At 49.1% G+C, this 1,061,303-nt stretch overlaps 359 protein-coding genes across 359 annotated transcripts; 185 read left to right on the plus strand and 174 right to left on the minus strand.

Moving 5' to 3' along the window:
* Positions 1 to 61,698: 61,698 nt before the first annotated feature.
* N7496_003460 (uncharacterized protein) lies at positions 61,699 to 62,202 on the minus strand (the record flags this gene model as incomplete). Its single annotated transcript, XM_056696391.1, has 1 exon — positions 61,699 to 62,202. One exon carries the CDS (start codon positions 62,200 to 62,202, stop codon positions 61,699 to 61,701), a length of 504 nt encoding a protein of 167 aa, XP_056558603.1.
* An 8,676-nt stretch (positions 62,203 to 70,878) lies between these two features.
* Positions 70,879 to 71,895, minus strand: N7496_003461 (ribonuclease III; the record flags this gene model as incomplete). Its single annotated transcript, XM_056696392.1, has 1 exon — positions 70,879 to 71,895. The coding sequence occupies one exon, from the start codon at positions 71,893 to 71,895 to the stop codon at positions 70,879 to 70,881; it is 1,017 nt and encodes a 338-aa protein (XP_056558604.1).
* A 330-nt stretch (positions 71,896 to 72,225) lies between these two features.
* Positions 72,226 to 72,723, plus strand: N7496_003462 (mitochondrial 37S ribosomal protein mS33; the record flags this gene model as incomplete). Its single annotated transcript, XM_056696393.1, has 3 exons — positions 72,226 to 72,333; positions 72,396 to 72,604; positions 72,660 to 72,723. 3 exons carry the CDS (start codon positions 72,226 to 72,228, stop codon positions 72,721 to 72,723), a joined length of 381 nt encoding a protein of 126 aa, XP_056558605.1.
* An 890-nt stretch (positions 72,724 to 73,613) lies between these two features.
* On the plus strand, positions 73,614 to 75,362 carry N7496_003463 (U2 snRNP complex subunit CUS1; the record flags this gene model as incomplete). Its single annotated transcript, XM_056696394.1, has 2 exons — positions 73,614 to 73,682; positions 73,731 to 75,362. 2 exons carry the CDS (start codon positions 73,614 to 73,616, stop codon positions 75,360 to 75,362), a joined length of 1,701 nt encoding a protein of 566 aa, XP_056558606.1.
* A 478-nt stretch (positions 75,363 to 75,840) lies between these two features.
* Positions 75,841 to 77,378, plus strand: N7496_003464 (uncharacterized protein; the record flags this gene model as incomplete). Its single annotated transcript, XM_056696395.1, has 2 exons — positions 75,841 to 76,224; positions 76,377 to 77,378. 2 exons carry the CDS (start codon positions 75,841 to 75,843, stop codon positions 77,376 to 77,378), a joined length of 1,386 nt encoding a protein of 461 aa, XP_056558607.1.
* Positions 77,379 to 77,901: 523 nt separating this feature from the next.
* Positions 77,902 to 78,903, plus strand: N7496_003465 (ER lumen protein-retaining receptor; the record flags this gene model as incomplete). Its single annotated transcript, XM_056696396.1, has 6 exons — positions 77,902 to 77,923; positions 77,987 to 78,045; positions 78,099 to 78,165; positions 78,247 to 78,452; positions 78,541 to 78,803; positions 78,867 to 78,903. The coding sequence occupies 6 exons, from the start codon at positions 77,902 to 77,904 to the stop codon at positions 78,901 to 78,903; spliced, it is 654 nt and encodes a 217-aa protein (XP_056558608.1).
* A 997-nt stretch (positions 78,904 to 79,900) lies between these two features.
* On the minus strand, positions 79,901 to 81,367 carry N7496_003466 (integrase zinc binding domain-containing protein; the record flags this gene model as incomplete). Its single annotated transcript, XM_056696397.1, has 5 exons — positions 79,901 to 80,327; positions 80,400 to 80,539; positions 80,593 to 80,647; positions 80,697 to 80,819; positions 80,895 to 81,367. The coding sequence occupies 5 exons, from the start codon at positions 81,365 to 81,367 to the stop codon at positions 79,901 to 79,903; spliced, it is 1,218 nt and encodes a 405-aa protein (XP_056558609.1).
* Positions 81,368 to 83,704: 2,337 nt separating this feature from the next.
* On the minus strand, positions 83,705 to 86,736 carry N7496_003467 (putative cytokinesis regulator (Byr4); the record flags this gene model as incomplete). The annotated part of the gene is made up of 3 exons (XM_056696398.1): positions 83,705 to 84,276; positions 84,335 to 85,993; positions 86,052 to 86,736. The coding sequence occupies 3 exons, from the start codon at positions 86,734 to 86,736 to the stop codon at positions 83,705 to 83,707; spliced, it is 2,916 nt and encodes a 971-aa protein (XP_056558610.1).
* Positions 86,737 to 88,079: 1,343 nt separating this feature from the next.
* N7496_003468 (uncharacterized protein) lies at positions 88,080 to 89,411 on the plus strand (the record flags this gene model as incomplete). The annotated part of the gene is made up of 4 exons (XM_056696399.1): positions 88,080 to 88,221; positions 88,281 to 88,495; positions 88,575 to 88,881; positions 88,951 to 89,411. 4 exons carry the CDS (start codon positions 88,080 to 88,082, stop codon positions 89,409 to 89,411), a joined length of 1,125 nt encoding a protein of 374 aa, XP_056558611.1.
* A 498-nt stretch (positions 89,412 to 89,909) lies between these two features.
* On the minus strand, positions 89,910 to 92,675 carry N7496_003469 (putative NADH-ubiquinone oxidoreductase, subunit G; the record flags this gene model as incomplete). The annotated part of the gene is made up of 8 exons (XM_056696400.1): positions 89,910 to 90,012; positions 90,077 to 91,958; positions 92,031 to 92,053; positions 92,120 to 92,134; positions 92,196 to 92,247; positions 92,300 to 92,323; positions 92,385 to 92,570; positions 92,651 to 92,675. The coding sequence occupies 8 exons, from the start codon at positions 92,673 to 92,675 to the stop codon at positions 89,910 to 89,912; spliced, it is 2,310 nt and encodes a 769-aa protein (XP_056558612.1).
* Positions 92,676 to 93,327: 652 nt separating this feature from the next.
* N7496_003470 (putative ER to Golgi transport protein (Sly41)) lies at positions 93,328 to 95,112 on the minus strand (the record flags this gene model as incomplete). Its single annotated transcript, XM_056696401.1, has 2 exons — positions 93,328 to 94,596; positions 94,708 to 95,112. The coding sequence occupies 2 exons, from the start codon at positions 95,110 to 95,112 to the stop codon at positions 93,328 to 93,330; spliced, it is 1,674 nt and encodes a 557-aa protein (XP_056558613.1).
* An 892-nt stretch (positions 95,113 to 96,004) lies between these two features.
* On the plus strand, positions 96,005 to 99,049 carry N7496_003471 (alpha/beta hydrolase family protein; the record flags this gene model as incomplete). Its single annotated transcript, XM_056696402.1, has 6 exons — positions 96,005 to 96,212; positions 96,279 to 96,946; positions 96,987 to 97,413; positions 97,479 to 97,604; positions 97,660 to 97,743; positions 97,800 to 99,049. 6 exons carry the CDS (start codon positions 96,005 to 96,007, stop codon positions 99,047 to 99,049), a joined length of 2,763 nt encoding a protein of 920 aa, XP_056558614.1.
* Positions 99,050 to 99,495: 446 nt separating this feature from the next.
* Positions 99,496 to 102,352, plus strand: N7496_003472 (uncharacterized protein; the record flags this gene model as incomplete). The annotated part of the gene is made up of 7 exons (XM_056696403.1): positions 99,496 to 99,609; positions 99,635 to 99,769; positions 99,831 to 100,901; positions 100,962 to 101,591; positions 101,647 to 101,926; positions 101,983 to 102,073; positions 102,133 to 102,352. The coding sequence occupies 7 exons, from the start codon at positions 99,496 to 99,498 to the stop codon at positions 102,350 to 102,352; spliced, it is 2,541 nt and encodes an 846-aa protein (XP_056558615.1).
* Positions 102,353 to 103,145: 793 nt separating this feature from the next.
* On the minus strand, positions 103,146 to 103,755 carry N7496_003473 (DUF5572 domain-containing protein; the record flags this gene model as incomplete). Its single annotated transcript, XM_056696404.1, has 2 exons — positions 103,146 to 103,509; positions 103,574 to 103,755. 2 exons carry the CDS (start codon positions 103,753 to 103,755, stop codon positions 103,146 to 103,148), a joined length of 546 nt encoding a protein of 181 aa, XP_056558616.1.
* Positions 103,756 to 104,084: 329 nt separating this feature from the next.
* On the minus strand, positions 104,085 to 105,536 carry N7496_003474 (TFIIH/NER complex subunit SSL1; the record flags this gene model as incomplete). Its single annotated transcript, XM_056696405.1, has 3 exons — positions 104,085 to 104,850; positions 104,924 to 105,259; positions 105,322 to 105,536. The coding sequence occupies 3 exons, from the start codon at positions 105,534 to 105,536 to the stop codon at positions 104,085 to 104,087; spliced, it is 1,317 nt and encodes a 438-aa protein (XP_056558617.1).
* A 496-nt stretch (positions 105,537 to 106,032) lies between these two features.
* N7496_003475 (M1 family metallopeptidase) lies at positions 106,033 to 109,474 on the plus strand (the record flags this gene model as incomplete). The annotated part of the gene is made up of 12 exons (XM_056696406.1): positions 106,033 to 106,070; positions 106,185 to 106,354; positions 106,435 to 106,859; positions 106,934 to 107,155; positions 107,217 to 107,334; positions 107,405 to 107,521; positions 107,584 to 107,609; positions 107,671 to 107,881; positions 107,938 to 108,008; positions 108,077 to 108,519; positions 108,587 to 108,799; positions 108,880 to 109,474. The coding sequence occupies 12 exons, from the start codon at positions 106,033 to 106,035 to the stop codon at positions 109,472 to 109,474; spliced, it is 2,649 nt and encodes an 882-aa protein (XP_056558618.1).
* Positions 109,475 to 110,305: 831 nt separating this feature from the next.
* Positions 110,306 to 111,280, plus strand: N7496_003476 (Rab family GTPase YPT1; the record flags this gene model as incomplete). Its single annotated transcript, XM_056696407.1, has 4 exons — positions 110,306 to 110,326; positions 110,411 to 110,515; positions 110,720 to 110,947; positions 111,086 to 111,280. The coding sequence occupies 4 exons, from the start codon at positions 110,306 to 110,308 to the stop codon at positions 111,278 to 111,280; spliced, it is 549 nt and encodes a 182-aa protein (XP_056558619.1).
* Positions 111,281 to 112,525: 1,245 nt separating this feature from the next.
* Positions 112,526 to 113,616, plus strand: pmp47 (putative peroxisomal membrane protein Pmp47; the record flags this gene model as incomplete). Its single annotated transcript, XM_056696408.1, has 3 exons — positions 112,526 to 112,641; positions 112,714 to 113,441; positions 113,501 to 113,616. The coding sequence occupies 3 exons, from the start codon at positions 112,526 to 112,528 to the stop codon at positions 113,614 to 113,616; spliced, it is 960 nt and encodes a 319-aa protein (XP_056558620.1).
* Positions 113,617 to 114,665: 1,049 nt separating this feature from the next.
* On the plus strand, positions 114,666 to 117,902 carry N7496_003478 (WD repeat protein; the record flags this gene model as incomplete). Its single annotated transcript, XM_056696409.1, has 1 exon — positions 114,666 to 117,902. One exon carries the CDS (start codon positions 114,666 to 114,668, stop codon positions 117,900 to 117,902), a length of 3,237 nt encoding a protein of 1,078 aa, XP_056558621.1.
* Positions 117,903 to 118,690: 788 nt separating this feature from the next.
* On the plus strand, positions 118,691 to 119,656 carry N7496_003479 (WW domain-containing protein; the record flags this gene model as incomplete). The annotated part of the gene is made up of 2 exons (XM_056696410.1): positions 118,691 to 118,779; positions 118,849 to 119,656. The coding sequence occupies 2 exons, from the start codon at positions 118,691 to 118,693 to the stop codon at positions 119,654 to 119,656; spliced, it is 897 nt and encodes a 298-aa protein (XP_056558622.1).
* A 351-nt stretch (positions 119,657 to 120,007) lies between these two features.
* Positions 120,008 to 120,983, minus strand: N7496_003480 (uncharacterized protein; the record flags this gene model as incomplete). The annotated part of the gene is made up of 3 exons (XM_056696411.1): positions 120,008 to 120,213; positions 120,322 to 120,414; positions 120,515 to 120,983. 3 exons carry the CDS (start codon positions 120,981 to 120,983, stop codon positions 120,008 to 120,010), a joined length of 768 nt encoding a protein of 255 aa, XP_056558623.1.
* Positions 120,984 to 122,500: 1,517 nt separating this feature from the next.
* Positions 122,501 to 124,838, plus strand: N7496_003481 (phosphate-sensing transcription factor PHO4; the record flags this gene model as incomplete). Its single annotated transcript, XM_056696412.1, has 3 exons — positions 122,501 to 123,055; positions 123,134 to 124,196; positions 124,294 to 124,838. The coding sequence occupies 3 exons, from the start codon at positions 122,501 to 122,503 to the stop codon at positions 124,836 to 124,838; spliced, it is 2,163 nt and encodes a 720-aa protein (XP_056558624.1).
* An 821-nt stretch (positions 124,839 to 125,659) lies between these two features.
* Positions 125,660 to 127,871, minus strand: N7496_003482 (uncharacterized protein; the record flags this gene model as incomplete). The annotated part of the gene is made up of 4 exons (XM_056696413.1): positions 125,660 to 126,676; positions 126,736 to 127,620; positions 127,747 to 127,803; positions 127,863 to 127,871. The coding sequence occupies 4 exons, from the start codon at positions 127,869 to 127,871 to the stop codon at positions 125,660 to 125,662; spliced, it is 1,968 nt and encodes a 655-aa protein (XP_056558625.1).
* A 567-nt stretch (positions 127,872 to 128,438) lies between these two features.
* Positions 128,439 to 130,111, plus strand: N7496_003483 (ubiquinol--cytochrome-c reductase subunit 2; the record flags this gene model as incomplete). The annotated part of the gene is made up of 4 exons (XM_056696414.1): positions 128,439 to 128,678; positions 128,783 to 128,957; positions 129,092 to 129,951; positions 130,016 to 130,111. 4 exons carry the CDS (start codon positions 128,439 to 128,441, stop codon positions 130,109 to 130,111), a joined length of 1,371 nt encoding a protein of 456 aa, XP_056558626.1.
* A 2,056-nt stretch (positions 130,112 to 132,167) lies between these two features.
* Positions 132,168 to 133,509, minus strand: N7496_003484 (putative mitochondrial DNA replication protein (Yhm2); the record flags this gene model as incomplete). The annotated part of the gene is made up of 4 exons (XM_056696415.1): positions 132,168 to 132,222; positions 132,283 to 132,955; positions 133,122 to 133,218; positions 133,390 to 133,509. The coding sequence occupies 4 exons, from the start codon at positions 133,507 to 133,509 to the stop codon at positions 132,168 to 132,170; spliced, it is 945 nt and encodes a 314-aa protein (XP_056558627.1).
* A 1,487-nt stretch (positions 133,510 to 134,996) lies between these two features.
* Positions 134,997 to 136,693, minus strand: cit1 (citrate (Si)-synthase CIT1; the record flags this gene model as incomplete). Its single annotated transcript, XM_056696416.1, has 5 exons — positions 134,997 to 136,103; positions 136,168 to 136,215; positions 136,300 to 136,384; positions 136,455 to 136,519; positions 136,583 to 136,693. 5 exons carry the CDS (start codon positions 136,691 to 136,693, stop codon positions 134,997 to 134,999), a joined length of 1,416 nt encoding a protein of 471 aa, XP_056558628.1.
* A 2,419-nt stretch (positions 136,694 to 139,112) lies between these two features.
* Positions 139,113 to 141,801, plus strand: N7496_003486 (Nrd1 complex RNA-binding subunit; the record flags this gene model as incomplete). The annotated part of the gene is made up of 4 exons (XM_056696417.1): positions 139,113 to 139,232; positions 139,334 to 139,579; positions 139,862 to 139,961; positions 140,036 to 141,801. 4 exons carry the CDS (start codon positions 139,113 to 139,115, stop codon positions 141,799 to 141,801), a joined length of 2,232 nt encoding a protein of 743 aa, XP_056558629.1.
* Positions 141,802 to 142,411: 610 nt separating this feature from the next.
* Positions 142,412 to 144,248, minus strand: N7496_003487 (F-box protein; the record flags this gene model as incomplete). The annotated part of the gene is made up of 4 exons (XM_056696418.1): positions 142,412 to 143,242; positions 143,315 to 144,112; positions 144,177 to 144,187; positions 144,245 to 144,248. The coding sequence occupies 4 exons, from the start codon at positions 144,246 to 144,248 to the stop codon at positions 142,412 to 142,414; spliced, it is 1,644 nt and encodes a 547-aa protein (XP_056558630.1).
* Positions 144,249 to 144,776: 528 nt separating this feature from the next.
* Positions 144,777 to 146,535, minus strand: N7496_003488 (uncharacterized protein; the record flags this gene model as incomplete). Its single annotated transcript, XM_056696419.1, has 3 exons — positions 144,777 to 144,864; positions 144,919 to 146,093; positions 146,152 to 146,535. The coding sequence occupies 3 exons, from the start codon at positions 146,533 to 146,535 to the stop codon at positions 144,777 to 144,779; spliced, it is 1,647 nt and encodes a 548-aa protein (XP_056558631.1).
* A 575-nt stretch (positions 146,536 to 147,110) lies between these two features.
* On the plus strand, positions 147,111 to 148,854 carry N7496_003489 (uncharacterized protein; the record flags this gene model as incomplete). Its single annotated transcript, XM_056696420.1, has 5 exons — positions 147,111 to 147,201; positions 147,254 to 147,562; positions 147,618 to 147,662; positions 147,715 to 148,070; positions 148,123 to 148,854. 5 exons carry the CDS (start codon positions 147,111 to 147,113, stop codon positions 148,852 to 148,854), a joined length of 1,533 nt encoding a protein of 510 aa, XP_056558632.1.
* Positions 148,855 to 149,594: 740 nt separating this feature from the next.
* Positions 149,595 to 150,669, plus strand: N7496_003490 (glucosamine-6-phosphate deaminase; the record flags this gene model as incomplete). Its single annotated transcript, XM_056696421.1, has 4 exons — positions 149,595 to 149,658; positions 149,709 to 150,403; positions 150,466 to 150,595; positions 150,665 to 150,669. The coding sequence occupies 4 exons, from the start codon at positions 149,595 to 149,597 to the stop codon at positions 150,667 to 150,669; spliced, it is 894 nt and encodes a 297-aa protein (XP_056558633.1).
* A 710-nt stretch (positions 150,670 to 151,379) lies between these two features.
* Positions 151,380 to 153,046, plus strand: N7496_003491 (putative glucokinase; the record flags this gene model as incomplete). Its single annotated transcript, XM_056696422.1, has 2 exons — positions 151,380 to 151,500; positions 151,563 to 153,046. The coding sequence occupies 2 exons, from the start codon at positions 151,380 to 151,382 to the stop codon at positions 153,044 to 153,046; spliced, it is 1,605 nt and encodes a 534-aa protein (XP_056558634.1).
* A 1,091-nt stretch (positions 153,047 to 154,137) lies between these two features.
* N7496_003492 (uncharacterized protein) lies at positions 154,138 to 154,435 on the plus strand (the record flags this gene model as incomplete). The annotated part of the gene is made up of 2 exons (XM_056696423.1): positions 154,138 to 154,155; positions 154,211 to 154,435. 2 exons carry the CDS (start codon positions 154,138 to 154,140, stop codon positions 154,433 to 154,435), a joined length of 243 nt encoding a protein of 80 aa, XP_056558635.1.
* Positions 154,436 to 154,779: 344 nt separating this feature from the next.
* On the minus strand, positions 154,780 to 156,300 carry N7496_003493 (O-acetylhomoserine aminocarboxypropyltransferase/cysteine synthase family protein; the record flags this gene model as incomplete). The annotated part of the gene is made up of 4 exons (XM_056696424.1): positions 154,780 to 154,981; positions 155,036 to 155,604; positions 155,688 to 156,186; positions 156,254 to 156,300. The coding sequence occupies 4 exons, from the start codon at positions 156,298 to 156,300 to the stop codon at positions 154,780 to 154,782; spliced, it is 1,317 nt and encodes a 438-aa protein (XP_056558636.1).
* Positions 156,301 to 158,479: 2,179 nt separating this feature from the next.
* On the plus strand, positions 158,480 to 160,144 carry N7496_003494 (MFS transporter; the record flags this gene model as incomplete). The annotated part of the gene is made up of 1 exon (XM_056696425.1): positions 158,480 to 160,144. The coding sequence occupies one exon, from the start codon at positions 158,480 to 158,482 to the stop codon at positions 160,142 to 160,144; it is 1,665 nt and encodes a 554-aa protein (XP_056558637.1).
* Positions 160,145 to 161,215: 1,071 nt separating this feature from the next.
* Positions 161,216 to 161,927, plus strand: N7496_003495 (MARVEL domain-containing protein; the record flags this gene model as incomplete). The annotated part of the gene is made up of 3 exons (XM_056696426.1): positions 161,216 to 161,294; positions 161,427 to 161,712; positions 161,819 to 161,927. The coding sequence occupies 3 exons, from the start codon at positions 161,216 to 161,218 to the stop codon at positions 161,925 to 161,927; spliced, it is 474 nt and encodes a 157-aa protein (XP_056558638.1).
* A 1,758-nt stretch (positions 161,928 to 163,685) lies between these two features.
* On the plus strand, positions 163,686 to 165,448 carry N7496_003496 (putative arginine transporter; the record flags this gene model as incomplete). The annotated part of the gene is made up of 2 exons (XM_056696427.1): positions 163,686 to 163,866; positions 163,953 to 165,448. 2 exons carry the CDS (start codon positions 163,686 to 163,688, stop codon positions 165,446 to 165,448), a joined length of 1,677 nt encoding a protein of 558 aa, XP_056558639.1.
* An 866-nt stretch (positions 165,449 to 166,314) lies between these two features.
* N7496_003497 (putative AMP-binding enzyme) lies at positions 166,315 to 168,663 on the plus strand (the record flags this gene model as incomplete). The annotated part of the gene is made up of 4 exons (XM_056696428.1): positions 166,315 to 166,485; positions 166,565 to 166,820; positions 166,892 to 168,482; positions 168,558 to 168,663. The coding sequence occupies 4 exons, from the start codon at positions 166,315 to 166,317 to the stop codon at positions 168,661 to 168,663; spliced, it is 2,124 nt and encodes a 707-aa protein (XP_056558640.1).
* Positions 168,664 to 170,618: 1,955 nt separating this feature from the next.
* N7496_003498 (uncharacterized protein) lies at positions 170,619 to 172,949 on the plus strand (the record flags this gene model as incomplete). Its single annotated transcript, XM_056696429.1, has 2 exons — positions 170,619 to 171,843; positions 171,898 to 172,949. 2 exons carry the CDS (start codon positions 170,619 to 170,621, stop codon positions 172,947 to 172,949), a joined length of 2,277 nt encoding a protein of 758 aa, XP_056558641.1.
* Positions 172,950 to 173,374: 425 nt separating this feature from the next.
* Positions 173,375 to 173,739, minus strand: N7496_003499 (putative quinol monooxygenase; the record flags this gene model as incomplete). The annotated part of the gene is made up of 2 exons (XM_056696430.1): positions 173,375 to 173,646; positions 173,718 to 173,739. The coding sequence occupies 2 exons, from the start codon at positions 173,737 to 173,739 to the stop codon at positions 173,375 to 173,377; spliced, it is 294 nt and encodes a 97-aa protein (XP_056558642.1).
* Positions 173,740 to 175,159: 1,420 nt separating this feature from the next.
* Positions 175,160 to 177,349, minus strand: hsp90 (chaperone Hsp90; the record flags this gene model as incomplete). The annotated part of the gene is made up of 2 exons (XM_056696431.1): positions 175,160 to 177,013; positions 177,092 to 177,349. The coding sequence occupies 2 exons, from the start codon at positions 177,347 to 177,349 to the stop codon at positions 175,160 to 175,162; spliced, it is 2,112 nt and encodes a 703-aa protein (XP_056558643.1).
* Positions 177,350 to 179,247: 1,898 nt separating this feature from the next.
* On the minus strand, positions 179,248 to 181,015 carry N7496_003501 (NTF2 and RRM domain protein; the record flags this gene model as incomplete). Its single annotated transcript, XM_056696432.1, has 3 exons — positions 179,248 to 179,535; positions 179,597 to 180,604; positions 180,689 to 181,015. 3 exons carry the CDS (start codon positions 181,013 to 181,015, stop codon positions 179,248 to 179,250), a joined length of 1,623 nt encoding a protein of 540 aa, XP_056558644.1.
* A 1,506-nt stretch (positions 181,016 to 182,521) lies between these two features.
* N7496_003502 (uncharacterized protein) lies at positions 182,522 to 183,010 on the minus strand (the record flags this gene model as incomplete). The annotated part of the gene is made up of 2 exons (XM_056696433.1): positions 182,522 to 182,842; positions 182,960 to 183,010. The coding sequence occupies 2 exons, from the start codon at positions 183,008 to 183,010 to the stop codon at positions 182,522 to 182,524; spliced, it is 372 nt and encodes a 123-aa protein (XP_056558645.1).
* Positions 183,011 to 184,377: 1,367 nt separating this feature from the next.
* On the plus strand, positions 184,378 to 186,119 carry N7496_003503 (uncharacterized protein; the record flags this gene model as incomplete). Its single annotated transcript, XM_056696434.1, has 4 exons — positions 184,378 to 184,440; positions 184,511 to 184,544; positions 184,606 to 184,747; positions 184,853 to 186,119. 4 exons carry the CDS (start codon positions 184,378 to 184,380, stop codon positions 186,117 to 186,119), a joined length of 1,506 nt encoding a protein of 501 aa, XP_056558646.1.
* Positions 186,120 to 186,174: 55 nt separating this feature from the next.
* Positions 186,175 to 186,911, minus strand: N7496_003504 (PMF1/NNF1 family protein; the record flags this gene model as incomplete). Its single annotated transcript, XM_056696435.1, has 2 exons — positions 186,175 to 186,469; positions 186,547 to 186,911. The coding sequence occupies 2 exons, from the start codon at positions 186,909 to 186,911 to the stop codon at positions 186,175 to 186,177; spliced, it is 660 nt and encodes a 219-aa protein (XP_056558647.1).
* Positions 186,912 to 187,413: 502 nt separating this feature from the next.
* N7496_003505 (putative cAMP receptor-like protein) lies at positions 187,414 to 188,613 on the minus strand (the record flags this gene model as incomplete). The annotated part of the gene is made up of 3 exons (XM_056696436.1): positions 187,414 to 188,037; positions 188,091 to 188,292; positions 188,357 to 188,613. 3 exons carry the CDS (start codon positions 188,611 to 188,613, stop codon positions 187,414 to 187,416), a joined length of 1,083 nt encoding a protein of 360 aa, XP_056558648.1.
* A 1,875-nt stretch (positions 188,614 to 190,488) lies between these two features.
* Positions 190,489 to 191,893, plus strand: N7496_003506 (FAD-dependent oxidoreductase; the record flags this gene model as incomplete). The annotated part of the gene is made up of 3 exons (XM_056696437.1): positions 190,489 to 190,600; positions 190,647 to 190,684; positions 190,751 to 191,893. The coding sequence occupies 3 exons, from the start codon at positions 190,489 to 190,491 to the stop codon at positions 191,891 to 191,893; spliced, it is 1,293 nt and encodes a 430-aa protein (XP_056558649.1).
* A 706-nt stretch (positions 191,894 to 192,599) lies between these two features.
* Positions 192,600 to 193,793, minus strand: N7496_003507 (cyclin-dependent serine/threonine-protein kinase phoA; the record flags this gene model as incomplete). Its single annotated transcript, XM_056696438.1, has 3 exons — positions 192,600 to 193,508; positions 193,648 to 193,671; positions 193,749 to 193,793. 3 exons carry the CDS (start codon positions 193,791 to 193,793, stop codon positions 192,600 to 192,602), a joined length of 978 nt encoding a protein of 325 aa, XP_056558650.1.
* A 349-nt stretch (positions 193,794 to 194,142) lies between these two features.
* N7496_003508 (putative SIR2 family histone deacetylase) lies at positions 194,143 to 195,300 on the minus strand (the record flags this gene model as incomplete). The annotated part of the gene is made up of 1 exon (XM_056696439.1): positions 194,143 to 195,300. One exon carries the CDS (start codon positions 195,298 to 195,300, stop codon positions 194,143 to 194,145), a length of 1,158 nt encoding a protein of 385 aa, XP_056558651.1.
* An 826-nt stretch (positions 195,301 to 196,126) lies between these two features.
* On the plus strand, positions 196,127 to 197,403 carry N7496_003509 (cation diffusion facilitator family transporter; the record flags this gene model as incomplete). The annotated part of the gene is made up of 2 exons (XM_056696440.1): positions 196,127 to 196,682; positions 196,775 to 197,403. 2 exons carry the CDS (start codon positions 196,127 to 196,129, stop codon positions 197,401 to 197,403), a joined length of 1,185 nt encoding a protein of 394 aa, XP_056558652.1.
* Positions 197,404 to 198,401: 998 nt separating this feature from the next.
* N7496_003510 (xylulokinase) lies at positions 198,402 to 200,183 on the plus strand (the record flags this gene model as incomplete). The annotated part of the gene is made up of 2 exons (XM_056696441.1): positions 198,402 to 198,902; positions 198,966 to 200,183. 2 exons carry the CDS (start codon positions 198,402 to 198,404, stop codon positions 200,181 to 200,183), a joined length of 1,719 nt encoding a protein of 572 aa, XP_056558653.1.
* A 1,004-nt stretch (positions 200,184 to 201,187) lies between these two features.
* Positions 201,188 to 201,379, plus strand: N7496_003511 (uncharacterized protein; the record flags this gene model as incomplete). Its single annotated transcript, XM_056696442.1, has 1 exon — positions 201,188 to 201,379. The coding sequence occupies one exon, from the start codon at positions 201,188 to 201,190 to the stop codon at positions 201,377 to 201,379; it is 192 nt and encodes a 63-aa protein (XP_056558654.1).
* A 259-nt stretch (positions 201,380 to 201,638) lies between these two features.
* Positions 201,639 to 203,381, minus strand: N7496_003512 (Zn(II)2Cys6 transcription factor; the record flags this gene model as incomplete). The annotated part of the gene is made up of 4 exons (XM_056696443.1): positions 201,639 to 202,454; positions 202,505 to 202,660; positions 202,718 to 203,266; positions 203,322 to 203,381. The coding sequence occupies 4 exons, from the start codon at positions 203,379 to 203,381 to the stop codon at positions 201,639 to 201,641; spliced, it is 1,581 nt and encodes a 526-aa protein (XP_056558655.1).
* A 603-nt stretch (positions 203,382 to 203,984) lies between these two features.
* N7496_003513 (uncharacterized protein) lies at positions 203,985 to 204,872 on the plus strand (the record flags this gene model as incomplete). Its single annotated transcript, XM_056696444.1, has 3 exons — positions 203,985 to 204,229; positions 204,291 to 204,561; positions 204,633 to 204,872. 3 exons carry the CDS (start codon positions 203,985 to 203,987, stop codon positions 204,870 to 204,872), a joined length of 756 nt encoding a protein of 251 aa, XP_056558656.1.
* A 1,129-nt stretch (positions 204,873 to 206,001) lies between these two features.
* N7496_003514 (Ran GTPase-binding protein LOS1) lies at positions 206,002 to 209,189 on the plus strand (the record flags this gene model as incomplete). The annotated part of the gene is made up of 3 exons (XM_056696445.1): positions 206,002 to 208,591; positions 208,646 to 209,100; positions 209,163 to 209,189. The coding sequence occupies 3 exons, from the start codon at positions 206,002 to 206,004 to the stop codon at positions 209,187 to 209,189; spliced, it is 3,072 nt and encodes a 1,023-aa protein (XP_056558657.1).
* Positions 209,190 to 210,176: 987 nt separating this feature from the next.
* On the minus strand, positions 210,177 to 211,309 carry N7496_003515 (S-formylglutathione hydrolase; the record flags this gene model as incomplete). Its single annotated transcript, XM_056696446.1, has 4 exons — positions 210,177 to 210,359; positions 210,435 to 210,629; positions 210,732 to 210,952; positions 211,042 to 211,309. The coding sequence occupies 4 exons, from the start codon at positions 211,307 to 211,309 to the stop codon at positions 210,177 to 210,179; spliced, it is 867 nt and encodes a 288-aa protein (XP_056558658.1).
* A 479-nt stretch (positions 211,310 to 211,788) lies between these two features.
* N7496_003516 (Separin) lies at positions 211,789 to 218,079 on the minus strand (the record flags this gene model as incomplete). Its single annotated transcript, XM_056696447.1, has 2 exons — positions 211,789 to 213,362; positions 213,420 to 218,079. 2 exons carry the CDS (start codon positions 218,077 to 218,079, stop codon positions 211,789 to 211,791), a joined length of 6,234 nt encoding a protein of 2,077 aa, XP_056558659.1.
* Positions 218,080 to 218,334: 255 nt separating this feature from the next.
* Positions 218,335 to 219,034, plus strand: N7496_003517 (DUF5321 domain-containing protein; the record flags this gene model as incomplete). The annotated part of the gene is made up of 2 exons (XM_056696448.1): positions 218,335 to 218,782; positions 218,859 to 219,034. 2 exons carry the CDS (start codon positions 218,335 to 218,337, stop codon positions 219,032 to 219,034), a joined length of 624 nt encoding a protein of 207 aa, XP_056558660.1.
* A 976-nt stretch (positions 219,035 to 220,010) lies between these two features.
* On the minus strand, positions 220,011 to 222,326 carry N7496_003518 (citrin; the record flags this gene model as incomplete). Its single annotated transcript, XM_056696449.1, has 4 exons — positions 220,011 to 220,561; positions 220,614 to 220,776; positions 220,845 to 222,026; positions 222,150 to 222,326. 4 exons carry the CDS (start codon positions 222,324 to 222,326, stop codon positions 220,011 to 220,013), a joined length of 2,073 nt encoding a protein of 690 aa, XP_056558661.1.
* A 1,636-nt stretch (positions 222,327 to 223,962) lies between these two features.
* Positions 223,963 to 225,059, minus strand: N7496_003519 (phosphatase PAP2 family protein; the record flags this gene model as incomplete). Its single annotated transcript, XM_056696450.1, has 3 exons — positions 223,963 to 224,673; positions 224,726 to 224,970; positions 225,026 to 225,059. Coding segments are annotated over 3 exons (990 nt in total), but the record flags the coding sequence as incomplete, so codon positions are not given.
* A 649-nt stretch (positions 225,060 to 225,708) lies between these two features.
* N7496_003520 (uncharacterized protein) lies at positions 225,709 to 226,554 on the plus strand (the record flags this gene model as incomplete). Its single annotated transcript, XM_056696451.1, has 1 exon — positions 225,709 to 226,554. The coding sequence occupies one exon, from the start codon at positions 225,709 to 225,711 to the stop codon at positions 226,552 to 226,554; it is 846 nt and encodes a 281-aa protein (XP_056558663.1).
* A 387-nt stretch (positions 226,555 to 226,941) lies between these two features.
* On the minus strand, positions 226,942 to 227,772 carry N7496_003521 (tetratricopeptide repeat domain-containing protein; the record flags this gene model as incomplete). Its single annotated transcript, XM_056696452.1, has 1 exon — positions 226,942 to 227,772. One exon carries the CDS (start codon positions 227,770 to 227,772, stop codon positions 226,942 to 226,944), a length of 831 nt encoding a protein of 276 aa, XP_056558664.1.
* A 2,302-nt stretch (positions 227,773 to 230,074) lies between these two features.
* Positions 230,075 to 230,434, plus strand: N7496_003522 (uncharacterized protein; the record flags this gene model as incomplete). The annotated part of the gene is made up of 1 exon (XM_056696453.1): positions 230,075 to 230,434. The coding sequence occupies one exon, from the start codon at positions 230,075 to 230,077 to the stop codon at positions 230,432 to 230,434; it is 360 nt and encodes a 119-aa protein (XP_056558665.1).
* Positions 230,435 to 232,133: 1,699 nt separating this feature from the next.
* Positions 232,134 to 233,570, plus strand: N7496_003523 (N(6)-L-threonylcarbamoyladenine synthase family protein; the record flags this gene model as incomplete). Its single annotated transcript, XM_056696454.1, has 3 exons — positions 232,134 to 232,246; positions 232,311 to 232,688; positions 232,730 to 233,570. 3 exons carry the CDS (start codon positions 232,134 to 232,136, stop codon positions 233,568 to 233,570), a joined length of 1,332 nt encoding a protein of 443 aa, XP_056558666.1.
* Positions 233,571 to 234,016: 446 nt separating this feature from the next.
* Positions 234,017 to 234,683, minus strand: N7496_003524 (uncharacterized protein; the record flags this gene model as incomplete). Its single annotated transcript, XM_056696455.1, has 5 exons — positions 234,017 to 234,108; positions 234,175 to 234,252; positions 234,300 to 234,329; positions 234,404 to 234,588; positions 234,661 to 234,683. The coding sequence occupies 5 exons, from the start codon at positions 234,681 to 234,683 to the stop codon at positions 234,017 to 234,019; spliced, it is 408 nt and encodes a 135-aa protein (XP_056558667.1).
* A 392-nt stretch (positions 234,684 to 235,075) lies between these two features.
* N7496_003525 (putative PHD finger domain protein) lies at positions 235,076 to 238,429 on the plus strand (the record flags this gene model as incomplete). The annotated part of the gene is made up of 2 exons (XM_056696456.1): positions 235,076 to 237,489; positions 237,544 to 238,429. The coding sequence occupies 2 exons, from the start codon at positions 235,076 to 235,078 to the stop codon at positions 238,427 to 238,429; spliced, it is 3,300 nt and encodes a 1,099-aa protein (XP_056558668.1).
* A 556-nt stretch (positions 238,430 to 238,985) lies between these two features.
* On the plus strand, positions 238,986 to 240,225 carry N7496_003526 (RNA recognition motif domain-containing protein; the record flags this gene model as incomplete). Its single annotated transcript, XM_056696457.1, has 4 exons — positions 238,986 to 239,043; positions 239,112 to 239,211; positions 239,272 to 239,630; positions 239,687 to 240,225. Exons 1-4 carry the CDS (start codon positions 239,007 to 239,009, stop codon positions 240,223 to 240,225), a joined length of 1,035 nt encoding a protein of 344 aa, XP_056558669.1. The 5' UTR covers positions 238,986 to 239,006.
* Positions 240,226 to 241,626: 1,401 nt separating this feature from the next.
* Positions 241,627 to 241,936, minus strand: N7496_003527 (DPY30/SDC1 family protein; the record flags this gene model as incomplete). The annotated part of the gene is made up of 2 exons (XM_056696458.1): positions 241,627 to 241,714; positions 241,779 to 241,936. 2 exons carry the CDS (start codon positions 241,934 to 241,936, stop codon positions 241,627 to 241,629), a joined length of 246 nt encoding a protein of 81 aa, XP_056558670.1.
* A 587-nt stretch (positions 241,937 to 242,523) lies between these two features.
* N7496_003528 (fanconi-associated nuclease 1) lies at positions 242,524 to 245,031 on the plus strand (the record flags this gene model as incomplete). Its single annotated transcript, XM_056696459.1, has 3 exons — positions 242,524 to 242,993; positions 243,063 to 244,446; positions 244,522 to 245,031. 3 exons carry the CDS (start codon positions 242,524 to 242,526, stop codon positions 245,029 to 245,031), a joined length of 2,364 nt encoding a protein of 787 aa, XP_056558671.1.
* Positions 245,032 to 245,322: 291 nt separating this feature from the next.
* On the minus strand, positions 245,323 to 246,217 carry N7496_003529 (40S ribosomal protein uS15; the record flags this gene model as incomplete). Its single annotated transcript, XM_056696460.1, has 4 exons — positions 245,323 to 245,521; positions 245,602 to 245,648; positions 245,884 to 245,916; positions 246,016 to 246,217. The coding sequence occupies 4 exons, from the start codon at positions 246,215 to 246,217 to the stop codon at positions 245,348 to 245,350; spliced, it is 456 nt and encodes a 151-aa protein (XP_056558672.1). The 3' UTR covers positions 245,323 to 245,347.
* A 727-nt stretch (positions 246,218 to 246,944) lies between these two features.
* Positions 246,945 to 248,381, minus strand: N7496_003530 (8-oxoguanine glycosylase OGG1; the record flags this gene model as incomplete). Its single annotated transcript, XM_056696461.1, has 3 exons — positions 246,945 to 247,366; positions 247,414 to 248,231; positions 248,290 to 248,381. The coding sequence occupies 3 exons, from the start codon at positions 248,379 to 248,381 to the stop codon at positions 246,945 to 246,947; spliced, it is 1,332 nt and encodes a 443-aa protein (XP_056558673.1).
* Positions 248,382 to 248,570: 189 nt separating this feature from the next.
* N7496_003531 (splicing factor u2af large subunit) lies at positions 248,571 to 250,460 on the plus strand (the record flags this gene model as incomplete). The annotated part of the gene is made up of 4 exons (XM_056696462.1): positions 248,571 to 248,598; positions 248,646 to 248,671; positions 248,724 to 249,905; positions 249,960 to 250,460. The coding sequence occupies 4 exons, from the start codon at positions 248,571 to 248,573 to the stop codon at positions 250,458 to 250,460; spliced, it is 1,737 nt and encodes a 578-aa protein (XP_056558674.1).
* A 943-nt stretch (positions 250,461 to 251,403) lies between these two features.
* Positions 251,404 to 253,112, minus strand: N7496_003532 (putative cellobiose dehydrogenase; the record flags this gene model as incomplete). Its single annotated transcript, XM_056696463.1, has 2 exons — positions 251,404 to 251,511; positions 251,586 to 253,112. The coding sequence occupies 2 exons, from the start codon at positions 253,110 to 253,112 to the stop codon at positions 251,404 to 251,406; spliced, it is 1,635 nt and encodes a 544-aa protein (XP_056558675.1).
* A 4,071-nt stretch (positions 253,113 to 257,183) lies between these two features.
* N7496_003533 (feruloyl esterase B-1) lies at positions 257,184 to 258,832 on the plus strand (the record flags this gene model as incomplete). The annotated part of the gene is made up of 2 exons (XM_056696464.1): positions 257,184 to 257,541; positions 257,598 to 258,832. The coding sequence occupies 2 exons, from the start codon at positions 257,184 to 257,186 to the stop codon at positions 258,830 to 258,832; spliced, it is 1,593 nt and encodes a 530-aa protein (XP_056558676.1).
* A 454-nt stretch (positions 258,833 to 259,286) lies between these two features.
* Positions 259,287 to 260,049, plus strand: N7496_003534 (uncharacterized protein; the record flags this gene model as incomplete). Its single annotated transcript, XM_056696465.1, has 2 exons — positions 259,287 to 259,510; positions 259,566 to 260,049. The coding sequence occupies 2 exons, from the start codon at positions 259,287 to 259,289 to the stop codon at positions 260,047 to 260,049; spliced, it is 708 nt and encodes a 235-aa protein (XP_056558677.1).
* A 412-nt stretch (positions 260,050 to 260,461) lies between these two features.
* Positions 260,462 to 261,688, plus strand: N7496_003535 (aminoglycoside phosphotransferase family protein; the record flags this gene model as incomplete). The annotated part of the gene is made up of 3 exons (XM_056696466.1): positions 260,462 to 260,686; positions 260,738 to 261,228; positions 261,292 to 261,688. The coding sequence occupies 3 exons, from the start codon at positions 260,462 to 260,464 to the stop codon at positions 261,686 to 261,688; spliced, it is 1,113 nt and encodes a 370-aa protein (XP_056558678.1).
* A 74-nt stretch (positions 261,689 to 261,762) lies between these two features.
* N7496_003536 (major facilitator superfamily domain-containing protein) lies at positions 261,763 to 263,594 on the minus strand (the record flags this gene model as incomplete). Its single annotated transcript, XM_056696467.1, has 6 exons — positions 261,763 to 261,890; positions 261,941 to 262,074; positions 262,135 to 263,089; positions 263,146 to 263,308; positions 263,368 to 263,430; positions 263,487 to 263,594. 6 exons carry the CDS (start codon positions 263,592 to 263,594, stop codon positions 261,763 to 261,765), a joined length of 1,551 nt encoding a protein of 516 aa, XP_056558679.1.
* Positions 263,595 to 264,980: 1,386 nt separating this feature from the next.
* Positions 264,981 to 267,568, plus strand: N7496_003537 (uncharacterized protein; the record flags this gene model as incomplete). The annotated part of the gene is made up of 4 exons (XM_056696468.1): positions 264,981 to 265,026; positions 265,195 to 265,404; positions 265,467 to 266,675; positions 266,739 to 267,568. The coding sequence occupies 4 exons, from the start codon at positions 264,981 to 264,983 to the stop codon at positions 267,566 to 267,568; spliced, it is 2,295 nt and encodes a 764-aa protein (XP_056558680.1).
* Positions 267,569 to 269,801: 2,233 nt separating this feature from the next.
* N7496_003538 (uncharacterized protein) lies at positions 269,802 to 270,256 on the plus strand (the record flags this gene model as incomplete). Its single annotated transcript, XM_056696469.1, has 3 exons — positions 269,802 to 270,012; positions 270,077 to 270,156; positions 270,236 to 270,256. The coding sequence occupies 3 exons, from the start codon at positions 269,802 to 269,804 to the stop codon at positions 270,254 to 270,256; spliced, it is 312 nt and encodes a 103-aa protein (XP_056558681.1).
* A 1,982-nt stretch (positions 270,257 to 272,238) lies between these two features.
* Positions 272,239 to 272,633, plus strand: N7496_003539 (uncharacterized protein; the record flags this gene model as incomplete). Its single annotated transcript, XM_056696470.1, has 2 exons — positions 272,239 to 272,353; positions 272,401 to 272,633. 2 exons carry the CDS (start codon positions 272,239 to 272,241, stop codon positions 272,631 to 272,633), a joined length of 348 nt encoding a protein of 115 aa, XP_056558682.1.
* Positions 272,634 to 273,334: 701 nt separating this feature from the next.
* On the minus strand, positions 273,335 to 273,693 carry N7496_003540 (uncharacterized protein; the record flags this gene model as incomplete). Its single annotated transcript, XM_056696471.1, has 2 exons — positions 273,335 to 273,563; positions 273,629 to 273,693. 2 exons carry the CDS (start codon positions 273,691 to 273,693, stop codon positions 273,335 to 273,337), a joined length of 294 nt encoding a protein of 97 aa, XP_056558683.1.
* Positions 273,694 to 275,405: 1,712 nt separating this feature from the next.
* Positions 275,406 to 276,689, plus strand: N7496_003541 (uncharacterized protein; the record flags this gene model as incomplete). The annotated part of the gene is made up of 1 exon (XM_056696472.1): positions 275,406 to 276,689. The coding sequence occupies one exon, from the start codon at positions 275,406 to 275,408 to the stop codon at positions 276,687 to 276,689; it is 1,284 nt and encodes a 427-aa protein (XP_056558684.1).
* An 867-nt stretch (positions 276,690 to 277,556) lies between these two features.
* On the minus strand, positions 277,557 to 278,803 carry N7496_003542 (uncharacterized protein; the record flags this gene model as incomplete). The annotated part of the gene is made up of 4 exons (XM_056696473.1): positions 277,557 to 277,776; positions 277,846 to 277,915; positions 278,033 to 278,728; positions 278,779 to 278,803. 4 exons carry the CDS (start codon positions 278,801 to 278,803, stop codon positions 277,557 to 277,559), a joined length of 1,011 nt encoding a protein of 336 aa, XP_056558685.1.
* A 238-nt stretch (positions 278,804 to 279,041) lies between these two features.
* On the minus strand, positions 279,042 to 280,378 carry N7496_003543 (uncharacterized protein; the record flags this gene model as incomplete). The annotated part of the gene is given in 3 exon segments (XM_056696474.1): positions 279,042 to 279,956; positions 280,072 to 280,316; positions 280,330 to 280,378. 3 exon segments carry the CDS (start codon positions 280,376 to 280,378, stop codon positions 279,042 to 279,044), a joined length of 1,209 nt encoding a protein of 402 aa, XP_056558686.1.
* Positions 280,379 to 283,156: 2,778 nt separating this feature from the next.
* On the minus strand, positions 283,157 to 283,462 carry N7496_003544 (uncharacterized protein; the record flags this gene model as incomplete). The annotated part of the gene is made up of 1 exon (XM_056696475.1): positions 283,157 to 283,462. The coding sequence occupies one exon, from the start codon at positions 283,460 to 283,462 to the stop codon at positions 283,157 to 283,159; it is 306 nt and encodes a 101-aa protein (XP_056558687.1).
* Positions 283,463 to 286,432: 2,970 nt separating this feature from the next.
* On the plus strand, positions 286,433 to 288,184 carry gprM (the record flags this gene model as incomplete). The annotated part of the gene is made up of 4 exons (XM_056696476.1): positions 286,433 to 286,502; positions 286,568 to 286,672; positions 286,729 to 286,883; positions 286,958 to 288,184. 4 exons carry the CDS (start codon positions 286,433 to 286,435, stop codon positions 288,182 to 288,184), a joined length of 1,557 nt encoding a protein of 518 aa, XP_056558688.1.
* A 4,098-nt stretch (positions 288,185 to 292,282) lies between these two features.
* N7496_003546 (uncharacterized protein) lies at positions 292,283 to 293,609 on the minus strand (the record flags this gene model as incomplete). Its single annotated transcript, XM_056696477.1, has 5 exons — positions 292,283 to 292,700; positions 292,787 to 293,160; positions 293,215 to 293,282; positions 293,338 to 293,374; positions 293,448 to 293,609. The coding sequence occupies 5 exons, from the start codon at positions 293,607 to 293,609 to the stop codon at positions 292,283 to 292,285; spliced, it is 1,059 nt and encodes a 352-aa protein (XP_056558689.1).
* Positions 293,610 to 294,575: 966 nt separating this feature from the next.
* N7496_003547 (alpha/beta hydrolase) lies at positions 294,576 to 295,433 on the plus strand (the record flags this gene model as incomplete). The annotated part of the gene is made up of 2 exons (XM_056696478.1): positions 294,576 to 294,995; positions 295,041 to 295,433. The coding sequence occupies 2 exons, from the start codon at positions 294,576 to 294,578 to the stop codon at positions 295,431 to 295,433; spliced, it is 813 nt and encodes a 270-aa protein (XP_056558690.1).
* Positions 295,434 to 296,202: 769 nt separating this feature from the next.
* On the minus strand, positions 296,203 to 298,356 carry N7496_003548 (putative galactose oxidase; the record flags this gene model as incomplete). The annotated part of the gene is made up of 1 exon (XM_056696479.1): positions 296,203 to 298,356. The coding sequence occupies one exon, from the start codon at positions 298,354 to 298,356 to the stop codon at positions 296,203 to 296,205; it is 2,154 nt and encodes a 717-aa protein (XP_056558691.1).
* Positions 298,357 to 299,827: 1,471 nt separating this feature from the next.
* On the plus strand, positions 299,828 to 301,724 carry N7496_003549 (Dyp-type peroxidase; the record flags this gene model as incomplete). The annotated part of the gene is made up of 7 exons (XM_056696480.1): positions 299,828 to 299,871; positions 299,929 to 300,169; positions 300,228 to 300,610; positions 300,671 to 300,763; positions 300,829 to 300,939; positions 300,997 to 301,094; positions 301,144 to 301,724. The coding sequence occupies 7 exons, from the start codon at positions 299,828 to 299,830 to the stop codon at positions 301,722 to 301,724; spliced, it is 1,551 nt and encodes a 516-aa protein (XP_056558692.1).
* Positions 301,725 to 303,106: 1,382 nt separating this feature from the next.
* On the plus strand, positions 303,107 to 304,648 carry N7496_003550 (PAN/Apple domain-containing protein; the record flags this gene model as incomplete). Its single annotated transcript, XM_056696481.1, has 1 exon — positions 303,107 to 304,648. One exon carries the CDS (start codon positions 303,107 to 303,109, stop codon positions 304,646 to 304,648), a length of 1,542 nt encoding a protein of 513 aa, XP_056558693.1.
* A 2,089-nt stretch (positions 304,649 to 306,737) lies between these two features.
* N7496_003551 (Dyp-type peroxidase) lies at positions 306,738 to 308,715 on the plus strand (the record flags this gene model as incomplete). Its single annotated transcript, XM_056696482.1, has 8 exons — positions 306,738 to 306,778; positions 306,839 to 307,061; positions 307,115 to 307,422; positions 307,480 to 307,578; positions 307,642 to 307,752; positions 307,810 to 307,916; positions 307,984 to 308,370; positions 308,423 to 308,715. 8 exons carry the CDS (start codon positions 306,738 to 306,740, stop codon positions 308,713 to 308,715), a joined length of 1,569 nt encoding a protein of 522 aa, XP_056558694.1.
* Positions 308,716 to 309,921: 1,206 nt separating this feature from the next.
* On the plus strand, positions 309,922 to 311,028 carry N7496_003552 (uncharacterized protein; the record flags this gene model as incomplete). Its single annotated transcript, XM_056696483.1, has 4 exons — positions 309,922 to 309,989; positions 310,064 to 310,081; positions 310,159 to 310,379; positions 310,469 to 311,028. The coding sequence occupies 4 exons, from the start codon at positions 309,922 to 309,924 to the stop codon at positions 311,026 to 311,028; spliced, it is 867 nt and encodes a 288-aa protein (XP_056558695.1).
* An 860-nt stretch (positions 311,029 to 311,888) lies between these two features.
* N7496_003553 (uncharacterized protein) lies at positions 311,889 to 312,718 on the plus strand (the record flags this gene model as incomplete). The annotated part of the gene is made up of 3 exons (XM_056696484.1): positions 311,889 to 312,109; positions 312,175 to 312,367; positions 312,452 to 312,718. The coding sequence occupies 3 exons, from the start codon at positions 311,889 to 311,891 to the stop codon at positions 312,716 to 312,718; spliced, it is 681 nt and encodes a 226-aa protein (XP_056558696.1).
* Positions 312,719 to 312,943: 225 nt separating this feature from the next.
* N7496_003554 (Zn(II)2Cys6 transcription factor) lies at positions 312,944 to 314,841 on the minus strand (the record flags this gene model as incomplete). The annotated part of the gene is made up of 2 exons (XM_056696485.1): positions 312,944 to 314,730; positions 314,784 to 314,841. The coding sequence occupies 2 exons, from the start codon at positions 314,839 to 314,841 to the stop codon at positions 312,944 to 312,946; spliced, it is 1,845 nt and encodes a 614-aa protein (XP_056558697.1).
* Positions 314,842 to 315,374: 533 nt separating this feature from the next.
* N7496_003555 (cytochrome P450) lies at positions 315,375 to 317,286 on the minus strand (the record flags this gene model as incomplete). The annotated part of the gene is made up of 6 exons (XM_056696486.1): positions 315,375 to 315,540; positions 315,600 to 316,033; positions 316,098 to 316,436; positions 316,519 to 316,625; positions 316,680 to 316,961; positions 317,061 to 317,286. 6 exons carry the CDS (start codon positions 317,284 to 317,286, stop codon positions 315,375 to 315,377), a joined length of 1,554 nt encoding a protein of 517 aa, XP_056558698.1.
* A 957-nt stretch (positions 317,287 to 318,243) lies between these two features.
* On the minus strand, positions 318,244 to 321,907 carry N7496_003556 (uncharacterized protein; the record flags this gene model as incomplete). Its single annotated transcript, XM_056696487.1, has 2 exons — positions 318,244 to 318,479; positions 318,535 to 321,907. 2 exons carry the CDS (start codon positions 321,905 to 321,907, stop codon positions 318,244 to 318,246), a joined length of 3,609 nt encoding a protein of 1,202 aa, XP_056558699.1.
* A 1,352-nt stretch (positions 321,908 to 323,259) lies between these two features.
* On the plus strand, positions 323,260 to 326,310 carry N7496_003557 (FACT complex subunit POB3; the record flags this gene model as incomplete). The annotated part of the gene is made up of 7 exons (XM_056696488.1): positions 323,260 to 323,274; positions 324,282 to 324,295; positions 324,360 to 324,582; positions 324,654 to 325,159; positions 325,221 to 325,460; positions 325,518 to 325,883; positions 325,944 to 326,310. The coding sequence occupies 7 exons, from the start codon at positions 323,260 to 323,262 to the stop codon at positions 326,308 to 326,310; spliced, it is 1,731 nt and encodes a 576-aa protein (XP_056558700.1).
* Positions 326,311 to 327,345: 1,035 nt separating this feature from the next.
* On the plus strand, positions 327,346 to 329,023 carry aspB (septin AspB; the record flags this gene model as incomplete). Its single annotated transcript, XM_056696489.1, has 4 exons — positions 327,346 to 327,349; positions 327,461 to 327,739; positions 327,830 to 328,296; positions 328,388 to 329,023. The coding sequence occupies 4 exons, from the start codon at positions 327,346 to 327,348 to the stop codon at positions 329,021 to 329,023; spliced, it is 1,386 nt and encodes a 461-aa protein (XP_056558701.1).
* Positions 329,024 to 330,619: 1,596 nt separating this feature from the next.
* On the minus strand, positions 330,620 to 335,124 carry N7496_003559 (ankyrin repeat-containing protein; the record flags this gene model as incomplete). The annotated part of the gene is made up of 8 exons (XM_056696490.1): positions 330,620 to 332,894; positions 332,957 to 333,211; positions 333,273 to 333,384; positions 333,443 to 334,030; positions 334,090 to 334,467; positions 334,530 to 334,722; positions 334,777 to 334,800; positions 334,864 to 335,124. The coding sequence occupies 8 exons, from the start codon at positions 335,122 to 335,124 to the stop codon at positions 330,620 to 330,622; spliced, it is 4,086 nt and encodes a 1,361-aa protein (XP_056558702.1).
* Positions 335,125 to 335,457: 333 nt separating this feature from the next.
* N7496_003560 (helicase) lies at positions 335,458 to 336,439 on the plus strand (the record flags this gene model as incomplete). Its single annotated transcript, XM_056696491.1, has 2 exons — positions 335,458 to 335,787; positions 335,834 to 336,439. The coding sequence occupies 2 exons, from the start codon at positions 335,458 to 335,460 to the stop codon at positions 336,437 to 336,439; spliced, it is 936 nt and encodes a 311-aa protein (XP_056558703.1).
* A 664-nt stretch (positions 336,440 to 337,103) lies between these two features.
* N7496_003561 (DEAD/DEAH box helicase) lies at positions 337,104 to 338,731 on the plus strand (the record flags this gene model as incomplete). Its single annotated transcript, XM_056696492.1, has 6 exons — positions 337,104 to 337,197; positions 337,249 to 338,014; positions 338,076 to 338,261; positions 338,330 to 338,444; positions 338,543 to 338,644; positions 338,699 to 338,731. The coding sequence occupies 6 exons, from the start codon at positions 337,104 to 337,106 to the stop codon at positions 338,729 to 338,731; spliced, it is 1,296 nt and encodes a 431-aa protein (XP_056558704.1).
* A 246-nt stretch (positions 338,732 to 338,977) lies between these two features.
* N7496_003562 (Cyanovirin-N) lies at positions 338,978 to 339,567 on the minus strand (the record flags this gene model as incomplete). The annotated part of the gene is made up of 3 exons (XM_056696493.1): positions 338,978 to 339,087; positions 339,148 to 339,257; positions 339,326 to 339,567. The coding sequence occupies 3 exons, from the start codon at positions 339,565 to 339,567 to the stop codon at positions 338,978 to 338,980; spliced, it is 462 nt and encodes a 153-aa protein (XP_056558705.1).
* A 953-nt stretch (positions 339,568 to 340,520) lies between these two features.
* Positions 340,521 to 341,837, minus strand: N7496_003563 (uncharacterized protein; the record flags this gene model as incomplete). The annotated part of the gene is made up of 4 exons (XM_056696494.1): positions 340,521 to 340,892; positions 340,973 to 341,353; positions 341,413 to 341,684; positions 341,792 to 341,837. 4 exons carry the CDS (start codon positions 341,835 to 341,837, stop codon positions 340,521 to 340,523), a joined length of 1,071 nt encoding a protein of 356 aa, XP_056558706.1.
* A 621-nt stretch (positions 341,838 to 342,458) lies between these two features.
* N7496_003564 (uncharacterized protein) lies at positions 342,459 to 344,705 on the minus strand (the record flags this gene model as incomplete). The annotated part of the gene is made up of 6 exons (XM_056696495.1): positions 342,459 to 343,324; positions 343,377 to 343,686; positions 344,179 to 344,208; positions 344,309 to 344,458; positions 344,608 to 344,617; positions 344,680 to 344,705. 6 exons carry the CDS (start codon positions 344,703 to 344,705, stop codon positions 342,459 to 342,461), a joined length of 1,392 nt encoding a protein of 463 aa, XP_056558707.1.
* Positions 344,706 to 345,328: 623 nt separating this feature from the next.
* N7496_003565 (uncharacterized protein) lies at positions 345,329 to 346,972 on the plus strand (the record flags this gene model as incomplete). The annotated part of the gene is made up of 2 exons (XM_056696496.1): positions 345,329 to 345,796; positions 345,851 to 346,972. The coding sequence occupies 2 exons, from the start codon at positions 345,329 to 345,331 to the stop codon at positions 346,970 to 346,972; spliced, it is 1,590 nt and encodes a 529-aa protein (XP_056558708.1).
* A 1,094-nt stretch (positions 346,973 to 348,066) lies between these two features.
* N7496_003566 (acyl-CoA dehydrogenase family protein) lies at positions 348,067 to 349,680 on the minus strand (the record flags this gene model as incomplete). The annotated part of the gene is made up of 7 exons (XM_056696497.1): positions 348,067 to 348,521; positions 348,584 to 348,673; positions 348,734 to 348,967; positions 349,043 to 349,205; positions 349,268 to 349,293; positions 349,345 to 349,450; positions 349,501 to 349,680. 7 exons carry the CDS (start codon positions 349,678 to 349,680, stop codon positions 348,067 to 348,069), a joined length of 1,254 nt encoding a protein of 417 aa, XP_056558709.1.
* Positions 349,681 to 349,990: 310 nt separating this feature from the next.
* On the plus strand, positions 349,991 to 351,038 carry N7496_003567 (SDR family NAD(P)-dependent oxidoreductase; the record flags this gene model as incomplete). The annotated part of the gene is made up of 4 exons (XM_056696498.1): positions 349,991 to 350,102; positions 350,166 to 350,390; positions 350,445 to 350,706; positions 350,765 to 351,038. 4 exons carry the CDS (start codon positions 349,991 to 349,993, stop codon positions 351,036 to 351,038), a joined length of 873 nt encoding a protein of 290 aa, XP_056558710.1.
* A 1,200-nt stretch (positions 351,039 to 352,238) lies between these two features.
* N7496_003568 (uncharacterized protein) lies at positions 352,239 to 354,081 on the plus strand (the record flags this gene model as incomplete). The annotated part of the gene is made up of 5 exons (XM_056696499.1): positions 352,239 to 353,135; positions 353,204 to 353,258; positions 353,317 to 353,500; positions 353,551 to 353,691; positions 353,742 to 354,081. 5 exons carry the CDS (start codon positions 352,239 to 352,241, stop codon positions 354,079 to 354,081), a joined length of 1,617 nt encoding a protein of 538 aa, XP_056558711.1.
* Positions 354,082 to 354,918: 837 nt separating this feature from the next.
* Positions 354,919 to 356,055, minus strand: N7496_003569 (fungal specific transcription factor domain-containing protein; the record flags this gene model as incomplete). Its single annotated transcript, XM_056696500.1, has 1 exon — positions 354,919 to 356,055. The coding sequence occupies one exon, from the start codon at positions 356,053 to 356,055 to the stop codon at positions 354,919 to 354,921; it is 1,137 nt and encodes a 378-aa protein (XP_056558712.1).
* A 2,279-nt stretch (positions 356,056 to 358,334) lies between these two features.
* Positions 358,335 to 360,102, plus strand: N7496_003570 (uncharacterized protein; the record flags this gene model as incomplete). Its single annotated transcript, XM_056696501.1, has 2 exons — positions 358,335 to 359,061; positions 359,234 to 360,102. The coding sequence occupies 2 exons, from the start codon at positions 358,335 to 358,337 to the stop codon at positions 360,100 to 360,102; spliced, it is 1,596 nt and encodes a 531-aa protein (XP_056558713.1).
* Positions 360,103 to 360,783: 681 nt separating this feature from the next.
* N7496_003571 (uncharacterized protein) lies at positions 360,784 to 361,181 on the plus strand (the record flags this gene model as incomplete). The annotated part of the gene is made up of 2 exons (XM_056696502.1): positions 360,784 to 360,942; positions 361,026 to 361,181. 2 exons carry the CDS (start codon positions 360,784 to 360,786, stop codon positions 361,179 to 361,181), a joined length of 315 nt encoding a protein of 104 aa, XP_056558714.1.
* Positions 361,182 to 361,758: 577 nt separating this feature from the next.
* N7496_003572 (putative mitochondrial carrier protein) lies at positions 361,759 to 363,083 on the plus strand (the record flags this gene model as incomplete). Its single annotated transcript, XM_056696503.1, has 2 exons — positions 361,759 to 361,944; positions 362,019 to 363,083. The coding sequence occupies 2 exons, from the start codon at positions 361,759 to 361,761 to the stop codon at positions 363,081 to 363,083; spliced, it is 1,251 nt and encodes a 416-aa protein (XP_056558715.1).
* Positions 363,084 to 363,702: 619 nt separating this feature from the next.
* On the plus strand, positions 363,703 to 364,945 carry N7496_003573 (uncharacterized protein; the record flags this gene model as incomplete). Its single annotated transcript, XM_056696504.1, has 3 exons — positions 363,703 to 363,782; positions 363,874 to 364,101; positions 364,192 to 364,945. 3 exons carry the CDS (start codon positions 363,703 to 363,705, stop codon positions 364,943 to 364,945), a joined length of 1,062 nt encoding a protein of 353 aa, XP_056558716.1.
* A 656-nt stretch (positions 364,946 to 365,601) lies between these two features.
* N7496_003574 (thiamine diphosphokinase) lies at positions 365,602 to 366,848 on the minus strand (the record flags this gene model as incomplete). Its single annotated transcript, XM_056696505.1, has 3 exons — positions 365,602 to 366,399; positions 366,535 to 366,614; positions 366,734 to 366,848. The coding sequence occupies 3 exons, from the start codon at positions 366,846 to 366,848 to the stop codon at positions 365,602 to 365,604; spliced, it is 993 nt and encodes a 330-aa protein (XP_056558717.1).
* Positions 366,849 to 367,156: 308 nt separating this feature from the next.
* On the plus strand, positions 367,157 to 368,134 carry N7496_003575 (coiled-coil-helix-coiled-coil-helix domain-containing protein; the record flags this gene model as incomplete). The annotated part of the gene is made up of 4 exons (XM_056696506.1): positions 367,157 to 367,355; positions 367,481 to 367,674; positions 367,704 to 367,864; positions 367,924 to 368,134. The coding sequence occupies 4 exons, from the start codon at positions 367,157 to 367,159 to the stop codon at positions 368,132 to 368,134; spliced, it is 765 nt and encodes a 254-aa protein (XP_056558718.1).
* Positions 368,135 to 369,660: 1,526 nt separating this feature from the next.
* Positions 369,661 to 370,805, plus strand: N7496_003576 (class II aldolase/adducin N-terminal; the record flags this gene model as incomplete). The annotated part of the gene is made up of 5 exons (XM_056696507.1): positions 369,661 to 369,922; positions 369,973 to 370,233; positions 370,298 to 370,430; positions 370,505 to 370,673; positions 370,731 to 370,805. The coding sequence occupies 5 exons, from the start codon at positions 369,661 to 369,663 to the stop codon at positions 370,803 to 370,805; spliced, it is 900 nt and encodes a 299-aa protein (XP_056558719.1).
* A 726-nt stretch (positions 370,806 to 371,531) lies between these two features.
* N7496_003577 (aldehyde dehydrogenase domain-containing protein) lies at positions 371,532 to 373,161 on the minus strand (the record flags this gene model as incomplete). Its single annotated transcript, XM_056696508.1, has 3 exons — positions 371,532 to 372,709; positions 372,764 to 372,963; positions 373,034 to 373,161. 3 exons carry the CDS (start codon positions 373,159 to 373,161, stop codon positions 371,532 to 371,534), a joined length of 1,506 nt encoding a protein of 501 aa, XP_056558720.1.
* A 588-nt stretch (positions 373,162 to 373,749) lies between these two features.
* On the plus strand, positions 373,750 to 374,643 carry N7496_003578 (dihydrodipicolinate synthase family protein; the record flags this gene model as incomplete). The annotated part of the gene is made up of 1 exon (XM_056696509.1): positions 373,750 to 374,643. The coding sequence occupies one exon, from the start codon at positions 373,750 to 373,752 to the stop codon at positions 374,641 to 374,643; it is 894 nt and encodes a 297-aa protein (XP_056558721.1).
* A 264-nt stretch (positions 374,644 to 374,907) lies between these two features.
* N7496_003579 (Zn(II)2Cys6 transcription factor) lies at positions 374,908 to 377,252 on the minus strand (the record flags this gene model as incomplete). Its single annotated transcript, XM_056696510.1, has 3 exons — positions 374,908 to 375,957; positions 376,016 to 376,926; positions 377,000 to 377,252. The coding sequence occupies 3 exons, from the start codon at positions 377,250 to 377,252 to the stop codon at positions 374,908 to 374,910; spliced, it is 2,214 nt and encodes a 737-aa protein (XP_056558722.1).
* A 2,591-nt stretch (positions 377,253 to 379,843) lies between these two features.
* N7496_003580 (ankyrin repeat domain-containing protein) lies at positions 379,844 to 382,523 on the minus strand (the record flags this gene model as incomplete). The annotated part of the gene is made up of 4 exons (XM_056696511.1): positions 379,844 to 380,996; positions 381,049 to 381,119; positions 381,187 to 381,934; positions 382,087 to 382,523. 4 exons carry the CDS (start codon positions 382,521 to 382,523, stop codon positions 379,844 to 379,846), a joined length of 2,409 nt encoding a protein of 802 aa, XP_056558723.1.
* Positions 382,524 to 383,278: 755 nt separating this feature from the next.
* On the plus strand, positions 383,279 to 386,896 carry N7496_003581 (uncharacterized protein; the record flags this gene model as incomplete). The annotated part of the gene is made up of 9 exons (XM_056696512.1): positions 383,279 to 383,312; positions 383,389 to 385,530; positions 385,579 to 385,637; positions 385,686 to 385,727; positions 385,776 to 385,779; positions 385,826 to 385,926; positions 385,981 to 386,245; positions 386,314 to 386,723; positions 386,813 to 386,896. 9 exons carry the CDS (start codon positions 383,279 to 383,281, stop codon positions 386,894 to 386,896), a joined length of 3,141 nt encoding a protein of 1,046 aa, XP_056558724.1.
* Positions 386,897 to 387,237: 341 nt separating this feature from the next.
* On the minus strand, positions 387,238 to 389,601 carry N7496_003582 (uncharacterized protein; the record flags this gene model as incomplete). Its single annotated transcript, XM_056696513.1, has 6 exons — positions 387,238 to 387,499; positions 387,567 to 388,121; positions 388,176 to 388,351; positions 388,404 to 389,274; positions 389,297 to 389,424; positions 389,467 to 389,601. The coding sequence occupies 6 exons, from the start codon at positions 389,599 to 389,601 to the stop codon at positions 387,238 to 387,240; spliced, it is 2,127 nt and encodes a 708-aa protein (XP_056558725.1).
* Positions 389,602 to 390,488: 887 nt separating this feature from the next.
* On the plus strand, positions 390,489 to 395,028 carry N7496_003583 (pleiotropic drug resistance family ABC transporter; the record flags this gene model as incomplete). Its single annotated transcript, XM_056696514.1, has 2 exons — positions 390,489 to 391,158; positions 391,223 to 395,028. The coding sequence occupies 2 exons, from the start codon at positions 390,489 to 390,491 to the stop codon at positions 395,026 to 395,028; spliced, it is 4,476 nt and encodes a 1,491-aa protein (XP_056558726.1).
* A 1,133-nt stretch (positions 395,029 to 396,161) lies between these two features.
* N7496_003584 (geranylgeranyl diphosphate synthase type III) lies at positions 396,162 to 396,370 on the plus strand (the record flags this gene model as incomplete). Its single annotated transcript, XM_056696515.1, has 2 exons — positions 396,162 to 396,266; positions 396,287 to 396,370. The coding sequence occupies 2 exons, from the start codon at positions 396,162 to 396,164 to the stop codon at positions 396,368 to 396,370; spliced, it is 189 nt and encodes a 62-aa protein (XP_056558727.1).
* Positions 396,371 to 396,468: 98 nt separating this feature from the next.
* N7496_003585 (terpenoid synthase) lies at positions 396,469 to 396,992 on the plus strand (the record flags this gene model as incomplete). The annotated part of the gene is made up of 2 exons (XM_056696516.1): positions 396,469 to 396,665; positions 396,713 to 396,992. 2 exons carry the CDS (start codon positions 396,469 to 396,471, stop codon positions 396,990 to 396,992), a joined length of 477 nt encoding a protein of 158 aa, XP_056558728.1.
* A 3,572-nt stretch (positions 396,993 to 400,564) lies between these two features.
* Positions 400,565 to 402,511, plus strand: N7496_003586 (DUF3176 domain-containing protein; the record flags this gene model as incomplete). The annotated part of the gene is made up of 3 exons (XM_056696517.1): positions 400,565 to 401,079; positions 401,135 to 401,307; positions 401,361 to 402,511. The coding sequence occupies 3 exons, from the start codon at positions 400,565 to 400,567 to the stop codon at positions 402,509 to 402,511; spliced, it is 1,839 nt and encodes a 612-aa protein (XP_056558729.1).
* A 2,884-nt stretch (positions 402,512 to 405,395) lies between these two features.
* On the minus strand, positions 405,396 to 405,792 carry N7496_003587 (uncharacterized protein; the record flags this gene model as incomplete). Its single annotated transcript, XM_056696518.1, has 2 exons — positions 405,396 to 405,699; positions 405,752 to 405,792. The coding sequence occupies 2 exons, from the start codon at positions 405,790 to 405,792 to the stop codon at positions 405,396 to 405,398; spliced, it is 345 nt and encodes a 114-aa protein (XP_056558730.1).
* A 1,565-nt stretch (positions 405,793 to 407,357) lies between these two features.
* N7496_003588 (uncharacterized protein) lies at positions 407,358 to 407,661 on the minus strand (the record flags this gene model as incomplete). Its single annotated transcript, XM_056696519.1, has 2 exons — positions 407,358 to 407,449; positions 407,538 to 407,661. 2 exons carry the CDS (start codon positions 407,659 to 407,661, stop codon positions 407,358 to 407,360), a joined length of 216 nt encoding a protein of 71 aa, XP_056558731.1.
* Positions 407,662 to 412,276: 4,615 nt separating this feature from the next.
* Positions 412,277 to 416,059, minus strand: N7496_003589 (regulator of nonsense transcripts 2; the record flags this gene model as incomplete). Its single annotated transcript, XM_056696520.1, has 6 exons — positions 412,277 to 412,380; positions 412,448 to 412,589; positions 412,649 to 412,963; positions 413,018 to 415,833; positions 415,931 to 415,975; positions 416,041 to 416,059. The coding sequence occupies 6 exons, from the start codon at positions 416,057 to 416,059 to the stop codon at positions 412,277 to 412,279; spliced, it is 3,441 nt and encodes a 1,146-aa protein (XP_056558732.1).
* Positions 416,060 to 416,602: 543 nt separating this feature from the next.
* On the minus strand, positions 416,603 to 416,881 carry N7496_003590 (uncharacterized protein; the record flags this gene model as incomplete). The annotated part of the gene is made up of 1 exon (XM_056696521.1): positions 416,603 to 416,881. The coding sequence occupies one exon, from the start codon at positions 416,879 to 416,881 to the stop codon at positions 416,603 to 416,605; it is 279 nt and encodes a 92-aa protein (XP_056558733.1).
* A 1,409-nt stretch (positions 416,882 to 418,290) lies between these two features.
* fhdA (putative transcription factor Tos4) lies at positions 418,291 to 419,847 on the minus strand (the record flags this gene model as incomplete). The annotated part of the gene is made up of 1 exon (XM_056696522.1): positions 418,291 to 419,847. One exon carries the CDS (start codon positions 419,845 to 419,847, stop codon positions 418,291 to 418,293), a length of 1,557 nt encoding a protein of 518 aa, XP_056558734.1.
* Positions 419,848 to 423,301: 3,454 nt separating this feature from the next.
* Positions 423,302 to 424,692, minus strand: sun1 (SUN family protein UTH1; the record flags this gene model as incomplete). The annotated part of the gene is made up of 2 exons (XM_056696523.1): positions 423,302 to 423,346; positions 423,418 to 424,692. 2 exons carry the CDS (start codon positions 424,690 to 424,692, stop codon positions 423,302 to 423,304), a joined length of 1,320 nt encoding a protein of 439 aa, XP_056558735.1.
* A 4,452-nt stretch (positions 424,693 to 429,144) lies between these two features.
* Positions 429,145 to 430,400, plus strand: N7496_003593 (uncharacterized protein; the record flags this gene model as incomplete). Its single annotated transcript, XM_056696524.1, has 2 exons — positions 429,145 to 429,213; positions 429,279 to 430,400. 2 exons carry the CDS (start codon positions 429,145 to 429,147, stop codon positions 430,398 to 430,400), a joined length of 1,191 nt encoding a protein of 396 aa, XP_056558736.1.
* Positions 430,401 to 430,812: 412 nt separating this feature from the next.
* On the plus strand, positions 430,813 to 432,008 carry N7496_003594 (electron transfer flavoprotein subunit alpha/FixB family protein; the record flags this gene model as incomplete). The annotated part of the gene is made up of 3 exons (XM_056696525.1): positions 430,813 to 431,118; positions 431,192 to 431,360; positions 431,431 to 432,008. The coding sequence occupies 3 exons, from the start codon at positions 430,813 to 430,815 to the stop codon at positions 432,006 to 432,008; spliced, it is 1,053 nt and encodes a 350-aa protein (XP_056558737.1).
* A 319-nt stretch (positions 432,009 to 432,327) lies between these two features.
* On the minus strand, positions 432,328 to 433,630 carry N7496_003595 (uncharacterized protein; the record flags this gene model as incomplete). The annotated part of the gene is made up of 6 exons (XM_056696526.1): positions 432,328 to 432,623; positions 432,721 to 432,915; positions 432,974 to 433,087; positions 433,135 to 433,275; positions 433,333 to 433,411; positions 433,472 to 433,630. The coding sequence occupies 6 exons, from the start codon at positions 433,628 to 433,630 to the stop codon at positions 432,328 to 432,330; spliced, it is 984 nt and encodes a 327-aa protein (XP_056558738.1).
* Positions 433,631 to 435,565: 1,935 nt separating this feature from the next.
* N7496_003596 (N-acyl homoserine lactonase family protein) lies at positions 435,566 to 436,482 on the plus strand (the record flags this gene model as incomplete). The annotated part of the gene is made up of 3 exons (XM_056696527.1): positions 435,566 to 435,609; positions 435,671 to 435,818; positions 435,874 to 436,482. 3 exons carry the CDS (start codon positions 435,566 to 435,568, stop codon positions 436,480 to 436,482), a joined length of 801 nt encoding a protein of 266 aa, XP_056558739.1.
* An 824-nt stretch (positions 436,483 to 437,306) lies between these two features.
* Positions 437,307 to 439,642, minus strand: N7496_003597 (uncharacterized protein; the record flags this gene model as incomplete). The annotated part of the gene is made up of 2 exons (XM_056696528.1): positions 437,307 to 438,461; positions 438,515 to 439,642. 2 exons carry the CDS (start codon positions 439,640 to 439,642, stop codon positions 437,307 to 437,309), a joined length of 2,283 nt encoding a protein of 760 aa, XP_056558740.1.
* Positions 439,643 to 440,953: 1,311 nt separating this feature from the next.
* Positions 440,954 to 441,184, plus strand: N7496_003598 (uncharacterized protein; the record flags this gene model as incomplete). Its single annotated transcript, XM_056696529.1, has 1 exon — positions 440,954 to 441,184. The coding sequence occupies one exon, from the start codon at positions 440,954 to 440,956 to the stop codon at positions 441,182 to 441,184; it is 231 nt and encodes a 76-aa protein (XP_056558741.1).
* A 287-nt stretch (positions 441,185 to 441,471) lies between these two features.
* On the minus strand, positions 441,472 to 442,721 carry N7496_003599 (putative NAD binding Rossmann fold oxidoreductase; the record flags this gene model as incomplete). The annotated part of the gene is made up of 4 exons (XM_056696530.1): positions 441,472 to 441,981; positions 442,037 to 442,098; positions 442,165 to 442,266; positions 442,322 to 442,721. 4 exons carry the CDS (start codon positions 442,719 to 442,721, stop codon positions 441,472 to 441,474), a joined length of 1,074 nt encoding a protein of 357 aa, XP_056558742.1.
* An 806-nt stretch (positions 442,722 to 443,527) lies between these two features.
* Positions 443,528 to 445,568, plus strand: N7496_003600 (flavin-containing monooxygenase; the record flags this gene model as incomplete). Its single annotated transcript, XM_056696531.1, has 3 exons — positions 443,528 to 443,819; positions 443,879 to 444,287; positions 444,347 to 445,568. 3 exons carry the CDS (start codon positions 443,528 to 443,530, stop codon positions 445,566 to 445,568), a joined length of 1,923 nt encoding a protein of 640 aa, XP_056558743.1.
* Positions 445,569 to 446,051: 483 nt separating this feature from the next.
* On the minus strand, positions 446,052 to 447,331 carry N7496_003601 (putative glycerol dehydrogenase (GCY1); the record flags this gene model as incomplete). The annotated part of the gene is made up of 7 exons (XM_056696532.1): positions 446,052 to 446,329; positions 446,403 to 446,700; positions 446,761 to 446,790; positions 446,861 to 447,018; positions 447,076 to 447,083; positions 447,135 to 447,219; positions 447,271 to 447,331. 7 exons carry the CDS (start codon positions 447,329 to 447,331, stop codon positions 446,052 to 446,054), a joined length of 918 nt encoding a protein of 305 aa, XP_056558744.1.
* Positions 447,332 to 448,585: 1,254 nt separating this feature from the next.
* N7496_003602 (putative sister chromatid cohesion factor (Chl12)) lies at positions 448,586 to 451,865 on the plus strand (the record flags this gene model as incomplete). The annotated part of the gene is made up of 3 exons (XM_056696533.1): positions 448,586 to 448,808; positions 448,866 to 451,392; positions 451,451 to 451,865. The coding sequence occupies 3 exons, from the start codon at positions 448,586 to 448,588 to the stop codon at positions 451,863 to 451,865; spliced, it is 3,165 nt and encodes a 1,054-aa protein (XP_056558745.1).
* Positions 451,866 to 452,420: 555 nt separating this feature from the next.
* Positions 452,421 to 452,657, minus strand: N7496_003603 (uncharacterized protein; the record flags this gene model as incomplete). The annotated part of the gene is made up of 1 exon (XM_056696534.1): positions 452,421 to 452,657. One exon carries the CDS (start codon positions 452,655 to 452,657, stop codon positions 452,421 to 452,423), a length of 237 nt encoding a protein of 78 aa, XP_056558746.1.
* Positions 452,658 to 455,548: 2,891 nt separating this feature from the next.
* Positions 455,549 to 456,688, plus strand: N7496_003604 (uncharacterized protein; the record flags this gene model as incomplete). The annotated part of the gene is made up of 1 exon (XM_056696535.1): positions 455,549 to 456,688. The coding sequence occupies one exon, from the start codon at positions 455,549 to 455,551 to the stop codon at positions 456,686 to 456,688; it is 1,140 nt and encodes a 379-aa protein (XP_056558747.1).
* A 107-nt stretch (positions 456,689 to 456,795) lies between these two features.
* Positions 456,796 to 458,150, minus strand: N7496_003605 (uncharacterized protein; the record flags this gene model as incomplete). Its single annotated transcript, XM_056696536.1, has 4 exons — positions 456,796 to 457,558; positions 457,612 to 457,738; positions 457,788 to 457,917; positions 457,980 to 458,150. 4 exons carry the CDS (start codon positions 458,148 to 458,150, stop codon positions 456,796 to 456,798), a joined length of 1,191 nt encoding a protein of 396 aa, XP_056558748.1.
* Positions 458,151 to 459,901: 1,751 nt separating this feature from the next.
* Positions 459,902 to 460,555, plus strand: N7496_003606 (glutathione S-transferase family protein; the record flags this gene model as incomplete). Its single annotated transcript, XM_056696537.1, has 1 exon — positions 459,902 to 460,555. One exon carries the CDS (start codon positions 459,902 to 459,904, stop codon positions 460,553 to 460,555), a length of 654 nt encoding a protein of 217 aa, XP_056558749.1.
* Positions 460,556 to 461,135: 580 nt separating this feature from the next.
* On the plus strand, positions 461,136 to 463,307 carry rscE (uncharacterized protein; the record flags this gene model as incomplete). Its single annotated transcript, XM_056696538.1, has 3 exons — positions 461,136 to 461,229; positions 461,299 to 461,879; positions 461,931 to 463,307. 3 exons carry the CDS (start codon positions 461,136 to 461,138, stop codon positions 463,305 to 463,307), a joined length of 2,052 nt encoding a protein of 683 aa, XP_056558750.1.
* Positions 463,308 to 463,782: 475 nt separating this feature from the next.
* N7496_003608 (uncharacterized protein) lies at positions 463,783 to 465,741 on the minus strand (the record flags this gene model as incomplete). The annotated part of the gene is made up of 1 exon (XM_056696539.1): positions 463,783 to 465,741. One exon carries the CDS (start codon positions 465,739 to 465,741, stop codon positions 463,783 to 463,785), a length of 1,959 nt encoding a protein of 652 aa, XP_056558751.1.
* Positions 465,742 to 465,975: 234 nt separating this feature from the next.
* On the plus strand, positions 465,976 to 467,967 carry N7496_003609 (DEAD/DEAH box helicase; the record flags this gene model as incomplete). The annotated part of the gene is made up of 2 exons (XM_056696540.1): positions 465,976 to 466,218; positions 466,267 to 467,967. 2 exons carry the CDS (start codon positions 465,976 to 465,978, stop codon positions 467,965 to 467,967), a joined length of 1,944 nt encoding a protein of 647 aa, XP_056558752.1.
* A 334-nt stretch (positions 467,968 to 468,301) lies between these two features.
* Positions 468,302 to 470,060, minus strand: N7496_003610 (class I SAM-dependent methyltransferase; the record flags this gene model as incomplete). The annotated part of the gene is made up of 9 exons (XM_056696541.1): positions 468,302 to 468,335; positions 468,388 to 468,849; positions 468,931 to 469,086; positions 469,149 to 469,256; positions 469,310 to 469,320; positions 469,374 to 469,413; positions 469,466 to 469,476; positions 469,543 to 469,650; positions 469,704 to 470,060. 9 exons carry the CDS (start codon positions 470,058 to 470,060, stop codon positions 468,302 to 468,304), a joined length of 1,287 nt encoding a protein of 428 aa, XP_056558753.1.
* Positions 470,061 to 471,965: 1,905 nt separating this feature from the next.
* N7496_003611 (uncharacterized protein) lies at positions 471,966 to 472,560 on the minus strand (the record flags this gene model as incomplete). The annotated part of the gene is given in 3 exon segments (XM_056696542.1): positions 471,966 to 471,971; positions 471,986 to 472,361; positions 472,433 to 472,560. The coding sequence occupies 3 exon segments, from the start codon at positions 472,558 to 472,560 to the stop codon at positions 471,966 to 471,968; spliced, it is 510 nt and encodes a 169-aa protein (XP_056558754.1).
* Positions 472,561 to 473,620: 1,060 nt separating this feature from the next.
* On the minus strand, positions 473,621 to 476,923 carry N7496_003612 (putative translation elongation factor eEF-3; the record flags this gene model as incomplete). Its single annotated transcript, XM_056696543.1, has 2 exons — positions 473,621 to 473,737; positions 473,803 to 476,923. The coding sequence occupies 2 exons, from the start codon at positions 476,921 to 476,923 to the stop codon at positions 473,652 to 473,654; spliced, it is 3,207 nt and encodes a 1,068-aa protein (XP_056558755.1). The 3' UTR covers positions 473,621 to 473,651.
* Positions 476,924 to 480,898: 3,975 nt separating this feature from the next.
* On the minus strand, positions 480,899 to 481,297 carry N7496_003613 (uncharacterized protein; the record flags this gene model as incomplete). Its single annotated transcript, XM_056696544.1, has 1 exon — positions 480,899 to 481,297. The coding sequence occupies one exon, from the start codon at positions 481,295 to 481,297 to the stop codon at positions 480,899 to 480,901; it is 399 nt and encodes a 132-aa protein (XP_056558756.1).
* Positions 481,298 to 483,318: 2,021 nt separating this feature from the next.
* N7496_003614 (GPI inositol-deacylase) lies at positions 483,319 to 486,857 on the minus strand (the record flags this gene model as incomplete). The annotated part of the gene is made up of 3 exons (XM_056696545.1): positions 483,319 to 483,771; positions 483,826 to 486,189; positions 486,279 to 486,857. The coding sequence occupies 3 exons, from the start codon at positions 486,855 to 486,857 to the stop codon at positions 483,319 to 483,321; spliced, it is 3,396 nt and encodes a 1,131-aa protein (XP_056558757.1).
* Positions 486,858 to 488,938: 2,081 nt separating this feature from the next.
* N7496_003615 (sugar transporter family protein) lies at positions 488,939 to 490,580 on the minus strand (the record flags this gene model as incomplete). The annotated part of the gene is made up of 3 exons (XM_056696546.1): positions 488,939 to 489,586; positions 489,654 to 490,328; positions 490,401 to 490,580. 3 exons carry the CDS (start codon positions 490,578 to 490,580, stop codon positions 488,939 to 488,941), a joined length of 1,503 nt encoding a protein of 500 aa, XP_056558758.1.
* A 2,916-nt stretch (positions 490,581 to 493,496) lies between these two features.
* N7496_003616 (YbjQ family protein) lies at positions 493,497 to 493,898 on the minus strand (the record flags this gene model as incomplete). Its single annotated transcript, XM_056696547.1, has 1 exon — positions 493,497 to 493,898. One exon carries the CDS (start codon positions 493,896 to 493,898, stop codon positions 493,497 to 493,499), a length of 402 nt encoding a protein of 133 aa, XP_056558759.1.
* Positions 493,899 to 495,038: 1,140 nt separating this feature from the next.
* Positions 495,039 to 495,903, plus strand: N7496_003617 (putative glutamine-serine rich protein MS8; the record flags this gene model as incomplete). Its single annotated transcript, XM_056696548.1, has 3 exons — positions 495,039 to 495,179; positions 495,283 to 495,716; positions 495,789 to 495,903. The coding sequence occupies 3 exons, from the start codon at positions 495,039 to 495,041 to the stop codon at positions 495,901 to 495,903; spliced, it is 690 nt and encodes a 229-aa protein (XP_056558760.1).
* A 523-nt stretch (positions 495,904 to 496,426) lies between these two features.
* N7496_003618 (uncharacterized protein) lies at positions 496,427 to 497,485 on the minus strand (the record flags this gene model as incomplete). Its single annotated transcript, XM_056696549.1, has 1 exon — positions 496,427 to 497,485. The coding sequence occupies one exon, from the start codon at positions 497,483 to 497,485 to the stop codon at positions 496,427 to 496,429; it is 1,059 nt and encodes a 352-aa protein (XP_056558761.1).
* A 408-nt stretch (positions 497,486 to 497,893) lies between these two features.
* Positions 497,894 to 500,594, plus strand: N7496_003619 (putative APSES transcription factor (MbpA); the record flags this gene model as incomplete). Its single annotated transcript, XM_056696550.1, has 3 exons — positions 497,894 to 498,136; positions 498,203 to 499,856; positions 499,915 to 500,594. 3 exons carry the CDS (start codon positions 497,894 to 497,896, stop codon positions 500,592 to 500,594), a joined length of 2,577 nt encoding a protein of 858 aa, XP_056558762.1.
* A 450-nt stretch (positions 500,595 to 501,044) lies between these two features.
* On the plus strand, positions 501,045 to 502,622 carry N7496_003620 (glycoside hydrolase family 5 protein; the record flags this gene model as incomplete). Its single annotated transcript, XM_056696551.1, has 4 exons — positions 501,045 to 501,142; positions 501,195 to 501,459; positions 501,520 to 501,900; positions 501,957 to 502,622. 4 exons carry the CDS (start codon positions 501,045 to 501,047, stop codon positions 502,620 to 502,622), a joined length of 1,410 nt encoding a protein of 469 aa, XP_056558763.1.
* Positions 502,623 to 502,903: 281 nt separating this feature from the next.
* Positions 502,904 to 505,702, plus strand: N7496_003621 (tetratricopeptide repeat protein; the record flags this gene model as incomplete). Its single annotated transcript, XM_056696552.1, has 1 exon — positions 502,904 to 505,702. The coding sequence occupies one exon, from the start codon at positions 502,904 to 502,906 to the stop codon at positions 505,700 to 505,702; it is 2,799 nt and encodes a 932-aa protein (XP_056558764.1).
* A 201-nt stretch (positions 505,703 to 505,903) lies between these two features.
* Positions 505,904 to 506,881, minus strand: N7496_003622 (uncharacterized protein; the record flags this gene model as incomplete). Its single annotated transcript, XM_056696553.1, has 1 exon — positions 505,904 to 506,881. One exon carries the CDS (start codon positions 506,879 to 506,881, stop codon positions 505,904 to 505,906), a length of 978 nt encoding a protein of 325 aa, XP_056558765.1.
* Positions 506,882 to 507,743: 862 nt separating this feature from the next.
* N7496_003623 (DUF890 domain protein) lies at positions 507,744 to 509,491 on the minus strand (the record flags this gene model as incomplete). The annotated part of the gene is made up of 9 exons (XM_056696554.1): positions 507,744 to 508,172; positions 508,234 to 508,588; positions 508,643 to 508,772; positions 508,826 to 508,899; positions 508,953 to 509,051; positions 509,094 to 509,119; positions 509,178 to 509,253; positions 509,308 to 509,355; positions 509,412 to 509,491. The coding sequence occupies 9 exons, from the start codon at positions 509,489 to 509,491 to the stop codon at positions 507,744 to 507,746; spliced, it is 1,317 nt and encodes a 438-aa protein (XP_056558766.1).
* A 1,049-nt stretch (positions 509,492 to 510,540) lies between these two features.
* Positions 510,541 to 512,027, plus strand: N7496_003624 (MFS transporter; the record flags this gene model as incomplete). The annotated part of the gene is made up of 3 exons (XM_056696555.1): positions 510,541 to 510,603; positions 510,658 to 510,777; positions 510,840 to 512,027. Coding segments are annotated over 3 exons (1,371 nt in total), but the record flags the coding sequence as incomplete, so codon positions are not given.
* A 180-nt stretch (positions 512,028 to 512,207) lies between these two features.
* Positions 512,208 to 512,694, plus strand: N7496_003625 (uncharacterized protein; the record flags this gene model as incomplete). Its single annotated transcript, XM_056696556.1, has 2 exons — positions 512,208 to 512,219; positions 512,461 to 512,694. 2 exons carry the CDS (start codon positions 512,208 to 512,210, stop codon positions 512,692 to 512,694), a joined length of 246 nt encoding a protein of 81 aa, XP_056558768.1.
* Positions 512,695 to 513,221: 527 nt separating this feature from the next.
* N7496_003626 (fungal specific transcription factor domain-containing protein) lies at positions 513,222 to 514,597 on the plus strand (the record flags this gene model as incomplete). The annotated part of the gene is made up of 2 exons (XM_056696557.1): positions 513,222 to 513,413; positions 513,464 to 514,597. The coding sequence occupies 2 exons, from the start codon at positions 513,222 to 513,224 to the stop codon at positions 514,595 to 514,597; spliced, it is 1,326 nt and encodes a 441-aa protein (XP_056558769.1).
* Positions 514,598 to 516,628: 2,031 nt separating this feature from the next.
* Positions 516,629 to 517,653, minus strand: N7496_003627 (P-loop containing nucleoside triphosphate hydrolase protein; the record flags this gene model as incomplete). Its single annotated transcript, XM_056696558.1, has 3 exons — positions 516,629 to 516,655; positions 516,722 to 517,161; positions 517,230 to 517,653. The coding sequence occupies 3 exons, from the start codon at positions 517,651 to 517,653 to the stop codon at positions 516,629 to 516,631; spliced, it is 891 nt and encodes a 296-aa protein (XP_056558770.1).
* Positions 517,654 to 518,550: 897 nt separating this feature from the next.
* N7496_003628 (LITAF-like zinc ribbon domain-containing protein) lies at positions 518,551 to 519,311 on the minus strand (the record flags this gene model as incomplete). The annotated part of the gene is made up of 3 exons (XM_056696559.1): positions 518,551 to 518,791; positions 518,858 to 519,100; positions 519,151 to 519,311. The coding sequence occupies 3 exons, from the start codon at positions 519,309 to 519,311 to the stop codon at positions 518,551 to 518,553; spliced, it is 645 nt and encodes a 214-aa protein (XP_056558771.1).
* Positions 519,312 to 520,732: 1,421 nt separating this feature from the next.
* N7496_003629 (uncharacterized protein) lies at positions 520,733 to 522,552 on the minus strand (the record flags this gene model as incomplete). The annotated part of the gene is made up of 5 exons (XM_056696560.1): positions 520,733 to 521,289; positions 521,346 to 521,792; positions 521,851 to 521,919; positions 521,970 to 522,210; positions 522,277 to 522,552. The coding sequence occupies 5 exons, from the start codon at positions 522,550 to 522,552 to the stop codon at positions 520,733 to 520,735; spliced, it is 1,590 nt and encodes a 529-aa protein (XP_056558772.1).
* A 5,180-nt stretch (positions 522,553 to 527,732) lies between these two features.
* On the plus strand, positions 527,733 to 528,202 carry N7496_003630 (RidA family protein; the record flags this gene model as incomplete). The annotated part of the gene is made up of 2 exons (XM_056696561.1): positions 527,733 to 527,844; positions 527,910 to 528,202. The coding sequence occupies 2 exons, from the start codon at positions 527,733 to 527,735 to the stop codon at positions 528,200 to 528,202; spliced, it is 405 nt and encodes a 134-aa protein (XP_056558773.1).
* Positions 528,203 to 528,343: 141 nt separating this feature from the next.
* On the minus strand, positions 528,344 to 529,308 carry N7496_003631 (uncharacterized protein; the record flags this gene model as incomplete). The annotated part of the gene is made up of 2 exons (XM_056696562.1): positions 528,344 to 528,904; positions 528,961 to 529,308. 2 exons carry the CDS (start codon positions 529,306 to 529,308, stop codon positions 528,344 to 528,346), a joined length of 909 nt encoding a protein of 302 aa, XP_056558774.1.
* A 102-nt stretch (positions 529,309 to 529,410) lies between these two features.
* On the plus strand, positions 529,411 to 530,506 carry N7496_003632 (1-(5-phosphoribosyl)-5- ((5-phosphoribosylamino)methylideneamino)imidazole-4-carboxamide isomerase HIS6; the record flags this gene model as incomplete). The annotated part of the gene is made up of 3 exons (XM_056696563.1): positions 529,411 to 529,803; positions 529,970 to 530,156; positions 530,223 to 530,506. The coding sequence occupies 3 exons, from the start codon at positions 529,411 to 529,413 to the stop codon at positions 530,504 to 530,506; spliced, it is 864 nt and encodes a 287-aa protein (XP_056558775.1).
* Positions 530,507 to 531,535: 1,029 nt separating this feature from the next.
* Positions 531,536 to 532,791, minus strand: axeA (putative acetyl xylan esterase; the record flags this gene model as incomplete). Its single annotated transcript, XM_056696564.1, has 3 exons — positions 531,536 to 532,189; positions 532,253 to 532,509; positions 532,575 to 532,791. 3 exons carry the CDS (start codon positions 532,789 to 532,791, stop codon positions 531,536 to 531,538), a joined length of 1,128 nt encoding a protein of 375 aa, XP_056558776.1.
* A 1,973-nt stretch (positions 532,792 to 534,764) lies between these two features.
* N7496_003634 (uncharacterized protein) lies at positions 534,765 to 536,597 on the plus strand (the record flags this gene model as incomplete). The annotated part of the gene is made up of 1 exon (XM_056696565.1): positions 534,765 to 536,597. The coding sequence occupies one exon, from the start codon at positions 534,765 to 534,767 to the stop codon at positions 536,595 to 536,597; it is 1,833 nt and encodes a 610-aa protein (XP_056558777.1).
* A 935-nt stretch (positions 536,598 to 537,532) lies between these two features.
* N7496_003635 (uncharacterized protein) lies at positions 537,533 to 540,359 on the plus strand (the record flags this gene model as incomplete). The annotated part of the gene is made up of 12 exons (XM_056696566.1): positions 537,533 to 537,604; positions 537,660 to 537,720; positions 537,786 to 538,089; positions 538,154 to 538,241; positions 538,309 to 538,453; positions 538,507 to 538,512; positions 538,576 to 538,711; positions 538,778 to 538,868; positions 538,955 to 539,352; positions 539,730 to 539,954; positions 540,033 to 540,090; positions 540,198 to 540,359. 12 exons carry the CDS (start codon positions 537,533 to 537,535, stop codon positions 540,357 to 540,359), a joined length of 1,746 nt encoding a protein of 581 aa, XP_056558778.1.
* Positions 540,360 to 541,058: 699 nt separating this feature from the next.
* On the minus strand, positions 541,059 to 542,841 carry N7496_003636 (Elongator subunit ELP3; the record flags this gene model as incomplete). Its single annotated transcript, XM_056696567.1, has 2 exons — positions 541,059 to 542,482; positions 542,538 to 542,841. 2 exons carry the CDS (start codon positions 542,839 to 542,841, stop codon positions 541,059 to 541,061), a joined length of 1,728 nt encoding a protein of 575 aa, XP_056558779.1.
* A 342-nt stretch (positions 542,842 to 543,183) lies between these two features.
* On the plus strand, positions 543,184 to 544,572 carry N7496_003637 (succinate--CoA ligase (GDP-forming) subunit alpha; the record flags this gene model as incomplete). The annotated part of the gene is made up of 7 exons (XM_056696568.1): positions 543,184 to 543,350; positions 543,417 to 543,445; positions 543,502 to 543,628; positions 543,691 to 543,753; positions 543,847 to 543,872; positions 543,929 to 544,011; positions 544,072 to 544,572. The coding sequence occupies 7 exons, from the start codon at positions 543,184 to 543,186 to the stop codon at positions 544,570 to 544,572; spliced, it is 996 nt and encodes a 331-aa protein (XP_056558780.1).
* Positions 544,573 to 545,156: 584 nt separating this feature from the next.
* N7496_003638 (putative isochorismatase family hydrolase) lies at positions 545,157 to 545,854 on the minus strand (the record flags this gene model as incomplete). The annotated part of the gene is given in 2 exon segments (XM_056696569.1): positions 545,157 to 545,667; positions 545,682 to 545,854. The coding sequence occupies 2 exon segments, from the start codon at positions 545,852 to 545,854 to the stop codon at positions 545,157 to 545,159; spliced, it is 684 nt and encodes a 227-aa protein (XP_056558781.1).
* An 878-nt stretch (positions 545,855 to 546,732) lies between these two features.
* N7496_003639 (DUF3632 domain-containing protein) lies at positions 546,733 to 547,696 on the plus strand (the record flags this gene model as incomplete). The annotated part of the gene is made up of 3 exons (XM_056696570.1): positions 546,733 to 547,071; positions 547,130 to 547,187; positions 547,242 to 547,696. The coding sequence occupies 3 exons, from the start codon at positions 546,733 to 546,735 to the stop codon at positions 547,694 to 547,696; spliced, it is 852 nt and encodes a 283-aa protein (XP_056558782.1).
* A 153-nt stretch (positions 547,697 to 547,849) lies between these two features.
* N7496_003640 (uncharacterized protein) lies at positions 547,850 to 549,244 on the minus strand (the record flags this gene model as incomplete). Its single annotated transcript, XM_056696571.1, has 1 exon — positions 547,850 to 549,244. The coding sequence occupies one exon, from the start codon at positions 549,242 to 549,244 to the stop codon at positions 547,850 to 547,852; it is 1,395 nt and encodes a 464-aa protein (XP_056558783.1).
* Positions 549,245 to 550,392: 1,148 nt separating this feature from the next.
* Positions 550,393 to 553,307, plus strand: N7496_003641 (uncharacterized protein; the record flags this gene model as incomplete). The annotated part of the gene is made up of 2 exons (XM_056696572.1): positions 550,393 to 550,823; positions 550,874 to 553,307. 2 exons carry the CDS (start codon positions 550,393 to 550,395, stop codon positions 553,305 to 553,307), a joined length of 2,865 nt encoding a protein of 954 aa, XP_056558784.1.
* A 213-nt stretch (positions 553,308 to 553,520) lies between these two features.
* N7496_003642 (fatty acid desaturase) lies at positions 553,521 to 554,889 on the minus strand (the record flags this gene model as incomplete). The annotated part of the gene is made up of 3 exons (XM_056696573.1): positions 553,521 to 553,829; positions 553,881 to 554,746; positions 554,802 to 554,889. 3 exons carry the CDS (start codon positions 554,887 to 554,889, stop codon positions 553,521 to 553,523), a joined length of 1,263 nt encoding a protein of 420 aa, XP_056558785.1.
* A 2,238-nt stretch (positions 554,890 to 557,127) lies between these two features.
* N7496_003643 (MFS transporter) lies at positions 557,128 to 558,765 on the plus strand (the record flags this gene model as incomplete). Its single annotated transcript, XM_056696574.1, has 2 exons — positions 557,128 to 558,302; positions 558,357 to 558,765. 2 exons carry the CDS (start codon positions 557,128 to 557,130, stop codon positions 558,763 to 558,765), a joined length of 1,584 nt encoding a protein of 527 aa, XP_056558786.1.
* A 2,575-nt stretch (positions 558,766 to 561,340) lies between these two features.
* On the plus strand, positions 561,341 to 562,024 carry N7496_003644 (uncharacterized protein; the record flags this gene model as incomplete). Its single annotated transcript, XM_056696575.1, has 3 exons — positions 561,341 to 561,626; positions 561,723 to 561,827; positions 561,912 to 562,024. 3 exons carry the CDS (start codon positions 561,341 to 561,343, stop codon positions 562,022 to 562,024), a joined length of 504 nt encoding a protein of 167 aa, XP_056558787.1.
* A 160-nt stretch (positions 562,025 to 562,184) lies between these two features.
* On the minus strand, positions 562,185 to 563,516 carry N7496_003645 (Rieske [2Fe-2S] domain protein; the record flags this gene model as incomplete). Its single annotated transcript, XM_056696576.1, has 1 exon — positions 562,185 to 563,516. One exon carries the CDS (start codon positions 563,514 to 563,516, stop codon positions 562,185 to 562,187), a length of 1,332 nt encoding a protein of 443 aa, XP_056558788.1.
* A 1,868-nt stretch (positions 563,517 to 565,384) lies between these two features.
* On the plus strand, positions 565,385 to 567,365 carry N7496_003646 (putative MFS transporter; the record flags this gene model as incomplete). The annotated part of the gene is made up of 8 exons (XM_056696577.1): positions 565,385 to 565,397; positions 565,490 to 565,694; positions 565,766 to 565,926; positions 565,994 to 566,116; positions 566,181 to 566,537; positions 566,593 to 566,646; positions 566,706 to 566,753; positions 566,812 to 567,365. 8 exons carry the CDS (start codon positions 565,385 to 565,387, stop codon positions 567,363 to 567,365), a joined length of 1,515 nt encoding a protein of 504 aa, XP_056558789.1.
* Positions 567,366 to 568,953: 1,588 nt separating this feature from the next.
* On the plus strand, positions 568,954 to 570,560 carry N7496_003647 (DNA-directed RNA polymerase I subunit RPA49; the record flags this gene model as incomplete). Its single annotated transcript, XM_056696578.1, has 3 exons — positions 568,954 to 569,095; positions 569,157 to 569,482; positions 569,544 to 570,560. 3 exons carry the CDS (start codon positions 568,954 to 568,956, stop codon positions 570,558 to 570,560), a joined length of 1,485 nt encoding a protein of 494 aa, XP_056558790.1.
* Positions 570,561 to 570,883: 323 nt separating this feature from the next.
* On the minus strand, positions 570,884 to 571,219 carry N7496_003648 (uncharacterized protein; the record flags this gene model as incomplete). The annotated part of the gene is made up of 1 exon (XM_056696579.1): positions 570,884 to 571,219. The coding sequence occupies one exon, from the start codon at positions 571,217 to 571,219 to the stop codon at positions 570,884 to 570,886; it is 336 nt and encodes a 111-aa protein (XP_056558791.1).
* A 607-nt stretch (positions 571,220 to 571,826) lies between these two features.
* Positions 571,827 to 573,071, minus strand: N7496_003649 (uncharacterized protein; the record flags this gene model as incomplete). Its single annotated transcript, XM_056696580.1, has 2 exons — positions 571,827 to 572,984; positions 573,039 to 573,071. 2 exons carry the CDS (start codon positions 573,069 to 573,071, stop codon positions 571,827 to 571,829), a joined length of 1,191 nt encoding a protein of 396 aa, XP_056558792.1.
* Positions 573,072 to 573,709: 638 nt separating this feature from the next.
* Positions 573,710 to 575,703, minus strand: hemA (5-aminolevulinic acid synthase HemA; the record flags this gene model as incomplete). Its single annotated transcript, XM_056696581.1, has 2 exons — positions 573,710 to 575,304; positions 575,370 to 575,703. 2 exons carry the CDS (start codon positions 575,701 to 575,703, stop codon positions 573,710 to 573,712), a joined length of 1,929 nt encoding a protein of 642 aa, XP_056558793.1.
* Positions 575,704 to 577,147: 1,444 nt separating this feature from the next.
* On the minus strand, positions 577,148 to 577,945 carry N7496_003651 (MBL fold metallo-hydrolase; the record flags this gene model as incomplete). The annotated part of the gene is made up of 1 exon (XM_056696582.1): positions 577,148 to 577,945. One exon carries the CDS (start codon positions 577,943 to 577,945, stop codon positions 577,148 to 577,150), a length of 798 nt encoding a protein of 265 aa, XP_056558794.1.
* A 1,021-nt stretch (positions 577,946 to 578,966) lies between these two features.
* N7496_003652 (MFS transporter) lies at positions 578,967 to 580,538 on the minus strand (the record flags this gene model as incomplete). The annotated part of the gene is made up of 2 exons (XM_056696583.1): positions 578,967 to 579,603; positions 579,673 to 580,538. 2 exons carry the CDS (start codon positions 580,536 to 580,538, stop codon positions 578,967 to 578,969), a joined length of 1,503 nt encoding a protein of 500 aa, XP_056558795.1.
* Positions 580,539 to 580,927: 389 nt separating this feature from the next.
* On the plus strand, positions 580,928 to 582,275 carry N7496_003653 (Zn(II)2Cys6 transcription factor; the record flags this gene model as incomplete). The annotated part of the gene is made up of 2 exons (XM_056696584.1): positions 580,928 to 581,617; positions 581,688 to 582,275. 2 exons carry the CDS (start codon positions 580,928 to 580,930, stop codon positions 582,273 to 582,275), a joined length of 1,278 nt encoding a protein of 425 aa, XP_056558796.1.
* Positions 582,276 to 582,827: 552 nt separating this feature from the next.
* ino80 (chromatin-remodeling ATPase INO80) lies at positions 582,828 to 588,078 on the minus strand (the record flags this gene model as incomplete). The annotated part of the gene is made up of 4 exons (XM_056696585.1): positions 582,828 to 583,036; positions 583,107 to 586,908; positions 586,968 to 587,450; positions 587,527 to 588,078. 4 exons carry the CDS (start codon positions 588,076 to 588,078, stop codon positions 582,828 to 582,830), a joined length of 5,046 nt encoding a protein of 1,681 aa, XP_056558797.1.
* Positions 588,079 to 596,018: 7,940 nt separating this feature from the next.
* N7496_003655 (Tetratricopeptide-like helical) lies at positions 596,019 to 597,889 on the minus strand (the record flags this gene model as incomplete). The annotated part of the gene is given in 5 exon segments (XM_056696586.1): positions 596,019 to 596,440; positions 596,452 to 597,067; positions 597,150 to 597,332; positions 597,431 to 597,735; positions 597,871 to 597,889. The coding sequence occupies 5 exon segments, from the start codon at positions 597,887 to 597,889 to the stop codon at positions 596,019 to 596,021; spliced, it is 1,545 nt and encodes a 514-aa protein (XP_056558798.1).
* An 8,765-nt stretch (positions 597,890 to 606,654) lies between these two features.
* N7496_003656 (zinc-dependent alcohol dehydrogenase) lies at positions 606,655 to 607,818 on the plus strand (the record flags this gene model as incomplete). Its single annotated transcript, XM_056696587.1, has 3 exons — positions 606,655 to 607,311; positions 607,361 to 607,715; positions 607,772 to 607,818. 3 exons carry the CDS (start codon positions 606,655 to 606,657, stop codon positions 607,816 to 607,818), a joined length of 1,059 nt encoding a protein of 352 aa, XP_056558799.1.
* A 3,108-nt stretch (positions 607,819 to 610,926) lies between these two features.
* On the minus strand, positions 610,927 to 612,995 carry N7496_003657 (putative GABA permease; the record flags this gene model as incomplete). Its single annotated transcript, XM_056696588.1, has 8 exons — positions 610,927 to 611,102; positions 611,159 to 611,552; positions 611,603 to 612,222; positions 612,283 to 612,430; positions 612,505 to 612,542; positions 612,586 to 612,604; positions 612,664 to 612,809; positions 612,896 to 612,995. 8 exons carry the CDS (start codon positions 612,993 to 612,995, stop codon positions 610,927 to 610,929), a joined length of 1,641 nt encoding a protein of 546 aa, XP_056558800.1.
* A 1,933-nt stretch (positions 612,996 to 614,928) lies between these two features.
* N7496_003658 (Fic family protein) lies at positions 614,929 to 616,025 on the plus strand (the record flags this gene model as incomplete). The annotated part of the gene is made up of 2 exons (XM_056696589.1): positions 614,929 to 615,162; positions 615,210 to 616,025. 2 exons carry the CDS (start codon positions 614,929 to 614,931, stop codon positions 616,023 to 616,025), a joined length of 1,050 nt encoding a protein of 349 aa, XP_056558801.1.
* Positions 616,026 to 616,561: 536 nt separating this feature from the next.
* On the minus strand, positions 616,562 to 619,016 carry N7496_003659 (bifunctional K:H/Na:H antiporter NHX1; the record flags this gene model as incomplete). Its single annotated transcript, XM_056696590.1, has 5 exons — positions 616,562 to 617,781; positions 617,848 to 618,507; positions 618,602 to 618,751; positions 618,850 to 618,879; positions 618,974 to 619,016. 5 exons carry the CDS (start codon positions 619,014 to 619,016, stop codon positions 616,562 to 616,564), a joined length of 2,103 nt encoding a protein of 700 aa, XP_056558802.1.
* A 720-nt stretch (positions 619,017 to 619,736) lies between these two features.
* Positions 619,737 to 621,878, minus strand: N7496_003660 (putative sucrose transporter; the record flags this gene model as incomplete). The annotated part of the gene is made up of 4 exons (XM_056696591.1): positions 619,737 to 621,085; positions 621,142 to 621,463; positions 621,583 to 621,622; positions 621,700 to 621,878. 4 exons carry the CDS (start codon positions 621,876 to 621,878, stop codon positions 619,737 to 619,739), a joined length of 1,890 nt encoding a protein of 629 aa, XP_056558803.1.
* Positions 621,879 to 623,108: 1,230 nt separating this feature from the next.
* Positions 623,109 to 625,505, minus strand: steA (sexual development transcription factor SteA; the record flags this gene model as incomplete). Its single annotated transcript, XM_056696592.1, has 5 exons — positions 623,109 to 623,367; positions 623,422 to 623,505; positions 623,616 to 625,151; positions 625,221 to 625,320; positions 625,382 to 625,505. The coding sequence occupies 5 exons, from the start codon at positions 625,503 to 625,505 to the stop codon at positions 623,109 to 623,111; spliced, it is 2,103 nt and encodes a 700-aa protein (XP_056558804.1).
* Positions 625,506 to 629,865: 4,360 nt separating this feature from the next.
* Positions 629,866 to 631,468, minus strand: N7496_003662 (uncharacterized protein; the record flags this gene model as incomplete). The annotated part of the gene is made up of 2 exons (XM_056696593.1): positions 629,866 to 631,346; positions 631,420 to 631,468. The coding sequence occupies 2 exons, from the start codon at positions 631,466 to 631,468 to the stop codon at positions 629,866 to 629,868; spliced, it is 1,530 nt and encodes a 509-aa protein (XP_056558805.1).
* A 931-nt stretch (positions 631,469 to 632,399) lies between these two features.
* On the minus strand, positions 632,400 to 633,911 carry N7496_003663 (uncharacterized protein; the record flags this gene model as incomplete). The annotated part of the gene is made up of 2 exons (XM_056696594.1): positions 632,400 to 633,802; positions 633,863 to 633,911. The coding sequence occupies 2 exons, from the start codon at positions 633,909 to 633,911 to the stop codon at positions 632,400 to 632,402; spliced, it is 1,452 nt and encodes a 483-aa protein (XP_056558806.1).
* Positions 633,912 to 634,633: 722 nt separating this feature from the next.
* Positions 634,634 to 635,329, plus strand: N7496_003664 (uncharacterized protein; the record flags this gene model as incomplete). Its single annotated transcript, XM_056696595.1, has 1 exon — positions 634,634 to 635,329. The coding sequence occupies one exon, from the start codon at positions 634,634 to 634,636 to the stop codon at positions 635,327 to 635,329; it is 696 nt and encodes a 231-aa protein (XP_056558807.1).
* Positions 635,330 to 635,789: 460 nt separating this feature from the next.
* N7496_003665 (alpha/beta hydrolase) lies at positions 635,790 to 636,876 on the plus strand (the record flags this gene model as incomplete). The annotated part of the gene is made up of 2 exons (XM_056696596.1): positions 635,790 to 635,849; positions 635,908 to 636,876. 2 exons carry the CDS (start codon positions 635,790 to 635,792, stop codon positions 636,874 to 636,876), a joined length of 1,029 nt encoding a protein of 342 aa, XP_056558808.1.
* A 676-nt stretch (positions 636,877 to 637,552) lies between these two features.
* N7496_003666 (uncharacterized protein) lies at positions 637,553 to 637,987 on the plus strand (the record flags this gene model as incomplete). Its single annotated transcript, XM_056696597.1, has 3 exons — positions 637,553 to 637,692; positions 637,757 to 637,857; positions 637,914 to 637,987. 3 exons carry the CDS (start codon positions 637,553 to 637,555, stop codon positions 637,985 to 637,987), a joined length of 315 nt encoding a protein of 104 aa, XP_056558809.1.
* A 471-nt stretch (positions 637,988 to 638,458) lies between these two features.
* N7496_003667 (amidohydrolase) lies at positions 638,459 to 640,063 on the minus strand (the record flags this gene model as incomplete). The annotated part of the gene is made up of 1 exon (XM_056696598.1): positions 638,459 to 640,063. The coding sequence occupies one exon, from the start codon at positions 640,061 to 640,063 to the stop codon at positions 638,459 to 638,461; it is 1,605 nt and encodes a 534-aa protein (XP_056558810.1).
* Positions 640,064 to 641,189: 1,126 nt separating this feature from the next.
* N7496_003668 (Major facilitator superfamily domain general substrate transporter) lies at positions 641,190 to 643,074 on the plus strand (the record flags this gene model as incomplete). Its single annotated transcript, XM_056696599.1, has 5 exons — positions 641,190 to 641,250; positions 641,316 to 641,389; positions 641,453 to 641,523; positions 641,594 to 642,779; positions 642,832 to 643,074. 5 exons carry the CDS (start codon positions 641,190 to 641,192, stop codon positions 643,072 to 643,074), a joined length of 1,635 nt encoding a protein of 544 aa, XP_056558811.1.
* A 536-nt stretch (positions 643,075 to 643,610) lies between these two features.
* On the plus strand, positions 643,611 to 644,539 carry N7496_003669 (carbon-nitrogen hydrolase family protein; the record flags this gene model as incomplete). Its single annotated transcript, XM_056696600.1, has 2 exons — positions 643,611 to 643,652; positions 643,724 to 644,539. The coding sequence occupies 2 exons, from the start codon at positions 643,611 to 643,613 to the stop codon at positions 644,537 to 644,539; spliced, it is 858 nt and encodes a 285-aa protein (XP_056558812.1).
* A 1,305-nt stretch (positions 644,540 to 645,844) lies between these two features.
* Positions 645,845 to 646,475, plus strand: N7496_003670 (uncharacterized protein; the record flags this gene model as incomplete). The annotated part of the gene is made up of 2 exons (XM_056696601.1): positions 645,845 to 646,145; positions 646,234 to 646,475. 2 exons carry the CDS (start codon positions 645,845 to 645,847, stop codon positions 646,473 to 646,475), a joined length of 543 nt encoding a protein of 180 aa, XP_056558813.1.
* Positions 646,476 to 648,550: 2,075 nt separating this feature from the next.
* N7496_003671 (uncharacterized protein) lies at positions 648,551 to 649,723 on the minus strand (the record flags this gene model as incomplete). Its single annotated transcript, XM_056696602.1, has 2 exons — positions 648,551 to 648,732; positions 648,793 to 649,723. The coding sequence occupies 2 exons, from the start codon at positions 649,721 to 649,723 to the stop codon at positions 648,551 to 648,553; spliced, it is 1,113 nt and encodes a 370-aa protein (XP_056558814.1).
* A 1,125-nt stretch (positions 649,724 to 650,848) lies between these two features.
* N7496_003672 (Monooxygenase FAD-binding) lies at positions 650,849 to 652,991 on the plus strand (the record flags this gene model as incomplete). Its single annotated transcript, XM_056696603.1, has 6 exons — positions 650,849 to 650,975; positions 651,071 to 651,312; positions 651,371 to 651,481; positions 651,556 to 652,013; positions 652,067 to 652,415; positions 652,482 to 652,991. 6 exons carry the CDS (start codon positions 650,849 to 650,851, stop codon positions 652,989 to 652,991), a joined length of 1,797 nt encoding a protein of 598 aa, XP_056558815.1.
* A 605-nt stretch (positions 652,992 to 653,596) lies between these two features.
* On the plus strand, positions 653,597 to 655,847 carry N7496_003673 (uncharacterized protein; the record flags this gene model as incomplete). The annotated part of the gene is made up of 15 exons (XM_056696604.1): positions 653,597 to 653,813; positions 653,879 to 653,972; positions 654,025 to 654,052; positions 654,105 to 654,151; positions 654,214 to 654,291; positions 654,359 to 654,424; positions 654,473 to 654,510; positions 654,564 to 654,733; positions 654,793 to 654,847; positions 654,903 to 654,956; positions 655,021 to 655,108; positions 655,162 to 655,301; positions 655,360 to 655,434; positions 655,491 to 655,610; positions 655,672 to 655,847. 15 exons carry the CDS (start codon positions 653,597 to 653,599, stop codon positions 655,845 to 655,847), a joined length of 1,446 nt encoding a protein of 481 aa, XP_056558816.1.
* Positions 655,848 to 656,042: 195 nt separating this feature from the next.
* N7496_003674 (glycosyl hydrolase family 79 C-terminal domain-containing protein) lies at positions 656,043 to 657,773 on the minus strand (the record flags this gene model as incomplete). The annotated part of the gene is made up of 3 exons (XM_056696605.1): positions 656,043 to 656,818; positions 656,873 to 657,006; positions 657,061 to 657,773. 3 exons carry the CDS (start codon positions 657,771 to 657,773, stop codon positions 656,043 to 656,045), a joined length of 1,623 nt encoding a protein of 540 aa, XP_056558817.1.
* A 1,631-nt stretch (positions 657,774 to 659,404) lies between these two features.
* Positions 659,405 to 660,388, minus strand: N7496_003675 (alpha/beta fold hydrolase; the record flags this gene model as incomplete). Its single annotated transcript, XM_056696606.1, has 1 exon — positions 659,405 to 660,388. The coding sequence occupies one exon, from the start codon at positions 660,386 to 660,388 to the stop codon at positions 659,405 to 659,407; it is 984 nt and encodes a 327-aa protein (XP_056558818.1).
* A 601-nt stretch (positions 660,389 to 660,989) lies between these two features.
* On the plus strand, positions 660,990 to 661,795 carry N7496_003676 (uncharacterized protein; the record flags this gene model as incomplete). The annotated part of the gene is made up of 2 exons (XM_056696607.1): positions 660,990 to 661,212; positions 661,269 to 661,795. The coding sequence occupies 2 exons, from the start codon at positions 660,990 to 660,992 to the stop codon at positions 661,793 to 661,795; spliced, it is 750 nt and encodes a 249-aa protein (XP_056558819.1).
* Positions 661,796 to 662,880: 1,085 nt separating this feature from the next.
* cp1 (putative carboxypeptidase S1) lies at positions 662,881 to 664,786 on the plus strand (the record flags this gene model as incomplete). Its single annotated transcript, XM_056696608.1, has 2 exons — positions 662,881 to 663,015; positions 663,095 to 664,786. 2 exons carry the CDS (start codon positions 662,881 to 662,883, stop codon positions 664,784 to 664,786), a joined length of 1,827 nt encoding a protein of 608 aa, XP_056558820.1.
* Positions 664,787 to 666,673: 1,887 nt separating this feature from the next.
* Positions 666,674 to 667,948, plus strand: N7496_003678 (putative DnaJ domain protein Psi; the record flags this gene model as incomplete). Its single annotated transcript, XM_056696609.1, has 3 exons — positions 666,674 to 666,821; positions 666,905 to 667,587; positions 667,652 to 667,948. 3 exons carry the CDS (start codon positions 666,674 to 666,676, stop codon positions 667,946 to 667,948), a joined length of 1,128 nt encoding a protein of 375 aa, XP_056558821.1.
* A 381-nt stretch (positions 667,949 to 668,329) lies between these two features.
* Positions 668,330 to 670,197, plus strand: N7496_003679 (uncharacterized protein; the record flags this gene model as incomplete). The annotated part of the gene is made up of 5 exons (XM_056696610.1): positions 668,330 to 668,479; positions 668,553 to 668,695; positions 668,760 to 668,841; positions 668,943 to 669,342; positions 669,413 to 670,197. The coding sequence occupies 5 exons, from the start codon at positions 668,330 to 668,332 to the stop codon at positions 670,195 to 670,197; spliced, it is 1,560 nt and encodes a 519-aa protein (XP_056558822.1).
* A 224-nt stretch (positions 670,198 to 670,421) lies between these two features.
* N7496_003680 (putative C6 transcription factor) lies at positions 670,422 to 672,371 on the minus strand (the record flags this gene model as incomplete). The annotated part of the gene is made up of 1 exon (XM_056696611.1): positions 670,422 to 672,371. The coding sequence occupies one exon, from the start codon at positions 672,369 to 672,371 to the stop codon at positions 670,422 to 670,424; it is 1,950 nt and encodes a 649-aa protein (XP_056558823.1).
* A 240-nt stretch (positions 672,372 to 672,611) lies between these two features.
* Positions 672,612 to 673,495, minus strand: N7496_003681 (uncharacterized protein; the record flags this gene model as incomplete). The annotated part of the gene is made up of 2 exons (XM_056696612.1): positions 672,612 to 672,859; positions 672,973 to 673,495. The coding sequence occupies 2 exons, from the start codon at positions 673,493 to 673,495 to the stop codon at positions 672,612 to 672,614; spliced, it is 771 nt and encodes a 256-aa protein (XP_056558824.1).
* Positions 673,496 to 674,524: 1,029 nt separating this feature from the next.
* Positions 674,525 to 675,874, plus strand: cpa1 (carbamoyl-phosphate synthase (glutamine-hydrolyzing) CPA1; the record flags this gene model as incomplete). Its single annotated transcript, XM_056696613.1, has 1 exon — positions 674,525 to 675,874. The coding sequence occupies one exon, from the start codon at positions 674,525 to 674,527 to the stop codon at positions 675,872 to 675,874; it is 1,350 nt and encodes a 449-aa protein (XP_056558825.1).
* A 221-nt stretch (positions 675,875 to 676,095) lies between these two features.
* Positions 676,096 to 677,732, minus strand: N7496_003683 (uncharacterized protein; the record flags this gene model as incomplete). The annotated part of the gene is made up of 8 exons (XM_056696614.1): positions 676,096 to 676,303; positions 676,359 to 676,523; positions 676,580 to 676,637; positions 676,704 to 676,849; positions 676,904 to 677,013; positions 677,076 to 677,397; positions 677,543 to 677,644; positions 677,704 to 677,732. The coding sequence occupies 8 exons, from the start codon at positions 677,730 to 677,732 to the stop codon at positions 676,096 to 676,098; spliced, it is 1,140 nt and encodes a 379-aa protein (XP_056558826.1).
* Positions 677,733 to 678,072: 340 nt separating this feature from the next.
* Positions 678,073 to 679,583, plus strand: cwc2 (active spliceosome conformation promoter CWC2; the record flags this gene model as incomplete). The annotated part of the gene is made up of 6 exons (XM_056696615.1): positions 678,073 to 678,536; positions 678,603 to 678,637; positions 678,733 to 678,782; positions 678,839 to 678,898; positions 678,959 to 679,012; positions 679,068 to 679,583. The coding sequence occupies 6 exons, from the start codon at positions 678,073 to 678,075 to the stop codon at positions 679,581 to 679,583; spliced, it is 1,179 nt and encodes a 392-aa protein (XP_056558827.1).
* Positions 679,584 to 680,084: 501 nt separating this feature from the next.
* cpcC (putative protein kinase (Gcn2)) lies at positions 680,085 to 685,126 on the minus strand (the record flags this gene model as incomplete). Its single annotated transcript, XM_056696616.1, has 6 exons — positions 680,085 to 680,392; positions 680,460 to 680,898; positions 680,961 to 682,388; positions 682,439 to 682,768; positions 682,820 to 684,868; positions 684,932 to 685,126. The coding sequence occupies 6 exons, from the start codon at positions 685,124 to 685,126 to the stop codon at positions 680,085 to 680,087; spliced, it is 4,749 nt and encodes a 1,582-aa protein (XP_056558828.1).
* Positions 685,127 to 685,652: 526 nt separating this feature from the next.
* On the minus strand, positions 685,653 to 686,066 carry N7496_003686 (DUF4267 domain-containing protein; the record flags this gene model as incomplete). Its single annotated transcript, XM_056696617.1, has 1 exon — positions 685,653 to 686,066. One exon carries the CDS (start codon positions 686,064 to 686,066, stop codon positions 685,653 to 685,655), a length of 414 nt encoding a protein of 137 aa, XP_056558829.1.
* A 415-nt stretch (positions 686,067 to 686,481) lies between these two features.
* On the plus strand, positions 686,482 to 688,756 carry N7496_003687 (uncharacterized protein; the record flags this gene model as incomplete). The annotated part of the gene is made up of 2 exons (XM_056696618.1): positions 686,482 to 686,521; positions 686,586 to 688,756. 2 exons carry the CDS (start codon positions 686,482 to 686,484, stop codon positions 688,754 to 688,756), a joined length of 2,211 nt encoding a protein of 736 aa, XP_056558830.1.
* A 444-nt stretch (positions 688,757 to 689,200) lies between these two features.
* On the minus strand, positions 689,201 to 690,926 carry N7496_003688 (damage-control phosphatase ARMT1 family protein; the record flags this gene model as incomplete). Its single annotated transcript, XM_056696619.1, has 6 exons — positions 689,201 to 689,431; positions 689,497 to 690,356; positions 690,425 to 690,537; positions 690,606 to 690,736; positions 690,785 to 690,855; positions 690,905 to 690,926. 6 exons carry the CDS (start codon positions 690,924 to 690,926, stop codon positions 689,201 to 689,203), a joined length of 1,428 nt encoding a protein of 475 aa, XP_056558831.1.
* A 736-nt stretch (positions 690,927 to 691,662) lies between these two features.
* Positions 691,663 to 693,410, minus strand: N7496_003689 (uncharacterized protein; the record flags this gene model as incomplete). Its single annotated transcript, XM_056696620.1, has 5 exons — positions 691,663 to 692,247; positions 692,321 to 692,410; positions 692,471 to 692,710; positions 692,782 to 693,188; positions 693,251 to 693,410. The coding sequence occupies 5 exons, from the start codon at positions 693,408 to 693,410 to the stop codon at positions 691,663 to 691,665; spliced, it is 1,482 nt and encodes a 493-aa protein (XP_056558832.1).
* A 328-nt stretch (positions 693,411 to 693,738) lies between these two features.
* Positions 693,739 to 694,056, minus strand: N7496_003690 (uncharacterized protein; the record flags this gene model as incomplete). The annotated part of the gene is made up of 1 exon (XM_056696621.1): positions 693,739 to 694,056. The coding sequence occupies one exon, from the start codon at positions 694,054 to 694,056 to the stop codon at positions 693,739 to 693,741; it is 318 nt and encodes a 105-aa protein (XP_056558833.1).
* A 647-nt stretch (positions 694,057 to 694,703) lies between these two features.
* Positions 694,704 to 695,648, minus strand: N7496_003691 (uncharacterized protein; the record flags this gene model as incomplete). Its single annotated transcript, XM_056696622.1, has 2 exons — positions 694,704 to 695,142; positions 695,221 to 695,648. 2 exons carry the CDS (start codon positions 695,646 to 695,648, stop codon positions 694,704 to 694,706), a joined length of 867 nt encoding a protein of 288 aa, XP_056558834.1.
* A 614-nt stretch (positions 695,649 to 696,262) lies between these two features.
* On the minus strand, positions 696,263 to 698,045 carry ppt1 (protein serine/threonine phosphatase PPT1; the record flags this gene model as incomplete). The annotated part of the gene is made up of 5 exons (XM_056696623.1): positions 696,263 to 696,298; positions 696,357 to 697,087; positions 697,142 to 697,508; positions 697,703 to 697,783; positions 697,896 to 698,045. The coding sequence occupies 5 exons, from the start codon at positions 698,043 to 698,045 to the stop codon at positions 696,263 to 696,265; spliced, it is 1,365 nt and encodes a 454-aa protein (XP_056558835.1).
* A 371-nt stretch (positions 698,046 to 698,416) lies between these two features.
* Positions 698,417 to 699,020, plus strand: spt4 (transcription elongation factor SPT4; the record flags this gene model as incomplete). Its single annotated transcript, XM_056696624.1, has 4 exons — positions 698,417 to 698,494; positions 698,585 to 698,782; positions 698,853 to 698,905; positions 698,987 to 699,020. The coding sequence occupies 4 exons, from the start codon at positions 698,417 to 698,419 to the stop codon at positions 699,018 to 699,020; spliced, it is 363 nt and encodes a 120-aa protein (XP_056558836.1).
* A 1,221-nt stretch (positions 699,021 to 700,241) lies between these two features.
* Positions 700,242 to 701,085, minus strand: N7496_003694 (uncharacterized protein; the record flags this gene model as incomplete). Its single annotated transcript, XM_056696625.1, has 3 exons — positions 700,242 to 700,363; positions 700,436 to 700,793; positions 700,879 to 701,085. The coding sequence occupies 3 exons, from the start codon at positions 701,083 to 701,085 to the stop codon at positions 700,242 to 700,244; spliced, it is 687 nt and encodes a 228-aa protein (XP_056558837.1).
* A 1,576-nt stretch (positions 701,086 to 702,661) lies between these two features.
* Positions 702,662 to 704,295, minus strand: gatA (4-aminobutyrate transaminase gatA; the record flags this gene model as incomplete). Its single annotated transcript, XM_056696626.1, has 3 exons — positions 702,662 to 703,871; positions 703,940 to 703,975; positions 704,045 to 704,295. The coding sequence occupies 3 exons, from the start codon at positions 704,293 to 704,295 to the stop codon at positions 702,662 to 702,664; spliced, it is 1,497 nt and encodes a 498-aa protein (XP_056558838.1).
* Positions 704,296 to 706,704: 2,409 nt separating this feature from the next.
* On the minus strand, positions 706,705 to 708,074 carry N7496_003696 (uncharacterized protein; the record flags this gene model as incomplete). Its single annotated transcript, XM_056696627.1, has 3 exons — positions 706,705 to 707,121; positions 707,194 to 707,518; positions 707,572 to 708,074. 3 exons carry the CDS (start codon positions 708,072 to 708,074, stop codon positions 706,705 to 706,707), a joined length of 1,245 nt encoding a protein of 414 aa, XP_056558839.1.
* Positions 708,075 to 713,104: 5,030 nt separating this feature from the next.
* N7496_003697 (guanylate kinase) lies at positions 713,105 to 713,746 on the minus strand (the record flags this gene model as incomplete). Its single annotated transcript, XM_056696628.1, has 2 exons — positions 713,105 to 713,673; positions 713,737 to 713,746. The coding sequence occupies 2 exons, from the start codon at positions 713,744 to 713,746 to the stop codon at positions 713,105 to 713,107; spliced, it is 579 nt and encodes a 192-aa protein (XP_056558840.1).
* Positions 713,747 to 715,020: 1,274 nt separating this feature from the next.
* On the plus strand, positions 715,021 to 716,746 carry N7496_003698 (MFS transporter; the record flags this gene model as incomplete). The annotated part of the gene is made up of 2 exons (XM_056696629.1): positions 715,021 to 715,476; positions 715,565 to 716,746. 2 exons carry the CDS (start codon positions 715,021 to 715,023, stop codon positions 716,744 to 716,746), a joined length of 1,638 nt encoding a protein of 545 aa, XP_056558841.1.
* Positions 716,747 to 717,649: 903 nt separating this feature from the next.
* N7496_003699 (uncharacterized protein) lies at positions 717,650 to 719,488 on the plus strand (the record flags this gene model as incomplete). Its single annotated transcript, XM_056696630.1, has 6 exons — positions 717,650 to 717,910; positions 717,989 to 718,136; positions 718,205 to 718,289; positions 718,357 to 718,482; positions 718,542 to 718,891; positions 718,929 to 719,488. The coding sequence occupies 6 exons, from the start codon at positions 717,650 to 717,652 to the stop codon at positions 719,486 to 719,488; spliced, it is 1,530 nt and encodes a 509-aa protein (XP_056558842.1).
* A 723-nt stretch (positions 719,489 to 720,211) lies between these two features.
* N7496_003700 (uncharacterized protein) lies at positions 720,212 to 720,761 on the minus strand (the record flags this gene model as incomplete). Its single annotated transcript, XM_056696631.1, has 2 exons — positions 720,212 to 720,554; positions 720,622 to 720,761. 2 exons carry the CDS (start codon positions 720,759 to 720,761, stop codon positions 720,212 to 720,214), a joined length of 483 nt encoding a protein of 160 aa, XP_056558843.1.
* A 953-nt stretch (positions 720,762 to 721,714) lies between these two features.
* N7496_003701 (sugar porter family MFS transporter) lies at positions 721,715 to 723,899 on the minus strand (the record flags this gene model as incomplete). Its single annotated transcript, XM_056696632.1, has 6 exons — positions 721,715 to 722,472; positions 722,532 to 723,181; positions 723,251 to 723,395; positions 723,449 to 723,729; positions 723,780 to 723,803; positions 723,865 to 723,899. 6 exons carry the CDS (start codon positions 723,897 to 723,899, stop codon positions 721,715 to 721,717), a joined length of 1,893 nt encoding a protein of 630 aa, XP_056558844.1.
* Positions 723,900 to 725,505: 1,606 nt separating this feature from the next.
* On the minus strand, positions 725,506 to 727,113 carry N7496_003702 (glutathione synthase; the record flags this gene model as incomplete). Its single annotated transcript, XM_056696633.1, has 2 exons — positions 725,506 to 726,748; positions 726,812 to 727,113. 2 exons carry the CDS (start codon positions 727,111 to 727,113, stop codon positions 725,506 to 725,508), a joined length of 1,545 nt encoding a protein of 514 aa, XP_056558845.1.
* A 536-nt stretch (positions 727,114 to 727,649) lies between these two features.
* N7496_003703 (putative SNF2 family helicase/ATPase) lies at positions 727,650 to 733,391 on the plus strand (the record flags this gene model as incomplete). The annotated part of the gene is made up of 3 exons (XM_056696634.1): positions 727,650 to 730,207; positions 730,296 to 730,640; positions 730,721 to 733,391. 3 exons carry the CDS (start codon positions 727,650 to 727,652, stop codon positions 733,389 to 733,391), a joined length of 5,574 nt encoding a protein of 1,857 aa, XP_056558846.1.
* An 805-nt stretch (positions 733,392 to 734,196) lies between these two features.
* N7496_003704 (fungal specific transcription factor domain-containing protein) lies at positions 734,197 to 735,689 on the plus strand (the record flags this gene model as incomplete). The annotated part of the gene is made up of 2 exons (XM_056696635.1): positions 734,197 to 735,441; positions 735,507 to 735,689. The coding sequence occupies 2 exons, from the start codon at positions 734,197 to 734,199 to the stop codon at positions 735,687 to 735,689; spliced, it is 1,428 nt and encodes a 475-aa protein (XP_056558847.1).
* A 147-nt stretch (positions 735,690 to 735,836) lies between these two features.
* On the minus strand, positions 735,837 to 737,135 carry N7496_003705 (NAD(P)/FAD-dependent oxidoreductase; the record flags this gene model as incomplete). Its single annotated transcript, XM_056696636.1, has 1 exon — positions 735,837 to 737,135. One exon carries the CDS (start codon positions 737,133 to 737,135, stop codon positions 735,837 to 735,839), a length of 1,299 nt encoding a protein of 432 aa, XP_056558848.1.
* Positions 737,136 to 737,700: 565 nt separating this feature from the next.
* On the minus strand, positions 737,701 to 739,329 carry N7496_003706 (Major facilitator superfamily domain general substrate transporter; the record flags this gene model as incomplete). Its single annotated transcript, XM_056696637.1, has 1 exon — positions 737,701 to 739,329. The coding sequence occupies one exon, from the start codon at positions 739,327 to 739,329 to the stop codon at positions 737,701 to 737,703; it is 1,629 nt and encodes a 542-aa protein (XP_056558849.1).
* A 310-nt stretch (positions 739,330 to 739,639) lies between these two features.
* Positions 739,640 to 743,962, plus strand: N7496_003707 (uncharacterized protein; the record flags this gene model as incomplete). The annotated part of the gene is made up of 7 exons (XM_056696638.1): positions 739,640 to 739,685; positions 739,769 to 740,624; positions 740,679 to 740,777; positions 740,832 to 742,261; positions 742,317 to 742,502; positions 742,558 to 743,764; positions 743,827 to 743,962. The coding sequence occupies 7 exons, from the start codon at positions 739,640 to 739,642 to the stop codon at positions 743,960 to 743,962; spliced, it is 3,960 nt and encodes a 1,319-aa protein (XP_056558850.1).
* A 621-nt stretch (positions 743,963 to 744,583) lies between these two features.
* On the plus strand, positions 744,584 to 745,892 carry N7496_003708 (sialidase family protein; the record flags this gene model as incomplete). The annotated part of the gene is made up of 4 exons (XM_056696639.1): positions 744,584 to 745,119; positions 745,171 to 745,287; positions 745,354 to 745,402; positions 745,461 to 745,892. The coding sequence occupies 4 exons, from the start codon at positions 744,584 to 744,586 to the stop codon at positions 745,890 to 745,892; spliced, it is 1,134 nt and encodes a 377-aa protein (XP_056558851.1).
* A 345-nt stretch (positions 745,893 to 746,237) lies between these two features.
* N7496_003709 (uncharacterized protein) lies at positions 746,238 to 747,044 on the plus strand (the record flags this gene model as incomplete). Its single annotated transcript, XM_056696640.1, has 1 exon — positions 746,238 to 747,044. The coding sequence occupies one exon, from the start codon at positions 746,238 to 746,240 to the stop codon at positions 747,042 to 747,044; it is 807 nt and encodes a 268-aa protein (XP_056558852.1).
* Positions 747,045 to 747,251: 207 nt separating this feature from the next.
* N7496_003710 (DEAD/DEAH box helicase) lies at positions 747,252 to 750,264 on the minus strand (the record flags this gene model as incomplete). The annotated part of the gene is made up of 4 exons (XM_056696641.1): positions 747,252 to 748,215; positions 748,271 to 749,625; positions 749,681 to 749,868; positions 749,946 to 750,264. The coding sequence occupies 4 exons, from the start codon at positions 750,262 to 750,264 to the stop codon at positions 747,252 to 747,254; spliced, it is 2,826 nt and encodes a 941-aa protein (XP_056558853.1).
* Positions 750,265 to 751,128: 864 nt separating this feature from the next.
* N7496_003711 (wax synthase family protein) lies at positions 751,129 to 752,766 on the plus strand (the record flags this gene model as incomplete). Its single annotated transcript, XM_056696642.1, has 1 exon — positions 751,129 to 752,766. The coding sequence occupies one exon, from the start codon at positions 751,129 to 751,131 to the stop codon at positions 752,764 to 752,766; it is 1,638 nt and encodes a 545-aa protein (XP_056558854.1).
* Positions 752,767 to 752,880: 114 nt separating this feature from the next.
* Positions 752,881 to 755,656, minus strand: N7496_003712 (RIX1/PELP1 family protein; the record flags this gene model as incomplete). The annotated part of the gene is made up of 3 exons (XM_056696643.1): positions 752,881 to 754,878; positions 754,963 to 755,393; positions 755,563 to 755,656. The coding sequence occupies 3 exons, from the start codon at positions 755,654 to 755,656 to the stop codon at positions 752,881 to 752,883; spliced, it is 2,523 nt and encodes an 840-aa protein (XP_056558855.1).
* N7496_003713 (uncharacterized protein) lies at positions 755,612 to 759,363 on the plus strand (the record flags this gene model as incomplete). The annotated part of the gene is made up of 5 exons (XM_056696644.1): positions 755,612 to 755,617; positions 755,714 to 755,837; positions 755,903 to 756,226; positions 756,282 to 756,895; positions 756,955 to 759,363. The coding sequence occupies 5 exons, from the start codon at positions 755,612 to 755,614 to the stop codon at positions 759,361 to 759,363; spliced, it is 3,477 nt and encodes a 1,158-aa protein (XP_056558856.1).
* A 393-nt stretch (positions 759,364 to 759,756) lies between these two features.
* N7496_003714 (complex I NDUFA12 subunit family protein) lies at positions 759,757 to 760,568 on the minus strand (the record flags this gene model as incomplete). The annotated part of the gene is made up of 7 exons (XM_056696645.1): positions 759,757 to 759,805; positions 759,857 to 759,994; positions 760,065 to 760,134; positions 760,204 to 760,284; positions 760,344 to 760,350; positions 760,439 to 760,459; positions 760,518 to 760,568. 7 exons carry the CDS (start codon positions 760,566 to 760,568, stop codon positions 759,757 to 759,759), a joined length of 417 nt encoding a protein of 138 aa, XP_056558857.1.
* Positions 760,569 to 760,709: 141 nt separating this feature from the next.
* N7496_003715 (CDP-diacylglycerol--glycerol-3-phosphate 3-phosphatidyltransferase) lies at positions 760,710 to 762,421 on the plus strand (the record flags this gene model as incomplete). Its single annotated transcript, XM_056696646.1, has 3 exons — positions 760,710 to 760,949; positions 761,012 to 761,364; positions 761,419 to 762,421. 3 exons carry the CDS (start codon positions 760,710 to 760,712, stop codon positions 762,419 to 762,421), a joined length of 1,596 nt encoding a protein of 531 aa, XP_056558858.1.
* Positions 762,422 to 762,585: 164 nt separating this feature from the next.
* N7496_003716 (uncharacterized protein) lies at positions 762,586 to 763,218 on the minus strand (the record flags this gene model as incomplete). Its single annotated transcript, XM_056696647.1, has 1 exon — positions 762,586 to 763,218. One exon carries the CDS (start codon positions 763,216 to 763,218, stop codon positions 762,586 to 762,588), a length of 633 nt encoding a protein of 210 aa, XP_056558859.1.
* An 887-nt stretch (positions 763,219 to 764,105) lies between these two features.
* On the plus strand, positions 764,106 to 764,837 carry N7496_003717 (HAD family hydrolase; the record flags this gene model as incomplete). Its single annotated transcript, XM_056696648.1, has 1 exon — positions 764,106 to 764,837. The coding sequence occupies one exon, from the start codon at positions 764,106 to 764,108 to the stop codon at positions 764,835 to 764,837; it is 732 nt and encodes a 243-aa protein (XP_056558860.1).
* Positions 764,838 to 766,944: 2,107 nt separating this feature from the next.
* N7496_003718 (ribosome biogenesis protein LTV1) lies at positions 766,945 to 768,469 on the minus strand (the record flags this gene model as incomplete). Its single annotated transcript, XM_056696649.1, has 2 exons — positions 766,945 to 768,394; positions 768,450 to 768,469. 2 exons carry the CDS (start codon positions 768,467 to 768,469, stop codon positions 766,945 to 766,947), a joined length of 1,470 nt encoding a protein of 489 aa, XP_056558861.1.
* A 399-nt stretch (positions 768,470 to 768,868) lies between these two features.
* On the plus strand, positions 768,869 to 770,881 carry N7496_003719 (ribosome biogenesis GTPase LSG1; the record flags this gene model as incomplete). The annotated part of the gene is made up of 1 exon (XM_056696650.1): positions 768,869 to 770,881. One exon carries the CDS (start codon positions 768,869 to 768,871, stop codon positions 770,879 to 770,881), a length of 2,013 nt encoding a protein of 670 aa, XP_056558862.1.
* A 442-nt stretch (positions 770,882 to 771,323) lies between these two features.
* N7496_003720 (uncharacterized protein) lies at positions 771,324 to 772,915 on the minus strand (the record flags this gene model as incomplete). Its single annotated transcript, XM_056696651.1, has 4 exons — positions 772,830 to 772,915; positions 772,488 to 772,733; positions 772,207 to 772,419; positions 771,324 to 772,130 (listed from the first exon to the last, which is right to left on the minus strand). Exons 1-4 carry the CDS (start codon positions 772,902 to 772,904, stop codon positions 771,324 to 771,326), a joined length of 1,341 nt encoding a protein of 446 aa, XP_056558863.1. The 5' UTR covers positions 772,905 to 772,915.
* Positions 772,916 to 773,791: 876 nt separating this feature from the next.
* Positions 773,792 to 774,343, minus strand: N7496_003721 (Spo12 family protein; the record flags this gene model as incomplete). Its single annotated transcript, XM_056696652.1, has 3 exons — positions 773,792 to 773,882; positions 773,989 to 774,078; positions 774,186 to 774,343. 3 exons carry the CDS (start codon positions 774,341 to 774,343, stop codon positions 773,792 to 773,794), a joined length of 339 nt encoding a protein of 112 aa, XP_056558864.1.
* Positions 774,344 to 775,089: 746 nt separating this feature from the next.
* N7496_003722 (Sad1/UNC domain protein) lies at positions 775,090 to 777,699 on the minus strand (the record flags this gene model as incomplete). The annotated part of the gene is made up of 1 exon (XM_056696653.1): positions 775,090 to 777,699. The coding sequence occupies one exon, from the start codon at positions 777,697 to 777,699 to the stop codon at positions 775,090 to 775,092; it is 2,610 nt and encodes an 869-aa protein (XP_056558865.1).
* Positions 777,700 to 779,276: 1,577 nt separating this feature from the next.
* On the minus strand, positions 779,277 to 781,235 carry N7496_003723 (putative serine/threonine protein kinase; the record flags this gene model as incomplete). The annotated part of the gene is made up of 1 exon (XM_056696654.1): positions 779,277 to 781,235. The coding sequence occupies one exon, from the start codon at positions 781,233 to 781,235 to the stop codon at positions 779,277 to 779,279; it is 1,959 nt and encodes a 652-aa protein (XP_056558866.1).
* A 9,448-nt stretch (positions 781,236 to 790,683) lies between these two features.
* N7496_003724 (vacuolar protein sorting protein DigA) lies at positions 790,684 to 793,717 on the minus strand (the record flags this gene model as incomplete). Its single annotated transcript, XM_056696655.1, has 3 exons — positions 790,684 to 790,768; positions 790,836 to 793,428; positions 793,504 to 793,717. The coding sequence occupies 3 exons, from the start codon at positions 793,715 to 793,717 to the stop codon at positions 790,684 to 790,686; spliced, it is 2,892 nt and encodes a 963-aa protein (XP_056558867.1).
* A 4,972-nt stretch (positions 793,718 to 798,689) lies between these two features.
* Positions 798,690 to 801,287, minus strand: N7496_003725 (ubiquitin C-terminal hydrolase family protein; the record flags this gene model as incomplete). Its single annotated transcript, XM_056696656.1, has 5 exons — positions 798,690 to 799,822; positions 799,885 to 800,533; positions 800,610 to 800,978; positions 801,042 to 801,128; positions 801,216 to 801,287. The coding sequence occupies 5 exons, from the start codon at positions 801,285 to 801,287 to the stop codon at positions 798,690 to 798,692; spliced, it is 2,310 nt and encodes a 769-aa protein (XP_056558868.1).
* An 877-nt stretch (positions 801,288 to 802,164) lies between these two features.
* N7496_003726 (mitochondrial 54S ribosomal protein uL5m) lies at positions 802,165 to 803,404 on the plus strand (the record flags this gene model as incomplete). The annotated part of the gene is made up of 3 exons (XM_056696657.1): positions 802,165 to 802,415; positions 802,526 to 803,218; positions 803,281 to 803,404. The coding sequence occupies 3 exons, from the start codon at positions 802,165 to 802,167 to the stop codon at positions 803,402 to 803,404; spliced, it is 1,068 nt and encodes a 355-aa protein (XP_056558869.1).
* A 508-nt stretch (positions 803,405 to 803,912) lies between these two features.
* N7496_003727 (STE11 family mitogen-activated protein kinase kinase kinase) lies at positions 803,913 to 806,764 on the minus strand (the record flags this gene model as incomplete). Its single annotated transcript, XM_056696658.1, has 4 exons — positions 803,913 to 806,180; positions 806,237 to 806,388; positions 806,445 to 806,518; positions 806,580 to 806,764. 4 exons carry the CDS (start codon positions 806,762 to 806,764, stop codon positions 803,913 to 803,915), a joined length of 2,679 nt encoding a protein of 892 aa, XP_056558870.1.
* A 1,773-nt stretch (positions 806,765 to 808,537) lies between these two features.
* Positions 808,538 to 810,162, plus strand: N7496_003728 (putative MFS multidrug transporter; the record flags this gene model as incomplete). The annotated part of the gene is made up of 2 exons (XM_056696659.1): positions 808,538 to 808,733; positions 808,787 to 810,162. 2 exons carry the CDS (start codon positions 808,538 to 808,540, stop codon positions 810,160 to 810,162), a joined length of 1,572 nt encoding a protein of 523 aa, XP_056558871.1.
* A 506-nt stretch (positions 810,163 to 810,668) lies between these two features.
* On the plus strand, positions 810,669 to 811,351 carry N7496_003729 (cysteine hydrolase family protein; the record flags this gene model as incomplete). Its single annotated transcript, XM_056696660.1, has 2 exons — positions 810,669 to 811,079; positions 811,139 to 811,351. The coding sequence occupies 2 exons, from the start codon at positions 810,669 to 810,671 to the stop codon at positions 811,349 to 811,351; spliced, it is 624 nt and encodes a 207-aa protein (XP_056558872.1).
* A 434-nt stretch (positions 811,352 to 811,785) lies between these two features.
* Positions 811,786 to 813,108, plus strand: N7496_003730 (Zn(II)2Cys6 transcription factor domain-containing protein; the record flags this gene model as incomplete). The annotated part of the gene is made up of 1 exon (XM_056696661.1): positions 811,786 to 813,108. One exon carries the CDS (start codon positions 811,786 to 811,788, stop codon positions 813,106 to 813,108), a length of 1,323 nt encoding a protein of 440 aa, XP_056558873.1.
* Positions 813,109 to 814,120: 1,012 nt separating this feature from the next.
* Positions 814,121 to 816,951, plus strand: N7496_003731 (uncharacterized protein; the record flags this gene model as incomplete). The annotated part of the gene is made up of 3 exons (XM_056696662.1): positions 814,121 to 814,244; positions 814,309 to 814,363; positions 814,479 to 816,951. The coding sequence occupies 3 exons, from the start codon at positions 814,121 to 814,123 to the stop codon at positions 816,949 to 816,951; spliced, it is 2,652 nt and encodes an 883-aa protein (XP_056558874.1).
* A 608-nt stretch (positions 816,952 to 817,559) lies between these two features.
* Positions 817,560 to 818,486, minus strand: N7496_003732 (uncharacterized protein; the record flags this gene model as incomplete). The annotated part of the gene is made up of 3 exons (XM_056696663.1): positions 817,560 to 817,859; positions 817,928 to 818,017; positions 818,109 to 818,486. The coding sequence occupies 3 exons, from the start codon at positions 818,484 to 818,486 to the stop codon at positions 817,560 to 817,562; spliced, it is 768 nt and encodes a 255-aa protein (XP_056558875.1).
* A 649-nt stretch (positions 818,487 to 819,135) lies between these two features.
* N7496_003733 (uncharacterized protein) lies at positions 819,136 to 822,106 on the plus strand (the record flags this gene model as incomplete). The annotated part of the gene is made up of 6 exons (XM_056696664.1): positions 819,136 to 819,164; positions 819,272 to 819,358; positions 819,454 to 819,580; positions 819,646 to 819,844; positions 819,897 to 821,044; positions 821,099 to 822,106. 6 exons carry the CDS (start codon positions 819,136 to 819,138, stop codon positions 822,104 to 822,106), a joined length of 2,598 nt encoding a protein of 865 aa, XP_056558876.1.
* A 1,235-nt stretch (positions 822,107 to 823,341) lies between these two features.
* N7496_003734 (adenosine kinase) lies at positions 823,342 to 824,773 on the minus strand (the record flags this gene model as incomplete). The annotated part of the gene is made up of 7 exons (XM_056696665.1): positions 823,342 to 823,392; positions 823,456 to 823,569; positions 823,628 to 823,965; positions 824,028 to 824,369; positions 824,429 to 824,579; positions 824,638 to 824,653; positions 824,722 to 824,773. 7 exons carry the CDS (start codon positions 824,771 to 824,773, stop codon positions 823,356 to 823,358), a joined length of 1,050 nt encoding a protein of 349 aa, XP_056558877.1. The 3' UTR covers positions 823,342 to 823,355.
* A 227-nt stretch (positions 824,774 to 825,000) lies between these two features.
* On the plus strand, positions 825,001 to 825,716 carry N7496_003735 (DUF1770 domain-containing protein; the record flags this gene model as incomplete). Its single annotated transcript, XM_056696666.1, has 3 exons — positions 825,001 to 825,309; positions 825,409 to 825,603; positions 825,666 to 825,716. The coding sequence occupies 3 exons, from the start codon at positions 825,001 to 825,003 to the stop codon at positions 825,714 to 825,716; spliced, it is 555 nt and encodes a 184-aa protein (XP_056558878.1).
* Positions 825,717 to 826,194: 478 nt separating this feature from the next.
* On the minus strand, positions 826,195 to 828,327 carry N7496_003736 (uncharacterized protein; the record flags this gene model as incomplete). The annotated part of the gene is made up of 5 exons (XM_056696667.1): positions 826,195 to 827,109; positions 827,174 to 827,542; positions 827,612 to 827,741; positions 827,858 to 828,027; positions 828,139 to 828,327. 5 exons carry the CDS (start codon positions 828,325 to 828,327, stop codon positions 826,195 to 826,197), a joined length of 1,773 nt encoding a protein of 590 aa, XP_056558879.1.
* Positions 828,328 to 829,036: 709 nt separating this feature from the next.
* On the plus strand, positions 829,037 to 830,461 carry N7496_003737 (60S ribosomal uL2 domain-containing protein; the record flags this gene model as incomplete). The annotated part of the gene is made up of 5 exons (XM_056696668.1): positions 829,037 to 829,045; positions 829,332 to 829,349; positions 829,439 to 829,496; positions 829,669 to 830,246; positions 830,324 to 830,461. The coding sequence occupies 5 exons, from the start codon at positions 829,037 to 829,039 to the stop codon at positions 830,459 to 830,461; spliced, it is 801 nt and encodes a 266-aa protein (XP_056558880.1).
* A 1,239-nt stretch (positions 830,462 to 831,700) lies between these two features.
* Positions 831,701 to 832,480, plus strand: mpt (putative DNA repair and transcription factor Ada; the record flags this gene model as incomplete). The annotated part of the gene is made up of 1 exon (XM_056696669.1): positions 831,701 to 832,480. One exon carries the CDS (start codon positions 831,701 to 831,703, stop codon positions 832,478 to 832,480), a length of 780 nt encoding a protein of 259 aa, XP_056558881.1.
* Positions 832,481 to 834,020: 1,540 nt separating this feature from the next.
* Positions 834,021 to 835,452, plus strand: N7496_003739 (uncharacterized protein; the record flags this gene model as incomplete). Its single annotated transcript, XM_056696670.1, has 3 exons — positions 834,021 to 834,147; positions 834,210 to 834,377; positions 834,443 to 835,452. 3 exons carry the CDS (start codon positions 834,021 to 834,023, stop codon positions 835,450 to 835,452), a joined length of 1,305 nt encoding a protein of 434 aa, XP_056558882.1.
* Positions 835,453 to 836,614: 1,162 nt separating this feature from the next.
* Positions 836,615 to 841,097, plus strand: N7496_003740 (putative RSC complex subunit (Sth1); the record flags this gene model as incomplete). The annotated part of the gene is made up of 4 exons (XM_056696671.1): positions 836,615 to 836,680; positions 836,791 to 837,001; positions 837,070 to 840,785; positions 840,852 to 841,097. The coding sequence occupies 4 exons, from the start codon at positions 836,615 to 836,617 to the stop codon at positions 841,095 to 841,097; spliced, it is 4,239 nt and encodes a 1,412-aa protein (XP_056558883.1).
* Positions 841,098 to 842,101: 1,004 nt separating this feature from the next.
* On the plus strand, positions 842,102 to 843,025 carry N7496_003741 (uncharacterized protein; the record flags this gene model as incomplete). Its single annotated transcript, XM_056696672.1, has 3 exons — positions 842,102 to 842,141; positions 842,213 to 842,619; positions 842,684 to 843,025. The coding sequence occupies 3 exons, from the start codon at positions 842,102 to 842,104 to the stop codon at positions 843,023 to 843,025; spliced, it is 789 nt and encodes a 262-aa protein (XP_056558884.1).
* A 2,366-nt stretch (positions 843,026 to 845,391) lies between these two features.
* Positions 845,392 to 846,991, minus strand: N7496_003742 (sterol esterase; the record flags this gene model as incomplete). Its single annotated transcript, XM_056696673.1, has 3 exons — positions 845,392 to 846,758; positions 846,816 to 846,895; positions 846,957 to 846,991. 3 exons carry the CDS (start codon positions 846,989 to 846,991, stop codon positions 845,392 to 845,394), a joined length of 1,482 nt encoding a protein of 493 aa, XP_056558885.1.
* A 287-nt stretch (positions 846,992 to 847,278) lies between these two features.
* Positions 847,279 to 847,844, plus strand: N7496_003743 (PET191 family protein; the record flags this gene model as incomplete). Its single annotated transcript, XM_056696674.1, has 3 exons — positions 847,279 to 847,303; positions 847,420 to 847,561; positions 847,658 to 847,844. The coding sequence occupies 3 exons, from the start codon at positions 847,279 to 847,281 to the stop codon at positions 847,842 to 847,844; spliced, it is 354 nt and encodes a 117-aa protein (XP_056558886.1).
* Positions 847,845 to 848,253: 409 nt separating this feature from the next.
* N7496_003744 (dolichyl-diphosphooligosaccharide-protein glycotransferase) lies at positions 848,254 to 849,790 on the minus strand (the record flags this gene model as incomplete). The annotated part of the gene is made up of 4 exons (XM_056696675.1): positions 848,254 to 848,673; positions 848,727 to 849,433; positions 849,487 to 849,597; positions 849,649 to 849,790. 4 exons carry the CDS (start codon positions 849,788 to 849,790, stop codon positions 848,254 to 848,256), a joined length of 1,380 nt encoding a protein of 459 aa, XP_056558887.1.
* Positions 849,791 to 850,192: 402 nt separating this feature from the next.
* Positions 850,193 to 850,517, plus strand: N7496_003745 (NADH:ubiquinone oxidoreductase subunit NDUFA3; the record flags this gene model as incomplete). The annotated part of the gene is made up of 2 exons (XM_056696676.1): positions 850,193 to 850,376; positions 850,474 to 850,517. The coding sequence occupies 2 exons, from the start codon at positions 850,193 to 850,195 to the stop codon at positions 850,515 to 850,517; spliced, it is 228 nt and encodes a 75-aa protein (XP_056558888.1).
* A 1,808-nt stretch (positions 850,518 to 852,325) lies between these two features.
* Positions 852,326 to 853,321, minus strand: N7496_003746 (putative transcription factor RfeG; the record flags this gene model as incomplete). Its single annotated transcript, XM_056696677.1, has 3 exons — positions 852,326 to 852,982; positions 853,084 to 853,128; positions 853,202 to 853,321. 3 exons carry the CDS (start codon positions 853,319 to 853,321, stop codon positions 852,326 to 852,328), a joined length of 822 nt encoding a protein of 273 aa, XP_056558889.1.
* A 2,304-nt stretch (positions 853,322 to 855,625) lies between these two features.
* N7496_003747 (DNA-directed DNA polymerase eta) lies at positions 855,626 to 857,608 on the plus strand (the record flags this gene model as incomplete). The annotated part of the gene is made up of 1 exon (XM_056696678.1): positions 855,626 to 857,608. The coding sequence occupies one exon, from the start codon at positions 855,626 to 855,628 to the stop codon at positions 857,606 to 857,608; it is 1,983 nt and encodes a 660-aa protein (XP_056558890.1).
* Positions 857,609 to 858,806: 1,198 nt separating this feature from the next.
* N7496_003748 (uncharacterized protein) lies at positions 858,807 to 860,969 on the plus strand (the record flags this gene model as incomplete). Its single annotated transcript, XM_056696679.1, has 4 exons — positions 858,807 to 859,908; positions 859,958 to 860,042; positions 860,094 to 860,706; positions 860,772 to 860,969. 4 exons carry the CDS (start codon positions 858,807 to 858,809, stop codon positions 860,967 to 860,969), a joined length of 1,998 nt encoding a protein of 665 aa, XP_056558891.1.
* Positions 860,970 to 865,379: 4,410 nt separating this feature from the next.
* N7496_003749 (uncharacterized protein) lies at positions 865,380 to 866,699 on the plus strand (the record flags this gene model as incomplete). The annotated part of the gene is made up of 5 exons (XM_056696680.1): positions 865,380 to 865,494; positions 865,578 to 865,852; positions 866,004 to 866,096; positions 866,125 to 866,622; positions 866,682 to 866,699. The coding sequence occupies 5 exons, from the start codon at positions 865,380 to 865,382 to the stop codon at positions 866,697 to 866,699; spliced, it is 999 nt and encodes a 332-aa protein (XP_056558892.1).
* A 1,293-nt stretch (positions 866,700 to 867,992) lies between these two features.
* Positions 867,993 to 869,259, minus strand: N7496_003750 (uncharacterized protein; the record flags this gene model as incomplete). The annotated part of the gene is made up of 2 exons (XM_056696681.1): positions 867,993 to 869,166; positions 869,246 to 869,259. 2 exons carry the CDS (start codon positions 869,257 to 869,259, stop codon positions 867,993 to 867,995), a joined length of 1,188 nt encoding a protein of 395 aa, XP_056558893.1.
* A 645-nt stretch (positions 869,260 to 869,904) lies between these two features.
* N7496_003751 (uncharacterized protein) lies at positions 869,905 to 870,486 on the plus strand (the record flags this gene model as incomplete). Its single annotated transcript, XM_056696682.1, has 2 exons — positions 869,905 to 870,102; positions 870,127 to 870,486. The coding sequence occupies 2 exons, from the start codon at positions 869,905 to 869,907 to the stop codon at positions 870,484 to 870,486; spliced, it is 558 nt and encodes a 185-aa protein (XP_056558894.1).
* Positions 870,487 to 873,028: 2,542 nt separating this feature from the next.
* N7496_003752 (uncharacterized protein) lies at positions 873,029 to 874,294 on the minus strand (the record flags this gene model as incomplete). Its single annotated transcript, XM_056696683.1, has 1 exon — positions 873,029 to 874,294. The coding sequence occupies one exon, from the start codon at positions 874,292 to 874,294 to the stop codon at positions 873,029 to 873,031; it is 1,266 nt and encodes a 421-aa protein (XP_056558895.1).
* Positions 874,295 to 878,355: 4,061 nt separating this feature from the next.
* Positions 878,356 to 880,157, plus strand: N7496_003753 (sugar porter family MFS transporter; the record flags this gene model as incomplete). The annotated part of the gene is made up of 2 exons (XM_056696684.1): positions 878,356 to 879,679; positions 879,748 to 880,157. 2 exons carry the CDS (start codon positions 878,356 to 878,358, stop codon positions 880,155 to 880,157), a joined length of 1,734 nt encoding a protein of 577 aa, XP_056558896.1.
* A 1,371-nt stretch (positions 880,158 to 881,528) lies between these two features.
* On the plus strand, positions 881,529 to 882,200 carry N7496_003754 (LysM peptidoglycan-binding domain-containing protein; the record flags this gene model as incomplete). Its single annotated transcript, XM_056696685.1, has 1 exon — positions 881,529 to 882,200. The coding sequence occupies one exon, from the start codon at positions 881,529 to 881,531 to the stop codon at positions 882,198 to 882,200; it is 672 nt and encodes a 223-aa protein (XP_056558897.1).
* A 114-nt stretch (positions 882,201 to 882,314) lies between these two features.
* Positions 882,315 to 883,234, minus strand: N7496_003755 (RTA1 domain-containing protein; the record flags this gene model as incomplete). Its single annotated transcript, XM_056696686.1, has 2 exons — positions 882,315 to 883,006; positions 883,063 to 883,234. 2 exons carry the CDS (start codon positions 883,232 to 883,234, stop codon positions 882,315 to 882,317), a joined length of 864 nt encoding a protein of 287 aa, XP_056558898.1.
* Positions 883,235 to 884,114: 880 nt separating this feature from the next.
* Positions 884,115 to 885,312, plus strand: N7496_003756 (Zn(II)2Cys6 transcription factor domain-containing protein; the record flags this gene model as incomplete). The annotated part of the gene is made up of 2 exons (XM_056696687.1): positions 884,115 to 884,180; positions 884,236 to 885,312. 2 exons carry the CDS (start codon positions 884,115 to 884,117, stop codon positions 885,310 to 885,312), a joined length of 1,143 nt encoding a protein of 380 aa, XP_056558899.1.
* Positions 885,313 to 886,634: 1,322 nt separating this feature from the next.
* N7496_003757 (heme-dependent oxidative N-demethylase family protein) lies at positions 886,635 to 888,244 on the plus strand (the record flags this gene model as incomplete). The annotated part of the gene is made up of 3 exons (XM_056696688.1): positions 886,635 to 887,163; positions 887,227 to 887,692; positions 887,764 to 888,244. 3 exons carry the CDS (start codon positions 886,635 to 886,637, stop codon positions 888,242 to 888,244), a joined length of 1,476 nt encoding a protein of 491 aa, XP_056558900.1.
* Positions 888,245 to 888,670: 426 nt separating this feature from the next.
* On the minus strand, positions 888,671 to 889,420 carry N7496_003758 (PRP38 family protein; the record flags this gene model as incomplete). Its single annotated transcript, XM_056696689.1, has 1 exon — positions 888,671 to 889,420. The coding sequence occupies one exon, from the start codon at positions 889,418 to 889,420 to the stop codon at positions 888,671 to 888,673; it is 750 nt and encodes a 249-aa protein (XP_056558901.1).
* A 294-nt stretch (positions 889,421 to 889,714) lies between these two features.
* N7496_003759 (uncharacterized protein) lies at positions 889,715 to 890,770 on the plus strand (the record flags this gene model as incomplete). The annotated part of the gene is made up of 1 exon (XM_056696690.1): positions 889,715 to 890,770. The coding sequence occupies one exon, from the start codon at positions 889,715 to 889,717 to the stop codon at positions 890,768 to 890,770; it is 1,056 nt and encodes a 351-aa protein (XP_056558902.1).
* Positions 890,771 to 891,064: 294 nt separating this feature from the next.
* N7496_003760 (WD40 repeat domain-containing protein) lies at positions 891,065 to 893,150 on the minus strand (the record flags this gene model as incomplete). Its single annotated transcript, XM_056696691.1, has 3 exons — positions 891,065 to 891,287; positions 891,339 to 893,031; positions 893,111 to 893,150. The coding sequence occupies 3 exons, from the start codon at positions 893,148 to 893,150 to the stop codon at positions 891,065 to 891,067; spliced, it is 1,956 nt and encodes a 651-aa protein (XP_056558903.1).
* An 828-nt stretch (positions 893,151 to 893,978) lies between these two features.
* Positions 893,979 to 897,730, plus strand: N7496_003761 (uncharacterized protein; the record flags this gene model as incomplete). The annotated part of the gene is made up of 5 exons (XM_056696692.1): positions 893,979 to 894,329; positions 894,387 to 894,745; positions 894,797 to 896,829; positions 897,070 to 897,168; positions 897,231 to 897,730. The coding sequence occupies 5 exons, from the start codon at positions 893,979 to 893,981 to the stop codon at positions 897,728 to 897,730; spliced, it is 3,342 nt and encodes a 1,113-aa protein (XP_056558904.1).
* Positions 897,731 to 898,034: 304 nt separating this feature from the next.
* N7496_003762 (C2H2-type zinc finger protein) lies at positions 898,035 to 900,821 on the minus strand (the record flags this gene model as incomplete). Its single annotated transcript, XM_056696693.1, has 6 exons — positions 898,035 to 898,255; positions 898,315 to 898,730; positions 898,791 to 899,784; positions 899,853 to 900,134; positions 900,188 to 900,610; positions 900,668 to 900,821. The coding sequence occupies 6 exons, from the start codon at positions 900,819 to 900,821 to the stop codon at positions 898,035 to 898,037; spliced, it is 2,490 nt and encodes an 829-aa protein (XP_056558905.1).
* Positions 900,822 to 901,053: 232 nt separating this feature from the next.
* N7496_003763 (SDR family NAD(P)-dependent oxidoreductase) lies at positions 901,054 to 901,986 on the plus strand (the record flags this gene model as incomplete). The annotated part of the gene is made up of 3 exons (XM_056696694.1): positions 901,054 to 901,111; positions 901,179 to 901,634; positions 901,691 to 901,986. 3 exons carry the CDS (start codon positions 901,054 to 901,056, stop codon positions 901,984 to 901,986), a joined length of 810 nt encoding a protein of 269 aa, XP_056558906.1.
* A 201-nt stretch (positions 901,987 to 902,187) lies between these two features.
* Positions 902,188 to 903,916, minus strand: N7496_003764 (putative amidase; the record flags this gene model as incomplete). The annotated part of the gene is made up of 3 exons (XM_056696695.1): positions 902,188 to 903,137; positions 903,197 to 903,819; positions 903,888 to 903,916. 3 exons carry the CDS (start codon positions 903,914 to 903,916, stop codon positions 902,188 to 902,190), a joined length of 1,602 nt encoding a protein of 533 aa, XP_056558907.1.
* A 517-nt stretch (positions 903,917 to 904,433) lies between these two features.
* On the plus strand, positions 904,434 to 905,461 carry N7496_003765 (polysaccharide deacetylase family protein; the record flags this gene model as incomplete). The annotated part of the gene is made up of 3 exons (XM_056696696.1): positions 904,434 to 904,539; positions 904,588 to 905,269; positions 905,323 to 905,461. 3 exons carry the CDS (start codon positions 904,434 to 904,436, stop codon positions 905,459 to 905,461), a joined length of 927 nt encoding a protein of 308 aa, XP_056558908.1.
* Positions 905,462 to 906,112: 651 nt separating this feature from the next.
* On the plus strand, positions 906,113 to 907,634 carry N7496_003766 (putative neutral amino acid permease; the record flags this gene model as incomplete). Its single annotated transcript, XM_056696697.1, has 3 exons — positions 906,113 to 906,287; positions 906,352 to 906,781; positions 906,839 to 907,634. The coding sequence occupies 3 exons, from the start codon at positions 906,113 to 906,115 to the stop codon at positions 907,632 to 907,634; spliced, it is 1,401 nt and encodes a 466-aa protein (XP_056558909.1).
* A 3,164-nt stretch (positions 907,635 to 910,798) lies between these two features.
* N7496_003767 (fungal specific transcription factor domain-containing protein) lies at positions 910,799 to 912,484 on the plus strand (the record flags this gene model as incomplete). Its single annotated transcript, XM_056696698.1, has 2 exons — positions 910,799 to 911,571; positions 911,629 to 912,484. 2 exons carry the CDS (start codon positions 910,799 to 910,801, stop codon positions 912,482 to 912,484), a joined length of 1,629 nt encoding a protein of 542 aa, XP_056558910.1.
* Positions 912,485 to 912,559: 75 nt separating this feature from the next.
* Positions 912,560 to 913,687, minus strand: N7496_003768 (carbon-nitrogen hydrolase family protein; the record flags this gene model as incomplete). The annotated part of the gene is made up of 3 exons (XM_056696699.1): positions 912,560 to 912,951; positions 913,011 to 913,450; positions 913,518 to 913,687. The coding sequence occupies 3 exons, from the start codon at positions 913,685 to 913,687 to the stop codon at positions 912,560 to 912,562; spliced, it is 1,002 nt and encodes a 333-aa protein (XP_056558911.1).
* Positions 913,688 to 914,310: 623 nt separating this feature from the next.
* On the plus strand, positions 914,311 to 915,357 carry N7496_003769 (phenylacetaldoxime dehydratase family protein; the record flags this gene model as incomplete). Its single annotated transcript, XM_056696700.1, has 1 exon — positions 914,311 to 915,357. One exon carries the CDS (start codon positions 914,311 to 914,313, stop codon positions 915,355 to 915,357), a length of 1,047 nt encoding a protein of 348 aa, XP_056558912.1.
* Positions 915,358 to 916,885: 1,528 nt separating this feature from the next.
* Positions 916,886 to 918,571, plus strand: N7496_003770 (fungal specific transcription factor domain-containing protein; the record flags this gene model as incomplete). Its single annotated transcript, XM_056696701.1, has 1 exon — positions 916,886 to 918,571. The coding sequence occupies one exon, from the start codon at positions 916,886 to 916,888 to the stop codon at positions 918,569 to 918,571; it is 1,686 nt and encodes a 561-aa protein (XP_056558913.1).
* A 1,699-nt stretch (positions 918,572 to 920,270) lies between these two features.
* N7496_003771 (uncharacterized protein) lies at positions 920,271 to 920,792 on the plus strand (the record flags this gene model as incomplete). The annotated part of the gene is made up of 1 exon (XM_056696702.1): positions 920,271 to 920,792. One exon carries the CDS (start codon positions 920,271 to 920,273, stop codon positions 920,790 to 920,792), a length of 522 nt encoding a protein of 173 aa, XP_056558914.1.
* A 746-nt stretch (positions 920,793 to 921,538) lies between these two features.
* Positions 921,539 to 922,057, plus strand: N7496_003772 (uncharacterized protein; the record flags this gene model as incomplete). The annotated part of the gene is made up of 1 exon (XM_056696703.1): positions 921,539 to 922,057. One exon carries the CDS (start codon positions 921,539 to 921,541, stop codon positions 922,055 to 922,057), a length of 519 nt encoding a protein of 172 aa, XP_056558915.1.
* Positions 922,058 to 923,107: 1,050 nt separating this feature from the next.
* Positions 923,108 to 924,487, minus strand: N7496_003773 (uncharacterized protein; the record flags this gene model as incomplete). The annotated part of the gene is made up of 1 exon (XM_056696704.1): positions 923,108 to 924,487. The coding sequence occupies one exon, from the start codon at positions 924,485 to 924,487 to the stop codon at positions 923,108 to 923,110; it is 1,380 nt and encodes a 459-aa protein (XP_056558916.1).
* Positions 924,488 to 925,717: 1,230 nt separating this feature from the next.
* Positions 925,718 to 930,843, minus strand: N7496_003774 (uncharacterized protein; the record flags this gene model as incomplete). The annotated part of the gene is made up of 2 exons (XM_056696705.1): positions 925,718 to 930,668; positions 930,779 to 930,843. 2 exons carry the CDS (start codon positions 930,841 to 930,843, stop codon positions 925,718 to 925,720), a joined length of 5,016 nt encoding a protein of 1,671 aa, XP_056558917.1.
* Positions 930,844 to 932,514: 1,671 nt separating this feature from the next.
* N7496_003775 (uncharacterized protein) lies at positions 932,515 to 933,386 on the plus strand (the record flags this gene model as incomplete). Its single annotated transcript, XM_056696706.1, has 3 exons — positions 932,515 to 932,580; positions 932,641 to 932,767; positions 932,887 to 933,386. The coding sequence occupies 3 exons, from the start codon at positions 932,515 to 932,517 to the stop codon at positions 933,384 to 933,386; spliced, it is 693 nt and encodes a 230-aa protein (XP_056558918.1).
* A 531-nt stretch (positions 933,387 to 933,917) lies between these two features.
* N7496_003776 (MmgE/PrpD family protein) lies at positions 933,918 to 935,359 on the plus strand (the record flags this gene model as incomplete). Its single annotated transcript, XM_056696707.1, has 2 exons — positions 933,918 to 934,375; positions 934,459 to 935,359. 2 exons carry the CDS (start codon positions 933,918 to 933,920, stop codon positions 935,357 to 935,359), a joined length of 1,359 nt encoding a protein of 452 aa, XP_056558919.1.
* A 2,405-nt stretch (positions 935,360 to 937,764) lies between these two features.
* On the plus strand, positions 937,765 to 939,571 carry N7496_003777 (Lactose permease; the record flags this gene model as incomplete). The annotated part of the gene is made up of 4 exons (XM_056696708.1): positions 937,765 to 937,937; positions 937,992 to 938,113; positions 938,189 to 938,701; positions 938,760 to 939,571. 4 exons carry the CDS (start codon positions 937,765 to 937,767, stop codon positions 939,569 to 939,571), a joined length of 1,620 nt encoding a protein of 539 aa, XP_056558920.1.
* A 329-nt stretch (positions 939,572 to 939,900) lies between these two features.
* N7496_003778 (2OG-Fe(II) oxygenase) lies at positions 939,901 to 941,781 on the minus strand (the record flags this gene model as incomplete). The annotated part of the gene is made up of 4 exons (XM_056696709.1): positions 939,901 to 940,113; positions 940,307 to 940,716; positions 940,770 to 941,151; positions 941,212 to 941,781. 4 exons carry the CDS (start codon positions 941,779 to 941,781, stop codon positions 939,901 to 939,903), a joined length of 1,575 nt encoding a protein of 524 aa, XP_056558921.1.
* Positions 941,782 to 942,343: 562 nt separating this feature from the next.
* On the minus strand, positions 942,344 to 944,050 carry N7496_003779 (2OG-Fe(II) oxygenase; the record flags this gene model as incomplete). Its single annotated transcript, XM_056696710.1, has 4 exons — positions 942,344 to 942,556; positions 942,741 to 943,036; positions 943,092 to 943,473; positions 943,535 to 944,050. The coding sequence occupies 4 exons, from the start codon at positions 944,048 to 944,050 to the stop codon at positions 942,344 to 942,346; spliced, it is 1,407 nt and encodes a 468-aa protein (XP_056558922.1).
* A 772-nt stretch (positions 944,051 to 944,822) lies between these two features.
* Positions 944,823 to 946,488, minus strand: N7496_003780 (S8 family peptidase; the record flags this gene model as incomplete). Its single annotated transcript, XM_056696711.1, has 3 exons — positions 944,823 to 945,029; positions 945,087 to 946,025; positions 946,123 to 946,488. 3 exons carry the CDS (start codon positions 946,486 to 946,488, stop codon positions 944,823 to 944,825), a joined length of 1,512 nt encoding a protein of 503 aa, XP_056558923.1.
* Positions 946,489 to 947,982: 1,494 nt separating this feature from the next.
* On the plus strand, positions 947,983 to 955,941 carry N7496_003781 (Beige/BEACH domain protein; the record flags this gene model as incomplete). Its single annotated transcript, XM_056696712.1, has 8 exons — positions 947,983 to 950,467; positions 950,547 to 950,911; positions 950,964 to 951,405; positions 951,473 to 954,838; positions 954,898 to 955,052; positions 955,110 to 955,415; positions 955,470 to 955,847; positions 955,912 to 955,941. 8 exons carry the CDS (start codon positions 947,983 to 947,985, stop codon positions 955,939 to 955,941), a joined length of 7,527 nt encoding a protein of 2,508 aa, XP_056558924.1.
* Positions 955,942 to 956,959: 1,018 nt separating this feature from the next.
* Positions 956,960 to 958,193, plus strand: N7496_003782 (sedoheptulose-7-phosphate:D-glyceraldehyde-3-phosphate transaldolase TAL1; the record flags this gene model as incomplete). The annotated part of the gene is made up of 4 exons (XM_056696713.1): positions 956,960 to 957,017; positions 957,086 to 957,097; positions 957,203 to 957,486; positions 957,573 to 958,193. The coding sequence occupies 4 exons, from the start codon at positions 956,960 to 956,962 to the stop codon at positions 958,191 to 958,193; spliced, it is 975 nt and encodes a 324-aa protein (XP_056558925.1).
* A 1,112-nt stretch (positions 958,194 to 959,305) lies between these two features.
* sod1 (superoxide dismutase SOD1) lies at positions 959,306 to 960,398 on the plus strand (the record flags this gene model as incomplete). The annotated part of the gene is made up of 5 exons (XM_056696714.1): positions 959,306 to 959,318; positions 959,743 to 959,922; positions 960,000 to 960,151; positions 960,209 to 960,305; positions 960,376 to 960,398. The coding sequence occupies 5 exons, from the start codon at positions 959,306 to 959,308 to the stop codon at positions 960,396 to 960,398; spliced, it is 465 nt and encodes a 154-aa protein (XP_056558926.1).
* Positions 960,399 to 960,848: 450 nt separating this feature from the next.
* N7496_003784 (putative transcription factor (Snd1/p100)) lies at positions 960,849 to 963,661 on the plus strand (the record flags this gene model as incomplete). Its single annotated transcript, XM_056696715.1, has 2 exons — positions 960,849 to 960,986; positions 961,148 to 963,661. 2 exons carry the CDS (start codon positions 960,849 to 960,851, stop codon positions 963,659 to 963,661), a joined length of 2,652 nt encoding a protein of 883 aa, XP_056558927.1.
* A 637-nt stretch (positions 963,662 to 964,298) lies between these two features.
* On the plus strand, positions 964,299 to 965,877 carry N7496_003785 (SEC14 family lipid-binding protein; the record flags this gene model as incomplete). Its single annotated transcript, XM_056696716.1, has 4 exons — positions 964,299 to 964,573; positions 964,643 to 964,784; positions 964,857 to 965,231; positions 965,296 to 965,877. The coding sequence occupies 4 exons, from the start codon at positions 964,299 to 964,301 to the stop codon at positions 965,875 to 965,877; spliced, it is 1,374 nt and encodes a 457-aa protein (XP_056558928.1).
* Positions 965,878 to 967,496: 1,619 nt separating this feature from the next.
* N7496_003786 (sterol desaturase family protein) lies at positions 967,497 to 968,543 on the plus strand (the record flags this gene model as incomplete). Its single annotated transcript, XM_056696717.1, has 1 exon — positions 967,497 to 968,543. One exon carries the CDS (start codon positions 967,497 to 967,499, stop codon positions 968,541 to 968,543), a length of 1,047 nt encoding a protein of 348 aa, XP_056558929.1.
* A 1,774-nt stretch (positions 968,544 to 970,317) lies between these two features.
* Positions 970,318 to 973,770, minus strand: N7496_003787 (uncharacterized protein; the record flags this gene model as incomplete). Its single annotated transcript, XM_056696718.1, has 14 exons — positions 970,318 to 970,664; positions 970,724 to 970,821; positions 970,879 to 970,996; positions 971,062 to 971,191; positions 971,347 to 971,405; positions 971,464 to 971,551; positions 971,626 to 971,992; positions 972,055 to 972,081; positions 972,136 to 972,308; positions 972,363 to 972,541; positions 972,594 to 972,649; positions 972,701 to 973,247; positions 973,303 to 973,389; positions 973,452 to 973,770. The coding sequence occupies 14 exons, from the start codon at positions 973,768 to 973,770 to the stop codon at positions 970,318 to 970,320; spliced, it is 2,595 nt and encodes an 864-aa protein (XP_056558930.1).
* A 900-nt stretch (positions 973,771 to 974,670) lies between these two features.
* N7496_003788 (uncharacterized protein) lies at positions 974,671 to 977,667 on the minus strand (the record flags this gene model as incomplete). Its single annotated transcript, XM_056696719.1, has 3 exons — positions 974,671 to 974,712; positions 974,786 to 977,072; positions 977,123 to 977,667. 3 exons carry the CDS (start codon positions 977,665 to 977,667, stop codon positions 974,671 to 974,673), a joined length of 2,874 nt encoding a protein of 957 aa, XP_056558931.1.
* Positions 977,668 to 978,020: 353 nt separating this feature from the next.
* On the minus strand, positions 978,021 to 978,470 carry N7496_003789 (YjgH family protein; the record flags this gene model as incomplete). Its single annotated transcript, XM_056696720.1, has 1 exon — positions 978,021 to 978,470. The coding sequence occupies one exon, from the start codon at positions 978,468 to 978,470 to the stop codon at positions 978,021 to 978,023; it is 450 nt and encodes a 149-aa protein (XP_056558932.1).
* Positions 978,471 to 979,003: 533 nt separating this feature from the next.
* Positions 979,004 to 982,094, minus strand: N7496_003790 (Chitin synthase C; the record flags this gene model as incomplete). Its single annotated transcript, XM_056696721.1, has 8 exons — positions 979,004 to 979,141; positions 979,188 to 979,824; positions 979,884 to 980,067; positions 980,117 to 980,963; positions 981,029 to 981,217; positions 981,283 to 981,455; positions 981,520 to 981,934; positions 982,005 to 982,094. 8 exons carry the CDS (start codon positions 982,092 to 982,094, stop codon positions 979,004 to 979,006), a joined length of 2,673 nt encoding a protein of 890 aa, XP_056558933.1.
* Positions 982,095 to 983,776: 1,682 nt separating this feature from the next.
* On the plus strand, positions 983,777 to 985,371 carry N7496_003791 (cytochrome P450; the record flags this gene model as incomplete). Its single annotated transcript, XM_056696722.1, has 2 exons — positions 983,777 to 984,076; positions 984,142 to 985,371. The coding sequence occupies 2 exons, from the start codon at positions 983,777 to 983,779 to the stop codon at positions 985,369 to 985,371; spliced, it is 1,530 nt and encodes a 509-aa protein (XP_056558934.1).
* Positions 985,372 to 985,546: 175 nt separating this feature from the next.
* On the minus strand, positions 985,547 to 987,049 carry N7496_003792 (DUF1479 domain-containing protein; the record flags this gene model as incomplete). The annotated part of the gene is made up of 2 exons (XM_056696723.1): positions 985,547 to 986,713; positions 986,783 to 987,049. The coding sequence occupies 2 exons, from the start codon at positions 987,047 to 987,049 to the stop codon at positions 985,547 to 985,549; spliced, it is 1,434 nt and encodes a 477-aa protein (XP_056558935.1).
* A 1,336-nt stretch (positions 987,050 to 988,385) lies between these two features.
* On the plus strand, positions 988,386 to 989,487 carry N7496_003793 (uncharacterized protein; the record flags this gene model as incomplete). Its single annotated transcript, XM_056696724.1, has 3 exons — positions 988,386 to 988,437; positions 988,496 to 988,737; positions 988,828 to 989,487. 3 exons carry the CDS (start codon positions 988,386 to 988,388, stop codon positions 989,485 to 989,487), a joined length of 954 nt encoding a protein of 317 aa, XP_056558936.1.
* Positions 989,488 to 989,838: 351 nt separating this feature from the next.
* N7496_003794 (uncharacterized protein) lies at positions 989,839 to 991,621 on the plus strand (the record flags this gene model as incomplete). Its single annotated transcript, XM_056696725.1, has 5 exons — positions 989,839 to 989,900; positions 989,974 to 990,056; positions 990,122 to 990,476; positions 990,535 to 990,763; positions 990,830 to 991,621. 5 exons carry the CDS (start codon positions 989,839 to 989,841, stop codon positions 991,619 to 991,621), a joined length of 1,521 nt encoding a protein of 506 aa, XP_056558937.1.
* A 424-nt stretch (positions 991,622 to 992,045) lies between these two features.
* N7496_003795 (intradiol ring-cleavage dioxygenase) lies at positions 992,046 to 993,155 on the minus strand (the record flags this gene model as incomplete). Its single annotated transcript, XM_056696726.1, has 1 exon — positions 992,046 to 993,155. One exon carries the CDS (start codon positions 993,153 to 993,155, stop codon positions 992,046 to 992,048), a length of 1,110 nt encoding a protein of 369 aa, XP_056558938.1.
* Positions 993,156 to 993,589: 434 nt separating this feature from the next.
* N7496_003796 (Bax inhibitor-1 family protein) lies at positions 993,590 to 994,545 on the plus strand (the record flags this gene model as incomplete). Its single annotated transcript, XM_056696727.1, has 3 exons — positions 993,590 to 993,736; positions 993,795 to 993,865; positions 993,951 to 994,545. The coding sequence occupies 3 exons, from the start codon at positions 993,590 to 993,592 to the stop codon at positions 994,543 to 994,545; spliced, it is 813 nt and encodes a 270-aa protein (XP_056558939.1).
* A 755-nt stretch (positions 994,546 to 995,300) lies between these two features.
* Positions 995,301 to 996,229, minus strand: N7496_003797 (peroxidase family protein; the record flags this gene model as incomplete). Its single annotated transcript, XM_056696728.1, has 4 exons — positions 995,301 to 995,419; positions 995,496 to 995,767; positions 995,826 to 996,066; positions 996,121 to 996,229. Coding segments are annotated over 4 exons (741 nt in total), but the record flags the coding sequence as incomplete, so codon positions are not given.
* Positions 996,230 to 997,059: 830 nt separating this feature from the next.
* Positions 997,060 to 1,000,383, minus strand: N7496_003798 (SPX and EXS domain-containing protein; the record flags this gene model as incomplete). The annotated part of the gene is made up of 6 exons (XM_056696729.1): positions 997,060 to 998,103; positions 998,151 to 998,243; positions 998,297 to 998,470; positions 998,523 to 998,666; positions 998,746 to 1,000,215; positions 1,000,276 to 1,000,383. The coding sequence occupies 6 exons, from the start codon at positions 1,000,381 to 1,000,383 to the stop codon at positions 997,060 to 997,062; spliced, it is 3,033 nt and encodes a 1,010-aa protein (XP_056558941.1).
* Positions 1,000,384 to 1,001,726: 1,343 nt separating this feature from the next.
* On the minus strand, positions 1,001,727 to 1,002,362 carry N7496_003799 (DUF3759 domain-containing protein; the record flags this gene model as incomplete). Its single annotated transcript, XM_056696730.1, has 3 exons — positions 1,001,727 to 1,001,968; positions 1,002,048 to 1,002,179; positions 1,002,347 to 1,002,362. The coding sequence occupies 3 exons, from the start codon at positions 1,002,360 to 1,002,362 to the stop codon at positions 1,001,727 to 1,001,729; spliced, it is 390 nt and encodes a 129-aa protein (XP_056558942.1).
* A 2,456-nt stretch (positions 1,002,363 to 1,004,818) lies between these two features.
* N7496_003800 (M3 family metallopeptidase) lies at positions 1,004,819 to 1,007,085 on the minus strand (the record flags this gene model as incomplete). The annotated part of the gene is made up of 3 exons (XM_056696731.1): positions 1,004,819 to 1,005,002; positions 1,005,075 to 1,005,781; positions 1,005,847 to 1,007,085. The coding sequence occupies 3 exons, from the start codon at positions 1,007,083 to 1,007,085 to the stop codon at positions 1,004,819 to 1,004,821; spliced, it is 2,130 nt and encodes a 709-aa protein (XP_056558943.1).
* A 1,150-nt stretch (positions 1,007,086 to 1,008,235) lies between these two features.
* N7496_003801 (uncharacterized protein) lies at positions 1,008,236 to 1,008,740 on the plus strand (the record flags this gene model as incomplete). The annotated part of the gene is made up of 3 exons (XM_056696732.1): positions 1,008,236 to 1,008,324; positions 1,008,356 to 1,008,530; positions 1,008,570 to 1,008,740. Coding segments are annotated over 3 exons (435 nt in total), but the record flags the coding sequence as incomplete, so codon positions are not given.
* Positions 1,008,741 to 1,010,156: 1,416 nt separating this feature from the next.
* On the plus strand, positions 1,010,157 to 1,012,206 carry N7496_003802 (Glucoamylase; the record flags this gene model as incomplete). Its single annotated transcript, XM_056696733.1, has 4 exons — positions 1,010,157 to 1,010,382; positions 1,010,437 to 1,010,723; positions 1,010,771 to 1,010,867; positions 1,010,924 to 1,012,206. 4 exons carry the CDS (start codon positions 1,010,157 to 1,010,159, stop codon positions 1,012,204 to 1,012,206), a joined length of 1,893 nt encoding a protein of 630 aa, XP_056558945.1.
* A 665-nt stretch (positions 1,012,207 to 1,012,871) lies between these two features.
* On the plus strand, positions 1,012,872 to 1,013,642 carry N7496_003803 (alpha/beta hydrolase; the record flags this gene model as incomplete). Its single annotated transcript, XM_056696734.1, has 1 exon — positions 1,012,872 to 1,013,642. The coding sequence occupies one exon, from the start codon at positions 1,012,872 to 1,012,874 to the stop codon at positions 1,013,640 to 1,013,642; it is 771 nt and encodes a 256-aa protein (XP_056558946.1).
* Positions 1,013,643 to 1,014,101: 459 nt separating this feature from the next.
* Positions 1,014,102 to 1,014,692, minus strand: N7496_003804 (uncharacterized protein; the record flags this gene model as incomplete). Its single annotated transcript, XM_056696735.1, has 1 exon — positions 1,014,102 to 1,014,692. The coding sequence occupies one exon, from the start codon at positions 1,014,690 to 1,014,692 to the stop codon at positions 1,014,102 to 1,014,104; it is 591 nt and encodes a 196-aa protein (XP_056558947.1).
* Positions 1,014,693 to 1,015,341: 649 nt separating this feature from the next.
* On the minus strand, positions 1,015,342 to 1,016,871 carry N7496_003805 (O-methyltransferase; the record flags this gene model as incomplete). The annotated part of the gene is made up of 5 exons (XM_056696736.1): positions 1,015,342 to 1,015,658; positions 1,015,717 to 1,016,165; positions 1,016,221 to 1,016,344; positions 1,016,409 to 1,016,535; positions 1,016,701 to 1,016,871. The coding sequence occupies 5 exons, from the start codon at positions 1,016,869 to 1,016,871 to the stop codon at positions 1,015,342 to 1,015,344; spliced, it is 1,188 nt and encodes a 395-aa protein (XP_056558948.1).
* Positions 1,016,872 to 1,017,250: 379 nt separating this feature from the next.
* Positions 1,017,251 to 1,019,200, minus strand: N7496_003806 (uncharacterized protein; the record flags this gene model as incomplete). Its single annotated transcript, XM_056696737.1, has 1 exon — positions 1,017,251 to 1,019,200. The coding sequence occupies one exon, from the start codon at positions 1,019,198 to 1,019,200 to the stop codon at positions 1,017,251 to 1,017,253; it is 1,950 nt and encodes a 649-aa protein (XP_056558949.1).
* A 415-nt stretch (positions 1,019,201 to 1,019,615) lies between these two features.
* Positions 1,019,616 to 1,020,568, plus strand: N7496_003807 (SNARE domain protein; the record flags this gene model as incomplete). Its single annotated transcript, XM_056696738.1, has 2 exons — positions 1,019,616 to 1,019,650; positions 1,019,728 to 1,020,568. 2 exons carry the CDS (start codon positions 1,019,616 to 1,019,618, stop codon positions 1,020,566 to 1,020,568), a joined length of 876 nt encoding a protein of 291 aa, XP_056558950.1.
* A 103-nt stretch (positions 1,020,569 to 1,020,671) lies between these two features.
* Positions 1,020,672 to 1,022,079, minus strand: N7496_003808 (histone chaperone napB; the record flags this gene model as incomplete). Its single annotated transcript, XM_056696739.1, has 3 exons — positions 1,020,672 to 1,020,799; positions 1,020,878 to 1,021,747; positions 1,021,962 to 1,022,079. The coding sequence occupies 3 exons, from the start codon at positions 1,022,077 to 1,022,079 to the stop codon at positions 1,020,672 to 1,020,674; spliced, it is 1,116 nt and encodes a 371-aa protein (XP_056558951.1).
* A 1,989-nt stretch (positions 1,022,080 to 1,024,068) lies between these two features.
* Positions 1,024,069 to 1,025,191, minus strand: N7496_003809 (NmrA family NAD(P)-binding protein; the record flags this gene model as incomplete). Its single annotated transcript, XM_056696740.1, has 2 exons — positions 1,024,069 to 1,024,483; positions 1,024,548 to 1,025,191. The coding sequence occupies 2 exons, from the start codon at positions 1,025,189 to 1,025,191 to the stop codon at positions 1,024,069 to 1,024,071; spliced, it is 1,059 nt and encodes a 352-aa protein (XP_056558952.1).
* Positions 1,025,192 to 1,028,537: 3,346 nt separating this feature from the next.
* Positions 1,028,538 to 1,030,401, minus strand: N7496_003810 (putative lysophospholipase; the record flags this gene model as incomplete). Its single annotated transcript, XM_056696741.1, has 3 exons — positions 1,028,538 to 1,028,864; positions 1,028,983 to 1,029,338; positions 1,029,417 to 1,030,401. 3 exons carry the CDS (start codon positions 1,030,399 to 1,030,401, stop codon positions 1,028,538 to 1,028,540), a joined length of 1,668 nt encoding a protein of 555 aa, XP_056558953.1.
* Positions 1,030,402 to 1,031,721: 1,320 nt separating this feature from the next.
* N7496_003811 (uncharacterized protein) lies at positions 1,031,722 to 1,034,665 on the minus strand (the record flags this gene model as incomplete). Its single annotated transcript, XM_056696742.1, has 7 exons — positions 1,031,722 to 1,032,265; positions 1,032,355 to 1,032,596; positions 1,032,659 to 1,033,090; positions 1,033,149 to 1,033,447; positions 1,033,500 to 1,034,047; positions 1,034,114 to 1,034,235; positions 1,034,444 to 1,034,665. 7 exons carry the CDS (start codon positions 1,034,663 to 1,034,665, stop codon positions 1,031,722 to 1,031,724), a joined length of 2,409 nt encoding a protein of 802 aa, XP_056558954.1.
* Positions 1,034,666 to 1,034,983: 318 nt separating this feature from the next.
* Positions 1,034,984 to 1,037,132, minus strand: N7496_003812 (LCCL domain-containing protein; the record flags this gene model as incomplete). Its single annotated transcript, XM_056696743.1, has 2 exons — positions 1,034,984 to 1,036,601; positions 1,036,669 to 1,037,132. The coding sequence occupies 2 exons, from the start codon at positions 1,037,130 to 1,037,132 to the stop codon at positions 1,034,984 to 1,034,986; spliced, it is 2,082 nt and encodes a 693-aa protein (XP_056558955.1).
* A 2,391-nt stretch (positions 1,037,133 to 1,039,523) lies between these two features.
* On the plus strand, positions 1,039,524 to 1,041,420 carry N7496_003813 (putative aromatic amino acid aminotransferase; the record flags this gene model as incomplete). The annotated part of the gene is made up of 3 exons (XM_056696744.1): positions 1,039,524 to 1,039,659; positions 1,039,728 to 1,040,286; positions 1,040,358 to 1,041,420. 3 exons carry the CDS (start codon positions 1,039,524 to 1,039,526, stop codon positions 1,041,418 to 1,041,420), a joined length of 1,758 nt encoding a protein of 585 aa, XP_056558956.1.
* A 398-nt stretch (positions 1,041,421 to 1,041,818) lies between these two features.
* N7496_003814 (IMPACT family protein) lies at positions 1,041,819 to 1,042,850 on the plus strand (the record flags this gene model as incomplete). The annotated part of the gene is made up of 1 exon (XM_056696745.1): positions 1,041,819 to 1,042,850. The coding sequence occupies one exon, from the start codon at positions 1,041,819 to 1,041,821 to the stop codon at positions 1,042,848 to 1,042,850; it is 1,032 nt and encodes a 343-aa protein (XP_056558957.1).
* A 2,033-nt stretch (positions 1,042,851 to 1,044,883) lies between these two features.
* N7496_003815 (uncharacterized protein) lies at positions 1,044,884 to 1,045,219 on the plus strand (the record flags this gene model as incomplete). Its single annotated transcript, XM_056696746.1, has 1 exon — positions 1,044,884 to 1,045,219. One exon carries the CDS (start codon positions 1,044,884 to 1,044,886, stop codon positions 1,045,217 to 1,045,219), a length of 336 nt encoding a protein of 111 aa, XP_056558958.1.
* A 1,520-nt stretch (positions 1,045,220 to 1,046,739) lies between these two features.
* N7496_003816 (lytic polysaccharide monooxygenase AA11 family protein) lies at positions 1,046,740 to 1,047,933 on the plus strand (the record flags this gene model as incomplete). Its single annotated transcript, XM_056696747.1, has 1 exon — positions 1,046,740 to 1,047,933. One exon carries the CDS (start codon positions 1,046,740 to 1,046,742, stop codon positions 1,047,931 to 1,047,933), a length of 1,194 nt encoding a protein of 397 aa, XP_056558959.1.
* A 633-nt stretch (positions 1,047,934 to 1,048,566) lies between these two features.
* Positions 1,048,567 to 1,052,130, minus strand: N7496_003817 (DUF3433 domain-containing protein; the record flags this gene model as incomplete). The annotated part of the gene is made up of 1 exon (XM_056696748.1): positions 1,048,567 to 1,052,130. One exon carries the CDS (start codon positions 1,052,128 to 1,052,130, stop codon positions 1,048,567 to 1,048,569), a length of 3,564 nt encoding a protein of 1,187 aa, XP_056558960.1.
* A 970-nt stretch (positions 1,052,131 to 1,053,100) lies between these two features.
* On the plus strand, positions 1,053,101 to 1,054,432 carry N7496_003818 (60S ribosomal protein uL4; the record flags this gene model as incomplete). The annotated part of the gene is made up of 3 exons (XM_056696749.1): positions 1,053,101 to 1,053,210; positions 1,053,284 to 1,053,378; positions 1,053,519 to 1,054,432. The coding sequence occupies 3 exons, from the start codon at positions 1,053,101 to 1,053,103 to the stop codon at positions 1,054,430 to 1,054,432; spliced, it is 1,119 nt and encodes a 372-aa protein (XP_056558961.1).
* Between the last annotated feature and the right edge of the window lie 6,871 nt (positions 1,054,433 to 1,061,303).

Below are 1,061,303 nucleotides of genomic sequence, written 5' to 3' on the forward strand. Positions count from 1 at the left end.
AAGAGAGACACCGATCAAAAGAGAAGATCATAAGGGATATCAAACTTGATAACAGTATCAAACTTAATTTAATTTAACTAGGAAACAGGGCGGTATTTATATCATAAGGTATATAGTAAAAGATCACATAAGAGTATCTCGGAGTGTTATATAGTCTCCTGCCTAGGTAGGTAATTCAATGCGAGATTATTAAAGATCTAGAAGTAATAAGGGATAGTAGGTATTCCGTTATATGACCCTATAGTATCTATATATTAATAAATACTTATCCTTAGAGATAGGTAGTGTGAAGGGGCTGAAGTAAGACTTGATTCAATCTGACTAGGCCAACATGCTGTTTACAAAAAGCTTAAGGAGAAGAAGTTTATCCCGTGCGTTCCCCACGTCAACATGCCAAGGTCTCGTGATACACGTGACCTATATCGGGCACTGGCCCGTGACACTACCTATCCTAGGACTAACCGAAATAAGGTAGTTACTAGGCGCTATAGTAATAATTAGCGGTCTTCTATAATTAATTAGTTAATAGTAATATACCGAGAAGCTACCGTAGTTCGAACCGCCGTTATAATAGTTAATAAATCGCCTATTAACTATCGGATAAATCGCTTAAGATATATATACGAGCTCTCTACCCTAGAGGATATAGTTTCGCCGAAGTAGAGGGTTAATTAGTTAGTATAATAGCGGAGGAAGCGTTACTTAGTGCTATTAGCGATCTACTAATTAGAGATATATTTAATCGCTTCTATAAAAGCCTAATAACTAAATTCCTCTTTAAAACTTTACTAGGTAGTCTCTATCTCTATAATTATTAGTATAAATATAACTTAATTAAAGAGCTTCTTTATAGAACTCTAGCGGGAGTTAATTTCGTTTCGGATATTACCGTCCTTCTTAAGAAGTAGATACTATATAATTATTAGTCGTAAGCGGCTCTTAATATTCTTCTATATATACTATATATATAGTAGAGAAATCGTAATAGGAAAGACGGTACTAAGGGCGGCTAGTAAGCTCCTTATATCGTTAGAAAAGATAGTGATAGGAAGAGGAATTAAACGCGAATATAGGAGATCTCGTAGGGTTTATAGGACCTATTAATAGGTATATTCCTTCTTATAAGAGACGAAAGCGTATATAATATAGAAGGTTTTACCGTTAGCTAACCTCCTAACGAGGTTAACTATAGGTATATTATAGCGATTTATCTTATATATAGCATTAATCTAAAGTAGCGAGGGAAATCTAGCTAGAAGGTCGAGGCTAGAATACGATATATAGAAGATATATTAGACCTAATAAGATCCCCTATCCTCCTTCTTCTAAAAGATATCCTAATCTTAGAGACCTATAAGTAGAGTAGACGTAGGTAAGCGGCCCTTAAGAAATAGCTCTCGGGCGCGGTAGCGAAGATTCCTAAGATCCTAAGCGTTAAGGTAGATCTAGGTCTTATATAGGTCCTCTACGTCCGTATTAGGCTTCTTATAAGCTCCCTTATTACGTAGAATATTAATAACTTCCTAATTTAAGTAACGAAGTAAGAATAGCTAAAGTATACGCTCTTTAAGATCGGCTAGTTAGCGGCGGCGGTGAATTAGATAAGTAGCTAGTTCTGACCTAATATAGCTACTATAGTAGGGATCCTTAACGGTAAAGAACCAGCCCCTAGAGACCCTCTTTAAATAGGCAGAAAATCGGTAGCTATACGCCCGAGAGGGCCTATCCCGAGAGGGCCCTTCGGCTTATTTTAGAGATCTCCGGGGCTACCCGCTACGATTATAGTATAGTTAGACTATATAAGAATTAGAGCTTTTAACGGTGATCGTATAGCCTTACTAGGTAGCGAATTCGTTAAGGATTACCCTAGCTTCCTAGCTAGTTTCGGCCGGGATTAGCTAGTTATTTTATAGTAGAAGAAGCGCCATATTAGATAGGTTTAAGTAGTTTAGATAGCCTAGAAAGAAGGGAAAGTTAGCTTATATTAGACTAAGGGGGTAGAAAGCGATATAGTATATAGGGATAGTATATAGGAGGAAGTTAGTATATAGCTTATTTATATAAACAGGAGTTCTAAGTCACATAATATTAATATCACATGATTAAGTAGCGGCAGACACTAAGGGCAACCGCGAGAAGCGCTTATGTATAGGAATATATATACATAGGGGCTTAGCAGGAATTATGAAACTATCGAAGGTTACTTTTTGGTGGCGTTACTAATTAGGCTTAGCGTGTAGTACGGTTATCATTTTTGTAGTGCGGTTAATAAATCCCTATTTATATCCTTAAGGATTTAATTAATCTCTTCGTCGTTAAGAGTATTAATCTATTAAGATAGATTAGTTTCCTTATAGATTTAGATACGTTAATTAGGTAGCGAAGTAATAACTCGACCCTATTAACCTCGACTACTCGGTCGTTTAGTTATACGTCCTCCCGTTTATACCTATATAGATTACTCTATAGGTTTAATGGTTCTTTCTAGGACCGGCGCTATTCTTTGTCTTATAGACCTATTTAGGTTTTTCTCTTCTTCCTTTCCTTCTTCTTCTCTAGATCTATCTTTATTATAGTCTAGATAGAGATATTAATTCAGATTCCCCTCCTTTTCTACTTCCTCTACGTAGGTATCGATAACACTATTAGGTTATCGAGCCCGTTCGATTTCTTCTTCTTTTTAACTAGGGTATTCTACCTTTAGTACTTTAGTAGCGGTCCTTCTAGGCCTACCTTCCTTCCTACCTTTAGAGATTTTCTATTAGTATCTTTTCTACTTTTAGAGATCTTCTACTAGTATCCTTTTACTAGGAAGATAGCGTAACGCTAAGATCCTATTTTCGCTAAGTCGATTACTACTTAGGTTAACTATAGTAACTATATTTCTAGTTCTTCTACTTAGGGTACTATCTACTAAGCGACTAATATACCTAAAGAGTACTAACTTAATCTACTTAATCCTCTTAAGGATACCACTAATTTCGATTCCTAGTTAGAGGATATATACCGGGTTCTTCGCTAGAAGGGTTTATAGCGGTTTATTAACTAAAATATCCCTCGCCCCTTAATCGATTTAATAGAGGTAGACTAATAGGTAAAGACCTCTTATAATATTTAAATTTAGTTATACTAATTAGTTCCTAAAGAGGTTAACTATATAATAGACTCTCGTAACTACTAGGTTAAATTTACTAATAAGTATATTAAAAATCTTAAGTACGTCCTTAATATTACTAGTTATAATATAATAAATAAAGATTATATTACTTAGTAGACCCTTCGCTATTCGTAATATACTTTAGGTATAGAATTCGTTAATACGTTTAGGGATATAATCACTAAAGTATCTAAAAGGATCGAAATTAATCCCCTTCTCCTTCGCTAGGTCCTCTTATATAAGATTCGAGAGGATAATCCTATAATAGTTACTTCTAGATACTCTTTATTCGATAAGAAGTACGCTACTAATAAAGACTTTAATATTAGTAAGTTCTATAAGCTTTATAGCGATCTTACTACCGAATTAGAAATAGTTTAAATACTTTATACTACTATAATAATCTTAAACGACTATAAAGGGAATAATACTAGTAATAATAATAATAACCTAGATTTCTAGCTATTAAAGAATAGACTACTAAGAGGTCCCTTAGGTATTATTAATAAGTAGATTACTAATTAGAGAAACGGTCTAAATTAAACTTCTCCCTAGGATTACTATACTTTTTATAGAAAACCTAGTTATAATATAAAGGATTATAACTATCTAAGCTACGAAATACGCCCTCCTAATTAGAAACCTATTAAAGGTCTTTAGTATACTTTTCCTTAGAGAAATAGGGATAACCTTAAAGGACCTAAGCTAGTAGATTAGAATTACGATAATTATATTCGTAAAGATAGTTCTTTATAACTACCGGAAATACTATCTATTCTAAATTATAATTTATAAAGTATACTACCTTCTACTCCTTCCTTATCTTTAAATTAGATTCCTATTAGTTCTTTAACTATAATTAAGTCCTATATAACTATTATAGGATAAGGACTATAACTAGTAATTACTTATATACCGAAACTATAAGAAAGAGTATTATCTACTATAATCTAAGATACTTCTTATTACTATCCTACTAGTTACGTAACTTTATTAATTAAGCCTCTTAATTCTAATTTCGATTTAGTAAGAGATTACTTTATAACTATAATAGTTAAAACTAACGAGTAGTTTACTAATCTATCCCCTATAGGGGATAACTACGATTTTAATAGTAGTAGAGTAGAATCTTCTATCTTATATATCTATAGAGTTAACCTAAGATTATCTATCCCTACTTCTCTTTCTATCGTTACGAGGCCTACTAGTAAATAGATAGTTAATCCTAGTATATCCCGTTCTATCTATATTAACGGCGATATAATTATCTATTTTAAACCTTATAAATCTAATAAAGGTTACTAATATTTACTAATACGCTATTTACTAAAACTTATTAAACTACTAATTATAGAAGAGATCTATAAACCTCGCGAATACTATTAATTAATAATTTAGAGAACTAAGCGCGACCTAGTTAAACGAAACTAAATTATATTAATTAATATTACTAGTAAAGATAATCCTATAGATATTTTAACGAAATCTAAGTGTTACGCGTAGCCGACCGGTCACTGTGAGTTAGAACGTTCACGGGTCTCACTTGCCTAGTTCTAACTACGGATTCCAAGAGTATCTCGCAACCGTACCGTTGCTATGCAAAGCCTTACGTCGGGTTCGGGTCCTGTTGAGTATCTTGCAGAACGTGCCAGAAGTGCGCGCCAAGTAAGTCAATCACTAAGTGTAATCACTGAGTGAATCCCCTACTTATAGGTTGGGTTGTCTTAAAGGTGAACTATAAAGTGTAAAGTACTAAAGGTAGTAACTAAGTAATAATGTATAATTGATCGCGAAGAACTAAATACATGATGCGAAATGAGTATCCTTATATATCTAGCTCTTCCTACTCCCGACCTACTCCCTAGGAGTAGATCTGGAGTCACCGTATACCCTATCGCCTACTCCTTAGAGTCACGCTAGGAGTATATCCTTAGCGTCACGCGTGGCCTTACTGGGTCCTTACACTTAGGGCGTAATCTAGGTGTTGGTAAAATGGCGGCCGTTTCCTGCGTCGCGCTAACCGTTAGATGAAGTAAGTGGGTATTAATTATAACGGTTAGCCGTAGGCCGTTTCTGGCTCCCGCCTAGAATATCTGCCTTAGGGCCCCGTCGGGGCTCTCCTAGGTATACCGAAACGTACGTAATAACGCTAATCCCTAGCGTCCGTAGGATGATTAGTCCTCCGTTACCCTTAAATAACTACGGCCCCCGCGCCTCTTAAGGTCCGTAATATTATCCCCTCCTTCCTTATCCTTTATCCCTAAAGGATTTAAACGTTAGTCTCCCCCCCCTTAGGTAAGTGCATATTTTTCTTCTTTTCTTATTTCTCCATCGGCTATGTCCCTCTTATAATATGCCTATTAATAATAAAACTTATAAACATAATAGGCTTATCTAATATTAGTCTATTCTGACTAACGGGTCTGTTTCCGAGTCGCCTTACGAGCATTGTTTTTCCTATAGTATTAATTATATAATAGACTCGAAGCACCGTAATTATGCCGAATATACCCGTCGCGGTCGTAAATATACGAAGAAGTTCTATAGCGAGTCCGAATAGCAGAAGGTCCTTCGTGAACAGAAGAAAGTTGATAATAAGCTCGCTTAAGCTAAGTAGCAATAAATAGAAATAATAATAAAAATTATTCGTCTCCGTAAGTAATAATAATTCTTACGGACTCGTAATGATCGGATATTAAGTCATGATACTAAGATAATAGAGTAGTTAGATACTAAGGATCCTCTTAGTACTAAGGATCTTACGGAGCTAGATCGTCTCGCCGATGCCGAGGATACTCGCGCTCTTACCGCTACGTTAGAGAATCCTACTCTGACCTAGATATTAGAGATAAATCCGATGTCGCCGTCGTTCTAGGGCGACCTAAACTTCTCCGTAGCTAGCGTTAGTGGTACTACCGAACTAGCTAGTAGTAGCCCGTTAGGTTCTCGATAGGTTCCTATATATTTTCCGAGGTATCGTATCTCTTCTATTTTACTAGGTAGTAAGGCTTTCCGCTAATCTTATTTATTTCTAGGATTCGTTCGATCTCGTACTCGTTTTCCGTTTCTTCTTCTATTTCTATATTAGTAGCGACTTCGGCGTTCTTAGGTACTTTTTCTAATAATAAGACATAAAACGTTATATAAATACGTCGTATACTATCTAGTAGCTTTAGACGGTAATTAAGTAGTCCTATTTTTTCTACAATTTTAAATAGTCCTAATTTAAGGTAGTCGAGTTTCGCGCTAGGTCGTCTAGTGCGAATATTACGTTATAAAAGGTAAACTTTCTCCTCTCTTTAGAAGTCTAGCGCCTCCTAGCGCGATTAGTCGTAGTAGAATTTTATACGTATATTTAGAAACTCGATATCTCGTGAAAGTTAAAGGTAAAGTTACTTTAGCCCGTTCGCTAGTAGTCTTAATAACTCTACGAGTGGTTATTTCCCTATCGGTTCTCTAATAATAGTGGGATTAAACCCGTAGTTTACGAAGAATAGTGTTTCTTTTATTACCGAGTGTATTATATTATTATATACAAATTATACTATTAGTAGTAGTCCTATCTAATCATTTTATTAGAAGTTCACGTAATATCGAAGATATTACTCTAAGGTCTAGTTAACCCTTTCTATTTATCCGTTAGTCTACGGGTAATACGCGGTGGAGAGTCTATACTTAATACCGAGTTAATCCGCTAGTGACTACTATATATTAGATATAAATAACTTATCTCTATCCGAGGTGATTTTGCTCGGTGTTCTATAATAAATAAATACTTATCGAAGTAGTATCTACGCTATTTACTACGCGTCGATGTTTTCCGTTGTCGGGATTATATATACGTATTTAGTTAGTCGGTCGACGACTACTATAATTATGTCGTTTCCTTCCGAAATAGGCAATTTCGTAATAAAGTCTATCGTGATCTATTCCTATAGTCGCTTTAGTACTTCTGCTAGTTCCATTTCCCCGTATAGTGCGTGTCGTGATACCTTGTTTCGTTAATATAAATCGTATTATTAAATATATTTTTTAACTTTTCTGTATAGCGCTAGGATATAGTAATTTCGTGTAATTTTCTCGATGGTTTTCTTAATTCCGTGGTGTCCTTATATTATTTTATCGTGATATAATTTAATAATTTCGTTTTAAAGGTTCCTAGGAACGTATACTAGGCTATAGATATAGACTAAGCTATCCCTAGTTAGTGTAGTGTTATTACTTAGGATCTTCTATATAGATTCGTTATTAGTAGTTACTTCTCGAATCCTTTCGATCTATTCGTCGTTTTGTAATTCGCTAGTTACTGCGAGTGTTTAATAGTTATAAACGATGTTTCCTTCTTGATCCGTGGTTAGGATCGCGGGTACTACCTCCTTAGTTCTAAGTTCGTAGTCCGGTCGTCGACTTAGCGCGTTCGCTACTACGTTCTTAGTTCCCTTATAGTGTTCGATCTTAAAATTATATTCGGCTAGTGTTTCTACGTATCTAGCTTATCGTCGAGTAAGTTTCTTCGTTATAGTAAAGTATATTAAGTTATAGTGGTCTATCCTGACCGTTATAGTGTGTTTTGCTCCTTCTAAGTATACCCTCTATGTTTAGAATACCGACACTATAGCTAGTAATTCCTTATCGTGGATATTATAGTTAAGTTCTGCTAGGATTATCTTACGAGACCAAAAAGCGATAGGTCTAAGCTTACCGTCCTTTCCTAGTTATATAAACTATGCTCCGAGCGCGAAGTCTAATACGTCGGTTTCGATGATAATCGGTGAATCGTAGTTAAATGTTATAATAATAGCTTATCCTACTAGCTTATTATATATTTCCTTAAGTGCGGTGAACGATTTTTCCGCTTCGTCGTCCTAGTTAAACGGTATTCCCTTTTTAGTAAATCGGTAGAGTCCGGCCGTATATTTCGAGTATTACGGTATTAATTTCCGATAGTAGTTAGCGAGTCTAAGAAAGCTTTATACGTCCTTAACGTATATTAGTGTTAGCTATTCGAGGATGCTCCTGACCTTATCTTCTTCTATTCCGAGTCCGTTAGGACTAATAGTATATCCGAGAAAACTAGTGTTCTAGACGTGGAATTCATATTTTTTAAGCTTAAGTATAACCTTTACCTCCCTTAACCGCTATAGCACCTTCTTGTTATATTAAATATACTCTTTCTCGGTTTTCGAGAATACGAGGATATTATTAAGGTACGCGATAACGAACTTATCGAGGTATCCGTTTAAAACGTAAAAGATAAATCGTTAAAACGATACTAGTATATTAGTAAGTCCGAATAGTATAACCTTATATTCGAAGTATCCGAACTTAGTCCTAAATACCGTTTTCTATTCGTCTCCCTTCTTAATTCTAAGTCGGTTATAGGCGTTAGTGATATCGTATTTACTAAAGTATTTCGCTCCTTAAATAATATCTTAGATTTCGTTAATTAACGGTAATAGATACCGGTCCTTAAGGGTGATATCGTTAAGTTATCGGTAGTTAACGTATATCCTAAGTTCTCCTCCCTTCTTAGGTATAAATAGGATTAGGTATCCTGCTAACGATTTCGAGTGTTAAATATTTCCCTTCTTAAGGTTATCCTCGATATATTCCTTTAGTGTCGCTAACTCTTTTTACGATAGTAGGTAAATTAGCATAAACTTTAGTTCCTAGTTATCCTTAATCTTGATTTTATAGTCGAACGGACTATACTCCGGTAGCTTACCGTCCGGTGGTAGCGTAAATATATCCTAGAATTCTATATATTCCTTAGGAATCTTATATTCTTCCTCTAGTGATCCTATTATATAGAGGGTCGTTATATCGTCGTAGACGAGAACGTATTCGTTTAGTTCCTCGTCGGTTATATCTAGTCGTTATTCCGTGGTAGCGATATCTCTAATATCGCTTATTCGTTTATTAGGCCTACCTCCTAGCCGAAAACTCCCCTTAAGTTTTCCTTCGTGGGGGTCCTTATAAGCACCTACTTCCCCCGAGCTAGGTCTCTTTAGCGTTACTCGCTTAATTCTTCCGGTCTATACCTCGCTAGTCTATCGACACGAGTAGCTATCGAAGACGATACTTTCTGTTCGCTAATTAATAGTTAGATTATATTTCCTTAACTATAGCACTCCGAGTACCACATTATATTCTCCGAGTAGTGTTATATCGAAGTTAATAACTTCAAAATAGTCACCGATAACCACTAGTAGTGTGCTACTTTCGTGCGTAATCCCTAGCCCTAGGCTCTCTCCGTTAAGTCTAATAATAGGTATAGGTCGCGGCTTCTCTACGCCTTAGATCTTATATTATTACTTATATCGTATACTTATAAAGTTTCCTGCTATACCTAAGTCGATTATCACTCTAGTTAGTCGAAACGCGATATTAGTAGTGATTTTTAAATATAAGCCCCACGCCGTAGCTATAAGGTATTATTCGTTATTTATCCTCCGGTTTCCGTACTAGAGTCCCGCGTATTCTAGTTTCTAATTAGGTTTCTTTTCCTATCGTAGCGGTTTTAGTTCTAGGCTCCTTTCAACTTTTCCTACTACGTGTATTATATATCCATCGTCGTAGCATACCGAGATAGTTCTTAGACTATACTCCGGGTATCGTACGTATCCTTTATATACATAACGCTATTCGTCGTATAGGTATTATCCTATGGTTAGTCGCCTATTAACGACGTCCCGGACCTTATCGAGTACCTTAATAAGTATAGCTAGCGATTTAACCGGTAGGTTACTATCCGTAATAATCTCTCGGATCTATCGCTCCACTTCTTATTATCTATTTTCGTGGGGTTCTTCTTAAGGCTATTTAGTAGTATCCGTTCCTAGGAGCGTAGGTAGAGTCTCTAGGACCTCTAGGGTTCCTAGCGTCTCGATTAGCGTCTTTAAAATCCCTACGCCCCACTCCTAGGAATCGTCGGATAGTTCCTAGGAGTCGGTAGTGTTCTAGGGACCGTACTAGGTCCACCCCTAACTCTTAATATTTTCCTAGTCGATTTCTAGAAATTCCGTCGCGTGCTCTACGCTATTTAGGCCGCGGTATTCGTTATTACTTTCGAAGGTATCCGTGGTTTTTCCCTTCGATCGTTATCGTAGCTTATCGATTTACTCTAGACTTAAAGTTATCTATTTAGCTAATAGTTCGTCGACTTCGTCTTAGATTAGTTGTTTAACCTTAGGTTCTTTCCTAACTAGTAGCTTCTTAGTAGCCTACTTAGTGACCTAGTCCTTTAGGTACTCGTACTTATCTAGAGTAGCCTTAGTAATAGCTTCCTTTAGGCGCTCCGCTCCGTCGTGAGTAGCCCTAAGTTATTAGGGTCGTATCTCGTCTCGAGTTACCCGTAGCTATTATAGCTTTGCGTTATTACGTCTATTACGCTTACGCGCCTATAGCTTTACGTTATTACGCCGATCGTGGTACTCACGCGCCCGATATCCTACTTTTCTATATTTAAAGTATAAGTTATTATCTTTTCGTCGTTTTTCCTCTTCGGTTAGGAGCCTCGCTACGTCGAGCTCTATTAGTCGTGGTCCATAGGGATCGCTATCCCTACTAGGTCTATTTAGTCGTTTATCGTAGCGATAGTGTGATAGCCGGCTAGTGCCTTAGCGCTATCCTTTAATTTCTCTTTTCTCTATTTGTCGGTTATATAGACGGTTGTTAATCCGTACCGCTATATCGATGAGTTTTTCTATGGTGTCGGGTCGGTCGATTCGTGTAAGTTTATCTTTAATATATAGCTTAAGTCCGTGGTCGTAGTACGGAATTAAAGCGTAGTCTTCCTATTACAGTATCGCTATAAGTTATATAAACTCGGCCGTATAAGTTAATGCTAACCCGGTTTGTCGAATACGTTTCAGCTTTCGTTTAGCTATTTTCTTCGCGTCGATATTACCGAAAGTTCGTTCTAGGTATTGTCTGAACGTAGTGTAGCTACTAAAGATAGCTTAAGTGGTGGTAGACTATTCGGTGTTAACCTTTTCGTAGTATTCCCTAATATAGGGTTTAAGCTAGTCCTATACCTACCCTCTAAGGTAGGCTAACACGAAGATAACTTTACTTCCTTCGGTAATAAGGCGTCCCTTATTAACGTCGATATAGATATCTATCTAAGTAAGGAACCCTCGTAGCTTACTTCGGGTACCGTTAAAGGTCTTAGCCTTTAGGAGCTTTAGTGCCCTAATAGCAGTCGCTAGTGCAGAAGCGACGACCTAGGTATAGAGTTACTCTATATAGTCCTTTATACTTACTATATATTCGTTATAGTTACCTCCTAGGGTATTCAGGTTACTTTTAAGTCTCTTAATAGTTTCCTAAAGTACCTAGATCTTTCTCTCCTGCTCGTCCTCTTAGTCGTCTTCTCGTGTCGCTAGAGGGCGAGGAGTCTTCCCTCGTGGGATACTGTCGTTACCTGCTATAATAACTTTACTTCACGGTTTAAAGATAGGGCGATCAATATATTACGCGTAGCCGACCGGTCACTATAAGTTAGAACGTTCACGGGTCTTACTTACCTAGTTCTAACTGCGGATTCTAAGAGTATCTCGTAACCGTACCGTTACTATGTAAAGCCTTACGTCGGGTTCGGGTCCTATTAAGTATCTTACAGAACGTGCTAGAAGTGCGCGCTAAGTAAGTTAATCACTAAGTATAATCACTAAGTAAATCCCCTACTTATAGGTTAGGTTGTCTTAAAGGTGAACTGTGAAGTGCAAAGTACTAAAGGTAGTAACTAAGTAATAATGTATGATTGATCGCGAAGAACTAAATACATAATGCGAAATGAGTGTCCTTATATATCTAGCTCTTCCTACTCCCGACCTACTCCCTAGGAGTAGATCTAGAGTTACCGTATACCCTATCGCCTACTCCTTGGAGTCACGCTGGGAGTATATCCTTAGCGTCACGCGTGGCCTTACTAGGTCCTTGCACTTGGGGCGTAATCTGGGTGTTGGTAAAATGGCGGCCGTTTCCTGCGTCGCGCTAACCGTTAGATGAAGTAAGCGAGTATTAATTATGACGGTTAGCCGTAGGCCGTTTCTAGCTCCCGCCCAGAGTATCTGCCTTAGGGCCCCGTCGGGGCTCTCCCAGGTATACCGAAACGCACGTGATAACGCTAATCCCTAGCGTCCGTAGGATGATTGGTCCTCCGTTACCCTTAAATAACTGCGGCCCCCGCGCCTCTTGAGGTCCGTAACACTAAGCCACGAGAGGTTTTCTAAGCCGACCGAAAAAGATTATTAATAATAAGAAGACCTCCGAGTTAATTTCTACTAGAAGTATATTTTATATTAAATTAAGAATATAGTGTATTTCCTTTTAATAAGATTAATAATTTTTATAACCTTATTTAAATATATTCTATTATTAATATATATAGAAAGATATATTTTTCTACGCTCTTTATACTTATATTATTATTATTTAATTATTACTAAAGACTGATTTTTCATAAGTATATTTATAGATTTTATAATCTCGCTAAATTACGATTTTAAAGTTAATATATCTAACTAAATTAATATTTTTAATAACCTTCCTATATTATTTCCTACTATTATTATATATTAAGAGATATAGTTCTTTATACTATTTTACTTTATATTATTATTACTAAGATTATATTTATAATTAGCTTATATAAGATTAATTTTGATATTTTTTATTAGCTTAGTCCTATAGGGGATATAATAACTCGACCCTATTAACCTCGACTACTCGGTCGTTTAGTTATACGTCCTCCCGTTTATACCTATATAGATTACTCTATAGGTTTAATGATTCTTTCTAGGACCGGCGCTATTCTTTGTCTTATAGACCTATTTAGGTCTTTCTCTTCTTCCTTTCCTTCTTCTTCTCTAGATCTATCTTTATTATAGTCTAGATAGAGATATTAATTTAGATTCCCCTCCTTTTCTGCTTCCTCTACGTAGGTATCGATGATACTATCACGAAGGATTATAGGATTCTTCCTTATTAAATTAGACGTCTCGTGCACGAATTATACGTCGTTTAGTAGGTATCTAGATACGCTAGATATTATAGGCTTTATAACCTACTAGATAGCTAATAGTAGTATATAGTACTAGCTTAGCTAATCTAGGTAGCTTAGTAATACGTATATAAGCTTTATATCTAAAGATTTAAATATTTAAGAGATCTAGCTTTACTAGTAGCTAATATAGTACGTTTTTACCGAGGTAGGTAGTAAGCGCTTTGTGTAGGGATTACTAATCTACTATATAGTAAGGTAGGTAGTTTTAAATATAGACGGTAGTTCTAGCTACTTTATACTAAAGATAGCTTAGTAGGCCTAAATCGATAGTTATCTACCTAGCTATCTTTAAAATTAATATACTATAACGCTTAGCGTAGCTATTTTAGTTAGGTTAGTAGGGCGGTATAGTTTCTAGATAGATACTACGTGATTATACTTCTTAATCGAAGAATTTAGATAGAGATCTTTCGTTATCTAAATAGATAGTAGTAACGGATAGATTAAATTAGTTCTTAATAAGATCGATTTAGTCGTAGAGAGATTATATCGAATCGGCCTTAGTAGATAGATCTTCCGCTAGTTAGTATTTAGTGACGGGGTCTATAGAGTAAGATAGGTAGATCGTTTTATCTAAGGATAGTTCGAATTGTATAAGATCCTAATATAGAGATTCGAAAGGGCGATTATACTATATAAGTTATCGAGAGATTTAACGATACGAATTAGCTAGTTTATATATCTTATAGTGGTTAATAGGCGAAGATATATCTTTAATAGTAATACCTAATAAGTATTCTAGTAGATAAGATAGGACGTCCTTACTAACGTATCCTAGTTATCTATACTATAGATTAATTATCCTATCTAGCTACTTCTTAGTATATAAAGAAGATAGGGTAATCTTACTAAATTACTTAGTGATAGGTATAACTTAATCGTGTAAGATAGAAGTAAGAGATAAGTAAGAGGTAGATAAAACGTAAGCGTAATTAGTAGTAGTTAGTCGGTTAGTAACCGAATCGTCCTATCGAATTAGGTAGATACCTAATTTCGCGTTAAGCTTATAGATAGATATTCTATCCTTCTCTTCTAGTAGGTAATCCTTACTATTTAGATAGATACCTACGCTAGTAGCTCTTTCTATAGAGATTAGGTTAATATAGAATCTAGGATAATAGGTAACTTATTTTAAAGGGAAAGTAGTTCTATTAAGAGATTCTAATAGTTTAACCGTTAGTTCGCTATAACTAAGAATAGTAGTTTCGGTATTTCTAACTATAATAGAGGATATAATAGGCTTATAGTTTAATAGTAGGTCCCTATTATTTATAATATAAATTAATACTCCGGTATTATAGCACTAAGTATCGTTCTTCTTAGTAGGAATCTAGATAGTACTTATTATAATACTATCTTCCTCTCGAAAGAGAGTCTCGATCTATTATTTTAGTATATAGGTAGAGAAAGCGTCTCTAGTAGTTAAATTAGTTAAATTAGTTAAATTAGTTAAATTAGTTAAATTAGTTAAATTAGTTAAATTAGTTAAATTAGTTAAATTAGTTAAATTAGTTAAATTAGTTAAATTAGTTAAATTAGTTAAATTAGTTAAATTAGTTAAATTAGTTAAATTAGTTAAATTAGTCGAATTAGTTAAATTAGTTAAATTAGTCGAATTAGTTAAATTAGTTAAATTAGTTAAATTAGTCGAATTAGTTAAATTAGTTAAATTAGTCGAATTAGTTAAATTAGTTAAATTAGTTAAATTAGTTAAATTAGTTAAATTAGTTAAATTAGTTAAATTAGTTAAATTAGTTAAATTAGTTAAATTAGTTAAATTAGCCGGTTAGTAACGTTAAATTATATATTAATAGGCTACCTTAAATCCTCTAGATTTATCGTATCGCTTTTTAAATCGCTCTTAGATCTCTAGATTAGGTTACTACTTCCTAGGTCTTACCTTAGGATTTATATAGTAATATATTTCAAAATCGTAATTACTAGAGTTAGATATATCCCTATAAGGGCACTTTCTTCTTCTAGTAGTTAATTATATAGGTCCTTCTTTATCTAATTTATTAGGTTAATATCCTTAGTAGATCGTGTAGGTAATAGGTCGTCTTCTACTACTACTAGTAGTAGTAGGCGGCTAGTATTAAGTAATAAATTAATTAACTAGTTTAGTTAAGGTAGATCTCTTTAGACCCTATAGGATCGTATTATATTAGAAGGTATAGAATCCTTAGTCGCTAGGTTAAATTATCTCTAGGAAATCGTATACTAGAGATAGATAGTCTTAGAAGTAGGTAATTATTACTTTCTCGCCTTCTAATTAGCTAATTAGCTACTTCTAACTCTATATAGATAGTTAAGATAATTTAGTTAGTGAAGCTTATCGTTTTAGCTTATCCTAATCGTGTAGGATTTAATAATTCTTCGATTAGTCGGATAGGACGAAGGTAGTACGTAGTTTTACTATAGCTTCGTATACTAATAGGCTATTAACGATTTAACGTCCTTTTAGTGTAAGCGAGGATCGGATATCTTACTTAAGAGATTTAATAGATCGAAGATATCGAAGGTAGTTAGATCTTAACGATTCGTATTCGCTTAGTAGTATCTTATAGATAGCTAGCTAGTTAGACGTAAGATCGATAAGCCTAAGTAGCTATTTAGGAAGATTAGATATATATATATTAGTAGGGTTTCTAATCATATTAGATATATGTATATTAGTAGGGTTTCTAATCATATTAGATATCTATAGTTTAATTAGTTCCTAAGGCGGGGTAGACGGAGTAGCTTAGTCCGGATTAGCGTATTTCTATAGATCGTATACGATTATATAGTCTTTAACCGTAGTAATCTAGGGAACCTAGTATACGTGAGATTTTAATAGGTAGTTAAGCTAGGTAGCTTATAGAGTAGTTAAATCTATTACTTCTATATAGGAAGTAAAGCGAAAGTGAGAGTAAAGTAAGAGAAGATTAAATTAAATTAGTTAAATAGTTAGAGTAGAGGCGTCGGGCTTATAACTATTAGACTTTAGGCGGTGACTATAATGTCGTGGTTATATATAAGATGATAGTGTATATATAGGTAAATACTTAATATAGTATCTAAATACACGGTTATAAGTCTATCGGTCGTACGTACTTCTAAGAAGGAGAAGTATCACGATTATAGAAGAGTAGTACCGATCTAGAAGAGAGATTATAAGGGATAATAAACTTAATTTAATTTAGTTAGGAAATATAGTAGTATTTATATCTTAGAAATATAGTAAAAGATCATATAAGAAAGTAAAGAGTGTTAGAGTGTTAGATAATCTCCTACCTAGGTAGGTAATTTAATGCGAGTATATAATTTAATATAAGATCGTTAAAGATTAATCTAATAGGTTTCACGTAGGAAAATAATAACGTGGTTTAGTTATCGGAAGAAAAAGGGCTTAGTAAGTAGTCATATAACTATATGTCGGACTCTAGGCAGTGACCATAAAGTCGTGGTTATACACACAAGACGATAGTGTGCATAAGGATTGGTAAATACTCAATATAGTGTCTGAATACACGGTTATGAGTCTATCGGTCGTGCGCACTTCTTATAAAGAAGAAGGAGTACCACGATTATGGAAGAGTACCACCGATCTAGAAAAGAGAGATCACAAAGGATGATAAACTTGATTCAATTTAGCTAGGAAACAGGGCGGTATTTATATCATAGAAACATGGTAAAAGATCACATGAGAAAGTAAAGAGTATTGGAGTGTTAGATAGTCTCCTGCCTAGGTAGGCAATTCAATGCAAGATCGTTGAGGGTCAATCTGATAGATCTTATAGAGAAGATCTAGATGTAGAGGGGCGTTATATGAGTGGGTCCTTCGTCATGTGACCCCACAACATCCATATGTTGACATATAGTAAGATAGATATCTAGTCTTAGCTAGAGATAGGGATTAATAGATTAGGTCCTAATAGATTAATTTAAAAGGCCGAGTAGATTCGGTAGGATAGCGAGAGATCTACTACTTAGCCTTAGAGATCTTATAAACTTCGTAGATATCTACTAATTTAGTAGTTACTATACCTAAATTAATTTTAATATTCGATAAATAATTAGCTAGATAATATAGGACCTCTCGATTTATATAACCTAGGCGTATATACTATAAGTTAATTAGTCCTCTTACTCGATTTAGTTTATAAGAAGATAACCTAAATTAGCTAAAATCGTTAGATAGATTGATATCTAATACGATAAGAATCTTAGAGATCTAATTAGCTAAATTAGTAGGAGACTTAATAGCTATTCCGTTAGATATTAAGAGATTCTACTTAATAAGATAGAGACTAGATTTACTATTTAATTAGTAAATAGGTCTACTATCCGAATCTTATAATAAGCTATCTTTTCCTTATAGATATAGACCTCTATTAGTAGCTTTTTCGGTAGATAGAAGATTTAGATAGAAACTAGGAGCGTAAGCTATATTAATTAGAGCGATTTTAGTCCTATCTAGGCTATCTATAGGCTAGAAGCTAGTTTTTCCGAAGCCTAGTATAGCTATTTCTATATTTCCTACTCTTATAGAGGAGGCTACTAGCTAATAATCGGTTAAAAGATCTAGGTTATTATAGATATATAAGGTTAACCTAGTATTAAAGCACTATATATTATTAGCTAGTTAATTAGTATAGATTAAATTAAATATATAATTTTTATAAAGAAGAGACGAAATCTTCTATTTTAGGATATATATACTAAACGTAGCTCTAGTAGATTCTTCTTTATCCGATTTAGCTACTAGCTAATTTAAATCGGTTAAATACTTAGTGATCGCGCGCTTATAAAAGTATATAAAACTACTACTTTTATATATATTCTTAAATTAATCTTCTACTACTAGATTAGGCCTCTAATTAGGTAGTCTAACCGATAGATTAATATATATATATATATTTATCGAATTTATAATGGCTATCGTTTAAGCTACTTTTATATAGGTAAGAGCGCTTCTAGCGACTAGATCGGCTAAATTAGCTAGGTCGGCTAGGATTAATAGACGAATTACTACTATTAGTACCTTCCGCTTCTATCCTATTAGGATTTCTATCCTAGAAGGTTATCCTATAGGTAAATATACCCTAGTGAATTAGTTAAGATAGCCGAATTAATCCCGAATAGAGGTTAATAAGGGTAGGGAACTCTAGTAATTTACTAATTAAATAGATACTACTTTACTTATAGACACGATTTATCTAAATCGTATAGAAGCTAGGCGATAGAGGCGCGATAGCCTCTAGGAATTTATAGATAATCCGTTTAGTATCTTCGAATTTAGATAGGCTAATTTCTTTAGCTTCTATATAGTAGACTAGCTACTTTTAAATCCACGAATCGTAATTAGATCTAGGGAGCGCTTACGTATGTTATGATACTCAATGAGGCCATCTCCATATTGATATTGGAGCCTTAGGCACCTACGTCCGAGGATTCTGCCAAGGCGGCGGCTAACCAGCGGTCAGCCGGTGACCCGGCGATAACGATTCGAAACAGTTACACTACATACAACCTCCGGCCACTGCATGGGCGATACGCTGGCTGTACGGTGGCCTATCGCCGAGGTTTCCCCCTAAATCGTGTTTGATTCTTGTTTGCATAAAGATGATGTATTTAAATCGATGCTTGAGGAAGTGGGATTTTCCTTCCTCAAGAAATAGTCTCTGTGACAATCTGACTTGGTGCTTCGCTCTCCTACCTAGTTGATAGGTTAACTACCCTATAAGTAGTTTATTGATAACAACGTACGTAGATTTACTTACGATAGGATTAATCGCTTATTATTAGTAGATACTAAATTACGAATACCCTACTTTAGACGATTAATCCCCTTCTAATAGTAGTAGAAGCGATTTAGCTAGCGATGGTATTCGCGAGAGATTAGATTATATCTTATGAGCGCTTCGCCTACTAGATTAGGAAGGTCCGCTAGGTTAATTTTAGGGTGATTAGGCTCTTTAGGGGGCTTCCGGAGGCTTTCGGCTAGTATTTTAGGATTAATATAGTCCTATAGTCCCTACGTAACTACTTAGTCCTTTACGGCTATATTATTAATATAGATAGAGATTACCATATAAGGACCGGTCTAAACAGAACTTCTAGAATACACATAAGATCTTCTAAGATCTTATAGAATCTGCTAGATACCTATGATATCAAGACTAGGTATCATCATATAATCAAACTTGACTATATAGAATCTAGTAGAACTAGATAAATCTGCTAGACTATCCCGCTTTTTGAATTATAAAAAGGACCATGAATCCCTATTAAATAGTTTTAAATAATAAGTCTTAATTTATTCTTTTAATCTGCCTACTACTTCACTTACCTATTTAAGTAACTATCTATTTTACCTATCTACTTATACCATCTACTACCTACCTACCCTACCTACCCTACCTACCTATCCTATCCTATATAGCTATATCATATAGCTATACACGAAGGTTAAATATACCTATAAGCTTCCTATACGCTAATCATACCGTGGCTTACTTATATATATACTATTAAATCTAGGGTAAAGATTATGGCACGAAGATATCGGGTTATAGCACGCGGTCCTATATACTACTAGTCCTAATTAGGTAACTATCCTATATCGCCTAAAATAATATATTCGATATCTATATAATACCTACTAAGCCCTTATATATATATTTCCCTATATATAAGCGCTTCTCGCGAATACTTAAATATCGTTAGTGACTATAGACGCTAATATTATATAATTACGTGATTATCTAAGGTTATTATTTATATTAATCCTTATATTCTAATTAGCTATAGTAATATATACCTCTTCCCTATTACCCTTTTCTATATATAAGTCTACCTAATCTACCTTTCGCTTACTAATCTCTCTTTACTAATTATAGGTCCTAAAAGCCTTTTAAATTACTTAAATCTATTAAATTTACTAAGATTTTAATCCTTCTATTTAAGATAGTCCTCCTACTTCCCTATAATAACTAGTTAATTAAGATCGAAACTAGTAAGAAAGCCTAAGAGATCCTTAATAATTTTACTACTTAATAGGGATATATTATTATTACTACTTATTTAAATAGCTAATTAGTTAATCTTTACTATAACTATAGTAACTAGTCTATATCTACTAACCCTAAGAGTATCCGCTAGGTCTTAGTCTCTTATTACTATAGTTATTACTTTAATTACTAAACTAGCTAAGGTTCTAGGGAGTTAGCTTTTTACTATCTAGAAGAGCTCTTATAATAGCTATATAGCCTTAGAGCTATCTATATATCCTATATACTATTATTATTAGCTAAAGGAGCTTAAGGAGAGGATAGAGAAGCTATTTATACTAAGATATATAAACTAAGAGATTATTAATATCCTATACTAAGATAGAGCCTTTACTAAGGGCCTAATTAATACTAAGGATCCTTATAAAGCCTATATTTATCTTAATATAAAAGACCTAAAGAATCTCTATTACTATATAAGGAACTAGTTATTTAAGGACTACTTATCTATAGTAGTCCTTCTTATAGGTTTAGAGGGCTAGGAAATCTTCTATAAAGAGATAGATAGAGATACTAATTAGGCTTAATATATTTTCTATATCTCTTAATCTAGTCTTAAGCTTCTTACCCGATTTCTCTCTTTACTCTAGATTAATACTATATATAAGATTAATTATTACTAGATATCTATAATTAATATTATAAGAAGATTAGTTCAATCAATCATCAATTAATCAATACTCTATTAACCTATTACAGCCTAACTAGTGGCGTAATGGCTATATAGGCGCTTCCTCCGGCGGAAGTAAGAGTGATCTAAACGCTAGCCCACGCGCATAAAATAGTAGATACATAGGAAAACGGCGTATTACTATATAAAATCAGCCCAAAAACAGTCCAAAACAGTACTAAAACGCCCGCGGTATACTTAGTCCCGTAATATATCTCTTATCCCGCCCTTATATTAGCCTACTACTTCCTCTATATCTCTATCCCTACCATCCTTCTCTAGCATTCGTACTATCCTCCTACTTCGTTCTCGATTAATAGCGTTCGTTATTAATATTAGATATAGTCGTCTACGACCTCTCGGTGGCCGTAGGTTTAGCGTTCCTCCTACCTAGCGTCTTCACTACCTATACCTACTAGTCTATCCTAGCTTATTATTTCGTCGCCTATTAATTCTGGTTTAATCTCGACGTGCCGGAACTATCCTAGAAGGCCTATTTATAGCATAAATTCGGCTACGTAGCGAGTAGCCTATAAGTACGATATAATTATATCGTAGTCCGTCGAATCTCTAAGATCGGTTATCCTAATCTTATCAAGGAAGGTCTTCCTTAGATTAGCGTATAACGGGTACTGTATTAAGATATATCTCGGTATTTAAGACCCCTCGCTATAGTAGCACTAATCTAATTCGACCGCCTTAATTTTATATAAGAAGTAGTTTAGTATAATACGTATCGAGCGTATCTAAATTAAAATCGACGTATACGGTTTTAATAGTAAGTCGAATAACTAAAGTACCTTCTTATCTAGAGCCTTTACTAAACGCTAGTTCGGCTTACTAGTTCGCTCCTTCGCCCACTCTTATACCTATCTCTCTTTAATACGCCGCCGTATATAACGTTTCACGGTCGCTACTAGAAGGACTCGACCGGCGGATATAGACCCTTCGGGATAGGGTTATTCCGCTCCGTTCTCTATATCTCCCGTTACCGCTAACTTTACTTTAATATTAGTAGTCTTATTACTAGGAACGCCTACGTGTACGGGGATCTAACGGATCTCGATAAGAATCTAATCGAACGTAGGCGTATACGATTAGAGGGCCCGGACGTGATTATAAATATATATAAGCACGTACTAGCCCGACGATCGCTTTAGGTTTTATACCGCCTAGATAGCGGCCTAGCAGTCGGAGAAAATAATAAGCTTTATAGGCCTATTATTAGTTTATTATTAGTTAACCTCTATAGGCCTATTACTAAATTATTATTAGTTAACGAATCTAGCGATCGCTATTTCAATACCGTTAAGCTCGGTAACGTACACTATTAACTCCTCGGTAGTTCTAAGGTATCGCCGTTAAAAGATACCCTTACGCGGGGTAACGGCTAAAGCGCTAACTTAGCCTTCGTAACTACTTCTATCCGTGAAGAAGAGGATCGTTCGATCCTACGAGACCGTCGGGGTTCGGTCTAGTATGGCTTATTAGATAATCTTATTATACGAGGCTCGCGTAACCTCTATATCTTAGTTAATAACGTATAGGATCCGTGCCTCCTATAGCGCTAGAACAAACGCTCTATATATCTCCTATACGCTTCCTTTTAGGTCTAAGATACTATCTTTCTTCTACCTAAGGACCTTAAGAGGGCTCTATCCCCCTTTCCTAATCTCCTAGGGTGATCGCGGTTACTATCGACGTAGACACTCTAGCTAGGCCTACACGATACCTATTTAGATTCGTATTACCGATTCCTAGATAAGCTATTCTATAAGAAGGTGTATTAGTGTTAGAAATAGCTCGATATTAAGAGCTACTACGCTAGTCGATTTAAATACGCTACTAATAAGGGTTACCGCGCGTCGTTAGATCTTAGTGAATTCGTTAATAGTACGTCGTAGTTCACCGGCCGGTATAGCCCTCGTAGTAGGGTAGTGCTAAGTAGATATCCCGTAGAGTATCTACGGTACTACTACTACCTAGTAGACTTTACGTATTACTATTAGTGAGGCACCCTATACCGATCCTATTATCGCCCGGAGGGCTTCGAGGCTACCGTTAGCCTTAGCGAGTAGCTTTTAACGGTATATATTAAAATCTAGGTATTTATCGAGCCACACGCCTAGGTATTTAGCGGACTATATTAGTTATATTAATAGTTTATCGTTAATTCTAATAGGCATCTAGTCGTTACCCTAAGGGTGTGCACTATCGAAGTCGTATATATCGATAGCGTTATTCTCCTAGTTACTCCCCTAGTCGTTATCTTAGTTATCGTGTTAATTAGTGATATCGCCTTAGTGAGGGTTATTAAAATAAATAAGTTCGAATTTATCGGGTACAAACTTTACTATATATTACCTAGCCTATTAATCGGCTTTCTTAAGTACCTATTCTATCGCCTAGACGTTTAAGTAGTATAATTCCGATTCTACTAGGATTACCACGTCGTCTACCTACCCGATACTATAGGATTTAGCCTCTCCTATCCTCCTATCGCTACTATATATAGATAGTAGTAGCGAGTTAAATAATAGGAATAGGATAGGCGAGATTAGTAAGCCCTATAAGATACCGGTAGGTATAGGGAAGCTATCTAAGAGATATCCCGGTAGTTTAATATAAGTATTCCTTTTACTAAGAAATAAAGTAATCTAAGGCACGAATTAGCCTAGCCGGAGTCGTTTAATATTACTTAATAGCCGTTTATAAGAGACGTTATTATAGGTACCCGCTACGTCGAGTAGTAGTATTAATACCTTCTTACCTCGCCCCTAAGCGCGGTACACGCGGTTAAGGATTAGCTAGATCGCGTAGTCTACTAATATCCCCTTTCGGCCGCCGAGGTAGATTTTTAGTAGTAGTCCGTACTTGTGAGTAGGCTATGAAATGATTAGCGTATAGGAAGCTTATAGGTATACTTAACCTTCGTGTATAGCTATATGATATAGCTATATAGGATAGGATAGGTAGGTAGGTAGGTAGTAGATAGTATAGGTAGATAGGTGAAATGGATAGTTGCCTAAATAGGCAAGTGAAGTGGTACACAGATTAAAAGAATAAATTAAGACTTAGGATTTAAAACTGTTTAATAGGAATTCACGGTCCTTTTTATAATTTAAAAAACGGGATAGTCTGGCAGATTTATCTGGTTCTACTAGATTCTTTATGACCTAGTTTGATCATATGATACCTAGTCTTGAGATCTTCTAGAAGTATATTAGGAGTTCTGTTTAGACCGGTCCTTATAGGGTAATCTCTATCTATATTAATAGTACTCTTTAATAGCCTATATAATACGCGTAACGATAATAGATTTAAGGATCTTACCGAGGGTATTTAGTAGAGCGATAGGTCTATAGGATTTCGGTAATTAGTAATCTCTAGGACCTCCTTTACGTAGCGTCACGGTGATTAACGCCTAGAAGTAATAAGGATTATAACCTATTCGTATATACGTATCGAAGATAGCTATTAGAATCGCTACGAAGTAGTTATTATCTACTAGTATCTTCTATATATAGTTCGGGATACCGTCCTTACTAGGTACCTTATCCGGCGGAGCCCGCTTTATCGTATTACGTACCTCCTACTAAGAGATCGCTAGGAAGGTAAGCTAATTCGGTTCGAGTTAATTTAGGTATAGGGTTAAATAGATATTAGAGAGATTAGCCTACGGGGGTTATAGGAAGAAGACCTAGCGAAGTAGATTAACCTTCTATTAATTAGTTTCTACTAGGCCTATTAGCGAGTATAGGGTAAGGATATTACTACTCGTTGACTAATCTCTTATTCGAGCCTATTTTAATACTTTCTATAGGCCGCGGGGGTCTTTATTAATCGTGTTATATACCTACTAGCGGAAGCCCTATTTTATAGCCTTCTTAATAGTCTTCCCTTTCACGTTCCTCGCTAATATATATTCCTTCTAGTCTTTATCGTTATATAAGCTAACGTATCGTCGGTAGAGATATCGAGTAGTCTTAATCGCTTCCGTACACTCGGTAGTTTACCCCTAGCGGGCCCACTCCGATAGGCGTACCTAGGGTATTAATATCTAGGCTACCCGCTAATTGATATTAAGAAGATAATCGACTGCGTAATCGATTTCTTACGGTATAGGTTCCTCTAGTAGCTAAACTATACTAAGGTTAGATATAACGAAGGTAAGGAACTTCTCTATATCTATCGCCTTCTAGTTTCGCTATTTAATAGGATCTACGGTTTCTAGCACGTCGATTTCGAGTAAGGTAAGTATTAGAAGGTGATCTAAATTAGCGTATACGCTATTATTAACCTCGCACGCTATTATTTACTCGCGTAGGGAGTATAATACTAGAACGAGGTCGATTATCGACTAAAAGCCTACTTAGTTACGTGTGATAGTGCCCGGCGTTAACTAGTTATCTAGGCCGGCCGTCTCTATAAGATCTAGGAGATCGTCTACCCTTATATCGCGTAGGGTATCGTCGCCGCCCTATACCGGGTAATATAGATTAAAATCCCCTACTATAAGGTATAAAAAGTCCTTCTACTCGCGAATAGGCGCTAACGTCTCCTATAATAGGCTAACGGATAAACTATACTACTAGTCGTTATATATATTCACGAAGTCCCCTAATACGTACCTGTCGGACTCTAGGCGGTGACCATAAAGTCGTGGTTATACACACAAGACGATAGTGTGTATAAGGGTAAATACTCAACGTGGTGTCTAAATACACGGTTATGAGTCTATCGGTCGTGCGCACTTCTAAGAAGGAGAAGTACCACGATTGTGGAAGAGTACCACTGATCTAGAAGAGAGATCACAAAGGATGATAAACTTGATTCAATTTAACTAGGTAACATAGCAGTATTTATATCACAAGAAACATAGTAAAAGATCACATGATAAATCAACAGAATCAGAGTGTTGAGAGTCTCTTGCTTAGGTAGGTAATCATATGCGAGATCGTTGAGGATCAATCTGTTAGATCTTTATAGAGGAAGATCTATATGTAGAGAGGGGTTATATGAGTGGGTCCTTCGTCATGTGACCCCACAACATCCACATGTTGACAGTACCTTATAGTAGTCTCGAGAGTACACTAGGTAAGTATATTTACCTAGTTTCTTTAAGATAAATATATACACCCTCGGTCTACTACCTATCTTACTCGCTACCGGATAGAGTAGCTCGTGTGTCTACTTTAGCGGGTAATAGGTATTATTTTAAAACGGATGTTCCTATAGCTCCTATATAGTGATAATATCGGCGCTAATAATATCCTCTTCGCGTAAGAACTATACTATTACTCTATCCTTCGATCTATTAATATTATATTAATATATTTTAAGCTCACGGCTTATCGGTTCTCTCGGTATATATTATTAATTATTATAAAGATTTATTAACGACGAGAGGAGGAAGATTTCCTACTATATAGTATCCTATATCTCTTAGCTTAGCGAATATTAAGAGATAGATCCTCGCTATAAGGCTACTTTCGCTTCCTACGCCCTTCTTATACCGGTAGTAATAATAGTTAATAGTCCTAATCGCTCTTATAAGCTTTAAGCTAACGTTCTAGATCTCTTATATTAATCTTATTAAGCTCTAAGCTAAGCTCCGAAAAGTCCTAGTTCGCTTCCTCCGCTAAACTTACTATATATATAGATTTCCTTATAATATCGGTATTATCGCTACTAGCCTTCCTCTTAGTAATCTTCCTCGCTCTAGCCTCCCTTACCTTTATAGTTCTTACCCTCGCTAGGTTAGCCCTAGACTAGGTACTACCTATACTTTCCTATAAGCTAGGTCCTCCTAGCTAGAAATTAACCTTATTAAGGGATAGCGCTATAAAGCTAGAGAATCGAAAGGTACTTAGTGCTATCGAAAATTAGAACGCCGGTTATTATTCGTTAGTTATCGGCTAGCTAATAATAATCGGCTACTCTTAGGATTAGCCCTCCGTTAGCCTAGTTTTATCCTCCCTAGTCTCTATTGGCTAGGACTAAGCCCTCCGAGCTTTCTGTGGTCTATCCCTTCCTCTACCTAATAATATCGCTATTACCGATTTAGCGCTATCCTTAGGTATATACTAACTAGCTTATAGACTAGTTCCTATTCGTGATATAGGGCCGGTACCCTTACCCCTATTACTAGGGCGTACGGCCGGTATAAGACCGTTACTCTTAACGCCACTAGTAAGCGGCTCGCTAGTAGACTCCTTACTCGATAATAATTCCCTCGGTATTCCCTATAAGCTAGCGGAGGAGGAATATAAGGTAGCTAGCGGTTAGTTAATACTATATAGAGCCGGGACGTAGTAATATCTCCCACGATACCTAGAGAGCTCTACTACTCGATTAACCTTACGCTAGCGAGCCTTATACTCCGTGCTCTACGTAGCGTATATACCCTTGTAGTTAGTATACTTATTCTCTAGTATATTACTATCTTTCTATAGATAATCCCGAGATTAATAGCCCTTAGCGTAGTATACGTATTTAACGGTATTAGTATAGGTAGATCCTATATAACTATATTATTAATAATTAAAATACTACCGTATATAAGCCGCCCTATTATATAGGACGGCCGTTAGATTATCGTAGTCCTAGAGGACCCCCTTATCGATCGCTATATTAGCTAGTATAGGAGAAATAAACTCGACGATAAGTAAGCCCGACTTTCTACTTAGTATACGTAGCTAGCTAATCTTAGTAATATCTACCTCTCCCTAGTTATATATATTACTCGTAAGTAGGTCCTTAATTACCTTATCTTATACGCCGGTAAGATCCTCTAACGCCTTATTAATACCGAGCGAGCGTACGTTAACATCGTGCACGATAACCCCCTAGGTCGGTATATAGATAAAGGCTATTTTATATAGGCCTTTCGCCTATTTCTCTCGATAGATCCGTATAATTTTAGCCTCCTTTGCGTTACGTATAGTAAAGCGGAGATTACCCGACTTTAGCTAGCGTGACGCGAGGATTATCACTAACACGAGGGGTATAGTATTCGACCTTACTACTTTCGCTTATGCTTAATTAGCCTTCTTCGTGAGCTCTACTAGCGTAAGACGGCGGAATACACTAGCTTACGAGCGGTCACCGAGATAGACTACTACTTCGCGGTTATATACTATCTCCGCTAGGCGCGTTAGTAAGCTCGAAGAGCTACTAGAGGAGAGATAGTGTACTAGTATAGGTATTATACGGACTATATCGGTAAATAACCGGACCGTCTACCTTATAGGCGGTTCGATAGTAGCTTTAAGGGCCTATATCTCCTTACGGAGGGCGCTAAGTTTATCCTACTAGTCGGTTAGGGGTATCGATAGGAGGTCCTTCGTTAGGTCTTCTACCTAGCGGAGGAAGTTAACGATCTTAGGGGCTAGTTTTATAGCATTCTACCCTCTTCCTAATTCCTTAAGAAGATCGTGTGTAACGTGGTTAGCGTTTAGTACGCGCTCTCTATTTAATAGCAGATTTTTTAATAAGCCTCCGGCAGCCCCTAACGGGACCGGCCTAACGCCCTTTAACGCGCGTAATATAGCAATACTAGTCGAGGAAGCTCGAGACCGGTATTAAATAATAGCGTAGGGAGTTAAATTAAGACTACCGTTTACTAGAAGTTGCTAACTAGCGTGGTTCCTAAGATATTTCAAAAATTCAATTCGGCGCTGAAGTTGTTGTTTTATAAGAAGATTAGTTACTAATAAGATCTTTTATATAATATATACTTTTATCTCTAATAAAAGAGAGGATTTATATTAATAAGTATTAAAGATCCTTCAAGATCTTCTATACTCCTATTTAATCCCTTCTCTTATTATTATATTTTCTAATAATATAATAAATATCTTAGCTATCCTAATAATAGTATTTCTTACTATATATAAGTATCCTTCTTTATATATAGTATATCTAGAAAAATATTAAGAAGAGATTAAGGTTAATAATTACTTAGTATATATTAGTATATCTTAAAAAAGAGAGAGATATCTAAGATAAAACGAAGAGATATTAATAAAATATAAAGAAGCTTTTTAATTAAGTTATCTTTATATTTATAATAGCTAAGATATAGACTGCTTAGGACAGTTTCTAAGAGGAATTTAAATACTAGATTTTTACTAAAATAATATAATATATCTCTAATTAATAGATAAAGAATAATATAAAGTAACGCTTTCTTTACTATTATATTAACTAAATCCTTTATTTTAGAGATATTTCTTCCTTATAAGTTAAAGAGACTTATATCTATCTTAAGATCTATATTAAATACTTAATTAGAGATCTTTTAATAATAATAAGCTAGGTTTAAATTATAATTAGTTCTTACTATATTATTATTAATTAGGTAATTAGGGAGAACTATTAAAAATTACTAAATAATCTTCTTATATTATTATTTTAGTCGATTCTTAGCTAGATTACTATATCTAGTCTTTAATAAGTTACTTATTAGTTAACTACTTACTAGAAGAAAGAGTTATAGTTAGTAGACTATACTTATTATTATCGATAATTACTAGGGCTATCTTATATTTACGAGATTATAGTAATAATCGAAAGTAAGTAGGCCCTTAGAAGGGACTAATTCTATTAGTAATAGTAGCTTCTAGCTTTAGTTAAAAACGATTACTAGCTACTTAATATAGAATCTATACTTCGAATTAAGGACTTAATTATTATAAAGGCTACTAGGTATCTCTATAGATAGGCTAATTATACTTAAAAAGATCCTAAGGTATAGGCTATAAAGAGGGCTATTAAGGCTAAGTAACTAACTACTAAGTAGCTAACTACTAAATAACTAACTACTAAATAACTAACTACTAAATAACTAACTACTAAATAACTAACTACTAAATAACTAACTACTAAATAACTAACTACTAAATAACTAACTACTAAATAACTAACTACTAAATAACTAACTACTAAATAACTAACTACTAAATAACTAACTACTAAATAACTAACTACTAAATAACTAACTACTAAATAACTAACTACTAAATAACTAACTACTAAATAACTGTCAATATATGGATGTTGTGGGGTCACATAACGAAGGACCCACTCACATAACCCCTCTCTACGTCTAGATCTTCTCTATAAAGATCTATCAGATTGATCCTCAACGATCTTACATTGAATTACATACTCGCACCGAATTGCCTACCTAGGCAGGAGACTATCTAACACTCTAATACTCTTTGCTTTCTCATGTGATCTTTTACCATGTTTCTAAGATATAAATACTGCTATGTTTCCTAACTAAATTAAATCAAGTTTATCATTCTTTATAATCTCTCTTCTAGATTAGTGGTACTCTTCCATAATCGTGGTACTTCTCCTTTATAGAAGTACGCACGACCGATAGACTCATAACCGTGTATTCAGACACTATATTAAGTATTTACTAATCCTTATACACACTATCGTCTTGTGTATATAACCACGACTTTATAGTCACCGCCTAGAGTCCGATAGTTATAAGCCCGACGCCTCTACTCTAACTATATAACTAATTCAATTCAATCTTCTCTTACTTTACTTTCACTCTTGCTTTACTTCTCATATAGAAGCGATAGATTCAACTACTCTATAAGCTACCTAGCTTAACTACCCATTAAAATCTCACGCATACTAGGTTCCCTAGATTACTACGGTTAAAGACTATGTAATCGCACACGATCTATAGAAATACGCTAATCCGGACTAAGCCACTCCGTCTACCCCGCCTTAGGAACTAATTAAACCATAGATATCTAATATAATCAGAAACCCTACTAATATATACACATCTAATCTTCCTAAATAGCCACTTAGGCTTATCGACCTTACGTCTAACTAATTAGCTATCTACAAGATACTACTAAGTGAATACGAATCGTTAAGATTAGACTACCTTCGATATCTTCGATCTATCGAATCTCTTAAGCAAGGTATCCGATCCTCGCTTACACCAGAAGGACGTTAAATCGTCAATGGCCTATCAGCACACGAAGCTATAGTGAAACTACGTACTACCTTTACCCTATCCGACTAATCGAAGAATCGTTAAATCCTACGCGATTAGGATAAGCTAAAACGATAAGCTCCACTAACTAAATTATCTTAACTACCTATATAGGGTCAGAAATAGCTAATTAGCTAATCGGAAGGCGAGAAAGTAGTAATTACCTACTTCTAAGACTATCTATCTCTAGTATACGATTTCCTAGAGACAATTTAACCTAGCGACTAAGGATTCTATACCTTCTAGTATAATACGATCCTATAGGGTCTAAAGAAACCTACCCTAACCGAACTAGTTAATTAATTCGTCGACTAGTACCGACTACCTACTACACTAATTAGCAGTAATAGAAGACGATCTATCGCCTATATAACCTACTAAGGACGTTAACCTAACGAATCAGACGAAGAAGGACCTATATAATTAACTAGAAGAAGGAAATACCCTTATAGGGGTATACCTAACTCTAGTAACCACGATTTTGAGACGTGTCGCTATATGAATCCTAAGGTAAGACCTAGGGGGTAGCAACCTAACCTAGAGGTCTAAGAGCGATTTAAAAAGCGATACGATGAATCTAGAGGATTTAAGATAGCCTATTAACGTGTAATTCGACGTTACTAACCGGCTAATTTAACTAATTCGACTAATTCGACTAATTCGACTAATTTAACTAATTTAACTAATTTAACTACTAGAGACGCTTTCTCTACCTATATACTAAAATAATAGGTCGAGACTCTCTTTCGAGAGGAAGATAGTGTTATAATAAGCACTATCCGGATTCCTACTAAGAAGAACGATACCTAGTGCTATAATACCGGAGTATTAATTCATATCACGAATAATAGGGACCTACTATCAAACTATAGGCCCGTTATATCCTCTATTATAGTTAGAAACACCGAAACCACTATCCTTAGTTATAGTGAACTGTCTGTTAAACTATCAGAATCTCTTAATAGAACCACTTTCCCTTTAAAATAAGTTGCCTATTATCCTAGATTTTATATTAACCTAATCTCTGTAGAAAGAGCTACTAGCGCAGGTATCTATCTAAATAGTAAGGATTACCTACTAGAAGAGAAGGACGGAAGACCTATCTATAAGCTTAACGCGAAATTAGGCATCTACCTAATTCGATAGGATAATTTAACCACTAACCGACCTACTACTAACCACGCTTATATTTCACCGACCTCTTACTTATCTCTTACTTCTGTCTTACACGATCAAGTTACACCTATCACTAAGTAATTCAGCAAGGTTACCCTATCTTCTTCACACACTAAGAAGTAGCTAGATAGGACAATCGACCTATAGCATAGACGACTAGGACACGTTAGCAAGGACGTCCTATCTCATCTACTAGAGCACTCATCAGGCATCACCATTAAAGATATATCTTCGCCTATTAACCACTACGAGATATACAAACTAGCTAATTCGTATCGTTAAGTCTCTCGACGACCTATACAGTACAATCGCCCTTTCGAATCTCTGTATTAGGATCTTATACACTTCGAACCATCCTTAGGCAAAACGACCTACCTATCTTACTCTGTCGATCCTATCACTAAATACTAACTAGCGGAAGATCTATCTACTAAGGCAGATTTAACACAATCTCTCTACGAATAGATCGATTTCATTAATAACTAATTTAACCTACGCGTGCTTACTATCTATTTAGATAACGAGAGATCTCTATCTGAATTCTTCGATTAAGAAGCATAATTACGTGGTATCAACTTAGAAACTACACCGCCCTACTAACCTAACTAAAACGGCTACGCTAAGCGTTATAGCGCATTAATTTTAAAGATAGCTAGGCAGATAATTATCGATTTAAACCTACTAAGCTATCTCTAGCATAAAGCAGCTAGAACTACCGTCTATATTCAAAACCGCCTACCTCACCGCACACTAAACTAGTAATCTCCACACAAAGCGCTTACTACCTATCTCGGTGAAAACGTACTATATTAGCTACTAGCAAAGCCAGATCTCTCACACATTCGAATCTTTAGATACAAAGCTTATGTACGCATTACTAAGCTACCTAGATTAGCTAAGCTAGTACCACGTACTACTATTAGCTATCTAGTAGGTTATAAAGCCTATAACATCTAGCGTATCTAGATACCTACCAAACGACGTGTAATTCGTGCACGAGACGTCTAATTCAACGAGGAAGAATCCTACAATCCTTCGCTACCTAATCAACGTATCTAAATCTATAAGGAGACTAATCTATCTCAGCAGATTAATACTCTTGACGACGAAGAGATCAATCAAATCCTCGAAGACATAGATATCCCATTCAACCAACCGGTATAGCAAGATCTCGGGGGTAGAAGTAGTAGTAGTCCTACTATCAACATCGATTATACCACACCTATACTAACAGACGAGATCCTAACAGACGAAATCCTCGGAGATCAACTAATCACACCACCGCTCGACCCAAAATTAGACGAATCGATAGGATCTAGCGAATCAGAACTAGAGGATATAGTCCCTTTCGTCTTAATTAACAACACAAACTTCGACCCTTCTAGATATAAACCTCTTTATATACTAACTAAACGCCCGCGTTCTAACTCTAACACCGATAACGAAAGTGAGAGAAAACGCCCTTACGTATCCCTCACAACCTATATCTAAGCTTTCTTATCCAATCAACATCAATAACTAAAGATTGCGATCTCATCAATTCCTCCGCCACTACCTAGCTACTATTAATTAGCTAGTCATCCTTTCGAAAGCTAATTCCGATAAGCTATACGAATCGAATTTAATAAGCTTCTAGATATATATATATTCGAACCTATTAATAAAGACCTTATTAGCTTTACACACTAATCGAATTATAAAGGTCTAAACTAATCGGATTACCTACGCCACTAGCTTATACTAATAAGATAGGTCTTTGCCTATAAATCTAACGAATCAGGATACCTCACACGCTTCAAAGCGCGTCTATACGTACGCGGAGATATATAGATACTAGACGAACTAGAAGACCTACGTACTAGTACGCTTACTACTAGGACCTTTCGCACGCTTATAGCAATCATCACGTATTTTAACCTAGAGACCTTTTAGATAGATACCGTCAACGCTTTCCTAAACAGTAATCTCAAAGAGGAAGTGTACTACCGATACCTACTAAGACTAGGACGAAAGTTAATAGTCCTACGCCTATATAAGGTAGTATATAGTCTTCGAATCGCTAGTAAGAGATAGGAAGACGACGTAAAAGAAATACTTCTCTCACTAGGCTTTAAAAGCTATCCTGAAGACCCTACGCTTTATACTAATAATCGTATAGTTATTATAGTGTTTATTAACGATTTCCTAGCCGCCTACCATCGAAGTGAGAGATTACACGCTCACTAGATAAAGCAACTTCTCTCACAACGCTTTAAGATAAAGGACTATAGTGAACTTACCTAATTCATCGGTATTCGAATTATACGCGACCGATAGCGACGAAAGACCTAGCTAAACTAATCAGCCTACATTAAAAAGATCGCTACTAAATTTAACCTCCTAGGCAGAAAACCGCCTAATATACTACTAGTCAGCAATCAACGTCTTAATCCGATCACTAGCTAAATTAACTAATTAACCGTTAAACTATACTAACAGAAGTGTGGTTCAACCCTTTTCCCTACCGTATAGACTAGACCAGACACCGCTTTCGCTAATTAGCTACTAGCTAAATCTCTCACACGCTACGATAAGAAGTACCTAGCTACTATTAACCACCTAATTTCCTACCTATACGGGACAAAAGACCTAGCTATCTATTTTAGTAGTAGCTAATCAGATTACTAGATCTTCACTACTTCGTCCGATATAAGCTTTACCGATTATCTTGATAGGAAGTTATCAGAAGGTTTTATCTTCTTATTATTTAGTGGTCTAATCGAGTGGAAATCTCGTAGGCAGAAGACGATAACTATATCTACCACAGAAGCTAAATTACTAGCTATCTTACACGTAGCTAAGTAGCTATACTAGGTTAAACGCCTATTCGAATTCATCGAATTCAACACTAAATAGCAAGAAGTATTAAATTACGATAATAAGCAAACCGTTAACCTATTAAATCGCGAGAAATCAGTATTTCAGACTAAACTTCGTCACGTGGATATCAACCGCCTATAGATTCGTCAAGAGGTATAGGCAAAGCGCCTATCTATCTAATAGGTCAAAACCACTAATATACCCGCAGACGGTCTCACTAAGTGCCTACCTAGGCAGAAGCACGACGATTTCATTAGATAACTAGGAATAGAGATACTACCTCCTATCTAGTTATTCTGTTTCTCTTTTCTATTATTCAGTACTCACTTTGCTCTTATTCTACTCTCATATCGAGAACTAAGGGGGTATATCAACATATAGATATTATGGGGTTATATAACGAAGGACCCACTCACATAACCCCTCTCTACGTCTAGATCTTCTCTATAAAGATCTATTAGATTAATCCTTAACGATCTTACATTGAATTATATACTCGTACCGAATTGCCTACCTAGGTAGGAGACTATCTAACACTCTAATACTCTTTACTTTCTTATATGATCTTTTACCATGTTTCTAAGATATAAATACTACTATGTTTCCTAACTAAATTAAATCAAGTTTATTATCCTTTGTGATCTCTCTTCTAGATTAGTGGTACTCTTCCATAATCGTGGTACTTCTCCTTCATAGAAGTGCGCACGACCGATAGACTTATAACCGTGTATTCAGACACTATATTAAGTATTTACTAATCCTTATGCACACTATCGTCTTATGTGTATAACCACGACTTTATGGTCACCGCCTAGAGTCCGACAATAACTAACTACTAAATAACTAACTACTAAATAACTAACCCGCTAATCTACTTAATTAGCCTAATCTACTAAGTAAGATCCCTCTAGATTTAAGATTATAAGGAAGGAGACTACCTATATAGGGTAGAAAGGATAATAAGAAGGATAATAAGTAGAGTAATAGGTAGATAGAAGGATAATCTAGATTAAAAGTGTCACGGGCCAGTGCCCGATATAGGTCACGTGTATCACGAGACCTTAGTATATTAACGTAGGTAACGCGCGAGATGAACTTCTTCTCCTTAAGCTTTTTGTAAATAGTATATTAGCCTAGTTAGATTAAATTAAGTCTTACTTTAGCCCTTTATATATATAAAAAGCTTCCTTCTATACCTAGAAGTATTATTAGTTATTAGAAAGTCCTAGGAAAACGACCTAGGTACTTATTAGAAATACCCCTAAATCCCTAGCGATTTAGCGACGAATATCTATTAGAACGGAATCCTCGCGTATAAACTCTTAGCGCTCGAGACGTATTAGAAAGCCCTAGAAGACCTTAATTCCTAGGTATATTAGATTATTATTATATTAGAAGCGGAAGCTAGACGAAAAGCGACCGAAGTATTACCGGTACGCTATATAATCTCTAGTAGCTATATAGCACTAGGAATCGACGAGCCCTCCTAGGTAGGCGTAAACGCTACTATAGTAGATAGTATAGACCTAGGCTATATAGAACGAAGAAAGGGAGCGACGTTACTAGTAAGACGCTACTTAAGAGGAACGAATACGCCACCTCGAAGTAATACTAGAACACTAATCTTTACTAGCCGCGACGACTATATTAATAAACGAAGGATAGGCGATACTAGTATAATCGACTACCGAATCGGTACCGATTCCCCTACGAATAGAGATTATTTACCGACCGAAGCCCTATCTCCTAGACCTAAAGTTATTTAGTAGAAACACGAGTAACTAGCTAACCTAGCGAATTTCGATTAAAAATAAGCTTAGTATAGATAGCGAAGCTATTAGTTCCCTTTAAGACTAATTTATATATATATTCTCTAGATTAGAAAAGCTCGTATAGAAGAATACCGGAGCCTTTATAAAACTCCGCTAAGATATTAGCGAACTATAGGCCTTACTTAACTACCTCGAGAATATCTACGGAGACCCGAATATTAAAGTACGCGCGGTAAGATAACTCTATTAGATCCGATAACTAGAGGATATAAGCTTTTCTAGATTGCTTCCTAGATTAGAGAAGGAATTCGCTAATACGGACGCCCTTAATTAGTATAACGAGGCTAAGCGATAGATTCTTCTTTGCGTACTTAATAAGATAATAACGAATTTACTAATAAATTAGGGTATCCCCGCTACCTTTTCGGACCTTATTTCTTAGCTTCACGAGATTAGCTCCGATATAGATACTCTTAATATTACGAGAGCGAAGCGAATACGTAGATCGCGTATACCTAGATAGAACGATAGCGAGATAGAATAGATACCTACGATATTAGTAAACCGAACCGAAACTTCTACGAAATACTACCGATCTAGGACCGGAGCGCCGAGGTAGGCCTAATAGGTTAGCTAGGACGTACTAGAGTAGCGACGGGCCGATAGAAAATACCTACGATATAGAAAAGTCGGCTATTTTATTAGAACGTATATACTACTATCCGTATAGCGGCTAGATAGTATATAAATCGCTACCGCTTTAAGTAAGAAGGGAAAGAGGCGCACAGTTAAAGTAAAGAAGTTAAAAGCTATAAGCGACTAGGACCCTATTATAACGACCTCTAACGATAAAAGTATATCTACTACGGATAATAATAATTCGGAAAAAGAGTAGCTCCTACTCTAAGTTATAAGTAGGAGCGAAAAGGGGTTAAGAAGCTACTAAAACGTAAGATACTACCGTTTATAGTCGATACTAGAGTAAATAGAATCTAATTTATATAAGCTCTCGTCGATAGCGGTTACTACTATTATATAATAGTAAACGAGTCCTTAGTCTAGTTACTCGATCTCCCGCGTATTAAGATATAGCCACGAATCCTTAACGGAGTCGTACCGAATTAGTATAGAATTACTTACGCTACCTACTTCGACCTCGACGTCTACGGCTATTAATAGGGCTATATATTCGCCTATATTATTAGACTATAAAGTGATAATATAATACTTAGAGACTTATAGTTACACGACGTAAACGGGCGATATTTAGTAAGAAAAGGATACCTAGATATTTTTATAAAGTCTAGGGAGTAGACGAGGTATTAGAATCGTATAGATTATACTATTAGGCCTATTAGGGTAAAGATACTACGTATAGCCTAAGTAGAAGCACTATCTATCCGATAACTTATACAGAGCGTATTAGATACGAATCGCTTACGAATCGGTAAGATTTCGTTAGACGATATAGAGAGTGTGAGTAGGCTATGAAATGATTAGCGTATAGGAAGCTTATAGGTATACTGAACCTTCGTGTATAGCTATATAATATAGCTATATAGGATAGTATAGGTAGGTAGGTGAAATAGATAGTTACCTAAATAGGTAAGTGAAGTGGTACACAGATTAAAAGAATAAATTAAGACTTAGGATTTAAAACTATTTAATAGGAATTCACGGTCCTTTTTATAATTTAAAAAACGGAATAGTCTAGCAGATTTATCTAATTCTACTAGATTCTATATAACCTAGTTTAATCATATAATACCTAGTCTTGAGATCTTCTAGAAGTATATTAGGAGTTCTGTTTAGACCGGTCCTTATAGGGTAATCTCTATCTATATTAATACTCCCCTATAATCTATATATAGTTAGATATATAGATTAGTAGGTAGTAGATAGATAGATTAGCTTTTCTTAGTAGGAGTATTAATCTCTACTAGATTAGCTAGTTTCATGAATTCTTCAAATAGGACTTTATTAACATTTTTTATTAATAGATTAGCCAGTTAATGTTTTGTATTTATATAGGTTAATTTAACCTTAGCTTCTTGAATAGCTTCTCGTATATAGTGATATTGGATATCAATATATTTAGATCTCTTATAGAATTCAGGGTTTTGACCTAGTTTGATAGCTGATTTATTATCTACTAATATAGTAGGTATATTAGGTATATAACCTAGGTCTAGGTTCTTATTTAGATAGTTTAATATATTAGATAGATAGATAGCTTCTTTAATAGCTTCTTTTATAGCCATATATTCAGCTTCGCAGCTACTTAGTGCTACTAACTTTTGAAGCATTGAATTCCATAAGATAGGGTTATTTAGACCTATATCATTAGATAGGCTAAATAGGTATCCGGTAGTAGATCTTCTACCGTCTAGATCACCTGCCCAATCAGCATCAGAATATCCTTTTATAGATAGGTTATCTCCCTAATAGTTATATAGTAGACCTATATTCGGTCTATATAGTAGATATCGCCATATCTTTAGTAGAGCGTTTATATAGTCTTGGCTAGGATTAGCCATATAACGTACACAGTAGTTAACAGGGAACACGATATCTATCCTAGTCTTTAAACTAGCGAATAGTAAAGAACCTATTTCTTGTTGGTATTTAGTCACTATCTCTTTATCAGATAGATTAGGGTTCTTTCTTAATCGGATACCTAGTTCCCCTAGTAGTTTAATAGGTATATATTCACCTATTATATTATATTTAGTTAATAGTTTATCTATATAGTCCTTTTAATCTATATAGATAGATTTAGATAGATAGTCTATCGATATAGAATTACCTAGGAAGGTTGATACCTCTCCTAGTTCTTCTAGTTTAATAGATTTACTAAATTACTTAGTAATCTCTTTTATATAGTGCTTATCCTTATATATAACTAGGATATCATCAACGTGTACTATTAATATAGCTTTAGATTATTTATTTAGATATACTCCTTCATCATAAGGTAGTATATAGAATCCTAGGCTATTAGCTATCTTAGTGAAGTATTAATACCATAGTCTAGGCGATTATTTTAGACTATATAGGGCCTTTTTTAGATAACAACATTTATCCTTATAGATAGGATTAGTATATAGACCCTTAGGTAGGATAGTATAGATATCGGTATCGATATCTACGTATACGAATACGTTTTTAACATCGTATTGCATAATATACTATCCTTTATTAACTGCCATAATTAATATAAGATACCAGGTTTCTGTCCTAGCGGTAGTAGAAAAGGTCTCTAGGAAATCTATACCTAGTTTCTGGTAAAATCCTTATATAACCCATCTAGCTTTATACCTAATAGTCTTATCACTATTAGTTATATAGTTAGGCTTAATAGATTGTAGGTTCTTAATAGGTTTCTTTTTAAATACCCACCTACCCTTAATAGGTATAGTATTAGGTGGTATATCTATAATTTTATAGGTATTTTGAGCTAATAGCTCGTTATTCTCGTCTAAACAAGCTTAGTACCATTGTTTATTTTTATTTAATTTCATAGCTTCTTCAAAAGTATTAGGTTCAGATAGTGTAGAAGTAGATAGTATATAATCTATCTTCTTATTATATAAATTTTTTAGTTAATTAGACATAGTAGTTTGATTAATAGTATATAGATAGTCTCTATCTATATTAGATAGATAGTCCTTATCTATATTAGATAGATAGGTCTTATCCTTATTAGCTATATTAGCTAATTTAATAGTAGTTATAGAGCTCTTTTGTATAGGAATCTAAACCTCTACCTTATGAGAAGGACATACATCAATTTGAATCTAAGATTTAGGGTTTGAATATAGGCTTATAGCCCTAGACCCTAGAGACCTAGACCCTAGAGACCTAGACCCTATAGACCTAGATCCTAGGTCTTTAGGTTTAGTAGTATCTAGAAATTTTCCTTCTAGTATTACTACATCTCTAGTCCAGATAGTCTTTCTTAATTTGATATCATATAGTTTGTAGTGCCTATAATCACTATAGCCTACTAGTATAGCTAGGTTCTTCCTAGGTTCTAGCTTAGTAATTTTCTGATTTATATAATAGTAGGCTATAGATCCCCATATTTTTATATGGTTTAATATAGGTAGTTTTCCCTTATAGAGTTCATAGGGTGTTTTATAATCTAGTGCGCTATATAGTGTACGATTATATATATAGGCAGTGGCTAGTAGGGCTTCGCCCCATAGGTTTTGACTAGCCTTAGAATATATTAATAAGCTTCTTAGCTTGTTTAATATTGTAAGGTTAATACGTTCAGCCAGACCGTTTAGCTCTTTAGTATAGGCAGGTGTATAGGCGTATATTATACCATACTTCTTTATATAGATATCAAATTGCCTATTAGTATATTCAGTACCATTATCGGTAAAGATTTCTTTAATAGTAGTATTAGTCTAATTTTCAGATAGATTCTTATATTCTTTAAAGAGATCTAAGACTTCTGTCTTTGATCTTATTAGATTAATAGATAGATATCTTGATTTCTTATCTATAAAGGTTATATAGTAGGTATAACCATTATAGGTCCTAGGGGTTATAGGTCCTCCTAGATCGGTATAGATTCTTTCGCCTACTTTATAATTAGTAGTAGTATAGGGTCTTTTATTGATAGACCTATTATATTTAGATAGTAGGCATACTTCATAGATATCTTCTATATAACTAGATATCTCTTCTTTAGATATAGATATATCTATCTGTTCTAGTATTTTATGTAATGAATTTAGGCCTAGGTAAGCTAGACGTTTATGCCATAGTTTAATAGTAGCTATCTTACTAATTTTGTTATCAGTTTATATAGATTATATAGCTAGGTGTCTTTCTAGACCCTTAGGGCAAAGAACGTCGACCTTAGTCTTATATAGACCATCTTACTTAGTAGCAGTAAATATAGTAGTCCTACTAGGTAGGTTAGATAGATTTAGATCTTTAGGTCTATATATACTAGGATTAGTATATATATCCTTAGTATATATATAGGCCTTATCTTTATAGAAGGTAGATACCATATTACCTAGGCGATAAGTGCTTAGGATATTAATACCTAGTTCTAGCATATATAGTATATTATTTAATATATAGATATAGCTAGTATTAGAACGTAGAACTATGATTCCTTCATAGTTTACTTCTATAGCTTTTGCTTTACCCCATATAACAGATTTCTTAGTAGGCCAATACTTATAGTAATATTCCAATTTATATATAGCACTAACAGTGGTAGCAGTATCGATTATAAAATCAGTAGATAGGATAGATTAATGAATAAGTAATTTATCAATCTTATCCTTTCTAATAGTTTTTGAAAGGTTTTGGTTATATATACTATCACAAGGATTAGTATAGTTAACTGCTTTTGCCAGTGGGGTATTAAATACCTTAGGTATTCCAAGGTCAATATCCATATCAAAATCATTAATAGATAGGTTATCTAGGTTATCTAGACTATCCTAGGTATCTAGCTAGTTAACTACCTGGCTAGACTGTTTAGATTGACTAGATAGACTAGATTAATCAACCTAATTAGATTAACTACTAGTATTAGATTCTAAATCTAATATAGTGGTAATCATAGCCTTCTGTTTCTTTTGTGCTTCAAGCGATAGTTCCGATTTTGGATAGGCTTATTTAGGTAAGGTTTTACCTAATTGATTAGGCTACCATTTAAATAGTCTCTTTTCTGGGTATAGGAACCAGCAATCAGCTATCCTATATATAGTTATCATACAATAACCACAGAAAGGACCATCGAAAGGTCTTCTTTTATAGGCCTTAGTAACCCTAGGTCTATCAGACCTAGTAGGCCTAGTAGGTCCTATAGACCTATTAAATCCTATAGATCTATTAAGTCGTACAGACCTATTAGACCTAATAGGTTTTCGTCGTTAATATATATTAAGATATATATCTTCATAGCCTAGGTAGTACCCTCTAGCCTCATCAATTAGGCTAGCGAATAGCGTATCCATAGTATAGCTATTAGGGTCTTTCCTAAGCGATTATGAGATAGTTTAGATAAAGCTATAATAGCTTTCATCTAAACTATTAAGTACCCAGGCTATCACTACCTATTCTGGTAGGGTTATACCCTTTACCGATAGGTCTTCCACTAGATATTTAACCCTATTAACATAGTCTTCTATAGTAGAGAACTCAGAAGACGTAGTATTAAATAGGTCTTTTAGGGTTAGGTATTCAGTAGTAAAACCCTTAGGGTTATATAGCCTTTCGAGGGTGTTCCATGCCTTATAGGCTATCTCTTCTGTTTTGATGAATAGTAATAGGCCTTTATCACAGTTTAGCTTTATATAAGCTATTACCTAACGATTATTATCGTCTTTAATAGGCTTCTGCGATAGAAGTGCATCAGATATACCATCTTTGGTACATAGGGCTTTGATTCGTAGGGCCCATTCGATGTAATTGATAGAACCCTTTAGGGGTTCTATATAGATCTTACTCATTGAAGAGCTCATAGATTCCTATAGATATCTATATATAGATAGGATATATATAGATAGATAGGTAGTATCTATATATAGGTAGTATATATAGATATATATAGTATAGGAATCCTCTTGAATATAGGATTTATATCAATAGGTATCAAAAAAGATAATTCGGATATACGGATATATAGTCCGGGTATACGGATATATCTTCGGTAATAACTCGGATATAACTCGGTAATAGTGACTTCCTAAATAGGAAGGTAGATCAGGGTCGTAGTAGATTGTCCGAGGTATATATAATATATATAAAGCACTCGGGCTCATAACCTGTGAGTAGGCTATGAAATGATTAGCGTATAGGAAGCTTATAGGTATACTGAACCTTCGTGTATAGCTATATGATATAGCTATATAGGATAGTATAGGTAGGTAGGTGAAATGGATAGTTGCCTAAATAGGTAAGTGAAGTAGTACACAGATTAAAAGAATAAATTAAGACTTAGGATTTAAAACTGTTTAATAGGAATTCACGGTCCTTTTTATAATTTAAAAAACGGAATAGTCTGGCAGATTTATCTGATTCTACTAGATTCTATATGACCTAGTTTAATCATATGATACCTAGTCTTGAGATCTTCTAGAAGTATATTAGGAGTTCTGTTTAGACCGGTCCTTATAGGGTAATCTCTATCTATATTAATAGAGAGAGTACTCTATCCTAAGAAGTATATCGATCCTAAGGAAAAGCTACTAAAATACTACTAGCGATAGATAGCAGCTTTTAGCTAGTAGCTTACTAATTAGCTATCACTATACCGGCTAAGGGTTAATTATAAGATCCCTTTAAAACGTGACCGAAACGGTATCGAGGAGCTACTACTATATAGTCCTCTATATAGTATAAATAAGGAAGAACTTCTTTACCTACGAAAAACGTTAACGGATCTACCTAGGAAAAACTTTATATATATAAGCTAATCGCCCGCGATAGTACCGATCCTACTAGTTAGAAAACTAGGTAGAGGCGTACGATTCTATATCGATTATCGAGGGTTAAACGAGCGAATAGTGAAAGATCGCTACCCTCTATCGCTAATTCGAGAGACGTTACGGAATATAGACTAAGCTTATTAGTTCACGAAGCTTAATATTATCGCGGCCTTCTATAAGATTCGTATTTACCCTAGAGAAGAATAGAAGATAGTATTTCGGACGCGATATAGGCTCTAGGAGTAGAACGTAACCCCCTTTAGGCTAACGGGTATATCGGTAACGTTCTAAAGGTATATTAATTAGACGCTATAAGAGTACCTTAATAACTTCGTATTAGTATATATTAATAATATAATAATCTATACTAACGGAACGCTCGCGGATTATCGCCGAAAAGTCGGCGACGTACTATAGAAGCTAATAGATACTAGTCTATAATATAATATTACGAAGTCGGAGTTTAAATAGGACTTAGTAAAATACCTCGGTTTTATCGTTAAAGCTAGAAAGGGGATCTATATTAATCTAAAGAAGGTAGAGGCTATTAGAGTATAGGAGAGACCGAAGTTAATACGGGATATATAGAGCTTTATTAGGTTCGTGAACTTCTACCGGCTATTTATACTATAATTCGCCGACCTTTCGGTACCGTTAATATAGCTAATAAAGAAAGACGCTATATTTAAATAGAACGACGATTATTAATAGGCCTTCGCGGAACTAAAAGAGCTATTTATAAACGTACTAATCTTAGTATATTTCGAAGAGGACCGCTAAATAGTCGTAGAAACTAATATCTCTAGCTAGGTAACTAGCGCGGTTCTATCGTAATATAGACCGGACGGGTAGCTATAGCTATATACCTATCTATCTTAGAAGCTATCTCTAGTAGAATCTAACTACGAGATCTATAATAAGGAGCTTCTAGCGATTATACGTACTCTACGCGAATAGAGACCCGAGCTAAAAATAGTACCTCGATTTATTATCGTGACGGGCTATAAGAACCTTCGATACTTTAGAAAAGTATAATATCTTAACGAACGGTAGATACGATAAGTAGATCTCTTAATAGAGTTTAACTTTAACCTCCGTTATCGCCTTAGTAAGCTTATAGTAAGACCGAATACACTATTACGACGGAGTTAAGATATACCTAAGAGTATTACTAACGAAAGGCTATCGAACCGCTTCTAAGTCTTACTTAAAAGGATTAAGATTAAAACGGGACGACTAGACCCTTAACTAGCCGAAGACTAATCTAGCGAGAAGATTAATTTTAAGAAGGATATATCCCTCTTTAAAGAAGAAGAGCTTTAGGTAGAATAGAAAAGGGTAAGGGCGTCCGACTTAATCTACTAATAAATCTCCTACGCTTTACTAATAGAGGAGCGCTAAATCGCTACCGAGATAAATATTAAGATAAGCCTATTAGAGTACTATTTAGACGATTAAGGAGTGCTTTATTTTAGATAACAGATCTAGATTCCTAATAATAAGATCTTACGTATAGGGATTATATAAAAGGTCCACGATTTATATATTACAGTATATCCTAGATAAGACGCTACCTATTTAATACTATCTTAATAGTTCTTCTAGCTAGGAGTAGCGAAGGATATATAACGCTTTCTACGTAATTATATAATCTATAGACGGAGCTTAGTATAGCGAGATACTAAGTATAGACTATTAAAGCTACTACTAATTCTATAGCGAATCTAGGCCGAGATATTAGTAGACTTTATTACTAGGCTACTACCCTCCGGCCCTATAGGAGTAATAAATTATATAGTTATAACTAACCGGTTAACGAAGAGCGTGGTTCTAATCGGAATAAAGAATATAATAGTAAAAGATATAACGGAGATATTCCTTATATACTTCTATATATATTATAGGGTACTACTAACGATTATAAGCGACTATAGCCCCTAATTTATAAGTTCTTTCTAGGAAAGGATATACGAAAGGCTATCGATTTAACGCTAATTATCCACCGCTTTTTATCCCTAGACCGACGGCGTAATAGAGCGTACTAATTAGGAGATCGAACGAATTCTACGTATATTCACGATATATATAGGGTTCAGCTCATGGCACTATAAAATCGCTCGTGACACTACATAACAAATCCATATTAGTCCTAATTAGGAATTAGATCTTCCCATCACCAAATGGTACATCCGATATCTACATAATATATACCAAGCTCTTATGTATGTATATTTCTATACATAAGCGCTTCTCGCGTATACCCTCGCTATCGCCGCCTACATATGATGAAATCACGTGACCGCTTTTGTTTACCTCTATACCCCTACATACCAACCACTATAACTATCTACCTACCTACCTACCACCCATCACCCTTTTCTACTAGTAAGTCCACTAATCTACCCTTCTCCCACTACCCTTTCTTCTATTCACGATAGCCCTCCTACCACTACCTAATAACTAGCTAATTAAGGTCGAATCTAGTAAGGAAGCCCGTAAGATCCTTAACGAATTTACCGCTAAGTAAGGGTACGCTATCACTACCGCCTATTCGAACGATTAGTTAGTTCGCCTACACTGTGACTATAGCGGGTAGCCTAGAAAGTATATAAATCGGAAGACTACCCGCCGGTCTCCGGTCTCTCGGTGTTATAGTTGCTACTTCTCTACCTACCTAGCTAGGCACCTAGAGGGCTAGCTTCTTACCGTTAACGAGGGATCTTATAGTAGGTACGTTACCTCTAAACTAGCTATATATCCTATCTACCGCTGCCGGTAGCTAAAGGATCTCGAAGAGAGGATAATTAGTATATTTATGCTAATATATACGAATACGGAGATTATTAATATTCTACGCTAAGAAGGAGCCTTCGGTGCGTAACCGGCTAACCTAGAGGACCCCTATAAGGCCCTAATACGACTAAATAGAAGAGATATTAAGAACCTTCGTTATCACGCGCGGTTACGATTACTAAAGGGCCGCTTACCTACTATAGTACTACTTATAGGCCTACTAGGTTAGGATATCTCGTGGAAGAAGGTAAGTATAGATTCGAACTAGGTCCTATATATCTTCTATACATCTTATTTAGGCCTTAAAATCCTTACCCGATTTCCCTCTTTACTCTAGATTAATGCCATATATAAAACCAATCTCTTTAAGATACTAATAGTTAATATAGTAGGTAAAGTAGCTACCGGATAGACCTTCTTCGTAGTATACGCCTTTATCTCTAATAAGAAGGAGGAGTCCTACTAATAGGTATTAGAGACCCTTCGGGATCTCCTATACTCCCGTTTAATCCCTCCTCCTATCACTATATTTTCGGATAATATAAAGAGTTATTACGCGGAGCCGACTGGTCACTGTGAGTTAGAATGTTCACGGGTTATACTTGCCTAATTCCAACTACGGATTCCAAGAGTATCTCGCAATCGTACCGTTGCCTCGTAAGGCCTTACTACGGGTTAGATCCTATTGAGTATCTTGCAGAACGTGCTAGAAGTGCGCGCTAAGTAAGTCAATTACTAAGTGTTACCACTGAGTGAATCCCCTACTTATAGGTTAGGTTATCTTAAAGGTAAACTATGAAGTGCAAAGTACTAAAGGTAGTAACTAAGTAATAATATATGATTAATCGCGAAGAACTAAATACATAATACGAAATGAGTGTCCTTATATATCTAGCTCTTCCTACTTTACCGTATACCCTCAGTGGTAGATCTAAGAGTAGATCTACTTTCTCGTATACTCTCGAGGGTCACGCCAAAAGTATATCCTTAGCGTTACGTATAGTTCTACCGGTCTCTAGCATTTACGGTGTAATCTGGGTATTAGTAAAATAGTAGCCGTTTCTTACGTCGCGCTAACCGTGAGATAAAGTAAGCGGGTATTAATTATAACGGTTAGCCGTAGGCCGTTTCTAGCTCCCGCCTAGAATATCTACCTTACGGCCTCGTCGGGGCTCGCCTAAGTATACCGAAACGCACGTGATAACGCTAGTCCCTAGCGTCCGTAGGATAATTAGCCCTCCGGTGTCTTTAAATAACTACGGCCCCCGCGCCTCTTAAGGTCCGTAATATTATCTCCTCCTTCTCTATCCTTTGTCCCTAAAGGATTTAAACGTTAGTCCCCCCCCTTAGGTAAGTGTATGTTTTTCTTCCTTTTTCCGATTTTCCTCGTCGGCTATATCCTTCTTACAATATATCTCTTGCTAATTCTATCCGTAAGTAGAATAGGTTAAAATAGTATAACACTATCCTATCGACTAGCTCCGTTATAGACGTCCCCTACTCCTTTTATTCTTCTCATAACCACGATTATATAATAGCGTCCAAAAACCGTAATTATACGGAGTATACTCGTCGCGGTCGTAAATATAAGCGTCGCCTTTATAGTATCAAAGAGTAGGACGAGTTAGAGAAGTCTCGATCGAAGGTAGATACAGATCTAGCTATAGCGTTAGCTACCTAAGCCTAGCTATCTACGAAAATTTCTCGTTTATTTAAATAGCAACAATTTCTTAAGGATCGTGGTAGTCGTATATTAAATCACGACTTAGATATAATAGCTTAGTTAGATAAGGAGGATCCTCTTAGTGCTAAGGATCTTACGGAGCTAGATCGTCTCGCTAATACCGAGGATACTCGCGCTCTTACCGCTACGTTAGAGAATCCTACTCTAACCTAGATATTAGAGATAAATCCGATATCGCTATCGTTCTAGGGCGACCTAAACTTCTCCGTGGCTAGCGTTAGTAGTACTACCGAACTAGCTAGTAGTAGCCCGTTAGGTTCTCGATAGGTTCCTATATATTTTCCGAGGTATCGTATCCCTTCTATTTTACTAGGTAGTAAGGTTTTCCGCTAATTTTACTTATTTCTAGGATTCGTTCAACCTCGTACTCGTTTTCCGTTTCTTCTTCTATTTCTATATTAGTAGCGATTTCGGCGTTCTTAGGTGCTTTTTCTAATAATAAGATATAAAATATTATATAGATACGTCGTATACTATCTAGTAGCTTTAGACGATAATTAAGCGGTCCTATTTTTTCTGCAATTTTAAATAGTCCTAATTTAAGATAGTCGAGTTTCGCGCTAGGTCGTCTAGTACGAATATTACGTTATAAAAGGTAAACTTTCTCCCCCCTTTAAAAGTCTAGCGCCTCCTAGCGCGATTAGTTATAGTAGAATTTTATACGTATATTTAGAAACTCGATATCTCGTGAAAGTTAAAGGTAAAGTTACTTTAACCCGTTCGCTAGTAGTCTTAATAACTCTGCGAGTAGTTATTTCCCTATTAATTCTCCGATAATAGTAGGATTAAACCCGTAGTTTACGAAGAATAGTGTTTCTTTTATTACCGAATATATTATATTATTATATATAAATTATACTATTAGTAGTAATCCTATCTAATTATTTTATTAGAAGTTTACGTAGTGTCGAAGGTATTACTCTAAGGTCTAGTTAACCCTTTCTATTTATCCGTTAGTCTACGGGTAATACGCGGTGGAGAGTCTATGCTTAATACCGAGTTAATCCGCTAATAATTACTATATATTAGATATAAATAACTTATCCCTATCCGAGGTAATTTTACTCGGTATTCTATAATAAGTGAATACTTATCGAAGTAGTATCTACGCTATTTACTACGCGTCGATATTTTCCGTTATCGGGATTATATATACGTATTTAGTTAGTCGGTCGACGACTACTATAATTATATCGTTCCCTTCCGAGATAGGTAATTTCGTGATAAAGTCTATCGTGATCTATTCCTATAGTCGCTTTAGTACTTCCGCTAGTTCTATTTCCCCGTATAGTGCGTATCGTGATACCTTATTTCGTTAACATAAATCGTATTATTAAATATATTTTTTAACTTTTCTGTATAGCGCTAGGATATAATAATTTCGTGTAATCTTCTCGATAGTTTTCTCAATTCCGTAGTGTCCTTATATTATTTCGTCGTGATATAATTTAATAATTTCGTTTTAAAGGTTCCTAGGAACGTACACTAGACTATAGATATAGACTAAGCCATCCCTAGTTAGTGCGGTACTATTGCCTAGGATCTTCTGTATAGATTCGTTATTAGTAGTTACTTCTCGAATCCTTTCGATCTATTCGTCGTTTTGTAATTCGCTAGTTACTACGAGTATTTAATAGTTATAAACGATGTTTCCTTCTTAATCCGTGGTTAGGATCGCGGGTACTACCTCCTTAGTTCTAAGTTCGTAGTCCGGTCGTCGACTTAGCGCGTCCGCTACTACATTCTTAGTTCCTTTATAGTGTACGATCTTAAAATCGTATTCGGCTAGTATTTCTACGTATCTAGCTTATCGTCGAGTAAGCTTCTTCGTTATAGTAAAGTATATTAAGTTATAGTAGTCTGTCCTAACCGTTATAGTGTACTTTACTCCTTCTAAGTATACCCTCTATATTTAGAATACTAACACTATAGCTAGTAGTTCCTTATCGTGGACATCGTAGTTAAGCTCTACTAGGATTATCTTACGAGACTAGAAGGCGATAGGTCTAAGCTTACCGTCCTTCCCTAGTTATATAAGCTATACTCCGAGCGCGAAGTCTAATACGTCGGTTTCGATAATAATCGGTGAGTCGTAGTTAAATATCGTAACGATTACCTATCCGGCTAGTTTATTATATATTTCTTTAAGTACGGTAAACGATTTCTCTGCTTCGTCGTCCTATTCGAACGGTATTCCCTTTTTAGTGAATCGGTAGAGTCCGGCCGTATATTTCGAGTATTACGGTATTAGCTTTCGATAGTAGTTAGCGAGTCTAAGAAAGCTTTACACGTCCTTAACGTATATTAGTATTAGCTATTTAAGGATACTTCTAACCTTATCTTCTTCCATTCCGAGTCTATCGGGACTAATAGTGTACCCGAGAAAACTAGTGTTCTAGACGTAGAATTCGTATTTCTTAAGCTTAAGTATAACCTTTATCTCTCTTAACCGCTATAGTACCTTTTTGTTATATTAAATATACTCTTCCTTAGTTTTCGAGAATACGAGGATATTATCGAGGTACGCGATAACGAACTTATCGAGGTATCTGTTTAAAACGTGAAAGATAAATCGTTAAAACGATGCTAGTGCGTTAGTGAGTCCGAATAGCATAATCTTATATTCGAAGTGTCTGAATTTAGTCCTAAATACCGTTTTCTATTCGTCTCCTTCCTTAATCCTAAGTCGGTTATAGGCGTTAGTGATATCGTACTTACTAAAGTATTTTGCTCCTTAAATAATATCTTAGATTTCGTTAATTAACGGTAATAGGTACCGATCCTTAATAGTAATATCGTTAAGTTATCGGTAGTTAACGTATATTCTAAGTTCTCCTCCCTTCTTAAGTACGAATAGGATTAGGTATCCTACTAACGATTTCGAGTGTTAAATATTCCTTTTCTTAAGGTTATCCTTAATATATTCCTTTAGTATCGCTAACTCTTTCTACGATAGTAGATAAATTAGTATAAACTTTAGTTCCTATTTATCCTTAATCTTGATTTTATAGTTAAACAGACTATACTCCGGTAGCTTACCGTCCGGTAGTAGCGTAAATATATCCTAGAATTCTATATATTCCTTAGGAATCTTATATTCTTCCTCTAGTGATCCTATTATATAGAGGGTTATCGCGTCGTCTTAGACGAGAATATATTCACTTAGTTCCTCGTCTATTATATCTAGTCGTTATTCCGTGGTAGCGATATCTCTAATATCGCTCGTTCGTTTATTAGGCCTACCTCCTAGCCGAAAACTCCCCTTAAGTTCTTCGTGAGGGTTCCTATAAGTACCTACTTCCCCGGAGCTAGGTCTCTTTAGCGTTACTTACTTAATTCTTCCGGTCTATACCTCGCTAGTCTATCGACACAAGTAGCTATTAAAGACGATACTTTCTATCCGCTAATTAATAGTTAGATTATACTTCCTTAACTATAGTACTCCGAGTACTACGTTATATTCTCCGAGTAGTATTATATCGAAGTTAATAACTTTAAAATAGTCGCCGATAATTACTAGTAGTATACTACTTTCGTGCGTGATCCCTAGCCCTAGGCTCTCTCCGTTAAGCCTAATAATAGGTATAGGTCGCGGCTTCTCTACGCCTTAGATCTTATATTATTACTTATATCGTGTGCCTATAAAGTTTCCTACCGTACCCGAGTCGATTATCACTCTAGTTAGTCGAAACGCGATATTAGTAGTAACCTTTAAATATAAGCCTTACGCTATAGCTATAAGGTATTATTCGTTATTTATCCTCCGGTCTCCGTACTAGAGTCCTATATATTCTAGGCTCTAATTAGGTTTCTTTTCCTATCGTAGTAGCTTAGGTTCTAGGCTTTTATTAATCTTTCCTTAATAGTATATTATATAGTTATTATCGTAATATCCGGTCGTAGATCTTAGTTAGTAATCCGGGTATCGGGCGTATCCTTAGTACGAATACTAAGTCTACTAATATAGGTAAAACCTATCCTTAATTTTAGGTTTTAGTTTATATAGTTCGTATAGTTAATCAGTAAGTTTAAGCGTTCGGTCGATCTTATTACCGATATCTCCCTTATAATTCCTAAATAAGCCATAGAGTTCGTTTTATATACGGTTAATATCTATAATTACTTCCGCCTTCTAGGGTTTCTTCTGAGGCTATATAGTAGTATCCGTTTCTAGGAGCTAGGGTAGAGTTTCTAGGATCTCCGGGGTTCCTAGCGTCTCGATTAGTGTCTTTAGGATCCCTACGCCCTACTCCTAGGAATCGTCGGATAGTTCCTAGGAGTCGGTAGTGTTCTAGGGACCGTACTAGGTCTACCCTTAACTCTTAATATTTTCCTAATTAATCTCGGGAAATTCCGTTACGTACTCTACGCTATCTAGGCCGCGGTATTCGTCGTTACTTTCGAAGATATCCGTGGTTTTTCCCTTCGATCGTTACCGTAGCTTATCGATTTGCTCTAGACTTAGAGTTATCTATTTAGTTAATAGTTTATTAACTTCGTCTTAATTTAGCTATTCGACCTTAGGTTCTTTCCTAACTAGTGGCTTCTCGGTAGCCTACTTAGTGACCTAGTCCTTTAGGTACTTATACTTATCTAGAGTAGCCCTAGTAATAGCTTCTTTTAGGCGCTCTGTCCTATCGTAGGTAGCCCTAAGTTATTAGGGTCGTATCTCGTCTTAAGTCGCCCGTAGCTATTATAGCTCTACGTTATTACGCCCGTTACGCTTACGCGCCTATAGCTTTACGTTATTACGCTAATTATAGTACTTACGCGCCCGATATCCTACTTTTCTATATTTAAAGCATAAGTTATTATCTTTTCGTCGTTTTTCTTCTTCGGCTAGGAGCCTCGCTACGTCGAGCTCTATTAGTCGTGGTCTATAGGGATCGCTATCCCTACTAGATCTATTTAGTCGTTTATCGTAGCGATAGTGTAATAGCCGGCTAGTGCCTCGGCGCTATCCTTTAATTTCTCTTTTTTCTATTTATCGATTATATAGACGGTTATTAATTCGTACCGCTATATCGATAAGTTTTTCTATAGTATCGGGTCGGTCGATTCGTGCGAGTTTATCCTTAATATAAGGCTTAAGTCCGTGGTCGTAATACGGAATTAAGGCGTAGTCTTCCTACTATAGTATTACTATAAGTTATATAAATTCGGCCGTATAGGTTAATACTAATCTAGTCTATCGGATACGCTTTAGCTTTCGTTTAGCTATTTTCTTAGCGTTAATGTTACCGAAAGTCCGTTCTAGGTATTATCTAAACGTGGTATAGCTACTAAAGATAGCTTAAGTAGTAGTAGACTATTCGGTGTTAACCTTTTCGTAGTATTCTCTAATATAGGGTTCGAGCTAATCCTATACCTACTCTCTAAGGTAGGCCGATATAAAGATAACTTTACTTTCTTCGGTAATAAGGCGTCCCTTATTAACGTCGATATAGATATCTATTTAAGTAAGGAACCCTCGTAGCTTATTTCGGGTACCGTTAAAGGTCTTAGCCTTTAGAAGTTTTAGTACTCTAATAGTAGTTACTAGTACAGAAGCAACGACCTAGGTATAGAGTTACTCTATATAGTCTTTTACGCTTACTATATATTCGTTATAGTTACCTCCTAGGGTGTTTAGGTTACTTTTAAGTCTCTTAATAGTTTCCTAAAGCGCCTAGATCTTCCTCTCCTGCTTATCCTCCTAGTCGTCCTCTCGTACCGCTAGAGAACGAGGAGTTTTTCCTCGTAGAATACTATTATTACCTACTATAATAACTTTACTTCACGGTTCAAAGATAGGGCGATTAATATATTACGCGTAGCTAACTAGTCACTATAAGTTAGAACGTTTACGGGTTATACTTACCTAATTCTAACTACGGATTCTAAGAGTATCTCGTAACCGTACCGTTACTATATAAAGCCTTACGTCGGGTTCGGGTCCTATTAAGTATCTTGTAGAACGTACTAGAAGTGCGCGCTAAGTAAGTTAATTACTAAGTGTTACCACTGAGTGAATCCCCTACTTATAGGTTAGGTTATCTTAAAGGTGAACTATGAAGTGTAAAGTACTAAAGGTAGTAACCAAGTAATAATGTATAATTAATCGCGAAGAACTAAATATATAATGCAAAATGAGTGTCCTTATATATCTAGCTCTTCCTATAGAGTAGATAACCCCTAGGGGGTATATCCTACCCCTTAGAGTATATCGACTCCCTGGAGTATATCCTACCCTATAGGCGGATCTACTCCCCTAGGTCACGTGTGTGCCTTTCCCGTGTCCTGGCATTTAGGGTGTAATCTAGGTGTTGGTAAAATGGCGGCCGTTTCCTGCGTCGCGCTGACCGTCAAATAAAGTAAGCGGGTATCGATTGTGACGGTTAGCCGTAGGCCGTTTCTGGCTCCCGCCCAGAGTATCTATCTTGGGGCCCCGTCGGGGCTCTCCTAAGTATACCGAAACGCACGTGACAACGCTAATCCCTAGCGTCCGTAGGATGATTGGCTCTCCGGTGTCCTCAAATAACTGCGGCCCCCGCGCCTCTTGAGGTTCGTAACACTAGTCTAGTATACTATTAATCATTCCTAACTATAGATTATTACATAGAGGACTAGATATATAAGGATATTTATTTTAGTATTATATATTTAGTTCTTCGCGATTAATTATACGTTATTACTTAGTTGCTACCTTTCGGACTCTAATTTAATACGGTTCACTTTAAAGATAACCTAACCTATAAGTAGGGGATTCACTTAGTAGTAATACTCTATAATTAACTTACTTAGCGCGCACTTCTAGCACGTTCTGTAAGATACTTAACAGGATTTACCCCGTAGTAAGGCCTTACGAGGTAACGGTACGATTGAGAGATACTCTTGGGATCCGCAGTCGGTAAACACGGGAGCCGTAATCGGCCGTTAGTAAAAGTGGATTATCCTCGTTTATTATAAGGTATTACCACTCCGCACTTATCTACTCCTAAGTGACTAGCAGGCACCGCGTAACACTAGGTAGCTTTAGCGATATTATCTATAGTATATAACTATCTACTATAGTCGCGCGTATATTCGCGTTTGTAAAGATAACTACTTGCAGGGTAGAAAACCTGTTGATCAGGTAAGGTTGGAAGCACCTAGTGAAATTCGTGGCAAGACTGTTTCTTGAGGAGTCTGAACCTACTCCTCAAGGTCCCAAATTTATATACAGTCTCTCATACAAAACAGGGAACTAGAAGAGGGGTAACCACGGTATGAGCGTGCATGAGCTGAAAGGTTGTGTAACCAGCCAACGTGGCCTACCGATAGGGTAGCCCTTTAGATACGCCACCGAGGAGCTGTCGACTGACCGCCGGGTCGGCACCCTCTTGGCAGAACGCCCGGGCCTCGTGCGGCCTGGGGCATCAGTCTGCGAATAACCTCAATATCAGGATATCATAACAATTATCCCCCCTCTAAGGGCTCGCTCGCCCACGAGCGACGGAAGATGTAAACAACACGTAGGGGTAACCAACCACGTAGCGGAGTAGCCAATCAGAGGTGGATAGGCAGAAAGGGTAACTAGTGGGATAGGGCAAACAAAGATATCGCGTTTCTTTGTTTACAAAGAGACCCCCTCTCCTTCTCGTTCCCCTTCCTCTTTCACACCTCTACCAACTTTCTCCCCCTTTCCAAGACCTCATAACCACGCGCCTTTTCGCCAACGAATACCCCTCGATTTGGTTTGGAAACCCCCACGATGCCTCGACGACCCCGCGCCGGGACTCGTCCCCTTGCGGACAACCCGGTCTACCTAATGATCCTCTGGTGTATGCACTATGTCCGCACCGCGATTATCGACTGGGATCCCCGTGAAGACTGGCCCTTTTCCATCGAATGTGTCCAGGACGCCAAGGCTTCGGTTACGTGTAGCCAGTGTTCCTCTCGCGCTTCGACGTGTATTCCTGTGGGTTTCGCCAAGTTTCCTTAAGGGTATAGGCTAATGATTCCACAGGCTGCAACCGCTATGTTGGGGGATTATCAGGATATGAGTACCGCGTTTGCATAGGCCCGGGACCTATTCTGGACATCGTAGATAGACCCGGACGACCCGGATAATTTCCTGGACTAGCCCTATCCCTCGGAGCTCCGCCGAAAGGTCGCCGAATTGATAAGGGATCTGGCGCATTGCTTCGACGTTTCGGAGCAGGCTCACCGCAAGCAGTACAAGTTAACCGGGACTAAGACCAATATCAAGGTAGGATCCATAGGTCGCGGGTTTCGGCGCGTTCTAACTAGTGTTTCGGTAGCAAACCCAAGACGAATACGATGCGCTTCTCGCGGTCCGTCGGACTGGGCTTCCTGTTGTCCTGCCCCCTAGTCCCTTTAATACTGCTAGGGAGAAGGCAGAGCGCTTCTCTAAGCGACTCCTTCGCCTACTTCCCGGCGACGAGGGATACATCACTTGGACAATCGGAAAACGGGCCTTTTTCGATGGCATTTCGGAGGCGGTTCGCGAGGCCCAGGATAACCTTGATTCGGATGCGGATGATAATGCCTCCATCGGCGGAGATAAGTTAGAGGAGCGGACAATGATTGATTTCCCTCTGTCCCTAGAGCGGATCTAGAGTTGCCTTTTGCCCTTCCTTTACCTAGCGAGGCTAGGTAGTTTCGTTATGGTTTCGCTGGTGGTTCGTTGCGTTCCTTAGTGGCGGCTTTGTTGCTGTGGGTGCTGATGTTTGACGCTCGCGTCTTGTTTCCGGTGGAACCCAGCTTCGTGGCTGACCTTACAGTTTCTTATTGCGAGGAAATCTTCTTGTTTTAGTCTGCGGTTCGAGGGGTTTTCGCTGGTTTCTTCCGGTATTGAATTCAGAGCGTTTCCCCTTTTGTCGCTTCCTATAGGATTATATTACTTCTGTAGCGTTCTCCATATCTTCGTGGGATACCCATTGGTTATATTCAGAGGGCCATCCTTTCCATTTCACGAGGAAGTGGGTTTCGTTAGAGATCTTTCGTTCATCGCGGACCTCCTCTACCTCGTATTCTTCGCTATCCTCGAGCTATGGTAACGGCATTGATTCGGTAGTAGTAATGTGGGTCTTCTGCCATGGTTCAAGAAGGGATATATGAAAGACGTTGTGGATTCGGCTGTATTGTTCGGGTAGACTTAGGCGGTAGGCCTACTGACCAATCGTCTCAATAACCCGGAAGGGCCCGATGAAGCGCGGGGTTAACTTCTTGCTTCCCTTTAGCTTCAAGTTCTTTGTTGAGAGGCCGACGAGCGATCCTTTCTTCAGTGTTAGGGGTTTGTGATTCTTATTATAGTGTTTCGCTATAGTTTCGACTGCATTTCGCCAGTGGGTCTTTAGCTTTATGCGGAGTTTTTCAAGCTTCTCTACTCGTGCGGATACCGCGGGTACCTCCCTCAATGCCGGATCGTCCTCGATTCGTTAACGGAAGTCTGGTGAGTAACCAAGAAGTGCTTGAAAGGGTAAGACACCGGTTGTGGCATTGACAGCGTTATTACACGTAAATTCGGCAGATTTGAGCAGCTTTGGCCAGCTAGGCTATTCGTCACCGATGAAACATCGTAGGTAGTGCTCAAGTGTTTAGTTAACGCGTTCCGTTTGGCCATCGGTTTAGGGGTGAAACGCCGTTGAAAGCCTTAGGCGCACTTGGGTAATGTAACATAGCTTTGACCAGAACTTGCTTATGAAAACTGATCCTCGATCGGAAACAATCCCGTCGGGAGGGCCGAAACGTAATTCGACCTCGTTATGGACTAGTTCTGCGAGTTCTCCCGCCGTGATCGTGGTAGATACGGGGAGGAATAGCGACCATTTCGTGAACCTATCGACGATAACAAGGATTACATCCACAGTCTTTTCGTTAAGGGTCACCGGTGGCAGGCCAGTCACAAAGTCCATTAAAATTTCCACGAAGGGTCTAGACGGGATAGGGAGTGGTTGTAATTCGCCGTAGGGCTTATGCCTTCGTGCTACTACTCCTTGACATACCTGGCAATTCTGCACGTATTCGACAACGTCTCGGTGCAGATTCGGCTAGTGATATTTACGTTTAACCAGTTCAAGGGTCCTGGTTCGGCCGAAATGGCCTGTAATAGGGTCGTCGTGGTAAATGCTCACTAACTCTTGCCGTAGGTTACTCCCCGCAGGGACATACACTCGGTCTTTATATCGGAGGAGCTTATCGTGTCCGATCTTCTAGCCCATGAAACCGCGTTTCGCCTGCTCTACGGCAGCTTTTCGGCGCTAGGTCTCGAGGTCTTCGTCTTGAAGACGCCCGATCAATTCCTTTAGGTCCTCACACGCTTCAGCGGAGTAGGCCTTCTCGGAAGCACAAGCGGTCTGCACTTGCGTAGGGAGGACTAACCGCGAACGGCCTAGCTCCTCCCAATCGATTCTTCCAATCGATTCATCACCCTACTCGTTTTCTTCGAAACAGGGGATACCCAAAGTGAGATCTCTCACAGTCAGCGACTAGACCCTGACAGAGCGGTGATCAGTCGCCTGCGATTCGCCGGCCATTCGTTAGCACAACGGCGTAATCAGGTCAACCTTGGGGGCTTTAGGCAGCTAACGCCTAGATGGTCCATCCGTAGGGTTGGTCTTCCTAGCGCGATGTTTGATAATAAAATCAAAAGGTGTAAGAGATAGGCACCATCTCGCCTGTCTACCATTTAGCTTTGGCTGCTTCATAAAGGATTAGAGGTTTGAGTGATCTGAAAAGACCTCGATTAGATGTGTACTTCCCTTAAGGTAGTGTCGCCAGTGTTTAAACGAGTATACGATAGCGAATAGCTCCTGATCCGGCGTTCCATAGTTGACCTCTGCCTCGGTGAATTTCCTCGACCAGAAGGCCACTAGGTGCCAGACTTCATTATCATCTGGTTGGGAGAGGATCCCAGCCATCGCACCGTTTGACGCATCGGTCTCGATCCGAATTTGCCTCGAAGGGTCGAAATAGCGAAGAAGGGGAGCTAACTGGAAGGCAGCGATTAGGCGGCGGAACGCTAGCTTTTCGCGAAGGTCTAGCTTCACACTCCCTAGTTTTCGGCCGTTCTTACTTCCCTTTAGCAAGGCCGTTAGGGGAAGTGCAATCTCGGAGTAGTTACGGATGAAGCGCCGGTAGAAGTTACAAAATCCTAGGAAGACCTGGATATCTCGGTATGTTCGTGGAAGCTCCCACGAAACGATATCGGATACCCGCTGAGGGTCCATCGAAACGCCTTGGGTAGAGATGATAAATCCAAGGAATTCGACCTCGTCCTAGTAGAAGAGGCACTTACTAGGTTTTGCATACAGTCCTGCCTTTTGGAGACGGGAGATAACCTGGTGTAGGTGTTCTGTATGGGATTGGCGGTCGGTCGAAAAGATAAGGACATCGTCAAGATACGCTACCGCAAAGATATCGAGAACGTCGTGAAGGGCGGTATAAATGTAATTTTGGAAAGTTACGGGTGCATTAGTTAGGCCGAAGGGCATAACGGTGTATTCGTAGTGGCCGTATCGGGTTCGGAAGGCAGTCTTCCACTCATCGCCCTCCTTTATGCGGATGCGGTAGTAAGCATCTTTGATATCGATCTTGCTGAAATATTTTGCACCCGAGAGACGGTCAAGGATCTCCGAAATCAAGGGTAAAGGGTACCGGTTCTTCACCGAAACCTTGTTGAGTCCCCGGTAGTCAACACAAAGGCGTAGACTTCCGTCCGATTTTGGAACGAAGAGGATTAGGGCTCCGGCGGGACTCTTTGATTCGCGGATACGACCATTCTTAAGGTTTTCGTCGAGGTAACGGCGTAGTTCAGTAAGTTCTTTCTGAGAAAGTGGGTAGATTGGTCCAAAGGGCACCTAGGTGTCGGAGAGTAGGTCGATGGCGTGGTCGTGTGCACTTGAAGGGGGTAGTGCTTGTGCGTTTTCAGAGGAGAAGAATTCGTGGAAGGGTTCTAGTTCGGGATATTATAGATAAGGTTTCGACGGAGGTTCGGTATCGTTTCCATCGACTGGCAGCCATATTTCCTCAGGCATTTTTACCACGGCGAAGACGTACGCATGCCTTTGTGCGGCCCTCGCGAAGCGTTTCGGTGTTAAAACTTCAAAGGATCCGTTCCCGAACCACCATCGCCTAAGGCGGCCCGCGAGATATATATCCTCGTCGTGTATTATCGTCATTGAGAGGAGTACTGGACTACCAGTAAGGCGGGGGTCGCGATCAATAGCGACACAAGGGCGTGTGAATCGGCGGGTAATCCCTCGAGAATCGGTAGCCTTCAGGGGGACTGACCACACACCATATATCGGAGTGTTTCGTCGGTTAATTGCGCGGATTATCGGTTCGGTAAGCTTTGCTGGCTAGAGCCTATACTTCCTGACGAATTCGAAGCTAACGAGGTCAACTTCAGCTCCACTGTCAAGATCCGCATAGGTTTCGAGAGTGTTTCGGATGGTAATCGGTATATAGAAACGAGTTCTGGTCCCCACGGTAGGCTTTTGAGACGAAGAATAGGGATCTACTCCGTCTCGCTGTCGTTTCCCGCGGTTATTGCTATCTGGACCTTTAGCTTTTCCTTAGGGTCCTTTCGGTCGGGGCAGTCAGGAGAGTAATGCGTATCGCTTCCGCAGATATAGCACACATTGCGTTTTCCATCCCTTCCGATAGGGTTTAGGTTGTTGTTCGTTAAGGACTCTTGACGTCTCCGATTGTTTTGACGGTTCTTGTAGGTTTTCTTTTCCGGTCCCTAGGGTTCATCCGGAGGAGCCTTACGCTTTCGGAGATGATTCGGCTTAGTTTCGTTTGTGTTTCCCCGGTCCGAATTTGTTTTCATGAGGTCCCAGTAATGGTTTGCCGTGTTAACAACTTCCTCACGTGTCTCGGGAAGTTCTCGTACATGGTCCTGGATTCGAAGCTGAAGGGAGTGTTATAGTTTAACGAAGAAGGATCGGGCCCTTTCTTTCTCACTCGCTCTCTCAAAGTACTGCTCAAGGGTATCGAGACGGGCGTGGAACTCTCTAGGGTCCTCGTCCTTTCTCTGGTGGATATTTTCCTTTTCCTTTGCGATAGCCATTATGAGACTAGACGCGTTTTTGATAAGGCTTAGGGTCCACTCCTGGAAGAAGAGCCAGTCATTGGTGACGTTTCGGCGTTCAACCTCCCTTTTTTCGGTACAGGTTCGGTACCACCTCTGCCTATAGGTTTGGCACATATGGCATACAGCGCCGATGATCTTTCTTTCGTCGCTATAGTATTTCTTTGGGGCTCCTGCGAACATCTGTTGTAGGTCGAGGAGCCACTCATGCCGCTTCTGAAGGTTGTATTCGAGTTCGAAGGTTGGCACGTTTTCGAATTTGATTTCCTTGTGCCAATTAGGAGATTCGCTTTGTCCTCGGTGGGTATCCGGCATAGATTCGCCGAGGGCTGACATGAGGTTCGTAGCTTACTCGTTAAGCTCCTTGATTTTTTGGAGCTTTCTAACGCGTTCCTGAATCGCCGCGAGCGCTGCGTCAACGTCCTCGTTAGAAGGGGTTCCCTCGATAACAGTCTGCGAATCTTCGATAGTCCGTGGGAGATTCGGCTCTGTTTCGCCGGCGGGCGTCGAACGAGTTCGAGGTGACATCCTTCCTTAGGTGATCAAAGAGGAAGAAACAGAATTGTAAAGATAACTACTTGCAGGGTAGAAAACCTGTTGATCAGGTAAGGTTGGAAGCACCTAGTGAAATTCGTGGCAAGACTGTTTCTTGAGGAGTCTGAACCTACTCCTCAAGGTCCCAAATTTATATACAGTCTCTCATACAAAACAGGGAACTAGAAGAGGGGTAACCACGGTATGAGCGTGCATGAGCTGAAAGGTTGTGTAACCAGCCAACGTGGCCTACCGACAGGGTAGCCCTTTAGATACGCCACCGAGGAGCTGTCGACTGACCGCCGGGTCGGCACCCTCTTGGCAGAACGCCCAGGCCTCGTGCGGCCTGGGGCATCAGTCTGCGAATAACCTCAATATCAGGATATCATAACAGCGTTCCCCTAGAAAGAGAGGTCTTAGCGTAGAATCTATACTATAGAACCCGCGATTCTAGGGTAATAAAATACTATTTAGGTTAACTACCACTACTATCACAGTCGTACCGGGTCAAAACCGGTATTAATCGATAGGGCGTAGGGTTAGATTAAATTTAAACGTACCGTTAGAGCTTTATAAGCCCTAGATCCGGAGATATCGTAAGAAATCGATTTCGCTAAGAGATAGTTATTTTGAGCTCTAGGGAGTATGCTATAAGTTTAGATATGCTATAGTAACTAAGCCTCCCTCTTCTTCACTGGCTAATATAGTCCTATTCGACTAAGGGCCTATCTTAAGAAAAGAGGGACTAAATCCCCGAAGAGGTCTTACGTGAAAAAAAATATACCTATAACGTGGACGTACTAGGTTCGAAAATTAAGTATGGTTCATTTTGAACAAAATTCAATCACATAAGACTCGCTGTGAAGGGGCTGAAGTAAGACTTGATTCAATCTGACTAGGCCAACATGCTGTTTACAAAAAGCTTAAGGAGAAGAAGTTTATCCCGTGCGTTCCCCACGTCAACATGCCAAGGTCTCGTGATACACGTGACCTATATCGGGCACTGGCCCGTGACAATACCCCCTCCTAGTCTTAGTCTCGTTAGGGGCACGACGATATGGGCTTCGGTGCCGATTTGCTGACGAATCACGTCCGAAACAGTGCCGTGCTGCTCCTCAAAGGTATCTAGGGCGCTGCAATCCCGCACTGAATCTAGTGTTTCCCACGTCTGCTCTGCCCATCCTCTCCACTTCACTAGTACTTCGTCACGATATCCTCGCCTAATCTTCCTCCGTCGGACAGCTAAGATCTGCTCAACCTCGTATTCCTCCTCTCCAGCAACCAGTAATGGCGGTGGCTGTAGATCGTCCACTAGCTGAGATGGGAATGGATCCGTCGCTGCCGGACGAACTAACTCAATATGGAACACTGGGTGTATACCAGTGGGCACATCTAGTCGGACTGTGAACGGTGACGGAACGTCTACTACTCGGTATCGAGCGTGCAGCCAATCTAACTTCTTTGACGGTCGTTGAGTGCGTACATTCCGAAGGTTTAACCAGACCCAGTCATCCTTCTTATAGACAGGCGCGGCCTGTCGGCGCCGGTTCGCTTGTTCTTCTTGAAGGGCCTGTGCAGAAGCCATGGCGGCCTGGGCCCAATCGGTGGCTTCCCGAAGGCGATTCACGAACGTTTCGCCTGCCTTTCGTGGTGGTGTTAGGGCGTCTTCTAGTTGCCCTGCTTCATCGATACCAATCGGGTCGACGTGATAGCCGTGGGTGAAGAAGAATGGCGAGATTCCGGTTGAAGCAGCGTCACGATTATTAATTGCCACAGCAACTATTGGCAGTAGATCCTTCCAGTTATCCTGTGCGTACGTCGTGAACACACGTAGAATTCGTTCGATCTCCTGATTAGCACGCTCTGTTGCGCCGTCGGTCTGGGGGTGAAAAGCGGTGGATAATCGGCGTTGAATCGATAGCCTTTCGCATACCCTTTCCCAGAAAGAACTCACAAATTGGGGGCCACGGTCGCTCACAATCGTTAGTGGCACCCCATGATGCATATAGAAGTGTGTGAGGAACACCTCCGCTACATCTTCTGCCGTCGTATTCTTCATTCCGATCAGAACCACGCTCTTCGTCAACCGGTCAGTTATAACCATACAATTCGTCGCTCCTGTAGGGCCGGAGGGTGGCAGCCCGGTGATAAAGTCCACTGATATCTCGGCCCAGATTCGCTGTGGAATCGGTAGTGGCTTTAATAGTCCATGCTTCGTGTCTCGCCATACTGAGCTCCGTCCGCAGATTGTGCAATTACGCAGAAAGCGTCGTACATCCTTTGCTGCTCCTGGCCAGAAGAACCGTCGAGACAGTATCGAATAGGTAGCGTCTCGCCCAGGATGCGCCGTGACGTGTGAATCGTGGACCTTCTGTATAATCCCCGTGCGTAAGACCTCATTATCGGGAATCCAGATCCGTTGTCTAAAATGGAGCACCCCCCGATCGTCTAAATGGCACTCCGATAGGCTTGTCTTGATGTTTGTCTCGGTAGCGATTCGGCGCTCCCCTGTTAGCAAAGCGTGGGAGATTCGTTGGTAGATCGAGTCGGACGCCCTCGCCCTTTTCCATTCTGCCTGAAGCTCTTCTTCTTCGAAGAGGGGTATATCCTTCTCGAAATCGACCTCCTCGCTAGGTCGATCTTCGGCTGGTTGAGGGTCTAGTCGTCCCGTTTTGATCTTGACCCTTTTGAGTAGGACTCGGAAGCGGTTCGATAGCCTTTCGTCAGTGATACTCTTAGGCATATCTTGACTCCGTCGTGATAGTGCATCCGGCCTCACCGCAAGCTTGCCAGGGCGATAACGGAGGTCAAAGTTAAACTCTGTTAAGAGATCTGCCCATCGCATCTGCCGTTCGTTAAGATGTTGTGCTTTTCCGAAGTATCGAAGGTTCTTATGGTCCGTCACGATAGTGAATCGAGGCACCATTTTCAGCTCGGGTCTCCATTCGCGTAGAGCACGTATAATCGCTAAAAGCTCCTTATCGTGGATCTCGTAGTTTGATTCTGCTGGAGATAGCTTCTGAGATAGATAGGCGCATGGCCATAGCTGCCCGTCCGGTCCATATTGCGATAGAACCGCGCCAGTTGCCCAGCCGGAGGCATCAGTTTCCACGACTGTTTGGCGATCCTCTTCGAAATGTGCCAAGATTGGTGCGTTTATGAATAGCTCTTTTAGTTCCGCGAAGGCCTGTTGGCAATCGTCGTTCCATTTGAATATAGCGTCTTTCTTCATTAGCCGTGTTAACGGTGCCGAAAGGTCGGCGAATCCTGGTATAAATGGCCGGTAGAAGTTCGCAAACCCAATAAAGCTTCGCACATCCCGTATAGACTTCGGTCTCTCCCATGCTCTGATAGCTTCCACCTTCTTTGGGTCAACGTGAATCCCCTTTCCAGCTTCGACGACGAAGCCAAGGTATTTCACTGAGTCCTGTTCGAACTCCGACTTCGCAATGTCACATTGTAGCCCAGCATCCATTAGCTTCTGTAGCACATCGCCGACTTTTCGGCGGTGATCCGCTAGCGTTCCGTTGGTGTAAATTATTATGTCGTCGACGTATGCTGACACAAAGTCGTCAAGGTACTCTCGTAGCGTCTGATTGATATACCTCTGGAACGTTGCTGGTGCGCCGGTTAACCCAAAGGGCGTCACGTTCCACTCGTAGAGCCCGTATCGCGTCCGAAATGCCGTCTTCCATTCTTCTCCAGGGTGAATACGAATCTTATGGAAGGCCGCGATAATGTCAAGCTTCGTGAACCAGCGGGCTTGGCCTATATTCCGCAATGTCTCTCGAATTAGTGGTAGAGGGTAGCGATCTTTCACTGTTCGCTCATTCAACCCTCGGTAATCAACACAGAAGCGTACGCCTCCACCTGGCTTTCTGACTAGCAAGATCGGTGCCGCCGCGGGCGATTGGCTCACACGTATAAAGTTCTTCCCGAGTAGGTCTGTTAACGTTTTCCGTAGGTAAAGGAGTTCTTCCTTGTTCATGCCATAAAGAGGACCATAAGGTGGTGGCTCTTCGACGCCGTTTCGGTCGCGTTTCAAAGGGATCTTGTGATCGACCCCAGGCCGGTGTGGTGGTAGCTGATCAGCAAGTTGTTGGCTAAAAACCGCTATCCACCGCCAGTAGTGTTTTGGTAGCTTGTCCTTTGGGTCGATATGCTTCTTAGGACGAAGTGCTCTCTCGATGTCGTCTAGCGAAACCCTACCGATTCGCAGGCGATTCATATCCGATACGCTCTGTATGAGTTGCCGGATAGATAGTGCCTCGGCTTGGGCAACACGTAGTGCCCTCACCCCAATAGGCCCAATAGTGCGATCTGTGCGATTCCAGCACCTCGTCCGCTCCCCAGACCTTGTGAAAATATCTAGGTATCCTCTTCTTGCTGAATATCGCCCGTTCACGTCGTGTAACCATGGGTCTCCTAGTATCATACTATCACTTTGTGGTCCGATAATATAGGCGAACACACGGCCTTGTTGATGGCCGTGGATATCAAGGTCGAAGTGGGTGGCGTGGGTGATTCGGTACTGATTCGGTATAACTCCGTCGAGGATTCGTGGCTGTATCTTGATGCGCGGGAGGTCGAATAACTGGACTAAGGACTCATTTACTGTTGCATAACAGCGGCAACCGCTATCGACGAGAGCTTGTGTAAATTGGATTCCATTCACTCTAGCATCGACTATGAACGGTAATGTCTCACGTTCCAGTAGCTTTTCGACCCCCCTTTTGCTCCTGCTCGCGGCTCAGAACAGGAGCTATTCTTTTCCCGATCCATCCTCAGTAGTCACATCTTCGTCGTCAGAGGCTGTTGTGACTGAATCTTGGTCGCTCACAGGCTTCGATTTCTTCACTTTGACCGTACGCTCCTTTCCCTTCTTGCTCGAAGCGGACGCAATCCGTGCACTACTAGGCCGTTGTGCTGGTAGTAGTGTGCACGTCCCGATAAAGTGGCCGACCTTTCCACATCGTAGGCACTTCCTATCGGCCCGCCGCTGCTCTAGTACGTCCTGGCTAACCCATTGAGCCTGCTTCGGCACTCCAGTCCTGGATCGGTGGTGTTTCGTGTAGGTTTCGGTTCGGTTTACCGACACAGTAGGCGTCCAATCCATTTCGTCGTCATTCTGTCCAGGCGTATGCGACTTGCGTGCTCGTTCCGTTCTTGTGATGTCAAGGGCATCCATATCGGAGCTAATCTCGTGAAGCCGAGAAATCAGGTCCGAAAAGGTAGCGGGGATACCCCGATTCATTAACGAATTCGTCATTGTCTTATTGAGTGCGCTAAGAAGAATCTGTCGCTTAGCCTCATTAGGCCAATCAAGAGCGTCTGCATCAGCGAATTCCTTTTCTAGCCGTGGCAGGAACCTAGAAAAGCTCATGTCTTCCGGTTGCCGAATCTGGTGGAGTCGCCTGGCTGCGCGTGCTTTGACATTCGGGTCTCCGTAGATATTCTCGAGGTAGTCGAGCAAGGCCTGTGGTTCGCCAGTGTCTCGGCGGAGTTTCACAAAGGTTCCGGTGTTCTTCCATGCAAGCTTCTCTAGTCTAGAGAAGACATATATGAATTGGTCCTGGGGAGAACCAATAGCTTCGCCGTCTACGCTAAGCTTGTTCTCAATCGAAATTCGCCAGGTTGGCCAATCGCTCGTGCTTCCCCCGAATAACTTTGGGTCTGGGAGACGGGGCTTCGGTCGGTGAATGATCTCTGTTCGTGGGGAGATCGGCACCGATTCGGTAGCCGATCGCGCTGGTGTCGCCTGTCCTTCGTTCGTCGCGGTTGTCTTTGTGGCCAGTGAGACTTGGCGCTCTAGCATTGCTTCCAGGCGACGCATCCGTTCTTCTTGAGCAGCTTCCTGTTGGTAGTGCCGCTCCCGTTCTTCGTTCTGCATAGCCTGGGTCTGTGCTATCTGTTGCAGTAGCGTTTGCGCCCACCCAGGAGGGCTCGTCGATTCCTGGTGCTGCATAGCTGCCAGGGGTTGTGTAGCGTGCCGGTAATGCTTCGGTCGCTTTTCGTCTACCTTCCGCTTCCAATGTGCCAATGATCTAATATGCCTAGGAATTGAGGTCTTCTAGGACTTTCCAATACGTCTCGAGCGCTAAGAGTTTATGCGCGAGGATTCCGTTCTAATAGGTGTTCGTCGCTGAATCGCTGGGGATTCAGGGGTATTTCCAATGAGTGCCTAGGTCGTTTTCCTAGGACTTTCCAATGACCAATGATACTTCTAGGTGTAGAAAGAAGCTTTTTGTATGTGAAGGGGCTGAAGTAAGACTTGATTCAATCTGACTAGGCCAACATGCTGTTTACAAAAAGCTTAAGGAGAAGAAGTTTATCCCGTGCGTTCCCCACGTCAACATGCCAAGGTCTCGTGATACACGTGACCTATATCGGGCACTGGCCCGTGACACTCGCTATTATCTCTAAGTGGAGCATGACTTCAAATATATTTGCACAGTGTTCCTCTGCACGGGTATACCCTGGACGCTATTGCGGAAACTAACGCAGGCTTTCGCCCGTTTTAAGCGTAATTATCTCCAGAACGGACAATCCTCTGAGCTCAAAGAACCGCTTTGCAACTTCTTGTGCTTTCTACTCTGTCAAAACTTACCTAAACTCATCCTCCATCGAATGATGATCTTTCGCATGAGCGATACCTACTCCGACATGAATGCAAAGTCGATGAAGATTTTTGAAGCCGTTTGCTATGACACTTACAATATAATCGGGCTAAACAGACAAAGATTAAAACTTCAGTAGCGGCAAGGATCCTGGTCACGAATTACCCATGTGCCATTCGGATCCAAATCAATTTCCAGGGTTGTAAGCTCGGGGCAATGCTGATCTAAGTGTTTTATCTGTTCCACGTCCAGAGTATCTCTTTTCCTATCAGGGGGTTTGATCGTATGTAAGCAAATATGCTTGAGATTGGACTGATGAATCACCGAAGTTAATGAAGGGATTGCTCCTTTGGCGGTCAGTCTTTCCAGGGTATCAAATGAGCACAAAAAGGCATTAAGTTCGGCAGACGAGTTCAAACAATTGTAGATAGTAATATGAAATTCTTTCAAATTAACCACCTTTCCCATGGCTAGCTCGAAAAGCTACAGGGTAAATAGTTGTAGCTGGACCCCAAGACTAAGGGAATGTAGTCTGTCCCAGGGGAACCTATCTCGCCAAAGAGCTACTTCATCTCCCTCGATAGGATAACCATTCAGTGAAAGGCTTTTAAGCGGTGGGAATGTTGTATCTTCGTATAGGACAAGCCCTAGTATCCTAGTGGGAGAGGGCAGGCCACCCATCGCACAGCCTCCTCGCAGCCAATTGACAGATACTGATAGTTCTTCAAGATTCGGAAAGGCACTGAAAAGCTCGTAAAGCCAATTTCTCCGGCTCCCACGCGTAACCCCCGGATCTGTCTGCCCGCGGGCGGTTTCTGGGAGCTCTAGCTCGGGTATCAACAGAAGTATGCAGTGTCTGCACAAAGGGCGTCTTGATGTTGACCCTGGTTCTGCCGTCTTCTCCTAGGAGGTGAAGCTTCGGTGATTTTTTATGACTGAGAAGGGCATTCACAAAGCTATCTTTCATTGGAAGCCTGTCCTGGAACCTATATTCGAATTTTAGCACCGGCCGATCAACCGTGTAGAGAAGTATTATAAAGGTCAGTTTCCAACCTACTGCATGGCCTCTAAATTGGGCAGTCCATTTACAAAGGTAGCGACAATATCGTTAGGCGGCTGTAGCTTTCGCCAAACACGATCTACTATTCCCATGTCGTGCATTTCATCAAAAATGATTTCACTTACAAACCCGCGTAATCAATCATTGCGGTTATCCAGAAGTCTATACAAGAGGCCAAATGAAAGATCATCGGCCGCATCTTGTGTAACCACTTCATCATTATCGGGAAACTTAGACCAGTGACTTCCATCGAAGGGCGAGTCACGGAAAATAAGTGACCGGTACAAGAAAGGGGTTGCAATTGAATCAAATGATCGGCACACACTGCACACATTTCTGAGATCATTCCTGGTGGTCAACTGTACGGCATTTCCAGGATAAGTTAGATTGTGGAGCATGCATCCGAAAAGAACCTAGTATGAAGCTTACAAATTGGAAGATCAGAGACCATATCTCTGGTATCATATCAGGCGCATTCATGGCTAGAGCGGAGTGAAGTTTCGTGTAAACGATAGAACGTGAGATCAAGGGGGTTTCTTGTGGGGTCAAGTAGTGGGGGCCATTAGGGGCCTCAGCGTAATTCAACCTCGACTTCAAGAAGGCAGCATGGACCGAGATTAGAAGAGATAGCGACGTTACAGTAGTACAGTAGTATGTGACTTTTCCAATATGTGACTTTTCCAAAACATGTCATGTATTTATGAATTCAAACCCAGGGTATCTTTAGAATCGCTAGCGCCTAACAAGAGTTCCTAAGAGACAAGGCCGACTCGTGAATGTAGAGCAAAGACTTTATCCCTCCTATGAGAGATGCTTCCGTTTCTGAGCGGTTATTTCTGTGATCAGGGATGTGTTAAGTAGAGCATTCCGTGCTGCTTCATCACCCGCTGCTACCTTGCTTGAACCCTGTCCTGATCCGAGGTGTCTCTTGGTCCATCCCCAACCCGTGAGATATACCCCAATGAAAAACGTTTGGGTACCAGTACCTTTTTTCTGAATCGATTGACGCTCCTCGAGGTACTCTAGCTTGACGTCCCTGGCCATAATTTGCTGTGCTAGAGCCTCCTTTGAGCGCAAGCTGGCTTTCTGATGGCCGAGACCGCTAAGCTTTGGCAGCCATAAGCTAGTCAGCCATTGTTCTGCAAGCTCATATCCACCACCCGCGGGACGAGAGAGGATGACCGCAGCTACGTAGGCCTCGAAGATATCGCCCTTGGTCTTGGTCCATCGTTTGGGCTGATCCGAGTAATTCGCGGGAACCAAGGCTTTACGATCAAAGCCATATGCCTCCGCAAAGCCTGCAAGCGTATCGTTCTTGACCAAAAGTTCACGAATTTGAGATATCCGACCCGCCGGTATGCCTGGGAACTTCTGCCAAACCAATCTCGTTGCGATTAATTCGATATAGGCATCACCCAGTATCTCCAGTCGGTCATAATTTGAGTTGCTATCGCCGTTACACGCAGAGTGCGTAAATACCGCCTTCTGCAGTTGATCATCGAGGATATGAGGTGGAGAAGGCAATGGAGGTTCGCTCTCCTTCGAGAACGGTGAGAGACCATTGGTTTTCTGTGTTCGAGAAGCCTCTACGCCGCTTGTGGGCGAATGTGAAAACGTTGGGAGAGATTGGAGTGTATCGTCTAGCCTTGAAAGGGCCTCCATGACCTCGGAATTAGCCGTCGCGACCTCAGCATCGGCCATGACCTCTCGAATTAAACATTTCAAAGAAGATAGACGGGAATTGGTGTCGGTTTTCCTCATTAAGGTCGGACAATTTGTAGCGGCCATATCCCTCGTTTGTGAATGGTCAATCTCCATCGAAGAGTCTGTTAGTTCAAGTTTCAATAGCAAGATATAACGTAGCACCAATGGGAAAGCAAGCAGAAAGATACCGCAAAAGTAATTGCATATCAACGAGAGACACACCTTGGTTCGTTTTGAAGACTGACTGGCAATATGGGTTGCCCCGGGACCCGTGTTTGATCGCTTAGTCCCCATTGCTTAGCTCTCGGTGATCTTTTGCCCCAGCACGAGCTGTGAACTCGAAGTCGCCGAAGCTGCAAAAGCGCGAAAGTCGGCGTGGAGGAACAAAGTGGGTCCTGCGAAGTCGTCGTGTACACGTGACCCGACCGCGAAGCCGCAACTTGGATGCTTCTTTCCGCAGTCCGCCAGATCTCATCGTCTATCTGCGAGCCAACAAAGGGACGTGACCGAGCCGCGGCGATGTCGCAATCCCGAATACTCGATCTGGTGAAGGTATCTCACCCTTCTTTTTCTCCACCCTGCCCGAAGGAAATCTGTACTGACCCAAGGACCAGACACAATGTCGCATCTTCTCCTTGAACTTCAATCCGCAACGACTCCGACTCGGCAATAAGATCTTGCGGCAACGTCTCCGTGGCCCAGCACTTGCAGCATGGTATCCGAAGAAGACGGTCTCCTTCCGAGATCTCCAGAATACCTACAAGCCCCTCGGCTTGACGACGTTTGACGAGGCAGAGGATGATCGAGAAGAGGCCATTCAAATGTCCGTGGACCCATACATTTTGATCTTACCACTTCATACTGATTGATCCGTGCAGTGCCAAATTACGAGGAAAGGGTCGACCTAAGAAGAAGAGGACCGCTGCTGGTAAGGCTCACTGATCTTTGGCGAACTAAACGGTTCCACGTTTCCGCTGACATTTTTTTCCCTTCCCCAGAATCGAGGTCTGCCAAGAAGAAGAAATAGATGTCTCTTTCTCCATCTATCACTGGATACTCTACAGAATGACCGGAAGAGGGAGACAACTGCCTACGTCTCATCTCAGGACTGGGGTAATAACCTCGTAACCCAGTGAACATGGTTCTCATATCTCGACGATAGTCACTAGGTCAGCCCTTGGTGATTTGACGATGGTTCATACCCCATGTACCACCCCAAAATGTATCATAGAATTACCCACTTTATTAGCATCGCAGTTGGTCTTTTTTTTGCCCCATCCGAATCCGTTTCTTGAGTTGATTGGGTTAATGCCACATTTCGAGGACTTGCCTAATATTAGTAAACATGGTTGGAAATAACCTCAATGCTACGCTCAAATCCCTTTCCACTTTGCATTATGTATCAGAGTTATCTCAAGCTAGTAGGGATAAAACCCTGCCAGGAATAACCTTTGTCTATTAAGCATCAATGTTGTGTTATCGGGGACCTGCTAGTGTGCTTGTCCCTTTAGTCATTGAAAAGACTTGATCCGAAAGCATGATATATGAGTCCCTAAAAAAGGGGTCAATTGATATTCAACAGAAGAGTATATCTTGTGAACTTGTGAATCCAAAGATAATCCAATAATTATGGGATCATAAGCTAGAGAATGCGCCAGGGCGGTCTGTCGCTGGAGCCAATCACCGCCTCGCCTTCGGCAGCTTGGCGATCCTTGATCATCTTCCCGCAACTTCTCCAGTCCGACGCCCGTCGCGCGACATCCGTATCGAACACACATTATCGGCTCAGGGACGCATCCTATTCTTTGAATCAAGGTCGCCCAGTCGTCGCAATGCCGTCTGCCACGAAGCCCAGCAAGAATCAGCTCCGGAGAGCTCGCAAAAAGGCCCTGAAGGCTGAGGTGAGTCGATCGCCTCTCACCATCCAGAAAGACGCTCACATTTTCCAGACTCCCAGTACAACCGTCGAGGAAAATGGAGAGGCTGATAAGCAGGCATCTCCTCCTACCGCTCCAACCCAGGATGTACCGGAGCCTTCAGCCATTCCCGTTGTTCCTGTGCCAGATGACCCTCTCTGGGAGATGTACAAAGGTCTCGCGAGCAGGTTTGACGAAGGGCCCGGGGAAAATGCTACAACCAAAGAGGTCGAGAAGCCAGAAGTCTACTTTGACGACGAGGACGAGATTCCCGACGAGGAGCAAGAGTTCGAGCCGAAACTGTCCAAGAAGAAGCGAAAGGAGCTGAACAAATTGTCTGTGGCTGAACTCAAGGCCCAGGTCTCCAAACCCGACATTGTGGAATGGACAGACACTTCGGCCACCGATCCACGGCTTTTGGTCCACATCAAAGCCCATCGCAATGTGGTTCCCGTTCCGACGCACTGGTCTCTCAAGCGTGAATATTTGTCGTCGAAACGAGGAGTGGAAAAAGCCCCCTTTGCTCTTCCCAAGTTCATCCAGGAGACGGGCATTGCTGAAATGCGCGATGCTGCATTGGAAAAGCAGGAACAATCCACCTTGAAACAGAAGCAGCGGGAGAGGGTTCAGCCTAAGATGGGCCGGTTAGACATCGACTACCAGAAACTCTACGAGGCCTTTTTCCGCTTCCAAACCAAGCCTGAGCTGACCCGATACGGCGAAATTTACTATGAAGGAAAGGAGCACGAGACCAACCTTAGACATTTACGCCCCGGCGAGCTAAGTGATGAACTAAAAGAGGCCCTCAACATGCCCCCCGGGGCGCCTCCCCCGTGGCTTATCAACCAGCAACGGTTCGGACCTCCTCCATCATATCCTGCTTTAAAAATCCCGGGCCTTAATGCACCTCCACCACCAGGTGCAATGTGGGGTTATCATCCCGGTGGCTATGGAAAACCGCCCGTCGACGAGCATAACCGGCCACTTTACGGAGGTGATATCTTTGGTGTGCTACAACCCCAGCAAAATGCGCAACAAGGAGAACCCGTCGAGAAGGATCTTTGGGGTGAACTACAGGCATCCGAAGGGGAAGAGGAAAGTGACGAGGAAGAAGAAGACGAGGAGGAGGGATCTGAGGAGGAGGATGCGGATGACGAGGAGCGAGAAACGGGTGTTCACTCTCCAAGCGGCTTAGACACTCCCAGTGGCATGGCTTCCGCGATGCCATCCGAATTCGGAGCCCCGGAAAGTGTATCTGGTGAATTTGACGTCCGCAAACATCACCGTGGAACCGAAACCGAGGAGTCCGTTCATCCTCGCAGTGCATACCAGGTGATCCCCGAGAAACAGACCAACGTCTCAGGATTCTTTGGCGGAGATCGAGCCTACGACCTCGCTTCGTCAGCCGGCACTCATCCCGTTCTAGGCGTGGATGACCAAAACCGGAAGCGAAAGAAGCCTGGCGATGTGGAGGTGTCGGTTGATTTGGACGCGCTCCAGTCTGGGGACGGGCTCAGCAAGGAACGTCTCCAGGATCTCTATGAGACACAACGGCAGCAGCAGAATCAGCCCCAGTGGGGATTCCAGGAGGATCTTAGCGACATGATTGCACAGGAGAGTCGAAAGAGATTACGCAAGGAAGAAGAGCGGCGAGGCAAACGTTGAGGCGACCTGTTTCCTTCTGGTTGCCCTTTGTACTTCTATGAAATCAATAATTCCATCCATCATCTATGCCTCTGCGGCAACTCCACTGACCTGGACATGCTTTTATCAGCCTTTCAACCTAAACATTAGAGGTAGATGTCTCCTGTCCTGCGAGGATCATTCCAAAAGGCAAGGTCGATAGTCCATATGTTCAACTCGTGAAAATCTCCAAAGATAAGAATAACTCATGGACATGATAGCTAGTAATCTAGTAGTAGTACAGTATGTTCTACAATACTGTAGAAGCACGGGACTCACCGCCTTCTCTTTTCCTTCCGGTGCGTTGTCTCCGTCCTCAAGCGGTTTAGCCTCCGCTGGCGCTCTCGCCGCGAATGGTCGCGTTACAATTTCTCTTTCGAATGCTTCTTTGATCGTCTTATCACGCAGTGATGGATTGGGATCGCAGGAGGTGAGTGACTAGCATCTCTACTATCATACCATGACGTTTTCTCATCACCGCATTATAGATTTGACGACCGCCGCGGGGGAGAAAGTTATCGACCGGCCGAACGGCCAGGCCGATCGCCCTCTCGAGGATACGAAGGCCGTCGACGCTCCCCACCACGAAATCGCTCACGTCCGCGGGCTGACACCTGGGTACCCTCAAATCGAGCATATGGACGTCCCCGCAGTCGCTCACCCGAGTATCGACGCCGCTCCCGAACGCCTCCATTCCAGGGTAGAGGGTATGGACCAGGGTCTTATGGTAGGCGGCGGTCTCCCCCACGACGCTTTTCGCCCCGAAGAGATGATCGACCCCGATCGCCTCCTCCTTCCTGGCGGTCTCGATCTCCTGCAGGCAGGCCGCGCGATCTATCTCGAGGTCGCGGCAGCCCACGACGGACCCGGGATCCTACTCCGGGGAGTCAAGATCTTCGACCCACTAGACACACATCTCCTCCTCTTCCCGACAACAACAGACCTGCACATGCTATCTCTACGGATGCCCAACCGACACTAGTATTCCGCTCACAGAGTTCCGCCGACGCCCCTCGCCGAGAACAGAATGCTGATAAGAGAGAGCGACCCTCGTCACGGTCCAGACAAGTATCACCGGCCCACATTGTGGCAGCACCCGAATCTAGCGCCACGTCTAGACGCTCTTCTCCCTCCGTACATCCCGACCGAACCGGTGCCACCTCTATTCGCAGTCGCAGCCGATCACCTATTCGGCAATCACCCTCTCTTCGACCACCACTAGGACCCCAGGGCCGATCCCCGTATCGAGATCCCCATCGTGAATCGGAGACCCTAGGTCCCCGAAAGCCGCAGGATGACTATACTCGTAATTTGGAAAAGGCACCCACGGATCAAGGTCAACTAAGCGGTGGTCGATCACCTGGCAACATCCCTACGCAACCAAGGAGCTCTGGGATCCATCAACCCCCGCCCTCGGGGCCCTCACAGGGGCCAAAGGTGGCCGCTCCTGGGCCTAATAGAGGCCCTCACAATATGTCTTTGTTGTCTGCGCCCACCCGGCCTCGTCGGGGGCCCGGTTCGAGAGACGGCCCATGGGGTGGGTCTTCTATGGCGCGCCGTGGACCGCCCGCCGCGCCAGCGGCCCATGGCGTGCCCTCTGGACCACGAGCCTCCTTTTCGTCGCCCGCAACAGGAGTTGGAGGAGGTCACTATCGACATGTAGGTGCTCGACAACACAGTGTGGCATCTGCCAATCCACCGGCAGGACCGAAGGGTCCGAGTCATCTTGCTGGGTTGAGCTCAATTACCCCTGGCGGGAGGGTCTTCCCGTCGACGCTGGATCCCGCAACGGAAAAGCGTCTTCTTCAGCTCGAAACCGATCGAGAAAAGCTCCTTGAACAGGTGATGGAGACTCAAAGATCTAAACGAGCCGGCTTGCGCGACTGGGATCGACTGGATCGAGAGAGTTCCATCTGTGCTCTCAAGAGCGAGTTGGCGGAGGGCCATCTACAACGCATGGCTGAGGAGAGCAGCATTGGGGGTGGCGTTTTATTCTGACCTTGCTTCTCCGATCTTGTTATTGTCCGTTTCTTCTTCAAATGGGTTTCATATGGGTGGAGTATATTATTGTTATTACCTGGGAAAGGGCTGGTGGGAATTATCATGGGGACATGGCATGGCATGGATATGTACAATATTGCAGTATTTCAATACTGAATTTATTTCTCTCGCTCTCTCTCTTATGATCACAATCGTATTTATTCTAATATTAAATTATTTCAAATGATCATAAAACGAGGTTGAAGTATATGAAACCCACCTTTCTGTACCAAAAAGTCTTGGCTCCCGTGATGATCGGCGGCCCGCTTGGCTTCTGGTTTTCGTGTCAACAACTCCCTCCCGATTCCGCGATTCGCGATCGAAACCCTTCTTTCACCCTCCCTTCCTCCCTTCCACAACTCCCCCCCCCCTCTCCCTCTTTCCTATTGTCTTTTTCCTCATCACAGTTCGGATTCAAATATCCAGCTTGTACAATCCCTCGTTTCTTTCTCTCTGAGCTACCGCTCCAACCTTCTTCACAATGAATATCTTCCGGCTACTAGGTGAGCCAAGCCAACCCACCAGCGCGACCACCGCGATGTTGGAGACATACTAAATTCAAGCAGCCGATTTCTCCCACCTGGCATCTATCTTCATTCTTCTCCAGAAGATGAAGTCATCCAGCGTATATCTTGCCCAAAGTCCGCGCTTTCGCGTTCATACCTAACGTCATCGCAGAGCTGTTCCGGATTGTCCTTCAAGTCGCAAGCGCTTTACTTCCTGGTCTTTGTCACACGCTATCTGGGTGAGTGTCCATATATACCAATTCTATTCCCTGTCTAGTCGATCAATTCTAACGCGTGGGAATCAATCCCTTGATCTCTAGATTTGTTCTGGACCTTTACCGATTCGCTGTACCTTACCACATTCAAGCTGCTTTTCATCGGCTCATCTGCCTACATCATCTATCTCATGCTGAACGATTACAAACCCACTCATGATCCAAATATCGATACCTTCAAGGTCCAGTACCTGCTTGGAATCAGCGTGATCCTGGCATTGCTGTTCCCCCACGACTATCGACTCTCCGAGGTTCGTGCCAATGCGCCAGTGTCAATTTTGCTGCCAAATTTTTGCGGGGATAGCACAAAACCCAGGAGATTCGACTAATGATATTTAGATTCTTTGGACTTTCTCGATTTGGTTGGAGTCGGTCGCAATTCTGCCCCAACTGTTCATGTTGCAGCGCACCGGAGAAGCGGACACGATCACCACACACTATCTGTTTGCCCTGGGCGTGTACCGCGCTCTTTATATTCCCAACTGGATCTACCGATACTTCACCGAGGCTTCCTTCCAGCGATCCTTCCAGCCAGTCCCCATCGTGGCCGGCATTGTTCAGACTCTGCTGTACTCGGACTTTTTCTATATCTACTACAACAAGTAAGCGGCTTAGAGTTTTCTATATTTGACTATGTGCTAGGCTTGCTAACTGACTTGAACCAGGGTTCTGAAGGGCAAGAAGTTCTCCCTTCCCGTCTAAAAAGGGTCTCACAAGCCTATGAGAAGAGCAGAAGACTCTCTGCCACCCCCGATGGGAGGGTACACGTGTCGGTGGATCTTTTTCACGTGGATTCGTTGTTCCTAGGTGTTTTTCGGACGCAGCTTGGAAGCTTCCCCGCCTCCCCAGATAATACACGATACGATCATGTCCCTAGCTCTATAAAGCACCGCTCCGGACAATCGATTCGGAGTCAGTCTATGAATTGATGACGCTTTCAGGCTACTTGGTGCCAGTCCCCCTTGTGGCCATGTTCCACACTCCCCTACGGGAGTATGACCTCGAGTTACTCAACTACCCGACGCCCCCATGGCACGGGGCAAGGGCCTATGTTAACGAGTTGGTTGGCATGGCACTGTTGGCCGTTTGATAATGACAGATCAGAGAGAATAAAGAGGAATAAGAGGAGAGGAGCAATGGATGTTTACATGACTGAGGATGCCGCCCGCAGGGAACTGCTTTCTAGAAACGTATTTAGGGGGCGATTTTGACACTATCTGGCTTGTTCCATTCATTCGTATTTGTAACCATCGTTGTCAATCTTTGCTCACCTGTTTATTTTCGAATGCCAGTCAGACCGCGGCTACATTCCAGCAAGGTTTTCCTGTCTATATCAATAGCGTAACTATTGTTAATTCGATTTGTCATTATTCAAGCCGTTAAGTTTCATTGATTGTAAAGTTTTGAATTATCTCCGTACTATACTATAATAACCATGTCTACTGCTTCATATCAGCTTTTGTCATAATCCCCTCTCTCCATCGACTTCTTGTCACCTATTTTTTTGGACCGAGCAGTATGAGTTTTTTTTGAGGGGCTGGTATTCACTCCTCAGGACATTGTAGAATAAACATATCGCTTTTGCAAGACCAGGCCGGCAAGTTTAGAACCAAGATGAACAAGATCAAAACACGGAACCAGAGCGTTTTATACTCGATCCTGGTAACCCTGTGAGTTACCATGGCTCCTGGGGTGATGATCAAAAGCCCCGTTGACTTGGGGTCCCGTGGGACGGGACATATTCCGTCGTATAACTCAGTTGAGATGGTGGCACCGACATATCAGCTGAAAATGGATCCATACCCCCGGATATTGAGTGGGAGAGGCCGTTCATCGGCCCAGGGAAGGATCGAACTCCGGAGTTCAAGGAAGAACGGCCCTGGAGACTCTGAGGGCTGTCTATCCACCCGTTGTGACCGTGGAACTGGTTAATGTATTCTGGCTGCGCCCCATATGATGATTCCCGTTTGACGATCGGAGGTGATGGGAGCTTAGGAGATCGGGGCACCATCTCAAGTCGGGGTGAGCCTCGACGGGAATTTGGCGGCGTCAGACGAGACCCCCCACGTCGGACCTGGCAAGTCGGACATATCTTGACGAATCGAGAGATCAATTCTTTGGGAACCCTGACAGAAAGGTTAGAATGTTCAGCCGCCATGCTTTAAAATGGTCATATGATGCTAGTGAGAGGCACTCACCATGAGTATATCCGTCGGACTTGTGCAGAAGTCTTGTCACGACCACCATGCTGGCATTGTTGATGCGCCTTGGTGAGAATCTTGAACAATTTCTCCCGAATTGCCACAGGCTTTCCTTCATGACAAATCATTTTTCGGCACTAGGATGTCTCGTTAGAGCTGTATTGGCAACCGGACTGGGGGGAAACCTTACATCTGCCGTTCCAATGCCGACTGCTTGAAGCTTGAACATTTTCTTGACCCAAAACCTGAATTCAATTAGTACTACTGATTGCACGTTCAAGAAGAAAAACCAACCGAAATTGAGCAGACTCGACTGCAGTATCCTTGGGATCAATCAACACAGTTTGAATGTTTCGCGCTCTTTTGGCGTGAATCAATGCCTTGTCCTGCTTCTTCACGGAGAGGTCGTCCACATAGCTGGCAAGGAATCAAATATTAGCACCATTGAAATAAAAAAAAAGCCCCGTGGGTGTAAATGTGGAATCCACAAACCTCTGCATGAGCTGATCGAATTCTTTCACATCTGGGAATCCATCGAGGGCAGGCACCACGGGCTCTGAGAGCATTGTGCCCTCGTTTCGGGACTCTTGGCTCTCGATATCCGTCTCACCAAGAGCGTCACGCGGCGGCAGGTATCTTGGAGATTGTAGATAGCGGGGCTGAGTAATGTACTGCGGGGGAGGATGGTGAAGTCTCATATCCTCCGTGGTAGACATCGAGGGGATAGTGTGCTCCGATGCATACTGTAGATGCTGCATTCCTGGGGAGAGATTCGACTGCTGCCCATACGGAGGGCTGAATTGATTTCCGTATGGATTGAAGGAATGCTGGGGAAAGTGATATGTGCCAGATCCTCCTCCACCATACTCATGGCTATCTGGGTGACTGTAAGTGCCGGGAACTGCCATTGATGGGTTCATGAGATAGTTGTCGTTTCCCTCGCTGCGCCTAGAGAAACCGCTCATGGTGTGTTATGCTCGATCTAGTTAAGCTACTCGCTTCTCACGTCCAGGTAGAAGCCAGGCCAGGATCTCCAAGAAGGATACAATTTAAAGGAATGGTGACCGCGACAAAGATGAGAGCAGAAGCAAAAAGGGCGTGCCTTCGGTCTCGACAGCGCAACTGCAGTAAGGGAAAGCCAATCGAGAGAGTTGAAAGACACGTCTTAGAAGAGGCCGAAAAGAATTCACAAAGCCATGGACGACATCAAAGGGCGCGACATTTGTATTATAAAGAATCCACCAAACCCCAGACGAAGCTTGCAGGACATGACAGATGCCCAAGGAAGCGCACGAGACCATGTCGAAGCAGAGTGGCTAGAAGCAACAGAGGTAATCCCTGGAAGACCAACAGCCAATATTCCACAAAAAAAAGGAAACAAAGGAGCCAGACAAGTCGAGCAGAGCTCTGTAAGGTACAGGCAGTAGGGTATGACCCAAGCTTGCAGGGAAGAGAGGTGGCATGGGTCCAAATTCCCACCCAAAATAAAGCGAGAGCCAAAAAAAAGAAAGGAAAGGCTAAAGCAAAGCAAAGCAAAACGACTAGGGTTCGTGGTCGAATTCTTTCCGACCCGCCGAGGCAATTGAAGGCCTACGACAGCACATACACAAGCAATGGTGATACGGATTCCTGCCTCGATGCCCGGCGCCACCATTTTTGCCTCATGGAGGAGCCACGTTGGGCTATTCGAGGCCACCTATAGGGAGGGGAGGTTGAGGATCGGCCTCTATGTCACCGACAAACACCGGGGGGACAATTGGGACCTCCCCGACTTGCGACCTCCGACTCGCGACTCGGAACTTGCGACTTGCGGCGGAACAACTCGATCCCGGGGGGCGTTTTGGAGAGGCGAGTTAGAGGACAATCTGTTTTTTTTTGGTCTTTCTCTTTTCGTGCAGGGCTTTGTTTCTGCAGGTTTGCTCTCCGTCAAACAAAGTCGGGCTGGAGATTGCTCCGGCAAAAGTCCAAACATGCACGTAACCGTTGCCGTAAGGAACATGGATTGGGGATTTGAGAAGTTTCCAGCGTCTTGGGGGCCCATTTCGCGACCTTGAGGAGCCTAGCGCGGGTGAAAGATGGGCATGAATGGGCTGAAGCAGAGACGAGCAGGGGGGCGTGGAATCGCGCGCGGGAGGGGGTTGCCAGTAAGCGCATTATCCTGGTCAGTACTGCTGTCCCACACGCCTCCTCTTCGCCTTTCCAGATCGTGAGCTGTCAGGGAGATCCGTGGCAGTTAGGCGTGACCTTGACGTGGCGTCGATGTCAGGGCCAAAGTGGATTGGACGTCGTTGGCGGGCAATCAATGCAGCATGCGGGATGGCAGGATTGCCTGCGTTTGGCTAGTCCGCGACAGGTGAGACACCGTGTTCGAAGGACTTGGCACCGGACCCTCGCAGCAATGACAGTGTCTGGCCCAGTCGTGAACCGGAAAGGGGGATGCTCGAAGCCTTTGCGCGTTAGACAATCTATCACCCGGTGTCACTCTGCTGCTTCCCGATCATGATCGCGAGCCGTGCATGTTTCCGAAGGGAAAGAAAGGGCGAACACCTTGCTCTAGAAAGAGAGGGGAAGCGCCCGAGTCCGAGGTGTTTTAGAACTGCCTAGGATGAGCTTGCTTGAAGAGAGGCGAAGTGATGACCGAAGAGGAAAGAAGAAAGGGAAAGACCAGAGGGACGGGGGGTTGAAACGAAAGTGTTTACCCCGAGAGGACTAGGAACCGACATGGATGTTCCCTGTTGATCGGATGCAAAAAGAAGCTGGCCATATGGAGGATTGGCCCAGTGAGAAATCAAAGAGGTGAGGCTAGAATGAGAGGAGATTAGAGGGGAGGAAGGGCGTAGAGACGGTACGACGGGCCATGGGAGGAGAGAGGAAAAGATCAAAAGAACGAAATGCGCTCATCATCATTAGGTGCAACTGCAGGTGGTATGTATAAAGTATGTACACTCGGAGATAAAATCCAGGAATGCGAGTGCGAGTAGCAGTAGAAATAGTAGTATAGTTACAGGATTTCACACAATGTCAAACACGTCAACGACAACACTTTTGTCCCTAAAAACAAAAGACATAGGGACAACTAAACCCGCCACCGCCACTGCCGTAAAAAGTCGTTTGGCCAATTTCATCACGGCCAATGAAGACAAGAATATTGCCTTCGCGTCATAAGTTCATGTGTATCCATGCCCAACCCCAAGAGAGTGCGCCTTGCCCTCGTTCATAAGAGGACAATGAATACTTTCAATGATGGTACATCGAGATCTCTTGGGCACATTAGATCGGGCCACTTTCTCTCCTCTTCCTCCCTATCCGAAAACATGGCCGGTATCTTCGGCCACCAGATCGCGAATGGCCCATCGCCAGTGATGCTCTCGATCACCGCGAGCAGGACCAACCCATTTAGCCACCTTGCGTCTCCACTTCTCCTCTTCGGCTCTCTGTCGTCGAATAAACTCTGGACCAACGTCAAACTCCTCCGTAATAGGGCAGTCGTCGGAAGACTCTCCCGCGCTGGCATCTTCCCCACCAGGGGCATGGGAAGACAAGTCATCCACAGGGCCCGAGTTTCGCCGCGTAGGCCCAGCAGTCTTATCGTCATCCAGGTCATCCAATCCAGCAAAGACATCCTCCTCATCCTCGGGTACCGCACCGCCGTGGACTCCAGACTCAAGGGCGGAGGCCTTGAGCCAACACATGCGCTGTGGATCAAAGACCATACCCCCAACGGCCTGGACATTGTGCAAAGGACCCACATTAGTGATTAGAGCTGGTGCAGGCTTCGGTGATTTGGGAGCAGTTGCAACATCGAAATCCTGGACTAAGTTTTCGTTTCCTTCCCATCGGAAAGTCGATGGGTTGTACCGCATACCTCGCACGGCTAGACAACAACGTTAGTTTACAATCTCGATTCTCAAGGGAGGATCTCGGGCTCTTACATTTGGCATCTTGCACACCGGACCCTAGAGGTTTGATCAGGTGGGGTTTGGATGAGGACTTGGTCACGGGTTTGGTCTTGCGGCTTCGTACAGGCGCCGCGCTGGGTGAGATGCGAGAAACAACCGGGTGGGGTTTCCAATTCGAGTTCACAGAGAGAGGGGGCGTGTCTCGGGTTCGAGAGTTCATGGACGCAATTCGCTGCTCTCGAGCATTGCGGGATGCATTAGTATCGCGAGCGAATCTCGGAGTAGGGTTCAACGGCTTGGAGACCGAGGGGGGCGTGGATTGAGTAGGTGAGTCAATAGGGGGAGTGATACGGCTCTGGCTGAGCCGAGAGCGTATAGATCGCGGGGCTCCTCGCCCGGCTGGGTTTTTCGTGAATTTACTCTCGGTCGACGCGGAGGTAGGTAGGTCGTCAAATGATTCTAGCTCGGTGCCATCCCCAAAATTACGTCGCTTGGTCGGTTTGGTCAGAGTCCGCTTGGTTGTCGACCCGGTGGTCTCGGTACCAGAGTCACCCAGACTCAATCGGAGACTCTCTGGGCGAGAGGGACGCGATAGCCGGGAAAATGTGCTCTGTGGACTCAAGAGATCACTAGAGCTGTCCGAATTGGTGCGTCGAGAGGACCGATACGTTTTCACCCCGGCATTTTGGGGCTTCCTTTCTGATGCACCGGAAAGGAATGGTGCCTGGGCTCTGCGAACCGAGGCTCGTCCGTCGAGTGCGGCCGTCCGTTCAACGGGCGTTTTAGGTCTATTGAGGGGGCCACGAATAGAGCCATCCGGATGGGTTGGTGTCCGTTGCGCAGCCAGCGTAGAAGTAGCCGAAGTCCCTCGGATGGATGGTAATGACCGTTTCGTTCGAAGTTGTCTGGAAGGGCCCTTACTCTCCGCGACACTGGAGCTTTCCTTAGTGGTTCGGGAACCTAGCATCCGCCGGGACGAAGTACTTGGGGTTGGCGATGGTGATTTGGTGCTGGTGGCGGGTAAACTTGAAACGGACGATTGCGATGAATGTCCAAGTCGGGACTGCGATCTTCGAAACTTGGAAAGCGGTGCGCCGCTTTCCGAGACGGTTTCCAGATGAGTTGAATGGGTTCGTTCATGGCCAGACAGACGAGGAATGCGAGTACGAGGGGAGCCTCCGGTTGCATTGGTGAATGTAAGTGTGGTAGCCGGTCGACGAGTTGGGCTTGTTGGCCATTCTGTCTTGCACTTGACGTTGGGATTAAGTGCCATTTTCCCGGAGACAAAGGCTCTACCTTGGTCAACCTCGAGACCCGAGAAAAAGTCATCAGCATCCGGTGACGCTGGTGCCTTTTGGATACCCTCATTCCTGATGGGGCTTTCTATCGCCTGGGCCTCTTGTCTCCGCTTGAGAGATGCCGTAAAATCCAAAGGACCCTCGGGAAACAAGACACCGTCCAAACCATCTTCCTCACTTTCTACGGTGAGACAACTTGACACACTCGGACTTGCGATTGATATAGAGGAGCTTGGAATTGATCGACCGTCTCGCGCCGTCCCACCAACTCGGACCCCAATGCTGCCTTCGGACCACTCGAGATCAAAGTCATCCATGATGGGACTAGAGACCTCGGCACGATCCTTTCGATGACTTAACTGGAGTGGTTGGTGGTCGGGAGGTAATTCGAGGTCTTCGTCAAAATCATCCATCTCCCGATTCTCTGCATGGCTGAATCCAGCCAAACCCACGGGGCTCTCTTTTGGGAGAACGGGGTGCAGGGGCTTTAATCGTAGGAACATCGTGGTTCATCGGGTAGTTGTTCTCATCCTGAAAGCGCTCTAGAGGCGAGAACGCTGCTTGAAGACGAGTCGAGATGTCGTCATTCCAGGAAGGGGAGGCGGTCGATTTCACGGGGCTTGTGGCTGCGGAACTAATTTGTCGTAATGTATCTGGGAACGCGTTGTCCTGTGGAGTCTTTAGCTCCAGGACCGCGCCGGGTCCAGGAAGCTCAACATCGTCTGACCAATCGTCCACAAACGTTCGCTTTGATTTCCGAGCAGAGAGGCGTTTAATGGCACCCCCAATGAGGGCCGAGCTGGGTATATCCGAGGGAATAGGGATGCCGGCATGTTTGGCGGAGGCAAGTGCCTCTTCCTTGGAGAATTCATCGTTGTCGTGTAAAAGGACTTGCCAGTCTTCATCGCCGGCATTTGAATCGAGGTCGGAGCGAGCGGATCGGCGAGAGGAAATAGAGTCGCGATGGCCAGAGGGACGGAATGAGGAATTGGCCACAGAGCCCGTGCTGGATGCGGCACGGAATTGGAGACCATCATTGAATTGTAGGTCATCGTCGTCATCCCAGCATTCAATTATTTCCTCCGTCCCATGCGGTCGTCCTTGAGCAGTCGGGAACTCCATGACAGAGCTGCGCATACAAAAAATCTTTGACAAAATGCGATAATAACTCCTACACGTCGTAGCAAGTACAGCAATGTCGGTGGATCAGGAAGTGAGACGCCGAGCTTCACGACACTGACATTGACACTTGGTGAGGACTAGGAACCATGGACATCATTCCGTGACGGGCCAAGATGTCCAGGTGACCGAAAAATTTAGTGGTTGCCTGTGTCGGAAGTATGGTGTAGTGTGAAACAAGGCTGGTGGGTAGTCGTAGGCTTGCGAGGGTTCGTCGCGTGCGAGGGGGTTAGGGGGGGCCGGGCCGGGCTGAGCGGTGCGGACACGAGAACAATATAGAGCGACGACGAGCGGGAAACAATATGGGAAGGATGTCGGAGAGGTTCGTGGAGATGCTGAAGGTGAGAGCAAAGCGAGGTATGTGAGGGTAGTCGTGGTAAAGGTGGTAGTGATGGTGATGGTGGAGGCTGGAATTTGAGGGGAGGGTTGGGGAGATTCCTCGTGGAGGAAGGGAACGTGCCGGGGGGCTGCCTGAGTGGCCTGAATTTCCTCAGACCTAGGCTAGGGCCAACTCAATAATTGTTCGAAATTATCTAACTAGCGGAAAAAATGGAGTCCTCGTTAAGTAATTTATGACTCTCTCTCTCTCTCTTAGTCTCTTACTCCTCATGGCTATTCTCACGACGAGAGGACTGCCTGACTATTGAAGGAACTAGAGCCACGGGAGCCACCCTATAGCCACACGACATCCACAATTCTCGGTCAGGGGGGTCGTGCGTTTAGTTTAGCCTGGAATACTCCATAGTCGTTTGTCCGCTCGCCGTTTGATGAGAGATAGATAGTACAGTGGTGTTGGGAATTTTCAGTAGTATATTTTGGAGCACGGAATAGTCTATATACCAAGGAGTAGGTATGTACTTTGGAGAGTATTTATGGTAGAGGTCTATCAAAGTATACTACTCTATATATACTCCACGGTCAGGTATTGAGGATCACTAGCAGCCCTACACATCTCTCAACGGTCAGGATGATGATCACTAGAACTAATTAGCTGGCTGTGGTAAAATATTGAATAATGGACCAACTACGGAGCACTATGGTCGGCTAGTAACTAGGAGTTAGTACTACTGGAGACAAGTTAGGACTTTACAGTTGCTCGGCGACGTATAGTAGTGTGTACCTTGGGTGGATCTCCGCCACGCCCTGCTGCCTTGGTGCAACGCGGCTCTTCGGGAACATTCACCATCAGCTATGAAACTACTTCCACAATATTAACGCCCTTGAGATTTCAGCACATCCTCGTTGAACTAAATCCATCTGAGACAATTTCAAGGACGATTCCTCCTCGTGTAATCCCTAACATGTCCGCCCCCCAGGTTCTCCGAATTCCTCGGTCGGACGAGCCGCATTCTTACGTACTGGTCCACGTCTCCCAGACTGGCCAGGCTCCTCTGGATCTATCGCTCACCGCAACGGAGGGCGAGAACCCTTATGCCACGTCTAGTACAGTCTTATATTACCCTCTTTGGACGATGAATGAAGAGCTAACGCCCTGGAAACAGTCCAACAATCTCGTCTCCAGGCCCTACGCGGCAAAAACTACCAAGGGTCCGATGACGAATGGGCCTACATCATTGCTCACGTCCTGAGGCAGCCAGTCTCTGCCGAGAACTCGTCCTGGTCTACCGGGATCGAAGCTTCCGCTAATATCTCAGGCGCGGGGGGCGATGATCAACAAATAGTCATCACCATTCGGAAAAGAGTCCAAGATATCACAGTACGAAACCACTCCCCCTCCCCTAACTGCCCCCGAGGGCCTTGAGCCGTCTATCTCTCATTATCTGATACCGTTACAGCAAAGGCTTGGGTCTCTAGTCCTAAAACATGATGAAGACCAAGAGATTGCACTCTTCGAGTGGACTAGTATCGCAACTGCCAGAGCCGATACTTTGCACAGCCAAGTGACGAGCCTCACGGACCGCTACCGAGAGGCCGAAGACACCATCACCAAACTGACGCAACAACTAGCAGACCTCATGCAGGCCAAGACCCAGCACGAGAACCAACTGGTGACCAACTTTGCACAGCTTCTGAATGAGAAGAAGCTTAAGATCCGGAATCAGCAGCGATTGCTAGCATCAGCAACCGCTGACCCCGCGAAAGGTAAACCCAATCACTACATACCCCCCAAAAAACGAAATGAGTGTTAACATTTTGTCCCAAACGACTCAGTCGCCGAGATCCAAGCAGCCAGCGGGAGACCCGGTGAAGCACCGGGAACTCATCCATCTGCAAAACGCCGTGCAGCAGAGACAGCGGATGACGAGGACGAATCAGACGATGGTTTCGAGCAGATGGACGTTGATCGTAAAGAAGCCGACGTTAAAGCACGATATGATCAAGAAACAGAAGACGAAGAAAGGGCCACACCGCAACCACTCGAGGATGAAGAGGGTAATACCACAACCGACGACGAGGATGAAGCCCCAGCTACTTCACAACGATCTGTACCACAGCGAGCTACCGTAAAGCCTTCGGAACGAGAGGCACTGCCGAAGGAGGCAGCACCTCCGCGTCGAGAGTTACCATTTACCCGACGAGGACCCTCGGCACAGGCGAAACCGGAGCCTCAGCCAGAGCTCAGTGCGGCGGGAGAAGAGACGGCGGGTGAAACGGACGATGATGAACTTTGAGCATCTGCTACTGTACTCTTTTGATGGACTGGGACGATTAAGCAAGCACTAGCAGATATCAATTATGCCGTCTCCCTAGTTGAATATATCCTCGCAAAAACCTACTCCAGAAGCACGCTTCTCCCAACAGGGTGGTGCACTTCCTCTTGTATATATCTGAAAATCCCTCTACAAACACGCTAGCTACAACTTAATATCATCATCTCCGTGAGGGGACTGAAATTTTGTAAGGGTCTCAAGCTTTTTATGTACAAGTCAACCCCAACCGATTTAATCCCAGGTTATGCCGGAGAGTGGCCGAGAAGACGTCAACCACGGAACCCGGACGAAGCGGCGTTCAAGATGATAGAGAAAACAGAAGGTGGAAAGGAAACGGTACATCAAAGGGAAGTTTAATGTGATACAAAATGACAACGCCTGCAACCATTAGAGAAAACACAAGAATTTCGATCGGCGGCTCATGGGGTTAAGTCAGAGGCAACGAGGTCCTGGCTACGTTTAGCCGTACAGGGCCTGGGGAGACATCTCTCCGGCGGCCATGAAGTTGGTCTCGGGGTTGCCGGTAGCCTTGGCGGCCGAGCAGCGGGCCATGGTAGGGGAGCTAGATAAATGTTAGTGGAATATGTACATAGACAACAAAGAGCAAAGCGATGAAAGAAACATACCTTCTGGAGATAGAGTCGGTGAAGTAGAAGTCCTCAATGACCTTCTGGAAAGGAGCTCCAGTGGCCGAGGAGCCCTTGTTCTGATCAGCCAGCTGGACCTTGCTCAAGGAGCTGACAGATGTGGGCTCAACGACGTCGTAGCGGCGCATCACAGGGCTGATCTCCTCCATGCGGTCACGGAGGGCCTCAATGTCGTCGTAGGGAAGGGGAACGCCAAGGAACTCGCTGGTAGCACGGATGATCTTCCAGTCGTCACGGGCAGCGCCGGGCAGGGACGTGGCGGCCCGAGTGACCTGCACGCGTCCCTCGGTGTTGATGTAAGTGGCGGACTTCTCGGTGTAAGCAGCACCGGGGAGAACGACATCGGCGAGCTGGGCACCGCGGTCACCGTGGTGGCCCTGGTAGACGACGAAGGCATCCTTAGGGATCTCGCTCTGCGCAACCTCATCGGCGCCGAGGAGCCAGACCATCTTGGGGGTGGTCTGCGCAACCTCGGGAGAGGGGGCAGTGAAGCCGACCTCGTAAGCACCGGCGCGAGAAGCAGCACGCTGCAGAACGTTGTAACCTTGCCACTCGGGGGTGTTGAAGTTGCTGGAGTGCTTCTCGACGAAGCCACCAACGGTCTCGAAGATGGCCTTCGCATCAGCGTGCTCAGCCGCGGCACTACCGACAATAATCATGGGGCGGCTAGCGCCAGCCAGCTTCTTGCCGAACTCGCCGGACAGGGCAGTCTTCAGGGCAGAAACATCGACACCCAGGTTCTGGTACTCAAAGGTGCTCTCGAACTCCTCGCCGACGAGACCGATCTCCAGGTCGGAGCGCAGGTACTGCTTGCGAATGCGGGCGTTGAGAACGGAAGCCTCGTGGCGGGGGTTGGTAGCAACCAGAAGAATGGCGTCGGCCTCCTCAATACCGTAAATCTTGGAGTTGAACAGGTAGTTGGAGCGAACATCGATACCGTGGGCGATAGGAGCGCTGCCGCCGGGCTGATCCAGGGCGAGGTTGTCGGAACCCAGCTTGTTAGCCATGTCCTTCATGGCAACGAGAGATTCGGTGTCAACCAGGTGACCGGCGACGGCCTTGAACTCATTGGGCTGGAGCTGCAGCTTCTGCTGGGCCTCGGCGATCTCTGCCAGAGCCTGCTCCCAGGTGGAGGGAACGAACTTGCCATCGCGACGGATCAAAGGGGTGGTGAGTCGCTGAGTCTTCAATCCATCACAGGCGAAGCGCGACTTGTCGTTGAGCCATTCCTCGTTGATGTCGTCGTTGAGTCGGGGGGTAACGCGCATCACTTCCAGACCACGGCTATCAATTCGGATGTTGGAGCCGAGGGCGTCAAGGACGTCGATGGATTCGGTGTGCTTGAGCTCCCAGGGACGGGCACGGAAAGCATAGGGCTTGGAGGTCAGGGCACCGACGGGGCAAAGGTCGATAACGTTTCCAGACAATTCCGAGTTGAGGTTCTGCTCCAGGTAGGTTCCGATCTGCATGTCGTTACCACGGCCAGAAGTTCCCAATTCGGGAGCGCCAGCCACATCGTTCATGAACCGCACGCAGCGAGTGCAGTGAATGCAACGGTTCATCGAGGTCTTAACCAGGGGGCCGATGTTCTTGTCCTCCACCGCACGCTTACCGCTGACCTCGTGGAACCGACCACGGTCAGCACCGTAACGCATTGACTGGTCCTGGAGATCACACTCTCCTCCCTGGTCACAGACAGGGCAGTCGAGGGGGTGGTTGGCCAAAAGGAACTCCATCACACCCTCTCTCGCTTTGTGGACCAGAGGCGAATTCGTCTTGACCACCATGCCGGGCTGAACGGGCCAGGCGCAAGAGGCAACGGGCTTGGGGGCGCGCTCAACTTCGACGAGACACATACGGCCTAGATAGATTCACTCCAATTAGCATGACTGATCAAGCTGGTCCGTAGTTGAATCAGACTGTGAACACGTACAGTTTCCTGCAATCAATAGTTTCCTTCACGTCTAATGTTAGCATTAACCGTAACCGGAGGATTCGGGCCGTAGGGAATTGGACACGTACTCGTGATAGCAGTATCTAGAAAAAATGTCAGTCACGATCACTAGCCAGCTTTGTCGGTGGATGGGAGCATTCGTACCTGGGGATAGTGGCACCTGCTTTCTCGCAAGCCTGGATGAGAGCCGAGCCGGCTTCGGAGGATGTGAGTAGCTGTCCAATGGATGGAAATTGAGCGGAGATTACCTTCAACAGACACCTTCTTGCCATCTACACGGTCTGGTCAGTATACAGCATCATCAATGCGTGATTGGAGGGATCTCGGACGTACCAATGGTCAATTCCACCTCGGCCGCGCGAGGGGCTGTCGTCGCGAAGGCACGGGCCCTGGGCACCCGGAGAGACCGGGCGGCCGCACGAAACAGCTGCGGCCGCATGATTGTGAGAGAGACGATGAAGGAGAGAGGGGAGGGAGGGGGAATTGCGATGGGGGTGGACGAGGGGGTTGAGGAAGGAGCTTGACGTTCAGAGTTCGGAATCTGCTGGGTTACATAATGCTGCTGACCATCCGGGAGCTGACTAAGATGTTGGCCTCACAAATCCCAAATGCGCCGGTAGCCATTGGCTCGGTTACGCGGATAAACCTCGTCTCCGGAATTTTCCCCTTAAAAAGCCGTCGACCGCGCCCCGACCTTACCGGAAATCATCTCATTCTGGGCATGATTTATTGTAGGAGTCCGGGCGCTCAGTCCCAGTTTCCTCTGCAACATAGTCCTATAGCAGACTTGCACCGAACTGGAGCAGTCAAGGGTTCTTCCCTATTATGACATGTTCTTTACCGACGGTAGCTACATACCGACCGACATGAATACGACGCGACACTGACGGTGGACCTTGGATAATTGAATACGATGCAAACGCAGATGCCGTGTTAGAAATTGGCTCGATTCTTTCATAATCACTAGTTTCATAGGTAGATTGAAATCATATACAACCTACATCACTCGGTTATCCTTCCTTCATTCCCTTCGCCCCGTCTATGTTGGCACCCAAACAGGAGATAAGATTCACTACACAAGTCGGCAGGGAATTCCAGCCAACCAGTGATCTATCTTCCCAGAGAGGGTAAAGCAAGAATCCACCTGAAACGCCTTGATATAATACACCAGTGTTGCCCAAAGCCCCCGTAAGGGGAAAAATACAAACATGGAAGCCAGAGGGGAAGAAAGAGAAAAACGAGAAATGAGATAAAAGAGACAGGTGCAGATGGCTATCTATGCGGCAGCGGTAGAATCGGCGGGCTGCCATGTTGACTCCTGCTTCGTCCCGGGTAGCCAGGTGCGATTCACGCTTGCTCCTCGAGGTCGAACGCGCCCAGGGCCATCATCCTGTTTCTTAGAGGAGTTGGTCGCATGGGAGGTGTTCCCGGTTGATGTCTCAAACGACCTCGCACCGGGGAATGCATAGCCATTCGAGTCCCACGGCTTGCTCGAGTGTCGGACATTCATGGGTAGAATGGCCTCGCGCGCACGGAAGTGATCCGCATTTGCGCGCTGGTCAGCCACGTCGTCGTGACTGTTGCGATCGTAGAGATAGAGACCGACAAAGGTGAGGCCAATTCCAACAGCTTGGATGGGTGTAGTTGAGCTGCCGAACCACACAATCGCAGCGACAATCACAAACACACGCTTCACCAAGGAGGCGACCGAGTACGAGACGGGTGACACCATGGAGAGAAGCACAAATGCCAGAATGTTCTGTGCAAAGTGCGAGACGCCGTTGAAGACGAACTCAATCACGAGGGCACCGTGGTCCAGCGACCCTTGTTTTTCAGACAGTGAAATAGAACCGTCATGGATGAAGTCGGAGATGAGAGGGTATCCTTCACTCACAAACCAGATGGGCAATGTGAGGAAAAAGGCCAGCCCGGAGCAATAGCAGAGCAGGTTAAGCTTGTCCAGCTTACGCCGGGCTGGATTGGCAGCCTCGGCCTCAACACGCTCGGCCTCGTTGAAGAGCTTCTTGGAGAAGATGTTCTGGGAGACAAACACCAGAGCAGCCAGAAGAGCACAGAGGATTCCGAAAAAGTTCGTAGAGATCCCAGTGGAGCATGCAAGCATGACACCAACGGTGAGAGGGACTAGTGAGAGGTAGGTTGCCCGGGCGTACCGAATGCGGAACAAGACTCGGTAAGCCAGAACCGTAAATAAGGGCGATAGGCCCTTAATTGTATGGACCAAGGAAACGGGGATCTGAGAGGTAGCCATGGAGCTCAGAATATGGCCAGCCAGTTGGAAGACAGCCAGAGGCAACGCGGTGGAAATCACGTCCCGAGAAGGATACCGAATGCCATGTTTGAGAACCGGCACACTTTGACGTAGCCACGGAATCACTGTCGAAAGATACACGAGCAATAGACACCAAAACGAAACGAACGCGAATTGAATGATCGTCAACGTGATGGGCATTGGCAGGGCATTCAGGATAGATTTTGAGGACGTATTCGTGAGCGCAGAGGTCAGGTACCAAATCAGACAGAGACCCTGAATTGGTTACCGAACATTAGCCAGAAAGTCTTTGGAGCGGGGGGTGGGACATGGCAGAACAGTCTGAGGAAACACCTATCCTGCTATTCTCCCTCCTGGTCAACGTACAATCAATCGATATGACACCGGAGCTTTGAGGGCTTCCGCGAGTTCCTGCGCATTCGCGCTCATACTGCCGTTGCGGTTACGAATGGTGGTAATGGCCTCGCTGATGCTCTTTCGGGGTCGGTGTTTGGGATTCCTCAAAGCTCCATTGGGGTGATCTCGCGAGTAAAATGCAGTTTTTCGTGGCTCCCAGTGTTCGTTTGGGGCATATTTCACGGAGGGGCTTCGATGCGGACGGGTTGCGGGTGCCGCTGACCCCACGGCGGCGTCCAAGGAATCTTCGTAGGGAGGGAACTTGTCGATGGGGCTACTCGTGTGTTGAGAGGACGAGGGTTTGTTCGGTACTTGCAATTCGGGTTGTCGCATAGAAGCCCGCCGCCCATGACCGGTGACTGTCGTTGTAGCCATTGTCGTCGCGGACTCGTCTAGGCTTTCGCTTGGGGGAGGCGTTAACTCCTTCACTTCCCCTCGGTTCTCTAGCATGGGGCTCTTTCGCGCGTCGGGGGCAACCATTGGACTTACCAAAGTATAGAGCAGACTACAAAGTCAAGTAGTCGAGTCGGACGGGGGGTTGGTTTCACCTACAGAGGGCGTCTGGCCAGAATGCAGGGAAGACGGTTTGGCGATGACGAATCTCTTCGGACGAATGAGCGTTGAGAACGGAGGACACACGCTGCCGGAAGCGAAACGGGGCCAAGCCTTGTAACGGCGTATAACAAGCACGGATAATTGCCCAGATGCCGAAGGCAATAATCCAGAAAAAGGGGCGGCCAGGTACGAACTGGGCAGATTGAAGGTTAGGGTAACTAAACTGGCCCCATCGGGAGAGTCCATGGAATCGAGGCCGACAGCGTGCGACCGCCACCGGCTGTGACCATACGCCGTATCCGTGTGATACTGTACCCTCGGAGTCCTCCGTTGTGCTTGTAGAACGGTAGCTAAAGGAAATAGAAAGCCGACTCCACACAGGAAATTGCATGTACAGAATGGCTATATCTGTACCTTCAACTCTGATCTTGTGAGATCTCTCTTGTTTGATCCTTCGAGATGTACGATTAAGACATTGAACACCAAATCACGTGACTCTTATACAATATGAATACTGTAACACTGACTGTACGGTACCATACCGCACTGACCACCGCCGGGTCTTTTCTCCACTGGCATCCCGCAATTCAGCAACGGAGGGACGGGCCGATAGTCCTCCGGACTACTCAGGGTCCAATGTTACAGTATCTGAAGATCTAACAATTTCTCATACTTCGATCTGGTCGGAGAGATTGGCGTATATGCGTCTAACATGCTTCCCAATTTCCTGCCAGTTGCCCTGGGACTGATCCTACTATCGCCCACGTTAGTTCCAGCATCTTGCGCCCAGCAAGCGGGGACTAGCTGGAAGCTTGTCTCAGACGGTGCTGTTAGCCAGAGTCCACTCAGACCCGCGCTGCCAGAGGTGGTGATATCGGAGACATGGGACATTCTAGGGCCATTTAGGCTCGGTACAAGAGGTCAGTAGGTCGCGACCAAAGAAATAGAGTAGGCGGATAGAGAAATAACAACCCTCCCTCGCGCAGAGGCCATCTGGGGAGCAGATCCCTTGGAGTATGACGGTGGATTCCACAATTTACCATATGACCCCAATTCCACCTTCAACAGTGCCCTTGGGACGAATGGTTCTGTTCAATGGAGCACCACGCATGCAAATATATCAAGATCCTCTGGCGGTCAAGTCCAGGCGGCGCTAAACGTGAGCTTTCCAGCCGTGAATTGGGCATTCATGCAATCGGTCTATGGCTGGTCAGCATTACAGTATCAAGCATGGGCTCGTGGGGTACTGGAGATCAAGGGATCTCAACCACAGACTATTGCCCTTTTCGGGGATGGTCTGTTGGAATTCTTGGTGGACGGCGAGTCGTATTTCGGTGGGGATATGTTTCGGTACCACCGGGCTCCCAGCTTGATCAAACTAACACCAGGCCATCATACATTGGAGTTGCGGCTGACACGCGATGTACGGGCCCTCGGGGGACTTAGAAATGCCGTCGAAGTCATTTTCCATGCCGAGCTGAGAGGCCAAGAGCCCATCACGTTGGACCAAGACAGCCTGCTGGTTTCCGAATTGGTTAACGGAAGAATTGGGAGCCCATGGGCTTCGATCAATGTACAGAACAACGAAGAGCAGTTGGTGGAAATCAAGTCCATCTGCGCATTGAAGGTTGGACTCTTCCATCATCTTACCATAGTATGCCTCGTAAGTCTGCTGACGCCACTCTTCGATCTAGACGGCACATCGTGTCTCTATGCAAGGCCCACTGCGGATTGCTGGGCACCAATCTCGGCCTCTGATTTTTACTGTCTTGGTCGAGGCAGGCCGTGAACCTCAATTCTCTGTAGAGGTAACATATCAGACCGCAGGCAAGAGTTCGCGTGTTATATGTTTCAACATTAATCTTGAACAACGACCGTTGTCAGACCCACTTCGTATGACTTACCTACACCCGGCAGGGATAGTTTCTTATGCTATTCTGCGAGCTCCACCTACAAAGTCTTGTAATATCTCGCTACCCGCTCCGGTGATTCTGGTTCTCCATGGGGCTGGACTTGAAGCAGATTCACCCCAAGCGCGAGGTATGCTAGATGCAACGTACGGGACCTGTGCTTGGATTCTGATCCCAAGCGGTGTCACTCCGTGGAGTGGAGATGACTGGCGTGAGTCTTTGCCTTGTCTGTGTTTCGAACTTAGTACCGGTGACTAAACCGATGGTTGGATTTAGACTATTGGGGTGCCGCTGACATCCAGGCTGCGATGTCCGCCATTGCGAACTGGGTGAAACGAACTGCTTGGGATGGCCCCCCTGCTGCTTTGGATAAACTGATTGTGGCCGGTCACTCCAACGGAGGTAGATCTACGTCTCATACGCTGAAAGATTGCCGTCGATTGCTGATGTTGAATAGGTCAGGGTGCATGGTACTTTTCCACCCATTTCCCAGACAACGTCTCTGCTGTAGCGCCTGTCTCCGGATATACATCGATCGAAAGTATGACTGGCAGTGACTCTCTTCCATGTTGTAAAGACCGAAACTAAGCTGTTCAGATTATGTTCCATATACGATGTGGCATGACTCAGAGCCCTCGCTTTCGTCGGTTCTCTCCAGATCGCGGTCAACCTATAAACATGAGTTGTTAGTGGGTAATCTGGCTGGTATTCCCGTCGCACAACAACACGGAGGAGACGACGATAATGTACCTGCATATCATGGACGCCTGATGCACGAGCTCTTAGGTCACACTCAGTGGCCCTCTGAGTACCAAGAGCTGCCGGGCAAGGGACACTGGTACGACGGCGTGATGACGACCGAGTACCTGAAAGATTTCTATCGAACTATGGTCAATCAGTCTAGCCTGGCGAGGGCATTGCCACAAACCTTCACCATTACGGTTCCAGCGTCCGGGGTATTGGGATCTAAAGCTGGGATCCAGGTCGACCAGCTCTACACACCGGACGTGAACGGTAAGTTTCGAGTCGCTCGCTCTCTAGACAGGAAGACATGGCACATTACCACTCGCAACATTCGTCGATTTCACTTGTTAGCGATTTATTCTCAGGCCGAGCTGCCTGAAGCAATCGTGCTTGACAAAATGAACGGGACCTTCCAGGTAGATCCCACTCAAAGTACGGAAAGCTGGTTCGTAAGAGATGCCGAAGGGCAGTGGAGTATCTCCCATGACTCAATTTGGAAGGCAGAATATCAAAGATATGGCCGCCAGCTTGGTGCACTCGATGGCATTGTCCGCACTCAAGGAAAGCTCGCCATTCGGAGATGTTCTCCTGGAGTGGAGCAAGTCGCTTTGCAAATCAGTCGCAATTTCTTCCAGTACTTTGCAGCAGATTCCGAGATTCTTGAGGATTGCTCAGGCACCAGTGCAGAGCATCAACCTGGCAATGTAATTACGCTTGCTATTGGCCAAGATTTGCCATCAACCGCGATGGAATCATACCCGATTCGCATTCACCAAGGTCGTCTTGTCATATCAACGAGCCGTTCTTCATCGGCGCTTCCTGGGTTTAAACAAGAATACTTCTATGGAGAGCCAGGCACAGGAGCGGTCTTCCTTCGACCCTTCCCGGAAGAACGACTGGAGCTGGTTGTTTGGGGCACTGACTTGGATGGATTGCGGCAAGCGGCTCGTTTGGTTCCAACCATCACCGGGTCAGGGCAGCCGGAGTATGTGGTTCTAGGAAATCGCTCTCGTTGGGAAAGCGTGGCTGGAGTCTACGCTGCCGGTCACTTTGACTGGTCTTGGCGGATATCGCCTGGCTCATACCAAGTTGATCCCATGTAGAGGTCTTGCCCTATGTTCAGAGCGGGCCATGGAAATATAGGCAAGCATGGATGGAACGATACAAGGGGCAAGGAGAGAGAGAGCAAAAACCAGGAAGGAGAAGAAAACCAAATTCCCTTTTGATTTCCCTTTTTGATCTGGAGCTATCACTATCGCATCCATTTTAGGCCAGGCCTTGTCGGAGGGTGTCGTAATCCGACGTGATCACGACGTACCTTCCTGTTCGGGAAATCTCCTTCCCTTTCTCTCTTCCTTGACAACCCTCCTCCCCACCTTTCTCTTCCCTCATCATTCCCTCCTCTTTCCCATCTCTTCATCTATCCTATGTTTCCTATCATCTGGTGAATATTCGTGCTATCCCATTTCATTTTACGCTCTTGGTTGCAAGTCTGTCTCGTGGTCTGATCTACACTTGATCCTTTCCCTTCATCACAGTGATCAGCATAATGGCCACCCTCGCTGGGCCTTCCGTGCTCTCTCGCATCACCAAAGAAGAAAGGTTTATTTCTCAGGATGGGGGCAGGGACTTGCGAAATTTTTCATTTGGACGTGATCTCTCTGTAAGTTTTGCCAGCCCTACAACAGCTGATCAGTATGTCTAACACTGAGGGCTACCAGCATTCGAGCAACCGCCACAGTCACTCTGATCTTGACGAAGTGCCGAAGTATGGACTCACACTCAAAGCACCTGGCGAAGATTCTGATATGCCGTCTATCAAGGTGAGTCTGAAACGATGTCCCAACGAGATCAAAGGGCCTGCGCACAGTCTGACAATCCTAGAAGCCAAAGTTGGGACACGTCAAAGTTGAATCTAGCGTTGGACAACCTTCACATTTGGAGAAGATCCTGGCAAAGATATCTCCTGAATCGGCCCGGGTATCCCACCCAGAGTCTGATCACTCTTCTTTCCGTTCATCTCAAATTCCCCAGTCCAGCGACACATTGCCAGCAGCGGGGTCGGCAGAAACAGTCAACAGTCTCACGCAGGATGACAAGTTGGCCGAGCTTCTTCGACTCAAGAAGGAACTGCTCGCGGCAAATTCCAAGATTGCTATGCAAGAGCAAGAACTTGCCCAGAACCGTGTGATCAAGCACACGTTGGACCAGGCTCTAGGCCCTCCATCCGAGGCAGACTTTGGCGGGCGTGATATTACTGAACAGACTATCAGCAACCTGCAGAATGCATTCAATGCCTCAAATCCCACAGTCGGCCAATTTCAAGACACATGGAACGCACAAGACGACTCTCAATCCGATATCTCCGATGCGTTGTCGGCTGGGGCGTACAATCGTGGCCGCGGGCTTTGGAACCAGAATGGGCAGTCGTCGTTCGGGATGAACACCCAAGACCACTCTCTTGACAAGACTTATGGAGAGGCTCTGCCAGGACCCTCCCCTCCGGTGAATCAGGACTCTGGTCGTTTTTGGGGTACTGCACCAATGTACCCTACTGGGTTCGGGGCTCCGCAAGGAGGCTTCCAGCCTCACAGAATTATTTCTGGTCCTTCAAACGGTGGATATGGCTTTTATCCCCGGCCCCCAGGTGAACAATCCCGATTCTTCCAAAACACAAATCCCGGACCTCGCCGTTCCCTCACCCAGGCAGGCCGAGCTGGCCCCATCTTTCCCGCTCAGAATACGCCCTGGGGAACCTTGGCCTCCGGGACTCCAAGTGATGCCACCCCCAAGTCTCCGGGATCGCCACCCACTGGATCACCCAGCGTCTTCCAACCGATTGGAATCTATCCGGTATCATCATATCCTGCCCGATCAGGTGCAACTACCCTCTCTCCAACCGCTTCTGAGTTCACAACTGGTAGCGTGAATAGTTCCCTGTGGACAAATACTTCAGTAAGATCCATCTCACCTCCCCAATGTACATGATGGAATATGTGCTAACCATTCTTCTAGAGCACTGGTGAAAGCTCCATGCACACCTACGTTTCTCCTCTCGAACCACTCAATTATAGACGCCTCCTCGACAAGAATGTCTCTTGTGACTGGAAATACATTGTGGACAAAATTGTATGCAACAATGACCAACAAGCATCCATTTTCCTACAACAAAAGTTGAAAGTGGGCACATCGGAGCAAAAGTTTGACATCATCGAGGCCATTGTCAGCCAGGCGTACCCTCTGATGGTCAACCGCTTTGGAAACTTCCTTGTTCAGCGATGCTTCGAGCACGGAACACCCGATCAAGTTGTCGCTATCGCGAATGCGATCAGAGGCAACACCCTCAGCCTGAGTATGGATTCCTTTGGTTGCCACGTCATTCAAAAGGCGTTTGATTGTGTCCCGGAGGATCACAAAACTGTCATGGTGCATGAACTTCTCCGCAGAATTCCGGAGACGGTCATTCATCGGTATGCCTGCCATGTTTGGCAGAAACTCTTCGAGCTTCGATGGAGTAGCGAGCCTCCCCAAATCATGGCCAAGGTGAATGAGGCGCTGGAGGGGATGTGGCACGAAGTTGCACTGGGTGAAACAGGGAGCCTGGTGGTGCAAAATATCTTCGAAAACTGCATCGAGGAAGAAAAGGTAAGAGATCATGGCTTCATGTCGAGAAAGACGAAAATGCTAAGGTCCTCAATAGCGGCCTGCGATTGAAGAAGTTCTGGAAAAAGTTGATCTACTTGCTCATGGTCAATTCGGCAACTGGTGCATCCAGCACATATGTGAGCATGGCGCTCCCCACGACAAAAGCCGTGCGGTTGAGCATGTACTCCACCACGCCGTGGATTACAGCATGAATCAGTTTGCGTCGAAAATCGTCGAGAAATGTCTGAAGATTGGTGGCGCGGAGTTCTTGGACCGCTATCTCTCCTGTGTATGCACTGGTCGTTCTGACCGACCCCGGATGCCGTTGATTGACAGTGAGTTAAAAGCGCTTGTTCTCTTCTGTGTCGGCTGTACTAAGCAGGACATCTAGTTGCGGGAGATCAGTACGGCAACTATCTGATTCAGTGGGTCCTGATGAATGCTGCAGCTCACCAGCGTGAGCTTGTGGCCAGTCACATTCGGTAATTTCTGAACGTGCCTCTCTTGTTGGTACGATACTGACAGCTTCGCATCGGAACAGGAAGCATATGGTTTCTCTCCGAGGCTCCAAATTCGGATCCCGAGTTGCGATGCTTTGTTGCAACCCTTCCCATACTACACGGCCTGGCCCTGGGACCGGCATGCAAGTTGGCCGCTTCAGTCATTTCAACGAAGAGAGATTCTCCACTACAAACTCGAACAACAATGGTCGATTCGGTCGGGGCAATCAATGGAGCCCAGGCTACTCTCCTTACCGTTGATCTGCCCAACAAGCTCTAAAGTTGAACGCGGTTGGCATTCTGCGTTCATCAAATGACCGTACCCAAGACGAGGAGAAGTTGCAACGACGAGCACTACAACAAACCAACGATCAACCCAAGAAAAAAAAAAACTCCAAAAGAATCGACAGCAATAGTATTACATGGATTATGCTTGTATGAATTACGTTCACATTCGCTCTCAGTCCCCGAGAGCAGCTGGCTGCCTTCTACCAGTCAGATGCTACCAGGCGACTTTGATGCATGGTCCCAACTTTTATTATTTCCGTGGCTTCAATCTCGACAGTTTATCCTGCCTGCTTATCTATCCATTTCACTTGTCCTTCTTCGGTGTCCAGGTGCCCAAGGACTTCGTTTTCGGCAAATGATGAATGCGGTCCAACAAAAAATAACACCACGCCCTTGGGCGTCGATCTGCCCATGATGATCTCATTCAAGTACGGACAAGTTGTTTGGTGGCGATGCTGCGCAAACCTTTTTGTTTTTCTGGTTCTGTTTCCTCTTTTATTTGAGTTCCCTATGCTTTTATCATGCGAAGTCCAAGATGGATCTATCATTCTCTTTCTTATCCCGACGGCCTTCATCTTTTACCGTTACCAACTCTGTTCAACATTGATATTGCTCAGCCACTTGGCCATTGCTGTGTGTATTCATCTTCTGAGGACAGTATCTCTATTATGCCAATCCCATATATTCTTTCTATCAAATCTTGAATCCTCCCGGGTATTCTGTAGTTCTCTCCAGACAATCGTAACAGCTCTGTAGTGCTGATCGGTCAAGCAGCGTTGCTGGCCATTTCACCCTGAAGGGATGTCGTTTCTTCGACATCCTTCTCCCAAGGCTTCCTTCGGCGCGGCCTTTCACTTGAGATGTCATGCCCCTCCAAGACTGTGTCCGGGATCTGCTGTATGCCGGGAACTGGTTTACCGGTCGTGATGAGTTCCACGATATGTGCAAACGAGGTTGGATAGGCAGGCTCTGGGAGGGCCGATGATTCAGTAGTCGCAACAGAAGCAGTTTCTGTAGAGGATTCGTTTGATTGTTCCGGTACAGCTGTCGCGGGGTTCGACTTAGACGATTCCGCAGCTAACCAAGCTTTGTAGGCTGTGAAATCGATGGGAGGCGTGATCTTTTCCTTTCTGCACGTCACGGACAGAATATCAGTCAATTGATCATAGTACGAAGGGTATTGGGAATCCATACCGCGAGAAAAAGAAGCATTTGGCCTGCAAGACGAGATCATCGTCTCGGCTCATCTCCATCTCCGAGGCTGGCGTGCCGGCGTGGCCCAGGATGATTGCGAGGCCATTCGCGAACTCTGGATCGGAGGTGAAAGGGTATGCCTTGAGCTTCTCGAATGAGCTGGGTGATTGTGATTCGGCCATTGTGAGAGAGTGAGGTTGTGTCGAGTACGAGGTGGGATGCAGTAAACATGCGACTGGTGAAGAACCGCCGATGCGGAGGCGGAGAAGACGTGGGGCCAAAGTGTCAGAGCTCTTTGTTCACATTTTAGCCGAGGCTCGAGAAGTATACTATGTAGTGAACAATATACATTGTCGTTATTTGTTACAGATCAAAGAAAATAGGTAGTCTGGTGAAAATTTCTTGATAGTCAAGTTGCTAAAATATGGTACACAAAAACTCCACTTCCATGCCTTATAAAATCCTTCAACGCCGATCCATGCGATGCAATCTTTTTTTTTTAAAAAAAAATTCAAGTAGTAGTATCCATCCCCTCGGAGACCGCCTGGACGCTGTGACTTTGGCATCCGGGGCAATTGTGAACGACCTCATGCGCAAAAAGATCACAGTCAATGCAGAAGTGGTTCTGGCATGCTGTGCACTGGTAGCGACTGCTGACACTCATGCCTTTAGCATGATTCTCCGTTACCGACCACTGATCCTCTGGTGGTACCGCTGGGAAGGGAAGTCCACAAGCAAAGCAGGCGGTGCTCGAGGCACGGCGCCAGGGTACCTCCACCCAGTTCATCAAAGGGAACAAGTGGTGGTAGGAGCGCGCAAGGTGGGTTGAAAGAATTAGCGTGAGGCCACAGGACGGACACTCGGCGGGCAGACTGCACACTTTGCTCCCGCAGCGCGAACACAGATAGCCACCTCGAGAGGGCCTCGAGTGGCATGCACATAGGGAAGGGGTGGGTTCCACGGTACGTGAGGGGAAGCCCATCATTAGGAGCGAGCTCGCCGATTGCTTCTGGGTTGCTAGTGGCGTCGTCACGTCCATCAGGAGCTCCCGGAAATGTTGCTCGTTGAGCGCGACTCCATATGCCGTTTCATCGCCTCGATTTGTCCGGCTGCATAGCTCTTGACAGATGGCGACTTGAGCGGCAAGACCGACGATCCGGACACGGACTTTGTCGGTGACCAGGGTGTTGATAGTTTGGTGGATATCGCCGGGGTCGGAGGAGAGAAGGGAGCCGAAGATGACGAGGACTTCCCTAGTACCATGGCTAGGTGTGTGGCTATACGAATATGCTGGTTAGCCTAGCTGGTAATTTTCACAAGAGATAAGGGTGTGAGTAAGATGAGACGTACAAGAGAGCACCGCGGGCCATTTCCAAGCCATTCTGTAGACTAGGGAGGCCCTTTGGATCCTGAGTCTTGAGCTCCTGGATCGCGGTCAAGTGTTCTGTTGGATTGCCACTGATATCGCTAACTCGAACCGCGAGTCCGTCTCGAAGTCCCAGAACACCAAGTTGCGAGATGGGGTTTTGCTCAAAGAATTCCCGCACAAATTCTTGGGCATATCGTAGAGTCAGGAGGTATCGTGTTGGCCGAAGGTCTTTTTCGGACATGGATTGTGAGAGGTCGAGGATAAGAATGAGATGTCGTATGATACCTCGTTGTAGAGGCGTAGTATCTTTGAGCAGCCTACCCGCCGTAAAAGAAAGTTAGTACCAAAGGAATCGGAACTCTTGCTGAACGAATCTGACCTCTTGCGCTTGCTCGCCTCGAGCAGTCCTTCAACTGTCGAGCTGATGGTTCCATCGGCGCCCTCAACCAGAGTCTCCCAAGTACGAGACAGCTCCCATTCCGCCGCTCCACGTTGCTTTCTCTTTCGTGGCTGAGTCTGGTCCGTCCGAGTCACCTGGAGATCATCTTCATCGTCGGTGACGCTCCCCACATATTCCTCATCCGAGTCGGCCATGGCGACGATTCGCAAAGGTCCAAAGAATGGAACTGAAAGTGGGTGGAGAGAAGAGAAAGATAGTGTCAAAGGCGCGGCACGAATTAGCCGCCAAAGAGGGTCCAAGCTCCGCCGGAGCTCCGTCTGTCGAAACCTCTTCGGACCGGCTCAACCAAGGGATGGTGAAGAAACGAAAGACCATTCACGTCGCATAATATCCCAGCCAACCCGAGTCCGACACTAGCCGTCGCTAAAGACGCCGATGTGGGGGAGAAGATCCATTGCGGCGTCAAAACGCGCAGGCGTTGCAATCCACGGCCGTCAAGTCACTCTCCGCCCCTCCCCCTCCTCTTTCTCTTTCGCTTCTGCTTCTTCCTCTTCTGCTTCCACATCCGCCTCTGTTTTCTCTTCAATATCATCCCATCAAACCCCTCGTTTACGCTCTCGACTTCCGATACCTGCCCCCAGAGTATCTTTCGGTTTATCGCCCATAAGACACTGTTCTGCTGAAGCTCGCATGATGGCGTCCACCGACAGAGAGACTCTTCCTGACGTGTGAGTGATGCCGACTGAGGGGGAAAGACACAAGCAGTCAACCATGACCTCCCCCAGGCATCCCAGTTTACTGTGTACCAAAATGCATTCAACCGTGCTAATCCGAAGCTATAGTGCCAAGCCTATCAACTATCATGTTTCCCTCTTCGATTTGCAGTTCAGTGGCTCGTGGGGCTACAAGGGTGTGGTGAAGGTCGACGCCAAAATCACTCGTGCTACAAAGGAGGTCGTCCTGAACTCGAAGGAAATCGATGTGCAGAGTGCTGAGGTGCTAGGCAAGGATGGTTAGACTATTCTTACCAACTATACAGTTGGCGAACAACTCGGATGGAACTGGGCTGACGACTTTTTTTTCTCGTCTTAGGAGCTTCAGTGGCCAAGACCACCGACATCAGCTACGATAAGAAGTCAGAGCGTGTGACTCTGAAGTTCGCCGAGGAACTAACTCCATCGGATGTTGTGCTGTCCATCAACTTCACCGGAACCATGAACAACGCCATGGCTGGTTTCTACCGCTCCAAGTACAAGCCTGTCGGTGAGCCCGCTGCCGATACTCCCAAGGAAGGAGATTTCTACTATATGCTTAGCACTCAGTTCGAGTCCTGCGATGCTCGCCGGGCCTTCCCTTGCTTCGACGAGCCGAACTTGAAGGCCACCTTCGACTTTGAGATTGAAATCCCCAAGGGCCAAACGGCGCTTAGCAACATGCCTGTTAAGTCCGAGCGGGAAGGTAGCAACTCCGGCCTCAAATTCGTCACCTTTGAGAAGACCCCCGTCATGAGCACTTACGTGAGTAGAACCCCCAGCCCTGCCAGGCCTTGAAAGGTGTGGTGCTGTTTGCTAACACACTATTCATCTCATAGCTCCTGGCGTGGGCCATTGGTGACTTCGAATATGTCGAGGCGATGACCGAGCGCAAGTACCAGGGAAAGAGCATTCCCGTGCGTGTCTACACTACTCGTGGTCTTAAGGACCAGGCCCGCTTTGCACTTGAATGTGCCCACCGGACCGTTGACTATTTCTCGGAGATCTTCGAGATTGAATACCCTCTGCCCAAGGCTGATCTCTTGGCAGTGCACGAGTTTGTAAGTTTCGAGACATTCACCAACTTGGATTAATAGCCGGCTGACTGAAGATTGATTCTAGGCCATGGGAGCCATGGAGAACTGGGGTCTCGTGACCTACCGGACGACTGCCGTTCTTTTCGATGAGGGCAAATCGGACAACCGGTATAAGAACCGTATTGCCTATGTCGTTGCGCACGGTAAGACTTCTCCGCCTGTGTGATGTTATCATAGTGAAGGTCATTGTTCTGACATAGCTTGATATTACAGAGTTGGCCCATCAGTGGTTCGGCAACCTCGTCACCATGGACTGGTGGAATGAGCTTTGGCTCAACGAGGGCTTCGCCACTTGGGTTGGTTGGTTGGCTGTCGACCACTTCTATCCTGGTGAGTCCAAGCGAACAATTGACAAAAAATTATGTGAGGCAGTAACTAACCAAGTCTTGCAGACTGGAACATCTGGTCTCAGTTCGTTGTACGTAGTAATCGAGGTAAACCCTTCTTTTCTCCAAAGACCACGATTGACATTGTCACAGGCTGAGGGTGTCCAACAAGCTTTCCACCTCGACTCGCTCCGTGCTTCTCACCCCATTGAGGTCCCCGTCCGAAATGCTCTCGAGGTGGACCAGATCTTTGATCACATCAGTTACCTGAAGGGTAGCTCTGTTATTCGCATGCTTAGTGTCCACCTTGGCCGCGAGACCTTCCTTCGCGGTGTGGCTGACTACCTCAAGTCTCACGCATATGGTAAGAATTTTGAGTTCAAAATTCGTTGAGGGGGCTTACAGCTGACTTTTCCTTAGGCAACGCCACTACTAACGATCTGTGGTCTGCTTTGAGCAAGGCTTCCGGTCAGGACGTGCACAAGTTCATGGTAAGTCAAATTAATGATCCGAATAACCATCCTTTATTCTATGCAAGCATGCTTAACTAGTACAAAAGGACCCCTGGATTCGCAAGATCGGGTTCCCCGTTGTGACCGTTGCCGAGGAGCCCGGTCAGGTCAGCGTCCGTCAAAGCCGATTCCTGTCCACTGGTGATGCCAAGCCTGAGGAGGATGAGACCACTTGGTGGATTCCTCTCGGTATCAAGTCCGGCGAGAACCTGGCTACCGTGGACACCCGGGCTCTCACTCAGAAATCTGACACCGTGGGAGACATCGGCGCCGACGGCTTCTACAAGATAAACAAGGATCTGGCTGGATTCTACCGCACCAACTACCCCCCTGCGCGTTTGGAAAAGCTGGGTCAGTCTCTTGATCTCCTAAGCACCGAGGACAAGATTGGTCTGCTTGGTGATGCGACTGCCCTTGCTGTCTCTGGCGATGGCAACACTCCCGCCTTGCTGTCTCTCCTCGAGGGTTTCAAGGGAGAGGAAAACTACCTGTAAGGAAACCAACCCTTCCCCGGTTTTACACCATGCCACTGCAGTTACTGATCATCAAATTCACAGGGTTTGGTCCCAGGTGTCTTCCTCCCTCGCCAACCTCCGCTCTGTCTTCTCGCAGAATGAGCAGGTTGCCGAGGGCCTCAAGAAGTTCACTCGGAGCCTGGCTGCCCCAGCGGCTGAGCGCATTGGCTGGGAGTTCCAGGCCAACGAGGACTATCTTATCATCCAGCTTCGTAAGCTTTTGATCGCCATGGCGGGTAACGCTGGCCACGAAAAGTAAGCCTTCTCTCTCTTTTGCCCTGCTTGGATGGAAACCCTGCCCCATCGTTCCTGCTTGCTTACAACTATTCTTTTAGCATCGTCGCCGAGGCCAAGCGCCGATTCGATCTCTGGGCAACCGGTCAAGATAAGACCGCCATCCACACCAACCTGCGCGCCGCGATCTTCAGCCTGAACGTGTCTGAGGGTGGTCGCAAGGAGTACGATGCCGTGAAGGAGGAGTACCTGCGGACGGACTCTGTGGACGGCAAGGAGATCTGCCTGGCCTCCATGGGCCGCACCAAGGACGCGGCCCTGGTCACGGACTACCTGGACTTTGTCTTCTCGGACAAGGTGGCCATTCAGGACCTCCACAGCGGTGCGGTGGCTCTGGCCGCCAACTCCAAGGTGCGCCACCTGCTGTGGGAGTACATCAAGACGAACTGGGCTTCGGTCTCTGCTCGCCTTTCCTCGAACAACGTTGTGTTCGAGCGGTTCATTCGTATGGGTCTGTCCAAGTTCGCTGACCACGCGATTGGCGATGACATTTCCGAGTTCTTCAAGGGCAAGGACACGGCCGCGTATGACCGTGCCCTCGTCATTGTCCAGGACAATATCCGGACGAACGCATCCTACAAGGAGCGAGATGAGGCTCTGGTTCTGGAGTGGCTGAAGGCCCACGGATACGCGTAAGGGAAGAACTGAATAGGACTGACTAATGATTCCCTGAGCCGCTGCATAAGACCCATAGTTGAGGAGGGTTGGTGGTGGTCATCGTATCATTTGGTTAGAAAAAAAATAAGAAAGAGATAATTGAGCTCAATGTGACAGTCATTTTCCAAGATCTCACCTTGGTAACGTGTGGCGGTCACCTGCCAGGAGTAACTCCCACGAGGCTACAGGAGGATCACGGGATCAGCCACATCGAGTGACGCACTCCGTCATAGTTTGTAGTATTACTTTGGCGAGTAGAGTTGAGCAGTAGAAATACAAGGAAGAGAAAGTATATTTGGATATTGGAATAGTCTCAAGTTCAAATGATATATATTGAAAATCAAATATTGTAGGCAAATCTAATGGTAGACTTAATCAAATTAACTATACTAGACGTTAATTACATGATTAACTGTAGCTGACTAGATCGGGCGGTGGTGGCGGTGACCGCTGAAACAAAGCTGCGCATCAGGTGCATCTGGCCTCCTGCACCTCCTATCATTTCAGGCGTTCATCATTCAGTCCCCTCCAAAGAACCCCCCCCCCCCCAACACCGACCCCGAACACCCTTCGATTCCATCTCTTGCTCGACTCTCGTCTGTGTTCGCCTCCGCTTCTCTTTGACTGCCTTCCCTCGTCCGTTCACTGCTAGCCCATCATGAACCCCGAGTGGTAAGTCTCCGCTCCCGTCCATTTGGTCTATTTTGGGGAAACCTCCTGCTCTGTCTCCATCGCCGATGGTCGCGGACTCGTCTCTGGCCATCCCCCGAGTACTAGTTGACTGGGGAACTTAACTGACGCTTCTTCACTATGCAGAGTCTTATCCGCAGCGTTGGCCGCTTCATCGCACCCAACGATCCCCCATCTCGCCGATCTGCATGACCTAACCAAAATAGATACGATTATCTCTTCAAGCTCCTCCTCATCGGAGACTCCGGTGTTGGAAAGTCTTGCTTGCTGCTCCGTTTCGCCGACGACACCTACACCGAAAGCTACATCTCGACTATTGGTGTCGACTTCGTATGTGGATCTATTGCTTTTTGCGGGGCTGTGTCGTGGTAACCGGGGGACTGTTGATGCTGACGGGTGGACAGAAAATCCGGACTATCGAGCTCGATGGCAAGACCGTGAAACTTCAGATTGTACGAAACCCTCTTCTAAACTCTTGAGCGCGTATGGCGCCTGGATGCACGCAAGCTAACCCGGCCTTCGCCTTTTTTCCAGTGGGACACTGCTGGCCAGGAACGCTTCCGTACCATCACCTCCTCTTACTATCGTGGTGCCCACGGTATTTGTGTCGTTTATGATGTGACCGACATGGACTCCTTCAACAACGTTAAGCAGTGGCTTCAGGAGATTGACCGATATGCTACCGAGGGTGTCAACAAGCTCCTTGTTGGCAACAAGAGCGATATGGAGGACAAGAAGGTCGTGGAGTACACCGTCGCGAAGGTAAGCTTTTCTCCATGGAGACCGATAGCCTTGGGTTGCTATTTTATTTGCTTGAGTAGAGGACGCTGGAGATGACCTGGTGACGTGTTGTGGTTTTGTCGGGCTCGTGACTGACAGTTTTTGTTTTCTCTTCCATAGGAGTTTGCCGACAGCCTTGGAATTCCCTTCCTCGAGACCTCCGCCAAGAACGCATCCAACGTCGAGCAGGCATTCTTGACGATGGCCCGACAGATCAAGGAGCGCATGGGAACGGCCACTGTCAACAACAAGCCCACCGTGCAGGTTGGTCAGGGCCAGGGCGTCCAGTCTGGATCCGCAGGCGGCTGCTGCTAGACGACCATGGAACCCAGTGTACAAGGCGGTACTTCCATCTGGCGCAATGTTACATTCATGGATGAGGGTTTCCAAGCGGCGTGATAATCTCATCGGCAGCCAGGCTTGTCTTTTTACCCACCCGCTCGACCGTTGACTGAAAGCTAGCCATCGAGTCCAGACAGCCCCGAGAAATTTGGGAAGGGGGAAGCTCGTCTCATTCGTCTTTTGCGAGTGCCAATCTGGGTGTTGCCCTTGACTCTTCCCTCCCTTTTCTTACCTGTGCTTTAGATGGCTCTGCGTTTTGTCATTCTTCGTTTTGCTTTGTGATTACCGCTGGTGTTTCTCTTTTTTCTTCTCCTTTGTTTCTTCTTATTCCTGGCCGCATCTATTTTCTTCTTGGCCCTTCATTCTCTCTTGTTCTTTCTTGTAGGTTGGATTCATCTCTTCAGAATGGATTAATGGCGAAAACCTCATTGGGTTTTTTATCTTTCTGTGTTTCATGTTTAAAGCCTCCTTGTATGACTCCATCCCTTGAGAATGTCTTGTTGTCCCTCTTTACTTGGCCTATTGATCTCCGTAGTTGTACTAGTAATTGTGGTTGGAGAGGTCTATGAACTGATGATCCCTATATAGGACCAAAGGAACATACCTTGCAAGTTTCGTAGCTCCTTATTTACTGCAAAAGCTTCTACTTAACTTTACTCTAATACCGTGTAAGTGAATAGTGTACTAATAGATCTTTATCCTTGTTATATCTAGGAGGCCAGGAAAGGGAGCAAGGGGATCACATGCCAAAGCACCTGCTAAAAAACCCCCCGGACTATCATGAAGATTTTAATTTCCAATAGCCCACCTAGCGTCCAATACACGCCCCGAGTTTCTCGGCGGACCAACCGAATTCGCTATGCTCCATGTGGAAAGGAGTCGAGTCGCATATCCGAGTCCCCATCATTTGTGTCGTCTTACTACCCTAGGCGGCTCGGAATAATCGACCCTTTGTGGAGTTGTGCAGGAGCCGAGGCACAGCACTCGGCAAAACGTCATGAACTCTCTCTCTCTCCCTCGCCCAAGCCGAATCATTATCGCGCTCTTCTCCTGGAAACCCTTTTCTTCAAACCGATCCGCTCCTTTTCCTGGGCTGTGACTATCTGCCTTTTTCTTTCCCTTCCCGTCTGTCTCTCTCTCTCTCGCCTCACCTTCGGGTCTTGACTCAACGATTCAACCACTTCCCGCCCTTCCGCAAACCGACCTCCACCCTTCACCATGTCTCAACCTCAGCAACAGCCCAAGCCCGCGCCTTCTGCGGTCGTGCAGCAGAGCGATAACATTGCTCATGCGCTGGCAGGTGCAGGAGGTGGTATTCTATCGATGGTCATGACGTACGATTGATAATACCCCGCGATTTCTACCCCATGGGTCATTCCTGTTTTGCTAAGATCCACCCTCGGCAGATACCCTCTGATCACGCTATCCACGAGAGCCCAGGTCGAATCCAAGCGCGCGCACTCCACAACCCTCGACGCGGTGCGTCGCATCGTTCAACGTGAGGGTATCTCCGGTCTCTACTCCGGCCTGGAGTCCGCCCTGTTCGGAATCAGTGTCACCAACTTCGTATACTATTACTGGTATGAGTGGACCCGTGCCGCCTTCGAGAAGGGCGCAATCCAGTCCGGCCGTGCCTCGAAGAAGCTCACGACCGTGGAGTCCATGATTGCTGGTGCCATCGCGGGCAGTGCTACCGTCATGTTGACCAACCCTATCTGGGTCATCAACACCCGCATGACAGCTCGCAAGTCTGAGTCTGATGAGAGCCTACCCGGCGCACCCAAGAAGGCCAAGGCCTCAACCTTCAGCACTTTGATGACTCTTCTGAAGGAGGAGGGCCCTAAGGCCCTGTTCGCCGGTGTCCTGCCGGCCTTGATCCTGGTGATCAACCCCATCCTTCAGTATACCATTTTCGAGCAACTGAAGAATATTGTCGAGCGCCGTCGGCGTATGACTCCTAAGGATGCTTTCTATCTGGGTGCGTTGGGCAAGATCCTGGCCACCAGCATCACATACCCTTATATCACCGTCAAGAGCCGCATGCACGTGGCCAGCAAGGATGGCCCTAAGGAGAGCCTGAATGGCAGCCTTAAGAAGATTATCCGGGAGGAGGGATACACCGGTCTGTACAAGGGTAAGTTTCCTTTCGGACTAATGAACCAATCAAGTAGATGCTAACATTGTAAACTTTAGGAATTGGTCCCAAGGTGACTCAGAGTGCCATCACCGCCGCCTTCCTCTTCGCCTTCAAGGATGTGCTCTACGACGCCATGGTGTCTGTGCGCAAGGGCCGCTCTATTCGCAAGTAAATGGCCGTGCCAATGCGATGCCTACCTACCTCGGTCTCGGTTTGAGGGAGAGACATATATTAGGCCTTTCCTCGAACGAACCTTAGAAACTAGCGATCATCGCTATACTCGCGTCTTGCAACTATACTACATAGTAAGAAGGGAGCTGCTTATGAGATGGTAATCTCTCCCTTTATTACGTTATTTGCGCCTAAGTGAGAGATAGGTGCCTCTCTCGATATCCCTCTACTCGACCAAGATCAGCCGTCGGGTACTCCCGACAGTTTCTGTACATATACAATGCCTTTCTTTTTTCGTCTGCAAAGAACCAATAATGAGATTGCAAAGTGATATTTAGATAGTTTTCTAATTCATTGCCCATGTATTTATTATCTCTTATACTCAGTCTGAATTTATTTACATCGATAATCAATGTTTATAGAGGGAGTCCACTATGTACCTCACTAGAGCGGGGATGCTCCACCCTCCCGTACATTTGGCCCTCACCGCCCGCAGTTGGCGTCTCCGCGTAGCGCGTTTTCGCGACTCGTTCTTTGTTCGCAAGCGTCGTCTTTCGAGGCCCGTACTGCGGAGGGGTTGTTTGGCACAGTATCCCAATGTATGTTTTGAAGTACTTATGTCGCAGTGTCTTGGTGTCTCTGCTAATAATCGCAAATGCAGTCTTGCCTCCCCTCACATCGGTCTCATCGCCTTCTCCCGCTTTCCGCTTCCCACGAAGTCGCCTCATTGCCAAATGCACCAGTCAACCTAGGGGACTCCGAGTCTCATCCTGTCCCGCTAGAGATCGGATTGCGATATCATTGCGACCTCTTCGACGTGTGAATCGTGACCTCTGCTGGGCGCTTGGCATAGCGCCACCATATCGATACCCTATTCAAACCACTTTGCGGATGGCATGTCTATCTCGCACTATCATCTCCCACCGATTTAAGCGCGCAATTCCTCCATCTCGTCCCGATATAGGTCAGAAAGAATGCCTTCTTTCTAGATACCTCGACCCCACGCTGTCCTGGAAGTTTTGGAAGTGAGACGGACGAACAACAGCTGCAATGTCGCACCTTTCACTCTATTTCACGCGAGGCACGCCTCGAAGTACAACTCCAGCCTTTACCTTGGACTTTTCGAAGGAACCTGGCCTCGAGTCTCTGGCGGAGCACCTTTACAAACAATATACCTATGGTCAGGCTGAACCATCCAATGGACTGCGGTCAGACCATGCGGTTAGCTTCGTGACGCATGGCCATACGACCTTCGGACAGACTGAATTGGGATGGGTTCCTCAAAGTGAGGTGGCGGAGGAGCAATATATTGCCACGCCGACTTTCGCGAAACCCAAACCGACTGATATCGCTTTATCAAATGGCTTCACTTCCCCCTCTTCTGCTCCGCCCGCTCCTCCAGCAACTCCTGCTCCAACGAGGAACACGGAACCCCTCAAGGAAATTCCCGCTCCGGTCAATACTATTGCGCCTCCTCAGGGATCTCCTACTTCTGTGAATGGCACCGTGCCGGCTCGGGAAACCCCTACTTTAGGGAATACCACTGGACCTCCTAAGAAGCTTCTTGCTCCTCGAGTCGCACCAAAAATAGCCCCTCCCATCTCTCGCGAGAAACCCACTAAGGCCCCAGTCCCAACCTCTACTCGACAAGGGGACTTGCGAAGAAGCGTGGCACTCTTGAACGCAAATCGAAGTCAGAGCGAGAAGACAGGGCCAGCCACCCAAGTCACTAAACAAGCGTCCAACAAACTCACCGAACCGGCCCCGCCACAGCCTTCAGACTCTCAGCCATCGATGTCCTCGTCTGAGTACAGACCGTCTTCACCATCATCTCAATCTTCAAGGTCTCCGACTCCAAAGCCTCTGGCTCAACCCATATCCCCATCTAGACGGCGATCTACTCGGTCTCGGGCAGAACCTGCGACCTACAATCTCAAGACGCTCTCCAGGCACCAAGCGGGTTCTCATGATTCTCCACATCAGTCTGAGAGAGAGGATACTCCTGCCGTCTCCGAGTCTCCACCACCTCCTGCCTCTCCACGTTCGTCCACGCAGCAACGTCAGTCCTCGCCAGGACGTCCATCATTACAGGACTTTCCTGTCGGTATCCAGGTCGAGGATGAACAGCGACGTAAAGCCAACCTTTCAAAACTCTTGTGGACTCGAGAACTACGAGGCGCGAGACCCGATCATGAGCTTCTGCGTGCGACAGTGAGCTCAAACCTGAAGCTCCGGAAGACGTGGAAGGGCGCTTCCAACGACGTGAGCACCCTGGTGTGGTCACCGGACGGTACGAAGTTTGCTACTGGGGCTACTGCACAGTCTGATGAGTACAACCGTAGCAATAACTTGCTGTTTGGTGACCTTGCACGGAATTGCCTGTATGAGCTGCCCGATCACCATATTCGCCGGGAATCAAATACAGCCACGGCAGACGAACGTCTTTTCCCAACCGTCTCCACTATTGAATGGGTCCATCGGCAGCTCTATACTGCAAGCTTCGACCATACGGTGAAGATATGGAACACGGATCCTCTCACTTCTCCCGATACCCCTACTTGCGTCAAAACACTGCGGCATGATTCCAATGTACAAGTCATGTCTGTTTCAAAATTCATGCCCCATCTAGTGGCTACGGGGACGACGCATTCATTTGGCTTGTGGAATTTGTTCGATAAAACTCCGACTCCCAAGCCTCTAGAAATTCACCGCGATCCTCGCCAGAAAGCGAACATCGTCCTTGAACCGACGACCTTGGCGTGGGGACAGAGTGAGGCGACGAAAAATTACCTAGTCGGGGGAATGGGCGAATACGTTAAAGATCAATACAAAGTCCCACTCCTTGGCCACCTCGGCATGTGGATGGTGACTGAATCTTCTATTGAGCGACGCAAGCTCAGTCCAGACTCGCAAAACATCTTTGATGTGAAATGGCATCCCTCCATGCGACGGTTCGCGATAGGAAGTGCCTACAGCCAGTCGATGAACCTTCCACTGCGATCCAAATCGGTGGTTCAACTCTATGACATTGAGTCCGGCGGCAAGGTGGTCGTCACTGGCAAGTGCGCCTGCTCGGCGGTAGACATGAACGAGGTGACGTTCTGCCCAATGGACTCAACATACATCACTGCAAGCTGCACGGACGGAAGCACATATGTTTGGGATTCTCGTAAAGATTCGAGACCTATTCATAAGCTTTCGCACGGTAACTCCCTAAATTCCCTCAATCCTCGATATTCTCGAGAATACACGGATTTCGGTGTGCGGGTGGCGCTCTGGGGCACAACGATCGACCAGTTCTACACCGGCGGCTCCGATGGGTATCTCAAACAATGGGATATTCGTCGCTCAACGCAAGATGCCCTAGTCGCGAATACGGTACACCTAAATGACGGTATTACGAGTGGAGCGTTCTCTGCGGACAAGTCACAGCTCCTTCTTGGAGACTATAGCGGTGGCGTTCATGTTCTATTTTGTGAACACACGGAAGATGAAGTCGTTAACTTCGACTTTAAGTATGCCCCGGAGCCGCCATGTACCGAATTGCTCGGGGTGCCTCTCGCTAAAGAGCTTATTGCCTCCGGCAAGTTGACCATGGATCCGATCTTTGGCCCAGTTCAGGGACCGAAGTATGATGGTCCCTATGCGCCTTGGGCTCGGGGTCTTCCTGAGACGACAACTCTGGATAAGCTCAAGCGGACCCCGTTGTCGACCGAGTACCAACTACGGCAGTTTGCTGGACCACCTGTTAATGAGCGACTCGGATTAGATGCAGGCTCACGCCGAGAACTCCAATGCCAGTTCAATCTTGCCCGCGCCCGTCACTCGCGCCGCTGGAGATCCGGAGCCTCTAGTCTACCAAATGGAGGGGATAACTTGCAAAAAAGAAAGCGGGATAACCGGATCGACTTTGGCGGTATTGACAAGGAGGGCCACGCTTCTAGTCCAGCTCGGAAGAAGAAAAAGAAGAAAGACAAGCTGAAGAAGCAAAGGAAGAATCCTCACGTTATCACGAGGCTTGAGGAATCGGTCATCGATCTGACCATGGATTCCGATTCTGAGCTGGTTACTACCAGTTCTGCTACTCCTGCGACTGCGTCCGTGACCGCGGCTACCGGCGACTCAACGATGGACTCCGACTGTGAGCTATTAGACCAGTCAATGCTTCGTCAGCTTTCTCTTTCGCCTTCTCCGATTCCGAAGGTCTTGGATGAAGAATCAGATGAGGATTATTGGTGGCCTGATAGCCGAGATGTCGATGCGAATCTGGAAGCCGATGACCTCTGATGGATCTGGGTGCTGTTTTTATTGCTGTATGGTTATTTTTGACTCGTTTTAGCGGATGGACTGGTTCCATGAGTTATGTAATACCACCTGTTAATCACAGTTTTATGAGAGTTGGTCTCTTTATCAAGTATTCGCTGGGTATATAAGCTCACGGGAGTTAAACTATATAGTCCCGGGATAGGTTAGGGATGGGATGAACATAGTGAGATCTTATCTCATCGAGGCTGGCGTGGAATTAATTAGCATATAAAAGTCTAGACTAGAGTAGCTGTCTAATGGGTAAATGATAGGGTCCTCTTGGAGTGGGGTTCAGAGTACTTTAGATATACACAGTTCCCTAGAATAAGGCTAGTGGAGATCAAGCCAAGAAGAGACTTTCACATTAGGAAGGATTCTAGAATAAGTAGATTCTAGAAGGGTATATAAGCATCGCTACCGTAGGTATCAATGCAGACCCCAAAAATAATCCTAATTCCAAATTGTATAAATGTGTTAGAATAGTGAATATGATGGTGCCTGCCAATGACGATGATATAACACTGCCACGGTGGCGCAGCCCCTCTATTGCGTAGTAGTGCCTCCCCGCGGCGCATTCGTTCCGGGCCCCGCTGAGGCCAGGGTCTCCGTATATAACACCTGCGTCGGAAGTTGGCCTCTTGGCTTTCTCTCTTCTAACCGAACCCCCCTTTGTAATCCCACCTATCCCGTCTTACAAACCTTGCTCATTCCTCTCTCAACTCTCTCTGCAAACTCAAACTCATCTCCATCCTCACATTCCTACTCGACTCATGTCCTCCTACGCCCCGCCTCCCGGCCCGCCCCCGCCGACAGTACCGGAGGGGTGGAAAGCCCAGTACGACGAGCGCTATCAGACATGGTGAGTACCAGTGCTTTTTCCAACTAGTCACAACACCCACAGAACTCTAACCCATCCTCCCCTGTCCAGGTTCTACATCAACATCGCCACGGGCAAATCACAATGGGAGCGCCCCGAAGCACCACCACCTTCTGGCCCCCCCGCGGGCCCCCCACCCATTGAACTGCCCGCCGAAGCCCTCCCAAGCGACAGAAAGCAACCTATGGCCTCGAACAATCCCTACAATCCCGTAAACAGCACCAAGGACAGCACCCCCTCCAACACCATCGACGAGGACGCCCGTCTAGCCGCCCAACTCCAAGCCGAAGAGGACTCCCGAGCCCGCGGCCAAAGTGGCGATCGCGGCGCAGCAACAGACTACTACAGCAACCCATCCTCTGGCCAAGGACAGCCCAGCTACGGCGGTCCCTCGCAAAGTCCCCTCCCCCAATCACAAAGTCCCATGCCAGAACAAAAGCGCAGCAAGGGCGGTTTCCTGAGTAAACTCATGGGCAAGAGCTCGAGCTCCTCACGGCCCCCGCCTCAGCAGCAATATGCCTCGTACCCGCAACAACAGGGACCCCCTCCCGGACAGTATTACGGGGGTGGTGGTTACCCGCCCCAGCAGGGGTATGGATATCCACAGGCCGGATATGGCGGTGGTTATGGAGGGGGATATCCCCAGCAGGGTGGGTATTACGCGCAACAGCCGCCGCGAAAGTCTGGGGGAATGGGGACTGCGGGGGCGGCGGCGTTGGGTGTCGGAGGTGGATTGTTAGGTGGGTTGTTGATTGCGGATGCGGTGGAGGATTTGGGGGATCATAATGATAACTATGATAATGGGGGTGGAGATTGGGGTGGTGGTGGTGGTGATGATTTTGGTGGAGGTGATTTCTAGTTATGATCCACCTGGGCGTTGTCTATGGGGGTTGTTTTCTTTTTTTTTGATGTTTTGATACGCTCCTTATCCCGGGATCCCCCTTATTTTACGTTTTTATGATGTACATGGATTTTGACTTTGAACGCCCGAGAAGGATTGGTTTTGCTTTTGCTTCTTTGCTTTTTGCTCTTTGGCATGGGTCTGTGACACGACGTACATAATGGATCATGTGTTTCCTCTGGGATAGTCTTATAGCTACGGGCAATGCTAGATCATCAGATATGCTAGATCATCTATCATTCAAATTCGAAGATCTGATTAAATTTTAATCTACAAGAACTTGACATATTAAACACCGATACAAGCTGGCTAACCACGCTTCCGCGCAGAGCCAGCGGCCTCTCGACCCGTCGCACCCTCGCGAGCCCCTTCAGCACTGGCCATGGGGCTGGGCGCGGTGCCGGCCATCCATCCGGCAAGATCAAAGCCACCGCCAGTCATGGCATTGGTGGTAGCACCAGTCAGAGGGGAGGCACGGGATTGCTGTTCGAATTCGGCGCGCATCTCGGGGTCCACTGTAAATGGGAGCGGGGATGGTTAGTTATAAGATAAAAGATATTCCGAACCCAGCATCTACCGTAGTGGTAGAGGCCCGGTCGAGAATTAAGGGTCGATGCACGTACTGTTCTCCATAAGCTTGGGCATTCCAAAGGTCATGGCGAGTGCCACGATAGCCATAAGAATCATCGGGTTCTTGACCAGGCTCAAGGGCGAGACTATATTCCAATCAAAGCATATTAGCCAATTGATCTCAAGAGAGATACTCTAACCCAATCTGGAGCTAAAATAGGCGGTATCAAGATTGATATCACTCACACTTAGCCCGCTCCTCGTAGAAACCCTTTCGTCCAAGAACTTTCGCCTCAACCACAACATCCGCCGCCTTCTTACCCGCAACATCAACGACATATTTCTCCGCGCCACGATTATCCCAGGGGTTACCACGGAATGTCTCCCAAACACCAAGCACCGAGCCGTCGGCCGCGATATCCACGCGGTACGGGGCAAACACGTACTCGCCGGCGCGAATGTCGAGCAGGTACGATTCGGGGTGACCGGCGGGGATGTCACGGAAGACCAGCGTAGAACCGCGAGTGAGGGAGGTGGTTAGGATGTGGGTGGGATCGCGGTCGCCGGCGCCGGCGGCGGGGAGGGTGGTGAGAGTTGCACGGGTTGTTGCGGGGAGGACATGGGGGTTTGGGAGGTGGGTGGATGGGGGGATGGAGATTGTTAGGGAGGCGGTGGCTAGGTGGCAGAGCCAGAGGAGGGCTAGGAGGACGGGCATTGTGTGTTTGCCGGTTGGGTATTTTGCCCGTGGGAGGATGAGCTTGAATTGGAGGGTTAGCTGGGTTAGTTAGTTCGTATCTTGAGGTCCAGTTGGTATTAGAGAGCTGTAGGTCAGCTGATTGTGGCCTGAGGCAGAAAATGTATGACTTGGGTATATTTTAGAGAAGACGCCGTATATGATTAGATAAGCCAACAGGATAGACGTGGAAGTAATCTGCCAAGCCGATCTCGGGATTATTTTTCTTCTGAGGTGGTCCCTGCGAGGTCTGCGAGTCTTTGGACGGGCTCCACTGTGGATGAATCTTGTCACGTTAATCTTATTCCTTTTGGGGAAGATCCAGGGCCGGGGAGGCAAAAAAAGACAGGTGGTAGAATATTCTACGGCGTCAATGCGATTATTCGTATTCTAGAATGGTTATTTCTACGAAGATCATATGAGATGGAACTGTAGAACGGGGCGTTCTTCTAGAGCGCCACCAACTCAAAAGATGACCAGCCCTGCATCGGCTAATCGACCGCCTCTAGCGCCAGAAAATGCGCAAGCAGGCTAGCAGGCTAACAGGCTAAGAGCAGGGCGGAAGTTGGAATGGCCCCCCGGCTGAAATGACCGGGGCATGGGTATACAGTAGTACACTTTAGTACAGTAGTACACTTAGTACTAGTAAGTCTGGTACGGACTGGGTACTTCGGGGGGACTTTTCTCGGGGGAATTCTCATTAAAAAAAAACTTAGCAGGCTACAATGTTACTGACTTTTGAGGTAACCAAGTGACTCTGGCTATTAACTAAGTGTGTTCGTCTCCCTCGGAAAGGTGTCCTAGTCTCCTAGGGTACGAGACTAACCCTTCACTAGGCGACAAGTCGAGTTAACGGCTCGCTACAACAAGCCGGAATGGCCCTAATAATGTTTCTAGTCTTCTAAAGTGTCTTCTAAGTACTTCCTAGGTACTTTCAAGTCTCATCCCAAAAGTCTATACGTTGTAGAGTTAAGAACAGAAGGACCATCTCGTCTTCTAGAGTCTAGAGAATAATACTAGAAAGTCCTGGACTGAATGAACGTACCGTCTCCGCCCGGCCTCATCTCAGTTTCCCAGTCTTCTCCGTACACTCCACCCTCTCGCCCACTTCCCACACTTTCACCTTCCTGTTCCTCTTCCCCCCCCCCCCCTCCTCCACCTCCTCCACCCTCTCACTCTCTCACTCTCACTTTCTCTTCCTTTCCTTCCCTTCAACTACGTCCTTCGTTATTTCCTGCTGATCTATTGAGAGATTGACGGTCGGAGAAGAGGATCACGGAGAACTACAGATAAGGGCGTAGTGTTCCTGCAACTTGAACCCCGCTCCACTCGCAATCATCCCAGCCAATCCGGCCAATCCAGTCTGTCGACTCAGTCCGGCCAACCACCAAGGAGAAAAAAGGACCCCCCCCCCCATCTCCGTCCTTCTCTTGATATCTCCCTTCTCGTGGCATTGGATTAAGGATAGACCAAAAGGTCTCTCTCTCTTTCCATCCACCATGGATCATCAACCGGCCATGACTTGGCCGGAGCAGATCCACGAGAATCAGCTTATCACGGCCCCCGGCGAAGATGAATTCTCCAACTTCCTCGAGTTCAATATGCAATTTACCGACCTCGACGGGCACGGACCAGCACAGCAGCAGTTGCAGGACCAGCAACATTCCATAGTGCCTCCTACTACGACAGGCCCCGACCAGTCCATGGCTTCAGATCCCCGGTCGCATCAGTTCACAAGCCCAATGGAAGGTCTCGCAATGGACTTTAACGGCCACGGCGCCATGCAGGCCTCTATGCAATCCCAGCCGGGTCCTATCCCGTACTCCACGCCCACCATGACTCCCGGTTTCTGCGCCCAGGACACATCGCATCAACAGCAGCACGCAATGTCGCAACAGGGTCCCTCGGCTCAACATTATCTGCAACAAGGCCAACAGATGATTCCTCCCACTCCCAACAGTATGGAGCTGCACGGCAATGCTCCCCGGTACCCGCAGCGCGTGGATGACCACTCTGATATGTACGATCGCTACTCGCGCATCAACGAGGAACAGGTATGTCTCTGCAAACCGTCAATTTTAGCCTAACCATGTAAACCCGAACTGACACCTGTTTCTTTTTCCCACGACCAGGCCTTGTACACTCCCCTGGTGTCCCCCGCCATGACTCCCTTGGAAAACCAATTCCGACTCCCTGAATACACCATCCCCGGCGAATACTTCACTCCTCTGACGTCGCCCGCGCTGGAAGCGCAAAATGCTCACACCTCTAGTAATGGCTACCAATTCCATGCGCGCCAGGTCTCGGATGTGGGCTTCGTCCCCACTACTGCGGAGGTCAACCCTCTTCCCGGAACATCTGCTCCACCTTCTCCCAGCATCATCCGCAAGACCCGCCGGCGACCTTCAGCTGCTTCCTCTCGACTTGCCGGGCGCGCGACTAAAGCCCGCCAGTCTCCTCATATCCGTGCACAGACGACGCAGACGCAGCGCACTCGGGGCAAACAACATGCACCCAGCTCGGAGGATCTCTACAATCGCATGGCCCAGGAGCTGAACAAACCGCCAAACCATGATGTGCGCTCCCTCCAGGAAAGTAGTAACGAGGGATCTGGTCAGGACTCCGTCTCCCCCGAACCCTTGCCCGACTCATTGATGCCACCACCCGCCGTTCCTCCACCTCGCAAGTCCCCCGCCATTCTCCCCCACCAGTCCTCTCAGCAATTGCCGGGCACGGCAGCCACGCCGGCTACGCTCATGCGCATTCAGCGATCTCAACATACGCAAGAGCCTTCGGATCAGTTAATGGGTCAGGCCCAGTTGGAGATTCCAGACGAGATGATGGAGGATATTTCTCTCCCAGAGGCAGCCCAGCCAGCTCTGCAGCCACGCCCTAAGATTAACCGGATCGATACGAGTGCACACAGCACTGCCAGCCCAGTCATCTCAGCCCATGGGACCCCATTGATCGAGCCCCGATCTACCCCGGCGGCCGACCGTACACCCATGTCGATTGCACCCAGTCCACGCACCATGGCGATGCCCTCACCGAGTGGGCCGGTGCCCAAGAGGTCTGATCCATCTCGGGCGTCGATATCTAGTCGGAAGCGACCTAGTGTCAGCTCCACACATGCCAGCCCGCTGTTGCGTCCGAAGATTAGTCCAAGCATTCAACCTTTGATGCGAGGTAGTGACAGTAAGTTGATTGCCTCCCTCATCATCTTCCATTCCCAAGGAAATCCCTTTATATCCTTTGAAATCCATTGCGGTACTAACAATATTTTCTCCGACAGGTTTGTCTCAAGACGCGCTCTACCTAGCTTCCAAGTCCAACTATCAGCACATTCTGGACGGCACTCTGCCCTCAGGAGTCTCCTACCCTGAGACACTCGCTGAGAATCTGAGCTCCAAGCGAACCAACCACAAGCTTGCAGAGCAGGGACGCCGGAATCGCATTAACAATGCTCTGAAGGAGATCGAGTCTCTCATTCCACCCGAGTTTATTCAGATTCGACAAGCTAAAGAGGCTGCTGCATCCGGTGCCAAGCCAGGCGACAAGGAGAAGGAGAAGCCGGCGAACCAGGCCATTAGCAAGGCCAGCGCTGTGGAGATGGCTATTGACTACATCAAGGCCTTGAAAAAGACCCTCGACGAGACTGCATCAAAATTGGCCGATGCCGAGGCCAAGCTTGCCGGTGTTAATCTCAACGACACGCCGACCAGCTCCTCACCTACAGGTGCGGTGGCCGACAAAACGTCACCCACGACCACCGACACTGCCACCACTATCACCACCAATGGCACGGGTCCAGACTCCTCAAACAAGAGTCCATCATGACCATGACCAAATTGTACACCAAAAGACCATGATTTTAGGGGCGGGATTGGGAAATTTTGTTTCATTTTATTCATTTCTTGTTCATTTTCTTTTTGTTTCTCCCTGCATACCTCGTTTTCTCTACTCAGGAAAGAAAGGTGAATCTGGGCCAGATCAACCAGGGTTTATTTGTGGCGGCTCTTTTTTTTCTTCTTCTTCTTGCAGATGTGTAATGATCTATATCTTTTTCGCTTTTGGGGGTATTTTTCGGTGGTTTGATAGCGTTGGTGTTGATTTGGTTTTTCTCGGGAGGCCGGTTTACTTTTGGAAGTATCTTTTTACTTTGGCATTTTTTCTGCCATCTTGTCGAGTCTTGTCTTGAAATATATTCAGATAGACGTGATATGTGATATATGTGTCTAAAGGTGATCGTTGTTCGTGTGAGATGTGTTTTCATATGATCATGTTGCCACATGTGCAGTTGTATTTATGATCTGGGCTCGGGCAATATAATCCATGATCGATTTGATATAAGATCTTGCAGTAGACTGCGTAGGGTTCCAACTAATATCAGGCGTTACTATTCTAGGATGCTACGTAGGCAATGCTTCAGAACGAGAATCCTCATAGCAGATCAAGACCCTACCAAGCATAGAATACAAGAAATAAGATGGCACAGAATGACACCCTCAAACATACGATGTCAGAATAATCACATATCTCGATACCCACCAATAAATCTCATCGCTCATGAAAAAAAACCGGTTACATATGCACAAGAAGAGATAGGAAAACGAACTCCCAAAGACACACAACTTTGCTTATTGTTTGCTTTGCCTGCCTCAAAAGTCCCGGAATACAGCAACCATATCATCCAAGCGAGAAACAACGCCTAACAGAATAGCCTCCATATCCCTCCACCGCTGCAACTGCTCCAATTCCCCCTCACTCAACCACTTCTCCTCATTACCCTTGACATCACTACGCTCCGTCTTATCCAAGAAATCCCGCCGAAGATTGCGCTCGAATTTAATCCGCTGCAGTGTGCGCGACATAGCCTTGTACGTGTCCTCGAGGACACTGCTGCACACACGATCCGGATCAAAGTACCAGAGGAAGATGGTCTTGGACGGCTGACGCTGCGCGTCTTTGGGGACTTCTTGGAGATCCACGAAGCCGCCCGTTTGCATGCTGGCGAGGGTTTGACGGAGGTCTTTGAAGGGGAGGAGAGATATTTCCTGGAGACGTTTTTCGTCGAGTTTGCCCTTTGCGTGGAGGACGCGGAGGACGCGGAGGGCGACGTCGCCGTAGCGCATTTCCACTAGTCGTTCTAGTTCGAGGTGTCGCAGTTTGCGGGCTAGACCGCGGAAGCCGACGCGCCATTTGATGCCGTCGGATAGTCTGACGTGGGAGGCGAGGTTGTGCGGGGCTTGTTCGAGGAGTTGGAGGTGTTGGTTTATCTCGTAGGCGCGGCTGATTTCGTTGTCGGCGTTGTCTTCTTCGTCGTCGTGGTGGTCGCCGTTTACTCCGTTCTCGAGGGGCCGCTTGCCCCGGCGGTTTAGAGGCTCCGAGGCTGGGTGTAAGGGGCCCATACAGGATGATAGATCTAGGGTGGGATCGACGTCGTTGACGATCTTGTATGTCTCGATTGGGAGGGAGAATTGTTCGCCTTCCTCGCCTTCGCGGGGGATCTCGGTGGTGTCGCGACAGCGTTTGGTGACGTATTCGATGCGACGGAGGAGAGTTTCGTAAACCTCTGCTGTGGCGGGGAGAGCGTTGTGCTCGGCCATTTCGACGAAGCGGGCGTTTCGTAGAGCCACGTCTAGCTTTTCGTAGTTGACTCGAAGGACCAGTCCAGGCTGGGAATGCCAGTTAGCTTTAGGATAGAGTGCCGTGGGGGAAAAAAGCGAATGCTCACCTCCATCGGGATATTGTCAAACCCATCTTCATCCTCGGACCAGTCGTTCTCCTCATCTTCGTCTGCATGGTTACCATTTGCGCCGTTCTGGTCCGTTTGAGGCCACTTGCTCGCGGACTCGGAGGTGCCATTGGCAAACTTTCTCTTCACACCGCGAGGCATGCCATTAACCATCCAAGCTTCTGAGAGATCGCCGTCTGTGCGTTCCCTAAGGATTTCTTCGGTCTTTAGAAGCAATTCCTCTGTCAGCCTCTTTCCCTTGAGAAGCTTGATATCGGATCGATTTGAAGCCGCCTTGTGAGCCTCGATGTAGTTGTCTTCGGGGCTTTGGAAGTGCGCATCTTTAACCCGTAGAATGTAACCATGCGACGCAAGTGCTTTTAGGGTGGAGTGCAGTGGTGCCGGTTTCTGGTGGACCTCTTCAGCATGGTTCCCATTGGTACCATTGGTTTCTTCTTCCGCTTGCTGGTCAAAGTCTTGAGCTTCTTCCTCCTGCTCTTCAACCTGTTGCTCCTCCTGCTCCTCATCCTTGACAACGCCATTTGTGGTCTCGGACTTCAGATATCGCAGATCGGGGAGCGTTTCGAGGTGTGTGATGGGCGCATGCCCCAGGTACAAGATGGTTTCCATAACTCGAGCTGCATATTCGCCGAGTCGACTCTCGACCAACTGAATGATCTTGCCGGAGCGCACGAGATAGTACGCAGCCTGCGGGTTCGCGGCATAGTAGGTGTTGCCGTCTTCGAGGGAGGTAAAGTGGTAGACGAGGTGGTGTTGGATCATAGCCACCAATCCATGGTGTAGCTGGCGATCGGTCAAGCGGGAGTAGAACTTGAGACGGGGCAGTGGCAGCCGCTCATAGCGCTGGAGGGTTGTGAAGATTCGCTGTGAAACGTTGAATCTCTCATCAGTTCTGGATCTTCATGAAACGGGTTGGTTTTCAATGCTGCTGTCCAGAATTTTGCTCCGCGCAGCTGAAAATCCATCATCGTAGAGCCGGATTTCACTCACCGCGAAAAGCTCGCCAAACTGGTCCTCGATAAGGAGCGCGCAGAGCTCCGCGGCGTACTATGCAACTTATGCGTCAGTGCTGATCGTATGAGGGGCTGAGCGGGGTAAACGCGAACCTGCGACATCGTCATGGCGCAGATGCAAATGTGGCCGTCCTCCAGTCCTCACGAGAGGCGATTGAGGTCACCGCAAAAGATTCATGGGGAGGAGGGGTGGAAGTGCTGTGCTGCTGTCGAAGTAACTTGACGAGCAACTTTTTGCTTATCAGTCACGTGATATGGGTCAGGTGACCAGGATGAACATCGGGGAATTAAGGATGAGAATATAATGAGAATATACAACGCCACAGAACGGATGAGAGGATTCAATGATCATAGCATTACAAAACTAGCTCAATTAGTTGATTCCAATCATTTGTTAATCTCTATATTCATAAATAGTTCTACCATCACCAAAATATCACCATATACAAGCAGGGCAGAAAAGATATTCCGGTTCCGTCCGACTCGTCACTTCAGCCAATCAGCAGCGGAGTAATCAACCCGCCCCGACATCTTGAAGCTTTTCGTAACCCGACTGCTTCCCTCTCCTCCCCCATCCGAGAACCCCCCTCCCTTCAATTGTCCTCCCCTCCTCAACCCTTCTGGGTTTCTATTTATCTTCTCTCCTCCTCCAATTGCTCCCGGTGCACAATGCTGTCGCGGTCCTCCCTCAGCCGAAATGCGCCGCGTGCGCTCTCCGCCGGCCGTCGGGCCATGGCCTCTGCTGCCAACCCGTCTTTCCAGTACGATGTCACCGAGGCCGCCGGCGTGAAGGTTGCCAACCGTGAGGTTGCTGGCCCTACCGGTACTCTGGCCCTTGTCGCCAAGGCTGGTTCTCGTTACCAGCCCTTCCCCGGCTTCGCCGATGCCCTCGAGAAGTTCGCTTTCAAGGTTCGTTGTGGTGGTATCAACCGCAAGCCGATCCCCGGACCCCCATCCCAATTCGATCATCTCCAGGGCTCTTCTCCCAATGCTAACGTTAACCAATTGAACAGACTACTCTCAAGCGTTCGGCACTGCGGATCACTCGTGAGGTTGAGCTGCTGGGCGGTGAGATCTCGTCGACACACTCGCGCGAAAACGTCGTTCTCCGTGCCAAGTTCCTGGCCAACGACCTCCCATACTTCACAGAGCTGTTGGCCGAGGTTGCCAGCCAACCCAAGTTCGCTGGTGAGTTGGATCCAGCCCCATTGGCGATGGCAATTGCGAAAACAGGATAAGAAGATATTGGCAGAATGGCAGCCGAAGTTATACTTGGGGAAACCTTTGATACTAACATGATTTTTTTTTTCTTTCTTGTCTAGACCACGAGCTGAGCGAGGTCGTCAGCTACCTCCTCAAGTACAACCAGCAGGCCGCTTTCGCCAACCCCGAGAACGTTGCTCTTGATGCCGCTCACGGTGTCGCTTTCCACCGTGGCCTGGGCTCCCCCGTCACCCCCTCTCCTTCTTCCCCCTACGAGAAGTACCTCTCTGCCGATGCCCTGGCTGAGTTCGCCAAGGACGCCTACGCCAAGTCCAACGTTGCTCTCGTTGCCACCGGCCCCAACTCCGCCGATGTCAACAAGTGGGTCGGTCAGTTCTTCAAGGACCTCCCCACCGGCACCACCGCCGGCCAGTACAAGGTTCAGCCCTCCGAGGCCAGCAAGTACTTCGGTGGTGAGCAGCGCATCGCCTCCAAGACCGGTAACGCCGTTGTGATCGCCTTCCCCGGCTCCAGCGCCTTCGGCACCGCCGGTTACAAGGCCGAGGCTTCCGTTCTCGCCGCTCTGCTCGGCGGCGAGTCCACCATCAAGTGGACTCCCGGTTTCTCTCTCCTGTCCCAGGCCACCAAGGGCTTCAACCAGCTCAACGTGTCCACCAAGAACCTCGCCTACTCTGACGCTGGTCTCTTCACCGTCACTCTCTCCGGCCAGGCTGAGCAGGTTGGTGCCGCCAGCAAGAACGTCGTCGATGCTCTCAAGAAGGCCGCCGCCGGCGAGGTCTCCAGCGAGGACATCAAGAAGGCCGCCGCTCTGGCCAAGTTCCGTGCTCTGGAGTCCGTCCAGACTCTCGAGACCGGCCTCGAGGCTACCGGCTCTGGTCTGATCCACGGTGCCAAGCCCTACCAGATTGGCGAGATTGCCCAGGCCATCGAGAAGGTCACTGAGCAGCAGGTCAAGGAGGTATGTCAATCCCGTTTATCCCGTTTATCACTTTTTTTCTTTCAATACTAACTCTTTCTTCCAGGTTGCCAAGTCCTTCCTCACCGGCAAGGCCACCCTCGTCAGCGTCGGTGACGTCTTCCAGCTTCCCTACGCTGAGGACCTCGGCCTGACCGTTTAAACCCCCTTGTATACCATACAGCCCTAGATCGAGGGAAAAGCGTGTTTTCCTCGTTTGGATTTGATGTGATCACCTGTGCCTAGATTCTTTGCCAATATCTCCTTTGTTGTTCAGGGTGTAGTTGACTGTAATACAAACAATTGTACCTTATTCAGTTTTATCTGACTCGTTTGCCTGTGGTATTGAGTGTAGGTGACGTGACTTGCTTCGTATATTTGTAAGATTAGTATGTTCACGTTGGCAGCTTCCTTTTCTAGCTGTTGCTTTTCTTATTGTACCACAGACTTTTAGAAGTTGATATCAACACATTCTTAAGCACTTTCTATATATCAACAAAGAAACTTATCTGTGGGCGTTATAAAGAGAGCAATGGCAGCCAATAAGCTCTTTTAGGCAAAAATCCCCAACCCTACACAAAAGTGTGGCTTGCCCAATGACAATCTTCAGTCTCGGGTTCAATAAACCGAGCCTGGTCCTTTCACCAATGATTAAATGCCTCTTTCGAGATTTACCTAAGAGGATGGGGCCTATAGTGCAGTCTCTACTGTGCCCCAGCCAGTCTTGGATTGCCCTAGACATCTTCTCCCTATACGGTTTTTCTTCATGATTCTGCAAGAGTATAGTACCTCCTAAAATAATCATTTAAGTGATATATTTCAGCCGCAAGCTTTGAAATACTAGTCTCACCAGAATAAGACTTTGGTGAGGTAGATGTATGGCAATCCACTCCATCAAGAATCTCAGGAGCATCCAGGACACCTACCTAATAAATACCACTCTATAACACTTCAATAATCATCCCAATATATGCTCAAACATCCCAGATAAAGCCAGGGAAATGGCCAGCAATCAACTAACCAGTCAAGCTTAATCACAAGCCAAATCCAATCTTCATATGAATATCCCCCAGCCACCAAACCACATGACGCAGTATATCACAAGATCATATGCCAAAAGAGAAAAACAATAGCACATGAAACCACCAAACACCAAGTCCTGACACTAAATAATACCAATACCACAAGCAGACACTATCCATATAAGCAAAATCATCAGCGGGCCGCCCTACCCACAAGATCCAACAGCAAAGTCACTGCATACAGTACTTCTGTATAGCCGAGGTCAAACGGAGCAACATGGCAGCGCCGCAACCGGGAAGGAATATTACAATACTAGCGCAACACGGATGAAAGGAGCGAACAGCGATTTCAAGCCTACAGTAGTCTATTATTCTTCAAGTAAATTAAACTAGGAAAGGAATTCCTCCGTAACACACCACTACATGTACTACTGTTTAGAGTGGTGATGCGGGAGCTTGTGAAAGAGCCGATAGCCGCACTGCTGGGTATCCCGAGATCGGATGTTTAGGGTGGGTTTGGATGGTCTTGGCTATTAAGGGTAAAATTCAAGGCTCAGGCTCAGGCTTAGGCTCGGGATAATTCCTTGCGAAGGCCGGGTTGTTCCTTTTTTTTTGCACGGGGTGGTTCCGAAGGGGGGGGGGGGGGGGCATATGGGGGAAGCTGGGTGGTTCTTGTTTGGTGGGGAATGCACAGTAAACTCGGAAGGGTGATTGACAGGGCTATGGGGAAGTAAGTACTGGAAGTGAAAGTAGGATAGATCTTAGTTGAAAGGAAAAGATATATTCAGATGGAATTTGAGATTGAATTGTTCAGTGGCGGGTGACCCTGTACCCGACTATTTCTAAGTCTATTCTCTTGCCGGACATAAGACAAGTAACAAAAGCAACAAGGCACGAGCTCAAAGAAAAAAGGACAAAAGAAGTTTAGAGTAAACTACAAAGACCAGCAAGTAACCAGAGGAATTTGAGATGCGGACGTAGAAAGGGGCGCGCTCTCGTTGAAGAGTATCACAGACACAATTGCAAATGAATTTCATGGGTATCGATCGAATCTGGTCCTTACCCCCAGTAAATAGAATAAGTGGGGAGGGGGAAAGGAGAGCAGACGAAATTATGGAATGTGGATGGAGCGACGTAGTCCGCATATTGTTTCTTTCTCCGGACTACTGCATAGTAGAAGGGTATTTCAAACCTCCTCTAGTGCTTCGCGGTGACGGTATCGCCAGTCAGCTTCTCAACAGCTTCCTTTGCCCTGTAGAAATTGAGTGGTTAGTCCGAGGTATCACATGAAAAGGGAGAGTCAAAAACTTACATGTCACCAAGAGCAACCATGCAGACAGTCTGCCAAATGCCCAGACCAATACGGGGCGCAACACCACGGTAAAGGCCCTTGATGCCATTGGAATCGTAAATGTACTTGAAAGTCTTGCCGACAGTCAGGTTCTTCGGGCGGTTGGGGTCAGGAGTCTTGCTCTGCATCTCAACCCGAATAACCTCAATAGGCTGGTTCCAAGCAGACAGACCACCACCGAGACTCGAAGCAAGAACCTTCTCCCAAGCAGACAGCTTCTGGCTGTCGTCCTTGCCGGCGACCTTGCGGATAGCGGACTCAGCCAGACGAGACAGACCGAAGCGGGAACCCCAGTTAGTAGTCTGACGAATGGCGACGGCGTTGACACCACGGTTGATACCGCGGATACCCTCCTTGCGGTAGATATCCATGAAAGTGGCAAAGGTGCTTTGGGGCTTAACACCGGCAGCGGCCATCTTGTGCTTGGTGATCTCCACGGTCTTCATGCAGGTACAGAAACCCATGGTGGCATAGGCCTGGGCGACACCACCGGTCATACCACCAGCGATACCACCGAAGAAGTCGTTCGCACCGAAGGAGCGGGCGTAGTACTCGGCTTCGGAGGCGACGAAGAGGAGAACGGCGCCCTTGGTGGAGGCCTCAATCCAGGCCCACGGAATGAGTCCCTGATAGTCTAGAGAAAGGAAGAAAAGGAGTTAGTCTCAATTGCTGATTCGCGACTGCATAGTGTATGCGCCACGATTGGATAGATTTCTTGGCTTGGGGAAATTCCCCCACACTAGTAATAGTGCGTGTATCGGAGGAAACTGGAGAGGGGGAGATGGAAAGGTGTCACGTACAACCGAGGATCCCGCCACGGCCCCAAATCCGACCCATAGCACCGGCGAAGCTGTCGCCCCGGTTGGCGGCCATGGTTGTCTTGATCACTTCCAGCGGCTAGAACGGAGAGAAGAGATTAATGTCAGCATGATTTGTTCTTGTAAAGGGTAGATTGTGCATGGCGGTAATGATCGCCGGGAGGGTGGTCGTTGTTTTTTGTTTTGACCGAGGCCAGTTCAGAGCAACACAGGTGAAACTCGGGGAAGTAGGAGGAGTGATTATATTTACCTGACCCAACGTAGTGACCTCGAACAGGTTCAGACCCGCACCAAGCAGCAGGTTGCTGAACTTGACGGGCTTCTTCTCGAGCTTAGGCGCGGCGGCCTTGTCGGGGGTAGCGGTAGACATCTTGTGAGAGAGGATGTGCTGAAAGGGGCCCTGACCAAGGGATGTAGGGGGCTTCGTCGCGAGAGAAAGAGAAAGGATGAAGAGGAGGGGAGGAAAGTTTGGAAAGTAGTTGTAGAAAGAAAGTTTCTGGGCGAGGGGGGGAAAGTGCCAAATAGTCTTATAGGAGAAGTCAGCACGGGGAATGCTGAAGTGTACCAAGTAGGCTCGGGTACTGCTGCGGAGGAAACACTCCAGACTCCGATCAACACAACTATTTACGGAGTATTTGAACATTACTACAATTATTATTTAACTGACTATTAGGTACTATTTACTCTTCTCATGACTTTTACTATAACTATTCTATTCTATATTCCATTCTATACTATAATTAATACCTATACTTGCCCTTCAGTCTGGACCGTACTGTGTACTTCCATCTGGCCCAGTCTCCGCTCAGACCATCGGGTACTGGGTACCTCCCATACCGATAGAATAATAACAACACTACTAACGATAATAACCTACGGAGCGCTCCGTAGTAGTGAACCTGTAGCAGCAGTACTATACTCGGCACTCAAATGATCGGCCTTGGCTACTACCAAATTCCAACCTCCAAATCGGAATATTCCTCCATCCGCTGGTCGGCGAATGAATCTACCAATTCTATTCCTCCGATCATACCAGCGAGAAAGAATATTCCGATTCTATACAATTCAAAATCCTACATTATACCTCCGATAAATTCATATTCTATTTCTCTCTTTTACATTTATCAATTGACTCTCCCTCCCTTCCTATTATTATTCTCAGTTATCATATTTTTTTTTCGGGTTGAGTGGGTCGGGTGAGAGACGGTTGAAGTCCCAATCAACCAGCTTCCCCCCCCAACAATTCGTGCTCGATTCTACCAGAGTAGCCGTCAGACCAAAACACTACTTTGTCTGATGATCCATCTAATCAACAAAGGAACCATATCTACTGTTGAATATGCATGCTTCCAATCATAGTGACTTATTGACTACATGTTCACTAACTATCGATCCGGTTATACATGACGATCCAGGCCCTATTCCTCCACTATCGTGCATCTGCAGGCTTGAGCTCGAGGCTCTCTTTCTCAACTATCTACAAAAGTACCCGATTCAATACACCCAACAACACATACCTTGGTAAACCTGGTTTTACGCATACTCGAAAATCATATACTTTCATACACGAAGACATCAAGGTAAAAAAGAGAAGAACTCATTGAACAATCCGGCGTGACCAAATTCCATGTTTTATTTTTGTTTTAGTGGAGGAAGTGCTGTTCCAAGGCCCGCTCGAACCGATCAAGTCCTATCATACAACATGAAGAATTAAAAATCACCATGACAAAAGAAATAATACATAGGGTCCCTTCCCTCGATTTCCCGAAAGATTTTCAGAATAAAAGAAAAAACAAAGTCAAGGTTCCCAAAAAAAATCAACCGATCAGTACAAGTTATAAAAGTGGAGTCTCCACTTTACAGCTTAGCACCAACCAGCTTGGCGTAGGCCTCGGTGCTGAACGACTTGGGGCGCTCAATGGGCATGCCAAGGGCACGGTCGATGATCAGCTGGGGCAGGACACCCAGAGCACGGGAGACACCGAACAGAACGGTGTAGTAGTTAGCCTCGGTCAGGCCGTAGTACTGCAGGAGAACACCGGAGTGGGCATCGACGTTGGGGTAGGGGTTCTTGGTCTTGCCGTGCTCGGTCAGGACACCGGGGGCGATCTTGTAGACCTGGCTGACCAGCTTGAACATGGGGTCATCGGGCAGCTTGCGGAGAGCAAACTCGCGCTGGGACATGTAACGGGGGTCAGTCTTGCGGAGAACGGCGTGGCCGTAACCGGGGACAACACGGCCGGCGTTCAGGGTGGACCACAGGTAGTCCTTGATGGACTGGTCGCTGATGTCGTTGCCGACGGCCTTCTTCATCTCGGTGAGCCAGAGGAGAACCTCCTGGTTGGCGAGACCGTGGAGAGGACCGGCCAGACCCTGGAGACCGGCAGAGAGGGAGAGCATGGGGGAGCTCAGGGCGGAGCCGACCAGGTGAGTGGTGTGGGCAGAGACGTTACCACCCTCGTGGTCGGAGTGGATGGTCAGGTACAGACGCATCAGCTCAACAAAGTCCTTGTTGTCGCCGAATCCGAGCTGGTTGGCCAAGTTGAAGGAGTAATCCTTGTCCTTCTGGATAGCGGCAACCTTGCCGTCCTTGAAGACGTTGCGGTAGATCTTGGAGGCGATGGTGGGGAGCTTGGCGATCAGGTCCATCGAGTCCTCGAAGGTGTACTGCCAGTACTCCTTCTTGTTGACACCCTTGGCGTAAGCCTTGGCGAAGGAGGACTCGTGCTCAAGAGCGGTCACGGCAAGAGAGAACTGAGCCATGGGGTGGAGGGTGCTGGGGCAGCGGTCGATGAGCTCCTCGACGAAGGCGGGGACATCGGAACGGGCAGCCCACTCGGCAGAGAGGGCGCGGACCTGAGCCTCGGAGGGGATCTCGCCAGTCAGGAGGAGCCAGAAGAGACCCTCGGGGAGGGGCTCCTCACCACCAGGAGCCTTGGGGAGGAGCTTCTGGAGGTCGGGGATCTATGAAGGGAGGGAGCGTTAGCTATAATGCGATAAAGCGTAATTGGATCGAGAAGTAGCTTACGGTGTGGCCACGGAAACGGATACCCTCCTCAGAGTCGAGGACGGAGCCCTAAATAGGGATTGTTAGTTTGCGATCTTTGATGTATGTGTACGCGCCAAAGGAGCCACCCCCTTTGGAACTTGGGAAACTCACCTCCCAAACAAGGGACTTGATGCCACGGGCACCACCGTAGGCCTGGTCGAGGGTAACCTCACCAATAACCTTGTTACCGAACTCCCTGTAATTATATCGTTAGACAAAACGTCCTGCGTTCGGAAGAAATATGACGAGGAGCGCGGTCGACATACTTGCGGAGCTTCTTGACCTTCTCGATCTCGGCGGGCAGACCGTCGGCGAAAGTCTCCTTCAAGGACTGTAACCAAGGTGTTAGCATGCCAATTGAGCTTCAATCAGACTCAAGTCGTCGACGACGTACCTTAACCTTGGCGGAGGAGTAGCAGCGAGCGCCGTTCAGAGCAGCAGTCTGAACGGGCTTGGCGATAGAAGACCGCAGAGCGGAAGTACCGATCCGAAGAGAGGTGGCCATGACGAAATGTGAATATCCAAAAAAGAAGGATATGGGGAAGATGAGAAGAAGGGGGAGAGTGGGAAGAAGAGGAAGAGGGAAACACGGGGGAAAGAAAGGGAAGAAGAAGAAATCAGACCCGAGCTCCCTAGGAATTTTCTGGTCTTTTTTTTTTCTCGGATTATTGCCAGGCTGGTAATACGGCCGGTATTGGTCACGGTCGGGAGCCCGTTTTCTCTGGGGGGGCACAAGGCGGGAGTGCGGGAAGAAGGGGAAAAGCGCTGGTAATTTTCCCCCAACAATACTGGACCGAGTCGTGTATCACCGAGTAACGGGGCCAAAGTTCGGGCTGCCGGCAGATCTACACTTTCAGTCTGCCCGTCCGAGAGCTTCCGTTATGGCGTGAAGTTGACCACCGTATCATGTATGGGAGAGTTTATGTAGAACAACCACTATTTTACCTTGAATTTCAGTATTTAATCGGGGTAGTTTCCACCATATACAGGTTATGCTAGTGTATTCTTTCAATTGAGTTCATAGACCCGTACCATATATACAGCCATCTGTCATGTCCATTGATGACCTCATTCTTGGTTGTATCATTCTTCCGAACACCTCGGCCATAGATTACTGTAATTATTGTTCCTATTGACTATATATTTTAAAGTCAGTTCTCTAAACTACCTGAGCATCGGGATCCGGTACTATAGAATGTACCCTGTGTACAAAGAAGTATACATCTCCTATACATACTGAATTGGTATTACCAACTGATGCTGGCAGTGACGTCGGCAAGTCGCCATCTTTTGTCCCGTGCCGCCATCCGGATCCCCGAAATGGATCCTCGGCATCGCGGGTTTATCTTAGTCCTAGGCGGATGTATCGTATGTAAGGTTATTACGTACATTCAGCTCTGCCACGGTACAGTTCGAGTAGTATGTTCCGACTCGATGAGTTTCTCCTCTTTCTTCGACCCCTTCGACCGGTGATTCTATCATCCGTCTGACACCGTCTGGAATACCTCCCTGAACCAGTCTCCACGAGCCTCTTTATGCATCCTTGTCTGTGGTGTGGGCTTCCCCGTATCTAGCCGTGAGATTGCTGAAATGGTTCACCGAGATCGGGAGCTCCACGGGCGGCATCAAGGGGCAGAACGGGTATCAAGAGACAACGTGCTCTCTTCTAAGTTCTAACGACTGTAACTTTTACTCCCGAAGCTAAGGGCTAAACAACCAAAACAGTAGTCCTCCAAGCCTCGGTCACCAACGGAAATTTCTCCGGCCCCATTCTCTACCGGAAGACGTATCCACTGTTCCTATCTAAAAAGTGTGATGGCCATGGCGGACTGAGCTGGATGCAGTGCTTAACGGAGAAAATAATAATAATCCACGGCTTTCGTTTTCAAGCTCCCCCAATGGCCCCCCTTTTGTAGTGGTAGCCGGGGGAACCAGACCTCAGCAACTCAAACATCGGATATCTAGAGATCCACTAGGGACATCCACTTCCAGTAGGTGGATCCTTGGAGCCACAGGCAAAATTGTTGTTCCATACAGTAGTACGCAGTGTCACTACCATACGATCAAGAACGTTTAGCATAGAGTCACATGACCATGGTCACCTGATATCACGTGTTTGACCAAGAGCTGGTCAAATCAACCACGTGATCCAGCCTGAGAAAAGGTTAGCGCCTAATGAACAAACCATGCAAACCCTGCAAAAAGTCTTTCAGGTGATCCCTTTCTTCCTTTCCCTTTCTCCTTTCATCATCATCACCTCCTCTCTCTCTTTTCTCGACCACCCCCATCATCATTTCCATCGCCTCTCATCTCACCAACATCCACGGATTACTCGTACTCTGTAAATCCGTCATTTCTCGGGACTTTTGGGGGGAAATTACTCTCATCACAGTACGCTTTAGGTTGTACCAGTACCTCGTACACTCTCGTACCGTACACTCACCAGGCTACCTGGAATCACTCTCCTTTCCCCTTCGCTTTAGGCTGTATCTCAGCTGTAGGCGGCAGTTCTCTGGTCCGACAGTGAATACGCTCGTGCTGTAGTGTGAAGAAAGAAAACAAACCTCGAGGGCAAGAAACCAAAACAAAGAAAAAATCCCAAAAGAAACACTGGGCTGCTTATAAGAAGAATAACGGGTGTGTCGAGAGAAGGCGGTTCCATTCACACTGAGATTTAATCTCCTTAGGAGCTTTTCAAAATTTCTCTTATTTTCAAACTTCTCTCTCTCTGACAACCTCCTGCTCTTCGAAGTAGCCAACCAGTACTGGCCTCTCGTTCGCTTTCCAGTCAGGCAAGTGCGTCCTGCATCTAGAGCCTTCCCCGAGGAATTCAGATCAAAACAAAGAGAAAGTCACGGGATACAACCGACTTTCAATCTTTCCAACAACCTCAACCACATTTCACCCGCCACATCCTCCTCGCCATGTCTACGGCTGTAGCGGAACTGGAGAGCTATCTCCAATCCATGCTGGCTCTCAAGCCTCCTGGAGTATCGGGCAGCAAGATTCAGGGCATCACCGCACTGTGCACCGCCAACGTCCAGGTACGAAAGATCCTCCTCCTTTGATATATGGCCCATTCCCAGATCCAACACACATGATGCGAAACGACAAATCGGAACTCTCCCGCTAACAGTGGTCACAGAATGAATCCGTCTTGATTCAAAAGATCTACACCCACTTCAAGAAGACACCGGGCACTCACAAGCTGGGAGTCCTGTACGTCGTAGACTCTGTAACCCGGCAATGGGTAGAAGCTGCACGCAAGGCTGGTCAACTTCCTGGCAACAATCCCTCCGATGGAACATTTGCTGCAGGAGTCAATCGAGTCACTGAACTGCTCCCCGTTCTGATGACCGACATCATAAACAATGCCCCCAATGATCAAAAGGTACGCTCTCAAATGCAAAAGATACTGCAGATACACCTGTGATTCTTGATCACAGTTATCCCCTAGGCCATCGTACTGTATACCTGGCACTAGACATGCAAGTCATGGACTTTTGGGCGGGGCTCCTCCGTTTGGGGGCCAAGTTCCCCCGCCGTATCCTGGTCTCTTTCTCTCCTCCCAGGAACCAACCACAGTCTCTTGGATGGGGCTTCCCTCCCCTGCATTGTATCTGCACTTTGCTTATTGGCTGGTTGACTCGTTTGCTCATACTTTTCTATGTAGGAGAAAATCAAGAAGCTCATCGACATTTGGGAGCGTGGTGGCACCTTTCCCACTGCCATGCTCGCCTCGTTCCGAGACAAGCTGAACGCCCCTCCACAGAGTAAGTCTTTCATTCACCGAGTACCTTCATACCGGTCCTCCTTGGCCTCACTTTCTAATCATTCTCTTGTGTAGATGTGGAATCCACCACTCCCGAGGGTTCTCCCGCCCCAGGTTTCATTCCCCTTGGAGGCCCACCTTCTCAGCCTCAACCTGCTACCAACGGAGCTGCAGCTGCCCCAGATACCTCTAGTATTCTGAAGGCTCTGGCAGATATGGCCAAGCAGAGCTCTGCAGCTCCCGCTGCCGCTGCCGCTGCCCCTGCAGCTCCTGTCAACCCTTTGGCTGCCCTCGCCGGTGCCATCCCCCCACCGGTCTCATCTGCCGACTCCTCCTCGGTTCCCCCAGCTGCGAACCCTTACGCTGCCGCTGGAATGGGTGCGAACCCTTATGCTGCTTTGGCTGGTATGGCCCAGAACTCAGCCATGCCTCCTCAACCCCACAGCCAGAACCACACTCCCAACCCCATGGCCGCCGCCCCGAACCCGTTGGCCGCCATGATGGCCCAGTCTAACGCTGCTCCGGCCATGCCTGATGGCAACGCTCTGTCGCAACAGCTTCAGCTGCTGCAGTTCCTTTCGACCCAGGGCATTCCTCAAGACCAGTGGGCGACCGCACTCCAGCTCCTCAACATGTCTAACCCTATGGGCGGTGCTAACCCTGCTGCTCCTATCCCCGGATTCCCCATGATGCCCGGACAAGCCCCTGCGGCTCCTGGTGGTTGGGGTCAGCACGATACCCAGAACCGCGACGACCGTGATCGCGATCGCGACCGTGACTATCCTCGCTCTCCAGGAGGCTATCGCCGGCGCTCTCGTTCTCCCGGTTGGGACCGTCGTCGCACCGCATCCCCGCCTCGTCGTCGCGACAGCCCCGTCTATGGTGAATACAACGGTGACTCCCCCGGCCGTCGGGGTGACCCTCGTGATGCCCGTGGAGGTCGTCGGGGTGGTCCCAGCGAATACCGCCAGCGCAGCCCACCCGGTGGTCGTCGCCGCCGGTCTCCCTCTCCCCAGCGCAAGGATCCCAACCTCCCTCCTCCCGGTCCCAAGCTCATCGAGTGGGACTACTCTATCGGCCAGGGTAACATCAAGGTTCTCAGCCGCACGCTGTTTGTTGGTGGTGTGACCTCTTCCGAGGCCCACCTGCGCTCCCTCTTTGGCCGATTCGGTGTTGTTCAAACCTGCATTGTCAACGTCGACAAGCGCCACGCCTTTATCAAGATGATCAGCCGTCCCGATGCGGTCGCTGCTCGCGATGGTATGGAGTCTTATCGCCAGGCTGAGATGCAACTGCGCACCCGCTGGGGTGTCGGCTTTGGTCCTCGTGACTGCAGCGACTATCAAACTGGTATCAGTGTGATCCCTATCGAGCGGCTGACCGAGGCTGATCGCAAGTGGATGCTGACTGCCGAGTATGGCGGTACTGGTGGAAAATCCATCGAGTCGGGCATGGTGGTCGAAGAGCCGGATATTGAGATTGGTGCAGGCGTTTCCTCCAAGGCCATTAGCCGACGCATCGCAACCGATACTGGCGGCAAGCGTGGACCTATCTCCTCCCGCGGCCAGGGCCCTGACCAGGGACCCCCTCAGCAGCGCTTCGGTGGTGGTGGCCGTGGCCGGTTCGACCGTGATGGCTTCGGTGGTCCTTCCCAGGGAGGACAGGGCCAGGACCAGCACGATATGTCGGGCGCACCCAACCCCGGCGTTCCTCCCGCAGTCCCTGCCTATGGCTTCAACTTCCCCGGCATGCCCGCTATGCCTTTCCTCCCACCGGGTTATATGATGGGCAATGCACAGGCACCCTCAACCCAGCCCCCACCCCCTGGACAGGGTAACTAGATGACGGAGAGCATCAAGTTCCATCACATTGACCATTTTCATCCGGTTCCTTTTTCTTTCTTCTTCTTCAATGTGTTCATTGCCATTCTATCATCATGTCTTCATTCCACACTCTTGCATCTGGCAGCTCTCGAATATAGCGGCATCCCGGGGACACGGATGGAGCTGGGAGAAAATCGGAGAGCAAGCCAGTCGGCGTTTTAGGGGAGGTTGGATTGGGTTTTTGGGGGTTTAGGGCGGGCTTTTTTTTACCTAAAAAATCTTCCCTGTATCCATTGTCCCTTTGACCCTCTATTGAGGTGTCTTGGGATCTTTTAGTTTTGCAGATTCAGTTTCACTTCTTTCATAGGTAGCGGTGACTGTACCTAGATAGGACAGGACAGTTTTAAGGAACCAGGGGTTCATTATTGTATTCAAGCTTGCTTATTTAGATGCTTTCTTTGGATCTTTTTGCTTCTAGTTTTTGTTCTTATTAGTCTTCTTTAGGATATGCCTCCCGTTTAATTGTTTACTACTGGCCAGATTTAATATAGTTAGTAGAAAATCCCATTCGGACTTTTGTTCTCCATATCGGAGCTATTATTCACTGTTAGTAATGAACGAGGTCTAACTACCCTGACATCTCCGTGTCATACTTCTCAATCCGATTGATAATCTCTTCCACATCTTCCCAAATCCGCCGTCGATTCCGCAGCCCTCTGAGATTGCTCCAATTTTGCTTGATCTGCGTGTAAACCGCGTGCCAATTTAGACTTCCTTCCTGTAGCTTCAGCTGGTTCGGTACCTTTCCTGGAAATGGAAGCAGAAAATCGACCGCGGTGCTATCCTTCAGTTGTGCTAAATAACGCTCTCGTTCTTCTTTGAACAACATCAGCTCGTTCGCCGTTACCGTAGTCCAGAGAGAAGGAACGTGGGCTTCCTCGCTGTCGTAGCAGGATTCCCATAGCCAGGGCATCTCCTCGCGGACAAGTTGCCGCCACACGCTATTTGGAAGACTGGCGAACGCCTTGGAAGCCACCCTTAGATTATGGAGGTCGCTGGCATCCAGGAAACGGACTACTAGCAGACGTATCTCGGGGGGCAGGGAAGCAAAAACGTCGTTGTAACCAGCCTGCAATAAAGTAGGTCTCTTTTTCGGAAGTTCGTATTCTTCCATTCGGTCTGCATTTTGCAAAATGTCCCGTAGGCCTGGCACGTAAAGCGGGTTGGCGGCTAGATATTCTTTGCCTGGGACGTGCTGCCAGAATTGCTCTTGGCCTTCGAGGACGTCTCCTGAGCGGGGGAACCCGTGAAAGGCCTCGTAGGAGAACTCGGCATCGCGCCACTTGATAAGGCCTGGGATATTGACGCAGTTGAATCGAGCTTTAGATTGACGGCAGAAGATATCGAAGCACCAGGGGTGGAACGGCATAGCCAGTTCTTTTGGAGTTGTCCATTCCGGCTACTAGCGGTTAGTCTCTTAAATAGACGGTTGAAAATCTTGAGACCTTGCTCTTGAGGAAAGACAACTCACATCGAAATTAATATTCTCCGCTCGTGGCTGGTCAACTCCACCCCGCGCAGGCCAGACGTATGGGTTATTACAATCGCGAGACGGCATTCCATCACACAACCCGGACAAAAGCCAATCTTCAGAAACCTCCCAGGGCTCAGAGAATTCGATTTGTGACGACGGTTCCCGGATTGCACTTTTGTGGATTAGACACTGGGCCGTGCGACACCCTCTCATCTCTTCGAGTGAGATTGCAAAGCCCGAGTATGCATTTGCCTCTGTGCAGGTCCGACTGGGAATATGCTCCAATTCCTCCGGGTCGTGCCCGTCTGATAAGGTTGTTGACTGGATTGGAAACACACGTTCGTCTCGACAGCGCTGGTTTGAATATCCAAATTTCCCAATGGGTTCTCCGGAGAATCTGGCGTGCGGATTCAGCGTTTTCGCCAACCAGTTTGAGTAACAATCGACTTCGGGATCACTAGTTTCCTCATTACTGTCTTGATCTGGGCCAATGTTCGCATCGTCCTCCTCAGATGTACTCGATTCATACTCTGAATCGTATTCACCAGGCTCGCCGTAGTCCCCGTCCTCCGGTCCAGGGACGTAGTCCGGATCATCGAGCATGTCGTGCTCATCATCCTTCGGATAACTAATCGCTGCAAAGCAGCCGTTCTGAGTACAGTTGTCCAGATCCACCTCGTCGACTCCTGGCTCGTCACATTGTTCGCCGGTGTAGTCCCAGCTAGCCAGATCCGGCTCTCCCGGTTTCCGGCGTCGCGCGATGTTGAAGCTGACACCGCAAATATGGCAGTAGATCTATTAGAACCCGTTAGAGAGGTGTTTTACTTTGCTTCGAGTCAAATGCATAAGCTAGATGTACCTCAGAGTAACCTGGAGACGGTTGTTAGTCGTGTCATTGTTTCTGTGTCGGAGATAGCTGGAACACACCCATTGTAAGAGCTGAGCCGAGGTGAATTTTTTATTGGTTTCAGCACAACTAGAAGCTTTCACGGGGCTCTCCCTCGAGGGGTCTCTGTAAGTTGACACTTTGTACGGGATGTAGAGAACGGGAGATGTATCATGTTGGTGCCTAGAAGTCACCAAAACACCTTTCGACGCGTGGGTTAGCGGCCAGGTGGGGGTGGCCTGGCAATACGAGACTGCCGAGTCTTGCGCCAAGCCTCATTGACAGGAAAGATCAAATGAAGTATCGGACTGTCTATTGTGTATTACTATTAACCAATTGCCTAATGAATGGGTGTCAGTTCTCTGTTTCTCTATGTTCCACCAATTCCTCCGCTGGCTTGTGTAGAATGCAGAATATATGAAGCAGACTATTACCAAGAGAATGACTCCCCCTGCAGTAGACTTCAATTACATCGTTTTATAGCTTTGGAGGAGAGTTAGGGAGGAGCTGAAATTGCCTAAATTGTCTTGTGTTCTTATATGACACGTAGTATTCTGTAGCATCCCTTCAAGTCTAAGGGAGAGTAAACTTGAACTGAACACTGGGGATATCAGAGCTATTCTCATCCATCGAGAAAGTGACATTCCAGAACTCAAAGTTACTGTTATCGTTAGCAAGGTTCGTACACCTATAAAGAAAGATGTTATCAACTTACTGAATAATATCGCAAGTCCCACCAAGAAGTCCGCAGAAAGAAATCTCAGGAACTGGGTTAACCGTTCCACCAACGACCTCAATCTGAAGACCATCGACATCTTTGAATCCGGAAATATCCCGCTTCGAGCCCAGCGGGTTGGCAGCCAGAACGAATGTAAAAGTGCTCGTGGAGTTACCCAGAGGATAAGTCAGGTTAAGAGCGTACGGGCTGACCTCCGCCTGCAAGGCAGTCTGGGTCGGATACAGATTAAAGTATCCGATAGAGCCACCGGGACGAATCCACTGCACGACCGAGGGCGAGAAAGAAGAAGAGTCCTTTGAAAAGCCACCGACATTGCTCTGGTTGAACGAGTCTGTGCCGATAGTCAGATTAGATGACAGCCAAGTAGTGATATTCCGCGGCTCATAGTCTGCCGGTGGAGCATAAGTGTGTCCGTGGTAGGTATGCTCGCCAGAGAAAGCAGTCAATCTGTTGAGTGCAGATTGCGGGATAAGCTTCTTATGGAAGTTCGACAAGACAGCGACGATAGGCGCAATCTCAAAGTCATCTGCGTGAGTCATGGTCCAAATTGGAGACTTGGATTGCCAGACATGCTCTTTGCCGACCAGGGACCAAATCCAGATCGACATGATAGCGACGTATTTATTCATATCGTAACCGTACGATCGGTCCCAGGGCCCGGCAAAGTTTCTCATATTCGGATTCCAGAGTTGCGATTCGTAGCCCCAGATTTCCTGGATGACTCGCTCGGCATTACGTCCGATAACGGATGTAGTCGAGGAAAGGTACTTCGCGGCAATGGTCAGCGCGTAGAGCGAGACACCTGCATAGGTGGGACCGTTGAATTCGGACAAGGTGCCATTGCGATCGAAGAGGTCGAGGAATTTCTGGGCATCGGTGTCTCCCGCAGATGTCATGTTGGCATTCTTCAGATGGTGGCCAGTCCAGGAGGTGGCCACTGTGCGCATCAGCCAGGCATTCGAATAAGCTGGGTAGAGGTTATCGTCATCGACGCCGCCGACGCGATAGCTATCGCCGATGGTGTTGTTGTAGAGACTCTCCATGACAAGATCTTTCACGTCTGCGGGTAAAAGATTGCCGAACTCCTCGTAAATGAGAATTAATGCGGTGCCGATGAAGCCTCGCCAGTTGGGATCCCATGAGTTATAGATCTATCCTGTATTAGTATGTGGGGTCACTGTGCGGAGTACGAGGGGGATGTAGACTTACCACTGGGGCATATGCAGGACTTGCAACCGTTGGCTGCTCGGGATACTTGGTATAATCACCGTACCACAGCACGGACTGGTTCTTCTCTTGATCACCAATCACATTCTTGATGATCTTAATTGCTTCATCGCGATCACTGCCCTGGTTACGTTGGAGCAGTCCAACGGAATACCAAACGCTCGATCGGGTCTCGTGTGAATCCGCAGCCAGGGGATAATAAAAATAATTCAAATAACCAGCATCGGAATCATAGATATCGTCCATCAGCGTCATTGACTGGTCAAAGAGTGTCTTGGATTGCTTGCTCAGCTCGGCAGAGTGCACCAGGCTGGCACCTAGCAGGCCAAGACTGGCGATTCGAGACCAATTGGCATTTACACGCATCTTGGGGTCGCAGGAAAGAATTAACACATGTGACGTGACATTCCATTGTTAATTCGATATTTATACCCTGGACAGTAGTCAAATTGACCATGTCTGGTGATTTCTGTTATCGTCGGGAACTTATTTCCCCACGGCTCGGCTGAATTGCGGAGAAAAGCCACCAAAGTCACTAAAAACCCAACTAAAGTTAACTAAACGAACGGAATCAGTTAGCCCACCAAATAAATATCCAATCGGCGCTCCGGCACCGGCCCGTCGCCGGGGAAATGACCGGACAAGTCGGTGTTTCCTATCAGCCAATAGCTTGAGTTATCTTGAAGAAAAATAACCCTCTTCCCCCATTTTCGATAAGCCTTATTCCTCCTGCTTTTACCGTTGATCTCCGCAAGTCGCGTAGAGAAAACAGTGGGGCCCGACTGGTCAAGTGATATGCAGGATTTCTATCGAGATACCCTGATAAATACATAAACACCCACTCGGGTGCCCTCGTATCTCCGGTGATTGTGTGATTATTACAAGGCTTACCCCTCAGCTAGATTATCACAGCTGGTTCAATCTTCAAGGGCATAAAAAAGATGGGCGAAATTATCAGCGAAAGCTCGCTTGTCGAGTCCAAAATGGACGGTTCACCTATGAATGCTGACGAGCTTCGTCTGGCGCAAATGGGTATGTCTTTACATCTCAAGATAAAAGTCCATCGCGTGCTAACGTCTATCAGGTCATACTCAAGAGTTGAAGCGTCATTTCAGTATCCTATCTCTGATCGGCCTTGCATCTACGACGACAATTTCCTGGACGGGTCTTGGATTGGGCATTGTCACTGAGATTAATGCCGGTGGTCCAGGTGCTATCATCTACGGGTTTATTCTCGTCACGATCATGCAATCCTTCCTCGGTGCCTCCTTGGCTGAATTCGTGTCGAGCTACCCAACCGAGGGTGGAATGTACCATTGGATCGCCGCTGTGGCGCCCAAGAAATACAGTGCTTTCTTGAGTTTCATTACTGGATGGTTGACCGTCTGTGGTTGTAAGTTGAGCTTTTCCGGTCAAAAATAGGGCCCTAGAACTAAATGATGGCTTAGGGATCTTCACCACTGCGTCTACGAATCTGATCTTTGCTGAAGTCGGTATGTCCATCATCATATCCGATCAAAGCAATCCCGATCTAACACAAACTAGTCCAAGCTCTATATGCACTTTACCACCCTGATATGACCATCAAGACCTGGGAGACTTTCGTCATCTACCAAATCCTGAATGTCCTCACGGCTGCCGTGGTTCTGTTTGGAAACAAGATCATCCCAGCACTCAACAAGTTCTCTCTTTTCTACCTCCAGATCGGTTGGCTGGTCGTTCTTGTCACGGTTGTTGCATGCGCACCCTCTTACCAGAACACGACCTTCGTTTTCAAGACCTGGATCAACAATACTGGCTGGAGTAACAACGGTATCTGTTTCATCACCGGCCTTGTCAATCCCCTGTATAGTCTGGGCGGCCTCGACGGTGTAACCCATATCACCGAGGAAATGCCAAACGTGAGTCACCCAATACCCATTATAAATTCATCATCATAACTAACAGGAACAGCCCTCTCGAAATGCCCCTCTGGCAATTGCCATCACTCTATCCATCGCCTTCATCACTGGCCTAACCTACTTGATCGGCCTCATGTTCAGCGTCCAGGATTACGCCGCCCTATCAACCACCAACACCGGCCTCCCACTAGCCGAACTATTCCACCAAGCAACCCAATCTGCCGGTGGCGCATTCGGTCTAACTTTCATCCTCTTCGTGGCCCTGGGACCCTGCGTCGTATCCTCCCAACTCTCCACCTCCCGTGTCCTCTGGGCCTTCGCCCGTGACAGCGCCATGCCATTCTCCAACGTCTGGGGCCGCGTCAGCAAGCGCTTCGGCATCCCCTTCAACGCCCAATTGCTGGTCGCCGCCGCCAACGCCGTCCTAGGCTGTCTGTATCTCGGCAGCAGCACCGCATTCAACAGTATGCTTGGTGCGGCCGTTACAATTAACAACGTGGCGTATCTCATCCCCATTTCTACGAATATGCTCACGGGCCGGTTGAACATGCACAAGGGTACTTTCCACATGGGCAAATGGGGCTGGCTCGTTAATGGTGTTACTGTTGGATGGCTGGTCTTTGCAATCGTCTTCTTCAGTTTCCCGTATAGTATGCCCCTGACTGCGCAGAATATGAATTATACCTGTGTTGTGGTGGGTGGTTTACCTATTTTGATTTTGATTTGGTGGTTTGTTGGAAGCAAGCAGTATAAGGAGAAGATTGCTAATGCGAAGGAGGAATGAGGATATTTCTGTTGACGGGTTTAAATGGGGGTTATGATTTGAATTGATCTTTGTGTTTGAGAGATCTATATGTTCTGATATGGATGATGTTTTGGGATTATGAATACAATCATGATAATATCGATATACAATATTTCTATATTCCAAGTGTACTGTTCAAGTTGACTTAAAATTGAGTATAGAAATTAAATGAAATGATAACGGGTGACTCTACTACACTGTATCTCCAAGTGGGATCTCAGCCCTCCGCCAAATTGCGAGGACTCACTTGCTCTGCATTTTACTTCGACGACATCCATCCTCCCATCAGATGATCTCAGTATCCAACTTAATATCTCTGAATCCGATCCGCTCCGAATAAATGGAGTCTGTGTGGAGACTATCTCATCTTCTTTGTGTTCGCCGTTGACAATTTCCGCTCTCTCCGGACTTTCAGTCACTTTACCGGTTTAACCGGATTCCCCGATATCACCGGACCCTATTTCAATCTTGAAGACCCAGGTGTTTCTAATGACGAAGGATAAGGAGTAAACGGTTGTATCGTAGCAGAATGATCACCCGTGGTTGTAGTCATGTTACTTCCAAGTTACTAATCTCATTGGTCGCAAGAAATTAGAGACATTAATTTGCCTTCTAGAAAACATTTACCTTTTCCCCTAACAATCCGCATTGCAATCTGACTTCAATTTTCCCCCAAGTTCAACTTTCTACCTCTATTTTTGCACAACCAACCTTAAATCATGCGTTTGATTGTCCGAGAGCGCCCTGAGCAGGCGGCGCAGTACATCGCCGCGTATATTGTCAGTAAGTGTTGACACAACACACTGTTCAACCTTCATGCTCATCTCTCATAGAACGAATCAATGCCTTTAGTCCCACAACAGAGCGGCCATTTGTCCTAGGACTACCGACAGGCAGCAGCCCTCTACCCATATACCAAGCGTTGATTGCCGCATATACTCGAGGCGAGATCTCATTTCAACATGTCGTAACATTCAACATGGATGAGTATGTCGGTCTGCCTCGCGATCACCCCGAGTCCTACCACTCCTTCATGTACAACAATTTCTTCCGACACATCAATATCGACGTGAAAAACGTCAACCTCCTCGACGGTAACGCCACAAGTTTAACAGAGGAGTGCATTGCGTACGAGGCCAAGATCAAAGCCGTTGGCGGAATTGAACTATTCCTTGGTGGTGTAGGCAGTGACGGTCATATCGCATTCAATGAGCCTGGATCAAGCCTGGCTAGTCGGACTCGAATCAAGTCCCTCGCCCATGAGACTATCATCGCTAATGCGCGGTTCTTCAATGGTGACATTGACGCTGTGCCGCGCATGGCGCTGACGGTAGGTGTTCAGACCATCATGGATGCTAGAGAGGTGGTTATTATCGCAACTGGGGTTTCAAAGGCGCTTGCTATCCAGCAGGCTGTTGAGGGTGGCATCAGCCACTTGTGCACATTGTCTGCGTTGCAACTACACTCATCCAGCATGGTTGTCGTTGACGAGGATGCTACGATGGAGTTGAAGATGAAAACTGTCAGGGTAAGATTCCTCTTCTTTACAAGATGTAGTCGACTACGATGCTAATAGTGACTGTTTGGCAGTATTTTACGGGCGTGGAACGCACCATTCTTTCAAAGGGAATGAGCAGCGAGACTCCGCCATCGCTTACACTGGCCACCTCGAACGATGGGACGTGGAGGGAGCCGGAGGATGGAGAGTTGACTCCGGATAGTATGTCATCGCGTATCGGACAGTTGAAGCCGTTGACCGTACGATCTGTGACTATGCCATTTTCACCAGTTTGAATTACTTTCGATCCTTAGTTATTCAATTTATTGTACATTTAGGCAGCAAATTTTCTCAACCAAACTTTCTCATTATACTGTTCATGTACTCTCATAATATGATTTTCCAAGTGCGGATTGTAGAGCCAAGGAACCAACATTCTCATCTTTCTCGAGTTATGCTAATCGTCAAACATGTTGTACTAGCAAGGTGATCATGCCCGAGTAGGGCGCTAGCCGTCGTAGACCGAGGGATATACTGGAAACCGAGTGGACATCTTTGATGCACAACACAAACTTTCAGCGAGTTTTCAGTTCCAAAGCTAACACATCCATCACCTCAGCTTCCGCAGACGGAATAGCGCCCTGACTAAATGCACGTTCTTCTGCATTCCCCTCAAACGGATTGTGGACCCTCGGCGAAACCGGCAAAGTCAAAAGATCACCGGAGGCGCGGGACGTGGACCGCGTAACTACTGCAAGACCTAAAGTTCACTAAGGGGACCGGGCCTTGGTCCCTAGAGCTGAACAGTCCGAATTAACCGGTCGTCTACCGGCAATTTGCCCGTCGAATGAATAATACCAACACAAATTCTGTAACGTCGGTCTTCAACTGCTCCACATCGTGAACGGGACAGCTATTCTCGATTCCTATTCTCGAATACTTCAGTCGCTCATTATGGATGGCTTGTGGATGTCTTTGGTTCTCTACTCTTCTATCCCTGTTGACCATGACGAAAGTGAACGGGGACCGGTTGGGCTTGATGGCTCAGGCCGAGCAGATTGCTAGCGAGTTCAGCCTCAGTTCTGAACATGTGCGGCGAGTGACGAAACATTTGGTTCGCCAGTTGAGTAAGGAAATAATATCAGGACTGAGCTATGAGAAACAAATTGCTGACGGTATCATCTACTAGAGGACGGTCTTGCAAATGAACGCCCGTGGCAGTTACCCGCCTATCTACAAAGCGTGCCAACTGGAGCTGAGAAGGGCCAGTTTCTGGCTGTTGATCTCGGTGGCAGCAACTGTAGGATATGCATGGCCGAATTACACGGAGATTCTACTTTCACCGTTCTCCAAAGTAAACACAAAGTTCCGTCCAGTGTCATGGTCAATCAAAGCTATCGGCCTCTGTTCGACTTTATTGCACGAAATATTTCAGAGTTTCTCAGTGCACATCTCGATCCCCACAGTCGATCAGCTTACAAGTTGGGCTTTACATTCAGTTTTACCTGCGAGCAGGAATCTCTCAATGGCGGTCGTCTCATACACTGGGACAAGGGCTGGGATATACCAGAAGCCGTGGGTCGTGATCCATGCGTCATGCTTCAAGAAGCCATTGATAGAATGGGATTGCCAGTTCTAGTGACGGTTCTGGCAAATGACAGCGTTGGTACGCTCTTGACAAGATCATACAGCTCGGGTCAAGGGATATCTACGCTAGGTGCAGTCATTTTTGGAACTGGGACAAATGCCGCCTACGTGGAAAAGCTGTCCAATGTGCGGAGACTCAAGAAGGTCAAAGCCAATGCAGAGGGCATTATGGTGATCAACAGTGAATGGGGTTCCCTGGATGACGAGATGAAAGTGTTGCCGCGAACGCCACTCGATGATGAACTAGACGCTGCATCCGTTGATCCCGGCTTTGGAATGCTGGAAAAGAGGGTATCTGGACTGTATCTCGGGGAGCTCCTCCGATTAGCAATTCTAAAGCTGTTGCGAGCGAGCGCTTTCGACATGACTATCGCCGAAGAGTCTTGCCTCTTTCGGCGCGACAGGATCGACAGTTCCCTCCTGTCTCATCTTGCGATTTCAAAGAACGACATCGACAACGCAGTTCGACTGCTCCAAGACACGCTATCAGCGAAGGATGTCAGTAGGACAGATGCAGAGGCTATCAAACTGATAGCCGAGGCCATTGCCAGACGAGCAGCACGCTTGTCTGGTGCATCCTTAGCAGCTGTGATCATCCAAAGCGGACGACTCGAAACTTCCTCGAGAAAATTCCTGAAACGAGTCCCTTCGCGAGCGACATCCATTTCACCATATAGCTTCAAAAACTTGTACAACTACGCGCCTCTTCTTCTACGCCACCTTTTGGATTTTGTGAGGTTGATTTGCAAGAGACCATCTTGGATGCCCCCGAAACATACACCGGATACCGATGGTACGCCACTACCTGGTGATATTATCGACATCGGAGCCGATGGCTCGGTTATAGAGTCATATCCGACATTTGAGGCTGAAATGCGCGGTGCAATGAGAGAAGTTCCTGAGATTGGACCCGCGGGTGAGCAGAGGGTTAGGATTACTCTTACCAAGGATGGGTCTGGGGTGGGTGCTGCATTGATGGCACATGCAGCAAGCTTGGCTGAAATTAATAGACCCGGTAATTCGTGATTGATAGATGATCATACATGTTAGAGGAGTGAGGTTAATGTACTAGAAATAGATCAGCAATGAGAATAGTAAGATGTTTGGGGACTACTACACTCTTCGAGGAACGACAAGGAAGTCTAGTATTCTCTACTCGTTTTATTCCTAGTCTTTGAATAGCCTAATCCCTCACAACAATGCCTTTCCCCAGCCTATATAATAATTTAGGTCTATTCATTGTGATTCTTTCTTTTAATGGCGTTTCTATATTCGAAATTTGCATGGCTAACAACCACCAAGTGTAGCTGTTGATTGCATCAAGAAGGCCCCTCTTTGTTGAAACTTCAGCGTGTTCTTTTTGCGAACGAGGACATTGATAATCTAATTTTGCACTATTGTCTCACTCTTAATATACCAACTTGGCCTTTGTACATAGTCACTAAATTTCCCTCCTTCGAGAAAAGTATATAAGAAGTTTAGAATCCTCTACCTCTATTTTCTTTCTAAGCACACCTGAGAATACTCTCAATAACGAAAGGCAACGTTTATCCAATCCCTACATACGCGTTTGTTCGCTCTACAGTTTTCCTAGCAGGAATGGTTTCAAATTTTGCAATGCCTTGCCATTGTTCGCTTCTAACATGCCTCTGTGGAGGCCAGTCTTCCTCAGACTCTGACGAGGGCAACCCATCAGTCTCGCTAACTAACTCGACGGATCTCGAATCTGATCCGCGAGATGTCGCCATGGATACTTCCTGGCTGCGCGATCGTGGATCCCAATTACTCCGATGGATCGATAACCCTACCGAGCCCGGATGCCCAGTCACGAAAAACACCCAAGCAAGCAACCTTCTCCGCCGAAATGGTATACAAGTGATGGAGGCCCGGCTCTCGGGAACCCTTTCCAATATCGAATAACAGCTAATCCTACCACCACTTAGTGAAATGCCTCGAGTCGCAGGGGACTACAAAAAATACACAATCTCCGTAAGACACTCTTCCTGGCATGGGTACATCTCGCCAAATATCATCGTCGCGACACTAATCACTCGAAAAGCAGGTTCTACAGACCCCCCACACTTCGGATATCGCGCTTGCTATGTTCACTCGACACCATGAGCGGGGGGCTTGAGGTATGTCTTTGCTGAGACTGTTACTAACAGGCAAACTAACGCTTATATTAAGCAGATTCTCTATCCTGGTGAGTCTTGGCCCCCAGCTGAGCCGCGGCATTGGGCACACGGAACCCGACAATATGATGAGATTATGGGTACTCGTATTGGACGGACTGTTGGGTATTTTGTTCTTGCGGGTTATAATAGAGGGACGACTCGTATTACTGGTATCCTTGCCTATAGCTTTAGCAATGCCGGCTCCTTGATGCTTCGCTTCGATATTGGGCGTAGACGTTGAGGAGTAAAGAGATATTTTCTACGCCCGCTTCATTACTTTAGGCTTTAGCATCTCCTGTTTTTCTTCTTTTTAGTCGGTTTTTTTTGCATCAAATATCTCCTTTTATCCAAACATAAATTTTCTAGCACTTTCTATAGCAACTCTCCCCACCTTGTAATTCAAGCACTTCATAAATTGATTCTCATCGTATCATTGATTGATTGGTAAATACGACGCATAAAAGACTTTCAGCTCTGGGATATAAGGGAAACCTCACAGGTCTCCTGCGTCAATACAATCGTAAATAACTAACTCCTTGTAAAAGCACGCCCAATCATAATCCTGGTGCCTATCGAACACCTCCCTTACGCAGTACGATCGGGCAAAGCAGCCTTCAATGCGTTGAACGACTGCTCAAAGTCGGCAATGATATCGTCGATGTGCTCAGTGCCGACTGAGATACGAATAGCATCCTCGGTCACACCCGAATCAAGCTTCTCCTGGTCAGTCAGCTGCTCGTGGGTAGTAGACCAGGGGTGAATGGCCAGAGTCTTGGAGTCGCCAACACTAGAAGAAAATCGTTAGGATATACCATCAAACACGCCTTGATGCATAACTTACTTGGCAAGATTAGAAATCAACTTGAAGCCATCAACAACCTGGCTTCCAGCCGCCGCACCACCCTTAATACCAACGGACAAGACACCACCAAATCCGCGAGTCAGATACTTCTTCGCCGTAGCGTGCGACGGGTGATCCTCAAGACCGGGATATGAAACCCAAGAGACATTCTCATTCTTCTGAAGCCACTTGGCTAGGGCAAGGGAATTAGTAGCATGGCGCTCGCAGCGCAGACTCAGCGTCTCCAGACCAAGAATCAACTGTTGGGCTGCGAAGGGGTTCAAGGCGGAGCCCAGGTCACGCAGAATCTCGACACGAACGCGGATAGCGAAGGCGATAGGGCCAAAGGTCTCCCAGAACTTGAGTCCGTGGTAGCCCTCGGAGGGTTCGACGAATTGAGGGAAGCGAGCGGCGTTCTTGCCCCAGTCGAACTTGCCGCTGTCGATGACTACACCGCCAATGGTAGTGCCGTGGCCGCCAATCCACTTGGTTGCGCTTTCGACGACAATGTCAGCGCCGTGGTCGATGGGGCGGGCGAAGTAGCCGCCGGCACCGAAGGTGTTGTCAACCTAGCCATGGACAGAAGCGTTAGTTACTTGTGGGGTATGATCAAGATTGGGTGATGATATGATATCAGTCTCTGAGAACTTACCACGAGAGGAACACCCTTTTCATGCGCAACCTTTGCAATGGCCTCGAAGTCGGGCACATTGTAGCGGGGGTTACCAATCGTCTCGACATACACAGCCTTAGTCCGATCATCAATGGCAGCAGCGATATCCTCGGGCTTATCGCCATTGACAAACTTAGTAGTAATTCCCAGACGCGGGAAAAGAACCTTGAACTGGTTGTAAGTGCCACCGTACAAGTTGCTTGTGGAGACAATGTTATCGCCAGCATGCGCCAACGCGGAAATAGCCATGAACTGGGCGGCTTGTCCGGAGGAAGCTGCAACAGCAGCAACACCACCCTCGAGAGCAGCAATACGCTTCTCGAAAACGTCGACGGTAGGGTTCATGATGCGGCTGTAAATGTTACCGAATTCCTTGAGGCCGAAGAGCCTCGCGCCGTGGGCGGAGTCATTGAAAGTGTAGGAAGATGTGGCGTAGATAGGGACTGCGCGGGAATTGGTGGACGAGTCAGGCTCATGACTGGAGAGGCGAATGTTAATCATACATCACTATAAAAAATTAATGGTAAATAGGAGGTTGTTCTTACCCAGCATGAAGCTGAAGGGTCTCGAAGTGGAGATTTTGATCAGCCATGGCTGAAATGCGGGGAAGCCGGTGATCGGAGCTTCAAAATTATCCGGGGAAAGGGTACAGCGAGGTCCAACGGAGGACGATAGCAACGAGATTGGTGTACGAGGAGATGATTAGATCAATTGTAAATAGATTGAAAGAGAGGAGAAAAATCAGGGGCAACAATGGCCTCATAAACAGGAGAAGAAGGAGGGGCACGAACTACGCTGGCGGGGGACTCGATGGCGTGATTGCGAAGGTTTACGGAAGAAGACGAGCTGGTTCGTCGAATACTGGCTCAATTCGGATAAAAAAGATAATTTGCTTTTTTCTTTCTTTCTCTCGGGCGACAGAATCCTAAATTTGCTGGATTTGGCTTGGCTTTTGTGCTATGGGCTGATTCGCTTCGTGTCTGGCCCGTCCAGTGGTTGCACCAGGCTGGCTGCCTCTCTACAGTCAGTACCTGTCAATACCCACATTGGAATTTCTTGTATTCAACATGCATATAAAAGTATACTTGATCTGGCCATAGTTAAACCTAACCTGTCTACTCGCTGCGGTAGTTTTGCCTTTTACGAGTAGTGGGGAGTGGGTCAGGAACAGAATCGATACGCCAAATGTGGGGGTGCAAGTTATGACACCGTGCGCCATGGGTACATAGCCGAAGACTTAGTGAGTCCTTCTCAGTATGACAATATTTTGCAAGAAACCGTGAGGACGAGATGGAGCTTCATAGTTTGTCTATTTTAAGCTAAAGAAGAGTCAACTATACTATCGAGCTACCAGCCGGTCTCTTTAGCATGGACAGACTAGTTCTGTTGGCTATTCAGCATATCTTCCTTATTAGATTCGACTTAGTTCTGCAGCCATGTTCTGCAATATTATTCATAGCTTTTACCCCAGTCACAATACTCCTCGGCGCGTCTTTGTCGCATGACTATTCACACCTTCGACTAGGAAAGGTTGAATTATCTAAGAGGAACTCCGAGATTTAAGGAGTTGGTTGACTTCCCAAAGGGAACTAGATGACCATACACTCGTTAACGTCAGACGAATCGTGGTCGTAGCAATTGATGTATGTTGCGAAAGATGGAATTCCCTAGTGTCAGACGAAACGGGGCTAGTGAGACTACTCCAACCAGTCTAATCAAGACCAATTTCAGCAGCATCATGCGTCTCATTTTACTTTATCACAATAGATACGGTTGATCTATGTCGATGATATTGAAGAGTGGTGGGGGGTTGAGAACTCTACAAAAATGTACAATGTATAACATAGACAATCTACGCGTCTAAAATGTCCAATCTATCGGAACTATGAGTGCCAGTCTCAACTATTTATAACTTTATTACCTCTGGGTCATGTTTTCCTCAACTTTTAAGGCACGAGGCTGGAAAATAGTGGTCATATCAACGAACACCTAGGAAGGCAGGATGGCTGACGGGGTAGGGCGAACGGGCATTATTTGCTCCAGTAAAAAGCGAGCATAATGAACAAAACCTACGATTGAACTCTTGAGCCCCTAGTAGTGGCAATAGAACCTCAATTAAATGTGAAGTGGTAACGGTTCAACAAGAGTAAGTACACTCGAGCAGGCAAATACATTCACCTTTATAGTGGATCACGGATAAACGCCACGTTCTATATAAAAAGCAAAACAGCTCTGGAGCAATTCTAAGCAAACTATTAGAACATCTGGATACATACAGTAAACCAATATTTGGCCTATCAATATGCATAATAATCAGAATGATCTCGGCCAGGTGCACAAGCCGATCGTCTCGGTTAGATCGGCCAGTCTCGCCCCACCGGCCGCTTCGATAACAGACGCTCTAAGCATTTTCCCGTTCGCTTCAAGCGCATTATTCTCACGCTAGGAAATGATTTGTGTCACAATTTTATTCTTATGATTGCTGACGAAATACTCCTGCAGTTTGCGTCTTAGTTATGTTTTTTTTCCCAACACATCTCAGTGTTTCTCTCTTGACACTCCCCACTCGCTCTCGCAGCCTCTTTTTCACGCCGAGCGCCTCGGCAGATCCTCGGCCTCCACATTACCCAAGCTTTTTTTCATTCCATATTCCTGGCTCTACAAGCTTGTTTCACGCTGGCTATATAGGACATTGACGAAGATTGAACCGTTTATTCAAAAATTATAATACATCCTCTTCCTTGGCTGGCAACTACTTCACCGAGGTAGATATGTCTGGGAGGAGTACAGGTCCCAATTTAACGGTCTATCCGAAACGAATCCCCTTCTGGCACCTACTCATCGATAAGGGAGCAATCACCCAGGATGTACTCGACTACGAGTATGCCGGGTCTGGAACGGAAGATAATCCTTTCGCGGTAGCGTGGATACCCAACGACAGCCGCAATCCGCAACTCTTCAGCGGCGCCCGCAAAATCTCAATTACCCTCACGGTTGCCTTTGCCAGCTTGATCGTCTCCCTGGCATCGTCTGCGTATAGCGGTAGTATCCACGAGATCATTGCTGATTTCCAAGTTAGCACGCCCGTTGCGACACTCGGTCTTTCCTTGTACGTGTTAGGCTTTGCGATCGGTCCATTGTTCTGGGCACCTGTTGGCGAAGTCTATGGTCGGCAGGTTTCATTCTTTATCAGTTTGCTCTTTATGGCCGCTTTTCTGGCTGGTTGTGCCGGAGCGCAGAATATTTGGACACTGTGTATCCTGCGTTTCTTCGCGGGATCATTTGGCTCTGCTCCATTGACCAATGGTGGTGGAACTATCTCGGATATTTTCTCAGCGAGACAACGGGGCCTTGGACTAAGCCTCTACGCTGCTGCGCCTTTCCTCGGGCCCTCTTTGGGCCCTATCATTGGTGGATTTCTTGGGATGAAGGCTGGTTGGCGCTGGGTGGAGGGTCTTCTCGCTGCGACTGCTGGATTCGTCTGGATAGTATCAACTTTGTTGACTCCAGAGACATATGCGCCGGTGCTCTTGCGAGAGCGTGCGAATCGACTCTCGCAAATTACGGGCAAGGTCTATCGCAGTAAAATCGAGCTGGAGAAGGGTCCAGTAACGACCGCTGAACTACTGAGGAAAACACTCTCCAGGCCTTGGGTTCTACTTTTCAAAGAACCTATTGTCTTGCTCTCGGCAGTCTACGTCGCACTGGTATACGGTACACTCTACATGTTCTTCGCGGCGTTCCCCATCGTTTTCGAGGAAGTACGAGGATGGAATCCCGGCGTAGGAGGCCTTTCCTTCCTGGGTATCATGGTTGGTATGATCATCGGGATCATCTGCACTATCCCCGCGAATTTGCATTATACCAAAGTACAAAGTCGATGTGGAGGATATGCGCCACCGGAGACTCGATTGATCATGTGTATGCCCGGGGCTATAGCCATCCCAATCAGCCAGTTCTGGTTTGCCTGGACAAACTATACTTCGATCCACTGGATTGTATGCATCATCGGGACGGCACCATTCGGCATGGGCGTTATCCTGATCTATATGGGGTGCATGAACTACCTGATCGACTCCTATACTATCTATGCGGCGTCCGTGCTCGCTGCGAACGCAGTGCTTCGGTCGATCTTTGGCGCGGTCTTGCCTATTGTGTCAACGTGGATGTACGACGGTGTCGGAATTCACTGGGCACCGTCTATTCCTGCATTTATCTCGCTCCTTTTCCTGCCGTTCCCATTCTTCTTCTACAAGTATGGTTCTACGGTGCGGGCAAAGTGTAAATACGCGGCCGAGTCTGATCAGTACATGAAGAAGCTGGCCGAGAATACGATCCAAGAAAAGAAACGGGGGGCATCGACAGCGGAACCAGAGGCACAGACGGATATTCCTACCATGGAGATGGAGCGCGTGGCTACCGTGCAATCGATCTAACGGTGATCATGATACCTTGTTTGGCTTTCCAAGGATGTCACGAGATGGTATCTAGGTTTGGGAAAGGCAGTGTAAATACCTTATAGACTTCTAGACTGTTATAGACCTTTTATAGTTTGTTTTTTAAGTGTGGAGAGTGTATTTTAGAGGGGTTCAATGTAGGGTCTCAGCCACGACGTCATCGATGGAACAACCAATGACACTGCAGTTGCCTCAACCTTCAGGCACAACAACCACAAACTCCAACCAAGTAAACAAAGAAGTATAGCCTCTTCGATTTCAGCCATGGTCTGATTGAGAATATCCATGGTTTTCTGCAAGTTTCCTTCCATAGCTACCAGTCGGCTTTTTACCCTGATCCACTCGATAGCTTCTAATCCTCGGCGACTTGCGACAAATCCGAGACCCTACGATCGGCGCGCGCCTAACCGAGTTTCACATGCTGGGCATTAGGCAGCGCAGCAAAACTTTCATTGACAGTGGCTGTGCCAGGGTCTGAAGAATGAGGAAATTATGCAGTATACCATGGACATAGGCAGCAAGAAAGATTAAAAATAAAACCAGCCGGGGGAATCCAGTCAGCTTTTGTTTTCTTTATAAGCTCTCAAATACCTTGGTAGTACTTCTCCCTGCTCACAATAATCTCTCGTCTTCCACAGCAAGTATCCCCAACAACGTCACTTCGCTTCCACCCGCCGATCAATTTAAATTAATAAAATAAGTTGCAACTCAAACAGTAAGGAACATCCCCAGTCCAACCAACTCTCACTGCACGGGCAGACTAGCAGCACAACCCACGTCAGCCCTACCAGTCAGGTGCAAAGCAGCACCTGATGGTCGTGCCAAGATGTCACCGATGACGCTGGCGCGACGCCGGTGGCTGCCCACTTTTTCGTGATGGTGGCTTTGGCCATTACCCTTGTTCTACATTCTCTTCTTCGTATTTGCGCTTCTTTTTTAGTAACACCCTACCCCCGACTTTAGGAGTGACTGTCGCCAAAAGATTCTTCGTGCCATTTTCCCCCAACTCTTCCATCTCCCCATCGCAAATACAACCACAGCTACTCAAAAATGGCTATGCCTTGGATCTACGCCGTGCGTCTTGTACAAATCGTCTTCGGCCTGATCGTGGTCGCTTTGACCGCCTATGGTACGTGCCTTGACTCCCCACTTGACCAGACTGTCTACACTCTACAGTAGTCCACTACACTTCAACCATTTTATACATACCCCCATTCAATATTCACATTCCATACTTTATACTAACTCCCCTCCAATACAGTAATCAGCACCTTCTCCTACTGGTGGAGTTTCTCCGACACAGTAAACTTCCTCCTCTTCCTGGGCTGCTGGACGACCTTCGTCGCAACTCCCTACCTCCTCGCCGCACCAATTTACTTCCCCCGCCTGGCGCATCGCTTCGTGATCCCCGCCGTGGAGGTTATTACCATGATCTTCTGGTTTGCGGGCTTTATTGCGATTGGTGCGCAGTTGCCGGCGCCGGCTTATTGCACTTGGGGTGGATGTCGGGCTTTGCAGGCTGTCACTGTTTTTGGTGCTTTTGAGTGGTAAGTCAATCTTTTTTGGGGTGTGAGATATCGCGTTGTCGTAACGCGATGGGAGTTCTATTCCATGATGGGGATATTGTGGCTAATGTGTTTTTTTTGTGTTTAGGGTCCTTTTCGTGGTGACTACTTACTTCGCCGTTATGGATCTCAAGGATCACCGACACAGTGGGGAGAGTGCGCAGAAGACTCAGCATAATGCCCATCTCGGTGTTTAAATTGACGGTCAGAGGCCGGTAGTTGAGCTATTGAGCTATCGCGATGAAGATATCCAAATTTACCTAGCTCGTTCTGTGGTGACCTCAATGGTCAAAGAATGACCTGTTATGCAGCGCAGTACTTTTTTTCTTTCTTTTTCCACGATACCCCTCGCGGCTGTTACTTTGTTTCATCTTCGATAATGATCACTTCAAGTCTTATGCTGGTATCGATATGCATGATGATAACCTTAATGCCTGTCAAATAAGTTTGTAATATTACTTCATAATTGAGTATTTGTTGCTTGTATCTATTGAAAAAGGTCATGATCATGGTCAAGTACCGTCGGATGAGAGGTGATCTAAATAGATTGGCCTTGGAGCCATGACCAACCCCTCCAGAGCTTAGAGATTGTCTTCTAGGATCGAATCTTATTGCCGCTAATTCAGTTCGTATGAACCAGGAATGTTTCTTGGTATAAGGATCCCTCGATCGCAACATCGCCAGTATGATCAAAGTAGTTGAGTATCGTACATACACTTGTAAGTCTCAGAGCGTGGAGGATCTCATACAATTAAACCTTCTTCCAACGATATCCTATGCTCATTCTCTTACAGTAGTATTGACCATGATTCAATAATCATACTGTAGTTAGGCTTTTTTATATCAACGGCTAACTACCGATCATAGATGATCTGTCATAGATATTAGTTATCCTACCGTTGATTGGTTTGTTTGCAAATGCAATAATGGGCCCATATTTAGCTTATCGTAGTCCGCTTACATACTTATCGGATGGGATGCATTGATTGGCCCGTCGAGTGGCTGCCGCTGAGTGGAACGGAACCGGCCAAGTTCCACGGTGGACAACCGGAAAAGTGATGCCAGTTGAGAAAAGAGTGAGTTTTCTTTATTCTATAAAGAGTGCAAGTTTTCATTAATATAGAGAGATATATATAAAATCATCTATATATACCAAGTAGAGTGCGGAATACCCGAGTTGAACATCTATCATCAAGTCAAAGCCGCGTGGCCGACAAGCTAAACCCTTCGGGACAGCCCCGATCGGCGGGTGGCGCCTTTCCTGCATGCAGAGTTGCACCGGACGGTCTTTAGTGTCCAAGTCTTTCCCGACCGCGGAGTACTACATTACAGTAGCAGGTCTTGAATGGCCTAGCCCGTATATATCTAGAGCGATAGGACAAGAATATTGACTTGGTCATAGCCAGTAGTCATAATCCTATAAGCCAGAAGGCCCAAGTCCCCCCAATACCCCCTAATAGTCGCCACCAAAAAAAAAGTTTTCGGCGCGGCCCACATGGCAGGGCAAAGGCAAAAAAAAAACTCAACGGGAGCATCGAAGTTTTTCGGGAAAAGGAAAATTTTTTCTGTTGAGGAATTATACAAAAAGAAAGCTTGAGGAACGGAGTCAGTATTGACTCTTGACTGTCTTGGACTTTCCATTCAATTCAGCCCTGGCCAAGGCTTATTTCCCCAAGATCTCTAACTACAGTTCCCATCACGGATTTCTTTTACCTAAGATCTTGCCGTCTTGGGTATCCGGAGAACGTCCTGTAGTAGGGCTTTGACGTCGCGTGTTACTCCACCAGCAAAAAAAGGCCAAGCCGGAGTCAGACACGTTCTTCACGGTGGAGATCGCGCCCGTCTTCTGACTCTTGACTCTTTTCTCCTCTTGACTTCTCCTTCTTACCTCTCACCTACCACCCTGCATTGCGTTCGAGTCTCTGCGATCTGCTTCTCCCCTCAAGCAGTCAGTGATGGCTTGGTCTGACAAGGGAAAGATGGAGTCGGAAGGCCCCATCATGCAGGTCCAGCCTCAGGATCCTGTCAACCAGTACGATGTCGACTATGAGAAGCACGGTGCTAGTCGCGAGTCCAACCCATTGCCCGATCTGAAGCGCAAGCTGAAGAGTCGTCACTTGCAGATGATTGCCATCGGTGAGTCAATACTATGCGCTTCAACAATCAGAGCCAATTTCGGAGCTCGCCGCAGAATTTTCCCCTAATTCTTATATCGCAATCAGGTGGTACTATCGGAACTGGTCTCTTCATCGGTAGCGGTACGGCCGTCGCCAATGCAGGCCCCGTCGGCGCCTTGATTGCGTATATCTTCGTCGGCACCATCGTCTACTCGGTCATGACCGCGCTGGGTGAAATCGCAACCTATATCCCCATCCCCGGAGCCTTTACCGCGTACGCTGCTCGCCTGATCGACCCCAGTTTGGGTTTCTCCATGGGTTGGATCTACTGGTTCTCGTGGGCATCGACATTTGCGCTGGAGCTCACGGCCACTGGTCTGATTATTCAATTCTGGGACGAAACGATTCCGATTGCGATTTTTATCGCCGTCTTCTGGGTCCTGATTATCATTTTCAATATGATGCCCGTCGGTTTCTATGGTGAAATGGAGTTTTGGTTCTCTAGCATCAAGGTTCTGACCGTGGTTGGCTTCATGATCTTCGCTATCTGCATGAACGCCGGCGTGGGTAAGGAGGGTTATATTGGATTCCGGTACTGGGTGCACCCCGGTCCCTTCGTTCCTTACCTGATTAAGGGCGACGATTCTCTCGCTAAGTTTGTCGGCTTCTGGTCTTGCCTGATTCAAGCAGGTTTCTCCTACCAGGGTACGGAGCTGGTCGGTATCGCCGCCGGTGAGACCGAGAACCCGCGCAAGACTGTCCCTTCCGCTATCCGCAAGACGTTCTTCCGTATCGTCTTCTTCTTTATCCTGACCATCTTCTTCATCGGTATCGTGGTCCCCTCGGACGACCCCGGCCTCGTGGAGAGCCAGGCCGGCGGTGCCAGCGCCAGTAACGCCAATGCTTCGCCATTCGTGGTTGCTGCCCGCCGTGCGGGTGTTAATGTCCTCCCGGATATTATCAATGCCGTTCTCCTGACCGTGGTGCTCTCGGCTGCCAACTCGAACGTGTACAGCGGTAGCCGTATCATCGTCGGTCTGGCCCAGGAAGGCTTTGCGCCTCGCTTCATGAAGCGCACCACCAAGGGCGGTGTCCCATACTACGCTGTCGGTTTCACCGCTCTGTTCGGTCTGCTCGGCTTCCTCAACGTGTCGAACTCGGGCTCGACCGTTTTCACCTGGTTGCTTCAGATCTCCGGTGTCGCCGGTTTCATCACCTGGGCCTCTCTGAACGGCTGCCACCTGGCCTTCCAGCGGGCGCTCAAGGCGCGCAACATTTCGCGCGATGTCCTGCCGTACAAGGCGATCATGCAGCCGTGGTTCTCGTGGTACGGCCTGTTCTTCAACTGCCTGATCATTCTCACCCAGGGCTTCACCTCGTTCATTGGCGGCTTCGACGTCCAGAGTTTCTTCATCAACTACCTGAGTCTGATTCTCTTCGTTGTGCTGTACTGCGGCCACAAGTTGATCTTCCGCCCGGCCTTTGTCAAGCCCATCGAGGCCGACTTGGACACGGGCCGAACATCGGCCGATAGCGAGAACTGGGAGACGGTTGAGCCGACTACCTGGTACGGCAAGGTGTGGTACTGGATCTGTGGTTGATTTTGTGTGAATATTGATTGAACCCTTTTTTTTGAGGGTTGAGGCACGTGCGTTTGACTATAACCTTTTTTTTATTGTTTATTATTATTCTTGGCTCTCTGTTTTCGTGGCATGTGGGCATTGGGCATGGCGTTGTTGGTTGTTTTTTTTGGCCTGTGTGTCTTGTACAGTACCACCTCGTCGGGCCTATCTTGCCGATAGAATTGGGCATTATTATTTATATATATGATATACACATCTCCACTAGATGGATTTCCCGCGTAAATTGTAAAGGGTGGAACGTGGTATGAATTAAACATGATAAAACTTTATAAACTACATATGGTCCTATCTATGTGGTTGTCACGAAAAAGTATCGAATTCCACGGGTCTGCGATTATTCATCCCATGTGAAATCGACATGTGAGGGCCGATGACATCGGGCTGCATGAACTCTGTTGAGGTTAGGGGGTTCAGCATCGGTACTTGTCTTAACTATGGGGCTGCCACTGTAACTACAGGTAACCCCATACAAATGTGCCGAGGTACTTTCCCACCTGATCCACTCTCCACTTGTCGCGATGGAAGTTTGACCGAAAAAGGTCGCCCTCTCCGGATTTCCTTTTCATCTTCTCCGTACTCCAGATCCTCGTCTCCATCCCCCCTTCTTTCTCTCCCCCCCCACACTTTTCGTCCCTTCTCTTCTAATCGCAGTGGACTCGTTCACTTTGGGGGATCAACTCTCTTATCTTTCCTTGTCTTGCTCCATTGCTTTCGTCCAAAACACCAGGTATGAATTACATTCCCCATGTTCCCCAGCTTTGCCGCCGCATCCGAGCATCTGCTAATACTTCATCTGCTTCTTACCTCGTCTAGATTGATTCATCATGTTTTTCTCACAACCCGCACACCTCGCCAAGGCGGAGGAGCTGAAGCAGGCCCCTCCTAAGGGGACGCCGTACTCCGTGGCCATCCCAGGAACTGAGCAACCTGGTCGCAGCCGGGTATACCGGGCCTGGAATGCGCAGAAAGAGCTGTTGGCCACGTTGGATCCTCAGGTATGTGGATTAGGTGGTCGCGATAAGCGAGGACTAGAGGAATGGAACATGCAGGGCTAATACGAGATTCCACGGATAGGTCGTCACCGCTCATGACATGTTCGAGTCTACCGCCAACCGCCAGCCCAAGAACCACTGCCTCGGCTGGCGTCCCTTCAACCCAGTCACCAAGACCTTCGATGGCTATCAGTGGCTCACATACGAGCAGGTCCAGAAGCGCCGCGCTGCATTCGGTGCTGGTCTGGTTGAGCTGCACAACAAGCACGAGTGCCACCGTCCGGGCCAGTACGGTATTGGTCTTTGGTGCCAGAACCGCCCAGAGTGGCAGATTACCGGTATGTAGGGGGGGGTTGAACTCTAGCGGAATTCTACGAGTCTTCTAGAAGCTAATACATTTGATTGTTAGATTTGGCCTGCATGTCTCAGGGCCTCTACTCAGTCTCGATCTACGATGTGCTTGCTCCCGACGCTACCGAGTATATCATTAACCACGCAGAGCTGAGCTGTGTCGTTACCTCTCTCCCTCACATTCCCACCCTCCTCAAGCTCAAGCATGCCCTGCCCAACCTCAAGATGATTGTCAGCCTGGACCCCCTCGATGGCGGTGACCAGGCTGGTCACTCCAAGCGTGCCCTGTTGGAGTCAATCGCCGCTGGCCAGGACGTGTCGATCTATACCATTGATCAGGTCGAGGCTTTGGGAGAGGCCTCCAAGCGTGGATACAACCCTCCTTCCCCCTCGGACATTGTCACCATCAACTACACCTCCGGTACTACCGGTCCCCCCAAGGGTGTTGTTCTGACCCACAAGAGCGCCGTGGCTGCCACCTCTGCCGGTCTGACTACCATCGGCCAGGCCCGGGGCGACACCATGTGCTCTTATCTTCCTCTGGCTCACATTTACGCTCGTCTCTCCGAGCACTGTGCCTTCTGGGGTGGCGCTCGGATTGGCTACTTCCACGGCAACATTGTCGAGCTGGTCGATGATCTGAAGCTGCTGAAGCCCACTGGCTTCATGTCCGTGCCCCGTCTATACAGTCGCTTCGGTACTGCGATCAAGGCCGCTACCGTCGAGGCTCCCGGCTTCAAGGGTGCTATGTCTCGTCACATCATTGCGGCTAAGACTGCCAACTTGAAGAACCCCGACCCCTCCAAGGCTACCATCAAGCATGCCCTTTACGACCGTATCTGGGCCAAGAAGGTCGCTGCTGCTCTCGGTCTCGAGCGTGCCCGCTACATGGTCTCCGGCTCGGCTCCTCTCGACCCGAGTCTGCACAACTTCCTGCGGATTGCCACCGGTACCGACATCGTCCAGGGCTACGGTCTGACCGAGTCCTATGCCTGTGGTACTGCACAGTCCACCGATGATCTCACTTCGGGTAACTGTGGTCGTCTCGCTCCCTGCACGGAAGCCTGCCTTCTTTCCCTGCCCGACATGGAGTACTCCGTCGAGGACAAGCCCTACCCCCGTGGTGAGCTGCTCCTGCGCGGTAACAACATGTTCAACGAGTACTTCAAGAACCCCGAAGAGACCTCCAAGGCCATGACCGAAGACGGATGGTTCCGCACCGGCGATGTCTGCCAGATCGACGAGATGGGCCGCATCATCATCATCGACCGACGCAAGAACGTGCTCAAACTGGCACAGGGTGAATACATTTCCCCCGAGCGTCTGGAGGGTGTGTTCATGTCCGAGCTGGGCTATCTGGCTCAGGCCTACGTCCACGGTGACAGCATGCAGACCTTCCTGGTTGGTATCTTTGGCGTTGCGCCCGACTTGTTCGCTCCCTTCGCTAGCAAGGTTCTCGGCCGTCCTATCGGCGCGACGGACCTCGATGCGATTAAGGAGGCTCTGGGAGATGAGAAGATTCGCCGTGCGGTGCTGCGTGATCTCGAGCGCGTTGCTAAGAAGCATCGTCTTGCTGGATATGAGCGTGTCCGCAACGTCTCTTTGAAGTTGGAGCCGTTCACCGTTGAGAACAACTTGTTGACCCCAACGTAAGTCACCCGATCCCGTGGATTATCTATATCTCCCTTTTTGTAGCCACTTTGCTAATATACTCACTCTTCCAGTCTTAAGCTCAAGCGCCCCCCGACCGTCAAGGTCTACCGCCAACTCCTGGACAAGCTGTACGAGCAAGCTCTGGAGGAGGAATCCGCGCCTCGCGCCAAGCTGTAGTTACTACCATCCCAAACATATCAACTTGCATCGCTGTGCACTGCACATCCTGTCTCTAGTCTCTTATTTTCCCCTTCTCGTCATGTTATTTTGCCCGATCGGTTTTTTGGACGTTGAGTAAGCTTTGTGCCTGGCTTTTTTGCGTTGGTTTGGGGATTTTTCTGTACATAGACTATCTGAGCCCGTCTGCATTGGGTCTGGACTGGAATCCGGAAGTTGTGGGATTCGTGTTTTTGTAGTATATTGAAGACAGGATTGAGCATTGATCGGATTTTATCTATTCTCTGATATTGTATTTCTTTGATTATAGTAGACCTCGACATCCAAAAATAGTACAGTGCTGTCTGTGCTTGATATTTAGAGTACATGGATTCAATCACCCTCCAATTTATACCCAGGTCGTAATCGCATAACCCACCCCCTGTGATTGGTCCCACCCAAAAAAAAACCAACCCACCGCCTTCCCGATTCCCCATCAGGTGCCGACGCCATCGCCACTCCACTACCCACAGAACCACAGCACACAAAAATGAAAAGGGAAAAAAATGTAAAAAGGAAAGAAGATATGATAAGAGTGAGATTCGAACTCACGCCCCGTAAACGAGATCAGGAATTTACGCTAAGGTGGACCTTAACCTGACGCCTTAGACCAACTCGGCCATCTTACCATTTGATGGAGGAATGGTGGGGAGTGTGCAATATCACGGGCTTGGTTGGGCTAATAGGTAGGTATAAGTTGTTGTTGGGTTTTGGTATTTTGGTGATCGGTGTAGATAGGGGTGGTTTAGTATTTAAGATGGTGCTTTACTGTGTATGTGGATGTGTGCTTTTCGTATGAATAGGGAAGATTTGGATGGTCAGTAACTGTGTGTGGGTTTGTGGGTTTGACGTTGTGGAAATATATTCACACCAACATAGGACGAATATACCTCGGTATGCTGAGTTACATCAGAGACAATGATAAATACATATGGATGGCCCAGAGCATAGAGCCCTCCCACTTGAAGCTCCATGGACATGGTAGAGTAATAAAAACTCAAATCACTAAACGACTAGCCGGCCAGAGTCTATATTACCATAGCACTCCGTGGAAGGCGTAGTTCTAGATCCCGACTCTTTCTAACGAGACACACGCTCCAGTCATTCCACGAAAATGAAACTATATGCCCGATACCGATATACTAGGTAGGCCTTAATAAGATCTCATTAACAAACCAAAAAGAATCCTGTAATAAGATCAACTTATCTAGCTCAAAAAGAGAAGAGACAAAAAGATAATGCTTTGACAAGAGTGGGATTCGAACCCACGCCCCTTTCGAGACACGGAATTGTGGATCAGGTAAACCTGAACCGTGCGCCATAGACCAACTCGGCCATCTTGCCTTACTTGATGGAAGAAGGCCGGAACTATGGATTCATGAAGCTTCTTAATATAATAATATGCTATCATCGAAATAAGTGAGTGGTAAGTGAGGCTAGGGTGAAGGATTATCGAGTATCGAGGATAGAAGGATGATTTGAACATCTCCAGCAATTTATAATAACTCTTTCGATGCCATATATGATTATTACCTTAATTTAGATCTACCTTAAGTCCATAGGCAGATTACACAGTATACTATCTATACTCATCCTCCCCACCCAAGGAATATGGTTGTGTATACAACAGCAATGCCCCTAGAGAGAGAAGCCATCACTGCTGAATAAACAGCTAGTTATATAAACATAAATTACTTACCAAGATAAACCCTACACCTATACTATGTACCCAATTTCATACTCGATTACACTTACACACTTAGGTCAGCTCTTGAACCCTGGTCACTGGTCAACCTTCCGCACCGCGTGATGTGATGGCTTACATACGCAACATAATATGAACCCCCCCGCGATAGCCCGCCGAAAGTATTACGATTCAACTTCATCCTCTTCAACTTCCCTCAAATGTCTCGACCATGCGACCAGTTCCCGACCTGTCAGCCTTCTCCCGTAAACCCTCCGCAGACCCTCCACCCTCGTGCTCGTCGTTAGATACCCGCACTGCCGCCCCCGCAACCTTCTTCCTATCTCGCAGCCCGCATGCCTCCGATACAGAACGCAGCCCCTCTCCAGATGCAGTCGGCGATCCCAAAGAAAGCATGTACGGCGTGCACAGTCTAGCAGAGACGCTATCTCGATCGGAGCTTAGAACCTCCTCGTCTCGGGAGTTCCACACAGATAGTAGTCAACGGACACGGAGCTCGTCGCGGGGATCTGACAGTATGGGAGAGTCACGTTGCTCACGACGCCGGTCTACAATCAGGCCCTTTTCGGAGGATACTCGAGAGTCATCCCTACAGCCACCTTCCTCGGACACGGTCTCCCGCCCGTTGACTCCATTTCACCCCGACGATCCATCGTCGCTGCCCAGCAGCCCAAAGTCTATCTCCAACCAGTCTCTCCGACCGCTGGATGATATCTCGATCACCGATGAAATTAACAGCCAAGCAATCGGGTCAGGTGATGAAGAAGAGAGACCTCGGCCTTCCCCTCGCTTGGGGTTCTCCGGAGCTTCGCAGTTTATTATGCCCAGCATCAAGATGCCAAGTCGACGGCCATTTACAGAGCGGGGAAAAGCGATGGGTAGATTCAAAGTGCTTGTAGCTGGAGCGCCAGGTGAGTTCTTTTTGGCTGGAAGCGAAGGTCCACTCCGGTTAACGCAGTATTTGAATCTCGCAGGAACTGGAAAAACCTCCTTGATAAAAGCCATTGTCCAAACATGCGAAGATATCGTTCACGTTGACTCTATCGACTCGCTCTCCATGACTGCACTAGAGCGGCGCCGTTCCTCGCGACCCCACTCCGGGCCCGTCCCCACTCGCGGGATGCCCACCGCTACAACCGAGATCTACGCTAGCACCAAGCCGTACCCTTCATGGTGGTCGGACCTGGAGGACTCGCGTGTGCTCCGACGGCGCAAAAGCATAGGTGAAATCGTGCTGGAGCGGAATCTGTGCTTTGTGGATACACCGGCTACCTCTTTGAGTCGTGCAGGACAGACCGATTCCGTTGTGCAGTATATGCGACAGCAACTGCAGAGGGCGACTGCCGCGGTTGCAGGATCAGGTGTAGATTTTCAAAATCTGCTCGCTGGAAACGGTGGTACCCAGGTAGATGCAATATTATATCTGATATCTCATGGTAAGTGCTCAAGATATCGATTTACTACATTGCTCGGACGCTGACATTTTACAGATACATTGCCAACGGACGTAGAATGTATTCGCAAGCTCTGCGAGCTAAGCAATGTCATCCCACTCGTCGCCAAAGCAGACACCCTCTCCCCCGAGAATATCACATCCCTCAAAGACCGATTCCATCAACAAGCGCAAGATGCCGGCATCAAGCCATTCATGTTCGGCGACTCGCTAGCCGGGATGCTAGATGACCAAAACCCGCAACCTCCGTACGCCGTGTCATCCGAGAAAACCACCGATCTGGAGGTCATGGATGCTAGCACCCTCATGAGTCCAGACTACGAACAGCCTCTCGTTCCATCAGAGCTGGACATACTCGTACAGAAACTATTCGACCGAGATAATCTCGCCTGGCTGCGGCATTCAGCTGCTAAAAAGCTCGTCCAACGGTGCGGTGATTTACCTGCTGTATCGTTGTCATCAACCCCAGCTCCCAATGCACTTTCTGGTGCTACCTCGCCAGGCGTAGGATGGAGAACTACATTGGGGGCATCCATGAACTCGTCCATCTCTTCTCTCGGTGAATCACCGCCTACCTATACCCTAGCTCGTCTCGCAGACTATACACGACATGAAGAGCGCATGGCCCAAGTACGACTCGCACAATGGGCGACAGACCTCCAACGAAGCCTCCAAAATGAGCGGGAGCGATACGCGGCACTGGCACGAGGTGATCGCGCCGTATGGCTAACGGAGCGACTCAGCGAGTGCGTGGTAGATGGCTCGTTAGTGCCTATCTCACAGACGCCCGGTTTCTGTGGGCTACACGTTCCAGCCAACGACAAGAATGGCAGTGGGTTGAACATGATGCGAGCTTGTGCAGGTCCTAGCAAGGAATACCGCGTCGCCAGCCTGAGTCCGCACGACCCACTAGGTGTTGTGGGATGGATCGACGATATCGGACGACGGGGCTGGATTATTGTCCAGATAGTGGGCAGCGTCGGGGTTGTTGGTGGTCTCGCATTGTGGGTAGCTCGGTCTTGGGGGCTTCCAACGCGAAGTCTTTCAGACATGCAGTTTGATCACTGGTACGGGACTCTTGAGCATTGAGTCTTCGTTCTCGACATGATAACGAGCCGGGGGGTGAGCATGGGGAAATGGCATGCACCGGCTTGGCTGATCGAGGACGGAGATGGAAGAAAAGTGTGCTGGCTGGCTGGCCTTCTTTATTCTTTCGAGTGATCACGCCTACATTTTTACCCGGACTGGCGTTTTACGGTGGTATTTCTTTTTCTGGTCGTTTGGAGTTTTTGGCGCTGGATTACACTTTGCTTTTTTAGTAGGGATTGATAAGGTTAGACCACATTGCGTAGTCACCACAATACAATATCTTTAAAAACATCCAAACGAATGTATAAACTCTCAATCACACAGTAAAAACAATAAGTATGTATTATCCAGCATTCCTAGCTAGTTACATCCCCGATATCCCCCTTCCATAGACACAATTCAATTCATTTCCCCTCAGCAGGAACCTACAACTCCTCAAACCTCCTCAAATCCATCTCCCTCTCTAGCAAAGGAATAACATAAGGATCAAACGTCTTCCAATAAGGATTACTCAAATGATACTCCTGCGACGACTCCTGCAGGTATCGCTCGACGATAGTGAAATCCTGCTTGTCGTGCACGGATTGCATGACGAACCAGGATAGGGTTTCTTTGTCCTTTGAGTAGACGGCGGATGCTTCGAGGAGTTTTGCGTGCAGTTTGGAGATGGATTCTTCGTCGGGTTTTGCGCGGAGGTCTGTGTTTAGGGCGAGGGGTGGGATTAGTATTGGAGGAGGTTTTTGGGGGGGGAGGTGGTTGTTCACGCACGAACGACGATCGTGTAGACCATTTTGACTGATTTCAATTGGTGATTCTTGAATTTAGGGAATTGGTAGGTCTTGAGGAGGTTGTTGAGACAAAGGTGGGAGGTTAAAACAGCTGGCTAGCTGCAAGTGAAAGTGGATATGTCGGTGTAGATGTACCTGTACCCCTGTACCCCTCCAATGGCGGGGTTACTGCACTTTGGAATCAGGGAAGATTGATAGCGATTACGGAGGCACGGACACAGACTCACAGTAATAGCACGTCCACATCTATGCCCACCCAAAGTTAGCAGTTTCCCTCCCGTTCAAACCCGAAAATATCTCGGTGAAGCCGATGTGGAGCTGGTAAATCGCCGAGAGTAGTCCCGAGGTGAAGCCGACAGTACGATTTGTGGATCTTATGGGGTGATGTCGTGGTGGGCCACTGGGAAAGAGGGGGGTTAGGTGTAATATGTATTATGGAGTGTGCTACAGTATCGTAGAGGCAGAGAGAATGTAGTATATGAAGTAGTTGTGGTACGTAGATCGGAACTAGTACCTAAGATCTTGTTGAGATACGTACAAAACTGGGGTAAACAGCTCGTCTTCATGGGATAGATATGACTATGAATAACTAGTGTAGAAAGTACAGTCTGACTATTGAATCTGTACTTAACGAATTCTTACAGGGAAAGGCAGTATCTCAAGTATAACTTCAATTACATAGCAAAGCCTTACTCGTGGCTCTATAGCCTAGAGCGTCTTTCCAGGTGAATTATTCTGCGAGATAAATATTAAAAGCCAAGGATTAGATTCTAGAGTCATCAGATACAGAGAGAAAACAGACGTGACGGGTACAAGAGTCAGATTTATCTAATATCAATTTGACTCGGGGATTGGTGATATTGAACTCGGGCTATGACAGCCTTCAAAGAAGGATATCATTAGTCTGTGAATGGAACTGGAAGCAACTGGTGGTCGATATTACTACTCCATTCCTCTAGAAAGACCCCAAAGTTTTACGTTGTACTCCGTGAAGTAGAACATGTCTACAATCTACAAGATCAGTCCAAAGCAGGTCTATCAAATTCAATCCAAACTACAGACAAAAGTCCAAGTCTAAAAAGAACAGAAAAGCCCAGAACTAAAACAGCCTCAAGAACTCTAATCTTAATCTAGAACCAACAAGGATGTAAAAGTCAAGCGTAAATCATTTATCTTGATTTAAGAACATAAGAAAAGAACATCAAGGGTCATAATCCCGTTTCCCATTTCCCGTAAGAACTTTGAAAAAAAATATCACGCGCATACAAGGGGGGGGGGGGGGGGGGCCAGCAAAATAAAAGGAACAGATTTTAGCAGGCAAAACCCGCATTCTTAGCTAAGTAAAGAAGAAAAAGCTTCAGAACAGGGTTCCCGGGAGCTGCTTGCTGGATAAAAATAAAAAAAGGAGAGAAGCGACTAAATTTAGTCAACCTCCTCCATGGCAGACTCGCCGGTGGCCTCGGCAGGAGCGGCAGCCTCGGTGGCCTTCTCATCGACAGTCTCGGCATCCTCGTCAATGTTCAGACCGAGGGAGACGAGCTTGTGGATGCGCTCAGCGAAGCTGGCGGGCTCCTCAATGGTGAAGCCGGAAACCAGCAGGGAGGTCTCGAAGAGGAGCTGGGTGATGGACTTGACGGTGCGGTCGTTCTCGCCATCGGCCTCAACCTTCTTCTTGAGCTCCTTGATGATGCTGGACTTGGGGGAGATCTCGAAGGTCTTCTTGGAGGACATGTAGGAGGACATGGAGGTGTCACGGAGAGCCTGGGCCTTCATGATACGCTCCATGTTGGCGGACCAACCGAACTGGCCGGTACGGATAGCGCAGGGGGCGCCCATGAGCTTGTGGGAGACAACAACCTTCTCGACCTTGTCGCCGAGGATGTTCTTGAGGGCCTTGGCAAGGTCCTCGTACTCCTTCTCCTCCTTCTCACGCTCGGCCTTCTCCTCGTCGGTCTCCTCGAGCTCGAAGTCCTTGGTGATGTCGACGAGCTTCTTGCCGTCGAACTCCTTCAGCTGGGTGAAGGCGTACTCATCAATGGGGTCAACCAGGAAGAGAACCTCAAAGTTCTTCTGCTTGAGGGTGTCCAGGAAGGGAGACTGGGAGACGGCCTTGATGGACTCGCCGGTGATGTAGTAGACGTTCTTCTGGTGCTCGGGCATGCGAGTAACGTAGTCGGTAAGGGAGGTGGACTCGTCACCAGACTTGGTGGACTGGTAGCGGAGGAGCTTGGCCAGAGCGGGGCGGTTCTGGGCGTCCTCGTGGATACCGAGCTTGATGTTCTTGCTGAAGGCAGAGTAGAACTTGTCGAACTGCTCACGGTCCTCGGCGATCTCCTGGAAGAGCTCGAGGGTCTTCTTGACAATGTTCTTCTTGATGACCTTCATGATCTTGTTCTGCTGGAGGGTCTCACGAGACAGGTTGAGGGGCAGGTCCTCGGAGTCGACGACACCCTTGACGAAGCTGAGCCACTCGGGGATGAGGTCGGTAGCATCGTCAGTGATGAAGACACGGCGAACGTAGAGCTTGATGTTGTTCTTGGTCTTCTTGGTCTCGAACAGGTCGAAGGGAGCACGCTTGGGGACGAAGAGGATGGCACGGAACTCGAGCTGACCCTCAACGGAGAAGTGCTTGACACCGAGGTGGTCCTCCCAGTCGTTGGAGAGCGACTTGTAGAAGGAGGCGTACTCCTCCTGGGTGATGTCGGCGGGGTTGCGAGTCCAGATGGGCTTGGTCTTGTTGAGCTCCTCCTCCTCGATCTTGGACTCCTTGATGGTCTTGGTCTTCTTCTCCTTCTTCTCCTCCTCCTCATCATCGACCTCCTCGACCTTGGGCTTCTTCTCGTCACCCTCCTCCTCCTCCTTGGTCTCCTCAGCATCCTCATCGGGGACCTCCTTCTCGGTCTCCTTCAGGACGTGGAGGTAGATGGGGTAGGAGATGAACTCAGAGTGCTTGCGAACAACCTCCTTGATGCGGGCCTCGTTGAGGTAGTCCATCTGCTCATCCTTCAGGTGGAGGACGATCTTGGAACCGCGGCCGAGCTGCTCGCCCTCGGTGTCCTGGGTCAGGGTGAAGGTACCGCCGGCGGCGGACTCCCAGATGTACTGCTCGTCATCGTTGTGCTTGGAGACGACGGTAACCTTGTCGGCAACCAGGTAGGCAGAGTAGAAACCGACACCGAACTGACCGATCATGGAGATGTCAGCACCGGCGGAGAGGGCCTCCATGAACTGCTTGGTGCCAGAGCGGGCAATTGTACCAAGGTTGTTGATCAAGTCCTGAATGAAAAGAGTAAAAATATTAGCCCTCCAATTCTGTAGAAAATAGTGACTCATCGAAGAGTGAAATCAACTTACAGCCTTGGTCATACCAATACCGGTATCACGGATGGTCAGAGTCTTGTTCTCCTTGTCGGGGATAATGTCAATGCGGAGATCCTTGTGGGAGTCCAGCTTGGAGGGGTCCGAGAGGGACTCATAGCGGATCTTGTCCAGCGCATCGGAGGCGTTGGAGATCAGCTCACGAAGGAAGATCTCCTTGTTAGAGTAGACAGTGTTGATGATCAGCGAGAGCAGCTGAGAGATCTCAGCCTGGAACTCGAAAGTCTCGGGCATGGTGGCGGTGGGTATTCTGTAAAAGAGGGGGGCGGAAGCGGTTAGAAATTGAGGAATGCGGATCGGTGGACGGTGGTGAAAAGAGAGAAAGATTCAATCGGTAGAGGAAAGAGGGTGGCGAGAAGTGAAGAGAATAGGGTTGATAGTGAGATTTTTTTCAAATCTTCAGGCAAAGGCTCCCAAGGTCGAAATGAGAGGGTCCTCGTCCAGAAGATGAGAAAAGGTGGGGAGTGGATAAGAGGAGATGAGGAGCAAAGGACAGAGTGAGAGAGCAAATGGTAGTGATGGGAAGAGGATTGTAGATGTGGAGAGTTGAAGAGCGGAGGGGGGATAAGTACGTACAGAGATATGGGGGGAGAGGTGAAGAAGAGAAAAGAAAGAACTGCTGAGACGGACGCAGATCTTATGGGGAGAAAGAGGCTGTGATTCCAAAAAATTCTGGTGGGTTCAGCGATTCGACGGGCGACGGTTCTACGGCGATCCAGAGACTTCCACCGGTCTCTTTCCCCAGCAACGACACCGCCTTGTTACAGCCTGCAGCCACTATCGCTCTACTGGGTAATCGTAGTGCTGATTCTTGACTGGTCTACTTTTCAACCAATCTCTGGAGCCTCATTTTCCCCCTCATTTCTTGCGAGAGACACTTTTATCATAAATAGTGCTCTACCACCTGATCAACTGTATGCCTAAATTCTCAGGCATCCAGCAGTCTAGAATCTTCGCTCCCCTCGGGGTTGCCCCGGAATCCAGGCACTCCATTGTTCCCCATGAAAGAGCATCATAGAGAAAATAGAATACATCCATTCAGAGCTGCCACTCCTTTATAATATACCTAAACACTGTCCTACCACTAACGCCTAGCCTACGACCCAGCAACCTCCTCAAATTAAGTCACACGGCGCAAGAGGGTCCTGTCAGGGGTTGGTACAACCATCTGATATTGCACGGATTTCAATAACTATGAAAGATACACAGAAAAACCCCCCTAAACCCTCCATCCATTGCCCATACCATTTACAAGGCCCATTTTCCTAGCAAAATACATATCCACCCATATCCCATCCACACGAGGAACGAGAAAGGGGGGCCAAAGAAGAATAGGAAAAAGATTGAAAAAGAAACAAGAAAAATAAAAGAGACCGGATGGTGTAACACCGCAAAACCCTCAACTTGCTATGCTAGATAAACGATGCGATATAGAGTCTTCGTGGTGGAACAGCGGCTCGTGAGATGGAAAAAACAAAGGCAAGTTATCAAAGCACAAGACTTGGAAATGAAAAAAAAGAATCATTGGAAGAATATAGGGCATAGAAATCGTGAAACTAGGGAAACACGAAAGCCAGACCACCACCAAAGAAAAAAAAGACAATATGGTTAAGACCGTAGAAGCCGGGAAGGCCCACGCATAAGACAAACATGGCAGGAAAACACAATAAATCGCAAAAAAAAGACAAAGTGCCCAGAGAGGGAAGGGAAAGAAAGACAGAACTTTTCCAGCCGACCCGGACCCAACCGCTAATATGCACTGTGACAGGAGACAGGAAGAAAAGGGGGTGGTGGAGGGGGGAAGTCACATAACACATGTCATTATGGGGGGAAAACAAGGGAGAAAGAACAAGAGGATAAAAGGTCGAGACGGGGTCGAGACCAAAAACGAGAAAGAATTATCAAAAATCCGGAGTAATACAAATTTCTGGAAGAGGCATCCATCGAAAGTGTACGTAGAGAGACGTGTCGAAGACGTATCGAGGTGCTCGAGAAGATATTCGAGCTGGGTGCCGGAAGCTGATGCTCGAAGTTCGAAGCTCGGACGAAACTTCACGTCATTATCCAAGCTCGGGCGTGGTTTTCACCGCCGCCACAGGAGCTAATTTAATTCTGAATGGGGCGAATAGAGCTTAAGCAGCAGGGGCACCGTTGCGGCCCTTGGCAGCAGCGTTTCCACCGCGGCCACCGCGGGGAGGGAAGCCACCACGGCCATCACGCTGGAAACCACCACGACCCTGGCTACCGCCACGGTCACCACGGCCACCGCGGCCACGACCAGCAGGGAAGCCGTTGCCGAAGGTGTTGGGGCGAGGGCGGCGCTCCTCGAGGATGATCTGCTCAGTGCCAATCTGGTGGGGGTTGGCAGCGACAGCGGCGGCATACGCGGAAGGCTCGGCAAACTCAACAAAGGCAGAGTTCTAAAAAGCAACATGTTAGATATGAATCCATGACGGAGCAGGGTTTTATTATAAGACGAACCTTGGGGCGGTTGACATCGAAATACTTCAGCTTGCCGAAGCGGGAAAGGGTCTGCTTCAGGAGACCAGCGTCAACCTTCTCGTTAACATTCTTCATATAACCCAGAACGACCTGGTCCTCGCCAGCGCGAGACTGGGTCTTCTTGTGATCAGCACCGGCGGTTTGCCAGCCAGCACCGTCGGCGGAGGCAGCATCCTTCTCAGTAGCAGGGGTAGGAGTAACAGCAGCACGAGGAGTGGTGGCGGCCGAATCAGTGGAGGGAGCAGCGGCAGCAGCCTTGGGGGCAGCAGCAGCGGGAGTAGGAGCGGGAGCCGCAGGAGCAGCAGCAGGGACAGCCGGGGCAGCAGCGGCAGCGGCAGCCTTGGCAGCACCGACCTTGGAGGCAATGTTGGCCCAGGTCTTGGGGACAGCCGGGATGGGGGCGGCGGGAGCGGCAACGGGAGCGGCCGGGGCAGCAGCAGTTTCCTTCTCAGCGGGGACCTCCTTCTGCTCAGGGGGGGGGGAAGGCTCGGGGGTCTGAGGCTTGTCTTCCTTCAGAGCCTCGGGCTCAACAACGGGGACGGGGGCTTCCTCAACCTCCTCGGCGGGGGCACCGTTGGTCTTGGGGGCGGCCTCCTCAGGCTGCTCAACCTCGCCATTGACCTCCTCCAGCTTCTCATCAACCTTGGAAGCGGCAGCCTCCTCGGTGACCTGGGCCTCCTCGGAGGTAGGCGCAGCCTCGGTGGGCTGGGGAACCTCAGGGATAGAGGGGGTAGGCTCCTCGGTCACAGCCTCATCCTCCTCAACTTCCTCAACAAGGTAGCGGAAGACATCGTTGAGAACGTAGTAGCCGTTGGGCTGCTCAGCCAGGACGAAAGTCTGGACGAACTTGCGAGAGGGCTCGGACTTGTTGGAGATCTCGCCGATGACGGAGACCAGGATGTTGTCGAAGGAGGCCTGGGAGTCGACGTTCAGGACGCGAACCTTGCAGTCCTGGAAGTCAAGAGCCTTGATCTTGTCGTTGATGGCCTATCACAGAAGGATTGGCGTCAGTATTGGAACATTGCATCTACATCGGGTGTAAATGTTGGGCTGAAAGTTGACTTGACTCACCTTGGTACCGACGGTAACGGGGACAGACTCGGCCTCGGTGCCAAAGACAAGCTGGGACCGCTTGGAGTAGAACAGGTGGAGCTTGTCCGGGTTGCGGCTCATAGTGGTATAGTACTGCTCCACGAAGAACCAGCCGACCTCATCCTTGGTGATCTCATTCTTCTGCTGCTGCTCGGTGCTGGGGGTGGCACTGGTAGGGGTGGAGGACTGCGCAGGCTGGAAGTTGGCCGCGGTGTTCATGGCAGCATGGGCGGGGTTGAAGGATTCGGGGAAGCCATGCTGAGCGGCGTAGTTGCCGTTGATGGGAACCTGGGTCATGTCGGCCATTTTGAGATGGGGTGGGAGAGAGATGAGGGTTGAGGCCGAGAGGAGAGGAGACGAGATCGAAAATTAAAGTAGCCGTGAGAAGGTGGGGATCGTGGATGGGAACAGCCGAGAAGAGCTATCTGAACGAAGCTTCTAACGAGATCGGAAGCTGTTAATAAGAGATCTAAATGAGATTCTTTTTTTCCTCCGCTCGCTCAACCTATGGATCGAGGTCAGTTTTTGATATCTCCGGAGCTCTGGGATTCGCATTTTGCATCACGATCCCGGCAGCCGATGGAAAGGCAAGGTGGAGAAGGCGTTGGCGGCGTACTTACAATGCGAAATGGACCGAGCACCAATGCAACCCAATTGAAAGGCACGAAAGGAAAGGAAGAAAGGAATAAGGTACGAGATCAAAGGGGCAAAAAAAACGGAGGACACTTTTCGATGACGCGGAGAGTGATGCGGGAAGTATAGGTTTGGGGGTGTGCGAGAGGAGGGAAAAATGACTCTTGTGCGGGATAGACCGGGAAGAGGGGAGAAGGGCAGCAGGGGATGAGATTGAGAGGGTAATGAGGATTGTGGTTGAGTATAAACCGGGATGAGAGGAGTAGAAGAGGGGGAGAAGAAGAAGAGACAGAAACGAAGCTGTTTGGGGGGGGAATTCGCCTTCGAGGAAAAAGCGACTGGCTTTCGACTGCGAAGACTCCGTGCGGGTTTCGCGTGGCCTTGGCACGGGACTCACCGCTCGGCAGAAAGGGAGATCAAAGGGAACGGATTCGATGAGATTGATGATGAACAGTGACGAGTGAAGTGAATTAAGAGATGAGAACTTACCAGGAAACGATTGACAAAGAACAGGTTTGTTCTTTGTGTGTCAGACTTCCTGAGATTGGGACTCGGGGAGTTGACGAGGAGAAGAAGGGAGGGAGGGAGGAGGGAAACTCATCAACGTCGATATCGCCCGATTCGGTCGTAGTCAACCATCGCAGACAAACGTGTTTGCCTGAGTCATCCAAACCGAGGCAACGCTGTCGGTGACTAGGTTTAGGCAAACATTGTACAGCATACAGCAGACAAAGCAGATACTTGCATCAAAAAGACTCTAATACGAGGTAGCATTCATGATATATGGAGAGAAGCCATTAAGAAACCCAACACACAAAGCAGCAGGATTCAGAAAAGATGAGATATACTAGACAGAACGAAAGCCCCAAAGGAGTCATGCAGATTTCATAACAAATTTAGAAAACGCCAGAGAAGAAGATCAGTGAAAGAAACGGGGTATGATGGATGAGATGGTATCGGACATGAGAGGGTTTGAGAGTCAATAGGAAAAGAAACAAGCGATCGTAGATAGTTCCCTCATATGGAACAGTTTCGCTGGGGGAGAATGGACAATATAAGGGCAAGGGTAATGAAGAAAACGACACCAGCGTTGACCGCCGCATTATATAGAATCACCAGAGTGCGCAAGCGCAAGCGCGAGAGCGAGAAGAAATGGCATATTCCTTAAGACTCAGTCGTCTACGAAGTAGTCGCAGCGGCTGCGGCCTTCTCGCTCAGGACTGGCTTGCGCATGACGGCATCCTGGCTGGTCATCCTTCGTCCCAGTGCGCGCTCCACCTTGGCCCCGAGAGCCAACTTGTTCAGATTGTCGGTCTTCTCTTCGGTGGGCACAAAGCGCTGCGCCTGCAGGGGCTTGTTCTCCAAGCGCTCCAGACCATCGCCGAGGTGGGTGATGTCGGCGACTCTGGGGTCTCCGCTGGGTAGACTGCCGATGGTGCGCTCGGAGTTGGCGAGCGAGGGGCTGCCGCTAATGGTGGAGAAGCGCTTAGAGGTGCGGTTCTAAAGTAAATACAGTCAGTTATTAAGGTCTATCCAGGTATAGTCATCTTGCGACGAAAGGGGGGCCAGGAATCAGACGATGTTGGAGAGGGGTAAAGGGGGAGAAGAAATGCGCACCGAGTTTGACATGATGGGTCGCTCGGAATCAAGAGACGGATGGCGGGCCATGTCTGCGGTAGGAGAGGGAGACCGCGTCTTTTTAAGGTGCTGTTGGTCTGGAGCCGAATCGATGGGGGTTGGGTGGTTTTTTCCCTGGAGGATGGGCAGATTAGCAGGGATCGCCTCCGGCTGGTCTGAGCCAAGGCCGCATTATCGGGTAGAAGGATCGTCACGTACAACGCTCGCGGTCAATCCTGTGGGTCGGGATAGCTCGCTATTGCAACAGACGGGCAGGAAGAAAGGGAGGGAGAGAGGAAAGCGAGAACGAGAAAGAGGAGACTGAAACACGATGTGCAGCCACGGACAAGTTGGTTTCTGGATGGAACTCAGACGACTCAGGAGGGCCGAAACGGCGGAAGTGGGTCGCGTTGGTAGTGGGGAAAGGAGGTTGGAGGAGAGAAGAAAAAGAAAAGACAGAGAAAAAAAAGAGGAGATTCGGAGGAAAGGGATCTGCTGCTAGGAGGGAGAACCAGAATGGAGACGACCTTCTGCAGGGAGCGGGGGGTGCTGGTTGGATAGTCGGTCTGGGAGAGTGTGAAAGAGTGATGGAGGTTGAAAGTTCGACATGATGATGAGAGGGGCAAAAGAAAAGAAACTTGATGCAGATGATCTATGGCATGATGTGATGTATATTTTGGATTCTTTCTACATATCTTATGCAAAGAGAAAAGGAAAATTTCAACCATCTACAATTTGTTTTGTTCTATCTTCTATTCCATCAATACCGATGTACATCCACTGGAGTATGAACCGAGGAAGTATGAAAGAGAGTCTTACAAGGTGGATTTTGCCACGTGGGATCAGCCAGGATGGATTTCCAGTCTATAGTCCGACCGGGGGAGTTTATTCGATCGGAGTTATTTCTATATGTACTGTACTTTGTATATTCGTAGTCTTGTAGCACTGCTGCTACTTTACAGAGGGATCATATTGGTAAATGGCTGACCACTTGCAGACGACAATCGATCAGTCTCGGAGATGAAAAGTATCGTCACTACGGAGTTTGTATGACCTATCGAAGCAGTCCTATACAAAAGTCGATTAATTCTCGCCACTCCTACTTTATGCCACCGGGGTTGATGATGTACCCCCAAACTTAACGTTCTCTCAAGCAGCTCCAGCCCGAGTCTTGGCAGAGAAAAATAGCTACCATCATCATCCGTGGAGCTGCACAATCCCAACACGCCCCTCTTATTCGCCATCTGCTCTGACGATCGAACTCTCCAGTCCGTTCTTTAACATCCCAAGCCAGCCAGCCAGCCTACCAACCTGACTAAGAACAAGCAAACTACACCCCTCTCTGAGGACCGCGAGTCAGCGCCAGTGACGCAAATCAAGATCCAGATCGTCTTGGGTTAACCACCCCACCAAACACCATGCCAAGACCCAAGGCTTTTCTCAAAGAATCCAAAGCTAAGAAGAAGGGTGCCGCGAAGCAGGTAACACATCTCACCAAATCACCCAACAAAACCTTACAACTGCATCCCGCAGGCTGACATCGCAACCTAGCAACTCCCGGTAACGGCCGATGACTATCTAGCAGGTAAGCAACTTACTTGCAAAGCTCTCTAGGTTCTCTAGCTAACCATCGAAACCAATTCCAGCGGGCGTCGAGCTAGAAGAAGCCGGCGAGAAATGGCGAGCTGGAGACGCAGCCAAGTCGATGCGCTTTTTCATGAAGGCCATTGCCAACTATGATGAAGGACTGCAGAAACATCCAGCTGCTTTTGACCTGGCCTACAACAAGTACGTTCACACATCACATAGAGATTGTGTTTCATTGGAAGCATATACTCTATTTTACCTCTTATCTATACACATTGCATTTCTTGTAGCTAACATGATGACCAGAGCTCGCATCCAATATGAAATCACTCAGCATCCTAAGCTGGCAGCTCAACTACCCGCTCCACAGGCCGAGATCCTGGAGGTAGCGCTGCAGTCGCACCGGGATGCACTGTATCTGGAGCAGGACAATGCTGATGCCCTGTTCAACAGCGGTCAGGTGCTGAACAGTCTTGCCGAGGCTCTGACGGATTCGAAGCACCCGAGTGAGGATCAGCTCGTGCAAGCGAGCACGTACCTGCAAGAAGCGGTGGAGCTGTTCCAACGGTGCCTAGCGCTGCAGGAGATGAAGTTCACCGAGATGGAGGAGCAGATTATGCAGATGGAGTCTGGGGAGATGGATTCTGAAGTACCCGAGCCAGAGCCCGTGGAACCGCAGACAGCCCCGGCCGAATCTGCTGAAAGCGAACCGCAGGAGCAGTGGGCTGCTATCGTTGAACCAGTGACGAAGAACACGCTGGTTGACTCTGCCGTAGCGCAGCTTGACACATTGACGGCTCTATGCAATCTGTTGACGTTCAATCCTGGTGCTGGCGGGGTGGGCTGGGTACAGGAGTACTCCTCCGAACTGGTTGAGACCCGGCTGCCGGCCTATGTCGAGGGATCGGATAGGCAATATGAAGCCGGGCTAGCACGGGCAAAGTTCATCAGCGCGCTCCACGACGTCCTCTACCGAGGCGGCCACACCGATGCCCAGACATACAAGCAGGAGGTCGGACGCGCATTTGGTCCTGAGGTTGACGTATCCACCGATCCTGAGGGATTGTGCAGCAAAGCCGAGGCACTGACTTCGCTGAACGGGGCATTCGCCGATGTACCACCGGCCGAGGATCCCGAGACTTTCAAGTTCTGCTGTAATGTACGATGGCAATCACTCTCGACTGCGCTGGACTCGTTGACAGCGGCCTCGAAGCTGCCCAACGCGGACAACTTGCCAAAGATTCATCTTGCACGCGGTGACGCAGAAATGCAGCGCTGGCGACTGGGTCGGGCACCCTGGAACCACGCCGTGGCGGCACAGCACGGGGCCACGCTCCTGCGTAATGCGCAAACGTACTACCGCGGAGCAGCGGCGCTAGCTCGTCGGGATAGAGAAACCGAGGCAGAACGAGATGGATCGTTCAAAGAGGCCATTGCTGCTGCGCTGGAGGGTCAGAGAACCAAGCTGGATCAGATCAAGACGACATCCTTTGAGCAGTTGATTGCAGTGGCCCAGGACATGGTCGAGGACGGGATGATAGACCCCACCGAGATGAGCGCCTTGATCTCATGAACGGACCGAGTAGATAAAACAGACAGAAAAGTAGAAAGGACAAATAACGGCCCTCTCATACACCCGGACGGGCGTGAACTTCCCGATCCATTTGAATCGCATCCTGACGAATATGATGCTCTTTGCTAAACTCCGTAGCCGCTGTAGCAGCGCCTTCAATATCCGTAACGACAGATTCAAGATGCGCCAAGAGCTTCTCAATCTCGCGCCTCTGCGCCTGCACCGTCTGCGCCAACTCTGCATTCTGCGCATGCGTCTCCTCGAGCTTGCCATTTAGCGTCGCCTGCGCTTCCTGTAGGTATGGCGTCAAATGAGCTTTATAAAGCTCCTCCGCGCCGAGTGTATGAGGCCTACAAAAAGACCTGGTCGTTAGCCATTTAACCACAGAAAGGTAACCCTGATCCAAGGAAGACGAAAGAAGACATACGCATTTTCACCCCCTCCCTCCCCATTTCCATTCTCCCTCCGCACTTTCGCATCCGCAACCAAGCGATCTAAATCATTTAAATGCCTCACAGCCTCCCTCTCCTCTAGAATCTCCTCAAACTCCGCCTTGGCACTCTCCTCCAACTTCGCATTCAACTGTCTCCACACACTCTCCAAACTAGCCGGGACATGTCGTGCCGGAGTCGGGAAACAGCCCGAGAAATTGGCGTATGAGTTTGCACGGAGTGTGCGCGCTAGAGCTTGGTCGAAGACTTGGTGTAGGCGTGAGGCGCGGAGACCGGGGGTTTGCGCGGGGGTTTCTGTTGTCGTTGCGGTGGGCGCAGGGTGGGAATTAGACCCTGCCATGGTGTTGTGCGCGTAGGATATGATGATCGGAGTGATTGTGTGTTGGGGCGCGGATTTGTATGGCGTGGCGAGAGTGTTGTGTTTATGTTTTTTGGTATTTGGGAATCTGGAGTCTTGGGATATCCTGATAGCACCGCGACGCGATTATCACGTGACATGGATAATGTATATGGACCCGCTTTTTAAACGGCCTGAGCTATGCATTTTACAAAAAGGAAGATGGCAGTTCTCATTATCATTCAAGTGTATAAATACTTGATCATTCAGTCATCAAGTAAACTTTTGTAACCCCTGCATCCTCAGTCGCATATCCCTCCAAAGCGTCCTTAACGCCGGCCAAGAAATCGATACATAAATCAAACTATTCCAAAACCCCTGCAAAGGAAGTACAAAACTCGATGTATAATTCAGTCCGAAGGAAAAGTCGTTGGGTCGAGCCAGGGCATACACCCTGTTCACGGTGGAGGGAACCTAACCACAAAACGCCATGTCAGACACTACACTAGCCCCGATAAAATTGAGCAGCGATTGCCCGAGGAAGATAACTTACCCACGTCACAAGCAGCGCGATAAAAAATAACATCGCATACTTGGTATAAGCCCACGCCGCTGAAGTAGCCTCCCTATTAATCCCGCGGCGCTGAGAGTACGTCTCCATACCGTCAGAACGAGACGTTTTCAGAGACATCGACAATCTCGGATCTTGCTTCGAGCTCGAAGCCTGAATAGATGAAAGCCGTTCTTCTGAGTTCTGATACATGCTAATCGGATCCACCATGCCACCCTCAATAGTGACAGAGTACGGAGAGAAATTAGAGGATGAGAAGCTACGGGCGGGAACTCGGATATCGACATTGGGAACTGCGACAGACCGGCGTTCTGGCTCAGAACATGCGATTTCACTGGTTACCTGGATACCGGCGAGATTGACTAATGGGGCATGGGTGCCTATCTCTGTATCGAGGGAGTCGAAATTATCCAGTGATCGTAGTTCCCGTCGTTTTTGGTATATCGCCGAGCCGGCGCGTAGATAGATGGCGAAGGTGAGTGAAATGACGAACCAGACCGGACCGTAGAAGGTTGCTAGTCGGAGGAAATCCCATGGACGAGCGACCCAGCACCATAGCTGCGACGGGGAATTAGCGAAAAATTATGTATTATGTATAAGTATAGTCTCACAATCGCCGAGCCGTATACCCGGCCACGCGCTGGGGTGTGGATAAAAAAGTATATAAAGGCCGGAATAAATGGTAAACCGTAACAGCCGATAATGTACTTCCACTCTAGCTGGCGTAGCTGATCCGAGTTATACTTGTGAAAGAAGGTCAAGTAGACGTTACAGGCCATTGCGAATGTCCACAGGGCGTCTGCCGGCATGAACCTATACGAGATATCAGAGAAGACCATCTAAAGGGAACGGTAAAAGACACCACCGAGATACTAACCATTGAATTAAAAAGGCTTGAAATTGACAAAGCGGACTACCCACGCCAGCATGGATACCCGACTGAGAAATCAACGTGGCTATATTAGCCATAATATTGCCCCAAGAGGCATAAAACACCAAGCGATTAATCGGCTTCCGAAACGATCGCGATCCGATAAACGTCGCGACAATCACGAAAGTGCCAACCAGCGAGACGGCCGAGCAGACACGTTCCGTGATGGAAATCGCAGATAGCTGTTCCGGCGAGGGCGGCATGGTGGGTTGGGCTACCTCGTATAACGTATCTCATGTCTTTTCGTTTGTAGATCTCATGTCCACTCATGCTATTTGCGATGATGCTATCATGCTGTTTGTAGATAGTTTGCGAAGTGAGCTGCATCAAGCTTGGTGGGGTTCCATCCTGAATGAGGGGTTTGATCGGGAGCGATGTGGTCGATGTAAAGTTTGAGGAGCGGATGGAGTCGGGAGGTTGCCACTTGGGGAGCTCGTGTCCAGTGATGACGAACCACCGTGTTTCTTCCTCGCTGATCCGGGGTTGGGTCGGTTCCGTTAATATTCCAAGAGTAGCTGGACCAATGAGCGGCGTTGTAGAGTATCTTCTCCGCAAGACCGGCTAGAATCGAATAGTACAGGGTCCTTCGTAGGGAAGATGCCAGTCAGGATTGCTGAAAGTGGAGGACGAGAACGAGGTCTCAGATTAAATCATTGCATATGTGCCTACTTCTAATGGCTATATTTGTGGGAATAGAAGAAGAGGGGAAAGAATACGGTCAGAAGCAAAACGATACGAGGCGCATCTAGCTTTGGCTATCTTTTAATCAAGACTCCTGTCTTCCATTCTGTATTCTCCGGATTCAATAAAGCAGTATGAAGCGCTATTAGCTAGACCCCTAGGCGATTCGGGAGGCATCGGTGCCATTAACTTCGGATGAAATTAGCAAGCCCTGCGCTAGATTCGCTATTCTAAGCCCAAAGCAGAGGATCTATGAGGTACTTCATCCAAAGACCGACCTCTCCCTCTTAGTTTAGCTAGTGACTGGAGGACCGGAATATAGTTATAGAAAGTGAGCCGCTTTGCGTTGATTATCATCCCATCACCGTTTGAATTCAGTAATTTCGCTCTTATTGGTATTCTTTATCGAAAGGGGTTTCAAGCCCTTTTACGAGGTTTTAGTATAATATGGATAGCACTATCTATAGGATGCTTGATAGTAAACGAACAAGTCTCGAGGGCAGATAGTGCGAGCCATTGATCTTGCATAATTTCCAAATGAGTATTCCCGCTGCGGCAATACACCTGCGATGTTGTGATCGATGACAGGTAAGGCATTCGGTAATCTAGTCACCTCTCGAGTACGGATTTAATTTGAAAGCTATAGTCGAGCGGGTGCCACAGCAAAAGTCACCACTGCCGCTGTTGCAAACCGTCGATCAGCCAGACTAAACAGGGACTCATCTAACCCCGCACATCGAAACGATAACATTCTGACCGCCATCACCTCTCAATCCTTTTTGTCGTCTATTTTCTCTACGAGGGGGCCTAAAGGTCAATATTTCAGTGCATCTATTTGTTGAAACATGGTCGTATATGTTATCTGCGAAAGTGTCACGGAACTGGGAGAGAACGCCTAACACCACGCGAGAACTTATTCGCACGTGTATCTAGAGAATGTACTGAAAGTATGTCTACTTCGTCTTATCTCGGGCTCATACGTAGTCAATACCCGTCTTAAACTAGTTCAGTTCCGAGCTACAGGGATGTGTGGCTCTGTACCGTCCATGAAGAACGAGCCCATTTTCCACCTCTGTCTGCTAGATTACTTGATTAGCGTTTAGTGATCTAATTCTGTCCAATGAGTTTTTAAATCAACTAGTGTTAGCAGATTAAGAATGATAGGCAAATGGGTGAGTCAGAGACTTTGTCTCGCTATCTGGAGAATAATTTGGCTGCCGTATGTGTTCTTAAACGGAACTAATAATACCACTTGTGAACTGCTAGTAATCCCGACTACTTCTTAGCGCCTAAATCTACCCCGCCTAGTATGGCCTGCATGATATAAGGAGTGGCCATTGACATTTCCTGTAAGCTAGAGACATCCACAGGTTTTACGCGTGTTATCATTTCAAAGGATGGAGCGTATGGACACTAACGGCGCGACCGATGGGTCAGTGAACCGAGGCTCGTTGGAGTTTCAAGACCGCAAACAAGTGTTGATCATTGGTACTGGCAAGTATTCACGATGTTCTAAAATATAGAGACAACAAAATTCTCATACTGGTTTCTGTAGGCGCAACTGGTCTGGCTTTAGCCCATGGGTTGAAGAAGGTACTTGATAACCCTCGACAGAGCACCCGAATCAAACCCCCATATAACTAACTGTTATTCCTCCAGGCGGGGATTCCATTCCTCATCTTCGAGAAGGAGGATAGCCCAATCCGCAAGCGCAGCTGGAGCGTTGGTTTACATTGGGGCTTCGAACCTCTCCAGCATCTCATACCGGCCGAACTTCTAGCTCAAGTGAAAACCGCCCAAGTCGATCCCAACGTCACAACCGAGAACAGCGACCGCGTGCCTCTTATCAACGGTAAAACAGGCGCCCTGTTGACCGAAATCAAGTCTGATAAATTCTACCGCCTCCGTCACGACAAATTCAGAGCACTATTGCTCCAGGGTCTGGACGTGCAATGGGGCAAGGCACTGGTGGACATGGAATACTCTTCTGCTGGCGATGTCTTGACCGTCAAATTTAGCGACGGCACTGAAGTTACTGGTAGCATACTCGTCGCTACGGACGGGCCCCATTCCACGGTGCGATCTCTACTTGTCGGCGAAGAAGCTGCGAAAGTGACACCCATCGATTTCGCCTCGACAATGTGTTATACTACGCACACCCGTGAGCACGCTCTGTTCCTCCGCGCGCAGCCGCATCATCCGATTTGCCAGGCTGGTCCTCATCCCGACGGGTATTGCGCTTGGTTGAGTCTGCACGATGGGGACGACGTCGAGCACCCGGAGAACTGGACGTTTTTCCATTACATATCGTTCCCCGAGGCGCGCGATCAGGTGAATACTCGGACTATGCGCGAGCATGTAGCCCACCAGAAGGAATTGGCGCGTCGGTTTGCGGATCCCTGGCGAAGTGTCTTTGAATGGATGCCTGATGACAGCGAAGTATGGTATTCGAAGCTACGCGACTGGGATCCCAGTCTACCTGAGCATCAGTGGGATAATCGTCAGGGGCGAGTCACGCTGGCAGGCGATGCGGCTCATCCGATGACGTTCCAGCGCAGTCAGGGTCTTAATCACTCATTGCAGGATGCATACAATGTATGCCAGGCAATTGAGTCCTTTTGGAACCATGGTCACTTTACCGTCGAACAGCGCGCTGTTGCTGTGGACGATTATGAGAAGGAAATGATCACTCGTACAGGAAAAGAAGTCCGGCTGAGCGAGCAAAGTACCGTAACAATGCATAATTGGTCGATGATTATGAATAGTCCCCTAATGGTGAAAGGCTTGGCTGTTGAAAAGTAGAGCCTTGGAAACTTGTTCTGGCTTCGTGGAAAAAGGTTCTTAGATAGATCGACATTAGTTTCCCTTATGCGTCATACATTTACGTCTGATTTTGCTCTACAGGTTCAAAGGGAACGAGAAGCTACGTCGTACAATCAATAGAAGTGAAAGTAGAGTCAACAAAAACGGAAGTATGTTATCGAACTCAAACCGATGGCAATCTTTTTGCGATTGGCTGTTGAAGTAAGAGTAAGAGACTGCTAAGTGGACTGTGGCCTATTCGCTGATACTCAGGATATTAAAACGGCCCGTGGATCATATCTTATAACAGTTTGGACTCGGTTCGACTCGTCAAGAAGACTTTGATATTTCTGCCATCAAGGCAAAGATAATGCACAGAAAGAGCCCACATAACTAATCTGTAACCGGACCAGCAACATACTCATTCCACCGTCTTGCAAATCATGACCCGAATATGTAAGTTGACAAGCAAATCAAACAATAGAGAAGAAGACAATGTAAAAGATAGATAACTTAAAAGTGAATATGCTAGAACTTCGAGAAGAAAATAATGAAGAAAAACGAAAAAAAAGAAACACCCATCATCGAGAAAGAACGCCGAACCCTCCCATTTCTCCAAATTTATCTAAATCGAGCTCATCATCTCGTTATGCGCAATTTTCAATAATCGCGGCTAACCAGCCCCCGGAATTGGGGAGACCCTCATCTAGTAAGCTGATTGAGGAGGGACCATACCTCCATATCCACCAGACATTTGCTGCTGTTGCTGTTGTTGCTGCAACTGAGCCTGGACCTGGGGCAGATCATGGAACCACGGGTGCTGGAGGGCGTCGCTTGCACTGATACGCATCTCCGGACGCAACTGGAGCATGCGGTTCAACAGATCCAGACCCAGGGGGTCAATCTGGGGCAGGAGGACGCCCAGATCCTGAGTAGCGTACACGTGGAAGGTGGGCTTGTAGTCGGGCAGCTGGGAGATTCCGGGCCAGGAGCGCTCGGATGGTGTTCCCATCAACCGGAAGATCTTGACGAGTTGGTCCTCGTTGGCGGTACCCGGGAACAGTGGGCGACCTGTGTACATCTCGGCCATGATGCAGCCGGCGGACCAGATGTCGATGCTGGTGTTGTAGGTGCGGGATCCGAGGAGGACGTCCGGGGCTCGGTACCAGAGGGTGACGACCTCGTTGGAGAAGGTGTTAACGGGGATACCGAAGGCGCGGGCCAGACCGAAATCACCCAGCTTGAGCTGTCCCTTCTTGTTGATCAGGAGGTTTTGAGGCTTGAGGTCACGGTGCAGCACACGGTTCTCGTGGCAGAAGGCAATACCCTTAAGCAGCTGGTGCATGAACGATTTGATGGTGGCTGGATCCAGTTGACCCCGGTCTCCGCGGGTATCCATGTACCGCTTCAGGTCGCGGTCCATGAACTCGAATACAAGCATAAGCTTGTTCTCAGTGTGGATCACGTCGTAGAGGGAGACGATGCTCTCGTGCTTGAGCTCCTTCATCAGAGAGATTTCGCGAATCGCGGTTGACGGAGTGCCTTCCTCGGAGTCCAGGTGGATCTCCTTCAGCGCAACCATCTCGCCCGTCTGGCGATTGCGCCCCTTGAAGACCTGTTATCATATCTTGTATCAGCGGTGAACCAACGGAGGCGGGGGTGGTCGGCGCAGAGCGGCCTAAAAAAGAGGGGAGTAGGATCGCCATGCTGGAGGGGAGGGAGCGAAACGGTCAAGAAGGCAGAGAGAAACGTACAGTGGCATAAGTGCCTTCTCCGAGCTAGAAAGTAGAAAGCAGATCTAATCAGTATCCTCACAGTACCACAGGGAGGGGGGGGTTCACAGGGCCGATCATACCTTTTCCAGCTGCTGGAACGAACTAGGCTGCTGGGATTTGTCCATATTGCGACGCTGAGGTGGACGGGAAACGGGCACCCCCGAGGGTTGAGCTGAATTGGGATTGAAGAGAAAGGAACCAGGGGAGACCAGCGAGGACTTTAAAGGGAGAGCTGCAGGATCCCTGAGACGCTCCATGCTGATGGAAGGAGGAGCCCCGCGCGTAAGGAAGTGGGCCGGGAAAAGTTACGGGCCATCCGCTTATGTACTGGAGAGGGAGTTTGGCGGCAAGCGTTTACAAGTGTATGTTTGGGTTGCTATTTTTATAGTTTGCAGCCCAATGAGAAAATGATTGTTACTCTCTATATATTCTTATATTCTCTTGCTAGGTTCATCTACCAGTCTACAGTGATTATCATTTCAGGTGATTCCTGGGTAGGCCCGAGACCACGGTCGGGAGGATGGCCTGGGCGGGATGGCTGCAGCGAACATGAGCACCAAACTCCTTCTCAAGGCCCGAGCCCAATTGGCCAAAGAGCATGGCTTCATTGCGCACGCCCCCTACATTGATAATCCCGATGGGCATGCCTCGTTTATATGCTCGTTCCACCAGACGCCAGGCCGAATAGGTGGCAAGACTGCTGCCCAGCACCAGCAAGCGCCCAGCATCATCAATGGCTTCTTCCGCCGCAGTCTTAACCGCCGGATCAATATTCTCACCAAACATGATCACCGCTGGCTTTAGAATGCCAGCAGTGGAAGTCGGTAACCATGCACCGTCGCTCTCGACCTCGACACGGGCTGGTGTACCGTCTTTCAATCTTGGAGGCTTTTCCAAACAGGTTGGACACGAGGGATATCGAAAAGTCGAATAAGGTGCCTCGGCCAGGTCGACATCACCGTCGGGATTGAGTTTCAATCCTTTCCTTCGTTGCTCCTCGGGGTTATCAGTATCAAGAGCACCGCCGGCGACCATGCGAGCAAGAAATTCCGCCCATGCCGGGTTCAACCTCTCCAATGATTCCTGGAACTCTTGTCGTGAGAACTGATTGCGACAGCTCGTACAGACCACGGACCGTAGATACCCATGTAATTCAAGCGTAGATAGTTCCGAGTGAGCTAGGGAATGGAACGAATCGACATTCTGCGTCACAACAGAGCTGATATACCCTTTGAGTCCGAGATCTCGAATCGCCCAATGAGTTGAATTAGGCTTCGCTTTCACGAGCCCCGGCCACCCGACGAAACTCCGAGCCCAGTATCGCTTGCGCGACTCATGGCGTGTCGCGAATTCGTGGAAATAGATAGGCCGGTAGGACTTGTTTCGACGATATGTACCCTGGTCCCCGCGGTAGTCGGACAGCCCTGATGCGACGGAGATACCAGCACCGGTTAGGAGGACGGTCTGAGTGTTTCTACCCACGTCGATGCCCCGGAGGTGCAGGGATGGTGACGCCGTGAAGAAGGCGCTCACGGCGTCGATCGCCCCCGCAATGGTCCTGGCGGATGGTGGGACGACGATGGCTGGAGGTAATGGGCCCGTGAAGGGGATTCGAATTGCAGGCGTCGTCATTGAGGACGCATCCTCGGGAGGGGAAGTTTGGGGAGGCTTGATGGAGGTGTGGCCTTCAAGGGACTTGGAGGCTTGGCAATGAGGAGCGGCGGAGACTCCGGTCCCCTCTTGGATGAATCTTGGTATCCTCGGTAATGCTTGGGGCCCTCTTTTTCGAGTGGGCGGATTGCGTAGCAACTGGTCTTGGCTGACTCGTTCCGGCGATGATGCTGCAGAAGGGGTTTAGATTCGTAATGAGCTTAAAACAAAGGGTATGAGTTAAATTAATATTTTATTTTCTCGTAATAAGAAATAAAATAAAGAATATAGTCAACATGTGCAGACGATATACAATCGTAACGTCGTCCTAGTAAGTCGAAGTGAGTAATCACCAACTCACGATTGGTAGTTTGGTTGAAGAACATCAGCGCATCTGGAATCTCCGGGCGGATTACATGATCGATCGAATGACATCCCACTCTACTTCTCCCACTATCTCAATTTCACCCAGTCTTTAGTTTTGTTTTTCTTATTCCCTAGTTTTGAGGGCCATGGACACATCCCGAAAAGAACACCTTGTCCACTCGTGTTCGTGCTCGCGTGCCTCAAATTACCTATAGTCCCAAACAAGGCCGTGATGCCGCTGACGCAGCCCCTGCGGTGCGGGCTTCGTCCTTCCCTCCACTCCTCCATCCGCGGAATTTCCTGTCGCTCCAATCGTCTCCCCAGTCTTCGAGGATCTACTCGTGTCCTGACCTCTTCCGCTCCTTTATTAAAAACCTGTCCCGTCGTTTGGCAGTCCCATGTTCAACTCCGTTCCTCCCGTCGCGCTCTCTTAACTCCCCCCATGACGCAAACCAGGGGTCACGGCCACCATGGCCACTCCCACCACCATCATCACCACGATAATGTATACCTTACTTCGACCAACAAGAACGATGCCGGTGTACGCATTACACGTATCGGTCTCCTTGCCAACCTTTGCATGGCCATTGGCAAGTTTATTGGTGGCTACGTCTTTCACTCGCAAGCTCTCATCGCCGACGCCTATCACGCGCTCACCGATTTGGTCTCCGACTTTTTGACCCTGGGTACTGTCGCATGGTCCCTGAAGCCTCCCAGCGAGCGCTTCCCGAACGGATACGGCAAGGTGGAAAGCATTGGCGCGCTGGGCGTGAGTGGCCTGCTGCTTTGCGGTGGTGTCTTTATGGGTCTCAATGCTGGCCAGGTCCTGTTGGCACAGTGTTACCCCGGCCTAGCTGAAACGCTGGCGCACGTGGGGATCTTTGGGCATGGACATGGACACTCGCATAGCCATGGTATCGAGGTGTTGGGCCCTAGCATCCACGCGGCCTGGTTGGCAGCTGGTTCGATCGTGATCAAGGAGTGGTTGTACCATGCAAGTACGTTGCTCCCCAGGACATTGTCGCATGGAAATTCCAGTTCCCAAGGCAATCCAAATTCTGGATTTCCCCCTTTACTAACAGCCAAATAGCAATGAAAGTTGCCAAAGAGCGCAAGTCGTCCGTCCTTGCATCCAACGCTGTTCACCACCGCGTCGATTCCCTCACAAGCATTGTCGCTCTGTTCACCATTGGCGGGAGCTACCTCTTCCAAGACGCCACCTGGCTGGACCCGGTGGGCGGTCTCTTGATTTCCCTCATGGTCATCAAGGCCGGCTGGGGAAATACCGTCACCTCGCTCTTGGAGCTGGCAGATACCACCGTGGACGACGATATCAAGCAATCCGTGCAAACTGCTGCCACCAAGGCTTTGAAGGCCCTTGAGGATGGCGAGCAGGTCATTGTCCGCGATGTCCAGGGTATGAAGTCGGGACAGAATTACCTCATGGATATTGAGATGGCCGTTCCCGGTGCGTGGGCCATTACTCGGTCCCGACTGGTGGAGGAGGCTGTTCGCAAGACCGTTGGCGAGAAGGTCCGCGGTGTGAAGCGCATCAAGATTCGCTTTATTCCTGTCGAGCAAGCCGAGCTTACTTTCTCCGAGGAATTTGTTTCCCAGGATACGGGAGCTAACCCTGAAGCCAATATGAATGGTAACGGTGTTGCCAATCATAATCACAATCACGACCATGAGGATCCAGTTTCTCGGAAGAAGCAATAGACTTCAGATCGGAGTGGCAGACGAGACGAAAAGAAAAAAAAAACAGATGGATACCTTTGGAAGCTCTTGATTGGCAGTTGTTGGTGCTGCAATGATACCCCCCACACATCTCGCCTCCAGGGCGATATTCAGCGAGCGGAGTTTCTGTACTGTGTATAGACCGACGCGTGGATATAGAAATATACCAGAAGTCAGGGATAAAGATGTCTGATGACATGTCTTTTCACTCTCATTACAATTGCATTGTATCGTATCTGGGTAATAGAATGAGCTGCAAGTATGACTATATTAGCTATTCTTATAGGGCTGTAGGGCTGTAGTAATCCTTAGCCATGTATACCTCATATCTCCTCCTATATCAATCGAGTCCTTGGCAACATCTGTTTGCAGATAACGTAGCCACATCTACTCCGTACCCCATGGTTCAGGCTCGAGTCAAGTGGGGCCGCAACCAAACTGAATTCTACCGAGTAATTTAGCAGACTTCCTCCAATTTACCCGGTCGCGTTCTAGACGAGCCACTAACGAACTATTCATGCATAGGAAATCCTTAAGCTAATGATCATCGAGACCCTAGTATCAGAGTCCCCGTCTCGTGACCACGAAAGGGACAGAGACAGTCTTTCTTAGTCTCTTTAGGTCTCGGTGTACGGAGCACATCCAGGTGACCAGAGAATACAGCCTGTTCCCTCCAGAGTAAGTGGGACCGCGCAGGGGCCCGGTTTACATCATTGCGGACTCATCCTTCCCTTTCACGTTGTTCTTGTCCGCCCTTCTTTTTTCCCGAGCTGGATAAATTCTGGGACTTCCTTTACTTTTTCTCTAGTTTCACCCCGCCTTAGTTATATTCTCGAAATAAAGTCCAGCTGACCCCCTGCTGGCATCGGACTCCAATTCTACCACTTGTTCGAGTCAATCCCCGAGTACAGAACCATCTTTGACTTACGAGCTTTAATTCTATTGCACTACCTCGCCAGGTTGCAGCAACATCCTCCGCAATGGCGTCGCAATCCCCCCTCTACATTGGGTTCGACCTGTCAACCCAACAGCTGAAAGGTCTAGTCGTCAACTCGGAGCTCAAAGTCGAATACATCGCCAAGTTCGACTTCGATGCCGACTCGACCGGCTTCTCCATTAAAAAGGGCGTTATGGTTAATGAAGCCGAGCACGAAGTGTTCGCCCCGGTCGCGTTGTGGCTGCAGGCCATGGATACCGTGCTGGAGAGTCTGCGCAAGCAAGGGCTGGACTTTAGCCGGGTGAAGGGTATTAGCGGGGCCGGACAGCAGCATGGTAGTGTCTATTGGAGTGCTGATGCGGAGGGTCTGCTGGAGAGGCTTGATGCGAAGAGGTCGCTTGAGGAGCAGTTGCCGGGTGCCTTTTCGCATCCGTATAGTCCCAATTGGCAGGATTCGAGTACGCAGAAGGAGTGTGATGAGTTTGATGTCCTTCTTGGGAGTCCCGAGCAGCTTGCTCAGGCGACGGGAAGCAAAGCACACCACGTAAGAGGCTCTTTTAGGGTTGAGTGGCGTTTTTCATGAAGCTAACAAGTGGTTTACTGGCAGAGATTCACGGGTCCTCAGATTCTTCGATTCACGAGGAAATATCCCGAGGTGTATCAGAAGACGGCCAGGATCTCGCTGGTCTCGTCGTTCATTGCCTCGCTTTTCCTCGGTCATGTTGCGCCCTTTGATATCTCGGACGTGTGTGGGATGAACCTGTGGAACATCAAGAAGGGCGCCTATGATGAAGAAATCCTCAATCTGTGCTCTGGCAAGTTCGATGTCGAGGATCTGAAGAAGAAGCTGGGCGTGGTTTACGAAGATGGAGGACTACATTTGGGACAAGTCCACCAGTACTACAGAGAGCGCTTCGGCTTCAGCGCAGACTGCACTGTCATTCCAGCTACGGGTGACAACCCTGCGACCATCCTCGCGCTGCCATTGCGCCCATCCGATGCCATGGTATCCCTGGGTACATCCACGACCTTCCTCATGTCCACCCCCAACTACATGCCCGATCCGGCCACTCACTTCTTCAACCACCCGACCACCGCCGGGCTATACATGTTTATGCTCTGCTACAAGAACGGCGGCCTAGCCCGCGAACACGTCCGTGACGCAATCAACGATAACCTAAAAGACACCCCTGCCCAACCCTGGGCTCACTTTGACGAAACAGCCCTCTCCACACCCCCAATGGGCCAGCAAAACCCCACCGACTCCATGAAACTAGGCCTCTTCTTCCCCCGGCCCGAAATCGTACCAAACCTCCACGCCGGCCAGTGGCGTTTCACATATAACCCAGCGAACGGCGACCTCACCGAAACAACCACCGGCTGGACAACCCCACAAGACGAAGCCCGCGCCATCATCGAAAGCCAAATGCTCTCCCTCCGCCTGCGCTCCCGGGGTCTCACCCAAAGCCCCGGCAACGGCCTCCCGCCTCAACCACGCCGCGTCTACCTCGTCGGCGGTGGATCCAAGAACAAAGCAATTGCCAAGATTGCGGGCGAAATCCTCGGCGGCGCCGAGGGCGTGTTTAAGCTTGATATTGGCGATAATGCGTGTGCGCTTGGTGCGGCTTATAAGGCTGTTTGGGGCATTGAGAGGGCGGAGGGCCAGACGTTCGAGAATCTTATTGGGCAGAGGTGGAGGGAGGAGGAGTTTGTGGAGAAGATTGCGGAGGGGTATCAGGAGGGGGTGTTTGAGTTGTATGGGAAGGCTGTTGAGGGATTTGAGGCTATGGAGAAGAAGGTTTTGGAGGGGGTTGCTCGGGGATAGAGGGGTGGTTGTATATAGACTTGGATTCGAATGTTAATATTGGTTTGAGAGTGAGTGGACTTTTTTAGATAGGCGCTGGTGTAGATCAGTTCATATTCGGCATGCTCGAATCCATCGGTGAGATGAAGAAGACGGACTAGATGATTTGGGTTATCTTTCCTTGCACGACGCAGGATATACTTCCAGGAAGTACACATTCTCCCCAACAAAACAGCCCCCACGTAATGGCAAAAGTAAAAGCCCAATAAACCAAAACATTAGACAAATAAATCCTATTTACATATCTGTTAATTACTCACAAAATTCACCTCGACGACGTAGTTGGCTCTCTAGCATGGTCGAAGCGCTTACGTCCGTAAGAAGAGTTCCCACTCGGAGATAAGCAACCAACACCCCAAGCCATGACGATCCCTCTAACCCCAAACAGTAAAATCTTCAACCGTACCGCCCCAAATCGCATGGAATACCTATTACGGACCGAACCTGGCTCGTTCAAGAATCCACCTCTGCGGCTGACACAAACGCCCACCGTAATAAGTGTCCATGTTTGGGGGCTACAGAAGTGGATCGTCCACTCCGAAATGATTACCCGTTTAGGTTTAGACTGGACTTTTCACCTAAATCGCATCTGTTGATTGGGTTCAGGAGTCATGGAGTGACGATGTTGTTAAGCATTTTGATGGAGGGCTAAGGCTGAGTCGAGTGGAAAAGGGGGCCTTAGATGCGATGTGATGCTTGTTTTATTTTAATTTTTAGTTTTTAGTTTTTTTTTTTTTTTTTTTTTTGCAGGGAGATGGTGGATATAAAAGGGTTGAAACTACCATTGAATTTTCAACATCAATTTACTACCTTCGAATCCATTCACTGGTTTTACTAGGCCTTTCAAATCTTTCTTTCTCAGAACTCGACTTCCATCCACGCCTTCCAATTCTAGAGCATACTAGCTCAACAATACATCCTTGGGACTAAACAACCCTTTCCACTCGAATCATACAATCGCCATAATGTGCCTCCTTCTCTTCCCCTACTTCATGAACAAGAAGAAGCAGTCGGATCGTGCAAAGGCTGCCGGTGCCTCTGGCTCTGAGACGGCTTATGCGCCGCGACCTGTTGCGGATGGATATGCGAATAACCCTTCTTCCCACGGGCAACATGGGATGGGACAGGCGAGGCCGATGGGGGTGTCTTCGGGATGAGGATAGAGGTATGATGACTGGCAGATCATGTGGCTTGTTTGGAGGTTTGCTAAATATATTGGTGCAGGGTATTATGGGGTTTAATTTTGTTAAGGGCTTGGTATTAATTGGACGGATGTTGGGGGCGTTTTAGCTATGGTTTTTTGTGGATATTTGATCTCGATGTTATTTCGTCTCTTTCTTGCTATGTTCAACTTTCTTATCCGATGAAGAATAACACGCTCACAAAATCGTAGTATTTAAACAATAAGCTTCATCCTCAATTACCACGAAGAATGACCCAAGACCTCGTTCTCCCCGCATTCCCAGGGATAAACGGGACTGCAAATCCCTGTTTCAAAAACCTTGACATTGCAAGAGCCTGTTGAGAACCAGTCATTTTCTCGATTTTCTCCAAAGTCTGCTGAAGCCAGTTCTTCTCCTCGGGCGTTGCGACTGCACAATCTGCCGCAACGAACAACGGCCATGTCAACCGCATCAATCCAGCAAGGCCCGTCTCGCCTGAAGTAAAATAATATGGTACACTGGCGCACATATCTTCTAGCATTTGTTTGCTGACTGCGATGGACTGTTCGAGAGTGTGGCGGCAGTTATGTGCGGTATCTTGCCATAGGAGTTTGTTGCAAGTCGCTTGGATGATTCCGTTTACGATGATGCGTGTTTGGTAAAAGTATGTCCACATCGAGGCGAGTGCCACGTTGTGGAAGGCGTGGTACCTGCGGCCGTAGTAGAGGGGGTAATGTTGAGGATCGTTTGTGTTGTTGACAACGGGTGCTTCGATACTTTTGCACCGCCAGATCGGATTTACGGATAGAGCCCATGACTCCAGGTCGGCGTCGAGATGCAGTGCTTCATTGATCAAGGAGACTGACTCAGCTGATGAATATTCCCCTGTGAAGACCTTGTCGCCTTCGATAGAGAGATCGGCTAATTGGGAGACGATGTTGTAGAAATCTTCCATTGACTGCGAGTCGGGATCGCGACGGGGTTTTCCTGTTCGGGATAGAGCTATGAGCTCAGGGGAGCTCCCTTCTCTGGTGAATATGTTGTTGAATGCCTGGAGTAGTTTTTTTTTCTGTAAGAATTGAGATTGCATAGTAAGATATTTGTAGTCAATATACTTACAATCTGCATACGAACGAGTCCGAACATGGCCTGGCCACTATGTGATTTCATTTGTTCGGTGCCTCGTAGTTCAAGGAGCTTGGTTGCCCCTCGGACATGGTTGGACCAGCTGCTCATGAAATTACTACCACTAGCTGCATTTTGGCAGGTGATCATCTATTTCCCGATTAGCCTGGGGCAAACCTCATAAACTAGCGACGGACAATATCGCACCTCATACGTGCTGAGTAGCACAACGGCTGCTAGTGTAGAATCCGATCTAGCCTCTGTGCTATCTTGCAATGCACGATTTGTCGCAATCAACGCCGTACTATACTCTACCCCAGCAGAATACATCATCTTCGGCAGCGAATGAACCCTCGACATGCCAGCCAGCCCTACGGCTTTGATCGTGGCCTGAAGCGCAGGAGAAGGATCATCGCTTAAAAGATTTGGTAAGTATGCGAGCAAGCCACGGCTTTGATTAGTGCCAACATAAAGCTTGAAAATGTAGGACATGGCCCACTCATCCATCGAAGCGGGGATAGCAGCGGGCATGGGCACTGAGAGTATCACTGATTGGACTGGCGAGGAGGGCTTTGGAGAGGTCTTGGGAGAGGTCCTGGGAGATGTCTTTGGAGATTTTCGGCGAGCCTGGGCCTGAGCCTTGGCAACAATTTCTTGACTTTGATCATGGATGCGGAGTGCTTGCAGGTCTTGGTATCCTGAGCACTCGCGATTCGCCCGGAGACATTGGGAACACGAGGGCCGGCCGCGATCGCACTGTGGACAGTCAGTGGTTCAGCCTCAGACTAGCAAGTTCTACCCATGTACCTACCAGTAGTCTTCGAGCCCTGCATACGGCGCAGCCAGGGCTGGGCTTGCCTCTGTAGACCATCGTACAGCAGGGGGGTGAGCCAGCACACGATGCCGAGAGCGGTAACCAGATCGGACGGGAAAGCTTGATTAATGGGAGGTGGGGGTGTTAATAACGGGTCGGACAGTCGGTGTACATTTGGAAATATAAGCAAATGGAGAAGAAATGCTTAGCTGCTGACGCGTCGGGGAGAAAGTGAAGAGGAAAATGGTATTGATTGGTTCAGGTCTTCTCGAAGTGATTCCCTTTCTGAGGAATTATTATTCCCCCCTTTGTCCCGCACTAAACCATCTTTGTAGACTTTAAGGCCGAGCTTTTTCAGCCCCCAATTAGGCCCCAATCTTCATCTTTAAATCTGGTGGTATTTAAATCTACCGCTGTGGCGCAGGTATATCCGTGCTGACTGCTGAGCGAGCAGTATGCCAAAATCGGAAATAAAGTTTTATAGATTGTTTGGGGAAGGGGAATTCTTCATGATGATGATGCTACAAATGGTGTTGTATGCCACCGAGAGATGGATACTATACTGGTCAATTCATTCAAATTTGACCGTTCTTTTAATTTCAACTGCTATCATTTATTTAATCTTCTAATATTTCAAGTCCACGATTGAATACGACCGAGATGAACGGAATTTTCCCTGCCGACCTCGCGGTCTATCTTTTATTAGCCCCAATCGTCGTCTACATCTTCTATACGCATCGATGGTCCGGTTTTCTTCCATGGTACTATCTCAGCGTCTTTTGCCTGGCAAGAATTATTGGAGGCATCCTCGGTGTCTACGATAGCGATGGACTGCCTGCCAACATCATTCAAAGTGTTGGAATCACACCTTTGATTCTCGCTGCCGATGGATTAGTTCACGAAGGGTATGTCTAATCTATGCCTATACTTTCAATCGATCCATAGACTTACAACTTTTGGTCACAGACGAGTCTACCGCAACCCAAATGCTAGTCGCCTGCTCGGCTGGTCTGTCGTTATCGCGACTACAAGTATTATGCTTGTTGCAGTCGCCCTCACGATAACGGGATCCTTGCATATCTACGAAGGAATCCCCCAGTCAGGAAGTTATACAGAGTGGAAGGTTGGCACTGTTTTGACAGCCGTGTGCTGGGCTTTTCAACTACTTTGGTCATTATTCTCTTTACTACCTAGCAGTGGTTTAAAGGGCGCTCCTGGGTATCATGGTGGTACCGCTGTAAGTCTCCCCGATTAGATATCGAGCTTTTCGTCTCTCTCGCGACTAATCACGTATTGACTTTTCTATAGCTTATCCAGGGTGCCTTTGTTGCTCTTATCTTCATCGCCGTGCGTGTTATCTACGGCCTTGTCTACGTTTTTACCGGGCGACGAGATCTCAGTCCCATTTATGGATCGCTTGCTGTTCGTATTCTTCTCATGTTTCTTCCTGAAGTCTTTGCCGCTGTTACGATGATCGTTGTAGGTGTTCGAACAAGACATATTCGGGAGACTAAGCATGTTCCTCGGTACCATGGAGTCGGGGCGTGATTCGAGCGGTGTTGAGTTTACATCCATAGTCCTGGAAGGATAGACTCTTCCGCAATAACAGGATGAGTGAAAGGACTCGGAAAGGGTTGATGCTCCCTAATGAAAAGGAATACCCATCTGTACTCCTCGAAGGATCTTGGTATATTTTTTGTTTAATGCATTAATGAGAAATTTGTATTTATGCTGCGTCTCGTATCGCTTAGCTGTTAGAGTTTACTGGGGAGACTGTATTATATCATTACATGATGTGGACACTTTCATGGATTAACAAACCAAGTCATGACAATTTGTTCGACTAGATTCAAATCGAAGATCAGTCTAGCTTCTGGTGAATCTATAGCCGGTCCTACTATGCACACCAAAACGTGGTCAGGATGTGAATGCCAGTTCCCGATTCTTTGCAGCTTCCAGTCCAAGTGGGTCCATTCTGGAAGCTATTCAGCCTATAGGAATCATACTGGGGAAGAATTGTGCTATTACGAGCTCAAAGCTATTAGAGATCATGTATATCTATTCTAGTGGATCACTTGAGAACAGTCACCATATCTATCCTAGGTAATCTGCCTATATCCACAGTTTATGAATATTGTTCCTGTGGCCAGCCCAAGTATGACGCTGTGGTTGGGTACCGATCGGAGAACACGCTGCCACTTACCCTATTAGGATACTTACAATCCTCCGAACCTGAGATTAAACATTCCCAAGTATTCATTCATTATTCACTTCTAATATCCCTTTGAATTCACCTCCTCGAATCTCCAATACTCGAGGAGTGTCGACGTTGTGCAAGCGAGGGCGGACCCAGGCACGGAAATTGGATTACGATACCATGGATGGTCTCTTCCTCCACTGAAAAACAATTTTGATCCAACACAACCTCTCCGTCGAACACTCCCCCCTCCCCTCCTTCTCCCTTCCCCCACGCTCTAGTAAAACGGAGCTCGGCTGGTCGAAGATGGAAGAACAGGTGAGTCTGCTATTTACAATTTGTTTTTCCAGCGATTTCCAGCTCTACCAAAATTCTCCATTCATGACCCCTCCAACCCCCCCCACCGTCCACCGTCACCGCATCCCGCCCCTCCTCTCCGAGGTCCTTGTTTTTTTCGCACCCCGAATGAAAGTATTGACAATGTCCGCTCTCCAGGTAGCAAATGCCATTGAGATCGCCTGGAATCCGTCCTCCGACCAAGCCCTAAAGTCACAAGCCTTTGACTACCTCAACCAACTCCGCTCCGATCCCTCCGGATGGCCCGTCTGCCTCAGCCTCTTCACCAAGTCCCCTCCACAGCCCGAGATCGTGCGACATGCGAGCTTGGAAATTGTCAATAGCGCTGCACAGACAGGGTTAATCGATCTGCCCTCGTTGGTCGTCGTGCGAGATGGATTGATGAACTACCTCCGCAATGTCTATGGCCCCGACGGCACCGCCCAGCCCGATGCACCTTACATTCAGAACAAAATTGCACAGACCATCACTTTTCTCTTTTCCGCACTCTACGCCAATGGCTGGGAGAGCTGTTTCGATGACCTTCTCAGCCTCACCTATAAGAGCTCCGCGAGCTCGTCCCGCGACAACGCACTCGGAATCGTCTTTTACTTGCGTGTGGTGAATTCGATCCACGAGGAGATCGGCGATGTTTTGGTCTCGAGATCGCGTGGAGAGCAGGACAAGGCGAACAGTCTGAAGGATTTGATCCGAGAACGGGACATGCAGAAGATTGCCAGCTCGTGGCAGGAGATTTTGTCGGCATGGCGGGATGCCGATGACACAGTGGTCGAGATGTGCTTGAAGGCCGTGGGCAGCTGGGTCAGCTGGATTGACATTGGGCTGGTCGTGAATCAGACAATGTTGGACCTTCTCTTCCAGCAGCTGGGCCGGGCGGAGAAGCAGGAATTGCGCGAGGGTGAGCAGCGGGTTCGGGATGCTGCCGTGGATGTCTTTACCGAGATCATTGGCAAGAAGATGAAGCCTGCCGACAAGATCGAAATGATCATCTTCCTCAACCTCGACTCGATCGTCACTCAGCTTTCTAACAGCCCCCCGTTACGCGAGAACCGATTTACCTTCAAGTACGATACCGATCTGGCCGAAACTGTCGCTAAGCTTGTGAATATTACCGTGATGGATATTGTGCGGGTCCTCGAGACCGACTCTGGCGCTGTGAAGGACAAGGCGAACGATCTTCTTCAGGTTTTCCTGCCTCACATTTTGCGATTCTTCTCCGATGAATACGACGAAGTCTGCTCGACTGTGATTCCCTGTGTCAACGACATGCTCACCTACATCCGAAAGGTTTCCAAGGCCGACCCTTCTTTGGAAGCTCGCAACAAGGCCATTCTCCTCCCAATCTTGAAGGCGATCGTTGCGAAAATGCGGTACGATGAAACCTCCAACTGGGGCGACGAGGATGAACAGACCGACGAGGCAGAGTTCCAGGAGTTGCGTAAGCGGCTGGGTGTTCTGCAGCAGATTATTGCCTCTGCCGACGAGCAGCTATACATTGATGCCATCTCGGAAGTGGTGGGAACGACATTCGAAAACTTGCGTGCCTCTGGCGGCCAGATTGATTGGCGTGACCTGGATCTGGCTCTTCATGAGATGTTCTTGTTTGGTGACCTGGCTGTCAAGGCTGGTGGTTTGTACGCAAAGGGCGCACCTACTGGCCCTGCTGCCATGCGCCTCATTGAGATGATGCTTGGAATGGTCGAGTCTGACATCCGATCATTCACCCACCCTGCCACACAACTCCAATACATGGAGATTTGCGTTCGTTACAGCTCGTTCTTCCAGCACCATGCACAGCTCATCCCCGGCGTTCTGGAAAGCTTCCTCCAGCTTGTCCACCATACGAACCGCAAAGTGAAGACTCGCTCATGGTACCTCTTCCAACGGTTAGTGAAGCAGCTACGGGGCTTCATTGGCAACGTGGCACAAACCGTTGTCGAGGCTTTGGGCGATCTCTTGGTCATCCAAGCCGAGCTTCCGTCTGAAGGCGAAGATGGCGATGAAATGTCGTCCGAGGATCATGAGGGCTCCGCAGATGCCGTTTTCAATAGCCAACTCTACCTCTTCGAGGCTGTCGGCGTCATCTGCTCGACCAACAGCGTGCCTGTGGATAAGCAGGTTCTCTACATTCAGTCGGTTGTGAACCCCATTTTCGCCGATATGGAGCGCAATCTTGCAGCTGCCAAGTCCAACGATGAACGGGCCTTGTTGCAGATCCACCACGATATCATGGCCTTGGGAACTCTTGCTCCTACCACCAACCCCCCAGGCAGTTTGCCTGCGCCCGAAGTCTCCGAGTGTTTCTGTCAAGTGGCAGAGGCAACCTTGGTCTCCCTGGAGTCTCTCAAAACCTCGTTCAATATCCGGACTGCCGCTCGCTTTGCCTTCTCCCGGCTGATCGGCGTTCTGGGTGCCCGCATCTTGCCCCAGCTTCCTCGTTGGATCGATGGCCTCCTGACCCAGACCTCTTCGCGAGATGAGATGGCCCTTTTCCTGCGTCTTTTGGACCAGGTCATCTTCGGATTCAAGAGCGAGATCTACAGCATTCTTGATACTCTTTTGACTCCCTTCCTGCAGCGCGTCTTTTCAAGCATCGCGGATCCTACTACGGGTACCGACGATGAGATTCAGCTTGCTGAACTCAAGCGTGAATACCTGAACTTCCTGCTCGCCGTGTTGAACAATGACCTTGGAGCTGTGATAATTAGCGAGAGTAAGTCATTCAATGATCTCCTGTCCAATCCAGTTTAAGCCTGACCTTTCATAGGAAACCAACCCATTTTCGAAACCGTCATTACCACCATCGAGCACTTTGCCAAGGACATTGACGACTTTACCACCGCCAAGATGGCCTTCTCCGTTCTTTCTAGGATGGGTAGCGCCTGGGGTGGTCCCGATATTGCTCCCGGAGCTACCAATGGTGCCGCATCCACTCAAACGGCACTTCCTGGATTCGGCGGATTCATGATCAGCCGTCTCTCGCCCCTGTGCTGGGCCCTCCCTACCACTCCATCCTTCAACTCTAAAGATGCTCTTGCTAAGCAAGTTCTTGCCGAAGCGGGTGCACTGCAGCGCACAATCTACCTTAAGACGGGTATGGAATATGTTCAATACTTGCGGACTCAGGAGCTGCCCGGCATGGGCATGGGCGGTGACCTGATTGAAGAATTCTTGACGGCACTCAGCCAGCTGGACATGAAGGGGTTCCGGCAATTCTTCCCAGTAAGGCGAACTCTAACATCTAAGCGAAGCATCTCTTATACTAACCTCGCTTCACTATCTAGTCATTCATCCAGCGATTGAGCGCATAATCCCCTCCTCTCCTCTCTCATCATCCACGACCATCGTCATTTTCCTTCTCTCCTGCTTTTTAGATTCCCCCATGCCATATCATATTTCTGTTTTGACGAGACCGAGTAACGAGGTGATGTCTGTCCTCGCACCGTCCAGATCTGACCCGACCTGACCTGAGGTACGACGAACGAGAAAAGTCCGTCACCGAGGCAGGCCAGGGCAGGCTGTCGAAATAAAAGCCCCCCCCCCATTCATGCCATCTATATTTTCATCTGTGCCCTCTTCTCATGGATACCATATTATTCTCATCCGACATGTCCCACTATCAACGAAAAAAAAAGAATTTCAAAAAGAAATGGATTGGAGTAGCAATCAAATTCAAGAACTCAACAAAAAGCGTACCCCCCTTCTACAATATCTTGAGTACATAGCGTGTCTGCGTTCTATTTTTTTTTCACACTGTGGCGCATTCGCATCGCATCATGGGTGTTTTCTTCTCTTCATGTTCGTCGTTCTCATGACCCCGTTGAAGATATAGCGGATATTGAAAGCCATAATCGTGGTATGGACTGGAGATCGGTAGTTAAATGGTTTAAGCTGGCTTAAGTAAATACGAATAAACGGGTTTCTCCCCAATCCACGGAGACAGATTACCCAGACACTTTCATAAGTAGCCATATAGGATAAACATAAGACATCAATTCATTCCTATCATCGCAAAGCCGATATCCCTCACATCTATCACCCCCAATTTTGCGTATCAGCCCCCTCAAATAACCGACTTGACAACGTGTTGGCGCCGACTTGAATCAAAATCAACAAGAATCAGAATCCGTTGTAGTGCCAGTCATGATCAAATTCGAGTTCAAATTCATGTTCACACCTATGAAATGCCGGGTATAGCAGCCCGTTCCATCCCAGGTATAAATATCCCATCTATACAACCCCCGAAATAACCATGACAAAATAAAGGAAAACGACGACAAGGAGGAGGAGGTCACACACTATTTGAGATACTTGGCCGCATGCTCGATGTGGTCATCCGCAAAAGTGGCCATAGTGTAATATGAGTGGTCGTAATCAGGCTGGTACCGAATGTTCACGCCCTTGAGACCTGCTGCGTCGGCGGCGGCTTGGAAGTTCTCCGGTAGGAGTTGGCCCTGCTTGTAGAAGTTGTCGCCGGTGCCCTGGAATCATGAACACGTTAGCTTGGTGTTAGGTCTTGGTGTTAAGAGAGGGGGGGGGGGGGGTTTCCTGCGTACCACGTCAATTAGAATATCCAGCTCGGGACCGTTCCATTTCTTCAGGAGTTCCGTGGCGTCGTGCTCCTTCCACTTCTCCTGTTGGTCCTCGCCGAAGTAGCCGTTGAAGGCCTTTTGGCCCCAGGGACAGTTGATGGGGTTGGTAATCGGGGCAAAGGCCGAGACGGATTTGTATTTGCCGGGGTTGCGGAGGAACTAGATGGGTTAATTAGAGGATAGCCAGGGAGGGAGTATGAGGGCAATGCTCTCAGAAATCGTAAAAAAAAAAAAAGAGAAAGAAGAAACAAGTATACTCACCAGAGTAAGAGCACCGTGACCACCCATACTGTGACCAGTAATGCTAACCCTGCTAGCATCCAACTGCGGGAACGCCTTGAAGACAACCTCGGGCAATTCCTCAGTGACATAGCTATACATATTGTAGCCCTGGTCATACGGAGCCTTGGTAGCATCAACGTAGAAACCGGCGCCAGAACCGAAATCATAAGCATCATTCTCGCCCTCAATGTTCAAACCGCCTATCAACGGATTAGCAACCGATCAAAAACGTCAGTTTCCCTCCAATCAGTACCACTAGGGACCAATAGGAGGCTAGGGGATCACATACGAGGGCTAGTATCCGGGTACAACACAGCAATACCCTTCTTACTGGCACCATGCTGGAAAAAGCCCTTCTCCGAGCAATTCTCCGCCGTACAAGTCAATCCAGACAAATAAATCAACACGGGGACCTTGGCCGCCGAACTTTCCGTAGCACCGGGCGGCAGGTACAAGTTGAAAGACATTTCGCAGCGAGTGGTGGTGGCATTGTGGCTGAGCTTGAGGAGCTTACCGCCGAAGGAGGCGATGCGAGCCTTTTCAGTGACACCGGACATGGTGGGTAGAATTGTGCAGAGAGGGGTATTTGATGGGAGAGATGGGATGGACGGGGGGTAAAGAAGAAGATAAATAGGAAGAAAGTGAACTGACGTTTTTTGCGCGGGGTTTTTTGTCCCGCATGAGGGGAAGCTCCACTCGACTTGTTGCCGGATTGTATTGCCGCTTTTAGCGGGTGAGGAGTTGGGTATAACTATCGACTTAGTTCCCGCATTTCTGGGAGAGTATTGTTATTGGAGTATTGTTATTGAAGATCCTTGGATTGGATATGGTGGATGGACAAGCTGTTTGGATACCTACGATGACTATCCAAGTAGAGATAGACTGGTTACCAGACACTCATCACAGAACAACGGTCAAAATGTATGAATATGGGTATGTATATGAGAACAAAAGATCAAATCCCAGCGCCCATATCTATGAAACAAGACAATCGAACAAAATAATGTACACAGAAAAACCAACTACCACCCTCCGATCAATCCAAAAACACCGGAACTCCATACACCACAGGTGCAGCTCCATTCAAATACTTCAACACACACGACGCTCTCGCCCCAGCAACCGCCGTATCCAAACCAGCATCACCATCACGACAAGTCTTCACCTTCTTCTCCACGAGACCCCACGTATCAAACGTAGACGTCGCAAACCGATCGATATCTTTATCAGTCACGTCCCACAACGTAGCGACCAGCGCCGGACTACCTGCCTGAAGGTAATTCATCGGCGTGCCGTAGGGTTCGTACTCGCCAGCTTCGGTAAGAGTACCACTGCTGCAACCCATCAAGAACGCGACAGCGCACTTGGTCAGCCGCTTGACGGTGCGACCACGAATATACTGCGCGCCACTACCGTGACCGAAGTACAGGAATAAATCCTTGGTCTCCAGGGAGGCGCGGAATTCATCTTCGGAGGGTTCGCGATTGACCATTCCAGTCCAGGACTCGAGTTTCGATAAATCCCCTTCAAAGGTTTCCTGTGTCGTGCGCAAATCACCCGTCGGATTGAGCAAGTAGGAACCTGAAGTACGCTTGATGACAGCGCCAGATTGGGAGTCACGGAAATTGAGGACTCGCTCGCGGAGACATTCGAGGGATGGGACTCTACAAACGGGGAAGCCTTGCAGGCAAGGAAGAGATTCCCACGGGAATAGATGCAGGGCTTTGTCGAGGACTAGCACTGTGTGACTAGGGGGGCGAGTAGCGAGTTCCTCGCGCGCGGCTTCATGGTAACCTCGCAATGCATCAAGAGTATCGACGACCATCATGTCAAAGTCGATCTCATCGTAGGCATTGCGTTCACCCTGGAATTGAAGAATGTCCACCACAAAATAAAGCAAATCCATCAGGATATCTTCAGGTTCCTCTTGGTCTTCCAGATCGCGGAGACCAATAAACAATTCCACGACATTCTGGTGCAGAGTAAGACGGGGCGAGGCAGCCTTACCTCCCTTCTGACGAGAGGGCAAATGCTTGTCAAGAATACCTTGGAAAGTATTCGCAAATCGAGCAAAGGCATCCCCATCCCGTGCGAGGGGCGAGAAAACCCCACGGAACCCACCAAACCAGACGTTCTCGATATTTTGAAGCAGACTCTCCATTCGACGATCAAGGGCTTCCCGGTTCTTCCACCATTCCTTCTTCATTTGCTTATTAGTCTGGGCTTTCGCAGCGTGCGCACTCTGATTGGCCAGTTGTATAAGCTCCTGCATTTCCTCTTTGCCGTCTTCAAAAGTGAACTGCTCTTCTTCATCATCGTCAGAGTTTCCTCTTCGCAGGGGAAGTCGAAGTAGGAATGGAGAGCGATTCTTTTGTAGCCGGGAGACGACAAATTCAGTGCGATCTGCGCTCAATGACAAGGAGAGAACGTTCCAATTCTCTGGCAGAATGTCGATATAATTCTCGGCAAAGTTGGTGCAAATATCTTCGTTCATTTCAATGGTCGTAGGCGAGGTAGTTGGCCACAGTAGTGGATCGGCAAAATCAGCCAGTTGCCGGTCAAAGTCGATAGCCATGCGTTCACGGGCAAATGCCCCAACACGACCGATTTCTACAACATATCAATTAGCATTTGATTCTCAAATAGTTCTTTCACATCTTGACTAACCATTCATGTTCGCAGGCGACTGCGCCCAAGTAGCAGGACCTCCCGGGGTAGTAGCATGCGAAAGCATAGAGATCCGACTCATAAGACGCGACGCAGCGTGACTCTCAAGAGTCGACCCAAGAACAGTAGCATCAGCAAAAACACTCCTGAGACAATCGCTCGCTTTAGAAAGCATAATGGAAAAGTCCTCGCTAGCCTTCTGCGCCTTGGCACGCGTCGTCTTGGCCGGAGCGCGGGTTCTCTTTGTAGCCGTAGGCTTTGCAGGTTGCGGTGCTGGCTCTTCTCCTCCCTTGACTGGGGACGTGAGCGACGGGAGGGAGATTGTAGATTCCGGGAGAACACAATATACGGCGTGGCTGGCGAAATGGCGGATTGCGTCCGCGAGGAGATGTTCGCTTTCGCCGATTTCGATGGAGACTTTGCTCTCGCGGGCAACTGCGCATTGTCGGGCTTCGGTGAGGGTTTGGGCAGAGCGGTCAAAGTCACGAAGTGCACGTAGGCAATCGGCTTGCTGCCGAAGGACGTCGCCCTTCAATCGGAGAAGGGAGTTGGATTGGACTTCAGGCATTGGTGTCTTGGCAGTAGAGGTCTTCTTCGAGGTTCGGGTTGTAGCAGCTGAGCTAGTCGCTCGAGTTCGACGCACAGGCGCAGCAGTAGCAGCAGAAGTAGTCGACGCTGTGCGTCTACTGCTGCGGACCTGCAGTTTTGCCATCTTCTCCTCGAGGACTGCAACACTCGGACCTTCAGAGATGCTCACTGTATCAGAAGAGGTAACAGACGCAATGGCTTTTTCCGCTTCTTGAAGCAGACGAAGCGCCTTCTCGTGCTGTCCTTGTACCCGGTACAGAGAAGCAAGAGCCATGTGGAGGGAAACAGTCTCAATGCTAGTTTGAAGCTGCTTGGACGAGTCAGAAGCCGCGACAAGAAGATCCTGTCCCTCGCTCAAATGACCACCAAGAATCCAGTAACAGCCAAGCTGAGTTTGAGCAGCAACGAGTCGCACATTAGCATCCAGTGTCCTGTCAATCTTCAAAGCCTGCTCTCCATAGTAGATAGCATCTTGAAACAAGCCATGATGAGCCGACAAAGTAGCCAGATTCAGCAAACAGGTATGATGAGACCCGAGATGCGGCCAGAACGGAGCTCCTTGAACATAGCTGGGAGATACATCAGGCGAAGACCCGTTCTGAGAAAGATCAAGCTTAGCCACACCCTCAGCGACAGCCTCGACATCCGAGGCTGCATTAGAAGGCTGTAATCGATCTTGCTTCTTCTGAGCTAGCTTTTCCACCTTTGCCCAGATTCGGCAATTCAACCTCACAGACAACTTGGCAAAGTACAAAGCGTGAGTCATTGAACCCTGAGCGGTAGATAGCCGAGACTGCACAAAGGCAGCATCTGCAATCAACCGTTCCCACGAAATCTTGGACAAGACGTTTAAATTGTTGAGCTCGTCCGAGCTCTGACCCTTTTGGTAAAGCATTCTGGCCGCGGTAAGAGTCGCCGCCGCTTTCTCAATTTCCCCCGTCTCAAGCAGATACTCAACCCGAGCGAGTTTGTAAGAAATAGTCGCCAGCAAGGAGACCTGATTCTTGGCGAGATACTGTTCGCCACGAGCGAGCAAGTCCCCAGCCTTTTGACAATGGCCAAGACGACAGTGTTGCAGCACTAGGCGAGCAAGGATGACAATTCCATCCGAGATGTCTCCCGATTGAAGAAGCTCTGCTGCGCGAAGAATCAACTCTAGAGCAGAGAGCTGAGCTTTCCAAAGGCCGTGTATCTCGGTGTAGTCAACCAAAGCCTTCAGCTGAAGAACCCAGTAATTGGTATCCGCGATGCAAAGAGACAGTGATTTCGAGTCGGGGCACTGGCGAACCATGGAGGACCAAGAGGAAAGTGTGTCGTCTAGTTCACCTGCATCCATCTTCCCTTGATGGAAGCCAATGATAACGCGTAGAGAGTTTGTGATATGTGTCGTGAATGGAGCCAAGTCTGTGTCATGACCGACTCCCTTGTCACATTTAAGAGCTTCCGTCCCTTCTTCCAAAATTCTTGCCATCAGATCGGCATTCATGGCATTGGGATGTTCAAGCAACAAACGGAGAGCAGAGATGATAACCCGGCCGTGTCGGATAGGGTGAAGTCCAGCGGAGTAAATGTCGAGAATACTGGAAACAACCGGGCTGAGAATTGACTGGAAGTCATCCTCACTCGGGCAATATCCATGGAGATCACAAAGAAGACCCATTTGCCATTCGAGGAGAATGCCTCTTCGCTCAGGGGCTAGCTCCTCGTCATCATAGACAGACAAAGACTTCAATCCCTTCTTTCGGAGTTTCATCTTCAAGAAAGCAGAAAGCACGCGACTGAGCATGAAACCAGGGCTCTGAGGGTCGTGATTAAGCATGCCGGGGCTAGCACCTGCATTGCCTTTGGAAATTTCCTCAAGAGTCCCCGCGTCGACGTATTCTGAGATAGAAGACTTGAATGCTTTCTCAGAGTCATCAAACCTGTTACCATCAAGGTACAGGTGAGCAGTCCTCTCGAACTTGAGAGCAGCGAATGCGGTCGTTCGATGATTGGCCGAGCAAGTAGAGAGTAGCTGAGTCGACTGCTTCAGGAGGGGTAAAAGCTCGCGATAGCCCTGGCCAGCTTCCTTCTCCTTGATGTATCGAGACCAATAAAGGTTGGAAAGTTTGACAAGTGCAGCACCAATGCTTTCCGTCAGGGATGTATCTAATCCATTTCCATCCGTAGCTTCGATGCTCGTGAGCAGCCGATGACAATCAGTCAGAATGGGCAGCATATCATCCCACGGCGGTCTCTGAGACATAATCGACAATCGTCCAATAGCAACAGCCGAATCCACGCCAGCGAGAATAATGCTCTTAGACATGGCGATGCGAGCCTTGAACATCTCAGCTTCCTTCTCGTCACAATCCTCCCCCGGTGTCCGCCCAACATATCGTCGAAGCAACCTCAAGAAAGCTTGGAGATATTCACGAATCTGAGAAGCAATCTCGTTCTTCGCGCTATCACTATCCGCAGATCTGGTAATCGTCTCACCAAACCAAGCCAGAGCAAGCTTCTTCAGCCTGGCAGATTCAACCAACAAATCGTCCAAATCGTTCACACTACCTCGTAGTTGCAACCCCAAAGCAACACTAGCGTCTGCGGTAGCCTTGAGAGCCCCATCAAGAAACTTCTTCGAGCCCTTCAGGCCCTGGAAGTGAACAGAAGCAATTTTGCACCGAACAGTAGCCAGAGCAAGGCTCTGAGAGTTGAAAAGTGGTATAATCGCTTGGTTGAAAAGCTTCAACGATTCATCAAGACACCCAGCATCTAAAGCAAGCTGCCCAAGAATGGTCATGATCTTGGCAGCCGAGTTCATATCCTTGGACTCCTGGCGCTGTTTCTTGACTTCCGTCATTGAAGCCTGAATCCGGGTGATCGTCTTGTAAATTGCCGCGAATTCAGCCTTGGCAATCTCCTTACTGCGATGAGAGAACGCGCCCAGATAGCGCAGGAGCGGGTCAATCATTTCCTTGTTTTCATCGCAGACATGGCCAGATGTTTTCCAGCCCAAGCAACGAATTTCGAGAGATAGAAGTTGTAAATTTAGGGATGTGATTGGTTTCAACGCGTCTTTGGGTGTCGATTCATCGGTGGAGGAAGACTTGCTGGCGCATAGAGACAGCACCGTATTCGAGAGGAGCTGTAGTTGAAGAGCGGCCTTGTCGCTGCTCAAATTCCCAGATTCCATAGCCGCAAGAATGATATATGCGGGACTGCTCTGATCAGAAAGCTGCAGGAAAGGAACGAGCCGTTCGTTAGTCGAGGGTTTCTTCTCCGCAACAAGAAGTCGCATCGCATTCGCATGGTACGAAACCAACAATCCATACAACGACTCCGCATTGGCGATATTCGAAAACGTAAGAAGATCAGACATCCGTTCCTTGCCAGCATCTTCATCCGCGCCATCCCTCGTAGACACAGCTTTTTTCCCAGCCTGTCTCGCATCCAGATGTTGTTGTATCCTCCTCTTCAAAGATCGAAGTTCCTTGCACGCCATCTCGGTTAATCCCAGCGAGATCAATTTCCCAGCTAACACGCACGCGCCCTGCTCGAGTTGCATATTCGGTAATTCGCTCGATGATTTCTGTTCGTTCTTTAAAGCTCGTAGAGTCGCGAGAGCTAGTCTCGCGCATTCAGCAGCCGAAACGACCCCCTTGTCCGCGGCCGACCCATTCGTCCTCCCAGACTTTATCGAGACGTTATCCGGTAGAGCAGCTTGACGTTTGTTAGTCGGCCCCTTCGACGCGTCGGTCAATGTCTTCAGCGTCCCATTGAACACCTCCGTAGCAAGCACGAGCTTCTCCTGAGGCGACAACGCGGGACCATCGTGGTCAACAAGTGACAACCCCGTCTCATTGCCAGTTCGCGTCTTAACCGTCCTAGATGTCTTCGCGCGACTTGTCGTTGGAGCGGGTTCTTTCGTAGTCTTCGTATTCCGTCGTACAGGCTTCTCGGGCGCCTTACTCGATCCGCGGAGCAATGTTTGGAGGGACAACACGGTTGCGTCGGAGCATGTGGATGTTGATCGTACGGCTTGTTTGACGGACTCGGATATCGAGCTGGGTGGTAGGACGGTAACCGCCATGGCGCGCGGGGGGGTTGTTCACAGTCGGACTGCGAATCTTGAAATTGGACTCTCAAAATGGAGCTGTGCTGATATCACCGGCTAGACTGCGTGGGAACCGCCAAACGGCCGTGTTGTCGCAGCAACAGTACACGCTATACCGAATCAGGGATATATGCCTTACAGCCTCAGGCACCAAAGCATCTTTCACTTTTGAACCCGCGTCTTTCCAGCGATATACAAGCAGCAAGACTCACTCACAATCCACACACAACAATGAGGCTACCACTCCGAATAAGGCCCTCAGGCCTAACGCGCAACCTCCTCTCCCACCCATCGCCGTCTCCCTACACAATCACGACCCCATGTCGCGCACCCCGCACCCGAACCTACGCTACATCCGAGCGTCTGCCCAAGATCGCAGATAGCTCTGTCTGGACAGCGATGGTACCACGGTTTATCCGGAACCGCAAGTCGCGCAAGCCCGGCGAATCGAAGGAGTGGAACCCTGCTACGTTTTACATTGTGATGTTTACGTTGATCGGGTCGCAGGCGATTCGACTGTTGACGCTGAAGAATGGGTATGCGGCGTACCGACGGTCTGCGGATGCCAAGATTGAGTTGTTGAAGGAGGTTATTGAGAGGGTGCAAAAGGGGGAGGAGGTTGATGTGGAGAAGTTGTTGGGGACCGGGGATGAGGGGAAGGAGTTGGAGTGGGAGGATGGTATGTTAATGATGGTTGTGGAGGTTTTGGTAGATGTGGATATGGATGTATACTGACTTTTTTTCGTGGCTTGCAGTTCTACGGCAGATTGAGCAGGAGGATGCCCAGTGGCATTCGCAACAAAAGGCTGCGAAGGAACAGGAGAAGGTTACGCCGGAGCCGGAAAAGAAGGACTCGAATGTCTCTGATACGGCGGGTGATAATGAGACTACGAAGAAGACGCAGTCGACACGCAAGGTGAACTTCTTCTAGGAAGAGGATATCACAAAATTATGTTTGAGCAACCAATTTCAGGAGTCGAGAGACTTCCTCGAGGTGCAATATGGGTGATCAGGAGCTCAACCTACGAGGCCTATACTAGTAATGCGTCGAGGATTATCGATCGTGAAGAGCTTCTCGAGGACACTCCTCTCAACCTACGAACTGGAGCTACGCATTGGCTTGCGAGCTTCCAATACCCTCTCGACATATCATCTCGACAACGGATCTTCAATCTCATGTATTATACTTGTATATACCAGTCCCAGACAGGGACTACCATCACAATTCCACCAAATGACCTCCTACGTACACTTTTATACATCTGCTACAGTCCCTCCAACCATCTCACATCTACAACAACAAGGGGAATAAACTTTGAACAGGAAAATCCGAATCTATCACTCTAGATCTAAGTACAACACAGAAACCCAAGTCCTACCAGGACCCAAGCGCTGCACACAACGATCCAAGAACCAAGACCAGGCATCACACATCTCCCACACAACCAGGGAACCAACCGACCAACCCCAAATCTATATATAGCCTTCACCATCCTTTTCTTCCCAGAATCTATCCTTTTTGATACAGTACAGTGCAACCCCCAGCCCACGCCGGGGATGAGAGAGATGAATCATGCAGTTGGGGTAGGCAGGATCTGAACCTGAGCCTGGAACAGGATCAAGAATATCCAAGCCAACACAAGCTCCCCGGATTCTTTTAGCACAGAAGAATTCAATGAGAAAAACGAAAATAAAGGGGAGCCATGCAAGACATGGAGAACCACCCCAAGATGAACAGGCCGTGAAAAAGACAAAAGAAAAACCGAGTAGGAACATGAAAAGAAACATTTGATGCTAAATGGATGGAGACGAGACACAAATGGTAAAAGAAACATCAAGGCACGCAACCCCGGAAAGTTTGAAAATCATATCGCTATGTAACCAAAGACAGGGACAGGGACACACAATCACTGCTTAGAAGCCTGCATGAATTTGGGCCAGTTCTCGGAGCGAGGGACCTGCACTCGGCCGATGTTCTGGTCCACATCCAGGATGAGCTTCAGCGCGTTCCTTGAGCGGAGGTAAGGCAGGGGAGCCTTGGCACCCTGGAGACCGACGCCGGGCTCGACCTGGCCGGTGGGGGAGACCTCGTGTTCGGCGCCGGGCAGGGGGAGCATCTTCTGGAGGACTTCGTAGGCGGCCAGGGTGAAACCGAACTGCGGTGAGGAACGCAGGATACGGGCTGGACCACCCTTGAAGAAGGCCTTGAGACCTTCCTCCTTCCACACCGTTGTGGCGCAGTGGCGCAGACCGGTGTATTTCGTCTCACCCTTGCGGGCTTCGACCTGCAGACGGGTCTTGATCACGTCGCAGGGGGTGGTCAGGTAGGCGGCGGGCATACCGGCGATGGCACCGGCAGTCAGGAGTTGAACGACGCCCAGCTTGTTGGTGGCGGTTTCGCCGAAGAAGTCGGACTTCAGGTGGGCGTATGTGGGGAAGTAGATGGCGGAGAAAGGCACTGTTGACTGTCAGATCCTTGTCAATACTCATTTATAGGTGATTGCTCTTACCATCACGAAGTAGACAGGCGCTGGCACCCTTGTATAGACCCACGAGACCGAGGTTCTTCACGATCCAGAGGGCAGAGCGGCGAGGAGCTCCCTCGACGTTCTTGGCAATCTCACCCTGGACCTGCAGACGAATCTTGACAATCTCCAGAGGATTGGTGAAAACCTGAAAAGAAAGAAATTGTTAACGTCAAAAACGATCAGCATTCATGGATATTTGTGTTCAAAACTCACCACTTGACAAGCACCGGCAGTACCACCAGCGAGAATCTCATGAGCATACCAGATCTTGCCAGTATCCTTGTCCGTGAAGGTGCCACGAACGAGATCGTTGACGGTCAGCTTGATAGCCTTCTCCGGGGCGACACCGATCAACTGCGGGATAACACCCGAGTACAGGCCAAGGAAACCCTCGTTCCGGATAACCTTCCTCGCGCAGTCGAGGGAGTTGTTGTAGAGGCGTTCACCGGGGAGACTGGACCGCTGGTTCTGCATACGGGTCTTGACCAGATCAATAGGGTACACCATAAAGGCACCGAAAGCACCGGCCAAACTACCCAGAGCAAAGTGGTGCGCCGACTCCAACAGACCGTGCAGGAAGCTCTTGGTCTTTGCGGCTGCCGCCTCTGCCGCCTGGCCCGCGACTGCGATAGGGATGCGCCATGAGGCGTCAATGACCTTAGCAAAGTCCTTTTGGGACAGACGGCCGGAGGGCGCATCCAGACCAGCAAAGTGGAAGAGAATGTCCGCCTCCAAGGGGGTGAACAGGGAGAAGCGGGTGACACGGGCGGCCTCGTTCAGGAAATCGGAGCGGGTGATCTTGCCGTCGCCGCTCTTGAGGGTGGCCTCACGGACGATCAGATCGATAATGTCCATCTCGCGCATAATGTTCTGGAAAGCGCGGACGATGGCGTAGGAGATCTTGTTGCTAGTCGAAATGTTGCACAGAGTAGGCAGGTTCTCGAGCAGGTGGTCGGAGAGCTTGTGCTGGGAGGTCTCCAGGATGATGCGCTGGAAGTCCTCGGGCTCAATGTAGCCATCGCCGTCTTTGTCGAAGATGTGGAAGGCCTGACGGATGCGCTCGCCCTGCAGGCCGCGCAGCATCTGGGAGAATTGGGGGTAGGTCATATCGTGGCGCGACTTGGTGCGGCCGGTATACAAAGAGGCCCATTCTGAGTTCCAGTCGAAGGGGATGCTGTCGGCACTCTTGGTCAAATTATACATTCCTTTGACGGTCTCCCATTTCACGGTACCGCTGCCGTCGAGGTCGAACAGGCGGAACGCAATCTCGTACTCTGCATCGGGCTTCGCAAGGAGGTTCTCGAAGGTAGCCCAGTCGGACAGGCTCAGCTTGCCGGATCTCCGTCGGTCTGCCACTCGGAAGAGGATGCCATATTGCTCGCGCTTGATTTTGTGCTGAATTGGTGAGGTGGGTTAGCCAGGTGTCAAGGTCTCGACGTGTTCGGACTTCGATGCGAGGGAACGAGAACGAGGCAATAGAGAGAGGGATTGAAAAGAAGATGCAACGGCGATACTCACATAGTCCTCCTGCTTAGGAGCAACGGCATTAATGAAATCATCCTCGGCCATGAACAACTCGCCATTTTCATCCTTCTGCGCGTGGCGCAAGAAGTTGGAGCGGGCCTGGTGTGACAGCTCGGGGGCCTCTGTGCTGCCGACCAGCGTTTCCTTAACGGTATCCTTGACGCTCGCCATTGTGTCACCGAACAGGATTGTAGGACCAAAAGGTGAAAGTAACAGGGAGCAACCCGAAAGCGAAAATCCACCACACAAACAACTGGGGGAAAGGGAGGGGGAGAAAGGGCGAAGATCGAAGGTGGAGAAACGGGGACCGGGTTGAGTCAAAAAGGAATGATGAACCCGCCGCTGATTATTTCGCGATAATAATAGAGAGAGGAACCCGAAACAAACGAAGATTTGACTTTTTTGGTTTCTTTTTTTTTCTGGTGATTAGACTAAGAATGAAAGAATTGTAAACTTGCGAGAGCAATTGTCAGATGACTTTCAATCTGATTGCCCAAGTGTACTTACAGTTGTTTTTTGGCCACGCGAGTATGAGTTTTTCACCGCCTCCCCCTGGGACCTGAAGGCCTTTTTCGGAGGCGATTTACCCGCGATCGGGCGGCCGACTCGAACACTACTCCGTACGTAAAACCCGTACTCCGCATTTCATAGAAGACTGAATTATAGCACTGGAATTCTTAGTTATATAGCTATACATCTTATATCTATAGAATTGATCAGATCAGCTCTACTATCCCAAGATAGTATCTCCTTAGATCCAGTGGCAGAAAAAAGGAATTTTACGGAGAAGCCTTCTTTGCCACCACGAGCCACGGTTAAAAAGAAATACTCCAGCCAATAATGGACCGAGCCCCTGGAACCAAAAGATACAGTCAGCATGAATGATCAAATAATAAGTATAGTAACTAAATATAATAATTAATTCAAACAATATCATCCTACAGTACATCGTCCTGGGGTAATATTAATATGGAGTATAATGTGTACTGTATATCTCCAACTATCGTGCTAATATCACTAGCGTACTAGCTATGGTCCAGGTGACCATCCGAGATCTTCGGAAGGGTGAAACCGGAGCCGGTCATATTTCACATGTCCTCGCAGTCCAGTATGAGAGAAAAAAAAAAAAAAAAACGCCCACGATAACTCTCGGGTGCCGCCGTGATCGGTGCGGAGCAACGGGTCCGCAAGTTCTGGAATTCTGGAATTCTGGACAGGCCACAAAAAAAGTTGGAGACAGTCTGGAGTCACTAGTACGATTGGACCAATTTCCCCTCTTTCACCCCGAGTCTCGGCTTAACTCCGCCGTTGGTCTCTCCGCAGCTCTCCTCACCGTGGCTGAAATGGGGAAAGATCCTTGGGGGGGGAGGGATCCTACGGAGTACATACTGTAGGTAATAATATAATAGGACTACGGTAGCTAGTTATGCATAAGGGTTCTAGATTTAGGCAATAGTATCGGTTGAATAGAGCTGTGCTCTTGGTCTTAATAATAATCAAATAACTAATACCATTCTACCCCCATAATTAACCCCCAGAGAATAATGCCCGAGGTTTAGACCGCATGCCTCTCCTCATACACCGACGCTTAAACCTGCCTATTGCGGTACACCAGATCTACCACGGCCTGCTCCGGTCTTCATAAAGCTGTCAATAGCATCAATCCACACAATTGGGATCTCTCCACGAGGTGACACTCCAATCCGACCGGAAATACCAATAACGAAACCCGACAAAGTACCCATCCCATAATCCCCAAGTCCGATAGACTAAACAAAAAGCACCTCGGTATACCTGCCTACTTACCAGATCCCTGCCGAGGCTTCTCCAATCTAATCAAACGAAACAACACCCTCTCAACCGGTAACAGCATCAACATCACCCAATTAAACCAATACGCACACCCAACAACCACAACGCCAACCACCATATCAAGAACGAAATGATTCGCGGTCGCAATCACCGTCCACCCCATCAAGACGGGCCACAACATCGCAACAACCCGAAGAAACACGTGCGGACTATACACACCCAGACAAAACGCGATAAACACCGAATTACCAAAATGCAACGACGGCATCGCGGCAATGGTTAATTGGAATTTATTCCTCGTCCACGCAGACCCGGAATCTCCTCTATGAAGTACGTCGATGAATCCGAAGTCTTCCGGGAGGAGTCGCGGAGGTGCGCATCGCCAGAGTGACAGGATTATGAAGGCGATGACGTTCATCAAGGCTAGGGTGCGTCGGATAGTCTGGTATCTGTTGGTTGGGAGGTAGGTGTAGGTGTAGACGTAGAATGCGACACCGAGAACGATGTGGGAGTAGTATATACCCCCGAGAATGTCCATTAGCCGGGGTGCTTTGGTGAGGATGAATCGCTGGACGGGGAGTTCAATGTCGATGTGTAGGTGGTGCTCGAAGGAGAGGATTTGGATAGCGAGGTTCTCGGCCTTGGAGAAGATGGCTTCGTTGTTGGCGATGACTCTTGCTGAGATCGCTCGAGCGCCTTGGTATATCTAGATCGTGTCAGATGCTGGACAGTATCATGGAATGTGGGTAGTTGCGCACCCAGTAAATGAGCAGCCAGTACCATATCTCCAGAAGGAATGGATATCGCGCCAGTGCGCGGGATTGAAGTGAGAGTCGAGGTTTGCGTCCGGATGTCTCGGTCACCGTGTCTTCTCCGGGCTCGCCATCCTGTTCTTGCTCAATGTCGGCTTCGTGCAAGAGTGGTGCGCAGATAGGGTCATTGACAAAACGACGATCATGGCGCCGGTTGATCCATGCCCCGAGGGTGAATATAGCCGCGATCGCTGTATTCATTTACATGAGCATCCTAAAGTTCATCGGTACTGGCGGCTGACTTACCACCGGGCTCGAGGACGTTTTTCAGGATACCCATGGCATGACGACGCTGACGGGGGGTAGGTAAGGAATAATTTGAAGAGCACGATGCTCTGATTCCAATCTCACAGATGTCAATCTTAGTATCTAGTTTAGGTTCCAGTTTGGGGAAGAATAGTGAACGGTACTCTGTGAGGAAAGAGCTGAAAGAGCCACTCGACATACCCCGGCTGTCTCGGGAGTGGCTGTCTGCAATCCACGTAGATCCCCGTCAGCTGCAGCGCTATTGGTTGATATCTCTAACAAATTCTACTAAGCTGTTGACTGATCGTGTGATCCGGATGTAGGCCTTGGATTTTTTGCATCTGACTTGTTCAACATGGAAATCGTGGCTTGGGGACGGCCTAAATATTGTACAAGCCTGGTTGGGCCTTGAGTCAGGTATAAGCATTTTTACTGAATCACACGATGGTGTCTTTTTCAGACTTATACTCGGTACACTTTAGAGGTTAGTTAGATATGGACCCTGAATCAGTTCAATCGATAAGAAAAGGGTCTAACGAAAAGTAGTGCCCGCTTAGCAACAGACCCCACCATAGCAAGCGATGCGGCTGATTATGTCTGTAGGCTCGCGCCAAAGACTTGTTATAATTCAGTTTCCTATCTTCTCATGAATCATAACCAACCTCCCTTCTCAAAAGCAAAAAATGGAACTACCCGCCAAACAACCAGCCTCGACACGAGCTCTCGCCCTGCCCGAGATCATCACATCAATAATGCACCAAATGGACATGCGCACACTAATCACCGCCCAACGCGTCTGCCAAACATGGAATAATCTCATCAAATCTTCACGATCACTACAACAAGCCCTCTTCTTCCTCCCAGATGATACTCTAGACCCCACCAAACCCCGAATCTACAACAACCTCCTCGCAGAAATATTCCCCTCATTCTTCCCCCACATCACCAGCACTTCAACCGAACAAACAACCCTCACATCCATAACATTCGTCTCCAACCACAAACCCCTCAAGAAATATCTCCAACCCGAAGCAAGTTGGCGACAAATGTTAACAACCAACCCGCCAATCCGCACAATCGGACACCTCTCCTACGCAACGGGAATGATGGGCTTAACCTGGACCCAACAAAAAGCCTTACCCCAGAAGCACGGCCTCCGCATGGGAACATTATTCGAAATGCTTATTAGCTTGGATCGATATGATTGGAACAATTCGTCTATATGGATTAGTTTCGGGGGTGAAAGGCCCGTGAATGCACCGTCGGAATTGTTTCAGACGGGTTATTCGTTGAATGCTGATAGGATTAATGAGGATTGGCAGCTCATGTTGCATGAGATGGATTTTGTGCTTGTAAGTGGTGGAAATACGGATTGTACTGATCCTACGGAAGTGGATGATCCGGAGTGGGTGAAGAGTGATGACGAGGTTGTTTGGGAGGGGGTTGTTGCTTGTTATGAGGAGTTGGGGGTGAAGATGTCTGGTTTACCGATGGAGACTTATAATGAAGGGTGGGCGATGTGGGAGTAGTATTCTTTTGGGATGAGGGGTTTTCTTTTGTGATTGTCGTCTTGCTCGTGGAGAGGTGGACTCGCTTGGGATATCCACGCTGATGGAGAACTTTCTGTCTGAAAATGTCTATATTCATGTCTCAAGGAACAGGGAGAAATAGAAGCTCCAACCATGCGGGGAGCGGATATCCTAAATGGTCAAATTGAATACAAGAACCCATTATCGTCCGGGCCAAAAATGCTTATGAAAGAAGATTCAACGCTGGAGCTACCATGTCCTGACTTCATCTCCGTCACAATCGTAAATGCATGTCATGTCACATAATCGAGGAGCGAGCCGGCTTATTGTTGGCTCGGTTCCAATCAGGAGTACACCTGGTCATTTCATGTCTTTTTTTTCGTCTGGTTAGATCCACATTCGACTGATATCAAAGGTGTAGACTCTTACCTGTGCTAAGCGGGCCATATCACGAGCAAACATATCCGCACACTCTCGAAGAGGGACGGATCTATGTTGAATCGACTCGGCAATTCGCGTGATATCTCCAGGCACACCTCCAGATAAGCTCGCTATCTTCATCAAGGCTTTCTGATCAGTCCGACTCAACCTTCCATCCGCCCCTAGTACCAGCCGTTGTAAAAGGGCAGTCGCTTCGCCCGTAGAAAGAGGATCCAAATCAATGCCCGGGCCATCCTCAAAGAAATAATCTCTCGCCGCATAACTCCGACTCGTAATCAAAATGGATCCATTCCCACCACGAGGAATATAATCCGCAATAACATCCAAATCATCGGCATTATCAAAGATTAATAACCACCGACAATTCACACCCCAATCCACGCTTTTCTTGGGATTATTCAACCAAGCTTTCGCAAGTTTCCTCCTTGATTCGGGCGTGGGATGGCTATATGTATTTGCAAGGCCTAAGTAGCCCGGGATTTGACAAAAGTCGGTCATCAATTCTGCCGCACTACCAGCATGCAGCCAAAACACAGCCCCGAATTGGCTTCGTCTTGAGTAGGCATATTCAATGGCTAAATCGGTTTTGCCCATCCCGCTTTCTCCACAGATGGCAAAACTGCGGATACTGTTCATATCTGCTGGGAGAGACGTTTCTTGAGGAAGTAGGTAGTCATCCATCGAATTCAAGATGTGATCTCGACCCACAAAGTTGCGGTTTCGTGATTGATCTGCGAGTGCGAAGCAGGGGAGATTCCAATTTCCAAGGCTCAACATGCGATTATTCAGTTGGTGGCTGAGGTAGTGCCCATAATCCGAGAGTGAAAGACTGGGTATACTGCATTCGCTGTGGTGACATGGCCCCGTACATGGCTGACGAGACATTGTAAAGGTACGCATGTTGCAAGAGAGAAGGATCCAAAGGACGCGAGAAAGAAGTTGTGTCTCTTTAAGCCTAGTCGGGACTTTTGTTTGTGATTATTTCATCGTACGTCCCTCTCAGTAGCGGACAGATGAAGTGGATTCGGAGGGATATGAAATCGCAAAGCAGGGAGGCAGGAGGAGCAGCTGAAATGAAATCTCCAACTCATATTCTTTGTTTCTGGTGGCCGACTAGTGATGCAGAAAAAATTGCCAAGTGTGGGAATACTCCTCTGACCAACGTCGAGTTCTTTTTCGTGATTCGCGCTGTAATATCGTTGCCACGTTTGAGATATTTCGTATGATCTTTTTTTTGGTTTCCAGAAGCAAGCGGAGAAGACTCCTTCCTGATTGGGATTAGTATTCCCGGTTTGAAAGCTTACGAAGCTCTTGCGTGGGGAAAAGTCCCCCCCACTTCGGAGCAGAACCCTCGCACTAACTGGCTTGATGGCTGTACTGGGCTTTAACGGCTGGAAGAGTCCTACCGGTGGTTTTGAAGGGTTGAAATTGTGGCCGATGTTAAAGAATGTAAATAGTTAGGGGAAGTATACTTCTTCATGAATGTAGAATGGTCATTTTTACAGCCATAGTCAAATATTAGCGTGCTATACTATATTCTACCTGGCGTAGAGCCATCTAATTGACATCGCCTTCTAAACTTAATCAATCGGGTCCACAACCACGCTAGTTTGATTTTGGAAAGAGGCTCTTCCGCCTGCTTCCTAACTCTGCGACATAACTAGTCATACTGTCATTAATGTTGCGGGAGAGAGCCTCGCCGTCCCGAAGATCTCCCTTTCGGGCAACAGTCTCGCTCGATTCCCCCTCGGTCTTCATTAAAAACGGGCGCTAGTCAAGATGCACCAACCTTTTTAATTCTGAGCATTATCTACCGACCACGAGGAGCCACTGTCTCTCCTTATCAATCAATTTACTAGAAATCTTCCCTTGTTCATAGATGACTTTTGCTATAGCCTTGGTCATACCGAATCTGCTTTTTCCCCCTCAGACCTCCTTCTCTAGTCGTCCAAGGTCCTCTTCGAATCAACGCAGACTGCCAAAGCATCGGTACTTTTGTTTCCGTATGTATAACTTGCTTCACGAGTCAGTACAAAGCATATCACAAAGTACGACTGAACACTATTTGTACAAAGTCTACATCTCAAAGAACCTAATTACTCCAGCCTTATTGCTTAAGTGGATATATGCTACCGGAGCCATGTGCCGAGGGACGTTTGACAATGGTCCCACATCATAAGACGCACTACGGAGTACTACAACAGTATATATACCAATCGGCAACCCTTATCCAATGTGACTTCAATCTGAAATCATACCGAGCGACCGAGGACTTTCCTCTGCCAGTCAGGTTCCCTCCTTGACCTGGTGGGAGTGACAACGCGGAGATAGTCACAGTAATGCAGGTGGCTCTCCCGGCCGTGTGTTCGGCATTTTGGACCGGCCGCAGGACACTTTCGAGGTGATGTCTACTCCTTCCTTATTCAAATTCATGACTTGGGACTGGTCGAAAGAGTTCTGCCTTCCAGCCACCGCTGTTGATGCCTGAGGGGTCTGCGAGAATGGGTGCGTGTGGCTGCAGGGCAGACCAGGCCATCACGGCTCATCACATCCTCTTGAGTCCGAGACTAGCCAGAATCAATGACTATTGGACACGGCAACTGGCTGGACATATCTAGCCAGCCTCGCAAGGTTGGGACTAATGCGTGATGAGGGGGTGATTGTGCGGTGTGTTGCATAGGCTGGGCGCGTAGACTGCGGGCGATGGTTGGCTGCCAGCTTTTCTTCCCCCGCCCGCGACTCAGTATATAGCCGCCCGCATCCACCTCAGGGACCAGTTCTTCTTCGTCGTTTCTGCATCGTTGTTTGAGATTTTCTATTTTCTTCTCTTTCTATTTTCGTCCGCGCTTCGTTCTGGCTGGTCCAAACGAGCTTTTTTTTTCGACTTGCCTATCCCCCACAGATTGTATCTTTCTAAGTCTACAACGTCAATAATCGTCTTTTCTCTCTCTCTCTTCATACTTCCATCTAGGTTTATTCTTCGTTGATCGAAGTTGAAAACCTGCGATAACAATCCTACATTTATCATCTTTATAACAAACAAATTCCAATCCTCCGTTCAGTCAATTTTTTATTCAAAATGCTTCGCTCCGCCGCCAAACCCAAGCTTTCCTTGAGCATCGCTACTGCCAATACCGCGCGACCCTCTCTATCATTGAAGTCACCAGTTGCCCCTCGTACTCCAATTTCGCCAGCGAGCCCTGCAACCAAGCGTTTCTCTACTTTGCAAGTTCCAAGTTACTCTTATGTCAACTCGTGCTCGTCAAAGAGCATCCTCAAGAAGAACTCGGCGGTTCGACCAAGTGCCGCAGACAAGCGCATTCAGTTCAGTGGCACCCCCACTGTCCACTGCGTGACCCCAATTGAGAACACCGATGAATACTACGGCAAGCATACCAAGATTTCCCGAGAAGAGCGACGATGGATGGTCCGCGAGTGAACTGTCTCTTGTGTTTCAGTGTGCCTGAACACCAATGAAACGACTCTCCAACCATCACGATAAATGCTTGACCTTGGGAATACCAACGAACCTCGAATTGATTCATGAAGACTTCATCGATTCTCCAAAATGGCACACCAGGCCTGCCGCAGACCAGCTTTGAGCCAGCTCAACCAATACCGATCCGGTGGTGTTGTGCCCGCTTCCTGACAGCTCAAGCTCCCTCCAAATGCAGCCTCGGTCTATTCCAGGGCCATGAAGATGATTTGTGTCTCAATGTGTTGAGCCGACGATTATACCTTACGACGTTGACGGGCCTCCGATTTATGATCTTTAGTGTAAGCAAATAGTTTAACCAATTCAGTCCTTACCTATCAAAGTTCTTGTGTTACTTAAATGGGTCTTATTGTAGCCCTGGATAAATCTAATGAGCGATTATCTTACTGAATATCTGGGGGATAGTCCCTGGACTTCCCTGGGGTAGAATGTGAGCTAATCGGCTTATCATATCGCTCCTTGGAGGGCCTTGGCTCCACTTTCTCCGATGTATCTAAGAAATTAAATATCATTGGCCATATCCGGCGGGGAAGTAGTCTTATCTTGCTAGTTCACAGTTTGAAATAAAAACGACACTCTCATTGACGTATCAAGAACAATACATCCCATTTCGACTTATGAGAGGAGTTTTCTATAACCGTCGACTGCGATCTGCCATGTCTAATAAGCAAGAATCCATGGACTCGAGCTTGGATACCTTTGAATATCTGATGTTCCAAATATCGGGGCAGAAGAAGGCACTTTTCACTGATAGCAGCGAGACAACATTGGTTTGATAGTTCACTAAGTCAGCATTAAAGACCATGGATCTGTATTTTTGCAAGTCAGAGGAGTTGGGCGACTCAAAATTATGTGGTCGTTATAAAGTTGTGCAGTTGGGTGGGATAGGACATATACGTTGTAGATAACTTGAACTCTCTCATACGTTCGACTCGCGTGGTCTTCATTGGTCAAAATGTGATGATACAGACATACAGCGAGAAAAATACAATATTAATCTTTTTACAGCAGTCCTTGGTAGAGGCTCTGGTATTATCGATCCAGCCCAAGCCTCGACATGAAGACGAATCCCGAGAACAAGAGATTCAAAGTGAAAACGTTGCTCAAAATGTATCCGCAAGAAGGGTTATCATCAGCTTCCTCCCCAAAATCAGCAACCCCCGCGTCTGGCCTAGCGGTCAAGGCCTGGAATTTGCCAGCCTGATTCGCGTAGTTCGAGGAAAAGAGTACTCGTAGGCCCGGCGTGGGGGTTTTTCTCCTTCCTTTTTATGACTGCGGAATTTTATATTACCACAACAGATCAACGTTCCATGCTTTTTTTGATTCGATTTTAATATAATTATAATCAGATTAATTAGGAGAATAATATGATATTTTGTAATAACTTTTCAATGCTGCTGGTGGGTAGAAATATGGGGGATTTATTGTATGAAACATTGTGACGAAGTCAATATTGGCCGCGGTTGAGTTTGTATGGTAAACAGAGTTCGAGGGTTCGATTCATGGGGGTGGAGATTCTTTTCTAATAAAAATGAGGCATTGCCGTATTCGAGCTTAGGGCATCCTTTCAGGGCTCATTTGGTCCGTGCATCTCCGATCTTTTCTCCCGGCGCGTCCGTCGACGATCGGGTCAAGCTCAGCAATGTTTTTATCAAGAGGCTCAGTTGCGACTCTACGCAAGTCGGCAACGAGCGCGTCACGCAGCCTTCTACGATGCCGACGGGGCTTACTTACTCTCGCGATCGAATCATCATGGTAAGTCCAACAAGCCTGAAGCCGTTCGTCGGTCGCATGCTCTAACCACAGCTCTTTACAACAGTGACGACACATCAGTCGCGATCGTTGAGAAGAAGAGCGATAAATCGACTGGAGACCAGGCGAAAATCCACTTCCTCGAAAATATCACCGCCGACTCTCGAGCTCACCGTGGCATTCACCCGATCCTCGCGCTCGAGTCCCATCAAGAGAACCTCGCCGATCTTATCAATAAGGCTCTCCAGAGTCTACCGGTTTCGAATGGCGATGTCAATTCAATAAGACTCGCTGATGGATCAAGCCGCCAGCGGCCGGACTTTATTTCTGCTACTAGAGGCCCCGGCATGCGTTCCAACTTGTCGGTCGGACTGGATACGGGGAAAGCCCTTTCTGTTGCGTGGCAGATTCCCATGGTTGGAGTCCACCATATGCAAGCGCATTTGTTAACTCCTCGACTGGTGTCATGTCTGGAACAATCTAAAGGCTCGAATTCACCAAACGTCACATCACCGCAATTCCCGTTCCTGTCCATCCTCGTTTCGGGGGTCATTCGATCATTGTTCACTCCAAGTCCCTCACGGACCACAAAATCATGGCATCTAGCGACGATATCGCCATGGGCGAGACACTGGATAAAGCAGCCCGAGAGATCATACCCCCGACTCTGCTTGAGCAGGCCAAAACGACCATGTACGGCAAGACCCTGGAGCAATTCGTTTTCCCCAATGGTCCGGCCGATTTTGCGGATTACAGACCCCCGATGACCCGCGGGGAGGAGGTGGTTAAACGCAAAAGCCAGTGGGGATGGAGTGTCACGACACCATTCGCGAACACCAGGGCATTGCAGCTCAGTTTCTCCTCTGTCGCAAGCATGGTTGGCAAAATTATCAAAGATAAGAATGGCTGCTTATCCGATGAAGAACGGGTCGATTTAGGCAGAGAAGCTATGCGTGTCTGCTTCGAGCATCTTTCGTCCCGCACGATCATCGCCCTCGAGGCTCTCCGTCTCAGACATCAAGATGAAGAGGAGATCAAGACTCTCGTCGTGAGTGGAGGTGTCGCAGCTAACAAGTTCCTTATGCACGTTCTGCGATCATTCCTGGATGTCCGTGGATTTGAACATATGAAGATTGTCGCTCCGCCTCCGTACTTGTGTACTGACAATGCGGCTATGATTGGATGGGCGGGCATCGAGATGTTTGAGGCTGGGTGGCGGACTAATTTGAGCTGTCGCGCTCTCCGCAAGTGGACTCTTGATCCGCAGGCCGAAGATGGTGGAGTCCTGGGGCCTAGTGGGTGGGTTCGAGATGGATCGTCCGTGTAAGATTATGTATACTCAGACTGTATATTAGCGATACCCCATATTGTATATTAAAGATAAATCATTCTACTCAGCGAATCGAATATTTCCAAGCTGAAGTCGTAGGGAAATCTCCTCATTTTTGCAGGGGTATCGTCCCCAAGAAGTATCTGTACGGCTATTGTAGAAGGTCTACTGTACACGAGAGCAGCAAGTCAAGCTTATGAATACATGACCAAATACGCCGATGCAATGTTTGAAACAGCCCTCATGATTATTACAGTGAGAGCAATGCAAGCTATCCTCCCATACAGGTCCTCCCATCATATCCATGAATCCTCCATAGTAGGGTATCGATGATGCGCCGTCCTAAACCATGCAAAAGAACCGAATCCATGGACCGGCTCACTGTGCAATAAGAAATTCTTTTTGGAGAAAGAAGAAAAGAAAGTCCTCCACTTGGAAGAAAATCAACCGCCGACGGGAGGACCTCCACGCTGGAGAGAGGCGACTTGCTTGCGGAGCTCGATGAAAAAGTCCTTTCCGTTTGCCATTGTGTTTGCTGTATTGATCAAGATTAGTGACTAGATCACCCGAGACGATTGGGGTATAGTCGCTGCAAACGTACATTTCGAGCCCCATGGGCCACCTGATCGCTGGTTGTTCGTGTCCTTGCCAGCGGGCTTGTAGAAGGGAGCTTTCGGTTCTGTAGCGAGGAGGTTAGACCGCTGTAAATAGATATCTCAATTATACCATCGGAAGGGTTGGGTATACCATTGGGTCCTATACAATTATCCGTAATGTCAGTCTTCATCCTCTTCTGCCTCTAACTGTAAACAGGGTCCGCTCGGGCTTACCTTTCTTCAGGACATTCTTGACTTCGGCAGCATTGAATCCCCGAACTGGTACATGCTGGTCCTGCGCTGGGCTATGAGAGCCCCAGGATGAATTGCCACCACGAGGACCACCTTGTCCTCCTGTTCTGTCACGGTTTCCATTGCCTGACTGGCGTTGTGATGACTGGCGAGCTGGCCCGCGCCATCTGGATCGAACGGACATGATTAGTTAGGTCTGGGAGGTGTGGGAGACCATCTGTTCGGTTGTTACAGCATACCTGTCTTCACCGGCACCACTCATCGTCGTTGTGGATAGCTGTAAGGATTGAGATTCGGGAACGTGATCAAAGGGGATCCCCAAGGAGCATGCGGGGAAGCTGTGGCCAATTCCGCGCAACTGGAAGAATTTCGGCGCCTGAGGCGTGCAACGTCTCCGCCTTGGACCAGATAACAAAACACTTGAATCAACTCCAACCACCAGAGCTTCACTGGTTCCGGCAGACCTTCGTTTTTTGTTCTTCGGCTTTCTTAATACCCGGTCGCCTGGGGCTTCCATCCTTCTACTTCTTTCAAGCGATTCTCCCCGGGCGTCTCGCCACCCCTGAACCTCGCGATCAGCGACCTGACGTGTCGACTGCCATTCCACCCGACGTCGATCAGCATCCAGAGAGCTTCCCAAGCTTGATGGGAACGATGGCGCCTATGTCTAGACATTCGCTTCCCGGACGTCCCTCAAGATCATCTCAGCCAAAGTCATCCTTGAAATCCTCGCGCAGCGCCGTAGACTCCCCAGAAGGCCCTCCTTTGAAGAAGCGCAAGTACGTGCCTGGAGGACCTGGAGGTGGTGGAAGATTTGTCGAGCTCGAAGCTGCGCAGCAGCAACAGCAACAGCAACAAGAGACGACACCAAAGAAGAAGTCTTCTGGTTCTCACCGACGTCATTCCACTAATTCACGAAGCCGGCCCGCGCGCGACGAACAGTCAACCCTCGCTCCGCCACCACCTCCCCCTGTGCCCATCACACCACCCTCCGTTACGCGTCCAAGGAGAGATAAGAGAGAGAACCGAGGTCGTTTCACCTCGTCAACAGCCGCAGCCCTGGCTCTGCAACAAGGCGATGGATACAAACCGCGCGAGGAGCGGGGTTGGGAGGAGTTCCACCCCGATCTAGACATCGATGGCAGGCTTGCCGTTTTCACCTCGGCGGAGGTAGACACGGTTGACCCTGCTGTCAATTCCCTGACCCTGGAATCTATTGCAGGTGCCAGTGTCCAGGATAACTCGGGGACTCCCATGATTCATTCCGCCGACTTGGCCTCGCCAATTCCTTTCAAGCGTAGACCTGGACGTCCGCCGCGTCGCCCTGAGGCTATCCTCAATGCACTGCTTGCGCAACAACAGAGGCCAAAGGTCATCCCTCCACCGGGTCCGAATCCTCGGGAGAAGTTGACTCTGCCGAAGCCGTCATTCCGCCAGAAGGATCCATTCACCTTTTATGAGAAGAAAGGCGTTGGTCAGCAGAACTATGTCGACCGAACTATGGCCAGTGTTGGTTATCAGGAGAGCGATCTGTTCATTCGCCACGATAGGCGTTTCATCCGTATGGCCGAGGGTGCGCAAGAGGACGACATGGATATCATCCAGCCTGCCGTTACCGAGGGTGACGTTAATGCGTCAATCGGGCGCGTCGAGTATGATATGGATGAGCAGGACGAGAAATGGCTGGACGAATTTAACGCCAAGCGTCGAGAAGATCAGCTGGAGCCGATCAAGCCTGCTATCTTCGAGATCACCATGACCAAGATCGAGAAAGAGTGGCATGCACTCGAGAAGCGGATCCCGAAGCCAAATCCCAAGCCGCCTCAGACGCAGCGGCCACGCTCCAGCTCTGCGGCTGCAGTGAATGGCGAAACTGCTGGCCCGGGTGAAGAACAGGACAGTAAATGCGCCATCTGCGATGATGGCGATTGTGAAAACTCGAACGCGATTGTCTTTTGCGATGGCTGTGACTTGGCCGTTCATCAGGAGTGTTATGGTGTTCCTTTCATCCCGGAGGGTCAATGGCTCTGCCGCAAGTGTCAGCTTCTGGGCCGCGGAACCACCAACTGCATATTCTGCCCAAACATCGAGGGTGCATTCAAACAGACCACTTCGTCGAAATGGGCTCACCTACTTTGTTCCATCTGGATCCCAGAGGTCTCCATCGGAAACCCTTCTTTGATGGAGCCAGTCACCGATGTTGAGAAAGTACCACGCAGTCGCTGGAAGCTGCTTTGCTACATCTGTAAGCAAAAGATGGGAGCTTCAATCCAGTGCAGTAACAAGAACTGCTTCGTTGCGTTCCACGTGTCATGCGCGCGACGTGCTCAGCTGTACCTCAAGATGAAGATAGGACATGGGCTCATGGACTCACATCTTCTTAAAGCCTTTTGTGACAAGCATGTACCTCCAGAGTGGCGGTTGGAGCATGGTACTGATGCTGCGACTGCCGATGCGATTGAGTACTACCGCAACACTATGCAGGGTAGACGGTGGGGTGATAGTCAAGCGGCGGCGTTGTCGTTGGGACCTTCACACGCAGAAGATGGGGAAGAAGATCGGACTCTTACCCCTCGCATCACTTTGACCGTCGGCGGCAACAAACGCAAACGTGTTCCCAAAACCATCTGGAAGTTGCCTTCTGGCGCCCCCGTCATCCCCCAGGTAGTTCTCGACTCTGTTGTTGCCGCTCTTGGACGATTCACTGTCCGCGGCCGCAAGCACTACGCGGAGGAGGCTTGCAAGTACTGGACCCTCAAGCGCGAGGCAAGACGAGGCGCCGCCCTTCTGAAGCGCCTTCAACTCCAGCTTGAAACCTTTTCCTCCATGGAGATGACACGCAGAGATTACGTGGCGATGGGCGTCACCGGCCACAAACGCCTGCAACGCCGCATCGAATTTGGCGACCTACTCTACAAAGACCTTGACCAACTTCGTACCCTATGTGCTATGGTGAAAGAGCGAGAGAGACAGAAGCTCAAGGATGCGGAGATGCTCCGCCACATCGTTGACACCGTCTACTTCCCCATTTTCCCACTTCTCTGGCCCATCTTTGAGAAAGCGCAAGTGTAAGTCACATCTTCCCTTACGTGAATCGCAAATTAACACTAACATGACTACAGTCTGGATGGCAAGGGCACCTTCGCAGCGGGCATGCAATCAATCCGCAAGCGGCTGGAGGAACGTTTCTACCCCTCCGTTGCTTCTTTCTCTGCAGACCTGGCTAGCCTGTTCACATCAGAGATCGGTGTCGCACCTGCTGGTGATACTGCCGCTCTGCAAGAACAGATCAGTGGACGTGCGCCCGAGCTCAGCCTGGAGCAACGCGAGAAGCGCAAGCTGGCCAAGCGAATCATCAAGTCTATCCAGCCAGCATTGGAGGATGCGATTCGAAAGGAGAGCGAGCTGAACCGCAAACCTTTCGAAAAGGAGCTTAAGGAGCTCGACGTGATCCTCGACCACAGTGTCATGTCCCGACGGGATTCTATTGAATTCGAGGGTGAGACCGAGATGGAGGCTGGCGAGCTTGATGCCAAACCCGAACCTATGGAGGGCGTTGAACACGCCGTATCCACGACGGAAACCGCAGCATCGGTGGAGTCTCGCCCAGCCGAGGACGACACCGCGACTGCTCAGGAACCCGCACCTGAGGACGCTGCCGTCGAGGAGGCTATCCCTCCTAACGAAACCAAACCCAACATCAACGCAACCTATCGCCGCCACCCAACTCCCGTGTTGACCGAAGAAGACCAGCAGCTGCCCCTGGCACAGGGCGGTATCCAGTGGTACATGCAGCCATTTGATCCCATTGGCACTACCATTCACGAGGAGCGCTGGACCGGACGGGATGTTATGCGTGGCATGAGCGAGGAACTCAGTGAATTGGACGAGGACGAACTCAAGGATCTGGTAGACGACGAACTTGAGCCGGGTTCCAGCAATGCGCCCGCCAATGCAGGCCAGTTGCAGAAGGATGTCCGTCGGACACGTCGCGGACGTTTCAAGTGATCCAAGTCATGAGGATAAATTAGTTTTACGAGCGACCATGAGGCGCAGGCAGGAGTTTTCGGAGATCTGATCTTTTCCCGGGTTTAGGTTTCCCTGCAAAGTAGTCTAATATGCAATCGAAATCCATTCATCAATTTTCTGATCTAGGGTAATTTTCTATCTAGCCTTTTAGTGTAAAGAAAATTATAAGATAGAACAACTATGACTAGCGATAGTCCAGGATGTATCAAGAGTATACTAAAACCGCCCAAGTCGCTTTGGTTACCGCAGCTGCAGATGAGCCTTGGCGCCTTGTTTGCTGTTCAACTTGCATCTCCCCCCTTGTGACAAACATTTCATTGCCACGTCCCTTTTCTTTTCTTCCTCTTTCTCTCCTCGCGGATACTCTATTCTCTCCTTTATCTCGTCGGCTCTTTTCTTTGTGGTTTCTGTGCTTCCCTCGTGTTTGTCTTACAGCTCTCGGGTGTGTTGTTCCTTTCCGGAAAGCCTAGCGCCCCCGTCAGCACTTCTTATCTTCGATTTCTCTTCCTTCCTTCTCCCCCTTCTCCCCATCCATCCTTGTTTCTCTGAACCCATCATGGCTGATTACGACAACGACAACGGCCGTTACGCTGGTAAGTCTCTTCATCTCTGTGAAACCTCTCCTCTCCTCTCTAACCAGCCGATTTGTTTTTCTCCACAGACGAGCCCCGGTACGACCGCGACCGTAGCGCCTCCCCTCGCGATGAGCCCCGGGGCGACCGTGCTCGCAGCCGTTCCCCCAACGGCCGAGCTGAGGACAGGTAAATACGCCTAGCAGCAAACCTTTTGTCGACTCATCGCTAATATAAACCCCCTTTCAGCCGTCCTGGCCCCCTTCGCAAGGCCCATCTCGTGGAGGAAGAAGAGGAGGAGGGCGCCCAGAACACCGGCTCCAACCTGTTCGTGACTGGTATCCACCCGCGTCTGACCGAGTCCGACATTTCGCGTCTCTTCGAGAAGTACGGCGATGTCGAGAACTGCTCCATCATGGTCGACCCTCACTCCAAGGAGTCGCGTGGTTTCGGTTTCGTCAACATGAGCACTGGTGAGCAGGCCGACGCTGCCAAGGAAGGCCTTCAGGGTGAGGTTATCGAGGGTCGCACTCTCAGCATCGAGAAGGCCCGTCGCAGCCGTCCCCGTACCCCTACCCCTGGCAAATACTTCGGTCCCCCCAAGCGTGGTAAGTCCTTATTCTTGATCGGTCCTTTGTCTTTGATAGATGCTGATCTTCTCTAGACGATGGCCGTGGCCCACCCCGTCGTGGAGACCGCTACGATGATCGCCGTGGCCCTATGGGTGGCGGCGGTGGTAACTGGCGTCGCCGTGATGATGATTACTATCGCTATGGCCGCTACGACTCTTACAACGACCGCCGCGATTACGGTCGCGACTATGGCCGTGGTGGAGAGGGTGGTGGTCGCGGTGGAGATGGTGGCTATCGCCGGGACTACGGTGGAGGTCGCGATTATCGCCGTGATTCTCGTGATGACCACGGCTACCGCGGTGGCGGTGGTGCTGGTGGCCCCGATCGCTATAGCGACCGTTACAGCCGCGATGATCGCCGTGGTGGTGATGACCGTCGTGGCGGTGGTGCTCCTAGTGCTGGTGCCGAAGGCGGTGCTGGTGGTGAGGGCCGTGGCTACTATGATCGCGATGCCAACCCTCCCAGCTACGACGCAGCCCCTCCTCGTGAGCCCCGTGAGCCCTACTCCGGTGGTGGCGGTGGTCGCTCCTACGAGGGCCGTGGTGGTGAGGAGCGTTACGGCAGCAGGTAATGTATTCCCTTGCAAAGTCAAAGCTTGGATGTCGGTCCTTGATATCTCTGCTTTATGATGGCTGAATGTTTCTTTATCACCCCCAATCTCTCCCCTATTCCTCTACTTCCCCTTATGTCCCATTGCTTCCCAATATGTTTCCTTTTCTCAAATTGTTTTAATGCGGGGTTTGAGCCGACGGGGCCACGGGCGTCGTTTCTCATTTTGTGTCCTTTTTTTGCTTTCCTTTTTTTTTCTTTCACGTCCTCGTCTCAGAACGATAAACGGAGCGCCATCGGCCCTACTGCGACCGACTCGGCAAAACTATTCTCTTCGGACGATCCCAGTCTTGTCGTCATCGCTTGATCGCAAAGATGATGTGGCTCTCTTTTTTATCTGTTCGCGACGCAACTCGGGAAAAACTCTAGCGGCAAGGAAGAAAAGAAAAAACAATTATCGCTGTAATTCGGCTATCTCTTGGGGTCAGCACCTTCGGTCAAAACTGTTCGCCTTATGCACAACACTCTTCAGCTTCAGCTTTTCCAGTAACGGCTCGGTCTGTATTCGACAAGTCTCTCTAAAAAACAATTGTGTCGCCCTATCATCACCTTTCATCATTTCATCCATCCACCTTCTACACCTTCACCCCGTTCTTCGTCTTTATTCTGTTCGCCAAGGCCGTCGTCTTCGCAATATGTAGTATCGCCGATATAATTACTACAGGCGATTTAAATATCCGGTAACCCGGAAGGCGACCCAGGCCAGGAACAAAGGTAAGATATTTTGAAGTGCTGACTTGGACATGCATGCTGTCTTTTAGTGGCATATCTCTAGGGGGAATTTGTCTTGTCCGAAATCTTTCAATATCCAATGGATTCCTGGATTCAGTCACTTGGTTCGATCCTAACTCCCTCCCTGGACTATACTCACTTTTCTTAGGAATCAGCGATCTTCGAATTGAATTGGTAAGTTGTATACTAGCCGGGCCTGGGCTCGATTTTAATTTCATCAAGGAAAAAGCAATTATTTGTACTATTGCAATTTGATTGGGATCTTTTAGAGCGTAGACTGTCTGTCGCGTGCTAGAAATATATATCTAGATATACTTCCAGCACATTAAACTTGCCGCATAAGCTAAGTAACTATTCATTCCAGATATACATGTCTTTATCTTACAAAGATCACATCAATTCACACGAGTCCACCCGTAAACACTAGTTAATCCTGAAAAATGGAATTGGGGGTATCAAACAAGCTTCGTGGAGCTGAAAAGCCCACATTTTCTACCAAAAACACAAATACACAACGGTGTCTTCTCCCATGAGGAATCCCGCCGAGCCATTCTCCTTTACAGCACTAAATCAATCCATGAAAGCGCCTTGGAACTCCTTAAAACCAGACACGAGCCTCCTTGAATAGCCTTCACTCCGACTCTTTCTTCGCATCACCCTCGACTTCCTTGCTCTTCTGAATCAAGAATTCCCCTAGGACCTGGAGCGGATTGGACGGCCTGCATTCAACTAGTCAGAATTCCCTGCCTTCCATCCAGTTATGGTCATTATGCGAACACTCACTGTTCCCTCGTAACGGTCTTCATCCCTTCCAGCAGGTACGGCACAATCTTCTCATTCAGGTATACCCGAGCCGGAGCACCGCCAGGTCGGACTTGCGTCGCTGCTGCACTGGAGAAGTCCATGGAAGGTGTATTCGGTCCGCCGTTTGTATCAGCCATGGCGCTTGTGGTTGGTTTGTGTAGCGGTAACGCGGGATGTGAAGGTGTGGTCGTGGATGTAGGGTGATTGGAGGATGGCACAGGGGCGGACTGGAGGTTTTAAACGGAAGAGATGGTTAGAGAGATGTTTCTGCGGGGTGACTGTAGTGTAATGCGCTTTTGAGGGGATTGGAGGCGTGTAGAAGGCTGGGTTTGGTTCTTCGGAACCAGGTTGTGCTGAGCCCGAGCTGTGGAGCTTCTGGAAGCTCGTCTTTCCCGCAGGAGCTGTGAGGGGGACGGTGAAGGGGGTGGGGACTTACTGGTATATCAGCCATGACGGGGGTTAAAGAGCGGAGCTATGAATTATATTCTCTTTCCCATTGCTTTATTCTGTTAATGTAAGTTCCCCTCACTCGTGGGCTGCTTGTTTCCTGTCACTTGGATTCAGTCACAATCACTCCAAACAGTGCAAACATCACCCAATCAAGGCATATTACACACGTGACCTCGTGTTATCTCGCGAGGCCCTCGACGCGACGGTCACTACGGCCTGTGAGATCTTAAATGAGACTGTGCTGCGAGGATATTATCCATGGCCTCTTCCCAGAATGTCTCTGCTGCATTACTGGGAGACTCAGCGCTCTGTGAAGCGCAGAAGGACGTCTGAGAAGGATACCGATCTCGAAACCAATCTCAGCGAGAAACGACCACCGAGTCCGAGTCCGAGTCCGTCCTCCGGTGTGGTGGACACGGCTACTCCTGTACCCGTTGCTGAAGAGCCGGATGCATATATCCCCAGCAGTCAGACGGAATTGGAGACTTCGTTGCCTGCGATTCAGACCGACGAGGACGCGATTAAGGCTTATGAGGCTAGTCAAGCTGAGAAGGATGAGGCTGAACCGGGGTTGCATGTGAGATTGCGGGATGGAGTGTGGCAGAAGGGGAAGAGTTCGATTTATGTGGATGCGTTTAATTTGGCATTGGAGACGGTGCTGGACGAGGAGTCGCACTTGTTTAATGAGGCGGAGATGGAGGTGTTTCAACAGTGGAAGGATTTGTCTTATGAGTCGCAGTATCTGTAAGTGTATACCCCATATGACCCATTGGCTATCTCCATATGAATTGAAATTGACAGTTTATTTTCTAGATATGTACGGCTTTTCCTTCGCAAAACCTCTGCCTGGCACCGTATCAATCGATTGGGCTATTACTCTGATATCTCGGACTTGTCTGCGGTAGCTACTGATCTCCAGCGAGATCGTATACTACCCAAGAACGAGGACCAAGAGACAAGGGATCTAGACTTTGGAAACTGTTTTCGATTCGCCGACGGTACACAGGAGATTACCACGCTGGAAGAAGCATCGTCTCTCCTGTTACTTGACGAACTGAAGGGTTTCGCGAAGGAAGTCAAGGCCCAAGGGAAGAACAAGAAAGAGCTGCTGGCAGCTCTATGCGAGACTAGTCAATCACAGACCGGACTCGGGTTCAAGGAGGAGCCGTGCAAGAACCAACCTGGTAATAGGGATGGTCACTTTCTTCAGAAGATCCTGGATTACACAGGGCAGTGCATTCGGCTCACGCCCGGACCACGAGCTCTCTTCGAGCGTGTGCATCTGGTATTCTACCGATCCACTGAGTGGACAGAAAAGTCCCTGACGACCATCATCCTGGCAAAGATATCACGGCGAAACTTCCCACAGTATATCGTGTGCCGATCGAATTCCATATTCTCGTCCCGAGCCGCACTGCTGGAATTCGAGTCTGCGATTCGAACGCAATTCGAGATTGACAATATCCTAGAATTCAACGGTCCTCCAGCTACGGAGTCACTACAGCGGATCATCGACTTGGCTGACAAGTTCCACCCGCGATGGCGGGCCCTCGTCGACGAAGAGCAGCGCAAGGAAGATTCCATCTATGAAAGCGGCGAGGGCGCGTATCTCCGTCGTTTCTCGCCAGCATGGGTATACACGAGGATCATCCATAAAAGCCTCCACCCACTCGGCCGGTTCAAAGAACACGAGCGCGAACACGACGTCCTCACCGAACTCCTCGCCCAGCGCCTCTTCCATGCCGCCCGCCGCGGCGCCTGGTACCAGCGCAAAGCCTTGCTAGAAGAACATTACATGTGGGCGCTAACGCCTACTGAGGCCCGGAATGAGGAGAACCAGCGTAAATTCTGGAAACGGGTTGCGCTGCGGACGTGCGAGGAGGGTCTTGAAGATCCTCTTTGCCATTTGATATATCATTATGATCTGCAGAAGCGGATTACGAAGCTTGAGAAGGCGTTGAGGGTGGTTAAGAGGGAGCAGCATGATTTCGGACATGTCATGTTGAGTAAGCCTGTTGAGCGGACTATCGAGGGGATTCGCATTGAGAGAGATGAGGGGCCGAAGAAGGGGAAGGCTACTGTTTGGATTGATGAGCGGGAGGGTGGGGAGTGTCGAGTTGAGAGTATGTGTTTGAGTTGGTATCGGGATCATGGGTGGAAGGGGTATCATTCCGAGGGGGGGATTGTGAGGACTTTGGTGCGTATACTCGAAGATATGGATGATATACTCCCCTATTCGATCTAGCATAATTGATTGCTGACCAGTCTACAGTTCGGCCTCCTCTTCTACGACATCCTCTTCACCTACGTTCCCAACGTTTTCCAAACCCCCTTCCAAACATGCCCCCTCGACCTGCACACAGACGTATTCTATCCATCCCGCGCGTCAGAAATCAACCACCGCCTCGTCGAAATCACCAACGGCGCCGCCGAGCGTCTCATCCGGGGAATCCACGACCGCGAAGCCGCCACCCAGCCCTGCGCTATCGGCATAGACTGGTCCTTCGAGCTAGACGATCTTCTCGAGATCGTGCGGTGTTTCCGTGGTGAAGCACTAGCTACTATATGCAAGGTTATGGCGCAGGAGTATCAGCAGCGTGGTGGTGGGATTCCAGATCTGTTTTTGTGGAACCCGGACAAGGAGAGTGTTTTGTTTGTGGAGGTTAAGTCGGAGAATGATCGGTTGAGTGATACGCAGCGGCTGTGGATTCATATTCTTCTTGGGGCTGGGGTGCAGGTTGAGCTTTGTAATGCCGTTGCGAGGGAGGTGAGGACTGATTGAAGCAATGGATGGGGATCATGGCGATGTTGTATTGTATAGATTCTGCATTTGTACATGAGGGTTTGGTTTAGATTGACGACGTACACGAGCAATATACCCTTGATTTTTACTACCCTATAACCGTCCACAATTTCTACAAATTCTTGCTTGGCGCAAATCAAGGAACAAAAAGACATGGGTATAACTCGTAATAGTTCTTTTTTTTGAATGGGCGGATCTAGCACATGTAGATGAAAAGTAACCTCGACATCGTATGCCAGAAACTGCTTTCCTTCACAACTCCATCCCCATTTACCACAATCAACCACGCCTTAACTTATGCGACAAGGGTGGAGGCGGTGGCGCTCTCGTAGCGCCAGGTGGGGGGAAGGACACCGACGGTCTTGTAGTAGCGGGACAGACGGTGGATGCGGGACTCGATCAGAATGAGGCGGAACTTGGAGTCCTTGTCCTTGCGGTTGCGCTCGAGGTGCTTGCGGACAGCGACGGCCTGTGAGGATTGGATGTTAGCGAGGATAGTTCAAGGGGGCGCATTCATGCAGCAGGGAAAAATCAAAAGCATGTGCTTACCTTCTTGATCAGGAAGTAAAGGTCCTCGGGGAGCTCGGGAGCGAGGCCTGTATATTCCAAAATCTCTCTGTCAGTCTTGTTCTAGGACCAAGCAGAGGCTTAGCTGCTGGTGCATTTCTGCAACCAGAGTATGTTTATATATGGAGAGGAAGTATCGAGACGATCTCAATGTGAAAATTTCCATCTCAGTTTCCAGAGATTTTTTTGCGAAACGTTCCCATGCGATTGTACTCGTCCTTCATCCGATTGAAGCGATGAGGGGAGTGGCGATTGGAGTCGTACCGTTGGACTTGAGGATACGGAGGATCTTGTTACCTATTCACAGACAAGACGTTAGTTCCCATTTTTTCTTCCAAATTCGCAAGTCCGTATTTCGCATTTCGCTTGCGCATTCAAGCCAGAGGAATTCCATACCGGTCACAATCTTGACCTGGGCAACACCGTGGGAGTCACGGAGGACAACACCGATCTGGGAAGGGGTGGCACCCTTCTTGGCCAGCTTGCAGATGTGGTCGACAACCTGGTCGGGGGTGGTCTTGAGCCACGCGGGGGCGGCGCGAGAGTAGGGGAGCGCAGAGGACGAAATGCCCTTGCCCTTGGAGTGAAGGCGACCCATTTTTGCTGTGAAGGTTGGTCCGGCGACGGAAAGCTGGTCGGAGGTTGTCGAGGTGGATGAGAAGTTTCAAGGTGGAGTTTGGGATTGAGGTGAAAGTGTGAAGGGGGGGAGTGTGGGTCACGTGGTGCGGCTTCGCTTATTTTTCCGCGAGATTTTCCTCGAGACCTCAAAACCGTTCCGCTTTCCGCTTTTGCTTTTCTTTTGATAAACAACGACAACTTGGATTTCTTCCCCGAGGTTGCAAGTTTGGATTGATGTTTCCTGCAGCTCCTTAAGGTTGATTCCGTTGTGTTGTTCTATTTACGCCACTCGATCATCCGGCTCAATCAATCGCCATCCATACGGTCAGTCTCTGCCTCTTTGCTTTCCTTCGCCTACCACCCCTTAATGATGAAAAACACACTTTTTACTTTTTTCTGGTACCTCTTATGTCAGAAGGCGTGTTTTCGGATGCGTCTTCGATGATCTAACTGGACTTCTGAATATGTCAAATGGCTTTCACATGCTTGTCATTTATATTAGAAAACTGTCTTGCTGACTTTGCTTCTAGGATACTGATAACTAGCATATTAAACTCGGTACAAATATAGAATAGCATCAATGAACTCCTTTCATTTACATCATATTTTCACTGGGCAGTATAGTCCATCTGGACACTTCTATTTTCAATTGTAATGTACATGGTTTGCCTCTGGCCAGAGAGTATGCCCGGGTATCAAGGAATCTTCTATCGACGGAGTCTCTTGGACACTCTCCTGGTCTCTGTCGTCTGAGATGCAAGCACGATACCCTCTGTCGAGTCCTTTCGTTTCTTGCCTCTGGTCTTCGTAGCAGGCTTGTCCTCCGAGTCCTCGACCTTAATATCCACCGTTTCTTCTTTAGGCGCTGTCAATGCCACTGCAGTTGTCACCTCGGTCTTGATCTTGATCTCCGAGTCCTCCTCTTTTACTGACACACCAACCTTTTTCGTTGCTGCAAGTCGATCTGCAAACGACCGTAGGTCTGCTGTGAAGAGCACACTATGTGCCCAGCCTGCTTCCTGGCCCCAAAGCTTTCGGAAGTGATTGGCCACAGCGTCATAAGTCGCTTTAGTGAGCGATTTATTGGAGCTTTTGCCAAATCGGTAGTCTCGCTGTGCGATTTGCCATACTGCTTGAGGTTAGACAGATACTCGACAAGGTCTCTAGGTGGCTTACCATGGGTGTCAACGGGTACTGATTCGCCCCATCCGAGGCCCATCAAGCACACGCAATCAGATACTTTTGGCCCGACACCTTGTAGCTCAAGGAGTTTCTCATGAGCATCACGGTAACCCTGCCGTCCCTCGGGCTTCATCCCATCACCGGGCTTTGCTTCCATTCCGAATGCCGGTGACTCGGGATTGCAAAGGCTATCTAACCACCCTGCCTCTCTCTCTTGAGAGACCATGACGGCTGTTTGGTAGATATACCTTGCCCGATATCCAAAGCCGAGACTGCGGAGATTGCTCTCCACGTCTTTGCACGCCAATGCCTCCGGAGTCGGGAAATCATGGTATGCGCGTTCGCCGACCTTGGCAATAAACGGGCCGTAATGGATACATAGCTTTTCCACCATTTGCGAGATTCGGGAAATATTGTTGTTGCTGCTGCATATGAACGATACGAGTGCTTCCCAGGCATCCTGGCGCAATATCCGGATTCCAGTGAATTGGGCTGCCTTTTTCTTGAAATTGGGATCCTGAGTGGACCATTGGGTGTAGAGATCGGTCAAGTTGAGGGATAGGTTGAGATAGTGTTTTATAATTCGGAGGACATGGTCGTCATGTGAATTGGCTGCATGCGCCTTGTTGTCGGTGGGTTCGGCATCGGATTGCGCTCGAGAGGGAATTTCTGAGATCGGAGGGGTTGGGAGAGAGGCCGAAGCGGGTGCTCGGTAATCTCGATAGTAGAGGACCGATGAGTCCTGTTTTAGAGATAGCAGCTTGCCGTAAAGCACACAACGCCATTCTTTGCTTTCGGGAATATGCTGCCATCTTACAAGGGGTTAGCCTATGCGACCAAAGGATTGTATGACAATTGAATGGGGATTACCTAAAAGATTGACCACAGCGCAACGTTGTATTGATGCAAATCTCATTCAGGCCTATTGGCAGTTTGCGCCACTCTGAAAATGCGCCCGCCATGCTTGTTGTTGAAAGGAAGTTTGCGATTGAAGGGCCTATCGAAAAGTGATACGACCGATAAGAAGCATTTCTGCCCGTACTGGTCGAATTGGTAGGCGGTAAGTGGCATACCGCCCCCCAGCAGGAGCTTCCAGTTTTCCCCTTCGATGAGCTACCACAAGATAGCTTCGTCACCCCCCCAAGCTCAACATGAACGGTGATACCTATTCCTCCAGAGGTTAGTAATCTTGGTCGCCTCTTTTTTAATTGTACTAACCTTTCTAGATTCGGGCCGTCCCCGCGATCACTTCGTAAGTGTCAATTTTGGCTATCATCTGATTGCGACTAACCAATCCATCCCAGCGCGACGAGCGACGTGATCGAGACCGAGGTGATAGAGGCGATCGGGCTGAGCGAGGAGGAGGAGAGAGACGGCGATCCCGTTCTCCTCACTTCGGTTCGCGTGGTGCGCGACGTGAACCAGAGGCCAATTCATACTCGTCAAGCCGCGACTATCGTGCCCGAGAGCGAGAGGACCGGTACTCTAGCCGCCGGGAAGACCGCGAATGGGACCGCGGTGACCGCGGCGAACGTGGTGAACGTGGAGAGCGCGGTGAGCGTGGAGAGCGAGGTGGAGACCGTGGTGATCGCCGCCGACGCGATTTCGATGACAGACCCCGACGAGACCTTTTCGACGAACGACCCCGACGTGGCGGCCGCGATGACCGCCGAGACCGTGGAGAACAAGATCGTGGTGGTGACAGACGAGGTGGGGGAGGAGGAGGTGGCGGTGTTGACCGCGGTGGACGGCGCAGCGCCTCACCACCACGTAGGAAAGAGCCTACCCCAGATCTGACGGACGTGCCGTCGATCTTGGAGCGCAAGCGTCGCCTGACGCAATGGGACATCAAGCCCCCTGGTTACGAGAATGTCACCGCCGAACAAGCGAAGCTTTCTGGCATGTTCCCTCTGCCCGGAGCTCCTCGACAGCAACCAATGGATCCCAGTCGTCTGCAGGCTTTCATGAACCAGCCTGCCGGTGGTTCTGCCGAGACCACAGCTCTCAAGCCATCCAACTCCCGTCAATCGAAGCGTCTCTTCGTCTACAATATCCCCGCCGGTGCTACCGGAGACAGCATCATGTCATTCTTCAACCTACAGCTCAACGGCCTGAATGTCATTCACAGCGTCGATCCTTGTATCTCTGCACAGGTGGCCGACGACCAGTCATTTGCCCTTTTGGAGTTCAAGTCGCCCAATGACGCGACTGTGGCTCTGGCGTTTGATGGTATCACTATGGCGGAAGGTACTGAAAAGGGTCTCGAGGTTCGCCGACCCAAGGATTACATTGTTCCCAATGGAAGCGCCGAGCAGGAGTACCAGGAGGGCGTGCTTCTCAATGAGGTGCCAGATTCACCCAACAAGATCTGCGTTTCCAACATCCCCGCGTACATTCCCGAGGAGCCTGTTACTATGCTGCTCAAGTCCTTTGGTGAACTCAAGTCTTTTGTCTTGGTCAAGGATGCTTCGACCGAGGAGTCACGGGTAAGTGTCGCCTTCCAAAAGATCATGTCCACGTTTTATTCTAACTCATTGTAGGGGATTGCATTCTGCGAGTACGCCGACCCCACAGCTACCACCATCGCTGTGGAGGGTCTCAACGGCATGGAGCTCGGTGACCGTCATCTGAAGGTCGTCCGCGCCAGTATTGGAACCACCCAGGCTGCTGGTCTCGACATGGGTGTCAATGCCATGTCCATGTTCGCCAAGACCACCTCCCAAGATATGGAGACGGGCCGTGTCCTTCAGCTTCTGAACATGGTAACAGTGGACGAACTTCTCGATAACGACGACTACGAAGAGATCATGGAAGATGTCCAGGAGGAGTGCGCCAAGTACGGCAAGGTCTTGAGTCTGAAGATCCCCCGCCCCTCCAGCGGCAACCGCCAGGCCGCGGGTGTTGGTAAGATCTACGTGAAATTCGAAGCCAACGAGTCTGCCTCTAGTGCCCTGAAGGCGCTTGCTGGTCGTAAGTTCTCGGATCGTACCGTTGTGGTTTCGTACTTTGGCGAGGAGAACTTTGACGTAGACGCCTGGTAAGCCCGGGACGGATGCTCTGGCATGTTGATTGTTTTTTATCGTCCTTTTATTTTGCTGGCAGCAGAAGGAAATTCAAATGTATCATAGCAGCTCGGCCCTACATTTCCCTGGCCATGATGCCTTTTGTGAAACTTGTCTTTTAAGATGTAATGCTTCGGCGTTTTTTGGTCGATGCTTCCTTGGTGAAAACATTCTCGTCGATGAGTAGTAGAGCTGAAATCGTCTATCAGCTTGTAGCTTGTAGAAAACTATTCAAAGGTCCTTCAGGACTGTCCAAGGAGTTGCGAGAGGTAGCGAGGGCTGATATTGGCGGTTGTATAAGCCACTGTTAATGTAGAGAAAATGAGGGTTATCACCAACTTCCAGGTCTTCCAGGTAATCTCCCCCCTCATATGGCCTAGTTGGTCAGCCAGGTTGGTCGCCACCTGGTTGGCCAAGGGTGTGCCCCTGTGAAGGAAAATTGAGGGGAAATATGGTTGACTGGTATCCGATGTCGAGCATCGCTCCACGGATGACCGGGCACACCCTAGGGGGAGAGTGGGCGAGCGGCTAAACCCCCCGCTCGCCGATTTCTTCTTTTATTTTTATTTTTTTTCTATTTAATAGATAGATCCCCTTTATATCTTCTATTCTAGATCTAAACTAAAATATTTTAAAGGTATTATAGTGGTGTAGAGGGAGATTGTTTAGGAGGTATGGTCCCGGAGAGTATGACCTTCGGCATCGTGGGATCGCGATGGAGCATTTTGCTGAAGTATATAAGGAACACGAAGGTCGGGGGTTCGATTCATGGGAGGTGAGGTCTTTTATTTTGAATTGCGTGGCACTTCAGAATCTTCATTTAACCAGTAAATTTTGGGGAAAAGTGGGATGAGTCCCTTCTATAAGCTTCTTTTGTACATTTCTCGAATCTCGGTCAACGAGATGCTCAAGATAGGATAATCTATTTCTGGGCAAGAATCCGGGCTGAAGCCGCCTCGGCAACGACCATGATAGTGGCCTGGATGTTACCAGTGGGAAGGTCGGGGTGAATACTGCCATCAACAATGAACTGGATGGTAGGATTCCTGTCAGTATGTATGATCCCATGAAGGAAATGTTGATTCGAGGATAGCATGCACTTACCAGGTTGTCCATTCCGTAGACCTTGGCGTTAGTGTCCACGACAGAGGTACCGTTCTTGCGGCCATCGTCAGTGCCCATCTTGGCAGAGGAGGCATAATGGTCACCAGCGGTGGGGGAGGCAAGGATAGACGAAGTGTTCAGGCCCTGGGTCAATTCAAAGCCGGACGACGGGGCGTTGATGTCGTTGACCAGCTGCTGGATGAAAGCACGCATGGCTTGACGATCACCTGCAGTCTGCATGTAGGGAGACTGCTCGATAACGGTGTTCTGCTCCGAGTCGAGACCGAGGACACCGGAAGAGGTAAGGCCGTGGGTCATGTAAACCTTGATCTGGACAACGGATCCTTCGGCTGGGGCACACGAGCCCTGGTAATACCGAGTCTGACCGTTCACCTCGTTGGAGCTGAAGAAGATCATGCGATGCTTGCCCTGGGTGAGGAGGCCACTGCCCTGCTTGTAGAGGTTGATATCGGCGGTGTCGCTGCCATTCACGATGCTGTCGTAGTCGGGAATGCCAAAGGTGCCGTTAGTCTGCACGGTGACGGTGAAGATCGGGTGGTCCTTGATTCCAAGGCCGACAGGAAGGTTGATCCAATCCTTCTCGGCGGGAACAGCGATGCCACTGTTCTTGGCAGTCTCGATCTGGCTCTTGGGGCCAATGCCAGAGTTGAAGAGCAGACGAGGAGTGGAGAGAGCACCAGCAGCGAGGACAACACGGCCGTTGTGGGCAAGGGTGATGATCTCGGTCTTGCCAGAGCTGGTCTGCACCTCAATACCAGTGACCCGGGAGCCCTCGCGCACGACGCGGAGCACCTTGATACCCAAGTGCAGGTCGAAGTTCTTGCTCCTCTGGGCAATGGGCAGATAAGTGCGAATTGGGCCAGCACGAACCAAGTCTTTGATATTCCACGAAGGATAACTGTAAACTTGGTGCTTCTCATTGGGCTGAGAGATCATATCAACCGACTTCCAGCCGAGCTTGTTGAAGAAATTGGAGAGAACAGTGTAGGAACCCTGATCATAGCGCTTGCCATCAGTCGAAGGCAAGATCGTGCCAGGGTTCCGCTTGTAGAGCCTCTCTGCAGCAGGCTTGATATCCTTCCACTTCCATCCCGCCGGCCAGTTATTGTTGTCGTCAAAGTCGTGCTCGGGAGGGTGCACGAAGACCATGTAGTTCACCGTCGTGCCACCGCCAAGAACGCAAGCAGCATAACCTCCAGTGTCAGAGCACATGTACTCGCTCCACTCGGGAAGGGCACCGAGATCAGCAGAAAGACCAGGAAGATCGATCGGCGTCAACTCGTTGCTCCAGGAAAGAGTATCATTGGCACCCGTTGCCACAGTTGGACCAGTCCCTCGCTCAAGGAGTAGGACCTTCTTGCCTGCCTCGACGAATCTTTCAGCACTGATGATACCGGAAGGCCCGCCTCCGACGACGATGTAGTCGTAGTATCCATTCTTGAAGCTGGATGCAGAAGCCAAGCTTCCTGCAGCAGCAATCAAAGCTGCCTCGCGAAGGAACCGCATTATTGTTCTCGAATGCGGGAAAAACGATCAAATGTGTGTATATGCCTCTATAGACTTCCGGATATAGGGCTTCGGAAGTATTTAATCTTCCTCCCTCCTCAATGTCCTCTCGGTGTGGCCTGTTTCGCACCCTCCTGGTTCCGGAACTTGGCCGTGTCCATATTGTGTCATAATTCCCTTGGTCAAGTGGCTACCTTCCTTGTCGGGCGTAGATGAGCCGCTGACGGAGCATTGGAAATCTTGAGCCAAGCGTCTAGAAGACTAGAACGCTGGTCGAGTGGAGCTTGGCGAGGGCTCTTTCGGAAGTGAAGAGCGGAGGATTTCTTCAGAGTTTCTTCAGAAGTGTTTGAGTAATGCTTCAGTAATCAAATCTTCTTGAAACAGGGACCACTTTGAGAATCGAAGAAGGCATAGCGCGGTTAGATCACTCGGCGATATGTCGATGCAAGACCCGCGACTCCACCATCAAGCCTTGGAATGGCTGTGCCGAAGTTCCACCGGCTTCCCGAGATGCCCGATACTTGAGTCCTATTCGCCGAGCCACACCAGAAATTCTCCTCTCGGGTCCGTGGACGTCCTGTAAAAGAGTAGTAAAGGGTGGAGATTTGATCAAAATGGTAAAGATCGTTGGCACTAAAATTCTCTAAACCGTTGGGCTGCATTATCTGATCAAGAATTTCAGGGAGTCAGGGACGGTTGAGATTTAGTGGCATTATAACCGGGTTTTCGATCACCCAGATACTACTGGAATTCATTACCCCATCTGATTAGATTACCTCACAATGCTAAGAGCCTTAGACTTAAGCATAATAGAGGGCTGCGGAAAAGGGATCATGCGGCTAAGAATATGTAAAACAGTTGGCAAGGATCGGCATTTGTTTCAGAGACCCATGTGGCTTGCCGTAGCCAAGACAATCAGGCATCAAAAGATTAAAGTTGGAGGGGTTTCAAGAATGCTGGAATCGATTCAAATTGTATGAGGTAAATACACTATGCCGATTTTGCTTGTTTGAAACGTGAGCCTGGACTCAATTCGGCTCCGTTGGGAACTCGTATGAGATTGTCCTCAGGTAAAGTATGCCCCTCGCATACAAAGAGGGTAGAACAGGGTAGCACATCAAGTCAGGAAAGAAAGCCTTTGGGTCTGAAAATCTTGCGTCATAGTTAGTCTCATCTAGGCTACGGGGCTCAGATGGCTAACAGACAATATGCCTGGCGCGTATTTTATCTACTTAGAGCACCCATAATCTTAAGATTCGGCTAGAGGCTACCGACGCGCGGATTTTTTTTCTCGAACGGGGGCATGTGGATATTCAGAAACAAGGCTGAGACGAATAGGCCCTTATGGTATAGGTTTTCGTTATTCCAAACCAGGATAGACAGTGTTTCCGGCTAGATCGCTTAAATCGTCGAAGTGGAATTTTCAACACGACAGCAACTTTTACAAGTCTGGAATTCGGCAGAATGCTACGGAGAATTTGAACTATAGCTACAATTTCATCTGAACCATGGCTCTACCTATTTGCCAAGTTATGTGAGTTTGAGCCACACACCATATGAAGGCCATCTGGTTCCAGATTGTCTTTTCGCCAGGTAGCCCTAGTTGGCTTGATCATAGGAACAATTATTATTAATTCACACCAAGGAAATAGCTTTGTATAGTATTTTATAGGCCATCGATGAAAACTGTTGCCAAGAGTTTGAGCCAGATACTCCTCTATCTGAACTAAAGCTTTTGTCTGTCCCCAATGGCATTGAGCGTAGGTTGTGATATGTGCACCTGACTTTTCTTCAACAGTAACGGTGATCCAGGCAAGCAGATGGGCCACCTCTTTCAAGTTATATACTGGGCTATCTCGATTATCAGCATAAATATCACCAGGCGTGATTTCCAGGCATTTACAAAGCAAATTCAATGGATCTCTTGTGGGCCTCAATCTGATCAGACCATCCGAGTTCCGTGAAAGTTCGACTAGCGCATCGGAGACAACCTGATCAAGCTCATTGCCCAGGGTAAAGTACATATACCTTTGGTACAATTTCCGCACTCGATTGGCGAAGGTCCTGATCAAAATTGAATGGGATGTATTTAGCAGTTTGTTGGGCAGCGTCTTCCAGATATCCAAGCAGGCGCCACAGCTTTTCGAGAAGGGAAAGACCTTCGCAAATGCCCGGACTGTCGAGAGGCCCTCAAATTGTCCAGTGGATTTTGACTCGGTCAACACATGACTTGCTCCGCGGCATATAGCTTGAGTCGCGATTTGCGCGAGTTAACGCAGTCGAAGCTAAGCTAGTTTTCTTCAGGCCACAATAGCTAGTTAGTGGATACTAGGTAATTCTCAATCTCGGAAAGACCTTTCGAGAATGAACCACCCACCGGTTTAGAGCTTCCTGATGGCCTCAAGCATGATCTGGAGAGTTGGCACTCCAGTTGACAATGACTTCAGCCACGGGACAAGGTAGAGTTTGATAGTCAAAGCTCCAGACTTGAAATTACATCCAAAGAGGCCATCCACGCTAATGACTCGAATACTTGCAGGACACCGTTTCTACGTACCGTTCCGCCACAAGGCGCCACAATCTGCGGGAATTTCTTACATGGCGGCTGTGACGTAGGCAAGTTTACCAAGATCACACTAAACGGCCCATCGTTCGATCAACCCTGTAGCTAACCATACCTCCAGGCTTCTGCATGTGGGCCCTTGAACGAAAAAAAGTCCGTCTTCAGCGAGGAAGTTGATGTCTTTCCACCAGAAAGATAGCTCACCGATCGGGATACCATTCAAGACTACGAAAAAGCGGATCTCACATTCCGTGCAGGTCTCACGACGTGTCTGGGAAAGTACAGCCCTTGACTCCTCCAACTATGACTTGAAATTACATGCTTATTGGAGCCCTTGTTATTCACAAGACGCTATTTGAAGTAAGTCTGTCTCTTTCAAAATTGTTTATGCGAGTCAAAAATATCCACACTTGCATGGGTGGACTCAGCTGTTCCGAAACTTTGATATTAACTTGGCGAATCCTCTCCGACCGCGCATCACCGACAACATCTTGACTTTTGTGGTTCATGATATTCTAGTCATTCTGACCCTACGAGAGGAAGCAGGGCAGGCCATGCAAGATTAGTAGTCACCACTGCCATATTACTAGCATCCTTGAGCAAGGGTTTAGTCTAGTATCGAGACGCCCAAGGAGGATGTCAGGTTTGAAATTAAAAAGAAAGTTAATCCGGGTATATAATGATGACGAGGTTTCTAGTTCGTCATAAAGCCTACCTTCAAAGCCATTGAGAGTAGGGAATGCCATCATTCTTAGGAACCGACTCACTCTGGGTTGACCAATCCAAAGAACAAATATAAAGACATGATCGTAGGCTGGAGAGAGCTTTCGACAACCTTCTTTTAAGTGTTTTGAATTTTTGAGCATATATTTCGTTAAAGTACAGTGGTAGTTCGAAAATCTAAAGTAAGATATCAGAGAAAAGACTAGCCAGATACACCTGCACTTCCTCTCTTTCTAAAGATCCTCCAAGAGTCTTTTGGATGATCTTCCCACATAGCACAAGCAGTACCTCTTGACTTATCCTTCAAAGCATGACTTATGAGATCATTTTGAAGTCGGGTCGAGGGTTCAAACTTATGAAACTCCACTGAGTTATTCCGCGGCGATATTCCACGAATGGACCATGCGTAATGATTTTATGGCCGCGAAACGCCAAAAATACACGGCAAGGATGCCGGCAACGAGGAAAGTCTAGTAAAATTAGCCTGAAAAGCCTCGGCTGAATTTATTCGGCACCAGTCCTCTTCATATCTGCCGATCACAATCGCCTAGAAGAGCGGGGAACCCCTGGCTAAGCATTGAAATGCGGGGCCCCGTGGAGTTTAACGACGCTAGTACGGTCACAAAATGTATTTCACTATCCTTGATTTGTTTGTGGCGCTGCGCGTATAGTCTTGTTGACCAGTAGCACAGTCTATAAGAGGCCTACGAAGGCCTTGCGATCGTGGTTTTCTCCAGCCAACCCAGTTCGTGCGATATCTTGAGAACAGCTATCCCTCGATTGACATGCGGTTGTCGCTGCTTCTTGCGGGGTACGCCGCCACGGCGAACGCTTACGCCCATGGTAATGTGGACAAGAGAAGCTCTTTTCAGGCAAAGTGCGAGTCTTTCGCACACCAGATCAAAGTCCAAGATGCCACTATTCACAGTGTGACCCACGTGCCGATTGGGACGAACATCTCCATGTCAAATGTCCCAGCTGTCTGCGCTTCAGACGCAGATGACACAAGTAGCACATTCGAATTCTGCCGGGTTGCACTCAATGTGACGACTTCATCAAAGAGTCAGATCTTCATGGAGGCGTGGCTACCTAGCAATTACTCTGGTCGATTCTTGAGTACCGGAAATGGAGGTCTCGGTGGCTGTATGTTTCTACCCATCTACTTTTGGAAATATTGGAACTCGAATCTAACTATATAGGCATTCAATATTCTGACATGGTCTACGCCGCTGGCTATGGATTCGCTACTGTCGCCACCAACAATGGTCACTTCGGCGATACTGGTGTCTACTTCTATCACAATACCGAGGTGCTTGAGGACTATGCTTACCGTGCTATTCACACCGGTGTCGTTGTTGGTAAAGAAATTACCAAGCAGTTTTATACCAAGGGTTTTGATAAGTCCTACTATATGGGTTGCTCGACCGGTGGTCGTGAGGGCTGGAAATCTATCCAAAAGTTCCCCGATGACTTTGATGGTGTGGTCGCTGGATCTCCTGCATTCAACTTGGTCAATCTTATCAACTGGGGTGCTAGATTCCTCCCGACGACTGGCAATTCCAGCGCAGCCACATTCGTGACGGATGCTCAGTGGATCACTATTCACGATGAGATTCTCCGACAATGCGATGATCTCGATGGTGCCGCAGATGGGATCATCGAGGATCCTGATCTCTGCCAACCCATCTTTGAGACACTGCTCTGCAATTCGACTGCAAGTGCTGGCTCAAGCTCATGTCTTACGGGCACGCAAGTAAAAACTGTCAATACTATATTCAGTCCTCTTTATGGAAACAACGACACCATCTTGTACCCTCGCATGCAGCCTGGATCCGAGCTGACTGCGGCCTATGTTTACTACAACGGCCAGCCATTCTCCTACGCAGAGGATTGGTTCCGCTATGTGGTTTACAGCAACCCTAGTTGGGACCCTGCATCATGGACTGTGAATGACGCTGTGATCGCGGATGCACAAGATCCGTACCAGGTCTCGACTTTCCAAGGCGACATCTCGGCATTCCAGAAGAAGGGCAAGGTCCTCCACTACCACGGAATGGAAGACCCAATCATCTCGTCTGATAGTTCGAAGATGTACTACAAGCATGTTGCTGACACCATGAATCTCAGCCCATCGCAGCTGGACGAATTCTACCGTTTCTTCACAATCAGTGGAATGGGACACTGCTCGACCGGTGATGGTGCCGGGTCTATTGGTCAAGGTGTAGGGACCTTTGCCGGGAATGACCCAGAGGACAATGTCCTCCTTGCAATGGTGCGATGGGTGGAAGAGGGCATCGCTCCAGACTTTGTGCGCGGTACCAAGTTTAACGGCACCGAGGTGGAATACCGTCGCAAGCACTGCAAGTACCCTAAGCGCAACAAGTATGTTGGTCCTGGTGCTTACGAGGATGAAAATGCTTGGAAATGTGTTTGATCTTGTACCTATCAATTGTCAGGGTAATACTGAGATAATAGACTTGAATTATGTTCTCCCGCTAATCGAGGGCTTTGATGGCCCATCGATTCATACGGGGTATCTTAATTGAAGTGAAGTTCATATAGCTGGTCTGGCATTCTTGCGGTCGTAGCGGGGATAAAAGACACAATTGTATTGCACTCTCCTTGAAAATCAAGGCAGAAACATTGTTGTAATAAATTTGCACCATAATCAAGTTATATTGCGTGGTGTCGAGTAGTCGATTGTTGCCTTGCTCAAGGCACCAGTAATGCGGGCTGTCAACTTAATTGAGAGGCCTAGACGCGAATTAACCTTTAAATAACAAATTCACCCCGCAGTAGACATTTCCAGTAACACAAAGATTCTTCCCACTTTTTGATAGGCTTGAAGTCTTTAAACCATAATAGTTGGGTCATAGGCAGTAATCAATATGACTGTCACCGAGGTCGGCTGCATGGGCGTTAAGCCTTCACTTGATGTCACAAACGACAGTACAGCAGAGGGCCAGATCCTGACCAAGCTATACAAATATGTTATTACTGCACCAGGAGGATCACTTCGGGTGTATTGGGGCCTCGAGGCTGAGAACCCGACCTATCTTTGGGCATTTTTTGACTGGAATTCAATCGAGGATCATGAGAAGTTCGCAAGAACGTAAGTATCAATGCACCGAATGCTTGAATCAGACTGTATAATAACAAGATCGTAGACTAGGTCGGGAAGCCGTAAAGGATATGCCGAAAATCCTCAACCGTGGCTTCTTTACGAAGCACATTACGGCCACTCCATCTTTATCAATAACTCTGCAATCTCCAGTGACAGAGATAATCCTGGCTTATTTCCCTTCAGATATTTCATCAACCCAGAGAGATTCGGCTCTGGGACGTCTCCAAAATTTCGAGCAGCAAGGCCTTAATAGCATCTTGGGCATCCAATCATTGAGCTACGGATGGGGTGTGGAGAACGACTTTCCCGTGAGAGGGGGATCGGATGATCAGAATGCATCTATTCTTACGTCTTTTGTTGGGCTTGATAGTATTGATGCAAAGGGAAAATTTAGGGAGTCTTTGGCATTTGAGAAGCTGCTGTGTTTGGTGCGGAGCATGGAGGGGAATATCAAACTGGAGTCTTTCTCTGTCAGTTTCCGATCCTTGACCAGGAACACCGAGACGGGGACTTTTGAGGATATCTAACTTCTCTGCTGAAATTGAAGGGCTCTATCATGGCTCTATGATGCAAGTTGTAATATCTTAATGCGTAGATTCTTTATTTTCGCATTTCTGGGCTCATTAGGCTCGCTTCCAAGCACTCAGGTTCGAATAGGAGGCCAAGGTCTTCATCGACCGGTTAAGCAATCGTGGTGATTCGAACTTAATTTTGGGAATCCATAGCAAAGAGAAGCAATGGGGTTTAAAATACCCACATTCCTGATCGGGACCCCGCCATCGCACCAGCCGCCTAATTGTTGTAGCGGCCTTGGCGGTTTGTGCACCATCTTCCTCTCCCTCCTCACCAGGTGAAAGTACACACTCGTTTGCTGGACCTGTTGCGAGCTTTGATCAGTCTGTTTGTATCGCTTCGACTTGACTGATAACTTACACCAATATGGCTGGGGATTCAGTTGAGCAAGATACAGTGCGCAATGAGGTTGAGCAAGAGCTCGCGCAAACCTCTTTCAGGTGCTCCTCGCTCAGCCGGTTATCTGGTGGCACCGCGAATTTCGTCTATCGAGGCATTCCTCTCTCTGGAAATCCACCATCTATCATCATCAAACATACCAAGAACTACTTGTCTTCCAATGCTAGCTTCAAGCTTGATGCGGAGAGATGTGTAAGTTTCCACCAGCCAAGAGAGAAAGACAAATACCTAATTCTCAAACAGCACTTTGAAGGGGCCATCCTCAAAGCACTTGATGGCTTCGAGGTCCGCGAGTTATCAGAGAAAATCAGAATTAAAACACCTCGGCTCTTCCACTTTGACAAAGAGACGAATACACAAATCCTCGAAGACCTGCCAGTCTCAGTCGATCTGAAGCAATATCTAATTTCGGAAGTGTCTCGCGATATGTCAAAGACTTCCGCACGAGCTCTGGGGCATAGCTTAGGATCATGGCTGCGATCTTTCCATAGCTGGGCGTCCAAGCCCGAACAGGCAGAAACCCGAGAGATTCTGAGCAAGAATCAAGCATTGAAAGACCTGAAGTTCTACATCAACTACACCTGGCTATTGGATACCATTGGAAATTTCCCAGCCATTCTGGAAGACAGTCGGGATGTTTTCGAGAAAGTTCGCGATTCGGCAGCAGAAGAGCTGAAGAGAACTGAGTACGATGATGAATACAATGTGGTCCATGGCGATTTCTGGACTGGAAAGTAAGTCTCACTCCATGCTACTTACTTAACCAATATACGATGGCATTTTCTAACATTTCAAAGCGTTCTCATGCCCAACAAGCCGCTGACCAGCGACTCACAAACAACACTTTTCGTTATTGATTGGGAAATGGCTCAGATCGGGAGCCGAGCGTTGGATCTGGGCCAGATGATTGCCGAGACATACGAAACCAAGCTCTTTAAAAATGCCGAACATGGAGTATGGGCCATCGAAGGCCTGATGGACGCATACGGACCTCTAACCGATAAGCTGGCGTTCCGAACTGCTATCCAGATCGGCGCTCACCTGGTCTGTTTCGGAAGTCGAGTCGCTGGATGGGGCAGTCCAGAGCAAGTTGAAGAGGTTGTGAGGGTTGGAAGAGACCTCATAGTACAGGCATGGAAGGAAAATAAGTCTTGGTTTGAGGGACACCCTCTGCAATGTTTGTTTCAATGGTAGAGTCACTCTATGAGAAAGCCAAAAGTATCATAACACATGATATTCGTTGCATTTGAAAATCCATACCGACCATGTCACAACACATAGCGGAAATCCTTGTTCTCAAACTCGGTTGTATCCCGCATTCCAGCCTCGTCGCTTTGCGCCTTGTCCGCAGGTCCATAATGGGAGTCGCGATATCGGTTCACCGTAAATAGGTACGCTAGCTCTGTCAGCAGACATAATGAGAAATGGGATAATGCTGGAAGATACCTAGTAAAGCTAAATGACATATGGTCTTTATCATATATCCAACAAGTAGTCCGATGGTAGCACCTTTGTATTCCGGTGCCTGTGACGGCTTGACCACAAATGGACCCGCAAAGTTACCCCAGCAATATGCAGTACTATCTTCTGTTAGAAATCCCTGAAAAATAGTGCATAACATCCATCAAAATGACACTCACAAGATCATCGCATTGGCCATTGCTCTGTGGGTATAACCAGCCATATTAGAAGAGACTGTCACCATTGAAACGGTGAACCCAACCGACTGCGCATTAGTGAGCCAAAAGCATACTAATCTCGACCATGTATGAGAGCGAGGCAAATATGCCATGCACCCTGCAGCAACGGCGCACAGAATATTGGCAGCAGTAGCGGTCAGCAGACGAGAGTTTGGAACATTCAGCGTTATTATGCCACCAATCATCAAAGCGACGATCAGAACGGCATCACCGACTGATTTGAGCTCGGTTGTCTTTGTCGTAGTAAATCCCATATCCTTGATGATGATAGTAGAAAATGAGTTGATGACACCGTTGGGAATGGCAGCAGCAAAGACTGAAATAAAAAGAAGAATAGACTTTGGATCGACAAGGGCCACCAAGCCCTGCTTCTTGTTGAAGGCCTTATTCTTGATACCCGTCTCGTTGGATGCAACACGCTTCACAGCCAGAATTCGTTCCTTTTTGGACAAGAAAAACGCACTAGAAGGTGAATCTGGCAGCGCAAAGAAAATCACAAAAGCCCAGAGACAAGTCGCAGAGCCAAGGATGTAGAAAATAAGCTCCCACCGCGCCGGAATGAAATCTGCTGGAAGCTTAGTGATTCCAAAAGTGATGTACGAGCCAATTATCCCACCCCATCCTAAGGAGGAATACCAAATACATTGGCGAAGGGGGATCTCTTGACGTGTATACCAGAATCCTGTCATTAAAGTAAGGCCCGGGGTAACAGTCGCCTCGAAGAGTCCCATAATGAAACGGACTGCAAGCGCACTGGAATATGTGCGGCACTGAGTGAGAATGATAACCATCAAACCCCAGAAGAAGCAGCTCACGCCGAGGACGCGCTGGGCTGGAAATCGCCCAATTAACCAGCCGCTGGGATACTGGCCGAAGAAGTAGCCAGCGTAGACCACTACAAATGGGTTGTTAGTGAACGCCTCTAAAGGAAGGAAAGAGGCTCTGGCTCACTCGCAGACAGGTAATTGAACTGGTCACCCTTCAGACCAAGAGTGGTCTGGTATCCCAGGAGATTTGCATAGTTCAGAGCGGTTTTATCCATGAATTGTAGGGCTTGAGTGATAAGAAAGATGGGGAGAACGACCAAGTCAATCTTCCATCGGATTTTCGAGTTCTAGTAAATCATCAGAATGTGCTAAGGGAAATCTCCGCTGATTGTCAAGCTTGACTTACTTCCTTTCGGGAAATCTCCAAATGAAGTCCTTCCTGGTATTCCTTGTATCCAACTGCATCGGCCTAGAGAAACACGGTCAGGAGTGGGAAGTCTCTTCGCGCTCGAAATGAAACCTTACACCGAAAATCGATTGCTCTTTTGCCTTTTCAATCTCGTCGACTTGTGGAGTACTTGAGTCATGTTTCGCCTCCTGAATAGGTGAGTCTTGTCTTTCTGTATCGGCCATAGTGGATGATGTCTGCGAATATACGATCTAGAAATAATCGGTTTCCAAGGGCAAAAGGACCTGGGCTGGAGAGCATAACCTGAGTCACAAAATTGCCGGCTTTGACCACAAATATAGCGCTGACGGTAAAGCATTTCCCCGGTGTTTAGCGAGATCAAATTGCCCATATAGTGCGGGGTGTGATCCTGCGCGAGGCTATAGGATTGTCGGGTATTGCGCCGACCCCACACAAAGATGTATCATCGGCAAGTGGCCGAGTGATCGGCCCCCGCATACTTGATCCAGTTGGGACCGCGGTATTGTTTGTCTGTCTATATCGCGAGAAATATAAGATTAGTGCGGTGAGATTTCGTAACTTTGGAATCCCTAGCTGGCTCCAGAAGCATACGACCTCGGGAGTCAATGAGTTGAATGATAAGCTAGGAGATGATACCCAACCCATCAAAAAACATTGCTTAGAAATCATTTAAGAAAACCTTTCAAAAACGAGTATGTTGCATATCTTGTCGGGCATTTCTTGGGCCTCTAGATTCAGATTTTTGAACTGCAACTGTAGATGCTGTCGTTGTCTTCTACTTTCGGGGCAACGTCGGAATCGGCCATGATATTGCCATCCTCTAAGCGTGATACGGGGTCGATGCACCTTTAGTTGAGTAAAATATAGAATAGGCTTCGAGAGAAGAAACGTATGATCCATCTCAAGCCTGGTATATCTGAAGGTACACAATCTGAGTATGATGGAAGGAGAAATTGTGCACGAATGCCGTCCCTGGAAGAGTTGAGATTCTTCGAAGCTTGCATATTTGGGTCCAAATAGGTGAACTGTTGCTCTAGATAGGGTCTCGAATGCCAGTGAGAGATGCCGAATGCTAGTTTTGATATGTGTTAAGACATGTACATACTTGCCTAAAGCGAACGGGCACAATCCCTGACAGATTAATGGCATGGCTATCAGACCCTGAGCCACTAAGAAGGCCAGTGGTTAAATCGTTCCAATCATACCAAGGCAAGATTGTGTCAGTGGCGGCTCCTCATCCTGGGGATTTCAGGGGCCGAAGCGCTGTTTTGTTGAGGACTGAGTACTGATTCGCGAACGGAGTAGACACCCGCAAAGAAGGCCGACCGGCCCGTCACGACCGACACGTTGACAGGTACAGATAAGGAAGATTCAATCCAGAGGACAACATAACAATGAGTCAATAATATTAAATTGCAAGTCAATTTGTAATGTAGACTAGAGTCCATGCGAGATGACCAAGTGGAGAGAGAAAGAGATTCTTGTGGGGGCGGACTCCAGAGTTCCTTCCCCGAGGTCACCTGCTCTCCCCGCAAGTCTCCAGGTTTCTTCTTTTTCCATTCCTTTCGGGTCTTCCACACCCCCCACCGATGTCGCGCCAACGCCTACGCCCGGCATGCGCTCCCGAACTGGCTGGTAAGTCGATGCAGCTTCCTTCTAACTGGAAAGCCAATACCATTCTTAGCTAACCAGGATCCTTGCCTCAGCTTGACATGTCGGACTCGCAAGCTCAAATGTACACAGCTCCCCCCGTCAACCCCTGCGACACGCGCCCACTCCCCCGGACTAACATAATTTAACCAGGTGACGAGCAGAAACCGGTTTGCGCACAATGTCGCAAAGGTGGTCGAGAATGTCGGCCCAGCGAGGGCATCGTCTTTCGCCATCAGCAGAATGCGTCGATGAACAATAGCGAGCAACAGACGCCAGAAGGCCGGGGGGATTTGAAGGGGTTTTACTCATATAAAAACACGTTTGACAAGGATAGTGTGTGGCTAGAGGTTCCGAAACACGGTATGCAGATTATCTGCATTCAGCTCAATCTCCGAGGCGCATGTGGGCTGATCACTTGACAGTTATATTCGTCGATAATTCCGACCCGTACGCTGAAGATCTCGAGATTGCAGAGTCTAGCGCCATCGCGCTGGCTCAGGCCCGCAATGCGCGATGGGGCAGTGGCTCCAGGGCTAGTGATGCAGACTCCCACAGCTTGGAGGCCTTGTCTGCAGTCGCAAGCCACGATCGCTTCCCTTATTCCCCCATGGCGCACTCCGTCTCCGACAGCGTCTCATATCCTTCTCCGAACCGGTCGCGAAGCAGTGCCATGCCTCCTCCCGCATCGCCATCCATTTCCATTTCCGCCAGTAGTAATAACACCAATATCAACTTTCTCCTAAACCCATCACACTCGCTATCGCCGCCCATCGACCCATCCATGACACCCGATCAAAGAAGCGCCTCGCTACCGTCACGCCCGGCCACGTTATCAAGATCTGTTGTAGAAAAGAATATGGATAGTCATGCCGAGACAGACTTTGAGGTTGCATTTCTGCTACGGCATTATACCGAAGGGCCAGGGTTATGGTACGGCGCAACCCAACTTCAACCCCTAGATCTCAAGTTAACAACGCTCCACAGGATGGACCTATTTGACCTCGGTACATATTTTGCATCCTGCGTCCCAGTGCGCGCGAGATCGAACCCCCTTCTCAAATACGCTGCATGCGCATATGCAGCAAAACAATTAGGTCGAGTCAAGGGCGCAAAGGCAAAGATGGGCGGCGTATGCTCTCGACAAGCCATCATGGAGGTATGGCACGACAAAGATACTGATTTTGCCTGGCTTGGGGCGAAGTATTATGAAAAAGCAATCCAGCTGTTGATGAAAGAGCTTCAACCCGATGCAGAGGCTCCGCCTCCACTAAGCACGCCAGAAGCCTTTGGACAGTGGCAGGCGAACGAGCTTTGCGATGACACAGAGAATCCGCGTAAACGACGGCGGCGGGTCTCCAACAGTAGACTATCGCGGGGAGTTCACTCGGATGAAATCTTGGCGGCGACGGCGATATTGTCGGTATATGAATTTCTCGACGCAACGGGTCCGGCATGGAATCGTCATTTGAGTGGAGTCAAGTCTCTCCTAGATGTCGCTGAGGTTGGAATAATGCCACTGGAGCACCATTCATCGGATGGAGACAGTCCGTATCAGTACCAGAAGTCTCGTCTCGCCAGAGCGCGCAAGGCGGCGTTTTGGAATTTTGCCCGACAGGATTATCTTGCTGCATGTGAGTTCACTATCCTTCCCGCCTAGTCATTCCTTGCACATTTTGCTAATGATAGTCATCAAGTCATCAATGAATGCCACACAAGGCTGAACACAGAAGACATCGTGCTGTGGACTGAAGCCGGGTTGCTGCTCGACCAAATGGGCTTTGTGCAGCCCAGCAACTTGGGTGAGGCAGGATACCCCGAGGGTAACGACGTAATGAAGGAAGACCAAATTTGCAATGCGCTGGTTTGGATCATGTCGAAGATTGTCAATCATATAAGCTCGGGTGACAACCTCAATACGAACGACACCCGGTCTGTAGATAGTGGACCCCTTGGTGTCTCCCAACAGGTCATGCTTGAACGATGGTACAGACTCGAGGCCGAGCTGGACACATGGTACAGCGGTCTACCGGACACATTCAAGCCTTGCGCGAGGATCGACCCGTCCCGCATCGCGCATTACCGCCCTGTCGAAGAAGCCAAGGACCTCACCACACTGCAAGAAATCTGGCACAGCATACCAATGTGCGCATCCAGCATGCAGCACTACCACATGGCTCGTATCCTGTTGTTAATCAACAAACCACACGAATCAACTTCCCGGCGGAGCACCATCACATTGCGGCTGCAGTCGTATCGGTCCATCGAGGCCGAGATCGGATTCCACAGTCGCGAGATCTTGGGAATTGGGCTGGCGCGGCCGGACGGTGCCGTCAGAATCAATTCCTTGCAGCCGCTGTTTGTCGCGGGCCAGTGCCTGACCGATCCGCGCGAGCGTCGCACGGCGATTCGATTGCTGCGTGCAATCGAGGCAGACCTGGGATGGGCGACCGAGTATCGGGTGCAACAGTTGCTGAAGGAATGGGGATGGGAAGAGAGTTTCCTGCACTCGGTAGCGGGGACTTGAGAGGTCATCTGTAGTGTATTGATATGTTCAAGACACAACATCTGCTGCCCGTAGAACCGGTATACGGTTCAAATGGCGCAGCCATTCTTCTTAGGCTGGCTCTCGATGCGTTCGGTCAGTCGACAGAAGGCATCCGACAACATTGAATGACAAGTTTATCATGACTCTTGCCCTTTATGGCATCACCTCCCGAACACATCTGAGCTGCACAGGCGAAATATAGATCTGGGCTCGACGTCACCAGGATCCCGGCAGGCAGCTTGATCATTCCAGATCAATTGAACAGCTCGAGCCCAATTTTCGCGCCATACACTGGCGAACATAACGAGCGACGAATTGTATCAATCATATCCTCCACGCTAGTCCACTAGGGGCTGGCTTTCTTTTGGGATGTGACTTCATAGTGTTAGTAATTAATAGAAGAGGAAGTGTATTGACGAGCGAGAACGCAAGCAGGAAGAAAGAACTCAAGAGGCAAGAAGAAATAGATTAATAACTTGGATGATAATTAGGCTTTTTACAACGTAAATAGATCACCCTAGAGACTGAAAAAAAAAGTCTGCAGTCCAAGGCCCGCACTTACATTTACCCCATAATTGAGCTTGTTTTTCCCTTGTACAGACTGTTGTCGCTCGGTTTAGTTTCCTCTAGTGGGACTGGAGTTGCATCATTCCCGAGCCCGTACCATGTGGAAACCAGTTTGGGTTGATTCATAGGACCTTGATCAGCGATTGGGGTCGCACGTTCTTCGAATTAGGTAGGTTTGTCTTAAGTAGTGGGGCTTCTTTATCTTGACTTTCTCACAGGAGGAGTAACTTGCGGAAAGTCGGGCCTATTCGGACACTTTTCGTCATGGTCGGGTTGGTTGCATCACCGTCCCTGGTGTGGAAACAAATGCCAAGCGCTTAATGGATACTGTTGATAAGAGAAAACGATGGATCATTGAATAGTTGCAAAGGGCTGTCGAAGCCTGGCTATCGAAGATGTTGAATTCAATACTTGAAGGTTGTACTGCATAGCAAACATACAGATAAAAGGCATGGGCTTTCCAGTCCCATATTTCAAATAAGGGCTTACGTAACAAAACACATGGGGGTTTGGCGCAGCGGTAAGATTTCACCACATCACGTTTCATCTCTCCAACACACACTAATAAATCCTTCAGGTAGCGCGTGTGATTCCAGTCCACAAGGTCGTCAGTTCAAATCTGGCAACCCTCACCATCTTTTTTTCTATTTTTTTATACTTTGATTCAATTACTTCCTACTCCTCGATAAGAATTCCTCAACTTGTTTGGTCTAATTTGTAGGCCGAGAAAAGAAGGCTAGATTTTTTGAGTGTATGAGTGTAAGTACTGTAGAATGTTGATGTTGGGGACTGCGGAAGAAGTCCGGTGTGATGCTTCGGGATACCTTCCGCTACGTGGGGAAAGCGCATATCAGTGGAGAGCGTAGGCATGGCGGTGACGATGTGGGAAAAATTGGCGAGGTTGGGCGATGGAAGATTACCGTGGGGAAATTAAGTGTAGCCACGAACGTGCGGGTGTGTCGCTCGCTATGCGGGATAGTATAACTGTAGGGACTCCTATACGAGAGACAGACAACATTCATAGCTGTACAGTATATCAAATTCTCCCGGTATATTAGAATCTCCCGCGTTTAGCAGACTTTGAATAGCTTCTTTGGAGGGTTCCAAAGAGGCCAGAGTGCTTCGAAAATATCCACAGAGGGGGGGGGGGGGGGGGGACAATTTTGAAAGCTATCTACCAATGTCGTGTACATACTTAACGTTACAGCGCACACAAGCTAGCGGACTATATACGACCTAATGTCGAGAAAAACTCTGAGGAACAAATGAAATCAAATGAAATCAAATCCAATCGAACCCTGAACCCTTCCACCTCCACGAGGAGCTAAGCTTACGATCATCTTTGACCGACCATCGATCCCTGATCGTTCTTCGGCGCGAAGATCAATCGCCGATCATAATTAGGGTTTACCGATATTTTATAGCTACAGTAGCTTCCCCGCCACAAGTTCGATAGTGTCATATGAGGCCATGTTTCACTGCATGCAGATTTTAACATTATTAATAGCGGCCAGCAACATATAACCATAGCACTTGAAGACGGAGGACATATGTGGCATCAAATTAACTAGAAGTATTCCAACGGGCTGTTTCCCTGCGTTCCGTCAAGAAACAGCCCAATTTTCTTATACTTTGCATCGTCAACATGAATCTTATTACTCTATTCCTGGCTATAGCTCCGGTTCTAGCTATGCCCTTAGAGGGTCCCGGAGTGATTCCTGGGCTCCCTGGTGACAATAATAACGGCAATGATGGAGGCTCAGCCGGTCCGTTATGCTTTGGCCCTACTGGAAACGTGAAAAATTACGAACCTCGATGTTGCAAGGCCGGCGTGGACCTTGGTTGCAAGGCCGCGTGTAAGTGAACAAACGAACTGCTGCTTTCCTTTCTGCCGAATTTCTAACCCTAGTTTTTGCTCAGCTGGATACTACACCAACTCTGAGTATTTCAAGGCTGCATGCACCTCTGTCGGCCTCACCGCTAAATGTTGCAACGTGGCTGTAAGTTTTCAACTCAAAACTGTCTCTCTCCAACCTGAATAAACTTTGCTAAAAAAAAATTAGACTCTTTTGACTTTAGAGTGTCAAGACATCTGATTAAAAATGAGACAAGTTGAGATCTAGGAAGCTCATGAGGACTGCGGGTACTAGCGGGATGAAGCTTGGGCCTGGCTAAAAAGGAGAGAAGCACGGCGGTGGTAGCTCTTGTAATAGTAATTTCGTGTAAAATATAATGCTGAAATGTTCCCTGACTGTATAGTATTTTTGTTTGTTCAACGTCTTCGGAAATCAGTGACGATTATATGAATAGATTCTTGGAAACAGGAGCCCAAGTCGAAGACTGATTCAACAACGAAGGGAGTCAGTCATATGATGAGCTTAATGTGGCCAAGATAATTCATTAGGGACCTATTAGAAAGCATTATTCTGGTCCATTTAATCGAAAATAGAATATTAGGTAGAAAAAAACGTAGAGGAAAGAAAGATGGGACATGCAAAAAATTTCTAAAAATTTCTAAAAAAATCTAAAAAGTTCATGAGGGCTGCCAGATTTGAACTGACGACCTTGTGGACTGGAATCACACGCGCTACCTGAAGGACTTATTAGTGTGTGTTGGAGAGACGAAATAGAGATGGTGGATCTTACCGCTGCGCCAAGCCCCCAATTTATGGAGAGAAGATCCTTGTAGTTCAATTGATTGCCAATAAATAGTCGGGACAACCCTCGTTTGGTCCGAATTCATGAAGTCTTCTTTCTCTTCGACCATTTTCTGGTAGTGGACCGCAACCTCACATAAAACCGCGATCGCAGTTCTTTCTGTAGTACTACCCTGCGGTTGGGACACTCCTTTCTTGACTGGGCCCCGCGGCCTCCAATTGCTGCCTACCTCAACTCTCTCCCTCGGGACAACTCGTACGTATATATATTTACGACCCTTTCGTTGATAGTGGTGGATTAAGGACCACCTAGAGCCTATCACACAACAATAGTAGCAAGCCCATCTATGAAAAATTTTCGTATATGATCAGGTCACCGTGCTCCCCTTTGCGTTTCCCTGTGGTAAAACCCGGGATTCCACGTTTCCTGCTTCATTCATTTTGTTGTCATTACGAGACGTCCGTTACTCACCCAGCCCCGCCCCGCTCTCGGGCTGCGGTTAGTGCACCGAACGCCACCTCGCAACCCCCCCTCCCTTACATCACGATTAACATCACGTTTCATTACGTTCGAATCTACTCTCCGATCGGTCTCGCGCCGCTCGTTACGTTTTTCCCCTATATAAAACGCTACGTCCCTCGCGGCGTTAGGTGTTTGCGCCTCCATTACCTTACTGTTTCCAACGGTAGGTAGGCTCGGATGAGTGCGGATACCCTAGGTACGCAACTCGCTACCTTCCTCGCACGGAATCCCGCGCCAAAACGCACGGATCCACGCCTCCTCCGATTCATTCGACAATTTCCAGTCGTCCTAGAGGATTCAGGCCGTACACGGTCTACATCACTCCAACAATCGCCCTACCCAGCCGATTGGGTCGTTGATATTCCCGCGTTACGCAAGGCACTGAAGCAATTCGCGCTTATAAACGCGAACTCTATTGCCCAGCTTGCTATCACGGAGAGTACTATAACCGAGTCCCTATAACTAATGTAACGAAAGGAGGGAGTACTAGCGGACACTCCACCACTAGAGATCTAGTAGCCCGAAACCCCTCGAGTACCCGGACCTCCTCGTACGGTGCTTCGCGAAATCCTATCTCGTCCTCTAGAGTTTCGCTCACGTCTACGTCTACCGACTCGTATACCCTACACGATGGAACCTTAGGCTTTAACGACTAGCATGGGCCAGCCCGCCGCGCGACTAATAGGGGACGTACCGCCGAGCAACGCTCTATCCTAACAGGATCTATATTAGGCACCGGAGCGCGGTACGCGACACGCTTTTAGTCGCCCCGCTGAACGGCTATTCGAACCCCCTCGGCGAGGGATGCGAGACCGCCACGCCGCGAGGACCTACGCCGCGACGAGCTCCTGTGGCACGTGGACACTACCACGCAAGCGCAACGTCTCTGCGTACCACGCATAATGACGAGAGACATTTTTGAAGAGTATCACGACTCGCTCCATCATCTCGGATTTGCACGAACCTATCATCAGATTCAGGAATCGTTCTACGTTCGTGACCTGGCGAAGCACCTTCGTAAATACCTTCGGTCATTTCGGTTAAGCACCTAGAGCCACATCCAGATGGTGTCGACGATTACGGGCGTGATATGCCCGCCGACTTGCCCGAGCCATCCGATGACACGCAATGGCCACTATTCGAGACGATCGTAACCACGAAAACCACTCACAATGGCCGACGTACCCAATACCTGCTTCGTCGTCGCGGCATAGGCCCGGCGTGGGACGAGTGGCACACGGAGGAGGACGTGCGTCTGCATCGTCCGGATATGATTGAGGCCTACGAGGCCTCCTAGGGGACCGGATTATGACTTACGTATTGTTATGACTTACGCGCGCGATTATGTAGTGGTATCGTAGGTTGCGCCTCATGTTTCCTAAAACTTATTTTCCCCTCACATCTGTTTTCCCCTCACCCTTTTCCCCTCACCCTTTTCCCATTTCCCCTCACCTTTCCTTCCTTCACCTCATGTACTTTCAGCCCCCCTCATCGTCTTCGTCGCCTACTCTGCCTCCATTCCACAGCAGCCTTCTTAACGCGTTTATCGCGAGCCTTTTCCTATCCCCGGAATACCTGAGTTCGGGAAACGAGGCCGACAACGAGGAAGCCGACGAGGAAACCGACGAGGAAATCGACGACTACGCAACCCACATGATGGCGGGAAAGCGCAAGCGCGCCAACCCGGACGAAGCAGATAAGGATAAAGCGTACGGGCTATGGGTGGACTTTTCGTCGCCTGAGAGCGTCAAGGCGGATCTCGAAGTCCTACAAAAGCGCACGCGCAATCATATTGTGAATGCTGACGACTCCGAGGCCGACGACGCAAAATGCGTGAGCGATCCGAAAGAGATCATGGGCACCACGCTGGCCGCCGCCCCGATCGACGACCTGACAGCATACGCGATCATGACCTGTTTCCCCCGGCGTGAATGGTACACGAACACCAAGGATTTTGAGAGCGCACGCGCTCTGCGCGGAACTCGACCACCGCGTGGCTTAGGGGTTGTTATCGAAGCGTTTGGGATTCGCTGGGTTCCACTCATGGCGGGCCGGACACTCTTGCTCGGCGCGGAGCTCGGGGATCACTTTCCCTTCCTCCTCCGCACAGAACGCATCTCGGGCGCGGCAACGGTCGAGATCGGTATTGTCACGATCCCGCCGGACTGGCAGGAAGGCTTGGATTACGTCGTCGTCGCGCGGCCCTCCAATGTTAACATGACTTCCGCTGCAGGCACGACCCTCACGGATAAATCTGAGGCCCCAGAAGACGCAACCAAAGACGCAGCCTACGCGAACATCGTGGCGAGGAACGGCGGGTGGCCAACGATGAGCATGGATCCAAAGAAGCTGGTCATTATTCCACATGGGGATAGAAAGAAACACCTCGTCCTGCCCCTTGAAGACGTTCCCGGTTTTCGCCCGACATGTTCAGACCCTGCGAGGACCGTCGATGTGAATACCGCGAAGGACCACATATTCGCAGGCTACGACGATCTGGCCGCGCTACCATGGACCGCGCACGATCCTACGACACGACGTCCGACGAAAGTTGCAAAGAACGTTGCTACGAACGATCCGCCGAAGGTTACAAAAGACGTTGCTACGAACGACCCGCCGAAGGTTACAAAAGACGTTGCTAAAAACGATCCGCAGACGCCGGTATCGACCCCGAAGAAGTCGACGAAGGTGGCGAGCGACGATCAAAACGGTTTAATCGGCGATATCTACGCATGCGTAGCTACGAAGATGGGTCTTCCACAAGTGGATCGCGCCGCCGAATGGGATTTGCCGACGCTTTCACCGGAAGACACCTTCGGTCTCAGACGCGAGAGCGCCGGATGCCTGACGGGCGACTACAACGTGCGTCTCAAAAACGTTGCCGAGGCTGCGGGACTGATCAACAAGCACTGCGCGAGCCAAGGATGGACAGAGAGTCAGGCGGTCGCGATGGCTCTACCAAGCACTACCTTCGGAGACATGGTAAAGAAATTTACCGACGCATCGCAGTCCTGCCATGACCTTCTGTCGTCGGAACGAGTCAAGAGCTGGCACACGGCCGCGCTCGCAAACTACGCGCTAGTTGCTCTGCAATACCCACGACTTGGTGCGAACCGCCAATTTCGGCGCCCAGCGATTGCGGACATGACTGCATTCCTAGCGATCAACCCACGCAATAAAAGACCCGAGCCAGAACCACGGCAAGACGAGGACGACGAGGACGACGAAAGCGACGAACTGCACTGAATTTCCCCTGCCCATTGCCTTACGTTGCCCACGTCTTCTTTTCCGTTTCCTAGGTTTTCTCTGGCGCATTCCATTACGTTTCCCATGATTCCCTTTGCGTTCCTATGTTTCGCGCATCGGCAACGAGGACGACGAGAGGACGAACTACACTGAATTTCCCCTGCCCATTGCCTTACGTTGCCCACGTCTTGTTTTCCGTTTCCTAGGTTTTCTCTGGCGCATTCCATTACGTTTCCCATGATTCCCTTTGCGTTCCTATGTTTCGCGCATCGGCAACGAGGACGACGAGAGGACGAACTACACTGAATTTCCCCTGCCCATTGCCTTACGTTGCCCACGTCTTCTTTTCCGTTTCCTAGGTTTTCTCTGGCGCATTCCATTACGTTTCCCATGATTCCCTTTGCGTTCCTATGTTTTGCGCATCGGCAACGAGGACGTTGTCTTTTTCCAAGCCGGCATTGTTACAGCACATCTTGTAGTTGCGGCCCTACAGCGCAACACACGTGCCGGCACACGTGATTAGTTATTTCTTATTCCACGTTAGCCAGCATAGCTTTAGAGGAATGAACACAATTCTGGCTCATCACACAACACCCTCGCTGACCTGTATTCACCTCTGGCGTGTACTGGCTCGCCGAGACCGCTGCGGCGTCGCCCGATTGGATCACGAACCCCACTTTTCGTTCGTTCCTGCCCCACACGGTACTATACTGCCGAAACTCGCGAGTCCTTGGGTTCAGCTTCGTCCGTGAATTGCTACGCAAGCGAATTCCTGGTGGCTACGCAGATTATTCACGTTCAGAACTCACCCTCGATTTTCACAATGTCCGAGGATTGGGCACACATCGTTTTTGTCGCCCGGCTTTCGAGTGGCGAGCGGGCGAAGGTCAACACCACCCTGCGCGACAGTCTCAACCACACCATGAACTGTTATGAGCTTGTTTACGGGCCAATTAGGTGCACGACAGATTTTTTGACATTTGCGCACATGTCGAATCTACCGCTCGCTATTCATGGCGAGGTTGATAGATTCTTCGCCCAGGCGATAAACGCAGCGAAGGCCACGGACGGCAAGCTTCTGGTCGTGATGAATGGCTGGGACGGACTGACTACGGATCCAGCCTCATTCATGGGGATGTTGCGAGCTAATGCTTCCCGTATTACAATCCGTGTGTTCGCTGAAGTACCGCGCTCCTTTTGGCAGGTCAACGTCGAGCAGGCAATCAAGGTCTTTGATGGGACCATTCGCATCAATCCTTACCTCGAGGGACTTATGTCTCACGACCCTTTCGACGCAGAGACACAAGAGCGATTTCGCATCGCAGAAGCCCAGCTTGAGCACTCAACCGCTCGATTCTGCCGCGAGCTTATTTGCTTACAGGCTATAAAAATGGACTATGCGAGCGTGAAGCAGGCACTACAGAAGCACAGCAAACAGCGAAACACGGACCCTGGTATGGCTCGCACTCTTGATAAGTGGAAATGCCCTGAACCAAACTGCGGTAAAGCGTTTCCCGAGTATACCACCTACTATGCTCACAGACGCATCCACGTTGGTGAACGCACTCAGTTCCATTGCGGCCACTGCGATCAGCCTTTCACGCGAAAGGATACCCGCGATCGCCATCAGAATAACACTTGCCCGAAGCGACCAGGTCAAGATATAATTCTACCTGCACCGAAAAAGCCCAAAGCAGCACGAGGGAGTCTGCCAGCTAAGATTCTCAAGGGCATGCCGCGAAACTCCGATGGTTCGACAGATTACTACGGGCTTCATGCGGAGCAAATCCAGGCACTACCTCGACTTGAACTCGATCATGACATCCTATCCTCACTCCCCCTGATCGATGAGAAGTGCGACGTGATTTATAAAGGTGAAATTTACTGTCGGTGGCCTGATTGCAAGACCGTCACCAAATACGCCAGCACCACCAAGCTCCGCGTTCACTACCTGAATTCCCACCGCCATGAGTTTCCTGACTTCACACCAGGCACGTTGGAAAAGCGCTCGCAGCAAAAGCATATAGAAGGTCTTTTGTGGCTTACCAAGGCTGCGTTGCATGGAGTGGAGAATGCTGGAGAGAAGCCCTATCCCGAGGCGCAGTAGAGGATCCGATTGTGGCCGCGAGACTGATTGCGCGATTGCGATTGCGAAACTCCCATTATGTATACCAGGTTATGTCTTCGTGTCTATCTCTACATTTTTATTCGCTATTGTTTTACAACTGGGCCTTGGGAGATTGGCCTCTGCGTTTGTTCTTCTCGACATGTATTAATTAGCAAGCGTCCGAACGCTCTGGTCCCGCAACATTGATATCATATTATAATTAAAACGCCCAAAAGCTTCAGACATTCCTTTTGTTACGCAAATGCGGCACGTGGTATTCGTAAACCCATCACTCATAGACCCTTCGATCTACGATCATCTATCACCATAGTGTTGGTTACCAAGCAGGCACGAAAGCAGGCAAAAGATATGACTTTTCGCATAAGATCGAAGCACAAATCTACGTTAGCCATTAGCCTATAGTCCCATATGATCTACACATCTAACTTCTAGGTGTCTTTGAGCCACCGCACTAATCGTCCCGAGCGTGATAGACCATAAATACGTGCTTAAAAGTGTCAAGGATAAACAGAGTACGACCAGGGTTCTGCGTGTATAATGGCTTCGCAGCGGCAAGTCAGCACCTTAAGCGTGGTAGAAAATCTGCACTTCTCATCGAATAGTATGTGCATCGCACGCTTGAGGCTCTTGCGTTGGTGACTCAGAGCGAGTGCTCCTATAAACAGCGCTATCTTCCGCAGCTAGAGGGGTTCCGCGTCTTTCGTATATCGTGAGATTTCATCGTGTAGGTAACACGTTCGACGTCGGGTCGTCTGGAGCGGCTGTCGGCAACCGCGAAAGACCGTCCGCCACCAAGTTGGACTTTCCGGGGCGATGGCGAATGTCTAGTTCAAACTGACTGAGGTATTACGACGCACGTATCAGGCGCTTGTTCAGCTTGTCCGTGGCCGACGATCCTAGGTGGGTGTGGTTCGCGATGCCCGATGTAGAGGTGTGGTCCGTGTAGATAATTACCGATGCCTCGGCGTTCTCGATCAAATGTCGGATTTTGCGTACAGCCCACACCAAACACGCGACCTCCTGCTCTGACGAATAGTATCGCGACTCCGCCGGGGAGGTAAGTTTGCTGAGGTAGAGCACGGGCTGTACGCGCGTACGTGGTGGCGGCAAGGGTAACGTCCATCTGTCGCCCTACAGATGGTAGACCATGACTCCGAAGGCGCGTGCGGATGCATCAAGGTCGACGTATAGATCGCGCTTCGGATCTGGATGGGTTAAAGATTCGCGGCGGCAAATAAGATCCTTCAGGGTGTTAAATGCGATACGCTCAGTGTCGGTCAGCGTGTACGCCGTACCTTGTGCGAAGTTCTTGCGTCGCTAACCGGCGTTCGGGGCGCCTTGCAAGAGTTCGGTCTTGCGTTGCTGTAACGGTTCGGCGATCTCGGCGTAACGAGGAATTTTATCGCGCAGATACCCTGTGATACCAAGGAAACGCTCGAGATCTACGAGCGAGTGAGGCTCCTTGATGTTGCGAATCGCCTGAACGCGTTCTTCTAGCGACGCAAGGCCTAAGCCGTCGACGAAATTGCCGAGTATTCGGACGCCAGGAAACCTAATGAACGTCTTGGCGGGGCTGATCGTGACGTTCGCCTTTTGCAACGTAGTCAGAAATTGATCGAGATGACGGAGATGATCCTTTGCCGACATCGAGCGAAGCACGAAGTCGTCCACGTACACACGCACGAAGTCAGCGATAGCGCGTATGATCCGGTCGGCCTGCCGCTGCGCATGCGGGGGACTATTACAGTACCCCATCGGGGCCACTGTGAAGAATTCCTGTCCGCGATGCAAATTGACAGCGAGTTTGTGCCAGTCGTCTGGATGTGCCGCCCACTGGTAGAAGAAGGCCAATGCATCGAACACCGATATATGAGTTGCGCCCTGCGTGAAGCTGATTATGTCTTCCTGTCGGGGTAGCGGGTACGAGTCACGTAGAGAGATACGATTCAGCCCACGAAAATCGACCACTACTCGTGGTTTCCTATCACCATTCTGCAGCGTGCACCACACGACGAATACTAGAAAGCCAAACTGGGTGCTCCTGTCGCTCTATTCCATCCGCCCTTACGCGTGGAGCATGTTGAAGCATTCATCAACGATAGCTCGATCTTTTGCGGAGAGCGGGTAGAGTTTTGTGGGAGACTTCTGCGATTACCAATTATCCTTGAGTGGCACACGCAGACGCCGCTCGGGTGGCACGTAGATAAGTCCGTTGTCCGTAAACACACCCTGGTGTCGTTCTAGAATGTCGATGACCTGCGTGACGAAGTCTTTATCGTCCGCATATATAGTAACGCCGTGCTAGTCCACGCATTGTGTGCGGTCAATGCTTTATGGTAAGCGCGAGCTTTCGGCGGGTGGATTCGGGTCGATATCACTATTAATATCATCGTCCGTGAAGGGGATCTGATCATCTGTTTCGACTTGGTCCGCATACGAAGCGAGTGCTTGTGTTGGGCTAACATCCACGCGATATATATCACGCTCGTCTAGCGGGTCCAGGAACCCGACGTACGTGTGACGTTGGAGGATGAAGTCCGTGTCGGAATCGTTATGAACCGCGATACGAAGTTCTGGCGCCCGTCCGACCTGGTCAATCGCGTGGGTGTAGAAGCTACCGACTTCTTGTAAGCGCTGTGTGGACTTGTTATATTGCGGAATATAGACCATCTCGCCAGCCGGTGCGGTGCCCATAACTTCGACCGGAATGACCGCAATGGAATGCGCTGCCACGACCTGCCGTTGCTTCGCGCGGACCCGCGGTGGCTTCGGTGTCTCAGGCGCTGATAGAGAGACTGGAACGACCATGTTCTCGTGGCATCCGAAGATTAGGTGCGACTTAGTGACATTGAGGCTAATCCGTTCCGGCGTTATGATGTCCATGCCAAGCAGAAGACCGGGCGCAAGGTTATCCACGACATGCATTTCGCGACGGAAGTGCACGGTGATGTCTTCGCCCTGTACAGTACTGTCGATGTAGCAGTCGGCGATAATGTACTCGGATGTTACGTGGCTTCTTGACCCGATGCCCTTGACTTTGATTGGGGCCGCGAGGGTGTGGATCTTCGCGCTAGTGATCTCGTTGGTGACAATTATGCGATCGATCAATGTCATGCCACAGCCGGTGTCGTAGATTATCGTAATCGGTTCGCGGTCCTGGGTTAAGCGTGCCTTAAGCGTGACCGTGTTCCACAATTTGTAGTCCCGGCCCGTCCCGGTTGCCACCGGTGCCGTCGAGTTCATGACCTACGCTGCGTATGCGTCCTCGATGTCTATGTCGTCGTCTGGAGGGGAGTCTGAGTCAGTAATACGTGATGAGTCCGTGTTGTCCTCGTCATTCCGTTCATGCGTACGCGCATACCATCGCCGCTGCTACTATCGCCCAGTGATGGTTCTCCGCGTGAACTGCGACGGTGTCATCGATCCCGACGGTCGTCGCTACGCGAACGTGACGGATGCCGATGGCGGCTGCGCGAGCGTGACGAATAGCGATAGCGACTTCGCGACCGAGAGGCGTTACGAGCCCGTGGCTACTACTAGCGTTCCGGCGCCCGTGTAGTATCAGCGGAATATGTGCTGCGAAGGCTGCGCTCGTCCCGGCGCGAGCTATCGGCTATACGAGCGATCATATCGCGAATCTCGGATATTTGAGCACGCAAGCCGTCCATCTCGTGGGCGTGCGCGGCCGGTAGCGGCTAGGTAGGTGCCGGTGGGTAGGCCTAGTATGCTACGCAAGGCTAGTAGCCTATATATGGCGGTTGTATATATATAAACTAAGGTGGCACGGATTAACTTAGTGGCGCCTAGGGCGCCTGATTAGCTACATAGAACGTTCGGGACTAGTACGCGTGAGAACTCGTGCTAATCGCCGAGCGTCGTGCCTAGGAATTGGGCCGCATCTCTGTATTAGCCCAAATTCGTTTCATGACCGGGTCCACTTGGTATCCGCGTCGCAACATGTCCGCGTAGGCGGGGTCTATCTCGTAGAACTGGCCGGTCAGATTGCGGTCTTCCTCGTCGAGCGTGAGAGGAAACGCATCGAGAACTTCATCTAACACGTAACACCGAGGAAGTATCAAGGCTAGCGAGGGTAATATGTTCGCTAATACCGCGTATCATTTACCCTGGCTCCTCGATTAACGCTAGTCCGAGACCATTAATGATAGGACCGAGAACCTGTACGCCGCAGAGCCCAGCGAGGAATTTCGTCGAGCTAATACTCACATGTATTTCGCAGAAAGTGGCGATGAAATAATTCGGATAAATTAGCTACCGCTGCGCCAAGCCCCCGTGAATGATATTTTAAGACCTAATAAAATTTATTTTCCCTAGATACATAAGCCTGAAATCCAGATTCAAAGTGTGCAAATATGCCCGACTAAAGTAACGTGACCTGCACACCGCCTACTCATATATCCATGAGTCACTCTCTTTTATGAAGAACGTATTAGGTTTCTTGTTTTGTTCCTAACTACTAGTTATGAGCCTTATAAGTGGATTTGTGCTTGTGAGCATCAAAAAGGCGATATATTTGTTACCGATGGAAATACTGGCAGAAAAGCCTAGAGGACCAGTTTGTAAGCTACTCACGACCTTCATAAGCACTACTTAATTATGCTATATAGTCCTAGGTTGTTCAATTTAGTTTAACAGAGGTCCCTGCATAGATGAATTTATTAGCTTATTTTTTTTAACAAATATTGATCCATTATGTACTATAGCAGTTTAAAAAGGGCTGAATCTCAGGATGAGAGCAATAGGCAGCCTATATAATCTTTATTCCTCGTCCATCGAACATGATGTCCGCTCTACTTGTTTATGGTAGTCCGTGACGCGATAGGACATGAAATTCAGTTACATTTAGTTTTTAAACCATTTGATATGTTTATCTAGCCTATACTGTGACAAGCTATGAACCATGTCAAAGTAACAAATCACCGTAGGCACTAAGAATGTGTGTGGCCCATGGAGCAGCTTGGTCGAACGGCCTTTATTGACCCTCATTATCTACTTAAATTACACCTGTTTGAAATCTCTTTTCGAAAACTGATTTATTGTTTTTTTTTCGGTGATCGAAATATCATCTACTGAGCTAGTGTTAATTTATGGCTGATAAGATGACGTTGAAGTTCTTGTCGGGGTTTCAACTCAATCCGTGGAACCCTAGTGTTTAATGTCCAAAACTCTATATAATTCCTGACTCTACGTTTCTGCGAGCTATCTATTATAAGCCATATTTTAAATAGGCGATTTAGATATCTCCTAGGTGTGATGTTGGGAGGTGTCCTACGTACGTAGATTCAATTATGTAGATAATAATTGTGTCGTGCGCCCCCACTTGAGAGAAATATATCATTAAGTCACTCAGACTATGAGCGCTCCACCTAACCTGGAGAATACATTTTTTTTATCTAGGCTAGTTATAGGGTTCTCCCTTGGGCCACATTCCCCCTTCTAGCATAGGTGTCCCCAGGATCGACTAGCTTAGGGTTTCCCTCGCTATGGCGAACCATCTGTTTTTCGTCCGTGGTCAGCTCCTACGAGTACTAGCGGAGGGCATCGCTCTCCGGATAACGGTGGATGTTCGCACACACAACCCCCTCGGATTTAAGAAGGATAAGATCTTTCATTCTATCTATAGAAGTGTAAACACCTGAATAATAACTTAAGTTCTTAATGGTCTACCTACGTCCTTGAGCTTCTTATAAGCCGAAATGACCATGCGTAGACACTATCGGGACTGGGTAATATTCTATGCTTACGGAGTTGGATCGGATAGATATGAAGCGCGAGCGTCCCTTAATCCATTGTGACGGCCCTATTGCTATTACTCTGATGATAGATGCTCCATATCTGGAGTAGGATCTTCCTGACCATTGAGAGTCTGAAATGAGAACTCGAAGGAGGACTGAAAAGAGGACTGGAAAGAGGACTGGAAAGAGGACTGGAAAGAGGACTGGAAAGAGGACTGGAAAGAGGACTGGAAAGAGGACTGGAAAGAGGACTGAAATGATTACTGTAAACAGGTCGATAAGCTCGCGCCTGGAGATATCTTATGTCTTCATGATCTAATCATTTCGAAATACCACGGGCAAGTAATGCCGTCTTCAAGTACACGGGACCCCCACGAGGAAGTAAGTGTCCCGAAACAGAAAGAGAATAGCAGTCCAGCTCCTAGAATGATTGGCCAGTACCCAGGACTGGGCATGGTAGGACTCCCCATTGCGTTTGATGTCGCGATTTGCGGCTCTCAAGATATGTCATCTCTCAAGATATGAGGTCCCTCAAATTCATCCAGGGTATACCAAGGACTGAGAAATGCCCTTCGCACGAGCCTGACTGGTCGCGATGCGCAAGATGGCTAGCTGGAATCGATAGAATCGGTGACCTGTGTGACGAGCGTGACACAGGCGAATAATCAATATGCCGCGAAACATCCTATGAAGTTAGTACTCGATAATCGATGATAGAAGCACATGACCAGCGCGCTTCCACACCCCATCTGATTCGATCCAATCTCGGATCACCGTTTCCGCAGCCCTGATCGCTGTGATCTGTACTATGTTTAGACATAGCCATAGCCAGTAAGTTGGAACGTCACACGATCCCAGGGTTAAAAGCGTGATGGGATAGGTCTGTGTGCGCAGCACGATGACGAGATGTCCTATCGCACCCAGCCCTGCGAGCGGGGATGATCCTTGCTGAATGGTAGAGAAGTCCAGAACGTCCAGAGTTGACTGATCAACTGTCATGTATACGATGGGCTGATTTGAACATCAGAAAAGGTCCGCGGTCGCTGTCATTGGTCGCGTGCGCAGCGAATACCGGGGGCGATCACAGTGAGAGGCGGGCTGACGGTGGTCATTGGACGATTTGGCGCGAGGATCCCCGCGCCGTACGACCGCACACTGGCCACTCTGCTGCTGTGCAGCGTTGTGGAACTTTGAAGGAAGCTGCAGAGCTTATGTGGGCTGATTACTGGACTGGGGATGCGAGGTTGACTGTAGTGGATGGTCGAATCAAAAGGTTAGTGCTAGTGAATCCCTGGGATAGCGGGAGTCGAGAGGCGATAAAGAGATCGCCGCGTTTTGTGCTTCCGTGTTGGATTGGTGATTGTTGGTTTTTGAATAGGACGAGAATCGTACTGTCACGACATCCCCATGCTGTACTCCATACGGTTTTTTAGTACGGAGTACGGAGTACGGAAATGTGTACTCTACAATATCCGCGGAGTACTCCGCAATTCACAAGATAATCATAATCACTCCAAGCTCGATTTAATGATGATATGCACGGATGATAATCAACATAATAACCGAAGAATTGCCATCGGCTATAAAATTTTCATCCCACTGAAATAATCCCTGTCCTACGTAGGCTTTTTCGCAATGGAATGAGTACCTGCAGCCTTCGAGAAACCCAGCAAACTAAACGAGACTCCTATTTGGTTAGATCAGCCAGGAGGTTTACCCAAAAAGGCTCTAAATCTCCGAGCCCCTTACAGTCACCAACGGCAGACCGGGGGCACTAGTTTGTTAGTGTGCCCCTCGAGGCTAGCGGTCCATCGCCATCGGGTTATGCCCCTCGAAGCCACCGGGTCCATCGCCATTGCCTCCTCTTTTCATCTCCACGAGGCTGAAAGTGGAGCACGGAGAACAGACGCAAAGACATCATGTTCGCTCTAGAGTTATCCACACGGGAACTGAATTAGAAACGGGACACACTTGGGTTTGGATCGAAGGAAGATCAAAATATAGACATTGAAATTGCGATTGCCATTGTCACTGTGATTATTGTTGTAATCATTGCCATTGTTAACGCTACCCTGGATACTGCCAACCAACGAAGGCATCGACATACTATACAACCCGTTCAATGTACATAAACTATTGTCCATAGCGCTTATTACTATGATGACTATTGTGGTCTGTGCCATAAGCCATTATTGCTCGCTTGTTAGTCTATACAAAGTTTCCCCTCCACTCTCTTCTTTCCTTGCCTGCGTCATGGCCGTTTCCCTACGGTTTCCCACGGTCGCATTGCGCGTCACTTTACAAGGCCGCACAGCCATCAAGCCAGGTTTCTGGGCGTCATCCTTGAATGTTCCACCACCGATATGACTTGCAGACTGAAATAGGGTAACTGTGGAAGTTCTACCAGGTTATGTTATACGGAAATTATACGACGATTCACATGGTCTTCGTCCTCCTTCCTCTCTGGCTGTGCCAGTGGTAACGGTGCCCTTGGTACAGTCCACACGGCACACAAATGTTGCCGAAGCCATCAGAACGTGGCCTAAACGTGGTTTAGCGATCCACGGGTCTAGTTTACTCGGCAGTCTTCCAGAACCATTTGCGACCGTGGGAACTTTACCGTTAGTGAAGTTTAAACGGTTAGCTAAAGCACTTTACGTAGCATTCGCGGTTCAATTCATTCGAATTGGGTATTTGGTTTGACTATTAGTTCAATTTGGTTGGGGGGCTGTGTCCACTACTGTCTGGTAACTCTGGTTCAACTGGAGCTACAACGGCTAATGATCCTGTCCCCAGCGCCGATCTATACTGTGATGGTTCAGAATCGTTCATCATTGCCCACTGGAGCTTTCGCTTCCAAAGTTTACGGAGCAATCAACCTAACCCTAACTACCATCTTATCATCTGATGAACTGCTATGGACGTACCATGGACCAAGAATGGCTAAGGTGTTGGGAAGTACTCCGTATACTCTGGTATTCAATATACCGCGTTACCGGCCTCTAGCTCAACAGTAATTACCATACACATGGCATACCGATGAAACCACGGCCTAGACGAGGCCGAGAGTCCAGACTTGATTCTGTTGTCTCCCCCTCCCGAACCAACGACAGTCCACCGTTTTCTTCGACCGACAGACCCCCAGATGCACTAATCCAGGGGGTAAGCATGGTGCTGGTCAGTCTTACCGGGCCTCTCCTAGTCGCTAAAAGTGTTGCCAACCTGCCAAGCACCGCCAGAATTGAGTTCATCGAGGGACCGTGTGTAAATTGCCCCTCCAATCGCCTCCCCGCCACCATCGCAGTCTATCCCGCTCGTCAGCTCGTGGGCTCCAGCGGGCTTGCACCGGAAATGGGCCTTGTCTTTTTCTGAGGGAGGCACAATAATCAGTTGGTTTATTATTGTGATTATTGTCGCCAAATGTCCGGGCCGGAGGGGTTTCTGCAGTTGGATTCGTCCCTGACAGTAGACCCACTGTAGCCAGAGTCTGACTGTTGCTCTTTACCCTTTACTGTACTCCGGATGGAGTACAAAGTTATGTACTACTGGACTGACTACTGCAGTATCCAATTGCATAGCAATGCTCAAGTACGGAGTACGGTACGCTAAAATACTCAAATACCAAGAACTACATCCCGTTCTCCGTACTGTACTTTTCATCTTTCTGCATGGGATCCACTTCTCTGTCTCTCTCCGTGCCTCGATTCTCCACAAGTTAGTTACTTGCCCCCTCTCCAATCGAAATCTGGACCTGGACTATGAGCCGAGTCAGTCATAATCCCAGAGTAGTATGTATATACCGGGGTGCCCACTTGGATCTCTTTTCCTTCTCCCTCCCCGCTTTCGACCTGCCCACCTAACATCTCGACATTCCTTTACGGGCTTGCGCGCTCGGTCTCGTCGCGCTGGCGCGTTAGATACCCTGCGTCACCTAGGAATATGCCGATCTGGCACGACCTCTAACCCATCATGGTGAACACGAACGGATACTGCCCTGGCCCGTTCCTCCAGGAGAGCCTTTTCCCAGTTAAAGGGGGATGTACGTTGAATACACTGCTTTCGAGGCATTGATCTATAGAGATGTGCTGACTAGGGTTCTATTAGTTACCGATGGACGATTCTGCGAACCTATTGCCGGAATAGGTCCCAATGGGACCACCGTATCATGCTGTATACCCTGTCCACTAGCCGACTGGCGATATGCCGATAGTCAGTGATCTATACCTCGTGAATCTTAAACTTTGAGATACTAACCGCATCTCCAGATACCGCAAATCGAGTCAGTATCGCTAGTTGGATCAGTGTCGCCATTCTCCCTCTTTGCGTCTTCCTCCTCGTCTCCTACGCCGTTCTCCCTGTCAAATGGACCAACCGTCACTACTTGAGTATCTGCTTTACACTGGGTATCTGCTGCATGGAGGTGAGTCGCAAATTAAAGCAGAGGGCGGGTATGGGAAAAGCAAAAACAAGCATAACTAACTTGCATCTCTATAGATCGCATTCATTATCCCCCTTGGAGCCAGACCCAAGCAATGCTATAATGCCATCACGCCTAATGATATGTACACCGACCTCTCTTGCGCCTTCTCCGGCGCTTTGCTCCTCTTCGGCGGATGGCTCGTCGTGATTTGGAGTTTCATTCGAACCCTCGCCTTCCACCTGCAAGTGTGTTGGGAGTTCGTGCTGGGCCCCAAGTTCATGTGGGGAGCATTCCTGGCCGGCTTTGGTATCCCCATAGTTGGAATGACTGTGATGCTGATTCTCACGGGCGTGTCTTTCCGCTTCGGTGAAATGTGCCATATCAACATCAAACATGGCTCCCAGGACTACTGGTACCCGCTCATCTCCTTTGCGGCTGCAGCCCTAGTACTTCAGCTGGCCACCATGGCCTACTGCATGCACATCTACCTGCGTTCACTATTCGACAAATCCGCCTCGACCACCGACAACTCCTCCGGTCTGCCCAGTTACACCAGCAGCGTGCGTACTGTCACCGCACGACAGGCCTACCGCCGTGTGCGCCGCGTCCTCCAACTCCAATGGCGCGGCGTCGCTCTCGTCCTCATTATTATCGGAAACGTCATCTTCTTCGCCGTCGTCTTCATCAACCTCGACAGAGACACCAACCCCACCGAGGCCAATCTGGCCAAAGCTTCCAAATGGCTGGCCTGCCTCGCCCTCGGCGGTGGCAAGCAAGATTGCAAAAAATACGCGTCAGCACTGGGGCCCAACGAAGCCACCCTCCTAGCAGTAGTCTATCTACTCTCTCTCGTGGGATTCTGGAACTTCATCCTCTTCGCACGACCATCCATGTTCGCCGGATGGCTCGATGTCTGTCGACGCGGATTCTCCTCACCTCGCGAGTTTGTCTCTGCAGACGCCCACCGCAACCTCGACAACAAGGGCTTCGAGATGCTCACTACTTCCGCTGGAGGAAAAACTCCCGAGCCCTATAACTACAACATGCGCTCGCCCAGCCCAAGCCGGATGATGCGTTCAGCTAGTCCACGCCAGATGATGCGCTCGCCCAGCCCAACAAATACCTTCAGCGGCCGCCGCAGCCCGATGGCTGCTAGCCCGACCTCTGACCGCAATGTGCACTTCGGACACCAGGAGGCGCGGTATACGCGTCCGTCGATGAGCTTCAGTGGGCCAAGACCGCCTACTTCGCCGGGGCATGACTGGGATCCGGCTGCAACCTTTGCACGGGGTCATGCATGATAGCCGTTGTGGTGGGACCGCGAGGCTGGCCCTGCCAGGCACCTGGTTCCCTACCCTTGCATGGGTAGGGTGAGGCGAGGCTAGGCTATGGGCGAAGCGAGTACCATATTAGAGTTTCCATCTTACTAAAACTGGTTAGGGGGCCGGACTCGGGGTACAGTGGCAGGCTTGGGGGGTCTTACGGAAGATCTCAAGCCTTGACGTGGAAGGCAAGAGGCTGCGACGACTCCTGCTGTTACTGCCCCTGCCATCGTCACTGTCTACAGTGCCAAGTCGTGCGTGCGTTTCTTGTCCAAGCTATCGGTGTTGCGGAAAATTGGTCCATGGCGTCTAGGGTCTGGAGACGGGTTTCTTTTCTGTCTCGTGTGGGCCAGGGTCTTGTTCATTTGCCTCGTTGTCGCCGCTTACTTTCTCTATTGGATACGGGACACAGTATCTACACACACTCTCTCGCTCCCTTGATGATCTCAGTGATCGTCTATCTTCTCACTCCCTCCCTCCAAACAAGCTGCGTTCTTGGTTTGACCAGGCTCACGAGGTTTAGGTTATAATGTCTGCTTCCTTATTTTTGAGTTCTTCACATGTTACCACTATTGTATTATCATGCATTATCTACGCGATACAAAGCCTAATATGAGAAGACAAAAAAAAGTCTTTTTTTCAGACCCTCTTCTTCCATTGATTGCGTATGTAGTTTGCTCGGCACTTGACTCTATCTACGTAGATGGAACACTCGGTGGAGATATGTGTTTCATATTGTGTGGTCCCTACGAAGTACCGAAATCTATCCAGACTCCATTATGGGCGGATACCCCCACCGACCAGTATCTCTCGATCGACCTTCTTCCATCCCAATGCATCGAATCCTGGCCCAGCTAGTCCATGACGATCACCCACCCCGACGGACACGGCAAGTTAGCCCGCAAGACGTAGGGGGGATTCAAAATCGGCCCAGCCTCAATAATATAGTCCCACTGAATATTACATGCGACCGTACAATATAACCCGCTAGTCTTTCGTATACTTCGTACTGCTCTGCGAATACGCACGACACTTATACTTGGAAGGCTGCAGGAACCAGGGTCGTAAGCACACTATGCACATACAATGCTTTAGCTTGCGCCCACATAATGAAAATATAGCAAATAATCAAAGAAACAAGAAACAAGAAGTGCGAACCAATTACAGAGCTTCAAACTCCCGATATTCACGCGATCCCCTGCCCACGGAGTAATTAGTTCTTACTACGAAGTCCGCCGACACTATCTTTGTCCAGAGTACTACAGTAGTATATGCTAGTACTTATCTCCAGCCCATCCCATCTAACCACTATACAGTTTGTATTATTCATTCCCCAGCCTTTCCCATTATTCACGTCCACAATCCACGCAATGTCATACATTCTCCAAGCCAAGCCTCCAAGCCACCCGGTCAGCAGCCCAACAAGGCGCTAGCGCAAAACCCAACCACACAATGGACCGTCCCAAAAAAGTGGTAAAACAATCTAGAACCCTTCCAAGCCCTGCCCCCCGCCCGACAGCCGATAGGCTCGCCTGCGCTGAAACACACGGTCTGGCAGCCTTGGGATGGGTTAATCCCCCAAGAGGCTAAGACTACCCCTAACAGGGTAAGTTGGCCGTTCCTGCATGAGTAGGCAGGTAGGGACCCGGAGACCCGTGTCAGCAGTAGCACGAGGGGATGGATGGTACTTTTTTTTCCTACTTGGTTGGGGGCGCTTTTTAAAATGACTGCAGAATATGTAATTCGTTCTTCATAGTTAACTAGGGATGGGGAGTTTGGAGGCGACGGAGAAATGAGCATACGCGGTGCGCTAAGCTAAATGGAATTTGGGCTTGGTGATGGGGCACATTTGACGGTTTGGTAAGGTGTGGTGTGCACTGGGATCTGGGATTTGCTGGGTGAGTGTGTCGGGGATCCACTGGCAAGCCGCTAGGTGAAGGGATGTTAGGGAACAGGTCCAGGGTCGGGGTTTGTGACAGTACAGAGCAGATTCAATGTAGATGCCAGATCGTAGATACTAGAGGGATTGTGACTCTCTGGTGGGGAATTTTGGGAAGTTGTTTCGGCTACTGTTGCTTGTTGGAGGGGGGTTGTTTGAGATTGTAGGACTTTAAGGGTGGCGTGAGACTGTATGCACTAGGCGTGCATACATCCTTGTTGTCGTATACTATGCTCTAACATAGAGGGTGAAAACTATCGAGTCAATATTGCTCTGCTCAAATCCTCATTATTGAGAAATCCACGAGAGAATTACGCCTGTGTTCCAATCTATCAGCTAAACCAACACTTTCTCCGGATAGGTCTCGCCACCCCCGCGATTACAATGTCATGTCTTTGGTCCATCCACCTAAACTCCAGCCATGAACCAGTTCTTGATCCGCATCGGCCGAAACTCCACAACCCTTGAAACTACAACCGATAAAAACCAGGAATTCACGAAGATCCCGGCCCAATCTCATAATCCATCCTCCATGATGCATGATCTATAAAGTATGATCCATGTCATGAGCCATTGACCAAATCCCGACCACCAATGCATACCCACCATTACTGTATATCCCGAGTCACCCCATGGGGAAGCGGATCAAGCCTCAAAATCTAGATGACCACCCCTCGGATGTGTAAACCTACCGGCCGAGGCCGACAAGGCGGGGGTGGATTAGAGATGACGATTCAGGGCTGATGGCACGAGTGCCGCGGATTCACGGGGCCGGAATTGTCAAGTCGACCCACGGCTGTTGTCTTACAAGGCTATACATTCCTATGAAATCAAGCTATGTGAAAGGAAACCTGCAAAGTAGATAGATACCAGTGACTGTACTCCCGCCGGATCCCATCGGCACATCGTGCCATGAACGATGATCATGAAAGTGATCATTGATTTAGTGAGGTATTTCCGGTAGATTGGCATGTGCTTTTCGCAAGTTTTGATCATCTACCTACCGGATTTGCGGGGTTTGAAAAGACCCTGTCGGCATAGCATGACACTGTTTGAATAGCCAGGATGGCCGTGCCATTGACTGGAGATGTTAGTTTGGAATGTACAGAACTATGCGATGTCAGACAATAACCTAGCTGATAGTTTTCGGGTGGATTCTTGAATTGCAATCCAATTATCATGTAGAGAGTGGATGGCCGGCGACCAATATGGCAAGGATCGCGGGGACTAACGGGTGCAGGTGCCAGGTAAACCTTATCCCCGCGCTACTCGCCGAGGTTCGCTGTGGTTTGTTATCCCCCATGTGATTAGAATCATTTTCGGTTGGGAAGGATTTTGCTTGATCGACTTCTTGCAGCATAAGTGCATTTTGCTTTTTTTGAGAAAGTTTTTCTGATTCGCTTGTTTAGTTCACGTTTGTATTATTCTGGGGTCAATAATTTGGGGTTTATGTATTTTGCGGGGTTCTATTGTTTTTGTTTTTCAATGGTTTTCTGGGAGTTTCGAGTGTTTTGATGGTGTATGGGGTTGGCTGTATTTGTGATGGAATTGTGGAGAGTCAAAAGGTACAACTCTTGGTTCAACAGTCCTGGTGGTTAGCCAGAGTGCTGAATGACGCCTCCAAGCTCCTCTTTGGTAATAGGTACAGATTCTTCTGTTTATGATGAATCAGCATTATTGAAGCTTATGTTACCTAGCTTGATCGCGCGATAGATTGAGATCGAGCTTCAAGTTGAACCGTGCAGCGAGACAAGGCAGGGTTCATCAGAGCTGCAGCTTAATTGTCAATCTGAAACCAGCTTCATTGTTTAAATTGGTCCTGAAGCGTCTCCTTCATTTAACATTGTCCTAGGGAAAGATATAACTAAGGTAGCTTCTCCCAAGGGTATTGTCCTGGTCTTGAAATTGACTCTACTCGTGGAGAATTGCTAATCACTTGCGACAATGCCATTGACATTAAAAGAAATATTGCCTGCTGGAGAGGAGCTTAACTTGCTGGAGAAATTTCACCGACTCGGTTGCGTAACGAGGTATCCCAGTTCACTCTATACAAAAGTCGATCAAGAAGCTTCCTTCCTTCATATATTCAACTAATATACATTACGACTGCAGATCAACAGATGCATGACAGGGCACTCTCAATTCCATCGTCGCGAAGAATCATAGCTTGTCTCCTGCCACGTCACGTCGCGCTGGACCCGAATGGTATTCAGGGGAACCTCATCCCCTGACGCATCATCCGGCTGGCTAACCTCCAACTGCACCTTTTGTTTGCCCAGAATCTCACCCGATGGACGCAAGGCCGAGCCACCCACGTCGTAACTCTTGAGGCCTGAGCCTTGTACCCCAGTTGTCCGTGTGCGGGTACTAATCGAGCTTGCGAACTTTGAGGAGAGCATGACGAACAAGGGGCGCAGGGTGGGCATGCAGGCCGATATTATGCCGCTGGAACACTCAATGAGACACCAAGTGCAGGCCTTGGCGAGAGTCCAGGGAGTGTCCGTGGGTTCGAATTCGAAGAGTGTGGAGAAGCGATAGGCACTAGTGAAGATGACACTGTGGAAAAGATGTGGTTGTTAGTATACCTCGCTGGTCAAGCTCTCTCGAGCCTGGTCAATATTCGAGGGAAGGAGGAAACGAACAAACTGCCCAGCAGAAATATGGCAATGACCGATAGCCGATGCGTCACGGTTGCATGCAGACCCCAGACAACGTGAACCGGAAGAGCCAAGATGGCGATATCCGTCAAAATATTCGGTACTGCGTTCCCGATAAACGAGCCCTTGAGATTGATGCAAGTACCCGGCAGCGCAGTATTCCAGGCCCGTGCGATCGGGTTACACTGAAACACACTCACGCAGATGATTGCGATGACCCACCCGACGACGATGCTACCCAGAATAATCGAGGCAATGCGGAAGCCTCTCGTGGGGAAGATGCGAGCATACATGAGCAGGATGGAGATCTTGATGATTCCTACTGTCGTACAGTATACGCATTCGAAAGACATGAGCAGCTAGCGAATGTCAGTCTGGGTTGGAGTGTATGTTTTGTCTCTATTCATTCGAACCTTGGCTATTATCACAATGTTTCCATCGGGTAATATGTCTGCGTGTCGACCCATGCCATAGTGAATCACTGGGATATGTCAGTCACTCGCGATACATCGACTATACCAAGGGAGCTGTCTTACTCGCCAAGTTAAGGGCGCAGGTCGCGAACAGGAATAACTAGAAACAATCAAAGGAGGTGCTCCGGTCAGTCCCAGGGCTTTCAGAAGAAACAATCAGGCGTTAGACTTACTAACGAAAGCAGAATCACATAATCATCAGCGCCAATCCTGAGGCCTTTCTTCCATCGAGCCAAAAAACGCAGAATGACAAAAACCACACCCAGAGCCGTCATGGAAATGGTTCCTGCCCGGTACTCCCCTTGACGACTCTCATAAATATTGGTGGTCACCATGCTACAGTCAGCTTATAGCCAAGGTCAATGAACAAGTCGAAATAAGCACTTTAACCTAGTGCATGCTCCCCTGCCGAAACATGCAGGGAAAGAAGAAAAACAATAAAGTGCAGAACTGTCTGGCCCACAAGCCCACACAATATATTGCAGTTCTTCAACACCGAAATTAATTCAAAAAGTTCATGAATCCTTTCAACGAGAATCCCCTTCCAGGCTCCTTCCCCCTGCAGCCACAAGAGAAACTGCCGATCAGGAAGCTGTTAGGGGCGCATTTTAACTCCTGTCAAAACCGGCAAGCTCCAGTGGAAAGGAGCTCATTCAGCAAATGAGCGCACGAGAATTCGAACAACCTTGTCGATTCGAGACCGAAATAAATTCGGCAGGCCTGCTTTTCTTGGCCTCGAGCTCCAAATCATTTCTTTCTGGGCGCCATGTGGAGCCGCTGTCTGCTACGCCGTTGGCCCCGGAGAACCTCCGGGTGGGACGGGATCAACGCTAGATCCTGGTGCTCTGTAGCTGCATATTTGGTGCGACAGATCGACACGTTTTTGATGCTTGATAGGAGCCTTGTTCATTGGCTTGCGGGTTCACGAGAGCTGTGGGAGAGCTAGACTTGCTCTATCTCCACTTGAACGTGGCACGAGGTGGGTTGGAGGATTGGCGACGTTGTTCTCCCCGGGGAGAGGCGTGATAGCCTCGTCTCGACTGGACTGGATAGCTCGATGCCTCAAACGGCTTGAATGAGTTGCCAGCTTGTCGGAGATTTGGTGGGGCGCCCTTGTCGCTGGTCTGCGTGAACTGCGGTTGACGTGCGAGCTTAAATGCCTCCTCCCCCTTTAAACTTGCCGCCATCACCGCTACTTGCTTGCGACTGCTGCTCCTGACTTGTCTGTGTGATTTGCAATTCTCTCTGCTCTCCCGAGTCATCACGACTAGTTAAAACTTACGTATAAACGTTGAGCGACAATGGCTGTCAGGAACTCCCCCGTCTATGTCTTCGTGCCGGGTGCATGGCACACTCCCGACACCTTCGATGGCATCCGTGCTCTTCTGAGCAAGCGCGGACATGACTCCGAAGCCATTGCGCTGCCCTCTGTTGGTGCAGCTGAGCCAACAAAGTCCGGCCTCCACGCCGACATCACCCATACCAACGGTGTGCTCCGGGCGTTGGCCGATCAGGGACGTCAAATCGTCGTGGTGACGCACTCGTATGGTGGCATGGTCGGCTCAGGAGCCGTCGAGGGTCTTGGGTACGCCCAACGGTCCCAGGCTGGCCAGACCGGTGGTGTGATTATGGTTGTGTGGTTGGCTGCTTTCGTGACGCCCAAGGGCAAGTCTGTTATTGATATGCTGGGAGGAAACTGGCTTCCATGGATGCTTCTGAGCGTATGTATTTCCACTATTCTCCTATCTGGTCTATTACAAAGACAGTATCCTCACGAAATCCCGTTTACTAAAAATCGCACCCAGGACCCCGATGATGGCTACTGCCGCTCTTCCCAGCAAGAAACAGTCTTCTACCACGACATGACCCCCGAGGCCCAAGCAACCGCTATCTCTAAGCTAAAGCCTCACGCCAAGCCCTCCTTCTTGGAGCCAGCTACCTTTGAGCCCTGGCATGAGATGCCGTCTATGTACCTCTTCTGCGACAAGGACGCTGCTCTGCCACTGTTTATCCAGGAGGGCTTTGCGCAGACATTGGGTAACCCGATAACTTTCCACGTTGATGCATCGCACTCGGGTTTCTTGAGTAAGCCCGAGGAGACGGCGGATGGCCTGGAGCTTGCATTGAAGGAGGGTTTGGAGCAGAGCGGGATTAATTAAGTATTAGGGTTATTATGAGTAAGGTTGTGTTTGATGTGTGATGATTTGTTGCATTGCAGTATTAGGGGTATTTGAAATTGAATACTTAAACTTATTGATTTCTGAGTGTTTATTGGTCGAGGTGATGAATTGAAAGTAGCGTACGAGTACGTAGTAATGGGAGATCTCTAATTGTTGATGCCATGCGACCTAACAGTAACAGCACCAACCACTCAACCAGTCAAAAGTCATAGAAGTAACTAGACACTGGACAAATATGGATTGCCAACCACTCTGTAGCTCTAGTAATTTAGAAGTATACTTCTTACATAGTACTGTCTTTAAGGTTCTTGTTCTGGCACAACGAAAAACCAGCTCACACAGGAAACCCAGCCTAATTATGATAGCTCCTGCTCTAGTCTCTATAACATTACCAGACTAAAATTCAGAGTGAGATTTTTGATTAAAATCGAAACAAAATAACTAGAGAAACAATTACAAAAGTATCTCGAGAGACCGTTCAAAGACGTTAGAAAGATCTTTCAAAACAGAGGCAGCTAAAGCGTATCTATCTAGACTAGTTCTCTGGTCGCTAAATTCATACTTTTAGACAGAGTGGAAACCAACCGAATTGGGCCTGCTTTGCCGTGCCAGTAACAGAATACTCTAACATGATTCGTTGCTCGGTATCAACGATAGTGTAGTCAGGAGTAACATTGAACTAACCATTCACCAAACAACCTTCTCTTATCTCATGCCCCGAAAAAGCGTCGGACCAACTCGAACCGCATTATCCCAGAAGGAGCTGCCAAGTCAGTGTTGGCTTCCAACTTTCCCAAAACATTCTAAGGAATCCTTGCTCACATTCATTCTCTTCAAGAGCCTTTTCAGAAGACGTGATTAAAATCGTCTTTGCAACACTAGGTGTTCCATCTGCATCCATGACGAACAGCATCCAATATCCAGGGATTACAATACCTGGATCATTGGGGATAGCGACCGACCACTTTCGGAGGAGTGTGTTGCGCTTGAGAGTAAGAGGAACACGACGCTGGTCAGTGTTGACAGTATGCGTGGCACTACCGAGACGGACTAGGGATGCAGACCGGATATCGCCGTTGGCAGAGAAGAAGACATTCTTTCCAACCAGGATAGCGCGAGGTAATCTTTCTGTGATTTCGGGTCGAGGACGAGGCTCACCCTTGTCAGTCAGGAGATACGGCGGCGTGAAGATCTGACCATCGTAGTGATTGGCAGAGCAGTTGCCGCAAAGTCCGCCACCGCCAGTGAGGACCCGGCCATCAGGGAGCAGAAGCGACACAGTATGGTAGACACGAACGATGTTGTTCTCGGTCAACTCAGTAAATTTGTTGGTTTCCGGATCGTACAGCTCTGGCGCAAACTGAACGTTCTCCTCGTTGAAAGCAACGCCAAAAGTCTGACCTCCCGCAATGAAGACCTTCCCGTCCGGAAGAACGACAGAGGTGTGGAAAACACGCTCTTTGTGCATAGTTCCCTCTTCACCAGCAGGCTTCACGTCCGGCTTAGTTCCTGGCTCGCCGAGGGTAATAACGTGCGCGTGGTTTGTGGCCCAGGACTTGTCGTAGTCCTCCGAGCCTCCAAAGGTAAGAATCTTACCGGCCACGGCGTCAAACATGACGGCGTTGCCAGACATAGAATCATCGTCATCCAAGCGGTTTCCAGCTCCCTTCACACTGCCATCCCCACTCATGAAGTACCAGTTCATTTGCTTGCTAGGACCAGCTTGGAAGACGCTCTGCTTCTTCCACCCGAAGAGCCAGCCATGGTTATCAGCTCTCCAAGGTCCCTCCATATCTTGCGTCAGCATGGGCTTGACTTTAGCACCGGGAAGAAGAGTCCAGTTTCTGGTGAGAGGGTCGTAGACTTCTCCATCCTTTGGAAAGTTTGAGCCACCGGCCCAAGAGCCGCCGATGACAAAAACGCGCCCATCAGAGAGGGTTGTAGATGCCTGATATCCACGTCGAAGCGCCATCGCGGGGCCTAGTACCCAAGCATCTTTGGCCTGATCGTAAAGGCTGGTCTGGGAGGCATCATTACCGCCGGTCACAACGATCATGCCAGTACCATCAATGGCAATGCCAGGGCAGAACATGTCATGCTGGGTATTGGAGACAGTGCGTTTGGAGACTTCATTGCTCAGCGGGTTCCACTGGGTCATGACTGTTTTACCACCTGGGGTGGAGTGGAATTGGTCATCATCCCAAGACGACCACAGCAAAATGTTACCGGAGGCCTCTTGGGCACCAGAAACAGGCACGATCGGGAAATTGAGGGTTGGACCCCAGACACCAAGTTTCGGATCTTGGGGAATAGTGTATTGCGTCGCATAAATGTTAAGCTCAGAGATTCCAATCCAGGATGACTCCGTGGCTTCAGAGCTAGTGTTGAGCTTTACATAACGGGCAGTAATGGGCTCAAAAGCAGCCAATCGCTGTCTGTTCGTTGTAGGCCACATTCCGTATGCGACCGGACCCTTCCAGTCTTTGTTGTTGGTGCTGACATAGATTTCATGCTGGGTGATCAACCCGTCGGTGTCTGTGTCAATTGGAGGCAAGACAACAAGGGCGCTGACGGTGAAGTGCCTTTTCAGGTCGACTATGATGTTATGTCCCTTTGGGTCGGGGTTGCTTCGCCAGGAACTGGTATTAGTCCCATCGATGATATTCTCGCAAGGGTAATTGTTCCTCGAGCTGCTGCAAGTCAAGCTCCAATCTGAGCGAGAAATGCGAAGACCCTGATACGGAGGCGATTCATCGTTGAAAGAAGGTTTCCACAATGGCTCATCAACTGGACCGTAACCAGAGACACGCTCTCCATACATCGCCTCCTGCATGAATGTGCTCACAGCATTCACACCTCCAATGGACGCCCCAAACAGAAGTTTAGCCCATTGCAACTTCATCTTGGTGGTGGGGTGAACACAAGAGGAAAGTGGAAAGGGGCAATGAGGTCCTTTCGGTATTAGAGTACTGGGAAGCCTGATGAACAGGGCGGAAAATGTCGCATATAAGTAGGCAAATTAGAGCATGCCTCGCAACATCAGTGCCCGAGTCCACAATGCCATCTCTTGAATGAATAATGCACAATTACATTGACAGTCTGGCTTTCAAACCTCCAGTGGAGTTGCATAGAATACAGTAGCTGCAAATACGGATGGAAGATTGGAACCATGGTGTCATCGAGGCAAGATCGGCTGTCATTGAACACGGAAACAAGTGTGTTTGCATTTTGCAGTGCCAGTTCCCGATTTATTCAAGACAAATTACATCTGAATTTTATTGATTGGTCGGAGGCTAGCGGGGTCCCACGCCTCTGGAACACGACCTGTCTTTCTGACCCTTGGGATAGGCGACAGACGTTACGCAATAGACTGGGCCCTTGCTAGTGCTAGGTGTAACCTACTATGCGTCGATTGACTTATGAGATCTGCGTTGCATATCTTGTGCAACGTTGAAGAAATTCTCATTGACCGGTAATTTGTAATTAAGAATTTGTGGCTAGCTGAGGCTTCTTCAACTTGCTAATCGGTGGGGCATGCGCATTCCTTGCTTTTTATCTGACCGGTGGTAGATAATGGAATACCCGTACGGCCTAGGACTTAGGAACTAATTGATGTAATTTATTCGAGAACTATCCAAAAATACTGATGGCTGGATAGGCTACTGTAGCATCGGCATGTTACGACACACAAGTGGGAGAGGACAAAAAATGCTTGTTTTGCTTTGACTTATGAATAGGCAAGATAATCAAAGGGACAGAAGATTAAGCTTCTCATTAGAAACCTACACAGTCAGGGATCCCGATTTAAGGTTGCGGATAGTGTGCGTGGCAGAATGAGCGCCAGAAGAGACTATCTCGAAGTCGGGTCGACGGCATGCAAGCACAACCAAAATTGTTGAGCTCCCCCATGACGTCTGTCTGATTACTACCCTTTTCTTATTGGAAGCTTCTTTCTTTTTTCTCTGATCCCGCAGAAGAAAGTACGCAAATTACAACGCGAGGTGATGTATGCAAGCCCCTGCATGCGAGCACCCAGCAGCATAGCGATGATCAATTCCTGTGCACCCTGACTGTCAAGGCGACGAGGTAACGAATGATATCACAGCAATACGATATCGTGTTGGCGGCATAAGCCCACCGTGAAGAGTTCAGTCGTTCTAGTCACCAGTGGATAGCTGGAATATGTATGGACCTCTGGGCTGTGTGGTCCCGCCAGCCCATGCCGTTTTCCTATACGATGATTGCGAAGGCGGTTGAGGAATCCTTAAAGTCGCAAGCAGCCCCGACCACAGCTGTTCACGTTAATTGGTCTGCTAAAGGTTCATGGTCTTTCCTCCAGTTGCTAGACATTGACAAAGTTACCCTCTGAAACAATGAGTTGGGTTGCTAGAAAGGCCAACATCCAGGGCGACATCTGGTGAGTCCCGCTGTTCAAGCAAGCATAACATTTTCGTGGGCTCATCCCTCTTCTCAGGCCCGGTCTACCCAAGAGATGTCAGACCTTCTTGTTCTTCAAGATTAAAAAGGGAGATGAATTCAAGACGCGGCTCAGGTCATTTGTGGAAGCGGGTGGTATAACAAGTGCGCAGGACGCACTTGATATGAAGAAGAGGATCCTCGATGCAAAAACTCAAGCTACCCAGCAGTGTCGGCCAACCAAAATTCAGTCGTTACCAGGAGTTAACATTGCCTTCAGCTCAACCGGATTAGGAGCAGTAGGCTAACACCGAACCCCCTACCGGGAACCGAATATTAGCTAACTGACTCCATCAGATGGGAAAGTTTGTCTTCGATGAGGCAGGCGTTAAAAAGGACAGATCCCTTTCCAAAATATTCAGAAATACCCAGCTGCGTGGTGGTCTATTTGCAAAGGGCATGTATTCCGATCTGGTTGGTGAGGGTTGGGATGATCCACAAGAGCTACGAAAGGAATACCATCCATTCGGTCCGAAGGGTCAGCGGCAAATTGATGGGGTGTTCCTTGTTACAGCAAGTCGTGAAGACGATCTTGCTCAAAAGGTTAATGGTATCAAGGAGCACTTCCTCAAGGAGCCAGGCTATGGAGATGCCAATACCTACCGTGTCAGCAATGACCCAGTTCTCGAATTTCCTCTGGTTAGACAGGGTCGTACTCGTCCAGACAAGGGCAAGGAACAGTAAGAATATCTCATCGTCTGATGATCATGGCTGGTCGGAATTGTGCTTATGAATATCAGCTTCGGTTTCGAGGATGGAATCAGCCAGCCGCTCCTCGAAGGCTTAGACGAGGTTCAAATCAAAGAAAAGGATCCTAAACCGACAAAGTCCGGGTCAGTATTATCTGATACTACCTACATTAACTCACCTAACTAACCTGGGATATTCTGGATTGCAGACTGATCTTTTCCAAACATGACGGTGATGATATGGGGCAACCGGACTGGGCCGAGGACGGTAGTTTCCTCGTTTTCCGAGACTTACAGCAACTTGTCCCTGAGTTTGAAAAGTACGTTGATACATACCTTTGTTCCACAACAATCTGTACTCACTAATCGAACTCAAGGTGGCTGGAGGACAACAAGCACAAAGCACCGTTTGCCGCGTCCTCTGATAACCCGAAAGAGAAACTTGCCGCATACTTGATGGGTAGATGGAGAAACGGTATGTGTCAGTCAGGCCCCAGATGATCCACGCTAACGAGTATTTCAAGGAACCCCGGTCGATGAAAATCCTCATGATGACAAAGATCCAAGCCTCTACAGATCCAACAACTTCGATTTCCATCCTGTCGACAAACACGACAAATGTCCATTTGCAGCCCACATCCGCAAGATGCGGCCTCGAGGAGACCTAGACCATGACCATGCAGTCATTATTCGTCGTGGCATTCCATATGGAGGTGAAGTGAGTCCCGAGGAGAAGGCTGCGCAGAGATCTGATGACGAGAACGAGCGTGGCCTCCTCTTTGTCTGCTATCAGAGTGATATCCGCAATGGATTCAACTTCTTGACTACTCGCTGGGCGAGCAATCACTACTTCCCCGACCGGAAGTCCAACTTCATCGATGACCACGGTCCTGGTATTGATGCCATTGTGGGTCAGAAGCTCGATCATCACCCGCCTCGGTCTATCGGTCTTCCCGATGGTAAGAATCCTACTGAGGCTCGCCTGGACCTCGATCGCTGGGTTATCCACAGGGGTGGCGAATATTTCTTCTCGCCATCAATCAAGGCGCTGAAGGGATATCTGACAGATGCCTCTGACTACCCACCAGCCTTTACAACTCCATGAGGATTTCACGGAAACACTTTAGCTTTCGGGTAGGTGCAGGACAAATTGAATAGTTGTTATGACGATTGAGAGTGTATTTGCCCGATGTAGGTCAGTCTAGATACATGCTACTATACGTTAGTGCTGTCAGGCATGCCCTCAGACAGTAGCCGCCCGCTTACTGGACGACTGCAGAGTATATGGTAAGGATCGCCATGCAAGGTTCTAATTGGCCGCTGGTGTGAAAAGCTTCAATATTCTTATATACACGTAACCGTACCACAATAAATGTAATTCCTATCAATGTTTGATTGGGGAGCCATTTCCGCCTCTTTTGGAGCCTTGTCCCCATTATAATTATGTATGTGCGCTACTTATATCGGTCCCGGTCATGTCAGAAAAAGAGTTCTGACATACTAGGTCTTTTGACCCATCCGGCTAGCGGGTCCGGGCACAGGTTGTACTACCTTCACGGTCACAACACAAGATCCCGCATGAAGGAGGGTGCTTAATACGCGTAAGTGCAGTGCAAAACCCACTGTATTTACTTTATTGAAGAGCACATAAGTAACAGCTCAAATTCTGCATAGCTATGCAAAACTAGGTCCGAGACAAGAAGGCGAGCCGGGGGGTTGGGAAGAACTAGGGGCAACGTGCGTTGGAAATTCCGTACTTTTTTCTGATGTTCACATATCTGCGTTCTGTCAAGTTACACAGATTTGAGGGCGATCAATCAATAGCATGCCCCACAATCCCATGAAACAGTCTCTCACTTGACTGGCTCCCACCTGAGAGCTACCAGCTGGCCCGATAGCTCCCCCGGAGGTAGCACAAATTTCGTGCGAATTAGATCAGGCAAATCAATTCATCATCAAAAACATGGAAATCCATAATATTGAGTAGTAAATGACGGCATCTTGTATTATTCTGCAACATCCAGCCAAGTGTAACCTTGGCTCGAGTATAGAGAACTGAGACATCAAATGCGGGTTCAGAACAGTGCAGTTTGCTGGACTGAATACTATTGAAACAGCGCCGGGACATTAATGATGCTTTGACCTGCAGCATGATGTAATGAGTTCAGTCTGCTATCTCAGCCTCCTACTTATAGTAGTCAAAGAAGAAATAGCCATGGCTGGCGAGTCCCTATCCAAGGATCATGACGGCCAGACCTCCTTCCTCTCACTGTGATCCTCACATCCAGATGCATGCAGCCAGCTGCCGATCATTGGGAACCTGCATAATACATACATTCAAAGAATGCAATAAAATAAGAGGTCTCCTTGTGACCCACTTCTTCAGTAGACGGGGGCTATAATACGGGGTAAGTTGAGCTTGCAAACACACGCTTCTTAACAACATATTCAATCATTTTCTTTCTCATTTTCTCTGGTAACTTAGCTATGAGAGTTCAATATCTTGTTCAAGCTCTGTGCCTCCTCAAGGCAGTTGAGGCACAGAGTCCCAAAGACGAATTCGATGCTATCTGCTCATCCGAGCCCTCTCAAGACGGAGATTTAAAAACCCTGGACAATGGATACAAATTCCAATATGTCTGCAAGCATACCGGAAACTCTGCCAACGCGATCGAACCTACCTTGACTGCGGAAACGATTGATGAGTGTGCCGAACATTGCGCCTCTCGGGACGACTGCAAAGGAAGCGCATGGGTTCACAACTTCCAATCCTGCCAGCTTTTCACCAGTGCAGAGGATCTCCAATCCCGCCGCACAGGAATCTTCCTGCGTCGTGACGTGCCAGTTCCAGATCCGGAACCTCTAAGCCCGAAAGCCCAATTTGAAGCCGTCTGTGATGATCATGATGGAGACTTCGTGACCCTCGACAACGGGGAGAAATTCAAGTATGTGTGCAGACAGGCTGGTGTTGCTGCCAACTTGATCGAGCCTGCCTTGGAGGCCGACACTATCGAAGAGTGTGCTGCTCTATGCGCCACTAATGAAAAGTGTAAAGGAAGCACTTGGATCCACTCATTTGGCTCATGCCAGCTGTACACCAATGGGGACGAATATCAACCCCGACGTGCTGCCGTGTTCCTGCGTCGTGAGGTTCAAAGCGCTGATTGCACCCACATCGAGTCCGATCTTAAGGACTGCGAGGCATCAGAGACCGCACTCAAGGAGTCAGAGACCGCGCTCAACGAGAAAGTAGATCTGCTACAGGAGGACATCCGATCATGTCTAGAGTACAAGGAGCAACTCGAGGACACCCGGGCAGACCTTGAGGAGAAACTCGAGAAATGCAATGACTGCGAGAAGGAAAAGGCCGATCTTCAACAACAGCTGATCCAGGCGCAAAAATGCGAAGCCGAGAATGGCTATATTACCGAGTTGAACCAGCAATTGGAGCAATTCCACAAGGATGCTGCCACTAGTGCTCAGCAGTTACAGCAGTGTAACAACAACGCGGCGACTGGCGCTCAGCAACTGCAGCAATGTCGGAGCGATGCTGTGACCAACACTCAACAGTTGCAGAAATGCAAGACTGATTCCACGACTACCAGTCAGCAGTTACAGCAGTGCCAGGATGATTCCACCAAGAGTGCTCAGCAGTTGCAGACATGCCAAACTCAGTTACAAAAATGCAAAACCGATGCTGCGACTAGCGCCCAGCTTCCCCAAGTCAAGGACTGCAGATATGGTGGCTCTGACCAGATTATCAAGATTGGGAACCGGACTTTCAAGCAGAAGTGCCCCGTGACTTTGGCCAAGAATCGGATGCCCCTCAGCAGAGTCGTGCGACCAGGCCTTACGAAGCCGGAGTGTCTCCTAATCTGCGCCCTTGATTCCACATGCGTGAGTGTTTACTATGTGGGTGGTACTGCCACCACTGGTGAATGCCAACTTCAGAGTCGAAACATTGAATCGATGCTGGCTAGGAGCAGCGCCGCTTACGGAGACCGTGACTGGGCTTTCGTCCCTGCGTGAGCCTTCGCGGGTTAGGATATGGAGCAAAGCCGAGTTTACCAGATGATGTCAATTCGAACCCAAATCCCTGAATTGACATGACACTCTTTCTCTCTGGCACACAATTACTGCTGATTTAATGAGGTGTTAGTTATTGTTTGGCAGGGTTGGTCGCATCTACTGGTTGAATTCCACAGGCAGTGCCAGTGTTTTTTTTTCTTTCGGAAGTTGAAGTTTCCTTTTTTTTTTTTTCTTTGGCAAAGCATGTTACGTAGGGGTTCAACCCATCATTCTCTTGTCGGGCTATGCTATCCACTCCTTTACTCCGTAAATTCATGTCAAACCATTTAAATAACATCAAATAAATCGATACTACTTATTTTCACTCAATATTGTCGCCAATAGCCCCAAGTATGCTGCCTTGTGGGGTACTCCCGTCTTCCAGTCCCTGCTGGGCGCTTAAGCCATATAAACCGACGGATCTCGATAATTGCTTTTTTATTCGTCATACTACGTCCACTGGAGCGGTAGATCTGTCAAAGCAAAACTATAGACCCGGTTAGTGGTGTGCTTGGTAAATCCACAATCTCACGTACATGGTAGAAGAACTTTGAAGTCCCTTAAGTCATCTTGCAATATCTTGCGAGGCACCCTAGGTAGTCACATTATTCCAATCCCTTCCATTTTACCCATTTTCAAGTAGCGGAATGTGGATGCAACGAGTTGAAGCTATTTCTGAACGGATTCGAGTCGGCTTTGCCGTAAACCAGCGTATAGCAGGGAATCCATGTCTGAACCCATAAATGCCTCAATCCATACATACTTAAGGAGTTGACAGCTCACAATTTATTAATAACACGTGAACAGATCCAGAAGTATGGTAATAGCGTAGTGGCTGCATAATCTATCGGTTGTACAGGATGATCTTATCGCAATTTAGGAGCTATAGGAGGATCTCTTAAGGACGACCCTCACCATGATGCAAAGTAGATGAATTTGTCTCATGACATAACTATAGAGAAAGCCTTTTTTGAGAAAGGCAGATTCAGATATGCAAATGCAACCGAATTAGGGTCATGACCCCCAAAGCATCCCTTTGACCATTCGTCGGCCTGCCTATGGAAGGTTGCTCCAGCGATGCACATTTACGCCACGATCGGCATCTTTTCTGACAAAAATTCTGCAAGTTTCGAATCCAGAGGTAGCCTAATATGTAGCAACCAAAGCGGTCTGAGCTGGCGCGGTCATGGATGTCGCGCTTCTTACTATTCAGGATACCCGTTAGATCCGAAGATTCGCTGTTCACCTCGTTCTACAGAGCTTCTAGATCTCTGAACTGATTTATATTATCTCTCATAGCCTTCATATTGTTAGCGCTAATAATACGATATATGGATGCTTCGATTCATAATTAATTACTCAAGAAAACGCGTCATGTGCAGCTCACAAGGATTTACTTTTCCTTTTATTTTTCGTCATTAGTTGGAAGTGGGCATATTAATCTCTCAATGACGATTCGTACACGATAGTAACTGCACTATGTGTAACTTGGGCATCTAGATAATGCATATGCACATCTTATGTGTAACCAAAGGAGCAAGACGAGGGGGAGGGGGGGGGGCAAGAGGCTGAGCGACTGCCTGCCACATTTATGGGCACGTAGACCACCTTGGAATGTGGATTCATAATTATCCTATCGCTGATTGGTCATTTTGTAGGTTAGTTCTCGATGGAGTCGATGCGCAGATAATTTGTGGGGCAGCAAAACATGCATATTGTAGGTAGCACAACATTACTTCTGCATCGTCCTTGCCTTTCGTGAGGTGACATGTCTTTTCAGCTAGTATTTTGCCTGCAACTCATGTAATTTTCCACTGCCCAACATGTTGGCCAACACCACCACGCTCTAAGATTGATCGATCGGTGTTCTTGCAGGTTACATTTGATCACACGAAAACGTGACAGGTGGATGACGTTGTCACCTGTCAGTTAGTAACTATATATTTTCCTAGATATTAAATACCTTCCCATGTAGCTTCTTCGACCTTTCTTTTCTAAGCTGTACCTTCCATCTGCAAACAGTTTAGCCAATTCTATTACTTGCTGCAAAATGACAACGCCCAACAAACAGAATATTCAAGGCGATATTTGGTATGTCAACATGAGCCATAACCATCACCGAAGACACTTAAGACTAATTACCCGATCTAGGCCCCGTCTTCCCAAAAAATGGGAAACCTTCCATTTCTTTCGCATCACCCGGCCTGCACTATTCAAAGAACATCTAGCTCTACTCGCTCCATTGCTCACCACAGCTCAGGATGCGCAGAGAATGAGAGAAGACATTTACAAGAAGAAGGAAGAGGGTACCCTGAAAGGTCTTGTTAAGCTATCGGGGATCAACATCTCGTTCTCTGCCAAGGGTCTGGCCAAGGTAAGCTTTTGGTCCCATTCTATAGAAGGATGTTCGGGTTTAACCTTATATAGCTCGGAGCCGAGGGCTTTACTGATGACCTTTTCAACAATGGCCAATGGCAAGACATGACCTACCCAGGCACTGGTGAAGATCCAGCGAAGCACCAAGGTCTCGATGATCAACAGGACTGGTACCATCAGTTTAAGCCACGAAATGGCTCTGTTGATGGCGTCTTCATTGTCGCTGGTGATAGCGAGGCGACTGTGAAGAAAACCATTGAATCATTGATTGAGAAAATTTTCAATGTTGGCGGGAAAGATCAAAGCCTTCAGAGAGTCTTCTCCCAGTCTGGTCACGTTCTACCTGATGACAGAGAACAGTTAGTTTCCTACTACTATTGGACCGCTTGTCAATTTTATTAACATTAATTATACAGCTTTGGGTGGGTTGATGGTATTTCCCAACCCAGTGTCATTGGCTTGGACGATCTTTCTAAGAACAAATCGCCTAATGGCTTGAAACCAATCCCCGCTGGGTGAGTCAAAATCTCTATTTTGATAAAACATCAACGTTACGTTGATTTCTGACTATGCTCTAGTACCATCCTTGTCGGATGTGACCAAGACAAGACCAAGACCCCAGGATGGGCCAAGGAAGGTAGCTTCATGGTTTACCGCGTTTACGAGCAGAGGACTCCTGAATTTGTCATGTAAGCGGCACCGTTTTCAACTACAGAAAGCTGAAGGGTCCTAATATTCTACTCCAGGTGGTGCGGCAGGAATACCCCATCTGTGACAACTGAGGGCTTTACAGAGAATGCAAAGAAAGAACTTCGCCTCTTCTCATCGCGTGTTATGGGGCGATGGCCTGATGGTAAGTTTAAAACAAATGATAGCACTATGCGGGAAATATAGGATAGAGCTAATATAACTGGCCACAGGTGCTCCTCTGGAACTTTACCCCGAAAAAGATCCTAGCCATATCCTGAGCGCTGATCCCCATGAGAACACTGAGCTTCTAAAGAAAGAATGGGGTGATGAGTATGAGAAGAAGTGGAAGGAGCAGGAGGCGATGAACCACACTGATAACTTCAACTACAATGCTGATAACCAAACCCGCTGTCCCTTCGCGTCGCATATCCGTAAATGCGGACCTCGAGACGATCACCCCTTCTACCAGAAGCATCTTATGCTCCGCCGAGGAATTCCTTACGGTCCCCTGACCAAGAACGAGGAAAAGGCCGGTGGTGTGTCGCAGACTGAACGCGGATTATTGTTCGTTTCGTACCAGAGCAGCATTAAGAATGGTTTCCACACCGTTCAGAAAGGTATGACTCCCGTTTTCCATACTAACAATGTCACACTAACATCAATAATCAGAATGGGCGAATACCGCCGAGGGCCCTGACGATAAAACCGACCAATGTGGAGGTAAAGCCGCTCAAGGAATTGACCCAATCATTGGCCAGGTTGCTCCTCACTCCCGTCATGATGAAGACCCCATCATATACAAGGAGCCCGTCCCTGCTGTGAATCTGCCAGACCCTCGACACCCTCCACCAGAGATTAACGAGCGGACTGTCCCTATTGAACGATGGGTGATTCCCCATGGCGGAGAGTACTTCTTCTCCCCGTCGATTTCGGGTATCCAGGACCACCTGTGTAAGGCATAGAAGGTCTTGAATGATGAATTCTCGGCTACATGAGCCGTGCTTCCTCCTGTAGGTAACCCCTGGCCAATTTCATTTTCGGGTCCGTCCACTTTGAGTTGCCTTCCACCATCTTCATTCTTTACTTCATTCTTACCTTTCTTGTAAGCAACTTGCAATACGAAAATTTTCAAAGGAACTATTTTTTTCCTATCTAAGGGCTATCATTTTGGCTTTAAGTAGTAGAGGTTGGTGACGCAAGATACCGCGGTCGGCATGCCTTTCTATACTAGACTATGGACGAGACCCTTATATGATCCATTCTTTATAAAAGAGGTAGTGCCAGCTACGGGATCGACGATGGATACCATTGTACGCTTTCCGTATTAACGAGTATTATTTTCGATGTGATTTGTTTGGCGTGTTATTCGACCTAGAATGGTTCTAGGCAAGTGTATGACGGACTCGGACCAGTAGGATTTGGATACGCGGGAATCCAGCCCAAGCTAACCTTATCAGACAGAGCACACTACTGAATCATAATAATCATGTGGGGAGAACAAATGTACTGTCCGATAAAGTGCAGAACTAGCGGTCAGACCTAACAATCTATCTAGTTTATTTCCCTCGCCCATCCAGCAGATGCCCGTCGAGTTTTGATGCGAGGACCCGAGGAGATCCGAATGCAAGAGCCGTTTACTTCTTAAACCTCGGCCAAAGAAGTGCGGAATTGTGGAAAAGTGGAAAAGTGGCTGATCTGCCGGTAGATAAGAATAGGGCCCTTGTTCTTTGATGTGCAGAGATAGACTGCGATAGTTGATACTCCAATGGTAGTTTATGCAGTTCAGTCTATTCACTTAAATTGTTTGCCTATGCTCTCCTATAGTCTATCTCATACGGATCTAGTTCTATTATAGTTCCACTATAGTTTCCCAAATAAACTCCTGCATTGCATCATCCGAAATGCCCGACGTCACCGCGTCCAAGGCGGAGAGAGACGACAGTTAGCTCCCGAAGCTGGAAAGCACAGGTAACACACAACTCCTCCATCCCCGCTTCCCAGCCACCCCTCGACTTGGTTTTTCCCTGACTCGACTGACAACCCTTGAGACTCGCCTCTCTCTGCTCTTTTGCTGTCCTGAATCACAGCTACCCCTTGACCCTTTACCTCCTCTTCTCTCCCGACCTCCTCCCTACTACCCGATCCTCGGCAAAAAAAAAGCAGTCTCGATGGCTCCTCCTCCTCCCGCGACCTTGCCTCTGGCCGAGAGGCTGAAGGCTCTGGCCCAGACCCTCCAGTATGTTGCCATTTCGCCCCTGTGCAATTGTATACAAGGCTTGAGATAGCAGTGCTAACCGAATACTACTACAGGTTTGCCTGGTTTGTTGGGTATGTCCATCCGACGGGAATCGCCGACGACCACTCTTCGCAGAACCTCGAGATAGCATTACTGACCTACAATCCAGCCACCTCACCCTGCTCCTCTCCGTCTTTCGCTATACCCTGTCCTTCATCTTCTTCAACTACTACTCTTCCGCGGCCCGAATCTCGTACCGCCTGGCCTTCATCTCTGCTGCCGTGACCTATGGAATTGTCGTTTACAAGGGCCACTTCGCCCGGGGTGTCTCGGGCAGTGTGCCTCAGATTGTGACCAAGCTCATCTCTGATGAGAACGTGCAGTACCTGGGTGAGTACTCCATGAAATTGGGGATAAGGCAATGTGGCAGCCTGCGCACGTGCAGGGAACTCTCAAGCTCATATACTTGTCACCTATAGGAATGGCTCTTGTCTGGCTGTACTCCCGCCAGCTCATTCTCGCTCTCCTCCCCTTCAGCGTCTACTCCGTCTTCCACGTTGCGACTTACACTCGCATGTACCTGATCCCGACCCTGCAGCCCCCAGCTCCCGGTGCCGCGAGCCCCGCTTCGCCCACCTCCGGCTCCAAGCCCGCCGGCAAGCAGAACCCCCTCGCCGAGACCATTGGCCGCTTCATCAAGCAGTACTACGATGCCAGCATGGGTGTCGTCGCCACTCTTGAGATCCTGCTCCTCCTCCGCCTCGTCCTGTCCGCTATCACCTTCTCCAAGGGTAGCTGGGTTCTGCTGATCGTCTACCTGTCGTTCTTCCGTGCCCGCTACGCCCAGAGCTCCTTCGTCCAGCAGGCTGTTCGCCAGCTGACCGCTCGCGCCGACGCCTCGATCTCCCACCAGAGCACTCCCCCTCAGGTTCGCCAGGGCTGGGAGGCATTCAAGGGTGTCGTGCGCCAGGCCTACGATGCGACCGACATTGGCCGCTACATTGCCGGCCCTGCCGCTGCCAACAAGAAGCCCCAGTAAATGCTTCAATTACAGCTTTGGATAGGCCTCTCCAGCAATTGGGCTTTTATCGGGGCGGCTCGGAAGAACCTGGTATTTGGATTGGTCCGCACGGTAAACGACAGTGTCAATGATTATCAGATGAAACCATAAGGTGGTGGTGTTATAATCCCATCGGAGGATATCCAAATTTGAGGAGTGAAAACGGGGTTCCTCTATGTGTGAGGTTGGACCCGTGGAAGAGGGGGTATCTGTAGAAAAGAGGCGGACGGGGAGAGAAATCGCCATCATGATGCTATACGCAACGCAACGCCCATGTTTTTTTTTGTTCGTTTCCTTCTTTCTTTCTTTCTTTCTTTCTTCCAGTTGCTTCGCTTCTGTTTCTGTTTCTGTTTCTAGAAATTCGCGATGCATTGTTTCTGTATCATTCTTCCTGCCAATATACCTGGACTTGGAGACTTGTTTTTTTAGGGAATATGACTTGTTGAGGATGACAATGATCTGATTTATTGTAGCAGGCTGCGGCGAGTTAGGTGTGTAGACCAGCTAGAGTTATTGAGAATGTGCTCCATATTCCAGAGTGAGTCGAGCAGCAGTAGCAGGTATAATTAGGAAATCATGGAGTGAACAATCGATTCTCTAGTTGTCATCAAGGCTGTCAGAACAACTACAAGACTTCTAATGCAGTGGAAATTATACTTATCGTCGGCGCATCTACTTCTCGAGCTTATTCGCGTCGGCCGAGTCGGCCGACGGAATGACGCCCCTTGCTACCGCATTTTAAAAGACCTCACTTCTTCTCTGATCAATCCGAGCATCTTGAACTTGCTCCCATTTTGTATTCAGCCTCTTTTAAGCCTTTCACGTACATCCAACTCGCAATGAAAGTCCTTCTAACAGGCGCAACGGGCACAATCGGTGGCGGCGCACTACGAGCATGCCTCGCCCATCCCCAAATCACCACAGTCGTCGCATTCGTGCGCCGCGCCCTCCCAGAAGACCTATCCTCAAATCCAAAACTCGAAACAGTCATCGTGAAAGATTTCTCGATATGGCCAGATGAGTTACTTGATCGGCATATGGACGCTGCGGCTATGATTTGGTATGTCATACTTTGACTATATCTGTTGGTGATGGTGTGAAGTGTATTGACGTCCTCTATCGCAGGGCCCTTGGCTCTCTGAGTCCTACGCAAAAAGTAGATGTGGAGTATCCACTTGCTTTTCAGGAGGCCTTTATCAAAAGGCGCAGTCTGCAGGAAACACCAGCGGGGTTCCGGTATGTTCATGTTAGTGGGAAATTCGTGGAACAGGATCCGGATAGGAAGTTGTATTTTCTGGATGCGCAGCGAAAGACAAAGGTATGTCTTTTACTTGTTTCCCTTATCGATCCTTTATTTTTGTGTTTTTTTTTTCCTATTGTCCCGGGGCTGATAGAGTCAAAGGGACTGCACGATACCAAAGCAGTCGCGTTAGCGGATCAAACCGATTCGTGGTGGAAGTTGACTATCGTTCGTCCTGGAGGTGTCTTGGCTGATGGGTTCGCGACGGGTGTACTGGCTGCTATCATGGGGAAGAACTGGGCTATTAATGTGGGTACACTGGGTGCTTATATTGCGTATGTTGCTGTGGGAGGGGAGGTTGATGCGACTATCGTTTTGAATGGGACTATTGTGGAGAAGGGGAGGGAGTTGCTTAAGGGTGTTTCTTAGGTTTGGGTTATGTTTGATTGTGGCTTTTTTGCTGGTATTGTGATAGTAGAGGATACTTAATATAGACTTCGCTGGGAAGGCGAAGATTAGAGATTGGGCCAGTTCATTCGTTGATGATCAATTGGAAATAATTCGAGACGATGGGCTCCAGATCAGGACAGGGTGGACATTGCCAACTTATTAACTTCTAAATCTCCGGACCGGATTGCTTGCATCTACATGAAGTTATATCGTGTCATCCATATCAAGAATATGCGTGGCTGACTGGGTTCCAAGAGCATTCTTCACAGAGGCAAGCAATAGCTGATGCAAGCCTACTTGCCTCCGGGTTGTAGGAAGGGGAACCGCAGATTCCACAGCTTTTCTCTTTTCACCCGGATGCGTTGAGATGGAATCTCCCACCCTGAGTTTTCTCAGTAAATTCGCAAGCAGCTCGGCGCTCTTCAGAGCCAAATTTTCTCGGCTGGAACTCCGACCGAGAGCCGCCAAAGAGTCAACAATTTGCTCCAACAGGACGACGTCGGAATTGAGGGGTTTAGATGGATCTGATATTTGAGCGTCGCCATCCTTGCTCAGACTGAGAATTAGAGCCACCGATGCGATAAAAGCGGCAATTTCAGCTGCTCTGCAGTGGAGTCGAGTGGTTCCCGCCTGACGAAGACCCAAATATCTGTATAGAGTCGTCTTTGATGCTTCAAGACAGTGATCGCGATACTGCTTTGCTTCGGGTGCCGGTACAAATAAAAATGCAACGTTGGCAAGAATTCGAAGTTGAAAGAACCACAGATGAGACAGGAGTCGATCGTATTCCTGAGCACAAGTCAAAGATTGTTCTTCACGAATATCAGGTCTTTGCCACCATGAGTCCGGCACGGATTTCTGCAGCCCATCAATGGCCGTGTTTATGGATTTTGCCTCTTCGAGATTATCTTGGAGTCCGAACAGGTTTCTTTGACTCAACTGGCCCGATACGATGCATAGGCGACGTTGGAAGTTGGCATTTTCATCTGCGAATGGATCATCCCAGGAGTAGTCCGGGCCGAATGGCTGTGTAGCTCCAGTCTCAAAGCCGAGTATCAAACTGCAGAAGCTATCTCCCATGACAGATGACAGCCATAATCGGCGTTGAAATGCCAGCTCTTGAGATTGACGTACGGAGGGCTCATAGCTCTTATGAAACCCCTGAAGTCGGGAGACGTCAAGGGCTCTCCTGAATTTCATCCATGCCTGCTTGAGGTCGCCTTCATTGATATGGATCATTCCCAAGAGCAAGAGGCACTCCAAGCCCTCGGGGGAACATGACATCTCTTCATGGGCTAGAACCAAGGTGCCCACGACTTGGGTATACCGCCGGACGTGATCATCAACATCATCTATCTGAAGTTGACTGGTCTGGAAATCAGGGGGTAGTTGCTGAATACTCAAAGCAAAAAATAAAATCGCTTTCGCTATGCCCATAGTACTGAATTGTGCCGCGGCAAGAACATCGCGAACCGGCGACTTGTCTCCAAGTTTCCACATTGCCCCGGGAGGGTCCGGAAGCTCCATCGCCCACGCTCCAGTATGACTTGTTATACTGATTGCATCTTCTTGTGATGGGAGAAGCTCAAGAAGGATCTGCTTGGCCGTCTCGTCTTTGTATTGAAGCAGTGGCAGCTGCACCGGATGGGGCTTAGTACATTGTTCCTGAAGCGTCGATAATCCCAATGGCGTGGGTATGCCAAATTGATCCGAAAATAAGTCTTGATTCAGAATGTCATCCCAATTCAATGGCTGCTGTAAATCATTTTCATTTTTGGGATGCAATTTGTTTGACTCTTGATTATCAATCAGAGTGCGTAGCATTTGCTCTATGCGCTCGAGGCGTCCGTCGTTATCAGACAAGGTTGTCGATGATGCATTTGATTCGGTCTCTGGTGCTTGGAGAGTACATTGGGCGCCAGTTCGAAGGCACTCAGAGCAAGTTGCCACGTCCTCGGAGGCCAATTGACATTTTACTTTGCGCCTTCTGCCTAGTGTGGGTTAGCGAGTCACGATTAGACAAATATGAGTGGCAGCCCCGTACATTCGTAGCACCTCTTGGTGTTGCGTCGTAGGCGCTTTGAAGGAAGATAATTCTCCATGGTGTCCAGGCGTTTCGCCTAGATAGTTGTACAGCTGAAGCTCCCTGGTAGCTTGCCAGATCAACTGGGTGGGGTTGATTACTGGACGTCCGAGCCTCCTTATTGGGCAGATCACTTAACAGGGCTCGATACGAGATGGACTTCTGCTGGTTGTGGAGCAACCAACTACAGCAACTATTGGAGATCACCACTAGCATCCCAGCCTATTGTGGAGGCTGAAGTCGTCTAAAAATATCAAATGAAGTTTTTATCGATTGGTCCAAAGCCGTTTTCTAACAAATAACCGTGGGAGTTTATGTTATTCAATCTTGCTCCCTAATCTCAAATTCTTACGTCGTTACTAGTCATTGAGAAAATACAAACTAAAAAACTTCGCCGAATATAGCAGAAGGCAGATCGACTAATTAAGTCTTGAGCCCAAAAAAAGTTGAAAGCAGCTCACCAATCTTGCTTTACCTTAGTCTTCTCGTTCACCACCAGTCCCTTCCAAGATCCACTGAACACCTCACCATCATTGATACGCGGTGAACCTATTATGAGACGATAGCTCTTACTCCCTTGCTAGCAGGCTTGGGCGCAGGTGCCAACAAGTCATGATCATACTTGATATCATCCACATCCGTCTCGTACAACTTTGTCCGTGGGAAAAGGCGCAGCGTGAGCGTTGCCAGCCCAACGTACATGTTGCAATACGCCAGACTGTCCCACCAGAATTCAATTAGCAAGAATAACAAATTTCGTGGTACTATTAAACTCACTTCATCCCAAGACATTGCCTACTCCCCTTTGAAAACGAAGTCAAACTATTCTCCAGCCGATGTCTCTCAGCCTCCTCAAGATCAAGCCATCTCTCGGGCTTGAATACGTGCGAGTCCGGGAATACATCTTCATTGTGGTGGTTGATGGCATTTGACATGCCCATAGGCGTACCCGGTGGAATGACATACTCGATCTCTCGTCCCTGGAACTCACCGCGGTAAAGGAGGTTCTCGTTCGGCGCGATACGGGGTATTCTTGACGAGACACCGTATGAAAGACGGAGACCCTCGGTTACGACTGCGTTTAGGTAGGGCAGTTTCTCTAGTGCGAACCAGGATAGATTGAGGGCGTCTGCGTCTTGGAGTTCTTTTGTTAGGCGGGCCAGGACTTCGGGTTGATTTAACAGGTATACTGTCAAAACAGAGAGTGTCCACTACATGAGTGCTAAGTTAGAGCTTCTCATCGAAAGGGCTTTCTCCGTTTATGGGAAGACTTACTGCAGTAGTCTCGGTTCCAGCGCCAATCATAGAAAATCCTTCACCACCCAACCGAAGGTCCGTCTTCTCTTGTTCCGGCAATGAGGAATCAAGAAGAGCAGTGAAGATACTCGGGGAATCTTCTTTCACACCAGCCGCATGCTCCTTTTGAGCCTTTCGTACACGACCAGGCATTTTCTCGTTGTTTTCTTTCAGCATCACAGCCATACCCTCGTTGACCCAGTTCGCGAATAGCGGTGCAATGTCAACGAAAATCTTCGACAATGGCAGGAATCGGAAAATGTAGGTTGCTTTGAGAGCACCATATAAAGGATTCCTGAAATTCGGCTGCCAGTTTTTCTGTTCGTGAAAATGATTAGAGACCATGATTCCAACTTTGCTAGAGCCTTTATTTCGTAGCTTGGATCATCCCGAATCTCACCTGTTGCAAAAACCCAAACGACTCCCCAAAACAATAACTAGATATCACATCCGCAGTAAAACAACTATAAGCCTCTGTAACATCAAACGGCTTCCCCGTGTTCGATTCTGTAATTATCAGCACAGAGCGTCCATAACTCCTACTCTAAGAGTCCCACATACCAAGCCGAATAATCTTATCGCACAACTCATTAGCAAGACCCTTAATCTTAGACTCAAGCTTCGCAATCTGCGCCCGGGAAAAGAACTTATTCACTGCGCTCCGTCGAATGCGATGAAGATCGTGTCCAGTCGTAGCAAACATCGACAACGTGACAGGCCCAGCCATAAACTCCACAAAGTGCACTTGCTTGTCGCGCCTGCGGCCTTTTCCGGCGTAAATTTCGTCGACGAATGCTATGTCGCTGAAATGGAGTTCTTCTGGGTTGATGCGTACAACGGGGCCTGCGGGGGTTTATCTCTTGGGTTTAGTTTGGGGGGTTCGGGGGAATACAAGCGCAGGTCGGTGCAGTATGCAGCGGGAAGCGGGAAATCCTATCTTACCGTATACATCGTGCATCCTTTTAATCTCGTTCGTATACCTTCCATTCAGGATGAGATCGAACCAGGCCTCGTAGAGCCATGTTGCAGCCGCGAGTTTCGGGCCGGGGATATGGCTGAGTGGGTGGAAGGGGGAGACATTATACAAGGCCCGGATGATATGGTATGCGATATAGACACCGATGAGACGGAGGACCGTAGATAATGCCAGAAGTCCTTCGACCGCCATGACGAAGGAATTGTTGATATTGATCCTTCAAATGGCAGTACTGACGGTAGATTGATGGGGAGAAAAGTGAGGGGGTTTGATCTGCACTTTTAACCGCTATCACGAGCTCGTCACAGTAGTCCATGCAACTTGTGGCGCTAATTGATAAGCGAAGAGCCTAGTGCTAGTGAAACCACTAATCGTTTTAGTGTCTGTTCATACAGCCTGGCGAATGTGCGTGAACGGGTTTTGACAAGGCTGTCTCAGAGGGGTTGAGATGCTGGCCAAGAGAGCGAAGTGGGGATATTCGTTTTTTCTTGACACGATCTGCAGGATTTTCGAATATGACAGGGCTCTACAGACGTTGGCACGAGCATAAAATCTCCTGTTCAGAAGGATACCGGATCCTATCATCTTCCATCTACTAGTATTCTGTCAAGTCTACCCAGGATGGTGGATGCTGGTCCCCACCGAGCGCCGCCAAACTTTAATCCACTAAGCTTTAAGCTTAGTGCCCAGTTGAACCAAACAAAGACCACCCTTATATGAATCTTGAAGAGAAAAGGAAGATATTGAATCAGACGAGGTAGATCATAGTATTATCCACATCCCCAGGACATATTCACTAAGTTACATACAGGTGTCACATGTACACATGTATCGCAGTATATGCAAAATGGGGAGAAACTCGAGGAGACAGATCAAGTCAAAACGGGTATAAATCCGCCACACACACAAAGTAGCACTCGCGAGGAGACAATGGCCATCGCGGAAATAAACACGAGGACGCGCTAGCAAAATAAAAAGAATTCAAGACATTAAGTGAGGGAAAGGTTGCAAGGGGTATAAGCAGACGTTGCTTCCAGAAGAAGGAAAAAAATGATGACCACAAACGGAACGCCTTTCTTGGGGATAAGAGGGCGGAGAGAAGAGAATTTTGTGCAAGCGGAAGAACGGGGGAGGGAGGGGGTGCATTCATTAGATAACTGGGGCGCCGGGGTTGGGCTGACGTAGAGAGTTGAAGAGGTACTCTGGCGGCACGCGCTGCATGTCGGTTGGCCGGTCTGTGCCGAAGGTCTGGGGTGCAGCGCTGTAGCCCTGGCGACGACGCTGGATCTTGTTTGCGATGACGCCAGCAGCGACGATGAGGAAGACGCAGCCCAAGGCGCAACAGAATGCAACCAAGACGACGATGCCATTGGAGTGGTGGGATGCTGGGATGGGTCAGTGATGATCAGATGAGAGAAGAAAAATGATGGAACGACTCACATTGGGTTGTGTACGGATTCTGGTTCTCCGTAAACAGTTGCGACATACTACCAGGCTCGCCATTATACTTGGATGAAAGGATGAACGGCGTGACAGCGGTTCCATTGTAGAGAGCCGCCGAGGCATTACCGAAATCGGGGATGACGAGTTCGCCCATGATCAACAGTGTCTGGTCATTCTTCAACAAAGAAACAGACGAATGATCCTGGTTGATGGGAAGGATCTCCAAGCCACGAATGGTCGTACCCTTGGAGAACAAGGAGCCCGCGGAGCGGAACTTCGATCCATCGTAGTTCAAGAGGAAGGCCGATCCGTTGGTGGAGGTGCCACCAAGCCAAAAGTTGGAGATGTCCTCGCTGGCAGGAGCGAAAGCAGTCACGGTTCCAGTAATATCAGAGGTAGAAGCGCCGGAGAAGGCGGTCCAAGCCGATGTCTTCTTGCTGAAAGTGGCGACAACGGTCTTGTTGTCACCAATCTCAATATTACCCACAGCATACAGAGTGTTCGAACTGGCCCAGCTAAGAGACATCACGGTACCACTGATGGAAGCACCAGGCCAGCTCCATGTGTTGACCGAGGTATCCAGAGCACAGACTGTCGTGCAAGGGAGCGAGCCAGCAGAATCAAAGCTGCCGCCAACGTAGAGCTCAGACGAACCGGGCCTCAGAGCCATAGAGTTGACACTGGAATTCTTGCCTGTTAGAGACCAAGGCTGGCTCTGCTTGAACGAGTTGCTTGACAAGTCATAAGCCACCATGCCGCTCACACTGGAGCTTGCAAGAGTTCCGGTGATGTTGCCGCCGACGAACAGAGTGTTGTTGTAGACAGCCATTGAGTAGACGGTAGAGTTGCTGTCCAAGCCCTGAGGCAAGCCGAAAATCTTCTCTTCGGTGCCATTCAGGAAGGCAACGTTGTGGATAGCGGATCCGTTGCTGCTCAACGCAGTGAACTGGCCACCGACAATGGTCAAGTTGCGGTTAGATTCGGTATCATAAACACCCGTGATGATTCCAACGGTGGAGGCGGTGTGGTTGGTGTTCATCGACAGGGGAACCAAGGTCAGGTCATTCGAGTTTTGCAACGAGACAGCGCCAGACGCAGTGATTCCATCGGTAGCGAGGCTGCCTGCAAGGAGCGTGGTATCATTGAAAGTGGCCACTGCAGAGAGTTGCCCAGCAAACTTCATTTGGGTATCGTTAAGGCTCTGTAGCCAGGCCTTCTTGGACGGCACCCAGATGGCAAAGCCGGCAACATAGACGGCCGGGTGGTCGCTGGTGGCGCGGATCTGGTTGAAGTTACCACTCACGGCAATGGTGGTTTCATTGATGGAAGTTGACACGTTCAGCTGGATTGGGTAGATGGAGTTGACCTGGCCGTTGAGGCCTTCGCCCAGGGCTGACCACTTCTTGGAAGAGAAGGAGTAGGAAGCCACATGGTAAAGACCGTCGGCACCTCCGTCAGAGGTATCGGTGAACTGACCTCCAACGTACAGGACATCATTGAGAGTAGTCATGGCCATGACCTCAGAGTTCAGACCGCCGCTAGGCATGGCGGTAGCATTTCCATCAGTGATAGACATGACATTGTGGATCTTCTTGGTGGAGAAGTTGCCCGCCACGTAGAAGATACCATCATTTTCAGCCAGGCTCATGATCACAGCATCCTTGTCGAGGGAGTTGCCAGCCACGTTGATGTCGGAACTATCAAGGCTGGCGGTCGTCGTGGAGGAAGGGTCAAAGTCGTACAGACCATTCAAACCACCGCTGGTCGTGTTGGAGAGGAGCTCGAAGCGGACTTTGGACGCCACAAGAGTGATGTCTCCCTGGCCAGAGATAGGCCGAAGGGTAACGCTGGGACGGAAAGAATCACTGCTCGCATCAACGTAGCCAGAGAACAGGGTATCGTACTTGTCGTAGTTGTTGGTCTGGTAGATGGTTGTTGGCGACGGCTGCGAGGCATCGGTGCCAGTCGCGACGGTGGCTGTAACATTTGCCATACCACGGGAGCTGCAGCTGTCGTCTTGCACACAGCCAGGGGTGTAAACAAGAATGGTGTAGTTGCCAGACTCCTTGATATCAGGATAGAAAACGACCGAGGTGCTGGTGTCGTTGGAGTCAGTCACCGAAGCTGACAGATAGCCGGCATCCTCGACAGTCCAAGAGCCAGTGCGAGTAGACTTGGAAGGGTAATCAAGGCCCGCGCAGCTAGGCTCGTTGAACGCATCAACGGCGTAGGACAAAATCTGGTCCTGGAAAACCTCAATGCCGTTCAATCCAGCGCCTTGGCCGTACCAATCCAGAACTTCGATCTGGAATCCCTTCATACCAACGGGGTTCACCAAGGTGAAATCACGGTACTTTTCGCTAGTGCTGTCGGAGAGTGGGCAGGATGAGTCGCAGTGAACGGTATTTCCTGAATCGTCCGTGTACGTCATGTTCATGATACCATCGTCGGGAAGGGCGCGGAACAGGAAGCTCTTGGTGCCGCGTCCATCCAAGTGGGTGTTGTAAAGGCGAACCTTTGTCGGGTTGAAGGTAAATCCAAAGTATGCTCGCCAGTATCCAGGGGCATAATCGTGAAGCAGCCAGGTCTTCCCCGCGCCTGCCACGCCACTAGTCGAACAGATCACATTGCGGGGGTCAATGTAGCCGGTCAGCGAGGATTCAGCGTCGGAGGTGATGGTCGCGTTCTGCAGGTTGAGAATTTGCTTGTTGTTAGACGAGCTGGTGGTGTTGCCAAGGCCATCGAAGGATCCTCCAAAGATAATATGGCCGTTGTCGCCCTTGATGATCGAGTTGACGGGGCCGTTCAGTCCATCGAATTCGAGTTCGGTCCAGCCATCGCTGGGGGACCATGCGATGGCATTGGATGTGTTCTTGTGTGTGAAGTCTCCACCAACGTAAACGCGGTTGGTGTCCTGGTCGCAGAGCACGGTCGAGACCGAGCCCGTCAAGCCTGGCAACGCCGTGATATCGCTGGAATTGGGATTGAACAGAGCCGCGCCGGGCGATTTGACTCCTCCGAGTTTTGTGAAGTTACCACCGACGAATATCCCCGCGAAAGTACCATCCTTTTTCGTGAAGGCGCACATGTCTCGGATCTGTGCGTCGGCGGAGGAGAGGTTCGTGAGAATGCCATTGGGAAGCGGGGTTAGAATGTACGAGCCCTGGCGCTGTGTGATTTCGGACTGGCCCTCATATTCGTAAAGGGATACACCGTCAAAGTCACCCGTGATGGTTACCCGGCCCAGCGAGGAGAGGTCGATTTCGGGGGTCGAGACCGCATTGAAGGTCAAGGCGTGTGCGGTCGGTAGAAGCGCAAATAAAGTCGAGATGCCAGCCGCCGCGGGCCCGTACAATGAAGAAACCCTCATTGTGTGGGGGGAGCGACGACAGGCAGCAGTGGGAAAGAGACTCCAGTCGGGTTGGGAAGAGGGGAGTCGAAGTGAAGCGAGCGTGTGGTGACGACCAAGGGAGTGTGTCGTTAAGAATTCAGGAGGCCGCAGGCCTTAACGCGTGGAACGAAAGGAACGTAATAAGGAATGTGGCATGGAAAAAACGAAGAAGAATCTAAGGAATGCAAAAGAATGTCGGATGCATGTCGAGACCGAAGTCTCTTACAGCAATAGAAATCAACGAATGACTGGGTGGTGGTGGTGGAGGGTGTGGAATTGGAGGCTTCTTGGGTCAAGAGGAGGAATCGAAGGGGGCAATGAAACCAGGCAAACAGAGCAAAACAGAGCCCACGATAGTTGTAACGCTAAAACGAGATAAAACCAAATAAACCCAACCAGAAAACCATAAAAACCATAAAAAACCATAAATTACGCCAGGCCCGACCCAAGCCACGCCGTTTCCCGACGCGAAAGGGGGGAGTGTACCCACCTGAATAACCAATCAACATCTTCAAATGGCCAGCCCTTCCGTCCCAAGTGATCCACCCCGACCGTGGGTGATGCGATCTCCAGTCATGCCGGTGGCAGGCCACGCTGATGCTATACTGAGGATCCAACAATGGATCGGGTGTCGTGTCGCGCAATGAATGCTAGATATTCTGTTCATTCCGTATGGCTCTCTATACTAAATGAACATCTATCTACTATCTAAGAAAAGCCTTTGCGACCTCAAATTACGTCGAGATGACGGTCGTACCTCTAGTTGAATGAGGATCGACATTAAAATTACCAAAATAACCAAATCTCCCGGCACTCAAACTCTAGACTTGCCTGTCCGTCTAGGACTGGTACGAAGTATACATCCTGCTGGAAATGGAACCATCTTGGACACTCGATCATATCTACATATTTCCTAAAGTCTTCATTTCTCCCCTCTTGTTTCTTGCAACTCACCCTATTCAAGGATAATAATAGCTTACCACTTTCTCACTAAAACGCCTTCATAACCCGTCCTCTAGCTTCGATACCAAGTGGGCCGAAACGACCTGTCGCAGAAACCAGATCCAGGCCCATGTCCAAGGCCGCGTAAATATAGAACTGAGGTCCACTGGTGATGCCGTAAATTGACCCAGTGTCTACGCACTCTGCTGGGCCACAGTCGACTATACAAGTTGTTATACCATAGCTTTGTGCTTAGATATCTTAAGCTATACCAAACACCACGAGGATAACGTGATACAAAATACTGCCCATGATCATAAGCAAGGGAAACTTGATATGCAGCCCATCGAAGCCACGGATACAACCCCGTAAACACGGCAAGTCTCACTATGGCACAGGTTAAGGTTCGTCTCATCTGCAACATCCAATTTATCGAGTGATTCGAGTCTCATAAACTTATTTGCGGTATCTGACCCCGGATGATCTGCCAAGGGGGAAGTTTCCAATATGATGTCTCAGCTATCGTCTGCAGTCTCCCTTGGAATCCCTTGCCCGCTGTCGGGTTCACGCTTTGATCGTTTGGACAGAAACTGGGAGTTAACCTACATTCATACCTGGGTGTTTGATAATTACGAGCTAGTAGTACCTTGATTTGTTTAGAATTTGGACTATCAATCTCATTTTATAATGGCTATAGACTTCTAGGCAATAGCTTAAGCTGAAATAAACTATGACTAGTTTTACGACACGGATGCCCGATGATTCGATGTTGTCCCTTCGAGGGCACTTCTGCCCCTATTATCGCATAGATCCCGCCATTGGGAAGCTTGTTCTTTCGAATGAGTTCAATCACTATTTTTAAATACCTATTTGTGATGCAGGTGTTCTCCATTTAGGTGAGAACTACCTCGTCCATCGATATACGTGTGGGAGCCCGGTGAGTAGGTATCGCCACTCGGCCCAAGGTGGAAGTCAAAAAGGAAGATATATAGTTGAGTTGCATCTGTGGGCCAAAATAATCAAACACCAATCCTCGCCAGCTATCTCAGTCCTTTTCCAAGGTTGACAAATGGAAGTCATCCTGAATATAATCTTAGATCCATTCAGCCCCAATTTTCTTCCAAGGTAATTTTCAAAGCAAGACCTTCTCTTGCTACAGCTCAATCTCACGTGTTTGATGGCGGCCCGTTCTACAAGGCATCACTCAGGCACCACGCTAAGCCTGATAAGGCGAAAGTGGCCTCCTCTCCTGCGGCGCGCCGCAACGCGACCTCCGAGAAATCTGAGAGCTCTCCAAACCCTCTCTCCTGCCATTCCTACCCAACCCCCGCTTTCATCTACTGTCATATCCGTCATAACCCTCCGAATCTCCTTTCTTTCAATTCCTGACCGACGACTCATTTCCCTTTAGAGCTTCTCCATCATGTAAGCTTTCTGGTCCCATCGAACCAGATACCTTTGAACACAGCTGACCGCGTTTGACATATAGGGAGAGCTTCGACAACATCTACCTGGACCTCTCGAAGCAGCCAGGAAAATGCAAGCTGGCTGAGAGCGGTCTGGGCTGGCGTCCCTCCGGCGGCGGCGACACTTTCACCCTCGACAGCAGCAACATCGGCCACGCCCAGTGGAGTCGCGCCGCTAAAGGATACGAGCTGAAGATCTTGTCGCGGAACTCAGGAGTCATTCAACTGGATGGGTTTGATCAAGAGGTACGCCGGATTTGCTTTGCTACGGACTCTGCGATGATCGCACAATCGTGCTAACAGTTTGCTGTTACTAGGACTTCGAGCGACTGAGCAAGGCTTTCAAGATCTGGTACGGCATCAACGTCGAGACCCGCGAACACGCCATCCGCGGATGGAACTGGGGTAAGGCCGAGTTCACCAAGGCCGAGCTTTCTTTCAGCGTCCAGAACCGACCCGCTTTCGAAGTCCCCTACTCCGAGATCTCCAACACCAACCTCGCAGGCAAGAATGAGGTGGCGGTTGAGTTTGCGCTTTCCGCAGACCAGGCGAATGGCAACGGACAGCCCGCTGGAAGCACTCAGAACCGCGGCCGCAAGGCTGCCGCGGGCCCCGATGAGCTGGTGGAGATGCGCTTCTACATTCCCGGTACGGCTGTGAAGAAGGAGAAGGGCGAGGGCGACGAGGAGGAGAACGAGGAAGAGGTGGAGGAGCAGAATGCGGCCAACCTCTTTTATGAGACTCTCATGGACAAGGCTGAGATTGGAGACGTGGCGGGTGATACTTTTGCGACCTTTTTGGATGTTTTGCACCTTACGCCCAGGTTTGTTATCTTCCCTCTATTGCCTGCTCTAGACTTTCATTGCTTACTATTTCTCATCCAGAGGTCGTTTCGATATCGATATGTACGAGTCGTCCTTCCGGCTCCGTGGCAAAACATACGACTACAAGATCCAATACTCTGCCATTAAAAAGTTCTTCTTGCTTCCGAAGAACGACGATACGCATACTCTCATCGTGCTTGGTCTCGATCCTCCTCTTCGCCAGGGCCAGACTCGCTACCCATTCTTGGTGATGCAGTTGAAGTTGGATGAGGAGATCAGCCTGGAGCTGAACATGACAGAGTGAGTTTAGGATGTAAACGGATTTGTGTCGAGTTCAGTTTGTTGACATCTTTGCAGGGAATTGTTGAAGAAGCAGTACGGAGATAAGCTTCAGGCACACTACGAAGAGCCTATTCACCAGGTCGTGACCAAGATCTTCCGTGGATTGTCTGGCAAGAAGGTTATCATGCCTTCCAAGGACTTTATCAGCCACCACGGGCACCATGGGGTTAAGTGCTCCATCAAGGCCAACGAGGGCTCTCTCTACTTCTTGGATAAAAGTCTTATGTTCGTGCCTAAGCCTGCCACTTACATCCAGCTCGAGAACGTTGCAGTGGTGACCATGTCGCGTGTCGGAGGCGCTGTCTCGGCTAGCCGAACCTTTGATATTACCGTCAGCCTCAAGGGAGGTCTGGGCGAGAACCAGTTCAGCAACATCAACCGGTAAGAGCGACATGACCTCTAGCTAATTTAGCCGTATGTTATACTAACGAGAGAAAATAGTGAGGAGCAACAACCACTGGAAGACTTCTTCAAGGCCAAGGGCATTCGCATTAAGAATGAGATGTCTGAAGAGTCCTCGACCCTTCTGAAGGCTGCACTCGACAACGATGACATGATGGAGTCGAGTGACGAGGAGGGCGCACGGGCAGATCGCGGCTCGGCAGACGAGGACGAGGAGTCTGTAGATGAGGACTTCAATGCCTCGTCCGACTCTGATGTGGCTGAGGAGTACGACTCGGCACACGAGAGCAGTGGTGACAGCGACGAGGAGATGGGTGATGCGGGAGATGATGATGAGGAGGCGGATGCTGGATCGGACCAGGAGGAGGCAACCCGGCCTAAGAAGAAGAGCAAGACCGGGAATTAAATGTGTATAGCTAGTTCTGTTTTGTTTTTCTTCACATGATCTGGGACTGGACTGTATTCTGGCGTTGATAAAAAATGATCCTTGACATTGATTTAGTTACTCGTATGTGGTTCGTCAACATCAACAGTTTACTTTGTAAAAAGGTGGACCCGGTGGAGCTCACGTGATGACACCCCGTAACCCCTGATCTTGGAGAGAGTCTTGTCTCGGACAATGAAGGATAGAAAGATAGATATAGAGATTACTATGAGACCACCTAACTATCAGGCAAATACTATTGGTGAATAAACTAGACTGGTCAATGACACCTTCGTGTACAAACTACCCAAGTGGATTTAGGCTTGCATGATGGAGAACATGACAACTGGCCGTATACTCCCAGAGTCTGGCCCGCATTCCCCGTATGGGGAGATCCAAAAAAACCCGAGGAATGTGTAGTGATCCAGTCATGAGAAGGAAACTTTGTCAGTTCAAGAAATCATAATTATACTGGTCACAGCCATTGGGCGGGAAAAAAAGATGATGTATCGTACTGCAGTAGTACTGTAGGTCACTTACAGTAGTTGGTGGTTGACGGGCCGATCCCACTCCAGAGGAGTAGCTCTGGCCCAAGATCACTGGACCCGACCGGAGAACCTCAACCCCCCTTTCTTTCCCAGACTGGCAGTGCTTCTTTCCTCCCCCCATCCTCCCTCCTCTCTTTCAATTCTCTTTTGTTGCTTCGAGCTTCCTCTGCTTGAGCTGCTTCTTGTCTCTCGCTTTGTGATTCCATCTTCTTCTTTTCCTCCTTCTTTCCCCCTCCCCCCCCCTTTTTTTTGGACCGAAGTTTCTCTAGGTATGAATCCCTGAACTTTCTCGATCTTCCTTTCAATCGTCTCCCTCCCCGGATACCTTTTTTTTCTTGTCCTGATCATGACGAGACCCCACTCTGGTGCAATTTGGTACTGATGATATGATTTGATTTATTAGGGAATCTTTTCGCGTTGCTGTCCCTATCCTCCGTCTAACGTTCTCCACTAAAACAAGGCCGTCGCCATGTGTAAGCAGCTTCTACACCCTTTCCCCCATCTCGGAGCCGATACCACGATCTCGATTCTTGAAAGAGAGTCCGGCTACAATCATCGGAACGACTCACTGATGGATTCTCTAGCTTCGCCGATTGCGAACGGTTCCCCCGTCGCGTCCCTCGACTCCCCCACGCCCAGCAGCGGCAAGGAGTCTCCTTTCGTGGAGCGCACCAACCCCATGGGCTCCGGTAATGCTCAGACTGTCAGCTCGCGCGACCCCAAGGCTGTCGCCGCCGCTGCCAACGACATGAAGAACGTGGTTCGCCGCAAGCTGACCGGCTACGTTGGTTTCGCCAACCTACCCAACCAGTGGCACCGCAAGAGTGTCCGTAAGGGATTCAACTTTAACGTCATGGTTGTCGGTATGTACATTGAGATACAAGCTTTGCCCCCGGCTTATCCCCCGCCAATTGGCTTGTATGAGTATATCTGACACTATTTTTCCTGGATAGGTGAATCCGGCCTCGGAAAGTCGACCCTCGTTAACACCCTGTTCAACACCTCCCTCTACCCCCCTAAGGAGCGTACCGGCCCCAACGCCGACATTATCCCCAAGACCGTGTCGATCCAGTCCACCAGCGCCGACATTGAGGAAAACGGTGTCCGTCTCCGCCTGAGCGTCATCGATACTCCTGGCTTCGGTGACTTTGTCAACAACGACGACTCCTGGCGCCCTATTGTCGAGAACATTGAGCAGCGCTTCGACACCTACCTGGAGGCCGAGAACAAGGTTAACCGCAGCAACATTGTCGACAACCGCATCCACGCCTGTGTCTACTTCATCCAGCCCACTGGTCACTCCCTCAAGCCTCTGGATATCGAGGTTATGCGCCGTCTCCACACCAAGGTCAACCTGATCCCCGTTATCGCCAAGGCCGATACCCTGACCGACGAGGAGGTTGCCCTGTTCAAGCAGAGAGTATGTCTTCTCCATATTCTACCAAATTATTTCCAACTGGTATTGGTTGATCAGATCGAGACTAACATTATGCTTTCACTCTACTTTCTAGATCCTTGCCGATATCCAGCACCACTCCATCCAGATCTTCGAGGGTCCCCGCTACGAGCTCGACGATGAGGAGACTATTGCCGAGAACCAGGAGATCATGTCCAAGGTTCCCTTCGCCGTTGTCGGTGCCAACTCCGAGGTCACTGCTGCCGATGGCCGCCGTGTCCGTGGCCGTAGCTACCCTTGGGGTGTCATCGAGGTCGACAACGAGGAGCACTGCGACTTTGTCAAGCTGCGCCAGATGCTGATCCGCACCCACATGGAGGAGCTCAAGGAGCACACCAACAACTTCCTGTACGAGAACTACCGCTCGGACAAGCTCACCCAGATGGGTGTTGCCCAGGACCCCAGCGTGTTCAAGGAGGTCAACCCTGCCGTCAAGCAGGAGGAGGAGCGCACTCTCCACGAGCAGAAGCTCGCCAAGATGGAGGCCGAGATGAAGATGGTCTTCCAGCAGAAGGTTTCCGAGAAGGAAAGCAAGCTCAAACAGAGCGAAGACGAACTCTATGCCCGACACCGCGAGATGAAGGACCAGCTAGACCGGCAGCGCCAGGAACTAGAGGAAAAGAAAGCCCGCTTGGAGAGCGGCCGCCCCATCGAAGAAAAGGGCAAGCGCAAGGGTTTCTCGCTTCGTTAAACCCTCCCAGCTCCTTCTTCTTCGTGCCGTTGACGGCCGCTGCTGAAGTTGCCATTTCAGTCATGCAGTCCCGCTATCTCTCGCTCTCTTTTTTGAACCTCTTCCCTTTTCTCTAATGGGGGTTCCGATATTTCCTTGCTTGTCATCTCTACACACACACTCCCTTACTCCGGACGCTGAGAAGTGTCCCCCCTTTAACGCACACCCTCCGCTGCAGCTTTTTTTCTTATTTCCTTGTCTTCCACTGGATGGGCTCACGCATCGCAAAAAGAAAAAAAAGAAAAGAGAAAAGAAATGGTTATTTGAATAATATGACTCCACGAGGGTCAACCCTCTCGACCTAACAGAACCTGGGGAAATTTCAAATCGTGATACTCCTACTTAACCCTTTTTTTCTTCTTCTTTTCTTTTTTACCCTCCCCCTCCCCCTCTCTAACTACCCTTCTTGTGATGTACTTTTTTGCTACGCCATATCTTGTTTTTTGCCTTTGCTAGTTCTTTTTTCTGTGTGCCTTATTACCCCCGCTCTTTATTTTTTTCTTTTCTGGTTAATTCTTTTTTTATTTTCTCCCCTTGTTTGAATTTTTGTTTGGGCTCTTGTTTGTCCCTAGTCAATTGCAGCGCTTCGGCATTTTTCTAGATTTTTGATTTGAGTTGGGAGGGGGTGTAGATTGCATTGTAGATTAGGGAGTGTATGTTGTATGTTGTAGGTTGGGATTAGGGGTGGTTGACTCGGTGTAGATTGGACCTTGATGAAGGTTTGATTTGGTGCTATGTTATGCTCATGCTTAGATGCACTGATAAAGCATGCTAGACGAATTATAGATTGTATGCGAATTGTATACGCGTTTACCATACTATCAACTTAGAGTACACGATATAGCGCTTCGCTCCGCAGTTATTGGTGTCCTCCCGTGGGGTGCCATTGGAAACCTTGTAGGGTACATAACGTTCGAGAAGGAGGTTCAATGCGCTAGTTTGAGATTGCACTGTTTTCAGAATGGGACAATGGGAGAATCGGAGCTTGAGCTGGAAAGATAATGTTAAGCGCTGAGACTCGTGTAGAAATACTAGTTAAATTGGCCAAAAAACTAAGCCTTTCGCCTCGATGAGACTTTCCTCGGACGCTTATGCGAAGTTGCATCCGTTGTCATTGGAGCGGACGATCAAAAGGAAAATATAAGACGATGCTTCACGATCAAGCCGATATCAAAAGAACTTCTCACTGGTGCATCAGCAACATATACATGTTACTTTCAGTCCACTCCGTGCTATTAGGGGCTACCCTATGAAGATAAACAAGCTTCAATATGAACCAATTTTCATAGCCACTCTGTACACGATCATCTTCGGTTAGTATCAATTTCTTATTGGAAACCCGCGGCGTTGGGCTAAGAGAGCTACTCACGCTTTCAAGGGAATCTTGAAATTTTTTTTTTTTCAAAGACCATACAAGTCTCAGCAGCTCGCTGTAATGAAACCAGCGGGTTGATTTGATGGAGAGCGGATGTCCTAGGGAATGTTAGGTAATGAGATGATGTGAGTAGGTAGGCGGACTCGTTTTGAAAACGTTCTCTTCGTTCGGGCTTGATAAACTTACAAAAAAGAAATGTTTGACGCTCGATCCTTGTTATCGTAGTATGCTTGCCATCCGGTAAACGGACCTTGCTTCTGCAATTCTCGAGAAATGGCTTGTTCAAGAGGTATTTTCGTTGTTAATTCAGTTACAAGTGGGTAAAGAGCCCATTCTCGGTCATCGGGAGGTGGTTCTTGTGGATCTAGAATGTGGTTCTGTGGATGAGTGTTATTAGGAGGGCCTGATGGCTCGGGGCCAATATGTGCCTGCCGCAAGATCGAGGCTGGTTGTGAGGCTAGGGGAGCTGGGTTAGAGCTTTGGGATAGAGGCAGACTGCTATCGACTACTTCATTACCCTCATCGACGAACGGGGAGTTCTGATGGGAGAAGTCTTCGTTCTTCGTGGGCATGGCGGGTGGCGTCGACGACATAGTCTTAAGGTTGTAAACCTGGTTTGCGGCTTGCAATAGATCATCAATGACATCGGTTGGCATCATTGATGTCGAGTCGGTCGAGTTCAGGCTTTGCTGCGGATGAATCGCAGGAGCTTCGAACTCGCTGTGCTGGTGTCCAAATCTATTCCCGTCGCCATCCCATGAGAAAGGGTCGATCGCTTCTCCTCCCGGTAAATATTTCCTATCTTGCTTTCGGAGCTGCCGTAGGCGTTGACGCTCAGCAGCGCTCCAGAAATCCGCCGGGCGAGGCTCGCAGCTGACGCAGTTGTGGACATTTGGCACATGCTTGTCCGGGTAATAGCAGATGGCGTGTTGCCACGTCTCACATCTTTCGCATTGAACCGCGTGACCATCATCCTCACTGACCGGGCAGATGCATCTCATGAGTAGCTCCTCTTGTTGGGTGCGACCGAGGAAGGGAGTGCCTGGTCGTGGTAGCATTGAAGTCTGCGCTGTTTGAACACCCACGAACTGAGAATTGGCTAAAGCCGGAGGTAGGGGTAGAGGATAATTCATTGCCATAAGAGGTGTAGAATTTGAAGGACTCAAGGGATATATGAAGATATTATTCACTTGGTCACTCAGCTGTGTTTGCGCTTGCTGCATAGCGAAGGGCTGTTGCTGGTCTGAGGGCTGATCCTGAGGTTCAGCACCAGAGGATTGCTGCTGGGATTGGTGTGCCTGTACCTGAGGCATAGAAAAGAGCGATTGCCAGTCTTCAACACCTAAGAGCTTCTGGGATTGGGGTGCTAGCACTTGCTGCGCTGCAGGGTCATGTTGCTGATAAAGTCTATCCTGAACTCCACTGGGAGCGGTTTGCTGCTGGGCTTTATTTGCTTGCTTAATGGGAAAGAGCTGCCTCTGGTATCCGTTTAGATTCTGGATACTATGGACCTGTAGCTGCCCCCTTCGGCGCTCAGGTTCCATTTCCGGGTGCCGGACACTGCTGCGGTCAAGAAGGCGAGATTTTGGAGTATCCTGCCTACAGCCGTGATTTCGAAGTTTCCCTGGTTTATCAAAGCTCTGCTGGCACATGCCACATTGTAGAAGAGGCCGTTTCTGCTTTGATGGAAATATTTGTCCTTTACTTTGAGCCATCTCATGGATTTGTGAGATATGCCTTTGCAATTCGCTTTGTGAGGAGAAGCCGACGGCTACTCTCAGACAACCGGGGTAAGAGCATGAATACGGAAGGGTGTGTTTTCGGACATGTGCTTCTCTTTCCTTTGCAGATGTAAAGCCGCGGTGGAAATATGAGCAACTTATTCGAGGACACTTGTAGATTGCCTCGCCGTAGTAGAAAGCAAACAATTTCCGGTCAGCCTCATCCCAAGACTTTCGACAGACTGTGTCTTCAAGAACAGCTCGAATATTTGCAATTATGTCTGACAGGTCAAGCACCTGGTTCGATGTTGCGTTTTCACCATAAGTTTCGATTTGACTTTCTGTGGCGACAAAAGCTTTGCGGAACTTCTCGAACCCGTCTTGTGCGCTAAAGTCGGACTCTTGAAGACGACTCAGCAAGCTGCGAGTCGATCCTGGAATTTGGATGTCTTCGTCACACTGTCGATAATGCAAATCAATGAGCCTTTCAATACGACTGATTAGCGTGTCCTGATGCTGCTCTAGAGCACCACGGGCTAGACCTTCTCGAAGATGACAAGTCCAATAACGCGCAGCATAGTCGACAAAAGCATAGTATCCTAGCTTGAGAAAGTCTTCGATTGAAGAATCAGCCAGGACTGCTTCGAAGCCAGGAAGAGCTAGATAGGCCAGACAAAGGGATGCTATCTTGAGTTCTTCTTGACCGACATTGACAACACCGCTCTCAACCAGATAGCTATTACTACCATTAAACCGTGAAACAAAAGGCTTTTAGCAGGTTTATGGGAGTAAACTTACAGCTCTGCTGTGGTATGTACAAGCTCAAGTGAGCCGTCAGTTCGTGACTCGACAAGCGAGCCACAAAGATCTTTGGCGTCGACCATCCACTGTCGACCGTAGAAATCAACGGTCTCGCCTTCGATGTCGATTGCTACTGCAGCTTGAATTTCTCGCCATTCTAGTGGACGTTTAGCGCACACCAGCCATGCCAATAGCTGAATCGCTTCAGTCTTTGAGGATTGTTCGCGGATAATATCCAACACACGAGAGTATCTGTGTTAGAACCCACGAAACGGTTAGAATTTGAGCCAAATATTGTGCTGATAGAACTTACGCTGCATCAAGTCCTACGGGTAGCCCTTTAACGTTCAATTCATTAAACAGCCTTTCCCGCGAAACTTGAGCAAACAATGTGGTCATCACAAGTTTGGCGAAAAGAAACATTCCTAATATATAGTCAGTAACACTAGTTTTAGAAGTTTGATTTAGGGATTCTGCTCCCACCTGCTGCTCCTTCAACGACTGTCTCAGTAATACCTTTCGTTAGATCATCTGAGATACTGAACTTTTCTTGAATCTTTCTCCCCCAGGATGACACGAAAACTGTGATATCATGATGATTATGAGCGGGCGTGATGGTAATTTTTGGAAGATCACGAAGGTGTCTTGTCGTGGTTGCATCGCGCTGTGAGATAAACACACACCGTCGGTTGCTGGATGTGGCTGCTGACTGAGTTGAAGCCTCCATTACGGAGCGGAACCACCCAATGATCTTTTTTCCTTCCCCTTGTGCGCATTCGTCAAGGCCATCCAAAATAATGTGAAGCCCCTGGCAATTCTTTAGGAGTGTCTCAAGTAATTCTTTAGCCAACGGCTCCGATGAAAGCGTTTGCTCGCTTCTGGAAGACATCTTTACGTGGACGTATGGCACCAGATCCATATCATATTTCAGCAGCTGAGATATCAGTGCACGCGCCAGTGCAATGAATGTACTTCGGTCTTTATCCCCATGTCGGCAATAAAACCAGATGGTGATATTCAAAGTATTTTCTCGGCACTTGTCAATGATCAGTGATGCAAGAACGGACTTTCCTGTTGATAAGTAGTATGATTAACATCAGCTTTCAAGTAAGCAATTAGCCAGCACCTACCTGCACCAGGGATCCCATTTAACCATAGGAGAAGTGTGTCACTGGTACCATCTTGCCAAGGCTGAAATAGAGGATGGTGGAGAAGCCAAGAACCTGCTTCCGGACTGTCACATCGGACTCGTGCGATGCTTTCATGATCTGTCTGGACATCCGGGTTACCAAGCCAAGCTTGTATAGCTCGATATTTTCCCATAGCCTCATCATTTTGTTGTCTCTGAAATTCCTGGAAGGTTTTCTCTCCTTGGGATATAATTGTTTCGAGCTGAGCGAACGTAACTCTCCCTTCTAGAAGGTCTTTGTGCCTGTATAAATTGTCCACTATCGGCTGGAATCGCGTTTTGTAGGTAGCCCAACTCGCTTGGAAGACTCTTTGCCACACTGTTGATGAGCGCCGAATATTGTCAGAGAATTTGAGAAAAAGGGGGTTCGATTTCACTGACTGGGCTTTTTGAAATATCCAAGCGCGTATTCATGAAATTCAAGAATGTCGTTGAAGATGGACTCTAGGGCTTGCCGCACATATGGTGTATTCTCCAGAAACCCCTGGCACTTGTCGAGCAACGGCAGGCTTTCCCCAATAACTTGGTAAGTTTCAAGAAGCTTGCTGAAGGCTTCACTGAATGTATTGGCAGTCTAGGCATGTTAGAGCATACATACTAGACAAAGGATTTTCTGTCGCTAGCTTACTTGCAATAGAAACTTCATAGGCCCCTAGAGAGCTGAGTAAGTAAGGGTCTGATGTATGCGAGTGAAGATGATATAGGCCAAAGTTACCCAGACAAATGCCAAAACATCCGTGACATTCAGGAATACCTCGATGACCTTTCCATACTGATCCATAGCATCAAGAAAACGACTCAACCGTCCCATGTTTCGAATTGATCTTTCAGATTTATGTTTGCGTTCCATAGAGGACAAGGCGGATTTGAGGTCCGCAAGGGTGGCCATCTCAAATTCAGAGGCCAGTTTTGGATCAACCTTGGCTTTGAAAGTAGTCAACACATGCTGAAACACAGAGGACTGACCTGCCGCCATGGCTACAATAGCAGATGCTTTGGATAGAGGGCATTTGCGAAGCTCAATATGGATTTCCGACTATTTAGAGATGGAAAAGTTGGAACCTACCTCAAATAATCGAGGGGTTCTTGGGCGCTAAAATGAGGCTGAGTACTTCTGCGCCTTGACGTGTACAGTGGCGGTGAAATTAGCCAGAGCCGCCTTGCCGCCCCTCATTCCTCCGGGGCAATCACATTCAGGAGATCTGTGAATTGCAAGAATCTTTTCTCAGCATTCATGGCTACCATCTGGACTCACGAGTATTGGTGATGCTGCCAATTTACTTCAGGGGCCGGCTAGAAGACCCTCAAAATGGCCTATGACGGCCTCCAGCAACTCGTGCCACAAAAGCGATCGCTGTGCCAGGATGAGCAGAGCACTTACTTTGCAGCCAAGGCACGGTGTGTTTCAAGCTATTCACCAAATTTCTCACCCCCCGAATCCTTCTTTCATTACCAATCGGCGGTGGTCCAAGAGGATGAACAAGGCAATTTCGAAGCACAATGGAATTCTGTGACTGGTTTCAGCTCGATCCCAAGCATTAATGGGGCTGAATTCATCGCAGACGACGGATATGCAGGCGAAAACCAGACTTTTCTAGACCTCTGCGACCCCGAACCGGTTGAAGTTTGCTACGGCTGTGTATGTCGTACTATAAATTCTCAGAAGAATGAGAACTGACTGATAGAAGATTCCCAACGTTTCCGCTGAGTTTCGACAGAGCCTACCCGTTCGCGCGGACTCCGTTTCTTCGACCGACGATGTGTACATTCTCGAGGTACTACCTGGGCCCGATTACTTTGTGATTTGTGAGCCATCAACGGATGAAATGATTGGATTTATAAACCTGAAGACTTCATGCACGTTGAAAAGCCTTCAACATGCAGGGAATGTCAGACTTGAGATTGCATTGAAAAGCTCTGAATGGAGGATCATGCAGCAGAGCTTTTCAAGACCATTCACAAGTATCGAAATCACTGTCTTTGGAATGTTGAATATCGCCGACGCCGTGGGCAGATGTCTGTCAGAAGGAGACCTTTTTCTCCAATCTCCTTTATATGATACCGGGGCTCAATATCACAATCCCCACCTGTTGACATTCTCAGATGTATTTGAGAGTGAATCCGAGGATGAGGATTGCTGGACGGAAAATTTCTCGATCAAGAATACTCCGAAGAGTGCGATGTCAACTCCCACTGAAGCTTTGTTTGATATCATGAACGATTTGGATCAGCACGAACAACTCTGCCCCGTGGAAGTTGACCCTAGGTTGACTGTTGAGCTACTGCGGTGAGTAATCCTCTCAGTTTGAGTATGAAGAGCGACTGATATGTAATCTATGAAATGAAGACACCAAAAAGCAGGTGTCGATTTCATGCTCCATCGAGAAACGGGGCAGTTCCGAACTTCAAAGTCTCTTTGGCTTGTCGAAGCGAGTGGCCTTGCAAAACCTTGGTCAGTATGACTGACTTTCAAGTAATTAAGACCTGCTAACCTAGCTACGATATAAAAGTTACCGACATGCCATCACCGGATCAAAGACACTTGACCCCTTAGCTGGCCCATTTGGCGGCATACTTGCAGATGAGATGGGCCTGGGAAAGACATTGACAACGTTAGCAACAATACTCAGCACTCTTAGTGGCGCGAAATCTTGGCTACTGTCCAAGCCTCCTGGGACTTTGATGCGCCAGAGAAGCAAAGCAACGGTGATTGTGGTTCCTTCAGAAGGTAATCAAAAGCCCTACCTCCACATCTGAATGATTATGACTGACTTTTGAAGTTCTTATGAATCAATGGCTCGAGGAGATAGAAACGTGAGAGACTTTTACCTCTAGTCTAGCAGTTACTAACCTGGGACTGAAAATAGGCGAATCAGACCAGGAACGGTTGTGGCTTGCAAATACCACGGTCAATCGCGGGAATCCCAGACCGAAAGCTTGCACCATATAGACATAATGCTGACCACCTATGCTACCGCCATGTCCGAGCTGAAACGAGGGAAAGGTCTTCTCCACAAAACCGACTTTTACCGTTTAGTACTAGATGAGGGTACGCATAGCTGCGATAGGCCAAAACTTCACTTGTTAACATACATTCTAGCCCACGACATACGAACAAGAGGAACGAGAAAACACGCCGCAGTTTCCAAAATCTCGGCAACTCGACGTTGGTGTCTAACGGGCACGCCCATACAAAACAAGGTCGATGATTTAGGCGCTCTGGTATCGTTCCTCAAGGTGCCCCTTCTTGAAGATCCAGAGGTCTTTCGAGTACACATCACAAATCAAACCTACAGCAGTGTATCCAACCGATTCGATAATCTTCGCTCGTTGCTTGGATGTATTTGCCTCCGTAGGACGAAAGCGATCGGCTATCTCGACGACCCCACTGTCGATTTACTGTACCTCGAGCTTTCCAACACCGAGGCACAAAGTTACAATGACATCGTGAGGCGTCACAGAGCAAAACTTGAGATGGCCATCAGTCTGAGGAACACCGCGAATGCCAGCCATCAGATTCTCACAGCGATTCATGAATTGAGACTCTTTTGTAACAATGGACCCAGCGCGGCAAAAGAGAGGCCATGCATTACGAGTGCCCCAATCGAGACTGAGCGGAACGTCAAAATTTGGCAAAAAGAAGATGAAATGGAGCGTGGCCCTTGCAGAGCAGAGATCCCTAGCCTCTGTGGCCCGACCGGTCACATCCCTTTTAGATTCACCAAGGATTCTTCGAACACACCACGAGCTCCAATGATCACCTCAAGCCGTGATGCAAGTAATGAGGCTATCCACAGGGCTATTTTGTCCAGCAAGCTACGCGCTCTGGTAAAGAGGATTGCAGAGCAGCCACCCAGCGAAAAATGGTAACACCTCACCATTGCTATGCCCTTTATTTGATCTGAACTTTCCTGACATGAATTCTAGCATTGTATTTTCATTTTGGCAAAGTACCCTAGATCTGGTCGGCGCCATATTACAGCATCATGGTATTGATTGCCTGCGAATCGACGGCTCGGTGTCCAATGCTGAGCGACAGCGTGCCCTACGTGGGTTTGACAATGCCCCGGAGCGGATGGTATTGCTCATGACCATTGGAACAGGGGCTGTGGGGTAAGTCAAAGATGAATACTCATCTCGAATTGCATGTTTCTGGCCATGGGTCTTTAACACTATCCCAGATTGAACCTCACTAGTGCAACGAGGGTACATATTCTCGAACCGCAATGGAACCCTATGGTCGAACAACAAGCAATTGGCCGAGCCCTCCGTCTCGGCCAGACTAAGAAGGTGATAGTGAGCCGTTATATCATGAAAGGGACCATTGAAGAGGTATTTATATCTTTTCTTTTGCACGTTAAAGAGTGAGGAGCTGACGTGTCAACGATCCACAGCACGTTGTCTCTAGTCAGGCCTATAAACTGCAGGTCGCACTCAAAAGCTTCGAGAAGCATGGTCATGATGACTCTATAGAGGAGAAGGCAAAACTTTTCAATGTGAGTTCTACTAATTGCCGATATTATATGCAATCTGCTGATGTAGCTTTGTAGGAAATCATCCCCGAAATTTCGAGCAATAGATAATCCAGAGATATTCAGGAGATAGCCGTGACTGGATAAGAAGCAAACCAAGCGAAACCATAGATCTTACTCTACTGAAATTCAGGCAAAAGTTTGATGTCAAAAAGCAGTTATCTATTTTGGAGTCTGAAACATTAGAGAAAAACTATTCCCCAGACCTGCATTTTCCCTGACCAAGCGTGCAATTTCTCCTTTTCACTGCCTCCAACCTCCAAATAAGAAATTTGAACAATTGGTAAAGCCCCGCAATTAATGAGAGCCAGTTGGAATCATGCTATAGGTTGACGTCGTTGCAGTAACGGTATGAGTAAAGCACGCCGCATTCTCCCCATTCTTGCCAACAGCCTTTGCAACCTCATCTATTCAGTGTAAGTTAAGGCAAATTCGATCAATTCCGAATCAAAAATGAATCCACCTACCAATTGGAATTGAGATCTTGCCATTTGCCTGGCCACAATCACCGCATTCGATCGAGTCTTTATCGCCAAATGAACAAGTATACACGTCACACGACGAGAAGGCGTTTCCACTATCACGAGAAAACATATTAGAGTTTGTTCCTTCTAGAACTAATGGGATTATGATTTTGTTACTTACTTGTTCACTGCAACAAATTTACCACCCTTGTTCTCAATGCACGAGTTTAGATCCAATGGAGCGACGCTGTGTTTATTGTCCCCGAGCTCGCAGTCTCTGTTGAGTAGAACCTTGCCAGCGTTCTTGTAAGCTCCTGGCTTAGGGTCATCGTCTGAAACTCTTTGCATTGTCCATTGGCAGAACTCGGCGGTTGTGAAAGCAGTGAGAGTGGAAAGGAGGAAGATGAGTTGTGTGGATTTCATTTTCAGGGTAGGAATGATAGATTATGAGTAGAGAATAGTGAGTAATAGAAGGTCATTGTCTGAGAGATAATCATGGCTTTATATCCATTCTTCTGTTAGTGCAAGGCTAGGATCGTGTTTCAAGACTCATTATTCACAAGGCTATAAGGGGGCAGTGTCCCTGAAACGTATGCAGACCGTCTTGGGAAATGAGGAGCCCCCAAACCACATGAGAATAGATCTGACGTGGAACTGACAGGGATAGATCAGGATTTCTTCGCGACGTGGATTTAGAGAGCTGAACCCTCCTAAGGCTACGAAGAACATTGGTATGGGTCGATTTATTCCAAAAAATAGCATCTAGTACCCCCCAATAGAGTCCAAACTTTCTCGTAACTTGATCCTAATATAGATTGAAGAAAACACTATGAGATGACGTAGACAAAGGTAGGGAAAGATTCGAGGAGAGAATCACTGACTCTAATGGGGCCAACGGCTTTTCGCCGGGACGTATTTGTGAAGCACCATATGGAAAACTTTCTCATTTGATAACCGGGACTTTGATGCTACATGAGCGATACCTATTATGGAAGTTCAATTGATTGTAAAACACCAGTACATTACCCCCTAAACAAACATTGCTTTATAAGGACTCAAAAAATTATTCAAACGCACCTATGCTGTCCACGTGCTTCATTACCTAAGTAGGCTTTCGCCCCCAGTCGCCCCCAAATTGACGTTGCATTCTTCAATCCTTCGGCCTTATTTCTCTTCATTTTCTGATCATGTTTTACCCTTTGCTCAAAATAGAAACTATGTATGCCCCCCTTCATTTTTGCCAATATTATTCGGTACAAGACGATTATCCTGTATTCTCAGAAGTCTATATTCATTCATCTCACTTGAAGCAGTCTATGCTGTAAAAAGCCATCACAAAACATAACATGACAAGCCATCATTCATATAATCCATCCCTACAGATGGGAAACCTCAACCCTCTTCCCACTCTCATCAAACTCAATCTTCTTCCCCGTAATCAGGGACTCCTGCAGCGCACATCCAATAGCAACAGCCTTAACAGCCGAGTCCAACTGCAAAGGAGGCTTAGTATTATCCAAACAAGAAGCAGTAAACTCATTCGCCTCGGTGATAAACGCCTCGCGGAAGCGCCCGTAGTAGTCTGCGGGAATCTCGCGCCGGATACCGGTTGACTCGTACAGGTTGACAAGGTTGAGCTGGGGCTGGGTGTTGATGGCGATTTTGCCCTCTGTGCCGAAGATTTCGGTGCAGTCTTCTTGGCCGGCGGCCATCATGCGGGAGCAGTAGAGTTGGGCGATTTTGCCGCCCTATCATCAGAAAAAGATACGAGTTAGAATCGGTTTCAATACGTAATGGTATGGACGGTGCAGAAGGGTCCACCACTCACGTAGAACTCAATAATACCAAGCGCATTATCCCGATCATTGTGCTTACGCAGATCAGGCTGCACAGCCGTAATACCAACAGCAGTCACGCTCTTAACCTTAGTATCCTCGCCAAAGAACCACAGCGCAAGATCGATATCATGGATACTGCAGTCCACGAAGATCCCACCCGAGAACTCGGCATAGGCCACGAAGAAACCGCTAGGATCGAGCTTATCGCAGGTCTGCGATCGGAAGACGGATGGCGTGCCGATGTTTCCAGCAGCCATGCGGGAGTGTGCGTCGCGGTAGGAGGCATCGAAACGGCGGCTGAAACCGCAGATGACTTTCTGGGAAGGGAACTTTTTGATGGAGGCTTTGTAGGCGTCGACGACGGATTGGGACTGGATGTGGGTTAGTACAAGGTGTATATTGTCTCGCTGAGAGCCAGGGAAAAGCTTACAATCTCGGGACTGGTAGAGATAGGCTTCTCGCAAAGAACATGCAGACCCCGCTCAATAGCCTTAATAGCCTGCTCGGCGTGCACGGTAGTAGCGCTAGCAACGACGACAGCTTGCAAAGTCTTCTCCTCGTTCAACATAGTCTCGTAATCGGTGTAAGTGCGGCAACCGAACTCGGCCTTTGCAGCATTGAGCTCGGACTGGATTGGCGAGCAGACGGCGATCAGCTCAGCGCGGGGAGTGAGCGTGGCGAAGTGACGGGCATGGCGCATGCCTGTACAAGTCAGTTAGCAATTAGTTTGGAGAGGGTCAATTGCAATTGCGCAATGCTCAATTGACCAAACATTATTTTTTTTTCGGAGAGAAGGGGAGATCTCGTACCCATGCGGCCAACGCCTGCAACTGCAACCTGGAGCTTCTGAGACATTGTGATGGTGTTGTAGTATATGAATTGAATGCAGGAAAGGAGGACGAAGGGAGTTGAAGAGAATGCAATGCTTCAATGGCCATGGCGAGGGAATTTTGCTGTTAAATAGCTGGACACTGCTACCTGCAGGATAACACAGCTATTACTGCCCCTCGCTGCACCCTCCTGCCCCTCGGCGAACCATCACCAAGAATTGAAGCTGATCAGTCTAAATTCGTGAAGACTGGAACTGCATCAAGTAGGAGTCCGGCGAGCATTTCCCTTCGTGGCCGGGGAGTCTCCACTTCCCCGCACTCGTTGTTTCGCCGTGCTCTCCACGACCGCTAGATCGTTTATTTGAGTGGTCGTTGTGGACGCAAGATCCAAAAAAAATTTGATTGAGATGGGGAGATGGAGAACGAACATGTGTCACGATTTCAGGTACTTGATTGTGATGGGCGATGCAATTGTGGGCTGAACTCTCTGCCGGGCGTGGAGTGAACTGGGGATTGTTTTCCGCATCGCGGAGGCAGCTTTTTTTTTTTTTTGCGAAGATGACCACAATAGCTTATGAAGCTAATTGAGTTGTACAGAGTGCATTGATTGATGATAGTACACAGTACACATTATCCACAATCCATCCTACTCGGACGCATCATACCCATCCCACCCCCACGCCTTCTTCAACAATTCCCGCGTACTCGTCGTGGGATACGCATGCTCATCCTCCAGTTTGACCAGCACCCCAAGAAGACCCTCCTGCTCCAATCGATCCGTAAACCGATCACCGCACATTCCAATCGCCACGAACGCATTCACCATTCCCGGCGGGCTATGCTGATTCGAAAGCGCCGTGCCACACAGCCTCAATACGATCGCGCGTACCTCTCGATCCACCGTGCGCATTGCAGTGCGCTGTCCGGGTCCTAGACGAGGTATCTTGGGGTTGTATACTGTGAGCAAGATGCGCGCAAGCTCGAGGAATTGTAGGCCTGCCACATGGCAATTGTTTAAATACCATAGCTCGGGAAAGACCTCGCCGCGCGAACGATCCGGTTTCCGTGAGTAGATGGGTTTGAAACTGGGCGGGCCCATTTCAGCCCAGAGTGTCTCGAATGCGACTAGTTCTTCATAGCGCGCGATGCGCCTATCCGTGGTGGGCGGTGGATATAGTACGCCCATACTGGAGCTTGATTGGTATGTGTCGCGTGGGAGGTTCTCTTCTTCCGAACCGAAGCAGTACTGTAACACGTCGGCGCAGTGAATCACTAGTCGATCGGCCCAAACATAGTCGTCGGCTGGTTCAAAGGTACGGTAGGGTTCGCAGGGACCGAGGGGGAGGCGGAAGGTTCGTTGTTTGCTAAAGGCTGTGATGATTTCCTGACGCAGGGCGATCCAGTATGCTGCATGACGCAGACCGCAGCCTTCTACGGCGGATATGGCTTGGGCGTCGAGGAATATTTGGATACCGCGGAGGGCACTTTCGGAGTCTTCAGGCATGGATTGCACTGGAAATGTATTGTTAGCACAGGATAAGTAGGGGGAGGCGGGCCGACTGACTGTCGACTTCTTCGTAGAAGCGGAGGATGACGGCTGCAGCGAGAAGATTCTCATCCTGCGCCTCGCGGGAGTGGTCTGACAGGGAGACAAAGTGTGCTATACATTCGTTGTGGTAGTGGATGGCGGTTTCGGGTGTGAGGTTTGGAAGGGCTTTGCCACCGTAATGGACTTGGCCCCCCTTGTAGTATGTTTTGACTCGGCTCAGGTGTCTTGCCGAGGCCGTATAGATAGCGTTTAGCAGAGGCGGACATGTTCGAGCACGGAGGGGTACTGTGCAAGCAAAATGCCTCTCCCCATCGCATATATCGAACTGTTCGATCTGGTTAGTCCAAGCGGAGTGCAAGAAACAGGGGAAATGCCAATTATTACCCAAGGTGCAAGCTGAACGACGAAATAACGCATCAAACAAGCTTCATGTTCATTAAGATTAGGAAGTCCACGATCAAATCCATTATCAATATGGGAAACCAAGTCCCTAGTCGTCCCAGGCGAGGCCTGGCTGCTATGAGAAAAGTGAGGTGAAGCAGATGAAACCGAAGAGTGATGCCTCGGAGACAGCTGCAAGGGATATGGAGAATACCCAGTCAAATGGCTACTTTCGGGCCGATTCGGTGGTGGTAGGCAATGCTCGGACGAATAAGAGCCGACGGGATCGCTCAAAATAGATGGCTCGGCCAGGGTCCGATGGTCAATCGATAGTTGGCTCTCACGCCTCTCGGGAGCCAAGGGCGGGGATGGTGATGCATTGCATCCCTCGCCTAGGGTGTAGCCTCGGGCTATGTCGGCTGTTTCATCCACATACTTGTAGTCCACTGCCGTCTTGGTTCAGTAACTGCAATCGGTAACATCATAGCCCGAAGGTGCTGCAATAATGCAATTGATTCGCTGGGTACTGGGAATCGAATGCGATGAAGAGAACGAAGTAAACTTACCACGCCCGATGGGAAGCCAGGGCTGATCATCGGCAAAGTCATACCGGGCACTTGCACTAGAGCCATGTCGGAAACCTGAGGGAGTATCTTGCCATACGCAAGATGCTCCGGTCCGCTCGCATCGTTGACATGTCGGCTTTTGCCCATCACCTGGCACCGTTCGTTAGCGTTCTTCCACAATTTTGGGTATTCTGGGTATAGACTCACATTTTACATGCCGATCTAACACGATACAATCATTCAGTGATCAGTTCATGGCCTAGTAGGCCGCATCCATCATAGTTCATCGGCGCACTTACTGCGGCATTCCTGGCTTTACAATTACTCCGTTAGTGATTGGTATACTTTCTCGCCGAAGTGGGGCGACTCACCAGGGAACTGCCTTATTCCGCCGCATAGTGGCAGCAGAATCTGTATAGCTTGCAAGAGAGATTGGGAAGTCGATGGGGAAAGAGCCTGGTAAAGAAGGAAATTGAAGGCAGGCGTCGCCGGCCATCTCCACACGGGGGAAGTGCGGGGTATCAAATCTGGGGATTTGCGGGTTTTCTGATTGGCTGTTGCCACACAAACTGTATTTTCTATAAAGTCTCGTGACTTGTGGTTTCGCCTGTCTCTGTGGAATTTATATCTCGAATGAGGTATTGAATTTGATCATTCTCAATTCCATGTCAGGAAGCCTACAGAAACTGTTGTCCTGCCAGGAATGAGCCATGCAGCTCAGCAATCTGATGGCCATCAGCCCCATACTAGCCTGGGCGCTATTGGTGGTTGGGGAGTGGATCTCATGCGGGACGGCTTTCCCTAGCCAGCTCGTCATTCTTCCGGCAGCTCTAGCCAACGAACTCCTCCCGGGATAATGCATAATAGTCCCGCTTCGACATCATGGTCTTGACCATTGCGGCCATATAAACCGGTCAGCTTGCAGTCTTGGTGGAGTCAGACCTTGAGAACTGCCCGAACTCGGCAATATTGGAGATTCCTGTCCCTACAGTCCCAATTGAACGAACCTGAACGACCACAATGAGTGACCATAGTCGAAAATCCTCATTCGAGGAGGATGACCTGAAAGACTCAATTGAACATGTCGAGTCTATGAACGTCCAAAATCTCGACACGATCGAGTCAACCCGCTGCAGCAAATACGCCTGGCTAGTCTCGATTACCGCTGGCGTTGGTGGTTTTCTATTCGGCTATGACACTGGCATTATTTCTTCAATTCTCGTCGTGCTAAACGATGATCTGGGGCAGTCTCTGAACAGCAGTACAAAGGAGTTGATCACGTCAATTACATCGGGTGGCGCCTTCGTGGGTGGCGTGGTAGCTGGATTATGTGCAGATCGATACGGACGAAAATTAGGAATCTATAACGGCTGCATTCTCTTCATTATCGGGGCTATCATTCAAGCTACCTCCTTCTCTATCGCTCAGATGACCGTTGGCCGTTTGATCGTGGGACTGGGCGTTGGTTCCGCCGCAATGATTGTTCCAGTACGTTCCTCATAGCCCCGGTCACCTTGGTATTCAATTGACTGACCCTGCCAGCTATACATAGCTGAAGTAGCACCCGCCAAATATCGTGGGCGTATGATCAGTCTAGACAACCTCTCCATCACCACCGGCCAACTCATCAGCTACGGCATCGGTGCTGCCTTTGCCAGCGTCAGTGCCGGATGGAGATACATGGCAGCTATCGGTGCCGTACCGGCCATAATCCTCTGCGCCCTGCTCCCGTTCTGTCCCGAGTCACCGCGACAACTAGTCTACCATCATAAACCAGACGAAGCAGCCAAGGTCATTGCAAAGATCTTCCCGGATGGAGCCCCACTACAGGTGCAACAGAAGGTGCAGCACATAACGATCCACGTTGACCAGACACGAAACGAAGACAAGAGTCTCTGGTGGCAGATCAAACAGCTTTACGTGGTCCCTGCCAATTTCCGGGCTATGTTTGCAGCATGTGGCCTCATGGCAATTTCTCAACTCGGCGGATTCAATTCAATCCTCTATTACTCGGGAACTCTCTTCGCTGCCGTGGGCTTTGACAAACCCATCGCTGTGGGAACCATCATCGCAGCAACAAATTTCATTTTTACCTGGATCAATCTGCTTCTAGTCGACCGCGTCGGTCGTCGCCAGATCCTCCTCCATACACTATGGGTGATGGCCGCTGCGTTAGCAGTCGCAGCAATTAGTTTCCACTGGATCCCCCTCAACCACAACCTTGAACTCACCTCGCACAAGAATGGCTGGGCTGCTGATATCGTCCTCGTTTGTATGGTCGTATTCGTGGCATTCTACTCCGCCGGTGCAGGCAACATCGCCTGGATGTCCTCTGAATTCTACCCGCTCGAAGTCCGCGCTGTAGGCACGATGATGCTTACTATGAGCTGCTGGGGCTCGAATGTTATCGTGTCCTCTACATTTCTGACACAAATGGCAAATACCACGCCATCAGGTGCATTCGGTTTCTACGCAGCGGTGTGCTTTTTCGGCTGGATTGGAGTGATTTTCTGTTACCCGGACGTCAAGGGCATGACGCTAGAGGATATCCGGGAAGTCTTTCAACATGGTTTTGGAGTCAAGTATGCGCGTGATCTCCAGCGCGAGGCCAAACAGAGTCGCAATGCTGCGAGAGAGAACGTGGGGGTCGCAAGGGAGGTTTGAGTGGGGCGGGTTATTGGGGAACTCGGGGTAGACTTGGAATGGGGGTTATGTATCTGTTTTATGACGACATATTTTGCATTGGCCAGCATTTTAGACATAGATTTCTTTTTTGGTTCTTGCGGGGGTTGAGACAATCATGTCTGCATGAGAAATCTAGAGTTGTTTGTTTCTTTTGAGATCATCGGAAATTCAGTTTACGGCAGGACTCGCCGGCGCTAACCCTCTTGGCGCAGCGGGCACACTTGCCTTCTTTGTTCCGTCGTACTTTTGCCTGTGTGTATGTACTCTGTATCTTGAGTTAACATGGCAGGAGATACTCCGTGCTGAGAATGTGTTATGAATGACCTCGAAAGACAAGATACCTTTTCAAGCAGCCATACCCCATAGCTATGTTCGAGAGACAGGAGATTTTACTAAAGACTTTGGTTTTAACATAGAAAATTTAATTGCAATTGGCAAGTGCCTAGGTCAGTTTTGCATTGCTTTTTTGCATGATCCCCCTACTTTGCTATACGTTCAGAATCAAACTGATAGACTTTGCTTGCACTGATATCACCAAGGAAAGATACAGCTCGGCATACCTCCGACTGCTATTGATAGTTTCCCTTTCTTGGCTAAACGCAAGCCAAAAAATAGTAGGATTTGACATGCGTACTTCGGAGAATCTCCGTCTGACCTGCAAGAAAGCGCATGCAAGATATGCGAAACAACTGAATCCCAGTTATTTACCCCGCAGTAGTGAGGGACACGATTCCTGACCCCAATTCATGAATTTAAGAAGAAAACGAGACCATCGACGGTCTTATTTGTTAGATGCAACTGATATGCCCCTCACCTTGAGTATAATGAGACAGGACTTGGAGGAAACTGCATTGGAACTAATTCTCTAAATCGTGAATTTCCAAGTAGTCGCAGGGCAAAATATGATATTGGAGCTGCTGCATACTTCGGCGTAATATCACCCGAGCTATCTAGAAACTATACAAGGATTTCGGAATACCCCAACTATGGAGATTGTGACGCATGTTGCCCTTAGCTCCACTAAGCGAAGCTGTGTTATACATCATTCAATCTCCCTGGCAGATGGTTTCCCCTCAAAGATGTGCCAACTTGCGTTGCTGCTTGGCAATCATGTCAAGCAAGATCTCCTCACTGCCACCACTCACAACCAAGACACGCACATCGCGGCTGATCTGCTCCACTCTCTGTCCTTGGCCTTGTCTAGAATACCCAAGACCGCCAAATACCTGCTGTGTCTCACGGGATATCTTTTCCAGGTTGTGTGCAGCCTGCACTTTCAGCATGGCAGCCAAAGGGGAGAAATCAAGAGACGGTAAGCGAACGGATCGGTATACTAGCTCCTCCACGTACGCTTGGGTTGGCTCGAGCAGGTTCGCCATTCGCGAGAATTTCTGGCGAATCACTTGGTTCTCGAAAAGAGGCTTGCCGAATGTCTCACGCTTCAAGGCATATCGATATGAGTCTTCGTAGGCGACGCGACCGAGTCGAAGGGCTGTGATACCAACCCACAGTCGCTCGTGGGCGAAGGCTTCATAGAAGATAGAATGGTCAGCCTAGGTATGTAGATCAGTCTTTGATACGGATACTCACTGGACATGATGATTTCAAAGCCCTGGTTCTCCTTGCCTAGCAAGTTCTCAGCGGGCACCAGGATTTCGTCAAACTCCATATAAGTTGATCCTAGTCACCCGCTTGGTTAGGCCTCGGACTTTGATAAGAGATATTGCAAGGGACTCTTACCGCTGGAGCTGACGCCGGAATTCTCAATCTTCCTTTTCGAAATCTTCTCGTTATCCAGAGGCACAATAAACACGGAGATACCCTTAGCACCCGCAGGACCAGTTCGCGCGGCTACCAGGCCATGGGTCGCCCAACGGCCTTGAGTCACCCATTTCTTCTCACCACTCAGAACATAATGCTTTCCATCCGGAGTTTTCTTAGCGATTGTCGTGAGACCGGCAACATCAGAGCCGACTTGAAAATCGTTAGTGATTGAGAATCTCGAATAGGTGATCGTAGACATTATCACTCACTCTGGGGCTCAGTTACACAGAGACAGTGACGTTGCTGTCCACGCAGAAGAGGAGCAAGATATTTTTCCTTCTGCAGTGGCGACCCATAGCGGTCGAGGGGGAGGGCCTCCGACGGTCGCGCCGCCGTTGATACCCCAGATAGTGCCCAAACAAGCACATCGAGCCATCTCATCGATGATCTGAAGAGTCATTATATATTTTTGGAATGCGTAATTTGAAGGTTACTATCGATGTAACTCACAATCGCATCGTGGAACTCGTCCCATTCTAGATCGAATCAATTCATGAACACTCAACTCATTGCAACGAAGTACTTACCATCCACACTCAACCCTGCGGGCAAGGTCACACCCTTTACATATTCCTTAGGGATTGGAAACGCTGAGGCTGCCAGAAAACCTAGAGATGCATGTCTCTTAAAAGCCTACATTGTGTGAGCATCAGCGATCACAGTGGTTGATATCATCGACTTACTGCCTCCGGAACCTCTGCATTTCTCTCCCATTCTTCAACATTTGGCGCGATCTCCCGATCAACGTACTCACGAACAAATCGTTGGAGCTTGTAATGACTTTCCTTGAAGTATGGGTGATCATGGCGACGGTGCCAGGCCGGGTCGGCGCCAGGAATTTCGGAAGTGAGTGCAGAGGCCATGTTCGAAATTAGAAGGAAATGAGACGAAATCAGATTTTGATTTACTTGAAGACTTTTTCAAACTCGACGATTTAAGATATACATATATCCTAAATCTTGCATGTAGAAGACATTCGGTCTCAATTGTTCTTACCGTGGATTCCGGGTACCGCCTCGGTAAATTTCCACGCGGCTGGAATATTCCGAACTATCAAGTAAGTCGTCGGTACCGGACCGAATGAAATAATAATTAGATCTACCTTAAAGACTTGAATGGTTTATTTCAGGTTTAATCTCATTTCAGAACAAACCTGCACACCGGTAATTAATCATGGCCAACACCCGCTTGAATCAGATACAGAGCCACCTCGGGCCAAATGATTTGGAAATCGATCCCACGCGGGTTGACGGCCAAGTTATAGTCATAACCGGTGCAGCTCAGGGTAGGAGTTGCCAAGTTTATCAAATTTGAAGAAGATATGATTCGTCTAATGAAATGACAACAGGCATTGGTCGATCGGCGGCCATTCTCCTTGCCCAAAAAGGAGCAAAGGTCGCGATCAACGATCTCGATGGTGAAAAAGCAGCAGACGTTGTCCGTGAAATTCGAGGCTTGGGACAAATTGCCGAGGCTTTCCCTGGAGATGCTCTAGATGAAAATTTTCCTGAGCAGTTGGTGACTCGAGTTTTGGCTAAATGGGGGAAGATCAATTGTCTTATCAATAATGCCGGTATGCCTACCTCACACAAGTTTTTGAGATAACAGTATGCTAAGCTTGTAATAGGATTCTGCCATGACAGCGCTATTCACAAAATGCCGGACGCCAAATTTGACATTGTGATGAAAATACACAACTATACTCCATTCCGCCTTTTGCGGGCTCTTTCCTCGCACTGGATGGACCCGGCATTCCGTGATATGCCCAAGAACATCGTCAATGTTTCTTCCACGTCCGGACTTCATGGCGCTATGGGTCAAATTAACTATGCAACAGCTAAAGCAGGAATCGTCGGACTTACAAAGACAGTGGCAGCCGAATGGGGCCGGTAAGTAACCTGAAATAAAGAACGCCATTCCTTGACCCACATGTTAACCTTGCTCTAGATACAACGTGCGAGCCAATGCCGTAGCATACGGATGGATTGACACTCGCATCACACGGCCTCCGACTGAATCAGAAGTGCTGAGTATTGGAGGGCAACAAATTAAGCCTGGCATCCCTATGAATGCCAAGAAATGGCGTGACATTTCTGACATACCCCTGGCTAGACCTGGTACAGCGGATGAGGCCGCCAGGGTCATGTTGTTTTTAGCGAGCCCACTTGCAGCCTATGTAACTGGAACTTGTATCGAGTGTACTGGAGGGCGATTCATGTAAATAGTTTACAAGTGATCAATTACGGGACGCCTGTGTAGCAGGATAAACCCACGTTTACATGTCAGAGCCTCGCGTTTGCAGTAGTAGGGGCAGTACCATATTCCAATGGTAGGGACAGTGTGATGGTATTTTGATGCCTAAATTCTGAGGTTTTACAAGATACCACCCAGTTAAATAAATACATAGTAAATATAGGTCACGTGCGAGGGATCGGTGTTCTGGTGCCTGAATTATACGGTTATGGAAATGATACATATTTATCACGCTGTGTCACGTGATACAAGAACATAGCCGACCAATGATATCGAATCAAGAGTTTGGTCTCGTAGTATATTACTCTGCTTCTCCGCAATTAAGTACAAGTTTTATGTGTGGAATATCTATCTCATGGTAATAACTAAGACACAAAAGGAGCGTAGAATGGGGCTTTCTTCCTAATGTAGAATTAATTTGGTATATATAACATTCTTTCATCCATTCTCACACAACAGGTGGGCTTGTGGTTTAGTGGTATAATACTCCCTTAGCATGGGAGTGGTCCGGGGTTCGATTCCCCGCGAGTCCAACTTTTTGCAGCATTTGCTGCTACACACACCATGGATGAATTGCGGCGCATAAGCTTGAATTCTTTTTTTTTTTTTTTTTCGACCACCAACATAATTACTATAATCTCTCAACTTTGCACTTCCTACATCATAAAGCAGATTCTATTCAGATTGATAGAAGTTGAAACACAGTTTACCACCTGAAAGGGCCACGGCGAGGTCCACCTGTCCACCCTCCCAGCTTTGAATAATATATATCCGCAGGATCAGCACCACTTTTTTTACGCAAGGTCTAACACGACATATCTTTTTTTGCGCATACCTATATGTAAGAATACCATTCACATGTTCCGACCTAGTAATTTCGGTCTTCTACCCGCGGAATTTTAAACCTTTCCGACCGTCGGCGATTTCTCGTGGTCCATAAAATTTCCGAGTCTGGCCGCGGTCATCTCTCCGATGGTAGATGTGTAGTCAAAAAGAACAAACTCCATACCTAGTACAGTCACAGGATTCAAATAATACTGCATTGATTTTTTGAATATTACCAGTGCTCAGTTTTTCCTTTCTTTCAGTGACCCGTATCATAAAAATGTCGATCCATTATTCCCCGACTTGGACGGCCATTCCAGACAATCTATCAATTTCCCAATTGATGCAACATGGGGTCGAAAACACTCACCTAGAGAAGATCATCTACGAGGAGGCAATTACTGGAAAGACAGTCACCTATGGACTCTTTCATCGTCAAATTCGCCAGACGGCATATAATTTGCGACAAGCGATATCCCTGAGGCCGGGAGATGTCGTGTCCATTTCTGCCTCGAGCTGCATCGATTACATTTTGACAGCCCATGCTGTCTGGTGGGCTGGTGGTGTTGTGAGCGCAATCAATAATAGTCTACACGTCGATGAAATCGTTCACGCCTTAGATCTCATCAAACCGAGATACTTCATAGTCGATAGTACGCTGTACGGCAAAATCCCTGCTATCACGAAAGCTTCACACCACGCGCGTTCACAAAATGAGATGGCAATCTTCACTATTGGTAGCGAGGCCAGTACGAACTGGCCACCACTTCCTATTGTCAATTTGCCCTCGAAGGAGAAAGGACTGGAACTACACAATCCTATCCGCGCGAATACATTCGATGCAAGAAAGACCTGCGCAGCAATCTTGCTTTCGAGTGGCACGACAGGGGCATCCAAGGCAGTGATGTTATCACACCATAATCTCGTTGCCGCTTGTTTTCAGCTACGGAGTGACAATCCTCAAAATTGGCGGGGATCCCAAAGAGAGATTTTCTTCCCGCCGTTGTCTCATGTATATGCGCTTTACGTCTGTTTCACTATGAATCTTTGGTTGGGATCTTATGTCTGTTTGATGCCTCGATTTGATCTAGAGCTCTACTGCCGCCTGATGCAAGATCGTTCAGCCACACTGGCAAGAATCGTCCCTGCCGTTGCCAGGATGCTGGGTGAGAGCCCAGTTGTCGGTAAATACCAATATCCAAAGTTGGAGTATTTCAGTTGTTCTGCTGCTCCATTACATGTGTGTGATGCGCCAATGCGAAGAATACTTTTTAGCACGAAATACTGATTCTTGGTTCAATCAAATAGGAAGAGACAGCGGCGAAGCTGCGCAAAGCGTTTCCCCGCGCTGCATTATGTCAAAGTGAGCACAACCTCAGTGCCTACTGTCTTTTTGATACGCCTCTGACAATTTTCTCTAGCTTACGGATGTACCGAGCTATCTGGACCATGCGTCCAGAGCGGTGTTCGCGACAAAGAAATGCCCCTTTCTGCTTCAGGTACTGTGATCGCAAATTGCGAGATCCGGTTTGTAGATCTTGACGGGAAAGACGTCGGAGCCCGAGGGCCCGGTGAGATTCTCTGCAGGGCACCAAATGCAATGATGTGAGTGATTCAAAAAGAAATATCTCACGGCAAGACTGACGATACGACAGGGGATACAAGGACAATCCAGAGGAGACAGCAAAGACGATTTCAGAGCATGGGTGGCTACACACTGGTGATCTAGGCTATCTGGATGAGCAGGGGTATCTTTACATCTATGATCGACTGAAGGAAATGATTAAATACAAGGGGTATGTTTTTAGACCTTTCTCATGACCCTTCGAATCTAACAAGGCTGTAGATTTCAAGTCGCACCTTCGGAGCTCGAGAACATCATTATTCAACATCCTTCGGTACACGAGGCCGCGGTAGTTGGAATATGGAGTTCCAAGGAAGATACTGAAATCCCCCGAGCTTTTGTGAGTTTGAAGCCGGACCATGGAAGACGCACCGCGGACATCCAAGAAGAAATCGCTACATTCGTATCGACTAAAGTTTCCAACTACAAGAGGTTGAGAGGAGGCGTGGTGATCATTGATGCATTACCGAGAAATCCAACGGGCAAGCTGCTAAAGAAGAAGTTGAAGGAGTATGACGTGAAAGCGCAGCATGCCGGGGATAAATTGGCCTCGAAACTCTGATAAAGCAGGCTTTGTACCTACAGCCTCGAGTGACAATTTCATACCTAAGACATATAATCTTTAGAATCTTTTCCCTTGGTTTTGTAATCAGTGCCTAGAGAGATGAAACCAAATTGGCCGCTGTGAGATGAAATTGTTCATAGAGAAATGTTCTATTTATTAGACTTGCAGGAAACCTCTATTCACTCTCTAATAATTGGGGTCTGTGTTGAAGATAAGGGCTGCATGAGTAACTCCCAGTTAAAGTCTTCGAGGTCATTTAATCCATTCTCAGCAATCCATGCTGGCATGGACCTTGACAAAGAACTTGAATATCTCGAGTTGGGCGATTGAATCTCCATTCTCGCTTCCGAGGTGTCTTCAGGCAAGTAAATGTCGTCTTTGAAAATTTCACTGAAGTCTGGTAAATTTTCAGGGGCCTGCAATAGCTCTTCCCAAACATTCTTGGAAAGAACATCACTCAGAGACTCGTAGGCTCTAGAGGCAGCGCCGATACTCAACGAGAGATCATGGAGTAGTCTTCTCGCAGTTTCTTTGACACTATCAAGATGACACGCCTCCACCACTGGGGATTCTTGCCGCCTCTCAATCTCGATCCAATATAGACTCTCTACCAGTGCAGAGGTCAAAAAGTAGCCACTAGGTTTGTGACTGCCGAATGTATCGGTGTAGGATTGGACCGCGTCGACCATGCCTTTGCACAGAGAAATACATGACTCTCGACGCTGTCGCTCATACTTCTCGGATGGTAGGTGGCTATGTCTGATACTGAGACGAAGAAATGTGAACCTCTGATGATTGGTGTTAGTACAAAATAAATAAGGGGAGAGCAAGGTTTCAAGTGAAATTTCTTTTGTGAATTCTTACCAGGAAAACGAGAAGTCGCCGCCGGATTTGAGTCTCATCGTTCGCTTTCATGTGCTCCAAAGCCATTTGGGAGTCCCAGAGAAGACTATCAGGAAGACGACGATAAGCCAGCATGATTTTGGTATCTGTCAACTCCACTTCATCAAAGTCAACCTGTTTCACCGAAGCTCGTGGAGAGAAAAAGTTATCCCAGATGTAAGACCACAAATGGCTGTAGTTGATCATGCTTTGGAGCATTTCATGATGATCGTGTAACCCATCTTCGGTTCCATCTTCAACGTACTCCCTGACACCACACTCGTTCTCTCGAACAGAGTACGATATACCGATTTTCTGGGTGATTCTTTTGTCGAGGAAATACAATGTCCACCAAAGAGACTGCCGACAAGCAATCTCGTCTTCCGTGTTTTCAGGCCATCGCTTTTGGTTGTTCAGCTCTAGACAACGAGCAATGTTAAAAGCTTGAGAAGCACTCTGCAAAGCTGTGTGGAGCTTTTCAGCGGCCAGGAAAAAGGATGCTGCGATAGTGTGGTATATCATGGTCTCCAAGTCGTTATCATGGAGCATCCCAAAAGACTCCATCAAACTCAGCCCTTGGCAATAGGACTGAGACCCGGGCGCAAAGTCAGTAGTAGTGTACACTTCGTCCATGAGGTCCGCGTAAGCCAACATATTGAATAGAATGGCAATCTTCTTGCAATTTGCCGTGGTGACGACGCATTGACTTGATTCGCTACCCCTTGTCATCGAGCTTATGGCGATCGATAATCTGTCACGAACTTTTTCACTGCGCAAAAAGGGCCAAAAACATCCAAATTCCTGCAAAAATGCTTCCACGCGGGACCATAGTATAGAGCACTCGGGTAACTGAACAATCTTCGTGATTTTCGGCGACACTCGCTGTGATTGTGGTGTGTCTCTGCCTTTGCCGAGCTTCCGGAGGGCTCTGATCTGAGAACTCGTGGCAATACTGCTAGGACTGCTGGGGGATGTAGCCTTAGCAACAAAGGTGTCCGTTGTTTGGAAGATCGCAAAATAATATTGTGGGGAATGGGGCACCTCCGGCGATAGGAGACGACTATCGATTGCCGAGTTGGGAGTATCCATGGTAAGTAGGTTATTGGATGGCGAAGAAAGTTGAGAGAAAGGTTCAGCAGGGGACCTCTGCGATGCTCGCGTATTTTCATCGTCTACCTGATGGTGATTTTGACATAGTTCTTCCACTTTTCGCTGTAACCGAGCTAGCTGAGCTTTCATTGAAGCGGTTTGTTGTCTCTTCTTCGGTCGGGCATGTTTCGGAGAAAAAGGGTCACTGAATAAAGGATCTCAGTATCACATAAATGAAGAGACTTCAATCTTCAGAGTCTCCATACCCCATAAGGAACTCGGAATCGCGCTTCTTCGGCTTTCGGCCGCGAGGTTTGTATTCCTCAAACGCGCATTCAATGCCTCTTGTTTCGCAATTGGAGCATATTGGGCCCCCGGAGCACTGCGGCAGCTTTCATAAGCCAGAGTCACAACACACAAAGATCGAACTTATGGAAAGATACCTTTACTTTCCGTCTATGGCACTCGTGGCTTGAATTTCTAGGTTAGCAATTACCCTGGTCAAAGCGTTTTGGACGAAAAGGGTGATTACCAGGCATGTGGGGTATATTGGTCTCGTTTTGAGCGATCGGATCTAATATGTGACATTGTAGATTGTCTGATTCTGGAAGCAATATCTTCCAAAAACTTGGCCGGAGAGAAAAATACTGTGGGTTGTGAATATGATCGTAGTTCCGAAGATGCGGGGAAATGTCCGGGGGTGGAGCGTCGCCACTTGCCGGCAAGAATGCCGAAGTGTTCGGCTATGATGTAGTTGAGGTTGCCGCCCAGAGTTCGGACCCGGAGTATCAAATGTGCCAGTGTTGATTGCACCTCGTTGTTTGCTCACGATCGATGGATGAGATTCAATGCTACATTGAGGTTTTCCTCTCAGGACAAATAGCAGACATGGCTGCTAAGACTCATTCTTCCTGAATTGGGGAACGCACTTCACGCCGCCCATGAGTATCTTTTGTCAAAATCTTTTATCATTTACCCCCATAGAGACTTAGAGAGTCATGTCAGGATTGAATACATCGGTAGTAGAGGTTGAATCTTGCAAAATTTCCCAGGTGGTCGTTGTGTGACCTCGAAATCTCTGTGGACAAGCAGGTTATACACAGTTCTTAGCCCTGCCTCATCATTTGCACAAGTTATAAATTGGCTCTGGTTATTTCCATCATTATTGCTCTATTCTCAACTTTATCCTTGGATCCATGCTGACAAAACTAGAAACTTTCTAGAAATATGTGCCCAGCCACAGTAGTAAGTCACTTGAACTGTCATTTCTCCAAGTTAGGTAAATATCGAAGATGATCTAATTGCGGCTCAGTTCCGAGCCACATCTCCCACTGAGCGTGAAGTTGGGCTCACAAAATCGACTTGACTATTCCCAGCAACATGTGGCCAATGCATTCGTATCGGCTAGTGTCCCGTTCCATTGGTCAAAGGATCAAGTTCCGTTTCTACTAGATTCGTCCAGCAATGGCCTTCTTTGGAAAGGTCCGCTTTTCTTTTTGGAACATATAGAGAAGCATATTAAATCTCGGAATCTTCCATCCGGTACCTCTGCTATGAGCCCAGCTTATGCTTGGCGCCATACCCTCTCTGCTTATGTGGTCTGGCCTTGGCGATTCCCGCACTTTACCGCAACATCGTATCGCCCAACGCCATCCAGATCCTGTCAGCTTCATTGGGTAAATGGACATGTAAGATTTGAGCGCCACCCGATAATTCCGATCAATCTTTTACCCACTCTACCGATTAAGTCCCATATGGATGTTCAGGACCCTGATGACGTGATCCCCCAGATTTGGCATTTGCATAAAGATGCCAAGCCCAACGCGCATTTAACTAACCCTAATCTAGTACTCAGACTCGACGACCTTATGTTCATGCTGCACGAACATGGCTCATTCTCCGAATAACTCTTTGAGAAAGTGCACTAAAATACGAGACCAATATCAAGAAAGTCTTTATCGAGGCCCGGTGTCTGGTTCCGTGCCCGTTCGGTTTCCTGATTAGCAAGGTTAGGGCACTAGAATCCCAACCAGGTGGTCTGCATCTAATTGCTTACTTGCATTAATGAAAGTCCATGGTTAAAAAGGGATACTGTTGTTGCTAGTACCGTTAGGCAGCGTTGGAATTCAGTGTATAAAACAAATCTAGTTTTCCATTTCAGACTTGTTGCTTGAAATCGAAAAAATCATTCTTGTCCCTGAAAATCCTTCTCCGGATTCTTTGAAACCAATTGGGATTCTTGGTTTCGGGAAATCATGCTTCTTCGCATAGCGGCCGTAATGGCAGCCCTCTCGGGCCTTGCTCCTGGTGCTTTAGCATCTCACGCTTCCCCATGTACTACGAAGACCTTCAAGTCGCTTAAACTCAAAGGCGTCGACATCAGGTCTCTCGATGTGAATGCTGTCCACAATCTTTCTACCAGCGGTCGCAACGCCACTGGCGGTGTAGGTGTTATTCCTGACATACCTGGTACCCCAGCGCCGACCGTGGATATCTGTTTGATCACGATCACCTATACACACCGCGGCCAGGGAGACGTCGTAAACACGTACATAGGGCTGCCCCTCGATGCCAAAGACTGGAACTCCCGATTCGTGATGGACGGTGGTGGTGCCTGGTATGCTGGTGGTGAGGCCGAGGTTCTCGCACCGGTCCTGGCAGGATACGCATCCTCTTCTACAGATGGAGGACATGACAATACCGCTGCGACGGGGGATTGGGCATTGACCAAGGACGGACATATCGACTGGCCTAATGTTTGGGACTTTTCATCCGTCGCCATCGCAGAGGCAGCCGTGCTTGGAAAAGCGGCTACAAAACTGTATTACGGATGCGAGCCGGAATATTCTTACTGGCATGGCTGCTCCACTGGTGGTCGTCAAGGACATGCCATGGCCCAGCAATATCCCGAACTTTTTGATGGAATTGTGGGTGGTGCTCCAGCAGTCAACTGGGACAAGTTTGCTATCGCTGGATGGTGGGGTCCCTTGACAGCTCAGATTCTTGGTAAGTGACACATTTTCTTTTTCCGTGTTAAGGTTATGAGACCTATTTGCTAGTGGAACTACGCGTTTGGGGAGATTCCGTGATGCATCACACTCTACTCTTCTCGACTGTTTTTTTCTCTATCTCGTGCGCACAATTCGGATTGCTTGAACAACTTCTAATTTGAATACAGATGTACGACCGCCAACTTGTGTCCTCGACGCGTTCACCAACGCGGCCATTGAAGCATGCGATGAGCTCGACGGCGTGAAAGATGGAATTATTGCCTTGCCAGGGCAATGTCATTTCCAAGCCTCATCCCTGATTGGACAAAAGGTCCAATGTATCGATCCTAGTGGCGAAGTCACAATCACCAAAAAGATGGCCGACCTCGTTGCTGCAGTCTGGGAAGGACCTCAATCAGAAGATGGACGTTTCGAGTGGTACGGCTTCCACTACGACTCCAACCTGGCGTCTATGATCGGTACAACATGCACCTCAATCGAAGATTGCACAATAATCCCATTCTCAGTTAGCGATGACTGGGTGAAGGTCTTCCTCGCTCGCGACGCCTCCTTCAACACAAGCAGCCTCACCCTCCAAGACTACGACCGTCTCTTCCGCCAATCAATTCACCAATTCTCATCTGTGATTGGAACTGGGAATGCGGATCTCAGGAAGATGAAGCGGGCAGGGACGAAGATGATCGCATGGCATGGTATGCAGGACCAGCTTGTGCCCACGAACGGCACGGTGGACTACTACAACCGGGTCCTTGAGCTGGATCCCCACGCTGCAGACTATTACCGGTTCTTCTTGGCTCCCGGAGTGACCCATTGCGGGTTTGGTCCCGGCTTTGACCCGGCTCAGACTGTCTTCGGGACTCTCCAGGCGTGGGTTGAGAATGGTACTGTACCGGACCACCTTGAAGGCATCGCTGTCGCGGTGGCACCTTCGAATACCTCGGCTACACGTACGGCATACTTGTGTCCGTATCCCGAGGTCTTCACCTATACTGGTGGAAACCCCAATGATGCTTCGTCTTTCACTTGTGTCAAATAGATGAATTGTAAGTAGCAAGTAGCGGGGAGAGGAGTCACAACGCTACGTGGGTGTTCTATTTCAAGAAGCTCCCCTAGGACTGTCAAATATAATGATACGTGATGTCCACTATGGAGATCTCCGTACAACCGCCGTTTGTTTCCTTTGTTGAGGCCCTATATAAGAGACACCCTCTGGCCCTGTTAAGACATTCTTGTCTTCCTATTCCTAAGGAGATTGCTACATTTCCTCTGCTGCCGGCTCTATATATGCAGCCCGTCCTTGACCTCTTCAATGCTGATAATATACTATAGTGAAACTATGACGGGAGTTATAGAATTCTCTCCTCAATATTTCCGTTCTTCTGGAAAAGAAGTGCGAGCGAAGATTTTGGTAAAGTTTGAGAGATGAGGGAAGCTGAGTACTACGGCAAATTATCAGTTGACTGGCTTAAAAGACTTTTTCCTCTCTCACAGGAAAGGACGATACTAAGGCCAGTAACTTCCTTCTATCTCTCTAACTTTCCACCTTGCCCTTCCTTCTTAGCTCTCTCTCAGCTCTTTCTCAGCTCTTCGTCTTATATTATCTTCCTAGATCTTCTTCTTACCTCTTCCTATCAGTCTTCTGCTCTAGTGTGATCAACTCAGGTGTCTTCCTCAGGAATTTGAGAACTGCGAAGCGGATCTATCCTTGCCCGGGCCCATGACATATCGACAAATCCCCGAGTCGCTGGAAAGCAAGTTCTTCGCCTCGTGCAAGGCCTGCCAGAGGTACTATAAATTTGAGGTCCGCAGATTCAGTGGAGAGTACATGATTTTTATTAGCACGAGATACCTTGATGTGGGTCAGGCTGTGGCTCGAGTGGGTATGCCACGGCTATCACTCGGGCTTACGAGAATGGTGGAAGAATCAAAGAATTCCCAGATGATTGTTCACGGTTTCAGAATTGCCCCGGCGATGGAAGATCTAAGAAGATCTTGTCCGAGGAGGAATTGATCCTCCGAAACGTCAAACTTGTCACTGAGCACAAGTACGAGGCCGAGCTGACACTTATGATGGCCGAAAGTGGAATTTGGTTTGAGCGGCCTGAGATTTCGTGAAAATGTGCTTCTGCTTTTAGGAGGATTTGATTCAGGTGGAAGACTTTACATATCTAAGGAATCATCACGGACATTCAAGACAATGCATAGGGACTGTTAAACTTAATTTGCCAGTAGTAGGCAATCATATCTAGTGAGGGGTATTCACTTTGCGCGATATTCATGTATTTTCTGGATGTGTAGATTTAATATTTGACCAACCTGGGCTTGATATGCGATGCTTTTAAGTTGTTGGAGCAGTTCGGTAAAAACCGGGTGCATATGCCTGAGGCAGAACATCACGCCCGCAATATCCCCTGTAAGCAGGCGGTCAACTTCAGCAGAAAGCAAAGCCAATGACGCATCTTCTGCCTGAGGCGGCGAGGGCGGAGAAAAGAAAAACACCGCCGACCAGAATTTTGATTCGGGCCCGAGGATCACCAACGGGGGATTATCTCCATTACTCACCTCCCTTTCTCTTGTCGCTCTTTATACCTGATCCAACCGGGGGATCGCTTCTCTCTTTTTCAAGCATCGGCATCCCCCCTACCCCCCGGCCCCGACCGTATTCGGGAGTCCAGTGTCGGCTCATATTGCCATGAGCCTGACCTCGCGAGTGTTCGGCCTGTTCTCGACAACGGCGGCTCCGGCGGACTCGACTGCGACAGCGCAAACCCCGGCCCCTTTGGTTCATCATGAGATAAGCCTTCCTGGCACTACCCGGCATGCCCGGGGTGATCATATGTTCGAGGAGGAGGAAGAGCCCCGTCCACCATATCTTCATGTATGATCCTATCCCAGGTGGCGCACAGGCTACACTATTCAATTTGCGGATACTGACAAAACACACATTCATAGGCAATGCTAGCGGGTGGAACAGGAGGAACATGTGGTGATATGTTGATGCACTCGTTGGACACCGTCAAAACCCGGCTACAAGGCGACCCGAATATCCCGCCTCGATACACATCGATGACCTCTTCATATGCGACCATCTACCGACAAGAAGGTTTCTTCCGTGGGTTATATGGTGGAGTAACACCAGCCGCGCTCGGCTCTTTCCCCGGTACGGTGGTGTTCTTCGGTTGTTACGAGTACACGAAGCGGGCGATGATCGATGCGGGCATCAACCAGAACATCGCATATCTATCGAGTGGTTTCTTTGCGGATTTAGCGGCGTCTATCGTTTACGTTCCCTCAGAGGTTTTGAAGACTCGACTACAACTTCAAGGCCGATACAACAATCCACATTTCAACTCAGGTTACAACTACCGCGGCATGACGGATGCCTTCCGAACCATTATTCGCCAAGAGGGCTTTTTGGCGCTGTATCACGGCTACAAAGCTACAATTTACCGTGATCTTCCGTTTTCTGCCCTTCAATTCGCATTCTACGAGCAAGAGCAAAACCTGGCGAAGCAATGGGTCGGACAGCGAGACATTGGGTTGGGCCTGGAAATTCTTACGGCTGCCACTGCAGGTGGAATGGCTGGTGTGATTACTTGCCCATTGGATGTGGTTAAAACCCGCATCCAAACCCAGCAGAATCCTCCGTCCAAGTCCAGTGGGTTATGTAGCGCGAAATCCGTGACCGATCACGTCCCGAAGGAAAGCCCGCGGCCCCATGCGCCGAGTTCGTCCCAGTCCCACGCGTCGTCGAGGGCTCACTCGCGACCTATATCCACCTCATCACCCTCAACGTCGGTCTCTCCCCCTGGAGCTCCACGGTTAGACACCTCGTCCGTATTTACGGGACTGAAGATGATCTACCGTACCGAGGGGCTTGCGGGGTGGTTCCGCGGCGTGGGCCCACGCGGTGTGTGGACCAGCATTCAAAGCGGAACTATGCTGGTGATGTACCAGTATCTCCTCAAGCAACTCGAAATTTACCATGGCTCTTTGGACGAGAGCCAACCGTTGTGATGTTCAACTTAACCTGCATGCATTTTGGGACGGGACCTACTACTTCATTGGGGTGGCGTTTATTGTTGCTGAATCTCCTTTATTTCTTCATCTTGTGTATTCTTCTGGTCTGTTGGAGGGCCTTTGATTTGTGTATATTGCTGTTCCCATCTCCCATTGTGATAGACAATCCTAACTAGACCGGCCTAAGGGCCTCATTGTACCATAGCTACATCATTTGTGATAATACTTTCCATTCTACTCTATCATTTAAGAAAAGAATAAAATAGGTACTAATTATTGACTAAACAATAAAGTAATTATTATGGAAACTATCACCTCCGGTGGAACGAAGGAACAAAAGGCAAACGCGCTAGCGTGTTTTGTTTTGGCGATCCGCGTGTAAACAATTCCCAAGTCCCCTTCAATTCCCCTCTTCGCCCTTGCATCAACTCGCTTTTCCCCTCCTCCGAAACATCCATTACAATCTTACGGTTACTTTGTTACTCTGCCACCCCAAAATCCAATTTGCTTTTATCCGTCATTTGATGGTCAACTTGGATAAAGTTCTTTCCTACTTACATCTGATCAAAACGTGCGCCCGCATTGACCCGGATTCTTATTCATCCAACAACCCACCATGTCAAGCGGCCTTCCCTATCTGAACAAGCTGCGCAAGCCGGAGCTAGTCGAGTTTGCAGAGAAGACCGATCTTCAAGAGTATGTATACATGATCGCGCAGCCAAATCCCACGCGCGTTATCGCATTGCTGTATCGGATCCCGCGCTGACACTGGCCGCCACCATCGCAGCTTCTCCGACTATAACAAGAATGAACTCGCCGTCGCGCTTGACAAGCACTTGAGCAGCAATCGCGCGATCTTCTCTGGTGAGAAGACTCTTGCCGATTACTATAAGCGCTTGTCTGCGCCTCCTCGCGGGGGATCGCCCGTCAAGCGCGAGGCCAAGGTTGAGATCACCCCCACCGTCAGGAAGACGCCGGGCCGCAAGCCCAACGCGCAAAAGCAAGAGGAAGCAACGTAAGTATCACCACCGCGCAAAGGAACCCAGGCGCGTCGCATGCGACAAATCTATCATCATGCGATCATCGTGTTAACCATTTGCGACAGTTCATCCGATGAACCCTCGTCAACTCGCCGTACAGCAGCAAAGTCGCCCAAGTCGCCAGTGTCGCCCAGCGAAGTAGTGCGCCGGTCTGCAAGCCGTGTTCGCGCGGCCTTCGACGTGCCTCCTTCCCCAGCCCAGGTGACAGACGCTATTGATCGGCAAACCACCCGCGTGCGTGAGGGTCTCGAGCAGGCCTGGACCTCATCGGGTGTCACGGAGCGCACGCACTCCCTGCGCGCCAACTTGAGCAGCCTCTTCGCGATCGAGGCTCTCGTCGTGCTTGTCGAGGCTTACACCGTCATGTTCGACCAGCTGCCCCTTCGCTTCTTGACCACTATCAAGGCCAACCCTACCCTGCACACTCCCACCTTCCCCATCAAGGTCCCCGATCTGTTCCGTCTGGTGACCCCGGGCTTCTGGGGGCCCTTCACCCTCTGGCTTCTCACCAATCTGATTCTCCCCCTGATCGCTGCCTACTTCTTCAACCTGAGTTGGCACGCCGCTACTGGCGGTGGTGCGCGCCGTGGTCGCTCAGCGGCTTCATCAAGCACTTTTGACCCGCTGACCTTTAACATTGCCAAGGCGCTCCTTGTGTGGAAGGTTTATGTCCAGGGCTTTACTTTCTGGGGCATGTACAGCAACCTTGCCCTTGAGAAGGTCAACACCGCCATTCCTGGCAACTACTACGGCATGTGGACCGGTACCGCCATCGGTGTCATTGGCGCTCTCTACGAGGCTATTCTGCGCCGCTCGTAGGTATAGTCAGGCTTTGCCTTGTGCTGTACAGGTTGTCTGCTTTGAACAATTGCAGACGAGGATAAGGGACGGATCGAACGTTGTAGTGCTGGATGATGTGAATTTCTTGTATTGTGCGGTTTTTATTTCCCCTCCCCCTTTGCGTTTCCCTCTTGCCTCGCTCCACTGGCGCTAGTTAGGACCTCTTTTTGTCCCCCTCTTGGTTGATATCCTCGGAATGTTGAAGGCGTGTCGTTGCTTGTTGTTCGCTTCATGTTGGGTTATGGGATCCTATGCTTTGTTTTACGTGTGGTTCACGGATCGAGTCTTGAGTTGTTTTTTTTCTGGGATATGCGATGATGCGATATGTGATATTGGCTTGTTTTTACTGGCTCTTTCCTCATTTTGAATTACCTATCTTCTTGGTCTCTCGTTTCAGCCAGAGGAGGCGCCCGGGTTTTGAATTTTTATTCTGGTTTTTGCCTTGGTTTGTTCTTGGTGGTTTATCCTTTGCCCCCTGTGACTTTCCCCCCTTTTCTCTTTTCTCCATTGGACCTTTTTTCTCTAGTGCGATTTTGGTTCTTGGCTTGAATCTATATGGGGGGATCCATTCCATCGATAGTATAGTAAACGTTTGACACCTTCTATCTCGTAAATCTTCGAGTCCACGTAACCCATTAAGCCCTCTTCAACCTCTGTGCTAGCTCCACAGTAAACAAAACAGGAACGGACGTCGAGACTTCTACCTTGTCCGCGCGAATGTGATTGCTCGTAGATAATTGGCCTCCAATCTCGGTATGCCAGTTCTCCACATCCCACTCGAATCCCTGCGTGGTAATTGACGCCGGAGCCGAGAGCGGGATGATCCCGATATTCTCTTCGAAGAAATATTCTGGCTGTGCACTACCTTCCTGACCTCGCTTCCTTTTCAAGTGTGATTGGCTCTCCTTGACCGGTGAGTCCTGGTCGTCTGGGGTATCGGTATCCGGACGGTTCGTAGCAGGCGTATAGATGATATTGTTCCCCTCTTGCAGAATGAAAGTGATACTTTCCTCTGAAATCAGATACAGGTTTCCGCCCGCGCCGTGCCCGAGTTTCTCAGTCTCGTCATGGGCGTTTGGTTCTTGGGATTCGCGTAGTTGCCGTTGTGTCTGCGTCATCATGTATAGATGATGGATTTGTGAGAATGCCTGATCGACACGGCCACCTAGACCGCCGAGGATGACGATCTCGAGGGTTGATTGCGATTTCTTTGCTGTGGCTGTGGTTTCTTGGGTTGTGCTGGCTGGTTTCCTTTTTTGGCGGCGGGGAGAGGTGATGATCTCTGCTGCGTGGCTGTTGAGGTATTTCAGGCACTTGGTGAAATCTGTCGAGTATTGATCGGGATCTTTGATGATGGGTACTCCTAGGTCTTCGTAGTGTTTTCGTGTTGATGGATGGATGGAGTCCAGGTCGCCCATGATTTGATCGGGGAGCTACTCCACAGATTAGAATATATATCGTGAAGGGGGTGATCATGGTCCCATGTTTGAAATACTGGGGTTCAGGTCTCAATTGAACCTGTACATTCTATATAGTTGGACAAGCTTGTTCAGGTAGTAGTTTCTTACTTCGGTGGATTCATTCCCATGAGTTTTCATCATGTCGTACAGACGGTTAGCCCCGCCATCGGCGCAAATGATGTAAGAAGCTGGGTAGAGATGGAAAAGTTAGCACTTTCCCCTGTTAAGACCTGATCAACGGGTATATGCATATATGATATTTGAGGTTGGTAACAGAATCCCCAGTCCTCTTCTAGTGGGCTCTCACCATGTTCACTTAATACCCCAAACGCCTTTTCGTTGATTGGCTGGTTCAGAATCAACAGGGCATAGGGTGAAGGACTCCCTTCAAGCCGGAAGAAGCAGCTTGGATCCCACTCCATAGTGCAAGATAGATCAAGCTCAAGTAGCTGGTATCGTTGAGACTCAAGCAAGGGATTCTTGAATATCGCAGAGCTTCGGTGCAGCCGTCGAAAGCGTTTGGAGTCGCGTGTAACTCGGAACCGCGCAACGTGACTGGCCCGATTTCCAAACCTCAGGCCGAAATCCACTTCTCTTTCCACCAACTTCTCCGTCCGCGGCTTCGGCTTTCTCCCCTCCAGCTCTTTCCTCTCGCGCCCCGAGGTCTTTCGCGGTCTCCTCGGTATCGGTCTTGGTCTCAATCTGACCTCTTTCTCTCATTCTCTGCATCATGTTCCGTCCCGTCGCCCGAGCGCTTGCTCGCGCGCCTGCTGTCGCGGCCCGTAGCCCGGCAAGCACTCGATTGATAAGCACTGCTGGTCCGACCTCGAAATCGAGAACCTGGAAGAACACCTTTGTCCGCCTTGGATTGGCAGGTGGTGCTATCTACTACTACAACACGAGCAGTGCTTTTGCTCAAGAGCCTTCTTGTATGTCATGCCGCCGCTCGTCATTCCCTCCGCACCCGAGATGCAAAACCCGGTTCCTGTCGCATTACTGGGTCAATGGCTATTTGGGACGTTGGAACGTTGCTAATCTAACTATATATGTATAGTCTCCCTTCTCGGCCAATCTAAGAAGGAGAAAACCGCCGATTCTCCCGCCGCTACTCTCGACTCTATCACCCCCAAGATCCGTGAAGAGAAGGCCGTCGCCCGGTCTCAGCCGAAGGCCGATGCGCTTGCCCCCGAAGTTGCTGCCCCAGAGGCTGCTGCATCCGATGCTGCTGCCGTTGAGATAAACCCCCAGGTTGGAATTGACTCGGAAGAGCCCCCGAGTCTGCCGCGTTCAACCCGGAGACTGGCGAGATCAACTGGGACTGCCCATGCTTGGGCGGCATGGCCCACGGCCCTTGCGGAGAGGAGTTCAGGGCGGCATTCTCCTGCTTCGTGTACTCGAACGAGGAGCCCAAGGGTATTGAGTGCATTGAGAAGTTCAAGTACGTTATATCGAGGTTTACTTTCGCCATGGTGACGTCCATGCTAATAATTTCTACAGGGGTATGCAAGATTGCTTCCGGCAACACCCTGACGTGTACGGCGCCGAGTTGGAGGATGACGAGCCCGAGGGTGATGCCCCTGCACCCGTCCCCGCCGCCGAAAGCGACGCCCCTTCGCCCGCCGATGTCCCCGCCGAGCTCCCCGAGACCGACAAGCTGGTCCCCAAGGCCCATTTCGAGGCCGAGCAGCAGGACAAGGAAGCCAAATGATTTTCACGCCAGACCCATGCATCTCATTTGACGCCTCTCACCCTTTCTCTATAATGTGCGCCGGGGTTCTCGAATCGGGGTGTGTATTATATCAAAAGCCCCTTTTTTTCGCCTTCTCTACCTTGATTAGAGAACCCCGCGCTGCCATTTTTTCTCCTCTCTGTGATTGATCTTCTCCCGCATATTCATTCCCCCGTTCTGCGCTCCTATGTCGTTGGCCATCTTTTGTCTTTGTGTAACTTAGTGTATTGGTATGTCCTGTGCTCCGGTCCTGTTCGGGCGCTAAAAGAGGGGGAGATAGAATAGACTTGTTGCATTATGAAGCTTTTTATACACCGACAGTTTGAACACTTCCCATAGCCGGAGAAGGTCGGTACAATCAGTTCAAATCGCAAAGATCATGTGGGCGAGGCAAAAGTAGGCTTTGACATGGAAAGATTTTAGGTTGGTGGATATCTACTTAACGAACCTTACCTAGGTAGGCCTGTTAGCGACTTGCCGAGGCTATGTCATTAATATCAGATGTTCAGACTTTTCCGCTCACTCGGTGTGAACGAGCTTCATGCCTACCAGACAGTAAGCAGGCTAGAAACAACCAGCCCTGACATCCAGTCATTGATGAAGCTATCAAGAAACCCTTGCCTTTCCAGTCTGTATTATTTCATGCAGACACGTAAATTAGGTCGTCGATAAATAACATCGCTATCAGCGGTCATATGGATCTTGATATAATTTGTTACTCGCACGACAAAAGTGTCAACTCGCCACTTTGGTCAAGGAAGTGAATCATAACTAGCGCCGTAGCAGATAATATTCACTTTTCGAAGCGTTAGAAGGGCTAAAAGAAATATTGAAGATTCGAATAAAGATAAAATATTCAAGTCATCCTGTTTTTTTTTGCACTGCATAGTGAATGGCCCATCGGAATTGCGATATGTTCTCGTGGGAGATACAAACCAACGAAAGAAGATCAGATATGCGTAGCATGTGGAAAAGCGGCTTCTAGTGGCAGCATCAGATAATAACAATAGCGAAGGGAGAGAGAACAGCCGTCTAGATGACTAGATTCGGCTGTACGATCGAAGACAGTGGTGGGTCGTCGAGGGGCCACGCCTTCGATGGATAAGGACGATCTTGCCTTCCTTAATCTTATTCAAGATCGCTCTGTAGCTTTATGATCAGATATCGCAAGTCATTCCCAAATTGATATCAGATGTGATCCACAGATAATGCGGGGTTAGAGAATTGGTAGGAATAGGTGGCTACCCCACGGTGAACCCACGGCAATAAAAAAGGAAAGCGGTTCCGGAACGGGCAAGCAACTAATCGCCATACCTATTATGGCGCCGTCCATGAACATCATCGAAAGTACCAGTCGCCTCCCCAGGCCTTGTATGTGAAGCGTATTCTTTAATAATGCTCTGCGTCCATATGAACCTTGGTCTCCCTCAAACTTGAAGTTCTTGGGGTTTTGATCGTATCCGACAACTTTTCCCATTTCTACGGAGAATATTGATAGCTGCATAATGTCTACAACGACAACTACATCTACCCACCAAACAGTGATAGGGGAATGGCGCGATAACCCTGCCAGCGATGCCACTGACGTTCCATTCCAGGCCCTCGCGAGAGGTGACAAGAACGGGGTACTGAAGTTGAGGGGTATCCCAACTTTCAGAGATCCATATGCAAAGCGCCAGTGGATTCGGGAGCATATGGCAGCCGCGTTCCGTTTCTTTGGAAAGCAGGGATATGGAGAAGGTGTATCAGGCCATATTTCTGTCCGCGGTAAAAATGTTCTCCTCCAAAGTGGCTATTCCACTTCTAACGTGCCGCAGACCCTATCCTGCCGGAGCACTTTTGGATGAACCCCTTTGCGATGCACTTCTCTCTCATCAAGGCTTCAGATTTGGTTTTGGTTGACGCACACGGTTGGGTTACAGATGGCGGCAACCAAGCTATGATCAACGAGGCGGGATTCATGATCCACTCTGAGGTTCATCGTGCACGCCCAGATGCTATTGCAGTGGCCCATGCCCATAGCATCTACGGGAAAACATGGAGTGGATTTGGCAAGCCGATTGAGATGCTCACGCAGGGTATGGAAGCTATACTTTTCTGAAGAAATCCTAAGACTGCGTGCTAATTCCGTGTTGGTTACAGACGCATGCAATCTTTACGGAAAGGTCGGCGTGTATGAAGAGCACGGTGGCATTGCTCTTGCTGAAGAAGAAGGTCGCGCTATTGCAAAGGCCCTTGGAAAGCATAACACAGCTGCTATTTTGCAGAATCATGGGTACAGCCACCACTTTCCTGCCCCAAGTTGGTCCGTGGCAAGATCTTGCTAATTATGGGACTTCTCTATAATAGATCGATTACAATTGGTAAGACGGTTGATGAGGCAGCGTTCCTATTTTACAGCTTGGAGCAGGCCTGTCAATCGCAGTTACTAGCCGAGGCAGCTGCCGCGAATGGCGTTGACAAGAAGGTGATTTCCAACGAGGTTGCTCAATTCACTGCGGACTCGGTGCAAACTCCGGTGAGAAATATCACGTGGAATTAGAGTTATATACATATTCTAAAGGATGATTGATAGAACAACTTCTACCTGGAATTCCAGCCCGAGTTTGATTTGATCGTGGCTGAGTCGGGAGGAAATGTCCTCCAGTAGACTGGACACTGCGAGAGTGTTGCGAATGTTAGCCTTTTTTTAGTTTTGGTTGTATAAGTGATGAAACGTTATATCATTCGCTTCCTGCCATCCCGTGAACTTAATTCTAAAGTAGAACCAATAATCATTAATGGCCGATATAAGCTGAGTCTCACATGTGACGATGTGTTAGATTTAGTGCTGGTGATATGTGGTTAAATACCGGCAATCTCAATCCAAATGTATAACTGTAGCCGCTTCGCCATCGAGGCGATTTCTTCTAAAGCAGTTAGCTGGTCACATCAGGCACTTCTAGATAATTTGACACTGTGTCATGATTTTAATTCCAAACTATACGCTTTCCAAGATAATGACTACGTCAAGGATCCGATCGAGGCAAATCGATTCAAGACCTCCGATCGAGTTTCTGATCACAATAAAAATAGGGAGGTATTGAGAAAATAATGAATAAATATGTCCTAAAGGTGTGAGTGGCATTTGATCATTCTTTCAACTCCCTGAAGACTTTCTCATCTACTACCCATTATTGCGCTCTTTTTGTTGTATTATTTCCTTAAAGGGAGACGAAAATTGACATGAACTTAAACCATCTATCTTCATAGTTCAAACTATATAACCTAGGATTTCTAATAGATGTAACCTGCATGAAATAAACACACAAAGTGGGAGATTTATCAACAAAGCCAAATTATAGCACTATAAACCTGAGCCAAACCGCTGTCAATTTTAAAGGTCATTTCCCATGTTAACGTGCACTGCCTTGATCTGAGTGTAGGCTTCAAATCCAGCAGGACCCAACTCTCGTCCCACACCGCTAGCCTTGTATCCACCAAAGGGAACTCGGTGGTCACTATCCTGGCTGCTGTTCAGCCAGACAGTACCGGCCTCAATCTCGGCTGCCACACGATGACCACGACGGAGGTTTTGGGTGAAGACAGCGGCACCAAGGCCATACATAGTATCATTGGCCAACTCAATCGCATCTTCTTCCTCATCGAAAGGCACAATGCAGGTAACGGGACCGAAGATCTCATCCCGGTAGATCTTCATAGAAGGCTTAACATTAGTGAAAGTAGTCGGGGTAACGAAGTATCCCTTTCCGTTAGGGCCAGCAAAGGCCTCTCCACCGGTCTCCACAGTTGCACCCTCGGACTTTCCAAGGTTGATATAGTGCATAACTCGGTCATACTGAGCGCGAGTCACTTGCGGGCCTTGGAAGGTGTCTGTAGACCACTGATCTCCAATGATGGATGCGGTGCGGACGCGCTCCTTGAATAAGGACAGGAACTGATCATAGATATTGCGCTGGACCAAGATTCGCGATGTAGCTGTGCAAATTTGTCCTTGGTTCGACATGATTCCAGCGTGTGACCACTTCATTGCTTGATCCAGATCGGCATCGCCGAAGACAATCAAGGGTGACTTGCCGCCGGTCTCCAGAACCACCTCCTTTAGCTGAGCGGCAGCCGCCTTCATAACCTGAGCACCGGTGACGGTCGATCCAGTGAATGCCAACTTGTCAACCAGAGGGTGCTCAGTCAATGCCTGGCCAGCTTCACGGCCATATCCATTGATAATATTCACAACACCAGGGGGAAATCCAGCCTCCTTGATAAGTGTTGCCAGAAGGAGAATGCTCAGAGGAGTCTGCTCTGCCGCCTTCATAACGACGGTATTACCCGCAGCCAGCGCAGGTCCGAGTTTCCATGCCGCCATTGCTAGGGGGAAGTTCCATGGTATAATCTGACCGATCACACCATATGGCTGACGGAGGGTATAAGCAAACTTCTCAGGGGAGGTCTCAAAGGTCTGCCCAAAGCTCTTATCAGCCCAGCCACCATAGTAACGGAAAGTGCCGATCGAGTCGGGAAGATCGTCTTCCATAGCGAGAGAGTAGGTTTTGCCTTTATTAGATCGATGTTAGTAAGAAGTTGATAAGTATGAAGTAATATGTTTACCATTGTCCCAAGCGTCAATGCTCGCAAAAAGCTCTTTCTTCTCCTCAAGCAGCTCTGAAAGACGAACCAAAAGGCGTCCTCTCTCAGTCGCGGGCAGTTTCTTCCAGCTATCAGCCTTGAAGGCAGCCTTCGCAGCCTTGACAGCCCGATCAACATCTTCAGCGCCAGCCGCCTCAACGGTGGTGATCTCAATTTCGGTGCTGTGTGCCATCAATTGAATTAGTTAGGAGCCTATAGATGTATGGAAAGGCCTGTGGAGCAGAGACTAACGCTGGATCTAAAGTCGAGATTTTCTGTCCACTTGTTGCATTGACGAACTCATTATTGATGAAGAGTCCAGTTGGCTGTGTATACGAGTGGCCGTTGGGCGTAGTAAGGTTCACGAAAAGGTTGGACATTGTGATTGCGAGATTCGGGTTTAGAATGAATGAACGACACTAATTTCTCTCAACGAAGGAGAAATACCCTTCTATATATGCTAAAGACTCCTCATTCGTTCGGAAACATTTGCTCATAGTTCAAACACGAGATAATTGTGGTGGATTGCCGATATCACCACCCCTCCTGAATTTTGGGCAAGTCCGTCCATCGCCGGGTTGAATTCCTAATTTGATGTAATAACAGATCTCAAGGTTGCAGCAAGTTGCACGCAATCAAGGACGACAATGTCCATATTGATAAGCGGTTAGTCGGGCGGGGGGCGAAACTGAAGGAACCGCTTTCTAGGTTAGTATGGTTGCCTGCCGTTTCGAGAAAAACACTTCAGCGCCACAGGCAATCCGACTCTCCAACTCGAAATTCCAGTTGAATAGTTTCCCAAAATGAAAAATAGCATCTACTAAGGAGATTATACAGTGGCAGATAGTGTGATGAAAAAAATCTTAGCTCGAATATTTAAAGAGACTCGCGACCTCTATTTTCTAAAACCCATCTTCTCTACAGTCACCTCAACTACATCTACCATTACAACCTAATTCAATACAATAATGGCTCCCAAGTTCACTGGTGTCCTCGCTGCCCTGATCACTCCTTTCACGGATGATCTCAAGCAAATCGACGAGGGCCGCTACAAGGCCCACATAGAATTCCTCCTCAATACCGGAATTCATGGCCTCGTTCCCGGTGGTAGCACAGGAGAGTGTGCTGTGCTCAGCGTTGCCGAGCGCAAGCAGCTCACTGAACTCACTGTGAAGTTTGCTGCAGGACGAGTTCCTGTCATTCCCGGTGTTGGCAGCACAAACACCGAAGAAGCCGTTGAGCTTGCCGTGCACGCAGCTTCCCTCGGCGTTGAGGCTGTTATGGTTATTCCTCCATACTACGACCCTGTCACCTATGAACAACTCAAAGAAATCCTTCTTGAGATCCACCAGGCTTCGAAGCTTCCTATTGTCTACTACAACATTCCCTCTATCAGCGGCTTGACCCTCACCCCGGAGGAAATCGCCGGGTTGAGCTCGGTTGGAGTATACTCGTTCAAGGATACCTCCGGCAACGCGCCAGTCTTTACAGAGGTGGCTTTCGCGTACGACGACAAGATTAAGGCTTGGAACGGTTGGGACACCCTCACATTCTATGGCCTGGCTGCTGGAAGTGAGGCTTGCATCTGGGGTGCCGCCAATTTTATCCCCGAGCTCGCTGTGGCGCTTTGGAATGCTATCTGTGTTGAGAATGATATCAAGAAGGGCAGGGAGATCTGGAAGGTTATCTTCCCTATTTGCAAGTTCCTTGAGCAGCACAATTACTCTGCTGCTGTCAAAGCTGGAATGGAGCTCCGCGGTTACCAGACTGGAGGTCCGCGGAAGCCATTTACTCCGTTGAAGCCAGAACACCAGGCTGAGTTCCGCCAGCTGCTTCTCAACGCCCAGGTTCCCCTCGCTTAAAGGCCATATCTGTTTATATAATCAAGCATGCTTTAGACCAAAGATAGCAGATCAATATATATGGGGCCCACGTTTTTCATTGGATCCTTTTGCAAAAAGAATATCCCCCTCCAAATCTAGATGAAAATACCAATCTGTTAACATACAAATACAAGGAAACTACGAGCAGGATCTTTTTGGCTAAGAGGTATTTTGAAGACCACCAGGCTCTATTAAAAATATGTTCATGAAATTAGACAATATCATAATGTTACAAACAATTTATTAGAATAACAGCAGCCAGTGGATGTTTTCCTTGGCGAAGTCCATCCAACTGTAGGACATTGGCCCAGCGAAATGGTAATGAGTAGAGGTGGGGCTCTCGTAACATGCATCTCGCTGTTTCCATACTTCCTCCATAATTACTCTTGCTTTGGAATAAGATGTAAATCCACTCTGAGAGCAGGCATTGTCGAGCCACTGTACCAGACTTTGCCGTTCCATTTGGTCCATAGCTTCACATCCCGCCATGAAAGCAGGCCAAGCAGTTCCTGGGCCAGTCCAACCCAATTGTGTGAGTGCTGCATCCCATTCATGGAGTTCGTCAAGTACTTTTGTTACGTAACCCTGTAGGATACAGGGATTGACTTGTCGGACGCGCCGGTAGAAGTAGATGACTAGGGCGGAGTTGAGAGCCTGGAGCATATGGGTCTTTGGATCTCCCTCTGCAAGTGGCGGCCTCCTGGAAGCGAAGGCACAAGTCATGTTTTCCAAATAGAGAGATCTTCGATGTAGAGCAAGTTGTCTATCAGCAGTCATGACACATTTCCCGCTATTGAGTCGGTCCATGACATTAGCGAGACGAGTTGTTTGCGAGAGAAGGCTCAGCCATGTCTCAGAAACGCCGTTTGCAATCAGGTGGAATCCATCGGCAACGTTTCGTGAGTCAATGAGGTGAATATCTCCAAGACTTGTATGGGAGTCTTTGGGATCGTCAATATTGAGATCTCGGTCGGATTCAGCTGGTGTGACTCGAAGAAAATCGTCGAGATCACGGGCCCGATCAAAGGGAGGAATCGCGGCATGTCGTTGGGCTAATCGGCTCATCTCCTCCATGTCAAGACGGCGTGAACAAAGTGCCTTGGATGGTGAAGAATGTGGAATTTGATTGTGCACGACCAGTGTGCTTTCTGTCAATATTCGGAGCCAGGTATACATGTGATGGAGAAGTCGAGCTCTTCGTGAGATATGAGGCTTGACCAGGCCTCGCAATCTGATAAGGTATTCCATATTGATTATGTGGCACCGGGCATGCTTTTGGTTATCCGAAAGTATCTGCAAAGCGGCGGGTTAAAAGCATGTTGCAGTAAGTGGAGGGGCTCTGAAAACTTACTGCAAAGGTTGTTAGACTTAACATGGCCATCAATTGCTCCTTGTATTTAGCTTTATTGGGTCCTTCCAACTCATTTTCAAGACTTCTCTGTATATGTTGCTTGGCCTCTTCGTAGGCTGTTATGGTGATATGCTCCCAGTATTGACTTGATTTTCCAGGAGTAAATCCCGGGTTAATAGCTAAATGATACGACGCGCATGCGAGTATGGCGTATAGATTGGCGAGTCCAGCATGCTTTACAGCACTCTGACCCATATAAGTCAATTGGTCCAGTGCTATTATCGAGGCTGGAATCATCATGATGGTCCAAGGGGACTTTTGTGTCATGGGTAGCCATATGATTCGAGTAACGACGTGCTCATGGAAATGCTTCAGCAGAGTCCTTGCCTGAGAAAGAATATCTCCTTCTTCTGTCTCATGTTGGATCTGCGATAGACTCTGTTGCAACCAATCATGTTTTGGGTGGCTAGGTGACTCTGGTGCCACTGCAGTAGAAAACAAGATAGTCGAATGCAGATCGTTATAACCCGAAATAGGAGAGGCCAATGTTAAATCAGCAGGAGATGGGTCTAGACTGAATATGTCGGCCCATTGCAGAGTGGTGTCTAGATTCCCTAGAACCTCCTCCGCGGTTGATAATCCCGAAAGACTCGCGTCAGCCGCGATCGGTAGATGTTCAGAAACATCCAGATTCAGGGCTAACTCAACCTGAGAATCGACAGCCTCGGCAGGTTCTGGTTGTATTAAGGGCCCGTTCAGATTGAAGACACTGAAGGGACCCATCGAAATATCGCATTCATTCTGCTCCTCGGCGTCCTTTGATTGAGTATCGATCTCTGCTAGGAATTGATCGATGGAGAATGTTGCCAGCTCGCTGACAAGAGCAGAGCTCATGATCTTCCTTTCTTTCTCTAGTCAATGAGACAAAATGAGTTTCTTGGTGCAATCCATCAAAGTTGAAACGCAACGAGATCAAAAGCTCACCCGTGTAAAGCTGCCGGCGGACATTTGGACCTGAGCTCACCTCCGAGGTAGAGTTGCCGGAGTTTGTTGATGATCCCACCCATTGAATCTCTGATATGAGTGTCTCGCATACCACATCCGCATCTTTGCACGCTTTGCAAATAGGTTTTGTCTGGTCGCATTTGACGTGTCGCTTTCGGCAAGTCTTGCAGGCACCCAGTAAATGTGTTCGACGACCAGCAGGTTTTCTCTTCGCTGTTTTGCTGTCAGTCATGGCTATTGATTGAAGTAGTTTGCTGCTAGGAGCTTCCACATTCAATTAAAGTGGTTGTTTGTCAAGCTCTCACATCTGTTGGCGTGTGTACTCGGCGTGGCCTCGACGTTATCCGGAAACGCCTTCCTTATTTTCGGGCGGGGAAACAGCTATGCGGGGAGGTAGGTATCTTCTACGGCAAAGTCTACAACCACTTATAATTTTGGGGCTATATTTACAGATGGTCCAGCCTAAATGTGAAGTTTGTGACTAGACCAGCTATTTTATTATGCTAAATATTAAACACAATTAACTGGCTTGACCATCCTGGATAGTAGATCTCCGAAGCTCATTGTGTTAAGACTCTGTGGTCGTTACTTTTCTCCGAGATTCGAGAGATCGGGAACGGAACATAATATTGTAGTCCGACGGACTAAGAAAGACGTCTTGCTCCTCGACTAGTGAAGACTGCCCGCCGGTGTAAATGAATTCCCTAGGAGTTGAATCCTCGCAAGACAGAGCAAATTGGAAGAGAAATGATAGATGAATCCCGAGCAATCGTTTTCTGGGTTATTTGGATCAAAATCACAGTCGATCATGTTGACGTATCCCACCAGGCTGGAATTATTTTCTAGCTTTAAGCTCGCTAGAATAGACCAGATAGTAGGTTAATCCAAACAAGGAAATAGATAAATCGAGGTATTCTAAGTGACCATTGAACCCCCCACTCTTCGACTCACTAGATACGTATCGCGTCGACCGAGGCGCCTTCTAAGCCCGAATCTTAGATAACTATATTTCGATAGCCATTGCAAGCAAGTTCATGGATATTAGCCTGAAATCGAATGTTTCCAGGTCTCTAGTTATAGTCATTTCATCCTAGTAATACCGATCAAGCTTCTCGATCGTGGCCGCCCAGTCCTGATTAGAAGTACCCATAAAGCTCGTACTGTACGATAGATAATCTATCCTCACGGCCAACCTCCAGACTGAATAGGCCAAAATTAGAAAATGGAGGGGTTTAAGTATCCCAGTCATCAACCCATTCTACCTTTTGTTTGATCCTCTCACTGAAGGTACGCTTAGGTAGACATTTGGAAAAACCTTATAGTATGGTAGCCTATGAGTAGCAATGAAAGATGTGCCTCCTGTGCCCGTCAACATTTTTTTTCTGCTAGAGTTGTCTTAGGCGACAGTTCGCCACTTCACTAGCATCCTGGTAACTAAGTTTCTAGGCCGCAGAGCACACTATACAGGCTTTTACGTTGTTATTTAATGTATAGGCCTGATTAGTCCATCTTTACTCTTCCCTTCGCTTCACCGATTCTGTGGCGAACCACTACCGTAATTGCGACCCAAACCTCAAGCATCAGTTTCAATTAATGACAAAAAAGAGCAAGACAAAAAGCATATAACCGCCAGGATTTGAATAGTCACTTATCATACTCCTAACTGGCCAGCATGTGGCTTATGGGCATAGAATAGTCGGGTGACTATCGGTCGGGTGAGAAGTGGGTGACGGGTAAGCCCCGCTTTAGCGTCATGCGAGGGGCATTTCGGATGAGTACACAACAATAAAGGGCGAGAAGCCAGGTTAGAGCGGGCAGTTCGTCGCACCACCACCGCACTGACCGTATTTTTCCTGGACTAGGACATCATTATTGGTTCACCTCGATATAGGCTGGCACTCTCTTGGTACTTACATCTCCCTCCCATCGAACTCTAAACCAGGATTTGCTGGACAGCGAGGCTGACTTCGATATCGCCTTGAGCTCGGTACTGTGCTTGGTGGCTTGGTTGATGCCTTGAACACTCCAGTGATACGCTACCAGAGAAACTTGCAGAGGTGTTTTCATACAAGTGTTGGTCGACCGTCTTCGCCGTATTGTGGAGCTTTTTGCCACCTCGAGACTCAAGAACCCTTATGATGACTTCGTGCTTGACGGGTTGACCGAAGGCTAACAGTCGACGAAGCATTGACTAGCTCTGCAAATTTTTAACAGGTAGCCAAAGATGGTTCAGAACAGGGATAACTACTAATTTCGCCGGGAAATATAGGGAGAGCGACGTAATAGCATAACGAACCTTCAGTGGCCTAAACGAATTATCCTCGAATATGACCGACGGGTTTACTAGACTACCCAATTTTCGTAGAAGATAGGACGTAAAAAGCATCTGAAGGTATTCTTAATTGGCTATCCTACTATGAGATAATGCCGTAAGAGAAGATATAGTAGGAAAGCATGCTTCCAGACCCGAGAGTTTCAATTTATTCAAGTTCAGTAACTGTAATTCTATATCACAAAAAGGGTCAATATAGTATGGATTATGGCATCTCTAACACATTCATCCCTCGACGATACTAGTAACGAAATGACCAACATGATAACATGTAAAGGATACACCACTTTCTATCTATAACTTAAATAGGCTAAGCATTAGTAGTGATAGCTTTGTATCATTTCATAATCTCACTCGGCTATTATCTCGAACAGGTTCTTTTTATCTTCAAACGCTTTTAATTTAAGCGGCGTTTATAATTAGAGCCATCACGAGCAAAAGTCATTATCCCCACTATATCTGGTATCCAAGTCCTTTTCCCATTCCTACCCCTATTCAACCTCTATCAACCGCTCACTGATATCCAGCTTCTCCAAAGCATCCTCGAAAGTATCACTATCTGGACTGTCAATCTCATCAAAGTCATAATAGGGAGGCGAACAATTTGCTAGTTCACTTCCACAATGGCTACCCACGCGACTGCTGTGCCAGCTCATGAAACCTTTCTCCATCAAGTCCTGCTCATCTTGGGTATATTTTGGCTCCGTGTTAATGACGGTCAAAAAATCTTCAAAGCTTTGAATGAGCTTCTCCGAAACATCGTATCGCTGTTTCAGCCGCTCCACGAAATCTCCCACTGAGAAATTCTTATCGTGCTTCATTCGGAAATGGTCCGTCTGAGTAAGAATGTGTAACGTTTCAATATCTGCGTAAAGTGCTGCGATTTGAAGGAGGTGGGGACCCTTAAGACGGGGGCACTCCGAGTATTCAGCCCAGCGTTCGAGAAGCAGTCGCAGGACATTATGGGAGTTGTTAATGACGGCGGTCGTGAGCGGTGTTTGGTTGGAAGATGAAGTTGCATTTATATCTGCACCGTACTCGAGCAGAAGCATTGCGAAGCTTGCGTTATCCGTACGTGCAGCATGGATTAGGGAAGTTCGGCCATCCACACCGGCAGCTTCGATGTCTGCGCCGAAGTCCAAGAGTGTTTTCAGTATCAGGGGATCACTAGCATTGCGTGCAGCACAGTTCAGTGCCGAGCCGCCGATGTAACCGTTCGGCAAGATAGGATCTGTTTCAGCGCCTGCTTCGAGGAGAAGTCGGACACAAACTGTATGATTGCGGTCGGCGGCATATGACACGGGAGGAGCAAGTTGGTGGTCAAGCATATCCGGATTCGCACCATGAGCTAAAAGAATCGCAACGCTAGCAGCATCGCCCCGGGCAGCAGCCCAAAGGAGCGGCGTACGGCCAAGCGCATCTTGGCAGTCGATACTTTCAGGTTCAGCGATTATTTGCTTCTCCAAGCTTTTCTGAGAAAGACCGCACACTATCTTGTGAATTAAATTGAAGTTCTGCTCTTCAATCCAGTCGCTTCCTTGTGTCAAACAGTAAAGCGCTTCCAAATCTTCCTTCGCAAGACCTCCCTGGAGAGCAATATCGGAGGCCTTGTTTCGTGGGCTGTTATCATATGGAGACAATGGCCTAAGATAGGATTAGTTAATGTGCACAATTACTTGCCTTGTAGGGGGCTCACCGATAATCAGCGTCTGCTCCTTGTTGAACTAAAAACTTGACTGTCTTGTACTGCTTGCCATACAACGCCCACTAGAAGATATTAACCCCAACTCAGTGCTTGAATAGAGGACAAGAAATAGGAAATGTTAAAGCTTACCCGAACTAGAGTATAACCACGTGTAGCACTAACATCCCAAGGGGAAGCCGCTCCACGATTAAAGAGACCTTTCAGCCCTTCGATGTTTCCATGCAACGCGAATTCCACGCAGGGAGCAGTATCCGGGACGCTCCGGAGAGTAGTAATATTGAACTGTGGACCAAAGCTAGGATGATAGCTGACCTGTGCTTGAACGATTTTTGACCAGCAAAAGCCAAGTGGAAACCAGTATTCAAAACTGATGAAAGGTGTTTGGGATTTTTCGCACTCCGAGCTGTCACATTTTGGGCTGACCATCGGTAGACCGGCATAGCCAACGAATATCTGACCAAGCACACGGTTCATAAAGGAAGCATTTGTCTTGGTTTGTTTATGACAGGCGCAAGTACACCCCGATTGGCATTTAAAAGTGTATTGATTCACTCTGACTCTGACACTCTCTGGAGCGATAGGACTTTGCGAATGCTGAGAGGATGGTCTTCGGGGACGGGGTCTTCGATAGAGCGCTCCAGTTTGGGTTATTTGATTTTGCTTTAGCGCCTCGGATTGGGCACGCATCATTTCTTCCACTTGGGTAATGCGCTTCTCCATGAGCTGGCCAACACGCCTTTCCACGGTGTCAGCAAGTGTCCCATGATGATAAGTTAAACTGTCCTGCAGTTCCTTGCGTATGTTGGTTTGGTCCGCAATTTGAGATGTGACCATTGACAGGCCCTCCAGCTCAACTCTGACACGAACCATATCACGTCTATGTGGCACCGTTAGCGATAATAAAACTTTCTTCCTCAGCTATGTGTAAAGAGAGTTAAGGATGTAAAGGGAGACAATAAGTAATGATGGGATTCGGTTCATATAAAGAAATAATCGAAGGCACATTTCGCCACTTCGTTGAAGACTTACGAGTTAGAGGCGCCAAGCATAACATTCAGGTTACACCTGACTGATTTTAGTTCCTCTTGTAACTCTCCCAGTCTTGGCTGTTCCTTTCTTAAGTCCAACAGGTTGATAAACGGTGAGAGTTTCGAGTTTGACCCCTCCATCGATCTGCCAAGACGCTCAAGAATCAACTTTAGCTCAAGGAGCTTACCACGGGCGAGCTCTAGAAGGCGGGGAATATTGGCCGTCTCGGATTCTATGAGGAGCGTAGAGTCTCTCTCCTTAAATACTGCCGCCACTTCGTTGAGAACCAGCTCAAGATCTGCGACTTCGTTATTAAGCGCATGCATTCTGCCAGGTAAACCTTTGGCCTTTGAGCGTAGTGCAGCGAAAGCACGACATGTCTGCGCGGCCAGCGTGGCGATGGCAACGGAACTTGCGATAATAGATAGAGGATCCATATCCAAAACTTAAACCTGCTCAGTTGGGGAAAATTTCAGATCGAATCCGATGGCATGTGGAGGGCAACTGTGGATTAATTATGACGGTGTGCGGATTTGTTTGGCAGGGTTTGCGACCATGACGGTTTCAGCCTCAGCGCGTACACTAGTGGAGTGTTAGTTGTGTATACCCGGTCCACAAAGTGTGACAAGGCAGACAGAGAGGTCTTACTTAATGGGGTGACTTGCATAAAGGCCCGTGCTGCTTACAGCGTATAGCCCCCGAAATGAATATTACGCGAATAAATCAACGGGCAGATTTGGCTGAAAACTTTGGCTGAAAGCAGCCTAAAGCATGTTCTTTTGGTATCGAAAACTAATCTCGTATAGGACACTGGCAGAGATAAGTTATGTGATCCCCACGTCCATATCATGTGATAGAACATACATAGAGGTATTTTCAAGAGCTGGCGACTTGCATGAAGGACCCATACCGCTCATAACCTATCAGCGTTTCAAGGCTGTCGCCGTGGCTAGCCGTGACTGGTTAGCTGCAAAGGAGGGGATGAGGGGTTAGGGAGTCTGAAAGACTTTTAGATAAAAATACCCCCGACATTGTTCACTTGTAATTATTCTCAAGCACCACCATTTAATTCATGTGCTCTGAGGGAAAGCCACCATGAAATTCGGAAGAAACTTACTAAGAGATAGAGCGCCAGTTTGGGCAAATTCCTATCTTGATTACCATGGACTGAGAGAGCAGATCAGGCGTCTCAATGTCAATTGCGACTCAATTTCGACAACAGGTTAGTAAGCACAAGTTGAAAGCACATATTTGAAGTTCGAAGACGAAAATCGTGGTGCCATTAGCTGACATTAGTATCAGCTTTACTCGACAATCTTATCTCTGAGATCAACAGAGTGCAAGTGTTCTATGATAAAGTTTACTCCACGGTTTGGGACGAAATCTCGGGAATTTCCCCGGGCCCACGTTTTCCTGGCCAAAATGATTGGAAACTTGCAGATAAGCCTGAATTGCAATTTCATCTCGAAACGCTCGCTCAATGTTTCGTTGCTCTTACAACGCTACAAACATTTGGAGCCGTCAATTCGCGGGGATTCGAAACGCTCTGGGGAAAACTTGATCGGCTAAAACCACATCCTAGCGTAGCAGCCATGCTTGATGAACTCAAGTTGAAATTATCGGCCGCACAGTTCTCATGTCAAACTGAACTAATTTACGACTTGGGGCGCCTACGGACGTCTATCACAACAATCATAAAAATCTTATCTTGCAATTCCTTCACCTCTCAACGCTCCTTGATCCTGCATCATTTCGCTCAAAATTCTTTCCTTACGTTGGACAATGTCGATGATCTTCACCAGGCAATCCGGGATGGCAACGCCCTTGCTTTAGAGAAGAACCTTCGAGATCTCGAGGGCACAGTTGGCGTGGAGAAACGGCCAATTCAGGAACTTTTGTCTGTTTTGGTACAAGTCTCGATGGTCTATGGTTCCGAGGCCTGCCTCATAAAGCTTCTCCAAATGTCGCAGTCACTCCAGACGGATGAAGACTTCACTAATGTCTGTCTTCCCTCTGTGATAAACAAAACAATCCTCAAAATCGGCCACCAGAGGACTTTTCTTGAATCCCTTAGCCAAATTACAAGCTGCGACCATGAACAGGTTACCCCCATACTTGGTGATACCATGTTATCTCTACTGAAAGGTGTCCTCGCAAGCTTCGCCACCAAAATTCAAATATCCTTCACACACAAGACTTTTTACAACCGTGTAACTCTTCACTACGCCGCGCAATATGGGCTTGCGGATGTGTGCCAGCTCCTTTTACGCCACATGCAAGTGTCAGACTCTGACCACGACCATCCCTTGTCTGAATCGATTCTACTGGAAAACGATTTTGGGAACAGCCCTCTAAGGCTTGCCATTCTATATGGATTTGAGGAAATATCAAGACATCTTCTTGAGTATCTGAGGTACAACGAGGGCTTTGACAGTCATGATGGGAAACCAGTGCCAGGGTCCCTCGTTATCGACGCTGTCAGCGGTATCAACCCAAGTCCAGAATTCTTGAAATCTATCGTCGCGGCAAAAGCGAATGTGAACTACCAAGGCCTCGCCGGGGAGACGGGTCTTTATATCGCGGCACGTTTGGGAAATACGGAACTGGTCGAATGTCTCTTGGCCTTGGGCGCCAGCCCTGCGTTCGTGGAAAACAACAAGGGCTGGTCTCCTTTGATTGTTGCTTCCGTGGAGGGGCACTTGGTTATTGTTGAAGCTCTTCTTCGAGCTGGTGCTGACGCAGAATATAAAGATCGTCGGGGATGGACTGCCTTAGACCATGCCGCCTTCAGGGGCCATATTACATTGTCGCGGAGATTGAGACAGTCAATATCCCCTAACACTCCCAGCTACCCACTGTCTGGCTCGGGGACTGCGCCTCATGCCGTCCGCAAAATTTCAAGTGTGACGAGTCAAACTGTGATTCTCGTGAATCTGGGATCATTTGATTCGAAGAAAAATGTGAAACCTATTGACATCAATCAGTATCAACTTCAGACTGAGTCAATTGCGGAGTCAGGAGCTGGGTTATCGATTGAAATCTCCCTCATTGGCGGGCAGGGTCCGTCATATAGTGTCGACTTACCCATACTGGAGGATATGACGAACAAGCCATGGGCTTTCTATACGAATGACCCTGAAAATGCCAGGATACTGTTCAAAGTCCGTCGCGAAACTGTGAACGCAGACAAACTCAAGGAATATGAACACATTGGTAGTGCGGTCGCACTTCTGGAGGACCTCAAGCAGGGATTGGGATCAGCAAGAGAAAGTCTCATTCGAGACTATAAGATCCCTGTTTTGTCAACCGGGATTCTTGATCACATTGGAGCTATTACATTCAGCTTTCTTGCCGTTAAACCTTTCACACAGCCAAAGTTCTCTCTACCAGCAAGGGACACGCTCTGGAAAGAAGGCGGGCGGACCAAAGTTGTGGGACATCGAGGTAAATATCGAACATCTGTTGTCCGAAATATGTGCTAATCCAGGAAAGGCCTCGGTCAAAATAAACCAGGTGGCAAGCATTTGTCTATCGGAGAGAATACAACACTGGTAATATATACCCTTCGTAATTTAATTTAAAGCCTAACCAGTTTATAGTCATTTCTCACGGCCATCGATTTAGGCGCAGATTGGGTAGAGGTAAGTATCAATCATACCCTGGAAGACCTCTAGCTAATAGTGTCGCAGCTCGGTAAGAACAGAAATGAAGTCATTTGAACCCAATTAACACGTTGCAGATGTTCAATTGACCAAGGACCTTGTACCCGTTGTATACCATGACTTTCCTGTTAGCGAAACAGGAACGGATGCGTGGATGCATAATTTGAGTCTCGAACAAGTTTGTATACCCGCTCTCTCGAGATGACTGGCTGATACTAATTTAAGTGATCAGTTCATACATATCAGTGACTGTCAATCAAGACCAGAAAAGGCATCTCTAGTAGAGCCTTCCTCACGAAAAACGCGATCGTATTCTCTGGACCCCAGCAATGATTGCAAGCCCGTTCATATCATGGAGCAATTGAAACAAACTTTTGAGTTCAAACAAAAGGGATTTAAGGGTAATCTTAGAGGGGATTTTATTCAGCAGTCATTTTTGACGTTGAATGATCTACTTTCTCAAACGCCTGACTCCGTTGCTCTTAACATTGAAATCAGTACGAAATCCCCTATATTCTGCCATACCTCTCTTATTTTGTATATTCTAATTGACCGATTTTACCAGAGTACCCTATGCTCTTTGAAGCGGCTGATGATTGGAAATCAGACATATTTGTCATTGAAGTGAATTTGTTCGTGGACACCATTCTGTCGACCATTCTCTCACATCCTTCGTGCCGCCGTCGTCCCATCCTGTTCTCTTCCTTCAGCCCAGAGGTTTGCATCCTTGTATCCCTTAAACAGAACGTCTTCCCGATACTCTTCCTCAATGATTCTGGAAATTGGCCCACGGGCGACGTGAGAGCGTCTAGTTTGCAGGAAGCAATTCATTTCGCATCAAGCTGGGGCCTTGATGGAATTGTGATGGCATCGGAGCCATATGTGTTTGCACCGTTGCTAGTTGGTGTCGCAAAAGAAAGAGGGTTGGTGACATCGAGCTATGGTGCTTTAAACGATGACCCCGAATGTGCCAAGGTTAGTGCTGTCCTGATCTATGCATGGTTGTCTATATCTCAAATTCGAGATCATGCAATAACATATATTTACTGACCCTACTTTGTTAGATCCAAGCTGCTGCGGGGATAGACCAAATCATTGTGGATGCAGTTCATTTGATTTCTGAAACTCTTGGCAGTGTCTCTCTGTGATGTTTTGACTACTGCCATATTGTGAGTTATGGTCGAGAGCAGAGTGAACACATGCTGTATCATTCCACGAAAGAACTAAAGCTGGAATACCAAAGAAGGAGAAAATTAAAAAGAGAAACTCAATATATATGGTAGAATTTCGTTCACATGTCAAGAATTTACGTCTAAATTCCCGAAGAGTTCCCCTTTCTCCTTCGTTGGTGCTGTTTTTTCGTCACATTTTGTCGGGGAGAAGTAGGTAGGTGATTTCCGGAGGCAGGGGATACTAGTTCAAAGCCAAGATTTAAAGGTTATAGTATAGTATTAAATATTGATCAATCTCTTCATCCGTCAGTCTGTTTTCAGGTCAAATGTGTATTTTGAACGTTGTTCGAAGTGGCATCGCCGCAACAAACAGCGGACTCGGCCAAAGCACGATATTCAGCGCAGTGTTTGACAAGTCGTTGCAATCCATCTTTCGGGGAAGCCAAGGCAATGGAAGACATGAAACATTCCACTTGATGGATAAGTTTCAAGTCCCACGCTCGAGATGCGAGCCGTGGATTATGAATGATACTAGTCGAAAGAGTGGTCGATGCTATAATGAGATAGTGGAGGAGAAAGCTGAAACCAATCAGCATGTGAAAAGAACATAAAGGGAGATTGGCAGTGGCTGGAACCTGGTACATACCCGAGAATACATGCATATCGTTGAGGCATATACTTAATCAACCGGATCGACGCCCTTGCCGCATTCTGACACAAGATTCCAGATATCAGAGCGACGTCAGACGGAAGAAGGCCGGAGCTGTAAGATCTCGCGAGCTCCAGGTCGAGATTCGAGTCGCGGAATGTAGTCACGCGGTGGACAGATATCAAGCAGTTGAAATATGAAAAATGAAGACTAAGAAGTACAAGAGTCCCTGTGGACTTTGGAAACGAGGGTGCGTTGTGAACGTCAGGCCGATATTCCTTTGGTACACTCTCTTTCCACTCCTGAAGTCTTTTGTCCAACATGGCCACTGAATCGGCAAGCTCCGAAATCGGGTGTGCGGTCCCACAGTGGAGGCGCTGGTAAATGTTACCTTTTATGACCGAGAGTTCGCAATAAGACTTGAAAATATTGAACCCAGTCTTCTGAGTCGCCGACGATAGATTCCACCCATCCCCCAAAGGCCCCGGGAGGAAATCTATATCCATATCTTCATCACAGTACCCTAAGGGTCCACCGAATCGTAGACAAATCCTAACCCGGGTTAGCCTTCCATGACGAGAACTCAAAGATGGACAGGAAACAGACTCTCTATCCAAGCAAAACGCAATCCAAAACACCGTTCGGAGCTGCTGCAAGTCACGTTGTCCGTCTGTCGAAGAATCCTCGGGGTGTTCTATCACTAGTCTGTGACTGATCCGGAGTGCAGAAGCAATCATTCGGTTGCACGGACGGTAGCTCAAAGCTCCCAGGAAAAAGATTGCCTATCGAACATCAGTTAGCAATTGGGAGAACATGTGCTTATTGACGATATACCATCCCTAGTAGGGCCTGTGCCGCCCACAGTGTCTCTTCCCCGAGACACAATTCATTAACAACCAGTAGTGAGTTTTCCATGAATGCCCAAGCAGCTTCAGAATTTTTGTGGGTTCCACCAGGTGGCTCGTCGCGCATCATGTATGCCAGCGCCAGAACCACATTGATACAGGCCCAGCGGTCTGGCTGGGTAGAAAGAATCTCACAATCTCCATCACATATTGAGAGAAGAGATAAAGGCTCAAAAAGAGGACAAAGGGAATTGAAATTTTCCAAGTATTGCAGAAACAAAACCATAATCTCCGCCATGGTTGGCAGAGGGGAAGGTGAGCGACGGGTGGTGGAACCATCAAGTGTATGCAGCTCTTCGTAATGACAGGGTACTTCGCATGACAATAAGGTAGTCTTTCCCTCTATAAACCTGTCTCCTAATGCTGCTCTGACACTGCGGTGGTGGCAGTTGCAGGAGTCTGGAGAAACGCTCCTGCTATCGTTCCCACCAAACTCCGTGCAGCGTGGAAATACCAAGTTCTTCAAAAATGAATTGTTCTCGCCTATGGATGTAGGCGAGACCGGATTCGAGACCGCAAATTCATCACGGGAGATAAGAGTGCCTCCTAGTCCCAAATTTGATTTCTCGAGATCTGACTCGTTTATGCCAACCCGCGTAGAAGTACTGGTGTCCTGCGCCTGGAACGCAGATATGGCTTCGGGCCCATTAGATTGGGCATATGGTGTGGCATGGAGCGACAGATCATCGCTCGGGGGAACTAGACCCAGCTCTTCGAAAACTTGTTCCATTCGCTCAATTTGTGATTCCAGCTGAGCAATCTTGCTCCGCCTGGTCACCTCAGCAAAGTGTGATGGGGGGCTGGAATGAGGCTGCATCTTACCTCTCATTATTACGACGACGCCTGTATTCATTCACTGAGCATGGGACATTGAGCTTTGTGCATGATGTGCACTTGCTTTTCGTCGTCATATTACATTTTATCTTTCGCCGGTGACATTCCTTGCAGGCCTAATAAAGTAAGTGGATGTGATGGGTCCGGGGTCAGCATACCCACTTTGCTAGCCCACCCGGGCTTTCCCACGCGATTCCGGGGCGAAGGCACTGCTTTTTCGCTACTTGATAGACTGGAGTGAGGACGTGGCTGTTGTTGTTGATTTTGTGTTGTGGTCTCTGCGGACCCCGCATCGTTATGGGCAGGCATCGCTCCTCAGGGTCTATTTAGTGGCGGGCTTTAAGCACCTACCCGTGATGTACGGCTCTGGTCGGGCTGAATTTAGGTGAGTAGTTAACGCACGCGGATGATGAGACTATAATAGACAAGGAGAATTATCAATGGAGCGCAAAGGAATGAATGAATTGTGGTAATTCACGTGAAATAGGGTGATGTATTTCCACATCTTCACGGAGTGAGAAAGCTGCAGGTGGGCCAATTCCTGCTGGTCTTTTTGGTCCTTCGGATGCCGGAGGTTCTCTTCGGCCACGGAATCTCGGGTACCGAAACCGTAATATATGAAGGCTTGGCGGTAACTTACGCTTAAGTGGATGTACGGTATAGTAATGGACTAGAGCCATTCTGGGGAGGTTAGTCTAGTGCTTATGTATGTGCACAAAGAACCTGTACTGATTTCACAACTGGAGTAGTGGAGTGGATCATGTCTTGATCGTATTGATCTCTGCTTTGGGTGGAGATCTCCAGCAGGGCCACGGAACTCGGAGGTGCCACCCGATACTGCTCGACTACTGCTATCTCAACGAAACTCCCTAACTAGCCGGTCCGCCGGAAGTTCTTCATGTTGCTGAAACACCCATATCTTTTTCGTAAAGCAGGCTTTTATACATCATGAATTCTTGGCCACATCCGTCATCCCGAATAAGGGGTTCTTGGAAGTATGTGGACCGACGGATATTTCCCTGAGCCGATGCCTCTTAAGGAATTGAATTGTTTTTATATCGATCCTACACCTTGACCCGAACTTCTATATTCAAAGCCGATTCTACCATCCTCCCTTCTACCTATCAAGCTCTGATTCTACTCGGAACCTCTTGAGTCAAGGCGTGTTCTCTTTTACAGCATGTCTCTTTTGGGGACAATCAACCCTAACCCGACCCGGTCCCAGTCCGTGGTCAGTCACAATATACCGCAATTACAGGAGATTGATGAAGTCTCAGTGGCTCCACCAACGCAGAGCAATAGGTCGGAAAGAAGTGAAGATGGCGTGACCCTCCACGAAGACGAGGAAGAAAAGATGGAATCTAGAATTGGTGCCCTCGCTCGCCGGCTCACCCGACATTCGACTCGATACTCTGTCAGCAGCGGCCTTGAGAATCCCTTCACGACCGATGTGTCTGATTCAACTGTCAATCCGCACAGCCCCAACTTCAATGTTCGCAGCTGGATGAAGATGCTCTTGGCTATCAGATCTCGTGATCCTGATAGATACCCAGACCGAAAAGCGGGTGTAGCATTCAGAAACCTCAGTGTCCATGGATTCGGGTCTCCGACTGATTATCAAAAGGATGTCCTGAATTGCCTGCTTGAGGCTGGAACGATCATTCGACGACTGGCCGGTATCAAGATGCCAAGGATTGATATTCTTCGCAACTTCGATGGTTTGGTTAAAAGCGGAGAAATGCTTATTGTGTTGGGAAAGCCCGGATCAGGATGCTCTACCCTTTTGAAAACAATCGCGGGCGAGATGAATGGCATCTCGATGTCCGAGGACTCGGTGCTAAACTATCAAGGTACATACATGCCAACCTAGAAAACACCATGTCAACTGGTCTGCTAACAAATCGGACTGGATAGGAATCTCGGTACAGAAAATGCGCAAAAACTTCAAGGGCGAAGCTATTTACTCCGCTGAAACCGAAGTCCACTTCCCCCAGCTTTCTGTTGGAGATACACTGTTGTTTGCCGCCCTTGCCCGAGCTCCCCGCAACCGCTTCGAGGGAATCACCACCAACCAATACGCGGAGCATATGAGAGATGTGGTCATGGAAATGCTTGGTCTGTCACATACGATTAATACCCGCGTCGGAAACGATTTTATTCGTGGTGTAAGTGGGGGTGAGCGAAAGCGCGTCAGTATCGCCGAGGTCACCTTGAGCCAAAGCCCGTTGCAATGTTGGGACAACAGTACTCGAGGCCTTGATAGTGCAAATGCCTTGGAGTTTTGCAAGAATTTGGCGCTTATGAGCAAATATTCCGGCACAGCTGCCTGTGTGGCGATTTACCAAGCCTCTCAGAGCGCCTATGATGTGTTCGATAAAGTCACTCTGCTCTATGAAGGACGACAGATTTACTTTGGTCCGACGAATGAAGCAAAGCGATATTTTGTGGATATGGGATTTGATTGCCCTAGCCGTCAAACCACTGCAGATTTCCTGACGTCCATCACCAGTCCAGCGGAAAGGAAGATCCGTCCAGGATTCGACGGCCGTGTGCCTCGTACACCGGATGAATTTGCGACAGCCTGGAAGAACAGCAGCGACCGAGCCAAGCTGCTGAAGGATATCGAAGAATACGAGCAGGCATATCCCATCGGAGGGCCAGCATATGATGCCTTTCTCAATGCTCGTCGGGTAATGCAAGCAAAGCATCAGCGCCCGGGATCACCTTACACTATTTCAATGCTAAACCAAATCAAAATCTGCATTGTGCGCGGATTCCAGCGCTTACGAGGTGACTTCAGTCTCACTATGACGGCACTTGTTGGCAACTTTATCATGGCGCTCATTATCGGTTCCGTTTTCTTCAACCTTCCCGAAACAACTGCCAGTTTCTATGCACGGGGCGCACTTCTTTTCTTTGCCGTTCTCTTGAATGCATTCTCTAGTGCGCTCGAGATTCTGACTCTATATGCTCAACGACCAATCGTGGAGAAACAATCGAGATACGCCTTTTACCATCCCTTTGCAGAGGCAGTGGCATCGATGATATGCGACGTACCATATAAGCTGATCAACTCCGTCACTTTCAATATACCCTTGTACTTCATGACTGGCTTGCGTCGAGAGCCTGGTGCTTTTTTCACGTTCTGGATCTTCTCCGTGGTTACGACATTCACAATGTCGATGGTATTCCGCACAATCGCGTCGACCTCCCGATCCTTATCACAAGCACTCGTCCCCGCGGCGATTTTGATTCTCGGGATGGTTATCTATACTGGCTTCACGATTCCTACTCGTAATATGCTGGGCTGGTCACGTTGGATGAATTATATCAACCCCATCGCCTATTCATTCGAAAGCTTCATGGTCAATGAGTTCCATGACCGAACATTCCCATGTGCCGACGTTATTCCATCTGGTGGACAGTACGATGGTATTTCAATGGAAAATCGCATTTGCTCTACCGTCGGAGCGGAATCAGGGTCGACGCTTGTGTCGGGGTCACTGTACCTGGAGCTAAGTTTCGAATATGTGAAGTCACACCTCTGGAGAAATATAGGGATTTTGATCGGTTTCATGGTGTTCTTTGCTTTATGTCATCTCCTTACAACGGAGTACATTTCTGAACAGAAGTCCAAAGGCGAAGTTCTTCTCTTCCAGCGTGGCCAGCAACCAACACAACCCATATCCAACTCCGATCTTGAGGCAGCATCCTTACCAAACAACAGTGAGAAAACTACTGAGTCGAGCCCCCAAGCCACATTAATCCAGCGCCAGACGGCCATTTTCCAATGGCAAGATGTTTGTTACGACATCAAAATCAAAGGCGAACCACGGCGAATCTTGGATCATGTGGACGGCTGGGTGAAGCCTGGAACGTGTACTGCTTTGATGGGTGTCTCTGGCGCTGGAAAAACAACTTTGCTCGACGTACTTGCGACAAGAGTGACCATGGGAGTCGTCACTGGCCAGATGCTTGTTGACGGGCAGCCTCGCGATCAATCATTCCAGCGAAAAACAGGCTATGTGCAGCAACAAGATCTCCATCTGCCTACCTCAACGGTTAGAGAGGCCTTGGAATTCAGTGCGATCTTACGGCAACCAGCATCGGTTAGTCATAAGGACAAAGTCGCTTATGTGGATGAAGTGATCAAGCTGTTAGGGATGGAGGCTTATGCGGACGCTGTTGTTGGTGTTCCGGGCGAGGGATTGAATGTGGAACAACGCAAACGCTTAACGATTGGCGTTGAACTTGCCGCTAAACCCCAGCTCTTGCTTTTCCTGGATGAGCCAACAAGTGGCTTGGATAGTCAGACATCATGGTCGATCTTGGACCTCGTTGATACTTTGACCAAACACGGCCAAGCCATTCTTTGCACTATCCATCAACCATCGGCCATGTTATTCCAACGCTTCGACCGATTGCTCTTCTTAGCGAAGGGTGGGAAGACAATTTACTTTGGTGAAATCGGCCAAAATTCCCAAATTTTATCGCGTTACTTCGAGTGCAATGGAGCAGCACCTCTAGAGCCTGGAGAGAATCCTGCCGAGTGGATGCTGGACGTGATTGGGGCAGCGCCCGGCTCTCATAGTGATATTGATTGGCCGAAGGTCTGGCGAGAGAGCGCCGAACACATCAAAGTAAAGGAGCACCTCTCACAACTCAGAGAGACGCTCTCAGTTCAGCCTCGCGAGGAAGCCGGGCCAGAAGCCTATACAGAGTTTGCAGCACCATTCTATGTTCAACTTTACGAGTGCCTTGTTCGCGTCTTTGCCCAATACTTCCGAACTCCGATATATATTTGGTCAAAGGCGGCTCTCTGCGTCCTAACCTCGCTCTACATTGGTTTCTCGTTCTTCCAAGCCAGCAACTCCATCCAAGGGCTACAAAACCAGATGTTTAGTGTTTTCATGTTGATGACGATTTTTGGAAATCTCGTTCAACAGATTATGCCCAATTTTGTCACACAGCGGTCTCTTTATGAGGTTCGAGAAAGACCATCAAAATCATACTCCTGGAAGGCATTCATGGCCGCCAACATCATTGTTGAGTTACCTTGGAATGCCTTGATGGCGGTTTTGATCTACTTCTGCTGGTACTATCCGATCGGCCTATACAACAATGCCTCACAAGCAAATTCGGTGACTGAAAGGGGTGGTCTTATGTTCTTACTGATCCTCACATTCCTCCTGTTCACGTCGACCTTTGCACACATGGTGATCGCTGGTATTGAACTGGCCGAAACTGGCGGAAATGTCGCGACGATGTTGTTCTCGCTGTGTCTGATCTTTTGCGGTGTTCTTGCGACAAAGGACGCTCTTCCAGGATTCTGGGTTTTCATGTACCGCGTGTCTCCATTCACCTATTTAGTCTCTGCCATGTTATCGACAGGATTGTCAGGTGCAGATGCTATTTGCGAGAAAGTCGAGTATCTGACATTCAATCCGCCGTTTAACCAGACCTGCGGCGAATATTTGACCCCCTACATCGACATGGTGCACTCTGGATACGTTGAAAACCCGGACGCAACGTCTGACTGCTCCTTCTGCTCGGTTAGCAAGACCGATACATTTCTCGCAGCCATTGGGAGTAATTTCGATGATGCATGGCGAAATTTCGGTCTGATGTGGGTGTACATCGCCTTCAATATCGCGGGCGCTGTATTCATTTACTGGCTTGCGCGCGTACCCAAGGGCAAACGAGCTTCTGGTGCTACTTGAAATTGCTGCTCTTCGAGAACAGCTTCACCAATCGATTGACATCTGATACCACGAGGGAGAGGCCTGTGGTGCCCATTCGCTTTTCATTCGCTTTCTTTTTTTTCCTTTTCTTTCTGCTCGGGCTTTTGTCTGATTATTACCTGGGCTCCTCATTCCTTTGTATTTTATTTCCGCGTCCCTTTTTTATCTATATCTTGTAATTTACGGTTAATAGAGTTAAATTTCACCATGGTTATCTGAAGAATATTTTTGCTGTAACAAATCAAGAGGACTTTCATCAGTTCAATTAGCTACTGTTGCATGTCGCTACAGCATTCTATGACACATTGTCACACTCCAGCCATAAAACGCGTAAAACGCAGAGAAGTAGGAATAACGATCGGCTTCTTTGATATCCTCAAAAGCCTCATACAACCTGGAGACTCTACAATCGAATATCATGTAAGCCGCCTTGCATGCTCCATTGAAATCGCCACAATCGCCCCCAAAGTTGGCGCCCAAGATCTCCTCCAACGATGCAACATAATGGCACTTGAAGAGCGACCCATCTCCCCTTGGTCGCACATCCCCCATCGCTAAAAAGCACACTCGTGTGTAATGATGCTAAAAGGTCGTTCGATACAAGGTTTATACCTATCGACCGAATACCAGAAAAAAACTTGCCAGTTTTTGTTTAACGAAGCACTCGGCTACGTGGTAGGATGTCCCAATAAGATTTCAGTTCGACAAGCCGCTTACGAAAGCCCTTGTGATGCCTGCGGGCGTGCTCTATATGTCCTTAACTAAACAACCCACTCCCACCCAGGATGATAGAGTTAGCTTCTCGAAAAGTATTAGTTATCAATTACTGCTGAACTTGACAACCAACAAAAAGATTTGTCAGAAGCCTTCAGGCCAATACAAAAGGTCGCTTTTAGACATTCATTATCCTGCGAGCACAGTTATATCCCAACATGAAATTAAGGGCCCTCTTAACGGGAATCTTACGCCCAAAATCAGAACCTGCAAAGGCTGTAATATTTGAGACTCGGGAGGCCACGTGTGCGAATTCCTCAGGCTCAGTGCTAGTATGGGATGAGAACAACCTTAACTTATTCTTAAAAGAACAATTATAAAACAATTCCTTTAGGATTATGTTCCAGAATCCTGCACTAAAAGTTTCTCTCGAGAAACCTGGCATGCCAGAAGTCATCAGGTATGCAATAACTTCACCTATTGTTTGTTCTGGAAGTCGAAACGTCTGAAAACTTCGCTATAGATTGTGACAGAGCCATTCGAATATCTTTCTTCAAATCCGGGAAAGAACATTCGTAGCCCCTTGATGAATGCCTTCAATGAATAGCTCGAAGTCCCTGAGCCTCAACTGAGTATCATCAAAAATGTCGTGAACACTCTTCATATAGCAGCCCTCCCGTACGGTCTTCACCCCATCCACACTTCATGCCCTTCCTATCTCACAAATTGCCTAGTATCGATGACATTCAGGACGGTTCAATTCTACAGGGAATGGATCTCTCCTGGCGAGATTCTTCTACGTGTCCCACTATGCCAGAATATTTGAAGATGATCAGTAATAAAACAGGTGGGCTGTTCCGGATCACGATCCGGTTGATGCAGCTAGAAAGTACATGCTCAAGGTAAATTCATCTGAGGTCTCAGAAGTGGCTCTACTTACATCCTGTAGAGACAATATACAGCTAGTCGAGATTCTCGCAAAGCTATATCAAATTCGCGATGATTACAAGAATCTCCGTAGCGATGTATACGCCCAGCAGAAGGGTGTATGCGACGACACTACCGAGGGGAAGTTTTCGTTTTTTATCGTACACAACGTTCAAGTTGACCCGGATAGCAAAGTTGTTCGGAACGTCTTGCAGCAAAAGACTGACGATGGGAGAATTAAGGAGAGTGTAATTCTCTGTTTAGAATCAACTCATAGCTTCCAGTATACGGAGGAGGTCTGAGGAGACCTTGCGCCGCAAGCAGAATCACTCATTCTTGAGTTGGACTGTGGAAGCGAGAAGTTCCATGCCCTGTTGAGCGTGTTGAAAATGCCTCGAATCTAACTCAATGAATTTCTTAGCCCACAATTCAACCATCCCGAATTCTCTACAGAAGATCACTTGTGTAGAATATTCAACACAGATCGGCCCTGGGATATAGAGCCGTTACGGCATGTAGAAATGGCGAGTCCACTAGATTATTGAAGACTGTTAAACCATATAGGGTCCTTTGATAGTAGCTCTGGTACATACGACCATAGGGTGTGGAGAACAGGGCTTCCCGTCCGCTCAGCCGTACTTAAGCCACACGCCGGCCAGTTAGTAGTATGGTGGGTGACCACATGCGAATCCTGGCTGTTGTATGTTTTTAGTATATCCTTTTTAGATAAAATAAAAGTCGCTAGTAAACTAGTTAAGGATTTGTAGTTATAAAAAAAGGGGAGGTAAGGATGTTGTTAATAGGAGTCGGAGTCCTCGAAAGTATGTCCAGTTATAATCCTACGGCGCTGAATATTTTGTACTCGTTATATATCTAACTTCATAAATGGCTATTGTTGTTATGATATCCTGATATTAAGGTTATTCGCAGACTGATGCCCCAGGCCGCACGAGGCCCGGGCGTTCTACTAAGAGGGTACCGACCCGGCGGTTAGTCGATAGCTCCTTAGTGGCGTATCTAAAGGGCTACCCTATCGGTAGGCCACGTTGGCTAGTTACATAACCTTTTAGCTTATACACGCTTATACCGTGGTTACCCCTCTCTAGTTCCCTATTTTATATAAGAGACTGTATATAAATTTGGGACCTTAAGGAGTAGGTTCAGACTCCTCAAGAAACAGTCTTGCCACGAATTTCACTAGGTACTTCTAACCTTACCTGATCAACAGGTTTTCTACCCTGTAAGTAGTTATCTTAACAGATAGTACTTTATATAGATCTAAAGCTGTCGGACTCTAGGCGGTGACCATAAAGTCGTGATTATACACACAAGACGATAGTGTGTATAAGGATTGGTAAATACTCAACGTGGTGTCTAAATACACGGTTATGAGTCTATCGGTCGTGCGCACTTCTAAGAAGGAGAAGTACCACGATTGTGGAAGAGTACCACTGATCTAGAAGAGAGATCACAAAGGATGATAAACTTGATTCAATTTAACTAGGTAACATAGCAGTATTTATATCACAAGAAACATAGCAAAAGATCACATGATAAATCAACAGAATCAGAGTGTTGAGAGTCTCTTGCTTAGGTAGGCAATCATATGCGAGATCGTTGAGGATCAATCTGTTAGATCTTTATAGAAGAAGATCTATATGTAGAGAGGGGTTATATGAGTGGGTCCTTCGTCATGTGACCCCACAACATCCACATGTTGACAAAAGCTTAGGGGGTTCTCTATCTTATATAGTAGGTGTCAACATGTGGATGTTGTGGGGTCACATGACGAAGGACCCACTCATATAACCCCTCTCTCATCTAGATCTTCTCTATAAGATCTATCGAATTGATCCTCAACGATCTTGCATTGAATTGCATACTCGCATTGAATTGCCTATCTAGGCAGGAGACTATCTAACACTCCAATACTCTATCCTTTCTTATGTGATCTTTTACCATGTTACTAAGATATAAATACTGCTATGTTTCCTAGCTAAATTGAATCAAGTTTATCATCCTTTGTGATCTCTCTTCTAGATCGGTGGTACTCTTCCACAATCGTGGTACTTCTCCTCCTTCATAGAAGTGCGCACGACCGATAGACTCATAACCGTGTATTCAGACACTACGTTGAGTATTTACCCTTATGCACACTATCGTCTTGTGTGTATAACCACGACTTTATGGTCACCGCCTAGAGTACGACAGTAGGATAATAATATAGTATTACTACTATCTACTATCTATTCGCTAGAGCTATTTATCCCTACTAAGCGGAAGCGGCTATTAATAACCTCTACTAATGTAATAGGTACGCGTCTTCCTTTTAGTGATAAGGTTATAAAGAAACTCGAGATTCCTACTACTATTAACGACTATAATCACTATATAGGTAGTATAGATATTATAAATTAGTACCGAGCTACCTATAAGACCTATTAACGAAGCGAGCGTAATTAGTTACCTCTTCTGTTCTTCTTTATTAACGCTGCTATTATTAATACGTGGCGTCTTTAATATCTCTATAAGAAGTAACAAGGTAGTAGGTTACCTACCCACTTAGGTTTCCGCCAGAAGCTCTACTAAGAGCTCTTTACCTTTACTCTACTACTAAGACTAATACCAAAATAGCAAAACCACTAGTAAAACCACTAGCAAAACCACCAGCGAATTCACTTCGATACACGAAAGACTTATATTTAGTGTTAATATAAGAGACAGAAGGGTAAAAGGGGCGAACGCGCTAACCGAACAAGATCTAGTTGCCTAGATTATGGTAATATAGCTCTATGTTTGAAAGGGCCTTGTTGGGATGAATTCCATGTAGTGCCTAATTAGGTTATATTAATACACTAAATTCTGATTACCGGTATGTTACGATAGTTAGCCAATTATAACGTGTTAATACAACACACTAGTAAACCGCGCTAATTGTCCCTCCCGCGACGGTGAAGGGGATAGTAGATGATGATGATGATGATTTCATTTACCTCGACCCCTCGCGAACGATATGCAGATTTCGGCGACTATGTATATCTTTATGCGTATATCTGCCGTATACCACTTCCTAAGCAAATTAAATGCCTCTCCGAGGCCTCTCGTGGCCCAACAGCCGTTTTCTTTCCATGCGATCTTCATAGCCTTGAAGCAACCGTCCTTTGGCGTAGTTGCCCTGACCTAACACCGCCGAGACCCACAAGTGCTATTCTGGATCCTGAGATCGCGCCGAAGATCCGTGGAATCCTCATTCTGAAGGAGCCGCGTTCGCTTCGACTCTCTTTCATGGAAAAGTCGAAGGTAGCAGTGTCCCGATAATTGACCACTCTATCTTCAGAATGACCTGTCCCAGCAGTTCACTGGGGATTCGTATTAATTGAATCAAGATAAATGGAGCTTTTTGCGCAGAAAGTAATCTTTCGTGGCATGTTAAAGACATAAAAGTCTATGGACTTTCCTCCCGCTGAAGGGGCGGGCCGTTAACTCATCGTACAGAAATCTTTTGCTCTCTCTCTCTTGCATGTCCAACAGACTTACCAAATTACAATTACTTGGCGGATATGAACGAAAGGTATTGACACGATGACGAGTGGAGAGGAATCTAGGGCCCAGAGAGTCATGCCCAGGCGATTGAGGCACCTTCTGCAATGGGGCAAGTTCGCTCGCGCAGTCGCACTCAGTCCTCTGGCGGTATTGGCCATGGCCAGATACCCTGCATATGGCCCCCAACCGCCCCCAACGCCCCACGGTGACCTCCGGAGCCGACAAGAGCCGCAACGTCAATGGCCCAGAGCTCTTATTTACCCCCCTTCCCCCGGTGGGCGATGATTCTAAACAAATGAACCCGAGCGAATCAACTCAAAAGTGACGGAGAATGTCGCCCACGACTCTGCACTCCAACGACTTGAAAAACCAACCTACGAGTAAGAATGTCGGTGAACATGCACAGTCATCCCTGGCCGACTCAGTCGAGCAGCATCCCGAACCAACGCAGGAACCCCTTGTTGGGTCCAACTCGACTTCTCAAAAGTATAACAAGCGGAAAAAAGCAGAAGAGTCAATTTCGAAACTACTCTCCACCCTTTTTATTTGGGAGATCCTGGCTATGATTCTGTCCTCGGCGAGTTTGATCGGAATCGTGGTGGTCCTAAGATGTTACAATCATCATCCGCAGCCGACCTGGAACAATCTGTCGCTGAACACGGTGATATCGTGGCTGAGCACCATCGCTAAGGGCTGTGTTCTTTTCTCCATCAGCGAGGGCCTAGGACAATTGAAATGGGTCTGGTTCGCGCAAAAGAGACGCCAGCTGTCTGACCTTCGCGCTTTCGATGCTGCCAGCCGTGGATTGACCGGAAGCGCGGGATTAATATGGAATCTTCGAGCAAGGTTAGTTAACTGTCTTTCTCCCAACCGGTTTATAATTTAAATCCTTATAATGTAGGCACTTCGCAGTTCCAGGTAGTCTAGCAGTTATCCTTGCTCTCGCCTTTGACCCCTTCACCCAGAACCTGATCCATTACTATCCTAAGCTCGTCGCTGATTCGTCCCAAATCGCCCTTGTCTCAAACGGCTCCGAGTATTCGACTGTGGGGTTAGAGTGGATTACCGGGGGAGGTAGGGTGAATTCGATCTTCCGAAGTGGATGTCGCTAATGGGATACCTCATAGATGGCTATATGGAACCCGGATTGAAATCCAGCATATATAGTTCATTATTTGACAATGACTCTTCCCGGCCGTGGGCCACTCCAAAATGGTCTTGCTCAACTGGAAACTGCACCTGGGACCCAATCGCTGCACTCGAAGTGCGCGCGAGATGTTCCAATATAACCGACCAATTGAAACTCTCATGCAGTAATATCACGAAGGACGATCCTAACGAGGATCCCTACAGTGTTTTCATCGGCAAGAATAACTGCACATATTCTATTCTCGGGACGAGTCTTACCGCGAGCTTTGTTCCTGATTATGGTTATGCCGTTGCGGCCGCTACCGGGTCATCCAATGATACCCTTCTTGGTATTCAACTTCTTACAACCGAAGATATGCTAAATGGGAGCCCCACCATGCAGACTCACTGGCGCGCAATGCAATGTGCTCTCGTTCCAACTGTCCACAGCTTTCGCCCAACTGTCTCTAGAGGGGTCTATCGCGAAGAAACACTCGGCACCTGGAGCAACCGATCATTGGATGGCGATGATGCTACGTCATACGTCCTTCGCCCTCATTGGGGTCTTGATATGGGCATGGCGCCGAACAAAAACTTTTCGATCAGCGAAGACTCGCTAGTCATGATGAAAACCTTCGCCAGGCAATTTTTCAGCGGCTATGTACAGAATTATCCCCGAAAAGGATTTATATTTGTTGGTGTGGACAATTCTCAATACGCCTCAACAGACCTCATTCAGGCTATCTCATACTTTAACATTACCGCTTGTCCAACAACGGTGAAAGGCTGGGAAAAGCTTCGCTGTGCAGCAGAGAATATGGCTGCGGGAATGACAAAAACATTTCGAGACAACACAGATGGAAAAAGCTCTGCGGTTGGCCTGGCCATGATCAGTACGACGTACGTGTCTGTACACTGGCAGTGGATAGCTCTCCCAGTTATAATATGGCTTTTGGGCTTAATAACGTTAGCCGGTACCATTTGGAAAACCTACAGGGCTGAGGTTCCTACATGGAAGAATGATGCGATGCCATTACTGTTTCTGTACGAGAATAGCCAGGATGAGAAGCCACGGCCTGGAGAGGAGCTTCCTAATGACCGGAAGGGGAGATTATATGAAAGCGGGGACAGGATGATACTGAGTGAATGATTTGAATTGGGAGACAGCGGAAACAGGAAAGTAATATCGTGTCACGAGATTATATTAACTTAACGTGATTCCAGCCCGACGAGAGGACAAAATCTTATTAGCCCATAGAGGTCTTCAAATTGACCGTGGCAATCTCTTCGCGTGGTAGCGAAGCTATACGAAATACCCTTCTCTACACTGCAAGTGCGCGACGATGGCCGAGTCTAACGCTTCGATAGATGCCCATCTGGTCATTAATTAACCCGGATGGAAGGTTATTCGCTAACTGAACGAATTGTTTCTATAATACGCGTGGAGAAGCCCCCAGTCTATCTACTATGCGAGAGATGGCAACTTAACTATCAGCTTCGCGTGGAGATAACTCACTGGGTACCACCGGCAAATCCTGGCCAACTACCTTTATTGACCGTCGTGAAGAACTCGTATACGATACTCAATTCGGTATGATTATCAACGCGCCCTAAAAGAATATCCTCGGTCGCTGCGGCACTGGTTTACTATCGTTCAGCGTACAATCGATGAGAACGGTATCCAACCAAAGGATACCTACATTCTGATGAGACAGGATTTGCGATCGTCCTTCTCTCTACGCAGAAGGTAGTTAGGCGAGCTGAATATTACGCTCAGCGGCCTATCTCATGGTCAGCAAATCGTGAATTGGTTACCTCAATCGAAACAATCTGCGCACATGGCTATTCGCTACCGCCATGCGTTATCTTCAAGGGCAAAGGTTGCCCTTGCTGGTTGGTTAAAAAATGTACCAGAAGACAGCTTCCAGATAGAATAATATCTCATGCACCATCAAGAGGCGATCTGGGGATTGAGTTAGACCCCGAAGTCGGAGATTGTGGGGTGGCAAACTGCACGTTTGATCTATTCTTCACGCTCGGAATGGCACCCTCTCTGATCTCGAACCTGCAAAGGTCCGAATTCGAGCCTTGGAAAGCATACTAACACCCCCATTCCGGTGACATTAAAAGCCCTACATGATGAAATGTCCACTAGGTACCTGCACGATCGAGCGCCATCACTCCTCATCCACAAGGTGAATATTGCCTGAAAGCAGCAAAAACAATGATAGTTTGGTTGTCTATTCGATAGCTCTTTCTAAACAGAGATCGAAAAATATTTGAGCAGCGGATTGCAGGACAACAAGGACTATTAGGAAATGTGAGGTTTGAATAAAATGCAGTCGCGATCGACCGCAAATAAGTCTGAAGTAAATAGGAAGGATACTGTTGTATGACCACAGCTACTTGACTATCTATATCTATTTTTGATCTTCTCGAGATACTTTTGCCTATGTTCCAATTTTGGCGGAATTCTTCGCATCAAGAAGATACAGAAAACAAAAAGTAACTTGATGTATGGAAAATACTAGCACCGCTGAACAGAACAACCGCCCCTTAACCCTATCTGCAGATAGGAGACGGCCTGTTTGAAATGGGACATGATTAGAATAGAAGTACTACGGGCAGCAGCAAACTACGAGGGTATACAGCGTTTCAAGAAACATATGTACTATGGTTTAGATGATGTATCTCTATGTATGATGCCTTTACACTAAACGCCATAGATACAGGTTCGAAATTGCGGAGCCTCTTCGCGTTCCCCGTGTTGATCAGGAAGCCTAGAGAATACTGAGTGCAAAGTCACTATTCGGGGATATTAGTCCAAACACCTCGACATATCCTTCTATTGCCAACATATTCATCGCTTCTTCATCCTTATCGTGCCCTTAAAGCGATTCCCTGAGGTCTCTGACGCTAATGAGGACATCCACCTTCTCTTGTGCTTCCAACGCCTGTCGGTCCGTCGCTTGCGCTTCGTTATACTGTCATTTCCTGGCTCAAAAAGGACTGAGCCAAGGTGATTAATACTAGTAAGATCAAGAGGTTAGAGATTGAAAGATTCTTGTTTCTGGTGCTCCTATACAACGTCTAACATTTGCATTGGAAATGATGGTGCTCGAATGTGTAGGTACTTCGTGGGCGTTTCATCACACAGGGCATTTCAGGTCACCGGGATGGGGGTTACAAGAACCAACCAGTACCCATCACGTGACCGTAATCGATCTTCGTCTTATCATCTGAATATGGCTCTCCACAGTCCTGTTAAGGTTTTCTTTAAGCTCTTGGTACAGCAGTATTCGAAATCAATTATCCGTACCCTTCGGCACTACACACACCGGAATACACCGTCCATCGACTGCCGGCATATATGTAGCTCTTGTGCTGACCCACACGTGACAACAGTGATGTTTGACGCCTTCGCTCTCTGTGGGCTTGCAAACGAAAGGACCTAGCGGTAAGTACCAAACCTCCTTCTTTGGTTTATTGTCCTCTAATCATATGCTCAATGAGGAAGGTGGGAAGGAAGAAACTAGTGATGAGATTGATGTTGAAAAGGGAGATTTCAGATAAATGTGATGGCCAGAATAGGTTGGAGCCAACTTTATGAACCTTAGAAACTCAGCTGGTATATCCGCAGAGGGCATGCTGAGAGACCAGTCGTTCAGGGTTCTCCGGCCAGTGTTGTTTTTTGTACTGCGACCACGTGCTCCAGCATCTCCACGACCTCCTTGACTTGCCCATTTACTTCATATGCTCCTGCGACTGTGGCGCAACCATAAAGGGAATACGGATGCGTGTACGCTACAGTAAACGGAAAATATAGTCTGAGAATGTTGCCTGTGGAGCAATTTTGGCCTATGGGTCCGATTGCGTTTCATCAAAATGTCAGATAGATTGCTTACTACATTGATTTACGACTATATTCCGACCTCACGAAGACAACCGGACCTTCCTCCCATCCTCCAAGTCTCTGATCTCCTTCCGCAGCTGCTGACGTCTGCGCTTAGTCAGTGCATCCTCGCCAGCTATTTCTACAAGCTGATTTTGGATAGACTATTCACCCAAGGGGAGAAGAACTCCATGGGTGACTCAGTGTCTGTGAGCAAGTAGTGATCTGTGGCATGCACGCAGACATTATCGACGAACCGCTTGCGGGCGACCTTGAAGTAAGACTCCAAGATATCATGAATGTCTTGAACAGTGTGATCAAAGTTGCTCATATGATCCTGATGATGGACATCACCAAGTCGAACGACTTTTTCATCACCCTGCGTAAAGTGAACTGTGAAGGCTTTCTTTTTCTTGGCCAGGGCATCTTGGAATCGCTTTTCACGGCTGTGAATCAAGGTTAGAATCACTGGCCTCACTAATGCTGACAGTGGCTTACCATTTTTGAAGATTGTCGTTCAAGTAATGGTTCAATGTCATCGGGGTGCCTGCCCGTTCAATGTCCAAAAGAATCAGCCACAGAGATTGCCCGTCGGTAATTCTCCATCAGCTCATCCATCAGTAGGGACAGTATGCTAGAAGACATTTCGCTGTCGGGACATGCAGCCAGAAGTGTCTTCTGTATGAATCTGTGGACGTAGGAGATAATATCGCTGACATACCCCTGGGAAAGGTTGGGGCACTTAGCTGATTGCTTCCTCATGAGGGTCGAGAGCAAAACGTGATTGAATGTGCCAATCTCAAAACCTTGGGCATTATTGTAAAGTTTGCCAGTCCACGCGGTATGCCGGCTTATATCGAAGGCTCGGAGCACCATTGTGTAGGATCTCGTGTAAATCTCCGCATTCTGCAACTTTACGACTCGAGAGGAACTGCACCTCTAGTGTCCAAGAGGCCATCATCAACATCGATTTTCTGCTCAGGACCATCTCTACTGTCTTCGTCATCGTCCTTATCACCGTCACCTTTATGGTCCTTGTTCTTGTCACCACTGTCTGGCTTGAAGACGTATTCATGACCCCAAGTGGTACAGGGTGTGCGTGTGACATCATTTACTCTGACCCCTCGCGAGTTAGGATCCCAGATTAGGTGATGTATAGATGTAGCAGTGGCAGCCTATTAGGCTGCCACCACCACTCTAGGCAGAAGGCAGCTACTGTGACTACAATAGCTGCACCTACTCCCATAGTTAGATGATCATCACACTTGTACCTCAATCCAGTGTCTCAACTTCGCGAACGATATGCAGGATACAACTACTTTCTAAATACATCTTGATTGATCCCTGAGATTGTTCCAAACTACCTGAACGGTGAACTTCGAGCCTCACCTGGTAAAGCCTGTCGTGGCCTTGTTGCCATTTGCGTTATTAGGCTGCCCTCATGGCGCGGCTATAATAAATTCCCGGATAAGGCGGCCAACAGTTGTCCGCGGCTGGCTGCATCTCCACTAAAAACCGGGAGAATGCTGGCAGTGCTGACTTTAAGAACCTGGACAATGATTGGGCGGCAATGCGGTATTCGGGCGTTTCTTTTGTATAAAAGGGTTTGAAATCCTCACTCGAAGATAACATCTATTCCACTTATATACGCACAAACTAGATTATATCCAGGACGAGTGAGATACATTCACAGGAGTCAAAAGTGAAAGATTTGGTTAATGCTTGAAGGGTAATAGCATGGAAAACTGTTGAGAGAGTTCCCACCGTGTTGAAGAGCTTGACGCACTGAACTGGTCCATAAACTCGCGGCCTGATTGTCACTACTAGAATCCCTTGAACCAATTCTTCCGTGCTATAACATGCCTCAGGTACAGGTTGGAATCGACCCTGCGCACCAACTTCCAGAAGAGGTAACTTTACAGCATTTAAATGACGACGCCGCCTTGGCCCAGTTCCAGGACACTGATTGGCAGACTTCGGCAATACGCGGAGATCCGAGGACAGCGTTGGTGTGTTTACCATTGCAATTGAAGTTCCTAATAGGAGTTTTGTTAGCACTAATGTGGATTCCGACATATCACACTGGGCTGGTGGGAGGGCGGACTTACTCCCAGACTGCGCATTCATAGCCACTTGGAATTTGCATTTGTTGGAGATTGTCGTTGAACTGCGCGAGGGTACCGCCGTTCAGGGAAACTGTTGGACGGACTTCTTCAGCTACCTTCTCTCTCTTGGAGGGCGTTTGGGATTAGGGGAGGGTGGAATAGGGGTTCGATCTACTTACAGCAACTTCCATCAGGATCCACGTTGTACGGAATAGTGACTCCGCTGGTACTGGTCAGGGACACCTGAATGGCAGCGTTGGCGGAGCCAAGGAAAAGCAAGCCGGCGATTGTTTTGATGTTCATGTTGACTAAGTAGTGGCGAGGTTCTTGTTGCACTTCTTTATTTTAGAGAGGATTGAATGGTTAGAATGAAGAGCTTGGGAAGAACAAAACGATGCTGAAAAGTTCTGGTATTTATACCTCTGATGGTTGCTGTGGGTTCAATGGGATGCCTTATTCTCGTGTCTCATCTACGCTCTTGCGATGAGTATACAAGTAAATCTCGTCAAAAGACGCCCGAATTGGCCTAGGATGAGCTAGATCACCAGCCATACAATCTGCTCTTCTATCAACTACCAAGGAATCTGCTTATGCGCACACAGCCCCCAATGCCCCAGAAAGATTAAGCTCAGGCAACCCACCACCTAGGGCGGTTCGAACCGCGCTAGCGTGATGTAACTTCAGCCCTATAGCATAGACATTTTTTATTCTTAGATAATACCCCCTCTCAAGGATTCAGGGGGACTGCAATAATTGCCGATGGGGCTCTCTTCCTAATTGGCCGGTAGGGATCTATGGGCCCGGTGCATCTAATCAGCTGAAATATCTTAAAATGCTGCCCAGGAGAGGTTGTATAGTCAATCTCGAAGGGAGGGAGCGAAATGAAGGGACATCCGGTAAGCGCTAGCTATTTAAACATATCGAGATGTGAGATGATGATATGATGAGTATGATTCGCGAAGAATTGGGTCTTCTAGGACCAGATACATACTGGTATGCCGTACCTAGTATGAATATAATTCTGAAATGAAGAATTCTAGAAGTAGTAGGCAGGAAATTAACTCAAGAGATGGGCAAGGAGGGTTAATTCAAGGTGGGTTAGGAGATCTATCTAGGGTATGGACCAAACACTTGGCATTTGACCGGTAATCTCCTTCAACAAAGAGAATACTGGCACTGGCTGTCCTAGAATCAGGGGTATTCTGGTATCCTGGAGATATACGACTGTTATTGGGTATTAGGAGCACTAAATGGCTGAATTGGCATAATCCGTAGGTGAGCTGTTCATGTAGGAGGTGCGCTGACCACATAAGTGCGCTGACCGCATACGTGAGCTGAACACCCTACCAGATGTAGAATCTGAGAAACTATCTTTTAGATTCACTCGCTCTCCCAACCTAGGTCTTTCTAGTTTGGCTAACTTGTTTACGCTGATCTACGTGTAAATGCTGTGGGAATTTTATTGCAACTCCGGCGGGCATGCCGTCTTCCCACATTTTGGATATGTAGTATGCAAGCATGTTCTCGGAAACGTAGTTTTTGACAACTAAACAAACATCTCGAAGCCCTACAACGAGCCTGTTACGTGTGATAAATAAATAGTTATTTGGATCGGAAGGGAGGTAAAAACCGCGGCTGCTGCTAAGATCGATAGCAGCCTGGCTCACATCCCCGGCTACTTTTCAACAATCAGTCAAATGCAATGAGGCTATGGGATAGATTAGGGGATACACATGTCCCACACCAGATGAGGACTGATATCGGCTCTCTCAAAGCAGACGCGGGTAGCGGGCTTACTTACCATCTAGTCTGTCTCGCATTAGATGCAGGTATTGGAACTGCAGTGGCGGCTGACATTGGTAAGACCCTCGCAAAACTTGCCTTACGCCAGACAACTGCCCGCGAACCACTCAATCTGGAGGTGACATGGGCGCTGGTTCACGATTATCACGAATGTTAGCAGAGCATTGTCCTCCGTTTTTGTTCATCTTTCCTTCCGCGACTCCTTGACCTCGAGGTAGCCATTGATTAATTGTGGTGGTGATCAGGATACTGAATGGGGTTACCTTGGGGGTGCCTTCCCTTCTATCATTCTAAACTTTGGACGGGTTTATTACTCACTATTTATATTTATAGTGCAATCAGCATCTTTGTATAACATAGATTAGAGGTCTAATTCCATGAGATTTGATTTCCATCCATGCCGGAGTAAATATTGACGAACATATATGTTTGAACCAGAGTCTGCTTCGATATAGTAATCGAGAAGGCTATTGGTTAGATTGAAAGAAATAAAAGTGGCCGACAAATGGAAGTCTCTAGCAGTTGGAAAATGTGTTCTTTATCACCCCGAGGCCCCTTGTTACTCCGTGCTAAGACTTTCTACTACAGTAAACTCCCGTTTTCGGCACGGGCCTCCGTGCAACAGAATTCCGATGTGCCTAATGAAAGTGTGCCACTAATATCGCGCTAAACCTCATCTAGTAAGAACTAGTCTGTTTTTGGTCTAAAGTAGTCATCCACCCTTCTCTGCTTCCTCCCATTGATCTCGAATCGAGAAAAAAGATGAGCGATCCTCTCTATATCACGTAGATCTCTCTCAGTAATTCCCTCTTGGTGCTGGGCAAATTGAAGAGCTTTATGCATATATTCAATAGCTTTAACACGCGAGAGGATATCCAGCGGTGGTCCGAATATATATTCGTCCTGGTCGTCCTCGCTATCCTGAACCCCATTATCCCCACCTGTATTTTCTTCTGAAAAATGAACGATAATATCAGATAAATCAGGCTCTTCCACGTCGATGTTTTCTCCTGGAGGGTCTAGAAATTCATCTAATGCCATAACCTCTGTACCAGGAAGCCGGTCGGTCACCTCTGCGTATAAATCACCTAGTTAAAGGTCCTCAGACGGAGACGTATTCATCTCATTAGTGCTAGGACTAATAAGCGTGCTCTTAATAAAGCACTTCTGAATAGTCTCATCTAGGACGTCACGTCTCCAAGCCTGGGTGATCCAATGTAGTGTGTAATAGAGGCTCATTCTCTGCGTAGGATCGACGCCGCGGTCTATCATATTAACCATCCATGTCAACCATTTCTTCCGATAATGGTGCTTAAGGTTTCTGATGATACCCTGGTCTAATGGCTGGTAAACCGAGGTCGCGTTTGGTGGCAAAAAAACGACTTTAATATTAGACGGCGGTGGCGCATGTTTAAGCGCAGAGAGATACGCGCTAAAGTTATCGAGCAATAGCACGACTCGTCTTTGTGTGCCAATATGCCTATAAAACGAGCGGAACCATTCTTGCATAACATTACCGCGCATCCATGCGTTCTTGTTCCATCGCCAGATACATCCAAGTGCTGGGATATTGAGTTTTCGTAGAGCACGAGGCATCTTCGCAGTGCCTATTAACTATAGAGGCATTCGATCTGAACCAGTAGTATTGGTCGTTACTGCGAGAGTAATCCTGGTCTTGTCTTTTTTATAACCAGGACTACCCTTACTCGATAGACCCCCATTTAGCATTCGACGCTAGAATAGACCTGTTTCATCCATATTATAGACATCGTTTGGCTGATATTGGTCGCAGATAGCCCGAATAGCTTCCATGTCGGAATACATCGAAGCCGGAACCGATGCAGATTCGCCATAGGAGGTATGATATCGGATCGAATGGCGCTGTTTGAACCGTGATAGCCACCCTTCAGAGAAAAGTGGCGGGTCGAGATCTTTATACTGGGGTATTTTCTTCCAATATTCGACGGCTTTGCTCTGAATCAATGGGCCTGTTATAGGAAAACCGGCATTCTCGTGACGCTGCTGCCAGATATATAGGGCCTCATCTAATAGAGGCCACCGAGATGCTAACGGGCGTTTGTTCTGACCAGCTAAACCAGTATCAAGGTACTCGTATTTGGATGAAAGAATCTTGGAGACGGTCGCACGGTTGATATAACGATTAAATTGAGATGAAAACCACTCAGCGCATTCTCTCTAAGTAGGTTTAGGGCGTGTCTCCGATGCATAGATACGTAATGCTTTTTTCTGAGCATCGGATATGCCTTTGTTGGGTTGTTTTGGTATAGCCAGTTTAGCTGAAAGAGCGACCGAAGAAGGGGTGGAAGGGTTGGAAGGGGAAAAATCCTGCATTCTGATTGGTCGGTTTATATGACTAAGCAAAAATTGAAGAGAATTTTGTGTGCCAGACAAAAAGGTGTGCCGGTTGGCCTCTTATATATGGGAAAACTCTAAGAAGTGGGTCCATCCAACAGATTTTGGTGCCTAATAAAAATGTGTGCCTAACCTGGGAGTGCCGAAAACGGGAGTTTACTGTATAGATAATAAGCTGGCTTTCATCCATCAGTTTTGCCAGTCTAACATGTTATAGCGAAGCATTCAAACATTTGAGTAACCTAAATATCCCGATACATATTTAAGGTAAAATACGAGGGAACAGCCATCGAACAGGACCAGATGGGCTCGAATTGGTATCTCATTCCTATCAGCTCCTCCACATTCCACTCGCTACTCGCCAATCCAAGCAACTAATGCTAAAAGTGGAAAGCATGTGTAGCTCGTCCTAGATGCTGAACCTTCCAGATTCATTGGGCACTGCATCCGTTAAAAGACGGGAAGAGCCGCTTTGCATCGTGGTAAGAGATACAGAATCCTCGTGTGCAGTATTGATGGCACACTGGTTGAGTGAGAATCACATCAAGAAGATCGCCGGTACGGAGAAATGATCTCCAGTGCGCGAAGTCCCGGCTTCATCGATGGGATGCTAGACACGCGGATCAAGGACTGCGCTTGAGCAGGTAGACGGTCATGATTCCTCGGTGTGACTGTGTCGTGATTCACAAGGCCAGGTAGGATCGGCAGGGTTTGCAAGTCGATTCATAATCCACGGCTTTCATTACCAATTCACATCGCTGAGCTGGAGTTTCCGAGATCGGAAGGCAGAACGATTAGCGCCAGACTTGTCCACCCGTTGATTAGCGGGGATACGCTTTTCAAAAGCTGGATTCAACAATTAGTATATCCCTTCCAAGAAAAACACTCGTTTGGAAGGTGGGGGTAGACGTACTCTCGGCAGCTTCTGGTTCATTCGCGGCCTCATAGTTTAGAACCAAGTTCTTGATACGCTGTTGTTCTTCCCGATCAGCTTGTTGCTGACTGCGCATAGCAACAGCAAAGCTAGAATCGGATGGAAGATCAATAGTACGTGTCTACACAGTATTAGAGTATTGATATTGATAACCCTTTCCACTGAATAGTGCGGTCTTACCTGTTGCTTGTTTCCCTTCTTCGTCATCAGCGAGAAAGCCATTGTCTTAGTAGGCATAGGCTCCGGTGTAGCCGATTCAGTCGAAGACTCCGTTGGAGGGTTCTCGCGGGGGACGCGCTTCATAGGCAAGGGGATATCGAAAACCCCCTTACGCTCGAAGCGTCTGGAGTCCATACTCTCGGCCATCATCTTTTCAAATTCACGGTCGAAATCGGCCTCAGCTTCTGGGTCGCGCTCCTCTTCTTGGCGCGTGACGATGATATGCTCGTCCTCAAAGTCGCTTTCGTCGTTTGCTTCGGGGTTCGGACCGGATGCCTGCAACAAGTAAGAAAGAGGCATTTATAAAAAGACGATAGAAAGAAAACATACCTCGGCTTCGTCGCTAGATTCCTCATCTTCAATTTCGGGAATGGCGTCCTCCTCTAGACCCTCATCGGACGAGCTGCTCTCCGCATCGTCCTCGTCAAGCTCAACGGGTCTCTCAGAGTCTTGAACATTGTAATTCTGGGCAACTGCCTCGCTGAAAATTCTAGTAGCCTCTTCTGGGTCCGTAGCCATCTTCCACTGTGGTCGGAGACTAGAGTACGTATCCTGGACCAGGAAATCGATATCCATGGGCAAGGGATCCTTGGTGAACAGATAGTACTGGAAGAAAGTCAGGAAGAAATCCAGCTTCTTCTTTGCAGAACCGCGATCAAAGCAGTGACCGCACGTGTCGAGGAGTGTACACGCCAGGCGAAGTCGGAAAAAGTCATCTGGAGTATCCAGCGGACTAATCTTGCCAGGAACCGGGGTACCACCTTCGTGACCGAATGTAACGATGCGGTACAGAGTGTCGAAGATAACGGGTGAGTCGATCATCTTGTAGTTATAAAGCTCGCCCAGGTACTTCACTTCGGCGATCCGCTTCTGGTTAAACTTGAAATCATTCAACTCCAAGCCCAGCGTGATCTGCTCAAGAACATTGTCGACGATGCCGATGACGAACCCCTGATGATAGCGGTACAGAGCACTGACAAGGATTGCCAGAAGATGAATGCTGCCGTATTTGACCTTGACAGGCTTGCTGAATACGCGCTCCAGGATATCCACGATCTCCTGCTCCTCCCAATGGAGTTTGCGGATGGTCTTCAGAATCTTGGTGTAATTCCGCTTATTCATGTCGAGATAGATCAGTCTTCGAATGTACTGCTCCACGGGCGTACGCTCCTTCTGCTGGATAGCCGGTCTTGGAGGCGGGTCAACGTAGTAAATGGCATTCTCGATGACCATCCGTTCTTGCTGAGCCAAATGCTGCACGGTCTTCTTCCGGCTCAGAGTCTCCAAGAATGACGCCATGCGGGGCGATGTCTCTGGATTGCGAAGCAGGTAGCGACCACAGTTTTCCAAGAGGCTACCGATAATCTCAATGTTCATGCGAGAAAAGTCATCCAGCGAGACTTTGAAGCAGTGGAAGATGATGTGCTCGGGGACCACGCCGAATTTAGTCAACTCGGCCAAGTAACGTACATTGCTCATACGAACCTGTCCGAGGAACTCCTTCGACTTTCGTCGCTGCAGGCTTCGGAACTCTTCATCGAGATAGGTGGTCAATCCCTGCGGAATATCGGGCAAATATTGTCCAAGAGTAGCCACCAGACGTGAGTACAGGGGAAGCAAATCTATCCGACCCTTGGGGATATCCGAGACAGCCTTCACCAATCGATTCCGAGAAGCTTTGGAGTTGACAAAGCAAAAGTCCAAAGCAAACTGATCTACCTGGTCCTTGGTCTGCAGCTCGGGGAGTTTTCCAAGAAGAGAATCCACCTGGGCGCCGACGGTCTTACTGGCAATTGCCATTGACTGGTCATCGGCATCAGCTGCAGCTGCAGCCCTATCCTCCATGGACTCGGGCTTCTCTGCGGCAGTCTCGGTGTCACCTTCCTTCTTCCTACCAGTCTCTTCACCTTCGGTCTTCTTTTTCTTGCCATCTTCAAGGAGTACCGCGGGCACTTTACCCTTAAGATCGACCAAATTCTCGTAGAAGCGCCTCTCCTCTTCATCTTCCCAGATGCCGGCACCGTCACCCAGACCACGTAGGTAATCCGTGGTTTTCACCAGACCAATGCCACCGCTTCCGCCAGCATCAGTGGCCTCTTTCTCGACCAGATCGGGCATCTCCGCACCCAAGGCTTCACATAAGACCTGAGTATTCGCCACAAGTTTCTCGAGTGTCTTGGACTGCTTCTCGAAATTCGACTGGCGATCCTCAAAGATCTCGCCACTCTTCACGTAAGCCTCGGCATTGCGACGGCTCTGCGATGCCAGTGCCTTCTGATCACGAACCACATGAGCCTTGACATCATCCAGGTAGCGAGTCAAGATATTTCTGAATCGCTGCTGCGTCTTCTCAGGGACCAATGGCGGGTCTGCCTCTGTCGTAGTTTCGGCATTACCCTCTATATTCTCTTGATCAACGGTAGACTTTGACGTCGCACCATCCGCTTCGACAGTCTTCCGACCCTCTTCCACAAGCTTGGTACCAAGAATATCCCAGCTAAAGCTCTTCACAAACAACACGGCAAGCGGCAAGTTGGTATGGTCACGGTCATGTCCCAGTAAATCCTTGAGTACTTCCAGAGGAAAAGGCTCGGCCTGTTTCTCCAGTTCCTTCAACGCCGCGGGAGACTTGGTCGCCCTCATCGGAACCAGATCCGGAAGCTTGCCCGTAGTAGCATCCTTCCTTGCGTCCTCCGGTCTCTCCGTATCATCCAAAGTCCTAAGAGCACCGACAAGCCACAACTCCGTAACGACGCGAAGCAGAACCCGGTGTCGCGACAAGCGTTCTTTTTCCTCCCGCTCGCGCATCTCCTGAGGAAGAGCCTTCAACGAGGCCTTATCCATGGAGCTCATGCCCCGCCCGAGAAGCCATCCAATCTGCCTAGTAAACTCCGCGGGACCAAATCGCTGGTGCAGAGCGCAGATAATCTCCACGCCGGCAGCGATCTCCCCGGGCGATTTGAGCTTACATAGTCCCTCATAGCAGGCGGAGATAATCTCGGAGAGGTACTTGTGGAGCGAAAGGGTACGGATATCGGTTAGGAAGGTAGATAGGGCGGAAGCACTGATTCCAGTTCGAAGGCGCTTGATGAAAGCCGTGTTCTTCTTGAGAGCCGAATCGAGGGACTTGCTGACGGGGAATACATCTGTGTGGGAGAGCCAACGTCAGTCGGTCAGAAATCCAGAGAGTGGGCCTTCTCATGCGGGAGTATTCGTCTTCGAGGGGGGGGAGGTTTGTCATACCAGTCTCGCCTTCCCAGGCTTTCTCATTCAGATCGCGAAGCTCTCCTGTAGTGAGGACAAGGTCAGTTGAGAGATCAGCGAGAGCGCAGTGCGGTCTAGCTGGCGCATACTTTTCTTTTGGCGATCCATGGCTGTGTGTGCGTTCGGGGCCGATTCAGTCGCGGGGTCCTCTCAGAACGGCCGAAAGGAGAATGCAGGAGTGACTTGAATGCCACATTGGGGAGGTGCAGGCGATTCCAGGTGAGTGGGGAGCTCGTAGAAGCTCGTCGGGTGTAGGAAGCTCCTTGTAGTTTGGTCGTGCGGATGGCGATGGCGGAGGAGAGAAGGCGGGCTGGTTTGGTAAGGCGGTGCGGAGGTTTGGATGATCGCCGGAGGTTTGGCCTGGCATTCTGATTGACTACTCTGCATTATCTCACTTATCTGATCTTTGATTCAATTTTCAATTTTTATACTATCTACAGTAACGAAAGGTGGAATAATAGACTGCACATTTTGATTCAAGAAATTAAGCGAACAACAGCACCCTTTGCAGGCATGTCACCGCGCATATTGTAGTCGCCGAGTGGAACCCCACTCTTTTCCAGAATCATCACTCGCTGGAGAGGATGATCCCCACTAAACAAAGCCGATATGATCGTCTGATGAAGGCTGCAGCCAGGATATGTGTGGTTTTTAAGTTGATTTAGTGACCGATCCAGTCTCCGTAAACCCCGTCTCCCATCCTTGCTCGACAATCAACAGTCGTTCTTGCAGCTGGTGTTTCTGGTCCTCATGGCTCCAGCTTTGGCGACGATCGAATCTTGGTTTCCAGGATGAATCAGAGACGGTATCCGAGTTGGGATCTGGTAGTTGATGGGATTCACTCGAGGAGAGGTCTCGCGATTGTGTTGTAGATGCTGCAGATTCTCGAGCCCGGTCTGCGATGGGATTTTGTTGAATAGTGGATTGCATGATAGATTGGCTGGAGGGATGGTTTCTAGGACTATCGAATAATGTGTAGGTCTTTGCAGTTACTGCGCACTGCTCGTCTGGGAGATTGCTTTTATAGCAAAGATCTGGATGTTTGATGATGGTTCTAGATGCGGGGTCGATGCTTCAGAGGCGCTGATACTGTCCAGTGGCGACCATGGTGGCGATGGGGTAGTAACTGCAATTCTAAATAAATTGCATGATCTTCTGGGAGAATATAAAACTTTTAAGGTTTGTTCGGTATTTCTTGCTGTATGACCCATTGACTATGACGACCCAGACACTCGAGAAGTGGTGCATAGTCATCAGACAATCCTTTCGCATAGGAAACACCAAGCCACTGAGTCTTTCATTATACTGCGCAGGTTCCTTTATATCAAAGGTCCATGGTCTCGACCGGCGAGATAACCTTATTTGACTATACGCAAGGTATGGGGAAGCTTGGGTGACGCAAAGGTGACGAATGGGCCAGCTGCATGATGAGGTAGTGATAAGCTACCGGCAAGAAAGCCACTTCTCGGCAACAGACTTTATGAACGAGTATACTATTTTATGCAAGTCTCAGTCCTTCCTCCGCAATTACTCGTAAACGAACTTTACAGCCTCTTGGCACATCGTGGGCAGTGGTATAGTTAGAAAGGATAGAATAACGCCAAGTAAGGCCATAGAATGCTGTACCTCTAATAGAAATCCTACTAACGGAAAGCATGAACTACTACGAATACATAGCACCGAATGAGAAATTAACACTTTTTTACTTGAAAATGAACAAGCTAAACATACAAATCGTGATGACATCCCACCCCCCGAAGGGAGAGGAAAGCCGAATAACCAGACAAGCAAAAGCACTTCGAGCACGGTCCATGATTTCTCAAGTCCCATTCAAAACAGATATGCGCAAAGAGAAAAAAACATCACAACCGATGCCGAAACCATACCGAGCAGGTATTATAATCAAACGAAGATATCCGAGCCGGGGCAAAAATCAAAGGGTCAAAGCGAAAATAAAAGCAAAACCATAAGCGGCCGTCGAGTTCGGGGAAACCATCACGCATCAGGGGGGAAACACTGGACAAATCCACAAGAGGGACGCAAAAGAACGAGATACAGCGCGCTGCGAAAGTGCCACACATCGTACACCGCCATGCTGGAACGGAAGAGGAAGGGGAAGGAAACGAAAAACGAGAACGGGGAAGGGGAAGGAAAACACAAAAAAAAGCAAGGATTAAACATCAAACAATAAAATGTCAGGGTATGCCACACGCCACGCTATGCGAGCCACCTAGCAGAGGAGGCTAGGTCGCTAAGAACACTGCAAATATGTACTGAGAGGGGCCGATCCGAATTCGAGAGGGAAAGGGTGGGGGGAACGGATCCGTGAGAGGTTCGATTTATTTCGGCTTCTTCCAGAAGTATTGCTGAGAAATGTTAGTCATAATATTCAAAGCTAGGAAAGAAAACTGATCAGGGTCACAAACCTTGTGCTGCTTGCGGCAGTTGCGGAGGCCAGGCTTTCGGAGGTTGTTGACCACAGTCTCGCGGCGGCCGACGTCTTCATCATAATCGGGGATGTAGTAAAATTCGCTTTCCAGAGGCTGGCCAGCGGCATCTTTTCCTTCGCGCGCAACCTTGCCAATGCACTTAGTATTTTCCAGGATGGCGCGGATATCGGAGCGAGATGGGCCCGAGGTGTTGCTCGAGTTCGACTTCCAATAGGAAGGAGGGAGGTTGTTCAGGATAGTAGAGAAGGGAGTCGATGATAGGCGGGAGAAAGCGAGCTGATTCACGGTGTGGTTGCGGACTCGTTCAAAGCTCTCCTCTTCTTCCTTGGTCTTCTGCTTGACCTCAACCTCTTCCTTTTGATCCTCGGCGTGGGGGCGTAGAAGGGAATTGATATGCTGAGGAGACTGGGGAGCCCTGCGGTTGAGAGGCGAAAGGGCAGTGCGAACGGGAGATTCTCCGGCGTGGAATGAGGCCATCCGAGGAAGCAGGTTCTCGCCGAATGGACCGAATGAGTGGACGATAGGGTCATTTTCCTCGTCATTATCGGAATCATCATCAGCCCGACTGATATCACTAGACTGCGAAATCTGCAGCATTGCACTAGCACGACGAGCACTGTGCGAAGTCATCCCGCCGACGGTATTGTGGCGCTTCAATGGAGAAGGCTCGTCTTCGTACACCACGACGGCCCCACGAGCACGAGAGGGCGTAAAGAGAGGCGAGGACGGAGGAATGGCATGTTGCACGGCAGGCGATGGCGAAACTGGAGAACCCAGACGCTGATTTCCGACAAAGGGGCTATCGGGGAGCAGTCGGCGGGGGTTCTTCTGAGTTGGAGTTCCTTCATCCCAAGTCTGCTCGGAGTCGGTCGAGGGGCAATCCTTCCTATCATTGTCATTCCGTGGCCACTGCACCAGAACACGTGCCTCATGGACATCGATCATGATATCTGCCTCCTTGATATCGGACGTAAAAGTCTTTCCCTTGACCAAATCATACTTCTTTCCCTGGCAGTGAATCTTGATCCCGTTCCAGCCCATACACATAATCTCAAGCCTATCACGGTCGAAGGGGTTTGGCGCCGGCTTGTAGCAAGCCTTGACATGGACACGGGAAATCATTCGGCTTGCAGCTAGCTGGTGATGGCACGAAGCACTTGAACGGCCCATGAGGATAGGCTCGCCGCTTTCGGGCAGCATGATAGTTGGGACCGCGGACAAGGGAGACCGCTCCACGGGACCGGAGAAGGTACGATGCGCAGTAGGCCGAGCAATACCGGGCGGCGAAGACGACATGATATGAGTTGAAGAGGTTGGCACGGGAGTAGGATAGGCGGGTTCGCGTGCTACACGCTTGTTAGGCCTCGGAAGGGAGGGAGACGAGCTCAATGGCTCGAAGGCAGGTAGCAGAGCCGCCGGACGCTTCACGCCCGCAGCAGGAGCCATGCTGAGTCTAGCTGGAGAAGAGTCCATGACGTCCTCCAAGTGTTGAAGCCCTCGCGAGGTCTCCCTTTTTCTGTGTGAACTTGTGAGTAGGAGCAGCGTTCAGGCTCGAAGAACTCGCGTCACCGCGTTTCGTATGGGACAAATGGGTATTTGTGAAAAGACAAATAGAAGAAGAGGGTCCTAGGTGTCTCGAAAGGGAAAGGAGAAGAGGAGAGGAGGGGAATTGGGCCAAGAGCAAGGGAGGGAGGGCCTTGGGGAGAAAAAGGTGAAGAGGGTAGGGTGTGTGGTAGTGGAGGAATGCCCTGGGGCGGTCCGTCTCGTTCGCCCTGCGCGGAAATGCACGCTTACAGCCCGAGACGCGTTCGATAGGCGCCGACGAGAGGGTTCACGGGCTCCACTATCCTTTCACGTTGTTAATTCACCCTTTCCCAACCCTGGATAGTTGGGTGAAATGGTAAAATGGCGAAGAAATTGCACTATGTATGTGAATGAACAAGCTATGTTTTGTCCGGAAACTATTTGGAGCTCTATAGATCTACATTTCTATACAATTGACTGGTCGACTGCAAATCGCGGTCGCGTCTGAAGTCACGTGTTTGGATCAAGAAGTGGATCGTGACGGGCACGCGAGTCCGAGTATGTATGACAGACTTCAAGGCATGCTCTAACAGTATGTCAATGGCATTGAGATGACCTCGAGATGATGTCGTCGCTGATGATGTCGTCGCCGAATTGGGCGTCTCTTGTAACTAGAAGTTTTAGGCTACGATCTGTAACGGCATGTGATCAGAAATCTAGTAAAGATCTATAATAATTAGGCCCTCATTAGATTTCCTAATTAAATCATATACAACATAGGCAAAGTCATTGGAACAAAAAACCATCTAAAAACTATCAAGACGCGGGATCTATGAAAAATTCTGCTCCGCGGGGTTTTCGTGGCGCGTGAATACCGTTACTGTACTTACCACCAGCCCCTCCGGCCGAAGTGGGATGTCGACTCCAGTCTGGACCTCGACTAATGCAATGGATTTCGCTAAGCTATCTACTTCATAACACTGTTTCATTTAGGTGGGATACTACTGCATGATGTTTCTGAGCTAATTGAATTAATTGGGCAGATCAACTTTGGGTATAATAAAATCCGCAAGCTCCCAGTTAGGCCAGCCAACTGGCAGGACAACCTCGGGTTTCAATGCTTGGTAAAAGCCTGCTCTGCTGGGGCACCCTTCGCTTTAGAGCCCCACAAGAGCTTATGAAGCGGTGTGAAGGTCCTTGTTGTCCAAGATTGCCTGTCGATTTCCTCGTTAATCGATCGCCTGTTAAATTTCTGTCAGCTACAGTTTTCCACTATCCCGGTGACAAGAGACCATCGGCCATGAATCATCAAGCTTGAAAATCGACAAGCGAAAGAGAATCCAATGAAACTTCTTCTAGAAATAACTCTACCACTTGAGGAAATGAGATTACTTTTTATCAAATAGCTCCTGTATCATAGTGCTTTGCGAGTGCTTAATAGACCAAATGATAAATCTCGGAGCCGGACAAAAACTTTGAAAGTAAGATACTACCCTGATAAAAACTGGCCATACGGTTGCTCCCTTATTCGATACGATATGAGCACTAGGGAATGCTTATTCTATAAATTATTATCGCTGCCACAGGATGTTCTAAATCAAGCAATCCTATTATACTATCACAAATGGCGAGATTCAAATATTATGTAGCATCATACTAAACGAGTACCTTCCCTAGGTGCTGATTGGGTTAAAGCAGCTAACATATTATCAATTCCGTTCTACATCGTTTTGGTAATGGTGACTCTTCTTACACTGCACTCTAAACGCTACTTACGAGTGTTTTTGATATTCTGCGCCACAATCAACCCACCAATAGACCAACCCACCACGATATATGCCAATTATACGTACTGTAGTTCCCTCACAAGACATGATGTCATGACACCTTATCAGCCACCGGCATGTGGGAGTCGAGGACCAAAGTAGTATAGCTCACATTCCAAAGATCTGAACTCCTGAAGAAACGTGGTTACCTTGGAGATAGTGAATATCCCACGACGACCATTGCCCTATTAGAACACGTCAAATAACATGCCAATGGCGATTGATAGTGATAGCAGCGAAAATCATAGTCCTGTAGACATGAGTTGAGTTCTGCACTGCCCGGGCTGTATGTCTCGTGCTCACTGCGTTTACCATGAATTTCTAATTAAATCTTATTTTGTGATAGGGCTGTAGTAGAAATGAAACTTATTAGTGAAAACGTACCCTTCTGAGTTTATAGTAAATGCTCCACCCCGAATTTGAAATTTGATATCATAGATGCAACGCTCGACGAGATGCTTGTGCCTAAGCGCAAATCGACTTTACCAGTGCAAGGGAATAGGGAGTAATAAAAACCACATTCTATGTTATTAAGCACGTGGATTGTGATTAGCCTACCTGTTATCCATTTTTCATTATCAGTCTCGATGACGAAAGCCCTAACTGACACGCAGCATAAGTAGGCCTCAAACTCTACAGTCAAGATAACATAGGAAAGTTGAATTGCGAATGCCCACACCAAACCAAACCCCTGAAAATACTCTGAAAACTTCCCAGTGTAACGATACGGGAATGTCTTACCCAGAGGAAGCCCTCAGCCTTGGAAGGTTGACGCCACAGGAATGGAATGGACATCCCGCCATCGCTTCTGCTCTCCAGGTGGAAATCAGGTTTTCTACGTCACAATCTCCTTGGATTTGATACAGAACGAAAGCAGTGTATTGATCTTGAGATCAATAAAAATAGACTAACCCAAAGAATAGTAGAACCCAATGGAGTCCTTGTCCGGGATTGACTTGATGGCGTACATGTGCATGACTTGCCGAAAGCCACCCGTCGCCACAAAATACCATGACAACGACAAGCATATAGAAGGATACAACAACCAAATTGAAGAAACAAAAACCAGATATCCAATATCCAGTAGATGAAAAGTATTTATAATAGAGGGTCAAAATTGGCTGTACATGAGGTCCTGAGATAAGTCTATGAGTAAACCAAGAGCGCCGGTAGATCCATACGTATACAGCTCATACAACGACGCTCAACGGTATTCGAAAGGAAAAAGTAACAAAGATTGAATTGCCCCCACAAAGGCCCCGATCGAGCACATAAAAAAAGTTAAGATACACAGAAGAAGACTACCCCAGAAGTAACAAACCGTGATATGGACAGAAGCACCGGAAGTGGGAAGAGCAAAGGAGGGGACAGATGAATTGGGAGTTACCCCAACCACGCCTTACCCCTTTTGCCTCAACCCACTGCTAGCATAGTTCAGGTAGAAGATAAAAAAAAATGAAATGAAAAACTAAGCATCATCCTAGACCGTGGGGCTTTGTATTTTCTTGGGTCGAGGTTCGGAACAGAGACCCAGTTGGTTGGGCGGGTGCTTATTCGTAGAAGACGAAGTAGGCGTTGCCGGAGGAGGAGCTGGCCTGTATAGTAAATTGTGGTTAGTAAATTGTGGATCTTCTAGAGAGATACTTGAAGAAAGAAAGAAACTTACAGTGCAGCCGTTGCCAGAGGTGATCAGGCCGGCGCTGTTGTAGAAGTTGCCGTTTCCATCGTAGCTGCAGCTGTCGCTCAGGTCGTCACCGATCAACTTGATCTTGAAGTCCAGGTTGGCACTAGTGGTAGGCTCGTTCTTGAACATGGACAACCAGGTGGCGCCGGAAGAGTAACCAACACCCAAGTTCATGGGGGCCCAGTTACCAATGGGCTCGGAGCCGTCACCCCACTGGCAACCAGTCTCGGCGGAAACACCCTTGTTGTTGACGTAGTACTGAGCGGAGGTGGTCTTGCCCTCCCACTTGTAGTAGGTGGCACCGTTGGGGCAGGTCAGGGGGTGCTCCTCGCCAGCGAGAGCAGACAGAGGAATGGTCTCGGACTCGGTACCGGGGTAATCGGTACGGCAAACGGCAACCTGGGAGCCAAGCTTGTTGCGAACGTGGACACCACCAGTACCCTCAATGCAAAGAGTGTTGTAGTCAGAGTTGGTAAGGTAGAGCTTGCCGTTCTTGCACTCCAGACCACCGACGGACTGGCCAGTGGAGCCCTGGGTGGAGGGCCACTGGGACTTCTGGTAACCGGCAGGGCAGGCGTAGGAGCACATGCCGCCGCTGGTGCAAGAGTCACCGGTGACAGCGGTCACGATCTCGCTGATTACTTCGTCGGCAAAGGTGACGTACTGGATACCGGACCAGCCACCGAGGCCGAGGTAGTCGAGAGCGACGGCACCGTAGTCGGAGGGGAAGGTGCCACAGTCAATCTCACCATCGGGGAACTCAGCGCCCACACCGGTACCGGAGGAGCTAGAAGAGCTAGAGGAGCTGGAGGAGCTCGAAGCAGCGGCGGAGCTGGTGGAGCTGGCGACGCTGGTGGTGGGGGCCACGGTGCTGGTGCTAGAGGTGGTGGGGGTGATGGCAGCGGAGGTCTCGAGGAGGACCTGGGCAGCGATGGAAGTGGTGGTAGGAACGGCAGTCGAGGTGCTCACGGGGGTGCTGGTGGAGGACGGGCAGGCATCGGGGATAGCGGAACCAAGCCACTCGAACTCGTGCTTGCGCAGACCGGCGCAGGCCACATCGTTGCTCACGTCCTCAGGGGCATCAGACTTGCTGGGGTCCAAGACAACGAAGTGGTAGGCGGTGGTAGCGGCGGAGACGGCGGTCTCGGTCTCGGTCTCAACGACGCGCTTGTGGAAGTGAGCGTGGCCATGGCCGTGGGCGGCCACCAGGGAGCCCGCCGTGGCGAGAGTCACGGCAACGGAGTTGGTGAACTTCATTGTGGTTTCGGGAATTCAAATTGCGAGATCTGTAGATGGAGAGAGAGAATATATCAGTCAATCATTCCTGCTCGTGATTGTCTCTTATTTTCAAGGAGGAAGGCGTGTCTGGTTCAGTTGCGGTTTCCCTGGTTCATGTGGTTCCTCTGCGCTGGAGGAGATCCAAGGAGGGCTTTCATCGCGACATCGCATGGTGACTCGAGCTGGCTCGAGTCATGGAGCCCAACGCGCTCAGAAATATCCCACTCGCTGCCATGAATCAGGGTTCACCAGCAATTGTATCCAGAGAGGCCGTTCGCAATCCTTCGAGCGCAACTCTCACATACATCAACGGCAAGCCAGTCGCGCGCTTTCGTAAAGGGCTGTACAAAAAGGGGGGGGAAGATCGAATCGCTGAGGTCGAGAGAGTGACAGGTTTTCCTAAATGAACGTGGTAGAGAGAACGAATCCCTCTGGTCGGATGGGAAAACTCGAGGAGACTGAGGCTGGAGGAGAGAAAGGGAAGGAGGGAGAAGGAGAACAAAACCCCAGGGGCGGAGGAAAGGAGGGGGCCTGCCTGGGCCTGCCTGGGCTGTAAGGCTAATACGGGGACCAAACGGCGAGAAAGGGGGTTCCGTTACACTTGTCCCGTATTCTACAACCGTATTTGTGTATCACAGCGTCTAATTTCTTAATTTCTTAATTTCTTAGTTTGCTTTGGCTGACGGTACGCCACTCGGTAAGTTACCACGATTTGTTTCACCCTCAGCCTCTTTCCCCCCCCCCCTTCAGTACGGAGTAGATAGCAGCAACTTCTTTCTTCTTTTCTCTTCAAGCCTCGACTGCCTTCCTCCTTGGCAATGGGCCTCGCCGCGTCCTCCACGCTATAGATCGCCCACCGTGGGTCCGCAAATTGATTTTTTCTATCCTCTGTTTACCTTTTTCTGTTGTTCCTGAGAGCTTGGCGCCCAAACGAAATTACCATGCGCCAGGGGGCATCCAATCAACGGTGTCTATCGCACGGCTGCCAGGGGATTAGGCTCCATACTTGGCCAGGCACACCAATCAGGTCTCCCTAGGGCTGCCGAAATGCCTCTGGTATCCATGGGTACCGTCTGGTATTTTCCTTTGGGTTCCCGACTTTTGTCCCATTTGCCTCTTTCTCATCTCCCCATCGCCCAAGAGGAGGAGATTGCCACGCCAGCAAGGTCAACGGCAACCTATCCATGGCTATGGTTTTATGAGCCCTATATTATTTATTGAACCTTACCAAGGTGCCTGTTGGCTCTTTTTTTCTCCCGATCGACTGTTCTTCTTCCGATGCCGATCGGTCCAGTCATGCCAAGGGGGGACGCCGTTACGAAGTGTCTCCCCCTAATTTAATGCTCCGCAAGGTTTAATCATGTACTTGTTGTGATGATCGTACGCCAGGGGCGCTAACAGGACGGAGACTCTTCTTGATCCTCTGCATGATCGCTGAGATCCTCCCCCCTGGCAGGTGGTCCCGACCTGTTCTGCCTGTCTGCCGTCAGGGATATGCAAACGGGATGCCCTATCTAGTACATGGCCTAGAAGGCTTGGAAGACTGCGCCCAGTACGGAATGCTCTCAGCCTGTAACCCTGCTCTCGTATCCCAGTTCTCATCCAACCCCTCCTACCACGACTCCGTAGTTAGACTAATAAGGGCTTAAGGCTACGTACAGTACACAGCCGCCCGTATCGTTTTTATACAACCCCCAATTTTCAGTCTCACGCCTCAAGGCCCCAGTCGAAATGATACTTACCTATTGAAGTCCTCATCCTCTGATTTGTCAACCTAGTCTTAGTTACTTTACCTCCTCCTACGCCGACCAATCGTGGCAGGGAGAATCGGATATTGCACTTGATTCGGGTGAACTGCTTGCTCTGGTCTCCATCATCAATAGGCGGTCCACAGGATGACGAGTTCGAACGACTTGTTTAATTAAAACCCGCCCGCGCTTTCTCCAGAAGCCCCCCTTACCCAGCCCGGTCCTCTCCCGGATGCAAAAGAAACCTGCATGGCCAAGTCAACACCCAAGACTTTGTCGTCGTGCGCTGTACGGAGTGCTGTACGGTGTAGGACTCAAGTGATTGTCGCCTTCCCGATGGCGATAAGCGTTGGTTCTGTCGATCAGCAGTAATCTTAATCGTCCGCGTCATGGCCTTTCCTTTCTAGCGGTGTATAGCAGAGCTTGGTAGATATCTTTCTGGTTAAGGTTCTCCTCGGTCCGTGCGAATTACAGCTAGGGGGGCCCGCTTGTATCAATTTCATTTAGGTAAGGAAGTCAATGTCTCCGTAGAGTCCGTACCCGGCCGCAAAGGGCCGTTCGGATAATCGAGTCCTCCGTTTGGTTCGGAGGGTGACTATACTTGACTTTCTTACCTACATTCGTTGTGAACGGATGTCAGATTATCAGGCTTTTACCCCTGCTACAGTGCGACCTCTGTCGCAAGTTTCTGGGGCCTCTCTGTTCAGCCCTAAATTTCGGGGACAAATCTTTCGTCTTACTGCAGTCAATCACCTGGCTGCCTCAATCATACATGACAATTCATCAGCTAATTCCATAACTATACCGCACTTATCTACTCCGTACGACCTGTCGATGTATATCTACCACCAGTGTATATCCAAGCCCCGACAGAGTTCTGAGCAATGCTGGTGCCTATGACCATAAACATGGAATCCTTGGTTCCACGGTCCACTCAACAACATCTTCAGATCTCCCAATACCCATGTCCTCCAGACCTCCACTGATATCGGCTAACCCGGCGCCAACCCCTAAACCAAACACCGCGCGAACTCCTTGGGGTTCCTATCCGGGGCCGTGGGGACAAGATGCTTGCGTGGCGTCCTAGACTAGCGGTTTTTGACGCATCCCCATCTCTGTTAGTGTTTGCAGGTTATCCTCCGTATTCCCGAACAGCGTTGTCAGTTGTAACTTGTGTGACTGTACGGAGTACAGTACAGTAACTATGTACAGTGTCTCCAAGGCTTAACGATACCGTGACTCGTCCGAGGGAGGCGCCTATCTATGGACTAACTACTGCCACTCGGAAGTGGACAAATCATAGTACAATCGGATCCAGGCCCGAAGCCACCCCCTGACTAGCACGTGTGGAGTGCGTCATGGCGACATCTCACGACTTCAATAGTCAATAGTCAATACGCGGTTTCTTTTCCTTCCTTTTTTTCCCTCAACTGTTTGCCAGGCTCTTCATATCGGATGACGCGTAGACGACCGGGAGGAAGTGCATACATCGCTACCATGTACCGTACCTTGCAGAAGCTCTCCTATAATACGTATGCAGCACCTCCCATGTAAACAAACAACCCGTCTTTCCTTACAAACAGTACGTACAGTAGGCAGTCACCTCGTCGCGCCGAGACTGTGTCTTCTAAAGTCTGCTTGGCCTGTTGGATCATCGCCGTCCGCACCAATTAGACTTGGCGAGAGAGCTTCCAGCCAGCGGGCGCTCCGAGACCGCTGTCGTGCTATTAATAGGAAGCTAAGCGCAGTGTTACCTCCTTGGCCACCTCCTGTGCACTGCGTGATACTAGTTAAAGACCCTATTTAGAGATGACTAAATTAAGAGGGGACGAGTGCTATTTTGAAGGGTCCGAGACAATTCCAGACACTGGCATTTGAGCTTGTGCGGGCTGCAGGGTTTCTGAAACGCCCACGATGTGGCCAGTGTAGGCACTAGGGGCGGGCGGAGGCCATCCCGCACTTTACGAATAGACCTGAGGTCACGGGACTACTCTCCGTCCATACTGTTCATCTATACTCCGTACAAACTTTAACATTACCGGTCTCTAGATATTTGAATTGAGACTAGAATTCAATCTTATTATACAGTTCATTGGTCATCGCTTATGTTATGAGGAGGAGCATTGGATGTTTCTAGTCGCATATCGCGTTCAAATGTGGGCCAAGTCCTGGAAGATATATATCCGTACATAGGAGTAGCAGAAATTTATCTATAACCAGCCTGATCAGGCATGGAACACCCCCCACCACCAGAGTAAACAACCGCCCAGACATCAAGATCCAAGATTAAAACACCAATTTAATGTAGTTAAAGATACTAGCGCAAAAAGTGTGTATGTGGGTAGCGGAAAGGCATACTCCCAAGCTGGAACATTCTCAAAAATCCGAGTAAACCCTGCAGGATAAACCTAAGGGCCTATGTAACTGCAGAGTAAAGTGCTTGAAAATATCCGGTCAATTCTTAGTTGTTCCACTTGGTCGTCTCCTTGTTGGAAATGCCAGCGATATAGAATTGGCCTATCAGCCGTATGTACCAGAAAAATATAGTGCCTCAGGCATCAAGATTCTGGGGTCTGCCAAGCCCGGACAAACTGCCACCGCCTTCCAGACCGATAATTTTTTTTTCCATCTCGATATCATCGCCGAAAAATTGGAGTCGAGTTTGAGACCGCAATTCGCCAAAATGCCGTCTTCTACTGCTCTTACAACCAAGGTGGCCTCTGGCTCACCATACCAGCTGGATAACCCTCAGGTATGCACCGGTTTCACTTAGAGCAAAAAAAATCAACTGCGCATACTAATCTCATTCCTGCGCAGGTTGTCAAAGCCTCCACCGCCCTGCTGCGCCATATCAAGTCGGCCCAGCAAGAGAAGGAAAAGTCGGCGACTAAGAAGACCCTGATTGGTGACAACGACTCTGATGATGAGGACACTCCTCTCAACAACGAGGCCGTCTGGTTGCTCCTCACTACCAAGAAGCACGTCGTGGATAAGAATCGCCTGAAGCCCGGCAAGATCACTATTCCGCACTCCCTCAACTCGTCGCCTTCGCTCAGCATCTGTGTGATCACTGCCGACCCCCAGCGCGGCTTCAAGGATGTCGTCGCCGACCCCGCTTTCCCCCAAGAACTCTCCTCGCGCATCGAGAAGGTCATCGGATTCTCCAAGCTCAAGGCACGCTACCAGAGTTTCGAGAGCCGTCGCCAATTGTTCTCCGAGCACGACGTTTTCCTGGCCGATGACCGGATCATCACCCGCCTGATCCCTACCCTTGGAAAGATTTTCTACAAGTCGAGCAAGCGCCCTATCCCTATTCGCATCGCAGAGATTGAGAAGGTGGATGGCAAGCGTGTCAAGAAGGACCCCAAGAAGAAGCCCTCCAAGGAGGAGAAGAGCGCATCGTTCGCTGCGCCTCTGATCTGCGCCAAGGAGATTGAGCGCACCCTGCACACCGCTGCTGTTCACCTGGCACCCTCTACTTCCTCCGCTGTCCGCGTCGGCTCGTCCAATTTCACCCCCGAGCAGTTGTCCGAGAACATCGCCGCCGTTGTTAACGGTATGGCTGAGAAGTTTATCAACAAGGGCTGGAGGAACATCAAGGCAGTCCACGTCAAGGGCGCAAACACCATGGCTCTCCCTATTTGGCTGGCCAATGAGCTGTGGGTGGAAGACGCCGATGTTGTGGAGGAGGACCAGACTGCGGCTATTGAGGACGGCGCCAAGGCCGGCAAGAAGCGCAAGTCTATTGGCGACGAGAAGCTGTTGGAGGGCAAGAAGACCAAGAAGACCAAGTCTACCGAGGACGACGACGAGGCCGAGTCTGCTGCTGCCAGGAAAGAGAAGCTGCAGAAGCAGAAGGCCAAGGCTCTCGAGGATGGCGAGACCGTGGTGACCGAAGCCCCCAAGGCGGTTAAGAAGAAGAGAAAGTCGACTTCATAGTCGGATCCAGTTTTGCCTCGTTGTAATGTTCTGCATGTAAAGGTATTCTCGGCGTACAAAATATCACGTGTGTCATTTTTCTTTCGTCAATTTATGGATTATCTACATTTCAAGAAGTTTGCCCGTTCAGAGACAACTGAGTATAGATGAATAGTAGTATATAGACCCCTGGCTTCCTTGAAAACTAGAAAACGCCGTCTACCATCGCGTCATAAGTCGGCCTGTCAAGAATCAGCCTTTATGATGCCTGCATTAGCCGAGTCCGACCTCGGGCGGGCGGGTCTTGGCATCCCGACGATAACCACATCTTCAGATCACCGCCGATCGCCGAGCTTCAACTTTGAACTCTCCCCCCTCCAGGCCCTCGTGGGAGAAGCAACACCCTCAATCCTCCTCATCACGAACAATCACAATGATCCAAATCGCTCGGTCTTCCGTCCTGCGGGCTGCCCGCTCGCAGATCTACACTGCCCGCACTCTGACGTCGCCCACTTCCTCGGCGCTCGCCCGTCTTCTCTCGACCCTCGCCGTTCTCGAGCAGCGCGATGGCAAGCTGCAGAACTCCTCCCTCTCCGCAATTGCTGCGGCTCAGAAGCTCGGTGGCCCGGTAACGGCTTTCCTGGCTGGTACCGGTGTCAAGGGTACCTCTGCTGCTGAGGCGGCGAAGATCAAGGGCCTTGACAAGGTTGTTGCTGTGGAGAGCGATGCTTATGAGAAGGTACAAAGCAAGACACCGATTCTTTCTATATTCGCGACCAAATAACTGACAAGTCGTCATTTCTACTCCTTAGGGTCTTCCCGAGAACTACGCCCCTCTCCTCGTCGAGAACATCAAGAAGGGCGAATACACCCACATTGTCGCCGGCCACTCGGCCTTCGGCAAGAGCCTTCTCCCCCGCGTCGCTGCTCTCCTGGACGTGCAGCAGGTCTCTGATATCACCGGAATCGAGAGCGAAGACAGTACGTGCAAAACCGAGCGAGGTGGAAAAATTGGCATGTGACCGACCGATCTAACCAACCCGCGTTTTAGCTTTCGTGCGCCCCATCTACGCTGGTAACGCCATCCTGACCGTCCAGTCAACGGACAACATCAAGGTTATCACCGTGCGAGGCACCGCCTTCCAGGGCGTCGAGACCGAGGGTGGTTCCGCTGAGATCGTCGACGGCGTGGACTCCAACGCTCCCGCCCCGACCGAATGGGTGTCCGAGGAGCTGGCCAAGTCCGAGCGTCCCGACCTCGCGACCGCTACCCGTGTTGTCTCCGGTGGTCGTGGTCTGAAGTCCAAGGAGGAGTTTGACCGCATCATGCAGCCCCTCGCCGACTCCCTCGGCGCTGCCATTGGTGCCTCTCGTGCCGCTGTCGACAGCGGCTTCGCCGATAACAGTCTGCAGGTTGGCCAGACTGGTAAGAACGTCGCTCCTCAGCTCTACCTGTGCGCTGGTATCTCCGGTGCTATCCAGCACTTGGCTGGTATGAAAGACAGCAAGGTTATTGCTGCTATTAACAAGGATCCTGAGGCTCCCATCTTCCAGGTTGCGGATGTTGGTCTCGTTGGTGATCTGTTCGAGAAGGTGCCCGAGCTGACTGAGAAGTTGAAGAGCGCTTAAAACAAAAAGAGGTTGATGGTTGCCTGAGATGTATATTTTTTTTCTCGTTTTCTTTTGCGATGACCTATTGAGCAGGTTGCCAGTTTTGTTTTTCTTTGTCACATGAACCGTACAGTATACCACCGATTAGAGGACTAGAGTTTGGATTCCGGCCTAGTCACTTTGCAATATAACATCTTACATGACTACAATTTCTAGTCCCCACGAACTAAAATTGAGATAATCTTATGTCTTCTTTGGCTGATAGTTTCTGGATAGGTTCTGGAAAGATGGAGTCAACGAACTCACAAGGGATATCGATTAGCTATGTGCTCCTACTCTAGTGACCAACCATAGCCTGATGCGCAGCACCGTATCTGTTACCATGGGGCTTAGCAGCATCAATAATCCTGCGGAACTCTTCCTTCTCTTCCTCCGTCAATTCAATATCCCTAGATGCCCAGTTCTCCTCCAATCTCTTCACCTTAGTCGTACCAGGGATAGCAATCATACCCTGGGCCGCAACCCAAGCGAGAGCAATCTGACTGATACTGCAACCCTTACGAACAGCAAGTTTCTTGATCTCATCGACAATAGCCTTGTTCTTGAAGAAATTATCGCCTTGGAATTTCGGTGCTGTGCGGATGAAGACACGTTAGTTTACTGGTATCACTATTCCTATTCGTCGGCGATACATGCAGGATGGTACCGTGAGGGAGCACTTAGCACTTACATAGGCGGCGGAAATCATCCGGGGCAAAGTCATCGGGAGTCTTGTAGTCAAAGTTATCCACGAGCCAGCCGTGTCCTAGAGGGCTATAAGCGACGTAGGCGATACCCAACTCCTTTGCTGTGTCGATCAAGCCATCTGTTTCGTGTACGGTTTCGAAGGCAGAGTATTCTGCCTGGAGGGCGTCGATCTTGGCAACTAATAATCGTCAGCGAATATTACAGTGATTAGTAGAATTGAAAAGACAGGGACTTACTGAAATTAGCCTTGCGCAATGTCGCTGCAGAGCACTCCGAAAGACCAATGTACTTGGTCTTGCCGGCCTGGCGGATCTCATCAAGGGCAGGGATGGACTCCTCGAGAGGGGTATCTATAATAGTAAGTACACGAGTGCGCAAATAATAGTATTAAACATACTGGGATCGATTCTGTGAAGGTAATACAAATCAGGAGTGAAACCGAGGCGCTCAATCGTGCCTTCGATATACTCCTTGATATGCGAGGGGGAGTTGGTGACTGATCGGTCACCAAAGGCGACAAAGCCACATTTCGAGGCAACTGTTGCAAAATATTAACTTCAAGAACAGGATGACATATGAAATGTATATGACTGACTGAAGATCTTGTCGCGAACGTTGTGCTTCCGGATGAAATCACCGAGGAGCTTCTCATTCACGCCTGCTTGATAGATAACCTTTGGATCCAACGTTAGCATCTCGTAGCATTGGTTTGTATGAATCAAGTATCAACTCACAGCAGTATCCCAGAAGGTACATCCAAGCTCAAGCGCCTTCAACAAGACGGGTTCAGCCTCCTCAAGACTCAAATTACTTCCCAGGCCGAAGCTCAGGCCCATCGCACCGAAACCGGGTGATGGGACTTGGATATCACCGAAGGGAATTGTCTTGACCATTTTTGCTTTGCAATTGATTCGAAAACGAGTTATTTTGTGCGTTAATACTTCAATAGAAATTGTGTTGAATACCTTGACTTTATACCAGATCTATGGGACGGACTTATGCTTTGCTGACTTCTAAAGCGGGTCTCCGCCGTTAACTCCGTGTCACCGACATGATGACATTGGCGACCCATCCAACTATCGTCTGCGGCTAGTTGGAAAGCGATTAGCCGCCCTTGAAGTTAATTTGTGATTTTAACCAAGAGAAAAGTTTTATTGAATGGGTATGAGGACATGTTGCACAGGGCTGTTGTGCCAGCCACTTTAGTCTATGGTGACGTAACTAGTACCTGTGCCCTATGGCTTGGAATGTACTGTGTACCACCAATAACCCAAGACAAAACATCCTACTGGGATATCGCCTCTCGGAACTGCCCTGAAGAGCCCCATTCAGATGCTGCTCTCATACTCAGATCACTTATTGTCGGAGGCGGGGATTTTGTCTTGTGCAGCTCTGTCGACGGCAGGATAGGGGACACTAAGCTCGGAATATCACCGTCTTTTCTTTTCAATAATCGAAATTGCCTCATTCTAGTGATTGACCATGTCGAAAAAGAAGGCCAAGTAAGAATCGGCGCTCGAAATATGGAGTTTTAGGTCCTTCATGGCGTAGGTCAAGGACGAGTTTGACTATCGCGAAGTGCAACGCTACATGTTTAGTTGATGTACCTGGAGGGAGAGTCATAAAGATAGTGCGATTGCCAGCAGCAATAATGGCCTTATCATGTTTCGAGATTTGGGGGACGGTGTTCGCTTTCTTGGAGAGTCTTTTTATCTTCTCTTAGGTATTGGTCGTCTTGGCCGAATTCTGTATGCCCTAAATTTAAGACTCTTGGTTTGCATTTCAATATCCCATTCATTTATGCCGCTTCATAACACTCACTTTTTAGGTACTTCAGCTTTGCCATACTCTTGGTTCTTTTTTTCCTTGAATATTTGCTTAAACGATGGACGAGATCGGAGAAATGCTGAATGGTATGTCGCTGCTCCTCGGGTGTGAACTGCATGATAGGGCGCTCTGTATGGGTAGGTAGCTGGTGGATAGGCTCAGTGTCGCAAAGACATGAATCACCAAGAAGGCTGCAAAAACATCTCGTAGATCCTGAGAGTTGGAAAAGACGGTCACCATCCGGAGCTATCGTTAATCATGACACAGTATGGACGTGCCCTGAATCACCAGTAGTCGTTGATTCCTGGTTGCGGTCTTTCATCAACATATAGAATGAGAAAAGACACCTTATACGATGGAATGGCTATTCTCATGGCTATAAATAAGTTTGCATATCATTCAAGGATACAGCATTCGAAGAGTGAAATATATGACAGGCTGCTCTTCCCTGCGAAACAAGGTAGGCTATAAGTATTTTTATATCCATATGTGGGACAAAGAAGTATGTTATCTCATTGTCTGTCTGTGTCCACTATTTGATGAAGGGTAATCCTCATTATACGCAAAAACAAATGTCGTTTCCACCAAGCCATGATTGGCGTCAAAAGAACCAAGATCCACTATTTGACAGACAATGTAACGAGACTCCCAGCAAAGTCAAATCCCGAGTTCCCATTTACCCCGCAAAACGTACGATACGTGTCGCTGAATTGGAGAAGGTGTAGTGTGCAACGTGAGATGATGGATAACGGCGACTTTGTAGTTCCAGTGATGCACGATTGACGCAAGCATGGAGGCTTGACAGTAGGATTGAATTCGTACCGAGTATCCTATATTTATACCAACCCTTCCTACAAATTTTACTAAGTCTTCTACCATTCCCCAAACTCAGATCTTGATCACCAATATCTTCCAATCCCAATATATCCTCTTCCGCTGATCCCGCGAGTCTACTGGTATCTGCCGCCATCCTGGCATTTAGATGCCCCTCAGGAACACGAATGTGGATTTTGGATCTTGGGACCTTGCAAATCGATGAGTCTTGGTCTGTTCAGCCCTCAAGTTCGAAGCTGAGTAATTCTCCTAATCTCGAAGGTTCTTCACAGGGTTTACCGAGGTAGTAACGCCAGTTCTCTGAGCAACAAGAATCCCGAGAACAAGCGGCGGGATCTTATCATTTTATCCGCCCTTATTGAATATCCTGGGGTTGGACTCATTCTTTATGAGACAGCATGTGCTGAAGACTTAGAAGTGGTTTGTGACAGCCTGTCCATCAATTTCTCATACCACCAAGCTTATTAGGATAAAGAAATGGGGTGCTCCCCTCACCGATATCTTTCCCCGCACCGGTTATAGCGAAGCCCAGAAGTTACCAGCCGCCATCGCTGCAACCGGGAATAACATTAAAGATGTGAAAGCAATTATTATGGGCCACCTGCATCTCGATCACGCTGGTGGTTTAGAACACTTTGTCGATACAGATGTCCCTATCTACGTCCACGAAGACGAGTTCAAGCACGCGTGCTGGGCAGTTGCTGCTGGCGCTGACTTGGGCGTGTATCTCGGACACTATATGCTTCTGGAAAGATTAAACTGGACCACGTTCGTCGGCTCACAGATTGATCTCTTCCAGGGCCTAACTCTTCATCATGCCCCCGGACATAGCCCTGGATTATGTATGCTTCAGATCAATCTCGAGAAAGACGGGACTTTCCTCTGGACTACCGATCAGTTTCACATTGCGGAAAACTATGAGCATAGCCATCCCCAGGGTGGGTTGACGAGGGACCATACTGCCTGGTTTCGGAGCTTGCAGTTGGTCAGGAGTTTACAGAGATTGTTCGATGCGAAAATAATCTTTGGTCATGATATGGAAGTTGCGATGAAATTTATCCAGGAGAAGAGGTTCTGGGAATGAGTACTCGTTGATGGATATTAGCAGTATCCCTTGCATGATATATGGTACTATATCAGATCATACCTTGACATAGACTCTCTTGGACTTGAAGAGCTATGTTATGATTTCTTGACATTAACTTCAATATCAACAAACGAGTCTCCGATGGTCTGATTAATGCTTCCCCGCAGAGCGGGACAACGTATGCATTGTAGCAACTGGCTGTGACTGACCATTGCCCCTCGGATTGATCGAGAGTTGCAAAATAGTGCTTATTCATTACTGTTTGATGGCTTGAATTACATATTTTTTGAGATTCTTTTCGTGGTTAAACACGAAGGTTAACCGGGGTGGGTCATTTGAAATGCCAGGATACCAGGAATGAGGTTCAGGACTTTTTTGATAGCATTGAAGGTCTCGGGAAGAGGGACGGCTGGACCCATCCCGAAACATTTGATGCCGCCTTGAAATTCTTCTCCGACCTCCGAAAACTAGGTCCTAAGCGCATGAATGGCCAAGAATGAGAGACATTCGATAAACAGAAGCTGGCCGAACAGTCGAAGCTAAGACTCTCGACCAGTTAGACTAGCTTCTGTCCTATAGAACGGCTTGAATGCGATATGTTTGCATTTATCCTGTTATTATGCTCGCCCAGAAAACTCTTTAGCGCATCAAACCAAACAATCTAGTCTGAAGTATCTCAGATATAGGAATCGCTTTCTTGACTTGCTCAGCTTGCGTTCCGAGATTGAAAGAAATCAAGAGAAGATAGATTAGATTAATTATGTACGAGAATAAAACAAAACAACTCAGTAATCTAGCAAAGTACACAGCCCCAATTCCGATCAACACGGTGTGATAACCGAGATCTGATCAAGATAGGCCGACGCGACATTAGGCGTATTCAGCTTGAACGTAATCGTGGTAGAGGACGAGCTCGCCACGAAAGAACCCTGATACGTCCTCCAAACGTTCTTAGAAACTCCAGCGAAACTGATTGTGTACGTAGTTCCATAGTTGTTGTTAAAGGAGCACTGTAAAGAGGATGCAGAATTTCCATTCTGCAGTTGATAGGAGAACGAAACCGTGTATGTTTTACCAGCGGTAGTGGCAAGAGTCTGTGTGATGACCGATGTGCTGGAGCCGGGGTTGCTCGTGTAGAGATCGAGTGCGTAGACGCTATTTGTTCCAGCGACGAATGAGTGGAGTCCACTACCAGTGCCGGTCCATGTCCAGGGAGAGAGGGTTGCGTTCTCGAAGCCGGAGTTGGAGACGCGGTTCACTCCGCAGGTCGGGGAGCTAGTGGTTGTTGACGTGATTGTGGTGGTGGTAGTCGTGGAGACTGTTTGAGTAATAGTCACATCGATGGTTGAAGTGGTGAATGCGGTGTTGGTGATATCGATTGTATCGACGATTGTGCTTTGAAGCGTGACCGGTAGAGAGGTTGTAAAACCGAAGTACGACGTTGAGGTTATCGTTGCGACTTCCGTAATGTCAACAGTAGTCGTCGAGGTCTCTGTAGTCGTCAAGGATGCTGTCTCGATGGCAGTAATGTCCGCAGTTTGGGTGGCTGTTTGGCTGGAAGTGATATCGATCGTCTCCGTATTGGTTTGAACAGTTGTAAGATCAGTTGTGGCAGTGTTTGTCACGTCCGCCGTGACAGTTTCCGTAATCGAGGCGGTTTCTTGGGATGTAATATCCAAGGTAGTCGAGGTTGTCACGTCAGTTGTCAACGTAGCAGTCAAGATGTCAGTCTCGGTGGTTAGAGCATCCACGGTCATTGTCAGTGTGGGGATATCTGTGGCAGTCGTGGTAGACGAGGAAGTGATAGTCGAGGTGGCTTCGATTGTAGTCGTGCTTGTGATATCGGTGGTGATTGTGTTGGCCACGACCGTAGTCAAAAGACTGGGTGCGTTGGTCACAAACTCGGTCGTAAGCTTTGTAATGTAGATAGTATGGATTCCAGGGGCCGAGGTGTGCGTGGTAGTGGTCTTGGTAACCTATTAGACCAGTCAGTATATAGTCTTTAGGTTTTCATCGGAGTGGAGTGTACTGTAGGCTGTGCAGCTGTCTCGGTAGTATACGTCGTCGAGAGCCACTTCTCATCCCATAGGATAGAGCATGCGCTTGACAGATGAGTGTCATGAATACCCCTCAAGACGGAAGGAGTAGGTAATGCAGCATGGCCGTTGATCTCGTTGATCGCGTCCCTCTTGGCCGGGGCCACTGTAGTCACCACAGTCGTAGTGACAGTGACGCCATTAGTCTGAACGGAAGTGATAGTGGCAGTCGTATAGGCAGTCTCCGTCGCAGAGAGTGTGTTTGTAGAGGTGATATAATCAGTCTGAATAGTAGTCAGGGATTGGGTATCAGTCGTAGTCAGGTCCACTTCCTGAGTGGTTGTAGCAGAAATAGTATTAGTGGCCGTTGCAGTGGCGATATCAGTAAAAGAAATGGTGGTGGTCTCAGTATGATAGTTTGTGACTGTGTCGGTTGCAATGTCCGTGTAAAGATTGGTGACATAGCTGGTAGCATAGTCCGTGATGTAGGATGTAACAAAGACTGTCGCATAGTCGGTGATCGTATTAAGGAATGTTTCGGTAGTAGTGTCCGTGAAGTACTCAGTGAGGGTGGCAGTCGTGTCGTCAGTGATTACCTGAGTGGCCGTACTTGTGATATAACTGGTAACTGGTATGGTGATCGTTTCATAGTCCGGCAAAGTTAGGAAGACGGTGGACACATCCACAGTGGTAGAGGTGGATAGATCCGTGATCGTCAATGGCACGGTCTGAGTCAAAATCGAAGTCGAATAAAGAGTGGTGGTAATGGGTGACTGCGCAATCGTCGAGGTGACGCTCTCTGTGGTCGTCTTTGTCACTTGGCGAGAATGATCGGTGATAGTCTCAGTGAATTTGACGGTAGTTGGAACCGGAGTCACTGTTTTGGTTTTGGTGATAACATCAGACGACTCGTGAATGAGTTCACGACAGAAAGGGCGTCCCTCGGGGCATCCTTCAATCAAGCGAATGATGTCTTTGAAGGGCCCCTCATGCCAATTGGGAGACGGATCATGATTGACAGGACAGGATTTGCCATGGCTCCCCGAAGATGGAGAGGAAGACAGGGCCGAAGTGGTGGCTGCATATGCCAATGCAACCCACAACGACGACTTCCACATCATGATCAGTCCTTGCAATTTGACAAGGCGTAACGAAGGCAGCGCCCAGACAGCCCGCCATAATGCTGATTGGGAAGTATATTTATATTCATATCGATGAGAATGACGCCCGTGGAGGACCCACGGGGGCTCAATTGGCGTAAACATGGCGGCCAAATTTCCGAAAAGTCCAGCTTCTGGAGAACTTTGTTAAAAGGTACATCTCGTGGCGAGCTGGCGAGCGAATGCCATAGGCTCTGAAAAAGATCATAGGCGAAAATATGATTGTGGGCTAGAAACTAGTCTCCGGCCAGTCAAGCTTGAACCCGTTCGTCCCAAAAGCAGCCAGAGGAGGCGATGGGGTGGCGCGCACTATTAAAGTGGCACTCATGGAGACCACTGGTTTGGGTCCCTGAAATCCGCTCCCCAGGGCTAGGACCCGGTGGCAAACGAGAACAAGCCTCTCTCAGGGTCGGTTACTCCGTAGATTGATCAAAAAGCATGCCATTTGAGGGGAGGGATTAGGGGTCTCCGAACCCTACCCCTGTGGTGGAAATTGGGGATGGAAAAGGGTCTTGCCGCTCGGCTAGATTTACCTTCCCCTCGTGCTTCTTTCAAGTGGCCCTAGTTAATATGGAGGTAGCAAGAACCGTGATGAGTAATCGCTAGGAACTTTTATGGTTCATGAGGGATAAATCCAATGCTTTACGGCGGACTATTGGGTTCACTTCCCCAAAACCCTTAGCGATTTTCAAACCGGCAGAATCTCGATTTTACCACAGGAAAATGATTGAAATTGATTTAGATTTACTTAACTAATTAGATTAGTAGAACTAAAATCTAATATAATCTATAACTTATTAATCTAGGTGTAACTTATTAAATCTTAAGACTAATCTCAAGACTAATAGTTATTATTATGACCCTCTCAGGTCAGCCCTCGCAGGTACTACAAAAGTAGTCTATATAGCTCGACCTACACGGTAAGTAGGCGTAGGGATTTACACAATACATTAGCACTTTAGCGATTAGTTTAGCCTACTAACGTAGTCAATTAGTTTCCTTCACTCTAATTCAATCTCAATCCCATCGGGCCTATCGATTACTAGATCCGGACAAATCTCAAGACCAATCTTAAGACCAATCTTATTATTAACTTCCGCCGGACTTCCAAGACGAACACCCCCAGAGGGAGCTCAAATCCTAGTTGAGTTCATTCCAGGAGACACCACCGTGTATATGACTATCTATGGAGCGCATCGAGACCCCGAAATCTTTCCAGATCCTGACAGGTATAATCCTAACCGATGGATGGACCCAGAGGCGAGAAAGAGAATGGAGCCTTACTTCATTCCATTCTCAACTGGTGCACGAGGCTGCTTGGGACGCAACATCTCATACCTAGAGCAAATGGTCGTTCTTGCTACTATTGTGCATCGCTATGAATTTGCGCTGCCTTCTCCCGAGTTCCAGCTCATACGCCAAGAAGATTTTGACCTCCTGGTTGGGGAGCTGCCACTTAAGATCTGGCGCCGTGAGCTTTCTGTTGATACTGTCCAACCTTAAGTGACCAAGAATCATCCAGAAAAATCTAAATATATGTGATTGAATACGAGACAGTACTCTAAACTCGGCATTTACCTTACAATATATTTTCTTTTAGCAGAGATCTTCCAGATCGATAGTTCGTGGAGTCTTCTAAAGCGGAAAGAAATGGTTATCGTGGCAAGAGCACCCGTATAAAACGTAGAAAAATAAACGGGTTAAAAAGAAATACAACAATATTTGTTTAGAAGTCTAACATATTAAAGTCCATTTGTTATCTGCTTTGACTGTATCCACCCCTTCGTGACTTATTCCATAATGGGTAGGCCATTATCATCGAAGTATACGGGCACACCCTTGCGGAATGAATACTGTAAAGCAGCGCAGATCTTAGCCGCCTCAAAAGCGTCCTCTGGTTGACAAGTCAACGGCTTATTATCAAGTACCGCATCGGCAAATTCAGCCAGATCAGTCAGGAATGTCGTATCGAAGAGAGTAAATGCATCAGGCACAGATGTTGTGCGAATACCGATGTGGTCGCGAATCTCAACATTCGAATTGGCACTAATGATCGAATGTCCCTTCGTGCCGCACAACCGAGTGGTGTCTTCAAAACCGCTGGTAAGCGTGCGGCCAAGGTATGTCTTGAAAATCTTGCCATTGGCAAATTCCACCAGGCCCCAGGCATTGTCAGCGTCGCCATATTTGGCCAAGTCACCATAGACAGCCACTTGGCCAAAGGCAATGACTCTGTTCACCTGCTTCTTCGGGCTGGAGAGTCCTGACGTAACGTCCAACAAGTACCGTCCGGCATCGACCTAGTCCCGATTCATTAAATTGCGTATTATGCAAAGAAGAAGTGTTGCAACTCACAGTGTGGATACCAAAATCAAGGAAGATTCCGCCAGACTGTTCGGAAAAAGCTACGAAAAAGGCTTAAACAAAATAGTCAATTTCTTATGCCGTGCGGAAAACAACAATAAAGACAATTGAGGACTTACCATTGGGGTCTGCTTTATCAATACCAGTCGTCTCAACAGCGTGGATTTCGCCAAGGTCTCCATTCTGGACCAGAGCCTTAGCCTGACGGTAGGACGTGTCATCTGGCGCGGGTCAATCTCTGAATTATGGGGAGCACGAGACCAGATATTTCCTTACATCGACGAGTGAAGGGAACCAGGAACTTGAGGTCAGGTCTGGAAGCAGACTTCTCAACTACTGCCTTTGTAGTAGCGACGTCCACTGAGATAGGCTTCTCACACATGACGTGTAGATTTAGATCAAGGGCCTGCAAGATCAAAGGTGCATGTGTAGCAGTCGCGGTGCAGATGAGGACGGCCTCGGCGCCACTGTTCTTCAAGCATTCCTGAGGGTCTGAGAAATACTTGACAGAGGGGGGCAAGTTCTCGGCGGCCCATTTGTCTGTTCCTGGCTTTGTATCGCAGACAGCGACGAGTTCAATCCGAGGCTGCTGGAAGGCGAGAATGCGGGCTCGAAGGGCTCCCAGGCGACCGAGGCCGAAGAGCGCAAACTTGACCCGACGGTCTCCGTACGACATATTGTAGGGTGCGTGGTGAGGTTAAATTCTTGAATTCAAATGATACGGCAGTGACTGGTTTGCGGTAGACAATGGAGGAACGTTAGAGGGATTGAAGAATTCAGACGTCTGGTCCAAGCGGTAGATTGTCCCTGCGATATCTGAGATGGGGTTTATATGTAGTAACCTCTGGTATATAAACCTCTGGGGCAGGCAGACCCGTACAAGACCTCTCCAGGTTTCCCCGCATGATAAACAATATCCGCCGAAAACTGACAACGCGACTACTTGAATGGGCTACTAGGTACTCTGCGAGATAGATCGCGTATGAAGCCTAAATCCCGCTCGCTGCGTGCCTGATAGAATTCCCGAGGATAGTAAGTTTTAGGCGAAAAATACCACATTGAGTAATCTGAGAGTGTAGTCGCTAGTCGCCGCACGATTGCCGAATACGGAAAAATAGTTCTATATACCTTGGAGATCAAATGGAACTTACTCTATCGACATCCCCAGATACTAGAGGGGTTTGGTCATGCGGAGTGGTGAAACGTGGAAAGTTCATCGTGCGGGGTGCGGAGTTCATCCGACAACGTGAAATTACTTAATACGGTTGGAACGCGGCGAGATATTCCTAATTTGGAAATTTATTGACCGTCACATTAATCGGTCAATCTATATCTGGGAAGCAGATATGTAGATTATTCAATGGCTCAATAGTTGAGCGGCATATATCAACAGCTCTGAGCCTTTTTGTTTTCGCAAAATTGGACTTGTGAGCATTGCTTAAGAGGCTGATTTCCAGTGTCTTTCCCTCGTTATTGGAAAAAATGGCGCCATCCATCGTTCAAGATTTCTTTGATGCGGATTCAATCTCTAATGTTATCGCATCTAAGTCGAAAGTCATGAATCTCAACCACGACAATGTGCCAAAGCCCGTTGCAGACGACTTCATGTACGACTTCAAGTACAACCATACCCTCCCAACTACCGACATCTTGGGCGTTGACATCCCCAAGGATTGCGATGCTCAGAGAGAGGCCGAGGGGATCGTAGCTCGTCTCTCAAAAGCGGCCTCTGATGAAAACGCGGAAGCTTTTGCAGGGCTATTCCTCGATTATGGTGAGACCCTTCGCAAAACAAACCCGACACATCAAGTTGAGCTGACCCTGGATATACAGGCGTATGGCGTGACAAGCTTTCATTCACCTGGGACTTTCGCACTTTTAACTTTAGAGATAACATCCTGAAAGCTGCAACCGACCTTTTGCCTCAAACGAAGGCTAGAAAGTTCAGCTTTCTTGAGCCTGCGCCTTCAGTCTCTCGCCCCTATCCTGACTTCTCTCAGCTGCAATTCGTTGTTTCCTTCGAAACTGAGATTGTCTTTGCTTCGGCGGTCATCAATGCGGTTCTCACACATGATGGCTGGAGAATTTACACCATGCATACGGTTGCCGAGACCCTCAAGCAATTCCCTGAGCAGCCTGCTCCTGATCGCCATATGACCGGTATTACTAGTTGGGAGAGCCAGAGATCTGAAGCCATTAACACTGTCGACCCTGAGGTGCTGATAATTGGTGGTGGCCAAAAGTAAGAAAGCCCTTACAAGTGAGATATATTCTATATATAATGCTAATTATTTCTTCAAGTGGTCTCGCTATGGCAGCGCGCTTGAAGGTTCTCGGAATGTCAAACCTGATCATCGAACGCACTGAAGAAGTCGGCGATATCTGGAAAAAGCGCTACGAATACCTTTCCCTGCACTTCCCACACTGGCCGGATGCCTTGCCATACTTCAATTACCCTAAGCACTGGCCCACATATACCCCGGCTCAGAAGCAAGGTCTATATATGAAGTGGTATGCCTCCGCTCTAGAGCTCAATGTCTGGACAAAGTCGGAGGTTGTCAAAGCCGAGCAGGATGCTGAAGGAAGGTGGACTGTCATAATAAACAAGGAGGGCAAGGAGACACGCACACTACACCCTAAACAGCTCATCATGGCCACGTCGCTATGTGGTGTCCCCTTTACCCCGGCCGTTCCTGGAATGAGTGACTTCCAGGGTGTGATCCGTCACTCAAGTGCCCACAATAGCGCGCGTGACTTTGTCGGAAAGAAGGTCTGCGTCGTCGGTACCTCATCCTCAGGCTTCGACACAGCTTACGAATGCGCTCGCTTGGGGATTGATGTGACCCTCCTCCAGCGGTCACCGACTTATGTCATGTCTTTGACCCATTCTGTTCCACGCATGCTTGGAGGTTATGCCCCCGATAAGAATGGCAACCTCCCTGATACTGCTGCACAGGATCGTCTCAACTTCTCTACACCCGTCGGACCTGGTGAGGAGCTTGCCAGGCGCACTGCTAAGACTCTTGAAGACCTAGACAGACCCTTACTCGAGGCCCTTAATGCCCGAGGTCTGCGAACATGGCGTGGTCAGCGCGACACAGGAAACTCTACCTTGGGCCAAACCCGGAATGGTGGATTCTACTTCGATGCCGGGGCTTGCGAGGAAATCATCAATGGTAACATCAAGGTGGAGCCAGGATTTATTGAGAAGTTCACTGAAGATCGGGTGATCTTGAACGACGGACGTGAAAGAGAGTTTGACTTGGTCGTTTTTGCCACTGGGTTTTCGAACACAATTGACACCATTCGCTCCACTCTTGGTGAAAAGATTGCCAGTCAATGTGGGCCTATCTGGGGTATTGATGAGGAAGGAGAGTACAAGACAGCTTACCGGGAAACGGGCGTCCCTAACATGTGGATTATGGTTGGTTTCCTTCCGATGACCCGATATGCCTCCAAACTTTTGGCTTTGCGACTGAAAGCGTTAGCGGAGGGCATTTCCCCGCCACCTTACAAAGCCTGAGCTTCATAGATGACATGAATTATTTATTCTGCGTTCAAACATTTTATTCTAGCATCGTGTTCATCTGCTTTATAGATTTTCTGAATTGAAAGCAAATACCAAAGTGCACCAACCTATATGGATCTTAGTTCCATCATCCGAGGGGGGAGAGTACTACACTAGTGTAGCAATTGAATTTGCTCCATACAGTGCCGCAACAGCTCTGAGGAAGCAGGAACTCAAAATAAGGAGAAATGGCTGACATTCAGGACCCGAGTAGTCACATAAATCAGGTTTAAGGTTAGTTTCGTGTTGCTTTTACATCATTCAAATCGCTGGATGTACTTGTCTGTCACTCGCTTTAGGACAACGAGACTGGACTGCATTATACCTGAACTTTCTGGCATCAACAAAGTCTGCTCTTCACATTCAGTCATCTATTTGGTCTATGGAGAGTGATATCCCCTGAAAAATAATGAAGTTCTAGATCCAATTTTAAAGACTTTACTGCTTGTACCAGTCATTGAATCCGAGATCCCATCCAAACAGAGGCGTATTGATACGCTTTGCTTTTCCTTGCGCAGCCAGACCGTTCAACAAATCCATATCCTCACGGGAGATGTCAATGACTTGACCATTACTCACGATTCGATTCTCACTGATGGACTTGGGCAGTACGACACTAACTCTGTTGACGTGGTAACTGATGAGCACTGTCGCGGGTGAAACGTTATTTTTCTTAGCTATCTCCTGGATTGCGGGATCGGACATGAGCGGAGCTCCTAAAGAAAACTTCAACGTTAGCTTGTGATATCTAGTAGAGAACCCCCACACGACGTGACAAGCCAGACTTACCTTCGGAGCCTAGTGGGGAGTACGCCTCGAGTAGAATGCCATTCTTGTCACACCACTCCTTTAGTGCGTGCTGGGGAAGAAAGGGGTGTAATTCAACTTGGTTGACGGCAGGGACCACAGTCCATTTATTTTTGAGCTCCTCCAAATAAGGAATGGACCAGTTAGCGACTCCGATTGCCTTCACTTTTCCAGCCTTGTATACTTCCTCCATCTGGCGCCAGGTCTCGCTTTGATCCCAGGATCGGTCGACAGATCGTGAGCCGTCAGGATTAACTGGTAGAAGGGCACTCGTCTCGTTCTTTGCGTATATTTTAGTCATTCGAACAATTCGATGGAAGCAAGAACTGGAGCGACTTACAGGAACCAGTCGGACAGGCCAGTGAATAAGCTGATGTTGATATTAGCTGAGCTATCCACCACAATGCCAGTTATTCGAATGTAAAAGAGTGCTGGCTTACGTAGAGATCAAGGTAATCTGTGCCCAAAGCGTCAAGAGTCTTCTGAAGACCTTTAGCGACGTTTGTTTGATGGGTGTTCCATAGCTTGCTGGTGATAAAAATGTTTTCACGGGGGATACCGCTGTCCTTGATGCCCTGGCCGACTTCATGCTCGTTTCCTGCCAATCTCATCAGTCCCGGAAAAAATGCTTTCGCTTTCTTTTTCTAAAACCAACCGTAGATCCTATTATTCATTAGCCAAGAATACCGCTGCCTAAGAGAACGAGAAACTTACAAAGCTGCGTCAATGTGAGTGTATCCGTTCTTAAGGGCGAACGAGACTGCCTGACGCACTTGACCAGGTTCAGATCTCCAAGTGCCTGTTCCTTGTCAGCAGAAGTCGCCCAAGGGCCGTAAAAACTGTCTCATACCAAGTCCAACCGCTGGAATCTTGGCGCCAGTATTGAGCTCGAAATGAGTCGGGGGTGCCATTTTGATTGTGCTTCGAGTTGATGGTACTAGAGGGGCAAAGGACACTTGGAGAGTAATCACGCAGGTCGCACAAAAAATATGAAGAAGGGATCCTTCTATACTTGAATGGGTCTTCGTCTGGACGGGTGTCAAGCAAAATAGTCGTATAGCTTGGAGTAAACTCCCCGCACAGGATCGGGTGAAGTCCGGTCGATCCTCCAGGAGATTTTTCCCTGGCTATTGACCCCTCACTCGGTGGGCCTTGTACACACTCAATGCTTTTTTGGCCCAACAACATAATCATCACTCGTACTATTCCCGCATTGAAACATTCGGCGCTCGCCCGTCGATGCGCCGTAACCTTCCGAATACGGTAATTTTTAAGCGGATGGAACAAAATCCCAGGCAGAGCCATCTCCAAGACGTTAGGGTGTCCGCCATTATCTTCTGGCAAGCCAGAATACCCCATGCCCCCGCATTGACCGTATAGTAGCATGTTCCAATCTCACGGTTCGGTACACAATTTCTCAGGTGATCATAGAAGCCAAGTTTGAATGCCATGTACAGCAAAAGTTCCCGCGGGGGAAGTTGCGGATAAAGGACCATCATTGGAAGAAACAGTGGATCCCGGATATACTACGGAACTCACTATAACCGCGCCACAAGGGCAGCCTAACATCTCGAATGGCGAAAGGCTACGAAAGGCTTTCCCAGGTCAGGAAGTTTGGAACATTCACAATGGTACGCATAAATGTATTTATTTACCATCATATTTATATCCTGAATATCGGTTCATTAGTTTGATTATAAACCACAGCCCACTAGGCTAGGTACGAATTCGAATTTTGGCCTATTTGGGCTAGAACGTAGGCTAGCAGTTTTAATTGAAGATTGGAAAGAAACATACGCAGAAATCTGGTGCCAAATGATTAATCCTATTACAGGAAAATCCTAGTAGCAGCAGCCACTGTCTCTTCTGGGACTGCGTTCCTCAGCTAAATTGGGATATGACTGATACTTGGTATTTCTAGTGTCTCTAGGACTTTTATAGATGCTTAATATTAGAAACTATCGTTTATATAAAGACCACAATACCCTTTACCTATAAATTAGTGCCATGAGTGGTGCAAAGCCATCAGGAGTATGTCAAACTAGATTACCAAAATGGGACTAGCGCGTTCTGCCCACACGCGTCGGCGCGTCTCGCTATCAGAGTTTCAGAGGGGAACCTTCGATTGTCCAAGACCGAATCATTGACATGACCGACACGCTTGAATGATTCCCTCGTCGCCAAATTTCCTCTCATCTTTCGATCCTGCCCTACATCTCCACTCCGAAGACCCTACCAACGCCCCCAATCTTCCTTCCGAGTCCTTCTCCGACGACATCGAGGCAATCCACCTCCATCGCCTTGAACAGACCCGCAATAAAGTCGTGATTCAACACCGGGCCTGGAATTTGTCCGATGTGTTTCGAAGTGACGACGATATAACACCAGGTCAGAGTCTCTTGCGCGTGACTTTCGGGCTTCGATATTGATAGCAGTATCTCTCAGATACGCCGACGAAAGATTACGCTAGAACACCGCGCCGAAACGCGCAGACCCGGGCCCAAAGTCTATCATTCCTTCCGTCATCGCCTCCAGTCTCGAATATGCCATTCATAACACCTGCCGCTGCTGCTGTGCTGGCCGACTCGGACGGCAATGCGCAGAAGCGAAAAGCCACCGATCTTGAAGAGAACCCATCGCAAGCCGAACCCAAGCGACCAAAGTTCCTAGGAGGATTTGTGGACGATGACGATTCTGAGGAAGATGACGATGTCGCTGCGATGCGAGATGAGCAGCTCAAGAGCCAATTTGAGCTACAAGAGAATCCCGAGCCATTGCCGTCAAACCTTCCTCGCATACTAGAAGAACCGCAGAACCTGGGCATTTTCGCTTCACAAAATGACGACACGCCTACAATCTCAAGAATACATGCCGAAATTGCATCTCGTCCGGCTCCAACACCGTCGAACAAGATCCAGATCAAAACGTGCCACGGGAAAACACATAGTATCCCTCTCCGCGAAGCCAGTGCTCCCGTTTCTTACGAGCGTATGATCGCAAGCCGCTCTGAGACCGACCCTGGACGGGCCAAGAGGAGTTACTACGGAATTGAGATTCACAAATTGATGGACGAGGCTGCGAAGGAAACAAAGGCCGCCAAGGCAGCGCCTCGACCTCCGGTGCAAGAGTCCATTAAAAGGACAGAAGGAGACGCAAAGCAAAATAAGATCGACTCAATGATGTGGACAGAAAAGTACCGTGCTCGCAAGTTCACCGACTTGATTGGTGACGAGCGTACACACCGTGCGGTGCTCCGTTGGTTGAAGGGGTGGGAGCCAATTGTCTTCCCCGGCTTGGCCAAGTCCTCCCGATCTAAGAAGGCTGGTCAGGAGGACGAGGATGAGGAGCGTATGCACCGCAAGGTTCTCTTGCTCAGTGGACCCCCCGGTCTCGGCAAGACTACATTGGCACATGTATGTGCTAAACAGGCAGGCTACGAGGTCCTCGAAATCAACGCCAGTGACGAGCGCAGCAGAGATGTGGTTAAGGGCCGCATCCGCGATGCGCTAGGCACGGAGAATGTCAAAGGTGCCAACGTTGAGGTTGGTGAAAACAAGGTCCGCCGGGCTGCCAAGCCAGTCTGCGTCGTGGTCGACGAGGTCGATGGCGTTGTTGGAGGAGCTGGTAGTGGCGGTGAAGGTGGTTTTATGAAAGCATTGATTGACTTGGTCATGCTAGACCAACGAAATGCTCGATATGCCTCTGAGCACGGCGGCAAGTCCAGCAAGAAGCGCAAGGGTGATAACTTCCGGTTCCTGCGGCCGTTGATTCTTGTTTGCAATGATCTATATCATCCCAGTCTTCGTCCTCTGCGAGCTTCGACGATTGCGGAGATGATTCACGTACGACAAGCACCATTGGAGAATGTTATTCAGCGCGTGAAGAGCATTTTCAGCCGAGAAGGTATCCCGTGTGATGGTGATGGAGCCCGAAGGCTCTGCGAAGCGGCTTGGGGATTAGAACCTCGAAGGAAACGTGGTTCAAAGAATAATGGGTCCGCCGAGGGTGATATTCGAAGCGTGCTTGTTGCCGCCGAATGGGTGGCACATAAGCTCCGGAATGAAAGCTCTTCATCGTTGAGGCTAACTCGAAATTGGTTGGAGTCACGAGTTCTTAGTGCGTCCACCGAAGGCGGCTCTTTTTTCAAGGAAATGAGTCGTGGAGGAGTTCGTGAGATCGTGAATCGAGTCTTTGCCGAGGGGGCTGGGTTCACCGATGCTCCGACTGGCATGTCTTTCCAGGACAAATTTGACAACAACAATAGTCGCGTTCCAGTTGGAGTTGCGGATTTGCGTAAACGACACGCTATCAATCGTCTGCGAGAGATGGTCGATGCTAGTGGCGAGCATGACCGATGTGTCACCGACTGTTTTGCTGCATACCCCAACCAGCAATACCGAGATGATAATTTTCTCTCGAAACCGACTGCCGCTTACGATTGGCTTCATTTCCATGACTCGATTTCTTCGAGGGTGCACCAGTCTCAGGAATGGGAATTAGGTCCCTATCTGAGCCAGTCCACGCTCGCATTTCACCATCTCTTCGCCTCGGCTGCCGGTAAGATCGAGGCGAATGATCGTGACAACGAGGATGAGAATGCCGAAGAAGAGCATCCTTTCTCGGGGCCCAAGGCAGATTTCCTCGTCTTCGAGGCACAAAAGGAGAACCGCTCTATTCTGAACGGATTCCACTCATCCTTATCGGCACCTATGGTCCGCATGTTCCGATCCGCAGATAGCGTTGTCACTGATCTCATCCCGCATTTGATTCGAATGCTGTCACCGGATGTCAAACCTGTCATTGTGCGTGGCGGCGGTGAGCAGAGGAGTACAGCTAGCGTCCGCAAGGAGAGTGAGCGTGCACTCGTCCAGTCGGCGGTGCGAGTCATGTCCGGTATGGGTGTCACGTTCGAGAAAGTCCGAGTGGAGCATGAAGGCGGAAGCCATGGTGGATGGGCCTACAGAATGGAGCCGTAAGTGAGACCTATATCGTCAAAGTGCATTTGACGGATGAGAACTAATGGCGTACAGATCCCTTGATTCTCTGGTGGCATTTTCCAAAATGTCAGGTATTTCTTCGGCATTGGGCAATGCGCCGGTCCGCTACGCAGTTCGACAAGTCCTGGACCAGGAGTATCGTAAAGAGATTTTGCGCAAGCAATCAGATGCGAAGAATGCCGCCAGCGGTAAATCTCTCCACGGTCAATCCGGAAAAGATCAACAAGGTGGCCCTGCCCACATGGTTACTAGAGATGCCGCGCTTAAACGCGATTTCTTCGGACGAGTCATTCAAGAGCCCGTCCGAGAGGCCAAGGACACCGAGAATGGCAACCCATCAGACGAAACTTCCAAGGCAGGCCGAAAAGTGTGGGTTACTTATCATGAAGGTTTCTCGAATGCGGTGCGCAAACCAATCTCGATGGGAGAGTTGTTGGCAGGCCTGTGATGAATTCAGAAAGCATGGTTCGAGCGTTTTATGTTTTTATCGGTTCTTTCATTCGTGTTGCACTTTGAGCATAACTTCCCATATCGTGATTACCCTAGCTCTAGCTTTTGTTAATACTACATATAATCATATCATATGCTTACGAGGAAAACAAAGGATTTGCATCATCAATTATTCTTCATTGCATGTATAAGTGTTCCACCCCATATATTCTAAGACAACAGAAAACAGAGCAATCTAGGTCAAAGATCAAACAACTCCACACAACATTAGAAAACAAAACAATTTGTCCATGATCAAAAACATTGAAGAAACAAAAAGTCCAGCCACAAAGCTAGACATCGACATAAGTATTATAAAAGTATTGGTATCCAGGGTCGTTCCATCGTCGCAAGCGCGGCTTCATCGAAAAGGCGGTGGTATCAAAGCAAGCAAGCCCAAAGAAGCAAAACAAGAAAAAGAAAGCAGGTGTAGTAACATCAACTGCGACAGTTCATGTCCAATTGTTTTTTTTTTCGTAGTATGTGGTTTCATCCAGTGTGCCATGTCCCTCATTTACCGCATGCTGAAGTAGCTAGCGACGGCCTCGTTGTGGATGGCCTGCTTGGCATAGAAAGCATCCGACTTTGTGACGTGTTTGGGCTCAGACTTGGAGCTCAGCGAGAACCACTTCTTCTTGTTGGGGAAGTCGGTGCCATTTAGCGTTGTTGCGGTGGAGACGGTGGAATGTGTGGAGGCGGCGTCGGAGGACATGCTCTTGGAGGAGCTCTTGGAGGAGGTGAAGCTGGACATTTTGGATGGAGTGTTGGTAGTGGTTTTTTGAGAGGTGGTTATAGTGGTGGTTGACTTGGGTTGGTCAAGTTGAGTGGTTGAGTGTGATGATAGTGTTGTTGAGGTAGAAAGTATAGTCAAGATGAGGAATGTTTCTTGTCTTTCAGTTGATCAAAGAATATGTTTGAAGTCTTTGTAATGTAGACTTAATCTGATTGAATGGAATGGAACTGAGAATGGTTATTTTCTCACGGGGATCTCTGGGTCTTATATACTTGGTTCTAGCAAGGTACATCCTGGTTGTCAATCCGTTCTCACTCCGATACTAAGAAAAAAAATCTATTAAAATGTATAAAAAATAGAATTCTCAAAGCCACGGCCCCACCGCTCAGCCATGGAAAAAAAATTGACTCGAAGCTCGAATAAACTCCAAGTTGTAAGAGAAAAAAAAGACGTCACAGGCAGTCGGCCTTAGTGGGGTCTTGACTAGGCTGAAAAAGTACTCTGTCGCGAGCTCGGAGTAGCCCTCGGAGTAGGAACTAGACGCTAAATCAATCAGCACCCAACCCTTGCAGTGGATCGCAGATGACCAATATACACGAGCACATGTCAACGCCCGGATTAAAGCGCGCATCCGCTGACACGTCGCGTGTATCAGATAATCATGATTCCAACAAGAACTATCTCGGAGCCTAAGCCCTAAAGGGCGTCCATGTCGGAAGAATCCAAGTCTATCCCAACGCGTAGCTTTCGGATCCTGACCGTCTCTTTGTCTCGATGGATCTGGACCTCCCCGACTTCTCCAGATATGGGATAGCCCAGCGCGAAAGGGCGTGACTTATCAAGCCTTCGCGTGTTTGCGTCGATGTTTCAAACTCGTTCGTATACGGCTCTGCATCCGCTTCCATCATCATTCCTGAGTCACGGGCCTGAGGCCCAATCTAGACCTCGTTGCTGCCTTGACGGTTGGACGCCCGAAATGCTTAACGGAGTATGTATCGGCAGTAAGCTCGAATGTTAAGGCTACGGTGCTGTCTATCAAATCAAAACCTGGAATTTGCGACTTGAATTTACCCAGAACATCCAGATCCGAGTGGCTCCACTTCCCGCCGCCAATTTTTGGATCTTTGGCGAGCTCGGGGTCTCGAAATGGAGCCCCAGAGCATTTCGACCTGGCGAGACTACTAGCTACGCCCTTCGGAGTAAAGCCATTGCGGCTATAAGCGGTGATCTTTTCGCATATGGAGTCGATAAAAGTCGAAAGTGCAAATTGAACAAACGATGTAGATTTTTCTTCTTAAAGAATATTAGCCAATAAAACTGATCCGTGAATGTCTTGATCGTTTCGTATTTGGTCAATGGATTTGATTGTTTGATTTCCAAGCAAACGAAGCTTCTCATCCTTTTTACTGGCTCTTGATCGCGCGGTACGAGTTGTGGCTTGGGAGTGAGTCAATACGAGTCAATGCGGGGTTGTTAGTATAAGCCAATCAATTGTACCGAAGCCATGGAAACCATTTCTTGAAGGGCGTGTGAACACATCATTGCTTTGAAATCCCATCAATGATGTTCATGGATGATCGTATTTCAATATTCGTCTTGATTCTTTTCAATCAAGATGATGGCGTGATGTTGGTTGAATTAATTCCTCATTTCTTTGGTCGGTTTTAGTCCGAACCTACTACTAGCTAGTCCGATGATCGAATTTTTACTCCGAAGTCCACTCCGAGGACCCTCAGAGATTAGTTAGCGATACTACTTGATTGAGGCGAGTTGAAGATAGATATTTTCACTCCGAAGCAGCCTTGTTAGAGATTGTTTATTCTAGAACATTGGTGCGATGCATTCTTGTTCTATGAGCCCGAATTCATCTACTCCGAGGCCTCGCACTTGAATGTATGTCCACGGTCGGCCCGACTACTTGACCACAGTACTCGTTTATACCCCCATGAGATGCGGCTCATGCAGGGTCAATTATCAGATCCTGGACGGTGCAAGTGCGTCTACTTTCCTAGCGCTGGCCCTCGACCCCTTCTAAAATGTTCAGAGGGCACTTTGAGATATAGAATATTGTCTCTGTCTCCGATTCCAAAAATGGGTGGCTAAATAAAACCATCAGCCCTGCCGCGATATATATCCATGGGAGAAATAATTAGCATTTCGCGCTCATTCAATCATTTTCTGAAACGGAGAAAAATGAAATTTAAATTGATCAAAATCGATAATGAAAGGTGAAGAACTCAACTCCCGGCTGACCACGAGTATTTACTGTATTGTTCGAGTCGAATTGCTTCACGATGAAGGCGGGGAGACAGTCGATGTCCAACCAGAGCGCTCCACATTTTCGCCCCCAACGCTTACTCGGCAACCAGAAGCTGAAGCTGAAGTTGGAAGACCATTTTAGGCTACGAGCATGGAAACCCCTTTCTTGAAGACTCAATAGCCCGTCCGTGATGCTGGGTATAAGGCGACGCAGGAAATGTAGCACTCGGTCGTTGAAGGGATGCCGGACATGTCGGTGGGTATTTATTTCCTGATCATCCAATGACTGGCTGGCTGGCTGGCTCCTGCGGGGTCAAATGGAAGCACCGTATTGACTAGTGAGATTGAGCAGTACTCGACACATTAAGTGCGACGAAACTCCTGGGACATGCAACAATTGCAAATCTACCGGCCGTAAATGCGATGGCTATGATCTGCACCGCTTGCCCGTCCGCGAGCGAGGCCTCGGACTGACCCAGAGTATATACCTTCAACCAGGGTGGGTAACTACCACGGACGAGCGACGATGCTTTTCATACTTTCGATATCGCTCTATTCCTGGCCTGGGAGTTTTCTTTAACTCTCCTCTCTGGCACAAAATTGTCTTGCAGATCAGTCATATTGATCCCGCCGTGTATCATGCCGCTAATATGCTCGCGGCTCTTCACGAAGACTCGGACGCGAACGAAATGCGCTTGTCTGGGGAAAACCTCCAGCGAGCGCGTCATCGCTTCGCACTTCAGCAGGCCTCTAGAGCTTGTACCCATCTCTCTCAACGCCAGGCATCGAATGACCCTCAGTACCGGGAAGTTATGCTGGTATGCTGCCTGCTTTTTGTCATATCCGAGCTGTTACTGGGACGGTATGATAATGCCTTTCAACATCTGCATAGTGGGCTTCGCGTCCTCAAAGAAACACAGCACTATCATTCAACCATTAGCTTAGACGAGTCACTGGTCCATATCTTCGGACGACTCGACATCGAATCCGCCCATTTCGGGCTGGGCACCCCGTTCCTATTCACCCATTTTGGTACCGATGATGACGTGCATACTCTGGATAATTTCTCTATAATGCGAAATGTGCCAGATGTACACCGACGCGTGACTTTTCTGTTGAATATGGGCATCCCTTTTCTCGCCCGATGCTGGCCATTATCTGCAGTGGAAGTTGCAGCAGAATACGATGAGCTGTTCCAGAGGCAGCAACAGCTTCTGTCCCTAAACTATCAATTTCAACATGATTTCGGGATATTCTGTCGAGATTTTTCTCATAATCTTTGCGGTCGTGAACAGCAAGCTATCGACGTGCTTCAACTTCAGAGTCTTGGGCAGATTCTAAGCCTAAAAACTTGTCTCATCAAAGGGTCAGTGCCTGCAAGCCTGAAACCGGAATACGTCGCCCTGTTCTCGGCGCATCAGGAGTTTCTAGCCAAATGCTCTGATCGTCCAACACTTACCTTAGATTACGGTGTGCTCCCGGGTTTGTGGGTGGTGGCCTCGCAATGTCCAGACTATTCAATTCGCTTGCAGGCGATCCACACCTTGCAGACCTGGCCGCACTGTGAAGGGATTATTAATTCCAACCTCATCGTCTCGATGGCTTTGAAAAAATTGAAGGAAGAGTTACGGACTCACGGCCATCCATACAGCTCGATTATAGATGCTGACATGGAAGAGAAGCTGTCCAGGTTTCTGCTTGATACATTAATGTCGTCGCAACAGTCGACGAACTGGTCGTTCATTCGCGGAGTTGATCTGCTTCAGAGACATTCACGAGTGAGCGCCTAGATCGGAAATTTTGTTGAATTATTAAAGTCGATGTGAATGCACTCAATAGATGGTGGTGAATAAGAATTCCGACTTGATTTGATCTCCCTTCAATATTAATCCAATATTCAGGACAGAGTAGCCTCAAACAACGCAGTAGACTGTCCAAAAGAATCCTCATTCCAGACCTTGACCACCTTGAATCCACCCTTTTCCAAAAGAGCTACCCATTCCTTCTCGGTTCGCTCTAGGGACGAGAATATCTCCATCATATGTATATCGAGTGTCGCAGCCATGGGAGGGACATCGAGGTCATCGGACATTGTATGCTCATGAACGAACAAAATAGAGTCCTCTGTCATGACTGCCCGGATGCGTGCAAGTGCATCAAGAGCCTGCTTATCCGGGAAATCGTGCAGGACCGTTCTCAGATAGTACGCTTTAGCGCCGCTGACAGGTTGCGGCTCAAACATGCTGTGACCGATAGCCGTGATTCCTTCGTGCAGAGGTTCCTTGATGGTATCAATCACCTGCGGAAGATCCTCGAGGACGAGCTTGCCCGGGAGGTCTGGGAAATGCTTCTTAAATGCCGTGATATCGTGGCCAACGCCGCCACCGATATCAACCAGCAAAACCCGGTCAGGGGAAACCTGCAACTTTTCCTGTACGGGATAAATTTCGAACCAGTCCGCACCACGATACTGTTGGCTCTGGGTCATCACCGAGTTGAAGGTCTCTTGAATCGTGGGATTTTGACTCAGCCATTCAAAGTAGTGGTTCTTGGTGTTGTAGGCGAGCTGGAAGGGAGCATCGTATGCGTCTTCAGGGTTTTTGTAGCCATTCGATTCAAAGTATTCAAAGAGCTTCGCAGTAACTTGCATGTTGTTATGGCTGGAATCTATGTTAGTACTAACCATACCCCATAAACAGGTTAAAATACTTACAAGTGTTTGATCATGTCCCCGGGCGGCGACCCGTTCCCGAATACCATTGCTAGGGGGAGAGGCTTGTATGATTCACTGGCGGTTTGCTTAAAGATATTTTGAGAAGACAGGAAGCGCATGATACGTCCTATGAAATAGTCAGCAAGGACCCAAGTTAATCAAATTAGAGTACCTACTCAGAAGCTTCTCGTCTCCTTTGACTTTGGAAGATAACTCTTTCAGTGTCATATCTTTGCCTTGAGATTCAGCGAACGCATTGAAGATCCCCATGCCCTGGGCAATTCGGATAACGACGATGCCATAGTGCTACCCATGATCATATTAGCGATGTGTTCAGTGAGAGAAACAGACAAGGTAGATTAAGTCACCGAGAAGCAAAATCGCCCGATAGGCACTTGCGGAGGTTCCAGCGCTACTTGCAGTTGGCCGATGACCCCTAGGAGCTGCATGCGCTCGGCATCTTGGATCTTATCTTGAGGCGGGAGATTTGACAGAGCGGACGTCAGGGTAGAAGTTAAATCTGAGAGGGAACTAGTCATGGTTGCAGTTTAAATTTCTGGAAACTGGAAGAACTTGGTTGGATCTGTTAAAGAAGAGCAGGTAACTGGGAGGATGAGGATTTTGGTCAACTTTATAGTCTGCTTGGTCTGTCTGTACTAGCGACGTAGAAAGACATGAAAGCGAAGCCGCGAGGCTCGGCGGCTGAGATGTCCACGCATCGGCCAATAGGCGAGGTTCTTGCCGTGCTAAGTCTTAGCGCATATTTTAGCTTGTGAATCTCCACGCTTCGGCGAATCAAATTGTTTTGTGTATTAGAAATGTGGGAACGTCTGACTATGCAACTATCCAATGAAGTTTAACAAACTGTAATCATCTCAGAAGATCAATTCCCAAAGGACAGAGATAAATGTGTCCATAAGCGAGCGTCGCACCTTCCGCCAGATCGTGTCACCGCATCTAAGAGGATACGCATTTGAAAGTATCAAGCAACCTTCGTAAGAAACAATACACGCCTAATTGAGAGGACAAAAATAGACCGAGTCTTTTGGAGGTGGGGGTAGGGGCCAGAAAATCCTTGACAGAATGTAGAGGGGTGTACCAGTTTCGGGACGGACTGAACTGTACTAATCATCTACAACATCACTCAAGAAAAGCTTGAATTTTCAAGCTGCCCTCATAAATAAAATCGTTTCCTGTCTGTTTCGCAAGTAAACCCGTTTCCCCTCGAATATGGGCCTAACGCGGTCCTCGCCGTCGTCGCCTTTCATCACTAAACCGCGTCCTTCGTTATTGAATTAGAAAAATCTGCAATATGTGCCTACTTTCACGATCATAGTACAGAAAGGGCATCGATGGCTCCCTGATACATTGTAAAGGGCACCATATTAAATGCCTTCTTTGCCAGAATGAAACCAAGAGTCATGGCGACAGTCGATGACCTGGGACAGTCTCGTTAATCGAGTTTTATTCAAGCAACATGGAGGGGGAGAACGAAAACCTATGATACTTTCTGACAATATTTATCATTCCTCTTCTGTCTAATGAGTACAGTGTGGCAAATAAGACAACATGACCAATTTGTGCAACCAAACCTAAACCCGACTGCCTACTATATGTTAAACCTTATCCCAACCTTTGGCAGAGTAAAAACCCCATACTCCCAAGCGTTGCCCAATTGATCTTCTTCCCATTTGAACTGCCCATTGGAAGGCAGAAACTTGCCTTGACGATCATGACCAATTCACCTGTCAAGCTAACCGCATCAGTGACGGAAAATGAGCTCGATTACTAAACAATGCCAAGTGAATCTTGTCCTCGAGCGACCAAGCTTAAACTCAACATCTTCAATTGCTAACAAAATGTGCAGAAACCGGTCCTCTTGAGGCCACAATGCTAAAAGAGGAATATGTCCATCGGGAAATTCCCCGGGTTATGCCCATCTAGGACCACAAGTAGCCTAACTCCGCATATATCAGCATTACAAAACCCACTCGGCCCCATTTTGGCAATTTGTCAGCGACTCGGCAGAGTGTCATCCAAAAGCCGATGCCGAACTGATTAATACAATACGAGGAATTATGTGAGCAATCGGCCGGACCCCATGTTTGAATATGGAGGAGATATCGTGTAGCTAGTAATGCTAGGAAGATTATTTAAAGAAGTACGTGATAATCAGAATTCGCCACTATAGTTATCTGCCAATTGTTATTTCCGACCAACGGCCTCTGGATCTACTCCTTCCTTGTACTCCAATTATAAGGCTCAATTCTCCAAAAAAAAACATACAAACATGTCGCTCAAGCCAATCAAGCTCTACGGCCACGGTCCTGGACCCAACCCATGGAAAGTCCTCATGGTCTTGGAGGAGCTCAACATCCCTTACGTCAGCATCGCCGTCGACTTTGCCGATATGAAAAAGGAACCTTTCGTGTCCGTCAATCCAAATGGCCGTGTCCCTGCCATCGAAGATCCAAACACCGGAATTACCTTGTGGGAGTCTGGTGCCATTCTCGAATACCTGGTCGAGACCTATGACAAGGAACACACCATCAGCTTTGACGCTGGCTCCAAGGACTACTTCCTTGCCAAGCAATGGCTGCACTTCCAAATGTCCGGCCAGGGTCCCTACTTCGGCCAGGCTGTCTGGTTCACCCGCTTCCATCCGGAGAAGATTGAGAGCGCCAAGGAGCGCTACGTGAAGGAGATCCGTCGTGTTTCGGGTGTGCTGGACAAATTCTTGGCTGATAAAGAGTATCTCGTCGGTGACAAGTTCAGCTATGTTGATCTTGCTTTCATTCCTTGGTTTAAAGTCGTGACTCTGTTCGATGTTGACCTGGGCAAGGAGTTCCCCAATGTCGCGGCTTGGTTGAACCGCCAGGAGGCTCGCCCAGCTGTCGAGAAGGCGTTGAAGCTCCGGGCGGAAGCGGTTGCTGCAGCACACTAGACTGTCTTCCTGTATTGATATCATGATTTGCAGATAAGCCGCTTTGTCTTCTGTCAATTAGCAGATATAAAAGATGAAAATAAGAATATGAGATTTGCGACACTGGACAGATAGCCCGTTGTAGCATCCTGGGTAGACCGTCTTGGAGACCAATTTGGAGAGACACCTAGCATCATTCAAGAGCCATTCTCTCAACAATAGACCGTTTCTCAAGTATATCAATCAACGAGAGGTCGTTGTCGGGATAACAAAACGTAACATGCATCAGGTCGACGGGTGATTAAGCGCTAGTCCCCATTTGTACTAGCGTCGATTAGAGTCTTGGCGCAGGTGACCGCGAGTTTTCCGTGTCGCGACATCCACCTCCCCCGTTGATCGAACACCCCGTCCAATCATCCCTCCCTGGCCGAAATTCCCATCCAAGTGGGCCATCTTTCGTCTTCGATAATCGTTCTCGTCTGACATTTCGCTTTTGTAACGCGTAATCAATTGCGCTGCGCAAGGTCAGACAAACAAAAGACAGGGCAAGGAGTCGATCTTCTGTCGCCCGCGACAGCAGCTTTCCTTCGACTTGAACATCATGGATGGAAGTTCTGCCAATCCAGCTGCCGCGCCTGACAATTTGCACACAATGACTGGTACAGACGGTGCTGCGGATGCAGCCAACACTTCAGGTACGTCGGTCCCCAGCCATCTCAACCGCACCCGGTTCACGTCACGTCGAATGCTGACCAGATGAATAGCGGCGCAATCGCGCCAGGAGTCTCCCGAGAAGAAGACAGAGTCTTCCGCTGGACTAGATAACCCTCTCGATGCCCCTGCCTCCCCCAAGCCCCATAATGGTGATGCCGAGCCGGAAGACGAAGAGATGGGTGGCACTGAGACCGATGCCAAGCCTGACACTGAGGGTCTAGAGGATGCAGCTGGAGAGTCACAGCCCCCAGAGACTGCTACGGAAGGTCTTGATGATGCAGTAGGAGAGGATCAGCCGGCGCCGAGCAAGTCCGCTTTGGAAGGCAAAGCTCGCGATCAACTCGTCTCTCAAACCCACGCAATCATCCTCCCTAGCTACGCAACCTGGTTCGACATGAACACCATCAATGCCATCGAGAAGAAGGCACTGGCGGAGTTCTTCAACGGCCGCAACCGAAGCAAGACCCCGGCCACTTACAAAGACTACCGCGACTTCATGATTAACACCTACCGCCTGAACCCTATCGAATACCTGACCGTCACTGCTTGCCGTCGCAATCTCGCGGGTGATGTCTGTGCTATCATGCGTATTCACTCTTTCCTTGAGCAGTGGGGCTTGATTAACTACCAAGTGAGTGCAGAGGATAGTGTTCTTCTAATGAACCAGAACTAACCCTCTCAGGTTGACCCCCAATCCCGACCTTCCAACATCGGTCCTCCCTTCACTGGTCACTTCCGAGTTATCGCCGATACCCCTCGAGGCCTGCAGCCCTTCCAGCCTGGCCCGCACCCCACCGTCACTTCTGGCAAGGCGCTTCCTTCCACCGAGCGCGCCGCCTCGGCGACCCCCGCAAAGGGCGATGTCAACCTCGAACTGCGCCGCAACATCTACGACGAGAAGGGCAAGGATGTCACACCAGCTGAGGATAAGGAGAAGCACACTAACGGCGAAGCAACGAACGGCATTGAGCCCTCAGAGCCCAAGAAGAAGTCTCACTGCTTCTCTTGTGGTATTGACTGCACACGCCTTCGTTTCCACTACGCCAAGTCGGCCCCAACATCCGCCAACGCCAACACCCCCGATACCAAGTACGATCTGTGCCCGAACTGCTTCCTCCAGGGCCGCATGCCTTCTAGCCACAACGCTTCCGACTTTGTGAAGCTCGAAGATAAGGGTCACTCTCACGTGCCCGACAAGGATGCTCCGTGGTCCGACTCAGAGCTTGTCCTGTTGCTGGAGGGCCTGGAGAACTTTGATGACAACTGGGAACAGATTGCGAACCACGTTGGCACGCGGACGCGTGAGGAGTGTGTGATGAAGTTCTTGTCTTTGGAGATCGAGGACAAGTATGTTGAAGATATTCCCGAGCTGCGATCTGGCGCTGCGCGCGATCCCATCAGCCAGTCGGAGAACCCTGTCCTGTCCGTTGTTGCTTTCCTTGCTCAGATGGCCGAGCCCTCAGTAGCCGCTGCCGCTGCCGGTCGCTCTGTCGAGGAGATCCGGAAAGAACTCCGCAGCCAGCTGGAGAAGGGTGATGGTAAGAGCAAGGAGTCTGTCAAGGCCGAGGATTCGATGGATGTGGACACCGTTCGCGAAGGCGAGCAGCAGGCTGAGAAGCCCAAGGAGTCCCTGTCAACCGTTGCCCTGGCGGCTTCAGCAGCTCGCGCGGGAGCTTTGGCCTCTCACGAGGAACGTGAAATGACCCGTCTGGTTGGCGCTGCTGTCAACGTGACTTTGCAAAAGTTCGAGATCAAGTTGCAGCAGTTCAACGAGATGGAAGAGATCATTGAGGCCGAGCGTCGGGAACTCGAGCAGGCACGCCGACAGCTCTTCCTGGACCGGATGGCTTTCAAGAAGCGTGTTATGGAAGCCCAGGAAGCCCTCAAGGTTGTCAGTGACCAGGGTCCCAACGAGCACACTAATGCCATGCTCGCCAGTGCCGCCACCGCTGGTATCGGCAACAACTACGGCTTCCAGCCCCAAGCTGGCGAGACCCAACCGGGTGCTCAGCCCTTGAGCGCAGTGGCCGGTGCCGATTTCAAGTCGCTCGACCTGTGAGCTAAGCTTTTCCCGATATGTGTATGATATCCCATGGACGTTTTTGGAAGAGGGATGGCCGGAGCGGCGATGGTGAATGGAGACTACCGGGTTCTGGTGGTGTTTTATGAATATTCTTGTTTGAACTTGTCTATCTGTCTGGCTAGGAAAAGGCGCAGTTTCTTGATTATCCGTTGGGAGTTTGAGTCGATTTCGATTTCATCCCTTGCAAAAGACCCTTCCCTTCATCTGGTGGTCTTAAGTTTTGGTGAGGATGAAATTAGGGGGGCTCGGATGTTTTCTGTTCATTTTCCATTTTCTGGATGTGTTTACCCTTTTTTTTTCTTTTCTAATCATATGTTCGTGATGGAACCTTTCTCTTTTGATGAACTTGGTAGACTTCGTTGACCACCCTTAAACATCTTGAGTAAATATTTGCATTATGGTATCTCGTAATATCTCTAGACCAAGCTGTATACATGCCAACTGGCACCTATTATCGCCGACGACTCTTGCTCTTCTTCTTACTCTTGCTCTCACTCTTGGTAGGCTTCTCAGCAGGCGGGGGCTGAGCCGGCGTCAAAAACGAATGCAAAAATGCATCCCAACCGGCTGAACCATATTTCGGAGGCTCAACGCGAGTGTGTTCCTCAGCTCCAAGCTGCGGCATCTCACCACCCTCCTCCTGATGTTGCTGCTCATCTTCTTCTTCACTATTAACTACAGACGCAGAAAGAGGCTCATCAACACGGCGTCTTTTCCGCCGATTCTCAACCAGAGCCTCCTCCACATCACCGACCTCATAACCGTATTCCTCCCATTCACCGCGGTAGAGGGTGCGATCGCGCCATTCGACCATGTCCTGGGGGGCTTTGCGGTCGGCGGTGGGTCTGCGCGAGGCATCTTTATCGTCTTCTTCTGTTGTGATGGGTGTTTGGAGGCGAGGGGGTGCGGGCTTTTCGAGAACGTGCCAGAGAGCGAGTTCTTCGCGGCGACTGTGTTCTCGGTCGAGGATGTCGGCGTGCTCTTCTTCTGAGTCGAGGGAGGCTTCGTCTTCGTCTGAGGATGCGTTTGGGGAGGAGAGTTCGGTTGGTTGTCGGGATGTCATTCGGGAAGGTTGGTATGAGTTTTCTCCGTCGGAATTATCGCTGTCGACTTCATCTTCTTTTCCGACTTCATCTATATTTTCGGCGTCTGCGGCTGTAGCGCGGGTTGCATCTCTGACGCGTTGGAAGTAATCGCTTTCTCCGTTGAGAATCTTCTCCGCCTCGTCGTAGTCCATTGTTGGAGCCTTCCAGCCCTTTCTTTTGTGCTCGTCCTTGATAACTAATTCGTTTCGGCGGGCGAGGTTGAGCAGGAAATTTGTTCGTTTCGGTTTCATGTTTAGAATGTTGATAGCGGCCTTGACGTCTTTCCTGCGAACTGCATTGGCTGGTTCACGGCCGTATAGGCGCTGACTGCGTATCCGGCTCATTGCCACGAATTGAGTCGACTGTATCAACCGACGTGTAATGCTGACCGTCAAAGCATAAAAGTCCATAAGCGCGTCGCCGCTGATAGACGGGTATTCGTGTTTCGCCTGGGCGATGTTCACCCAATTATCTTCTTCTTGTGAACCACCAAAGTTCATAAAGAACCGCTGTTCAAGGTCAATCCACGTTGGGATGTTGAGCAGGTTGGCAGGAAGGTGCATGTCGCCTCGCATGGGGACATCCATTTCAGCTGCGAGCAGTTGTTTCGCCTGGGTACTAGTGACAAGCCAATTATCACCAAATCGTATCCGCGCAGCTAGCACAGCGTCGAAGTCGTCTTTTGCCCTGAGACCACGAGCATACTCGTCTAGCTCGGCGCAGCATTTCTCGCTGACCTCGGCGGCGGCGGGGACGTCTCCCATGATGATGGTCTTGACATGTCGCTCGACGAGATGCTGGCTCTCGAGACCGCGACGAAGCAGTCGTAGATAATCCATCACTTCTAGTTCTGACTTGGTCCCAATCGCCGCGGCAATGTCTTTAATGCCATTCTTGCCTTTCCTATCGAGCACATTGTATAGAATTTCCTTCTCCGTCGCAGTCCAGATTACCGCTCCATGTTGGTGGACGTTGTGAATCTCCTCATCCTCTCTAACCGTCGAAAAAAAGATATCATTTTCGATTTCCGTCACGAGTGAGGCATAGCTCTCGAGAATCTTCGGCGATACACGCTCAATGTGATGGTTAAGTGTTTCGATTTGGTTGTCACGGGCGTCCGTATCTGGGTATGGCTCCAAGTCGGAGTCTAGGTCTTGATCGGACAGAATGCCATCTTTATTATCGTCCTCCGATGAGATATCCACCACCTCGATTCGTGAAGAAGAGCGCCGACTACGCGGCTGCTGTGGCTGTCCATCGATACTGAACTCGGAGTCGGACTCGGAAATTTCGTCGGGCGCAAAGGACGACTCGGAACTGCTCATCGTGCAGGCTTGCAGACTGCCAGCGCATTCGGATATACCGAATGCGAGGACATCACAGCTGCACCTGTGAACTTGAAAAGAATTTGCAGATGTAGCGCAGAGCAGTAGCTAAGCAAAAAAAGTTGAGCTCTTCGACGTCCACCAGAATACCGACTGACGTTATCGCGCCGATAAGAATGTTTGCACTGTTTGTAGCAGTTCTTCAGTCCGCCGAGCTTCTCTCTTCTTTCGAGTATGGAGTTCATTCGCAGATTTGGGCTTTTGGCCATTTCACAGTCGAGGAGGCCTCCAAGGAGGCTGTTGGTGTCGCATTGCTGGCGCAATGTCCGTCTCAACTCTACAGCTCCGCCGCTGCCCGGCGCTTCCAGCATTGTGCTCCGCGATTACCAGGAAGAATGCATTCAGTCGGTGCTAAGCTACCTTGACGAGGGCCACCGGCGCCTTGGCATATCTCTAGCCACTGGTGCTGGAAAGACAGTATGACTGATTCATTTTTCAACCTGAGAACTATTCTGATCTTCCTAGGTCATCTTCACACAGCTCATTAGCCGAATTCCACCTCGCGATGCGGAAGCTACCAAGACTATGATTATCGTCCACCGACGCGAACTCGTCGAACAAGCAGCGAAGCATTGCCGCCTTGCATACCCAGACAAGATTGTGGAAGTTGAAATGGGGAACAATGTTGCGACAGGTCATGGAGATATCATCATTGCATCCGTGCAAACGCTTGCCCGGGGGCGCATCCATAAGTTCGACCCGAAGCTATTCAAGCTGATTCTGGTGGACGAAGCGCATCATATTGTTGCACGATCCTACCGTGAAGCGTTGGGTCATTTTAGTCTGAACGAGCCATCTCCAAATGCGCCGGTTCTCGTCGGTGTCTCCGCTACCTTTGCGCGATTCGACGGGCTGAAACTCGGTGCCGCGATTGATCATATTGTTTATCATAAAGATTACGTGGATATGATTGGCGAGAAATGGCTGGCCAATGCAGTTTTTACTACTGTCAAATCCGAGGCGAATTTGTCCAACGTGAAAAAGGACAAGTTTGGCGATTTTGCCCTGAGCTCGCTCTCAGAGGCGGTTAACACTTCGAATACCAACAATATCACTGTGCGTGCCTGGATGGCGAATGCGCAAGGTCGGAAATCGACGCTTGTCTTTTGCGTGGACGTCGAGCATGCCAAACAGCTCACTGCGACGTTTCGGGAACATGGCGTTGATGCTCGGTACATCACTGCCACGACACACAAGAATGTACGCTCTGAGCAACTGGAGGCTTTCAAAAAACAAGAGTTCCCGGTTCTTTTGAATTGCGGTCTGTTCACTGAGGGCACGGATATTCCCAACATTGATTGCGTTCTCTTGGCGCGTCCGACCAGATCGAGGAATTTACTAATCCAAATGATTGGACGTGGACTTCGTCTGTTTCCTGGGAAAGAGGATTGTCATATAATTGACATGGTTGCATCGTTGGCAACTGGAGTCCTGTCAACTCCGACCTTGTTCGGTCTTCACCCAGACGAAGTCTTGAGCAAGTCTTCAGTGAAAGATATACGAGAAGGGCGTAAGGAAGACAGCCTGCCAAAGCCATCAGAAGAGTCGGAGACAGCCGAGGAGGGTGAGGTCAGTCTACAATTCACCAAATACGACAGCATCTACGACCTATTAGATGACACACGCTCTGAGAAACACATCCGGTCTCTCAGTCCAAACTCCTGGGTCCGAGTTGGCGATGAAAAGTACTTGTTATCAGAATCATCAGGCTGGCTGACCCTGGAGAAAGAAAAAGATATGTACAACGTGTACCACGTCATGAAGTTCACCAACCCAATGACGGAAACACCCCAGTTCACACGCCCTCGACGAATCGCATCGGGAACAGACTTAGAAACAGCTGTTCGCGCCGCAGATACGTATGCCAGCAGCAAATTTGACGAGCGATATATTGCATCGTGGAAACCCTGGAGGCAGAATCCGGCAACACCTGGACAGATCCAGTTGCTTAACAAAGCTCGCATTCGGGAGGGCAAGCTACGGCCCGGGGACTTGACGAGGGGTCAAGCGGCTGACATGATCACTAAGCTGAAATTTGGGGGCAAGAAGCGCTTCAAGAGTATTGAAGTTCAGCAGCGTAAGGCTGAGAAGAGAGAAAAGGCCATGAATGAATTTGATGAGCTGCGCAGGAGGACTAATGTCAAGGTTGGGCCGGTGGACAGCTGATTGGCCTAGTTGACGAGACGGAAGTAGGTCGGCATGGCCAAACTGTACAATAAGATAAATCGCTGCACATGTAAAATACCAATTCTCTTGTTCCCATGCAAGATCCTCGGCGACAAGTAACTGCGTCTGTGCTATCCATTGACCAGAATTCCCCGTCTATCCTATCAGTACATCTACATCTACTATGCAACATTTGGAATTAGGCCATCGAGATTTAAGCTTGTAGCTTGAAGAAAGAACATATTACCTAAAAGTCGTGTTCGAACAGAATAATCGCTAATATCAACATCGCACAAGCCACACCCCCTCCCCACACTCCCTTTATCCCCACCATTCACCGGAAAGGTTTCCTTCCATAAAAGACATACCTAGTAGTTGGTCAGCACACCATTCCCACAAAAATCCTGTAGATAAACTCACTCTTTCACGTAGGCATGCACATTCCTATCACCAATCTGCTTCCGGCACTGCGCCTGGAAAATCTTCGAAACATCCACACCCCAACCCAACACCTGCGTACACAACCGAAGCCCATAAGCCTCAATAGCCTGCTGCGACATAATTTGCTGATACTTGCCCAGCTCCTTGAGATAAGGATCCTTAGGCCACGGCGAGTACGGCAGCCAATAAGTCAACTGGGTGACATCCTCGAAGCCAGCGTCAATCAACCAACCTCTCAGGAGGTTTTGGATGTTATACGGTTTTCCACTTGCGGCGGAGGCTTGGATGAGGGCGCTTAAGTATTGGTTAAGCGGGGAGTCGTCAGGACAGGTTCCGTCATCGCTGTAGGCCCAGAAGGCGCTTTCGTGGAGTTCGACGTAGCAGCCTGGTTTTAGGGCGTCGTAGCAGCGACGGAGAAGTTGGGGCCAGTCTGCGACGCAGCTGTGGTGATGTTATGGTGATGTTAGTATGGGAGTTTGAAGAATGAGGAAGAAGAAAGAGGGGGGGGAGGTAAATACGCACCCTGCCAACAGACGCGAGTGGATAAAGTCGAAGCTTTCAGCTTTGTAGAGCCATTCTACTTCGTAGTCTTCCACGATGAATTCCAGGTTCGGGCAGACCCATTGCGGCTGGATAGCGCTAATGTCGTTGCCAATGACATGGGCCTCTGGGAATTTCCTTTGAGAAATTAATAGGGGTACTATGTTGGACATTTCTCATGAAAGAGTAGTCGTGCTTACTCTGCGCAATCGATGGCCCAAATTCCCGTGCCCGTGCCGAGATCTAGAATCTTTTGCGGATTCTTGATGGGTGCTTTGAAAAGCTCTCCCTTGAGCAGCAAGAGCCAGCTAGATGGATCTGTTAGCGAGGGAACACATGAAATGGATCTCGTTATGCTAACATGTGGTGGCACTATAGGATGGTTAGAAATGGTGACAAATCATTACGGAAGTTGAGGGTCATACCAAGTCCAGGCGGTCTTGTTCCTGCTCGTCATTCGGCATACTGTGGTATATTAGCGAATGCTTCCCATAGTCAAATCAGGTATAGAGCATACATATATTGAGTCTGATATAATAATTAGCGAAAGTTCAGATTTGACGGCGTAGCTTGCAAAAGAGTGTGAGTACTTACGTGTCGATTGCTCGAGTACCGCCGACCATTCTCGTATTCGTAGTCCAATACGCTTGAAGACAAAGAAGTCAGGTCGGAAAAGTCACTTTCAAAGTCGCTGTCATCGGTCTGTTCAAGTATTCAGTATATTGGAACGCAACAATGAGGATCAATGATCATACGCTAAAGTCATCGACTTGGATTGGAAACATTGTGTTTTGCGGCGCCTCGGCGGCCTCGGCCGACTGCGTCGCGGCACCTGGTGGTCGCACAGGTTCATCGTCAACTGCCTCTGCATTTTCAGGCTCTGGGTTGGTATCTTCATTGCTAGGAGGAGCGGAAGTGGTCGACTGTGGGTTGATAGTCTCTGGATTAGCGGGCTCTCCACTCGTAGCCTGTCCATTCACAGCCGCTCCGTTTACAGCCTCTCCATTGACAGGTTCCGAATTGACAGGCTCTGCCTTTTCAGTCTCCGTATTAACAGGCTCCGTCTCCTTAGGCTCCGGCCTCGTATCCTCTGAATGAGTATGGTTGTCCATGATGATAGTTGAGCTTGGACCAAGGTTAATAGAGCGCAAAACAGTTCTGGCCAAGGGAAAGAGGGAGAAAGAAGTCCTGGGGGTGGCAAAACGGATTTATGCTCCGGAACAAAAGCGAACGTGGTACTTGGTACTTTTGCCTTTTGCAAAAAGTGAATCTGACAGATCGAGGAAAAAAGAGTTGCTAAAATGCACGTATCCTTTTGTAGATAGTCTAAAATGTACTATGGCTTGCACTTTCAAAGTTTCTATTATTTTTTTTCATTCTCCTTGCGGTGAGGGGCTGCACGGTGCCGAGTCAACTCCACTATGGACAGGAGGGGGGAAGAACCTAAACAGCTGCTAAGAAGTAAGAATCATCTGTGGACTGCGTGTAGTTCGATTTGGAGGGAACTATACTACCAGTCTAGCCTGAGTCTGCAACTTCCTATCCAATTAGAATCGAAACTAGACCTTAGATAGGTTACCCTAGCCGCATCCAATTCCTAGCTAAATCTCTCCGCATTATTCGTCAGGGATTCCCCTGTTGCACTTATTCCGTGGGGGAAGGCTGGCACTCACATACAATAAAAAGTATGAACTACTGAGTACTCCCTCCTCCATCCATAGGGAAACCCCTTTCGCACTGGACTTACCCCTCGGTAAACAAGACCCAACCCCAATTTCCAACAAAGGTTCTAGTTGCATGTTCACACGGGAACTAGAAACAATAGCCCCGGAACCACAGTGGTTAGACCCCTTCCCATTGGCCATTATAAAAAGCGGTCGTTGGCCGTGCAGAGTCCCAATCGCCAACTTTTCAAAGTCCGAGTGCGTCGAGGAGGACCGTGTCAGCACTAAATAGACCCGACGCTACGGAACGGCCCTCCATTTCCCACCTTCCCCGTCTCAAACTTTCACACTTTCCACGACCCGTGCGATCGAGCCAGAAGATATGTCGATACCATCAGGGAACATCCTCCTAGCAATGCAGTCACTGAGGAAAAGATTTGCAGTCCTGCAAAGTCCGTGCCGGATTGTCGGGTTAAGATGCTTCCCATGATAGGTAGACCGGTGAGGCAACTAAAATGCACAGTCGTCAACAAAAAGAAAAGTCCAACAGTAGTCGTGTCGCCTGGTATTCGTAAAGAAGTAAGTAGTACAAGTACCCACCTGATTGAAATCACCATCTGGAACGTTCCAAATCGTCGGCCGAGGGTGTCTAGATTGCCAGTCTTTGCTACACATGGCATCAGCAAAGATACCACGGCCCCGCTGACGAACCCGTATACGAGTGCAAAAGCAATGATCCCTGCGTGCGATGGGTGATAGTTGAATGGGAGCCATAGAAAGAGCATTGAACCACCAGTTAACATCGAGCATATAGTCAACACGTTGAAATGGCCAATATGATCCGCGAGATATGGGGGGAGAATTCGACCGAAGATAGAAGTTGCACTAAACATGAATGAGCAAGACAACACCTTTTGCAATAACCTCGGACCAGGAACGTACTTGATAATCGATATCAAATACAGCGACAGCGTCGACGAGAATCCCTTAGCTTCAGCCATACTCGAAAGAAAATCAAATGGTCCCCAAAGACCCCACCTATTTCCAACAGTCAGCCACGATTTGCTTTTTCTTTTTCTTTTCTTTTTCTGTTGTTTCCAGCTCCTCGTATCAGTGTCACCATCCTCGAACCCCTAAGGGTATACTCACATAACAAAATATGCCCCAAAAGTATAAAACGCAAACTGCCTCTCCCGAAACAAACTCCCATCAAACCACACCATCTCCCCATCTCCCTTCCCCTTCCACCCCCTCCTAGGCATCGGCGACCTAATACAAAAACAAGCACACCCCAACAAAACACCCACAACCAACGCCGACCACCTAACAGCGCCCGCAAACCCAGTAGCCCGACTAACTCTATCCAAAAACACCGGGAAAACAACCCCACCCACACTAGCACCACAACTCGAAACGCCAATCGCAAGGCCACGCCGTCTAACAAACCACTGGCCAACACAGACCATCGCAGACGTAAAGATCCCACCAGCCCCGATGCCGAAGGCTAGTCCCTGCGCCAGAAAGATCTGATAATATTTATCTGCAAGGCTGGTCATGCAGAGGGCCAGCACGCAGAGGATGCTGCAGGGGTAGAGGATTGGAGCGGGTCCGTAGGTATCTAGGATTCGGCCGTAGAGGGGGCCTAGGGCCCACATTAGGTATATTTGGACGGCGAAGATCCAGGATATGGACGAGGAGGTGTAGGTGTTTAGGGTTGTTTTTTGGTATGTAGTTTGGAAGACGCCGATGCTGGTGTGGAGGGGAGGGAGATGTTAGTATGTGGAGAGGGAAGGTAGGTGTTGGATTAGTCGTTTACTTACGCATTGAGGAATCCGAATGTGCAGAAGAGAGCGAGGAATGAGCCGAAGACGCAGGTCCATCCTTGGATGCTTTCTTCTGGGGTTTTTCTCGTCTCGTCTGCGGTTGTGGCTTTATCTGTCGGGGGCATGACTGTGGACGATATCTCCGCTAAACTCAATAAATCTGTATTCCTTTCAAGCATTATATATTCTTTTAAGATAATTTTATGAAGATCCAGTTCTCTGAATGCTGGAGAATGGTAAATATCAGTTAAACTCGTCTTCAACAGGACTTGGAGATCCTAATAACCGACCCCGCTATCAAAGCACCTCCTCATCGGCGTCCTCCGACTCCCCTGCTAATTGCCAATTCCCCCTCTCTGATAGGTGATAAGATCATATAAGCACTTTTTAAATACGTAAAGATTAGCTTCTATTCAGATCCATTGATGCAGTTATTCTGGATGAACTACTCGTGTACCTGGTTCCGTAAAGGGCTCATACCCCGGTTCTGGATAGAAAACACCTATAGAATATACCTATTAAAAAAATAGTAAGCTACTAAGCTTATTCAAGTTACCATTGCTGGGTCACTATTTCCCTGGATTTATCATCTAGGCCATAGAAATTGTATACATCAGCGTTTAAATATGGCTAATGGCTGCTTCTTGCTACACTTCTCCTGCCCGCAGCCCTTCTACACGATAAAAATGAGACAAAGTAGAAACGAAACAGAAAATTTTCGTCTTCAGTTATAACCAAGATTTCTGTCACTTGGGAATTAAACGGGAAGTTAGTATTTCATGGTCGATGAAGATGTATTTACAAAAGTGGTCTGGTATGGACCAGCCACGGGGCAAGTAGAGAGCTGAATAACTTCAACATATAACGAGCTCAAATGAAGGCTCTTCAATAAGAGGATAATAAAATGTAGATTGCATTGCATGAAGAACGGTTTAATAATTTGAGAGTCTCAGCTGCAAAGAGGCGAGGTAGACAAACGGGATCACGTAGTATTCCTCAGCAATAGACTCAAGCCACATCCGACAAGTAACCAGCACTCCAATACAGCAAGCCTGATAACAATCTCTACGGAAAGTCTACAATCTACAATTTTACAAAGAAAATGTTTTGTTCTGAACAGCTTTGAATATTTTGTTCTCAGCAAAAAATCACACTAAGAAAAATCATAATCATCAACTCCATAATGAGAGCACACCTCCCAAGTCTATCATCTGATTTAGAAGTCATCCTCATCAGAGAAGACCTCCTCACCACGCTTGCGGCGGGCAGCACGCTCCTTCTTCTTCTTGCGGAGCTCAGAGCCTGTAAAAAGGAAGTTAGTCAATCTGGATTCAACTCGGACCAAAGAATATTCTTGCAAAACTTACCAGTGAGCTTCTTCTTCTTCTCGACGACAATCTTGTTACCCATGGCGTCGAACTTGTCCTCGTCATCATCACCCTTCTGGTCAAGACGGGGACCGGAGCCCTGGCCCTGAACCCAGTTGTGACCGGAGGGGGTCATGAGACCGTGGTTGACGGCCCACACCTCCTCAGTGAGGTTCTCAGTGAACTCACGAGAGTGAGTAATGATGATAACACCACCCTCGAAAGACTTGATGGCCTTGGAGAGGGCACCGAGGGAGTCACGGTCCAGGTAGTTGGTAGGCTCGTCAAGGACGATGACGTGGGGACGCTGCCAAGAGCAGGCGGCGAGGACGACCTTGACACGCTGACCACCGGAGAGACCGCGCATGCGGGAGTGGGAAACCAGCTCGGCATCGAGACCGAAGTTGGCGCAGTGCTGCTCAATCTCCTTACGGACGAGAGGGCGGAACTGACCGGAGGCGAGGGCCTCCTTCTGGTCAACCTCGGCGACCTGCTTGGAGTGAGACTGGATGATCTCGGAACGAGGCAACCAGGTGTTGTCGTTGGACATCATGGGAGTCCACTTCTCGGACTTCATGCCGACGTTGTCACCAAGAGCCCAAGAGATCTCGTACTCGTAGGTGTTCTTGAACTTGCGACGAGAGTGGATGCCGACGACGCGACGGAGGGTACCCTCGACCTTGTAGATCTTGTCCATGGCCTTCTCGTCCTCCTCGGTGACGATCTTGTTGGCGCGGTCCATGGTCTCACGGTCCTCACCGGTCTGGAAACGCCACTGGATGTACTCGGAGGGAGTGGAGTCCAAGTGGTTATCAATGTGAGCGAAAGCGTGCTGCTTAATGTAGGCAATACGGATGTTCTCGTGCTGGTAGACATCACCAGAGGTGGGGATGAGCTCGCCAGTCAGGACGTTAACGAGAGTGGACTTGCCAGCACCGTTGGGACCGATAACGGCGATACGGGAGCCAAGGGAGACCTGGAAAGTGATGTCGCGAATCTGGGGAGCAGGGGTGTTGGGGTACTGGAACATCATGTTGTTGACACGGATGATGGCCTTGGACTTGGTCTTGACACCCTCAAGGAAACCGGGCTCGGGGAACTTGAACTCCATCTCGGAGGCACCGAGCTCGTAGTAGGAGCGGGCAGAGGGCACACGCTTGACGAACTCGGAGAGGGTACCACGGTAACGCTTCAGCTTGAAGCGCTCGTAGTGGACAACGTGCTGGATGACACGGTCCAGGAAACCGGAGTCGTGGGAGACCATGATGGAAGTGCAAGGGGAGGACTTGAGGTAGTTCTCGAGCCACTCAACGTTCTTGACGTCCAAGTGGTTGGTGGGCTCGTCGAGCAGGAGAATATCGGGGTTCTCGAAGACGGCACGGCACAGAGCGAGCTTCATCTTCCAACCACCGGAGAGGGCACCGATGGAGCCATCGAGCTGGGACTCGAGGAACAAGAACTCGTTGACGAGCTTGTCACGGACCTCGGACTCGACGGGGTTCAGGCCGACCTCGTTCAGCTTCTTGATGGTCCAGCCAATGACAGTCAGCTCGGTATCGGCAGCGTCCAAGTCGTGCTCGACGTAGACGGTCTTGACCTCATCCTTCTTGGGGAAACCCTCGAGCTGCTCGTTGTTGATGGCGCGCATGAGGGTGGTCTTGCCGGAACCGTTGGGACCGAGGAGACCGTAACGCTGACCACGCTTGAGGCGGAGGTGAGTCTGGTTCAGCAGAATCTTGGCACCGTAGGCCAGGGAGAAGGTGCAGTTGCACAGATCCTCACCCTCCTCCTCGTCGGAGGGGACCTCATCGGCAGCAGCGGCATCGGGGGAGGCACGCTTGCGGAGGGTCTCGGCAATGGGCTTGGCGGCCTCCTCACCGACGATGGCGACGATGTAAGGGAGCGCGTTCTGGGTCCAGGTGGTGTTGTCGGAGTCCTTCTCGTCAACGAGCTGACCAGCGATGGCACCAACGTAGTTGATGACGGCCTCGGAGGAAGCAATGCGGTCCTCGAAGTTCTTCTCCTTCAGGATATCCTTGAGGATACCAGCGACGGTCTCGATGTCACCGGCGGTGGAGACCTCGGGGATCTTGCCGTCCTTGACATCACCGACACGGGTGAGGGTGTCAAGGGCCTGCTTGGTCTTCTCACGGGCCTCGGGGTCGGCGAGAATCTCGAAGTTCTTGTTCAGGGCAGGCAACATCTTAGGCAAGAAAGGAGCGACGAGCTGGGGGTCCTCCACGAGCTTACACATGTTGTCGACAATGACGGCGGACTTACGCTTGATGGCAGTCTCACGCTCAACCAGACCACGATCCAACAGGGGGACCATGATGGCGAGGGTAGGGGAGGTGACATCGGAAACGAAAGTGGTGGCACCGAGCAAGTGAACGGTCTCGGGGACGTTCTCGGGCTTGGAAATACACTTGATGAGCTCGGGAATGAAACGCTCAATATCCTTGTTGACAATCAGACCGCAAACCTTCTCCATGGTGGAGTAGGCAGCCTTCTTGATCTCGGCCTTGGTGTCCCACATGGCCTCGGAGACGACGGGGATCAGGCGGGGGACCTGGAAGGAGAGCTGGGCGGGGGCGGTCTCAACGAGAGTGTCCAGGCACTTGAGAGCGGCCATCTTTTCGGGCCACTTCTGGGCGTTCTGGAGAGAGTCGAGGATAGGGGTGACAATGGCCTTGACGGCGTTGCCGTTGACAGCCTGAACGATGGCAGCGGCGGCGGACTGAGCGGCCTCCTTGACGGGGACCATCTTGTCACCGACAGCGTTCAGAACGGGGCCAAGGAGAGACACAAGGTGGGGCTCAACACCGGGAGCGATGGTGGTGTGGGAAGCGATGGCGCGGATACCCTCGCAGGCACGCTCACGGACAACGGCATCCTTCTTGTTGGAGAGCTGCTTCTTGAAGGTCTCGACGGCCTTCAGGGGAAGAGCCTGCTCAGCGATGGGGCCGCTGAAGAGGGTGGCCAGGTTGCCAGCGGCGGCGTTAACCTCGTCGGCAGAGGTAGAGACGTTGAGGTTCTTGATGAGGTCCTCGAGGACGGCGATCGACTTGGCGATCTCCTTGCCGGAGACGGCAGGAACGGAGGAAACGTCAACGGCAGGCATTTTGGAGGAAATTTTGGCGGTGGGAGGAGGAGGTTGAAAAAAGGAGGATTAAAATAAAGAAAGAGATTTTTCTATGAGGGGTATCTCGGTGAGCTGGAGGTGGCCCAAACTGCGTCGGCTGTCCAGGACGCAGTGAACGCTCTTTGCAGAGAGCGAGTCTAAACTTTTGGGGGACTTTTCTGTCTATGGCAGAAAAGAAAAAACAGGAAAGAAAGGAACCCAAGAAAAGATGGGGGGAAAAGGAGGATGGGAGGAGAGAGAAGAGGGGGGGGCAGCGATTAGAAGGGGGGGCGAGATATTTATCGTGTGGCCCCTCGCCGCCCAACCGCAGAAATTTTTTTTTTGCTGTTGCGGTCACGCTAGTGCCATTCTGGGTTTAGTCTAAGGCAGATGGAGTCTGCCTACTTGAAATCGGAGAATTTGATTGGTCCAGTCAGGGCTGCCTCCCGAATCCCTGCCTAATCATTGGTGGGCTGCCTGAGGGAACAATCAAACAAAAAAAAAATCATGAAAATCATGGAAAAAAAAAATCTCGAAAGTCTGGGACTGAAAAGCCCGGATGTCTCCAGGGAAACTTAAGGCATCAACTGGTTTGCCTGGAAGTATGACGTTCAGTACAACTATAGACGAACATTTCCTGCCTCCTGCCTAGCAATTGCTATTGCTATACCAACTATAGTGACTATCATGGATCATCAACTTTTTTTTTCTTTCAGGGCTATCCGAAGGCTCGAGTCCCCCGCGGTGCAGTCCGCAGCACATGCAGAATCAGCCTAGATAGTGTTAGGGGGGAACAAATCCGGGGTGATGAAACGGCAATTACACTAGAGTACGGAGAACAATAGTAATAATTATGTTCTACTCTTCAATGATTACCCACCAGTCAATCGCCCTATAGTCCCAGTCCCTTTACGGAGTCCATGGCAAGTTCTGAGGCGTGCCAGTCGCCACTCTCATGACCGGGTGGCGCAGTCCTCTATCCGGCCGTTACAACATCCAATCAACCACCTCCCGAGATGGAAAGGCTTTTCGAGAAACAGAAAGGAAAACGGATGCATTGCAGGGCCGAACATATTTTTAGAGTTGCCTACATGTCCCGAAAAATAGGGCGGAGTTTCGTTTTGATCCCGCCGCGATGATCCCGAACCCAAGACTGGGTTTGGTTGTTCAGGTCTCGGGCTGTATGCAGTAAGCTAGAAGATTGTGGTCAGCATCGGGTGTCTGACATAAGAAGTAATAAGAAACTAGTTAGTAATAGTTAGTTAAATCCAATACTGCTAATTAAATAATATCAAAGTCGGTAGCGGGACCTGCTTGGATCGACAGCCTGCCGGGCACTCCTTCGGGACAGAAGTATGTACTGTATTCCGTCCAGGGGATGTCTCTCGGCATTCAAGAATAAAACATGGATACCGAGGCATGGACTCTTACTACAACTGGCATCCAGGGGTATCTATTCTGTGAGACCATTCCAAAACATACAGAGTAGACTGGAGTATACTACCTAACATAGTACTAGTATCGAGTCCCCCGTATACTTCCACCGCCAGTTGACAAGCTCACCGCTTCCTGCTTATCGCTTATCGCGGGCTAACATGGTTGCATCGAAAAAAAAATTTCTTTGTCTTTATTAAAGAAACTCTTTAAGATGTATCTGCAATACTAACAATAGACAGGAAAAAACTCTTCTAGGACTGAATCACTCTGGAGTAAAGCCGGGAAATTCCCCCTTAGACTGAAAAGTACTCGTACCAGAGTTCAACATTATCGCCCATTATATCATCCCTTATCCCTTATCCCCCGCGAAAGGACCCGGTGGCGAAAATCGATCGGGTTCGAAGGGCCAGCGTGTGCCAGTGGGTCTGTAAAGTTTAAAATGATCAGAAAAAGAAAACTCTTGCGAACGCAAGACCAGCTATTACCAGTCTACTATTACTATAGGCGACTAGGCTCGGCACCTCCCAAGATTCGGGGGTCGTTTCTCTTTGGGAGCCGGAGAACATCTCGAAAAGGGAGCTACGGAGCTACATTTCATACTTTTTTACATCAAAGAAAAAAATTTCTCCCCGTGCCGAACTTTGCGCCTCGTTTCAATTAATTTTTTCCTAATATCCCCTATACTAGCATCTACTGTACACTACTACAGGACAAGTGCAGTAGTAATAGTCCCTACCATTCGGACCTACCGTAGATCAAACCTATCGGACACTCCGTCTCCGTGATTGATTCGCAAGACGCGGGTAAAAAGTCTACTTGTAGGTCTGTAGCATTCCTGCACTTCCGAGTTTCCCGGAGATTCGCCCGGCGATAGTCCTGCATGCGTTTGGCTTTGGGCCTTTGACCTTCTGGAAGCGAGACGAGAAAAAAAAAATCAGAGTTTAGGATCTGATTTGTCGGATCTGGGTTTTTTGGCCGGTGGCGTTTGTCGGAGGGTGATAACCAGTCGAAGGATAGCTGGGGGTTTGGTCGTTGACGTCGCGACGAGGTCATCGAGGTTTATTTTCGTTCACATCTCTTTGCTGGTGTATTCTTGGTGGTGGGGAGTAGTGAACTCCTCTGGTTCTGGGTGCTGTAGTTGTGAAGTTGAAATAAAAAGTCTGGGGGTGGATCCGTCAGCTTAATGCGCCCCAGTTTGTCTTGTATGGGGCCCTGCTGGCCTTATCGCCCCCTTTCAATCCTTCTTGTCCACTTTGTTCTGGGGAAATCGAATCCGGCCCGAGGTATCCACCTGTTTTGTTTTTTATTGTCTCCATAGTAGTCTTGTTCTTTGCATTTTCTGCTGCGAACCTGGGGTAGGACCCACGTAGATAATCTACAGTGCCGCCAGCTACATAGGTTTGACGGTCACTCCGAAGGCCGTACAGCAACTGTATTCACCCAAGGGATACGATATCTACCCAACAACAACACTCTTTGTTTTGATATTCTTTATTTAGTCTATTCAGCCCCCTTTCCACTCCTGTCCACCCTAATAATCACCAGCACCAGCTCGTACTTTCAGCGCCCCCTTTTTCCGCCTTCGTGTTGGATGCATTGTCTCCCCCTGTCCTGCCACAACGCTCAGACCTATGCCCTGATACATAGCCCGGCAATACCCTAGATTGAGGCGACCTATCACCCTTCGACCTGTATCTCGAACACGTAGATTAATTGCTTTGCAAAAAAAAGAAAAAGACAAAAAGAAAGAAAAAGAAAGGGGCTGATTAAGTCCCAGCCTATCGCTGGGATTTGCTTCGTGCCAGGGTTCGGGAGGATAGGACGGTACCTGAGATCAGGCTGGGATGAGTCGATCTGGGCGCGGCTGAGTGACTTGGGGAGTGATGCGTTTAGTTGCTTTACTAATGCGATCCCTGTCGTAGGCTTGGGCGTTGTTTTCTTGGGAAATTGTGCACGCTGGATTCTGCTGTAGATCTGTTCGCTTTGGACTGGTCTCGGGGAAGGGGCATACCACAGACCGCGCTTTTATGTATTCTTGGATGATGGATAAAATAGACAAAGAATGGCTGTATCTTGATCATTGGAGCGATGTTTATATTATATTTCTTTTGTTTGTTTGATTCGCCATACATGTCTTGTCTCGGGTTCCAAGGCATGGCTATCACCGAGTCTCACCGCTACGCTGTTGTCATACAGGTGCACGTACTCTAGCCTATTATATGATCGGACACGTTACTACAAGAGGCTCTGGATAAACAACGCGCATCAAATTGAATTTGTAACTATTCTCATTCCCTTGACGCGTGCCACCAAGGTAAATTCATGTCCAAGAAGCCAGGCACGACAAACGACAGATATCCAATCTCAATTAACGACCAAGCCGAGTTCCCAGCAGTGAAATTTCCGTACCCAAGTAGTCAGCAACAGTAAACAGCGAAACGATGTTCAATCCCAATCACTAGCCATCAAGTCGAGCTCCCAAAAAGGCCAACATATCTTTCAGACCTATCCGCAAGCACGCATTTCCTCCCAAGGAGATCACCAGTCAGACGGCTGCACCGTTACTAGATGCGGAAGCGAACCTCGGCGGGTGTCCCGCTTAGGGGATTTCTTCACAGATGGAGGCTCTTTTGATGCACGACGAGGCTGAGAGGGGGTTTCCTTGGAGCCAACATGATCCTTAGCGTCGACCGGCTCTGATCGAGAGCTCAATTCATAATGCGAGGCGAGTGAAGTCAAAGCGGAGAAGAAACGCAGTCCAGCGAGGAAGAATACCACGACGACGAAGCAGAGAGATAAAGACAGGAAGATCAAGGCGAAAAGAGTCCAGATAAAGAGGTGCTGCGACGGAAGCAGATGGAGGAGGACTAGTGCTGGGAGCAAAAATGGGAAGGCGAGAAGGAAGCTGTAGATGGCATCCCAGACAGTCAGGGTCATTTTGTCGGATTGAGTAGACGCGGTATATTGATGGGTTGTTTATTGTGGGGTATGCCGGCTTGTTTTTAATTCTCACGCTGATGCGCGGTAAGATGATGAGTGGAGGAGATTCTTCTTGCTGTTACTGGGCGGAGCAGAGGGTGTCGAAATGCTTCATTCGTTGAGTCCTAGTAGGTGCGTGTATTCCCACCACGCGGAATCCGCTCGGTGGCGAGGATCATCCGTGTCTGTAAATAGTGAGGTGAACTATAGGTCTATCTCAAGCGATATCGAATGAGTTCTGAGATCACCTGAATCAAGATAAACCTTAGCATCAGTCGATATGGGTTTGGAGAAGCCGCAATCCCTCCCTGGTTTGATCACAGCGGGTGCCGGCTGTCTGATGCCAACGACCCTGTTGGCGTCGCTAGTGAGTTCCTTATGGACCCGTTGGTTGGTGGCAGGATCAATTTCTGCCACGTTGGCTTCAACTTCGTCCTTAACGAGCGATGCCACAGATGGAGACCTTGGGCCAGCATATATGTAAAGAGGCAGTTGTGCCTGATAGAGAGTAGGCACAGTGATATTCAGTAGCAGCAACGTAGGACCAGAAAGAAGAAAGGCCACAGATACGCGCATACCTAAACAACCCTTCTCCCATCCAACAAATTCACAAGCTTCTCTCATATCACAACCTCACCCTCTAAGATCGCTCCCCAAACCACCCATCCATCGATCCATCGATCCACCCATCAACCATAATAGAATCACCCCCTCCCCCTCCCCTCCCCAACAACCCTAGCAAGCGACCCTTCCATCCAAACAAAAAACTCCTCCGAATAATTCCCCATGCGTCTCATATGATCCAGCCTCCGCAACGCAAGCTGATACATCCGCGTATCGTGGTGTTCCCGATTACTCCATTCGAGCACTTTGAAGAGAGGGATTATGAAGACGAGGAGGATGAACCAGAGGGTTAGGGCTGTGTAGGTTAGGAAGGTGAAGAGGGTGTTTGTGTTTCGCCAGATGGTGGACATGGAGGGAGGTGTTTGAAGTAGGACTAGATTCAGAATTGGGGAGGGATGGAGGGTAATGGTTGGAATGGAACGGAAGGTGTTTGTATGGTGACGGAGAAATTGGGACTGGAGAAGTTATAGAAGGAGATGCACCGGTTTTTGGGAGGGGTTGATAAGTAGGTAGGGAAGGGGTTGTACGACAAAGCTGGTTCTATGTTGCTGGAGGGTAAGTATGTAGCTATTCAGCTTTGCATCAAAACCTCTAGTATCTTTGGAGTATCTACCCGGGACACACCATGTCTATAACAGCTTCATAAACCCATCCCTCATCCCAGTATCAAGACGCATAAGAATGACAGGAATTCCGTAGGAATCCATACACCATAGTTCAACAAGTAATAGTCACAAAATTAGTAGTATTCAAAAAGATAATCTATCAGTAGTACCACGCCTCAAATGCACATCCACCATCCAAGTCCAACCACCATCAAGAAGAAAAACCACCAAACCAGCCTGAACCCCAGAAAAAAAGAGAAGAATTCTATGTCCAGAGTACATGGAACAAGAGAACACGAAGATAGAAAGAGGTAGAAAAAAAGAATGTAAAAGGGGAAGATGGCATCGCTCGAGGTATATACACGAGAACTCCGCCAGTCGTAGAGGAAAAGGCGATTAGTCAAGGGACACCGTGATAGGAAAGGAATAAGAATGACCCTTCCAAACAGCACCCTGTGACCCGTCATCTGTGACCATTAAGCAGCGGAGTGTATGATGTTCAAAAAGGAAAGATAGGTATTGAGGACGGATCGATCAGATCTGTACAATCAAAGAAAAAAGAACGGGGAGAAAGGAAAAAAAAACCACATAGGGGAAAAAAGAAAAACGCTCAAACTCCATTCCCATGCGCAACACCAAAAGCCGGACATCCGACAAAAAGAAAACAATAGACAAACTAAGTAAAGAAAAGAAAATAAAAAGAAAACAGAATTTATTCCAAACAATAAAACAATGCATATCAACGAAAACTCATGGCTTCTTCTTAACATGTCTCCCGCCATCCTCCGGCATTTCATCACCATCGATAATCCGCCATAACCTCCGAGGCGAAAATCCACTGCCAACAAGATAAATGCCGACGAACCATGCCGCCAGCAAATTAGCCAGATGGTGCAGCAAGTAAGCGTAGGTAACGCCGTAGACGGCGGAGTACATGGCGATGGCGAAGAAGAGCATGGAGGTTACGTGGCGGAAGCGGGTGGTGATTCGGGGGATCATAGCGCCGGAGGTCATGGTTTCGACGAGTAGGAGGAAGGGCATTATGGAGAGGACGTTGTGGTGTGAGGAGAAGGGCATGAACCAGTGTACGACTAGGTTGTGGGCCCAGACGAGAAGGACGAGTACGTTGATTGGGAGGATCCAGAGCATCAGAATTAGGATGGAGTGGGCGTAGTTGCCGAAGTTGAGGTGGGAGGTTGATCTCTGCAAGAGTGTTAGGAAGGGGGAGTTTTGATTCAGGGGATTCTAGGAACGTACGGTTTCCTTGGCGTGCCATTGGCTTCGCACGGTGGTTGCTAGTTGCACGATACAGGCTACCATGTAGGCGAACTGGTAAGGGATGACAGTCGAGACGAGAAGAAGCAGAATCGCGGTATGAATGACACGACGGCGCGGGGTGGGAGCGCTAAAGATGGGTAGATTGCCTCTGTCCTCGCGACGAATGTAGCCCGACTTGCTGTTGACGGCGCCGTAGACCAGGGAGAAGATGTTCACGAGGAAAAGGGCAACATAGTTGACCAGGACACAAACACCGACGCTGATGAGACCAAATATCGGGACGAGGAACCAGAAGAAAGCATCCTGAGAGCCAAGCAGTAGATCGTTCTTTGTAAAATCAAGTGGCGTCTCGGTGGAGTTGGTCCGCCAGTGGAAGGGGTCGTCGGATTGAGGCAGAGCCTTGGTGGTAGCCAGGGAAGAAGCCAGAAGCGACATGGCAACCAACAAAAGCGGCAGAGAGGACCGCAAAGCCCGGTCAAGACCATCCGTGAAGGGAATAAAGTATCCTGTCTCGTCGTATACCTGGAACTGCTTGCGAAGCACGAGGGCCACGACAAGGAGCGGGAATGCAGCAAAGACGGTACGATACCGCATCACCAATTCACCCAGACTGCCAGTGATATCAATCTTCAACGAGATATCAACGGTCTCACCGGGGCTGGGGTCAGTCCAAAGCTGGAAGGACACACCACCAGCGGATGCCGAGTCACGAACAGGGGACGGCATGAATGGCGCAACGCCATGCAGATTGACATGGACATCGTTGACGTTCACAAAGAATTTAGACTCGTGTGGATCCGGAATGGACTGGCGGAGCAGCGGCGCAAAGAGCTCATCCTTCTGCGGATGCCTCGTAATCTTCAGCTTGTAGTTGAGAAGACTGGAGTGTAGTGCTGGGATCTTCACTTCCGTAAGCATGGGCCGATTAGCGGGCAACCGCATCTTCAGACCGGCGCTCAGGAGACTGCCCAGGCCAACCTTGGCCCGGATCATGGAATCAGAGCTGTCCGAGAACTCGGCCACCAAGAAACCCGGGGTGGGGACATTGGCCTTGTCAACGACCGCCACGAATTGATGTTCAGCTAGGTTCTCCAGGTCATACTGGAGGTATGAGAACGGAGGAACGCGGTCGTACGCATTCTTCGACGTCCGCGTCGAGGATGGCAGGTAAATGACGTCCTCTGCAGCACTCTTACAAGCCAACCGAGTTGAGCCCACGGTGCCACCTGAGAAATCCAAATTCATGGAGAAAATGGCTGACCGGCCATTGTTCAACGGGAACACGCTGCAGAAGAGCACCTCGATGTTGCCCTGCTTATCAAGCCTCTGATCCGTGAGAAGCGTAAACTTCTTGCCAGAAACACCCTGCGGTGGGATAGGCAAAAGGCGTACATCAGGACCGTGCTGCCGCCCAAGCTCGCGAAGCACTAGCCGCTGGCCTTGCGCAAGAATAGTATTGGCATTATCTTCGAGTGTCAACAGAGTATTCGGCTCCTTTTGGGACAGCGTCCGCTCGGAAACCGACTCCAATCCAGTCAAGTACCACCGCTTGAGAGACTGCATACGGTCTGCTCTGGGTTTCGTCTGAGACGGGCGTCGCGCATCAATGATATCAAATAGCGACTTGATGATCGCTTTCCGGAATTGATCGCACCAGGTGATCGACAGATGGTCCATGCCGATCCACACATTCGGTATGGACGAGGTAAACACGGTGAACCCATGCGTCTCTGGAACCAGGGATGAGATACTGGTATAATCAGACGGAACAACGGTGTCGCGTGCACCACCTGCAATTGAAATCAGCGTGAGATGCCAGAGAGGGTTATTATTGGCCCAGGTTTGCGAATACGCCTCCCGCCAGTAGTCGTTGATCTGCTTATATGTATGAACGATATCCGAGTCGAAAGAAACGGGCGGTTTCGCATGAGGTGCCGACATGGTGATAATCGTGTTAACCGAGTTCGCCTGGTAATTCGCCATGGTGAGAGCAGTGCGAGCCACGATACCGCCCATAGAGTGACCGATCAGGATCACCGCGCTCGGGTCAGGAAGACCGGGATCCCGGCGAGTTCGGCGAGAATCGTGGTACAACGATAGAATGTACGAGATCGCCTCATTCACATATTCCGCCTGATCCAACAAGGTCTGTCCATGGAAGGCCGCCATATCCTCGTTGAAATCCACCATGAAAAAGTCCAGGCTGCGTGTGCCGGCGGCGTGTCGCTCTTCGTCGTGTCGAACTACATCGTAGTAATGCCGGGAGGCCTCTGCTGCTAGAGACCGGACCTGCCGGTAGCTGCCAGCATTTCCGGGGAGAAAGAGTACGGGGACGCCGTTCAACTGGAGAAACGCAAGAAAACCGTCAGTAACACGTTCCCATCCAATCTAGCTCCGCGCAACCCCAGTAACACGACTGCCTTCAAGCTTACCCCGATATTGTCCTGCGTGTACGGATCCACGCCTTCCTCTCGATATAGAAACAGGTTGTATTTGCTCGCAAACCGCGTATGCTCCGTATCAAACTCTAGCATCCGAATGAACGTCGGGCTCATCATAGGCACACCACATCCATCTCCGCCGACCTGGCGACTAGTGAACGAGCGCACGGTCGAGAACAAGAACGCGACGGCAAAGAACGTCGTCAAGGCCGTCAGGATAGAGCAGGACCAGGGACTGCGCAGACTAGACTGACGCGCGCGGCGGCCATCGGGAGAGGGCGCCTCCATAGGCAGCCTCGGAGAGCCCAATGGCATAGTTTTGGTATCGTTGGAAGGTTGAGCAGACGGAGTGCGCCACAGGCTAGAGTTCCGCGAGCGCGGCGTGGAACGGCCGTTGTCACGGCGAAGATCGAAACTGGTGCCGTGACGGGCTATCTGCGACCGCGATTTATCGTTGGAAGGATCGATAGCATTGCCGGGGCCGTGACCGTTCCCATGATCGTCCGAGGAGCGTACGGGAGAATCGTCAGAGTCGTCCGCGACCGGGGAGCCAGACGAGCGTCTGTGCATTGGAGGAGGCGGAGTCGGGACTCATCCAGCACCGGTCGACAAGCAGGACAAGACGGAGGGATGGAATTGGGGGGGGTTGGATGGGGGTGGATCTTGGCACGGGGGGAGGGTCTCTCGGTTGGTTGTCGGCCTCGCAGGACCCAATCGTAAGCGAAGGAGGGAAAGGGATGAGAGGAGAGGAGAGGGAGAGGGGGGGAGAGAAGGGGGGTGGAGGAAGATTGGAATGCGAGGAGGACCGAAACTGAGCAGAGCAGGGCAAAGCTGGAGCAGAGGGCGCAGGACACCGGAAGAGTCCAGGAGGTTTTGGGCGGAACGGCGTGGGTGGGTTTATCCGCGCGCTGGTTGGTTGGCCAAGAGAAAAAAAAAAAAGAGGTCCCTTGACGTGCCTGGGCCCTGCTCCACAAAATGGACTTGGATAAGTATAATTGAGATTAGAAATTAGGGAAGTGTCTAGTAAAAGATTAATCAGGTAACTAGGCAAAGGGAAAACTACCTAGTATTGTGATAGAAGTGTAGAATGTGATACTATCAAGCTGTGGTCGATGATCAGTGCTCCTCTGGACATTTGGACGGAATTGGTATTTCCAGTCTTGGCAGGAGATTGCGCGAGCTTAGTGCAAGTATATACAGCCCTGGAGTAGATATTAGGATCTAATAGCGAGATAAACATTAAGTATCATATATTGGTTCCGAGGTCAACATATACCATACTATATAGCTAACTACCGGCCGCTGAGACACTCATCGGTACCAGCAGGCGCTAAACTAGCAGTTCCCACCCTATTCAAGACTAAACCAATGACCATAGAGCTCTATAGCAGTACTCACAACTATGGCTATGACTTTCAGAATGCCATCTACACTCTATCTATTCTTACAACTCCAATGATAAATATTGATGTCAGCCAAGTCCTATCTCTCCCAGCATAGCTTGGCAGGCAACCATATATCGCAGCCACGAACCTGCAGGACGCGTACCTCTATCCCGCCAGGTCTCAGCCAAGAAATCAAGCTTGGGGTTTAGCCTGTTCTCGGACTTGATATGACGGTTCAGCTGAGCTTCTAGTGACTATTTAAAGATAACTAATAAATGTGGACTACTAAATGGTCTACCTGCAGTAGGGTACCAGAGTATATACTTACCACTAGCTCCTCCATACATAACCATCTAGTAAGGCTACTAGGTAATGTTAGGAGATGGTGTGATCTCTTACTAAGACTCGATACTTATTCTACGTTGGTAAGGTTAGGTACTTCAGGTACCTTAGGCTCGTCCAGGTTATCCCCTGTAAGCTTCCATGCATAAAGTCGGGGTAACAACGAGGTAATCAACCCAGTCCATCCCACAATACAGTCCCCCGCACTGCACTACAGAAAAGACTTTTTACCCCAGGATTTCCGCCCTATAAAAGACTCCCCTGACTCCTCATCCAACTTTCCTTCTTCACCTCACCGTCTCACCAGCATCTACCACCCTTGTAAGTCTACTCTACCCCCATCCCCATGCCCTATGCTTCATACCCCGCACTTCCTCTCCTCCTATCCCCTCTCTTGTCTTTGCTTTCACATGAAAAAAAACCCACATGAAGAAAAACACATTCAACACTGCGACCGGTACACCCGGTATGAGTATATCAATAATTAAGCAGATTCGGATTGGGTCCACTCCTCAAACTTAAATGAAGGTTCGGTGGCGGGCAGCCTCAGATGTGGGGTCATCTTGTGGGATACTTGCTGACTGACTACTTGGTCGATCTTAGGTATACCGTGTCGAGTGTCGCGATCCGACCGACTCTGAATTCATCGTCTTCGGTAATGCATGGGTTAAATATACGACGTTTCAGAGTTTGCAATATATATGCGAGTAGCAAAGTTTCATTATAAGATTAACCTAGCAATGCATCCATCTCATGTCATCCTATCTCATACAAATTCCATCATATCTCAGTCATTCACATCAAAAATCAGCGTAAGCAAAAGCACGCCCGATATATTCAGGTGGCAGCTAGGGGTACCAATAACCCCATACAAGCAAGAGACATCCAAAGCTCCCACCCAGACACAGACGCACACTCTTCCTTTCAGTCCCGCTGCGTAGCAACCGCCTTCTCAGGATCACTCTCATACCCATCGCGATTCATACCACGACGAGCCGCAACGACGGCCAAATCAGCATCGTGATCAGCATCAAAGTTCCGACCCAGACGCTCGGGACCCGCAAACGTCAAAATAATCACATACGCAAAGACACAGCCCATGAAAATGCAAATAACCTTGCCGTAATCGTAGCGGTGGGGCGCTGCCTTGGTAGGAGGGAGTGGGAACCGCTCGCCGATGGTGGACTCGATGGTCGAACTAGCGGATGAAACGAGGTTACCCAGTTGGTACGCGGTACCGACGACAAAGGTGCGGATGGAGCCCGGGGAGAGTTCCATGAGGTGAATGGGGATTACACCCCAGGCACCTTGCACCATGAATTGTTCGAAGAAAGCGGCCGCCATGACTTTTTCGTTCTTGATGAAGGTGTACGGGTAGAGGAGGGCACCGCCGCCGATGCAGATTACGATTATGGAGAAGCGGCGGCCGAAGATTTGACTGGCCCAGCCGCAGAGGGTACCGCCCGAGAGGGCGCCGAGGTTGGCGACGACTTGGGTGATTGTGACGCCGTTCTTGGAGAGGTTGAATTGGTTGCTGAGCATTGTGGGGTAGAGATCTTGCGAGCCGTGGGACTAGAAGGAGGAAGGTGTTAGAAAGAGAGAGCCCGGGCTGTAATTTGCAGCTGTGGTGATTACATACCATAAAGTTGAAACCGGCCATGAGCAGGACCAGGTAGATCAACAGCAGCCAGTGTCGCTTAATCGCAACCTTACCCTCCGACACGAAAGATGCCGCAACACCACCACGCATCTCCGCACGCGCCTCCTGACGACGGCGGAAAGTCTCCGTCTCCGGCAGACACAAACGGAAGGCAATGATCAAGATGGGAGGGCACGCCGCGAACCAATACAGCGGGCGCCATCCATGGGAGGTAGTATCGACCAAGCCACGCGCAAACGCAGTCGCAAGCAGATAACCAAACGCATAGCCCTGCTGCAGCAGACCGGAGACGATACCACGAGCTTCGGACGGGCAGTCCTCGAGAGCAGTAGCGGCGGCATTACCGTAAAGACCGCCCATGGCGATACCGAAGAGGGCACGGCAGGCTAGGAACTGCTTATAGGTTTGGCAGAAACCGCAGCCGAGCTCGATGACGACGAAGAGGAGCTGGTTAACGACAAAGGGCCATTTACGGCCATACCGATCAGAGGCAATACCGAAGATGATGGCGCCAATGGATCGGAGCATCAGCACAAGGGTGATACCCCAGGTGATGTCGGTGATGGATTTGTCAAATGTTTCGGCCAGCTGAGTGGTGGTCAGGGAGACGGTGAAGAAATCGAAGGCATCCCAAGTCCAGCCGAAGAAGGCGACCTGCAGGTGGTCAGTAAGCTGATTTGCATATTTTCCATACAGTTAAGAATCTAGTTCTGGAATGGCACGTACCAGGAAGAACATCCATTGTTGTCGGTTTAACAGAGTCAAGGCTTTGAATGGATTTGGAGCCGGGTTCATAGGCGGCACCAGGGTCGGGAGGCGCGTCGCGATGTATCGCCCGACACTCATGTGCTCCTCGACATCGGGCGAGGGTTGCGCGTGCGCAGAGTGGTCGTGCGTTTCAGCCATGGCTGCACTGCTGCCGGGGCTAGTCGGCGCTTAGATTTAGGAGCCGAAAAGGAAGAAGATTCAAGCCGAATGCCGTGGGGAGTAGAGACCGAGGATACACGAAAGAGACCCTTTTGGGGTTTGGACGTGGTACAGAGAAAGATGAGAAAAGGGATGGAGAAGAGAAGGCTGGGGGAAAGTGAGGGAGGATGTGACTCTAAATACTACCCCACGGTCAAAAGAAGAAAAAAATCCAATTCAAGCTTGGTCTTATGGCCCGAGTCTTTTTACGAACGACTATAGGAAGTCCAAACCCCGCTCTCTGCGATAAACAGGGATGCGGCCGTGGGTTTCATTCGTTGTGCTGACGGTCCGCCGTCCAGTTTGGAGAGAAATGATTTGCTTTCCCAAAGGCACCGCCGATCTGTGCACTTTCTGGGGAAGTGGTGGAGCGTGCTTTTCTCTCGGGGGATCATGGGTCAAGTCAATCGATGGCTTCAGCTAAACTTGTTCCATGCCAGACTCCATACTCTATACTCCACTTCTCTAACATTTATCTCTAGCCTCCACAGCTAGATCACCTCCGTCCACTCTTCATTCACGACGTCAAGCTTGTCGGACCCATTCCTACAGCCACAATAAACGTTACCCCCGACGAATAAGAAGAGCGGCATCGCCGACCAGCATAACCGATTAGCGTACACTACAACCACGAGAGTTCCGGCGTCCCCACCGAGAAGTCAATTTGCCTCGTGGCCTGCGCGATGCAGATTGGCTCTCCTCGCCGGTAACATGGCAGAGGAACGGGTTAGGTGTGATCAGAGAATCAAAGACGGCCCCATGCACGTCTAAGATGCCGAGTTATTCTCGGGATTCTTTGCGTAGTTAAGAAAGTTTACTGAGAGTTACAGCCAAGTCAAGGCCAAGACCAAGCCTCTCCGCACTAAGCATCGCTGGGCAAGAGCTTCGCCAGTTCCCCCCGCCCACGTCACGTTATCACACCTTAAGACCCTGCTCGGAGGTTGTCCGCTCGCTTTTTACTTTCCTCACGAATTCATGAAGCCACCAAAAGTCTCTCTCGTACACAGTTTGCATCCGGAGCAGAGTGAGATACGCGAATAGCCTTTTATTCCCTCCCGATCCCATCCGAGTCAGCCTCCATGTTGATCTGCCCAGTGCCCAGTGCCCAGACTGGGGATGTGGAGAGGAACCTGGAGAGAAGAAATCTCTCTCGGGCCCCCGCGACCCACTACACGGCACGGGCAGGCGCTGTCCGTAAGCCATACGGAATTTTTCTCCCAAGCCTTCCAGCCTTGAGGCACTCTTTGCGAGTAAAGCACCTATTGCCGAACCCGCTAACACTCGGCTTAGCCTCGGCTCGATTAACGGGCTCTGAAGTTGCCGATTTAGCCAGAATTGTCTCAACGCCGACCATCTCCACCCACACAAACAAGACATAGTATAGTACTACGCGACCGGAGAAATGTTGCAACCTTGCAACGGAATACTTTTCACTCGTGTTGACATACTGGCGTACCCCCATAGGTCACCGACCAGAAACCCGCCTCGGCCTTGGGGCTCTTTCAGGTTGGCGTGCCCCAGCAAATAACCTTTTTATTCTTTCTCTCCGAGACTCGGCGGGCCTGGGGTCGAAGCTTGGCGGCATAGGGTTTGTCCAAAGGCCGTGCGGTTAGCATGTACATCATAATGCGGAGTCGGGATGGTTTGCCTGTTGCTGTGGATTGGATATACTTTCGGGAGTTGGCCGAGTACCCTTGCCATACTTCAATTTTGCATTCGCTGTTGCCTCCGAAGAGATAATTAGCGAGGATTTGTAAAGTAGTCCGGGATAATTCCGAGAATTTGCCGGATGGAGGGGGAGTATCAATTTCCTTTGACTACGTACACCCCGCAACTAACTATAGTGTAGGTACAGTACTCGGTAGTCTATAATTCCTATTAACCGGGGTAATTACTTGCCATACCATAGTCCTTGCTTTCCCTATTGTTCCCGACATCCATCCTGCGTTAGGCCTACACTTTCAATACCCCGGATTGGCCACAAACACCGTCCCATTAACAATGCTCACCTTGACTCGTCATCTAATGTAACAACCCCCGACTTACAAACCTACGATAACCCCCGAAGAACCGTAGACGGTCTTATTGGTCGACCCTCCCATGGCATCCCTTGAGAATACAAGACACCAAAGCTTATCCCAACCGCACCCGGGCCAAGAAGCCACCACGTTAAACACGGTTGATCGTATTGGATGTCTTCGCCGTGTTCATTTAGTTCCTGCAGAACCCCCGGGATATTTATTTCTACGTCTCCACTCCTTGTCCAAGCTTTGACTCGGAATGTGGTGTCTCGTAGGAACTGTATGGCCGTGGGGGGTAGCCCCGTTTTCATGTCAGTGCTTTGGCGCAATTACCGGAGGTTTCAAGGTTATGCTTGAGGGGTTAACGGGATTTTCCGGTAGTATATATGTTTATAAATCATAGAAGTTTATTGGGTTGGGTAATTGATAAGTGGTTGATGATACTCCGCGGACGTGATTGGAGTATCTACTAGATATTGGGAGATTGTGTCGCCCGATACATCTCTTGGTTGTATGATTTCTCTGCCTTGAATATAGATCAACTAAATCTTCTAAAACTTCACTGAAATTGCCTCAAAGGGAAGCTGTTGCTTGGAACTACAGGTCAATAAAAGAGATTACTTGCTCGAGACAATTCAAACCCAACAAGGCTTTCCCGTATCGTCTCAATTGCTGATGCTCACCTTTGTCGCGGGCAGATGTTCGCAATTTACCGTGTCGTTAGAAAAAATAGTATTATATTCGATACGGGATACATGATTAAATCCTCAATTTCCACCCTCCGACTTCCCCATCCCCCTTCCCTCCATTCATACGACATCCACTCCCACGATCATCACCTCCCCTCAACCTCCTCAACCTTCTCAACCAAACAAGCAGTCCCATACGCACAAACCTGCGAACAAGACCCAAAAGTAGCAATATCAAACCTCACCGCAATAATCGCATTCCCACCCCGACTCATACACTCCCCAACCAACCGCTCCATCGCTTCCTCGCGCGACGTATACATGAGATTTGTAAAGATCCGAATCTCGCCCCCAACGGCCGTACGCAGTCCGCCGCCGATATCTGCGCCCCAGTTGCGGGCGCGGACTGTGATGCCGTAGACTGTGCCGAGGATTTTGGTTACTTTGTACCCGGGGAGGTCGTTCATTGTTGATGTTATTATGCCGTGGGTGTCGGTGAAGCAGGAGGGGACGTCTTTGTCGTCGGGTTTTTTGGAGGAGCCTGCCATGTTTGGAGGGTGGGATGGAAGTGATTGTGGTTGTGGTTGTTATAGTAGTGTATGTATGAGGGGCTGGGAGAGTGCTGTCTTGTTGGCTTGGCGGGGGTTAGGCTCGGTTGACGAGTGTAGAAGGATAGATTATATCTTACACTTGATTTGATCAGCGATTTGCACAGTAGAATTATAAGTAGCTTAAATAGAGATATGGAGTGGTTTTGCTCTCTATATAAAGGGTGATCGTTTAGTCTCGTATTATGCCGTCATACCCGCCCATGCGGGATTTTCGAGGATCGTGAGCCCCGATAAGGTAACCTCGTATTCGGGCAAAGAAGAGCGGATGTAGAGTGCTTTGCTAAAGTGTGAAATGGATCATACGCCTATGGCCTACTATACAAATAGATTGTTCTAAACGATTAGAACGTTCTTTAAAGATTGGAGTGTGTTGTAAAATAGCGGGGCATTGAAGAAGGCTTCGTATCTCCATGGCGGGTCATTAAGGTTCTAGGGAAATAGCAGGTTAGACGAAAGCTAATGCATCATAATGAATGAATACCTCCTAAACATGAAACTGGTCTGTGGTTTGAGATCTCTGAATGCCTCTTGGTCCCTGACTCCTTGTTGATTCCTCAAATTCCCTTCCTGCATGTTCCCGCGGGAAAGGTTAAGCCCATGTGTCAAGTGTGGGGCGATCCAATACACTTAAGCTTCGAGTTCTGTACGTCGTACTTATGACACCATTTCCCATATGTTCCTCAGAGCAAGGACCTCACAATCTAGAATCTATGAATAGATACTAACGTCTAGGCTACTCAATCTGGAACCTCCTTCCTGTGGCTCATGAGCCACAGTTTCGTAGTTCTGCGAGTAAGATGAGGCTTGAGAGGAGGCTGTGCTGCTGATCCACGGGCCCCCTGAAATTATAATGAAAGCTGAATGGATTTGAGGCGGTGCTTCATCCCCTCCTCAGCCCCGCTAATCCCGAAGGTGCCGCTGGTCTGCTGCCACGGGATACTTGGTTAAATTGCGCCGCTCCTGACTGTCGCATCGCTTACTTTTGTTTCTTCTACTTTCTCAACCTCCTTCCTCTCACACCTCTTCTCTTTTCCATCTTTCCATCCTCTCCTTCCAAAAATCACACCTGCTTTCATCATGTCGCATTACGGTGGTCCCCCCAACAACCAGTACGGCGGCGGCGATTACTATGGCCAACAGCAACAGCAGGGCCAGGGTTATTATCCGCCTCAACAGGGCCACGGCGGTCCCCCGCCCCAAGGCCACTATCCTCCAGAGGTGAGTTGACTCTTGCGACAGCTCGCGCATACCATCGGCAAAGCAATGAGTTGCGCAGCCTTGTCATCTATTCCAAGCGCTAGCACTGACCAATCCATCTTAGCAGCAACAACACTACGGCCAGCCACAATATGGGGGCCAACCTCCTGCTCCCTACGGCCAGCCCCAACACGGCTACGCTCCCCCACCCTACGAGCAGCAGCACCAACAGGGCCAATACCCCGGCGGTGGTCCCTACGGCCACAACCAGCAAATGCCACCCCAGGATCGCGGCCACTCGCCCTACCCGCCCCAGCAACAGCAGCCGTACCAACAAGGCGGGGCAAGTGCTTCATACTACGGCAATGAAGCAGCCCAGCACCAACAGGGGTATGCGCCTGGGCCGGGAGGTCCGGAGGGTGAACGGGGTCTTGGATCCACGCTCATCGGTGGCGCAGCTGGTGGGTTTGCGGGCCACAAGTTGGGGGGTGGATTCTTGGGAACGGCGGGTGGTGCGGTTTTGGGTGCGGTGGGAATGAACATGGCCACTCACGAGGTGTAAGTTTGTCCGCAATATGGTTTTTGCGATGGTGATATATCCGTGTTTGATGCTGATTTCTTTGTTTGTAGTAAGAAGCACAAGAAGGAGAAGAAGGCGAAGAAGCATAAGAAGGACAAGCACCACAAGCGTCGTGGCTCGAGTTCCAGTTCTAGCTCGAGCTCGTCTAGCTCTTCCAGTGATTAAGTTTCGCGGTAGAGCATGCCTTTCCTCGTAGGGACTAGCTTCTCTGCTGCAGCTTTATTCATATTGCTTGAAATTCAATTGAGTCTGGGAGAATGGTTGGAGATGGTGTTGGCTGGGCTATACGAGCCTGGCACTGCCATGCCAAATTATTGCTGAGGAACTATGCTTACCTATGACGCTTGACTCGGCTGGTCTGGTGATGGCGATGTGCGATATTCTTATACCCCGTTTTTAAACGTATCGATACTGGCTTTGGAGGAATGCTTTCTTCGGTCTAGCCGCTGTCCTTGTGCTCTTATTCTTTATGTGTTTATGATTTCCAATGCTTATCCAATTCGATATCCCTCTCTCTTGCAAGTCGTGGTTGAACTAGTATGTAGTAATCTCTATGTTGCAGATGACGGCTCAAGCTTGATAGGATTGATGCTTGGTAGATTGGATTCTTGGGGTATATCGAATATAATACAGTAAGTGATACAGAGAGCATTTTGATACTCCAGTCGATGGATCACGATGATACAGGCTAGACCTTTGGCTCTTGGTTAGAAGTATCCGGAGTGTCCGGTGGAGTCTCGGACCTGCCCTTATTCCTAGCTCTGGCTTTGACATCTGACTGGCCAAAGACATGGTCAAGATTTGCCGTGGTAGCAACCTCAAAAGCCAGTTGAGGCATTGCCTTGGGAGTGTCCCAAATGAAGAACCACTTATTCATCGTGACGCTGTATTGTCTCCGGGGGACGAGACTTGAGACTCGTCTCCATAGACGACGCATGAAGCGGTCGGTGATTTCGTGCGGTCGACCACTTGAATATTCGCGGAATGTGTGACCCTTTTGAGGGCCTTTTGTTAAGAAGTCCAGTAAAGGGTCACTCTCCTCATCGTTAACATTGAATGTCAACGGTTCAACCGGTCTCGCCCGTGGAGCCCAGGCCGCAGTTCCTTGAATCAACCCGTCTAGAATTCGGAGCTCCGAATACGGTAGTGGTGGTAGAAGAGTATCCAACAAATTACCGTACCATTTCTTTCGGATATTGACTCGACGAACTCGAGGCACGGGTTTGCCCCAGCTATTCGTCTCGGGAATTGGTGGACGCAAGTTCTTCAGTATAGGCCGAATGCGTGAAGAAGACAAGAGACCATTGTGCATTTGAGATTTTGCAAGACTCATAATAACCTCTGGCGGTTCCCAGCCATCTTCGAATTGGATTGGTTGAGCAATGAGTTCCTTCACGGCCTCGGTGTCTCTAGGGACTTGGGGCTTCATCAAGTCGGCCAGTAACTCATGTCGTCGTTTTCCTGTGCGACCATATGACATGTAAAGCACTTTCTCGAGTGGACGCTGATAGCCCTGGTTTGCCCTTTGAAGGATAGATAGACCCTGTCTGGCTGACCGGGCTAAATCGAGGTCTGAGCGTTGGGATTTTTGAGATCGACGATAACGATGCACGACATGTTCACGCATGTATCCTCGAGCAATGGGATCAGGGAGATAAGTGCATTCCCGTAGAGTAGCTCGATATAATGATCGCCATAATGTAGGATCTGGAGTGTGTAGTGGGCGAGATAATCGTATAGACGCCATGGGATGAGTTGGACTGACCCTTTTTCCCTTAAACCATCCGAAAACGGCGAAAACGCGAAAACCTTGGCGGCAGAGCGTGTCACGGGACGGACGCGCCTCTTTTCCTTTCCACAAACCCCGCGACTTGCGCCTCGCCTTGCATTGTGCCTCGGATCTTGATCTTGATCTTATTTCTGACACATTCTTGAATTCCTTCTCGCTGCTGGTGCTTTCCGTTTATGGTTCTTCGTTATCGGTTGTTGCCGCTGTCCTCACTGAAGGGGTGGTAGCCACGCGCCTCCTTTTGCTCGCGTCTTCCCGCCATCCGGTAACTATCTCCACCTTCCCCCAATATTTCCTACCCGGGTCACACCTTTTTTGGGCTGGCTGGTTGCTGACTGTGCTGGAAAGGTCCTCTCTCCTGCAGTTATGTCCTACTCACAGAGTAGCACAGGATCAGCAAACGGTTTGGCTTACAAAATTCTTCACAATTCACAATCTCTCTCGTCCACCCCTCGAGCAACTCCGCCGCCGCCGAAAGGATCGCAGATGTCCTCCTTTGGGGTCCCCAACGGCGCCGCTCGTGGCAGCTTCAACGGCACTTATGATGGTGGAAATGATTATGGGTCGATGATGTCTTACCAGGAGGACTTGAAGCCGCAGATCTACCGCGTTCGTCATGTCGCTGCTGATGCTTCGGAATTTCAAAAATGCTAATGAGATATGATATCGTTCTAGGCGGTCTACTCCAATGTCTCCGTTTACGAAATGGAGGTCAATGGGGTCGCAGTTATGAAACGTCGATCCGATTCCTGGTTGAACGCAACTCAAATTCTAAAGGTGGCCGGTGTCGTCAAGGCTCGACGCACGAAGACTCTGGAGAAGGAAATCGCTGCCGGAGAGCATGAGAAGGTCCAAGGTGGTTACGGAAAGTACCAAGGTACCTGGGTCAACTACCAGCGAGGTGTTGATCTGTGCCGCGAGTACCATGTGGAGGAATTGCTGCGACCATTGCTGGAATACGATATGAGCCCCGATGGCTCCGGCGGTCCCTCCCAGAGCTCCCTCGATACCCCTACGAAAGAGCAGGCTATGGCCGCTCAGCGCAAGCGTCTCTACAGTGGCGCAGAGAATCGAAGCATGTCGCAGCCCCAGCAAGGAACCTTTTTCCAGAATATCTCCCGCACGGCAGCAACTGCAGTCAATGCCATCAGCAAGGCCCGCTTCGATTCGCCGAGTGGGAACAGCCGCCGACCAAGCGTCATTCGCAAGCCATCACAGCAGATGAGCAGCCAAGAGTCACAAATGGCGTTTAGCAGCCAGCAGAGCATGTACAACATGTCCGACAGCGGATTCAGCAGTCTACAGAATCGCTTCCAGCCACATGATGACCACGAGGAATTTGTGGAACCCCCACGCAAGCGTGTTCGCTCTTCATCGCACCATGGACCGCCAATCGGGTTGCACAGAGAACCATCCAATCTCTCCATGCATGAACCTACCCCCACCGAACCTAATGATTCCTTCTATCAAGACCTCGATCTTCCGCCGCCGCCAATGGATGATGGACAGAAGCGTGGTGCTGAGGCTATTCCTCCCGCTTCAGATCCCGAGGGCTTCCAAAAGCAGAAGCTCATCATGACCTTGTTCCTTGATAAACGCATCAAGGACTTTTCTAACCACCCTGCTCTCATGCAGTTGACGGGCGAAGATCTTGAGATTCCTCTTGATGAGTACCGAAACAATGCCCTCCATTGGGCTGCGATGCTGGCACGTATGCCGCTAGTTCATGCTCTAGTAGCGAAAGGTGCGAGCATCGCGCGGGTTAACGCCGCGGGCGAGACTGCTCTGCAAAAGGCGGTAGGAACCCGCAACAATCTTGATTACCGAAGTTTCCCTCGTCTACTTCAGGCCCTAGCTCCGACTATTGATATGGTCGACTACAGTGGGCGGACTATTCTGCACCACATCGCTGTCATGGCAGCCACCGGTGGCGGTGGACACGTCTCCGCAAAGCATTATCTTGAATCTCTGTTAGAGTTCATAGTTCGACATGGTGGGATTTCTAGCACCAATGGCGATCACACGCAGAATGGGTCACAAGGCAGTGAGGTCATCTCGCTAGGCCGATTCATCTCGGAGATCGTAAATTTACGCGACGAGCAAGGTGATACTGCTCTGAACCTTGCTGGACGTGCACGATCAGTGCTCGTTCCTCAGTTACTGGAAGTGGGCGCAGATCCTCACATTCCAAATCACACGGGACTTCGGCCTGCTGACTACGGTGTTGGTGTTGATATGGTCGATGGCAATGGCCAATCGCAGCAAGCTGGTGGTCGTAACGACACTTTTATTGACCAGCTTGCAAAGTCAAAGAAGGAGATTCTCGATGGTAAGAACTTACGTGCGCTCAATGCTTTTTTATCATCTTAATACTAACTTCACCTTAGCCGCCTTGTCGCAAATTAATACCATGGTCGAAGAGGCTCTCGGCGGTATTGACCGAGACCTAGCGGCCAGCATCACCCAGAAGCAAGAAAAGTTTGACCACTGGCACACCAAAATCCGCGCGGCTGCCAAAGCCCGCCAGATTGAACAAAAGCAGCTGGATTCGTTGAAGCAAAAGGGTTCAGAGCGAGTTGAGACCGATCGGCGTATCAAGAACCTGGAGCGGTCTTCCGAGGACTTACTGAGCACATTGAAGGGCACGCCAGGAATTGACCTCTCTCGGGTTGCCGTAATTGGTGATGCCGATAAGAGCTCTGGAGTGGATCCTGTCACGTTTGACGCCTTGTTCGGGGAGACGTTTGATCCGTCCGCTGGGTTTTCTGCTCAGCAAGTGGCTTTCTTGGCTACTATTCCTTCGCCAGATGTGCTGAGACATCGCACGCAATGCTATCAAGACTGGAACGCTGGTATCATGACCGAAGTTGAGGATCTAAAGGCCAAGAATGTAGTTCTCGGACAGAACTACCGTCGCATGGTGATGGCATGCACGGGCTGGTCAGCCGAAGAAGTGGACGATGCAGCCGAAGGTCTGACAGAGTGTGTCATCGACCTGAACGAAAATCCCGTTCCTGAGGAAGAGGCTATCGAGATTCTCATGCGGGATCGTGGACAGGACTGGTAGTCGCACTGATTGTTATCATTATCGTGTGAGCGTTTTGTGGAACGGCGTTTGTTGCATTTATTGTATGATTCGAATACCCGGGTGGCCCACTCCAATGTCAATTTCGCATGTCTTTGTATCTATTAACTTAATGCATCATGCACTCTGTATGACTTTGCTGTTCCTAATGTTCTGGCTAGCGTGGGGGTCACAGCCTAAATGCGTGTAGATTTAACCGGTGCAATGGACCGGGGTAGTTTCCCCAAGCCAGCCAAGTCCTTTGCCAACGCCGAAATGACCGTGTCTCCAATTCCCCCGCAGTCGGGCTCCATTTTTGAGAGTTATGCGAATTAACTACCGGTAAAAGTCCGGTTGAACACGATGCTTATAAAGGATGCTGGTCTGTCCACTTCCAACGCTGACATTGGAACCCCTCTTTAATCACAGCTAGACTTACAAGGCCTATCCACCATGGCCAGCGGAATTCTTCAAGTAAAAGATAATACCGTCGTCGATGGCAATGGAAAGCAAGTGGTCTTGCGCGGAGCCGCGATCGGAGGATGGATGAAGTATGCCAGCTTCCCCCCGTCATGAATGAGATATCTTACTGAACGATCCCAGTATGGAGAACTTCATCACCGGATTCCCCGGTCATGAATCCCAGCACCGAGCGGCTATGCTTCGAGTCCTTGGGACTGAGAAATACGAATTCTTCTTCGACAAGTGGCTGGAGAATTTCTTCACCGATGCTGACGCCAAGTTCTTCGCGAGTCTGGGTCTCAATTGTCTCCGTGTTCCGTTTAACTATCGCCACTTTGAAGATGATATGGCGCCGCGGGTTATCAAATCTTCTGGTTTCAAGCATCTTGATCGTGTGATTGATTTGGTTTGTTTTCCACTGTCAATTACGGTTCCCCTTTGTCGAGGCTAATACCATGACTTATAGTGCGCTGCAAATGGTATTTACACTATCCTGGATATGCATACCGTTCCCGGTGGCCAGAACCCGGACTGGCATTCGGATAACCCGACGAACTATGCGGCCTTTTGGGATTATAAGGATCATCAGGACCGGACTGTGTGGCTTTGGCAGCAGATTGCTGCTCGGTATAAGGATAACCCTTGGGTCGCTGGGTATAATCCTCTTAACGAGCCGTGTGATCCTCAGCATGTGCGACTTCCTGCGTTCTATGAGCGAATTGAGAAGGAACTTCGCGAGGTTGATCCTCATCATATACTGTGGTTGGATGGGAATACCTTTGCTATGGAGTGGAGGGGATTCGATAAGGTGCTGCCGAATTGCGTTTATGCTATGCATGATTACTCGGTGCGTTGGAAAGACTCAGCTGGAGGTATTCATGGTTCTAACGGGAGTTTGTCTAGACAATGGGCTTCCCCACCGGCGATGCCTACAAAGCTACAGAAGAGCAAAAGCAAACTCTTGAGCGACAATACCTCCGCAAAGCAGAATTCATGCTCCAAAACAAGACTCCCATCTGGAACGGCGAATTCGGTCCCGTTTACGCAGACCCAGCCCTTGATGCTGATGCGGCAACAATCAACCAAGACCGATACAACCTACTCGGCGAGCAACTACGCATCTACGACAAGTACAACATCAGCTGGTCAATCTGGCTCTACAAAGACATCGGTCTACAGGGTATGCTCTACACTAACCCGGAGAGCAAATGGAACAAGACCATCCAGCCATTCCTGGAGAAGAAGCGCCTATTCTGGCTGGACAAGTGGGGCCAGCGACCTGCGTCGGACCCTGAAGCTGCACTGCGACCTTTGGTGGACTGGATTGATAGTGTTAGTCCGACGGCAAAGTATACGTATCCTACTCACTGGAACACGGAGATGCATGTGATGCGAAGTGTGTTCAACACGTTTTTGGCGCCGTCTTTTTCGGATGAATTTGCGGCGTTGTTCCAGGGGATGGAGGAGAAGGAGCTGGAGGAGCTTGCGAAGAGTTTCCATTTTGATGAGTGTGTGCAGCGGGATGGGTTGAATCAGATTCTGAAGGATCATGCTCGCACATCAAAGTGAGGGAATGTGTATATTTGAGATCAATAGAGCTTATGACTGGGCATTTCTTAAATGATGTTCTAAAGGAGGGGCATATAGATGTGCGTGGTAATACAATTGAGTAATGATGAAGATTTGGTGCAGGATAATACTACCACGCACTTTCCAATATCCGCACATTATCGATAAGCAGAAAAATCGAAAAGATCGCGGGGTTTCGCACTTTCACCGATTGAGGCTTCGTGGAGTCAAGCGACGCAGTTCGGCCCTTGTGAACGAAAGACTCGACACACTCAGTCGACATGGCCGAATCTGTCTACCCTCCCACGCTCAACGGCGTCTTCGATGCCCCCCTCAACGCCCGATATGACCCCGTTCGCCTGACCTCCGAACACATCGTCCCCATTTTCAAGCTACCCCTCGCACGAAAGGTTCTCGGCCACGATGCCTCTGACAGCGAAGCAGTTGCAAAGATTGTCAATTCAGAGTCTTCCTATACCACATTCGTTGCCGATCAGGCCCGCGCTGTCCTCCAAACCGCTCGCGACGGCTTGACATTGGAGCAAATACAATCGCAGCTCGTGCACATTGGTCTTGCGGCGCTGTTCAGTTTCCTCCAGTCGAACGTTACCGGTCCTCCCCTGGACTTCAACTCGGCAGAAGTAGTCCTCCCTTCTTCCCTGCGAAGCAATACTGCTACGCTGCGAGCCGTGCGGGCTAAGATCATTCGTGATCTCTCTGTTGATGGAGAAGCGGCTTACAAGCTCACGCCCAACTCTGAACTCTTCTCTGTCGCCAAGGCTCTGCTCGTGGATGCGAGTAATGATGCCTCGGTTCCGGCAAAGACTGCGCGCGTGCGCGTCAATTTCCTCCACCAGAAGATGCTCTCGGAAGTTACGAGTACCTTGCAGGATGAAATCTATAAGGATCTGGAGGGTCTGGCTAAGGCCGAGCTTGACGTTGAAGAGAGGGGTCGGTTCTTGCTAGAGCGCGCTATTATCAACACACACCATGGATTTGATGGGAAAGCCCGGGCAGACCTTGATCAGGCTTCTCAGGTTCGGAACTTTGAGTTCGCCTTGACTGGAAAGCTGGGAAAGCGGACCAAGTTCCAGGATCGCGATATCAGTCAGCTTGTCGTCGTGGCTAAGAGTGCTGATGAAACACCCAAGTCGACGGAGCTGTCGGGTCCTAAGAACTTGGATCTGAATGATGACACACTCCTCGAGGCCATTTCCTTTGCCGACAAGAAGTCATCGACTGTATCGGATGAGCTCTCTGCAGGCTTGCAGTCTGTCGATCCCAATGATCAGCCAATCCTTAACCCCGTGGACTCAGCCATCTTGCTGGCTATGGCGTCCGCTATCACCAATACTGCCCCCGAGAACGGCCTGACCCGCGAGGAAACGCAACCTTATGCTACCCGTGTCTTGGAGGGCGGTAGCTCGAACTGGCAGATTTACACAGAGGCACTGCTGGTTCGCAGTCGCGTGGAGGGCTTCCGCTCGCGTACCGTAGAGAGATCTGTTCTGCAGTTGCAGGCACTTGTTGATCAGGTCATCGCGGATACTGCCACTGATGACTCCGCTGCTCAGCAACCCTCTTCCGATCCTACCACATTCCTTCCACGACCTGAGAAGTCCGAGTCGGCTCCTGCTTCTGATCGATTGGAATATATTTGGTTGATGAATTTCTCCACGCGGTGGAATCTGGAGGCCGAGTTGGCCAAGCGCTGGGTCGAGCTTGGTGGTCTCCGTACTGCCCTTGAAATCTACGAGCGGTTGCAGATGTGGGCTGAAGCGGCGCTTTGCTACGCCGCTACTGAGCGCGAAGCTAAGGCCCGAACTATGGTGCGCCGCCAGCTCTACGAGGCCAAGGGCCCTAGCGAAGATGATGAGAATGAGCAGTTTGAAGGTCCGGAGCGATCTACACTGCCCGCAGATGCTCCCCGACTCTTCTGTATTCTCGGAGATATTGAGAAGGACGAGAAGTTGTATGAGCGTGCTTGGGATATCTCTGGACAGCGATACTCCCGGGCTCAGCGCTCTCTTGCTCGTCACTACCTGGGCCTCACGCCACCTGAGCTGGAAAAGGCCGAGGCTGCTTACCGCAAGGGTCTGCACGTCAACCGTCTGAACCAGAGTTCCTGGTTTGCTCTGGGCTGCGTGCAACTTGAACTCCAGCGGTTTGAGGATGCTGTCGAGTCTTTCACCCGCACCGTGCAACTAGACGATACCGATGCCGAGGGATGGAGTAACTTGGCCGTCGCCACGCTCCGCTCAACAGCCCCCGAGCCCACCCCAGAGGTCGAAATCGACGAAAGCACGGGCGAGGAAGTAGTCAAGGAGACTGACCCACACAAGCGCAAGCGAGATGCCCTGGCTGCGCTCTTGCGCGCCGCCCAACTCAAACACAGCGAAGCCCGTATTTGGGACAACGTGCTCACAGTAGCAGCCTCAATCCCACCACCAGCGACTCCATTCCGCGACGTGATCACTGCCCAGAAGCGTATCATCGAGCTCCTCGGCGAAAAGAAGGGTGAAAAGTGCATCGACCTTCCCATCCTGAGCATGCTCGTCGACTTCCTCGTCACGGCATTCGACTACGATTCCCTCCTCATCCAATCCGGCGATGGCCTCGTCGTTCGCACAGGTACCATCCCGGGCCAAATCATCTCCCTCGTGGACAACAACATCGTCCCCCTCATCACCCACTCAGCAGCCCTGTGGCTCCTCGTCTCCCGCGTGGAAATGTTCCGCAACCGGCCCAGCCGTGCGCTAGATGCCCACGAAAAGGCCTGGCGGGCTACCGTTGCTGCCTCTGCGCAGGGTGCGTTCCAGATGGGCGATGAAAAGCCTTGGATGGCCGTCGTCCGCGCTACCGAGAAGTTGGTTCGTGATGGGTATGCGCGGTACGGACCCATGGATCATGAAGAGCAGAAGGCTGAGGGCGGCGCTGAGGCGGAGATGGTCATGCGTGACTGGCGGTTCAAGGCCCGGAGTGCTGTTCGTGGAATCATGGGTAAGGGTAAGGAGTTCTGGGAGGACTCTGAGGGCTGGGAGAAGCTTAAGGAGTTGCAGAGTGAGGTTACTGGCAACTAGTATGTATATACATGCTTGTATAGCTTTGATGACAATAAGATTTACGTTTATGATGTCTTGGAGACTGTGTCCATATAGTATTTCGCAGTTGCCTGCAGAGGGTCTGGCAATAGTCCAAGTATACCCGGGCATGCCTCTTTGATTCACGTTCGATAATCAGTTCTGTTCAGAAGCTTATTGACATCGTCCTGGCAAGCCAATCTAACAACGAATACAAACCCAGACAATCATGGTAGGAATCGAAATGGCTAACCGGAATATCTGAAAGCGAGAGCTAGTAAGAAGTTGAGGGTACTCGGATCGCCCTTGAGGCGCTTTGTTCTCGCGCAATGCTGAAGCCTCCAAGTTCAGGGTATCCTGGCAGCCGCTCTCAGGAGCTATATCTGTTTTCAACGACGATTTAGAGTTGGAAGACACTTCGAGGAGGAGTCGATAGCCCATTATGCAAATGATAAGAATCACCACGATCTCCATAGTATATGACAGGATTTCCGTTGTCAGTGATTGATTCCAGGAGGACGTAGCTCGAATAAAAAGAAAGCCCGGAATGTTCGGCATGAATAGTTGGATGAACACTATAATTCCCTTATAGCTGACCGGCGCAGAGACGGCAAGATCTTGTAAAGCTTGCTTTATCCGCTCGACTTTGGTCAGGCGAATAAATAGCAACCTGGAAGAGAAATGTGCCACGGCGATCAAAATTAAGACGCGAGATATTTGGTAGAAACCGGTGAGAACACCTCCAAGAACATTGTTCTCTAGCAGCTTGTCGGAAACTCGGAGCGTCACTGGGTGTAGGTCCACGCGAAGCAGCCAGAGGATCAACGCTTGCTCGATATACCAAGCAAAGGAGATGGTACGCATGGTAATACGCGAAATCACGTAGACAAGGCAGCGCCAGTGCCCACATGTCCACTGGGAAACACGGACATTCGATGATAGAATTCGTTCGAGGTTCGCGTCATGTTCTGGAGGCAGGGAAGATGCTGCAAAAGTGATTTCTGAGTTGATCTCGTTGGACCAGAGCTGATTTATGCGATCGCAGAGATTATCTCTTAGAACAGCTGGTGGTTCCAGGTTTGTATGCTCTGTTTTCTCGTTTCCAACTTTCATGCCTTCGTTATTGGCATCGTCATTGGTGAGATGATCGGCTGTAAGGAAGGCGTTCGCTAGAAGCATAATACGACGAGGCCAGCCTCTGCGTACAGTGAAAGCATCATGTAAAGAGTCCCTGAAAAACCATAATACTTCAGCCAGCACAGGTTCAGAGACTAAAAGTCCCATAAAGACGTGCATCCATCGATCACTCGTTGAAGCTAGCAATATCGCGTATAGCGGCAATGTTCCCCCGATGAGAAGAACTCGCCGCGTCAAACGCGGCCACACTCCGCGCCCACGGCTAGACGATTGCAACGGGAACTCAAGGTGAGAGAGAAGCCTCAAGCTGGTATTTATCTCAGCCAGATTCAGGAGCCGCAAGTGGGTCAAATATATGACCAGATTCAAGACGATTCTCCCGGATCGAAATGGGGCGAAAGATAGTATATTCCACTTGACATCTTCAATGAATGTTTGCCGTCCGCTGGGTTTGATTATTATGCTGATAGTGGCAGTGAGTAGAGAGAGGGCAAGTAAATATGGTGTGTCGTGAATGCAGAGGTTCATGGTTGGCCAAGGAGAAGTAAGTTAATCTGGGTTCCATGATAGGTGCGGAAAAGAAAAGAGCTGTAAGGAATTATCAAGATCGAGGTGTGATCAGGGGCAGGTATGGGGCCCTAAACTAGGGTATTTTGTGTCATATTAGCGTATGAGATAACTTACTAGCCAATTAGAGTATTACATTCTGCCATCCTTCCATCAAAGCTAACGTTATTCGGGGTTGATCTGTTGGCGATCATACGGCCCATTTCACTGCCGGAAGTTTTTAACGCCCCGAGACCGATCTAACTACAAGCCGACAACACCTCAGCACCAAATAAGCTGTAGGTTGTCATAATTGCATGTGTTTTAGGAACATTATCGCCAATGGGCATCTCATTTCTCATTTACCCTCCATCTTCCGCTTCAACATACCACAAAAACTCTCAAAGAGCACACTGTCTGTCCCTTCGATCCAACGGACCAAGACTTGCACTTCTTTCAATTCTGGCTCTTTCCGCTTGAGTAGCCTCAGTTGGACTCGAACTCCCAACGCAACTTCTTGTGGAATAGCATCTAAATGGCCAGTCCCTGCTTGTCCTGCAAGCTTCATCTTCCTTCGAGCCTGTCGAGACCACACATTCTCAGGCGCAAATCCGACACCAGCACTGACACTCTTGTTCCAGTCCCAGTACCAGGGGAGCGAACCAAGTTCAGTGTTCATAGTTCCGATGGCGGTATCGATGTTCGTCTCAATGGGAAGTGTGAAGCTAAAATCAGCCGGGAACGGGAGCAGATGTTTCGGAAATCCTGGAATATTCCGCGCTGCAGACTATGGTATATTAGCAATAATGATCATTAAAAGTGTACGACGGCTGCAGATAAAATCTTACCATCACAGGTCGCCGATCTCCCCATGACCACGCCACAGCCCATCGCTTCGTTTTGCTGCCTTGCACAAATTCGGTGACGGCGTAGTTGTGATTATTGTGTTCAATTAGCAGCTCAACGAGCTTGGTCACACTACTCAGTTTTCCGAGCATGGATGTGTACCATTGGATTCGGTCTCGCAGTTGCAAGCTCTCGTCAATCATGCGAGTAACAAACTCGACTTCGCCGCCGGGCGCGATCATTTCCACGGCAGCCCCTGTGCATGCGGAGAACGGGACGTGTGATTTTGTCTCTGCTGAACTTAACATCTCTTCTTGTGATGCGTAGAACGGGGGGTTACACATGGTGAAGTCGAGGCTAGGTTGACTGGTGTTAGTGTTGAGCTACGTAGGGAAATTTGGAGAAACTCACGTTTTGTGGGTGAATTTGTCAAGAGGGAATAAGGGACCTTCCAGGTCGGTCTTTATGAATTGAATGCGCGAGTCAAGCTCGTTCAGGGCGATATTCTCTTGTGCGGTTCGCGCGTTTTGCTCATCAATATCTGGGATCGGTCAGATTGGTCGTGGCGAGACTGTTCCATGAGGGAGAACATACCAGTAGCAACAAACTTCCATCTATGACGTGTTTTACAACCCAGCAAGGGGTAAATGCTGCAGCATCCTGTTCCCCTGCACATTGTTAGTATCAGGACCAAGTGGAGTTTGTTTTAGTGGTGACATACACGTCAAGTCCAACAACTTCTCGGTCCGGGTCATAGGTATCATGAACTGTCCCAGTTGTTGAGTCAAGGAGATCTTGGACCCAAATTATGTAGTTCAGTCTGTCTCTCAGATATTAGAAGCCTCAAATTTGCGTCCAGAACGAGCCGATCACTTGCCTATTGGGCACCTGTGATATCAGTCAGTGTCAGCCTAGCGATTAGAAGAATGATTGGAAATTTACTCACTGGAGGGCACAGTCGATCAGTAGGAAGCTCAACTTTGAGCCCGAAGTCATGCTGCAACAGGCTGATGGTAAGTTGTCTGCACTCGTTAGCTAAATGGTTAAGGCTGAGGTTTATTCGCGTCCAACCCCACCTAACGGCTGCTTCATCGTGGAAGTCCAGTTGTCCATTAAATCGCAAACTGCCTACTCGTCAGTTCCCGTTTCCCTCTGTTACCAACTACTGAGGTTCACGTACTGTTTGGCAAAGTCTCGCGACTGCAACGCCAAGGCTGCAAAGTCGATGTCATTTTTGTAGAGATTTCGGGCAGGCTCCATGGCTCTCTTCTTGTGGACTGGAATCTGAAGCAAAAATAACACGAGACAGGCTCTTCGCCTCGACGTGAAAAACCATGGACCATGGGGTAGTAGTGGCAGAAGAGCAGTTGCACGTCGTTTCGACGGAGATTCGCGGAGACTTGACTATTTCTGCCTCAGGCAGCAATATCGAAGTTTCCCTAGTTTTACCAGACCGTGACAGTTTGAAAGCCTAAATTTTAACCAGAGAAAAGATCTACCTAGATGGATTCAAATTCCATCTCTGTTAAGATGCCTTTCAGAAGCTCCAAAATGCATTTCTCCGATAACGGGACACGAATGCCTTGGGTCCCTCACATAAGGCGAGCTTGAAGGATAGACCAGCGGCTCTGCTGAAGCCATGATGCAAATGGTGGATTTTGTGGATAGTACATCGGTACTAATGATGGGAGGTTATAAAAGGACACGAATAGGTAGACTTCACTTTCCTCTCCTATATCATTACGCAAGTTCTTGATTGAAACAGCTTAGTTGTGCTAGGCTATGTAGGTTTTGCTTTCGCGGGGATGGCTATCGGTTATCAAATGGCCGCTAAGTTGAATTTAGAGATCTTGGGAATCACACCCCAGACAGCCTCGTTCAATTTCTTATTGGAAAAAATATGTGGATATTTGAGATCATGAAGAAAACTTTCATTTTCAGCCGTAATACATCAGCCAACCCATTTTCTAGGTGGGTCAATGATCTAGTATGACTCGACTCGTCGGCCGATCGGCCGATCGGCCGACCGGGTGTCTACTAAGGGTAGAGCTAAAGACATCTTTTACTTGTTTTTTAACAAGAAAGAACAAGTGTTCCAGAGTTGTATTCGAAAAAATTGACACACGGTCATGGCTGACAAGGATACTGAAAGAAGGCCCGAGATAGCTACTCTTTACTTAGAGTCCGACCTAAGCAAAGGTATCGTGGCATGGGATGGTCAAAATGATCCACAGAATCCTAGGTAAGGCCCTGAGCGCAAATCCAAAAAAAATGCAAAGTCTTCCAAATCCTCATTCAATTTTGGATAGGAACTTTTCGTCCGGGAAGAAGTGGACTACCATGATCTTACTCAGTGGTATGATAGTGCTCAGGTTTGTCATAAATCGCAACTATACATTGACCAAATCTAAAGGCTAAGTGTATAGAGCAGCTTTCTCACCTCAACAATTGTGACCCCGGCAGCTTCGACTATTACCGCTGAATTTGGTGTTGAATCGAGTATACTTTCGTCGATGATCACCACTATTTTTGTGTTTGCTTACATGGTCAGTTGAGATAAACCATCAACAAAGTATGATATATTGGAAACTGACTCCATGATACTCAGTTTGGTCCTCTGGTACTATCTCCTTTAAGCGAACTATACGGGCGTCAAGTAATCCTCAATTCAGCCCATGCCGTCTTCACACTTTCCCATATCGGCTGCGCTCTAGCACCAGATGTTGGAACATTTCTAACCTTCCGAATTTTATCTGGATTTGGTGGTTCAGTTAGTATGTCGGTGGGGGCAGGAATTGTTCCGGATCTTTTCGTCATCGAACAGCGTGGTGTTGCAAATGCGCTCGTTGCGACAGGATCGGTATTTGGGCCCGTTTTAGGACCACTATTTGGCGGCATAATCACGCAAAATCTTGGCTGGCGGTGGATATTCTGGATCCTTCTCATGGCATGCGCAGTCATGGCAAGCGCGATGGCGATTTTCGCTCCGGAGACTAACGCATCCGTCATCGTTTACCAAAAAACATTAGAATTGAGGAAACAGATGGGAAGACAAGATCTACAGAGCGGTTATGATTCCGATAAGGATATGATTAGCCCCAGACGGCATTGGGGTTCTCTCTCACACGCAGTCACTCGCCCCTGGAAGATGTTCTTCCAATCGCCACTGCTGTTGATCCTATGCTTGATCGTTGGTCTTGTCTCGGCTCTTCTCTATACTCTATTGACTACCACCTCTTCCATATTCCAAGACGACTACTCTTGGTCATTGGAATCTGCAGGTCTTGCCTATCTCGGGCTAGGCTTTGGCAGTTTAGTTGGTCTCGTTTTATTCGCCAAAACATCCGATGCCATTGTTTCGCGCTTGACCAAAGCAAACAACAATACCTTTGAACCTGAGATGCGGATTATGACGGCATTCATACCTGCACTCCTCATCCCAGTGAGCTTTTTCTGGTATGGTTGGTCGGCTTACGCGCATACGCATTGGGTTGTTCCTTTAATTGGCCTAGCACCTTTTGGATTTGCCCAGGTAGGATTGACTGCAAGCGCTCAGGCGTATCTGATTGATGCCTCTGGATCTTATGCAGCATCCGCAGTCGCCTGTGTAACGTCTGTCAGATGTCTTTTTGGGGCGTTCGTGCCTTTGGCAGCGCCTAGTCTTTATGAGAATCTCGGACTTGGTTGGGGCAACTCATTGCTAGGGTTTCTGAGTTTCATCATGCTTGTTCTGACCACAATTGTCTACCGTTATGGAAGATCTTTGAGGCGGCGGTATCCTTTGTCGGCTGAGTAAAGTTATCATCAATAAAGGAACACCGAGCTTTTTTATGCCACAAGATTTGAACCCAACATTTATATTGCTGTAGCCAAATCTTAATTATTAATATCGCGGGAATCGGTATGTTCTCTGTTCTCTAGGGTCGGTGGGCTTCAAAGGTTGTCAAGTTAGACATTCTTTTGGTCCTCAATCCAAATGTCTAATACAGTAAGTCTCAAATGAATTATGAATGCTCTAAGTAGAGCTTTCACTACAAACACAGATTTCAAAAGACTCGCCTAGTTCCTCTCGCAAATTGGAAGTGGACCTCCAGTGAAAGGATGGCGCTGACTAACCGCTAAGGCTTCCCCCGCCAGCCACAAGCCTAATTTGACCACCTTAACTTCATACCCACAAAACTGAGGAGCTTCAAGCAGTATGGAATCGTACGGTCGAACGAGGTCTTCAGTTTCTCAAGATCGCCCGACCTGCGAGCCTTGTCGTCAGCGTAAAGTTCGCTGCAACAGAGGCACACCGTGTTCGCAATGCTCTCGTCTACAGCTCTCCTGCATCTATGAAACACGAAAACGGCGTGCGCCACTCAGGCCAGCACCAGACGCCCAACCCGTACGACGTGACTCCGTTTCACCAGCATTACCAGCTTCGCCAGCTCAAGGATCGCAATCCAACCAAGAAGTCTTAACCAGATTAAGCAGTATCGAGGCGCTTCTTTCCGATATTCGCGGCTCTCTTCCTCGCAGCCAACCGACGAAAAGTGCAGTCGAACAGAATCAAGATACTATTGCGCCCGTTCTGGTACCACCCACTCAAGCTTCAGAAGCGCCTGTGGACCACCAAGTTAGGGGCAATTATGTCGACAATTCTGTGTTTGTCGGCCTGTTGCTGGACGTAAGATTTCTTCCTTCTCTTATGTTTGACTCGGTCTCACTCTATTAGGGCACCTCACAACAAAATACTAAGAGCACACATTCATCAATTAGCTCTTCAAGCATCCAGACGCCATGTCCACCTAAAAACCATGGCATAGTTGTCACCGACGTCTTTGGACCCCCGGTTGATACACTAGATATCCCGTCAAAAACATACTCAGAATTGTGGCAAATTTATAAACAACACTTTGACCCGTTAGTCAAAATTCTGCACATACCCACAATACAGCCAGTCCTGTTGAAAGCCTTGGGCGGCCCCGACAAAGCAGACGATACAATAATGGCGCTCCTCTGCGCCGTTTGCTTTGCAGCAGTCTCAACTATGCCCAAAACCGACGTAATGCGACAATTTTTCTACGCCAAGTCAATTTTACTTCGCCATTTCATGCAAGAGATGGACAATAGATTCATGAGAGCACAGTTAATATTACGCCCAAGCACCCTAACTCTCACGGCGCTTGTCATCTATTTGGTGAGTTCAATCTATCCCTGAAAATTTTTGTTTACGCCTAACATAAATAGTCGGCGTTGCGTACCCACGACGCTACCCGGACTGTTTGGATACTTACCGGTCTTGCCAAGCGCATTGCTGAATCGCTCGGCATACATGAAGATGGCGCTCGCCTTCGGCTGAGCCCATTTGATACTGAAATGAGGCGGCGTCTTTGGTGGCATTTGACCGCGCTTGAAGCATCTGCTCCAGAAAACCACGGTTTCAACGCGGCTTCCACGGTCAGCGAAAACAAATTCCCACTGCCTAATAACATTAATGACGATGACATTGGCCCTCAAATGAAGGAGCCGAGGGTAAAAAACGAGGTGTGGACTGAGACATCCTTTTCTATCCTGAACCTGGACCTCTCTCGCCGGTTAAGATCCGCCGTGACAAATAGCAACGACGACTTCAATGCGCAAGTGAACATAATTGAAGAAACTGATCATGTAATGAGCCAGCAATTACTGCGATTTGCAGATATGACCAAACCGATATGTCGGGCTGCTGATGCTTTGCTCCGGATATCAGTTCTGAAGGCCCACTTTATTTCGACTTTACAGAAGTGGCTCTCAACTGGGACCAGAACAGAGTCCCAATACAGTCACCTCCCACAGTCAATTTTTTCAACTGCAGTGAAATTACTAGAAGACGGGTACCTCCTCCAATCAGGAAATCTTTTCTCCGACTTCGCCTGGTTCTATCAACAACATCCTCAGCTGTACGCATTGTTTCTTGTACTACGCACGCTCCATGCCTCCCCTGAGAGGGCAGAGGTAGACAGGGCTTGGCTTGCCGTGGACAACTATTTCACTTGCCTCGCCGATTTTGAAGAGGCCGCTGAGTTGAAGGGTAGGACGAGCTGTGTGTGGACTGTCCTGAATCCTTTGAGAAACAAAGCCAGAGAGTCCCGTAGCGTAATTGGCCACACAAAGCAAGGCTTGCCTCATGCCGAATTTTTATCCTCGAATACCGACCTAGATTCGACGAATTCGATCTCGCAAAATCCCGACCCCACTTCCTCTGTCTCAACATTTGAGTCCGGCGTGCATTTACCGTTCACTCGAACAAATCAGCTTGGTTTGGAACATTCGGCTTTCGATGATGTTCTCGCTTGGCAGGACTTTACTGATTGGTTCAATATGGATGTCGGAGGATTCTGATAATATATGTTTCAAGTTCTTCTGGGACTGATCATGTCCGGGTTTCTACCTTTTGCTCGGCGCAGGCCTATCAGACACCAGTGTGTTCGACGAGCCCTAGTCAACTCGACGCTGTTTGCTTTGTACCAGGGCGATGTTAAATGGTACTATATGAGCCAGCAGAGTTCTTCGGACCTGTTATATTTAGGAATTTTGACAGTCAGGAAGGTGTTGCCAAATGTGAGTGTCTCCGATCTCGACTATGAATGAAGCGAAAAGTATTGTAGACGCTAAGTATACACCATGTAGATGCCATGCATTCGGCTGTTGAGTCAGTTACAAGTGAGAGTAAGAAGCCAAGAGAGAGCATAGAAGTTCAGATGCTGGTTTTCACATATCCCTAAACAGATCCAAACCATGAAGGGTTGGCTGGGGAATCAATCTCGGGCTGAGGGATATGTTGTCGATAGGTGTTTCCATGAGACCGCTGAGGGATATGAGCTATGAACTGTTTCCTACTTTCTAAATTAAATTATCTCTCATTTACATGAAGAGCGGTTACTAAATCCTTGAGGGTGGCCGAGCTCAAATTATGCTCCTAGCTACTCCCGACATACATCAAAGAGATCAAAGTACGTTGTACATTCAAATGACCCCACAAGAGGAGCAAGAATCCAAACCCTTTTGAAACTCGCCCTGAAAGATTTTCTGCCGTAAGAATTTGGGGCAATTGAATGATCGCAGATGGTGATCTTGCTTACACTGCCTTTATAGGTTACTGTGCCCCGTTCTCAGGCACCCTGGCACCGCCGAGCTTGTGAAAGTCTTGTTCTTTAGCGGACAGGCCCGGCTCATGAGGCCACAAAATTCTTTCACAGCCCCATCTGCACCACTTTGGAATATGAGACTATATACGTCCTTGTCGGCATACGGGAACCGAGCCCGTTTGACGATGTGCTCTCGGGAAGAGAGCCATATGAAGGTGTCATGTGATAATGACGCAGATCCCACACTTGAGAATCCAACCCCTGAAATGCGACTTGAAGCGTCGAGTCGTCCTTCTTTCTGGTTTCAACGATGAATTCGTGTCCGTTGTTGATGTACCGCCCAACAAACTCGTCAAGCGAATGCGTTGAATGGGGGTCAAGTCATCAAGAGGTATGAAGGAAGTGGATTACTATAAACAGCAGAGTTGAGAGTGGAAGGGAAACGTTTCACAACGGTTCTCAATTGCAGCCATATCGAGGCATCAATAAAAGCTGGTTTTTTTGTAACGTGCGAGTTACTCGAAACGCAACGACAGTCACAGTGCACGCTTGGGAATGCGGGCTCTGGGGGTTTTGATCTGTAGATGGAGTATAATGGCCTGTGAAGAAGCAGACTCCGAGGAAAGATCGGTTCTTTATTTAACTAAAATTGCCCCTACCTAGTTCCGCCTTAGAGGGGCATGTGGAGGGTTTTTGCCTCAGGCTAGCTGAAGCATGGCCTTGAGGTGATAATTCTGATGGGTCTACGAGAATATGACCTGACTATCTTTAATTTTATGGTTTGACGCTTTCGAACTAGATCTTCGGGTGCGAATGTTGAGTACTTGGGAGACATGGCTTGGTTAGAACGAGAGCAGAGAACGCAAAGAATGCTAAGGCTCCCGAAACTGAGGATTGAGCTGTCTACAACAAGACGTCCTGTAAAATCGATGACTGAATTCATAACCGGCACCTGAGTCTTCTCTGGTATGTGCAGTCTCTTGGCCTTCCTCGCAGCGTCAGGAATGAGCTCACATTCGATATGGCTTCCTTGAAGCTTAAAAGGATCGGAGGCGAAGCCAGCAGGAAGATTATTAAGATGTTGCGTAAATTAGTATCTTCTAGATTCTGTTTATTATAGTTCTGACTATGAAAGTCTCATTGATAAAAGGAAGACCTAAATTCTTTGGTTCCATTTGTTTTCCGTTGGTAACGAGTTGTGTGCCTCCATTTTAACAACTCCTGGTCTTTTCTTTCCCAATTCAGTGCTACTGTTACTCTCGCCTCGCACACCGGTTGCTCTACACTAGTTATCAAGAGCCTGATTCTGACACTGTTTCCTTCTTATTAGCTGATCATTCCTTTTCAATGAAATCCAATTGGTTATTCTCAAACTCACCATTTGATAATCGATGCCTCTTTTCTTGAGAAGCTCCATATGATCTCCCTTTTCCATCAGCTTACCACCTTCACCCAGCACGAAGAATATATCCGCATTTTGCACTGTGGCCAACCGATACGCAACTGCAATCATAGTTCTTCCCTTGCCTGCACGCTCAAAGGCCATTTGAACGAGTCTCTCGCTCTCTGAGTCGAGGGAGCTAGTTGCCTCATCGAGGAGGAGGACCCGGGGATTTCGAATCAGGGCACGAGCAATAGAAATTCGCTGCTTTTTCCCTCCAGATAGAGCAACGCCACGAGACCCTATATTAGTATTGTAGCTCTCAGGAAGAGATACTATGAAGTCGTTCATTGATGCGTCACGACAAGCGGTGTGTAGTTGATCGTCTGCGATGGTGCTGGAGTCAATACCCAGAAGAATGTTGTCCCGGATAGTTCCTGTTGGTAGTTAGTAAAAGGGTAGTTAGTAAAAGTTAGGTCACGAGGAAAAATTGGTGATTCCTTACCTTGAAAGAGTGTAGGTTCTTGAGCTACAAGAGCTAAGTGCTTGCGATAAGTATAAATGTCGACTTCCGAGATATCTTTCCCGTTGAAGAGGATTTGACCTTTCTCGGGTTCATTGAATCTCTCAAGCAACGATATGATGCTTGTCTTTCCACAGCCCGATGCACCAACAATGGCAGCAAATTGCCCTTTCTCGATAGCCATGTTTAGCCCATCAAAAACTGGGGCTTCTTGAGCCGGGTATCTCAGGCGAATGTCGCGAAGCTCAATTGTAATACCTCCCTCTTCCACAATTATATCATTCTTTTCGGGAGACTTCACCAATCTGGAATTCTTTGCATTCAGAATACGATTTGATGCAGAATTCGCCTGAGCGGCATTGGGACCGAAGCTCAGACTCTTTCCAAATCCCTCTGCAGAGTTCATGATGGCCATCAAACACACAACATCTCTCACTTTTGTATCCATTCTTCACATTGCACTCGCCATTATCAAAGCTTTCCGATTACTCTGTCTTGAGGACCAGACTTGGGACTTGAACGTCGCGCGAACTATGTACGATTTCCCGGGCATTCTTCAACATTTAAGCAAGCTGTTCGAAGATGCTAGCAGCTGTGAGAGTCCTCGAAGCAGGATCATACTTCACGGTCGGCCCATTTTTTCCGAGTATGCTGAGGCATATCGAGGTATCGAGCGTTGGTATCTAACCAAGCTGAATACTGGAGTAATTCGGTCGAGCCCGATATTGACGGAGTCAATCAATGCATACGGCGGGGAGCAGTATGGGTTTGATTTCTGGAATCAACTGTCTGAATTGACCAATGGGCTGATGCCCTGAATGTAATATATACACCCCCTGTCGTCCAATCTACTGTATCTATAGAGCTTTACATCAATCGAACAGTGCGGACCCATTTGTGCGGCCTGCCGCACAATGATTTCGATCGGAGTAGCTCAATAATGTGAATGTTAGAAAGCACAAAGGTAGCGCGTTCAAAAGAGCTACTCTTTTCGCTCACGTCTCTAATTTGAAAATATTAAAATAGACAGTCAGATAAATTATTTGAAAGGTGATTGAATCTTCAATCTTTCTAGCAGTAGAAATCATGAATTACAGTACAGTACAGTATGTAACTTGAGAGATGCACAGCCACCCGGTCGGCAAAAAACGGGGACAATTGAATTAGCTTGAGCCTCATGCTAAGTGGGGCCCGTAAGTCGTAAACTGATCAAGGATATCTTAACGCTGATAGGCCACCTAAATACGGGGCCAAGGACAAAAGACAAAAAAAAGTGAGACACGCAACCATTCTTGGAAAGCCATTAGTTCTTGACCATGTTCTCGTGAGTCATGGCGACTGGTTGCGGGGGCTGGATTTGTCCCGGCGCTGTAACCACTGGGTTCTGGGGCAAGAACACCTGCACTTGGCCATCGTGTGGCCGAATGGCTACTTTTTGGTTACAGTTTGAGCAGAAGTGGTGGCTGTCATGGCACATTTCCATGCAGTAGGGGAGGAAGGCACAGATAATACCGCCGAACAGACAACAGCCAACTGCTGCCATTCTGCAGGACGTTAGTATCGAGAAGAAAACGCGTTATTAGCTCGATATTTGTGGATTCGGAACTTACCCTGTGGCACTAGTGCTTTCTTTCTGAACTCTTGTCATGGCCTGGTGGTGGCAGAAGGGGCAGTTGACCAGGCGTGGCTCTTCACCCAGTTGGTTCAGGTCGACTGTTCTCTGGGCAATAAGGCCTTGTCCGGGCTGGGGAGCTGGGGTCTGTGTGGCAGATTGCCATGCGGTTTTTTCAAGCGGAGGAGAGGTTGTAGCGGCGGACGTGACTCCTGGTGCTGGCGTGACTTCTTTATGATGCCTGTAGAAAGTGGTCAGCGGATGTCATCGAGGTCGAGTTGGGGAACATACTCTTCGTAGCTTGGAGGCTGAGCTTCACTGGTGATCTCCCGTACTGATTCACCTGCTGGCAAAGTGGTGATAGTGGTGTTGTTCGCAGAGCTCACAGCGTGAGCTGTTTCGGGAGCATCAGCTACCGGGCTGACCGCGGTTGAGTCCTTGTTGTGTTCCATGATGTGATATTGAACGCGTCGACGGGACAGGCACAGAGGACAAAAAAATAATCTGGAGAAAATAAAATTTGACGAGGGGGAGGCTGTCTTCTAAATGTCAAAAAAAATGCATGACGATCAAAGGAATTAACATTTGGCCCCAACCCCAGTCCCAATACGGAAGTTAGCCCCGTTGATCGAGTCAAAAACACGGGCGCATGGCCCCCCTGCGAGCTTCGGGGCCTCCTAGTGAGCCTCGTATGGAATACTAGCGAATTAGCGAAGACTAAACACGAGACTTTCATACTATCACTATGATAGCTTTGGTGGCTGAGCCGCAAGTTATTGAGTTAAGTTTTATAAGGAATTCTCGTCTGTACGGGCGCTCGATTATTGTCCGTCGGAGCTGAATCGTCCTATGAGATTGACCTTTGAACACACGCAGTCTTGGGTGTGCTGGCTCTGATATCAACATCTAATGTCATTGATCTGAGTCACTGCAGACTATTGGATTGAAGAGAAATGCATGTAGTGCCCTCGTAGCGAGCAGGTTCGACCACTGTCATGACACGACCTACCTAGCGCACCCGTATAGTGTGCACGTCTAAATATATCTTACGATCGGCTACATATAGACATTCCAACATGTGTTGAATACGAGTTTTATAAGAGAATCCAATCATTTCATGACAACTCAAAGACTATAAAAATTAATTATATAAGAGATAGAATTAAAAAAATGAAGGAAAAAAAACTGAGAAGGGGGAGATCGTTGCGGGAATAGTTTGGGGGTGCACAGTAAACGGGAAGAAAAAAGATAGCAAACCCTGGTTTCGATCCAGGTACCTTCGGGTTATGAGCCCGACGCGCTTCCTATGCGCCAGCTTGCTAGGCGATGGAAGATGCAGCTCAATTTTGCTACATTACCCCTTGCCATGTAGAGCCAGAATAGCGAGCGACTTTACATCCCTTCCGAATCGACTTTCATGAAAAAGTGGCATCATAATAGTTGTCGCGGATTCAAGACCAAAATAGTATTACATTCAAGACCAAAATATCTGGATGCTACCGATGGGAATAATCAATAGCACTGGTCAAAAATGTTGATTTAATGTCACACTCAAATCAATGACGAAAAGTTGTTGTATTCTCGAGCCGATAAGCACACACAATCTATATACAATATGTGGCTTGTAAAAGAACAAGCACAATCCCCAAAAAATGTAAAAATAGAGAATCAAAAATCTAAATATGTACTGCGAAGACACGCTGAAGCCGAAATCATTATGTCGTGAAGCCCCGGTGCCCAGTCTATATGTCTATACCGCACAATCCAATCCCTTTCTCCTGTTGAAGAGAAATTGTTCCCCGTCTCAAAACCTCGAGCATCAAGCCGAGTCATTTTTGATAGTTTGTTGTGGTCAATCCCACCGCTCGGCGGCTTAGGCTGAAGCACCCTTTCTTTTGAGGCGTTCAGTGCGTTCGTGTCGCCATCCTGCGCCCCATCGCATCTCGACCGCCAGCAAAGGGACCATGAGTAATGTGATGCCGGCGAGTAGCAAGAAAGTCCATTGAGCATTGAGGGCGTCGATCATGGGCTGGATAGCAGCGACACCTGCTGCACCCACCAAGCATCGCATCAGATTGTTGACTGCGGTCGCACTGGCACTGGCTCCGGGGTAGAGATCGATGATCAGAGCGCTGTTGATAGTGAAAATGGCAGTCGCGCAATAAGCAAGGATATACTGGAGAATGACGGGAACTGCGAGATGGGTTTCAAGGGAAACGCCGTACACCGCTGTGCACACGATGAAGAGGGCTGTGATCCACCAGGTGTTGCGCATGCGAGCGTACTCAATCGGGAAGTCGGGATGAGTTTTGGTCGTGATGCGAGTTTCGAGAGGGAGGTTGTGCTTGACGCAGTATTCGCGTTCGGTTCTCTTGTGGTTGAAGTCCATCAGGTAGCCGATGGTGTATGATCCAGACATGCAGCCAAAGCCTGAGAGGGGTTGTTAGAAAAGAGACAAGAAAGAGGCATAGTAAAGGGACACTGACCATTGCCCAAGAAGGTGAGGCCAACTTCCAATGTGTTGAGCCCGTAGGTGGATTCAAACAGATCAGACGTGGACGAAGTCACCATCGACCAGACCGTGTACACGATAGCACCAAAGAACAAGGTGATGAAGACGTCTTTCTCACCCAAGAAGCCGAGAGGGGCCACCACTGTCTTGAAAGTAACCTTTTTCTTCTCCGCAGATGGCACTGCGCCTTGCTTGGCATGCTCCTGGCCGGTGATACAATAAATCCAAGGTTTGTAGATTCCGTGCAGGGGAACGGTGCCATTTCCAGCGACGGTACGGAGGGTTTCGGGGAGGAAGAAGAGAATGGAGAATAGACTGAATCCAGATAGAATAGTAAGGAACCAAAAGATGGACCTATAGCCCAAATACTCAGATAGAATGCCTCCGAAGACCGGACCGATTCCTTGACCAAGCATACGGACTTGAGAAAAGTTAGTATTGTACACTCTCTATCTGAATTTTGCTCATCGATGAATTACCTCCACCAAAGACTCCAACTAAGCCTCCTCTCTCAGCTGATGTGGTGATATCTCCAATAACGCCAGCACCTAAAGATCATGAGCCAATAGTTCCAAGCAAAAGGGAGAAGAGAATGTACCAATTGAGATAGTAGCCGCACTACCGGCAGCTTGCAAAGCACGGAAAGCCATGAGCTCTCCGTAGTTGTTTGAGACTCCAAGCGCAATGTTCGCAATGATATAGACAACAAAGGTTCCGATAAAGATCATACGGCGACCAAGAACGTCGGAGAAGGAGCCCCAGAAGCTAGGGGCAAGTCCTTGAACAATCATATACACTGTGACGGTTAGGGTAGTGAGAGAAATAGAGACATTCAATTCCTAGTTCACAATGTGATGGGTCAGTTATGTAAACTTCAGCTTTATGGAGGACGGATAACTAGTCACCTTTGATATAAGCCCAAGGGCAGGGAAATAGATATTAGATGATAGAGGGGAGAAGATGGCAGCGAGGGAAACAATGTAGACCATCTGCATTTTGCGAGACCGAGAAAACACATGGTATGGTGGTGGTGAGGGTATTTGGCTCTCAAGATTGATAGACTCCGAAGATGGTGTGGCAAGCTGCTTCTCATCCTGAGCCGACAGACTAGGGCTAGAGGCAACGGAGGTTTCTGTGACTTGGGGCTCTTTCCCAGTACCCGAAAATTTGGTGGATGACATCTTGGAAAAAGGATCGATAAGGAACAAGTCTATGGCAGCATAACTCAATAGAATAATAATCAATATAGACAGGAAGAAGTAGAGTTTTTGCTCCGTTGGCCCAAATTATTTCTCTGGCTCGTGTCTCAAGATTGGAATGATATGGGCCTTTTTGTACTCAGACGTCAGCCCTGAGTCCCCCCTAGTAGCAGATGCCCGAAACTATTAGACAGGTCCATGCATCCGAGAAGAGTTAAGGCCATGTGCTCCACTGTGGATTTTGCCTAGGAGACCACCCTCCTCCATCCCCTTGGCAAATAGAAGGTGGCAAGGATCGGACGAAGACGGTAAAACCGGACGCTGCTCAGTCTATGACAGATAGATGCTGATCAGCGGGTTCAAATTCTAGACTAAATGCTTCTGGCTTCCTAGTACGTATTCTTTACAGAGAACCGTGGTGAATTACAAACCAGTTGCTTTGAAACGTAGCATATATCCAAGCCCAACCTCTAGCCTTCAATGCTCTCTTCGTAAACACAGACAAATAATTCGTTTGAGCACGGTCTTTTGGAAGTTCTCTCATTGTGACTGACAAGCTTCGTGGCTGAAATGCCACCACCAGGTGGAAATTCTTTCTAATGTCATCGCATGCGTGTCCTACGTATCGACTATGAAAAGATCTGCATAGAATGTGCGCCACAAACTTATGAATCATGATTCAATCTGTTACGAAAGGAATATATTCTCCGAGACCAAACATCCTGATCTCGCCGTCCCCCTACTCTTTTTATCTCGGCGTCATACGGGATCTGAATCTGCACGATAAGAGGGTGGTAGTCTAGTAGAGGCAGAAAGCCAATCGTATAGGAAAATCCCGGTCTTGGCAAGACCAGCATATTGCACATGGTCGAGGAACTTACATCGGATAGGACTGATGCTTCCTACCCACTGTGACGATCTGAAGTAGTTAAGAGTTAAGCAAATGCCAAGAATGCTCCCCTAGTACTGCCTTAAGAAACCATGTTTCAGGGGAAGTAAAGCAAAGAGAAATCTTTTGATTCATTCTCTAACTAACACTCCGTAGTTACGTAGCTTACGTAGACTGTCTCCTATTATGGATTTATTTGTTGTTATTGCTTTTGAAAAGCATCTATAACTATAGGGGATGGGTTGCTACCCTTGCTGCTTAGGCACTGATCGTCATCAAATCGGGACTACGAAAAGGTCAGAAGGATCCAGGGTCCTGAAAATAGTCCAATGATGATGCATCCATGGCAAGATAAGCGTACGAGGCTGTATCCGCCCGCTAACGCGTCCAATGCATCTGCAATTGATTAAATCCAGACATCACTGGTAGAGTGCCAAGGGTCAGGAATGCGCTTCTCGACCTAAGACTAGGTTCACGCTAGCCGGCTATGATCGACAATCGAACGGCCCCTATGTCGCCAGTGGAACAATGGTGCCAATCCTCAACCGTCGATCAGCCCCACTGACTTCATCTTTCCACTCCCCCCCCTTGGCACTACTGCTGCACCCGACAGGGGCGTGTTGTCTCCAAGTTCCAATTGTGCTGATATCGTTCGCTGGCTGCTACATGATGCTCCAGAGTTTATCAGTTCGACTTTTCCCAACTTCCAACCATTACTGGCCTTACACAGGCCCCGAACAGGGGTCATAGAACGATTCACGAAGCTGCTCGGAAGTCCTAGCGGAAGAGTCAACAGCGTTTGTTCCTTGTCTGCCGAATGATCGCCTGCCGGGAAAGCTTGGTGGACGTGATTTGTTTATGCCACCCATTTCGTCGGAGTATTTCTGGTTTCCTACCTCGGGCAGACGTTGAGGGTATATTCTCCAAGGTTGATAGGGCTCTTGTCTTGGCTAACAAGCCACCCATGCAGCCATTTTCAGGCATCCGATTTTTCAGTCCGAGCCAAGACCTCCCCAATACTTTCGCCCAGCTTCTTTCCCCCGCCGGTGCCCGGTCTTCGTGGCGGCGACCGTCCGCCGAGATGATCCCGAGTCGGGTAGCCGACTGCAACCCCCTCATGCATGTTGAATGATGCCAGCGACACACTATTGGCTTATTGATGTCCTCAACTTGACGAATACCCGATATCTCCACCCGAGATCACCGTTTGATCCTGGAATTTCTCGGATGCATTGCTTTGGAGTAGCGGCACACCATCACCCGGAAGAGAACAGAGCGGTTGGAAATCCTGTTAAGCCGGCAGATTTTCAAGATATTTAATATTATAAATCGCCGAGCCGGGTGGTATTGACTTCATCAGATGCTCGAAGAGGAAAAGAACCCGTGCTGGGTTCTCGAAAAGTCTCCACCGGCTGCTCCGGTCTCCGAGATCTACGGTGGCGGCCCTGACCCAAAACTGGCCAGTCACCCTCTCATATACCGCTTCTCGCCCACGTTGTCTCTCCATACTACACATTTGCGTCCAACGGCACAGAAATTGCTTCACCTCCTGTTTCGGCTCCTGTAGAAGTCTCGTCATGCTGAACTTGCCCTTCTTGTTCCATCTACCGACAACTAATTAACCTTTCTGTCCATAGCATTCTTCAAGGTCGGTATTGAACCCGGTCGCAAAGGTCGGCTGTAGAAAAGTAATTCGTCATTAGAAGTAGAGAATGTTCTGCATATCGGCGAGACACTAGTACGGAGTAGTAGTTAGTCGATTTGCCATCCACGGGTTTCGTAGCACATCCCTCACGAGAACCTTCTTGGCATCATAGGCTTTACTTTGAGAGACACCTCGCGTAACTTGAAGTTAGAGATATTCAATAAGGCAATGCCGGTCGAGAACGCAAAAGAGATCGCCTTGGGCACAATGCTATGGTACAAACTGCGGGGGTAGCTACCAAATAGTTCAGGTTCTAGACCATGGAGACGGTCTTTGAGCTAAATATGACCTATCCTCTCATAAATGGGTCTACCAGTATTTCCTAGAATCCATAAAAAGGCCTTGATTGATCCACACGTGCTGTGTTTCAATAAAACGCACTGGCCATGTTCTTCGCACATTTAGCACAGCCCCCTTGGGCTGAAACCCACTGTGGTGGTCAACTTTTGCCCTAGTAGACATAGAGGGAGATCTATGTACAGTAGTCAGCCCCTTAAGTAAATACAGATGTTCTTTATGCATGGAGTATGTGGATTATAGAATGCCCTAACGGGGTCGGAGGGGCTATGGATATGGATGAGGATGATCATACCCGAATTTCTCAGCATGTTGTATCCCATGAAAAACATCTTTATTGTCTCCAATGTCCCCAGTGGCAGTGCATCCAATTTCGCCAGGCATACTGCTCCATACTCGCCTCATTTCCATGACGCCAAGCAAGACAACAGACTGGGCAGAGCGGAATGAGAACTGCTTATCATATGGCTGAAGTGAGTTCATCTACATACACCAAATTCAGGGCAATCAACAGCTCTTGGCAGACGAAGTTTCATTGTTAATCCAGGGCTGAGTCTCGCAGGTCAACATTGAACAGATCGACTTCTTCCCCATGCGACCGGTTCCACTCATACGAGTCCCAAGAGAAAGGGAGAGCACAGAGGCCTCTGAGTCGACGCCCTACAAAGCTCTCGGAATGCCCCTGATCGTCCGCTATGATGATCACCCGTGGGCCGGGCCGATGATGTGATCTTTGGAATGTTTTCCAAATAAGAAACATCGCTGAGGACCGTGGAGACGTCACCGTTTGAGGAGCATGTGCACAATTGCCTGGCAAGGCTCCAAGGAGTCTCCTGATCATCGTCGACCATGGAATAATCCCGACAGTACAGCTTGGCGATACTCATGTCGCTACTAGTCTATCAGCACTTTCCAATGAGAAAGTACGAAGACGTGGCGATCACTCTCAGCTCCCCCTTGATGATAACACCCAACTTGCCAAGCCATTATTATCAGGCTCGAACTTACGCACGACGATCATGTCTCGCCCAAAGCCCGCCGTCGGAGAGCGGAGACAAGGTACATATTTTGTATTGCTTTTCTTGGCATCTACTTACGCAGTGGAACTTTGTCTGGGCAGTTACTTCGGTTGCCTATCCTGGGTGATTCTTATCTATCCGCCGCTAATGTACGACCGAGCAAGATGCTAATGCGTGATGAATCCTGCAGAATTGAGGGAAAGTCTATATCCAGCGCTAGTATCAACTGGCAATTTAAAAAATATCTCAAATTGAGGGAAAGCTGATCTCGGTGTCTTCGGAGAATCGAGTAACCGCAACACGCACAACATCTGCAATGCAGTGGAACCCCCCAAGGCCGGTTGGGGGACCTTGGCAACGGAAAAAGTGACGTGAGACGGTAGAAGGCGGTCTAATACCTTAGCCATGCAACTGCTGACTCGTTTTGTGTAGATATCCGTATGAGTCTATATGAGAAAATGCATGATGCATAAATGCCAAGCTGTAGGGGGCCTAAACGGGTCTTCGATGCAAACGAAACAGTCGGTGACCAGCACGACAACGTCGTGATCGGGATATTGATGCACTTTTTCCTCTGAGAATCCTTGTCTGATTGATCCTTGAGCTTCCTAGTGGTAGAGCTAGCAAGAGATAGACGCATATTTTCGATGCCGTTAGGTAACTAGCCAGCAGTATTTTGCAGGCAATCACAGAGAGAGGTACATCTATAACCTTAAGCCGGCTGGTCAAATTGGCCGCCCATGTTTCTTGAAAACAGCGCCTTATTTGTGTTACTGATATCTGGATATTTTAGCTCCTCGAGCCCTAAATTATGATTTAATCGTGGTTCTCCTTTGAGTGCTAAATACAAACCAGATTTTTGCTCGTTTGATGGTTGAGTACTATTGACGGGGGTAAATGCAAAACATCTGTATCCAGCCAGGTTTAGCCAGACTTTCAAGTTCTTTGTACGACTTCCCCGCAAGAAGTACTATCTAGAATGACCTCTAAAATGCATCATGTCGTCATAATTGCCCATGTTCAGCTCCTCCGGAATGCATGCTGTGCTTACTGTTACGCTTACCCCCCTCACACTTACAAATTTACGAAGAGGAGAACCTCACTGGCCAGCAGATGTAAGCTGGATGGGTCTAAATGCATACTCTACTAGAACTGCTTTTCTATTTAAAGGCTGCGGTGTCCGTGTGCACATTGTGGTAGAATAGCTTGTCTTTTCTCAGATTGTCATTGTACAACTACCCATTACAACGAAATGGCCCATCTACAATACTACAACTATGAAGGTGTCGGCGTGAAGAATAATCAAGACTACTGGTATAGTCAAGCTGTCCGCATTGGTGATCGCATCGAGTGCGCCGGTCAAGGTGCGCTAGTCTCATGGTCTAGTTATTCTATACAAAGCTATAGGACTGACATATTTCGATGACAGGTGGCTGGGACCCCAAGTCCGGAGAGATCCACCAAGAAATCAATGCCGAGATCGATCAGACCTTTGAGAACATTGACCTCAACCTGAAGCATGCCGGCGGAAAGGGCTGGGACCAGGTATTCCGGGTGACTTCGTACCACGTTCCGTTGGATAATGAGACACTCGGGGCCATGGTGCGCAACATGAAGAAGTGGATGCCGGAACATCAGCCTATCTGGACCTGCGTTGGCGTGCCAAAGCTTGCACGGGATGATATGCGGGTGGAAATCGAGGTGGTGGCTCATGTCCCCTAATCGCGCCGGTTGGATCGAGGGTCAGATAGCAGCTTTTGATGATGGGGCATGAGAAGGTCTGCCGGGGCTGCACTGTATGGGCCATGACTGTATTTGCATGATGGGCAGGTAGACAAAGAGTTTTATAGTGAGATAATCATCTCAGAAGCGACCTCTTTTGGCCTTCCCGCCACGTCCACCACGCCCACCACGCCCACCGCGTCCGCCTCGGCTGCTGCGGCCCCGGGAGCTTTGCATAGAATGCAAATCTTGTTTGCTCAGATTCAATGTACCTCCAGAGAATTTACCAATGGAAGATCCTCCAATACCACGCTCTCTCCGCTTGTTGTCTGATTTGGTGATCTTGGAGGGCTTCTCAAGAATGATACCATTCTCCTTAGCCTCCCGTCGTCGCTTCTCGTCCCTTGAAATAGCCTTTGCTTTGATGCCTTGTCGGAAGGCATCGGGCATATTCTTCTGTTTGTAGAGAGATTCTTTGGCTCCGAGGTCTTGCATGCGTAGATCCAAAGCCTTCAGTCGGTTCTTACCTGTCGGCGCGAGTTCCGAGGCCGAGTCGAGGAGGTGGGATTCTCGAAGTAGTCGTTGCAAATCGAGGTCATGCTTTAGATTCAGAGCATCATTGGTGTCGTCGTCCGAGTTGTCCTTCTTGGTTGACTTGGTAGTCTTCTTTTTCTCATCCGCGGAAGATGGGGGTTTCGCGCTCTGTAATGACAGCGATTAGCTTGTGGACTGATTAAGTTAAAGCGGTGATGCTCTACCATAAATGCCTTGCGCGCCTTCTTGTCCATCAAGTCGTTCGCTCCAAGACTAGCATCCTTGTGTTCAACAACTTCCACCACGTTCTCTTCGTCGCTCTCTCCAGAGAGCCCATCCCAATCAGAATCTGGCTCTGAGATCTCATCATCATCCTCAATATTATCATCGTCACCAGATTCCGGTTCCTCGGCATCGCGCTTGGAAGGTACGTCGGTTTCGATGGGTTCGAATTGCGCCTCGAAATATTTGCGGAAAATGTCCTGTGCGTCATTCGCCGGTTCAGGGCTGGCCTCTTTGGTTTTGGTAGACCGAGAGACAACAGCAGTCTCTCTCTTCCGTTTTCCGACCATGATATATGTGAATGAAGAGAAAACTGTGGTAGTAAGTTGATGTCAACTCCGCGACGCTCCCCGAAGTTTTTTTGGGGACCAAGCTCAATGTCACGTGCGATAATGCGCGATAAGCCCCTCGATATCGGAGGTGCGGCGGAGGAACTTTGGCGTCACTACACTTGCGCTCTCAAGACTTGCGACTCGCAAGAGAAAATGACCCAATTCCGGCCCTGCATTGACCTCCACTCGGGGCAGGTCAAGCAGATTGTGGGTGGCACCCTCAGCAATGTTGCCGAAGACCTGAAGACCAACTACGTCTCCAAGCTCCCCGCCAGCCACTATGCGGAACTGTACCAGAAGCATAATTTGCGCGGTGGGCATGTGGTGAAGCTTGGACCGGGCAATGAGGAGGCAGCACTTGAGGCAGTTCGAGCCTGGCCCAATGGGCTGCAAGTGGCCGGAGGAATAAACGATAAGAATGCGCAATACTGGATTGACCAGGGTGCTGAGAAGGTGAGTTGCGCCCCGCAATGTTGTGATTCAGGCCTTTTTTTCCCGCATCGGCTTTGTCGCTGCACAGGAATTCGAGAGCTCCGTGTTGGAGGAGCCAGGTCATGTTCTGGTGTCTTTCGTCATGATCTTCAGCAATGACGCTAATCAATGGAATGCGGGACAATAGGTGATCATCACTTCATTCCTCTTCCCCTCGGGCAAGTTCTCCCTCGAGCGACTGGAGTCCGTACTTGCAGCTCTTGGCGGTGACAAGTCGAAGCTGGTATTGGATTTGAGCTGCCGGAGAAAGGATAATACCTGGTTCGTGGCGATGGACCGGTGGCAGACCATCACAGAGATGGAAATCAACCAAGGTAAGATAATCCGCCAAAAGGCCACAGGTGACATTTGACGGGCCCTTGCGACTAACTTTTTCATAGAATCCATTGCACTTCTGGAGCCCTACTGTTCGGAATTCTTGATTCACGCCGCGGATGTGGAGGGTCTACAGCAGGGTGTCGACGAGGAGTTGGTGTCCAAATTGGCCGAATGGTGCACCATTCCCATCACCTATGCTGGTGGTGCCCGAAGCCTACAGGATTTGGAGAAAGTCCATATTAGCAGCAAGGGCAAGGTCGACTTGACGATCGGAAGCGCCCTGGATATCTTTGGTGGCTCCGGAGTGACGTTCGATGAGTGTGTCGAGTGGAACAAGACCCACTGACAATAGACCCAACCTAAAATAGACGACCCTTGAGAAGGGTATGATGAATATGAATTGATTCAATATATAACGTTTCACAATCGTGGAGAGAGCAGCGACGGAAAAGTCCGTGTCCTCTGATTGTTTTTGAATGCCCCAGAGAGATCCAGCTTCATCTGCTGCGGTACTTCAAAACTGCGCGAATACCCTCAACTAGCCTCGAAATCAAAAGATCAAGTGCAAAAAGAAGGGCCAGTGAGTGAGTTAATTAAAAAGAGCGCAAATAGACAAGTATCTACAACTTGGATTAATTTTGTCAATAACAAGCAGGCCGGGCAGTCGAAAATGCCTTGGGAACTAACTGGTTCGTTACCATATACCAGGCGTCTTGAGGGTTATCATTAATTTCAAGTTCTTCCAGGTAATCTTCCCCCTCATGGCCTAGTTGGTCAGCCAGGTTTGCGCCACCTGGTTGGCCAAGGGTGTGCCCCTGTGAAGGAAAATTGAGGGGACATATGGTTGACTGGTATCCGATGTCGAGCATCGCTCCACGGATGACCGGGCACACCCTAGGGGGGAGAGTGGGCGAGCGGCTAAACCCTCCACTCGCCGATTTCTTCTTTTATTTCTTCTTTTATTTCTTCTTTTATTCTTATTAAATATAATCTTTATGTAGAAAGAATATAAAAATCCCTTTTATTTTAAAGATTCAAGGTATTAATGTGCGTGTAGAGCGTAACTGTTCCACCGGGCCAGCCCTAAAAGTATGTACTTCAGCATCGTGAGTTGGCGACAGAGCATTTTGGTGAAGTTATATATGGAACGTGAAGGTCAGGGGTCCGATTCATGCAAGAAGCAGTGTTTTTCTTCGGATTTTCTGACATTTGGCATCTGGCCTGTTGGGCATGGCTAGCTCATATTTCCCAAGAGATTTTGTCCCGCACCATGAAATATCTAACAGGAAGCCTTCCACATACAGTGTACGTAAATTATCCAAGACTGGTTGAAAAAGACTACTTATCATTGATGGAGTATGCGTTAAGAGCTTAATTACAAGCACTGGGAATACCAATCATTAGCGTAAGTGCACGTATAACCTGTGGCACACACAGTCGGCCCTGTCCATCCAGAGCCTCCACACTGTCCCCAATGCGCCGCCACGCCCGTGGAAGTCGAGGTGCTCGAAGTGGAACTTGTCGTTGTCGTGCTGGTCTTGGTGGCCGATGCGGTCGTAGTGGACGATGACGAGCTACTCGAGAAGCCAAACCATTCCATATCCTGCGTCCCATGAATGGGAACCGTATGACCAACACCCGTCGCGTAGATACCCTGGAGATTAGCGCCCCAATTGGTGGTTTGGTAGTTTGTTTCCGGGGTATTGGCGAGTGTCGACTCAGGTGAGTCATAGTTGTATCCGAAGACGCCAGCCCACTGCTTGCAGGTCTCGTAGTAGTTCTGCGGGTAGAGAGCCGTGTCAGCGCTGCCGTGGTAGATCTGCATTCGAGGTCGTGAGCCAGAGTATCCGGGGTACATGTCTTCGGCGATGCCGGCCCAGACGGCGGGGGTGCTGATAACGTCGCCTTCGGCACAGCTGCTGTTCCACGCGTCGACTTGGTTGGTGGAGGAGTAGAAGCAGCCGGCGCTAACGCCGGAGTAGACTGTCGCTGCTGCGAAGAGTTCGGGATACGTGGCTGCCATGACGTTCTGCGGCGATGCAAGTCAGTTGGGATTGTAGAGCGATGGATCAAAAAGACAGGGGCCACTTGCCGTCATCATGGCGCCAGAGCTGGTTCCCGTCACGAATACTTTGCTGGTGTCTGCATTGTATTCACTGATGGTCCAGGTCACCATGTTGGCGATGGAGTTGCTGTCCCCACCGCCGTTATGGGTCAGAGCAGACTGAGAGCTGACATCCCAGCAGGTCCCGCTGTAGGGGCTTTCAGGGTAGATGACAATGAAGCCATACTGCTCCGCCAGCTGAGCGTAGGGAGACCCGGTGTAGTATGCCTCAGCGGTGCCAGTGCCTAGATAATTCTTTGTTATTGCTTCCCCCGAGACAAGAGAGATTCAAGAAGGAAACTCCACTCACAATAATGAATGGCGACGATAATTCCAGGGTTAGTGGCCAAATTATTCGGGACATAGATATACATCAAGGTCCCAGAGGCATTGTCTCCAAAGCTGGTCACTTGTTGAAGCGAGCCCGCGGTGACTCGCTTGTTGACATCCTTTCCCAAAGTTCTGGCAGAGGACAATGTTAGATAGAGGAACAGAGAAATAAGAAACGAGAAAGATATGTTCTTCATAATTGCTATATTTTGTATGAATCAGGTGCTGTTGAATTGAGCCCCGCCTTGGGCCGTTGACAGTGGGATATCCCCAAGCTTTTATCATGATGAATAGGTCGAATTTACCCTGCCTCTAGATTGAATTTCTCTACTATCAAAGATCATTAAATTTTCCGCGACGTTTCGAGTAATGTTGGATTTTGGCTGAATTATCGATTTGCTTAGCATCCTCGGACGAATGGAAGAGAGTGGGTTACATCTCCTCTCTCGTATCCCATCCGTGCGGTTCCCCAGGCTAAATTAAAGTAGATGAAACCGCCAGGGAACAGCGTTTCCCCGCATTGGCAACGGCTGCAGGCCGTAATCTGCAGAATTCGGAGTTCGACGTCGTGAAGAAACCCCAGATTTATCCATTAGACTTGGTTTAAGATGGATTTTGCAGATCCGCAAATCCGTCCTTTCGGACCGATCTCCTTTCCTAATGTGGATCCGTGTCTGAAGGTGATTTAATACTTCCGCAAATAGTCTTCAGTCAAATCAATCTGCAGAGAGATAAAAGCACGAGTGTGAATTTGCATTGGCGATGGTCCATTAGTCCGCTTTGTCAGCGGAGCAGATTCTTGCCCGAATCATGTTTTTGGCGAGAACAATAGTACTGATGACGAGGAAAGACCAAATAAGCTCCTGGCCAATACTTAAGCTGGGCTACTCACCCACATTACAGCGTCTTGGCTATTTGATGCCAAAATACAAGAATGTCCTCTATCCACCCGCAAATCAGAAGCGAAATATCCGTTTACCTATGGAAATAACTAAACAAAAGAGCTTTCATCATCTACTTTTTTGGTTCCTATGGGAATTATTTCAACCAGAGAAGACAACACGACTCAGTCTCGAGTCAAATCACTTGAATGAAGTGTCCTCACAGATCCATGAAGTATACGTTAAAACTGATGTCAAACTGTTTGCTGTTTGCAATACTAGACATATCTCAGTCCCCAGGCATTCCTCGGAGGGACTTATCAGGTTACCACACCTTATTATTTCCAAGAAGGAGGTGATTTTGAATCATAGGCAGACCTTGAGAAGATTGATAAAGGCTTCTCCTGATCCCTTAATCTTATTATACTCGGAGATTTGCCGCAGCTGACAAGTTGCTGACCTACGTGATGCTGACAATGTCCTCGACAATGTTCTTGTCAAGATATAGTTCAATGACGCACGAGGAAGAAGGAAATAGGGAGGAATGGCAACGTTTGCCACATCTAAGTACTTCGAGTTGTTGAGACCCGATTACTGTAATGTGTGGGGTAAGAGGCGGAGATAAGACTCGAGGTATGTAGTGCTATGCGTGCACAGTTTATGCATTTTCAAGAATGATGGACCTTATTGGCTTCCACCGTTGGTACCGATTCGGACAATTGGGTTTCTAGAAGATCGAGGAACCGGGGAAATGTCCATGTGTTTCGGGAAATTATTGAAGCGCGGGGAAATTGGTGTCGTGCATTTCCCCGACTATCAAATATGGTGGGGCTTGCTTAAGCCCAGTTTGGCACTGATCTTACAGAGGCTTCCTTTAAAATCCACCAACTTTCCCGGTTGCCCAGTTATTCGTGTCTCTTTGGGCTTTGACGCCCCCACTACGACCATTGACCCATCATTCTGCACATATCCTGTTGAAGCTTAGTGGTTTCTAGTCCGGCTGCATGGACATTCGGCAATTTCCCCACGAGGGCATGCAATGATACCAAGCTCCTCAAAACTCCTAAGCTTCCCGTCCCGGGTCGATATGGTCCCACTTGACCCCGCAAAGATGTTTCTCGGAGTCTATACATTGAGATGCTTGCGGGGAAATTGTGACATGCTGCTGGCTCGACTGGGACGGTGAAATGTCGGGGCTTCCAAACAGGGCGTATAAGTAGCCATGAAAAGCCCTGCATTCCTGTGATTCTTTAGCCCCATTAATCCTCTTCAATTTGAGAACTACAGCCATGCGGTTCGAAATTGGGCCTGTTGCGGCCATCGTTGCTGTATGCGCACCGCTAGTCAGCGCTGCTCCACCAGTCCACGCTGATCATGTTGTGAAGCCGCGAGCCCACAAGCCCAATCGCAGCAGCTACAGCTTCTCCTCCATGACGTCGACTCGTTATGCGACCCCTCTGCCAACCTCGTCCCCGGTGACGACGTACATGCCAGCGGCCTCGATGAAAGCCATCATGCCGTCGGGTGTCAAGACCACCACGTGGAACAAGAATGAAGCGAGTGCGTCGGACTGGGACAATCCTTACGGCCAAGCTGAATGGAACCGTCGCTGGGCTACTTTCATGCCAAATGTATCCATCTCAACTTTCAGCGTTACAACAACCGTTCAGGCCACTCCGGTGCCGTCTTCCTCTCTCGTCATGCCACCGCCAGCCGGATTCAGCTACAGCGATGCGCCAAATGCGAAAGATTATACCTTCCCCAAGGACTTTATCGTTGGTGTGGCTTCATCAGCGGGTCAGATTGAAGGTGCTATTCAGGACGAGGGTCGCACTCCTAGTGTTCTGGACTACTTCAACTTCAATGCGGGCCAGGCTCCGGACTATATCACCGACTGGAACTACTATTTCTATAAGCAGGATATTGCACGCATTGCTGCTATGGGTGTTCCATACTATTCCTTCTCCATCTCTTGGACTCGGATTCTTCCGTTTGCCGGTGCTGGCACCCCCGTCAACAAGGAGGGTATTGACCACTACAACGACCTTATCAATACCTGCCTCGAATACGGTGTGAAGCCCATGGTCACTATCGTGCACGCTGACGAGCCGTATGAGTTTGTGATGGATGGTGGAAACGTGACGAGATCCTACCTTTCCACCAACTCTGGGGCTGCCAATGGCACATTTGTCGACTCATTCGTCTACTACTCCAGGATCTTGTTCGCCGAGTTCGGTGACCGCGTGCCTATCTGGATTACCATCAACGAGCCCTACTATGAATCTGGTAATCTCGAGGGTATGTACAACTTCCTCGAGGCACACACCCAAGTCTACGACTTGTACAAGTCAATGGGCGGCAAGGGAATGGTATCGTATAAGAACGCCGACAACTTCGGCGTTCCACTGGATCCCAACAACCAGGAAGATGTGAAGGCTACCAACAGGTATCAGGACTACCTTCTTGGTATCATGTCCAACCCAACCTGGCTGGGCAAGGACGTTCCCGAGAGCGTGACATCGACCTGCACAAACGAGTCTCGCGCACTTTCTCCCGAGACCCTCGCCCGGTACAAGGGCAAGTCCGACTTCTACGCAGTTGACCCCTACACGGCGACCTTTGTCTTCCCACCGGATGACGGTATCGACGCCTGCGCCAAAGACCCGAACCATTCCCTGTGGCCAAACTGTGTCAACACCACATCAATCAGCTCTAACGGATGGGAAATTGGCTTTTACTCCAACTCCTACCCCTATCTCACCCCGAAGTACTTCCGCGCTTTCATGAACTACATTTGGGATACATACCAGCCGCAAGCGATTATGGTCTCCGAGTTCGGGTTCCCAGTCTTCGCCGAAGCTGAGGCGGAGCTGGCGTCGCAGCTGAATGACCTGCCCCGCTCCTTGTACTATGAAGCTTTCCTTACGGAAATATTGAACTGTATCCATGAGGACGGTATCAACATCATTGGTGCCATTGGGTGGAGTATGCTTGACAACTGGGAGTTTGGCTCGTTCGATGAGCACTATGGCATGCAGGTCGTCAATCAGACCACCCAGGAGCGGTATTTCAAGCGCTCTTTCTTTGATTTTGTTGACTTCTTCCACTCACACGGTCTCTAAATATTGGCTGTTTAGAGGTTGGGTATAACCATGATTAGGGAGAACAACCTTGCATCTTTGAATTCTTCGTATCCTCTCTTCTGTGCTTTCTTAGCTTATGTTAAGGATTCATATTGAGGACATCATATCGCATAGTCGATTAGAAAATTTGTCTGTCTTACGCCTACTAGTAGAGAATAGTGTCTGCCAAAAGCTGGCAATAAATCTCTTGGAAGGATGTAACGAGGATGACCTTGAACGTCAGTAGCAGAAGAGGTCTTTAAAAAGCCCTTTTCGGGGCCACGGTGCCCCTCATTCCGAGGCAAGCTAACCCGCGCGACGTTACATTAGCTAACGTAGCCAGAGAAGGGCAACTAAAGTCACCAAATCTATATGCCCGACTTGTATAGTTTAGTGTCAACCCGAGAGATATCCCGATCCCCGCACCGGGATAGCGATCTCATTGCTGAGTCCATGGGTAGTTCATGTATTGATAAGCATCTTAAATGATGTCTGCAGGGGCAACGCAGCAGAATAAACCTGCACGCAATATTCCGGGGGAATTCACGCCCGGTACTACCCCGGAGAGTTGATCACAGTCAACCGACGATCCCCCGCACTTCCCACGAGGCACCCCGAGACTCCGGTGGAGGGGCAAGAAAATACACCAGTCCGTAGCTTCCCTGATGAATAAAAGCGCTCTGTCGAATTATTCCATCGACATGAAGGGGAATTTTCCGTTGCATGAAGGGGAAGTTATGCGGTCGTCAGCTGAGATATCCATGTCGATTCGCGGGGAAGGAACGCATCGTGCATGATGCTAAGCCGACAAGGGTTTTTGATGAAAGTCGTCAGAAATAGTGCTTGCCTTTTCCCCGGACCTATTTAAGTGGAGATCTGATTCTTCACGGAAATTCTTCTTTCAATTGAATGACAATCCACTCGGTGCATTAATCATGCTTCTAAAGAAGAACCTGGTTGTTGCTGGCTTGGCTTTGGTACAGGGAAGCCTTGCTTCGTTGCAAATTGTGCGTTTCCCTGGTATTACATATGAGAGTTGAACAAGTTTGTTAATATGGCCAGGTTCCTGCTGCAACATGGACAGCATCTGGTACAAATCAGCACGTTCAGGCTCATGGTGGCGGTATGCATAGAGACAAAATAATACCATTTGTCAACTGTACCCCATAACTGACCTCACCTCCCTAGGAATAATCGAAGTTGACTCTGTCTACTACTGGATCGGCGAGAACAAGCTAAACGGAAGTGCCTTCCAATCCATCAACTGTTATTCCAGCACCAACTTGGTGGAATGGAGCTTTGTTGGAGAGCTACTCTCTCTTCAAAGTAGCGGAGACCTTGGCCCGAATCGAATTGTCGAGCGCCCGAAGGTCATTTATAACGAGGCAACCTCCAAATATGTGATGTGGATGCACATTGACGACAGCAGCTATGCGGAAGCAAAGACTGGCGTTGCGACAGGTTCCAGTGTTTGTGGCAAGTATAACTATTTGTGAGACTCACTGAAGCTATCCGATCTCTATTAACAATACTCGGACTGACTCGGTTACTCCCAGAGGTTCATTCCAGCCCTTGGGCTTCCAGTCGCGCGATATGGGTCTTTTCAAAGATGATGATGGGTCTGCATATCTATTAACAGAGGATGTAAGTGTGTTGATTGGCTGTGCCTTCGCCATCCACGATACTACATAGTTCTAACAATTATTGGTAGCGGCCAAACGGGTTGAGAATTGACCGGTTGACTGACGACTATACCAACGTTACTTCCAACACGTACCTGTGGTCTGACCACATTGAGGCTCCCGCTGTGTTCAAGCAGGATGGCGTGTATTTCATGTTCGGATCCCAGTTGACAGGTAAGTGCTTTCCCATCCCACTACGATTTGAGCTAACCATAACTCGATGATAGGGTGGTGTATGTTTATTATCTCCCAAAGGAACAGGATAAACTCGATCGAGAGCTAATATGTTCCTGCAGCTACAAACGATAACAAGTACAGCACTGCTACGAGTCTGAGTGGCCCTTGGAGTTCTTGGGCCAATTTCGCTCCCAGCGGCACGAACACCTATGACTCCCAAACTACATTCATTTTGGGAGTGGGTAACAATGTAATGTATGTCAAGGAAGAAGCCTCTAAGAAGAAATTTGTGTGGTTCGACTTATTGACTAATTTCACCAGGTACATGGGTGATCGATGGCTGTCCACCAACCTCATGGCATCAACTTATATCTGGCTTCCATTGACTTTGTCCGGAACAACCGCCTCCCTCGTACGTTTCTCTTACACTATTTTTCAAACCCCATACTTTTACTTGAGCCAAAGTTCAATCTGACCAAAACATTCTAAAACCCACAGACAAACGAAGATAGTTGGATCATTTCCACCCAGCAGTCCTGGTCAACTTCCCCTACAGAAACCACTCCCGAAGCCGAGTCTTCCTCTAACACGCTGTCCAACGGTGCTGTAACCCTTACCTGCAGTGGCTGTTCAGGCAGTAAATCAGTAGGATACATCGGAGGCTCCAGCGATGGAACCCTCCAGTTTAACGGGGTCACCAGTAATGCTACCACCAAGACTACAGTTCAAGTGAGATATGAGAATGGTGATTCAAGCCAGCGCTACGCTACAGTGACTGTGAATGGAAACCCTCAGATTCTGGCATTTATTCCCTCGACGAATGGAAATACGCCTTTCTCGTCGACGCTGAATGTTGAGCTTAACGCGGGAAGTTCGAACGTTATTACTATCGCCGGGTATGGCTCGGGATGGGGTAAGTGATTGATGCTGATCGTTTTTGATCTTGAGATATGAGTTGAGTACGAAGAGATAACTAATTCGATTGTATCTTTCAGGCCCGGATATCGATCGCTTGGTGGTTCCAGAGCTGTAGTTGGGCTATTGAGACATGCCCATGGTTTGCCTGGACAATATTCAGTGATTCAACGTCTATCGGGGAACACAGTATGACGAGAGAGTAGATAGTTGCCATTTGAGTATATAGCACATGCACACATTATGGGAACAGACAATTCCATCACCTATTCTATGCATTCCAAGTGTAGAGAGTCAAAAACGGCCCGAGTTCCAGACAAAGTCGGGGGTGCCTTGCGCCTGTCCGAAAACGGCTTAGGGCCACGACGAGCTCCGCCCGCCAACCTCCGTATCTTCAGTCACTTGCTCCTCCATCATCATCACTGCTCCTCCCTCGCCCTGGCCTTGCGATTCAGTACCTTTCAATCGGGCTGAAACAACTCTTCTCCTGCAGCGCTATCGCATATCTCCCATTCCGAATACCTTCTCCCCGTACCGACGCCAAGATGAAGCCCGTTGTGTCGGCGTTGAACGCCTGGTCTTGGTAGGCCTTCCCCCATTCTAGAGGATGGCCTATTGTCTTTGGAGGTTCATAGCGTCTAACAATCTTCTCTCTTACTAGTGTCGTTATTTCAGTCTTCGCAATCGTTATTCTCTCCGTCCTCGGCTCGCTATACGGCGTACGTTCCTTGGCCCCCCGTCCATGCTGGCCCCATCTTGCGCCTAGGCATCGACAAATATTGGGCTATCTTAGCATGAAATACTGACACCTTTGCTTTCTCCTCAGAGCAATCACCACTCTTTTACCGGCTCCGAAGAGGACCCTGAAGATGGTCCTGCAGTTGCTGCCTCCATCTATGTCGCTGTGATGGTCTATGCTGTACGTCATCTAGCACCCGAATCCTACCCGGAGTTCGAGATACCCCACGAGAGAGAGAACCTGTGCTAATATTCTTCCTTTACTACCAGGGATTCTTCGTCTTCTGTGGCTTCCAAGCCTACCTTCACATTCGGGACAGCCGGGGCGGTGCCATATCACTTCGTTAAAGCGCAGAGCTCTAAAAAGAAAAACCAATTACAACAACAACTACAATAACACATCTTCTCATTCGGTGTCGGAACGGTCCTTTTTGTCATTTTTTTCAATCATTGGGGGGTTTTGATATATTTCGGTCTGTCTTTAGGGGAATCATGGGTGACCAGGGTCTGAGAGGGCGGGGAAGTTCTGAAACGGATCAGCGGAGGTTGTAATCAACCAGGCACTTTCGATTAATCGCGCTATCCCACGCTTATTCTCCTCCTGTGTGGTCACCGGAGTCCGTCGGTATGCAGCAGTCAAGTCTGCAGTTGCTCTCTTATCAAGGAAGACATTTTGCTGGGCAGGTATCCCGGTCTTCCCTTTGCTCGAGTATGCATACACAGACAGCCTTTTTTTTCTGCGCGATATGTACATAGCGGCTCGGAATTATTACAAGTTCTTATCTCTTGATCCTTAGCAGGGATACTTTGCTATGTGTCGCAATCAAGTATAGACATCTCATCATTGTTCATCATTATGTCACAAGAAACCACTTTTGGAGCGTGCTCCCCTAACGCCTGGTATATGCAGAATCGACCGATATGACCTCTCCCCCTGGAATACTTGAATTTATTCTTCGTCCTCGTACGGGTCCAGCATCTTGGACATGTAAGGACCATCCAGAGTGTATCCCAAACGCGCGTAGTAGCTACGCACACCGACACCTGAGATGACGCTAATCTTGGTGCTTCCGTGCTCCTCACGCGCGATGCGCTCGGCCTCTTCCATGAGTAAGGTTCCGAAACCACGGTGTTGGAACTTGCGAGCATCACGTCCGTGAAGAGGCACGGCAGAACCATAGACGTGCAACTCGCGAACAATACTAGTCTGCTGACCAGTGAACTCAGGGCGGAAAGTGTGAGTGTCACTGCACTTGCGCAGACGAAGCAGGCCGATGAGAATATCCTGCTTGGGATCTTCATAAGCCAGGAAGGTCTCCCAGCCACCGTTCGCGGCATAGTCCCGACGAATGAGCTCCACCTGCGATGGGCGGATCTTGTTCTTAACCTCGTTGATGCCGACCTCTCGTGTACGGACGTCACGGCAGGTTGTTCCGAAGTCCTTCATTCGGGCCAGAGCGAGCTCGCGCAAGTTACCGTTCTCGACACCGGAAGTGACGAGAGGCATGGGGATATCACGCTGGACACGGTAGATACGAGTCCATGGAGGGACCAATGCAAGAATACGAGCAACGAGATCAATCAAAGCATTGGGAGTGTAGTTCTTGTACCGACCAGTCCGCCACAGCTCGTAGAGACCGGTTCCACGGATAACAAGAGTAGGGTAGATCTTGAGGCCGTCCGTGCGGAAGGCAGGGTTCTCGAAATATTCCTGGAACTGGAACAGGTCGCGCTCCATTCCGACGTTGGGCAAATCAGGCATCATGTGGCTGACAACCTTGAAACCGGCATCCTTGGCGAGCTTAAAAGTCTCGGCGACAGCCGCGACGGTGTGGCCACGATTCGTGTCCCGCGCAACATCCTCATACAGACTCTGCACACCGATCTCCAGCCGGGTGCAGCCGTAGCGAAGCATGCTGCTCAAATGGGTATCCAAACAGTAATCTGGACGGGTCTCGATTGTGATACCGACACACTTGGTGTTACTCATTTCGCCTGCCAACACGGCCTCGTCCACGTTGTCCGTTTGGTAACCGCTCAGAGCGTTGTGAAGCTGAGAAATGAAGGTATCGCGATAATCCTCCGGCAATGACATGAACGTTCCACCCATGATAATGTATTCCACTTTATCCACACTGTGGCCCAGAGACTTGATCTGATCCACTCGTCCTCTCGCCTGCTCGAACGGATCGTAGCGAGCGCGAATCGCACGCATCGACGTCGGCTCGTATCCGGTATAGGATTGTGTAGAGTACTCAAAGTCGGAATCGGGGCCACCGGGGCAGTAGACGCAGATGTTACCGGTATATGCGATATGGGGGCATCGGTGAGGCTTGCACATCACAGCGACCACGGCAATACCGGAGGAAGTTCCTGTGTGGTGGGATTAGCTTCGAGGTCTAGTCGGTATCGAATGGGCTTGACTCACGGATTGGCTTCGCGATCAGCTTCGGCAGGATATATTTCTTATAGTGTTCTGGCACGGCGGCAATGATAGCCGTCAGTGGCGGTTGACTTGCTAGGGAGTGCTTCTTCGCGATCATGCCCCGCAGCTTGTTGAGATTGATGTCCTTTCGCGGCGCCGAGATGTCTCTCTGCGACTCGTATTCTTGAATGAGCGCATTCGCAATGTCGGAGCATGCTCGCATATATCGCTCATTCTCGGGGATCAGCTTGTTGTTCTTCTTCGCCGTCTTCTTATTGACCGGCGCGGTCATGGTCATGGTGGCCATGGTGCAGGAGTTTCACCGCGCAGCGGCGACTGGGGTTGCCACGAGGCACGAGACACAAGACAGGAAATAGGCGAATATCGAAGAGTGATCGAGATAGATGCCGGGATATTCGCAGTGGTGGTGGGGTTGTTGAAGCGATTAGATAGAAAAAAGTTGGTGGCCGAGGCAGCGATCCGAACTCAAGTCGGGTCCGCTTAAGTAAAGATTTGTCCCGAACGAAAACTCCCGGGCGCGCATCCCGAATCCTTTGCTAACCTCTTCCCCGAGTCAACCTCTTTCCTCTCAACCTCTCCTCTCCCCTCTCCTCTCCACCCCCCTCCCTTCAATTACATTCTTGCAGTCATGCAGGCCTTCAGCCGTAACACCTTTTCGGCCGTCCGCAATGTCGCTGGCCAGCAGCGCCGGACCTACCTTAAGGCCACCTCTGCCTATGCCGACACTGTGAACAACCTGCGGATCAACAAGGACACCAAGGTTCTCTTCCAGGGCTTCACCGGAAAGCAGGGAACGTGAGTATCAATCTTCCATGTCAAACCTGATTCCATGCGCTGGGCGCTGACGAATTCTTGAAATAGTTTCCACGCCGAGCAGGCCATCGCCTACGGTATTTATCCTCTCGTCGCGATCGCGAAAAAGACCACTCGAACTCATAAATAACAGGCACGAATGTCGTCGGTGGTACCAACCCCAAGAAGGCCGGCACCACTCACCTCGACCGCCCCGTCTTCGCCACCGTTGCCGATGCTCGCAAGGAGACCGGTGCTACCGCTTCCGCTATTTTCGTTCCGTATGATATCCGCTATGCTGCCCCCAGATGATCGCAAGAAGACAATAACTAATTGCAATCAGTCCTCCTCTTGCTGCTGCTGGTATCGAGGAGGCCATTGCTGCTGAGATGCCCCTTGTTGTTTGGTAAGTGCTTCCGGCCCCCGAGCTCCCTAAGAGCTCCCCTTTAAAAGTACACTTTTTTTAGAGCCCGAGCTAACTGTCTTGTTTGCACTACAGCATTACCGAGGGTATTCCCCAGCACGGTACGAAACGAGTTTATCGCCTCCGAGTGGAACCCGATCTAACATATACCCCATAGACATGGTCCGCATCACCGACATGCTCAAGACTCAGAACAAGACCCGCCTGGTCGGCCCGAACTGCCCCGGCATCATTGCTCCCGTAAGTGACGATCCTCGCCGACAGCTGAACGTCATATCCTTATACAGTTCGCTTCTCTAGGGTCAATGCAAGATCGGTATCATGCCCGGTTTCATCCACAAGCGCGGCCGTGTCGGTATCGTCTCTCGTTCCGGTACTCTGACCTACGAGGCCGTCAACCAGACCACCCAGGCTGGTCTCGGTCAGTCCCTCGTCGTTGGTATCGGTGGTGACCCCTTCTCCGGCACCAACTTCATCGACTGCCTGAAGATCTTCCTCGAGGACCCCGAGACCGACGGTATCATCATGATCGGTGAGATCGGTGGTTCTGCCGAGGAGGACGCCGCCGAGTTCTTCAAGGCCAACAACATCCACAACAAGCCCGCTGTTTCCTTCATTGCCGGTATCAGCGCTCCCCCCGGCCGCCGCATGGGTCACGCCGGTGCCATCGTCAGCGGTGGTAAGGGTGGTGCCGACTCCAAGATTGCTGCTCTCCAGGATGCTGGTGTCATCGTCGAGCGCAGCCCTGCCTCCCTGGGCAAGGCCCTGCTTGCCGAGTTCGTCAAGCGTGACCTTGTCTAAATTCCCAGTCTGAAGCTCTGCTTTTGACGTTTTTGTGCTCTCTTGGTGTCCTGGTTCTTTGTTGGAAGACTGGGGGTTCGGAGGTATATTTACCATTTGTTCAAATGGTCATCTGCGGTTCATCTCATTAAGCCGCGCCTGTATTCTTTTTCTCCTTTGTGTTAGAGACCCTTGAAGTAATTAGTTTCGTGTAACTTTTACTTTGTTGACTTTCCACTATGGTAGATGTACTTTTAAGGGTGGCTCGACACTTTGTACTGCAACGACTAGCAGTACTTCAAAGGCAACCTGTCAGCCCAGGCGGTTGACCTATAACATTGAGCTGGCTCAACTATATGCCTGCCATTCTAATTGAAATGAGGTCGTCTTGACTTCATCTCAAAGATCTTAAATCCAGCAGGCATTGCTATATAAGCCTACTACCGCTTCTTCACAGTAAATCAATAGATATCAGCAAATATAACTTCGTTTGTATGGAGCTATGGCTCTCGAAAGAGCTCTACCCGAGGCTGGTATGGATATAAGGCATAGATCGCACCCGACAATGCTCGTATTTCCGAGTCCCTTTAACACACTAGGATAACTCAAGGCTTCTTGATATCTTTTAGAGCCTTGACCGCCTCCTCGGTTCCAATCACATCGGCAAACTCGCCATCAAGACTGGCAACGGAGACTTTATGCACGGTTTCCGCATCAAAATCACCCTTGCTAAACGTCGCAGTCGCATCAGAAACAAGAATAATACGCCCCTTCTCCACTCGCACCTCTTTCTCACGAGAACCATCAGATCTAAACCGAACAGGACCCTCGTCCAAAAGGCGATCGACAACGCCCAAGTTCGCCGCCATACGAACCGTAGTCGAGACACAGTGATCCGTCGTCAAACCAGCACAAATAATCTGCCTGATACCCTTCTGCCGTAAATGCGACTCAAGGCCCGTCCCGATAAACGAAGAGTTGACATTCTTCCAGAAGATAGGCTCCGACCCGTCCGCTGCCGGGACGGCAAAGTCCAGCGGTCGGATTCCCCCGCCGGATGTGACGGGTGGAGAGGCGAAGAAGGCGAGTCGGAGGAGTGAAAGACGTGAATCACCTCTAGTGGAGTCGACGATGTTGCTCGTGCATCTCGAAAAGTGGAGAGAAGTGATTGGAGGTTCGCTTCGTAGAGAGGATTGGAGCGTGAGGCGCCCCAGTGAGAAACGGTTGTCGGGTGGGTAAAGGCCGATTGGTTGTCGATGAGAATTAGAGCCGTTGGAAGACTTAGATCGATTGGGGATGTCATTTTAGAGAGGCTGAACTAAGAGTCGTTTTTTGTGATTGATCGAGGTTTGTAAAATAGAGGGGCATCGTCGTTTTTATGGCGCTTGATACGATCCGTGAGTCACCTTGCTCACTAATTACCTTATCCTCCCAAGAACAGCTTCAGGTATGTCATATAGCAATTACAAATCAACTTTATAGACCAGAATAATGAAGAGTCAATGACCAAGTCATCAAGAATCCATGTTGAAGCTATTATCTCGAGTATCATGATTGTGTGCTCCTAGGATACGTCAAGCCTGGTCCCCGCCAAGACATGATCATTTGCCCTTCTTAGCTGTTCTTAGAGCTGAGCGCTTAAATCTCGAGACCAAGAATTTCTTTTATGCAGAAGTTAGTGTTTCAAGATTTGAATAAAGTCGATCATCCCTATCACTCACTTGTGCATGGGCGACTATTTGTAAATGTGTTTTGTTCCTTCGTCATTTGACCATCTAGGAACGATTTCCGCCAAGGTCACCATCTATTCGACCTTTTCTTCAGGAAATTTCCATGGTCTGAGATGATACATAAATTAACGAACGCCAGTATGAAGAGATCAAAAGTCCCTAGTCCTGTCAAATAAAAAAAATCCTGAAACCGGCGCTAACAATTTAATGGTTCAGCCAATGCAAATACGTAGCGCCCGTGATGATTTTCTGAAAAAAGCGCTTAACCAGCGCTTGACGGCAGGCTGCAAAATCTTTTCTCAGGCACGAGCTAGACAGGTACTTAAAAAGCAGCTCTGTGTGATGTATTCCCAGTCCTTTTCTCTATTTCAATTGTCAACCTCTCAATATTTCACAGCATTCATCCAAGTACCACAAATATCGCAAATCAGACCCGCTCGTGATACACAACATGGGCCTTCACCTATCTCAGCTCTGCCGAAAGCCGTCTGGAAAGGATCGAGAAGCGAGAGAAGTGACCTCGAATATAGAGCACACGCAAGAGAAAGCCTTCGCGGTGCTGAACGATTACTTGGGCCTTGAGAGTCCATTGCCACTCGATTTGGCTGTAGAGTCCCTCTTGAAGCTCTTGCCTACGGATGCTCCCGACTCTGAGGAGATCTGTAGATTTGGAGAGGACTGCTTTGAGCTCGCTGAGATGGCTTCTTATAAAACTTTGTCACATTCGAGATTGGCCCAATTGCTTGAGGCTCTTGGTCTTTCAAGTCATTTCACATTCCTTGCCAAAGAGGTAATTATTGCCCAACCCTGCCTGTGGTCATCGCTAACAGGAGACTCGAAATTTATAGAATGGCAGAGTCTGGCGTTTCAACCTCCTCAAACATTCCATGGAAGACTTTTGCGAAGGTACTCAAATAAAACCAATCTTAAGACTTCAACGACGCTGACCACTTGCTTCAGGTCCTGATAGCGACAATCCCGACAGATATGTGAACTATAACTCATTCTTAGCTCATTTATACGAACATCGTATTTTCCCGACGGATCCCACATATGCTCTGTGGGCTATGCGTGCTGCCTTTGAAGACGAAAGAAGCCACGAGGGGAAGGAAGTTCGCAGCTCCTGGATTCTGGGAGCAGCGCAGTGGATTTTGTGGAATGGGCAAAGTATATTCAACCTCATCCTGGAGCCAGCTCTCTATGATGTAACATATGAGACTTGGCCGGATAGAGGGGCATGGGACTCTGGTAGCCTTTACAATGGCACAACCGGTCTTTCCCTCGAAAGGTGGCAGTTTTGGAAGCGGCGATTCGGGGAGGTTTCGAAGGATTCTAACGTTACAGATGAGTGCAAGATGGTCTCCGCTAGGGCCATGGCGATGATGGATCTATTTGAAAAGCATATGACGTTTTAGAGGAGGATGCGTTTAGTGCTTTGATTTTTGAACAGACGTTCGATGTTTTCCTTGTTCTGTATACACTCTTGGTTCAGATAGAAGAATTATGTACTTGTGTTCGGGATAACCCAATATTAGGACTGAGATTCCTAGGGATTTACGGGGTCATGATCAGTGTTGATAACCAAGTTTCTCCTGCTCCTCCTTCTTGGCTGCCACTATCGAGTCCATCGAAGTGTCAGTGCTACTTCCGTCATCTTTCACGTTCGAAGTAACGACCTGTCCATAATTACTCGGTGCCGCGCGATTGCAGGGAACGCCCGAACTGTCAACCAAATTCGTACATTGGTACACCTCATCTTGTAATGTCGTATCAGACATAGGCAGCCCCAGGGTATGGTTGACCGATTGAATCTCGACATTCTCAAACTTGATACCCGGGCAAGGGTGCACGTCCGAGCAATACAGCGAAGCAGCAATGTTATACCGCGAGGTGCCTTTGATGTTGGACCATGTGACATCCTCAATTGCCATCTTTGATGTGTTGCAGTTTTGCCCATTCTCAGTATAGATACACTGAGATATTTGAATAGGCAAGGCAACATTGGTCAATTCAAAGTTGCGGAACACCACATTCTTGATGAGCCCGCTGCCGCCGCCTCCACCATCGCCGTTCGAGCTGTTGTCTTCGGGAACTCCCTGCCATGTTTTGATGAAAGCTGCTTCCATGCAATTATAGCATTTGACATCTTCGAATGTGATGTTTTCCACGTAGTCGGGCATCGTAGCATACTGTCCCACAGACCCGATTGCCATACCGAAACCCCAGTGGCAGGTGACATTCCTGACAACAAGATTCGTTGTGTTTCCTTTAACAGCGATGCAGTCATCGCTGTTCGTGACGACGGCATTCTCAACAAGCAAGTTATCGCTATTCCAAGAATCATAGCCATCAGTGTTCACGGTACCCCATTCATCATCACTGGTGGCATTGACGAAAAAGTTCGTAATAGAGACGTTCTTGCTTTGCCAGACGAACGTTGCCCAGAATTGAGGTTGAATTATAGTGAGTCCGTCCACTAGAAGGTTTGTCGAATTGTAGAAGGTGATACTAATAGGCCGACCAGGTTGATTGCTTTGGTTACGGTTCTGAGTATACCAAGCCTGACCTTGGCCATTATACCAGCCACCCTCTTCGCCTCGAAATGTGACATTTGTACCGCCAAATAGCCACGCGGTAGATTGGTTTTGAAAGACAACGGAGTAGGAGTGTGAAAGCCAATATGGAATGTCCGTCGAGAAGCGGAGCTCACCCCTTAGAGACACGTCACAATTCAACAAGTTGGTCGTGTTCATAACAGAATTGACATTGAATGTATGGTTCGCAGCAAAAATGACCTTGCCATCGGTACCGCAAAGTTCGAAGGCCTTTTGAATTGAAGGGGCATCGTCGACTGCCTGGCCATTATTTTTCAGAGATTCCGGGTATAGTGTGCAGGTTTTATCTTTGTTGACAACATAACCAGCTGCCAGAGTGGCTAATGATAGTGGAAGCCACGGGCGCATTATGAGTTGAATAGAGGCTTATTCGCCGTCAAATCCAGATCTTAGCGGTTGTAATGCACTGGAATCAAGAGAAAAGTCGCGTTCCAAGGGGTGCCGTCTTTATACGTGCGGCATGCATCCGATGCCTCCTGTCAGCTGTGCCTTGTCATCGGATTTACCCCTGTGATTGCTTTGTCGACCGCATCACAAAAACAAAGGTTACATCTTTCCCCGCAGCTATCTATTAGAACTAGTGCGACCGGAATCGGGTGATAGGGATCCAATCACCAAAGACCCCTCACAGCGCAAGATCTTGGCTCGGCCCACGCGGTCTAAGCGTCCAAGGTAGGGTGAGATCATCAGATACCGAGAGGGGCGTTGGAGCCCTGCACGCTTTCATATGGAGCTGTTATATTATTGATCATTCGATGGCTTCTCTTGCTTGGTCCCCACCTTCTTTCAGGTTTCAGTCAGACCCTTGTTGTTAGGATCCACTGTGTATAATCTTTCATAAATTGGAGAAAGGCGCCGTATTAGCATTCGCGACCCTTTTTCAATAGGTGCGTTGCTCATAACAATAGCCTCAATTTTGCCAGATCTGTCGCTCACGATACTATCTTTTCTTTCATGAAAACTAGTGTCATTTCCAGGCCTGAGGAATACTCTTGCTTCGTCGGTCTCCCCCAGACCTGTCTGTATTAGCCGAAGAATGCGGTTTGCGGTAGTTTCAGCAACACACTGTTTTTGAGTGCTGCTGATAACTCTACTCATCTGAGTAGGTACATAAGGTACTCAAAGCACGTGGACTTGCACATTTGCCGGCCCGTCCTATGGTTGGTGGCTTCATTTTACGGCCATTTCATCCGCTCCAAGTATCCAAAGTGTCGTCATGTGAATAGTTCTACCATCCTAAAGATCAAAGCAATTGCTCTATGGGTCTTGAAGCATCATACATATGACTTTACTGCTATACTATTCGTTACTCGTGCATGAAAACTGTATCGATATCGTATCGGTACCTATGATTGCCCTCGAATCATGTTGTGTTTAAAGCCGCCATCGTACTTCAGCCCCAGCGGGGCTGAGCAACAACCAAATAATTTCCATCGCCATAGCTACCCATTACCGCTACATCATTCTCTTCTAATTGCAACGATCGCATCGCGAAAATGGTCCTCGATCCATTCACTTCACTGTCTTTGGCTTGTGCGGTATGCCAGTTCCTTCACTTTTCTGGCACGTTGTTCTCCAAGTCGCGCAAGATCTACAAGAGTGCTACGGGATACGATGAAGGCACCGACTCTTTGTTGGGCATCACCAACGATCTGCACTCACTGACGGCGAATTTGAAGCCGCCCATCGATCCAAATTCCTTGACACCCGAAGAAACGGAGCTTGTCAACCTTGGCGACAGGTGCAAACGAACCGCTAATGAGCTTCTCTTGGTTCTGAATGATCTGCAGGACAGCAACACTTCGCGATGGAGCAGTTTTCGAGCCGCCTTGAAAACAATGTGGAAACAAGACCGCATCGATGAAATGGCCAAAAAACTCGAGTCGTATCGATTGCAGCTTATCCTCCGCCTGACGATCATGCAGAGGTAAGCCATATGGAATTTCCTAATGAAGCAAGATGCTGACATGGATACAGCTTTAATGGTGGAAATATGCGTATTATGGACGAATTACTCGAAACCAACAACCTGCTTCGAGCTGGGTTGGCGCCATCGATCCAAGACTTGAGAAAAACGGTGATGGAATCCATGGAGACACTGAGAGCGGACTTTGAGCGACAAAGCAAAATGTTCATGCTTGCTCAGAAGCAGGAAAAAGGCGAGAATTCCCAGCCCCGACAGCAAGTGAAATGGCAACAAGAAATCCAACAACTGGAAGCTCTTCCGACTGTCGATATCACCGCAATCACGGAAAAAGTGATGACCTCGGCCCTTGCCAGTAATAATATGGCTATACAATTATTCGTCATGCGAAGTCTTCGCTTTGATGGTATGGAGTTACGTCGGTCTCAAGTAACAGAGGCCCACAAGCGCACGTACAGCTGGGCTTACATATCGGACTTCTCGGAATGGATGGTTTCTGAGGACCCTCTCTTCTGGATAAGTGGGAAACCCGGTTCGGGCAAAAGCACTCTAATGAAGTACCTGGCCAGCAGCCCTGATACATCTGATCACCTACGCAAATGGGCAGGCACAAGAAATTTGGTCATTATTGATTACTTCTTTTGGATCAATGGTACCGATCTCCATCGCTCGCAGGAGGGTCTACTTCGATCTTTATTGTTTGACATCTTCCGGAAGTGTCCTGAACTTATTGAAACAACATTTCCAGAGCAATGGAATGACTCCTTGAATTTGAATTATGACTTCAATGAATTATCAATGCCGTGGAGTCGCCGGGAGCTGCTAAGCGGCTTACAAAAGATCACCCAACAGACGGCTTCGTCCAATGCGTTCTGTATCTTCATCGATGGTTTGGATGAATATGAGGGCGAACATGAGGATCTGGTCAATCTACTTTCGTACATGGCTAAGACATCCCCAATCAAGCTCTGTGTGGCAAGCAGACCTTGGAACATTTTTGAGAAAGCCCTGGGGAAAAACTCGACACGCAAGCTCTACCTGGAGAACCTGAACAGGCCTGACATCGAGCTTTATGTGAAGAACCAACTGCAAGACCGTGCTGATTTTAAAGCTTTGGCACTATCTAATCCAGATGCCACAGAACTGGCTTCAGATATTGTTCAACGTTCAAATGGCGTTTTTCTCTGGGTCTATCTGGTCGTCCTTTTGGTCAAACAAGGCCTAGTCAATGAGGACCGAATCGTGGACCTGAAGCGTCGCGTGAGTGCTTATCCAGCCGACCTCAACGACCTTTTCAAACATATCATGGACTCCTTGGACACGTTCTATCAAGCACAAATTGCTCGTGGATTTTCTATAGCACTGGCTGCAAAGAACCCGCTCTCGGTTGTCAGCTTCTGGTACCTTGATGAGTTAGAGCTAGATGCTAGTGTTGCCATCACCAAGCAGGTTGACTACTCAGCTGAGAAGAGAGGAAGACTGAAGGATTTCTGGAAAGAAGAGGTTCGCAAAGTAACGGCACGTCTTAACGGGCGCTTTAAAGGGTTCCTGGAGATTGTGAAGACGGGCAAGTGGGAAACACCGTCTGAACTCAGGGTCGATTTTCTCCATCGGACGGTGCGAGACTTCCTTGTCACAGAAGATTGCCAGCGAGTTCTGAAAGAATGGACGCCCTCCAGCTTTGATGTCCACTCTGTACTTTGCAATATTCAACTTGCTGAGGCAAAAGAGCTAGACCCAAGACTTGCAGATCCGGTACATTTGGAGCGACTGACAGAAGGCATATTTTACTCTGCACAGCAATACGAGAAATGTCATCAAAAGTCGCTCAACACAGTGCTTGAACATCTTGACCGTACGATTGCGGGATACGGTCATGTGAGGTATCCTTGGGAGAATCTGGGCCTTCCTCTCACAGACGCTGAGAACTTCAACGTGTCCGCCGTGTTGAGCAATATGGCCCATTTTATCTCGAATCGCTTTGAGACGGACAGTATCAGCGAGGAAGAGAGATTGAGAAGCCTTGAAATGATTTTCAAGGTTACTCGAACTTCAGCTGCAGAGGATTTGCACGACCTACCATCTAGTATAGAAGTAGTTGGCAACCCTCTAGATATGATTCTCCTGCTGGTGGAGACTCGCCCCCTAGTTAGTCGTATCCCGTTCGAAGTGGTATGGACAGGCATGCGGGAGTACGGAACCGCGACCATCCGGAGTATTTTGCGATGCCTGTGCAGGAATGGGCTTGTGGATCTCGAAGAATTCCAGCAGCAGTCTGCAGCAGTCACAATACTAACCACTCCGCAGGATGCGAAGGAGCTCGAGGAAATGACCCGTATAGCGTGGAAAGGGGCTACAAGGTCGCCACATCCACAAACTCAATTGAAACAGACTTCGCGCCCTCATATTCATCCTCCTGAAAAGACAATATTCAACAAAAAGAAGGGCAAATTGCACAGATGGCTTGGGAAGGTCAGATCTGGCTGATTGATAATCGATGAATCATTAGCGTACGTCCAAATTGTGCTCAAAAGCTTTGTTATTGGAAGGTATGGGATTTATAGCGTTCTTTTTACCGAAGCAGCAGCCTAGTATGAGTTGTGGCATCTATTTGGTACAGTCTATCAATAAATCCGGTTCATCAAATACGAAATCCGCTTCGGCACTTCCAGCCAAGAGAACTTTGAACTTAGATGATCCTTAGCGATGTTTCTTGGTATCGGGATGCGGGAACCGCCGAGTCCTGCCGCGCAGCATTTCTGCCCGTTGCTCCAAAGTCATGTTGACCTGGTCACCCATCGGAATCAGGCACTTTGCAAGGTGAGTGTAGTCTTTGCGCAGCAAATACACGGTAATGAAGATGTAGTCAATGTTCCGGAAGACCAAGGCCCTTTCCTCAGCATAGCGGTCTTTGCCCTTGACGAATGCCACAGGGTGATCTCTCCAGTGGCGACGAGGATTCAAGTGGTGAGAAGTGTGGTACCCATCGTTGAATGAGTATCGATTGCTCTGGACCTATGTTAGCATATCAACACTAGGAAAAAATTAACCAATGCTTACCGGAACATCAATCAAGGTGATACTCGAGCGGTAATCCGAGTCAGGGTCGATAGGGTCCACGAAAGCGTGCTGGCCCCAATTTCCCACCATCAGGCCACAGCGCATGACTGTGAGAGGGAGAATGAGCACAAAGACGGTTGCGCGAGCATTAACGTAGTTGTAGAGCAAGTAGATGGTCGCGTAGTTGCCGAGTTCCCAGAATGCAGCCCTGCAGGCATATTTGAACTGGCCTTTCCTCCAAAAGTAGAGGGGAAGCTCCATCCAAATGAAGAAGAAGAATCGCCCGACATAACAGGCAAAGTCGAATCCACTGTCACGATCATAGAACATAGTCGTGCTCAGATCCTGCTCACCATTGCCCTCGACGTGATGGTGTTTTATGTGGTGGTAGTAATAGGAATTCCACGTGTGCCCGAGCATCGGGTCCAATACGTAGGGGAAGAGGGCGTCGAAGAGCCAGTATCCAGGGGCCAGGACACCGTTCATGTGAATGTGTTGGTGCTTCATCAAGGTGAAAGCTCCACAGTACCATAATTGCATGACCCAATGCAAAACACCATGGAACCAGGAAAAGCGATAATACAAAAAGATGGCGCTTGGCACAATGGTAGTGAAATACAGCAAAAGATGGGTCAACATGACAACATCGGTGGGAAAGCGCACAACTCCTTGGGCCCACTTCTGATAGGGCTGCAAGACATAGCGCTGGAGAGCCACAGGCAGTTTAGCCCGGAGCACTGGGGTATCCCAAAACTGGAAGATTGTAGGATCGAAATCAGGATGCGATGCATCGTTCATATCCTGGAGCTTCTGGATGACATCTTCATCGCTGGGCTTTTGTTGTGTAGATGATGTCCCTGTTTCCCCTTGTTTGTTGTTAGTGAGCTGTCAGAAGGCCAACTAGGAGACGGAGATACGCACCTTTTGAGCCTGGCTTATCAACGAGTGTGTCGAGTACGAGATGATCTGCGATGGTAAGCTCAGGATCCACGTATGTGGCGGGATCCATGCTGGGCGACTGAAACGATGGGATTCTTAGTATTATTTGGATCGGAACTGCAGGTAATTGACACACACTCACGATGATGAGCGGAAGCCTCGGGAACACGCTATTCCATCGAAGTCACTGGGATTTTGGAAAAGTAATGTAGATCTGAAAGAACTGAAATGATAAATGGGCAAACAATAATTCAACTCCCGAGTCGTCTTCTCCGTGAGGACAACGCGTGGTCAGGGGTGGGAAGAGTTTTCCCGTGCTCAGAGTGTGGGTCCCGAATGAGCTGACACTTTAACAATCCAAGTGAGCTTAGAGGGGCAGCGGGGGCCTGATGGTGTATATTGATTCATATTTAGATTATTTTCTATACAAATTGCTAGCATAGGTATTTAGGTTGAGTTTTTGATGCTTAATAGCAGCTAGTTCTTGTCTATAGTCTGTAAGAAACTACCGTAGAGCGACCCTCCATTTAGGGGGTTTGCGGGTTGCTCCACGGTCGGAATGGGAGCTAAAGCTCGATGAAAACATTGTCCCCCTGAGTATCCCTAGGCTCCCGCAATAATCGGTAAACAACGTGAAAGTCAGTCAACAAGATAGATAGAAGAGCCTAATCAGACATCTTCTTAAACACTCATAGTTCATGGAAAGAGGAGGATTCCAGACCCTAGAATATAATCACCAATCACTGGTCCCTAACATCGGGGATTTTTTGAAAATAATTGGCTCTCTTAATTGCAAAATAACGATTCTGCGTTTGCAGTTTGCACATCCCTGCCGTTAAATCTGACCTAAAAATACGCGCCTAAGAGCAGGGGCCTCCTAACTAGACCGAATATAGTAACCAGCTCACCGATCGGCATGTTTCGCGTTCGCTTCATTGCTCGATTAGCATAAACTATGAGGCCCTTCGTGAACCTTCAGTTTCAGACAATATCAAATCATAAGACATCATAATGTTCAAGCTAGAATAAAATCCTAGGAGACAAAGAGGCATTTAATGATTATCAGTGTGGCATAAAAGGTTCAACATGTAGCAAACGATGTTCATAAATGTAGCCCTATGGTAATCTGTCCCTTCCCGATGGCCATACTCACAATATATAGGATGAAATCAAACTGGTAAGCTCTCTTTTAGGCTATAGATTTTAGTTAAGTATACTTATATCTAATCCATTTAAATAATATATTAAACTAATATGACTGGGAATTATGGTACTCCCTTAATGACTACATATAACTTCTTTAGTGACTGAATTTCATGGCAAACCCTCCCAAGCTTTCCTATGATAGGCGTCTAGACAGTCAGTCTTAGATGTTCTACGGGCTCCAAATTCAACCCCTGAGTAAATATTCGCACAGGTTAACATACCTCTTAAGCTTAATACTTACGAAACAAGATAAATATACGTCGACTCGGGGATATTTGCATTAACCCCTAAAATGAGCATATAATGGTACTAAAAGAGAAGCGACGTTTGAGTAATGCAAATTATCTCGACCTGGTTCGCGGTATAGATTTCGATTGAGTGACACCTAGCTCTATCTAGGACCGGAAGCAAAAAACGCATTATGTTTAAATTGAGAAGGCTGGACTGCTTAGGAGAGATATTTTGTTAGTGTTTCGTCGTACTAAAGCTGATAACAAGACTGTTGAAGGTACTGAGAAGCAAACATGATTGGATAACCCCGCTGACAGGCAGAAAGATACCACGAGCCTTGCAAGGCTCGTAGGTGCATACCTGATTAGCTCAAGGATATCTTTATGCCCATGGCCACTCAAACGTGAGATCATGATGATTACGAGATGTGCGGGACCAGCCGCGCCATCTATGTACAGCACTAGCTCCGAGGGTCGCCATCAAGGTCTACAGACGAACCACGATCTCCCTAAGTATCCCCAACCAAATTATGTAGGCATCAAATCAAAATCTGATCAATCTACTTTCAATCGGTACTTTTTCTTGTTATCAGTCACCGCCACCAGCAGTTCCATGTTCAAGTGATCTCATCTCGGGACTCGGCACAGGTGCGGAGATAGACCCCGGTCTTAAAGGCGATATCCATTCGCTGACTGCGGGGCCCCAAGGATTTAGGTACATCGCAATATTATTAATTCTCCCAATGCACGTTTAGCCTGTCATAAGGGAAACGGTGATTATTGCATGCGTATTCTAGGTGCTTGGCTCATTCATATTTCCCCCGCACCAACATTACGGGCATGAAGCTCTTCATTCTCCCACAGTAGTCGCGATGACACCCATCTCGCGCGTATTGTCCCGTGCGGTCAATAAACCATACAGAACGAAAGATCTCACAGATGAGACTCCGCCTACTCTTGATGAGGATGGATACGTTAGCTTTGGTCCGGGGGATATTGAGAACCCTCGGAATTGGTCGATGCGCCGTCGAGCTGGTGTGACAATGGCTGCGGTGCTTCTAGTTGTGAATGCCACTTTCGCCTCGAGTTCGCCGAGTGGATGTTTCCCATCAATCGCTGAGCATTTCGATATTTCCAACGAAGTTGCAGGCTTGACGATTACCCTATTCCTGCTAGGGTATTGTGCTGGGCCGTTGATTTTCGCTCCGCTGAGCGAGTTCTACGGTCGCCGATGGATCTTCTACATTACCTTTCTGCTCTATCTTGTCTTTAACTTTCTATGTGCATTCCCGCCGAATTTTGGAAGCTTGTTGGTCGGGAGATTTTTGACGGGAACGTTTGTGTCTGCCCCGTTGAGTAACTGCCCAGGTGTTTTGGCCGATGTATGGAATCCGCTGGAGCGTGCCAATGCGATGGCTGGTTTCTCGGCGATGGTCTGGATTGGGCCAGCACTCGGACCTGTGGTAGCAGGTTTCCTCCAGTTGAAAGAGGATTGGAGATGGAGCTTCTATGTGCTTCTCTGGCTCGGTGGAGCATCGGCTGTCATAATGTTGACGATTCCCGAGACTTACGCGCCGATTGTCCTGTATCACAAAGCACGACGGATCCGCGATGCACAGATACCCGGATATGAAAACGTGAAAGCCCCAGTTGAGGACAGTGATCGGACACTCGTGGGCATCTATAAGGTTGCTCTGACTCGGCCATGGATTATTCTGTTCGACCCGATATCCTTGCTGTGCGCAATTTACCTGGCGTTTGTCTACACGTTGCTTTACATGTTGTTCACCATATACCCCATCGTGTTTCAGGAGAGACGGGGCTGGAACTCTGGCGTTGGGGAGCTGCCGTTGCTAGGAACCGTTGTGGGTGCTCTATTCGGCGGTGCTATTGTTTTAGCAGACACTCGGATGCGTCAAAAAAAGGTCGACAACGGTACAACTAAGATGGAAGATGCTGAGCCAGAAGACCGTCTACCGTTGGCGATGGGTGGAGGCATCGCCTTTGCCGCAACCATGTTCTGGTTCGCCTGGTCGGCCGAGTTCAAGTTAGTCGCTCGATACGAAAAAAAAACTGCTGATATAAGCTGACTTTGACATAGCTCTGTCCATTGGATTGTACCAACCCTTGCTGGAGTTTTTCTGTCGAGTGCCCTGCTGCTCATCTTCGTCGGGTTTCTGAATTACCTCGTGGACGTTTATCAGATGTACGCTGCATCTGCCATTGCTGCGAACACGATCGCTCGTTCTGCCTGTGGAGCGGCAGCACCACTTTTCACATCCCAGATGTTCGCGGCGTTGGGTGTGGGAGGAGGAGGCAGTTTGCTCGCGGGTGTTGCCACTCTCCTTGCCGCTATTCCCTTTCTGTTCTATAAGTATGGGAAACAAATTAGAATGCGGAGCAAATTTGCCCCGGCTAACAAACAGGAACGGCCTGTGGAAGAGGATAAGGATGAAGAGCGTGGACTGGCAGATGGAACTGTCGGCAGTAGTGTCTTGGGGGCGCAATAGAACATGGGATTTTGAGCCTAGAGGAGGATATGAAAACCGCCAGAGGGATGGAGAAGAACACAAATGGAATAAAGAGCCGCTCGGGCTTGAATTATGTGAATTGTTTTAGAATTCATCAGCCACACCGTTCATCTTGGCAAATCAACTGTCAAGAAGCTGTATCGACTCTACAGTGCCGCCCGTTGTTGCCTTCTATATTGGAAACATTGCCATACTTTTCAACCCCTATGTGGTGGTTATTTCCTTATCTAAAACTTTATTTCAGGTTTTTATGGTAATAAGGGAAAAATATAGAAATAGAATGATGTACTGTTACATGGCTAAACATAACCACATTCCATATCCAAAACCACCCACCCAACCCACCATAGGATCACTCACAGAACTGACTATTCGTCGGGCCATATTTCTCGCATACCTGGCTTGATGCTTGAGATCGTATGCACAAATTCAGTTTCGAGCCAGGGATCCCAATCCCAATCAATCCACTCTGACAACGAATCTCCTTTGCTTCTGCTTTCCTTCCACCGAAGGACCGGCGAAACGTATTCTCCCAGAAAATAATTCAACTGTAACAAAAAGGGTTCATCTCGTCTGCAGTTGAAAAGGGCATGGGCGAAATCAATGAACACGACACTAGTTCTGTCGCTATCTAAGGAGCTTATGATGATATTGCGTGGTTCAAGATCGGTAAGCCAAATGTCTCTTTGAAATATCCGGCTCTCAAGGTCCACAATAGACTTCAAAATGCTTTGACGAACTGATTTTGAAAAATTCCTCGGCTTAGTATCTGCCATGGTAATACCTTCAATACGGTCGACCAAAATCATTCGAACTGTCCGTGTTTGCACTGAATTCACAGGTAGACTCAAGGAGTATGACCCATAGTATCTCGGAATCCCTTGACCTTGGAAGTTCGCTAAGGGCTAGGTATGTATTGGCCTCATGAGTGTAGTATTTATCCACGCAGAGGAATAGGTTAAGGTACCCTTCGTCATCATCGAAATAAAGTGGGTCGTATACTTTTGCAACAAGTACTATGCCTTTCTGAGGAAGCAACTGTGATGTTGACTCAAAGTCTAGTAGTCGGACCGTGAATACCTAAGAATTATGGCCATCACCCCCTTTCAAGACGTCGATGGCCTCTAAGCTGACCATGTCATATCCCTCTTTGCCGGGCAAAGGGGGATGCTTTAAGCATCGGTCGATTGGACGTAGTATCCTTCTCTCTGCGCGGTCACTTTCACTATTGATACAGCAGTCTCGCACTACCGGCGTGGGACTCGAAGCAGTGTGAGATCTTGCGGTGAATCTCCACTCGGGAGTATATGGCACTGGCGGCTTAGGGAGTTCCGTTGACCGAGGTCCAAACAAAGGCGTGAGCGGTTGCATTTCGAAGTTTGTGTTGGAGCTCTGAAAGGGTGAGCGGGCTAACTTCGCTCATCTCTCGGAACAATGGTTTCCGGAGCACCATGATACATCACTAGGCCATCTAATTAACTGTCGGGTTTTCGTAATATCGCATTGCTATTTTGGTGATACTGCTCGAAATACCTAGCAAAGCCACTAGTACTACCGCTTATTAGCTCCTCAATGGTTTTTTGAGTGTCAGAAGTTAAACCAAGATGACGTACTGCTTCTAGCAGTCACAATGTAGACGCAGAGCCCCAAACAGTCTGTATCGTTGAAAGGTCGGTCCACGATTTTCCATTGAGCCGGATGCCAACTACCAAGCTTAAAAGGAGTGGTAGTAGAACGACGATTGATGTTCTAGTCATAGACTAGTCTCGCACGAACTCAGCGAGTACGTCCCTTCCAACGCGCCATGTGACTCGTTATTCAATGTCCTGTGGATCCAAACTGCACAAGCTTTTGTACTATAATTGCGATAATATCATTTCTTGTATATTTAGAAAAGAGCCTGCAAATGCACGACTCCATCGGTATTCAGATATTCAGATCGGCACACTAAGAATTTACCCGGTCTGACATCATCTCGTGGCTCACGGTACTCGCGGCCTTTTGTCGCATGACCAGCGCTTTATCAAAGCCATAACTCGGAGGTGGGTGCCGAATAGGTCATACTATAGTTATGTAAACCCGACAAAGGGGATATATACTGTGAACATTAAGAAATCACATCAAGGAATGTCTCACATCCCCTCAGTCCACACCGGTTCCCATAGGCTCCGCCTCTATTGATACCCGATGCGGGGAGATCGGCGTCAACATCACTCACAAGTGGCGGGCGCACATTCCCCATCGCCACTAACTAGCTGCATGAAGAACATTGCTTCTGTCGCTTATGTCTCACTACCGAGTCCTGATTTTCAGTCTTTCTTCGCACTATTTTCCACATCACACTCGGTTTTTTGGAGGTGGAACAATATCCCAACCGACTTCCCAGCGACTGCTGCCTATGACTGGATTTTGAGAATCGCACGATCACACCCTACGCTGTACCAGTGAGATTTATAATAAGATCATCTTGTCCTGAGGCGATCTTAAAAGCAGATCTTCCAGCCCACACAGACACAACCATTTCATCATCCCCAAATCACTCAAGCCCGCGACCATGAAGTTCCTAGCAACCATCGCCGTACTGGCCGCAACGGCCATGGCCAACCCCGTTGCCAGGGCCACGAAAGAATTCCAGTTGAAGACTTTCGGTGCCAAAAACTCTCACCACAATAACCTCTACGTCTACGCTTACCACACCGGTGCGGGTTTCAATGATGCTGTGCTGGACAAGAATGGCACCAGCGCCCCATCGTTTTATCTCAACGGTACCACTGCTTTGACTGCCCTGGGGACTGATTATCCTTGGGGTATTATTGCCACTGGAGACACGAACTATGCCTGTAAGTGTATACAGATATTGTCAATAAGCAATACTCTAGTGCCGATCTACCGATGTTGAAATGTCCGTTTGCTAATGGTGATTCTTATGCCGATAGCGTGGGAGCCGATTGAAATCAATGTCGGTGGTGGCTCCGAGGGATTCTCCATCGAGAAGGGCAACTTTGTGTGGTCTGAGGCTGACGGCTTCGGTGGTTGGCTCGGTAAGTGCAATGAACGACTGAATGATTCAGGTATCTTTTGAAAGGAAAGAAGAGCGTCGATGAACTGACATGCATACAACTCAGTTTGTGATTGGTACCACAATAGCCCTCAGCTATTCTACTTGAACCGCTACTACACGCCTACTATTCCTTCAAGCTGCAGCAAGGCTCAGCTCAAAGCCGTCTACACCAAGTAGATTGGCTTGGCTCAACTGGTGATGATTGAATTACTTCTCGGGACTAAGACCCGGTGACTTGGTCACAAATTTTGGATAATGGCTCGCTTAATACATAATTCATGAACATGATATGATATCTTCAATGCTTTTCATACATCATCAAACGAAGTAGACCTCATTAGGAAGCTGCAATCGGAGTCGGACTAGTTCCGTAGTAACGACGATCCATGCCTGCCTGCAAGCGAGCCTCATCGTTGAACGGGCCCTGAATACTTCCTCGGAAGTGTTTTGACACGTTATCACGGAAGACTCGTACCGGATCCGTGCCTTCCTGGGCACAAATCCAAGTCAACCACCGATGACCGGTTGTAACGTGTGTAATTTCATCGTTGTGAATAACCTCCAGCGCCTCGACGCTCTCGTTATCTTGGGCGTTGCGGAACTTTTGAATCGTCATGGGATTGACATCAAGGCCGCGAGCTTCATGAACCAGCGCAATAATACTAATTCTAGACCGGAGATCGTGTGCTGTTTCCGTCGCAGACTGCCATAGACCGTGGTGTACGGGCAGAGCGCCAAAATGAGAGCCCATTTCCTCGATTCTGGTGCGCAGGAGGGAAAAGTGCTTGGCTTCGTCACCTGCAACCTTCAGCCAGTCGTGGAAATATGCCCGAGGTAGCTCTTGAGGCGTATCTTCGGCTGTCTTGAATGTTGAAAAGCGGACGCAAATATCGATTGCGAGATCGATGGCCCAGAGCTCGATGTTGGCTAGTGCATGAAGCATAGCGATCCTGCTTTTCAAAGACCCTCCCTTTCCGGTCTTTGGCATCGCGCCTGGTTTCACTTCGACCATATTCTCACGCGGGGGTTGGTCCGGGGCAGTCACAGTGCCTCTTCCAATGTCCATGGGTGAGGAAGTGCCTTCCCTTGAAGTGAAAATGTTGTATAAATGGGTAGTCAGTTCAATTTTGTGCTCTGGATTGGCAGTGCCCAAAATATGAACAGCCCAGTCACATAATGTCGCGTCGTCACCGAGATAGTGTGCCATGCCAGGATCTTCTTGTTTGGGTGCTGGCTTGGTGGAGGGTCGCGCATGCTTAAGCTTCACTTTCTCACTGACCGGCTCGACTCTACCCAGGCCGATAGAAACACCCTCCTCGACGGGGAAGTCTATCGTCACATTTTCATCGCGCACGTCAACAGGGAACGTGCAGGCTTTGATGCCTACACTCGACTCTCCCGTCTCGACGTTGAAATCGTACGCGTGCCAGGGACATGAAACGATGTATGCTGAATCTTCAATGTCTACCTGTGAGTCGGCCATGGGTCCACCGGCATGAGGACATTCAGCCTCCATGGCGTAGTATGACCATCCTTGTGTCTCGTTGGGTTTTGAACCAGATGGGTCGATGGACGGTAAGCGGAATAAGACCAGTCGCTTTCCTGTGGAAAGGTGGATCACATATCGTGTCTGAGTAAAATCAGCCAGGGGGCCACAGTTGATAAGCATTTTGATCTCTGCGGCACGGGATAGTGGGGTTGTTAGATTGAAAAGTTGCCGCTTGATGCTCTTTGAGGACAATTTTTGAAGATCACGTGCTGATAAGGAGATGGTCCCCGCCAAATATGGCCAAAGTGCAAAATGGAGTGTATCACGTGTGTCAACGGCCGACCCATGGCTGAACAGCAACTGAAAATGGGATCAAGTAGATTGATGTTGGAATGGGATTTACCTTGAGCATATATTAGGTTACTCGATACTCCCAATGCCGCTTGATATGTTCTTTACAAACGAGATCGCAATTATCCAGATCTTTAATTCAGGGACAGTCCACTTATTTCAAGAGCATAAAGCATCCATTTGCCCAGTGTGGTGCTCTGCCTTTGGGGCTGGTCACTTCAATTTATCGCCTGCCATGACCGACGGAGAGCCGATAATCATTAGGGGTGTGCGTGGTCAGCTTGTCTTTCCAAGCATTAAGGACGGGGATGTTATAATTAGGTGGCCATCCATATGCAGCACACTTATAAAACCATAAAGAGGCAAATGTCTAACCAGTTTAGGTATGTGCATAAACCCAGCTTCCGTATTGTGGCGTATCAGACTAGAAGAAGGTTGTTTAATCTTGAAAGGTAGTCAGCAGGCTCAGCTGACGTCGAAATATATACTAGAACGGGTAGACTAAACCTGCAATTGCCAATTGGAACCTGGTGCCGACGCTGTTTGACGTGTACACAAGGCTACGCCGGTCGCCACTAACTAGCCAGGGCTTTTGAAGCATGTGAAGATGAAACAACTAATCAGCAAGAACAAGAACACGGGTTGCGATTGAATGATGCAAATGATCAGTCTCAGCCGCTTGAAGTGGATGGATGTGTGTATGATTCTTGATTGTGGACCTTTATTGTCAATGGTTCCACCACGAGGTTTGGATCAACGTCCAATAACCAGAGCCTCCTGCGACGATCGGAGGACGCCGACTCGCAAGCGCGCACACCGAAAGAAAAAAGCTTAGCCAGCTAAGTGTTTTCAAACTCCGCTAGATGGGAGGCCTGATTATGCGCTATGCAGCTTGCGTAAAGCCTTATGTACATGTGTACGGAGTACATGGCACTAGTAAATCGTACTCTGGAATCATGACAAGATGGTCGGGCCAAGCGAATGGGTAGCCGAGGGTTAGTAAACTTTGTAAAAGAGCCCTTCAGCCGGCACCCCTTTTGAGTTCCCAAGCGGAGTTTGCGGGGGAGAGTGCGGAACACCGCCGACGATCTCGTTTGGGGGCTTAAACTCTCCTTGGACACAAAATGTATGTACTAGATTGACGCGTATAATGACCCAATACATTGGGAAACATCTTGCGACACGCCACGATAATCTTCAGCTCGGAGGTAAACAGAAGCAGTAGTTGGACTGACATGGCGAACTGGACGCCTGGACGATCTTCTCCCTGTACAGGCCGAGATCGGGCCCTTAGCCGTACAAGTGGATCTACCGAATGTAGAGTCGCAACGCAGTCAAGTTCTGGAGCGAACAATGGCCGAGGGTGACTCAAAGGGTTACTTATATTTTTTGCGCCGGCTACTCTTGGCCTCGCTAACTTCCTGTTTAATTTTTTTTTCTCTTCCTTCATATATCCCTTCAAGCCAGCTCGGTATTTTCTCCGGTCTGCGCGTTGACTTCTGTACCATATATAATCGGGCCCAGAACCTCGAATAGTACAGTAGCGTTGCAGCAGCCCATCCCTGCAATCCGAGCTGATCTGCACTCGCGAGTACCCAAGTCCGAATATTAATAAATCGCGCTTGGTTCCCCCTCTCATTGTCAGATTCTCGACGTTCCTCAATTCTCCCTCTGCATAGGTGACTATTGCATACAGCATGGGTTTGGTCGGTGAGTTCCCTCCGATCGCATAGAGCCCCTTCGCTCGATCGTTCTACGGCACGCGCAGTGTCGCTAGATGTGTGATGATCCCTCGCTGACAGTTCTCGTGCGCGTTTTCGCAGACTTGAATTCCGAGAAGCTCGGCGCAGAGGCATTGGGCCCTGCACAGGTCTTCGATCCTCCTTCAGAGGATGGCTCCGATCTGCCGCCGCTCACCAAAACCACCGAGCGCAAGCTGATGGCCAAGATTGATTGGCACATCTTGCCATGCTTGTGTGTTCTGTATTTGCTTGCCTTTTTGGACCGGTATGGACAATGCGCGCTTGATTTTATGTTTTGCGACTCGCGCGCTGACCCTTGACCTTTTCGTCGTATAGTGTTAACATCAGTAATGCCGCCATTCTTGGACTCAAGTCTGAGTTGGGCCTGACGACCGGAACGAAATATAACACCGCGTTGACGATTTTCTTCGTCCCGTACATTCTGCTCGAAATTCCTTCTAACATTCTGCTCAAGAAGTTGAAGCCCCATGTCTGGTGTAAGTTCTCGAAACCCGGCGCATTCGGCGCGTATATCCGACAGATGATTGACTTGCTTCGATTTAGTGTCGCTTTGTATGTTTGGATTTGGTCTCGTGATGATCTGCCAGGGTCTGATCTCGAGCTGGGGAGGATTGATGACCACCCGATTCTTCTTGGGAGTTTTCGAGACGGGCATGTTCCCAGGCTGTGAGTTTCCCTCTTGCTTGAACATGAGACGTGATAAGCAGGAGTACTGATGCGGATTGGATAGGCTTCTACCTGATGGGCATGTGGTATAAGCGAAGTGAAGCACAGAAGCGTTTCAGTTTCTTCTTCAGCTCCACCACCCTGGCCGGTGCTTTCGGTGGTCTTTTGGCATACGGACTGGGACAAATGGACGGTGTTCGTGGCTACATGGGTTGGCGCTGGGTCTTCATTATCGAAGGTCTGATCACCTGCGTGTTTGCGATCGTCTGGTTCTTCGTGTTGCCCGACTTCCCCGAGGATGTCAAGTGGCTGACCGAGGAAGAACGCGAGTATGTGAAGGCGAAGTTGGCCAAGGATGTCGGCAACTCGGCTCACCACGTCAAGATGGGCTGGCGTGATATCTTTGCGGTTCTCAAGGATTGTAGGTGGAATCTTGCTTCGCCTGGGATAGTGTGAGATGCTGACAATTGATATAGACAAGGTTATCATTGGAGGCTTCATGTACTTTGGTCTCATCGTCCCCGCATACGGTTGGTGATCCTTTATGCTGATGATTAATCATGATTCTCAGTGCTAACTATCGGTCTAGGCTATGCTTACTTTGCGCCCTCGATCATCCAGAGCTACGGGTATTCCTGTAAGTGCATGATAATCTTTCAGTATCCTATCGATTGTTTTGACTGACCATCCTCCAGCGGTAAAAACCCAACTGTACTCTATCCCCCCTTGGGCAGCGGCATTCGGATTCTCCTTGATCATTGCCTATTTCTCTGATCGCCTGAAGTTCCGCTTTGCATTCACCATTATCCCAATCTGTTGCGCAATTGCCGGCTTTGCCATGCTGTTCAGCATCCACGGCAAGGAGCACCGCGCAGCCGAGTACGGCGCCCTATTCTTGGTCACTTGCGGCGCTTACAGTGCCATGCCCGTCATTGTCTGTTGGTTTGCGATGAACCTGGGTGGTCACACCCGCCGCAGTGTGGGCTCGGCCTGGCAGATTGGCTTCGGAAATATTGGTGGTATCATTGCTACTTACTCCTTCCTGAGCAAGGATGCGCCATACTACAAGCCCGGATACAGCATTTGCATTTCCTTCTGCTGCCTGTCTATCTTGGCCTGCATTGCTTATGCTCTTGCTCTGATGCACGAGAACCGAAAGCGTCAGAATGCGCCTGTCGAGGCACAGTCTTCTTCTGGGGAAGAGGAGTTCCTCGGAGACTTGGCTCCGAGCTACCGGTACCAGCTCTAGTCGATGTCATTGAGTCGGGATTCAAAAATTGGTCCACGGGCTTTCCCACGGTCGATGTGAACCTTCCCGTTTCTGTGGCAAGACTGGGGCATTTGTTGCCTTTTCATGATATATGAGTTACGAAGCTTCAATTCCGGATGCTTTGAACATACATAATATGAGATATAGGACCTATATATACAGTAATATCCAATGATTTCTCGTCATTGCCAATAAATAATGCATGATTATTTTTTCATAATCTTTTTAGGCTTGAAAGCGCCATTCTTGTCAATTCCACGACAGTCTATGCTCGCGGAAACCCTATTTCCACTTTATTTCCACTTCCCAGGGTTAGCAAACAATTAAATCACACTGTGTGATGTAACGGGTCACGTGGACAGCTATTGGTGACTTCCCAATCCGGCTAGCGGCTCGCTTAGCTGAGTAAGCTGCCCACTACACAAATGCGTCGCGGGATCGCCTCACATTTGTCTTTCTTCAACCATCTCTCCTCATCCTCGCAGAATCGTGAGTCGCCGCCTCCTCTCCAAAAATGTCCTTTGCCTCGGAGAACCAGTTACTAACCTCGCCACCATCAACAGTACGAAGATGAGAGCTAAGTGGAGAAAGAAGCGCGTCCGTCGTCTCAAGCGCAAGCGCAGAAAGATGCGCGCCAGATCGTGAGTTTCTCCCCGCATCGCCACTCGGTGTCTGTCGGAGCTTGCTTCGATGATACTCAGCAATTGAATCTGCAATTTTTGATACTAATAATCCCGACAGGAAATAAACTACTCGCCCCCTCCATCTCAGCTCCTCAGGTCGAGGCTCATGTTTGAACGCTGAACACGCCAATTGATGAATCGATATCACGACTTTCCTGCTTATCGTTACACGCCTTTCACTCAACAAGCTGCCTGCCCGGATACGGTCTCCGTCCTGTTCTTTTGAAGAGATCAACATTCGCCCGATGGAATCCGCCGTTCAAACACCTTCCGTTCTCCCATACTTCCAACTTTATCGGATTCGTCAATGTCGGTCGAATGCATGCCGGGTGTGGTTTTTTTTTCAAGTGGTCTCCGCTTGATATTTTTGCTTGGAGAGGCTCCTGTGTTTAGTCAAGGGTTGGAGGACCGGTGATCATTTACTGGTCTACTGAGCTCGATACTGGGGTTCTGGTCAAGATCCTGCTCGTTTGTTTCCTACGGCATTTGGAACCCGTTCCAAGTGTCGGGAGCTATGGAGAGGTTTTTACCGAGAGTTTAAAAAATTTACTGAACGATCGGTTCACTAGCCACACCAGTTATGAATCGATGACTTGAAAAGTACCTCACCTACTTTATCCTGAGTAGCTTTGTTTCCGTAAATACTGAAGTCATTTCTCTTGTAACTCTGCCTTGTGCTTGTTGCATCGCACCTTAATTCCTGCAATTTCCGGGGCCAATTTTCATTTGTGCGGATGTCGACTCACCGCCTTCCTCATCTAGACTACTAGGAAATTTTTCTGCCACCGACTTGGACATTTATTTCATCGACATCCAACGGCCGATCATTCGAGCTGCACGACGGAGATTTCCCAGTGGTTTCTGCCGTGATATTCTCAGACACAATGCCGTCAGAAAAAATTGTCAAGAAGCGCAAGCGCGCATCCGACCGCCATGAGCGTCCAACCAAAAAGACTGCTCTGCAGACCCTCCCGACACTCGCAGCTAGCGTTGTCGAGGACAAGAGCGAGCTTGCGCCGGTAATTGGTATGTGCAAACTCGATTGCGATTCATTGTTCCAATTGCTAATGTGTCTCGTGTTCAACAGCTGCTACTCCCGGCATCATGAACTCAAAAGGCTTCCGCTTCAACCCATACATTAAAACCCGCCAGGCTGTCGAGCGGACAGCTACCCGGAACCCTGGTATCGTCTCTACCGAGATGCTCTTGCAGTCGTCTGAACACCAGAAGATGGACTTTGTTGGCCGTGAGGGAACTGGTGAAGATGCGGACTCCCAGCTGAAGCACTACATTGCCGTCGTGGACCCGGAGCGCAAGACATGGCAAGTCATCGAAGCGCGCCGAGTTACTGTTCGCGGCGCTGTCCGGAGCAGGAAGCCCGAGGAAGAGGAGGAAGAGTCTGACGAGGAGATGGTATGCGCCCAATTTCTCAACATATGGAGTGGTAGAATGGTACATACTAACCATACTATAGAGCACCATGCGCGCTCAACGCACCAACCTCACCAACACCTTCGGTACCAAGCAATCCCGCAAGGCTGTCCAGTCCATGGCCGAGAACGCCCAGCTTTCCAGCGCTCCTGCCGGTACCCTCAACGAAGCCGGTGCAGCCCTCATTTCCTCACTCCCCGCAAATGTGGCCTCCGGATTGGCCAAGGCCACCAACGTTCAAGCCGAGGTGCAAGCAGCCAAGCCCTTGCCTACACCCGATCTCACGGCCGTTCACCCCTCGGATGTCTACTCGCTCGAGACCTTGGTTCCTGGTGGTCACTCTACTCTGCGCCAATTGACTGGCATCGACGAATGGACGCAGCAAGTCGAGGCTGGTCTTGGTGTTGTCACTGGTTCTCGATATGTCTCCAACCGTGTGGTCGCCGTTGCACAGTCCGGTAACCCCACGCAAATCCAAGTCCTCCGCTTCATCCAGCTATTGCTCGAGTTTACCCGTTCTCTCAAGAGTATGGGCCGTGACAAGGGTGCCGGTCCCGGTAGCAAGAAGCTTCCCCCTCGCGACGATCTCCGCAAGATCCTCTCCAGCACGTCCGGTTCATCCAAGGCTGGCAAGGAAGAGGAGGAATCCAACGTTGAGCTCCTCCCCGACTCCGTCGTCGATGCCGTGCGCCGCCGCTTCGCTCCCCAGGGTGGTTTCCTCTCCAAACACGACCTGACCCTCCTCCACACCACCATCTGCGCTCTCACCTTCCACATCCCCCCGCAGCCCGCCAAGGACGGCGGATCCAGCTCTCTCGGTGGCAACTCGCCCAACGAGCTGGCCACCGACCCCTCGGACCTGCGTGACGATCTGCGTCTCGACTCGAACACTATCCAGCAGTACTTCCGTGAGCTGGGTTGCCGTATTGACAAGCCCCGTGAGTCAGAGTTCAGCAAGTGGAATATCAAGGGTGGAAAGGCCGAGGCTGCTGCGCGTCGTGTCGCTCGTCTGCGTATTCCGCTTGAGTTCCCCAAGGTTAGCCGTGGTGCACGCAAGTAGATGTTTTGACTGGAGGTGTTTGATTTATTCGTTGCAGCGGTTCGCATCGACTTGTTCGGTGGTTAAAATTCTCATGTCGTTGTGTGGTATATCCGGCGTTTTTTTACTTCGAAATGTGTCATATTTCTGAACCCTTTTCAGATAAATGGAACTTGTTGCATATGCAGTTATGACATTATCATTGTCTCCGTCGTTTCTCGCGAGGTCGGTTCTAGCCCAGGACGCTGAAAGACTACATCGTAGTAGAGAAACAGAAATCATCTTCTTAATGCTCCTGATGTATACCATTCTATATACAACTAAACTTCATCAACAAGTCCTATCTACGCATACGGATCCCCATCAGCACCCACCCGACTCGCTCGACGACCACCATGTCTCATCCGATCCGCCTCAAGCTGTTGCGCAAACTTGCTCTTCACCCGAATATCTGGCCCCTTCCAATAAAACACATAAATCGGAATCAAAATGAGGAACCCAACACATCCAAGCAACGTACTAGCCCACTGAAGATGATACCTGCCCCCAATATTCTCATACATCGGAGTCGAGTACATAGTCGCAATAGCAGCGAGGAAATCTCTAGTGAACCCATTACATCCCGTTGCAGAGGCAGAGTACGGCCCGTACGCGGCAACCATGTAATCGATCGTTGCCATGTAGATTGCATAGTTGGCGCTTGCAATCAGACGAGCGAATATACAAGTGAGTAGCACCCCCGACAATCAACTGCATCTAAAATACCCAGTGCCAGGACAGCCATTGACCGATCATACCACCAAAGACAGGCCCAACAGTCGAACCACCAACGGACGAGAGCACAACGTACGCCACAGCAAAGCCCTGGTCATCAGCTTCCCACATATCAGCAGTCATACCCAAAGTAACGGAGCACCAGCCGAACTCAGACCACCGAAGACACGGCACACGACGATGGTACCAAAATTAGATGCTAAAGCGCAAGGAATCTGCCAGATATTCACAAGGAACAGCAACTACAAGGCTGTTCTGTAGTTGCCCCCCGATTTGCTAGTAACCCAGCACTGAAGATCTTTCTTTTACATTTCCTGGGCCATGATATAGGACTACAAAAAACACAACCAGACTGAATGGAAATACAAATTTCAAAAGTTTAAGCAGTACAATGAATACTAACACTCACTATTGCCTCTCCCAACTTAATATACCACCTACAACCAACTTCATTTCCACCGAGACCTTTCCTCACCATCCCCAAGTTCTCCTCAAACCAACCTGGCCAACCACCTACTCGGTCGACTCCTCCAAAAACTCCCCAATAGCAGCTAAAGCCGTCTCCAAAACCCCAGGGTCAACAGTAATATGCACCCTGACATACCCCCTAAACTCTTCTCCGCCACGAGCCCCAAAACAAAGACTCCCCGGCGCAGCCAAAACCCCCTTCTTCTCTTTCAACCCCCTACAAAACAGCACATCGTCAAGCGGCTCTCCCTTCTTATCCAAAAACTTGACAAACCCCGTGCCCCCACCAACCGGCCGAACCCACTCACACAACCCCTTAGAACTCTCCACAAACGCATCGAGCAGCGCGATATTCTTCCGCGCAATATCTAAATGTCTCGCGAGAATCTGCGGTCTGCATCTGTCACTGAGTGCTTCAGTCGCGATGACGGAGTCGATGGAACTCAAGGACATTATGGTGTAGAGGCCGCGGTCAAAGCATTGGGAGAGGATGGATGTGTTTAGTGTAGCGACCCAGCCGATTCGGGTTCCGGATAGACCCCATGCTTTGCTCATAGAGCTTGTGACCACTATTTTGTCTGCGGGGGTTGAGAGGGATATAAATGATGGTGGAGCGAGGTCGGTGTAGAAGAGCGGGCGGAAGATTTCGTCGACTAGGATTGTGAGGTCGTGCGTACGGGCTAGGTTGACGATTTCGTTTGCTTTGGAGACTGGGAGGACACTTCCGAGTGGATTGTTCGGGTTATTCAAGATGATCATCTTGGTATTCGGCTTGATCAGCTCTTGCAGTTGTTGGATGTTGGCTTGAGCTCCATTCTGCAGATCGAGTGTCCAATATGAAACTTCCACGCCGGGAACGGATTTCGGTAGGGAGATTAACTGCGTGTAGCAGGGGTACATGGCGATGACATGATCGCCTGGACTCAGTAGGCTCTGGAAGACAAGAGCATTGGCACCCGTTGTGCCGTGAGTTGGGAAAATATGCTCTGCATTGACGGAGTCATCGTATAGAGCTGCGATTTGCTTGCGGAGTGGTTCACTGCCGTCGAATGGGCCTAGAGACAACTTCAGGGATTGGATTGAGAGGTTGGCAGAGGTTGTTTCTTTGTCGGTAGATAGATCAATTAGATCTTGGATTGATAGAGAGGGTGCGGCGCTGCCGGCTAATCCTAGTTTGACGTTGTCTTTGTTGGATTCGACCCACTGGGGAACCTGTCAGTATGGCAGGACGGACTCGCAGGGCTTTATTCAACGTACCTTTGGGAGCGCGAAGGGGGCTAGGTCACCCATTTTGAGATTGTAGTTGTGATCTGACAGCGTAGAGGAATTATCACACTCTTTTAAATACTTTTTGCGAGAGAGTGACTCATATCCCCATGTCTGCCGAAGGGCGTGAGATGGTCTGCGCTTCCCCGCAGTTGATGTCAATTCTCAACTCGTAAGAGTCATGCAACAAGATTGCATCTTGACTGTCCTGCGCCGACAAAAGTAGAAAAGTACTATAGGATCTACCACAACTACATTCTTACAAAAGAGCAACAAAAGATTATCCTCAAGAACCCAGTTGTATTGCCATGTCTCCATCCCTGTCCCAATGACATCCAGTCTGTGCACATAAACACAAAAGATCCCCTAAAAATAAGGGCACAAAATGCCACATGAAACAGATATCCAATATGCAAGACTCGATAGAAATGCCAATGCAGTATCATCAAGCCAAACAGAAAGGACCAAAGACAAGACAAGAGTATAAACAATGGTGATCAAGGGAGAAAAAAAGAAAAAAAAAAACCTAAAATATGCTGGCAGATGCAACAGCCATCCCCTGCACGATATGTTGTTATGTTATGATATTATTCAAAAGAGTGGACAGGCAACCGCAACAAGTCAATCGCCCCAAAAACCCGAAAAGAAGACTCGAAGAGACCTTAAGCGGTAACGCCGACGGGAGTAGAGGCGACCGCAGAGTGCGCGTTGCTGCCCAGAGGAGTAGCGGTCTTCATGGCAGGGAAAGCAGCCTTCTCAGCGGCCTCGGCGGTCAATTCGCGAGCGATAGAGGACTCGAGAGGCTCAGAGGCGTCCACACCAAGCTGGGAGTTCTCCCAAATGGGCTGGTTGGCAGCTTCAGCGCCTTCAACACCGACACCGACGAAACCGCCCATGCTCTGCCAGTCGCTGGCGCGCTTGATGCCCAGGTCGTTCCAGACAGCCTGCACGGCCTGGACGAGGTGGTCACGCAGAGGCTTGACGTGGCCGGGGGTCGGGGTAATACGCAGACGCTCCTCACCGCGGGGGACGGTGGGGTAGTTGATGGCCTGCACGTAGATGCCGTGCTCTTCGAGAAGCTTATCCGAGGCGCGCTTGGCCAGCTCGGCATCACCGACCAGAAGAGGAACGATGTGCGAGGGGTTGGGGATAACGGGGATATCCAGCTCCTTCAGAGCAGACTTGACAGCACGGGTGTGCAGCTGCTGGAGGACTCGGTCACGGGGCTGCTGTGCCTGGTACTGGATGGCGGTGTCGGCACCAGCCATGGTCGCAGGGGGCAGGGAAGTGGTGAAAATGAATCCCGGAGCGAGCGAACGGACAGTGTCCACCAAGTTGGCGGAGGCGGCAATGTAGCCACCAACACAGCCGTACGCCTTGCCCAGGGTACCAGTAATGATATCAATGCGATCCATGACGGTGCCCTTGGTGCTCTTAGGGTTGGCGGTGTCCTGCGAGGCATAGACATCGTAGTCAAGGTGCTCTGCGACACCAGCACCGTGGGGGCCATACATTCCGACGGCGTGGACTTCGTCCAGGAAGGTAATGGCACCGTACTTGTCGGCAAGATCACAGATGGCTTCGATGGGGGCGATCGATCCACACATGCTATAAACAGACTCGAATGCGATGATCTTGGGAACATTAAGAGGGAGGGATGCCAACTTGGCTTCCAGATCTTCCAGGTCATTATGCTTGAAGACCATCTTCTTCGCACCGGAGTGACGAATACCCTGGATCATAGAAGCATGGTTCAGACTGTCCGACAGAATCACACAGTCGGGCATCTTGCTTCCAAGGGTCGCCAGAGTAGCATCGTTGGCAACGAAACACGAACTGAAGACCAAAGCGCCTTCCTTTCCGTGCAACTTGGCCAGAGTGTCCTCCAGAGCGACAGCATGCTTGTTGTGGCCGGAGATGTTACGAGTACCACCAGCACCGGCACCATAAGTGTCGAGAGTGCGGTGCATCGATTCCAAGACCTGTGGGTTGCGACCCATACCGAGGTAGTCATTGGAGCACCAGACGGTCACACGCTCCTCAGCCGAGGCCGTGTGAGCACGGGGGAACTCCTTAGCCAGACGGTTGATGTTGTTGAAGTAGCGGTAGGACTTGTCCTTGTGCTTCTTCTCCAGCTCGCCATTATAGAAGGCATCATAGTCGAAACGGGAAGTGATCGGAGCGGCAGGACGAGGGCCGCGGACCGCGGCTTCGGTGGCGGGAGTGGGACGCAGCCTGTTGGCAATGTTGGGATGAACTGCAGACGAAGCCATCAGTATACGGTGAAATTATGGTTATTTCCAATTGCCGGTTTTGTGTTACCTTGTTCGTTCTTCTCATAGGTGCCCGGGGCAAGGCTAGCGGGATGACCCCCGGTCGTGTGCAACGCACGCTTGCCGGTAGGAGGGCGCATAGGCTTCACGGCCGGAATGCCGGCGGCGCTGGAGGTGAAACGCTTGGTGCCGCACATACGGGCAGACTGGACAGCCAGAGCCTTGCTCATGACGGGGCAGCGACGAGCCAGGACCTGGAGGTTGGACATGGTACCTCCACCGGTGCTGGGACGAGTAGCGGTCGAGAGAGTGCGCAGGGTGGTGGGAGCGGTGCGCTTGAGAAAGGGGCACATAGCCCGCGACTGCTGAAGCATTGCCTCCATGGTGATGCAAATCGATACCCCAACAAGACAATTGTAGTTGTAGGGGAGGTGTGAAATGGGGGGAGAGAGATAGAGGAATCGAGGACCGTCGGGGGCACCGGTGAAAATCGATCGAGGGCGGGGAGCCCTGGCTGACTCATCCTGGGCTGACAAAGGACGGGCTCTGATTGGTGGGCACGGGCCGCGGCTGGGCGATTTGGCCCAATGGGGAAAGTCCAGAGGCGTTGGACGTTTTAGTCATCGAAAAGAACCGTAACTTCCCAGTATGAAAACTAAGGTTACGGTGTGAAATCGGCTTAAAGTCGGTAAATGCGGAATCAGATTCTCGTGGCTGAACTCTGTCCGCAGTAGCAGGCGGAGAAAATTGCAACATTCGGAATGCGGGGTGAACATTCGAGAAGGTGTTTCTCTATTAGGTATGGCTATAGTACATTGCATGGTACATAGAGTAGTTCTCATGGACTATCAGTATATTCTACGCACGGCATAGAATACTATATCCTCCATTATAGAAAGTAGAAGTGGATTCCGGGCTCTGCCCAAATCCCGGGGTCCAACTAGAAAACACTTGACACATGCGGCCACTCGGAAATCTCGGCCCGCCACCAAAATAACGGATTCCTGCCTTGGTGCCTTGGGCCACCCAGACAAAAGTCGCCTATTTTGACTTTCGCTATCGTTTACCCTCGTTTAGATTCGTTTAAGACGCATTCTAGATAGGAACGAGTTTTTGAAAGTGATTCAGTCTCAGCCAGGTAGCAGATCTTTTTCAATGACATCATTGCCCAGTTGGCGTGCTGATTGATTGTTATAGTAGCGCGAAGAATCAACGATGTCTCGCGTCGGACCCCCCAACGAATTAACAAGCTTCTGAACCCATACTGAGATAAAGCCTTTTCTAAGCCTTGGATATTTCTCCTTATTTAATTGCAAGATAGCAAACCCATACTCGTAAGCTGAGATCTACCCGGCCAACGCCTCTATGACCAAAGAAATGACATGGTGAATGTCATGCAAGATTGTGGTAGTTCATCTACTCAAAGCCCTCACTAGTACCCCCTTGAGTACGCAGAAATGTAGTATAGAGAACCAAATGGCTTGAAAGAAACACACTTCGGGGGTTGAAAAAGAACTCAAGTCTACCAAACATGTCACCAACCCTACGTCCATTTCCCGCAATCCACCATGGGTTATAAATGCAGAAGATTGCACTGGGATCTCGGTGAAGAGGCAAACAGAGATTGATAAATCATGATGTAGGATCAAAGCGAGCTGGCCATGATAGTATGTGAGAAAGATAGGTGTATTGGTAGTAATCTAACAAAGGAGATCTATCTAGGAAAAGAGAGTTTGTAGCGAGCTAGTCCAATCAGACCAGGCTACTGGCTAGGTGGACTAGATACGCAATATTCTTGACATATAGTTACAACCTTTTTTGGGGCGTTCAAAGGACATGCACCTTTTCTCCTGCCTTCAGCCAGCAAATCTTATCACTGATTCCCTCCTCCTCAAAGGCCTGACGCAATTCGACTCCAAACTCGGTGAAATGCCCCCAAGATTCGTAGTGCATGGGAACAAGGACGTCGGCCTTCAGCGCACGGAATAACTTGGCCCCATCCTTACCACCCATGGTGATCTGCATGGGGGTACTCCCAGGTTCATCACTCGAAGGAACATGGGCGTTGCCTAGATTCATCACGGCGGCACGGACGTGATAGCGGTCTGCAATGGCATTTAGTTCGTCAATGTAGACGGTATCGCCAGTGAAATAAATTGCGTTAGGTAGGCCATCACGGCCAAAGCCAAATTCGTCATTGGTAAGGATAAAGCCGGTACATTCGTTTCCAGGGACATGCTGGGTCGGGGTCGCGGTAATGGTGAATTTTTTGCCAGCAATGATGCAAGTGATTTCCTCCCATGGCTTCATGCCATACACAGCGGGACGGGGTCGAAGGTTATTACCTCCATCGACGGTAGTGAATACGTGACGTCCGTCTAGAAGCTGGCGGCCGAGCTCGTCTAGGTTGTCGGGGTGGTCTTCGTGGCTCAGGAGTACAGCATCAATCACCGGAAGCTGGTCAAGACGGAGAGCAGGGTTTTCTGTCACCTTGAGGACTACCCGACCCCTGTCCCAAAAGGTTCCAGCCGGGGAGAAGAACGGATCGGTCAAAAAGTTGATGCCGTTGACCTCCAGAACGGCAGTTGCAGTGCCAATGTGTGTAACGTCCAAAGTAATGCCCATATTGACTTAGAGAAGACGATTGAGTGAAAAGCCGAATAGCAAAGGTTGGAAGGGAAGTGCGCAAGGAAGAATATGGAAGTTTCCAAAGTATAGACTTGGTAACCTTTCACGGATGGGATTCAATCTTAGAGGATTATTCCGAGGAGGCTGGGCTAGGACTCGACCTTTATATCTCCAACTTGCTGGACCTACCATCTCCTGGATTATCAACATTAAATGCACATTATAAATCGACGGCCAGCTGCGAGACTTGCAAAGCTGGAAGAATCTTTCGGTATCCCGCCCTCGGTATCCCTCTTGATCCGTTAAAGAATCAAATTAGTAATAGGTGGCATGCCAGGACGGGTATCCCACTGAACCGATCTTCATACCTTTGAGAAATAAGGTACTTACGTAATAAAGCGCTTTGAAATGACCTGAGTGGGATGCCGGACCTATGGGTGATTGGGCCCCGCAAAAGCTTATTGATACATTGTCACGAAGACTCGGTTCTGCAATTCGACATGTAGCTGAAAGGTTCTTCAACCACGTAATTGATAAAACCTTCCACAATTGTCATCTAAAGCGAAGACCTTGACTTCCCAAAAGCAAGGTCTTGTTTCTTGGGAAATGTCTTGAAAATTGTGTGCCATATTGCTACAAGATTCTTTTAGCCTGACGGTAGGCCAGGCGACCAGTTGTACATGGGTAAAGAAATAAACCGACAAACCGAGCGATAAGTTGTCAATCCATCTCTTTTGCCACTTCAAGGCACCCTGCAATAGCTTCTTTGTTTTACAAGAATAATGGGACCCAGAATATTCCCCAACCGCCTTCTAGTCATTCATATGTTATTTGAAAATTAATAATAATGGAACCCTGTTTCTAGATCAGGGGCGTCTGTAATAAACCCTGATTGACCAAAACCATGACCATTTTGATTTCCCAGCATGGGTTCTAATGTTCTATGCGAAGCAACAATACCGACCTAGAGCGACCTGCAAAATGTCGATCACTTCAGTAGGATTCAGAACCTCTCAACCTAAGTCGTCTTCATAGCCTGAATCATAGGACTCGCCTTACGAATCCTATGACCATAAAAGTAAAAGACAACTGGGATCAAAACACAAACCGCCTCCACAAGACCGAGTAAAGTAGATGCCCAATTCAACCCCATCGTGGCGTACATAGACGGACCCGCAAGCGGGAGGCAGGCGCCCATGAGACTTCGGAAGAACATGTTTCCCGACAACGCAGATGCAGTGTAAATCCCGTATGAGCGAGCCATATAGTTATTGGCATAAATGAAAACGCATGAATTACCAATGCCGAAAGGTACACCGGCCAGAATCGGAAAAATCCAGTGAATCGAGGGCTGGCAGGTCCAAGCAAACCATAGTTGGCCAACGGCGAGGAGAATAGCACCAAAGACAACGACAATCGCCATTGCCTCTGGGATGACCTCGCCCGTTTCGGGGTCCCTTTGGTGAAGGTTAATCACCTTTCGAAATAGTGGCTCCGATGCGATAGTAAGCAAGACGCCGATTCCAATGCCGACGAAAGCGAGGCCCCCAAGTCCAGGTGACCAACCACGTTGTGTCTGAAAGGCGATAGGATAGGCAACAAAGCATAGGTAAAGAGCGCCGTAAATAATAGCGACGTAAAGATCCCAGAAAATACTGAAGGTAGTTGTGTTCAGTCAGCATTTATCAATCTTTGTGCAAAGTGAGGAATGGAATGATCCTTACCAGATTGGCTCCGTTGCAAGCATCAAAAAGGGTCGAGTTAACCCATTCTTAACCCGTGTTGACAGAACTTCCCCACTGTCATAGCGCGTCCACCATTGAGAATGACCTGTTTCCCTCTCAAGCCTCTTTACACGCTTTCGAAGAATTGCGGGTGCGTATGTCTCCTTAACGAAGCACATCAGAGCCAGGACAATACCGCCAATGATCAAAACAAGCCAGTTCGTCCATCTCCAATCAAGATATTGATAGACAAAGCCACCGATTATGGGACCATATACCGGACCATTTGATGGTCCAATAGACCAGATCCCGAATGCCATGGCTCGGTGTCTATCGGAGACTATATCGTTCACCGAGGCCGGAGAGTTGCCCATGACCGCACTGCCGAAGAAGCCCCCAAAGAACCTGCTGATAAGAATGGCTTCAATCTTTTGGGCCAAAGCACTTGGGAGAACTAGTATCAGGAACATCGACATGGATCCCAAGTAAACCGGTCGTCGGCCGACAATTTCGCTGAGAGGGGCGAAGAAAATGGTCCCTCCCGCCATGCCAAGAAGGTAGGTAAAGACCCCCAAGAGGCCGACAAATTTTGAGATATGAAAATCCTTCTCCAAGCCAGGAATACCTGAGGTGTATAGAGTGCTGTTAAGACTCACAACCGTCGCTCCAAGGCTCATTGTCACGATGGTAACCCCCTTATACCATAACGGCCAGAGACGGGGGTTTTCTGAATCCCCATCTTCCCAGTAAACTTCATAATTTGGTGGATTGTCCAATCTTGATTCCGTAGGCTCAATAGCCTGTGCAGTATAACCTTCCGCATCTGCCGTATAACTTCGAGTGAGCTCGTGCTCTATAGACGACATGATTGCTGATTGGTGGTGTGGGGAAGACGGGCGTTTTTGTTGATGTCAAAAGCTGGCGATTGTCAAAGAGAAGGCAATATCACTATTCAGTTGACCAGATGGTTCAAATGGACATGTGTGCACAAAAGAAAATAGAAAAGCAAACAAAAATTGGCCACTACCAGAGACATCCTACAAGGGACTTCCTATATAGTTTTAGCGGGTGGGAGAAGCCGAGCGGGATGCCGACGGGATATCAGAGGCTTATTAAACCACTCGGGAGAAAACCTACAACTATGACCAACGTTTTGGCTGTAATGTAATAGTTCATCTTTTCATTATCCAGTGCTTTCAACTCCAGTCATCGCTAATTCCTCATTTAAAACTTGTTCTGAACTAAGTGGTTGACAATGTCCCATCCTTCCGAATCTAATACTTTCCGATGTCGATATGCCCATTGTACGGCCACATACCGGCGCAAGGAACATTTGAACCGACATCTGGCTAGTCATAAGGAAGAACGTCTCTGCTGCCCTTACTGCGACGCAACCCTGACCAGAAGGAACGTACTTCGATCAGACTCAAAGATCCAGAGACTCTGCAACACGAAGACTAACTATCTCTACAGCGATCTCTTACGCCGCCACATACGGAAATTGCACCCGGATATGAAACCGCCAACATCGCGAGCAGTCAAAGCCTGCAAAGCCTGTCATCTTCGGAAAGAGCGCTGTGATGGCGAAGATCCATGTAACCAGTGCCAGAGACGAAAAGTGATCTGCTCGCATCCAGACCGTCAAGAGTCGGCTCGCAACGAATGCACAATGCACCCGACGCAAGCATACACGCACATGGACTTGGTAGAACCGGCTCTGAACGGTTCGTCGTGGGTCGGTCAAGAGTTTGTCGATATTTACTTCGATCAGTTCCATCCTATCTGGCCGTTCCTCCACCGAGGAACATTCAAAGTCGAAAAAGAACCCTGCGTACTCGTCCAGTCAATGTTGATGATTGGCTTGTGGATCAAAGGTGACTCGGATGCACGCCGCATGGCGATGGCTTTCCATGACAGATTACTTTCTGCGATTCAAACACAGAGGGTACGGATCGACTACTTGACCTCTGAAACTCGATGAGACAATTCTCTAACGTGCTCTTTTCCCTTGGCAGGCCCAATGGTATATTGCCGAATCTACGCCTCACGGCAACAAAGATACACCTTGCCACATGGTAACCTATCAAAGCATCCTTCTCCAAGTTATATTCTCCCTCGTTGTCGCCAAAATCGAGACTCCATTTGATCTCAATCTCCGTTGTGAACTACCGGCGTCTAATTACGAGCTTCTTACATCGCTCGCGCGAACTTGTCGACGGCTGGGCTTGTTCTATTATCCAAATATGCTGGCCCGACACGAAGTCTTTGCCCCTCCGGCACTTGTCTGGGTCAGTGTGGAGGAGACAAAGCGGTTTGGATTAGCGCTCTATAAACTGTGCCGACTCGTTGCCCCGTCTATTGAGCATGCCACGGTTTATAAAGATCGGGGCGATTTGAGTAATGAGCTTTTGAACCTGGGAGACTTGGAATTTTCTATGCCGGATCCCGACGAAGTGTGGAACGCCTCGGTTGAAACAGGATCTCACAACATTCGAGCCTCCCCATTACAAGGCGCGGGAAAGAATTCTTCAAATCCCGACGAGTGGATATCGAATGCGTTGATGAAGTTTTCCAATTCCTCTGTTGGGTTTGATTGGATTTAGTACTGTGCGCGAGTGGATTTGTTTTCAGTTTTGGTATTTTTCTCATTCCCCTCTGCTTATCTGTTGTATAGCCAAAATATTCCATGGCATAATTACCCACTACTTAGGTTACGCTCAGGGGTTGGGTACTCAATTCTACTCGGTGATCACAAAGCGACGAGGGGCAAGCACTGCATGGAAAGTGACAGCAAAGAAATAGTATGGGGAATCAAGTAGGTAGGGTACCTTTCAAAATTACTTGTATAATCACGGATGCCACAACACCAACAACCCCAATTCGGTGTGTTTGTCTGTCTCTTGAAGTAGTTCCCAGGCTGGGAGTAAAAAAAAGAATTCAAGTGCAAGAGTTCAAATCGATCAAGTAGTCGTATGATAATACATAACAGAAGAGAGAAAAAAGAAGGCAAACAATAAAGGAATATAAAAAAGAGTGCACGGAAAGTGAACCACACTAGCACCTTGGAAGAAGCAGAAGAGGAAATCATTACAACGCCGTCGCCCATTTGCAGTTCTTGCAAGTATTTGAAAACAAGTAATCCCGAATGTGTTTTTTTAAGCGAGTCCGCCATCGCCGTCAATTAATCGAAGACGTTCCTTCACGGTCTTTGCGCGTTTGGATGAACCGGCTTTGCCTCCGCCACGACCACGACCACGCTTCGCTGGGGTGGCGGAGGTAGCGGTAGGAGGAGTGTCCAGGTTGTCCGACATGGGAGTCGCAGTGCCCGATGGCTTGGCGCTGGCATCGTCAAAGTTACCCTCGCCTGTAGAAAAGAAGCGTCAGTCAATGATTTCAAGTTAAGACAAGTTCGAATGTGGGAGTGGTTTGCTTACCTTCATGGTACATATCATCCATCGTGAGCTCACGCTTCCGCTTCTGCGTAGCCTTCTTTCCACCCTTGGTAGCACCAAAGGCCTCTCCTCGCTCCAGCGCCTCCTTCTCCTTCTGCTCAATGAGCTCTGCCTCATCATCGTCGGCAAGCCACATGGCAATATCCTTGGTGCGGTTCTCGCGGGCACGAGTGTTGAAGTCGACACCACCAGCAGCACCGCCGGAAATGACGACACGCTGCACCTCTTCCTTCTGCAAGGCACGCTTGCGAATCCGCTCTTCGATCGTACCGCGAGTGATGAGACGGTAGACGGTAACCTGGCGGGTCTGACCGAGACGATGGGCTCGATCCATGGCCTGAGAATCAATAGTCGGGTTCCAATCGGAATCGTAGAAGATGACGGTATCGGCAGCAGTCAAGTTGATACCAAGACCACCAGCACGTGTAGACAGCAAGAATACAAAGATGTCGGTGTTGGACTGGAAGTCGGCGACGGTATCGCGACGATCTTCCAACTTTGTACTTCCATCCAATCGGCAGTACTTGTAGTTTCTGTAGGTCAAGTACTCCTCCATCAAATCGATCATACGTGTCATTTGGAAATACAGCAGGACACGATGGCCACCAGCCTTGAGTTCCCGTAGAAGCTCGTCGAGCTTGGCAAGCTTGCCCGAATCCGTAACGAAGCGACGCATGGACGGAACTTCGATGTGATTGTACCGAGACTTGAGTGACATTGGCCCGGGGAGCATTGGCGCCTTCGAATAAGGAGCGGGATCCAACTTGTGTGACAAGATCTGTTCCTCAACTTGTCGTGTACGGTTGCCGTACAATGCGGACCGGACAGCTGGGTTGAAAAGGGTTCGTTGGGTCTCGCGAGTGGCCTCTTGACCCGAGCAGGAGAGCGTGATCGGAGGCGCTTGGGCAGCAGGAGATGCGCATGGTTCAATCAGGTTGAGACCCTGGTCTTCGAAGGCCGAACGTGAGACATTCATCAAATTACGCATCCGGCCCTCGGGAGTGATCTCGTTGAGTGCTTCGCGGTTGTTGCGCTCTACGATGTTGAGCATAGACTGGGCCCACACCGACTTGTCAGCAGACTCGTTCTCCTTGTCATCGTAGACAACGTTCAGGCGGGAAAGTCGGTTTGCCCTATCGCCACGCCGAGTCGCGCGCTCGAAAACACCAAGGCGGGAGCATTCATTAGCTTCTCCCGCAGATGTATCGACAAATCGCAGGAATGAGAACGCCTCATTCTCACGAGAGCTCTCATGAATGTTCTCAGTATTCCAAATGTTCATCAAGTTTGACAAGTATTTCCCTTGGAACCCAGCACGATTATTGCCGGGTCCAGGCACATCCAAACGGGCCTCGGAGCTGCACAGCAGTCGAGGCACCTGGTACTCGATCCGGCTCCTGGTGGAATACCGGACGTCGACAAAGTATCCTTCACGAACAAAAGAAGCACACTCCGCAAAGGCTCCCACGGAGAAGGGTGAGCGGGTCTCGGCGCGCTCAAACAGATCGGGATGGTTGCAGACCTTACGGAACTGCATGACCAGGTTCATCAAGGTGGTGCTATCAGTGTCGTCACCAACGGCTGCCTTCTCAATGAGGTCGATGATGCTGACACGGTTCCGCAGGTTGGCATACAAGGCACGCTGGCGGTAGGTGAGGTCACAGAAGATGTCCTTCTCAACCTTGTCACCCAGTTCTTGCTGCACATGCTTCTTGACACGACGAAGCATGAACGGCTTCAAAATCATATGCAGACGCTTGAGCTGATCTTCATTCAGTTTCGTGTTACTTTGAGCATGAGACTCGATATCTTTCGAGAACCATTCGCTGAACTCGTCATGGGAATCGAACAAGGTAGGCATAATGAAATGCAGCAAGGCCCATAGCTCTTGCATGTTGTTTTGAATGGGCGTACCAGTAAGCAAGAGACGGTTACGGCAGGAGAAGCCCAAGAGATTCTTCCAACGCGAACTTTGAGAGGACTTGATGGCTTGGGCCTCGTCCAGAATCATGTACTGCCACTTGACTTTCTGGAAGTACTGAGCATCCAGAACGACCAGCTGGTAAGAGGTGACCAGGACATGGAACTCAGAGTCGCGAGTATAGGTGATGTGCTTGCGATCCCAGAACTTCCGAAGAATCTTACGATCCTTGGCATTACCCCAGTATGGCAAGACTTTGATGTTGGGGACGAACTTGGCAATTTCTTGTTGCCAATTGTGCAGCGTCGAAGCGGGAGCAATAACGAGGAAAGGACCCCAAATGTTGTGGAACTCGGCCAGATAGGCCATGACGGAAATCGACTGGATGGTCTTACCGAGACCCATCTCGTCTGCAAGAATACCGTTGATACCCTGTTCGTACAGGTTGACCAGCCAGTTCAAACCCTTCAGCTGATACTCCTTCAATTTGGCGGTCAACATAGTGGGCTGAGAAATCTCAATGTCACCCAAACTGGTTGGGTTTTGGAAGTTCATTTCGCCTTCATCAAAGGCTGCCATCTGATCCTCCCCACCTTGCTGGTTGAAGGCACGGGCACGGTCCTGAGCTTGCTGCACAGCGTTCTGAGCATTGGCCATGGCGGCTTGCTGTAAAACACTCTCGTCTTCGGCATCAAAGTCAAGATCCTCAAAGTTGGTGACCTTGGCATTGGCATTGGCGACACTGTCAGGAAGGTTGACGGTGTGTTGCGCCTTGCCAGGCTGGATAGTCTCGTTGCTGCCAGCAACGGTTCCGTCACCAGTTGCTTCCGCCTCAGCAGTCTTAATCTTACGACCAATAAAGTGAGAGTACAGCTCAGTCTGGGAGATCAGGAAGTTCAGTTTGCGCTTCTGTCGGTTGGCTTCACGTTCAGCTTCGGCCTTCTTAGCCGACTCCAGCTCCTGCTTCTCTGCCAAGCGGCGCAAGTCACGCTCCTCGCGCTCGTTGCGCTTCCAGAAGGACATCATTTCACGCATGGTACGCTTGGCACGAGCCTGGGTATCCTTGGTGCTCTTGTTCGTCCGTTCTTGCCATTTCCGCGACTGCTTGCTCGCCAACTGGGCTGTCTTGCGCAAGTTTTCTTGACGGGTAGAAAGAGACGTGGTCTTGATGCGGTAGACCTTGGGAATGTCCTTGCGGGCAATGTCACGCCAAATTTGCTCGTAAATCTGATTGTAACCCTTACTGTCGTAGTGCAGATGAAGGATGGGAGTACCCTCCTTGGATCTGCCGTCTTTCTTCGTATCACGGGGAGTGAGGTAGATGGATTCGTCATCGAGGCCAGCCAAGTAGGCGTTCTCGGCAGCATCCTTTTCGGCCTGCTTCTGCTCCTTGGACTTCTTGGGTCGAGTGATGGGACCAGCACGTCCAGAGCGGCGACGCGAGGGTGAACCGCGACCGATGTGGAATGAGCTTGTGGTGCCACCCTCGAGGTTAGGAGCCAGCGGAGTGACCTCGCCAAGCTCGTCTTGGGCACTCCCGCCCTCGAGAGCACGCTTAGTGGACCGAATCTTCTTCTGAGCGCGTTCAGCCTCGCGCAGGAACTTGGCCTTCTCCGCGGAATCCTGGGCCTTGTCGGCCTTGCGTTCAGCCTCCAGCTTCTTCTGCATCTCCAAGCGCACAGTGTTCTCGCGGCGACGTTTCCGTTGCATGTCCTTCTTTCGCTCCTTCTCATCTTGGATCTCTTTCTGCTGGACTTCGGCGATGACGGAACTTTCGTTACTGACCCGGAACCGTTCTGTACCTAGAATAGCGTGCTTCTCAAATGATCGAGCCAGTTCGTTTAGAGTGTAATTGCGACGACGCTATTTCAGAGTTAGTATTTTTTGCATAACTGCGAGTAGAGACAAAACGTGGTATTTACCTTGCGAGAGATTTGCTCCGCCCGATAGCTTTCCATCAATCGCTTCCTACCCTTTTCAATGTAGACTTGGAGATCTTCCTCAAAGTCAGGTCCCTCAACGTCACTCTTCTCGCCGTTGTCAATGTCGAGCATGGCACGGTTCACTTGCTCCGCATCGACACCAGGCGGGAAGGGTTTCCTTTGTGGCGCGCGTGCCACAAGGCCCACCGACTCTGGAGCTGGCTTGGACACTCCATTGGGAGTAAAGATTCCCTTTGGCGGCTGCGCCTGAGGCTTTTCCGTGCTCAGTGCTTTGTCCGATTTATGGTAGAAGGTGCCCGGAACTGGGCCGGTCTCGGTTGGACGGCTCTCAGACTTTGTTTGGATCTGGGGGGTAGGCGTGGCAGCGGCGGGCGGAGGAGTCGATTTCCTGGCAGGCTGTTCTTCCGTGGGTCCGGAGAGGATGCTCGCGAAGGACATGGGATCGGCTGCGCGGGTGGGCTTCTATTATTGGATAAAGATGGTTAGTAGGTGTATCGGTTGTTGATTTGCAACCAAGCTTGATGGACCAAAGACATACCGATTCCCGGGGCGGCGATGCTGCCTTTGGCGCTGAAGGACCGTATCCGACGCCATTGCCTCTCACCCGGTATGGAGATTCCGATTCGCGAGTGGGAGACTGCGAATGGCTATCTGGCCGGCTCGGAGGATGCCCATGCGGCGTTGAAGGGCCGTAAGGTGAAGTACCGTTACCCGACATCACAGAGCTTGAGAAGGGACGCGGAAGCGGCAGCCCTGGATTCGCACTTCCCGAAGGACCGGGATACTGGGATGAACCCTCCGTATGAGATGAATGTGGAGGCGGTGCGGTCCCATTCAAGGGCGGTGGCAGGGTGGATGGCAACGGCGAAGACGCGTGCGAAAAGCGCGGGCTCCGCGAAACGGAGGATGGACCGAAAGCCGGGGGTGTTTGGGGAGGGTGTTGGGAGAATTGCTGTTGTTGCTGCTGCGGTTGTCCCTGGGGCTGATCATTGTTGGGAAAGAAAGGGCGGTTCTTGGTCGGGGACTCGTAGGCAGCGAACCGGTGCTGCTGAGTCGGGGACTGGGCGTTGTATGGCGGAGCGCCCGTCATGATGGCCGCGTCCCCGGCGCTGAGCAAGCGCAGCTAGGAATAATGGATGAAAGGGAGAGATGGAGGGGGATGAATTGGGCGAGGAGAGAGTCAGACACCGAGGGTATTGCCCATGAGATAGGTTGTCAAGGGGGGTGTGGTTCTTTGGAGATCTGGCACGGACGCGACGTCAGCTGGGAGGTTTTGGCGGTAGGATGGAAGGAAGTCGCAGAGGGAAGGCTGAGGAGGAAGATGGAAAAAAGAGGGAGGGGGGAGATCGATGATACCCTGGGATGATGAATTCGTTTGGTGGTGGGAAGATGCAGGAGGAAGGATCGTTGTGGCCGCGGCGACCCAAGCAGAGAATGCGCGGGCTGGGGGGGCTAGGCGAGAGAGAGAGAGAGAGGATGCAGGGGAGGTGACCCGGACCGACGATGATGTCGGGAGTTACGGTGGATAGGATGGGGGAAGTGGGAAAGAGAGGAGTTGATGGGGAGGAGGAGGAGAATGAAAGAGGTGGATGATTGGACGGGAAGGGGAAACGAGGTTGAAGGTGACGAGTTCAAAGGGTAAAGGGGGGCAATTCCATTTAGGATTTGGTTCCCTTGGAGGCCGTGAATAGTCAACTCTCTTTAGTTCCGATCTCCCAGCGTTTATGCTTCATCCATCGACCTCGGGATGGTCTTCGGATCTGGTGGATTGGAGAGTATAACTATGAGAGAGAAGCTATATCTAGTTTTATTGTATTTAAATCATCTTTTAATCCTATGCGAAGCCTCCGATGTCGCGATGGAGGCCAGCTGGGTTGGGTGCCGCCGTGCAAGGCGCATCCCCATACAAACGGGCGTGGAGGAGAGTTGGGGGGTTGACGTGATCGGGTATAGATTTAGAGGAATAGTATGAATTATACGGTATAGTATTGTGTAAATAGGTACTATAGTACTATCTTCCTGGTCTATACTCTACCATTCTTCCCTATTCTCTACTTCTGGTCCAACTTCCTGTCCATCCGAGAGATTTCATCGCGGCCGATCCCGTGGGATTCCACCGCGAAAGGACCCGATTTCTACCATTTTGATGCTTGTACACACGATAGATCATATCTTGGTCATCTCAGCTCCTTATTGTCAAACTTGACCTAGGCTATAAGTATCTCCTACAATAATAAGCACTATTTACTTCTACGAGCTCCTATCTCGCGACCTGGTCATTCGTGTCAGTCTCCATGACCAGTGATTGCGGGCCGCCAAGCCCGATCCATGCGCTCCTTTTGACTGGACACGATTTTGGGGCTGAGACGAGTCCCCTCAAAGCCACTCGGTCAATGCATTATTCCAAGAAACTGGTACATTAATTAGTCCCTCGAATCCTCTTCTTCTGCAAGCATCCTACTGATTCTCTTCCAGGGAATCATCGTTTCGGTTACTACATCTCTATACTTCCACCAGTGTCCCTATATATAGCACTCCATTCTGCGCAATACCTAGACATCGACTACCTTACGGATAGCAACATGACACCTGCACATTCATAAAATAACGTAGAAGATGGTTAATCCTATATTCCCGCGACGACTAGTGCGTCCAGGACACACAAATAAGCTGCTAAGCTCATTTTTCATTCCGGGTTACTGGAGCGGCGATGACGTAGTGGGCCAGTCTGCCACCGAGTGTCAGACCGTGACGGGCCCGACTTCGCTAGGTATATTTCATGGCACGTCCTTCTAATTCAGCAGACTTACATAATGAACTAACCATTCTTTTATGCAGGATCTGGAAGATTTCATCAAAGGGAACAAAGGCGAGATTCTGGGGGACTTTGAGGATTTCAATGGCTTTTTGTCGGGGCAGGTTCTATACATGCTGAAATTTCCGAAGACCTTGTGGCTCGATTAAAGTCTCCCAAGGATGTAGAAGACGTTGAGATCAATCTGCTGGCGACGTATCGAGGACCAATTATGAAGTGTGGATATTATCCCATAGATCACTACTGTATTATCTTTTATCCTACTGCTCCTGGGAATTTTCTCGGAATCTATCTTTTGGTTGTATATGTTGCCTCATATATTGCTTCTGAGAAAGATACAATCAATCAATTTACCCCAAAGCCACCACCTAACCATCCTTTCTCGCCACCCGCTTCTCAACCCGACTCCGTTCCGTAAGGTACGACCACAGTTCGGGGATCATGGTAGGGGTTTGTTACAGGGTCCTGGCTAGTCAATGCATCACCAGAACAACACTGGTTAGAAATGCTGCTGCCCCCGCCATCGTACAAACACCCGTCCGCACCAAAGTAGATGTCACCATAACCGCTTGGCCAAACGGCATTGAGTTGACAGCCAGCTTTCTGCTGCTTATCCGTGTAGTCCTTCGAGTTGAATCCAGCGAGAATCACCGCGCTACTGGTAGACTTAGTCGGATCGGCTGCGATATCTAGTAATCGTTAGTGGAAATGGCTGGCAATTGATAGAATTCCCCCAAGGAACGTACTGTAGACACCTGAGTAGACGTTGGTGATAGTCCCTACGTTTCCGGCGCATCGTGGAGAATCGTTGACAAGGACACATCCAGCGCCATCGTTTATGTGCTGTGAATTTGTCCGTTAGCGCGTCTGGTCCCGGATAACTATTATGGCCCGGCAAACATACCAAATTGGTTCCAGCTGGATTAGGATTCACGGTTGGTGCGGGTTCTGAGGTGCTAGTGGTAGTCGTAGAAGTAGTAGTCGTAGACGCAGTTTGGTAGTAAGGGTTGCGAATTGTAGTGGTAGCCTTTGCTGTGCAGCATTGATCAAAGATTTTGCTACTGCCCGAGTCGTATAGGCAGTTGTCGCTTCCGAAATATACGTCGCCATACGAGCTGGGCCATTTTGCTCGTAATTCACAGCCAGGCCGAACATATTCGTCCTTTGAGTCCGATCCATCGAACTGGGCGTAGATAGTCGCGGAGGAGTTGTAGGTATCTTCATATGCGACATCTATGGAATTGATAAGCAATTAATGGAGACTGAAAATGAATGGTAAATACTTACTGTAGGCTGCGCCACCCGCGCAACGTGGACTGTCGTTGACTGAAATACATCCACGATTCACATTCTGAGAAGAAATTAATCTCAAGTGGCATAGTGAAAGTGGAAGACTACTTACAACATTGGTACCATGTGTATTTGAGGTGGGTTCGTAAGATGCGGATGATTTCGTTGAGGAAGAGGTGGAGGTCTCGGAGCGACTGGATGTGGTTGAATGAGTAGACTTGGTTGAGGAAGAGGTGGAAGTCTCGGAGTGACTGGATGTTGTTGAATGGGTAGACTTGGTTGAGGTTCCAGATGTCGTAGTCACGAAGGTCGTGATCTTCTGTGTGGTTGAAGTCTTGCTCACATCGGTTGTTCCGGACTCGGTGGAATGAGTAGACTTAGTTGAATCTCCAGATGTCGTTGAAGTCTTGCTCACATCGGTTGTTCCGGACTCGGTGGAATGAGTAGACTTAGTTGAATCTCCAGATGTCGTTGAAGTCTTGCTCACATCGGTTGAATGAGTAGACTTGGTTGAATCTCCAGATGTCGTTGAAGTCTTGCTCGCTTCAGTTTGTCTGGTCTCGGTTGATAACGAGTGAGTATCAGAGGTGACTGATGCCGTCTGGACGGAGGATCCGGAGGTAGTCGAACTTGTGCAAACCTGGTTCTTACGGTTAGTCTTTCCTCCAAAGGTTTTCTCGTGTCTCTTACTATGTCATATTCCTTTGTAAATGCAACCGTGGATAACGTGAAGCCTCCATCTCTCTTGACGCGACGTGCGTTTTGGGATGCACCCTCTTCGAACTCGCACGATGAATCCTTGAGCTCGTCCTGGATGGCGACGAGCTCTCCGTTGTTCGCAATCAACGGCCCACCGCTAGTATAACGCTGGCCTTGGGAGATCAAATAGCTCTTCACATTTTGCGCAACCTTGCCATAGCCACCTTGTTGCAGGTTGGCTTCCAAGTCGGGTCTCCCGAGGAAGTATGCCACTAAACCTGCAACCTGGGCTGTAGCCTCTGAGGTGCCACTTGCGATAGTCCAGCCACTGTCCGATTTGAAGTCGGCAGCGATAATATCCTCACCATTGGTATATATGGTGATCGCCCCCTCCTTATCTTTGTTGGTGAAGGGACTGATATCTCCGTTGGAGTTGACAGATCCAACCACGATCAGATCGGGGTAATACCCTTGCTGAGCTAGTCCAGCAGGTACTCGTTCGCTGACATCCACCCTGGACTTGCCTAGATTTCCCGCTGCGACAAGAACTGTAATTCCAAGTTCGAAACTATCGGCAAGTAAGTCGTTGAAAATGGTGTGCTTGAGACGTTCATCCTCGTCCTGTTTTGACAAGAAGACACCCTTGGAATACATCACATAGGAGTCCCAGCCTGTTATTTTGTCAGTCGTAGTTCTCTCAATCCAAGGTCACATCGTAGGTCTTACTGCTAGAAAGACTAATAACAGCCTTGCCTTGCCTTTTATTCTTCTCGACATCAGCCAGTACCCTAGCCCAGGCCTGGTATATTCTTGACCTCAAATCATCTGGATCTCCTATCGTTGAGGCACCAAACCTGACATTAACAACTTTGGCGTTTTTAGCGACACCAGCCCAGGCACCACCGACAAGGTCAGCCATCCGAGTTCCATGGCCTTCTTGGTCTTTTGGATCGAAGCCAGTTGCCACATTCTCAACAGAAGTTCGTTTAAAATCCTGGATATTAACTATCAGTAAATCATAACACAACGCATGCTGCATCGATCTTCAAACTCACATCGTGTGACCCGCGGACACCCGTGTCCAAAACGTAGACATATATACCCTTTCCAAGAGACGATTGAAAAGTGTAATCAGGGGCATCTTTGCCTTTGCTGGGATCGGATAACATCTTCAGGTGAGCCGGTGAGTCAACCTGGCTTTCCAAGTGGGCAGCCTGAGGCACGGTAGTAGGGACGAAACCAGGGGATGTCACGGTCACTGGTTCAGCCCGCCTTTCCATTTCCTGGTTTCTTGCCTCAAGCACCTCCCTCTTTGCATTTCCATTGTAGGGTGAAGCTTTTTCAAAGTCACTGGACTCGTTGACACTGTTCTCTTCAACAGATTTCACCAGGCTCTCCTCACTTAGCGACTGTGCGGTGGTGGAATTCAAAGAAACAACGAAAAGGTCAAAACTCGGGAAGGATATGAATGTGCCCGAGTCGTAATTCTCTATTTTCTCCTTCAGAAGGGTTGTGAATAGTAATTTTGACGTGCCGGGTTTCGATTGGATGATCCATGGTGTTGCCGATGCAGTTGGCACGGCGCTGGTGCTGGTCGAAGTGCTTGATGTTGTAGTAGACGTGCTCTTGGTAGTTCTGCTTGTTTGAGAGTCATCTGTCGCAGTCGGGCTTGCTTTGTACTCGACAGCGTGACCTAGAACTATTCCAGCAAGCGAAGGAAAGTGGAAGGCCTCAACCAGGCCTCCCAGCCCGAGATCCGTAAGAAACCCTTGAGGCGTATCGTTAGCATCAGATGAGCTAGAGTTCTCACAGGGTGAACAAACCGCCAAATATTCCCACACCTTCGCCTATAGTTCCTCCCACCGCTCCCAAAACACCAGCCGCTTCAGCGCCAAGTGCAGCCCCAGGAACAAAGATAAAGGGTACGACACTGCCGTCAGTCGCTGTTGTTGTCGTCAAGAAGGCGCTTGTGGCAGTGTTGGTCACGTCAATAGGCTGGACAGAGTACTGTGTCGTAGCTAAAATTGTTGTCAAGGTAGATAGATGCGTCGTGCTAGTTGTGCTGGAGATGGACGTCTGCGTGCTAGTCGAACTAGAGATGGACATAGCCTTAGTGCTGGTAAGCCCAGTACTTGCATGATATGCGCTAGATCCATAGGTGGGTGTTGGCTTGGCCGAAATGCCTCCTGGAGTTGATGTTGGTGTCACCGCCAGAGCGGCAGTGACCAACAAAGAGAAGGCCGAACTTGCCAGTAGCCTCATCTTTCAAACACAGGCGCGTGGTTTTCCCCGGTAGAAGGGCTCCCCTCCAGCTTTTATAGATACAGTGGGGATCAACATCAGCCCTACTAATTTCCCTTTACTCCTGAAAGCTATTTACAAATCATCTAGGGCGAGTGGAGAAGTTATTTCGACTCTAAGTACGCTTGAAGAAATATCTTCTCTCTGAATTGCATGTCTAGTGATGGGTACAGCATCTGAAACACCGGTGCTTACATACACTGAGACCTAATAAATTCAGATCGGCATCAGCTTACAACTGATATATGTCAGCATCGATATCCCTCATTGTGACTCGGTATACGAGTAGATTAAAGCGTGATAAAATAAGATTAGTTTACACATGCAGATCACAAACTGCCTCATTCCGACGCTAGTGGGGTGGGGGCGCGTTTATCTCCACATGCTATCTCGGGCCTAGTCAACGGTCAGCATAAGTACTTAGCTGAAGTGATCAACCAGCTGAAGTGACCCTTAACTAACTATAGGTAGTTAGGCTAAATTAATAACGATATATTTATAGTTATGTACTAGTATTTGTTCTTCAGCATTCATCAACTCTCGAAGAGTTCTGCATAGAGAGCTGTTTTATAGTCTTTTATATTAGTATTCCTGATCAGGGCGATGTAACAGACGGTAACCCCCTGGCAGAGTCGGATAGAGAAACCTCTATGTTAAGCTCTCAAAGGCTTGTCTACAGGCTGATTTATCACCATCCGCATCCCTGGCAAGACTACTTTACATTTTTGCACGAGGGTGGTGGGGGGAAAGGCTCAGTGTCAGGGTTCCACGTTTTAGCCTTAATAGCTTCAGCACGCATTACCGCTCGCTATGCCCGGCGCGGGCAGCAGCGTGTTGCCTGTGCTTTATGGCCAGGGGGAAGACAATGCTTTTGGCATCCACGTACCGGTCTCGGCCGGAAGCCAGAGGAACTAACCTCCGGGACCACACAGTCCTTCTTGTTAAATAACTTCTGAAGAGTGAATTGGCCAAGTCCCCTAAGAATCAGTTTTGTTACAATCTCTTTTCTTATTACATGATTGAATGGAATATCCTTCCTCTAAATCTTCTTCTTCTTACCTCCTTGACAGGCCCCTGTCCTGTTAAATAGCTCCATTACAAGATTATAGACGTCACCAATCAACCAGCTAGCATCAGACTGAAAGACCCCGTCGGAGGATCTTGGGCTAGCTACTTTAAAAATTCCAATCTTGAAAAACGTCGCCCTCGCCATGAATCGAACCCGAGACCTCCCGCTCCCTATATACTTCATCATGATGCTTCATATACAGCCCACGACTTCACATCCATACCGTACCTAATTAATAAAACGTAATATAACCGCCAAACTACCTTTTTAACCTTTTAAATAAAGACCATTAATTCTATAGAGGTTAGTGATTAAAATGATATATATAAAGTATAAGAAAAAAGACTTTAAAAAGGAGAAATACTATAGGGTAGTTAGATATCAAAAAACCTCACCCGCCGGGGGCCGCACCTGCTCCACAGAAGCTTCCTCGCAGTTACGACCGCCGAACCCACCGAAGTGGCTACGGGCGCCTAGGGGTTAACCCACTAGACAACCGGGCAGGATCAGTTGCTGATTTCAACTGGAAGTAAATGATAACACCTCATGCGACTCCCACCTCAACCTATTATATAATACTAAGTTAATTCTAAGAAGGCGAAATAAATCGCATATCATTCGTCCCAGATACGAAACTAGCTTAGGATTCCTTGGGTGAAACTTCAGCAAGAACCCTTTTATGGGCTTCCTCGGCAAACTTCCTCGATAGCTGTGTATCATTATGATCATGTCCCAGAATCTTCTCTAGTCCCTCGGCGGCACGCTGAAACAAGGCTTCTGCCTCTCTGAAGCGATCCTGACGATAAACCGAGCGCCCAAGCAAGAACACGATCTTAAGTATTAATCGATGATTGGTCTATAGCATTGCCTCTAGTCCCTCAAGAGATCGGCGGTACGCAGTTTCGGCCTCTTCGAATCGGCCTTGATGATAGATGGATAGAGCAAGCCAGTGTCCACAGGAAAGCGTGTCATGATCATCAAGGCCGAGAACTTTCTTGTGGTCCTGCAGAGCTCGGTTAAGTATAATCTCGGCCTCTTTGCAGCGTCCACGTAAGCAGACACACTTGCCGAGAATAAAGATAGCCCTAACTCTCTCGGTATGATCTTGGGGTAGCACTTTCTCTTGTGCCTGACAGAGCCAACAAAGCCGAGCCTCTGCTTCCTCAAGCTGACCGCTTTGAAGGAGAGAGACAAAATTTTTGAATTTATCGCTGAGCTCTGTAGCACTGAGCTCCACAGTCTCGGCTTGGTCATGAACTGCGGTCAGTGTGGTATTCTCTAGAGAAGACGTCTTCCGTTCTTGCTCTGCCACAGTGACCGGTTCTTGGATAACTCTTGCAGTATATGGTCCGGCCGAATGGGGAGTGTCATAGAGTCCTGCGTATCTGGGGGAGGTCGTGTGTTCCATGACGCGAATTCTTCAGTCAAGGAGTCAATAGAGGGGTAATGCGGCTCGCCATCACTAGGTATTGTGGACCCCGAAGAACAAACAGATACAAGCGATTGTATCCACACATTTGACATGCCCATTGTAGTCGTTACTCGATGTTCAGGATCAGGATGCATAAGCGAAATCACAAAATCAATGCCTGACTGGCAGACATTTGCACCGGCGAGTATGTTGGTTGGGAATTGTTCTTGAGCCTTGTAGCCTGCGAGTGGCGCAAGATTGCCGAATGCAGGTCTCTCGGTAAGTATTTCAAAGACGATTTCTCCGAGGGCCCAAATATCGGTGGCATACGCACTGCCTCGCGGGACAAATCCCCAGATTTCAGGGGCAAAGTATCTTGGTGTGCCCTTTATCGTTGTCGATTGACCGTGGCCTTCCTCAATGCGTTTGGTGATACCAAAGTCTGCGAGTTTTATCCACCACTCGTGGGGAGGGTGTGATTTGATAAGGATGTTCTATAGGTATACAGTCTTAGAGATGCTTCTCATCTCTATGAGGGAAGAGTGCACACCCTCGGCTTAGGAAGCTTAGACTTACATTAGGTTTCAAGTCTCGGTGAGCAAATCCATTTTGATGCATCATACTTAGCCCGTCGAGGATTTGGTACGCAATATCCTTCGCTTCGCTTTCTGGGAGTGGCGGGTTCTGATAAAGGTACGTGAAAAGGTCGCTAATTTCGAGGTATTCTATTGCTATGAAGAGCTGGCTAGGTCCCTCGTACTACCCGAATGATTTGACAAAACATCGTTCATACTAGTTCAATTAATTAGTAATATGTGCATGCCTTCTTGTGACAATAATCCTCTATAGATACCGACACGAGAATGCGAGAACTTGGCAATAGTCTCTAGCTCCCGATTATAATCAATCTTGCCAAATCGAGAGTCGAAACCAATCTGCTTGACTGCGCGAACTGTAGCACTTTGTGTTGTGCCACTGGGATGCGTACATGTCTCTAGCCAGACTGTGCCAAATCCCCCACCTCCGATCTTCTTTTGCCGGTGCCAGCGTTCCGATGGGGTCACTATGCGCTGCCTGGACTTTGGGTCTGACTCTTGGAAGGTGTGAACTGTACAGTCGGAGTCGAAAACAGATTCCCCTTTGTGCACACATGAATTGTTTCCTGGATGGTATCCTAAAGCGCCCTAGTCGATATTTGGCTTAGCGCTAGATCTCCCATATCTAAGAATAGAGACTATTATTGCATGACGGGATCGGTACGTAAAGTACCGTATTTGACAGGAAACATGGTACGCACGTGCGGCCCACTTGTCCATTCGTGCGAAGGCTTGGAGCTTTGTCTCAGGGCACACTCTCCAACCCTTTCAAATACTGTATCTAAAGAAGGATCTCCACAATATGGCACCGAGACTCCCCTTTTCAAAGCTGCATGTAATTCGTGACATGATACAGAGCCAACCACACAATTAAGAACGTCCGGATGTTTGGGTACATTTATCCCCCCGAACGCCGAATCGTACTGGTCGGAGCCGAAGGATAACACCGCCGATGATAGAAGCACTCTGTCACCATCTATTTGAAAAGCCTGATCTCTACCTCGCTGAGATCGTTGTCTTTTTATGAACGAACATATTCGAGACACTTGCAATTTAGAAAGGCCCTCACTTCCAGAGGCTGGTCCAAGAAAACAGCTTGACAGAGGGCCAAAGAGCAAACGCCCCTTACAAGAGATCTACCTCCATAACTTATCCAGCTTTCATTCATATCACCTTGGTCACGTTGATGAATCTGGGTGCAATAAAGGGATCGGATTCATATGAACCGACTGGTCACCACTTGGTGTGGCCCCTGTGCAAGTGTTACGGTTCCATCGCGACGGAAGATATCAGATATTGCCTGCATATGCCCAAGACGGGATTGTCCTCTGCGCGTCTTCCACGGCTCTACGGATGCCGCGTGGTTCGGGGTGGTCGTGATCATGCTGACCTTGGATCTGCTAGAGCCTTTAAACAAGGATGGTGACTGCTAATTCGTATCTTATGATCCTGGTTTCCAGTCGCGTAACCTCGACCCTAGAGATTAAGATTTGCGATATGCTCCCGCTCCAGGAAACGACGGCTTCATACCTGCGTCAAGCTTCGGGCTCAGCCCTTGCTCCGACTATCACTTCGAGAATGGATCAGGAAGACCTGACACATCAGCAACTGCATTTTCTACATGGGCATGACGGAATGAGAAGCAACGAGGTTCCAGCAAGCAGTATCCAGTATACAATAGGATGGCAAGTCATGGTGAGTGAAAAGTCCTCACAGGACACAGAAGCGGACGTAGCCCTAATTTCAAGTGGTTACTGGCAGATGACACTCAAGGGTAAGTTGGAGAAATTGGTAGAAGAAACGGCCCGGCAAAGAAAGGTTAATGTCGGACGACACTTCGATCATTGTGTCGGTGAATAATCGCGACCTGACCAAAGATTTGATCATAATTTTGGATCGTATTCTAACAATGATAATAAAGCAAATTTAGCAGACCTCTGCGACTGTGAAAAGGATTTGGACTTGGTCACTATCCACCAATAGGACGCAAGGAGTCTCAAAACGCAAACTAAACAAAGCTAGCTGCACCAACCCAGTACTCACAGTATTGGGACTGCGTCGTGATAAGACTCCCTCCCTGGCCGCCACTTTCAGAGGAGCGGTGGTCATAATGTAATATCTTGGGCTGATCTGGCCCAGGATTTGCGCCTCTTGCCACTTTCCCAAAACACCTCAACTCAAGCCCGCGCCCAGTCAGCGCCGTCGTGCACCCTGGTGCCATAATAGCTAGCATATGATTAGAAACTTTAAGGGCCCCAATCGGTTCTATATCTGGGTCTCGCCTTGCCCAGCCGCCGAGAGACATTACCAGATATTCACCTTCAAGCCAACGTTGCCAACATACATTATCCCCCGTAATTTCCGCCTGTAAGGCCTTTTTCCAAGGAATGTCTGGAGTACATGTTGATGCGTCCCATACAGGTGGTAATTTTCCCCCTGCCTTTTTCATCGGAAAGCTCCACACTGTACCAGAGGTGGTAAGATGTTGATACCACTCAAGCATTCTGTCATTCCGGACAGAGTTCTGGAGCAAATATTCGCGAATAATATCCAGTATTTCTTCATCGGTCCATTCTGCGCCATTTGAATGGATTGGTGCTCTTGTATTACCTGTTGTGTTGTCCACCACTGTCCGGTTACTAGCTCTGAAAGCTGGTAACATTCTATCTCCGTAGCTTGAAACAAACTCGTGCGCTAGTTCTGGCTTTGCATTGCTGTCTGCCAATGCACAGCGCAAGAGCTCTTTCCCAAATCCCTGTTCTATCGCACATCTTCCCACACGTGTATGTGTGTCCAGATTGATGAAATCGGTAAATTCGCGTTGCCCAACAAGAAACGTTGTTATACCAGCGAGATTGACCAAAGCAACAGACTGATTCTCTGGATCCAACAGGATAAGTGGTGTATATTGTAGTGTGTTCCAAGTCACTGTTTTGATCGATGCCGGCGCCCTTTCATCTACAGCGAATTGTGTCGATGTCGTCACTGTGAAAAACGGTGCGAACCCAGCATTAAATCCAAGGGTACCCCCTGTCAGATGCACCATTTTGGGATTTTTTCGTTGAAATGGCATTCCCATTTTGTTTTAGACTGCGTTGGACAACTCCGTATAGTTGCCTTTAGGGCTTCTTTGAGCGAACAGGTAGATAATTTCTTGCCTATTCAATATGATTATCTTGTGTCAATAAGGTTAGCTATGAAAATAAAAAATCTCGGAAGATGATGGCCGTATTTATACTCACACAAGTCGTTTCAGTACTGTAAGAAGTCAGACAACACTGCATTAAGAAATGCGGTACATTGATTGTGGATAGAATTACGTAGACTTGACTAAATAGATTAGTTGAATTGTCAATTAGCATTGGTTCTGCTCAAAAGCTTCAGATAGACCTAGACCAGACCAGACGAGCCAGGTCTACTTCTCTGAGGACATAGGGTGGATACCTCGAGAGCAAGATTCTGGTTGAATAAATTTTAGAGTTTCCCGTGCGGTGATCACATGCGAACATCAATAAGAAATTCAATCACTGGCATTTCCGCAAGTGGATCGGTCGGTTTCAAAAATTACAGTACGCTTATTACCATGGTCAACGGCCAATAGGTTGCAATCGACCGGATAGTGCGGACGTATGACTCGAAATCTGCGTTGGGGAAGGATTCAAGTGAGTAGAGTGGTGAAACCGATTTCTCACCATTTGTACAGTAGTCGAACATTAGTATTTGTATCTCATTCTTGAAGTCTGTCAAGACAGTTTTCAGACACGTTGAGTCACTTTATTATTACATCTGACCCAAATCGTAACGGCTTCCAGCAAATTTAGACACTACTCAGGTATTCAAGGGGATTGTGGTTATAGACGAGAGGAGGTTCTCAATACTTTAGTCACATTTCCCAAGCCAGCAAACTGGTCAAAAAGAAATCTGGACATGAATATGCGTCATCATTGTAACTGTGGTTCCTTCAATCCTTACATTGATCGGTCCGTTCAATTCTCCACGCACATGACTTTCATTCCAAATCCGTTTGCAGCACAAGGCCAGCCTAGACCCGACCAATGTCACTAAATCACAACAGCATATGACACAAATACAACCTTCCTTTAGGAAATTGTCGAGGTACTTAAGAGTAGCTTTCCGTTATATTGATAATACTCTTACTTGCTACACGTAACTTCAGAGCAACGCTCATATACCACCGCGTACAGACAACAACCCCTAACTTCGTGAAGGTAAGGCGCACAACACGACAAGGGTCACCCTTGAGAGAAACAGGTGGCGGAGATATATGTACGATCCCACATTAGAATTATGTGTCCACTGTGGGGCGGACGAAACGAAATCGAAACACGGGTCGGGTTCTCCCCATTATTTACCATGACAACATCGATGCAAGTAGCCCGAGATACGAGGCGTGCTGTTTCCCTTGAAACTGTGACTTGGAACACACTCAGATATACACCGCTTATTCTACTGGATCCTCAGAATGAATCCGTGTCGCTGGTCAGGTTGTCTGACATTATGAACTATCTCGTCAAATAGCGCCATTTCACGGATTTCATTGATATGGACACGGAATCGAGAATTGGTAAATGCGCAATCGATAATGGACTTGGACAAGAGGTTCTACGCTGTGCACTATCAGGAAATAGTGCCCGTGATGTGGCGGTTCGCGAGTTCCTCAGAGAATATGGAGACGTGATGGTAGAATCGTTCAAAAACAGCGACAGGGCGGTGATTGAAGACACGAGAGACTTTCACAGGATCGTTCCGATTGAAAATTATCAACGTGGTGATGGAGCAATACGGAATTCTATTATGACGTACTTACTCGTCAACAACGTGCGGAACGACAGGATGCTTCAATGGTATCAACATCTCAGCAAATCGTGCTCAGTGTGGGCGTTTCCAATGAAGAAAAATGGGGCAGCAATGCCGCTAGTATGGGACGCCGCAACATGCACCCCCGATATTCCTTACAAAAACACAGTCCAAGCGACCATTAAAAAAAATGAATGCTGGCAAAATTGGCTCAGCGGTGAATTTCTGGTATTGGCACACAACGGTTCGGCACCAAGAAACAAGGAGAGTGAGCCAGGTGGAGCACTCAAAGTATCTAACCGGGTGTTGGCCACTTTTGCACCTGGGAGCGAGGTTGCAATCACTACAACTGGATTTGCGCTACATTGCTTTGGAAAGCTGGCCACAGGCGCATTAACACCACCTGGCCAGCCAAAGATACTGAAGTATGACCCCAAAACAAAACCACCTGACACGTCATGGGATCCTCTTACAGAGAATTCTGAGTACTGTGAACTCTGGATTACGTGATTGATGTCTAATTATGCGCTTAAAAGCCCTTTAAGAAATGGAGGTGCAAATGGTGGGCAGACAATATTCTAGGCTCATTATATTTATTCTCGCCAAAGCTAGTCCTGGTACAGTACCAAAGTTTCATCTTATGTTGAACAAATCTTCCATTCTGGACCAACAGTAAGCGCGTCCAATAAGAGTGCCAATACAGTGTAGGCATGCACACCAACCTCGAACACGCGAAGCTCTGCACTGTACCGTTGTTTGAGCGAGGTACATGATTTATATAGTTTCTGGGTCACCGTATCAGCTTTTGCTTATAGTGCTTACCAAGACGGTACCAACGCAAACTTATCGAACCCGCAAGAACTGTACTCTGAGGGTATCTCATTATACTAGTTACTCGGAGTGTGGCGTTGATATTGACTCTACATCGCCATAGCGGAAGCTAACCGTGGATCGATGGCGGTCCCACCTGTAAGGACTTCCGAACTACCTCCCCCAAACAGGCGAGGATCGGTAGCGATCCTTGCACTGGAGGACTAGGGACTGTCAACTGCACCTCGCACGAGAAGACAGATTCATGATGGAGATGATTATGGTAGCGCTGTCAACCCTAGAGACAACAACGGACGTGTCACGACCAAGGAGGCCTGGCAACTTATCGACAACCTGAAGGAAATCATACCCCACCGAAACCACCCACATCTAGTCAACCAAAGCGGAGCTACAGGAAGTCAGACGATGAAACTGTCATCAAAAACAGAACGAGAAACTGCACGGGGAAGTTCGAGCCCCGAGAGCGCAGGTCAAGGCGCTACCATCGACGCCCTAGGCCAGATCTTGGCCTGCGGTGGCGGCGAGTGGTAGCCAACAACACCTTCAACTGAACCACCTACCCACCGACAAGGATCAAACCTGCATCCGAATCAGAATTCAGAGATCCTTGGTCGACCCGAGGGACAATAACGATAGCGACGAGAACCCCTTTGGCCCATACCTTCAAACGGAGGCTTCGAACACCTACATCCCCACTGCGCTGTCAAGCTGGGACTACCAAGACAGGATATTTGATCCAAATCAAGAATCCAGAGTCAGCTGAAGCGGTCCGTAACATCGAGTAGCTTAACGAGTCAGAAAACATCACGAACTACTTAAGCCACGGTTTAGCGTCCGCGTGCACCGTACTCCCACAGAGGACTTCAATCTACAAAGTGCAAGCGAACAAGTGATCGAGAAGATCATAACGTAATCCACAAGCGAGTGAGACCCAATCAGCTAATGCAGTTGAAAGTGATCAGGTAGTCTCGCCAACGCAGGGCGATTTGCCCACTCAGCAAGATCAACTGGCAACGAGTGCTCCGCCAGGGGATAATAAATACAGAGAGATTGGCCACAGGATCAATTCATCAGAACAACCGCGACCACATCTGGAGTTTTTTCCCATGGCAGTCCAAAAAATATCGATTTTATCAAAACGCTTTGTCAGGTCACGTTAAAAACGATCGTATACAGACACAACAGTTGTAGTGTCATCAGCCTCACTCCACGGTCGCCTGAGGCTTTTCCTCGAAGAACTTTTTCTCTAATTTCTGCTCCTGAATCACCAACTAGAAAGCGTTTAAGGCCAGCACTACGTAGTCTTCTGTGGCTTTTGATATAACCTTATTGATGACTGTGACTCGCTACTCTATTAGGTAGTGATTACAAATGGGTGGATGTTCATCGTAATGCCTTTCGTTTTCCCACTCGGACAGCTGAAGCTGTTTGAGGTTCTATCTCCGCGGCTGGCTTGCTGGCTCATACCTAGTCCCAGCCGACCGGTCGGGCTACAAGAGGATCGAGTTCCGTAGGGGCTGCGAAAGTATCCTTGGTCGAGGCATACTGAGAGTTCTGTTCCCATTGTTCGAGCTCCTCAGGTTGAGATAAGCAGTCGATGTGGCATAGACTTCTCGTCATATCTAATCTCAATCAAACTCGGCAAGATCGCCATCCTATGTGGGGGTGTAAGTTTCCCATGAATGCTTGGAGCAAACGACATTTTTAGGATAGCAACACAGGACGAATGCTCTCCTACCAGGGTTAGTCCTTTACAAAACAAACGCGGCTTTCTGTGATATCCAGTAGAATTACTGACAGTTAGGTTAATGACAGTATATGAGTGACAGCGAACGGGTGACAGGAGACGAGCGGAAGAAGGCTTCGTGAGTGGTGGAGGAATGAGGTCTCATCTCCAGATCCTCTTTCCTCCTCCCCAGGACGTACTTTTGCGAGGAATCTTCTGCACGATTCCACGGAGAATTACAGTATCTTACAATGATTCGTTTAGCTAAACCCCTCTATACCATACAACTAAGCAGGGATTATTCAGAAAGTAACCTAATGCAGATTAGAGCAATCCAAGATGGGGTCCAGAAGAGAATTTGTGTCTGCACAAAGGGGAATCTGTTTTCGACTTCGACTGTACAGTCTGGGAGAAAGGCTGTTTCTAATCTAGAATCCAGAATCAGGTCTGAGATTCGCGCCATTTGAGCCGTGTCGTGAACATCTCACACATTCGTCTAGTGAGTGTCCCCGCAGCAGCTGAAGACAAGCCCCTGCTGGCATGTCACCTGATATAATCATAGCCACTGAGGTGCTTCTACGAAGCAATATCTCCGGAGCCCCACCTCCTATCACATTTATTGCTTTGTCTTGGTCGCCATGTTAGGAGATTCCAGTCAGCCGCTACCCCAAGACCTAAGGATGGGGAGGAGTCAGGCACCAAACTCTCAATCGGGGCTTCGGATACCTCTTGTGTATCACGTGATAATCCATCAATGTACAACTCCTTCATTGAGATTACTTCCATTAAACGTACTGTAAGAGTTTTCTGGATTATTCAAATTGGAACTGGCCAGAACAAATTTTTTTAAAAAAAAGGGAAAACCAGCTCCCGAATCTATGCATAACCACTTGCCTGGAGCTGGAGTCTGGCTTATACATACTGTCTCGTTCAAAGTAGCGAAGGCTGTATACTCAGTAGATCAAGTGTGATATTAGCGTATGAAATGACACAATTTGGACTGTAATTATCCAGAATAAACCAACTGGTTGCCATTCATCGAGAAATGGATTGTGGTGATGACAAAAAGTACAAAAGTACGAAGTATGGAAATATCAGCCATATGTTGTACGAAAAGAAGCGATTCCCCCAAGGTGCGCATTGCCTGAAGGAAAACCTATCGGCCAGACATTTGAACTTTGAATAATTCTTTCTATTCAATTAACCAGAATCACCTTGGACACTTCCGCTGAATTCATCAGAGTTGATCGATATATTCCTGCTTTTGATGGATTTAGGCGATGCCATGCGGAGAAGCCGGCGATGGTGACGTCCTCCACCCCCGTCCTCCATCATCACTCCATGATGTATTCCAGTTTTGCCAGGGCTATGCGGCCATAGTACCCTGCATTTCCCCAACGACGAGTCAGACTCTGACGTATGACAGTCTGGCCATGATTTCGATACCGACACCTTGCCATTCTGGGAGAAATTCTCCACGGTCGCAGGCGCACGGTGATATCTCTAGCTTCGGCCGAAGCGGCTCCCAACGAGACCGGGATGTGAAATGATAGAGATATCCAAGGCTAATGCCTTCTGGACAGGCATATCATGATATGACTCGAGCCGAAGCTGTTGGCTGGTCTCCTTTGTTTACTTTGGAATTACGCGACCGTATGACAAACAGGGTCTTTATGTGCGGACGGCAGCTTCGATCGTGAGATGCTGTCTTCCTACCGTTCTTCACCCATGGATCAGGAACCATTGGAGCCGGGTCAATCGGTAGATTTGAATGGATAATAAATTGGCCAGATGGACCGTCAAGATGCCATCATATCACTCGTAGAGACCTCGCCCAAGGGGCAAATCCCGTCGAGCCGATTTGCTTGTCTGTTGCCATCATCATCGCCTCGCCGCATGTGGCACCACCCGCGACGCGGTCTTTGTACTTTTTGTCAGAACCCTTGATAATTGAGACATTCCTCTTGGATTGTCCCTATGGTTCATTCCATCTTCTGCTCCTCCACACTTTCCCCCACTCTCCACCTTCCCAACTTCTTCCATCTCCCACCTCCCACCTCCCAACGAACTGTCTCATATCACGACGCCTAATCATAACCTCAACAACACCATGGCTCCTCAAATTCCTGAGAAGCAGTGGGCGCAAGTCGTCGAAAAGAAAGGTGGCCCACCCATCTACAAGGAAATTCCCGTCCCCAAGCCCGGCCCCGATGAAGTCCTGCTGAAGATAAAATACTCCGGCGTCTGCCACACCGATCTTCATGCCATGAAAGGGGACTGGCCTCTTCCTGTCAAGATGCCTCTGGTCGGCGGCCATGAAGGTGCCGGTATCGTCGTCGCCAAGGGCGAACTGGCCTCGGGCGTTGAGATCGGCGACCATGCAGGTATCAAGTGGCTGAACGGATCGTGCCTGGCGTGCGAGTACTGCAAGACCGCGGACGAACCACTTTGCGCCACCCCTCAGCTTTCGGGTTACACCGTCGACGGCACATTCCAGCAGTACGCGATTGGCAAGGCTGCCCACGTTACTATCCTGCCGAAGGATCTGCCTCTGGATGGGATTGCGCCGATTCTTTGTGCCGGACTTACCGTGTACAAGGGTCTAAAGGAGTCTAATGCTCGTCCTGGTCAGACTATTGCGATTGTTGGCGCTGGTGGTGGCCTCGGTGCAATGGCTCAGCAATATGCCAAGGCGATGGGATTGCGCGTTGTTGCTATCGATGGTGGTGATGAGAAGCGTGATGTTTGCGAGAAGCTTGGCTCGGAGGTAAATTTCACCCCATCACACTTTTTGTATATTTTGCTAACACCTTCAGGCATACATCGATTTTACCAAATCCAAGGATCTCGTCTCCGACGTAAAGGCTGCCACTCCTGATGGCCTAGGTGCACACGCTGTGATCCTGCTTGCCGTCGCCGAGAAGCCCTTCCAGCAGGCAGTTGAGTACGCTCGTCCCCGCGGTACAATCGTTGCCATCGGCATGCCTGCCAATGCCTTCGTGAAGGCCCCAGTTTTCGAGACCGTTGTCAAGATGATTACCATCAAGGGCAGCTACGTGGGTAACCGTCAGGATGCTGCGGAGGCAGTTGATTTCTATGCTCGTGGCTTGATCAAAGCACCATTCAAGACCGTTCCGCTTGAGGAGCTTCCCAGGGTATTTGAGCTAATGGGTAAGTTACTGGATCCGAGATTCTGACCTCGCAAGTTACTAACATGAGTTTTACAGATCAAGGGAAGATTGCCGGTCGTTATGTTCTCAAGATGCCGGAGTAAATGTATCAAGCGACGGACGGTGTATGACCGACGGTATTCTGCATATCTCAGTGATAGCATTTGTTACAATGACTCGCGAACAATACCTGGTGTTGCCTGGAAACCCCTCTGCTCAACATAGTGATACTGATATCTAATGAGAAATGAAACATTTCTATTAACCTTTCTTTCAACCATGTCCTAAACCTCTACACAATTTTGACTGGGGTTCAAGAGTCCAAAATAATTTCTCTAGGCCCAGCATCAGCAGCGTACGGTGTTCTGTGGAAGCTTTCTGTTAGGACCTAGGCGTTGCGAACCTAGGCCCAACGTTGTGCGCTACTTATATCGGTCCCAGGCATGCTAGAATATAGCGTTCTAGCATATCTGGTCTTTTGGCTGTTTGGCTAGTGCGCCTAGGCACGTGCCGTAGCACTTTCGGATCCTGGTGTTCGAGAAATGTCGTTCAGGGCTAATTACCGTTGCTCCATTTCTGCAATCATCCGGCTTAGGCCAACGTCCTTGTTCCAAACATCGAGAAACCGAACGCCTTGAACAACAACTTGGAATGCTGCACAAAGCATTTCATCCAATAGGCTCTCTAATTCGTCCTCCGTGACTTGACCACTAGCAATATCCTGGAACCTTTTAGCAGTCCGGATCAAGTGTGGGAGCTTAGCGAGTAGAGCTTTGCGGATGCTTTGGAGACTCTCATGGGCCTTCACGAGGGGGGATTGTCGCGTGAGACATTCGGATTCCTCCTGTTGTACATGTTGTCATTCAATGCCTGTCCAATGGTTCCAGGACACAACCTACTAAGAGAAATCGGACTCCAGAAATTAATCCTCGCAAGTGATCCGGGTTGCCGAGGTCATCTAGAGAGGCTCGCGGGCCACAGCAGAGGAGATCCCAAAAATAACTCAATGCATTTAAGAGAGAACGCATTGGCAGCTCGTCGTATGCCTCGCAGTAGTTAGTGGGTAACCAGCCGCGGGTGCCAGTATTGAGTAGCGTTCCGTCGGCCCAGCCATTCGCATGAATAGAGTGCACCAAGACCACGTCGCCTTGGTTCAATGGTAAAGTAACTGTGGATGGAGAGACATTCCTGTCCGGATGGAATGGATATAATGCACGAAGGTAACTGTGAAAGACAGCCTGAGAAGGCTCTGCTTGATCCATTGATTCGGCGCTTCCTTCGTCCGATTCCTGCTCTGCTGATATCACTTCCTCCATTTGGATTTCTTCCTCTTCCCCACTACCCCTGCATTAAAGTTAGAGAATGGCTTGTTTTTTATTCGGAATATAATGGTATACTCAACATCGCTGCCGATTAATTCTCCTACCACAAGTTTCTGTGCGAGTACATCACTAGGTGTCATAGAGTGCGGAGGCGAAAGTTGTAGTGCTTCTCACACGTAGTGCCAGGATTCATGGCCAAAATTTTCATCCGCGTCCGGGATCTCTAGTTAATGGTTGAGATGCGCCCTCATGATATGCCTCGTAATATGTATTTTCTGCCCCCATCTCAAGCGCATCGTCCTGCATTTCAGGAAAGTCCTCACGTAAGCGCTCTGCAATCGACGCTTCACCTATGACCCCATAATGATGGTAGCGCGGTCCTCCTTCTGAATAGGTGGCTTCTGAACGACCTCCATTGCCATCAATATATCCTGCAATAGAGATCTGTGCTAGGGCAAGGAGATGCGTAGCAACGTGATTTGTCGTTTCTCCTGCGCCCAATTCCCGACTCGAACCGTCAGGACAAAAAGGGCATTCTGCTATCAACGTATTCACGGGAAGTCGCTGGTGGCAAGCCGCTGCTAGATCGTCTAGGTCGCCATCCTGGAATTGGCCACAATGGTCCTGATGCATGTGGTTCTTGAAAGCAGAGTCTGTGTCAAAGAAAAAGGTGGTTTCATGACTGCCATCCGTACATGTCCAACCACTAGTAGCATGTTGATTTCTCATATGACCAATCCAATCTTTTCCTGACTCAAAAGAGAGTTTGGCTCCGGGCAAGGCTCCAAGACGCAGATGTAGGGCATCAGATCCTGAATGATGTGCTTGCACACCCGCCAGGAATGGGTAAGGCAATGTCTGCAACAGTCGCTGCGTGCTGTGCGATGACCTTCAAGAATGTGAAACTTGCTCTTGTGGTCGGCATCTGTGGAGGCGTTCCTGTCAAGAAAAACAGAGAGGAAATTCTTCTTGGGGATGTTCTCATTAGTAAAGGAGTTGTCCAATATGATCTCGGGAGGCAGTTCCCAGATGGCTTCAAACGGAAGATTAACGTCGAGAATTTGCTGGGTCGGCCCAACGCACGAATCTCGTCCCTGCTGGCAAAATTGGAGACTCGAGTGCATCGAAACAGGCTTGAGGAACAAATTACACGCTTCCTCGCGGACTCTGGCGGCCTAGAATCGTACCTGGGAGAGGATGAAGATAAACTGTTCCTATCCAATTACCAACACAAGCATCAAAGCCCACAAGACTGCAGCGTATGTACAAGCTGCATGCGGGATACCAATGGTATCTGCGATACTGCCCGGGAGTCAGCCTGTGACGACCTAGGTTGCTCGCAAAGCTACCTAGTACAACGCCGTCGGCGGAACCAGCCAAATAGGCCAGTGGTCCACATTGGTCTCTTTGCCTCTGGGGATAGCGTCGTGAAGTCTGCTGTCCATCAAGATTCAATTAGCAAAGAAGCTGGTGTTATTGCGTTCAAGATGGAAGGGGCTGGAGCCTGGGATCCCATTCCCTGTGTGATCATCAAGGGAGCCTGCGACTATGCAGATAGCCATAAGAACAAGCTATGGCAGACTTATGCTGCAGCTACAGCAGCTGTTTGTGCGAAGGCTTTTGTACATCAATGGTAACTGCATCTACTGACAACATGCCCTTAGGTATGTATTGAGTCAGTACGAAAAGTGCCATTTGATCTAGGCGACTCAAATTTTCGTAACCCATTACATGCTCAAATATCCTGTGCTGACTTGGCGAGGAACAACTTAATATATGCGTAACGCGGCCAGGAAGACAGGGAGTCTACCTACGTACTGGCTTCTGTGTATATAAATCCATGTAGGTACCAATATCTACTATCATATTCACAACGCTGAAAATTGACTATCAACTCTTTTCCGAGTTCTCTGCAGCAGCTTTCGCCTCCAACTGTTTACCCTCATCTTCCGGCGAAACAGTGGTCTGCGGGCCCTTGAACGTCTTCCTCGCGTGAACGTAGTAATAAAGCAAAGCTCCCAACCAAAGGGCCCCATTGATAACAACAGTATAATTCATATTCTCGGCTGCAATCACCACTTATTAGCACACACCAATCTATCAAGAGATGCAGACAACTCACCAGACGGATTCGGCCCCTCCGTAGGAATCATGCACAACACAATAGCGAAAACCATATAAATCACAGCCGTCCACGCAATAGGCTTACTCAAATACTTGCCAGTATAGAACTCACCCGGCACAAACTTATCCTGGCCCCAGAGGAGCCGTGCCAGGATAGGTGTCAGCCACGCGAGGTCATTTCCAGCCACGGCCAGAGAGAACAATGCGTTTGCCGCGGCGTTGTCGATGAGGCAGAGTAGGCCGATGATAGCGGAGGCACCAATTACACCGCAGACCATGCGGACGGGTTGGTAGCGGGTTAGACTGCTTTGGCTGACTTTGCGGAAGAAGGAGGAGAAGGGGAGGGCACCATCGCGGGAGAAGGCCCAGCTTTGACGAGATGCTGCGATGACCTGGCATGAAATTTAGTGGAGGTTGAGATATTGAAGGAGAGTAGACTTACTATGCTTAGTCCCATGAAGAACTGGACGGTCATGACTACAGCCATAAAGCCGAGAGCACCATTCTTGCCAAGCGCATCATAGTAAATCTGAGCCATGGGCTGCCCAAACTCAGAATTCAAAATCCCCTCAATATCCTGCCTCATCCCAGCAGCAATAATAGCCATCGACAAGAATCCCAGAATCCCACACATCCCCGTCGAAGCAATAATGCCCAACGGCACTGCACGAGCCGCATGAGTAGCCTCCTCGCTCATATGGACGCACGAATCAAACGCGCCAATCGTCCAAATAGGCGACAACCACGCCAGCATAAACGCCCAACCCGTCGGCCACGTAGTCAAGTTCTCTACATCACCGAAGACGTAGGAACCTGAGTTAATTGGTGGGTCGTTCTTAGATTTGCCCACGGGTAGGGCGATTGCTGTTGCTACGACCAGGCCAATGTTGAGGTAGATGCAGATTGATTGGATTCTTGGCATAATTCTACCTCCAAATGTGGCGATGACTCCGTGGGCGAATACGGTTGCTACATATGTGCCGTAGATGATGGGCCGTGTTGCGGTCCAGGTGCCGTCACGGGCGATGGAGATCATTGAGAGGAGCATGTTGGCGAACCCGTCTAAAACACATATCAAGGTTAATGGAGTTCCTTTTTTGGGGGGTAGGGTCCGGAGCATACAATCAATTGAGCAGATACCACCAATGAGGCCAATTGTGTTGCTGTATCCGACAACGAAGCTGAGTGGGTTCTTCCATTTCTCGGCGGCGAAGTAGTGAGTCCAGAAGTAAAGGCCACCGGCAGTGGGCATGGAGGATGCCATATCGGCCTGTAAATGAGATATATCGATTAGTTGATGCTTTCCATGGCAGATGTACGTCATCCCCGGGTGATTCTACTTACCATAGCCAGACTGACAATAAAAATAAAGACACTCGCAGCTAGCCATCCTATTTGGTGTTAATAAACCCGATATTCCGTGACAGTGGAATCGTTGCGTACCCTGAAGAGACATGTCAGCCATCACTTCTAATCCATGAGTCAATTCAAGATAAGACTTACCCAAACCATGCCCACAGGCCCTGCGGGCATTGAAAAAGACAGAGTCGATGCAATCGATGGCAAAAGACCCATGATGCTAAAGGCAACGGCGAAGATCTGGACCGTGGAATAATGACGGCGCAGTTCCTGCTTGTAACCCAGAGTCGCTATCCAGTAATTAGCCTCTCAAGCTTCTAGACAATGTAACTATACTCGTCTTCTCTAGGGCGGAGTGCAACACGGCATAACTTACCCAGAAGCTCCGTATCCCCAGCCTGGACGGGGGCATCATTGTCAATTGTGTGTTGTGATTTCGCATCGCGCGAGAGCGCCCGCTTAATCACGTCCGCCATGGCGACTGTAATGACACTCTATACTGTGATGAGGTTGAATCAAGATGATAAGGTTCGGAAGGGATAGATAAATGGCATTCCAGGCAAAGTCAAAGGGTCAAAATAAAAGATCGGCCACCGTGGTACAGTAGTCAGCAAGAATTTAGAAAAAAGCAAAGACTATTATGCAGCATGCATACAAGGCCGCCAGCCGAAAAAGTCAGACGATCGCAATCGCATTTCACGATGGGAGATCAACCCCCCTTTAAGACACAACCGACACGAGAATTGTCTCACGACTATCTTTTCCAGAAAGCATAGACCTTCGCAATAGCCTGCGCCCACACTCGCCATCACCACCCCCCACATCCGGCAGGCCCGATAAACCCATAGCCTAGGCAAGGACTGGAGCAGGTGAAATTGAGTATCATAGGGAAAGCGGAGCGGGGACAAGAGCGAGCGGGGCGAGTAGGGTTTGAGTGGCTGAGCGAAACGTCGCAATGAGGGTAATCATGCCTGTATTGAGTTTGGCGTCGTTAAAACCATGCCAGATTGTTACGATAACTGCCCTGCCTAGGCAGAGATAACAGGCCGTGGCGTGTCTTCCGGTTGGTGAGTTGGTTCCGAACGAGATAAGCTGTGTAGTTGTTTTGTATGATGGTTTTGATCTTGCGATTAGAATGATTGGCGTGTATCTAGTTTTTCTCACTTTTCTAACCTAATATGGAGATTTCTTGGAAATGCTTATCCTTTTGATCCTGGTGAGGCTTTTCTTATCTGCTCCGGTTGCTGGTTGGAGCTTACCCCAGATAATCCAGTGCTTCTTTAACAATTTAAGTGGGGTCGAGAGCGGGCCAGAGTCCGCTTTACTTTAACTTATGGGGCTAGGCGAGCTTTTGACGGAATTACAGCGCAGATAATTACTGTAGATATATTATTGGCTGAGAAGCTTCAGGATTACATAGATAGTGAAGTGCCCGATGCATAAAGGATGACTTCGTGTTCATTACAACATCGCTTGTGTCATATTATAAAAAAACCCGTGCCAGCACAATTTAAGCATCGCTACTAAGAACCGCACTAACTAGCAAGCCGCTTAGAGATAGGATCGCGAGATAAGCCGACATATTGCTTTGCTAAGCATAACAGCCGATCATTACTATTGAACAGCCCGATGGTAATGAAAATTCATTTATGATACTCGAGGTCATTCAATGGAGACTCCTCTCCTGTTGGCGGATCTTCCCATAGGGATCTGTAGGACTAGCGTTTGCGAATTATTTTCTCAGCCCATGTGAACATCAATATAATCCTTTCCCTTCGTTTCACCTTCGACAGATTCAATGTAGTTTTTCTTTCCCTTTCCTGCTCTCTGTGTGGGATATCGTGATAGGCGTCGCCGTCATTGTTGCCGAGTGTGGCAGAAAAGTCTTGTCACGATCATTACTGAATCTAATCTCAGTAACTATGCCCTATATAGAGGGAGTATTGGGCCCTTCAGTATACTTTCCTTAATAATTTAGTCTCTAATTTGGCTTTAAGCTCACAAAGGACCTTCATTATGACTACCTCGCCCCAATTAGGACTAGTTAGGAGTGGTCTATATGGACTAGGCCTATTATGGAAGCCATCTCTCAGCAACCATTCCTTCTACTTCTATGTTCGGACTGATCTTCTTTCTATTTCCTTTCTCTTCTCTATACTACACATACAGTCAAGTCACTTCTCGAAAATTCGTTCTCAGATCTCGCAGAAACCAGCTACTCGACCAGTAAACTTCAGTCCCAATATCTGCCAGATGATTCTCGTGGGAGAATTTGCCTATCTCGAAACGCCGATGAATTCAAGCCAGGATTTTAATCCATCTTCCTCCACATCAGCCTCCATGTTGTACAACTATTCTTCAAATCCCGCTAGCTCTTACCCCGATCCCCCACACGAAAGCACCGAGACCATGACCGATGCTTCCCATCACGCCAGTCTCGGTCAAAAGATCCTGGCACATATCAAATCTACATCCCGTCTGGAACCAGGAACGATCTCTGTCTCTATCCACGGCCATAACACAGACCTGACGATTACCCAAGACGAGGCCTATAGCTATGAAATCGCTCATGCAGTTTTCAACCCCGAGCTTGCTTTCAGCCAGGTAATCGATAGCATGGACCGCCTTACGACACTCCTACATGTGATCGGGACCTCTAAAAATCTTTCCTCGACCAAATGATCTTAAAGAATCTATCTGACGTGGTCTACGGCTCAAACATGATCGACAAAGCGGGTGCAGGTCTCAAAGCCGCCCGTCAACTATCTATGAAGGTTTTCTGTGGAGAGGATACCTTTGAAGAGGATGCTCAAAAAGATGACAAGTACTACGTGCGTATCCAGAAGCAGCGTGTACACGCCAGATTACCTGCAAACCATACGGATATCCTACAGACTCACCGTGAGGTTGTCCAACACGCCAAAGCAGCAGCCTATCTAATCGAAAAGCTCGGCATCAACGGCGAAGATCTCACAGAAGACCTCATCCTCGAGACCCATCGCATCCTCACGTCCAAAGTTGACGCTGAAAGCGCATCTTGGAAAGAATATAGCAGTGTATATCGCACAGACGACGTCAGCGTGGGTCTTCACACTTTCATCAGCCCTGAGGGCATTCCAGAAAAAATGAAGGAGATGATCCGCCAATATAACTCCGATCTCGATAAAGCTGCAAGAACCGGACTGATAGATCCCATTATGCTTGCCGCCAAATACGCACACATCTTCGTCAACATTCATCCGTTCTTAGACGGTAATGGCCGCATGTCTCGTCTCATTTTAAACTCTATCTTGCTGAAATTCGGGCTTTTTAATGTTTGTCTTGGGAAAATGGAGCATGATCGCTATATCTATAAGGAAATTGTAGCGTCTGCGTCGCAACTTGAGGATACCTATGATGGTCGTGAAGAGGAGGAGAAACCGGTGGCGTATAAAGAGTTGGCAAGCTTGGTTTTACATTGTTCTCAGAATCACCTTAGCAAGTTCATGAAGGCTGCTCTCAAGTAACATTCAATAGCTTAGAAATTGAATTCTATCAAGGCTTGACACACGAAACTGCTTTTCCACATTATATAGTAAGAGTCAGGAAGGTGGGATGTGAAGAGAAGCTGATAAACGAGGTCTGAAAGATGTCTAGCACACAGGTCAAAAGACAAGTTGATACACGGTTGGAAAGACATCTCTAAGAAGAGCCCAAGAACAGTACGCCTATAACCAAGTATTTTTGACCATGATCCAAAGTCAAACAAACATACAGTACAATGGACCGATTCATCGCAGCCTCCAGGGCTACGTCAAACCCAGCCCATCCGTCAGAAGAAAAAGAACGATACTCAAGAAAAGCCAAAAATTCTTGTTACGACAATGCAAATCCCAGCACAGAACCAACAGGCTAAATATACATTCATATTGTAGGCACACAGACAGCCAATGCAACGAGAAGAAAAAGAGGTGAAGGGCCTATCTGTGTTATCCGCCCACTCTTCCCAAGGTATCAAAACCGATCCAAAAACCAAAACAAAAATAGAAAGAAAATTTCCCCATCAGACCGCACCGGGTCCCTTGTGATTCGACTGATCAAGTAGTAGCTTCGGCTTGATGTAGTCTTCGTCAAGTTGTCGGAACCAGGCAGCGTGATCGCCCGAGGCACCGCCCTGCCAGAGGTCACGTAAGGCCTCGCGAGCGCTAAGGCCTGGCGGCTGCCGGGCGGGGGAGACGCTGGCTGAGATTGGGTTGGGTGAGGGCGTGGCGCCCGGTGAGGGGTGGGAGGACGCGCGGCGGAGGCGCGATGCGCTTCCTGCGGCGGGTGGGAGGTCGTCGTCTGATAGAGCGTCCAGGTCGAGGTCGAACTCGTCGGGGTGGGCGACTTTGGCGGCGTTCTTGCCTGCGGGCGGGAGGCCGAATTCGTCATCACTGCCACCGCTGCTGATGCTTCGGCTACTTGGGCCGGGACCGCCGTTAAGGAGGGTTGCGGTCGATGAGCGATCGCGTCGGGACTGCGCGTCCTTGGGGCTGTAGGCCGCCGAGTACATCCGGGTATGACCCTGGGGTGGGCTGGGGCGACGGTTGCTGCCGGTCGAGTAACTGTCTGCCCGATCAAGACCAGCGCGCGTTGGTTGATTGACACCATCGAGAGGGATGCCGGACTCGGCGCGCCGGGGCGTGTATCCCAGCGCAGTGTCGGAGCGCTTGTAGTAGGTACCACCGTGGGTGACCTCAATGTCAAATTCGTCGTCTGAATCAATCTCCTCAACGACTCCGGTGCGAATACCCAAGATTTCCAACATGCGTGCAGTCGTGCCTCCGAAGATAATGACGGTCAACACGACAACGACGAGAACTGTGGCACGCAAAGTTGGCGCATTAACGCCAGAAAGACCAGCTGCCAGTGCGACACCAACAGCACCACGCAGACCGGCCCAGAAGAGCATCGCCTGATAGGCGAAGGGCAATTCATCGGCAACTTCCATACCCCGACGCCGGGCCCGATAGCGAATGAACCAATTGATCGCCTTTGAAAGTGGGAACACAGCAAGGTAGCGAGCAAGGCAGATTCCAAATACCGACACTAGAATAAAGAGCGGGTTGAAATGGAGGTTCGACTCAACAAACAGGTCCAGTCCGAGGTAGATGAAGATAAAGTTCTCCGACAACTGGGCCATCACCTGGAACAGGTATTTCGTGGTCAACTGTGTTCGGCGAGACATGTTATAGTAGGCGTAGTGCTTCAAAGTGATACCACAGAACAAGAGGGACACGATGCCTGTGTGAAGATAGGTTAGCTTTGCGTGTTCCTTTGCAAGAATGTATCCATCGGTCATAAGCCTACCTGACAAGTGCACGCCATTGGAAAAGAAGTAACTGGCATAGGCAATCAGGACAATCAGACAACTCTCAATCTTCGGCATCCGCCGAACCAAAGTGTACTTAAGTCCCAGCGCAGTAGCAATACCAACCACAATACCAACCAACATGCTACCAAAGAAGACAAGCAAGAAGAGACCAATAGCCTCAAAAAGATTCAAGAAAGTCAACGAGCCAGCCTCACTCTCCGCGTACTTCTGCGCAGTCTCGAAAAGCACAATAGCAATAGCATCGTTCAGAAGCGCCTCTCCAAAGATCACCGTATAAAGTTTCGGCTCGACCTTGTAAAGGTTGAAGATAGCGAGAATAGTAACAGGGTCGGTAGCGGATAGTGTCGCACCGACAGAAATCGCCTCGACAAAGGAGATGTTGAGCCCGTCCAGCGGGATCCGTGTCCAGAGGAACAATACGAGGCCGAGGACGATGGCCGAGATAAAAGTACCGGCGAACGCAAAGGTAAGGATTGTACCGATATGCCGGAAGAAATTCGCTTGATGGAGCTCGTATCCGGAAGCGAGGATAATAGGAGGGAGGAGGAGGTTAAAGAAAAATTGGTAGTCGAAGGCGACACTGTCCTGGAGATTGGACTTGGAGGAGAGGCGGATGATTAGCCCGACGAACATCCCTGTCAACCTGTCAGCACAACCAGTCCGGCAATTCCTGCGCCCCTTTACCCCAGGTATGAAAGAGACTTTCGCATCACTTTGGAGTCAACATACCCGCAAAAATCGATAGTACTGTTTCGTGGACAGCTTGGATCTTCCTCTGTTGGAGGATGTAACTCGTGAACAGGGCAAACATCAACAACATAATCATAATAAACAGCGCCCAGGAGCTTGTAATCTCCTTGGAGCCTGCTTCAGGAGCATCTGTAATCCCAAAACATCTTGTCAGATCATTGTATTCCAATCCAGACTTATCGGCATCAACCGAGGGAGAGGGGCTCGGGAGCTTTGTGCAAGCGTACCATCGGGATCTGTGTCTTCCGCCGCTCGCCCTGCAATAAGGATAAGAATTAAAGGTTAGCCAAAGAACTCTAGAAGAGCAGAAGCAAGCAAAAAAAAAGGACCGAAGGTAATAGGATCACATACGAAGCAGCGCGTGGAGGGCTTCGCCCATCACTTGAGTGGCCATTGCGACTCGATCACGAACCTGTGAGGGTCCGGCGCGGATGACACCTGGCAGTTAAGAAACTCCCGCGCGGCGAGTCAAATAGGGCAAGACTAGGCGCGCATAATCCGCAGGCCTAAAGGTGCTGGATAAGGGAGGGAGTGAGATGCAGCGCGATCAGTGACAGGTAGGACTTCGGAGTTCAAGGTGGTCGGGCTTGGAGTTCTGAGTTGAGTTGCATCCGGCGAGCGGAGGGACAGGTCGGCGGATTGGTATGGTATACGAAGTACAATACGTAATACGAGAGTAAGCATGGCACCGCGAGAAACCGGGACTGATCTGTTTCTGTATTGTAACGTTTCTGTTTTACGTGAAATCTGACACGTGGGCCTCTTCCGAGTGCCGCGCAACTGCCAAGAAACGGCCAACGCGGTTAATAAACGGCGTCTGTATCTCCGACTCAACAAAGAAAGGGGCACGCCTTCTATATCAAAGTACTATTATAGCTAATAAGTCTACAAATTTACATTAAGTACTTGCACATAACAAAGGACAAGATGGTGTCAGATCATATCATGCCCCCTACATTCGGGCGATGACTGCATCGTCCAGGGCTGACCCACTTGCCTCCCGTTAATACATCATCGGCATGCCCTTACAGGACTCAAATCAGAGGGGTCATGACAATGCAGGGTGATCCTACAGTCAACACGATGGCTCAAGCGTGTAGGTAAGACATGAGCTTCATTTGGAGCCTTCGGCCAACCTCCTGGTAAGCCATGCCGCAACCAGTGCAGCACATCCACCAAATCGAAGCACCCATCCCACACTATCATCCCACGGCTCGCCGCGCGGCTTCTGCGCAACCTTGAAGATGGCGCTGCAGATCAGACTAGAAAAGATCTGAGGGAATGAAACCGCCACATTATGCAGACCCAACACAATACCCGCCTGCGCAAGGTTCTCTTCCTCACTGATAAGAACGGGCTTTTGACCACCATTCTCTAGATCATGGTCTCTAGCATCATGTTCATCTTCATCTTCATGATCATCCTCGCTAGAAACGGGCGCATAAGACCCGGAGGTGGTAGCAGTATGTGCCCTCCCGGGCTCCGTCGCGGAGCCGACTCCCCCTGTGTCGTGACGATGTGGGCGCCGTGTGACATCGGTGCGGGCTACCTCGGCCGAGATCAGGGCAAATGGTGCCCATAGTGTCAATGCCCAGGATATTCCGACGAACCCGATGACCACTGATCCGGCGGGGTAAGATGAGATGAAGAAAGTGCTGAACATGCATACTGCGAAAAGGAGATGCGAGAGAAGCCAGGTTCGGCGAAGTGTCAGGCCGGGGATTTGAAGACGGGAGAGCCACGTCGGTTCCTCCTCAACAATCTTATGAGGTGTTCCGTCGAGGAGGGGCTCGTAAGAATCTCCCGTAGTACCTCCATCCTCGTTCTCGGGATAGACAACTCGTTCATGGTGGGCTGTCGTCTCGGAGACTTGGCCCGACGTGGGGATCACAAGGAGCGGGAGGACAATGTTAGCAACGAAGGAGATAATGGCATAAGCAAGAAGTGCAGAAGTGCCAATCCGAGTAGCATCCTCCCACGTCCGATCAATCTGATCATCCGACATGTCAGGATGATCCGCAAAGATCGGGTTGACATAAAGCTGGCCAACGTAGGTAGTCGCATAGTACAAGAATGGGAACCATCCAGCCCATGCGGCGAGCTGTACCTCGCAGACCCGCGCAATCTGCGGTGGTAGATTGCGAATAGATTTGAAGACCTGGCGGAAGAAAGAGACGAGGCCCAGACCATCAGATGGTGGTGGTCCATCCAGTCTGGGGTCGCGCTCTTTGATGTAGAGACAGCTGGCGAGCAGTGTGACGGTAAGAGATATAGAAGCCAGCGCGCAGAGAACTTGGAACTGCGTCTTTCCAAGGAATGGTAAAATCTTTGGTAAATCAAGATATCCAAAGATAAACCCGCAGATATTGCCAACGCCTGTCAACCGACTAGCCCAAGCATTGGCAACCTCCTGCTGGTGAGCAGGACAGTTATCCACAATAAACGCTCGAATCGCAGCTTGCACTGCAATCAACCTGGTTAGATCGAACATGCCCACAATGGATGGTCCCCAAACATACCAGTATTAATCGCAAAATCCAGACAATACATCAAAATAGTCGCAACGACGATATTGGTTATCTTCGCACCGCCGGACTGTCGATCGACGCCAAATACCGATAAAAACACACCCATGATCTCCTGCACCCAAGACAGGGCAAGTAAAGAGATGATAAGTGCCACAGCACCACCAACCATAAACGGTTTCCTTTTGCCCCATGGATGTCTGCAATTGTCGCTCCGGATTCCGATATACGGTTGCACCAGGGTACCGGTCACGGGTCCTGCTATCCAGACAAACGCGAGAAGAGCCTTGCTCATTCCCAGCGAGAGCAGATAGGGCTATAGAGTGATAATGATCAGTGATATGTCCGGTAGAAACTCCTCATGCACCATACAACATGCACCATACAACGTCAACCTCCACCTTTCAATTCTTCAAGAGAAAGATAAGAACTTACCGACCCATTAGATAACTCCACAGACCAAACAACCTGCAACCTATTCCATAACCATAATCAGAGGCCATCACAATCACATCTCCCAGCCACAATCATCCCAGCCCACGCAGAACTCACCCTCCAATCGAAATCGTCAACAAAAACAAATACCACCCACTCTTCGACGAATCATCCAAATCCTTATCTTCAACCTCGCCATAACCCCCCAGCTGCACATCAGAGTCACTCCTACGCCGTGACTCCATAAGGGGCGAAGATTCGTGGACGGTATGCGCAGTCGATCGTACTTGGACCATGGGTATGTGTCGGCGTTGCGCGATGCCGATAAGAGCTGACCCACACTAACTGTTATACCCCACGAACGATTCAGGGAGAGCGGAGAGGAAGCATAGGAGCTATTTGTTGGTGGGTGGAGGATGCGAGGTTGCAAATTGGAGGTTTCGGGAGTCTGAAATAGTCGCACTGTTGTCCTTGTTTCGGAATTAACGACTCGTTGGCGGTCAACTGTGTAGTGAGGTATCCAGTCTTCGGGGCTGCGAGTGGGTAGAAGGGGTTCTGATAGTCGGACAGTTGGGTGGTCGCGTGGGCTCGGAGGAAATTTAGTGATAGCGCTCTGGCTTGCTAGTCGAGTGGAGTATTGAAGGCTGGAATCACTAGCTGTAAAGCTCAAGACGAAGATGTTCATGCGCGGCCTATCTCAGCTGCGTATTCGGGGAGAAGACGTCAGCGCACGTGATATTCAAATGTCTTGGCTCTGGGGCCGAATCGGGAACATTGTGAAGATATCGGATGAGTAATGGTGAACAATGAGGTTGTGCCCCTCCTTTTCAAGCATATTAAGGTACTAATAGCTGGACAGAGAAAAACACGAGTGATAGTATATCTTTTTGCCAATTTTTGTCAAGTCAATTCGTTAAAGTCTATAGTATAAACCAGCCGCAACAAAAGACGGCACTAATCCACCACCAAAAGCAGAATCAACCACAATAGAGACAAGAAAAAAAAGTAATTCCCACTTTCCCTAGAAGATACCCGATATTCCAGAAAAGCCATATCAACATGTCCCTTAGATCCATCAACAGTCCTTCCCTAATAAAAGAGTGCACCCCCGCAAGTTGCCCGTGCCCGTACCCGCCAGGCCAGGTTCCAATCCGTGCCACGGGTTTCAGGCTAAAGTTCGCAAGGCGATAATACAAGAGCAGTAAGTCCCAAAAGCCAGAGCACAGCACAACCAACCAGTAACCCAGAGATAGATAAATCACACGGAGAGAGCAACAAAGAAAAATGAACAAGCATGTCATGCAGACGGGATGAGTATATGGAGATGTGTATCGAACAACATCACCAGCCACAGATCACAAAAAAAATGAACAATAGATGATGGGATGGAATATCCTTGGTGGAGTAGTCGTGGTGCTGAAAGGAATGGCCATAAAGGAATTAAACACCAGAGTCAAGACGCCTAAATGCGTACGCAGACTTAACCGACAAACCCACACCAGGGATACTCAAAGCCTGAACGCAGCTTACATCTGTTGCTGAAGAAGCTGCGGGGCAATCATCTGATGAGGAGCAGGGACCATAGTGGGCATTGCCGAAGGCATGCTCATGGATGTCGCCATCGAGGTCATCGCGGGCATCTGAACCATGGTGTGCGGGGCATGGTGTGCAGGTGGCGACGAGTCCTCACCGGCAGACTCGAACTCGTTGCCATCATTCTCCAAGTCATCCTCGTTGGCAATAGGTGCTTGGCCATCTTGTTGGGCCTCGTGGATGCGACGGTGCCTGGAAGCGAAATTAGTATGAGGTCATCAGGGTAATCATGCAGGATCAGCTTACTGTGCAAGATTGTCGGAACGAGAGAAAGCTTTGCTGCAGTATGGACAGGGGTAAGGTCGCTCTTGCGTGTGGGTACGCACATGCCTAAGCGCCCAAGTTAGTCGGCGGCTATCGAAACCATCACACCGGGTCATTGTGCAGATGTCAGCCCCACCGGTAACGGCAGGGTATGCAAAAATAGAAATGAAGCTTACCTTTTCAGGTGCTCTAATCTCTTGAAGAGCCGTCCACAGGACGGGATTGGGCACGAGTGAGATTTCTGGGGATACGGTCCAAGCTCCATCATGGTCGCACTCCTGGCACGACGTGCAGGACCAGGGCCCGCACGGTCCGACCGGCCAGTGCTGTTTTGAACCGTTGTTTCAATAGCTGCACTAGTAGGGAGCGCTGTTAAATCATCTGGAGGGTTGCTGATTGGCACCGCGTGCTGATCAACGGACTCCTCCAGGTGCTGGAGCGGGGTCCCATGACGTGAGATTTCCTGCAACAAGTCCTTCTGAGGAAGCATGGCGCTTGGGTACGTGTGAGATAGATCATGTCCAGGCTCCTCGCCCTCCGCAACCGGGGCCACCGAGCTAGACACGGACCGTCGAAGATCGCTCGGGCGGTGTGCGGCGTAAGGTGGAGGTTGGGAGGAGGGGGCCACTTGAGACCCGTTAGGAGCCCCAGGGGTACCATTAGCCGGGCCTGGGGTCATAGAGGGTCGTCGCCTTCGCTGCTTGTAAGTCGGAGAGCCCTCGATGACGGAGTAGGCATTGGACGAAAAGGATCGAGAGGCACTCGGGTAGTGACCAGCCGCAAAGTTGGATGGCGGAAGCTGCATCATGGGATTATACGGCGCCGCGTTGGCGAGATCCGGAATGGCAGTGTACAAACCCGTATCCTCGTTGGCGATATACGCGGGCTCAGCACCCAGGCCGACCGAATGTTGCGGTGGGGTCACCGGTTCAAAGGACAGGCCGCGGTTGCTGTAATCCTCGTACTGAGAAGAGACGAAAGACGGGGCAGGCGAGTACTCGTAGAAGGTAGGCATGGACGAATGGCGCTGGTGGATGCGGGCGAGGGGCATTCCATTGCGGTCATACTGGATGGGCCCGTAATCTTGCTCGCGCTTAATGATGCTCTGGACTAGAATGTTCGAAAGTGGCATCTGGGGATTGCCGTACATCGTCGGATTGCCATGGTCGTCCTGCAGGAGCGGGATCGCTGGGGGAGCCATCTGGGGAGGAGGCATTGCGTCAACGGTCCGAACCACGGGGGAACTGGGCTGGCCATATGTCGTACTTGCGTGGGCGTGGGCAGCGGCAGCAAACGAGGATGTATTCGCTTGTTGTGCCTTGGTCAACTGCTCATACAAGGACTGGGACGAGTCAAACTCGAACGACAAGGCCGGCTCGCTCACGGCGACCGTGGTAGCCTCTTGGTTCATCTTCTCGCGTTTGAGGTCTCGCTCGAGCGCATCGAGGAACAATCGGTCGTGGGGAACGCTGTACCAGTAGAAAACCTTCTGCTTCTTCTGGGTACGGATGCAGTTGTTCTTGTACAGGAAATCCAAGAATGCGCTCTTGGGCTCCTCCAGGGTCGCATCGGTTCCAGCCTTGAGATTTCGCAGATCGGAGAAAATGCCCTCCTCGAATTTCTTAGAGTTCTTCACGGGTCGGCCAAAGGCTTGGAATCGGAAGGCAAGGCATCGCACGATATCGGTTCCTGAGATGTGGAAGAGGTTGCTCCTAGAGGGTGACGTTTGTTAGCGGTCGGCCTCGCGCGGGGGCTCGGTGTCGTCGGCACTGGGCACTAACCAGAGAACACAAGAGACATAGTCGCCGGTCGGGAGGAGGAAGCGGCGAATCAGCTGGTCAGGCTGCCAGTCGACAGGGGCCGAGAGGAGGAAATATTTCACTAGTCACTGGTGAGCAGGGCAGGCCATGCATTTTGTACATCCCGAGGACCAACGACGTACGATTATCCACTTGCTGCAGGGCGACTTGCGCATCGTGAGGGAGGCTTTGTTGAGCTTCAGTTGATAGCATGAAGGTCTCTGGCTTCTGGGGAGGTGCCATCGGGGGACCGTGTTGAGGATACATGGTGCACGCGCTCTGCAAGAAACCATCAGCGCCGACCGGGAAGGAGCAGCGGCAATAGATAAAAGATTGTCGCGAACAAAGAAGGACGCCAGCACGGGACTAGACCGTGATACCGGCGACCTTTATTCTCTGTTTAAGACCTTGACCCAGTTTCCAAGACTCACCGTTAGAAATGATTCGACAGGGCGGGTCGGATCAACAAGGCGCAATGAGAGGGGGGAGGATCAACGTCGCAAGGCGATCAGCAGATAACGGGCGCGATTGCGATGCTGTGATATGAAAATCGAGGTAATAGTATATAGATCGATATATCGGTAGACGAAGATCTTTTCGGACAACCGACGGTAATCAGCACGCGCGATTACCGGGTCGAGATGGTGGAATAAGAGGAGCCGGCCTCTTGTTATTTTTTGACTTGTCAGAGACGACAAAGAGAAAGACAATAAAGAAAGATGACAGAGATTGAACTGGACCAGCCGGTAGCGAAACTCTGTGGGGGAATTCCTCGCACAGCGGAAGAAAAGAAACGAAGGTGAAGATGAGAGTGGGAGGGGAGGGAGATGGAGATGAGGAGAGGACGAAGAGGAAGAAGGGGGAAAGATACACAACGTCAGTGATGGAGTGAGTACCGTCCTAATAATAAGAATCGGGAGGTACGGGAAGTAGCAAGACTGGGAAAGACTGCGAAGCGCCAGATCCCGGATGACTGGTCATGACTGGTATGGTATGAGGGCTAGGCTGTTATTTATGTCATTCTAAAGTATAAATCTCTATAATTGTCCAATATTACGCCGTACTGTACTGTCACCAATACTTCCGATACGCGTGACCCAGCCAGGCCCACTTGTCCCTGTTGCCAGTGGAATTCCAGGGCTCCATCAATCTTCTTCTTAACGATTGGTGATTTGTCTCCATCAACAAACTCCAACTGTACTCTGAACTGAAAAGAGTCAACAATGCGAGGCTGTCTTTGCGACTCCTCATCCTCTTCCTCCTTTCTCCTCCTTTCCCACTTTTCTCCCAGGTTTCCCCGTGCCTTGCAGAAATTCAACCGATCGGTACTTCAACGGTGATTCGACGCATCCCTCGTCCAACTGGGTGACTGGACTGCAGAATGTCTGTGCATCCTGTACTCCATTCAAAAGGCCAAGGGATCATTTTCTGCCATGAGAGGTCCATCGCGACAGGGGATCGAGGCTGGTTAGAGCCAACGAGAATCCACCAGTGGACCCTCCCATCCGGACCATGCCAAGAGCTGCGAGGTCAAACTGGCGCTGGGACCTGACTGGAGAATCTGAAGCACCCGCCCTCGGGTTGTTTCAGAGTCAGTGGGCGCTTACATGCAGCCACTGAAACGAATCCTCCCACCCTCCGTCCCACTCCTCCCGAGTCGACTCTTCCCAAGTTGCTCGACACGCTAGCCCTTCTGGCCCCTTGTCCACGACCGGGTGTCCGTCCCGGGTTTGTTGCTCTCTCCAGTATCCAGTACACCTCCCCGTTTCTGATATTTCTCCGATCCCTCTTCGACGACTCTTGGAGCCCGTGGACAAACGGCTGTGGCTGGACCTGATCGCTTTTCTTTCCGGACTTCCCGACTAGAACTGATTTTTGCGCACGACACATCAAAACGAACGAGTCCAAAATAGAGGGTTATGATCGGCCGGATCATGCATGTCGAATGAGCAATGACAACTTGACATGGCTCATGCCATGTCAAGTTGTCAACTGACCACAGTACTCCCTGCTTTTTAGCGTGTGGTCTACCCTTTCCCCCCTGCGTCGCAACCCTCGACTTTGGCAACCTACAACCCATGCTCTATACTGCACTGTTGTTAATACTCCCGTAGTAACTCCCGTAGTCTATACGGGCGGGCCCCGAGATTCCCCCGTTGGAGAAAAGGTGCCAACCTTGCCGTCTGGAGTGCATGCATTAGGGCTCCGGGTCAATTTCCAGCTCTCTTCTGACTTGTCGAATTCTCTCTATCCATTTCGCCACGGGTTACCCATGGATACTACTGCCGGGTACCTGATCCACGTTTATATCATAATATAGAAATCACATATCTATCAATCTAATCATATTGACTGTATTATTCCATGTGCCAGCCTGTTAGGCGTCCCAACTTTCCAAAGCCCGGTTCCCCTCGCGAGGCTGAAAACAGGTCAAAATCAAAAGCTTGGCCCGCCCCTGGACGCGAGTAGTAACCCGTCCCAAGGTCCAAACAAAAAAAACACATGGGAAAAAAAAAACACATGGCGACTCCATCCAAGATCTCGGAGAGAAAAAAATTCTTCGGGTAGGGTCCATCATAACCAGACTTTAGCTATATCGCTTAACCATCGATCCATCTCCTAACGAACTACTCCGTACTGTATTCCCAAAAAAAAACAAACCCCAAAAAGGAGTCCGCCCGAGAGCCCCAACAATGAGTCTTCACGCAACTTTTTTTAGGTCTCCCCCTCGTCTGATACTGTTTGATCTCCCTGCATCATGATGCCGTGCCGCTGTTTAAAGTTGCCCGCTGTAACATCGTGTCTTACCCTCGAACATGCGGGCATAGTCTGGGCATCAATGTCGTGATGGTCTGTGAAGATCAAGGACAGGAACAGCAAGCATTCTAGCCCCAAGCAATGTCTTACTTTTTGGTTCATCCACAACGACGCCGACTCGCTAACTAGTTGATAAAAAACACGCTATTACCAAATCAAGAAAGAGTCCCTAGGGAGGCTGGAAAGAGGGGAGGGGGGGAGGTCATGCTAGCCTGATAGACCATGGACTACGAAGTGTACGGAGTACTTTCGGAAACATGATTCCACAACAACAACTGAACAGCGCGGAAGCAGGATGTGCTGGCTCAACGATAGACTCTAAGTGGAGGTTTCAGCTTCGAGCTTTCGGGCATTTTTCCCCCTGGACTAGACTCGACCTGATTCTCGGGCGGGTGGGCCGCACAGGGCACATGGCGAGGCGTGTCCGTTTGATCGTCCAGCATGAAACGATCTAGAAGGTCTAGCATTCTAGCCTCGTTGGTGGCCGTGGAGCCTTGATTTCTTCCGTATCAAATTCCGTGGCTGGGAATATTCAACTCGGTGCTACTGCTGCAGCATACCACAAGGGGAAACTCGAGATGACGGCATACGTAGTATGCCTGCCATGCCATGACCGAGTCCGTTGAACTCAACTATGTTTAGTTCGTATAGTTGTTCCTCTGGATGCGCTATGTGGGAGACCCCCCTGTCGAGGGGTGATCTTCGAGTACGCTACTGCGTACACTGCACACCTTCGGACTCTTTCCCATGACGACTGCCATTGCACAGTAACTTGAAGAGCGAAAGCCTGATATACCGCGGCTCTATGGAGTCCAAACTTTCGCTGGCCGACGGGTTCCGAGTGGGAAGGGGGTATGATCAACCATCTAGATCGACAATGGGGTAGTATTCACAACGACCATCGCTTAACAAACTTCACGAACGAACAAGTTGTCATTCACCTTTCCAAACGTTATTTCCCCTGCAGAGTTCATCATGGTGGCCGATAACAGCGCGGTTCTGGTTTATCCAGGAACGAAGTTCAGGTCGGTGTCGACCCGCCAACTGGGGCTAGCGGATGCGAACCCGTTCTAAGCCCTATTCTGGAAAACCTCCGACTGCCTCGTGCATGTCCTCCCCTAGCGAGAAAAGTATATTCAATATTGATTCTTACCGAATGTCCCACCACGTTCTCTTGCCCCTCTTTCACGAGAACGATGAGGCCAACGGTGCCGACAATTGGAATTCGTATTGTTAAACCGACCTCACGAGTCATGCGCCGTCGCCCCCCCGTTCGTGGGCCATCAAGGTTTCGTCCCGCGTGGTTTTTTTTTTCTTTTTCTTGGAAGTGTCTTAGTTTCAGGAATGGTCTCCAATGCAACAACGAGGCTAGTATGGAGTACACACTACACTTCTACACACTACTACTGGATACTGTAGTACAGTTACTCTATTGTATCCACATATGTCCAAACTCAAATTCTTTTTTGGGAGCCTCAATTGAGGGCCTGCTTTTCGGGGCGTGGTCCACTCTCGCAACGCCCGGTGACCTCGTCGGCTCGTCCTTCTACTTATCGAGAACGTTGCGAGTACTCTGCAATCTATCGGATTCAAAGGTGGGCATAGGAGTTGGGGGAGTGGGGGGACATCTTAGAAACCTGACCAGTCCCGGAGAATTATTCAAAGAATCTGAAGCAGGTCGGTCGTATCGCAGGACGGAGTAGTTCGTTCGGCATTTGAATTAAGCGGATTGCAGTAGTTTGTATGTTTGTATGTACACGCCAGAAACAAAAATAGGCACGGAGGACGGAGTATGTACATTCAATGTTGGCTAAACGGAGGAGTCAAAGCTTTTCCTCCTCTTCTCAAGCATTGCTTCTTTCATGAACGGACTCCGTTCTCGGATCTGCTTTCCATAAACGACAAACAGAATGGGCGCGAATGATAACGCTAGCGAGATAAACGCAAGTAACGTACTCGCCCACTGAAATCCGAGCGTGTTGTACATGCTCATAGCTGCCAGGGGCAAAAACGCTGAGAAGGTGTTCTCGCCAGTGACAATGATTCCGACTGCGCTCGCGGCGTACTTGGCGTAGGCATCGACGACGTAGTCGGAGATTCCAGTCACGACGATCACACTCCCAGCCCCCACCATGGCGAGACCAACCGCCGGTGCAATCCATGGGAAGTTGGCATATGAGGTCCACGCATATGTGAACATGCCGCCGGATATACCGAGCACGCCACCCACGATGGCGAGGTAGAGTCTTGCTTCGGGAATGGGAGTACCAGGCACCTCGGTGTTGCGCGCTGCAGAGTCGAAATAAATTTTGCCTGAGAATAGAGTTCCTACCCAGCCTAGGATTTCGCCGACGACGATTGCGGCTTGGATGTATCCGGCTTGAGAAGGGGTCCAATCATACAGCCCGACAAAGACTTGTTCGACGGATTGTGTGAATAGGTATAGTGTTCCTACCGTGAAGGCAGACCACATGAAAGAAACGAAGACGACTGACTCGGTGAAGAATAGGACGAGAGGTCGTGTTGCGCTGCGAGCCACGATCATCATCATCGACGTCCCCTCGCTATCGATCTCGTGCTGGGTATATGCCATCTTCCCCTCCTTTCGCAATGCCTTTGCCCGTTGACCCAGAATGGCGATACCTCGACACTCTTTGAAGAGGAAGAAATATACTGGGAAGAGAGCACCGAGCCAGATCAGCTGCAGATAACTGATCCACCTCCACGAGAGGAACTCGAAGATGGGTGCACCGATGACGGGTCCGATGCTCGCTCCTACCAGGTAGGTGACGATATAGAGACTGACTGGGATATTCCGTGCCTTCTCAGTATCCCAGACATTCCCAATCACCGTGGCAGAGGTATTGGCCAGGATAGAGACACACCCACCGGCGAAGAACCTCGTCACGATCAACGTGACAAAGTTTTGTGCCAACCCTTGAGGAATCACAAAACAGACGAAGGCTACGTAAGCCAACAAGAACACCCATCTCACACCAAACTCTTCCATGAGAGGCAGGATGAGGAGGGAAAAGCAGCCGCCGCCGACGGCCCAGGATGTCACTGGCCAGTACGAATGAGGGAAGTCGGCGTCTGAGATGCCAAATTCCTCATTGATCGCGGCATGGGCCACTGTGATGATAGTGCCGTTCATCATGGTAATGAATGTGGCAAATGCCGCTAACAATGTCAATGTCCATTTTTGACGGAGCGGCCAGTTGTACGGGTTCTCGGGATCTTTCGGTCCATTCCAGGACACGATCTCGATGTTGCTACCCGGGTCATTATGGTCTGAACACGAGGGTCAGTGATTTTGCGAATAAAAGACATGCCTGATGTGGTTTTATTTTGATGCATGACTTACCGATGGCTTGCTCATCATGGCCAGAGACATCGCCACGTGCGAAGACCATGGCTGTCCGTTCAGGCCGTCGCAGATACTCCTGGAGGCTCCCAGGACAGTCACCTCACAATCAGATAACCCAGTTTCCAGAACTGCCACAACTATGCCGATGCGGAGAGTTCCAGAAGATGACCTCACTTCTCCGGTTTCGTGGTGGGACCAATTATCTCACAGCGTATAGATCGAACGAACGTCCCCAGCGAGTATCAGCACAAGAATCACCACCCAAGACTAGAACCATGCGATGTCAAGATTAAATATCCAGGCAAGAGGCCTGAAAGAAAAAAAATTTTCCTTTCCCCCATGATATTGTCGCAAGAGCCGTGACCTTCCATCGGCAGCACGAATCGTCAGTTTTTTTGCGGTTCCCGAATCCACATCCGCCTCGCCTCTCCAGATAGTGACTGTTTTGGGACTAGCGCGGATGGGCCCTGGATGGCATCAAGGTCTGGTTCGTCGGTGGCACGGTCATTAGTCGATCATCTATATTATTCTTAGAAGATTCGATTTGCTAAATGTTTTGCTTGCTGCACCCCGCTACTCCGCATTTTGTAGTCTTGGAACGTGGGTTGGCACGATCTTGTCCAATGCTTGATGTGCTTTGTGCAGCCATGGTATGCACGTCCGTTGGCACAACGGTATTTTAGTCATGTTCTTTTGGTCTCGGCCTGGCGATTGGGGTAAACAGTCAATGGTCTCATTTCCTAAATACCTTATGCACTTATTTGCATGCTGATTGTTTTCTATTTGTAGTAGGAAGCTCCCGGCTTATCTGCAAATTTTGCGGGGTGTCGGAAGTTGCCGAAACTACTGAAGAGAAAATATATTTCGCCCTCCCAACCCTAAAGTGGCTAATATGCTAAGTTTATCGTGAATAATTGTCAATTGCGTTTAATATCAATGAATAAGAGTCTTCGAACATCCAATATGGCGTCTATCTATTAGAGTTCATAGTAATCCTGCTCTATTATCTCAACTTGAACACCAGCTTGAGCACCCAGCTCCATGAAATGTTGCCTTATACTCGGGGGCCATTCACCAAAATCTTCCATTATCAACGATAATATCAGCGTAAGGCAATGAAGATGCGGGGTGTATGCTTTCCAATTATGCAGCCATGCCCTAATCAACTCTACAATGACGTGATCCTCCCACTCCCATCGAGGCCATTCTGGTACCATTTCATCATCATTTTGTAGCCTTAGGTCGTCTGTAATGGTCAGAAGCTCGATATTCCTGGGGATGAAGTCTTGTAACCGCTTCACTTTGTCTTGTGCGAATCCCACCAAGAACGCCCATGGGACTTGAAGTCTCTTGAGCATCTCCCAATCGACCATCGCACGTAAGGAGCCCTCCATCTTAATGCCTGGAAGAAACTGATCATTCCCTCCAATCCCACAGTCTGCCAAGATTGTCAAATCCGTCAAAGTATTCCGCACATGAGATATCGCAGTAACGATTTGGTCAAGATTAACGATAGGCTGATTGAATGCATCGTGAATACCAAAATCGTAATAAAATTTCCAGCGAAGAATTTTGAGTTTCGGAGTGACTGAGAGCACTTCACCAAGATACGCCTCCCGGATTTGTGTCAAATCAAGTGATGTAACGTTCGATGGCATGGGTAAATGTGTCACCGGCCACGTAAATGTAGCCGAGTTCTCGATCGAGGCTGACATGCGCCGAAGACTTGGTAGGTAGAGGACTGGTAAGATGTCTACCGTATTTTTGATCTTTTTGTCGCGCGCTTCGTCCCAGTAGATACAACTAAGGAAAGACACATCTCGGAGATGCTGAAAATCTGGCAGCCGATAGTTCTTAGGCTCACAGATGGCTGAACGGAGAACCATACCGATAAGTGTGCTTCGTTGAGCGAAAACAGGGCCAAGGTACAGACATCTCAGGTTTGAGAGACCTTGTGCTAGAAGGAGAGCCACAAGGGCATCCGTTGTACCTTGAGACACTTCTTGTATCCAAAAGTCGCTATAAGGTACTCCGGTTCCCCGGATGAATGCTACGAATTTCTCCAATCCAATGTCAGAGATGGTAATTTTAGGGATACTGAACCGAAATGGATGTTGCCGGAAGACCTTGCCATCCAAGTGAAGGTTTGTGATGTAAGCAGCCAGTTGAGGCCTGCATAGTAGTGTCCGTAAGAGTTGAATGATTGGGGGAGCAAAATGAGGGTCTCGCCAAGTCCACTGAATTTTCGAGTAGAGAAATGGCTGGGCGAGGGAACGGGAAATCTTATTGACAAGACATAGTCCTCGGAGTTCGGCAGGTGATAATAGCTTGAATACCAAGTACAAGATGTCCGCCGGGCAGCCGTCAAAACCGGATACCGCTTGTTTCTACATGATAGAATAAGCAATAATGCTTGAAAATATCCGCATTGGATACATACAGGTCTCGCTACCGGCGATGGCATCGTTGGCGGCCCAGTGTTCTTTCATATGTTCTAGGCAAGCTGAGGCAGCTAAGCTCCACCTTCCTAAACAGAAAATCGGGTGGCTGGTATGTGGGAATTGATGAACAAATAAAAACCCGAACAGCGGAAGGTATCTGTCAGTCACTAAAATGCAAACTCTCAGCTGGAGACTATGAAGGAAACTAGGTAGTCAGCTTATTAGTGTCGCTGACTCACCTAGACCGAAGCGACCTCATATTCCTAGAAAGCGGGAATATCTCTATTTATATGGCAGAGCGGCATCTTCGATCAGCACCACGCTACCGATCCGCCAACCTCAACTTGAGTCGTGGGCTCCCGCAGTAAAATCGAGTTCCCACTGCTAATTAACATACTCGAGCTTTGAGATCGCAGTTATCAGGTACTTGCATCTCCCTTTAGTGCGTCATATGACTAATTAAGTAATACTGCAGCCTCAGGCATCATTGTGACTGGCCTGACTCATCCCAACTCGTCCTGCTTCTCTGCCTAAGTTGAAAAGCCACCTAGCTTGTTTGTCTTTGCGGATGAAATTCCTTGAAGTACATATGCAAAGGTCAAGGCTGTAGGACTATTCATTCATTTTAGTCAAATATGTATGTGCATGTTCAATCGTCTCCGATAGCCGACCTTCGAGGAGTGCTACAAGCCGTTATCGAGCCTTACATGTGCTTATAAAATGGCTGACCTCTAACTTTGATCTGACTTCAGCTCTTTGGCACTAGCAAGATGTCAAGTGAAGCCATGGCTGTGGCTTCTCCATCAACATGGATACCATCAGTCATAGTCTCACTCTTTTCATATGGCCATGCCAACGGGCCAATTGTGCGACAGCATCTGCATAACAAACCGCATATCCACAAAACATTGGCTTACAATATTCGTCACTTACCGAATCCACCGCGCCATCTCCGCGCTAATGCAACTGGCCTGTCTCGGCGCCTTCAGAAGGAATTCCTGCAAAATGATAACGTCCAGGCATTCTTGGTAAAGGTACAAAATGAGCTCCTCGATGCAATCAGAGAATGTGAACAACCTTTGAGCTTAAATGAGTCGACTACACATGAAGCTGAAGACGTTGGCGTTGGCTCTGATCTCGCTGAGGAGGCCACCTTGAAAGACGCAGATATCGATGTGGTGGTGACAATATGCTGCGAAGAGGGCCGTCACCGGAGTGTTGCGTTTGTCGAGGAACTTGCCCGAAGGCTTACTACGTTCAAAAATGGAGACGGCTCTTCTCAATACTGGAAGTTAAATGTTAACGTTACGCATCGCGATATTGGAGACCCTCAAGATGACTTGGAGCAATCATCGGGCCAGCAGAAGCGCCCGAACAAGGCCCAGGCAAAATTTAGACAAAGGGAACGACGTGAGAAAGGGGAGAGATTCAGATCACGCCTAGAAGATGATGACGGCGAAGAATAGTCATTTATTTTCTGATTATTATATCAGTGGAGATAATCTCGGAATTAGCAAGAATCGTGTTGTGAGCATCCTCTAGACGGCTATATCCCGAAAGCTAGACTGTAGGTATGCTGCAATATACTGCGGCATTCTGGTTTAATATTCTGCCCTAGCTGGGACTGGTTAACGATTGAATCTTTGACCTTGGCGGAGATCTCTTTTGAAGAAATGGAGTCGTGTTCTATTAGGCACTTCTAGCTTGCGATCATGGTTATGAGAGGTAGCGGAGATAAGAAGCTGTATCTCCGAGAACCTACTATATGTGCTGTTTTGAGGTGTTTACTCAAGGAACTATATAAACTTTTGTCCAGGGCCCAAGAGGTGACAATTTCATGAGGCACTCAGCATGTGCTTGAGTTTATAACGTCTGATCTAAGTATTGGCGCACTTGAAACTGTTGCAAACCAAAATAGCTCACGAGATGTCTTTGTCTCCCGAAGATAGGCTCAAGTTGGCAGTGATGGAAGAAGAGCTTGCTGAGGTAAATTGCACCACTTTTAGATCCAAGTAGCTTTTCTGACATGCTAGATACTCGCTAGTTCCTGAGGACAAACAAGCTGCCCCAGATTGATACAGCAAATCCCGCCAGGGCCATTGCAGGATTGAGAATGTACATGAAAAGCCATTATAAACCGCCAAGCCCTGAAGGCCCTACCGTTGAGCGCGATGTCTACTTCAACAATCGTGACGGGTTCCAATTACGCGCCCATGTCTTTGCACCTATGAAAAATCCTGCAAATCCAATGCCTCTAGTGGTTTATCTTCATGGCGGTGGATGGACTATTGGATCACCGGAGGATACAGCAACTCCCTGCCGAAGGTTGGTTGAGCTGCTTGGTGTGACTTGTATCGCTCCTGCCTATCGACAAGGGCCTGAAGATCCGTTCCCAGCCGGCATCAACGATGCATGGGACGGATTGAAATGGATTGCAGCAAACGCCGAGGCTGAGTTAGGCGTATCGTTGTCAAGTGGTTTTATTGTCGGTGGCTCGTCTGCAGGAGGAAACATGTCAGCAGTCCTTGCCCATATTGCACGCGATGAAAACTTGTCTCCAAAGATAACCGGAACTTTTCTCCTGGCCCCGATGATTCTACCACCTGGTGCCAACGTGGCGTTGCCTAGCAAATATAGAGAGATTTACCTCTCTCGCACTCAAGAGGCATGCAAGGATGACCCCGTTCTCTCCCCATCCCTCGAGAAAATCTTCCAGGACTCAGTAAAAGGGGATAACCAATCACCGATGTTCGTGCCGTTTATCTGGCCGACTGGGCACAGAGGAATGCCTAGGACATATTTCCAAGTCTGTGGAATGGACATCCTTCGCGATGAGGATCTCATTTACGAGCAAGTCTTAGCAGACAATGACGTGGATACGAAGTTGGACCTTTATCCAGGCATGCCTCATATTTTCTGGAGTACTTTCCCAACTCTCAAGCTGAGCAAAAATGCCGCTTTGGATTTTATCGATGGGATCAGATGGCTTCTTGATGGATCTGCCAAGGGCTAAAGCTTTTCTGTACCTGGAAGCAGATTCAGGCTTTGAAGCAGACAACTTTAAGAAAACGAAAATTTCGGCTGATTCACAGGGATATCTGACCAAGAAAATTAACATATTGGCAGATGATTGGGCATGGCATCTATGTTAACCTAATTTACTCTTAATGGAGACAAGATTGCGCCGTGTTTCTGTATATTTGGCTGCGAACTCGCAGCGTTCAACTCCTTCTCTCAAATTTCGAGTCTTTACTTAGCATAGGTTGAACCCTTCGACCGTAAAAATACCTTTATAGCCTTGAAGTATTCTTAAATGCTCGCGAAACCCAGTCAAAAAGCCCATGGAAGACCACAAAGACCGTAGTAGCACTTAAACCCGCCCCAGCCCCTGTGGGCGGTGTTAGAGAGTGCGATCAATGAGCCTGTACTAGTCAAGGAATCGGATCATAAGAGGCAACGATCTGTCGCAAAGCTCCAATTAGTGACTAATATACATTATTTGGTGGCACAAAATAGTCTTTATATCATAGGTTTGCCACATTTGGCATGATGTCCCGGCGAACCCCCCCGCACTTCCATTAAATTCAAGCCTACGACCTTCCCACCGTTACCTCGCAAGATCTTCAACGTGAGAAATTATTCCTCCAGCATCACTCACTGTATCCAGTAACGCAAGCAATACATCGAAAATGGTCTCAACTATTGATAACAACCCTTTGGTTCCCAACTCCATGCAGACTCGAAAGTCGCTAGACGACAATGGGCAATCGGCAGGCCAGGCTCATAGGCTCAACGATTTGCAGATGATAATTGACAGAAATGTCGCACCGTGCGTTGGATTGTCCCTTCGATCTCCCTTGATACGTGCCGCTTCTTACAATTCCATATAAAAGCTCTCCTCAGTCGATGTGCGCCGAACTTGCCCATGATCATGCGCTGGAGGACCTCCATAAGATTACCGAACATACATCCGAGCCGAGTGATCCGGTGAGAGGTATGCGATTGAGAAATTTTCTTTTTGCTTTTTAACTTGACTAACTGATCGAATAGACAAGGATCCGTTCTTCACGGTCAACTACGCCGACCATGCCACTCAGTCCGTGCCTCGTAGGCCCGATGAGTAATGGTATTGTGATATTTTGTGCCTCGACATCTCCGTGTCAGATAGGTGATAATTTCTAGTCGATTCACGCAATATTTGGTGTAAAAATTAGTTATCAATACTCAAATTGACCTTTACGGTTCACTGTGTCCGTGAGGCGGTCGCTTCTTAGGTGGAGCTGTATACTGGTGATGTCATAGTGATGATCTGCCCCCAACTTTATTTGACACTCGCCGGATAAACATTGTCAACCCCACGAACAAGATCATGAGAAAGAAATAAAGTCACAGACAATCTTTGTCTTTGCCTGGCACGAAAATAAGTCAACGCACTTCTTGATGGGCAAGGTTGTGGTTGTGAGCAGTTTGCTGAAATTTAGGCATTCTGCAAAGACTAACTATGGCCAACGTTTTCAATTCGTTATTTCAGTATGATACATTATGTTCATTCTATCAACAGTGGTAAACCAGGCATCACTGCATTGCCAACCCCTCTAAGCCTGAGTTGAGTCATATACTTTCTTTCCCCGATACCAAGTCTCGCACACCTTTGCCTCAAGAAGTTTTTCTGGGGTCCATTGTGTGTCGACGACCAAAAAGTCGGCAGACAGCCCCTGTCGCAAACTTCCCGTCCAAGAGTCTGCAAAACGTGCATATGCCGCACCAGTAGTCGCAGCAGTCGCGGCTTCAGCCAGGGTGATGCCAAAGTGGGCGTTGACAGTGGCAGTAGACTCGGGCTCGAGTGCCGATCGCCTGGTAGTCGCATTGTAGAGATTTGGGAATGGTAAATGACGCGCAGTCGGCGCGTCAGTTCCAATAGCAATAGGTGCACCTCCATCCATGAATTCTTTGTAGGCAAAGGCGCGCTTGCATCGATCGGGCCCGACGAGACTAGGCCAGGCTTTGAATAGTGCTGGGTCGGAGTGAACAGGTTGAACCGAGGCTGTGATTCCTAGTTCACCAAGTCTCTTCGCGTCCTCGGAAGTGGTCATTTCTAGATGTTCGATTCTGTGCCTACGACCGGGAGTTCCAACTTGTGAGAGAACATCAATAGCCTGGCGAACAGCGCGATCACCAATAGCGTGGATTGCACACTGCAGCTCAGCCGAGTCAGCTCGCTGAACAACTTCGCGTAGCTGGTCCTCCGGCCAAATGGGCTCAACTGGATCGGATTTTCCGGTGTATGGTTGAAGCAGAGCGGCAGTGCATCCATCAACGACACCGTCACAAATGAGCTTGATTCCAACGATACAGAAATCAGGCTCCTTGAACTGTTTCCGCAATTCGATCGCGCGATCAACGAAGGTGAAGTTGACTTTCTGGTCGGCCGTATATGGCACGAGCCAGTGGGCCGCAATGTGGAATGGAATATGCTTATCGCGGCGATACTCGTTCAGAATCTCCCAGGTGCCTTCATCCATAGCCATATCCACGACACCAGTGTAGCCAGCAACGGTGTAGGTACGAACAGCTTTGTCCAATGCGGCCATGTTGTCTTCTTTCGAGTAAAGGCTCTCCACATAGGGCCAAGCCATGTTCACCACAGCAGACTCATCTAGAAGCCCAGAAGCTCTGCCGTTCTCATCACGATGAATACAACCACCGGGAATATCGGGGGCAGTATGGGCGCCCATGGCGTCAAGAGCAGCTGAGTTGCACCACATGGAGTGCAGATCAAACGAATCGATAAAGATCGGCCGCGGGTCAAGATCGTCAAGCATGCTTGCAAGCGCAATACCTTTCGTCGATAACTGAATCCATCCTCTGCAGAGAATTTGCGGTACGGATGGGTTAGCCTCGGCGTAGGCTTTGATAGTTGCACGAATTTGCTCAAGAGATGTGCACTCAATAAGATCGACTTTTTGCAAAGAATGTCCATAATGCAGGATGTGTACATGGGCATCAATGAAGCCAGGGATCACAACGCGGTTGTCCAGATCAACAATATTTGCGTCCGCGGGGATTTGTGCATCATCAAGGGAGCCAACGTAAGAGATACGGCCATTTGTGATGATCATTCCCTCGGCGAACTCATTGGCGCCCTTGCTTTGGGTTGATGAGGGCACAAAAATGCGACCATTGCGGAAGACGGAAGTCATGATTGAGTGGCCACGGAAAACGAGTTAATTTGGTCGTAATTGTAGGGTAGTTCTGGTGCCCTCAGAAGCTATTTAATGAAAGGTGCGGGGTAATGAGGAAGCTCTCCAGAGACGCCGAATCTCTAGGACTTTCCTATCGTAGGTATAGAAGACTGATAGTGCGTCAAGATGGCGACCTCTGATAATGAAGTGGAGAAATGCCGCCCTTGCAGAGTGTGGGATGCGGGCGCCCAAGCGGTAGAATCAGATCAGCGACAATCGGACCTGCGCCGCGGCAAATCCTAGCGGAAGGATTTCGGGTCGACCGGCTAGAAACAGCTAGTCAGTGTTGTATTTTCCGTGTTCGCGCAATTTGACGCAATTGGTCGGTTTGTCGTGGGGATTCTGAGAGAAGTGGATACCTTTAAAGAAGATAAAGAAATGGCGCAGATTGACGAACATATATAGAAAAGCTGATTCGAGATATGAAACCGGTAGTTGCCTTCAAGTTGGGGAAGATCGGATGATACCTTTAGTCAGGGATTTTTGTTATCTAGAGATAGCAATCGCGCCTATCTCTGTATGTATTTCAACATCTTGGTGTTGCTAGTCTGCACAACTTGACAGGGAGCGGATCTGGGCCACGGTCCGTGGGCCGTTAAATCTTAAATCGATTCCTACTAAAGGCATGAAGTCCTGGCTTTTTAGCATTCACTTGACTCATACGCATAGTAAGTACAGCGTTTAATAGCGCGGAGGACAGATTATACATACCGAGATCCGATCCCCCACCTCTTGGACTATTATAAGGCTATTTCCCCGCATAAACGTCTGGCGGAGTAGATTGCAGGCTTCCTTCGAATCCTTCATCTTATTGGCTATTGCTCCAACCTTCCCCATTAAGAAAAGTCACTTTTCACTAGGCGGACGAGCCCTGCGCTGTGAATGGCTCGTGAATATCAGCCTCTACAGCCGATGATGATAAGACAAACAGGAGTACAGTATCGATTTTGATAATTGACCAGGGCAAAAATCATAAAAGGCCCTAGCAATCCTTCTTTGGTATCGCACACACCTCGTGCTTCACCGGGGCCTCTCTATCAGGCCTTCTTCTACCCCTGACGCCCGGCTTGAATATCTCACGGTAATGTCTGTGGACAATCACGATGTCGACCCGGCATGGCCACCCGGAACCGTGAGGCTTGAGGGTAGGACACGGTTCTCTCGACTTGTGCCCGAACAAGGATCTATCACTGACAAACTTCTACTGTAGACATTTCTCCTTCGACCGAAGGAGCGGAAGTGATCCTGGAGCCAAAGCCAACCAGCGATCCCAATGATCCGTTGGTCAGTATTTTGACTCATCAGCCTTCCCAATCACTGACGGTTCTGACATTTTTCTACCCCTAGAACTGGCCACAATGGAGGAAATATGTAAACTTTGGTTTCGTTTCTTACTATGTTATGATGGTACTCGCGCTGTGAGTCCATCCCTTCTCGTTTGCCTTCGCTCTTGAACATAATTTGGAGGCTGACCGCCGCACTTCCCAGAATCGATGTTGCGACCGTCACATGGAGTCCAGTAAACGCCGAGTTGGGCTTCAGCTTCGCCTTGCTAAATGACAGTTACGCTGCAGGATGTGGAGCGCTCTGCATCGGAGCCGTGATACTTGTTCCCTTCGCTCTCAAGTTCGGACGAAGACCCATATACGTTCTCAGCACTGCTGCCCAGTGTGGTATCAGTATTTGGTCTGCCCGTATGCAAAATGTGGCAGACCTGATGCTAGTCAACATCTTGAGTTGCATCGTTGGCGCTCTGTCTGAAGTCCTAGTGCAAATGACCGTCGCGGATATGTTCTTTGTACACGAGAGAGGACTTATGAACACGTTATATTTCTGGGTGTCGACTGTGGGAGTCAGTCTGGCGCCACTGGCTGGCGGGTATATTACTCTTGCCCAGGGCTGGCGCTGGGTGTGGTGGTGGATGGCCATTTTGTTCGGAGTCGGGCTAGTCGCCTTTGTCTTTTTCTACGAAGAGACGATGTTTTGTGTGCCATCTATTGATGGAATTCCTGTTGCTGACAAGATGGCACCCCAGTCGGCTTCAGCGAAACAGAAATTGGCAGCCTCTGACTCGAAGGGAGATCAAAATGGCCCGCTTCCCCAGATCGTACAAGTTGAACCTGTGCGAATTGATTACTCAATCCCAAAGAAGTCATACTGGAAGAAATTGGAGTTATGGACCAATTCCCCAATGTCTTTCGTTGACTTGTTGAAGCACAGCTACCAGCCTTTTCTAATCATGTTCAGCATTCCAGCAGTCTTCTTCATGGCCCTGGAGTATGGAATCATGACTGCCTGCACAACAGTACCGGTGACTACCCTCTCATCGGTCATGACTCTCCCACCCTACAATTTTGGTTCCGCTCAGATTGGCCTAATGGGACTTCCACCATTTATTGGCACTAGTCTGGCAACCATAATCTGTGGCCCATTGAGCGACAGAATTGCGCTTCGACTTGCGAAGAGAAATGGGGGAGTGTTTGAGCCCGAAATGCGCCTCTGGCTTTGCTTAATATTTTTGCCTATGGTTCCGGCGGGCCTCTTCATGTTTGGAATAGGCCTGAATAATGGATCTCATTGGCTTCTTCCAGCATTTGGGCTGGGGATCAATGCATTCGGCGTGGTTCCTGCCAGCAGTGCCGCGCTCACTTACCTGACCGATGCATACACAGACGTAAGTCTCATGAAAAATGAAATTTCGAGTGGTTTCTAACCCAATCGCTTAGATCATCGCTGATTCAATTGTCGGAGTCACTTTCATCCGTAACTTGATCTCTACAATTTTCGTCTTCGCCCTGTCACCATGGGTCGACCGTGTTGGATTGACATGGTTTTACGTGACATTTGGCTTAATCGTCACTTCCATCATGCTTGGGAATATTATATTCATCTACTTTGGAAAAGCCTTCAGAGTTCGTTCCACAGGAAAATATCGCTATTTCAGCGCAGAGAAACTCGGAGCAGCGTGATATGTTGATCAGTATCTATACCGACAAATTAAGTGATAGCTAGTTCCCTGGAGAACCTTCTCAAGCTTGATTTTATAACCAAGGCATGAATTCTTCGTTTAAACAGTGTGCACCTTTAAGATTGAGTAATAGATTGATTAAGACAATTGTTGATATTAATCATAGCATAAGATTCTAATCATGGGATTTTGTAGAATAGTCGAGATAGGGATGTACATCCGAATTAGGCTTCTAACTGCACACGAGAGATCTAGGCTTGCAAGCCACAATTCTATTCTGTACACGAGATCTCGGCAACATGAACCAAACAAAAGAGTAGCCTGATCAATGTTACAATCTGGATTGCCGAGGTGAGGTGTATGACAGCGAATGAAACGGCGCAATTTATCGGATGCGGGGAATTGTTGATAGGAGAGTACTTGAGGTCCGAGATTCCGCACTATAAAATCTACCAAACTGTCCCCCATCTTCGGCTGCATTTCAGCTGTCACACAGAGCGTAAGAGTGTTCGTGTCTTTCATTCTATATCTCCAAAAATGACAATCCACAAGATCGCCGTTATTCAGTTCAGCCCGAAGGTAAGCTCGGAATGCCCAATAACCCAACCACGTCAATCACCAGGCAGCACATATTGATTTTCAGCACACAGGCACCCAATGAGATTGAGTCCAATCACCAAAGAGCCGTATCATTCATCAGGGATGCAGCCAGCTCCGGGGCAGACTTAGCAGTGCTCCCGGAATACCATCTGGCCGATTTTGCCCCGGGCCACGATCCTGAGATTCGCAAGCAATGTGCCAACTGGAAAACATACCTGAATGCATATTGCACCCTAGCTAAAGAGTGCAATATCTGTATCGTTCCGGGATCCCTCGGAGAACTGCAGTCTGACGGTACGATTGTTAATGCGACGTATTTCATCGACAATACCGGCGACATCAAGGGAAGATACGAGAAGAAGAATCTCTGGCACCCCGAGAGACCATTTGTCAAAGGCTCTGGAAACGACAGCCGTCATGTCGCCTTCGACACCCCCCTTGGAAAGGTTGGGTTGTTGATCTGCTGGGACTTGGCATTCCCGGAAGCGTTCCGAGAGTTGATTTTGCAGGGTGCAAAGACAATTATCATACCGGCATTTTGGAGATATACCGATGCGGGAGACGTTGGCATCAAGCGTAATCCCAAATCAGAGGGAGATTTCCTGGATGCCGCTGTTGTCAGCCGAGCCTTTGAAAATACCTGCGCTGTGGTGTTTTGCAATGTTGGTGGTCCCTCGGAAGACGGATTCGCCGGTCTTTCTCAAGTTGCGATGCCATTCTTCGGTCGGGTCGAGAGGTTTGATACCAGTGATGAAGGCATGAAGATCGTCGAGCTTGATATGGATGTTCTTGAAGAGGCTGAGGGGGAATACAAAGTGCGGCAAGATCTTGCTACCCCAGATTGGCACTACGGATATCGCCAATGACGGTGCCTAATAAATCCTTTATTTGGCCTAGTAAGACCGGACACAGAAAGCTCCGATATTTTCGGTTGCAGGAAATAATAATACCTCAATCGCCGTAGGCACAAGAATTCTATTAGCTTCCAAGAAAGTCATGTTGTAAGTAGATCCACGTAATCCAAAATAGCTGTAGCTGAATAGCAAAAAGCATTCTCCAATGATCGCTTAGAGCTTATTATGCCAATATCTCTTCGTTAGATATCTTACATAACAAAAATAGCACCTTTTCGTGACAGCGGGCAGCAAAAGCTGCCGAGCCACCATCTAAATCGGTCGGTCGCTGGCGGGGCGACGCAAGCAAAGCCAACAAGTCTGACCAAGGCCGTATAGACCAACCAGTTAAATCAAACACCCTGTGAGTGTCAGCGAATTACCTCGAATCGACCATCTTTGGGGCCATCGCCCCGGAAGTTGAAAACAATCCTTTCTTGCAAAGGCAGCAGCGAAAACTTGGGGGCATGTAGATCATCACCCCAGCCCGTGATGTCATGGGAAAGCAACAGGATCCCGAATCCAATAGCATTGAAATTGATGAAAAGGGCATGCGTAATCCAGATCGGAGGACAAAGGAGGTGCCAAATGGCGAGATTGTGGCGAAACAATAGACGGCTTCTTTCCGTCGCCTGTCTTGTCCTCTGCAGAGAGAGGTCGGGACTCCTCGTAAAAGCCGTGGCCGATATTTCATGGCCGAACAAAACAATAGACCCTAAGTTTCATGCCCAGACCTAGATATTTTTCGGCCCGCTCGTAGGAAACTTTGGATCAGGACGGTCTTGGGGGTGGATAGTCTCAGCCTCTTCCAAACCGCAGGTGTACGGGCGCAGGCAGCAGGTGCTAGTACAGCAGCACTGCCATGACGCATTTAAAGGGACGGGTTCGTGCCGAATATCATTGGCCGGGCTCCTGGGGGCGGGTGGATAGCGATTGGATGCCAAGCAGAGTTAACAACCATAGCGATGCATCAGGCTGAGCTTGGGGTCCACATGTGTGACCCTGGTGAGCAAAAAAAGGTGAAGATCAGGATATTCGGGTGAGCCTCAAGGGTGCTGCGGGTTATTTTGGGCGACGGAAAATTGTTTCTTTCAGGTAAAGGCCCATGGGGGCGTATTTAAGCCTTGTTTGTCCCTTGGTATACTTGCCGCCTCTTGCTCCCACATTTTCTATCCTTGACACCTTCTTTATTGTCCTCAAGGCCTTTTTAACAAAGGGCTCTTCGGATACGAGCTTTGTTCGAATAGTGTCAATCTTCGAATAGAAAAATTCATCACCATGCAGTACAAGGCCCTTGCCACCCTGCTCTTCGCCACGGCAGCCCTTGCTGTCCCGGCTTCTGATGCCACCATCACCTCTGACGACTTGCTGGATGATATTGACCTGCCTATCGAGACTGAAACAATCCCCAGCGGCATTTTGTCCGTCATCGAGACCGCGATTCCCAGCCCCTGGTACCAGGCCCTCGAAACCGACTCGGCTTTCCAGTCCTCCGTGCTCAACGATCTCCTCCACAGCACCTACCCGGCCTGGTACAACAGTCTGCCTGATAGTGTGAAGTCATGGGCCACCGCTGAGGGTGAGGCCGAGGTCTCGGCTCTTTCCAGCTACTTCAGTGTCATGCCTACCGTTACACCCACCTCAGGCTCCAACTCTGCTGGCAGCAGCTCCCATTCCTCCTCTACTCCCTCTCTCTACCGGCCACAACTCGACTACTGCCTCGACTCCTCTGACTTTGACCTCCACTGCTACCCAGACCAAGTCTGCCACTGGCAGCGGCTCTTCTTCAACCTCTGCCTCGGGCTCTGGAACTTCCACCTCGACTGGCGGTGCCCCTGCTGCTACCAGTGGCCTTGCTATCACCCTGGCTGGCGCTGCTGGTGTCCTGGGTCTTGCCCTTGCTCTGTAAGATGACTTTTGAGGATAGACAAACTGGGCCTGGATAAAAGGAATCACGGATATGTTTTCTTGGCCACTTTTCTCATGATATCACCTATTCTTATCTGATAAATGCTTTTTACGGCAACATAACCACGCCTACTTAATGACGATCTTTCATACTCGATTTAAAATCCCACAGATTATCATTGTTTGTTCTATATCATGGTCCTCGTTGTAGTTAAGGAACTTTGATGGCAGCCTGTGGGTTTAGGGAGATTTTCCGAAGTAGACATTAGGCCATCACATAGATAGCAGCGACTATAATCTCTACGCTGGTCACGTCAGGAGGAGCCATGCAATCAATGATGTTTCCCCGTTCAAATCCAAGTTATACAGCTCTTAAGTCCCTGGAATCCCAACCTTGATATCCGTTGGAAGCCCTACAGAGGAGATCCTCATCGGACAGTGAGTGCTCGCACCTTGGAATTTGCCGCACCTCAAAACCTTGTTTCTATATTCGGTCACGCGTGCACATAATTTCTGGTGGCAATTCAACGCGTACAATGCCGCCCGTTATTGCCTTCCATATCTGCAAACAGAGAGATGCTCTTTCAAACCCTAGTCACGTGATCCAAGAATCTTGATGTGGAATAGCGTAAATTACGAGTTTTTAATATACATTGTAATGGTACCAGATCTTGTATCTCGGCTGTATCGATACAAGTTCCTGGAAGCATGGATAACTAGAAGGCTCATGCAGACTAAGCAAACCAGCTACCGTTCGCAACCAGGCAACTTCCCCCCCTCCATCCTTGAGTTACTTCACTGTAGAGGATTTGACACTGCCTTTAGTGTTCATTCCTGGTTAAGTTGGTAGGCAAGGCTTGATAGTAAAATTTGTTTCTTGATTACCATCGCTTATTGGCATTTGGCGGCTTCGGGTCTTCATCGGGTATCATGCGTTCATAGCTAACCCACTACGGAGTATAGCTCTAGGCTACCCCTCCCCGGGAGATATTCACGATGACCTATAGCTCTCTCGGTTACGATGCAGATCAACCTCGGATAGTCTACCCAGAAAATTGGTCATCTAGTATCAAACGCGCTCTTTTGCGGGCTGGCTGGACAGAGAAGAAACCACAGCAGCGAGCCAAAGAACAGAACCCTCAATCACGAGGTTTCTTCCAGCATAAACAACCCGGGTTTCGGCCATATCATCTTGTGTTTGTTGATGAATCCGGATGTGATAAAAGGATTAGATATAGGCGAACTGGCTGGTCCCCACTCGGCGTAACACCAGTCCAAGTGTCGAAATTTCATCGCGGCCAACGCTTCCAGATAGTGCCTACATATGCTCAAGATGGCATCATTCTGTTTCATATTTTCAAAGGTTCAACTGATGCCACGTTCTTTAAATCGTTTATCGAGCAGCTTCTCCAGCAGTAGGAGGTAGCCGGAGCCCAAATCTGAGCTTATCATGGATAACGCATCTTTCCACCATTCGGACCCAGTCATGTAATAGAGCTATAGAACTATGTCTAGGCAGGCTTCATGTCTAAAGATGTGGGTCCGCGGTTGGGAAGCTATGGTTAGAAGGCTTTGGATTTAGGCCCGAGGCCTGGATAGTTGATTCGAGGTCACGGGCTGGCGGATATGGACGCGAATCCTCTTTAGACGTACGATACCGGTGGTAGTTAAGAGAACCTATATGGCCCGATACAGTACACCACGAGTTCGTACGGCATAGGAGATTCGGGGCTGCTCTTTTAAACAGTAACTTAGCCCAGATTTATAGGGATGTATACAATCTACACGCAGGATCAATAAGAGTCAATATGTTCTATCCAACCAGATGTGGAAATTGTGTCTTGTTCCACAAAGTAAGTGTCAAAAAGCCCCTGATTAACATCCTAGACATTCAAGAAAGCCACGGACAGCGTCCACTAGGATGAACAGGATAATGGCAATCTTAGCTAGGGCATGCAGCATATATTCTGATGGACGTTCTTTTAAACTATATCCTTAAATTCCTAGAGCTTTTTCTCGGAAAGAGTGATAAAATACCTCGACTTATTGCTTTCCCCTAACACGGCATGATAAAGACTAAGGAGCCAATGTTACACATTTGCCAATACCATTGTGCTCGGCGCCTGCATCGAGCCCAGCCTTCCAATCATCCAATGAAAAGACTTTAGTCTCCATAAAATCCTTGCTTAGAGGAAATAAGCCTCGCTCCAGCATCTTGACAAAGTGGAGAATAGTCTCCCTTTCGTACATCATTTTACCTTTTGAGGGTAAATATCGTCAGTGAAAGTACACCAAATAGCAGCAGGATACTACCGTACCTTTCAACGTAATATTGTTAACCATGATTTCTGGAACAGCAATATTTTCGGTAGATCCCATCAAGCTGACCCTTCCCCCACGACGTAACGCTTTGATAGCACTCTTGGTGTGTGTCGACATTGACGCAGCTTTGGGGGTGATGTCCAAAACAGCATCCGCGGCACCAAATACTCGTAGTGCGTTTGCATCCTTGTCTTTATCGCCTGTTATTTTAACCGTTTCAATAGTCGCACCAGGTGATCCCTTCTGCACATCTTCCACCAATTTCGCCAGTTTCTCTTCACTTCGACCCATTGCAATCACTCTTGCACCCATTACAGCCGCAATTTGCACGCCCAAGCTGCCGTAGAAGCCTGTCGCTGGGCATACAATAATCGTCTCACCATGCTCAAGCTGAATATCCCTTATGCCTCCATACGGCACAAGCAAGTATGCCATGTACATCAAGTCATGAACCGAATATCCAAGATTACCGCACAACCTTGTTTCATCAAGAGGAATGCAGTTCTCCAATGGTACCTTGGCGTACTCTGCGAATGTCCCATCGCGCCACACATCTCGCATCAATTTCTTGCTGCCGTTGCTGGACCCCTCATATATTGCCGCCAAGAAAAAAGAATCTGGATCATCACGGGCCCGTATAACGCAGTCAACGTAAACAAGTTGTCCAGGTTTAAGGGCCGTTGCGTCGAATCCGACTGCCGCAACATGGCCAATGGCACCAAAGCCACCAACTAGTGGCGTGGGGAATGAATTAGGGCGCTTGCCATCATAAACGTCACGGTGGTAGGGTAAAATTCCAGCTACGGAAATGCGGACGACAGCGCTGCCAATATCCGGCCGTGGCGTTGTAAGAATCTTGATCTGGAACCCGGACTCATGATCTTCAAGCACAAGAGCACGGTACTTAGACGGCAGGCCAGTTGTCATGATGAATACTGATTGTAGGAATTTGAAGAAGAGAACTGTCCTGATGTGACGAAAAATAAGTGACTCGGAGCAATTTATATCCTGACAAATGATCAGTGACCAACCCTTCTCTTCTATGAAAGCGACAACCCGGGAACAGGGGTTTTGGTAGTTAGTTAGTAGTTATTCCGAGCCGATGTATTAGTAATTAACAAAAGTAACCACACATCTGCCCAGATACAGTAGGAGCACTTGACTATACGGTTTTATACTTTCATCGTTGTCACAATACCTTGCAACTCAGGAACAAATCTTTAGATACGGACTTACCCATATAGAGTTTAGCGTATCATGTGATTAGGGTTTGAAATAGTACCTCGCTGTTTCTAGATATAGAAGGCAATAACGGTCGGCACTGTAATTTATCTTCAACATCGCTCTGATTCGAGTACAATGGATACGGAGAGTATATCTACGTCGCATACGTGGCCCGGTACGTCCTTGTTATCGTAGGAAAAATCAAAGCGAATACACCCATTGAAACCTAGCAAGAAATACAATACTGGCAGGAATGATATGTATGTATCTTTTCCAGTCTGAGATGCCGTGGCAAACGTGGTGAGGTTGTTAGTGGCAGGCGAGGGGGAAAAACTTAGGATGAGCCAAGGATATCATTCGGGTCCGCAATCCGGAAGGCTTTCTCTTTTCTCGTGACTCTGCCGACTCTCTTATTCGGTGCAATCTAACTCCTCGTCAAGGTAAGCACCGGTCTGTTTGAAATTGACCTAGCCTAGGGATCAACAGATGGCTGTTTGTGTCACAGAAACGGCTAAAGTGCGTGGAATTTATCAGCGACTCGGGTTTACCAATCCCAACATCCATGTCTTATCCCACGGCAACGGCCGTCATCCTGACGGACCCAATACCCCGCACCCCCGCGTAAAGAAGACGCGTCCACATGCGTATTTGAAATATCCAGGCGTCTAAATTCGCATACTAGAACAGAAAAGCATCTCATAGACCAGTCGCAGCACTTTGCTTTTGGTTTGAACCTCGCTGACTCGAAGGAGGTGAGCACAAACATTCGCTAGAAAAGGCTTCCTGATTGGCTAGAGTATCAACTAGATCAGTTGCAAAAGAGTCAGAATGGGGGATTCCTGTGATGTGTCTTTGACTCCTAACGACGGTGATATACCGGGCTCTGTACCTGTCCTCATCATCGGTGGAGGTCCCGTCGGCCTCACACAGGCACTCCTATTGTCACGACTTGATAGTGAGCTTTCATTTTCATCACCCGAAAAATTATGATCATCGGTTCTAGTCCTAGGTATTCACTGCAAGGGGGCTTGCTGATCTTCCTCTTCACAGTCCGCTCACTGATCATCGAACGCTATCCTGGGCGTCTGGGAGCGCCTAAAGCGCATGCGATCAACCCGCGATCTTTGGAAATCCTACGACAATATGGCCTAGGCGAGAAGCGTATTCGTCATCTTGGTACCGCTCGTGCTGATGGATGTTGGGTCAACTTCGTGACCAGCCTGTCTGGCGAGGCGGTTGGCAAGATTCCCTATGAGCGCATGGATGTGGCCGTGTTAGAGGATACTCCAGAAGTACCCCCACCCCGGCAAATCAAAGGTCTATGACGATTCGTCTAACTGGAAAATACAGATGATTCACAACCTTTCGCAGCCAGCCTTGGAAGAAGAACTTACTAGACTTATTGAGAATGATCCGAACATCACGCTTAAGAAAGGATACAGTATCCATGCTGTGCTACAGGTATCGAACACTATTGCTATTCTTGCTCAATTTTGCTCCACAGGTGATGTCGATGTTTACTAATGCTTATCCAGGGTGAAAATGAGGTCATCGCAACTGTCAAAGAGACTCGGGGCGAAAATATCCGTGAGATTACAGCCCGGCATATGATAGCCTGCGACGGCCAAAAAAGTCGAGTCCGTGAACTTCTGGAAATTCCTTCAGAGGGCGAGGACTCAGATCAAACAATGATGACCATCCACTTCAACGCCAATCTACGACCCGTGGTTGGCGATCGTGTTGGTATGTTATATTGGATCATGGACCCTATCGCAGCAGGTTTCATCATTGGCTACGATCTGAGCGGTACCCAAGTTCATATTAGTGAAGTTGATACTTCTCAGTACCCCTTGGAATCATGGACTGAAGAGATGTGTCGGGAGAAAGTTCTTGCCGCCATCGGCCAGGATGTTCCATTCGATATTTTGAGCTTTCGCCCATGGATCTTCCGGCGACAGATTGCAAGAACGTTCCAAAAGGGCAATATCTTCCTGTAAGTACACACTTAGGTCCTTTCTTTTCAGCGTTAACAAAGCTACAATGTAGCGCTGGGGATGCAGCTCACTCTTTCCCCCCAACCGGCGGATTAGGGTTGAATTGTGGCATCGCAGATGTACACAACCTAGCGTACAAGATCGCCATGGTTCACCATAAGGTGGCGAGTGCATCTATTCTCTCAACGTACACGTCTGAGCGTCGGAGTATCGCGGACAATTACTCCAGACAGAGCGTTAAGAATGGAGAGCAAATCTTTACCTTGGTGAAGAGTTTAAACATGGCAGGCGTGCAGGATGTTACAGAGGCTCGGAAGAACATCCGTGAAGCTTTGAGGGATTCCCAACAGCGGGAGCAGGTTGCTCGGGGAATCGAGGGGCAAAGGGAACATTTTGACAATGTGAGTCGATTGACTTCCTATCTTAGAGGGTGCCACCAGAAGAGAGGCTCTAACGTTGCTTTTCAGCTTGAGCTTCACATTGGATATATGTATGGATCAGATCGGCCACCTGCTCACGCCTCATTTTACCACCCGAAGTTCAGTGCAGGAGCTCGCCTGCCCCATGTCTGGATCTCATTTGCAGACTCAACTCGATCAAACACATCTACAGTGCGCCTAGAGCCGATAGATATTTCCTATGTCACGGAGCTCAGTGCAGCTCAAATCAGCCAATGCCAGTGGAGTACACTGGATTTGTGCAGCCCAGAGTCTTTTACTTTGATTATAGGTGAGCAGGAGAGCCCAGAGAACACCCGTTTCTCGGCCGTCGAGAAGCACTTTGACGACAGGAAGATCCCAATCAATGTGTGGCGCCTTGGAGAGAACTTTGACGTGGTGCGACAGTCGTGGTTCGCTTCGGAAATATACGGCGGAGGACTCTTGATTCGACCTGATCAACATATTATGATCAGAATCTCTGGCCTCACAGGGAGCGATGAAATTATTTCGGTGCTAGACAGTCATCTAGGCATATAGAAGAATAGACACAGATTACTTGTTTAGGAAGGCCGTTAAAGTTACAGTGACTCGACGTCGAGCACGACAACACTTACGAATATCACAAGGTTACTTCCTGGGTCAAGCGAGGTTTTTGTTACACATGAGATGCTAAGGATATTATCGGAAAGATAGTAAAATTAACGCTTTGCTTCGGTCATTCGCCGACGTCGCGATAAAATCCCTAAAAGCCCCCACTTTTTCCTCAGCACCCCCACTCAAAAATCCACGGTCAGCATCTGGACTCGGCAAAATGCCACAAACACGGGAGAAACCGAATGCTAAAATCGCCAAGGCGAACCAATTGAACGCCAGCGTAACTTAGCTCCTTTTCTAAGACAAGACTGGTTGGTCTGATCGTTATTTTGTGGGCCGATTGTGGAGTGCCCCTGCTTCTAGTGACATGAGTCGGCACACCATCTTTTCGCGTCTGTTAGCACGCCATCGATGGCATTGATCGCCTTATATAAAAGACTGCAGGATGTGAGAGTTTCCTTTTAGGTGAGACCGCTCGTCACTTTGTTGCTTGTGTGTCGATTGCATAGAGACGGAAGTCGACAATTGGAATATTCGGATAAGGCAATATGACCGCCTCAATTCCGACATCACCATCCGCCGAGGAGGTTTCGGCTTTTCCCGAGAAAAGGGTTTGGCACCGGAGCACCCTTTTCAATGCCTTCATTATCGGAGGTGTTGGATTCCTGGCTCCAGGACTGTGGAATGCAATGAACTCTCTGGGAGCAGGTGGTGCCGAGTCACCGTACCTGATCAACGCGGCCAATGCCTTGGTTTTCGGACTGAGTATGTTATTCAATTCTATTGAACCGCTCGTCAAACTCAATACTAATAGTACTTGTGTGGTCTAGTGGGATTTTTGTGCGTCTTTGGTGGTCCCATTGCCAACCGTATTGGTATGAATTGGACATTGTTGTTGGGTGCGGCTGGCTACCCAGTTTACTCGTGAGTCAACGTGAATACTTAACAGGTATCCAGATACTGATTGAGAATAAAGGGCTGCATTGTATACGAACAATCGCTATGTAAGTACTTGTTCTTTCCGGTCCTCTTCAACCTACTAATCACTATTTGTAGGGCAATGAATGGTTTGTGCTGCTTGGAGCAGTGGCATGTGGAGTATCGTGAGTTGAAGAAATCTCAAACAGTTCTAGGCTTATCCCTTCAGAAAGACTAACCAAAGTAGAGCCGGCCTTTTCTGGGCATCTGAGGGTGCAGTCGCACTTGGTTATCCGGAGCCAGCAAAGAGGGGCCAGTATATGAAGTAAGTGATAAACCCGAAGAAAACGCGCATCTCCTCAGACTCGAATAAAATACTTATCAATCGATAGCATCTGGCTTTGGTTCCGGACAGGTGGACCTTTGCTCGGAAGTGCTATTGTCCTTGGATTGAACCAGTAAGTCAACCCCAAACAGGCGAAAGACATTCGCTGACAACGATGTAGCTCTGCTGCTGCCAAGAAGAAGGGCAAGGTCGGATCCGGTATGTCTCACACGTTTTATAATGATTGAGCGGTGACTAATGAGATATCATAGAGACATATCTCATTTTCGTCGCATTGCAATGCTTGGCTGTCCCGTTGGCATACTTCCTGACCCGTCCGGAGAAGGTTCAACGCGGCGATGGAAGCAAGGTCAAAGTCATTGCGCAGGATTCGTGGCGAGCTGAATTCGTGGAGCTTTGGCGAGTTTCTGCTCGTAAGGAGGTGCGTATTCGAACCACCTCGATGCCTTTGAAAACAAACTTATCTGAACTTATTTTCAGATTCTGCTATTGCTGCCCATCTTCTGGGCGGCTTACTTCAATCAGTACACCGGGAGTGAGTCCGGCCACGCTTCCTCCTATCAGTACCTTCGTCTAATTTGTTTTTCTAGACTTTGAAACATACTACTTCGGAGTTCGTGCCCGAGCTCTCATTGGCCTTGTCGGTAAGTGTCACATTTCATGTACAATTTCGCTTGGGCTTCAATGTCTAATTTCCCATTTTCTTAGCTTATCTCGCTGCCCTTCTCTCGTCTTGGCTTGTCAGTCGCTTCCTGGACTACAAAGGACTGAGCGTCAAACTTCGCATAACCTACAGGTAAATATCTCGAGCTTCACACTCTTGATGAAGAAAGGCTAATTTGTTTCAAGTTTCTTCTACGTCGTTGCTCTCCACATTCTCGCCTGGGTCTATGGCTGGGTGGTTCAGGAGCAGTATACGGCTAACCCTCCGTCCTACGACTGGTCTGACAAAGGCTTTGTCAAGGGAATGTTTGTGATCATTCTATGGCGTAAGAGCTCTGTTTCTCCCCATCGATATGGAAATCTTGCTAACGATATATCCTCTAGAATTCTCCCAACAAGCTCTGCAAAATTGGCTCTACTATTTCCTTTCAACTATGACCGACAATATCTCTGAGCTTTGTATGCTTCATTCTATAAACCTTGCATGATCTGATACTCTTACTGACCCTGCATAGCACGTTTGTCGGGAGTCCTGCGTGGACAGGAAAGCTTCGCCCAAGCAGTTTCATATGGCCTCAACACTCGCGAGTGGTATGGCGGCAGAGTCCCTTTGGCGGTTAACACAATTCTGCTTGGTTAGTAAAAGGGAACCCAACTTCATTGAAATGAATATACTAATATAAATTGCTCGAACAGGTCTCGCCGTGCTGCCTACGTGGATCGTTGTGAAGAACCATTCCCCTATTGAGCATGCCAAGAGCGAGGACACCTGGAACTCGTCTCAGGATGAAGAGCAGGCCCTTCCTCAGGAAAATGATCGCGATATTGAGAAGGCCAATATCGCTATTGATGCAAACGAGGTCACCAAATAAAGCATCAAGGCTGAATTACGGCCGCCTTGAAGGCGAACATTCAACATGGGTGATCAGGTGGCCACTTCTTACGAATAATATTGGATGAACAGGTTCAGGTAGCAAGCTTGGGTTGCTAGGCACCTCGGCAAAGGTTAATGAAGCGAAGAGGAAATGTCAAAGTCTATTATAAAGCTAATTAAACACACGTCCCCATCATGAGAGGTTTACAATCACCGCCTCCGTATCCCAAACGTTGACTGAGATCTGTCCGTTCTTGTTCTTATCCTTGGTGATAGTCAGATGCTCCTCCTCGTATCCTGCAACCTTATGCCCAAGACCCTTATCAACCTTCCAACTCCACTGCTCACCATTCCAAGTTACATTTTGCTCTGGACCACCGAGATCGAACCCAATAGCAGCCGCACCATGCTCAGACTGCATGCGCTGAACAACGGCTGATTTCACATCCTTGCCAACATCAATCTGGGCAACATATCTTGGACGAACGGCCGGGCCAGACTCCCATTGACGCATGTTTATCACAGCTATGCGAGACAACTTGCCAGTCTTCTGATCAAATATTGCATAAGCGCTGAGAAAGTCATTCTTGAGGTCAATCTCCTTGATCTTTCCAAGTTTTTCCTTGCCGATGAAGTCGGCAATGAAGGGTGCCGCTGGGAAGATGCCCTGGACAGCGGGAGTTTTCGCGTGCTTGCTCGTATCGTCAGGCAGCCACCAAGCGTGTGTAGCATCAGGTCCATGCGTATTACACACTCTTTGGATGCCACGCGACATGGCAGCCAGATGGAAGTCGACTGCCCAAATGGCTGCACCAAAGCCTCCCGCGAACTCGACTGCGGTATGGCCGATGGCGGATCCTGCTTCGGAAATCACCAGAGGCACGGACTTATCGATTGCACTCAGGGACTTGACAGCCTGGGCATAAGGTGCAAGCTTATCAGTGATGGCTTTATGGTTCATCAAAGTGGCTAAATATAACATGTTAGCGTGAGCTTTCCGATCAGTCATTTTGAGGCACTCACTTTTCAGATCCGCGGTGTCATATTCATGCTCCTTGTTGTTCCCGCCAATCACTTGGTAGTAGTGCTCAGCAGCGTACTTGATTTCCTTCTGCTGAGTGGATTTTGCCTTGAAAAGAGGAGTGATAAGGTCCATGCTTGGGAACTAGTCAGCTTACGATAAAGAACGGCATATGCAATGGAAAACTCACAGTGTAAACTTGCTAGGCGAGTCAGCTTTCCCTGCCACTTCGGCCGCAATCTCTCCAGTTTGGAAAATCCTGGTCTCATCTCCCTTCAATTTGAAATCCTTGACGACTCGCTCTTCAATAGTTTGGGATCGCTGAATGTATCCGTCAACACCGTACTTCTTGTACCAGTTTGGCTCATTGCCAAGGGCAATGGCAGCCACCCTCTTCTTGTTCGCTCCTTTGTTGGTGGCGGCATCCCAGGCCTGCTGCAGGAAAGCCATCGTGTTTTCAATCTTCATATCATTCCCCATAGGAGCCTGAAGAGTCCAGTGAGAACCCGGGAAAAGTTTCAAAGTATCAAAATAGTCCGGTCCAACAGTATAATTGTTCAGACTGGTGCAGATATTATTTTTTGAATGACAATCGGCGGCGACTTTGGTTTGCTGTTTGTTATAAGTGATATGATCACCACTTGTACCGCCAACACGAATGACCAGCGGCTTGCTCATGCGCGATTGAATTGAGTTGACTGTGTTTTCCGAGAATTTATTGTTATAATGATGAAGAAGTCCAGATTCGAATCCAAAGCCGAAGAAGTCAGCTGGTACGGCGACAGCACCAGTCGATGCGGGAATGGTAATCGGGACGTTTGTGCATCCTACACATGTGGAAGGGACAGGTTTAGCAAGTGCGATTCCCATGGTGAGGGAAGTGCCGGCCAACAAGGCAAACATGGCAGATTATTCGTTTTGATCTGTTGGGGACTCGATGCACTACGAGAGAATGCAAAGATTCTTATATACCGAAGATTCCTTTGGCCCCGGCCCCAAGGGTCTGAGCCTTGTTCTATGAAAAGATCCTCGCGGCTCCATAAACCGTCTAGCGCTATACGAAAGACTTCCACGTCTGAATTTTTCCAATCCAGGTAAGTGATTCGCTACTTACTTCGGATTAAAGGTCAGCCGACTCTATCCGATCAACGGTTTTTGGCTTAGCCCTGATGCTTTACACTAGAAACAAGAAGCCGTTCAATTATGCAGGGCTCTCCCATGGACTTCGAATCTTTCATTCCAACCCTCTGGTTTTCAGGGTCCAGCCCCAGAACCCTGGGGCCAGTCTTTGGTGGCTCCATTGAATGCAGGGACTGCCAGGAATTTGGGGCTTGTTGGTAAGAAAGGATCAAGCTGGGGCTAAAACGAGGGCTTCAAGAAACAAACGAATCCGCCGATAACAAAGCGCCTATAGATGCAGGCGGTAGGCCAAGCTTTACCCGTGTTGAGAGGCTCTGGGATTCGCTGTCGTAGATCATCCAGGGTCCAAGAGCGGTTTGCGGAAACTTGCCAGGCGCATAGCCTCGTGCGTCAAGCCAATAGATATGTCAGCATGGGTTATGCCTTGTATTCCAATCAACGAGAGTTCGTGACACGGGAAAACACGATGAGATCTATTTTTGACTCGGCCCGAAGGACTCGTGGGGGCGGCCAATGAGGGGGCCGAGAGGCATAACACGAGCAGACAAAGACCCCAAACCCAGTGAAAATAAAAGGAACCTCGTTTACAAGATATTTTCAGGCTCTCGCAACCTTATTATTTTATTTCAAGAGTCCCTATGTTGATAAACTCTCACACTCGTTGAAGGCACATGGGCGTGGAAAGCCCTCTGTAGAACTCCAATTAGACATTCCGAGGTAATACTCTGGATCTTTCATCATCATTTTCAGAGCATATTTGACCCTTTTTCTCCCACCAGTGAATTTTAGGGCGTCCAGTGCTCCCAGAGGTCTTTGTTGTTTTCAGCCTCTCTGTTCTTAGAACATAACCTGCTGCGCGGAGGTGGAATATGATATACAACAGTAAGTCTACGGTAGAACAGAAGGTCACCGAGATGTATCGCCGACGCCTAAAAATATATGAAACTCTATTATGTTAATTTTCATGAGAGTTAAAGCAAATTTTGAATTGTTTAAAAGCAACACGAGGCTTTTGAATTTCTCGTCTTTGTACTTTCGGCCCCGGCCCCAAAAGGATAATACACATCCGAGGCCCAGCATCAATGATTACTTCTCGTATTAACTGGATCTTCGCGTCGCATCCCAATATAGAACGGGTACAAATTGTCGGGTGCAGTGCTGGATTTGTCCAAGCAAAGTAGGATCATATTAGTGCTATTCGCTGATGGGAGTAAATTCATGTTCGAGTAGGAACTATGATGATCATCTTTAGCCCAAGGACAGGACTGGTCTAAAATTAATGGTAAAGTTCTCATTGACGATAACTGGGCTCTACAAATTGTTATGTAGCAGAAAGCAGATTTCCCATAGCATATACTAGAATATTCACAACCTGGTCCTGTCTCATACCAAGACTAGAGTCCCTTCCAGAAATTCTCAATCAGACTAGCAACCTCCGGCACCCTTTCTCTCACAACACCATGTCCAACCTGCGGTACAACAGAAATATTGTCTATCCCAACATTTTCAAGCTTCTCCACGCTGCACACATCATCAAGTTCTCCCAAAATACTCAGATTCGAGATTCCACTCTCCGCCGCTTGAGCAAATTCAGCATCTTTATCCAGCACTCCACCGTCCCTAAATACGGCTATCACACTTGCTGCATGGCCTTCATGCTCGTTCATTTCCCATTCTCGGACTGCCTCCGCAACAACTTCGCCTTTCGCGACTCTCTCCTTCCAATCCGAGGGGACGACTAACTGGCCTCCCTCCAGGAACTCGAGAATCCAAGCTCGCGCCTTCTCTTCCAATCCTTCACCGCCACGTAGGTAACTGTTTTGCACATCGGTATAGTCGCTAGCATGCAGTAGACCCGCAGGTGCGACTAGGACCATAGATGCAACACGTTCGGGATGCGCGACTGCAAAGGTTGCGGTTGTAGATCCGCCAAACGAATATCCAATAAGATGAGCGTCATCCCATCCAAGCTGCACCATTAACGCTTCCAATAATCCATGGAAGAGGGTGGGTTCGTGGGGGATAATCGGGGTGTCTGTTAAACCGTGGCCCCACAGGTCAACAAGGACACACTGAGCATGCGGGAAACGCGAAGATAACGCGCTGGCTAGTGGCTGCAGTCCGATCGCGCAGGTTTGGACCCCGTGTACAAACAGGACGCGCGAGATGGTGTTGGTGGTGCCTGGGGGTGCTGGAGATGAGGCTGGTATCTCATAATATGCAGCTCTGCCATGAGGTGTCTGTAAATATGACGCTTGTGGTAGGAGCTGGCCAAATGTCGCGACAAAGGCGGCTTCGGATGGTGCTCGGATGGGCTGCAGTGGGTGGCTAGACTGAGCCGTCCCAGGACGAGGAAGCACAATCATGGTGCTGGACATTTCAGAGATCAGAGTAAGACAGCTGGTGTTTGGATTATCACCTGAGAGGGGTATGGTCTAGCGAACAGTCAGATTTGAATGTTAAGGGTTTGAGGGGATTTCTTGTACCAAAATAGTGTATGATCTCAAGATAGGTGCTATTTCAGGGTAGGTATCGATGAAAGTAAGCTATACGCCTTTCCCTGCCTTCTATAGTTAGTTAGAGACTCCTCACGCTTAACACCGATTATTAATTGAGAATGATCATTCTGTCCACCAAAGATAACGGCCGATAGAAAGATGTAAGCAAGGGCTGATTGTCACTAAACTGCATTCGGATTAGGGCGATTAATCAGGAAACAAGCATAGATAGCCGAGGGGAGTTACTAAAAGGACACCACACAATTGATGATTATACAGAATTGTCAGATTGTATGTAACTATGTATTTTAGGAAACCATTATTTCCAGAGCATATCAACGTGGATTCGCCACCGAGATCTTAGGGATCTATGGTTATCACGTGATGTATAGCAAGCCCAATATATCCAAGCTTGCGCCCTGGCTAGCGGGTCGGCACTCCGAACTTCTTGTCTCACTCTCTTTGAAATTGAAAATTCCACATGGCACTGCTCGATTCAGGGAAGATACAATCAGTGTCCGATAATTCTAACAATTCATCCAACTGGATCGTTGTTTGGACTGAGCTTTGGGTGCCTATCGGACATGAGTCTGATAGACAACGATGGGTCGAATATTTCCAACCCTTAGTACATGCTACGGGCCACAAACAGTCAATATGGGCTCGGCTTCGCTTTAACCCGGAGAAAGTGATTCTAGGCACACGTAAGTCATATCATTCAGAAGCGATATTAATTTACTAATAAGGCTCTTATATCTAGATTGGTCTAAGAGCTTAGCGTGTAGGGAGTTTGAAAGCTCTCCGTCAGCCCAGCTTTTTAGGGAACAGCTTATGAACGACGGGATTACATTCTTGGCATATTATGAGTTTCCTAGCGGTTGTCACGGTTGGTTTCAATCGTTATTACCTAGACGTTTTATCCACATCTTCTGGGTCTACTTTAAAGTCCCAGTAACAGAAGAGCAGAAGCAAAGGGTTGGGAAAAGCGTTGGTATTCGCCCGCCTGTCGTGTTAAACCTCCAACCCAACCAAAGGCTGCAACCACGTCTTCCCGTGAAGCTATGGGCTAATCGTACGGAGTACCTACATGGCGAAGAGGTTCAACTACTGCTATGGCCACATATCTGGAGAAATGAGGAGGCAGCGCTTTGGAGGCTCATCAAGTCCAGACACATCAATTCCCTTGGTGAGACGAATGTAGATAAGTTTCATGGTTTTCTTCGTGATATCGGCTCGATGGAATTCAAGGAAGACTATTGTCACTTTGAAGAGCTCCCACGCCTATGAGTACAGTCGGAATTCTCTTGTTGTATGTAAATTCATATGCCTACTTAGCGGGTACGTCGGGCCGTATAGACTACTTATGTAGTACCTACGAGGGCTGGTCCGAGAGAGTCGTAATACTTTTTGTAGCTCTCTAGCCGAGCCTCCAGTTTCACCTATTGTTGAATCCGATTTGCTTTGCTTGAGTCGAGGTCTTAGTGATTAAACGGTATTTAAATATATGTAAAGGTTTACGTATCTGTTCCAGGAGTTCAATTGTTTGCGCATATAGACTTACTTGGTTGTTCTATGCTAACTGATGGCCTGACTTGGATCCCGCCTGAAATTGTGCATCTCTGCTTTATCATTACTTCGTTTACTTCCAAATTCCTCCCTTCGCGGTGAAATTTATATTTAAATCTTTTCTCCTAATCTTGAAGATGGATGATAAGTCAAATATCCCATGGCTCGAAGGTTTTATATATTGTGGTTACCCCGTACTTGGATCTATCGCTTGCACTAGGCTGCGTACAACACCCTACACTCTTCAATGATAGGGTTCGCCGAAGCTACAGCGAAGTTCCCCAGAAATGACGACCAATAGATATTCCAACCTTTCAATTCCTGGCATGCAGTTACAAAAAGCCTCAAGGTCCCCTCTGATCAACCAGGTCCCCACCAGTACCCCTCGGCCGTGCCGGATGTCCGTTGGGCTCCGCAGTCTTCACCCATTGTTCAATCTACTGAGTCTCGGGACTGCGATCGGGGAGTATAAACGGAAATTCGTATCAAAATGGCAGCCTAGTCATAATTACTGGTAGAGACGGTAATTCGAGCACTGCGATGCATCGCGATGCTTTGTGGTTCCCACCAGGGCGCCATTTCCCCACTTTTTCTTGTCTTTTCCCCCAGCACCGTCTGCTCTATCGTTGCATCCGATCGCTCGACCGCCGATCTCGCCGAGTGAATGAGCAAACGAGTCGCTTTGTTGCTCCACTTGATAAGCACTCGCGTCTTGGCTATCATTGATTCATAAAGTTGCGATATCCTGGGTTGAAAGAACCGTGCCTCGTGCTTCTAATCACTTTCCTTTTCCCCGCTAATACGCGATGGTCCCCACGACTTGGCTGGCGGCCGTCTCTCTGGCCGGTGCCGCTGCAGCACAGTATTTCCCTCCAACACCTGAAGGGTTGACAGTGGTGGACTCAAAGCATGAGAAGGGAGTAAAGATTTCATACAAGCAGGTATGTGGTCACCGTTCCTTGGAGTATATCTGTGGAAATCCAATGGTCGCACGAACATGTACTAAAATCCCGATCACAGCCGGGGATCTGCGAAACCACACCAGGAGTCAGATCGTACTCGGGCTATGTTCACTTGCCCCCAGGAACCCTGGATGACGTGGGTGTATCCCAAAAGTATCCTATCAACACCTTCTTCTGGTTCTTTGAAGCACGACATGGTCCGAAGAACGCCCCCCTCTCCATCTGGATGAACGGTGGGCCCGGCAGTTCGTCCATGATCGGTCTCATGCAGGAGAACGGCCCGTGCATTGTGAATGCTGACAGTAACTCGACCGAGCTGAATCCCTGGTCATGGAACAACTACGTCAACATGCTATACATCGATCAGCCCAATCAGGTCGGCTTTAGCTACGACGTAGCTACCAATGGTACCTTCGACCAGATCGCCTCGGCATGGAATGTTTCCAAATGGCAGCACGGCGTGCCAGAACAGAACAATACCTTTTATGTCGGCACGACTACCAGTGGAAAACCATCTGCTGCCGCAAACGGTACAGAAAATGCCGCGCGCTCATTGTGGCACTTTGCGCAGACTTGGTTCACCGAGTTCCCCGAATACAAGCCCAATGATGATCGCGTGAGCATCTGGACAGAGTCGTATGGTGGCCGCTACGGACCATCTTTCACTGCGTTCTTCCAAGAACAGAACGAAAAAATCAAAAATAAAACGCTCACTACTGCGGGCGAGTCGCACTACATCCACCTCGACACACTGGGCATCATCAACGGCTGCGTTGATCTCCTCGTCCAAGCCCCCTCATACCCCATTATGGCCTACAACAACACCTACGATCTGCAAACTATCAACAAAACCGTCTACACGGAAGCCATGCACGCTTGGAGTCGACCAGGAGGCTGCAAAGACCAAATCAAGCATTGCCGAGTCCTAGCCGCCGAAGGCGACCCCCAGATGCACGGTAACAACGAGACTGTCAACAAAGTTTGCAAAAAGGCTGGGGATTTCTGCAGTAATAATGTTGAGGGTGCCTATGTTAACTACGCAGACCGAGGCTACTACGACATTACTCACAAGAACCCGGATCCCTTCCCATCAAACTACTTCCTGGGTTTCCTGAACCAGCACTGGGTACAGGGCGCGCTGGGCGTACCCATCAACTTCACCGAGTCTATCGACAGTGTCTACCAGGGCTTCCAGTCTACGGGTGACTATGCCCGCGCGGATGTCCACGGATACCTGGACGATATAGCCTACGTGCTAGACTCGGGCATCAAAGTGGCCCTCGTCTACGGAGACCGCGACTACGCCTGCGACTGGATTGGTGGCGAAGACGTCAGTCTGAGTATCCAGCATGCAGAGGCCGATGCCTTCCGGGCAGCTGGGTATGCACCCCTGCGCACGAATTCGAGCTACGTGGGTGGTCAGGTGCGGCAGCATGGCAACTTCTCGTTCACGCGGGTGTACGAGGCAGGCCATGAAGTACCGGCTTATCAACCGCAGACGGCGTATGAGATTTTCCACCGAGCTTTGTTCAATCGTGATCTGGCGACCGGTAAGGTTGATACTGCAAAGAATAGGTCGTATTCTACCAAGGGTCCAGCTTCGACGTGGCAGTTTAAGAACCAGGTGCCTGAGAGTCCTGCGCCGGAGTGTTATATTTTGGCGTTGGAGGCGACGTGTACGGAGGATCAGATAGCCAGTGTGGTGAATGGGACGGCTGTGATTAAGGATTATGTCCTCGTGGAGGGTTGATGATGACGAGGGTCATGTACAGTTTATAAAGGTCATATCTGTCTATCTCCGCGCATAGTATCCTTGGAATATAATCCATTAGAGACCTCTATCTAGAAGGCTGCTTCCTTGAACATACCCTTTAAGTCAACACCTCCCATCCCAAAATGGCAAAATGGAAATACCTCGCTTAACCTCCTCGCAAATACGACGCTAACGAGTGCCTTTCACATGTCTACTTTCGGCGCTATAGTCGAATACTGTAGTGAAGAGATGCCTCAGCACACCTTAGCGACATCCGCCGCTCGGCCCCAGAAAAGCATCAGACAGGCGAGGGAAATATTATACGTGGAAATGATGATGCCCTGACGGCTGGATAGGATGTTCAAATCCTCGCTTATGATGGAAGGATGATAACCACGGATTGGACACAAAGGTCCGTTGAATGTACATCAGCAACTTGACCATAGCGGAAGATGGATCTTCTTGACAAACAGTAAGAAATCCGGCGCTGGCCACAATTGAGATCAGAAGCACGCTTCGTGTTCTCGATAAAACAGGGTAAATAACTCTCTGGCATATATCCCGCACTGCGCTGCTAATTTCGACGTCGACGGCATCATTGGAAGGGCGAGGAGCTTTCATGAATGGCATGAATGAGCTTGATGTTGTAGGTATACTCGGACTCGGAGGGTTGGCACCATATAATATGATGCAATTTATAGTTACTTGGAATTCATTTTTCCCCTCATTATTTGAGCCCCGGTGCGCGTCCTATAATGAGGGAATCGGCTTGTATTTCGGTCAGCGCAGACGGACAACCCTGGCTCTACGAATATATCCCTGATAATATAAGATGGAGGGATATATATACAATTTCCGATAATGGAGAGGCACCATGTTCCCGCGGATCACTGAAAGTTGCTATCACATCATCGTGTTAATTATTACACCACGCATAACGATTAGGCCATAGTCCGCCATAATCGTACGTCTCGTTATTCCAGCCTTGATACTATATACCTTAGTATATCTTAGCTATACCTGAACAGGAGAACTCGGAAATTACTGAAAAGAAGGAAAAGTCCCACAATTCAACCTTCAACCTTGCTACACTCAGCCTAGCTTCGGGAACATCCTTGGTATGTTCTAGTGTAAGGGTCTTTTCGGTGAATAAAATGGAATATTGCCTATATTTTCAAGCCCACTCCATTCCCCCATTTTAAGCATAATCCCATACCCTCGAGTCTATTAGAGTTGCGGGTATAGATCTGCCGGGACCCAACCAAAAATGCCACTGACATAATGCCTGACTAACCATGTGGGGCCGGGCTGTCAATGATGTTATGGATCGTGAGGATCGTGGCCGATAATTATGTGTAGAAGATCTATTGAACAAGTGAAAACAGACTCCATGATGAATTTCAGTCAGCCAAAATCCCATGCCAAACATCATGCGATCATTTAATGACCAGCGAAAAAGCGGGAGTGTCTGAGGAGACCATCGAACCTTCTCGAAGCTTCGGTCCCACGACGTCACACGTCATTCACCTCACGAGCATGTCTGATTCCATTCAAGTTCTCAGCTTATCCCCGCAGTTTGTTCCTCTCTCGTTCCTCACAGCGCCTGCTCACTACACATGTTGATTCTTTAGTCGACCTTGGGCTACTCAACCCTCAGCCTGGCAGCAAATATCCTTTGTGTTCCGCACCAGAGCCGCTTGATCCAGCCGGAAGCTTCCTGCTCATTCGAGAAGCACCCAGTACATTCTCTCCCCCATCGAAGGATCTGACCACCCACTTCCCACCCGAGGATCCTCTGATTTCTTAAGCTCGTCCTACCCGCTACCCCCGCGTCGATTCATTTTCGCCTCTCAATAGAAACTCAATTTAACCCCCGCACAAACCATGGTGGCCGAAACAAAGCTCTACGATGCTTTGAGTATCAAACCCGACGCCTCCCAAGAGGAGGTCAAGAAGGCCTATCGCAAGGCCGCCTTGAAACACCATCCAGACAAGAACAAAGATGACCCTAAGTCAGCCGAGAAATTCAAAGGTACGCACACCGACTCTTGCCAGTTCGGGTTACCCCGCTATCCTGCATTGCAACAATTTCCAATACTAACCCTTTCTTTACAGAGGTCTCCCAAGCCTACGAAGTCCTCTCCGACCCTGAGAAACGCAAAGTCTATGACCAATTCGGCCTCGAATATCTGCTTCGCGGCGGTCCCGCACCGACGCCCGGCGGTGGTGGAGGAGGAGGTGGTGGTGCCGGTGCCGGGGGCATGCCCGGAGGATTCAACTTTGCCGGCATGCCCAGCGGCGGTGGCACACGCACATTCCATTTTAAGACTGGTTCCGGTGGTGGTACTCATGGCTTCAGCTTCAGCCCTGCCGACGACATCTTCCGAGAATTCACCAAGTCCAGTGGGGGAGGCGGTGGTGGAATGGGTGGGCTTGACGACGACATCTTCTCCATGCTCGGTGGCATGGGAGGTGGCGGCGGCGGTGCTAGTTTCCGCAGTCGTCCAGGCGCAGGGGCAAGCTTCCCATCGTCCAAGGCGCACCGTGCCCCAACTCCAGAGCCAACTATCATCGAGAAGGATCTGCCGCTCACGCTAGATGAGATCTTCAAAGGAACGACCAAGACTGTGATTGCTAAGAGCAAGTCGTTCGATGCCAGTGGGAAGCGCACTGTAAAAGATGTGCCCCTCGAAGCTTCGATTAAACCTGGCATGCGTGCCGGTACTAAGATCAAGTACCGGAATATTGGAGACGGAGAAGAAGGTGGCCGACAGGATATGCACCTGATTGTGAAATATGTATGTGAAGATATTCCCAACCCCAGTTTTTCCGTCTATGAGCAGCTGCTAACAACTCCCGCAGGTTGACCACCCAGACTTCAAAGTCGAGCGCGACAACCTCGTTACCACCGTCGAGCTCAGTCTCAAGGAGGCTCTGACCGGCTGGGAACGCATCGTCCGTACCATCGACGGCAAATCCATCCGCGTTTCCAAACCCGGTCCCACACAGCCCGGCCACGAGGAACACTACCCAGGCTGGGGCATGCCGAACTACAGGAAACCCAGTGAACGGGGTGACCTCGTCGTCCGTGTCAAGGTCACATTCCCCAAGACCCTGAGCGCCGAGACAAAAACGATCCTGAAGGATATTCTGCCTTAAATGTGTTACGTGTCTATTAGCATTGTCCTCGGCGTTGGTGTGAGCGTTTTCTTTTCAACATCATTGGGTGGTAATATAACGACCAACGACGAAATGCCTGTTTGTTTATTTTTTTTATTGTGCATGAATGGATTCGAATATCCTGTTCCTTTACTTTCTATCTATTTGTGAGAACTTGAGCCTTTGCTACTATGGACTACTCCAGCCTGGGGTAGAACAAATGTCGTATGTAGCGTATTGTACATAGTCTAGGCTAAACCCGATCGGGGAATGCGGAGAAGCACCTCAACTCGGAGAAATCAACATCCTAATCGTCCTTATCTCCACTTCCATTCTGTCAAATCCCCCTCCTTTTCACCAGGTAGATATACAACATCCATCATGAAGCGCAGGGTCACCTATGTCCAGCATCCCGAAACCCCCTTCGAGCCACATCAGGCCTCCCTAAGCTCCTCCGCCGTATCGGTCCGGGACCTGGACGCCGCGCGCGAGGACCGCATTACGTTCAGCCTGGGGGATCTCCCCGAGGAGGTATGAAAGACCCTCTACCGACCATGCTACAGGTATAGGCGCGTGGAGCTAATGAATTTGTGTTGTCATGTAGCTTCGCACGGTCCTCGAACAGTCCCATGAACTCCGTCTTCGATGGGCGACTGAGCGCTCTTTCGATGCCATTGCGCCCTTTGCAAGCAGGATCTCGCCTGGCTTACATGTGCATTATACTCCGCTAGCTGCTGATCAGTCATCGTGAGTGGTTGTCTTAGGTTCACATTGATTGCGCTAGGGGAAAGTCTGACGGGGAACTCGGTAGGGAGGCGCTTTGCTCATTGCTACGCACGGTGTTCGGGAATCGCGAGGATGGAGAAGCTGTGGTGGACTGCACAACGCCTGAGGTAAATCGACCCTCGTTTTCATTCAATTTGATGGGGAATTCTCGTTGTCTCAGCTACGTTATACTGGAATTCGTCTTGTCTAACTTGCGTGTCGTGTACAGGACTCCTTCATCACACCCCCGCTCCTATCTACCAGATTCGCGGCCTCGGCCTCCCTCCAATACTACACGCAGCTTCCCAGCCTGCGATCACTAGTCGCATTTATTCGACGTACGGCATGTCACCAACGCCAGATTGGTGGTACCGAGTGCCATGATCGCGCGGGTTCCTTGTTAACGGCCGATGCGGTCGATTTTGACTACGACAGCATCTCTCACGCATTAACTATCTCGGGTGTTTGGGCTAGTCCGCCTAGTAGTGGCTGGACTGAAGATATTGCCAAGCCTTCCTCCAAAGCAGATCAAGTCGAGTTTGGTCTCCTAGGCGCGGAGCAGGGCATCGAGCCTGAGGAGATCAAGATGGGAGGGTTGTTAGCCGTAGTTGGGGAGGACAAGAAGATGAGTACGTTCTTCAAATCAACTCTCCTTTGCAAAGCATATGTCACAGAAACAATCGTTCTAACTCCTTCCAGAACCAACAATGTTCTCATTCCCATCTCGACACCATCCTCTCCCCTCAGACGCCAGCTACTCCGTCTCCTTCACCAAGCCAACCGGCCTCCACCCAACAATGTCCATTACCCTGCAACGCACCTCTCTCGAACGCCCACCAGCCCCCGAAGACGCAACCTGTGCCATCCACGCATACCTCACACTCCCATCTTCCGTCTTCGGAGACCAATACCAACTCGGCACGACAGACCCGCTCTTCCTCGAATCGCATAACCTAGCCGCACTCCGCGCGCACGCTGGTGAAATGGACCTCGAAGCACCGGACTGGGCCGTACAGCGTTGGGGTTCAACCTGGCTCTTTGAGCTGGCCGCTCCAAACGGGGATGGATCTGACAAGACGTCGAATTGGACCGCTACTATCCCGTTGCACCTCCGATACCTACCTCCCTCTGAAACGGGGTACAGAATTGCAGAGGTACCCTGGCCCGTTGTTTTCTGGGCTTGCACAGCTGAAGACGGGACCAAGATGGGGGTCAATCCCTTTGATCGCACAAATCTGGGCTGGGATGGGCTGTTTGGTCCAAGGACGATGTTTTATCAGCTTCATCCGGAGTCTGGCCGGCTTGTGGAGGCGATTGATGTTCCCGTGCTGACACTCAAGGAGGGCGAGGGTTTGTTCCGCGCGCAGAACATTGAGTTGGGGACGTCGGTGGTTATTCTGCTTGGGTTCTTGTGGGTGCTTTGGCGGTTGGTTCAGGTCGCATTGTCGCGGTCTGGGCAGCAGCGACATGAGAAGAAGGAATGAGAATGGACTGCAAGGTAAGTCGCAGGGTATATAATTGGTATTATGTCTTCATTGGCGTTCCGGGTATCTCAGTATCGTTCTCGTTGCATGCATAGTTACGACGGCGTTTTGGACCTTTCATTCCACCTTTCCATAGACAGCGAGAATCAACCAGTGATCTCCTATCCAGTCCACTTCAATCCTACTCCCAATCCATAACCTGTCCCAATATCATCCAGATCTTCTCAAATCCCCATCTCAGGCAGTGGCCACGGTACATCCGTCATCAAAAACTGATCAAGATCAAAGTTCTGCAAACTGGGCATATCAATCATCAAATCGCCCAACCACGAAAGCTCCGCATCAGACACAGGACCCAGCACATCCTGCGCCCGAGCCTGCGTCTGCGTCTGCATCGGCATCTGCGCCGTAACTTGTACTCCCGCTTCATCCCCCATCCCACGCTCATCCTCTTTAAACTGCTGCACTTCCGTCACCGGCACAGAAACCGGCGGCACCGCAGCAGCCGCATTAGCCCTCAACACTTCCCCCAACGCCCTCGTATCATCCTCCTTCCTCCTCTGATGCAACGCAATAAGCAAATAAGCCGTCGAATACGCCTCCCGCATAACCCCGGTATCATACGCCGCCAACACCTCCCTCAACGTCGTCATAGCATCCGGCAACAACGCCAAGGCCGCGCGATTATCAATCGCCAACAGCGTACAAACAACCTGAAACGGCACGTTCGCAACCTGATGCCACGCACAGGTCGCAGCTACCATAGCGCGAGCCGCGCGGAGACCTCGACCTGCTAGTGCGAGGACGCGATCTAGCGCGCGGCCCGGGAGGGGCGCGTGGGCGTTTAGCGCGCGGACGCGGCGGTAGATGCACAGCATTAGGTTGCATTGGACGAGGATTAGGGAGGGTTCGGTGTAGATTAGGTCTAGGACGGCTGTGAGGGCTGTTTCAAGGTCTGGGAGGTCTTGGGGTGTTGGGCCTGTTGGGTCGAGGCTTTCGGAGAGCGGGAGGAGGTGGTATAGGTCTGCATTTGTGGCAGGTGTTGAGGGGGAGTGGGATGATGCGCCGTGGAGGACGACGCGGGATCGACCCAGGTCGAAGGATATCCAGGTGTTGAGGTGTCGGGCCATGCCGAAGAGGCGTCGACGGAGGTTTGTGTCGGTGTGTGGTTGTGTGGTGGTGTTGGTCCCGTTGAGGACTTGAGATTCTGATGTGGCGGCTTGGATGAGACCTGTTGCATCGGGGTCTTGGGTTTCCAGATGCAGACCGGCGGCTTCAATGAGGTGCATTAGTGTACAACTAGCCATCCATGCGGCGTGTGGTGATGCTGTCATGCGTAGGTAGGCTGCGCGGAGGACCCAGCCCGTCACCGTGTCGATAGTAGGTGTGTCTGCGCCGAGGATGCTCTTTTCCAAGAGTGATCGCGCTGTATCGACGATGCGTAGTTCTATTGGGAGCATCTCCCGCCGCGAGAATAAATGTCCGAAAGCTGCGACGCCGAGAAGTACGACGTCGTATGGTTGGTCTGCTGGTTCGGCAGGTATAGAAGACGCTGACCAGCGTTGTGCAATATGTGCAAGCACCGTCTTTCGGTCGAGGAATGCATAGCATGGATGGACCTTTTCAAAGTAAATACCCGCTAAGCGGCGCATCTCGTCCTCTGATATCATCGTAGTGATTGGGCCTGCTCCCGACACGGCAGGATACACCGAGGCCTCCGGCGACAAACGCCTCTCGCCAACATTCCAAGCAAAAAGATGCAATCGCGGCGCACGCGCAGGATCAATTCTAAGCCCAAGCTTACGCACAAAAGCCGCGCCCGAGTTTGCCTCGAGCGAATGGCTCATGCGACGCGCAGAATCGTTCACACGAGGGTAAGACCCTGGCGAAGCAGCACTGCCCGCAGCGCTACTAGCCGGCTTAGCCGCAGGGACTGGATGAGTCCATGCATCCGAAGGAGGAGGAAGACGCTGTCGCTCGTCTAATCCTGATAAAGAAGCCCGGTACATACTACCGGATCGGGCGCGCTTCTTGCGCGGCAAGTCGCTGAACACGCAGGCGACACCGGCCTGGGCGCAGGTGCTGCAGGGCTGTTCGCCCGAGCATTTGCGTTTGCGCGATTGGCATGATAGACAGGCCGCGCGGGAGCGCTTACGGGGTGTTGACTCGGTCATCGGGGTGGGACCTTACAGACCTGATGAGAGAGTTGGACGTAGAGTCATCGTGGAGAAATCAAAAGTACTGGCAGTTGCGGGATGCGGGCATTTAGGTTTGGGGGTTTGGGGGTGCCAAGCGCGGAGTCCGCATTCTGCTTGTGATTTACTACAAGAACAAGATTACTATATGAATAGTTCCCTAGCATATATCTTGAAATTTTTTTCGATCACCGGCTTTTTTTTTAGCTACAGTACCATTTAATTATCATACTTCCGTCCATCCGGGTATCCCATCAGACCCTCCAGTTGCTTTAGATCGGGCATTCCTGCTGGGCCTGGCATGTACTGTAGGTTGTCACGGAAAGTAGTACCGTTCCACCACAGCTCGTTCTTGTGTAATGCATCCATAATGCGTGGTGCATCGATATAGGTTCGGATCTCGACCATTTGCTTCGTCCGGGCATTCCAGCGAGTCACCCAGACATTGACAATGTCGAATGCTTCTCCTGTTACGTTGTTAGGTCGAGGTCTCGCTTGCTCGTAGAGTCAAAGAGATATAGAATAGAGCAATCATATAATTCAACCAATTTATCACTTCTCGGTCTTGTTGTGATCTTACCAGAATTCATAATGCCCTTGAAATTTACTTCCTGTACCGACCACCGACTATTGCATCCTGCATGAATGGCCTGCGGATGAATCTCAAATTTATCGGCATGGTCCAGGAACAACACGCTTACACGGCGCAGGGCATTGACATAAAAATGTAGTAGATCGTGATAATGTCCAGCGATTGGATGGTGGCCGACAACCGTGAAACTGACATCCTTATTGATCAGTGTGAACAACTTGCTCATATCCTTCTCTAGATCTTTGAACGAATCCCAAATATGCATCTGAGAGACATATTCACAATTGGTCGAGGGATTCTCGAAGCGGAATCCTTCACGCTCATGGGGACTGGGCTCGCGAATGACACCGTCGCCATTGCAGTTTCCATCAGGGTCTGCTAGGCCTGTTCCCCCACATCTGGGGTCTTCGAGGGGAAGTGGCTTTTGGAAGCTTTCTCTAATGGTGCTACCAAGAGTGGTAGGGACCCAATTGATCGTCAGGGCGGCGGTAAGATATTGCAAGATGATCATGGTGCCGATGCGCACAGAGATTTACTAAAATGTCAACGATTGAAAGCTGATAGCTTCGATAGCTACTGATGATGTGGCTCTGCACCTTCCACCATCGCATCTAGCTTGGTTATATACTATTCAATGCCTTGTAACCGTTCAACGTGTATTAACCTGTCAAAATGATCCGAAAGTGTTACTGGCTTGCCTAGTTGGGAATATATGCTACCCTAGGCGCGTTTCTGGTCAGTCAATTGAGTGACACAGAAAATGCACCGAGAAATCGTAGCTTGTTATTCCAACAGACCAGCCCCACAGAATTCCCACCGAATTTGACCAGTCTTGACGCCACCAAAACAACGAGTCCACTCACGCACTCTGGCGATTTGTCGTTGGTAGCGGTGTGCAAAATGTTCTTCACAGGGCGTCGCGATAAGCCAGGTCAATTGACCAATCACAATCCCGTGATTTCTCCCAGATGAGTCAGCGATCGACAGCCCGCACAGCCGATGTCGGCCCGGGCTTTTGATTGGCCACGCCGGTGGTCGGTGAGGCCCGAAAGCACGTGCCCGCACTGACTCAACGAAAACCTCTTCCTTCGTCCCTTTCCTCTCCTCCTCCTCCAGCTTTTCCACCTCAGCTACATCTCCACATCCCAACCACCTTTACCTATGTCGTGCTAAAAGCATCTTCTTTTTTCTTTTTACCTTGACTGCTAAATCTTCAGTCGCGCTTATGTGTTTGGCACCCTCTATCTTCACCTCCCAGGTATGCTGCTCGTCGTCTCTCTCTCTCTCTACCTCGAGTCCCCAAAGGATTTCTTCCAATTGGATGACTCGACTATCCTAAATCCCCATGCTAATACCTTTCTTTCTTAGGACTATATCTCGGGTATGCTTCGAACAACACCACTGGCCTTGTATTGGCCCCATCGCATTATATCCAAGATGCTAACTATCCCTTGCAGACCATCTTTGGAAAGCCCGTATTAACTGAATCGACCTACCCACATCTCGTTCAGTACACTTTTAACAAATCCCTCAAATCAAAATGATCATGAATCTGTTCAAGGCCATGCCCGCTCGGGCTCAGGCCTTCGCCACCGTGAAGCCCCAAGCCCGCTTCATGGCCACCGTTCGTCAGCGTGCCGCGCTGGAGCCCGCCACCTTCACCATCCGTGACGGCCCCATGTTCACCGGCAAGTCCTTTGGCGCTCGCTCCAACATCTCTGGTGAGGCGGTCTTTACCACCTCCTTGGTCGGGTACCCCGAGTCCCTGACCGACCCCTCCTACCGTGGCCAGATCCTGGTTTTCACTCAGCCTCTGATTGGAAACTACGGTGTGCCCTCTGCCGAGAAGGACCCCAACGGTCTTCTCAAGTACTTCGAGTCCCCCAACCTGCAGGCGGCCGGTGTGGTCGTCGCTGATGTTGCCGAGCAGTACAGCCACTGGACTGCCGTTGAGAGCTTGGGCGAGTGGTGTGCGCGGGAAGGTGTTCCGGCCATCTCCGGTGTTGACACTCGTGAGATCGTCACCTACCTCCGTGAGCAGGGTTCGTCCCTGGCTAAGATCACGGTTGGCGAGGAGTACGATGCCAACGAGGATGAGGCCTTCACCGACCCGGAACAGATTCACCTGGTGCGTCAGGTCAGCACCAAGCAGCCTTTCCACATCAGCGCTGCCGACCCTCACTCGCACGTTGCCGTCCTCGACTGCGGTGTGAAGGAGAACATCCTGCGCAGCCTGGTTAACCGTGGCTCTAGCGTCACTGTCTTCCCCTTCGATTACCCCATCCACAAGGTGGCTCACCACTTCGATGGTGTCTTCATCTCCAACGGCCCCGGTGACCCCACTCACTGCCAGGACACCGTCTTCCACCTGAAGGCTCTGATGGAGACTTCCCAGGTCCCCATCTTCGGTATCTGCTTGGGTCACCAGCTGCTCGCTCTGGCCGCCGGTGCTCGCACCATCAAGCTCAAGTACGGTAACCGGGCCCACAACATCCCGGCTCTGGACCTGAGCACTGGTCGCTGCCACATCACCAGCCAGAACCACGGTTACGCCGTTGATGCCTCCACCCTGCCTTCTGAGTGGAAGCCTTACTTCGTGAACCTGAACGACCAGAGCAACGAGGGTATGATCCACAAGTCTCGCCCCATTTTCAGCACCCAGTTCCACCCTGAGGCCAAGGGCGGTCCCCTCGACTCGTCCTACCTGTTCGATATCTACCTGGACAGTGTCAAGAAGTACAAGCAGAGCCAGGCCGGTCTGTACCCCCAGCGTGACAGCCGCCCCAGCCCCCTGCTGATTGACCTTCTGGGCAACGAGCGTGTGGGTGTGCAGCCCACCATTGGCATGCAGAACGTTGCTGCCGCCGCCGCCGCTGCTGCTGCGGCATAAATGTTCTTATGTCGGGTGGGAGTTTGGCTCGGTTTATCGGTTTTGGAATTTTGGTCTTCTATTCTCGGGTTTCATAGTCTTGTCTTGTTCATATTTTCTTATCCATGGTATATTCAATCTGAAATACATTCATGAAAACATACATATCATACCGTCTTCATTGCAACCGTAGAAATAAGCACCTTTTTTAATAAATCATGCCTTCAACGTTCTGTTCTTTTCTATTTCGCGACTATAGAAACCACATCCTCATCTGCAACCATGTGCCCCAGTCCTACACGCTGCGGGACATGCCTCGCGCTCGCGCCCCAAACCATAGCATACTTGAACGTCTCCTTGAGCGTGCGGTGAATCTGGTCGCACACATCCTCAATAGACGAGTCCTGGCGCACAATGAGCGCCTCGCTGAAATCGGGCTCTTCTCCCTTTCTGCAAGTCACAAAGTTAGTCTGGTTTCATCCCAACGGTTATGAATGGCTCTTACCGCTTGGTGTAAAGACGCATCAAGCGCAATTCCTTCCAGATTCGTTCCACCACCTCCTGCACGCCGAGATCGAGCTCGCAAGACATGACGGCCGTGTGAGGCTCGCGGGCCAGTTGGTCCAGGAATTCGAGGCTGACGCTGTCGATCTTGTTGTAGACGTACAAGCTGGGCGTATGTCAGTGAGAGGAGTCTGAAAGGTCAAGAAAATGAGAGTGACTTACCAGCGGATATACTTGCGGTGGTCTTTCATGATCACGTCAATGAAGTCGTCGATCGTTGCTAGAATGAAACATTCAAGTCAATGGCATGTTCAAGGAGTGGGCTGGGTAAATGTAAGGAACATACCGTTCTCATCTCGCACCAATACTTCACAGTTGAGAATCTTGTAGTCGCGAAGAACGTTGTAGATGATCTTCTCATCCAGGTTCTTGGGCGGTGTCTGGAAGGTGATCTTCATGCCACCGGCCTTCTTGACCTTGAGGTAGATGTTTCTATTATAATCAGGTTAGTATATACATCAAGTAGCTGGACTCAAGATCACTCACGGGGGCTCCTTGTTCAATCGAATACCCACAGCATCCAATTCAGCCTCCAGCAGTGCACGCTGCTCAGCACGCTTCGTAGCATCAAGCACCATGAGAATCAAGTCACTAGTCTAGACACCCAGTCAATCGTTTTCGTTCCATCAACCCCAGGCAAAGATATGGATATACATACCTTCGCAGCAGAAATGACCTGACGACCACGACCCTTGCCCTCCGAGGCACCCTCGATAATACCAGGCAAATCCAGAATCTGAATCTCAGCACCGCCATACTCCAAAACACCGGGAATAGCCGTCAGCGTGGTGAAGCTGTACGAAGCAGCCTCACTCTTGGTTTTCGTAATCTTAGACAGGAAAGTAGACTTTCCGACGGAAGGGAATCCGACGAGTGCTACACGGGCATCTCCGCTCTTGCTAACATCAAAGCCAGCGCCACCACCGGAGCCGGCACCGGCTGTTGGCTCGAGGAGTTGGGCTCGTAGACGAGCGAGTTTTCTGTGGATAGATGTTAGTTGGTCATCCTGCATGTTGGCTTTTGGAGCGGGAAAACTGTGTACCCTTTCAATAGACCCAAATGATACTCTACAGGTAACGTGTAAGCTCAAGACTGTGTTTTTTCAGGGAGCTCAGGGAAACCAACCTGTCGCCTTGTTCTCTGCGGGGCATGTTAGCGGGGTGATTGATAGCTAGACATTTGAGGTGAGACCACTTACTCTGCGTCCGGCGCATCTCATCCTCAATTCTGTAGATAGTAGAATCAGTATTCATACATCCATATCCCTGTTTCAAGGGAGTTCATACTCCTTGATCTTTTCCGTGATGTTCACCATCTTGTCGGTTGTTAAGGCTGCACGCCTGAACGACTCCCAAGCTCTGGTTTGTCTCTTTTTCTCCCTATTTCAGGTTATCACGACACAGCTGTGATCGTGAATACTGTTTGATCAGCTTGCAAGGCCCCGAATCGCACGAGTCTCGCGAATATCAACGCCAGCGAGAAAGTTGTTCGCCCGCCAAATCCCTTATGTAAGCCAAAAATAGCGGGCGGTCGATTCCACCAAGCGGGGCAATATTATTTCACCGCTCGTCTCACCGCCCCTGATCGTTTCACCTCTTTCCTTCTATCAACCTCAATCGCGACCTGCCCTTTGGCCATACAATTCACACTCAACAATGGACACAACGACCGAGCCCAGCAATGCGGTCGCCGACCTCGAGCCCACACAAGCGCACACCGAAGGAGACGAACAAGCTCTTCAACCCGTGAAAAAGACCAAAAAAATCATCCGGCGTCGCAAAAAGCCCGCGCGCGTACAAGTCGATCCCTCCACGGTGAAGAGCGAGCCTCCCGCTCAAACGGGCGAGCTCTGGAACATCTGGTACAGCAAATGGAGTGGAGGTGACTCAAAGGATAAACATGGGTTGGATCAACCTGCGCCATCCCGATGCAACGTCGCGCGCGATTCGGGGTACACCAAGGCCGATCAAGTGCCGGGATCATACTTTTGTCTTTATTTCAGCAAGGGCCAATGTTGGAAGGGTCCGGCTTGCGAGTATTTGCACCGCATTCCGACGATTCATGATCACTTCAATCCTAGTGTTGATGCGTTTGGGCGTGATAAGCACCAGGATTATCGGTAAGCTATTTCCCTCGGATTCTTGGCTCGTCGTTGTCTATTCGGATTCTGATTGTCACTTTTTAGAGATGATATGAGTGGTGTTGGAGCGTTTACCCGAGGTTCGTATACTATCGCCAGATTTCAATTGCTCTCCATACAGCTATAGCTGGTGGCTAGACTCGACGATGGCCTACTAACTCTGTTTCTCCTTCAGTCAACCGTACTCTTTACGTCGGACGTATCCACGTTACAGACGATATTGAAGTAAGTTGACCATCAATTTGTTATGGCTAGTGTACCAGTCACTAACGCACTTGCAGGAAGTAGTTGCTCGCCACTTTGCAGAATGGGGGCAAATTGAGCGAACCCGCGTTCTCACAGTAAGTTCAAATATACCTCTAATGATTTCTACATGACAAAAAGCTAACGAAAGTCAACAGGGCAAAGGTGTTGCTTTCGTTACGTATTCCAACGAGGCTAATGCGCAATTCGCCGTGAGTATCTCTTACCCTAGCCCGTTCCAAAAATCCAACGCTAACCCAACCATAGATGCAAGCGATGTCACATCAAAGCCTGGACCACGATGAGATCCTAAACGTTAGATGGGCCACCGTCGACCCGAACCCTCTATCACAAAAGCGCGAGGCACGAAGACTGGAAGAGCAAGCCGCGGAGGCAGTCAGGAGAGCCCTCCCCGCCGCATTCGTAGCGGAGATCGAAGGCCGCGACCCCGAGGCCAAGAAGAGGAAGAAGATCGAAGGCACATTCGGATTGGAAGGCTACGATGTACCGGATGACGTGTGGCATGCACGCACGCGACAGCTCGAGGATGTACCAACAAATGGTCAGCTCGAGGCACCCGAGCAGTCACTTCTGCTCGAAAGGGGATCAGCGGGCGCAGAAGCTCAGCCGGAGCCTGAGCCAGAAGTTCAGGGCGGCATTTTCTCGAGTGCGACGCTGGCGGCTCTTCGGGGTATGGCTGGAAGTAATGTGATGACGCAGGCTGCACCAAAGAGCTCTGGTGGGCCGCTGGTGGCTTATGGAAGTGATGACGAGAGTGATTAAGTTCTCGCAATTGCAGCTAGATCTTACTCGGGGACTTCAACCGACTGTGACATTTGCGATCTCTTCATGTATAATAGCATCGATACCTCTGGAGTCTAAAAGGAAAGATTTCTTCTATCTACGGCATACACCTACATCTAATTGGAAGCAAAGAAATTGATCAAATCGAATCTGCTCCATAGAATCATAGAACAATGGATAATCTATCAACGTAGTTCATCACGGGGTATAGTCCTGAACATTTCGCTAAAAACAAAGCTAATAGCAGGTGTAGCTGTTGAGAGGGGGGTTTCATAACCAAGTGTTGATTAATAAAACAAACAAAAACGATTCCACCCGGATGATGTAACGACATAACAATGCAAATGCAATGAAGTAGACCCCTATCCATGCAGACCAGGCCAGGCCAGACCATCAAATAAGAAACAAAAGCCATCAAAAGACAAACATAAAAACTCCCCACCTCCACTCCACAATTCATATCCTAAATCATTCATTCATTCACCTGTCACAAGGACCAAGATCATAATACACACACGACCCCGTTCGATAATTGTAGATAAACGCATTGTTGCAGCCCTCGCTGCTATCATCAAGGCGATTCTCCGAGGCCAAGTCGCTCAGTAATTCGTACACTTGGCTGAGATATTTGCGTTCGGTCAAGGGCGCGTTTTGGATGACTGTGCGCCAGCTGTCTGGGTCGGAGAGTCTGGTGTCGCGGATGGAGTCGAGGACGTCGTCGCGGGTGTCGATTGCAGCCACGGGGCCGTTGCGAGCGTTTTCGGCGACTTCGCGGGAGCGTAGAAGAGCTGCATGGCAGATGTCAGTGACATGTTGATGATATAATTGTTAGCAACCGGAGGTTTCAAGACATACCCGACTCGACGATATTCCTGCGGTTCGTCTTCTTGCTTCGATGTTGAGGAACAAGAATGCGCACATCATTCGCCTTCTCATTCGATAAAAGCGCGTCTTGTTGACCAGGTTGACGAGCCTGGCGAGGATCAGAAGTCCCCTCACGCTGATGGCGGGCTAACACCTCAGCCCGAAGCCACGGGACAAGTTCAGAGCTGCGAATATCAAATTCCTCTTTACGGACGAGATTCCGCACTTTGTAGCCTCGCTCTTTGCTATCTTGCTTGGCAATTACAATCCAGCGATGATTGTGTTCTCGGTATTTGGCCATTAACTCTTCGAGAGATGAAGCATCCACTGCAAGCTCGGCGCTGATTCCGTTGGCCCATAGGTCTTCGACTAATTTGACGCCCATTGTGCGGAGGACGGTTGCGTCGAAACTTGCCACGAGGACGTCGCACTGTTTTTTGAATGTCAGTAAGCAAGTATGAGATTAGGGAATAGCGGAATGCTTTGACTTACTCTTCGAGTTGTCCAGTACAGCTCAGATCCAGACTCAACATCCTTCGATGGTGCCCTAGACTTCAGGTATTCGGCCATTGAAGAGCCCAGTCTGTCCGAGCTGAGATTGAACCCGACTGCATGAGCCTGTGGCCGATTGGAGAGAACCTTTGGCGCAAATTCCTGGATCAAACGATCATAGCGGCCACCCGCAGCGAAGACGTCACGTCTCTTGCTATCAAAAACGCACTGGAACAGTATGCTGCCTCGATAAAACTTGTCATGCAAACTGCTGAGCGGGTTAATGTAGACCTTGCGCTTGACCCCAAAGCTCTGCAAGTATGTCATAAGCACATTGAGGCGAGCAAAGATAGGAGGAATTCGCTCAGCAAATTCGGTGCCTTCCATGATGGTTTGGAGCCTGCGACGGGTCTCTTTTGGAGAATCTCTAAAGTCGAATCGCGCAAGATCATCCAATGAAGTCGACGCGACTCCGATCGACGGAGATCGGAGCTCGCTTCGGATCTTCTGCATTGTCCATTTTCCGACGTTCAGCTTGCTGATGACGTCCTTCACAAGCGGTATTTGTGAAGGAGTAATACGGCAGAATTCCATGATGAGCTGTAAGAGGTCGGAATGGTTGACCAGGAAACACATCGTTGCAGACCGAAGAGGTGGGAACTCGTCAATAATCTCATCCAAAACTTTGATTACTTCTGCTTCCTTCAATGCCAGATCCAAGGTGTTGTAGGACACGATATCAAAGTCAACTTCCCGATGAGTCCGAGGCTCACTACCGTGAGTAGACTCTCGGTAAACGGTTCCAAAGGCAAATGTCTTCTCCAGGGAAGGATCCTGCCGGGGAATCGCTCGTGCATTGGGGACCGTCAGGTCAAATGGCAATTGCAACAGATTGCCCGAAGCATCCAACAAGCGCACGGCGCCGGAAGAATAGTGCTGAGATCGTGGGAACAACATTTGTCTTGGCGATTCTACCGCACCGTGTCTGCGGAAAATAGAAGTCAGGCGCTTCTTGACAAGCCCCTGGACGAGAAGCTCGTTGGCTGCTGGCGTTGTTTGCGATTCCATATCCCAGGCAATGTCCTCGAATTTCTTCGGAGATTGTGAGAATATCGCAGACAGAATCTTCTTGTAGTCTGGAGAATTTGGATCAGACAACAAGTGCACAATAGCGCGTCTGAATGTCTCTTCTTCAACTTGGAGAGGAATTCGACCACTGGAAAGGAGCTCGGAAGCCGTGGGACGCTCAGCCGGATTATGGCTCAACAGGGATTCGATGATCTGCCCTTGGACGACTTTTTCGGACTGTTGGAATGTAGATGGCAGAGTATGATATCTTTCTCTGATCGCACGTAGGGTTTGATCGCGCTCCATACCAGTAGACAGTGGGTGGCACATCTCGAAGAAGATCACCCCGAGGGAGAACATCTAATAGGGATCAGCATATGAAAAATTTAGCTCTGGCAAGTAATACTCACATCGACTTTCTCGTTGTAGTGTCCCGGTAGTCCTGACTTCATTTCAGGTGCAACGTAGTAGGTTGTGCCCAGACTGCGAGTGAAGTCTCCTTCAAAGTCTGCTGCTGCGGACGAGCGTACTGCAGTCATGAACTGGCCGCTCGTAGCAAGACCAAAGTCTCCGATGCGGGGATTGTTAGCGACATCGATGAAAATATTATCGGGCTTCAAGTCTCTGTGAATAATGCCATGGCTGTGAATGTGGCTCAAGCCATCGAGAATTTGACGGAAAAGGCGCCAAGAGCGGTCTATATCATCGTACAGTCCGTTTTTGATCAAATCACGCAGTGTCTGTGTACAAAGTCAGCATCTGAATTTTGATCTACAGAGTTTCCAACTCACATGTTTCTCACAATACTCCATCTGAATGTAAAGCGTAGTCAGGATAGGTCGACCGTATGAGCCAGACTGTGCGTGACTGAGTTCACCGCTGTGTTCGGTGCCGCTGCCGGTCTCAAAGGTCTCGGGAGTATCATGACCTACTCCATTCGAGATTGTTCCCTCGTTTTCATCCTCACTGTCCGAAGCGGCGAATTCGATCTTTGGATACCCGCTGGAGCTGATGAAGTCCAGCCCACCAGTGCTAAATCCACGGTGGTCCTGACTGGCGAATGGGTCACCCTCGGTAGACGAAATAGCTTCTTCTTCGATGTGGTTGAAGTCTTCTTCCAGCCATGCAGTATAGTACCGCACGACGTAAGGATGATTCAGCCGCGATAGAAGCATAATTTCCGAAAGTGTATCCTTCAGTGCTGCTGCAGAAGTCTGAGAAATCTTCTTCACGGCATAGAAGCGGCCATCCAGTTTGTTCCTGGCTTTGACGACTTGTCCAAATCCGCCGCGGCCCAAGTGGCCAGCCTCATCAAAGTCTTGATGATACCGTGAGAAGGCTGGCATAGCCCCAAAAGAGTCGAGTCGCGGCCGTCGTTGCAATGATACTGAATTCGAAGACCGATCGCGCATCGTCAAAGGCGCGTCTACTCGGAAAAACTCCGACGGCTGTAGTTGAAAGGCAGTCGGTCGCTTCCTGGGGTCTGGTCGGAAGAATTCTCGAAGCAGATCTTGCAGCGGAGGGGAGAGTCCCAGCGAGACCATCAATTGATTTGCCGAGGTATACCGCAAAAGGACATCTTTTCCAAACGCCATCTGTAGCAGGATGATGCCAAGGTCCCAGACATCAGTCTTCATGGTCGGGGCGGCACCCTCTTGGGTCAACTCTGGAGGCAACCACAGCGGAGACTTGGACGTAGTCAGAGACCGCTTTCCGCTAGGAGAATCTGGTAGGGCTTCTTCAACGCTGGCTTCAAGCTTGACGATGGTCCCACCAGAAGTGTTTCTGCACAGCATAATTCGACCACAGTGGATATTTCCATGGACGAATCCACTTCGATGATAGAATTCCAACGCCTCAAGGAGTTGTATCATCCAGCCTCGGAGAGTTTCGGCAGCGACGGTTCCAACAATATCAAGAAGCTCCGAAAGTGAGCCCTTGTTTGCAAATTCCAGAAGAGCAAGTACGGTCCAGGCATTATCGGGAGGGTCAAAGTGGCCGAGAGGGCGAATGATCTTGAACCCCACAAAATCGACCAGATTTGGATGTCGAAGTCGTTTCAAACCCTCTAATCTATCCTCACTAGATCGCATTTGCTCTCGGAATGTGAGTGTGTCGGAGCCTTTCTCATTCAGAAGGATCTCTTTGAGAACGAGAAGAGGTACGTGGCACCTGCCCTCGGACACGACGGGTCTTACGGTGAACGTTTTCTTGCCCTGCTTGCATTGCAGCAAAGTCTTGCCATGTACAGCACGGAACAACAACGGTTGTTCGTCGGTATCGTTGACCGAGATAGGCGGGTCGAAAGTGATTGCGCCCGGGGTATTCTCCACAAGATCTTCAACGTCATTCGAATCGACTCCACCGGTCCGACTCTTGCGCCGCAGGATCTGAGCTTTGTTTCGTTGTCGAGCTCTGTCCTCGAGCATTAATTGGAGCGCACGCGCTTCTTCCACATTCGCAGCCTCTTGTTTCCGCAGTTCTTCTTGCTTTTCGAGTTCTGCGCGGTGGATTTCGGCAGCCTTTTGTTCCATGCGCTCTTCCTCCAAGCTGGGTAAATCTTTATCCTGTTCACGAGCTTGCGCAACATCTTCCAAAACATCTTGAATAGACACGGCTAGCTCATAGATCATTTCACTGCCGAGAAGGGTCCTCGGTTTGTCCCGAATAATCTTCGTAATCCGAGAACGGGCATTTTCGCGAAGGTCATCGAGTTTCTGCAGCGATAGATTGGGGACTGTTTTGGGATATGTAGCTGGCAGCTCGACAAGAAGCACGAGATACACGTCTGGATTCGAGGAAGCTCGGAGGTGGAGCTTAAAAGTTACGTTGGAGGATTGCTAGAGAGATCACAGATCAGATAGAGGCTCGAGCGCTAGATTCAAGCCAATAATTCCACCCACCTGCCATGCTGAGCGGCGGTTCTCGACCTCTTCATAATCATCGCCATAAATGGAACGAAGGGCCTCGACCTCGTTGAGGTGGATTTCACGGTAATTGGTTGTTGCTATTACGGGGGACGTAACGGAAGAGGAATCAGAGGCAGAAGATGTTTGCTTTTTCACGCGGGGAGCTTTCTTCCTTTGTTTGGGAGACATCGCGGGGCGTGGCGCGAAGTCGCCCTACATCCGGGAATGGAGGTACGACATGGAGAAATCGGGATCTGGAGTAATAAAGTAAAATCAAGGTCAAGGAGAGAAATCGGTCGGAGACTAAAGTAGAGGAGGGGGTCTTTTTTCGCGGGCAACTAAAAACAGGCGGTCAGCCCCGAAGGGCGTGGGCAAACGGTGCCTTATCGGCCTTATCGATAGAGCGATAAGGGGAGAGCACCTGAGTTTGTCTCGTTTGCAGTTTTATACTTCTACAGATACAAAGAGAACTATACTTTACAGTTGATTTACATAGGGAATTCTAGATAATAAATACTTTCAATTGCTTTAAAATTCATTCAAGACTCTTACATTTTATGATATACAATATCCAGAAAAGCAAGAGCTTCATAGCAAACAACCAAATTACATAACCACATGCCCAAGAGTGGACCGTCTGCGTTGTCCCTCCAGCTAAACTCGACTCGATTGGCACTGCAGCCGTAAAGAATAAGTGTACCTCCACTCGGAATTCTTATTTCTGCCCCGTCAAAAAGGCCCAGGGCCCATCAAAGACCCCCAGAATCATGCTTCCCAGCAAGGTGAACATGGGTGCATACTGCCAGTGTCCCCATTGGCCGTGTCCATGCGTCCAGCAAATGGCCCCGTCCCCAAATGCCACGGCGCTAGCTGCGATCAACGTCCAGCCCAAAGACCGAGCAGTGCCCAAGAATGAAGATGCATAGATGGCAAAGCCGATGAAAACATTTCGAATTCCATACACCGCCATCAGGCTGTCCACCAGGACCCGGTCTGCTGGTGGAGCTGGGAGCTCGAAGATGGCTAGAGCACCGTCGGGATTGAAAATCGCGTTGATACCGAAGCCGACGAATAGAGTGGCCAGGGCAGTGGCCATCATGCGAATGATTGAAGACTGTGAGAGAGGCATTTTGAAGAATTGGTGGTAGTAGGTAGAGTAGGTAGGTATAGAGAGGATTATGCTTGTAGATTATGTGGGTAGGTCACGTTGCAGACTGCGGTCACGAAGAGAAGAAGCAATGTGAGGAGGTAAGCATGATCTGATCATCTCCTCCTCCCCCAGCCTTTATATCACTTTCAACCTCTATTCCTTTTCAATTTCTTCTGACTCACTTATTTGGTCACCGATTGAAAACAATACACTCATACACTGATCTGCTTCTTGGCTAGGCTGCCACGGGGCAGCATCCTTCGAGGGTCTTTTCCCTCGTGTTGGTGTCCGGGCGGGCCGCTAACTAATCGATAAGCGCTGACCTCAGCCTTTTAGCTCTCCCGCGCGTCAGTAAACAAACCTCCACATCCCCATCCGACCTCAGCACCCAACAATGTTGGACTGGATGAAGGGGAACGAGGCTGGGGCTGCAGGTAGGTGGTACACTATGATTAGTTTTGAATCCCGTATACTAATCAGCACTCTTCCTTTGTTCAGACACCTCCAAGGTGCTGGAGCCCCCCGAGACACCAGCTCCTGTGTTCGCGATGCGCGCCTTCAAGAGCGCTTTATTCGGCACGCCCGGTGCTGAGGAGGAAGAGAAGGAGAACGTGGAGGAAAAGGAACGCGCCTCTCAACCGAAACCGTCGGTTCACCAACGCAGCAAGAGTGACACCACCAAGCCCATCACTATCGAGAAGGAGCCCCCGAAAACAGACATCAATTCTACCTTCAACCCCGCGGGTTCGCCCACCAAGAGCATACTCGTCACGCCCGGCACCATTGCCAATCGTCGCAAAACAGTCTCCTTTGGTAAGGGCGTGGTTGACAATGAAGGGAAACGCGACAGTCAATCTAGCCGGGCCCCCAAAACACCACCGAATCCAAATGGAATTACTGCACAATGGATGTCGGGATCGGCCAATGGGAAGCCACCAAGCAAACTTACGCAGACTCTTCTTGACGCTCGTGAGAACGCGTCGAAAAACGCCGAGTCGGCCAAATCTACTCAAGATAATTCGTCCGAATCAAAACCCGCTGTACTCCCTGCATCGAAGGACGAACCGGGCGTGGAAGATGTTACTATCAATTTAGATGAGCCACGGTCGGAGTCTGGCAAATATTGGAAGACGGAATTCGACAATTATCGCGTGCGAACCAATCGTGAGATCAAAAAGCTCATCCACTACCGATCAATCGCCAAGTCCTATGCTCGAAAGAAGGATTCAGAGGCGTTGCGTCTGGCAGATAAACTTCGAGAAGAGGAAGAGAAAGTGGCAGATATGGAGCGTCAAGTGTCACGCCTTGCGGCCACAATTGTCGGTGAAGGATCCAAGGCAGACAAGGAGCAATTGATCCAAGACTTGACCAAGCAGACCACCCTGGCACTGCAATACAAGCAGCAAGTTACTTCTTTGCGCAACACGCTAGAGCAACAAGGCGTGATTAAGGATGGCGTGGTGAAGACAACAGACTCGACCAAGGAAGAGCCATCAGAACAAGGCTCGTCAAATTCCTCAGAAGAGCTACGCAAAGCCCAGGAGGAGCTAAAACAAGCGAATGCAAAAATTGAAGAGCTGAAGCGCCAGAACCCAGATCTTAGCAAGCTGCAGAGCCTCGCGCAAAGTTCCGAAAAGAAAGCGCAGGAGCTCGAAAAGGAGAATAACACTCTCAAACAAACCTTGGCGCGTGTGAAGCAAGAAATGTCACGATACGAGGGCCGACGCAAGGAGAAGGAGACCAGGCTGAAGCAAAGAGAGACCAAACTCGAGGCCCGTATCCAAGAGTATCGCGATCAACTCAAGACCACTACCCAAGAGCACCGGGATTCAGAAGAGAAGCTGCGGGCCAGCTTCGACGAAGAGCGTCGCCGCATGCAAACCCAAATAGATCTATTGAAGATCAGGGCATCTGCATCTGACCGCAGCATCCCAACCCTGCGGCCACAGCAACGGCATTCCCTCAGTCCGCGCAAAGCATACGACGGTGTCCATGTGCACGATTTCGCAATGCAAGATCACCCACTACCAGACGAAGAGGCCACAGAAGACCTCGACGCACCCCCAAGCCCCAGCCCACGCTCCAAGGCCCGAGAACAACGCCATCACACCCGCAACGCAACAACGGGTACCATCGACGTCAAACGCACCGCACGAAACATCGCAGCCGACGACGACGAAGTCACGCACTATCTAAACGAGATCCTCCCCAAACCACACACTACACACCGCACCAATCAAACCACAGTCCCCCCATCCTCTCCACCAGAAATTCCAGCCCTGAAACCCCTCGACCGCAATCATCAAAAGTACCTCAACACGGGCGAAAAGCAGCGAAGCTACCGCTCTCTTTACCGACGCGAAACTACAGATACTACCTCTGACAACCGCTACGGAAACCTCACCCACCGTCCCCGCACACACATCAAGTCCGCGCTAGACTCGATGTCCGCTGTCCCTCTCCAATCCTCACGCCCTGCATATGCCGGGTACACCACTATTACCGCCGGGGAGCGCGGTCTTCGACGGACGGGTCTGGCGGATATGAGAGGCGAGACTTTGTCGCCGGAGCGTGTGGCTGCGGCTAAGTCGAGGTTGAAGTTGAAGCAGGATAGTCGGAAGGTTAAGGCGTTGGGGAAAGAGAATAGTGGTGGGGAGTTATTGAGGTGATTCATTCATCGTTTCTTTGCCATACATACATACTGAGCAGGTTGAGATTTGTTATTTCTGATTTGGTTTACATTGGGATGCGAGACTGGTGTGGATGGTGTTGGATTTCCTTTTGACTGGTTCTTGTTGTTTGGAGGAGCGAGTATGGGGACTGAGTATAGGGTTAAGATGGAGTCACATATCTTGGATTTCTCTTTTGTTATTCAGGACGTCTATTTTCTTTGTGTTTCTGTTGCACAGGTTGGAAATAGGCCGTGCTATGAACAATAATGCTATTGTACCTACAAGCAACCTTGCCATATTCTATAACCACTTCGCGATCTATTACTTCTAAGAACAAGAGAGCTATGGCCCCATGCAATGGACTATCATCCAAGCCAATCCCTCATAAATCCATCCAAACCACTTCCATTAAAATCTTTTTTATATCTCGCTTTTCAGATCTTAAGCCTTGCCGTCGGAGAAGGACACGACGGCCCATTTTCCAGTCCACGCCCACTTCCGCGACTCACTACCTCCACCACCAGGAAGCTGGCGAAGCTTCTCGTCCTCGCCAGCGGGCAGACCGACGACCACATCCGCCTTGCAGGTGCGGAAGGCCAGAACGCGGATTCCGGACTTGGGGCCCATGGAGCCGATGGCGGTTGTGAATGGTGTTGTGGGGTCCCATTGGGCCTGGAAGTATTATTAGCAAGAGATATTGATGAGAAAATTAGTAGTGATGCTAATCGAATACGTACGTCGTTGACGAGCTTACGGTAGTTCAAGTCGCCCTTGAACAGAACGAGCTCGCTCTCCTTCAGGTCCTCAAATAGTTCCGGCGCAACGTGCGGCATACGCCAGTAGCAGCCCTGAGTCGTCCAGAACGAGTGCGGGCGCACGACGAGCTTACCATCCTGGTGGAAGTTGCTCCACTGCTGGAACAGGAATTGGACATCCTCGACCTCCTTGTCCGAGAGCGGGGGGTATGTCTTGCCCGAGTCATCGGGCGCAGTGTAAAATGCCTGAGGATCAACCATCGAGTTGAGCAGGTCCGAGAAGTCCCTCGGCGTAACGTCGGACACGAACCAGGGCAGACGCTTCGGGTGCAAGACAACTGTCGTCGCCAGACCCGCTGAGAGTAGGTATCCGGCCAGAATGAGATCGACGAAGAGCTCGAAACCGGAGTTATCGAGGACGATGTCGACGCGGCGCTCGCCATTTTTCTTCTCAACGCGGGCTTTTTGCATCACGTTGAACGCGGCCTCGAGGTCGTTGACAATGATGTTCTTCTGCGATGCCTGGCGCGCCTGCGAACCCTGCAGCTTTTGGATATCCTCGTAGGTGAGGGAGGTTAGGAGCGAGAGATCGGTGGCATTTCCCCACAGACAGATCTCGCACATCTCCGAGAAGAGCAGCTTCTCGGCTTGTTCAACTTGTTCCGGTGACTTTCCATCCACACCCTTGCCGGTCTCGGCTTCGTGGGCCAGTTCGCGATACCGCGCGGCGAGCTCTAGCACGGCTGGGCGGGAAGACTTGAAGGTGGACATCTTCTGGCGGGCAAAGACATCGTAGCCCTTCCAGTGCTTTGATAGGGAGAAGAAGGTCTCGACGCGGCGGTCTGGTCAGCGATCGTCATGTTAGCTCCATTCTGTATTTGGGGTGGAATGGTTGCGGGGAGATGCCTACAAAGGTAGCACTCGGAGTAGAGCCAGGCCGCATCGTGCCATTTGGGGTTACCGCGCTGCTTGAGCTCCTCGTTATACGAAGCAATATCGGACTCGCCATCGTCATCGAGGGGACTAAGAAGTCACTCAAGGTATTAGCAACTATCTTTCGAAAATCCGAACCCCATCCGGGGTTTACTTACGTCAATTGCCGATCATGCTGCAACTCATACTTCAACGTCGCAAGCTTCTCAATGATGCCCTTTCCCTCCTTGGCCTTTTCCGCATCGGATACCGTGTTCACAGTCCGGGCTAGGTCGTCAATGGCACCGGTCTGCAGTGGTCAGCATTGGCGATTACTTGAGAGTAAAAAGACGCTTACAATAATGACAGGCCATCGGTCATCGGCCGAGACCGAGGCGAAGCTCGACGGGTCCGAGGTGAGGAATTGAGCTGGGGCGAGTCAGTGGCATACTTATTCCACCTTTCAGGTCCAACTTACGCGTCTTTGGATCGAATTCCATCTTGTCTGGTGGAGTTAGCGAAAGTTGGGGAAGCCGACGTTGTCAAGGAGGGGAATCGCGGGGCAGCGAAAGCGGTGAGTCTGTTGTATAAGTCTGGGGCCATTGATATTGCTGGAATGGACGCAGTGGTTTATTGATTTCTCATGATTGGATACTACTCGAATTTGGATGTGTATGCTTCTTAAGTACACCACAACGCTAGGTCGCAATTCGGACTTAATGGTTCAAGGATACAGACAGATATGGGCGCATATATGGAAGGCGGGACGGAACTCTCAGGTCCGAGAAGCTTGACATAGCGAGATGGAACCCGTCATTGGTATTTAGTTCTTTATTCTCTCGTTCTTCTTCCCCATTCTCATGCCTCATTCTTGAACTTATAGACCAAAATGTTATTCGTCTACTCGTTTCCAAGAGGCAGGCCGAGCTGAGACTTGCTTGTCAAAGCTATCTAGTTCTTCACCACGAGCCCGGAGTCTAGCAGGTCCAGATGGCGGCGTAGGCATTCATTCATATACAACACTGGGTATAGGCGTCAGAAAGGTGGGCAAATGGCGTAGCATGATAATTATTCTGTACCATGAAATATATAAGCCTTGGTGTCGGCCCATGTGTTCCGGGACTGTCTGCACCACATACATTATCCGCCATGCTAGGGTTTATTCATATGCCAGAATAAACCGTGACATCGCCGAAACGCTATGCACATTCTAACCATCCGCTTTGAAATGGCTCATCACTCCATGGACCGCTTGCTGCGCCTTCTATGCCAATACCACGCCGCTCCAACGTAGAGATAGTACAGTCCCAACGCGACGATAGAAGCAATCACATTTACGTAGTACCCAACGAAATAGACCACCGTCAGCACGGTGAACATAGCCAGACGCCACTTCTGCTGCCGCAAGACTACTTTCATTGCCTCCGCAACGGTCGACCCCAGGTCTCGGTCGCCGCGGCGGCGGACCCGCATCGCCTGCGTGATGGGCAGCGCGAGGTCGACGGTCACATACACGATGATGGCGCCCAGGGGCATCAGCAGCGTGCCGATGGTGAACCATGCCAAGGTGCCCTGGCTCCAGTCCGCATTATAGGCAATGGCGAAGTGGACGTTGGCGGCGAGTGCGACAAGCAGTATGGCGTTGGTGAATAGCTGGCGCAGGATGTCCTGCGACAAGAAGCGCAGCACGGCATCGACGAGCGAGAGGGCCACGAGGGGTAAAAGCACAGATACGAAAGTTAGCGGCCCGGCGACAATGCCGAAGTACTTGGTGGACCAGGCGCCGCCGTTGATCTCGGTCGTATTCATGCCAAAGAATCCCTGTGAGCGGTTAGCGCTGCAGTTTCGCGGAGAGCCATGAGAAAGAGCATAAGAGTTACGGGCCAGGACTTACAGAAACGGCCGTGATGGGGACGAAGAATGAAGCCAGGATGGTGAGGAACCCGAGATTGCGTGACTGGGCAAGCCCGTAGTGTTCAATAACCTACAATGAGGCTCGTTAGGAATATGAGCAAACTCGCGATAAAAGAGCCCGGCTTCATACCAAGTTTCGCTGCTTACTAGCCTCCTTGTGGACCTTGTCGATATTTGAACTCAACAGACGACACTTCTTTGCCATCTCCTTGGTCCACCCAGGCTTCTGGGTGACCTCCCAGTCCGTTGGGAACTTGCCGAGGCTGGCTGAGAGGAAGTCCACCAGTCGCTTCTGGTATTCGAGGTGATTCATATACAACAAGCACGCAAGGGCGCCTCCAGGTTTAGGTGCTGCTGCGTGTAGGTACCGCTGTTATTGTTGTGAGCATGACGGCGCGTACGGCTGACAGCAGACAAGAGAGGTAACCTGCATATACTTACCAGGTCGTCAATGGCTTCTGAGGTGTCTACCAAGCGCAGCGACGCATCGTTGAGCCCCAAGCGGCAGATATAGTAACACGCCCGGACCCAGTGCTTGGTCAGTTTGTCGATCATCTGAGCGTCGCTGCCAGAGAGCACCCCTGAAAGTTTATCCGAGTATACAGTAGCTGTCTCTATGTTCGAAAACGCTATCAAGCACGACCAGGCCGTCTGGTTCTGGGACCAGGAACCCCAAACCGCAACCTTTGATGTCGACACAGGTCTCTTTCCATGGGGCTTGTGTCTCTCCATCCACATATGCTTGGTGTGAACCTCTGGGTGAGGCCCTGGGAACAGCATCACCTTGGTCGATGACGTGGAAGTCTGTATTTTTCCAGGATTCATCGACTTGGCCGAGCGCCACTCATCTATATCCCACAGTTAAAATCATCACCACCATGAACACTGAGCTGAGAACAAAAGCACGTACCCTCGGGAGGAGGCGCCAGCATGTTTTCTTCAACAAACTCGTCGCCAGGTCGAGGAATCAGCGCCGATAGCAACGCGCAGAGGTCGGCAACGCCAAATCCGTAGCGGAGCTTCATGAGGAACAAGAATGCGATAGCAGACGCGTCGGAGAGGGCCTGCATAGTTGGCACCTTCAATGTTTTGGCCCTCAAGGTGTGCAGCGTCTGGGTGACGTCGAAGTCATTGGGGTCCCGTGTGGGCAATTTTGAACAGGTGATGTAGCACTTAACGCCATCCGTCTGTGATGGCCTGTCGTGATATATGAGACTAGGGTTACTTGGATCATGAAAAGGACATCTCACTGTCTATCTGTCAGTCTGTTTCTCCCTCGCCCAAGCAGCTGGCTTACCCTATAAGCTCTCCATGTGTGTGCGAGAAGGGAGACATCTTCAGGCGTGAACACATCTATGAGTTTCTTGTGGCATGTACCTAGAGATATTAAAGCCACTGTTAGTTGTCTTCGGGCGGTTGAGGGGGAAGGCTTATACCGCTGACTACATAGATGACACTGAATGAGAACAGCGGTGTATTTTTGTGCTCATAATCGTCAAAACGCATCGCAGGATTGCGCACAACCTCCTGTAGCGTCGAAAGAGCTTCTTCGCCTTTGAGCATGAGCCACTTCTGTTCTCTCGAGAAGACTTGAGGGTCGAACCCCGGTTTTCCCATGGTCATCTCCAATCTGCACTGCTCAAGTACAACCCGCACCGCGTCTAGCGTAGAAGTCGACGTCAAGGGAATGTCCCCCCCATTCTGAACCGATCCCATCGCGAACTTGGCGAAAATATATGACCGGAGATGATTTCCAACATCTGGAGAGGGGGCCGCCGCATGTTAAAGGGCGAGGCTGTGGGGGCGCTTTGAGGCTGAGAGGGGCAGGCTGCTGGGCCATGCAGCTTTCCCGTGGCGCCTGCGGCATGGCTGAATGCAAGAACCCAACCATGAAATCCATTTTCTTCTTAGCGCTGGTCAAAAAGTGATTCATCGAAAAAACCCGGCATCTTATCTTCCACGATATTGAGGTACAAAACGAGTTTTCGCAAGACTGCCGCCTTCATACCTTGTCTGATAGTATTGTCTAGACCTTGACACCCTGGACTCACCACCTAGCGGCCTTTGCCCCGACTGGAGACTGTGGGAAACGTGCTAGTCACGAGCCACGGTCGTATGTATTAGAACTATCAGAGAATTGAATTAAGTAATCATTGATTGCATGTATTCGGCTATGATAACTGGACGAAGCAAGATGTCTTGACCTAGAGCAGATTGGATCCTGCTGAGATCGTAAGAGGCACTCAAGACATCGACCTTTTGAAGAATGAGAAATCATCGAATAATGAATAAATAGCTCTCTCGACCCCCGTTACTCCTGACTAAGATAAAGAGTAAAACGCACGAAACGTAAGCATGAGTATTCATGCCCAGAGTCTGAAAACGACGGGAGCTCTAAGCCTTCCAGCACCACTGGTAGCAGTAGACGAAACAGTGGCGGCAGTTGTCGTTGCAGCAACGTGCGTCGAGGCCGTAGAGGTTGCTCCAGTCGAGCTAATGCTGCTCGAGCTAGTCGACGATGAAGCCTCCACGGTATCGGTCTTCGTCGAACCTGCCCCCGTGCTAACGGAGCTAACATCGTTTCCACCCTCGCCACATGAGACGACAGTCTCCCAACCACCGGCAAAGGTTTCCTCCCAGTATGACGACTGGTTACCAAGCGCAAAGTAGTCGAACCAATATGCCGAGCCAGGGTGCTCGTGTGCGTTTTGGTAGAACTTGATTGCACACCCATCGCTGCAGGGGAATTCGGTTCTGGCCCAGTCCTCGCTTTCGGGATAGGTCAGGTAACAGTAATCAGAGCTGTGGAAGGACTGTAAGTACATATACACTAAGCGAACTAAGATGTACCGGTACAATGTACCGATGTACTAGACTTACCCATCCATAGCACAAGCTTGACCATATTTGTACTGGAAAACCTCGCCCACCGTAGCCACGGGAGCTTGATAAATATACTTATTCCCGCTAGCAACACCGGCGAGATCGCCCTTTTCGTCGCAAGCAGCATTGACCTTCTTGATATACTGGGTCAACGAATCGCTGCATGTCGTGGTGCACATAGCTTGCAAGTCCGAAGCTTGCGGATCAAAGTCGGGATCCATGGACGCGACGAGTTTAAGGAGTGTTTCGTCACAGTCGATGCTGGCGCTGTAGGCATCCTTGCATGCCTGTGAAGTTGTATCCGCTAGATCCTTGGTCGTATAGTCCCAACTCGGACCGGAAACGTTGAGGCTGAAGCTAGCAGAGGCCTGGCCCAAAGCTGCAGACAGCGCGAAGAGGCGGAAGATTGTGGTGACAGAGGCCATTTTGCTAAAGTTTAACGAGTGACAAAGTTGGATTGAAATGATCGTGATGGTGAAAAACAAAGAAACGAAGGGTAAGCAGGAATAGGGGCTATCTTTAGTAGGCCCGGGGAAACAAACTTAGTACGAGGTCTTTGCCTAATTGGGGGAAATGAGGCGCGACTGTATAAGCGAGATGCTGCGAAGGGTCTATTTCAAGGGTTCGGGCGTCGACCCACTACTTACGCTAGTACGGGCCAGTAAGATCGTGACGGTGATACCCCTGATACAAATGCCGATGATCCGATCAGACTAAGCATTGGGAATTTGGGATAAGCGACCAGGATGCTCAGGGACCTGCGCACTTGCGCAGGGTCCCAGGCCCACCGGCAGGGGTTTACCATCACCGATATTATTATTACACTAAGAGACTAAAATATCATAATCCATCAATTCATTGTATATCTTCTTAGTTTAGCACGTCCACTGTATTTCGAAAGACCAGACTGTAAACGGACAATAATGAGCCGCCTGCGTAAGCCAAGTAAAAGTAGAAGTCGGATGCTCGTTAGTACAACAATATATCGTTCTACGCTCTTTATAAGACAACGCCCGCTCTGCAAATCATCTGGGGTTCATCACATCATCGACAGGATCGAGTTCTGCGCGTAGGCCTGCATACAATAGTCAGTTTGAGAGACCCTTTTAAATACCGACACTGGTAGAACTTACCATAGGCTTAATATCAGGGTGGGGCACAGCCTCAAAGACTTCATAGTTGAGCTTGAGATCAGGGCCAATGTTGATATAAGCGCCCTTGTTCTCCGTAGAATCACAGTACTTGGGCGCCGAGAAAACGGTGATACAGCGGCCATCATGCTCAACTTCGTAGCCCTCCATACGGACCTCGTGTGATCGAATAATGGCGTCGAGGCCGTTGTTCTCGCAGAAGCGCTTGGTAATATCGGGACCGAACTGCAAGCCGACACCACGCTTGCTAGGTCCACGACCAGGCTGGGGCTGGGGGTCGGTCCAGAGCATCTCCATCATCAAGCCCTGTTGGCCGGGCTGCCGTTGGTTGTGACGGTTCAGTTTGCGGATATCGTTCAATGTGATCTTGTCATCTGAGAAGAGACCACCGTGCAGGACGAGATACTTCTCGCCAATAAGGGTAGCCAGAGGCAGGGCGGAGAAGGACTCTGAGAACACCTTGAAGACACGCTCAGAATACTTGGCCTTGCACTCGCCCTCAAAACCGTAGACCTTGTTCATGTCATCCGTCTCGTGGTTACCACGGTTGAGGAACAGCCCGTTCGGTCGCAACCACTTGTAGGCGTAGAGAAGCAAAGCAATCTCGCAAGACCACGAGCCACGGTCGACAAAGTCACCGTTGAAGAGATAGGCGTGGGAATCGGAGGGGCTGCCGTTTCGGCGGAAGATTTCCAACAGATCGAAGAATTGGCCTATGCGCTGTTAGATCTCTTCGTGGAAGTAGGAATGTTCCAGGGACAACATACCATGAGTATCACCACAGACCGTCAACTTCTTGCCCGCATCGACACCAATCTCCACCATAGTCGGTTCATTGTAGACAATATCCTTCACAGCCTTGACGATCTGGAAGACATACTTGCGGTGGATCTTCTTGCCATCCTTAAACCGTTGGATCATATCATCAATGAACTCCTGCGTCATCTCATTCTCGATGCGCACACCATCATAGTCATCCTCCACCTTAATAGCATCGATATCCAAGCCCTCGAACGCCGATGGTGGGTCCGAAACCTCGATGGCCTTCTCGAATTCTATGCGACGAACGAGCTTCTCACAATCCGCCAGCTTAAGCTTCGCATTTTGGTTGCCGGGTTCACGCTTGACCACGGCCTTGAAGTCCCGGAGGGCTCCTTATAATCGAGGATGGCAGTTTTGGCGAGGGCGCGTCTCCAGTATGCCTTAAAAACGGGGTGAATGTCAGCATCGACCTCACTAACACGTCAAGCCCGTTTAGCATGCATGTGCAGCTTTCCCGCCATGCTACTAATCCAGGCTGTTTGTCCTTATTCTCGATAGTGACTGACCTTGACGTAGTTCGGGTCCAATTCCAAGGCCGCAGTAGCGTCGGCGACGGCGAATCCGAATGCCTCGAGTTTGATTTGAGCCTACGAAGACAAGACAAAGGTCTCAATATTAGCCTCAATCCACTATGTTCTTCAAACTCGCCATGGCATATCGCCTCGGTAGAGATGTAGCCCTTGTCGGAGTCCGACGTACCTGAGCCCGGTTGGAGAAGAACGAAGGTTCCTTGTCGTACTTGTCGATAGCCTGGTTGTAGAAGCCGATTGCCGTAGGCCAGTCATGCTGGGCAAAGGCCTTGTTGCCCTGCACCTTGAGGGCGTTGGCCTCTTCTTGCGCTGAAGCCATGGGGAGCGGAGAAGTTATCGAGGGGCACGAGACCGCGATGATCGGAGAAGTTCCTAGAAACCGCGGGGCGAAAAGAACCGCTAGAACGGGGAAATAGCCAAACCAGAAAGGAAAAGGGGACCCAATTCTTCAAATTAAAGAAAGAATGCAGGGAGAAAACGCAAGCGCGTGGAGAAAAAAGGACGGAGGCGAAGAGAAAAGGAAAAAAGGGCACGGGATTCTGGTGGTTCCTGACGATGTCTCTTTCGGTCTCTCTCTTTTTTCTCCGATCGCCAACCGGGTCTTGGCATCTTTCCAGAACCCTCGACCGCGGACCCCGAGACTCCCTCCGCTTCTCCTTCTTCAACAACTCTTCTATTCGCCACACCCAAATGTCCTTCTACACTCCTCCAAACCAGCAACGCTCCTTGCGGGCTTGTATGGTCTGCTCCGTCGTTCAGCTACACACTGTAAGAGCTTGACCAATCCCCCACTACCTGCCCAGGTAGTTAGGTGCCCTATACCGAGGCTGAGGCTGACCACCTGGTGACTTGCTGCAGAAATTCATGCGCGATGGCTGTCCCAATTGCGAAAACGTTCTTCAGCTCCGTGGAAACAACGACGCTATCCAAGAATGTACCTCGCAGGTCTTTGAGGGTCTGATTTCGGTTCGCGACCCGGCGGCCAGCTGGGTGGCTCGGTGGCAGCGGTTGGATAACTATGTCGCAGGGACATATGCGACGAAGGTGACTGGATCGGTGAGTGCACTCGTTTGTGTTTTCTAACCGGGTATAATCGTTGGGCTAATCGGTCTGACTGTGTCTACAGCTTCCGGAGTATATTATCAGCAGCTTGGAGGACTCTGGCATCAAATACGTCCCGTACGTTTCTACTTTTTCTCACGGACTAAGCTTGTCCATCTATCCTTCTCAATTCACATGCTAATCTCTGCGGTATTCTAGTCGCGACGGAAGCACTGGCGAAGAAGAGTCCTAGAATTATCGAGCACCGACGCCTTCCTATCCCGCCCCAGCCTCGCCGATACACATCATCATGCCTGTTTCATAGCGGTCTTGATTCCAGATACCCCCTTACAAAATTCATGGCAGAGGTTTTGGGGTTGGATGGGAGAATTACAATTTCTGCTGGTTATTAGGAGTTACGGGTTGGAAGCATTGCGCTGCTTTTTATTTTTCTCATTTCTGTCGATCATTTGATGACGAACAAAGAACACGGGGAGTTGGAACCCATATCTGGTGGATTTACGCATAGAATATAAGGACCTGGTTGCCCTTTAGCTACGCCGCCCAAAGGTTATCGCTTTAGCGGGCCCCGGAGGCATTGCGGCCTGAGGCATCAATCTGTGAATGGCTTCATGACAGAATATCATAACACCACCCTGAGAACGATAAAACGATGTGACAAGACCTAGTGTTTAAAGGAAGGGGTAATGTGACGACCTAGACGTACATAGGAGGACCGACTCGAGTCACTCGATTATCGTGGGATATATCAAACATCACCCCAGTCTCGATACCTTCGCTTGATACACGGGATTTCCACCGTTTACCTTTGGCTTGTAACAGGTAAAATATTAGGTATACAATCCAGGTATGGGTGTCGAAACTCATGAACCGTCAATATAATTATACGTATTTTAATCATCTGCAGGCTGCAGCTCTTCAAATCCGATGCTTCTTTATAAACATTTAATCAACCTGGTTTCGAGAGGTACCCCTTCCCTTCCCAGCCTCCAATTCTGAGCCTTCTTGCACACTCTGTAGCTTGATAAATTCGTGGCCTTTGCTGCCATAAGAGTGGCGCCTCCCCGATATTTCGCAACTATACCCTGTGCTTCGAAATATACCATGTTGGCCATTCTCATGGTATTCCCGTTCCCTTGAAGTGTGTACCTCGCGGAGGAAGGGCCGTAAGATAGGAATGCATTGCACCAAGATTGTCCCGGCCACTTCGGATGAGTACCAAATGTTAGACATTCCGTTATTCCCTGTATGGAGATATCGCCAATTTATCAGCGCTGTTGAATAGAAACAGAGACTCGGCAAGAATTGTTCTTACAGTAATACCAAGCATCGTGGCTGTTCGATTCGTTCTTCCAGGCCGTTCTTACAGCTGTAAGAATCGCAATTCTGGAAAGGTCTTAGTGAACTATCCTTCACTGAGAGCGACTTCGCTGCAAGTCCGAGACGTCTGAACTCACATAGCTCCTAAGCTCAACGTAGCGCAGAGAGCGATCTTTTCATTCCTCCTCATGTTCAGTTTCCACGCGATCAACCACGGAAACAGCGCGAAAGCAAAGTCCATAATGGCGTTATAAACTAGATATCACATTGTCAGCTCACAGGCCACAGTTCCTCGTACCCTCTCCGAAGCAGGGATTGACCACGCACCCTGGCCTCCTTCCTTAACATTGTCCCGGAAGTTTTTATAAATGCAGAAATTGAGGCGATACGACGCCTGATAGTCGCCCGTGCCATCGCAGACCTTCGCCCATTGGAGGATACACTTGAGGATCATGAAGATATTGGTAGTGGCTATGCAAAACCACAGGACGTACTGCTGCCATCTATTGCTTATTCGTAGCAGTGTAACGCCAAAGGCCGTCTTGGACCATGCCTGCCCGATAAGCGTGCCGCACGACGTGATATTGATGATGATGTGCATGTGTCTGTCCCACTCGCCGGTCTGGCTGACATATCCATTGCCGTATTCCCAGCATATCAGGATATCGTTTACTAAGAGGACCAGCTGTGTGCGAGAAGCTTGTTAGCAGTGCGTTGTCGGAGCCATCGACTGAAGTGTGAATGGCGGGCGAGAGACTGGAAAGTGATACCCATGATGCTACGAGAATGTAATCATCGTACCAGAGCCCCTGTAATCTGGTGAACTTCACCCAAATCCGCAGGCCCAGGAACACCGAGGCACCGCCAAATAGACACCATAGTCCCGCGTTAACTTCCTTCGTCGGATCAACAAATGTCACCATCGTGTCATCCGAGCTGCTGTTATCGCGGGATATTACGAGCGACGGTACTAGCATTATTGCATAGGTGCTGCCGGAAAACTTGGGAGGACCTTCGAGAGGACGAGGGAGTGATTAAAAGTGAAACGTCAGACCCGCATATCAAACACATGCGTTGACAACGGACATAGGAGCAGTGGCGAATTGCTTCAAAAGGAGGAGGAAGAACTGGGGGAGAGAAGAACTGCGAATGCCGACCCGACCACTTCCCAGGATTTCCTGGGTGGTTGCACCCTTGAGGGTTGTTCAGGAGTACAAAAAAGCCACGAGTAAGATTATTTATTTGAATCGGTAGAGGGCTATCTCATAGGTGGAATGTGGGGGTAGAGTTGGCCCAAGTGGTTAGCTTACCCCGTTCCTAGAATTAGTGCATTTGTACTCCGCACCATATCTAGATTGGCAACGCCTCCGGCTCTAAGGCTTGTAATCTGCGGGGGGTGGGAAATTAATGGGGCTGGCGAAAATAGCATCAAAATTGGACATCCTCTCAACACCATTCCTATATACCTAGGTAGCCAAGGGCGCCGTCGTGATGGTCTAAAAGTCTTGGTGTGAAGGAATAGCTGGGCTCTCGCTCCTGTGTCGACGGTCAATGCTCTAGATCACCTCCAGCATACGTGTCTGCGACCTTTTCCAGTCGTAAATGTCGGCCGTCAACCGAAGATGACACGCTAGGGTTTGTAGGAGACAGCTTTGAGACCTCCGAGACCTTCTCGCCCTCCTCGTTCCTACCCAACATCCTTTATCATCCCGAACAGCATCGCCTGCTCTATCCTATGGGTATGGAAATCACTGGATTCCAATTAGGCTAATTGCTTAACTATGGGGGAAAGTGGGGCCATTGAATAGATTCCGTTTAATTTTGTGGATGGGCTCCATTTGGAAACATCGGTCGCACTACTGTAGCAGATATTCAGCTGTTGTAAGTCGCGGATATATTCACCTACGGTTTTAATTTCAAGTTTATCTATTATTGTCTGTCCAACAGTCTTAAATACATAAGATCTTAGAACAAGCTATGAACAGGCGTATTACTAAACCCATATAATCCTCGTACAATAGATGCAGTCAAATTTCAAATGTATTCGAGCCCTAGAACTGAATTACCCATAATTACCTAATTTTCTGCCAGTTTTAACCCAAGGCGCAGTGGCTGGTGGGGGCGGATACGAAAGAAAGGGGGCGGCGATGAGTGCAAGATAGAGGAGGAAGAGGGCAGACCTCGTCGGGGCAATGGAGGAGGTGACAAGACGGTGTATTATGGTGCTAGACCGAGAACGGCAAAACTAACCATATCTAGTAATTTACCGGACCCAATATTATAACATAAGTCGATACGAATACTTCAAGATCAAGGAGAAAATGTGTGAAAAATGAAGTCATTCAATTGACAATGACATAAAGTGTCTATGGATGTACAGTCCCAAATTTTTTGGAGGCATGACTCGTAGCAAGGAAAAGAAAATTGTCAAAAAGAAACAGGAAAAAAGTCGCTCATATAAATCCAAGTGAAAAAAAGAAAAGGACCCCAGACGAATTCCGTTAGGTATCAATAGCCTCCAGTGCTTCGTCTTTTCGGTCAACCATCAACCATCTAAAGCAGCTTGATGATCTTCTCGAGGCTCTCGAGGAGGATATCAGCGTGGTGCTTCTGGAAGACCAGCATGGGGCGCAGGCGAACAGCCTGAGCACCACTGCCACCGATGTTCACACCAACGGACTTGGCCTTGACAAGGAACTCGTCACGCTTGGGGGTGTCCCAGGCAATGAAGGTACCCTGGTTCTTGCCACGCAGGTTCTGGAAGTGCTCGGGGTACTTCTGAGCCAGGCGCTCGAGACCGGCGTACAGGTACTCACCGGTGGTGCGGGTGTTCTCAACGAGGTTGAGACGCTCGACCTCCTCGATGATACCGCGGAAGATCAGAGCACGGGAAGGGTCACCCATCCAGGTGTTGAACTGACGGTAGGGCTTGTTGGGGCGGAGAGCCGGGTTGCCGTAGTAGTAACCAGCGGTCTGGGCCTTCTTGGAGAAGGTCACCATGTCGGGGGGGCTGGACAGGTTCCAGTGGTCGTGGGCCCAGAACTTGCCGGTAGCACCGACACCGGTCTGCACCTCGTCGACGATGAAGAGAACCTTGTTACGCTTGGTGATGTCACGCAGGCCCTGGAAGAAGGCGGGCGAGGCGTGGTTGTCACCACCCTCGGACTGGATGGGCTCGACCATGACGGCGGCCACGGGGTTGTGGAACTCCTTGATGAGACGCTCGACCTCCTCGAGGCAGCGCTTCTCCTCGGCGGCGTTCTCCTGGACGTGCTCCTCCAGGGGGTACTTCAGCTGGGGGAAGGTAGCCTGGGGCCAGTCAAAGGCGGGGATGTCCAGCTTGTGGATGGCCTTGGAGCGGGTGGTGGACAGAGAACCGAAGAGACGACCGTGGAAGGCAGACTTGAAGGACAGGATGGAGAGCTGGGGAGAGCCGGGGCCCTTGTTGTTCATGGTCGACTCAAGTTCCTCGGCGGTGAACTCGACATCGGGGCCACCACGCTGGAGCTGGCGGTAGTACATGAAGGCAGCCTTGTAGGCAGTCTCATTGGCATCGGAACCGGCCATGGCAGTGAAGACCTGGTTCAGGCCCTTGGGGGCAGCACGAAGAATACCGGTCTTCAGGATGTGGGACCAGTCGGCGGAGGGGAAGTTACCCAGAGCCGGACGGTTGATCAGGGAGGTGATCATCTCCGGGGACTGGGCCACCTCCTTGAGGTGGGGGTTGTTGTAGCCAACTGGGATGGAGGCAATCTGAGCGTAGCTATGTATGAATGTTAGTATTCGGGTCTCCAAGGCACTGAAAGGTGATCAATTTGGCTATTAACTTACACATCGAGGAGCTTGTTACCGTCGAGATCAGCAATGCTATAAGATAGAAAGCGGGTTAGCTATCGTTCTTAGGTCAATGCTATGAAGGGGGCGGGTAAGTCGTACTAGTTACCAATGGAGGCATTGTAGTCGGTGAGCATGTTCAGAGAGCGAACATCGAAGACCTCGTCGAGTTCGGCAGCGGCGGCCTTGTTCTTGGGGCCAGGGATAGCGGTGGCGACGGAGGGAGCAGTGGGCTCGTTGGGGAAGTAGGACTTCTCGGCCGCACGAAGACGGGCAGTGGTCGAGAGAGCACGAGCAGCGGGCATGCGAGCCGCAGTGCGCAGCTTGGAGCTGCTACGAAGGACGGAGGCCATTGTGAAGATTATTTTTGAGTGTAGCTCACCGACACGAGTTGGAGATTGATTGACGAAGGGTGAATGCGGGGAAGAACAGCGACGGGGCTATTCGGAGCACAGATGATTCCCGGACCTGATTGAATGGATCTCGGTAATGGGGCAGGGAGCAAGGAGTAGGATAGAAATATGAGAGAAGAATTGAAACCGGTTCCGGGGCAAGGGATTTATATCAGAGGCAGGGCGACACTTTTTTCGTTATCGGCCGTGGAGCTCTCGAGAGCTTCGTTCCCCGCGTCGATACCATTGGATCTCGGCGGCGTGGACCAATAAAAATTGCCAATGGGCCGCCAAACGCCGAAGCATCCCGAAAGGGAAGTCGACGAATTAAGAAAGTCTACGCAGAAGTGGATTCTAGTCGATGGGCAAACGTGGAGGGGTCACTCCAGTAACTATGTGTCAGGTGGCCACTTGAATATTTTCATTAGTCTTTCACTCGGGGTCTTTGCATGATATTTACGGAAATCGATTGGTAAACTATTCAACGACTTGCTGATTTAGGGTACAATTCAAGCCTCATCATGATTTTGTCATCGTCCACTCCCGTGGGGTACGGTCGGCGGTCTGGGCTTGCTGATAAGCGATAAGCTTACCACTGCCGATAAGCCTCAGGCCTGAATCCTGCATACTTCACTAGGGATAATTGTCTATAATTGGAATGAGTGTTATCTTCTAATGGTGGCTGGTGCATGGTTCTAGGGACTCGGTATTGATAAAAACTAAGTGTATTATTCTATACATCTTCTAAATTTGGCTGCACGTTGGGTTCAATTGTCCGTACTAGGTACCCCCGTTGACCTGGATATATATTCCACAACCACCAAGTTGAGTTCCACAAACGGTATCACTTCCTACACCTACAGGTAGACTTCACCAATCACATCGGTAAAATTGAGACATCAGGGTAAGTATCTTACTATTTATCACGTATACCTATGAGATTCCTAAACACGCAAAACGAATAACACTACAAATACAGCCTGATAAGATTCCATCGATAACCAAGCATGATGCGGAGTCAGTATCTGGGGAGTCCACTACTATACTTCCACGGTCGCGACCAATCAGGCACTACATCCATTCCCAGGACCCTTCCTTTCTCTCTGGAAGCACATTAAAGGATATCAGCGGAAATCCATCCCTAATCTGGAAGCTAATGGCAACCGACTCCGTCGGAACGCCCTTCCCAAAACCCCAACCTCTCGTAGCCGAGTCCCAGCCGCCGAGTGGGTCCCCGAAGGAATCCGCACACACCAATGGTCCAGTCTGATGTAGCCAAAAATTTCCCATCAACCATACAAGCGGGCTTGTGGTTTAGTGGTATAATACTCCCTTAGCATGGGAGTGGTCCGGGGTTCGATTCCCCGCGAGTCCAGCTCTTTTTTGTCGTTATTTTTTTTATCCTTCGTGGTGGTGGAGAGGAATGTAAATAGGTGTGTGTTCAATATGAAATTTTTTGGCGGGGATGTATGGCAGAATTTCATGTGTTGTTGTGCTGGGCTATAATTTGTAATTGTGGATGCGACTTCAACAAGAAACGGTTCCATAACTCAGTTGGTTAGAGTGTGGTGCTAATAACGCCAAAGTCGAGGGTTCGACCCCCTCTGGGACCACTTCTTTTTGCCTTTTCTTTTTTGTCATTATCCTGTCCGGTACATCTCTAACTCCGAATGATTCACTTACTTTTGTTTTTTCGTCTTTTGGCTTGCTCGATAAGCTGCTTCTCTCCAAATGAAATAGCCCGCAACCCCCAGGTCTTCGTCACATCTCGTCTACCCGTCCCGTCTGAATGCACCTTTGACTGGACTTGCCTGCTCACTAGGCCTTGCACTAACATTCCCGCCCGGACCAATCCAAAGCCTAGATATTGTTCTTCGACCACATCGAACATCAAGTTAGCTGAAACGTTTCACTAAGTCACACGCTAGTTCACTAAGATAAAGTCCGCCAATCCTACCCCGCAAGGCGTGATCTTCTGCTGGAAGTGGAAGTTGCATGGCTCGCTGACTCGAAGCTGATGCGTCAGACCGCTTTAGAACTTCTATCGATTGGCTTCCATAAAATGGTAATTTTGCATTAATATGAAGGATTAGAAGCGACGAATGAGATTAGTGTACAGGTTGGAAAAATGAAAAAGGAAAATTATAAGGTATCATGTGCATCAAAGCCGTAAAGCCAATCATCAAGAACATCGAGTAACTATACAAGGCGCTTTTCATCACAATACACACCAACCCAAGCCAAACAAACCACCAAGCCGGTAAAGTAGAAAGCCCTGGTGCAAAACGTATATACACATTTAATAAACTGTACAGTCAAAGTATAGACAAACAAAAAAGGAAAAAAAATGTAACTAACGAACACATTCAATCATCGCCGTCCATAATAAGCTTCATCTCTCGTCAACGAGCTAGACGACTTCTCACTAGCCGCAGACGAAAAGACGACACCACCATTCTTCATCCCAATACTCTCAGGCGAAGAAGCCCGATTCTGAGTACCAATGTCATACGTATGACCGATTGCATCATGGTGCTCGAGCCGGGACTCGGTCCACGTCTCCATTTCGACGGTGCGCATAATTTCGAAGCGGTCGCTTTCGTAGTCGCCCTTGCGCGAGTTTTGCGTTGCAGGCATGTGGGAGTGTCGGGAGCGGCCGGTTGATGAGAATAGTTTTTGGGATCGACTGCGTTGGTTGTAGGAGTAGGTTAAGTTGCGGGTGGAGTTGAGGAGACGGGGGAGGAATGTTGCGATTAGCGGGCGGAGGGCTGGAGCGGAGGAGCAGATCTGGTGGGGGTTTGTTAGTTTATTCACCTTTGAAAATTTTTTCTCCTGTTATTTGATGGTTTCAAGACGTACCAGGCCCAGGTTGATTTCCACCGAGGCAGCGATGAGAACAGGCCAGCCGAGCCAGGTTGTATCGTAGCCGACGACCATGCTCTTCCAGACGTAGACAGTGCGAACGGAGCCCGCGACGTTGACGATGATTCCCAGACCGAAGATAGATATGACGGCAAGACGCTGGCGGGCGGGAAGCTTGAGACTCCAGATCAGAGGCATTGGCAGGGCTGTGACCAGAAAATCGGTGAAGATGTTGATGACACTAGCGGAGAAGACAATGCTTCCTCCGTTCAGGCATTTGTATGGGTAAGTAGGGCTGACATCCCAGTACGCCTTGACGGGTCTGTATATGATAGTTAATATGGGTCGGCTCACGGTAACATCTGGTAGACTCACGAGCACTGGAAGATACTGATAAATGTGAACATGAGACAAGACAGTCCGACAAAGATCATCGACCCAATAAACGCCCAGTTAAACTGCCTGAAATTTCCCTTTCCAGCACCGAGGAGCCGACGACAGAACCACAGCAGCGAGATCTTGGTGATACTCGACGACCAGGAGAACATAATTTGAAAGACGATGTTGAGTTTCTGTAGAGTCGATAGCCACGTTTCGGGCACGTCCCAAATATGACGATTCCAGCCCCAATTTTCCGAGGCCAGCGAGGTGATAGCTATCATGGCAATAGCAAAAGCAAGACCGATCACAATGAGAACGTCGTCGACACCGGCACTGCATGTAATTCGTAATCGAGTATATAGACGGAGCATGACCACCAAGAATGCTAAAGAGATACAGACGACATTCACGATGAGAACGCCGTGGCCGCGAGTCGGAGGGTCGACATAGTTTGGCGTCGGCCAGGTCGCCATCACGGCGAGCGGGGGGAGTTGCATGTTGGCGAGGGTATCGTCAGCACGTATAGTTATGTATGTTGATTATTATTGAAGAAAATCCTGGAAATATCCGAGTAAGGATGGAGATCGTAGTGATGCACGAGTCATGGATCGTTAATGGTGCATATAGTGCAAGGGTCTTCGTTCTGAGTCAAGAAAAGGGACGGTGCGATGTCCCTGCCAAGTCAGTGGCAAATGTAGATATTGAGGAGGAAATAAGCAAAGGAATGTAGGACTCGAGAAGCTGGTTTCAATGGCCCATTTTCTGATCAACAGAATAGAGTGGCAAAAGAAGACTAGTATATAGGAAGGGAAAAAAGGAAGGGAAATAAAAGCCGGTCAAAGTAGCCACCCCCGCGAGCAATCCGGGGAATGGATAATTATATTGTCTGATTCCACCAGCGGCGCTGGGGGCGAAGATGGTCCACGCGAGCCGGAATGGACAGCAGGGCTCCGTACTAGTTCCGTGGCAAGCGAAGCGACCTAATAAATCGATTATACTCTTAAAGTAATGAAGCAAGTCCAGGATAGGCCCAGACCGGGGGGACCGTGGGACATAGATTAAACTTCAGGCAGACAGGGACACTCGATGATTCGCGGTTCAGAGTTTTGGGGTGGCCAGTGCCGACAATTCAGCGTGGACAACGAGACAACTACTCCATTCAGCCATGGTTGCTCCCATAAATCCGACGGTGATGAGCCCTGGGCCTTCGTCGCGAAGTATATCCACTTGTCCACCATGACTGGATGCGAGTGCCCAAAAAGAGTATCAGCGCCGAAGGCTAGCGGGGACGAGAAGGCAACTGGTGGACCGCGATAGGCAGATCCAGAGCCCCACAGTTCAACTCGAGATCCACTGAGAGCGAAACTGATCTGAATGCGATGCGCTGGACAGACTATGAGAGGCTGATGCTTGTGAGAGAGAAAAAAAAGAAAGAGTAGTAAAAGGTACTGAATAAGGCCCCCGATACCCCTGGCCACTCTTTGGCTTCCTTCAGGGACGGGTTGTGTTAACGGTGATTGGTTGATTCGACGCAGTGCCACGGACATTGCACCTCAGGACCCCTGTAGTTGCATATTTTCACACTTTTAGTTGTCCGGCCCCTGTTGATTATCTGCATTAGACAAGTAAAACGAGCTAATAAGATCGTGGCGGAGAATGATAATTCCCGACGAAAAGCGCTACACGGCGGGAGCCGAGGCAGCACTACTTCAAAGTCACAGTATGATTCGTACTCCGTACACTTGTTAGTGCGAAGTATAGAAAGACTAAAATACGAAGACTTTAGTATGCACGCACGCCACCCTAGTCGTGCATGGGACTAAATCTAGCACGTTACGACAAAAGCCCGTTCTACAGACTACTGTAACAATTTTTTCGAGAGTTGGAGAGTTCTCGATTAAATTCAAGCACAAAGACCCAATGCTCATTCTAAAGCCTCGTAGGGTAGCAAGTGCGCGGGGGCACTTAGTCTCGTTCTCCACCCCGCCTGGACCACTCCGAGGCCTGGCGTCGCGTGCTTCGCGGATCAGCCCAGCCCACCCTTTGGAGTAATTCCAGCCTCTGTAAATTGGTTACCCCTCTTGAGGATACAGGAACTCATGCTATCAAGGAAAAAATTAATAGAATTGATATTCAACGGGCATAGACCCAGTGACAGGACGCAGGGTCCTCGGCAATTACAAAGTGCGTTGAGTTGTCAAAAGAATATGCATCAAAGAAGCTACTACTTACTGTACATGATAGTCCTTAGGAAAATCCCATGAATCTACTGATATAAGTCAATACGGAGTATTCGTCAATGACGTTCTCTGCCAGTTCAATCTTGATTCATCAAGCCTCTTCTTTTCCAGTACAGTTTGTTTGTCCACTGTGTCATGGTCCACTTTGGAGTAGCCAAGCGGAGTCGCTTGTGGGAAAAGCGCGGTATTTGTCCCCTTCTATCCACCAGCCGCCAAGCCTTCTCTCCGAATGTTGTAATGGGTGTACGAATTTAGCGACTAAGTAAGTCTTATAGATCCGCATGTACTCGGCCGGTGCCTTTCATGACAACCCTCTCTACGAACCAAGATTTTCTACTAGGTTTCAACCTGCGACCGTATCAAAACACTGCAGGACTGAATCAGATCTTTGATCCAAACTCGAGATTTTCCAGAATCGACTGAGCCGCTCGAAAGTGTCGATCTCAAGCGAGGCTGATCGACGATCGTAGTTTCCTTCCACGATCAGGATGCCTTGGCATGAACGAATCGACTGACCGAAGGCGGCTATCTGGTAGACCACTACCGATCTCCGCAGAATTTTCAGAATCAAGATATAGTCATGTATGTCGTATGATTATTATGTAGGCACTCCTTTATCGGCGCATGAATCATGTCTGGAAATAGGGCCCGATGATCTGCATGCGCTATCGACCTTCTCTCCCCACTTGTTAGGGCTGGATCGATTCAGAAAGCAAGATCTTTAGTAATGAATTGAGTTTTGCGAGTGAGTTTTTGACTTGAATTCCAGATCATGTTCACCGCTATTATACTGTAGATGGCTTTGATGGGATTGACAGCCCCCAGAGTGTAGGTGTCTAAACTTGTTCGGCCTTCACCAATTAAACCAGGTATCTGGTAATAACTGAGCGCGTAGAAGCTGTTTCGTCGAAAATGACAGTGTCAAAAAGTTGTTCTAAGCTGGTCTACGCTATTCTATTGAGCAGTGCATAGGCTTATCGGACACGTGCTTGTTCCCGCCCGGATTAGCCAGACATGGCTATTACAGTACGCCGTTAGAGTGTATAAACGTCATGAAACCTCAATTTCGAATATCATTTATGACATTCTTGAGCACTGACCCTAATCAATTGAACAAATTTGAGACGTTTAAGAATCGCGGGTTAAACAGTTCCAGCTAAAATAAGCTCACTGAGTAAACTCGAAGCTCAAATTTGGGAATGCCGAGGATCCATGGATACACATTGGGGGGTTGACTTTGGGTTTGCATGTGACATCACGCGGCAATCCGAGAATCTTGGGGGCCATAATTTGCTGATAATAAATATCTCATCTCAATAAGATTGCTATTGAATGATCAAAACGAGATTTATTTCGATTCTTTACTCTCACAATTGTTGATGAAGTTTGTATTTGGCCAGACAGTCCAGATATTTGTTGAAAACTTTATTCGTTCAATTAGAATGACAGCTACCGTGCGACGACTACTATACTCAGTCTAGTAAAGAAAAATCAGCACCACTAATCCCGCATTTATTACTAGACAGACACAGAGATAATTCATTATTCTAGAAGACCGACGAGGTGGGCTAACGGATACCTGCATGACGACACTCGTAACCCTGTCGCAACCCTGGTCAATTTATTCCGACGCCATGGCGGATCCGAGATGACATCCTGGTTGCTAAATGTCAAACCGTTGGTTCCAGGAGGGATAAGATTCATCTGCACATCAGTCTTCAGACGAACATGATCGCCGGGATTCTGCTGCAGAAGCCCCCATGGTTTCAAGATAAAAAAACAGTTTCGAACCGACCCCGAAACATGCCCCATCTACCTTCACAAAACTGATTTTTTGAGACGATGGCTTCTAAAGAAAGACCGATAGCAGAAAATCCAAGAAAAACATCAGACAGGGGCAATTGCCAATAAAACGCCCACGAGGCACTGGCGTTTCAGGTAATGTCGCCTTACAGTGACTTGGGTTAGCGTAGCCGAGTAAATTGCCTGAGCGCACTTCTTGCTGTTTATTGATCCTACGAGATAGTAGATTCTTGCAGATTTTAAGCATACCTTACATAGTGCTGATAGTGAAACCGATCTGTATATAGGGGCTTCTTAAACAGCCACTCCCGCCAGTGTTCTGAGGTATACTACTGGGACGCGCTGCGTGATATAATTACAGCGACAAACCCCAAGATAACTCAAACAGCTAGCCTTTTTATCGGCAAAATCGAGACCTTTTACCTAGAGTGCATAGAAAAAGTTCCCGACAGGCAGCATAGTATCCCTGAATTGGAATTTTCAGCGACTGACTTCAAGAAGCTTGCGTGTAGTGGTGTCAGATAGTACTGGCTATACAAGATCCCACACCAAAGAGTTAAAGGCAAGAATTACCAATAGTGGGAGCTCATCCTTGGCAAGGAGAGTCTGTAAATTCAAATAATGGCCTGTAAAGGTCAAGCCTGTGGACATATTTGCAGATTTGCAGCTTTTGTGATTTTTTGGGGAAAATGTTGAGTCCCGGATTTCCAACTTCATAAACAATAACGTGTGGCACGCCAGCTATATTATAGATGGCGCTCATGATCCATTAAGCGTCGGAGGTGTGAAGTAAGGAAACGCGTAAACGTGTATACAGCTACCCCCTCTCCGATCAACGTGAACACGCTCGTAATTGGTATCAGAAATCCCCACCAACGACAGCTGTCTACGCAGTACCTCCAATATGCCTACGCCAAAATAATAGTACCCACTACCCATGACTTGGCGGGTTGTGAGTGTCGCGGCATCGACGGACTGAGAGTCATCGAAATTGCCCGGATGGTCTAGTGGGTTAGTAGCACTTCGTCCGATACGAGTTAGGCGTCCACTAACGTAAAGCAGTATGATTCTCGCTTGTAAGGACGCCCTTAATCCATCTTCACACCACAACATCAACTAACCCCAACAAAAGTGGGATAAAACTCATCTGCGAGAGGCCCCGCGTTCGAATCGCGGTTCGGGCCGTGCATTTCTTTTTTTGAAGACCCACTTTTTGCTACGGTTGTTGAGCTTGTATGTCGAAGTATTATCGGGGAAGGGCTTGCTACGGGATATTCGTTTACGGTTAATTTGTATTCTGTAGAGACCTATCTATCTTTCCAGTAATGGGTCGCTTTTACGCTATAAAAAACGAGCGTTATTTCTTCATGTAGTGAATGGTATCTGATGATGCGGACTTGAACATTATCTGGCCCAGGAACTAAGCAATATCATTTCAATCCTACAAAAATAACTGAGTTATGACCTATTGGCGTCTTGCAAAGCTATCGAAACATCAACTCCTCTAACTCCCCATACGCTCTCTCCAAATCATCATTCACAATAATCTTCCCATAAACACCTTGCGTCTCAGCAAACTCAATCTCATCACGAGCCCTCGTAAGTCTCGACAGCACATCAATTTCACTCTCCGTACCACGACTTCTCAATCGCGCACCAAGAGCCTCCAGACTAGGCGGCTTGATAAATACATAGCGCGCATCGATACTGGAATTCCCTCTGATCTGCTGCACGCCATCAATCTCGATATCCAGCACAGCAATTAATCCCTTATCCGTTATGTCGGTGATAGCTGCCTTGCTGGTGCCGTATTGGTGGCTATTGAACGTGGTGTGTTCAACGAATGCATCCTGGGAGAGTAGAGTGGTGAATGTAGTCGCCGAGACGAAATGATAGCTCTTGCCATCTATCTCGTTAACTCGTGGGCTTCGGGTGGTGTGAGATACGGTGAGTGCGAATGTATCGGGATACTTGTCGATTAACTTTTGGGCTAGTGTTCCTTTTCCGACGCCCGATGGTCCGGAGATAATGATCGGTCTGCGATCGACAGGTCCTGTAGGGGTGGCGGGTTAGCGGGTGGCTTTTAATCCCCGGGCCACGAAAGATCTTCGCGTACTGGGACTCATCGCGTTAGCTAAATTAGCTGGTTATAGACTTGACAGATATAAAGAATGCTCAAGATCTTGATATTCCTGTTCGGTGAGCTTTCCATAAGACTCTAACACTAGGTATTCTAGTTGAAAGAGGTGTATGTCCGGATGTTTGTCCGAGGGGCTAAATGAGTCAAGGGGGCGGTCAGCCAGGCCTGGCGCTTATGGTATTCCAGCGAATGGGTTTGTCGATCAATCGATATACCCTAAAGCTGGCCAAAAGATATCATCGAAAAGATAGTACCAAGAGCTGTTACTAAAACCAAGATATCTCTATACCCATCCCGAATTATATCGCTGTCACTTCGGGGGGCACTGCTGTTGAGAGACTCAAGATAGAGCGGGTAAAAGGATAATCTTGAATCCGAAACCTAATCTAAATGAATAGGCATCCGCATAACATACCAGCCATCAGATACAAATCGTGTCATAATCAATGATCGAATTTTATGCTATCCATGCATTATTTTTTTGGCGCCTCACCTAAAAAAGACCACTAACCCAGCGAGATGCTTCTACCCCCTTCTAACACGAACCGGAGCAAACACCGAGATCTATCTAACAATGCACGGTAGATATTCTAGGTTTCCTGCCGCAGCTAGGCAATAGGACTGAGTGGGCGACATTCACACGGCATTTCGAAGGCAAATAAAGTGGCACGATCTATACCCGCCCGCCCAACACTCGTGTGAAAACCATCCCACCAAATCCATGAACGCGCCTTCCCACTATCTCGAACGAACACTAAATTCGTGTTCGTATTAGATCTAGGGATCTTGAGACTATTACGTGGTGCATGACTTGCACTAAGGACCCACTAGTTATCCCGCATAGCATAATTTGGGGTTATGGCTCTACACCCAGCGACGGGTAAGTTATGACTAGCTTATGGACAAATTATGGTCGGTTATGCCCGGAGCTTATGCAAAATCAACCATGTTATGAAGCACTTTCTCAACAACATTTACGCCCTGGCGAGAAATGACCAGCAAAAGATTGCGTTAGATTCTTTTCTGTTACTAGGTTGTAATCTGAGGAGTGTGATTTTTTTTTCTTTCCCATTCGTCATAAAGATAGCTTTGACTTTCACTGTGTCGCTCTTTTCCCTTTTCTTTCCTTCTTCGATTCTCGTCTCTCGTTAATCCTTCTTTCTCGAAAAGATAATATTGCCCTCCACTGGTTTTGTAGGGCTGCAAATATTAGGTTTTCCAGACCCCCCCGGTCTAACATTATTGTTTCTTGATTTGACTATGGCATCCACCAATCAAGACCCCTCGGAAAAGACTATTGCAGAGTCCGTTGCTTCGGGCGACTCGGGAAACTCGAATGATAAACCCAAGGAGACGATTGATGTGCCATCAAGTACCAGTCTGAGATCGTCAATCGATGTCACTCATGCCGCCCCTGTTGACGCAGACGATGTCGAAGCAAACGTACAGCGAACCATCACAAGGAAGCTCTTCCCCGTCACCGATCTAGATCGAGGAATCGTCGGTTGGGATGGCCAAGATGACCCTGAGAACCCCCAGAATTTCGCCATGGGTCGGAAATGGGGTCTATTGGCTTTGATGAGTGCTATTACGTTTGTTTCACCGCTGGCATCGAGCATGTTCTCGCCGGCCGTGAGTTACGTTGGTGTTGATCTCCATGTGACCAATGAGACTATTCTCGCGTTCAGCGTCAGTATATTTTTGATCGGTTATGCTGTAAGTTGACCACTAAATCTCTTTCCACTTTTCTTGCTCTTGTGCTTTGTCTCCAGAGTTGACTAACCCATGACAATGATATGCATAGGTCGGACCACTCGTCCTTGCCCCCATGAGTGAGATCTACGGCCGCCGAATCGTACTCAGTTGCGCAAACTGGTTCTTCGTGGTGTGGCAGATCGGCTGTGCTCTGGCCCCAAATATCGAAACTCTGATCATTTGCCGCATGTTCGCTGGCATGGGCGGTGCAGGTTGTCTAACCCTCGGCGCAGGTCTGATTGCCGACCTGTTCCCCGTGGAGCAACGAGGTATGGCCACTGCCTTGTGGAGTTGCGGTCCCTTGATCGGCCCCGTCGCTGGACCCATTGCGGGAGGCTTCATTGGCGAGACAATTGGCTGGCGCTGGGTCTTTTGGGTGGTTATGATTGCGGCGGGTGTGGTCTCGTTTGGTATTGAGATCTTGAACCGTGAGACTTATGCTGCCGTTTTGATTCGCCGCAAGACCGAACGTCTGTCGAAGGAATTGGGTCGCAGCGATCTTCGTAGCGCTTATGAGCCCAATATGGAACGGGTGTCCGTTGCCTCTGCCCTGAAAGTGGGCTTGAAGCGTCCGATTCTCCTGTTGGTCAAATCGCCCATCGTTCTGCTTCTCTCCCTCTATATGGCCGTTGTCTACGGTCTGCTTTACCTTTTCTTCACGACCATTCCCAGTGTCTTTGAGAACCAATATGGGTTCTCCACGGGCCTCTCTGGACTGGCCTACCTGGGTATTGGACTCGGCTTCGTCGTTGGACTGGTTCTGTACGGAGTGACCAACGACCGTCTCGTCTTGAAGCTCACGCAACGCAACGGCGGCAAATATGAGCCGGAGATGCGTCTACCGGCGATGATCATGTTCGCCTGTTTACTGCCCATCAGTTTCTTCTGGTACGGGTGGGCAGTGGACAAAGACGTGCATTGGATTGTACCTATCATCGGTATGATGCCGTTTGGCGTGGGGATGATGGGGGTGTATCTTCCGATCTCAACGTACGTCATCGACAGTTACCAGACGTATGCCGCGTCGGCCAACGCGAGTTTGACTGCCACTCGATCGCTGGTTGGTGCGGTGCTTCCATTGGCTGGATCGAAACTGTTCTCGACTCTGGGTCTGGGCTGGGGCAATTCATTGCTTGGATTCATTGCACTTGCTTTCATACCCGTCCCGATTATTTTCTCACGGTATGGACAGCGCATTCGCGAGAGATTCCCCGTGAATCTGGAAGGTTGAAAGGTGGGAAAGTCAGGCCAGCCATCCAGCCCGCCCTAAAGCCGTCAGCTTGCGAAGAGGAAGGAGCATGGAGTCATCAGGTGCGGCTGACGAGGAAATCCAGAAGCGTTGAAAAAGCCAAAAAGTCAAAATTGGGTGGCAGCGGGTCGAGCCGGGCCTACGGAGTTCGAACGACGAGTTTCCATCCAATAGGAGACAAGCTGGATTTTGACTTCCCCTGAAGGACTTCCTACTTTTAGTATGCTACAGTATGCTACAGTACGCCTATGTAGACTGTATGTATATTTGATATACTTCTATAACATATAGAATTGCATCATCTTTCTCTTGACCAATTGCTTTCTTTCAACTGGCCCCCTGAAAAGAAAGAAAACTAGACTTTTTCTAAATATACTCGCCCCCTTTCACGAATCCCGACCAACAGGAGGATCCACAATCATCGTGGCTTTGCAGAAAAATTCCCCACTTGGGGTGACAGCGCATCCTGCCCGTTGAAGCCCATTCGAGCCCATCCAAGCCCAGTCAAGCCCAGTCAAGCCCAGTCAAGCCCTTCGGAGCCCATTCAAACCCCTAAAATGCGTATTCTAGACCATCGGAATTGTGGTGAAACGGCGCCCAGGGGAGCCACTGCATGGCCAAGTTTCAGATTTTCGCCGTGCTGACACCCCCAGACTTCGACTTCTTTCTCCACAGTTTTTTTTTCTCTTCTCTCCTTTTCCTTCCTGTTTCTATTTTCCTATTCTTCTTTCTTTTCATCATACTCTTCAACTCTCGCTCCATTTCCTTATTTTCTTTCTTTTCTAATCTACTGTCGTTGAATACCGAACCCGGCTAACCCGTATCCATCCGTTTCAATCCCATTTTCTTCCTCTCTATTTGCTTCTTTTCTTTCTTTATTTCACCATGACCGAAGGCCACGCTGCCCCCGTTGCCGACGCACCGGCTGCTGCTGCTGGCGACAGCACTGGTGCTGCCCCCGTCGCCGTCGATACTCGCCACCATGCCGACAACCATGTTGCCCAGCCTCAACCGCAGTCTCTCAAGGAGCAGGACTCCACAGAGAGACTCACCCCTCGGCCGACGTTCATGGAGAATCTGGCGAGCTCGCGAGATGCCCAATTCCATCTTGATCGCCGTGATTCGAGTGAATTGGAGCGCTACTTTGTAAGTGGGCAGCTGGAGACTAAACGAAACTATGAAGAGTGCAAACAGACTAACCTGGTTTACTTCATCGCTCGTTAGCACGGTCCCCGTAATATGGACAAGCACTCGAAATGGCCCATCTTCATGCGTATGCATGGCAGCGTTACCCCGAAGATGATCCTGCCCATTTTCCTCGTTGGCTCTTGGGCCACTGCCATTACTTGCATTTGCAAATGGGGTCATAATAGTGAGTGTCTTCTCTTCGTCGACTACTTCCGAATGCGATGCTGACGAACGCCCGGTTGGGCTAAACAGTTGGTGTTAACAACATCCTGCTCACTGTGCTGGGTTTCGTGGTGGGTTTGGCATTGTCGTTCCGCAGTTCGACTGCGTATGAAAGGTGAGAATCTTTTTCTTTGTTATTCCCAGACTGCATGAAGCAAAGAACTGACTCGACTCGAATGCAGATGGGCAGATGGTCGCAAGTACTGGGCTCAGCTCATCCAGACCTCTCGTAATCTTGCCCGCACAATCTGGGTCAATACCGGTGAACGCGAAGGCGAGGATGGCAAGGTTGATCTTCTCCGTAAAGTGTACGTGAAATGCATTTCCATGTTCAACATCTAATGCATCAGACTGACCATGAAAACAGTGCTGCCATGAACCTCATCCTTGCATTCGCCGTCGCTCTCAAGCACAAGCTCCGCTTCGAACCGGATGTCGCCTACGAGGACATTGCCGGTCTCGTCGGCCACCTGGATACCTTTGCCCGCGAAGCACACGACCGCGAAGTCCTCAACCCTCGCCCCAAGTCTCTCTGGAAATCAGCCGGAGAGTATCTGGGTGTTTCCTTCGCCGAGTCCAATCCCCGCAAGCTGATCAAGCGGTCCAAGAAGCCCCTGGGTCACCTTCCCCTGGAGATTCTCAACCACTTGTCTGCATACATTGATTCCATCGTGGCGAACGGCACTCTGACCTCCGGCCTGCACCAAAGCCAAGCTAGTAAGTCATGCACAAAAGACCAGATCGCACCCACCAGTCAAGCCCGCTAACAAGCGTTCCAGTCGCCATGATGGCTACCATGAACGAAGTCCTGACCGGAACAGAGCGGGTGCTGGACACCCCCTGCCCGCCGCATACAGTATCGCCATCTCCCAAATCGCCTGGATCTACGTCTTAGTCCTCCCCTTCCAACTCTACAAGTCCCTTGAATGGGTAACCATCCCCGCCTCCATGGTCGCCGCCTACATCATCATCGGCCTGGCCACCATTGGCAGCGAAATCGAGAACCCCTTCGGCCACGACGTCAACGATCTCCCCCTGGACACCTACTGTCGCCAAATCGCCGTGGAAATGGACATCATCACCGCCACGCCTGCCCCCAACGTCGACGACTTCATGAGCCGTCCGGAGAACCTGGTCCTCTTCCCTCTGAGCCAGAACAGCTACGGCGAGTGGAAGGCCCGCAGCAAGGAGGATATCCGCGCCGCGCTCCGTGCCAAGGTAACCGCCAACCCGAGTTTCAATCCTGCTTTGGACGGATCCGATGAATCCACCACGGTGACCAGTATCGCCGCCCAGACTAAGCAGTCTGTTTGAGCACTGGTGTAACCATCGAAAATCTGGTCACATATGCTTTTGTGGCTGGTTTTTATACAAAATGGGGGCGTGTTAGTTGTATAGGGGCATTTTGTGCAAGCGATTGAGCGAAACCAGATTGATTTGGAACTTGAACTTGTGTCTTTCCGCAGCGTGAGAGTTACGGCGTTTTTTTTTTTGCTGCATTTGGGCTGCCTTGCTTGAAAACAAGAAACCCCGATTTTTAAAAAAAAGATTTGAGATTTGAGGGTTGCATTAGAGATTGATTTGTTTCGAATTTGTGAATATTATTGCATTTCTTTTGAGAACTTGAGATTGGTTTTGGGGCGGGGACTTGGTAGTGTTGTACATGGTAGATGCCTTCCCATAAGGACGTCGCTCATCGACAAGAGGGGCATGCTCATATTTAGACCGAGGTCAGTTATCGCGGACCTGGCATAGCACTTTCTGTGTGCTTGTGTGTTGTCACGATGGTCGCCGTTGGCGAGTGGAGGTGGCCTTGGGCCACCAAGTCCGTAATGATTCGCATCCGAGCATTGCGCCCCTGCAAATTCAATTCGGCCTCACGGGTTGTCCCAACCTCAGAGAGGCACAGCATTGCGACTCTCGTCCGCTCTGTACCGGGTCACCTAGGATACCCCTCACAGACAACCCGCCTAACAAGGATGCTCTAGACCGAATTTCTCGCTCAAGAATATAAAACCCATTACATCAATCCCCAAATCAAGGAACGAACAAGTCCCTCCCAGACCCAGAAACCAACGCGCCTAGATAATTCCCCTTCGCGCAGACTCTCCACGCAGCACCAGACCCGCTCCCACTCCCCCCAATCCACGAACTGATCGCCGCAACGACTGCAGCGCCGTCATCGCGGGGAACACGCACCCAGACAGCATCGTATTTGGTAGTGCCGTTCGCGGAGCTGCCCTTATTTTCAATCTTGAGGATGTCGATTGGAATTGCGGTTCCTGTTAGCCCGAGGAATTGGGATAGTGCGGAGGAGAGGTATGTGCGGGCGGAGAGGGGGTCGAGGGGTTGTAGAGATGGTGTGTCTGGTTGGGGGATGCTGTCAGGAGGGGGTTTGTTAGAATCTTGTAGAGTGGCTGGTTGGGTTGGGTTGGTGGGAAGCTTACAGTTGGAGTTTGAGGTAGGTCCAGGGCGGATTGCGCGATGTGAAGTTGATAGTGGTGGGGGTGGAGTCTGGTGCTTTGCGCTTCGGTGCTGTTGAAGGAGGTGCTTCCGTCATTGGATCTTTTCGTTGTACGTCTGCCATTTTGAAGATTATGGCTGGTCGAGGTAGAAGGTATCAAGGAGAAAGTTGTCGAGCTGTCGGAGCTGCCGAAGAGTGGAATTTTACGTCACGGGATTCGGAGCTTGAACTGTCAAAGCCAGCATAATAACGACGAGAGAACCACACTTACCTTTTTAGTTTTATTTCGTCTCAGATTTACTTCCAGCCGCATCAATTAGTTTTTGCATTGCTCGCTGAAGAAAAACTTCTTCGCTGTCTTCGCCAATGGCTAGATCTGCAATGCACAGCGTCTTTTCGCGGGCCTTAGCTCCGCGGATGACCGCGACGGTGGATTTGGGGACTTTAAATATCTAGAAAGAATCCAAATTAGAGACGCTAGCCACTCAAAGAGTCAAGATTCGAGAATCATGCACGATTTAACAGAAGAATACCCCACATACCTCTGCGATGACCTGCGAAACGGCCAAATTCGCAGCTCCGTTGCGAGCAACCGCGGCCACCGAGACGTCAACTCGGGTAGTCCCCACTGCTGTGATTCCTGTTCGTCGGGCAGACGCGTTTGGTTTCACGTAGCAGGGGATGTGGAGATTGTATGATCCTTTGCCAGATGCCTTGGAACTATTTGCGACCAAGCGCAGAATTGAAGAGGGGTGGCTCATTATTCTGGGGTGGTTGTGAAGGGCAAGTCGATTGTGAGGAAACGGGGGGAATAGAAGATCTACAGTATAAGCCGATTGAGAAAAATCTACAAGGAGGAGACAAGCATAAACATCATATCATTATGGATGAAGGTATTAAAAGTTAAAAAGCAAATATTCTCAAAAATCAGCAAAAATCAAAGTCGACTTCCTGTGCTCACCTAGATGGAGACCTGGGACACGACATGGTAAAGATCACGGGGCACGAGAAACGTGAAATGGGAAACTTGGAAGAACTAGAAAAAGCCCGACCGCACTGCATCTCATTTGGTAGTTTCAAGCAGCTTCATTGTCCTTCTCCTTGGCCGCAGTGACACTCAAGACCTCACCAAGATCCTGGACTTCGTCCGTCTGTGGTTCGACAGCCTCGCTGATCTTGTACAGCTCAGGACAGGGAGCACCCTTTCGGCCAAAAATGTACCGTCTGATCCACCATGGAAGAACTTGAGTGAGTTGGTACCTGGCATGAGTGCGAGTTGGAACACCAAACACATAGTCGAGCTCTTCCAAGGATCGCTGCTTTGTCTCCGGGAGGAACAGGAAGATCAAAACGAAAGCAATCAAGTTCAAACCAGCATAGAAACCAAAGGCACCCTGAGCGGTAAAGGCTCGCAGCATGTATGGGAATGTCAGTGACAGGATTGATGCCCAGAAGTTATTGGTAGCAACAGCCCATGCCATGCCGACCTCACGATGCGACAGAGGGAAGACCTCGGCTGAATAGGTGAAAGGAACGGGTCCTTCACCGGGAGAATAGAAGGCGTCGAAGAGATAGACAAAGAAGGCAATCGAGCCTAGATGAGCTGTCTTTCCGGGAACCCAGAAGCAGAAGCCTGCACAGAGTAGCGTCCAACACATGTTTGGGAAAGTGAAGAGCAGGAGGGTCCGTCGACCATAGGTATCGATGGTCCACACAGCTGGCCAAGCGAAGACGAAATTGATAAGCCCGAATCCAAACGACGCCAAAAGCGCATGAATATTGTCTGCGCCAGCCAAAGAGAAGATCGTCGATGAATAGAATGCAATAATGTTGACTGCGTAGAGGCGGTTAGCTTGTTCAGGCTTATGGTTAATATAGGAAAGGCGAACTTACTTCCACACATCTGCTGAGCGATCATAACAATGCCAGAAGCCTGAGTCGCACGGCGAAGACGAGGCACGGTAAAAAGTTCAAAGAACCGAACAAACATGTTGTCCGTCTTTGCAAACCCAGAGGCCTCCAGCATATTCTTCTCCTCAACAAGTGTAGCATGAATCATGTACAGATCACGGGCAGCTTGTAGAGGACTATTACGCAAGCGAAGAAGAGACTCATACGCCTTACGATGCTTACCCTTGGTGATCAACCAACGTGGAGACTCGGGGCAGAAGTAAACGCCAAGAAGCAACGGAACAGCTGGGATAAAGGCCGACCCAAGCTGCAGACGCCAGGCAATATTACCGACATTGGCCACAATTAGGTTGGCACAAGTTCCGAGGAAGATTCCAAAAGCTGTCCAGACTTGCCAACTCATGACCAATCCGCCACGGATGTTCGTAGGTGCATTTTCCGCGGAATAGACAGGAACAGTGACCTCCTTGAGGCCCATTCCGATTCCCAGTAGAACACGGCATGCGACGAGCTGGCCCCAAGTTTGGGTCAAAGCGGATCCAATAGGTGCAAGCAGACTAAAGATGGCAGCGAGAAAGATGGTACCCTTACGGCCGATCATGTGGTTGATCGGGTCCGACAGCCAGCCAGCGCTGTTGTAAAAAAATGTCTAGTTAGAAATGAATCTTCATAAAAAGGTAGAGGAGAGAAGTATCTCTTACAAGAGGCAGATAGTGATGTAAGGTGTAGCATTAATGAACCCCACAATCCACTGGTTGCGATCGCAGGTAGCCTTGTCGGGACAGTCAGGAGAATTGTTAGGGATACCAAACTGCTTGTCAAATGTCAAGTTGGCGCCGTTCGAGCCTGTAGAATACAGTCAGCTTATCGAGCAGTGGAAAATATTCTATAGAACATACCAGTCTGATCCCAGCCCTGAATGGCAGCAGCAATCGAGTTCAGGATAATCGTGTAATACAAGGCCCAAGGATGATGCCAGCGGCGAGTGATCTCTTCACGAAGAACGTGGCGATCCTGTTCGTCGAGTTCGGGGATAGAGCCCGTCTCAGCTGGCTTCTGCCCAGCGAGAGCGCCCTTCTTCAACAAAGGAAGGATGTCGGTCAAGTCATTATCGGTGGCATAGCTTTCAACACTGGCCATGAGCTCATCGTGAGTCAGACCTTCGAGGGGATTTTTAATTCTGTGGCCGAGGTCAGCTTCTTTCATGGATGTTGATGCTGTTTTACGAACTCTCCGGTGAGGTTTTCGGTCATTCTGTGTTTGGCCATATTCTGTCAGCCTTGGTTCAAGTTGGATGATTTATTTCAAAACGTACCCTCCAACCACATCGCGGTTAGCCCGTGAAGCCATGATGGCGAGAGGAGTGCTCAAATTCGATGGGAAGGTGATCTCTCTCTGAGAGTAGGTGGGGGGAAAGTGTTTGAGTAGATGAAAGACCAAAGGTTGAGGATTGGAGAGGATGAAGAGAAAGAAGAAATCAAGAGCAAGCGACGAGAAGGTAAGTGAATGAAGAAATAACTGCGACAAGGGAAAACGCAGGCACGCGTCGTCGTAAATAAGTCAACTGTAGCCCGTGGAGCAAACTGACGGGGCGTGTGCTGACCAGCAAGGCAATCGCGTGTTTTGTCGGTGTGAAGTACTTTTAGGACTACTTCCAGCAAAAGCCAGCACTATAACTACGAGTCAAGTCATCTGCAAGGATAACGAGCTAGAGAGCTACGTAGCTCATCGGCAACACCGAAAATCCCTCGGTTTTACAAACTAGAATGTGACAAAGCTAGTAACAATTGGTCAGACTAAAGAGATAACTCGACTAAAAGTTCTTTGTGCATATGTCCACACGGTACGAAGTCCAGTGCGGTGGCTGATCGCGAGAACGTCCAGTCGACGCAGTCAGCATTAGAAGCGATACCAAGGGAAGACGGGACCAGGGTTGCGTTGCACCACTCCTTAAGGGACATTGTATACCCGTCAGATGTATATACAATAGGCATCAAAGAGGTGCCCCGCAATGGGATCATCTGACGAGACTAGCGTGTGGCTTATTTTATAGCCAAATTGGAGGAGCGGGGAAAATGATGGCGCCCGTGAAAGCCTGAAAGGATTCCCGCTGAGTGCTTCGCCAATCCTAAGGTGGTAGCTCTCGGGCATAAGGGTCTTATTTCTTGTTGGTTGGGCTTGCTGCATGGAGGCTCTTAGCGTCTAGGATGGGCCAATACGAGCTTGTTAGCAGGGGGCCCGGCCAATAAGACACGAATACGTCGAAGTATAAAAAGCGGCATGGAAAGGAGGGGATAGTCCGGCTGAAAGATTGAAAATGGCGTCAAGCCGTATAAGCCCCAAGCTTGCGCAAAGTGCCCCTCTCTCAAGGGATGTGACGCCTCGTGAACCTAGATTCACCCTCGAGAGTATGACGCTGTCCAGGTTTGGAATCCCTTCATGGTTATCTCCTCTGTGTAGCAGAGAGTGACATGTCACATGTGATCAGGCGCTGATTCGAGGATATTCCAAGATTGGATGTTCCAGAGTTTGGAGACATGGAAGAGTCTTCCTCCTTGAATAGTTGAAATAGCTAGCGAGTGACAGTCCAGTCATAGAATAAAGAAGGGGAGCGCGGAATCTTTGAAGCCACGTTATAAATAGCAAGATAGGGATATCGAGTCACCGTAGCATCTGATATACATCGCCTTCGGAGATATTCTGGCAATAGAAACCTCGAAACAGATCTTCAAAGGAGAATTATTTAGAAAAAACATGGACCACAAGGCTAGACCCACCCAAAATACGCCGGACGGGAGCGTCTACGCCCTTCAAGCCCTGCGATCTCAGGACACAAAACTCTAAATCAGCGTAGCACAAGATCTCTAAATGACAATCTGCAACTTCAATCCACTAGTGCCGATCGTAATATGAATTCAACATTCTCTGGACTTTATTACTCTATGAAGTCTACACACTAGAAGAGGAGCACACTATCCAAGCTGGAGAACCCGGCAGCCACACCACCCTCATTCACTTCCTTTCCTTTGGTTCTCAGCAACCAGCCACCTTGATCATTATGAAGGACCTTGCCCGTATTATCCCACAGGATAGTACCATAGACACCAAGCTCGGAAATCACGTTGCCACGAAGAACTTCTCCGTCGTTTCGCAGAGCGATATTCTCGGCATCCGGTGCGGGATTAATGAGCTCCATCAGTACCCATCCCTTCCAATCACTCTCCGGGATGGACCGAAGGAAGCCCGGAATCTCCGCTTTATAGATGTTGTTGCCGCCGCCTTCACGCTGGGGCTTGAGGACATGCTTCATGGCTGTCTCGGGGTTGAGAGCCAGATCCCGACCCTGCCCATTGGCCGACAGGTCATATTGTGGGGCGAAGGTCTCTCGTAGTCTTGCAATCACTGCAGGGTCAGTGCCTTGGAGGAAGCTTGAGAGATGATCGGGTCCCGTCGGCTCCGCGAGGACCTGTTGAACCTTCTTGCAACCAGCCAGTTGGTTCAGCACGCTGGGACACTTGATTGCGGCAGAGCGTTCCAGATGCACTCGGGCATCCCAGTCCCGACTAGATGTATATTCATCAGGTGAATAGTAAGCACGGAGATAGACGGTGGTCACTTCGAATGCAGACGATGGAGAGTGAGGAGGGCGGTAGATCAATGGTCGAGAAGGATTGGAGTCGGATACTGAGGTTTGATCAAAGATCTTGCTGCTGGGAACACGGAAGACGGGGACTTTATGGAATCCCGTGAGCCGCTTGGAGAGGGCATGCTGATCGAAGACGTTCCGTTCTCCGTCCTGCACTACGAAGATAACACACAACGGAAGTTCAGGTGTAGACTTTGAAGGACCGTAAGCCTTGTGTGCCGTAGCCAAACCTCCAGCCAGAGTTTCAACAGAAGTGTTTTCGGGTGGCACGCCGGATTGCAGGAGAGGATGAGGCGGATAGCTGATAGGAGTACCCGGTGGTGACGTAAGAAGCTCCGTATGTAATGATCTCACGAGGGCGGATAGACCTCCAAACGACGAGGAGATGGTGTTAAACTCGACTTGCTTCAATGACGGAGCACGGTTGGGTGTGACATCAGCCATGTAGTCGGACCGGTAAAGGCCCAGGGACAAATTCTGGACATATCCTTCCTTCTTAACTGCCAAATGAGTTTTCCAGAGGTTTGAAACAAAGTCATCGACATCAAGTAGCCTGCAGAGAGAGAGGAAAACTTTAGCTGATTCGACGCGATTACTCATTGGATAGTATTCTTACTCCTCCATGACCTTCCCTAGCCATTCCTCGTTGCAGGTGATCGCCGCATATAGTTGATTGTAGACGGTCTGCAGCGCTTGAGCTTCTTCAAAGCAAGCTTTCGGGAAAGGACTGGGAAAGAGCGTGACTGGAGCGTTCGTCGCTAACACTCGATTCGAATCTGCGCCTTCAGGAAGAGCGGTTGGAGCTGGCCGGACTGCGAGACCATTTTGAATTGCCCAGTCTTTAGTGGTGGTGACCAGGTACTCTTGCTGGGCAGGAGACAGAGTAGGGGGGTAATTGGTGTAGATTGAGTCGGCCATGGTCCCTGACAAGATGTAGCAAGGTCCTGAGGGGAGAGGAATTGATTGCACTATTCTTGGCTTTATGATTCCACAGGTCCCCCGCCGTAGAATGATTTATCAGCAATATCACCCCACTCGACCGCCTTCAACTGCCGAACTATCTCGCCTCACCGCCAACATGCACCGCCCTTCCTCCTCATCCCCAATATACATCCCCCCCCACCTGAATATACCGCCTCCCAGACCGCCTAATTTTACAGAGACCGCCTTTGTGATTGAGAGGCAAAATTATCACCTTCCTAATTAAAGTGCGACCTCTTCTCCAAACACCACTCTCGTTTGTCGTCGCGTCTCGTCTGTTCTCCTGCTTTGTTTGGATCCTGATATTCTCGAGCAGTCAAGAAAATAACCCGTGGAAAGTTTCTCGCATAACCTGGTTTACAACATCGAGTTTCATATCGGGGGCCAATACTTTTGGTAAGATAAACGCCGTGCTCAGCGCTAACCTGTTGAACAATATCCTGACCGCGCAGATAGGCCCCCCTCCACTCAAAATGGACGCTCAAAGTCCAGATCCAGTTGACTGGGGAGTAGACGCAATGGTAAACTTCCTGTGCAACCCGCAAGAAGCTCCGTGGGCTAACTCTGCCACTTCTTCACGCCCGAACCTCACTGCACTCGAGACAGCACTTCGTGATAATCAGATAAACGGAGAGGCTCTACTTCATGACGTTGATCGGGAGGCCCTGAGGGATGACCTGGGTATCAAACCTCTAGGTCACCGCAGTAGCGTCCTCAGAGCTATTGATTGGCTACGCGTTCGATCTCCCAAGTACCAAACATCAAAGTGGAACTCCCCTTCTTCCAACCAACCTCTTATCACAGAAGAAATCGTATCACCTGTCAAATCTCCACCCATCGCGACTTCTGTGGATGCGTTTCCTCACTTTGCGTCCGTTGCTCCCAAAATGACGCCAGCGCCCGCAGTTGCAGGAATGACTGAGCCAGAGCAGACCATCAAGCCAAACTCTTCTTCCTCCATCCGGCCTCATTCACCTGAGCACCATTTGACTGAGCGATTCTCACCTTGCGGCAACTCCCGTTCTATCACAACTCCTGTGGACGCGTCTAGTCAAGCACCACCCGCAACTATGCCAGCGCCCGAAACCACAGGCATGAAAGCAAAACGTCGGATTGCACCCACTCTGGTGACTGATCCTAAGGAACAGCTAGTGGGACAGGGGTTTGACCTAATGGAGGATGTGTCCCTTGACAATCAATCAAGTGATCTCTCATCACATCCTGTCCTCGACCGCATCAAGAATTACTCTACCGAAGTTGCTGGTGATGGCGGAAACGGGGAGGGCTCAGTTCCCGAGCCTTCTCGTGCCAAAATTGTCGCACCAAGCACACCAACGCTGGAGTCGCACCTTTCCGCAGACAGATCGTACCAACTGAGTGGGAATGACTATGACTTCTTGGCTCAGCTACTCGAGAATTACCCCCCAGAGCCAGTGGGAAAGGAAGATGACATACTTCCTCTCTATGGTGAATCGGATGTTGAGTACGACGAAGAGACTCAGCAAGAGATTGATGACGAAGAGTCGGATTTCATGGTTGGACTTTCATGGGCTGAATGCCATGCCATTATCTCTGAATACATTGCAAATTACGAGACGACTTGGAACGAAAATCAACTGCCAAAGCACCGGCACTATGCTCAAGTGGTGTGGCAGGGGGCCCGGAATGCTCGCACAGGGAAGACTTACAAGCCCCGTGTGTTGCGAAGTCTAACTGGATTTCTTTTACGACTGGAGACGCACAAGAAAGCCCTTATCAAGGTCAAATACAGATCTAAAACTGCCTTCCTGGCTGGATGCAAGATCATGGACCCTACACTGGATCAAATTTGCTTTGAGAAATGGAGGCTGGAAACCATCGAGTTGGACACGTGCCCACCATTCGTTCCCCCGCCCCCGAGAGTTTCTCGGCCTCGGAAACGCCGTACAGTCGATGAAGATGCGGACGAAGAGTCTTTGGGTTCGGAGTCAGAAATCTCAGCTGACGAGGAAGCTTCCGGTAACGAGGCTTCTGCCGACGAATCCGACTCGGGATTTCCAGGCGATATTCCAAACCGACCCCAGAGAGCTCTCTTGGGACCCACTCCGAGAGAAACAGACTTGGTCGCCCCTGGATCTGATGAGAGCGAGGAAGGCTTTGTTGCCAACAAAAGGCGCCGGCTTATGGGAAGTCAAGACCATGAGGAGGCCAATAACCATATCAGCCCGAGCCAGGTTGGACCCTTTGCGGGAATCGAAGATCGAGAACCATGCCCAATTTCCAGCCTGGATCATGTGTCTCCCTCTACCGCATTCCAATTTGACTCATCCCCGCAGGCACTACATGAGTCTGACGTGGCAGACGAGATGATGGTTGAGACGCCCCCTCTCAACCCAACCTTGCCAGCTTCCTCTCCTCGAGATGTCGATATGGAGGATGATTTCCTAGTGAAGACACCTCCCCTTAATCCGACCAACTTGCCACAGCCAACCCTGAAGCTCAAGCTGACTCTATCGTCTCCCGAGCCACCATTTGGGAATGCTGCCAAGAATACTGCCCTATGCCCTCTGCCCCAGAAGACTTCTTCACGATCAGTATCTCTCGAGAAAGAAAGCGGAGATATCACGAGCCCTAACATGGACGATATTGACATTTTCGACGAGATGGTTCACATGAGTTGGCACGAAGTTGAGTCCTCAGGAAATCGTATCTGGCTCCTAGCCAAACACTTGACATGCTTGCCACGGGACGAGAACAAATCTTTTGGGCCTTACATGGAAGAACTCATCGACCCTGTCTACATGGAAGAAGTTACTGCTGCGTTGCAAGCGATGCTCAAAAATCAGTGGCACCTGGAGGGCAGAACCGATGACGAGAGCAAATCTGCAATGTGTCTAGGTGCTTTCTTCGTATCCTGGCACAGCTGTAAGATGCTGACTGCCCGGGGTATGGGCAAAGAGACGCTCCAAAGAGCCCTTGAAGCCCTCGAAGATGACGAAGGGTTAAAAATGTTCATTCCATTCCTCCATAGGCTGAAGACGCTCTATACTTCGTATGTGGTCTGGCTATCACGACAACAGTTCCGCAAAGAAGGATACGGCACGTATTCCGAGTCTGCAGGTTCTGACAGCAACCTGCAGAAAAGGAGAGGAAGAAATCCGGAAAAGACGTCGTTCGAAGCCGATGGGGCCGCGGCCGCTGAGCAACATGCAGAAGGATGCCCAGGAACGACAAGCAAAGCAAGACCAAGCCCGCGAGCGCCTTAGGAAGGAACGTGAAAGCAAGGGCTTGAGCAACAGTGACCCAGAAGGGCAAGCTGTGACTTTCAAAGATCCGGTCATCTACTTACATCCTCAATTGGGTCGATATGTCAAGCCTCACCAATTGACAGGCATCCAGTTCATGTGGCGAGAGTTGATTGAAGCAAACAACCAACAAGGCTGTTTACTTGCCCACGTCATGGGGCTGGGCAAGTCGATGCAAGTGTAAGTTCCCCCCCCCCCCCTCCAATTCAACCTGACCGATGTCTTGGTATTCTTTGGACGAGTGGCTGACTATTGAATAGTATCTCCCTCTTGGTCACTATTGCCGCTGCGGCCAACTCGGATAACCCGGAGATCAGTAAACAAGTTCCCGAACGCTTTCATCGCTCGCAGACGCTTGTTTTATGCCCTTCTTCCGTGGTGCAGAATTGGATGGATGAGTTCGCGATGTGGACACCCTACGAAAATCATCTTGGGCCAGTCCGGGAGATCACTCCTCGAGGGAGGAATTTTGAACTCCCCGAAAGATTGAAGACAATTCGAGAGTGGGACAGAAATGGCGGCGTCCTCATCATGAGCTACGAGATGCTTCGTATCCTCATTGTGAACAAGCCAGTTAGACTCGACGCAGAGGAACACGAACTCGTTCAACATTGTCTCCTGGCGCGATCGAACATCATTGTTGCGGACGAAGCCCACAAGCTGAGGAGTGCAAACTCAGCAATCTCGCAAGTGGCTTCTCGTTTCAAATCGACCAGTCGGATTGCCATGACTGGCTCACCGCTGTCGAATCAGCTTTCTGAGTACTACCAAATGGTTGAGTGGGTTGCGCCTGGCTACCTGGAAGATCCGGCTACATTCAAGAGAAAATTCATGGAACCGATTCAGGCTGGATCCTACATCGACAGTACCAGGTCGGAACAAAGAGAAAGCTTGGTATCCTTGCAGCTTCTCAACGGCATCCTGGCTCCTAAGGTCCTCAGAGCTGATACCTCGGTGCTCGCTGCTGATCTACCCGTCAAAACCGAGTTCGTTCTCACGGTACCTCTGACGGAACTGCAGAGAAATGCTTACGACACCTTTGTGGACTGTGCTCGAGCTGGAAGTGCGGATGCAAGCTTGAAGCTCTGGTCATGGTTGGCTATCATGCAGCTGTGTTGCAACCACCCTTACCCGTTCCGCGAGAAGCTCGCCGACCGCTTGAAACAGCAGGAGGAAAACGAAGGACCGTCCGTTCTGCCAAGATCCATTCAAGACGCTGGTCTTCCAAGCGAACTGGTATCTCAAATGGAGGCTCTTTTTAGCAAGTACTATGATCTGCAAGACATCGCCCTGTCCAACCGTGCCGTCCTCCTTGACAAGATACTGGACCTATCCATCAAGGCTGGGGACAAGATTCTGATCTTCACCCAGAGTATTCCGACAATGAACTATCTTGATCTTATGCTGAAAAGACGCGGACGAAAGTACCAACGCATCGATGGCAGCACTCCCGGCGTTGATCGGCAGGTTGCGACAAAGTTATTCAACCAGAATTCCGGAGAACACATCCTCTTGATCTCGACTCGAGCTGGAGGCGTCGGTCTTAACATGTTTGGTGCTAACCGCGTGGTCATCTTCGATTTCCTCTTCAATCCTATGTGGGAGGAACAGGCGGTCGGACGCGCATATCGCCTCGGTCAAAAGAAGCCAGTTTACGTCTATCGCTTTGTTGCCGGCGGTACTTTCGAAGAGCTTATCTTTAACAACGCAGTCTTCAAAAGACAACTTGCCGTTCGCGTGGTGGACAAGAAGACGGTTGTACGTGAAAGTTCCAGGAAGCCGTCAACATATCTTACACACGTGAAAGACGTGGCAAGGGATGAGGAGTATGACGCCCGTGGGCGGGATCCTCAGGTTCTTGATAAACTCCTCGGAGGGGAATACTGTGAGATCATTCTGAAGGCAACACTGTCCCACATTCAAGACAATGAGAACGATCACCTCACCGAGGAGGAGTCCCGCCAGGTTGAAGACGAACTCAAATTGGAACGACTCAAACGGTCAGATCCGCTGGCGTACAGCGCTGAAATGAAGCGACGAGATGATGCAGAAAAGGCACGCCAACAACAGGTTGCTCGCCTAAATGGCGATAAAACCTGGAATACGTACGTGCAGCAGATGGAGCAAGCCAGACAGCAACAATCTGTCACAATGCAGCCGCAACACCTTGCCTCTCTCAACCGTGGCCCGGTTCCAAGGCCTGTCGCGAGCAAATCACCCTTGTCTGTCAATAATAAGGGGGCATCGCAGCCTACTCCAGTCCTGACTGGGGCCAACTCTACGATGGTCGCACCTCATCAACTGCAGATCCGTTCATATCAGCCGAGCTCGTCGTCGTTTGTACCCTCAACCCCAACCGAGCAAACCATGCCCTCGTCTACGTACGCGCCAAGCTCGTCTTCACTGCGACAAGACAACGGTGGAGATACTCAACTAGCCTATGTGGTGCCCCCCGGCAATGAGGTCATTGTTATTGACGATGATTCAACTCATTCCACGCCGGTGAAGGGCCCAGCCAACCCCTCACATCGCTCAGCAATTCCTGCTGCAGACATCTCGCCCGCTTCGCCGACTCCAAACATACGAAGTGACGTTGCCCAGGCGAATACCAACCAGCCGACAACGACTGCGCAGGAAGTGCCACAGGCGGCTACTGAACCTAGCCAGACTGCAACCCTAGACCTTGGCGGCGATGGCTCAGTCGATCCGATCGACAAGAATACCGCGGGAACCGGTCACGACCAGGTCACCGAACCTCGTCCTGCAGTGGCTGACCGGGAGACCCCCTTGGATGCTAGCAACAATGGCATCATGGACCTTGAGACAATCGGGTCCAAGAAGGGAGCTGTTGACACAGCTCTCGAAACATCCGCCACACCTCCGGGTATGTTCAGCGAATCCGAGGCGATGGACATCAGCGACGGCGCATAGGTGGTTAGCAGGACGCTCGGGTAATACTCGTGGAACCAGTCAAACCACTCTCTTATGCAGCTATCGCTTTTTTTGTTTTATTATTTGTATGAGTGATACCCCACATGCGATTTATTTTTGTTGCTTTTAACGTGATCGATGAGGGCGAGATCTTACCTCTGCGATGGATCTACAACAATTTCCTCACGTAGTTAGCATTTTCAGTATGTAGCGAATGTCAAACATCAGTTACCTGTTGAATCGCGTTCGATCGCTTAGCTTTCAATTGAGTCCAATTGAATTGTAAGGTAGACGACAATAAGCGGGCCTGAGGCCACTCCATCCACGAGCCAAGTGGAGTCACTTATCTTCCCCGCAAATAAATCCACCGGCTTATCTTCTTCGGGCTTTGCCTCGCACTCTGTCTAGCGCTCTGACTGTAATTCTCGTCGATATTACTACTCAGTTGCTCTCAGGGATGGCCGCCATATCAAGGGCACGGACTGGGTGCTGGACTTGTCGTTCGCGACGGATCAAGTGTGATGGTACTTATTGTTCATTTTGCTTGCGCTGAGTCTGTTTGACCCACATTCCTGACTTGAAGTGCACAGAAACCCATCCTATTTGCCGTCGGTGCGCGCGCAACAACAGCCCTTGTGGATACGGGATACGTCTAACATGGCATGAGGAGTCAATTGCTCGCGGAGTGTGCCATGGACGCGCAGGAGTCTGGTCGAAGCGAGGCGATAACGACCGAGGCCAGGCCAAAGGGAAATCGCGACAGGGGGTGAACCCAAAAGACAGACCCGCGCGACAAATACAACGAATGGCCTGCTCAGACCGTGACTGGATATTTCTCAACACGACGTTCAATGACCTGGAGATTCATTTTGACGACACATTGCTACGACAAGCTAGGCTTTTCAAGACGCTGGCTGAGTATGGATCTTTGTCTCCATGCTTGAGCACATTCCCAAATAGCGGCAAGCGATCAGATTGCGACCCAGCGCTCATGTCATATTTTGAGAATATAATTTGCAGCAGTTCCACACTAGTCGATAATGCGCATTATAACCCTTATCGATATCTTATACTGCCTATGGCGCTGGAGTCTGAAGGTCTTTATCATGCGACACTCGCCATTGCAGCCAACACCTTGCGCCTTTCTGATTCGCGATATCGGCTACCCGCGCTGGAACACCATCATCGTGCATTGAGTCATCTCAGAGAGCTATTGACCCATGACACGTGGGGAGAGAAAGAGCTGGATGAGATGCTGGGACTTGTTCTGATGCTCTGCTGGTTTGATGTGATTATTCCAAACTCTGAATTTTCTAATCGCCATACTAACGAGTCCCAGATTTCGGATAATAGTCGGCCGTCATGGGTAACCCACCTCAGTGGATTCCAAGACTTGATTCGTACACGACAAGAACGACCAGGCCGCTCTCTTCACAGCCAGGAACTATCAGGTTTCTTCAACCGCTACTTTGCCTTTCATCTTGTCCTTGCACGAACAGCGTTTCGAGTCGATACCCCCAGTTACAAATTACCAATATCACCGGACTCCCTGGTTGAATCCCCTGACACCATTGATCCATACATGGGATTCAGCCAATCTCTCTTGCTACTCATCAACCAGGTCACCGAGCTTGCCTGGAGTAAAGACGATAATCAGAGCGACATATCCCCCTCGACAGTGCATCGACTAAAAAGAAACCTCGAAGATATCCAGCAAAGACTCCCAAATGGTCAGATTGATCCGACAACCGAATGTGCGTCGATCGCAGAAGCGAACAGGCTTGGAGCACTTCTCCTCTTGCATGAGACCTGTTCACCAAAGACAGCGTCTGCCAGCAAGTCTGGCCTTCCGGCATTCGACCCAGAAGAGAAGAACCGATTTGTGGACAAGATATTGAATCTCATTTTGGAAAAGAAGGCTAATATGATGCGTACGGCGGTCTTGCCTTTGTGGCCCTTGTTCTTGGCCGGCTGTTGTGCCCGTGGGGACGAAGAAAGAGTGACTGTGCTGCGGCTTTTCGAGGAGCTAAACGGAATTCGACGATTCGGGGTGAGTCTTCCCTCTGAATTTGACGCGGTGATAATGTGACTGGCTAACAGAAACCCATCAAACAGAATATTGCACCCGCCAAGGAGGTGGTTGAAATGGTGTGGCGACAGCGAGATTTATTGGCCGAAGACGAGGGCAAGCGACAGAGAGGCGATTCTCAACCACGAAAGGACCCTCTTCGGGGTGCTCGGTTTGCCTGGGAGCATGCAATGGTGATGCTGGGAGACTGGAAACTAAGCTTGACATAATTATGTGTACAGATCAATTTGCACAACATGAAAATCTATTTCACGGCGATCATAAATGCAAGAGACTTGATCTTGCCAAGAATGGAGACTACAGATTTGGTGATATACATGGCTTGCCAGTCTCTTTCACCGGTGTATTTAGGAAGATCATAGCTTAGACGTATGGCTTGTTTCACGAGCTTGCCGTCCTCTCCACCCCGTAAGGTCCTCCAATTCCAACTCAGGGTCCATGTGAGCGAGATTCTTGGCCTCGACCTTCTGCCCAGCGCGCCACTGCCACTTGCTCACAATATCTGTATCCAGTGTGCCCTCAAGCAAGTCTGCCACATACTTCCCAACAACCGGGAGGAATTTGAACCCATGTGCAGACCCGCCCGTAGCAAGGAATAGCCCTCTGTGGCTCGGATGGGGAGTAACAAGGAAGTGCCGGTCGGCTGTATCAGCATCCCAACATAGACGAGTATAACAGAAGGGTCGATCCGCCAGCTCTGGTAGGACACGTCGCAAGTTACAGCGCATCTGGGCTTCAATCTCGAGTGGGAGGCCGTCTTTCGGTGCCTGCACAAAAGTGTGTGGGATTGAAGTGGTGATATTCGAGTTTTTATCCGTTCGCGTGTTGGTAATGAACTGGCTATGGGCCATCTTGAAGACCCCGTCTGCTTGCGGAGGGAAGAAGTAGCCCAGCTCAAGATTGTCCATAATCGGGAAAGAGGAATAGTGCTTGGTCTCCGCAGGAGTGAGTTGGATATGAGCAACGGCATGACCCTTGGCGGTCAACTGACTCTGCATATCTAGTAGAGACGGTGTCCATGCCCCAGCAGCGAGAATCACCAAGTCGGCCTCATGTTTAGTGCCATCGGCAGTCATGACTGCTTTGCACTGACCGGTCGCCTCGTCGAATATCAATTGCCGCACATACCCCTCCTTCTCTCCGGAGATATACTGGACACCCTTCTCTTGCGCAGCATTGGCCATCCGCTCCAGAGCCTTGCCAGCAGCCGCCCAGCCAGCGTTCGGATTCCAGACGCTGATGTTCCACCCATCTAGTTTACCGGTGACCACAGGAAAGCGGGAGCGAATTGAATCTGGCGTAAGTCGCTCAATGCCTTTCACCCCAAGCTTCTTGCAGGTTTCGATAGAGCCCTCGACAAAGGGCTTTGATAAGTTTGCGGCACTCAGAATCCATCCGGGAACATGATAGAGTCCACTGAACAAGGGCCAAGACCGCCATGCGGAAATGGACTCAATACCGAGTCGCGCATACAAGGGCTCATTGTAATCGCTGCGGATGATTTTGCTGATATCCGTCGCGGCAGCTTCACAAGAGGGCGGGGGATATCGGTCCAATACACGAATGGAAGTGTAGCCACGCTGTGCGAGATGATATGCCGTCGAGGTGCCGAAACAGCCGGCACCGATGATAAGAATTCTCGTGTCTTTGTCCATTGTCGTATCTGAGAGTTTGGGTTGCGGCGTTTTGCTGTTCTTCCTCAGACTATTGGGCCAACGCCCTCGTTATTTATTGCGGTTTCTTGTTGGCCCACATCTCGCTTTGAGCTTCCCTGTGTACAGATCAGCGAGTTGCGATGATATTCAACTTCATTCTTGAGCAGTGAACGGGGGTATTATTGGAACTCCGCGGTGACTTCGTTCCGACCTTCTGTTGCTTTCTTGTGATAATGCAGATAAGCCATCGGTAATCCTCCGAGGTGGAGTTCGTTCCGACCTTCCTCGATGGGAAAGTATAGCTTCCCCGCATTTAGCCTCCGATAAGCCACGGGGCCACTAGGATATTTGACGGGATACACTAATCCTGGCTAATCGATTAACTCAACGAGGCTGCCAAGCGTCCTGAAAGCCGTTTAGCCGATTAATTCTTGTGTATACGCAATGCTACTAAGAGAGATATTGTAACCTGCGTTAAAATAATTTCTATTGAGATCTTATCTGCTAAGAGCACTAGAAATATCCTACCCGCTATACTTCATTCTCACAACCTTCAACATGTAAACTAGTACGTATATCTAAACGCCCGCTTCTCATGATCTGTCAAGTCCGAAAACGCAGCTGCCTCAGATGGCTCCGCATCCAACTGTGGACCCTCCTTCTGATCGCGGCGGTGGTTCTCCCGCCGACAAAGGAATCCATAGGCAACGATTGAGGCAATCGCCACGACTAGACACGCGAGTAACGCCTCGTACCCTCTCGAATAAGTTGGAGCGTCATTGGCCCGGAAGACCTGGGGGCCAATAATGTTGCCGGTGCAATAAGCCAGGAAAAAGATAGCGTTCATAGTCAGTTTCTTGGAATGGCCGCTAGTGTTGGCCATTGGAAGTGATGTAGACAACACATAGGGAGCCCAGTATGTGTAAAAGACGTAGTATGCAGCTAACAGTCCATGCTGGTTGTCGCGCGGCAATTTCCACATAAGAATGGCACATATCATGGGGACAATGTCAGCGATGGCAATGATGGCACATCGAGAGTTTTTCACATTAGCGGCGATAAATCCAAGCATAATTTGCCAGACCGTTGCCAGAACACCAGTTGGAATACCCAATACAGTGGTGACAAGTGAGGAATATCCCAGTCCCGTCACGATAATTGCGGAGAAGGTGACCAAGCCGCCATTCGGAATGTTCTGTGCCAATGAGAACAATGCGAGCAACCATGTCTTGGGATCCATGAGACACTCGCGTACTTGATACCACTTTATGGTCTTGTCTTCCATTCCAGTGTTGTTGTCCTTGACACGCTCGAGGCAGACGAATTTCTCGCGATCAGAGAAGTACCAGCATTGCACGGGAGAGTCGGGTAGGAAAATGTATAAAACGACTGCCCAGATGAGGGAAAAGCCTCCTAGTACCAAGAACAGGAGTCGCCAAGGGGCAAGAGTTGTGTGCGTTTGGCCAATACCATAGCTGACCAAACCGGAGAACACCGACGATAGCTGGTTAAACCAGAAAGCGACTCGGAGTGGCTGTTCGCTTGTCTTCCACCACATCACGGTCAAGATACTCGAGATGGGGAAAACGGAGGCTTCCAGCATGCCCATTATGAACCGCACGGCGGCCAAACCGGCAAAGTTCTGTGTCGCAGCTGTACAGAGCATCATTACCGCCCATCCTGCAACCATTCCCACGTAGAGCTTGGCGACTGGAAGACGTTGAATGAGAAGCGCGGCAGGGTACTCGAATGCGAGGTAGCCGAAATAGAATATCGAACCAACCCATGAGTACTGGTTTCCCGATAAATGAGTATCCTTTTTCATGCCGTAGATAGCCGCATTGGAGATGATAACTTTATCGATGGCAGCCAAGACTACCGTCACCATGATGAGGGGGATGAGGATGAGATCGATCTTCCATAGCACGCGTCGGGCTTCATGCTCGGAGATGGGCTCTGCTGCGATAGTTGGATCCAATTGGGCGAGGAACTGCGCAGCAACATCTTTTCCACTGTCTCGGCCTCGCGAGTCAATGATCTCTCCAGCCTTTTCTTGCTCTGGGGCTAGCTGGACATCCGGCGTACTAGCACCTTTGTCGTCCGCCATATCAGGATGCTCGGGGTGAAAGACGGGAGAAAGTCTTCGAGAAATAGTATAGAAGTTGGAGATGAATTTGTTGATACAAACCAACATGTCTGTTCCTATTATCTTATAGAAAATCTGGGGCCGACCGACTGGCCAATCCGACCGCTTGATAATCGCGGATTTAGGGTTTGCACTGAGGGAAGGTCAGAACGAGATAAGGCGCCTTCTCCACATCTCCCCTCTCTTCGGTTCCCGGAAACGAGTGGAACTCCGGATGAGCCAGTCAGATTAAGACTTACTTTATTGGGAAGGCTGCTGGGTCTCGTTCCGACCTGCTGGCTGATACTGGAGGAGTGACCATAAAAGGCAGCCTTGGCCCGCGCTTCTTGAGGTAGCATAGACCAAATCACATCCCATCATGTCTCCTCACAAGCTAGATGGCCCAAGTATCAAGATTGCCATCGGTAAGTTGCAGTAAATTCTGCTTCATTTTAGGCTTGCTTATAATTCAAATCCCTTCCATGTACTCAACTAATTGTCCTTTTAGATCGCGGTGGTACTTTCACCGACTGCCTAGGCATCGTCGATGGCCAGGAAGAGGAGATTGTTGTCAAGCTGCTCTCCCAAGACCCGGCCAACTATGCCGATGCTCCCATCGAGGGCATTCGCCGTATCCTTGAGCAGGCCACAGGAAAAACATTTCCTCGTGATCAACAACTCACGACTGCGGACTTCTCCAATGTCAGTATCCGAATGGGAACGACAGTTGCCACAAATGCGCTGCTTGAACGAAAGGGAGAGCGACATGCCCTCTTAATCACCAAAGGCTTCAAGGATGCACTGGTTATCGGAACTCAATCACGTCCTAAGCTTTTTGCTCTGAACATTCAAAGGCCAGATGTGCTGTATGAAGATGTTGTTGAAGTTGAAGAGCGAGTCACCATCGAGGAATACCAGCAAAACCCTACACCCAACAAGGAAAGTCTGCAAAAAGCCTTGGAGTCTGACACTTGTTTGAAACGCGGTGTCAGCGGCGAAGTGGTTCGTATCTTGGAGCCGCTTGACGAGCCCTCCACAAGAGAAAGCCTGGAAAAGCTGTATGAAAAAGGCTATCGCTCTATTGCCGTCTGCCTTGTCCATTCATATACATTCCAAGAGCATGAACTTGCAATTGAACGTATTGCAAAGGAAATTGGATTTACGCAGATATCGTTGTCCAGCCAGTTGCTCCCTATGATTAAGATGACCTCGCGAGGTGCTTCAGCTACTGCAGATGCCTACCTGACACCTGTCATTCAACGATATATTGAAGGATTCCGATCTGGATTCAAGGATGGACTACGGTCAGAAAACACACGCTGCGAGTTTATGCAGAGTGATGGTGGCTTGGCTAATTTTGAAAAGTATGTTGAAAGAACAAGAGTTTATTCTAGTACATTTACTAACAAAGAATACAGATTTACCGGTCTTAGAGCGATTCTGTCGGGCCCTGCTGGCGGCGTTGTGGGATACGCAGGAACCTCCTTTGATGAGACGGACCGAAAACCTGTCATTGGGTAAGAAGTACCATCCTTGCCGCTCTCAATTACAGCGCTGACCGGAACATCTAGATTCGATATGGGTGGTACAAGTACTGATGTCTCCCGATATGACGGAAAGCTGGAGCATACCTTCGAGAATACCATCTCTGGTGTCACAGTAATGGCACCCCAATTGGATATCAACACAGTCGCTGCAGGTGGTGGTAGCATCCTCTTTTGGCGCCACGGGCTCTTTGTCGTCGGCCCCGAGTCCGCGGGTGCTCACCCTGGGCCGGCTTGCTATCGCAAAGGTGGACCGCTGACGGTGACGGATGCCAATCTCTTCCTGGGACGCCTTCTGCCAGACTACTTCCCCAAGATATTCGGCCCTAATGAGAACGAGCCCCTTGATGTTGAGGTCACTCGGCAACAGTTCAGTGAATTGGCAGATCAGATCAATGCAGAGACTGGCCAGAACAAGACGCCCGAAGAGATTGCGCTGGGCTTTATTCAAGTCGCCAACGAATCTATGGCGAAGCCCATTCGAGCCCTGACAGAGGCTCGAGGATATGACACTTCTGCCCATAATCTTGCATGCTTTGGAGGTGCGGGTGGACAGCACGCTTGTGCCATTGCCTCATCTCTGTCCATTGGAACAGTCATTATACACAGATATTCGTCAATCTTGTCGGCATACGGCATGGCTCTTGCAGATGTGGTTCACGAGGCTCAAGAACCAGCTTCCGGTGTTTTGGACTCAACATCAATGCAAGCAATCTCCCAACGCGTATCTGCGTTAATATCAAAGGTGACTGCTGCGTTAAGCTCCGACGGAATCCACGAGGCTCAGATTGAGCACGAAGTCTATCTTAACCTACGCTATCAGGGCACTGACAACACCCTCATGGTCCTTGAACCCGAGAATGGCGAGTTCCTTGCAGAATTTGTCAAGGAGCATCAGCGAGAGTTTTCATTTACTTTCCCTGGCCGCAATATTTTGGTAGAGGATATTCGCGTCCGCGGAGTTGGAAAATCTACCTCCTTTACTCCAGAGGCTCCTCAAAAGGAGCTCAAATCAACAGCAAGCATTCCTGTTGGCTCTGAGAAGCAAGACGATTCATCATCTGTCTACTTTGCTGGTGCGGGGCAAATGAACACGCCGGTTTTCTTCCTGAACAATCTGCAGCCAGGAAGCTTTATTCAAGGACCTGCGATGATCATTGACAACACCCAGACAATTGTTGTTGAACCGAATGCGACCGCCAAGATTTTGTCTCGACATGTCATTTTGGACGTGAAGTCCTCAAAGAAGCAAGTTGATGATGCTACAGTCGTGGACCCGATCAAGCTTTCCATCTTCGGTCATCGGTTCATGTCGGTGGCTGATCAGATGAGCCGGATGTTCCAGAAGACGTCCGTGTCAACAAATATTAAAGAGCGGTTGGACTTTTCTTGCGCAGTCTTTTCACCCGATGGCAAGCTCGTTGCAAATGCGCCCAACGTACCAGTACACTTGGGAAGTAAGTATTTCAAACATCTGTCAAGCATCAGCGGTGGATACTAATTTTGAGTCAGGTATGGAGTATGCTGTTCGTTACCAGCACGAGCAATATGGGAGTGACTTGAAGCCTGGAGATCATATTCTGACAAACCATCCTCTTGCTGGAGGTACTCATCTTCCTGATATTACCATCATCACTCCAGTCTGGGATAATGAAGGCAAAAACATCATTTTCTACGTTGCTTCGCGGGGTCACCACGGTAAGTAAAACAGCAAGTTTTTCTCTGTCATTTGACTCTTGTTAACAGGAAGTAGCTGAAATTGGCGGAATCGCCCCTGGATCAATGCCTTCAAATAGCAAAATGCTATACGAAGAAGGTGCTATGACGATGGGCTTCAAGGTTGTTTCGTCGGGCCGCTTTGACGAAGATGTGGTTCGCAAATTCCTCTATGACGAACCGGCATCTTACCCTGGCTGCAGCGGGACACGCACATACAATGACAATGTCTCGGATTTAAAAGCAGCCATCGCGGCGAATCACAAGGGTGCGCAACTTCTTGAGGGCCTCGTGGCCGAGAACAGCTTGAAAGTTGTACACTTTTATATGGATGCGATCAAGCGTAACGCTGAGGTCGCTGTCCGGGAGCTTTTGAAGTCCATTGGTCGCAAGAATCCCGGTCAATCCTTGAAATTCTCCGATTTCATGGATGATGGTACTGAGATCAGACTCGAGATCCGCATTGATGCTGAAACAGGGTCGGCTGATTTCGACTTCACTGGGACTGGCCGTGAAACGTTCAATTGTCTGAACGCACCAAAGGCGATTGCCCATTCAGCTATTATCTATAGCTTGCGCGCCTTGATTGACGTGGACATCCCTCTTAACCAAGGTTGTCTTGCACCCGTCAACGTGATCATTCCACCGGGAACACTTCTCAACCCATCAGGGCATGCGGCTGTCTGTGCAGGAAATCCGATCACATCGCAGCGCATTACGGATGTTGTACTAGGTGCTTTCGGAGCCTGTGCTGCTTCTCAAGGTTGTTGCAACATTATTTCCTTCGGTATGGGTGGCGTCGATCCAAAGACTGGCGTCGAGCTCCCTGGATTCGGCGTGGGAGAAACTATCTGTGGCGGCTCAGGCGCTGGTGCATCCTGGAATGGCACTTCGGGCGTTCACGTTCATATGACCAACACACGCATCACTGATGCAGAGGTTTATGAACTGAGATACCCCGTGATTCTGCGTCAGTTCTCCATCCGTCAGGGATCTGGCGGCGTGGGACGCTTCCATGGTGGTGACGGAGTCATCCGTGAGCTTGAATTCCGTATGCCACTATCCGTTTCTATGCTCAGTGAGCGACGAGTCTACCGACCTTATGGATTGGAAGGAGGTGGCTCGGGTCAGGCTGGCCTGAATTTGTATGTGAAGAAGGAATTGGATGGTACGGAAAGAATGATCAACATTGGCGGCAAGATGGAGCTTGAGGTCCAGCCGGGAGAGCGGATTCTTATCCACACGTAAGTGCCTATCTCGGAAGATTTGTGATTGATTGAGATGAAAATTCTAATTCGATGTTCAGACCAGGAGGTGGTGGCTGGGGCTCCCCATCGGAGGAGACAGAGTCAAACTCCACTTGCTGCCCTGGAAGTACCTCTGCTTTCCAGGCAAGAGGCAGTGTTTATGCTTTCAGTCAAACTGCGGAGGCAGCATTGTGAGTAGACTTCAAATCTTTTTTTTTTCAAATTTAGAGTGGGCTTTTGTTATGATTGGGACCTAATTATGTATGTGGTCTGTCAATCTTCTATCTTCTATCTCCGTACTGTAGAATGCTACGGGCTTTCTCTTGAGCGTCCTTTCAAAATTGCACTTATGTCTAAGGTGAAACTACTTTTCTTGGCCAGAAGCAGCCGGCAACTCCATTTGCCTGCTACTTCGGATAAATGTTGCCAAAGCCATAATTGCCGAGAAGTTAGTACTTTGGGTGCAGTAATATATCGTCTCTGGGCGTTTACGTAGCCGAGATGGTGCCATTTTCATCATGCTTTAACACTAGTCTCTAGGAAGTATTCTTCATCTGAATTTCGAGGGGGACTTTACCTGTTTCTGTTTAGAGTACCAGTGCTGGCGGGCGCGGAACCCCGCGATTGATGGAAATTTCCCCGCAAGACCAGAACGAGGACAAACTCCGGCGGGATGAGCTGCAGGGAATGCTCTTTGCATAATTAACCTTTGTAACTGCTCCAGAGCATCGCGAGTATAAAAGCAGGTACAATGGCTGCAGTACGTTATGTAGATCGATTTCTTTTTTTGTTGGAATTACAAACACATTATCAACAATGAAGTTCATAGTTCCCCAACTCCTCACCCTCGCTGGGGCAGCTGCCGCAGCGAGTATTGCGGCCAAGTCGCCTGCCCCACTCACGAATATCACCATCTTCTCTCCTCCTTCAGATTATAACATTCCCCGAACTCTTTATGCCCGCAATGAGCAGCTTCCCAATGGTGATCTCCTGGCTACGTGGGAGAACTACTCTCCCGAGCCCCCACTAGTGTACTTCCCCATCTACCGCTCTAAGGATTTCGGAAAGACATGGTCGGAAATCTCTAAAGTCCAAGATACCGCGAATGGCCTTGGTTTGCGCTATCAGCCATTCTTGTATTACCTCCCCGAGCGCATTGGCTCGTTCAAGGCTGGAACCCTGCTGCTAGCGGGCAACAGCATCCCGACAGATCTGTCGACTACCCAGCTTGATCTTTATGCGTCGCAGGACAACGGTGTGACTTGGGAATTCTTGAGCCACATTGCTGCCGGTGGAGAGGCTGAGCCTAACAATGGATTGACTCCCGTGTGGGAGCCTTACTTGCTTGCCCAGTAGGTTTATCTATCATGGGTTTTATGGAGATCTAACTAATATCCAAACAGCAATGGCAAGCTGATCTGCTACTACTCGGACCAACGTGCCAACACCACCCACGGACAGAAACTGGTGCACCAGGTCTCAACTGACCTGAAGAAGTGGGGACCTGTTGTTGACGATGTGTAAGTCATCTCCCATTTCTAACATCCACATCTGGTATACTGATTGGGATACTAATAAACTTCCAGTGCCTATCCTACGTACACCGACCGACCGGGCATGCCCATTGTTACTAAGGTAAATCATGGCTCTACTCAATATAAGCACCCGAATAGAGCTGACTTGCAAATCTCAGCTGCCCAACGGTCAATACATCTATATCTACGAGTATGGATCCTTCTTCAACACCTCCAGCTACTCTTTCCCCCTCTACTACCGCCTATCCTCGAACCCCGAGGACTTCGCCTCCGTCGAGGGCCACAAGCTGGTAGTTTCAAGCGGAACACAGCCGACTTCCTCCCCATACGTCGTTTGGACCCCCTACGGTGGCAAGAACGGTACCATCATCGCCAGTTCAGGAACTCAGAGCACCTTGTTCATCAACCAGGCTCTAGGCCAGGGTGAATGGACTGAGATCGCATCGCCAGAGGCCCACAGCTATACCCGATCATTGCGGGTTCTGTCTGAGGGCAACGGAAGATACCTGCTGGTCAACGGTGGCGGCGTGTTGTCAGGAACCACTAACAAGGTGACTGTGACCGTGATGGACCTGAAGGACTCATTGTAGACAAGTTCGTACTATACATCGCGTGCTAGCCAGAAACATACTATACTGAGACATGAATTTTCTCATTCTGCATGTTTCACTTTAGATCACCAATACCGAACGCTCTGTCTTGCTAAATCGCGCATCTTGTATGGAACCAAAGAAGCCCAAATTTAAGGAACATGGAACAAATAAAGTTAGACTTTCCACTCCGCCTCCGCGTCGAGCCATGGGTGACAAGTCACATGCCACCACCACAATAACTCAATGTCGACTCTTTTTTTCTCTCCCCCTCATTTCAGTCTACTCACTTCTTCAAGGCAACTCACGGATCGTTTCGGACTGTTCTAGGAATATGGGCGCAAAATGGTCGTCTGCGAAGCCCCGGTCCAAGGCATCGTCGGGGCATACACGGGCAACAGCTTTGCCGTGCAAGCCTCGATCGCTAGCCTGCTGAGCTGCGCTCTGTATAGCGCCATCGAGTTGATCATCTTGGTCTTCTCGACATTCAAAAGATACCGTGGTCTCTATTTCTGGAGTCTGCTGGCGTCAGCCTCGCTGGGAGTAATTCCCGACGCGCTCGGGCTGCTCTTGAAGTACTTCGAGCTCGCGCCCATTTGGGTTCCCGTCACGCTATCAACGGCCGGGTGGGCAATCATGGTGACCGGCCAGTCCCTAGTGCTATATTCACGACTTCATCTCGTGGTTTTCGACAGGAGAATTCTCCATTTCGTGTTGGGAATGATCATCTTCGACGCAATTGTTATGCAAATCCCCCAAATAATCGCCTCATACGGTGCGGTCTACGTCTGCAATCTACACTTCCAAAGCTTCTTCAACAAGTGGGAAAAGGTCCAGCTTACGGTGTTCTTCGTGCAAGAGGTTATCATTTCGTCGTTTTTCATTGTGCAAACCACTCGGTTGATGCGCATGTATCCAACACAGAGCACTCGGAGGGCGAATATTATGTACCAACTGTTGGCGATCAACATGATCATTATCATCATGGATATCTCATTATTGACTTTGGAGTTTACGGGGTATTTTATCACGCAGACGGTGCTCAAGTGCTTCTTCTATACGGTCAAGCTGAAGCTGGAGATTGCGGTATTATCGCGGTTGGCATCGTTTGTGCAGGCACATTATCAGCTGGAATGCTCGGGATTGAGCTAGCATTCTTGGGGTATATTATTGTGTACGGTATTTTACATACAGTTCAAGGAATGTAAGAGAAAGCCCATCTTGATACATGATTGAATCAAGTCTAAACATACAGAAGGTAAAAGATAAGTCACAAACCGAAATTGGGTAATCTACAAGAACGGAAAATTTGAAAGAGTCAGTAGACCACAGGTGGCCCACAGTGAATCGCCTCCAGGCTTAACCCAGAAGAGTCTCGAAGTCGGCCATGCGGGTGGCAGTGGTTTCGGCCTTCTTCTTAGCCGTCTCCCGGAATGCAGCGAGCATGAGCTTGCGTTTGCGCTCTTGAATATCAAGCACACGCTCTTCAATACTGTTCTCCATGACAAGGCGCCACACGGTAGTCTCGCGTTTCTGACCAAGTCGGTAGACACGGTCAACCGCCTGGTCTTCGATGGCAGGTGCCCACCAGCTATCAGAGAGGATAACCTGATTTGCAGCCACGAGATTGAGACCGACGCTGCAGACGCTAAGACTGGCGAGCAGAACAGTGCAATCAGGCTCGTTGGTGAACGCATTGATGGAATTGTCGCGCTTGACAGACTGCATCTTGCCATCGATGCGCACGAACTTGATGCCTCGCTGCTCTAGATGGGGCTCGATGAGATCAAGGAAGGAAGTCCATTGGCTGAACAACACGGTCTTGGTGCCAGGTGCTTGGCCCTGTGCCGTGAGAATCTTCATGAGCGCCTCGATCTTGCTACTCGGGTTATTCGGGTCAGCAACAGCTGTCTCAGCGTCTTCACCCATTTCAACTGCGGGGGAGACGAGAGTGGAGTTGTCCTTGATTCCGGCACGGCAAAGCGGACACTTGTGTTGCCGCTCGATGACCTGTTCAATACAACCACGGCAAAAGGCATGGGCGCATGCGGTGATTACAGGTAATTCAAGGTTATCAAGACAGATGGCACATGCCTCCTGGCTCTCGATCTGAATCTGCAGCATGTCCTGCAGAGCTTTCATGTTTTCGGGTGTAAGAGGCACGACTTTGTGTTTCTCAAGTTCTCCCATGAGCTTATCAATGCGGTTTTTGCAAAGAGCCCAGTGGTTGCAAACTTGGCGAAGGCGTAGAATGACCTCCAACAGAGTAGAGTAATTGCCTTCTTTGTCCTTGAGTTCAAGCAGAGCACCTTTCGCCTCATTTCTGGGAACACGTCAGTAAGAAGTAGTAGAATACAGCTGGGAAGGGAAAGACATACTGGAATGCGCTGTACTTCTCCAGCTCGTGGGGATGGAATTTGACACGAAGAACCCGAGAGGTCATCTCCGGTAGTCGCAAGTTGATAAAGCTCATGTCCTTTCTGCGGCGTAGACAGATAGTCCCCATGAGGGCCTCAAGGAGCAGGCGAGCCTCGGGGTCACCATTTGTAAGTGGGCGAATCAGGACGCTGTTAAACACACTCAAGTCCTCAAGGCCACCGGACATCTGCAGGAAACGGACCTGGGAATATAGGTCCTTGAGGGTGTTGATAATTGGCGTTCCAGTCAAGGTCCAGCGAGAATCGGCTCGCAAGGCACTGGCCGCGAGAGAGCCTTTAGAGCGAGGATTACGAATGGTATGACCCTCATCCAACACCACACGGCGCCAGTGAACGGAGAATATTCCTTTCGCAGGGGGCTTCTTTGCATTTGGTTGATATTCCATCGCAAGAGCACCGTAACTCGAGATCACGACATCGTATTGTGCCAGATTAGCACTCTCTTTCTTACCGGAACCATGATAAATCAAGACCCGCGGCGCAGTTTCGCTGTGAGTGTGATCTTGAATTTGATTTCTCCAGTTGCTCATAACACCAACAGGGGCAAGAATGAGGGTCGTCTTGCTAGAGGCGGAAGTCCGAGGAGTGGGGTTGGCCATGATCAATGATATGATCTGAATGGTCTTGCCGAGACCCATGTCATCTGCAAGAATACCACCACTCGCCAGCGGCGGCTCGGTGGCCGTAGAGTAATTGGTTGCAATGTTCGTGAACTTTGCTCCGTCGCGCTTCCACAGTTGAACGATGGCATCGGAGCCCGGGGCTGGGAGGGAAGGAGATTCTCGATTGATCATCCACGCAAGGCCTTGTCGTTGGTATGGCAGTAGCTCCGTAGACAAACCTGGAGGGGAGGGAGTCATAGGCATCTTCTCCAACTCGGCTTCCTTCTGACCAAAGCTTTCGACAACTTTTCCAATTTCCCGGGGGTTGAATGAGCTACTCTGTTGAAGGAGTTCTTCCAAGCTCTCGCTTTCGCCGAGCCCAGTCGCGGATGACAGGTTGGCATATGCAGGATTCTCATTCTGCTGCCATTGTTGGGCAGCTTTTCCGAGAGCCATTGCGCGAGCATTCTTCTCGGCTGCCTTGCGTTCTTGCTCACGCTGTTTCTCCTGACGGCGTTGCTCGCGCTCGGCTTCAATGAACTCTTTCACTGGCAGCTTATCTTGTTGCATTCGCTTCTTCAAGTTATCTTTCAAAGAGGGATCGCTCGTGCCATACAATCTCAATTGTACGGGACAGTCGAACGATCCAATTCTGCCGGTTAGAACACCTTCCACTGACAGATCATGGGAGTCCTAGAAGTAAGTTCATTAGAAGCCATAATAATCTTAATATCTCGGGGGGACACACCATGTAAGGTGCCAACTTCGCGGCTAGGTTTCGTGGAATGTGCCCAATTTGAGCGCCCATGACGTTGTCGACACGAATCGCATTGCGATCGTATTGGTTTGTAGGCTCTCTTTTCAAAACGACATGTTCACCAGGAGTGGCATAGCCCCTGTAGTAGCGAACTCCAACGATCTTTCCCTCAATCCTTCCTATAATAGTGGGTCAGACACTTTCATCCACAACCAGCGTTTGAGAAGGTTGAGGGAGGAATGAGGGAGAGACATACCATAAAGTATCGCACTAGAGGCTGAAGATTCATCCACACCTTGGCTTCCCTGTATGAGATCTTCGGCCTGAGCATCGTCTTCATCTGCGCCAGCTACCTGAGACAGTGGAATGCGATCGATACTCTCAGCAGGGATGTTGGCACTCTCGGTGGGGATGTATTGAACAGTTTCACCAAATCTCTGGCCAGTGGTGGTGGTAGCTGATGGGTCTGGTTTTATGAGTTTTCTCAACTTCGAGGCGCGGGACTCTGGGACCTCAAAGCGAGGTGCACTCGAGCTACCCGCATCGGACTTTCGCTTTCCAGAATACCCAGTCATGGTGCTGGACCTCGTCGGACCGAGCAAAGAAGGTGAGTAAACAGGGACCAAAAAGCTCAAAGTTTCCAGGGACAAATCGATTGAGCACTTAATTTGACGATTCTTGCCGTCAAAAGTCTCCCAGACTGATCAAGACGAACGCGAATTATCGCAACTATCGAAATGACGGGGAACCCGATGACAGCATGCACTAGTCCCGATATGGAAGGAGCGCCAAGAAACACGCGGCGCGTTTGACACGTTGTCACGTGAGGGCAAACAGATAACCTTCTGTGAGTCGAGACTATTCCGATTGTATTTTTGTCGTAGAAATTAAGTTCTTCTCAGATGAAAAAAGGGGTGAAGCTGCTAGGCATTCAACCGGATGAACTATCTAGTTTGGAAATATCTCGGGGGGTATTAGGTTGCGGTCCCGTCCTTGAGGTGCTCACGACACAGCGCTAAACCAATTTATATATTGAAATTGGTGGTGTCCCAGAAGCATGTTTTGAAATAGATTCAACTCAGAAAAACCCGGGAATTGCTTTCAAGTCTAATAAAATACTTGTACTGGTCTTTAAATACCGATTCAATCTCCATCCTGCTGCTTCAAACGTGATGAGATGCCCAATGGCGTATCACGTGACGTCTTCAGTAGACCGGATTTCCTTGGAAACTGCCCTTCGTATTTCCTCGATATCGCAGCCAAAATAAAGCACCGGTAGAATTACTCCCATCCCGGTCCAGTACTCACATATTCAACTCTTTCCTGCCATAATTGAGGAGGGGCACTTGCTGAAAATCCCCACTATCAGCTCCCAACCCCGTTCCTTAGCGCGGCCCCAGACAGACAAGCTCCCGAGTTAGTGGCGCTTGACCCATCCTATGGCCGAACCCCGCCAAGGTTCTTACAAGATCCTTGTGCAAAGCTACGAAGACGCGCTAGATACCCTGCTCGAACAAGGTGTCTATAAGCCAGTTTTTCTCTACCATATTGTGATCTTCAACATCCTGCCTCTCATTGGCTTGGTCATACCGCGCCGCGGAGCTACTCGATATGTTCGCCCTGGGATATTCGCCCTCAGCTTGGGCATTGCAGTCGAGGTGCTCAGTCGCCGTCGAGCGTTTCTGGGTGGGAATGGGTATATGATTGGTTTGATGACGGCGTGGTGGCTTCTGTGGAGTGCCGTGCTCTTCGTGTTTTCGGACATTGAGAATGACTTTCGACGCATTGAACGAGGAGATCTCGCTGGTGAATCGATATGTGATGATGCAGCCGGTGGAGGTGCTTCGCAAAGCAAATCACTCGACAGAAAAGGCAATCCAGTCATTTCCAGCTCCACGATCTCTCCTATACCAAACAGACAGGCCATCCGTACGGCTTGTGCCGACAACCACGGACTTGAGAAATTCCACTGGCAAACTTATCCTCGAAAACTGACGCACCGCTTTGAATGGTGTGCAGGGCTGTTGTTCAATCTCAGAGGACCCGAATGGAATTGGCGTGCGCCACACCTAGGCCCTCTGCCTCGATCCGTTCACACGCAATTGCATGCAGGGTTTCAAGGTGATAGGTTCAAGGCGCACGATGATGCTACGTACACCACTGCAAAGAACCGTCTCCGAGCCGCCCTCTGGAAATTCCTCCAGGGATACCTTTTGCTAGACTGTCTTAAGGTTGTCATGATGCGAGATCCATACTTTCGGGGCATCTTTACGAATGAGATGCCACCTCCATTCCCGTTTTCTTACGTTGCATCTATTCCACTCTTCATACGTTTCTACCATTGCTTTATCAGCTGTATGGGTGTCTATGTTGCACTCGAATTTGTCACGTCCCTCAATCCTATATGTTTCCTGGGATTGTCCATGGCTTTCTCCAATGCCGCTCGCAAGCTGACAGGAGCGCCACTTGATGCATCTTGGCTATATGCGGATAGCTTTGGGCCATTCATCACCTCCGTTCTCGATCACGGGCTAGCCGGATGCTGGGGTCGATGGTGGCACCAGCTCTTTCGCCAAGGCTTCACTGCAACAGCGCATTGGATTCTGTCCTTGCTTCCGACTAGGTGGTCGGCCGACACTCGAGTCAAACGGATCACGCATGTCCTGGTTGCCTTTGCAATCAGCGGATTCATACATGCCTCTGGCAGCCACACGCAGTTCGCAAACACATATCCTTTATCTGGGCCATTCTTGTTCTTTTCCCTTCAAGGCCTTGCGATCATGCTGGAGAATATTTTCAAGACAGTCATCTTCCCCAGACTGCCCCTTGCAGATACCCCGCGGTGGGTACGCCGGACTGCAAACGCAGTATTTGTGTTCTGCTGGCTGTTCTACTCAGGGGCCTTCATTGCAGATGACTTTGCCCGCGGTGGATTGTGGCTGATGGAGCCGGTGCCTATCAGCCCGATTCGTGGGCTAGGGCTTGCATATGATAAAGGATGGTGGTGCTGGGACAAGCCGTGGTTCCATTATTGGAGCGATGGGACATACTGGGGCAGCGGGATACGGGTCATCTAAACGTGATAGACTGTACACATTATACATGTAGATAGACTTTCGGATAGAAATTTCGGATTATATATTGATTCATGAAAAGAAGTCTAATTGTTGAACTTTTTGTGGATGGCAGGTTTAGCCTTCCATTGCCACATCCTCATCCTCATCCTCGTCGTCATCCTCGGTGTCAGACTCGATGTTCAACGTGGGCAGCTCGTCATCACTATCATCAACGGGCAACGGAGCTCCTGCGGTGAGTTGCGATGTTGCCTGGGCTGCCGGCGCCTGAGAAACAGCCGGGACCTGTTTGGGAACCATCGATGCCTCAACCTTGGTAGGTTGATATGCGGGAACAGAAGCAGGTGCTTGGGCCTTCTCCTCAAAACGGGCTTTCTTGGCCTGCACGGGCTGCTGTTCGGACGCCGGGGAAGAGTGCGATTTAGCGGGGGTCTCCTCAAAGTAAGTGCGCTTCTGCAGCGGTGCCACCGAAGCCGCTGAGGGCTCGGTCTTCTGAGCCCCCGCAGTAGCAACAGCCGGCTCCTTCAAGAAACTAGTAGTTTGAGAGGTATTGGTGAATGGTTCATCGACCATCTCATCAGCCTCTTCCTCCTCTTCCATCTCGGCGTAAGCATCAAGCTCCGGCACGCTCATCAGGACCGGCATCCTTGGACGGACCAAAGCCTCGACCTCCATTTGTTCGGGGTAGCTTCGGACCAAGAACGGCATGAGGCTTGAGCCAGCCCCACGGCCCTTGGCGGCCGGAATCGGGTTAAGGACACTAGCAAGCATGGCATCCTTGTTCGAAGTAAGAATAATCGTGCGATCGATTTCCGCACGAATTGAAGGTGCCAAAAGCTCAGGTGCAATGTACGCCAAAGCACTTTGCAGAAGCCCCGATGCAGCTTGCTGAACTTCGGGGAACTGAGGGCCTGCTTTCAATTGCTGTTTCTTCCGAAGCTCAGGGTCCAAGAACGAGTCTGCATTTGCTGTGCCTTGACCGCCCTTCGACTTCGACTTGGGATCAGTCTGCGCCTTTGCTGCAATAGAGTCTTCAAACTGAGGAAGAAGGTCATGACAGGTGACCCGAAGGACACTTGCGACGGAGGCTACGCTCTGTTTTGTCATCGCAGGTCCAGTCAATTTCAACACAGAGGACAGCAAGTCATAAGAAGCCGACCGAACTTCTCTGCAGAATTTCTCGTGCTTGAAAACCCAGGTAACTTGCTCAAGAATGTTCTGCGAGATTGGAGCGGTGCTAGTCTCCAACACACTGACAACATGGGCAAGCAAGTCCATGCAGGCAATATGAATGCGAGGTAGTTCAGCCCACAACAGCTCCCGCTCGTCCCGGCTGATTTGAGGATTGAATTGGACTCCATTCTGCGAAGCCTCGCCATTGGGCGGAATAGTCACGGAGGTAAGTCGAGAAGTCAAGTCGAGAATCGAGCCGAGAGGGATGGCGACTGTCGCAGCCGACGGCAGGGAGATTATTTCAGAGAGAATTCGCAGGAGTATAACCAGTCTGTCGGTTCCGGCATGGATTCCAGCCCAGCCCGGGAATCCGAGGGCATCGGCGCTCGGGTCCGCTAACTCTTTGCTGTAGTGCTGCTTGGTGTGAACCAAGGTTGGATCCACCGATTCCCACTGCTCTGCGATAGCCCGGAAGACATGGTCGGCGGCTCTGTGGGCAGACCAAATAGTCGACTTGCACTCGTCGTTCCAACCATGGCCCGACTTGTCCTTGGGAGCGCATCTGTAAAGAGAAGCAAACAATTGCTCTGCCACATCCAACACTTGCTCGGGATAGTACACTTGCGAAGATGAGCTAAGAATATCCCCAAGCAGAGACGAAAGCTGGGTTCCAAAGGGACGGAAAATTGTGGGGTGACGAGGAATCAGTTCGAGGATGGAATGGAGGACAATCTCCATGAATGGGGTGTTTGGCTTCGGCTTCCGACTCGAACCAGAGGGAAGCTTCACCAAGGTCGAGACCAGGTTGAGCGCCGCGGTAACGAAGCCTGGCAGATGAGGTGTGGTAATCTCTCGAACTAGTGTCGGGTACTGGTATGTGAGGTGGAAAATGCGAGTCAAGGTGATAATACACATCTTTCGGGTGGATACCGGGTCGGGTTTCTAGACAATTCAGAGAGGAATTAGTCAATTGAGCCGACAAAATCTTAATTGCCAGCTGTAGTATGCACGGAGAGAGCTCCCTACCGCCAGAATACCAATCAGGCCGCGAACGATGGGCTCGTAGCCCCGCAAGATCTCCCATTGTCCTGCTTCGACAGTGGCCTTGACTAGAACCACGGCAGTCCAGCGTCCCTCAACACTGCGGTCCTGCAGCAGACTGGCCAGACGAATCTTTAGTTTGTGAATTTGGACGGCATGGTCGGAGTCCCCCTTGCCCGGTTTTTGGGCTTGTGGCGCCGAGAGGAGTTCGGCACAATCGCTCAGCGAGGCCGCGAGGAATGCAGCAATCGAGGGCAGTTGGTCAACCGGGGTAGTTGTTAAGCGATGCGTGACAGCGCGCAAAGTAGTGGAGGCCATAGCGACAAGCACGTAGCAAACACTGGAAAGGGCCTCGGCGACCTCAATTGACACGGGCTCCAAGCGTTGGAGAAGATCGTTGTAGAAGAAGGAAAGGTCTTAAACTAAGTTATCGGTAATATTTTTTTTGGCTGGGGAACAAGCTCGGGCCACATGAAGCCTCGGTAAATTACGGGAATTACGGTCACGGCGATACGTAACCCTCTCTCCACCCCTGGGCGATCATCTCGGGGCCTAGCAAGTTGCGCTGGTCTACGCATGCCTCACTGTCCTCCTTCAACTCTCTCCGCGCTTCCTTTGCAACCCTCCGGAAACTATGGCGGTAGGTGTCCTGAACTTCTGGTTTCGACGTTGGCATCATTTAGAGCTGCTGCGCCTGCTGAGCGTCGACTATCAACAACTAACACGTGCGGTCTAGGGAGGCAACGCTGAGAAGGGACAGCGATACATCGCGTCCTTGGACCAGGCGCGGGCCCAAGGCAAATGGGACGAAGTACCTGAATTGATCCGAAAAGTGACGAAACATGCACCGCATCGTACTTGTAAGCGCGCGCCACTACCGTGCCGTGTTCCAAGATGACGCTAACGGATATCCTTGCAACCAAAGGTGCTATTCAGACTGCGACAGCCGAATCTCGAGTCGTAACCTACCTCCAGCAAAAGACGTCCTCCGAAACTGTATCGACACCTAACCTCCACGAACTGATCCCGGCGCTGTTGACTACCATTGAGAATAATGACGGAACTCCGGAGGAGATTGTCCAGGCGCAGGTCTGTCTAGGATGGATCCATTGGGCCTTGAGTGAGCCAGCACTGGCTGCAGGGCGCCTGCCGAAGGACTTCGCGACAACGGTGGATGAAATGTCCGCCGGAGGACAGGTTCCATCCGCCTGGACGGAGGTCTGCCTGGTGAAAGGATGCTACATTAAGGGTATTATTCGCACAGCGCCGATGCTGCGGGGACATGTTCGCTGATCATTATACAGGGGCTGCGCAAGCTACTGTTACTGGAATTGACGAGACGCTGGAGACTTTTGCTTCCTTGATGCCCTGGTTAAGCAGTGGGAAGCTGGGCTCGAACAATGCGCAGTTCCTAAGCTGGACCGAGACTTTACTTTGTAAAGGTGCTATAATGGCCAGCGAGGAGGCGCGCAATAGCTCCCCGTACTCTGACCCCAGACATGTGGAGATTGCGCTTCGGCTGTTCCGGCTTTGGGCTGCTCTCCCCGCGGTGAAGCAAGGGTTGGCTGCTCCCAAGTCTTCCCATCTAGACGCATCCACCTCGCTCTCCCGAACCTCCATATGGAAGGCCTATTATGGACTCCTCACGACCGTGCTACAGGAAGACCTTGTGTATACGGCTCCTAGTGATGGGCCGGAGCGCCCCCAATTAGCCAGTGAACTGCGTCGCATAGAAGCGATCTGTGAGAACAATCTCTTTCGGGAAGTCCAATTCCCGACTGCCAGCTCCAACAATTCTGAAGTTGAAGAATGGGTGGAACAAGTCATCAGCAACTGGGAGGTTCTTTGTGGACCCCACTGGCATGATCAAGACCTGGGCGAAGGAGGACAGAATACTGTGGGACGCAATGTTTTGGATGTAAGTGCAATTGACGTGACACATCTGAATAGATATACTGACGAATCCCGAAACGTCAGATCCTATATCGTGCGGCAACCAAAACTTATCATTCCCACTTGATTTTGCGGCGTCTGTTTCATGTTCATTCTGCCCTGGCAGACTTTGACCTTGCCCTTCAGGCCCTGGACTCCTATATCGAAATTATTACGGGCGCCAAGGAGAGAGCTGAAAAGGGCGCTGAATACGGCGAACTCGAGAAGGATGAAATCTTCTTACAAACTCTTTCCGAAGGCGTTACTTTGTTGAGCTGCCTTGGCTCCTTCGACGAGGCAGAAAAGGCCAAGGATTTGACCGAATTGATTAGAAAGCATCTCGATAAGCAGGGGGCAACTGTGCCAGATGGGAAGGCCAATGGCAAACTGCTGCTTACACAAGGTCTGGGCTCTACTAATTCATCCGAGATTCCCCCAGCTGTTTTGGCCGCTGCTTACCGGGCAGTCGGAGTCGGCCTTGCGAATTGGGCAAGCTTTACACCTCAAAATGAAGCTCGGGATGAGATTCGCGGAGAAGCTGTGAACTATCTCTTGAAGAGTGCATCTCCTTCGCTGGGCAAGCAAATGAGCTACTCAACCCTCTACACCTTGTCTCTTGTTCTTGCAGAGAATCGCGATCTAGACACTGCGATCGGCTATGTCAAATCTGCATTGACTTCTCATGGCTGCTCTGATTCATCTGAAGATCTTTCAAGGGAAAGGGATCTGGTCCCCATGTGGCATTTACTCGCCCTGCTGCTGAGTGCGAAGAACGAGTTCGATATCGCCGAACGGTCTTGCGAGGCGGCATTTGAGCAATTCCCCCCAGAGGTGTTTGGCAAGAGTCACCTCGACAAACGATCGGAGAGACGTTCATCACGACATTCATCCCACTCCAAGGAACGGGAATCCGGCTCCAAGCGATCTCTCGTGAGCCGACTGCAGGGTCGGGAGAAGGAGCGTATACTCCAAACTCGCATCACGCAACTTGCGTTCGTTGAAGTGATGGAGGGCCCCGAGGCAGCTGTCAACCAAAGTGGGCAATTGCTGAGCCTTTTCGCCACACTGTTCAGCGACCTCAATCTCGATAGCGAAGGCACGAAGCCCAAGACTGAGCATTTGGTACCACCAAAGAGCTCCGCTGGCACAGCTCGAAGCTTCCGCGGCAGCATATTTAGCCGCAGTCGAGCCTCTCATCTACCGGACCGTCGGGCTGATCCCTCCACAGGCTCCGTTCCAGCTGTACCGCCCCTTCCAAACGGCATACCCAGCGGAGTCGAAGCACCGGCCATTCAGATTACGGATGAAGACCGTCAAGGTCATCAAAGTCCAACATCACTCGGAAGGTCTGACTCGAAGAGACTGAAGAAGCGTAGCAGCAGCTTCCATAAGCATGAAAGACCTCGAATTGAGGAGCCTCCGTTGCCTAACGGGACAGAGTCCCCGGAAACGGTGGGGATTGCGGTTTCTGGCAACTCATCCCCCCAGGCAACATCTCATACGACAAGTGGTAGACAGCCATTGCAGCCGATCGCGCACAATATCTCTCACAGACAACAACCAGCCCCAGCTGGCCATGAACAAAATCCACCTGTGCAAGACACGCGACTTCCACCCCCACATCGATTCGATTCTCCCACGCTTGCCACTACGAAGTTCTCATACGTCCAATCTCAGAAGCACGCTCTTGGTCTGCTTGTTAAGATCTGGCTCATTATCGCCGGTCTGTACCGCCGAGCATCATTGTTCGACGACGCCCGAGAGGCCTGCCAGGAAGCCTGGAAACAAACCTCGCGCGTGGAAACACTGGCTGCCTCTTTTGAGTCCTCAGCTCGGGCTTTCAGCAAACGTGGCTGGGATAATGCCAAGAGTTCGGAAGAGCTTTGGGCTGATGTTTGTGCTGAACAAGGACTGTTGGCACAGAGTCAGTCAAACCCTCATCAGGCCATGAAGCACTTCGAGGATGCCCTTCTTCGCTGTCCCGACCATCCGACAGCGACTATTGCGCTGGCGAATCTGCTTTTGGATGTCTGGGATCAGAAGCTGCCGTTGGAGCCGTCGAATGCCGACGCTGATCTCAATGTATCTCGGCTGTCACTATTGTCTAACCTCCCCAAGCCAAAGGTGGCAAATGCTATTTCCATCGATGAATTGAAGGGGCCTAACGTCGAGACTCCGCCTACGGCCGAGACTTCCTCATCCCCGCATGATGTTGACCCCAAGCACCTGCACCGCCTGGCAGCACGAGATCGCGCATACGGTCTGCTCTCGTCGCTGACCAAGCTTGGCAGTTCATGGGACAACTCGGAGGCCTGGTATGCTTTATCGCGAGCCTACGAGGCTGGTGATCAGATCGATAAACTGAAGGACGTTCTGTGGTGGTGCATTGAGCTTGAGGACCGCCGGCCCATTCGGCACTGGTCCAATATTGGCTCCGGGTTGTATGTTCTTTGAAAGAAAAATCTTAAGAGCAGAAAATGGGGATTGATTTTAAACATCTTCTTGTATCTATTTTGAGTTTCCCCTTTACCGATCACACTTGTGCTCAGCCCTACCCCTTTCATCTTCCCTCGCTTGAGATACCACTTTTCACCACCTGATTCGAGGGTTACTAGCACGTTCAGAACCTTTTATAGTTAGAAATTAAAGGATATGGAAATGGAAAATTTTTGAAGTTTCTGAACTAAAAGTTCTCATAAAACCACTGGTAGCACAACTTTATGTACATCTTTCGAAGCAGCCTGACTGGGGCAGTTCGAGATTGAGAGGAAAAGGAAAGGGGAAAAAACAAAGCAGATCAAAGTGTATAAGTTGGATTCATTTTGCTAGTAGCAAATGTCAACTGATTTACCGCGGGGCAGCGACGGGGGTCCAGGCGGACAACTTGGGGCGGGTGCTGTGACGAATTGTTAGCCACGATGAAGAGAGAAGAAGCAGGAGCACGTACGTAGAGTAGGTCTTGAAAGCAGCACGGCTGAAGGTGGGGTTGGGGCGGTGCTCGGGGATCTCCCAAGTGCGCTGGCCGGGCTGGAGGAGCTTGTCGACAGTGGGGGGAGCGTCAACCATGTAGGAGATCCAGGCGTGCCTGTAGTTGAAAGATCAATATCTGAAGTGGTCTTGTATCGTTTCCGATAGCAACCGCGCGAGAGACTTACCAGCCAGGCTCAATCTGGTCGGGCTGGAACTCGGGCCAGTTGGTCTTGTAGTCGACCCAGCGTGTGCGAACTAAACACAAGAGACACTTAGTATTCTTGATTTTCTGTCGCATTCATTCCGCTGTATGGGCTGTCTTACGAGGGAGCTCTTCCTCCATGTTCTCGTAGTACTTGTTGCCGAAGCGGTCGACTCCGATGAGGGTTCCGGCCTTGGTATCACCTACAATCGCACAGGGTTAGTCTACCACACTAAGTCAATTGAAGAGAAGCATAACGTACCGATGTTCTAGTGGAAAGAACAGAAGAAACCATAGAGTTAGCCACTAAAGTCCACCCTCTACCCCCATATCCCGTGTCCGCGGCGAGAATCATACCTGCATCTGGTGACCAAAGTCCTGAAAAAACGCGTTAGCAACCCGGGTCATTGCGGTCAAAAATGAGCGTATCACAAACCTTCAAGCCAACTCGGCGCAGATTGCGCAGTGTCCTCAGAACGGTCGACATCTTTGCGGTGCAATGGGCGAGGATGAGGTCAGGGCAGAGCGTGTGGAAGGTGAGGTCTGAAGTCGGAATGTTTGCAACGTTTGCACGGATTCTGGTCACTTTCCCGATTCAGAAATCCTTCTCCCAGCGCATCCAAAAATCATGTTCGGTCGTGTTGGAGGCCAAGCGCTTCGTTGCGCTGCTCGTCGCCCAATTGCACGCAGAAAACTATGTGATCGCCGGTTTTCTGCGCAGACTGGTGTCAATACCACTGCTGCATCTGCTCCTTCGCCGCTCGGTGGAATCACCGTTGAGCTGGATCGCATTGCGCCCCGATTTGAGATTCCAGCTTCACAGATTACAATTCTCGATTCTCCGGCCAATTTCTATTCGGCTTTGAAGGTTAGCTTTGTGCCAGGAATGCATTGATCGCTCCAAATTGAAACTGACTCGCAACTCCATAGAACAAAATCCGGAACGCGAAGCGGCGCATTTACCTTTCCACGTTGTACATTGGCAAGACCGAATACGAGCTCATCGAGACGATATCCCACGCCTTGCGCGATAATCCTGACCTCAAAGTATCCATTCTTACCGATGCTTTGCGAGGAACCCGAGAAACCCCCAATCCGTCCTGCGCTTCGCTCCTTTGCTCGCTGGTCTCAGAATATGGAGCGGAGCGGGTTGAGATTCGGATGTTCCACACCCCCAATTTGACCGGTCTGAAGAAGAAGTGGATTCCTAAGCGTATCAACGAAGGCTGGGGCTTGCAACATATGAAGCTGTACGGTGTTGACGATGAGATCATCATTTCGGGGTAAGTGCCTCTGAAAGCATGCTTCGCGAGCGTTGGAGCTGATGACAGGTACAGTGCAAACCTCTCCGAGGACTACTTCACAAACCGACTGGATCGATATCATGTCTTCGACTCCAAGGCCCTGACAGACTACTATGCCCGCATTCATCATGCGGTCTGCAGCTTGAGCTTCCAGGTCTTGCCCGATCCTCATAATCACTCGGGTTATCTTTTGGACTGGCCTACTTCCAACGGTGCTCCCTCGCCCTTGGATAGTCCTCAAGATTTCATTTCATACGCCTCAAACGTACTCAGTCCCCTCATTCAAGCATCCGAAAACAAGCCAGCTCTTTCCTCTTCATCATCCAGCCAAACCTTTGTATACCCCGTGGCTCAATTTACTCCACTCCTGAAACCAGACACTTCCACCGAATTCCCCGCGGTCACAAGCATCTTGCGTCTCTTGTCGGAATCGCCTGCTTTTGAAGGAGCTCGTTGGCTTTTCACCGCCGGTTATTTCAACATCCACCCTGTCCTTTCATCACTCTTGATCTCTAGCACATCCACCGCTTCTGAGAAGGCTTCCACGACGCAAGGGACAGTCCTGACCGCTTCTCCTTGGGCTAACGGATTCTATGGCTCCCCGGGTGTATCTGGCATGCTTCCTGCCGCATACACACACCTCTCGGCACGCTTTCTCGACCGTGTAGCGGCCGCCCAGGCCACTAACTCCATCCAACTCAAGGAGTGGCGCCGTGGTACTGTGGGCACGCCGGACGGGTGGACCTATCATGCCAAGGGTCTTTGGGTTACCCTGCCACGTGAGGAACACCCCAGTCTTACCTTCGTTGGTAGCAGCAACTACACAAAGCGAAGCTATAGCCTGGACCTCGAAGTCGGCGCCCTTGTCGTCACAAATGACCAAGACTTGAAGCAAAAGCTCGGCAAAGAGACTCAATGGCTTCAGGAGGACTCAAAGCAGATTTCAAGAGAAGACTTGATGCGCACTGAGAGACGTGTTGGCTGGAACGTACGTCTTGCCATGTGGATTGTCGAGAAGGTTGGTGGAGCTCTATAATACCTACCATGTAATTTGTATATGTAAATCTACGAAGGGTGGGCTTATTCCCGCTTGTACTTGTAAGATAATGTGATAAATCCCGCATACTAGCCTTCTTGTCCTAATGCGTATTCAACCTTTTATCCTTTTGTCGTGTTGTCCCATTTGTCATTGAATCTCATTCAGTCTGTGTTCGACGATGCAATGACACAAAGGACGAGACCTGCGACTACCCTGCCGATTGGCGTACCCAGTAAGGCCCGGAATTCAGCAGAGGAGTAACGCCAGACAAAGACTTTGTTTTCTGGAGGTGGCCTACAAAGACCATTGCGCTCAGTGAGGAGTTGTGTTAGACAGAACTCTCTGGTTTCAGTCTCGACGATATTGTCTACGAAAATGTACTTCAAGGTCGCAAACCCATACTTGTTCTCGTATGCGGCACCGAGTACCTCAGAGATATACCAGTCTTTGGGGTCTGTAAAGCTCTCGACATACTCAATCCACAGAGAGCCTGGTCCCACTATTCCAGAGCAGGCCTTGCCTTCGTAGTTTCCTTGGGGGTCAAGGACAATTCTCCAGTATCCGAAGCAGTAGTACGGAGACTCTTCAATTGAGGGATACGTTTCGAGAGGGAGGTTAACCTCTGTAGCCTCTTGTAGTTGTTTGCAACCAAGCTGATACCGACACCAGATGGTTCCTGCTTCCTCATTTGGTAGCAAGACCGACGGTTGGTTCTCTGCCTCCAAATACTCCCAGGTCAATAGGACAGTGCCGATATGACATGGAACCCGGCTATTTTCGATCTTTTTTCCCATTCGAAGCCGATCCTCTGCAAGTCGCCGTACAGCCGTTGCTGCTGGTCTTGACCAGAGGAGGGATTTTCCGAATCCATAGTGGGCAAGTAAAGGAGGAATGGAGTTGTATAGTTAAGTATGCTTCCGATGATTCCAAGGTTAGCGTTAGTAAAGAAGTTGGTTCTGAAGTTTGTGTAGGTCTTAGTTGTGTTTGCGAGGGTTTGAAGATGAGATGGAGCTTTGTGAGGTAGCAATCAGAGGGAGCTTAAATAGTTCTTCTGGGGGTCGTGATATCAAGGATGAAAGGAAGTGAAATTGACTGATAATGATGTAAGATGGAACTAGCATAGATCAAAAGATTGAGTGAACAACGCATTATGTTTTCTTTATTGACAGTCAAGCTCAGCTTTCTAGGTCTATTATTTTAGCAAGCTCCTTCCATTCCCTTTATTATTGTTTCGACATAATTAGATGTAGAGTATAGACATCTAAGTAATTTCTAGATGTTCCAGCATATTACGATGTTATCAAGTTAGTGTAGATCATGATGAACCTCTCACTAGCTTCTCAACTCTGTGGTGCACTAACTTGATTGAACCTCAGCACAATCTCAATAGTAAGAGTAATCAACCCCATTGGAGATTCGTCGACTCTTAGACCCTCCCCTTAGACTTCGTACTAATCCTCGGGAACCGAATATTCCACTATTTTACTTATTTTATGATAGATAGCCTTGAGTTGTTCTTACCCCACCACTCATGAGTCACAATCCTCAAAGCCTCGACTTTGAGGAGAATGGCTAATAACATCACAAAATGGCGCAATCGTCAGAGCAACTGAACGATTTTTCTAGCAAAGTCATCTGTTTTGGAACGCAGAAAAACAGGAAGAGCCCATAGTCTTTGGAAATGAGCGAGTCCGAGTTTGATCTAAAAGCAACCCTATCCTCCAAAACATGGTTTGGCTTCGATCTGGACGATACCCTGCATGAATTCCGCAAAGCATCAGGCCAGGCTTCTTTCAGTGTATTCGAAGCCATCAGTGACAAATACCGAAAACCTGTCGATCACCTAAGGACCAAATATCAAGAAATTCTGAAGGAATCGACGGCCCATGCTTTCACAGACGGAAGGACCTCGACTGAATATCGGCGAGAACGATTTACACGGCTCCTGCAAGACAATGGCATTGATGAAAGTCAGGACATCGACCGTCTACTTGGGATCTATCAATCTTCGCTGCGATTTAACTTAGCTCTGAAAGCAGGCGCATTACAACTACTTGAGACTCTGCAGCGACTGGACAAGAAAGTAATCGTGATCACCGAGGGCCCGGCTGATGCTCAGGAATGGACTGTTCGGGAATTGGGCCTGTGGCCCTATGTTGATGTTCTTGAAACAACCAATAAGGTTGGGAAATCAAAGATTGATGGGCTTTTTGGGGCCATTCTGAGGAAGTATAACATTCAGCCCGGGGATATGGCTTACTTCGGGGACAATGAGATACGGGATGTGCACGCAGCGCAGAAAGAGGGTATTCTGGCCATCTTATACGATCAGAAACAGGAGAGCGACTTGAGATATCCCAATTCTTTGAGAATCAATTCTTGGGACCAGTTGCAGACTATATTACTAGTTTAGACATGGAACATGTACTAAGAAACAATATAACTTCTACTAAGTCCTTGTATCAACCCTAGCGTATATGTAAAGACACGTGTTGGCTGGAACGTATGAAGAATGATGATGACGATGACGTCTAAAGGTTGGAGGAGCTCTGTGATACGGCTACCATGTAACTTTGTATATGTAATTTGAGACTTTCGTGAAGTAGATCCGGTTAGTCAAGGCTTAAATGGAAACCGTTGCGACATCTACGTGGTTCGCTGTCCTCGAAAACTCGGTCTACGTAATACAAGCTATCGATTCTCCGAACATGAGGCTACATCAAATCCTTTACAGAAGCCTTATTCTTAGTTTATAGTAAGCCTCAAGAGCATCAAATTATAGCTTTAGTCGCTAGTATAGCCAGATAAACGATATGCTATAGGCCATAGCCCTTTAGCCTCTAGCAATCCTCGTCTCTTACTGTCCAGATACCACAATCCTATCGACCATCTTCGACCGTTTCCCCCTCTGCTAACTTTTCGCGGGAGAGCAAGAGATAAGGTGGCTTTGTTGGCCACCGCAATGTATCCCACGTAGCACAAGCTAAGTCAGGCCAATGAGTTCTGATGAATAGGTTGATAGCAATTTCCATCAGTTGGCCACACCAAGGAAGGTGTGAAATGTCAAGAGCACCTATACCGCAGGCATCGGCACAGAAGTTCGCCCAAGCACAAGAGGCGTCCTAACGTCGTGGTGCAGCCACAGTAACAGTGTATTAACGCACATTCTGTCATCATGAAAGGGTGGCCTATATCGTTTACCTCCTCGAATTCGGTCGCAACGAAGAGTGAAAATAACAATATCACAATCCCTTTGATATATAGAAGTAGCATAAGCTACTTGGCTCCTGCTGATCTTGGAATACATCAGTGCTGCATCTTGGCGGGCCCACCAATTGTCCCAGTCGTTGCCTCGATCGGTACGGACGTTCCCCCACCAGATTAATCCCTCTTCCGGTAACGGGTGAACATAGTCAGAAATTGAGAAATGGGGATTAACCAGATCACCAATTCGTAAATGATCACCGTTCCTAACTTTCAATTCTGTGTATGCTGGTCCAGGTACTACCCCTCCATGTTTCTCCACTATCCCGATACGAGGTCGAGGAGGTTGCTGAAACAACATTCGAGTCCAACTCGCTTCTTTTCGGAGGAAACGTTCGTTGTCCCGAGGATCAAACGGTGGTATCTTGATCTCTTCAACTTCAGGTGCCCCCCAACTTTGTGTCTGCTTTGAGCAGAACCATGGCCATATAGACTTATCTAATAATGGGTTACGAATACCTGGTTTCCCGCCTGGTAGGGTATATCTCACGGGTTTAAAGAATAGGGCGGCTTGTAGATCGGCCGAATGTTGAATTAGATCTTTCCATCGATGGCATACTCTTTGGACTGATACGAGTAATGTTTGTATATCGGTCTGGAGTAAAATCATTTCCAGGATCTCGGTTATCAAGAAAACCTTATGCGGCTGTACTGAAGCTATCATCTCAAAAGCCGGTAAAATTCGAGTATGGGATGGTTAGAAGACGGTGGGACAGAGGGAATCGTCTACACAAAGGCGATGCCTGCTGGTAATATTTGCGGTATACGTCACGGACTTGGAGTTCGTACTTCCTATGAAGGGCAAGCTCTATTAGTTAGTTACCTTGATAGTAATTAGTCAAGACCGCGGCCCGTTTCAGACTCGGTCACTCAATCACTCAATCATGTTTCTTGTTAAGTCGGAGTCTGACTACTACGTGAATATTCGTTAGGCTGGTAAATCTGACCTTAATTGCCACCGATTGGTCACACAGGAAAAGGCGTCGGGGAGGGCTCAAAGGAAGGCGCGATCCCGATTAGTAAAAGATTTAATAAATTATATGGGACAAGTCATAGACGGAACTACTGATTTAAACGTAGATCAGGTACCAAGAAACAATATCACTTTTGTTTAGTCCTTGTATCAACCCTAGCGCATATGCAAAGAAATGGATTGAGATATCCAGAAAAAACAGACCGAAACCAAGCCCAAACTCCGTATCATGATTGGGTAATACCATTGCAGTGTCGTATCATGCATGCAGTCTCGCATCCATCTAAGCTCGTCCGGGCACCTTCCGGCCGTTACCACTAGCAGAGAAGCGAGCGGGACCGAGACCGGAACGCACTTCATCAAGCATGCGGATACCAATGGCTTCGTTGCCGTTCTTGCCACGCTTATACTTGGTGCCCTTGCGCTTAGCTTGAGAACTGGTGTTGTCGTCCCAGCCGGCAAGGAAATCATCCATGACGTTGTGGAAATCGCTGCGCGAGACCGCTGCGCCGTTGCCGTCCACGAGGCTGGGCGCCATGGACGAGGCGTTGGACATGCCAGTCATACCGGTGGCTCCAGTCATACCACTGACCATGGACATACCATCATCATACTCATCCTCCTCGTCGAGGGAGTACAGAGCCTCGACCTTTTCGAACCGGTCATCCAAGAGTCGGTGGCCCTCGGTACGGGCCAGCGCAGAGGAAGTCATGGAGTAGGCGGAGGGGTTGGTCAAAGCACCCTTGCGCTTCTTGCGGCGAATCGGAGTACCACCAGCGGTGAACGCAGTCGAAGCAACAGTACGTTGCTCGGAGGGTGCAATCGTGGGTGCAGCTGGCGCGGCAGTCTTGCCGGACTTGGCATCCTTCTTGAATTTGGCGAACTCTTGCATCCATCCTTGATCCTGGGGGTGCATATCCGGAGCAGGCTCATCATGCCCCGGCATCTCACCAGGCTCGAGATCCTTAGAACCCTGTTCTGATGACGCTTCCTCAGTATGTCGCTGCGCATCAGTCCTGTCGGGCTGCACAGGCGCTTTCTCGGTAGCATCCGACTCCCATCCCTCATCGTACTCGTCGTGATCAAATAGGGTGTCTTCCCAATCACCCTGCTCCAACTCCTCTCCGCCCTTCGTCAACTCGCCGAAAAGATCCTCGTCGCCATCATCAACATATTCTTCATCTTCCAGAGCCTCCAGGGCCTCTCGCAGACGAGGGTCCATGTCTGGCTGGAAACCAGCGATCGCATCAGGGACGTTCTGCTGATCTTGATACGTCGGCTTGCGAACGTACGACGACGCAGTCGAGCGCAAGTCGCCGAATTGCGACCCGTACGCACTTTGCGAGTCGTCCAGAGAGACTTGGCGCAAAGCATCCTCCAATCTCATGCCCTTTCCTTTGGCCTTCTCAACCTTGGCCTCCACAAAGTGCGCATCGCCACCACCGGTGCCGAGTTCGCGCAAATGCTGCATGTAATCATACCGGGAGTCGTCGTAGTAAATGCCATAGTTGGCAGCTTCACCCTCGTTGCGGCGGATCGCTTGGCTCTTGAATTCAGACTGGAGTTCGGAGAGGTGTCGGATGGGCTTCTGCGAGGATGTCGACGCAGAAGAGGAAGGAGGAGCAGGACCGCTGACTTGGTGCAGGACTCGGTCCTCAGCCTGGGGGTCGTGGATCAATGGATCCGCTTGGGAACGGTGAAAGAGCTGGAAAGTGCTCGCATTTTTCTTGTCGCTATGAAGGAGTCAGCTTCAGCTCTCGCATAGCCTTGAGAAACGGCTAGACTTACATCCACTGGCGGGGCGGCATTTTGGCGTCTGATGTCGGTCAAGAAACTCGCGCTCGAAAAAAGCGAAAAAAGTGGGATAGATAGAGGTCACGTGGGGCTTATCGATGCCTGAGCCCCTCGGGTCCTCATAAAGTGGCGGCCTGAATTAGCGACGAATTTAGCGAGAATTAGTTTTAAAAAATCATTAGTAAAATATGAAATAGGTATAAATTACCAATTTACAACAATCTGAATCCTTTTACTGCTAAACTCAGTCGGGATTACGATCATTCGAGATTTTTCCCCCTCCGAGCCCCGCTGAGTCAGCGTTATCTTATCCGTCTGAATAATCCAAAAGATTTCCCATTTTCAGGCGGGGTCGAAAGGACTCTCTTTCTCCAACATCAAGACACCACAGCAACACCGGAACAACCGTCATCATGGTGTTGGCTAAATCCAAGAACTCCGTGGGGCTGGGTAACAGCCTCATGAACGATCGTTTCGGCAAGGGCAAAGCCTCGAACCAGAAGAAGGCGTCGCACAACAATGCCATTGCGCGCAAGAATATGATGGGTGAAACCTACATCACCAACGAAGCCCAGGAGGCATCCTGGGTGAAGATGCGCTCTATCACTGAACAGGCCGCGCTCGATGAATTCCTCAGCACTGCCGAGCTGGCCGGTACCGACTTTACCGCCGAAAAAATCAACAACGTTAAGATCATTCACTCCGATCAGAAGAACCCATACCTCCTGTCTGCCTCCGAAGAGAAGAAGGCCGTTAAGAAACACCAGAAGAATAAGGGTCGCTTGACCGTGCCTAGACGTCCAAAGTGGGACTCGTCCACGACACCGCAACAACTGGAGATGATGGAGCGTGAGAGTCTGTTGGACTGGCGTCGAGGGCTTGCAGAACTTCAGGAGAACCAGGATCTGCTCATGACTCCCTTCGAGCGTAACTTGGAAGTCTGGCGCCAGCTGTGGCGTGTCATTGAGCGATCCGATCTCGTCGTGCAGATTGTCGATGCTCGTAACCCGCTTCAATTCCGTTCCGAGGATTTGGAGAACTATGTCAAGGAGATTGATTCCCGCAAGAAGAACTTGCTATTGGTCAACAAGGCCGATATGTTGACTCTGAAGCAACGAGAGGCCTGGGCTGAGTACTTTGAGCAGAACAACATTAACTTCCGTTTCTTCTCAGCCCACCTGGCCAAGGAAAAGATGGAGGCCGAGATGCTCAAGGAGTCCCAGGAGGATGAGGAGCTGGCGGAGTCAACTAAGAAGATGAATGTTCAGGATGAAGAGGAGAGTCAGGAGGAAGATGAAGCAGAGGATATCGCTGCCAAGCTCGTCGACCCAGATCAATCACTTGGACCCCATATTCTTGACGTTGATGAGCTGGAAGAACTCTTCCTGGCCAACTCTCCCGAGACTCTACAAAGCGAGGACCCCGATGCCCCTACTAAGCGCAAGACCACCATCGGTCTGGTCGGTTACCCCAACGTGGGTAAGTCCAGTACCATCAACGCCCTCCTCGGTGCGAAGAAGGTGTCCGTCTCTGCCACCCCCGGTAAGACCAAGCACTTCCAGACATTGTACCTCTCCCCGGAGATCATGCTCTGCGATTGTCCCGGTCTGGTGTTCCCCAACTTCGCCACCACCAAGGCCGACTTGGTCGTGAACGGTGTCCTGCCCATTGACCAGCAGCGCGAGTTCACCGGTCCTTCCGGCCTCGTTGCCCAGCGCATCCCCAAGCACTTCCTGGAGAACGTCTACGGTGTGAAGATCCGTACCCGACCTCTGGAGGAGGGCGGTACCGGCATCCCCACCGCCAGCGAGGTCCTCCGTGCTTACGCACGCGCCCGTGGTTTCTCAACCCAGGGTCTGGGTCAGCCCGACGAGTCTCGTGCTGCTCGATATGTTCTTAAGGACTACGTGAACGGCAAGCTGCTCTTCGTCCACCCTCCCCCCGTTGCCGAAGGCGAAGAGCCCACCGACCCCAACGTCTTCAACCGCGAGCTCTACGACATCGCCCATCTCCCCGCCAAGCGCCAGGCACTCCTTGCCAAGACGATCGTGGACGTGGAAACCGGTGTTGACGATGAGACCGAAGCCGGAGCTGAACCGGATATCTCCTCCTTCGTGTCCCAGCCTGCCGACAACCAACCAGGCCTGAAGTCCCGCAACCTCGACAGCGGCTTCTTTGGCACCGCGACCGGTCCCTCTGCCGGCCGCCTCAACATGCCATTCAACCACAAGTACACCGAGCAAGGCCAGCAGATCCGTCAGAACCTCACCGGCCGCAAGGAGCGTATGATGATCGCCCTGGAGCGTGGTGTAGACGTTTCCGAGGTTAAGGGTTCGGCAGCCGGTTCCAAGAAGCATTTCAAGGGCAACAAGCGCCGGGCAAAGGCCAAGCGTAACAACGGCGAGGAGACCGAGGACTTCTACTAAAAGTGACATTTTTCCTTTTTTGGGTTGCGCGTGCGTCTTTCTTTTCTTTTTGTTTTACCTCGGCCGGCGAGTCGGGATGGATGGTTTATGCCTCGGATTCCCATTTGAGATGTTTTCCTATGTGACCCACGTTTTTTCCTTCTGTCTGTAACTATGTGCCAGTCACTACTTTGGATATTCGGAGGAGCTGGCTGGAGATGATGGTGATGGCGATACGGAATATGCATGCTATGATGGACTGAGTATCTTGGATAGACATTTGCAGGCGTTGGGGGAGTATCTAGCATATCGTCAATGCACTTATACCACATTAACTCTATCCACACTCCTACACATAAGATCAAGTCGTAATAGCTCGGCAGCCAGTGCAGAATATTAGATTTTCATTCTGTCTTTAGTATCAAACAACTATAAACTATATGCGTTAACTTCCTCTTTCATCCTACAGGTGGCTCTTAGCCTTAAACCCAGAAGCAATCAACAACCGATCCGACTCCTCCTGCTGCCACTTCAGCTTAGCAGTAACAGCCTCCTTGCGGGCATTGTTCTCCCTACGACCCAACTGCTGCAAGTGAACCTCATCAGGACCATCCGCAATCCGCAGTGTCCGAATACCAGCCCACAGATACGCAAGAGGAGTATCCTGGCACACACCCGCAGCACCGTACGCCTGCACAGCCCGATCAATAATCGTCAGCGCAGTCTGGGGCACGAGAACCTTCGCCTGAGCAATCTCCTTCAGCGCAGACTTGGCATCGCCCTGGTCAATCTTAATCGCGGCGTTAAGCACGATGAGACGAGCGGCGTCGACCTCGATGCGCGACTTGGCGATCCACTCGAGGATAACGCCGTGGGCGGAGAGGGGCTTGCCGAAGGTCTGCTTGCGCTCGTCGTTGACGCGGGCGATCAGCCATTCGAGAGCCTTTTCGGCGGCGCCGATGGTGCGCATGGCGTGGTGGATGCGGCCGGGGCCGAGACGGCCCTGGATGATTTCAAAGCCGCGGCCTTCGCCGAGGACCATGTTGGAGATGGGGATGCGGACGTTCTTGAAGGTGATGTGGCCGTGGCCGTGGGGGGCGTCGTCGTAGCCGTAGACGTGGAGCATGCGGTGGATGGTTACGCCGGGGGTGTCGGCGGGGACGAGGACGACGGATTGCTGGCGGTAGGTATCGCGGTTGCTGGGGTCAGACTTGCCCATGACCAGGTAGATCTTGCAGCGGGGGTCACCGGCGCCGGAGGACCACCATTTCTAGAGGATGTGTTAGGAGGGAGTTCGAAGGGTGCATAGATCGGACGGATATAATGAGAAGAAGAGGGAGCCTTACGGAGCCATTCAGAACATATTCGTTACCCTCACGGCGAATCTCCAGCTCAATGTTGGTAGCATCACTAGAAGCAACATCGGGCTCGGTCATCAGGAAAGCAGAACGAATCTTGCCCTCCAACAAGGGAACGAGCCACTGCTGCTTCTGCGCCTCATTGCCATACTTGGCCAGCACCTCCATGTTACCAGTATCGGGGGCAGCATTGTTCGTAGCCTGTCAAGCACAATACCGTTAGCTTCTCTATCTATTCCTCTCCCTTCTTCGGTTCTGGCGGAACATACCTCAGAAGCAATCTTGCTCTTGCCCAACAGCTCAGCCATCAGACCGTACTCCACATTGCTGAAGCCAGCACCCTGCTTGAAGTGGTTCTTGGGCAGGAACATGTTCCACAGACCGAGCTTCTTGGCCTTGAGCTTCAGCTCCTCGATGACGGCGGGTGTAGTCTGCCATCGCTTCTCGCCCTCGCCCAGCTGGGCGGAGAAGACGGCATCGGCGGGGATACAGTCCTTCTCAACGAACTCCTCAACCTGTTGTATACCGAAGTGTTAGTCCAGTGAGCCTTGGGTTAAGGTATGGGGTAATCGGGGATAACAGCGTGGGGGTCAGAGGGCGGGCAGCATTACCAAGTCGAGAGTCTTCTTAGCCCGATCGCTGACGAAGGGCTGGGCGATTGGGGGGATACGAGTAGAGGCAGACATGATGTGTGATAAGGGGGGTGTGTGTGAGGATGGGAGGAATGAAAGAAGGAGCCAGCAAAGCTGAATATAAAGTCAGCCCATTGAGAATTGCGGAGAAGCGCTGTGGAGAAAGCCGAGCGTAGCGGATTTTGCCTCGGCCCAGCGCTTAACTTAGTGAGCCTTGGAAGGGTGCCTTCTACCTAAGATATACTATTCGATTTGCTCTCCACTAGGAATACTACGCAATAAAATATGAATGCAGCCAATCTGAAGTCATTCTGGGCTGATTAGAAATCAATCTCCTGAGGGTTTTTACTGTCAAATGGGCTGTGAAATGGGCTGATTGAGGGGGTCCAAGCCGACCGGCTATCGTCTTCTCCTCAGCCTCGGCCAGTTCGCCGATGTATACGACTCACGCCACAATTAGTAGCTACTCCATTTACTCGATTTAGTCAACGGGGGATATCGCCGGTTTCCAATTGATCCTTGCCACGTTCCCATTGTACCATATCTAAGCACAAATTACCCCCAAAAGCCAAAATGAAAAACATAGAAGAGTCCAAAACCCCCCAACACAGAACCAGTAACACAAGAGAGGAAAAAAAAAAAAAGAGGACAAAAGAAGGCATTGCGGGTCATTACAAAAGAAACAATAAAAAGAGCACCAGTAATCAAAGCAGCAACGGTCCAGGAAGTAAGAGATCACTCTCGATCGAATCCAATCTTCTACCAGGAAACAGGGATGATCCAACATTTCCTGTAGAAAGAAAGAGTCCCCGGTCAAGCAAGGACGAACCAGCGCCCCAACCATCCGAGACAACCTGGAATCCAGCCGACCAAGTAGCATCCCAAACACCGAAGACACGTCGACAAGGCAAAGAAGTCAAACAGTCAACCTCTCGCGCCGTTTATTCGGTCGCCTGGTTCTGTCCTGCGGATGAAGATTGCTCGTAGCTCTTCTTGCCGAGCTTTGCAAACAGCGACTGGGGCTTGCCGGCACTGCAAAAAAGGAATTATTAGCACAGACTCTTTCTTCATCTCATCTTTCTGACCATGAACTGTACGAGCCCACAGTCCCACAGTCCACAGGATAGAAACCACCTACTTCTTAAACCGCTTGCCCTTGATATCGCTCAACTTCTTCGTGCACGGGCTCATAATGTCATCGGACGGGGAGACATAAGCAGAAGGTTGCCTGTCAAAGCCAATTAGTCCCAATTCTCCAAAAACCACTGGGCTCAGGCTCGAGTCTGCATCCAGTCCAGAACTGTATGCTGCTTGCAGCACTGAGTGTACACTTACTTCTCACCGCTCTCCAATTTCCCCTGCAGCACCTGGCGGTGGTAATCCATCGAGGAAATATCACCCTTCAGATCCGACTTGTCGCCCGAGGAAGCATTGGCGAGGTGCGTGTTAGTCGGGCGGTCCGCGAGAGGCTGGGCGTGTGTCGTGGAGTCCATCGTGAAATGTGTAGGTGGATGTGGATGGTTGTGTATAGAGTATAAGGTCAGAGTTGAAGGGAAAGTCGGAATCAACAAGACAAGTACGTTGTATCACGATGAAGAGCAATTGATGCGGAGGTAGAAAGAAACAGGTCTTGTGAGGAGGAGATTGTGGATCGGATAAGAGAAAAACGTGTTGTTAGTGCAGGCGAGGAAAAATGCCGATTTTCGATTGTTGGCAGGGCAACCAGTCCATGACTCAATTAGTAACTATTGTAGTTAAGTTCGTTGCCGACCGGATATGACGCACGGATTTTGAGCATTCCAAGAATTAGGGTTTAGTTTACTCTAGTCATTATTTATGGAGAGTTACTGTTATGATATGGTTTATTTGTTTTTGGTCCGTGGACTGGAGAATCCGACCGAAAATGCATTGGTAGGAGTAGAGGTATTCAAGAAAATAAATCGGCCAAAACTCAAAAACGAAAGCAACAAGTCAAGTCAAAACCAGTGGGAATCATTTCGTAGACCAGTCATACAGTACAAACGTACACTCGCCAGATCATAGACTATGCCCGGAACGCCATGCAAAAAAAAGTCATAAACAGACATTATGGGAATGAACCCGGAAAAAAGGGACGAAAAGGAAAGAACGGAACGTGATGCAATGGAGGAAGGCTTCGGCAATCGCCGGCAGTCATGTGGAATGATGAATCATGGCCGGCCAATGCCTGATGATCCTATTTGGAAACTGGAAACCAACCTCATGATATTTGAGGCGATTCCTCCGATACGGTCGAAGCCGCAGATGGAAGAATATTATCCTCCCCCTGTCCACTCATATCCAACTCCGAGGACCGAGTATTCAATACGGGCGGCGTACTATGCGACCGGAACTGCGGTGTACCCAGTGCAGGCACCGAAATTGCTCCGGGCGAGGGAGGTTGAGCAAGTTTCTCCTCTTCCTCGAATTCCCGAGAGACATCGGACGTCGGCGTCGGCGGGATATAAGTCACCTCGGGACTATTGGCGCTATCCCCCGAGGAACTATCAGACAGATTCCGGCGATGGGCGGAGCGCTCCTGGTACGAGGATGTCGGCCGTGTAGAACCCGGGCTGGCCGATGGGGATTCAAAGGGAGGGGACGAGGAGCGCAAGCTGTAGGATCGCGCGACCATGCGTTGGACGCGTGGGAATTCCATGTACGTGCCGACGGATCCTCGTGAAAAGAGGACTACTGCGAAGCAGCAGAGGACCATGATACTTTGGATCATGGTGACTCGCTTCTGGAAGACCAGCTCATCGGCGAGAACGCCGAGTTGTGCACTGAGGGAATGTACTTCCTGGTGGTACCGCATGCGCTGGTGCTCGAATTCAAAAGCGACGGATTTCCAGACGTGATCGTACTGCTCGCGGAATTCTTTGAGTTCGCTGAGTACCGTGGTGTTCAGGTTCTCGAGGAAGGTGGACGTCTTTGCGAGTTGACGTTTCTCTACCTTGTTGAATGCATCGCGGAGGATGCGAGATTGCTCTTCGATGTAGAGCAGAGATAGCGTAGAGTTGGACTCTAGCATTTGTAGCCGTTTATGAACGGATTTGAAGAATGATTCTTGGGTTGTCGGGTTGGGAGATGGTGGTTGGGTAGAGGTCGGTCGAATAGATTCTGGTGGTGGACTGTTTTGCTGCTCTTCTTTGGTATTGGTAGTGGACTTCCCCGTACTTTCAACGGTAGAATCCTGTTGGGAACTATCCGTCACGGCGACTGGTGTGTCGGGTGTTGCTGCTACAGGTTTGGCCGAATCGCCCGTCTTGCGAGTATCCTCGGGGACCTTCGGTGGAACGGCCGAACCAGACTGAGAGGCAGAAGCGCCATCTCCCGGTATAGCTGTCGAGTTGATACCCGACGGTTGCTTGATCTTGGCTGGCGGGACAGTCTTCTCTGTCCTATTTCCAGCTGTCTGTTCACCAAGAGCACAAGTTTCAGGTGCAAAGAGCGAGTGTCCCAAAAGAAGCGATTCCACCTCCATAAGAGGATTCGGACAAATCTCATGGATCTGCTCATACTCTTTGCTCTCAATTGCAATCTCCTCGATGGTAGACTCAATATGCTGAGCCTCAGCCTGGCCAGAAACCTTGACAGTCTCAACAGTCTCCACGACCTCCGGCTCCGCACGATTCACGCTCTCGTCATGCTTATACTCCTCCATCATAGTAGTACCATGAACCCGAATAAGACTAACGGGACAGTAAAACTCATGACCGTAGTGCGTCAAAAACTCAACCCGCAGATATCGAGCCCAAATCAGCGAGTTCTCAACCGCAAAGGCCTGCACCTCGCGAGTATTCCTCGCTTCAAAGACACCCAGTTCCTTCCACTGGTCCGGCTTCGCGGGATACCGATCCGAGACACTCACTCGGACAGTGTGGAAAATGGAGCTGAAGAATTCGTAGTTGGCCAGAACCACAGTGTCCACGAGGATATCGTCACACAGCTCCAGAATAAGAAACTTGTTGTTGGCACGACACTCGTTCAACATATAACTATCCTTATTCTCGACAAGCACTGCCGAAGACCCCTTACACTCGGGATTCGTCTTCAACACCGTTGCCGCACAGTCAAAGGACGCATAGTTAAACCGCTCTTTGCAAGTTGTGCCCGCATCCTTGCGCCGAGAAACATCCGGCTGAGGCGCACTCTGAGTATGAACATCTCCACCTTGCTCGCCATCCAACGGGTCAACATACTGCGAAGGAACAGGCGTCCCCCAAGCCGTGGGACTAGCCTCGGGCGTTTCAGCGCCGAACCCGCCAAAATCCAATTCAATCTCCCCATCATCTCCAAGAGAGTCCAGCGCATTATTAATGCCGGGCTGTCGTCGGCCTTCCTTGCCAACCGCCGCAGCACGTCTGCTCCCTCCAACGTTTTCAGCGGATTGTCCAACCTTGGCCAGATTCTGTTTCTTCCAATCCTCAAAGGAGAGAAAATTCGAGCTATCAAGCAAAGAGTCCGCATCCGCGTCGTGATCTGCTTCTTGCTCTGCAACGGCCGCAGGTGTTCCTGCTCCCACCGCGGCAGTCGAGGCTATCGTCGACGTAGTATATCCACCGACATCACTCGACGTAGAAGCAGGTTGTTGTTGCTGCCTTTGTTCCTCCTTCCCTCGACCCCATCGAGTCTCCAAGCAAACTGGTTCTCGGAATACCTCTGCTTCAACCTCCCACACAGTCTTCACCGGACACGACGTCTCCAATATCACGGCCCGGTCAACCTGCGTAGAATTCTGCACTCCATTCCCACATATAGGAGCCGAAAGCGCCAACATGACCGATCCATATCGCAACCACGTCGGCCATGACCGCCGTGTAGTCACCATCTTGATCACTTCGAGGGCGATAAGGGTCGGTGTAACCACCAGTCGCGCGAATGACTCCCTATCCTTCCCAGCCCCCAACAAAACCCTCTTCCAGTCACGACGAGAGCACAAGATCCCTCTAGCGATTTCTGCCAGCCTATTATTTCACTCCAGTCTCTCCGAGTCCTTACGATATAGGCATCGTCATGTGGTCAGGAGTGAGTAATTTCAAGCTCGGGGCGGGAGCGGGATCAGTCCGTGTTCGTCGAGGCGAAATGGAAAATCGAAAATCGAGGCGTCGGTGAGATCAATCGCGGGGTAACATTTAGATTAGTGCTAGCACAGAGTTGCGGTGGGATGGTGCCAGCGAATTTCGGGGCGGTTTTGGAGAGAGAATAGGACGGTTTTTGGAGGCGCCAACAAGCGAGTCGAGCTCGCCATTGAAGTGGATCGGTGGCCATCTCGGGCCATCTGACAGCTGGGGTCACCGCCCTCTTCACCGCCGCTTGGATCTTGTCTTTACTGGAGTCCTATTCTAGAGTATAGTAGAGATGATAATCTATTCTATTGCTAATCATGTTATTCGACTATAAAGAATTTCCATGCTTGATATGGCTACAAGAATAAAAAACCCCTGATCTGCATTGCTCATGTAACTGGCAGCTTGAACCTTGAAACTGCATTGCACGCTGCACAATGTCCACCGCTCATTCGAGACCCACTAAGCCCGTGCCCACTCGACATTCAGCCGGAGACATTAAGCCCAACGGGGACATCCATGCAGCAGGACTTCACAAAGTTTTAACTTTTCAACTTTACAAGAGTTTACAATTTACGATAGACACAAGACAAGTTCTTTCTTTCACGGATGGTTCAATTTTTCCTTTTGACGGTCCCACATAGCTAGTTACATACACACACATAATCAGGGTTCAGTACACTGTCAAAGAGGGAAAAAGCACGCCGTAGAATGCAGGAAATCCACCGTCCACCTCGCAGATTCCCAAATCCGATCCCATCTTCTTCCAAAAACATCCACACATGCTCTTTTTCTCCCCGAGTCGTTATAAGTCCATATGCAAAAGGGGTGATAAATAAAAATGATGATGAAAAGAAATGGAAAAACAGAGAAGAGAGGCAAAATAAAAAAGAACACCTTCCCCAAGGACAATTCCCCTCCGCCTTCTAGTCTTTTTGGTGCTCGATACCTTCTGCCCAGTAGCTCTGCTGCCCACAGCCACATATAGTACAAAGTTGAAGATGTTGAAGAAGAAGTGAAAAAAAAGGCAGGCTGTGAGCAGGCAAATGACGTGCCTCGAGGTGACACGGTCAAGGTTGGAGAGCAGGCGAAGAAGGGCATCGGCAGACGGTCCAAAATCGAAGAACAAGAAAGACAAAAGGATGAGAAAAGAAACACAGGAATAACCGTAATTAGTTTATGGTTGTGAGGGTTTTTGAACTTTTTTTTCCCAGCTCAATTTCGAAAAAGAAGCGCAAAAAAGGACATCGCAACGACTGCGAGAAGAGAAGAACACCGTGGCTGTAATGGATTGAACATAGAATCGAATATGGTTCACAGCAGTGGCATAAAAGTAGTGCTACAGGTGGAGGTCGTGCCATCCGCCCACAAGATCGAGGTCTTCGTCGATACTACCGTCGTAGGCCGCATGCTTCAAGGGCGAATGATTGGGGGAATGCTTGTGAGCATCACCGCTCTCACGACGCCAATCCTTTTCAAGGAAGAAACGACGGCGACGTTCGGACTGAGGAGACTCGCGCTTGGTCCGGGATCCATGATCGAATCCGGAGGACCCAAGACCCCAATCACGGCGCCAATTGTTGGCGGTTCGCGAGGGACCAAAGAGCTCCCGGGTCTTGAAGTTGCGGCGCTTGTCTCCCAATTCAGCCCACTTGTCAACGTTGGGTGAGACCTTCTTGGGCGGGGTCGACGGTTGGTGGAATGGACGAGGGGTGCTGCTGGAAGTCCCAGTATCGCTGTTGACATCGAGGGACTTGGCACGAATGGCACGGGCTGCGGTCGGCTGAATATCCGAGATATGAATTTGATCAATAGGGGAAGCGGAGGCCGGCTCGCGCAATCCCGCCAGAGGATCCGGCAGGCGGGTGGTCTGGCTTTCCTGGCTCCAGCTGCGAGAGTTCTGCTCACGGCGCATCTGGAGTGCGGATTCTTCATTCTCCGATTCTTCCTCGTCCCAGAGATCACTCCAGCTCTTGGAAATCTGATCGTTCGCATGCTTACCAAACACCATCGACAGGGATGGAAGGGGCTTGGAAGCATGGCTGGGAAGGGATCCGGTAATGGGGACTGGATCCGAGCGAGGAAGCTTTGGAGATTCGTACTTTCGGCCAATGTGGAGCGAGCGGAAGGACTCGCCCATGGTAGAGTCCAGCACGGAGGCCAACGATGAGGAGTCTGCATGGACAGAGAACCACGAGGTACCAGCCACCTCCGAGGGAGGGAACAGGTCCTCGGTATAGCTCTCGTTGTCCGGGATAGCAGACAGCTGGCGGATGGCCTGAGGGGGGCTGGACTGCAAGGCCTTGGCCCAAGGGAAAGAATCGCCCTGGTTGATATGGGGGCTTTGGATAGAGGGAGTGCGGAGAGGCTCGCGGTTGACAGTGGCGGTAACCACCTCACGGTCCTCGGTACAGAACTCATCCAGTGACTCATCGTCAGTAGTGAAGGAGATTGCACGCAAGATGCACTGGCGGACCTCGGCCAACGAGCGCTTGGTCGGGTCAATGGCCATGCAGTGAGTCAAGATCTCGAAGGTATCCTGAGACATGTTGGGGAAAATGTCAAACAATGACTGTCGGTCACGGACATAGTCTGCAAAAAGCACATCGGACTCGGTAGGCGTAACGAAGGGGTTGCGAGCAAACAGAATGTTCAACAAACAAACACCCACAGACCAGATGTCAGCCTGAGCAGGGGAGTAGCCAGTAGCACCGGGCTCGTACTGCTCAGGAGCCATGTAACGGTCGCTACCAACACAGGCTTCATGGCACCAGGGCTCTCGAGTAGCAAGACCAAAATCACCAAGCTTCATATCACCATCGTGGGTCAAGAAGATGTTCTCTGGCTTGATGTCACGGTGATAGATACCATTGGCATGCATAAACTCGACAGCACTGATCAACTGGAGCATAAAGTCACGGACATGCTCAGTCTCCAAGGGGCCTCGGTTCAGACGGATAGCTTCGTAGAGATCGCCATTTGCACAGTATTCCAGGACAAGGTAGGTGTGGTGTTCCGTCTCAAAGTTGTGGATCAAGTTGACCAAGTTTGAGTGGAAACCGAAGCGCTGGTGGCACTCCAATTCCTCAAATCGGTCTTCGAGACCAGACGCGTCAGTGGATGCCGACTTGGTCAAGCACTTGATGGCGACGTCATTGCCAGTTGTGATGTCAGTTGCGAGGAACACCATGCCAAAGGATCCGTGGTTGAGCGGGGCCACCGTCCGGAAACGCCCATCCAAAAGGCGACCCTTGACGAAGTTGTCCTTGAGGCACTCCATGGTGGTTGATGTGGACATGATGATGTGATGTGTGAGTTCCCGGATGGAAGAAAGAGGGGGAAGTGGAATGGCGGGGAGAGGTGAATGTGAGATGCAAAGATGGATGAGAATGAACTGAGTCACGAGATCCAAACGAAGATCGGAAACAATCTATGAACCGCTTCAAGAAAACACTTTGCACGTGAACAATTGACGTCAAACAGCAACCAGGCTAATAATGGTGGGTGGTGGTGGTGATTAATAGTCGAGAGGAGAAGAGTAAACAATCAGGCCTATAATCCCAACGAGAAAGGGGACCACCAAGAACAGTGAATATAGGGACGATCAGAGAGCAGAGTTGGCGAAGACTCCTAATCGGGTCCAGGTTTCGTAAAAATATATCGGCAGAAAGTAGGTGATAGACAAGGAAAAAAGAAGACGAGGGCGCGAGAAGATTGCGGCAGGAGACCCGATAGGGTTGTATGGACGCTTAAGGAAAATGTGTAAAGACCGTTATGTGCTCATTGGATTGGTTGTCGTTTTTGTTTTTCGTTGTGATTGAGAAGTGGCGTAGAGCCTGGTTGGGTGTGATAAACAAAAAGGAAGAGTCGAATGAATGGACAGAGAATTGTTTGATGTTGAGAGTCGGCCTGATGAGGGACGAATGTTGTTGAATAAAAAGGACGAGAGATTTGCGCTGCGTAAGATCGTAACAAAAAAAGGTGTTTCAAAGATAAATCAAAGAAGAGACGTAAACAAAAAAAAGCCTGTGAACACCGGGTTCAAGGTCGAGAACGGACGTGACTCAAGTAGAGGAAATTGGCGGGATTAGTGAGTCATGAAGTATAGACCGGTTGGCAGAAGAGCGAGGACGAGACGAGGGGGAATTCGTCAAGCTGGATAGGATCACTTGATTCTCGAATCGAGATGGGATATTGTTGGGATCCTGGAGGAGCACCTTTCAAATCCAGGGGTCGGAAGAGTCGGAGTGCTTCAAAGCCAGGTTCCCGTAGTAGTCGATATCAATCCCGGGGTCGCTCAGGTATCAATGCTCGCAGGCGGGTATTGAGAAGATTGACGGGCAGAAACAAAAGTAGTGTCTTTCGTGATGGATTGGCCGGACGAAGACGACAAGATATAGTTGGGGGGGTCCAAGTGAAGCTCGATGTAGTCACGGGTGGAGCCGGTATGACCGCTTGGAACTATGAGTCAACTAGGACTCGGTGGATCTCTGGGCAAAGCAAAGAGAAACGGATGGAATCGATCGATTGAGGAGGTGAGGAGGAGGAGAAGGACGGAGCGGGAGAAGCACTCTTAGAGAAGAGTCCGAAGCGATGCGTTGGCAAGATAATGGATCGCAATGGGAAGAGTGCCGCCGGTCCGGGGAAAGCGGAGAGAGATGGGAGGGAGAAGAAAGGAGATGGGAGACGGTTGGGCGACGTAGAGTAGATGGGAGGTGACGGAGAAGTGAAGAAGGAAAAGGGTAGAGCGAAGGGGAGGAACGAAGGGAAGAGGAAAGGGCAGATATGAATCAGGAGAGGAGAAGATGTCAAGATGGGGAAGTAGTAGGCATGGGGGGAGTCGTTCGAGGAGTCACCAGAGTCACGGGTGGGGACTGAGAGTGACCAAGAGAAAGGGACGGAAGAGTGACCGTAACAGTACGGGGGGCGGTAATAAACCTCGTGGGTGATCTACGAGGACCGTGGCAGTGTCAATGGACGTTGGGGGGTGGATACCGTACAGGACGGATATTACCCAGTATGGACAGTATGGATTACACCGCCAATACGGTTGGAGTGTACAGTGTACAGTGTAGAACGGAAACGGTGTCCCTCTAATTGCCGGGAGCATCCATGGAGCTACGTACGGACCCGGTAACTTTGTCTTTAATTACCATTACTATTACCATTACCCATACGCCACGCAATCGGTAGTATGACTGGATGACTGGATGACTGGACTGAGTCTCCGGCTTTCGCTGCTCTTCCACCTCGTGAACCTTCCAGACATTCCATGACCCTGGGAAGGCGTCACCGTCGAGACCCAAGGGGGCCGATCCACCAATCCCCGGCCCTGTCAAGACGGAGAATTCACCATGTCTTTCTCCCATGTCATTGTTCTATGCTGGGCAACCAACTATGGGGGATCATTCCATTACATAGTAGTAGTCGTACATAATAGTCTCAAGTTTTAGGTCGACACCAATTGATCTGCAAGACCCATCTCAGACGGACATCTCCTGGGAACCTCTATTGACCCTGGCCCCAAATAGCAAACCTTAGACCAACTTTAGGGGGGGAAGCCCGGCAAGTGAACGGGACCTGCAGTACTGGAGAATTCCGAGTACTCAGGAGACCCAACCATAAGGAGGCCAAGGCAAAAAGGCCAGAAGCCCACCGCCCAAAGTCAGAAAGAAGAACAACAATCAGGGCCAACGAGTCACGGCCGAGGGCGGATCAAGGTGGCGCACTAATCCGAATCCGGTGGATTGCGCAGCGGAGTCTGGGGCAACATCCAATCAGGACCCACTCTTTCGACACTATTTCCAGCGTGCATGACGCCATGGATGAGGGATGGCGTGATTTGGTTTTCATTGGATGCCTAGGAGGGTCCGACTCTTTGGCTGTTGGCCTGCTTGCAACCTGCAGGCCCCGGAGTTTCTTTGCCGGCGAGTGGACTGTGTTTTATGCTTTATGCAGTCGTTGCAGCCAGTCCACCCTCAGGTACCTCGATTGTACCCGACTGTCCCTACGGGAAGGCTACGGCCAATGCCAAGTACGGAGGAATTACATGCGATGCCTAACCTCGCAGAAAGAAGGTACATCGCAGCAAGTCCCCCGTCCTGGCCTGTGCCGCCCATCGTGCAGGATTTCGGCCCCAGTCAGATCCTATCCTGGATTAGACCTGCGCTCGTAATAGAGTGGCAGTTCCCTATCTACGCGCCGATACCATAGATAGCATCGCCAATCTTAGCACTCGACTTCTTCGTATACTTCGTACATGAATGTAGAATAACGCGCCAGCCCCCCCCCTCCTCCCCAAACACACCCCGGTCACACGCCTTCAACGCCATCAGTGTTAACCCCCTTTTGGCGCGCGGGATAGCTGAGACAAATAACCGTCCCAGCATGGAAGACACTTTGCGGGGTTTACCTGAAACGGGCACGGCGATCGGTCTATCAGGGGGGGGGAGTACAAGAAGGCAATCATCAAAAATGTTATGATGATCTGATCTAGTGGAGCAACAAGACTATGTTAGCACAGCTTCTCTCTACCCTTCCTTCACTATAATGCTCAATCCATTACTATCCAGTAGCAAAGTAGCGGTAGTACATCAAACCACGTAAACAAAGTGTGGATCGTGCTCCCTGAAGCTGTCATCTGCACATCTATCCAACTTAGGAACACCCATCCCAACCACCACCCTGCCCTATTCGCCCAGTGTCCATCTCGAGTCATGGATGCGTCTCATCTCCGGCAAGGGTCGCTTTCCTATAGGAGGAACAAGGGAAGGGGGAGGGTTAGACACCAACGCAGCACGTCCCCCCCAAGCAAAGTCCAACAGCCAACAATCAACAGCCAACATCCAGCGGTGAAGGGCTTGCACGTCCACACGGGCTCGGTTCTGGTCGTCAGGGCTGACCGCCTCCTGCGAGGTGCCCTGCAAGGTTTGTCCTTGCATGAGCCGAGCCGATCGAGGGTTAGGGTGTGTCAAGTAGTATCAAGGTACTTCGGGTTGTATTCAGCGGTATTATCGATTGAAGAGATTTTTTCTAGTCTAGTAGTTGCTACATGATTCAATTGGAAGTTCTTTGCTAGTGAGTGGTACGGCATTTTTGTTGACTGGCGTGGAATGAGGAGTTGGTGTGGTTGCAGGCCTTTTGGGTTTGAGGTTTCACGCGCATCACGCGATGAACTTCCTGGATTTGGTAATGGGAAGGTTAACGTAGGTATATATTCTAGCATTCTACTACTGTAGATAGTATATAGTAGATACTATAGATGACGCACTACCGACAAGGTAACAGTCTGTAGTCTAGAGTTTACTCACTACTCAACTTAGAATCAACTCCCGTAAGAAGCATGACCTTAACACTCACTACACCGGACTCGGAACACTCCACAGTAGTTCCTATCCCTCCTACAAACCAGATGCGATACTATTCGCATTTCCGAGATGATCTCTCAGGTTGCCCACCCCTCTTACACATGATTTCCCGTGCCTCACACCATCGTCTCCGATTGCGTGCACTATGACGGCAGATCCTACGCAATATATTGCAGGGATGGGAGGGGATATGTCCTCATCGTGCACGGCTCAGCTCTTGTCCCATCCATCCATGATTTATCTCATCAGATGTCGCCATTAACTCCCTACTATACTACTGAATTGTACGCATATACATATCCGGGTCAATAATACGTGTAGTCTATTCATTACTCAATTCTGCAGGCATACACGGATGAGTACAAGTTCAATCCACAGCTCATACGTTTCGTCATTCGGGGCTTAGATAATGTATAACCACTGATATTCCCCTGCACAATGCCGGAGATGGTAGGATACCCGGATAATCGTAACCCTGAACCTTGGGTGCGAACTGGTATCGCCCGCGACCGGCGAGTGTTTCGCATGTACAAACTGCGATGTTGTGCTCTGATGGCGTTATCTACGGTGTACAATCATATCATATCGTGGATGGTGATGGTGATTGATTGGCACTTTCAATGATACGAAGATAGTCGTGAGCATATTATTTTTGTCGGTAACGTAGCGCCCCCGTGATGCTCAGGATGATCGTATAAGATGCGATGTGCAACGTGTCGCAATATTTATCGCAGTATCCAGATGGGGTCTACTTCCATTTGCATTTGGCCCCGTCCCCCAATTCCCGGGAGATTGGGAACATTGTTTAACGGATGCGACTAATGGATGCTCACTGGGGCCATCATCTTCGTCCAGTAGTCTATCAGAGACTTCAGGGTATAGTTCACAGCATTTGATCTACCTGATATCTACCTGATACAACAAGCGTGGATCCATCCTGATAATCAGCTTATCAGACCCATCAGAGTTTATCCCGCATGGCCCGTGGAAGTAGACTCCGGGGCTATCCTGGTCGGCAGTCTTCGGGAACTGTAGGTACAGTACTAGCTTCCCTGGTACCGTCCAGCCTAAACCTTCCGGTATGGGAAATCCCTACGGAAACAGCGTACCAACTGGCGAGCACCTCTAGTGCCACTCTCTATGTACTTACTATCACGAATTCACGATAAGCCCTTCGGATCCGGTAGGCCCGAGATAGCAGAGCTGATAGGCTGTTAGATAACCACAGTCCAGTTAGTTAACTGCCCGTGGGAGTTCGGATAATCGATAAACCAAAACTCCCCCTCAACCACTCTAAGTCTAATTAACCCCAAAACTCTATCTACGTATTCTCCATTCGTGGATCAACTTACCAACTCCGTCGAAACTCTCGGGCGCGTCAACCGTGGACGCGTTTTCCTTATCACCCAATTTCAGGCCTATCAGGATTACCCCGCACGATCGTCATGGCAGAGTCATGACCGGATGCCCTTTCGATCCCAAAAATCAGTTTCGCATCGTGAATCATGGAATCATGGGTAAGGGGGCGAGGTGAGGGCCAGCTCGGTCGGTATGTGGTAGAGCCACGGGTGGTTGCCGATAAGGGAAGTTTGTTCGATTCCCACGCCGGATTTACTCCTGGAGTCTACACTCCATACAGGCTACGGATAAGGTCGGAGGGGAGATTGGAGTTTGTATGTGGTACGGACTCCGTATTATTGTCCAGATAGGACACTGTTCTACTATAACGACAACATCATTATCTGTCGCTTGAGATAAGTATGAGATCACCAGCTTATCTGTCTTTATCCTCTCTTTTGCCGAGCGACGACCAGAGTAATACTACTGATACTAACAAACTAGTCCCCCTTCTTTTCCACTGGTCTTGTGCTAGGACCCCCGCATCAGATCCAACTCGAGTTTGGTTGAAGGGGGGGAACCCATCTCCATCGAGTCTAGTCTAGCATTTTCTTGCACAAATCGAGTTAAACCACATATCCACAATTCCCACATACGCCATCATCGGGTCTTACCAGCTGACCGGGGTTTCCCCAGATTTTTGGTTCGACCGGCACTCCCCTCCCCCTTGAGAAGTACGGGGTAAACAATGTTGATAATAATCATGACAACAATCAACAAAGCTCAAATAATATTGGACTGGACCTATAGGGGTGATGCCGTGGTGGGCCTGCGGGAAATTGATCAGTCTGGTGATTGATTTGCGGGGTTACTATTGACAATTGGCTTTTTCAGGTCTTCGCTTTTGGGGAATTGTCTGGCGACACTATTGGTTGTTGTTCTTCCCCAACGGTTATGGGAGTGATGATTCCCCCCCCCCCCCCCCCCCCCCCCTCTCCTTCGCTATGGATCGTGTAACGAGATACGTGTCTGATTATCTGGTCGATCGTAGATGACCGGATTTCTCATCCAGGGGGCGGGGGGACTAACCTTCCCGTTCATTTTTGGGGGGGAAAACGTTGCTAGGGTCTCGTGCCCCGTGCCTTGAGCCGTGATTACGGAGATGTGTTTCCATGGTCTTCCATTGGCATCGGGTTGATCAGCGATAGAGAGGTCACAAAGCATGACGAGTAATTTCCCGGTAGTAAGGCTATTTGCCGGGGGGCTGGATATTTGGTGGGCAAGATGGCTGGCTGGGCGAGAGGTTTATTGGTTGCATGTTTACCAACTGGGGAGAGGTGCGAGTGTCCCCAAGACATGTCTGATTGAGTTGGGCAATGCGAGATGCTCGAGTTCTACGATGGAGATGCAGGAGGCAGGAGGCAGGAGGCAGGAAGGCAAGATGCGTCTCGTAGCTGTGCATATTGTATTGCAGCATGTACCGAACTCAAGGTCTATGTATCATGTAGGTCGGCATGTACTTCGTACAGTAGCTGGTATGTATGTCGCACAAAGATTAGACGATGTGTGCCATAACATCCATCTCCTGTAGGTCACTCTTTTTTTTCTCCGTAGTCTCCCTCCACACTGCAGGCTGAATTGGAATCAAAATTCAACGCAAGGGAGATCGTGGGGGTCTCAGGCCAGGGGAAGGCTGGGTTCATGACTCGGTTGAGTTTGACTCGAACTGCAATGTGGCAAAGAAGGTCGGACGGTACAGTAGTAAGACGGAGGGATTGCCGTTTAGTGTTGCAGTGCGTGGTTCATGCATGGTTAGTTTATTGCCTCTGTTTACTCCTTTGTTTACTCTTAGTATCAACGTGATATCACGGTGCTCGAGATTCAACAATATCTCAACTTCATGACTATCCAGTTCATATCACGGTTGATGGTCTGATAGAGGGATATCCTCATTTCCCTCAAACAACCTCCAATCTACACTATAAGTCCATTGAAAATTTCAGCTCGGCTTCTGCATAATTTGAATAGCGGGGAATAGACCTCGAAATCCTGAGGTTGGCGTGGTGGCTGAACTTCATCGCTAACGGCCATTGATGGGGTTGATAGATCATGCGACAGTACTGGCTCCTCTAGTGGAACCCAGAGTCTGCCTTGATCTTACCCTGAGCTTTGGTCTTGGGGGCTGATGCTGCACCACCGTTTAGATTGAGAATATCTATTTTGTATGATATGTATATCACACGCAGTTATAGACCAGGTCGAATACAGACGCCACCCCAGAAACTGAGAAAAGAGCGCAATAGCCGCTGGGCTGATATCCGGATATGCCAGCGATTGGAGCATCAAAATTCCATACCTGGTTGCCTAAGGTTTGTAATTGTTGTGGTAGTACGGTCCTACTTTATATGTATACACAAGAAGTAAAGTCATTCAAGCCAAGTCGGCCTCTAGCCCTTAGCGGCCATTGCAATCCACGTCAAATTCAGACCCTTACACGATCTGGTATCCATATTCTCCCACGTTAATAGACAGCTTCCAACCGTCTGACAGGTCGTGTTTATGTTTAACGGTTGCCAAGTCAACACAGCAACAAAATTTGAATATTCAGTACATGGTCGAGGGTACTGTACATAGGACACTGTACGTGCTACATAGCAAGTAGTACCTTGTGACTCGTCGCCATCCCAACAGAATAACCCCTCAAATTGCTGTATGTACATGCTACTCCCGTATATTTTTATAGAATGTACCACCACACCATTTTACATACATACAAAAACACATACATAATTTACCGTCAAGCTACCCCAGCCATTCTGTTCTGCTGTCTTCTCGGGGCCGGCGGTTACCGTCCGCAGGGCGATTTGCCACCCGGTTAGGACACAGTCGCATGCTTCATATCTCGCCCACCACATTCCCCTCCCCCCTGCCCCGTCAACGTCATTCTGGGCCTGTATTACTGTACATCTTGTTTCATTATGGCAGAGCCCGATGGCGGGTACAGTCGTATGAGGATTACTTTCAGTGATTCAATCCTAATTCAGGAACGGTGGACCACAAGTGTAATACTGTAGCAATAATAGTGGACTATTACGTTACTTATACGTGGACGATCATGTTGAGACGACTTTGAAACGGGCGGCTGCCAACGAGAAGGCAGTATGTGGGGTTTCCGGCGTCAATTGCTTCTATTTACGATTTTGCTATTGTTGTGGATCGTCTACCGATTACATAGAACTGGGGGTTTACTTGTTTCGGTTGTGATTGGAGCTACGCTGAGTTATTTTTCTTTAGCTTTGGATAATGAATTGCAATGTGTTCTGTTGTAGTAGGTCGTGGGTCGAGTATTGTTTCAATGTTGCTACGTCAGGGATGTGGGGTGCAATAGGCAAACGGATTTTCGATACGCCAGACTCGAGACCTCGGTCAATTCAGGATGTGGTGTAAAATCGAGAATCGTTGTTTGTACTCAAAAGAACTGTGGCATTGATGGGTATCTATCTGGTAGTTACTACTAGGTAATGCACATCCCGTCGCTAGGATGCGGGGGGAACGTGGTGGATTTCCGAGGAGTCTTGAACACAAGCTTGTTCTAAGTGGTACCTTTTAACGATTTATTGCACATCTGGCCTTCTATGGGCTATTCTTAATCTTGTTTAGTCCGGCTTGCTTATTCCGACAACAAACTCAATGGCGGGAGTTTGATGATCCTTGCGATGGTGATGTATCTTTCCACCTCCAGATCCTAGGTGCCTTGCACGGACCTACTGTATCGGCTCCAGATGTACTTATTTAGCTACATCTCATCAAAAGAGGAAGAAATATGGATCGCGGATCTTCTGGAACGATTGATATGTACGTAAATGGACCGCTATGAGCACAAGAGCATACTCGAGAAAAGAAAAGGGTATTGCAAATATCAACGAAAAGTCGCCCTCTCCGAGAACTTGACCCAGGAAAACACTATATGCGACTGCCACGAGTAACACACCAAGGAGCATAAAGAATTCGACATAAACCTCCCAAGATAATGTCTTGTGATCAAAGAGCCCACTCATCTGTCGTTTCCGAGGCTGCAATAAACGGCTTGTCGATCTGTTTGATGGCATGGTCGCCGCATAGAATACTAGAAGAAACAATTAGCAACAAGGAACCGATATCAACCCCGGTTCACTGCGATAAATAGCACATACCAAGCTTCAGCAACCAGCCCATCCAATTCTTTGACAATATCCTCTCTCCGAGCCGATGAGATATCGCCATTGCTCATCTGGGCCTGCAAATCCCGAATATACTTCTTCTTGCCTCCCGCACCTTCCAGCACCTCCTTCCCCAGACAGTCGCTGTGGAAGGCATGTTGACAAGGGAAGACGAAGAACTGGCGGCTCAACAGAGGCAGCGAACAGATCCAGCATTTCTCACCCGGCTCCACGATCGCATAGCGTGTGTCCAGACTGGCAATCTCCGACCGAATCTGGTGAGCTGTTTGTGCCGAGTTATCCATCTCCTGACGGAGGTCATCAATATGGCGCGAGTAAATTTCCAGAGCGGTGCAAATTTCATCTTTGAAGTCGTCGATGACAACAAAGTCCGGGAAGAAGGGAATGAGATCCTCAATGTGGAGGAGCTCGCAACGGCGGAGAAACTCGATGGCGTCTTTGATGCCGGTGCCAGGCTGCCGAATCTTCTTCTCTGCAACTAGGAGCCACAGCTTCTTGCGAAGCTTATCATTACCTTCGGGACGGTCTGCGACAATAGCGGCGAGCTCGATGTCGTTGTGTTCCAGGGCGAGTTCGACTGCCTGCAGGTACTGGCCCATGGCGCTGTAGATGTGGATGCATGACTGAACTCTCTTGTGCTGAATACAGAGTCGAAGGGCAAAGTCTGCATCATATGGAGGAGGCGTTGATGGCTGCGATTGAAGATAAGTGAGAAGCCCTGCTTCGGAGGTTGATGAGCTGGAGGCATGAATCGAGATGAGAGTGTTGTGGACAGCTGCCGAGGGTTTGGGGTGGTTGACGATGATGAAGTTCAGGTAGCGAACAGCCTGGTTCTGGTTGAGGGAGACGCTGGCGGTCTTGTTGTAATTCAACAGTGCTGGAATAAGCCGCTCAGGATCAAGATTTGTCTGTCGCATCAGGATTTCGATCAACCCAGTAGCCGCATGAGTCATGAGCACGCTGCTGTACTTGTAGAACACATCTGGTTCGCTCTGGCGCTGGAGTACGTTCAGTGCCTCCGACCATTTCTCTCGTTGAATCCAATATGACAGAACATAGTTGTGATCGTTGGTAGCAGTTGCAAAGAAGAGTAACTCTTGTTCACGACCATGACTGCTGATGATGTCGTAAACCGTCTTCTTGTCTAGATCCGCCTTATGCCTGGTAACAAACTCTTGAAACTCGGCTCGCATGTCACCTAGTTGGTCCTGAACCTGGCCCTCCGTTGCACCCTCGGTCAGTTCTGCCTTGGTCGCGATGCTGTCGTCCAAGGAATTCAGTTTTGACATGAAAAGTTCCACAAGCCAACTCGCAACCATAAGCCGTTGCATGACGGATGTTTTCTTATAGGTTGAGAGCTGAGAAAGAAGGTACTTTCGGAGAGCATCATACTCCTTGTTATCCACCATTGTCAGGCAGACTTCCTCGAAGCCTTTGCTGCTCTTACCCCAGACTTTGGCAGCCTCGAGGAAGTTGCCCTTTTCTGCCAAAAAGTCACCCGAAGCCGTCAGGACAGCATCGCGTTGCGCATGGCCGTGAGCGTACTGAAGTGCTTCGTCAAATTTCTTTTCTTTGAGGAAGACCTTCCATACGTCCCGATCCTCGTCGTTGGCGACAACCTCGAAGATTTCTTTGCTAGTGAAAAGCCAGTAGGTGTTTTGCGTCAGGTCAGTCAATAGACCCAACGAGCTCTGACGAGGCTCCAGAACAGCCTGATCATACACAACCTCCTCATTCAGGCGGTTGACGGCAACCACTCGGCCTTCGACCAGTGCCAGAACATGCCAATGGGTCAGAGTCATTGCAGAAATCGGATCCTGAATCAACTTCTTCCCTCCTCGTGCAGACTGGGATGCAGGGAACTTCGTGCGAGGAAGCATACTCGCATGGTCGAAGGGAGTCTCGGATGAAAGCTGACCATGGTAAATACCCTCAACACTCAACCATGCAAATTCCTTCTCTGTGAGACCCTCGGCCTGATGTCCTCCCGTGGTCGACGAAGAGGACACCGTCAAGGCAGATGGTGCGGAGCCCGATGGGTTGGAAGCATCATGAATCAGAGCCGTCTCTCGCTGGAAGAGATCCGCATATATGGAACCACCGCCATCTCTGCCATGCTTAGTGGCGCTCCCCGTCCGGCCCAGAACATGTATCAATTTGCCGTGTGTTGCCACTAGAACTCGTCTCTGATCAGGCCTCGACGGGACTAATTCGGCACAGATCCCAGTGACTGGCGAGGCGTCCGGCACCTTGTACACCGCAGTGACGTATTTCTCCTCGCGCCGATAGAACTCCGTGGAAGGTTCAATGTAGGTCTCATACACGTTTCCGTCGGTCGTACCCAGAAGGATTTCGCGCGTTGAGGCAGTTGGTAGAGACGGATTCCAAGCGACACTCTCAATAGAGACGCCCTTTAACCGGGACAAAGCTTTGGGTTGGCGCGACTGAGTGTGGAGGTAGTAGTTCTCGCCAAGCGTGGTGGTGATAATTAGATGGGACGCAGAAGGGTCAAGGAACATGCGTCGAATCAACCCAATCTCGGAGGATTTCTTTGGAAGGTCGATGTCTATTGCACATGAACATGGTTAGCTCAGCTCCGTACGGCGCGGCGGGGAGGGTATAGATTGAGCTGTGTCCCTACCATCAATGTCTTCCGGGGTATCAAGGTCAATCCGTAGGATCCGACCTGTCGACAAGGCTAAGATGAGCACATTGTTCGCGACTTGGGCGGCTACGAAATCCGCCGCGATCGGGAACTGGAGCTGCACCCGCTGGACGTCGAAGATGGGTAGGGAGTCCGAAGGCTCCGTTAGGTTGTTCGGAGCCACATAACTGCTGGATCCGTCCAGCGCCATGATGCGCAAACTGGTCGCTATCTCATGCCGACCGTCTCGGGTTTCAGGGCAGAGTTGGCGGAGCTTCCAGGAGCTTGTAGAGCAACCGACGGAGGGACGTGGAGCTGCCTGGGAATGCGGAGGGCCAGTCCATGGCTGCCTGAGGCAGGAATGAGGCTTGGCCGCATATATCAGTGTTACTACTGTTGTTAATCCTCAAGACAAGATAGACAAGTTTACTCAGTATTTATCAAAGACATCTATTAAGAAGATAGTCGACACTCAGTCTTTAGACCAATATCAGATGATTTAGATCCCGACACTCTAATCTTAGAACACTAGTTGCCTATGGTCGTTTGGTAGATGACCTTAGTGGGTGGCCCGAATATTCAAAGATATGCTCTCCGTACAGATATAAAAAGCAAATAGATTTCACCTCCTAAGCAATTCTTTTTGCAAGACACTTCCATTAAGCCATTCCCAAACCTCTCTTGATCGCAACTATACTCCTGTGTATACGTTGCCGATATGCCAGTCCACAGTGAGGATACCAAGTTCGATCAAAGGTGAGACGCATCACGTCAAGTCGCAGCATCTGTAAATTCATTCGAGGTGGCGTAGAGCTAGACTTTCTCAAAATATCCAGCTCAAAGAAGAAATTCTCTGATAGCAGCCTTAGCCAAAGCCAATCTAGTAGATCCCATCCGAACGCGAGGAGCATATTCCGCGTATTTCGAACATCGTCCGAGGTATAGTTAATCGGGCAGATCCACTCAGAGATGAGAAAGATAACTTTTGTAGGGAGTTTACTGAAATATACCTGGGGTATAGTCGTACAGTAAACTCCCGTTTTCGGCACTCCCAGGTTAGGCACACATTTTTATTAGGCACCAAAATCTGTTGGATGGACCCACTTCTTAGAGTTTTCCCATATATAAGAGGCCAACCGGCACACCTTTTTGTCTGGCACACAAAATTCTCTTCAATTTTTGCTTAGTCATATAAACCGACCAATCAGAATGCAGGATTTTTCCCCTTCCAACCCTTCCACCCCTTCTTCGGTCGCTCTTTCAGCTAAACTGGCTATACCAAAACAACCCAACAAAGGCATATCCGATGCTCAGAAAAAAGCATTACGTATCTATGCATCGGAGACACGCCCTAAACCTACTCAGAGAGAATGCGCTGAGTGGTTTTCATCTCAATTTAATCGTCATATCAACCGTGCGACCGTCTCCAAGATTCTTTCATCCAAATACGAGTACCTTGATACTGGTTTAGCTGGTCAGAACAAACGCCCGTTAGCATCTCGGTGGCCTCTATTAGATGAGGCCCTATATATCTAGCAGCAGCGTCACGAGAATGCCGGTTTTCCTATAACAGGCCCATTGATTCAGAGCAAAGCCGTCGAATATTGGAAGAAAATACCCCAGTATAAAGATCTCGACCCGCCACTTTTCTCTGAAGGGTGGCTATCACGGTTCAAACAGCGCCATTCGATCCGATATCATACCTCCTATGGCGAATCTGCATCGGTTCCGGCTTCGATGTATTCCGACATGGAAGCTATTCGGGCTATCTGCGACCAATATCAGCCAAACGATGTCTATAATATGGATGAAACAGGTCTATTCTGGCGTCGAATGCCAAATAGGGGTCTATCGAGTAAGGGTAGTCCTGGTTATAAAAAAGACAAGACCAGGATTACTCTCGCAGTAACGACCAATGCTACTGGTTCAGATCGAATGCCTCTATAGTTAATAGGCACTGCGAAGATACCTCGTGCTCTACGAAAACTCAATATCCCAGCACTTGGATGTGTCTGGCGATGGAACAAGAACGCATAGATACGCGGTAATGTTATGCAAGAATGGTTCCGCTCGTTTTATAGGCATATTAGCACACAAAGACGAGTCGTGCTATTGCTCGATAACTTTAGCGCGCATCTCTCTGCGCTTAAACATGCGCCACCGCCGTCTAATATTAAAGTCGTTTTTTTGCCACCAAACGCGACCTCGGTTTACCAGCCATTAGACTAGGGTATCATCAGAAACCTTAAGCACCATTATCGGAAGAAATGGTTGACATGGATGGTTAATATGATAGACCGCGGCGTCGATCCTACGCAGAGAATGAGCCTCTATTACACACTACATTGGATCACCCAGGCTTGGAGACGTGACGTCCTAGATGAGACTATTCAGAAGTGCTTTATCAAGAGCACGCTTATTAGTCCTAGCACTAATGAGATGAATACGTCTCCGTCTGAGGACCTTCAACTAGGTGATTTATACGCAGAGGTGACCGACCGGCTTCCTGGTACAGAGGTTATGGCATTAGATGAATTTCTAGACCCTCCAGGAGAAAACATCGACGTGGAAGAGCCTGATTTATCTGATATTATCGTTCATTTTTCAGAAGAAAATACAGGTGGGGATAATGGGGTTCAGGATAGCGAGGACGACCAGGACGAATATATATTCGGACCACCGCTGGATATCCTCTCGCGTGTTGAAGCTATTGAATATATGCATAAAGCTCTTCAATTTGCCCAGCACCAAGAGGGAATTACTGAGAGAGATCTACGTGATATAGAGAGGATCGCTCATCTTTTTTCTCGATTCGAGATCAATGGGAGGAAGCAGAGAAGGGTGGATGACTACTTTAGACCAAAAACAGACTAGTTCTTACTAGATGAGGTTTAGCGCGATATTAGTGGCACACTTTCATTAGGCACATCGGAATTCTGTTGCACGGAGGCCCGTGCCGAAAACGGGAGTTTACTGTAATGGGACATTCGGTTGCGTAGATAATGATCTTTCGTAGAGCTGGAATGATCACTGGATTCTGATAAATATCACACTCGAACTCAAGCTGCGGCATAGCCTGGTTCGGCCTGCTCACCCAGCGCTTATTGTAATCGACTAGAACCTCTAATTTTGACTTGCGCCAGTGATCTCGGCAAGCTTTGACAAATTTTTCGAGCTTGATCTCAGTCGGTGATATCTTAATCGCTCGACTAAACAGCACCCAGCAATGAGCGTGGATAATAAACCCAAGTCGCTATCCTTTATGCTTATCTGGCTGTCTTCCCGCCACCGCCGCTACGCATTTAGTGAATATTTGAGGATCATATCGGGCATTTGTTCTCCCGCCAATTCTCGCGAGATTCGGGTCATTTGGAAAGTTGTATAGATCTTCAGGTCTTCTGAATCGAGCGATATTAATACCCGTTATACTATTAATACCCGTTATACGATACTTGGTTTCCGACTCCTTAATTACTAAGTATACTAGTTAGTCCATATAGAACTTCGGAATATAATTTATGACTTACTAGCTCGACAAAAACATGACCATAGTCGAGGTAAATCACCAAAGTCTGCCTCTTCGACTTTCACCGAGGGCACCATCATATGTTTATGACTGGTCCTCCAGTAACTTTTCCAAGGCTGCCGACCTTTAAGCAACTGATCGTCTCGATATCCCGCGATCGCACAGTCGGAGGTACTTGGGATCTGCATTTGACATAGGAGGCATGTCGGCGGTAGGGGACAACCTTCAGTAGACGGGTTCGTCCGGGTTGGGAGCACCATAACGTTAGGTTGCTCACAAGAACGGGAAACACAAAGTTTTCGGAAAGAAAAATGCTATGTCGTTGCCATGGACTGATGTAATTATGAATGCTCGACTGATGCGCGACCAACTGGCCAGCTTCCGCTTCCTGTATAACCCTCGACTTCCCCACGTACAGCAAGGGAGGAGACCGCGCGAGCGCGGTCGCCTTGTTATCTTATTAGTTATGCTTTCAAAGATAAATCGATATATATTTCTAAAGTTCTCTAAAAAGACAAGGAGAAAGACATTCCAAAAGACCTTTAGAAATAGAAGAGGTTCATTGGTATCTAGCTAGGCATTTTTTTCTAGTTCTTGTTTGAAAACCTAAACTATCACCAATATACAGAAGAGCCCAAATAGATATAGAATGTTCTGTGTGTCACTCCTAAGGTTCGGTCCTAACGAGGCTCAGCTTTGTAGTGTTACGAGAGACTTTTTGTAGTGCCATGGGTATGATCCTTTATAGTTGATCCTTCCGTGAAAGAGCTCAGGAAAACTATGTACTCAGACCCGAAGACAGTAGCTATGTGAGGATACAAATAAACGATCGTCAAAGAGCTAAGTCTTTCTTTCAGGTATCATATATAAAAAGCCTCTCACTCTCACGTATTATTTCTATATCTATCCATCATCCACATTAACAGGAGATAGAAAGCTATTTTGGCTAAAAGTCCTCAGTCTATCTACATCTCCTAAACGATAAAAAAGCAAAGTCAAAGTCAGAACATGTGCAAATACAAGGCCGACCAGTACACTGGCCGCGTCAGCTGCGGCCATGTGTTCCTTACAAAGCTCGAGAAATGTCACGAAGCCCTCCAACGCCCTAACCAAGAGCCATGCGGAGGATACCAGCCAAAGGCCCTTAATCCTCGGGCTTCAGGGCCAGGCGATATCTGGCGCTTTATCAAAAAGGGCGGGAAGAAGTGTGTCGATGGACCGTGTCCGCAGTGCAAGAAGAATGGTTACGAGGATATTACCCGATTTCTTCCATTTCCCTTTGAACCAAGTCCACTGATACGATTCTTCACGGGGAAATCGAAGAGGAAGGATCCATTGTATCAACCACAGAGGTGGTGCTCGGCTCCAGGCCCTAGATCCTCTCGCAAGCTATGAATATACAGGAGTATGGGTTGGGCTGGTTGTTGTTGGAAAGATCAGGAAAAAAATTGACATTTGCGCTTCATGCATGTTGGGGGTATCATTCGTCATGAAAACATGAAGCCCGAAACCGGGAGAAACGCAAGAACAAAGTAAAAACAAATGAAGTCCCGTAGGACCTGGGTATCTCAAGCCTACACGAACGTAGACTGTAAAACAAGTCCCCCCTCCCTCCCTCCTCCCTCTGTCCCCTACCACTGGCCACGAGTGTGTGTGACTACATCACAACACATTCCCGGTCCGGCTTTCGACTCTTGTCCTTGGATTTCTCCTTGGACTTCCCCTTCGCCTTGCCCTTTGACCCTCGATCCTTGCCGGGTTTATCCTTCGACTCCAACCTGGCGGGTCCCAGGTTGATGTCGTCGGCCGCGGCATCGTCAGTCTCAAAGGCGGACTCGTCCACCTCACCTTCGCCATCACTTGTGATCTTGTCTCTGCTCAGACGACCAGCAAAGCGAGAGAAGGTTGAGCTAATTCTGTTTTCGCCGGACTGGCTTCCCGCGCGACTACCAGAATTGCTCTTGGTGGCTCGAGAACCACGCCGAGAGAAACTAAACGACCCCCTGGTACCCTCCTCTTCCATAGGCATCAAGCGTGGTGACATTGACGGCATGGAACGAGGAGGCCCAGTGAAGGGAGGATCTGAGAATACCACACTCGACCGTCGCTCAGTGTTTACAAGCGGCTGAGTGGTGTTGTCCGGGCTAGTGATCTCGAAGCTAGGCCTAGCTGAGGTGACATCTTCGGTGGTGCTACCATCCGTGTCAGCCGCTAGGCTTGACAGCTTTCGATACACATCACCCATCTCCACGTCGAGTGTGGTATCGGATGCGAGTGACGACGGCTTGTTCGAGAGATTGGCCAGGGACGCATCCTGGTCAATCGGAAGGATCTGATAGAACAGGAGATAAGGAGACTCAGTCTTCAGGGCAGTCTCGATATCGATGAGGGTGATTCTCTCAGAAGCAAGGTCGTCAAATCGCATCCAGTGTTTAGGGGATTCGGTGCCTTGTGGCTTAGCACCATCCCCAGAGCTGCTGGGTGGGGCGGCATTGGGGCTGGTGCCTCGAACCAGGGAGATGTAATGGCCCGAGTCCACCGAGGTTCCACGGTGACAGACTACGGCCTGCAAGGAAAGCTTGAAATCGCCAGAAACATCCATATTGTCATCTTGGATGAACTTGGGGATACCGATTTCAACTGGGATGTCAATGTAGGTATTGAGGCGGATGGCCTTTCCATTCGGAGTGAAAGAGTATCGCTTCAGACACACGCCGAGAATGGGCCGTTGGGATGAAAAATGCGCTGCCACTTGAGCGTCATTTGTGGGGGTGTTTTCGGTGAACCAAGCTAAAATGGAAAAAGAATTGTCAGCTGAATCATCCCATGAATGGTAAAGAGGGAGTATTTACGAATGAGGCTGAAGAATTGCCAAGCAGGCATCATCACTTCCTTCCTAAGGATGCCTCTCCGGGGTTGCTCCGAATCTCCATCACCCGTCTGCACCTCACTTGTGTCCGGAATGAACCTCTCGCGGACAATGCTGTCACGCCGACCGGGCTTTCGTGAGCCCACAGAGTTGGCGGCTCCCGAGATTGATGGCCACGGGTTTGACTTCTCGGGTACAGGTGAGGTAGACTGTGCTGGAGACGGTGTTGGGGTTGTCTCGACTTCTTCGACGTGTGCAGTGAATCCCTTGGATATCGAGAGCGAATCACTAGATCGCCGGGAGCTCAGGGAGCTCAGAGTGTTGCGTCTTTCAAGATATCGCTTTACTTCAATGCGATTATTGAAGTAGGCCTCCAGGCAATCTTCCAGAGTGATGGTAGAGCCATCGGCCGGCTCGGGTGGGATAGCCACCTCTAGAAGTCGCTCATTGACGAACTTGTGGTCGTCACTGACGTCTTCCTTCCCTGTATGGTAAATATCCATCTTCAGGGTAAGGAGAGGCAACTCAAGCGTTCCGGTAATGAAGGTAAAGGCCTCGGAGGCATCTTGCTGCTGCAGTCTGGATGCGTCCTCCCAACCACACTCTGCCAAGGCCTCCTGAATATGCTGGGTCTGTACACTTGAATTAGCTCGTGGTCATAGCTTTGATAGGCAGGCCGAAAGGCCATGGATGTAAGGAATGACTTACGATATCGGTAGTGATCAACTTCCCAGCTCGAAGAAGATTCACCCAGAATCTCAACAGGATAGCCAGCTTTCTGCGGGGCTCGTCATTGAAGGATTTGTACAAAATCGCTTCAAAGCAGTCGAGACGGGCAAACATGGCAAAAAGTAGGGAGTCCAGATAGCAGGTGACACCCTGTCGGTTTTCAGCACCCAGGAGCTTCGTCCTGGGTGTGTAGGGTCGAATGATGCCCTCAATGGAGTCTTCGAACAACAGCAGGAGGCTGATTGCTTTCTCGACATCATCATTGGTGTTTTTGAGGGCATGTCTGACATGCGCCTCCTCTAGGGTAGAGTAGCCGAGGGAGCGAAGGTGGGATTCGACCAACTTCACCTATGAGTTCATCAAACCAGTTAGTGGTATTTCATGTAGCGACCATTAGACAACAAGTCATACCTTCTTCTCATGCTCTTGGCTATCTTCTTTGCTGGCTTGTGAAACGAAAAAGCCTCGTAGCAGAGGCAACGCAGGACCGACTTGGTGCTGTATCGTTTGCCGTATCAGTAAAAATCATTCCCGCAGCCAATCACGGAGTGCGACGTCAGATGTAAGTGATGAAGCGACACGTACCTCTTCTTTAGCTTGACGGGAAGCACCCTTTGACCGATCCCGGCGGGTAAGGAAGCGATGAATTCCACTCATTGTTGTAGAATTCCCAGCGAAAAGGGGGTCTCGATCTAAGGAGTGGATGTCTGGATGAAGGACAACATGCGGGGAAAAAGGAAGCTCAAGGTCTCGGAGCTTAGTTGAGGCTGCAGGATTTCCGTTAAGCACATGGAAGCATCATGTGGTCGAAGGATGTGTGAGGATGATGGCAGCACGGGACAGAAGTGGAAATGTGATGACGGGTCTAGTAGAAACAAGCAGGCTGTGAGAGAGTCTCAAAGAGGGAAAGGAGCGTGCCGAATGAGATGAAGCTATCTGTTGATTCACTCACTTATCGCACCTCCGCGGGGCAATCAAGCGTCGGGGCCTGAATTTGTCGCCTTAAATTGTCGCCTGATATATAAGGCAATAGTATCTTGCACGTGACCTCGATGACTCTCAACTTGTCTCAATGGCTATTCTCGAACTTGGATCCATCTTGAAGGTAGTAAATGAAAGTGACATGCTTTTCAGTAGATTGAAAGATAATGATTTTTTGTCTATAGATCAACCTTGGTGACAGTTGATGAGTTGTATCCAACGATGTCGAGTATACCGGAGGATCGTGGTTGGGAAAGCCTAGGGATGGGGGTCTGATCAAATTGATAAAGCCAATTGCAATGTTCCAAAGATATAGAATCAAGCTATCTACTAATTTCGGTAGTATAGGACGTTATAGTAAGTGTATTTGCAACTTGATGGTCAACGAGTCTGTCAGTTGAAGGATATAGTTCGGTTGCTGCCTCGTCGCCCGAATTTTCGGGCACCAAATAATACACACGTGACCCTCCGCTCCGTTGCAAACAATTTTCGGCCGCTGGACAATTGGAGATACTCCGATCCCGAACTCTACAACATCGCCATTGCTCACAGAATGGCTGTCAGGGAGTCATCAAGATACCTGGCACGGGCAGTTCCCAGGGCCTTTGTGCCTTCTGCTCGTCAACAGGTCTTTTTGGGCCGCCGCAATGTCTCCGATGAGGCCCCGTCCAGGCGTCTGTCGGACCAGCTGGACGAGCTGGAAACCGCGTCGTCCTTGACCACCCCTGTGCCAGAGACTGCCGCCAAATCATTCGATCCTGTTACCCGGGCAAAGGGTCGCAAGACTCAGCTCCCTCGCTCGCGGTAGGTCATCTCGCCGAATGCTTCGTCCGCGTCCCTAGCAGTGCACAACAGAACTGCGGACGGCTCTTTCGCAAAGAACTAGCAATTGACATCGACATCTCTATTTCTAGATACCAATTCCGTTCTCCCAAGTACGATCGCGGTCCTCTCCACCCTCACCAACCTCCTCCTCCCTCCGACCCATCCTCTCGCCTGTTCGTCCCGGGCCCCTTCTCCCTCCCGCGCGCCCAGCAGACCTACAACTCGACCGTCGCATCCGACATCCTCACCCTATGCTACGTGCACACGCCACCAGGCTTCAAGCCTCCTCCCAAAGCCCCCCGTCTGCGTGAGTGGGACGACAGCTCGCCCTACCACAAGAACCGTCCCCTCCGCGGACCCCGTGGCGGTGATGTCCTGCGCCTACTCCGCAAGCCGATCCGGTTCAACAACATCCCCGAGGTTGAGCGCATCACGATTCACAGTTACGTGAAGGGTGCGGCGCAGGAGAACTCTGGATGGCTGCACGTGGCTGGTATGGCAGTGCAGGCTGTCTCGAACGTGCGCGTGGAGACGTTCAAGTCCAAGGCTAGCGTTGCTACGTGGAGCATTGCTCCTGGCCGTGACACGGTTGCTGTCAAGGCTGAGATGCACGGCGAGACTATGTACCATTTCCTCGGCAAGCTGATTGATGTGGTTCTGCCTCGCATCAAGGACTGGCCTGGTGTTAAGGGAAGCAGCGGTGATAGCAGTGGTAATATCACTTTCGGTCTGGAACCGGAGCACGTTGCCTTGTTCCCTGAGATTGAGGTCAACTATGATATGTGAGTTGCCCCAGATAACATCCTGATTGTAGATCTCGATTCTAACATCTCTTTCCATTTAGGTACCCTCCCAAGATGATCCCTGGTTGCCACATCACCCTCCACACCACCGCCAAGTCTGACAAGGACGCCCGCCTCCTCCTGAGCGCTATGGGTATCCCATTCTACGGGAAGATCGTGCAGTAAAGCACTAGAAGGATGTCTCTGTTCTTCTAATGTTGGCTTGGTTTCTCATCTTATACCACACCTGGGGCGTTGTGTTCCTATACAACCTGTAACTTTAGAGGTGACCTGCATAGTGGTCACTGCGATTCACCAAACATGTGTATTATCTCCATTTATTATCATTTCACTTCGAGCGAATCTATTGTTCAAAAACAAGTTCAAGAATTTCCACCTCCTTGTAGTGGCAAAGTAGTTTACAATAGTTTTGCAAGTAGTCCTCGGTACATGACTCCAGTCCCATTCATTTGTTTCTATAGAGGATCATAACTCTGGTAAAAGGGCGCTGATAATCAAAACTGTCGCATCATTACCGAAAAAGGGCAACCGAGCACATAGACGGATCAAAACACCCGTGCTATCACTCTTACCCTCAACCCCAAAATCGACAACATAATACATGAGACAATCATTATACAGACTCAAGAAGTGAAAAAACCCAGCAGGCAGATAGTATGCCAAGTGCACCCGTCTACGCAATAGGCGCAGCCAAGAACTTGCACTTCAACAACTCATCCGCAGTAGGCCGCTTCTCATAATCAAGCTGGAAAGTCATATCAAGGAACTCCACCGCTTCGGGGCTGACATGTTCCGGCGCAGGCGGACGAGCCTGGTTACTTCCAATAGCGAAGATAGCCTGCAACTGACTGCAGTCCGGGAAGGGATGGGCGCCGATGAACATTTCCACGACCAAACAGCCCAAACTCCAGATATCGGCCTTTTTGGTGTGGGCGGTTTGTCGGACGACTTCGGGAGCCATCCAGTAGACGCTGCCTTGGAGAGAGGGGCGGTGCAGGTGACCGCCGCCTCCGCTGCTGGCGCGGGATCCGAGGACGGTGGATGCTTCGACGCGTTTGGAGATACCGAAATCGGAGATTTTGACGCCACCTTTGTTGTCGACGAGGATGTTGGCACCCTTGATGTCGCGATGGATGATGTCTTGGCTGTGCAGGTATGAGAGGCCTGCAAGGATTTGTCGGACAAAGTTCTTGACGAGTGGTTCTTGGAAGGTGTTGTATTGCTTAAGCATGGTGGCGATGGAGCCACCGGGCACGTACTCCAGGAAAATGTTCAGATACTGGTCATCAGTTGACGTGCCGAGATACTGTACGATGTTGGGGTGGTGCATCCCTTGCAGAAGCTCAATCTCGTGCTTCAGCGCGGTGACCATGTTGTTCTTGCGCTGATCGAATTCCGTACCCTTGGTAGCTGACGGAATCTCGACCTGCTTCACGGCCATGAGCTCACCAGTAATAGCGTGGAGAGCCAGGAAGACACTGCCGAAGGAACCCTCGCCAATCAAAGATCCCTTCATCCAATTCTTAGGAGCAAAGTTGTTACCGGCCAGGAAGTCGCTCATCAGGTTTGCGTCGTCTTCTTCACCGTCATCGGCAACGAGCACACTGAGTCGATCGTTGGAGGAGCCGCCATCGGTAGCAATGACGCTGGCGCTCTCATCAATCATACTCTGGCGCGACAAGTTTGGTTCGTCAGATCCACTGTCAAAGGAGACGTAGGATTTGCGGTTTGGCTCGGTGGGAGACTCTTCCTGCAACGGCTGGAGAGAGCTCGAGGCAATCGAATCCCGATATGAGGCCTGAGGCAGGTTGAATTTGGAAATAGAGAGTGGCCGTGAAGCACGAGCAGCCTGTGCTCCACCTTGCGGTTGGAACCAGGTATCGGCAATGTTGGGCATTGGAGGAATGGGAGGCAATGGGGGGAGAGGCGGAGCGTCCTTGAGACTTGACGCGACACTGTAGTTACTAACAACACTGAGGCGACTGGCAGCACGGCTGAGACGTTGCGATCTCCGCATTGTCTTCGCGATATCTTCCCTGTCGTGACTGGGGAAGAATGACTGGAGCTCGTGGATAATCATCTCGCTTGGTGGTCTCTGTCCGAAGAATGAGCGAAGCTTGGTAGCCACATGGTTGCGATCAGTGTCAGGCGATGGCTGATCTTGATCGTTTGAAGCAGATGGACGATGGCGAGGGCCTACTGGGGACAGTGGCTGTTTGGTATTAATGACATTCCAGGACTCGCCTGTAAGCTGTTGGATCTTGTGTTTCTGTCGCGGATTGGATTTATTGAGAGCGTTCTGATGCGTGACCTGACTTTCATCGAAAGCGAGCTGGGATGCACGGCGAAGCTCATCGACGTCGGGCTCGCCAGCATGGATCTTTCGCAAGATCAAGCGACCACGCTCAGACTTGTTGTGGCCGTCGCAGATTTCCATAAGCTCGGTCTCCGTCAACCGCCTGCAGTTTGACAGATCCGGGTCTAGGCCATCCAGGACATAGAAGCAGTAGTTTCGGTATTGGTGTTCTGGGAGCTGCAGTTTCTTGAGGACGCAGAGAATCACCTCGTCCGGGGTCTTGCAGTGCCGGATATCGAGGACCTTAGTCTGACCACCAGTATAGATGACACGAATCACGGGAGAATTGGGTGGAAGAGGGCCCATTGTCAGGCCGTCTATACTGGGATTGCGTGGGTGTGAGCTTCCCCGGCCGCCATCACTTGGAGTGCTCGGGTTGCGGCCGGATCCCGAGCCACCAGAGGAGGGATGGTTGAAATAACCATCCTTGCGCCAGTCGCCGAATGGGGGAGACGTGGGGGACTTGCCCGAATAGCCAATGCCGTCCTCCATCAGCTGGGACATACGTCTGTTTGGAAGACGCATGGAGGAGAGTCGCGAGTGATCAGAGGACAAGGCGGCTGCTTCTAGCGCAGCGAGGGTATTCTATGGCGAGAATTAGCGACTGTCGCATAGTTCAAGAAACGCTCTAGCGAATGTACCATATTCTTTTGCCTTGGGTTGATCATAGCCTTGTTTCGCAGCTGCTTGATGGCCACGAAGATGCGTACTCGGTCGCCCACTTTCTTGATACCCATCTCCTGCAAGATCTTCTGGTCGCATTCGATTAGGTTGTCTCCATTAAAGTTGTTGGCTGCGTGATGTCAGTGTCTATTCAAAGCTCCATACCGGATCCAAGGAGGGAATCACCTCTGAAGATTGATTCATATTGGCCGCACTTGATACTATGCAGCCACGCGACCACCTTCTTCTCATCCCAGGCCCTGGAGGGCAGTTAGCATCCCGTTGTCCAGTCCGCACAGCCCAACACCAGTAATGCCTTACCGAACAGCCGAGAGTTCGTCCTGTCCCTCGGAGAATTCCGACTTGGTCGGGCTGCTATATCCGACTCCATCTTGTACCTTTGTGGCCGTCGCAGGGCGTTGTGAATTCGTATGGTAGGCTGACGCGGAGTTCTGGGAGTTGGATGCGCCCAGGGGAGCGGAGTATTGAGGCTTGGAAGCCAGCATGATTAGGTCGTAGCGCGTTGTCGTTGGAATCGTAGGTGTTTCCTCGGCAGGTTGATCTCAACCACAGCGCCCCTTCCTCCGCCTATCCTTGCCTCGTCTCTTCACACCAGGATCGACCGATCGGAGATATATCGAAGGGATGTGGGGGATCGGTCAACGCATAGTCTCGTGAGTCCCTGCTACTTGGTCAGTAACCCGTGCCGGTAGACGTCCTTTGATTGCGGTCGCTATCTCGGTCGCTCGTCGCGCGGGAGAGAGTCCCGGACAGGGCTGAGAGGGGCAAGCCCGGAAGTCCCACGGGCTCACACGCCCTTATAGTCGACGGACGTAACGATGCAGGATGACTGACCGTGTAGCACAATGGGGGAGGTCCTGGTACTGTACTCCCGGGTAGTTTCAATCCCCCGTCAGGCTGGATTGGAATGAGGGGAGGGAGGAACTGCGATGCAGCTAGGTGTCTGAGCTTTTTTTGGGAGATGATCGGGTGGACCAACTTAGTGTGGTCGAGATCGGGCGTTATCGAGATGGGCACCGATAGGCGGTGGACTCTCTCCACTCACGAACCACAAAAAAAGGAAATGAAAGATTTGATTACTTCTTGATTAAAGAGCAGGAAGGTGAGGAGGTGACAGGTAGAATGAGGAGTGAGTGGACAGGGAGAGGATGGTTTTGTAGCAGGAGGAAGTCCGGGCCGAGAGGACCAGAGAGTACTTCCAGGTACCAGTCGACTGTACAGTAGACTAATGTATCAGACATGGTGGATCAAGGGGTCAGATTCACCATTTCCCCCACTCGTTTCAAGCCCGAATGCTGAATGCTGAACGCTGCACCAGTGCGCGCGGGACGGGAAAGGTTTTAGCGTGCTCAACCGTGGGAGGGACATGTTTCATCCCTTGAACTGGAGTACGCTTGGCTGTGTACAGAGTAGCCAACCCGTCTTTCCTTCTACAGTATTGGCACCGTCGATTATACCATTTCCCACTACCTTCTAACTTGGAGTATATTCATGTATAGATCATTAGGGTCATTTTAAACCTCTATCTCTCTCCTATTAGCCCTGTCGAGCCATCTACTTTCTTACAGCCGGACTGAAATAACCTTAACCACACTTTTGGCCATCCCTGCAGGATGGTTATCGCTATATATATGTTTTGTATTGGACCTATTTTTAAGATCTACGAAATAGGCCCCACGGGGTATCGGATATTTATAGGAATCTGGACTCTCCCTCGGCTGCCTCTTCTTGTGCACTGTAGTCCTAGGTTCCAGCTTGTCTCTTCTTTTCTCTCTGGAATTGGACTATTCCGTCCAGAGTTCGAGTGCTTAACATACTCACGTGACCCGGTCATGATGGATTGTCGGTTCTTGTCTGAATAGACACTGACATACCAAGTCTTACCTTTTAAAAGATCACTCATGCCTGAGCTATAGTGGAGTCCCTCATTCTACAAGGCTCCTTACTTGATGATTGGACATCATTACTCCGTGCAAACCTTGATTCCAATGAATTCTGATTTGACCCACTTCTAGAACGAATGGCGCTCAACTCCGGTAGTGGCACCCTCAACTCCGGCTTAATCTCTAGCCTGAGCCCGAACTCAGCTCCGAAATCAAAACTTAAGTGCTGTACTCTCTTCCAGGGAACCTCGGTGATGTCACGTTTAAAAGGATGAACAAATCGCACGACTCGTGCTAGCAAAGCATATCCCCTGCATATCTTTTAGAACTTTACATCTTCCAACTAGCCCTACGTTCATTATACTTGACCCATCCATGAATACCGATACGCCCACCGAGGAGCTCCAGAAGGAGCAGCCACCGGTTGATGCTCCGGTGATTTCACAACCGCCATCAACAACAATCAACCCTCCAGAAAAGCCACAGACGGGAACTGTAGAACCCCCCTTCAGCATCTTCGACCGGCGACAAAAATGGCTCATCGTGACCATCGTTTCTACTGCGGCAACATGTAAGTTATACCTCCAACGCCGTTGCTGTACTGTTTCGCTAATCCCTCAATAGTCTCCGGCTTCGCATCAAACATTTACTTCCCAGCACTCCCCACCATCGCCTCCGACCTGAATGTATCTTTAGAGCTCGTCGACCTGACCGTCACCTCGTACCTGATCTTCCAAGGCCTCGCTCCAAGTCTGTGGGGACCCGTCTCGGATGTAAAAGGACGCCGAATCGCATACCTACTCACCTTTTTGGTCTTCATGGGGGCATGTATCGGTCTAGCAGAGACTAAGAATTACGCTACCCTCGTCGTTCTCCGATGCCTTCAGAGTACCGGTAGCGCAAGCACGATTGCTATCGGCTCCGGCGTAATTGGGGATATCACCACGCGAGCCGAGCGTGGTGGGTTCATGGGTATCTTTCAAGCTGGGCTTCTAGTCCCAGTGGCCGTGGGCCCTGTTATTGGAGGTGCCGTGGCCGGTACCCTGGGGTGGCGAGCTATCTTTTGGGTATTGACTGCTTATAGCGGGGCCTTCCTGATCACGATGCTCGTTCTGTTACCTGAGACACTGCGATCGTTGGTCGCGAATGGAACCCGAGTGCCTTCCGCGTCGAATATCATGGCGAAATATCCATTGACTGTGTATCAAAAGCTCACTAAGGTTGAGTGGGACCCGAAAGATACGCCACCGCAAGCTCCCAGAAAACATATCGATTTGACGGGACCCTTTCGCATTCTTGTGAGCAAGCATGCAGCGCCTATTATCATGTTCCTTGCCATATACTATGCAGTGTGGCAAATGAGTATCACAGCAATGTCTTCTCTGTTCAAACAAAACTACGGACTCAGTGAGATCCAAATCGGCCTGACGTTCATCGCTAATGGTGTTGGGTCCATGGTGGGAACCTTGATCACCGGCAAAATCCTTGACCTCGACTACCGCAAGGTCAAGACTAAATTCGAGGCACAACCGGATCCGGAGGGTAATAGCACCGCTTTGGAAGAGAAAGACTTCCCACTGGAAAAGGCGCGTCTCCGACTAGTCCCGATCTTTGCATGCTTTCAGTGCTTGTCTCTCATCCTCTTTGGTTGGACTATCCAGTACACAGTCCACATCGCGGTTCCCATCATCTCGACTTTTATTACTGGTTGGACTGTCGTCTCTATGCAGTCGGTTATCATGACCTATCTTGTGGATATCTTCCATGAAAGAAGCGCAGCCGCTAGTGCTAGCATCAACTTGGCTCGATGCTTGTTCGCTGCCGGCGGTACTAGCTTTGTCATGCCTCTGATCAATGCCGTTGGAGCGGGTGTCACTTTTACTATCTGTGCAGCTGTGCAGTTTTTGGCCTTGGTCGGTCCGCTTATTCAGTGGAGATTCGCTGCATCGTGGCGGAGAGCAGCCGAGGAAGCGAAGGAGCAGAATCAAGCTCAATATTAGAGGTGATATACATCTACAAGAGAGAGGCATTGTGAGAACCAGGGTGCCCAGAGCACAGGTAATATGTACTATTAGAATAAGATCAGTCCTATCACTCAGAATCTAGATTATGACGATGAAAAGAAGATTTGGAATAATCGCAATCAAATCTGTCCTTTTTCTATAACAGCGACGCCTAGCTCCCATACTTATGCTCTTTTGTTCTGATTTTCTCGCTTTCACATCACCCAAGACTTGTTTCTAGTATTCTAACGCCTGAAATTTTCCTCTCCATAAGATATCAACTGTTTCCTTAACGACAATGACATTCACTATGCCATGCGGCACTCGGCATTCAGAGTATAATCCGGAGTTCAGGTGGGTCAAGTCCGAGGTTAGCACCGTATTGTCGAGCCCAACATGGAAGGCATTCCTAGTTTATAATCTCTCACATACCCATATTCAAGTTCTCAGCTGATGATAAAAGACTGGATTTGTTTGCGTCAAAAACCAAACAAGCATCGACAATGTCTTCTCCCGAAGCCCCCATGAGCTTTGGAAAGCGCTATGCCATCCTCAACCTTGATTGGATGACCGTGCTTTTAGCTGCATGTGAAGGCACGTCTCAAGGGACAAGACTGGTCGATAATCTCTCCAAATGGCACGAAGCCATTCATCAGATGAACGAGCGCCCACTCACCGTCTATACAACTCTGGCTTTCAACCGTGGCCAGCCCGAATTGGAAGCCGGCAAGCCATTTGCTCGGTTGATCGAGTCATTTGGAACGTTTGAAGTTGGCACGCCTAGTGCGGAGATTGACAAGCGGTTTCAATTGGATGAGAAGGATGTTGTTCTCCGGAAGACAAGATGGTGTGCTACTACTGGCAACAATTTGGAGCAGATCCTCAAAGCCCAGGGGATCGATACCGTTATCATTGTATGTATTCCACAATGAACTCGGAGATTTAAACGGTTGACTAACGAAAAGTGATATAGTCTGGCCTCACTCTTTCCGGAGTGGTGATGTCTACGGTCTACCGCTTGTTCGATCTGGACTACAATATCTTCGTCATTGCAGACAATGTTCTGGAAATTCCACTAGACCACAATACGGTTTTTTCAAAGGTGATGCTTGAGGATCTCCTGCCTAAGATGAATCTGAAGGTTATCTCTCTTGAGCAAGCGCTACAGGCATTGAACGAGGCATGAAGGAGGTCCGATTCCAGTATGGTTCGGTTCGGGATTTGATTGCATAATGTACTTAAGAATTATCATGTACTTTTTTCATACAAGGACTCGATTCTCTACTGGCCAGGGACATGTCATCCCTTCATAGGAACCTGGGCCTGTTCCATGATTTGTACAAAAATGGAATGGGCTGCTGTGGTGGGTCCTCGGAGTTGATCGGATCTGAGTTTCTCAAGTCCGCAGAGCCCCGCTCAAGTCCGGAGCTCTTGGAGAGGCAAGATCACCATCCCAGTTGATTTAGAGAGGCGGATTAATTCATACGATCAAATTTGATCTGTTAGGAATTCTTTCTTTCGTTATCACCAATTACTTCCTTCCCACGTACATTCCCCAGAAAGCCCTTGTTCAACATAATTTGGTCCCATCATTCCAAGATTCCCGAACATCCGCTAGTCATGAGAACCTCTAGATATGCGACTTCGCGCCAGAAGGCATGCCAGCAGTGCTCAAATGCCAAGGCCAAATGTGACCGTCAAAACTCGGGGTGTACGAGATGCAGACAACGTGGTCTCCCCTGTGTCTACCGTCAGGCAGGACCCTCCGAAGAATACACTTTATCGAGCTCAAGCACTACCAACGATGAACGAGAAACACACAGCCCAGTGTCCATGCCCGATGATTTTGTGTCGAGCCTCCATGAGGGCAATATGGATAGTTGGCATCTAGTGCCACCCACACCTCTGGCCTCACGCAATGCTTCACATACAACGGGGGAAACCCCCATACCCATGGCACAATCTTTGTCAGAGAGCAGAACCATAAGCTCCCTGGGCGATACGCCTGAATTTCTTGACTTCTCCGGGCTGAACCTCTGCTGCCCTATCAATGTTGACGAAATACCCACTCGCTGGATGAACTCTTATATCCCAATCCCAGGAAAGAAAGTCAAAACATATCCTCTCGGTGTTCTTGACTTCATGACCAAAATACTCAAGGCATATGCTGGTGCAGCTACTCGTGGTCGAAGATTGGCATTTATTCACCCCACACAAATGACCGACCAGCAAGCGAATTCGCCCTTATCAACATGTCTAAGTCTGGTCCGCATCTGTGAAAATCCATTGCCTGGGAGTGAACACGCCGCCATGACGGTTCTCCAGCGTGAGATGGGGAATATCATAGAGCAACACACCACATACAAAAACGATCTGACGCTGTTATCCGGGTTTCAAGCCTATCTGATCTACTTTCTTGTGCTGTACTTTCGACTCGGTGAAAGCTTGAATCGTCTTCGTTCAGATACAGACGATTTCATCCGCCAAGCCCTAATCAACCTGCAGACCATCGCCCACTCTGCTTCCCGACAAGGACTAATATGCGTGGCCGATCAACACAAAACACGTCCGAGATGGGAGGAATGGATTGTAGCCGAGGCTAAACGGCGAACACTTTACGCGATGTATCTCTTTGATGGGATACTAGCCTCACGAGATAACCTCCCGATTTTCCTAGGTACTGAGCTGCGAGGTCTTCCCATAGCGGCCAGTAAATATCTATGGGGAGCGACGGATCGTGGGGACTGGGAGAGACAGTATAATTTATACCTTGCGGAATGGAGTGAGTTAGGTCCCACAATTGACGAGTTGTGGCCGATTCCCGACGATATGGACGAATTGAGTATTGTGAAGCGGCGGGACAGGGTAGATCGCTGGCTTGAGGATGTTGATGAATTTGGGACTATGCTTTATGCAGTTACGGTTTGTACACATGGAGGGTAGTGGAGGATCGCCTGGTCTTTGTGGGTTTGTGTGGCTGCTGAATTAGGAATCTCGAATGTGATGTGTCCGATTTAACCAAGAAAGTAGCGTTCTGTACGGGAAATAATTGACATTCCTTATTAGTATTTTGTCCAGAGTGTAACTGTATGTCCCAATTATCAAGTTATGCGATAGAGAATAAGTTAGGAGAAGTGTAGATTGACCAACTTTTGCAATAACAATGTGGTGCCTTTTTCAACTGCCGCGGAGCCACTCCGGATAAGTGGAAAACGCGGCTCTTCCGCGGTAATCAATTGATGGGTAGATGAAAAGAGAAGATGCAATTGCTCTAGAACTATCAACTTCTCTCTACTATCTCCTGAAATCAGTCCTCCTCAAGTATACTCTATACTTAAGACTATTGTATACTATCTCAACTATGAAGCGATAAATCGGCGAAATCGGCCCTTTCCGTATCCCCTCGGGCTCTCCGCACTGGTGGAGCCCATACATTCTTCCGTATTTCCCGTGTGCTGCTTAGAGTCTGTGTCTATGGAGTAAATACGTCTATGGTTTCATCCTATAGCCAATTAGTCTCCATGCATCTCTAGTAGTTGCCTGTCTATAACCCGAGACTTCGGCCGTCCCCCTCAGCCACCACTAATAATGCCCTCTTGCATAATTGAAGCCCAACCATACCTTAAGTACTCCCCCTGGTATTCTGGTCAGCATTGCCTTCGCATTGGATTATCCTGCTAGACTACTAAATACCTGTCATATTTACTCTTTTAATATTCCACGTGACTATCGTCTCTCCCCCTCACTAGAGTGTTCAAAAGTGCCAAACTGTGCCAAAAGGCCAGAAACTCGACCCGAGCAAAAAGGTCCTCCCCCCAAAATCCCAAAAAAAACCAAAACCCCACAATTCCTTTTTTTCCCCGCTCAGTTCCTAAAGGACCTCAAATTCTTTCCCCTCTTCTTCCCCCCAAATCCCGCAGAAACCCCAACCCATCCCCCCATCCCAAAAAAAACCATGGAGGACGACAAGACTGCAAAAGTCAAGAAGAAGAGTGCCACTCACCGCAAGTCCCTTTCCTGCGAATATTGCAGTCGCTCGTTCGCCCGCTTGGAACATCTCCAACGCCATCTCCGCACCCGTTGAGTAACCCCCCTCCCTCAAACTCCACGAGTCCGACCAACTCTCCTAATGTCGGACAACAGATACCAAAGAAAAACCTTTCTCATGTGACATTTGCTCCAAGTCCTTCGCCCGGAGGTAAGTCCATGACGTTTTTATCGAACCCCCCCCCCCCCCCCCCCCCCCTTTGCTCCTCGTGCTTCCACAGCCCCCATTGCCCAACCCCCCAATTGCTTATATTGGCGCTTCACAGTGACCTGCTGGTGCGACATGAGCGATTGGTGCACCCTGCCGAAACTGCGGCCGGTCGAGAACACCGCGCTCATAACGGCGATAACCATCACCACGAGATTTCAATTCAGTCGACGATAATTCAGCCCGCTGCACACCATGAATCCCGCATGTTAGAGCTGGCCGATGCTATCCCGGTCCATACCCAAGTTCCCCCTCCACCTCCCGAGGTGCAGGTTCAACCACCCCCGATCGTCGAGACCACCCATTTCAATCCCTCTTGGGGCTACGATTTGAATCTACTGTCGCACGCTGCTAGTCATGTCGCACTGGAAGGACAGCAGGAGAACTTGGAGTCCATGCGAAAACCATCCCATGCGATCGGCACGCCATCTCAACCTTTACCACCGGTCCCGGAGAGAGGAATTACCGATAATTATGGTGTAGAACCGTCGATTCTCGACCTCACAGACTTGGGTGACCCGGTCCAAGACTTTACCGTTTTCCTAGAGAGCGTGGGCTTGTCGTCCGACTGGGACTCGGGGGTCTTCTCGTCGGTCGAAGAACCCATGTTGCCGCCGAGTCTATCAATGGATTCCAAGCAGCAAGTGAGGGAGGCTACCGCGTCGACGAGGTTAGGAGGTGATCTAATGAGCGACCCACGCGGTCCGGCAGACGAGCAGCCTTCTTTCTCAAATTTCGGGTCCAGGTTACCGTCTCTACAGCCCGAGTCTCACGAGATTGAGGATCGTATTGGTCTGTCCGATGAGGGCTCCCGGCCTGCATGGGATATAACCAATACCGATCGCCAAATCTTTGTCCAAAAATTGGAAGAATTCTCCTTTGTTCTTCCCAAGGGGTTTGTTCCTCCATCACGGCATACCCTATCTCGCTTCTTCGCGGGGTATATTAACGGTTTGAATGAACATCTTCCGTTTGTGCATGTGCCGACATTGTCAATTGCCAAGTGCTCTCCAGAGCTCACATTGGCTACGGCAGCTGCCGGATCACATTATCGCTTTGAAAACGGTCGAGGAATTGACCTCTTCCATGCGGCCAAAGCCATTCTATTAGAGCGCCTTCGCCGCAGGGATAGCCGGCAAGTGCCTCAGCCATCGTGGAATTATATTTCTCCTCCCTCGGGCTTCCACAACTCGCGTGGTTCGTCGATGATCTCGAACACAGCGAGCAGCCCGTTTCAGAGTCAGCATATGCATAATCCGCCCGTGAACCCTTCCATCTATACCCCCGATGACTCTGATGCACATATGGAAGTGATACGGACGTTCCTGCTACTGACCGTATTTGCTTCATGGGAGAGACACCCGGAACTTCTGCGGGAGATTCTCTCGCTGCAAAGCACATTGGCAAGACTCGTCCGAGAACATGGTTTGGCTGAGCTTCCCCCTACACCAGAGCCTATCAGCTGGGAAGAGTGGGTTCGTAGAGAAGGTAACAGACGGACGAAAATGATTGTCTACTGTTTCTTCAATCTCCACTCCATTATGTACAATATTCCTCCCCTGATTCTCAATGGGGAGCTGAAATTGAACATGCCTTGCTCCCACGACCTCTGGAAGGCCAATAATGCCGCCCAATGGCGGCGCCTTCAACGTCTCCGACAAGGCTCGGATGTCCCCTTCCAAGACGCATTTGCCCGACTCTTCATGAAATCCTCGACCTCCTTCCCTCCAGCTCCTATATCTCCCTTGGGTAACTATATCCTGATCCACGCCATTATACAGCAAATCTTCTTTGCTCGCCAACTCTGTCTATCAGCCCCGAATATGCAAGGGACCAGCCTGCGACAGGAAGATCTCAACGTGTTGGATAACTCGTTGGGTGCCTGGAAGGCATTGTGGAAACGCACGCCGGAATCCAGCATCGACCCTCAGAATCCTGCTGGCCCTATTGCATTCACCTCGACTGCACTTCTGGGTCTCGCATATATTCGACTTCACGTCGATCTGGGACCTTGTCGCCACCTGATTACCCAAGATCCGCATCAAATTGCCTCAGCTCTCGGGGAATCCCCACCTCTCGTCCGCAGTCCGCGCCTGATCATGGCACTGCTGCACTCTGCACACGCCCTCTCGATTCCAGTAAGACTGGGCATCGACTTTGTTGCTCGCACGCACTCATTCTTCTGGAGTATCCAGCACTCGCTGTGCAGTTTGGAATGTGCGTTCTTGCTCAGTCGCTGGCTGCTCGCCATCCCCGCGACACAGTCTGAGCAGCGACTATCGGAACACGAGCGGAAACTCCTCCTGTGGATCAAGAGCATGATGGATGAAACCGACATGGCTGTTGATCCACCCGGAGCGCCGGACCTGGAGTTCATGGCGAATCCGTACAAGGTGCGCCAGCTCAGCGTTGCGATTGTGCGTGTGTGGGCGCGTACTTTCAAGGGGAATACCAGCTGGGCGATTGTGGACTTGGTTGGATCTAGTTTGGATGCCTATGCCGATCTCTTGGAGACCTGGACTGCCTCCTAGAGAGCAGGCGAGGGGACAAAGCAGGGATACAAAACTGTCTCTCCCTGAACACTCCAGTGACACCCACGTAATGATTTTTTTTCCTTGGACCATGTGGCTTTTCTTTTTGACTTTTGACGAACATGATATCTAGCGGGGCTTTTTGAGTTTTTGTATATGCGAGGTTTGGGATTGATCACTGTGGGACGATTATTCATTTTTTTGACGGTCTGCTCTCATGGTTCTGTATGTATTATGATTTTCAGCCCTTGTGATTGCTGTCTATACCCGGTGATGCGCGCGTTTTTACTTAGCCAGGGCACGGAATGATGAATTCTTATTTAGCCCTAGTTGATTCTTGATCCTTGCTTTACCTATAAAAATGGTTTGGAATCTGGCTTTGGCCCGGTTGAATGGAATGCATTTGATATCCTGCGAAGAGGGTTGAGCTATTCTGTCCAGGCTAGATCTCTGTATTTGTATGATGGGTGTTTCGGTAGACACCAGGCCCAGGGTTCATTATAGGCCTTTTATGATATTTCGTCACGTCGTAACATTTTCACATATTCATCTCCCGAGTCAGTTCCACGCAGTCAAGACAGTACTTGTCCACAAATGAAATTGTGATATCAAGCATTCTTCTGCAGTACTTTAACTCGATTCTTCATCACGCTCGCCGGCACAAACCGCAGCGCAGACATGGACTGGGCCAGGCTGTCGACTTCCATCTCGTCCGGGATTGTCTCGGATCGAACGGGTGACCGAGGCTCCGCGCTCGGTTGAGATACCGAGTTCCGGTGCCGCAGTCGTCCCTCATGGATGGACGAGATGGATGCTGAGGAAATCCGGCGTCTGTTGCTCTTGTTCAGCGGTTTCAGCAGCGAGGTCTGATTGTCAATGCCGTCGTTGACAATGTAGAAGTTGTAAGTCTGGATGAAGTCAGTATATCAGTTCTCACTTGTGGATGGTACCTCGAGGGCAAAGTGAGATCACATACTCGAGGGAACATGTGCTTGTCGATTAAATGAAGTCGTCGACTCCGCGGGTTTGAGCATTTGCGCTCGCAGTCCTCCACGAAACAGCCGTACTAGTCCGGCAATCAATATTAGCAAGCTGAACCCTAGACAGAAAGTATATCTTCCACCATACAATCATTCACGATCAAGGTAAGAACTTACAGTCTTCTCTCCCCGCTCCCTCATCGCCACCACGAGCGAATCATGATTCTCCACAATATGAAGATTCAAAAAATGCGCCGTGGGGAAATTCTTGCTACACTCCGAACAGCGATTGACATGTGCCTGCTGATAGTGCACCTCGTAGTCCTCGTACGAGGTAAACGAGACCGCCTCTCGATGTGGCGGTAAGGTGCAATGCATGACGTCGGTGAGCTCAGCCGTGTTCAGGCAGGGGATTTTGCTCCGATCAGATGGTAGCGTTGTCGTGCTGATCGTTGAGCAGGTTGGAGAGCTGGGACTGGAGCTGGAGGTGAAGGGTGAGTCGTGGTTGGGAGAGGGACTCCGGGAGTGGCTTTGGGAGCGTGAGTGTTTGGCCATTTTGTCCCGGCGGGTTTTGGGTTTGGGGTTTAGGGGTAGCAGGCTTGGTATTGGGCCTGGAGGGGGTGATGGATTGTGACTGATCGGACTGGAGCGGGGCTTGGTGCAGGTTAAGTGCAGGCGTGCAGTAGTGGGTTCAATGAGTGGATGATAGAGAGTGGAGGAGATGTGTGGGAGAGGAAAAGATGTAGGAGTTGGAAGGTGGGAGAGTTGAGGAGTGGTGATGAAGTATAAAAAGGCCAGGACTGATCTAGGCAATGGTAGAGAATTGGACTACGACTTGTAGGCAAATATCTGAATAATCACCAAGTTCATTGACTATAGCAGTCTTAGTATGAAGTTCACTTTATTTCCACCGCATCTTTTCCTTCTGGAACCCCCCACTAGCCACACCTGCGGGCGCAGCCACAGATTCCGCGGCCGTACTCCACGCCCTCGACTACTACTCTCCACGCTTTTTCCCAATCTCGACCTTTTTTCCCTGTGCCATCTTCTCCCTCTTACACCCCCACCCCCATATTCGCCTCCGGGTGTCCCGATCTGATGGCTTGTTCACCGCTGCCTTCGCCCGCAGACGTCCATCCACCCAGAGCCATCTGACGGGCGAGGTCTACGGTGGGGTGGGCAATCCGCACGTCCCAACTCGACTATGGCGTCCTCGTTTCAGGATGCGTGGCAGTCAGTCTTTCCTTTGCAGTCCGATTCTATTTGCTCTTATTTTCAACCTATATCAGCAACTTCTAAGTTGAAAAAAGAAACTAATTAACTAATCTTCTGTCATACAGGACTGCGCTCGATGCCGAACGGGAGTTGTTGCGCTGCCTCGCTGAGAAGGAGCCGACCTTTGCCGAAATCTCACAACTTTTGTCCGAGTACGTCCCCTTTACGCGATTCAAAATGGAATATCATACACCTCGCGCGCTTTTCAAAGATATAAAGTCTAACTTTTACGTCACGTTTGTCTCAGCTTCCGCACCGCTTGCCAGAATGCGATCCTTTCCGATTTCGATACCGCTCGTGGAACCGACGTGGAGGGTCGCCTGTGGGATGCGCACTTGAAACTTAATACTCGGTTCCGCAAGTTGCTCGCTCGCGTGAGTCGATGGCCCGTCTGGTGGAGTACTAGCGGATTGTGGACTAACGTGTGCGACTTGAATAGTATCGAGAGGAAACCACCAAGAAGAGACCCGTCGAGAAACGGAAGCTGGAGAAGCATTATTTGGATTTCATCAAATCCAGCCAGCGATTCTACAGGGGATACATTCAGCATCTATCATCGCATTTCGGAGGCATCGTGGAATTGGAGAAAGTGGCGCGCAAGTTCAATTTTGAGAGTGCGCAGCCTTTTATTCCCCCTTGTGTGTGATCGACCGAGCACTGACATGTGTTCTCTTTCTTTGCTTTTTCTAGACTTATCGACTACCCCTCCATCTGCGATTACACCCGACCTGCGCTTGCGCATCCTTCAGTCTTGCCATGCGACTCTCATCCGACTGGGCGATCTCTCTCGATATCGCGAAACCGAACTTGCCAGCAACAAACGCAATTGGGGCCCAGCCATTGGGTACTACGATTTGGCTTCGGTGATCTATCCTGCCTCTGGCGCATCGCATAATCAGCTGGCGGTAATCGCGCTCGCTGATGGCAACCACTTCCGAGCCACATATCACCTCTACCGGGCGTTGTCTGCCCACAATCCGCATCCCTCTGCAAAGGGAAACCTGGAAATTGAGTTCAAAAAGGTGATGAACCTATGGGTCAAGCGGGAATTAATCAGGCCTGAGGACCAAGGAATTCCCGGGAAAGCATTGGCACCGTGGTTTGTCTACCTCCACGCGCAATGTTACAAGGGCAACGACTTCCCCGAGCATGATGAGCTGGAGAGTGAAGTGATGAGCCAACTGGCAGTTGACATCAGGGAGCGCTCGCATGAAGGAACACTCCAAAAGTTCTGTCTTGTCAACATTGCTGCAGAAGACTTTGCCCGAACTCGGTCTACCGAGGAGTCGGTCTCCAATGCGCGCATGTTCTTCCAGCGCATCAATGTGAAAACCTTCTTCACGTTATTGCAGATCCTGTTGGTAGAGCTCGAGCGTTTTGCTGGTGAGGATTCGAGCAACAGCAGCAAAGACTCTAAGAACGGTCCCGACAAAGTTACCGTTGTTGCTCGCCGGATCTTACCTGCTCTGCGGCATTACAGCTCCTGGCTTTTGACCACCAGTGATTTTCTTATCTCACCAAAGGAAGAGCAGGACTCGTCTCTTACGATCCAGATTCAAGAATTCTGGAAGATCTACGCAGGCACCCTGACCCTGTTGGCATCTACATTTGATGTCGTCCATCTTCCCGAGATCGATTACCTTCTAGAAGAGGATGAAGAAAGCCTCGGGTTTGCGCCACTGGACCAGGCGGCGACTTCTCGTCGATATGTTGGTATGGGCGATAAGCTTAAGCCTAGGATGAACGATCCAGGTGTCGAGAGAAGCCATCCAAACATGGAGATGCTCTACCGAATTCGCGAGTTCGTGATCGATGGTTTGGATTTGGTCGTGAGAAACGTATGTTACAATCGTTTGATGAGCTAAATACACAAGTTTCTAACCATATTCTAGAAAATCCCTGTTTCTCTTGTGGATGAAGAGGACAAAAAGACGTTCATCTACCAAGAGGATGGACTACCGTCTCAGTTCTTCTCCAGTCCCCATGGTCGCCAGAATACCCTCACGACGCCGGTAATTGAACGAGAGGATATCCCGGCAGTTTGCCAAGATTCAGCCTCTGGTACCGAGGCTCGAAGCATGTATGGTGACTCGCAGTCTGCCTCTGTCGCAGCCTCCGCATCAATGTCGGCCAACATGCACCGCATCGTCGAAGATGTTGAGCGCTTGGTTGAATCCGACACATACGAGAACGCGCCCAACGTCCCCGATCAGTTCGCCTTCCTGAATGATTCCGGGGAGATGCCCACGCCTTCTGCTCGCATGGCGGCAAACCTCAACACCTTCCCGTTCAACGAGAAAATTCCACAGTCACTTAGTACTCCGATGGCTCCTCCCGGCCTTGGTCCACCTGTCGTCAACGCAGCAGAAGCTCTCCGTGCATCAGTATCTCAATCCTATACACCCCTCCACACGCTCCCTAGTATCCCTAGCATCTGGAATACTTCATCGCCCGCACCACTGCGGGACGGTTCCTCCCCACACACACCACCAGGTCTCGGTCAGCCATCTTCCATGAACTCAATGGGAATAAATCCCAGCGCTACTGGATCCCCATCACAGGACCAGATCGCAAATGATCTGCTCCGCCATAACCTAATGGCCCAGAGCCAGCTCTCCAGCTCCATGGATATGTCAAACTCTATGCCATCATGGTTTCCCCAATCCAATCCACACCCGGCAAACAATTGGGGCCCGGATCCACGTCGCTTGTCCTACAACGTCCCCAGCCAACCCATTTCGAGTGGCTTCCCAACTCAGTCGTGGGCAAATGATGCCTTTATCGCTAGCAGTCTGGCTTCGGGTGCTGGGGCCTTTAACCCTGTATTCAACGGTCACCGCAAATCAGCCACCCAGCTCGGCGCTATTGGTCAAACCCCACCTTGTGGACAGGGCGGTTGATAAAGCCTGCATGCGACTTGTCTACCAGTATCAATTGCATGTGTGCACGAATACACAGTTTGCCAACTGAGCGAGACCATGAACTCAAGCACGATTCACTGGTACTATCATGAACGTGCCCTGTTTTCCATGGAGGACTATCATTTCAAACATGGAAAATGGGATACATCGGTTATCTAGATGAACTCTTGTTCGCGCTGACAGCGCATATCTCGAGTGTCATCCAGATTGATCCCCAGCAGCCCGGGAGTATCCCTCATTTCAGCCATGAGATCCATCCAAAATCTCTGACATGATAGTCCACATCAACCTGGTATCCCTGTGGCAGTTCTCCTACTTTTCGTTTTCCTCTCGAGGGACCGGGGTGATAGGCACTGCGCGTTCAACACGCAACACAGGAGAACGTAGCCCCCGGGATAAAAAGCTGCCTTGCCTTGCATATGCAACCTTCGTCCCGGTTTTCTTTTTCGATGAGGAATGAATACGTTAGCAGTTATCCTTGTTTTGGAACTCAAAATTCCTTTTCTTTTCTTGTTAAGCCAAGCCTCTTGTTTATCTTTTGAGTGGAGGGAGTATGATCTACCTTGCAGTGAGCAGTTGGTAGGGAGTGGGTTAAGCCTGGGTTTTTCTTCTCTATCGATTCGTTTGATGGCTTGCAACGGCCAGGATTGTCTTGAAAATGCCCCGTCAATAACCATTCACGTTTTCTGAACCTTCATATTATAATTATTTACTTCGTAACTACCAGTTGGAGGTCAGGTAATTACAAAACTGCGTGATTTATCGATATTTAATATTTATCTAGTCATTAAATCGTTGTTGAAAACGGGGCACTCTTGTTTCAGCGCGTAATTCCCCAGAATTTTTGTCTGCCCTGCTCCCCCTTTTGTATCACACATGTGACCAATACCATATCCAGGTTCAGAATGTTTGGATCCCTGCAGGAAACAGCGATGGCATGAGAAGAAAAAGTGAATGGAAGCAAGATCATTTCATAAGGGACGGCATCCCTTTTTCGTTGAATTGCCCGACGTTAAGTCGAGGAAGGTGGTGGGTGAGGTAGATAGATTGGAATAAAAGGAAATAATGACATAAAAAGAGAAATTTGGGTATAGAGGGTTGAATCATCCAAGGGTTGCGTGGTGCATTGTCAAACAAGGTGTTTGGTGCACCGAGACCTTCATCAGAAAATCTCTGTGTTGAAAGGTTTTATTTCTATTCGGGTTATCTTTGCAATAAGATTGACCGCTTAAGAGCGGGCGTAGGTCTGCTTGGGGGAGGGGAAACTGGAAGATTGAATGTTAGTCTCCTAGATCCATGTACTTGGGTCTTTATAGGGGAAAACTTACGAAGGTCCAAGCTCCTGGATGCTCTTGCTAGCGAGCCACTGACCCATGTCAATGCTGTCGTCAAGAGACTTGCCAGAGACAACACCGGCGCAGAAGCCACCAGCGAAGGCATCACTGTTGGGTTAAAAAGGTTAGTAAATGGTATAAGGAGGGTAGCACGTGTAAGACTTACCCGGCACCGTTGGTGTCGTTGATGGCATCCTTGGAGATCTCGTGGACAGCGAACTCCTTGATCTCGACGGTACCGTTGGCAGAGGCAACACCGACAATGGTGGGCAGAGTACCCTGGGTGACGATGGCAACGCGAGGGCGCTGGGTGTTCTTCTTGGGCAGAAGGGCGAGCTTCTTGGCGATCTCGACAACGTCCTCGGTGCCCCACTCGTGGCTGGCGGCGTAGGCACGAGCCTCAGTCTCGTTACAGAAGGTGTAGTCAGTGTAGGGGAGAACGCTGTCCAGCTGCTCCTTGAAGAACTGGGGAATGAACGGAGCGGAGAGGGAGAGCATGAAGACCTGGAGGTAGCAAGTATGTGAGCCGGGGATATCTACTATTATCAAGCGGTGGGATCACTAACCTTGTTCTTCGCGGCAGCCTCCTCGCCGAGGGCCTGGATGGCGGGGACACAGACAGTCAGGTGGTAGCCACCGACGTAGTAGAACTGAGCCTTCTCGACCAGGGACCAGACGTGGGGCTGCTTCAGGTGCTCAATCTTGTACTCGTTGGCAGCAGCGAGGTGGGTGCACATGCTGCGGTTGTGGCCAGTGATAACGACACCGCACTTGCCAGTGGGCTGAGTCTCATCCACACGGTACTCGGTGTGGACACCAGCCTCCTCGCAGGTCTTCTTCAGGATGTCACCGAACTTGTCCTTGCCAATGCAGCCAATGTAGACGACCGAGTTCTCGGGGAGCATGTACTGGAGAAAAGCGTAAGTACTTAGATAGATTCACGACATTTTCGGGAAGTGTTCTTTACCTGGGCACCACGGGCAGTGTTCTGAGCAGCACCACCGGGGATCAGCTTAGCCTCCCGGGCAAGGAGGTCCTCGTAGATAGCCATGTGCTGCTCCTCAGCGAGGATAGCATCGTTCTCCTTCAGGCCATACTTCTCGAGAAGAGCGGCATCACTTTAAACTATTGTTAGTAAATTGGACAAGATAACCCAACAAGAAGATCAATTCGTACCCGCGAGCCTGGATGTCTAGTGGGGGTGTCAGCAATCTAGAGTATACCAGATCTCATCGAGAAAAATAGCGGAAGTACACATACCAAGGAGAGGGTTCTCCAAGCACAGCAGAGGGTATCCTTGAGGAGCGGCCATTTTGCAAATATGTTCAATGGGAGAAAAGTGAATTGAGAAGGGGAAGGAGAAGAAAAGTAGGCGACTGAGAAAAGGTGGGAGGAGGAGGATGGAGGGGTCCGGCAGAAAAGAAGCCGGGCGGAAGGTCCGCAGGTGGACAACCACCCCCAGCTCCACATCTCGTCCTGGAACTTGCTTTCTCCAGATCCAAAACCACACTGCCATTGTTCCACCCACTCCAATCCACAATGACTGACCATATACTGGAGGTCGCTGAGACCATCCAAACTGCCTCCATCGTATCGCACCCGTCTGCTGCTCACGACATCAATCCGTCCACCGCAGCCTCGGAAAAGCTGCCCGTCGTTGCAGCCCCGGCTTCCGATGCTGGCAGCCTCTCCTCGGACATTGTTGACCCAAGTCGCGTAATCCGACCCCTTCGTCGGCGTCAGACGCTTCCTCCGTTGCCCGATTTGCGCTTTGAGCAGAGCTATCTCGCCAGTTTGAAAGATGCCGACACCTGGGGTCGAGTAGCGTGGATTACCGTCAGGGACCAGGTATGGGGAACCTACATTGGATGAATCATCTGAAGATAGGAAACTTTCAGATGAACCACAAATTCCGGATTGCTTGGCTTACTCTGTTTCTTTCTGCAGGTCCTCCTCCCCCTCATCCAAGGCACAGTCTGGACACTCGCGCTCTCCGGCTGGCGCTTCTGGAACCGCAATGCCTCGCTCAGTGGACACACACTAGGAAGCAGAATCCGCAGGTGGTGGTACGGTGTCAACAACTGGAAACTGCCGCCTGTGGGCTGGACCAAGGATCCCAAGCTGGCCTCTCAGGTCGAGGAGGTGAATAACCCATTCCAATAAAACAGGATACACCGATTGAACTCCCGTGGCTGACGGCGCAGGAGTTTCTGCAGTTCTACGAAGCCCAGTTCTCCAACGCTGGTTCTGACTGATTCGTCATGACGCTGGGGATTGGATTCTCTCGGTGGCTTTGAGGAACTCTATATTGTCTTACTAGCATCTGTGGCGTTGGGTTGGATTTTTGTCTTCTTTCGTTCTATATCCCAACATTTTAGAGTGTCTTATCATCTTTTTTTCGTCGAAGTTATGTACTTGGATCATGTTTACTATTCAAAATCAGTACATACTACGACGACCTTTAAAATGTACATTGTATACCAGACACATGGTTTCAGCTCAGACTCTGAGCATTATTATCAATTTTTCCAGATTGGTTTCTATCTACAGCACCTGAATTGACCGAAGAGCGAAGCGAAGCGTTACACCTCCATTCTAAGCAAACTGCGTATAACCCTCAATCATTAAAGTGGACAACGTGAGGCCTCTGCCGGCCTATCTGACAAAGTAGAAATAATGAAAAGCCACTCAGTTGGTTGGCGGTCCTTGGGCACGAGCCAGCTCGGAGCTAGGTCAATTCACAGCATCCGGATGAGACCCATTCCAGCCGTTTGAACCGACTGGTTGGGCCGTTTTCGGTGCTCCTGACGGTGGTGGTTGAGCAACAGGTTCTGGGGTGTTCAGGAGCGCAGACATAGGTAGTCCAGTCATCTTTGGAACTGCTGGCTGAGCAGGCACCTGAGGTGCTGGTACCGAAGGGAAAGCCGGCGCAGTCATAGATGGGACTGCTGCAGGCTCTGATGCCCGAACCAGCTGTGGCGTCTCTTTAGGAATATATGATTCTTGAGACACGCCAGCTTGTGTAGCATCTTCCATCGGAACATCCTTTGCAGGAGGAGGCTCGTCTGGATCCTTGGGCCCACCAGACGCACTCCCCTTGCTGTATCGAAGCTGAACCACAAGGCTTCTGGGCTCCCCATTGACGACGGATTCATCCCCACTCGCATCCTCTCCTTCGTCGTCACCCTCGAAATCATTTTCCTCCTCATCTCCGCCGTCCCATTCGTTTCCACTGTCGTTGGAACGAGCTTCTGACTCATCGTCTAGGTCGTCAAGACCATACCCGGAATAGCCATTGGGATGAGTCGATGTCCGACTCCTTTGCGGCCTTGCGCCATCTTCTTCATCATAGTCAGAGTCCTCGCGCTGGCCACTGAGCAATGATTCACCGTACGCGCCGCCGGCCCGGGACCTGACTTGCCGGCCACTTGCTGTGAATCGTGGACGCGACGGTTCAGCCGCTGTCACACCGGACGAGTTCCTAGCTGATCGTCTAGTGGGTTGATCATCTGAAAAAATGTCCTCGTCGTCATCGTAGGTGTACTTCAACTTTTTGCCACGGGTGCGACCCTCGTACAGAGAGAACCCGGGTTCCGGTCGGGCAAATGCGGCCTTGCGTGCAAGACGGTAATCGCGGCGCTTGCGTTTCTGCGCGAACTGTTAGCCACCGTCCCCGACTCATGGCCTGCTCTCTTATTATCGAATAACGTACCTCTTCCGAAGCCTCAAACCGAGGAATGGCAGCTCTGATCCGTTCGCTGAGCTTCTTAGAGTTGGTACCCTTCTCCTCTTGCAATCTATCGGCGATAGCCTGCATTTCTGGGATGTCGCCAGCAACACTCCACCAGGTAATAGTCTTGAGAGCAGGGTTGCTCTCACGGTATAACCGGAAGTGGGTATCATCTTGGCCCTCGATAAGCCAATATCGACGTTTCAAGCTATCCCTGCCCCACGGCTGAACTGATAGAGGCTGGTTGAGGTCATCATCATGGCGCGACTGTTTGTAGGACTCCTTGATTTTCGCCTGGATCGCATCCGATGATGAGAGGGACCAGAGCATCAAAGCTCGTAGGAGTTCCAGCTATAATATAAAGAGAATAAGTGGTTAGAATGATTGCGCGGGTAATCACATCGTTGCTTGAAAGCGTACCCGTTCCTCGGGCGACATGGTCGCAAAGGTGCGGCCACCGTGAAGGGGGTTCTTGCCCTCCCATGCCTTTGGCCACTGCGATTGATGAACCTGAATCGCCTCCTCTAGCGGTCGCGTATAGTGATTCCGTCTGATAATGTGAAAGAATATGTTAGCGCATAATTCGGGAAGCCATTGGGTGATAGGGGCCAAGGGCGCGCTGTGCCAGCCCGTCGCGCAGGACCGGGTATAGGGTGGCGACCATACTCAACATCCTTCTTGCGGTTCAAAACGAGTCCTAGCAGGGCGCATAGGAGGCGCTCAATGTATTCTCCAGGGACCGAGTCCTCTACTCCTTTCTCAATGTCTTGTGGTCCGAAGTGTGGCAGGCCTCGGGGGAAAGCTTCGTGGAAACGCGCGCGGAACGTGACGATGAACTAGCCATTGCGACGGGTCAGCAAACGTGTCTTCAAGAATAATTGACGCGTCGTAGAAATAGCCAAGGATCCAGAAATTAACCAAAGCCATTCAATATGACAATATCTTACCGCGATGTTGGGGTTATCTGCCAAAACGTATTCATGCGGCGGTGATGGCTCCCGCTTCGGCGGCGGAGTCTCCGACTCCTTCTTGAAGTACTTGGCAATACCGACAGGCTCATCGATGGCCATGGCTGCTTCGTCATCAGTAGGTGGAGCTGATGAGAGTGAAGAAAGATCCGAGTCCGAGTGTGCCATGATAGATGTGGTGGGGGAAGGTGATGTGAAGGACAAGAGTTTGGAGCCGGCGCAGCAAGCGTCACGTCGGTAATGGCACTTGCGCCCGCAGGGCGATTATTTAAGGGAGAACCCTTACGCGGAAAGAGTCCATTTAGTTTGCGCGATTTGATTCAAACTGTAGTCCGAAACTCTACAATGTCTTGTATATCATTACAGAATGATCTATAGCACTTTCGATTTGCCAGAGCAGGGAACTACAGGCATATAGATGAGCAGCGCCAAGAGATATGAGAGAGGGCGCTCGAGTAGAAGTGATGTATTATACAGTAGGAATATTATGAATTGATGATTTCAATGCTCGCCTAAGATAATGCAAGTAATGGCCTTTACTTGCACAAGCTAATATAACGCACTGCCGTCCAGCAGCTCGACATCATCAGTATGTATCACCGGGCTTTGCTTATAGTCAATGTTATATTGGTTTGAGGAGCGCCAATCGTTGGTGATTCGGAAAGAACCAGGTTGACTTGAAGTGCTAGCGGGCCAGGAAAGAGGGGGGAACTTCAGACCAGAATCAGTTGCAGCTGGTAGGTTCGCTGGATGCAACCAGTCACCAACTTGGCAGTTCTCCGCAGTCCAAAGGACAGAGCGGCCTCACGCTGTCGCCGTCAGGGCTATTGTAATAGTCACGTGGTGTGTTATGTAAGTCAGGCGATTCGGACTGCTCATGGAGAGGGTTAGCCTGAATATCATCAGCGAGTCAGGGTAACGATACATAAGAAAGTGAATCCAATACTATAGCAGGCAAAGCACCGGTTATTCTAATTTCTCTGTCTTCATTTATCCTCAATGACTAAAGTCTCCCCGTTCAAGTGATTCAAGTACAAGTTACTCTCCAGGGCTGCGTCTACAAGCTTACCTAATCGGTGGTTGCGCTAGCACCGATTCGGCTAGGTTAGCGACCGCACCCTAAAGCCCACACAGTCCCATCCCCGATCATTTCTCATCTCCTCAACGACAAGTCCCATCTTCAATTCGAGGTACGACCTTTTCCCTTCCCACTCGACTTCGTCTTCGCCGGCAATCGACTGCCTGTCCTTCGCAAATACTAACACAGGTACTCCTTTAGACAGTCGCCATGGGTCGCGTTATCCGCAACCAGAGGAAGGGCCGTGGCTCCATTTTCAGTGAGTGCGATCGCATCAAAATTTCCCAATCCTCGCCCCCGATTCTTTTCGTCAGCGCGGACGCCCGAACGCAACGAGAGAAAGAAAAATCCACAGACTGGAGGGAAATGGACGACATGAACAAGCCTTGAAATTAGAGTACTGATCAACTTTTTTTTTCTTCTCTTTACAGCGGCCAACACCCGTCTCAACAAGGCCCCGGCCCAGTTCCGTACCCTTGACTACGCTGAGCGTCATGGATACACCCGTGGTGTCGTGAAGGAGATCATCCACGATGCCGGCCGTGGTGCTCCCCTCGCCAAGGTCCAGTTCCGCCACCCCTACAAGTTCAAGATGGTCACCGAGACCTTCATCGCCAACGAGGGCATGTACACCGGCCAGTTCATCTACGCCGGTAAGAACGCTGCCCTGACCGTCGGCAACGTCCTTCCCCTCTCCTCCATGCCCGAGGGTACCGTCATCTCCAACGTCGAGGAGAAGGCCGGTGACCGTGGTGCTCTTGGCCGTACCTCCGGTAACTACGTTACCGTTATTGGCCACAACCCCGAGGATGGCAAGACCCGTGTCAAGCTCCCCTCCGGTGCCAAGAAGGTCATCAAGAACACCGCCCGTGGTATGGTTGGTATCGTCGCCGGTGGTGGCCGTACCGACAAGCCCCTCCTGAAGGCTTCTCGTGCCAAGCACAAGTTCGCTGTCAAGCGCAACTCTTGGCCCAAGACTCGTGGTGTTGCCATGAACCCCGTCGATCACGTAAGTTTTGGCTATTTGAACAATCTCGAGCCCCGCATCATGACTACAGACCTTCTAACGAGTCTTCTCTTCTATAGCCTCACGGTGGTGGTAACCACCAGCACATCGGTAAGGCCTCTACCATCTCCCGCTACGCTGCCCAGGGTCAGAAGGCCGGTCTCATTGCCGCCCGCAGAACTGGTCTGCTCCGCGGTACCCAGAAGACCAAGGATTAAGCGTGATGTTACGTGGAGTTTTTCTTGTGACGGGTTGAAAATGGACTTCTGCAATGAGACATATGTATCTAGGCGACTGCGGATAGGCGTCCCATGCGCCCTTAGCGAATTAAGGTTGTGGTCACCATCCTTCTTACTGGTCGAGCAAAATCAAAAGGGTGATGGGGATGGGGTCCGGGGTTGGCCTCATGTCAAGGCAGAACGGGAAAGTCAAAAAAGGCCCTTGGGGTCTATTGAAATGATACACCTTTCAAATCTTCAATCCGTTCTGTGCCCACCCTGTAGAAAGAGATGTAGGCCTGGAGTTGAATCTCAGTGCTTTAGCTGTAACCACACACGGAATTCAACCCTGCACGCCTAGATTCTATCTACTTCCGCTCCCTGGCAGATTCGTGTCAACGATCTGATCTGATAGACCTAGTTAAGCCACCAACTGCATCTTGTGTAGGCTTATCTATGTGTGCCCAATGTGCGGGTCTGTCTATTTACGGCAGGTAACACGATGGCCCCAAAATGCTCTATTGACGCCGAATCTCCCACCCCGTGAGGTCTGGAAAACCTATATACCTATACTGCAGCCTCGTGTATCCAAATCAATCGAATATTGTGATGTTAGTGCTCCCGTCATAGATCATAAGGATGCGATGTGCTTGGGAAAATACGAGGTCTTGAAGATATGTCCACTGTGTGGGGGCTACCATGTGTGTCATGTGCTGACTGCTGATGTACATGGATTACATTTCCTGAAGACTTTCTACTATGTCGATATGAATTAATAGGTAGGCTCTCATCGTATATGGATATAAATTGTCTGCTTTGTATCTGCGTCGAATTCGAGTAGAGAAAGTGTCGGGTCGTTGGAGTGAAAATAGATGTGATATATATTCGAGGCAACGCTCGTGCACAGCAACTTTAAAAACCTTATTTCAACACCGCCAACGACATGAAGAAATACCAACTCATGGTGCGAAGAATTGTTGATCGAGAAGTAAGAAAAATTTAATTATCTCCCTTGTATCTAGTTGTGCTAAGTGACTGGTTACAATAGAACAAACCTAGCCAGATTGGCGTTGATCTCAAAGTGACCAATCAGCGGCTTGATCCAGCCAAGGACTGGGACTTACGTAGTGGACTCGAAGCAGCCTTAAGTATTCTCCTCTACCCAGCAAGAACAGAAACCATGAACCTCTCCTCTTGGATCCGACCGACCTGGAAAAATCCGAGCGACCTCCAGTGACGATGATATCTAAACACACCCCACAAAAGATCCCTCGCCTCACTCGATCTACCGATTCCCTCACCTCCTCCCAGCGGTGGCAAGCCATCACTAAGCGCGACCCTACGATCAACAGCTTCGTATACGGAGTGCTGACAACCAAGATCTACTGCCGCCCATCCTGCGCCGCCCGTCTGGCACGCCGCGCCAACGTCCAATTCTACGATACCCCCTCGCAAGCGGAGGAGGCCGGATTCCGAGCCTGTAAGCGCTGCCGGCCCCAGGCGGGAGGCACGGCGCTTGCGAACCATCCACAAACTGCGATCGTGGCAAAGGCATGCGAAACAATCCGGGCTGAGCTATCTATAGGGCTGAAACCACGATTGCAAGATCTGGCGGCTCAAGCTGGCTTGACGCCGAGTCATTTTCATCGCGTGTTCAAGAAACGGGTGGGCGTGACGCCGGGTCAGTATGCCAGCAGTCTCGTCCAGGGTGATGTATCATCGTCTTCGTCGGAGTATTGGACTCCAGAAACTGCTTTGTCGGAGGGTGAAACACCGCCCTTGGACTTTTTGGATGAGAGTGGGAACGGGGTTCTGAATTTAGAAGCGGGTGAAAGTCTTTCGAGCGCTTTGTGGCCGGTGGATGGCTATTCGGTCGTTCAGGGAGAACCGCCCGTTATTATGGATTCTGTCTGGAATGACTTTGATGCCTTTTTGGAGGCTGAGCCAGGGCAGATATTGTCCATAGAGGAACCGCCGCTCGCCATTGACCCCCAGGTGACATGGGCGTCGGGGAAGTGATCGCGGGGGATGGTTTCATTCCGGTTGATGGCTGATCCCAGCCAATCATTTTGTATGATAATGAGTACATGAGGCATGAATCTTGCTCAATGATAATGTTACCGAGTAGTCCAATCATGACATGTGTTAATATTAAAGTGTATACAACAATTTAAAGATGGTCTTGGCGTTTGTGCCGTTGACATGCCTGGAAGAGACAGGATCATCGTACCCCTCTCCATCGAACCCTGTCAACGGCCAGGTTACGGTATGCCCATAAGTATGCCCGGGCCCCAGGGTGTCACCACAGACCCAGAAAGTGCTGATCGCCGCAAAGTCAAAAGGCAAGAAGCTACAAGTAAGATAGGGCGTGGCTGGTCATCGCCACCACCGTGTCAATCGGCAAGGGAGCCCTGAAACACAGACGAAACCTTTTTGGCCAAGGCCCCGGAGCTCCGTGCACGATATTACGTATTCTGTGTATCAAACGGATCGAGGATGAGGTGGTCGAGGTATACTTAGATGTATACTTCGTGTACAATATCGTACTCCATAGAATACAATGAGAACCGGTTTGTCGAGGGACTGCAAGCAGGACGGGCTGGACCCTGTCGTGGGTGGCAAGGTCTGCGACATGTATCAGAGACGATTGACTCTGTCAAGGATAATTATAGTAATTAAACAACCAACGATGATCCGGGCCCCGGTTCCTGGCGTTCCAATTGGAATCCATTGGCAAATAGCAGTTGGGGCCCTCCCCCACCGTCGGCCCACCAACGCGTGTCACAGCGTTAGCCGCCATCGAGACTTTTGGCTTTTCGAAACACTGTGTTTGAACGCCCTTGTCTCGGGGGAAAATCAAGACACTCTTTTCTTGTCTGAAGTGGGAGAGAGAGAGAGAGAGAGAGTCAATTGAGTGGATGTCAGTGTCCGCCTAGTCTGTTCCCAGATGGCTGGGGACTTTGCTTTTGTTGAGCCATCTGGATGAATCACAATAGTTTTCGTCGAGCATTCCCCACCGATCGACATCCACATTGTATCTGACTATCTGCATGTAGTGGATGCGCATTTGGGGAGGAATTTCCAGAAACTTATTTTCTTTGGTGGCGCATAGATTATTATTAAAAAAAACAACCAAAAGAATAAATGGGATTAATGAGGGGGGACCCATTGGAGTTGGGTATGATATGGCCTGGGGCATGCTTTAATTGATTAATTTCTCCAAATCCTCCCCTTTGCCCCCGTGTCTTCCTTCCCAACCTCCTCCCCTTTCTCTCTCCCCCAATCTCCACCCTTTTTGACTTTGGACCTTCTGGCCTTTTGATCTCTGCACTCCCGCCTCTTTTTGGGACTGTCTCTCTTTCTACAACTCATTGATTTTATCTTCGACCTGTCCATTTATCATTCAGGTCACTTCACGATCGCTTGACTCGATAATCGCCCTTCAGATTTATCCCGCCTCTTACGCTGTGCTGCGCGCAGTTGTCGATCGTGTTTACCCCGCGAACTTTCCTCAATACCTACTATTTCAATCTCAACCCCAGAACGAACAACAATCACCATGCATATGAACAAGAGAATCGGCCGCCTGAAGCAATGGGCTGGCGAGCGAATGGGTGGAGAAGTGAAGACTTGCCAGTCGGATGACTTCAAGGCAATGGAGACTGAGATGGGCGTGCGACATGAAGGTAGGCCAATGTTGACCTAGCCCCTACGAATTCAGACCTTATACTGATGCGCCATTGTTTAGGCGTCGACCGCATTCACAAGTCCATGACTGCATACGTCAAGGCCGTCTCCAAGCGCAGCGAGGGCGACGACAAGGAAAAGACTCTCCCGATTGCCCACTTGGGAAGCTCCATGGTTACCCACGGAGAAGACTTTGACGGAAGCTCTGAATATGGACAGTGCCTGACCAGTGAGTACCCCGGGAATGCGCCACCTTCGGCTCTGACGTATTGATAACTAACCCAAATCTTACAGTGTTTGGCCGAACTGAAGAGCGCATTGCGCGCATCCAAGAGAGTTACATTACCCAGGCGACCTCGAGCTGGCTCGAGTCCTTAGAGAGATCTCTGACCCAGATGAAGGATTACCAGCATGCTCGGAAGAAGCTTGATAGCCGTAGGCTGGCGTACGACACTTCTCTGTCAAAGATGGAGAAGGCGAAGAGGGAGGACTTCCGTGTGGAAGAAGAGCTGCGCAGCCAAAAGGTCAAGTATGAAGAAGCCAATGACGATGTGATCCGTCGTATGCAAGATATCAAGGATGCGGAAATGGACAGCGTGATGGATCTGGGAACTTTCTTGGAAGCCCAGCTGGAGTATCACGAACGATGCCGCGAGGTGCTTTTGCAGCTCAAGAGTGAATGGCCTGGCGGGTCCGGCCAGGGCCCAGCTCCACCTCGCCGTCCGACGCGAGCCCGGTCCAACACTGCTCACTCATACCAGGAGCGTTATGAACCTCTGCAGGAAGAGTTGACGGTTGTCACCGAGAGCCGACCCACTATTCGCTCAAACCGGACGGTCTCGACGTACATGGCAGACTCTCCCGCCCGAGACGCCTACCCAGTTAGCAATAGCTTTGCTCGACCAGGTCTCAGTCGGACACCTACTTTTGAAGGCCCGACTCAGTTGCGTCAAGACCAATCTCCAGTAGCCACTCAGTGGATTCAGCGAACCGCTAGCGAGACCTTTTCCAACCGTCGAAACAGTGTGCAACCTCTTGGTGGGAGACCGGTTGTTGATCCGTACGCAGACTCCGAAGCTAGCTCTTATGGCCGTTCTAGCCCCGAGCGCATGTATGGTGGTCGATCAAGCTCGCCAGCTACATCGCATGGCAGCGTGCCTTCTCGTCGGCCTAGCTCTACTACCCTGAACGTTTCCGGTTTGACCAAGAAGGGTCCTCCACCTCCTCCCCCGTCGCGTGCAAAGAAGCCACCCCCTCCTCCACCACCAATGAAGCGATCCTTGGTAACGGTGACGGATGTGTAAAGGTGAACGTTAACTGGACTGGGTTGATGATCTATGCTGCAAGCTTAGTTTGGACTAGGCACATGAGTGTTTGGAGTTCTGGGATAGGCATTGCGATCGACTCTACCGATGGATTGATAGTCTTTATCCTTATCTTCAGAGCGGTGGCTTTTCCAATGTGACTTGGGATTTTCCAATATTTTCTTCTTGCACTTTGTCTCTGTATGTGCCGCAATTTTCCCTTTACGGAGCTTTCTAGTTGATGAATTGGACTCGATTGGAAAGTGTTATTGTTCTTTCCTTTCTTTATTTGTTCAAGTTCAAGTCCAGAGAATGTATAGGTAGTTTGGTTTAGCCAGCAAGTATGTAGTATAGATTGTATCTCTGCATTGCGAGTATTGACTACCAAGTTAGACTGTTAATTATACTGCAGAGTCAGCCGAGGCCGATAGAAAGTCCTGCCCTATTGCCTGATCTGATATCAGGTCTGCCAAGAAGTACGTATGGTAGGAAAACTGCGGTGGCCACTGCGCAGGATCCAGAACGCCTCGCTGAGTCAGCCCCGTGATTGCCCCGTGACCACCCGTGACCAGCACACGAAATCTCCTCTCGCCGCCCTCCTGTTGTTAGTCGCCTGTCGCCTACTCCAGCGAGAAGCACCAGGTTTCCCCGAGCGAGTCGCGCAACTCGGTCCCCTCCATCTCCATTTTCTATCCATCCACACCTACCACGCGCCATCCACAGCGCTCGCTTGCTTTTCGACTCCCCTCCCCATCAGGTTGTCGCGCGGCCGCCAAATTACTCGCTTTCTTCCACTCCCCTTTTGTTAACTCAAAGTACCCGCCCACCCCCCAACCCCATTTTCATCGATCGCATCCCCGAAGCTCCGACCACCATCCCAAACATCTCCCTTCTCATCGCCAAGAGTCTCAACAGACCCTTTCGCCTCACCCAGTCCCTCCCCAGACCTCCCCGTCACGCGCCTCACCACCCCCCGGTCGCGCTTTCCATCCCTCCCTTCGCTTCCGGGCGCGACCTGGCGTAGTAACAAAGTGGAGCCCGTGACATCCAGTTCACTTCCACTCGGTTCTGCGTCGCATTGATTGCCCACCGCGCCCCTGGGCAATCTATGAATTGAGGAATTACGCGCATCGTCATGGCTTCCTTACAGTCGGCGCCCACTATGGCGCCTGGCAATTATGCCTTGCCGGCGAACTTGACTCAGCAGCACGTCCAAGAGGTTCTGCAGGTTAGTAGTTGATTATCTTTCGCGTAACCCTAATTATTTCCCAATGCCCCTGCTTCACTGTCGCTACTCGATTGCTTGTGCCTTCGCTCTCCCGTCTAACATCGCCGCAGAAATTCAAGCAGATGCAGGAGCAAGGTGTCAACCCTAATGACCCTGAATACATCAAGGCCCACCAGCTTCTTGCGACTATCCAGCGCCAGCAATTGATGAAACAGAAGCAGCGCCAGCAGCAGGCTCAACAAGTCCAGCAGCAGGTCGCCCACCCGGTGAATGTCAACCAGAATGGTGCCGGCCCAGATGCCGCCACCAATGGGGTACACGGTAAGCTTTCTTCTGATCTTGTCATACTTTGAATACGCCCATACTGACAACAATCGTGTTTTTTAAAGCCCGGAACGTTTCGACTTCATCCATGACTGGAGCTCTTCCCGACGCACAACCCGGTACCGCCCAGTCAAACGCAAACCGAAAGGCTGCAACGGTTGGCAGTGGAAGCTTTTCGCCAGAGCAACTGGCTACCCTTCGGAACCAAATAATGGCTTTCAAGACGCTTTCCAAAAACCAGCCCATTGCACCGGCTCTCCACCAGCAGCTGTTCCCGAATAAGAAGCCCCAGACACCCACCATTGCGGATAAAGTCGCTTTGGCAGAGAAGGTCGTGGACGGGTCTGATAAGAACGCCGCCGGATCAACCACCGATGTCGATGGAGTGATTCCCGGCAAGGACTCGTACAGCAAATTCCAGCTGGATGAGACCGTCCTCCACAAGCTTATCAGCTTCGAGGGCCACAAACACCGCATCAATCGCCCCCGCATTCCTGCTTTCGAATGCAGCGGCATCGATTGGCGCCAGCTCCGTGAGAATCGCGAAACCGTTGTTTACAACCGCATGTCGGCTCGTATGAAGGAACTTGAGAAGCTTTCGGCTAACATTGGTGTTTGGGACACCAGCAAAAGTGACGCGCCCACGGGCGATGATTCGCTGAAGCTGAAGGCTCTCATTGAGCTCAAGTCGTTGGGTCTACGGGCTAAGCAGCAGGCGCTGCGTGAGAAGATTCGCCGTACCGGATTCGACGCCAGCGAGACGAACCAGACGAATCGTGCCGTTCATCGTCGTATGAAGCGTCCCTCGTTGCGTGAGGCGCGGATCACTGAGAAGCTCGAGAAGCAACAACGGGATGCTCGCGAGACGCGGGAGAAGAAGAAGCAATACGACCAGCTTCAGGCAATTGTTAACCACACTGCCGAAGTCTTCAATGCCTGCGCCGCAAGCCGCAATCGTGCGACCAAGCTTGGTCGTATGATGGTCCAGCATCACCAGCACATGGAGCGCGAGGAGCAGAAACGCGTGGAGCGTACTGCCAAGCAACGTCTGCAAGCGCTGAAGGCCAACGACGAGGAGACTTACTTGAAGCTCTTGGGACAGGCCAAGGATTCGCGTATTTCGCACTTGCTTGGACAGACCGACAAGTTCTTGAAGGAACTTGCCAACTCCGTCAGACAGCAACAGCGCAACCAAGCCGAGCGCTATGGCGACAACGAAGACTTCGAGGACGAAGAGGAAGAGTTGGCTGACAGTGACGAAGATGATGATGGCACCTCTGGAAAGAAGAAGGTTGATTACTATGCCGTGGCTCATCGCATCCAAGAGACGATTACCGAGCAGCCGACTATTCTGGTTGGTGGTACACTCAAGGAATACCAGTTGAAGGGTCTGCAGTGGATGATTTCGCTCTACAACAACAACCTGAACGGTATCCTTGCGGACGAGATGGGTCTCGGAAAGACCATCCAGTCCATCAGTTTGATCACCCATATCATTGAGAAGAAGAGGAATAATGGACCTTTCCTTGTCATCGTGCCTCTTAGTACCCTGACCAACTGGAACCTGGAGTTCGAGAAGTGGGCACCGTCAGTCACAAAGGTGGTCTACAAGGGTCCTCCTAATGCTCGCAAACAGCAACAACAGCAAATCCGCTGGGGCAATTTCCAGGTTCTTCTTACCACCTACGAGTACATCATCAAGGATCGTCCTATTCTCTCCAAGATCAAGTGGGCGCACATGATTGTGGACGAAGGTCATCGTATGAAGAACGCCAGCTCCAAGCTGAGCAGCACCTTGTCGACATACTACCACACCCGCTATCGTTTGATTTTGACCGGTACGCCCCTACAAAACAACCTGCCTGAATTGTGGGCACTTCTCAACTTCGTCTTGCCGAACATCTTCAAGTCCGTCAAGTCGTTTGATGAATGGTTTAACACCCCATTCGCCAACACTGGTGGTCAAGATCGTATGGACCTGACTGAAGAAGAGCAGCTGCTCGTTATTCGTCGTCTGCATAAGGTTCTTCGTCCATTCCTGCTCCGTCGTCTGAAGAAGGATGTCGAGAAGGATCTTCCCGACAAGCAAGAGCGCGTCATCAAGTGCCGCTTCTCTGCCCTGCAGACCCGGCTGTACAAGCAATTGGTCACCCACAACAAGATGGCCGTTAGCGATGGCAAGGGTGGTAAGACTAATGTGCGCGGTCTCAGCAACATGCTGATGCAGCTGCGCAAGCTTTGCAACCATCCTTTCGTTTTCGAACCCGTTGAAGATCAGATGAACCCCAGCCGCATGACCAACGATCTGCTTTGGCGAACAGCCGGAAAGTTCGAGCTGCTTGACCGAGTTCTGCCCAAGTTCCGTGCCACCGGCCATCGTGTCTTGATGTTCTTCCAGATGACGCAGATTATGAACATCATGGAAGATTTCCTTCGCATGCGAGGCCTAAAGTACCTCCGTCTGGACGGTTCCACAAAGTCGGATGATCGTTCGGACCTTCTCAAGGTTTTCAATGAACCCGGCTCTGAGTACTTCTGCTTCTTGCTTTCTACCCGTGCCGGTGGTCTGGGTCTGAACTTGCAGACCGCCGATACTGTCATTATCTACGATTCCGATTGGAATCCTCACCAGGATTTGCAAGCCCAGGATCGTGCCCATCGTATTGGACAGAAGAACGAGGTTCGCATTTTGCGACTGATCAGTTCTAACTCCGTTGAAGAGAAGATTTTGGAACGTGCCCAGTTCAAGCTCGACATGGACGGCAAGGTCATCCAGGCTGGTAAATTCGACAACAAGTCCACCAACGAAGAGCGAGACAAATTCCTCCGCAACCTTTTGGAGTCTACGGAAGATACGGAACAACTTGGTGACCAAGAGGAGATGGAAGATGATGACCTGAACGAGATCATGGCTCGTTCTGAAGAGGAGCTTGCCATCTTCCAACAGATGGACAGAGACCGTGAGAAGACTGACGAATACGGTCCCGGTCGTCGTTACCCTCGTTTGATGTGTGACGAGGAGTTGCCCGACATCTACGTGCAAGAGGACGCTCCAATTGCCGAGGAGCCCGTGACCGAGGTTTACGGTCGTGGTGCTCGTGAACGCAAGGTCAAGCGGTATGATGATGATATTCCTCTTGAGGAGTGGACCAAGCTCGTGGCCGAGTGCGAGGAAACCGGCGCGTCAATCGATGACGTGGTTGAGCAGTACTTGCAAGAACGAGAAGATCGCAAGGTTAGAAAGGAGAAGAGGAAGCTCAAGGCACAAGGTGTGGTTGAATCGTCGCCTGAACCCGTCGACAACGACGAAACTCCTCCACGAAAGCGTCGTCGTGGTCCTGCTCCCTCCAAGCGCAAGGCCGAAGAGGTCGCCGAGGAGACTCCACAGCCTAAGCGCAAGAGGGGTCGTCAGCCCAAGATTCCGGATACCCTCAGCAGTTCCGACCGGTCCATCTTGACGAATATTGTCAACAGCGTGATGCAGTCTTTGAAGGACATGACCGAAGAGGTGGAGCTCGACGACTCTGACGGCGAGGAAGGAGGCACTGTCCTGCGTTCGATCATTGAACCGTTCATGAAGCCGCCGCCCCGTTCGCAGTACCCCGATTACTACAAAATTATCCAGAACCCCATTGCGGTGGAGATGATCGAGAGGAAAATCAAGCGTGACGATTACCAGAGCATGAAGGAGTTCCGGGACGACATTCATCTTCTCTGCCAGAATGCTCGGACATTCAACGAGGATGGAAGTCTGCTGTTCCAGGATGCCAATGACATTGAGGTATGTGATTCCTGCATCTTGACACTAAATTGGTTTCGATAGATTTCTTGACTAACACATGAACAGTCTAAATGCGTGAGCGAATTGAAGAAGCTGACCGCTGATCATCCCCAATTTGCCAACTTTGATGGCACCGACTCCGTCGCCGGCGATGGCCAGTCAGCGGGTGCTCCCTCTGGCACCGCAACTCCTCAAACTGCCGGCACTCCTGGTCCCAAACTGAAGCTTACGTTCAACAATCCCAATGCCGCCGAAAGTGCCACCAGTGCCGCCACGAGTACTGTGAACGGCGCTGACGCTGACGAAGACTGAAGAACTTACCTTGCATTCTCCTGCATCTTGATATCTTGATACATTTTGGCCTCCTCACATGTCTCTCTCTCTGCTTCTGTAATTCTGCTCTATGTAACCAGAAAAATTTGTTTTCTTCCCCCGGCAGTTTCTACGAAGTGTCTCGGGGGATGGGCGTTTCATCGTGACTTCTTGTTTTTTTTTCCATCCAGGGGGTTGGTCAGGTCGGGGTAACGAATGTCCTGGAACGGGCACTGTGTTTTCTTCCTTTTCTGTTCTCTTTAATGAGCGATTTTTTGATCCCGGGCTCTTTGCCTTTCTGTCTGTGTGGGTGTTTTACTACTAGATGATGGCAGAAGGAAATCCCCGAGTTTTATGTTCTCAGTATGTACGCTTTGAAGTTATGGATTGGGTTTGGATTGAATGAATCTGCATATGCAATGTTTACTTTTCAGTATGTAAGGTAATCGGTATTGGACACTAGTGCTGTCTGTCTGTATTTGAGGATGGTCATCTAGATAGTGAGGAAATTGGTAGATGTATACCATCGTGACGAAGGTGTATGTATAGTGGCTAATAAGGAGTCTGAATTCTGACCCTAGATGAACTGGTTTAAATTCCTCTCTTTTGAAACGTCTTTTAAATAATTGTTCTTGATAGCCCTGGCATCGTTCTCTTAGCTATAATTCCACCTATGAGTGATAGCATTATGAAAGTCTACTAGTGATTCTAATCTACAACACTCTTTCGTAGTTAGACTTGAACAATATTGACAGTAACATCCAAAACCCTTTAGGCCGCCCAGTCTCGCCCTTGCGCGGGATTCATGCAGCAGGAAGAACGACTGGGGATAACAAGCTATAGAGACCTGCAGCCCCCTCTCACCGATAGTTCTACTTGTACTGACAGCGGGGGTCACCTTGTACCTGTATCGCGTATATAAACGAGGACTCCCCTGCACTACACAGTCACCCCCCGCATTGTGCACAACAATCACTCAGTCTATCTAGTAATCCGTCACACACATGTCCGAGAACAAAGAACTATCCGGCAAAGTCGCCCTCGGTATGAAAATCCCACCTCTATGCTATCCAACTACATCCAAAGAACTAACTTGGCCTATCTCTACAATCCAGTGACGGGCGCCAGTCGCGGAATCGGCGCCGCAATTGCCATAAAATTCGCCCAGCGCGGAGCAAACGTAGCCATCAACTATGTCTCCTCATCTACCGCAGCCGACTCCATCGCGAACGAAATCCGCACTCACGGAGTCCGCGCTCTCACAGTGAAAGCTGATGTCTCCAACGAGGCCGAAGTAAGCACCATGTTCGAGGCTGTCAAGCGCGAATTCGGCCGGTTGGATATCGTCGTGAGCAACTCGGGGATTGAACATTTCGGTGCCCTGGGAGAAGTGACTGGCGATGATATTGATCGCATTTTTGCGGTTAATGTCAAGGGTCAGTATTTTGTTGCTCAGGAGGCGTATAAGTATCTGGAGGATTTTGGGCGAGTCATGTTGACGTCTTCTATTTCTGCGGTGAAGGTAAGAAATATGGATTCTTTTTGTATACTGGGAAATATGCTTTATTCTGACTCAATATTGGCAGGGCGTCCCTGGACACGCAGTTTACGCCTCTTCCAAGGCAGCTATTCTCGGTATGGCGAAATGTCTTGCGGTAGACTTTGGACCACGAAACATCACGGTCAATGTTATTGCGGCGGCCGGAGTCAAGACTGATATGTATGATCATAATTCGCCCAAGTATATTCCCGGCGGGGAGAACATGACTCCGAAGCAGATTGAGGATTTGCTTTCCAAGTGGTCGCCTTTGGGTCGTGTAGGGCTCCCGGAGGATGTTGCGGGCGTGGCGGCTTTGATTGCTAGTCGGGACTCGCAGTGGTTGACGGGCCAGACATTCCATGTATCTGGAGGGGCATTTATGAACTAAACGAGAGTTGCTTGAGAGTAGAAAGGAGATTATCTGGTTACGTGTGGCTCAGAGACGCGAGCGGCATATCTAAGTGTCATTCCTCAGTCATGCCTTAATCTCATTGCCCTCTGGAACCTTCCTTGGAACTCCTCTCATTAATTTTCACCATCTTCTTAAATTATATTTCTTATTACATATTAAACGAAGGACCCTCAGTGGACGTGTTTACATGCCTTGGGGATTGCTAGCCGACATGTTCGGAAAATCCGAAGCATTCACAGCAGTCGCGGACTATGCAAACCCACCCCAATCTTCCTATGATAGGCATGGTCGGCCTCAAAACGACTGGTATCGCATTCAATATGGTCAAAGAGTCAACTTCCATCGTGACGTCTTCGTGAAAGTCATTTACGCTAAGTATTGCCTCGGGGCTACCGTGCAACGCGTAGACATGATGGAGAGCAAGATCAAAAGCCTTAGACCAACCTTCAAGCCGAACGAGAAGACCGAGCCTACCAGCTTTGAGGAGCAACTGAAGCAGCTCAAGCGAAAACACAGAGCCCAAGAGATAGAGCTCTACGAACACGAGCTGATGAACCCCGCCCGACCTTTGAAAGAGAAATATGATTCATTGAGGCAATGCCGGATATGCTATATGCGAAAAAAAACTCGTGGAAGATTGTGTACCTCGTGGAGGCTGCTACAGTAGAGCTTGTGGATGTTGTGCTCGGCGTCATTTGAATTCAGAAAGGGTGAGAGGCATTGGGCACTGCACTGAGGAATGCTCTTGCTGTTCGACCAACCGAGACGTGGATCTTTTGGCCAAGGAAAAAGACCAAATTATGCAACGTCTTTATGCTCTTCTTAGGAATGATAACCCGGCATTCTTGTTGAAGATGGCAGACGCTTATTTCTTGGGTCCTGCTTTAGTGGATCCAAAGTTGATACCTAATTATAAGCTTATAAAGTCTGGATCAACATCTGCATCGAGAAGTACTGGATGGACTAACTCTGATTCGACCGATTCTGATTCGATGTATTCTGATACCACCAAGTCTAGATCGACCACCAGCTCAACATCGGAATCGCAATCGGTGTGGAATAAACTGCGTGAGTGGATTGCTTTGCCTGGATAACAGGAACTCCCAAGAAGGGTTGCTGGAGTATACCTAAGGGGGAAAGGATATAGCTGGTTGACTATAGCATCGAATCAAGTCTACTTTATCTTCACAGAACGATAAGTAAACAGAAGCTGGGAACTAACGACTTTATGGAGAAGGCCTTCATTTTTGTGATAAGCCACTCCCTGAATAGAGCGAGTCTGCGAGTAATAATAGCTAGCAAGATCGACTAGAACGACATGTGGAGTAGCAACATAACTAATGATCCCCAAAAGCGGAGGATGTCACGGATTGAATCGGGGTAGAAATACAAACATGATGAGCTATCAGTACCTCGACGAATTAGCAAAGCAATATACGTGATAATTTGTTCCAATTGGACAAGTTGTGGATACAAACCACCTCGGGGTATATAAAATTGAATTTTAAACAAATTTAAAAGACAAGGTGGAACCAACATCAAAACAACCATTCTCCCTAACCCTCTTGCTCGTGGTCCTTGGCCCTGACTGGCGAACGAGGGGTCGTCCATCCCGTTAGGCCCGCAATCAAAGCCATGTTGGTGCCCAAGAAGACCGCGCTGGGGCCATCTTCCCCTCTGGCCTCTGCCAGGTTCAATATACCCTAGACAGACTGTATGACGGTGGTGTAGGCGTTCAAATTGGCCTCCTCAATCCCGGTATTGCGGGGTATCATGGCCTCCAAGCTTTTGGCATTGTAGCCAAATTGCACCTCCTTAAATCTAGCCCAATAATTGAACATGCACATGGACGGCCATACTTTTCTCACTAAAAAGTCAAATCATGTCAACCTCGGGTCAAGAGACTGACTCGATGCCCGAGAGAAAGAAGAGGTAGTTAAAATGTCTAGATAGTGGGTTTCTCTGTTTGCTAGTTTCAGACTTCTAGAAAGAGAGAACCCCCAATCCACCAGATCACCGTAATGACAATAATAATGCAATGACCCTGGTGTGGAGAGTGCAGAGAAGTGGACCGGAAGATGCTGCAGAGAGTGGAGCAGGAGCTCCTCTGTGAAGGCTAACTTGTCGTCCAAGTACCAGGAACCTAGATTAAATAGGAACAACTGGGAATCATCAGGGCTGGATTGGTATGAAGACAGGTTAATGTAATTGTATATGCGGAGGTTTATGCAGAGAACCACCAATATTCAATGTAATATACAGGATGGGCTATGTAAATATGGCAAAAGAGCTACAGCGAATGAAGAAACGCAGTAAAAGACATGAATCTATGCAATGAAGATTTACGAAGCACCATTTAATAGAGTCTCCTTCGAACGAATTCGCGGCGCCGAAGTATTAGAAGCACGTCCATCAATGAGCATCTTCCCATCATGACGCACCTCAAGCAGAGGTGGCTCGGTGGGATCAACCGCACTGTGACTATACGTCTCGAGTGCATCAAAGACATGACCAAACACCTGGCGGTCGACATCCTCGGCCCACAGGAAGTCAAGGTGCTCATACGTAGGAATTGCCTTGGCGACTGTACCACGAGGCAAACCCTGGAGCATGACATTGATATCGACGAGGCTGTCACTGCCGCCGTACAAGAGCACGATGGGAGTTTTGATATTGCGAGTCGGGTATTTGACGGGCTTGTAGAAACGCTCACTTGCGACGACGCTGAAGGGGGCGTGAGTTTCGTCGTCGAAGAATTGGAAGTTCTTGTTGCGGATGATTTGGAACCAGTGCACGACGGACTTGGTGCTGGTGAAGGAGTACAGATGGAGATAGGCGGCCAATTTCTGTGTTCGGGTGATGTTGCGGCACTTCCAGTTGAACAGGGCTGATAGTGCCATATCGATGATGCGGACGTAGATTGGTGGGTATAGGATGGTTTGCCACATGGTTGTCGATGACAATATACTGCGTCGACCAAATAGTAGGAACAAGAAATCAGGCGATGCTTTCATCAGAGAGTCGACAATGCGATTGCGTAGCCCCGAAGGAGCCATTGCAGGAGCAAGTGCCACAAAGACATCCACCTTTTGGTTCAGAAGGGGATGAATAGAAAGTGTTGCAAAAGCTTGGGCTGTTCCTTGCGAGAATCCAATATAGGATAATGACGGCTGGCCGGTCACTCCAAGGATGTACTCGATGCTGTCAGGAATGTCATGAAAGGCGAATTGATCGATCGAAAAGTCCCAGAACTCGTGCGAGCCAGGCGAGAATCGGATGCATTTCTTCGCATATTTATTGCCACGGTTGTTGCCAAGCCACACATCATAACCCTTTTCAACCAGCTGGAAGGGCAGACACCGCTGTTCGTCGGTTAGGGCAACCCACACCTCGCTGCACATGAGAAGGCCGTGGTGAAGGTAAACGACTTTCTTGCTGAGTCCACCAGCACCTTGATTCACTCTAATACTCTCTTCGCCCTTCCGATAGGCCAATCGGTGTAGTCCAAGAAGATACCCGTCTCCTGTTTGGACGATATGCTCCTCTGCTTCATACCCGAAAAGCGAGCATATCTCGATGAAATCCGACGCCTCCGCGATCGAGGCTGCGAAGATTTCCTCTTTCGTTCGCTTTTCTCGAGGCTCCGTGGAGATAAACTTGTTGAAAATCGATTTTGATTGTTCGTAGCAGAAACTGATAATCGGCGTTGCTAGATACAGGTTAGCAGTCTACACTAGTAAAAGGCATTGCGAGAAATCCCACTCACGAAGGCAAAAAGTAATCAGATGAATAATAGTTTCGAGTAGAACAAGTATCAAGGACGCAAAAAGCGCCAGGTATTCGAACCTGCAGCTCATGTGTTAGTTCACGAAGTGTAAGTTCAGATACGCTTGGGAGCGGGACATACCAGAAGAGTCTCCCAATCAGGGGAACACGCGCCATGATGGAAAGCGACACACCCAAAATCTACGCATATAGTCGTTCCAGCACGTCCTGGTAGAACCGTTCTTGTTTAAAGCAGACAGAGGAATTGAACCGGGGAATATGAAGAAGTCGCGAAATCGCGCGACGTCATGTTCATGTGAAAGTCGTGCTTACCTCATCCGGGGAGATACCGACCTCGGGCCAATCAGCGACTTGTTGAATGATCGCCCGAATTTGCCGGAGAGTCAGTCTGCCGATTGCATTTGCGCTGGCCATCTGGACATTTTGCATTTGCGAGATTCACCATGCCCAGCTCGTGTCAGGATATCAGTAAGTCATACTGTCATACTGCTTTCAGCGTTACGAGCGTGTCTTGCACCTTGTACCACCTACACTGCGCCCGCAGCCATTCGAATCATATGAGCTAACCGCATGCCACTACACAGGAGAGGCGCTGGCTCAATGCTTGCAGGAGTCTGACTGTATTATGGTCCAGCGGCATACGCCACGTGAATGTCTGGCGTCGCCGCTCGCCGAAGAGTTGCCAATGAAGTGTCAGCAGTTGCGCAAAGGGTTCAGCGAGTGCAAGTGAGTGGGATCATTTCCGTGACACCGCGCGAGGACATGTCTAGGAGACCGGACGAGGGTATCATTGCTGACCAGTGACATCTTCTATTGATATAGACGCGGCATGATCGATATGCGCAAGCGATTCCGCGGAAACCACCCCATCTCGGTAGCGAAGGAGATGGACGAGAAGAAGCCGAGCTCCTCGGGGCAGCTGTACGCTGGGCGGCCAGCCTACACATCCGTCAAGGAACTCAGTGGCGACGAGGTACAAATGGACCCGGAGAAGACTCGTGGACTGTGAGGGCATAATGTGTTTATCACGGGATGTCTCGGAGAGTACGATACGCATGACACGCAATCGACAGTGGAGAGCTGCATTGCGCTGTATTCTACAAGGAGAAGATGGGTTGATTCATGCTGGCATGGTCTGGAGTTCTGTTTTTTATATCATGGCGCATCTCCAATCTGAAATAAGACACTGGGTACATTTGTGCGTGACCAAATTATATGCAAAGAATTCCCAAGCTTCATCTACAAAGGCGTCTCGGACGCGAATAGGACTACGTGTTGCCAGTCTATTGCTGTTAGCAAAGCTCTGCAGCTAGAGCCATCAATTCTATACAGCCATTGAGGGTATACTGATAGTAGACAGATCGGACGAAAAACAAACAAATCCACGTCATCATTGACAATACAATTGTAATACAGATCTACTGCGTCTTCTTAACCTTATCAGCAGCAGGAGCCGAGTAAAGCCAGACGAGAACAAAGGCCAAGAATCCTCCAATCACCGACCACAGACCGGCGATCCAGACCCAGCCAGCGCTGATAGCCCAACTGCGCGGGTACTCGTCGTGCGCAAAGTGGCGCACAGTCACCTCGTGCTTCTCCTCAACATTGGTGAAGAAAGGCCGCTTGTAGTTAACGCGGAAGGAGAAGATGCCGTGCTGGTCCGGCGTCACAAATTGAGCGCTGTACACGGTGCTGGTCTCAGTGCGGCTGGTGGGCTCAAGAGCCAGGCGGTGGAAGGGCGAGAGCATGGTGAATTCCAGCTGGAGCTCGTCCTCGCCGGGGACCTCGAAGGGAACCCACTTGTCGTAGGAGTACTCGGAAACCTCGATGTTGAAGACCTGTTTCATCAATTAGTTATTGGACATGCAGGAGCGTGATATCTTTTACGTACGGTCTCGTTCTTGATACGGTAGATCTTGGGGTTCAGATCCTCGGCAGCGACCTCGCCCTCGGTGGCCAGGTGGTGCTCAATCTTCTCAACCTTGAGGACACCAGTCTCCTTGAAGGTCCAAGCAGTCAATTGCTTAGCGAACTCACGGTTAACGGTGGGAGTCTTCTTGCCGCCGGGGGCCTTGACCGAAGCCGAGAACCACTCATCCTCCAGCGCCTCGACGGAGCCGAGAACAGTGAAGCGGGCAGAGTTGCGAGCTTGCATGGCCGAGACCACATTCAACTGGGAGCCAGTGGCCTCGATATCCTCGGCCGCGGGCATCTCCTCCTTCGGGTTGTAAGCGTAGGCAGTGGCCGGGGCGCGCAAGATAGGTGCAACGAGAGCACTGTCACTGCCGAGGGTCTGGGGTGCCACGCGGGGCAGGGCAAGGACACCCTCGCCGTCGAAGAAGGCCTTGACGTCGGGGCGCAGAGGTCCAGGACGCTGGAGGAGGAGGACATCGTGCTTCTCGGCGGCCGAGACAGTGTCGTAGTTGAAGTGGTCAACGACGACGGCTGAGCGGTCGTTCGAGAGGTGGATGTCAATTTCGAGGAGGAGGGAGCTGACGGCGCTGGAGGTGGAGGCCTTGCCGGAGAGGGCGAGGAGGATGTTACCGTCCTTGTTCAAGAATTCCAGGATGTTCTTCGGGGTCAAGTTGGGGCCGAGGCCTGTAACAATTAGTCAATTGGCACTTATACACACCGGGGGGTTGAGCGCTCACCCTTGGACTTGGGAGGAAGGATCAGAAGGTGGTCGTAAGCTCTTTCGCCATGCTGGAAGAGGGACAGCTTGTCGCTCTTGGGTGATTCGAAGGACACATCGTATCCACGACCTAATTGACCCGTTAGAGAGTTTCGAATGAAAGGATCCAAAGTTCAACTACCTTCCAGATCGGACCACAAGGTCGAGTAGGCGCTCTTCTCTGTAGACTCGTCAAGGACAACCAACAGGCGGCTGCCGGAGCTACTCAGAGCGTTGACGGCAGCCAAGAAACAGCAAAGAAGCAACGCAAGGCACCACCGCATTTTGGAATAATTCCGCACAGCGGATCGGATGCCCAGCTTAAAAAAATGGAGAGGGCAAAAAGAACGTAAAAAGAGAGAAGGAGGTTGAAGAGGGGACGTAGGCGGGAGATAGTATAGATCACCCGAAAGGGCGACGTGTTAATGGGAACGGTGCCAAGACTCGCTGGGATCCATCGCATCTCCGAACGTCGAACTTCACTTCTTCCCCACGGCCTACCGATTTTGAACCTTCCCCCGCCGCTTACCCTCGACCACCAACCAATAACCGGGTGGTAATTGCATATTTTTGACTCGACTCTTCAAGAATCGTGTCGTTTATTGCCTTTGCGCTTCTTTAACCGCTTTTCCTACTCGAAAAACTCCTCCCGAACCGCCCGTCGACCTCCGACCCGGTCTATCATCATGTCTACCCCTCAATTCTGGTCCACTCCCCTGCGGTACATCCGCTGGGCCTCTCACGAGAAGCCTGCGATCCTCTACTCCCTCCTGATCGGCTCTATGGGCCCCGTCGCGCTCGTCACTCTTCCCCCGCTCCGCCGGGCTCTCGGTGACGTTGACCCGGAGCCTATCCCCATGACATACCCCAGTAAGCATGCAAATCGTTCTATCTCGCCTATTCCAGCCATTTGAGGATGTCGAAACACCAATTGGCTCCCTGAGACTAACCAGCATTTATCACACAGTCCCCAAGGGTCCGCGCGTGGTTCCCCAGGGCTACGAGGACTAAGCGAATAGCGACCGAGAGCGAACAGCGAGCCACACGATACTATAGAAAGGCCGTTGTCGAACTTCTTTTGCCTTGAAGAATAAATGATTCAACCGACGTGGGAAGAAAATGGAAAGCTTTAGCGAATGCCGCCTGCACAATTGGGGAATGTCTTCGGCAGGGGATTTGTCCAGTCTCTGTCGTTGACGGGGAGCGATTCCACGGTGGTCGTTTCTTGCCCTGGAGAGGCGCTTTGATACCAATCTTTTGTTTGCGTGCAGACTCGGCATGGTCGGGTGTCGAGATCGTTGCACTGCAGTGTATGTACTATGTTTTGAAAGTGGCTATATAGCCAATGCGAAGTCGCTTTCTTGTGTTCAATTTGGGTATGCGTAGGATGATTCAATTTAGAGAGTGAGAATTGTTCATCGTCTCATGTTTCAGTAACAATTGTCTAGTGGGGACAAACGTTGAAGAGGGCATGTCTACGTTCAGGACGAGGACTGGTGCTCGGAAACAGAGGTCAGGGCGAAGACACAAATTTGTGCGACGGTTTTAAGTGGACGAGGAGCATCTGAGTGTGGGTTCCCAGTAGACTGGGTGACATTCTAAAAGATTGATACAAGTACAGTACGATGTTTTTGATTCAACCAAGATCAGAAGACTACAAGAATAGCCAAAGTTTAGGACTTGCACATCGTTGTGTATATTATGGGTTAGATCAGGCCGATGCCAACCTATACTAAACATCTCAAGAGACATGGACAGAGCAGAAGGAATTCTCCAAGGTGTGGTTCCATTAAGATGGTACGAAACCAATCATCCAAAAAAGGCCGTAAGCGTCAACCACAAGACGGGATAACGCCATATATGCTCATATCTACATGTATTTCATCAGCATCGCTTTATCAAAGCAGTCTCTCCCAACAGCCAGCGGAAGGAAAAATGAGAGAAAAAGCACAAAAAAACATGAAGATAAAAAAAACCCCAGTGCCCCGACCAAGGGTAGTCCAGATCACACAAAGAAAAGAAGAAAAGAGACAAGATGAGAAAAAAAAAAAAAGAATCAAGGAATCAAAACAAATGCTAAACACACATAATCCAGTACACCGGCCACAGATAAAGCAAACCCCGAGGCAAAAAGAAAGAAGAAACATGGAAAAACCCCGAAGACGGCGATGCATCTGGAAGTATCATTAGAGCCGGGAAGATGAGCTCAAATCCAAGAAAAAGCCGCCGTTTCCCGTTGAAACACCCAATTCAACACACAATGCTCCTACTCCTAACCGACCAGCTGCACGATAGTGCAAGGGTAATTAAAGAAGAAAGTTCCCGAGGGTTCCATGACCATGTGCCAGAAAAGCCGAGATCAAATCGTCATTCCATTGAAGGCATATCCAGTCAGTGACAAGCAGGCAGCAATTGGCATGTCCAGTGGATATTGGAATTGTTCTCCCGACGGGACCATGGGATTGTGGATGACCTGTGGCCCGAAGTGGAAATTCTCTGGCCTGTGGAAAACAGACAAAAGGTCCTTCACTGGATTGGAAACAAAAGACACGACGATGAAATGGCCGACGAGGTTGAGAAAGTGGAGAGGATTTGTCCAGCAAGAAGATTTTTTGGAGGGGGAGGGGGGTTTCGTCGACATCATTATTTCCCAGGATACATCATGGTATGTCCGGTTGGGAGAAAAAGAAATTCATCGAGTGGGAGCCATATTGGAAAGAGAGGAAAAAATACGGGGAGTTGGGGGAGACAGAATGTAAGAAAAAAGGTCATCATATCATGCATGCGCAAGACTGCCATGTTTTTCTTGTTTTCTGGATTTACCGCCGTCCGCGGTGCGGATCCCTTTCCCTGGTCGGTTGAGGCCTACTGCGCTCGTATTCCGGGGTATATCTGGGCTCCATTGAACCGGTCATCCGGGAATCCGCGGCAGAAGTTGAAGCAGGGTATGCTATCCCGGAGGTCACGGGAGAATAGTCCGACTCGGCATCATAACCTGGTCCCGGGTATCTGGGAGCATTGCGGGGACCACCTTCGTAACCACCATAGGTTGGGCCAGTTGCCGAGTAGGTGTAAGAAGAAGGGTGAATATCCGCCGTGGTCACGACCGGTTGCTGGGTGCCAGAGTAGGTGACCTGAGGCGGAGGGTACGGAGCTTGGCCTTGTCCGTAGGGAGAGTGGGTGGATGTGTAAGAAGGGTTTGGGTAAGGAGCACTCTGGGATCCGCTGTACGGACTTTGGGAGTAAGGGTCCATGTAGGGCTGTGCGGGAGCAGCACTGTATGTGGAAGGGGAAGGCCCCTGTTGTTGGCGAACCTCATGGATGGCCGAGGTAGCATAGTTCGCTGAGACAGTGTTAGGGGCATGAGATGGGTTCACATCTTGAATGTAACTACCTCTCGGATAGCCTAGGTCAGCCCGACGCGAGACATCCGCTTCCCAACGAGCGGAGTCGGCCTTCAGATCAGCAATCATCTCCTATAAGAAAAATCCGGTCCTCTGGTCAGATGGTTTGTTCATTTTGATCCTGCGAATCCATGTGGTTCTGAAAAAATAGATGTCGAATAGTCACTACTTACCGATGTGAGATTCCGATAAGCACGGATGAAGAATCCTTGGCGGCCCTGTGGGATGAGTCAGTTTACCACGAGGTTACAGCGTACAAAAGACACAAAAGGAAAAAAAAAGGAGACGGACACTATGGTTGCCAGGTCTCACGAGCGCATCGTTTCCAAGGTAGCGGCAGATATCTGCTTGAATCACTTCGCGGCTGATTCCATCGCCCGGGATGAAGTATTCATTCTGACGGCCTGTCATTATGGGAGTCCTGAGGGTATTTTGTCCAGATGAAACAAGGTCCTGAAGAGGTGGATTCTTTTTAATTCCGGCCAAGAGAATAAAATGAAAATATCCGAGGGCAGTGCTGAAAAGAAATCCTTTGGGAAGATTGCCAGGTGAGAACGACGGAAGGCGATGTGGTTTTGTGTGTCCGTGGGTTATATTTGAAAGTACAGGGTGTTCTATGAGGCGACCGGCAAGAAAACAGAATCCAAGGTCGAGATGCTTCACCACTTTAGATGAACCAGAGAGGGAATCTCTTGCAGTCCCGGGAAAATGGCCAGTAGAGAGTAAAAGAGTCCTGGGAAGTAGTCCTGATAGTCCTGGTCGGGATGGTAGATGGCGTCCAACGGGATTAAGGCAACAACACGGAAAATCCTGGAGATCCTTGGGGGGTTCTGGTTGATCCGGCAAAGAGAAAATATATCCTGGGGGTAAATCGAGAGTATCCGTGGATGTTCACTATAAGCCAAGCGACTGAATCAAGTCTGGCAAGGCTGTGGAAGAGAAGAGGTTGAAGAGGAGACGGAACCGGAGAGTAGAGGAGGGGGGCTGTGATCCTCTGGGTCGATATTCAGTGCGGTCACACTGTCAAATCCACTATGCTTTCCTGCTTTCCTTTTTCAGAGACCAGGAGGAAGAGAGAGGGAGAAGGGGGAGGAGAGGTCGGATGGGGATGGAGGTGAAAGTTGGAGAGTCGAAGAAAGGAAGAGGGAGAGGGGCGAACTAAGGGCAAAAAGACCGGGAAAAGGACGAGGGCGGTTGGGCCGTTTGGTTCCTTTTGGGTCCTTTGGGCTGGTGCCACGACTCCCCCACTCCGACCACCTCATCCCAAACAGCCCTGCACCTGGCCCCGGCCAATATCTGCCTTGCAATCAAGACCAAAGGCATGCATGATCCAATCTGGCTTAGACGGGCCCTGTGTGACCCTGTTGGCCCTTGTTCTGGTCTTTATCCTTGACGGGCAATCACTGCTGGTAGCCGCCTGAGTCGATGCAGTTTCCACCTCGGACCTCCTCCCTGCCCCCTCTTTTTGGTCAGGCACCAGAAACCTTGAGTCGAAAATCTTTGGTGGACTCCATCAAATACGATACACTACGACTACTCATCGCATCACGATGCAAAAATTTACAAGAGACCAGGGTCAGGCCGATCCCCCATCACAGCTTGGATTGCTACTCAGTCTGTGCCCTTTGGGCTGAATGGATGTCGATCTCCACTTGGACCTCGAGTGGATCCCGCAAAGCAGAGCGCAAGAGAGAGTGCGAGAGAGACAGAGCGGTCAAATAATAAGAAAGACCTGACCACCACCATCTAGGACGGGACCCCGTTTCGAATCTGCAGTCCAGCGGCAGGTCGTGTTGGAATCGTTCTTCGACATGAGATCGTGGGCTGGACGAATCAGCCCCAAGAGGGGGGCATGGGAAAAGGGTGGATGATCCTCCCCCCGCTTCCATAAGATATCAACCAGCCAATCTCGGGCCAGCAGTGCTGCGGCCAGAAGACGTTGCCACCAGCAGGCGTTGGCGCGGTTGGGCGTTGGGCACGAATGCGTGTTTTGGGCATCGCACCCTCCCCCCGGCCCTCACTCCATGATTGGCTGTGTCAGCTCGCTGACTCTGATGAACGCGAGAGCTTACCGTCATCCATGAAGAAAAAATTTTATATGCACTTGACCAGGAGTGGTCTCGAACAGGTTCGGTTTCGCCACAAGCATTTTCTGCATGACGATGAGGGTGGTGGGAAGAGAGAAAAACAAAACAAAACAAACTTGCGGTCTCCCAAACTAACAAGCAATTTTGACTTTAAACCATGTGTGAAAAAGGAATGTGGTCCTAACTCTCGTGGGGGGAGCATAGCTAGATCATATACTGTACACACCGGTCGATATCAATGTGGACTGGGCATCAAGGCATGCAGAGAGACTGCAGATACAACAGTTGATGAGAGCCCTAGAGATCATGTCGCGACGTGGTCTTGTATGATTACCCCTGGCTATAGTTCCCGATGACCCAAACACTCATCCCAAGAATTCTTTCTGATGATTGGATCCGAAGGTCCATGGTGGGTTTCCGCTCATCGCCTCCCGTGGAAGCCTGGACACCTAGAATTTGAGGCTCGTAATAGTCCACGTGAACACACTAATCCGCTTCGGGAGCTCTTCCACGACACGCGCCATGCCTCAGCACATCCCCAGACTCGTGTCGAGTGATACTGTATCTCACCGTGGACAGCTGTCCTCGCGATCAACAATCCCTGCGTCGCCATGCTGCAGTCTCGAGCATGTCGTCTGAAGACCCGCCCGATGCGTCGCCCGATGCCGTGAAACGCTCCCGCTACACCCATCGCCAACTCCAACTACTACGCCAGGGCTCGACAGCCACCCCGCTCCGCGCAATTGCGCACATCGATCTCGATGCCTTTTACGCACAATGTGAGATGGTGCGTCTGGGGACGCCCCGCGATACACCGCTCGCGGTGCGCCAATGGGATTCATTGATTGCTGTCAATTACGCCGCGCGGCCATTTGGAATATCCCGGATGATAAATGCGGCCGAAGCTCGCAAAATTTGCCCCAATATTGTCCTGCAGCATGTAGCGACTTTCCGAGAAGGAGAGGGTGGTCGGTGGGCGTACCGCGACGACGCGTTTATGAATATCAAGACCGATAAGGTTTCGCTTGATCCGTATCGGGCGGAGTCGAGGAAGATCCTTAAGACAATGAAGGAGGCCTTGGAGAAATGGTGTACAAATGAATCGGATGGTGAAATCCACCGCCTCACACACGGTCTTTCTGCAGCCCTGGAAAAGGCCAGTATAGACGAAGTCTTTATTGACTTGTCACCCATCGTCTACAGCGTCTTGCTCCAGAGATATCCGGAACTACGGCTAGGTTTGCAGGATGGGGACCGTGACGCGGAGCTTCCTCCTCCGCCGACCACTGCGGTGCAATGGCATACCGAAGATTGCCTGATAGACCTCGATCTACATGAACGGGAGGAAGATGACCCGGACTGGGACGACATTGTCATGCTCATTGGTGCAGAGATCGTCCGATCTGTACGCCGTGCAGTCTGGGATAATCTCAACTACACCTGCTCCGCGGGCCTTGCCCGAAACAAAATGCTCGCCAAACTGGGCAGTGCCTGCAACAAACCTGATAAGCAGACCGTAGTGCGGAATCGTGCGGTCCAGCACTTCCTGGGTGGCTACAAATTCACCCAGATCCGAATGTTGGGTGGCAAGCTCGGAGATCAAATCACATCTTACTTTGGGACAGAGAAAGTGAGCGACCTGCTCAACGTGACTCTCGAGCAATTCCGTGCCAAATTGGATGATCACACCGCGTCATGGTTGTACGGGATTATCCGAGGTGACGACCGATCCGAGGTCAATCCTCGAACGCAGATCAAGTCAATGCTTTCGGCCAAGTCTTTCCGACCGAGTATCAGTTCGTTGGATCAAGCCGAGAAATGGCTGCATATCTTTGCGGCAGATATCTACGGTCGTCTTGTGGAGGATGGCGTGCTTGAGAATAGACGTCGTCCGAGAGTGATTACTCTACATCACCGGACTGCACAGACTCGATCTCGTCAGATTCCTATTCCCGCGGCAAATGCTATCGATGAGACTCTGCTCTTCGAATTGGCGAGGACGTTGATGCGGCAGGTCATGGCAGATGGACAGCCCTGGCCTTGTTCCAACCTATCCCTGAGCGTGAGTAGTTTCGAGGACGGGGTCAGCAAGAACAAGGCAATTGAAGGATTCCTGCTTCGGGGTGACCAGGCCAAGTCTTTGAACCATGGATCTCGCCCTCGAGATTCCGAAACCCCTGCAAATGAACAACTGCCACCGGAGAAGAAACGAAAAGTCGACGACAGCGGTATCAAGCGCTTCTTCACGCAACCACCCCAGGATGATAAGCCTTTGGCTGACCAGGGAAATCCTCAGCCCAGGGAAGATCATGATACCCCTTCTCTCCCCGTGGGAGTCTCCGAAACAGAGGTGGATGACCATGTAATGCCACACTATAATTGTGACCGATGTTCCCGGTCCATTCCTGAACTCGAACGAGAAGAGCACGATGATTGGCATTTCGCCAAGGACCTGGAAATCCAAGAGCGTCAAGAGGCGAGGGATGCGCAGCAACAATCGCGTCCAGCGCCGAGCTCGAGTACACCTCGTGGTTCGGGTACTCGGGGCCGAGGAGGTCGGGGTGGTCGAGGCAAGCCCGAGAGAGGTCAAATGCGATTGGCTTTTCAGTGACCTTTTGAATAGAGGGGATGCACGAACACCTTTTGTGTGTCTTAGCATTAGTGGAGTTTCTAGCGATATTTATGCATCTATCTTTACGAATAGAGAAAAACTGGCGTCAAGCTTGGCAGTTTTAAGCCTAGTTCTTATTATGAAAGAGCATATACTCAGTAAATTCAAAAAATATTTCGACTATCTTCCTCCCTCAGAATAGTGTTCCATGGGGTTGGCCTAAACAGGTCGTGAACGTCGGCGGCGTTTGAAGACGACAAGTCAATGAGGGGAAGTAGCCAGGCTGTTCTATACGTCAGAAGGACATTTTCGATTATAAACACTCAAAACATCGTAGCTCAGTATGCTAATGGGAAGAACCGTGAATTATCATTGGATTCAATCTTGCCCCCTTCGGACTGGGGGTTTCCAGCGATTTTGCAGATAGCCACGTTCAGCAGTATGCTCGTGGAATGACAATCTCTTGTATGGAATAATCTTTGGTCAAGTGTCGTCATACCCTTCTTACACATCAAATCCCCATAAGTAGATAGATGCAAGCCTAGATAATCGTTTCTTGATAGCCGAGACCAACGTCATTGTGGTCCAGGTTGGCCCAAACTTCATTTGTGGTTCGACCGTTTAAAGCCCTGTCAGACCCATGGATGGGGGAGCCAGCCCGTCATCCCAAATAGAGTCGAAAGTAAACAAACAAGTTCAGAATCTTCATCCGATCAGCCCTACAAGCCCGTGACTCGATAAAAACCCTCACTCCTTTCAAATTGGAACCCCCTCGTGTGCTTGAACTCGCGATTCCAACCAGCCGCGTGGGTGTGACATCAGCGGGTCGCGGGGTCATCGGACGTTGGCTTATGGTCGTATGCATGTGCTGCTCAGCCCCCACGACAACTTCGCTGCCTTCTCAACGATAATGACTTGCATTCTTTCTCTCCATTTCGCCTCATTCTTCTAATTTGACCTTGTCGATGAGCCTTGGGTCCCGTGAAGGTCCTGGTACGCGCCGGCGCTGGCTACGAACGTGTTAAAAGCCCCGCAAACGCAGTGCCCCGCCGATCTTGATAGCCGCCTTCCTCGCCTGATCAACACTTCAACACCCAAAGTGACAGTGGGACGCATACCCCGCAAATCGATGCACAGATTCATTCGAATCTATAATTCTCTTCTCAGCCTCTAATTCTTCTCCCCTCTGATTTCAGCCATGTCTCGTCGGGCCCCGCCCCGCGAGTACTATGAAGAGGAGGAATTCGAGGTCGAACGGGAGCGAGATCGGTATCCACGATCACGGAGACGAGAGCCTGAGTTCGATGAAGATTTCGACTATCGTCGACGCAGATCAATGCCTCCCGTCGAAGATCTAGAGCGCATGCATATTCGGGACCGGCCACCACGCGACCTTGTTCGAGAGAGCTTTGCCCCGCCAAGAGACCGAGGTGGTCCCGTGGCGAGAAGAGGGAGAGATGAGCTAGATGAACCAGGACCGGGACCGGACCAGGAGGAGTTCCGGGTGCGCTCGTCCCGCCGGCGTGGTAGCCAGAGTCACCGAGCTCGCGAGGTCGTCGAGGAAGAGGAGTCTGAGTTGATCATCGGTGAGCGCGAAAGACGTGGCGGTCGACGATCTCGGAGGCCGCGCGATCCAGAAGAGGAGGATATGATGATTCGACACAGAGAACGGGCTAGCGAGGGGGACCTGAGACCGATGGAGAAAGTGTACGAGGACGAGCGGGAGGAAGTCTACTTTAGACCGTCATCTAGACCTCGACGTAGAGCGTCGCGGCGCGAGGTCGAATTCGAGGAACGAATCGTTGACGACAGAGAACAAGAACGGCCGCGGGGACCACGGCACCGCGGAGAACCGTCATTCGAAGAAGAACTGGTTATGCAATGGAAGGACAGACCAACGCCCCGGGAAGTGGAAGAAGAGGAAGAGATACGCCTGCGGGAAACGAGACGACGGCGTCGGCCTAGCCAACCAGAGCCAAGATATGTGCGGGAGCCACCACCACGAGAGCCGCCTGGTGCATGGCCTGTTGAGAGGGAGGTTGAAGAAGAGGAAATTCGCATCCGCGAACGGAGACGCTCGAGACCGAAGCGCCGGGAAGTCGAGGACGAAGAAGAAATTGTTCTCCGTCGTGAGGAGCGGGATCGAGAGCGTGGTAGGGATAGTGCGGAGAGTGACGAGATACTTATTCGAAAGAGTAAACGGAGGACGCCTCCGCGAGAACCGTCACTGTCTCCGGAGCCTAACCGGGCTCCTCCAATTCACCAGGATGTTATTACACATCATCGACATGTTGATCACGGTGAGGGAGATTGTCTTCTAGCTACTGGATTGTGCTAATGATCTCTTAGGATTTGATAAGGCACGTCCACCACGAGCTCCGAGTCCAGAAGTAACTTCTACGAGAAGTAGCTTTGACGAGATAGATATCCGTCGGTGAGTCTCTCGAAGCTTCATTACCGTGGTTAAAGCTAACGAACTGCGCAGTAGTAAGAAAGGAAATCGAGGCCGCAAGTCCGAGGAAGAAATTGTCTTCAAACATCGCGACAAAGAGGAATCCGTGTCACCAACCAGTGGCCCGTCTCTTGATTTCACCGACCCATGGAAACCGGACCGTCTCCCTTCACGTCGTAACCGCAAGTCGAGATCCTTGGACGACGACGAGGACGACGATAGCGACTCCTCAATTGCAGGAAGCTCCCATACTCCTCTGCGTCGGGATCTCACCCGCGATATTGAACTCGAAGCCGAGATAGAAGAAGAGATAAAGATACACAAGGAACGATCGAAACACCGCTCACATATCGAGAAGATCACCAAAGCGACCGCCGACGAATGGTCCGTCGTGCATGCGCCGTCGAAAGAAGACGGGGTCGAAATGACCGGGGCTCTCGAGGTTGTGGAAGTTGCACCCAAAGGCGCTGTAGAAGAGGATCTCGAAATTCGGGCGCGCGTCGAGCAGCAGGTTGTGAAGCAGCGTCGTGATGAACGTTGGACGGAGATCACCAAGGATTTGGTCGTTCGCGACGCTATCGAACGGTTGGGATATGAATTCGAGGAGACAAGGACATACTACTATATCTTCACATTTTTGGAACCGGTAAGCCTTTCATTCTGTTTATACCGAATCACATATGAAAACAAATTGCTGACCTTGTTCGTCAGGATGAAATCGACCACCTTGTCGAACTTTCCGATGAAATCCGTCACGCCAGGCGCCGACGCATCAGGGAGATGCAACGAGAACGAGCGGAAAAGCCACCACGACCTATCTACGAGGGAGATAGATTGCCTCCTCGTCCGCGGGTGGTGGGAAAGAGGCATATAAGGGAGCGAGAGTGGATTATCGATGAGCGGAGGTGATACGACGACAGTTTGATATCTGGTTCCAGTTCAATAATGATTTACGATTGACATTTGCATAGCCATGATCTTTTTTTCTACATAGCTCATCTCTTGAATACTTTTCGGACAGATTGATCCATAATTTTGGCAGGCTTTTGCGGTAATGGTCTAGGTTGATGCTCGCTTGATAGATAGCTACTCTTTCGGTTCAAGCCTTTACGGCCTAGCCGGGCTAGATGGATGTGAAGGACGTCCCTACTTCAAAGACCAGGGGCATGATCGGGGTTTGGCGAGAGAGGATATGGATGAAGACCGAGCAACATCTGTTATGGATAAGCAGTGGCTCATCCCATAAACAGTCTCCATGTTACCCACTGCTGGTCGGCAAGACAATGGCGAGGCTGTCAGTGCCGAGTCGCTAAAAATGTTCTAAGCGGACCCGTAAATACGGTCAAGCGTCATCATCCTTGAGAATAGCTTTGGCAAGCCCATGTACCCATTTCTGGTACAAAGCGGTGCGTGCCAATGTCTATAGAGGTAATAAGCAGAAATCTGTCTCATCTACGAAGAGGTCATTGAGCGAGTATTCGCCTCCAATCCTACCTGAAAAGCCACACATGATAGACAATTCCAAACCTTCGAGATGAGAATAGATCACGACCATCCTCAACTCGGCCTCCACCGAAGCCCACGGCCACGACATCAAATCATACTTGGCGTCTAGCCAAGACATACAGCAAGCCACGGAAGCGCACTGCCATACTATGCACCCGTGTGACCCGACCTAGCGGGCATGGTTAAGTACAGTACTTTTAAGTATGACCCATTAACAATCCCAATGTACTGTACTTCATACCGTAGGACTCCGTACTAGCGCTTTTCCGCAACGCGATATTAAACAACCACCCTCCAAGTCTAGCCACAATCATCACCGTCCCGCCGGAACAAAAAAGACCAAAAGAATTTTCTGACGGGCGATCATGGGGCAAGCCTCGATCCTTTCCCATCCCCCTGGTGCGACCCCAGCAGGATTACACATCACCCCTGCCGCCACCCGCGTTGCCGGTGGGTATGCAATGTCTCAGGAATATTAATGGCACTGTGGAGAGGGTGGTGGAGAGCATTGGCCAGGCACAGGTACAATGGCGATGTAATTGGCAGTTTTGCTGGTTTGGTGTGGGTGTACAGCATCTGCATTTCTGTCGGGGATGTTGTTATTGGTAGTAGGGAGAAAGGTACTGGGGACTTGATGTAGGTACAATGGGGCTCGAGGGGGGTTTCGTGATTTCAGAATGATGTGGATGGTGGCGTTTTGGTTGGAAGGACTGGGTTTTCTTGAGGAAGATCTTCGTCGATGGATGGGTTGGAGATGCAATTGAGATATCAGGCCTGCGACCGTGACGGTTACAGGATGTTGGATTACTTCCACTGGAGCGGGATGTTGCTAGCCGGATTGACGGGGAAGAACTTGGGCCACTTCTTCAACTTCAAATTTCAAGCTTTTACTGTTTAATGATTGACGACCAAGGTGACCCGCCGGGAGTATTCAAGAAGCTTGGTTCGAGAGTTGCAATTTTCAACTCCGTGGATGCTCAACTTACTGACCTTCTCGTGCTGATGATGTAGCCGTAGCTTTTCCATTGTCGCAAGATGGAATTAACGGATGAAGACTTAGGCCGCTCCTCCGACTTCAATTTTCGTGCTTTTACTCGTTAGAATAGGAGGATTTGAAGATGCTGGATGTTTAATCTTGGGTAGGAGTCGAGAATCACACTCGCTATATGTTCTACTCCGTAATCCTGAAGCGTACGCAGGTTATGGGTTCTCCATGTGGATGAATATACCATACGGGCCAAAGTGCATATTTACAATCTGTCGAGCCTAAATAGTTATACATTTGTACTTTAAACTGACTTACCAAAGGATCTTCCAAAAATCCATGATTTATGAATAAGAAAGCGTCAACGATATTATGATGCAGAATCTAGAATCGATCGATCGGGGTAATCGATAATGTCATTGTAGTCGGACTGATGTATTATGTATTACAATTGTTACAGAGTAACTCCCAATTACTTTACACATAACATCTTCCTCCAATTTGCGTTGGTGGGCCCATTTAGCTCCGATCCACAATTTGCACAGGATTCGTTGCCACAAAGCCGATCCGTCTGGTCCATCCAAGATTTCACCGGGATCTGATATCATATAGGGGTAGAGGCAGAAGGGGAAGACAAAGACAGAAAAAGGGACGAAAAAGGTACTACAGAACCTACGGTACGAAGATAGTTAAGAACCAAGTCTTTACGCAGGGTCTGGGAATAAACTTGGCCAAGTCAGTTCCGAGGGGTAACCATGGACCGAGGAACAGGGGGGCATTATGCATTGACCGTCACATCCCGGACTCAGTTGCCTGGTGGGTGGTTGAGCAAAATACTGATCGTCGTTTCTGGCGTTTATGGCCTTGATTTTTCAAGCAATCAGGACCGGCGTGAATGTCGTCGGGGTGTGGGCGATAGGCCAATTGAAGGGGGATGGGGGATGGGTTATCTTTTCGGAGAAGGACTCCATGAGAGGAGATAAAGCAACGAGAGGCCAAGACTTTGCCGAGAGAATACTGTAAGAGGAAATTTTGGTTCTCCTGGAACATTGAAGGAATTGGAGTTCTTGAACAAGTAATTATACACGACTTGACTGTGTAAAACTGGAATAAATGTCTACTAATGTTATTAGTACTCTGTATAATATGGCATGATTCGATAGGTACTGGACAAAAGTTTCGGTATTGCCGTAGAATTAATGCTTAGCGGCATTACTATAGTCGTTAAGGTATTTAAGCATGGAATCCTTCAAATGAATAGACCATCACACTTCCACTCGCCAAGTCCTTGGGATAACCTCTCGACAATATTCAGTGTCAACATCCTGGCGTTGATGTTTTCATGTGGCGTGCGGGAGAGCTTTGTGTGGCTTGTTTTGGGCTGCAGCTCTGAGACAGTCCAACGACTTGGGCTTATCCACACATTACGTATGCCGTGCTTTAGTTCGCACTAGCCTCCCCTGGTCACACAGATTACAAGGTGACGACAGATTACGGGTTATCGGAGTGTTTTTCAATACTCTAATCGACAATGAGGAAATAATAATCGAGTAGTACTGCAGAGTATATTCTATAGACACTATATTATAACCCTTCCAACCCATCATCAATGAATAATCCAACAAAACTATTACCAGCTGACATAGACAAAGACGGCAAGTATGGAGGACTCCTTGAGAATGTTGGCCACAGGAATTCGAGAGAACCAGCCTCCGAAGCTTTTTTTCCTACAGCCACGCCAGCCAATGCGAACGAGGCTGGGTGGAGCCGATGTGCTCGGAACTGGTATTCGGTTTTCTGTGAGCCGCCAATTGAAGAACTGGAAGCTCCTTAGTAAGAGTAAGACCCAGTATGAGGAGTAACCAGGAGGGGGAAATGAAAACAAATAATAATAATGCACGCGCAATGGCTTAGGATCCACGATAGCACGGTTACAAAGTGGATTGCCCGCGTATACCTTCTAGACCATCTGAAAAAGTGCCAATTTTCTTCATGATAAGATGGTAGACTCGTACACTGGTACTGCACAGAATAATTCATGATTAACTCTCGACTTTGTATTGACTGGGCGATGTTCACGTACTACCACGTTAGGGTTGCACTTCGTGGCCATGAAATAAGCAAGACATTCGAAGGTCTAGTACAAATTTACTATTCTGTACAGAATTGCCCGTTTAGTTACAAGTTACAACTGTACCAGCAAGGACGTGCACGACAATCACGTATCCACCAAGCTAGCGGCAATGCCGGACAACATGCTAATATTATGCCAGCATGGCTAACATACTCCGTACTCCGTCTTCCGATCGTAACGCCCCGTGACTGACTTCTCCTCTCGTGCCTTTGACTACTACTGTCCATACACTACTACTGACACTCACATCCTCTTCCTCTCACTTTCAACCTTATCCAACCAATTCCTTCCCTCCGCCTCCTCCTAATCCTCCTCCTTCGCCGCCACCTACCCCGACATCTGCCTGGAAACGATGCGATTGCCCTTCTAAAAAGGAATATCCGTGGCGTGTAACGTTCAGCTTAGTGGGGGGGCACAACGGTAGTCAATCGTTACTTCTCCGACCGTCAACTTTCTTCCTGTTCCTATCTCTCTCCCCAAAACCTTCCCCATCGTATGGGTGATCGGCACCACAACCACCGGTCGGCACGGCACCCACACAACGGATTTTGAAATTCAATCTTATCCCATCTTGATTGCGACACCTCCCTCTGCAGAAACCGCCCGGAGTTGGGTAGATTTGGGTTGGTGAAGGAATACAATCGCTCATCGCGGTCTCTCGTTGCGGCTTCGGTCGGGGAGTTCTCTTGACACGATGCAACTCGCACTGCTGCTGTCGGCTCTGGCTCTGCTGGCTCGGCCCTTTGCCGAAGCCTCCAGTGACCTGGCATACTGCGCAACTGAAAACACTGGATCTTCCTTTTCGGCTGGTATGTTACAATATGATGCAACATGATAGATTTGTTTTCAGTGGAACCTATATGGCTAACTTGGCATTTCCTCAACTCTCTAGTTTCCGACACTTATCAGTCCAATGGAGCTTGTGAGGAGACTTGCGCCGACTATGCCCTCGGTATCCTGCAGGGAAAGAAATGTTGGTGCTCCAATGTGGCACCCTCCTCCTCCTCTCGCAAGAACACTTCCGAGTGCTCAACTGGCTGCCCGGGTTACCCAGATGATAGCTGTGGTAGTGCCTCCAAGGGTGTTTGGGCTTATGTGAAGATCTCTGGTAACTCGATTACCAGCACCGAGAGTGGCGGTAGCTCCAGCACTACTTCGTCGACTTCGGTAAGTTAACACCCCCAATCCCCCTATACATGGATACCTCATTAGCCCACCGGTTGGAGCTCGTTGCATTGTTCGTGTCCTGGGCCGTCCTGCATGCTTGGGCTTGGGTGCTTTGCTGTTCCATGAAACTTTATTCTCATTCGTGGCACAGGAAAGCACTAGCAGCACTTCATCATCGACTGGAACTTCCACAAACTCTACACAAACTGTATTATCTGGACACCCGAAAATTGATATCAAGTCGGTTCGAATTTGCTAACATGCTCCCCTAGTCCACCACATCCGAGTCCACGACTACTACCGGAAACGTTGTCAAGGAGACCACCTCGGCTGGCCAGGTCAAGACTATCACAGTTTCCGCCGCTAGCCAGACAGGTGCCCAGGATTCTTCCTCAGCCAACACTGCGGCATCCAACAGCAACAAGTTGAGTGGCGGCTCCATTGCTGGTATCGTCATTGGTGTGATCGGTGGTCTTGCTCTTGTCGGTGCCCTGGTCTTCCTGGTCTTCTTCTACCGCAAGCGTGCCCGCTCGGCCAGCCCTATCCCCAGCACGGCCGATATGACCGAGAACCGAAATAGCCAAGCCTCCAGCTTCGCTCGTGGTGTCTTCTCGCAAGGCCACTCCCATGACTTGTCCGGATCTTCAAGCTTGGGACGCAAACACACCTTCACCGACAATCGGATGAAAACCGATATCTACCCCAACGGTCCTCGGGATAGCAGTGTGTCCCTCCAGGATAACGAGGACTACTCGCGCCCCGTTCTTCGGGTGAGTTCTAATTGAACCGCATTGACTTACCAAGAGGAATTTACTAACTTACATCTCAGCTCACCAACCCCGACTAAATTCCTACCGGATATCCACACACTCGCTTCTTTTCTTGTCAGCTCCTTCAGCATCATCCCCCTCTTCATTAATTCTGTGCGAATTCGCCCAAAACAACTTTGTTATGATACCCAATTGTCACCTGGATTCTTTCCTTTCTTCGCTGGAGGTGTTGGCCAAGAAGAAGCCACCCAAAAGTAATATCCGACCCAGAAGTGAATTTTCAAGTCGCGGTTCTCGACTCCCCCTATCAACACCCTATTACCCCACCAACCGACGTGCTGCAGTGAGCAGAAGATGAATCCGCGAATTGAGAAGAATGAGAAGATAAAACCGAAATCGAAAAAAGGCAACACGGGAAATCGGTCTCCAACCACACCCCCTTTGGAGACGATGAGTCGCCGTTGAAACGAGTCCACGAGCCACATCTTCAACATACATACCTTGCATACATACCCTTCTCATGGGTGACGGCGACGGCCCATCTGAATTTCCAGTACATACACGTTTCCGTTCTTCACCTCGCGCTTCCCACTTACCCCTTTACATTCCTTCCCTACGGACTCGCATTTTCCTCGGTCCCTTCGATTTCGTCTTCTCCCTTTATGTTCTTCTCTAATTCCTGATTTCCTACTTCTGTATCATTCAACCTGTTCTTTCCTTTCTTTCTATCCTGCCCGGATTTGTTTTTTTCCCTTTGCTTGGGTTTCGATCATGGCGTTAGGAAACCCTTAGTATGTTTAGAGTCTGATACATCAATGGTCAATGCTACCTGCACGTTTATTGAGCTATTATGCTTAATGAAGCTTATTCTGAGGAATTATGCCGCGTTCAGAGAATCCGTACATAAGTCTAGGGAGATGTGTATCGTCGTGTGTGGCACTTGTTCCCCGTTAGCGGCTTTGCTTTACCTAGTCCACAATAATTGTAGCGCCGCTGCCAAGGGTTATCAACATGGCCTGCTCGCACTCTATCTGAGACGCCACGCGTCATTCAAAAGACTTTTTATATTGGCTTTGATCTTCGCGTGCTCAATAGATTGCCCCCAAAGAGTTTCTTGCCAGGATCAAGATAATGCAGACGGAATCTACGGTTTATTTCTTACTTCTTACGATTATTTTAAGGCAACAAACTGCTAGTATAGGATGTGATACGTGAATCCATTAGAGGTGCGTACGATTTCAGAATTATATTGCTTCTAGTCTTTGGATAAGAGATAGCGACGGCTTGGCTCGCCCAGGAGACCGGGCAGTAATCCCATCGGTTTTTATGACGATGAACTGGTCAACCCACACGAGAATTGAACGCGTATCTTATTCGAGCACAAGCTGCTTAAACAAGGCTACCATCTCCGGATCACCATGGTGCGTAGCCCAGGAGAATATTGATCTAAACTCCGATATATTGCTAATCCCATTAGCACCGCGCTCAAGCAACATACGGGTGATAGGCACCGACCCAGATTCAACCGCTAGATGCAGGCAATTCTCCCCGTGGAGAGACAAGAGATTGAAACTAGCGCCCCTTTGAATAAGCGTATGGGCCACGTCAAACCGTCTATTTCGGATGGCCAGGTGCAATACCGTAAAGCCCCATATATCTTGGATGTCCATGTCGACTTCTGGATGGCGAGCGAGAGGCATGGCCAGAGGTGAGTATTCGTCTGATAGGACTATATGCAAAGCTGTATGACCCACATCATTCTGGGCATTGAGAATGGCAGCTGGGAGCTCACTTTGGACTAGATTGAAGAGGTGGACATCATTGTGACGGGCAATGCTATGAAGCACGGTCAATCCACCTGGTGAGATAGCTGCCGGGTTTCCTCCATATGCTAGAGCCATTTGCATGGTCTCGGGAGTACAATATGCTGCGATTGACTGCATAACCCCATTTGCATTCAGATCTGTCGAGGCCTCGATTAAAAGACGAACGATTTCTTCCTTTTGGCCTCGTGCTGCATGTAGAAGCGGGCTTAAATTCGTGATTAGATCCAGTCTGGATGTGTCCGCGCCAAATTCCAGCAACATTCTAACCATATCTACATTCCGAGACTGTACGGCTAAAGTGAGCATACGCTCCCCAGAAACGACGTATGAGTTAGGATCCAAGTTGTGCTTGAGCAAGCCCCGCGCATTGTCAAGCTCACCTCCTGCCACGGCCTTGCCAAGAGCGTCCCAGTCGCTGGCACCGAACTCGCCTGCGGGAATACCGTATGAGGCGTGTAAGCTGAATACTGGTTCGTCCACCCCATGTCGCTGCCCGTGATCGTAGATAAAGTTTTCTTCGTAGAGATCTAAGGGTGCGAAAGCGGCAGTATGAGCTCTTTGCCCGATTTCTGGCATTAAGAGCCAGTACAAAGCCCAGCAACTTCTTGCAAGTCTGAGTAATGATTGGGTGTTTAGCTTCTGTGCGATTTGTAGAACCAATTCAGGAGGCAGATCGCCAAGATTGGTGGGCATGTTTTCGTATTTGCCTTTCGTAACTCTGGATAGAGTGTGACAATAGGACAGTTCGGATAAAAGTATACCAAGAAGATAAGTAGGGGGAATATTTGATTGTAGACGTAAGAAGAATCATATCTGATGTTTATGTAGACTACACAGCTGGAGCCACGACATGCTCAAAAATTCCTTTGATTCTATGGACAAAGGTATTGTCTAATCTTAATAAATAGAAAATATCCCTTTGAAGGAAAAGTTGATATTGAAAGACTTTTAGATAACAAAGCATTGTCATCGTTCAACCATTCTTTGTTCTTTTCTAATCATAGGCATAGAAGCTGATAGAAGCACGTAACGAGGGAGCAAGAGTCACCAGTGTGTGAACAGAACAATTGACTGAGAAATTAGAAACAGGAGGCCCTTCTAATTAAGCTTTGAGAATTCCGACTTGAATTTATATTAGAAAATGTTCTGAAAAGTCCTACGAAAATCCCTTTGTATCTAAACAATACTGTTCAAAGATGAGAGACACGAAGAAGATCTGCACCCTTCATCGCAAGCATATCTCTTCTCGTCTACCAAAGGGCCTTTCCTCCATATTCTTGGTTCTCCTCCTTCCGTCCTTCCTGCTCCCTCGACCTTGGGTGAGTTTCCCTCACAACCTAGTTGATCATCCGTCTATCATTGCGCTGTCAGCCGCCTGACCGTATAGTGGTTTCGTGGTCTCGATTCCTCCTTCCTCCGGTTTGTTGCCGTCCGTTGTCTTCCCCTGATATTAACGATGAAGCGCTGTCGACCCCGACGGAATCGAAGCTGGGAAGCGTCTGTGTGCGTGACCACCACTAGCGACTCGGGTGATCAGGGCGATGCTACTTCAGATCCAGATCTGACGAAGCCGGACGATGCCCCGAGCCCCCGAAAACGTCTCTGGGTAGATGAGAACTGCTATGCCTTGGGGCCAGAGCCTTCTACGGCCTGGGTGAATTCTATGACGATACAATAGAAGATGATGGAATTGATCTCTCCGAAATTCCCGAGAATGTCGACAAAGCTCCCGGTACGCTTAAACGACGAGATCGCATTGAGGGCTAATCATCGAAGCAGTTTCCTGGTCTTCGTCGGTTCCGAAATGATGCGATCGTCATCATCCAATGCTGCAAACACTCTTCAACGAGCAGGACAAGAATGGCGACAGCGCGCAAAGAAGAGAAGAGAAGAAGAGAAGAAGAGAAGAAGAGAAGAAGAGAAGAAGAGAAGAAGAGAAGAAGAGAAGAAGAGAAGAAGAGAAGAAGAGAAGAAGAGAAGAAGAGAAGAAGAGAAGAAGAGAAGAAGAGAAGAAGAGAAGAAGAGAAGAGAAGGATGAGGAGGGGATAAAGTGGTGAGAAAACAGCCAGGATTGGGGATCACGACGAAATGGGAAGGCACAATCATGGCCGTTACCGACTCCCAGTGTATCCATCGATTTCATTGAGTTTACGAAGCTTAGGTAAAGATCCAATACGCGGGTAAGTTTGAAAGACCCTGTGATCAGGAGGACGAGAGAGATACAGTGCCTGGTTTCAGTGTAGGGATAGCCTAGAGGACCTGTCGGTCACATATGCTATATAGTACGCCGAGAGCACATAACCTGAGGTCAAATTCTTAAATTCAATTTCCAACAACGTCCAAGCCTAAATATAGGGTGGATATCATTAAGCAAGCTCAAGAACTTAGATCACAACACATTGCGAATGGGAGCGCTTGGCCTCGTCTTCATGGTCCTGTAGGATCCACCGCCCAGGCTCCCATTGCTTCATGATACGTCGATAACGCCGACCTTGTAGAAGCGCCGAATTCCGAGCTAACATCTCATCGACTAATAAACCCTGAGGATCATTTGCATGCATCTCGAATCGTATCCGCGGATCATTTGTGTCCACTGGCGACACATAGGGACCTAACGGAAGATGAATTCTCCACCGAGGATCATCTGGGCTTAGTCCTGGCCCTAGGTCCTTCCAGCGTGTAAGAGTAAGACATACGTCGTTAACCTCCAATTCTCGTAAGTCCAAACTCCAAGCTGTATTGCATTCATGGCATCTCCCATGGTTCGAGAGTCCGGCAGAAATCTGTCCTTGTCGGCGATAGGCTTCGAAGACCGCGTTGATTATTTTAATAAAATTAGACTTAGAAAAGTGAGTCCCAATATGCCGGCAGACTTCGATAGGAATATTCCTAGGAAAAACACATGATGCAATTTGTCGACTAGTTATCGCAAGTTCCTGTATGCGTAGACAGAGGCTCGGGGGGGGGGGGGGGGGATATCGGGCAAACTCGTGCCTCAACGGATCGAAGGCAGGTCTTTCTGCCAGGATACAAATTTATTTCTGATATATGTTCCTGGGAGTGATAAGCCGAGCGAAGGCTACCTATTGTCACCTTAGTGTATAATAGTGACTCTGACGGAATACCAAATGAAGGACCTAGGTAGTACCGCCGCATTGTAAGATAAAGGTGTAACCAATAAAATGTATAGGTTGAGAAAGTAGGGTATTGAATCCGAAAAAGTGAGAGGCACAGGCCCTTCCCTTTATCCCAGGGTAAGTCATCGTAGCACTTCCTGAGTCTGAGATCCGGACATGGTAAGTTGACATGTCGCCAGAGGTGTAATCGCATGCAAGCATAGCAGATATAGTATTCTGGCAAGTGTCGAGAGAGTCTAGTTCAACAGATCGATTCGCTCCGCTGGACTTCCGAGGCCCTCTTGAGGAAATGGCATGTACAAAATATCCCCAAACAGTAAAGTGAAGAGGCGATGGCTGCAAAGTGCCAAGCAAGTGGAATCCACCGGAAAGAGATATTGGGATATCAGAAGCAGTAGCTCTTCCGGAAGAAGGTCGAGGTTTGTGGCTGCTGTTGTCGGTGGCATATTTGTGACCTCCATCAGAATATTATCTGATATGCATAGGCGTGAGGCGAGAGGCGAGAACGAGAGGCCCCAACCCTGGCTTTCCGCTCCATATGAACTTCGTTTTGAATAGGATCAGAACAGAGGCGACTGGATCATAGGGTGTGGCGTAGAGCTACCAGTCAACATGTTCCGTAATCTAACAGCGACCACTGATGATTCTTGACAGAACAAGTTGAGTACTGGAGATATGAAGAAGTGGAAGTGTGGCGGACTCAGATTGAGAGAGGTTGCAGGAGGAAAGTATCCACGAGGAAGGGGAAGCTCTGAACTAGCGTGCCTGTCAAGAACTATGAACCATGGATAAATGCCGCCACTCCCGACTCTCAATTGAGCGATTAATTGATAAAGATAAAGCTCCCTTTGTTTGTTCCAAATAAAGAAAACAAAGATGGATTGGCTCAATCAAATTCCATGAGAGTTCTAGGATTCCAATTTCGGCGTCGTTTTGGTCGCCAGTGGAAACTAGGGGAACAGTCGTTGAAGTCGAGCGTCAACAACGGGATGTGAGGTGGATGACTAACGGTGCTAGTCGGGTGCAGAATAGGGGGACGGGTACAGGGCAGCGGGCGGTCAAGCGGCGGCTCGCTGTCCAAAGTTACAGGTGGAAAGGCGGCCGTTTCTGGCGCCAGAGGCCGTCATTTTCGGCATCGTTTTCACAGGTCCCTATATTCTTACTGTAAAAATTTCCATTTCAAGAACAATTAGACCGACAAAATTAGAACACTACCTCGGTGAGCCTATAGTAAATGGTGGGAAACGTGAACATTAACATTATCTCTCAAATTGTCTCGTCATCGACGACCTGAAATTTGGATTTTCTCTTCTAGTTACTTGGGTCCACAAAAGATTTATCCTAAGTGACTGTCTAAGTAATAAGATATAGAATTGATATTGGGTAAAGTCTTAGATTGCTTCTAGGAAATGATTGATCGAAACTCCAGCCATATGACTACGCTTACCGTAACAGGTCCTCTTGATACTCCGTGAGCATACGACCGATTTCGTGATACCCAATGTGAAATGCCGAGTCAATAGGTGTCTGTCCATAGCTATCTCTGATTGTCAAGTCTGGCGGAGTTGGGCTCTCATAGAGAAGGATTTTCACAAGAGATCTAGCCCTAGTTCGGACAGCACAATGCATGGGAGTCCCATAAGAGGAGTTCCTATTGACATCAGCACCACGTCGAAGAAGTTCACGAAGTATAGGTGGCAATTCAGATGCAGCCACGGTTTTCAGCGCAATATGCAATGCGTTTTGGCCACCGCGTGGCAAGGTAATATTGATCGCAGCCCCAGCTTCAAGAAGAGCCTGGACCAAGGTATGACGATGGAGTGCAAAATGTAGGGCAGTCCACCCCTGCAGATCCTGAAAATCAAGGTCAATCTCTGGAGTTCTGATCAGATACATTGCTGTGTCAATATATCCTTCTTTCATAGCCACCTGTAGGGCGGTTTGCCCTCCGACATTCGTGAGGTTGAATCTGCTTTTATCCATTAGCGGAACGAGACGCTCGACAACTTCCTTTCGATAGAAAACGATATCATGGAGGGTGAAACATGAACCTACCTCGCAGTCAGTCAATAACATGGTATGCAACACGCCTACTTCCCCTCTGCGAGCAGCTCGGTCTAGAGGTGACGTACGTAGTCCGGGGTCTTTCCAACAGGGATGAGCGCCAAATTTCAGGAGCATCTTGACGATCTCGATGTTCCCCCACTCCACAGCTACACTGAGCATTCTTGCACCATTCACGAGATACGAGTTGGGATTCACACCCCGCTCGAGAAGATTTCGCACAGCAGCAAAGTTACCCCGATAAATAGCCTGGCCAAAGGGTTCGAGATCTGTTGGGGTAAAGACAGGAGGGATAGACCTGCGAGAATATGCCGTACTCCGACCGAACGTTGAGCCCCAATGGACTTTGAAAGAGGGAAAGTCTACCCCGTGTTGTTGATCGTCGTCATATACGAAGCTTGTCGCGTAGTGGCTTCTAGGGGCGAGTGCATATTGAGAAGCTCGCTTTGTAAGTTCCGAATCGAGTAGCGAGTTTAGTCCTTTGCAGGTGCGGGACAAGCTGCTGAGAGATTTAACATCTAAGTGGTCTGTAATCCCCAGAACCAATTCGCAAGGCAACATACCAAATGAAGCTTGAGGGTGCGATTGTTCGGCTGTCTGGTGGCCGGGCCAAAGCGGCTGTAGGAGCCTGGTGATATGATGCATGAAGAATGAGACTTTAGATAATCTGATCCAATGTAGAGAGGGACAGTTGATGAGTGACGAGAGCTGGAGTTGATCTTGAACTTACCTGTGAAGGCGAAGATAGATGATGAGGGTAGAATAATAGTAGACAGTAGGCCAGGTATTTATGTAGATTCGAACAATGTGCTTGATTTTCGAAGCGCTAAATCGGGGCATAGTGAACAATGAGAACAATGACAAAGGGAATAATGCAATTGTCAGTATTTCCTTGTTTCAAACATTCTCGTTCAGAGATCTGTCTTTGTTTTGCATTTCTTTATCAGCGGAGACATAAAGATTTCCTTGAAGTCAGAATGAAGACACTTGAGTCGAAGCTGAACCTGAGAGGGTTCACACAAACTGGGCTACTAAATATATCATCTAATTAAGGCTTCAAACGTCGCAGGTCTGTAGTTTAGTTGGCAATCATGATTCTCATAATTCACAAAAAATTTTTCCGCATATTTTCCAGTCGGTGAGCAAGCTACTGACTTGAAGTCTTGTCGACCTGTGAGCAGCTTGAATAGAGTGGAGGCTCATCTGCTCATGGATGGGATGGATACTCGTGCCGACTTTACGAGGCACCACTTGAATCTATATTCCTCCTCTTGTTTCTCGCTATCCCTCCTTCTCTTCCTAAATACAGCCTTGATATTCTCAAAATAATAATAATAAGTTGTCTTTATATTATATTCGTCGCTGGACTGTGACAGATGATGGTGCTGCTCAAGTGCTGTGCGCGTAGTCTATTTTCATATCCAACTTCTACAGAAAGGATGACATAGGCCAGACATGGTACAATTTTCCTTACGAGTAAGGCTCAAATAGTATTTAGACTATTGGTCGCATCTGATTTCGGACTATTTAAATAGCTATAGGTAAATAAGCTCGCCTTGGTGGTGGTTTTGCCCATGGTTTTTCCAACTGCTGCAATGAGCTTTGGAAAAGGTGGAGAAGCAATAATCTCTGAGGATGATCTAGGACCGAAGATCATTCCCAAAATTGTCCAGTCATCTTCTTAGAACTCCTAGTGTGTGTCACAAATATAGTGCGACATGGATGATTGCGGGCGACCGGCCGTTCTCAAAGAAGGGGGCCGAATAACTCTATTTTCCGAGGGGTCCTTTTCAGCTTGGGATGGGATGGAATAATCTTACACAATCTTAGATAGAGACTCAGTCACCATCAAGTCAAGTTTGTATGATGTACGAAATTTAGATCTGGTCCTGCCCGTAGAAAGCATGAGCCGAGGGCTGGCGGTAGTTACCTTCGCTATCAAGAATCAGCATTTACGGACACACACCACGCTTTGGACACACGCAGACCTTCTAGAAGCACCTTGTCATTAGTGTTTTTAGGCCACAAAGTCAAATGATGCCACACCACTGTCCCATGCAGGCTGGGTTGTATCGCAATTCCCCTCATTCCTCGGGATCCCTTTTCAGGACTCGGTGTGTTCTCGAAATTACTGTAGCAAGTCCTGAAGATACCATATCCTAGAGCTTAGGTAGTTACCGCAGGAGGTCTTTGGCCTCTGACATAAGCATTAGTTACAACGCCACGCCGGTAGAGTTCCATCTCGATCTCTTGGCAATCCCCATCCCGGTTGCTTTGGTCTCTCCCTCCTTTATCAAGATGCTATTTTGACTTTGATAGGACTTTTGCGAGACACCACAGGCTTTTTGAGAGAAGCACAGATATTTTATTAGACTTGTTAAGTTTGTGATCCTAAATACCCACTTCTGTACTCCAGACTCGACTTTAGTAGGAGATGTTCGGAACATACCTTTTCCATTTTTTCCTCTACTTCCCACTTGGATTATTACTATTTCCACACTCTCTTTCACCTTTCGGCCCCAGCCGATTATTCCCCGCACTTGTGGGCGCGTAGCGAGAGTGAAACTAAGCACAAAAGAGTCCAGTCAGCAATCATCATTGCTGCCTCTCTAAGCGAGGGACGGTGTTCCTTGGGTCTTCGAATTCCGATCAGACCAGAAAGACAAGAGGCCTAAGCCACTGCAACGACTCAAACCGGGAATTGGATCGAACAGTGGTGCCTTCTTTTGTTCCTCCTGATGCCTTCTGGTGGCTGGCTAATGATCTTTCGGTTCATCTTCGGCTAGACCCGTACCAGGGGCGGGAGAATCTTGCGGCTGTTATTGGCTGTGTGTCCCACAGACCAGCCCCATACGGACAAGCGTCGTTTGAGGGCGCTGAACGAGTCAGCCCAATCGTCACGTTGACTGGTCGCTGAGTGGCCATTGCAGGTGCAAGTCGCCGGATCAGCCGGCAGGTGGACGTCGTCGGTTGGCCGAGAGTAAGACGAGTACGACGATAGTACGACGTTTGCCAGACAAAAAAGGCCCCCCAAAAAGGACGGCACCACCCTAGTATGCATCTCATCTCCGCCCCTAGGGTCTGGGCATTGGACAAAGGGGGGCCAGACACTCTCAAACCTACCGGTTCGAAGACCCCAGATTTGTCTTCCCCGACCTATCCATTCGTGCTTTTCACCGGGCATCTGGAACTGGTATGGTGCTGCGAAAGATGGTTGATTCTCCAGACTCCAACGCTTTAGCACCCCATGGGACCAACAGTGGTCGAGCCGCGCGTCCCCACGCAAAGCATCGGCTCCCCGAAGGGCTTGGCACCAGACCGAACTTTTTGTCCGCTTACTAGATGCCGAAACTCTCTCGCACGGCTTTCCGCTGATACAGTGCTTGTATGGTGTGACGGCTAAGACTATAGGCCGGAATTCCCTCCTTCCATGGCACGCTATGGGTCCCTTTGCGGGAGCACCACGCCTCGTGGCTGTCGGGCGTTCCAGAATGCTACCCTCTCTGTACTGCGTACCCTTTTCCCTTCGGAAGTATCGTACGAGTCAGAGAACACTATGGCTGTTCGAATCTGAATAATGGCCTAGATTGAGGATCTCATCTGACCTTTTCGACCTAGGGCATTCCCAATGAGGCTAATCGATAATCTCCGGTCTCCGCTATACTCACGTTGCCCTCCCCTCTCTGGTCGCCGCCAGTGACTAACACCAGCGTGGATGAATCCACTTGGAAGGTCAGACTTTTTTTTTTCTTCCCGTCACAAGGACAGCGAGGCCATGACACGGCTCAAAAATCTTTTTCTCTCATGAGGCTATTTTCAGTACTATTTTCAGTACGATGCCCATAAACACGCATCCTTCCGATCAACACGACGTAATCTATCGTTCATGACGGGTACAGATGCTACCCCGATCCCACGCATAATCTGGCATCGGCCTAATATCGGCCAAGCGGGGGGAATAGGGTTTCTGGGGTCTCACAACCCGCACCCTGTCCGTCAGCACTAGGCATAACTCTCGAAGACACAAGAGCTCCCCCCCCGAATAATGAGGGGGACATGGGGGAAAACAAGGATTATGCTGACAAGCGCAGAACCAGAATACCAATGAACCAGCCAATGGTGGCGCTTCTTGGACCCAAGGCTTGTTCACAATGATTCACGGCGCCCATGCGCCAAGTTAACGCCGAATCCTGGGACAAGAGTGCTTCTTTCTCGGCCACCAAAGCTTGGTGGCGCTCGCTAGCGTCCGTGAACTTTGATATGTTTTCTGTTTCGCCTACATACCCGGGATAAACCATTGCCGAGTTGATGTTCGCCCCCGAGTCTAGCCAACAACATCTCTAGCGTGTGGTTAGTCTGGACTGGCACTAAACAATTCCGTTGGCTCAGGGTTCCCCTCCAAGGGCATCGTCAGCGATGTAATTGGATGCCATGCATGTGCATGCCACGGAGGACACTCCCTGATCCGGGGCAAGTCTCTGTCAGGACGGCGCTAATCCCCGCGCAGAGGATTTGGAAAAAGGAGGAGAAAAAAAGAGAAAATGAAAAAAAAAAAAAGAAAAATTGACTGTCATGAGAGGATCTACTCCGTACAGCTATATAATCTAGCTGATCTGCCCATGTCGCAGAACTTCCAGGCTCGCTGATCACGTCTCTGTTGTCTCTTTCGCCTCTATTTTGCTCTCCTCCATCATTCTCTCGCAACGATGGCGGTTAGTCAGTCTGTCGTTGGCCGTGCCAACGCGGAGAAGGCCCATGGTATCGTGGGTATGATTCAGAACCCTTATGTCTTCTCGACCTGTCTGTTCGCTTCCCTGGGTTGTATCATGTACGGTTACGATCAGGGTGTCATGGGCCCTATTCTTGTCATGGAGAACTTCAAGAACCACTTCCCTTACTTCGATGGATCGACTATTCAGGGTTGGCTGGTGGCTGCTTTGGAGCTCGGTGCCTGGGCTGGTGCTCTGATCAACGGTGTCCTCGCTGACCGTATCTCCCGAAAGTACGCTATGATGGTTGCCGTCGTCATCTTCACCCTTGGTACTGGTCTGCAGTCTGGTGCCCAGACTCCCGCCTACTTCTTTGCCGGTCGTATCATCGGTGGTGTGGGTATTGGCATGTTCAGTATGGTCATTCCTCTCTACCAGGCTGAGATTGCTCCTCCCGAGCTGCGTGGTTCCCTCGTCTCTCTCCAGCAACTGTCTATCACTGTCGGTACTGCCATTTCCTTCTGGCTCGACTACGGCATGCAGTTTGTCGGTGGCAACACTTGCAACCCCGAGGGCATTTCCAACCCTTACCTTGCCGATGGAAGCTACAACTCCGCCCAGAATCACGGTCACACTTGCCTCGGTCAGAAGACTATCGCCTGGCGTCTTCCTTTGGCTCTGCAGATTATCCCTGCATGGATCCTGTTCTTCGGCATGTTCTTCTTCCCCTTCTCTCCTCGTTGGTTGATGATGAAGCACCGCGAGGAGGAAGCCCGTGCCTCGCTTTCCAAGCTCCGCCGTCTCGCACCCCACGACCCCCTGCTGCAGGCTGAGTTCCTTGAGATCAAGGCCGCCGTTATGTTCGACGAGGAGACTGAGCGCCAGATGGTCGGTTCCGGCGGTGCTCTCGCCCCATGGAAGGCTCTGTTCGCCCCCAACATGTTCAAGCGTCTGGTGCTCGGCTGCGGTACCATGATTTGCCAGCAGTTCACCGGTATCAACGCCGTCCTCTACTATGCTCCTCAGATCTTCAGTAGTTTCGGTTTCTCTTCCACTAAGCAGACTCTCCTGGCTACCGGTGTGACTGGTATCTTGCAGATTGTCTTCACTCTCCCTGCTGTCTTATACCTGGACAAGTTCGGCCGTAAGACTTTCCTCATCGTCGGTGCCATCGGTATGTTCTGTTGTCACATCGTCGTGGCCACTGTCGAGGGTATCTTCAAGCCCAAGTGGGACTTAAACGAGGGTCTTGCCGTGGGACAAGGCTGGGTTGCCATCGTTTTTATCTGGCTGTTTGCCGTTAATTTTGCCTACTCTTGGGGTATGTATAATCTACGCCTCCACGCCTTCTTTTACCAACAAAGCTCTAACTTGTTTATCTTTTTACAGGTCCCGTCGCATGGGTGCTTACCCAGGAGATCTTCCCCAACAGCCAGCGTTCCCGCGGTGTCGCCATCGTTGCCTCCACCAACTGGATGTTCAACTTCGTTATCGGTCTTACTACCAAGGATATGCTGAACTCCATGAAGTACGGAACCTACATTTTCTTCGCTATTTTCAGCGGTCTGGGTGGCCTTTTCATCTGGAAGTTCGCCCCCGAGACCAAGGACAAGACTCTGGAGGAGCTGGACATCTTCTTCGGCGGCGAGAAGGACGGTATTGCCGAGGCGGATCGCCAGCGTATGGAGCGCATCTACGAGAGCCTTGGCCTGGCTGGTGTGGAGACCATTGAGGACCTCAAGGGCGAGAAGCACATTGCTTCTGAGCAGGTTGAGGAGCAGGCTACCCACAACGCTTAAGCTTGATAAGCTTTAATACAAGTGGATGGAATGGTGGTGAACGGGTAATGGGATACGATGTTAATTATTTTTACGTCGTGATGTAATGAATGAGTTGGAATAGCTATGAATATGATATAATTATGTCATGCTCAAACTACGAGTTTCAGTAGAGAGACGACGCGAGAAAAAAGACCCGCGGTTTCTATAGTAGATCTCTATTCCTTGTGCATTTTCCTACAAGGGATTTCTCCAGATTTGTATCACCATTGACTTACGCGTATCGTTTACCACGACATCGATAACGATGAACTAAAACAATCCGAACAAAACTACTGCTCAACTCAATTCATTATTCCCCGCACCAATCTCCGAGAAACAATTCACGCCTACGGCACGTTTTCCGAAGCAGACTCTGCATCGTCAGGTCATCGCCGTATTCGTTACCGAATCGGGTATCAAGCACCGACTCCGAGCCGCCAACCATGCGCCAAGAAATAACCCGAGTGCTTGGATTCCACCCTACTCTATACCTATGACTCGCATACTCAGTTTGTGGCTTTCTTGAAACTCTCCTACGTGAAAACAGTACCTTGACTACTTCCTTGGCTCGCGCTATGACCCCAGCTAGTATGAGAGATGCTCTACAAAGGATGGCAATGGCCTTCACCTCGCCGCTGGGAAGGAAGACGCGCAATAAATCTTATCCGTCAATTGTTGAGAGAATTGCTTGCGCCGAGATCTCCCCGAATATAATGATGATCGACATCATGCTTCGAGTTTCAGTCTGAATGACCTCCACAATACTGCTTCTGTCGAGACGAGCAAAGCCCTGGCGTAGACTCCTTACATTGGATTTTGATACTTGAATTTGATTTTCATAGTAGAGCGTGTTTTTGAGAGCTCGTTTTTTGGGCTGGTATATACCGCCAACGTTTGGAGTTGCTATGCGATGGATGCAGGAACATTTCAGAGCTACTCCGTGGAAAGCCGTTACTCGCCTTGTTTGATATGACTAGCCTCGGTCGTTTTGCCCAATCTCTTTATTCAATCGGAGTTTATTCTGATTTTGATGGCGCTCCCCGCATTTACTCCACATGTTTATGTGCTCTTACGATGAGCAGGGGTGATTACTATAGTTTTATGCAGCTCGCATGGATTCGATGTCCACTACTACGTACTCGTCGCAGATCTCAAACCACGAAGAAACTAAGCACAAGTCTCGGAATTTATTCCCTTTCTCGATCATGCACAATTTTGAATACTGGAGTATATAAAATCAGGTACTGCGCCGCAAGGATTATCCAAATACAAGCAAACAGAAAGACAAACCTAACATTCCGAGTTCCTTCTTCCTTTCTCATAAGCATCATGAGATTTCATTTTTACTCAATGGTAGTTGGCCTTGCCACTACTGCTTTCGCTGTCCCTCACACCTCTCGGGGTGCCTGTGATTCATCCTCGTTGAACAGTACCACATTCACCTACACAACTACGTCGCATGATACAATTTTCAGCATTGCGAAAAAGTTCGACCGTGGTGCTTGCGACATTGCCCGGGCCAACCGTATGATCGATGCGGAACATCTCTTTGCAGGATTCACACTGCTCATCCCAGGCCAAGTCTGCAATCCAGACAGCAGCACTTGTCTCCTGACTAGACAGAACGCAACCGCAACATGTGTGAAAGGTGGACCGCATGACTACAAGACAATTGCCGGAGATACTGTTGAGAAGATTGCCTTGTACAAATTGAATGTTACTGTGGATACTGTTATGAGTGAAGCTAGCGAAGCGGGGATTTCGTCTGCGACGGAGGAGATCCCCGCTGGGACGTTCATCAAAGTTCGCCAATGCGTGCCGAGTACCTGCACTATTACTCCTTTCCACTTTACATATGGTGTCTACAAGGATCTGGCAGAGAAGTTTGGAACTACTGTTGGGCAGATCATGTCTTTTAATGGTGCCTATAACTATAGCGATCATTCGGACGCCGAGGCAGCTTGGATTACTGTGCCAATGGGATGCACGAATCTTGCTTTGAATGTTACTGTGGAGATCTAGAGGATTGAGGGGTGATAGGATGATATATAGTGGCAATGGATGTCTATCCCTTTTCTCAACCTCCCAATGAAAGAATTGTCCACTCGCCCGAAACTGTGGAGACTAGCTGCGGAGTTAAGTATTATAGTCCTGTCTAGACTCCACATCCCGACCAAAGCTCCCTAGACTGGTGAGGGGCAGGTTCTGTTTGAGGAATCCTTGTAGGTCCCCGGGGTACCAAATTGCCCAAATAAGCATAACCGCAAACATCAACGTGGAGTCAAACACATAGAGAGTCCACTCATGCGTCAATGAATATCCATCATTGCCCTGCACATATTCAACAACACGGAAAAGGCTTCGAACTAAGATCAACAAGCTGATGGCATGGAGCACTCGAAGATGGCTCTTCCACTTGAACCGCTCATCAAAAGACTCGGGAGTCGGGCATCGATTCATGCGAACTTGGAATGCCACCGAGGTGACAATGAAGAAGCAGAACATGAGAACTTGAATGACGAGACCGGCCACAACAATGTTGGAGCCCAGTTTTGCATTGTTGCCCGATACCATTAAGCCGGAGGCTCCACCTTGCACCAAAAATGAGAGGACGTCACCCATGACAAAGACCTTGGTGAGCCAGTTGATTCGAATCAGAGAATATTTCTCTGCACGTACGCAGCGGATGATTCGGCCCAGAGCCATGTAGACGGATGCCGCAAATAGTGTTGGTCCAAGGAGCAAGAATACGCTCTGTATGGAGTAGGGCATAAGCGACCCTGTCTTGTTGTGGGCGGCTGCTCTAGCAATGTATCCAATAATCTCAACTAGAGGGCAGGAAGTTAGCATGGAAGTAAAAGGTTTGAAAGATGGCAACGCATACATATTCCACCAATGACGAACGCAATGCAGAAGCGTGCTTTTGTTTTGTAGAGCTTCCATGAATGATATACCGTCACAGCAATAAAAAGTAACAAAAATATGACCGCCGCCGCAAGAGACGGTATGTACTTCCAGAGATAATAGCCACCCTTGTAAGGCTCGAGAACAGCCATTGTCAAAATTCAATGTATGTGTAAGGTCGTCGACAAGGGGCTCAGATAATATGACAGTCGGGAAATGTTGCTCCTACGTTCAAGCGGCCACAGTCCATTACTTATGTATTGAGTTTGGAGGCAACAGAATTTTGCCCCGTATAGCTTAATTTAAAATATCTCTTCAAAATCTTCAACCCCTGTAAAAATTCGCCAATGTCGCCGTATCTCGTTTGGTGGAGTGTCTCTATACGCGTATAGAAAGGGTGGGTCCTCTGGATTTAGAATAGGGCCCACAGCACCAGCTTGGCATTTGTATGCCAATTAGGACCCTCATTTTTCATAAGTACAGTATTCCGGTATGGTGGCAGACCGGCAAAGAAATAATGGTCTCGTATCGAATATGTAAATTGATGTTGAGCTATAGTGTCACAATTTTGGGGCCATTTGTGAACACTGAATGTATTAAACTTGTTAAGGAAAACAATGAAAGGGGTATTCTGACTAGAATATTTGTTTCATACTTAGTGGAGTTGCATTTAAAGTTAGTATGGCTATGTTTAACCCTAGAGCCTAAAATCAAGCCCAGTCTTCGTACGTTTTGATTGCCGTTTCCGCAGCATATAATTTAGCGAGGCTTGATTGGCTGAGGCAATTCTTGTTTAATGGAAATATTGAGTTGTGGGCCACCACATGGTCTGTGCATACGCGTATGACGACCCCAGCCCACTTGAGCATCACGGAGCCAGATCTTCTGGTGGATCGTCCGCTGAAAGGGTTGCAGAAGCTAAAGGGGCGAGTGATGCGAAAATAGGCTGCAAAATTTGCGCTCGGACGAGTACATGACTTGTGTCTCGCGACGCCGAATCCTCTGGGGGTTGGGTATCCGCGTACAGCCGACATGCCACGCAGGACACATAAGAAGTCTCGCAATGGCTGCGTTGAATGCAAACGCCGTCACGTGAAGGTATGATGGCCACTTGTTTCGATAGTCACTGTTCCAGTCTTGCTGACTTGATTAGTGCGACGAGCGCCGGCCTATCTGCTCCAATTGCGTTGCTTCTGAACGACAGTGCCAGTTCGTCGGACCTGCTCCTACAGTCTCCTCGGCACGAGCTTCACCCAGCACCAGCCATGAATTTGCTTCTGCTTCTCCCGCTACCAGTTCACCCGCGCAACAGCCGACATCAGCCCCGGGTGGCTTTGTGCAAGATGCTCCAGTCAATCTGCTTCATGTAGAGCTTCTCCACAATCTATTTCTGGAAAGCGCTAATTGGGTCAATGCCCGCGAGGTATCGTCTAGCATGTCTTTCCCTGACATGCTAAAAACCGGCCTTGAAGCACCTTACATGCTCAATATGCTGTTGGCTATAAGTGCTTTGAATCTCAGCATTGTGAAGCCAGATCGTCGAGACTACTATCGGCATCATGCGACTCAACTTCAAAGTCATGCCTTGAACAACTTTAACAGCCTATCACCAGGCTTCGACCAAGATACTTGCATCCCAATGTTCCTTTTTGCTGCAGTCCTGGGACTTCATTTGCTCTGCGAGACTCTCGTCTTTCGAGAAGGTAATTTCGAGAGCTTCCTCGACCGCTTTGTGCAGTACCTTCGACTCCATCAAGGAATACGTACAATCACAGCCGAGGGACGGTGGGAGTACTTACGGCAATCGAACTTAAAGCCATTTTTGGCATTCAGTGAACGGCTTCCACCCATGGATTCTGAGTTTGGACCGGTGTGCGAGACTTTATACCAACGCGTCCAAGGCTCTGAAAAAAGCGAAGCTAGGCTCAAGGTGTATCGCCAAACCATTCAAGCTCTACAGGCGGTGATGACGGCACTCGACTCCGAGAATGAACGCTTGGGTGCTTTGGTGGCGTGGCCAGTGATGATATCCACTAGTTATGTGGATCTGGTAGCATCACATCAAGAAGAAGCTTTGGTGATTCTGGCATATTACGGCGCACTTATTCACCCAAGTCGTAACAATTGGATGTTTCAAGATGGTGGCCAGTTCCTGATAGAATCAGTTACCCAGCACTTAGGGCCGGCTTGGCATGAATGGCTAGAATGGCCACGGAAAACCTTAATTTAGGCTAAGTTTCTAAGATACTCGAATGATAATTCTTGGACAGATGTTCCCCTCCTGTTTAGCAGATCCTTCCCACTGGAGATTTCGAGGACCAGCGTCTGCCGCCTGCTTGTCGGCCGCTTTAGGCCCTGCTGGGCTCTTTCCCCTTTGTTCTCTCCTAATTGCCTAGGAAGATAGATCGAAGGTGGGGGTTTCCCACGTTCTGCCTTCTTTGTGCTCGGAGGTCATGATGATGGGGGGCCGCGTATTATCGAATCAATCAAGGTTATATACGAAATCGATAAACCCATTGGAGGCCCCATCGAGCCTTTTTACGAGCCCTTGTACTTCATGGGGGCAATTTTAGACCAGCCAGAGTGCAAATCACTCATTTGCGAGGCAGGGGGCACATTTGAGTGAGTCTAGCGACAATATGGACGACCTTTAACTGCTGTTCACGAGCCTGATGACTGAGCAAACAGGCTGGGTCATTTGAAGTCTCGAGGACACCAACAATTTGGAAAAATGCTTATTGTAAGTTTATCTCATTATTCTTCATTTTGTCTCAACACTTCTTCCAAGCTCATCCGAACTAGCCATCAAACACTGCGATATGCTATTGATCATGTCATGTCCAAGGTTGCTGCTGCTGCCAAGATTCTGGACATTTTTTCCGTTTTGGGAATAGCCGAGCCAGTCTTCCCAATTAGTACATCCAGTCCAGATATTCTTATCTTTCTATTTCTTATCCTACGTACTCCCCAGTTCTTGATTTCAATGCTACGAGATTAACCCCTCAAATACTGTCCCTAATAAAGCTAGGTCCGAAGTAAGTCGTATGAGTAATGTGGATTAGTCCAAGTGACAGCCTCCACTTTGCCGGTGCCAAAGGAGGAAATCATTATGACAAGTCTCGATAAGGACATTAGTACAAAGATTAATCCGCACCAACTATTGCCAAATCAAATTGACGTCGTCATAGTTGAGTCTTAAGCCCTGCGTATTCTCGCCAAACACGGAAGGACGAATCGAGGGACCACGACCAACCAAAGCAGCTATTCGATGCGTGTATCTTGTAATCTAGGAGCTTCCCCGCTTCGTTGATCCCGCTTTGAGTACCACACTGCAACTTTCAGGGCTCTTTGATCGTAAATACTGGGACTACTTAATGAACATCATTCCTTTGGTCCGTGGTCCTCTACACCCTCGTCTACTACCTATAAGCCTCTGATCTCCAACACCCTCTCATCAATTCGATGTGAATGGTAAATCATACCAGCCATTTTATACCGACACCAGCCTACTCATTGACCCTCTTTGCCCTAATGCGCATAGTATAACCAGCCATGGATGTCATCAACAGCTCCGAAAGCGCCTGGAGGATCGGCATGATCCTAGTAGCCGCCACCGCCGTCTACTTGATTCTATATCGATCATCCACAAAGTCCCTTCTAAACAGAGTATCCCTACGTGGCCGACGAGATTCAACAGCCAAAACCCCACCGCGATCCTTCTCCCCAGAGAAAGCCCAGCCCAATAGCGCCACATCCCCTGCGAGGTACAATCATGCCCTGCCACCCCAGCGTAGGGAAGCCCTCCTACAATTACAGGAGAAAGCTATACGCTGGCGGGAAGTCGACGAGACCGAAATGCGCCAGAATGTCTTGCCCATGACTGCCGACTATAAGACTAGCCCAGGCAACCTTTACACTCCGACTGGATTCTCGATAGACGATATCAAAGCCCTAGGAGACTTCCCCGATTATGCAACACTCAGCGGAGTCCCCTTGCCCAGCCCATATCCGGAACACGATATTGAGAAAGCAAAGCCTAGACCATACAGGCCGTTCAGGTGGTCTTACCATCAGACTATGTGTATGTGAAGCACTATCTAAACTATGTCGAAGCATCCCCTGACAACCCATCTAATCTAAATAGCATTGACTAAACTGGAAACCGACTGGTGGATTGAGCTCGAAAGCAGCTATAAGGACCGCATTGCCCAGCGCAAAGAACTCTTCGCTCAGAACGGCAAGGCGGTTCTGGATGCACTTCCAGGCTCAGAGCTAGCCTGTAAGGAGCTCATGGAAATGGTCATTCAATTCATCTGTGCAAGATATCCCCAGCACTTCACTCTAGTCGACAAACGTACCTTGCAAAACCACATTCTTGGCACGGAGCAGGATATTCGTGCTAAACCTCCACTTGAAGTCCTTCTCGACAACGTGCCCGAAGACTTTGCCCTCATGCTGCGGGATGATCAAACTGGATATTATTTCCTTCGAGCAGCTGTGATTTGCTCTGCGCTTGGATGGAATGTTGGCTCGAAGATTGGGAAGCAGTTGCACCAAATTCATGAACCGATTCCGGATTACAAGGAGAAGATGCAGTTTTCAATGGATCGGTATGTTTAGCTATACTCAGTAGCTCATGTTACCCTATTGATTGGCTAATCTTCTATATGTGACTGTATAGCTTCTTCACGAAAATGCCAACTGAAAAACCCATTCAACGGGGTTCATGGGGGTTTGAAGTCGGCCAGCCCCTGTACATGCCACCAGGAGACCCCCACGAGGCTCTCCGGAAGTTGCAAGACCCAGATCTGCATTTGAAAGATTGCACTCTACGGGTGGACTGGCAGACTCTTCGTCGTCTACCTCTGTCGGCGTCCGTTGTGTTCAACTTCAAGGCATTATTCACTCCTATTACGGAGTTCCGTGATGAACCTGGGGTGCCGGCACTGGTTTCCACGGTGCTGAAGGAAGGGAAGAAGAACTTGATGGATTACAAGGGAGTGTGGCACGTTCAACATGTTATCCTACCCAAGCTGGAAGAGTGGGCAAAGGAGCAAGAGGAGAAGGGACTTGTTCCCAAGGATTGGCAAGTTGCTACGTTGGATGATAGCCCCTGGTTCAAAGGGTGGGAGGAGAAGTGGCACCGCAAGCAAGGTTTTTAGAAATGACTGTTTTTAATTTTGTCCATGTTCAGTTATCGGAATGTCTTAGCATTTTATTCATCAAGTTCAATGACACTGGACCAGCCACATCTCAATACTTCACATGTATCTCCTTGACAAGAATTGCAGGGAAATATTCCTGGCAAGTATGGTTGTGAAATTTTGCGCGATCAACTCCTATGAGCCTGGCGAGTGATTCTAGCAGCAGTCCCTATGACAGCTGGAAATACCTCAAGGATGGGACGCCTCTCGATGGGATGCACCGACTGTGGTATACGCCCATTGGTGGATTTTGACAGGCTGTGAGCGCCCATTCGTGGTGTATAGGTGCGCGTGGATAGTTGGGGCCGTGGCCAGTTTCGGCCAGCAGTGGGAAGGCCGGCGGGTGGGGCAACAAGTTGGGCATAAGCATTTCCCTTGTTTCTTTCAATCCTCGCCTTCATCCCTCCTGCCGGCAGATTCATTATCACTGCGATTGCGATCTTCATCCTCTTCACCGTCATTGCTATCCCGGTCAAGTTCCTCCAGCTCGTCCGCAAGTGGGCTTATCCGCTCGTCCAGCATCTCTAGATCCTCCAGTTGTTGCCGTGGGGGCAACTTCCACAGACTCGTACCACACACACGGTCCTTTGTAAGGAGATCGTCGACGAATTGGTCGACGTAGGTCAGGGTATATGCGTCGCGAACCCGGCGCTTAATTTTCCGGTAGTCGAGGAGCAACGGCTCCAGTGTTTTGTACACGTCGACCGCACTGAAGGTGAGTCGAACGTAGAAAGCAGCCAGAATACGGAGGTACTTGAAGTCTCCGCGCGCCTTGAGGACGGCGTCATCTGGGTTGTCGCCCTCGTCATCACTGCCGGGGTCGGAGAAGTTCAGGTATTCGAGGATGATGTCTCGGCTGGGGTTGAGCTGGAGGAGCTTGAAGGCGAGGCAGAGGAAAGGCGAAGGCTTTTCGGAGACACCGTATGTACCACCGACAAAGCTCAATTCGACCGCACGATCACACAGAGTTGCTGCGTTCAATCCGAAACATTGTTCTTTCCAGTAGTAGGAGTCTGTAATGCGATCGCGAACGGCCTTCTCGAAAAGGGTGACTGGGTTGACACCGCGCACCAGAGGACCGGAGTATCCCCGGTTATCCAGGAAATTACTGGCATCAGCACGATGAGTGGCCATAGCGTAGGTCGCGTGCAGTCGTAGCCGCAGTCACAGTAGCTTTAGGCGGGTGGAGGGCGAAAGCGAAGTTGAAAAGCCCGAGTGCCAAGACTTTCCCAGGTCTCGGCGGTGGGCTTATCGATAGTCGCGCGGCCAACCCCGTAAACAAGGCTGATGTCATGAAACACTCAAACATCCAGGGATCAAGGCTGCCTGTGACACCGAAAAGAGAGTCTACGGGCCGTCATGCATGGTTGACATTCCAATTTCATCCATCCATTCCATTCCTTCCATGTCGCCTGCCATCCCGCGACCATGGTGCTCCTCACATCCTCGACGGTCTCCGCAATCGTGTCGATGGGAGTAGTCTGCATCTTTACCTTTTTACTATTTGTCTCGGGCTACGTGTTACAGCAAAACTCGGTGAAGAATATTCAACATGCACTGCGCAAGCCCCCTGATAGTCCGCCTATCGTAGGGCGCGGGTCGCCTGGATCGACATTCCAGAAGCCTGCGCACAAACGCGGTCTATCAGACTCGGATCTGGGGCCAACGGGCGATCAAGAGGTGCTTCAAGGAAGTCGGGGTCGTGGGTCGGGCTCAAAGGGGAATTATGCATACCTACAGTTATTGTCGAGGCCCGATCCCTCTGATATCTGTTCCGCCGTTCTTTTCTTCAAACAACTCGCCACGAATGGCTCCGTTATCCCGGACCGCTTGTTCATGTATCCCGAAGAGTGGGATCGCATGTCTGCAAAGAGCCTTGGGAAAGCTGGCTCGCTAGCCTTGTCCATCTTACGCGCTGCCAGTATCAAATACGGTATCTGGCTGCTACCAATCGATATCAGCGTCGCCCTACACGCTGGATACACAATGTCTGACACGAAATTGCTGCGTCTCGGACAGGACCAGTTCATGCAGTATGATAGTGTACTATATCTTCAGTCTCCAGGCTTGATTATGGACACAGAAAAATTGGATCAAGTCATCTTATCCCAGCCACTTCCACTCCTACATGATTGGAATCGCCCAGAGTCCTACGCCAATGAGGCCTGGACTCCCATGTCTCTCCGTCCAGACCGCGACGATAACTTGCCACCTGTCTACTTGATCACGGTCAACAATGTCGATGGTGGACGAGTCCAGACTCGCACCCACGTGCCTAATGCTGATCTCCCTGGATTTGGCAATCTTGTGATTGGGCCGACCAACTTTGATCAGACTGGCGATTTGCCAGGATATGTATATTTCGAGAACGATCGTGATGGCCAGGTTAAATGGGCCGGAAACCCGCTCTTTGGAGCCTGGCGAGCACAGCAACATGAAGTCTGTGAAGGGCTAGACTTTGACGACGATTTCTCTCATGAGTAATGATTTACTTGGGATTACTTGGGGTTTGAAGCAACGGAGGTTTACTTGTACATAGGCGATACCAGTCTGGATTATGGCGTTGGGTTTATGCATTATCATTTGAGATATCATCTTAGGTTTAAACAACCGCATGCACATTAGTCACTTCAATTGGATTTGTTTTCTTTGATATTTGGCCGAGACAGTCGACCCATCACAAAAATAGTTTATTATTCAAATACTCGAAGATCGTACAAGTCGTGGACGATACCGAGGTCAAACATTGCCAGCGTCGAAAGGGTTAGCTAGCCTAGGTCATTGCGGAACACTAATTTCATATCCCAGGAGAACCTCAGTGCTATTCCCCTCCCAGCCACGGTTTCCACTAGTGGAGATCATGTAGCGACAGGCATTGTCCACATAAAGCTGGGAGATAGTTCCGGTACGGTGGCCCGGAATAATCAAGAACGGCACGGTTGAGTGTCGGGAAGATTGCTCGTGTCTCAGGTCGTAGAGTCGCAGGATGTCGTGGGATGCACTGTATTGAGTTAGAATGGTCGTCATCATAAAAGTACAGACCAAAACTTACCAGACGAGATGGCGGCCATTCGGCATAGCCTTGAGAGATGTGACGGGGCCGCTTCCCTGCGGAAACTTGAAGGTTCGTTCAGATTCCCTGAGGCCTTTATGGAGGCTGTATTCCTCCACCGTGCCGTTTCTTCGTCCCGCATATATATAGTTTCCATCTGGAGACCAGCATGCATTCATACACCAGGGTGGAACATTGCGAGGGGTGATTCGAGCCACTGGATCGGGCTGTCGTCGATCCCATACCCGAATTGTACCGTCCATAGATGCAGCCAAGAATGTAGTGTCAGATCCAGGCGTCTGCTCTGTCTGCATAGCCTGCGAGATATCATAGCCGGATGACTGTGCTTCCAAGTCCTCGGCCTTTGGAAGGCCGTTGACCAAGGGTTCAGACGCGACGGGCGGAATATTGCTCGTCGGATCTTGTGTCACATTGGATGCATCGGGGTTGGCGTTTGTATCTGTGGGTGCGGCCTGCATCTGTGACGCGGAATCAGCCTGAGGCATGTTGGTATCCATTTCGCTAGGCGCGCCAGCATCGGCCAGAACGCCATTTGCAAGGGCACGGCCAAACTCGTCATCTTCGTCGACTCCAAATACACCTCCAGACGGTTCGTTGCCATCTGCTGCCCCACCATCTGCATCTCCAAATAGAGAATCTGCGCCTCCAAACAAGGAATCTGTCGGGGAACCCGCCTGCGGGTTCTCAGGGGCGCCTGCTTCTCCAGCATCTTGAGTGGTGTCCATGGCATTAAAGTTATCTGTACCGCTCGCTTCATAATTGGACGAGTAGGTACCGTTTGTTTGCGAGAAATCAATCGTATCGGATGGAATGGGCAGGGAAGATTCTGGTCGAATTTGCACAGTAGAGATCTGACCAGCACTTCCCCCAAATGCGCGGCGGGCCTGCCCAGTATTCAAGTCCCAATCGAAGACCCGTTTATCCCAGCTTCCCGACAACAGAGATTGCTCATCGGATGTCAGGCTTAACGATGAGACGGCCGATGTATGTTGTCGAAGTAGCGCTATGTCCTTGCTTTCGTCGTGGCGAAGGGTCTGTAATCGGATTGTCCCAGACTCCAGGCCCGCAAGCAGCCACATGCCTTCGCTTTGACATGCCAAAGAATAGACCGGCGATAGATTGTTTCCGTCCATGTTTTCCCAGTAAGTCATGTAGACTCCAGCTTTCACTACGCTATCCACAAAAGGATGGCGTTGCGCAACCGTCAACATAAGCTTACTGTTGATTGAATCTGCCCAGTTGAACTTGCGCACGTATCCATCAGAGCCTCCACTAAATACCCAGCGCATGTCTGCCGTCGCGGTCACGGCGTTGATGGAAGTACTATGAGGCGCGGCCGTGGTAGGGACAATGTCGTAGGTTTTGGCTGTAAGGCACTCCGGGCGAACGCTTGGATGGTAAATGGAGAATGACTCCAGCGTGGAGTTCTCTGCATTTCCGGGGGACGTCATGTTGGTGGTATCTTGGTTGGGCTGAGAAGCTAAACCCGCACCATCTGAAGCCTGGCTGGCATTTGAAGGGCTGTCTGGTTCTTGGTCCTGGTCCTGGTCCTGGTCCTGGTCCTGATCTTGGTCGGCATCGGCATCGGCATCCGGCTCGTTGTCTCCTTCCCCGTCATCCATGTCACGCATAGCATCTTCCATCTCATTGTCGGAGCTGCCGTCCTGGGAGCCTAGACAAAGAAGGCGCATTAGCGGCTTTTGCGCGTGGTTTGCGGGGAAGGGGTGTCTGCAGCGGAAGTTGCGACTTACCTGCCAGGTCGCGGTCCTCATCCTCCTCAAGCGATGCCATGGCTGTAGAGTAACGCAGAGCAATGTAATGGCCCACCTTCAATACCGGTCAAATGCAGGAAGTGTTGGAAAAGAGCTATTCAAGCACGCGGGCCGCTCGCTGACTCTGGGGTAGAGTGGTGCGACCGAAAGTGTGACTTTTTCCGTCGCAGGCTTCTGGTAGCGCAATTTCAACACTCAATTCTGGAATATATCTAGTATGCGCCAGGCAGCGGCGCAGTCAATGGCTAGGAGCTCGTCGTAGCTAGGCTGCAGAGCGAAGAGGAGGAAGTGAGGGCTGTGGAAAGCGGAAAGGCGTTCGGAGACAATTCCAACGATCGGCGGATGGCTCGCTGGCCAATCAGCATCTGAGTTCATAGTTCGACCAGCGCTGCCTTCAGCTTCTCTAAAAAAGTCATTGTGAACATACATTTAAAGTGTACATAAATGACTGTGGTATACTGTCAGTAGTGAGACCCCTCTCAGCTTTATTTAAGTCTAAGTTTGGCTGAATTACTTATCAGTTTCACATGGGAACTAAGGTCTGAATCTGGCCAGTTGTGCTATCTTGGCCTATTCCCGTTCAAATAGTCAGCGATATCATTGATGCATGGTCGCAATAATAAGCTCCAGCTTAATGATGCAGTCTCAGAGATAGAGCACTCCAACTGCGCTTGGATACTTTAGTAGGAGCGGTTTCCATACTGCTTTACGCCTGCCAGAACCCGCTTGTTGTCTTCCTTTCCCTCATCATGCAAAACCTCCCACGCCTCTAAATACCACTCTTTTCCCGGCCCATATTCTAGAATAAAAATCCTATACTATCCAACTCATTCTCAGCCTAGTTAGTATGAGTGTGTCTTCTCGACCTCGTGGACGGGGAGGTACATCGTTGCCCTCGGCCAACCTGGCTATCCGCCAGTACTTCCACGATGGGCCAAGGAATACCCCCCTCGCTGAATGGCAGAGAAAGACAGAGCTGCCGAAAGTCAATGAAATAATGGGAACGGATCACCCGGGCGAAGAATTCAACCTCGCTACAAATAAAATCCACGGTCCATGGCCCTCCGCCGAGGTTTATCTCAGAACCCATTACAACCTCCTTCGCGAGGATGCCGTCGCGAATCTACGTGATGCGGTTGCCGTTGTTCGTGAACGTCCGGGGGTAACGGACAGCAGGTCTTTTGTTATCTATGAGCGGGTAAGATACTACTCTTAAATACTCTATGGCGGCTGAATATAAATTCTTGGGAAATAGGTCTTTTTCACCCACATCACCATGGCCCATCGAGGAATGGCCTTTCGAGTTTGCTTCTCCACCAGGCGTGCTGGCAAAAGAATCCTCTGGCGCTACTCGCCTCGTCTTATTAGCGGGAATATCGTTGCGTTGTCGCCGGCGACTGACATGTTTTCGAGCATATGTGTGATCGCAGTTGTGGCAGCACGACCGCTTGAAGGTGTCTCAAAAAATCCTCCGGAGGTTGATCTTTTCTTCGCCCATGCAGAGAATATGGATTTTGATCCTCTCAAGGAGTGGGTTATGGTTGAATCTCGGTCAGGATATTATGAAGCACACAGACACACCATGACTGCTCTGCAAAAGCTGTCGAGGGAAGGGTAAGTGAAGATATCTCCTTGATGACTTGCACAAAATCTAATTGTCGGTAGCTTCCCTTTGAGCAGACACATTTGTGGTTTAGAGACAGAGACTGGCGTACCGGAGTACATTGCATCGGAGCCGGCCATGGATTTCCAAGCTTTTGCGCAGGGCGACTCTCAACAAAAACTACCCTGCAATGTCATCACAGAACTATCAAAGGCTCCGCTGGAACACTTGAATATCTACCAGCGATCTGCGATGGAGCACATGTTGTCAAAAGAGTTGGCAATCGTGCAAGGTCCACCCGGGACGGGCAAGACGTTTGTTTCTGTCACCGTTCTGCGACTCCTCCTAGCCCAGATGAACCAGGGCGATCCTCCCATCATTGTCGCCACACATACCAACCATGCCTTGGATCAGCTGCTCACCCTCATCGCGGAGTTCGAGCCAAACTACATTCGTCTCGGAGGCAGAAGCAGAAACTTCAGGGTCTCTTCTCGAACTCTCTTTGCCATCAAGGAAAATCGACCTCATATCAGCTTGCAAAATGGCATCCTGTCACAAGCTCGGCAACGTCACGCCGCATTGGTGACCGATATCATCGAGAACACACTCAAGGGATTTCATCGGCAGATTGGTGATAAAAGTGGCAGTGCATTTGTCCATCGTGGTCTGCTGACCCAAGAGCAGCTCAAGAATCTGGAAGAAGGCAGCAACCAATGGGTGACTTCTTCTATGGAGGGTCCCATCGACCCTTTCATTGCCTGGCTCGGAGATCAAGCTGTGAGATTTGAAGACTTTTGCTCCGATAAGCAAACCAGCTCTAAGATTGACGAATGTCATCAAGATTACGAGATGCTCATGGAGTTGGAAGCGGAGCAAGCACCGGATGCTGATGACTGGGAATGCTTGTGGGGCAAAACGTTTGACTTCCGCACAAGTTTCCCTGTCCTTGTTCGCAGTTTCAAGCACGTTCCGACTGTGGTCATTGAAAAATATCTCAAGTTTCGGGATCTATGGGAGATACCACGCGAGCACCGTGGTGCTGTTTACAACGAGTTGCACAGGAGACTCGTCAAAACTATCCGCGATGAGCTTCGGGAGAAGTTGAAGCTCTACATGTTTAATAGCAAGGCTCTCCAGATTGGGAAACTGGAGTGCGACGAGACTATCTTGAAGACCGCCAAGCTAATCGGAATGACGACTACCGGGCTCAGCAAGTATCGTGGCCTGGTCTCTGCCTTGAACCCTCGTCTGGTCATGATTGAAGAGGCTGCCGAGGCGATAGAGGCACCTGTTGCCGTTGCTTGCTTTGAATCTCTTCAACACCTGATTCTCGTGGGTGATCATAAGCAGCTCCAAGGCCGCTGTGCTGTGCATGATCTGGAAGGTAGTCCATACTACCTGGATGTGTCGATGTTTGAGCGTCTTGTTCAGAATGACTTTCCCTTTGTGATGTTGAAGGAGCAGCGACGAATGGTTCCTGAAATCAGGCGACTTCTGAACCCGATATATGACGATCTTCAAGACCATGAATCCGTTGCCAAGTTTGAACCTGTTCCAGGGATGGGAGATGTCCGATCATTCTTCTGCACTCACAATTGGCCTGAAGTTGACGATAGTCTTACGTCAAAGGTCAACGAGATTGAGGCTCTCATGGTCTTTGAATTCTACTGCTATTTGTGTTCGAATGGGGTTCCAAGCCGGAAGATTACCATTTTGACTTTTTATAATGGCCAGCGGAAGAAAATCCTTAAGATGTTGATGGACAATGAGAACACCAGATGTCACGATCCCACAGTGATCACGGTTGACTCTTACCAAGGCGAAGAGAACGACATTATTATTCTCTCGTTGGTGCGCAGTAGTGACTACCTATCAGCTGGAATTGGCTTTCTTGCTGTCGATAACAGAGTATGTGTCGCTCTGTCTCGGGCGAGGCGTGGACTTTATATCTTCGGCAATGCCCGGCATTTGAACGCAAAAAGTGAACTCTGGCGACAAGTTACATCCATCATGAAAGTGGGTGAACGGGGAGAATCTCGAATCGGGTATGGAATCCCTGTGACTTGCCAACACGGCAAGGTGATAGCCATGGAATGTGAGTTTACTAGTCTTCCTCGCGGTCTCTTAAAATCTTCACCGCGCCACAAGATACTTGCGAACAACACTAACCACCATTTCTCGCGGCGCGTACTAGCCGTCAGTGACTGGCACAAAACCAATGGGGGTTGCGGGGAGAAATGTGGAGCAACCCTTGAGTGTAAACACGAATGTCCACACATGTGCCATCCGTAAGCCTACCACTGTCAAGTTGTCCCTAATCACCAATTCAAATCAGACATTGACATCTTCAAAACTCCAGGATCTCTCACTCAAACGTCATTTGCACCCAGCCATGCCAGCACGCACAACCTTGCTGCGGCAAACAGTGCTCAGGGTACAAATGTGCACAAGCACATGTCCACTCATGTAGCTGCGTCCCGACTATGACCCGATCAGCCCATTCAAACCTCCTTGGTCTACCAGCTCCACCAAACTCCCGTGCATCTACCGAGGAGCCCGAGGCGAGGCTTTTGATTGACTTGTCAGACGACGATAGACTCGCTGATCCCGATCTGGCTGGGATGACAAAGAACATCGCTGAAAACGATGCCCCAACGACAGCGACACGCACTTCTTCGAACGTTTCTTCTTCACGGACTCCCGGCAACACTCGAGCAGACAAGAAACAACTGGACAATGAATCGAAGATCAGATGGAATATTTTCGAGCGTGAAAGTGCCGAAGTGAGCGATAGTGCATTGAATTCTCTGCCTAGGAAGGCACAAAAACCTCTCGCAACGAAGGTTCACTTAATGGATGCATCGGAGGAAGAAATGCAGTCGAGCAAGGTGGCAGTCCTCAAGCCTAATGTGAAGAGAAACCCCGAAATCAAGGAACAGACCGGATCAACACCCCAGCCTCCCGGGACTGTTTCAACGAAACACCTGCTGGATTGAGTGACGCTCATGTGTATGTTGCACTTTGATGAGCCACGACTTGACGGGAAAGCACACCCATTCTCTTTTTGTACTTCATTTGGTTTCGCTAGAGGCAAGGACCATGATTAAGAAGGGGCCTTGATCTTAAGTTAGGTAGTCGTTCAAATTGCTGAGAATAATTACTGCGTTAAAACTGAGCGAAGTAGCCATGAGGAGACTCGAAACACATCCACATCGAATCTGTACATTTCATTGTTATCAAGTATGTTCAGATGTAGTCATAGTATGTACAAACTGGTAAGATACAGAACTGTCATTAGAATTAAATCATCGTCATGTACTGCTCCAGACTTTGTCCGAGAACATTGATAAAAGGCCACTGAGTGTTTCGTTTAAACAATCGTGCCCATAGTCTGAGAACCGCCATTCCCAAGGCTGCCGGCTCGAGATTTTGCGGAGCTTCCGATTCGTCGTCAAGGTCGATCGACGAGTACGCTTCCTCAACGATGCATTGCGTCCAGCGGAGGATACGGCTCTCGTTTTCTGTAGAAAAGAGTTGTTAGAATATCATCTCATAGGAGACGTCCGAGAGGGAAACTCACCGCTCAAAGCTTGATCTGGTGCCGCCTCTGCGAGGGTGAATAGCCACTTGCTGAGCAACACAGCGCATTCAAGACTCGCCAGCGAGTGTCTCACACTCCAGAAAAAGGCTTGACTCCGGGCAATGTGATCGATACCAAGGCGAACGGGAATGCTAAGTGCGTGAGCAGAGTATATAAGCGCTGGAATGAGGCGGTAGCTTCTCTCTGGTTTAGGAGAGCGGTATAAGGCAGATGCAATGGTTGCTGGTTCCCGAGTTTCGAGACGGCGGTACGGTCCAAGGTTCAGTGATAGTCGTACGTAAGCGAGTCCTAAGAGAGCGCTTGACGTGAAAGGAATCGGTCCATTAGCGTTGTGAGGATCCAGACTTGATTCTGGTGCTTGTTGCCAGACAGAAGTCCAAGAGCGAAGAGCCCGCCTGTGAATATGATTAGCATATACGATCGAGATCGGGTTTTAAAAGGTGACTGCGACATACTCTATTTTGTTCAGCTCTTCCGTCGGCAGGCTGGTTGAGTGGTTTCCGTTCGGCAATGAGAGTTCGCTGACAATGTGAATTCTCTGCAGCAAACCATGGAGGAGCATATAGTTACCCAACGGAGCCGGGATCGGTTCCAAGGGTACTGTTGACCGTGACTTCTGAAGTAAGAGAGTCAAGGCATCCTGGAAGAACAACTGCTGAGGCCCTCGGTCTCGTTGAGCGGCTTCCCACTCGACAGCGTTGTTCGCGGTCCATTCCTTCGTGGAGCATGGTAGACGCATGTGGATTTCGCTACTCCGAAGTGATGGATAGACATTGTAAGCAACGCTATGTATGTGAATGAAGCAGAATGATATAAGCTTCGTCCGTCGCACGGACTCCTGGTCAGCCCATTCATACCAGTCTTGCGACGTGGCACGAGGGTCAGTGTATGGCTCGGTTAAACCAGCGTCGCGGATGTGTTGAACTAGTTGGGACTGTATTTGGAAGGCCTCTTGAACGAGTCCAGCTCGTTCCCAGGTCGCATAGCTCATGAGTACAAGGAGACAGCGAATCACTTCCATCTGCCTTGATGTGCTGATAGCTGCCCCGCTTGCCACTTGACCGTCACCAGAATACTGGGAGACAGCAAGGGGCGCTGAGTATCCTGCCAGACGAGAGTCTCGTGACATTCTCTCGTAAAGGACAGCCTTGGAGACGTGGAATAGTCTTTCTGCGTTTCGATGCTCGAATCGATACTGAGCACCAATTGTCATTATAGCCAGAATAAGTTCTGCGGAACACTCATTGAAGCGGAAAGTAGGAATATGTATGAATGGAATATGCGGATGAAAGCCTTCAAAGTAGGAAGTGAGGTATCGAGTCAAGGTATGGCGAGATGGAAGGGTAAAGTCAGGAATGACATTGCGAAAATCTTCCAGGGCTGCTGCCAGTCGGAAGCGTTGGTCCTCTGAAACGTTGAACCTAGAAGACTTGGAAGCTTGCGGCGGTTCTAGCTAGTGTCAGCTTCCTGATGTATTCCTGATCCCTGAAAGGGCCCTCAAGGCGCCAGCGACATACCTGAGTCGGACAGAGCGCCCAAGCTTTGGTCACCTCTGGGGACTGATGGCAGCCATGAGCGGAAAGGAGAGTCTCCCCGGGATTCTTCTCGTAGACTACGTCGAGGTCTCGACTGCTCTTGCGATGACTGAGCGGGCTTCTGTATATCCTCAAGGCTGATGTCTGGTTGTATTTGATTGGCTTCTCCATCGCTAGGAAGCCACTCTGCTGGTAAACCAATCGAGTCCAAGAAATGAGTGAATTCTTGAAAGTGGTTAAGATCCTCTGGAAGATAGGGCATGGCTGAATCCGTCAGTCATGATGACGGCCTCTGTCATTTAGAGAGAATGTCTTACTAGTAGCTTGATAATCGCCCGGGATCAGCAATTGAGCAGCCTGAAGCATAGCGGGATCGTGCATAGCCGGATGCTCTCCCGGGACTGGGTTAGGATTAGGGGCTCCTGCAGCCATGATACCACCGGCTTGATTTTGAGGCATGTAGGGGGAGGGTTCAGTCTGCGTGACGGGCCACTGGGGTACGGGCGATGGCCCTGGAATCGAAGCTACTGGGCGGGCCGCTGCATCATACTGCGGTGGAATCGCTGCGGGTGCAGGTGCCGTGCGCGGGGGTGCTTGGAGCGCCGGCTTCGCCATCGACCCCGATTGAGAATCGGGCGATGAAAGCCCATCTTGGTGGGAGATGCGTGTATGCCGCTTCAATAGATCGCGTCTAGTAAAAGCCGCCCCACAGAAACAGATGAACGGCTTCTCCTTGGTGTCTAGCAAATGTGATCAGTCGTCTGGTCCATGACTCCAACCCCAACACGCGGGCTTACGAGTTCGAACATGGCGCTCCAAATGTTCCGTACGACGAAAGGCCCGGCCGCAATGGACACAGATACGCGCCTTCGCGCCGCGGCCTGCTTTCTGGGGCGATGGGGATGGCATCAGTGACTCCGAGTCCTTTGGAGAAAGGGAAAAAGTGGGCATTTGGGGAGGAGTCGAGGAGGAGCAGCTTCGGAGAGCCCGGGGGTTACTCCAACGGCCAAGCGGTGACTCCAACTGCCCCACTTTCGGTGCTTATCAGCAGGTTGCGATAATCAAGACTCCACAGTTCTATCGAGGGAAGCTATAGATCTGTCTAGTTGATTAGAAGACTGTCAAGTGAGAATTTCGATATTTGGACATCTTGTTGCACCAGTCAAAGCAATATACGTCTGCCATGCTCACTAAAACACTCTTCCCCGGCGTGGCCGTTGTCACCGGTGCTGGCGGAACTGGTAGGTTATCCCAAATGCGGAGCAACCATGATGAGCACATTCTACTAACACTCTTCATGCTATCCAGGAATCGGTGCTGCCGTTGCAAAGGCCTTCGCAGCTGCGGGATGCGAACGCATAGCCATCACGGATCTGAATGAAACCACTCTGGAGCAGACTAAGAACGCAGTCGCCGCAGCCCATCCGCACACACAATTATTAGTTCACTCTGGAAATGTGGCCGATGATCAATTCGCCGATTCATTCATCAACAAAGTTGTGCAATATTTTGGTCGCGTGGACTATGCTGTGAATTGTGCTGGCGTGCTCGGTCAGCCTCTACGGTCATCGGAAACCAGTCTTGCGGAATTCGACCGCCTAAACAATATCAATTATCGGGGCTGTTGGCTATCATCCCGGGCACAGTTGAAACAGATGGTTCGACAGGGTGCATTACCTAGCCATGATTCTAGTCGTCCTCCACAGCGAGGCGCGATTGTGAATGTTGCCAGTCAGCTCGGCATTGTTGGTCGGCCGAGTGCTCGTAAGTATTATAACCAGGTTGTTATCTCACAGCCTAGTAGCTAACATTCAATCCAGCAGCATACTGTGCTTCAAAGTCTGCAGTCATTGGTATGACTCGGGCGGATGCGATCGACTACTCTAAAGACGGAATTAGGGTGAACTGTGTATGCCCGGGTGTCATCGAGACCCCAATGATCATGGAAAAGACCGAAGTTCGAGAAGCTATCACCCCGGCAGCAGAAATTGCCCCAATGAAGAGGATGGGGAAGCCGCAGGAGGTAGCTGATGCAGTCCTGTTCCTTTGTTCCACACAGGCGTCATTTGTTCAAGGCCACGCAATGGTGGTTGATGGCGGATATATCACGGTGTAAAATAGTCTGGCGAGCCTAGCTTAATATTGGAGTTTAATTAAAATCTCAGAATCAAAATACTCTAAACTGTAGCGATGCAAATTAGTTTTTTTTGCAAAATTGCGAGGATGGTTGTTTCCAAGCGAGTACCCTAGAAGGAAAACCAGGTGTGTATTCAATCTCTCGAAAACAGGCCTTCTATTTCACCTCTGTCTGTTCTATTTAGTTCTCATTTGTTGAGAAATGCATCTTCTTCCAATCAAAGTGACTCTCCCAAGCATGCCCGACTCGTAAGATCTTCTCTTCTTGCCATAATCCTCCAACAACCTGCATACCGACCGGAAGCATGACATCCACATCCTCCTTTGCGGGAGCAAATCCAATAGGAATAGATATAGCTGGATGACCGGTCACATTGAAGATGGCAGTGTTGATAGTCAAACCCATACTAGGTTTCAGCGACTCCAAAGGAAGGCCCCGTTTCTCGTTTTTAGGAGCGACAACTGGAGTAGTAGGCATCACCAGCACATCGTACTTTTCAAAGAGTGCTTGATATTTATCACTCAGTTGCCGGCCGATATTCGCTGTTTTTCCATATAGACCCGGGAAGCGAGACATGAGATAGAGCCCATTGATAATGACATTCTTTGTTGATGGGAAGGCTCTTTGGAATCCTTCGTCGGTCCATGGTAGTCTTGCCTGCTCCATCTCTGTCGTGTAAAGACCCCTTCGCCCGGTATTCTGTCCCAGCAAAGTTTGCGCACCCGCAATGCGTTGTTGAATCGTCCAAATTGCCGGGCCATGTAGGTGATCAGGAAGCGATACCTCCTCTATTGTGGCCCCAAGTTCTTTGAAGTTCTTCACTGCCGTCAAAACTGAATGCTTGACACTTGGACTGACAGCGCTATGCTCAAATCCCTCTTTCAACACGCCAATTCGCACCCCCTCCAGTCTCTTAGAGCTTTCGGTCAGATTTGCTGCAAAAGTAGTCGAGCCTGGCTTGGCACTTCCCAGGGAGCGATCATCAATGCCATCAAAACCACTGATAACATCAAGACAGGCCGCGGCCTCGAACACACTTCGAGTCAGTGGCCCGGCGTGGTCGTTCATGGAATCGCCACTGCTGATGCCCGTGAATGGAACGCGGCCGTAGGTTGGCTTGAGACCAACACCTGGAGACTGTCAGTGAACATGCCCGCGGAATAAGAAACCGAGGATAAGAGTTACTCACAACCGCAAAAAGATGCTGGAACACGAATACTTCCACCCTGATCACCTCCAATTGTGATATCGACTAACCCGGCCGAGACAAGAGCTGCGCCTCCCGAAGTACTTCCACCTGCAGAATACCCAGTGGCATGAGGATTTTCGACCGTGCCCTGCGCACTGGTGAACGAAGAGGTCGAATGGCAACAATTCTCACAAGTCGACGTCCCATGAATATCGGCTCCAGCTTCCAACAAACGTGTCACTACCGTGGCATCGGTGGTTGGAGTCCAAGATGGGATGATGTCGCTGCCCATGAGCTGCGGCACACCCGCCACCGCAATGACATCCTTGAGACTGACGGATTTCCCTTCCAGGATGCCCCCTTCTTTGTTTCCTCTGATGAGGAATTTGTGCGCCCAAGCTTGTCCTAGAACCTGCTCTTCTTTGCTTGGCCGGCGAACGTTTTCACGAGGGTATTTTGTTTGATCGGGACTAGATTGATAGTCTGGAAGAGCGGCCACACCTTCAGCGCAGTCATGAACGGCTGCCAATAGTGTATGAAAATCGCTCGATTCAGAAGAATCTATCGTTAGCCCGAGAGGTGCAAGGAGAGCCTCTGCGTCCCCTGGTTTCACCGGGTTATTTCTATAGGTCTATACATTAGAAAAACACCATATAGATTGACTGCCGACAAACATGGAAGCGATACTTACTCAGAAATACTAGTAAAAAGGACCGACATGATGTGTTGGCTATGCCCTGACAACTTTGAAGACAGATACTGTCAAGTTTTTATGTGACAGCAGGTTTGACGAAAGATTTCTAATCCATCGGCACTGCCCGAGTTGATCTCCGAGGAGAGGAGGCCGCTGACATTATCGCTTCATGCACGTAGCTTCATCGCTAAGAAGACCGTTTAACATGACCCCAAAACGACTCCAATCGTAGACCCACACAAGGTCTTGGTCTATCTTCCAAGGATGAAGATAGGGCTCAATATCGGAGATTGAACGAACGATATAGAAATTCAGTTGTTGCGATTACAAGTTTTATGGGATAATCAAGTCCGTAGCGTACGACCGGTGAACGATTGAGTGTGTGGTTCAGCGACTCCGACGCCTCCGAAGTGAGGGGTTCGTCTATCGCGCTTTATCTCCTCCGGTTTATCTTCTTCCCCGCATGTGTTGACTCCATACAAAAAGCGACCAAGCCAACCTTTGCAACTTTCAATGTTACAATTGCTTTGAATTAACAAGAAAATGGGCCCAAAGCGAGTTCTCATCACGTATGGCGTCGATGTTGACGCCGTAGCCGGATGGCTTGGTTCCTATGGAGGCGAGGACTCGACAAACGACATTAGCCGAGGTGCGTCGTGTCATATCTGGGATAAACAGTTTATTAACATGGATATAGGTGTCTGGGCGGGCACAGTTGGCACTCGGCGATTGTTGAAGCTCTTCGACAAGTACGACATCAAGACAACATGGTTTATCCCCGGCCATTCGCTGGAGACCTTCCCCGAGGATATGGCTGCAGTACGCGATGCAGGACATGAGATCGGCCTTCATGGCTACTCACACGAGAACCCAACAGATATGACCATTGAACAGCAGCGGGACGTCCTCGATAAGACGTATCGCATGTTGACCGAGTTCGCGGGCAAACCACCCCGAGGCAGCGTTGCCCCTTGGTGGGAGACTAGCCAAGAAGGCGCCCAACTCCTCCTAGACTATGGTATTGAATACGATCACAGCATGAGCCATGAGGATTGTCAGGCGTACTATCTCCGGACCGGTGATTCTTGGACGAAGATCGACTATAGTCAGAAAGCTGAGACCTGGATGAAGCCACTTGAACACGGCACGCAGACTGGCCTGGTAGAAATTCCTTCGAACTGGTACATCGATGACTTGCCACCAATGATGTTCATCAAAAAGGCACCCAACAGCCATGGCTTCGTCAATCCACGTGATGTTGAGGATATTTGGCGCGACCACTTCGATTACTTCTACCGCGAGTACGATGAGTTTATCTTTCCGATTACCATACATCCGGATGTGTCAGGACGGCCACACGTTCTTTTGATGCATGAGCGGTGAGTTATGATCGTGTTTATTGAGAGATTTGGCACTGATATTAAGGCGGCAGACTCATTGAACATTTCAAGAAGCACAAGGGAGTTGAGTTTGTAACCATGGAGCAAGTGTGTGACGAGTTCAAAAAGAAGAACCCAGTCCCACCAGGCGCCCTGATGCCTGCTCCAGTTGGGGAAATGCTCAAGAAATGAAGAGAGCATTAGCAATAGCTTTCTTACTAGTATTTGTTTCTTCTAGAATAATATTATTTTCCATCTTATCTCGATTACTGCTTCTTATCTTATCTTTGTCTCCAACTCAAGCATCTAGACGTCAGCTATTGGAGGGACGTCTCCAACTCCCCTACTCCAACTTATCACTCCCACTATCATCCACGTACTCTCGATGTGCCACTTTCTGTTCTTATCGCACTGATAGCCGCCTGCATCTCTCAGCCTTCAACCCCTGCTCCAGCCAAGGCTACCCCAATTACTTACCCCATCCGGTCATTCAACCGGATCCTACCCCAACTCCCACGTTCCACGAGCTTCAGACGCCTACCCATCCACTCAATCCGCGTCTAACCCTGTTATCAGACAGCATTAAGTTCGTGGGGAAAGGTAAAGTGGGGGCTCGTTATCACGCCCTAACAGCCCCAGAATCCCAAGACCTTGCCCTACGCCGACCACAGGGAAAGATGACAAGGCCCTGCCGGGAACAGGCCGGACGAATAAGATAAGTGCCTTTTTGGCGAGTGTTTCTCCTATATATCCTTTCCAGCTTCTGCAACGTTGTCGATGTTTAAATTTTCCTCTTCCAAGAGCTAGCCCGATTCTGCTAGCTAGCCACCATCTTCCTTCGTTATGTCGGACTCGAACGATGATATCAAGGAGACCCCTGGCTACACCAATGACGCACCTAACATCGAGACTGAGAAAGCAGAGGTTGAAGATCACGATGAAGTCTTTAAAAGAGGTGAAGGCCAAATCGACTTTCGTACTGTGAGCTGGATTCGGGCAGGGATTATCTTTTTGAAGAGTACGTCCTCCTTCCTGAATCGCCTGAGGTCGAACCGCATCAATTGACACATTATTCAACGCAGTCATCTTTGCTACCGGGGTACTCTCTATTCCATCCTTGATGTACGAGCTTGGGGCCTTTCCCGGCGCTGTCAACGTCATTGGATGGACTCTCCTAAATACCTACTGCGCCATTGTGCAGGGCAATTTTCGCAACCGCTACCCCGGTTGCCACTCCATCGCGGATATGGCCCAGGTAGTCGGAGGCCCGATAATCAAAGAGCTAGTCGGATTTCTTTTTACAGTCAGCTACATCATTGTGGCTGCATCAGGCATTATCGGCGTGTCAACTGCTCTCAATGCACTCTCCTTACATTCTATCTGTACTGTCTGGTTCAGTTTCATCGCGACCGTCATTATTGCTGGATGTGCGAGTGTGCGTAAATTTTCGCACATCGGCTGGCTGACCTGGGTTGGTTTTGCCAGTGTTTACATTGCTGTGTTCATTATTGTGTATGCACCCCCCGGAGACCCTGATCCTGATATGCATCCAAGCTAACCCTTGTCCAGAATTGGTGTGACAACCCGAGATCGCCCTGCAGCTGCACCACAGACAGGTGATTATGATTTTGGATACCGAGTCATCGGCAACCCCAGCTTTACGACTGGCATCACTGCTGCAGCAACGATCTTCGTGTCAAGCGCCGCAACTTCGGCATTCTTACCCGTTATCTCAGAGATGCGCAAACCCAAGGACTACCCGAAAGCCGTCTATTTCAGCATGACCCTAGTAACTGCATCTTACCTGACATTCAGCCTGGTTATCTATGCATGGTGCGGGAAATGGATCGCATCACCTTCACTTGGCAGCGCTGGGACGACCGTCAAACGCGTCGCGTATGGAATTGCATTGCCGGGACTAATCATCAGTGGCTGTCTCTACGTACACGTCGCGGCCAAGTATCTCTTCGTCCGAATCCTGCGCAATTCTCGTCACCTGCAGGCAAACACAGTGGTCCACTGGGGTACCTGGCTTAGCTGTACCATTGGCATGGCAGCAATCTCGTTTATCCTGGCTTGCGCAATTCCTATCTTCAATTACGTTTTGGCCTTGGTCGGCGCATTGTGTTTTGCGCCGCTGGCCATCAGTCTTCCGGGATGGCTCTGGCTGTATAGTCATGGGGAATACCTGAAGGGCAGTGTCCTGCGGAAAGCGATGTATGCTGCACACGTCTTGCTTGTTTTGTTAGGAGCTTTTATGGCTGTAGGGGGGACTTATGGCGTTATTGTCCAGATTAATCAGGCTTATGCTGACGGACAGATCTCGTCGGCATTTTCGTGTGCTGATAACAGCGGTTCGACCTAAAACGATAGATCTTAAGCATCCTGAATACACAACTGCTTGAACAAATGGTCGGTGCCATGTATGTAGGATCATACTCATAACTCTACAAGAAACGCCCTTGATGCTATGACACTAGCACTCACAGCCTAATTAAAAGCCAACCTTACAAGTACAGTAGCATTCAATATCTGTATAATCTCCATTACAGTAAACTCCCGTTTTCGGCACGGGCCTCCGTGCAACAGAATTCCGATGTGCCTAATGAAAGTGTGCCACTAATATCGCGCTAAACCTCATCTAGTAAGAACTAGTCTGTTTTTGGTCTAAAGTAGTCATCCACCCTTCTCTGCTTCCTCCCATTGATCTCGAATCGAGAAAAAAGATGAGCGATCCTCTCTATATCACGTAGATCTCTCTCAGTAATTCCCTCTTGGTGCTGGGCAAATTGAAGAGCTTTATGCATATATTCAATAGCTTCAACACGCGAGAGGATATCCAGCGGTGGTCCGAATATATATTCGTCCTGGTCGTCCTCGCTATCCTGAACCCCATTATCCCCACCTGTATTTTCTTCTGAAAAATGAACGATAATATCAGATAAATCAGGCTCTTCCACGTCGATGTTTTCTCCTGGAGGGTCTAGAAATTCATCTAATGCCATAACCTCTGTACCAGGAAGCCGGTCGGTCACCTCTGCGTATAAATCACCTAGTTAAAGGTCCTCAGACGGAGACGTATTCATCTCATTAGTGCTAGGACTAATAAGCGTGCTCTTAATAAAGCACTTCTGAATAGTCTCATCTAGGACGTCACGTCTCCAAGCCTGGGTGATCCAATGTAGTGTGTAATAGAGGCTCATTCTCTGCGTAGGATCGACGCCGCGGTCTATCATATTAACCATCCATGTCAACCATTTCTTCCGATAATGGTGCTTAAGGTTTCTGATGATACCCTGGTCTAATGGCTGGTAAACCGAGGTCGCGTTTGGTGGCAAAAAAACGACTTTAATATTAGACGGCGGTGGCGCATGTTTAAGCGCAGAGAGATACGCGCTAAAGTTATCGAGCAATAGCACGACTCGTCTTTGTGTGCCAATATGCCTATAAAACGAGCGGAACCATTCTTGCATAACATTACCGCGCATCCATGCGTTCTTGTTCCATCGCCAGATACATCCAAGTGCTGGGATATTGAGTTTTCGTAGAGCACGAGGCATCTTCGCAGTGCCTATTAACTATAGAGGCATTCGATCTGAACCAGTAGTATTGGTCGTTACTGCGAGAGTAATCCTGGTCTTGTCTTTTTTATAACCAGGACTACCCTTACTCGATAGACCCCCATTTAGCATTCGACGCTAGAATAGACCTGTTTCATCCATATTATAGACATCGTTTGGCTGATATTGGTCGCAGATAGCCCGAATAGCTTCCATGTCGGAATACATCGAAGCCGGAACCGATGCAGATTCGCCATAGGAGGTATGATATCGGATCGAATGGCGCTGTTTGAACCGTGATAGCCACCCTTCAGAGAAAAGTGGCGGGTCGAGATCTTTATACTGGGGTATTTTCTTCCAATATTCGACGGCTTTGCTCTGAATCAATGGGCCTGTTATAGGAAAACCGGCATTCTCGTGACGCTGCTGCCAGATATATAGGGCCTCATCTAATAGAGGCCACCGAGATGCTAACGGGCGTTTGTTCTGACCAGCTAAACCAGTATCAAGGTACTCGTATTTGGATGAAAGAATCTTGGAGACGGTCGCACGGTTGATATAACGATTAAATTGAGATGAAAACCACTCAGCGCATTCTCTCTAAGTAGGTTTAGGGCGTGTCTCCGATGCATAGATACGTAATGCTTTTTTCTGAGCATCGGATATGCCTTTGTTGGGTTGTTTTGGTATAGCCAGTTTAGCTGAAAGAGCGACCGAAGAAGGGGTGGAAGGGTTGGAAGGGGAAAAATCCTGCATTCTGATTGGTCGGTTTATATGACTAAGCAAAAATTGAAGAGAATTTTGTGTGCCAGACAAAAAGGTGTGCCGGTTGGCCTCTTATATATGGGAAAACTACAGATTTTGGTGCCTAATAAAAATGTGTGCCTAACCTGGGAGTGCCGAAAACGGGAGTTTACTGTAAGCCCTTATGTATGTATAGTCATAGTTCAAACTTTTGAAATACGAGCTAGAAAGAAGGCCTAGCGGGTTAGATACGATTTAACCTTCTCTATTTCTAGGTAACGGTCTTTCTAAAGGTATTTCCAATTATCTTTCAGAGACCCTCAGTAAGACCTCTTAAGTCGTCTATTAAACCATAACCTACTGGGAAAATAATTTAAAAGATTCTCGTAGTGTTATTAGTCTTATCCTACATATATATATTCAAGAGAACGTTAGATTGAACTAATACTTCTTGGACTATTGGCGCAATGCCCTGCGTTCCGACAATCTTTGCCAACTTCTCATGTACCAAGCCTCAATCTCAATAATCCTCTTAGAAGTAACCTTCTTCCTTGTTCCCTACCCCGCTCCACCTAGTTCTTCATAATATCGCACATGACTCTGTGATATATCACGTGACTCTGCGGTGCTCTTATCATACAGCCCTCGACCTCTTATCTTTCATCCTTGCTGAGTCCTGTAGAGTGTATCTTGTCAGCCGAAAGGCACGCTGTCTGAAGTTGCATGGCAGAAAGACCGTCCGTTTCAGGCGCGTTTGCCTGCCAACCCTGCAGATCATCTAAACGCCGCGTTAGCCCTCATATTCAAAGTATTCCTGGACCCTTCGAGTGGACGCTGATTGACCAATAGTGTGATGGGGCCAAACCACAGTGTTCAACCTGCAGCAAGGCCAACAAGCTATGCACTTACGTCTCCGAGCCTAAGAAGCGAAAGTATGTTGTATCAGTTATTTTTATTTAATATTGGAAGTCCCACTACATTCATACTAAGACCGGCCAGGCGGAAGTACTGGGACGAGAATTACGTGAAATCCCTCGAAAACCAAATACAGACACTGTTAGCCATCCAGAACAATGAAGTCTCTGTTGGAAAAGGTCAAAGCACGGCATTCTTAGATGAATCCTCTGGCGTTGGATCAAAAAGCAGCAACGTTACACAGCAGCAACCTGCTTTTCCTGCGAGGCAAATCCGAGAAGAGACTGTATTCAGTCAATCTCCAACAGTAATGGAGGAGCTAAGTGTCATGATGTGGCGGACTAATCTTGCAGACGGTGTTGCGATCAACAACGAGGCTAACATTACTCCTGTCGGTAATCCTCAACCGACCCTGGCGTACAGCCTAACCCGCGCTATTCCGGAATGCGGGAACGATTCTACTCGCGTCAACAATCTCGCTAGTCTTTTTCTTCGCCATATAAACGGTGAACATCAGTTCACGCGTTATAAGACGACTGAACCGTTCTCCAGTTACCCCGACGAGCAGGCCGATCTACTATTCCTCCATTCGGCGATGTTAGCAGCTGGAGCGACATTTGAGCATCAGCCGGACTCACTGGAAGTGAGCAATCAATTTGCGGAGCTGAGTGAGAGTTTAGTCTTCACATGCTTCAAGAATGCACCATCTATCCACATTATCCAGGGTCTCTGTATCCTGTCATGGCGGTCTCTCGCGCTGGGGCACGATCATATTGGGTGGGCATTCCTTTCTATGGCTGCGGGACTGGCTGTGCATCTTAAGCTACATGTTCTGGTTTTAGATGAGGTTGCATCACAACATCTGAAGCCAACAATAGCCAGTGCACAAGCCTTTTGGTCTTTTTACATGACTGATCGCACATCAATCTCCATACTAGGGAGAAATTGTATCCTTCCGTGGCGTCGCGTGAATGTGCCTACGATCGATGCATTTTTCTCTGAAGGAGAGGGAGATCTTACCGAACTCTCCTTTGCATGGCAGTGTAAATTGTGGTACATGCACGACCAGAATATGGATCAGATGTACGCCTTGCGTGTGCTTCTAGTTTGTGGATGTGACAACGACTAATCAGCGTCTAGATTCTCGTCCTCCTTCGAGAAGTGCAGTGTTTCCGATCAAGTCGCTCTTCTCATTTCGATGCATGAAACTCTAAATCGATTCATGAAGTTGCGAGATTCGCGGCTCGATCTTGGTCGCGGGGTTACTCCAAAGCCTGTATTGCTTTTTCATATGGCATACCAAATGACCCTTTTGATAACCATGCCTCCGTTCCTTCGACTGTTTGCCCTGGCCCGAACTGAGGGGCAGGTATCACATGCAAGACCTCTTGTTCTGCAATCTATCACGTCTGCTGCTTCATCCATGATCCAGCTTGTGCAAAACTATTGCAAGTGGTATGGATTTGAACATGCAAATCCTCTTCTGATACATCATCTTCTCAGTGCATCCATCGTGCATTTGATGAATACAACGACAAAAATACCTACATTCCGACGCTACAGTACTCGATCAGTGAGAAAATGTCTGACACTACTACATGAACTGGGCCGGTATTGGGAGCTTCGATCACAAAAGAGCATAAACGCAATCAAAACATTAGCCCAACGCTGGAAGGTGGAAGACGTGTTGCTACCTGATGAGAACTTCGATCTCAGTGATGGAAATGGCGGCGCATTAGATCATATACCGCCGTTTGTGGGGAGTTTCGATTCAAGTCCTTCGAACGCTGGTCAAACGGCACAGCAGAGTTTTGATGCTCCTCACTTTTCTCGCTTTCACCCAGAACTCGATAGTGGCCTTCCAGATGACACAGAGCAGCAATATGATCTTTCTATTATGGATCTACCTGCATCAGGTGACGACCACTTCGGTCTTTCGTCGTTCTTCCCTAATTTTGGCGAAGTTGGTGATTTATTCTGGAACTCTGAGTGCTAGTCGCTCCAAAGCAGGTACTCAGTCATTTAATGAAAGGGATGAATAATTTGCAAAGAAAACTAGATACACATGGAACTACATGTGGCCGGGTGAATCACCCGCGATCACGTTGCCCAGATCCACATCCGTGTCATCGCGAACGGTCTTCTTCACTTCCTTGCAAACATTCAGCCACATCAGATCAGGGCGACTATAATGACCGGTTGCGTCTGCGAAGAGCTTGGTGCCAATAATTTGGTCCATGTCAAGATCCGCATAAATGATTGCTTCAGTCGTACTTTCCACGGGCTCAGTCAACAGCCTCCCGTCAGGTCCAAATACCGCGGAGCTCCCACCCCCGGGGAAAGACATCAGCGCTCCACCAGACGTTTTCATCTGATCAATTCCTTTCTCCGTTATCAGAGCTGTGCAATGGAGGACAAAACTTTGTGCCTCAATTGCATAAGTGCGCGACAAGTTTTGGCAACCTATGTGTAGCAATTAGCGCTGGACTAGTCTATCGAGAAATGAAGACGAGACAACATACCTTCTGCCGACATTGACCACAAGTCTGAGCCACCAGTGTGAGGAGTCAGGCTTGGCCAGGCAGAAACATGAATGTCCTCATTCTGCGAGAATGTGTGGTACTTCAGTAACGGCTGGATATGCTCCCAGCATGAGAGAGCACCAACTCGCCCAAACGGGAGTTGCGATACGCTTGCAAAGCACTCTCCCGATGCATCACCAAATATGGTACGCTCCATGTGTGTAGGCTTCATCTTTCGACGGTGTGACTTGATTAGTCCATCTGGGCCAATCATCACTTGTGCGATATAGACGGAATTGTTGTCATTCTCAGAGAATCCTAACGAGACAGCGATAGAATGAGCTTTTGCTGCATTCTGTATCGCTTTCATTTCAACAGAATCGAGACGCAGGGAGTTCTTGACGTAGGTAATATTTAGCCCAACGTCTAGAAGGCGAGACCTGACGAAAGTAACTAGTTAGTAAACATGGATGATACTAGTACACATGCAACGTGGACATTGCATACCAGATCCAGCAGGGATAACCTGGAATCCAACATTCGGGGAAAGCAATCAGGCTTGCGCCTTGCTTTCCAGCTTCTTCAATTAACTCGCATGTCTTCTTGACACCTGCAGCGAGGTCCAGCCATGCTGGCTCAGACTGAGTGACAGCCACACGAACTTTTTTGTTGCTCATGGTTTGATCCATTTTCAAGAAGAATGTAGGGCGTTGTTCAAATGAGTGAGATTGACTGTTTCAGTTGATGTCAAAAAAACTGACTGCCTGTCCTGCATTTTATACCCCACTTCCCCAGAAGTTCGAAGGGCTCCCACGATAAGGTGCGGAAGGAAAGGCTCCGCTGGCGAAAGGAGCTTATCTTCTTGCATGTTATGCGTCACGAATGATAATACGTGATTGGGAAATTAGTCAAAGGTCATTTGCAATCTAGCAGCTATGACTCCGCATCTGCGGAGGGAATAACCTCCGCAAAAGCTACCATGCAGCCCAAAATCTGCGGAGTGAATAGCCTCCGCAAAGATAAGGTTTGGTGGATTCCACACAGCCCGCCAATCATAATCACCGGAAACCCACACCCTGGGCCAACTTCAGATACAATGAGTTCATGAGTTCAGGTTACCCTTGCTTGATAGGGGGTCTTCTCCTCTCGTCCGCGGAATGATTGATTCCGCATTTTATCAGAGCCAGTGTATGGTCATACCACTCACTACTTAAGCACCATAGCCCATGTTCAATCTTCTACGAGAAGTAACGATCATACCGGATTCTTCTTTTGTCGAGATCATATAGCAAAGATCAGTATGTGGAGTGTTCAACTTTCGTCTATTGAGCCTTTTGTATACTCCATCTTCGGGCTTCAGTATCCTCTTGGGCAGCCAACGCACGAACAAAAGGCCTGTCAAGCAAAATTTGATGATCTAATCGCCAACCATGCGAGCCATATCGATCGCCTGCTCCAAGACGGATGTGCAGTCTCCAAGCAAGGAAAAACTTTCATATGGCTCGGCTATTGGAAGACGCGAACGGAATATCTCAACTGGTGGACTAGCGATGTAGTCACCGATTTCTGGACACAGCTATCGCCATATGCAGGGATGTGGAGAGAGATCATGATGCCAAGTACAACACGTACTCAGTATGGGACCAATCAACCCAAGTCTTCTGGTCTCGGTCATCTGGGACCTCCTACAAGCATGGGGAAAAGGTCTGGGTACTGGGGCTGTTATCGACATCGAATGTCTGCTTCCCAGGATGATAACTTTGCGACACATATTGAAAAAGATATCGTTGCACGCCGCTCACCCCACGATACCCACGATGAGCTCCCGATCAGAGCCGGACGCCTATTCCTGGCAAATCTTCCGGACAACATCTGTTTCGTCGTGGAGGGCCAAGACCATTCGGATGTTTCAGACGCGGAGAATGAATTCTGGTTCAGAAATTTCGACCAGTCAGTCGAACGATGGATGAAAGATCTACTGTCCGCTGATGAAAGTTCTGGCATCCTCGACAGCAGACTCTGCTATGACCCAGAGAGCGGTATATTTCGAGAGTCAGACTTGCCCGCCTTGGACTACAATAAGAAGGTGCAGCTCTTCTACTTCAAAGACTTGAGGCATATGGAGACTATTGGGCGCCGTAACAAAGGGCACGTTGACCTGCGGCACCGTTTCATGCGTGCTTACGGACCCGGTGGGGAAATGAGCTCTGGCAAGGTCTGTTTGTGGGTAGAAACGACTGTACTTAAAGGCAACGAAATAGAATGCGAGTATGTAGGGTGCTTGGAGGGTACGGGTTGGATGGCTCTAGCCGGACGCCCGGTATTTCCAGTTGAATACCGTGATTGAGGCGGATGATCGTTAAGGTACTCAATAACGCTCTATTGACTATGTGATTGCTAGCCCGAAGTGTTAAATTATGAGATCACTGGACAAAATAGTGATTTAGTAGGTCTTTTAACCTGCTTGACTAGCGCACTGGTATCACCCCGCTTTCTAGACTTTTCACCAGAAAGATTGCGGGTCACAGTACAAAACAAAAGTAGAATACAAAAGAAGGCAAAGAAAAACATACAACAGCGAGGATTTGCATATGGTCACCCTCTATACTACTAACTGGCCGGCGTCTGGCTTCTACTCAATCGATTCTCGTGCTTTAAGCGAGTATGTACTGTGGCTAGGGCCGCGCCAGCCGGCGCACGTACCTACCTCTCAGCTGGGCTATGAGTCTAAGGCTGATGTCGTGGAAAAGTGGAGAGATTCATTACAGTGACCTCGGATTGGTCACTTCCATCCCAGATTTCCTATGTATTTGTATGTAATATGCGGGTAACCCTTGACCATCGGTATGGTCACTTGAATACCTGGTTACACCGCCATGGGACAGCTCAACCTGCCCCTTTTCCCATTCGTTCGAGTCCTTTTCCTTTCTTCAATCAATCAACCTTCTCTGTATGATTCCGATAGTTCTCATTCGTCCATATGCATACTAGTCTATACCAATCCTACATATCTTGACAGCTGAATAACATTAGAGATAACAGTTTCCCCTAAACGCTAGCGTCTTGGCATTTGTTCATAGCCAGATGGTCAAAATCGGTGTTCCTTTTCCATCCCCTGACCTCCTCTCTTTGGTTGGCAGCCACCTCCCTCTCTACCTACCCGTCATTCCGTAAAATCCATAAAATCTGGCTGTGCTTCGCGTTCCAGAGGTTTACCATCGGCATTTCATCTGATTCAAAGTTTGCAGTACCTCAATCAGAGTCATCTCATCCTTACTCGGAATTTTTCTGCCTGTGACTTTTCTGCGAATCCTGTCAAGATGGGAAATAACAAACGGGCAACACAGATGCAGCCTACAAATCAAATTCTTATCGACAAGTATCGCCGGAATCGCAAGATGCAGTCCTGTGAACCATGCCGAAAGTCAAAAGTTGCGTGCGATCACAGAATCCCTTGTGGTCGATGTATTAGGAGACGGTGTGATGATAGATGCTACTATCACCCAAACCCTCTGACGCGTGTCAGTAATTCACTTTTAGTCTTACCCTGGCGTGAAGGTCTGGCTGCTAGTAGATCCCACTAACATAGCCTTGTTAGCTAGAGTCGACGGGAAAATATCGCGACGGCAACTGCTGCAGTAGATACAGAAGGCGACCTCTCACCACCAGGGCTCAACAATGGCGTTCCGACCTTCGCGGTCGAGGAATCTTGTATGAGCGGTGATTTTGAGGTCTTTAACATTTCGCAAGGGCACCACGGCGGCGCCGGTTCGACACAAGAACATGGTGAGGGTTCAGAACCCCCAATAGCTGGCCACCCTGAGACCACGTCTAGACAACATGGATTCCTTGGCTTCACCTCACATATATCCATCATGAAAGAGGATCTAGTGAAATTTGGTGTGACTTCTACCGACCTGGATCAAGCCACGAGCGTCCACAAGCAACCCATTTTAAACGAAGGAATTGCCAGGGGTTGCCGGATCCTTTCCATTTTCCAGAACAGGGCGATGATCGATCGTGGAATTGAGTTGTTTTTCAAGTCGATTGAATGTATTCATATCCATTGCGGCGAGCTAATTGTTAGGCACTGGCTTTCGCAACTATGGCTTGTCCATGGCGAGACATTGTCGAGTCAGGACGCCTCACGCATACGGCAGCTATCTCAGTTACTGTGTGATAATACGGCGACGCCGCTGGTGTTTAATGCCAATACCACGGCAATACAATGGGCTTACTCTGCCACCGGAAAGCAAATACGCTGGGGTGTAATCGCTATGATTGCTAATTACGTGGGGACTTATGCGTTGATAACGCCACCATCGGATCCATTTTTCCAGGACTTCAACCTGGAGCGCAAATCATTGTTAGACCACATGAATGAGGTTGTAGACGCATGCCTCGACTTTTGCCGACAATCCGACGCTTTAGATGACACCTTCATCTGTGCCTTGTTTGAACACTACAACATTACCAGATATACCAAGGGAGAAACGTGCTATAAAACGTACTGTCTTGGTGCTGAGCTCAATAGTGCATTCATTGCTATGGGTCTTCATCAGAATATCAACTCCGATAGCCGCATTCCTTTTTTTCTGACTGAGCTACGCAAACGACTTCGAGCTATGGTTTACATGGCAGAAATCGGCATAGCCACGTTCCTAGGCCGTCCACCCCGACTATCGCATCGTTACATCGACTTGGATCCACCTCTAGATTTAACAGACTCTCAGCTGTTTTCTGAAGATCCACAGGAACTAGCTATTGCCATTACGGAGCTGGATGAGCAAGGCTATAACCGAAATGGAGAGATCCGCGATGTCTCTTGGATAAGATCTTCCATAAACTTCACGGTAAGGAGAGAGGAGATCCTTGAGCTATCCTTGGGCAACTGCACTCCAGATGAAGTACAGCATACCGCCGACGCTATTCAAAGAAAAACCGAGGAACACTGGGCAAATCTCCCAGCCATGTTGTTGAGCCTAAGGGCAAGCACATTCGAGTTTGAAGCACAAACGGTCTTTGACCTACACATTCGGCATGTCTTTCGCCAAGGCCCGCAGGCGAACTCACTGCTACTGCACCGTGTACTCATGCACAAAGCTGGTACTGGCCCGGCAGGATTGATACATACGGCACAAACAATCCTGAGTGATGTGATGCGACTATATAAACGTGCTGAGATGGCGGCAGCAACATCTTTCATATATTTCCTGGCAGTACATGGACTGCGTAGCGCGATTTTACTAGCATCCGAACTCCTAGAGCAGGAACGGCTGCCGTTGTACCCAAATGATCCGCTTCTGCCTCGGAGCAAGACAATCCAAGACTTAGCTGTCTTCGCTGAGAAGCTTAATGACTTGGATCCAATGTTTGGCGACAAAGATCTCTGTGAGAAGGGCCGGAAAGTGCTGCAACGGGTGCTTGACAAAATATTGAGTCCTCGGAATACCGCAGATCGACATTGGCAATTCTCTCCAATGCAACAGAGCAGCATTGTGCAGAAGCATCTACCAACGATGCATTTCCAAGCACGAGTGTACCAGATAGTTTTTTCATGATGGTTGACTCTACTTATGATATGAGTGCGTCGATTTCTGGCCCAGATCATACCTTTAGGCTGTGGCTGGAGAGTATCGATGGTTAGGGCTGCAGTATGTAGCAGAATCTTATGGGCATCTCCTTCCAACGAGGATTGGAGTCGAGTCATAGTTACCCTACTACTTTAAGAAGAGCTACCGTATGCCACTCGAAAAGTAAGTTTTGATGATTGTTGGGCATGGACGACCATAATTCAATGTATGCTGACACAGAACACTTCATGGTGACTTAGTTACATACTACCTTGATAAAAATAAAAACGGCCGCGCATGTCACTTTAAATATATATTGTAATCCATATTTGAATTGTCGCCACCTAGATGGATACAATCAATTCAACTTCATCAACTGTATGAGGGCAGGGATCAGTGGATGCTATGCCGATCTACTGCATCTATTCCGACCCACTACATCTATTCCGAGGTACTGGAGTAACTCGGAATAGATGCTGCATTAATACCGACCCACTGCATAGCTAAATTCTGACCAGCGACATTTTAACTCCGAACTCCTGGAAATCACTCATAAGATCTATTCATGCTCGTTATGATACATCTACACGGGCACATTTATTCCGACCTACCAATTAGACCGAGAACCGACCATGACGTATTGAAGCCATAAGTGGTAAAGTCTCAACCTGATCCATACTATGCTCGGTTAGAAGGAATCCTGTTCCTGAAGGTATATATATTGCGTCTAAAGTAATTGCCTCCTCCTGGAATGCTCATTATACAGTCATTTCATCACAGACTCTCGGGCAGTTTCTACAGGATCTAAAATTGCAGGATCTTTAGAGGCGTGATATTGAGCTATCAACACAGTCGTACTATCCCAAGACGAAGAGGAGTGAACGTCATTGTTTGCGGCAGTTACTGCCCCATCATGGGGAAAATTCAGGCCTGCAACACCTGTGACCTTTCGATTCATCTGGACTCTGTCGGATCATTCCTCCCCGGCGAACGAATTACTGGCTACGTATCTCGAAGCTCGCCCTGGATTAGTGAGGAAACGAATATCAGCATCATGTTTCACGGCAGATGCAACACAGAATTCTTTCATCTTCATTCTTCCTTGTGTCGCAGCAGCTTGGCGCTTTTCGGGCAGGATGGAACTCGAAAAGAGCTATATAATGGCGCTTTACACATTCAATCATCCGGTCTACCTGGAAAAAAGTGGCTTTTTGAAATCGATATTCCCAGACACCCAGATCCAAGTTCTCTAAGATCGCAACCCTTTGGGAATGCATCATACCTACCACTGCTACACGCCGACCAGCATGCCCTTCCACCTTCATTTGATCTGAGTACCTGTGCTGCTACTTCCGGTCACGGTTTTGCAACCGTTGAGTACTATCTGGAAGCTACGATGGTGACTCCATGCACTTCCAAACCCCTGATAGCTCGGATGCCAGTTCAAATTCGATGCGAATCATCTCCTTTCCCAATTACAGATTTTGACATGAGGTTACATTCTCGCCAAAGGTACACAATTGCCACTCACCGTCTTACTCTTGGTATGGAAACAACCAGAATCCCCGTGGGGCAAAAGATTGCCCATGTTTTGGGATTTTCCAGGGCTCCTCGTCTTACATTTCGTTTGGAAGTTACGATAGCTTCGGTTCTCCAGAAAGACAGCCCGTATTATATTCCACTCGAGATGCGAGCTATCCCGGAATATGTGGATACGAGTGAATATCTGGTGAACACTCCGCAAGTCATTGACATAAACGAATTTACTCTTAATCTTCGCTCGACCTTGAGTATCATGGGGCTTTTTGATGACACCGCGGGTGGAGCCACACTGGTGCATGAGAGCCATTTCAACACAAAGACCGTTTTAGGGGTCTACATGAAACGGAGGAGGGCTGAGCAGACGAAAGATCAAAAACTTCAACCTGAAGCATGTCTACTGGGCGCGTACCCACCCCATAGCAGGTCTTTGACATTGCCGATTAGCGACAACACAACTCCCCTTAATTTAGGTGAAAAGCTCAATCTGAAGCTTCAGAATGAGCAGCTCCAGGCTCACGAAGCCCCAACTTTTATTACCTATAACATCAAGCGAACCTATGTCCTAGAATGGAAGATGAGTCTCGAAGTCGGTGGAGAGATATTCAAGGTGAAGGGCAAGCATCCAGTCTTGATCATGGAAAAGGCCGAACCGGATTCAGACCGCTAGTATCTCAATATCAGCTCGGGATGCTCATCTGCCTCCTTGCCTTGTAAGGCAAACTGAAAGTGTCAAATCTTGACGAATTTTTTCTTGTCCCATCGTGAACTTTCACCTTATCTGTTGAACGTTAGTCCTGTGTGGGCTGGGCTCCTGTCAAGACCAGGCATTGTTATTTAAGTTTTTGAAGGAGAAGGAGCTAGCATGCTCTTCGATTGTTGTTTTCTTCTTGTTGATACCAGCCAAAACCTTTCTAGTCACATGACCTTAATTGTGGCCTGAGCCGTTCGGCATTATGCATCATGTTGTTCCTGTCCACTTCATCTTCAACGGATCTCTCTGTTTGATTCATAATCTCGAATCCCGAGTCGATACCGGACCTTCACGTTCTCTTTTATCACATAACATATGAGGTTTAAACATCTATCTTCATCACGTGTCTAGAGCTAGCTAATTGTGCAATATCTAAACTCCGGGCTGACCAGACGCCAAGCCCGGGCCCGCGTTGAGTGCCGCCGAATCCGATCGTTGCAGTCCTTATCTTTTCCTTTTTCTTATACTTTAAACCCCAGCAACTTCTCTCTTTTGAATCTCTTCTCTCTTTCTCCCTCCATCTCATACCTCACCTGATTCCATCTATATATCCTATCTACAGCCTTCGCCCAGTGATGTAACACTGCCTCATCCGCTTATCAGTCCTCGTTATCAGTCCAACTACTCCTACAGCCGTACTTGTACCACATCGCAAACACAACATGCTCCTCGCACGACTCTCTCTAGCCCTGGCATTTACAACAAGCCTGGTCACAGCAGCAGCTATCCCATCACAGCCAGCCCTCCAAGAAATCAGCCTTGCCAAAGAAGCAGAATCCTTATCATCCCGAGACGCGTCATGGCCACGAATTATCCAATCAGTCTCCCGGAATGACGACGACCACCTGAACAAACGAAACCCTTATTACTTCCCCGAAACCGTCCCTGACGCCGACGAAATCACCGACCGGTCAACTGCAATGCGAGAAGCAGGTCTCCTCGCCAGCGAGGATGGCCAAAACCCAAAGTCAATCGAATCTCCGGATGCAGGGATCGACACCCCCCGTGCACGGATGATTCCCGTTCGGGACTTGATGTCCGAATTGGACCGTTTGGAAGCTACAGAGTCCGTCTGGGAAATGCTGCCTTCTTTACTACCGCCGTTTCGCTTTTTCGTGATCGCAAGCTCGATCATCGCCGTGCTCACTGTTATCAGGGGCTGTGTGCGTGCTCGACGCTGAAGTCGTTGCAGGCAAATCGTGCTGGATATACACATTGTGATTCGGCCCCCTGCCACTTCAACTTCTTTCTCTTGGCATCACTCTTTTATGCAACAGCGAAATGGTAAACCCACTTCTTATGCCAGCATGTCTCCACCCACCGCGCTAAACACTTCGGGTCGCCCCTCCCGGCTCGACTCAAAGCTCCTAGTCACCACACGTGCATAGTATGCCACTGGAAAAGAGCGAAAGAGCACTCTGTCAACACGCGCAAGGCTTCTCACAGCATCAATAATTGCTCCAACCAGACTCGATTTCCATCCGAATCGACCGATCGGCGTCCCTAATTCGTCCCTATCCAGGCACCCAGGGTCCCCACATCTCACACCTTAACTCGGGTTCGTACCCTGTACTCCGTGTTCGCGTTGCACAATCTGTAACGGGCGACAACGTGATCCTATGAGTTAGGGCCGTGTTTCACTGGTTGGTCGCCATTCCATCAGGAGGGGTGTCTCTGGTCTCCGTCAAACTCAAACGCGACCGTGGCTTGAGCTTGGCGTGCTATAAACTATAAACCCGCCCCATTTCTGTGATCCTACGGCTTTCGGACGCTGCCGGTCGGCTCGTTTCTCCCTGGGTGATTTTGGAGGTCTATTGGAATGCATGGTGGTGGATTATTTAAACTCCTATGTGATCATGATATAGCGAAATCAGTGTTCAATATTACATAGCCTACACTGACGATGGGTAGGCTTTTTATACCGCTGCAGAAAAACTTGACGCCTCAGTTACCAATTTGACAATTTGCCGACCCCAAATTTTACAGACTAGAACCGGACTTCTGATGAAAAGAGCAGACATAGATAGGGAAATAAATATTGGCCATTGATGTTCGTCACACACCTCTGAGGCGTGGACTTGGCTGAGTGCTTCTTCGAGATTTCTCTAGAATAAAAGCTTCTCGTCCGTGTGTTGCCAATCACTCATCGACGGACCAAAATCGCAATACAACTAGTAAAAGGGTACCTTCTTCGACAACCAGGTAGCTCAAGATATTTGGGTAAATTTCCTTCAAAAACGCCACTGTCGCATGTTCAATCGCTCTGCAGACCCAAGCACTCTTGGTGCTTCTTCACAGAGGGCATTGTAGACGGTTTCCCCAATAACTGGGGCCGCCGTGCTCATGGCTGGCATTGCCGTGCCGAGCCAGATAGGAACGGCAACAAAAGCCCCCAGCCCTGTGATAGTCCCAATACCGAGCCCAAGTGCTAGACAAGCACCATTAACGCCCCAGCCCACTCCTGGCAATGTTGTTACAACGCTGGCCCCGGCTGCTATCTTATTCAAGCCTTTAGGATCGAGAACATTCGCAACACCATGTAAGAGACCAGCAGGCGCGGCGGGAAGGTTGAGCTGAACCAGCTCCTTGCGTTTATGCTTCTCCCCCTCCACTCGCAATGGATACAGGCTGTCCGGGAAGTGTAGTGGCTCTTCGATGGCCAGACTATACCACGAGGGAATAAGTAGGTGGAATATGATGTCTTTTCCATGATCTGACTGCTCGGCCAAACTCGTTCTAATATCTTGCATGAATAGACAGGTAGTATCGAGGTTGTCCGCCTTTGCGCAGAACTCGGGGGGAAGAGGGTTCTCCCTGATCAGTCGGTGGAATGCCCCGTACCAATTCGTGTCGGGATGGAAGACGAAGAAACGATGGTTGTCCCGTGTCGTCTGATCAATGTCGTTGATGCTCTTCTGGATAAAGTCGTAAACAGGACGAGCGAAACCATCTGAACCACCACCGCCCGAGACGGTAATGATATTACTATCGCGCAGATGATCGCAAATAACGTTCAAGGCCTGAATTGCCTGGTATCCCTGCGCAATCTGAATCGAAGAGACCGTCTGCATCCAGCGTCCATAATAATTGATATGATCAACGAGGGAGTTCCCAATGACGTGAATGCCATGCAACTCTCTAGTGACATATTCAGCCGAGCCGGCAAGACCTTTGATATTGTCGGCAAGGAGATCCACATTGGGTAGCATTGTATCCGAATCGCGAGTGATTGCACTCTCAAATGCCGGCGTTGCCATTTTGGACACGCCAACAGTTGCCTGTTCTAAAACCGTGCTGGGCTTTGCCGCTGTCACCGTGTTCACTCCAGATTGTGACCATTTTGCGAACACCTTCTCGACCATGCTCATAGCAAGAGCGCTGGCTTGAACTAGTGACGACCCCCTGAGAACTCCAATTATCATTGCGATATCAGCAGCGCCTTGTAGCTTTTCTAACATGCCCGGGGGGATCCTTTTCATCAATTCTGGGGGATGATTGATAAACACATCGCGAAGAAAGTTGACAAAGGCTTCACGGGGAGGGAGGTTCGGGTAGTGCTCTTGCAGGATCTGATTCACCTCCATCCAATCCAGGCCCGCTGCTTCGTTCATCGTGCAGTTAATGATGGGAAATTGGTACGTTTTGGAGCCGCAGTATTCTTGCTCTTAATCTAAAAAGATGATGTGTAATTTGGGAAATAGGTTCAAAATGTCTAGCTATTGCGAGGCAGGTCATAGACACGCTTAAGTACAATCATTTGTGACTCCATGGCGCCTATTGTGTGGCTATGACTTTGCTTCGAGCATGAACCTACAACGGCATATTTTTGGACTACTATTTATGAATTCAAAATCTACCAAAATTAAATCAAAGGCGAGTCTTATAAGTACAGTCACAAGGCTGGGTGTGAATTTGTTTCGAGAGACTGGTCCAGAGGTAATCTCCGGGTATAAATTATGAAACCGATTCAACGCATCCTGAGCATAGCCACCGGGGCTGTCCCACGGCGCTTAATTTACAGCATGCTTCTGGATATATAGACCCACCAAGGGTTAGTTGATGAGTTTCAGGACAATTTTGGGAAAGATCAGAGAGAAGCAGGTGCTGAATCATCCTATCGTCAAGACTATGTTGTAAAAATGGAACGGTGCGTTGTTCGGTGTTTGAGCCCACCACTTGTACCAGCAAGCCCACGCCAATGCCTCTCCTATTGACGCCCTTCCATGAAGCTTGGCTTAGACTTTGCTTGTGTACTTGTCTACCTGTTGCATATAACGCCTCATTAATTCAAGCTGCTGCCGCTTGCTAATCGACCCGACGGGGTGTAAAATGTCTGCCGTTTACGCACGGAGATAAGCAAAATATGACAACCAATAACTTTCCATTTTCTATCCACGTTAGAGACACCTCCCATGCCAATTGTATACCCTGCCAGCACATCCTAGCCAGATGACCAGGACTAGACGACCGAGGGCATGGCATCCCATAAATACGGCGACGAGAAACAGACAGACAATGGAGAAAGGAAGTCAAAAAATGCGGACAGTGATGAACGGATTCGCAGGGGAAATGCATACCCACGACGCCGCAAACCATAAGAATGGCTAGATAACAATGAATAGTACACGGATGCCGCCCAGACAGACAAGGACAGAAAAAAAGGAAAAAAAAGGAAAGAGGAAGTAGGAAAATTATACGAAACTCTTTTTTGCAGGACTCCTCGGAAAAAGAGCGAGGAGGATGAGGGACGGGAGCATGCACAAGAGGGAAAAATCGAGAATAATGATAAATATGTACCGAGAGGGTTATTGTAGGAAAGTAGGGCATGGATGGAATTGTGTTCAAGAATCATCCACGAGTCGCTTTTGAGACCAGGCGCGCTTAGCGCCGTCTAGTAGAACGTCCATGTTGCCGCTGTTATCACACATACCGCGGAACAGGCCGTCTTCCTTGTTGATCAGGGTCCAGGGGTGATCGAACTCGATGACGCGGCCGTGGTCGAGGACTAGGACCTTGTCGTAGTCGATGATGGTTTGCAAGCGATGCGCGATGGTGATGATCGTGCTGTCGTGCAGTTCCCGCAGAGTCTCTTGGATCTTAGCGTCGGTGGCGTAGTCGATTGAGGCGGTGGCTTCGTCCATCATCAAGACGCGAGGTTTCTTGAGAAGAGCGCGTGCCAGGCACAGGAGCTGTCGTTGACCCTGGGACAGGTTGGAGCCGGATTCGGAGACAAGACTGTCCAAGTTGTGGAAGACGTTCTTGTTGTCGACGATGGAGGCGGTACTACCGTTCATACCGTTGGGTTCGACAGCCGTGCTTGAGGTCATCGGGGTTGCGGTGCCAGAGGTACCGGAGCCAATCAGATGCACACGACGGAGGGCTGTGAAAATCTCCTCATCGCTGAACAGCCCGAAGGGATCGAGATTGCTGCGAATAGTACCCGTGAACAAAGTGGGATCTTGTGGCACAATGGTGATAGCCTCACGCAGATCCCGAAGACCGATAGATCCGATGTTGACACCGTCGATGATGATCTGACCCTTCTCGGCTTCCAAACCGCGGAAAAGAGCCAGAGCAAGAGAACTCTTGCCAGCACCAGTACGACCGACAATACCAACCTTCTCACCAGGCTTGACGGAGAAGGATACCTCCTTCAGCACGGGTTCCAGATCAGGACGATAGCGAGTGGTATAGCCGTTGAATTCAACAGCACCTTGGGTGGGCCAGTTGGTCTCAGGTCGAGACTCGGGGATAACGGCAGCAGCTTCCTGGTCAACCTCGAGATACTCGCGAACACGCTCAACCGAGTTCATGTTCTGCTGGACCTCCGAGTAGAGACGAACAAGCCAGAGGACATTCTCGGTAAAGGTAACGGCATAGGTCAGAGACAAACCAGCAGCACCGGCGTCGATCTTGCCAACATTGATCAATACAAAGGTAGCGGAGAAGAATGACACCAAAGCACCAGTCCAGTCCACACGAAGGGCGAGCCAACGGTTGCTAGCCCACAGGTAGATGTGGGGTCGGTTGTAAGCGTTGATACGGCGGTGGTTATCGACAATAAATCGGGGACCATCGCCATAAGCACGAATAGTGACAATACCATTCAGGGTCTCGCCAAATTGCTGGTACAACGGGCTGCGCTGCACAGACTCCAGACGCTTGAGATCACGAGAAGAGTTCAAGTAGATGGCGCCGAGAGCGGTGTACACCAGAGTAATAAAGACACCAGCAATCAAGAAGCCAGGCGTGATGACAGAGATCAGAATGACAATCATGATGACCGATGCCAGGCTGTGAAGCATACCGATAGCGACGGGGGCAACCTCCTGGTCAACCGACTCGACATCCTTGGAGAAACGGTTCATGAGTTGGCCGAGCGGAGTAGAGTCGAAGAAACGGAATTTGGCGTGCATGACAGCCCTGAGGAGATTGTCATGGATCTTCCAGGAGGCGTGCAGGGAGCCCCAGAAAAGAACAGCCTCACGAGACAGGGAAATGAGAATGTACAAAACACCAAGGAGCGCATAGACACCCAGGTAGTACCCCACATTCACTTGTCCGTCATCGGTGACTGGGCCAAAGGATCGCGAGCCGAGCTGAGGTGGACCCCAGGTGCTCATCTTCGAGACGCTGCCGACGTTGAAAGTAGGTGGCTTGAGGTGAGCAGCGGCAGCGTAGCTACCGACATCGCCATCGGCGTTAACCTTGGACGTGTGATACGAGTTGGCCCATTGACGAATCCAAATATTGGTAGAGACCGAGCCGAGCTGTTGCATGCAGAACACCGAAACAGCCAAGACCCAGTAGTGCCAAGAACCCATAGACCGCAGGTACATGATGACAGTCGACCACTTGATGCTTCCAGTAGCCTTGCCTTCTGTCAGGCGTGACTTCTCGTCCTTGTCCTTTTGCGACTTGTTGGCAGTACCGTTAGCGGTTCCATTAGCCGCAGCGGAATTCTCATCCGCTGCTTCGTCTTCATGCTGCGAAGGCGCGCGGGAAAGACCACGGGAGTTAACACGGGAAGCAGGTTGGGACTTGAAGAACTCTTCGCCGAGGGCGCCACTGGATGCAACGTCGTCGGGCTTGCCCTGTGCAGTAACCTTTCCATTCTCGAGAACGACAACGTGATCAGCCTGAGGCACGGTCAGGGCAACGTTGTGCGTCACCAGAACACATGTGCGGTTCAGCATAAGCGGGCCAGTCAGCGCTTGACGGAAGATGTGCTTCGCCGTATGGGAGTCGACAGCGGACAGACAGTCGTCCAGTAACAAGTGGCGAGCACTGCTATAGACGGCACGAGCCAGAGAGATACGCTGCTTCTGGCCACCGGACAAACTGATACCCTTTTCTCCAACAAGGGTCTGGTCACCGGCATCCAGGATCTCAATATCGCGTTCGAGGGCACAAGCCTTGAGCACAGCGCGGTAGCGCTTCTCATCGTACGGAGAGGCAAAGACGATGTTCTCCTTGACAGTGTCGTTGACTAGCCAAGCTTCCTGGGCACAGTATGCAACACTGTCAATAAGACCGGTCTCGGGGTCAACGGGAAGTTCAGCACGGTTAGCCGTGCCTCCGGGAAGATGGACACGACCCTCAACGAGGCGCATCTCACCAAGCAGAGCCATGAGCAACGAGGTCTTTCCAGAACCCGTAGGACCGGCGATAATGCTCAAACGGCCGACGGGGAAATTGACATTCACATTGATGAGGCGGAAAGCATCAGCGCCACTATCCGAGGAAGAAGCAGCTTGAGGGCGAGGACTGGTGGTACCCCATGTCAGGGTTGCCTGCTCGAGTCCGATCTGAGAAGGTCCATGCGCGGCGCTGCTGTCACGCAGCTGGTCGTATTTCCCGGTCTCTTCCTCGTTCAGATACTGGTCCACACGATCCAGAGAGACCTTCGACTCCTGAACGTGGGCCACCATGTCGGCCAGTTGATCCAAGGGAACACGCAGAAGCGAGAACATTGACAAGGCAGGGAAAGCAATCGAGGGAGTCAATTGCTTCTTCTCCACGACGGTATATAGGAAGAACGACAGGAAAGTGATCAGAATCGGTGTTCCGTACCAGACCGTCGCAGCGCAAGACCACAGAATGTAGCGGCGACGCAGGGACTTGAGCTCTGCCTTGCGCTTCTCGTTGACAATGTCCTGGAACCGTTGCTCCCAGGCAAAGTACTTGATGATACGAATGTTCTGAAGGACTTCGTTGGTCGCGTGAATACGAGCATCAGTGCCCTTGAGAATAGCATTCTGGACCTTGTTGAATTGCCGGGCGATGAAGAGGTTGACGGGTAGCATCAAAGCCATCAAAGCAATACCAGCAAAGGAGCTGAAACCCATGATCTTGTAAAGCAAGGTGACGGCCATAATGATTTGCACTGGAACACTGGCCCAAAGGAAATGCAGATAGGCACCAACCTCACTGACCTTGAAAGAATCAATTGCCATCAAGTTGATGATAGTACCAACATTTGCCTGGCCGGCAGTATCATCCAGATCTGACCCGGCAGGTTTGGCCGTCCCGGCTTCAGCTTCAGCTTCATCTCCATTAGTGCTGGACTTCTTCTTTCGGCCAAACGAAAGCAGTCCCTTCTTCTTCGGCTTCAGGTCCTTGGGGGCATTCGACTCTTCCAGGGCCTTCTTCGCCGCATCCGTAGCAGCACCGGCCTTACGTCGAAGAGCTTTGGCATAGATTTCTCCAATAATGATGGCACGAATCCGAACACCCATCTTGCGGCCGATGAACAGGGCCTGGCCATCTGCAACACCTTGAATAATAGCGGAGAAGAACAGGAGGATCGCGTAGAGCCAAGCAGCATTGGGAGTTGTTGAACGGGGATCTTCGACGTATTCAAGGATAGCCTTGAGCAGGAGACTTGGCACGAAAACGAAGAGGTTGGCGAAAATAGTCCAGGCACCCTGCTTCAAAATGGTTCCAATAAAGAAGCGGATGAGCTTCCAGGCCAAAGAGCCCTTCATCTGCCGTTTTCTAAAGTCGGTAAGAACTGCAGCGGCCTTCTGGGTGGGAGTCAGGTTCCACACGTCCTCCAGTTCGAGAGGTTGACGGTATCCCTTCATCACAAGCGGATCCAACCAGGAGAAGGTCGCAAGAGACAGCAGACTAGCCATCGGGTGACGTGGGGGCTCCAATCCATCCTCACGCTCCACCAGTACGGGCTTGTTACCTCGGCGAGTGGTAAGAGAGATCAACAAAAGTAGGGTGCTCAGGCCGAACTCGATGCTGCTAAGAATCAAGGCGCGTCTAGAAATGGGATGGATGACCGCAGATCGGAAGACCATGACGTTGAAGAGCCACTGAGCACCGTACAGAACGGCCGTATGCGTCCACAGCCTCGGGGCAGAGAATAGATCCATGCTGGACAAAAGTAGTCGAACCAAGACCAGGAAAAGTATATAGCCCCACGAAATCAGACCTGCTGTCGCGGGAAGAGCTCCATGACGGCCCCAGCCGTTGGTGGTGAGAATGATTGAGTAAAGCGCAACCTGACCGATGAGCGCAGCGATTTCAAGGGCGACGACGACCATCTCACCGCGCGGGCGGTCAACTTCGAGTTCGACTTGCTCGCTCTGCACGGCCTGTTGGAGCATAGGATCCGTTTCGGTTTCTGCGGCAGAGGGAACATTTTCGTCGTCGGAGACATCGTTAGGAAGAACCTTGTAGGCGACACCTTTCCGAGCGGTGGCATAGCGATAAGTGAGGTGGAGGACGATTGTTAGCAGGGATAAGGCGCATGCAGCCAGCGGCAGGGAGACTTGTAGGACGCTGTTATCAGATTTAGACGATCAGCAAACTAGGACAGGGTATGACAAAGCAGGCCAAACGGTCGGCAGACAGGTTGCACAGCGGTCAGGAAAGAAAGAGGTCGAACTCACTTGCGCTGGAAGCAATGCGACAGGTCGTCGATGGCCCAAACGGGGCCCTGGCATTGCGGGAGCATGATTTGCTGGGAGGAATGGGGAGGGTGTAAGCAACGAGGGGAGCTCCCAACCAACGTCACAGAGATCGATCAACAGCTCGTGGCGGCCAGCGATAAGGATACGGGCAATGCGACCGGGATATGAACAAAAATTTCAAGTCGGGAAAAACCTCCACCCCTGCAGATTAGCGACAATCCTTCACGAGCACGCAGGACCCGACTGGCATTGCAAAACTGAGCGAAACCGGAAGTGCAGCGTTTTCGAGGAGGAGACTACGTGCCGAGGGCCGTTGCGAGGCCGTCGGAGTGGGAGAGTAGGACCGTAGGCGGATAAGAATTGCTGAAGAGCTGCAGGACAGAAGTCGAAAAGTGGAAATCTCGGGGAAGGTGAGAGTAGAAAAAAACGAGAGGCAAGGCGTGAGATATAATCGAGGGGGGGGAAGAGCAAGGATTGGAGTTGAGTGAAGATTCGCGTTTTGGAGGTTCGGGATGGGTTCTAGCCTTGGGTCTGGTCTCCCCAAAGCGGCGGATTTTCAGAAGAGGGTCAACCCGCCCGGTTAGTCACTTTAGTCACTGGGACTCTGGAAACGAGCCACCACAAGTGGAGTGAGGTGTCATTGGCCTCCCGAAACCAGAAGAAAACTAGCTAATTATGATGAAGATGATTCTAATGGGAACAATTGTTTGACTTGATTTGTTTGGGGTCTGCACTTAAAGCTATACGTCGTTTATACTAGTGACTAGGGTTATAGGAATTGATTCTATACTTGTAGTACTGCTTCCTGCAGAATTTCAATACGTAATGGCCAATTCGGTCAATGGAACCGCCCATGGTTGCTTAACACAATCCTATTATCTAGTGGAGTACCCTATAGTAACGATTTTTCCTCTTTGGGACGCCGGGTTTTCCCCTCAAACTCGTATCAGTTGAGTCGGGGCCTCGAGGTATTTATTTTGTAGATTCTATCCCGTGTTCTACTATTGCGTACTACTCTGCAAATAGCGTGCTAGTACCTTTATGGACCCCGCCAGATCGATTCCCATGACCAGAGTCCCAAAGCTACTATTTACCATTCATCCCATTGATTTTGATCTAGAAATACTAATTGACCTCCCAGATCAGATAAAGCCCCATCTCCCGTCATTCTCGTCAGCCTACGGGCACGGAAGCCTGCAGAAATCGGACAAAGGACTCTATCTGTTGTAGTTTGCCGATCGCTTCTTATCAGCAAACGGCTAAACATGTTCCCCACTGTTTATCGGCAGCCTTGGACTATGGCCGACACTCCTGCAAAATGGGGTCGGGGCCTGATCTTTGCCTGGCGATGGGATCCCATCATCCCTTTAGGTTGATTCTGCCTAACCTTTGACACCATCGTAGCCTAATCGTCAATTCCTTTATATACTCCGGAAATGCTAAAGGAGTTTCTTTATAAGCCAAATTGAAAATTTTCGCAGTTTTCTTCGCCACGTGAAAGAATTGCCACGCGGGCGACGAGCTGACTTTCCACGCCCCCAACTTCATCATCGCTCCACCTCCGCTGCCCGTCTCCGCCCCGTCTCTTGACCCTCACTCTCTACCGTCACTTCTCCGGCCCCTCGCACTCATTCCACTGCTCGGCATACGCACTGATCGAACCAGTCACTCGACTTGCCGTCATTCCATCTCCCTAGCCAGCCCTTCATCCAAAAATGGCCGAGCGGATTCTCATGAACGAGTTCCGCACCCTGTCGCGTGAGAAATGGGTGAACATCGAGGTAGGTCATACCGTGCCCAAAGGAGGAGATCAGATCGCTAATATGTGACCACTGCGACAGCTACACAAGGACGACATCTTTAGGTGGGACGTTGCCCTGATTGTGCTCAACGAAGATTCGGTCTACTACGGCGGCTATTTCAAGGCTCGAATGACCTTTCCGAAGAACTACCCCTACGCACCTCCAGGTACGCACCACCATATTTGCTACGATCACAACTCCACTTTCTCCTGACCCCGACTCACCGACTTGTCACTTCACTTTCTTCCCCTATCGTTCTCTCACTGACTTAATCTCGACCCCCAGAATTCCGTTTCCTGCAGCCTCTCTACCACCCAAACATCTATGCCGACGGCCGTCTCTGCATATCCATACTCCACCCCCCAGGCGAAGATGAAATGTCCGGTGAATCCGCCGCAGAGCGCTGGTCCCCCGCTCAGCGCGTCGAGTCCGTCCTCATCTCCATCCTCTCGCTACTCGACGACGCCGAATGCTCCTCCCCCGCCAACGTCGACGCAGCCGTGATGTTCCGCACCAATCCCACTCAGTACCGGTCCATCGTGAAGGCCCAGGTCGAGGCATCCAAGGAAAATATGCCTCCAGGCTTCGTGATGCCGGTCAATGAGACGGTGACGACCATCCCAGAGGTCGAGAAGGAGGAGCCGGATTTCTGGGCTGATTCGGACGTCGATAGCGATGTGTTTGGGGGTAGTGACTCCGACGAGGATCTCGACATGGACCAGTTCTCTGGCAGTGAGGAGGACGAGGACGATGATGATGAGATGCAGCAGATGGATGAGGATTAGCGCTCAGGTGAGCGTAAATCACTAACCATGCTGTCGGCAGCCGCCATTTTTCTCGGGGGTGACGTATCTCTCGTGAACTCAGAGTATCTTTTTTTCTTCTTAGCATAGCATAGCATTTCTGCGGCGCGCATCGGCATGGTTTGGGGCATTTTCTCTTATGTTGTTCATTTTTTATCTTAGCATGTTTAGGTTCGTTTTCTCTTGGTGCTTCTTTTTTTCAACGGATATGAGGTGTTCAGTGGCATATCTTATATCTTGCTTCTCTTGCTATCAGGCCAATATATCCTACTTTTTCATACCTAGGACCAGAAATGCAGGAGATCGTTCTACCTAAACCCCTCATACAGACCACCAGTATTCCCCTCACCAGGAAGTCCGAGTTTCACCTTTTACCCACACCCCCCACTCGCTCTTAACTCCGAACTATGCAACCTCCTACATCGGAGCCTCGCCAAACACCCTACCATCACCATAACCCCCAGACACTAACACCACCAAGACCAATCCAAAAAACCAAATCACCCCTCCAAAATGGCCACCCAAGCCTTGGCAGACCGGACAGTCTCCCTAACATACACCTCCCTCCCACAAGAAGTAATCCACGCCGCCATCCGGAGTTTCTACAACTGGGCCGGTTGCACGGTAGGAGGCAGCGCCCACCCCGCAACGACAATCGCTCGCAAGACCCTAGCACGCTTCTCAGGGCCTGCCACATCAAGATTATTAGGTTCTGATGGGGGCGTCGATGTAGACGCCATGCATGCGGCGCTGTTGAACGGCATTGCGTCGCATGTACATGATTACGATGATACACATCTCGACACGATTATTCACCCGACTGGGCCCGTGGCGTCCGCATTACTAGCAATCGTCGAGACATTGGACAGACCCGTTTCCGGGGAGGAGTTCATCACGGCGCTCGTTGCGGGTGTTGAGGCAGAGTGCAAGATTGGATTAGCTGTTTGGCCGGACCATTATGATGTTGGATGGTAAGTACCTAACTCTCCAGTACTTCCATACAAACACCCATACACCTATCTATATATCCATTTGCTCTAACATACTCAACCAGGCACATAACAAGCACAACCGGCTCCATCGGCGCCGCAATCGCAACGAGCAAAATCCTCAATCTCCCACCCACCCAAACAGCCCACGCCATCGGCCTAGCCGCAACCCAAGTAACCGGCCTCCGCGAAATGTTCGGCTCGCACACGAAATCCTTCCACCCAGGCCGGGCCGCCCAAAACGGCCTGCTAGCTACTCTCCTCGCCGCAGAGGACTTCACCAGTTCCACCACCGCGCTGGAAGCGAAGCGCGGCTGGGCGAATGTTGTTAGTACCTCCCACCGACTAGATGAGCAGATTGGCTCGCTGGGGGTGGAAGGGAGGTGGGAGATTGCGCGGAATGCGTTTAAGCCGTTTCCGTGTGGTATTGTGGTTCATCCTGTTATTGATGGGTGTATACGGTTGCGGGAGATGTTGGTGAAGGAGGGGATTGACGTTGAGAGGGTTGCAGGTGTGAGGGTGGAGGTGCATCCGCTTGTTGTCGAGTTAACGGGTAAGACGGAGCCGAGGGATGGGTTGGAGGGGAAGTTTAGTGTTTATCATGGTGGTGCGGTTGGGTTGCTGTTTGGGAGGGCTACGCCGGCGCAGTACGAGGACGATGTTGTGGTTGACCCGAGGGTTGTGGCTGTGAGGAAGAAGATTGAGGTTAAGGTTGATCCAGAATCGAGGGCGGATGAGTGTTTTATCGAGGCACGAGTGGATGGCAGGGATTGGAGTCTGAAGACTGTGTATGTTGAGCATGCGCTGGGTAGTTTGGAGCGGCCTATGACGGATGAGCAGTTGACGGAGAAGTTTTTGGATCAGTGTTTGCCGGTGTTGGGCCAGGAGAGGGCAGAGAAGGCGAGTCAGTGGTGTTGGGGGTTGGAGAAACTGGTTGATGTGCGTTGCATTAAGGATGTTCTATAGTTGAGGAGAAGCTAGAGACTGATAGCAAGCGAGGTAAAGAAGTTACGGCATATACCTTGAGAAGGAACTACAGAAGAGAATTGGGATATGTCTACAAACAAACTACAAAATCCTTTTCACTACTACTTAATAATAGCAGCGCCAGATTAAAACCGACCATATAGTCGACTGTTATTGCGAGAAATACGGTGGTAAATTAGGGCCTATGAAAGGTCTCAAAGGGATGGGCCATAGCGTCTTTGATTTACCTAACAGCCTCCATGAAGGCGAAAACATACGTATTGCAATCCTCGTTCCAGTTGAAGCTGTTCAAGGGATCCAGGGAGAGTTCACCATCTGCATAACATACGAGAGCTTTGGCCAAATCTAGCTACAAGGGGAGAGGTATCAAACTCGGAAAGTGGGGGTATTTGGCATTTACCTAACAGACATGCCCCAAAAGCCCCACTAGATTGTGCAGTATTATCTAATCTAGACCAGCTGTAAAGGTCCATCGATTGCATGTGCATCAAGCAGGTCAGAATAACTCGCCAAAATAGCCGACCATCCCCTGTCTAGTTTGCATCTACCACTTCGCCTGCTTCATCTGACTCGACTGATATCAAGAGCATAGGTCAAAGCGGCACCACATGACTAGCGAACGGGTATAAACATCCATACATGGATCACAGCAGACCGAGCCTCGGGGGTCCTTCAGTAACTCTGACGATGTACAGCTAAGTTTGCCTCGACCGGGCCGATAGTAGAAGTGGCCGAAGGGTATTCCCGCTTGCCATCGACCGGGTCGGTCGATGTAAATGAAGGACGGCGATATAAAGGCACGCATCTCCGAGGAACGTTGGATAGATGTCTGGTTGGTATTTCTACGCCCGTTGAGGCGATGTAAGATGTGGTAATCCCCCGCGCAAGTTTGACGATCAGGGCCTATTTGGAAGTTGCACTTTTAGTGTCGATTTCCGTCAGTGGGGACAGGGCCCTACATAAGGTACCTGCCAGTTTCTATGTGAAAAGAGGCGTTCACACTAGTAGTGGGAAACCACGAATCTGCCACGAAACATCCCACTTGGCAAAACCGAGGTACGTAGCCAAGGGAGACATACCAAGCTACTGTAATCCTTTCTCCGCATTTTGGACTACAGATAAGTGCAATTCCCCGAAGTTTCGCCACGACGGAGCTGTACCTCCGCAAGCCCAAGCTCTGAAACCCCTCAAAATCTCTCAGGACAACCGAGTCTTGTCATGTCCTTTCTATTGATCTCAGTCGACTTTTTCGATATGGTGATATGTCAGCTTTTATAAATGTGCTTTGACGCGCAGTGGCGCTGTCGCCAAAAACATCGAGCCTCGTGCCGGGGATGCTATGCAAGGCTTAACAAAGCCAAGGCGCTAACGAGAAGACGGTTCGGTCTACGGCGTATCTGCCGGGAATTAAGTTCCACCACCAACCCGCCTCCCATCGCCACTGAGGCCTTAATTGTGGGCTGCCCAGTTTGTGCTCGAGTTTATGATTGAGACCCTGATGGTGGCGCATGGCAGGCGTAAGGATGGCTGAACAATATCCAGATCTCCAAGGTATTGATCGAGATGTGCGATTCAAGGGGTGTAGGTAGAAGGTGAGGATATAAGTCTTTGGAATCGGCAAATAGCCTGTGCAAGACGCTATTGCCTGTATTAGCCGAGCTCCACGAACATCTCACCGAAGGATCAGGCCAGTCTCGTCAGATGTCAGACGCAGTTGTGGTGCCAATTGGGAGGCGCCAAAGGCCTCAAGAGGAACCTTATTCGAGCCAACTCGACTAACTTTGATCGCTCATGACAACGTGTGACCTTCCTTACAGGGGATTTTCTCACATCCTCGGGCCTATTGCGGGGCACAACACGGCTTTGGAAGGTGTACTACAACGGATATCATGACAGATTCGGCATGGCTCAACCCTACGATCTGGACATTTGGTATAGTTCTGGATAAGCTCGCTGCATGTTCCAGCAGCCTCTGCCAGATCAGGCTGAATATCCGCGCCACCATATTCTCAGTACAACCATCGCTCTTAAGTGGAAACTCTGCTAGAAGAGGAGCGGGCGAGTAATTGGTTGAATGGAAAGAGCCCCGTTTATAGGCCCAAGGATGATGGATCCTAGCCCCGCTTTGGCTCTTACAAGAAGCATGTGCAAATGTTTGATGTGGAGAAGGGAATCTGGGGTAAACTGTCCGTATGATACAGTACCAGGGGGAGTATCGGCATTCTTCATGAGGCTGGGAATATAAGTACGGCCCGAGAATCCCTCGCTCTCTAATACCCGCACATTTAATAAGGGGCTCAATGGTCACCTCAGAAAGTCGTTTCGTGTCTTTCATTTGAAAAAGAGAGAATCGAGCCTAATCTCCTGTCGAGGCTGTGCCAAACATGGCGCCCAAATCTGAATGTGGTGCCGCCGAGCACCAGGAGAACACGGTTGGCCATGTCACTCTGAACAAGGAGCCGCAAGGCGCAGTGAAAGAGATCAATACTGCGTCTGTAGCTCTTTCTGCGGCCGTTGCAGCTCAACCCCCGAAGCTGCTGTCAAAGAATATGATCAAGTGAGCTATCCCTTCGCCTCGAATCCAAAGTCCAGGTTTTTAATCGAATTGCAGACTGTACATGATCATGGGCATTGGTTATTTGATTTCCACGATGAACGGATTCGACTCATCGTTGATGAGTTCTATCAACGCGATGAAGCCATACCAAGAGTCATTCGGGCTCTCCGGAGCAGGTAATTGATCACATTTTCAATACCTTTTTTCTCTCTCCGTGTCTGGCCAGCCACTTACGGTCTAATCCACTATAGGCTCATCAACCGGCGTGATTTTCATCATCTATAACCTAGGTCAAATCGCCGCTTTCCCCTTCTGCGGCCTCCTAGCTGACGGCTACGGCCGTAAAGTCTGCATCTTCGTCGGATGTCTCATCGTCTGGATCGGAACCGCCATTCAAACACCCGCAAAGACTATGGGAATGTTTATGGGAGGCCGCTTCCTCCTCGGTCTCGGTGCCGCACTCGCTTCTGCCGCGGGACCGGCGTATACTGTCGAGCTCGCTCACCCGGCATACCGTGGCACGATGGCCGGTATGTATAATAACTTTTGGTGGTTGGGCAACATTCTTGCTGGATGGACAACCTACGGAAGTAATCTGCATTTGAAGAATTCATGGGCCTGGAGAGTTCCTACTCTCGTGCAGGCTGGTTTGCCTGGTGTTGTCTTGGTTTTGATTATGTTTTTCCCGGAGTCTCCTCGTTGGCTTATCGCCCAGGATCGGCGGGAAGAAGCATTGGATATTTTGGCCAAGTACCATGGCGATGGTGAGTTCCCAGTCTTTTCAATCTCTGAGATAAGATCATTTCTAATTCGGTTTAATAGGCGATCGTCACCATCCTGTTGTCCAACTCCAGTACCATGAAATTGTGGAACAGCTCAGCGCCACACGGGACGAGAACCCTTGGTGGGACTTCCGCGAGCTGGGAAACACACGCGCTGCACGATACCGCTTGTTCATGGTGATTGCGATGTCTTTCTTCGGACAATGGTCAGGCAACAACGTAGTAAGCTATTTTATGCCGCAGATGATCATCCAGGCTGGTATCACCAGCTCGGACAAGCAGCTGCTCATCAACGCCATCAACCCCATCTTCAGCATGTTAGGCGCTATCTACGGTGCCACCCTCCTGGACAAACTAGGCCGACGAACTATGCTCTTGGGTGGCCTTGCTGGAGGATTAGCAGCCTACATCATGCTTACTGCATTCACTGCGCAGAGCGAGTATCACCCCTCTCTCAGCTACGGCGTGATCGTCTCTATTTACCTCTTCGGTATTATCTTCGCATGGGGATTTACTCCTCTGCAAACTCTATACGCCGTCGAGTGTCTTGAGAATCGCACTCGTGCCAAGGGATCCGGTCTCAACTTCTTGTTCCTAAATGTTGCCATGGTCGTCAACACTTACGGTATCTCCGTCGGTATCGAGAAAATTGGATGGAAGTTGTACCTTGTCTATATTGCTTGGATCGTCGTTGAGATGGTTGTTATCTATTATTGCTTTGTCGAAACTGCGGGCAAGACCCTAGAGGAGCTGAAAGAAATCTTCGAGGCACCGAATCCTCGGAATGCCAGTATGAAGAGGACCAAGGTCGAGATTGATGAGTCGGGTGCCGTTGTTGGACTGGAGGCGTAAGGTGGTGCTTGCTGTCCTTTTGATGTTGAATATTTTTTTATTGTCATTTTAGCCGTGGCAGTCTCGAGTTGACGTTAAACCCCTTTCCTAGCAAAGCTAGCTTGCTGGATTAATATGTCAGGATGCGGGACTTTCTGCAAAGAAATTACGAAAATGATGACCCTTACCAAGAAATTACAAAAATATCCGTAACATTCTTTTCATGACGTATGGACACACTATCGTTTAAAACAACATCATCGGCAAAAGCCGGGGCAAGCAAAAAGTTCCTTTCTTAAGGAAGAACCCATGGTATTTATCGTTCCCCAGGCAGTCTCCAAGAGCCGATCTCACTTCTCCTCGAGCTTTGCTAACAGTTTCTGACGTTCTGTCCACGGGGGAATGACAGCGATGATCGCAGCATAAGAGTAGACTTCGGCCTGGGAAGCTTCATTCCCATAAGCCATGTAAGTCATCGCCGCGCGAATGTTCTCAGGCCGTGGAGCTGTAACCCATGTAATAGGCTTTTCGTAGCATCGTGTTGGCCAGTTCTCGTTCAGAATCTAGCACGTAACATTAGTTCTGCATCCCTTTGGCCGACGAAAGGTAATTTCAAATGTAAGTGAAAGACAAGGTTGGTGAGTAGTGGAATAGAGATAGGAAAGTGGAGTAAGTATGGAAGAAGCCTCTCCATATGTTCATATGCACAAGCATTTTATGTGTATATATGGAATGAACGGGACAAGATGGACTCACCTCAGAAAATGGCTCTTCTTCATACATTTCGGCAGCCACATAAGAGTTCAAGCACTTTCCTACCCGCACCTTTTTACCGGGGTCCAAATACTCGAGGGGACCATTGCTGTCTTGGTTTTTCTTGTTTTTGCGTCTTCTTTTTTTCCTACCATTATCGCCGTCTTCATCATCATCGTCGGAGTTGGTGTCATGGTCGGGTTCTTTGCCCTCGTCGGAATCCCACCAGTCGTCCTTGGTATTCTTATACCCGTGTCCGAGCATGACGGGCAGAACATCGACCTCGACCCCCAAGGCATGCAATGCAGAATAAAAGACCAAATCTGCGCCCTTGAGACCACGTGGAAGCAAAATAGATGCGTCGGATGTCGCATGGGGATAAGCATGGGAGCAGAATGCTCCAAGGACCCCACCTATATCGGTTAGTGACATTTTGCTCATTATAATCATCCGTGCAGAGTCGTACCTGTCTTCATGAATCCTGGCATTTCGAGGAGATTTTTAAAGTCCCTGTATAGCGGGAAGGACTTTGGGTCGATGATTGCACTAACCCGGTCCGCCTTGTCGAGCAGCTCAGTGACCGCGTAGAGATTGTAGGTCAGAGTGATTCGTTCACCCTGGTTGACCATCGTGATCTCATGCTCACAGTCACTATAGAAAGCGGCCCATTGGATTGTATCGGCACTTTGGTGCTCCCAGCCAAATTTGACTTCCCTGCCCCCATGGCGCACAATCAAACTTCCGCCCTTAAAGGGGGAAGGCAGGCACACAACCAGGGATCCAATCTGGTTTTTCGAGCGCGGAGTATCAACGTGGCTCTTAAAGAGACCGGAAGGACCCGAATAGACCTATTGACCAGGTATAAAAGATTAGTTAACGTCACAATCGATAACAAGATATTAACTAACATTCAACTTGTAGAGTTCCACTTCTAGTCGGCGAATCTCCAGGAATTGTTGCATAAGCTTCTGCAGCGAAGGGAGCAGAACTTGCTCAACGCGTTCAATGATGCCAAAGTCTGCCGGATGGAAGGTAGTCGCAAATTGATGGGTTTCGAGCTTCCCGGCCTTGCGATACTGTGTATCCAGGACAGTTTCTTGGTTTCTACCAAAAGGAGCAGGCTCACAGTCAGCGACCAGTTGACCAAGTCTAGTCATGGAACTGGAAGAGTCGTTGGTCTCTACAGAGGTGCTAAGTGGAAGGGTGAGTTTTCGTGCAGTCGAAGCATCATTGAGCTCCCAGAAAATGTTGACAGGCCCGGAGGACTTGAGCCTTTCACCAGTTTCTGGGACTTCTTCGGCGGTGCTCGAGCGTAGGTTTGCAGCGTGAGTGCATTTAACTGGGATCGTGCCCCCGCAGGCAAATGAAGCGGAAGCCTTCTCATTGCTGAGCGACTTCTCGAGTTGACTGCAGACTGTTTTGAATGCAATCCTCGACAAGCTGGACATGGGAGTTCTGGGACATTTTTGTTCATCCATGTTGATCAGAGATGCACTGAAAGGTACACAAGAAGATAGGTTGAAGGGGATTGCGTTGTGGAGATGAGAGAGAGAACAGTGGGAAGGAATTTTCACGTAGCAGAGAGTGGAGAGAAAGAGGCAAGCTCAACGGAAAAAAAAACAAACGAAGAAGAGATTCTGCATTGTGACAGGAACTTAGCTCCCAGACTTGGGAGCTGCTGAATACGAGAAATGCACTGGTGCCTAAGGCAGGACGGAGCACTGGTACAAACTCAAAGGGTCCCACCAAATCTAAAAGAGCCTCAACTCTACAGAGTACCTGAGTAAAGTTCAAATCCGGCCTACCATTACCAGTCCGGTTTTCAATTACAAGTTACCATCCGTTTGTCTCTGCTTGAAAGGCATCCTTGCACACATTGTTCTCAATCAACCCCTGTATTCTGGCTAATAGCAAATAGCGATGACATCTATGTTTCTCGAATAGACGCCACCAGTCTCCGTAGGACATAAAATCCTCATTGCTCGAAGCGAAACTTAAGCAAAGAAGCAACCAACCAACCCCTCAATCCTCCTTCGGCAATCAATTATTCCGAGCCTGTTGAACAATTTCCTGACGTTCCGTCCATGGGGGTATGATTGCTACAATAGCAGCGTACGAATAGACTTCGTGCACACTAGGTTCATTTCCGTAAGCCAGATAAGACATTGCCTCCTGTGAAGTGCAAGGGCTTGGATGCGTAATCCATGTGATAGGCTTTTCAAACGTTTGCTCCGGCCAATACTCGTCGAGGACCTGAAGCCGAAAAGGTCAGAATTCAATGCTTATCCAAAATCGAGCGCTCTTGGATGACATAAGGATAATTTAGATGGATCTCCAGTGGAATAGAAGAGGGAGTAGAGAGTTGGCCAGCACCTCCATGTTTCAGCCTGGCATTGAAGGTCATGGAATTTGAACAAAAATGTTCAAATAAACTCACCTTCGACAATGGATCGTCCTCGAAATTATTGGCTGAAAAGCGAGGCGTCAAGTAAGACCCTATATACACCTTTCCATCTAGTCTTGCATATTCATAGTATTCATCGTCAGAGTCGGAGTTGTTGGGGCTGAAATCTTTTTGAATAATAACAGGTAGGACTTTGACTTTGATCCCAAACGCTTTCAAAACAGAATACAGCACTAAGTCTGCTCCTTTCAGACCCCTCGGAAGTAAGGTATACGCGTCGTCTGCGGTATGCGGATAAGCATGAGTGCAGAATGAGCCCAGGGTCCCGCCTATATATCACTTAGAAGCGTCACATTTACCAAGTTGATGTTTGGTGTAATTTACCTGTCTTCAGGAACCCGGGAATCTGCAAAACATTCTTGAAGTCTTGATATAAGGGCAACGTCTTCGGATCGAAAATTGGTCCAGATGGAGGGAGAGTGTTCATCGGTTCATCTGTGACATAAAGATTATACGTCACCGTAATACGCTCGCCCTCAGTTATTGTCTTAATCTCGTGCTCGCAGTCGCTGTAGAAAGCGGCCCATTGAATCGTATCTGCACTTCGTTGCTCCCAGTCAAAATCGATCTCTCTACCCTCGTGTCGAACGATCAAGTTACCTCCTTTGAAAGGCGAGGGCAGACACACAACCAGAGACCCAATCTGGCATTTGGACCGTGGAGTATCAACATGGCTCTGGAAGAGACCAGAAGGACCAGAGTACACCTAGACATCATGGTTAGAAACAATCATCAATAGGAGTAAATATGGCGGTAGAATAACAGACGTTAAGCTTGTAGAGTTCCAGTCTAATCCGCCGGCAACTCCAATTAGTACAAAGGACTTGCTCAACGTTCCCAATAATCCCAAAATCTGCAGGATGAAAGCTCGTCATAAAATGATCAGTATCAAGCTTCCCAGCCTTGCGATAAGTGGGATCCATAACGGCCTCTTGGCCTCTACCAAACCCGGCAGGCTCACAATCAGCAACAAATCCACAAAGCTTGGCATTAGAATCATCCTTAGAACCATCAAGTGGAAGCGTAAGCTTTCCACCTCGCGAACCATCCTTGCAGTCCCAGAAAATGTTCACAGGGGAGGATGCCGAACCCGGTTTGCCTTTTGTGGCCTTTTCAGTGCCGCTTGTTAGCTTAGCTGCTTCGGTGCCTTTGATGGGGATGGTGCCTCCACAGGCAAATGACGCAGAGGCATTCTGGCTTCTGACTGCTTGGTTCAGTTGATCGCAGAATGCTTTGAATGCAATCCTCGACAAGGGTGAACTTGATCCCTTTTTCTTACCCATCGTGATTGGTTGTCTGTAACTGACCCGCGCAGTTGGAATTGAAATTATCGGATTGAGAACGACAGAGTTGAAGTTAGAGAGGAAGAGGAAGGATAGATAGACGGGGGGGATTGCATGGACGGTGTAAACGCTCTATGTATCAAGTCGAGAGTGACATAGATTGATTCCTAGTCTGGATTTCGAGGTCCGCGACTGCACTAGTGTCTACGGTAGGGCCACGGTACATGAAAATAAACAAAATACAAGAATAGGAAAGTACAAATATGGTTTAGTGTGTCACAGACATGATGCCCGATTTGGCCTCGGAGGTGTTCTAATGTACTAGTGCCTTCCCAGACCGGCCGAGAATGGTACACGAGAAGTGCGGACGCGCTCTCAAGGCCGACGACGCAACCTAGACGAGAGCGGAGAATTGTGGGATGAATCTCGCTAATGTACAGGAGCTACAGTATACTTCGGAAGGAAATCACGGATATCTGATCCCTAGATAGACTCTAGATCATGATTCAAATGTATAGTTGTAAACCAAAAAGTATACTACGAGTAGCAATAAAAATGAAAAGTAGAGAGCGTGACCAGAGAGCAAGTGACAGTCTGTGGGAACCAAAACCCGAATGCGTTGGATGGAACACCCAAAAAAAGAGACAAAACGATAAACGACAATAAGTCAAAGCCAAAATGAACAAGTGATCTGCGCCAGTGTTAATCCATCCATCCAAAAATGCCCATAAGAACCGGCCCGTCACAGACAGGTCTCGATCATGTGTCTACTCTAAGCGCTGACAGCGTCCTTGATCTCGCTGTAGATGGCACCGAGCTCGTGGCTCAGGACCTTCTGCTCCTTGGCCAGGACTTCCTCAACCTGGCCGACGAGCTCGTCAAGACGGTCCTTGACGGAGCCAGTGGCACCGGCCTTGTAGCCACCCTTGGCGAGGATCTCGGTGTAGTTGGAAGAACCACCACCGTTCCAAGCGAGGAGCTAGAATGGAGTTAGCTAATATGTTCACATTATTATGTTTCCACGGGATTAACTTACGTTAGGAGTATCAGAGGGAATGTCCGTAAGAGCGCCAGAGGTAGCGACGGTGATCAGAGCGTTCTTGAGCTTCTTGGGAGTGATCTCCTCAACAGCGAAAGCAGAGTCGGACGAAGGCTGGAGAGAGACGTAGTAGGCCAACAGACCGGCAATGTGGGGAGAGGCCATGGAAGTTCCGGAAATGGTGTTGACGGCGTACTTGCTGCCGATCCAGGTGGAGAGAATGTTCAAACCGGGGGCGAAAATGTCAGTGCACTTGCCGTAGTTGGAGAAGTAGGCACGCTCATCAGCCAGGGTGGAGGCACCGACGGTGACGGCCTTCTCAGCGGCAGCAGGGGAGTAGTTGCAAGCATCGGCATTGTCGTTACCGGCAGCGACAGCGAAGTGGATACCAGCATCAACGGCGGCGTTCACAGCGAGGTCAAGAGTACGAGAGCTGCCACCACCCAGGGACATGTTGGCAACGCTACCCTTGAAGCCCTTGACCTTGCCGTCCTTGGCATCCTTGGACTTCTTGATGTGAGCCTCGGCGGCCCACTCAACACCCTTCACGACATCGGACATGGTACCAGAGCCGTTGGAGCGGAGGACCTTGACAGCGTAGACGTTGGCCTTCTTGGCAACACCGTACTTCTTACCGGCGATGGTGCCAGAGCAGTGAGTACCGTGGCCGTTGCCATCCTCATCCTGGTCACCCTGGGGGACGGTCTTGCCCCAGGTGGCACGGCCCTCAAAGTCAACGTGGTCAACGTTGGTACCGGTGTCAATCACGTAGGCATCAACACCCTCACCGCCATCCTCGGCATACAGGTACTTGTTGAAGCTACCGAAGGAGAGGCTGTCACGGTGAGAGATACGTGCCAGACCCCAAGGAGCGTTCTTCTCAATGGCTGGGTCCGCGAAGTGGTGGACCTCCGAGTCCTTCTCAATGTACTCGACCTGTGGGTCAAAGAGAGATAGCAGTCAGCCGGGGAAGCTCTTATCGGGGAGATAGGGAGATTGGGGGCCAAGTTGGGGAGCAGAGGGAGCTACTCACATCCGGATGCCGGCGGACCTGCTCGATGACATCTTCGTGGAAGTGGCCAGCATAACCCATCAACGAGCCAGCGACGTGGAAGGTATGCTTCAGACCCAAGTAGGGATCGTTATCGAAGCCGAAGAGGGAACGCTTCTTCAGCTCCATGCGGACGTTGTCGGTGTGGATGTCCTGCACCCAGCTGTGATGAGCGGCCGCAGCCGAAGCACCAACATGCTTCTTAAACACGATGATATAGGAGTCCGGAATCTCCTGGGCACTCGTGGAGGAAAGGATGGGAGCTGCCCCGTTGTGGATAGATCCCGTCCAAGTGGGAGAGGCAGCTGCCAGCAGCGGGAGCAGTGTTAGGCCGAGGAAGCCTTTCATGATGGCGGTCGGGTTTGGACTATGACAGTAAAGGATAGGGAGTCAATAAAAAAAGGAGAGATAAAACGATAGAGCAGGTAAGCGATGAGGGAGTTGGATGTCGAAGAGGGTGTATTGGGAGAGCGATGGGATGGGGGAAGGGAGGAGGAAGAGGAGGAGATGAGGAGAGATGAGGAGGTGCAGAGTCACTGGACCATGGTCCTTATCTAAGGGCGAAGGGAAGGCGGAGAAAGCATGATGCAAGCGGGCGATGACGGGGCGGATACCACTAGATACCAGATACGGCCTAGATACGGTCTAGATACGCTCCGATACGGGGAATACCATACAAATACGGGTGCGGATAAGCGGACGATTGGCGCTGGGCCGTCGATCATAGTGGAGTCATCAAGCCTGGGGTTGGGGCGATACGCTTTGATACGGGTCACGAGATCTCATTGAAACTGGATTATCTAAGGAGCGGTTACTGGGGAAGACAACCGGGCTTGTGAAGCACACGAGCAGGGGCTGTGCACTCTGTTGCCTTGCCTCCCAATAAGCCTGATTATTGCGACGGAATCCGGATGACTCAATGACTCAGAAGGACGCTATCAAGGTTAGGAAAACTACTATTATGAAGAGGGGTGTCTTACCCCCGGGTACCTGGCAGCTCCACTGGTCCTACGGCGGAGCAATGTGATCTCTCGACGATCCGCAAGGCAACTTGAACTCCGACGTCGCGTGCTTCTGTCCAGATGATGTGATTGTACAGAGTACGGTAGTACATACTCGATACTCCATACTTGACTCGGGTACTGTGACCCTGGCGCAACCACCCGCCCGTCTGAGGTGCTTGGGAACCCCTCAATTGACCATTAAACAGCCTTTGGGAGCGGAGAGCCGGGGATGATTATTGGGCAATCATTGGGAGGTGGCTGTAACTTCTTCCTCCACTGCCAACAGCGTAATAATCAGTGGCTGGTATGCTCTGTTGGCCTTGATACCGTAATATATACCACTCCATACGCGGCTATACTGTATCTAGCGCCAGCCCGTATCAATGATTATCACCCGTGTCCATTATTGTTGTACTGCACGTCTTAATCCGTCTTATCCTTCCTTATCGCCGTCTTATCTCTTAACGATCGCCCGGTTCTGACGTGGTGAAGGAACAAGGCCCACTCGGCCTCGAGCCAACTTCTTTGGAAAACAGGCCCCCCCCTCTTAAGTCACCTGATTCTTACTTGCTGCTTCCCCCACGTTGGAAATCTCGTCGATCTATTTTGGGGCAGCTTCCTGTCGCTTATCACGCCAGCCCGGAACTTTTGGCTCGCTGGCTTTTCCACTGCATCCACGTCTGCCCCCTCGGATGGCATCTCTGCAGTGTCTCATCCGGACCCGCTAGACAACCGGCACGACATACCAATGCAGACCGCCTGCCTCGAGACGCCAATCGCCCATTCACGGTCTCTGGTGGTCACACGCCATCGGTCCGGTCGTGGATAAGATTCGGCTATGGCTCCGCCGCCCCTCCTCCCCTCATCCCCCTCCGGATCGACCGAGCGACTAGCGGAGGAGCTGGCGCCCACCGTTGACCAGCTCAAGACCCTCACAGTCGAGAAGCCGCTTGCCCTTGCGCAGGCACTAGCCGCTACCGAACCTCTACTACGTCTCCGCCATACGTTTATTGACGATGCACACCCACGCGCAGCCAAGGATGCATTCCGCCAGCTGGCGGGATTCCAGACCCTGCTGGAGCTTGCGGACCAGCTCGCCGAGCTCTATGATACTACCGCGTTGGCCAAAGAAGACCGGAAAAGCGTCTTGGGGATCTTTAAGGATGTCTTGGGAGCCCTTGCCGAGGGATTGAAGGACCATTATGGTAATAAGCGCTACTTTGCACGGAGGATTGCCGGCGGCGGAACTGCAGCGCTGGAGCGGAGCTTGACGGTCTTGGTGGGCAAGTTAAACCAGACTGAAAGCGATGCCCAGCAGCTTTACGGTGCCATATTGGCTGCGGCTCTGTGCCAGGAGAGTGTTGCAGGCATTTTCGTAGCACTAAGTGCGAAGTTGTCGCAGAGTAACAGCTCGGCTTCACCAAAAGAAGTCCGCGATGCCGTCAACCAGTATATGGGGTCTGCAGAGACGGTCGAGGTGCCAGAGCTCCTGGGACCGTTAGTCCGTGTCTGGGTAACACACTCTGCTTTGCCGGGCAACGAAATCCTCCGTCTAGCCCTCCCGGCTTGCCTGAGCCAATTGGCTACGCAATCGCGAAGGAATGTGGTCGCTTTGCACGCCACTGGGATGCTCACCTCCATCCTACCTCTCTTGTTCGATGACGGCCGGTCCGATACCGAAAGAGAGCTCTACCAAGACTTGGCTCGGTACCTCAGTGTGCAGGGCATGAACAGTCTAGAAGATGCCGTGTCTCTGTACCGTCGCGCTCACGAAAATCCTCGAGTCCTCAAGTTTCTTCTATCAGCTCTCAAATACTCCAAAGAGCCCCCGTCAATACAGTTTGACCTGTCTTTACATGGGTATTGTTCCGTTGAATTTGCTACCCTAGGTCGCCCATTCCCACCTACTGCTTCTGCTGGGTATACACTGGCCGCTTGGGTGCGCTTTGATGACTTTGATGTCAACACTCACACTACGATATTCGGTGCATTTGATGCTAGTCAAACCTGTTTCGTTCTAGCCTACGTGGAGAAAGACACACGCAAGTTTATTCTCCAAACATCCATTCGAGGGCCACGCCCGAGTGTGAGATTTAAGTCAACGACTTTCGAGGCCGGTCGCTGGTACCATATCTGCCTCGTTCACAGAAAACCAAAACTTGCATCATCTTCACGAGCTTCGCTCTTCGTTGACGGTGAATTCGTGGAGCAGTTAAAGATCGAGTACCCTTCTGTGCCAGTCAGCAATCACCCCCATCGGTCTCCGCAGATTCAGGCTTTCTTTGGAACCCCCCAAGATCTTGCTATGCGCCTTGGGAAAGGCGTATCCATCTCTCGATGGTCCCTGGCAAATGGCATGCTCTTTGATGAGGCGTACAGCGACGACCTAGTTGCTGTCTTTTACAATCTTGGTCCTCGGTATTTTGGAAATTTCCAGGATTGTCTAGGATCTTTCCAAACATACAAAGCTTCTGCCACTCTGAATTTGCGCAACGAACATCTCCATCCTGGAAAAGAGGAAGACTCGGACATTGTCACAGCCATCCGAAGACGAGCGAGCACACTCATCCGTGAGGGCTCAATCTTGATAAATCTGTCTCCAGTTGCAGTCCTGGACGATGATGACAGCAATAATGTGGACGAGTCACAACTTATCAAGTGCCTATCTCGACAGGCGGCAAAGAGCCTACAACAGCTGACAAAAGCTGGAGGCAATGCGGTTGCAGTGAACGGAGGCACTCCGGCCATCAATGACGGATTGACACAACCACAAGGTGTGGGTGTCTTGACTGGAGATCCTGTTGTTGCGGTTCCTTGGTCCCTGGACGACGCAAGCTGGTGTTTAGGCGGCTGTGCCGCTGTCCATCTCAGTCTTATCCAGGCTGCCAGTTCCGCGGAAACTCTTCGCCTAGCGGTTGAGTCGCTTTATGAAGCAGTGCAAGATAACTGGAGGAACAGTGAAGCCATGGAGCGAGACAATGGCTACGGTATTTTGGCATCTCTTCTGCGCGAGAAGCTCGGGTTCCAAGTCAGCAATACCCCAAATGCGGGTAGATCTACGGCCGTCAGCACCAATGATGATGAGCTCAACACATTGATGCTTGAACTCCTGCGCTTGACGCTTGCGTTTGTAGGGTACGACTTCAAACAACCGAACCATTCTATCATTTCCAACCCGCTGGCTTATCGGGTCTTGCTTGTCGATATGGATGTCTGGCGTTATGGTGAACCACAGGTGCTGGATTTGTATTACTCGCAATTCCGTTCCTTTGTGTCCGACAGTAACTACCGTCGGTTCAACGCCAGACGCTTCGGTCGCATGCGTATGTTCCACCCAATCCCCTTTCGCTTTGCCTTTCCATGAGATCAGGGTATTTTCAAGTACATTGCTAATAACAACAGGCGTCAACAAGAAACTGCTTGAAACTCTGAAAGGAGATGAATTGACCAAGGAGACTGTTGCTCCATGCATTGCCTCCTTCCGGGCTCTCTTGGAGAGCAATCTTTCGCCGGATCTCCTCCGCTCTCTAGCCTTGTCTATAACGTATAATCTCCATCGACCAAAATCACCTACCGCCCTTCAAAAGAAGAAGAGCATTCGTTTCGCCCCGAGCTCGTCTCGTCCCCCTTCCTCCAAGTCAGACTCTGGAAAGCACGTATCCAGCACCACATTGGGCATCGAGATGCTGCAGCTGTATTCTTCAATCTTATGTAATGCCTTGGACCCGACACCGATGAGAAAGTTCGCGAAGGCGGTTACAAACAAGGTTTGTCTTGAAAATCATTCCATACCAGCACTCAAACTGACAACCGCTACAGTGGCTTCTATACCTGTCCTGCGAGGATGAGCCCGAAGTCGTCGTACATGCAGTCAAAATCCTGGCCAGGCTTCTCGTTATCCACGGCAGTGGCTACAGTAAGAAATTCTCCGACAAAAACGGAGGATACACTGTGCTCGAGTACCATCTTAAGAGATGGTGGAACATCCCTATTTTGTGGCCGATCTGCTTTTCTATCCTCTTCGGGCAGGATATTGCTCTGATGGACCTTGACCAACCCTTCGATGCCCCGAGACTCATTAGTATGTTTTTGACTAATGGGGATCTGCGAATTGCTTTCCCGGAAATGCTTCCTGTTATTGTGGGCATGCTCAAGAGCGGATTGAGAAGCTCTGTCTTGGCGAGTGAGACAAGCCATCAAGACACGCTGAAACCTGACACCACCTCAAGGAAACCTCAGATGTCATTGTACAGCTTGAGTGGTATGTACCCGAAACTATGACATTTGCTTAGTGGAAATATTTGGTTGACTCTTCGCTCTTTGATCAGATATTGCTGCAGCTGACCGGCCGGCGCATGGGTTTTCCCTTGTGTCTTCTGTGGTTGACTTCCTGAAAGGAGTTTCGTCCCGATCACCAAACTTTCAGGACTTCGCAACACATTCAAGCTATGTCCAGGAGCTACTCGCCATTCTCTATCCCACCGTTGTTGGCGTGGATTCAATCAGCCCCAATACCGAAATGAACTCCCGATACAGTGGGCTAAGTTTTGACGATAGCAATCTGGTCCTACGAGCCCGTTCTAGTCGTGGGAATATCTCGTCAGTACTACAATCGAGTGTAGTTGAGTCGTCCGAGAGCCCTGAAGAGAGCACGGAATCCTTGCAACGCCGGTCCTCTTTTATCTTCGTTTCCTCTGACAAGACAAAGCATCAACCCTCGGCGGCGCGAATTCGCCGTGCTGTGAACCTCACCTTCTCAGGAGAGGGTGCAAACACCGGCCACCCGCTTGTCAAGGCTATTGCTGCCCTCGCTCTTGACGTCTTCGAAGAGCAGCTCCTGGAGCGGAAGGATTTCTCTGGTTTGGGGATGTATCAGAAGACTCCACCCGGGTTCCTTGAACACCAAGCATACTTCAACTCGTGGATCTTTGATTCGCTCATGTCCAGGTTGAAGGAAGTCCCCGCAAAGCAGCCGCGGCTTCTACACGAGCCACGCACCTTGACCAATCTCGCGCGCTTTGCGACACATCTGACAGAGGCTGTGTATGAAGGGTGGTTCATCAATGGAGCAGTCACGAGCCTTGAATACCTTGGCGTGATTCTGGAATATCTCCAACGCCCTGAAGTGTCGCATCTCAAGAGCATTCGTCTATGTACCCAAGCCGTGTCCACTCTGCATTCCACGCTTTACAAAATCGTTTTGTTCCAATTGTCAGAAGCGGATGACACGGAGACTTTGCCCGTTCTGAAGCGCCTGAACTACTGGCAGGTCGTGCTCCTCGCCGCTGCAGAGACACAATCTAAACATCTGCAGCTTCTCTGCTATCTCTTGTACACCAAGCTCATCGGCACCGAAACGGACATTCGCTTAGCTGCTGCTAGCCTTTGGCGAATCATCTTGGTACAAAAGCCTGGAGAAGTGGGGAGCCTCCTAGGCCACGGCCCTGCCAGTCTCCAGCGTCGACTCTCCGAGGGCTTCGAAGCTCTTGCCGGATTGGATGATGATGCATTCTTGCAATGGATTGACGATCAGCGGGATGATCTTGATGCGCTCTTCTTCGGAATTCTGTCCCGTCAGTGGGAATCTTTCGTTCAAGAGGAGAATGCAAAGATTGAAGACTCTGCCAAGAACAGGATCAGTAAGCGCAAGGATAAGCTGAAGCAATGGGCCCAGCTAGAGAAGTATGACGAGGACGTCATTCGGAAGCACGATGCCACTCTTCCCCACTGGATTTCAAACATTTCGGCATCAGAATTCTTGAAGTCTCAGAGATTCTCGCAGGATCTTCAAGATAACTCCGTCTTCATGTGGACGGCGTTTTCCAATCTACTAGTCGACCTGCGACGGCCCGGTGGTCTTCTTGCCGAAGGGAAAGATCGCAAATTCAGGCTCGATCAGACTGAAGGTCGCAGCCGTATGCGTCTGCGTGTCGTTCCTGACGACTCTGGAGAGCGACAGGATTATCAGCCCAAGCGAAAGGCATCGGAACCACCAGCACCAAAGCTTGATACCCGCTTACGCGCACTCTCGGCAGGGGAGGTGGCCTCGACTCCTACGGCGTTGACCGCCGAGTCCGAGGCTGTGGAGTCCAAACAGCAAGATGGCGATGCGGACAACTCGGACGATCGCAGCGGCTTTGAGGAAGAAAACTTTGAGATGATCGACGACCCCAAGCTGGAGATTGAAGATTACGAAGACAAGAATCGGAGAGTCATGCGGTCTCTTCACCGAGGCGATCAGGTACAGAATGTGTGCAACATGTCACGAATCATTGGTCTAGAGGCGGTAGAGGGTCTTTTGATTCTCGGGAAAGACTGCATCTACATCCTCGACAATTTCTTCCAGCGAGCCGATGGTGAAATTGTGAACGTGTGGCAAGCTCCTCCCGATGAACGTGACCCATATGTTCGAATGATTGCTGGACGGGAGTCGAACGACCGTCGCTCTCAAGAACACGAGACTAGAAGCTGGAAGTGGTCCGATCTTGTCAGTGTTTCCAAACGGCGATTCCTTTTCCGTGACGTCGCTTTGGAAATCTTCTTCACAGATGGCACCAGCTATCTGTTGACGTTCTTCTCGGCGCCTGTGCGCGACAACTTGTGCAACCAGCTTGGAAACAAAGCCCCACAAGTAACCGGCAGCGCAGGACACTCGCGACCAGAGGATATCTGGAGATTCGAGACGCTTCGCAGTCAAGAAGATGCACCGCAATCACTTGGTTCTAAATTTGCCAGCGTCTTTGGACACTTGCCCGCAAATCCCGCGACGAGGAAGTGGGTTCGAGGCGAGATTTCAAATTTCCATTATCTGATGTTGATCAATACTCTTGCGGGTCGGACATTCAATGACTTGACCCAGTACCCCGTTTTCCCATGGGTTCTTGCAGACTACACCAGTGAGGAACTCGACTTGACGAACCCCAAGACATTCCGTGATCTATCCAAGCCCATGGGCTGCCAGACTCCAGACCGGGAGACGGGTTTCCGAGAGCGCTACAATGCCTTTGCTGAGATGGGCGATGATAAGTCTCCGCCATTCCACTATGGTACCCATTATTCCTCGGCCATGATCGTCAGTTCGTACCTCATCCGCCTGCAGCCCTTTGTCAAGTCCTATCTCCTCTTGCAAGGCGGTACTTTCGACCATGCAGACCGGCTCTTTTATTCCATTCGCAAGACTTGGGAGTCTGCATCACGGGGCAATATGACCGACGTTCGGGAGTTGATCCCTGAGTTCTTCTACTTACCCGAGTTCCTCGTAAACTCCAACAAGTACGACTTTGGACTGCTTCAGAACATGACTACTGCTATTGACTCCGTCGAACTTCCACCGTGGGCCAAGGGGGATCCTAAGATCTTCATTGAAAAGCATCGAGAGGCACTCGAAAGTCCCTATGTCTCTGAGAACTTGCATCATTGGATCGATCTCGTCTTTGGAAGCAAGCAGAAGGGTGAGGCTGCCGTGGAAGCAGTCAATGTATTCCATCATCTTTCATACAAGGGCGCTAAAGATCTGGATGCTATTGACGACCCGATGGAGCGATTGGCGACTATCGGTATCATCCACAACTTTGGTCAGACGCCGGGGCAGATCTTCCAACGTACGCATCCTCAGAGAGAGGATCAGCGGTATCGTGTACCCCGGTTGGACACTCTTGCCGAGTCGCTGACCCAGATGCCGTTGTCTCTTCTTGGTGAGTCCATTCTCATTGGGTTTGTAAAACCTATCCTAACTAATTCGCTTTCTTTTCAGATATTGAGGAACGTGTCGCGACCTTGTCCATGAAACAGGATCGATTGCTATGCACTGCTGCACTACGACTCAACGTACCCCCAGCCTATGATCATTATATGGAATGGGGATTCTTCGATGGAAGTGTGCGCTTCTATTCGACAGATAGTCGCAAGGTATGCTTTCCCATCGACTTGAATAACGATATATCATTGTTGGCTGACACATTCCAGCTTCTGGGCCATTTCGAGCACCTTCATGTCGGGCAGCTCTCCCATGCCAGCTTTGCAGATTCACGGACCCTGATCACCTGTGGCACGGATTGCACAATTTCCTTATGGACGGTCACTGCGACCTCGAGAGCGGTTGACTTGCAACCTATCGGGTCGCTCTTTGGCCACCGCGCTCCAGTTACCGTACTTGCCGTGTCTCGTTCCTTCAGTGCATTGCTATCCGCGTCCACAGATGGCCATATCATGCTTTGGGATCTAAATCGCCGGGGCTTCGTGCGGACGCTGCCAGCAGAGGGAGTCGTTGATGTAAGTTTGATTCCGTAGTTGATCTTGTTATATTACTGACTCGTTCACCTAAAGTGCGCCCGCATCAACGACGTCACTGGAGACATCATCGTCTGCCGAGGCAGTCGCATCACGATGTACACTCTTAACGGCGAGGTTCTCGTTGATCAACCCGTCTGCGACTCCCCCGACGACCACGTGCTATCCTGCGTCTTTTACGAAGGCATGCAAAACGAATGGCTTGAACGCGAGCTGGTGTTGACCGGTCACAGCCGCGGCGTGGTGAATATCTGGAGCAAGGTAATTCGCAATGGTGGATTTGAGCTGGAGCTCATCCGCCAACTGCATCATACCGACAACAATCGTGATAACGGGGCCAACATCCAGGCTGGCATCAGTTGTATAATCGCCCTGCCGCAGGTGGTGTATACCGGGGACGAGGCTGGTCGAGTGGTGCGTATTCTTCCCTATTTCGGCCCCGCTAGTTCTAAAATGTGTTTTGCTAATGTCACCGCAGTACGAGTGGAACTGTGTCCAACGGCGCTGAGAAGTCGCGATTCAAACCACGTGCCGTCCGGCTATTGAATCGAGCGCCGATGTTGCTTTTTTTTGTTTCCACACGGGAAACCCGACAAAAGTCAAATCACAAAAGTACAGAGGCAAAACCCCCGTAGACAATTGACTGGCGTTTTACTTGGACGAAGGTGGAACTCTTCTCTTTTTTCCATTTTGCATTTTGTGTATGATTCTGCTCTATTCCTCTTGTTTCTTTCTCTTTCTCTTTGCACATACCCTGTACCCCGTATTTCCGGGATATAGTTACTTAGCGTGCATCCATAGCGGGAATACCTAAGCAAGGCATTAGCATCAGTCATCCGCACGTCTAGCCCCTTGACCCCTGGCACCCCCACTGTCTTAATGACCCCCGGAGTCGATGGCGATATTTAACCGGGTCTCGGTGAGAGAACTGTACGTTCGGTGCAGTAGTGGGCCGTTGGCCGGTCGACCATCCTCCGGTTGGGCTGGGCCGGAGCACACTGCGCCGAGTTGGGGGGAGTTCTTGATTTGGTCACGCGGAAAGAAAAGTTATGAAGAAGCAATTGTATAGAATTGGGGGTGTCAATGTTGAATTACACGAATTGAATATGGTGAGTGTAGAAGAAATATCTTGGGGGAAGGGAGTGTAGTGGTGGTGGTGGAGGGTATTGGATGTGCCTGGACTCCGCGGAAGAACTATGGCCTTAGGCATAATTAGCTAAGGCAGGCATTATTGGAGGGGTAAATTACTTCACAGTCTTCCGGTGATTTCATCCTGCAGCGTCATTTGCCCCACTCTGGCATCCCACCTTGGACCAGGTACTTCCAGCTTCTATGCGGATATCATACAAATGACAAGTACCCAAGAACTACCCGCCATCCCATCGCCTCTCCGGTCCCACGCCCCTCCTCTAAATACCCTCCGGTCGCCACTTTCTTTCCTCCTCCATCTCTCTCTCTTGATCTCTTCTCGATCAATTCCATATTCATCTGTCTCGTGAAAACTGTCCACTCAGACTATCTACATCATGTCTTCCTCTCTCGAGCAGCTCAAGGCCACTGGCACCACCGTCGTCTGCGACTCTGGTAAGTTCCTAGTCTCACCGATCAATCTGACATGGAATGATTCAACTAACACGCGTTTTCTTTCCCAGGTGACTTTGCCAGTATGTAGCCTCAATCTACAATGCCACGAGCTCTACAAGGGCCAGTTGGCGTCACGCTCTATCCAAGGCGACAATTATAAAGCAATTGCTAACCAGTGACATTAGCTATTGGCAAGTACAAGCCCCAGGATGCCACCACCAACCCCTCCCTGATCCTGGCTGCCTCCAAGAAGGCCGAGTACGCCGCTCTCATCGATGCCGCCGTTGCCTTCGGTAAGACCCAGGGCAAGACCGTCGACGAGCAGGTCGATGCCACCCTTGACCGTCTCCTCGTTGAGTTCGGCAAGGAGATCCTCAAGATCATCCCCGGCAAGGTCTCCACCGAGGTCGACGCCAAGCTGTCCTTCGACACCAAGGCCACCGTCGACAAGGCCCTCTCCATCATCAAGGTAAGAGACAATGTGCCAAAATTATCCTGCGGATAAATGTCCCGCTACCAAACCTTAATAACTAATGTCTGCTTCTTCTCTTCCAGCTGTACGCCGACAACGGCATCTCCAAGGACCGTATCCTCATCAAGATCGCCTCTACCTGGGAGGGTATCCAGGCCGCCCACATCCTGCAGTCCCAGCACGGCATCAACTGCAACCTGACCCTCCTCTTCTCCCTGGTCCAGGCCGTCGCCGCCGCCGAGGCCGGTGCCTTCCTGATCTCCCCCTTCGTCGGCCGTATTCTCGACTGGTACAAGGCCGCCCACAAGCGCGACTACACCGCCGAGGAGGACCCCGGTGTCAAGTCCGTCCAGGCCATCTTCAACTACTACAAGAAGCACGGCTACAACACTATCGTCATGGGCGCCTCCTTCCGTAACACCGGCGAGATCACCGAGCTGGCCGGCTGTGACTACCTGACCATCTCCCCCAACCTGTTGGAGGACCTGTACAACTCCACCGCCGCCGTCCCCAAGAAGCTCGACTCCGCTTCCGCTGCTACCCTGGATATCCCCAAGCGCAACTACCTCGAGCACGAGGCTGCTTTCCGCTTCGACTTCAACGAGGAGGCTATGGCCGTTGAGAAGCTGCGTGAGGGTATCTCCAAGTTCGCTGCTGATGCCGAGACTCTCAAGGGTCTGCTCAAGGCTAAGATCCAGGCTTAAATTGGATGAGCCAGCGGGTCTGGACGGGGGTTTGAGATTTAGATTCTCCTTTGTTTTTTTTTTCTGAGTACTTGATATGTTATGTAAATTGGCGATCACCAAAATGGCTTTGGAATCGGTAGATACGAATTGATGAATCCATTCTTTCTTTTTCCATGTTTGCTTGTTTGAGAGTATTTGTAGCGTGATTTTAGAAGAACAGCCCGTACTTCGTCTTGCGAATTGTCCTTTGTAGATCCCAATTGAGTGTACGGTGTCCAAGCCGGTTACCTGGGGATCCAGTCTGTAACTATCGAATTGTTTGGACCATTGTAGATAGGGAGTAGGTTGTAGTTGAATTGATTCAGTTGAAGTCATGATTACATATTTCTTCTATACTTTACATATATTGAAAGCAAATGGCAGTTCTAGGAGCTAACTGTGTTTGGTAGTACTACCTCTAAATATATATCCCGTGAGACCCCTTCTATCAACACTATGATCCTCACATCTTCTCCGGTGTCGGGTCTTGACCAGGCCGAAGCTTCCGAGGGTGCCAGTCGGAGGGAATCTGGGCTGGTCGGCTTATTCACCCACCCTACCGAACCCCGCAGCAGGAGGGGGATTGGTAACACATGTATCACGGTAACAATCATGTATTCTCCGCGGATATACAAGAGGATTGGAGATAATCAAAAGATCTATCAATCATTACAATGGGAACTAGTAGGATTATTAAAGAAAAAGCATATACAACCTAACACTTGTATAGCCGTAAGTTCGATCCGAGGTGGAAGGCAAAAGCGGCAATTATGTCATTTCCCCTCGTCCCGTCCGCCGCCCGCTTAGGAAGGTGGGGGATGTTTGGGTGTGGTATTGTACTTTACATTTTGTATTTCTGCCCATAGTAATAATATGTGGATATAGCTCACTATGGATGTACACATCTCGGTAATCTTCTGTTTTTTACTTACCTTAGCTTATCGGAACAAGCAGTCACGTCAACATCACCCACTTATTATTCTTCCCTCCTCCCGCCTCCACCTGGTTCTTCTCTTTTTCTTTCCTAATTAACATCCCCCTTCCAACTTTATACCTCAATTTCAAATCATTATCAACCCATAACCGTCAAAATGGTCAAGGCTGGTAAGTAGTATATCTCCTGGCTCTCGGGTCCAACCAAAACAAAACCATATAGTTCTCTTTTCCTTTCCCCCCCGCATATTTCATTGGCTCCTTGCGATCGGCCGAGGGGACCTTGGGTGAGCACATTTGAGCACCTTTGGAGCTGTGTTAGACCTATCGGCTGGTCTCCCTGTCTACCAAGCTCTCCACTGGCTGTCAGGGTCCCTGGGGACATTGACGTGCCAGAGAGACCAGCTAGCAGTGCTATTTGTCAAAGTCGAAGCTATAGTGGCGCTGCCCTTGCTAGCTAGAGGCTAGCCGATATGCTCAGATCTGGCAAGCTGTGACTGGGTCCCCTCGAGCCGATCCTTGTTTCTATCCGCCCTTCTAGAATGCATATCAACCAGCTATACATGCTTTGCAATCCGCTAATGCATCACCCTAGTTGCTGTCATCCGCGGAGACTCCAAGATCTCCGGCACCGTCACCTTCGAGCAGGCCGACGAGAGCGCCCCTACCACCATCTCCTGGAACATCACCGGCCACGACGCCAACGCCCAGCGTGGTTTCCACGTCCACCAGTTCGGTGACAACACCAACGGCTGCACCTCCGCTGGTCCCCACTGTAAGGAGCAATCTCCCTAGAACTACGGGCTGCATTGTCTGGGAGGAGTTTATACTAATGCTCTTTGATTGCTCTAGTCAACCCCTTCGGCAAGACCCACGGTGCCCCCGAGGATGAGGAGCGTCACGTCGGTGACCTGGGCAACTTCCAGACCGATGCTGAGGGTAACGCCGTTGGCTCCAAGCAGGACAAGCTTGTTAAGCTGATCGGTGCTGAGAGCGTTCTTGGCGTAAGTGATCCCCATTGAGTTTCTATATTATCACAGCGACTAATTTGAATTGAATAGCGCACTCTCGTCGTCCACGCCGGCACTGATGACCTCGGCAAGGGTGGCAACGAGGAGTCCAAGAAGACTGGTAACGCTGGCCCCCGCCCTGCCTGCGGTAAGTCAATACTCTTATATACAAAATTTCATGATATAGCAAGTGTTCCTTATCTGACTAACTTCCCTAGGTGTCATCGGTATTGCCGCTTAAATTAGCTCAACCCCCCTTTAACGTAATTGGGTTTCAATATCCCCCCATCTTCTCAGCATGAGTTTCTTGTATGAGAAGATGAAAAGTTCAGGATAGTCCCTGGCTAGGATGCAATGAATGTCAATGCCACAAACCTGCAATTGCAATTGCAATATTCCACTTAAACTCCCCGTATACTTCTACCTTACTTTATCTTATTCTCTATACTGTAATTATCCGTGCGTGGCCCGTGTCCCTAGCTCGTAGCTCCCGCCCAGACCGCTTTCCCCACAAACACCGGCCACGTTTCTCCTCCGAAGCTGTTCATCTCGCCGCAATTACCCCCTTCAATTCCCTCTCCCTATTTCTTTTCTTATTTCTTCCTCTCCGATTTTGTCCCATTCCTATTCCATTGACCCCATTCCCTGTGTCTCTGTGAGGTCGTGGTGCCCCCCGGTTTCTCCTTCAGCCATGCCTTTCGAAGCCCGTGTCAAGTCCGTTTTGTCGGGTGATACGGTCGTGCTGTCGCATGTCACCAATCCCTCACAAGAACGCATTCTTTCTCTGGCTTATGTGTCCGCTCCCCGGTTGAGGAGGGAAGGTGACGAGGTATGTGCTGAACTATGCTCAATTGATGTTTTATTGTTCCGTTTGCCTCGTTTGCTTCCTGGCAACCTCTGCTACCCCCTCAGCGGTGCAGTCGTGTGCTCTCCGAGCAAGGGTCCACAACAAACACAAGATCGCAATAACTAATACAATGACTACTATAGCCATACGCTTTCCAATCCCGTGAGTTCCTCCGTGAACTGCTCGTCGGCAAGGTCATCCAATTCCACGTCGTCTACTCCATCCCCACCGGCGCCAAGCGCGAGTACGGTATCATCAAGTTGCCTGGCTTTGATGCTCAGCTTCCCGATATCAGTGTTCAAGAGGGCTGGACCAAGGTCCGTGAGGAGGCTGGCAAGCGAAGTGACGACTCTGAGGAAACCCTCGCGCTGCTGGACCGGCTGCGGGCCCTGGAGTCACTTGCCCAGGATGAGAACAAGGGTGTCTGGGCCTCGTCGAACAACGGTCTGATTGAGACTAGCTATGAACTCGCCAATGGCCAGGAATTGGTTAACAAGCACAAGGGGGAGCAGCTGGAGGGTATTATTGAGAAGGTTCTGAATGGTGACCGGGTTATTCTGCGTCTGCTGCTCTCCCCACAGGAGCATGTCCAGACTCTCGTGGCCGTTGCTGGTGTCCGCGCACCTTCTGCCAAGCGGACTACCGCCGAGGGCAAGGAACAGGCTGCGGAGCCCCTGGGTGACGAGGCACAGCAGTTTGTCGAGTCTCGACTCTTGCAGCGCAAGGTCAAGGTCTCTCTGCTGGGTGTCACCCCGCAAGGCCAGCTGGTGGCTACTCTTCTCCACCCTAACGGCAACATTGCCCGTTTCCTCCTCGAGGAGGGTCTGGCTCGCTGCCAGGATCACCACTCTACCATGCTCGGTGGTGACATGGCCCTTCTTCGCCAGGCTGAGCTGACGGCCAAGAACGCCCGCAAGGGAATCTTCACTGGTCACGTTGCCCCCAAGGGCTCCGGCGCTGCCGCTCTTGATTACACTGTTAGCCGTGTTCTGAACGCCGATACCATCTTCATCCGGAACAAGGCCGGTCAGGAGAAGAAGATTAGCCTGACCAGCATTCGCCAGCCCAAGCCCTCTGACCCCAAGCAGGCTCCCTTCGCCAATGATGCCAAGGAGTTCCTGCGCAAGAAGGTCATTGGTAAGGGTGTCAAGGTGACCGTCAATGGCAAGAAGCCTGCCACCGAGGGATATGAGGAGCGTGAGGTTGCCACCGTTGTGCAGGGTACCACCAACATCGGTCTGGCTCTGGTTGAGGCTGGTTATGCCTCTGTGATCCGCCACCGTATGGATGACAGTGACCGATCCCCCGACTACGACACTCTGCTTGTTTCCGAGGCCGAGGCCCAGAAGGATGGCCGTGGAATGTGGTCCCCCAAGCCGCCCAAGGTTAAGCAGTACACGGACTACTCCGAGAGCGTTCAAAAGGCCAAGTTGGAGGTTGGTATCCTGCAACGCTCTAAGCGCATCCCCGCCGTTGTCGACTTTGTCAAGTCCGGCTCTCGCTTCACTGTTCTGGTCCCCCGTGAGAACGCCAAGTTGACCCTCGTTCTGTCGGGCATCCGTGCCCCTCGCTCTGCCCGTGGCCCCAATGATGCCGGTGAGCCTTTCGGCCAGGAAGCTCACGAGCTGGCCGTCCGCCGCTGCATGCAACGTGACGTTGAGATTGATGTCGAGACCATCGACAAGGTTGGTGGCTTCATTGGTACCCTGTACGTGAACAAGGAGAACTTCACCAAGATTCTGTTGGAGGAGGGTTTCGCCACGGTCCACGCCTACTCGGCTGAGCAGTCCGGTCATGCCAACGAGTACTTCGCTGCCGAGCAGCGGGCCAAGGATGCCCGCAAGGGTCTCTGGCACGACTGGGACCCCAGCAAGGAGGCCGAGGCCGAGGAGTCTGAGGCTGCCAACGGTACCGGCAACGAGAGCGAGGCTGCTGTGTCCCGTCGCAAGGACTACCGCGACGTGATGGTCACCCACGTTGACCCAGAGACTGGTCGCCTGAAGTTGCAGCAGATTGGCACCGGCACTAGCGCGCTCACCGAGTTGATGAGCGCCTTCCGCGCCTTCCACATCAACAAGGCCAATGACACCCCCTTGCCCGGTCCCCCCAAGGCTGGTGAATGGGTCGCGGCTCAGTTCACCGAGGACGGTAACTGGTACCGCGCCAAGGTGCGCCGCAACGACCGCGAGAAGGAGCAGGCCGAGGTTGTTTATATCGACTTTGGAAACTCCGAGATCCTCCCCTGGAAGAGCCTGCGCCCTCTTACCCAGCCCCAGTTCTCTGCTCAGAAGCTGCGCCCCCAGGCTGTCGATGCGGTTCTGTCTCTTCTGCAGTTCCCTACCTCCCAGGACTACCTGGATGACGCCGTCGCTTTCCTGGGTGACCAGACCTTCGACCGCCAGCTGGTCGCTAACGTCGACCACGTTGAGCCCGAAGGCACTCTGCATGTCACCCTCTTGGACCCGTCCGTCTCTAAGAGCTTGGACCAGAGCATCAATGCCGATGTGGTTCGCGAGGGTTTCGCCATGGTTCCCCGCAAGCTGAAGGCATGGGAGCGCGCTTCCACCGATACCCTGGAGAACCTGCGGGAGCTGGAGACCGAGGCCAAGGCCGGCCGTCTCGGTATGTGGGAGTACGGTGATCTCACCGAGGACTAAGCGTTTTCTTTACTCCATTTAATTTGTATTTACTTTTGCGGAAGGACTTTTGCGGCGCGTTTCTATTTCTGTACAAAATATGGGAATGGGCCCCTCACAAAATAGCAAGTGCCATAATATGCATGGAATTGTTGCTGGGTTGAAATCAGGCTGTTCTATTGATTGCTGGAGGCTCATGAAATTACTATATTTATTATATCGAACGAGATGATTGTACCTGAGCATAACTGAGTTGTGTATGCAGCACTGACGGTGTCGATCGAAGCATAATTGTGATTAACTTTGGTTCGTCGAACCAGTCGAACCTTCGGTTCAGAGATAACAAAGTTGGAATGCTGACCATCTATAGTGAGTATCACAGAACTATATACTTCAATACTTTTGCATAAAACAGCTCGGACTCCGGAAATCGGGCCCGCCGGGATCTCAGCCTCAGGGTTTAATTGGAATCCGATCCCATGGAACTTGGACCCTCCGCAAATTAAAGATTTATTGCTGACCGCCTCTCCGCCCCGTAATCTCCGCCACCACCGATCTCGACTTTGAGGCCTCGCCAGGGAAAGACGGTCTCTTGTACAGTACACGCAAAGAATTCGAGACAGTTCTCCCCCGGAAAGCACCGAACACCAGCTACAAAATGCTTTGGCGGACCAAGTCCCACCACAGCCAGGCCTCGGAGCAGGACCTCGCGCGCACGGCGTCAGCGTCTAAGAATGACCTGTCCGCGTCGGCGACTCAGGCCGCGGGAACTGCATGGTTGGCGGGACATTTGAACCATTTGACCCCCGATCAGGAGGAGAAATTGGTCGAGTTTAAGAATGTTTGTGCGGAGCGCGAGTATTATACGCCCGCCGTGGAGGCGGCGGAGGGTGTTGACGCTGCGCCGGCGAGTCACGATGATGCGACGATGCTGTACGTTTTTACCAGGGAAAAGAGAATGGCTCTCTTTGCGCATGAAGGATGCTAATTCTTACTTTGCAGGCGCTTCTTGCGAGCACGCAAGTTCGACGTTGAGGGGGCGTGGGGTCAATTCAAGGATACCGAGGACTGGCGCAAGGAGAACGCTATCGAGGCTCTTTATGCGAATATCGGCGTGGACTCGTACGAAGCTGCCCGTCGGATGGTACGTACCTATACTACGGGATCTCTACAAGTCGAATACACCCTGAACTAACGTTCTCCCCCGCTGGTATAGTATCCGCAATGGACCGGTCGTCGCGATCGTCGCGGTATCCCCGTTTACGTCTTCGAGATCCGCCACTTGAACTCCAAGGAAATGGCCGCTTACAATAATACCATGCACACGGGCACGCCCGAGACGCACAAGTCGTCGACTGTTCCGGCACGACTATTGAATTTGTTCGCTTTGTACGAGAACTTGTTGAACTTTGTTATGCCGTTGTGTTCGGCGTTGTCGAGGCCGAATCCTGAGACTCCTATCGTGACTTCTACCAATATCGTTGATGTGAGCGGTGTCGGATTGAAGCAGTTCTGGAATTTGAAGGGGCATATGCAGGATGCTAGCGTGTTGGCGACGGCTCACTATCCTGAGACGCTGGATCGTATTTTCGTATGTTTGACTGGAACTGCGGTATTACCATTTTCGAGTCTGATCACTAATTTTTTTTCGTTAGATTATCGGCGCACCTAGCTTCTTCCCTACCGTCTGGGGCTGGATCAAGCGCTGGTTCGACCCAGTCACCACCTCCAAGATTTTCATTCTGTCCGCCGCGGAGGTGAAGCCCACTCTAACCTCCTTCATGGATCCCACCAGCATTCCCAAGCAATACGGCGGCGAACTCGACTGGCAGTGGGGTGACATGCCCAACCTGGACGAGCCTGCCCAGGAACTCCTCCAGAACCTGGAACAGCCCCCCGCGGAGGGCAAGGAGAAGAAGGATATCCTTAAGGGACCCATCTTGTTCAAGGGCGATAAGATCGAGGTTCTGGGTACGGAGGACGGCAAGGACCGCCGGCAGATCATCCCCGTGCCCCAGGCCAAGGTTCAGCCTCAGGCAGAGCAGGTGCCCGAGACTAAGGCCCAGGTTAATGGTAACGGTACCGCCGAGCCTGTGAAGGAGACCCCCAAGACTCCTGCGAATGGAGATGTGGAGTCCCCTGTTACCGAGAACGAGAAGACTGGTCTGGATAACGTGGCGGTGAACGTCAACCAGGTTGCCAACCCAGAGGCTCAAACCACGACTGCCGCTGCATAGAGGTATTATTCATGAAAGCAGGACGTGTCGTGTTGTCGAGAGTCTAACCTACAGTACGATCGAGTACAATCACGGACGTGCAGATCCAGATGCAGATCCTATAGACCGAGGCATGTGTCTAGTCACCTCATTGTTCTTTTTCTCTTGCATGACCCATTACAAACGCGTCTGCCTGGGTTCTTGTCTTTGGAAATTTCCATCATTCCGATTATTCTTCTTTCTTTTCCTTGTGTCATTGTACACGGGGGACTTTGCATGTGCATTTGTTGGTGATTTGCAAATAGATCGAGACTTTGTTTTCGGGGTTTTTATTTTTCTTTTCTTATCAAGCATTCCCAACAGTTTTTTCCTTCTCGGGTGGTTTGTTTCGGCTGAAGTTTTCTTCATGTGTGTGATTCTTCTATATGGGGCTTGATCGTGGTCCACGTTTTAATTGTTATTATTTATTATTTTTCTTTCTTTATTCCTGCTTTGATTGGTGGGGAACGGAGCCGTTGTGGTCCTTGAGAGGTTGATGGTGTGCTCGTCCTGCTGGGATTCTTGCAGTGATTTGTATATGGTAGAGAGAGTACTTTGGTTGATAGAACATACACGATGTGACTACATATCTGGATTGAGAGCAATGTACATGTTTAGGTATACTATACAAATAGAGATCTATACAGTAATGTTGATTGTGTTACCTATGTAAAGTATACACGAAAGTATTTAAGTTTGATGTGCCGATCTCTTGGGACTGTGTTTCACATGGGGTGTGACAATGGTTGAGACGAACTGGTTACTCGAATGGGTTAGGGTCCCACTTGGAGAATGTGAAGAGTGGCGGGGTAAATCATAGTGACGTGAATACTATTGACTCATTGCCTGACATTTAGTTAGTTACCACTAACTTAGTTAACTATGTGATTACACGATCATGAAAAACTGTCGTACCGAGTACCAGATCATCTGATAGTCACCTGACCTGACTTGGTCGATTCAGGGGCATGATCAGGTGATGGTCAGGTGATCACACTTCGGGAATTTGCCAGAGCCACTCAACTTCTGAAGAAGAGCCTCTTCTAATTGTGTTTTGTGTGACCTGCTGCACGTTGTCTCTAGTTCACAGTACTTCCATTTATGATAAAGCACAGACTCAGTTTGACTGTAAAATCTTAGATCCCCGTAACTTTCCCGACCCTCTCCGAACCCACTTTTTCCCCGACCCTGGGGAAAGATGGAAAATCCCCCAGAGTCAGGCAACTGCATTGACCCTACTCTAGGAAAAGAGCTAGTCTAAGCGCACGCCAAACGAGAAACGCTCTGCTTGTTGGGGAAGATGTGCACTAGGATGATGATCGACGTCATTCTCCGGTGCCTTTCAGCCAAATTTGGATAGCCCCGAGGCTTTTCTGGGAACCCAATTTTGGTGGGAAAAGTGGAGATTCACATGCGCGAGTCCAGGCCGAAAGGAATTTGTATGAAAAGATTCCTGGGGGGCAGTGATCGACATGCCCTTAACCTAAGTCCCCTTGGACTCGAGCACTACTCTGCTTTAAATATCCACCCGCCACCCCCCCGCTGATGATGGTTTGACGATTTCGGTCTGTCGAAGAAAGAAAACACTGCTCTGTCCAACTATGAGTGCTGAACGCAATCCCAAGGACTCCATGAAGTCCACCTGGCGGCGACAAGCCCGCTCGGAGTGGACGCTCTTCCACTGGTTCTACGAAATACTGGCTATTCACCCGGAGCATCTCGATACCAACATCCCCGTTCATCTCAAGGAGGAGGCCGTACCATACGTCCCCGACTGGTCCATGCACCGCTGGGTCCTCACCCACTCCATCATCCCCATCATCCTGCAGCACGCCTACGTCCAATATACGGGGCACAACCTCGGCCCGATCGGCGCATTCATCTTGTACAGCATAGCCTTCAAGGCCATCGCCATCCACGAAATACACGTCCTCCGCCGCCTGGGCCATGTGCACGGCTTCCTCGACGGCGATAAACACGCCCGCGACGGTGTCCCCGATGTTAGCGTTGCAAAGGTCGTCCGCTCGCTACTCTCTACTTCAACCTTCCGTCCCATGTTCACCGTCTTCTTCGCCTACCGCACCGCCCAGGCCCCCTCCTCTATGAGCTTTGCCTGGCTTCCTCTCGAAATCGGCCTTTACGGTATTATCCTCGACTTCTGGTTCTACTGGTATCACCGTATCATGCACGATTTCGACGGTCTATGGAAATACCACCGCACCCACCATTTGACTAAACACCCCAACCCCTTGCTCACCCTCTACGCCGATACTGAGCAAGAATTTTTCGATATCGCCGGTATCCCGCTGATGACCTTCTTCACGATGAAACTCATGGGTATGCCTATGGGTTTCTACGAGTGGTGGATTTGCCATCAGTACGTCGTTTTCGCCGAGTTGGCCGGTCACTCTGGTCTGCGGTTGCATGCTTCCCCGCCTTCTACGTTGAGCTGGTTCTTGCGCTGGTTCGATGCGGAACTCGTTATTGAGGATCATGATTTGCATCATCGTAAGGGCTGGAAGAAGAGTCATAACTATGGCAAGCAGACCCGTCTGTGGGATCGGGTGTTTGGTACTTGCTGTGATCGGATTGAATCCGTGCAGGGGAATGTGGATTATGCGAATCAATCGCCTATGCCATTGTATTGATTCAGGCTTCGGTGGGGGTGTTGGATTGTATAGATGATATACTTTCTTTTGGGTGTGGAATTTTCTCTATTGTAAATAGGTTTGTGACTTGAAAAATGTCGTCGGGTGGAGTGTTATTCTTGGTGGATTTGCTTTTGTTTGGGCTGTGCTTTTTGTTTTATAGGCGATTTGATACCATGTTAGATATGCCCAATACCAATGATTGAACGAATGGAACGGAACTATTTCATCAAAATCGGATCATCCATATGCTAAAGGGGGTCCTGGAGTTTGAAAACCCTTGGCTCTTCGTGAGGTTGGAGGTCTCGGAGCTGGAGCGTATGGAACGCTTGGTACAGAGTTTCGACCCAACTGTGATTTCCTGTGATATGAGGCTGAAATAGGAGGCTCGGCCAATCTGTCACTCACAAAGCCCCGCATTTTCGAATGACCAAACCAATGAGACTTGATGATCTTCACCGATCACACCATAAAGGGGAAGCGAGATAAGACTAGCAGCAATTTACTCGAAGCTTCTTAATCCTCCCATTGCCCCTCCAAATTAATCAACCAGCAACCAACCCGCATGAAGAACCAGTTCAAAATGAACGGTCTAAACCCAATAAATCACACCCAGAATCTGTGTTTCCTCCTCTCGCAGTATGAACTGCTACAGCGTACAGCTCAACATCTTTCGACATTAGACTTATTCCACGTTGCTCTAACATGCCATGAACTACACTCCGTGATACTCGATTCACCTCCAGTATTCAACAAACTAAAGTGCCTTGCTAAATGTGACGGCCGCGGTTTAATCAGGCGCCAAACATTTACCGGATTACACAAACCCTATTACAGCACTATCAAGGGACATGCCCGTATAGCAAGATACGACGAAGAGATCGAAATCCGAGTATACAATCTCAAATGTGACGCCTACAACGCCCTTGCATGTTTGAAATGTGGAATAAATATCTGCGAAGTTTGTCCCCCCAGCCATCCTTGATTAAAATACCTACTAATTCCCCTGAAGGAATGTCGATACATGCCACGCGTGAGAGATGCACCAGGTGACCACTCTCGACGAAGACCACATCTCGACCCCGCTTATGAAAGTCACACGGTAATATGCTATTGTGCGGACTGTGATGAAAAGGTTCAAAATAACTTGCCGGTGCGATTATCAGAGATTTGTGATTGCGATCAATATACACGGTGGATATGTCATGCGTGTCGACAGAAGGAGGAAGATGAGGATAGAGAGTACTATAAGACGAGGGCTGTGCATAGTTGGCAGGATGGTGTTACGAGAAATACGGTCGAAGATGGGTTGTGGCTTCCGGATCATCAGTTTATGACTGCGGTATGTATAAGGGTGGATTTTTGGGAAGATCAGTGTGATGGAATACGGCGGCTGATGAAGTGTTTAGTTTTGGTGCCCGTGTGGAAAGAGATCACCGGAAGGTGGGAATGTACGTTGTACTTGGTGCAAGAGAAGGCATGATTTGGATACGTGGATGGAGGAGGACCCTGATTATATTCCCTTTTTCGATGGCCCTGTCAATCTGAATGAGGTTCAGGCATAGCATAGCCATGGCATTGTGATATGAAAGATTTCGCAAAACTCTCGCTTCACAGTTCACTGAGACTGAAGATTGTTGCAAATTTCGCACGCAATTTGTTCAGATCAATAAAAAACGAGTGAGAAAAGCATTTTTTTTGGCTTTTTCTTTTTGGAAACAACCTCTCGTGCGCAAATTTCAGAACAAACCAAGCATCACGGCATTTCACCCTCCTATGCCTCACTTCCGGTTGCTTTCAATTCATGCAAGACTCCTTGAATGTGATTGAGCGCTTCCTCAAGTACCTTGAGCTGTTCCATAACGTCCCCTGCCGTTGTAACGTCACCGCAGGCTTCTGGCAGCTTTCCCTGGTCACCAGCCACTACTTGCAAATCAGATACCGCCTGGTCGACCACCTCAGAGACTTTTTGCTGGAGTGTTTTGAAATGCGGCCTGAGAGCTTGGGACCATGCTCTTTGGGAAAGAACTTTGAACTTGCAGATTACGCCACTGTTCTTCGAGTTTCCCGGTTTGATATGGTCCTCCATATGCCTTTTGCGCTGGGAATCACATCCCTTGCCTTGTTAAACCAGCCCTGTTAGTCATGAATTTGAACATGAGTATAACACCCGAACATACCTCTCTGCGCATTGGCGAATTGGTAGGCCGGTAGCATGTACTTTGTGATTATCGCCGTTTTGTTATCCTTGAAGTTAACCATGCTGTCCTTAACGATTCTAGAACTGTTATGAGTAGATATTCGAGACGACCCCATTCTCAAATTCAAAACGTACTTTGCGTCTTTCATGGCTTCCTGGAAGGCCCGATGGAAAGCCTCAACGATGGCTGCCTTCCGGAACTGCATGCCCTTCAGAAGGATGGTTTGGGAGGTGGAAGTCAGGCCGTGGTCCACTGTAATTAAGATGAGTTTATATTTATCGACGGTAAACATCTTAACAAAAGCCCCGGAGACTGACCTTCAAATGGTGCATAAATCTGGTTAATCTTTTTGGTAATTTCCTCGGCAATACGTTCCTGTTGTTCGTTCAAACAATGCATGAATTCATCCCATGAACCGGTTATCTTCTCGCATGTTGGCTGGATCAACTGCACGTTCCAGTTGCAATCACCGTATGTCTGGTTTGAATGTACCCCATGTTTGCGACACGCCGCTGAAAATGATGAACAAGGCCACTGGGCGAAGCAAAGGTTAAACCCGATCTCATTTGACTCTTAAACAGATCCCGAATAGTTCAACTCACTTCCACCCATCCATCGCAAAGCTCAGTGCACGTATCTTCCCACTCGGGCTGGAATTCATCTGGCATGATGTGAGAATTGTATAAAACCACAGTGGTAATTCGAAAACGAGAACTCACCAATTGCGCCGCCAATACGACGTTTGAATAGGCGCTCGAGTTCTGTACGAGTGGCTCCAACAAGTCCGCACTTACTAAACTTGAATTCCTGCCAGCATTCAGTATACAATACAGTCCTAGGGATCACGTTGAAGATAAAGCCAAACATATGACTAGACCTACCGAAACCAAGTCATCTTCCACCCTTTTCAACATTTCAGAGATGCCTCTGGCCTTTGCCATTTCGTTGCGATCGAACGCGCCATTAGCCCACAACCTCATGGAGGCAATGGCCCCGGGAACTATGAATTGGCAGAAGTTTGAGACGTGGCGCATCTGAGCCTCTGCGGGAATACACTGGCAATATTGTCGCAATTGTGGGATTCCACTTAACTCAGTGTATGCCTTTTCCTGTTCGGTTTCGCCCTTGCAGTTCGCCAGGTAGTCGTTATTCCCGACGCAAAAGACCGTCATGTCTTTACGTGAGGGCATGGAGGCCATTCCTGCAATTGTCTTGTTGTTTCGGTAATCAACCTGGACTTTCTTCTTCCTAGTAGGTAAATGTTTAGCTGAGATTGCGGGGGTTTCAAAATTCTCATCGTCGGTCCTCACTTGAATTCGAGGTTCTCTTCCTCATACCTGTAAGACTATTAGTGAGTAGCCCTTGTGACAAAGACCATACATCTAACATACTTCAATTCGTCCCATTTCTCCGCCAGGTCTCCCTTTTCAGAACCACGGGCCTTCCGCATTAGAGAGTAAATTGTTGCGGCTTCGTCCTTTGCCTGCTTAATGCGCACGTCAAGATCTCGCAGGACTTGGTCATGATCCGGGTCACTTCTGTCACTTCCGGCGCCTTCGACCTCCTTCGCAAAATGTTAGGCTTTAGATATTAGGAGAGTATAGAGATGAGTACTTACGTCTGCTCTGGTGGCGATTACAATTCGAGGCATCTCAGTCCAGGTTTTCCAATTGACTTCTTCAATCGTCTCATCCGCAAGGCATCGAGAAATTCTGGTCACGAACCCGAGGACATGGCATTGTTTCTGGATATATCTTTCTGTTGCTTCCTGTCTTGCATAGTTTAAGTCTCGTAGGCCTAAAGACTGTCAGCAATGCTTTCCCTTCGTCACCTGTTGTATATTGCCTACCAGGCATGTCGGCCAACACCAGACCAGTCTTCAAGATAGGAGCATCCAGGTACACTCTTAAAGATCATTAGCAAACGTTATATGCCTTTGAAGCGGTCTTCACCAACCTAATCAGCTTGATAAAAGGCCAAACCGCGGGTGTCTCGCCTCGAGAGTCGGTGGTAAGAAGATCAAGAAGCTCTCTACATTCTTCAAGACCCTGTGAAGTCTCTGTGTATAGAACGGCCTCTTCACCACCTGGACGACTGGTTAGTCCCTTCTTAGCCTTCTCGAACAATGCGTCGAGGATTCCGATTTCTGCCTCAGGGTTGCCATCTCGGACAAGGTCTTCTAGGCTGGGCTCATCAGCCCCTTTGAACAGGGCTTTGAAAGTCTCCTGTGCAGATTGCTTGGCCTTCTGGAGTTTGACAATTTCTGACTGCGTGAGCTTAGCTTCATCTCCATCCTCGAAGCCTTCGACGCCATCCGCATCGTATGCTGTGTTCCAGTCCTCGTCGGTTGGGCGCATCTCTTTGGGCTTCTCGAGCTCAAAATACCAACGCCGGTAGCTTTGAAGATGGTCCTCGAGGAACCCTTTCATTTCCTTGGGATCCATAAAGTCGACTTCGACCGTGTATGGCTTTTGATGCTCTTCATCCACGGCACGATACTCGACTATAACGCATGTACATGCATTAATGTCGTCGTTCTAAACGTCTGATTAGCAGACCGCATTCTTCCATTGAGACATTTGGGGGGATCACTGTTCGTGCGAGGCTGTTACCACCGAGGATTGAGTTGATGACGGAGCTTTTTCCTGTTCCAAACTGAGTTTTCGTCTTTGCTGAAAGTAAGAGGGGAGGGGGTGAGAAAACAAACCAACGCCAGTGTTTCCAATAAAGCCAACAATCCGTGTTTCTGGGTACTGAAAATTGGCGACTTTGAGAATCCCTTTCCGGTGCCGATATAGGTTGGTGCTTGGGTCTTGCGCTAGTTTGGAACGTCCCATAACAGTACCAAGCGCTTGAAGCTGACGTATCACCGCATCCAGGCTATCCTGAAGTCGGTGATTGTCAGCCCCTTGTTGCACGACCTCCCTCTCTTCCATTTTAGACATCTCGTTCTCAGGAGGAGGTGAAGCTAGCCCGGCAAAGCTTGCACTCAAGTCAGTCGTGGTGTCTTCCTGCTTTGGCTCCATTGTAGATTGGAAATTTGGCTTCGAAAAGATTTCGATTTGTGTTTAGCTGCTTTTCCGTGTAGTCAAGGGCGAATAACGCTAGGAATGCTGTGATTGGAGTTATCGTGGTGTGGAGAATAAAAAAAGATGGGATAAGAGTTGTCAAGGTTCAGGAGCGCCGAATGAGGTCCTCGGAGAGGTCCTAGGAGAGCCTGAAATTGATCAGTCAGCTTGCACTGGCGAAAGTAGCAGAGGAGAGATATGATACACGTAGAGAAGTAAAATGGAGAAAAGGTGCGTTCAATAGAGCGAAATCAGGGTGAGATGGAAGAGGAATTTCGAAGGGAGATATATGAAAAGAGAAAAGAGAAAACCGAGACGCGAGATGGTGAGAGATACTTACTAGTAAGGTAGCTGTGATAGCGTCAAGAGTTGTCGAAAAAATGGATGGTAAGGTAGATCAAATACCAGAGCAGGTGACCAGGGAGATGGTAGTGGCTTTGGTATCTGACCAGACTAGTGAGCCAGAGTTTGCAAGGAAGAGAAAGTTTTAGGAGTACGAGGGAAGATAATGGAAGGTATGAAGGTATGAAGGTATGAAGGTATGAAGGTATTGAACTATTGAAGGTATTGAAGGATGGAAGGAGCCACTGAAGGTGAGTTTTTAGAGGTGCTCAAGTTTGCTCCAGATCAAATTTAGATCAAACAGATTTTGACTTCGTTCTTACGAAAAGCCCACATTATGAATCATGAACTATAGTGGGTAATTCTTTGACAAGACCCGTCGGGGAATAAAAACTTCATAAAGACGATCCAATTGTCATTAGAGGCAAGTTTATCTTTGCTGAAAAAAATATAGATTACAAACTTAGAAAATCAGCACAACCAGTATATGCATTTCCCAGCCTTCGCGGGTATCGACTAAGTAGCCTTCCACAGCATGTTGACCTGCTTCTTCCGGGCCTGTTATCAAAACCGTTAGTACTCGAATCCAAACTGAGATGAGAGATGTGAACGAGTGCGAAGAAAGACTTACCATGGGGGCCAAGAACGTGACACCAGCGGCCAAAGCAACCACTGTCAAGACAAGCTGCAACTTGGAGAAGCTCTTGCCAAGAATGTCAAAGGCTTGACTGGGCGTGGCGCGAGTGCCATAGATATCCCCTCCAAATGCAAAGATCAGACTAGTACTCTCCAGCAGAGTCGGGCGAGAGAGGACAGTCTTGATGCCGGCGACATCGCGGGAGTGAGTGAGGTACCACTTGCCATCGAAATCCAGATACGGGGCGTAGCGGAACAGGCCTTCTTCCGCCTCGGCGGAGGTAGGGTCCCGGTCAACGGGGCGACGAGGATCCAGGACAGGTCGGGGAATACCAACGATGGCATTGGAGGATGGAAGAACACAAAGAAGCTGGCGAGTAGTGATGCCCTGGCGAGTCTGAGTGACAGCCATGTGGGAGATAGGCTCGGCAATGACGAAGGACTGGGTAACAACGTGGGGAAGCGGGAGGCTGTCACCGCGGTCGCTGTGGAGACTGGAGTAGTTTCCAGCCGCATCCAAGGGGCCACGGTCATTCACAATAGGGGATTCGTAGAGCTCAGACACTACAAGCTGGTAGCCCTTGGCGGAGGACTCGTCGACAGCATCTCCAAAGAACGAATAGGCGAACCAGTTCTCGGAGATAGCGGAAGCAATGGGCTGGGTTGGGTCAACACCGGTTCGGCTAACAGAGTACAAGACCTTGCCCGAGACGCCATCAAGCAGATAGAAACCAGCGGTGTGATCCTGCTCATTCACAGCAGTCACCAGCACCAGGTTCGGGTTGAGATACTTGTACAGAACGGAGCGGTCACCAAGCACCTTTCCGATGGAGGCAACGGGGTCATGCGAAGGGCGACCCACGGCCTTGATGACCTTTTGACCGGTGGGGGGAACAAATTCCCACACGGGAGACTTGTTGTCCTTTTCAACCCAGCCGAGAACACGGCCGTCATTGCTGGTGGTAACCAAGAAGCCAGTGATATCATCGAATGGAGCGACTGGAGAGCCGTCCTCTTGGATGCCCAGGGAGCCCATCCGGATCACCGACGAGCCCACTTGTTGCTCAAAGGTGGCAATCGACTGGAGGTTTACGTTGGTGGGTGCAGAACGCGAGATAATATCTCCCGTAGAACTGTTGACACGGACAGAGCTTCCATCGCCGATGTAGATTTCTGCGGATCCAGGGACGGTCAAGATAGCCTTGATATCCCAGTGCGAGGTCTTCTCCACCTCCGCACTCCACTTGATGGTACCCTGGCGACCGGTATCCAGGGCATAGACACGTCCTTTCTCGGTGGCCACAATGATCGACTTGGCAACGCCGAAGCTATCCAGGTTGGAGACCTCGTCGGTCAGAATACTGGTAACAATACGTTTAGGCAGTTCCTTGAGCCAATCGGGCAGGTACTGGAGATCCCGGAGGTGGCGCTTCACACGATGAATGTAGGCACCAATCAGGCTCTCGTGGCCCTCAACCTCCAATTCATGGACGAGGTCCTCCTGGTCCTCTTCTTCCACCCAAGCAGCAGCCACCGTGTAGATCAGGGCCTCGGGGCGGGTCCACTCGGTCTGGCCATTGCGGATCAACGACCAATCTCCGGAGTCGCGAATGATAGCAGACCGGACAGCAACAGACTTGCCCTTGGTCACAACGTCTGCAACGGCATGGATCGCACGGTCGGTGGAGGACACGTCTGCGTTCCAGCGACCCAGAATTCCGTGTGATGCAGAGGAGACGACAATGGCCTCCGCGTCCGTCACCCGAGTGAAGTACACATTGGCGTCAATGTTGTTGGTCGCCACCACGGACTGACCTTGCAAGTAGGGCAGCTGGTAGGCCTTGGTGACCACGGAGGACTTTAGATCCACATGGAAGACCTCCGCCCAAGCTCCAGTCTCAGTCTTGTAGTGCACGAGGAAGTGGGGGAGCGAGTTGAGCTTGTGCGGGGCATGGACAGTGATCTGCTGGACTTCCTGGCCAGAGGTGTTATCGATGGCAATGGTGTTGATCTGCTTGGTACCGATAACGTTGACCTTGAGGGACTTGAGCGACTTGTCAGCCCAGACGATCAAGGGAGACGCGGTATTAGCGCCCACGTAGAGAATGGAGTCCTGGGCGGCGATATCGTTCTCGGAGTTCAAGACGACCTGGCGAGCCTGGCGGCCTGTAATAGGGTCTAGTGAGGTAACCTTGATTCTGTAGCCCTTCAGCATCGCTGACTGGAGCGAGATGTAGAAGATCTCCGCCGGCGAAGAGGACACCTGGAATGCAACATCACCACTGGAGCCACCAGTCAGCAGTGTCACAACAAAACCATGTAATATACGAACGTGTTATCCTTGTATTCCCATTTGGTCTTTCCAGATTCACCATCCAATCGCCTCACAATTCCAGCACCCTCGCCGGATGTGAGCGCAATGGTATCCCTCGAAGCAGAGGTAGCACTAGCATCCTCCTGCTCCAGCAGCTCGAGATCTGCCACCGCACCATCGGCAAACTGATTTTCCCAAATCAATTTGCCGTCCTGGGCGCTCCATGATGAGATGGAGTCACCAGCAGCGCCGACAACAGCGTTGTTGCCATCCAGGCCACGCAGGATACCTGCGCCGCTGGTGGCAGACCCCGGGCGCGAGATATCCTGACGCCAGATCAGAGATCCATCGCGAGGGTTCACCGCACCGATAATCGACTTCTCGGAGATGGTGTAGAGGAGGGATGCGTTCGATGCGGAGGAAGGCTTCAGGAAGAAGGTCGAGTCGGGGGAGGGGGCGCCGAGGAGGGCATGGTGGAAGTCAATGTGATTGACCTCATCGGAATAGATGGCCGCCGCGGGCGACAAGCACGCGGCGATAAAAAGCGCCGCTTGGAGCCGCATTGTGCTATGAACGGGGCATTGAAGGACGAGGTGGGAGATGAGGGTGTGTTGGTTCGAGCTCGGGTGGAGCGTGCGGGCGGTCTCCCCGGAGGCGATGGACGACTGTCATCATTTTACTAGCCGGTCTCTCCAGTTCAACAACATCCTTGCAATTACAACAATAACACAAATCCTAAATTCTTTGACTATTTAAATCTTTGCTCGAGTCTATTCAATGTTGCAATTGTATTTTTGTTCTGATCTTTATTTAATTGACACATAAGTCTGGCTAGTCTCTAACTATATATCTTCTGTCGACGGACGTACGCAGGCACCTCGACGGCTCTACATATATCCATCACATATTGGCTAGACTAATCCTCCTCAGCAATTGCATCCACCTCAATCTCAACGAGCATATCATCATCGACAAAGCTGTTAGCTACCACAATCATAGTTGCAGCAGCTCCGACTTGACCACCATTGTGCTTGCCCAGGACCTCCCGGAATGCTTCTCCAACGATACCGCAATCTTCTTTCCTGCTAACAAACATTCGGCATCGCACTACACTTTCTGCACCTCGACCACCTACAGCCTGGATAGCCTGAATGATCTCTTCCAGGGTGATTCGTGTTTGCTGGCGCGCGTCTCCAGGGAAGCGTACCCTGGGTGCTTCAGGCGGGGAGTCTGGATCTGCCGCAGTCGAGCCAGAGACGAAGATGTGACGGCCATGTCGCACAGCACGATAATAACCGAACTTGGCCTCCCATGGAGAGGAGGTACTGTAGAATCGCTTCTGCTCAGAGGGTGTGTCCGAGGCCATGGTGAGCGATGACAAGAGAATAGAAGGATCTGATGAACTTCAATTAGTGTTTGGTCAGCTGACAGCTCGCCACGAGGCAAGTAAAAAAGCTTATTAGTACCTGGAACGGACGATCTTTGTCTTGAATTAGACTCCAAGACACTTAAGAATTGAAGAATTGCTTACTGACTCTTTTGAGAATGTCTTTCCACATCTGCTTTATACTCCCCGCCCGTAGCCCCGCCAATGACCTCGTATAGCCGAAGCTTCCTAAATGACTCACTCTGTGGACGTTTCACGAAAGCCTTCAAACTGTGGCGCGAGCTAGACCGCTATACTTGGAGCGCTCCTTTTAACTGCTCCTACATCACTAAATTGGGAAATGAACATTGGCAGCCAACGGCCTACCAATCAATGGGATGTCCCCCATCAAAATTTGGTATATCGATCAAAGTTGATAACAGAGCCCTAGACTGAATACAAATTATACAACTGAGCTAGTCCAACCTATATGAGAAACAGGGCGATCTTGGTAGAGAGAACACGCGTCTCTCTTAGCGTCTGGAAAAACAGCACAAAATTCCCACTTTGCCAAGGAACCACAGCGCGCCCAGGAACCTGAAGATGGAAAGACCTGAGGTAGCCCAGAGGACCACCCGGAAGTACCACGCCGTCCGAAGGGTGGAGGTTGTCTGAAAAGATTAGCTTTCATTCCTCTACGAGGCTGCGATAACTTACCGTGAGGCAAAGCTGCTTGATTCCATCATTGTTGATGCAGAGCGCTAGCAGACCATTACTGAAAGTCCAGAACAGCACGAGATTAGTTCGGAATGCCTTGTACGAGTCCTCGAGGTTTGTTTCGTCTTTCTCCTTCGGTTCATGCCACGGAGCAAGTGCTCGTTTGACAGTCTGTTCGAATTGCACATCAATATCTGCCTGTGGCTTGTCAAGCTCCTCCACGAATGGTGCTTGAGCATCCTGCTTTGTCTGAGCCGAGGGCAGAGAATCTGCTTTGTCGGATCCCTTGGTCCCCCACGAGACATCGTGCCAGTTGCAGAATGCGTAGACCATCAGGATATTGATTGAGGAAGGCATGCCCAGGAAATAGGCCCATGAAGAGGTAAACATATGCCAAGGATCCCAATAGAGAAAGCTGGCGATGAAATATATCCCGTATGTAGATACCAAAGCGACCAGGACCACTCCTCCGGTGGAAGAGACAAACTGCTTCAGGAAAGTCCCGATGCCGTCCTTGAGATTAAAGCTGAGATTCGCGGGAGTCAGAGCTTGTGCGACGAGATAGAATGAGAGCACAAGAATATAGAACTGGACGATGGAAAAATAGATTAATGATAGCGTATACGGTATTCGGGACCTAGATGTGACCTCACATGAGCTTCCTTGGATTAGGTATTTTGTTGGATAATAACATACCCTTTTGGCCGATTTCCCAAAGCTAGGATGAATTGGAGTATGAGGAATGCGATGTAACCAAATTTGAGAAACGTGTTGAAGATTGGGGAGATTTCGCTTCCGAACGGCCATGACTTTTGATGGTTCACTGCACTCGGTATGCCCACAATATCCATGATAACAGACGTGGTAAGCCAGTAAGATGCTGAGTGATGTTAGCAGAGTGCAATTGACTGCCATTGCTTGCGACTTACCCAGCGAGAACCATGTCATGATAAGCTGGCAAACATTGTAGACAAACTGGACATGAAGGACGAATAGCCTAGGAAGACTATGACCACTTCGATAAATACGGTTGAAATGCATCATCGAATATAGCCCCGCTGCAAAGGATCCATTGAGCCATCGCCGTCTCTGAGAAAGGAATTCAGGAGGACTCTCGGGCACGTCTGTTTCTCCCTTCGATGCTTTCACGTAAGTCAGTCGCCAGCGACAACCGGCCTTTGCAACCAACTCGAAGCACAGGATCCTATCTTCCGCCAAGAACATGTTCTTTTTGAAAATGTTCATCCCCTCGATACCCTTCTTCCCCAGTCTCCCTGATAGGGTATGATCACCATGGAAGTATTGTTCTAGGGGTCTGCCAACGATTGCTCGGTAACGGTAGGCTGAGAATGCGCCTGGCAGAACGCTCACGTATCCGAAGCTGCTTTCCAAAGGCTTGTCTAAGATGTTGGAGATCTTGTATTCGAAGTTCTGTGCGGCAACAATTGGATTTAAGACTTTCCGCCAACCAGGCCCAAGGAGGGCGTGAATTTCGCCGCAAGCCCCGCCGAGGTCTTTCTCGTTATAGAATGCCTCCCATAAAGTGAGCAAGGATTTATGGCCTGGTTTTGTCCCCGCATCAATCAGAATGCAAACTTCTGGGTTGAGGATGCGGCCAAATGCGTTGAATAGCCACCGGTGTGAATTAATCTTCTTGCTATTCTTCTGTTTGAGACAGAAAATCATCTGAACGGGCGGAAGGTTTGTGGGGTCATCCTCGAATGGCCGAACCAGTTGTTGTGTTGGAGTGACCGATAGCTGCGTTGTGTATTCAAACTGCCAACGATTAGTGATTCGGAAGTTGTGGGTATGTTCGAGCTATAGTCAAGGCTTTGACTGACAATGTGAGCCACTGTCTCTCTGCCATCAAGATCGTGCTTCATCACACCATCTTGATAAATTCCAACAGTCGCAAGCAGATCGAGGGTGTTTTTGTCACATGGCTTGATCCCGTCGAACACAAGGCAGACGACAATCTTCTGCCAGGCCGGGCCTCCTTTATTCCAAAATTCGGTCTTCTTCAGATTGACCTTTTCGCCGAAGAAATGTGAGATCAATTGCGCATCGACACAGTATAGTGGATTGGAAAACTCACAATATCACGGACATTCTGCATCACCCCATGCAATGTTCGTGCAGTCAGAACTTTATCCTCATTGTAGTAGGTAATAGCGATGAGCATCTCGGTATGTCGATTGTACATCGAAGGGCGCAGATTATACCCATGTTGCAGCGTAAACTCGTCAGGGTCACATGTCGCAGCGGTGTCTATCATCACCCATCAATGCCACTTAAACGATGAGATCAAAGCTAGATAATATCTTTGACTTACATCTCATGTGTGTGAACTCTTCGCTGTGCCCTTCCTCCAGGTCGCGATATTTAGGCTCGATGGCATTTCGTATTGCGCTCGGCACAGGATAGTCAACACTCAATACCGTGCCTTTGACAAGTTTGATTCGACGTGTGGGATACCGACGAAGGGTACTCAGCGCCGGTGTTTGCCGTTGAGCCCAGCGTTTTGAGCTCGTCGAGTCTGTATCGAGGTTTATGGATTCAGCAGGCTCTGAGTCTTGCGCATTATAGATCCCTCCGTAATAAGAACCAGTTGAACGACTTGTTGTGTCACTGTATGAAGGGAGATATCGATTTTGAACGCCAACACTAGGATCGGATGGGTGATCTGAGTGGCTTGGGGGAAGTAAAGACTGCATGAAGGGTTCCTGTTCATCAATTTCAGGGCTTGTCTGTTTTATATCATGAGAGTAATTAGTTCACCATTCGAATCAGCATTTGTCAATTTTGGAATTCCCTTACAGGGGGATATGATGGGGTTGTTCTGGTTCGCTGGCCAGAGTGAAGCGGCCGTAGAGAGGAGTGACGCTGGTCCGGAGGGGGATCCATCATACGTCAGTTCGGACTTACAAAAGATCAGGTTATATGGGATGAAGATCTGTTAGAGGGATATTGGAATTGATATGAATGTAAGAAGAATCCCAAGAGGATGAAGCTGCCCAGTCAGTTGTCAGCAAGAAACAGGGTATCTGGGAGCATATATGGCAGCTAAGCGATCTGACACGCCGGGTAAATGACTCTATCAAAAGCAATTTGCAATCGGACTTTTCTTGGACCTTACCTATCAGTTCAGAATATGAAAGGACAATACCTGACCAATCAGTCGAGGGCTTTGATTGACGGGAATGCCCAACTATTTCAAATCGGCAAACTCCACCTGTACTTGTTTAAGACCGGGCTGTCTCTGTACGCCGACGGAAAAAGACAGGAATGCCCGAATAAGTGCTGGTCCCCGCGCCACATGTCAATTCCTTGTGAAGCTGAAGCGTTCTGGTAGTACAAACCATCGGACCTGGGGAGGGAATCTATTCTTGCACCTGTTCTCGCTGACGTCTGTAGTACAGAGGGATAGCCGAGGGTTTCATTCACAAGCGGCGTCCTCGGTCCCGTCTGGTGATCATTTCTTCTTTTCTAACAGCTATTCACTTAGCCAGCTGAATTTATTTTGAGCAGCCGATGCATATAATTTGAGTTCGTTATGCTTAATTTACGTGAAGTGGGTAAATGTCCTCTAGCGAGATGATTGGACACCACCGGCAACCCTTGCAAACGGGCAAGGAAGTTTGGTCTCGGATTCTCGCAACCTTTGCTGGCTGTAATTTTGCATATATCCGAGCAGTTTTAAGTCCAAGAATAGAATCATGAGCTTATCTTTAATTGTAATCTTCTCCGTGTTAGGTAGTCTTTTGACAATCACCTTTTTTGACAATAAGTCATGGCTCGTAAACAATGCGATCTAGTGATTTTGCTATAGCCTGAGGGTAGTCTACAACCGAAGGTTAAAAGTCTGACGCTAGAGACTAGAAAAGAAATCTAGCTAGATGTTTTTCTAACATGGTCTGTGAAGAGTATATCTGAATGCTTTCTCCACTGTCCTTCTCGATAGGTGGTATCCGTATTATCTTCCGGTCTATCGCCGAACTCGTGGTTAATACGATGATTTTAAGAATTTGTCGGGCTTTCAAACCAAAGAGACCCCCCTGTAGATACTGATATGTACAACTAGCATAATTAGGCTATTGTGGCAGGTGCAGTCATCCCCCTAGAAGTAAGCATAGGAGTCAATTCGGCAATCAAACCTTTCGTACCCGAAGAAACCATAAGTCCAGCGAGGCCTCTTCGTATTCTCTAATCAAATTTGGCCTGTTATAAGGCGCCCAAAGTCTGAGCCTCTAAGAGGGGGTTTTGATGCAAGTACACGTTGTCATGACTCCATGAGCATGCGCCAAGCGACCACCTTGGCCCTTTACCCCGCCTGCAAGTCCCATTGAGCTGCAGGTTAGGAGTAATTGACTAGACGGCATTGGTAGTTATAACCCACTCATTTTCACCTTCGAGGCTGTCATATTTAGCTAGTTTCTCACAATTGGTCATGGTGGATCTTCGGCTGAGGATCAGCGGGGTGGCTGTATGTTTAACTAGAGAGCCGCTGCCCTATAAAACAGGATTAGAAGGGGAAACAATCCTTGAGCCGCCTCTTGAAATTATTTTCTCTATTCCTCAAATACAACAAAATGGCCTTAAATATTTCTATTCAGGCTTATCCAGTATACGCATTTATCGTAGCATTGCTGCTTCTTCTCCTTCTCAGAAACCGATTCAGGAAAGGTCTGAGCGATATTCCCGGCCCTTCTCTCGCTAAATATACCCGACTGTGGAAACTTCACAATGTTTGGAAGGGCGACCACCACAATACCGCAATTGCATTGCACCGAAAACATGGACATCTTGTCCGTATTGGCCCCAAACATATCTCAGTCGGGGATCCCAAGGCTATCCCTATCATATATGGTCTGAACAAAGGATTTACCAAGGTATTTGATAATATAGTAGCTTTTATATGACAAGTCCAGTTGCTAAAATTTTGTTTAATCCACAGACAGCTTTTTACCCTATCCAGTGCATCTCGTGGAACAAAAAGCCACAGGTGAACCTCTTCTCCGATCGTGACGAACAACACCATCGCGAACAAAAGCGCTTGGTCGCGAATGCCTACAGCCTACGCTCTCTTCTTGAGATGGAGCCCGGGGTTGACTCATGCACAAACATCTTCCTTGACAAACTCGGTAGCTTTGCAGACCGGAAGGCACCTGTTGATTTGGGAGCATGGCTTCAGTATTACTCCTTTGATGTGGTTGGCGAATTTGTCTTCGCTAAGAAACTCGGATTTCTCGAAGAAGGCCGAGACGTCGATGGCATGATTGAGGCCATTCAAGGAATGCTGGTTTATGCTAGTCTTTGCGGCCAAGTTCCAGAAATGCATCATGTCTTGCTGGGCAACCCGCTGTTCCCCATCTTCCTCCCCCAAATGGAGACCTGGAACTCGGTGGTGATATTTAGCCTGAAGGCGATCAATTCACGTTCATCATTGAAGCGTGATGGAGAGTTGGAGAAAGAGGATCTGGAAGCAGGGAAGGATATGATGTCCAAGTGGATGGCTGTTCATCAGCTCAACCCTGAAAAGATGACTACGACAGACGTGATGGTCCATCTTTCAGCAAATGTGTTTGCAGGCTCTGATACTACAGCCATTGCCTTCCGCGCAGTATTCTATTTTCTCCTCCGCAATCCAACAGTGATAGCCAAGGTTCAAGAAGAGATTGACAACGCGACACGTGAAGGAAAACTGAGCGACCCAATCTCGTACCGCGAGTCTATGACCTATCTGCCATATCTCGGGGCTGTAATCAAGGAGGCGATGCGTCTCCACCCATCCACGGGGTTGATTATGGAGCGCCATGTTCCAAGCGAAGGTGCAGTTATTTGTGGCAAAAACATCCCTGCTGGAACAGTCGTTGGCATCAACGCATGGGTTGTGCACAGAAATCCCGAGGTTTTCGAGGATCCTGACTCATTCATTCCGGAGCGATGGCTCGATAACTCGCCCGAGAAGCTCAAAGAGATGGAACAGAGCTTCTTCGTCTTCGGTTCCGGAGCTCGGACCTGTTTAGGAAAGTACATCTCCTTGACAGAGATGCATAAGATGATACCAGAGTTATTGCGTAAATTCGAGATCAAGTTGCACAACCCGAAACAGGAGTGGAAGACGAAGAATGTTTGGTTTGTGCAGCAAGAAGGGTTGGTCTGCGACATTAGGCGAAGAACATAAGGAGCCTCCTTGTGTGATATCCAGTTTTCGTTCGCAACTCAACCGTCAACTCTCCACTACATTTTTCTCCATAGGTCAATTGAGTAATGATCAATGCATATATGCCTGTTGCTATGTACTGCACAAAAATGAAAAATGATGGTCCAACTCCGATTCAATGATGACTTGATAGGTTTTACAGGCCAAAGCAAGCTTTGTTAGCCGATCGCACGGCCTGCTTCTCACCCTCGCTCATAGCCTCGGTGATCTTCCAAGGTGTGTTACCGAGACCCAATGCTTGCTGTCCATCAGTATTCAGTGATGACCAGTCCATAGCTCCCTTGAACCCAAACTCGCCAGGACCACCAGCACCAGGGAAATCCCACGGTGGTGAGTAGTCGATCGCAGCCTGACGCTGTTTGAGAAGGTAATCAATGTTCATGTCGCACAAAGGAGTGGCAGGGATGTAGAGCACGCTAGAGTCACTCTTGCCACGGTGTTCCTTATCGACAGAGTGGAGCATATCGCAATGCCAGGCAACAAAGTCACCGGGCTCAACTGTCGGCACCGATACCATGGTCGTCTCCAGTTCCAGTTGGGGGTGGGTCACTGGGTTATACTCTTGACATGCACCGGGAACAGAGCCAGGGAAGGTGGCATCCAGGTTAGGCTGCTGACTCTGGACATCGAAGAACGGGCGCAGGATTGTATACGCGGTGCTTTGAACAATCATGGGGCACACGTGCAAAGAGCCCTCGCCGGGGGCAGTGTCGGACATTGACATCCAGCCCTGGAAAAAGCGAAGCATGGAACAGGCACCGGCACCGTTGTACAAGTCCATCTTGGCATTCAGGCGGTGCTTCGCATCCCACGCGTCATATTTTTCCCAGTTACCTTCCAAGATCTTGGTGTACACACTCGAGTACTCGGGATCTTCCCAGCGCTCGAGCGAGCCACCGTCGACATGTGGACCGAGGGCAAATTTGGCATCACCGGGATCCCTGATACGCAAACGATCCGCGTAGGTCAGCGGATTGGATGTTGACAGCTTAGTCTTGGGGTCAGACGAATGCCATAGACGTTGCAGGAATCGCTGTGTGTTGAGCATGTTCGGATGGGCACGGGCTTCTGCTTGGCTTGGAGTCCAGTAGAGCTCATATACGGCTGGAGAATCAGCCGGGAATGCCTTGACGCGCTCCTTGTTGGCGGCAATGTAATCGCGGGTGCGCTCCTTGTAATCCAACGCCTTGTCGCGAGGGATAACATTTCGAATGACTACAGTGCCGCGATGGCGGATCTCTTTCATGGTCGCTTCGGAAATTGTCCCCGAAACGACATCAGCGTAGTCCACAGAGGGAATGATCTAGAAGAGGTCAATAATCATCTCGATGGGCAGATAAAGCAGAACGAAAGAAAAGGTTTATACACGTACATCGCTGCCTTTCGTCCTAATCTTGTCTACCTCTTCTTCTAAACTGGGAAGCAGTCTCTTCCAGCTCTCAGTTAAGGCCTTTTCATTCTTTTCAAATAGCCGCCGCTTCAAGTCTCGAAAACGAGGAGGAAGAGGCTCTGGCTGATAATCCGGTCTTAGACTGGGAAAGACCGACGAGATGTCACCCGCGGCTTTAGTGGTCTGCGTGGCGGTGGACGTAGATGCCGCACGAGTAGCTGCTTTTGAGAGAAGTCTTGACATCGTCATATTGAATGAGTAGTTGTTTCACCGAATCTCCAATTGGAAACTATTGCCAACTTAAATACGTCGATGGCCATCGTGGGATGTACCACGCAAATGTCGGGAGACTACTGATTTAGGAAACTTCCCGCTTCGCGGCGGGTAGATTGCCGTAAAATGCTTAGCGTGACTGCCCATTCGCCATCTACAGTCTTTGATTCGATGGGACCCTTCGTCACTCTACTTTGTACTCGAGAGGGGCCCCGATGTTTGTGATCGGCTTCGTGTGCTTGAGACTGATAGCCAGCTTATTTCGCATTCATTCCTAGGCCTATTTTAGATGTTCATTGATCTTAATTGTCACATTTATACAATCACCAGGCTCGAGGCCACAACAGCTCTACGCACGTTAGAGACGTGACCACAACTCATAAGAACCATTCATGGCACGAGAATATGGCAAAAACAAACTCGGACTGGCAAAATCAATAGGAGGTTCTCGGTTCTCGTGTCATCAGTCACTACGTGATTCAACTTCATTGAACAGCCGGTCCGAGCTCCATGCAACCTAAACATGTAGGACATGTAGAAGCCTTGAGAGAATTCTTCTGGCCAGCCTCTTGGTAATCTGTTGTGTAACCCATACTACAGGCCCAGAGAACAAATACAGGCCTATTAGATTGTCAATGTACTACTACTGATTGCCGATGTGCACTCGGAATTCAAGTCCTTAGCCTGTTTAGGAACATTACCCGCCATGGTGCAAAGCGTTGCGGGGAAGACATATGAGATCATAGATCGTTACAGAGCTCTGGAGTTCGGCAGTTTTGAAAGTCCGTCGATTCGTTCAATTCGATTGCGTTGCTTGAATAAAACCTATTTACTATAAAGTAGTACTGAAATTTAATAAAATGAACCAGCTAGCTGTGTGTCTCGGAGACGGTTCGCGCAGTATGCAACACGGAAGAGGAAATTCTGGCGAAGGCCCCTCTTGCTCCACTGCCGATCAAGATGCAGTATCCGGAGGGGAAGAAAAGAAGATTGGTTATGATAGAAGCAATGTCAACTGGAATAAGTCAGATGACTTGAAAAGAAGTGGCCGAGAACGCTCTTTAAAGACAAAAAGACCCTCGGGCATCTCGCCGGTCTGACTCGGGCGACTTGCCTGGCAACCGAACGGTTAAATTCCCCCGCGGGTGCCCCCTCTTTCTCCAAAACGGCTATGCTACGCGCGGTGATGGATCGCTGCAATGGACCCCGAAGTAGTCCCACAGGGCCTGGGGGGCATACATAAGAGTAGTGCATCTCCGGCGAGGAGCCAGCCGAGCTGTAAATCGCTTCATAGTTCCACTCAAACTGCAGAATGGCCCTCTCAGTCAAAGGAAGAACCGCCATTATCACTGGCGCTGGCTCTGGTATGTCAGCCTTTAGATTTCTAGACTCGATTTAAATCAAGTGCTCATGTCTGCCTAGGAATCAACTTTGCCTACGCCAAACTACTGATAGAAAATGGATGCAATGTCTTAATAGCGGACCTGGCTCTACGACCTGAGGCCAAGACCCTGGTTGAGACATACTCCACTGGGTCGCCGCGAGCCATCTTCCAGCAGACCGACGTGTGTGAGTGGTTACAGCTGGAGCGCATGTTTGAGGTGGCCGAGAGAGAATTCGGCGAAGTCGACATTGTCTGCCCCGGTGCTGGAGTTTACGAACCAGTAAGTGTGAACAAAGGACGTGGTGCGAGTCGTGGTCTACGGAACTACGAAGCAAAACATCTCCCATACGACTGACACTGTGTGACACAGCACTGGAGCAACTTCTGGCGCCCACCTGGCTCGGCGCCCAGCAAAGACGCGCGTGACGGAGGCCGATATGCCCTGGTGGATATCAACATCACACATCCCATCCGCACGTCGCAGCTTGCGATTGCGCACTTCTTGAAGCACCGCGGCAATGGCCGCCCGAAGCATCTCATTCACATCTCCAGTATCGCTGGTCAGAATCCCGCCATGGCAGCGCCGATTTACGTTGCCACGAAACATGCTATCAACGGGCTGGTCCGGTCGCTAAGCAAGCTCGACCGTCTTGGCATTCGAGTCACGGCGGTGGCGCCCGGTGTCATTAAGACGCCGTTGTGGACCGAGCATCCTGAAAAATTGAAGATGGTGGATGACAGTGCGGACGAATGGGTGACACCGGAAGAAGTCGCAGAGGTTATGCTGGCACTCGTCCAGCAAGACCAGGTGAGTGAGATCATCGGGGATCGATCGGGCAAGGGTCACCAGTATAAGGTTGTGGGAGGAACGATTCTCGAAGTATCGAAGACGGTGCGTGAAGTCACTGCCTTCAACGATCCAGGCCCTGGAGACCGGCCAGGCAACACGGCGTCCGACCACGGAGCTGTGGAGGAGGAAAGTTTCGGTCTGCTCTTGCAAGAGGGATGGGGACTGGGAGCCAAGTTGTAGTTTTAGTTAATCGCGACCGGCCATCACACCATCTGCAGTGTCAATGAGAATGGTAATGTTAATAATCCGTTTTGATCCGGCAATGGACAGGGCGTGTCGTAGTGTCGTAGTGAGGAGGTAAAATGGTGTCAGAAATGCGGAGAGCCGGACAAGTCAGGTGCCGCCGAGTTATCGGGGATCGGGTCTGAGATAAGAGAGGCCACGCACGGCGCTGCTTCTTCTCTTCTCAACTTCGCCCCTCGAATTCACAACCCTGTTAACCTGTCCGGCTCCGCTGGCCGTGGTCACTGTCAGGTCTGATGCTAGATCCCGATCCATCGCCATTTTAGACGTGTGATACATCTCGATACCATGGAGGAGGAGGCAACTGTTGGCGTGGGCCCTGCCAGTTTGCCCCAGAACGGTCCACGATGGTACGTTCCCATACAAAAAAGCCTCTGGCGGCTTGTCGCTGTTGTGTCTGTGCTAATTAGAATCTCGAATTAGGCGTGCTGCTCGAGGAAAAAGAGCCGTTGGAGCCACCGGAGAGGCTAGTTGGGCGAGTAGCGTGATCAATTTGGTCAATACGAGTGAGTCGACAAAGTCGGGGAATTCGTAAGATACTTGGCACTGATTTGATTCTTCTTCGCTATAGTTATCGGCGCCGGCGTACTCGCGATGCCACTCGCAATCTCACATATGGGAATAGTTCTGGGAGTCTTGGTGATTCTGTGGTCTGGAGTGACGGCGGGATTCGGTCTTTACCTGCAATCTCGATGCGCCCAATATCTCGATCGAGGCAGCGCTTCATTCTTTGCGCTATCGCAACTCACATACCCCAATGCTGCCGTCGTTTTTGACGCTGCTATTGCGATCAAATGTTTTGGCGTTGGTGTGAGCTATCTGATCATCATTGGCGATCTCATGCCGGGAGTCGTTCAAGGCTTCGTGGGAGGCGAACCAGTTTATGACTTCCTGGTTGACCGTCATTTCTGGGTTACAGCTTTTATGTATGTCTGCAACTCTGCGACAAAAGTCCGCAATGTGCTAATATCTTTGACTCGGCAGGTTGATTGTGATACCTCTTTCATACTTGCGTCGACTAGACTCCCTCAAGTACACCAGTATTGCAGCCTTGGTTTCCATGGCCTACCTGGTCGTTTTGGTCGTTTACCACTTCGTCAAGGGCGATACAATGGCGGAGCGTGGCCCAGTTCGCGTGATTCACTGGGCTGGTGCCGTTCCGACTCTGAGCAGCCTCCCGGTTATCGTCTTCGCATTTACTTGCCATCAAAATGTACGACTGCAATATCCCATATTTTCCCGGCCATTGAGAAGCGGACTTGCTAACATTCTCTCCCAGATGTTCTCCATTCTCAATGAAATCAAGAATAATAGCCACTTCCGTACGACAGCTGTCGTTCTCGCCAGCACTGGTAGCGCTGCTGCAACCTACATCTTGGTCGCGATCACGGGCTACCTCTCTTTCGGCAACAAAGTCGGTGGTAACATCGTTGGCATGTACCCCCCTGGCGTGGCTGCCACAATTGGGCGCGCCGCAATTGTCATGCTGGTCGTCTTCTCCTACCCCCTCCAATGCCACCCTTGCAGGGCTTCGGTTGACGCTGTCCTGAAATGGCGTCCTAAGTCACAGCCCGCCGGCACTGAGGCCTCTCCCCACCGACACCCCCTGCTTGGTCCTCGTGGTAACCGCACACCCGAGCCGATGAGTGACCTTCGCTTCTCAGTCATTACCACTACCATCCTCATTCTGAGCTACATCGTTGCCATGACGGTATCGTCCCTCGAAGCCGTCCTTGCATACGTTGGAAGCACCGGCAGTACGAGTATCAGTTTCATTCTGCCGGGTCTTTTCTACTACAAGATCTCTTCTCCCGACTCTCCCACTCATCGTGGCCTACTGAAGGAGGATGATGAAGCGGTTGACGACCTATCTGATGACGATGACGATGCCGATGCTGACGGCGAAGGATCCCTGGCACGCTCATTAACTGAAAGTGGCCTACTGCTCCGCAACACTCGCCACTGGCGTAAAGCCTTGCTGCGACGCCTAAGCTTGGGCTTGGCGATGTACGGCGTTGTTGTCATGGTTGTGTGCCTGATCACAAACACTTTCTTCATTGCATCGCACTGATCCCATCTTTGCCCAATTGATACGATATTACGGTGCTGGGTAAGCTCAAGGTACTGAGCTATCCGTGCGCTGATTGCTGTATACAACAGAAAATGAGTTCTGTAACTTTGCTTCTTTCTCGACAGACATCTTAGATTTTTCTTCTTTCTGGATATTCGCTGGCTCATTGAGCGCTTCATTATTTGCACAGTCTTGGCATTCTGGTTTTGTCTTTTCGATCTAATGAACGGCGTTTGGAGCTTCGATTCTCTGGTTTTGTTCTGGAACCCGTTGCTTATGATAATTATACTAGTGCAAATTGATTTCTTTGCATTAGGAATGGATTCGCTATAGGTCACGCTGCCTGTGGGCCATTAAAACCAGCAAGCTGGGCCATAAAAGATTCAATTATTCAGAATAGAAGAAGGTTAGTACCTCAAAAGAACTAGGCCGATCTCGCGCAGAATTGACGGAACGAGCGAGCCAACCAGAAGACAAGCCCCAGACCTACCACCAACACAATGATCTCTCTTGCACCAGGTACATGAGCAGACCAGCCATGGAAATGAGCCACGCCACCATGGTCTGTGAGACTTGCAGCTGATTCCGCTTCGTAACTGGCAGATAAGTCAATCCCCATGGTCGTCCATGCCAGGATACCATCATCGAGCGAATGACCAAGACGAGTATAACTCAGGATAGGGTCATAGCCACTAGCACTATTCACGTCATTAAAGATACCATCGTTTATATTTGGCGTGATTCGAACATTGTTGGCCTTGTAGTGAGGAGTAGACTCTACAGCTGCGATCAAGTCCTGATCAAAGAAAAGCTGGCCGATATGGGCGACATGGCCTCCAGTCACGGTATTGTTAGGCAAAATAGTGGCCCCGACATGTGCTAGCACATGAATATGGGTGGCTCGACCAGGATAATGACCAGGGAACACGGTAGTAAATTGAGCAGCTCCATCCTTGTCAGTTCGCTGTACACCTCTTAGATACGTCTTGTCGAGATTAGAATCATCGTCACCGTGGTGGTGGCCGAAGTCTTGAACGCCCGAGTAGGTTCCAGTGGCGTTGCAGTTCCATATCTCCCAAAACACATCCTCAACTGGCTCGCATGTGTGTATATCGATGAATTCTCCGTCCAATATCAACGGAATACCGGGCTCTCCATCGGTGACGTTGGATCGGATCAACTCGCCATCAACCCAGAAAGGACCAATCGTTGCCTCAGGCGTAAGGAGACAAGGTGGGTTCTCGGACGATGAGAGTACTGCTTGCGAGGTAGAAGAGCGGCTTGACTTGGGTCCAGCCCCAGAATGAGAAATCCCGCGATATGAATCCAAAATTGCTGCCCGACGAGTAGCAGCGCGAGCGTCAAGCCCTTTGCGCTTGATATGGTCGGAACATCTGGCCAACTTCTGTCTTGCCTCATGTACCGAACGGCTTGAGACAAGCGATCGAAAGTAGGCAGTTTCGTCATGACTGCCAGGATGAGCTGTACCGAACCCCGATAGATGTAGGAGAAGCAGTAAACAGAGGGACAACATTGTCAGAGGATGTCCTGGGAGAAGCCAATAACTGCGTACGAGTCGAGCGAAAAGGAACAGATGCCATTATTGCGATACTCACGGGCGGGGCTGGAAAGGAAAATATGTACCTACGAATCTATAGTATTCGTCATCAGCCAGCCTGGAACGGTTAGCGTCTCGAATCATACATGAGGGTAGGCAAATGAATTGAATCTCAATAGAAGTGCTGACCCGAACTCCACATACCGAGAGCTTTCGAGAAAGCTAATCCTTTTGGGTCTAGCGTTTCATCTTATCGATTAGATCACATACACGTGATCTCACGTCACATGGCCCCTGCGCCCCAAAAGAAGAACGGTCTTCTTCGCCTCAGCGCTTGATCACCAACACATCTCTCAGTGTCCTCATCAGAGTTGAAGTTACTCGAGACGGCGCAATAGACCTGCGATATAATGGCTGCGAACGCTCGATATGAGCCCGCTCCTCAGCGGGACTCCTTTGAGGACGAGCCGTACACTCAAGCACCCCCATCTTACCAGGCTACAGCGACGAGCCCGGAGCCGCGCACCGAAGATGACAACCTGCCTGATGACTTTAAGGTATTTAGATGTTCGTCCAGATATTCTTGAAGATTCAGGGACTGACTTTGGATCTTAGTTCGGAGGTATGGTCGCGGAGGGAACTATTGACATTCGAATGCAGTTCGTCCGCAAGGTGTATGCCATTCTGTAAGTTGCGCTACCCCTCCCCCTTGAAATGTAATTTATCCGTCGCTATCTTGAGCATATAACTAATATTGTGTCTCTATCGTAGCACCGCGCAAATTCTCCTCACTACCGTTCTCAGCTCCATCTCGTTCTTCAACCAGACATACCGTACCTGGATCCAGGGCAACTTTTGGCTCATGATCATCTCCGTCTTTGGTGCCCTCGGTTTCATGCTCGCAACCTACTGGAAGCGCAAGTCCTACCCAACAAACCTGCTGTTCCTCTCTGGCTTCACCCTGATGGAAGCGTACTCCATCAGTGTCGTGACATCTTTCTACGAATCACGGGTCGTTGTGCAGGCACTGGTCCTCACATTGGGTATCTTTGTCGCCCTCACGCTCTTCGCGTGCCAGACCAAGTATGACTTTACCAGCTGGATGCCCTACCTTTTCGGCGCGCTGTGGTTCATGATTCTTTTCGGATTCGTGGCCATGTTCATGCCGTTTGGTAGCACCGCAGAGCTCATCTACGGTGTGTTGGGCGCACTGATCTTCTCTGGCTACATCCTCGTGGATACTCAGCTTGTTATGCGGCACTACCATGTTGAGGAGGAGATTGCTGCCGCTATTGCGCTGTATCTGGATATTCTGAATCTCTTCCTTTCGATTCTGCGTATCCTGAACAGCCAGAACAACAACTAAACAGACGATACTGTTGGTCTGCAGGGATATAAGGACGTCTCTAGGGCTTTTGACACACTAGCAAATATTTCGTTTGGACACCCCTTGGCAAGCCTGGATCCCAGGTGCTTCTCAAAGCTAATTTTGCGGGATATGGTATTATCTTTCTGCATTCCTTTTTGATAGTAGCTCACGGTTGTCGTACATGGCTTTGTCTCTCTTGCCCCTCCTTTCTCGAGTTTGGTTCTCAAAGTGCCGTTGCTACACATGTAGCGTTATTCGCAAATAGTATGGCCTCTTTCATTGAATTGTCGATAAGAATATTTCCCTTGAATACTCTACGTGATCCTTGCAATCGTATGGGTAAACTTATCTTTAAGCCAGAGTTTTCTTTGTGAATCTCATTCTCGAGGTCCACGACAGGCTTGAAAATTCTTTGACAAGCCCCCTGAGAGCAGTTCTTGCGTCGAAGGCTTCGCTACAAACTCCTGTAGTGCTAACCAACCTTCCGGGTGGCCTTTTGGCCCTGGAAAATGATATTATATTAAGTCCAATTATTTGATTCACATCTCTGAAGGTATAGGCTCATAAGTAACGTTCATATTGGAGTAGGTGATAATTAAGGCTAAGTTTTAGTTCATTCCCACGTATCAGGAGCATCAACAGTACGACAACGACCACGATCATTAAGGCATATTGCCAACAAAAATGGGCTCTCGGCGATGATGCCCCCTGTGACCCGTGTGAGGGTCACTCCGTCTCGAAGCAACACACTTCTCTCCAGCAGGTTTGTTCGACGCGTCCATTATCTTCTGGGCTATGGTTTGCTGGTCCGACGATGTAATTTCGTCTTCATTCTTGGTCCAACCAAGCGCTATTGGGAGTCGCTCAAACTCTGTTCCATGAGGAAAGTGTAAGTAACAAGCTTGAGAAGAGTATAGAAATAGGCTGGTGATATGGCTGAAACTCACGAAAGAAGTATTCCACCCAGGACTTGTTCACGACCCCGGAAGTCTTGTTTCCAAATACAATAATGTACGCCGCAGACTCTCCATAAGTAAGGCTTAAAGCATCCTTCGACAAACCGAAATCCGGGTTTGTAGCATTTGATTTATCCACACGAGCCTGGCGAGCACGAGCCGCTTGCTCCACATCAATGAATGGACCCTTCCAGTGGGATCGAGTCTGGTCGAAAACAGCTTGATTGAAACTATGATCGTCTCCAAAGTAGTAGTCTTGTCGACTACGCCAGGTTAGTCAGTCTCTGTCTGTCTTTCCCAAATGTAATCGATTGGACATACCTCAAACTCGCATCATGCTCCAATATTCCATGGCTGCATAGATCATCGAGAGAATACGTGGTAGCATGAGGATCCGGGTTTGTCGTCAAAGCCGCCTCGAATTGTGTTTTAGCAAGGTCCTCGTTGAGATTGATGGTAGACTTCAAGGCATTGATAGTTTGCTCTTCGGTGATGTTCTTGCCATCATGCGGGAGAATACCATGATTGGCAAGAGCGTTCAACATAGGACAAGGTGATCGAACTAAGACGTTGTTAGAATTTCAGCAAAGGCTGCAATTGAACTTGAGCCACTTACCATCTCCCGGGCCAGCTGGTCGCCAATTAACCAGGGGATGGCCTTCCGGGATGTCCAAGAGGGATGCGCCGGCGCAAATGGCCGCGGACAATACCAAGATTGATTTCATGGTGATTTTTTTGCTTGATCAACGACTTTGTCGAGATATCATGAGAGTTTGGTCGAGACGCCTTTTATGAGAATTTTATACATTAAAGGAGGTTTTCACGGACTCCACGAGAGCCCGTGCGAACCGAGCTCATTTCATTCAAAGATTAGGCACGATGCTGGCTCAGGGGATCGACACGTTCCGTTGCAGATCGGCGGAGTCACTACGCCAATAGCAGAAAAGTAGACCCGGCTCTAGACTGCTTTGAGATCAAAGAGAGCGATGGGTGTTGTAAACACTCAAGAATCTTGTTTACTCGCCGATCTGCCGCCGGATTTCCAGCTTGCTTAGGCCACAATATGGAGCCAATCCGTTGCAATTAATAACTAATTCTGGATCAATTGCAATATCCTTAGGTTCGAATAGAGGAGAACACTGTATATTCGCACCGAAAGTTGAGATAAAGTGATCGTCCCGAGGGTGCATCCATTCAGGGACCATGCTTGGCTTCTAAAAGCCACCAACAGGACCAAGCAGTCTAAACTCGGGCTCGTCGGGTGAAATACCCCTGGCCTACTAGTAATCCAGTACGGACAGTAGTAACTACACTACTTAAAGTTTTTTGTTTCTTTCATCGAATGACAAATTCCCCATTTTCAAACGAGAACGAGTTGATTCTCCACGTCTCTGGGATCCACTCGTTGTGCAATTACCCAAGAGGGGCTAGACGCGCCTTTAGCGCTGACTGAAAAAAGGGACTTGACAAATTATGGGAAAAAACATCCGTATATGCATTCATCATAAAAGAAAATCATGGCTAGTCATGCAAATGTACCAGAAATTAAGCCACCTCAACTTTCCACTTCTTTTCGGATTCTCGCACTGCCCGATGGTGAATGGGTTTCGTCTTGCTCGTCAAGAGGAGTCGCAACACCTTCGGTATCAGTGTAATCCCCTTCCTCATCAGTCTCCTCATCTTCCGAGCTTTGGCCATGAGTCCCAGTGGCATTGGAGAGATAGGACGGAAGCTGCCGGCGCTCAAAGTCTTGTGTATGGGCGGTTCCTGCCCTGAAGCTGAGGCGCCGGAGACTTCCGGATGGGTGGCCTGAGGGATAGTGAGCGCGCACACTTGACAACCCTGGGCTTCCGACTCCAGCCTCGACGTCGACGACGGGCACGACCGGTGTTTGGGCGTGCTGTTCTTGGAGCTGGACGTCGTCGGCCCGGGAGCCCTCTCGGGATCTCCGGGTGAGATCGAACTTGTATGGAAGTTTAGGCTCGCGCGAGGCGTGGAACTTCATCACGTTCGCGCAGTGCTCGTTCTCGACACGGAATACGGACCACACTCCACGGCGGAATACCTCTGACAATGCAACGAAGAAGCTGAGGAAAGCCGAATGCTGGATGTCGTTGGAGAAGATGGCATAAAATATCCAGTTGAATCGAACCACGACGTCCAAAACAATTGCGGCATAGTAGACCCACGCATAGCGGAAGCCCAGCTCATCTCGCAAAAGGATACGCTTGGCATATGGGTTACCCAAACTCCAATCCATGACCACATCCCAGATAGAGGTGTAGAGAGAGTTCAGGAGAGCAAAGGTGAGGAACGGCGCTTGGAATCGCGTCTGCCTGTTGATGCGCCACATACTCAGACACATGTAGTAGGCGATACCGCATAAATACTTGGCCAAGTTGAATAGATGCGGGAACGCATCCTGCGGAAACGAGAGTTTCTTGTTCTTCTTGTCATTGGCATAACGACGACCACACTGCAACGCACGCCAGAATGACGGCAGACAAGTGAAGACGCCCATTACTCGTGAGTGTGATGAGTTGCACCTGACAGGGTCACTCCAGTATGTGATATACAGGCAGAAGAAGAGTTCGATGTTCTGTATCTAATTAGCAATTTCCTCAAACATGGATACCGAGTACTTACCCCCATGGCGTATGTGTGGGAGCAGTACATATCACCCAAGAAGAAATCGCGAAACTCGACAGTCTTGTACAGCCCAGAGAACCACAAGCGCCACTAGATATGTCAGTTAGGAGCTAAGCCGTTGTCAGAAAGGGGCAAAGACTTACATTCGTCGCAACCCACCACTTCCGACTCTGATGGTACAGCACGGGTGCTGGTAAATAGACGATGATAACGGACAGGCCAATAAGCACAACGGGCCAGTATATGTACATCTCATTGACCCACGAAAAATTAAGCCACATGAACAAACCAAGTAGAAAAATAAAAAAAGACGAGACCTGGATAGATGTCAGAATGCGTTGGCGTGACTCTTTGGTAATAAAAACGAACCTCGAGCAACTGGCGCCACTCCAGGGTGTGCCTAGTATTATATTCAAAGATGAATCTATAGTTGACCTTGGATTTGGTCCAAATCATGCAAGCCAGGCAGAATAGCAATACATGGAATGAGATCAAGAAGTATCCACCGTACACCTAGCCGACGAGTTAGTAAATCAGGTCTGTGCAAGTTACACGGGGAGTGGGGGTACGGGAGAGTGAAGTCAGCACGAACCTGTAGCAAGTAACTCGTGTGAACCTGCAGGGTGAGGTCACCATATAACAAATGCCTTGCCGCATGCACGAGCGCCTGGATGGAAAATAAAAGTCCTGCCATGAGGAAAAGACCCGCACGGAACGTGTTGGGAGAGTAATCTCCGGCCTTCTGCGTTACGCTGCGGAGTTTCGTGGCGGCAATTTTGGTGTTACCGGCCTCGAAATATCGCCCATACCAATCTTCCACCTTTCGCATCATCTTTGCCGTTTCTCCACTCTTGACAAAGTATGACTTGTTGACTCGCTCAGTCATATATTCCAGGGGCTTCTCCGCATTGACTGCTTTGTCGAACTTCTTGTTGATCTTTCGAAAGGCCGTTTGGTTCAAGTTGGCATAGCCTCGGAGCAGATCAATCCCACGATAAAATTCTTGCATGGCAACTTTGAGCTGATGTTTAGCGGTCCGGTATCCCGGGTCTTTGGTAGGCGAATCTTCATCATGCATATGTTCCCTTCGGTCGAACATGAATTCGCGATCCCTTGGTCGAATGCCAGGCGTCTCCAGCTGGGCGAGAGACTCGGAGTTCTTTCCAAACCGAAGGTTTTTCCCCGTAAGTGTTTCTTTCAGTGTTTCTTTTAAGTGAGCGGCGTTCAATACGGCAAGTCCTTTCGGTCGATGCGGCGTATCATGACCATTTCCCTCGGCTGCTTGCTTGGCATCCATCATTTCTCCTTGGCGGTTCCGCGACATGACATGAAGTTGGTGATGAAGTATGTCGTATCGCTCCTTGGCGTCTTCCTCTTTTCTACGATAGAAATCGTCGATTTTCTTCAGCTCATCATCCAGCCAGACAAAAAATTCACTATAGCGTTTCTCGACCTCTCGTCGCGAATCCGCGGGTGAAGGGTCGTCTGCATATGAAAAGACACGCCGAATGAACTGTGGTGTACGATTGACTCCGAGCGCGTTCGGTGATGTTCCCGACACTTCAGGCGGTATTTCCGAGTCCTCGGGCGTAGTCTCGCGATGCAGAGAGGAATTATGACTTGTCGGGACTTTGGTCAAGTTGGACTCTGGCGGAGCAGATGCAACTCGTCGAGTGAAGGCCGGCGATGAGTTCTTGGGTCTCCTTGGACCTATATTGTCGCTTGCTGGCACATAATCCTGATTGGGATCGATAGCAGGATCCGGAAGCCTGAGCGACCTGATGTCTGGGCTTTCGACGTACTGGCGTGGGGAGGCAACGATGCTGCCGTAACTTCCCACGGGGCCCGAGAACCGTGACCCTGGTGTTTGCAATGGCTGTTGCTCGGTGGTCTGAATAGGTCGGTTGGATGGATCGTTACGGTCCGACTGATCGAATTCGTACGGTGAAATATGAGAAGACGCGGATGGGTATCGCACAGGCTGGGATCGAGCAGAGAGTCCTGGTGTTCGATTTGCCGTACGAAGTGCTCGAGTAATGGCCTTGATCTTCTTCTTGCCCGTCTATACACTCCGCCGTTAGCGACTGATTGCAGCATGCGATGAAGAGACAGCACCGCCTACCTTATAATCAAGATACATCACCCTCCATTCCGGCACCAGCTCCTTTTCCAGCTCTCTGTGTGTTTGAATTATGGTTAACCACTGGAATGTCTCCTTGGGATGCGTCATGGGACAAGAGGAGGGGGGCTCACTTGGCGAACTTCATCCTGGCGACGGAACGACTCTCATGGCATACCTCGTAGTGGTTGGAGGAGTGGAATGTGGGAGCCGAGTAATCGAATGGGAATAATTAGAAAGAGTGCAAAGATGCACGAAGATCGCAAAAGAAAAATTCGAAGCACAGATCGGAAAGAAAGCGCAAAAGCCTGCACGAAGCAGCGGCGCCCAAGATAAGCGTGATTGGCGGTAGCCAAGCTGGTACTAAGCCAAGTTGGACATTGGCAGAAGACGTAGCGAAGTAGTCGGGGAAAAAAAAAGTACCTCTCGGATCGCCGAGAATCGGCGTCAAAGTAAGGAGCGCCTGGTAATTCGCGCGCGTCTCGAGTACCGCGAGATCTAAATTGAGGCCTCTGTTAAGAGCTTGTCGTGAGTACATTTTCCAGTGAATCTTGCGACAATCAGAGAGCTTGACGCGAGCACGTGCGACTTAATGATGAGCTCATGCTTCCCGCTGGATGCCTTAATATGCCTGACTATGCCTGACTATGCCTGAGCGTTCGGGTATTAACGTGCCAATTGGTCAGCGTCTGATCTGATTGGTTGTGCTGATAACCCACGGACCCACCGGCCCAAATTCCAATGGCGTTCTGGAATTTCAACTTTGATACTCTATTCTTTGAAGGATACACCCTCCAGTAGAACCTTGATTTCTCGTCCACTCCCTGCATGGCACATGGCCTTTGTCACACGCCGCTATATCTGCAGTCTACTTCAGAATAAACTCGTCATTGAATACGAGATGATCCCGTATAATCACGATACCTTGGTTGTTTCAACCCAATCGTGATGATCTACGAAGTATATGCGGGTCCGGAATGCAGCCCAAGAATGTGCTCGGCGGGTTCTCATGGTGATGACTGGCTAGGAGAATATCTGTCTCTCCAACCTTACGCCCTATGTAAGTGAGATATCATACACCTCCTTGATCAATCGTTTCAATCGTTGCTCGTCTGGTGATGAACTAGGAAAGAGTCTCATCAACCTTACCTTACGGTGCAAGAAGAGACTTTCTCGAGGAGCTCGTGGAAAGTGTGTTTCAAAGAACAACATCGACAGGCGGAACCATGTCATCGCAGCACAGAGGAGGGAAATTTTAGTAGTTGGATATCATTTCATTGCTCTCGACCCTCCCGCCCCGGTACATATGTACAAAAGTATACACCGTCGGCAAGGATGTCCTATCAAAACTCGTTCATATCTTTATTCAATTCCCAGATAGCCCCCGGGCCACTCAAGATGTCCAGCTCGGCTGCCGGGGTCCCGCTACCCGTTATCATTCATATCTAACACATTTACCAGCGACCAGGACGGTCGAAGCGCTCGTGACGCTCGAAACGGTTGGGGTCGTATTCCTCAGCGCCGTGGCCACGGACGTAGTGCTCGTCGTACATGTGCTCGGCGTTCTTCTTGGCGTGCTCGTGGGCGCGGAGACGGTCAACCTGGTCCATGCCCTTGGTCTCGACGAGCTTGTCGACCTCGGCGCCGACAAGACCCATGAGAGCCTCCTTAGCGAAAGCGTGCTTGACGACCTTGCCTATTGACAGAGCATCATTAGCACCATGAAGCTACTAGGTAGTTGGAAAGTCATTGGCTGTGTAAATGTAGATACATACCCTCCTTGCGCTGGTGGTCCTCCCAGGCCTTCATTCCGGCGAAGGAAGCGGCACCGGCGATCAGCTCGTGGCTGAGGTGGCTCTCGTGCTTCTGCTCGCCGTACACCTGGCGGTGAGCGTCATCGGATTGTTCTAAGACAAGAGTCAGTGTTGGTTCGATTTTAAATATGCATCTTGTGGCTCGTAGCGTGGTGGTAATGATTGGGCGTCTGGTATATACGGACTACCTGCATGGGGTGCAGGGTGCATACACCTAACGAAGATGTGTGGACGATAAGAAGATATGACAAAGAACTTACCGAAGCCCCAAGCCATTGTGAATATAGTATGTAGTAGGTGAAAAGAGGGTATAGGAAGATAGTAGGCAAAAAGCGTGATAATTGAACAGAAACGGGACGGCTCAGCTCGGGGTGACGAGGGGATTCTTATAGCCGAGACAGCCACGACAGAATACTCCAGAACCACCGGAATAGCTACGTGTTCTGCTAAGGATATTCAGGAGTAGCTCTCTCTCTCTCTATGGTACCCCTCTCTGTCTCAGCTCCTACAAGCCCCACCAAATCGGTGGGCGCAGTGGCTGAGGGCAGCAGGCTACAGGGGTACTATATTGGGATAGGTGTTAGGCGGATGGAGTTACGGCCCCTCCAAAACAGTGCTCGACCACGGATCCTACCGACCACTAATTGAGTGATTTGCCCCTCCATCGAGTAAGTGGAGAGAGCAGATCGCACCGCCTTCTCTCATCTCAGCCACTGGGTAACCCGGGGCGCTGGAAGAGGGGCACTTGGGGAGAGCTGATCCAGTGAGATCATTGCCGGCAAAGTGTTGGCCGACCCCGAGCGCCGACATATGGAAAGCGAAAGTAATAATTGGGGCCAGTAAGAACAAAAGTGACAGGGCTACAAAATGAACCCGAGCGCAGATTCGTGCTGTCCAAAGTCTAGCGGACATGGTTTCTCGGGGTAGACTATGATTTACATACTTCGGGGTCCATAGTAGGACTTCATCATAACCCTTAATCATACAATTATGACCCTGCCCAGCCTTTTCTCTTCTCGCCAAGATGCGGGACTTCAAGGGTACTACAAACAAAAATAACACTTCTCTTGCTGCCGAGCTCTTACGGCCCAAAGTCCATACGCCCTGAGGGGTTGCGTGAACACGCGTCCACCCAAATCCAATGAAGCGCTGATCAACAGGACCCATCGGGATCCATTCAGCCCTACTTCGTCTTCAGGTCAACGAATGAAACAACCAATACCTAGTGGACCTTTGCAAAGCTTTACTACTTCTGCCTTAGCGGTACAATATTCCGCGCTCCTCCGGAATACACGGTACATCTTGGCCCCCGTCCGAATTGGGCGGCGCATACAGGCCGGCGTTGCCGGGCCAAGCTTCTCTTGTCCGAGGCTTGTCCGCGCCTTACGAGGCTGGAAGGTGTCCCCTCTTCATTCTTGGCATTAGCCACAGGAGAGAGTGGCGGTGAGTATAGGCCATCTCAATTTTGTTCCAGTTGAGAGGTTAGGCACACATATTATTTACTGATGGCCCGAAGCTCGTCCGAATGGTAAATGGCTCACCGTCTGGGTCTGTCTGTGGTTGCGCAGTGGACGCGGACTGTTGGGGGACTTCCGTGATGGACGGGTCTTGGCATTACGTACGGGCACCGCCCCAATGTGGCGCATGATCCAGCCACAGTGCGGCTCGGAGACTCGGGAGTTGTCCTCCTCGATGTTTTTGTATGGAGGGATGTTAATTATAGCATGTACATCACTCAATTAAGAGGAGTCTGAAATTGCGTTTGTCAGATGAGACCAATTCCATAAGATACCATCCCAACTTCTGTTGAGATGATCTCCCAAGAAGGACTGATGCCCGTGCCTGAGCCTCAAGGAAACAGAAGGTGCTCCAACCCTTACTGCCATTATCTGTGTGTATAACTATTTGTTAATGATTATGAGTCTTTACATAATATCATGAGACTCTCTTCCGTTTGTTGGGAGCCTTTTACATCACGAACTCACGAACTCATTAAAATGACAAACCCTAGCATGCTAAATAGCACTGTTATCGTGGTAGTGTACGCTAGGATGCTCAATGTATATATATTCATTGATCCCGGAACGAGAGCTTCATCAGCCAAGGGTCAAAACAAAACCATGGTTTGGTACGCGTTTTCAGTTAGATTGATTGGTTAGGCAACTTGATTATTTGAAATGCTTTAGGGCTAGTTAGGAAAGAGCGACGATATCATAGCGTTTATGAGGATACTGGACGAAAGGAGGAAAGAAGGTTGCGATCGTAAGTATCCCGCCCAGCTGCACGAGCTTGAAAGCCACCCATCGGAACTTGCAACATGGGCTACGAGTTATTGATTTTTCACCGCCGGGAAATACGAACCCGATCTACAAGCCATCAAAGCTACCTCTGTCGGAGGACGAATTTCTGCCATCCATTGCTCACAAAAAGGGCATCACAGTGGCACAGCTTGTATTGGCCTGGTCCATGTATCGAGGAGTTGTTGTGATCCCGAAAAGCGAACACGAGGAGAGAGTGGTAGAGAATTGGGAAGCACAGAGAGTGGTCTTGACCGAGGACGAAGTTGCATCTATTACTACATATGACAAGCGAACACGGTTCAACAATCCCAGCACTGAATGGGGAACCGAGTTGTACACGGGCTTGGATGGTATATAAAGCTAGAGCTGAAGCTTCCATGAAGCTTCTTACAAAGCAATATTTAAAAATGAAGCATGTATGATCTGGTCTGACTAGAGATATCTCAAGTATACTTCGACTGTTGGTTCCCCGCCTAGAAATTCCACGAGAGCCGCCTCCTCATCTTGACTACCGCCGTGCTCGAGTATCATCTTCCGATATTTGAGACCAGCTTCCTGACTCATTGGATCAGAATGAAAATTCGACCACCACATGTTGGCTGCCAATATACGGGTGCTAGATAGAAAAAAAAGTTAAAACACTTCAATAGCTAACAGAGCTATCACATCCAGAAAAGGAGGGACCTACTACAAGTACGAATAGTAGTTCGCTTCTTGGCCCCAGATATAATGAGGTGTTGTCGCATAACCGTGCCCCCATTGATAATAATTATCTGGACCCCGCAGAAGAGTTGCCTTTTGCAAGAGAGAGTTATAGATTGCACCAATATCCATTGATTTGACGGCGCCATGAGAAGCTGGACAGTGAATATCCAAGTCGAAATTGCTGAACGCGACTTGTCTCATTGTCAAAATTCCCTGGTTTATCGACCTAGCCTCGACTAATCTGTCTACAAGGCCTCGGGGAATCTCCTTCGGTGGGCGAGTCGAATGGTTCGTAAAGGTATCACATTCATCATCTTCAACATCTTTATTAGCATCCGGGGAGACATAGCTATAATGACAGCTAAATAGCTGAAGACACTCCGGCACCCAACACCAATATTCTAGCAACTGGCTTGGCGCTTCAACAAAATCTGCAACTGTCCTGTGTCCATGAAATGTTGCGTACTTAGACCTTCCTAAGAGATCGTGAAAGGCTAATGTGGCTTGTGAGTGAACATCAGAACGAATACGGAAGATCAAACGTTGCTCACCGTGCCCTAGCTCGTGAAAGAGTGTGATAACCTCGTAATGCTTCAAAAGCGCTGGCTTGTCAGGCGTGGGGTGTGCCACGTTGCACACCAAAGCTGTGCAGACAAAGGGTTGATCTATGCCCACAGGAACAGAGTGTGACTATTCAAAGCGAGTTTTTAGCAAGAAGACGAAATCGCTGTGTTTTCGGTGATCCCCCCACATACAGGGAATATGTTGAAATTGGCCGCATGATTGAATTTCCCATCACGAGGATATATATCCAAATACAGAAAGCCAAGAAAGACAAATGTATCTCTGTCATACACACTGAAAACCTGCACCTCTGGGTGCCAGATATGGTCACCTCGAATGTACTTCAACTTTTCAATCTTTAAGCCGAAGATTGTTTCAAAGACACCGAGCATTTTCTGAATTGTGACCTTGGCAGGGAAATACTCCGCAATCAAATCATGATCGACCTGGTAATTGTCTCGCAACATCTTGTCGTGATGATAGTCAAAGTCCCAAAGATAGAAGGGGCCCCCAGACGGATCTTTAGCGCGCTGCAGTGCCTCTAGCTCTGTCTGTGCAATAGGGAGCAAATGATTGGAAAGTTCGTCTAGCATGGCCTTGACGTCCTGTGGAGATTTCAGCAACTTAGACCGGGCTTGTTGATGCGCATATGACTTGAAGCCAAGCAAGCGAGCCCTTTCATCTCGAAGAATGATGATTTCTTTAAAGACCGTGACATTTTCAGTAAATATCCTTTGGCTGCCAAGAAAAATATCTTTTCGGGTCTCAGATCGAACGCAGCTGGAGAGGACCGCATTCACATAGGTCTTTTTCAGTGGTACCCCCCTCTGGCCAGTGGAGGAACACAAGGGAAGTGCTTGGATTCTTTCCGCACCAAGTCCCTCCAAATCCTCTTCTTCCTGCCACGAATACCCAGGGTCCAAGCTGAGATTCTCCGTGAAGAGAACTCGAAGCTCAATAAGTCGCTTAGAAATCTCATGACACCGTTTCTTGCTCTTCCCCTTTAACCCAAGGCCATTATCGATAAAGGTTGAATGAAGCTTTGTGAGAAACTTTCGGTCTTCAATTTCCATTTGGTTGGCATCACAGTTCTTATGCACCGCATCTACTAGTGCAAACAAATCTTCGTCCTGAAAGATTTCTAAATATGCCGTGTCGACCATGCTCACGGCGACCGAGGATGCTTGACGTAGCTCCAATGAGGGCGAAACGGCCTGGAAGAATGCCAGAAATTGCACTTTGCTCTTGATGTCATTATCGATCTTGGCCATTGACAAGACGGCATTTTCAAATGTGGCATCTGGCGGCGAGAGCTTGTCGAGTAGTTGCTTTGTCGCTTCTTGGACCTTTTTGATCAAATCCACCGCTATGTGGGTGAGCTGCGATGGATTGATATGGAAAGAAGGCAGCTCTGGTTTTGATGTCTTCATTTTTGTACTTCAGAGAATTATGCTACGCGATGCCAATTTCTCAGGCAATAGTCGAAGGCCACCAGGCGAGAGCTAAGAAGATCAAAGATGACTGCCCCTCGTCTGGCAGGGCGTCGGTCCCTGGAAACACCAAAAGAACCCCGCCGAAGGCACTCGGGGCGGCTCTTATCTTCCATGCCAAGGACCCCATGACCCCAGATTCCCTGATGATTTTTTAGGACGGCCCCAAGTGACTACCGCATACGACTACTCCTGCGTACACTTAATGCAATAGCTGCAGTAACCTCCTGCGGCCTATAAGCGAGATTAAAGGTCGGTCAATTTTGCTGAAGGTCATTGGCTAACCCGGAATTCGCCCCTCGATCATGCATGCCGGAAGTTGGCAAGAGCATCGCGCGCGGACCTGATCTGCCATAGTACGGAGTGATACCCCGTGAACAGTGATCTAACCACTCCTCATGCACTCAGTCCTTCCTGATAGTTCCATCCAGCGGCGCCAATACCCTGCCTATCAATCTGGTGCCAAGAATCCCTGATCGGCAATTTCATAGCTCCGACCATGTCCGTTTCCCCCGCTGAACCTCATCACTGGATATCGTGGTCAATTCAGCAAGAGACACGCAAGTTCCACTACTAATCCATTACGAGATAAGGTGTCCATGTCAAGATCGTCTATAAAAAAGTGCGTGTAATAATCGGTCTCGGAGCAGCCGGAGGGCCGTGCATCTTCCAGAATGGGTTTCAGGATCGATTAATGGACTTGGTACGACCTTACCTACCTAAGAGGAATCCTCTTATACCCTATTGTGAGGATCGAAGTATGTAGTCGATGTCTCTAAGTAATAAATACCCAAGGCCAGAAGGGGATCCTCGATAACATTCGCCGTTGTATCTCTTGTTCCCTCAACAACCCCGAAGAAAATATTTACCCTCCCTGAGAGCATTAGATTAGTTCACCACGCACGATGGTACGAAAAGACTATTGATAGCAACACAACATCGTATTGACTACCGGGGTATTAGGAAAAATTGTTGCAAAAAGTCTTGATTTCTCTGTCCGTTATCACGACCCCTTTCTAGTCAATTTGGCAGGGCCACAGTGGGAGCAGTACGGGTGACGTAATATGTTCCGCGGCCAACTAACTTAGTTACTACCGAGATTGTTAGTCTAGATCTATTGGCAATCGATATCAATGAATTCTTATCGAGCTGGGAGATTTCACATCTCCGAGATCTAGCGTGAGCAAAGATTTCAACTCCATGGCCACAGGACAGTACTAAGCTTCCAACGTGCCATTTTCAGAGACAAAGAGGGAAAATTTACACACCACGAGGACAAATACCACGACCATAAACCCCACACAGCACGCCGCATCGCAAGCTCCCTTTATCTCCCAAGCGATGACCTCGTGGTCGATTGTATCATCAAGCGATCAACCGACTTCGTTGGATTCATCCCTAACGATGGATTCGAAGCGCTCTAGGTTGTGAAATATCGTGAAGGAGGCGATATACACGAGCGTCACTATGATTGGTTTCTGTCTCCTCCCAGGATTGCATCTGGCCTAAAATGCAACCGAGCAGCAATTTTTTTCGTTTACCTGGGCGATGAGCCTGAAGGTGGAGAGACATGCTTTCATTTCCTGCAACGATGATCAGCCGAAGGCTAAAACCTGACCTTTGTCAAGCGTTATACCCGAGCTTGACAGCCTTTGCTCTTTCCTGGGGCCCCACAGGGGCTGTACATCACTACATTGCAAAACCAATACAAGCCCGTTGGGCAACCAATAGCCAACTACCAACCCGCGGGAGCGCCGCCTCTAACCCAGTACAAGTTAACGTTAACACATGGAAGAGAGACAACCAGACATAAAAGGAGATTTGCGCTCTTCAAGAAGCAATCTTCTGACTAGCAAAACTTAACGTTACCTTGCGCGTGAAGCTAGCCTGGAATGGGGGGTCACCTCCGGCCCTAATCCGCCACATCCGGACCAAGAGTCTTGGACTCCACGAATTCACAAGTGATTTCACGGGGAGGGGTCGGGGTCTTAATTCTGGGCAACATGGCCATGGCTGCTTCATATACTGCAACAGCTGGACTTTCTTGCCGAGAAAATGGGCCTATGAGTATCTAATTACTGTAAGGAATCATGCGGGGATATTAATGACATGTTCTAAAATGGCCGTCGAGGCGCATTGATACTACAGGGATTGAAGACTCTCGGCTCTTCACTGTACAAGATGCCGATAACAAGTAACGAGTTTCCTACAATAGCGAAGGGTCTGGATAATCATCTTGGAATATATTCAGATCAAGTCTCGAAGTGTGGCTTGAAATTCTAACATAGAGGGCCAAGGCACCATCGGATAACCGAAGATGATGCTTTCGGGGCTTCAAAGATGCCAACTCAAACATTGGCCAAGACCATCTATGAGCCGTGTGCAACGGGCAAAAGACGGATATTCTGCGGGGCCGATGGAAAGCGACTAAGCCATCTGATGCAATTTCAGGCCGGGAAACATGCCACCGATATGCCCTAATTTGACGGGATGTGAATGAAAAAGTGATGCCCCGGCCCGATCAGGACGAGGCAGGGGTTTTGGGGAGGTTGTAATACCAGGCACCAGCCAGTACTTGCATTGATCGGGGTTGTTAGCTTCGGAATGAACAGCCAGTCACAGCGCGAGAATACTTTTAAATCCTTGTGAAGAAGTGCTCGGATGCCGTCGAATACGACGAGAAGCCCTTCCCCGCAGCATCCGACCTATCGGCATTGACCGAAATCTGCAAAACCCCCGTCATTAAGGGTTCACCTGGGGAGCGCCGCAGGGATGCAGAACTTCTCGAACATTCATCACATCTTCGAAGCGCTAGTCAACTGTTCGGTAAGAGGGGTGAGGAGTCTGTTACCGAAATTGTCTCTGGGAGATCCTTCTTGGAGGCGCAATATCCTCAAAGCTATAGTATAAAGAGGTGACCTGCTCGCCAGGACTTCAATTTTATCAGTCTCATTGCCTCTCTACAACCTCTACCGACCAGCTTTTGAACTCATCGAGTCCATCTGATCTCCATGTCTCGGCTTCTCTACGCGCTTGGTGCGCTAGCCCTGGGTCAAAGTGCGTTGGCAGCTCCTCAACTGTCTCCCCGCGCTACCACAAGCCTGGATGCCTGGCTAGCCACTGAGACCACTGTCTCTCTTGATGGAATTCTCAAAAATATTGGTGCCAGCGGTGCTTTTGCCCAGAGTGCTAAAAATGGTGTTGTTATTGCTAGTCCCAGCACGAGCAACCCAGACTGTAAGTGATCAGTTGATTCTCACTACCTTCTCCATCAGCTCCTAATAAGTTTAGATTACTATACTTGGTCCCGAGACTCTGCGCTCACTTTGAAGGTCCTCATTGATCTCTTCCGTAATGGAAATCTGGGATTACAGACCGTTATTGAGGAATACATCAATGCACAGGCTGCTCTCCAGACCGTATCCAACCCCTCTGGAGATCTCTCCAACGGTGCTGGTCTCGGTGAGCCGAAGTTCAATGTAGACCTAAGTGCATTTACTGGCTCCTGGGGCCGTCCTCAACGTGATGGTCCTGCTTTACGTGCCATTGCACTGATTGATTTCGGTAACTGGTTGATCGTATGTCTCCCTCCTTTAATATTGGTAATTTTACCTAACTCCCATAGGATAATGGATATCCTACTTATGCGGTGAACAATGTTTGGCCGATTGTCCGCAACGATCTGTCTTACGTTTCTCAGTACTGGAGCCAGTCCGGCTACGGCAAGTCTCTCGTGTTCATAGCCAATCTCGTCGATAATTTGCTAACCATTCTATAGATCTCTGGGAAGAGGTGAACAGTATGTCCTTCTTCACCGTTGCCAACCAGCACCGTTCTCTCGTCGAAGGAAGTGCCTTTGCTAGCCGAGTTGGCGCATCCTGCTCCTGGTGCGACTCACAGGCTCCCCAGATCCTCTGCTACATGCAAAGCTTCTGGACTGGATCCTATATCAATGCAAACACAGGTGGTGGTCGCTCTGGAAAGGATGCGAACACTGTTTTGGCCAGTATCCATACCTTTGACCCGGCGGCAACTTGTGATGATATTACTTTCCAGCCTTGCTCTTCTCGGGCTCTCGCAAACCACAAGGTCTACACTGACTCGTTCCGTTCTGTCTATTCCCTCAACTCTGGCATCGCTCAGGGTGTTGCTGTCGCCGTGGGCCGTTACCCTGAAGATTCATACTATAACGGCAACCCATGGTTCTTGTCTAACCTAGCTGCTGCTGAACAATTGTACGATGCGATCTACCAATGGAACAAGATTGGTTCTATCACCATCACCAGTACTTCTCTGGCCTTCTTCCAGGATGTCTACAGCTCCGCTGCTGTCGGCACCTATGCCTCGAGTAGCTCCACTTTCACATCCATCATCAGCGCCGTGAAGACCTATGCCGATGGCTACGTCAGCATCGCGCAGGCTCACGCCTTCACCAACGGTTCCCTCTCTGAGCAATACGACAAGAGCAGCGGTCTTTCTCTTTCTGCCCGTGATCTTACCTGGTCTTATGCCGCCCTTCTCACAGCAAACATGCGCCGCAACGGTGTCGTGCCTCCTTCTTGGGGTGCCAGTTCCGCCAACACAGTCCCTTCTTCTTGCTCAATGGGTTCTGCTGCCGGCACTTACGCCACTCCTACCGCGACCTCATGGCCTAGTACCTTGACTAGCGGTACCGCAGTTTCGACTACCTCTACTACTGCTACTACTACTTCTACCACTACTTCCTCCACTTCATGCACTACCCCGACCTCTGTTGCGGTCACCTTCGATGAGACTGCCACCACTACCTACGGCGAGAACGTTTTCATCGTCGGTTCAATCTCGCAGCTGGGAAGCTGGAACACCGCAAATGCTATCGCACTAAGCGCCAGCCAGTACACTTCCAGCAACCCCTTGTGGTTTGTGACCATTAGCCTCCCCGCTGGTACTACGTTCCAGTACAAGTATATCCGCAAGGAAACGGACGGCTCGATTGTCTGGGAGAGTGACCCTAACCGCTCTTACACTGTGCCTGCGGCGTGTGGAACCACCACCGCTACTGAGAATGATACCTGGCGGTAGGTTGAATGAAAAGTAGATCGCAAGTTCTGGCGGCCACGTCCAGAGTGGAAATGTCTCGTGGCATAACCTACATGCGATGATAAGATGGAGGAGTATAAACGGAAGCGCAGAATATGATATTAAACGGCCTTGGTTTATGATTTAGGGAAATCGAATGACTATTTATATGACTTTTTCCCCTTGACTCTTTCGTAATTAATGGTTATGTCCTGTTTTTAGTCAAGGATGAGACAGTTCTGGTCGGAGTCCGCGGTATCAGTAACATCTCTGCGCTGTACACCGGCTGAAGATTCTGGACAGAATAGTTATGGCTTGAACTAGGCACAAAAGGATATGATGTTAGCATGATAATAAACCCAGTTACACGGCCAGTTGGCAGAACTTCACCCAAAGGATAAACAGTACAATTTGGCACTGAAACCCGTAAAAGTTGGATAATGATGGCCCGGTTTGCTTAAGGTGTGAGCGATCATCCAGGCACTTAGCCACAATAGATTATCGCAAAGATAAGAACAGCCACGGGAGCCACAACCTTAACCCCTCCGTCCTTCTTCAAGCTCTTCTGAAGCTCCAAATAGAGTGTCGACCAGACAGAGGTGCCTGTAGAGGGCGAAAAGAAACCTGGAAAGCATCTCTCGAGCCAATTGCTCGCAAATTCTTCCACCATGCCGACCAAGACACCCACGCAATCTGACTTCCCTTCCAACCTCAGTATCACCATCACCCTCCCACCTTCCGCCTCTCCCTCCACACCAACACCGAACATCCTCCTCCTCCTCCACGGAATCGGCGACACGGCCGCAGGATTCACCTCCTTCGGTCGTGCCATAAACCTCCCCGAAACAACCGTCATCACCATCCAAGCTCCAGCCCCGCTCCCCTTCGACCTCGGCGGCTTCCACTGGGGCGACGATGTATCCTTCGACAGCCGGACCGGCGCGCTAGACATGGACGCAGGATTCGCGCGGAGTACAGCCCTCCTCGCAAACGAAGTTATCCGGCAGACCCTTGTGGCGAAATGCGGCTACCAGCTACGCGAAATCATGATTCTGGGATTCGGGCAGGGAGGCATGGCAGGTCTAGCCGCGGCGCGGGAATTAGGTAGCGCAGATGGTAAGGAGAGCCAGGAGCGAGCTAGCGGGTCTCTTTCCGGCGTGATTTCTATCGGCGCGCCATATGCGCTGTCAGGCGCGCGGTCTGGCGCGAAGAATCGTTCGCCGGTGTTGCTGCTTTCCGGGCGGGACTCGGAGGTTGTGTCTGATGGGGCGGTGCGGAGGACGAAGGAGGTGTTTGAGTTCGTGGAGGTTAGTCGGTATGCCCGCAGGGGGGATGGGATGCCTTCGAATCGGGATGAGATGCTTCCTGTGATGCAGTTCTTTGCTAGGAGGTTGCGTAGTCGACAGGGTGTGCCAGAGGGGAGTGTTGAGATTGGATGATACCTTGATTTCAACCTAGTTGTCTCTATGATGTATGAATATTATGAACTATAGAAAATAAATAAAAGTGCGCTTTGTATACTACTCCGATGGTCCAATACAAGGTTGAGCATGATTTCTGTGAGGTGATTCTGTAGGTTCGAAAGCTGTCACTCTGAGGCGTAAGAGTGTATATCTTTCCTCGTTGATGTAATCTATTCTCCTGTTCCCCCATCCCTCACAGGCCACTTGCTACGTAGTTAATCTTTGCAAAAACCATATTGATCATTATGGGTGATAGAGACTAAACCTCTTATCGTATATAGAGCATAGCCCCAATCGAACTAATTATATAAATTATGTGTACATTGTTGTAAACCTGTCCCCATTATCGTATGACAAGCCAAATGCCAACCCAAGACATAGTCAGGGCCCGTTTTCGCAAATCTCACTCCATCACAGGTATATAACATCTCATCCTCAAAGCAGGGCAAAGGCACCAATCGCAGCACCAGCAACAGCCATCAACGAACCGGTCAAGGCGTCGCCAGCATTGGTTGTAGCAGTCGGGGCCGCAGAGCCACTGGAACTAGCCGTCCCATTGGCAGCAGCAGAAGACTGCGCACTGGACGACAGAGTCGCCGCCGCAGTCGTCGCAGGCGTAGTTCCACTACCCGAAGCCCCAGTTCCAGTGGCACTGCCGGCCGTAGTGGAAGAAGCGACGCTAGTCTCCTTGCTTGTCGAGTCCGAAGCAGTCGTAGACTCGGCAGCGGCACTCTTCGAAGTGGTGGCAGTCGCAAGTGCAGAAGAGGGCGTGAAGCAGGACAGGTATGAGGTAGTGCGGACCTTGGTACCAGTATACCCAGGACATCCAGGCTCGTCGGTCTTAAGGGGAGCGCGACCACCGCCGCAGTCGAGAGGGTCGCAGACTTCGCCGGTGTCCGGGTCGTACCAGTGGACGATTTTGTCTTCGCAGGTAGTGAAGCTGTGGGTGGAGCAGCCGACGGCGAGGGCGTTGCCTGCCAGCATCAGCAGGGGCAGGGCGGTGGTGAGCATTGACTTGAGGAGCATTTTGGGTGTTTGTTATTTGCCGATTTGGGTATGAAAGGGAGGTGGAGGACAGTATTTGTAGGGCTGATTGAGATGGGAATCCCTGGAGGGAAAAGAATCGAGATTATCAGAAGTTATACAGTTTTTACTGGAAATGCCTCAATTTTAGCGGCTGAAGCATGACTCAGGAGATTTTCGCTTAACCCCGGAGGATTCTATTTTGAAATTACAGAGTCGCATTGCCAGAGTATCATTGCAGGGTCCCTGGGTAAACATGACTTGTACAGTGAGCCGCAAAGGCCCACTTGTTGCCCCTGGGCTAGTGGGTCTGAGTCGCTTCGGTTGCTTCTTTGAAGTGATTGGCTAATTCGAAATAAGACCATTGAGCCCTAGGCCCTGTAGTGGTGGCCTTTACGAGCTTTGATGGGGCTTTCGCCTGTTATGGATCTTAGTGTCCCTTGGTTTGAGGGTCCAAAAGCTTTTCAAGGTCGATGGTGCCGACTCCCGAGTGCCCAAGATGCTCATTTCCTCTAGAACTTGGCTATCTGCGAAGGAAATTGAAAATATTTACATAGGTACTCCGTACTCTTGGAATCATGGCACTCTGGAAATTGGTAATTGGGTATTATAAACAAGCTAAACCCCCAATACAAACTTATTTCTTACTTGCCTAAGCCACCTCCGCCTCAATAATACTTTGTTGACCTGGACTAGGGGGATTCCAAAACCTCACGACTCGAAATCCAGTCGAAGTCAACAGACCCTCCCAATGAGACTGAGTTCGCTCCATACCGCAATGAATGGCTAGCATCATCCAGTCTCCTAGTGACGGGATAGGCTCGGCATCCTTGTCGGCGAGGATGACTTCCTCAATCAGAAGTTTCGAGTAGCCCTTTTTCATAGCCACTTTTAACTGTTGCAGAATCTGCTGGGATTGGCGGTCTGCCCAGTCATGCAAGACGAACTTCATGTAATATGCTCGTGCACCTAAGACATTGGAAGCTTAGCTTAATAGTTCTTCTGGGGGTGGGGCATCCTGTATTACCTTGGACAGGTTGCGGCTCAAAGAGGTCAATTGGTTGACACTCAATCCCAGATCCAGAGTTTATACCCTCCAGGACCTGTGGCAAGTCTTCAACAATAAGACGACCTCGTGCACTGGGAAATTTTGCACGAAATCTTTCCAAATCATGTCCTCGCCCACCAGCCACATCAACCAGGAGTCCACTTCCATCCTTGTCCTCAAATCCATCAATGATGCGTTCCTGCACGGGGAACCAGTCAACCCAAATAGGCAGGTTAGCTCTTCTGCCTGCCATGTGGGTATAGAATCCATCCATATCCTCGTGTTTCTTGGACATCAGACTCCAGATTGACTCCTCAGTTTTCTCAACGTATTGGAATAGGCCTTTGTTCGACTCTAGGGGGGTTTGGAACCCTGTTTCACGGAAGTACTCGGGCGCTTTGGAGTATAGAGGCATACAGACGTCGAATCTGAAGCAGACAGGGTTAATGAAGTGTTTGGGGGTAATGAACAATGAAGGCGTACTGGAATTTGAGCACGGCAACAGCCCCTGGGTCACTCATATAGCGAGTCATCGCGTTCGCAGCGTATACCCTGACTTCATGCTCGATAACGTAACCGATCCCTGCGAGGACACGCAGAACTCGCTCTATCAAGAGAAAAGTAGACGGGAGTTAACATGAAATGGCCATAATCAGATAGAGTATAGTCACCTGTGAACGACGGGTCGGCGTTCTTGACGGCAGCCAGTTCCTTCAAGCTGACAGGTCCATTACTCTTCGTGAGTGTCGTGAATATGTCAATATCAATAGCAATCCTGACACAAAGGACTTGAATGGGCTAGCGTAGAAGTTAGATGTACATCCAAAGCGTAACCTTAAAATAAAACCATTAAGAAGACAGTCCGAAAAATAAACCAAGCCCAAGCGGCACTTGCTCCAGATCTAGGGCCATCTTCTTCCAAAGTTGCAATTCCAAATATCGCTAGATCGAGGATACACGCACAGAAACTCCTGTCAGCAACGCTCCCTCCTGTGGTGTTTCAAGCGCTTGAACCAGTTTACGAGCGGCTTTCAAGGCGGCGAGCCGTTCAAGATCATTATGGTCTCGCTTGAAGTTCTCAGCTGCTCGACAAAGTTGACTGAGCAGGTTGTCTAGATCTCCGGGGCCATTCATGTCAGTGGATATGATTGAGAAAACGGTTCTAACGTAGTGGTTGGTTGCAATAAACGGAGAAGAAACCGAGACCAAGCAAGACCTTATGGATTTGTTCTCCGGTGACACGAGTAGAATGAAGTCGCACAGTGCTGACTCGGATTTTCGAGTGGTACATCGAGCGCATCTTGTTACATAGGCTTCCTTCTTTGTTGCACATTCGGTAATCTGTTACAATAATGACAAGTAGACGTTTTTTTTGTTGGCAACATATTCTATTTGCATTTTCATCTATAATAACGCCCGGCAATGCATGTCCCCGGTGTTTTCAGGACATCTCATCTATGTGCTCTAATCATTTGCAAGTCATATCACATCAAAAAAACCAAGAATGCAACTCTCACTTCTTAATCCCAATAACAGCCAGATTCCGTGGACTCTCGCTATACTCAAACACAGGCTCAACCCAACACTCCTTGACCGAGTCATGCTCCCGCAAGAACTGCCAGCGATCCACAACAATAACCGTCTCCACGACCTGCGCACTAAACGCCATCAAGCTCCATATAACGCTAAGATTCTTCTTCGCGGGGAAATAGTCCGCCTCGTAGCGTTGAATCTCCTCATCCGTCATTGTTGCAATGTGCTCTTGGACCTTTGCGCTATGTTTCGGGTCACGCAGGAGTCTGGCTGTTGCGGCGCGTACGTACGCAGTGAAGGATTCGAATGCGCGCTTAGGTAGCGAGCCGATTATTACAGCTGTAGTCATCTCAGCGCCCTCATCATCGGCGTAGAGATCTTCTGGAATACCCGGTTTAGGCGTAACGCCGCGGTCGACGAAGATGCGTTGCAGGAGGGCGCGGAAGTAATGACGAGCGAAGAAGCGTTCACTATCATCGTGGCCCCAGTTATACGGTGCCTGTACGGCCATCATGCGTGCCGTGATGTTGAACTTCATACCAATTGCGCCGGGGCTTTCGTGTGTCTCGAAGTATTTGGACATGGGGAAACCATGGGGGTCGTAGGAGTTTCCGGTTGCTTGGAGACGAGGGTGGAGAGAGCGGAGGACGGGGAGTTTATATGTTGCTGGGCCAAGGCGTTCGGTCATAAGATTGTAGCAGCAGCCGATCATAGCGACTGCTACGACGGAGGGGTTCATGACTAGGGAGCGAACGCCGTGGTGAACGAGATTGCCGCAGGAATGGAGGGAGACGACCATTACTCGGGCGTCGCTTTTTTGCTGTTCATCTGGCTGGATTGTTATGGAGGTGTTCGTCTCGTCGGTGTCAGTTTCACTTGGTGTCGTTGCAGGAGATGGATTAACCACGTGGTCGATGATAGGCTCGAGGTATCCGTCTTGAATATTGTGTTCGATATAGCTGATAGTACCCCCGGTGTCGATTTCATGTTCAGGTTTCTGTTTTTGTCCTCCCTTGGTGATCGAGCCGAGTAGCTCATGGGGTTCGAGGGTAATCTCACCCAGCATTTTGAACATGGTGACATCCTCCTGGTCGTCCACAGTCTCTCCTTGAACTGGGACATTCTCGGGGGCCTGCAAATTTTCCATTTCTGATTGCGCCTCTGCTTTATCAGATGATGCCACTTCTGGTGTGCCATTGCAGTCATTGCAGGATTTCTTGCGACTATGCACATAAACCGTCTTAGACTTCTCTCTCTCCCGCAACTTGGCTGAAACGTCTATGCCCATAGCACCAGCAATGTACTGGTGTTTCCGCTCAATTGCAATGATATGTTTGTGAAATGGCGAGCTGGCCAGCGTCCGCCCCAAATAGTTCCGTCCAGACCCAAAATCCACAATATGAGAGACCGGCTCACCGCGACGCTCGCCCACGGTATCGGACAACGATGCGACGTAGCCAGAGAAGTGTTCGACCTCGTGTTCCTTCTTCGTCTTCATACCAACCGCGACATGTCTCGGGAGTTTCGTCTTCTTCGACCCGGCCGAATCGAATTCCCGGCGAAGACTAAGTCGGCGAACTTGGTGAATGTAGTCCAATATGCTCTGCGGAGGGAATGCGCCGTCCTTCCATGTGCGATTGCCTGCGCCGGTATGTCCATTGGTCGCGTTCGTGCGCAAGGACTCAATATCTTCTCGTAGGAGCAATTGCAGTATATCGTGAATGTCATGGGCTTCGAAGAATGCTCGCCATTCCTCTGGGAGTAGACTGGTGTATAGATCGGGCTCGCGGGTCAAAAAATCGACCATGTGCACACCACCGCACAGGTTCATGAAGAGGACATTGGTCGTCGCGAAGTTGAGGAGTTCTTTGATATAGGTGTCGGGATCCTCCCACTCTTCGGAGAGTGGAAGGGGGCGATTGCGAGCCATTTGAAGAGGAGACTGTGGATTGTCTTGCGCAAATTGTAAAAAAAATCCAAATTGAATATCGCGGGGAACTGTTATCTTTTTTTTATCGGCGACCCGCTGAGTCAGGCCTGGTCCAGTGGAATCCACCTGCCCTGGCCTCGATGGGGAAGTATACGATCGATAGTTATGGAATAAAAAGGTAATTGATGACATGGCATTATGTAGCTATGCCTGTAGAATATCAGATGAATAATACTTTGTCAAACTAAATAAATTCCTTCTCCCAGTCTATTCATCTTCCACGCTCATCCTCCTATACTTCACCAATTCCGCATGCGCCAACACGTGATCTTCAACTCCCCCAGAGCTGCCAGCTCTCCGACCACATCATCCCCGATCCAAACAACCTCCTAATCCAAATCCACATCCCCAAACCATGGAGACAACAGACCCCTTCCTCCAAGTCCAAGCGTAAGACATCTCCCATCCATACCCCCAGATACTAGACCTCTCAAATTCCCCCTAAACTAATCACTCCTCACCTCCAGGGACGTCCTCGCAACCCTCCAAACCAGCCGACCACTCTTCTCCTCATACCTCCGCATCCGCTCCCTCGCCAAATCCCCCAACAACCCAGAACTCAACCAATCCCGCACAGAACTCGAAACAACCCTCACAGAGCTAACCGCCGACCTCGACGACCTGGTCGAATCCGTCCGCGCAATCGAACAAGACCCCTACCGCTTCGGCCTCGAACTCGACGAAGTCCAGCGCCGGCGCAAACTAGTCGACGATGTGGGCGGGGAAATCGAGCAAATGCGCACCGAGCTGGCGCAAGCAGTTTCCGTAGCGCCGGTCGCTGAACTGCCTAATCCGACGGAATTCGATGCCGCGCTGGATGAGGAAGAAGGTGGTGGGCGTGGGGATGATTATTATGCATCGCTGGAGCAGCAGAGGCAGACGGAGCTGATGCATGAGCAGGATGAGCAGTTGGATGGGGTGTTTCGGACGGTGGGGAATCTGAGACAGCAGGCGAATGATATGGGGCGCGAGTTGGAGGATCAGGCTATTATGATTGATGAGGTTGATACGCTTGCAGATCGGGTTGGTGGGAAGTTGAGCAATGGGATGGCGCGCATACGGCATATCGTGCGCAAGAATGAAGGTAAGCAGTATTCTCTAACCCCCGAGGCTGGTTGGTTTAGCAGGGTGTTTGGCGTTGGGCTACATGGAATGCAAATGCGCAGCGTTGTGACAACAAATGGGAATCATGAAATTCAAGCAAAGCTAACTTTTTCCTTCTCCTCCTTAGATACATGGTCATCCTTTTGCATTGCGGCGCTGATATTCGCCCTCGTGCTATTATTAATTCTCGTTATCGTCCTGTGATAGTACATCATATGGGGCGTGACCAATCGAACAAACCACCATCGATCACATGGAGCATGGCGTTTTACAGTCTCCGGGCAGGCAATTCAAATCAAACCCGATTTTAGTTGCGAGCCTTCTTGGCGGGGGGCTGGTCATCGCCCTCATCATCTTCATCTTCATCATCATCCGGCCCCATGAGCTCCTCCATGTCCATGCCCTCGAAGTCGAAGCTAGCCTCGAACGATTGAGCTGCAGATGAAAGGGCAGAAAGTTAGCCAGCGGTTCCTGGATTCTATTTGGGTTCACGCGTCTCCGAGTTTGACATACCGTAATACTTCAAGGCGTTGGTCCAGAGATCCTCGGCAAGGGCAATGGCGAGGTCCTCACCATCGGTGAAGATCTCGGCGTCCTCGAGGTCATCGACGAGAAGCTCGAAATCCTCATCATCGTCATCCTCATCGTCCTCGTCATCCTCGGGCACCTCCTCGCCGTTGGAGATCTTGGCCCAGCGCTCCTCATCTTCCTTAACAGCCTCCTTGTTCTGCTCGGCAGTGATGGCACGGCCACGGTAACCGAAGAAAGAGAAGAAGCTGACGCCAGCGGGGCTCTCATCCTCATCCTCGGGCAGCTCAGCCTCTTCGTCATCCATATCGACATCCTCCTTCATACCCTCAATCTCGAGAAGCTCGAGCTTCTTGACGAGAGCCTCGTACTCGGGCAGCGACTTGCGGTCACCGCCCTTCTTCTCGGCATCGAACAGGTCACAGGCAGCGTTGAGCAGACCCTTGGTAGGGTCAAGCTCAGCATCCTTCCAGTTGATGCGGACGGGGTCAGAGACAAGACCCTCCCAGACACGGCGCTTGCCGCTGGAGGTCTTGATGACCTGCTTGCGCCAGTAGAACTCCTTGACGAGCTTGGCGTTGTCGAAGTAGGGGTTCTCCTTGGGGTCGAACTCGAAGGTGAAGCGCAAGCTGCGGGGCTCGCCCTTGCCCTGAGCGTCGACCTCAAAGCGCTCGACGTTCAAGCCCTTGAGGCCCTCACCAATGATGGCAGCATCATCCTCCAGTATATACTCGGCAACCTCGGCGGGGGCGCCGTCGAAGACGCGGGCCCAGAAGTCGGGCTTGACGCTGGGCAAAGAGATGAGCTCCTCGCGCTGCTTGTAGGCGGGGGCAAAGAGAGCGACGGCCTGGCGCACTAGTGAAGGAAGCGTTAGTGAAGATCCAAATTTATTTTGTTTTAGCGCGTGCATGAATTTGGAATGAATCGATAGACATGAAGCATCGTATTGCATCGCATTATCGGCCACAATCCCCATCAACCGTAGACTGAACTGTCGCTCATCAAGGATGAAAACGGCTCAAGACTCGACAGACGAAAACGAATCCGGTGAGAAGGGTAAAGCACTTACTCTGCTCCAGCTCAGCACGCTCAAGAGCCTCCTGAACATGGCCGATCTTGCTCCGAGCCTCCTCGGGAATGGAGGGGAGCTCAATGCGCTCGAGAAGAGACTTGTCGTCACCGGACATTGTGTTGGCGGGGTATGTGAAACGTAGAACGTAAAAAGTAAGAGATGAGTAAGGGGGAGGTTGCAAGCTATCAGGAAGCTTCCTAGTTAACAGCTAGCAAGAGTAGTGTGTAGGAAGAAGGAAGAGAGGAAAAAAGGTTGGGAGAGGAAGAGAGAGAGATGAAGAAGGGAAAGTGGAAAAAGGGAGGGGGAACTAAAGAAAAAAAAATCTGGCAAAAAAAGTCTGGCAGATCAGCACGAGCTTCGTTGATGCGCGCGGTCGAAACTTTCGTTTTTGGGGCGGGCGGAGAGTGATGGTGGCGGTACTTGAGTCTACGGGGGAGATACTTCAGTTGTGGTGGTGTTTACACGTGGAGTCGAGGTACTCCGATTGTAATTGGAAAGTACCCCACGCGGTCTCGACGGGCAACCGAGTGGACGGATGAGATGCGGGCCTGAGGTGTCGCGGGAATTTCCTTCATTTTCTTTTTTTAGTCTCGGACTGTTAGGGACTTAGGGTAGCTTATACAATATAGCTATATGTAGTACACTCGAGACATGATAGTAATCACTACCATTGGCATAATAGCTACAGCTCAATATTCAGCCCAAGCTACAATCCCAGCTCCAAGCTCCGTACCGTGGCTAGCCCAGAGTCCACATCCACCCAGTCATACTCCTCCAGATCCCAGCACGAGTATAGCTACCTATACATAGCATCCTTCACAACACCACTCACTAAACATTCGCCACCCCAATCAATCTCCCTAGTACATAACCCCATACAACATCTCCAATCCGCCTATCACCACTACCCTCACCAACCCAATTCTTATCGCACCCACACAATTGGATTCCTCCCCCCAGCACATTGCTTTTTCCGACCCCATCCATCTTACCTATCTCGCACGAGCGGAGCCCTGAAGAAAGGCAATTACACTCAAGCTGCCAGTAGTTTATTTCAACTCCATGCCTTGCGGGGATCGATGCCCTTATCTACGTTATCATGTTATCGTCAAACGCGTAGGTATGCCTGCGACGGATGCGGATTGTAGGTTGTTGGTATTGCACCGGACTGGGGCTGCTTATTGATAACCATTCTAGTTCTACTAGGATGGTCTTGGTAGCTGTGTGTTCCTATTGGGTTGTTTTGCGTACGATAAAGGAATTGTTTTTGGCTGGGATGATTGGTTGGATAAGGAGGTGTTCTTGTCTTTGCGATGGCGTGCTTGAGAGGGAATTATAGAGGGGTTGGTGTGACCTTTTTTTCTCTATATTACGTCTGTTATATCGCTCAATAGCTGGGGTTTATGAGCGATAAAATGAGTTAGAGAAGGAGATGCTGGCGTTGATGTCGGGCTAGAGATAGTATAGTGTAGGTAGTCGTTCTATTTCGTAGTTGGGAAAGCACAGAGTTCGAAGTATACAGGTCTAGCAAGGAAACTTGTGATATCCCATTTTTCAAAGAACACATATTCCAGATAGAATAAACTTCAATCCTCAGCGAGAAATGAATATTGGAAATAGAATAGTAGAAAGAACCATCCACAAAGCAAACAATCAAACTTTTTTTCGGGGAATCAGATAGAAGAGAGATAAGAAAGGACCCGATATCCCCAGATGCCCATAACCGAGGCATATAGATCTGTCGGAATAAGAGAGAAAATAAAACAAGCCACAACAGTAATATAACCGTTCGAGGCATCCCATAATTCCCATGCCCATTCGCCAACAATGCAATGATTAGAGCCCTCAAGGCAGTAACCCATAAACAAGAACAGTAAAAAGAACAGGCTGCGGGGCAGGTTCTACATGCACAGACAACATCACCGTGCACGTCTGCCGGGGATCAAACAGTCGTAAAAGAATAAAGAAAGGAGGGGAACACTTATTGTGTTGATCCCCACTTTCCAAACCCCCCCAATCGCATGGTCATCAGCGACTCAGGTAAAGCAGGACAGAAAGAAAAGACGCAATTAGAACCCCCCAAAACCATACACTTGCTTTCCTTTCAAAGCATCCAATCCAGTCCATTCGCCTCTTCTTCCACGGGGAATACCTCACGCGCATACTCCTCCATATCGCGCCATCCCTGCCACAAATGTCTCGCCTCGTCCGTCACCCGCAACGAAACAACTCCACCGGGACCTTGCATCATCCCCGCACCTGCGCCCTTTCCACCGGCCGGACCCAATCCCTTCGGCGATCCCGCTGCGGGTTGCGAGAACTCGGGCTGGGGGAAGTACGGCGCTTCGCACTCGCCGAACAGCAATTCCAGCGCCTCCAGTTGTTCCCGGTATCCGGGGGGAATCTTGACTTTGATTTCGATCTTGGGCACGTGAACGTAGTGGCAGGGTCGATTCAGGGCACGGGAGAAGGCGGCGCAGACTTGATTCGGTGAGAGGGTCTCGAATGTGAGTGCGATACTGATGCGCATTGATATTAGTATACTTTTCTGTCCAAACTTATTCGTGCAAATCAGATACTCACCGATGACCGTGCCACTTCTTAGGCCCATCCTTGAAAATCTGCAACAGCGTCGGTCCCACGTCGTGCTCGGCATCTAACCAAGGCAAAGGCGTCTCGGGATCAAACGGCGCCCGCCACTCGAAACTCCCATCATCCAGCAACTCCATTTGGAACAGCGGGTAGGGCAGACTGGTGAAATTATTATTGTAGATACCCGCATAGACAAACGTAGCCGGCAAACCGAGCTGGCGCACGTAATTCTCGACAGTAAACTTGGGCGCCCACTGCGGAACCGCCGGCCATGGTCCATGAACGGAGTGATCGGGCATGCTGCTGTAAATGTAATGGGAGATGGAGCCCGCGCGCTTTGCGGCGTCCGCGAGAGCGCGGCCGATAGCGACCTCGTCGCCGGCTTGGGAGACGGTGTTGATGAAGGCGTAATTGGCGCCTTGGAAGAGGGCATCCATGAGCGCGGGGTTGTTCAGGAGCGGGCCTTGCAGGAGGGTCACATTGGGGAGGGTCTGAAGTTCTTCGGCGATGAGGCCCTTGAGGGAGTGGATTTGCGCGCGCACCGCATAGCCGACGGCCGATGCGACGCGGATCAGCGACGCCGCTTGTCGCCCGGCCGCGTTGACCACGGCTATCGTCTTCTGCGGTTGTGTCATTCGGGTTGTTGTGAGGGTATAGATTTTAGGGAGGTTGTTGGTTTTTGGCGGGGGGAGAAGGAGGGAGAGAATCCTTGGAAGAGCCGGAGAGAGGAGGAGATAGGAAGAAGGTTCCGGGTAGAATTCGGGAAGACAGAGCAGGGGTGTAAGTAGAGGGAAGAAGAGATCAGGCGGATGAATGATAGGTGGATCAGAGGTCAGGAAAAAGGAAGATGGACAAAGATAAAAGGAAAATCCGGAGTAACCGCCTTGGCGAGGAAAAAATGGAGGTGAGGGCTTAAGGCTTTGCGATAGTGGGGTACCTTGGGAGGAGGGGAGGTGCAGAAAAGTCGAAAAGTTGTATGTAACGAGAACTAAAAAAGCCCGCGATCAGACGGAGAGGGGGGGGGGGTTCCACCAAGGGACCGACTAATTCGAGACCGAATAAGAATTAGGCGATAGAAACAGTCAGCCCGATGATCTGCAGCGAGAGCAGAGAAGGGAAAGAAAATAATTTCTTTGAGAAGGAGTAGGGTTTTTAATTCCTTAAGGAGGCGGAGAGGCTTTGATTTCCGATTCCGACCATAAAACGCGGAGGAGGGGGAAAGGAGGGGGAAGAGAAGAAAGGATAAGATAACAGAAAGTAAGACCGGGAAGTAGAGCCGAGTCAAAAATTCTTAGTCGGGCAGCTTTATAGGGGAGGGGGGAAAGGAGAGAATTAAAGTAATATTACGGTGACTATAGAGAGACTTATAGGGCTCCGTGCGATGGTCTGATGAAATGATAGGGGGATCAAGCATCATTTCATAGTGTGATCTGATAGTCGCTTGGAGTATAAGAAACAAGTAAAAATAAGTGACGGCAGAAAAAAAAGGAAAAAAAAGGAAAAAATAGAGAGAAAAAAAAAGAGTCAAGAAATATGCTATAACTAGCGTCGAAAGCCCAGTGGTACCTTACTTTGTAGTAACTACTATTATTGCTATGACTACGAACGAACTATACTTCTCCGGTGACCTACCCCTTTCGATCGGTATACAAGGTCTAATCGAGTATCAACCACCAGACCTACTACTTACTGGTCTATTATTACCAGATTTCTATTTTTTGTTTTGCTTATTCCAACAATGATACATATTCTCCCGTTTGCACCATTTTTTTTCTCCCCTCGACTCCTCCGATGACACCATCGTGTACACGCTGGACTGGGCTGGGCGGTCTCCAGGCCCTTTTTCTTTACGTAAATCGGCGGCGTCGGCAGCGTCCACTGGACGGGAAGATCCTGCCAGACCGGCCATCGGGACCCAGGCTCGGCCCCATGAGAAATGCCCTGGGAAACAGGGCCTATCCTTGGCTGCACAATGGCACATCCAAGTCAGATCACGACCGTCTATCATCTACTGCGTTTGTAGGTCTGCACGGGTACAGGCTCCGGTTTAAGCTCCTGCCAAGCCGTGATGATGCCATCTCGAGAAATAGTACCAAGGAGTAACTACTCCAACTAGGTGCGCTGGAGCAATTGGAGAATAGTCAGACAGACCAGGTGACCATATAGCACCTTACTACAGTAGTAGTCGTAGACTACTAGTAGTATTAGACCTTGCCGAGCATCGCAGCTCAACACCATTTAGCCACGGGGCCACTAATCCCTATAACGCCGAACTATCAAAATCGCGCAAACGTGGGGAACAACCAAGAAAAACGAAGACGTGGAAGGAGAAAAAAAAGTGGGCAACATAGGTCATACCAGTGAAGAAACAAGCACCGAAAAAAAAGATCTTTTTTTATTACTCACGATAGTACAGTAGTGTTCGCTCTTCGTTCCACCAACTGCCAGGGGCGCGCTCACGTGGTGCTAGGATGTGGGTTCCTGGTGTCATTTTTTTCTCTCTGCTCAACTCCTGTGGATTGATGGGACTGATTGGATGGGGGAATTGGGATAGGGAACAAAAAGAGGGTCGATCGGAATTCTGGCGCATCACCTGGACACGCCAACGCATGACCCCTTTTGGTTGCCTGTGAAAGAGGCTGGAGGAAACGGTGAATGGAGAACGAAGGGATGACCTGCCTCAATCGATTAGTGCAGCGATGTTCGGGGTCTGGTTCGAGTTTGTCAGAATTTGTAGATTCTTGATTCTAGATTCTGGAGTTCTACATGAATTAGTAGAGATAATATACCTATTAAGTCAAGAGTATATAATTAGAATAATAGGCATATTGTGTAGAAAATAAGGAATTGCACAGACAAGCCATAGAGTATGAAAATCATATAGACACGTTGGGAACAGTATTCTGTTCGCCCACCAAGTAGTAGACTCCGGAGACACGTACTCTTGTTTCTCCGTTATCTTCTATAGTATCCCCAATAGACATCAAGTTAGTCATGTAGCCAACTAATACCTCCGGATCGCCTTCCGAAGGTACCTGGGAAAAAAAATGACCCAGGCCCTTGGCCCGATGTGTCATGGCTGAAAACAGCTCGCCAGACGAACAGCGCCAAAGCCAAACCCCGCAAAATTCTATCGGCCAGCTGCGTAGTGCGTGCAGGATTGGATGGGGCAACTAGTAACTGCTGTACAGAGTACATACATACTGTATGTACATGTACTCCGTACTGAAGTACTGGACGGTGGCATCCGAGGGCAGAGTGGAAGTCGCCGAACCTTGAAACCCCCGGACCCATGGAATGAAGACGAAGAACCGAGAAATTTTGCAGACTTTTCTTGAAGATCATATCGCTATCGCCATCTATCAATATCTATCAATAATATCTCTAAACGCAATCACTAAGAAGAAATCACGGGGATGAAGAAACAAAGTTATAAACTTAATTAGTTCAAGTCAAGCCCAAAATGGGTTGCAAAGCCCGGAACTCAGCAGATGAGGGGGAAAAAGGGCCACCCAATCCAGCACCAGTCACCAGCAATTCAGCCCAGGTAACCCCAGAAAATTTCGTTGAGCCCTCCGGAACTCTCGCTGGTTATTCGTCTTTGCTTTGGTATCCACTTGGCGACTGGGCTGGCCCCTCCCTTCCTTCCTTCCTCCCTCCTCTAGCGGCAGGGACCGATCTCCGCGGACATGCAAATCCCACATATCCAAATGACCCAATAGTTCCATGTCTTTCTGGCGTGATCATTTGCGCTTAGCATATCGCCCGCGCTGTACTACCCGCGATGATGTGACCGGCGTGAAATCCCTCCTCGTCCACAGATTGGGAAGAGAGACATGTGAGCCGATGTCGCGAATCGGGGATGTCGGGGACTGACTGGCTACGTGGTGGTGGTGGTGTTGCTGGTGGTGTTGCTGGTGTTGTCGTTCCCCTTCCCCCCTCTTTCTCTCGCGTATCGTGAATGCTGCTTTCTATTTCCTTTCACGGTGCTGACCCGGCCATCAATGTCCGACTGCGCCCGGCGTTTTGATCTTCCTCGTCCATCTCGCGTTGGTTGTTCTCACGTGGGTCAATGCCCGCTAAACCCCAGACTCCGGGACGCCGCCGGGCCAGAAGCTCGGCCGCCGGTCGCTCATCAGAGTGTAGATGAGCACCAGATTTCCGCAACAGCAAGACGTGCTCTGATAGGCCCGCATTCGCCGCCAGGAACAGCGGGGTACGTCCATTGCGATTGCGCAAGTGAACGGAGCCACCATGCGATAGCAAGAAGTGGAGAATCGAAATCGCAGGGGAAGTAGCCGCCAAGTGCTAAAAAGACGGCGTGCAACAAACACCGAGTCAGCAATGCAAAGTAAAAACCAATCTGGCGCAATATGGCAATCCCCAGAGAATTTGTTTTTTCTTTTCTTTTTGGGTCTTCACTTACGATAGGCGTGTTCCCTGAATAATCTGCATCATTAAGCAGCCAGTGGTGTTCCGTCTTGAGGATCGTCTTGACCCGTTCGAGATCGCCTTGCGCAATGGCGTATCCCATTGCCGTCAGCGTCTGCACGCGCTCGGGCAGCGCACCGTCCGGATGACGGAAGACCGGCAGCGACGATTCGCTCAACTCGCCCCGGAGTGATACTGACATGTTCTTAGCTACAGATTCCGGAGTGGAGTCTGGTAACGCGAGCAGGTACGCCAGTTTCGTCAACGCTGCCTCTGTCGTCATGTCAAGGCCCGCGACAACACCGGCCCGGGAGAGGCTCATTCCTGTAGCATAGACAGGACTAACACTACCTGTCAGGCCTTAGCAAAGAAAATTAAACCGTTAGCATCCTCTTTGCTCATATAGGGCAGGGGCCGGATATAGCTCACATTGAGTCACGTTGACAATCACGATTCCTCGTCGAATGGCGGCGGCCAGCACGTTAATCATGGCGTTGTCTTGTCCAGATGGGGCATTTCCTGCTCCAAACGTCTCCAACACCAAGCCACGTAGCCCATCCAGCTTCAATACGGCATCCACCATCTCCGGTTTGATACCCGGGAAGATACGAAGGCACGCGACATGGGCCGTATCCAGGTTCGTCTGAATACGGAAGTGCTCCAAGGTTGTCGGCCGGTGGACCATGTCCCAGTTGACATTGGTGCGCATCGAAGTGGTCACGGCCAGCGGCGGGCAATTGGGCGCATCAAAGGCAGCAAAGTCGCTGGCAGCCACCTTGGTGGTGCGATTACCCCGGAAGAGCTTGTTGTTAAAGTACAAGCATACCTCGGGGATCATGAAGTGGCCGGCCACTACCAGGGAACCGAGCAAGTTATCCGTAGCATCGTTTTGGAGCTCGAGCATTGGCGCTTGAGACCCCGTGAGGACGACGGGCTTTCCAAGGTTCTGCAGCATGAAGCTCAGCGCAGAGCAACTATATGCCAAACTATCGGTACCGTGCAGAACGACGAAGCCATCGAAGAAAGTGTAGTTCTGGAAAATGGTCTGCGCAATCTCCGCCCAGCCCTTGGCATTGATAGAGCTGCTGTCCAAGAGTTCCTCGAACTCGTAGACGGTGTAGCGCACTTGACGGCCGTAGGTCGTGACCGGAGTGCGTAGACTGGGATGCGGAGTGATATCGCGTCCTCCCTTGGTCACCACGTCCATCTCGGCAGGGGCAGAGCCATCGTTGAAGCATGGTACCCGGGCCATGCAGTTCTCTTGGAACCCTCTAGCAGGGATGAATCCATGTGGCGATGGTTGCATGCAGATTGTGCCTCCAGTCATGATGATCAACACCCTAGACTCTTGGATAGCGAGTTCTGGGGGGCTCTGCAGCCCCGGGCTCGAAGAGGATGTCTCCGTGGAGCCCATTGTGAATGTTGGACTGAGATGATAAATTCTGCAACGAAGAACAAAGTAGTGTCGCAAGTGTCGATGGAACTCAAATCAAAGGCGACACGAAAACCCGACGACCTTCAATTACTGAGGCAGTCCTCGAATGATAGGGCTTGCCGAACGCGACAGGCACAATCAAAAGCCGATGATAACCCCAATCAGCCCCTCCAAGAAAATTCCGCGATCGCTGCTTTCACTTCGGTGAATTGCGGGGAGATGACGATGGGTTAAAATTTTTTTCCCTCTTAGTTGCTGTGCCCTGCTGTATGTAAATTTTCACGATTCCGATAATAGACCCGGCGAGAAGTGAGACAGAGAAAAAATCCACGCATATGCACAGCTTCTCCAAGCCGAAGATGGTGATTGAGTCTTTTGGCCGAAAACCCCAAATCGACTCCGATCGTATTACGTACGGGCATCTTATTGGAGAGAGATTTTCACGGGCTGGACCAACTTTAAAACGCGGCTCCACTGGGCTCTGAGTTAAGCCAACGGTATCGCTTGGAGTCGGCGGAGTGGCTCCGAGGGATAACTTGATATCAAGAAGAGAAGATTGATGTGTATGAGAGAAGATGAGAGCAATTGAGAATAGAAGAGAAGAGGAAAAAAGAGAGGAAGTTGGGACAATCAAACAGGACGGATCCGGTCGCAGACCACGTGCGGGTTGATTTGCTTTTTCTCTTATCTTTGCCATCGACATACGGAGTATGTATGTCCTGGTCTAGCTCCTTTTAAACAAGCCAAGTCAATTCGGTTGATAAGAATGATCCTTGAAATTGGCCAGCATCTTCATGAATTTATTGTTATTCCGAAACTTCAACCTATACCCGTGATATATTGTCCTACTCAAACGCGACGTCCATGGGCGAACCAGTCGATCGAGGATGATAACAACTACAACTGCATAGGCAACAGAGACATAGTCCATGTCTGGATTGGGTAGCATCGATAAGGCGCAGGTCTATCGGTTTTATTGGGTAAACTTACATTACTCGATGTTTGAGCCGGCATTGTGCAGGGAACGAATACTTATTCAACTAAGATTACCAAGTCAACCCAATCCATGCGAGGTATATTCAGTACCTTCTCTGTATAGTAAAACTTATTCCAAATTAGCCATTCATCTCAAAAACCGTACTATTCAGGCTCCAGGTATTCATAAGGGATGCGATTGAAGTGTAGATCATCCATATAGTGAAATCTCTTTACCATCTCTTTCTGTACAAATATTTATTTCCAGCCTTAACTGACACTCAACTATCACGTAGGACTCAACTATCACGTAGGACTCAACTATCACGTAGGATTGAATTGAAACATATCCTCTTCCAGCAACCCCATCATATACTGGTTACCAGAGAACCAATTACCCAACTGCGCAGCCTGCGACATTTCCACCATCGACATATCTTGACCTTGAGGTTGGCCTTGAGCAGGCATAGACGGATTTCCATACCCAGACGCCTGAAGCGACGGATCCGCTGCACCGGTAGCCATAGACGAACCGTCCGGCTGAAACGCGCCCCACGGATTATTAGCAACCGCATTTCCCGGTGCCAATCCAAGCGCGCTCAGATAGGCATCGAACTCTTGGCCTACGGATGCCATGTTCTGGTCCTCGCCGGCTTGTTTTCGCGACTTTGCTTCGACGTAGAGACGGGCGACTGTGCTGAGGACTGAACAGAGGTTGTGAAGGCGGTCGATTGATTGGGAGAAACGGCAGAGAGGGCGTAGAGAGGCAACGAAGTCTTCGAGGCGGGCGAGATCTTTGGTGTCGGATGTTGTGATGACGTGACAGAATATGACGATGAAAGGGACGAATGGGGAGAGGAAAATCGCCCTGTTGAATATTAGTGATGGGATACGTGATTGAGGGAGGTTAAAGAGGGAGGTCAATGGAAATGCTTTTCCAGGGCTTTTTTCACTTACCAATGCATGTATGAACATCGCAAATTTTCGGAAGCTTCTTTTAGACTGGCTATGCACACTTGATGGAGCTCCAGCGCTGCTCTGGCCGTCTCGATACACTCCGGGATGAAGGTGCTGGGCGAGCCAGGCTCAACCGGGATAGCACGGTATATCAATGTCAAGATTGCCAATCGACTGACTCCATCAGAGCGAAGGTAGATAACATCGACTTCGGACATGTTCAAATCGGCAGTCAAAATTCGCTGTTCGATATAGGTGAGTATTAAAGCAAAGCATATAACGCTGGTGTATGGGTTTTGCTTACATCAAAAGGATCAAGGACATCCCTCCGCATTTCAACAGCCAAGCGCCGAGCATGCACCACCCGTTCGCTCTCTGGCTGGTTAAGTGCTGCAGGGCTGTATAAATTCGTGTATATGTCGTTCTGGATGACGGCTTGCCGAGCCCATAGAGAGCAAACCATGCTCCATACTCCCATGTTCGGGAAGCATTCGAACGGCGAAGGGATATCCACGTCGCAGGCCTGTACCACTGAAGCACGTCCCAAGCGCAATGACATCAAGTTAATAATCGTATACACAGACCAGAAAATGTCCTGTTTTCGGTGTTGCACTTCAGGAGGATCGTGTTCCATGGAAGAGCGGCGATTGTATCCCAAAGTCTGGCACATTTGAATAGCTGTCGAGGCGAGAGTCCAACTGACTGACGGCTTCGATATTTCGATTCCATGAATTGCCTTCTCTCGTCAGCGCCTGGCCTGTGCTGAAATTAGGGTCTTGTATGGGAGAACTCACACCAACTGCCAGTGCAACGACAGAGTCCATAGTAACTGGCATCAAAATATTCAAATTCGCCAATGCCGCCTCCAAATTATCCTTACATACCTGGACATACCGCTGGTATTCGTCTCGTGTGGCAGGCTCCTTCTCGCAGAATCCAAATTCAACAAAGATACCATAAAGGCCAAAGTTAGCGATGATAAATGTCGCGTCGGAGTAATCCTCTGTAGCAAAGTAGACTTCCTGACACCTCGAGATGAAATAGTCCACCGTGAAGAAAGGAATATAGCCCCCAAACGAGGCGGGCGGGTTCTCTGCATTTATTAGAATCATGGAACTCGCTTGCCCCTGGGTTTTCAGTCATACCTTTGGCCTTTTTCAGTACGGATAGGACCACTGGCAAGGGTGGCATCTCCAAATCACGTATATCACAGCGTGCGCCCAACCGACTGGAAAGTTGACCTCTCTGCGTTCCGGCGTCTCGCTGTTTACTTTGCATCTCAACAATTTGTTTCAGAGATGAAAGAGCCTCGCTGATCTTCGGGCTAGAAAACATTTCAGGTGTACTGTGTGAAACGGCAGATTCGAGAAATTCCTTTGCATAAGCGGAATGAGCCGCTAGAGAGGAATTCCCCTCGTATGCAGAGCCGGAGTCGTGCTGCTCGATCGCAAGATTAGAAGTATACCCGGGGGCTTTTAAATCTTCGTGATCTTGCTTGGATGCTGAGGATTGAGTTCGAGCTAATGTAACGGGTGATGATAGAGATGATGCCGAAAATTTGGAGGTGTGGGCAACACCTTGCTGTCGAGACGATATTAGAAGCTCCCGTAGAGCCTGTTCAATGCCTCCGAGGCGTTGTAACGTCTCCTCGACACCACCAAGGCGCTCTTCAATGAGATCAATCTTCTTCTCACTGTTGAGGTCTGTTAGCGGCAAAGAATCATTCCGATCGGCTACCATTTTGACGACGATCACGTACTACTGGCTAGAAATCAACACGCGGCGCCGGGGCTCAGCTGGTCTCTGTCCTTCGCCTGTGGAACGACAAGTAATGTTCGAACTACGGCAATTCGAACATGGGACACGCTTGTCACACCGAATCTGAGTCGAATGTTAATCCTAGTTCGAAAAGAGACAAGGGTCATGGGCATTGATCTATATTTACCTTCCGAGTCCGGCATTGATCACACTAATCCAGGGAAAGATAGTAAGTAAGAATTATCGCCATATAAAAAGTCAATGAATTGTGCCAATGACATGATTCTTCTTTCAAATTCCCTTTGAGCTTCTGGGGAAGTGGAGTACATACTGCACGTCGGGTCAAAGCGCTTGGCGTCTCGCGCTCCTCACGGTCGGAACCCTCGGGTTCCATGGCAGGATGGCTTTCGGGCCACTTTGATCTGATGTACTTCTGTCCGTCGAGGTTGCTGGAACCTCTGGGATCGACTATGGAAAGTGTGGACGGGACTGGGGCTGCCTGTTGGAAAGTCGGCGTAGGCAGAGAGAAAAGATCACGTGGCTCCGGAGTCATGGACGGAATTGTCAGACCATCGCTGACTTTGAGAATTGGAGGTTAGATAGGACAAAAACATTCTACTATAAACGTCTGTGATCTAAAATAAATACAGTGGACCGAAGTCAGGAGTATCGACAAATTTCATGATATGTTCATTCGGCGTAACGCAGTCGTCTATGAGTGTGACCTGGGTCACACTCGCTGGGTCACACTCCCGTGGGCAGAGCGCGTCCAGCACACACATACCACCGTTTTATAGTCATCTATCCAGCAAGACGAAAATTTTCAAAACTGAATAATCAAAAGTGGCCAACGAGTAGCAGAACGACCAAACTATCGTTTAGGGGAAGCTGGTGGAACCCACGTCCCGTCGCTCCTCCAAACGCCAGCAGGGCCGTAAGTGCCGGCCTCAGCACCGCGCAAGAAGGCGAAGCGGAAAAAGAGCGCCTCGGGTTCACCATCCTCGCCCGAATCACTATAGCCCTGCAAGATAAACTGAGAATCAAGCTCAAGGCTGTCAACCTCGCGTGACTCAAGGACTGGCGTCTTGCTCAGCTCAAGCCCGTTGTGCCCATGGCGGTGCCAGGTAAATTCGCCAGGTTTGTCCTCGTCAAGATAGCCGCGCCAGCGTTCTACGTCATTGAGCAGCACCGAGACTCCGTCCACGTCGAGCTCGGTCATTCGCTCGTGTTCCCACAGGGCAAAAGTGATGTTGCCATTGCCACGGTGCGTGAAACTGGAGCCTGGCTCGGGTAATGCGATCTGAACGGACGAGGCAGTGACGTTTGGATATGTGGAGCCCCACCATCCGTGAGATCCACGTCCCGGAGCCAGCTCACCCAAAGCAGCGGGGGTCTCAATGATGGAAGCGAATCCCCAGCGCGCAACACCGTTGATGAAGAGACCAAGGAGCAACCCCTGGTATGCCAGTGAGGGGCGAGTAGGAAAGGCGGTGCCTGGCATCAGCAGAATGGCGAGGATATAATGATGGATTCGAAGCCGCAGACCGGGCAGTGGGAGCAAAATCAGAATGATCAGCCCCATGGTGCAGTAAATCTTGAGGTAGCGCGGAAGGAGACCACCCTGCCGAATCTGCCATGCTTGGCTAAGAACGATAGTAAGCACAGTTGGAACGACCAATGCAAGAGCCAATTTTGCACCAGGCTGTTGCTGGATATCCATTGGCGTCAAACGCTGAAGGGGTATCAATCGTGCAAACGTGTAGTTGTTCAAGGCTCCGATAAAAAGCATCGGGAGGAATAAAAGTAGCTTCTCCAGCTGATATATGGGTGACCTGATCGGCTGGAGAAGTGGAGATGCACAGAACTTGTATAGAACATAAATCACAAACGATGCGGGCAACAACCGAGAAAGCAGCGTAGAGACAAGGTCAGACAGGTAAGGATACGATGGCGGGTCGGCAACCAAGCCTGTATGGCAGAAGACCATGAAGAATGTACTGAAGAAAAGAACAGGCGGCGAAGTGCAGAAGAGCCACAGTAATCCGACAGCCGCAGCAGTCACTCCGAGAAGCGACCAGCGCGGATCGGCTGGGCAGTTTGACTGAGAAGAGGAAAGCTGGGGGAAGCTGAAAGACTTCGGGAATGTCGATGGGAACTCCTCTGATCGAATCCCATTCTGTTTCACGGACGGGAAGGAGTGCGCTGCACCTTCGAGCTTCGCGACACCGCAGCCGCCATCGTTCGAGATGACTCCCGCATGAATAGCAGCTTGACAGACGAAACTGTCAGCACGGTAGATCGCATGATCGTCAGATCCCGGCAGGGGACCACCAATGACGAGGCCTTGGTAGTTGAAGGTTTGGTTTCCAACAACATGCGGTTCTAGCAGCTTAGTATCGCGGCAGTTTGCGGGACACCGGAAAGCCACAGTCGAGGCTGAGAAGGGGCGGCAGTCGTTTCCGTTGAGACCACATCCGTTGTCAAACGCCCTGCATCAGTCATACATATGTTAGCGTATGCCAATGCTGTCAATCAAGGAACGATATCGATACATACCAGAAATTTGTGGAGCATGAGAGTGTCTGTAGCTGGCCGTAGCCTTCAATATATCCCGAGGAGCGCGAGTGTAAGAGAACCAGGAACCAGGGCAGAAACCATGATGTGTATAGCAGCAGCAGAAGCGCCAGTTTCTGTCTGTGCTTCGGAAAAAAGTGTTCGAGGTATTGTACTGGCAGTTCTTGTAGACGCGGGAACAGCGGCTTCAGTAAAAGCATATGTGGGGGGTCAGGTCCCTTGATCCAATTCACAGTCGCACGTCCTGCCTTCCTGAGCGGCAGTGGCACCCAGCCCCAGCGAAAAGATTTGGACGACTCTTGTAGCCAGATAGGTAGGGCGCTGCCGGCTTCGACATCAGGCGGCGGGAAATCCTCGGAAGCGTCGGGATTGATGAGATTCTCCTCATCATCAAGTAATGGGGGAACATAGAGGCGAACAGCCTCGTCACGGCCCTCCCCTATCATGGCTGAAGGGTGACTGAAAAGAATGGACCGAAAATGGAAAGAGAAAGGAATGAACGAACGACTATGATGTCGGTGTTGGAGCGGTCGGCGCTAGGCGCAAGTGGAGATCTCCAAAAAAGTGGGGAGGATCACCAGGGTCACCTAGCCATGAAGCAGAGGTCGTAATGCAGGAGTCTAAAGATCGGAAACGGGAATAGAAATAAAGGATAAAGTATATGAAAGGGCCAGTATGTATAAAGGCGACAATAGTTAAGATAGTGGAAGTGAAGTGAAGTGAAGAAAGAAGAGTGGGAGAAAGAAGGGACGTCGAGGAAGGGCGGTGATTCTTGTCCGGCAGCCAATCAGCGTTGATCCTGTGACCCAGTGGCGAGGGTGCACGAGACGGCCCCAAAAACGGATGTTCACTTTGATTCTGCCTAATTCAATTTATGCATAAAAGGTTAAGTATAGAGTGTAGAAATATAGGAGATCAATCATTTCAGGGAGTGGAAAGTTAAATTAGTATTGGGCCAACACTAATGCAGGCCAGTGTGACGCAGAATGGTTGATCATCTCGGGTTTCCCCGCAAGGGCGACTTGGAGGATCAGTGCTCGGGTACCTGGCAGGAGGCGAAGAAGGTACTTTCATGGAATAACTGCACAAGTACTCAGAGATCATAGTTATTATCATACATCGGGTAAATTGTGGTAACATCGACGCAGAAACTATTTCTTTAGGTCCACCTGGAAATGTCGTCTTCCTACAGCAGTTTCTCCTCTTCTAGCTGCATTATGAATATAGAACTTGTGATTTATCCACCTACCAGCATACAGATCTGCCATACAAAATCATATTCCCTGGAACTGTATGATACTCTCATGAGCTTGGAAGGTAGACCCCATTCACAACCCTCTACGACAACCAGCAAGACAGACAGGCGAAGAAGAACAAGGCGGCAAAGCAGTAAGTGTCAAATCCTTTCATCCTATTCCACAGACCTTATTACAACTGCCTTGTAGGCCCTCGAGCAAACAACTAAAGTACGAAGCATGATTCAACCCTCTAGTAAATTCTGACCGGGATCTAGAGCATTCACTTCAAAGTGGAACAGAGCAGACATATTCCCCCGTGCGTCACCGTGCTGGATAGTCGTGAGAGTAAAATTGTCTGTGAATAACAGGCAAAACTTCTGTCCCAGAGCAACGCTAATAGAAGCCACTGACCTCACAATTGGAGTATGATGGGCATAGCCGATAGCATCGACTACAAACAGTATAAGGGGGCCCTTCTACTTTCGATGATATCTTGAAACCGGGCACCCCTCGTCACCAAAACAGCACCGGCAGTCGCTACAGAATCGGCAGTAACTCTTACTGCAACCCTTACCATAATCTTGCAGTATCTGATAGTCGGAAAAATGTCTCCGGTGACGCAGTGTTAGACAGAAACGGCAAGAGAAGTACTCATTGTATCTGGAAATATAAGCTTCTGGCAATCCCACTCATGGGTATTTGGGAAGATCCTTACTTAGGCCATGTCTCGACTTGACATAGATATGACAGCTTTTCCTGTGGCATTGGATTTGTCGTGGGGACCCTGGCTCTGAAGAAAGAACATGTTTGGGATAGAATCAGTCGGGGGGTATAATCAAGGTAGCTCGTAATCTCTAGGTGCAGCTCATTTGGCAGATCGAACAGAGTGACCTTTGAAGAAGTCATGGTATAATATGAGCGTGTAAAAGGCAACAAAGCCCTTAGGTGTGGAGTGCAAGCTCCAAAGTAATAGAGGTCCAGGGAGTGATCAGCGAGACCTCGTTTGATAGCAGAGTTCTGAGTACAATATGGGTAGCAGAGGAGTCTAGACCTCAAACCTCCAAAAGATAGGTGGTGTTTTTTTATGTCATTGGATAGATGCATCATCATGAGTCTTAGAAGACGATTCAGTCTTCGGATCCGATTTAGGTCTATCGTGGACTAGCGTGTTTTTGTTCAGAGTTTGGAAAGGGCTGAGATGGGAAGAAAGGGCAAGGTTGACACGGGTCTATGATATACATAGATTTGACTACATGGAATACTTTGTTCAGGCCTCTTCTTAGCCTGCTTCTCTCTTATCTCTGCCCTATAGCTCCATGAGATCCTTGTAAGCTCCAGGCGTTGGCTTCCTCCAACTACGCCTTCCGTGACCCACCGGGCCCAAATAGTAGCGGTGCTTATCAAGCACTCGGACACCCACGGCCAAACCGTGCGGGGGGATCTAACAGGTTTCGTGGAGATTAGAAATCCGATATTTCACTGATGCCCTCCTTCGAGATAATCCCATTTTGCTTTTTTTATCTTGTTCTATCTTTGGTTTCCAACCTTCGCCCCGTGAAAAGTGGCCATATGCACGCCCGTTGAGCTGCAGCGATCGCCATGACAGCCATCACATCCCCACAACCGTTAGACTTGTCGCACCACTACTCGTATGCGTCCAAGAATCGCAACCCGAGCAGCGTAAAGAGCTTCTACAAGTATTTTACAATTCCAGGCATCGCCAATTTCGCGGGAGGTACATAACAGAGCACCCCCCAATTAAGCAACCATAGCCTCGGCTAACCTGCTATACTTCCTCGTTAGGCCTACCACACCCTTCATATTTCCCGTACGATACCCTCGAAGCGACCGTCGCCCGCCCTCAGCGTCTCCAACCATCCAACAAAGATGACACCAAAGCCGACCGGGTACTCATCCCCAAAGCAGTTCAGACTACCGACCCTACGCGCAAAATCGACTTGACCACTGCTCTCCAGTATGGCGTTGCCGAAGGCTATCCACCGCTTGTCTCGTTCCTCCGACAATTCGTCCGCGACCATCTCCATCCCAATGTTCCCTACGAAGGAGGTCCCGAGGTCATCATGTCATGCGGTAACACCGACGGCTTCTCCAAAGCCGTTGAGCTTTTCACTAATATCTGGAATCCCGACCGGGACTGGATTCAGCAGCGCGAGGGCGTGCTATGCGAAGAATTCACCTATATGAACGCCATTCAAACCATCCAGCCGCGAGGCCTCAATACCGTCACCGTGGCCGTGGATGGTCAAGGTATGCTAGCTTCCGGCAAAGGCGGCCTGGCAGACGTACTGGAAAATTGGGATTTCCGACGCGGAAGACGTCCGCATCTCATGTATACCGTGACGTGAGTTGCGCTTTCACTTGCGTGGTTTTCGCAATGGATGACCCAATATTCTAACTGCGTTTATTTGACAGAATTGGGCAGAACCCCACTGGAGGAAATCTTTCCATTGAGCGAAGAAAGGAAATCTACGCGCTCTGTCAGAAATATGACGTGATTATAGTGGAAGATGATCCATACTGGAACCTGCAATTCCCCTCTGCATACGAGATGGAGGCCCGTTATCGGGGGACCTCTTCAGAGTCTACGCCCTACAATCGGAGCTATAATGCCGAGGGTCGGTCTTCGGGATATGCGTTCTTAGACTCGTTGGTCCCTTCATATCTATCGATCGACACAGAAGGACGAGTTGTACGACTGGACACTTTTTCGAAGACCATTGCACCTGGCAGCCGTCTGGGCTGGATCACTGCGCAACCCGCCGTCATCGAGCGTATCACTCGCATTACTGAGGTTACAACGCAACAACCTTCAGGATTCGTACAGTCTATAATTGCCCAGACAATTATCGGGGAACAGTTGAAGGAGAATGGCGCTTTTGCCTTGAAGAAGCAAGATATCCATAGCTGGCGCATGGATGGGTGGGTTCGCTGGCTGGAAGGATTGCGTGGTGGGTACGAGAGACGCATGAACGACATGTGCACCATCCTTGAAGAGAACAAGTTCCTGTTCTCGGAGAAATCTGCGTTATCATCTACCGTCGACCACGTCAATGACTGGGAGGTCGTCGATCGGGTCCAGATGTACGACTTTGTCTGGCCCAAGGGTGGCATGTTTGCCTGGGTTGAGATCCGTCTTGAGACCCATCCACTGCGGGCCAAATACAGCGAGCAGAAACTATCCAAGGCTTTCTGGATACACCTTACGAAGAAGCCGCATTTGTGTCTGGTGGCGCCGGGTCAGATATTCGCGGCAGGGCCAAAATCTATCGAGAAAGAACACCGGTATATCCGAGTTGCTTTTGCACCTATGGATGCCGAGGATGTCTCACCTTTTACGCGCAGGCTTGTTGAAGGTTTCCGGGCATTCTGGAAGCGAGAGGATCTAGATGGCTTGGATGATGACGACGATGAGACTCTTGCATTGGGTTCCATGCAGTTAGAGTCGGGCATTAACTTTGTAGGTCCAGGATGCTGAGAAAATCTAACGCATTTTCTGCTGTAGACTGTGTTTGCGTTTCTATTTACTTTTTAGCTGTGCACAGAGCAGGTCGTGGGAGGTATTCTGACTTTGAGGAGTATGAGATAGATTAGTTTGGAAGAATTTGTCTTGCCTGATCGACTGCATTAATCTCAATAATCGACGTGTGCTCTTCTAAATCGTTCTTTTTGTATTTTCTTGACAACCTTTTTTACCAACATGATTTGAAACGATCAGTACATGCTATCGTCGCAAAATAGCCTATGGTAGACTGAGAGATGAACCCAAGCATCAGACAATGATGCCTTGTTGCCTGAGGATTTCAGTGTGGGGATCCAATTTCTCCGCACGAGGAGGGGAATCCGAATCGCAATCTTCACCTCGCCAGTCACACAATGTCGGCACTGGACGATCTACCCAACCGAGAGCTTGCCGAAGAAATTGAAGCGATCAATGCTATCTACGAACCAGACACCATCACGGTGACCCGCGCCCCGACAGCGCAATCTACCAGTACCCTCGATCTGGGAAGTTCCGGGTCATCTAGCGACGATGCGCAAACAACAGCGACGCTCCAGATCCCTGGCCAGTCAGATCTTTCTTTTCGCCTAGGTTTCGGCGCAACATATCCAGAAACACAGCCCATAGTGCTTGGAACTGCCTCGACTGCGGCGCGCGGAGAGGGGAAAATAGCTGTGGACGTATTGGAAGATATCGTACAGCGGACATGGCAACCCGGCGCTGTCTGCTTGTTTGATGTGATCAGTGAAGCAGTGGAGGTATTCCCAGAATTGAATATTGGCGGGGCCAAGGATAGCACGCAGACCAAGACGACAGAACCCTCTAGCACGACAGGCTACACCGCTAGTCAAACGACGAGTTCCAATGGTGCTGCCACGAAACAAGCAACGGAAAGCTTTGCATCTCTATCTCTACAAGATAAATTTGGACTCGACAATCCACCGGATTGGGTCCTCTCGGATGTGGTGACGGAGAAAAAGTCCGTCTTTCTAGCCCGAGCAGTCCGAGTAACGAGTCTAGCGCAGGCGCAGACTTTCCTCGATCATTTGACAGCGACGGATAAGAAAGTCGCAGTGGCGACACACAATATCAGCGCGTGGCGCATTAAGCAAAAGAAAGACGCCGAGTCTAAGAGCACTGACTCTGACGCGGCGGAGACGGTGGTTCAGGACTACGACGACGATGGAGAAACGGCTGCCGGAGCCCGCTTACTCCATGTAATGCAACTAATGGATGTGTGGAATGTCCTTGTTGTGGTCTCGCGGTGGTATGGTGGGATTCACCTGGGACCTGCGCGATTCAGACTCATCAATGATGTTGGTCGGGATGCTTTGGTCAAGGGTGGTTTCACCCAGGATGATAGTGCCACCGCTTCTGAAAAGGGGAAGAAGAAGGGAAAGAAATGAGCAGTCATTGCTATACATGTACAGCACATCTATATGAGAACCTCCAGCCAGGAAGCTGGGTCTCTCTATCTGGGCCTCAAAAGAACATGCACAGCCAGCCCTAGGGCATGAAGATGCTATTATATCACGGGTAAATGTTCCATGTATATACTCCTTGGGCTTCAAACTCTAGAGGGGAGAATGGCTCAGTCTGAAGCTCTCAAGTTGGAAGAGCTCTCTTGCAACAGCAAGCTATCCTTTCTCACGAAGTGATTAGATGATGGTTCAATCTTCAGTTTCTTGTAGGGTTATGGCCTACAACAGGTTGTGCATTTTTATCGCACTACAACAGTAGATACCTTGGCCCTGCTTCAAAAACACTCAGCCTACCTGCCTAGGCACGACAAGATTCGGGAACTTATTTACACCCTACAGCGAGGGGATCTTCCAGCCCGCATCGCCATCTAGGTCCTCGATCACACGGGCAGCGAGTGTAGTATCTGCGGCATTTCATTTCCTCATGACTGAAATCCCATTAATATCAAGCAACTAATAAATTGACCGGCCTTCTTGAGTCATTTGTCGTGCCATCTCCAAGATATTGATTGTTATCCACCATCCTACTATCCACCTGCAGCTCCATCGTCGATGTGACCACGGGGCTAGGCAGAAGTCAGGAGTTTGATTCATCATGGAATATTCAATATACCGTTTAAAATCGGAAACACCACTGATCAAACGCATGGAGCCTGTCTTGAGGCATTTTCATCCCATACCTAGTATGTTCGACGCACGTTACAGTAACATGCTCGATGCCACAGACTTGTGACTGCTCGAATTTGATACTATACCCATCGCCAGCCATCAGTCATGACCATGCGAGATAGAGGAAGGCAGGTGGCATCAGCGAAGAAGGGTTAGACTTTGTGAAGAACAGGCATCCAAGTTCGTACGTCTAGCCGGCCAGACACCTCGATAGCGCCAAGCATAGGTTATTGAGGGGTTTGTCCGATTGAAACCCATTTTGTGAAAGACGACTGATCTCAAGATCAATCGAACTACCACCGTCCCATGGAACAGAACGGGGTGGACGAACCCCGGTGAATAAGTGAGGCGTCTCAGGAAGCATTGCGACTACAGCTCTAGATCCCAGGTTCTACTCCATAGTTTATTAACGTTACTCATGTGGATTAATTCAATGCTACACCCGCTGCGAACCTACGCCACAGACCCCGCTACTATATCCACTTTATTTGCAGGGCCGCCAGGGCGGACATAACCGAGATTAAGCAGCGGGGAAAGGCTATCCATGAGATTGGAAATTGCAGGGGATATATGAGGGAGGATTGCCAAGAAGTTGCCATGCAACTTGCAAAGCCAAGAAGGTTCCTCGGGGCCTACAAAAGGGATTTATTATCAATATGAAACGCTTCTGCCATATGACTCTTTATGGATCTGGTCCACGGCATTACGAGATCGCTGGGTCTCGGAAGATAATGTCGAACCGTGGGTTGCTTTGTTCGGATCTGCTTTCTATGAATTGGATTGTAGGTCGTACTGTGCGGAATCAACATCCGCCAAACAAAGAAAAACAATAGGACAATAGGATAGGTCACATCGCGTATGTCCATTTCTCCTCAAGCAACCCCTGTCCAAAATGTTCAACAGCAACCAGCACATGTGAGGTCTATGTTGAATGTGTCGATATTATATTTGCGAAACAACAGCGTTCGCGGCATCTTCGGTTGACACCTTCCGTTTTCCAAGATCCACTTGATCTTCACGCTAAGCCGCACCATCCCAGCCGTCCTCCTTGAAGTTCCAACCGAGGCTGCTATACGACTTGGGTGGAGGTATCTGGACCCTGAACAATGCCTTTTTCAAGGCAAAGACAATTCCAACCTAGTGGTCGACAGCTTCAGTGCCGGGCATGGTGGGCCACTACGTAGCCAGAGAAGCTTTCAGGCACACAATGACCATTGTGAAACGCGTGCGTGACGGGCGCGAGAACTGCTTTTCAACTGTAGGGGGTGTTTTGGTCTTCTCCAGTAGTCATGCCCGCCTTCGCGCAGTGCGTCATCACGATTCAAAGTTTTGGCAGCACACAAGGATCGAGACACTGCAAAATCGCAAGCGCGCAAGCCGGTTGGCTACACAAAGTGCCGAGCGTCTGCGGGGGGGGGCCAACCCTGCAGTCAACAGGGGGTGGAGCTGTCACCGTCCCAGCAAAGCGTGGGAGGAAACATGAAACCGCCAAACGAGGCCCTCCGTTCACCACGACTGCAACCTCCAGTTTCAACGTCCAAATGGTACACATTCGATGCCAGATGGTCGTGCAGCGTGGTACAATGTGTACCTTCTGCAGCCTGATTCGTCCCCTGGCCCGCTGACAGGAAACAGAGGCGTCAACGATCGGGATTCTCCACAACCAATCCACCCGGTCGGCGGCCTAAGCACATAGAAGTCTTTGGGACTCAATTTGATGGTGAGACGCTTGGCAATTGGTCGAGCTCTGGTTCCGAAGGGGGGAGAGGTACGATTGGGTCGTGCCTTGCGCCAGTTCTCTCCCGACGGGAGTCTTGTCTGGGCAGTGGTTGGCTCCTTCACCAGCCGCCTCGTCGCTGGGACTGGTCGATCTGCCCAGTCCGGGGGTCGCGTTCCGAGCCTCTGAGTGGCTACGGCACTCTGCCACTTCACCACCACTCACCGTTCTGATCTGGCAATTGTACGCTTAGAGCCACCACTTGAAACGTCCCAGCTTTTCGAGAATCTATGTCTCCACTCGCCCTGTCGTCCCTATTGTACTATTCACGACGCGTGCCATCATCGGACAGGCCATTCAGAATGGTGGATTGGCGAGATTGTGGAGGAAATCAAACTTTGGAAGTATCCGATTGATTAGCGTACTTTCTAGCGGATCTCGTTATGACTCCATTCAGGGACCGAGATGTCCGTCGCGACTCCGTACCTGCGGGCTGCTGGCTTATGGGTGCACGACCCTATGTCGTACCTGACCGATCCTGGCGGGAAGCGAAGAGGAGAGAAAGTATGGTAGAGGAAGGAAGTGGAGGGGAGGAAAGAGGAAGTTCAAGTGGCAGGTTGGATATAAAACCCTTTCACGCCATGACCCTATCTTCCCTTTTTTTTCCTTCCTCTTTTCTGTAGTACATCTCAATCCTTTTCTTTCCTTTTACAGGTTCGACAAACCTTCCAACAGGCCAGTCCTGTCTTCCTTTCTCTTCTTCAATTTTGCTTGGCAGTCATCGCCTGTGGCGAACTACGACACTCCTTCTAGAACCTCATCGCTTCTATCAAGACATTCCATAACACTTGATCCTTCATTTTCATTGTCCATCTGGGACATCCTGAAGAAAAAAGCTTAGCAGAGATTGTTTGATACAACTCTGCCCTGATCTGTGACAAAGGTATTCTTCTACGAAACTCTCCATTACCGTGCATTGCCTCGCATCATTGCGGAACTTTCCATCCCCTTGTGTTTGAGCCCCTACTGTTAATATAATTCCATTGTTGGACTGTCTCGTTGCTGCCTCGCATATTCCATCCAGATGGATTGTGAGGAATTCATGCTTGATATGGGAGAGATGCCTACAACAACCCAACCATGCCTTTATCCACCCTCGGTGGCCTACATCGCTGCCTATACACCCACCGCCCAGTGAAGTGACCTTCATGGAATACCTTATAAACACATACAACAGCCCAATATCGTGCTCTTATGCTTTTCTCTTTTCGTATCCACTAACTCTTCTGGCGCAGGAAGCCTTGATCCGTTCTGCTCTCGCGACTACCAACATCCAATCCTTTCCCCTTTGATCCCTTTCGTCTGGTACGAATCGGATATCCAACTTTGAATTCATCTGTCGAACCATCAAAAGTCTTATTCATCATCATGATGCTCGCCAAGACCCTCTTGATCGCCGCTCTCGGTGCCTCTGTGGCCAACGCCCACATGAAGATGGTCCAGCCTGTCCCTTACGGTAAGGACTCCCTCAACAACTCCCCACTCGATGGTGAAGGTGGCGACTTCCCCTGCAAGCTTCGTGGCGATACCTACACTGTATCTACCGAGAATATGATGGAAGTTGGCGTCACTCAAACTCTGCAGCTCATGGGCCAGGCCACTCACGGTGGTGGCTCGTGCCAGATCAGTTTGACTGAAGACCGGGCCCCAAGCAAGTCAACTACTTGGAAGGTTATTCAGTCGTATCAGGGTGGTTGCCCTGCAAATGTTACAGGCAACATGGGCGGCGATGCCAGCGCGCTGGACCCCACCACCTTCTCATTCAAGATTCCCGATGATATTGCTGCTGGAAAGTACACTCTCGCCTGGACCTGGTTCAACCGTGTCGGCAACCGCGAAATGTACATGAACTGTGCGCCTGTCACTGTCACCACTAGCTCGTCCAAGCGCGACGTCCCTGTTGTCGAGAAGCGCACCGCCAACTACCCGCCCATGTTTGTGGCTAACATCAACGGCTGCACTACCACGGAAGGTGTCGACATTCGTTTCCCTCAGCCTGGTCCAAATGTTCAGACCTTGGAGGATGACGCCAATCTCGCTGCCGAAGGCGATGCTGCGTGTTCCGGTACTCCTACTTTCGCCGGCGACGGCGATACCAGCTCTGGCAGCAGCTCCTCGGGCTCGGGAACCTCGGGCTCGGACTCTGGGTCTTCATCCTCCACCGCTGCAGGTAGCGCTTCTACTGAGACTTCGTCCCAGGCTGCTGCTGCCGTCCCTATTTCTACCAGTTCCCCGGCTGAGACTAGTGCCCCCAGTGTGCCCCAGCCCGCTGCATCAACCGTTGCTCCGGCCTCGCCTTCTTCGTCTTCGTCTTCCAGCTCGGGCAGCTCTGGCGCTCTGACTGGCTCTTGCAGCCCTGAGGGTTCCTGGAACTGTATTGCTGGTACTTCCTTCCAGCGTTGTGCCAACGGACAGTGGTCTGCCTCCCAGCAGATGGCCTCTGGTACTCAGTGCACCGCCGGCCAGAGCTCTGACCTCTCCATCTCTGCCATCCAAGTTGCCCGCGCGGTCTCCGAGATGCGCTTCCGCAAGCGACACATCGGTAGCTCGCACCATGCTTAGGTTAGGAGTGCTTTGGCCGATTCCGACATTATGTGAACCTTCCGCTGGCGTCGGAGGTCGTGATTCTTTCTCTTCTCCTCGTTGCATTTTTCCATTTTTTCTTGTTTATTTTCGTTTCCGTTCCCAGGGGAGCATCAACTGGGCGGACCCTTTTTCAGTTTCGAAACACCAGCTCTAAGCATTTCCATTGTGTACATTCCAGAGATGAAAGTCATTAAGGATAGGACGTCTCCGATATTCTATGCGTTGAGGGTTTTCAAGCCTCAAGTCGATTTTCTGTCCTTGTAACCGGTAGTTATTTACTTCATAGTTCGTAAAACAAAATGACGTCGTATTAGAGAATGAGGAGCTAATTATCCCTGCTGTATAAATCCACTTTACGCTAGTCCACCAAATATTAAATACACAGGTTGTGCTATTCCATGCATATTAGCCTCATCTTTAAATAGTGCAAATATTGAGCCGATAAACACTGGGGTATTTATCCTATATAGATAGCATATTTCGCAGATAGTAAATCATGTCTCCTTATAGCGATATGACTGAATAAACTTCCGAAAATCATGATTCATTATTTTGTACACATTCTCAACTCATGTCTCTAAAACTTCACATTTGTTTGTCAAGATCTAATTAAGCCTCGAGACTCCTCAGAGCTGAGCTCTCCTTATCCGTCGCGGTATGATCGATAGTGAAGATCTCAGCTATATTCGCAGCCTCCGAACTTTCATCCTGCCACCAACCCAGGTAGAATCGACGATGGGCAAAAGTTTGGTTGAGAGACTTGTCCTCGGGTCTCCAAACCCCCTGCACGAATTGGTCGAGCAGTTTCGAATCTGCTAGGAGACTTGCAACGGCCGCGATACTGCATGGACTTTTTGGAAGAACATGATCTGTGTTCAAAAGCCACGTGCCAATAATGCCCAGAATAAGCATAGACGCCAATAGACCATCCAGGATTCGCGTTGAGGTTGCATCCTGAACCAATCTGAGGCGGTCGGTGGTAGTCACATTTCCAAGGAGTGAGCTGTGTTTGATGGTGTCGTTGGCGGTGCCACGCGTATAGTTGCCAAACTGCTGTGCATTGATGAGTTTGTGCTGGTGTTTGATTGCGTCTGTAACAGTTTTGTTTCCCTTTGCGCTCTGGAAATTATCAACCGAAATGGCGTATCTCCCAGAGACAAGGAGTTGGAAGAAGCCATCGAATGTTGGATATACACCATTACTGTTCAGTACCCACCATTCTGGAATGGGAGTGTACAGATTTGGTGCCAACTTTGCTGAAGATTCATCGGGTACGGGTGGGTGCTCTTCGTCAATGTCCATTCCAGGCAGCTTGAAGCGTGTCAACACATCAACAGTTTCGGCGTACTGTATACACGCCATTCCCATGATATGTTTGATCGCTTTATCCTCTACATATCCCCATACATATGATACCGTATAATGAGATGCTCCAGTTAAGCCGCGGCTTTCGGAATTGCAGTCGGTCTCAATCGAGTATCCGAATGGTTGGGATCCAAGTCGCTGACCACTGAAAATAGTATCGTTCCATAAAGCGTTGGTGTTGTTTCCGGGACAAGCCAGCTCATTCAACTGGACACTGAGCGCAAAAGTTTCATTCCCAGAGGAAGTGAGATTCGGCAGCAAATCTTGGGCCGTTTGAAGATGGCAGACTGGGGCAGCTCTCAGGGCCGGAACGCGGATATCCACATAGGAGCCATTAATCTTGTCATTCTGAGAAGATTCATTCATTGACACTTCTGCAAATGCAAGCTCATCGTAGGTCCAGCGGGGATAGCTGAAGTTGTACTGGAGAATGTACTCCGCCGTGAGAATCCCCGCAACCTCCCCCGTTTCGTCCATGAGCAGTTGAGCCCCGGCGATCGTTCGTGGGTCCGGAAACCCACCAATGCGGGTGAAGTTGACCGCCACATGGAAAGGTACTTCGATGGTAGAATAAAGACCGCTGACGATGATGGTCAGAAAGAATGCTGCACCTGTAGCAATGGTTGTTGCTTGGACCGCAAAATGCCGTGAACGCATCGAACGGAAAGTATTGTTGAGACCGAGGGAATCCAAAAAGCTTATGTCCATCGAGTTTTGAAACAGTGACCCAGTGTTATGTCTGAGGCGGGCATATGGAGCAAGGCATCTGGTGTTGAAGTCCATGCTACCGAATAAAAGGCTGGTACTGGACATGGTCAAGGCAGGGATAATTGTCCATAAGTAGTGCATGTACTCGTTTGTCGAAGACGCATCCCCCAGCCCATCATTAACTTGCGAAAAATGTAACAAGACTTCCAAAGCAACGATCATAGCTGCAACCAGAAAAAAGATGACAATTCGAGAGAAGAACCCGGGGAACGGCTTCCATTCTGTATTCTTGGACTTGACAGACTCATCGCTATCAGTCGCGTTCGTTTCATCTTCCAGAACTTTAATCGAGGTCTTTCGAGATGTTGGCTCTGAAAAAAATCGTTGCCCCGCAAGATTGCCCTGGAGCCCCTTGGCAGAAGTTGCTCCAGAACCACGCAGTGAATCCCGAAAATCATCACTTTCTGCCGTGATAGCGGCAATTGCTGAGATATGAGCAGGGTTCCAGGTTGCTGTCGTCCGGTGTGCCGTGTACATGATCATCAGACATGCCAGTAACATCACCACCACAAGGCACGCCTCGATACCTCGGAGTGGCAGTTGCATCATTATCACTCGGTTCTCATTTGTTATGGCGGAACCCGTTGTCGTCGATGTTTCCTTCTGCACAAGGCCGATATGCATAAGCTGAGCAGTCATCGCACGATAGTACGCAGAAGACGCATCTCGAAGCACACCGTCTCGCCACATGTTTTCAATCGTGACGTTCACTCCTATGAGACACAGCCCAAGTTTGAAGCAGTCGTACACGTAAGTGTCGGTTGGGAAAGGGCTGTAATATTCCACAGATCTGAAGCCCGAGGTATCACTGGAGTTCTTGCTGATTAGTTCAGAGATGTCCCCAGCCGTCACACCGGGAAGTGTGGTATTTTCATATCCCAATTGCTTCAGACGAACATCAGACGACAGTTCAGTACCATTTGCTTCGGCTTGTAGCTTTATAAGAGAGAGCGTCGGTTTGCAAATAAAGGTGAGAGAGCGATTCAAAGCAATGTCTACCCCCCACCATGTTTCGTTGCTGGCCGGTATACCCAAGTCAGCTGGGGGTGTGGTGCGGAATTTGTGGTCGGTAGTTGAAACCTTGAGTAAAGATACGACAATACGCTTGCCATCTGCGCCGTTGATATTTTCGCATTGACCTCCTTGGAAAAACGCCGCCTGGGTGGCACCGTTCGTTATAAGATTGTTGGTGGTAATCTTACACGATGAAGTTGCCAGCTGAAAGCTTTGGATCACGGCATTCTTCTCAAAGGAACCATCCTTATAAAAGTGTGAGGTTAAATAATACAGCTCTTTCTTGTCAAGAGTTGCAAGGTCGCAGTCCAGGTCAGCAGCAAGTCCATCTATCGGTGCAGTGACGATCGCACTAGAAGAAAGACTTGGAGCTGAGAACTCTTGGAAGGTCAGGTTCTCATTGGTACCATCTGGGTAGGTGAGATTGTCGAAGAGAATACCATTTATGATATCCCATGGCTGAGAACCGACGGTATCGAGCTTTGAATCTTCTGTAGTAAAGATATCGTGCAATTGAATCGGAACATTGCTCTTGTGGACTTGAGTCTCCTGTAGGGAGAAGAGACCAGTTGAGAACACGATCATCAATTGTAGCAACAGAGAGCACGACACTCCAGAAAAGACAATCAAGTGTTTATTCTTAAAAGCCTTCCACATTGCCACAGGTTGCATATCGGAAATATAGTCTAAGAGTACGCTCTTTCCCGCGGGCTGAGGAGCTTCAAGCATTGACTGCCATGGCGCATTTTGCTTCGATTGAAACTCCACTCGTGACCAGAAAGTGGCAATAATAGTGAGTATAGCGGTCGGTCCGTATGTCCAAAGATAATGGCGACTTTCGGTTGAGGCAGCAATGCCATCATGAGCTTCTGAAGATTGGTATAGGGCCTCGAGTGCGGCGATGATTGCGGAGAAGGCGATCAGAAATAGAATCAATATTCGTTTTCGTAAGTAGGATGGCCGCCATCCACTCTCTTGTGAGTTATTCAAAGATCCCACATGCTTCTTAATGAGATCAAACAGCATGCCGGAAGTAGGAGACGGGATGGCTCGATATATAGCGCCCACGGCACAGCGAGCTATGGCTTCAACGAGGAGGTAGAGTGGTGAGTCTTGCGTAGTATAAATCTATAACACGATCAAGAATAGAGAAGTAAGACCTTTAATCTATCAAAACATCCAACTCGAAGTGGGAGTAAACGCGCGACCATTTCTTCTTCTGAGCCCGTGCAGCACCTTAAGCGCCGGCCCCAGGTGGTAGCAAGAATTCAGCCTAAGGAGTTCGTGAAACACGGTTGATCCAAAAAAGCCGTCCGGGCGCCTAAAGTTCAGCATTTCCTCCAATAACATTAGTATGTAACCTGTGGTATGTATAATGTCGCTGAGCCATCCCTTGCTCGCTGCCTCGTGATTAAGATGATCAGAGGGGGCCAAGATACTTAGCCGCATGAGGTGAAGCCCTGGATGTTTCAGAAGACTCGGAAGGCGACAAATTCCGAGATATCAAGACAAAAGTCTCCCTAGTATGAGTAGCTGCATTGTCTATCTAGTTCTATCCTGTGAGGAGAACAGAGAAATAGAGAGTGCTTAAATTAGGACGAGTATGCCTCGCGGCTGTAGTTTGCTTGGCCCGATAAATATGGTGAACCTGTACCACCTATGCTCGTCACATTATCACAGTTACAACATGTACAGAAGCCTTGGCAATGAGGAATGAGAAAAATTTCAACAGCAGACTGCATTTTGTCGTCGACATGGAAAAAGTCTACTGAATGTATACTTCGAGGAAGGTCACGTGGATTGGGTGGGGTAGGTGATGACATAAACAAGCACGGGCCACATGCAGGTGGCTCGCGCTATCCCAAACGGGGAGTGAGGGCTTAGGGTTTTCGTGACCCACGACCGGCCAAGCTCAGTAAGCGAAAAAATCCACAGGTGAGGCCTGACTGGGGAAACCTTTGGACTTCAACCTCACCATCGACATCGACCGACAACAATGGCCTCCCGCCCGACCGTCTCCATCGCCACGGCTGAGGGTAAGCCCTCCGGGGCTACCCAGCCCCTGCCCAACGTCTTCGGTGCCCCCATCCGCCCGGATATCGTCCAGTACGTCGAGCCCGCAAAATTCGAACAATCGTGACAATAGAAGGTGGAAATGCTGACGGATTTCGCTCTACAGGCAGGTGCACACCGGCATGGCCAAGAACAAGAGACAGCCCTACGCTGTCAGCGAGAAGGCTGGCGAGCAGACCTCCGCTGAGTCCTGGGGTACCGGTACGTGGAATCGAAATTTCAAGATCGAGCAGAGAAATTTGGCTGTAGGGGTGATTGAAGCAAATTTTTCATTTGCGGGGAAGGTCCAATTGGCATGCTACGGATAGACGCTGACGAGATACTTCTTTGACATTCAACAGGCCGTGCTGTCGCCCGTATTCCCCGTGTCTCCGGTGGTGGTACTCACCGTGCCGGTCAGGCTGCCTTCGGTAACCAGTGCCGTTCCGGTCGCATGTTCGCTCCCACCAAGGTCTGGCGCAAGTGGCACCAGAAGCTCAACCTGAACCAGAAGCGCTTCGCTACCGCCTCTGCTCTGGCTGCTTCCTCCGTCCCCGCCCTCCTCTTCGCCCGTGGCCACCGTGTCGCCAAGGTCCCCGAGGTTCCCCTCGTTGTCGAGTCCAAGACCTTCCAGGGCGCTGCCCTCACCAAGACCAAGGCCGCCATTGCCCTCCTCCAGGCCCTTGGTGCCGGTGATGACCTCGTCAAGGTCCAGAAGTCCCGCAAGCTCCGTGCTGGTAAGGGTAAGCTGCGTAACCGCCGCTTCCGCCAGCGCCGCGGTCCTCTCGTTGTCTACGACCCCGAGGTCGATGGCAAGGAGCTCGTCCGTGCCTTCCGCAACGTTCCCGGTGTTGAGACTTCCTCCGTCTTCTCCCTGAACCTCCTCCAGCTCGCCCCCGGTGGTCACCTCGGCCGCTTCATCGTCTGGACTTCCTCCGCCTTCGAGGCCCTCGACAAGGTCTACGGCACCACCACCGCCCCCTCGGCTCTCAAGAAGGACTTCCTCCTGCCCTCCGCCATGGTTGCCAACGCCGACCTGACCCGCCTGATCAACTCCTCTGAAATCCAGGCTGTTGTCCGTGCTCCCAAGGGTGAGGCCCGCACCAAGCGTGTCAACGTCCAGAAGAAGAACCCTCTCCGCAACAAGCAGGTTATGCTCCGCCTTAACCCCTACGCCGCTGCCTACTCCAAGCAGAAGCTTGGCCAGCAGAAGGTTGAGGGTGGCAAGCCCGAGCGTGCCTCCGCTGGTTTCGCCAAGGTTCTGTCTGAGGAGTAAATGTTCTCTCCCAACTTTTCTTTGGATATGGTGAAAAATGGTAGTTTGCAGCAAAAAATGAATCAATGACACTTTTTGCAATACCCATGGGTCTATCGGAGTAATAATATGATCGGTTTTGTTCTCTCAATTGTTCAGCTGTTCTGGCTTCTTAGTGGTAAGTTAATGGACGGGGTTCGTAGTTCTGGTATCCCATCCTCTGCCCTGGTCGACCTTCTATCATTCTTCGACGTTCGATGGCTTTATCGGCCAGAAAGCTATCGTGTACTTGGACTTGATATTGCTGCCATTGTAGCCCACATCAACAATTTAGAGACGTTCCATCTTATTACACAAGCATACCTCTAGCTGGCAGTACGCCAGATGTCAAAACTATACCTATTCCCCAGTATTCCGCGGAGATTGAGGACACTTGCTGTAATTGCTAACTGACAAGGAATAAACTCTTTGGGTTGAAGCTGTTCCGGTTGCCCGGCCATGCAGAACATAACTCTCCCCTGTTGTCTGCGGCATAAAGCTCAAAATTTGTTCAAGGATGTATAATTATATATAGTCTCGGCGGATACCATGTCCAGGGTTTCATTGGTGAGAAAACACAAGGGTCAGCCTACCTAATGGGCGTATTCACGATGTCCCGTCGTGCATGGAGACAGATATATATCTCCATTGGTTGGGTTACGTACCCTCCGCATAAGCGAGGAGGCATCCTTGAAAAGTTGCAGGCTGGCGCAAATTAGCGATGATCCTATTTGAAATTCATAATAGAGAATCTAAAAACGTTGCGCACGTTCTATAGCGAGGATCTCCGTACTATAGCTGCTAGGCTTTGATTCGCTTCCGGGAAATCTCGCAAGTTCTTGGAAACGCCGTCGCGCAACGTGTTCATGTCGTGTTCTCTCTCGTGTTCCTTTGCGTAGGTAACCGGATGGTCCGGGGCTCACGGGCGCTGGGATCAAAACTTGACGGAGGACAGTACGGAGTAGTTTTAGTTATCACATGTGTTCTTCAGGAGGTCGGACCTAGGTAATATGTCTTAAGTTCAACAAACAATACATGCAAATTCGGTATAAGGGCAATTGTAAACAAGCAATAGAACCGACAGCCATGGTAGAGTTCAATATATCAAGATGAAACGGCCAGCACGAGAACGACGAACTAGTGTAAGGCCTAAAGCGCTCATGACAGGACCAGCCTCTGCCCGAATAGGCAAGCCGTGACCTGTCAACCAGGTTGATCCCCGATTCATTCGGCGATCGCACCTGCAAACTGAGGCTGACTAGGATAGTTTAAGCGTCCGAACGTTGGAACCATACTCAACTTGAAACGCGGAGAGCGGAACAAGGCAACCAACTAACCTAACTAGCGAGGAATATAACCAGGGAAAGGACAAGTTGGCCATACGGAGGTCCTTCAACCGTTGAGAGAAGCAGCCCTGTTGCTTAGCTTCACATGCTAAATTCCTTTGTTTTTTCTTTTCTAGAAAAACTTCAATCTATTTGACTTTCATCGGCAGCCGCCGGTTCCCAGAATCCTAGACCCTCATCTCGCGGATCGACCTAGCAGAAACAGACATCTTGCTTGCATCCCGGGCGCTTGGGTCTTACGAAGGAGATTCCCCCTAACCCTTAGCTACAGGTCCAGCAGCGACCAAAGCGAAACGGGGCAACGGGCAGGAAGAGAAAGAGAGAGAGATCATAAAAACTTAGCAATTATGGTTAGCACAGACACGGACAGACCGTTGGTACATCGGGAAAGTCGACCGACCAGCCGATATCCAAGCGAGCTTGAACGAAGTGGACGAAGCGAAGATTAGGACCTGCGACTTGGGACGCTAACAAAACACCCGTCAGGGTCCACGGCTGATAGTCGGATATTTTTTTCACAGTGATAGGTGACTAGCAGGTCTTCAGCTTGAGCGGAGTGGGGGTGGGATGTACGTCAGTCTTTCGGCGAAGCGGACTTTCCGTGTTCTCGCAGAATGAGCACGATGGAGTAAAAGAAGGTTGCGGGCGGCTGGGTTCTAAGGTTTTTGCGATACTTAGGCGAGGTCGGAAGAGCAAACCTTCGGGCGAATTGAGTTTGGGGCGTTGATGTACGATGACACACCGATCCGTCGCGTTCTCGACGATGAGCTATGCAGGTTTGTAGTCGTGCATTCGGCTAGAGCTCGGTACGACCTAGTAGAAAGTTTGAAAAGCTTCTTAGCATAACTTTTGAGCATGTAGAGTTACAACAGGGTCTGGTTTATCCCCGCTATATTACATCCCTAGGGAGTCCACTCTTTGAGTTTATGGAGCTAATAGATTTTCCACAAAGTATATGGGGGAGAGCAGGAATAGGCAGATGCAACATCAACCAAGGGACTCGAGTGTATAACCGAGATTCCTTTCGTTTGGAAGCGATCAATTCATTGGCAATTTGGGACCGAATAATGACGCCGTGGGTGGCCTGGCCACAAAAGGAGCGGGAAAGGGGGGCGTATCGGAGGAGGAAAATTCTCCGATCGAGCCGCTTTCCACGGCTTTTGGAGGGTAAGCATAAATGCGGTCAGACCGCAAAGGATCTGATCGTAGAGAACAACTGGCACGAGCCATCGATCGTGTTAGGAGGATTAGTGCTTGTAAATGGTGCTACTGCTGACAATGGTTGATGTACAGTACAGAATAGTCTGTACATCCACGATGAAGTGTGTCGCACAGTAATTTACTAGCAATTACTTCGTACGGTCACTACAGTAGTACGTTGTTAAGCGGAGGCTCCTCGGCAGGATCGGCCGAGATATGAAGAGAGCACGAGCAAATTGACGTGAAGAACCATGATCCTCAATTTACCTAATAGCAACAAATTAAACATTATCTAAAATAATCACAATAAAACATCTCATAATAATACCCAAGTCCTTGGCAGACGAGGGACGGAGTAATAGAAATCCTTCATTGTGGACCAACAATTCTGATGGATCCCCCCGTTGAGGAAATGCATCCATTCGCAGATCATCCAGAATTGGACCAGCCCAGAGAGAGATTGACTTATTGGTTGTATGTAGTTAGTCGGAGACTATTTTCCGTACGAATATATGGAGTACGTAGCATAAATAATAGACTTGGCAATGCCGGACTGCCGCCATCTCTGGGCGCATTTATTATTGTCTCACCTGCCAACTCGAACCGACTATAAGGGATTGGCAGAGGGTTAGATCCCAGCAAAAGTAAACCAAAAAAGGAAAAAAATTAAACAAGGACGGCAACGAAGATTCTGCGCTACCGGTAGTGAAGCGGACGCTACTCCAGAATCATGTCGACCTGTGGAGGCCCTAGAGGGATGGGCACGGGCGATGCAAAACATACCGAGACCTGTTCACCCGGCATGCAGTAGCAGAGTCACAGTACAGTAGTGTCAGCAGTGGCACGGTGGTCCGTCCAGGAACCGGGCGTTAGTGAGTGTCTAGCGCCAGCCCGGGTGCGATGCGTGGATTGTCCTAAAAATTTTCTCGAGTTCAATTAGACTAGCTAACTAGCTACATACGTTAGCTGCCAATTTCCTACACTACGGGACCTCTTCTTGACTCACTATTGACGCATGAAGTTTATGATATGATATGAAGGATTCGGCCCTAGTTTACTTGGCTAGACGGGATCCTCTATTTTAGTCTGATTAATTCCGCCATTGAGCGTTGTAAAGGATGCGAACTAAACCCGGTTCATCATTTGCATCGGTACCTGGCGCGGGCGCAAAAGAAGCGACACGGAACAGAAACCTTAGTTCTCCTGAAGTGTCAATCAACGCCGAACCAGAGTGGATCATAAATTGATCAACTGTTGAGTGTTTCGAGATTAGTGGTAGTAGTATGACGATGGACTTACTACGACAACAGTCCAGTACGTAGAGTAGTCAACAGTCCAGTACGTAGAGTAGTCAACAGTCCAGTACGTAGAGTAGTATGCAACTGTCGATTAATATTGATTTTCTGCAGTAGTTTACGTGGTGGTACGTCTGGGCGGACATCATCTCGCATGCTCTATCCACCTATCGATTTTTATTACATACCGTACACTCCTACTCCAGACTTGCCCATTTGTACATTCTCGCTCTATCTCATGCCCCAAGCCCACGATCTCCATTTCAAACTCATAATCCGTTCAATCAGCGTCGCAGTCGGTATTTGTTCGGAGGAAAATTGGGTCCCGATGATGAATTGACCAATGGCGTGATCAATGTCTCTAACCGCGCTGAGCCACGCTTGCGAGTTCTCGGGTGGAAATGCCAGATGGAGGACCGCTGAGAGGTTGGGTTTGGTTTTGATTTTTTGAAGGGAAAAGTGCCGGAATCAAAAGGGCCCAGCGCACTTTCTACATTCGACAAATCCCGATGGGTCTCTAGATTTCAGCATATCCTTGAGTGAGCAGAGTAGCATGGAGTTTATACAACCATATTATACTTTTCTACTATCCATACCGTAGTCACTACAAACTTTTCGGCTACCCTGCTGCTTACAGTTTCAGCGTAACCCGGAACAGAAAACGCACCAAGGGGGGCTGTGACCAAATAGGCGGCGATCCCGAATGACGGCTTGCAGATCGGATCGCCATGCTTTTGAGACACCATACGTGGTCAACTCCGGATTGTATCGCCGTTGGAGTAACAAGTTTGGTGGACGTGGACAAGGTGGAGTGTCTCACGCCGGGCCCATTGGACCACAGCTTCGTATGGGAGGGCCAGGGTTCCCTGTATTGTGGCATCGCTGGTCATCGGAGGTCCTACTCGATCGCGCTGACAAGTCCCTGCACGGGGCTCCTCTTTATACGATCTTGCGACGAGTCGAAAGTCGAGATTAAGAAGTTGCATCGTGTCCAGCGCTCTGTGGGCGCTTGGCTTGATGAGCGCCCCGTACACGATGTACTTCACGTGTTGTGTTCTGACAGAAGTGCTAGTTTGACAAGTCGAATACTTAGAAGAAGATGTTGACAATGGACGACGCTATCTATGATGATCATCTAGACGTTCAACGCCTTTTTTGACCAAATTTACAATGATCAAGTATAACCATCGAAGCCTAGGACCAAATGACTGTAAACGGTGAGCCTTTTCTTTCTCCTCTTGCATACGCAGAATCTGCACATGCCAGCCAGCCTAGGCATTCCAGCCCGAGCTTTGAAGGGAGCCACAATTAGTTGTGTGGAGGAAAGTGGGCAGCTTTGTCCTCCACCCATAATATGTCCGAAGACCAAATATTCAGCAACAATGAGCAAACCTTACGCCCGAGGTCTTGACAAGTATCATCCTTTCTCCGTGCAGCATTCGGATTCAACCGAAGAGAAGACCGAAGAGAAATCTCGGCATAGACTCTTGATTCTCCATCCACTCAGCATGGCATTCATTCGGAGTCCGAGAAACCCAGAACTATGTTCTCCATAACATATGGACTGCTGAAGCTGGAGAAACGAAGTCAAAATGGCAGACCAGAATTCAACCGAGGATCCTGCGCAAAAATTAGAACCCATCGGAGCCCACCCAGTCCACCAGGAGCACCACCCGATCCAGTGATCTTCGTACTGAGTCCGCCCAAAAGAGAGATAAGCCCTGCGGCCCCAACACCGGAATCCAGGAGGATTTGCCCGACTAGGCATCTAGTCGCCCGCGCCACCGGCCGAAGGCGCGAGCGACCCACTGCTGGAGGGGATTTACGGCCATCATTCCGGGTCCAAAACAAGCTCTTGTCTTATTTTCATCCACTACGGAAGACACAACGTTCGAGGAAATTAAGGAAAGGAGAGAAAAAAAAATCTACTTTAGAAGTATGATCCGTGTCGGAGATTCCGGCCGGCAGGATTTCTTCAACCAATCGATCTGTTTTCAGGGCTTCGACAACCCGTATTTTCCCCTGATTCTAGGATTTTTCATGAATTATTATTTACTGGAGATCTAAGGGTCAAATCCCGAGACGTTTCTCTGGTTCATTGGGTTGCATGTGCCGGGTGTGGTCAAACTGTAAAACGCGTTTAGTAAGTTTAGTGCCCCCGGTAGAGTTGACGAACTAGGCTCCCATTTCTGGGCATGTTCACTATCGGCGAGTACATTGAAGAATGACTTGCAGTTCATGACTTGAAGAAATATATGGCCCGATCGGGAAGGACAAAACTAGACAGACACAACGCCAATTCTCCGGTAGTACTCCGGACAATAGTGCATACATAGGGACATTCGGCCGCCGGGGCTGGGTTGCGCTTCGACCAGCATCACTAAGACGCTTACATCCTTGATCCCGGTGGAGGATTTGTGATTAATATAAAGATACAAAAGGCTGGAGCTAACATGGACTCATGGATACTCGGATGAACTGGGGGGCTATGATGCGCTGGTTAGTACAAGCACGGAGTATCCGTACAGTAGGAGTCGTGTGGCTATTGCCCCTCCGCCCCTCTAGTAAATAGACTCGATAACTAGCATCATAATTTAAACTAAGAAGATTAGCAGAGACATGAAGAAGGATAAAAAAAATAAAAAGCCAAAAAATTAGAAAAATAAAATCGAAAAGATAAAAAAAAGGATTAACCTCGGATACTAGATCCTCTCCACACCCGTGGAAAGCACCACGGCATTGTGATTCAAATGCCGCTTGACAAGGTCGAGACGGATTACGCCAGTGTCCCCCCATAATTTGTTGATCGGGAGCAAATCTCAGAGAGAGACTGGTCGTGCCCGAATGCCGAATCTACTAAATGTACTTAGTACTGTACTAAGTACTGATCGGACTGGAACGGCGCACGAACGGGCGCATCATTATACATTACTACTCCGGACTAAGGGCAAGGATCCACTCGGAATGTGGTCGATATGACCTCGAGATTTCGATGGTCCTATGGAGGCGGGC

The sequence above is a fragment of the Penicillium cataractarum genome (assembly GCF_028827025.1).
Source record: "Penicillium cataractarum strain IBT 29864 chromosome Unknown utg000002l, whole genome shotgun sequence".
In the NCBI taxonomy this organism is placed as follows: Eukaryota; Fungi; Ascomycota; class Eurotiomycetes; order Eurotiales; family Aspergillaceae; genus Penicillium; species Penicillium cataractarum.